Source organism: Anabrus simplex, chromosome 1 (genome assembly GCF_040414725.1).
Source record: "Anabrus simplex isolate iqAnaSimp1 chromosome 1, ASM4041472v1, whole genome shotgun sequence".
NCBI lineage: Eukaryota > Metazoa > Arthropoda > Insecta > Orthoptera > Tettigoniidae > Anabrus > Anabrus simplex.
The window spans coordinates 472,069,410-473,222,842 of NC_090265.1; the positions used below are offsets into that span (position 1 = coordinate 472,069,410).

At 39.7% G+C, this 1,153,433-nt stretch overlaps 2 protein-coding genes across 2 annotated transcripts; both read left to right on the top strand.

Annotated features, from left to right (window-relative positions):
• The first annotated feature begins 229,078 nt into the window (after positions 1 to 229,078).
• Ppn (Papilin) lies at positions 229,079 to 637,987 on the top strand. The gene is made up of 41 exons (XM_068227548.1): positions 229,079 to 229,107; positions 230,131 to 230,191; positions 358,140 to 358,339; positions 373,031 to 373,091; positions 410,069 to 410,151; positions 418,834 to 418,984; positions 423,834 to 423,957; positions 425,352 to 425,432; positions 425,878 to 426,050; positions 435,202 to 435,337; positions 439,738 to 440,078; positions 443,878 to 444,057; positions 447,736 to 447,909; positions 459,862 to 460,044; positions 464,486 to 464,627; positions 466,324 to 466,433; positions 481,592 to 483,155; positions 491,780 to 491,944; positions 498,779 to 498,992; positions 504,072 to 504,247; positions 511,104 to 511,289; positions 513,349 to 513,525; positions 516,638 to 516,862; positions 522,619 to 522,798; positions 525,528 to 525,704; positions 533,305 to 533,481; positions 541,204 to 541,383; positions 553,865 to 554,035; positions 566,468 to 566,677; positions 567,347 to 567,517; positions 573,827 to 574,249; positions 574,991 to 575,203; positions 584,877 to 585,077; positions 587,512 to 587,739; positions 589,489 to 589,698; positions 603,299 to 603,426; positions 604,002 to 604,152; positions 618,304 to 618,798; positions 621,873 to 622,028; positions 632,738 to 632,851; positions 636,158 to 637,987. Exons 1-41 carry the CDS (start codon positions 229,079 to 229,081, stop codon positions 636,352 to 636,354), a joined length of 8,718 nt encoding a protein of 2,905 aa, XP_068083649.1. The 3' UTR covers positions 636,355 to 637,987.
• A 17,352-nt stretch (positions 637,988 to 655,339) lies between these two features.
• Positions 655,340 to 806,400, top strand: LOC136873939 (DNA mismatch repair protein Mlh3). The gene is made up of 10 exons (XM_067147348.2): positions 655,340 to 655,518; positions 656,405 to 656,532; positions 669,195 to 669,534; positions 689,987 to 693,800; positions 713,093 to 713,247; positions 719,075 to 719,207; positions 758,802 to 759,010; positions 765,293 to 765,431; positions 765,846 to 766,000; positions 802,040 to 806,400. The coding sequence occupies exons 1-10, from the start codon at positions 655,429 to 655,431 to the stop codon at positions 802,085 to 802,087; spliced, it is 5,211 nt and encodes a 1,736-aa protein (XP_067003449.2). The 5' UTR covers positions 655,340 to 655,428; the 3' UTR covers positions 802,088 to 806,400.
• The last annotated feature ends 347,033 nt before the right edge of the window (positions 806,401 to 1,153,433 follow it).

The window sequence follows — 1,153,433 nt, forward strand, 5'->3', positions numbered from 1 at the left end:
ACTATATTTGGAGAAAAACGCAATTATAGCTTTCACTAATTTTGTTACCAATTGTACAAAGTTTTCATGACATCGAGTGGCGAAGTCTCGAACTTCTGCGTTACGTAGTTCGTTAAGAAGACCCATAGGTAGCGCAAGAAGTTAAAACATAGAAATGCAGTTTTTACGTCCATGACACGTTTGTTCAGCTATGCTGTAAATTTTCTATTGCCGTCTTTGGGTCCATTTCCATGCAAACGGTCACAGTTACATATTCATTATAGACTGTTATATCATACAGCGTTCAGTCTGCAGCGTTTGTGTTATAAATATTATTATACTCATTTACGGCCATTTAGACTACGTTAAGTAACAATCACACATTACAGGAAGCCATCTTTGCAGTCTTTCTCTGACAGGCTGTCTTCTTTCCTCTGTCCGTCCCCTATTCATTTTCTGTTCGTCATGGAAGCTTCTGAAGCTATCGATCACTCACCTGTACTTCGTTCGGTTTAGGATGTCTTTCCGATTAAATCCAGACTGCTCACGATCCTTTCTTACCTCCCTGAACCATTTGTCGGAAACTTTAGTTCTACTGTCTAGTGTTTTAAAAATCTGTTTTGTCAGCCTCTTTTCGTCCATTCTGAACAGATGTCCATAAAATTTAAGTCTTCTTTTCTTCATTGACTCAATCATTCACTTTCGTATATTTCTCCTCTTCCTCGTAACCTCCACGATTTTTGGATCCATTATCTTGCGGAGAATCTCCCTCTCAAATTTCTTGGCTTCTCTTAGTCCCGATATTCCTGTCATTCGGAGGCAATCATAGCATAGACACTCTGTTTTAATTACTGTATTGTAGTGTCATAGTTTAGCTCGCCTTGACATGGCTTTCCTCTTGTGTACAGCATGTGTCCTACGAAAATAAACCTTCTTCTTCTTTATCTGTTTACCCTCCAGCGTCAGCTTTTCCCTCGGACTCGGCGAGGAGTACCACCTCTACCGCCTCAAGGGCAGTGTCCTGGAGCTTCAGACTCTGGGTTGGGGTACACAACTGGGGAGGATGACCAGTACCTCGCCCAGGCGGCCTCACCTTCTATGTTGAGCAGGGGCCTTGCGGGGGGTTGGGAAGATTGGAAGGGATAGACAAGGAAGAGCGAAGGAAGCGGCCGTGCCCTTAAATTAGGTACCATCCCGGCATTTGCCTGGAGGACAAGTGGGAAACCACAGAAAATCACTTCCAGGATGGCTGAGGTGGGAATCGAACCCACCTCGACTCATTTGACCTCCCGAGCCTGAGTGGACCCCTTTCCAGCCCTCGTATCACTTTTCAAATTTCGTGGCAGAGCCGGGAATCGAACCCGGCCCTCCGGGGTGGAAGCTAATCACACTAACCACTACACCACAGAGGAGGACCCTACGAAATTAAATACGAAATAAATAAAATAATAATTACTAGAGGACCCGTACTGCTCCGCAACATTCCTTATAAATAGGCCAGATAACTCATCTTGATATGCCTGTTGTAGTCATATTGTTTTGCCTGCCCTTTTCGATAGTTTTATGAACATTTAGTACCGGTGATATGGTTTATAACACTTCTTTCCATACAGTATTCTCGGCCGTATCTGGATCTTAACATTTTCAAACGATCTTGCTTGAGATAGTGTAACATACAATTGGCCGTGGCTGAATACTGGTTCGGGTAAGCAGACTACCCACTTTTTCAAGAGTTTGTCCCTGCGCTTTATCAATGGCCATGCAGAAGGCTAGTCGACTTGATACCTTCCCGTATGTACGGTACGTAGACTGTTTTGTCTCAGCAGCATGTAACTTATCAGGAACGTTCTGCCATCTGTTGAGTATATTCAGAAGCTGGGGAAGGTCAGAGAATCAGAGTATCTAGCAGAAAATAGTATTCTTCCGTCATCAGAGGAAGTGTATACTCTCTGGCTTCACAGGTAATAATCAAACATGTTTGCAAAGACATTACTAAGGATGAAAATCACATTTATCAGACCATTAATGAAAGTGTTAGTCGCTGTATTGCGGGTTAGAGTAAGACTTCGCTTGCAAATATTGGAGTAATCAATTAATGATTTGTTTTCATGATTACTCAAAGTTGGCTGAACTTAGGGACCTATCACTGTCTCATGATCACCGGCAGTTAATTTCGGAGAGAATAAGACAAAAATGAAGTAAATCAGTCCAGTAGAACGGACGGACGGATTTGCTAAAGCTTTTTTTAGTAAACTCTTTTAATATAATATTATTATTATTATTATTATTATTATTATTATTATTATTATTATTATTATTATTATTATTATTATTATTATTATTATTATTATTATTATTATTATTATTATTATTGAATAACTCAAAACATTTATAACAAAAAGTTCATCTCTCGAAATGCGAAAATTCGACGTTATCAGACTGTAATTAGACCCTAAGCATTATATGCAGCCCTTAGAGGAACCCTGAAAATAGCGGCCAATGGGTCTCTGGTGAAGCTACTGCCTTGTAGTATGGGGAGTTGGTTCGCCAAAGGCTAAGGGAAGAAACCTTGACAGAAAATTAACACTGTTAGATGCTATTAGAGGTAGCTCCTCCACTGGACTTCGGGTGCTGTGGGCTAATAACTTGCACACCCGAGAATCAAAAATTACAGAAACACATACAAAGGTAAACCGGACGGAGAGCTCTTGTATGTGCCCTATGCTCCATCCAGGAGTAATTGGAATTAAGTCAAGTAAGTCATTATATGCAGCAGAATGTTCAACACTTCGAATGCATAGCCTACTTTAAATAATTGCTAATTAAGGAAGGGAGGATTATTCCAAAATTTCTTGGTCCCAGTCTCCAAGATGGTGTTTACAGACTTCGGAGCAACTTAGAAATATACACCCACACTGGAAAGATCAAGCGTAATCCGGAAAAGAAGGATAACATTTTCGCTCACGTTTTCAGATTGTCAGCTGAAAGAATCTGTAAACGTTTATCCTACTTCAGAAGTCTCAGAACGATTCCTCCTTGTGGTGGAGATCCATAAAGATCTTTTAAAGTATGGAATCTCAGAAACTGACATTCAACTCCAAGCACCACTCGAACTCAAACTTACACAGGTTCACCAAGTAGTAGTCCCACTCTACCGAAGCATGAAAACCTGGTGGGCCCGCAAGAAGACAAACAGTTGGAATATTGAGGTCTTTAGTGGCCCTAACGATGGATGATGATGATGATGATAATAATAATAATAATAATAATAATAATAATAATAATAATAATAATAATAATAATAATAATAATAATTGTCCCACTGACTACTTTTTCGGTTTATAGGGATGTGAATTAACTACGCGCCTCCACAATCCTTGATTTAAAACTACAGTAACTCTGTGGCCATATATGTGGCAGTCATATTTAAGTAATTGAGAACTGAGTCCAGCCATCGTCGGCTTGGCCTTCCTGTGCTTCTCTTATGCTTCATAGCTGAATACATTGTTCTCCTACAGTAATATTGCCATAAAAACGAGAAACCACTGAAAGTTTTCTCAAGGGCTCCCCATGCAAACTTAAAGCTACACGACCAGCACCGCATAACCAACTTCCGTCAGAGAATTTACGGTCCAATACCTAGACTATTTAATCTTTTAAGTGAAAGTTCCATCTCTTACTTATCAGAATTCAAACCCCAGTCGTGAGAAGACAGCACATAAACTATTGTGCTAATCATGTTCCTCTTCGTGAATTAATGAAGTAATGACATTAATTAATTGATTACTGAAAGAGAAAAATAAAGAAGTTCCGTAAGTTGTGTGGAAAAAAAGTAATATCATCCGGCATGTTCATGCCTCCCGTGAAATTTAGTAATGTTGAAGAGCGGCCCTTAAAAAAATAGGGACCGTTGACCTAGATGTTAGCATCCTAACATTTATCACAAACATAATCATCATTGGCACGTTATGTTTGCCTAGCTCTATGCTAAATCGTTGATTTATTTTATTTATGAGCTTATTTTCAGGTACGGAGCGAGTTGGCTAGGTGGTTCGTGTCACGTAACTGTCAGCGTACATTACATTTTCAATGTAAAATGGGTTTTTGATTCAGCATAATGAGGAGAGCCACCCAGTCTCGAGCAACGTTTGTGTATCTTTTGGAACCAATACATTGCCTAAGTTATTACGGTTTGTTAGCTTTTGCTAATGAGATGTAGCAGAAAAAGCAGTTACTTGAAGCTTGATTTCACCCCATTTGATTTTTTTCTTGTTCATCATACACTTGTCTCTGCAACCATTCTCCTTTCAATCCTACCGTTTTCTTCACTTACTTGTAGTCTCTACATCCCATCATGTATGTCTTCCTTGGTCTTCCTCTTCCTTTCTTTCCTAGTATTTTTCCTTCAAGAGATGTTTACTAGGAAGTCATTATATCTCAGGATATGACAATAGTTCTATCTTCCTTCTTTCCCTATCCTTTATCAGTCTCCGTTGCGTTATTCATTTCCTTTAGAACATCTCGATTCGCCTTTTTTTCAGTCCAGCATGTCCTCTTCTTTTTTATCCAAATCCACATCTCAGTTGCTTCTTTCCTTTTTTCTAATAGTCCAGTTCTCACAACCGTAAAGTAGTACGGCCGACACTCCAGACAAAGCCATTCTTGTTTCCAAACTTACATGTGTATTTTTTAATTTTGAAAGACCTACTGGTGTCGACATGACCTGTCCCTTGTTGGCATTTCAAATCCTGGCAACCCTGCTTGCGGCACAGACTCCCTCCCCATTATCCGCATTTCTTTTTATTTCCTTGTTGCATTAATTGTCTTCAGTTATTATGCTTCGTAAGTAATAGAAATGTTGCATTTGTTCTATTTTGGAATTTCCTATTATGTTTGTATTAACTTGTATTAAGCAACATTGGGCGTGGCCAGGAGTTGGATTGGTTGCCACGCGCTGTTGGTGGGGTAAGGGAATGGAGGAGCGGAAAGGAACTGGCCACCCTACCGTACGTAAACTCCGGCTCAGGGACCTCTGCGGAGGTTCGGACCTGCCTTCGGCCAGAACATACCCTTACCTTACCTTTCCATCTCTTCTCACAACTACAATTTTGGTTTTCTTACTATTTATTTAAAGTTGGTAATGTTTCAATGTTCACATTCTATGTAATTCCTTCTCAGAGTCAGCTACTATGGAAATATCATCAGCAAATCTACTACTGTGGATTCTTTTCCCATTTATTTTTATTTTTTCCTTTAAAACGCACATTGCTTCTTCAATAAACAAATTGAAAATGCATGGTGAGCGTGGACAACGCTGCCTCTCTCCTTTCTTAATTCCTGTACATCCATTCACCACCATATTTTTACACTGGTTCTTGTAAATGTCCGAAAGAATGCTTCTTGATGATTCAGATCCAAATTCTTGTTATTCATATACAAAATATGATGCACAACACTAACGAGCTTCTTGTTATCCATGAAAAGATGTTAGACACAAGCAAATCGCATGTTAAATACACTAAATACCATTATTGCAATGCAACTCCGAAGCAATAAAATATTTTTCCTTTCCCATTTATCGTCCTGAACCTGTCACATGACCTATCGGCTTAATTGAAGATTGTAACAGTACGGTTTTTGGTCATCCACCATTATTATATACGTATAACCTGGCGTTTTCTATTTTTACTCCCATGCCTTCCCCCGACATTCAATGGTGTAGATAACTCTGAAGATTACATTGCATAGTTACCGCGAAGCTAGTGAATGATATATAAACATAGAAGTTAAAGAATTCCATTGAATTCTTTCCCGGTAGACCATCACGAATGATATACTTGAAATATAATTCCCATTTGAGAAACTGCTCGAGAAGCATGACTGATCTCTCCATAGAATTCACAAAGTAGGTGGCCTTTATTAATAGCATTTGCATACAAAACGCAGTCGTTATTGTATTCATATATGTTAATAGGTTCCACCAAGCCCGTTGCTAGCATATTTGCTAATAAATTTGCTGCAATATATATTCAGATACGGACAGTGTAAAGAGGCCAAGCCATCACATAATGCTGTCAAAAATATTGCCTGGTCTTGGTTCTGTATTCTTTCTCTTCATAGTATCTTGTTAGGAAGAGAATGTTCCCAATGAGTTAGGTCACGGTTTCAGCAACCAGCCAATGGCGGGTCGTTGATGGCCCTGGCAAGGATAATAACGGATTATTCGTAAACAAAAGTCATTACCACAACCCAGATATATAATAATTTTAAGTATAACCGAAGATCGCTTGCGACTAGGGTTGCTGTGTGTCCCATATTATTATACGGGATATCCCGTCCGAAGTACTGTCCCGTTTTAACAGCATACGAGACGCCCGTTTTTGCCATATTTAAACAACTGACTTCTGAAAATTATCTGGAACTTATCTTAATGAAGTTCATAAGTAGTTAAACAGAAATAAACGTAAACATTTGAGTGTGATATGATAGAATCTGATGATGTTCTTTTAAGAACGAAACATCTAATTTTATAATTAAATTATTTTCTTTTTTAAGTATAGTTCTTGTACCGTGTTTTTTGATAGTTTATAACTGTATTCCAAAACCCCATCGCACTATAGCCCTTGAAGGGCCTTGGCCTACCAAGCGACCGCTGCTCAGCCCGAAGGCCTGCAGATTACGAGGTGTCGTGTGGTCAGCACGACGAATCCTCTCGGCCGTTATTCTTGGCTTTCTAGACCGGGGCCGCCATCTTACCGTCAGATAGCTCCTCAATTCTAATCACGTAGGCTGAGTGGACCTCGAACCAGCCCTCAGGTCTAGGTAAAAATCCCTGTCCTGGCCGGGAATCGAACCCGGGGCCTCCGGGTAAGAGGCAGGCATGCTACCCCTACACCACGAGGCCAGCTTAAAAATGTATTACTCACAATTAATTTAGGTAGACTGAAAAACCTAACAGTTATAAATTAACTGAGTCCAAACTGGAAATAGATGACTTCAGATATTACAAATTATTGAAAAAAAGGCTAAAAGTGAAGATTCATACGTTTTTTAAACATTGAAATGAAACAGCGAAATAAGGTAATAAGGTAATAAGGTTTGTGCCTAGAACGTCATTATACCTTGCTTGCATCAGTATGTCTGTAGTTACGATAAATATATCTAAAAGGTGGCAATATGTTTTATGAATAGTATTTTTCAACAAAGCAAACACTACCAGCTTGCTCGGTAAATGTTCAGTAAATTATATCTCAGTATTTTCTTTAAAAAAAAAGTCATATGTTGTCGACATGACCTGTCCCTTATTGGCATTTCAAATCCTGGCAACCCTACTTGCGGCACAGACTCCCTCCCCATTATCCGCATAAAAGCTCAAGAGGAATGGTCAACGGAATGAACAACAAGAGATCTTCACAATGGACGTTAATATGCTGCACTCCAAGCCAATATTCCAACAAAACTATGGTTCGCCAGTATCAGTCACGCATGAGACTCGGACACGGGTGTTGTGTCGACCATCTCCACCTTATCAAAGTGTTGGACTCCCCCGCCTATGAATATTAACCCCGTGTGTCGTAGATTTGAACTATATTGTACTTGTTTGTACAAAGTACAGTGCAGCACGAACAGAGAAGTTCACAAAACTTATAAAAATCCGAACTCCATTTCTTACAAGCGTGCCAGATTTACTTTGTTCTCTCAACCACAGCGTACAGTTTATTTGAATTTGTCAAGAAATTATGACTTTAAAATATAATTTATATTGTTCATAATTTATTAATTCAAAATTAAACAAAAAATTAGGGCCTTCATTATATCGATTTACCGGGCGAGTTGGCCGTGCGGTTAGGAGCGCGCACCTGTGAGCTCGAACCCCACTGTCGGCAGCCCTGAAGATGGTTTTCCGTGATTTCCCATTTTCACACCTTAATTAAGGCCACGGCCATTTCCTTCTCACTTCTAGCCCTTTCCTATCCAATCGTCACCACAAGACCTATCTGTGTCGATGTGACGTAAAGCAAATTAGAAAAAATCCGATATAGCCTATGTATATCTTTATAGATTGCTATGTAAATTGTAAATGCTCAGTAATTTTTAATTTTATTTTCACAATTTGTTTTACGTCGCACCGACTCAGATAGGTCTTACGGCGACGACGTAATAGGAGAGGGCTAGGAGTGGGAAGGAAGTGGCCATGGCCTTAATTAAAGTACATCCCGAGCATTTCCCTTGTGTTAAAATGGCCAACTCGCCCGGTCCTATCATTATTATACCAAGAAAAACTGTTTAAGCCGTACTTGTTAGGTAGCTACGAGCTTGCATCAGTGTGTCTGTAGTTAGGATAAATATGTCTAAAAGGTGGCAATATGTTTTATGAATAGTATTTTTCATCAAAGCAAACACTACCAACTTGTTCGGTAAATGTTCAGTAATTTGCTGGCTGTAATGGCCTGTTGTTGTTTGAGTCATCAGTCCATAGACTGGTTTGATGCAGCTCTCCATGCCACTCTATCCTGTGCTAATCTTTTCATTTCTACGTAACTATTGCATCCTACATCTGCTCTAATCTGCTTGTCATATTCATACCTTGGTCTTCCCGTACCGTTCTTACCACCTACACTATCTTCAAAAACCAACTGAACAAGTCCTAGGTGTCGTAAGATGTGTCCTATCATTCTATCTCTTCTTTTCGTCAAATTTAGCCAAATCGATCTCCTCTCACCAATTCCATTCAGTATCTCTTCATTCGTGATTCGATCTATCCATCTCACCTTCAGCATTCTTCTGTAACACCACATTTCAAAAGCTTCTATTCTCTTTCTTTCTGAGCTAGTTATCGTCCATGTTTCACTTCCATACAATGCCACGCTCCACACGAAAGTCTTCAAAAACATCTTTCTAATCCGATATCAATGTTTGAAGTGAGCAAATTTCTTTTCTTAAGAAAGCTCTTCCTTGCTTGTGCTAGTCTGAATTTTATGTCCTCCTTACTTCTGCCATCGTTAGTTATTTTCTTACCCAAGTAACAATATTAATCTACTTCCTTTAAGACTTCATTTCCTAATCTAATATTTCCTACATCACCTGCCTTCGTTTGACTGCACTCCATTACTTTTGTTTTGGACATTTATTTTCATCTTGTACTCCTTACCCAAAACTTCATCCATACCCTTCAGCAACTTCTCGAGATCTTCTGCAGTCTCAGATAAAATAACAATATCATCGGCAAATCTCAAGGTTCTGATTTCCTCTCCTTGGACTGTGATTCCCTTTCCAAATTTCTCTTTGATTTCCTTTACTGCCTGTTCTATGTAAACATTGAAAAGGAGAGGGGACAAACTGCAGCCTTGCCTCACTCCTTTCTGGATTGCTGCTTCTTTTTCAAAGCCTTCGATTCTTATCACTGCAGACTGATTTTTATACAGATTGTAGATAATTCTTCGTTCTCGGTATCTGATCCCTATCATCTTCAGAATCATAAATAGCTTGGTCCAATCAACATTATCGAATGCCTTTTCTAGATCTACGAATACCATGTACGTGGGCTTGTCCTTCTTGATTCGATCCTCTAAGATCAGTCGTAAAGTCAGTATTGCTTCACGTGTGCCTACATTTCTTCTAAAGCCAAACTGATCTTCTCCCAACTCAGCTTCAACTTGTTTTTCCATTCTTCTGTAAATAATACGTGTTAAAATTTTGCAGGCATGAGATACTAAACTAATGGTGCGGTAGTTTTCACACCTGTCAGCACCGGCTTTCTTGGGAATAGGTATAACAACATTCTTCCGAAAATCGGATGGGACTTCTCCTGTCTCATACATCTTGCACACTAAATGAAATAACCTTGCCATGCTGGTTTCTCCTAAGGCAGTCAGTAATTCAGAGGGAATGTCATCAATTCCAGGTGCCTTGTTCCTATTGAGGTCACTCACAGCTCTGTCAAACTCTGACCTCAAAATTGGGTCTCCCATTTCATCAGCATCAACAGACTCTTCATGTTCCAGAACCAAATTATTTACATCTTTACCTTGATACAACTGTTGGATATGCTCCTGCCATCTTTCTGCTTTGTCTTCTTTCCCTAGAAGTGGCTTTCCATCTGAGCTCTTAATATTCATACACCTAGATTTCCTTTCTCCAAAGGTTTCCTTGATTTTCCTGTATGCAGCATCTTCCTTACCCAGGACCATACAGCCTTCGACATCATTGCACTTCCCCTTCAGCCATTCTTCCTTAGCTACCTTGCACTTTCTATCTACTTCATTCTTTAATCGCCTGTATTCTTTTCTGCCCTCTTCATTTCTAGCATTCTTGTATTTTCGTCGTTCATCAATCAGGTCTAGTATCTCCTGAGTTATCCACTGATTCTTAGTTGATCTTTTCTTCCTTCCTAACATTTCTTCAGCAGCCCTACTGACTTCATTTTTCATGACTCTCCACTCTTCCTCTATAGTGTTTCCTTCAGATTTTTCATTTAGTCCTTGTGCAACATGTTCCTTGAAACAATCCCTCACACTCTTTTCTTTCAACTTGTCTAGATCCCATCTTTTTGCATTGTTTCCTTTCTTCAATTTCTTCGACTTCAGATGGCATTTCATGACGAACAAGTTGTGGTCAGAGTTCACGTCTGCTCCTGGGAAAGTTTTGCAATCCAACACTTGGTTTCTGAATCTCTGCCTAATCATAATGAAGTCTATTTGATACCTTTCAGTGTCTCCAGGTCTCGTCCACGTATACAGCCGTCGTTTGTGGTGTTTGAACCAAGTATTGGCAAGGGCTAAATTATGATCAGTGCAGAATTCAACCAGCCGACTTCCTCTTTCGTTCCTTTGTCCCAATCCAAATTCTCCTACTGTATTACCTTCTCTTCCTTGGCCTACCACTGCATTCCAGTCTCCCATCACAATTAGATTCTCGTCACCTTTTACATATTGTATTAAATCTTCTATCTCCTCATATATTCTTTCGATTTCTTCATCATCCGCTGAACTAGTAGGCATATAGACCTGCACTATTGTGGTGGGCATTGGTTTGGTGTCTATCTTGACGACAATAATTCTTTCACTATGCTGGTCGTAGTAGCTTACCCGGTGCCCTATTTTCTTATTCATTATTAAACCAACTCCTGCATTTCCCCTGTTTGATTTTGTGTTGATAATTCGGTAGTCGCCTGACCAAAAATCTTGTTCTTCCTGCCAACGTACTTCACTTATACCAACTACTTCTAACTTTAGCCTATCCATCTCCCTTTTCAGGTTCTCTAACCTACCACAACGATGCAAACTTCTAACATTCCACGCTCCGACTCGCAGAATGTCAGTATCCATCTTCCTGATAATCGCCCCCTCTCGTGTAGTCCCCACCCGGAGATCCGAATGGGGGACTAGTTTACCTCCGGAATATTTTACCCGGGAGGAAGCCATCATCAGTACATCATTCATACAGAGAGAGCTGCATGTCCTCGAGAGTTAGTTACGGCTGTAGTTTCCCGTTGCTTTCAGCCGTGTAACAGTATCAACACAGCTAAGCCATGTTGAGTATTATTACAAGGCCGTATCAGTCAATCATCTAGACTGCCGCCCTTGCAACTATCGAAAGGCTGCTACCCCCCTTTCAATGAACCATTCGTTAGTCTGGTCTCTCAACAGATACCCATCCGATATGGTTGCACCTGCGGCTCGGCTATCTGCATCATTGGGACACGCAACCCTCCCCACCGCGGCAAGGTCACGTGGTTCGCAGAGGAGGGTAATGGCCTATAAGGCTAAAAGTAAAATAAATTATAATATAGATTATAGTTGTGACTTATTCACATTAAGTAATTAGGGAAAGGGCAAGAAGAAGACTAGTGAATATAAAAATTAAATTATCGAGATATATTCACAGAGTTAATGTAGTTAGTTCTTTTATTTGAATTTTCTGGCTTCTTGGGTGGATGATCAGCATAGCGGCCTTCATGTCAGAGGGTTTGGGTTCGATTTCCGTTTGCTTTTGGGACTCGAGCCGCGTCTTCTACCTCAGGTACTCTTTATTTATACGCAGCACATTACCACACATCTCTTCACATGCGGGCGATATCAGAAAGGACACCCAAACCTAAAGCTAGGTCAAGTCCACACGTGCCACACATATCACGACTGTGACCTCAACGGGGTGTGAAAAAAGTGATGGAAAAAGAAAGAGAATCTACAGCTTCATGTGTACATAGACATTGGTACATGATTATTACATTTGACGTTTGTGTCCAAAAAAAAAAAAAAATGGAATGGGGAAAGGATAGATCGTGTGGAAAATATCTCGAAATCCGGTAGTACTAAAGAGGCACACAAAGTAAGACGGGAATAGGTTAGAGTGATTTGTCATATTCCCTCCTACGTAGTTTTTAGAGTGTTGTTTAGCGAACGAATGCGCTTCCAAAAACAAAATTGGGATTCATACTAGCCTACCTGTGGTGCCTCCGTGGCTCAGACGGCAGCGCGTCGGCCTCTCACCGCTGGATACCGTGGTTCAAATCCCGGTCGTTCCATGTGAGATTTGTGCTGGACAAAGCGGAGGCGGGACAGGTTTTTCTCCGGGTACTCCGATTTTCCCTGTCATCTTTCATTCCGGCAACACTCTCCATTCTCATTTCATGGCATCTATCAGTCATTAATAAAAATCACTTTGGGAGTGGCGACCCCATCGTACTAATAGCCTATATCTGCTTCATTCATTCATCCATTCCTGACCCGGTCAATGACTGGAAAACAGGTTGTAGGTCTTCCATTTTCATTTTCTTTAGCCTTCCTGTGATATGCAATACCTGGCGAGATATCTGTCAGGACCACTATTAGCCAGAATGTTGGGTCTATTGTAGACGTTAAAGCTGATACCTTCAGATTTGGGAGAGAGAGTAACAGTTAGTCAAGGAAGGTTGAACAGGAAAGATGAAAGAGAGAAGATCTGATAGGAATTCAACACGTCTGGTAACTTCAAAAATGCAAGTGATAACAATGATGATAGCTTTTTTTTAGAGGTGATATCGAGGTAGTCGCCTTCGATATTATACATATGTTATATGAGTTGAAATAATGACAGAATTAATCCTGATATACAGTATGTACAAAGCATTGCAATATCCGAACAACCTATGAAGGTCCACAAAGGAGTGGAAGATAAAAGCTTCCATCATAGAAAACCTTGCCACTTACCTCTTGCCAGGTCGCCTTTGGACCTAGGAATAAACCCATTACACATACCCCAGTATATGTCGAGTGAACCCCAGGGTCATGTTCCTCTCCAGAAATAGAATTCTTGTTTCTAAGCTTTTCGACTTCCTGACCTATGTTCTTTCGAATGAACCGAGCACGCCCTATACAAGAAAGTAAAAAATAAGATCCACAAATAAAATAAATAAATAAATAAATAAATAAATAAATAAATAAATAAATAAATAAATAAATAAATAAATAAATAAAAGTTTTATTTACACCTGTGTTAATTTCGTACGTTGATGTGGTTCTCAGTAGTGTGAAAGCTACTCTTCCCGGTTCTTAAGCTGAACTATTTTCCATTTTTAAATCTCACTTTTATCGTAACTACTGTACAGTACGTAGCAGAATTTCATCCCAACATTGTTTTCTTTTTCTGAAGATGATAGGATCTATAACGATATCAATCAATCAATCACTACTGATCTGCATTTAGGGCGTCGCCCGAGTGACACTTTCCCTATCTTTTGTTTTCCTCGACTTTTCTGAAATTTTTGCAAAGAAATTGGAAACTTATTGAACTCCACTCGTAAGTAGAATTAGAAACAAGATAGTCGTAGTGAAATCGTATACCTTATGTGCAGTGATAAAGCTTCATCGTCTCAGATGACACTGTCGCTATAAATACTGGAACATCGACAGAATCCAGCTGGAAAGGATGAAGGGAGCTCGTTGCTTACGTCATTGGGAGACAGATCCTTCTTCATGGTTGACTGCGCGGTTTGCCATGGAGACATCGATACAGAGAAGAGATCTAGACGAATCTCTGCAGGGAGGCCTCGTTAAGGAGGGAATGTTCCAGGAACTCTGACCATTACCAGTAACGGAGCACAAGAAGAATCTGTACAACAATAGTCTAGGAGCGATCGTTAACGGGCAAGGAAGAAACAATGGGTGCCACCTGTGCACAGTGGTTACACCTTAGTAACGGATCTTAGCAGCGCTCACGTGGGTCGAGATACCATCAGACTTCCAGAACAGCAAAGCAATATCCCCCCTTTTTTTACTATTATTTTCAACCTGTAGTGCACTGTTAAGAGCGAGAAGATGAATTATTAGTTGTTGTGAGATTGTAACAATCTCTGTTTGTGGGCGGCTTATCACGATTTTAAAATAGTGATTGATATCATCAACTTCTTCCGCATATACGTTTGATGTTACCCTATAGTTAAGATTAAAAAGACGGTATTATCCATTCACTGGATTCATCATCCCTCATCAAGTATCACACCAACTGATCTGTTACGGTCTCGGTCCATCCTTTCATCGGATGTCCAGTAGATCTTTACCCAGTGGACACATATTGTAAGTTTTATTTCGGTATCCTCCTCCTGTCCGTGTCGACATGCCTGTCTGTATTTTAGTGTCTAAGTACTGAACCACCACACTTTGTTGACATTTTGTTTAGGTATGATTATATTTATGTACTTCAGCTTACATTCCTGTGTAAGTAGGGCTCACCCTAGCTTCATATACCATCTATAAATCGAACTTCTCTAAAATAAAATAAAATAAATAAATAAATAAATAAATAAATAAATAAATAAATAAATAAATAAATAAATAATACGCCCTCTCCCCATCCCCTTCTGTCAGTAACAATACTCATGTGACACACAATCGAACGTGGTTTACAACACTCATATGTTGCCACTTTCTTCTCGGTTGGCGTTCTTTGATAAGAAGTTTCCGGTATTTGAGCTGGATTAGAAGGTCTAGGCTGGAAATCATCTACTTGTTCACCACTACTCCATGGCCGAAAAGAGATAGATATTAGCAAATCTAAGTATCTCTGGATCTCATGAATCGAAGGTAATCTTAACTCGGCACATCTCTCCTCCATCAACCCAAAGGAAAATATCAAGAGGTAGCATTGTAACAACTACTGCCAGAAAAGCGTAAGACAGAATGGAGAAGAGTCATGCCGGTTTCCATTTTAAAACAAATGAAAGTCTGCAGTTCCAGGGAAAAAGAGCTCATCATACTGTGAGGCAGACAACACGCCGCACTACCAACCATCACAGAAACACGCAATAGTTATATCCCTCCATATAGGGTTGGCGTCAGGACGGGCATGCGGCCGTAAAACAGGGCAAAATCCACATATGCCACGCAGTTCTCACCCGCGATCCCATAGGTGTGGGAAAAGTAGTAGTAGTAGTAGTAGTAGTAGTAGTAGTACCTAGTGGAAAAAGATGATAATGATGATGATGATGATGAAGGCGATGTAGTTGACGATCTGTTCCAAATCATAAGGTCTCATGGACTCTGAAACTTCCACCAATTACAGCGAAGACCATTCTTCTTGAGACCTCGTCTTTGGTAATGCAGTGAACTTCAACAAACATTTCGAGAGCTTTGTGCAAGAGTATCTGTTATTTTTTTTCCTAATGTTAATGGCTTTGCTTATCATTTTCACCATGGGGACAAGAATTTAGGGGTGCTCTAATATTTGGGTCTGCTACAGAGTCTGTTAGCGAGTTCTATTTTGACCTCGTTAGCGGAGCACTCTCATGTGAGCGACTATACTTTGTGATTGGATATCAGTGGCGTGCACTGAACGCTATCTACCCAGCGCAGTGTTTACATTTTCATATTATTCCTTAGAACGCTTTCTATTAAGTTTAAAAACTGGGAACTTCTAAGCCAAGCCAAGTACAGCTGTCTCGACAATCCGCTCGCTCTACCGCAGTTCAGCTTCTCCAGCGAGCTGGGTTTCCTTGCTGGCGCGAAAGAGAGCTACCCCGGCGAAATTTAAGTCGTTTGGTTGACGCATGCACTTGAAGCTTCCTTGTCCTAGGAGCGGGGCAAGGCTGTGGACCCTCCCCCTACAGAAATTTATGGTGACATGCCAGCTAGCTTGGGTAAAGCATATTAGTTTTAATACTTGACACTCGAAGTGTTCAGTGCCACACACTAGAGACTACAAGAAAAATATCAACATATTAACAGTATAGCCACTAATCAAAATAGAGCCAGTTTATGAAATCAATTGTAACATAGAAGAATATATTTTATTATTGGATTTCGGCATGTATAAAGTTTTTTCGAGCAATTCGCCAATGGCACGTGTAGATTTTGTTTTCTGATAGCCGCAGAAAATTATTTAGGTTGCGCAGCATGAACACAGAGCTAAGCGCGAAGTAAAAGAATTTTGCATTTGGTTGTCTGTAATGGTGGTATACAGGGTTATTCACCTAACATGTTACACGGAAATAACTTTTAAACCATTAAAGATATCAGCATTCTATTTTCACATTCGTAAATGGTACGCAGGGTCTTGTAAAATAACGTGCTACGTAGTCTCATGAGGGTGATTAACAACTGATATATTAATACTAACTCCATATTTTAAAATGAAACGGCACAAATTCATACAGCTGATTTAAAAGTGTATCTGCTTACAAGTTCAAATATGTTATTATTTTCAAAATCGGACAATTACTTTTTGAAATGTAAGTAAGAACAGCATGCGCTGTTTTTCATGCCGCATCAGACGGCGTGAAGTCGGGCAAGGACATATTGAGGCGCAAGCAGTTTCCTGGGAGTGAGTTTAGCCACAGAATGGGTACCAGGCATGTAAACACCTCGTACACATGTGATGGGTTTGCTTAGTGTGTATGACAGGCGAACACGTAACAGGACAGAAAGGGTTGATGTGTTTAAAAGGAATAAAATAAGTACTTTGCCTTAAAAGGAACATAACGAAAGCTGTAATTGTCACTGGTTTTAGTGTCCCTAGTCTATGAGTTGAGAAATAAACATAACACAAAACACCGGAAGAGCTCCTTCTAGAAAAGCAAATGTTCAGAGCTGATCGTGGTGAGATGGCAGCAACACTATTATTTGTTTTATTTTACACGCATTCATCTCCGCAGAGCTCCAGCGCGACTGTAGTAACGAGCATTCGGGAGAGCGTACGTTCGAGTCCTGCCTCGCCCAAGCTGAAAGTGATTTTCATGGTGTACCATGTTCAACACCAGGCAAATACCGGATAGGTACCTTTGTGATAGGCCACGGTCGACTTCCTTTCCAAATCCTTCCCATTCCCATCCGTGAGAAAAAAACGCTGAACATATTACAGGTCAAAACAAAACAATACAACTTTAATCTCCCTTCCCGGTGTGTGTTCGCCAGTCATACAATAACGTTGCACACCCAGGGTATGTTACGGTACATCACATTATGTTTACAGTACATGCCTGGTATCCGTTCTGTGGCTGGAATCAAGGCTAGGAAGCAGCTTGCGCCTCAATATGTCCTTGCCCGACTTCACGCCGTCTGATGCGGCATGAAAAACAGCGCATGCTGTTCTTATTTATATCCCAAAATTAATTGTCCGATTTTGAAAATAATAACATATTTGAACTTGTACGCAGTTGATTTTATAGGCCAGCTGTATAAATTTGTGCCATTCCATTTAAAAATATGGAGTTAGTATCAATATCTCGGTTATTAATCACCCCATGAGACTAAGTAGCACGTTATTTTACAAGACCCTGCGTACCATTTACGAGTATGAAAACAGAATGCCGATATCTTTAATGGTTTAGAAGTTATTTCTGTGTAACATGTTAGGTGAATAACCCTGTATATTCAATTTTTTTAGTGTTCTTCGTGTATTATAGGTGAAGTTTTCGTGAGTTCTGTGCCATTCTTCATTAATATAACGTGTGTTATAGGTCGTGACGAATATTTTTCCTCGTTTGTCTTTGATGCACGTACACTCAGTAAGCGAGTGAAATTATAAAACTTCGGCGACGGTAAAATACCAATTAAATTTTACTGATTCTGTTTAGGGTAGGCTTCGTAAGTTACAAACAAATAGTCCCAGTGTATGAATGTGAAAATCATGACTGTACTGTCAGGAAGTGTCACCGGGTGTAACTGTAAGTACATTGTTAAAAATCTGCTGTAGATTAAGTTATGATGGTGTCGTCACTGCCGTGAATATCAATTTGGAAGCATGTGCGAGTTTTTGGTTGAAAATATTCTTGAAAAACCTTTCTCAGGTAGACCTTCCCGCGAAACATGCAGTACAAAGTATGGTAATGTTGACTTTAGAGAGTGTAGTGGGGCTAGGATTGCGTATATTTAAAAACATTTTTGGAGCTGGGGTAGCGAATGTGTTCACCGCACGCCACTGTTGGACAGTATGTCTTCATTTAGAACTACAAATTTCCTTTACGTGTTTCTAGCTAGCTAATATCCTATACAGGACACTATGACAACATATACAACGGGCACGATGTCCCAGACCCCAATACGAATCAATATTGCTATCCCTCATTCTTAGATGTCTTTGTATCTTTGTATCGTTGTTTTGTTGCTAGTGGTTTAACGTCGCACAAACGCATTGAAGGTTTTCGATGACGCAAGAAAGGGAAAGGGCTAAGATTGGTAAAGTAGCGGCCGTGTCCTTAATTCAGGTATAGCCCCATTTCTAGGGCTGCTGACGATGTGATTTGAACCCACCTTCTCCCGAATGCAAGCTCACGCGCCTGTAACCACGCAATCTTTGTTATGTATTCCTAATTATATTTAAAAATTTTAAATTATCATTATCAATATAGATGTGTTTTAGCGGATTGGTTTTCCGGATTTTCGTGAAATTGACAGCAGTTATGTTTCCCCCTTTTACGTGCAAATAAATATATTTAAAAAGTGGTATGTAATGAATTGTTAGAGTAAACGAAATGCGCAAATATACTGTATGGATGCCGTACTTAACACTTTACAAACAACACTGACAATCATTTTTGCTCATTACTTTGCTTTGTCTCTTGAACTGTTGATTTGGTCACAAAGAATTCTGCCCGCATAAACCAAAATTAAGAACTATTGTAAGTAAATATAACTTCTTAATGTCCTTACCGTGCGATTTTCTAAAACTAAGTTGTATATAGAACCGAATTCAGCAAAGAACTAAACTTGAAATTTTGGTAACGTACAATATATTAACATGTTTTATTCCAGGCTTGTGTCTATGCCATACACCTGTCAGTGTCATATGTTATAAAAACACGTTATGTGAACCGCTTCGTCTGATTGTGATGGTTCGGTCAGCTTCCGCTTCGAACGCCAGCGTTATGCCACGACCTGGGGGCCATCTGTTGGCGAATGAACGTATCATTTCCACTAATATTATAACGTCCAAATTCAAAGTGTCATTTTTTAAGAAGCCTTTCTCGTGACAGTCGAGATTTCTTCTGAGGAAGCAGAGCACAGTTCTATGCGAAATGTTAAGAATTTCACCTTATTTTCTTGACACGGCATAAGCCCAAAAGCCTATACAGTATCATGTCTAAAAATATATTAACATACAATAAGTGTTATTGATCTGTAGTAAGAACTGTATTTATGAATCTATAATTACAGTACTTTGTCAGAAATGTATAATATGGACTTGGTCATTTTTAAAGGTTCCCACCTGAGGTGATGTAGATGACTGTAGGAAATTGAAAAGTAGTCTCTTCATGAAGTGAATATATACTGTAATATCAAGGATGTAACGTAATACTAGTTACAGAATGTTGTTTACTGTATCGCAGACTCAAAATCTGGAAATGTAAACTTTTATAAACTCAAAATTTATGTATCACCCAGTAGCCTATCTAACGTAAATAAACAGCAATAATGAAAAGGTTATAATGTATACATTTGTAGTAAGGATTGTCCCTTCTTCACCCTGCCATACTGTATATTATGACCTCATGTGGCATTGTTCAGGTCTCTGACTCGCTGCGGCATACCTGCAATCAGTATATTGGCGTCATCTTGAGGAAGATGATGCCATTCCATCCGGGCAAATTTAAGGGGGGTATGGGAGTGTCTGTGGAGGTCGTGGGTGATCAAAAGTAGCAGTTTTCAACCTGTCCCATGCATGCTCAGTACAGTTCACGTCTAGTGAAAGTTGGCCAATTCATATGATTGATACCCGCGTCTCTCACGAAGTTCTTCGCCGATGAGGGTGAGCATTGGCGAATTCAGCACCATATTCATCCCTAAAGTGTTGTACAAATGGTCGAAGAATTTCATCGGTATACCATAGGGCAGTTAACGTCCCTCGAATTGGTATTAAAGGTGTTCGACGGCCATGCATAATCCTAGTCCAAAAGATTACACCACCACCTTCATATGCATGCACCTCTTAAGCATGCTGGTACAATACTTTCAACCGCGTCCTTTACGTCGCCACGTCCTTTGTGGTCGTGCATCTGGCCTAAGTGATTTCTCATCTGCAAAGATTGCATTTCGCCATTCATCCAGCCCCCAATTACGATGTTGGATGGGCCATTTTATCCCCTGAATATGATGGCGATTCTCTAGTGGAACACGTCGCATCGGGTAATAGGGCACTAAGCAGCCAATTGCGTACAGTTTGTGCATATACATGGACCCCGGTTACCCTCGAGAAGTCATCTCGTAATTGTTGAGTAATCGAAGTTTGTCTCCTCTGCGCTGTATACCGATCTTGACGTGGCGTTGTCACCCTCGATCGACCTTCCCTTAGTATATCAGTGATATAATTAGCCTTACTTTTGCACTTAAGGTAATCCCTACGATGCGTGGTACTGCTGCTTATATGCAGCATGTCCACACTGACTCAATGCCACAGTTATGGCTCGGTCGGACTGGGCAGTACGTATTGCACGTGAAACGTACCGCACTGTATAACCAGTCCTCCCCTGAAATGACATACTGTAGTTCACCCCAGGCTCAACACAGGCCGTAGGCAGTGACATTTGCTGTATTGTAAACAAGCATTTATTTTTTTTGTATACAGAGCTCTACACCATTTTCCACATGACTACACACGACCTTCAGCATAACATGCCTAATACCACTTTATTCCAATTTTCTGAGATTTATATGCAGTAGTAGTAAGATTTATTTAAGAAAAAACATCCGTCCTCCAGTGAGTGTGGCCATAAAGGTCCGGAATACATAACTTACAGTATGTAATTATGAAAATTAAATAATATTTTTTCTGGAAAATTCATCGTTAACCAGAGATTACGATTTCAGGTCTAAATGTAACTATAATTTGCAGATAATCTCTTATGGTCTGTAATTAGATTTTCTCTTTGTCGTAAGAAGAAATTTTTAAATGTTGAAGGATGATGGCTGTGTTCTTTGGCAGGGTACTTCTGGATCCAAACAGGAGGCCTCTGACCACCCATTGACCAAGAGGAGTATTATATTTGGCTGATAAGTATGGCAGGCATGCTTCCTTCTCCAGATTAACACCCTGAGCTGGTTGCATGTCCCTCTCGAAGCCAATGGTAGGATCTAACACCATCGCTTTATTCTCTTTCTTACTGATGGCTATGATGTCCACTCTTCTCGTTTAGTCGTCGGTAGAGACGCAGTGAACTTCTTCGTGCACCGCTGTCTCAGGCCTTGACCAAATAATGTGTCCGACTCGTTGGCTGAACGGTCAGCGTACTAGCCTTCTGTTCAGAGGGTCCCGGCTTCGATTCCCGCCCAGGTCGTGGATTTTAACCTTAATTGGTTAATTCCAATGGCACGGGGGATGGGTGTATGTGTTGTCTTCATCATCATTTCATTCTCATCACGACGCGCAGGTCACCTACGGGTGTCAAATAGAAAGATCTGCACCTGGCGAGCCGAACCCGTCCTGGGATATCCCGGCACTAAAAGCCATACGACACTTCACTTCACTTCACTTCACTTCACTTCACTTCACCAAATAATGTCCTTTCGCGATGGTGACGATTGTTACGCAGTAAATCGGTGCTCCTGCAGAACCCCAGCACATGTCCAAGCGTTTCGGTCTCGTTGCAACTGTTTGGCGGTAAGGGGTTGAGCTGAAAGTTCTGCCGGAAACGATCTTACTGCGGTCAGGTGGCACAATATTTTTATAGCATTTTTGTATTCGGATGAAGAGACATTCAGGAGTTTGTTTTCGGATGATCCGCATACAAAACCACTCCTGTCCCTTTACGAGGCAATTGACATCCTAACTGAAAAGATCGATCTCTCATTATCTCTCGCAGCTTTTTTCCATTGGTTTTAGAGGGAAGACTTTCTTTATCGATGTTCAGTTTATGGAGGTCCATATTCTACTCATCAGAAAATGTTCGTACATGATGCAGCAGTACGTCCTTAATTGGGAGTAAGCGACTGCAGTTATAATGCTGAATATTAGCTTCCCATTCGGCGTAGAGTAGTCCCATAGCTTTCATTTGTTTTGGACTATATAACTTATCAGCAAGTTCGTAGGCTTAACACGACGTCTCAAGCAAAGTAAAAATTTCCCATGCATTCTTTATTAGCTCCATAATGTAGTATGCGCTTAGATTGTGCATTTCAATAGACAAAGGCTGCCCTATCCCAACAATTGATTCACCACTTAATGTACTGGTTGATCACCGTGCTGAGGAGCTTCACACTAATGACATTTATCACAAAGCAAAGCAAACTATCCTGGTAAAGTTGAATGGTCAGCGATAAGTAACTTTGCAGGTGGCCTGTGTTCTTAAAGAGCTAGAAGAGTCACTTCGATCTTATTATCATCTCTCCAAACCATCTTTCTTGAGGTAGAAGAAAAAACTAACCTGAACTACATTTACTGGAAGAAACGCAATCAGAAAGAGAGTGATAAAAACAACAATTAGCTGTCGTGTCGGCTTCTCAGTGGCCGCCACGCCCCTTGGGACAGACTTCATTGTCTCCACAACATGACCCGGCTCAAGATACACATCTCCTACCACAGTGTGCTGCGTAAAGTAGTTCCCATCTCCACCTGTTGCGTCACTTCCAGTGCTCTGACAGAATTATAGAACCGAACTTCTTGAGTCACATATGGAGATATTTGTCACAACTATTATTTGACTTTAACGCTCAAAGGGACTAATCAGATTCATACAACCGCAAAAATAATTCCCCTCTAGCACGATCAAATAGATATAAAGGGACAAAATTGTATGTTCTCTCTCTAGGAGGTATGTACAGGTTCGTTGCAAGCTTGAATAGAACTAATGATTCGGAAGCTTGCTGCTCATGGAGCCGTTACCAATATCTACAACATATACGAATCTGAACTATGTTTCTCACGTTAGGCAAGATAAAAGAAGTGAACTGGTGGGTGGTCATTGTTGTCATTGAAGAGAATCGTATGACACCTGGCGCCTCCTACCGCGACTTCTCATTCAGTTAATTCATTGCTTCGACTAGGTTCCTTTGCACTGGCGTGATAACCGAGTGGCATCATAATTGAATTTTCACACAGGTGTTTCCGGTTCTATCTCGGATAATGCATTTTTAAAATGAAATATAGTATAATGATCCTGTGGTTCGGATTCCTCGTAAAACTAGATGTTCCGTGGCTATTATTACGACATCAAGAACTACGTTAAAGTACAAGTACTCTTACTTAATAGTCTAATTGTATTTAATTAAACACCGAGCTCGATAGCTGCAGTCTCTTAAGTACGGCCAGTAGCCAGTAATCGGGAGATAGTGGGTTCGAGCCCCACTGTCGGCAGCCCTGAAGATGGTTTTCCGTGGTTTCCCATTTTCACACCAGGCAAATGCTGGGGCTGTACCTTAATTTAGGCCACGGCCGCTTCCTTCCAATTCCTAGGTCTTTCCTCTCCCATCGTCGCCATAAGACATATCTGTGTCGGTGCGACGTAAAGCAAATAGCAAATATATATATTTAATTAGCGGTTCGACCCTTTTTCTATAGGCTACCATTTTTCTTTTTTACGATGAAAGTTTTAGAACAACTTTAGACTGATTTTTCAATAAATCATGGTTGATATTCGGAGGTACCGCTTCGTCCGCAATGTTACCTGATCGCAACACCAATCATGCGAGTTAAAGGATGACTCATCCTGTACAATTCATTATAATTAATGTATACTACTCAATATATCTTCCACCTTGCCCTGATATGACTCATCCTACCTCCTTCTGAATGGTTGTTCCACCCAGTGAACGCAAACTTGCTCCAACGGGCGGCCGAACACAATGTGCGCTGTTATGCAGTTTTATTAACTTACTACATTCTTTAACACGGCAATTACAATACAGGCCTACAGTATAAAATAGTTGAAGCAGCGTACACGAAGATAAATTGTAATCAATTTTGTCTGCTGATTATTTATTGATGGATCCATTACCTTTTTATCCGTCTCTCGCCGCAGGGTAAAGCAAAATTTATCTTCTACCGTTGTTTCAGTCTCATTTATGACTGTGTGGACGCTGCTGAGGTGTAGGTTGTGACGAGTAATGCCATTTGGAGCACTACATGTTCTCCTGGATGTTTTAAAATGTGCTGTTCATATAGCCTATCGTGCTGCAATAACACTTTCCGGCTCATTGAAGAAAGCAGTGGTAAACTGTATCACTTCTCGTCATGCCTTGTACGCTTCTTTATGGCACCATCATAGGTTTTTGCAGTTTCCCTTTAACCGCATAACATTTAGTGATGCTGACATGATATGGGCTTTTGGGCTTACGCCGCGTCAAGAAAACAAGGCGAAACTCTTCACGTTTTGCTCCGCCTCTTCAGACGAAAATCTCGTCTGTTTACGTAGAAGACTTCTACAGTAATGAGCGTTTGAATTTAAGAATGCATTACCGTTGGAGCTGTAGTAGTACGTACATTTGTCACCAGGTGGCTCGCTCTATGCTGGCACAGCGCTCCAAGCGGGAGCAGATGACAACATTAAGCTCCAATTAAGATGTTCTATAACACCGTGTGTGCGTGAGAAGTACCATAGACGAATCAGGGACAGAGACACTGGCTATCAATTGATAAATACGTGATTATCCGCCATTAAGGATTTACGTAGGTAGATCTCCTCCCTGTCCTTCCTATAATGTTATTTCGTTTCGGTGTTTCCCTAATTCGTACGTTCGTCATCACCAGATGGTTCATTCCAAGCTAGGTGCCATGTGTTAAGTGTCTTACTTTCATACGTGTGTGCACCGGTTGTTCTCCCACCCCCTCACAACGTTATTCATCCTCTGGTTTTCTCCACATATTGTACTTCCTTTCCATTCTTCAGCTCTGTTCTATTCTATCCTGGTGTCTTTATTTTATTAGTTTCTATTCATTTCTTCTACCGCATTCGTTCCTGATTTGTCCATGTCTTCTGTGTTACTCCTCACGCACACATGGTGTGACAGAACATCTTAATTTGAGCTTAATATTGTCGTCAGCTCCCGCTTGGAGCGCTGTGCCAGCATACAGCGAGCTATCTGGTGACAAACGAGCGTACCACTACAGCTCCAACGGCAATGCGTTCTTTTATTCAAACGCTCATTATTTTAGAAGTCTTACTCGTGAACAGTCGAGGTTTCTTCTGAAAACGCGCAGCAAAGTTCACCTTGTTTTCTTGACACGGCATAAGCACGAAAGCCATATCTTGTCAACAAGTACGGGCCCTGAAAGCATGAATGTTATCATTTGGTGATGCTGTCTGATAATAATTCTACCAGGCTCGGGAGTGAAGACTTAAGATGACCAACAGTAATGTTACACACAATTCTTCTTGAATTCCAGGATGTGCTGACATGTCAAGTGTTACTGGAGAGAAAACGCCACTTGGGCTTGCTCTGATACCTCGCAGAGTGGTTTGCCAACTAGAATTTTTGTTCATTCAAACCATCCGTCGGCACATCAGGTGATAATTTTGTTTAAGTAAACAGTTTCAGGGACGGAACGTGATAATTGTCTTCATGATAGAAATATGGAAAGGTTAGCTACGAGCGAACTCTACTACTACTACTACTACTACTACTACTACTACTACTACCACCATTCTACTACTACTACCACCATTCTACTACTACTACTACTACTACTACTACTACTACTACTACTACTAACATGTTTTTAATTCTCCCCTGAAGGGAGAGGGGGCTTCTTAGACGGTGTTGCCGTCTCTCAAGCCGGGATATCTGTTATGGTGAAGGAGATGCTCGGAGAATGTGGGAGGATTGGTGGCCGTGGCCTGTACTAGGAACTGTCCCGGAACTCGCCTTAGTGCGGGAGAATGGAAAACCACCGAAAACCATTCTCAGGACAGCCGATGATTGGGGCCAGCCGTGAGGTCCAACCCTCTCCCGAATGCAGAGGCATAGAGCCATGGTAGAGTCGTGGCCACCTTCATCTGCTCGGTTAGCCAGTCAGAGTGCAGAGCTCTTGGACCACGGACCAGCCACTCTGCATCTACCGACAACTCTACCAGAAAGACACATCCGATTTGAGGATTGACGTTTGGAAATTTACGATGTGGTTAAAGGAAATAAATTATTCAGCAACGAACATTTGTATGATCTTATGCTAAAATGAATCAAGTGAATTTAAGATGAGTTAATGACACCGAACGAAAGGTTAAGGCACGCTGTTTCTAATGCGAGAGAGAACTATTCGGCAATTGCACTCCAACAGAAGGAATGGATTAATGACGAAAGATGATGATCACGCTTATGCGGATTAACCTAAGGTTCAGTGATATTACAAATTGTAATCGCCGGTATATTATAAAATATAATCACTTAATCAGAAGTGCTAATAATTGTTACATTTTTGTTTTGTTATCATTTGTATCACTCTTTTCATTGATATAAGTATAATATCAATACTTATCTTTTACAGTAACGTTCGGCTCCATGGCTATATGGTTAGCGTGCTGGCTTTTGGTCACAGGGGTCTCGGGTTCGATTCCTGGTAGGGTCGGGAATTTTAACCATCATTGATTAATTTTACTGGCACGGGGTCTGGGTGTATGTGTCGTATTCGTCATCATTTCATCCTCATCACGACGCGCAGGTTGCCTACGGCCGTCAACCCGAAAGACCTGCACCTGGCGAGCCAAACATGTCCTCTGACACTCGCGGCACTAGAAGTCACGCTCCATTTCATTTTTCTTACAATAACGATACCTATTCACATTTTAATATACTTTATCTACCCACAAGGTCAGTGCATTGTATGATATTGTATTGGATAATAAGTAATGAATGTGAAATATCACTAATGCGTTAATAACAAAATAATTCAAGATAAACGCTATCTTCTTATTAGTAGCAATGTGTTCCACAGGATCTGTAAAAGGTAAGCAAGTCCTTCTTCTACAACTTCAGCCATGAAATGGGTTGACACTGCAAGTAAATAATTCGTAGGAATGTGCAAAAGTTTCCTCAGTTTTTTTTTCAATATCATGTAAATGTCACTTGGTTCCCTTTAGCGAAAGACCATCCATTTGCGATCGCGATAAACATGATATTAGTAAATCAGGCTGCTAGATTTCGAACTAGGCACCTGCTTGACAGACGGCCTTTTGTTTGCCAAGTGCAGGAAGATCGTATAGTTGTTAATAGCAGTGGTTACCTTTTGTTTACTCGCCGCCTAACCGTCTTGCATTACCTGGTAATCACCACCTGCCAAACACTGAGATGGTTAACACAACCTTCAGGAGTTCACAGCCGAGGAAAGGAATTTAAGTCGAGCTTGCTGACAGATCTGTGAGGTAGTAAATATGTTTCGAGATACTTTTGTGCGATCTGTTCACCATTTAACATTCGAATCAAGTCGGATGTATGGGAGAAAAAGTTTGTGGGGTTCGGGGTGGACCTTCCTCTTTGTGCCTACTACCGCCATCTTTCTCACACGTGGTTGGTTCGCGGGTGCCAACTGTGTCGTAGTATTGCCCTGTATTGCGGCCGGATACCATTCCTGAAGCCAACGCTATAAGGAGATATTCTGTTGTGGTTGGTAGTGTGGTGTGTTGCGAGTTTATGATGCAGTGTGTACTGAGACAAAAATAAACAACTAGTTCCTGGGTCAGAGGAAAGAATCAGACGTAGCCAAAATGCCCGAGCCGGGCAGGAACCGAAATTTCGACCATCTAAACCGAAAGCCGTGCGGTCAAGGAACAGGGGTCAGGATGGATATTATCGATGTGTCTATTAGAGAGTACTGAGAAATATATTAAAGAAACCCTTCTGAGGGCAAATTTTGGAACTATGATATATTTTAAAAGCAATAGCTGTCTATGAAAACGTATAGCAATTTAATGGATATTAAACAAATTAGAGTTCCTTTGCGGTTTTCCAGAGGTCATCAATAACAACACCGAGAAGTGTTCAACGAAATGTTTTTTTTTTTTTGCTAGTTGCTTTACGTCGCACCGACATAGATATGTCTTATGGCGACGATGGGACAGGGAAGGGCTAGGGGTGGGAAGGAAGCGGCCGTGGCCTTAAGGTACAGCCCCAGCATTTGCCTGGTGTGAAAATGGGAAACCACGGAAAACCATCTTCAGGGCTGCCGACAGTGGGGTTCGAACCTACTATCTCCCGAATACTGGACACTGGCCGCACGAAATGTTAAGACAAGTCGGAGTGCTGGAATCCACTGACATGGGTCTGTGGCATATAAGTACTTTTAAATGCTAACCGACTGTGAAGAAATTGGATCCTGCAATATTATAGCGTAGAAGGCGAGCACGTCAACCAATCACGCTACACAGCCCGTATAAAATAATCACACTTCCGTTAAAATCCAATTCTCAAAGTAGCATTGTGATATAGAAAATTATTTAAATGCTTTAAACCTCTTCCTTCTCTACACGGAATCAATAGGCCCGTGCATTAAACAAACGAAGCTGAGGGTAACAGAAATCCTACGGAAGAGTGGATTTATGGTTTTCGAAGGAGCATGGTTAGAAGAGATTTAAACCGAACTATTTGGTTATGCGATTTGGGTCACGTATTTGTTAGCTTGCATTCGGGAGATCGTGGGTTCGAATTCCACTGTCGACAGCCCTGAAGATGGTATTCCGCGGTGTTGTATTTTCACATCAGGCAAGTGCCGGGCTGTATCTTAATTAAGGGTGCGGCTACTTCCTTCCCCGTCATAGCCCTTTGCTACCCCATCGTCGCCATAACACCTGTGTGGTGCGACGTGAAACAAAGAGAGAAAACGAAATATAAGAGGTTTAAGTGAGGAAGATGCAAAAGATAGAGAATTGTGGAGGAGTCAATTATTGACCTATGGGTTGTAGAGAAACTGCAGTATTTTATGAAATTCCTAACAAGAATTGAATTTTGCTGTTATTACATATTTTGAGGATGTCCAGTGGAAAGTGCTTCTTTTATTTCTGACTTTACAGTTTCCTGTATGTGCCGACTTCTCGTCTATATGCTATAGCAAGGGCCGGCAACACGTCGATCGTTATCCGCAGAGAAGATGTAGCAAGTCGCTAGTTTTAAAACAAGGAAAAAAAAAAATCTGGAAATGATTCAAATCCGTCGCTCTAAATTCGTACACAAGCATTAGAATTTCAGTTGTTCGCGTATGAACAGGTTCTGCAACGGCTTAACATTTTTCCCTCACAAGGGCATGATGTAGTGAGGCTTGCTCCATCCCAATTATATTTAACCACTAGCGAATGTACCCGTGCTTCGCTACGGTATTCTACATTGTATTCGAATATCGAAGTAAATAGTGTGCATGCAGTAAATAAGATTGTTTTAAAATTGCATGTCTCTTAGCGTTATCCGAGAAAGAGCATGGGGAGGTCCCCGTACGTTGTTTCCAATGTAAAGTGTTTGTTATGGATTTGTGATATAACGGCAGGCTCACTTGCCTACTGCCATTCACAATCGAGTTGGGAAGTTTACATTATAATTGCAGGCCCCATTGCCTACTATGCGGACAGAATCGATTTGGGGAGTTTTCGTTAAAATGGCAGCCCCCCTTTCCTACTTACAGACAGATTACAGTTGAGGAGTTTCTATTATAATGGCAGGCAATTACCCTACTATCACTCGAAATTGAGTTGTGCAGTTATCATTATAATGCCAGGCCCATTTTCCTACTTCCAGCCAGCTTACTGCCAGTCACACCAAGTTGGTGAGTTTCCATCAAAATAGCAGGCCACTATGCCAAATGCCAGTCACATTTTAGATGAGGACATTTCTTTATAATGGCGGGCACCCTTGCCTACTGCCAAACACAATCGGGTAGGGGAGTTTTAAACAAAACTGCATGCTCACTTGCCTTCTGCAAGTCAAATCGAGAAGTGAACTATTCATTACAATTGTAGACCTTCCTTACTAATGACAGTTACACAGGAGTTGGAGAAGGAACCCTTTCATACTGCCAGTCAAAGTCTGTGTGGGGAGTACTGATTACAATAGCAGACCCACCCTTTCTCGATCGCTACAAATCGACATTAGTGAATATATATAGATCGACATACGAAAGTATATGCGTGTTTACAATATTGAAGACCTTCATTTACAGATTAACTGCTACTAAACGTACGTCATATCGACAAAGGATTATACCATAAGACACGCCGGATTTAGTGGCCTAAATGGCTGGTCCTATGATATGTCATCTATTCTTGGGTCAGATTGAGTTAGAAACGTGGAACAGGGTAACGTTCTTGTAAGATTATCTCACATTACATTACTTTTCGGATAATTATGTGACAGCTACATACATAGCATTTGGCTCACATATGGCTACTGGGTGGGCCAAATTTCGTGAAGAGTTTGATGATTCTGTATTTCATATAAGTAATCGAAGGTATGAATTATGCATGTGAAAATTCCAAATTGGCTTAACATCCATTAATAGAGAAAAATCAAACGTAAAAGGGATACAGATACGGCAAAAAGTCATAAGACCAAGGTTGTAAATCATTCCAAATTGAACGGAGATTGTGCAATCTGTTATGTGATAGGAATTTCCGATGGTCTGCACCATCATTAAAATTGCCTGCATATTTCGATATTCTTCGGGGATAAAAAGTGAAAAATTTAATGATCTTGGATGTTTTCCGTTCGTTACAGGCTAAAACGTATAATTTTGTCAAATTTTAATTATCTTCTTTTTCTTCTGGCAGATTATGCCGCAATCTGGATTTTGGGCGAGGCGGGTAAAAATTAGGACTTTCAGGAAACTAAACCAAAAATTATGCAGATGGTCATTATTACCCCTTAAACGGAAAGCTGTACGAAAATTTCGCCAAAATAGTCAGTGTAGAGGCACACAGTCGTTACGATTTGATTTATATAGATAAGGAATCTGCTCCATGTAAAACACCTTTTTGGCTATGTCCGCTGGACTTAACCTGCAAAAGTGACCATTCATGATATCTCCCTTATTAATCCTCCTGACGAAAAAATGCACATGAAAAAAAAAGGTTTAGAGGTGGAATTCCATCACGTTTGGTCGATTTCCAGTCAGGTTGGTCTTGTTCTGTATATATTGTGGAAGAATAAAATCACCATTTCGGTTCCCTATAAACCACCAGTCCATTCCGGAACATGAAATGCTATTTACGTTTAAAACCTACCTTTGGACAGGTGGATGCTAAATATGAATTTTGGTTCGAATGTCTTCAGTAGTTTTCAAGTTGTAAGGAATACGCTTTACACGCACCCGCTCGTGAGTTAAGTCCGATGGGACTTGTACAAAAAAACGGTCCGTTAATGATATCTCCCTTATTAATCCTCGTATCGAAATGATGCACATGAGAAAAAAGGTTTAGAAATTAATTTCTACCAAGGCAGGTAGATTTAAATTAACGTTGGTTGTGTATATTTTGTGGAAGTGCAAAATCACTGTTTCGGTTTCGTATAAAACCCCAGTCAGTTCAGGGATTTAGAAACAATATTTGCCCTAAAACCTATCAAGGACAGGTGTATTCTAAATATGAGTATTGGTGGAAATACATCCAGTAGTGTGTAGCACTCGCGTACATACGGCGTAATTAAGGAAGAAAATAATACAGTTAAGAAAGTTGAAAGTAATAGAAAATGGATTATAACTGAGGACAGCCGGATAACGACAAATATGTAAATGCCAAGTGAATGTATTGGAAAATCAAATGCCCCTCAATAAATTATGCTAGTGTGAGTTATGGATATAATAAAACGGTAACAGAGGAGAAATGTAGGTCCATTGATTCCTAGGTAAACAAATAATAAGAAGATGAGTAATGGTGTTATTACTTAATCTATTCGAAGGCGGTTATAACATCCAACGATATTCCGTCAATATCCCGCAGATAGGCCGATTGACGCCTCTCTTGCCTTCTACCCAAGGAACAACCACGAATTTAAAAGCATAATGAGGAAAATGGCAATACGTTACTTACCTGCTGGCATGCAGTCAGAGACGTTGCCATGGTAACCTGTAGGTTCGTTGTCGGTCTGTCGGTCACTCAATGCAGAGCATGGTACCAGCAGAAAATTGTAAATTTCTCCGTCATGTAAAGAGTAAGGTAAATTATGAACATAACGAAAGTTGTTTATAATGAAGAGACGTTTCACGTACGGTAAACGAAGTTTACAGAAAATCAATAGTATAAGAGAAAATGGAGGAAAACCATTCTGGTTTTCCCATAAACACCCCGTCTATTCAAAGATTTTAAAATGATATGCATATCGAAACCTTCCCCGGGAGGAGTATACTCTAAATATGGAGTTTGGTTGAGATCTATCTAGCCGTTTCGACGTGATGGTGGAAAAACCGTTCTGGTTTTCCTATAAACCCCCGTGTATTCAAATATTTTAAAATGATATGCATATCGAAACCTTCCCCGGGAGGAGTATACTCTAAATATGGAGTTTGGTTGAGATCTATCCAGCCGTTTCGACGTGATGGTGGAAAAACCATTCTGGTTTTCCTAGAAACCCCCCGTGTATTCAAAGATTTTAAAATGATATGCATGTCGAAACCTTCCCCGGGATGAGTATACTCTAAATATGAAATTTGGATGAAATTTGGTTGAGATGTATCCAGCCGTTTCGACGTGATGGTGGAAAAACCATTCTGGTTTTCCTAGAAACCCCCCGTGTATTCAAAGATTTTAAAATGATATGCATATCGAAACCTTCCCCGGGAGGAGTATACTCTAAATATGAAGTTTGGTTGAGATGTATCCAGCCGTTTCGACGTGATGGTGGAAAAACCATTCTGGTTTTCCTATAAACCCCCCGTGTATTCAAAGATTTTAAAATGATATGAATATCGAAACCTTCCCCGGGATGAGTATACTCTAAATATGAAGTTTGGTTGAGATCTATCCAGCCGTTTCGACGTGATGGTGGAACAAACAGACAAACAGACACGAACAATTTTATTTATATAGATTCTGTAAGTGCAAAATGTTGGTCACCGGCGAGTTGGCCGTGCGTTTAGAGGCGTATGGCTGTGAGCTTCCATCCGGGAGATAGTGGGTTTGAATCCCACTGTCGGCAGCCCTGAAGATGGTTTTCCGTGGTTTTCCCATCTTCACACCAGGTCAAAGCTGGGGCTGTACCTTCATTAAGGCCACAGCCGCTTCCTTCCAACTCCCAGGACTTTTCTATCCCATCGTCGCCATAAGACCTATCTGTGTCGGTGCGACGTAAAGGCACTAGCAATAAACAATAATAAAATGTTGGTCTGTGATCTTCAAGAGGAGTATCCTTTACAGACTGACGTTGCACTTCGTTTGACTTTTTGTTAAGAATGAAGCCATTTTCCCCGTGCCGAAACAGTTAAGTTTTCAGTCCGTCAAAACAATATAACATATCTGTAAAAAAAAATTGACAACACTATCTACTTCATTTGAAGGCCTTGTTTGTTTTAGCTTACCCTTGTTAGATCTTATTTAAGTATGAACTTTATTAAAATTAGGTCCAGGTCTTGGTTAACTGATTAACATTTTTTACAGTGCATTCAACTCAGTGATACCAGTTTTTCACCCAAGTTCCTGCCAAGTTTCACACTAAGCAGAAAGGTGGTTGTAAAAACTTAATTGTCTAGAGCTTTTTTTTGCTGTTACATTTACTGATCTTTCCTTGGAAATATATTGAATTACAATTGTTTGAAGGATAGATCATTTGAAAATGTGAGAACTTCTCAGTAGATCTCTGAAGCATCTAGGCAACTCACTCCTGCCTAGGATAGCCTAGTTGTAAATCTTGCAACCATCAAAACTAATTGTCAACAAAATAAATTTGTGATTTGCTTTTTAACGAAAATATTCCAAGTAATATTTTCTAGTTGAATTAATAATATCATTTTGGACGTCCTCGGAACCAAATCCCACATTCTCCCATTTCTTGGACACTACTATAAAATGAAGGGGCTGCCTGGCCGAGGCAGTAAAGGCGTGCTCGGTTCGCCCGGAAAGACGTGGGTTCGAATCCCCGTCAGGAAGTCATAAAATTTAAGAAACGAGATTTCCACTTCCGGAGGTGCATATGGCCCAGAGGTTCACTCAGCCTACACCAGAATGAGTACCAGGTTAATTCCTGGGGGGCAAAGAGCTAACCACTCTACCCCATCAAGTGCCGAGGTTACGAATTGTGGAAGCCTTTGCCTTCCACCCCTCCAAGGGCCTTCATGGCCTGTACGGAGATGACTTTGCTTTGCTTTACTATGAAATGAACTACAGCGCCATGCTGAAGGTGTAGCGTGTCTGCCTCATATTCAAAGGCCCCCAGTCAATTACCGACCAGCCCAGTGATTCTGATTGTGGACTGATGTCCTCACGGGACTATTTGAGCGAGTGTCTGGCATGAGAAGCTACGGGTGCGGTCAAAAAAACCAAACAATACGGCTGAGGATGTCGTACCCTAACTATGTGGCACTCTAGTATCTGCAGACCATCTGGCTGGGTAGCAGTCGTCTCGGCGGGGACGCTGCGCTATGGTTTTTTCTTTTCATCATATGAGGGAAAATATTATTAGTTTCCAGTGGACGCTGAACATTTTCAGTTTTATTTAATTTTGGAAAGAATGAACATGAGAAGTGGTCTTGTGAGGTTTAAAAAAAACTGAACGTAACCCATTTTTCTTGCAGATACCATTTGCGACGACAATATCTTCTCACTTGGCTGTAGACCACTTTACCTACAACCTTAAGATATTTCGCTCTCTCTTAAATCATTTTGCCATGATTTATTGGCACTTCTCATTTTATTCCTTTCATAATAGGTCTGACTGAGACATAATTACAGGAGTGTACGGGATAAATATTAAAGGTCTCTCTTGAAGTTCATTAACTGTGTCGCATTTCAAATGTCTGGTGAGAACCGTGAAAGAGAAAGTGGAATGGTTTACATTTGAGAGATGATTTATCGAGAAGGAAGAATATTGTGTATGCAGTTCCTTGCTGAGCACCGCGGGCGATAAAGTTAGCCAGGTGTGTGTTACGTTGTCACGGATCATTTGGAGTGTAGCACACAGGTGTTTTGTGGGCTAAATTTGTAAGCTGATTGATGGTGTGTTCAGCCCTGTTTCCTTAACCTCCCGTGTCGGACGCGTAAGTGTTCTACAGACTGCAATAGGGAAAAATGTCAATAATCCGGGAGGAGGAAATTTTCGTGTAAGCGTGGATTGGCGTCCGCAGGACTCCAACTGAGTCTGGCATAGATCCCACCTGAGCTGCCCAGGTGGATCAGTGGTAGAGTGCGAAGTTCACGGAGGTAGTCTATTCTTTGAAGGGCGGTCAAGAATCTAACCACTCCATGTCATTGCTGCTTGCATATTAACGATCTCTGTTGGCACGCTTCGTGGCACTCGGCAAAATTAGATAGCTTCAGCCGTAGGAATCCTTCCGTACAATTTTGGTTTCGTTGCTGGACAGCAACACAATCGACTTGTCAAAATTACGAGTAGTAATCAGGCTGCCTAAATGATGCGACTTAAGAAGGTGTGCTTATCAACGGAGGTGGTACCTACTAATAAAGGTTTAAAACAAAGAGCAAGCTTGCAGTTTACGTGACTACTGATCTCATGATTATACCCAATGTTGGGTTCTGTCGCTCTCGTTGGGCATGAAGTGTTCGTGGTTTACGTTGATTATAAAGCTTACTTATTTCTTAGTTTAACAATCCTGTGCTAAAGATAATCTGGGGTTTGCTTTATTATTATTATTATTATTATTATTATTATTATTATTATTACTTAATAATTATTTAATTTAATTAATTTCATAATTATTATTAATAATTAATTTAATTAATTAATTTCATAATTATTGTTTAATAACAATAATATTTAAACATAGCATATCCGTAAATATATTAACTACTGGCTTTTGTTCTTTATCTCATTATCCTATGATCGAATTTATTGAATAAACATTTGGAAGAGAGTGAAATTTTACATTCGGTTATAGGGTAGTAGCAGTGTTGACAGACCATCCGAAATTTCGGAAGACCTTCCAATATTTAAAAATAATGATAAAGATACAAAATATTGCATTGGTGTATATATGTGCATGATTTTTGCTAGTTGGTTGTATATATAACATAAAGTCGGAAAAATTCGGAAGATTCCCACCTAATTTCGTATCTTCAGCATTATTTTCAAATATCGGAAGGTCTTCCGAAATTTCGGAGGATCTGGTAACACCGAATCTCCTGTTGTAGTGTCATCTGCCGTGAACTGTCACGCTTGCACTACTTGCGTACCGGGTGAGATAGCTGTGCGGTTAGGGGCGTGCAGCTGTGAGCTTGCATCCGGGAGATAGTGGGTTCGAACCCCACTGTCGGCAGCCCTGAAGATGGTTTTTCACGGTTTCCCATTTTTACACCAGGAAAATGCTGGGGCTGTACCTTAATTAAGGCCACGGCCGTTTCCTTCCCACTTCTAGGCCTTTCCTATCCCATCGTCGCCATAAGACCTATCTGTGTCGGTGCGACGTAAAACAAATAGCAAAGAAAAAACTTCTTGCGTTTTGGTGGCTATTGAGCTTGCCATAACTGATCATAGCTACGGGACTTCCAATTTTATTCAGAATCCGAACCACGTGAACGTGACTTTTCATTTCAAAATTACACGTGCATTAGCCAGGATTCAAACCATGGCTTCATAGGTGAGAAGGTAGCGACGAGTAGCGATGTCACTACGCTATCCCTGATAAAATGTGAGTGGTCCAACTGAGATTATTGATAAGCATGCGGCAGGTGATGGAGTGTGTAGCATACAGAGGTACTGTATACGTATAATACTAAAATGAGTACTCTTTATCTTTTCTGTTACTGTTTCTGTGCAAATTACATACATAATACAATATGTTGGTACCGATTCACTTCCTAATCGAATTGTTTCCTTTGTTCCAGGTAAGGGAAACTGAAGTCTGCATTGCATGTGAGTAAAACACTAATATTTAACTCTGACCTGCGATGGTTAGCCAATTTTAGCGTTGGCGAATATGATAAGTACTCACGAGCTCGGATAGGATACCTTTGATTAGTACGACCCCTTTGTTTCGTATCCAAGTTGCTGTAAATTAGAAAAAGAAAAATCTCTGTCAGAACACACCAAAATCCGCTGTAAGTTCTTAGGTTTCCTGAGCAGCTAAATCTATTAAATATAATCACAAAAACAAAACAAATCCACTATGCAACAGCTCGTTAGGGCCTTGGCTAGTCGAGACGACTACTGCCTATCCAGGTAGCATACAAATACTGGAGTGTGACGTGGTCCGTGTAGAGGCATCCTCAGCTGTATTCTTGGCTTTCTTGGCCGAATCCACTACCTCTCATATCAACAGCTCCTCAGTTGGGCTCAAGAGGCAGAGTGAACCCAGATCCATCTCTAATTTCAGCCTGAACTGGCTGTGAATCGAACACGGGGCCTTGCGATAAACCAGAACAAGTAGGCCTACACCGCCGGACCACCACTCTCCCTCTCAGCTGTATCAGTCACGGGGTAGTTGTCTAGTTGTACTTCCCCTAAAGACCATATCACCACCATTTACCACCTCATTAGTCATATTATCCCAACACCGATTGTAAGGTAACTTAGGGAGATCCCGACATGAGGGAGAACTCGACACTTTTAAGCTTAGCGCCCCTGGTAACCACAGTACTCTACAGGTCGAACTAGTAACTACATGTATTGGAGCCGTAGGGTGTTGTGCTCATGGTGATCCTGGTAGCAGACGATTATCACTATAAATACAAGACATCTGAATAGTTGAAGGTGAGTATGTAAGTGATATATGATGTAAAAGTAACGTACTATAAGATAATGAGTAGGTTGTAGAACGAAATACGTAGATATGCGATATTTTTAAGGCAATGTTTGAGGTTAGGCGCACAAAGCACGTTTTGGAGAAGCGGCCATGTCATTTCCAAATCGCCAATCATTCAGCGTGGTAAGTGCTGCCACCTCTTGCCTGCCAATGTAACTCGGGGAGATGTCGACATGACAAGCGTGGGAGATCTCGACACTGTCATTTATCCGTACAATCCCGATATCCTCCAAAAAGACATTTTTGAATACGACCTTGTGCAAGACGAAAATGGTTCAAATCACGTACATGTTGGAGAAGATATTGCTGTCGAAACTAAGGCCAGTAGTCCTACATTATCACAGGAACATGAAGCCTCACCTGCATTTACACCTCCAAGTTGCTCAGTCCAGGAGTTATCTCCTGTTCCGATATTAAGACTCCTATCTGGAAAAGGAAGAGGAAGAAGAGTGCAAGAATCCGCCATGGTGACTTCTCAGGATTACCGACAAAAGTTAAGGAAGAGGAAACGCGTAAATGAACAGAATCCCTCAAATCTAAACAAAACAACGAGAACTCGGCGTGTTGGTAGTGGGGAAGCTAGTTCCTCTAGCAGTCTTAATTGCTCTGAGAATTACTGCGCAGTATGTGATGGCTATTTCTATGACGACAACCGAAATGAGGCATGGGTCCAGTGTAGTGGGGAATGCAGGAAATGGTTCCACGAGATGTGTGTAGAAAATGGAAACGACGAACAGTTTATATGTGCCCACTGTGTACAATAGCTGTGTAACTCTTCCGAGGTCCTACCTAGTGTCAGGTTCTCCCTAAGTGCGGGAGAAGTGGACATTTTTGCATCGTTTATTTATTTTCTAATTTACAATGATATGAAGTTTTATTTTTGGCCATAAATAATAAAAAACATACACTAACTGTCTACAAATTCACCAGGTAAAAATTGAACTATTTTGCAAATAAAGCATTATCAAAATTACAGGTTTTTGCTTAGCGTGTCGAGATATCCCTAAATTACTATAATAAATTAGTTAGTTTGGTAAGATTTATCCATCTAAATAGCAGATTACCACTTGAAAAGGGCAGAAAACGACCGAGGTCCCCGTTACCACAGGTATGTACTAAACCATTTGTCCTTACCCAACGCCCATCGTTTCAACCACTTAACATTTATTTATTTATTTATTTATTTATTTATTTATTTATTTACTTGCGAAATCGTTGCCCCTCGAAATACTGCTGTGTGTCAATGTTGAGGGGAGAAATACTGACCCGCAGAATATGTATCACAAAACGAAAATTCGTTGAAATACAGTTCATGCAGTATTGAACCTACTGTAAGAGGCCAGTACCTTTCTGGTCAGAGTTCTAAGCTGAAATATATCACATAGCTGTTTTTCTAGGCGCAATGACGATATGTTTTACGTCACACAGAAGCAGCCAGGTCTTATGGCGACCATGAACATGAAGCCATTTTTGTTGTTATGATTCCCAGCATGCCTAGCGTCCTGAGAAAGAAGCGCCCGTGGCCTTCTTTACGGTACAACTTCAGCATTTTCCTGGTATCAAAATGGGAAACAAGAAAATCCATCTTAAGAGTTTCCGACAGTGGGGTTCGAGTCTACCATTTCCCGAATACGAGCTAACAGCTACGTGACTCAAACCGCGTAGCCAACACGCTCGGTACTAAAGAAGTATCTCGGAGGAAGAGAAGGAACCGTCCATGAAGTTCGGAGAGCTGCCATATCCTGATCTCAGGAGCTTGACCCACATTCTTCACAGTGGGAGATGTCTTGCTATTTTATTAAAATGAATGTTACACAAGCACGACGACTGTAAAAGTAACGTGTACTAAATCTATATAAAATATACACATATCCAGGAAAAACATGCATTTATTGAATCACCTTGGTATTTGCCTAGATTTAATGGAATGTGTTTTACCAAAAATATTCAGTAAGCTATATTTCTCTTCTGAATTATTATTATTATTATTATTATTATTATTATTAGATGACCTCATTGCTCGTGGAGAAATTAGGACTCCTGACCCTCTCTTATACTTAACCATTTGAGGTGACTTGTGTACGTAATATTAAAATGATCTAACTAACCAACCAAATGGTCTAACCTAAACGAATTTTAACCGCTTTAGAATCTAAAGTATAAATTACCATGAATACGCTCTACAGCATTTGAAACAACCATTTTCACCCTCATTCATGTATCCCATTTACACTCAAGTTCAACTGAACGTGCTTTTAAGAGGGCGTTGGCAGGAGCCTTTGAATTTGGTTTAGATTTAGTGTCCCTAATGTCACTGGGGAGTTCATTCCACTAGCTCGTGGTGGTGACCGTGAACGATCACTTGTATGCTGTGATTCGATGTTCACGGATTTCTAACTTGCGGCTTGATGGAGTAGTGAGCAGCTGTAGGCAACTTAAGTAGGAGTGATTGCAGAAAATACCTGATACACAGTAAACTAGTCGCATACACCGTACGTCTATTTTTCAGTCGTAACCAAGATAACTGTCCACATAAAGGAGAGATGTGGACATAGGTACGTATATTCAATGCTTACTGCATCTCATTCATGCATTTTGAGCACGCTACAGTCTCATGCCTCGGTCGTACTGTAATATTTACATCGATTTTCTAGTTTAGAATTACTCCAGCTTCATTCGAGAATGATTTGTATGTCAGGCTTTGTTTCGTTCTCCCAATATATTTCGTTGTTGTTGTTGTTGTTGTTTGATGCCATACAATAATGTTATTACTATGTAGATAGCTGCAGAGGAGAAAATGTCTCCGTTGTCTCACTCAGAAACAACAGCATCTACAGTATAAAAGTAAACGAAGTAGACTGCTGCTATTTGTTTTACGTCGCACTGACACAGATAGGTCTTATGGCGACGATGGGATAGAAAAGGCCTAGGAATTGGAAGGAAGTGGCCGTGGCCTTAATTAAGGTACAGCCCCAGCATTTTCCTGCTGTGAAAATGGGAAACCACGGAAAACCATCTTCAGGGCTGCCGACAGTGGGGCTCGAACCCACTAACTCCCGATTACTGGATACTGGCCGCACTTAAGCGACTGCAGCTATCGAGCTCGGTAGACGAAGTAGAGTGATGTACTCTATGTCAACCGGAGTTGCTGTCAGCAACTATGAGTTCTTGTGGGAAAACTATGGGGAAGTGCAACGATATACAATTCTGGTTGACGTAGATGGGTTGTCTCGTTACAAAAAAGTTGTAATGCAGTTGTCTATGTTGCGTATCTAACGAAAATGTTCAGAAATTGTCTATTTCTACTCGTACTTGTACTTGAGAGAAATTTTCTTTTTCGTTAGAAAGCATTTAAAACATGTTTATGTGCTCATTCTTGTAGTGATTACATGTATCGTATGTACATCAGTTTAGTTGTATGATTATTGGTTCCAAAGGCAGACAGAAAACAGTCAGCGCAACGTTTCTGTCCGAAGTGGACTTGCCCCCTACGATGTGAAAACTCGGCTGAGACAAACTGAGTCAAGAAGTGCATGCCTTGCTAGTTCGTGGACCGTGGTTCCTGTGATAAGACTGTCCACTGGATACTACTTTGTCTGCTATCTTTTATGAAGTCGGCCCGTGGGGGTTTGACGGGAACCTAGAGAATCTGAATACAATCCCATTACTGATGCATGAATGGGTATGGATTAGAATTCTCTTAAAATCACGGTGTTCATTCTAAAGATCGTGCGTTCTTCAATATTGACACTACTCCTTTTTCATACTGGAGGCAGTCACACCTATTATTTCAGCACAGATACAACATTTACACGATAAATGACTGATCGTGATATGACACTCATGTATAGGGTATAGTGTGTTTGCCTCACTCAGCGGGCGCGGATTGATTCCAGGCTCATCCAAAGGTTAGAAAGGAATTCACTCAGCTTCGTGGGTTTAGCTGATGACCTATGTGATATGAAAGGCAGCGGTCTGGTCAAGAAAGTCAAGCAGTACGGCTGAGGACGTGACACTCCTGTATCTCCAGGCAACAACAGTCTGGTTGGTTGGACAATAGCCTGGTTGGGCTATACGTTACTATGCTAGCAAGTCCATGCGAATGAATCATACCGTATCAGAAAGGCACAGACGTAAATAACGCGCGTCAAAATTTGATTTGTGATGTAAATCAACACTTACACCACCACCACTCTACAAATCCGAAGATTCATTGAAGTTAAACAGGATATTGCTGATCTGCGTATCACAAGAAACGGGATACTGTATTAGATAGAGCTGTTTCCAGTAACCGAGCAAGTGGCCGTGCGGTTAGGGTCGCGCAGCTGTGAGCTTGCATTCGGGAGATAATGGGCTCGAACTGTCGGCAGCCCTGAAGATGGTTTTCCGTGGGTTCCCATTTTCACACCAGGTAAATGTTGGAGCTGTACCTTAATTAAGGCCACGGACGTTTCCTACCCACTCTTAGTCCTTTCTTATCCCATCATCGCCATAAAACCTGTCTGTGTCGGTGCGACGTAAAACAAATAATAATAATAATAATAATAATAATAATAATAATAATAATAATATTTCCAGTAAAAGAGAGAGAGTTTGAGTAGAGGTTTCCAGGAGAGAAAGGGAAGCAAAGGACGTCAGTCTGGATGGAGGAAAGGAGGGAACATAATGACAGAACGAAGAAATAATGGAAAGACAGGAAAGCGAGGAGAGAAAGTAAATCATGAAAGTACTTCACGTGGTCCACAGGTCGAAGATCGAAGGAAAAAATAATTAATTAAAATAATAATAATAATAATAATAATAATAATAATAACAATTTCGTATGGCTATTTCTAGCCGAGTGCAGCCCTTGTAAGGCAGACTCTCTGTTGAGGGTGGGCGTCATCTGACATGTGTAGGTAATTGCGTGTTATTGTGGTGGAGGATAGCCTTATGTGTGGTGTGTGAGTTGCAGTAATGTTGGGGAAAGCACAAACACCCCTCCGCCGGGCCATTGGAATTAACCAATGAAGGTTAAAATCTCCGACCCGGCCGGTAATCGAACCCGGGACCCTCTGTACTGCAGGCCAGTACGCTGACCATTCAACCAACGAGTCGGACATAATAATAATAATAATAATAATAATAATAAAGCCTCCGCTATTGTGTTCAGGCATTTTTATTTGATTATATTTAGGCCGTCTGCGTGATGATATTTACGTTGCGTCTCATTGTACCAGATGTCGAAGAAACCGGAGTTCTATTGTGTGATCTGTTGCTGAGTATTTTAATTTTGATGGGTGAATACTGGGTAGCCGTCCTCGCGGGCTAGGATTACAGAGCCTGTCCCTTACCCGGAGAACCCGGGTTTTATTCCCGACCCATTTAGGGAATTTTACCTGCATTTGAGGGCTGATACTAGGTCCACTTAGCTTACTTGAGAACAATTGAGGAGTTATCTAACAGTGAGATAACGGCCTCTGTCTAGAAAGCCAATAATAATTGCGGAGTGGAGTTGTTTGCTGACCACACGTCACCGCGTTATTTCAGGCTTCGGGCTGAGTAGTGGTTTTTTGGTAGTCCAAGGTCCATCATGGCGGTAACTAAATAGGTTTTAAAATATTGACTCCGACACAGGAGATCTTTTGCATGAGTATTTCGTACAGATGGACTTTCTTCCACCCTTCAAACTTCCAGTTACAATGATTAAGATAATGTTATTATTATTATTATTATTATTATTATTATTATTATTATTATTATTATTGAGAAGAAGTCTCTGTATCTTTTTTTTTTTTTTTTTTGCCTCTTCTATACAATCTGGTATACAAAATATTTGGATCTCCCTGTCCTGTAGTCTGGTCACTGAAGTGTTGGCAGTACTGGGTCATGGAATGCGGTCGAGTGTGATGTTTCTATTATCAGACCGGCCATTACCTTTGTACTGTACGTGCTACAGGAGAATTACTCCCTACGCCTGGTTCGTCTTTCCTTACACTTACAGACACGAAGCGAAGAGAAATAAAAATGTTCTGAGTTGTCTTAAATGACATAACATCAACTATCCGCGTGTCCCAGAGTGTAGTTGAAGAGGACTCCACAAATGATGGGGACAAACCCCTATGAAGCTGAGACTGAACACGGGGTCCACCTAGTCGAGATGTGGTTGGTTCACATAAAAGGACACGAATTAGATCTCCCATCAAGAAGAGGAGAAAGGTGGAAGCATAGGGTCCCATGTTTCACTTACCTTATATCAGAAATGAGACCAGGTTAATTCGTAGGTGAAAGCAGCGACCATGCAAAGCACTAACCCTTCTGCACAGACGAGATAGTAAAGGTTACTCCATTCTCCCGGAAGGACGTGGAATCGATTTTCCTCAGGAAAATATAAACAGAAACTAGATTTGCGCTTCTGGAGAGGTCCATAGCCGCTAGGTTCACTCAGCCTGCAGACGAAGGCGACTGGGCATATGGCTAACCATTCTGTCCGGAGGTTACGGATAGCGAAAGCCTGTAACACCCAGTCTTCCAAGGATATTTTAAGGTCTGCAGACAAAGATACATTTGGTTTGATTCAAACGTTTGCATAAACGCGCCGTCGCACTGAATTCTGGATGCGAAGATGTTCCTCTGGAGTACATGTATCAGTACTAACGGAGGGCATTTTGACATTTCATGTAAGCAAGAGTTTCTTGTGTTATGCTGGAACATTCTGTTCCTGTGCGCTTCTCATGATTAGAGCCCGGATTACATGTAGAATAAACAAGAGAAATATGTACATAAATATGTAGCTAAGATTAACAAAATATGTAGTTAAATATTTAATAAATAAAAAATATGTAACTTAATATGTAAGCTTTGTTCGATGTATTCTTGTACACAAAAAAGAAAATAAACCCGAAAAAAGTAAAAAGTTAAAATTTTTATTTGGGGGCGCAATTAATAACTAATTCTTTTCCAAATTTTCTGCGGTCATCGAATGCCTTCTGTCTGTTGAGAGAGAGAGAGAGAGAGACACACACACACACCTTTCATTTCACATGAAGTCACTGGCGCGTATTTCAAATACGGAATGATACTGGAAGATACGTTCTCATTTTCAGGGAGTTGAACCCGATACGTTTGTTATACTTTTACTTTGTGTCTTTCTCTGTAATAGCAGCGACATGTCATTGACCCACCCTTCACACTGTAGTGTTACTTCTTAAGGGATGCACAAATCAACAATATACCTAGGGGATGCGCTCTTTGACAGAACACTTCACTTTAAATAAATTATTTTCAGATGTAAAAGACGTAGAGACTTTTTAAAATATGTTCAAATGTTTAATTACAACATTTAAGTTGATTTAAAATCAGTGAAAAAAGAATTGTGTTTTCTTTCAAAATATTTGAAATATGTAATACTTAACAAAAGATTTATTATGTATCGAAATATGTAAAAAATATGTAACTTTAAACTCCTGGAATAATGGTCCTTTTAGTGTAATTCGCGCCAACATTTTAGCTTTTCTTGCAGCTACTTATATGGGAACAGAATACGTAATTACATGTAATGCGGGCTCTACTCATGATTATTGTTCATTGTGCCGAGCTCGGTAGCTGCAGTCGCTGAAGTGCGGTGAGTATCCAGTATTCGGGAGATCGTGGGTTCGAACCCCACTGTCGGCAGCCCTGAAAATGGTTTTCCGTGGTTTCCCATTTTCACACCAGGCAAATGCTGGGGCTATACCTTATGTATAGACATTTAGGCCACGACTGCTTCCTTCCCACTCCTAGCCCTTCCCTGTCCCATCGTCGCCATAAGACCTATGTGTCTTGGTGCGACGTAGCAGTGATGCAGTTATTAGATTCATTCACACATACAAAAAGATAAGAACACGGGTTTGGCGATGTGGCGCCCTACAAGAATTACAAATTATGTTCTCGAACGTGTTAAGACTTAAGACGAGAAATACAAAACATAATGTGCATTGGGGTTGGTACATCCCACATCATGATACTGCTCTCACTGACTGTCGACGCCCATCGAAGAAGCTTGAGCTTCCTTTTCATATTTTAACATTTTTATTATGTTCTTCCAGGAAGATCGTGTTGAAATAGGATCTCTTCTGGAGTAGAATGAGCTTCAGTAATTGGCCATGCTCGCGTCTGATACACACACACCTGCACTCTTGCAAACCGAGCTCAACATATTTCTTTATAGACTAATAATCTGTACTTCACTCCACCTTCCTCTCTCTCTCTCTCTCTCATTATTGCACAGACTTGATTAAATTAAAGTGGTTCTCTTCGTTGTTGCTAAGCGCGTTAATTGGCAATAGCTGTTCTCAGACCGCCTGCCAAGCCGAAGCAGTAAAGCTTTACAATATAGGCCGCGAGTTCGATTCTCCTTCAGGAAGTCGAAAAATTTGGAAACACAGTTTCTACTTCTGGAAAGGCACATGGCCCTGAGGTTCACCTAGCCTACATAAAAAATGAGCACCAGGTTAATTCCTGAGGTCAACGGTGGCCGGGCTTAGAGCTAATCACTTTTCCCCTCTAGTGCCAAGGTTGTGGGTAGTGGGGGCCTTCATATTTCACTCCTCCAAGGGCATCAGTTGCCTGTACGGAAATGACTTTTTATTCCCAGAATACTTTTGCACGGTCCTGCACTCAATCCATACACATTTTATGTTGCATATTTGGTCTGCAACTATTTTTACAATGTGATGTCTGGTTCCTTGGCTAAATGATCAGCGTGGCCTTCGGTTCATAGGGCCCTCGGTTCGATTCTTAGCAGGACCGAGGATTTTAACCGCGTTTGATTAATTCCTCTAGAATGGGCACTAGGTATCTGTGATAGACTTAACATCGTCGTTTACATCATACTACCAACCACCAATGAAACACTCAATAGTGCTTACAACCCTCCTAATCGGGTCGATGGCAGGAAGGGTATACAGCCGTAAAACTGAGTTTAATCCTCATCAGTGCCGACCCCAGAGAACTGACAAGAAAGGCGAGAAAAGAAAAATACGCTTTTTAACCAATACGTCGGGACGCTTCCGTGCACCATTCCCGTCGTCGTCCTCTTTGGGGGTTGAAGAGGCCGGCCGATGTGCATGCATTTCGAGCAGAAGAGGCGTTGTGAATAAGTTGTCTACTACAGTACAGTATTTAGAAACCGCTTCCTGCATCATGTAAGGTAGCTTACCGTGTAACACAACACGGAAAATAAAGTAAGTTGCAGTTGCTGCCAGAACTGGTGTCAGACGTCCAGTCGGTTAGTGGTTGACCTTCTGTCCCAAAATAATGGGTTCGAGCACAGCTGAAGTTAGTGCTATTTGAGGGTTCTTAAATGCGACAACTCTCTTTGTCGTACCGGGCGAGTTAGCCGTGCGCGTAGAGGCGCGCCGCTGTGAGCTTGCATCCGGGAGATCGTAGGTTCGAATCCCACTATCGGCAGCCCTGAAGATGGTTTTCCGTGGTTTCCCATTTTCACACCAGGCAAATGCTGGGGCTGTACCTTAATTAAGGCCACGGCCGCTTCCTTCCAACTCCTAGGCCTTTCCTATCCTATCGTCGCCATAAGACCTATCTGAGTCGGTGCGACGTAAAGACGCTAGCAAAAAACTCTTTGTCGTTGGTTGCCAGCCGTTCAAGAATTCATGAAGGACAACGTTCTGACTTCCCAGCGTCGCAATATAGCTATTGATTTGATGTCGAACAACAACAGTTATTGTTCTGGGGTTTCCGTGGATCACAGAGGGATAAGAAGCACCTAGTTTGAATGGGCGGACAAGGAATTTAACTAGAGCAGAACTTACCACAACAAATTTTGAAATTTTATTTCTTTCCTTTTTTTCTGAGTTTAAAATTTGAGAAACAGACACTCTGAATGAATAAGAACCATATAACGAGTTCGTCAGCTTTACCAATATAGTGGACTTAGAAGTCCGAATATCAGGTACAAAAACTCGAGAGGATTAAAAATGTTAATTTACACAGAAAAAATCTGAAATGCTCTTGGCAGGTACAAAATTTTATAAGAGCAAGATATGCTCCAGGAAAATACACTTCGTAGGAATCTGCGCCCCAATTATATCATAGTCCAGCCTCGCAGAGGCACCAAATTCATATGGCTCACATAAGTTCCACCTGAAAACCTATCGGTTGTCCTACATTACAGTATTTACATACAGTTGCCCCGATGTGGACTTATCTCTTGCACAACAGTTATATAATTTACTGCTCCGAAAGGGAACTAAGACCAGAAATACTTACTGAATAAGCAAGGGTATGGTTGCCCATACTAAATGGCCTTAATGAAAAAGAAAATGGTTGGTTGTAACCGGCCATAAACAAAATTCAAGGAGGCGAAACTCCTACACTCCTTCTAGAAATAGTTAACATCCTAAGTGGGATTATGGCTCAAATATATGGAGGCTAGTCCTATACTCCATCGGGTTAACTAAATTAGAAACCTTAATGCCAAATACGTATTAAGAAATTTAGAGGTTTAGAAACTTTAGTCGCCCCATGCCAAGTTGACTGAGAACCGACAGAGGGTAATCACTCCTTGTTCCCTTAAGTTACATATTTCCCAGTAGGGAATACAACAGAGTCCTCAGACTTGCCGAAAATTCTATATTTAAACCGCCAGATGTAGAAATTTACGTTTATAAAAGAGGTCGAAACCTTCCCCTCAAGCTATCTGCACGAGCTATCACATGTCTATGAAAATTCTGCCATTACCTTGAGTTGCTGGGCCTTCCTAACGCAGGCCGCGCCCTGCCTCGCTATTGACACTCCGCACTCACAATAACTGGAGCAATTCAGACAATGCGGCCATAAAGCTCCCACCTTTTATAGTATTTTTAAGGTGAAGCTTCCAGTACTCTTTACTGATAGGCTGGATTCCTGTTCACGCCCACAATTGTAACTGGCTAGGGAAAATATTTACAAGTTTCTGATAGGTTGATTACGATTTAAGAAGGAACCAGTTGAAATGTTGAAAACTTTGATACATAAACAAAACAATTCTCAAAACCTAGAGTTCATCCCACTAGAGGGAGCAATTAAAACGATGATAGAGACATCTAACAGTTGAAGACCAAAGTATCTTGTAGTACACCAGTTCAAGTTTTTTTTAGATAGATGGCCTTATAGAAGGCACGCAGTTTAACTGGCCAGGGAAGGTGTAACCCCTTTACAGTTATTATTATTTACTATTGTGCGTAATGTAAAGCACAGTTTAAGTTTGAATCCCCGATTTTCCATATGATTGTACTGTACTCTACGAGAGGTAGATCAAACTTCCTATATCCTAGAATTTTGACCTTTTGGAATCAGATGTCCTTAACAGCAATTTGCTGGTGCTACCTTGTGTTGAGATACTATAACTAATTATTGAGAATGTTGACGTTTGGAGATTTGGTAACCTGATCACCTTTCAATTGTTTATTCGTTACCAAATGCAATTCAACCAACAAAAAAGAACACATTATTGTTCTCTTACTATCTGTCAGCCCCCTATGAAATTTATGAGTATTTTGAGCTAAGGGTCTGACTCTAGTGATTCTTTGTGTGTGTTACATTACTGAGGAGATCTCCCTCGGGAGGTTGTGACGTACCAACTTGGCCCACAGATGTATGACAAAATTATAACGTGGCGGGTCACTTTAATATTAAAATAAATAAATGATATGTCATTGTTTCTCTAGAAACAGTATCCCAAGGGTGCCAGTCTTCAAGCTTATGGCTTGAAAACAAAAGTAGATAATTAATAATAATAATAATATTAATAATAATAATAATAATAATAATAATAATAATAATAATAATAATGCGTAATGAGACTCAAAAAACTCCCAGGGGTGAGGTGAACGGAACACAAATCATTAAGTACACTAACTTGGAATTTAAGGATCATTAATAATCATTTCATAAAATACAAATTAAAACAGCTATTTATTAAGATGAAAAACGTGACGTAACGGCGTTTTAACGACATCTGAACTTACGGAAGCAAAATAAAAATTGAATGAAATTAATTTTAAAAATGAACTGTTGCGCGAAGACTTGCAGTAACTTATGCCATAAGCTCACCATATGTAGACTCTGTTGTCTTGAAGCTGATGTGTGGATCTCGTACCGGCTGTCTTCTTTGTTGTTGGATTCCAGTCCTACTTCTACATTTCCTGTCCTTAACACTTCCTACTGTACTCCTTACATGAAGTCGTAATGAGTCCTAATTTTAAGTGCAAAACCACCATGGGTTATGTTCATGGAGAGAATACATTCGTATTATTCCGTATTACGGAACAGTAGCGTAGCTAAATTCATAATAGAAGCTCTCCTCCCCTATACTAGTCAGAACCGGTCTCCCGTTGACTACCTCTCTTCATTGAGATAACAAGTCCCAATGAGAGTAACTTTTGAGTAGAATATACTCAGATGCGAAGTGAACTAAGTTAAAATCTTCTCCGATGTGTAGACGTAGAATCGTAGTAAGAGTATCTTCCAAGCGTGAGAATCAGAATCAGAATATCCGAATACAAGTGACAATCTGCTCACGAGTAAGAATAAGAGTATGAATGTGAAAACGACTGCTAATGCTAATAAGAATCTGAATGTCTTCTCCAGCTCTTGTTGATGGTATATATCGGTTCAAAACTCTCCTTCCATCAGCCATATCACATGGTCCAGTAAGATTCGAGGTCTCATCCCTTCTCATAAAATACAAATTAAAACAGCTATTTATTAAGATGAAAAACGTGACGTAACGGCGTTTTAACGACATCTGAACTTAGAATGTATTACGTTCATTCACATTGGCTGAATTTTCCCGCTGAAATAAAGCGTCCCAAAGCGGAGTTTGAAAAGTGGGTATTAATAATGTATCAACTGTCTCTTCATGAGGTAGAGAGGGTGAGGTCTCTCGTAACCTGGATGACGTACTTTTCCTGGAATTGGGCTGAAATTAGCCTGCTGACTCTGGTCACCTCACAACGGCTATTGGAAAATTTACTGCAAGTTATAAATATGCATGATGTTGACATACTTTACCCAATAATTTGTTCGTTCAGAATACGTTATAGCCGCGATACAAAGAAATGAAATGATGATTGAAATGGATGATAAAAACCCTATATATACATACACATATTAATTTAAAAATGACCTATCAGTGATTAAATATATACATCTTATCAATTAAATATATAGTTCAATAATTAAAAACATTCAGTGATGTCCCAAACATCACAAGATGTTGAGGTGGGGGCTGGTGTAAGGAGGAGTTGGCGCAAGGTAACGGCAGAATTGTCATCTAACTGTATATTAACCGTGTGATTAAAGGGGATATTCCAGCGTTTCCCTTTAGCATGTAACGGTTAGGTCGACCTGCGTTTACTCGGACCTTAACTTGTTTAGCTTTCCCTTTTACTTTAACTTAAAATGTAGGTGTTTCTAGGCAGTATTAGGTCTTCATAATATTCACCCCTAAAAGGGTGTTTGAAAAATTTAAGGACGGACGAGTGTGTACCTTCGTTCCCCTTCTTCTTCTTCTTCTTCTTCAGTTTGTTTTTAGGTGACTATGTCTCTATTTTCCAAATTCATCAACCCCTATTTCGGACTTTAGTTTTGCTCTCCGTAGTCACTTAGTAGAATGTCTTATCCTCTCCGTCTTCGGGCCTTAAGCACAGTTATGTTTTACTTCACTCTTAAATTGCTTGAAAATTTCAGCCTCCATTATTCCGTTTGGTTGTCGGCCTTTTCTAGGATAAATTTAAATCCCTCTCTTTCCATGGCGGTGTAGTCAACTTCTGTAAACTCTGTAAACTTCTGGACCTTTCTGTTCTGTTTTGAGTATAGCTCCCCCATAAGATAAGTGTAGCGAAGGTATTACCTTATTACATTTTTAAAGCAGTATGCATTTGCTGCTTCAAGTATCAGTGGTGTTAGACATTTGACTTTAATCTAATCTCCTGGCCCAATAGGGCGTTTGTAACTTATTTTAAAGTGAGTTCCAGGATCCGAGACCTGTCCTATGTAACTTTGTTCTAGAAGCTACGGCTTCCTTCTATTATCTGTATTTTCTCTCGGTAATGTAAGGTCCAGCCTACATCTACTACTTGGATATTTATAATACCTACTGGTCTGTATTCTCGGACTGATTCGAAATGGGAGTTCTTCCCATTTTGTAAAATTTCTGAGCTTACGAGCTCCCCTATTGTAATTTTCTGAGCTCCTATGCTGCTTTGGTGATATTTATTACTTCTTGTACTGTTGTTGTTTGTGTCAAATTTCTTAAACAATAAGAAAAGAAAGATTTCTTTTTTTTTTCAGCGAACAGCGTTGCCAAATTTTAAACTTTGGTTGATGCTTTGTCCAGCCATTCACTCCTCACGCTCCTTTCTCTCTCTGAAGGAAATCACCGGAACAATTATTATTTACTTACATTCTGCAGGACCTATTCTCCCTTCAACCTAGTGGGTGAGGGTTGCATAACCAATCCATGGTATCCCCTGTTTGTCGTAAGAGGTGACGCTCAGGGACTCTCATCTTGAGAGCGTAGGCTGGCAACCACAAGCCCCCTAGTTGAGTCTGGCATTGCTTCCACTTACTTGTGCCAGGTTTCTCATTTTCATCTTATTCCACGTAAAATTGGAGGTTCTGTCGTTATGAACATGATATCAAAAGTCACGTAAAACACAAACTTGCTTGCTTTGCCTTCTCTCTCATACTCTTTGTTCTCGATGATGTTGGTTGTCATCTTGTTCCACAACAATCATTCTGTACAAGCTTGGAGCAGGTGCGAAGATGCCATGTCTAACCACTGTTACATATTGTTGAGGCATGAACTCCGCCTTCTCCCGATTCCTTTTCTGCCTTGGATTTTTCTTTCAGTAACAAGCTTAAAGGGATGGTAGGCTGCTTTTCGATCCGAATTACGTATGTGGGAAGAACTTATTTTTCTTTTATTCGCTCTTAGGTCTCAGTTTCTGTACTTTTTCTGCGTAGCACAATTTCATTTGAGACGTAATACATCTGCGTATGTTATACGGAGCATACGGCAGTAACACCTCAGACCGAAGGCATTTATTTGCCTAGTTGTCTTAGGTGACAGTTTATGCTTCTACCCTGTAATAAAGGATGAAAAACATATCACAGCATTTTAGTTCTGGGTTGTAGATTTAGATTTGAGTTACACAAGGTGTTTCTCGCTTTTTAGCTTATTTTCATTTGCTAATATATACTGTTGCGGATTATCAGGGTCTTTAACATTTAAATCGCTACACTACAGTAAGAGGTTGCGTACTTTAATATCCACCAAATTTATTGAACTACAAGTTCACACGGGGTTGAGTTTTCCACTCGACACCGCTTTTACTCATGACTAGACTCCGGATTTTAATGCAGTAATAGGTTGGAATGCAAACTAATTAGGTTATTAGGAGGTGTCGTCCAGGCCGCTCTTCCGTAATGCAGTGGGAGTAACATAAATTCTAGGGGTTCTATGGGCCGAACCCCTAATGTTTATGCAAAACTTATATCCTAGCCGTTGTGCAGATTAGACTACACGTGTTACTCGCTCCAGTAAGTTTGCATTCTAACCTATTACTGCATAAACATCCGGGCTCTACGTCATGACCATGGTCGAACACATTGCACACCGGCACGTCGAACTCATGTTCTCTCTACGGCTTCTCACAGTGCAGTGTCCTTCTGGAACACTTCACAACTAACAATTTTCGTTGAACTCCGCGTAGCCGACTGACGTACTCATTCCCAATTAATTACTTTTCACGGACTCATGACCATCTGTTTACGTTCAGTCGTTCACTCAAGACGGGGTCACTCGAAACGGACTGGCGTGATTCTTGTTTCCACATCGAGATCTTGCTGGACACTTTATCCATTGTTAATCAGCTACCAGTTTCTTCTAGAAGCTTGAAGCTTCCTTATCGCGAGCCTCGACAGTTCGCCGGTGTTCTTGTTTTGCTCGTTGCCGGACCCGTCCACATTGTCACCGCTGCGCTGACATTGTGTTCCGCCGGCCGTTCCGTACCTGGTCTTCATTGTCAAGTTTGTGAGTTTGTTTGTATATAGAGGCTAATCTCGAGAACTACTCATCCAAATTCTGTAACTTTTTCACCATTTCTTCCCGATTATAATAGCTATAGGCCCTATATAATTATGGTAGCTTACCAGAGAAGCAGTTATAAAAAAAAAAGAGGAAGTCTGAGAAATAGGTTGCCCAGGACCTTTAAAAGTGAATACGCTACCCGAATTGTTGGTCCTGTTAAAATGAAAGTCGCTTAGTATACTTAGAATTCAGTTTTCTACAGAAAAAAAGGAGCTAATAATTATGTATTTTCATTCCGAGGACAAGTTCGGCTCGCCAGATGCAGGTGTTTTGATTTGACTCCCGTAGGCGACCTGCGCGTCGTGATGAGAATGAAATGACGATTAAGACGACACATATACCTAGCCCCCGTGTCAGCGAAATTAAGCAATTTTGGATAAAATTCCCGACCCCACCGGGAATCGAACCTGGGACTCCTGTGGCGAAAAGCCAGCACGCTAACCATTCAGCCAAGGAGCCGGACCCAGCGCACTAGTAATTTTCCAGAAAAAAATGACTTTTCTCTGTTCGGCGCATGGCTTTATCCCTAAAATGTAAAGGGTAAATTGTTAGTCCTATAAAAAAGGAGCATACATGTAGTATTTAGGATTACATTTTCTAGTCAAATATTCATAAATATTTTCTTCTTAAACTCTGTTACTTTGCCAGAATATTGCACTTTTACGTGCTATACAAGCATTTCCAGCTTGCAGACCAGGGTGATCGCACGTCAGCGCATCACAGCTGGGTGGATTAGTGTAAAAATTGTTATTAACATGCATTAATGGTCCAAGTACAACAATCGTTATACTTTTTTCAGTTTCAGAAAGTTCGAGGCGAAAGCGATGCAGCAGGGAAAGAAAATGTGGGCCAATCCTTGAGGAAAAGTATATTTAGGACCCCTTAAAAAAATAATACACCGTCTGATCTGTTAGAAGTAACATTCCTTGGCTGCGGGAAATGTCATCATAATTTATGTAGCGGCCGGGAGGAGGGATGAAACATGAAAGGGAGGTTCATCAGAGAACTTCAGTGTGCGGGCGGAGCTACGGGTACTGCTAGTGTGATACTATTTACTAATATGCGGTCTGATTTGCTCATTAGATCTATAGGGTGTCGCAGTAGATTTTCTGTGGTGAAAGGAGAAACGGTCGGAAAGTTGGAGAATTCTCTACTGCCCTTCTTGCGAATACTGTTCAGAACGAAATAAAACAAGTTCTAACTGTGCTGCTCCAGCTAAGAAAGAAAGAAAGAAAGAAAGATCGAATAAGGAAATACTGATCTCATTATATTTCAATACGTCACTCATGCAATTGACTACATTCCACTGGAAGTGAGGCTGTAATACACCTGGTGCACGGAGGTGAAGCAGTCAAACCACTTTTCACTCATCCACTGTCTCGCGGGGCTTGCTCGGCAATTATCTCACTTCACCACACTTTTTGTTTCAGTTCCAACTTTAATGAGTACGCTTTATGCGTGATTAACACAAATTATGTCCACAGGGCTTTTACGGCCTGTCTCAGTTTTTAAACTAGGTTACTCTGCGCTTCAAAGATAATAAATTTACTTTTTTCCGGTGAATGAGTAAGACCGCTTTTATAATATGACAATATAAGATATTATATTACAACCGCAATCAAGATTTGTGTCGGTGTGACTGAAATATTAATTACGCACTTGTTATTAACAGAGCTCTTCTTCTTGGCCCTATACGGAGGGATGCATTCATTACTACCTGTATCTAAAGTGTCTTGTGTTTGCTAGTATATGAAGACATGTGTATTGAGGTAAACACAAACAGTTAGTGTCTGAATCAGATAAATTAACCAGACCCGACTGGGAATCGAACCCGGAGCCCTCTGAACCGAACCCATTCAACCAAGGAGCCGGACTGTTAATGCACAGGTTGATATGCTTTCATTTTTTAAAATAATAATTCCTCGATTGATGACTGATTGTTCACTGATATCTTTGATTGAATTTCATAGTTTTATAATATTTGATCCAATACTTATGGCCTGGTTCCTATTTTGTTGTTGTTGTTGTTGTTGTTGTTGTGTTGCAAGGAAAGGATGTGGAACTGCTAGGTATGATACCCGAATGGCATCGTCGCTGAATTCTCACCAAGATGGCCGTGTTCGAAATCCAGCTAATGCAAGTAGAAGTTTTGAAATTACACCCCTTTGGCTATGTGTTCCACGTAAAACACAAGTCCCATGGTTTTGATTCGATATCAATAGCCCTATTGTCCGCCTCCTTGGCTAAATGGTCAGTGTAGTGGCCTTCTGTTCAGAGGACCTCGGATTAGATTCTCAGCCGGGTTGGGATTTTGATCACACATTGCGGACCGGGTGCCCTTCACCCCATGCACAGCCCTGTTCCCGGCCACTTTCTAACTACCTCCAAACTGGAGTGCATGCATTCAAATAAACTGCCAGAACTTCACTAGCCTTTGAAGGACTACTGTGTTTTATTCTGGAGGCATTCCTGATTAGTAGTTGAAATTCAGTTAGGTAAGTATTTGCTGAAATCTATTTCGGCTCATAGTTTTCCGAAATATATGGTTTTCTATTAGGGGATCGGTTGGCCAGTAATCTTTCAGATACGGTTTCTTAATCTGCCCTATCAATATACACAAAACAATTTTTTAATTTCCCTCCTAGGGACATTAGTCCACTTTAGGTTTTACGGGATATGTTATGAGAATGTGAATTCTGCTCATAGTATAAGTTTGTCTGCTCAGCTACATAATGAAAAAAGTCCTCGCAAACATAAGTACTGATACTTGTCCTACGTTTCCAGGTTCATTAGGCCATACCTTTATATCAGGAGCACATCCAAAATCCTCTAGCCTAGGTTTACAGTTGTCCATAACCTAGTTGTCAGAAAACACTATATTATTTACAATATTTAGAATATTTACACCCGTAACACAATTATGAGACTCGTTCTGCGCCACGTGAGTTCCACACCTTGAAGATAAGGATATCTACTCGTCATCACTTGAAACATTTCCGTTAGAATGTATTTCATCATCGAACTCTAAATATTCAGCATCACTTCGACATTCTGAGCCTGTATCAGCACATAACACGCGAATCATTTTATCCCTGTCTAAACACGTGCGATCCCTGAGCGCTGCCATCTTGCATGGCTCTTCAAACGTTGTAAACATGTTGTCAGGAAATGCAAAGAAAAGCAATGATACGAAGAATAATCGAAAAGAAATGCGACTATCGATTGTGTACAGCAATGCATAAGAGTTCTAGCACCCTTGACCTCCAAATAGTTCCGGTATATATCAAAAGATAGCACTAAACTTCAGTCTGCTGCTAACACGAGATAACTCGGGACCGGTCCGCAACGTTCGGCCAGGCATGCACGAGTCTTCTCGGGACCGGTCCGCAATGTGTTAAATTCCCTTGGCCTCGGAACTGGGAGTTTGTGTTATTCCTAACACCCCTGCAAGTCGTACACCACACACAACACTATCCTTCACTACACTAACTCTCAGTTTCCTATTCACGGTGGATCCTGCCCACCCTTGTAGGAGGGTCTACAATAGCCACACGAAATTATTTAAAGTCCCGTAAAACTACAAGATGGTTTTCTTCTTTTAATAGCCTCGTGTTGTGTTCGTGAAATTCGTCTAAAAGCCTCTGAAACTTCGGTGTCTGTAGTATTTAGTGATATTGATTGGGGCCAAGGTTGCGTAGGAAGATTCTGCAGGAGTTGAGGAGGGAAGGAATAAGGTGGACGAGAATGGTACTTTAACTCACTTTTGATTGTATCATGCTCTGAGTCCTCAAACAAGTGTTAAATTTGTAACATAGTCGTGAATCAAACCAGCGGAGAGAGGCGGCATCCAGCTATCATGGGGTCAAATCATATTTTTAAAATGAAATTTATACTTTGCTGAGAATGACCAAAGATAGAAAGTTCGAAACGTAAGGACAGTGAAACATAATCCAAATATTAAAATAAATGTAAGGACCTGGTTGTGATAAAGTGAAATCAGCTACTACAAATCAGATTCTGAGAAATGTTCTTGAGTACGATAGACTTACTGGGACTAAAAGGACTCAGGACATAACATCACATAATTATTCATATGTGATATAATGAACCCGTTTCAATCATCCTTACGGTCTCTAATAGACGACACATTTAAAATATTCATATGACTACTATTAGGAAAATGTAAATTTTTAATACTGGTCGTAATAATTAGGGGCTGCCTGGCCGAGGCGGTAAAGGCGTGCTCGGATCGCCCGGAAGGACGTGGGTTCGAATCCCCGTCAGGAAGTCGTAAAATTTAAGAAACGAGATTTCCACTTCCGGAGGTGCATATGGCCCCGAGGTTCACTCAGCCTACACCAAAAATGAGTACCAGGTTAATTGCTGGGGGCAATGGCCGCCGGGCGTAGAGCTAACCACTCTACCCCATCACGTGCCGCGGTTAACAATGGTGGAAGCCTTTACCTTCCACTTCTCCAAGGGTCTTTATGGCCTGTACGGGTGTGTCTTTGTCTTTTGTCATAATAATTATCGGAGTGACTGACAAGTGTTCGTTGTTCCCGAACGTACAGTTCCTATCTTACGACTTGACTAGATAAGATATTACACATCTCCCATAATCTTGGAAACCACAGATCCGGAAAAGGGTATTGTTTATTGTAGTATTTTATTCTTTTTGATACATGAATTATACAAAAGTTGATATCCTATAACATAATTATAAAACACAGAGAAAGCACAAATAAAGAAGTGTCTGGAAACATAAGTTTAAACCAATTTTAACACTTACATTATTTAAGAACTGAACAGAGAAAGAATGGCTTGAAATAAATTTTAGAAACATTATGTTATTAAATGGAACTTTAAAAAATTTAAAAACAAAAAGAAAATACGAGAATTCTCGGACATGCTATAGAGGTCTGTCGGATATCCCGGAAACGTGACCCCCCCCCCCCTAAGTGAGGGTCACCACAGTAGTCATCCCTAGTGCCTGCATACCACGTCCGACATCTCTATGTGTGAAGTGAGGTGCATTGACAGCTCTGAGATAGATTCCCGTCCTTTTCTCTTTTCACACCAGCAAATTCAAGGTCTGAATCTCAATTAATGTTACAGCCGCTACTTTACAAAGCCTGTGTTAATGTATCAAGGAGGTGTTTTTCTAATAGTAAATTGGTAGAAGCTTACCATGTTTGTAATTTTATTTTATTTTTCACCCACATCATGTTTTGTGGCATTTGGCTCAGTATAATTTCACTGTTCGGTCAGCTTAGGAAAACATTGTGAAGGAAGCTTTATCAAACGGAGAGTTCACTGCGGTCTAGTCGAGAAGATGTACGAGTGCAGTAGTGTTATATCTGACTATTTCAAGATCTTTGGCAGGCTTCACTCGTCAGATCATGTTTGGACGCTATATCATGCTGAGGGAGAAAATGAGATACAGATTATTTTTGAGGGCCATCTCATTTTATTTTCATGTTCTCATGACATGTCCGCGGAGTGACTGGTGTTGCTACATCAGATACGAGCTACAAGCCAAGAGATGCCATGCGGACGTATTGTTAGGAAATGCACAGATTATTGTCATTTTGTCCCTACGTTCCGTACGCTTTTTGGGAAATAATGGACAAAGAAAACTATAGATAAAATATTAAAGAAAAGGGAAGAGGAAAAGTAAAAATAAGGCGCTGTCATGTCTCGAAACAAAAAATGCTGTCCGGCTCCATGGCTAAATGGTTAGCGTGCTGGCCTTTGGTCACAGGGGTTCCGGGTTCGATTACCGACAGGGTCGGGACTTTTAACCACCATTGGTTAATTTCTCTGGCACGGGGGCTGGGTGTATGTGTCGTCTTCTTCATCATTTCATCCTCATCATGACGCGCAGGTCGCCTGCACCTGGCGAGCCGAACATGTCCTCGGACACTCCCGGCACCAAAAGGCCTTAAGCCATTACATTACCGAAAGGCTCACCACTTGACCGGTGGCGCTACAGGTACTCAAACATAAATTGTCTATAGGTGTGCAGGCTTCTAAATTTCAAGAGACATTTTCTTGTTAAATTAGAGGCAACGGCAAAAACTCTCGAATAACTATGTTTTCCTTTTACGTTTATATTTTATGTAGACCAACCTCACAAAATTTCAAGGAAGTCGGTGACGCCATAACTGTGTCAGTCTGTTTTATTTCATTGGAGGTGCCATTCATTGGAGTAGGTCACCGTTGACCCCAGGTATTCTTTTTTTCAAATTGCTTTACGTCTCACCGACACGGATATGTCTAATGGCGACGATGGGACAGGAAAGGGCTAGGAGTGAGAAGGAATCATCCGTGGCCTTAATTTTAAGGTATAGCCCCAGCATTTGCCATGTGTGAAAATGGGAAACCAGGGAACTCCTCAGGGCTGCCGACAGTGGATTCGAACCCACTGTCTCCCGAATACTGGATACTGGTCGCACTTTAGTGACTGCAGCTATCGAGCTCGGTCCCAGGTATTTTAACTGTTTAGCTAGACTATATCCATTAGTGGAGTCTATTATAGGAGCATACGCCCAAATTTTCGTAAGTTGATCAAAGTATACGTCTAAGTAATATAAACGACATCAATTTACACTGACTGACAGAGCAAATGCAACACCAAGAAGGAGTAGTCAGAACTTTATGCCAATTGCAGGGTAGACTGACGTCACTGAGGTATGCTCATGATGTGAAATGCGCCGCTGTGCTGCACACGTAGCGAACGATAAATGGGACACGGCGTTGGCGAATGGCCCACTTCGTACCGTGATTTCTCAGCCGACAGTCATTGTAGAACGTGTTGTCGTGTGCCACAGGACACGTGTATAGCTAAGAATGCCAGGCCGCCGTCAACGGAGGCATTTCCAGCAGACAGACGACTTTACGAGGGGTATGGTGATCGGGCTGAGAAGGGCAGGTTGGTCGCTTCGTCAAATCGCAGCCGATACCCATAGGGATGTGTCCACGGTGCAGCGCCTGTGGCGAAGATGCCTGGCGCAGGGACATGTGGCACGTGCGAGGGGTCCAGGCGCAGCCCGAGTGACGTCAGCACGCGAGGATCGGCGCATCCGCCGCCAAGCGGTGGCAGCCCCGCACGCCACGTCAACCGCCATTCTTCAGCATGTGCAAGACACCCTGGCTGTTCCAATATCGACCAGAACAATTTCCCGTCGATTGGTTGAAGGAGGCCTGCACTCCCGGCGTCCGCTCAGAAGACTACCATTGACTCCACAGCATAGACGTGCACGCCTGGCATGGTGCCGGGCTAGAGCGACTTGGATGAGGGAATGGCGGAACGTCGTGTTCTCCGATGAGTCACGCTTCTGTTCTGTCAGTGATAGTCACCGCAGACGAGTGTGGCGTCGGCGTGGAGAAAGGTCAAATCCGGCAGTAACTGTGGAGCGCCCTACCACTAGACAACGCGGCATCATGGTTTGGGGCGCTATTGCGTATGATTCCACGTCACCTCTAGTGCGTATTCAAGGCACGTTAAATGCCCACCGCTACGTGCAGCATGTGCTGCGGCCGGTGGCACTCCCGTACCTTCAGGGGCTGCCCAATGCTCTGTTTCAGCAGGATAATGCCCGCCCACACACTGCTCGCATCTCCCAACAGGCTCTACGAGGTGTACAGATGCTTCCGTGGCCAGCGTACTCTCCGGATCTCTCACCAATCGAACGCGTGTGGGATCTCATTGGACGCCGTTTGCAAACTCTGCCCCAGCCTCGTACGGACGACCAACTGTGGCAAATGGTTGACAGAGAATGGAGAACCATCCCTTAGGACACCATCCGCACTCTTATTGACTCTGTACCTCGACTTGTTTCTGCGTGCATCGCCGCTCGCGGTAGTCCTACATCCTACTGAGTCGATGCCGTGCGCATTGTGTAACCTGCATATTGGTTTGAAATAAACATCAATTATTCGCCCGTGCCGTCTCTGTTTTTTTCCCAACTTTCATCCCTTTCGAACCACTCCTTCTTGGTGTTGCATTTGCTCTGTCAGTCAGTGTATAATGTGCATTGCTTAAAGAAGATTTTCAAAACTTCAGAATACCCTTGTCAGGTATTAACGTAATACTAGGGACATCTTAAACTCCAATGTGCATAAGTAAGCGTTTGTTTCAGACTGTTTCACGCCGCACTAAGACGTAGCTTCATGAGAAGGATGTCCGGCTCCTTGGCCAAATGGTTAGCGTGCTGGCCTTTGGCCACAGGTGTCCCGGGTTCGATTCCCGGCAGGGTCGGGAATTTTAACCTCAATTGGTTAATTTCCCTAGCACGGGGACTGGGTGTATGTGTCGTCTTCATCATCATTTCATCCTCATTAAGACGCGCAAGTCACCTACGGGTGTCAAATACAAAGACCTGCATCTGGCGAGCCGAACTTGTCCACGGACACTCCCGGCAATAAAAGCCATACGCCATTTCATTTCATTTCATGAGAAGGATGGAATGGGGAAGGATTTGCTGTGATATTAATTAAGGTACATCCCTGACATTACGTAGTATGGAAATAGGAAACTATGGCTAGGACTACCGACAGCGGCACTCGAACCCAACACCTACAGCTATACGCTCGTACATTTGTACCTCACATTAGGTGAGGCTACTCTTGAGGGCTGCATGTAGCACTTTTTGATCACTCTGTCTCTTGTCATAGGCCAGAGCAAAATGTAGCTTCCACCGAAGTCCCAGTCTCATTCGTGGCTGTGACGATATCGAAGCTTCTAAGGAATGGGTGGTGCTGAGCAATATCGTTCAGAGCACAAATTCTGCCAGTGAGTGTTATGAAAGATGTTACTCATAGGACCGGGCGTGCTGCAATAGCACTTTCTGGTCCAGTGAGAAAAGCAATGACAAACTATTTCAGTCCTCATCTTGCTTAGTACACCTCATTTTGGCACCACCATCGTATTTTGTGATTTCCTTATACAGTAATCGTATAACCTCCGGTAGTGCTATCTGAGGTTCCAAATAGCCTATGATCTAACAGACCGACTCTTGAGGGAGTGTTCTGTCCAAAAGATCAAAAACAACTCTATTACTGTATGTAGAACACACAAGGAGGTATGTGAATTGTATGAGGTGAAGTCATGCGGAACTATACCGCACACACAGACATGGGGTGTTGTCTAACAGTCTCTGGTGAAAAAAGGCGCGTTAAAAGGTCGGCACTACTAACGAATTCCGAGATCTCATTATTCTAATTCTGCTGCTGTCATTTGGTACCGACCGACATAGCCACGTGTGACAGATTTTCTGCGGCTAGAACCTTAATCTACTGTCGGTGATTAGGCACTCTTCACCTGTGCTGAGGAATGGAAAGTCGAATCCCAGCCACAATCGACTGGTGTATAATAATGTTCGAATATAAGACAGCCTGTCAGAAGATTTACTGGGAAGTACCAATTTTCAAGATCCCAGGATTCGTCACATTATTATTATTATTATTATTATTATTATTATTATTATTATTATTATTATTATTTTCTTTCAAATTTAAACTTGAAAAAAGAAAAGGAAAGAAATAGAATTTCCGGATCGGTTATATAAAATTCCTTGTACAGACATTCAACTCAGGCGCTTCCTAATCCTCTGTGAGCCACGGAAACCTCGTAACAATTATTATTATTATTATTATTATTATTATTATTATTATTATTATTATTATTATTATTATTATTATTATTATATTCCCAAAACGTTGCATAGATCCATCTCTGGTGAGATTCAGTGTGTACAGTGTACTGTATTTTTCCGGTACGAGCAGACGGGCTATTATAAGTTTGTTACTTTCATTTCTTTGCCCAGTCTCCCCTTGGATTTTTTTTTTTTTTTTTTTTTTTTTTTTTTGCAAGTTGCTTTACGTCGCACCGACACAGATAGGTCTTATGGCGACTATGGGATAGGAAAGGCCTAGTAATGGGAAGGAAGCGGCCGTGGCCTTAATTAAGGTACAGCCCCGGCATTTGACTGGTGTGAAAATGGGAAACCACGGAAAACCATCTTCAGGGCTGCCGACAGTGGGGCTCGAACCCACTATCTCCCGATTACTGGATACTGGCCGCACTTAAGCGACTGCAGCTATCGAGCTCGGCCCCCCCCCCCCTTGGATTTGACGATGTGAAAGTGACTGAGGTATGAGTATTATGACTGAGGTATGAGTATTACTAGTAATACCATCGCATCCAGTCCCTGTGATGAATGTTGTGATAGTGTCATTCATAGGGCCGGTTGGTGTATGCATTCCAGTCAGGAAGACAACGGAAAACTACCTCACTCCTAATTTTCCTAGTACATCTCTTTAGCCTTCCTCCGACAGATGATGGTGGATCTTTTGAGGATTCGACCAGTCTTCGGGATGAGTACTCACGTACATTCCCAGATGACTCTCTAGTGAACGAAACTGAGTTCAGATGGTAGAAGCGCTGTCATTTTGAGCCGAAGATAGTAGTACTGATCCAAGTTCAGTTCACTGGTATTTAAAGGTGTCCAAATACGCTGGCCCCGTGTCGGTAGAATTATCAGCACGTAAAAATCTCCTGCGGGACAAAATTCCTGCACGTCGACGTCTCTGAAAATCGTGAAAGTAGTTGGTGGGACGTGAAATTATTATATTTTCGCCGATCTGCCTCAGTTTGATATTTAGCTTTGAATATTTAAAACAAATGACTGCGGTATGTACAAATACGATGCTAGGAGCAATATTCCTATGCAACCAGTCCAGGGGATTAATAGTGTGAAAGTATGGTGAAGAGGGCCAGTGTATACGTTCTAGTAGATTTGGAAGATATTTATATGTACTAACAAATTTTGGTTCAGTGAAGAAGGCAATGAGATACTACATCACTTATTCCCCACTTTAGTGACTCTCAGGCTTTCTGTGACACTTGATGGGAAACTGTTAGGGATACACACAACATTCGAGGTATTGTTTTTATTATTAATACTAATAATATTGATATGGCTCGTTGGAGGAATGGTCAGCGTCAATGCTTTCGGTTAAAAGAGTAGTGGGTTCGATTCCTGGCCGAGCCGGCGATTTTAGCCGCATCTGTTTAATTTGGGGATTGTGTGTTTGTTGTGTTTGTTTCGATTTTTACAATTTGCTTTACATCGCACTGACACAGATACGTCTTATGGTGATGATAGGATAGGAAAGGGCTAGGGGTGAGAAGGAAGCGGTCATGGCCTTAATTAAGGTATAACCCCAGCATTTGCCTGCGTGAAAATGGGAAACCACGGAAAACAATCTCCAGGGCTGCCGACACTGGGGTTCGAACCCACTATCTCCCGGATGCAAACTCACAGCTGCGCGCCCCTAACCGCACGGCCAACTCGCCCGGTGGGGAAAGAAGTGATTGTGGCCTTAGTTAAGGTATAGTCCCAACATTTTCCTGGTGTGAAAATGGGAAGCCACGGTAAACATACTTCAGGGCTACCGACAATGGAGTTCGAACCCACTATGTAAGCTACAAGCCGCGAAGCCACTTGTTCGGGTCTGAGTGTTTGCGATCGTCCCAGTACACTCCTCATCATGTACTTGCAATGCATCACACTGCAGCAACATGCAATGGCCAATACAACCCACATGGGACTTTCGGCCGTAAAACTGAGCCAAATCCACATTAAGTGCCAACTCCATTTAATTGGAGATAAGTCCAGGAAGAAGAAGAACAACAAGAATAAGAAATGATGATAATGATGATACCACCTCGAGGTCCATTTCCACTCAGCGCGTTGTTTCTAGACTGCTGGTCATGGTCACTGGTTTATCAGCTTTGGTTAGGAGAAAATGACGCCCTCCGTTTTGAAGACTCCTAATATGATTACCATGTTTGGATGTATATTTTACGCAGGCCAATCGTTACCAAACCTAATAGCTCCTTCTAAAACATGAATTAAGGTGCTGATTCTACTCAACTTATCATCTCACTGCTTACAACTTCGTTCTTTAATCAGGTCAAAAATTATCCTAACAAGTGGTAGTGGTAATAGCATAAAAAGCCACTTTGCATTCTTTTATGGCGTATTTTAGTAAAGAAATTGATTTCTATATATGGCCAGATGTTAGACCACCCACTGCTCTCGGCTAATTGACGGGTTGGCTATCTTGCTCTCGTCAAAAGTGGTGGCTAAACTGATCACTTGTCTCTCCACTGTCAGTGAGGTGTTGAGTGCCCGTGAGCTAATAAGAAGCCAGCTTTCTTGTCATATGAAGCGAAGTTGACGGCCAATTTGCATAAGTACTCTTTGACTTGATAATTCCAAAGAATTAGACACGAGACAGCATGTGGAAGTGGCTTGAGTATTGTAATTTAAATGTTAAACTAAGATTAAATTGTTCTTCTAAGTTGTGCTGTTAAGGTTATTGTGACTGTCTGCGACACAATCCTCCTCTCACTTTTTGAATATGTAACTATTTGGTGGAGACTGCTGGTAGTCAAATCAGTAGTCCGGGCTGACCATTCGGAGGTGTTTTGTTTCCAGCTCTTGTATCAATGAATGCACCTTCTATTTGATTCGATATCTTGTTCTTGTTCTTGTTCTTGTTGTTGTTGTTCTTCTTCTTCTTCTTATTATTATGCTTATTATTATTATTATTATTATTATTATTATTGTTACCGTGTTTTGGTGGATCAGCAGAGGTGAAAGAAGGTGCGGGCTGGAATGGGTCTAACTACAAGTCCGAAAGATGAATTTAAAATTTAAATAAAGGTTATATTTTCAACTGATAACAAGATTTAACAATTTTCACTAGGTGAAATAACAAAGAAAAATCAGGTACAATGCAACTTTACAAACGAAAGCACAAGTTACGGAGTTTTTACAATTCTGGGCTACGAGCCCCCAAGTTTAACAATTTCTGAGCTCTCAGCTCACAACCACAAATTACCAAAGGGCAGAAAACCCCTAATTAAATGGAGCATTTGCTCCCACCTCGTAATGTCAAGCCTCCTAGAGGCACCTTTCAAAATACCAGAAAGAGCTGACCCGCTCCCAATCGTCCAAGCCTATTCAAGGCAATAACAGCTTATTGCACTTAACTGTCATCAAGGCACAACTTATAATTGAACACGGGTACCTCGTACCCAATCAACTGGGCCTTCTCAGGAAGGAAAACAAACACGGGTTAAATTAATGGCCCAAAATACAAGATTGAATGGAGGCGGGTACTTGCACTCCTACATAAAAGCTTGTCAAAACCTAAGTGGCGCTAAGCCGATACACAGGGGCTATTCTCACGCTATATAGGTTACTTGTATAAGAAAATTTTAACACATTAGGAAAGATTAGAAAATCAGTTACGAAAACATAGTCACCTCAAGTCGAAATGAAGGCGAGCTCGAGACGGTAAAACACTCTCTATCCCCGATTTACATTTAAAGTAATAAGAAAATGTTTACATAAGCCGGCACTAAGTTACATTTTAAACAGGTAGGATACTTGAAAAGGTTTCGAACCTTCTCCGGGGGTTAAACTACTGACCAAGAAAGAAATAAAGATGTTAAGAGGCCATTACCTTTGCTGAAGAGCTGCTGCACGAAGGAAGAGGCGCAACCCGCCCCCTGCTATACTTCCATACACTAAGCTAGATGTTGTTGAAGTGGCGAATAGCCAAGAAAATCAGCAGTTTTAAAACCCTCGTGGAAGATTCGAGACCTTTCATGAATAATAAAGGCACACCCCCTCAACTTTATTGGGTAGCTAAGAGTTACGCATGGAAATTCGCAGAAGAAACCTCTGATAGGTAGAAAATTAATTACAGAAATTACTGATTGGCTAAGTTCAAAATAGGCGGAAAGATAGCTTAATATTGCCAACCTACAAATGAAAGAACAAAATTTAGTAAAGACCAAAACTTATAAATACAAAATTTCTTCAACAAAAGTTCCTTCACTTCGCACCAGGGTACATAATCATAGTTTTTGGGTAGAGACATCTGTTAGCGAATGTCCACACTTCTTGATCCATAGAAAACAAAACGCGTTGAAATCCACACAGTATAGACAACTTTGTAATCCCAAAATTTATAGTAGAGACCTCTTCTGAGAAAACTCGTGAATTAATACAGTTCTAAAAGTTCACAGTTTCTCCGGTAGAGATTTAACTTTGCAGCGTAGAGGTGTACCGCCCGGTACAGAATTAATTCAGTTTTAAAGTTCAGAGTTTCAGCTGCAGAGGAGTAATTTAAGGCGGAAAATTCAAATGTGCGGCGTATAGGTGTACCAACCGGTACTATTATTATTATTATTATTATTATTATTATTATTATTATTATTATTTGTATAAATTACGAGCCTGTCGCTGTCAATGCACATTCGTTTCCGAATTTTCACTTCCTCTTGGCTTTATACTTTCGTACGTATAGCTGTCCATGGATTGTACTGAAGCCTACAGTAGTAATTCCACGTTTCCAAAACATTGAGTCTTTTTTATGTTTTAACTTCCTTCTGTCTTTCTTTACACACACACACACACACACACACACACACACACACACACACATACTCTCTAACATTGAAAGGGATGCTAACATGTTATGAGTAGTTGGACAGTTACCACCACGTTTCCCAATTAGGAGCCAGCCGAGAAGCTTCTTGCAAGGACTTGTCATTTGGTCGACCGGAGTATTTCTGGTAGATTTAGTTGGTGTTATTCAAGAGACTGTCGTTGACTCCAGGTTCTTCCAGAACCGAAGCTTCACCCAAGATACTTCCAGGTCATGGCAGTAGACCTTCACTTCAAGAACTTTTATCTTCTTGTTGTCAGCTGTCCGAACGGCCCATGTCACAGCCGGGTACACTGTAACTGGAAATTTCAGCGCGATGTTTACAATAATTTTGTGATCTAGGTGATAGTCCTGTCTTAAGGGAATTTAGTAGTTGCCGTGCATGTCATTGCAAAGCGTGCCATTTTTCGTTCGAGCAGCCTCGGTTGTTGGAGATTAAGACGAATTTATCCATCACCTCAAATTCAGATACGTTTCTCAGGTATGATTGAATGTTGTCGGCTTGTTCGCGATCATGCCTTTCATTTTGGCGTGGTTAATCTCGAGACCACACACTCCCAGCTCGCTCATTAACAGTCTTCCATAATGAACTTTATGTGCTTGGCTATAGCCTCCATGATGAGGATATCATCCTCCCACTCCGATGCTACCTTTTCAGCAATTCACGACCGTTCTCATGAAGTTCTCGGGGTAGACGTTGAGCAGCAATGAATTTCCCATCACATTCATGTTTAGAGCTCTCTCCAGTATTCCCTTCCCGCCGCACTTACCTACAAAATATTAGGATGTGAAATATGGCAATATATGTCTTCAGTTACGAAATTAAAGAAATTCTTCTCATTCTTCCAGTTTAATTATCTTATTATTCTGTTTGTGATCTATATGGTCTACTTACTCCGTGCATTCTTCTGAAATGAATATTTCGAAGTCTTCTGTTTCTATTCACACCACTTATCGTCGAAGTTTAAATTTTACACAATGCTACGAGGGTTAGTCAAAATGTAAGTTGCTCAGTTTCATTATTCAGAAACATAGGAATAGTATCCCATAGTTTGTAGTCATACCGATAGATTGCGCAAAGATACACAAGTCAAAAACCAAGAACCTTGCCACAGCGTCAGTTCGTAAGTAGCGAAGCTCTGAGTGAGAAGTCACGGGAGGTGGTCCGCGTAGTGATCCGTTTTCTGCACACAGGGACAAGACGGTATTAATCAACGTTCACATAAAGATTGTGTCTGTATACAGAGAAAAAGAAATATCTATCAAACAATGATACAGTAAATTTGCAGTTAATCGAATGACGTGAAAGGCAAAAAGCGGATTGGCCGTCGATCAACATTAGATACACTCGTTAATGCCCTTGATGAAATGGTACGAGGGAAGAGACACACGTGTGTCGTTGAATCAATCAGAAGTTTTCAACGAACAAGACGCTACTTGCGATCGTCAAGGAGACACTAATTTTACACCATGAGAAATGATTGAAAAACTTGGGTTATGTTGGTATATAAAGGAATGATGGTGTAATAAGGTCGTTAGCCTCTTCTCTTACAAAACATTAGAGAAACTTACTTTTTGACTTTCCGCACCATAGGTGCGATTGTTAAGCGAGAGCTGAAAATATGATCGTATTCAGCACTCGAATCTGAATCCCCTTTCTTCGAAAAGGTGCGTTCTGACACAGCATTAAAGAACTTCAGAGGGACAAAATTCCGATACTCTGTTGCTTCTTAAAATACGTAAAATTTGGAGGTGTGTTAAATATATAACTTGGTCATAGAGCAATTTAAATATATTGAACACTCTCATTGCGTGTGTAGGACGAATCTCTCTCTCTCGAGTTAATCCTCGAAGGTGATGTGAAACTCTGGGGAATTGGTAACATAAGCTGAACATATTTTGTTCTCATCTTCCCCTATGATTCCTCTCCTCCCCTTCTGTCAAGAGGGTCTCCTCCATCGACATTGACGAAATATCTTGACCCAGAAGGAATGTCGCTAAGGGGAGCGTCTTTCTCGGTCGCCCATATGTCGAGAAACATATCTTACCCTGAAGGGTCCTGCCGATTGAAACGAACCGCTCACGTCTGTGAGTGAAGAAACACTAGAGTTTGTTTACTTTCCATAGAAACAACTTGTTTATAACGAGTGAGGACCACCAAGAAGGGAATGACTCGAGTAACTGTTGTCTTGAACTACGGAGCATTGCAATTGGTATTTATAATTCCATGTCAAGTCCAGGATTCTATACTGTAAGTTACAAGAATTTATATTAACGTTAGATGTGGAAATTATTGGATCTACAGCTATTGACGTCTGCAAACTCGGAAATGAAAAACAACAGACAGAAGATGATGGTGAAACATTAAAGGGAGAGAATCCACGGTCAAGGAAATATTCCTTCAATCTACTATATCTTCGACGAAATTCATATATTGAATTAGTCGTGTGATAAATGAAGGACTGTTGATGCTAATTTACGTAAAAATGCTCATCAGTTCTATACACTTGGAGTGCGTGAAGTTATGTCTGGTAGCCCGTGTCAACGATTAATGGCATGTGGCCTCCGGAGAGGCCTGGTGCAGGTCTTTCGAATTGATGCCTATGGGCGACCTGCGTGTCTGTCAGAATGGGATCCTACACATGATGAATTTTAATGCTGAAGGCGGCACGCACACGCAGCCCCCGAACCATCGGAATTAACCAATGAAGGTTAAAATCCCCGACCCGGCCGGGAATCGAACCCGGGACCCCTTCTAACAAACGCCAACACGCTAACCATTTAGCCTTGGAACCGAGTGCGTGTGGCAATGAACAGTCTACTCTTGAGTTTGTATGTGTAATAAACTGCAATTAGCGGGGAGGAAACGACCTTGACTTATGATTTATGTTGCGTACCTTCTCAGAAACTACCTGGCGTCAAGGAAACGACTTCTAGGATGGATGGGAATGATATATTCATTCCTTTCTGTAACCAGATCGTTACGTTTCGTACTAAATTACGTTGCTTACAGCTGAGAACGCCTCGTTGCAGTCCTTCGGAGTTGTTTTACATTTTTGTGATAGACCCAGGAATCAACCTTCAACGGGAAGCTAACCCTTAGAGCACGTCTGCAGACTTGAAGAACTGTTATTGCCCGAGCGCATGTTACTGCATCTTCTAGCCATTTGGCTGATCTTCAGTCGTCTTATCAAACCTGAAGAAACTTTTAAGGTCTACAAAAGCAACGGCGTAATGTAAATGCATTCATCTCATTATTCGAACTACTACTACCTACTACTACTACTACTACTACTACTACTACTACTACTGTCCGCCTCTGTGGTGTAGTAGTTAGTGTGATTAGCTGCCACATCTGGAGGCCCGGGTTCGATTCCTGGCTCTGCCACGAAATTTGAAAAGTGGTACGAGGGTTGGAATGAGCTCCAGTCAGCCTCGGGTGGTCAACTGAATAGAGGTAAATTCGATTCCCACCTCAACCATCCTCGACGTGGTTTTCTTTGGTTTTCAACTGCTCCAGGCAAATGCCGGGATGGTACCTAACTAAAGGCCGCGGCTGCTTCCTTTCCCCTTCCTTGTCTATCCCTTCCAATCTTCCTATCCCCCACCAAGCCCCTATTCAGCATAGCAGGTGAGGGTGCCTGGCTGAGGCACTGGTCCTCCTCCCCAGTTGTATATCCTGATCCAAAGTCTCACGCTCCTGGACACTGCCCTTGAGGCGGAAGAGATGGGATCCCTCGCTGAGTCCGAGGGAAAACCAACCCTAGAGGGTAAACGGATTAAGAAAGAAAGAAAGAAAATAAGAAAATAATCATAGTCATAATAATACTGTTGTTTCTCTACAATAGTGTTGTTGTTGTTGTTGTTGTTGTCTATCCCCTTAGTCCCGCTTCTTGATACGGGGTTGGGGATAAGATACAATACATGTATATGACATAGTGTTACGGCCCAATGTCTTTCCTGACTCCAACGTCAATTGAGGAGCTAATGAAGATGGAATGCTGAAATGAATAATGAATGAAATTGGGTAAGAAGGTGGAAGGAATCTGCTGTGCCTATGAATTGGAGCGGTCCCGTCATTTGGAAGTGAAAATGGGGAAATCACAGAAAACCATTCTCGAGTCTTCCGAATGCAGAGCTTGGTGCCATAGCCGTAGCTCGTTAACATGCGCGGACACTCCGCCCGCTAATAATAATAATAATAATAATAATAATAATAATAATAATACCATATGGCCGAAATGAATGTATTTGAATCGACGGCACTTGGCCGAAATCCACGTCAGTTTTGATGTTAAAAGTCAACGAAGTGGTGGCAGTCAAATATACCTCAGCAGCCATAACCGCAAGATATTATTATTATTATTATTATTATTATTATTATTATTATTATTATTATTATTATTATTATCATTCTTATTATTATTATTATTATTATTATTATTATTATTATTATTATTATTATTCTACCACGTTTTCCACACTTTGTGGGATCGCAGGTGCGAACTGGGTCGAACATGTGGTCTTGGCCCTGTTTTACGGCCGGATGCCCTTGCTGACTCCAAACTTATCTGGAGGAATGTATTGACTATTGCATGTTTCTGTGGTGGTTGGCAGTGTGATGTGTTGTCTGAATATGAGGAGGAGTGTGTTGGCACAAACTTAAACAACCCGTCTCCGAGCTAGAAGAATTAATTACACGCGATTAAAATCGCCGATCCGACTAGGAATCGAACCTGCGACCCTCTGAACCGAAGGTCTCAGCGTTGTCCATTCAGGAAAGGAGTCGGACATAATTATTATTATTATTATTATTATTATTATTATTATTATTATTATTATTATTATTGGGATGCTGTTAGTATAGTAAGTGAATAATTCTAGTGGGTTTGTTTGCCATTGTTTATTAACGTCTCAAAAAATATTATTGCAGAAGGCATGGTGTACATTATTAGCTAACCTTGGCATGAAAATGCACTGACGGTTCTATTTCTCATTATGACGTAATAATATACATTATGACGTAGTTTAAGGAGCAGACCCGCCTAGTAATCATCATCGTTATGAATAACGCACTCGTCATCTTCGTGTTTATCATTATAAATTGTTTGTTTAGACATACGCAGACATGATGTGAGGCCTTGATTGTCAGAACATTATTATGATCGTTATTTTTATAACATCTACTGAACAGTTCTAATAAAGTAATGCCTGGTGCTTCGTCAGTGACGTTCAACAGGTGGCCTACACATCTCGACAGGCGAGTGACACTGAACGGCCGTGTAATAACGGAATATTAAGGCGAGCAAAGAATGAACAGATATTTTCTTCCTGACAGCATGTTATAACCCGGTTCGTAGGAAGTACTTTAAATATGAAGATAAAGATAATTACACGATGTGCTATTAACGTCTTTTGTAAGTCAGCATTCAACTTTGAGCGTTATCAGACCTTTGCATGTGAACATGTGGTTCGTCTTGTGATCTCGAGGGTTCCTCCCTGTGAATCCAGTGAATTTTATACATACCCGACATAATTTAATAGATAAAAGCCATGACTATTTTAGGAATTTATGAGTTAGCACGGATTTGAAAATATAATTATTCTACTTAAAAGAGAATTTAATAAGTTTCTGAAAGTCGTATCATCATTCCAAGAGAGAAATTACGCTAAGAATTGAAATGCAATTGTGAATTATTTAGAAATCTCGCATGCCTTCTATGGTGTACAGATTTGGGCAATTCTTCTATTCTTGGCGCTAATTTTCTCCAGCATGCTAAATGTACTTTTTAAGTGCTATGATAACACCATGTATGAATGTTTTGGGGCCGTAGTATTCTTAGAACAATAAAACATGTTTTTGAGTCAGTTATCGTTTATCGTTATATAGAGTGAAATTTCACTTTCACTAGAACTTTCGAACGTACATTGTCAGTAAGTTAATAATCTTCATAAAACTTTATGCGGTCCTAATTCACTACAACGAAATTATTGAATGAACGCTGCTAATTCAACAGAATTGCAACACAACACGAATCTAAGTTGTGTAATTTCAAAATTGATTATTCGAGATTAAAGTTAGACGGTAGGTAATTGTTATCATTCAGCCTGCTTTGGGCAGAGTTTGAGCTAATACAGCTGGGCTCCTATTCAGAATATACTAATAAAAGTTACACCACATACATGTTGCCATACATTTTTAAAGTCCTAATGCAATTAGTTCACCTGCAGTGGAGTTTTTTGAAAATGCGTTAAATTTGAGTTTTTAGATGTTCAGGAGGTGCACTTTTCTCAGCAATTATTTGAGACAGAATTATGATTTTCTATTTGAACTCGTGAAACCACCTTCAATGTGGTGATATATATTTTTTATATTATTTAAATTGAAACTATTTCAATTACTTAAATTAATATTTCAAATTGTTTGCAAAATTAATTAGGTAAATAGAAAAAATATTTTTCTTAATACTATGCCATTTTAATTTTTTCTTTATTAGATCACATGTCTTATATCTAATCTAAACATTTTGTACTTGTAGATTTGTAATGTGTTAACAAAAAATTGTACCCAAAGAGAAGCACGCGTCAAACGAAATTAATTTGATGTACTTTAATTTATGTGGTAAAAATGTAATTAGTCTTTTGTGAGTAGTTTGAATTTTGCTCAAAGCACATTGCGAAATGACATAAAGTACAGCAAGATAGGATATGTGAACTACCTATGCAAAGCAAAAGCAAAGTTTTCTCCGTACAGGCCATGAAGGCCCATGGAGGGGTAGAAGCTAAAGGCTTGGTGAGGTAGAGTGGTGAGCTCTACGCCCGGCTGCCTTTGTCCCCAGGAATTAACCTGGTACATATTTTTGGTGTAGACTGTGTGAACCTCAGCACCATATGCAACCCTGGATGTGGAAATTTTGTTCCTTACATTTTTCGCCTTCCTGACGGGGAATCGAATCCACGTCCTTGCGAGTGAACCGAGGCACGCCTTTACCGCCTCAGTCAGACAGCCCCTGAACTACCTATGTAGAGAATGAAAATAATTTCATATGCAGAACAAAATTACGGTATTATACGAGGTCCTACCCCTTGACAGAATGGTCAGCAGAGCAGCGTTCGACTTCCGATCGGGCCAATATTTTAGCCTCTTCTGGTTAAATTCTCTGGCTTTGCGACTGGGTGTTTGTATTCGCTTTAATAAATAGCTCTTCATTATACTACCAACCATTACAAAGAGACACAGTACTGAGTACACATATCCCTCACATAGTACTGGTATGAGGAAACACATCCAACCGTAAAGTTGGGTCAAATTCACATGTAGTGCAGACTCCAAGTAAGTTTTCAAAGGAAGAAAAAGTAAATAGCAGATTAATATGCTTCAAGATCGTCTTATTTATTTCACACAAATAACAAGTGCCACCCAAAATGTTTCTTTGCAAGGTCAATAACCATTGAACATTCACTGTTGCTTCAACATTTAGAAGGATAGTTCGATAGATCGAAAGGTCGATGGCCCATCACAAGGCAGATTATAGTTTGTTATCCTAGGACAAACTTCCGATGACGAATCCGAGAAGAATTTCTTTTTCTGCGAAATATAAAACGGAAAAAAAGAAAAAAGTATACATTACTCTTCTCCACTGTCGTATCACTCCCGCTCGGGTAGCAAAAAAAGTGGACCAGACCCTGCCGCCAAAGGAAGTGAATTGCAACTGAATTCTGACGTCTCGTATACACGTCACTGAGGAAGCTTATTTCCAGCTCTCGTCATTTTTTATATCTCAAGATATTTTACTGTCTCACAGCAATCTGCATCATTGAATGAATTGGATCCCTCAGTAACAATTGTTTTAATTATTCTTTCTTTCTTTCTTTCTTTCTTTCTTTCTTTCTTTCTTTCTTTCTTAATCCGTTTACCCTCCAGGGTTGGTTTTTCCTCGGACTCATCGAGGGATCCCATCTCTACCTCCTCAAAGGCAGTATCCTGGAGTGTGAGACTTTGGATCGGGTGGATACGACTGAGGAGGAGTATCCGTATCTCGCCCAGACGGCCTCGTCTACTATGCTGAACAGGGGACTTGTAAGGGGTTGATAAGATTGGAAGCGATAGACTAGGCAGAGGAAAGGAAGCGGCCGTGCCCTGAAGGTAGGTACCATCGTGGCATTTGCCTGTAGAACTGGGAAACCATGGAAAACCACTTGGAGCATGGCTGAGGTGGCAATGGAACCCCCCTCTACCCAGTTGACCACCCGAGGCTGAGTGGATCCTGTTCCAGCCCTCGTACCAATTTTCAAATTTCGTGGCAGAGCCTGGAATCAAACCCAGGCCTCCGGTGGTGGCAGCTGATAACACTAACCACAACACCACAGAGGTGGACTGTTTTAATAATAATAATAATAATAATAATAATAATAATCATAATAATAATAACAACATTCTACCACTTTTCCACACGTTGTGGGGTCGCGCGGTGAACTTTGTCGCACATTTGGTTTTCGCTTTGTTTTACGGCCGAATTCCCTTGCTGACGCCAACACTATCTAAAGGAATGTGATGAAATTATTACTGAGCGTTCCAGTTCATTCAATGATGCAGATTACTTGGGAGATAGTAAAATATCTTGGGATATAAAACAGGACGAGAGCTCGTAATAAGCTTCCTCAGTGACGTGACAAGGCTATGAATGATCGACTGTGCAATTACTGGATTATATGTACTAGTATCGTACAAAGTTTGAATTAATCAATGAGAAACAGTGAAATAAATGTCGATAAAAACAGATAAGTGTTTATTAGCCAAAAATTACCTGAGAGAAACAGCCTACCAGTCAGTTCGAGGATGATAATGATGATGCTTGTTGTTTAAAAATGCCTAACACGAAGATCTTCGTCTCACTAATCAGTTCGTGCACTCAATAATATTAGTAAAGATTCTGATTTTAAAAACTATACGTTTGATTGTTTTAAACCAATTGACTAAGGTGTGACCATTTGGGGATTTTATTTAGCAATAACAATTAGGATAGTTAATGCACAATTGACAGCGAATCTTAGAGTACATTCAGAGTTAATAAATGTAATTGTGAATGAAACTTGTTATTAATAATAATAATCGTTGGAAGCGCCACTGCGGTTTTCGGAGACGCCCAACCGATACGAGGCTGACGTGACAGATTATTTACTGGAACTGGCCAATAAAATACCTCGTAAATACCTTTCAAAATGACTCTAGAATAACGATCATTCAAAATTTCAAAAAAATAATTTTTTTTTCGAGGAAAGGATCAGTAATCAGAGCGTTAATCTGTAAATCTTACTAAATAATTCTAGGCTATTCAGAGGGATCAGAGTGGGTAAAGTTTGAATTACAAAGCTGTGATCGGAAACTCTAGAGGTTTCCAGTAAGGCTTGCTTACTTGTTTACTGGCTTCGATAATCCACTACTTTGACGTTATTCATCTCAGAAACACCGTGAGAAATTCAGCTGCTTTGTATTTGCCGCTAATCGACACAGTGAGGTATTCAAGATTCAGGGATTGTTGTTTCCCTTGTAATTCACCTCGTGTAAGGAATAATGTCATCGTCTTACGTAAGCTAGTTGACCACTGTTGTATTCCTGTCAGTGTGTTGGCGAATAGGAATTTGCCAAATAAGGGGCCATGAAGATCGCTATCGGAATACGTGCCTGGAAATACTGGTGTGAAGTAAAAGGTAATAGCTTCTTTCTTTGAGGTATAACACTGCCGAACATCAGTATTAATTAGAGATAAGTGTAACTAGACGTAAGAATGTTGGTGACGTCAGTAATATTGCTTTGATTTACGGTCTCTCTGCCCGGAATAATTGACGCTGATGGTCTTCTGAGCTTGTGCCGAGTGAAATGGGATACGAATACAGTAAAGCGAAACATTTCACGAAGACCTTGCTCCACTTAGTCTGCCAACGTGCCTTAGAACCAGAACTGGACATCTTCATAAAATTAATTCTTCACAATTATTAGTACTGTTATTCACTTGTTTTAAGACGCGCCGGTACAGATATGTCTTACGGTGACGATGATATAGAAAAGCGCCAGGAGTGGGAAGGAAGGAACTTTGGCCTTAATTAAAGTATAGCCCCCAGCCTGGTGTGAAAATGGGGAACCACGGAAAACTGTATTCAGGGCTGCCGGCAGTGGGGTTCGAACACACTACCTCCCGAATGCAAGCTGACAGTTACATGACCCAAACCACGTAGACACTTGCTCGATAAATTATTATTATTATTATTATTATTATTATTATTATTATTATTATTATTATTATTATTATTGTTAGAGTATCGATCTCCGATCCAAAGATCATGGGTTCAAACCCGACAGAGCTAGTCGTATTTTCGAAGGGTGGACAGAACTCCATCTCGTACAGTGTCGGCAAGTAGATTATCTCTTCTAGTGATACATTTGGTGTTTACCCGACAAAATTCATTAAAACTGAACCTTAGACGCGCAATAGAGATTCGGTTTACTCTGCCATCTAGTAGGCCTAGACTAAAATGGAACGTTGAAATTGACGAGCAGGCAGCCAGATGGCATCAAATTAAAATGCTTGCACATTATTATTATTATTATTATTATTATTATTATTATTATTATTATTATTATTATTACGTAGACCTCAGATTTCTAGGTGACACTGTGTTAGAATTCAAAGTAATTTGGTTTGTAGGAAATGTCATGCAACCCATTGTACCATAATGTAGCAGGAGTAACATAAATTCTAGGAGTTATATATAGGCCGTACCCCTAATATCTATGCAAACATCATAGCATTACCACTGTACGGGGTAGTTTATACTTGTTGTTCGCTTATGTAAATTTGCATTTTAACCTTTCAGTACCTAAAAATCCGAACTCTAAATTATTAGTTGCGAATTCTCCCAATATTAGAAAACGTTCAGCAAATAACTCACTTCTTCCGTGGGTTCTTCTTGTTGTTCCAACAGGCTTTCATTCTTTCCGAGAAAGCTTGTTTACGTTCTTCCCACCACTCTGGCCTGTACTGTTTTTATTGTGGTTGCTCTCTTGTAGCTTCCCAATTGTTTACTTTGTGTCTATATATGTATCTTTGTAGAATGTCTGTTGAACTCATCTCTTCGTTTTTGAGGTCCACACGATTATTATTATTATTATTATTATTATTATTATTATTATTATTGTTATTATTCACCTTTTCCCATATTCTGGGGTCGTGGGTGGGAACCATGCAGCAAATGTGAATTTGGCCCCGCCTTACGCCCGGATGCCCTTCCTGACGTGAACCCAATGTAGAGGGATGTAATTACTATTACGTGTTCCTGTGATGGATGGTAGTGTGTTGTGCTGTGCGAATATGAAGAGGAGTATATTGGGACTAAAATAAACACTCTGTTTCTGAGTCAGAGAAATTAATCAGACGCGATTAAAATCGCCCAACCGGCCTGGAATCGTATCCGGGACCCTGTGAAACGAAGGCCTTAACGCTGACAATTCAGCTCAAGAGTCGGACATAATTATTTTCCTTTTGATCTTTACCGCTCCAACACAGACAGGTCTTGTAATGACTATGGGATTGAAGATTGGACGGGGTGCAGCTGTTTTCAGGGACACAGTCCCTGGATATGAGCTAAATTTTAACCATATACCAGCCTCCTGCCATCTCTGTCAGTACCGGGAATAGAATCCGGACTCCCGAAGGGGCGTAAGACTGGAAACCTAAAGCAAAAACAAATGAATATCACCCAGCGTGGAGTGTTAGTTATGGTAACAGTGACCCTGCTGCCAAAAAATCCCCACGTTTTGAAGACATCTTTTCGCTTGCTCTTCGCCCGCTTTGTATACAGTGCTCTATATTACTATTGCATATTGACTTTCTTAAGTGATTCCAAAAAATGGGCATGACTTCAAATTTTCCCTTGTTATAGGCTAAAATGATAATTTTTTTCCTGAAGTAGCACTTCAGTTAATATTTCAAGCGTCTAAATATGATAGCGTAACCATCCCTCTTTATTTGCTCTTAACGTAATACTACAACGTACATCCCGTAATGAGCCTGTATGTCTTCCACTTCCTTCATAATCAGTACCAGTTGTTCTAAACAGTTGATCTGCTTAATGATATATTTTACTTCTAACTAATGCGTACTTTTGTCCTGTTTTAACAAACTGACCACTGGCCCATTTAATTTGAACAGTTTCTACGTATTGACCGATTAAAATACCCAAGTAAACTTTAACTAGATGACACTAACATTTATGGTTTCTAAAAAACACCTTTATTAGCTGTTATCCCCGGAGGCCCTGGTTAGATTCCCGGCTCTGCCACGAAATCACGAAATTCTTAAAGTGGTACGAGGGCTAGAACGGGGTCCACTCAGCCTCGGGAGGTGAATTGAGTAGAGAGGGGTTCGATTTCCACCTCAGCCATCCTCGAAGTGGTTTTCCGTGGTTTCCCACTTCTCGTCCAGGCAAATACCAGGATGGTACTTAAGGTCACGGCCTCTTCCTTCCCTCTTCCTTGTATATCCCTTCCAAACTTCCCATGCCCCCCCTACACAAAGCCCCTGTTCAGCATAGCAGGCGAGGCCCCCTGGACGAGATATTAGTCTTCCTTTCCAGTTGTATCCCCCCCAACCCAAAGTTTAATGCTCCAGGGCACTGCCCTTGAGGCGGTAGTGGTTGGATCTCTCGCTGAGTCGTAAGGAAAAACCAACCCTGGAGGGTAAATCGATTAAGAAAAAGAAAGAATGAAAACAAAACACCTTTCAGAACAAGAAGCCCGATCATTTGTGCTGATAGTCGTGCTAGACCTCTAGCTTAGATCCTTTCTAACGAAACGAGTCTGACCTAGGCCAACATAGCTCAGTTTGTAACAGCAATCGGCATGAAATTGGAAGGTTGTGGGTTCGGATCGTAATGGTATCCAGTTGGTCATTATTGTTCTGTAGTTATCACTTCAATATGTACTACACGTACGGAACACGACCTAATACGTTGAAAGTTTATCTCGAGTCAAAGCGGCTGTGAAGAATTAAGTATCCAATAATACTTATATGTATATATAACATAATTCTTCGCTTGTTGCTGTTGTTCTTGGGAGATGCCTGAGGCCGAGAATTCTCCCTTGAAAGGGGCTCTTTAAAGTATCGCTGGGTCCTAAGGCGGTCGCTCGTAGTCAACAAGTCATAAACTGCCATAAACAAGTCCATAGTTCAGGGAATAGCTCCATAATCTTCAACAAAAATCTTAATTGTCTGTAATGCTTTAGAATCCTGAAATGATTTTCCAAGATATTACAAAATTCACGTTGTGTACTTTATTGTGTTCTGGTAAGTCATCCTGTACTCTCTCTTCCTGAATTATTAAAAATATATTGACACCAACACCGTGCGAATTGGCTACGGAGTACGGACCATGTACATATTAGGTTGTGTTTAGGAGCTTGTGCTTTCGAACTCCAATCTAAGAAAGCTTATCGCGATTTCCAATGTTCACACCAGTCAGATGCACTTTAACTGTGGCTACTACCCCAGTTTTAGTCTCTTCCTATCAAAGAGTCACTAATGTGACTTTAAAACACCTAGCAAAATAGGAGTTACACAAATAGTGTTGCAAGCTAACGCGAAAAACAGTGTTGCAAACTAACGTGAATTTTTGATATGAGTGTACAATGTTAAGTAAAGGCCGCAAGAAGCTTAGCATATGACATGAACAAACCCCTTTTTCCTCTGAGTGCCAGCCGATCTTCATAAGCTGTTTTGTGAAAACCTGTATAATCTGGACCCTTCGAATACCTCGAAAAACATTCGGTGAATCCTTATTTTGAACATGAGGGATTATTTCACTAAAGAAAAACAACTATTGAACCTCTTTTCTTTCTTTCCTTCTTTCTTTCTTTCTTTCTTTCTTAATCCGTTTATTCTTCATGGTTTTCCCTCAGACACAGAGAGGGATCCCACTTCTACTGTCTTTAGGGCAATGTCCTGGAGCGTGAGACTTTGGGTCGGGGGGACACAACTGGACAGGATCAGTACCTCGCCCAGGCGGCTTCACCAGCTATGCTGAATAGGGACCTTGTGGGGGGGGGGGCGAAGATCTCAAGGGATAGAGAAGGAAAAGGAAAGGAATCGGACGTGGCCTTAAGTACTATTCCGGCATTTGCTTGGAGGAGAAGTAGGAAACCACGGAAAACTACTTCGAGGATGGGTGAAGTGGACATAGAATCCCGATCTACTCAGTTGATCTGCCGAGGCTGAATAGACCCCGTTCCCAGTCCTCGTACCATTTTTTTCAAATTTCGTGGCAGAGCCGGAAATTGAGCCCGGGCCTCCGGAGGTGGCAGCTAATCACACTAACAACTACACCACAGAGGTAGACTTGAACCTCTTTTGAGGTAGTACTATAATTATAATTGTATCTTGTATTACAGTTTTACACCTTTTCAGCAATGTATGTAAGGTTTATGTTTATTTTAACTAGTTTCCATCAAATAACTTAGAATTTCCTCTTCAGAATTGTTACAGGTTGTACTATTGCCTGTTAACATCGACAGTGGTCCAATAAATATTAATTTGTCTAACACCACAGCCTTCCGAAAATCCCACATGGTCAAGAAAACGTAGCTTGAACCTCCTAATTTAGGGTTATCATTTGTCCTATTTTGGAATGGATAATGCAGGTTTCAGGCATCCGACTCATTGGCTGAAAGATCAGCGTTGACGCCTTCCGTTCAGAGAGTCCCCGTTGCGATTCCCGGCTGAATCGGGGATTTTAATTGCGTTTGATTGATTCTTCTGACCTTGACCTGAGGACTGGGTGTTTGTGTTTGTCCCAACACTTCCTCTTCATTTTCAGACAACACACTACCAACCACTACAGAAAAGCGCAATAGTGATTATATCCCTCGTTATAAGTTTGGCGCCGGGAAGGGAATCGGGCCGTTAAACAGGGCCAAATCCACATGTACGGCACAGTTCACACCTGCGTCCCCACTGACGCGGTAGAATAAGGAGAAGAAGAATGCAGGTTTCAAGTCAACATATCCGATCAAACATGTCAATAAAAGTGTCCTGATTTCCTAGGTTTTATTAAATAAATTCACGAATAAACTTTCTTAATATCAACAAGTAACCTCTGTGGATTCAAGGTGTTGCAAGAACTGAAGAGTTCCTAAGTATGAAGAAAATGTAAATAAGTTCACCAGATATATTCTTCAAAGTCTACTTATCTTGAATGGTGTACATCATTTTACAAGCTCAACTTCAACTTGAACCTTGAAGAACTTCTTAAATTTAAACCACATGGTAGATTATTTCAAGTTCGATGTAAATAGACATATATGCTTTATATGCTTTAAATGGTGTCTTGAAGGCCATTAAATCAATTTTTCATACATGTGGGTCAATTTTTTCACTTTTTTCCTTTTTGGCTAATGATTTAACTTTGTACTCACACATACATGAAGGTTTTCGGCGACGTTAAGGATGAGGGGTGGGGTGGTAGCGATCGTGTCCTTAATTAAGGTACAACTTCATCATTTGCCTGAAGCGAAAATTGAAAAGCATGGAAACCATCTTTGAAAAAAAACGTGTGTTATTCTGGTGTGGACTTCACCGTGGCCCACATCCTCACGGAGTGCGCCGATCTCTCTGGTCTAAGACAGAGCCTCTGCCTGCAGGAAACACTCGAACGCATACTAGCCGATGACGCGACTACTGCTGATCTCGTCATCCGCTTCGTGTGCGACAGTGGATTAATCAAGTGTATGTAAGTTACAAGTGTACTGTTTCTCAGTTACTTAGTATTTTTTTCGGCTTAAATTAATACTTTTTGGTTTTATTTCGTTTCCAAAGCCAACGGCCATAGCCGTGTTGAAACACCGGATCCCGTGAGATCTCCGAAGTTAAGCAACATCGGGCGTGGTCAAGATTTGGATGAGTTGCCACGCGCTGTTGGTGGGGAGTAAAGGAATGGAGGAGGGGAAAGGAACTGGCCACCCTACCGTACGTAAACTCCGGCTCAGGCACACCTCTGCGGAGGTTCGGACCTGCCTTCGGGCAGGATACACCCTTACCTTACCTTCGTTTCCAAATTCCTTCGTTGAACAAATCATTTTGTTTTATTTTAAATTTATTTCCCACTAAATTTGCTCAAAGAGGATGATTACCTAGTTGTTCTTCCTCTTAAAACAAAACTCGCCACCACCACCACCACCACCACCACCACCGTCTTAGGGCTACCGACGGTGGAGTTCGAACCCATCATTTCGCGAATGCAGGCTCACAGCTACGTGATGCGAACCACGCGGCCATCTCGCACGGTGATCATTTTTTACCAGCAGTGTAAAAAAACCTGAACATCTTGCCTTCAGTTCAACATGTTCTGGTAGTGCCAGTATCGAATACTTTTGTAGAACTCATATTAGGTGTCATGAAAAGTATCTGGAATAATGGAATGGACTAAAAGTGGAAATGGTGAAAACTGAAATCTTTGTACATTTTAAATACAGAATGAAATGTACAGATTTCGCTGTATTTCTGATATCCAACAGTGGAAAATAGGTTCTCAAAGGTGCGAAAACGGAGAAAAGATACAACTTCAACTTAAAGACGCCCGTCCAAACCGCTGTTAGTTGATCGAGTTTATACCATAGTAAATTGCGTCTGGTTCTAAGAGTAAATTATGAGCGTGCTGGCATTTGGTGCAAGGAGTCACGGGGATTTTAGTCTTAATTATTGGTTACTTTTTCTAACGCGAGTGTCTGCAGTCTTCAATACTAGAATCCGTCGTAGGTAGATCCTCATAGACATTCATGTCGCTTATAGGCCTCCCCGGAGGCCGTGCGGTATGATTGTATTAAACGATAAAATGTAACGTACATGTAAAGCCCTACTCTTATATTTTCTGTAAAGTACGTGCAGATTTCATATTATTTTATATTCTGGTACAAGTCGGCAACCATATCCTAGTTGGCCAAGACGCAGTTGAAGTATTTTGTCGATTGTAAACAAAAAGAGATAGATTTTTAAACAAATGATGCAATTTTTCGAAATACGATTTTATAGTATTTGGCATTCCAAGAGCATTCTGTGAACCAAGTTCGGAAAACGCTACTGTGTCGAAAGTAGTAGCAGCCTCCCATCTCGCCGAAGGAGAGGTGCTCCTGTGAGAAAGGGGCTAGCCTTCTGTTCTGGTAGGCCTTGACAGCAGAAGGGGTGTGAGGGACAGGGAACTGTCTTTGTGATGTCCCCAAAGCCCGGTATAACACATGCATACTCATCATGACAGAGACCACCCCACTAGTTTCCAAGATAGTCGCCTCCAATACATCTTCCTTCCTCAAAAAAAATTCCTCGTTCCCAACAGGAGTATTAAACCAGACGGTTGGATTACGTTGACATGACAACTTTAGATATTGTCTTAAAAAACGATATCATAAATTATTCTGTAAGGCTACTTTTTCCCAGAGTGGCTTGCTTCTGTCACGTTTCGTCGTTCTGATTAGCCTAGGGACTTCGTCTGTAATGCTGAGAACACAATACCGAAAATCTGTCACATTCGTCTAGCTATGTGTCTCCTAGCAATGCTGCTTTGTGATGACCTCGCATTAATTCCCTTATAAAGATAAACAATTTAGTTGCGTGTTCCTGTTTTTCTCATTCATTCATATACCTTATAGACTTGTATTGTATTGCTTTCTGTGAAATATTGGGTTAGCCTAGTAATGCCCAGGCTAATTTGTCATAAAAATTAATTTTCATTAAAAGTATTTTCTATAACTTCTGTTTATGCTTACTTTCCTATGTTGATCTCTACAATCGTGCTTAGTAGCTAGCTCGGGCGCTGGCCTTCTGAGCTCAATTTGGCGGTTTCGAATTCGTCAACTTCATGTCGGTAGATTTACCATCGCGTAAAAGAACTCATGAGGGACAAAATTCTAGTAATTCGGTAACTCCGAAAAAGTATAAAAGTAGGTAGTGGGACATAAAATCAATACCATTATTTTAAAACTCTGCAATTGTTTCAACTTTCATTGTAGCTCCCTCTGTGGATCAGTTGTCCGACTCGTTGGCTGAATGGTCAGCGTACTGGCCTTCGGTTCAGAGAGTCCCGGGTTCGATTCCCGGCCGGGTCGGGGATTTTAACGTTCATTGGTTAATTCCAGTGGCCTGGGGGCTGGGTGTCTGTGTTGTCCCCAACATCCCTGCAACTCACACACCACACATAGCACTATCCTCCACCACAATAACACGCAGTTACCTACACATGGCAGATGCCGCCCATCCTCATCGGAGGGTCTGCATTACAAGGGCTGCACTCGGCTAGAAACAGCCACACGAAATTATTATTGTGGATCAGTTGTAGCGTCGGTCTCCGGATGCCAAGATTGCGGGTTAACACGGTGGAGGTTGTCGGATTTTTGAAGGACAGAAAGAGGTCCGGTTGACACTCCATGTCCTACGATGTCGGTATAAAAGTATCTGTGGTGACACATTTGTATACTCGACAAAATTAATTAAAAATCAATCATAGTTTGCGTACAGAGATCCGGTTTTCTCTGCTGTCTCGTAGAGTGCAAGCTTATCTGTGAGCTTGCATTATGGAGATGGTGGGTGCGAATCCCGCCGCCGCCAGCACTGAAGGTGTTTCTCCATGGTTTCCTATTTTCACACCAGTCAAATGCTGGGGCTGAAGCTGTACCTTAATAAGGGCACGATCGCTACCCTTCCAATCCTACGCCTTTCAAATCCTTGCGTCGCCGAAACCTTCGATGTGGTAGTGCGACGTTAAACCACTAGGAAAAAGCTAGCGTAAAATAAAACTGAACGTCGATATTGACGCGCAGCAGACTACATGGCTACAAATTTAAATCAATCAATCAATCAATCATCATTTATTGGCTTTTAGGGCTATCGCCCAACTGATAGGTTCACTATCGATTGTTTATCTACTGTTTTCTTAAGTGATTTCAAAGGACTTAGAAATTTGTCGAACATTTCCCTTGAAAAATTATCCCACTCCGTAATTCCTCTTCCTATAAATTAATATTTTCCACTATTTGTCCTCTTGAATTCCAAATTTATCTTCATATTGTGATATTTCCTATCTGTAAAAGCTCCACTCAAACTTATCAGTCTATTAATATCATTCCACCCCGTCTATCCTCTGCCGATACAATCTTACTCTTCAGTTTGTCGGTGTTTAACTTTCTCAGTTATACACGAGTTTATGAAGCTATATTTACGTAAAAGTTTTCATATAATTGTTCATAGCATTGACGGCTGGCATCAAGAAATTGGTGCGAATTACATGAGAGTAAAGTTAAGAAAATTTCCCACCAAAGGCTACTTACGATTCTCCGACAAATGTGCCTTAGTGAGTAATACGAGAAATGGTTATATCTTGGCCTTCCTTCTCCTTGATTCCTCATTCTGAATATTAATGCGCAGCGATTCTTCTTCTCTGCTCCTTTTTTCTTACGTTAGTCATTTCATTCCCACATAGGATGTTTGTTGCATTCACACCTTCAATTATTTGGTTAATTAACTGCAGTCTTGGGTGTCTTTTATCTCCACAATATGAACCATAAAGCCGTTTAGCCTCTACAAGCGTCCATCAAATGGATCTCTTTGTTTTAATAGCTCTTTCCGAAGACTCTATCTCCAGTAAGTTCATCCTCAGTCATATTTGCCATCCAAGATATGCTTTCTATTTTTTCTTCAACAGTACAGCTCGAAAACCCCTAGTTTTCTCTTTCCATATCTATCAATGGCTTCGAGTTATATAAGACACGTCTCTTAACTCATCATCCTCGCAGAAGCTGGTTGGATCCCAAATAGGAATTAGTGGTATAGGGAGACCGTAAAAAGCTATGTTGCTACCAAAATGAGGGGTGAGATAGTTTACCATTGTTTTCCTCAATATGCAGCATGACTGAACCTACTAGTTATGCTCTAAATGTTCTTACTCAGCACCACGCATACCTCAGCTTTCGTATTCACACAGCCGTAAATGAAACCTCAGTGGAAGATTCATTTTGCTATGGCCTGTGCTAAGAGACGAATGAAAAATACTTCATTCTTCAAGCAACAGTAACAGGCGAACCTTTTTATTCATTTTACTTCCATTTTTTGTTTTTGTTTTGCATAGACCTTTAGTGGTCAGGGAGGACCTTTTTTAGTTGAGCGCCAACTTGGCTTGGGCAATTCCAATCTTTGCAACAGTTGTGTTTCATTCATCTGCAGTAACATTACGCCCTAAATATGTAAAACTTTTTCACTTGATTTAGTGAAACGTTGGGTGGGCCTACAGAAACTTGAGTAATTTGAGTGGCATGCGCGTAACGCAGCGCATTATAGAGTGAAGTCATCAATGCAACGGAATCATAATGGAACCGGGAAGTATGAAAGGATTTTAAAAAATCTTGTGGGTTTCATTTGCATTAAAATCTCCTTCGTTTTATGAAAAGAACTCTATATAGTTTATTACGTTTGCATTTATTTCTTTAAAATATTTAGAATGACTGCAAGATGACCAATCGCCGGACTGAGTGGCTCAGGCATTTGAGGTGCTGGCCTTCTGGCCCTAACTTGGCAGGTTCGACCCTGGCTCAGTCCAATGGTATTTGAAGGTGCTCAAATAGGCCAGCCTCGTGTCAGTAGAGTTACTGATACGTAAAAGAAACTCCTGTGGGATAAAATTCCGGCGGATCAGCGTCTCCGAAAACCGAAAAAATAGTCAGTGGGATGTAAAAACAATAACATTATTATTACAGTATTATTAAGATGACCAATCAGTGTTATAAATCAATCACCACTGATCTGCATTTTAAGGCTGTCAACCAGGAGGCAGATTCCCTATCAGATGTTTACCCTTTTCTTTAATATTTCAAAGAAAATGGAAATTTATCAAAACTCTCCTTCGATAAATTATTCCGATTCCTAACTCATCTTCCTATAAAAGAATATTTGTCCCAATTTTTCCTCCTGAATTCCGACTTTGTTAGTTGCAATACGAAGCTTTATTTGCAAATAACTCTTTTCGATACTACATTTTGTTAACGTAGGTATTTTTTATAGGAACTCTTGGACATTGAAAGCTGAAATTCGGACCATGTGTTCAGGAAGTACTAAGGAGAGCTGACACGTAATATAGTTCATTTAAATCCAATATTCATTTTTATTTTAAAGAAATTGGTACAAAACTTGTTCTGTAAGATAATTTTCTCTACTTAAACGTGTTTCAGTTAGGAATAGGCTTTCTTATCAGGCTCAAGTATAAATGGTGTAAATGGTGTAAATGGCTGTAAGTATCTCAAGCCTATATTTTAAATACTTTCTCAGAAATTGTACCTGAAGTTAGAAGGTTTTTTATATCTTAAGCCTTTTTTAAATATATTAACTTATGAATATTTTGCAATAGAGTAATGTAAATATGAAGAAACGATGAGGCTTTCATAAATTACTGGAAAAAGTAATTAACATCTATTAGAAAGCTTGATAAAAATTAATAGTACTGTAGTACTGTAGTTCCGTTTGGAACACTTCCCGGAATATTTGGTCAGTGCACAAACGATGCTATCCTATGGTAAACCCGAAAACACCCAACACCTGCTGTATTTGAACTTCTTGGTGGCCACTTCATGTTTTAAAGAGTACCTAACATAAATTAGTTGTTAAACTGCTGTGATGAATGATACGTCCCACTCGGACCATGAGGAAGACATTAACCTGTTAATGCTACCCAGGCTCTGGTTACACGCTACTCGATTATCGTAAAGCACGCGTAGATTACACTTCTTCCATCATCCATTTTACTTTCTAATATACACTTAAGGGAGGCGAGTCACTCTGGACAGCAGAGAATAATTACACGAGCGTGCCTACACACATAAGAAGTAATAGCGTGTCATTAAAGTAAACGACTAGAGTAAGAAAAATATGTAGGCAAGTATGCAGGAATTCTCCATATCGACACTGGCGTCTCGCCAAGGCATCCGAGGTTCGAATCCCTTAAGGTGCAAGGAAAATTTAGGAAATGAGATGTCACATCCCTCTGGTTTGGATTTCACGTAGGTAAGTCCTATGGTTAATTATCACAAGATTAATAATTGCGCAAAACTACTTTATTGCTGGTTCCTCCATGGGTAGGTGCATAGAAAGCATACATGGTTTGACATTATGATAATTATTTGGGGATATTAGGTCGTGTAATATTAATTATCAGCTGACGCGTTTCGATTCTGCGACCAGGATCTTCTTGAGAGCAGTAACAAAGCATAATGGCAGCTGTCACCCAATAGTAACCAGACTATAGATAAAGACACCCTGTTAGAAATATGGTTCATTCCAGGGCTTCCAGAGTAACTGAGAAAGATGTTGGCGAGTTAACTATGGAGGGTAGCCGTGATCTACTCAGTATAAAGCCGTCACCTTTGTTAAAATTATTCGGGCGTTTAGCACTTTCTATCGCCTCAGGTATGATTCTAGGAATAAAACGTTTCTCTTTATAAATGACAGAAGTTGCATCAAAACTTATTCGATGGTAATTATGTATGGCATGTTCTGCCACAGCAGACTACTCTGGCTGGCAAAGACGTAAGTGCATGCGATGTTCTTTAACCCTTGTTGCTACCTTCTTACATGTTTGGCCACCATAAACCGATCCACAGGAGCAAGTAATCATATAGGATCTTTGACAGATCGCAAACAAATGCCTAATATCATCATTGGTTTAAACTGCGCTGGAATATATACATCGCAAGCACTTACGTGTTTGCTCCTATAGACCCCGACTGTAATAGTTTTGAGTGGCCTAAGAAGTCGATCATTTTCATATCTTTCGTAGCCCTTCCCTTTCTTCGGTCATAATAATAATAATAATAATAATAATAATAATAATAATATAATAATAATAATAATAATAATAATAATCGTATGCCTGCCCCATGGTGTAGGCGTAACGTGCCTGCTTCTCACCCGGAGGCCCCGGGTTCGATTCCCGTTCCCGGCCACGTCAGGGCTTTTTACCTGGACCTGAGGGCTGGTTCGAGGTTGTCAGCCTACGTGATAAGAATTGAGGAGCTATCTGACGGTGATATAGCGGCCCCGGTCTAGAAAGCCAAGAATAACGGCCAAGAGGATTCGTCGTGCTGACCACATGACACCTTGTAACATGCAGGCCTTCGGGATGAGCTGCGGTCGCTTGGTGGGCCAAGGCCCTTCAAGGGATGTAATGCCATGGGGTTTGGTTTGGTTTAATAATCGTATGGCGTCAGTTATCGTGATGCAGACCTTCTGAAGTGGTGCCATCTAGGCAGCCTGCCTACCAGTGTTGACATTACAGTTCTGCTGCTATCTAGTAACGAAAATGGAATTCTACTGGAACGGTTCCCATGGCTGAGTTAATGTAATTTTGTCGGATGACTAAGCGCTCCACCAGTGATCCTTAACATGGCTTCAGCAATGACCAGTAGAGTGCCAAGATTGTTGACCGTCCTTCAAACATCCACAGCCTCAGCCGGGATTCAACCCACGAACTTGGAATCGTAATTCTGATACGCTACCACTGATCTACAGAGGTAGCTCTTTTGCCGATACTTTTATTCGTAAAAGGGTCCTACCTCTTTATTTGTTATTTCTGATTTTTGTTTAGAGGGGATGGTTTTACTTTATCTTAAAAAATACCGAACAAGTGACTGTGCGATTTGATTCGTGTAGTTATCAGCTTGTATTCGGGAGATAGTGGGTTCGAACCCCACTGTCGGTTTTCCATGGTTTACCATTTTCACACCAGGCAAATGCTGGGGCTGTAATTAAGGCTACGGTCGTTTCCGTCCCACTTCTAGTCCAAACTGTACTCCAGAACTTGTTCCAGGATGCCACGGAATCATTTTTGGAATAAGCAGATATCTTAGTTATGGACACCGGCCCCGTGGTGTAGGGGTAGCGTGCCTGTCTATTACCCGGAGGCCCCGGGTTCGATTCCCGGCCAGGTCAGGGATTTTTATCTGGACCTGAGGGCTAGTTCGAGGTCCACTCAGCCTACGGGATTAGAATTGAGGAGCTATCTGACGGTGAGATAGCGGTCCCGGTCTAGGAAGCCAAGAATAACGGCCGAAATGATTCGTCGTGCTGACCACACGACACCTCGTAATCTGCAGGCCTTCGGGGTGAGCAGCGGTCGCTTGGTAGGCCAAGGTCCTTCAAGGGCTGTAGTGCCATTGGGGGGGGGGGGTTAGTTATGGACGGTATATTTAAATTACTTGTCTTACGAGTTTCACAACTTGCTTCCAGATCCCTATATGATTCAGGCGGCTAAACATCTTTCACTACTGCATCCTGGGTTCATATCTGGATCATTCCATGAGATATTTTTTTGCCGAACAGACAGATGTTGTTGGGGGGAGGGGGGGGGGAGGTGGGTTCGGAGATCTCTGGATTTTCTTGTCAGATTCATTCCAGTAGCGCCACATACTCACTCGTCATTTGCCCTGATGGTGCCAATGTGTGACAGTCTTCGCCAACAGGCACGGCTTCAATAGCTCAGTGCTAGTTGGGGCTTCATCACCTGACAACACCCTCTAGGGCTCTAGGGTCATGTTAAACCGAGCTAGTTGGCGTCACGCAGCTGTGAGCTTGCTTTCGAAAGATACTGTGTTCAAATCAGACTGTCGACAGCTCTGAAGATTTACACCAGGCTGTAACTTAACGCCACTGTCACTTCCTACCCCTTCGTCACCATTAAGACCTATGTGGTACCATCGCAGTAATGGGCGACCACTTTTGAAAACTTTTTCTCCACATATTCTGTTAGAATACAAAATTAGAAATAGCTTTTCTAGAAACTGCAAAAGGCAGAAGGTCTCACTTAAGAACACCCTACATTATATTGTTTACGCTTGAAGGAAAATCTCTTAATATTCGACCGTTCTGTAGGGATATACTGTGCAACGCGGTTTACATGCACATTATTATTATTATTATTTATTATTATTACATGCTTAAAATGAATATTTGATGTTGTTACAGCATACTTTTAAATCCAGCCCCAGGGTGTAAGGGGAGCGTGTTTGCCTCTTACCCGGAGGCCCCAGGTTCGATTCCTGGCCAGTCGAGGGATTTTAGAATCTGGATTAAGAGCTGTCTGATACGGACCTAGCCATTAAAGTCGAGCAATATGGGTACGGATGTCCTCGAGCTGACCACGTGACACTCAAGTATCTACTGTTCGACTGGCTAGGCAAAAGTCATCTTGGCAGACCGAGACCGTGATGAGCTGTTGGACACTTTTAATTTACCGAGCTCGGTAGCTGCAGTCGCTTAAGTGCGGCCAGTATCCAGTATTCGGGAGATAGTAGGTTCGAACCCCACTGTCGACAGCCCTGAAAATGGTTTTCCGTGGTTTCCCATTTTCACACCAGGCAAATGCTGGGGCTGTACCTTAATTAAGACCACGGCCACTTCCTCCCACTCCTAGCCCTTCCCTATCCCATCGTCGCCATAAGACCTATCTGTGTCGGTGCGACGTAAAGCAACTAGAAAAAAAAACCACTTTTAATTTGCCTATTTCTGTAATTATTGCCTTAAAATCCTTGGAAAAATACCACCATAGCATCTCTAACTGGCTTTCCTAGGAAAACTAGTGCTATAAACTGATCTTCAAAAAATTAAATATAGTTCCAGACTATATTAATAAGGATCGCTAAGAGTTGTAAATTTAATGAGACAGTTTCCCAATGCATTGTTCCATGATCTCATAGAGGTGATTAATGCTCCGTGTATCATCTTCCCTGTAAACGATCTGCATGTGTCACACAAAAGAACCCTCGTCAGGCTGGGAGCAGTCCGTCAACATCTTGTGTTCTAAACTTGGCTGGTCGTGGTGCAGAAATGTATTAACGTTTCTTCTTCTCTCAACCTGCGTGAGAAACGGCACATTTCCATCCCCCAGTCTGCTATTTCAAGCCTTGCATCTTCCCCTCATTGTGCGCGGCAAAAGAGAATAATAACGGTTATTTCTGGAGTGCTAAGGGGAAGAATGAAAAGTCAAACACTTGTCGACACAACTCGCGCTAAAACCGTCTGACATTGAATTTTGTCCTTTGCGGAAGTGGCAGTCATACTTAGATTATATGGAAAGTAGAAAAAAGAAAGGTACTAGCGCGCGCTTGTGTGTATGTGTGCATAGTAAACTAGCTGGAAATCTTGAAGAGGGTTTACTGTGGTTTCTCATTTTCACACCAGGTCAATGCCGGGGCTTTACCTTAAGGCTACACCCTTACCTTCCCAGGCCTGGTGCTTTCCCATCCTAGAGTATTCTAGTGCAAAATCACACTAAGAAAGAAATAACTACAACAGGGGATAAATCTAGGATCGTCAAGTATCCAAATATAATATGTCTGTACATTACATTACTCCTTCCCGTGACGTAATAAAGATAACGGTTTAGCGTAAATTTTGGAGTCTATGTACTTAACAGCAGAAAAACGATTTAACATTTCTCGATCAAATTTTATATTTGAAATTTTGACTTGTATATTAGGGTGTCTTGGCTTGCCAAGACGTATGGTGTCCAGCCTAATGGCCTGCAGATACTGGAATGGTTCGTAGTCAGCGTGATGGCCTCCTCAGCCTCTGGACACAGTTTATCAAATTGTATAAATGGCCTCCATTACTCTAGTACGCCTCCTCAGTGATGCCTAGGCCATCTATAACAGCTGATGGTGGAGATGTTGAGGATCCAACCAACCTTCGGGCTGAGGACTGAACGAACAAACACACACACACACACACACACATGTATATAGTCTATCAGCATCACATGGAACCCACCAGGAAGAAAACCACTTTGCAAATAATATCGAAGATTTATTTTTTAAAAAGCAACTAATTTTCTGCATGTGTACGATAACTCCGCATTAGCATGAAATGGTAAGTATTTCTATAGCTTCATTTCAATAAGTGATCTATATGGCACTGAAGCAACAGCAAAGCATTCTTATCACAGGGAGCTTTAAGAACATTTGCAATCTTCTAGGACGATCCAAATAAATGCGTTTCAAGCAGCCATTGATTGTCATTAAACATCTCTGGTAAGCATACTTACCACTCACTAACAATAAAATTAAAATGTTATTTCATATATATCGTATATCTTACTGCATGTACATTTTCCAAGATTGGGAGCTGAGCAACTGGAATCTTCAGTCTTCCAGTTAACGTTCTTAGGAGCATGAAATATATCACATTCATCTGAAAATGTAGCTTTCCCCCAGATGTGCCTAATCATGTTACTGAATATACTGGAATGCTCAACAGATTATGAATAAGGATATGAAGGTTGACGAATAGCATTATGGCTTCCAAGATTGTAGAGCAAAACTTTTTCTCGTAATGAAAGAAATACGTATCTAAAGATTTAGTGAGGGATATTGCATTAAGTGGAATGGTTACTAACTTTATGTATTTATCCAGAATTATTGCAAATGCAGTTTATTGATGGAGAGAAAATGAATGAAGAAAAAATATACTATTTTATTTAAATGGTTAGCATGCTGGCCTTTGGTCCAGAAGGTCCGGGGTTCGATTCGCGGCCGGGTCGGACATTTTAACCTTAAAGGGTTAATTCCCTTGGCTCGAGGACTGGGTTTTTTGTTGTCCCCATCATCCCTGCAACTCTCGCACCACACATAACACTATCCTCCACCACAATAACACGCAGTTACCTACACATGGCAGATGCCGCCCACCCTCATCGGAGGGTCTGACCGAGTATAAATAGCCACGCGGAATAATAATAATAATAATAATAATTATATTATATTATATTATATTATATTATATTATATTATATTATATTATATTATATTATATTATATTATATTATATTATATTATATTATATTATATTATATTATTACCCTATGATTTATGCATACTGTTACAATAAAACTTCGTCTGTTTTTCTTTCTTTCTTAATCTGCTTACCCTCGAGGGTTGGTTTTTTCCCTCGAACTCAGCGAGAGATCACACCTCTAGCGCCTCAAGGGCAGTGTCCTGGGACTTTGGGTCGGGATACAACTGGGGAAAATGACCAGTACCTCGCCCAGGCGGTCTCACCTGCTATGCTGAACAGGGGCCTTGGTGGGGATGGGAAGATTGGAAGGGATAGAGGGAAGGAAGCGACCGTGGTCTTAAGTTTGGTACCATCCCGATATTTGCCTGGAGGAGAAATGGGAATCGAACCCACCTCTACTCAGTTGACCTTCCGAGGCTGAGTGGACCCAGTTCCAGCCCTCGTACCACTTTTCAAATTTCGTGGCAGAGCCGGGAATCGATCCCGGACCTCCGCGGGTGGCAGCTAATCACACTAATCACTACACCATAGAGGCGGACTTTAAATTTATTTCAGGATGACCCAATAAATGCTCTTTCTCTCTCTCTCTCTCTCTCTCTCTCTCACACACACACACACACACACACACACACACAACAGACTCACACAGTTTTATTCAACTATGAACGGCCACACTTATTAATTGCTGTCTATTTACAAGTGTCTCTTCTTTCGGCATAGCAGGTGGTCTGGCCCGTTGGTATTACTGGGGATGGCTATAATCTCTACTTTCACTTCTCCAAGTCCAGTCACCCCATACAGCAGCTGCATGCAGACCGCTGGGTTTGAACACAGTGCTACCAGCTACACAACACATACGACTGTTCTTTGGTTAGACTCCAGAGATAGTCCAGTAATTCACACAGTCACATGCAGTGAACAACAGCAACAGCTCAACAGTATTAAACAACAGAAAGCGCATTGCTCCTCACAACAGCGGTTATTAACACGGTTCCAATTACACTCACGTTAGCTGCTCTAATCGCAGACTCGCGACGGTCCTCAGTCCACAGTAGTTCACACACACAGTACCCTAGGCAGTACAAAGTCTTCCGTTCCGTACGCCGTCTTCAGTCCAGCTACTCACTCGTCTCTCCGACGCAACAACCACAACTCCTCGTCCAGACCTCGGTGGGCCACTAGCGACAGCCAACACATCTGTTGCCCTCAACCCCAACTCATATTGAGTCTCACACTGTGACTCCACAACGGAATCCAACACTTACCGACAGTCCGCGGCTAGCCTCCCTTTTTATAGCTCGGATGATGTGTACCAGAATATTCGCGACGTGGCTAGAGACGAAACATTCCCGTTGCATTTGCATCTCCCAGAAACTTACAGGTAAGCCGGCCGACGAGAACAATGCACGAAAAGGCCGGCCCCACCCTGCAGACCGCCTGGGAGATCCTCGGTCGTCTGACTCACTACCCCCTTCCAGGAACTACCGAAAGGGACTACTAGGGGGCTGACGCGTAACAATACAATATTTAGGCTTACAAGATTTTTTCACCAGGAGGCGTGACAGCCGAGAGGTGTTGTCACCGGTTTCTCACCGAGGTGGTTACGGTTCGAATAGCGGCCAATGCAAGTGGGATTTTTGAAAGTAATAGTTATGTATCTGTGGTTCATATTCCACGTAAAGTTGGACGTCCCCACAACTATGATCGCGATATCAACAGTTACGTAAAACTAGAAACTTGCTTCTTTTGCTTTTTATTCAACAAGACTCATGAACATGTATAATTAGTGCTATGGGCAGGTTAATGTTTCTTTGTGTTATATAAATGTTAGTTAGATTATTCTCCATATTAGGAAATGTTCTAATCTAGGCTGTAGAAGCAAATTAAAGGTTTTAAAAAAATATTGCCTTCACTATTTGGACATCTCATAGTAAATATAAAATACGTGTGTTATTCCTCTTGTTTATCTAATTTGCCGGGGGAGATGTTAAGCCAAGAAAAGCTGTTCCGTTTAGTATTATGGGCCATTAAGGCATAAATTGATTGGTAAATTTTAAATATGTCCATTTATATTAGTTTTTAGGAATAATGAAATGAAATGTCGTACGGCTTTTAGTGCCGGGATATCCCAGAACGGGTTCGGCTCGCCAGGTCCAGGTCTTTCTATTTGGCTCCCGTAGGCGACCTGCGCGTCTTGATGAGGATGAAATGATGATGAAGACAACACATACACCCAGCCCCCGTGCCATTGGAATTAACCAATTAAGGTTAAAATCCCCGACCCGGCCGGGAATCGAACCCGGGACCCTCTGAACCGAAGGCCAGTAAGCTGACCGTTCAGCCAACGAATCGGACAGTTTTTTAGGAATGAATTAATCCTTCTTCCACTTTTCAGGTTCTCCTGATGTGGTGATGGATTATTATTATTATTATTATTATTATTATTATTATTATTATTATTATTATTATTATTATTATTATTATTATGTATATAAATACATTATGCATTTCATCGTTCTGTCTACACGTGTCACTGAACGAATTAAATTCGTCTATAACCCTCTATTTGCGTATAGTAATGTGACCTTCTAAGCTTTCTCTGAAACTCTTACCTCCGAATGATAGAAAACTGGATTTAACTATTACCATTTAGATCTCTCTCAGCTAGCAATGAGTCCATAATTCTCTTTGGTACGCTATCCTCCACGCATCTCACATTACCCAACACTGACGTCTGGTCCTAGCCTTTCCAGGTTATTTACGAAATCCTCTCATGATTTCCCTTCGTCTCTAAAATTAGATTCCTGGCTCGACAAATAATGGCCTATGTCGCGTTCATTTTAACTGAATGTTCAGCATACAGGAATATAGATGGTCCCGGTTTCGATTTCCGGCCGAACCGAGGTTTTAAATTGCATATGGTTAATTCCTCCAGCTCGAAGTTTGGGTGCAGTGCTCGTCTTAACACACTTCGCTTTATCCATACACAACACACCACGCTATGGACCACCACAGTAACACGTAATACCAAATACATCACTTCCCGTTGCGTTGGCGTCAGGAAGGGCATTCGGCTGTAAAAATTGGATCAAATCCAAATTAAGTGCAGACCCCAATAAATTGGGGCAAAGGCCAGGAAGAAGTCCGATTCAGTTTAATTTTTGGTTGTTTGTCTGTTACAGTATCTTCTCTCATAATTTCACTTTGACTCTCTATAGGTTTTTGCCTCTTTCTTTCCTGCTTGTATTACTCCTTATCTACATCGTTTTTCTTTTGGATCCATTCTTCATTCGTCTTCTTTTTGCGTTTACAAGCAGCCATCAACATTTCGTTTAAGTGCTTGATCTTTTCCATCTTTACACATTGTTGTTCCAAGATATTCCTGTGTCGTTTGTGCTCAAGAATACCTGTATGCCAACCAATTTATTTGCATATCTCGGACCTACTTACAGTCCATGGAATTTTTCGCTAACCATATCCATCTATGTGAATGGTTCTGAAACTCCAGGAGAGACGAAAGGGGGGAGGGGAGGCGGGGTGAAGTGCTTTAAATGTGGGTGCTACATACTTTCCTACATACAAATATTTAAGAAAAATACAAGCGATAATAAATCCGTAAATAGATAATTGTTTGATAAATCAACGCTTTGAATATCAGGATTGTTAGAATAATAAAGTATTCTCTTTATCGGCACTAAATAAAATGGATATTCCAGAGAAAGCGTTGACCGTTTGGCAGTGGCCACAATCTCTAACAGGCAGTGCTGTACATGCATGAATCTTGAGCAAAAATTATTGCTAAATAGTATGAACAGAAACAAATGATCAGAAACAAATTGAAACAATAACTTGTGTTTTAGGCCTAATGATACTTCGTTCACTGCAGACCAGATAATGAATGATCTCTTTCATCCAAAAATTCCTGCTATATCCGTGCATTTACAAAACTATTATATCTTTTCATCTGTTGAGACAGTAGGAGCCTCGTGTCGGTAAGTTTACTGATGCGGAAAAGATCTCCTCCGAGAAAAAATTCCGACATCTAGGCGTCTCCGAAAACCTTAAAAATGCAGTTAATGGGACGCCAATATTATTATTATTATTATTATTATTATTATTATTATTATTATTATTATTATTATTATTATTATTATTAAGGAAATATCGTGGATCACAGAGGGGTAATAAGTGGGAGGGTTGAATGGGTGGACAACGAATTAACTAGAGCAGAAGTTAACGCAACAAAATTTTGAATTTTTATATCTTTCCTTACTTTTTTCTAATTTGAAAAATTGATAAATATAAGATTTGAATGAGTAACAACATTGAGTTCTTCAGCTCTAGCAATAACAAGGACTTAAAAGTCCGGAAATCAGGTACAAAATTTACCATTGTTAATAGTTTAGTTGATTTACATAGAAAAGAGCTAGAAAAGCTCCAGGAAAATACGTTTCGTAGGAGTTTGCACTCCAACTATATCATAGTCCTGCCTCGCAGAGGCATTAATTTTCTCATGGCGCACTTACAACCTATTGATTGACCGTTGCCTCGATGTGGGCTTATCTATTGCTCAACAGTTATGTTTCACTGTTGTCAAAAGGGAACTAACAACGCCCACCCCAAAAAAACTCTCCATACACCGATAAATTTGCAGGGGCACAATTGCCCTTACTATGTGTTCTTAGTGTAAAAGGAAAAGGTTGAACATGACTGGCCATAAACAAAAGGTTAGGAGGCTAAACATTTGCCCTCCTTTTAGAAATAGTGAAAACCCTAAGTGGCCTTATGGCGCAATGATACAGAGGCTAAACCTATTCTACACCGGGGTGACTAAGTAAGAAATATTGAAGCCAAATATGATTAAAAAATTTAGAGGTTTTGAAAACTGTAGCCCCCCCCGCCAAGCTGAATGGTAACCGACAGAGGGTAATCACTCCTTGTTTCCTTACATTACATATTTCCCAGTAGGGAATAAAACAGAGTCCTCAGACTTGCCGAAAATTCTGCATTTAAACCACCAAATTTAAAAATTTACATTAAATAAAATAGGTTGAAACGCAGGCCGCGCCCTTGCCTCCTGGTTCACGTCAATACACCGTACTCACACTGAAGCGATTCTGGAAATACAGCCCTAAAGCGCCCAGTTTTTATAGTATTTTTGAGGGGAAGCTTCCAGAACTGGTTACTGATAGGTAGAGCCCTGCACGGATGCGGATATCCGCGAAGTTATTGTCTTGGCGGATACAAACTGTATGGCAGTGCGGATAATTTTGCTGATAATTTCTAAATAATGATGTTTATTGATTTTCACTTAGGTATACTCTTGTTTTTGCTTGTGGTTAGGCGACCCTTGACATTGGTATGGGAGAATAGTGATATATAAAGAGCCTTGAGACCATAAAGTCGTAAATCTGTCCCAAGCCTAACTGGCTCCTACCCGCAATTAATGAAAGGAAGGAAGGAACAAAGGTCAATATGTCTGTAGTTGTCGCAAGAGAAAATCGCTCATAAACCTGAGACTGTTAGGTATTCTGGTGCCAGATGTCAGGCATATTGTATTATGTTAACAGATCTATCCGTTTCAATACCTTGGGCGTAATATACTGTAGTTAAATATTTAAATTATCCGCGGGTAACCATTTTGAGGATGCGGATAACCATTCGCGGATGCGGATGGGGGCGTGGATGAAGGGAGTTCGGTTGCGGAGTGGATGCGGATATTATTTTGTATATCCACGCAGGGATCTACTGATAAGCTGCATTCCTGTACACACCCCGAACTTGGCTAGAGAAAATATTTACAGGTTTCTGATAGGTTGATAACTATTGAAGAAGGAACCAGCAGAATGTTGACAACTTTGATACATGAACAAAACAATCTTCAAAACCTAATGTTTGCCAACTGCAAAAATAAAGATTCCTTTAAGAAATAATTTACTTGATCCCGCCAGAGGGAGCACTTAAACCGATGATAGACATCTAACAGTTGGAGACCAAAGTATCTTGTAAAACACCAGTTCAAGTTTGTTTACGTAGATTGTCTTATAGGAAGCGCGCCGTTTAACTAGCCGGAGAAGGTGTACCCCCCGTACAATTATTATTATTATTATTATTATTATTATTATTATTATTATTATTATTATTATTATTATTATTATTATTCACAATTGGCTTTACGTCGCACCGACACAGATGGGATAGGAAAGGCCTACGAGTTGGAAGGAAGCGGCCGTGGCCTTAATTAATTTTCCTGGTGTAACAATGGAAAACACGGAAAACCATCTTCAGGGCTGCGTGACAGTGGGGTTCGAACCTACTGTCTCCCTGATGCAAGCTCACAGCCGCGCGTCCCTTACCGCACGGCCAACTCGCCCGGTATATTATGATTAATATTATTTGAACTATTCTCTCTGAGCTGCGCACTGTCTTTCATGATAGTATTCCCACCACAGAAAATGGCCTTACAATGATCGGAATGTAATTCCTGGCGGTGTAGGCGGAAAGCGACTTCTGAGGTAATCACTCATCACTGTTTGTTTGTGTGTTTGTTTGCTCTCCATTATTTTAGTGCGAGTTCTGACGTAATGGTTTTATTATTCAGTTGACAGTTACATGGGTCAAGCTGAACACAACCTACATGGGAAATACATTCGCTCTTTGTGTTACGTGACTGAATGACCTCGCTCATGTTAAAAGCCTAAAGCCACATTGCCAATGTCGAAATCAAAATGCTAACATGCATGTTCAGACCTTGCTTACTCACCAGTTATTTTGCCCATTCATTCCACTTTAAAGAGAACATGTAGTTTAAGTGAATTATGTACCTTTCAAGAGTCAACTTATAATGTGTATTTGTTCTTGCCGGTACACGTAATATTAGTTCAGTGCGCCTAATACGGAAATACTAACAAAAGCCACTCATTCTAGTCTCCATTCAGTAACGTACAGAATTGATCCCCCATCGGTACTGGCGCGCCCAGCCCAAATTTCTCTGAGTAATATTGGGTTAGAAGGAAGAACTACCCTCCCATTTTAACAGCCGAGGTAAGAGACGTAGAGGAAGAAAAAAGGTCATATTACTAGACATAAATATGATTATAGACGCATTTAACTCATTCAAGAACACATGTAAACTGAACAGTGAAATGCATAACTGTCTATAATGTAGGTGTTTGCATAACAACAACAATAATAATAATAATAATAATAATAATAATAATAATAAAGATCGGATCTCAAAAATGGAGAGAGCATATGGCTTGACAAAAAACATCTACAATAAGAAGTGCTTATCTTGGAATTCCAAATTAAAACATTACAACACCGTGGTCAAAACAGAATGCCTGTATGCCAGTGAATGCCTGTCCATGAACTACAAGCTGGAGAAGCTAGAGGTCCTGGAAAGAAGAATCCTCAAAAAAATTATGGGAGCTGTCCAAACTGAAAGCGGATGGAAACTTCGGAGTAACAAAGAAGTTTACCAGAAGGTGGAAAGAATCTCAGAGACCATGAAGAAAAGGATGCTGGCGTTTCTTGGACATCTATACAGAATGAACGCAAACAGACTTACGAAACAGATATTTGATTACTTCTGGAGAAAAAAGACCACTACAGCATGGATTAAGGAAGCAAAGAAGGATATGGAAAGGTTAAGCATCTTGGAAGACCAGCTGTTAGAAAGGAATACGTTTAGGAACACACTGAAGAATTTGGAAGGTGTTCAAGCCGCAGGAAGAACTAGGAAGACCGGAAGAGCCTGGACAGATGAACAACGGAAGCAGGCCATCGAACGCATGAAGGGTATTGGACACAGAGAAAACTCCACACGAAGAGAAAGAAATGAAGTTGTAGCGTGATCCTTAGTGGTCCATTCGCTTGTAATAATAATACTAATAATAATAATAATAATAATAATAATAATAATAATTTCCTATGGATATTCCTAGCCCGGTACAATGCTTATAAGGCAGACCCTGCAACGAAGGTGGACGGCGTGTATAGAAAACTGCATGCTAATATAAAGCAGGATAGGATAGTGTGTGGTGTGAGTTGCAAGAATGTTGGGAACAGCACAAATACTCAGTTCCCGAGCCAGGAGGAATAACCGTTTAAGATAAAATCCCTCGAACCGGCTGGGAATCGAATCTGAGGCCCTGAGAACCGAAGGTCAAGACGCTGACCATTCATCCATGGAGCCGGAGAAACTGAGAATATACCTACCGCCCTCAAACCCGTTTTTCTAGCTTCCCGGACGAGTGCCCTAACCAATTCCATTGGGACGTACAACACTTTAGAAATGTACACTCAGTTATTTCGATGTTTAAGTACTTGTGTTTGAAGATATCTTTTACGATACCCCGAGTAATCTTTGTCGTCCAGTGCTAAAATCTGACTAAATTTTTGAAACAAAAGTTGGAACAAAGTAATAGCGTAATATCTACGTTTCAGAAATTTAATCACTTTCTGGCACTGGGCAATAGGGCTAAGCACTCATTGTAAACCAAATCTGCCGGAAATCCATCTCATAACCTTGAGAACATGATACTGATTTCTCAATTAATGCAAAAAAGAGAACATGGGATTGACTACAGTGTTGTCTGCCAGTCTCTCTTTTTTTAAAAAACTTTTTTTGCTAGTGGCTTAACTTCGCACTAATACATCTAAGGTTTTCGGCGAGTCAAGAATGGGGAGGGTAGCGGTCGTGGCCTTAATTAACGTACAGCCCCAGTACTTGCCTAGTGTGAAAATCGGAAACCACGGAAATCCATCTTCAGAGTTGCCAACGGTGGGATTCGAACCATCATCTCCCGAATGCAAGCTCACATCTACGTGACTCTAACCACATGGCCAACTCGCTCGGTAATAAAACAACTCTTCCTGCAACACACGATCGTGGTAACCAAAGGTAAACAGCAAGAAATTGCCTCCAGGTGTTCTCGTACGATTGTTTTGATAAGTGGGTATCGTGTGTACCTCAAGGGAACTGATTATAGATTCAAAGCGGAATCTCTTGCATCTCACGTAACAGTAGAATAAATCGATGCGGACTGAGTCGCCGTTCGCTAGTGACAATGCTATACAAAAGTAGAATTCCAGCTTTAATTGGCTTATTTGCATCTAAACAAGTTGTATGACCGGAGGGAGCGGTCGTTCATGCCATGTAATTCTCGCCTTAGATTATTACTTAGAGAGAAATGTCTTTATACTACTTATACTGATGTTCTTTTCGTTTCACAGGTAAGCCAGTTCTCTGCTGTTGTGGTGGTGTGTCGCAGACAAGCAGTTTAAACTCAAGATAAGACTGTTAGTGATATTGGAGTGATAAGGTAATTTATAATATGTGTACCGATCTCATTGATTATTGTAGACGAAGAGAAGCTGGAGAAGACACTTTTTAATCAGAAATATTGCCCGCACCTCTTTTAACTTCTAAGGGTATTATGAGTATCTTGTGATCTTATATGTTTCCTCTTCCTTTTCTGCTTTAAGCGGAATATGAGAAGTCCTCGTATACTACTACGTTCTTCGTCCAGGTTGGACTGTGTCGTTGTAGCTTATAAATTTCAAATTTATTCCGTATTGGCTCAACACAACTAAGGTTATGTTACATGGAGATAGCCACCTTCCAATTCTTGTCAGTTTCTTATAGCTAATTTATTTTTTACATAACATAACCCAGCTTAATCTCTGAGTATAATATTAAATAGAACATGTTTCGTTCCAGTTATGGAACATCATCAGCTAAAAGATTTAACAAAATTGACCAAAGAAATAAAAACACTTCGTTCATGTTGCGTTAAAAATTCCAACAAGTCAATGTCCAAGTTTACTGTTAAGATTCAACAAGCATGTACTTCTCCAGCTTTAAAAGAAGACCCCTTACGCCGATTTTATTCGTTTCCACTTCTGTTCGTCTTATTGATTATCATTATTGGTAAGAGTGTTATAATTTTGTAAGTTGATCTTACTAGTTTATTCTTGAAGGAGTTCTCTATTTTAAATTGCTATTCCTCACGTGAGCATTTCGTATTGTAGAAACCACAACAGCTCCTCCTCAAAGGAGATCAGCCATGCTGCCTTCACATTAACCCTAGAAAGGGGAGGAATGTGGGAAATTTATTGCAGTGTCCACTTTTTGTTGTGCCGATACTCCAGAATACAGTTGCAGATGTAGAGAGAACGAAAGTTGCATTAGATCATACCCTTTGGAAGCTTCGTGTAGCCTACATCCTAATGATTTGTGGTTGTAGTTGTTGCATGTAGGGGGCTTAATTGGGACATTTGCTCCGTATAATAATACTATGAATAATAATAATAATAATAATAATAATAATAATAATAATAATAATAATAATGGTGTTTGCGCCCACTAACTGCATTTACGGTTTTTAGAGACACAGAGGTTTTGGAATTTTGTCCTACAGGAGTTCTTTGAGTATCTTCAAATACCATCGGTCTGAGCTGGGATCGAACCCGGCAATTTGGGTTCAGAGGGCTAAAAATAAACTGGATCCTTTACTTGATTTAAATCGCATATGAGGTTAGTGCTTTAGTGTTGCCTGCAAAAATTTGTTTTAAAATCCAACAGTTGACTTCCTTTCAGCAGTAAAAGGGATTTTTTGTGCAGAAATTCTCATAACGGAAATTGTTTTCATAAACTTACTTTCTGCTTGTTTTTAGTGAAGTTAGTTTGATATATATTACGCCTGCAGTGTGGATACACCTTTAAAATTACTGTAGATTAAATTCCTTAATCGCATGTTTACCATTAAAACTACTAAAACATACTATTTTGACAATGAGCGCAGGTATGTTCCGTACAACTTCGCGAACTCTTGGTGGGCGGCAAGTTGTTTTCTTCTTCTTCTCCTTATTAATTTATTTATTTATTTATTTATTTTCTTGCTGCAGTATGTGGACGACAGGTGGAGATGAGCAAGTCCCACATACAAAGAAATGTCCTCATCTCCACTGATTAAATATAATTTACTGTAGACCTACGTTATAAAATCTGCTTATGTTACATATATATTATGATTTTACACTTTTTTTCATTAACAACAACACAAATCTAATGCGCAAAACAAGTAATTTTGCAAGTAAGTAAATAGATAAACATGGTTGGTTGGTTGGTTGGTTGGTTGGTTGAATATTCAGCCCGAAGTATGGTTGGATTCTCAACAGCTCCGCCATCAGATGGTCTATGCGCCACTGTAGGGGCATACACGTGAAATGAGAAGCGATGTAATTTCCCGTTGCTTTCCTCGTCGAGCCAGAACTTGCTATTACATATCAGTCTACCAAGACCACTGAAATGCACGTGCCAAATGATCCTATGAGCGACTTCTTCACACCATTCATAATAGGGACTGGTTGCATAACGAATATCATTAGTAGCATCGCTCATATCTTAATCACTTTCACATAGTCAAAGCCAAGGATGAGACTGAGGCACGTAAGTGAAAATAACAAAGTTGTTCTAGCCTGTGCCAGAAAACATAGACACTACACCTTACCAGCAGGTACATAAATAAATAAATAAATAAATAAATAAATAAATAAATAAATAAATAAATAAATAAATAAATACATTTTTGAGCATACAATCTTATGAATCTTGAACTCAATCCCCAGGTTTCGGTTTGAAGAGACTGGTAGGTCACAATGTGTTTATTATGAAATATCCTTGCACCAGGCTTTTTCGTAATGTTCGTTGTTTAAATTATGGATAGTAATAAATTGTGGGAAACCAAGGCACCGAAAGTGTTTGTGGGCGAAAGTGACCGGGCGCACAGGAGTTAAGTGAGAAAGCATGGGTAGATACACCTAACGAGGTGTGACAAGGTCATGTGTGCCGGCGTGACCACGCACCTGTTACCTTGTCACGTTAACCAGATAAACTCATCAGCTGTCATACTTTAATGATATGCAGCTTATTTATGGTAAAGTTAAATAGAAAATTTGTCTCCGCTTGGGAGGACGTAAATAATTTTAAATCACTTTATGGGCAGAGTCCTACGGAAGGTAATTTTAATATCGCATCGTTGTAGCAAGAGCGGTATTTCGCTTGTTCATTTAGGATGTTCTGTGTTACCGCGATGCAGCGTTTAGCAGTGTATATTGCTGTCCTGAGTTCACTCACATTCATACCCAAGTCTGTTTAGTTCCACAATGGTATTGGCGTTGACAGCTGATATCCTTGCATTTTCTACGCTCATTGTTGGAGATCAAAGAGATGTATTGTTCAACAGCATATAACAATGTCATACACCCATATAGTTCATTTGCAGTATCACACATTACATTATATGCTAATACGCATTATCCCGCAATTTCTACTCTAGGAGTTGACCCAATGTCACTGATGATCGGTGAACAAATGCAAGGATGATGTGAAACTGTCGTCCTTTGATTGTGACGTTGGAAAAGACTACAACTGCAATTTCTGTTCGTGTTCGGAAAACCTCTTTTCAGGGATCCTGTGGGAATGTCCGGTTACACAATATTTCTACAACCATCAAGGTTAGAGACTTCCTACATGCAAATTTGTATCTTTCTAAGATCTTCGTGTCTCTAACAATTTTTTGTTCATGCTCATGCTTTTAGACCCCTCCCCCTCCCCTATTGTATCCCGCAAGTAAACTGTTGATAACGAACTGTCGAGATAAGATTTTCTTAGAAAGGAGTCAATTAATTCAAAGTACTCTTTACCATAATGCAAGGACTCCTTTTGCAGTGTTTTCTTTTTTTTTCCGCCGTTCTGATCAAATTTTCCCTTCTTGTTACTTCTCCCGCCTTTTCCCATATCCTGGTGGGGTCGAGGGTGTGAGTTGTGCAGCACATGCAGATTTAGTCTTATTTTACTGCCGGATGTCCTTCCTGACACCAACCTTATGTGGAGTAATGTATTGACTATTGCGTGCCTTTGTTGTGGTTAGTAGTGTAGTGTGTGAATGAAGAGGCTTGTGTTATGATAACCACCAACACCCTGTCTTCGAGTCAGAGGAATTAACGCGGCTAAAATCCCCTACCTGGCCAGGAATCAAACGCAGGACCGTTTGATCCGAAGGCCTCAGTATGGGCCATTCAACCAGGGAGCAGGACGTGGAAATTATTGCGGGTTCGGAGCTACCAGTATGCAGACCCACAGCTTTTTAACATTATTCTTCCTTCGCACCGACAGACGGGTCTTATGGCGACGGTGGGATAGGAAAGGGCTAGGAAGAAAGTGGCCGTTGCTTAATTTAAGTACGGTTCAAGCATTTGCCTCGTGTGAAAATGAGAAACCACGGAAAATCATCTTCAGATCTGCTGGCAGTGCAGTTCGAACCCACCAACCGAGCTCGATACCTGCAATCGCTTAAGCGCAGCCAGTCTCCAGTATTCGGAAGGTAATGATTTCGAACCCCACCGTTGGCAGCCCTAGAGATGTTTTCCGCGGTTTCCCATTTTCACACCAGGCGAATGCTGGGGCTGTACCTTAATTAAGGCCACGGCCGCTTCCTTCCCACTCCTAGCCCTTCCCTGTCCCATCGTCGCCATAAGACCTATCTGTGTCAGTGCGACGTAAAGCAACTAGCAAAAAAAAAAAAAAATAGCTTCCTTCCTAATCCTAGGCCTTTCCTATCCAATCGTCGCCATAAGACATATCTGTGTCGGTGCGACGTAAAACAAATGGCAAAAAGATAGTGAACCCACCATCTGACAGCTACATGACGCAAACCACGTAGCCAACTCGCTCCGTAAACTGACAGTTTCCTAGATCCTCTAGCCATAGAGATATTTTTGTCTGGACATAGGAGTAGGTATTATTATTATTATTATTATTATTATTATTATTATTATTATTATTATAAATAGAACCTTTCGTGTAGGCAGTTATTAACATAGCCTGTAGTCTCCTGACGCCAGTTCGCCTCCGGTCATTGTTATCGTGAAGTGGACACAACGTGCAGTGCTCTTCTTTCGCAAGAACACCACACTTCCCCTCGGGCCAGACAGATTAACAACTCATGCGGATCAAGACGCGAGCACTAGGTCAATGCCCTGAGATTATCCCGGCGGTCTGGTACTCAGAGACCGGCACGTAATGCAGACAGCGTGTTACACCGCATGATTCATCACCACTGTCGGTATTTTATTCTGACAAACTATTTAATAGACCTTCCGAATGAATGGCATTAAGTGTTCTAAACATCTAACTATAGAAGCATAAGGTATAAGAATTGTAATGCTATGTCTTTATTGTCTCTTTAGCTACTATCGCTATTCAGACGATATTTAACGTCAATTCTAGCAGCTAGCCTCCGTGGCTCAGGCCGTAGCGCGTCGGCCTCTCACCTCTGGTTCCGTGGTTCAAATCCCGGTCACTCGATGTGAAATTTGTGCTGGACAAAGCAGAGGCGGGACAGATTTTCTCCGGGTACTCCGGCTTTCCCTGTCATATTTCGTTCCGGCAACACTCTCCAATATGATTTCATCCGTCAGTCATTAATCATTGCCCCAGAGGAGTGCAACAGGCTTCGGCAGCCGGCATAATTCCTATCCCCGCCGCTAGATGGGGGCTTCATTCATTCCATTCCCGACCCGGTTGAATAACTGGAAACAGGCTGTGGATTTTCATTTTCAAGTCATATTGACATGAAGGAGAAATCTTTGATCCTTGTTATTGTGAGAGTTTCGTAATACTGAGGTTCTCACAATTGAAATAATTTAGTATATTGTTGAACTAAAATATTTGTTAAAGAGGCATTTGTTAAAAACGAGATTTCTGTGTACTCTCTCAACACGATGCGTGTGTTATGCAGTAACCTATTTATGACATCGACAACGGCTTCTTGCCAAGAGAGCTGCAGTGCGAATTTTTGCCAATGTACGTGTGATTTTGAAATGGAAAATTACATCCCTGTGATTCGGATTGTGTGTAGAGGTTTTGTGTCTGTGACACGATATAAATAGTCACATAAAATATCTTGTTTATGTTTAGTCTTCATAAGACGCACAGATGTCAGAATTTGGTCCCGCAGAAATTCTTAACATGTGGGAAACCAACAGAACGAATTGTCCTTTTAATCACCCTTAAAAGTCACTGATGTTAGCTAGGATTGAAAGACAAGGGAATGCTTGAACTTCGGCCTGGAAAGAGGAAAGTAATAAAATTATACTGATACGTATGTCCCACATTTAAATACGGCTCCTTGACTGAATGGTCAGCGTAGTCACCTTCAGTTTAGAGGTACTCGGGTTCGATTCTCAGGCGCTGGTTGTTTTAGCCACATCTGGTTATTTCCTCTGGCAAGGGGGCTGGGTGTTCCGTACTAGTAAATCCCAGTTCCGCACCATATACAGCAAAACGCAGTACAGTACCTCCCTCCGCGTAGGGATGGCGCCGCGAAGGACATCCGTTCGTAAAACTGGGGCTAAACAGAGTACACTGAAATTCTGTTCCCCAGCTTTGTGCATAGAAGGCAACTGCTTCACCTTCTACTCCAGACAGTCGATCTCAAAAGATATTCGGTATCATACCAGCAGACCTACTGCCATATTTAAGCCGCAGACAGATATATCTACGCCACAAGTTATCAGACATATCTTATATACGTATAGTAAGAACACACTGATCCGACTCATTGGCTGAATGGTCAGCGTTGAGGCCTTCGGTTCAGAGGGTCCCGGGTTTGATTCCCGGCCGGGTTGGGGATTTTAATCGCCTCTGATTAATTCTTCTCGCTTGGGGATTGGCTGTTTGTGTTTGTCCCAACACTTTCCTCTTCATATTCACACAACACACTACAGTATACTACCAACCACCACAGAAACACGCAGTAGTAATTACATCCCTCCATATAGGGTTGGCGTCAGGAAGGGCATCCGGCCGTGAAACATGGTCATATCCACATGTGCAACGCAGTTCGCACCCGCGACCCCACAGGTATGAGACAAGTGGAAGAAGAAGAAGAAGAAGTAAGAACGTATGTTCAATGGACTCCTAATGAAGTAATAACACACTTAATCATCATTTATTTTATTTTATACTACGCTGAATTGTATTTTTATAGGGTCTCTCTTATAAACTCAGACCGAACGCACGGTGTTAGTCCTCTGCGAATCGTCGCCATAAGACCTATCTGTGTCGGTGCGACGTAAAACAACTAGCAAAAAAAAAAAGTCCTCTGCGCTACGGCAGCTGCCTCAACCGAATATAGACTATGTCGCGCGCGGCCGCCCGCTTTTTTTTTTTTTTTTTTTTGCTACTTGCTTTACGTCGCACCGACACAGATAGGTCTTATGGCGACGATGGGACAGGAAAGGCCTAGGAGTGGGAAGGAAGCGGCCGTGGCCTTAATTAAGGTACAGCCCCAGCATTTGCCTGGTGTGAAAATGGGAAACCACGGAAAACCATTTTCAGGGCTGCCGACAGTGGGGTTGGAACCTACTATCTCCCGAATACTGGATACTGGTCGCACTTAAGCGACTGCAGCTATCGAGCTCGGTCGCCTTGCTTTAAGTGTATATACAATCTTATATGAAATCTTACCTTATAACAGATGCTAGAAGTGGTGTCCTTCCTGGGTTATACAGATATTGTATCTGAAAACCACACACTGGCTGACGCGAATGAGTTCTGCCACTGTAATGTTTCTGATTTCATCGGTAATGTTTTCTTTCAGTTCCTCCAATGTGGGAGGATTTGTTCTGTACACCTTTTCTCCCAGTTTACCCCACAAGTAAAAACCACACACTGATAGATCTGGAGAACGAGGGGGAAATAGACCAGCACTGATCACTCTTCCGAGATTGTAAAAAGGAAATCTTCTGCTGCGTGAGCAGGGGCTGAATCTTGTTGAAACCACCCACGCGTATTTTCTTCTTCCATTAACTGATGGAGGAACGGCATCAAAATGCCATCTTGGTACCTCTCTGTATTTACTGTCATCTCGAAAAAACATAGGCCCAGTTATTCGTCTTGCACTAACAGCACACCAAACACCAATCTTCCTATCATAGTGAGGGACTTCATAAACGCCATTATGGTTTTCAGCACACCAATAGCGAGAGTTCTGACTGTTCACACGACCATTAAGATGCAACCACAACATTTACATGAAAATACGGTTTTGCAATAATAACTGTCTCACCATGTTAACAGCTGAGATTCCGACTGACGACTGATGCTTGCGAGGTCGAACATGCCCTTCTTGATGTCATCCTAATCCTAGGAGCTAATGAGATGAAATGAATTATGTGATGTAAGATAGTAGGAAGCGAGAGAGTCTCGGCACATAGCGTGCTCCTGTCAAATAGCAGCAAGAGATCTGCCCAAGGCTTAACGTCCCCATCTGATGGACACATCGCCATCAACAGCGTCATGTACCCTCACTCCATGTGAACACACTGAGAGGTTTTGTAATTGAATCTGGTGGTGAAAATTCTTTCGACCGTCGGGACTCGAACCGGCTAACCATGTTGGCGGATCATTTATAGGCTTTGCGCCTTAACGATAATGGCCTGAACTGAGTGTATATATCTTAATATTAATAACATTGGATATGTTCAACACAGTAGGAAATAAATTAATATACCTTACAGGGACGAAAATGTTACACGTATTCGTTTCAAAATCGAACTTACGCGTAAAATATAACTTTTCGGATCTTATAACGTAACTTAACTATTGTCATTTTCAAACTGTAGCCAACTCCTTTTGTCTCCACGATTCAGGTCATTTCTTAGTAGTTATATGTTCTCACACACGTATTGGGATTCCCAGCATGTAAAACATCACGTTTAGCAGACCGTAATATTTCATAATATATAGTCAAGTCTTGATAAACAGCAGTGGATGCTTCAATAAACCTCAGAAACACAAGATATTGGGTCTCTAGTTCAAGTCTGGAACACAGGAAGCAGCGCACGTAAATCTTGATAGAACAGATAGTGTGAATCACGCTATAGAAAATCCCATGTTAAAAAGTTATAAATATCTTAGAATGCAGGATCACCTTTAACTCTTAGTTCACGCTCCTCCGTGTACTTTACATCGTTATTGCTACAGGAGGTACCATTACATTCAACTCAGAGAAAAATATGAGTTAGAACAGCCATAAAGTAGCAGAGAGAAACTAGACCACTGGGCTCATTCCGAGCACGACTCCTTCTTGTAGCTTGAACCTGATGTTCTTGGCTCGCTGATGTGGCACAGAGGAATCTTCGGTGGTGTATGTGAACCTGTCAGTGGCATTCTCGTTCAGTTCAGCAAACCAAGAATTCGAAACTGACTTCGTGGATTCCAGACAATAACTTGTGTCGTTATGGTTTCCTATAAGCCTCAAGATAAGAACCATTATCCCTAGCGTAGCGAGGTTTAATACTACCGTAGAAACTCCCATGTTACAAGATTATGAATATCGTGGAATGTGGGTGACTTCTTACTAGTATTTAGTATTTATTATTATTGAACATAACAGGCGTTCAGCCTAAATAAATATTCACAATACAAACAACTTGCAACAAAAGGAATTTAAAAGAAAAGGAAAACACTAGACTCCTTGGACATGCCATGAGGTCCATCAGATACTCCGGAAACGTGACACTCCCAAGGGAGGGTCACCACAGCAGTCATCCTCAGTCCCTACATGCCACGTCCAGCAACCTACTACTACTACTACTACTACTACTGTTGTCCGGCCGTGTCATCACCCCTGGCGTCCGACTCGTTGGCTGAATGGTCAGCGTACTAGCCTTCGGTTCAGAGGATGCCGGGTTCGATTCCCGGCCGGGTCGGGAATTTTAGCCTTCCTTGGTTAATTCCAATGGCCCGGGGGCTGGGTGTTTGTGCTGTCCCCAACATCCCTGAAACTCATACACCACACATAACACTATCATACACATGGCAGATGCTGCCCACCCTCATCGGAGGGTCTGCCTTACAAGGGATGCACTCGACTAGGAATAGCCACACGAAATTATTATTATTATTATTATTATTATTATTATTATTATTATTATTATTATTATTATTATTATTATTATTATTATTATCACCCCTGGTGAGAGAAAGGCTGCCCTCCCGGTGATGACAGGACCGGCCCTATCCGTGGAGCCTAGAGGAAGACCCCAACAAACCCGACCAGATGACATTGCAGCTTTCTCACCCATCTTTTTGCGACCGGCCATGTGAGGCTGAAAGGGTGACTTCTTACTAGCTTACCAAGAAGACTGCTTCCCAGCTACATGGCCTGTAAATATTGGAGTGCCACGTGATCAGGTGGCATCTTCTATTTGGCTTGCGTGACTGGGTCCACTGACTCCCATATCAGACAGATTCTCAGTTGGTCTCACGAAGCAGAGTGATCTTCATTCCGACTCGCAATCCAGCATTAAAAATCTCTGGACTGGCTGGGAATCGAACCCGTGGTAAGAGGCGGGCACGCCACTTCATCCAGCATGGGACTGATGGTCTATCTAAGGTATTCGTAATTGACTTACTTGAGTCAGTTCCTCTCGTTCCCACTGGAACGTAGGGCATCCGTGAAACTCTCCATTGTGGTCGTCGACTTGCCATTGTTTAATTTCCTTCCAAATCTTCCCTATTTTAAGGGCCCCCTCCTCTACAGTCTTCCTCCATGTCTTCCTAGGACGACCTCTCCTCCGTGCATCTTGCGGATTCCATTCCAATGCTGTGCGTTCTATAAATCCCGCTGGCTTTCTCAAAGTATGACCTATCCATCTCCTCCTCTTGATTTCCACTGCGACTCGAACATGGTTAGTTGTTCTCCATAGCTCGTCATTGGATATACTGTAATTTCAGGCCATCTGATCTTTATGATGCGTCGTATGCAACGGTTTATAAATGTCTGCAAGAGACTAGTGATAGTTCGTGCAACCACCCAAGTTTCACAAGCATATAGGACTGACTTAACATTTAACATTTGTATTGAAAATTTTTATTTTCGTCTTCCTTGAAATTTTCTCATTCTTCCACGCGGCACAAGTAGGTAAATTTTGACCTCTTAATAAAAAATCTCATCAATTTTAGCATTTACTCTCATTTCCTTGATCTTAAAAACATTTTTTTTTTGCTAGGGGTTTTACGTCGCACCGACACAGATAGGTCTTATGGCGACGATGGGATAGGAAAGACCTAGGAGTTGGAAGGAAGCGGCCTTGGCCTTAATTAAGGTACAGTCCTAGCATTTGCCTGGTGTGAAAATGGGAAACCACGGAAAACCATCTTCAGGGCTGCCGATAGTGGGATTCGAACCTACTATCTCCCGGATGCAAGCTCACAGCCGAGCGCCTCTACGCGCACGGCCAACTCGCCCGGTTTAACAACATTTATGTTGAGTCTTGCAGCCACTGATTCCTTCCGTAATCCTTCTAACTTATGTATCATATCATTAATTATTGAATACAAAAGACAAATACCATCTGCAAACTCTAAATCTTCCAGTCTTTCCCCCATTCCCCACTGTAATCCTCTTTTCTTTCTGCCCAACATTTTTTTTTCTCACGACATCATCGAGCATCACTAAAAAGATTGTTGGTGAAAAAATGCATCCCTGGCGTACTCCACTTGTTACATTCATACAGTCTGTAAGCTTTCCCTCATGTACTATTTTGCATCTGTACACTTCATAATTTTCCTTCATGAGATTCAATATCTTATGCGGTACCCCATATGTCACCAAGGTCTTTTCTATTTACTTAATCAAATGCTCTTTCGAAGTCTATTAATGTCAAGTACAATGTGGCCTGCCATTCATTACATTGCTCTAGAATTATTCTTAGCGTACGGTATTTATTTGATCAACTCATTTGCGCTGTCTACGGAAACCAGCTTGTTCTTTTCGAAGACGCTGCTCAGTTGAACCCTTCACCGTGTTTAGAATTATTCTAGAGAGAATTTTACTTGGTATACTCACTAGTGCTGTTCCTCTCCAATTCTTACACATCGTGCTTCCAACGAGGTTAGAGGAACTACTGATCAGACAACCTAAGCCAGAATTTACTTGCGGTAAGGTGGCAATTTCATTTCCACTTGTTTTGCTAACAGCATGCTACGTATCCAACTGGTTACCACGCCCCATTTTACTTTACATCGGAGATCTCATGGGATTCTGTGTTTCAACATGGATACGCTGTTGGCAATGCTGTTTAACTTCAACGTTAAATGCACATCCTGGCGGTATTTCTCGCGGCAGCCTTTGTTCTGCAAGTGCGCAGGATCAATTTACAGTCTACTATAAAAAGATTTATACCTGATTTTATGGCATTGTCCAATGCAGCTATATGACGTAGGCTACAATTACTAAGAGCACACTGGTGCAGTAGAACCTGCTGTTCAATTCACTCTTTCCCTGTACACCTTCAAGGGATGTGTCACATGAAAGGAAAGTTATTTATCCGGCTGTAGATGTGGAGGAAGAGACTGCCTCACTGACGAGGTTCCATTCCCTGCCAGGAAGTTCCAGCGCAGTCAGGAAGTTAAACTATTTCAAAGCCAGACTTCCATTTCTGGTGAGTTCGGCTCCTTCGCTGAATGGCCATTTGTAGTGGCCTCCGATTTTCAGAGGGCCCTGGGTTCGATTTCCGGCCGGGATGAGTATCTTATGCCTGTCTGGTTAATTCGTCTGGCTCGGGGTCTGTGTATGTTCGTTCTAATAGGCCCTACACATTCCCAGTTAACATACAGCGCATCACACTACCAAACGACCTGGCGATGATCGGACATTTCGTGCCCTGCCCCAAGCTATGAACCAGGGCCTCTCAGAGTGCATGCACCAGGTGCATGCACTGTGCACGGTGCAAAAGACGACTTCGCTTGGTTGACCAGAGTGCAGACCCCCATTCCTCGATTTGGAGCAAGAGCACTGTCTCTCTTTCCCCACGCCTGTCTCGCTCGCTCCCCATATATTACTCTTCCTCACTTGCACCTTAGCGCTCCAAATCCGAGCCGAGTTGAGCCGAGCTTATCCGAGTAGCCCAGAGACGAAGCGTTGGTCCGAGGCGAGCCGTGCGGGACTGATGCACAGTCCACGGAGCTCTTGCGCCTCGATTTGCACGCGTGAGATTTTGGGCGTTTGAGAGGCCCTGCTATAAACTAATAATTAAACGATGCTGAGTTTTCTAGCTCATTTAATAACTTACTAGAGGACCCGTACTGCCCCGCTGCATTCGTTATAAATAGGTCAGATAACTCGTATTGATATGGCTGTCGTAGTCATATTGTTTTGCCTGCCATTTCAGTGGTTTTATGAACATTTAATAAGAAGCGCGTTATGGGCTACCGCAGCTCGTAGTCAGAATTCATCCATTCTGACGTCATCATGCCGTCTGTTTAGTAAAAATAGCTCTTCTTTATCCTGCAATTCTTGATGTAAAGCTTAGTATTGTGTCGTAGAAGGCAATGGTATTTTTTCATCGCAGTTCTTCTACATAGAACGGTTGTCTTGTGAGCTCATAGGTTAGTCTCGAAGGAGCGTTTTGCCAGGCAGAGAACTTTCGTCTGTTTGTACGTAAACTTTTTTCTCTGAGCAGCATGCAAAAAAACAACAACAATAGGAACACACTGCCATCTGTTGAATATATTTGGAAGCTGGGAAAGGTTAGGGAATCAAAGAGTATCCAGCAGGGAATCGTATTCTTCCGTGATCAGAGGAAGTGTATACTCTCTGGCTTGACAGATAGTAATTAAACGTGGCTGCATACAATGACATTACTAAGGGTGAAAATAACACATATCAGAATATTAATGAAAGTGTTCGTCGCTTCGCAACCTGCTCAGTACAGAATGTATTGCGGGTAAGGATAAGCCTTCGCCTGAAATTATTGGAGATCATTTAATGATTTGATTTTATGATTACTCAAAGTTCGCTGAACTTAGAGAAATGATTCACCGGCAGGTAATTCCGGAGAGAATACAACAGAAAAGAAGCAAATCGGTCCAGTAGAAGGGGTGGACGGATTTGCCAAAGTTGTTTTTAATAAACTCTTTTAATATGTAGATTTTCATGAAATTATATGAGTGCTTGATTTCAACTTATTCACGATGACATACTAAACGACCACCTAATTATCGCCCTATTTAAAAAAGTACTAATATCTTGGCCGCTAACATATATTCCATTGCATGGAAATTTTAGTACATGCATTGCTAGGCAAGAAATTTCTTATAGCATATGATATTCAGTATCCTAAATCGGGTCATGTACTGTGTTATGGAAACGAAATTATGGATGACTACATAAATTATCATACATTTTCTTTGTAGAATGTTATGTTGTTCAGAGTATAAGCCTCTGTGAATGAAGTACTGCGACCTTTGCAATAATTGAAATAATCTTATACAGTATTATTTAAGTACAATTAAAGTGATGTAAAAAAGTGGAAGAAGTAGAATTTCATCCAGTATAATCGAAATGTCGAAATAGGTAGGCACGTAAGCACTACTCCATAAGATCTGTGATTCGGTAGCTGAGACCCTATACTGTATATTATTATTATTATTATTATTATTATTATTATTATTATTATTATTATTATTACCGCTCTTTCCGTGGCTCACAGAGGAATAGGAAGCGCCTGGGATGAATGGTTGGGCAGTGGGTTACTTACAGCAACTTTTACTTTAACAAATTTGGAAATTTTATTTATTTCCTTTTTTAAAATTCAGAGAGAAATTTAATGATATAACAAAGAACAGTTGAAAATATTAACAACGACCTCGTCAGCTCCAACAATGCATTGGACTTAGAAGTCCTAAATCAGGTACAAGTGAATTGGGAGAAACTCCCAGCCGTTAAATTACATATGAAAGAGTATAACTCCCCTTGACAGGTACACTTTGTATGATTCTCAGCTCCAAGATACAAGAGGCTAGCCTCAATTAGGCAATCAGTTGCTTTTCACAATCTTAGTTACACTCGGCAACCCCTAAGGTGATCCCACTAGATGTAGTGTTCATACACTGGGTGCCCATGGTGGACTTATATATTACCAAGGTCCACAATAGGTTTAAGTGCTGTTCCCAAAGGGAACCAAAACACAGACGCGATTAACCTAAGACAGCGGCATAATTTGCCCATACTACAAGGCCTTATGAATAAAAAGAAAAGGTTACACTCATTAGACCATTAACAAAAGGCAAATATGCGAAACACCAGCACTCCTTAACGAACATTCTGGAATAGACCAGAACCTACGTGGGCTTAATGTCAATTGACACAGAGGGTAATCCCATACTAAAAAGGGTGACCAAAGTGGGAGAATTTAAAAGTCGAGACAATATGTCCAAAATGTAGAGGTTGAAAACTTTAGTCACCCAGCTCAAAAGTTCAAGGGAGACAACTGAGGGTCACCACTCGTGCTCCCTTACATTAAATATTTTCCCTGTAGGGAATAGAAATAGAATCCGAAGATGGCGCAGAAGGTCCTACATTTCAACCCAGAAAAGAAAATATTACATGTTAGACATTAAGAAAACTGCTGAAACATTCCCTTCAAACGACCCGCAGGCACGATCACATATTTAGGTAAATTATGCCATTACCATCTGGCGCTGAATCTTCTTCAAGCCGGCCATGCCCTGCCCCTAAGCCCTCTCTGGCCTCCGTCAAGTCGTACTCTCAAGAACTGGAGCAATTCAGACAAGTCTGCCCTAAAGTGCTCTCCTTAAATAGTTCCGTAGGGGAACGTTCCAGACTAAATTAAAATACAATACGCTGATAGGCTGAATTTCCATACACACCCTTCCGGGTTTGATTGGCTAGAGAACATAGTTACCTGCAGGTGATAGGTAAATTACAATAGAGGAACCAGGTGAAGTGTTGACAACTTCGGTACATTAAAAAACAGTCCTCAGGAAAAAGATTTACTAAGTACAAAAATAAAATATCTTCAGCATTTAGTTGGTACCTAGCCGATAGATTTCGCTAGCAAATAAACCGTCGAAGAAAAACGAGCTCGATAGCTGCAGTCGCTTAAGTGCGGCCAGTATCCAGTATTCGGGAGATAGTAGGTTCGAACCCCACTGTCGGCAGCCCTGAAGATGGTTTTCCGTGGTTTCCCATTTTCACACCAAGCAAATGCTGGGGATGTGCCTTAATTAAGGCAACGGCCGCTTCTTTCCTACTCCTTGCTCTTTCCTGACCCGTCGTCGTCATAAGACCTATCTGTGTCAGTACGACGTAAAACAACTTGTAAAAACAAATTATTATTATTATTATTATTATTATTATTATTATTATTATTATTATTATTATTATTATTATTATTAATGCAAGTGTGGGAAAGGTATTCTGTCAGGGTTAATAACTTGCACCGTAGGTCTTATTTTAAAGATGAAAATGTTAGGGCACGCACGAGTTTAAAAGTTAGTCACTTTTTTTCTCGCTTACCGTGACAACTCCCATCAGACAGACGGTGTCTTTCAATTGCCATTCTATAAAGGACAGGTGTCTTTATTGGTTGAAGTTTATTTGCCGTGTAATAAAACAAAGAGCGGGTGGGTTACATGTTGGGTGCCGTCTGCGCTACGTCTGCTGCTCCAAGGTCGCACTGCACCATTACTTGACGTCATGCTGCTTGTAGGGCAGATCTCGGCTCGATTCAGCCCAGGCATGCTCGCACTGCACTATAGCGTATGAAAAATAAAACAACTCGGTACTGGATGAGTCATAATAGATTCAGCAAGGTAGAATGAGGGAGACTGGGCTGGTCTTGACAGTAGTGGTAGATCTCGTGGGAGACGGAAGGAATTCTACCATCATTCAGTGTCATTTTTCATGACCAGGATTGAAGCTTTGATACCATATACGCTTCTCTTTTTTCTTTACGAAACTGAGTCAACTTAGTTGAAGACCCTCACAAAAAAAAAAAAAGTTTTCATGAAAATATCTTGTGTAGAATATACTAAGTTTTATGGCAATTAAACGACAGAAATGTATAGAAAAATAAATATTTACAGTATAATATTTTATTATCTGCCTTTACTCACTCCTTGTTAAATGAAATATCACTTGTACCAAATGTTTTAAAACAGGTAATAATTTACCTTGCCATCAGTCTGAATCCACCGCAAGAGTCAGCGGTATAGTGAATCTCATAACTTACTTCGTAAAATTTAGGAGTAAGCTATAAATACAGTATATTTCTTCTCATGCTTCATGGCACCTAACCGAACCGGCAACCACAAAAAGGCATGTCATTTGTATAGTACTCATCACGTAAGGCTATACACTAAAAAACAAATATCGCCACCCTATTGTCGTTTTCTTTAATGGCTCATCACTGCTGCCAACTTGACTAGTTGCATATTGAAACCACGAGCAGTGTTGCCAACTTAGCGGATTTTCCGCTAAATTTGGCGGAATTAGAAGACTGTCGGCGGAGAAACATACCATTTAGCGGACAGTGGAGTTTTTGGCGGAATTCTAGATTTATTATAGCGGAAATTAGCGTTTTATCCATTTTACTTTTTTTAAAATCTGTACTCCAGTCTGTCTCTGAGCCATTCCGTATTTCTTGTCAGGAGCTAGCAGACACACGAGGAAAACATGTTATTTGGATTTGATGTTACGAGAGCATGGTATCATAAATCTGTAATGCGTGTGGAAAGGTTACTTATCTCTAAGTTGACGAATGACGACAGATAATGAAACTGTGAGAGAATAGCATTTATATTTATGCTATGAAGGAAGACCGTTTTAATGAACTGGCCTGTTCTGTGTATGACCCTTGAGGTAGGAGATTCACCTAGTTTGCACCCGGCAGTAAAACGCCTACAAGTTTTAGTTCGCCGGCTCGCAGGGAGGGGGTTAATCCCAGTGGAACTCACAGATCAGGTGAGTACAGACATTTACTATTATTATTATTATTATTATTATTATTATTATTATTATTATTATTATCATCTGTTTACCATCCAGGTTCGGCTTTTCCCTCCGACTCAGCGAGGGATCCCACCTCTACCGCCTCAAGGGCAGTGTCCTGGAGCTTCAGACTCTTGGTCGGGGGATACAACTGGGGAGTATGACCAGTACCTCGCCCAGGCGTCCTCACCTGCTATGGTGAACAGGGGCCTTGTAGGGGGATGGGAAGAGTGGAAGGGATAGGCAAGGATGAGGGAAGGAAGCGGCCGTGGCCTTACGTTAGGTACCATCCCGGCATTCGCCTGGAGGTGAAGTGGGAAACCACAGAAAACCACTTCGAGGATGGCTGAGGTGGGAATCGAACCCACCTCTACTCAGTTGACCTCCCGAGGCTGAGTGGACCCCGTTCCAGCCCTCGTACCACTTTTCAAATTTCGTGGCAGAGCCGGGAATCGAACCCGGACCTCCGGGGGTGGCAGCTAATCACGCTAACCACTACACCACAGAGGCGGACTATTATTATTATTATTATTATTATTATTATTATTATTATTATTATTATTATTGTTGTTACCGTGTTTTTGTGGTAGTTATGCGTGAAAGAAGGTGCGGGGTGGTGAACAGGTCTCAAGCTACGAAAGTAAAATTAATTTAAAATTTAACAAGGTTATATTTTCTTTTCAAAATTAAGAAATAACAAGTACGGCAGGTACAGAGTAGCAAGGCAACAAAAGGTGCAATTACAGTATTTACAGTATTTGGGCTTCGAGCCCCGAATTCACACTTCTAGGGCAATTAGCCCAACTTTACTCCAAAATAAGTTTTACCAGAGGGGCAGAAAACCCCATTCATGTTCAAGAGCACTTGCTCCAAATTACACAGAAAAGCCTCCTCGAGGCATACAACACTTAATTTTCAAGAAAGAGCCACACGCTCTCAAACTTTAAGCCTCTCAAAGGCCACACCAAACTCCACCTTCAAGTTGTCCTCTCAGGACATAGACACAGGGGTAACCTACCCAACCTACTGAGGTCTATTAAATGAAAAAGGGTAATTACATGACCTCTAAAATAACAATTTGAGAGGAGGCGATCTGCACTCCTAATGTATTTGTTTCAAAACCTAATTTGGCTCTAGGCCACTGATGCAAGGGCTAATCCCATACTACGGAGGTGACTTTAGAAAAGAAACAAATTTACATAATGTTAAGGAAGAATAGGTTGAGAAAATAAGTTCATCTCAAAACAATATGAGTGGGAGCTCGAGAGGGTTAAGCGCTCTCTATCCCAATATGTAGTTTAAAAGATAGAATATATACAAGTTTCTTTACATTTTAAGGAAGGTTACATAATGGAAAAACTTCGGACCCGCCCCGAGAGTTAAACTGCTGAGCAAGCAAGAAAAGAAGTAATTAATCGGCCATTACCTGGTTGTTGACTGCCGCCGAAGAAAGAGGCGCTTCCCGCCCCCTGCTATGTACTTTACACACAGAAAGATGGAACAGAAGTGGCCCGGAGACCCTAAAATCAGCAGTTTATATACTCTCGCGGAAATTTCGAGGCGTTTGGGGAATGAGAACACCCTCCCACAAAAACTTTATTGGCTAACCGAGAAAACCCCTACACAATATGAAGAAGAAACACATAATTGGTGGAAAATTAATTCAAGAAATTCGGGATTGGCTAAATTCAAAACAAGGGGAAAGAAAGGGTTAATATTGCCAACTTAAACAATGACTGAAGGAAATTTAGCAAAGAACAAACTTTTGAAATTAAATTTTCTCCAAAAAAAACAGTTCTTTCACTCCGCACTAGGGTGCACTATTGTTGCTCTTCAGTAGTGTCCTCTAGAAGAGAAAGTTCACACTTCTTATTACAAGCAAAACAAAAATACGTCGAAAATGACACAGTTCAAAAACTCCAAAATTTCCAGGTAGTGACATCTTCTGAGAAAGTAGAAAATTAATACCGTAGATAAAGTTCAGACTTCCTCCAGCAGAGGAGTTTCAACTGGCGCACATTTTAAATTAGCGGCGTGGAGGTGTACTGCCCGGTACAATTATTATTATTATTATTATTATTATTATTATTATTATTATTATTATTATTATTATTATTATTATTTGCGTATGGACCCAACGGATCACGCAAAGCTCTAACGAATCTGTTTACTGAGTTGCCAAGCAGCTCTCATCCTTTCTACGTGGATCCTTTTTCGTCCTTCTGTCCACTTTGCTCCAGTCTTCTTTTTCACTTCGTTCTCGGGTTGCACTTTCCATCCATTAATTTTTTCTTACAGAGGTTTCTGTCCGCGGTGTCATTTGAGCTCATCTGGGCTTTTTCCAGATCCTTCTTCACTTCCAGTACCCATGGAATATTTTTTAGATGCTCTATGTAGGTGAGAATCTTGTGTGTCAGTCTACTTGCCCATAACATTTCAGACGTCTTTGCGGATGTCTGCTGCAATGTTGGAAAGCTATTCTGTCACTTTGCGTGACCTCAGTCTATATCCATCTTCTGTTTTTCGGGGGCCGAGAATTTTCATCAGCGGTAGAGTGTCGGCCTCCGGATCCCAAGATAGCGGGTTCAAACCCGGCAGAGGTAGTCGGATTTTTGAAGGGCGGAAAAAAGTCCATTCGACACTCCATGTCGTACGATGTCGGCATGTAAAAGATCTCTGGTGACACATTCGGTGTTTACCCGACAAAATTCATTAAATCTCAGCCATAGACGCCCAAGAGAGTTTCGGTTTACTCGGTCTGCCATCTAGTGGGGGCCTGGAGTAAAACGGAACGTCGAAACTGACGACCAGACAGCCAGATGGCGTCAAATTGAAATGTCTGCACACGGTAGCTGAGGCCATACGATTATTATTATTATTATTATTATTATTATTATTATTATTATTATTATTATTATTATTATTATTATTATTATTATTATTGCCCATTATTTGAGATCGGTATTCTTGGCGGAATTTTAGCGGATTTTAGTAGTATTTAGGGGATCTTGAAAATATAAGTTGGCAACACTGATCACGAGACATAACCACCAACAAACTAACCTCAATGTAAGTATCAATAATGGAGGTTCCTTTACTCAAATAAATTATAAATCAAGATATTCATAATTAAGTCGGTTTTCAAGCTCAATGAGGAACTAAGGGAATACACGCTCTCTCACCCTCATCTAATTTAATGTTATATATTTCTGCCTTTATTTGGATATACACTTTTCTATAACCGTATTCTCCGGTGTTTGCCTGGTGTAAATAATTCACCACCCTTCTTGAAATTCGCTCTCACTTGTCGGATTTACGTGAAACCACGCTGTAATAATACACACACGCACTGCATGTACATAATGTGTCGTCCATCCTTCCATTATCTAAAGGCTAAGCCTTGTCGCTGCAGCCACATCCCAAGGTCTTCAGCAGTCCTTTTCATCATGACATAGGAAGAAAATCCCAGTTGAGTGATTATGTTCCTAAGGTACGAGAGACGTGAACTTCCTCTCAACTTCTTCCAATAAAAATACACAAAGGCTAAGTCTGCAAACCGTACCGAAGTCGTGACAAGACAAGGGTAGCTTACGTTAGGTTGATAACGAAATTTCCTTCCATTTCAACAGAACTGATCTTTATAGAGGAGTTATAATAATAACAGCGTATGGACTCCGGAGAGGCCTGGTGCAGGTATTTTTCTAGTAGACGGCCTATTATGCGACCTGCATGTCTGTGAAGATGAGGGCCCTACCTAGGATGATTTCTAATGCTGAATACGCCACACACACCCACCCCCCGAGCGATTGGAATTAACCAATTAAGGTTAAAATCCCCGACCCGGCCGGGAATCGAACCCGGGACCCTCTAAACCGAAGGCCAGTACGCTTACCATTCAGCCAACGAGTCGGACAAAGTAAACTCGTGTCCTCATCCAGAGGGGTTGCAGCTCTTTTTAGGCACACCCCCATTGGAGGTGAGCTGCATGTACCATTTCAACCACATACCAGCCCTCCCGCCATTCTTAAATTTCTGGCAGTACCGGGAATCGAACCCAGGCCCCCGAGGACGGCAGCTAATAACACTAACCGTTACGCTACGGAGGCGGACTATAGAGGAGATAAAGTTGCTTTTTCCTTTTCGGAGGAAATCTTGCAGAGTTTTCTTTCTTCTTATACATACTAATTGCATTCTATACGTACGAATTGGGTAGAGCCTCCGTGCGCCAGCCTCTCACTGCTGGGTTCCGTGGTTCAAATCCCGGTCACTCCATGTGAGATTTGTGCTAGACATAGCGGAGGCGGGACAGGTTTCTCTCCGGGTACTCCGGCTTTCCCTGTCATCTTGCATTCCAGAAACACTCTCCAATATCATTTCATTTCATCTACCAGTCATTAATCATTGCCCCAGAGGAGTGCGACAGGCTTCGGCAGCCGACACAGTTCCTATCCTCGGCGCTAGATGGAGGCTTCATTCATTCCATTCCTGACCCGGTCGAATGACTGGAAATATTTTCACGAACGAATTGAATGAAATAAGACCGTATTCTTAAAATGAGATGCGTTTTTCATTTAACACTAACTGCGTTATTAAATGCATTTTTTCGAACACGCCACAATGGTATTACCCAAACAGATTTATAATCCTACAGAAAAAGTAAATATGCTTTAATTATATCCGCAAATGTAACACTAGGTCAACTGGCTTGTTCAGCCTACCTATCAAACCACCCACGCAACCGAACCCAGGACCTTCGACTCCTTACCACATCACACAAATTCCAGACACAGCCACACTAATACAGCTCCTTCTACTCAACTTAATGGCAACCCAACCCAGACCACCACCTATACCAACGCCGCAAAACCATCCCACCCCCCAGTAACCACCCCCACCAAGCAACCGCCCCCACCAAGTCCAGAGTAAGAATCCCGAAATGTTCTCACTTCCTCATAAGACTATCACTGCACATCCTCAACCAGCAACTGTCAAAACCAAAATTTAGTACGCACAACCTCAAAAGCACTGGAAACATTACCAACGCCGAGGCGGGTATTCATTAAAGCTGCAACCACAAATGCTGTATTTTTCTAAATTCAAAGTATCAAAAACAACGGATACACAGGAATATAAATATATTCCAGCGGCAAGGCCCGGTCAACCAAAGCAACACCGGGCGTGGTCAAAATATGGATGGGTGTCCATCCAAATTTGCCATTGCCGCTGGCTCAAAGACAAATTTAGACATTTTATTTAACATCCAGCCATGGCACGCAAAGAATAACGTTGAGTTTTACCATATTACCACACAACCGCACCCACTTTACAGTAAAACTTCCACCATTTATTCTTCTTCTTCTTCTTCTTCTGCTTCTTCTTCTTCTTATTATTATCACTCTAATATATTTTATTTTTATACTTATTTTCTACAACAGGCCAGGTGAGGAGCGCGGCATAGCGCACCGGTACTGGCACCGCAACCGGCACCCCCTAGGGGGTGTCCAAACTGAAAATATGGGTCAACTGGCTTCCTGGTCACACACACACATTAAACTTCAAACAAACACACTCACATACAGCTCACACGTTACTACAACAATATAAATACAATGTAAAAACACACTTCTCACTGTATGTGATCACCCATAAATGACCACTACCAACACATACTGTATATCATTAAAGTAAACAGCATACATAACAATTAAACCTATTATTAAACTGTACCACACACACACAACAGATACAAAACATTACAGTCCGACAGAGGAGCGCGGAACAGCGCACCGGTATCGGTACCTCACAACCCACCTATCTCTTCGGAGATAGGTGGAACATACTGATAACCAGGGAGTGATTTCCATAATGCGGCACTCGCAAGTCACGAAAAAAACTAGACTACAAAATACCAGTGTGCTCGATTAACAGTAACTGTAGAACGTCGTAACGGAAAGTAGGGTCCCTAAACTCTATGGTTAACGACACTAAATCGAACCCAACAATCAGAAAATAACTATAAATCACTATCTTCAATATTAGTAGCGGAGAAAGACTAAGGTTGTACCCTTAGTGTATAAGCTTACATGGCAGGGAGTATAACATGTCTTTCCGACATGAGATTTAAGAGTTTGGTTGATTAAATAATGTCATAGGAGAAGCCAAATTTCTCTTAATTATGCGAACTACGTTTGCTAAATGTAATTGCAACTACTATTCCTTCAGGCATGCGTCGCTTGGATTAATCCCCTTAGTTCGTGTTGGAATTACAAGTTAGGAAACAGATCCAGTATTATAATTATGGCAGAGGAGGAAATTAAATGCTAATTTTATCAAGATCATTAGTCGTTCCAATATACTACCATCGGCGTTGTGGGTGTGTTCAAACGTCTGGAGAGCAGCAGCATGACGTAGCCTTTACATAATCAATTAAAAAATAATTTCACGTCTGGGATGTTGGCCTGTTTTGTTATATATAGAAGCTATTATATTCTATGTACCTAATACTTTAATTATAAGTTCTGTCGAGAATTAGGAGGCACTTGAACATGTTTATCAGATCAATCTCTCTGCACACTTCACCCGTAAAATACACATTTCTAAATAGTACAGACTGGAGCATGTTGAATTCTTGAGACTTGAACCCTGAATATTTCGGTACAAACATAACTATTTCACGAGAATGGCCAACTTGCGAAAAAATTTCATTTCAGTCTGAAAGGAAGATCTAAATGTTACCGACAAGTGTTTGTAAAGTCCTGGTCCGATTCCCTACACTGCCAAAGTACTGGAATTACAGTATGGTTTAGTCATTCCTAGTGAGAGGAAAATTACTACAATAGCAGTAATGCCCTCAATTTGAACAATTGGCTGCGCAGTGAAGCAGCCTAACTGGCGGTGAAGGGGCACATTTGGCTCACCAGGGAGGACATACGGCTCGATTTCTTATGAGGAAGAAATTTTAAAACCGAGATTGTTAGTTCTAGATGGAAGGAGATATTTCCCCTACTACAGAAGTTAATTCTTCGGGATTGAAGCGACCGGGCATGGAATTGTGGTCAGTACAAACCCTCCCTTTGCTTTGATATGATTTTATTGGTCCACTACTATAACAGACTCCGCCGGACAAATGATACCAAGCGAATTGGCTACGCTGTTTGGATCATGTAGCCGTGAGCTTACATTCGAGAGATAGTGGGTTCGAACCGTACTGTCGGCAGCCCTGAAGATAGTTTTCCGTGGTTTCCCATTTTCACACCAGTCAAATGCTGGGGCTGTACCTTAATTAAGGCCACGGCCGCTTCCTTCCCATTTCTAGGCCTTCCCTGTCCCATCGTCGCCAGAAGATCTATCTGTGTCGCTGCGACGTAAAGCAACTAGCAAAAGAAAACAAATCGCCAGCGCTAAGCTAGTAGTCCAGCCGTTAACGATCTCGTCCGTGAATCGTCAAGGTAAGGTAAAATCTCGAAATAAACTGTCAAACTATTAGATCGAGGTCACTACATATAGTGCGTATCGAAGGGAATTTAAATACGGAATAAAAATGCCAACCGGAAACCAGTGGGATCCGACGCGAAAACAGAGGGTTGTGTGTTCGCGTCCGGTTGGCCATATTTGTTCTATACTTGATATACCTTCGATGTGTATGTTCAGTCTTCAGCCCTAAGACTGGTTGGATCCTCAACAGCTCTGCCATCAGCTGTCATAGATAGCCTAAGCAGCGTTGAAGGGGCGTACTAGGGAAATGAGGAGTGATGCAGTTTCCCGTTGCTTTCCTCACTGAGCCAGAAGTTTGGTATTACATATCAGTCTGCCAAGTCCACTGAAATGCATGCACCAACCGACCCTATGAGCAACGTTTTCACACCATTCATAGCAGGGACGGGCTGCACAAGGAATGGCATTACTAGCATCGCTCATACCTCAGTCACTTTCATATTCTCAAAGCCAAGGATGAGACAGAGACAGATCTATGAAAGTAACAAAGCCCATACCAGAAGACATAGTGCACTGTAAACACTAGGTCCTGCCAGCAAAGGCATACGTTCGATATGTACTGTATGTAACAAACTCGATATAATAGATTGAAAGTTTATTTCAAGTACAATGTGGTTGTAAAAATTAAATATCCAGAGTAAAATCTCCCTGTAATTTTACCGATTCCCGACCACAATAACACTTTCAGTCACCTTGGCTAGCGACCTGAGACACCACTCATATCAATCAGTTTTCAACTTCCAACCTAGCAAGTATGATTTTCTTCAAAAATATTAACTTCAGCTCATTGTAGTTATTTCTGGAGTCACTATGGTTCATTTTGTGTTTTAGTTGGAATTTCCAAGACCGGGTATTCTTACGGATACTCTAGCCGCTGGAATTTGTGCTTCAGTCTTCTGGGTATATTTCCAGGAACTATGTCTCTGTGATATTCTTACCTCTCTCCTTGAAAAACCAAAACCCCACGGTGCAACAACCCCGAAGGGTTTTGGCCTTCCAATCGACTACTGCTCAGTCAGCAGGCCTTCAGATTACGAGGTGTCGTGTGGTCGGCATGATGCATCCTTTAGGCCGTTATTGTTGGCTTTCTAGACCGGGGACGCTATGCCACCGTCAGATAGCTCCCCAATTCTAATTACGCAGGTCAAGTGGACCTCGAACTAGCCCTTAGATCCAGGTTTAAATCCCTGACTTGGCCAGGAATCGATCCCGGGTGTCTGGGTAAAAGGCAGGCACGCTACCCCTACACCACGGGACAGGCCCACCCTAGCACATAATACAAAATAGGTTTCAAAACTAAGAACTAAATTCGCAGTCATGGTACAGTAAGCAGTGCACACCGCCAATTCATGATAGACAAGTCTCTCTTTATAAAGGGAGGATGGGGGAGTGAATTGGTGGAAGCTCAAATACCTTATGGGATTCAGCTCTCCATGGAATGCACGTAAATACATCTTTAACGCATGAGCGAGAACTATGACGGTGTATTTAACACCTTTAAGAGGTGTTGTATTTCAGTTGGACCTCTTTGATGATGAACCAACAGGTGACGGCAGTAAAACACCAAGAAGGGGAGAAAGAACATGTGTAAGACTGCTGTGTTGTGAGGACTATAAAGTTCGCTCAGTGACACGTTCAGCAAGAGTAGACTGCTTGGTGTAGCTGTTTCAACAGCGGAAAACGGAGAAACTGCCTCCATAGCTCAGACAGTAGCGATTGTCGTTGGTTATTTTTGAACAAACATTCCAAAGAAACATTGGGATAGTACTTACACACGAACTCATTGAGACACAAACTACTAATAACTCCTAAATAATAATAATAATAATAATAATAATAATAATAATAATAATAATAATAATAATAATAATTTTATATATATAAAAATGAATGTTTGTTCCTATTCTATAGACTCAAAAACTACTGCACCGATTTCGCTGAAAATTTCATACTTTATTCTTATTGCTCCTGAGAGGATTATGGAAGTGGTTTGACACATTGAGTCCTCACCATTCCCTAGATTTAGGCCCCTTGGCACATCACAATAGGCTAATATAGGTGAAATATCGAAGCTGTCGTACAAGGACGAAACAGAGCTCATTTGAAGCCTCGCGATGCGAGGAACAAACCTCGGTATGTCTCTACGGAACCCGAAAACCACATATTAAGGCCCTAAAACCAACCGTTTTCGAGATATTGGCATCTCGGTACCCCGGCTCTAGGAATTGGCTGAAGAAATGACCCGCCGTAACTATGGCAACGTTAAATCAAGGATTCTAGATTATAGAAAAAGACCAATATTAGTGTCGATTCATAGTTTCCAGGGTCGCTATGATGAACTGTGACAAAATTACAGGTGTAATAATAATAATATAAACTTATATATGTAAAATAACATGTTTGGCTAACTGACTGACTGATTCATCATCGCCGATCCAAAACTAAAAAACTGAAGTTGTTACAGACATGAAAAAATATTTGGAATCTCCTTTAAAAATAAAGAAACACGTATTATTTTGTTTTAGGAAAATTCAAGTAATGGGGAGGGGATGTGAACAGGAGTGACAAAGGGGGAAATAAAAAATACTATAATTATCTCAGAAACATAAATTGTTACAGACGTTAAAATTGGTATTTTAATCACTTTTGAAAATAAAGAACATGCATTTTTTTTTCAAGAAACACTTAGGAGGTGGGCGGTAAAAAGGACTGGAAAGGGGATTGAATTATTTTTATTAGGACAGTGATATCTGAAAAACTGAAGATTTTACACAGGTGGAGTCTCTTTAAAAATAGACTTATTTTTTCAGAAAACCCACTTAACGGGGGGTGAAGGAATTGAAAAATCATTGTATGAGGATACTTATATCTCAAAAACTGAAGATTTTACAGACGTAAAAACTGCTTTTTTTTAGAATCTCCTATAGAAATAAGAAACAAATATTGTTTTGTTTTCGGAAAATCCACTTAAGGGGTGAAAAGAATTGAAAAATCGGGTGAATTTTTAAAATGAGTATCGGCATATCTACAGTATATGTCAAAAACGTAACATGTTAGAAACTTGAAAATTGGTATTTGGAATCTTCTTTAAAAATAAAGAAACATGTATTTTTGTTTTGTTTTCGGAAATCCTCTTAGGCGGGGTGATTATGGCGGGAGGACAGATAAAGGGATCGAATTATTTTTATGGGGATACTTATATCTCAAAAACTGAAGATGCTCCAGATGTAGAAACAGGTATTTGGAATCTCCTTTAAAAGTAAAGAAACATGTTTTTGTTTGTTTTCGACTTGAGAGAAGAGCTTAGGCTGTATTTTTTAGGAATTTTCAGATAATCCCTTAGTACAGTACGGAGGAACGATTACTTTTAACAAATTACGAAATCCACGTGAGCGAAGCCGCGGGTAACTGCTAATAATAATAATAATAATAATAATAATAATAATAATAATAATAATAATAATAATAATAATAATGGGTTTTCGTACCACTAACTACTTTTATAATCTTCGAAGACACTGTTGAATAGAAGAACATAACCCTCCACAGATCGCATTGACGATCCCACGAGGGTGTGGGGAAAGTGGTGGAAATGTATTTTCTCGCCCTCATCCACAAGGTGGTCGAAATTGACGCCCGAATAACATCAAATAAAAATATCTGCAACATAGTAACTGAGGGAGTGGGCGTATTATTATTATTATTATTATTATTATTATTATTATTATTATTATTATTATTCCGGGGATACCGGTGGAGCAGAAAGAGGTTAAAGAAGGTGCGGGCTTGAATGGGTCTAACTACGATATATCAAGGATTGATTTAAAATTTTAACAAAGGTTATATTTCTTTTAGAACTTCGAACTTAACAATTTTTCATAACAATGCAACATCAGGTACAATGACAATCTTGAAACCAGTCTAGGAAAATTCACGATTAGTGAACTTTACAGATCCTGGGCTTCAGGCCCCTCGCTTTACAATTTCTGAGCTCGCAGCTCAAATTTGCAAAAGAGCACAAATTTATTCAAGGACAGAAATCCCCTAATTCATGGAGCACTTGCTCCCGAAATACAATTTCTAGCCTTTTAGAAACACTCGTTAACCTTACAAAAACTTTGAAAAAGAGCTAACAGGCTCTCAGTTTTCCAAGCCTACTCAAGGCAGTCACTGGCCTCTCAAGGCACAACATACAATTTGAAAAATGACTTTATAAAGGGGTATTTAATACCCAACCTACGAGGCCTTCATGGAAAAGAACAGGTTAAATAACTGGCCCAAACACAAGGCGAATGGAGGCACACTGCGCTCCAAGATAATGAACACTTAAAAATCTAAAGGGCGCTAGGCCGATGAAACAGGGGCTACTCCCAAACTACTGAGGTGACTCGTATAGAAATTACTTTACCACATTACAGAATGAAAAACGTAGTCACCTCAAACCAAGATGAAGGGGAACTCGAGAGGGTAATTCACTCTCTATCCCCGATTTACACTTAAAGGGTTTACGAAGTTTTTACATTAGCCGAAATATGATTTACATTTTAGAAAAGTAGGTTACATAGTTAAAGATTCGGACCTTTTCCTCGGATTAAACTGCGGATGTAGCAAGAAGGAATAAAGTTATGTGGCCATTACGTTGTAGATGTTCTAGCTGCCGACGAAAGAGGTCGCCTGCCTCCTGCTTAACCACACACACTCAGATACACGACGATCAATTGGCCAAGAAACGTGAAAAGCCGCAGTTTATAAACCCTAAGGGAAGGTTCGAGATCATTCAAGACTAAACTAGCCACACCCTCTCAGTTTTATTGGTTGAGTTCAAAAGTAACGCTCAGAATCGAACAAGAAGCCTATGATAGGTTTAAAATTAATTACAGAAATTAGTGATTGGCTAGATTCAAAACTGGCGGAAAGAAAAAGGAAATATTGCCAACCCAAAAATAAATTAACATCAATCAGTTACCAAAACCTAGAAATACAAAACTTCTTTAAATTATAAGTTCTTACACCTCGCACCAGGGTGCATGATGATAGCTTTTTGGTAGTGTCATCTATGGAAGAATGTCCAAACTTCTTGATGAATGGCAAATAAAACAAGGAGAAATTCACTCAGTTTAGGAAACTGCCCAATAACAAAATTACATAATATTTCGGTGGTGACATCTTCTGATTAAATTTCTAAGTTCCTGTTGAAGTACTTTCCACTTTCGTTCGATAGAGGAGTTCATTTAGGCGCTAATTTTGAATGCGCGGCGTTGAGGTGTACCTCCCGATACACTTATTATTACGTCTTATTGATTATGTGTTTATTATCATATCATTATTTCTAGAATAATACATCTTTGAATGTAAACGAAATCTTACTTCTTCTCTGCCTTCTAACTGTACTGCTATAATAACTTGATTTGGACGATGATTATGTATGCGGGGATGATGTCAGCCGATTGTTGTAGCAGGCATAACAACATCGTTACAGAAATTGAGTGATAGAGTGTACATAAATGTAAGCAAATATATGAATAATTCAGTGCATATTGATATTGATGAAACCTTGCTTGTAAACAACCTCGTCTCTTCTAGGAAGAGTGATTAGTTGTAGGCGAATGTTCCACGTGAAATGATCAGCGAGATTTAGACAGTAAACATATAATGATAAGGAAAGTTATTAATTGTCAACAAACGGAAACGCCCATACAAGTCTGCTTTTACATAATTTATTTCCGCGAATACTTCATTGTAATGTAGGGGCCTATTACATTTCAGAAATATTATTTCAGATCAAAAAAGACAAAGACAAAGTCACCTCCGTACAGGCCATGAAGGCCCTTGGAGGAGTGGAAGGTAAAGGCTTCCACCATTGTTAACCGCGGCACGTGATGGGGTAGAGTGGTTAGCTCTACGCCTGGCCGCCTTTGCCCCCAAGAATTAACCTGGTACTCATTTTTGGCGTAGGCTGAGTGAACCTCAGGGCCATATGCACTTCCGGAAGTGGAAATCTCGTTTTTTTTAAATTTTACGACTTCCTGACGGGGATTCGAACCGGGCGAACCGAGCGCGCCTTTACCGCCTCGGCCAGGCAACCCCTATTATTTCAGATCAGTATCCTAAAAATTTTTCCGGAAATATGAGCAACACACACTTACTAATACTAGTAAAATATAGATCTGATGCGAGCGAGTTGTCCGTCCGTTAGGGTCGCACAGATGTGAGCTTGCATTTGGATGACGGTGGGTTGGAATCCCACCGATGGCAGCCCTCAAGATGGTTTATGGTTTTCCATGATATTCCAATTTCACACCAAGTACTGCGGCTGTACCTCAATTAAGGCCTCGGCCGCTACCTTCGAAGTCTTAGCACTTTTCCATCCTAGCGTCGCCAGATATCTGGGATGTGTTAGTGTAACTTAAACCACTAGCAAGTATACACAGTATATCGTCGTCGTGCCTGAAAAAACTACTACGTGAAATATTTTAGTCACCGGGCGAGTTGGCCGTGCGGTTAGGGGCGCGCAACTGTAAACTTGCATCCGGGAGGTAGTGGGTTCGAGCCCCACTGTCGGCAGCTCTAATTTCCGTGGTTTCTCATTTTCACAGTAGGCAAATGCTGGGGCTGTACCTTAATTCAGGCCACGGCTGCTTCTTTCCCACTTCTAGGCCGTTCTTATCCCACCGTCGCCGTAAGACCTACCTGTGTCGGTGCGACGTAAAGCCACTAGAAAAAAAAAATCTCCTGTATGTCATTAGCAAACTAGAACGATGGTATGCCGTACTGTATATCCATAATTCATTATCTCATGTAGAAGTACATTAATCGTTTGTATCCGTTTATAAATCTTCCGCGTTGTGAACATCACTGTTGAGACATTCATTCACAAAACCACACACCTTTCGTTACAATAGATGTTCCTCGTTTCAAAAACACACCTAAAACAAACGACTCTAACGGGATCCTTCGCTTTCTAGTCCCGCATGCGATGTACCGGTACATTAATTCCTTGTACACTATACTGATGCCTCTGAAGCTGCTTGTATGTGTCTGATACTATCCTGCAAGGTATGAAAAAGATCGCAGTCAACATTAAGATTAATCTCCTGTATACCGGACGAGTTGGCCGTGCGGCTGGAGGCGCGTGGCTGTTAGCTTACATCCGGAAGATAGTGGGTTCGAATCCCACTGTCGGCAGCCCTGAAGATGGTTTTCCGTGGTTTCCCATTTTCACACCAGGCAAATGCTGCGGTAGGTTACCGTACACGTAATTTATTATCATTATCTTACAATTTGCTTTACTTCGCACCTATATAGACAGGTCATATGGCGACGATGGTCTAGGAGTGGGAAGGAAACGGCCCTGATTTTAATTAAGGTACAGCCTCAGTATTTGCCTGGTGTGGAAATAAAGACACCACGGAAAATTATCTTCAGGGTTGCCGACAGTGGGGCTCGAACACACTTTCTCCCGAATGCAAGCTCACAGCTGCGTGACCCTAACTGTACGGCCAACTCCCTCGGTTTACCATCATCTATTACTTGATACTACTTATCTCACATCCGATGACATCTATAATTATGGTGGCCTCCCCTTACGAGACTCAAATACTTCGGCTCGTTTCTTTTGTACTGAACACAGTACAGAAATGAGACAACATCAGCACTTTCGACGAAGATAATGATGACCTTTGAAAGAAAACTCTATTGGTTATTGAAAGACTCATGCCCCACCTACCATTCTTAATAGTCTCGTAGATTGACTAGCGAAGTATGATAGCGACTATGCAATTCTTTCCGCATCTTAACCTTTTAAGGACTTGATTCGGCGAGTTTATGGGTGGCTTTATGGCAACATTGTTTATTCGTAAATCAAAAGGAACGTAATGAAATTAATGATTGATGTCTTCTCCGTTTCATTAGGTATGGTGGGCGGGGTGGAGAGCATGCTGAGTGGGAAGGGTTATCGAGCTCGATCTGAGATACCTCCTCCCTCACTCAGATGATCATTTATTTTATTCGTGTATTGTCATGAATGCCCGCAAGGCAATCAGCTGTCTCTAGCTCTTTTACAGTTCAGTGTAAAATTATTTATAGGTTACCAATAAACATCTCTGATTTTGTCTGTCAACTCATGTGAACCCCTGGTCCCATTCTAAACCACGGGTCTACTGAATTCTTCTCCCAAAGCTTCCTGTGTAAGTAAAATAGAACAATTTTACTGTCGTTAAATGTTACGAATAAAACACTGTCAGTTTTACTGATCTACTTTATTCTAGGATTGCTCAATCAGTGCATAAATATATACACACATAATATTATATTCAGTCATGAATGACACTCCACTAATTGCTGTCTACTGTATTTACAAGTCTCTTACAGCAGGGCTCCAGCTGGGCAGTCTTTACCTGGAACGGGCAATAATCCTTCTTGACAGGTCTCACTTTTACTTCGGCTCCGCATACTCAGTCACCTCACACGCAACAACTGCGTGCCGGTAGGCTCGAACAGAGGGCTGCTGGCCACCACGTCACACAAAGACAAAGTGTCCGCCACTCACACAATCAATACAGTCAATTCATATGGCCACTCAACACAGTGAACTACTCAACACTGACAACTAACCAGTGATCATATAACAGCAACAACTCAACACTGTTAACTAGCACTACGATACTCCTTACAACGACGACAATTAACACTGCTCCAACTTTACTCACACCAACTGTTCCACCCACAGATTCCATGTCGGTCTACAGTCCACGGTAGTATACACACACAACGATACTCAGACACTGACTCTGGTTAAAACACTCACCACATACTCGACACTCCAACACGGCGATACTCTAGACAATGACTTTGGTGGGACACCCACCACATCAACACTGACGAGCTAGTTCTTCTGCCGTCTCACTCCAACTACTCACTCTGTTGACGACTAGCCTTCTTTTTATATCCTGATTATGGCTTACTAGAATTTTCGGGGATCGGCTAGAGACGAAACATTCTCGTTTTATGTTCGAGAAGGCACACGGGGAAATAAGACGAAAGTACAATAGAAGGATAGGCCGTGACATGTCCTTAGACCGGCTGGGAGGTCACCGGCCTGGCTTACTCATCGCTTTCGGGAAGTACCGAATGGGGCTACGACAGGACTGGAATGTTACATAACGTAGATGAAATTATCTAGGGGCGGGTTTTCTGAAAGACACGTATTTGCTAGCCTTCTTCTTATTCCCCTTCTTAGTCGCCGTCGTCCTCTTTCTTCTTCTTTTTCTTCTGATGCCGTCTCCTCACAGAAGGTTGGTGACCATCAAGGATTTTTTTTAATTTTTTTTTTTTTCATATTTTGTGTTTCTCGTAAGAGTTGCTAGCTCCCGGATGTCGAACCATTGCCGGAGTTCCGCGCCCAGGATGATCTTCTCAGCCCAAGTCCACGTTTCTCTTCTATGATTAGTTGTAATAGGCTGTTATTGTCGTTTATAAAGATGTGACAGAAATAGCCTGTTTTCCTGTTTGCGAAGACTAAGACTTTACATGATTTCGCGGCACGACATAGGATCTTCAACATCCACATGTCAAAGGCTAGCAATTGGTTCTCTGACGAAGTATTTAGTCTCCATTCTTTGACGCAAAGCATCATCGAAAGCACATAACTACAGGCATGATTTTTTAGCATTGACGATAAACGCGACAAAAATATTTTGAGGCGATTTTGAGATATCTTAACGAATGATTCTCGTCAAGAGAATAGCGAAGGGAATAGAGAAAAGGTAACAGCGATTTAACTTTTGCGATAAGTGCTAAACAGCAGCGAAACTCGTTAAAAATAACCAGTATGGAGTTTGATTCAAAAGGTACGTGTGTGAAGATAGTAGAAGAGAACAAGTATTTCTCACTTCGATAGAAATATCTGCTTGCTTTAATATTCTATGATGGTAGTGGTAGTGATTATTGTTTTAAGAGGAAGTACAGTAGACAACCATCCTCTGTATTACGCTAATCAGAGAGAGAGAGAGAGAGAGAGACAGAAATGGAAGGGATCGGCTAAAGGAAGACAAGGGCCATGAAGGGCATGAAAATGAAAGACTCCCTAGGTCACGAGTGCTCTAATACCGTCGGGGTCGGAACATAAAAAGGGTTGAGCAAGTGGGGTCGGCTAGATGAAAGTGAGAAGCCTGGTACAAGTAAGTGGAAGCATGTCAGGACTCAGCTATGATCCCCGTGGTCGCCAACCCAGTTCAAAGGTTCAGAGACCCTGGGGCCCCTATTAGTCGCCTCTTATGGCAGGTAGGGGATACCGTGGGTGTTATTCTACCGTTCCCACCCTCAGGGGATTTAATGGTATGGCCATATAGGTTGAACGTTTGTCCTGAATAACTTACTGCCCGCGTATGCTCTTGGTCTTAAGTCGCGTGAAGTTTTAGGAATGATGTCCTTGTCATAGCTGTTACGTGTCATCTCACCCCACAAAAGTTAAAATTCTCGGAAATCTTTAATGACATCTATTAGCAGATATACTCCCGTCTTTTGATTTTGTTACATTGTCTGCGTATACGAAGGGTCGGTGGATTTGTACGGAAATTCTGGTTCAGCTAAAATGAGTAAAGTGACCATAGAATAAGTTGCAAAGTTGGGATGAAAGACGATTCTCACAGCGGTGTTATCTTTCACAAAGTAAAGAATGACTACAATATAAATATATAACATAAATATAATATTAATATAATAAATCACACAAGAAACTTTTTATAAAGAATTTTAGAAAATTATTAAAGCGAAATTTAAGCGACGGAGCAAGATCTATTTCGCGAAATAAAACGAAAAATGGTTTCCTTTTCGCGAAATCGTACGTAAACTAGTGCGAAAATGTCATGCCTCTACACGTGTCTCTACGCGATATGCCGAAGGGTTCCAAATAGGAGGTACATACAGTATGTCAAATGTGCTAACAATTCACAATTACTTTTAATATTTGTCTTGTCTTTTTGTATACTTTGTCCTCAGGGGAAAACTCCAGTTGGGAAAAGTAGAAATAAATAAATAAATAAATAAATAAATAAATAAATAAATAAATAAATAAATAAATAAATAAATAAATAAATAAATAAATAAATAAAATATGATGATGGGATTCGCCGGCGCCGTGGTGTAGGAGTAGCGTGCCAGTCTCTTACCCGGAGGCCCCGGGTTCGATTCCCAGCCAGGTCAGGGATATTTACCTGGACCTGAGAGCTGGTTCGAGTTTCACTCAGCCTACGTGATTAGAATTGAGGAACTAACTGACGATGAGATAACGGCCCCGGTCTAGAAAGCCAACAATAACGGCCGAGAGGATTCGTCGTGCTGACCACACGACACTTCGTAATCTGCAGGCCTTCGGGCTAAGCAGCGGTCGCTTGGTAGGCCAAGGCCCTTCAAGGGCGGTAGTGCCATGGGTTTTGGGGGGGATGTTGGGATTCGAATATCGGTTCTCCTAACGTATAGGGATTTAGGAATTAAGAGCAAGGATACGGAGCATATTATTGTGTCACACCCTTCACTCTGCGTATCCTCTCGTGTAATCACTGGGTAGCTAGAAAATAGTTGTATCTTTTAAAAATTAATCCCTGCCGCTACCCAGATAAAAACTCTCTCGTGTTTTCCCATTTAAGGAGTGAGAGCCTTAATGAAGAGATTGTGCGAAGAAATCCATTACGGCGGAGTCTAATACCTTGAGAGAACTGAGTGGGGAGCATTCGTTACCGACAGATTATCTGCCAATAAGAAGCGAAAAATCATGTTCTCAGCGGCACAGTTTGAGTTAATCTCGGCTTGATCTCTGCTAGCCTTTGTCTGTCCGTCAACAACAAGCTTGCCTTCACCTCTCTTCTGACAGGTATATTATGTCAGCAGGACTAGGACACGCTTCGTTACTGCCGATGAAAGGCCCATCCAGCGGTCAAGTCCACGAACCCACGTAGCACTTCAGCTTTAAAAACTTCATATCCAATTCATTAGCCTTTTCATTAGCTTACACTAATGGGAAATAAGTGGATGAAAATAATCAAACAGGAAGAGAAGAATTAGCAATAAATCACCTGTCAACGTTTCTGACGTGCAGAAATTGGAGGAGACGTGGGAAACAACCGTGACAGTCACCGCAAGTGGCGTATGTAGAAATTTTGGAATGAAGTTGGTTGATTGGTGTATCAGTATAGAGGACGTTCACTTCAATGAAATCAGCTCCAACATTTTCAATGGAGGGACTCTCTTCTACAGAACGTGGATCTTATTGGCTTTAAACAGAAAAGACAGTTGAGACAATTTTATTATCGATGTACCCGTTCATTGTGATTGGACATAGCTTTGTGCGGTTGTCTTAAGGGGCCCATAGACGTGCAATATTATTGCGCAAAATGGATTGTACAATATATTGTTAGCTGCCTATAGACGTACATTATTATTGCACAAAATCGAGTTTGTGCAATAAATAAAATCGTGTGGAGATAATATTGATAGCTGTGCAATATATTGTGCAAAGTGGTCATAGACGTACAATATGCGTTGCAATATATAGTCAGTCCATGCCAGTATTTTATTTGGTGATTATATTGAGTGACACTGATCTTTGCTGCGTTTTGATCGCCATGGGCGTAAGTGCCAAAAAGAAGCAGAAACGGAAAAGAAGCGCAAGGGCCAAACAGTGGTTTCTAGACAGAGAAAAGTACGCTCACGAAAGTTTACTCAATGAACTGAGAAAATGGGAACCAAATGATTGTCTGAATGGTGAATTGTATGAGGAACTCCTCGTCCCACAGAGCCGGAAGGCAATGGTACACTTCGATAAACTCCAAAATAAACTCTTTCTTCTCCTTTTTGCCTGCCATCACGATACCTTCTCCAACGCTTGTTGATACCAACTGGCGGGAGGACGGGATATTGCACAATATTGCCAACACACAGCACAGTATTTTGCGATTTGCGCAATATATTTCAAACTTTCTTGATTTCGTACAATATATTGCACAACCCTTCAATATTAAATACACACTATCAATTTTATTGCACAAACCCCGATATTGCACGTCTATGGGCCCCTTTAGCTCTTCGGGATTATTAGCTCCTTAAAACGGTGGTTCAAGCTATAAGGGAAGTATGTAGCAAACTACGTAACTCACGAACTACATACAGTGCTTCTTCCCCTCTCACATTCCACGTATTAAAATTTATTTTATTTTATGTACCAGTATCTTGATTTCAGTCAATCAATCAATCAATCAATCAGTTATCTGCATTTAGGGCAGTTGCATAGGTGGCAGATTCCCTATCAATTGTTAACTCATATTTACATTTATTTATAGTAAGATTGTTAACCTAGCTTTTTTTTAAAAAATTTTCATCGAACTTGGAAATCAATATAAAACAGCCACCACTGGTCTGCATTTAGGGCGGTTGCCCAGGTGGCAGATTCCCTATCAATTATTAACCACCGGGCGAGTTGGCCGTGCGGTTGGGGGCGCGTGGCTGTGAGCTTGCATCCGGGAGATAGTGGGTTCGAATCCCACTGTCGGCAGCCCTGAAAATGGTTTTCCGTGGTTTCCCATTTTCACACCAGACAAATGCTGGGGCTGTACCTTAATTAAGGCCACGGCCGCTTCCTTCCAACTCCTAGGCCTCTCCTATCTCATCGTCGCCATAAGACCTATCTGTGTCGGTGCGACGTAAACCAACTAGCGGACCAATTATTAACCTCATATTTACGTTTTTTTATCATTGTTAACCTAGCTTTTTCTTAAATATTTTCAACGAACTTGGAAATCAATATATAAATCAATCAATACTGATCTGCATTTAGGGCAGTCGCCAAGGTGGCACATCCCTGTCTGCTGTTTTCCAGTTAATAGTTAATTACATCTAATGTATTTGTATATTTTTAATAACCGGACTGGTGAAACTGAAGAAACAGGGAGCAAATTGAAAATTGCTTTGATGCTTGGATTTCCTAGACTTGAAAACTGTGTACTGTACAGTGATAGTCATAGCGAATTTCTCAGTCAACGAAGTTATTGTTCTTACACCATACGTATATCACCTAATCTACACGCTAGGTGAAATGACAATGCTGATATACACCATAATAATGCTGAGTCATACATCCTATTCCAAAGAGGAACACACTCGACTCACGTAAGTTGAAATTTATCAAACATTTCCTTGATAATTTATTCCAATTCCTTACTCCTTGTCCTATAAATGAATAGTTGCCCCAATATGTCCTCTTGAATTCTAACCTCATCTTCATGTTATGATTTTTTCTACTTTTCAGAGCTCCACTCGAGCTTATCCTTCTACTAATGTCATTCCACGCCAACTCACCACTGACAGCTCGAAACTGTTTCTATATGTCCCCAGGGTTTATCAACTTGGAAGTGCGGGTGGGTAGCAGTAGTAGTGGTGATTATAGTTTTAAGAAGTAGAACTGGGCAACCATATTCTATTAATACAAACCAGAAGGAAAGTGGAACAAGTTTGACACTTAGAAGAATGAAGTTATCGGCAGAAGAAAGGGCCACCTTGGGCGTAACTAATACCGCCGGGATCGGTAGAGAACAGTAGTTGACCAAGGGAGATCAGATAGGAAAAATGAAATTGAGAAACTCGCCACAAGTAAATGGAAACAACGCTAGACTCAGCTAGGGGAACCGTGGTCAGCAACCCATGCTCCCAAGTTGAAAGTCCCTGGTCCCTCTTACGATGGGCACGGAAAACCGTGGATGTATTTTACTACCTCCGTCCACAGGGGATGCGACCGAGGGCCCTTACCTGATCGTGACATTGCTATCACTTACTTGTGTTTGTCCACCAAACCACACCTCATGGCGCAATAGCCCCGAAGGGCGTTGGCCTATAAAGCGACCCTTGCTTAGCCCGAAGGCCTGCAAATTACGAGCTGTGGTGTGATCAGCACGACGAATGCTCTCGGCCATTATTCTTGGCTTTCTGGACCGGGGCCCCTATCTCACCGTCAGATGGCTTCTCAGTATTTTAATCACGTAGGCTGAGTGAAATACCAGCCCTCAGATCTAGGTAAAAATCCCCTGACCTGGTCGGGAATCGACCTGGATCCTCCGGGTAAGAGGCATACACGCTACCCCTACACCCCGGGCCGCTTTTGGTCAACTCTTCTCTTTGACCCCGGCGGTATTAGATTTGTTAACTATAGAAAGTCTTTCATTTTCATTACCTGCGGGACCCTTCTCTTTCTCTCGTCTAAACCTCTTGCTTCTTTTCTTCTGATTAATTTAAAGAGAGAATGGTTGCCTTGTAGAAGTACTTTTACCCCCTCTCTCTCTCTCTTTTGTAATTATTTAACGTCACACTAATACACAAGGATATGAAGGCGATAGGATTGTTTTGGTAGCAGCCATGGCCTTAACCAAGATACAACCCCAGCATTTGCCTGGTATAAAATGTGAAGCCACGGAATAAAACCATCTTCACGGCTGCCGACAGTGGGATTCGAATTCACCACGTCCCGAATGCAAGCTCACAACTACGCGGTCTTCTTCTTCTCCTTATTCTAGTACTTCTTCTTCTTCTTCTTCTTCTTCTTATTCTGCTTCTACTATACCTTCAGACTCGGTGTCGGGCCTGTCAGCCACTTTCTGTACACATCCCTACTCCTTGAAGGAATAATCATTAGCCCCTTGATCTAATATGAGTCAATAACAGTGAACACGTTAAGTTTCAGTATCCTCTTGTTTGTTGGTATAACTATTTATCTTCCTAGAGAGGTAAGTGTACTTGGCCTACTTAGTGTCGTCAATAGCAACGACTTAACCAGCAGCAGTGAAATAAACGCAGCAAGAACCGAGCTGGACTTCCTACAGAAGGTTTATTTCAAATAACCAAATTAAATCTACTATGATGTATAACGAGGAGCATCAGGTCATATCAGAAAGTGAAGGGAAACAGCTGTTCTGCTCACGTGATCGAATCCATATGCATACTCGACTATTCAAACATGAGCAAGATGTGCATCCATCCCGTATCCGTCGCCTTATGTGATCCAGAGGTAAATAATCTCTTAAGTTCTCAATTATATAAAAACATTCACTCCCACAATAGGAACTATACTGTTATTACATTGTCTCTAGGGAAGTAAGTAGTTTTATGGACATGGTTTTAGCATGTTGACTGACCTTCCTCGGTAAGTAAATATGAAATATGGTTTATCAAACAGTTCGATGCGTTTCATAGAAACTAACGAAAGAAAGCTGAAACGGGACGTATTCACTGATATTAACTGATGTAAATTGAAGGACATTTTAAAATCTAATTTTTATTACGTGGTCATGATCGTTAGGGCATTAGGTCCACATGGTTCGGTCCCGTTGGTCGAAAAAATGTTCACCATCAGAATATTAGCCAGCAGGGAAGGAGAAGTGCTGGTATACAATTTCTAATCACAAGAATCCATGCCAAAAGCCTGGATTAAATTCCAAACCTCTCCGTAGTATTCATATGGAGTGAGGGCGCATGACGCTGTTAATTGTGATTTGTCCGTCGCATGGAACGCTAAGCCTTGAGCAGACCCGTTGGTGCTATTCGACAGGCTACACAGCGGCTCCGAGATTCGTCGTCTCCCTTCTTATTATCATATGATATTTTACGTCAATCATTTCATCTCATTAACCCCTCTGATGAGCTTGACGTCAGGAAGGGCATCCGGTAGTAAAAAATCGCCATAGCTCGCTATAACAATATAACAAGATTTACTCTTGATACTAGAGCATTTCGAGTGTATGGAACAATTAAGTTATACATTTTTATACTACTTTCATCATATTTTTTTCTGAGTCGTCTTAATCACGTATTTAACAAACATGTATTTTAAGAATAACACCATCGAATTTATCTGATAAGTTGATAACTATTTTGTCTCAATTGTACTGATGATGGCTCAATAGAGCTGAAACATGTACCATATACGCTATTATGTAATGTTTATTAACTAATCTATATGATTATAACATATTGTGTCCGTCCAGCTCCATGGCTAAATGGTTAGCGTGCTGGCCTTTGGTCACAGGGGTCACGGGTTCGATTCCCGGCAGGGTAGGGAATTTTAACCATCATTGGTTAATTTAGCTGGCACGGGGACTGGGTGTATTTGTCGTCTTCATCATTTCATCCTCATCACGACGCGTAGGTTGCCTACGGGATAACATGTCCTCGGACACTCCCGGCACTAAAAGCCATACGCCATTTCATTTTTACATTGTGTCCGACTCATTGACTCAGCATTGAGGCCTTCGCTTCAGAGGGTCCCGGGTTCGATTTTAATCGCGTCTGATTAATTATTTTGGCCCGGGCACTGGGTGTTTGACCGGACGAGTTGGCCGTGCGCGTAGAGGCGTGCGGCTGTGAGCTTGCATCCGGGAGATAGTAGGTTCGAATCCCACTATCGGCAGCCCTGAAAATGGTTTTCCCTGGTTTCCCCATTTTCACACCAGGCAAATGCTGGGGCTGTACCTTAATTAAGGCCACGGCCGCTTCCTTCCAACTCCTAGGCCTTTCCTATCCCATTGTCGCCATGAGACCTATCTGTGTCGGTGCGACGTAAAGCCCCTAGATGGGTGTTTGTCCAAACATTTTCCTCTTCACATTCAGACAACACATCACACTTTCAACCACCACCGAAACACGCAATAGTAATTACATCCCTCCAAATAGTGTTGCCGTCAGGAAGGACATCCGGCCGTAAAACATGGCCAAATCCACATGTGGGACACAGTTCGCACCCACGACCTCACAAATGTGGGTAAAGTGGAGGAGGAAGAAGAAGAATAAGAAGAAGAATATTAGAGCACATTGTATTCAAAATGTGGAAATGTCAATATTTTTATATTGGACACAGATGTAAGCTGTAGATACGGTTGATCTCTTTCCCTGAGATGTGGCAGCAGTCTAATATCGTCACTGGCTTCTCTTCCACATTTCAGCTCCCGGCCAGTGCATCTAGAACTTAAAATGAAAAGTCACGTCCACGTGGTTTGGATTCCATGTAAAACTAACGCTGCCGTGCGTATGATGAGGGGTTCAACAGCCTGTTAAACTACAGAGTTGCTTTTACCTTTGTTTCCTTGGGTTTAATGAGGTATTCACTTCTGTTGCATGTTGAATGAATCTCAGTGCCATATAGTTCTTCAGAAATTACAATCGCGTTTTAGGCCTCCTTAGCTGAATGGTCAGTGTAATGCCTTCGGTTCAGACGGGCTCGGTTTCCATTCCCGGTCGAGTCGGAGATGTTAATCTTAAACGGTTAATTCCTTTGGCTCGGTTACTGGGTGTTATGCTATCTCCAACATCCCTGCAACTCACGCACCACACACAACACTATCCGCCACTACAATAACACGCAGTTTCCCGTACACGGCAGATGACGGCCGCCCTCGTCGGAGGGTCTGCATTACAAGGGCTGCACCAAGGCCGCTAAGCAAATAAGAGAGCGGGACTCTTTCAGCTGCCCAGCCAGCGTCGGGGCATTTAATTTAGAGGGTCTCAAGTTCGGTTCCCACACTGGTCAGGGATTTTAACCACGTCTGGTTAATTCCTATCAAACGGCAACTGGGTGGTTTTCTTTGTACGAACATACCCTTTAATTATCACACTACCAACCACCACAGAAACACGCGATTTATAGGGATTGCGTCAGGAAGAGCATCCTGTGGTAAAACAGAGCTAAGTCCATATGTGCGACAACGTCTCATCCGCGACTGCACCCCAAGCGTGAATAAAAAGAAGAAGGTATATTTTAGATGCGCATAGGCAGCGAACGAAGTTGAGTGTGTGTACCCTGTTCCTTACTAATTACTTCAAATATCCCGACAGAACTACATCAACTAATGTATTCGCAATAAATTCGCAGAATGGCTGTTATGTGGTCTAAAACGCTCATTCCTCTGACGATAGGTGTGTAACAGTGCTTGAACAATAACTAATACCGGTCTTACAATACTCTTACGGAGGTGCTAAAATTACTAGATTCAGCTCTAGTTTTGATTATTATTACAATCTGCGTTCCTCTCTGGTAATAATCAGAAAATTGTTCCGAAGTTCAATGAGGTTCTTTCGTATGTTTTGGACAAACCCTCTTAAATTAAAGCAATATATATATATCTTTCTTTGAAAATTTCGTCAGTGACAGCAACGTTGCTACTTGATACTTCTACATCAATATAAAATCCATGATTCGCTAATCTTGTAAATATCTGTCGATGAAATTGAAGTAATTCAAGTGCATTAGAGGTATAACGTTTTTTGAATTGTAATATCATGCATTAGAGGTATAACGTTTCTTGAATTGTAATATCGTTAGTTGCGCCTTATTCAGGCAGCTTTCGTGATGTCGAGACTCCAGTCACGAAATTCCCAGGTTCGATTACCAATTTAAAATCCGACGTGAAAACTGAAACGGGGGTGAGCAGAGTTGGATTAAATCCCAATCGTAAACCATTCTCGAAGTAGTTTTCCACTTCTACTACAAAAAATGTTAATATGGTACTCAAATTGAAGCCACATCCGCCTCCTTCCAAATCCTAGCCTAACCCTTCCTACTTCGTATACTTGAAAAAAAAGAAAGAAAAATCGGCTGCTTGGGTGAAGGACCAGTTGTTTTGCGGGGTTTGGAAGACACCGATGTACCAGAACTTACTCCCATAGGAGTTCCTTTCACTCTACCCCGTGCTCCAGCTTTGATGGGCCTTGCTGCTCAGCCCGAAGATCTGCAGATTACGAGGTGACGCGTGTTCAAATCGACGAATCCTCTCGGCCGTTATTCTTGGCTTTCTACACTTGGACCACTGTTGCCCCTCCACATAGCTTTACACTTGTGCTCACGCAGGATAAGTGGACCTCGAATCTACCTTCAGATGCAGGCATCGAAGCTGGGTAAGAGGCAGGCTCTCTATACTTAGACCGCGAGGCCCACTATAAGTTCTTTTATTTTCCAATAGATCTCCCGAAACGAGGTTGGCGTACTTGTCATCAAATGCCACTGGACTGAGTCGGGATCGAGCTCGCCAACTTGCACTTTGAAAGTCAGTGTTCTACTGTCTGAGCCACTCATCCCGGCAAATACGAGTATTATAAACTAGTCTCACAATTTGCTCAATGCTGGAATCCATTGCTGAGTGGTCAGTGTCCCGGCCTTCGATCCTCAGGGTCTGAGTTCGACTCCCGGCTGGGTCGAGGACTTTAAATTTTAAATCGTTTATTCCTTGGGCTCGGGGACTGGGTATTTGTGATGCCTCGTCGCCATAAGACCTATCTGTGTCGGTGCGATGTAAAGCAACTAGCAAAAAATAAAATAAAATTGTGATGCCCCCAAATTCCTGCACCTCTCACACCACACACACTGCCTCCACCACTGTACTCGCCGCACGCCCCCACCCTCGTTGGAGGGGCTGCATCAGGCTAGCAATACCTATACGAAGTAATAATAACTTTGTCTGATCTTAGTTACCCTGTTCTATGTTTTGCTAACTATCAGACTGACTACAGGGAGTGAGCCATTACCAACCTTGTAGTTTATTTTGATCCTCATTTAAATTTTAGTCTTGCGCAGGTGATGAGTGTTGTACTCGTCCGCCTTCTTGAGACAAGACAATACAACTTACCGTGCTTCGCTACGTGGAAGGCATGCCCTCTTCCTCCTCTATCCCCTACTCCGCCCATATTAACGCCTTCTACTTGCTCAGAATAAATATCAAGACAGAATTCTTCTCTACCCCTACAATTTTCTCTCTAATATCTTAATAGAAATTATCAAGGGTCCGCATGACTTAATCATGCTATATACCCTTAGGCAAAAGAAGGGTCTCTTCAAGAATTCCAAATGTAATGATGGGATATCGAAAAATAATGTTCTCAAATGACTGTAATTCGGAATTAAGTTCCATGCATTTCTATAAGAATGTTAACACCATGCGTAATTTATATGGTTAGTTATTTTTTTGTGTTAGCGAGGAATGTAACTACTGCGGTTTGTTAACATTTTGGTCTCCCTCTTGTTCGCTGTCAACTTGAAAGCAACGCAAACCAAAGCAAATTCATCTAGGCACAAGCCATGAAGATCCCTAGAGGAGAGGCCTCCGCTATTTGTAACCTCGATACTAAATGGGATAGACAGGTTAGCTCCTTGCCCGTTTTTCTTTGCGTCCAAGAATTAGTCGTACTAATTTCTTACGTAGACTGGGCGCAGCACACGGCCATATGTCTCTCCAGAAGTGGAAATCTTGTTTCTAAATTTTCTCACTTCCTCATCCTACCAGAGAACCGAACATGTTCATAGTAGCTAGGCAGTCCTCTTGTCAACCTGAAACTTGATTTGAGCCTTTCCTCCTCTGTGATCTTAATATGACTGTCAACTCTTCGACTCTACGGTAACAGATGTAAGGACCCTTTAAACAACAAACATCAAGCAACAACATTCAGTCGACACTGAAAATGGCTTCCATCTTTAATAATAATAATAATAATAATAATAATAATAATAATAATAATAATAATAATAATAATAAGAAGAAGAAGAAGAAGAAGAAGAAGAAGAAGAATCGTAAAAATTAGCAACGTTTGTTCAGGATATTGTAATCAAAGGAATCACTCGAATGGATTGCATGGCAATAGTTAACTTTTTGTTGGCGTACTATGAACTCTAATAATGATTTTATGCTTTAAAATAAATCGCTTCTGTGTCGTGTTCGAAAACCCACTTTCAGTCAGAGTAGATAATAAATAAATAAATAAATAAATAAATAAATAAATAAATAAATACATAAATAAATGCGTGGTACATCTTGCCTACCTTTGTAGCTATGCATGTTAAGGTCACAAAGAGATCTGTGGCTTTAAAATGACTGTCCAGAACGTTGCTGTTGCACACCTTACTACCACAATGTCTGTATATTTCCGTTGAATTTTAAAGCTACCTCCTACGTATTCACCGAGCTCAATAGCTGCAGTCGCTTAAGTGCGGCCAGTATCCAGTATTCGGGAGATAGTAGGTTCGAACCCCACTGTCGACAGCCCTGAAAATGGTTTTCTGTGGTTTCCCATTTTCACACCAGGCACATGCTGGGGCTGTACCTTAATTAAGGCCACGGCCGATTCCTTCCCACTCCTAGCCCTTTTCAGTCCTATTGTCGCCATAAGACCTATCCGTGTCGGTGCGACGTAAAGCAACTAGCAAAAAAAAAAAAAAAAACCTACGTATTCATTCTTGAGATGTCCGGCTCCGTGGATAAATGGTCAGCCTGCTTGCCTTTGGTCACAGGGGTCCCGGGTTCGATTCCAGGCAGGGTCGATAATTTTAACCATAATTGGTTAATTCCCCTGGCACGACGCTCAGATCACCAACGGGCGTCAAATCAAAAGACCATCAGGCCTCTCCGGAGGCCACACGCCATTTTTATTATTATTGAAATATATTGTAATTCTATTTTAGATGGTTATTTAGGCAAAGGAATGCAGTTTTCAAATAAATAAATAAATAAATAAATAAATAAATAAATAAATAAATAAATAAATGCTGAGAGAGTTAGAGTACCCAGAGAGTTGGTTTAGCTCCGAACTGAGTAAGAGTTAAGCACAACCCTGCGTGAGACACTGGTGTGGGGGCACCTCAACCCCTGCACGGCGCGTCCCAATGGCTGATAGAGGAAGTCCTGTAGATATGCTGGACAGATGTGAATAAGGCTTAGCCAAATAAGCACTCGCGGATCACCTGAGGTAAAGAGAAAGATGGTCAACGGCATTAACGACAGAAGAGGGTATATCCCAATGGCAGAGAGGGCGGAAGAACCGATTCAAAACCATTTCGCGCCTGACTTGTAGCAAGCGGCAAAGTCGTCAGCGTCTGTTCACCACGTTAAAGTGGCAACCAAGCATTCGGATTCTGGTGAGCTTGGACTTCTAGGAGAGAGCAAGTCGGAGTGCTCTGGTAAACTTCCACGGAAAACACACACTTACATTGGCACTTTCAACACTGAGACACTGTTTCAAACAGGAAAACTATACAATCTCACAACAGAACTTACGAAGCAGAAAATCCTAATTCTGGCCCTGCAAGAAACACGTTTCAATGATTCAGAAACGATAGACTACAATAATTACAGGATCTTCAAAAGTGGAACAAACGAGGAAATTGGCAAAGAAGCAGCACTACTTGACATTGACTTCATTGTAGACAAAATGTTTCAGAATTCGTAAAATAGGTGAAACCCATTAACAATAGACTTATGACTTTAGGAATCACACCAACAAAAGCTACACCTTTATTCATGTCCATGCACCAACGAATGATGACAATATAAAAGAGCCCGAAAAACGGAAAGATTCTGGGAAGAACTTAAAACAGAGATGGCCAAACTTCCAAAAGATGATGTGAAAATTCTACTCGGTGATTTCAATCCACAAATTGGCAAGGAACACAAATACAACAAGACAGTGGGAGACTATCCGGCACACAGGTTCACCAATAAGAATGGCACACGTCTCATTGGGTTGTGCAAACAAAACAACTTGACAATTATGTCACCTTCACTCCAGAAAAATCCCCAAAATCAAAAGACATGGCGATCACCCATCCGCCATTTAGGAAAATTTCAGATTGATCCAGTGGCAATATCGTACGATTAGCAAAATAAAATTCACGATGTGCAAGTGCGCAGAGGTGCTAACGACGATTCGGATCATTATTTAACCAGGATCAAATTAAATTCACACCCAGAAGAAAATTCAAAAGGAAAACGCCGGCGATCCCAAAATTTGATCTACACAAAATCAGACTCCAAAATAACAGAAGAATGGGAAGAACAACCTGCAGAGAATTGGGAGAAATTTCAAACTAAGATCATCGAAACGGCGAAAAGATCTCCTCCCTCTTCACAAGAAACCAAAACACCCTTGACCGGGCGAGTTGACCGTGCGGTTAGAGTCGCGCAGTTGTGAGCTCGCATCCGGGAGATCGTGGGTTTGAACCCCACTGTCGGCAGCCCTGAAAATGGTTTTCCGTGGTTTCCCATGTTCACACCAGGCAAATGCTGGGGATGTACCTTAATTAAGGCCACGGCCGCTTCCTTCCCACTCCTAGGCCTTCCCTATCATATCGTCGCCGTAAGACCTATCTGTGTCGGTGCGACTTAAAGCAAATAGAAAAAAAAAACATTGGTGGAATCAAGAATGTGAGAGCGCACTAGAAGAAAGGAAAAAGGTATTTCAAAACTAAAAGAGCAACAAATCAGAAGAAACACAGAAGAAATGTTTCGAAGTTCGAAAAGAAGCATATAAGATTCTAAGACAAACGGAAATATGTCAACGATCAACTGAAGTAAACTGAAGACGATTTCAAAAATACAACACACACGGTTTTTACAAGACATTCGCGAACCAAATTAAAGGGTTTTCTCCGCAGAACCTTTGCTTTCCGAAACAAGATGGTAAACTGGCCTTAACAAATAAAGGAAATTTCCAGGAACTAGCCACGTATTTTTCACAGCTTTTAAATTGTCCAGAACCTACAGAGAGATTCCCGAAAATACTGCCAGAAATCACACTAGAAAATTTGTCACCACTAACACAAGAATAAATTTCTTCACACATCAAGAAACTTATTAAAAAACAAAGCATCAGGGGAAGACGGAATTGTAGTTGAACTTTTGAAAAATTTAGGCCCAAATTCACTCAAAAAAATTACACGAATAATTCAAAACATTTGACAAACTGAAAAGCTCCAGGATGATTGGAAGATTGCTCTAATCCATCCACTACATAAAAAAGGTGACAAATCAGATGTAAATAATTATAGAGGGTTCTTTCTCCTATGTGTCGCCTACAACATTTTATCAGCATGTCTCCTGCTAAGTACACAAAGGCAATTAGACCCAAATTAGCGGAATATCAATCAGGATTCAGAACCAAATAGATCATTTCCCGAACACATTTTAAACCTCAAAATCATACTCAAAATGCGACCTCACAGACAAAAACCCCTCGTATGCACATTTGTAGATTTCAAAAAGCTTACGATTCAATCGACAGGCCCTCACTGTTCCAAATTCTAGAAGAGAGGGGACTAGATTCCAAAACTCGAGAACTTATGAAACAAACACTAAGTGAAATTTATGGGGGAAATCTCAGAACCTATCGACATTCAAACAGGCGTGAGACAAGGTGATGGACTCTCCTATTCTGTTCAACGTCGTTCTAGACGAGGTTATGGAAGAATGGGAGAAATAACTCAAGAAATGTGTGTTTTGGAAGCCAGTCCGACTGGTTTTTTTTAATATAACCTCTACATACCATACCTCACTTTTGCAGATGATCTGGCGGTACTAAGAGAGGATGAGGAGACTGCCGTTAAACAGCTCAAGATATTTAAAGAAAGTGCAGAAAAGGTGGAACCGGGCGAGTTGTTCGTGCGGGTTGGAGCGCTCAGCTGTGAGCTCGCATCCGGGAGATAGCGGGTTCGAACCCCACTGTCGGTAGCCCTGGAGATGGTTTTCCGTGATATTCCATTTTCACATTAGGCAAATGCTGGGGCTGTACCTTCATTAAGGCCACGGTCGCTTCCTTCCCATTAATAGGCCTTTCCTGTCCCATCCTCGCTGTAAGACCTATCTGTTTCGGTGCGACGTCAAACAAATAGCAAAAAACGGTGGGTATCATTCGAGAAAACTATATTATTTTGTTCAAAGGCAGATATCAAGAGCCTGAGAACAAAATATGGTGCAATTGACGGAGTCCCTTAGTGTAAATACCTCGGAGAATTTATCGAATCGACAGGCCTTGAAAATATCTCACAACAAGCTCGTCTAAAAAAAAAAAAATTAAAAGAGCATGAGGGTTAGTCCAAAACATCTACAACAAAAAATCCATGTCAAGACATACAAAAATTCGGCATTACAACAGAGTCATAAAACCAACAGTCCTTTACGCAAGTGAAACATTAGCACTCGACAGAAAGCAAGAACTTGAAGAAATAAAAAAAAATGAGAGAGGTAGATCATTAGGAAAAGCTTAGGAGCAAAATACAACCAAAACGGTTTCAGGTTACAATCAATCAAAAGAACAGAAAAGTTCTCAAACATCGAAATTGACATTAGGAAAAGACGAGTGCAATTCTTCGGCCATCTGACTGGATTACCAGAAAATCGATTGGCAAAAAGTATAATAGATTATGTAACCTCACTTAAGAACTCAACACCCTGGCTTAACGAACTTCGGAAGGACCTGAAAAACGCAAAAATAAGATCATCAGACACAAAGTACACAACTGGGAAGCTACATCAGAGCAACCTTGGCAGAACGTAAACAAGCCTTCTCAGAAAGAATGAAAACCTATTGGAAAATCAAGAATAACCCACAGAGGAAATGGCTGAGTTATTTATTTAGCGTCTTCCAATACTGATAGAATTTGCTAATAATAATAATAATAATAATAATAATAATAATAATAATAATAATAATAATTGTGCTGATGATGAAATAAAATGGCGTATGGCTTTGAGTGCCGGGTATGTCCGAGGAGAAGTTCGGCTCGCCAGATGCAGGTCTTCTGATTTGACTCCCGTAGGCGACCTGCGCGTCGTGATGAGGACGAAATGATGAAGACGACACATACATCCAGCCCCCGTGCCAGGGGAATTAACCAATTGTCATTAAAATTCCCGACTCTGCCCGGAATTGAACCCGAGACCCCTGTTACCAAAGGCCAGCACGCTAACCATTTAGCCATGGAGCCAGACGGTGCTGATGATGATTGCTGATTTAAGGGTGATATATCGACTTTAATTATACCATTTACAAATTAATTACGGACAAAGGGGAAAGTTTCTAGTCTTCGAAAAATTCGGGTATCGGATAAAGAATCGGAAGGATTTTTTCATGATTAGAGTCTCGGAACAAATACTGTCGAGGTCAGAAGGGAAGAAGAGTTGACTGAAGCAGGTTAGATGGGCAAGATGAAGAGAGGTACAGATAAGCGAAAGAAAGGCTAGGCTTAGCTGGGGCCGTGTGATTGCTACCTATGCTCCCAGATTGACAGCCTCTGGGAGTATGGGCATGTAAGGAAAATATTCAGTGTTTGTCATGATAAATTGCGAGTCAGAATTGCATTCTTCAAATGAGAAGAACTTCAGCTAAACAAACTCGTAGTTTCGGGCTATCTGCGCATTGTGTTTCGTTACATAACCATCTAGGTGGATAAAATAATTCACGTACGAAATACCGATTGAACACCGGCCCATTTCTAAACCATGAGCGAGGACATATACGTTTTAAAGGTAGTGAAATGGAGGGGAACACGCCCACTTTGTTGGTAACAGGGCAATCAACCCTCTTCACTCAAGCGATTGGTTTGTGAAAAGATAGACGTGTAATACTTACAAAACCTCTTGTGTGGGGCTGAGATCGTTCAAAAAAGGTATTTTATAAGATTTGTTCATTACATATAAGCTTCAGTGATCAATTTAACCATGCAGATAGTTTTTAACACTTTGTATTAAGCCGAAAGAGCGTGCTTGTTGATTTTACTGGAAAATTATTTATAGAGTACCGTTTTTCTTCTATTTCACATTTACGCTAGTAGATAGATAGTAGATAGATAGGAAATTTAACGCAGATTTCGAATATTCAAATAGTTTATTGCGCGTGAATGTGCACGACGTGTTTTCTAATAGTTTTCAGAGACATCAGTTTTATCAAGGCTGGAATTTTGGCGTTCCTAAGCCAGGTTTTTGTCCTGCCAATGATGGTAATAATGCGAGGATATTCTTTCAAGAATCAAACAGAAGTGTCGAAATAACAGGAGTTTATGAAGGATTGATTAGAATGTTCCATGTTCAGATAAGTGCGCTCTCTTCCGGAGACGCAGTTGACGTGCACAAGCTGAAGATACTGCAATGTACTGTGGTACTGTATATCCGTAACTGTTCACAAACATTTGATGCACAGTATGGAGGTAATGTTCGATTCAGTAAACTGTGCGGCGTAGTCATGTTGAAGCGATGGATACTGGGAGAATTCCGAAGTTAACCATCGGGCTTGGGCGATGCTTACTTGGGTAGCCACGAGCTGTTGGCTAGAGGAGGAGCAGAAAAGACCAACACACAGCAGGTAAACTCTGACTTAGGATGTCAAACCATTAGCCCTTCGCCTAGCTGTGGGCATTGACAAGCTTTCGATAAGATACTTAATTTTGTTTCGTGTTAGTAACGATGAGAGCCAGTTTTATATGAAATCTGAACCACAGGGATGTGACCTTTCATTTCACAACTCCCACGTGCACTGGGCGGGATTCGAACCGAACCCGTCTTGGTGAGCCGCCGGTTACAGTATCACTTGGTTACCACGACCTTCCCTCTCCCCAAGAGAAAGAAGAAGTATAACACACTCTTTATCTTTTCGTTAAAGACATACTGTAGGTCCGCCTTTAAATTAGATGAAGGAGAAATACTTATGTAAAGGTAAAGACAAGTTTGATTCGACCCAGCCGAGTGATGCTGGTACATACTCCACTTTGGACACTCTCACACTACCGTACTCTAGACCCTGTGATGGTGCGAGTGTGTGAGAGTTCCTATTTACCAATGGTGTGGTGCAGCTTCGTGAGAACGCTTGTCTCTTGACCTCCCCTACTTGACCCGTGGCCTTCCTCCCTCACTCCATGAGAATAACGTTACACATTTGTATTTAACATGTCATAAGTAATTTACGTGTTCCCTTCGTGCGTTATTTAATAATTGAATTCCATGATTATACTCGTAGCAGCGTAGTTCTTGTTAAAGGGAATGGTTAACAAGCTAGCTGAAAGACAGGACGCGAATAAGGAGTGTAGACACGGCGTTCTTGGCCGCTTCACTGCATTTGTTCAGAATACTCACCATAATCATATCCGGCTCCATGGCTAAATAGTTAGCGTGCTGGCCTTTGGTCACAAGGGTCCCGGGTTCGATTCCCGGCAGGGTCGGGAATTTTAACCATTGGTTAATTTCGACGGCGTGGGGGCTGGGTGTATGTGTCGTCTTCATCATCATTTCATTCTTATCACGACGCGCAGGTTGCCTATGGTTGTCAAGTCAAAAGACCTGCACCTAGCGAGCAAACATGTCCTTGGACACTCCCGGCACTAAAAGCCATACGCCATTTCCATCATAATCATGAAAATGAAAATCCACAGCCTGTTTCCAGTCATTCGACCGGGTCAGGAATGGAATGAATGAAGCCCCATCTAGCGACGAGGATAGGAATTGTGTCGACTACCGAAGCTTGTCGCACTCCTATGGTGCAATGATTAATGAATGACAGATAAAATGAAATTATACTAGTGAGTGTTGCTGGAATGAATGATGACAGGGGAGTACTCGGAGAAAAACCTGTCCTGCCTCCGCTTTGTCCAGCACAAATCTCACATGGAGTGACCGGGATTTGAACCACGGAATCCAGTGGTGAGAGGCCGGCGCGCTGCCGCCTGAGCCACGGTGGCTCACACTATCATAATCATACTTGCAAATTATTATTATTATTATTATTATTATTATTATTAATATTAATATTATTATTGGTGGTGTTGAGCCGGGCTGAGTGTCAGAGATAATAGATGACGATGATGACTCGTTTCAAGAGGCTTAACATCTGGACCATCGGCCCTCACATGATAAAATGCTTTCTGAGCCCAAGTTGGTGGGTTCACAAGGAAGTGCCACTTACAACAAGCCGATACCTACTTTGAAACTTCGGTGGCATATTCGATGTGCTACGAGAAGACCGCATACAAAAATTAGTTGCCTGTTGCCAGTGCAAGTCTTAGAAATGAAATTGAAAACTTACGTGGTCAGATGGTAACGCGGCGCAGCTGGACATCCCTGTCTTACTGGCGCGCTATATGGATCTTGACTCACGATTTCTGCTCCGCCGCTCTACGGCTGGCTTGCTCATAGTGAGGGCTGTACCATCCAACTTGTAGCGAGGATTATCACTTTCCTTATATATGTAGTTCAGGGATTTATTTCAGGGTCTTGCACTGCAAACAGGCAGCTAAACATAGAGATGTTTTTGGGATGGTGGTCTGTCTGGAATAAGCGTGGATAGAAAAATGTGGGCAAAACTGACACCATGGTAACTATGGCAACCAGTGTTCGTCACCTTTCTACAACAAGTCTTCGTCATACACTTCCTCACGTTATTTACTGTGTGCCGGAAGCATAGCATTGTAAGCCGTAGTGTTGAACACGGGATATATTTAAGTTGTGTGTGAATTTATAGGGTATATGATCATGGTGCATTTACAATGTTAAACTAGTAGTATTTCTTGTAATATTTTCTTTGCTTGGAATGGCTTGTTGTTGTTGTTGTTGTTGTTGTTGTTGTTGTTGTTGTTGGGTAATTATATTTTAACTTTACTTCATTATCACACTACTGTAAGTAATCATTGCCACCGGGATATTTCCCAATTGCGATGTTGTTTTTTTATTTGCTTTACGTCGCACCGACACAGATAGGTCTTATGGCGACGATGGTGCAGGAAGGGGCTAGGAATGGGAAGGAGGCGGCCGTGGCCTTAATTAAAATACAGCCCCAGCATTTGCCTGGTGTGAAAATGGGAAACCACGGAAAACCATCTTCAGGGCTGCCGGCAGTGAGGTTCGAACCCACGATCTCCCGAATACTGGATACTGGCCGCACTTAAGCGACTGCAGCTATCGAGCTCGATGCGATGTATTTGCTAATAATAATAATAATAATAATAATAATAATAATAATAATAATAATAATAATAATAATAATAATTCCACTGACTTCCGTGTTTTAACCGAGTTTCCACTGTCTTTGACTGGCGGTTCGTCTCTGTTACACAAAGCCTCTTGCACACAGTAACGTCAACCAGTGGTTTCAGGATTTAATGTTGAATGTAGAAGAGGTGGATTCGCTTTAGCCGAAGGCAAACAGTCTTCGTGATCTATGTATGTTAGGTCAGTAACTTAATACTATAAGAATAAAAGTTAATTTCTTCGCGAAAAATACTTGAATCTCTGCACTCCTATAATCTAGTACAGACACTCTCATTACATGTAAAATCGCGCTATCATCTTCTAAGCAGTAACGCATATCCATGATTTTTATCTTTCCGTGTAACTGAGCATTTTCCCCCTTTCATTTTCATTTATTAATTTATTGCCTTCAAGTTTTGTATTTTGCATATAGTCTTCTTATGGCACATCGATTATGTCACCGAAGTTTCAAAGTTCTGTAGGTTATGCCACGAAGGGTGTAACACATCTCCTGTTAATCTGATGGTGCTTAAATACGCCAACCTCGTGCAGTAAAAGAACTGCAGGCGGACAAAATTTCCTATACCTCAGCACCTCTGAAAACTGTAAAAATAGTACCCATGGTCAATATAAAACCAATAACTTCAATTATTGGCGAATGTGATGTTTTAAGGATCAAAAGTTATATAATTAGCTCAACTTTAATCGAAGATGGAGGAAGAGTTCCAAGCCCTCCAGGAATAACATCGGACAAGGAAAGGGAACGAACATGAGATTATATTAGGTTGATGCATAAGCCCGTAGCGTTTCAGTTGTGACAAGTCGTATAAATCAAAGAGTTAAAGGACAATTTTATGCTTCACATTAACCAGACCTGCCAACAACACATTGGTTTCCAAATGGAATACCGACATACGATACAAAAAATCCATTATACGTATACGACTCAATCGGGGAAGCTTTGGAAATCCCTTGTGTCGCATAGTTATAGACTCATTTTACTGTTCAATTGATGATCAGTCAATTTAAAACTTGAATTACATGTTGTTTGCGTGTGACCTTTATCGAGAACAACGACCCTTCCTTGCCTTGCCCTTTCTTTCTGATTCATTCGTTATAAAAAGAAACTGAACTCTCCTGATTAGTGTGAATAGGCAATTGTTGCCCAGTACATCCTCTTACAATTATGATCACCATCGGAAGGGACATGTATATCATAAAAATAAAAGAAACTGCCTTAGACTTACAAAATACCATCTTCCCCTGTGGGTGGGGGACGCAGGCGAAGAATACACACACGGTATCCCCTGCCCATCGTAAGAGGTGACTAAAAGGGGCGACCAAGCTATGATCGAATTAGAACCATGAGACTACTTGCAATTAGTACCACCACGCGGGGAATACCATGGGTCGCTTTTACTTGCGCATAGTACCACTATGCTAGTTACACATTAGTTTTGTGATTAGTAGCGACATTGTGCGAATCAGGGCGAGTTTTACAGTACCGGTGATTAGTATCACTATACGAGCGACAACATGGGTCTGCCTTGCCTACGATTACTGCCCACTGTGTGAGGAACATCACGGGATAGTACGAGGCCCAGTGATTAGTTCACCTATGTGAGGAACATCATATGTTTGCGTTGCCTGTAAATTGCGCCGCAATGTGAGAAACACCATAGGTCTGTGTTATATGTGCACATTATCTGTGAGTAGTACCATAATGTGCGGAATACCGCGAGTCTACGCTACCTTTGATTAGTACCGCAACATGACTTTCCTAGCGATAGGTACTATTATGAGGGGTCCATGACCTGGATTTTGGACCCCTTTAGACTACAAGCATCATCGATTCGGGATTGTTCTTTAGAAGCAGTCCCTGGGTTAGTGATACTATTGTTTAATGATAGTTTCTGGGAATAATGGGGCCTTACGGGTCAGATTCACTGACTGTTTTAAATTAATATCCCTTCATTCATTCTTCGTCATCATGATTTGAATTCTGGTCAGTGGATGATTTTGGACTTTTAAATTGTCATTAAATTTCGTCTCATTTCGTACCATTAGGGGCCGATGACCTAGATGTTAGGCCCCTTTAAACAGCAATCATCAAATAGGAAAGATGAATGAAGCACACCAATACCAGACGGAATATGGTCACCGATTAATATCCACAGCGTCCGACTCGTTGGCTGAATGGTCAGCGTACTGGCCTTCGGTTCAGAGGGTGCCGGGTTGGGGATTATAACCTTCATTGCTTAATTCCATTGGCCCGGGGGCTGGGTGTTTCTGCTGTCCCCAACATCCCTGAAACTCACACACCACACATAACACTATCCTCCACCACAATAACACGCAGCTACCTACACATGGCAGATGCCGCCCACCCTCATCGGAGGGTCTGCCTTACAAGGGCTGCACTCGCCGAGAAATAGCCACACGAAATAATAATAATAATAATAATAATAATAATAATAATAATAATAATAATAATAATATTAATTATATAATTATATAATATAATATAATATAATATAATATATAATATAATTATTATTATTATTATTATTATTATTATTATTATTATTATTATTATTATTATTATTATTATTATTACACCCACAGCCACATGTTGCGTCAGGAGACCTTCTAGTATCCTGAATGCCTAATAATAATAATAATAATAATAATAATAATAATAATAATAATAATAATATTTTTTCAGAGACACCGAAGTGCGGAAATTTTGTCCCACACGAGTTGCTTTTCATTCCAGTAAATATACCGGCACAAAGCAGACATATTTTAGTAAAGTCTGTATCAGTACATATGAAAAATTAATATGACAAATTTTCGGAAACTAAATTCCGCCATCAATAAAAATGATTAAAAATTACATTGGAAATGAGACTAAAATTTCTAAAATATTCACATAAATGTGTGTCGAATAGAAATTACACTCACGACCAGTTCGCTTTGATCTGCAAAGTCAGGAAAAAAATGAAAGAATGAATGGATGATCATTATTTTCTTTAAATTCAAATGTCATGAAACAATAACCCTGATACTGATAAGACTGATCGAGCATCAGTCGGTGTGGGTCATCTGTTAATGTGAAAATGACCACAGCTTTCAGTTCAGTGTCGCATTTCGGTGAGTGGCACGGCATTCCTGCTTCATATCGATGATTCGAACATGTCATTTTCAACGGTAGCTTCATACAAAACCTTTCCAGTGTTCTTTTACCGGCAGAATGTGATTTCCATAATTTCCCGAATATTTGGCTCCATCCCACAATTAAATTTAACAATTATTTTCATGTCTTTTTAAATTCCTTTAAAAATTGTGATTATTACTACTATTATTGCAGATTTCTTTATGCGAATATGAAATATTTGATATAATTACTCGACCATAAAATATTCTGAATAGCGACGAGCTTGTGTCCGGCCAGTGCTTGCTGTATCAGATTTATTACTTCTTCTTTATCTGTTTACCCTCCAAGGTCGGTTTTTCCCTCGGACTCAGCGTGAGATCTCGCCTCTACCGCCTCAAGTGCAGTGTCCTGGAGCTTCAGACTCTGGGGAGGATGACCAGTACCTCGTCCAGGTGGCCTTACCTGCTATGCTGAACAGGGGCCTTGCGGGATATGTGGGGTTAGGGGAAGATTTGAATGGATAGTTCAGGAAGAGGGAAGGAAGCGGCCGTGGCCTTAAGTTAGGTACCAACCCGGCATTTGCCTGGAGGAGAAGTGGGAAACCACGGAAAACCACTTCCAGGATGGCTGAGATGGGAATCGAATCCACCTCTACTCAGTTAATATCCTGAGGCTGACTGCACCCCGTTCTAGTCCTCGTACCATTTTTCAAATTTCGTGGCAGAGCCGGGAATCGAACCCGGGCCGCCTCCGGGGGTAGCAGCTAATCACACTAACCACTGCACCACAGAGGCGGACCAGATTTAGTACAATCTTTCTATATGAGCCTATATAGCCTACTCTCGAGTTACTATAAATATAAATTTTATTTAATACCTTCGATTTATATATTTTCTGCCAGATTTTGTTACTTGTTCTACAAGGCATATTTAAATTGAATTACTTGAATATGTTTGAAATGATGTAAATGTCATTGCCGAAGTATGTAAACGTTTCATATTGTTTACTAATTCCTTCTTTTCATTTTTTTTTACTTGTCTGTGTATACATTTATAAATTATTTTGGGTCGGAACCACTCGCGTTTGCTAGGGCTACGTGTCTCTGACATTTTCTGTGTCCATTGGGATATTTAACGTTTTATTTTGTCAAAGGATGAAAATGACATAAAATTGTATACTTTTAGAAAGCCGACGCAATACATCACCACAAAAGGTGCGAACCCTAAATCATCCAGTGACTCGCAAGCAAGCTGTATACAATAGGTTGTCAATAGAACGTTAAATAACAATTTGTTATTATTTTCTATTTTCATAGTAAATTCAATATGCTTGTCTAGCGAAGTTGTATGTGAACCGAAAAGTGTCTCGGGATTACTGAGACTCCCATTCACTAAAACCACCGTATCATCAACATACAGAACCCAGTGTTCAACATATAACTGGTAAGAATTTAAAATTAAATTTTCAATTTTCTTGAGATATATGTCGGTTGAAAAACCTGAGAGAGGCCCTTTCATTGATTATAGTAATTTTCAATTTGTGTTGATACAGACTGTTTGTTTGCTATTGTATTGCGAATCATTAGCACTGTTTAAAATATGACTTCGTCATTTTATGGCGACTATAGATTAAATTGCATGACTAAGCCGGGACCGTACCCACTAAGTTGGGCTCAGAAGGCCAGTGCTGTACAATTCTGAGCCACTCAGTCCGCCCTCAATGCCCGTTCTTACTTCTATTATTATTATTATTATTATTATTATTATTATTATTATTATTATTATTATTATTATTAATATTGAGACAGTACTTGTCATAATGAGGGGCTGCCTGGCCGAGGCGGTAAAAGTGTGCTTGGTTCGCCCGGAAGGACGTGGGTTTGAATCCCCGTCAGGAAGTCGTAAAATTTAGGAAATGAGATTTCCACTTCCGGAGGTGCACATGGCCCTGAGGTTCACCCAGCCTTCACATAAAATGAGTACCAGGTTCATTCCTGGGGGCAAAGGCGGCCAGGCGTAGAGCTAGCCACTCTACCCCATCAAGTGCCGAGGTTACGGATAGTGGAAGCCTTTACCTTCCACCCCTCCAAAGGCCTTCATAGCCTGTACGAAGATGACTTTGCTTTTTTTTACTTGTCATAATTACAGTACTTCAGTAAATGCAATGGCGTATGGCTTTTAGTGCCGGGAGTGTCCGAAGACATGTTCGGCTCGCCAGGTGCAGGTCTTTTGATTTGACACCCGTAGGTGACCTGCACGTCGTGATGAGGATGAAATGATGATTAAGAACACATACACCCAGCCCCCATGGCAGCGAAATTAATCAATGATGGTTAAAATTTCCAACCCTGTCGGGAATCGAACCCGGGATCCCTGTGACCAAAGGCCAGCACGCTAACCATTTAGCCATTGAGCCGGACAGTTTTTCAGTAAAACTTTGTCACGTTCTGAAATAAGCTACGAGTATTTTCACAAATGAATCATTCATGGACTAGGCATTTTAGATAAATTCCCTCTTCATAACAAGTCTGGTCATCAGAAGATATTAACCACCTTCGACTGAATGCGTTGGGAGCGAGTTGATTTATGAGTCTCTTAAGCCACGAAATCTTAGGAGGGTTTCAACGTGACCTCTGTCACTATATTCTGTCGCGATGTCTAGATACAAATGGTATTCAGTGAATAAGTAATGGTTTTCTTCAACTCGGTCTCGTGCTAACGGCTTGCGACGCTGGAGATCTTTCAAGCAGTAATTTAAACCTCATAAAAGACTGTAACAGTCCCTACTTATCATTCCAGCGTAAGAAATATTACTTACAATGAGCTTTTATGAAAATTATACTTGTTTTCTAATGGCTGGGATTTTAGCGTCTCCATCAAAACCATGTAGGCCCTATTTACGAGCCTCATTTGAACCGAGCGAGTTGGCCGCGTGGTATGGGCCATGTAGCTGTTAGCTTGCATTCGTAAGATGATGGGGTCGAATCCCAACATCGGCAGCCCTGAATATGGTATTCCGTGTCTTCTCCTTTTCCCACCGGGCAGTTGCTGGGGCTTTAGGCCCTGCCTTAATTAGGTCTAATGCCACGGCTGCTTCCTTCCCAGACCTAGCCATTTCCTTTCCTATTGTCGCCGAAAATCTATCGTAGTTAGTGAACTAGCTAGTATAAATTGAGTGGTACTTTGCGCTTTGCAATGTAAAATATTTCCAAAGTAACGTTCGTATCATTTTACGGGAACATTCTAATACATTTGGGAAAGATATTTCCGAGGCTTTGGGATGAATTCACACTCAATTTAAGCCATATTTGGGAAGAAGATAGAAATTCGTATGGTAACGAAAAATATTATTTTTATGAATGAGAGTGGATCAAAAGTTTGACGTTAACGAACCATGTGTTCTAATAGTCTACTTGTATAGCCTCTCCTGTTCAAACAGTACTCATTATATAAGATGTAGGCTTAATATGAATTCAGTCAAGAGCACCTGTTGCTGACGGAAAATTATTACTTTTCCTGCCACTCTTGTTCTTAACATCGGATCCTATATCAATTTGAGGAAATGCAATCCACAGTGCAGTTTTAGCCATGGTGAGGTTGATAACTTAGACATCATTTTTTACACACATTTGTTTGATAACGCGGCGTCCCCTATGCCACATTGAAATCCAAGTTCATCTACTGGTCTTCAAAATGTTTCTAATTGAAGCATGCTCTTATTGCACCTACTCTTGTCTCCAATTCTTCTGGTCTAAATAAATGTGATATTAAGAAGTCCGTATTCGTTTTTTTTTACAAGTTGCTTTACGTCGCACCGACACAGATAAGTCTTTTGGCGAAAGGTGTGGGAGTGGGAAAGCAGTAGCCGTGGCTTTAATTAAGGTACAGCCCCAGCATTTGCCTGGTGTGAAAAATGGAAACCATATTCAGGAATGCCGACAGTGGGATTTTAACTCACCGTCTCCCGAATACTGGATGCTAGCCGCACTTAACGCGACTTCAGCTATCAAGCTCGGCACTCAGTTTTTAAAGCGATATACAGTAGACTTTTAAATACCTTAGAATTCACATGCTCACTTCTCTTCTGGAAGTTGTTTTCCACGATGCACTAAATTTAATTAATAAATTCAGACATTCCTTTTGAATCTGTCCCTGTAAGAGTCCAGCTCCATGGCTAAATGGTTAGAGTCATAGGAGTCCCAGGTTCGATTCCCGACAGGGTCGGGAATTTTAGCCATCACTAGTTAATTTCGCTGGCACGGGGGCTGGGGGTGTGTGTTGTCTTCATCAACATTTCATCCTCACCATGATGCGCAGGTCGCCTACGGGAGTCAAATCAACGGACCAGCACCTGGCGAGCCGAACATGTCCTCGGATACTCCCGACACTAAAAGCCATACGCCATTTTTTTGTCCCTGTATGAGAAATAAATCAGCGGATACTCATACGCGAGATCATACTCGAAATAAAGTGAGGGTATTCTCATCAATCTGAGCAAACTGACAATGCTTCAAAGAACCCTTACACTTGTACTTCTCCTTGTAGTCCTCCAAATATTTCTGCAAATAGTTATAATACAGATGATGATTTGCAACAAGTGGATCACAAAAAGTAAAATGATCAGTCTTAGCAGCCCACCTAAAACATTGATAAGGAAAAGAAAAAAAACTAAACTTCATCCCCTTAGAAATCAAATTCATATCATACTTTGATATATAGCGAACCCAGGACTGTACTTGTCTCTTTATACGACAAATGAATATCTACTCCCAAATTGTTAGAATTTTACGTTTTTACTACACCATCTCCATAATATGAGCATATGCTCAGCTAGTAAGTTAAAGCAAATTAAATTCGTCTCCGTTCAGGCCATGAAGGCCCTTGGAGGGGTGGAATGTAATAGCTTCCACTGTTCGTAACCTCGGCACTTGGTGGGGTAGAGTGGTTAGCTCTACACCCGACCACCGCTGGCCCCAGGAATTAACCTGGTACTCATTGTTTGTGTGCGCTCAGTGAATTTCAGGCAAGGGGAAATCTCCTTTCTTAAATCTTTCGACTTCCTGTTGGGGAATAGAACTAATTTCCGATTAACCAAGCACGCCTTTGCCACCTCGGCCAGGCAGTGCCTTCAGCTATAAAGTATAATTCTTTATTCTTATGAAGCAGACATTTCACAATTTATTGGGGTCAGCACTTGATGTTGATTTGGAACAGTTTTATTGGCCGGATGTCCTTCCTGACGCTAATCTTATATGGAGCCATGAATTCACTTTTATGTTTTTCTGTGGGGATTGTAATAAGTGTATTTTGAACGAACACAAACACTCCGCCCCTAAGCCAGAGGAATTAACTATATGTAATTAAAATCTCCGGCCCGGCCGGGAATGGAACCTGGGACCCTTTGAACCGAAGATCAGTACCCTGACCATTCAGTTACGGAGTCGAAGTTGAGTGTACCGTATACTTACAAGAGGGACACAGAGTTCGCCTAAACTTTAGGAGGTTGATCTACATCAAAAATACACAGATACGTGTCCGAGTAGCAATAAAATGACCAATTATATTTAACAACCTACCTGCCGACCATTTGCGTGTGAGTATCTGTAGTATAGCCGATTTGGTGGTAAACGGCACTGATTTCCAAGCGGGTGTCTCGAGTTCGAGGTCTGCTACTGCCTCATTTTTACTTTCTATTTTCCTCTTCCTAATACCTTTACCTGTAAATGGAAATGATTTATGAAATTACCAATGAAAAATATGGCAAACTTGTACAGATAAGAGAGTAAATAAAAGTTTATTAAAACAATTCACGCATTAAGTGTTTCTTATTTGTACTTCTACTATATTTTTGTTGTGAAACGCATCGTTTACATTACTGCAGCAATAGTTATTAAAAAACGGGAAAAGTGAAGTAAATGGGTTTATGATACAGCTTGTAATTAATCTGTGCATTTCCTAGTCCGCATGGGCATAGGAAAAACACATAAAGGATAAGGGAAAAGGAAAAGAAAAGAAAAAGTAAAAACGAGGTGTTCGCGAGCTTCGAATTCGCTACACTCGCGTGAAGGTCTGGGACGCTGGCCACTAGACCAGTCACTGGTACTACAGATATTCACACACCAAGTGTCAACAGGTGTGCAGGCTGCTCAATTGATACCACCTTTTTCTCGTTAAATAAGTGCCAATGGTACAAACGATCGGAAACTTTACGTAGATCAACCTCCTAAAATGTGGATGAAATCGGAGATTCCATAGCTGCGTCCTCCCTTATTAAGGCCCTTGTTTATTAATACCGCTCAAAAATATGAGAGGTCCTATTTGAACAACGGAAACTGAACCGGGTAGAGATGCCACTATTCTGGTTGAAAAAAGAATCTAAGTCAGTTATTGTCACACCTGTTATATAGTGATAATGCCGTGATTGTTACATTGTGCTTATACAAGGCGTGTCCCTCACGCATAGAATTATCACAGCCCTAATATTGCCGTACTCTCTGTTACAGCTTTAGTATAAGGCAACACGCTGTGACAATAGTCTAGTTTATATACTGGGTGGTTCTTATTAGTGAAAATGCCTACAGCCTTGTAAATGATGATTCTGTTCTCGGAGAGACAGTGTCTTAAGTTTAATTTATAAAATAACGAGTCTGTTTTTTCCTTGCATTTTAAATATATGCAAATTTGCACAAGAATGTGCTACAAAAATGCACGGAAAGAAATTCCGGGAAGAGCTAATAGAGTGTAACTCAAATACTGTTTGGAATCTCACAGTGCGCTCAAATAACATTTACAAAAGGAGCATTATCACAAAGGATTATATGAAGGAAGGTGTTCGAACCCCACCATCGCCAATCTCATTGTTTCTCTCCTAAAACAATCGGTAGTATTACCACCACCATGTGCTGATTAGTGCTACATTAAGAAATTCCAACGATTTCAAAACAAAATCTTGCGACTGATTGTCAACGCACCCTACCATCTAGGGAACACATAAATTCATCGGCAAATCAAGATTACCTCCATCAAGGACGAAATAAAAAATGCCGCAAAGCATTTCTACCGTCCGGATCAAGAACATGCAAACCCACTAATTCAGCAACTTCATGAACTTGATGCCGGAGTGTACTACAGATATAAACATCCACAAACACTAATTAACGACTAAAAGACCCCTCATAACATACACCTCCCTGACCCAGCACTGTTCAGTATTTCAATCAATACTGATCTGCATTTAGGGCAGTCGCCCAGGTGGCAGATTCCCTATCTGTTGCTTTCCTAGCCTTTTCCGAAATGATTTCAAAGAAATTGGAAATTTATTGAACATCTCCCTTGGTAAGTTATTCCAATCCCTAACTGCCCTTCCTATAAATGAATATTTGCCCCAGTTTGTCCTCTTGAATTCCAACTTTATGTTCATATTGTGATCTTTCCTACTTTTATAAACGCCATTCAAACTTATTCGTCTACTAATGTCATTCCACGCCATCTCTCCGCTGACAGCTCGGAACATACCACTTAGTCGAGCAGCTCTTCTTCTTTCTCTCAGTTCTTCCCAACCCAAACATTGCAACATTTTTTTAACGCTACTCTTTTGTCAGAAATCACTCAGAACAAATCGAGCTGCTTTTCTTTGGATTTTTTCCAGTTCTTGAATCAGGTAATCCTGGTGAGGGTCCCATACACTGGAACCATACTCTAGTTGGGGTCTTACCAGAGACTTATATGCCCTCTCCTTTACATCCTTACTACAACCCCTAAACACCCTCATAACCATGTGCAGAGATCGGTACCCTTTATTTCAATCTCATTTATGTGATTACCCCAATGAAGATCTTTCCTTATATTAACACCTAGATACTTACAATGATCCCCAAAAGGAACTTTCGCCCCATCAACACAGTAATTAAAACTGAGAGGACTTTTCCTATTTGTGAAACTCACAACCTGACTTTTAACCCCGTTTATCAACATACCATTGCCTGCTGTCCATCTCACAACATTTTCGAGGTCACGTTGCAGTTGCTCACAATCTTGTAACTTATTTATCACTCCATAGAGAATAACATCATCCTCAAAAAGCCTTACCTCCGATTCCACTCCTTTACTCATATCATTTATATATATAATTAAACATAAAGGTCTGATAACACTGCCCTGAGGAACTCCCCTCTCAACTATTACAGGGTCAGACAAAACTTCACCTACTCTAACTCTCTGAGATCTATTTTCTAGAAATATAGCAACCCATTCAGTCACTCTTTTGTCTAGTCCAATTGCACTCATTTTTGCCAGTAGTCTCCCATGATCCACCCTATCAAATGCTTTAGACAGGTCTATTTAGAAACCAAACACTAAACAATATCCTATGTAAATACTGTATGTCGTAAACACCATAGATAGCCAGAAAACCAGGTCCACCAAAACACCATGTAAATATTGTAAATACATGTAAATACCGCAAACCACAGCAACTCTGTACACAAACAACTGTACAGTAACATTTCCCCCCACTATATTCAGCATTTTTCCTAAATACTGCATGCCCAGCCGAGACCCTTCCCACAAACACCCATTAGCAAATTTGTAAATATTTTACAAGTGGACAAATGCACTACAATTCACAAATGTAAATAAACACAAATTGCACCAAATTATACCAAAAGTCCATGCTCGAAGAGCCCCAAATCAAGGTGAGATAAAAGACCCAAGTAGGTCGGCGATCTCATCAAATTCACAGCTGCCGCTCTTCGAGCGTCAGCAGTCGCTCCGCGAGGCTCAGGCTCAGGCTTCGAAAATCCGTCCAGGGTACACTTCTTCTTTCCCAATCTGTATGGTAGTATGCTTGCGGATGGGCGAGCCACCCGGGAACACCACATGCCCTTGGCTCACTTTTTCGATTCTCGTATCAGTCATCTTGGCTCCTTGCATGTAAACGACAGAGGGCGTCTTATCTCTAACTCCCGACTGAATTTAATAACAAACACACATTATTTCCTAAGCTCTAAAATATACCGAAATTTCGGTATAATTTCACATTTCAGCTCCCATAAGAAGAACCCCAGTATTAATACAAATCGACTGATTTAATAAACCCTCTGTTAACTAACGCATTCTTAATTTAAGAATACTCTTCTCCAAATAAAAATGACTGTCCAAATTCTTAATACTATTCTAACCCTTAAGCGATTGGCAGAGGAGCGCACCGATACCACTACACTCTGAGACCATCCCCCTCCTCCAGAGGAAGTATTTATATAATTCGATGGGCCGTTCGAAAATTCAGCATCCTAAATACGCGTTGATAGCGGCTATCCTGTGGTATTTTTTCAGTGTGATGTGTACTAACAGCAAACAAATTCTCCAATAATTCATTTTCGTATTCGGGAGATTGTAAGTAGGAAACCCTGAAAGTATTTTTCCGTGGTTTTCCATTTTCATACCAGGCAACTGCTGGGTCCGTATCTTATATAAGGCAATGACCTCTACCTTCCCAGCCCTACCAAAAACCTCCCATATGTTAGTACGACGTTAAATAAGTATCTTAAATTAAGTCCTGGAACGCCTGTCATAGTTTCAGGTCCTTATAAATACAACTGTGTACACTCACTAACATACTGTAGGTCATTCATCAGACAGTTTCTAAAGACTGGCAGGTACACCTGAAGGAAGACCAAAGATGTCTCTAGCCTCTAACCAAGAACTGTAGTTTAGTCGGCAATTCTGTGGCATCCTAATTCGGAATATAATACGGGAAGTGAAGGTCTATTTGAGATACGAGCTTTTATAACACTTAGATGGTGGTGGTACACCACCCAGAATGGGCTGTGCTCAGGCACGAGGACAATAAACTACAGAGTGACGTCAGCCTCAAGGCTTCATATAACACTCACTTTGTCGGAAGATTTCGGGGGTTATAAAAACAGGTTACTAAATGTAACCAAGATAATTTACAATCCTTTGTCTCTCAGTAGTCTGCAAAGCAAATGTTCCAGAACTACGATTACTGTCACTACAAGTAAAATGACCCATGAAAAAGCTTACATAATATTTGTATACTTTTCGGCCCTCATAGCTGTGCGAGGTAAGCCAGGTTGTAATTCTGTTTAGTTTTACATTGCCATGTTGACCATGGCACCTCCAATTTCACACTGAGTCTGCACCACAAGTCCGTGACTATTCGTTTTGAAATTCACTGGTTGGCTGTATGAGTGCAGTTCGTACGACACTCGACTTCTGAGGTCAAAATTTCGGCATTGAACCACAGCAGGATTTTTTTTGTTGAGGGCGAGTACCTGAGAGTCCCAGGGCGAAAACTATGCCCTTTTGCTCATCTGTTTCCGAGAAATGCCGAACTGGAAAAGTTTCTGGTTCTACACTGGCGGGGGAGAAACGATCTGGCTGATAGGAAGTATTTACCTCTCGTCAGACAAGAAACCCCCTCTTTGCTGAAGAATGAGTTTTAATTTGTAGTCAGAGAACTATTTTCAAGGTGGGGTGAACTTCCCTTCTTAATAAACGGCCCCTTTCAAGGGTTTAATTTTGAATTTATTTAGTGACAGAAAGGTTCAAAAATTTGGAAAAGACCGAAACAGATTCCTATTTCAAGTTAAAACAGGTCGTAAGTTAGCCAAGGGCAGCGATGTTTGAAACGTGTGTTCGGCTTCTTCGTTCTTAGGGCCTGTTTCAGGAGTAGGATGCCAGGATGGGTTGAGTGGCTAAGGAGGATTATAGCGTTGGTCATCTTTACTAGTTTTTTATTTGAGATCTAACAGACAGTTCTATTCGTATCTTCTTGTTAGACTTCAGTATTGGTGCTTTAGTCATCATTCTGAGTGTCTTATTTTGAAAAGTAATTTGGAAAGCATAGTTTTAGCACTATGGCCCCAGGGCTCACAGCCATACAGCAGGATGGGCCTGATGCATGCCAGGTAAATGATTATTTCTCTTAACACTACTAGAGATTTATTTATTTCCCAGCAGAGGTCTGAAAGCCGGCGCGCTGCCACCTGGGCCACAGAGCTCTGTTGCACTGATAGTATGGCCACTGGCCACAGATCGTAATTCAGGATACCACAAGTAGTCCACCAAAAAGAAAACATAACGGTAACCTTCTCTTGTTGCAATGGTGGTTTTGGACTTTTCTTGGAACGGGTACATGTGTTGCTAACAATCATGGCGGCACCGTGGAGCATCATAAAGACCCTACATCTCATTGCTTGTCAGCAATCTGTCCAGAATAGACCTCGTCCCTGAAGACACAGCGAAGACATCAAGCAGTTACAACGTGGAAGAGAGCTCTGCAATTGGGAGATCGTGCCCTCGTCCCACAGTCATTTCTCCTGAGAATTATTTTCCGTAGTGTACCATTCTCCTTACTAAGGCAGATGCCGGAACAGTTCCCTTTTAGACCATGACCACTCCCCTCTCAAATCACCGCTACACATCTGGCCTGAGGGAGGGTGTCTGTCTCCCTCTAAGAGGACTGTCATACCCCTTCAGAGTTTGGGTCAGGTAGCTGTCAGCTTGCATGGGAGATAGTGGGTAGGAACCTCACTGTCGGCAGCCCTGAATATGGTTTTCCGCGGTTTTCCATATTCCTTCCCACTCCTAGCCCTTTCATCTCTCATGATGAAAACACAACCGAAAGTTTGACAGGCTGAGTTTATCCAAGCAACCGATTATGAAAAGGTGGAGTGATGGAAAGCAACAGGTTTCGTTTTTAGTGAAGTAGAAAGGGCGAATAGCGAGGAAATAAATACGTAGAAAGTGCTAGTCTGAGGATGATTACTTATATGGATTCGGAGGATTGAAGGGGTGTTGATTATGATTCAGAGGACGCATGACGTTACTCATTTTGTGACGTGAAGCAAATTGTAAATATATATATCTCCGAATGCTTCTTAAGCCTTGGCAGTCCTGAAAATACGAGAAAACTTATTGGTTACCTTTATTGTAGCAGTGTCCGGTTCCTTGACTAAATGGTTAGAGTACTGGTCTACCGTTCAGAGATCCTCGTGTTCGATTCCTGGGCCGGCTGATTATTTTAAGTGCGTATGGTTAATTCTTCTGGTTCGGAGACAGGGTGTTTGTGTTTGTTTGTCTTAGTACACTTCTCTTCATTTATATTATACTACCAACCACCACAACAGAAACACACTATAGCGAGTATATCCCTGCACATGAAAGGTAGCCACCCGAAGAACTCGGTCAGATCCATACCCAGTGCTGACCCCAATAAATTGGGATTAAGGCCAGGAAGATGATGGTGCTAGTAGTCACCGTAACCCGATAGCTCATTCCGTAATAGTGTTACCCTTTTAACCGTAGCCTCTGTGTTCGATTCCTGTTCATTCGAGGGATTTTAATTCAATTTGGTCAATTTTCCTTACAGGGGCTGCCTGGCCGAGGCAGTAAAGGCGTGCTCGGTTCGCCCGGAAGGACGTGGGTTCGAATCCCCGTCAGGAAGTTGTAAAAAATTTAAGAAACGAGATTTCCACTTCCGGAGGTGCATATGGCCTTGAGGTTCACTCAGCCTACGCCAAAAATGAGTACCATGTTAATTCCTGGGGGCAAAGGCGGCCGGGCGTAGAGCTAATCACTCTACCCCATCGCGTGCCGAGGGAAGCTTTTACCTTCCACTCCTCCAAGGGCCTTCATGGCCTGTACGGAGGAGACTTTGCTTTTTGCAATTTTCCTTACAATGAAAACAACTGAGCTGATGCTGACCGCGTTGCACTGTAAGATCTGTATGTTGTCTAACTGGGCAGTAACTATCTTGGAAAACTAAGTCCAGAATGGGCTGTATGCGCCAGAGGATATAACTTCAATAAAATAATATTCATGAAAATAACTCACTCATTCACGTACCAGCCACTTCCCGTGTCGGATTTGTTTCCATACGATATCACTCTACAGAGCGGTCGAAAAGGACCGGGTTGTGAAAGAGAGTGTTGTAGAAAGGATATTGGAGATGGTTCTAGGACATTTCGTACCACCGGGCATTTCGTATCACTTGACCGGCTGATCACCTGCGAAGTGCCAGTTAATTACTTTAAAATATTTAGGAGACGACATTCCGTACCACTAGAAAGGGTGAAAAGTATTGCGAAGTAAAAAACGATATCCTAATGAATGTATTCATTTGTGTATCCATTGTCCACTAGTGGCGCAGAAGCCTCCGCACGGTGTGACCACTACTGATGTTAATCTTCCATCGGGCCCAAGTGATCTGATTGGCACCCGTGTTAATTCTTATCTCAGTAATCGGGAGATAGTGGGTTCGAGCCCCACTGTCGGCAGCCCTGAAGATGGTTTTCCGTGGTTTCCCATTTTCACACCAGGCAAATGCCGGGGCTGTACCTTAATTAAGGCCACGGTCGCTTCCTTCCTAGCCCTTTCCTATCCCATCGTCGCCGTAAGACATATCTGTGTCGGTGCGACGTAAAGCAAATAGCAAAAAAAAAAAAAAAAAAAATTCTTATCTCGTATTCATCATTCGCGTGGACCTAACTACTTCCACCTTTCAGTAATTTCCTGTTTCCGCGTGACCTTCAAGCCCATATCGGCAACTTCATCAGAATATTCCTTTTACATGATACTGAAATAATGCAGTAATTTATATAAATATTCACGATAATAGTTTTTTTTAAATTTAATTGACCTTTGTTGGTACAACATTTGGTCATCCTCTATGTACAAGGAACACTCACTGCACACATATATAAATAGATTGTCAGTGTAAAGGACATACAAGAATGAAAATCAGATTGTCACAGCCTTCAAGTAGAGAACACGACACTTAATCTCTCTTCCGGAAGAAGAGGGGAAGAACAAACAAAACACAAAAAACAAAACACAACACAAAACACTACACAACTCTGGCAACAATGCGAATAGCACGAAGTCAAATTCTTATTTCCGTGGTTCTCAAAAAGTTCATCACAGCATTGAGAACTGAATTGTTTTCAGCATGCAACACCAATGCAGCGCTGGTCGGGAACGGCACTTGTAGAGCAGATAGTTCAGGTAAAAAGCGGCTGCGAGAAGCTTCATAAAGGCCACACTTAAACAAAATGTGGTTGAGATCTCCATCCTCCGCATACTGACATCGACAGCGTGGTGAAACCAAAACTCCTATGATAGAGATGTGAAGGGAATGATCCATGATTGAGCCGCATTCGGATGACGGATACCGTTAAACCTCGTGACCAATGAAACTTATACGATAATAGTAATATCCATCCTTATGCTCACCAGGCACATTGCGCCCGAACACGTTGCACACTACGTATGTTTCTATTGTACTGTCTTGTTTGAGGATTTATACTTCCAAAAAATGACTTTCTTATGATTTTTACGTAAACGTAAGTGATAAGTGTAGTTTAAAATGCAATTATTAAAAGAATATAGAAGTTTTCTTCAGCAAATGCTGTGAATTATTTTTGTTTCTGATTTCTAAAGTGTGTCTGACAGGCTCATTACTCCCGCTGGCGTGGAAATGGAATTCCAATTTGACATCAAGTGGTACGGATTGTCCTGGCGTAAATATTTGGGGATTACGGGAAAACTGTTGACAGGTTGATAACGACCTAGGTGGTACAAAATGTCCTCAAAAATCAAGTGGTACGGAATGTCCGTGGTACGAAATGTCCGGACACCATTGGTGATAGGGACCAGATACTGTATTGCGAAAAGCAATTGTGGAACATTTGTTTACGGAACGTAAACGGACATGATCACAAACGATAAAGGCACTATGTGTAGAAAGGAGGAGACCATTCAAAGGCTACATTGCGTTAGCGTGTAAATATGTATGACTTAAACAATAAAATGTCCACGTGCCGAATTTAACGCAGGTGATAAATGTGGCTATAGAGTATTGATTCCTATGCTTATTTCGATTAAAGCTTTCACACGTTGATGAGCTTTTTGGTCAATTCCGACCACCTATATATTGTTAATTAGCTGGGGGCATCCCGCAAAGTCACTTATATTGTGTCTGCTTCGTACATTCTGTATTAAATAAATGTCTACGTTAAGTGTGGTTAATTTCTCTCATCACTTTTCCTTAAATCTAATGCAAAATTAATCGAAGAATGAATTCGCTCAAGCTCAGGTCACTGTGAAGGACAGAGACGTGCTGAGCCGTGTGGGAGGCGGTCCAAGTCACCTGGTAGGAGACTAATTAATGCTTTCTTTAGTCTAGCTCAATTAGAGTAGCTGTGTACGAGGTGATTGATGAGATACGTAACCTTTTTATCTGACACTATAGTATCTTCATCCACAAGAGATTCTAACAGATCTGTTCCGTTAATGACAACCGTCCGTGAGTTTGATGGGAAGAATTTTACAAATATAAAATGATATGCATCTGCTTCAAATACGAAACATATCAGGAAAGACAAGTTCCCCTTACAATGAACGTTCGTAAAGTGTCTGCCAGATCAAAATTAACTTTCAGAATCGAACTCGGGAAGTTGCGGTTTCGGATTCCACTGGTGTCCGGTTGGTCATTTGTTTTTGTTCTGTATTTAACATCTCTTCAACACGTACTCTATGTACGGAACATAACTTAATAGGTTGAAAGTTAATTTCGATTACAATGCGGTCGTGAAAAATCAGTATTCACGTTGTTTTCGACCACCATGTATTGCCAAACGCTGTAATTTAAGGAAGTATGAAGTGTTTGCTTGATTTAAATTACTTCATTTTAGATAGAGCAGAACTTATTTGGAACATTCCCTTTCTGATTATGTCATCATAGGTTTATGAAGTTATGATCTTCTCCTGCAAAATATACGCTCAATCAATCAAAGTGTTATCCATAGACAAAGACAATATGCAGTAATATAACTCTATTAAAAACGAATCTCCATGTAATTAAGTGAAGACGTTCCAGCTAGAAATAATTAACTCCGTCCACAATGCTTTATTTTCTTCTCTTGCCTCAGGTTGATCTCTTGTTGACCTCAGTCCCGTAACCCCTACATGGGATACATCTTATTTCGTTGTGTTTCGTATTCATAACTTTCCACCCACTTAGCGCATACTATTTACATAACAACCTGTAGCTTCCACTCATGTGAAGATGCCCTGTCTTTTTACCTGCTCCATTCCTCACACTTCCCTGTTATTTATAAGCTCGAGGCAACGTACAGCTGGCATCCACAGTTCGCACTTAAACATCAGGCTTGAGCCTACACTGGAACTTTCTTTCCCTACGACTTCTAATTTCATTACTGCCATCAGTCGCCCAGCCTGAGTGGTCCTACTGGTAGAGTGCTGACTTCCTGATTCAGATGTCATGGCTTTCATCCTGATTGAATACGACAGGCCGAGGCTTGAAGATTCACCAGTGCGTAAATAACATTTGTGTCGTAGAATTCTGAATGCACGGCGTCACGGAACAAGATCAGTAAGCATTCATCTCAACCAGGGAATAATAATAATAATAATAATAATAATAATAATAATAATAATAATAATAATAATTTCATACGGGAGAACGTGCCATATAAGTCTGGAGAATATAGTATTAAAATTTGATTCTGGTGGATTTTAAAATAAATATGAAATCTTGCGCGTTTTAAAATATGTTCCAGTGAAGTGACATAACCACATATAATATACTGATATGGCTTCTTCCGTATAAGAGTCAGTTGAGGTTTTTTTTTTTTTTTTTTAAGTCGTACCGACACAGAAGATAGGTCTTATGGCGACGATGGGATAGGGAAGGCCTAGAAGCTGGAAGGAAGTGGCCGTGGCCTTAACTAAGGTACAGCCCCAGCACTTGCCTGGGGTGAAAATGGTAAACCACGGAAAACCATCTTCAGGGCAGCCGACAGTTGGATTCCAACCCACTATCTCCCGGATGCAAGCTCACAGCCGCGCGTCTCCAACCGCACGGCCAACTCGCCCGGTATTGAGTTGCTGTAACAGAAATTGTGCTTAACTGTTGTTATTGAGGCATGTAGCTTATTATTATTATTATTATTATTATTATTATTATTATTAGAGCCCAGATATTTAGGCAGAAATAGGATAGAATACAAACTTCTTGAAGCGAGTACCAAGTATAGCCTACTCTAGCCTGTACAACGGTTATGCTATGAGATTTGCATAAACAGTAGGAGTATGGTCCATCAGAAGCCCTGAATTTGTTGCTCTCGCTACATTAACTCTTTCGCTGCGCAAGTCGACTTTTGTCGACTTACATCCCTATAGCATTCACTGCGGTAATCGACTTTTGTCGACTTGGTACTTTCCTGCTATAATTTCCGCGCGTTTCTTCACTAAAGGCTCATTTAATAATACAAACATCTACAGTCATGTATTCACTATGTACTAAGCATTGTTTGAAAACTTTGCCGCCAATACTGGACCTATGTTTATTTGTTATCCTTCACCCGCCAGCCCGCCAACATCCCTGTCAGCTGTCTGGCCGACAACAGGCTTCACTCAGTAGCTATGAGCGCGCGGAACAACATTAGTAATGGAAGTGATGAAATTTTCTATCTTTTAGTTGCCGATTCTGATTCACACTGTTCGGTAAATTTGGACAATGAAACAAGTGATGATGTGCATAGTGATTGTTCGGAAGAAAGTGCCAACGAGGAAGATCTTCATGTTTTTCGGACTAGTGGGATATTTGTGATAACATTGAAACTGCACTAATGAAAGAATATTGTACAACTAGCGAATGTACCCGTGCTTCGCTACGGTATTCTACATTGTATTCGAATATCGAAGTAAATAGTGTACATGCAGTAAATAAGATTGTTTTAAAATTGCATGTCTCTTAGCGTTATCCGAGAAAGAGCATAGGGAGGTCCCCGTACGTTGTTTCCAATGTAAAAAGTTTTTTACGGATTTGTGATATAACGGCAGGCTCACTTGCGTACTGCCATTCACAATCGAGTTTTAAACAAAACTGCATGCTCACTTGCCTTCTGCAAGTCAAATCGAGAAGGGAAATATTCATTACAATTGTAGGCCTTCCTTACTAATGACAGTTACACAGGAGTTGGAGAAGGAACCCTTTCCTACTGCCAGTCAAAGTCGGTGTGGGGAGTACTGATTACAATAGCAGACCCACCCTTTCTCGATCGCTAAAAATCGACATCAGTGAATATATATATATATAGATAGACATACGAAAGTATATGCGTGTTTATAATATTGAAGACCTTCATTTACAGATTAACTGCTACTAAACGTACGTCATATCGACAAAGGATTATACCATAAGACACGCCGGATTTAGTGGCCTAAATGGCTGGTCCTATGATATGTCGTCTATTCCTGGGTCAGATTGAGTTAGAAGCGTGGACCAGGGTAAAGTTTTTGTAAGATTATCTCACATTACATTACTTTTCGGATAATTATGTGACAGCTACGTACATAGCATTTGGCTCATATATGGCTACCGGGTGGGCCAATTTTCGTGAAGAGTTTGATGATTCTGTATTTCATATAAGTAAATGAATGAATTATGCATGTGAAAATTCCAAATTGATTTAACATCGATTAATAGAGAAAAATCAAACGTAAAAGAGATACAGATACGGCAAAAAGTCATAAGACCAAGGATGTAGATCATTCCAAATTGAACGGAGATTGTGCAATCCGTTATGTGATAGGAATTTCCGAAGGTGTGCACCATCATTAAAACTGCCTGCATATTTCGATATTCTTCGGAGATAAAAAGTGAAAAAATGAATGATTTTGGTAGTTTTCCTTTCATTACAGGCTAAAACGTATAATTTTGTCAAATTTCAATCATCTTCTTTTTCTTCTGCAGATTATGCCGCAATCTGGATTTTGGGCGAGGCGGGTCAAAATTAGGACTTTCAGAAAACTAAACAAAAAAAATTATGCAGATGGTCATTATTACCCCTTAAACGGAAAGCTGTACGAAAATTTCGCCAAAATAGTCAGTGTAGAGGCACACAGTCGTTACGATTTGATTTATATAGATGAGGAATCTGCTCCATGTAAAACACCTTTTGGGCTCTGTCCGGTGGACTTAACCTGCAAAACTGACCATTCATGATATCTCCCTTATTAGTCCTCCTGACGAAAAAATACACATGAAAAAAAGGTTTAGAGGTGGAATTCCATCACGTTTGGTCGATTTCCAGTCAGGTTGGTCTTGTTCTGTATATATTGTGGAAGAGTAAAATCACCATTTCGGTTCCCTATAAACCGCCAGTCCATTACGGAACATGAAATGTTATTTACGTTTAAAACCTACCTTTGGACAGGTGGATGCTAAATATAAATTTTGGTTCGAATGTCTTCAGTAGTTTTCAAGTTGTAAGGAATACGCTTTACACGCACCCGCTCGTGAGTTAAGTCCGATGGGACTTGTACAGAAAAACGGTCCGTTAATGATATCTCCCTTATTAATCCTCGTATCGAAATGATGCACATGAGAAAAAGGGTTTAGAAATTAATTTCTACCAAGGTAGGTAGATTTCCATTAAGTTTGGTTGTGTATATTTTGTGGAAGTGCAAAATCACTGTTTCGGTTTCGTATAAACCCCCAGTCAGTTCAGGGATTTAGAAACAATATTTGCCCTAAAACCTATCAAGAACAGGTGTATTCTAAATACGAATCTTGGTGGAAATGCATCCAGTAGTTTCGAGCACTCACGTACATACGGCGTAATTAAGGAAGAAAATAATACAGTTAAGAAACTTGAAAATTAATAGAAAATGGATTATAACTGAGGACAGCCGGATAGCGACAAATATGTAAATGCCAAGTGAATGTATTGGAAAATCAAATGCCCCTCAATAAATTATGCTAGTGTGAGTTATGGATATAATAAAGCTGTAACAGAGGAGAAATTTAGGTCCAGTGATTCTTAGGTAAACAAATAATAGATTACTAATGGTGTTATTACTTAATCTATTCGGGGGCGGTTATAACCTCCAACGATATTCCGCCAATATCCCGCAGATGGGCCGATTGACGCCTCTCTTGCCATCTACCCAAGGAACAACCACTAATTTAAAAGCACGATAGGAAAATGGCAATACGTTACTTCCCTACTGGCATTCAGTCAGAGACGTTGCCGTGGTAACCTGTAGGTTCGTTGTCGGTCTGTCGGTTACTAAATGCAGAGCATGATACCAGCAGAAAATTGTAAATTTCTCCGTCATGTGAAGAGTAAGGTAAATTATGAACATAACGAAAGTTGTTTATAATGAAGAGATGTTTCACGTACGGTAAACGAAGTTTACAGAAAATCAATAGTATAATAGAAAATGGAGGAAAACCATTCTGGTTTTCCTATAAATACCCTGTCTATTCAAAGATTTTAAAATTATATGCATACCGAATCCTTCCTCGGGATGAGTATACTCTAAATATGAAGTTTGGTTGAGATCTATCCAGCCGTTTCGACGTGATGGTGGAAAAACTTTCTGGTTTTCCTATAAACCCCCCGTCTATTCAAAGATTTTAAAACGATATGCATATCGAAACCTTCCCCGGAATGAGTATACTCTAAATATGAAGTTTGGTTGAGATCTATCCAGCCGTTTCGACGTGATGGTGGAACAGACAAACAGACAGACAGACAAACAAACAGACACGAAACGTAAAAACCACCGGTTCGGTCTTGAGTTGACCTAAAACGGATAAATATCTGAAAAATTGGCAAAACAAGAGAAATTACAGACAGCGGACCCCCTACAATTTTATTTATATAGATAAGCTTCAAAAGAGGCCAATTAGTGCTCCTGACTTCGGAAATTCCGCCATAATGGGACTTCTACGAGAGTATCAGCGAAGTCCGCCGGCGAAACGAGGAAGAACTTACGATTACATACCTCAAGCGCGCCTGACGGAAAGGCATTTTCTTGGGGAGCAGCAGGACAAGAGTCACAAACATAATTGCGTTGCTTGTTCCATATTAGCAGAAAAATGTTCAAAGAAAAGAAAGGGACTGTGCAAGAGAAAACAGACAGTATTTTTTGTAAGAAATGCCCAGGACAGCCAGCAATGTGTCCAGTTCCATGTTCGGAGATATATCACAGTAATGTGTGTTGCAAGGTCAAATGTCACTGCTAGTTTGCCAAAGTTATGGTGCAATGGTGATGAATATCACTGACCTTGAAAAAAAAAAGTTTTAGTTCATTTGGAAAATACGAAAAAAATTACATTTTTCTGTAAGTGTTCTGTTGAAAAATAGCGCAGCGAAAGAGTTAAAGAAACTGGGCTGGATGGCACTTCCTAATTACCAAGTTATTTTGCTTTGTAACGCATTACTGTCTAAAAATCCGGGATCTTAAATATTATTATTTTTATTATTACTTCCTTCGCATCCTGGCCTTTCCTCTATTTCTTTATATTGGGCACTGTCATGGGAATGAGCCAATTTTAAGGTCAGATGCCTTTCTTCACGTATTATATTATTAAAGTGAGCAGCAGCGTTTGATGCCATTTTTAGCGAATCTCGCCATTTATTTTTGTTAAGAAGGAAGCCATTTCTTTTCAATGTCTCCTCAGTTAATGTAACTTTTAAGGTTTAATTTTGACAAAACACGAAACCACTTAGAAGGCTATAACATACCTGTAAAGAAACACACCTATTAGTAACAGAATTACATGTTTCGTTCAGATTCTATCAAATCACTGTAAACCATGCGTAGGCCTATATATGTACAATATTGCTTACGTTGCGTAGACTTGTCAAAGGTAGTGAATTGGTGATGTTATGAACACGTGTGACGAATGATGTGAATGTAGAAGTCCGTTATTGACACTTTGGTAAATATGAGACAGTTTTCTGCACTTAAAACCAGTTCTGGCTGTCGTGCCGGAAGTTCAGAGCCAGATCTGGTTAAAAGTGATTCGATAAATCTGAGGATGTTCTTGTAGAACGAAACATGTCCTTCTGTTTCTAATGGGTGTTCTTTACAGATATGTTACAGTGTGCTAAATGCTTTCGTGTTTCGACCGACTGAAAAACTTAGAAGTTATATGTCACCATCTAAATTCTTTCTAAACGCATAGAAGTGCACCCTTTTATTAGCCAACGCAGATAGCCAGGAAACCTTTATGTTAAGGTGTTACCCTCTTGGGTCGTTCTTCCACTAAGGGAATCAGAAATTTCAGCCGATCACTTTCTATTTCAGGAAGTGTACACTTAGACTGAAAACAGAGGAAGTGGTTTATGTGGAGTCGACGACCGAGACGGCAAATCAGCGAACTGTTCACACGGAACGACCTGTGTCAATATCCCGCCGCGTGCGTTGCCGAGTCTATTGTCCCACCCCGACGCTGTATGTATACTTGGGATGTTCTGTGACATAAATTTGTAAGCAAGACACCTATGTCTTTCTTTCCTTCGCAAGTAGCTGTGCCTGGCAGAAATTGATTTACAGTTTCTTCCCAGGCTTGTTTTCTCTTCAGCCTGACCCCATAATCATTTATCTTCGCGTCCCAGACATACAATCTTTCTTCTGCTGCCTGTGTAAGTTTCTTGAGGTCTACAGATTCTACAATTTTTCCCTAGTAATAACAGGAAATATATCTCTAGGAGATAAGCGGTATGATTCCTGAAACAGAGATGCATACTTAACCCCATCCTTGACCTAACTTTCTACTGCCGCGCTGTGAAGAACCGCTGCTTCTCAACGAATTCCTTGTCGAGTCTGAACGGACACGCGTGAATAGTAAGCAATGACATGTCAACTCGACAAGTGTGCCGCCCTTTTGTCGCGAGGAAGTCTCGTAATGAGTCGACCGCCCGAGTCGACGATCGTCTCGACATCGAATCGATGCAAACCAATTTGTCTGCTTTCAGCCTTACTCCCGTACAAGAAGGACGTGGGTGGGAACAGTTGTCCTTACAACTGCGATATGTGATGCGAATGTAACTATAGTCATACACATGTAGAAGATATGTATATAGCCGTGCTGAGTGGCTCAGACGATTGAGGCGCTGGCCTTCTGAGCCGAACTTGGCAGGTTTGATCCTGGTTCAGTCCGTTGGTATTTGAAGGTACTTAAATACGTCAACCTTGTGTCGTAAGATTCTTTCACGTAAATTCCGGCACCTCGGCGTCTCCAAAAACCGTGAAAAGTGTTAGTGGGGCGTAAAATCAATAACATTATTATTATTATTATTATTATTATTATTATTATTATTATTATTATTTCAAGAGAAGCAGGACTGGAGAGGCACATCGCCCTGGGCATTCGCTCAGCGTAGGCAAAACTGAGTACCATGTTAATTTCTAGGGGCAAATACGGCTGGGCATAGAGACGCATTTTGCGGAGGTTACGGAACGTGGAAACCGATACCTTCCACTCCTCAACGGGCCTTTTGGCATGTACGAAGATGTTTTATTTTAGTCGGTTTACTCTTCAAATAAAAGTCAATATCGAAATAAACTTTCAGCATATTAGGTCGTGTTCAATACATATAGTACATACTGAAGAGATGTTATGTACAGAAAAATGTCTAACCGGACACCAGTGGGATCCGAACCCAGAAACTTAACATCTCTTGTATATGTACTACTGTATATATACTGAAAACGACCTAAAACGCTAAAAGTTCATTTGGAGTACAATGTGGTCGTGAAAATTCAGTCCTTCAAAAGTCAAGTAATTGGATGGGCAGCTGGATTGAGAATAATTGCAGGATTTATCAAAATTCAACACTCCAACTTGTAGGGATTACAGAAGAGGTCGAAGTAAATGTGTTTTGGTAAATAATCATGGTCTGATACAGATTGTTGACTGACAAAGTCAAAAACTCTATTGTAAGGGTATAAATTATTGATGCCTCTCATTCTTCAAATTCATCAATAGTACATACTCTGTTAAACATGGCATAGTGTGCTCTGACAGCGTGCTAAAACTTTCATTCCTTTAGAGCAGAGCGAGAGAGTGTATGAGACTCCAAATGAATCGAAGGAAGAGATTGCGCTCGGGTGCTTGCAGCTGCGTACTCTCTACCGCACACGCCTGGGCTTCTTGAACGCGTACGACAGGTACGCGTACGTGGTTGCAGAGCGTGTATTGAAGCAGGAGGACGCGCTTTTGATCAGTTTTTACAAGAAAAATTACAAATACGTTGGCATATTTATATATCAAGTATCTCAAAATGTTCTTCAGCAACTGATTTCCGAAGTTTGAATATTGGCTTTTGATACACCCTGCGTAGCCTAAATGGTTTAAGGAAAACTAAAAATAAAAGCAAAAGCAAAAATATAAACGGGCTTCCTCCGAGGCAAGGGAGCAAGGTTTATAATGTAGAATACGTCTCTCTGACAGAAATGAAGTGGATCGAATTAGATGTAACGACACAGGTGCGATAGAACTGCTGGGCTGTACGTCCCGCTGCGTGGACACTACAATTTTTACGCTAATTGTTCTCTCTGGCACGTTCTGCTACAGACTTCTTGGGCTTACTGATTCCTCAGACTTCCCTCTATCTTCGTGAACGTGTTTATGATAGTTCCCGATTAATTTAGACCGTAACTTTTCAATTGACCTGGGTGCAAAATTATAGATGATACGCCGAGCAATGGTAACTAGTATGATAAGGTTGTACGAGGCAAATGTTGCGATACAACTTGCAACATTCTAGCACGACAGAGTTGCGAGCTTTAATAATATTTACTGCATCGTTGTGGCAATCTCAATTTAACACAAAATCGAAGAATCTCCTTCATTGGCCATGACGTCACCGATTATTGAAATTAATTTCGAAGAATAGTTTCATTATTCCCATTTTAATCTATATTTTTCTTATACATAGCTTTGTCCGCAAGTGCAGGGTCCGCTCTTCGAGTCCTTAAACGCCATTCTGCACGGTCGTCGACGTCGTTAGGCTTCAAGCCAACGATCCTCCTATCCTCCTGCATCTTTTCTTGGTCGTCCAGCTGGGGGTACACCGCTGACGTATATTAACCATTTAAATACGTCTCTTACAGATGCAGCTGAACTTACTGGATATTTCTGTGTGACGCCCAACATTTTACAAAGGCATAATACACGAACGAAACGTAAAAAATATATATAATTGTACAAACGACAAACGAAAACGCTCAATGACAGTGAGTATAATTATAAGAAAGTACATTTCAAAAAATATGCACTACAAATTCTGAATTAATGAGAGTAGGGGTTGAGAGTTGTAATGAATATTTGTTATGTATATTTATAATTTGAATTGTAACTTCCTGTGCTTGTAGAGATCTTTCTTACCTGCCAGAGATACCAGTTCGGAGATGATGTTCCATCTCAAGTGAGAATGATGATGAGTAAGGGTCTGTAGGACATGACCCCTGTCCTGTCTTGTTAGTGGCTTGAGTGAGTAAATGTACAGTGTCTTGTTAGCCATACCTTCAGCAGAGTAGTAGTAGTAGCAGCAGAGGCAGCTACCAACGAGTTATGTAAATGCTGTTCAGTAAGTGGGTGGAAAGTTACGAACATGAGGGTTGTCTGAGCCGTGCGGATTAGTCATACTGTAACAAGGATAAAGTTACGGGAAGAAATAGAACTCAGGAATATCAGGAAGAGATCAAATATGTCAAAATTAGCTTAATGATAAATTGGTTTTACTTCATCTAGTAAATGGCCAGTATAACTGAGGGGTCGTTACCGCGATCACGTGACGGTCCAGTATCCGCATGTCATCGTTAACACTGAGTCTAACCATCGTCACCTCGGTCTCTCTCTTCTTCTCCTACCCTTCTTGGCTGAGTCCATTAGTCTCCTAGGTAACATACCTGCTCAATTCGCCTCACATTTCCCCACCATCTAAGCCGGTGCCGTCGAACTCAACAGCCTTTGTGTACTAATTCCGAGTACCCTCTTGCCATTGTTTCCACCGGCTTGTAACAGCAATCATTCTCGCTATTCTGAGTCCGCTCAGTTTCTTTTTGTATGACAAAGTCGGTCTGAAACCCGATCGATGTAAAGATTGTGTTTTTCCAAAATCTTGCTTCTTTCCTACAGAATAACTTTGATCGCAACTGCAAGCTTACTTCATTAGCTTTCCCATGTCTTCGTTCAGTTTCACCTTCCCAGGAGAGAACACATCCTAAATTCTTGAAATGTTAATGATCCACCTGCTCCAGTCTTGTATTCCTGACCTGGCATTCAGTCCTCGTAGGTTTCTTCGCCTTCATTGAGAAAAAAGTATGTTCACCACTAACGTAAATAGAAATATCGTTTCTGAAAGTATTTGTTTAGAACATTACACTATATGGAAGTGAACCATAGACGATAGCTACTGCGGAAAGAAAATAGAAGCCTTCGAAATGTGGTGTTACAGAAGAATGCTTAAGATAAGATGGGTTCATCACCGAGCTCGATAGCTGCAGTCGCTTAAGTGGGGCCATTCTGGGGATACTGGGTTTGAACCCCACTGTCGGCTGTCCTGAAAATGGTTTCCCGTGGTTTCCCATTTTCACACCAGACAAATACTGGGGCTATACCTTAATTAAGGCCACGTCCGCTTTCTTCCCACTCCTAGCCCTTTCGTAACCCATCGTCGCCGTATGATCTATCTGTGTCGGTTCTGCGTAGAGGTATGAAACTGATTCGGTGTGAACAAAACGATTTGGAAAAATTGCACTGGAAGTAGATATTGGTTATTTGATCACTTTCTGAGTCATACAGCGCTTCTTTGTTAAGCTTTGGAGGAAAGCGTATGGGATACGAATGTCCGAGAGGGACCAAGAGGTCAGTCTGACAAGTATTGGGAAGGATGAAGGATATAATAGTCATGTAACAATGAAGATATAGACTCAGGATAAGGTGATGTGGAGATCTGCATCAGCCGGGCTGAATAGCTTGGAAAATAGAGCGCTGGCCTTCTGAGCCGAACTTGGCAGGTTCGATCCTGGTTCAGTCCGGTAGTGTTTGAAGGTGCTTAAATACATCAGCATCCTGTTGTAGATTTACTGGCACGTAAGAGAACTCTGCGGGACAAACGTCCGGCACCTTGGAGTCTCCGATAAGCGTAAAAGGAGTTAGTGGGACGTAAAAACTAATAATAATAATAAAAATAACATCTATATCTAACTCGGTCAAACCGGGCAATAACTTAACATTCACTGTTATCTTCTTATAAAGCCAGCAGCAACGCACATGGGTTTACCTCTGTCGAGGCGAGGTGATGTGTGATCAGTAATCACTTAGGTGAACACGGAGAGTTGGCCTGATTCACTACGAAAGCCTAGCAGGTTCAATATGGAGAACTGGGCGGTCTCTAGTGGGAAGGTTAGTATGCAGATGAATTGGAAGTGCGGTAGAATAAAGTGAGAAGGGTATCAGACCAGTACAAGGACTGATGACACTAAGCAAAAGAAAGATTATTCCCTACTAACATATACAGACTTCCCGAATCATTGCCAAAAACTCCCTCAGTCCCCTTTACTTTGAAAAATCTCTACATCGAGGGAAAAAATCTCTCAACCTGGCAACACTGGTAGCAATATTGGTATTTTAGACTCTATTAGCACAGTACCACTTAAGCAACGCATTACCTCGAGAAATGTCCCCCTCAAGCCTCAGCACTTACTTAAACCTCTTTCATGCTGAGTCAACCATGAATGTTTCAGCTAAGTCATTGAACTTCCAAAAAGTTAAGAACATTCATCTCTCTACAGGCGTGCATAGAACAAGTCAATAAAAATACCAGACTGGTAGAGCATGAGATACTCCACAGGTGTTACTGTAATGTCGGTACCACTCGAGGCTCAAAGAGAGAACCGCTTTACAGCCACGAACTGTGTTTGAAACTTAAGTCGGAGATACGTTCCTTACCTTGGTGCTGTCAAATAACCATGGGGAGCTAGACCGTAACTCTAGGTTAAGTTACAATTACCTCATACTAGAGCCCGACATTCGTCTTGTATAACAACATGTTACACATCTATGCATGTGCTTCGTGTCTCTTGGCCTTCACTTTTTGCAGTTGCATAGTTTTCTTATTATGGGGGTGCGCGACACTTCGGTCACAATGTCAGCTATTGTCTGGTAATAATAATTTCGTGTGGCTATTTCTAGCCGAGTGCAGCCCTTGTACGGCAGACACTCCGATGAGGGTGGGCGGCATCCGCCATATGTGGTAACTGCATGTTATTGTGGTGGAGGATAGTGTTATGTGTGGTGTGTGAGTTGCAGGGATGTTGGGGACAGCACAAACACTCAGCCCCCGGGTCATTGGAATTAACCAACGAAGGTTAAAATCCCCGACCCTGCTGGGAATCGAACCCGGGACCCTCTGAACCTAAGGCCAGTACGCTGACCATTCAGCCAACGAGTCGGACGCTATTGTCTGGTAACACTATTTTTCTTCTCTCTTTTTTCCCTCCACATCCTACTGGGGACACGGGTACATGTGCACTTGGCCCTGTTTTACGGCCGGATGCTCTACATGTCGCCAATCCAATGTGGAGAACGTATTCAATATTGCGTTTTTAGTAGTGGTTGGTTGTGTATATGAAGAGATGTGTATTGAGAATAACACAAACAGCCAGTTCCTGAGCCAAAAGGATTAAACGAACGCGATTAAAATCTAGGACTCGCTGGGGAATTGAACCCAGCACCCCTTGAACTGGTGGTCGCGTCGTTTTCTATTGAATCAACAAGCCAAGTATCATTGGCAGTCATGAATATGGTTTTCCATGATATCTAATTTTTCACACCAAGCGACGCCATAATTAAGACCACAACCGCCACCTTTCTAATCTGTCTTTCTGGTAACAATAATATTCTACAAAATTCTTACAGTAATGCTGACAGTATATCCACCTCTCTCATGTCTTGAACATTTGTTTTTCGAAGAATCTGACTATTCAACCACTTCCAAACGACTGAATACCACAATTGATTAGGAAATCGACCATTACTTCAATTTGAAGAATCGAACCCTAGTGCCAACATCATTGCCACAGTAATTGGATTTCTATTAGTAAGTTAGCGCGTTCATTGCTGGCTGAAATCAATGATATTTGACTGTGCTTGAATGCTACAGTAAAGCCCTGTGTCGTTGGCTTAAACAGTAAGAAACTCCTCCTGAAATTCCGATACCTTCGAGATTTTTACGACCTTTCGTAGTTACAACGGTCGTTAAACGAATCGTTACCGAATCGTGTTGATGTAACGGAAGTAACCGAGCTAAATGTCTATGCACCACGGATCCTGTAGCTGTATTAAAAAAATCGTGAGTTCGAATCCCACTATCGGTAGCCATGAAGATGGTCTTTTACGTTTTCAGTCCAAGTCATCTCAAATCCAAGTGATGTTCAACCCAATTTAAAAATAAACCACACTTGGACTTTTACACGACTGATAATAGGCAAGGTAACTGTAGTTTTCCGTCCAATATCTACGATCCATTGAATGCCTGGCGAGACCACTGCTGGCCTGCAGAGTAACACCGCATCAGCGTTAGGCCTACGTTCTCCTCAACAATATCGCTAGGCTTTCTTGACCGCTCCTTAGTCGAACTCACGAGGCTGAGCAAACCCCGGCCCACCCCTCAGCCCAATATTAACATTGCTGTTCGAGTCGAGGATCAAACCTGAGATTTACAGGGAAGAGGGAGGCGCTCTGTCACTTACCACGTAGGAGGCAGTCCTATATTACTTAAAGAATGAGCACACACATCCCATTTTGGACCGCGGCTTGCCAAGACGATTGTTGCCTAGTTTTACCATCATGCAATGTCATTTTTCATGACCAGGCTTGAAGATTTGATACCATATAGCTTGTCATTTATCTTTACAAAGTTGAGTCAGTTTCGTTCAAGACCCCTACACTAACAAAACAAAAACAAGAAAACATAGTTTTCAGGAAAATATCTTGTGTAGAATATTCTGCGTTTTATAGCAATCAAACGACAGGCATGCACAGTGAAAATAAATATTTATAATATTTTATCGTGTCTTTACTCACTCCTTATCAGACGAAATTTCACTTATACCAAGTATCAGCTGCCAAAGGATTAAACTAGGATGTCATTATTTTATTAATATTACATAAATATGTTCAATGCCGAGAGGAGCCATTATCTGCATTCGGGAGACATCTGGTTTGTCGTTTTTCACTTCCAGGCAAATGCTGGGATAGTTTTCATTCACAGTCGATTCGTTCCACCTCGTTACCCAGTTTCATTCACCATAATTCGCTTCTTCATTAGTTCCTTAGCTGTAGGAAGGGCATCCTGCCGTAAAACTGCCACATACATTCATCTCACCTCATCCCTGATCACGTGTCAAGAAACGGGACTAAGGAGTAGACAAACAAACAAGCAAACAAACAGGATGCCTGCATGTGTTAGTGTCATGTGGTCGGCGTGATGACATCATCTGCCACATTGTTTCTTATTCATGACTGTATCCACTGAATCCCATATCGGACATAAACGAGGTTCAGTAAACCTCGATCTGGCAACCAGTCCAATATTGAAGTTCTTGTGTGAGTCGAAGATGAAGCCAGAGGCCACCAGATGAGAGACAGGCGCGCTACTTCTACACCAGGCAGTTATTTTATACCATACTGACATCAATAATGATCTTCAAAGAGATGATTCCGACTACAATAGAGTATGGTGATATTTCAGGCAAATGAAATAATTCTTAAGACGTTATAAAGTGACCGTGGACCTGTCATATAAAGCAGGACGAGCGTCTTTACAGTGGGACAGTGTCTCTTGGCAGACATTCTGATGTCAGAATTCTTGATCAATCACAATCGAATGGAAGCAGATAACTTAATGTAGCAAATTCGCGTTCAGACAGGACGGAACGGGAGATAACGCACAGACTCTGGAAAACAATAGCGGTATATCCTCAGGGTAGTGACAGTTGTTAATCGTGCTCTTTAAGATGTAGCCATAAATACGTTGAAATATGCCACCAAATGTTGCTGTGAACTTACAAAAAGGAAATATTGTACGTTAACGAAACCTGTCATCCTTTAGTATTAACACAGTCCCCCATATAAGGCGTAACAAAGAAGATTGAATAAGGATTTAAATAATTATATTCTGCCTTGGACTTTTACAGTCGCGCCTGTTGCAGAAGTCCTTAAGCCATATTAGGCAGTGAATGGTCCATAAGGGAACGTGGGAGGAATGTTGAAGTTATTTTTCAAGGTACGATACATGCGACATGGCAGGGCTTGAGGTAGAGAGAATATTACTATCTTACAGTTCATGGCCATATATTAGAACTAAAGCAGACGTGTTACAAAAATGTGGCTAATATGTCCTCTTAACTTTTATTTAGTTGTCTTTTATTGTACTAAACTAAACCAACCCCTATGGCAATACTTCTCTGATGGACCTTGACGTACCAGGCGACCACTGCTCAACCCCGAAAGCTTGCAGATTACGAGGTGTGATCAGTGCGACGAATCCCCCGGCCGTTATTCTAGGTCGTCTAGACAGGGGCCGCTATCTCAGCGCCAGATAGCGTCAGTTCTTCTCACATAGGCTGAGTGGATCTCTAATCATCCTCAGAACCAGGTAAATTTTCCTGACCTGGCCAGGAGTCAAACCCGTGGCTTCTGGGTATCAGGCAGGCTGATACAGGGCGTATCTTAAACATTTTTAACACACATCGTGAGGGGTAGGGATGATGGTGGAAAGGGAAAGGTGATACCTGGGAGCAAAGAAGAAAAATTGTCCCTATGAACACATGTCCTACAATGCCTTTTTACTGAATTACGTGCGACTGAGTTACAGGACATAAATTGGCCACCTAACAGAAGATGCTCTAAGTGCCCGCCATGTGTAGCCTCAACGTGGCTAGCGAAGCCTCTTAAAGATACCTGTGTCCTGTCGAAGAGCTGCACAGGCGTTATTGTTACTCTGTTCCAGGTCGTTGATGTCGTTAACCAGAGTAATGTACACCACACTTTTCATGTGTTCCCATAGATAAAAGTCCATTGGATTGATGTTAGGAGACTGGGCAAGCCAAGGCGCTGTACATCGGTGCCCGATTCACCGTCGTGGGGAGGTGTTCGCCCAAACATCGGCGTACATAGAAACTGAAGTGCGCTGGAGCCTCATCATGAGTGAACCATATAGCACGGTGAGCTGCTACGGGCACATGTTCCAGTAGCACATGCAGCGTGTTTAGATAAAAATAATAATCGTATGGCCTCAGCTACCGAGTGCAGACATTTCAATTTGACGCCATCTGGCTGTCTGCTCGTTAATTTCGACGTTCCGTTTTACTCTAGACCCACTAGATAGCGGACCGAGTAAACCGAAACTCTCTTGGGCGTCTGTGGCTGAGATTTAATGAATTTTGTCGGGTGAACACCAAATGTGTCACCAGAGATCTTTTACATGCCGACATCGTACGACATGGAGTGCCGAATGGACTTTTTTCCGCCCTTCAAAAATCCGACTACCTCTGCCGGATTTGAACCCGCTATTTTGGGATCTGGAGGCCAACACTCTACCACTGATCCACAGAGGCAGCTAGCGTGTTTAGATGATCATGAGTAATACCACACCATGCATTGGGCCCAGATGATTAGCGGCAAAGGTTCCAAAATTGAATTTTCGACTGCCGACGTTTGTGTGTTTTGTGAGTTTATGATGCCATCTCTTCCAAATACGGCCTCATCTGTGAAAATAATGAACGAAAGAATATCAGTATGATAGTGGCCATGTGTAACATCTGTACCTCATTATCAACGCAGTGCAGGACATATATTCATAGGAACATTTTTTCTTGTTTTGATCCGAGGAATCAGACCCCTGGACATTTCATGCGAACGTTTAGATACACCCTGTAAATGTTTCGAAGTTTTTCAGGTGCTAGAGATATCATTTAGTACCATATCAATGTGCCTGTGTGGATAAAACCTGCCCAGTAACCTTTAGAATGGTGTGTCCTCAAATGAATGTATAGTTGTACATGTTAAGGATTCTAAGGACATCCGCGTTCTTGAATTATTGAATGAACTCCAGTATTTGTGTCAAATAATTAGTGTTTAAATAGCTGGCAATAATTCTCTTTGACGATAACTGGCAAACAGCCGTATACCACCTACGCCATAGTTATCCATTGTCAACCTCTCCCTCACCCCCACCCCGCGCGGGATAATGTTTGCTCTACCAAATACAAATAACCAAGAGTTTACTTCTCATTTTCCAGACTTAGGACTGCCTAACAAATTCTAATTTACAAATTTCTTCTATTAAATTGTAAATTATTGTGATTGTTAAAGGAAATAAAAATATAAAAGAATTAAAAGTGTGATTAAAATCACTGGTTATCTCTAGAAAATAATGATAAATTACTAAAAAATATTCCTGCCTTGAACGTGCGTAATAAGACTGTTATCTTCGAAGTTTTTCAAAATTTTCCGGGTTATTTCATTACTAGCATATAATTGTGTTCACTTGACAAGGCACGAGTATTAGTCACTGAACTTTCTGGCTTTTATGTTGGTCATTTCTCCATGGCAGCTGCGAATTTAGAAATAACCCGCTATGATTTAGTATTATAAATGAATATACAAAAATTGTATATTGAGATTTAGTTGTCATTCGTTCGTCTTGGTTATCTCCGTGTGGCGGAGTAGATCTTGGCATGTCGGAGTTGAAGACCATACGTTAAATAAATAGTCTGACGCCCGGCTGTATATGCAAACCACCAAACGTTTCTGTGAAGCAGTATTGTATAGTGTCACTGAGTATGATAGATCCGATCTAGACTTTTCATGTTTGGTCCCTTTGCCTGTGTAAAATCTGTCTTTTCAGGTAATACCTTTGTTTGCAATAGAATCGTGCCGCCGCCGCCGCCACCACCACCACCTTAGTCATGTGGTGTGGATTTTTGTTACTATAGAATATTAGAAGTGCATTAATTTAGAAAGAGAAGAGATCCGATGGTTATGGCATTAATTTTAGAGTAACGAGTTAGGAATAGCAAAATCCTATGGACACAGTTTATATAGTCACTTAAAACGCAAGGACAAAATTCTATTTTTATACCCGAAGGAAACCCATGGAGATGTAAAAGTGGTACACAAGTCTTAAAGTAACATAGCACAATTAAATTGTAAGCAAGAAAAAACATTTCTATACGTATGTTTCTCCATGTTAATCCATATTGAAACGCTGAAATTCTCTGTATTCTTACCTACGTAGTATTGTTTGTTTGTTCTATTTTACATCGCTCTGATACAGAAAGGTCTCATGGTGACTGTAGCGTAGCGCAGGAATAGGACTGGCAAGGAAGCGCAACCGTGGCCTAAATTAAGGCACGGCCCCACCGTTTGCCTGGTGTAAAAATGGAAACCACACAAAACCATCTCCAAGACTGGTGACATTGGAGTTCGAACCTACCATCTCCCGAATCCACGCTCACAGGTATGTGACCCAAATCGCATAGCCAGCTCGCTCGATCGTAGTGTTGTTTTGTAAGCGATGTTGCATGAAGGGGCAAGGGCCGGCCTGCTATGAAATGATTGGTTAGCGCAACCATCACATTATGGTCGCTGACCGACCGAAGTCAAACTGCGTCTTAACCAGTTTATGGAGGCCTCTAGGGTGGAATTTTCGCTATAAGAAATGAAATCTTGTTAACAAAACCTTTAGGCGTATTTGTGAGCTGAGGGTGGATTGCAGCATTTCTTGGCGAAAATAGCATGGCCAAAAATTGTATTAGCTTCACAGTGCTGTCGTGATACGTGACTTGACTATCTTTTTTTTTACATTTAGCTTTACGTTGCACCGACACAGATAGTTCTTATGGCGATGATGGGGTAGGAAAGGGCTAGGAGTGGGAAGGAAGCGGCCGTGGCCATAAGGTACAGTCCCAGCATCTGCCTGGTGTGAAAATGAGAAACCACGGAAAACCATCTTCGGGACTGCCGACAGTGGGATTCGAACATACTATCTCCCGAATACTGGATACTGGCCACACTTACGCGACTGCAGCTATCGAGATCGGTACTTGACTATCTTGGATATATGAGAAGATTCATGCCACAAACTATAGGCTATATATTATTATTATTATTATTATTATTATTATTATTATTATTATTATTATTATTATTATTATTATTATTATTATTATTACGGGGTTACCAGTGGAACGCAGATGTGAAAGAAGGTGCCGGGATGAATGGGTCTAATTACAATGTCAAGAAAAGAATTTAAAAACTTAAACTGAAGGTTATATTTTCGAAAAACAACAAACCTAACAACTTTTCTCTTAGTGAGATAGCACTGACATTTCAGGGACAAGACTTAGAAAATTCCAAGATTTCAGAACTTTAAAACCCTTGGGCTTCAAGCCCCTAGTTTACAATTTTTTGAGCTCCCAGCTCAAGTCTTACAGACGAGCATAGATTTGTTCAAAGGGCAATCCCCTAAATTCATGGAGCACTTGATCCCAAAATACAACATCTAGCCTTCAAGAGGCATACTGTAATCTTACTCTGGAAAAGAGCTAACAGGCTCTCGGTTTTCCGAGCCTGTTCCAGGCAACATCAGCTTGCAAACAACTTACAATAGGAAAATGATTATACAGGGGTATTTAAATACCCAATCTACTGGGCCTTCATGGAACAATAATGGCTAAATAAACGGCCCGAACACAAAATGAAGGGAGGCGAATACTTGCACTCCTAGATATGAACACTTAAAACCTAAAGGGCACTAGGCCGATGAAACAGGGGCTATTCCCAAACTACTGAGGTGACTCGTATAAGAATAAATTAAGACATTACGGAAAGGAAGAAAACCAGTTACAAAACGTAGTCACCTCAAACCAATATGAAGGGGAGCTCGAGAGGGTACATCACTCTCTATCCCCGATTTCCAGTTAAAGGTTTTATGAAGTTATTACATAAGCCGGCAGAAGTTACATTTTCAGAAAAGTAGGTTACATAAGTGATGATTCGGGCCTTTCCCTCAGGTTAAATTGCGGAGCTAGCAAAAAATAAAGATCTTATGTAGCCATTACCTTGTCGGTGTACTGCTGCCTTATGAAAGAGGCGCCCCCTGCCCTCCTGCTTGACACACACGCTAGGTTAGATGACGATCAATTGGCCAAGAGACATGAAAATCCGCAGTTTATAAACCCTCGGGGAAAGTTCGAGACCTTTCACGAATAAACCAGCCACACCCTCTCATTTTATTGGATAATTAAAAGGTTGCACTCAAAATCTTAGAAGACGACTGTGATTGGTAGAAAATTAATTACAGAAATTTGGGATTGGCTAAATTCAAAACCGGCGGAAAGAAAAGATAAATATTGCCAACCCAAAAATAAATGAACATCAATAAGTAAAAAACTTATGAATACAAAACTTCTTTAAATCAAAAGTTCTTTTACCATCCACCAGCATGCATGATCATAGTTTTTATAGTGACATCTATGGAAGAAATTACAAATTAATGCCAAACTAAACAAGTAGAAATACAGTCAGTTCAGGAAATTTCACAATAACAAAATTACATTAGATTTCTGTGGTGACATCATCTGAGTAAATTGGTAAGTTGTACTAGTTTCAATTTCACTGTTTCTTCACTAGAGAAGTTCTTTTAGGCGCTTGATTTAAATGCGTGGCGTTGGGGTGTACCTCCTGGTACAATTATTATTGTCGGTTTAACGTCCCAGTCAATACTTACGTATGTGGTTTTCGGAGACGTTCAGTTGTCCATTTCTCACCTCGGGAAGTTTCAATAGTCTCTTTGCTTATTCTGAAATGTTTTGTGGGCATCCTCTGGTCGTAGACCCATTTTTTCCAGATCCTTCTTAACATTAACAAAGTTGTTCAAAATTCATTTTGTCCATCGAAAGTCATCCATCCATCATAGCTGACCGTGGAAGTGAGCTATGCGTTTGCACATTATGTCCGTGATCTTCTCTATCGTAGAGTAAATTTTTTGTCTGGATTTTCTGATGTAGATCTTGGTTTTGTAGTTTGAGCCAAGTGTATTGTGGAGAAAATGTTGTGGAGAATTTTTCAATCTTTTTGCTTTAACTTTACGAGCGTACATTTGTCAGAGAGGATAAGACATTCTGATGCGTAGAGAGATACCGGCTTGAGGACATTGTTTTAAATAGAAAAACACTTTTTATTTGTATGTTCCAGGTGGGTTGGAAAGCCACCTCCACTTCTTTTTTATTTTTACTTGTGGCCACTGAGACCTCTGCTGTACATCTGCTGTGACGTGCTTGAGAACATACTATTTTGACGTGACGTTTAAACGCGGATCCAACGAAAACAAACCTCACTAGTGCTCTGTGACTATAAACCACCAACTTTTTTTAGCTAGTTACATAGCTACTGTCGTTGACTCGACGACTACACTAGTTTGAAACACGTCCATTCTCTCCCTTCCTCCGAAGGCGCGGGGTTACGCGGCGCTTCCGATACGCCTTCTGAGTTCGTGCTCAGTACCGTTTGATTCGCTGTTGCTAGCTGACATGTCGTATGTCTGATTTGTTTCAGGTAGAGTTTTGAAAGCTGAATTAAAATGCACTCCAAAAGAGTACTAATTCCGCATGAAAAATTATTTCATGAGGCCAAAAGTGATCGTCGAAGTGTGTTTACCTGCTCCTGTTGAATACTTTCTGCTAAAATATGTAACATAGATAGATGTCATCAAGCCAAACATGATTGTGAAAAATTATCTAGATGTCTCGATTCGTCCAAGAGACATGCACTCAAAAAGATGATCATAGTACGCTTATCCAGTGTGCCGTAGCGACACAGGGATACAGATCGAACACTGGGTTTCATTCAGCTGATTGCGTAACTTACGATTAAATTCGTCACATTCGGTAGGCCTACATGCTTTCCACGTCCCATAGATGTTGTTACCCCTAATACTTGCGAACGAGTCGGATACATAGCCTACGCGACTGTTTAAAAAAAATGTTTATTCAACAAAATTGAGAAAACGTTGTTGAATTTAGTAGTGAAAGTCTGGGGTCTGAAAGAATCCATGATGCAAAAATATATTATGCCAATTGAGGGTTAAGGAAACCACCGGTATTTAAATCCTAAAATATTTGAACAATACTTCGAATTCGCCTTTAAGTTCATATGCCGTTCTCCTGAAAGTACCCTGTCATAATTGGAGTTAGAGGTAATGTGCTCGTCCGTGTGTCTTCACTTTCACACTCCCTGAAAGGTGGACAATGGCCAGGTCAGACAGAGCATCACGAGTGTGGAGCACGCATTATGCGCATCGCAGGACTTCGTGATACAAAGCTTTAAACTTAGTGGGGCATTGGGGCTCGGCAAGATTATTCCTAGGAAAATAGGAAGAAAAGAAAGCATGACTTAAAGCATGAATGCCAGTTATTCATTTTAATAGCGACAGTTAATCGACGTATCATCAATAACAGTTTGAAGTTTCATCGAGTTAATTAACTACGTGTTCATATATATACTCTTGAGAATACAGAATCGTACCTTTCACTTCAAGACGAGATTCGATGGGTGAGAACTGTTGTTTTATGGAAATATTTTCTTTCATTGATTTAGGAACGTGATAGTACAATGACGATAACATCGGTTTCTTACTAAGGCGACCGTGGTTCTATTTCCAAACAATGCATGTGGAATTTCTGAAATGGAAAGTGACATTCCTGTGGTTCGGATTCCACGTTAAGCTGGAGATCCCGTGGGTATGATCAGCAGTCCGTAAGACTAAATGCTTACCTTGATTCATTGAATGAATGAATGAATGAATGAATGAATGTTTAATGTATTGCTTGGTTGATTGGTAATAGCAGGTTGCAATAAACAGAAATCACAAACTTGAAAGCAGTGTTTGTCGAGGTCCTGGGTGAATCCTGGGCATGACAATGGCCACTTTCAGTGTGACTTTCCGGGGGATATTTATCTCTTTGAAGAAGACTATTACTTGGCACTACAAGGGCTACTGAGTTCCGGCTACCTTCTTCGGGGTTGGTCTCGGATGTCGAAAACTTAACATAATTTTTCGGGTTGGACCTTCCCGTACTTCTAATTGAAAGGTTGAGAAAATCCTATTCCAACCCCTGAAATCACGGACAGTTTCGGGGATCAAACTTAGAAAATTGCTACAGAAGTCGCTAGAGCAGGGAGGTAATCACTCCATCAGTTCCTCTCATTCATACTTCAAGGTCCTTGAAGAATTTTGTACCTCTCTAGAGATAGCAAACAAGAAAATACTGCACTAAGAAATTTCGTTGTACAGACAAGTGAAGATGGTGAGAAGGTAGGTGCAAGGGATAAAAAAGTAGTATTAAGAAAATGGTGCTAACTTCGGGTAAGGAGAGGAACAGCTTCATTAAGCGGAATGTTCTGAGCTCTTAGTGGAGAGATGACGTGGAATGATACCAGTAGACGAATAAGCTTGAATTTAGTTTTTTAAATGATAAAATATCATAATAAGTAAAATTGGATTTCAAGAGGACAAATTAAGGCAAATATTATAGGAAGAGGAATTAAGGGATTGGAATAATTTACCAAGGGAGATGTTTGATAATAACAATGGTGGAAGCTTTTACCTTCCACTCCTCCAAGGGCCTTCATAGCCTGTACGGAGGTGACTTTGCTTTTCTGATAAATTCCCATCTTCTTTGAAACCTTTTAAGTAAATAAGTGATGGGAAATTTGTCACCTGGCCGTCAGCCACAAATGCCCATCAGTGGTGATTGATTGATTGATTGATTGGTTGATTGATTGATTGATTGATTGATTGATGCAATACAGAGGTGCACATACACCTTCGTTTTAACATTCCAGAAGAATAATGAACATAATTGAAGTTTTACTTGAAACAATCAGTTTCTCATTTATATAGGATTTTGAGTAAATTTCACATTTTATTGCGTTTTAAAAACATCAAAAAGTGACTTACAGGTATTGAAAAGGGTAAATACAAAAGCACAAGCCTTTATAAACATTTCACGTTAAATTATTGAGAAAAGTTATCCCTAGTGATAAGTTAAACCATATTACACACGTCTGAAATCATAAAACATTATGCCGTGCAACAAGAATAAATAAACACAACCAGTTATCTTTGACATGGGAGGCTACACCTGCAAGTGCACTTCAATGCACTTTATCTCATTATTTAAAAAAAATGCGTGAAGAACTTCAGGAAGGTTATGGAGTCACACTCCACTTTATGTAATGGTTAACATACCTAAAAAATATGTCCGGAATATTTATGGGAGGGGGGAGAATTATTCTGTATTATTTATTTTGAAGGTGTAGTTATAGACCCTAGAAATCAGATTGGTCACTACAAGTTAAAATGAGAAGATTAAGAGCTAGTTTTACTAATAAGTTGAAACCAGATCGAGAATTCAGTTATTTATAAATAGTCAAACTATGTTATCCCATGTCATATAGGACGGAACACCATAACATTTTCACTAAATTAACTCCTCTGTTCTGCTAATACTGATATATTTTATATTATTTTAAAACGAGAAACGCAATTTCATTTTCTTGGTAAGGTGTAGTAAAGCTAATGCAGTGAGCTCGCAGTTGCGATCAGCAGTATTCTGTAAGAAGGAAGTCAGCTCCCAGACGAAACTATCTTTACATCGGTCTGTTTTCAGACCAACTCTGCTTTACGGGAGCGAAAGCTGGGTGGACTCAGGATATCTTATTCATAAGTTAGAAGTAACAGACATGAAAGTAGGAAGAATGATTGCTGGTACAAACAGGTGGGAACAATGGCAGGAGGGAACTCGGAATGAGGAGATAAAGGCTAATTTAGGAATGAACTCGATGGATGAAGCTGTACGTATAAACCGGCTTCGGTGGTGGGGTTATGTGAGGCGAATGGAGGAGGATAGGTTACCTAGGAGAATAATGGATTCTGTTATGGAGGGTAAGAGAAGTAGAGGTAGACCAAGACGACGATGGTTAGACTCTGTTTCTAATGATTTAAAGATAAGAGGTATAGAACTAAATGAGGCCACAACACTAGTTGCAAATCGAGGATTGTGGCGACGTTTAGTAAATTCTCAGAGGCTTGCAGACTGAACGCTGAAAGGCATAACAGTCTATAATGATAATGTATGTATGTATGTATGTATGTATGTTTGTTTTCTCCTGAAGTATTATTCCTAAGCTCAAACAAGGGGATTTTGCGGTATATGGCCGCACGTTCATTTATCGTTGGCTCTGAGAACAACCGACGAAATCTCAGGTGAAATTCCACATTTTCCTTCAAGTTAAAGTGTAATATTCTGTAGCTTTTGGATAATGAGAAATTCTCTCATATTTTACGCGTATAGTCACTTGCCAACCATCGTGAACGGGTCACGCGTTGTAACTGGCAGATGACAGACGACATAGTAAAACTTATTTTACAAGCTCGTTTTATATGTTACGACATGTATACTCACACTTTCCTTTTTAATATGATGCGCTATGTCTACTCTGACACTCAAAATGTTGCATATGAAATGGTCGTTCCAAAACAGAAATGCCTGTCAGTCAGGATCTGGCCTTTATCAACCAATTTCAGCACGCTGTTGCTCAAAAACTTACTTTTTTTTTTTTTTTGCTTTTGTTTAGACTTAGCTCCTTCATTGACACTGTTACCTGAAATCTGAAAACTATTTCTTCTTCTTTTAAGCCATTGGAACGTATTCTGTTAGAATGTCAAAGACATTTTTCTGGCTAAAAGGGGTAATGAATGCAACTTTAATTTCATGCCATAACTCACATGACAGCATGAATTAGTGGAATGCTAATTCTCTAATATACACCTGTGCTTGAAAAGTATTTGCATATAGACAGGGTATTCTCCAGTTTGTTGTTTTTTCTTGCATGCCAGTTTCGTGACTCATAGCTGGCCTACTAGGGGGAGGAGTTTCAGTCCGTTTTCAGGTCTCTGAACTGCCAAAAGAGAACCATTTCCTGGTTAAGTCAGTGCTCTTAAAAACATTCCACCTCACCAACTCAGGAAAGAAACTGTTTCAGAATAAAATTGTTTGAGTAAACCTTCTGATATTGCACTTAACTTTGTATTAAAGGGTTGATGAAGAAATTAATTTATTTGAAATACGAGAAGATAGGAGTGTTTCATGGGTTCCTTGGTTGAACAGGTTAGCTCAGTGCATTCCGACATGGCCAGCTGTGGCTGCTTGCCTTTACTCGGGAGGTAGATGGGTTCGAATACCCCGTCAGCCATCCTCGAACTGCACTTTATGCGATTTCCCATTTCATCTCCAGGAAAATGCCGGGATGGTATCTTTCTCAAGGCCAAGACCACTTGCTTCCTGTTTCTACCCATGGGGTGTACCAAGAAAAGCAGCTACAGAACTGGTGAGACAAACATGACACTAACAGCCATACGATTAAAACAAAGGTTCTTTGAAAGAAAACAATATTTAGTATAAGAAGCAATGTGCAACCTTGAAAGATCAAAATGTACTTTTATAAACTGACTCATTAAAATATGGAAGATTATTCACTCTTTGCCAGCATGAAGGTGCACTTTTAAGATTTTATAACGAGTTTACATGACATAATACGCTGTAAATTGCTCGAACCACTGCTGTCACTTTCCTAGCACAATAGAACTAGGCAAGTGCATTGGCAAAGTACTGTATATATTGAACACACATATAAAGACTAAAATTAGACATATTTTATTACGAAAGGTCTTTACACGGGACTAGTACACAAAATTTGACGCTGATTTTCGCGTGGAAGGGTGCGCATAGGTTATTTTTCTTGGTCAGGAAGTTTACAATTCCCCGTGTCTCCGTATTTGTGGTTTTAAACAACAGATTCTAAAGACAATCTGACTACTTGGATTTGTGCTATCCTCTTTAGGAATATAGTCCATTCGATTGAAATTTTTTCTTCTCTCTCCAATAAGAAATCGTTGAAATTTATTTTTCGTCCATTCTTTCCAACTCTAGTCCCATTGAGATCATACTGAGACTAGAGATTATTTCTACTTTAGAACATTTGAACTAGAGAAGCTGCTGCTTACTAACAGAAAATAACTAAGCAAGTTTATTGGCGAAGTGTATATACGGGACCTATGTGTATTAGAGAGTAAGACATAAAATATTTTATTAAGGAAGATCATAATAAGGGGCGAAGTAGACAAATTTTGACATTGATTCCCTCCGTTCAAGAGTTCCCTTAGTTCTTTTGTATCAAAAGTGTACGACTCCCTTTACCTTCATATTTTTTAATTTACAAATAAGAACATTTATTATTAAAATTTATTTTCCACAAAATAAAAATTCATGCCTTTTTTTTTTTTTTTTTTTTTTGCTAGTTGCTTTACGTCGCACCGACACGCATATGTCTTATGGCGACGATGGGGCAGGAAAGGGCTAGGAATGGGAAGGAACCGGCCGTGGCCTTAATTAACATACAGCCCCAGCATTTGCCTGGTGTGAAAATGGGAAACCACGGAAAACCATTTTCAAATTCATGCCTTAAAGAAGAAGAACTTCATCCAGCTCTTTATCAAGGGGTATTGTCACGAGAATGTAGGCCTATGTGAAATTCACACGCATTAGAGCTACGTTGAGGCGCTGAATAAGAACACCAGTTGATCGGGTACCGCCGTAAATCTGGGCAGTCCGTTAGCCAACTTCTTTGATAAAACTGGGGCCTTCAATTCCCCAGGTACCACTCGATTCAATAGCTACTGGGACGAAGAAGACTTTGTCCAACAAATTGCTGTATTTTCTTCTTTTAGCATTTCTCTATTCGCGGCTACACCTCCAGCACTCATTGACGAAAGGGGAAAATGGTCTGGGCGAATGTGCCGCCACATGTAGTATCCTCTTTTGCATGGCACAAGTGTCATTCCGTCCGGCCTTTTACCGTCTGAACGCAGCAGCCAGTGGACTCTCGTATGGAAGGAACTTCTATAAAACCAGAACCTGCAAGGTGACATCATTTATGTGACGGGTGGGTCTGCCTTTACTTTTCACTGTGTCTACAGCAAAAGGAATCTGAGAAAATACAGTCTACTAGAATAAAACTTCTATCTCCGTGCAGGATTTTGTTAAAAGAAATGGCAATTGATACACAGAATTATATATTGTCTTCCGTTCTTTTTAATCCTGACTATATTGAGAACAGATTTTATTTCAACTGTAGAATATTTGGACCATAGAAACTGCTGTTAAGTTTCTAGACCGATAATTCCCGAGAGACAATAAGCTTACTGCGAATACTTTTCTCCTCTTATTTCTATTGTCTAAATCTATTACTGCAACTTGCTCTTCGATAATGCGCCAATAACCTTCGGAGCCTCCGACAGACGCTCCGTGACACTCAACTGTTCTGCTTTCCATACGAGAGCTCTAAAACATTTCCTAAACATAGCGCGCAATTCATATGCAAATGCTAAATAACACATTCCTTAAATATGCATACACCAAAACCTATTTGCTTTCTACTGCTAAATTCTGTGACGTAATAGTCATGGTCCATTAGCAATGCAGTGGCTTTCCCTTGACAGGAAGGACCAATGTCACGTTTGTATGAAGTCATACTTCTGAATTATACCGCCCGGACAATAGACACGCCTTAAATGAGCTCACAGGGAGGATTTCTTTACATCGTAAAACATGCGTTTGTGAACAGCCTGCGGACTCAGAGGTACTGTATGCTAATGCATTTTTCTGATGAAGTGCAACATGTTGTCATCACTTGGCTTTACAGGCTTACCATCTTGCTAGTACATATAATCTATGATCAGGGTGGAGGATTGTGCTTGCGTAGGAAATATATATTATGCAGCGTAGTTTCCGGTAGGCCATGGAATGTGTAGTGTACGGGACGGGGTGTTGAATAGCAGGTTGTTCTAGTAAATCTTAAGGTGGCAATAGCTAAAGTATGGGCGAAAATATCACAATTTAGTGTAAGTCATTACGTCAGGGATTTACACTAATAAGTAGTAGTATCTTCAGTTGGAGGGCTGACAGTATATCTTGAATGAAGAAAGCCCTAGAAAGTGGTCATTTTCCTTCGATCCATTGTCGTCTTCCAGTTTAAACAACAAAAGATCTTACTGTGAGCTGAGCTCGCACTAGTTACATCTAGCTCTGAAGGTGACAAGTAAGTGACTAAACTAGCATGGGTCGGCAGCTCATCAGATATTTATGACTAATTTTTTACGCTTTTCAATTTTATGGTCTCATCTTTATGAAGCTTTTCAGCTCGCGAGCAGTTAACGGTGTGTGTGGGTGGGTTTTAAGTGCTCGACCCAGCAAATTCGCTAAGGTCTAACAATGGAGTTATTTTTATACGCTTATGTTCTTCAATAAAGCCTGGAACATTACTCCGGCTGACTCAGCAGAGGTCGATGATCTTCGTCTTTAGGGTGAATATTAACAGTGTTTAACCTTTCACAGCGCACTGTAAAATGAACTCTATGTGCGAATTACATAAAACAAAATACCATAGAGTTCAAAGAAATTCTTCGCTGTACCAACCAAACCAGTAGCATTTAAGAAATGCATTTTAAAATAATAATAATAATAATAATAATAATAATAATAATAATAATAATAATATAAAGAAAAGCAGGCTAGATTTTTATGGGCACGTCAAGGGAATGAACCCGGAGAGGCTGGCAGACAAGAAAGCGAAACTCAAGCACAACGGCAGAGGGAGCTACATCAAGTAGAAGAAGAAGAGAGAAGAAGAAGAAGAAGAGGTACGAATACAGCAAATATCGGTCTTGATAGGGGCGGAAAACAACTTGCAAAGCCACGATACATCTTGGTAGAACAGAAATTTTATCAAATGTGTTATTGGCTATTCATTTTGGTTGACTTTTTTTATAATCTATTAAATTCTTATTCGACTGCTGTAATCGCGGGTATAGACTGGGTCTCACGTAGGCGATGGGCTTGGCCATATTTTATGGCCGGATTCCCTTCCTGTCGCTAACCTTATTTGGAGGAATGTATTCATTATTTCGTTTCTATGGTGTTTGGTAATGCTATATGTTGTGTATATATCAAAAAGAATGAATTAGAAGAAACACAAACCTTAGTCCTCGAGCCAAATAAATTAACCGGCTGGGAATTGAACCCAGGACTCTCGCGAATCGAAAGTCTGTCAATTCATCCATAGATCCCCGACATCATTGATTGATTGATTGATTGATTGATTGATTGATTGATTGATTGATTGATTGATTGATTCATTCATTCATCGATCAGGGCAAGATGAAGGCCAGGTAGCCTTTTCTTTTCATTAAACTAATTTAATGGACTACTACAGCACGTTGTTTTCAACTAAATATGTGAAATACTTTCAGTCAAAAAATGCCCTAAACACAAGAATTTTTTTAAAAAAATTATTGGTGTATGGACTTAGGAGAGGTCTGGTGCAGGTCATTCAAGTTTACGTCTAAAGGCGACCTGTGCGTCTATGAGGATGGGGCCCTATCAGATGAATTCTGATGATGAAAACGGCGCTCACACCCAGCCCCCGAACCATCGAAATTAACCAATGAAGGTTCAAATTCCCTACCCGGACCAAAAGGAGGCGGACAACACAGCAGTCGTCTATGAACATTTATTCCAATGACATTCTTCCCTGCGATGGATTATTTTTGTATAGACGAAATGACTTTACCGCAAATCTTTCTGTTTCCCTAACAGCATATTGGTCCAAATCTTCACCGCAAAACATGATCACCTCCGTAGTATAACGGTTAGCGCTATTAGCTGCCGTTCTCGAAGTGCCGCATTCGAATCCCGGTACTGCCAGAAATTTCGGGTTTGCAGGAGAGCTGGCATATAGTTCAAAAGGTACATGTAGCTCACCTCCATTGGTAGTATGCCTGGAAAGAGCTACACCACCTCAGGATGAGGACACGAATTTACGTTATTTACCACAGACATGCCAATTTAGTATCGCAAATTAAATACTGAACTTGTCACGATAAGCCTCCCTAGAGTCGAATAGGATAAAACCGATGTAGAATTCCTAGATTAGGTAACCAACTTAACTTTTGACCTCATTGCTGTCTACTGATAGTTCTGCAGTCAGGGTAGAAGAATCGCGTAGAGTTAACAAACTTGCCTTATTAGAAACGAATGGTTTTAGAAATAAATATGTATCTTTTGCGGCAATGACCATTTAATTTTGCGGAACTAAATACTATGTTCGCCTAGCTTTTGTGCATTTGCTATTCCATCCTTTACTTGCACAAAACTGGGCATTTGGCCAGCGTGTTGGGTCTCGGCACCATTAACACCCGATACCAAGAATTACTCTTTCATATCAAGTATCCTTAATAGTTCTCATACGGCAGGAAGAACGTCATTCCAAAGAACAGTGCTGAGTAAACAGTTGTGGCTGGGTAGAAATGGAACTCATACCACACGAAATGGCGTCCCAAATTACTTTGGGTTGACTGACGTTTCTTTGGGTCAGTGTTCGATTAAAGGGGGGCTGCTTGGTTCGCCGAGATGAGCGCGGGTTCGATTCGCCGTCATGAAGTCGAAGATTTAGAAAACGAGACAATAATAATAATAACAGTCATAATTTTACAGGTTTTACACCCCATGAGGTACTTTTACTGTTTTCGGAGACGCCGAAGTGCCGAAAACTAGATTTCGACTTCAGGAGAGGCGAATGGCTTAGTCTATACCATAAATGAGTACCAAGTTAATTCCCAAGGACAAAGGTGGCCAGCTATAAAAATAACCACCCTTAGTTGTGGATAGTGGAAGCCTTTAGGATCCTTTATCTACCACTCCTCCAAGGATCTTCATTGCCTATACGAAGACGACTTTGGAAGGTTCAAATTTAAAAAAAACTTAAATCATGGGAGTAACTGTGCATGCAAGAAGGAGTATACTTGTGAGGAGTTAAAATTGATTGACATGAAGAAGATATGCCGTTACTGTATCACAGTAGTGATGATAGTTTATAATCGTTAAAAAGGAACCTCTTGTAGTGCGATAGGCGCGGCAGAAAGGGCAGCAAAGCATACAAGAGACAAGACATTCCGACTGCTACTGGATTACCGACAAACATGACAGAGAACAAAGGCTCCCTGTTCTCAGTGTGGGTGTTAATGTGCTTACAGCTGATGGGAACGTTAAAAGGAATGGTAGGCACTCACATTCCTTCACAGCTCTTCTTCTTGTCTGTGCATGAGATATGATACTGCAATTAATATTCATTACAGTAATAATGGAGTACTCTTAACTACCCTTCCTCTACACCAGGTGTCTTAAACTTCTAGTAAGTTGCTTACATATGAGCTGTGGAACAGACTTGGAGCCACTGGGATGTAAATACAATAAATTCAAAGTTAACGTTTACTTAATGAGCAGGGAAACTACCCGCATTTGTCCACTTTCTTAAAGGAGATTTTTTAAGTCGTGACTGTCAGTCCTGGAATATGCAGCAGCTATATTAGACCTGTGCCAAACAGGACTCATCAGTGAACTAGAGGTGGTATAGCGAAAGGCTACAAGGTTCGTGCTTAATGATTTAATCATAGAATTAATGTGGCAAGAATGATAGAAAAACTTGGGTGGGAAATACGGGAGGCTGAAAGGAAAAGAGAGCACGATTAAGTTCCTCGTACAATACCTACATGAATAAACCACTTTTTGGACTGTTAAACAGTCGACTAGAAACGTCCTGTTATGAAAGCAGTAAAGTAAAATACAGACTGCAGAAAACAAACGATGGTAAATATTCGTTTGTAAATCGGGGAACTTATAATTGGAAAACTTTACTTGTATCATTCTCAGAAACTTCCCCCGCAAAAAAATAATATGCATAGGAAGCTTCAAGAAAAGACTACAATATTTTAATAATTGTAAATAGACGTAGCCTATATACTGGAATTGTAATTACAGTTAGTAATACATCACTCTACCGTTCTATATAATGTACATTAGTAGGTATATTAGTAGTATTAAGGTATTTGAGTGTTAATATTAATGCTTGTCACATTCCTATGCTATTGTAATTATGATAGAATATTAGAATTGTATTCTGTAAATTATGTGTGGATCCCTAAATGATTTATGATGCTATACTGCTCGGAAGCAGTTTTAGAATTTCATTTATGTTATTTGCGTCCTATTTTCATATATTTCTGATGAATAATGTTAATAATTTTACGTCCCACTAACTACTGTACTTTCACGTTTTTCGGAGACGCCGAGGTGCCGGAATTTTGTCTCGAAGGAGTTCTTTGACGTGCCAGTAAATCTACCTACATGAGGCTGACGTATTTGAGCACCTTATTCTTCTCCTTTCATTGTTATGCAAGTTCTTGTTTTGATATTATTTCTTGTAATATTTTGTTATCGTGTGATCTCGTTGCTATTCTAGTGGGTTTTTCATAGGCCTATATTTTATGTCGCACCGATGCAGGTAGGTCACACAGCGACGATGGAAGAGGAAAGGGCTAAAATTTGCAAGGAAGTGACCGTGGCCTTAATTAAGGTGCAACCCCAGCATTTGGCTGGTGTGAAAATGGGAAACTACGGAAAACCATCTTCAGGGCTGCCTACAGTGGTTCGAACCCACCATCTCCCGAATATAAGCTCACGGCTACGTGACCCTGAAAACGTGCCCAGCCTGCTTGGTCTGTGTTACTGTAAACAGATATTGCCACCGGGATATCTCCCTGACAATGTAATTAAATATAAATAAAATATAATATAATATAATATAATATAATTTAAAATATTTTTATTTAAGTTGTTCATGAGAGCTTCTTCGATTTAAGTTTGATGAACTTAAAGTATTCCTGACCCCTGTGATGATTGCATTAAACCTTTATCTTCAATTACAAAGACATTTACAATATGTATTTACTTTTCTGTTGTAATGATCATTCTTATAAGCTTATCTTACGGTACTCGCAATATCAAACACATTACAAAATAGGAATGTTTTACGCAGTTATAATAACCTTGTGCAAAAACGTCATTGAACAATAGTGACGGGCAATAAGTACGGTGCAAGTGGTGTGACTCGAAAGATTGTGAGACTTCTTTGTGACATCATATCTCACCTGTCAGGATCGTGAAAAGTGGTTCTAGACGCGCACGACCTGACGTTAGGAGATTGACGGTATTTATAGGCCTCCTGCCCCTCTCTTTGGAGACATCTTCTGTCAGTTAGTTTGCCATATTGTAGAGTTTATGCGTTCCAACGTAGAGTCTATATCCAAGGCTTAAAACTACTATATTTGTAACCTCCGATTCGAAATGCGTTGGTCTATCGTACAATGTTGTGTGTTACTGGCCCCCTTTTACGGTGTCGAAGGATGGACATTAAAGGCTTCGACAGTGAGCCTGCTACAGGCCTTTGAAATAGATGTGTCACAGAATAGTCACCATCCAATTGGCAGACTGCGTCACCAACGAGAAAGTAGACCTACTCCGTTGTGCCGGTAAATAAATAAAATGCAGAAAAGCAGCCTATCTCGGCCACATTTTTCGAAACAGCAAAAGCTGCCTGATACAACTGTGCATACTCTAGAAGATAAGACAGAAGAGAAACACAGAGGTAGGCGAAGAAGATTATCTTTTGCACGGATATTTCAACAGTGGCTCGTCATCCGCGACACAACACTGATACGGGGAATACAAAATATGAAAAATATAATAATAATAATAATAATAATAATAATAATAATAATAATAATAATAATAATAATAATAATAATAACTAGTTTTACGGTTTTCTCAGACGCCAACGTGCCGAAGTTTGTCCCACGGGAGTTCATTCACGTGCTAGTAAATCTACCGACCGGAGGTTGATGTATTTGAGTACCTTCAAATACCACTGGACTGAGCCAGGATCGAAATTGCCAACTTGGGCTCGGGAAAACTTGTGGTGGAAATGATTGTGATCAACCAAAAGAAGTAGGCCCTATGTTTGGAAAGGAACAATTTTTTGCATTCAGGAGGTGGTGGGTTCGAATCCCACAGTCCGCAGCTCCGAATGTGGTTTTCCGTGGTTTCCCATTTTCACACCAGGCAAATGTTGGGACTGTACGTTAACTAATTCTACGGCCGCTACCTTCCCTTTCCAAACCCTTTCCCATCCTTGCCTCGCCGAACACCTTCGATGTGTTTGTGCGACGTTAAACCATGATAACATTTTTCAATTTATTAACATATAATGGCACACTGTTATATTGAAACAACACATTATTATGTTCAATTAATAAGTATTCTGCTTAAATTTTTTATGGATTCAGGGTGTTGCTTACGCTTGCGTGGTTGTGCTGTTTTGTATTTCAGAAGCAAATGCTTGTTCATTGCAGTAGCCGTTTGTCTAATTTTTATTGGTAATCACTCAAGTCTTGCTGCCATTCAGCTGTTCTGTACATTTTCTGTAAGACTTACTTCATCCACTCGTGGTAATTACCAGCAAATTGGCTATGATGCATCTTTCTCCCCTCCAATTTAGAACTTTGCGATCTGGCCTTCTCAACCTAAGTTGGCGGTTTCAAAATATCCTAGCCTCTTGTAGGTAAATTTACTACCACGTTAAAAGAACTCCAGTGCACAAAATTCCGCAGTTCTGGCGTTAGTGGGACGTAGAACAAATAATAATAATAATAATAATAATAATAATAATAATAATAATAATAATAATAATAATAATAATAATAATGGCTTTACATCCTACTAACTGTTTTTACGGTTTCCGGAGACGCCGAGGTGCTGGAAGTTTGTTCCGCAGGAGTCGTAAAACAACTATTGAAAAGAAAGCTTCTTCTTCTTCTTCTTCATCATCATCTGTTTACCCTCCAGGGTCGGTTTTTCCCTCAGATTCAGCAAGGGATCCAACCTCTACAGCCTCAAGGGCAGTGTCCTGAGCTTCAGACTCTGGGTCGGGGGATACAACTTGGGAGGATGACCAGTACTTCGCCCAGGCGGCCTCACCTGGTATGCTGAACAGGGGCCTTGTGGGGGAATGGGAATATTGGAAGGGATAGACAAGGTAGAGGGAAGGAAGCGGCCGTGGCCTTAAGTTAGGTACCATCTCGGCATTTGCCTGGAGGAGAAGTGAGAAACAACGGAAAACCACTTCCAGGATGGCTGAGGTGGGAGTTGAACCCACCTCTACTCAGTTGACCTCCCGAGGCTGAGTGAACCCCGTTCCAGCCCTCGTATCACTTTTCAAATTTCATGGCAGAGCCAGGAATCGAACCCGGGCCTACAGGGGTGGCAGCTAATCACACAAACCACTACACCACAGAGGAGGACACTGAAAAGAAGACACGCTTAGGAATTCATGATTTTAAAAATATTTCTTCAAAATTCCTTATCCAGTGGGATAAATAAAAGAGAGGATATATTTCTTGTCTAAGAATATTTGTTTTAATGTGTAAAACGACACGGGTGAATTGTCAGAAATATGCTAGTGGTCTGAAACTAATGCACCACGTACCAATCACCACTAAAACACGCAATAGTGATTTTCATGTAGTGATGGCGTCAGGAAGGGCACCCGGCCGTAATACAGGGTCAAATCCACATGTGCTTCACAGTCGCGCTCCCGACCTCACAGGTGTGGGAATAGCTGAAGAAGATACTAGTGGTCTGAAACACATGGTAAAAACTGTCGTGCTCCAAACGACACTACTCAGCACCACCCATATTTCAGCAGAAATAGCAACAGGTGGGAATTTAAATATTTATTATTTCATTGAAGAATCACCTTCTACTCAATTCTTAATTTCTCTCGCCATATAATGTAAACGTCCCACAATAAATAGTGAGGAGAAGTAATTCCCTTTTTATTTATGGAGTACTTAGCTCCATGACTTAGAATGAAGTTAGTTATGAAGCCGGGAGATAAATGATAATGGTAAGTGAAGCGGGGCTGTACTTCCTTCGAACACGGAGAGTTGATTCCTGGGCATAAATCTCAGTCCAAAGCTACTAATTATACTGAGATTGTATCTCGTCTTGTTAAGAATCCATTAGCAGAGCGTTTCCTTTGAGACAAGTAGAAGGGAAGGATGCAAGTAATTAAAGAATAATTAAAATAATAACTTTATATTAAAAAGTGTACCTGCTTAGATATCATTCAAGTGCTCAATATGGACAAATACGCAGATATGAGGTCGATACTGCCAGTTGTGCATCGAAGGCAGCCGAATCAGTAACAGTCCATTAAGACCTTGGCCTGCCAAAGGGACTGTTGTCCAGCTAGGTAACCTGCAGATACTGAAGTTCCACGTGTAGATAATGCCGTGACTTCATAAATTTGATGCTGCGTTTCTTTCCCTTTGTTACTATGCAATGTTCATGTTATATATATATATAATTTCCATTTATTTTGGAAAGAACTCCTGTATTTACAGGCTGCCGCTAAGAACAAGGTAAAACATATCAATTTTATGTACATATGTATTAATAAAAGAACATTCAAAATTAGCTGTAGAGGTGGTGCCTTATGATCTTGATGGAGGCTCGGAGGACGAGGGTCGCGATTTCCGGGATGAGCTTCATTGGGAGTTGGAAGCGCTTCCATGTGGCGACGAAGTGACGAGGTATGGTACCGCGTGCTCCGACCATTATCCCTATTATTTCACTTTCCTGAAGGTGGTATTTGGATTTGTAGTAAGGGATAGTTGGTTTGTATTTGTTAATCTTTTCTAGATTAACCTTCTGGCTGACCGCTATGGTGCTCGAACCTGACCGTCGGATCTAATATGAATCCTTGAGAGCTGTTTTCTTTAAAGGCTATGATGTCAATTCTTTGCGAACTACCATTTACGGCCAGTCCGTGTACCTCCTCATGTACACTGAATCCATTCTTTCTCAGTTCTGCGGCAATGAAGGATCTGATCTGGTGGTGCCGCGTGTTTCTAAGGAGCTCCCCGCGTGTGCAGAATCCCAGGACATGACCAAGAGTTTCTTTCTCTCCGTGGCAATGCCGACAGAGGTTGTTGTCCAGGGATCTGCCTGGCACCGAGCGCACCGCAGAAACATTAGCAGTCATCTTTATAGCCTCTCTCCACTCATTACAAGACAGTCCGGTATGATCTCGCACCCAAGAGTTTGCTGGTGTATACTCTTTGTAAAGTTGTACTTCGAGTCCCTTTTGCGGTAGTGAACACCAGGAGGTGAATTCACGTTCTCGTAGCTCTTGACGGATCTTCTTAGTATCGTACAGGCCGTTCTTGGCGGTTATTTTTTGGGTATCAGCGTTTGTTAGTTTTAGGCGTTCTATACATTCCCGACTCTCCGCGTGACAATCCCTCGAAGCGACACCAAGTGGATGTTTAGTCTTCAGCAAGATACTGCAGGCATTAATGCATTGTAAGTAAACTTTCCACGAGGTTTTAAACAGAGCGAGTCCTTTGTATTTCTTTCCGGTGTACATCATGCCATCTGGGGTATCCGTCGGCAACTGCAATATCTCCTTTGTTGCACTTTTAATCATTTTATCGCTATCGGATAAAAATTTCTGTGCAATTTTCTTGAAATTGCATGTCAGGAAAGGGTATATCAGGGTGGGACAGATTGAGGAATTTAGTACTATGAGCTTTTGGTCTTCCTTAAGCAGTGGCGACGATGTTAGAAGTTGGAGCTTATTGTGAAGGTCTTTCATTATAGCAGTCTCGTCGAACACTAGAGTATCCCTGAAGGTAGTTCCAAGGTAACGAATTTGTTCGCCGTCTCCGATTAAGTCAATGCTACAGTCTTCTTCCACGGATAGCGACCCTTGCTTCAACTCACCTCGGATTACACATATCCCTGTACACTTCTGTGGATTGATATCAAGACCAATTTCTTCGAACCTCCTGCGGGCTAGTCGAGTAAGATCTAAGGCGGCTTCTTTGTTCTTCCCGATGATGACGGTGTCATCGGCAAAGCCCATTACGGTTATGGATGGTAGTTCAGGTGACAGAGATGCCCCGTAATGCCGCGAGAGACTATCTTCGCTTAGCTCGTCTAAGATATGATCTACGGCTAAGTTATAGAGGGCTGGTGATAATGGAGATCCCTGCATCACACCTCTCTTTATAGGGATAGGTTTTGTTCTACCCTTCTGCGTTTCGATTTGAGTGACGTTCCCGGTCTGAAGGTTGAAAATTATGTCTCTGAGTTTTGAAGGTATTCCTTCGGACTGTAGAGTTTTTAGAAGGTGGCAGTGACTGATATTGTCAAATGCCTTTCGAATGTCCAAGAAAATTACCGTGATGTCTTTTTTCCTCTGTTTAGTAGATTTTAACAATGCGCCGAGAATGGAAGTATTTATAATGGTGCCTGGAGTTGAACAGAATTCTCGCTGGTGTTCATTATAGTGGATGTACTCACGTAGGCGACTGTCAAGTACTCTTTCTATTACCCTCCTAATGACTGAACAGATAGTGATGGGTCGCCAGTTCGATACGGCCTTCGGATCGCCTTTCTTATATAGCAAAATTGTTCATGCCTTCCGCAGACAAGTTTGGACAAGTTCATGTCAGTTATAAGACAAAATATCACAGTCAAGATTACTGAAGTAGGGCGCTTGTTCTATTATTTATTTTGGTTGCGATGGAATGCTTGGCTTTGAAAGCCATTGTTTTGGTTTTTGAGCAAGAGACGTCAGATTGTTTTATTTTTCAATCTAGTTATAACGCGAAGTAAAATATCTAATTGAAATGGCGTATGGTTTTTAGTGCCGGGTGTGTCCGAGGACATGTTCGGCTCGCCAGGTGCAGGTCTTTCGATTTGACTCCCGTAGGCGACCTGCGCGTCGTGATGGAAATGAAATTATGATGAAGACAACACATACACCCAGCCCCCGTGCCAGTGAAATTAACCAATGGTGGTTAAAATTCCAGACCCTGCCGGGAATCGAACCCGGGACCCCTGTGACCAAAGGCCAGCACGCTAAGCATTTAGCCATGGAGTCGGACAGTACCTAAATATCTGAAAATATATTTTATCTTGATCAGCGTCCAACCCTTAAAACTGTACATCAGTAACTTGTCGACTGATTCGACGGTCGAATGAATGGAGTGTACGTCATGCCGACTGGCAGGATGTCTGGATGATATACTTACCGAAGAACTGGCCTGGACGACTAATAATTTGACTATAGACTGAATCAGTGTCTGTCAAGCTGACAAACTAGGCGCGTGACTTACTGACTGGTAGAGTGACTGGATAACACGTTTTCAAACTTGTCGAATGATTTATTAACTGGTCGCGACTGGGTGAAAAGCTAACGAATTGACTGGTAGATTAATAAAATAATAATAATAATAATAATAATAATAATAATAATAATAATAATAATAATAATAATAATGGCATGTGCCCTTCGGAGAGACCTGCTGCAAGTCTTTCGAGTTGACGCCCGTGGATGACCTGACAATTTATATTTGATGGGGCCCTACCTAGGATAAAATCTAATGTTGAAGACTGCATAAACACCGAGTCCGTGACCCAGAGGAATTAACCAATGAAGTTTAGAATCTCCGATCTGGTCGGGATCGAACCCAGTATCCCTTATACCAAAGGCCAGCATACCAACCTGACAGTGGAAGTGTGACTACTAAAATGTGCGGCTCCTTAGCTGAATGGTCAGCGTAGTGGCCTTCTGTTCGGAGGGCTTGGGGTTCGGGGAAACCGCGTGTGCTAAACTGCTCTACCTCGCTCAGGTGGTGAGTGTTAGTGTTCGTCTTCTACATACCCTCCTTTACATACACTATCAACTACTACGAAACGTATAATGGTGAATGCATCCTTCCACATAGGATTGAAGTTAGGAAAGGCAATACAATTGGGGTTAATCCACCTGTAGTGTAAAGCCCGAAAACTTTGGAAAAGTCCAGGAATAAAAAATGACTGGGTAAAAAGTTGACTAAACACTCAAATAACTTACTGATTGGGTAACAAGCGCACAAACTGACTATTAAAAGTAGATGTCTGACTTATAGACTGACTGAATTGGCAGATTAGCTGTATGAGACAAAAATACTGTCTATCTGGATGGAAGTATATTTGGCAAATCTGGTAGTCGACTGTTTTGCTGGCTGTATGAAATAATCAGTCACTGGGTGATTGGCTGTCATGAACATAAACCGTTTCTCTTTTCCTTGGGTAAGGAATGCGAAATTACGGGACATATCCTTCGATTGATGATTAGTGGACTTGCCAAAAGTACTTTGAACATCACCCAATTCTTTTGATCTTCGATACATAAAATTATGCTTCTTACTTCTAGGAATAGGAAAGCCGTATTATCCTCTTGGAACCTCTCAATTACTTTCACTCTTACCGTCAAGATGGAGAGTTCTTTCATATCGCTTGTAGAAATAAGAATAATAACAGTTACAAAACCCAATATCGCACTTACAGTTGTTCGGAAGATAATTTATTATTCTTCCAGCTAACACACCGTGAAATACGTTTAACGCAGCGTGATGTAGATGCGCTTGAAGATACACAAGAACCAACTTTACGACTCACGCAGTCATGCACGCACTCTCATGGCATTGCGTAACGCACACTTTTAAGGGAGTAAAGGAGAAAGGAAGATCATTGACCTTATAACTGGCGTTATACATTGTCATCCTTCGTCATCACATTCCGATCTGCTCCTCGCTGTACTGACAACGAGAGAGTGAGTGAAATTAAAACAGAATTAACGGCAGTCCCAAGTCTTCCTTACCGGGTGAGTCGGCTGTGCGGTTATAGGCGAGCAGCTATGGGCTTGCATCCGGAAGATGGTGGGTTCGAACTCCACTATCGGCAGCCCTGAAGATAGTTAATTAAGACCACGGCCGCTTCCTTCCCATTCCTAGGCCTTTCCTATCCCATCGTCGCCATAACACCTGTCTGGGTCGATGCGACGTAAAGCAACTATTAAAAAAAGATCTTCCTAAGGTCTGGCCAATTCTTTTGTGGATATAACAATATTCTCACCTCTTCCTAAGGTAGGATAGGCACCCATTTCTTCTGTAGGTAGGACTACTGTCCTACTCTACTCCCATATTTTCTAAGGAAGGACTTCGGTTTCAGCTCTGCTGCAGATAGAACTACCTTCCATATCTATAGCAGTGTCTTTGTAACACTTGTATTACATTGCATCTACGATTTTAAAAGCGTAGAAATATGCACTATATGTCCACTCCTCTCTCATTATTATTATTATTATTATTATTATTATTATTATTATTATTATTATTATTATTATACCATAAATCGCCTACAAGGAGAAGAAAGCATCTCCTCTTTCTTGAACCTTCATTATATTTTTAATTTTTTTATTTAATTGGGAAGTGATAGGTTTCATAAAATTACAATTCCTCTATGTCTGTGTAAAAAAAAAAAGGGGGGGCACTAACATGCAGTTATGGTTATACAGGGTGGTCGGAAACAACCATTAGGGGCCGATGACCTAGATGTTAGGCCCCTTTAAACAACAAGCATCATCATCAGTCGTAGTAGTAGTAGCAGTAGTATTGGAAGAAGAAAGTATATACGTACAGATATATTGTAAAAGCTCAAAACTTAGACATTTAATTATGGACGAACAAAAAACAGCCGTATCCATCTTGCCTATAAAAGGTTATTTTAAGACGCTCGTACGAATAATTATGAAACGGACGATTGAGAATATCTCGTCGCCATGAGACCTATCTGTGTCGGTGCGACGTAAAGCCCCTAGCAAAAGAAAAAGATTGAGAATATCAGTGACCCAGGCTCGAATCACTCAACCGTAATTCATTGACACTTCCCACTTAAGTTACATAAAGTTACACTCTCTTAGATCCGAAATGAATTAATCATATATAAATGCATGTAAGCAGATTATAGAGATGTTCAACAAGAAAGTGAAAATACAGGATATTAACCATTATTGTGCTAGACAAGGTTCGGGGTCATCAATAGCCCGTGCTGCAGGGATATACTCACCCGCAATACATTTCATCGACGTTGAATATTCAACGAATGTTAAAGGTGGGTAAACGTGGACTGGCGATTACAGCTGTATTCACTATCTTGAGGCCATATATAGCTGAACTTTCCGCCCCTTATCCTACTGCCTACCTGCACACTGTCTGTAAACGTAAGGGAAGTAACATAGTACATAAATTGGCGTGAAACATCGTGTCTCGTGAGATCCTTCAAATTAAACAACGTTGGATGTGGTAATCTCTTCGACAGGTAACTCACATTCTACTGATTAGAGGAGGAGCCACCCTACCGCACGCGAAATCTCAACTGCTTGTATTCGGGAGATGATGGGGTTCGAAAAACTGTCTTGTTTACTGTAGTTGATGTTCAGGATGTTACAACCGATACAACTGATCAAGAAAGGCAAGACAGGAGAAAGCTTGGGTGTAGGCGGAAAAAATATCATGAGCGCGGCACCTTTGACATGGTTTGACATCCTCGATACGGTAACTCTGATATGGAAAACACTAACTAGGAAAAAATACTCCACGATAACGCCAAACGTCCGTGAGGAGACGGAACTGTAAGAAATCGGTTAATAATAAAATAATAATAATAATCATTATTATAATAATTATAATTCCTCTGTTTCTTTGGCATAATCGTGAAATCTTTACATAACTTACATTTACCTCTCTAGATTGTAATACTCAAAAGTATTTCTTGCAGATTTTCCCTGTTTGACCATTCACTTAATTAAAATGAACAACCGTGGCCGCTTCTACGATGATGAAAATGTTACATGTTATGGTCAGTAGATGAATATTAAAAACAGGTCTATCAACAATTAGGTGAAACAAATTGAAATTGGTACCTTAGTACATCTTTTGGAGTACTCCAATAAGACAGTGAAATGAAATTCAATACTTACTTTTTCAATGAAGTTGAATATTTATACTTTTCACTGATACCACTTCAGCCGGGATGAGTGGCTCAGACGGTTAAGGCGCTGGCTTTCTGGCCCCAACTTGGCTGGTTCAATCCTGGCTCAGTCCGGTGGTATTTGAAGGTGCTCAAGTACGTCAGCCTCGTGTCGGTATACTTACTGGCACGTAAAAGAACTCCTGTGGGACTAAATTCCGGTACCTCGGCGTCTCCGAAAACCGAAAAAGTAGTTAGTGGGACGTAAAACAAATAGTATTATTATTATTATTATTATTATTATTATTATTATTATTATTATTATTATTATTATTATTATTATTATTATTATTATTATTATTATACCCCTTCATCTTCTTAAAATGTATATTTTAATTTTTTGTTCATCCTATGTCTATTTGAAAATATTTTTATGAATATTAATAAATGGTGGAACGGTTCATATCCAACATTACATATAGTAATAAACTGTACTTCTGTATAAAATTTGCCAACGGCCGTAGCCGTGTTGAAACACCGGATACCGTGAGATCTCCGAAGTTAAGGAACATTGGGCGTGGTGAAGATTTGAATGGGTTGCCACGCGCTGCTGGTGGGGGTAAGGGAATGGAGGACGAAAAGGAACTTACCACCCTACCGTACACAAACTCCAGCTCAGGCACACCTGTGCGGAGGTTCGGACCTACCTTGGGCAGAATACACCCTTACCTTCTGTATAAAATTTGATAAAACTGATATCCTTAACAATAGGAAGAATAACATTTTGCTGTAAATTATTGAAAGAGCTTCTATAATTTTTTTTTTCTTCCTCAATAAAATTTGTTGTAGAGTCATACTAATTATTGATTACGTATTGTGTTAATGCTGAAATTAATGTGGGCAGCACTGTTTGATTTGACATGTAATGATCCAGTGGCTATAGAATCCACGATTACATGACAAACAGTTCCTTCCGAAGGCATGAAGTCGTCGGTCAGTAAGGCCTTCCTATTACCAGTCATATTAAATCGTGATCACTTTGTTCACACTGTAATGTTAATACGTGCATTAGTATTCTAGCTGTAAGACTGTTGTTGAGACCTGTCAGAAGTTGACGACCTTGCGGAAGATGATGTTTTACTGTAAGTGAAATTTGTTACTTCAAGCTATAATTTCCATTTCACTTACCCATTACAGTGAGGAGGAGAGTAAAATGTAATGCAACTCACGTACGCAACTGCTTTTACCGCAATAATTACTAGTCCAGGACTTCATCACAAATGCATCGGGCAAGAAAGAGCTAAAGAGCTCCTCCGGAGGTTGGCACCTATGTTAGGAGGTATGACTCACGGTCAGGCAGTCTGTCGGAATGTCTACCTTGTACATATTTCTGAACTACTTTATATGCACGACATGAACGCGAAGTGTAAGCTACAGAGAGGGGAGGAGAGTTTAAAATCATTAAGGTGTGGTTCTAGAATGGACTCAAACCCTCCCTTTGTCCCTGCATGTGATCATACGATTACTCAAAGTCATCCCCTACATCAGGAACCTGTTTATACTCTTATCAGACTTTGTAGTTATGTTCCTGAACACGTGGAGGATACGCGAGACAACGTGTTAGCATTTGAATTAAAGCCAGGGCATTGGGTTGCGACCATTGGTAACTCAATGGTAAAGCGCTAAATTGCCAGTGATCGAGGTTTGATTCTCGCTATTGACACGTACTAAGACTAGCAATCACCATGTAGACTGATTCTCTTTCACATTAGCTTGTCGTAATGACTATGGAGGGACTTTCTAAATTGACAGATTGTATATCCTGGTAAAGGCAGGTCGAGGGGCAACATGACTACATTCCGTTGTATATCAATAAAGTATGGAGCTTTATTTCCCATACATCCAATTGGAAGCCAGCAAGGGCACATTGCCTGTCATACTATATTTTTTGCTGATTTATATGATATTATACCAAATATGGGCTCCAGTAAATTCATAAATCGTGGTGGTTGTATATATATTGTCCGGCTCCATGGCTAAATGGTTAGCGTGCTGGCCTTTGGTCACGGGGGTCCCGGGTTCGATTCCAGGCAGGGTCGGGAATTTTAACCATCATTGGTTAATTTCGCTGGCACGGGAGCTGGGTGTATGTGTCGTCTTCATCATCATTTCATCCTCATCACGACGCGCAGGTCGCCTACGGGAGTCAAATCAAAAGACCTGCACCTGGCGAACCGAACATGTCCTCGGACACTCCCGACACTAAAAGCCATACGCCATTTCATTTGTATATATATATATTGTGTGTACCTTATTCCAGGACTAGAGATGTCCATATCGAAAGCATCACTTACCTGTATGATTCTAAGCTCGATAGCTGCAGTTGCTTAAGTGCGGCCAGTATCCAGTAATCGCGAGATAGAGGGTTCGAATCCCATAGTCGGCAGCCCTGAAGATGGTTTTCCGTGGTTTCCCATTTTCACACCAGGCAAATGCTGGGGCTGTACCTTACTTAAGGCCACGGCCGCTTCCTTCCCATTCCTAGGCCTTTCCTATCCCATTGTCGCGATAAGACCTATGTGTGTCGGTGCGACATAAAGCAATTAGAAGGTTTCCGATTTTAGTCAGTCTCTCTCTCTCTCTCTCTCTCTCTCTCTTCTAGAATTACGAGAACGTTTAGAGAATCCTGCCTCTAACGTCATACTTAAACTTCTAAGGTAGTCTGTCCAAAGAGTTCTTTAATATAATTGCTTGGGAGTATAAGCGAAGGGTATTTGAAATATCACTCTACTTTCCAAAATCTGGAAGGAAAAAAATCGTACAAAATAACTGCCAGAATTCAATTCTACAAAATGTGTCATCGTCCAGATTTAAGCCAGAAAACGTTAGATTTTTACAACAATCTTCCTGCAAATATTCTCGTTGAATTCAGGTTATTTTTCTTTTCAGTTACTGGAACTTAAATTAAAGAATGGAAAATACCAGGCTGCAGAGGATGATCTAGATTTCTTCTTCTTCTTAATCTGGTTATCCTCCAGGGTCGGCTTTCCCCTCGGACCCGACTCGGCGAGGGATCCCACCTCTACCGCCTCAAGGGCAGTGTCCTGGAGCTTCAGACTCTGGGTCGGGGGATACAACTGGGGAGGATAACCAGGACCAGAGAGCTGGAACGGGGTCCACTCAGCCTCGGGCGGTCAACTGAGTAGAGGTGGATTCGATTCCCACCTCAACCATCCTGGAAGTGGTTTTCCGTAGTTTCCCACTTCTCCTCCAGGCAAATGCCGAGATGGTACCTAACTTAAGGCCACGGCCGCTTCCTTCCCTCTTCCATGCCTGTCCCATCCAAACTTCCCATCCCTCCACAAGGCCCCTGTTCAGCATAGCAGGTGAGGCCGCCTGGGCGAGGTATTGGTCATTCTCCCCAGTTGTATCCCCAGACCTAAAGTCTGAAGCTCCAGGATAATGTCTTGAGGCGGTAGAGGTGGGATCCATCGCTGAGTCCGAGGGGAAAAAACCGACCCTGAAGGGTAAACAGATTAAGAAGAAGAGTTTTATTATGGTTGATTTTAAGTATATCTTTGTAATTACATTTCACTTTTTAAAATGTTTAGATCAATTTTTATTACTGCTGATGTTGGACGAAACATGTCCTTATGTTTCAAAGAAGTTTTGTTATAATCAGCACGATAATTATTGATACAATTATTTTATAAGAATTGAATCTCTGTACATTAAATTGCCAATACAGGAAAAACATGAAATTCATGTTGTAATAAGGAAAGATAGGTTATCTGCACTGAGGGATTATGAGATTAGTTGTATGTTATTAAAGGCAATCGAAGCTGTTTTTGTTGTAAATGGGATCGCAATGAGAATTGATAGAAGAATGTGTATTGTTCAAATTAGTTACAGGAGCTAGACAAGGCTGTAATCTTCTACCTTGGTTGTTTATATTTTACATGGATTATTTTCTGAAAGGAATACATTTTTCAGAATGGATATATAGGAAGCAATTTTGCCTATGCCGACGAATTGGTCTTAATGGCAGACTGTGCTGAATGTCTGCAATCTAAGGTTTTGGAACTTGAACAGATGTGTGGCGAGTATGATACGACAATGAACATTTCCAAGATTAAAGTAACGTCGGTAGGGACCTAACTGATGTTTTAATGTCGGGTATCAAATATGAAACTGGAACGGGTGGATCATTTCAGGTATGTAGCATAAATGTTATCCCATGGTGTTAACATTCAATGTACAGTTGACTCAAGGTGCAGTAAAGCTAGTAGTGACCTCGCAGTTGCGATCACCGATCGTTTGTTAGAAAGAAACGAGTTCTTCGTCGGAACTGTCTTTACATCGGTTAGTTTTCAGATCAACTTCGCTGAACGGAAATGAAAGCTGGGTGGACTTAGGATACCTTATTCATAATTTATAGGTAACGGTAGGATACCTTATTTATAATTTGTAGGTAACGGTCATCGAAGTAGCGAGAGCGATTGTTGGTAAAGGTGGGAAAAATGGCGGGATAGTACACATAATGAAGAGAAAACTCTAAGTTACAGATAAACTCGATGGATGAAGCTGTGCGCATATAACGACTTCAGTGTTGGGCTCATTTAAGGATAATGGACGCTTCTATGGAGGGTTAGCGAAGAAGAAGAAGAAGAAGAAGAAGAATAAGTAGACGAAGAAGAAGAAGAAGAAGAAGAAGAAGAAGAAGAAGAGCAGAGCAACAATGGTTAGACTTAGCTGATGATTTAAAAGTGACAGGTGTGGAACCACAGAGCTAGCCGCAAATAGAGGATTGAGGAGGTGCCTAGTTAATTCAAAGAGGCCTGCAGACTGAACGCTGGAAGGCATAGCAGTGTGTAATGCACTTGTATGTATGTATGTACATACGTATTCTTAAACGTTGTCAGAATATTGAACTTGATTACTAACCTAGGCTAACCCCACGTCTCCCCACCCTTCCGCTTTTGGACGTGCGAGTGTTTCTTCTTGTAAATCGTTCGTTCACCCAAACTTGACTGTGCAAAGATTGTTTTTCTACAATCAGCTACCATCATCGTTGATTGTTGGAATAAGAACGGCAAACACGATGATATATTTTTTCTTTCCTCTCATTGTGTGAACTAACTGTAATGTATTCTCTGTTTGTTGATGATTATTATCTTCCAGTCTGTGTGTATTCAAGAAAGGCTTATGCCTATAGTAATTTATGCTGTGTGTTTCAGGTCCTTGGCGTTATTGATCTTCATCTTAGCGACCTACTTCACTTCGTCTTTGGCCAGGCATGTAAGTATCCCCAATTGGCGTTACAAACTTCTGTTCCATTGTCTGACCTAAGTTAAAGTACGCGAGCGTGATTTGGAGTCCTACATGCAAAGTGCAGGAGTTTTATCTTGAAAGTGTGCAAAAGAAGTTCTTTAAATATTTACATATTAACATTGCATGTTACTATCCAGATGTGCTTTTCGTATAATGAGCTTCTGCTGAGTCAAGACTTTAGAAGACTGAAGACAGAAAGATGCAGTGAAAGTTCATATACAAATTTAGTACATCGTTCACATAATTGTCTATCCTACATTTTTATGTGAAACTTACTTAATTTATGACAACTTGTAAATTGTTTACCATGTTTTCACTAATTCCAAATAGCAAACATCAATGGGAATGAAAAACAGAACAAATGATGTCATTTAAAGCGGATTTCTGGGCAAAATTTAACTGCAGTGCCCCCGAAATGACAAAGCGAGCAAAAAGAATGCTTGTGAGATATGACATTACAAAAAACCATAAAACATTCCATAAAAGTAAATAATCGTACTAAAATAATAAGAGGGGAATTCCTCAAGGCAGTATTATTGGATCTTTATGTTTACGCTGGTTCCAAGTGGCTCAAGACCGAAGACGATGGAAGCATATGGAAGAGGCCTATATCCAGCAGTGGATTGAAATAGGCTAGAAAGGAAGTGGGAAGTAAGGATATAAATGATATACGTAAAGAAGGGGGATCAGAGATAAGGCATTTTGCGGATGATGTTATTCTGTATAGAATAATAAATAAGGTAGTAGATTGTGGGCTATTGCAAAATGACCTCGATAATGTTGTGAGATAGACAGTAGGCAATGGTGTGATGATAAACGAGGTTCAAAGTCAGGTCGTGAGTTTCACAAATAGGAGAAACCCTCTCAGTTTTCATTACTGTGTTGTTGGGGGTGTAAGTTCCTTATGGGGATAATTGTAAGTACGTAGGTGTTAATATAATGAAAAATCTTCATTGGGGTTATCACATAAAGGGAATTGTAAATAAAGAGTACAGATCTCTGCACACGTTGAGGGTATGTGGGGCTTTTAATGAGGATGTAAAGGAGAGGGCATGTAAGTATCCGGTAAGATCACAACTAGAGTATGGTTCCAATTTATGGGACCCTCACCAGGATTACTTGATTCAAGAGCTGGCAAAAATCCGAAGAAAAGCAGCTCGATTTGTTCTGGGCGATTTCCGACAAAAGAGTAGCGTTACAAAAAATGTTGCTAAGTTTGGGCTGGGAAGACTTAGGAGAAACGAGACGGACTGCTCGAGTAACTGGTATGTTCCGAACTGACGGTGGAGAGTTGGCGTGGATTTTCATTAGTAGACGAATAACTTTGAGTGGTATCTTTAAATAGGAAAGATCACTATATGAATTTGAATTGAGAATTCGAGAGTACAAATTGGGCCAAATATTTGTTTATAGGAAAGGGAATTAGGGATTGGAATAACTTACCAAGGAAGTTGTTCAATAAATTTCCAATTTATTTGAAATCATTTAGGAAAAGGCTAAGAAAACAACATAAAGGGAATCCGCCACCCGGGCGACTGCCCTAAATGCAGATCATTAGTGATTGATTGATTGATTGATTGATTGATTGATTGATTGATTGATTGATTGATTGATTGATTGATTGATTGATTGATTGATTGATTGATTGATTGATTGATTGATTGATTGATTGATTGATTGATTGATTGATTGATTGATTGATTGTAATGTTTCTCAGTTCGACCTACGGTACCAGAAAAAAATACATTTCAACAAAATCCTAGCCCTAATCATCAAAGCCATAGTGTGTATTGTTGATTTTTCATTGTTTACCCAATTCTCCGCCTCCTTAGCTGAATGAGCAACATAGTGATCTTCGATTCAGAAAGTCTCATGTTCGACCGAGCCGGGCCGGAATTTTAATTCCTAATGATTAATTTATCTGAGTCTGGGACTAGGCGTTCATATTTGTCTTAAAAATCTTAAAAAATCCATCCTTGTAGTTTAGGGGTAGCAAGCGTGTCTCTTGGTCCCGCGTTCGATTCCCCGCCAGCTCAAGGGTTTTTACCTGGATGTGAGGGCTTGTTCGAAGTCCACTCAGCCTACTTGAGAACAATTTATTTATAAGCCATCTGAAGGTGAGATAGCGGCTGTGGTCTAGGAAACCAAGAATAATGGCCGAAATGATCCGTCATGCTGACCACGCACAATTTCGTAATCTGCAGGCCTTCGAGATGGACAGGGTCGCTTTGTATGCCGAGGCCCATCAAGGCTACATCAGTATGGGGTTTGGTTGTCTTTTAATGCACATATCTTCATCTACACACAGTGCACCACAGTACCAACCAACAAAAAAACACGTACATACTGCAGTGAATAAATTCCTCCACATAAGGTTGGCGCCAGGAAGAGCATCCGGCTAGAAAACTAGTTCAAATCCATACGAATTATCGACCAAGAGAATTTAGAAATAATGCTTTTATTTTCCACCAAATATTATTGCAGTTTTCGGAGATGCCAAAGTGCCGGAATTTTGTTTTGCATGAGTTAGTTTATGTACCGGTAAATTTAATTAATTAATGAACGGAACACCGGAATAGAATTACTCAATGTTCCTAGAGGGTAGCTAGACGAAACAAAGCGTGCAGTCTCCAGGTGGTTTGTCTTTAGCGAAAACTGGAGAACGTGCTTAATGACGTTGCTCTGGATCCATTTTACCGTCCTACACTGAATGCTTCGTTATGATTATCGTCAATAACTTCACGATCCACCTTTGTTAGTCTCATATCTCTCAGCCTATTTCTATCATTTCCTTCGTCCGGTAAAAAATCTAGATGCGTTGGAATTATTCACCTACGCTTAGATTAAAAAAAACAAAGACAGACTAATCCCATTTTTTAAAATCACGATTTCCCCGGAGTAGTGAAAAGGATTGAGTAGGTTACAGTGATTAGTTCCTTTTACCTCAGGAATCAATCTGATACTTATTTTACGATTTTAACACTCAGTCAACTCCGTTACCACCAAGTAACGGGTTGAAATTAAAAATAAATATAGGGTAGACTGGATCATAAAATATCCAATGCATATTAACAATTGAGAGTGTTTTCGAGACCGACTTTGTTGGACGGGAGTGAAACCTGTCAGAATCAATGGTAGTAATGCACTTACATTGGGGAGATAAGGCTAAATTAGGAATTTATTTGATAGTTGAAGTCGTTCGTTTGAACTGGCTTAGGTTTGAGTGGCAGGGGTCATGCGAGGAGGAGCATGGGTTGTTGAAGCTAACTGAAGTAGAGAGAGGCCAAGGTGGCGATGGTTAGAATCAGTTTCAATGATTTACTTATACGGGGTGTGGAACTAAATGACGCTACCGAAGTAGTAGCAAACGAAAGGGTTATGAAGACGTTTAGTTAATTCCTAGAGTTTTGTGGACTGAACGCTGAATAGCATGACAGTCTATAATGAATATGTATATACGGATGTATGTAGTAACACCTAGTTTATCAGTTCTTCTCTTCAGAGACCACCTGCATCGAGTTAAGAAGATTACTAAAATGTCCAACAAGCGTCAGCCTAAGACGGGGAAGTTTGGTGCGTTGCTGGAAAGATTGAACAAGTTGAGGGACTTTACTAGCTGGAACTACAAGAACATGAGTTTGCGTGTGGCCTGTGGTCGGGGAGGGATTTTTGTTTTGTGGACGAGTATGAGTCTTTGTCTACCACGTAGGATATATACTGTAGTTAAGGAAATGTATAGTCACTCAAAATAAGAAGCGCATGGAATGTTGTGTTCCCCCCATTTAACGTTCTACCAGACTTAATTTTAATTACTGTCAAAACATAATTCACCCCTAATATTGATAAAAATCCTGCTAAAACCCATAACAAACATTATATCAATAGGTTCGATTGTTTCTGAGAAGCATGAGTTCTGGGAGGAACTTACACAGTATCACGTGCTCATTCTTTATTTGAGCGAATGTACATCATTGCATTTCTTATATCGACGATGGGACAGGAAAGGCCTAGGAATGGGAAGGAAGCGGCCGTGGCCTTAATTAAGGTACAGCCCCAGCATTTGCCTGGTGTGAAAATAGGAAACCGCGAAAAACCATATTCAGGGCTGCCGACAGTGGGGTTCGAACCCACTATCTCCCAGATGTGAGCTCACAGCTGCGCGCTCCTAACCGCACGGCCAACTCGACCGGTCACTTAAATTTAGTATAACTTCCAAGGGATAAATTTCGGATGTTATCGTTTTATTAATACGGCACAGCCATTCCAAATTTGTTTACGATTATTACAGTACAATTTTATTCCAATAGACAATTAGTACTTTACCTGGATCCTTGACTGAATGGTCAGCATTGTGTTCGAGAGGGCCCCGGAATTGATTCCGGGTCGAGGTGGGAATTTTACCTGCGTATCGTTGATTCCTCTGGCTCGGGAACTGAGTGATTATGTTCGTCTTAATACAAATCTCTCCATCTACACAAAACACACCGCATTATCAACCTGCACAGAAACACGCAATAGTGAATATAGAGTATACCTTTACATAAACTTGGTGTCAGGAAAGGCATCCGGTCTTAATACTGGGCCAGATCCACATCAGCCACTGATCGCCAATAACTTGGGAAGAAGGCTAGGACGAAGACAATTATTATTTGCCCTAACAGTGTTCAGAATACACAAATACATAAACAAAATGTGTAATTTATAAACAGGATTTTTTTTTCTCACTGAAGTTATAGTTAACAATGGATTATGGTAATTTTGACCATGACAGAGTCCACTCATACGCTAACCGGCTACTGATAACAGTGTGTAACTTTTGAAAAATTAGGTCCAATTAAAACACGTGCACTAGATAAATAAGAATTCAGGAAGTATATGAAATGTTTTGATCAATCCCTCTTTCATATCATAGAACGTGATAAGATTGTAGTAGAATGTATCCGGGAAAATTCTCCCTTCACATCCAGTGACAAATTGTTACGGTATATTAAGATATTTGCAGATGTTGGACACTCCCATGCTGCGTGACCAGCTGGTGTAGGAAGGGTTGCACTGGGTCAGGGGCATAACTAAATGGGAACATGACGATTAGTTTCTGGGCCACGAGATTAGGTTTCCAACTTGTGTCCCACACACACAGTCTGGACTAGACCTAGGTCAAAAACATATTTCCAGCTGTGACATAACATAGATGAATGAGGTCACGTTCCTGGGAGAATAGCAGCTACGGGACGTAGAGGAGCAAAAACTTCCCCACGGTCAATCTCTTGGGAGAGGCAATTTGTATCGAGCAGGCCATTCATAAGAGTGGGCGTTGTAGTCGAGCAGTCTGGCAGCTTATTCTGAAGACACTTGGAGCACGAATGTATTTTTCAGGAAGATGTGCTCCATTTCTGCTTGGATATGTTCTGATAGCCTGTAGTTACCAAATGAGAAGTTAATGTAGCCAATATTTACTCTGAAATGAGTTTACATTGTAGGGGAACCATTAGATGCTCTAATAGTATCGCATGTTGCTTGCTTCCACTCATATAACTCCTGCCGCCTAAGTTATAATAATAATAATAATAATAATAATAATAATAATAATAATAATAATAATAATATCTTTTTGTGACCACCTAAGTAGCTCATACGGCAAGGCAATGACCTTCTGGCCTCGTATTGGTGGTTTTGATCCCGACTCAGACCAGTGGTAGCTGAAGGTGCTCAAATACGACAGACTCATGTTGGTAGATTTACCGGTAAGTAAACGAACGCCTGCAGGACAAAATTCCGGCATCGGCATCCCTGTCTCTCCACTGACCGTAAAAATGGTTGCTGGGACGTAAAACTAATAACATTATTATTCAACTTATTTGAGATCCTAAATGTCACAAACCTCAGCCAGGACTGAACCCATTAGAACCCATTACCTTGGGAACAGAAGGACGAGCACTGACGGACTGTGCTACTGAGATAGTCAAAGAAACAGATATATTGAAGCCAGTATTTGTCTCGACCATCCTCGCGGAGGCTTGCACCTCGTGAGATATGTATGGCAATCACGGAACCTCAGCTAAATCTGGCATTGCTTACATTCACTTATGCCAGTTTACTCCCTGTCGTATTCCGTGTTTGAATTCCTTTGGTGTATTCTGTTCTTCTTCCAACCTCAATCGTATTTAAAATACTTGGGACTTCCTTTTCCGTCTCTTATGATCTTCCCATTTATTTGCCTCACAGTTTCTTCCTTTACGACGTCGGAATACTTTATTTTTCCCTCAATTATTATTAAGATTATTTGCTAGATGTTGAATGACACTCTAATACATAGAAATTTTCGGTGACAGTCGAACAGGGTAATCCTAGAACTGTGAAGGCAGCCCTGAAGATGGTTTTCTGTGATTTCTCATTGTCACACCAGGCAAATGCTGGGGTTGTGCCTTAATTAAGGCCACGGCCGCTTCCTTTCCAATATTACTCCTTGCCTGTCCTTGCGTCGCCGAAAATCTTCGACGTGTTGGTGCGACGTTAAACCACTAGCATGGAAAGTTAATTAATTTATACATTACTACATGTCTTAACTTAAGGTCGCATAATCGTACTTTTATCAGTTGCCACAGAACTCATCATTGCACGAATTATGTGTTTCCATACAAAGATGTTATCGGGGCTGATGACGAGAGCTGTTCCATGCTCTTAAAATGGATCAACAACAAAAACAATAACATAATTATTTCAAGTTCATGTCATTGACACAGTATCATTTGATCTCTTTGAAGAAAGATATGTTTGCAACTTCCGGAACTTAAATGTCAAGTGTACTCCTTCAGATTTTTTGATCCAATAAATCATCATCTCTTGCTATAAACAACGACGCTGTTTTTGTAGTGAAATATGTCCCCTTGACAAGATCGCTTCTTTGTGACTTCAAGCGCTGAAACATCATGTTGGGTAATATAATATTCTTGAATGTTTCGAATTCCAGTGCTCTTCCCCACAGAAATCGAAGATGAAAAGCATTCCTTTCACAGAAAGAGCGAATAAAAAGGAATGTCTCCAGTATTTGAAACAGCATGATCGAGATTGATTTGCCTACAGCAGCATACACAAATGCAGTGTACAAGGTTTTCAATTCTAGATTCTACTATTGGTTTCTATGAAACAGTTTTCTACCGTCGTGAGTTAATAGTTAGAATGGAACATGGCTCGGAGATAGGCCTGAACTCGATTCCTGGCTCTACAACTAGCTTAGGAACTTGTAAGTGTTTACATTCAGATTTGAGTAACAAATTTGACAGTAAAATTGGATTGCAGTCTTATGCTCGGATATTCTATGAATGGCTTCCCGTTGTTTGCCACTTCAATACCTCAAGGCTGCTAAGATATGCCAAGATGATAGAATCTCAACCTTACCAAATAATAACACAGTCCTGCCTGAAAAGAAGAATCGGTCATTAGAGTAAAAGAGTATGGGACCGGAAGTTGCCAGGTTACTTTTGTAACTGGTGATGGTGGTTATTGTTTTAAGAGGAAATACCTGCTGCAACTACACGCAAGCTATTTGCACAATCACTGGTATATCATATTATGGTGCGTTGCTTGGTTTATAATTATCTCTCAGAATCACTTGTACTGAGCAAGTTGGCTTTGTGATTTGGGTCGAGTAGCTGTGAAATTGCATTCTGGAGATGGTGGGTTCGAATCCCACTGTCAGCAGCCATGAAGGTGGTTTTCCATGATTTCCTGTTTTCACGCAGGTAAATGCTTAGGTTGTACCTTAATTAAGGTTATGACCGCGATCTTCCCAATCTTGGCCCTTTTCCATCTTTAGCTCACCGAAAACTTGCGATGAGTTAGCGCAACAACAATGAAAAAACGGACGGACACCGCCGCAAGGCTTATAGCGTAGAACACGTTTTTCTGACAGAAATGACCTAGATCTTATTACGTGTAATAGCAGTATTTATTGAATACGATTTTAAATTTCTGTGACTTTATATAAATCTGTGTGTTATTGAGTTGAAGGAAAAACTATGAATAGGAACAGTGAAGGACAATATTTTTGATGACAGATCGATTCTATGAGAACTAACTCACATAACGCATAAGTTCTATGGATATGATACGCGCGAAGGTGAGGTCTATGAATGTGTTGCCCAGCGTACGTGGTGTCAGAGTAAAGACGAGATCTAAATTTAATTTATTGTTTCTTCATAAGACTCAGCATTTTCTGACGTAATCCTCATCCCGGTGTCGCGGAAAACTTATAACCATGGTGTTAACATCTACTGGCGACCCACTATGCTGTCTGCTTCCATCCGCAAGTGCCGTATCTGCATAAATTGTAGCCGAGGCGTTATTGCGACCAATGGTGGAACGTTGTCAGGCTTTGGTAGGTACTGGAATTAACTCGATATCCAAATAGGAGGAACCTTCCATTTCACGAAGTGATTGAGGGATATATAAATATACATTTAATTGGTAATTTTGTCCGGTAAATACGGAATTGGCCTTCAGAGATCTTCATGTCAGCAATATACGGCATAGTGTGCCGAATGGAAAACCCCAACCACCACTACCACTACCACGATCTTAACAAATCTGGCTACATCTGCTGAGTAAGATATATCTTTTATCTGTAATATGTTGGTTATATATCACCCTATTATAAGGAGCTGCCGAGGCTTCAAGTGCACTAGGGCCGTGAACTTCACATTATATCACTTGTACTCATAATAAAAGACAAAGACACCTCCGTACAGGCCATGAAGGCCCTTGGAGGAGTGGAAGGTAAAGGCTTCCACCATTGTTAACCGCGGCACGTGATGGGGTAGAGTTGTTAGCTCTACGCCCGGCCGCCTTTGCCTCCAGGAATTAACCTAGTACTCATTTTTGGTGTAGGCTGAGTGAACCTCAGGGCCATATGCACCTCCGGAAGTGGAAATCTCGTTTCTTAAATTTTACGACTTCCTGACTGGGATTCGAACCCACGTCCTTCCGGGCAAACCGAGCACGCCTTTACCGCGTCGGCCCCTTTGTGGTCATAATACTTTCCATTAATATTCCCAACTACAGTCGAACCTCGATATCTCGAGCCTCCGTTATTCGAATTTTCAGTATCTCGAAGAGGCTGAAATCTCCCGGCCGTTTGTTCTATTCTTCACGTGTATTTATTTCTCTATTACTCGAAATTCAGTTACACGAACTTCTCGATTTCTCGAAGCAAACATTTCCTCCCTTGCAGCAAAAGATACTCTGTAACTCGATTTTTGTGCAACATTACTATGCGATACGGTGTTAGTGTTTTGTGAGGAACAGTTAACAAGTAAAGAAAGGTTTACACTGATACTGGGAGATAATATGACGGGAACCGAAAAATTAAAACTTCTAATGATCGGAAAATCGGCGAAGAACTTCGCTGTTTCTCGGGTGTGAATTAATTACCAGTCACGTGTGAAAGCAACCCCCGAAGTCGCGGATGACATGCTCCATTTACGAATCTCAGCAGCGTGGTATTGACGGGAAGTTTCAACGTGAAGGGAGGAAAGATTAACAGTAACAAACAGAAGAGACTAACGCATTTTTCCCAAAGGTGTTAACCGAGGTATGTTTCTTGTTTCACTACTGCATGTATTGTACCGGTCTTCTAAAAAGTTACTGGTATTCGGGAGATAGTAGGTTCGAACCCCACTGTCGGCAGCCCTGAAGTTGGTTTTCCGTGGTTTCCCATTTTCACACCAGGCAAATGCTGGGGTTGTTCCTTAATTAAGGCCACGGCTGCTTCCTTCCCACTCCTAGCCCTTTCCATTCCCATCGTCGCCATAAAACCTATCTGTGTCGGTGCGACGTAAAGCAACTTGCAAAAAAAAAAAAAAAAAAAAAAAAATTGGCCGTGCGCGTAGAGGCGCGCGGCTGTGAGCTTGCATCCGCGAGATAGTAGGTTTGAATCCCACTATCGGCAGCACTGAAGATGGTTTTCCGTGGTTTCCCATTTTCACACCAGGCAAATGCTAGGACTGTAACTTAATTAAGGCCACGGTCGCTTCATTCCAACTCCTAGGCCTTTCCTATCCCATCGTCACCATAAGACCTATCTGTGTCGATGCGACGTAAAGCCCCTAGCAAAAAAAATTGCTGTAATGAGGGTTATAATTAAAGAGATGCCGTAAAATGGAGAAATACTGTTAACAATGTATTCAGTATAAGCCCGTACATATGACTCAATTATGTGCTATACATGCTGAAAAACGGTATTCTCTATATCTCGACATTTTGATAACTCGAAATAAAATTCACATCCCGAGCTGATTCAAGATATCCAGGTTCCACTGTATCTTTCTTCACCTTTTCCGTACCTCTCGTCCTATCATGACCACAATACAAGATCTGGTTCCTCTCTTGCCATACTTATAAATCGCACTGCTGTTTACAATCGATCCTTCATAATTTCTGCGTCCAGGTTATGGAATTCGCTACCTGCGAACATTAGAGACAATCCCTCTCGCCACAAGTTTAACGTGGCTTGCCGCGAGAATTTGCTTAGTAGATTCCGCTGACTTGCTGGAGAATTGTTGAGTGAATGAAGGAATGAATAAGATGAATGAATTGCTTACTGTAGTTACGTCATTTAAGTGTACTTCATTTTGTGTATTTTAAAATTAAGAATTCTATTATTAATAATATTATTGCTATTAATATTTTGTTATTTGTAATTATAAGTTATGTAGATGCGTACTCTTATAGTGGCTATGTGTAAGAGAGGGCCTTGAGCCTTAACTTCACCACCATTAAAGGCATTATCTATCTATCTATCTATCTATCTATCTATCTATCTATTTATCTAGCTGACTTTGAACCCGTGAACTTGAGATGCATACACTGACACTGATCCATGGATGGAGCTAGGATAGCTGGTAAAGGGGAATAATGCGTAATTGGCATGGACTTAAGAGTTTTCCGGGGACCTAATGTACGCCGTCATCTAACCACTGATAGACCTTCTGAGGGATGATGCGTATTGTAATATATATATTATTCTTTCTGTGCCGATAGTAAAAATGAGAGGAATATTGCTATGATGTGCTTGTCCTCGGTTCTTTCGCACGCATACATCCCCTTCAAGGACTGCATCTGGCGGTTATGCAGTCCCGACATGCACTTGTAAGGAATGAAGCTGCAACCGGGTGATGCAACGCAGTAAGGCTTACAGTGGCAGTTTCATTCAAGAAGTTAAAACGCCCAGCCAACCAACTTCCCACATGTGTACTCGACTGCCTAGGTGACTCACACATTCAGAGCACGTGGTCTGGATCTGCACATGTGATCTGGAATATATCATGCGAGATTTATACCAGCGATCAAACGTTTAAGCTTGGTATATTTTTCTTTGCCAATGGTAGTGTGTTTTGTCATATGTTTAAACATTCAAATCCACAGTGTTACGTGCAGGAAAACACGAACTCGGGAATCTAAGCGTCATGCCATTTGATCCACATCGTACCGGAAACGAAGGCCTTCTGTGTTTGAGAACAAACTTTCGATTCTAGTTAAAAGAAACTATTATAAAAATTTTAACTGCGTCAATTGTAATTAAACTGACATGTAATATGACCGGTACAACAATACTTTAGCGTATCCGAAGATTTTTCTTAGATCCTGCGACTTAAAAACCATATTATTTTTTACTTTTACAAATTGCTTTACGTCGCACTGACACACATAGGTCTCATGACGGCGATGGGGTTCGAAAGGATTAGGAGTTGAAACGAAGCGGTGGTGGCCTTAATTAAGATACAGTCTGGGCATTTGAATGGTGTGAAATTGGAAATCACCGAAAACCATCTTCAGGGCTGCCGACAGTGGGGTTCGAACCCACTCTCTCCCGAATGAAGCTCACAGCTGCGCGACCCTAACCGCACGGCCAATTCGCTCAGTATTATTATTATTATTATTATTATTATTATTATTATTATTATTATTATTATTATTGGTGTAGTGAATATGGTGAAAAATAGTATATACAAGACTAAAGTGATGCCATTAGGGAAGAAAATTAAGAAAATTGAATGTCAGGTTGGTAATAGAAAATTTGAACAGGTAGATAATTTCAAGTATTTAGGATGTGTACTCCTGCAGGACGATACAATAGTAACGGAGATAGAATCAAGATTCAGAAAAGCTGCAGTGAGCTTGCAGTTGAGATCAGTTGGACTTGCAGTTGGACTCAGAAATCTATGTACAGGTTTGTTTTCAGACCAACTCTTGCATACCGGAGTGAAACACGGGTAGACTCGGGATATCTTATTCATAAGTTACAAGTAACCGACATAAAAGTATCGAGAACGAACTCTGGTACAAAGAGGTGAGAACAATGGCAGGAGGATACTCGGAACGAACTCGATGGATGAAACGGTACGCATAAACCGGCTTCGGTGGTGGGGTCTTGAGAGGCGAATGGAGGAGGATGTGTTACCTGCGAGAATAATGGACTCGACATCATGGAGGGTAAGAGAAGTAGACGGAGACCGAGACGACAATTGTTAGACTCGGCAAACGAAGCCACAAAAATATAGTTACAAATACAGGATTGTGGAGGTGTTTAGTTAATTCACGGAGCTTGCAGACTGAACGCTCAAAAGATTAATAGTCTGTAATTATGTATATATAATTCCATTTATCTATTAAAATGTATACGATAAAACTTACACATTTACAGAAATGTATTACAATGTTACGACATTCTCAAAAACCAACAAGTTATTCACTCAATATGACACTCGATGTTTTATAATGTTATTGCTTTTGCGTCTCTGTAAACTTGCTTTCGCCGAGGTGCTGACATATTTTCCCTGGGAATTATCTGCGTGTTAGTAAATTTACTGGCACAAGGCTGTGGTATTTGAGCACCGCTGGAATAAGCTGGGATCGAACCCACGAACTTGGACTCAGAAATCAGATACTCAACTGTGTGAGCCACTCGGAAAATGATGATGGTGCTGACGACTATTTTAGTTTTAAGAGACCGAACAGCGAAATCATCGGCCCCAGTGGGATAAATAGTTCAAACGGGTGGCAGTTGGATTCGATAAACATGTCAAACTATCTATTTCATTGTTTCTTAATCCGCAGTCCCTGGAAAATTGTAATGAATTCTGATTTGACTGTAGGTTTTTAGATAATACAGTGAGTATGATAATATCTTAGTTCTGTAACAGGTACCGCCTTGGGGAGAAAATGGAGCCTTCCGTATGTCTGTAGAACGAGATTTATTTATTTCTTGACAGTAGATCATCAATTGGAAGTCTATAAATCTCTTCTCAATAGTATAAACCCTGTCTTCTTTATGTAAGTCGTATAAGGGAGGAGGGCACGTTACATAACTGCGGTTTGGTAATTCTAGGGTGCATTATAGGAATTGTTGAGTCAGGGTGTGGTCACAAAGTGGACCAAACCGGTTGACCAAGTACAGTGGTGAGCAAGAAGATCAGTTCCTCGGAGACATCTTCATTCTCTATTTTCTTCCTTGATATAAAGAACAACAATCAGGATAACTCAGATAGACGAGAATCGCTTGTTTCTTAACATCAAAGATCAAATCCCAGAGCTGTCCGCTGATATTTTGAATTTTACACGCCCCCCCCCCCCCCCCCGGTTTCCAACACTACAATAGTCCGTTTCTCTGTTCGCAACTAGTTCCCAGATCTCGTTTAGTTCCAAACCTTTTGTCTTTAAATCATTAAAAACCGAATCCATCGTCACCTTATACTATCTCTACTTCTCTTACCCTCAATGACCATTTCCGTTATTTTCGTATTAATAATTATAATAATCGTGGATGGCCTGCGGAGTGGCCTGGTGAAGGTCTTTTTCTAGTAGACGGCCTATAGGCGACCGGCACATCTGTGAGGACCTGCGGCCCTACCTGATATGATTTCTAATTATGAACGCATCACAAACACCCTGCCCGCGAGCCAGAAGAATTAACCAATTAAGGTTAAAATCCCCAACCCGGCCGGAAACCGAACCCGGGACTCCTTGGACCAGCGGTCAGCATACGAACCATTTGGCCATGCAGCTGGACATGAAAGAAGTTAATGTATTACAGAGAACGCAAACTTATAAACGGTACTTCTATTTGTCACATGCAAGTGTAGTTAGATATAATATATTAAATATACTAACTGGTTCTCTATTATGCTCAACGATGCCGAAATATAAATATTATATGCCAGAAAACTGAATCTTAATGAGGCTAATTATAGTTCAAATTTCATTATGATACAGATTATCTACCAATCAGAGTTCAGATTTTCACTATGATACAACTATTTGACCAATTAGGTAAGGATAGCATCGCACCTGCGCACAACGCACTAGCTTCGCACTTGTTTCCAAAATCAGACATGTCGGACACACATATTAACATCAATGCACCTTCTACTACCAATATTCCACAACCACACGGCAGATTCCTGCAAATTCACTTCACCAACTGTACAATAAACAATTTGTATTTGAAATAAAGCTAGGTTATGATAACCTTCTATCAAGGCTTTGAAAACATGTGACATTGTCAAGGTCTCTGATCCACTCACGGAAAATGCGCTCTGCGCTCTGTTCAAGTAAACTCAACTGTCAAGTGACATCTCGACAGAAATTTATGAATATTTTAAAAAATAGTTATAATTATCGTCGAGCATAAACTGTCGTATGCAACTCGCCTATAGATGGTAATTAAAGACACTCGTATGGATATTATAAAACTGACATGTTGGAATGGTTTGTTAAAGAAGAACATAAAAAGTTGTACGAATTGTCAGTACTAGTGATATTAGTTTAGGCCTAGAACTGTCGGCTGTATAGTGGATTACTCAAGATCTCCCGTTCATAGAGGTTATCGGGGCAAAGTGCACTTTATGGAGCAATGGGTTAAGTTCCATGCCATAAAGGATAATACATTAAGAAAACTTACGAGCATCACCCTTCATCAGAGATCTGTAAACATTAATCTAACCCACGAGGAATCTCCGTAAGTATAAAGGTCTCCAGTAGAGAGAAACAGAATGAGAAGGAGGAAGTTTAGAAAAGAATACTATGTACAAGATAAACGAGGAACGGAGAATCTCCTCTTTAGTGCACAATCAGACCCTTTGTGTACTCGTCTTCATCTGAAGATCAACACATTTCAGTAGTAGGCATGTTTAAGTGTTAGAGAGCATTCAAAGTTGCATTCCAGCCCCACTGAGTGCTCTTGCAGGTGAAACCACCGTTGGGTCTTCTTCAAATGACAGGTTCACGAGCGACAAGAATAGTTCGTTAGTTGTTATGTTAACTTCCGAGATTTTCAATTCAATAGCCTTGCAAAAATACGAAGTCATTCTCGTCATAAAAGAAAGAAAACAAAAATGTGCGTTTTTAAGAAGGACTCTTCCGAAAAAGCACAGTTTTCTATACTTCCAGTGGTGAAGAACGCAAGCAAGCAAAGAAATTGATTAAGCAAATGGCTGAGTGATTACTAGCATCTTATTGACTTAAGATGTTTCTTTCCTATACTTTGGTGGACAGCGAATAATAACCGATACATCGATCGAAGCCTTTTAGTCGGCTGGGCAGTAGTCGTTTCATGTGGTCAAGGTTGTATGATCGAGTCTCGGTTGACATTTAAAAGTTCTGGAATGTGATAGACTCAAACACGCAGAGGCTCAGTCCAGCCGTGGTGCGTTGCTTTATACAATCGGTTGCAAATGTGAGTGGTTCATGTTTCAGACTGACTCCAGAATAGGTTGAAAACTGAACTGTTCTCCATTGCTAAAGCAATATCAGGTATTAAAGACATTTACACTCATTTTTTTAAATATCAGGTATGTTCCTTTTTCCTTTTAAGACAGATATCAAATCGTCGTTGCCGGGACAAAACCTCGGCGTTAAAGTCGCCACAGAACTCAAGGAAAATGTCGGAGTTCACGCTGACATATGGCGGCACCTACTGGTAGCTGTGTGTGTACGGGAACAGCATGAGCATGGCGATGGTCTGTAGAGTTATCCCGGGATGCATGTCGGTGGATCTGAGCACGAAGATAAAGTTGATCTCTTCGGTGGCTAAGAGGATTCAGCAAGCCATACATTACCAGTTATGCGGCTGTGCATGTCCTATCTTAATGTTATTAATATCACCAGTTTCCTTGTCACTGAACACTAGTTTTTGAATGTTTTGGCTTGGAAAGTGTGAAGTTACTATGGTATGTTGTTTATGTTTCTTAATTATTGTATTAGTTTGCATGTGTGTTTACGCACAAATTGACGCTGAAATTGTTCCGATCAAATGAGCAGTACGGATTGCTAATTACACAGCTCGAGCATGCACTTCGTATCATTCCGTATCAGTCGGCTTGTATGCTTATGCAAGTCCAAAAGCATGAAACTTACACCCTAATATTCCTAAGCCCACCGCAGTGATACCGTTATGTTGGGCAAAATAATATCTCTTCAGTGGTACATTATGGGTCGTTATGTACACTTAATTGCATCAATTTGGGTGGCAAAGAAATATTTCATTTGATAGATTCTCGAAACACAAGGATATTCGTAAGCTGTTGAGAGCCAATGGCCGAAGAGATGATACTTGGAATTCTACCACGTGCACAGTATGTTAGTCCCATTTTAAACAAGCGGGTTTTGAAGGAAAGTCGTCTTCTGTGACGGCCAATTCTTTTGCGGTTGAGTGTACAGTCACTAAAAAGAAAAAGCCCATGGTTATATAAATTCGCGCACGTAAACTTTTCTCAGAGGCAGGTGAACCAATAAATATGTTTGTAGGTACCAACAGAGCTGGTATCTGCAGTACGTGCAAGGTGAATTATATTTTGATAAAACAGTCATTAAAACTAATGGAGGCATTTATACAAGTGGAGGCTCATGCTTTCCCTAGTGCACCGTCACTGTATTGTCCTATATAGGAGGCATGTAGTGGTGTCTCAATGGCACACTAGCTGCCAGCGTCTTCCAACAGATGAGCCCATTACTACACTGGGGTGAACGCTGGTAATTTCACGATTGCAAAGACCTAAAGAGATTGTTTTAAAATATGAAATGATAGGAACATGCAATAGCATTCGCTCTTTCTTTCTTTCTTTCTTTCTTTCTCTTTCTTTCTTTCTTTGAGCGACTAAACATTCAAAAATCGATGTGAAGCAAATTAAAAAATGCTCTGTATAATTGTGTCCCTAAGGTCGTAGGTTAACTGTTCCCACATTTAGCAAGGGAGTGGGGTTCGGAATTAAAATGTCTACAGTCACGGTGTTGATGGTGGAGGTGATTATTGTTTTAAGAGGAAGTACAACTCTGCAACAATCCTGTTAACACTAATCAGAGAGAAAAAGTTGAAGGGGAGAAATGAAGGTGTCAGCCAAGAGCTACTCCCTAAGCCTTACAAACTAACATTGTTGTTGTCGTAAAAGAGCAAGATTTGACCAAGAGTGGTTGAATATGATAGATTGAAAGTGAGCAGCCTGGCACCAGTAAGTGGAAGCAATGCCAGGACTCTGCTGAGGGCCTCGTGGTCGCCAACCCACGCTCCCGAGTTAGCAGCCCCTGGGGTCAGTCAAATCACCGATTCGGCGTTTTGACCTGCAACGAAAATGTTCTTTATGTTCATCAAGACACTATGCGCGTTTGTTATTTATGTGTGCTGGTTATCGTATTAGTCTGTTTACACTCACATTGACACCGGAATTGCTCCGATCAGTTGAGCCGTTCGTTCGTGACGCCCACTTTCCGAATATGAGCGGCTGAGTTGTAAGACATTAAGCACGACAACTGCTTCCCAGTCAGATGATCTGCAGATAATACCGTACTTGATATCAGAAACTGAAAGCAATAGTCATTACTACTAAACTAGCTGCGTGTTTTAATGGTAAGATGTCTGCCTCTTATCCCGAAGCCCTGGGTTCGATTTCCGGCGCAAGTCCAAACTTTTAATGAGGTTTGCTCAGAATTTACCCCATGAGAGACAACGAACTCGCTTAAATATCTTTCACACTGCTAATGTTCATCTCAAAGGAAATAGTCACTCTGACTACGTCTCACCCTTACCTGGCTGACCAGCAATCGACTTGGCAGCATAAGGCCTTTAATGAGCTGTAAAAAGAATTCACTAAGTCATCACTATCATCGTCATTCTTCTTCTTATGCAGCCGGACTGAGTGGTTCAGACAGTAAGTCACTGGCGTTCTGAGCCCAAATTGGTAGGTTCGATTCTGGCTCAGTCCATTGGCATTTGAAAGTGCTTAAATACGTCAGCCACGGTAAAAGAACTGCCGCGGGACAAAATTCCGATACCTTGGCGTCTCCGAAAACCAAAAAGTAGTTAGTGGGACGTAAAGCTATTATTATTGTTATTATTATTATTATTATTATTATTATTATTATTATTATTATTATTTCCTTGTGCAGTTCTCCCACACTCTAGTGGGATCGTGAGTGCGAACTGTGATACGCATGTGAACTTTACCCTGTTCTACGAAGGATGTCGTTCCGGATGACAAACATCTGTAGAGGGATTTATTCACTATCGGGTGGTAGTGTGACTCCCTGCGGATGGGGGTAGTAGAATAATAACAACCACAGTATCCCAGTCTGTCGTAAAAGGTGGCTAAAAGGGGTCCCAGGGGCTCTCAACTTGGGAGCATGGGTTTGGCGACCAGGGGATCCTTAGCGGAGTCGTAGCATTGCTTCCACTTACATTGCAAGGCTAATAACTTTCATTTATCCTGTCCGACCTCCCTTGGTCAGTTCTTATTCTTTTCTGACCCCGACGATATTAGAGCACTTGAGGCCTAGAGTCTTTCACCTTCACGCCCTTCATGACTCTTTCTTTCTTTAGCCGATGTCTTCATATTTCGAAGTGTAGGGTCCCTTCCATTTTTCTCTCCGATTAATGTTATGTAGGGGATTGTTGCCTAGTTGTACTTTCTCTTCACACAGTAATCACCACCACCACCACGACCTTGGTAGTGTGTTGTCTTTATAACTGTGAAGAGTTGTGTATTGAAATAAACACAAATACCCAGTCTCCCGAACCAGGGGAATTAGTCAGACACGGTTAAACTCCTCGACCCGGCCGGGAATGGAAAACAGGATCCTCTGAGGAGGAGGATGCGAAGCTGACCGGACATCATATTGTTTATTAGATAAATATTACTCGGACAAAACGAATGAAGGGAACATTCAATAGTATGGGAAATTACAGCTTTTATGGAACAAACTTCGCTAAACGTACAGTGCATAGTTTATAACTTCACGTAGCATGGATACTTCGCGTTAGCTTACAAAATTAATAGCAAATGCTTTTTATAACTCCGCAATGCAATGTAATGCAATGCGGATAATGCGGAAATGTTTTATATTAACAGCCAAGATTATCTGCAAAAACACTGCTTTCAAAACAAAATACCACTCGGCCTTCTCTCGCTCTCCTTTCTAACTCAACACACCACTTAACTGTGTTTCTTTTAATGTGGGACGTTTAGATTACAATGGGAAAATATTTTAGTGAATATTGTACAGAATTTAGCAGTTTGTGGATAACCAACATAGCTGATACTTTTTTTTTACAAGAAAATATTTCAGTGTCACATAACATTTAGATTCCGCGTATCTTTCGAGTTCAAGTTTCTTTCACACAGCTAATGTTCATCTGAAAGGAATGTGAATGTAAGTTGTAATACTCGGGCAAGAGACTGAAATGTCGTTTTAGTTTTTTTTCCAAAGCCACTGAAAGAATGCTGTATCAAACATTGTATTGTATATGTGGAGTGTTGTAATTTATATCCCTACAAGTTGCATCATAGCCGGGCTGGGTGGCTCAGACGGTTGAGGCGCTGGCTTTTTGACCCCAACTCGGCAGGTTCGATCCTGCCTCAGATCGGTCGTATTTGAAGGTGTGTGCCGGTAGATATACTGGCACGTAAAAGAACTCCTGCGGGACAAAATTCCGGCACCTCAGCGTCTCCGAAACCCGTCAGACGTAGTTAGTGGTACGTAAAAAGTAACATTAAGTTGTAACCTAATTGACACTACAAGATTGTACAGAAAATAATCATCCGTTAGAGGAAAGAGAGAAAGTCAGAAAGTTATACCTTTGCTTCCAAATTCTCGGTTTGCAAACTTAACTAATTTATTTATTCATTTATTTATTTAGGGGGCATGATCAGCTCAGTGACGTATATGTTTGCTTCCCAGTGACTGAGGTTTGAATCCCGGCTGATCTAGAGTAGAAATTTTCATGTCAAGTATCACGTGACGTGAGGAAGGGCATCTGGTCTTCAACACCCAGTCAAAGCCAATATGAGCCTGGAAGGCTCCATTGACCCCAGACATAACCGAGATCAGCCGTTACAGCCTTTCCAGAGCCTCGTTTCTTAACTCGCATTTCCATTTAACCTATTGGTGGGACTAGGGTTTGCAAGATACTTTTGTCGTGAATTTCGACGAGGAACCACATGTCGACCTCCACGTGCAGAAGTTTTTGTTCACCCTGTATTTCCAACTTCTTTGAAACCAATTGATAGTGATCTGCCACCTGGCCACCCTAATGCAGATCAGTGGTGATTTGATTGATTGATTGATTGATTGATTGATTGATTGATTGATTGATTGATTGATTGATTGATTGATTGATTGATTGATTGATTGATTGATCACATATCAGTAGTTCCACGTAAAACTGTGTAGATTATTATATTAGGTCAAGAGTCACGTACAACTTCGAAGAACTGAGCGGATACATAGCTTAGTTTAAACGAGAACATTGAATTATATCGGAATAGACCTACTGTAGGTCTCAACTCAAAACTGTTTTACTTAATTCCTTAATTTCTTTCTGCCGATAGCGGACGTCTTAATGTTGCGAAGACTAGGTGTAATGTGGTTAAGATGATTAAAATTATATATTACGTTTGGGTCTTCATCTTAAAAAACTGAACTAATATTAGTGCCATGTTTGATATTAGATTTTCAGAGTCGAAATTTACACCTTGTGAAAATAATTGGAAAAACTTGCATTTAGTAGATCACAGACCATTATTGCTGAAGAAGTTTGTAAAATGATGAATTATCCGCTCCATTCCATTGTCATTTACTTCAAATACGTCAGTCTCGTGTCGCTAGATTTACTAGCACGTAAAATAAATCCTGCGGGACTAAATTCTGGCACCTCGCGTCTCCGTAAACCGTAAAAGTAGTTAGTGGGGCGTAAAGCAAATAACATTATTATTATTATTATTATTATTATTATTATTATTATTATTATTATTATTATTATTATTATTTAATTTACTCTTTGGATTCATCTGATCCTCTTGACTGAGTGGGGATCACACTTCAACATCGTCACCACGCAGTTACATAGGGCTGAACACTCAATCTACCTATAACTTGGATGGAAAATGTAGGCCCTCTGCCCCGGCGGCCATGCCTCTGAGATCGATCGGGAGGTTTTTCAGGCATGGGAATCAGGGGAGGGTGAATAAGGATTTGGACGTAGGCTGTGACTGTTGAGTTTTGATACCATCCTCATATTTGCCTGAGTGTAAAGTTCGGAATCAAGGAAAAAAACCTTTTAGGATAGGATAGGCGAGGACTGGAATTTCAGTCTACTTCATTTCAGTTGTTGTTAACGGTGCTGATTTTACATAGAATGCCTTTGCTGGCGAGACCTAGTGTACAGTGCACTATATCTTCTGATAATTTTGTTACTTTCACTGATCTGTCTCTGTCTTATCCTTGGCTTTGACAATATGAAAGTGACTGAAGTATGAGCGATGCTAGTAATGCCATTCCTTATGTAGCCAGTCCCTGCTATGAATGATGTGAAAATGTTGCTCATAGGGTCGATCGGTGCATGCATTTCAGTGGGCTCATTACACTGATATGCAATAGCAATTTTTGACTTAGCGAGGAAAGCAACGGGAAACCACATCACTAGTCATTTCCCTAGTACGCTTCTTAAGTGATGCCTAGGCTATCTATAACAGCTAATTGTGGAGCTGTTAAGGATCCGACCACCCATCGGGCTGAGGACTCAACATATATACATATCTAGAACAGTTCGGTTTGAAGTTATTCTTTTTCAGATATTGAAAACTAAGAATTGTAAATCTTTGGTAAAACCATAATTGGACTGGAGTCTCAATGCGTACTTTGAGACCACGAGAACCGCTTCAATATATCACCGAATTCGTACCGACATGTCAGAGTTCTATTACCAAGGTAAGTTGATATAAATATCTTATCTCCATTTCTAAGTAAGTTCCTTGACAATTATTAATTTCCAGCACTGCATCGGGGTTTGGATTGGAGAGCACAGCAAAACCGAGTTAATAACCGCATTTATTATTTTAGAAGGTTAAAAAAACCTGCTTCCTGTAAAATTGTATTTCTTGAGGGTAAATCGTTTTGAAAATAAGTCCGCCAATACTCGCCGTAAATGATTGGATTTTAACGGTTGTCTTGGATTTGCGACAGTAAACTCCCAACTTGTTAGCCCGGGTTCGATTCTTGGAAGAGAGTCGTGTTAAAATCTCGCTCTCGTCCGGAAAATGCTTTTTTGCGGTTTACCACTTCAACTCCAATTGGCTGCCAAAATTCAAACAAACAAACATGGTTGTTGATATCGTGATCATAGCTACAGGACCTCCAGCTTTATTTGAATATCATACCATAGGGACATCATTTTTCATATCAAAAGTCGCAGAAACATTAGCCGAGATTCGAACCTTGGCTGCCTTGGTGAGAAGCTACTATTGAATCTGCTATTATGCTGCCTCCTGCTCATCCTAAGATGCCTAACACAGAGTCAACGCCATCTTCATTATCAGTCTTAATAATAATGTTATTGGCTTTACGTCCCACTAACTACTTTTACGGTCTTCGGAGACGCCGAGGTGCCGGAATTTAGTCCCGCAGGAGTTCTTTTACGTGCCAGTAAATCTACTGACACGAAGCTGTCGTATTTGAGCACCTTCAAATACCACCGGACTGAGCCAAGATCGAACCTGCCAAGTTGGGGTTAGAAGGCCAGCGCCTCAATCGTCTGAACCACTCAGCCCGGCATTATCAGTCTTAAGCCACATTACTTAAGACTTGACACAGAAACACACAGTGCAGGGGGCTGTTAATCGCGATGACAGCTCTACCATAAGTAATGCACTAGTTCATAACCAACATCCATGTGGTTGTTTATGGCCATAAAATGTTCCATATATTAAGGCAGCTTGCGATGAATACGAGTGGCTCTGTGGCACTGGTCTTCAGTTAAACACCTGCCACATTACGGAGATTAACTAGCATTCCCAAGCCTCAGACAAATATCCATGCCCACTAAACAGAACAGCTGTTTGCACTTCAGTGCAGCCGTCTTCAAGTACATCCACTTAAAGACAGATGTACTGTATGATGAGATGATTCTTCATATTTTCGACGTTATGAATAAATCCGTTGTGCTCCAGGGTTGTCTAGTCTGGGCCTTGAACCAGGATCTCGACCATCTTGAAGAGCCAGTGCACCCGCGCACGCATCAATCCAGACAAACAAAACTGAAGAGGTAAAGATCATAATCATTCCTCTTTCCAAGAGAGTTTGAAAATTCGTTTTCTGAACATTTTACTTTAGATTCGAAAACAGTTTACCTTAAAATCTATTGCATCCGGGAGATAGTAGGTTCGAATCCTACTGTCGGCAGCCCTGAAGATGGTTTTCCATGGTTTCCCCATTTTCACACCGGGTGAATACTGGGGCTGTACCTTAATTAAGGCCACGGCCGTTCCTTCCCATTCCTAGGCCTTTCCTGTCCCATCGTCATCAAGCAACTAGCAAACAAGAAAAAAAGTAACATTTTACAGACGTGAAAATTGGTATTTGGAATCTCCTGTAAAAGTAAAGAAGCGCGCATAATTTATCGAATTTAACTGGCAGTATTAATGAGGTCCTTCTCCAACTCCTGTGGAACTGGCAGTAGCAAGGAGGGTCTACCATTGTAATGGATAACTCTATTCCCGATTTGATTGGCAGAAGGCAAGGTAGCATGGATTTTTTTCACAGCTCCCATAGTCGATTGTATCCGGAAGTAGGAAAGGGGGCCTGCCATTGTAACGAATACTCCCCATATCGATTTTGACCGCACACTAGACATGGGGGACTTGTGCCTTCTGTTGCAATGAAAACTTCCCACCTCGATAATGAATGAGGTAGGCAAGTGATCCTGCCGGTATCATCACAACTCCGCAACTCGCACTTGGAAACAACGTAGGGACCTCCCCATGCTGTTTCTTGGATAACGCTACGGAACATGCAATTTAAAATTTTGTCTTCACTGCGTGAACAGTAATTTTCTTCGATATCCTTATACAATGTAGAATAGCATAGCGAAGCACGGGTACATTTGCTAGTAGTTTTATATACCATTGACTACTTTCACTTTTTTCGGAGACGCAGCACCGTACTTCATCTACATGTTATTAAATTCACCGAGTTGAGGCTGGCATATTTGAGCCAGCGCTCTACCATTCTGAGTCATTCAGCTCGGCGGGAAGGAAAGGTGATAGAGAAACAGAAATCAGGTCCTGTAAATAACACAGCTACCGAAGAATCAATGACTTTATAGATGGTACCAGGTTCACAGTAGCAGAAATTACCATCTTAAGACCTCGACATTTACGGCATAAATTGTTTGCGAGCTGTTAAGAATCCCATTAGTCTAAACTGTTCTGGAATATACACAGTCGAATCACATTATTATGACCACCTGCTAGTATCCTGAGTAACCGCACTTCGCAATACGGACAGCAGTTAATCGCCATGGATATCTGGAGACGTGCTGTCTGCATTGAGTCTCACAACTGCTGAAGGGTGCGTGGCGGAGGAGACAGACGGCGAACACGACTGTCAATTTGGCCTCACAGATGTTCAATTGGGTTGATATCGGGGCTGTTTGAGGCCCAGGAAAGAAGTCTGAAGTCTTCATCGTGGTCTCTCAGCCTCGTGTGGACACTTACAGCCGTGTAGCAAGGTGCATTATCGTGCTGGAAGATCCCGTTCACCTGAGTAGAGACAATCATGTACAGGTGTACGTGATCACTGGGGATGAATTCATAATCAAATCGATCAAGAGCGCCTTCCACACAAATGATAAAACCTATAGAATACCACGAGAACATTCCCTAGACCATGCCACTGCCTTGTGTTCATCCAGAAATAGCTGCAGTCACCCTCCGTCTACTGCGGAATCCCTATCGCAGATGTGTTCTTTGAACTGTTGCGGTGAAAACGTGTCTGGATGCTCCTTGGTTCATTTGGATGGTGAGCTGTTTTACTGTAGCCAGTGGGTTGGTCTTCACGCTCCGTCGTAGTCAGCGTTCACCTTGGACATCAATGGCGCGTGGAAGCTCCGCAGTTTCTGCTGCGGTTGTTCCCAGTGGTACAATTTGTCCAGTTAAGATACACCGTCATCACAGAGGCACGTGAACAGTTCACAAACGTCGCTGTTTCCGAAACGCTCCCCACTTTGACCCGAAATCTGATCATCTCGTTTTGCAACTGCGTTACACCACTTCTCTTAACCGAGACGGCAGGAAACGCCATGTGTACAACCAGCTTGTCGCTCACGTTACACCAGGGCACGTCATGGACCACGTGATGCAGATTGCACTTCCAGCAGGTGGTCATAATAATGCGATTCAAATGTGTATATGATTCCTTGATCCTCTGGATCTCATTACGTTGGCCAAATTTGTAGGAAGGTAACGACTAGGGTTAAGTAGCATCACAGGCACTTGCGTCTTTGCCAGCTAGAGATGTCTGTTGTGTTACAGCATGCCATGCCATCTCTTCCTTTTTGATCAAATGTCTGTGATTTGCTAAGGAGGAACTCCTTGCACCTCGATTCATTCGTGAGACTATAGCAATTGCTAACCAAACCAAACCCCGCATCCCCGAAGAGACATGGTCTACTAAACGACCACTGTTCAGCTCAAAAGTCTGCAGGTTACGAGGTGTCGTGTGGTCGGCACGACGATTGCTCTTGAATGTTACTCTTGGATTTCTATACCGGGACCGCTATCTCACCGTCAGATAGCTCCTCAATTGCAATCACGTAGGCAGAGTGGACCGTGGTAAAAATCCCTGATCTGGCCGGGAAAAGACCCAGAGCGTCCGGGTAAGAGGTAGGCACGCTACCCCTACACGGCGGGATCGGCTGGTCAAAGTCAAATCACATTTCGATTAACACTTCTACATGCGTGACTACATTTTTATGATAGAGTGGGCAGTGTTGTTGACTTGATTCGATTTCCTTTGGTTTGGTTTGACTCAGCTTGATTTTGATTCTATTTCACAGCCTCGTCCAATTCAATTCGATCACTGCCATCTTATAGAGCAGTGATGCGAGTGACGCAGCAGGTGTTTCCCAACATACACCCGCACACACCCGGTCGAGTTTCTCTCATATCCATGAAGACTTGCCACGTCATCTCATTTACATTACAAATAATGTTTAAATGTACATTATCTTTGGAGAAAAGAATGACCAAGCATAAGACACGCATAATAGGATCTACGTTACTAAACAAGTAGTCATAACTAGCCAATAATTAAGAAGTGAAGGTAAAGGTAACGGAACACACGCATTAATACTATAGGTCTATTCTTCGTCTGCAGGATATACTCTCAACTACCGATAATTTAATAAAAGAACTAGCAATCCCAAGTTTCTCAGTTACATTAACCCATTGTTTACCAAATTATTGTCCCTTAGGAAAGTGATGGAAATATGACTTATAACTCAAAATAAACTCACTGTTAAGAAAATTATCACAATTTATCACGATTTTTATATTTTCATATAATAAGCCATTCAAAGAAGAGGGTATTGGTAAATAGCAGTATCTTTCGGACTTCTGCTCGGTTTCATTAACTTTCTGCTTTGTTTTCATTATCGACAATGCCAATGATCTGGAAAGATCACAATGGAAAATCGTGGTTCATAAGACGAGATGACAAGATAGTTCCAGAGAACTTGCAATATCTATTATGAACGATATGGTCCAAAGTACTTAAAACCATACCAATTCCCTTCCTGCCCACAATTTGATAGTTTATAGAAAGACTAAACATTAATTAAAGGTACTGAATCTGTACAAATCATGGTTTTAATATCGTTCATGGTAAAAGAGAAGGAAAATTAACTGCCTAATATAAAGGACAGTGGTGAATAAATAATGGTTTAAATGAAAGACTTGTAGCCTGCACGTACTTACAGACTATGCTTGAAATTGCGGATGACCATAAGGATCCAAAATACTACAAGAAATGTATACAGTGATGACGATGATTATGATGTTTGTTGTTTAAAGGGGCCTAACAGCTAGGTCATCGGACCAAAGTATAAATTAATAGCTCACAACCGTTTTCAGCAAATAAAATAAGGACTTGTGATTCAGTGCATTGACATTAGAATGAATGAAAATTACTTCTCGATATCCTGGTCAATCCCTTCAGTGCTGCGGGGGCAACGGCATAGATGACGTCTCTATTTGAGTCTGTTGCAGAAGTCGACAAAGACAGATGTAGTCGTGGCCCTGGTTCTGGCCGGGAATCGAGGCCAGAGGGTCCAGGTAAGAGACGGGCACGCTACCCCCTACACGGCGGAATCGGCTATAAATTTCTAAATACCCAGAAGAAGAAGAAGAAGAAGAAGAAGAAGAAGAAGAAGAAGAAGAAGAAGAAGAAGAAGAAGAAGAAGAAGATGAAGGTTATTGGCTTTACTTCCCACTAACTACTTTTACGGTTTTAGGAGACGCCGAGGTGCCGATATTTAGTCCCACATCAGTCCTTTTACGTGCCAGTAAATCTACGAACACGAGGCTGACGTATTTGAGCACCTTCAAATACCACCGGACTGAGCCAGGATCGAACCTGCCAAATTGGGGTTCAGAAGACCCGCATCTCAGCCTTCTGAGCCACTCAGCCCGGCAGGACTTAAGTCTGGGTAACAGAGAGTAGTGTTACAAACTAAAATTATTGTGCCTGTAGAACATGTTCACCTTGGCAATTTCGATCCTGGCTCAGTCCGGTGGTATTTGAAAGGGCTCAAATACGTCGGCTTCTTGTAGGTAGATTTACTGGCACTCCAATTAAATTTCGACACCTGAACTTCTCCGAAAATCCTAAAAGTAGCTTTTGGGACTTAAAACATTATTATTATTATTATTATTATTATTATTATTATTATTATTATTATTATTATTATTATTATTATTATTAAATACATCAACTGGTATTTCCTCAAGTCATATACTACTGAGAGAGTGTCAGTGTGTGCTTTCCTTGCTGTTAATAATAATAATAATAATAATAATAATAATAATAATAATAATAATATCAACCTCAGTGGCCCAGTTTGTTAGTCATTGTTCTGCTGATCGTACGATAGCGTCTTCGATCCTGGGTGAGATCTAATTGGTGGCTTAAATGCCACACCTCCGAGTCGTTGGCTTGTGGTGCGTTAAATAACTCCTGTGGGACAGAATTCCGTTACGCAGGTGTCTCTTAAAATTTACAGCAATTGGGAGGATTTAATAATAATAATAATAGAATAGGCTATCTGTCAGTAGGGTTTACTATGTACCATTTACTGTTGTTGTCAGTCTAAATAAAACCTTCTGTGAGCTGTTAAAATGTGTTTCCACCGGGCGAGTTGGCCGTGCGGTTAGAAGCGCGCGGCTGTGAGCTTGCATCCGGGAGATAGTAGGTTCGAATCCCACTATCGGCAGCCCTGAAGACGGTTTTCCGTGGTTTCCCATTTTCACACCAGGCAAATGCTGGGGCTGTACCTTAATTAAGGCCACGGCCGATTCCTTCCAACTCCTAGGCCTTTCCTATCCCATCGTCGCCATAAGACCTATCTGTGTCGGTGCGACGTAAAGCCCCTAGCAAAAAGAAAAATGTGTTTCCAGGCCTGCTGCACAGCATTGCATGCTGGCCCTTAAGTCCAACCTATCCAATAACCGGCCTAGTTTGTTTACTTGCCGACAGAAATTCCCCGTCTTGTAATAACAACCCTTCCACTTTATATTTGTCCAAGTGATCTCGCTAGATCTTTTGATCATGTTAATCAAGAGTGCTGAAAGTAAAACTACAATTTTCATAGTGACGTGTTGATAGAATTTTAACATCTCAACCATTAACTTCGTTAAATTCATGACACTTTCATCCAAAACTACGTTAACATGTCCGAGGGCAAATTGCAGTGACGAAGGTGAAACTTTAACCCGACACAGATTGTTGGGAAGGAACGTTAGTTAACAATCGCTACATACTTATCCATCAGTCACGCCGTACCCCTTCACAAGACCCGCCAGAGAGCCAGACAGGTGATTTACATAGACCTCTTCCTACCTGGGGACGCGGTGGGGTAGGTCTGCTGGCAAGTGCTCAACTTGGTCACTGTAGCCGCAATGAGAGCATTGGTTGGACCACACCAATTGCAATGCAGTTTACTAGGATGATAAATCAAGACATTATAAACTTATTCTGTTGCAAAACGGCTGAAGAGAATTTAATGAAAATCGGTATGTAAAGTCGGGGGATGAGCCGCTACAATCTAGGCTATAAATCATTTTATTCACGCTGAGTGAAATGGTAGTTTAGGGGAAGGCCTTAAATTTAATTATCGAATATTTATATTATTAGCGGTCCTATCGATAAATACTATATAACTAAAATTATATAGAATTCAATTTCCAGTCATTTGTGTCTTATGCATTTTTACCGTACCGGCTCTGATAAGTCCATATCAACGCCGAGCCACGAGAAAATGGGTTAACAGAATGTAATGAAAACCGCTATATAGAGTCGGGGATAAGAAACTACAGTCTAGGCAGTAAATAATTTTATTTTCCCCGAGGTGAAATGGTAGTTTAGGGGAAGGCGCCTAAAATTTAACTTTAAATACCGGTACCTATGTTATTGGTGCTATAGAAAAGTACGGTACTACATAACAAAAGTTATAGACAATACAATTTCCGATCATTCGTGTTTCATTCAGTTTTACTGTACCGACTATGATAAGAGTGGTATTTCAGAAGGCCTACAATATCCAAAGCGCTTAACACTGATCAACAATTACTTTACATTCACCATTGTTTGTTGTGATGATCTTCGTTTCTTATGGTGCCGCTCAACTCCGATAGATGGGATTACTACTGCGTACCGAGTATAACAGCCTGACTGAACATTGGCGGGAAATAGCGAGGGAGTTGGGAAACTTTCTTCTTTAGCATGCCATTCCTCTGGTTCATACATTTTCTGATACTGCAAGAACGTAACACTGGTTCATCATAGCATTCACCAGTATCCAGTAATCGGGAGATAGTGGGTTCGAGGCCCACTGTCGGCAGCCCTGAAAATGGTTTTCCGTGGTTTCCCATTTTCACACCAGGCAAATGCCGGGACTGTACCTTAATTAAGGCCACGACCGCTTCCTTCCACTTCTTAGGCCTTTCCTAATCCATCGTCGCCATAAGACGACATATCTGGGTTGGTGCGACGTAAAGCAAATAGCAAAAAAAAAAAAAAAAAAAAAAAAAAAAAAAATAATAATAATAATAATAATAATAATAATTAAAAAATAGCATCATAGCATTCGAGCTATTCAATCCCTACTCTGAGGCACTGATTGGAATGAGTAGTGTGCATATTTAACGGAAAAATGACAGAGGAGTGTTCATGGCAGTCTGCGACCTGGTTGTTCCAGCTCTGGAACTTTGGGCTGTTAGATCAGCACCGTAGTACTGTTCGTTGAAAGTGAGAAAGTGTGCGGCTTTTCATTTGATCGAGTATTTTATATGATAACATTGCTTTCAATCGCGAAATTCCTACTGACGTTTTTGTAATGACCTATGTTGAATTCAGTTAGGAAAACCACCAAGTCAGTCTTTCTGAGAATCCCGTAGCGAAGCACGGGTACATCAGCTAGTATATATACAGTATATATACTTTACGTTTGGCAGTTCTCTGCGAAACGTAAAGAATTTCACCTTATTTTCTTGACACGGCATAAGCCCAAAAGTCTATATCATGTCTATAAGTACGGGCCGTGAATGCATCAATGGCAACATTAGTATTTACTTAGGGGCAAAAGATCTCTATAGGTCGACGCCCCGAACAAATAGCATTATTTAAAAAATGTACTTGCTTTAAAAAAGTAGTATGTTTTGATGCAGTTCTAAGTGGATCGTGGTGTACAGAAGGTATCAATTGCTAATAAACTTGGTTGGATAATAAATTAAGACATCATAAGATAATTGTACACTTGTCGTTTTTACATAGGTTGTCTTCTTCTTCTTCTTCTTCTTCTTCTTATTCTTCTTCTTGTATGTGCCTTGCCTAGTCTGCCAAACATTGGCTATCACTACATCTAGTGCTTCTCGATTCCTGTCAGGTGATACACCAGTTCATTTATTCTTGTTCCTCTGCATGTTTTGATATTGTTGAGACAGGTCATTCGCTTTCTCCCTCTACTGCGTTATCCGAGGATTTCGCCCTTCAGTATAAGTTGTGATAACTTGTATTTCTCACCACGGAAGACATTGCCCAAATAGGCAATCTTCCTCCATTTAATGACTCTCAGTAATTCTCTTTCATTCTTCGCTCTTCTCAATACCCTTTTTTGCTATTTGCTTTACGTTGCACCGACACAGATAGGTCTTATGGTGACAATGGGACAGGAAAGGCCTACAAGTTGGAAGGAAGGGGCCGTGGCCTTAATTAACGTACAGCCCCAGCATTTGCCTGGTGTGAACATGGAATCCACGGAAAACCATTTTCAGGGCTGCCGTCAGTGGGGTTCGAACCCACTATCTCCCGGATACAAGCTCACAGCCGCACGCCCGTAACTGCATGGCTAATTCGCCCGGTAATACCCTATCCACGGAATGCTAAAGTAAGTCAGTCTGTGCAGGAATCCGGCTGTTTCCTTGTTTGTGCTGTTAAATGATTATGCACGTTTATATATGGATGACCAAGATTTCGTACTATATAATATTCAAACGACACAGAAGTAGTAGGCTAGTAAAACCCTAATAACTGATACATTCATATACAGTAGAACCTCATTAATCCGGACTAATTGAGACTCTAGGTTGTCCGAACTAATGAAAGTCAGGATCAAACAAAATAACTCATGAAATGAGCCAAGATACATATTTAAACACTCTGTTCAGTAAAAAAAGAACGTGTAAAGCGTTTTGAATCTAATAAATAGAAAGCTGATTTAGTGCACAAGGTATAATGTAATATAGTATTACGCCCTACAAATTACAGAATAACTAGTGCAGTACAGAATTAGAACATGACAATCAAGGCACACCTTCATTGACCACACTTGACACGCGTTCTGGTTTGAAGAAACTGCTGATCTTTTTTTTTATTCCTTTGACATCAATTTCTTTAATAATTAACTCACGCGGGTGCCTCAAATGTTCGTAATATATCCGGAAGATAGTGGGTTCGAACCCCACTGTCGGCAGCCCTGGAGATGTTTTCGGTTGTTTCCCATTTTCACACCAGACAAATCCTAGGGATGTGCCCTAATTAAGGCCACGGCCGCTTCCTTCACACTCCTAGCCCTTTCATATCCCATAGTCGTCATAAGACGTATCTATGTCAGTGCGACGTAAAGTATATATACAGGATTATTCACCTGTGATGTTATACGGAAATAACTTCTAAACCATTAAAGATATCGACGTTCTGTTTTATATTCGTAAATAGTACCCAGGGTCTTGTAAAATAACGTGCGACTTATTCTCATGGGGTGATTAATAACCTAGATTTTGATACTAACTCCATATTCCTAAATGTAACGCCAGGAATACATGCAGCTGGCCTAAAAGTTTAACTGCGTACAAGTTCAAATATCTAAGTATTTTCAAAATCGGACAGTTACTTTTTGAGATATCAATAAGAACGCATTTGGGCTTCTGCGTGCCGCATCAGACAGCGTACGGTCGGCCAAGAATGTATTGGTACGCAAGCTGTTTCCTGGCATTGATTCCAGCCGCAGAACTGATACCAGGCATGTATTGTAAACTATCGTACACATAATGTGATGTACCGTAACATACCCTGGGTGTATGACTGGCGAACACACAACGGGGAGGGGAGATTATTCGGACATTATTCCTTTTCTTTTCTAGAAAGAGCTCTTCCGGTATCCTGTATTATGTTTATTTCTCAACTCGTACAGTCGTATGTACTGTACACTCAAACCAGTGACAATTATAGCTTTCGTTATGCTCCTTTGAAGACAAAGTAATTATTTTATTCCTTTTACAAACATCACACCTCCCTGTCCTGTCATGAGTTCACCTGTCATACACACTTTGCAAACCCATCACATGTGTATAATACGATATGCTTACATTCCTGGTATCCATTCTGTGGCTGGAATCACACGCAAGAACCTGCTTGCGCGTCAGTATGTCCTTGTCCGACTTCACGCTGTCTGATAGGGCATGCAAAACAGCGCGTAGACCAGCTGTATGAATTTGTGCCGTTCCATTTAAAAAATATGGAGTTAGTATCTATATCTCGGTTATTAATCACCCAATGAGAATACGTAGCACATTATTTTACAAGCTCCTGGGTACCATTTACGAATATGAAAACAGAATGCCGATATCTTTAATGGTTTAGAAGTTATTTCCGTGTAAGATCTTAGGTGAATAACCCTGTATACATATATCGTAATATGTAGATATGTTTTCATCGATGTTATCTTCAGCGTATCTAATGACAATGTTTAGATGGTCTTTAATTTCACTAAGTTTTGGCTTAGGGTTAATAATATCACCTGCTTCATCCTAGTCATATTCAACCATTTCGCGGATTTCTGCAGTGAACACACTTTCAACCATCTCCTCTGCGCTCGTAACTCAGCTTTATACTGTAATTGTTTGTATGAATGTATTATTATTATTAAACGGCTGTCCGGATTACGAAGTCCGGAATAATGGAGATCGGATTAATGAGGTTCTGCTATAATATACGTGTTAGTAAGTTAGGTTTGTGGAGTGCGAAATTCTACAAAATCTCACTTTAAAAAGAACTTGTTTTATGTAACTTTAAAATATAAATTATTGGTGTATGTCTACAGTACATATGTCATAATCAGCAAAATATTGCAAGCCAACCAGCTATATTTCGGCAGTTAATTACAAAACTACTGTTTATTTTACGATGAAATTATTATTACTGTTAAATATAGGACATGTTAGGCCTAACTGTTCCTTTGAAATCTGTCCGGTCCGACCTACACAGTTCCCTTGTGAATGGGATATAGTCTTCATATAGCGTGACAGGACTCAAATTATTTCATTGGGAACTAAGCTCAATGGACAGTCGATATATCGTTGTCTTTCTGGTTCCATCATAACGGGTTCGATCCTAGCTGAGGTCGGTGGCATTGAAGGGGAGTTCGTGTTGGCTTCCAGCCCGTTCAGGAACACCTATGGGGGCATACTTTCGAAATTATGGCATCCATTACAAAGTTTGCAGCTGGAAAGGACGTTAAATAAATAACATTTGTACTTTTTAGGGTGGTTATAAAAATAGATCTCGGATGTTTAGGTGACACAAGGTTAGAATGCAAAGTAATTTTGTTTGTAGGAAGTGTCATGCAACCCGTTGTACCATAAAATAGCAAGAGTAACATAAATTCAAGGAGTTATATAGGTCGTACCCCTAATATCTATGCAAATTTCATAGCATAACCGCTGTACGTGGTAGTATATACTTGTTCGCTTAAGGGGGGGAGCACCACTTTTGACCGACCAAAAATGCGATTTTTCAATTTATATGTTTCATTTAAAATTGAATTTTCTCTTTATAACAGTGAAAAATGTTTGTTAATAACTCCAATACTTTAGGAGTTATGTCCAAAAACGTGAAGCCCTGTCACCTAAGCAAGCCCTTTATCGTTAAGTTTGTTGCTCGTTTGCCGTAACTTGTGTTTTCCAGAACCCTTTCCCTGATAGCTCTGAAAGTTTTTAAGATATTACAATAACATTTTACATGTTTGTATATTTCATAGAAAATAAGGAGATATACCAGAATTATTGAGCTAACTTCATTGGTTACAGTTTAAGGAAAATATTTTCAAATGAAAATTAATGTACAAAATGACTACTTGAAAATAATGAAAAAATATTTATACTTAATGGACTTCACTGATTTTAGCATAGATTGTAGCTATGACATTACTAATCATAACAAACAAAGAAACATAGACAAATATTTGCCATTGGAAATTATCAGGGAAACAACAAAATAGTGTCCGTGAAGCACCGCCATTTTGAATAATTATATATAATGGCATAAGTTTATATGGTTTCTAAATACGTAGGCATATTATTAAGGAACAATGTGTTTGTCATGCTAAGTTTCCTTTTGGTATTCATTTTCATTGCTGCGAGGAAATTTTTTGAATGCACCCCATATTTCTACGTTCTAAGCTGTAGCTCTCCTCTTAAATAAATTTGCATTTTAACCTATCAGTACCTAAAAATCCGCACTCTAGACTTATACCGCCTCGTTTAGAGACTGGTTCATCTATTAAATATTATCCGTACACTCGTAATGACAAACTTTCCCCGACCCAGTATCATGAAACGCGACTAAGGGGTAGACGTACACTCGTTATGACATACGTCTTAAAACATCTGATAAATATCATAAATTTAACGTAGCTACAATAAACATAAAATATAGGGCATGATAGCAGAGTGGCGTAGTCACAGGCTTCTCGCCAAGGCGATTGAAGTTCGAATCCCAGCCAAAACATTTTGGAATTTTAAAATGAAAGTCACTTCCCTGTATTTTACATTCCAACGTAAAACTGGAGGTCACGTGTCTATGAACACGATATAAACAGTCACTACAAGCCTGCTTTTAATCAATTTATTCATAATAATGATGATGATAATAATAATAGTAATAATAGTTATACGTCTCATTAACTACGTCAGGTACAGTTTTCGATGACGCCGTTGTGCCAGAATTTTGTCATACATTGATTCTTCTGATGTATATGAGCACCTTCAGCTACCACCAAACTTGGCCGGGATCAAACCCGCCAACATGAACTCAGAATGTCAGCGCCGTCTTAGCTAGACAGCCCAGCTTAATAAATGTAAAGGGATCATTTGTTAATTAGTAAGACTAATTATTTTATCCGTAATATCACTCCTACGCGACCGGTTGTGAGGCCTAGTTGGAGAAGTGTTCGCCTTTTATGGTCAAAGCTGTCGGATCGAATCTTGACTTAGCCGGTTAGAAAATTTGAGTTGTTAAAGAACCTGTTTCCACAAAAGAATCAGCGTATTATTATTATTATTATTATTATTATTACTTGGTCCTATAGCACCAAGAAAAAGCTTTGATTAATATTTCCAAAATTTGTTTCTCGAAAGACTTCCAATACTTGCATAAGAGCCAAACCAAACTGTTGAAACCGATCATTCGGCAACTGTGCTTGGTTATGACGTTAATCTCTTTTAAAAAAAAAGAAAGAAAAAATCCATAGACTGCATAACCTGGAAGTAGATAATGAGGCTACAGCTCGAACCATGCCATGCACAAGTAGGTAAATTAAGTTATTAAATACTGTATAACTAAGAGCTTCTTACACATTATGGCTCCTATTGCAACAATGAACCGTACATTCATTTCTTTCTGTAGGCCAAATCGTGAAATACAGCGTCAGGAAGGTTTTATATAACCTTGTAATTTTGGGAGATTTTGGGAGCTGACTAACCAAGGTGGTAAAGACGTGTTCGGTTCAATGAGAAGGATGTAAGAAGGTTAGGAAGGTGAATGGATCAGAAACTACATTTCCACTTGGCCTTAAGGTTCACTCATCCTACACCAAATATGAGCACTTTGTTAATTTCTGGAAGTAAAGGCGGTCTGGCAAAGAGTTAACCATTCTATCACAACTGTCGCCAATGTTACGGATAATGGAAGCCTTTTCCTCCCACTCCTTCAAGGGGCCTTTGCTTCCTATACAGTATATGGTAGACTAAGACTGGGAGGGTGAGTGGCTTTAATGAAGGTGCATTTTGGCTGGTGTGAAAATGGGCTAGATATGGAAGACCATCTGATGTCACGAATGGAAGCGTATAGCTTACACTGCCATGGCTGTGTGTGTGAAGTCTTAAGTAACGTGGCTAAGACTGAAAGAAAGATGCCGTTGGCTCTCTCTTCGGCACCTTAGGGTGAACGGGAGGCAGCATAATAGCCGAGTCACATAGCCAGTGGCTTCTCACCAAGGCGGCCGAGGTTCGAATCCCCGCTAATGCATCTGCGACTTTTGATATCAAAAGTGATGTCCCTGTGGTATGGAATTCCAAATAAAACTGGAAGTCTTAGATATCACGATATCGACAGCCACGTTCATTTGCTTACTTTCGGGCAGACAATTGGAGTTGTTTCTTTCTTTCTTTCTTTCTTTCTTTCTTTCTTTCTTTCTTTCTTTCCTTCTTCATTTCTTCTTCTAATCTTCTACTCCTCATTACCTTGTTCCTTATTGTTTTCAGAAACCTGACGTGGGCCGAATTCATTAATAACGAACTGACTTTTTCCCTGTCGACAGTTTGACATTTTTATTTTCCCCATCCTTTCAATGCACTCCGTAATTCATTCCATCGTGGTGAATGAATGAGTGAATGAAATCGGCTATCGTTAAGAAATTGTAACATAAACACCAGTATTTTCATTAATGGCAAGAAGAAAAGGTATCCAAAGCCTTTTGGAAATGACTGAACGACCCAGGGCACCTTCCTTATGATAACATTATCATAGAGAAAATAAATATCAGCGTTGCAGAAAAGGCCACATGTTGATACATATCCTGTTACTGGAAGGAAATTTATTCCTGATGCCATTTTGTCTTTCCTTACACAATGCCCGTATCCTGCCGATATCGATAACGATAAATTTTCTCTTAAAATGATGAGTGTATTGTTTCCCAGAGATGTAGAGGGCTGATCATCCGGATGGGTAGCTACCTGCAGCCCATGGCCAGGCTGTTCCGCGAGTGGCTATGTGGAGGTGTTCAGACATTAGATCGGATTTACCTCGCTTCTCATTTCTTTTTCTCTTTTAGACTCCTCTTGACATTCATGGCTATAAGAATTCATTGGAGAGATAAATGTCAGCGTTCTGTTATCTGGACTAAGCCGTCTGCTCTTTTTGCCTCGGTGCTCCTTTAAGTTAAGTACAGTCTTTTGTGTGTAACAACTGGTTCTCTTTTGGCATATTAATATCACGGGTAACTCTCCCGTGAAATAGTTAGCATGGCATAAATATGGGCGCGGAAAGAATATCCAAGCACTGTAGTTGTAGGAGATCCTAAACGTTGATTTCGATTTATATTTTCCTATATCTACCTGCTAGCGCCGTCATCTATCAAGGGAGTGCCTCAGCGAAGATATGACAATACCGCACCTTCAAGAGGTGTTAGAAGACACTTTCCTTAAGAAATAAACCGGGATATTTTCATAACATGCTAGAGAACCTCCTGTCATCTCACAAATACTTGAACTTTTTGTAACTTATTTGCGACTTCAGGCTCGAAGATCCCTTGCTTCGATTCCCGACTCTACCAGAGATTGAATAAATACCTTCAAAGACCAAGCGAGTTGGCCACTCGGTTAGGGTCTTGCAGCTGTGAGCTTGCATTCGGGAGATTGTGGGTACGAATCCCAACGTCGGCAACCCTGAATATAGTTTTCCAAGGTTTCCTATTCTCACACCAGGCAAATGCTGGGCGATATGACAATTTAGGACACTGATACTACGTTCCAAATCGTAGCCCTTCCTCATACTTGCGTCTCCGAAAAACTTCCGTGTGCTAGTGCCACGTTAAACCACTAGGAAAAACAAACAAACAAACAAACAAAACAAAAGCACAGAACGTGAAAGATTGAAAGGGGTATGTTGAATGATGACATTCCATTCGTAGTAGTATATCTTTTATAGGATATATATATTTTTAAATTTTTAAATTTGAATGAACTGTAAAATTCGTGCATTCAAAATATAGAAGTTTTAACGGCATGAGAAACACAGCTGCCATATTCTTTGTTTAGTTAATGTACAGTCATCAATCTAACATACGTTTATTATGTGGTAAACTGTACTTATTTTCTATTACACTTTCTCTATGTGAGGAGATGCCAGAATCACAAAGTATACTTTGCAATGAAATGATTCTAAGCGAAACTAGTATAGGTGACATTTAAATACAATATTTAATATGACTGACTTATGACTAGGAGAACTAGGATTCCTAACAAGCCAGATCTATTTCTGGTGATACAAAGTATCTCCTGGTGTGCGATATAACAAGTTTGTTACTTTTATCTGTCTGTCTCACCCTTGGCGTTGACGATGTGAAAGTGACTACTGAGGTATGCCATTCCTTATGCAGCCGGTCACTGTGATGATTGGTATGAAGGTGCCACCGATATGGTTATTTGGTGAGTGCATTTCAGTGGGCTTGATACATTGATACACGATATAAGGATTCCTCAAATGAAAGCGAGTCTTTAATAGGTACGTCATTACTGCATATGCATCGGTAAATGGCTACGTATGTCCAGAAGTAATATGGTACCATCGGGAAGTGTCCTGTTTGTATGTGCAGAAGCAAAGTGACCATGGTTCGGTTGTGTATGAATTGGTCCAGAATTGTCCAGGGTCGGTTATTCAGTTTACAGTGGCATACCGTGTTAACGGAGTTGACATTTACTCTCTTGCATTCGGGAAATAGTGGGTTCGAACCCCACTGTTGGCAGCCCCGAAAATGGCTTTCCGTGGTTTCCCATTTTCACACCAGGCAAATGCTAAGGCTATACCTTAATTAAGGCTACGGCTGCTTCCTTCCCATTCTTAGCCCTTTCCTGTTCCACTGTCTCCGTAAGACTTACCTGTGTCGGTGCGATCTAAAGCCAATTGTAAACAAAAAACTACTGTCGTATGAAGGATTTGTATGGGAATGAGTGTGTATCACGCTGTAGTGTTCAGATGGTGTTGCGAATTTCATCATGGACGAGCAAGAACGTGCCAAAACTAGGTCAGGCACACTAGGAATCAGCTGTGCTGTGGGCAGCCTGGTGTGAAAATGAAAAACGCTCTCAAAGCTCAAAGGAAGTCAGTTTGCAAGCAATGGTGAGTTCGAGACTCCGCTGAAGAATGGTTCTACCGCCAACCACGGACTTGGTTCGCTCGGAGTATCCGACAGCAAGTGGACCGCTGACACACTTGCTTGAACCAACAAGGCAGTTTTATTCAGGCAGATATAACACTCGTACATCACTCTTTACTTTCTGAATGTTCATGTATTCCAAACAATAAACCATTACAGAAACCATCAATCTCAGTTTCGTTTGGGCAACTCTTACATAATAGAATAATCTACCTCGGTGAGGAAATTAATAGGGAAACTCCATACTTATCTAGTGTTCTCCTTCAGTGACACTTGGGTTTTTCTATGACCGCTGGTAATAATAATGGCACATGGCCTCCGGAGAGGCCTAGTGCAGGTCTTTTTCTAGTAGACGGCCTATAAGGCGACCTGCATGTCTGTGAAGATGAGGGCCCTACCTAGGATGATTTCTAATGTTGAATACGCCACACACACCCAGCCCCCGAGCTATTGGAATTAACCAATTAAAGTTAAAATCTCCGACCTGGCCGGGAATCGAACCCAGGACCCTCTGTACCGAAGGTCAGTACGCTGACCATTCAGCCAACGAGTATGACTGCAGATGGTAAAGCTGCTGGGAATCCAATTCACCTTCGGGATGGACACAAGAAACACATGTATTCCGAACAGTACCACCACTAGCAGGCACATAAATCTGACATAGCTGAAAAGTTCTATTGAAAAAATGAGGAATGAAGTACAGTAGTTTTCCTTTGCTTTCCTTGCTGTGCGGAGGGGTTTGAATCTATTATAGTCCCTTCCTCAGAAAACCTCAGCCGTCTGAGCCATTGAGGTCGGCTGACAAAATTTACTATTCAGCCTTAGACGCAATTCAGAAGAACTCGATTTCCTTGCTAAACAGCGAAATTGATAGGCAGGCTTCTACAGTATATTATACCACACCGGTAGGTCTACGACTCGATAGCTGTGCCCTTGCTAGATTAGAGTAAAATAGACAACACACAATAACGAAAGAAAACAACAAGCTTGTTGTTTTATATTGTGGTCATCAAATGTTTTTTTTTTCAAATTCCTGACGTTTTGAACGAGATTCAAACCGCAGCCACCTCGATGTCATTTAGCTACCCCACTTCCCACTAACCAGGACTGATAGCAGCAGTGCTAATTCTACTGGACACTAACATGGCATATGATGTATTTCTCCATCTCAGAAGAGAAGCGAAAATGCTTTATAAATTCGTTCTGCACGATGCATAGAGTGATACCGTGAGTCAGACTTAATGGATAAGAAATCTGAGTGCAACGTCTCTGTGGTTCTTCATTTATGACTCACGAACTGCAACCAGACGTGTTTTTTCGGGATTATTGTTACCTTGACCGAGACGCCCGGGCAAGAATGACAAGACTGTTTCTTTCACCTGATCGTGACTGAGGGAATACTTGTCTGTGTGGTTTAGTTGGACTGTTAGCTTCCTTTGCACGTGACTTCAGTGGTTCGAATCTTGATGTCAAGAACTACTCGTCGCTATTGCATGTGCAGCTTTCTGTGAATATTCCTCCCCTCACTCCTCTAACTCATTTATCAAAAAAGCAGAGCTCCCTTCCAATAATAATAATAATAATAATAATAATATATTCTTCGTAGCGGATGATGCGGGTTCAATCCCCAGCTCCTGTGAATTTTACAATCTAAAGATTCAGGATCTGAAAGAGAAAGTGGGGAGACTCAGTGTCGAGGAGAATGGATGCTCTCGGTCATCTTTAAAAAAAAAAGCTTACGGCGACGATGGGATAGGAGTGGGAAGCAAGCGACTGTGGCCTTAATTAAGGCACAGCCCCAGCATTAGCCTGGTGTGAAAATGGGAAACAACGGAAAATCATCTTCAGGATTGCCGACAGTGGAATTCAGACCCATTGTCTCCCAAATGCAAGGTGATACTTACGTGCCCCAAACCATGCAGCCACTTGCAAGGTGGTCTTCCTCTAAGTGGTTTAATATTTCAACTCCAAGTGAATGCAGTTGGTTACATATATGTACAGCAGAACAGACACCATAACCACACAGGATATAACACTAAATTCACCAATATCAAGTGTGCAATGTTGCAAGCCCGCTTTATCAAGTATCAACACATTTTCTGGTTAAGATCCGACCGGGATTTTAAAAAATCTGCTGCCCGTCCACGTGACGTCAGAGAACGATGCAAGTTTGAGTCTCAATGAGACCGTAGCTATGACCAGCAGTCCATCCTCTGTATACATTAAATGAAATAGTTCTAAATCTCACCAACGAATTCCCGACTGAATCATGTAATATATTGCTTAGATTGAAGAACAAGCCATGGAATTGAGATCGGGCTTCAGTTTTTGTTTCAACGTCGGCAGCATCAAATCCATTAATATCCATTCCGGACATAATTTCACATAATACAGTGTCCCGTGAATTTATGTTCTTAAAATACCTGTTGAACTAAATCTCAGTGAATTTCTGGGCAATTCGATCTTTCCATTTTGTGTATTCCATCGAGGTCACTTAATAAAATGCAGGAGGCTGGAAAAGAACACAGATTGCAGCCGAATTCCCAACAATATATTGGTTTGAGATAGTCCACAGAACGAAGGGGAGGTAAGTTAAAAATGGAGTGGAAATATTGGCTCCAAACTTACTTGTTGGGTAAGTCTATTTATAAGGATTGGAGCATAAGTCATGACAACTTTTTTCCCCCGCAAGAATGCGAGTTCTACCAGACAGATGGATATATACAGGTGGGAGTGGAGAGTATAAGGCAGGGCCTCTCAGATGCCCAAAATCTCACACGTGCAAACAGCGGCACAAGGTCCCTGTGCACAGTGCATCGGTCCCACTCGGCTCGGCTCGGACCAACGCTCCGTCTCTGGGCTACTCGGCTAAGCTCGGCTCAACTCGGCTCGGATTTGGAGCGCTACGGAGCAAGTGAGGAAGAGGGAGACAGGGAGAGCGAGAGACAGGCGTGGGGAAAGAGAGAGAGACAGAGCTATTGGTCCAAATCGAGGAGTGGGGGTCTGCCCTCTGGGCAACCATGCGAAGTCGTCTTTTACACCGTGCACAGTGCATGCGCCCCTGAGAGGCCCTGATATAAGGTGAGGAAACTATCAGCCATGAAATGCTTGTGCTACATAATGTTTATTCTAGAGAGTAAAGTAACCTTTATGTAAGCCCTCAAAGTAGTCCCCCAGATTGTGCACATCACGTTGCCAACGATGAGGGGGACGTTAGATACGAGCCACCTCATCATGTGTGAATTTTGCCATCTCATATTTCTCAGCGTTCGCAGTGTCCTCTCGCGTCTCAAATCATTTCCCATGCAATAGTGTCTCACTTCCTGGATGAGGTTAAAATCGCACGGAGACAAGTCCGGTAAGCATGGCGGGTGTTCAAGTAATTCCTACGCTGTTCTTGCCTCCATTCTGCACGGAGCTTGATCCACTATTGCATTGCCATCGTCCTGTGTGTGGTACCAGTCCAGCGCACCGCCATCTCGTGCTGTGTCGGTGTACTAGGAGTATCATGCTTTCCATGACATATACCATTGTATAGCAGCACCGTGCAAATGTGAGAAAAAATAGTTGCAATAAAGTGTGCCCCAACCCTCCAACTTGTCCCAAGTCAACTGAAACTTGACTGAAATTACTGGCCAGTGATATTTACATGAAGCTGCCATTAGTCTACTTACTGTGGCCCGGCTTACTTCTTAAACTACCGAGCGAGTTGGCCATGTGGTTAGGGTCACACAGCTGTGAGCTTGCGTTCGGCAGATAGTGGGTTCGAATCCCGTTGTTGGCAACCCTGAACATGGCTTTCCGTGGTTTCCTATTTTCCATCAGGCAAATACCGGGGATGTACCTTAAGGCCACGGCCGCTTCCTTCCCACTCCTAGGCCTTTCCTATCCCATCGTCGCCATAAGACCTATCTGGGTCGGTGCGACGTAAAGGAGATTGTAAGCCGGTCTGAGTGGCTCAGACGGCTGAGGCGCTGGACTTCTGCACCAACTTGGCAGGTTCGATCTCGGCTCAATTCGGTGGTATTTGAAGGAGCTCAAATACGTCAGCTTCGTATCTGTAGATTTACTGGCACGTAAAAGAACTCCTGCGGGACTAAATTCCGGCACCTCGGCGTCTCAGAAAACCGCAAAAGTAGTTAGTGGGACGTAAAGCCAATAACATAATTATTAGCAACTTGTAAAAAAAATGGTGTCTGCGAAAAGTGAACCCGCGAGGAATTTATACCCCTAGCTCATACTTTTTTAATGATTATAGGCTACATTCTCACACTTTTCGATTTGAACACCTTGTAGCTCGTTTGTTTGATGTAGAAGATTTTATAATAATAATGTTATTTGCTTTACGTCCCACTAACTACTTTTTTAAGGTCTTCGGAGACGCCGAGGTGCCGGAATTTAGTCCCGCAGGAGTTCTTTTACGTGCCAGTAAATCTACTAACACGGGGCTGTCGTATTTGAGCACCTTCAAATACCACCGGACTGAGCCAGGATCGAACCTGCCAAGTTGGGGTTAGAAGGCCAGCGCCTTAACCGTCTGAGCCACTCAGCCCGGCAGAAGATTTTATGAACTGACGAAGACGATCCTGCACGATTCCAGATGAAGTCTAGCATTAACATACACTGGAGCAAAGTAACAGTTGTAATATATTGTAATTTATATATACATATTTTTTTTGCACCGACACAGGTAGGTCTTATGGCGACGATGGGATAGGAAAGGCCTAGGATTTGGAAGGAAGCAGCCGTGGTCTTAATTAAAGTACAGCCCCAGCATAGTGTAACAATGGGAAAACACGAAAAACCATCTTCAGGGTTAGCGACAGTGGGATTCGAACCCTCTATCTCCCGGATGCAAGCTCACAGCCGCGCGCTCCTAACCGCACGGCCAACTCGCCTGGTAATTTATATTTTATGTGAAACTTACTTTAAGTTACAAAATTACGTTGCGGGACGTCTCGTAGTGGGATTCAGGCTTTCTTCTAAATAGGATACGGCGTTAAAACTGTGACGCTTCCAGAAAGTTGGAATGAGTTTAACGACCTTCTTTCCCCACTTAACTGAATGGAGATGGGTCGTGGACGAGATGCGTAATACAATTAAATAAGACGAGTGGGCGGAGCGGAGAGCAGCGAGTGTCTCATCAATGGACAAGATGGAGAGCCTAATAAACAAGGCAGGTAACAATACAGACACCAAGTAGCTTGGAACTGAGAGGCAAGAAGGCTGCCATGTAAGCAGGACAATAATAAATAGTGGCCCTTATAGTGGAAGCTACTTCTGTGGCCAGGTTGGAAAGGTCAGCGTGCACGTGAGAATTCTTCCGTACATTATAGCTATCCCTTAAGGGATATAAGTCACCACAGATGGTCCGTGATGATAATGACTGATCTCTATGTTATAGCAAGATATCGTGCGCGAGGCCCTGTATCTGTCACAACATTACTCCCCTACCTCCACCTTCCTCTGTGGATCAGTGATAGCGTGTCGGCCTCCGGATTCATATGTCGTGGGTTCACTATAGGGAGTGTAATTTTGAAGGGTAAAAAATCACCCGGCGTTGGATATCGACAAGTAGAAGATCTCTCGTGACATTTTTGGAAGATTTATTTAAAACTCTGTCGTGAATCGCCCAACAGAGTTCTAGATACTTTGCCCTCTGGTGGAGTAAAACGAAACGTGAAAATTGATATGTGGGCAGTCTAAAGGACGTCAGATTAAAATGCCTGCACATGGTGGCTGAGGCCATATTATTATTATTATTATTATTATTATTATTATTATTATTATTATTATTATTATTATTATTTTTATTATTATTTTTATTATTATTATTATTATTATTATTATTATTGTCATCATCATAATCTCCCGTCCACACTGCCCCTAGGAATATGGACACTTGGTAGTGCTTAGCTGAGTCTGAGTGTACTTCCACTTAGTTGTGATAGGTTCCTCATCTTAACTTTTTCCTATCTCAGCTAATATGATCAACTCTTTTTCGACTGTATTACGTTTGCGAGGCCCAGGCAGCCTTTAATTTTCACGTTTTCAATGATCTTCCTATTCATTTTCCGAATCCATTCTTCTTCCTTCTCATTCTTGAATGATTAGTGTGAAGAGATGATGACTATCTCAACGTATTTCCCTTTAAAACGATGAACACCACCGCCCTTCGCCATAACCACCATGCTATTAACACTGGTTTATACCCAAAATGCTCTGCGTGGAATATTTGTCATAAAAAATATCAGAAATTACGCGAGGCCCTTCGAGACCACCTGTCGCCATTCCCTGATGGGTGCACTATTGTGAATGTGACACTTGGCACAGATCGGAGTAAAATGTAGCTTCCACTGAAGTCTCATTTATGGTTGTGAAAGTAGACTGTGAATCCTGATGAGGTATGAGATGTGCGGAGTGATGACATTCAAAGTGTGTCCGGATGCCGTGGAAGACATTTTCATGAGGTCAGTTGTGCTATAATAGTACTTTCTGACTCAATGAGGAAAGCAGTGGCAAACTTATCTCACTCCTTATCTCACCTGGTACGCCTCGGCATATCTTCAAAATAAGTTATTGTGAAGTGCTTTGGTGACGCCTCCGACGACTTTGTTATGGACATGTATAGTCGCTCAAAAAAGGAATGACCGAGCTCGATAGCCGCAGTCGCTTAAGTGCGGCCGGTATCCAGTATTCGGGAGATAGTAGGTTCGAACCCCACTGTCGGCAGCCCTGAAGATGGTTTTCCGTGGTTTCCCATTTTCACACCAGGCAAATGCTGGAGCTGTACCTTAAGGCCACGGCCGCTTCCTTCACACTCCTAGCCCTTCCCTGTCCCATCGTCGCTATAAGACCTATCTGTGTCAGTGCGACGTAAAGCAACTAGAAAAAAAAAGAAAGAAAGGAATGAGCGCAGCCGCCATTACCGAGGTAGTTGACCGTGCGGTTAGAGTCTCGCAGCTGTGAGCTTGCATTCGGGAGATATTGGGTTCGAACCTCTCTATCGGCAGCCCTGAAGATGGTTTTCCGTGGTTTCCCATTTTCACACCAGGCAAATGCTGGAGCTGTACCTTAATTAAGGCCACGGCCGCTACCTTCCTATCCTAGTCCTTTCCTATCTCATCGTCACCATAAGATATATCTGTGCCGGTGCGACGTAAAACAGATTATATATTTTTTTTAAATATCAACCTCCATTACTATATAAAGTAAGGTCTATTCTAAAATAAATTTTCGTCGCCATAAGACCTATCTGTGTCGGTGCGACGTAAAGCCCCTAGCAAAAAAAAAAAAAAATTAAAACTTTTATTTCAGGATGGTTCACTTTCAAGCCTACGTACTTGGGTAAGAAATAGGGTTTAGCACAGAAACGTGAACTGTGAGACTTTCCCCCCGAAAGTCGCAATTGACATGACAACGTCTTACTACGCAGCCTGCACAGAAAGTTGATGTTACGAAGATCAACCCGTTTATCAGAGGCTGCTTCTGGCAAACTGTAAGGCGGGCTGCACACGAAAGCTATAAGTTGCTTACGTTAAGAGAGATACAACATATGATAAAAACTCATGGAGTATTTGTCAAGTATATTTTATCTTGAGTAGCTGCACACTCACGCGACTCCGACATTTGCTGTAAGATATTTGTGTTATAAGATTGGCAATGCTAGTCTCTAGCGATTATAATCGTACGATGTTTCACGGTAAAAAGATAAACATCCAGCGTTTGTTATTAATGTCATAAAATGTGTAGAAAAACATCCTTGTTTATGTAATTACACTCCAATAAAATATAGCATAGCATTGCACCAGTGAGTTGGCCTGCGGTTAGGAGCACGCAGCTGTGAGCTTGCATTCGGGAGATAGTGAGTTCGAGCCCCATTGTCGGCAGCATTGTAGCTTTCCGTGGTTTCCCATTTTATACCAGGCAAGTGCTTGGGCTGTGCGTTAATTAAGGCCACGGCCGCTTCCTTCTCACTCCTAGCCCTTTTCCTCTACCATCTTCGCCATAAGCCCTAGCTGTGTCGGTGCTACATAAAAGCAAAATTGTAAAAATCCATTGCAGAGGAATGTCGTAGTACAGTATAGCACATAGTATACGGTATATACTTGAGGTATGGCCAGTCTGTATTGTTTGTTCTTTCTTTCAATTTGTAGATTAAACATGTTCCAACAATAAATTAATAATTTCAACTCATTGCGTGAGCTGAGGAATGAACTTGCATACATTCTGTAAAATACTTTTAAAAACTCATTGCTTACGCAAGCTATTTTTATAACAGTGCAAAACTGTGCTGCGTGTTCTGGAAATTTTAAGGATTGTCCCAGTACAGCCTTTCTTCAGTCTTCGACGACCCCAAAACCAATCTTCACTTACAATCATTGCGACTGATACTACAAAATATACATTTCTTATTGTAAAATGTAATGGCGTATGGCTTTTAGTGCCGGGATATGTCCGAGGACTTCGGCTCGCCAGATGCATGTCTTATGGTTTGACACCCGTAGGCGACCTGCGCGTCGTGATGAGGATGCAATGATGATGAAGACGACACATACACCAAGTCCCCGTGTCAGGAGAATTAACCAATTATGGTTAAAATTCTCGACCCTGCCGGGAACCCAACCCGAGACCGCTGTGACCAAAGGCAAGCAACGCTAACCATTTAGTCACTGAGCCGGATATTTCTTATCGTCTTGGTCTGCAGCAAAATGTGACACGGTCCTACTCGAAAATACACATTGCACATGAAAAACGCTATCTCGTACTGCACAACATACACTTCTACCAGTCTTCTCCTGAAACGGCATAGTTTACCCCAGGCTAAACACAGTGGCATCTGCTGTACTGTAATCATGGCGCAGGGGGGAAGGTAGGGATTCCCCCCCCCCCCGACGATTTTATCACGAAGGTTCCCCTCCACTAAAATCCCCCGTGGGGGTGGGGGGGGGATTCTTTCATTATAAAATCATGAGGAAAATGTAGAACACATATAATTTATCACTAAAATTAATGATTTTTACTGTACATATTTTCATAAAAACATCAGCAATAATTCAAATGGCTGCCGGACCTTGAGCAATAAAACAACACAGCAGTGGCAATCCGGACCTGCAGCCTATTATTCATCACTCTAGCAAGTCCATCTGAAACCCGGGCAAAAATATAAATTACTTGAAGCTCTCCTCCTTTGTCATTGCTTTAATTAGCTCGAGCTTACACCACACCTGTACTTCTTGGAGAGGGTGTGTTACCAATAGGACAATATTCACTTAAACAGTGTACAGACAGACAGATTTGTTCAGTCAGTACTTAGCCCTGATAAAGAAAGGTTCCACTAATAAAGCAATAAATCAGGACAAATCGCACCTCGTCCGGTGTTTCTTAAGAAACCAACAGTCTCTCATAAACTTCTCAGCTGATTGGAATAACGTTCTAATGTTTATCATTCTCTTTATAACAACAAAATTCAAACAAAAATATCTACAACTTACATTTTTCTGGGGGGTAAGGGGGTATTTAAATTTCAGGGGAAATTTATATGCCCCTCCCCCCACGCGGACTACTGCCTGAAATCAACACTCGTAGTCAAGCCCTATGTTCCTTCTCCCCCCACCACTACATATTTTTCTTATCTAGACGTACCGAGCTCGATAGCTGCAGTCGTTTAAGTGCGGCCAGTATCCAGTATTCGGGAGATAGTAGGTTCGAACCCCACTATCGGCAGCCCTGAAAATGGTTTTCCGTGGTTTCCCCATTTTCACACCAAGCAAATGCTGGGGCTGTACCTTAATTAAGGCCACGGCCGTTTCCTTCCCACTCCTAGGCCTTTCCTGTCCCATCGTCGCCATAAGACCTATCTGTGTCGGTGCGACGTAAAGCAACTAGCATTTCCTTCTGATTTCGCACCCTGGTGTGTATACCACCGCCTCTCGATCCTGGATACAGTACAGTAGTATCTGCCACTTACTACAGGAATGCACGTGCCTAATCTCACACTATTTCAAACTTTTGTGAGGTAGGTCCTATGTATAAAGTTAGCAAATATATAATAACTGACTTGAGAAGAAGGGCCGAAGAGTCTGTCCAGATAGCTTTCAATATCAGCGGGGCAACACGTAGTGGAGTGCGCATCAACCATTTTGTGATCAAATCGGAGCTCGATGCGTTCGGTAAAATGTGTATAACCCGGGATCGCGTCGTGATAGGACGAGGAATCGTTCGTTTCATCTGCACGAAATCGACTGATACCTGTGAGAACACTTGGCTAAGAGCATGAAAAATTGAAAAATCGTTTATATTTTCTCGAACATTTCCCAACGGTGTTAATATCTTAATTATGTCTCAGTCGTTGGCTGAATGGTCAGCGTACTGGCCTTCGTTTCAGAGGGTCCAGGGTTCGATTCCCGGCCGGTTCGGGGATTTTAATCGCTTCTTATTAATTATTCTGGCTCGGAGATTGGGTGTTTGTGTCCGTCCCAACACTCTCCTCTCCATATTCAGACAACATACCACACTAACAAGCACCACAGAAACACGCAATAGTGATTACATCTCTCCACATAGGGTTGGCATCAGTAAGGGCATCCGGCCGTAAAACAGGGCCAAGTCCACATGTGCTACGCAATTCGCACTCGCGATTCCACAGGTGTGGGAAAAGCAGTAGGAAAAGGAGTAATATCTTACTTATTGTAAAAGATCCAAGCCTACTGCAGTACGTCTAACTTAACGTCTAACCGAACTTAATGTTCCCGTCTAGCCCTTCGAGATACTTTTTTTTAAATGCTATTTATTCGGGGCGTCGACCTAAGAAGATCTTTTGCCCCTACTTTGCACTATATGTTATGAACCTGCGTGTATGTGGAAATTGCTGGAAATTGCGGGAGTGTAAAGTGTTGAATGTGAGGAAAGGAAAACATTAAGGACGACACAAACACCCAGTCCCCAGACCAGGGATATTAATAATTTACAATTAAAAAGGCCTGACCCGGCCGGGAATCGAACCCAGGGCCGCCGGTTGTCAGGCGAACGCGATGCCCCCTATACCGCGAGGCCAGGCCTCCGAGATACTCTTCTCTGTTGTCTTCAGTCCGCACGCTGGTTGGATCCTCAAATAGCACCACAGAAGTTTATGCCGTTGTAGGGAAACTGCAAAATCCGGTGGCAGAGCTGAGGCGTACGAGAAATGATGAGGGGTAAGGTAGTTTGTAACTGATCTACAAAATGGTATTGCAGCACAGCTGGCCGTATGCGTAGCACGTTTTTTAACATCCAGACACACTGCTTATGCTCTGAAAGTTTTTACTCAGCACCATCCATGTTATAGCATCTTCCACACCACAGCCATAAATGAGATTGGAACGTCAATAGAAGTTACATTTTTCTGTGGTCGGTGTCAAGACACAACTGTAAAAATACTGTACCCCTCCCCCCCAAGAAATAGCAACAGGTAGATACATAAACCCGAAAAGCACACAAGATGAAATCGAGTCACTGAGAGTTGGAAATGCTGTATTGTGATTTCACAACATTTTCAGGAGGAGAATCAAACCTCGCCCACCCAAAGCATCTCTAAACCAAAACTTATTTCTACCACTCACTCAACACCGTCGTGACGTGTTCTACGCTCAAACGACCTGCTCCGTCGCTACGATACCACTCCCGCCCATTTTTTAGTTCTTGATGCCCGATGATGTTGGTTTCTGAAGGCTGCGCTGTCGTTCTTCTCTGTTTCCTTGCACAGTCCTTCGTCTTACATACACACGATAGAGAATTTTCGTTCATCAAGGGCCGTTCTTTCTCTCGGGGCTGGTAACTCAGTCAACAAGTGTTAGGACAGGAAGGAGAGTTTCTACTGTATGATCGACAAGTTTATAACCCAGTACCACCCAGGAGGAGGTCGAGATACTAACCAGGCCCACTCAAAGAGAGAGAGAGAGAGAGAGAGAGAGAGAGAGAGAGAGAGAGAGAGAGAGAGAGAGAGAACAAAACCGGAACTGATATTATTCCTCCTAGACAGAATGAATAACCTCTTTCATTGATAAGTTATGTGGGAAGTTAAGTTACATAACGTAGAACCTTCATACATTAAGTACTTGTACTGCTCGCGTAAGAACCGGCTAGGCTAATGGCTAGCAGCAAATTACTAGCAGTCCCGGTTCGTGTCTGGGCGTAGGTGGGAAACTTGTAATGCAGTTCATTCAACAAGCCAGCAGGAGTATCTGCATATTGATTGGACGGGAACTTTCGTTATCTGACGAATACATTCATTTCGATAAGTTACTGTACCGGATATATAAATTGCTAGAAATGGAGTACGGTAATCCATTTACTACAGATCAGCTCTTCATAAAATTGCTATGTTAATATACAAACGATATAGCCGTTTAGCATCGCAAAATACTGTAATAATAATAATAATAATAATAATAATAATAATAATAATAATAATAAACCAAAACCCAATAGTACGAGAGCCCTGATGAACCTTGGCCTACCAAGCGACCACTGCTCAGTACAGAGGCCTGTAGATTACGAGGTACGGCGCAGTCAGTGCGACGAAACCCCTCGGCCGTTATTTTTGGCTTTCTAGACAGAGGCCGTTACTTCACCGTATCACGTAGGCTGAATGGACCACGAACCAGCCCTCAATTCTAGGTAAAAATCCCTGATCTTGTCAAGAATCGAACCCGCAGCCTCCCAGAAGGCACGCTACATATAGACCGCAGGGTAGGCCAATAATAATACCGGGTGAGTTAGCCGTGTGGTTAGGGGCGCGCAGCTGTGAGCGTGCATCCGAGAGATAGTGGGTTCAAACCCACTGCCGGCAGCCCTGAAGACGAATCTCCATGGATTCCCATTTTCAAACTAGGCAAATGCTGAGGCTGTACTTTAATTAAGGCCACGGACGCTTCCTCCCCACTCCTAGACCGTTCCTATCCCACCGTCGCAATAAGACCTATCTGTGCCGGTGTGACGCAAAGCAAATTGTAAAAAAAAGTCTAATAATAGCAATGTTTGTTTGTTTGTTTGTTTGTTTGTTTGTTGAGTATTCAGCCTGAAGACTGATTTGATCCTCATCAGCTCAGGTATCAGCAGTCATAGATGGCCTAGGCGTCACTGAAGAGGCATACTACGGAGTTTCCCGTTGTTTTCCTCACCGAGCCAGACGTTACTATTGCATATCAATCTGCCAAACCTATTGAAATGCTCGCACCAACCGATCCTACTGGCCACGTCATTCATAACAGGAACTGACTTTATAAAGAATGGCATTACTAGCATCACTCATCCCTGGTCACTTTCATATTTTCTCAATGCAAAGGGTGAGACTGAGACAGGTCAGTGAAAGTAACAAATTAGTTCTAACCGTTACCAGAAAACACAGTGCCCTGTGAATACTAGGTGTCACCAGCATGGACATAATAATAATAGAATAATAATAATAATAGAATAATAATAATAATAATAATAATAATAATAATAATAATAATATAATAATCTTTAAATCAGCTACCGAATTACAGGCATTCTGAATAGGTGCCACCTTGGCAGCCTGCCTATCAATTTAGACATTCCGATTGTGCTATCTAGCAACGAAAACTGATTTCTGATGGATGGTTTTCTTGTGTAAGTTACGTTAATTTTGTCAGGTGACGCCTAGATTTTTAACATTCCAACAATGATGGCATGGAGTGAAAATTGATATCCTCAGCTGGGATCGAACCCGTGAACTTGAGGTCATGAATCGGACACTCTACCACTGGTCCACTGAGGTACCAACGTGTACTTACACAGGCAGGTTTTCAGCGACTTTGAGATTTTTTTTTTTTTTGTTAGTTGCTTTACGTCGCACCGACACAGATAGGTTTTATGGCGACGATGGGACAGGAAAGGGCTAGGACTGGGAAGGAAGCGGCCGTGGCCTTAATTAAGGTACAGCCCCAGCATTTGCCTGGTGTGAAAATGGGAAACTACGGAAAACCATTTTCAGGGCTGCCGACAGTGGGGTTCGAACCTACTATCTCCCGAATACTGGATACTGACCGTACTTACGCGACTGCAGCTATCGAGCTCGGTACTTTTAGATAAGAAAAATAAGTAGTGGCTGTGACCTTACCTAGGGTAAAATTCAGATGTTTGCCTTGCTTGAAAATAGGTAACCATGCCAAACCACCTTCAGAGCTGCATGTGGTGGGCTCGATCGCAAGCTACAAAATATTCGACTTGTAGCCAAACAACACGTAAACCAACGTAACATCTTGATGTACGCAAGACCATGTAACAGGTATGTCAACGACGTGCAAATTAGTGATATGCTAAATTGGAACACTTAATAGACATATGCGGTTCCAAGCGAGATGGCCTTGCGGTTAGGGGTCGCAGCTGTGACAAACCGAGCAGCCACTTCCTCGGTTAGAGGAAGTGTGATGTCAAGTATGTTGCCGGTCTTTCGAACTGTCAGTCGAAATTTATGTATTACTAACCTGTGGTGCAGACATTCTTTGTTGTTAAATTATTTTATTATTAACCAATGTAAATCCTGTCATCAAATGAGTAATATTCTTACTTAGGTTTGTATATGCTTACGAATCGTTGTTCGTGCTCCTCGGAATACAAAAGAGAAGAATCATTTCAAAGCTATTACTACATTGAGGACTGGGTGTAATACGTCAATCAACTTTTGAAACAGTATCACCAAACTTAACAAAACTTTGTTACTGGCACTCGTCCAAAGAATTCTGATGGCTGAAATGGAAAGTTAAGAGTTAATTATTACTTTCTTGTTCGTCACATTTTTCAAAACTTTCTTTACCTATACAGGTGTCCCGGGAGGAATGGTCAATATTCAGGGATATGACAGAAACGATCATTTGAAGCAAGTGTGAACATACTCCCTATTCCGAATGGTTTCCCAGAGACAACACATTTATTTATGTTATTTGTTTTCATTCCCTACCCTGAAGGGGTGAGGCGGGCCACCTAGAGGGTTACGCCCTCTCTCTGGCCAAGAGATGCGGGCGGGTTGGGCAGATGTGAGGGAAGAAAGAGGTGGGTATAGGATGTGAATAAGGAGGAGATGGGTGAGGAATTAGAGGAATTTTACCTATGCCTAAGGATTTTACTATTTATTTATTTCTTCTTTCCTGTTTCCTTAATTTTTTTATAGAACCTACATACAATCTACAAGTATATGTATAATAAAGTGGAAGGGTTTCGTACAGTTTGCTTCTTTTTTTGTAATATCATAATTTACAGCTTTAACGAAACTTAAGGGATTAGAACACATTTAGCGGCGGTGGCGGAGATGTTTTCATTCCCCACCCGAAGGGCGGGGCGAGCCCCCTAGATCGTTACGCGATCTCTCGGACCGAGCGATGTATGAAATCAGAAGATGTGTGAGATGAAGGAGAGGGGAATAGGATGTGCAGAAGAAAGGAGAAGCAATGGGGGATTGGGTCTCTTGGCTAGTGAGTTGGAAGGAGTTGGAGATTTAGACAGGAGTGTTATGGATAATGTGAAGAGCAAGGATGTGAAATGTAGAAGCGTAATGAGCAATGGAAGTTAGGAGGAGTTGGAGAAGACCGGGTGTTGGCGGTGGAGGGAAGAAAATTAGTGAGGGAGGATGAAAACTGACGCGATGGCTAGGTTTGAATGGAGGTGGATCCGGCCGGGGGCAGCGACGGGTTGTGTAGGACGGGTGTCTGTTCATGGGTTGGGGAGAGGAGCGAAAAGATTCAACTTTATAGCGACGGCCATAGAAGCGAGCTCCGTGGGCGATGAGATGTTGGACGTCTTCTGGATGCGGAAGATGGAGGCGCACGAAGTAAGTTGGTCTGTGGGCGTTGTATATCCGGAATGCTCTTCGGACGGGGAAGCCCTCCAAGCTGAGTCCTTGGACAACTTCTTCTTCGGGAACTGTGGGGTCGACTCCACGGACGACGCCGCTGAACATATTTGGCTTGTGCTATTGGTGGTGGCGATGGCGATGGTGTTCGTGCCGTGTCTGCAGATGTGTCCAGGGCTGATGAGGTGGTGTCTTCCAACTGCTGGAGGGTTTCGGATTGATGCTGAGGTTGTTGTTGTGTGGGCTGAATGGGGATAATTGAAGTCATAATAGGGGAAGGATGGGTCATTGCTGTAGTAGTGATAGGAACTGAAAGGAAAGGTTAGGCAGATGTGGTGGTGGTGGTGGTGGTGGTGGTGGTGGTGGTGGTGGCTGAGGGAAGTGTAGGAGTTTGATATCGATGGTGGCGCTGTCCACGCGGGTGGTGCAGGTGGGACTGAAGCGGCGGCAGATGGCGGAGGTGGTGTATATCGACGACGGGGTTCCACGGGATGGAGCTGGCGGAAGATATAGACACCGGTGCGAATGAGTTCCAGGACGTCGTATGCGGAGGCGAAATAAAGGCGAACGAAAGGTGTTGGTGCGGAGCCTTTTGTAATCTGGCGATTGGGTGAACTGGAACGCCATCTAGGTGGAGTTCATTGAGGATGGCTTGAGCGGAGACGGAGGTGTCAACGTCGCGAACTATGCAGGTGTGCATGATGTGGGGAGGCCGACTACCAACGAGGTGTCAGCCAATTTACGTTCTTGGAGTCGGCGAGGTAGCTGAAGTAGAGCTGTTAAGCCACCCGGCCGAGAAAAAATTGAGGATTAAGAAGTAGCTGCTGCTAACTGAGCTGGTCCACTCGGAGATGTCGTTGAAAGACCGAACACGTTTTATGTGCATTTGTTTTTGGGTTCGTGACGCGCTCATATGAGTGTTACCCCCCCCCCCCCCCCAACCTCTTTTATGTTTTGAAATGGGTACACGTTTTCCGGATGTAATGTTCGCCATACACGTGTTCGTGAGACATAGATACGTGCAGAAAGTCGCCGTGTGCTGATACTAGCACCACGGAGCACTATTTCAACAGAGTGTGGCTGCTCCTGCACAGGTTGTTGAACCACATGTTCAGAAGAAAAATGGGAACTTGGGAGAATACCTGTTCACGCAATCTGCTGACAACTCTGGTAAACATCTCTACGATCAGGAATTTGACGTGTCGGAAAGTGCCGTTGGTGTTCCTCGACAGCTGTAGGAGCACTAACATCGCAGGAGCCATAAACATACACCATATCTGCATATTCTTCATTAGTGTAGATGTGTGGTATTTTAGCCAGTGCGTGTACAAACACAGTTCACCGGTCCTTCTCTCTGATACACTCAGTCCCTCGCACTACTTCATTCACAACACGCCATGGAAAACTGCAAGTTCAGCGGGCTATTTTAATGGTAGAGGGAGGTAAGCAGTAAACTCGTGTCCTCATTCCGAGGTGATGCAGCTCTTTTCAGGCACACCCCCTATGGGGGTGAGCTGCATGTACTATTTCAACCACTTACCAGCCCTCCTGCCAATCTTAAATTTACCGAGTTCGATAGCTGCATTCGCTTAAGTGCGGCCAGTATCCTGTATTCGGGAGATAGTGGGTTCGAACCCCACTGTCGGCAGCCCTGAAGATCGTTTTCTGTGGTTCGCCCCCCCCCCCCTTTTTTTTTTTTTGCTTTACGTCACACCGACACAGGTAGGTCTTATGGCGACGATGGGATAGGAAGGGTTTAGGAATGGGAAGGAAGTGGCCGTGGCCTTCATTAAGGTACAGCCCCAGCATTTGCCTGGTGTGAAAATGGGAAACCACGGAAAACCATCATCAGGGCTGCCGACAGTGGGGTTCGAACCCACTATCTCCCGGATGCAAGCTCACAGCTGCGCGCCCCTAACCACACGCCCAACTCGCCCGGTATTTCTCATTTTCAGACCAGGCAAATGCTGGGGCAGTACTTTAATTAAGGCCACGGCCACTTACTTTCCACTCGTAGCCCTTTCCTATCCCATCGTCATCGTAAGATCTGTCTGTGTCGGTGCGACGTAAAACAACTTGTAAAAAGTATCTTAAATTTCGAACCCGGTGCCCTGAGGACGGCAGCTAATAACACTAACCGTTACGCTACGAAGGCGGACGGCAGAAAGAGGTTGAAAGCAATGAGATAGGTTGGGCAAGAATTAAACGTCAAAGAGGTTGGGTGGGTAAGACACATACGTGCGCGCCACTAGCACAGACACAAATGTACATTAAATGTGTTGTATATCGGAAACCATTCGGAATAGGGAGTATGTCCATATGAAGTTTCTTTGCTTTTGGTTTTTTTTTCTGTCATATCCCTTAATATTGACCATTCCTCCTGCGCCATTCTGTATAATTATTTATTTATTCTTCTGGTCGGTTCGGGCTGCTATGGACCACGAAGTACCAACTTCAACATAGTGATTTTGAGTTCAACTTCCTTCTCCATTGGCCTTTGTGACCTCCCAGTATTCCGTCATTCTGTCGTTTCTTTTCTTTTTTTAAAAAATGAAAATACCACCTTGAAGTTTTCCTTCCGACTTCTTCCTCAAGGAAACCCTTGAACTGATACCATTCGCCTGAAGCGGGTTTTAATATTATATGACCATTTTCCCCATTTCTTAACGGATTTCAGTGAGTCATCTGGGAACAACCTTCTTTACCTCACAGTGAATCAGCATCTTTCGTGTGAGCAGTGTCCGTAAATTAGCTCCTCGCTTTTTCATTTATTCTACGATTCCTTGTATTTCCTTGTGTTTTTTATTTATTTATTTAAATGCATGTATTCTAATATCTTCACATTCGAATACTTACTTCTAGAAAGTTTACTTACCTTCCTATCTTCATTCACTGTTTAGGCTCAACGGATAAGTATATCTGTCCTCGTCTTGAAGCTAAATGATGTGACTAATGAATTTCATCACGCTGACCATGTGGCAGTTCTATAACTGTGGATCATCTGGCTGGGAAGCAGTCGTCTTTGAAAGTTAAAGCCCTTTATCTTTTAGTTAGGAACTGAAGCTGTGCAGTTAGTGAATTCAACTCGAACTCTTTTTTACGAACCTCTTTTTTCTTGTCCCCAAAATATGCTCACATTAACAGAACGATGTAATTCAGTATTCCTACTCAAAATGTGACAGTAGAAATACAATTACGAGTTTCGTCTGAATTTCTGTGTGTTTATTTCCGTTATTTGTAGGGCATTTGACTTGAAATGTCCTGTGAATCACTCACACTAATGAAGAAAGACCAAGAAAGCAAATGTGCTATACCCCACCGGCAATCTTTGAATTCTTGAGCACTTGTCAGGAAACTAGTGTTCTCAGATTCGAATCTCGAATGTGTCTGTCGTGATATTTCTTTATTTTTTTTTTCATACGTTGATGTTGTTCTTTGAAGTAAGGAATTGGTGAGATCTTGACACACAACCGTAAGCTTAGTAGGCCTAAATGCTTTCCCGTGGTGTAGTACCAACGTCTAGATTTCTAATACATTCGGAGTGAGATAGCAGTCCGGTACTACGTGTGCGAATTTTTAAATTAAAATTTCGTCCGTATTGTTCGTATTCAACATAAAACTGCAGGTCTTGTGGCTATGATCACGATGTCTTGTTGTTTCTCAAACATTTCATCCCGGCAGTTGACTGTAGATGCAATAGGAAAAACACGAAAAACCATTTAATGGATTGCCAAGATTTTCAGCAAAGCTTGGCTGAGAGGCTCAGTTGGCAGGTTCTATCCCGGCTCAATCCGATGCTATTTGAAAGTGTTCAAATACGCCAGCCTCATATCGGTAGAATTACCGGCACGTAAAAGAACACCTTCGAGACAAAATTCTGGCACCTAGACGATTCCGAAAACAGTAACAGTAGCAAGTAGGGCACAAAATTAAAATTATTATTATTATTATTATTATTATTATTATTATTATTATTATTATTATTATTATTATTATTATTATTATTATTATTATCAATAAATCATTTAATAAAACTGTGTGTGAAAGTTGGAAGTCGAACCAAGGACAACCGGAAAAAGAAGCAAAATATTCCAACCGGAGGCAAATATTTTTCAGTGGAAATAAATTTCACTCTCTATATATTTACCATGCCTGTAAGAAGTAGGTCTACATTGTTTAGAATACTATTCTTCCAAACCAGGCGGTTTTACTATTCTGAAGAGTTGTAGTGGCAGGGCATTGTAGATCAAGGCAGGCTAGCAGATGCACCTGCAGACAATCTAACAAGCCATCAGAACCTCGTTAAGGCGAGCGTGGCAGCCTCAGTGGAGCAAGGAGGATTCTTTATTGTCCCTGCCTTGGAGCTGGCACTCAGTTCGATCCCCGAGCAGAACCTTTTATTTTTACCTCCCACAGAGCGGACAACATCTGTTGAAAATAGATAGATTGGACATTGCTCCTCCTCTTACAAACAATAGTTTTCATGGTAATCTCTTCTTGAGATCGAGAGTTCGATCAACCGATTAAGGTGTAGGTTGAAGGGTTTCATTATCAAGATTATGCAGCACTTCTATTACATGAATAAATGCAGCCGTGTACAGGAAGTCTCGAGAATTGTAAACGACATGGAACGAGCCCATGAAGATTTGCTGATGGCGGAGATGAGTAACGTGATTGGAATTAAATTTCTACTGTATATCCTTCTCGACCTATGGTTTTTATTTATGTATTTATTTCGTGGTTGAAATAGTTGGTAACGTTGAACTGCCGGTACTTTTTGGTTACACTGTACTGTGCTCCAACAGGTGTGCAAATCCAGCGTCTCTTGACACAGCCGCCTGACAGAGAGAGAGCAGTCTTTTCTGTTTGCATACAAGACCGCATTCCATGCTAAAGTTTCATCAATACAAGTTTAGAATTAAACAATCCATCGATTTTTCGATAATATTTGTCCGAACGCTTCTCATATTACATACATACATGTGGCGGACGAAACAATGTGAACCAGGTACATAAGCATTACCGTATTGGCCATACCGATAAACGAAAAAAAAAAATCCACAGCCTGTTTCCAGTCATTCGTCCGGGTCAGGAATGGAATGAATGAAGCCCCCATCTAACGGCGAGGATGTGAAGTGTGGCGGCTGTCGATGCCTGTCGCATTCCTCTGGGGCAATGATTAATGAATGACAGATGAAATGAAATTATATTTCAGAGTGTTGCTGGAATGAAAGATGACAGGAAAAACCGGAGTACCTGGAGAAAAATCTGTCCGCCTCCGCTTTGTCCAGCACAAATCTCACATGAAGTGACCGGGATTTGAACCACGGAACCCAGCGGTGAGAGGCCGGTGCGCTGCCACCTGAGCCACGGAGGCGCCGATAAATGATACTTTTTAAATAAATATTTCCATATCTCATGCCGTTGTCATTTCATCAACTTGTGAAATAAGCCAGTCGGATTGCTTCGCTGGAGAATTCAAGAGGGCTTTTCGAGGCGGGTTTGCTAAATCTGTACGTGGCTTACGACCGGCTTGAGAGCTCCAATCGAAGAAAAAATACTTCACCAGCGGAGGGATTTGAACACAGACCTTCGAGTTGATAGTAGCCCGTCATATCAAGTACGCTACGGTAACACAGTCTTAAACCAATGTCACCTATTTTAAAATGTGACAGCACAAATACAATTAAGAGTTTCGTCTGAATTTAGCGTTGCCTAAACACTGTGTGTTAGTGTTTGGTGCTCATTTTTCGACATGGCTCGCACGCTGGTCTTAAGCAACGTGCTCATTTAGCAACCCCCCCCCCTCGCAAAGCTCATTTGAATTCGCCCACGAAGCGATCTGATTAACTAACTTTGTATGTATGTTCAGTCTTCAGCCCTAAGGCTGGTTGGATCCTCAACAGCTCTGCCATCAGCTGTCATAGATGGCCTAGGCATCACTGAAGAGGCGTACTAGGGAAATGAGGAGTGAGGTAGTTTCCCGTTGCTTTCCTCACCGAGCCAGAAGTTGCTATTACATATCAGTCTGCCAAGCCCACTAAAATGCATGCACCAACCGACCCTATGAGCAACATTTTCACACCATTCATAACAGGTACTGGCTGCACAAGGAATGGCATTACTAGCATTGCTCGTACCTCAGTCACTTTCATATTGTTAAAACCAATGATAAGATTGAGACATATCAATGAAAGTAACAAAATTGCTCTCTCCTATACCAGAAGACATAGTGCACTGTAAACACTAGGTCCTGTCAGCAAAGGCATAGCAGCTGATAATTAGTAATTTATTGAACTTTACAGGCTTATCGCAACGCCAACTTACATAAAACAGAAAAAAACATTAAAAACTGAACAATTATAAACAGAACTAAAAACTAAATTTATAAGCGGCCCCTTACATAGGCGGATGACCAGTCCGCATGTAACGGCCAACCCTACAACCCTATAATCTTACCACTAACTTGGTGGCCGCCCACACGAGCAGGATTCCAGTCTCCGTGCGAGGCACTACCCCTAAACTAAGTCTACTAAGCTGCCACTAACATGGGCGGATGACCAGTCCACATGTTACGGCACCCCCTACATCTAAATTAACCCGATAATCCTAAAATTAATTTGCTTGCCCCCTACACGGGCGAGAAACCAGTCCACGTGTAAGGCGCCACCCCTACAACTACTGTCCGGCCGTGTCATCCCCGCTGGTGAGAAAAGGAGCCGCCCTCCCGAGAATGACACGCCCGGCCCTACTCTTGGGCCCAACATCCCCTACCAGGTGACAGAGCAAATTTCTCACCATTCTCTTTGCGGCCAACCACGTGTGGCGCAAATTCATCTCTTCATGTGCCCCGCCTCCCTTACTCCGCTCTCGACATAATTATGTCTCTGTCATTCTTTTCCAGACTCTCTAGCAGCTGATAAAAAGACAACGGCCCGAGATATCGATTTTTTCTAAATTATTTATCAGTATGACCAACTCTTTAACGTTCACGTGCCCGGTTCACTTTCTTTCCGACCATCCTGTATATATCTTCATTTCAGACTATTCTGCCTTTCGGCGTTCATTCTGCAATCCTCTAAGCGGTATTCATAATCACAACTACAGTAAATCTGTGGCCTCGTTTACTTCCACACGTTTACCATTTAATAATCAAAACCTGAATATAACCATCGAGGTTGTCTCTGTTGTTTTTACCCTCCATGGCTGCGTCCGTTATCCTAGGTAATCAATCATATTCCATTCGTCTCGCATGCCCCCACCGCAGAGGCCGATTTATACGCACATCTTCATACACGGAGTTTATTTTTAACTTAGTATTTATATCCTCATTCCGAGTACCCTCTTGCCACTGTTCCCACCTATTAGTATCAGTGGTCATTCTATAGTTGGACCCACGAGAGTTGAAGTCTGACGTTTAGCGTCACCGGCGGGAAAAAGTTGATTAACGCTGTTCGAAAATGGTCTGTTGCTATGGCAACGATAACAGAGATGCCACATTTAAGAACGCTATCGCCACTTGGGTTGGCTTGCACTCAGTCGCTTTTGTGATATTATTCGGAGTAGTACTGTGCTAGCTGTGTTAGTTGTTGCTGGTTTATGTAATAATTTAAGCGTTTGTTTCCCGAATCTTATTTTCGTTGTTAGTTTTTTTGTAAGTTAATCATTGGCTAGTTGTGCTGTTCTATTCTCTATTTGAGATGTGCATTTGTTGAGGTTATTGTCAGTTTAGTGAATATGAAATATAATATTTATCGGCAATGACGTGTTCTGTCTTAAATGCCGGAATTATTTGCACGAGCTTAGGAACGGGTTAAAGTTTATTGAATTGCATTAGGCCAACATAGCTGATTTAATATTCAACCTGTATAAAAGAGTGATATGGCGCAGACTGAGGTAACTATGACAACGCAGCGTACTTCGTAGTTACTGCTTTCGCCGCTCAAATGTCAGATTTCAACTCTCGTGGGCCCAACTATAACTACATTCATGTCTGTTACTTCCAACTTATGAACAAGAGATCTTAGTCCACCCAGCTGTCACTCCTGCACGGCGAAGTCGGCCTAGAAACAAGACCGGTGTAAAGATAAAATAAGATAAGATGCCTTTCTTACAGACTATTCTTGATTGCAGCTCCGAGCTTTGTTGTTCTTAGATTCGATTTCACATGCTACCAACGTAACATCGATTGAATTCATATATTCCGTATGTGTGTTTGAATCTCAACCATAAACACACAAGTGACTCCACGCGTCAAGTAGAATGAAACAGGTGTGGGAAGAAGTCTCAAGGCAGTTACAACTAGTTGAAGTGTGAAATGTACGTTCACCGCCTTCTAGTCAAGGATGTGATTATCGAATTACACAGTACCGTATAATTATGCTTCTGTTTATGTGAGCATCTCAATACAGCCGTGACAGTATAATGTGGCTATTAACAGTTAAATACTGTTCACTTTAAGTTCTAATTCAGCTCATTTGAAAAGTTGGAGGCCTTCTGGGATCATCTTGACATAATCTATAAAAAAAAAACTAGTGGACCGTGAAGGAGCTACACCGTGGCCCTCTGTGTATTGTATCGTCAACACGCGACGTTTATAATGAGTAAATGTAGAGAGCTTAATCCCTCGAGCCGACTTGTGGTCTCGAGGTAAGTACAGTATTGAGATCCGGTCTGGGGGTTAATTCCCAGCTCCTTAAAATTTAAAAGATTAACCCTTAAATGCACAGCATTGCATGTACTGCAGAGAATGTAATTGCTTACTGTGTATTTTCCTTGGCAGTTGAGTATTGTTACTTCTGTTTCATAAATTTGCCAAAGGGTGGATTTACTTCTGCTTGCGGATGAACTCCCTAGGTCCCGCTAGTGTAACGACAATGAACAATCCTTTTCATGCATCTCCGAATTGTTCTAAAATTACTCCAAGAGTGTATATTATCAAATATTATCAAACATTTTACGAACTGCGGACATTCATCCCTACCTTCCGTCAGGTTATTTCTACCTACTTATCTCCCATTACTTTGGAAGTAAGTATGTATGGATGAACTGTTTTCTTTTCACTTATTAAGATTTGTGCGTGTGACGAAGCGCACGAATAGCTAGTTATGAATAAGTATGAAGATTTTCTTTGCATCGTTGGCGGATGAAAAGTGGATCTCGGTCCACGAGTGACCACGGCTCTGACCGGCCAACCGAGCAGAAGAGCGGAAGCCACGTCTCTACCGTGACTCTACATCTCTGCATTCGGGAGACGGGACAGGGCTGGCATCCACCGTCGGCTGTCCTGAGAATGGTTTTCCGTGGTTTTCCATTCTCCTGCACTAAGGCGAATGCCGCGACAGTTCCTAGTATAGGCCACGGCCGCCAACCCCCTCACCTTCCCCGTAACAAATCACCCGGCCTGAGAGATGCGTTACCGTATAAGAGGCCCGCCTCCACCTTCAGGGGAGGAATGAGAACTTTTTAGTAGTAGTAGTTCTTTGCATTAAACTTTTGTAAGAGTGTCATGTTACGATAGAGTGATGGATATTTGAATAAAGGAACGACGAAAGGTTTTAGATTTTGAAGTGTATTTGTCACAGGCAGCCGTTATGTCAGAAAGGTAGGAACCTACATATTTCACATTTTGCCATAAGGTGATGATTTTCGCGAATGTTGAATTTGTTTATATGAGAAAGCAAACGTCCAGGGACGAAGCTTATTTGCGACTGTCAGCTATCGCATCCACGTTCAAGGTGCAAATTTTTCGGCGGCAATGCTATAGGATTAGGGCCGACATGTAAAAGAACTCTTGCGGGGCAAAAATTACAGCACCTCTAAATCTCCGAAAACTATAAAATCAGTTAGAGGGACGGAAAACAATGAATAATAATAATAATAATAATAATAATAATAATAATAATAATAATAATAATAATGTTGTAATAGTTAAACTTGAGAAGGATCTTTGTACAGTAAGTTTGGTGGTGATTATTGTTTAAGAGGAAGTACAACCACGCGTCCATACTCTATATAACACTAATCAGAGAGAAAAAGAATGGAAGGGATCCGACACTTCGAAAAATGAATACGTCGGCCAAAGAAAGACAAGGGCCATGAAGGGCGTGAAAATGAGACTCCCTAGGCCTCGGGAGCCTAATACCGTCGGGGTCGGAAAAGAGCAGGAGTTGGCCAAGGGAGGTCGGATAAGACAGATGGAAGTCAGAAGCCTGGCACAAGTAAATGGAAGCAATGCCAGGACTCAGCTGAAGGCCCCGTGGACGCCAACCCACGCTCCCAAGTTAACAGCCCCTGGGGCCCCTCTTAGTCGCCTCTTACAATAGGCAGGGTATACCGTGGGTGTTATTCTAGCGCCCCCCACCTACAGGGGGATCTACAGTAAGAGTACACACTCACAATGAAAAAATTAGCACTGACGTAACCTCATGCTTTCTATTCACTCTTCTTGTTTACCATAGTTATGAGAGAATCAACAATATCGCTACGGAAATTATTATAATATTATTATTATTATTATTATTATTATTATTATTATTATTATTATTATTATTATTATTATTGACGAACATCAGGCTATCCTTCACTGTCAGGAGAGGAGTTGCAATCAGAATACTGAACACATTCTTCGTGGTATCTAGAAAAAGGTCTAGTTATATTTCTCAGATCTCGCGCCGTCATTCTCTCGTGTTTGTGAGCCGTATTTTTAGTTTCTCGGCCCGTCTAGACTTCTTTAACGTTTTGAAAATTAATTTGTAATCACTTGCATGGTGTAGTCCACGTCAAGGAGACTGGAACCTGCTCTGGTTGCTGCATCATTTAAATACTTGAGTAGAGTTTAGAAGCTTCCACTGGCCGGAGCCGCGTCGCCAGGTTATGATAGCAGGAATTGTATTCTGTATAATAACAGTAGTTATGTCTGTTCTACAATGTCATGTGAAAGTATCAACTAGTATACCAGTAATCAATGATAAGGCTAAGTGTTTCATCACCTCGCCTTGTGGTGTAGGGGTAGTATACCTGTATCTTTCCTGAAGGCCCGTCCGGCTCCATGGCTACATGGTTAGCGTGCTGGCCTTTGGTCACAGGGGTCTCGGGTTCGATTCCCGGCAGGGTCGGGAATTTTAACCATCTTTGGTTAATTTCTCTGGCAAGGGGGCTGGGTGTATGCGTCGTCTTCATGGCGCGCAGGTCGCCGAAAGGTGTCAAATAGAAAAGACCTGCATCTGGCGAGCCGAACATGTCCTCGGACACTCTCGGCACTAAAAGCCATACGCCATTTCATTCACCTGAAGGCCCGGGTTTCGATCCCGGATTTTATTCTTGGTTTGAGGACTGGAACGGAGTTTATTCAGTCCGGTGAGACCAAGTGAGAAACTAGCTGATTATGAGAGGTGACGGAACAAGTCACGAAAGCCAAGCAATACGGCTGAGAATGTGGTTACGAGGACTCATGGCAGCAGGCCATATGACTGGGCAGCGGTAGTCTTGATAGGCCAAGGCCCAGAATGGGTTGTATGTGCCAAGTGTTTGTTTGTTGTTATGTAGGCTATTTAACCGTAGTACGCTCGTGACGTCCATCTCCAGGTTTGTATTCGGGAGATGGTAAATCCGAGTCACACCGTTGGAAGCCCTCATGATTATTTTCCGTGATTCCCCATTTAAGACCACATTCGCTACTGTCCATCGCAGCACCACCGAAAATCTGTAGGCTGTATGACTACGACGTAAAACCCCTTGCGAAAGGAAAGAGTGACATCTCTTCAACTACTGCTGAACTAAGAGATGGTAGCGTGCTGGGTTCTGACCCGAAAAGTGCCAGTAGATCTGAAAGCATAGGTTACTCTAATTTAAACAAGCTTACCTGTCAACTGCATTTACAGGGAATTCGATCGCGTGACCTTGAACACGGAATAATAATAATAATAATAATAATAATAATAATAATAATAATAACTACTTTTACTGTTTTCGAACACGGATAAGAGTCCTAACCAAGTTCAAGAAGTAATTAAATATATCAAATACAACAGAGTAGGTATATTTTAATTAAGCTACAGAGAGGTCAATATATATATTTGGGGACATGAAATGAAGCGAAATAGACACAGTTTGTCGCACTTTTTTATGAGGTTACTGCATATTGACCCCTTTTCCCTTCTATTTCATGTTTCAGCACCTTTTCCTCCAATTTTATCTGTGTTTTGCATCACCTTCTCCCCCATTACCAGTTCACCAGGAATTTTGTTACCCATCGCCACAACGACGTCGATCTAGGAGACCAGCAAGTATACTGGCCGGCTGACTCTTGAGGGATTTTTAATCTAAATCAGAGCTGGCGGGATGAGTGGTCAAACTGAACGTCTGGAAGTAGTGCTCATGAGCTAAATCCAACTCGGAAAATGAACGGATTCGACCTCGCAAGAAAATTAGAGTGTCGCCTCAACAGACTGAGAACTGGACATGGAACGCTGCAATTTCTTACACCATAAGTGGGGTTGGATGAATTCTCCAATGTGTGAATGCAGCGAAGAGAAGCAGACCATGGCCATGCCATCCTGCGCTGCCCTCTTCATATCTACTCCGAGAGCCCCAGCGGCCAGTTTCGTCTTTCAGAAAGTGCTGTAGAGTGGCTGAAGTACTTGGACCTGCACTTACGAATTTTGTTTTTATAATCACCATACTATTAAATAAATAAAAGCTGTACTTTAAAAAAAAATAGACAGATGTTTTCTCATTGAACATATTTTTAAAATGGTGTTTAATCAGAAGTAAACAACGGTCACTAAATACGTATTAAAATATAATTTATAAAATCCACCAATAACTCATATTCCAGCAAAAATTACCAACCTCAGCAAGAGTGGCCAACCTGGACCTTTTCAAATTAAAATTTAAACAATGACAGTGCAACAGTTTAAACAAAGTTCATTTAGTACTGTTAGTACTGGCATGAATTAAACGGTTCCACTTATCGATTGTGTACCCTGTTGTTGGTCGTGTTAGTGTTTTACCAGTCCAGACAAGAACGTATTTTCCACAACACAAAATCATGCCGATTGTTAAGGAGGAGAAGCTGTATGCACTTTCAGAAGAATACGATGTATTTTGTCGAAACTGATGGAATCATTCTTCGATGTGCCGTTTGCGAAGTAAATGTTGCAGTCGATGACAAGCATCAAATAAACAGTAAATCAGCACATTCAGTACAGCAAACATATAACGAACAGTAATCTTGGAAGTCGAAACCTAAGCACACGCCTTTGCTTCAGAATCTGAAATGTAGCGGTCATTGCACGAGCTCAGTGATTCTCGTAAAGGATCCCTATATTATTATTATTATTATTATTATTATTATTATTATTATTATTATTATTATTATTATTATTATTATTATTATTATTAACATTGTCATCCACGTATTAATATCCAGTTTCTGATGTTATACCTTGTGTGCAATCCAATATAACAAGTCTGTTCATTATTAGAACCCAGTAAATGGGATAAAGAAATTTTATGTAACTGGTTTAAACCTTAATAAATTGCTTTCATCAACACCTTTTTTTCACCTTTCTTGCATGTATTTTTAGAACCTTTTCCCCCCTTTTCTGTCCATGCTTTGCATCTTCAAATCCTTTCCCTAATAATAACAGCTATTGCAGCTGCATATCAGCTTTCTTATCCAAAATCATAAAACCTGTTGTGTTCGTTAGGAACACATGAAATTAAAGAATTACACACATCAAATGTAACAAATGCGGTAGTTTTTTAATTAAACTAATTTTTCACTTCTCACAATAATCTAACATTATAAAAATAACATTACAATTATTTATCTTCTCCCCATATAAAAATAAAATTTAGCCTTCCGAAGCGGCACCACATCTAAACTTCTGGATGAAATTTCACGAAATTTTTCACAGACATTCTCAGAGGGATCTGTCACATGAATAACTGTTTTATTACAAAATATAGACCTGAAAATGTAAATTATTTGCGAAAAATCACGTGAGAGTTTACTCCTATATCAGGTGTCATGGTTACATGAGCATAGCAATGACATGAGTTCATTGATATGAAGGCAACAGCCGACATATTGATAGTCTGCCGTTTGCTGAGGGTGGAAAAATTGGCTACGACGGCCTCTGTACAGGCTTCTACACCAAAAATATTCCGTAGTAAACTATCTTTCCTAATAGGGATGTATCACGCAAAACTTGTCCGCTAGGCAGCGTAATGGTAATACCCGGTATGCGCTTTCCGCTGCTCGATTGTTTTACATGAGACTTATATGGAGTATTCCTACATTTGCGATCATCGAAACGAAACTTTTGCTTTAAATGCACTAAAATGGAGTTACCATATTCTGCCAATGTTTTCTACAAGACGGGAAATTGTATAGGTGCAATGGCGATTGCGGATTTGGAAGCAGAATTAAAGAAAAGGGGCGAAAAAGTATCCGGAAAAAATGCAAGAGTTGATTGAAAGGTACCAGTAAGGAATAAATGCAGCAACTCCTTCTTTTAGCGTTTTTATAGATTGAATTTTTAAAGTACAAATAGCATTTTGAAAACATTCCTAATACGGTATTTTTTCTTTTCTTTGCCGGTTATAGGCGTACGTAAGGCACGACATTGATGTGACAGCAGTGCCTGGGTCTACATCCAGTACGACTGAACTTCATTTCCGTGTAGCGCACGAGTTTCAGGATCTTGTTTCGGACCATAAGACAAATGCCGGTATAAAAATTTCAAATTTGGAAGTAATAAGTTATTTCCTGTTCAGGAAGTCTGAAATTGATGGTGCTCCAGTGTCAAATTATAGGTCACTGTGTGATTCAGGGTACCGTACCGCACACGGTGTTATGGCTGTTTTCCTACTTCTATATCTTCTTGCTCTCGGGGTTATTTCCAAGGCACCGGTGCCACACCATGAAAATATCGAAGGTACAGCGTTCTCCTTAAGTCTTCGTCTTTCGCCTAAAATTATTGAAATAGGTCATATAAACTTTTAAAAATGTACTACCTTATTATAAAATTATTTCTCAATTAGTACTAATTAGCTTACTTACCAGTTTCAGTAGTGACATAATCTTCAACTGTAAAATGTTTCGAGCAGACTTTGATATTAGGAGTCATATTTTTATTTCGTAGGTCTTGCCTACGAATCGCATGCAACCACTTTTTACGGAAAGCATCTTGCTTAGGAAATTGATGGTATGAATACGGTCGACCTTGATTTTGGGACATTGGGACACAGCAATTGTCAGGCATCACAATTTTCTCGTCGTCTTTGTTGTCGTAACGATATATTAAATCTTTAACTTTAGCATTTAACTAGGTAACTTCCATTAAAAACACATATAAACAAATGACGATCGACAAGCGCATACCGGGTACTACACGTGAGACATCTATCGGTAGTGTTTCAGTACATCCCTATTGACATCAGATTTCTAACGGGCAACTTGAGGCCTGGAGAGCTCCAAAACTAATCAAATGTCTGGTAGAAATGTAATTCAAATGTACGGTTTCCAGTACATTTTAATAGAGCAATTTATAACGCTCCACTAATTTGAAATTCGAACCGTAGTACATTAAACTTAGAAGTTTGAAGTAAAAGACATGGAAGTAGCGAAAATGATTGTTGGTGCAAATAGATGGGAAGAATGGCAGAAAGGTACTAGAAATGAGGAGATAAAGGGTAAGTTAGGAATAAACTAGATGGATGAAGGTGTACCTATCAACTTGCTCAGATACTGCGGTCATCGGTGGCAAATGGAGGTGGATAGGTTACCTTGCGCCTTAGAAAGAAGTAGAGGGAGACCAAGGTGACGTTAGTCAGATGAAGTTTTCAATTATTTAATTATGTCTGGAACTAAACGTCGGGACATTCTGGTATGTTTTGTTTCAAGACATTAACCTAATAATATAATATTTGCGGCATTATTTAAATATTCACTTAATAATTTTAAAGGAGGTGATGTCTCTTCATTTTTCAATCAGTCACCACGGATGATTTAGGGTAGCTGCTTAGGTGGCAGATTCCCTATCTATTGCTTACCTAGTCTTTTCTTAAATAATTGCAAAGAATTTGGAAATTTATTAAACAGATCCCTTAGTAGAGTATTCCAATTCCTAACCCCTCTTCCTATAAACGAATATGTACCCCAATTTTTCCTCTTGAATTCCAACTTTATCTTCATATTGTGATCTTTCCTACTTTTAAAAACACCACTCAGGCTTATTCGTCTACTAATGTCATTCCATGCCTTCTCTCCTGTGATAGCTCAGAACATACCACCTTGTCGAGCAGCTCGTCTCCTCTCTTCCAAGTCTTCGCAGCCCAATTTCGCCCAAACGTATGTAAAATAGTAAAATACAGAACCAATTGAGCCGAAATTTGGTACGGATATACCTCAGATATTCACCACAAGTACAATAATTAACTTTTCCTATATACCGAACCAAACCCCATCGCGAGCAGCTCCATAGAACCTTATCCTACCAAGCGACCGCTGCTCAGTCCGAAGGCCTACAGATTACGAGGTGTCGTGTGGTCAGCACGACGAATCCTCACGGCCGTTATTCTTGGCTCTCTAGACCGGAGCCGCTATCTCACAGTCAGATAGCTCCTCAAATGTGATCACGAAGGCAGAGTGGACCTCGAATCAGTCCTTAGATCCAGGTAAAAATCCCTGACCTGGCCGGGAATCGAAACCGGGGCCTCCGGGTAAGAGGTAAGCACGCTACTCCTACACCGCAGGGCCGACAACTTTTCTTATATGGTGGCCATTAATATGTACTGTGAAGTTCGTTATTAGAATGTTTGTCCTGGACGATAATAAATGTATGTCCATACCAACAGTACTATACTGGGATTTAAAATGTAATTCTGAAGTGTCCCATGTGATTTCGATTTATTCAGATCCTTAAAACAATGGTCTAAATGAACAAGGGTTCCAGTAGGATGGCCATGGTAACAAAACTGATCAAAGATAAGCTTTTCTACGCGAACGGGTTATCCACGGTTTCCGCAAACAGTAGTACGTTTCCTGGAAGCCTACGGTGACTTTTTTTTAAAAAATTTTTGAAATTACAAGTTTGGGACATTCTTGATTCCTACAACATTGATTTGTTTCGTTATGCTATATTTGCGGAAATACCTGTACGTTCGTCTTCATAAAGCCACTTAAACGAATTTAATTTAATTATATACCATATATGGGGCCGATGACCGTCGATGTTAGGCCCCTTTAAACAACAAGCATCATCATCATCATCATCATCATCATCATCATCATCTATACCATATATGGAAACTTTCCTTGTTCAAATATAGCCTACTTTACATTTCCCTAGCTCTGCCTAATATTCCATCTGCCCAATCAGGATTTGAACTGTGGGTACCATTACAGGAAGAGAGGGAGACCACTAAATGCAACTGTAACTTAAGAATCATCATGGTGACGCGACATTAACGCTAGTCTTTCTCCACACAATGCTATCTCCGCCATTAACCTAGTCTTTTCAGGCCACAGGCATTCAGACAAAAATATTACACACGTTATTAGCAACAATACGAACGTCCTTGACGGGACACAAAGAGTGACCTGGCGAAAGAGTAGACCTACAAATTATTATTGGTCGACTGCCCGTGGTGCGTTGAGCAAGAATTTTACACCTGCAGGCCATTCTGACGTAGCCTTTCTTTTTGCAGACATTCAGCCGACGAACAACGGAGCTGATGAAACAACCAACGGTTATTTATAACTCGTTATAGAAATGAAACACATGTAATATGCTCCACAGCACCCAAACTATAGACAATCTCTGGACAGTGTTAGAGTAACATATATGTTAGTTCCCTCAGTTATGCTTATAAACATAATGTTGGATGTTGAATGTTGGTAATGATGCATTATTATGAATTACAAGTTTATGAATAACTTAACGAATACCAGCATCACAAAATTACTATTACAACTACTGGGTCTATTATTATTATTATTATTATTATTATTATTATTATTATTATTATTATTATTATTTATTCTTGCGTTAGGGCCTACTAGGGACCACGTTCCAATTTTAACTCTTTATCTTTTGTTGTTGTCCCTTCCTTTTCTTCCAATATTCCTTCATTGTTTCACTATATTTCTTTCTTCTTTCTTCAGACCACTTTGTGCTGGTTTTCTTTGCCTCCCTCCCTTGGACTCCTTCCATCTTTAAAACTTTCTTCCTGAAAATTTCTCTTTCCATTACTTCTTCTTCTCTGATGTTGTTTCTTTCCAAGTCTATTTGATATCTTGAATCCAGGTGGTTGTTGACTTTTTCTTCCAAAGATACGTGAAGATCTTTTTGGTCAGTCTATTGTAGTCCATTCTGTAAATATGTACAAAAATTAGCAGTCTTCTCTTCCGTACTGTTATAGATATGTTTTCTATGTTCTGATATATTTTGTTATAACTTCTTAATTTCCAAAACTCTGTAGTTTTAGAGGGCCTAATATTTCTTTTATAATTCTTCTTTCTAATCCTTCCAAACTGTCAAGTTTATAATTGAGTACTAAGCATTCACTAGCATATAAGCATTCTGGTTTCACAACTGTGTTGTAGTGCTTTATTTTAAGATTTTTAGATAAACATTTTTGTTGTATGTAGTTTTTGTTATACCATATGTTCTTTCCATTTTGTGTATCCTTGCCTCTATAGCAGATTTTTCCAAACCATTTTCTTGGATTGTTTCCCCCCAAATATTTGAATTGCTTTATCCTTTCGATTGAAGCAATATCTGTTCCTAGCAATTATTATTATTATTATTATTATTATTATTATTATTATTATTATTATTATTATTATTATTATTATTATTATTATTAGCCTATTATTTTACGTCACGCTAATGGCTTTTACGGTTTTCGAAGACACCGAGGTGTTGAATTTTGTCCCGCAAAACTTATTTTACTTGCCATCAAAATTATCGGAAACGAGGCTGACGTATTTCAGTACTTCAGATACCACCGAACTAAGTCTGCATCGGACGAGGTCAACGCACTACCACCTGAGGTACTCAGCATGGCTTCAAAACGTTTACGTTCTTTAGTTATCTGCTTTACGTCTCACCGACACAGACATATATTTTATGAACAGCGATTGGCAGAGCCACGATTACAAGATCCTGAAGGAAAACACAACACAAATTATATGTATGGGCATCTCCAGCAGACAGCTTGCCGCCCGAGTATGTCTTCCATCTCCTAGTAAGGAGACAATTTGTAACGCTGCGTCGAGTGACTGATCTGCCCGTTGTTTATTAAGAGCATGCGTGACGTTTAAATGGCTCTATTGTACTTCACGACTCGCGTGAACAATGTGACAATCAAGCACATGTTGTGGATGACCACACCCGACTGGTAAGTGTGATATTCGAAACATTAATTGGTTGAATCGATCATATTAATTTGACAACCATCACTCCTATTTCAGGAATATCGTGAGCTTCTCTGAACTTTCACTCCACCCAACGCAAGAGTGATAGCTTACCTATCCTACCCACCACAATAACTTAAGATGACTTGAAGCACTAGCTAGTGCGACGAATACCTGGGTTCGGGAGGGCCAGAATTGACCACGCAAAAATACTTATATTTAAAAAAGAATAGAATAATACCTTCCCCTAATTTATTTTCACCAGAAACTGAGGAGAGAATATTAGTTTATTATAATTCAAATTACTTTTATACATACATCTTATAATAATACTTAACATTTATTTATGCCTATTCTTACTCTCACCTGATATGGATTTGGCCGGTTGTTATTCCTGACACCAAATGTATGTGGAGGGAAGTATTCACTGTTGAGTGTTTCTGTGGTGGTTAGTAGTGAAGTGTGTTCTGTACATATGAAGGTGTATTGAAAAGCAAAGGAAAGTCATCTCTTTACAAGTTATGAAGGCCTTGGGAGTGGTGGAAGGCAAAGGCTTCCACTATCCGTAACCTCGGCACTCGGTGAGGTAGAGGGGTTAGCTCTACGCCCGGCCGCCTTTGACCCCAGGAATTAACCTGGTACTCATTTTTGGTGTATGCCACGTGCAATTCCGGGAGTGGAAATCTCGTTTATAAATTTTATAATTTTTTTTCGTTTTCCTTACGGGGAGTTGAACCCATGTCCTTTCGGGCGAACCAAGTACCGCCTCGATCAGACAGCCTCTACAAATTGAGACGAACCCAAACCTTCTGTCTCCGAGCTAAAGGAATTAACCATACACAGTTAAAATCCTCGGCCTGGCCGGAATTTGAACACGGGGCTCTCTGAATTGAAGACCGGTACGCTGACCATTCAGCCAAGGAACTGAACTGTTTGTAACTGTTACAACATTATAACAAATTATAAACAATATTTGTACGAGTAAAACAGGCTGTTTTATCGCTCGAATTTCATTTTATGATGGCCTGAATTAATACGCACACAATCCTATTCAACCATAAATGACAAACTCTCCTAATTGATATCTCTTCACACGTTTCTCATAGTAGCACCTGGACGGTTTTAATCTTTATTGACAGGCTCGCTTCCTTTCACTTTTGCACGCACGCTCAGTCACCTTACACACTAGTTACAGATGGACAGGTACGAACCAGAGCTTCTAGCCCCCCACAACATACGATGACTAATACTTGGTTCGACTCCAGAGAAAGTCCAGCAATTCACACAGTCAAGCACAGTGAATTACTTTAAACGGGGTCATGACTAAAATTTGGAACTCCTACAGTTTACCACTTATCGCAAACCAAATTTAAAATATAATCACAAATTAATAAGATATTGCACCACACAAAACTTGGAGTTGATTGGTTAATTCATTGCAAAGTTATTAACAAATATTTTATATTTTTATATGTTGCATGGAAAATGCCCATTGCAGCAACGTGTTTTTTTCCCCTATCATTTGGAAAACGGGTCAATAATACGCATATATTTGATAACAATTCTGTTTTTTGTTTTTTTCTTGCTAGTTGCTTTACGTCGCACCGACACAGATAGGTCTTATGGCGACGATGGGACGGGGAAGGGCTAGGAAAGGGAAGGAAGCGGCCGTGGCCTTAATTAAGGTACAGCCCCAGCATTTGCCTGGTGTGAAAATGGGAAACCACGGAAAACCATTTTCAGGGCTGCCGACAGTGGGGTTTGAACCTACTATCTCCCGAATACTGGATACTGGCCGCACTTAAGCGACTGCAGCTATCGAGCTCGGTATTATGGGTTTTGCAGTCAGATGTAAACGGTGGGATATTTTTTTCAATTTCTGATTATTCACAAAATAGGCAAAAATCTACCAGAACTCTCTGAAAATTTCAGGGGAATCTGATAAGAACTCTGTCGCAAGGAGATTTTGTACAAGGCAAAAAGCTGAAAAAGTTTTAGTGAATGATATATGACAGCGTCAGAGAAAGGGGCGTGGGCTTGTTCTATAAACGCCGCACCAGCACCATTTAAATCCAGAATTGACAGCATTACAATTGGCGTCAGGCTAACACCGATTACGGGATTTGAAGGAGAACGAATTAGGGGATTTTTAACAATAAAATTGATAATTTTATTTTTATGTGTCAAAAATCACCATATTTCAGTCATGACTCCCCTTAACACTGACAACTAAACAGCAGCAGTTCAACAGTGCTAGCTCGCACAGCGACAGTTAACACTGCTCCAGTTCTCCGCACACAGACTCCAAGGCAGTCTTCATAGCACACGCACAGTACTCCACTCCATGACGACGCGGGACGGGACTTAACTTCCTCCGTAATTCTACAGCCCTGATGAGCCTCGAACTACCAAGCGACTGCTGCTCAGCCCGAAGACCTGTAGATTACGAGGTGACACGTGGTCAGTGTAACGGTACCTCTTAGCCATTATTGTTGGCTTTCTAGACCAGGGCCGCTATCTCACCGTCAGATAGCTGGCAAATTGCTCTCGCGTAGGCTGAGTGGAACTTGAACCAACCCTCTCTGATCTCATAGGGAATTGAGGTCGGGACTTCCGCGTATGAGGTAGGCTCAATACCCCGAAACCACAGAGCTGGTCCTGGACTTAACTGTGATCTAGCACCCAGAAGAAGGATGCTCTTGGACTCATGCCGATTAAACTTCACGAACTTCCTATTTATATTCCCAAGTAGTTTGATCTCGTGTACACAGACTCTGTCTCCTTAGCAATTATAAATGTCTATCGCTGGTAGATGAGATCTTTCTCTGAACTGTCAGTGCGGTATTTGTGTTGGAATTTAAGCGATAGTCCTGCTACATAAACATGTCTAACGCGGGGATTAGAGATTATAAAAGGACAGGCGGATAAGAGGAGAAAAATGATAGTCACACAAACGAGTTGCGAGATACTTGAAGTTTTTATGATGAGAACTTTGTTGGAGACTTCTGAAAGTGTACGGCATGAAGCTAAATCTGCATTAATATGTCGAAGGCTTAAGTGTGTGTTCCATGTTTTTAAGTTAATAAGTCTGTTATGGTAGCAATTGGGACCGACTCCTTGGCTGAATGTTCAGCGTTGAGGCCTTCAGTTCAGAGGGCCCCGAGTTCGATTCATGGCCGAATGGATGATTTTAATCGCGTCTGATTCATTCTTCTGACTGGGTGACTGGGTATTTGTGTTTGTCCCAATACGTTCATATTCAGACAACACACCACACTACCAACCATCACAGAAATACGCAATAGCGATTAGGTCCCTCCATATAGGGTTGGCGTCAGAAAGTGCATCCGGCCGCAAAACAGTGCCAAATCCCCATATGTGACAAAGTTCGCACCCACGACTTCTCAGGTGTGGAAAAATCGGAAGAACAACAATAAGATGGTAGCAATTGAGTTGACTGTTACGTTGTATACTGTATTTCCAATATGCTATGTATGTCACTTCGAATTACAATGTTACTATTATTAATAATATTATTATCATTATTAACAAATATATCGCAATTTGGAAATATCCCGGTGGCAATGAACACTTAGAGTGATTCTAAATCCACCATCATCATTTACAAATTCACACCCAACTCAAGTATGTCCAGTGCTTAACACTACAGCTTACGATATTATAGCTTGAGCTTACTACTAGCTTAACATTACAACAGCGCCATATACAAATTCACACGTACCTTAAGTATTTAAAAATTTTACACTATGACAACAACAACAAGAGTACAACAAGAAATTCCACGGGGAGAAAATATTACAAGAAATACTACTAGTTTAACATTTTAAATCCAGCGTGTTGGGTAGTTCGTTTCGTTGTCGGGATGGTCTGACAAATTAAAACAAGCAAGTTTAACATAACTGTTGATTATCCCGGTGACTGCCACTTTTTCCAAAATTACTTCGTGAAATGTAAGATACAGTGGACTGAACGTTACAATGGTCGCTAAATATACCTTTTAATTATGTATATACTTATTAATTTCATTTACTTATTCAATTCATTTTTAGTATTCAGCAATGGGAAACTACCTCACTCCTCATTTCCCTAGTACACCTCTTCAGTGATGCCTAGGCCATCGAGCTGTCGAGGATTCAACCAGCCTTAGGGCTGAAGACTGAACATACAGTATTCAGCCCGGACAACTCCGTCATCAGCTGTCACAGATGGTTTAGTCGATACTGAAGGGACATACTTTAGAAATGAGAAGTGAGCAACTTTCTCGTTGTTTACTGTCTGTATTTATTATGCGTATCAGAAAACCATGCCGCACATCACTTGGAGATATTCTCATTACGGAAGAAACACAGGTTGGAACGTGTGAGGATTTCTTTTACTACCATCTGTTTGTGACAATTAAGCTTAGAACACATACGCTTATATTAAACTTAAATAAGTAATTTCATATATTTATTTCCTTATTTTGAATTTCGTTTGTCATTTTCCAGAAATTAGTAAAAATGTACTTTTAAGTTTCATATACTATTATGGATGTCTACCTCTTAGTCCTGTTTCTTGAAACGGGGTCGGAGATGAGGTAAGATGAATTTATATGACATGTTTTACGGCCGGATGCCCTTCCTGGCGTAACCTCGTTTGTGGAGCTAATGAAGATGAAATGAACGATGGTGAATTGAATAAGGAGGGGGAAGGAATCGGTTATGGCTTTTGAATAGGAAATGCCCCGGCATTTGCCTGGAAGTGAAAATGAGAAACCACAGAAAACCATTCTCAGGACAGCCGACGGTGGGATTCGCACCCACTCGTCTCCCGAATGCGGAGCTTGGCTCCATAGCCATAGCGCGTTAACATGCGCGGCCACTCCGCTCTGTAACATGTAAGTTTATAGCTAGAGAGGTAACATTTTTTTAAACGTATTCAGAATTGTTTGCTATTCGCAGGAACAAAACAAAACAAGTGGTGGCCTGTGGCATGGTTTCCTGGGCCGATTTATTTATTTATTTATTTATTTATTTATTTATTTATTTATTTATTTATTTATTTATTTATTTATTTATTTATTTATCTGGTTTCATGTCTGAAGTATCAGGGTATTACCATTAAATTCAGAGGGCCCTTGTATCGCATTCCACCGGGCGAGTTGGCCGTGCGCGTAGAGGCGCGCGGCTGTGAGCTTGCATCCGGGAGATAGTAGGTTCGAATCCCACTATCGGCAGCCCTGAAGATGGTTTTCCGTGGTTTCCCATTTTCACACCAGGGAAATGCTGGGACTGTACCTTAATTAAGGCCACGGCCGCTTCCTTCCAACTCCTAGGCCTTTCCTATCCCATCGTCGCCATAAAACCTATCTGTGTCGGGGCGACGTAAAGCCCCTAGCAAAAAAAAAAAAAGTATCGCATTCCAGCCAGGCCGGGGATTTTAACTGTGTATATTCAAGTTTTGTCCTGTTTCTCTACGGAGTTGGGTATGAAGCGAGCTAAATCTTCGTAGCAAAGTTCCACAACCGGATGCCCTTCCTGACGTCAACAAGATAAGATGTATTGGCTATTTCCCCTGCTTCGTTCACAGGGTGATTTTTTTTTTTTTTTTTTACAGTTCGCTTTTCGTTGCACCGACTCAGGTCTTATGGCGAAGATGGTATAGGAAATGACTAGTAGTGGGTACAGCCCCAGCATTTTTCTGTTGTGAAAATGGGAATCCTCGGAAAACGACCTTCAGGGTTGCCGACAGTGGGGTTCGAACCCGAATGCAAGCTCACAGCTGTGTGACCGTAACCGCTTGGCTAACTTGCTCGCAATGTTTGTGTTCGTCACATTGCTCGCAATGTTTGTGTTCGTCACAATACAGTTTGTTCATCTACTGTATGTACAGCACACTACACTACTGTGTCAACCAGAGGAAAATACAATGATTCAAGCTGTACCTTATTAAGTCCATGGTCGCAACTTTCCCAATCCTATCCCTTTACCATACTTGCGTCGCCAGCTACCTTCAGTGTGTTAGTGTTACATAAAACCATTTTTTAAAAGGCAATTATTAATACATCCGTCCGCATAGTTATTTGGCCGTAAAACCGGGTCAAATCTATACTTGTTAAGTGTCAACCTCAGTAAATTGGGGAAGAGGCCTCGAGGATGATCATTAATTATTTTTATTTATTTACTTTGTTTGTTTGTTTGTTTGTTTGTTTGTTTGTTTGTTTGTTTGTTTGTTTGTTTACTTGTTAGTGGTGAAATTAAGGTTCTAGACTCTGTCTGGATTATCTTATTCGTCCAATGTGATGATGACGATGATGATGATGCAGAAGAGGTTTTAACGTTCTAGTGAAAAGCAGGGAATATGACACAGTATCGACCTTTCTTTCTTTCTTTCTTTCTTTCTTTCTTTCTTTCTTAATCCGTTACCCTCCAAGGTTGGCCTTTTTCTCGGACTCAGCGAGGGATCCACCTCTACCGTCTCAAAGGCAGTGTCATAGAGCGTGAGATTTTCCGGGGGATACAATTGGGAAAGAGGACCATTACCTCGCCCAGGCGGTCTCACCTGCTATGCTGAACAGGGGTCTTGAAGGTGGGGGGGGGGTATAGGAAATCGGAAGGGATAGACAAGGAAGAGGGAAGGAAGCGGCCGTGGCATTAAGTTAGGTACCATCCCCGCTTTTGCTTGGAGGAGAAGTGGGAAACTACGGAAAAACCTTCGAAGTAGGCTGAGTGGGGAATCGAACCCCTTTCTACTCATTTGACCTCCCGAGACTGAATGGACCCCGTTCCAGCCCTTGTACCACTTTTCAAATTTCGAGGGAGATCGGGGAAACGAACCCGTGCCTCGGGGGGTGGCAGCTAATCACACTAACTACTACACCACAGAGGCGGCACGGTATTGGTACGGTACGTAACTAGTTACTTATGGGTAATAATGGTAAAACTGACGATAATAAATACTAGTAACTTATAACATGAACTACTGTTTCTGATGTTATGCAGGAGACCGACGTATTGCGATGGACTTAATCAGTATAAATATATATAAATATTAATGGAAGTACTTTTTACGTCATGCATTCTTGATTCACACAAGCACTCGTACATGCTGGCTACGCACGTAACGAGAAATTGCATTCAAAGAAAACAAATTTAGTTTAGTTACTAAGTTTCAATGGGAGAGAATTCCATAGCCTAACACCAGACACTAAGACTGAGCGGTTATACACTGATGTACGATTTATGGTTATATTAAATGAATAATTGGATCAAGCGTAAGCTAATTATTGACTAAAGGAAAGTAAATATAAGTAGGTAACCATATATATAAGCTAACCAAATCTGTCTCTCTTATGATCTCAACATTACTGGATTTACCAGATCTAAGCAGACTTTCATAATCCCACTATTCGTGGAGAGAAAAATGAACCCCTTCCTTTTCTGATCTGTTCTAACGAGACTAAGCAAACTCATTTTTAATCTTTACACTAAGATGTATATCTTCCATTACTTGGTTAGTAATAGAATTCAGGTCAACGAAGGGGTAGTTAATAATGGTCTTGGATCACAGCGACAGCTCACAAAATATTGAACTTTTTATTACCGTTCCTAGTCGAGGTATTAAAGCAAAGGCAAACTTGTGCACACCATGAAGGCACCTGGAGGAGCAGAAAGTAAAGGTTTTACACAACCCTAAACTGTCATTGCCGACCCTGTGGTCCCCAAAGGCTCGGGGTTCGATTCCCGGCTAGGTCAGGATCATAGAACTGAGAGCTGCTTCGAAATCCACTCGGTCTGTGTAATTACAGTTGAGCAGCTATCTGACGGTCAGATTGTGATCCCGGTGTAGAAAGGCAAGAATAACGGGCGAGAGGATTGGTTGCACTGACCATGCGTTACCTCGTATTGTGCAGGCCTTCGGGTTGAACAATAGTCGCTTGGTAGGTCCATGGCCAACAGGACTGTAGCGGCGTGGGGTTTTGTTTGTTTAACTTCTTCTTCTGCTTCCACCATTTTTCTGACATTTTGTCGGGGTCATGGTTGCGAACTGTATAAGGCGTGTGGATTTGGCCCGTTTTTACGGGTGGATGTCCTTCCTGGCGCCAACCCTTTGTGGAGGGTTGTATTCACTCTTGCGTGCTTTTGTAATGGTTGGTAGTGTGGTGCGATGTGTGTATGAAGAGGAGTATACTAGGATAAACATGAACACCCACTCTCCGAGTCAGAGGAATGAACTAGACGCAGTTAAAATTCCCGACCCGACCGTGAATCCAACCCGGGACACTCAGAACCGTAGGCCTCGACGATGACCATTCAGCCAAGAAGCCATACTTACATAATTTTTAACCTCGGTACTAAATGGAAATGACTGGTTAGACATATGCTTGGCCGCCTTTATTTCCAGAACTTAACCTCGTACTCATTTTTTTCTATCCGAGATCTGCCTTTCCAGATGTAGAAGTACCCTCTATAAATGTCTCAACTTCCTGACTCCTAATCGAACTCATATCCTTTCAGATGAATCGCAAACTCTAGGTAGACGCCCAAATACGGGAATTTCCAAGCACTGTGCCAGGGATCGGATGAAAAATTTGAAAAATATTCAACCTACGGAGAACTGAATTTTTCATCTCTCGCTATCTTTTCGTTTCGAGGAGCGTGTCTCAGAGCGAGGAATACCCACCGGGTTTTCCAATTTCATAATCACGCTGTAATTAATGTTACTGTTAAGGAAGTCTGTCCATTCTGAGTATTGTCTTGGATTTCCTTGCCATTGCAAGCGTGGGCGGATACTGGCTCTTATCGGGCGACTGCAGCAGCGGACCAGTGGGTGTGTTGGTATCATTTCTAAGAGGATTTCCGGCGGCAAAGCGTTGTCTGGCATTTCTCTTGTGTTACAGCAAGAAGTTCTGAAGCTGAAAACTAAATAATCCTTGATCTCTATTCTCCCTTTCAAAACTAAGAGTAGTCTTGGTATCTTAGAATGTGTCCGACTTCGAAAATTAATTTCTTTCTAAACGAGTTGAGTGCAAAAGACTATGACGTATTACGTTACAGTATTTATTTTTACCTCATAAACTTATTCTGTAGATTTCACAGTAATATAGCAGTATGGTAGAGCCTCCATGGCTCAGGCGGCAGTGTGGTAGCCTCTCACCACTGGGTTCCATGCTTCAAATTCCGGTCACTCCATGTGAAATTTGTGCTGGACAAAGCGGAGGCGCGACAGGTTTTTCTCCGGGTTCTCGGGTTTTTCTTGTCATCTTTCATTCCAGCAACACACTCCAATATCATTTCATTTCATCTGTCAGTCATTAATCATTGTCCCAGAGCAGTGCGACAAGCTTCGACAGCCGGCACAATTCCTGTCCTCGCCGCTAGATGGGGACTTCATTCATTCCATTCCTGACGCGGTCCATTGACTGGAAACAGGGTGTGGATTTTTCAATTATTATTATTATTATTATTATTATTATTATTATTATTATTATTATTATTATTATTATTATTTGCCATATCCCAGTTATTTCTGTGACTAAAGTTTACTAAATGCATTCCTTAGAAATTGTTTTTGCTGGTTCTAACGTCACACTAACACCGAATGTTGTTTGCGACGCAAGGATGGTAAAAGGATAGGATTGGGATGGCAGCGGCCGTGGCTTTAATTAAGGTACAGCCCCAGCATTTGCCTGAATGTTTGTGTTTTCCTCTGGTTGACTGTAGTGTGGTGTGTTGTACGTACGGTAGATTAACAAACTGTAATGTGACGAACACAAACACACCGAGCAAGTCGGCCGTGCGGTTGGAGTCGCACAGCTGTGAGCTTGCATTCAGAAGATAGTGGGTTCGAACCCCACTGCATTCTGCCCTGAAGATGATTTTCCGTGGATTCGCATTTTCACAACAGGAAAGTTATGGGACTGTACCTTAATTAAGGCCACGGCCGCTTCCTTCCCACGCATAGCCAGTTCCTATCCCATCTTCGCCATAAGACCTATCTTAGTCAGTGAGAAGAAACGCAGACTGTAAACAAAAAAAAAATAAAAAATCGCCCAGTGATCGAATAAAAGGGATTAACCTACGCAGTTATATCACATCATTCATTTCATCTTATTGACGTCAGGAAGGCCACCCGGTTGTAAAAACGTGCTACGAAAATTTAGTTCATACCCAACCCTGTAGAGAAACGGGACAAGGGTTGAATATACACAGTTAAAATCCCCGGCCTGGCTGTAATGCAATACAAGAGCCCTCTGAATTTATTACTAACAATTTCTAATGGTCCTGACTAGACATCGCACTCAAAGATTCCTTGTTAGCTTTTTTGATACACCATTAATTGTAACTTTGGTAGCCTCTCCCGATGGACATGTTATAGTTCTTACATTTTAACCGCCAAAATGAACAATGAGAGAAAAGTTCTCAGCTTTTCCTAAGGGTTAAAAAGACATGGGAAAGGAAACTTAAACTTTAGGTATCCTGAAAGTTACTATCGATTCGAGAGAGAAATATGTCAAACGGAAAAGGAACCTGGGACAATGTATATGCTCTTCAGTTTCGGCGTTTCATATTGAGAAACTGATATCACAGGACGCCACCCTTAAATATTCTATCATTTCAGCAACGCATATAGTACCTAACTAAAGAGCAAGAAGAAAATGCTAGAACAGGTAGGTAGACACTGAGGATGCACGCCGCAGTTGCGGACCAAACCTCTACGGCTGCGGTTACGGAACAACTAACGCCTACCCAACGTCTATCTACCTGTCTATGGACCTTGGGCCTACCCGCGTGATCTAGCGCCATCTAGCGCTTCATTTTATAAACATTGCTCAGTGCTGAAGCGTTTGAAATTCTCATTCGCCACGAGACCGGCGTATTTCAACACCTTCCACTTGCATCGAATAGGACCCAGAATTGAACCCTCCACCTTGGGCTCAGCAACTCAGCCCGGCTCCAAGCTATCAGACAGCAATATGTATACAGTACTAGTAATCCGATTCTCTGGCCATGTGTAGATCGTGGTAGTCGTGTCGTGTATGTTGAAGTGTATACACTGAGAAGAAATAGAGCATGTCATTGCCTGCAGCGGTAAAACTTTGCACAACTCAAGGAGAGATGAGCTCACCACTTCGTTATTGCTAAAACGTGTGCACGGTCTTTATATCATTCGAAATTTAAATATCTAGATGAGGTCAGCATGAGCACAAATTATGTTACTGCTTATTTTGATACGTCCAAATATTCTATCGGCGCGTTTGATCTTGGTAGCACACAAACTTACCTTCCCGAAAACCAGACCAGACTGCACTGAACGCAAACTCATGGTTTACTTATTTTCAGTGGCGACTGTTTGCTATCGGGCTCGGAGCGATGCAGAATGGTGTTGAAGTTAAATACATTGAGGTTTTTCACTGGTATACAGAGCATTCCATCGTTTATGACACGCATGTCAATATCACGAACTGACTGACAATTCTGCGTGCACGAGAAACAACCCAGGACGTTATCAGATAGCGCAAGCCTGGTGGGGTGTATTTTACACTCCCCGCAATGCATGTATATGCTCTTTAATATAAGGACATACATAATTAAATGTGTTCAACACGGCGTTTGTATAAAATGCGTGAAATAGCATGCTTTGTAATCACTGTGAATCAGGAAAGGGTTGCCATAAGCAATGAAGTACAAAATAATAGGCTCAACACTTCTGTGACCGAGCTGGATAGCTGTCGTCGCTTAAATGCGGCCAGTATCCAGTATTCGGGAGATAGTAGGTTCGAATCCCACTGTCGGCAGCCCTGAAGATGGTTTTCCGTGGTTTCCCAGTTTCACACCAGGCAAATGCTGGGGCTGTACCTTAATTAAGGCCACGGCCGCTTCCTTCCCACTCCTAGCTCTTTCCTGTCCCATCGTCGCCATGAGACCTATCTGTGTCGGAGCGACGTAAAGCAACTAGCAAAAAAAAAAAAAAAAAAAAAAAAATCCACTTCTTTGAACAATTATGGAGCTGAATAATACGGAATACTATGCCGCTACCATATCGCTTCTGTAGCAAAACGTAATTATTTTATAAAGTTAAGCAAAAGAAAGTACATACATATATACATCATCATTATAGACCATTATACCTTTCAGCGTTCAGTCTGCAAGCCTCTGTGAATTTACTAAACGTTGCCAGAATCCTCTATTTGCAACTAGTGCTGTGGCCTCATTTAGTTCTATACCTCTTAACTTTAAATCGTTAGAAACTGAGTCTAACCTTCGTCGTCTTGGTCTCCCTCTACTTCTCTTACCCTCCATGAAAGAGACCATTATTCTCCTAGGTAACCGATCCTCCTCCATTCGCCCCACATGATCCCACTACCGGAGTCGGTTTATGCGTACAGCTTCATCCATCGAGTTCATTCCTAACTTAGCCTTTATCTCCTCATTCCGAGTACCCTCCTGTCATTGTTCCCACCTGTTTGTATCAACAATTATTCTCGCTGCTTTCAGGTATGTTACTTCTAACTTATGAATAAGATATCCTGAGTCCACCCAGCTTTCGCTCCCATAAAGCAAAGTTGGTCTGAAAACAGACCGATATAAAGATAGTTTCGTCCAGGAGCTGATTTACAGAATACTGTTGATCGCAACTGCGAGCTCAATGCATTAGCTTTACTACACATTGATTCAGTCTCACTTACTATATTACCATCCTGGGAGAACACACATCCTAAATACTTTAAATTATCGACCAGTTCCAGCTTTGTATCACCAATCTGGCATTCAGTTCGCTTGGATTTGTTACCTTCTGACATCAATTTAGTCTTCGATAGGCTATGATAAAAACAGCATCTTTTCAAGAAACCGGAAGTACACAAATACAAACGCACACTAACAAATTACTGTGTCGATCCTTATCCTACAGCCTACGCAGTTGAATGTTTCAACCATTACTTGTAGACCAAACCGAGGTAACTGAAGCCTATCATCGGTAGGCGTGCACAGACTCGCCGGGCGAGTTGGCCATGCGGTTAAGGGCGCGCGGCTATGAGCTTGCATTCGGGAGATAGTGGGTTCGAATCGCACTGTCGGCAGCCCTGAAGATGGTTTTCCGAGGTTTCTCATTTTCACACCACGCTGTACCTTAATTAAGTACACGGCCACTTCCTTTCAAATCCCAGGTCTTTCCTATCCCAGCGTCGCCATAAGACCTATCTGTATCGGTGCGACGTAAAGCCACTAGCAGAAGAGAATATTTTAGCTTCCTTTATAAACGATAGGTAAGTATTAAAACTTAACAATTCGATGTATTCATATACTGTACGTGTTATTTAAACAGATTTGTAGAGTGTAAAACTATGTTCATGTCGTCAAAAGCTTATTTTTCTATTAAGCACTTTATGTAACTTTAAAACGGAACTAATAGTATATTTCTACAGTGCATACGCGAGGTCATTCTACGTATCATCTGCTAAGTGTTTTGAGCCACAGGTGTTTTTAATTTATTAATAAATGAGTGAACAAATGAATGAACGAATACATTATTTAATTTGATGGTAAAATGATAATCATGATTAAATTTGTTAACTGATCATCAACCAAAGTTGTATTGAAATCTGTTTGGTCCGACCTAAGCAGTTCCCTTGTAAAGGTGATAGAATTATTAGCCTTATGCGACTTTAGCTTCCAGAAATTTACTTCAGACTCATTTCCATTTTAGGTTCGATCATCTCCGGTGTCATGTGCCATTCCAGAAGAGAGAAGTAGTAGTCTCTTCTCTAAATTATCGACTCCCCAGTGGGGAACTCAACATACGTCTTTAAGGTGAACTTCGAGACAAATTGGACACACTGCAGAAAACTTTTCCACTTATATAGACTGGACTTATGTCCTAGGTGTCTCAACTCTCCAACTGAACACATTAATCATCATTACCATTGCGCTCTCGAATAATTTATTTTGTATTTACACCGTTTTCTATCAAAAAGCAAAGAAGACGACGCCGAGAGTCCTTGTGACTTCATTATGATACATTATAACAACTTATCTGGAGGGTAACAAATCCAATCTTGTTGCAGATCTGATTATTACTTTGTAACATCGTTATTATGCTAAATCGGCCGCCAAAGCGAGCCGCTTGTTATGATCACTAAATGGTAATTTCTTGTGGAATGATTTTAATCAAGGTCGATAACGATCAAATTCCGCAAACATTTTCTGATCAAAAGAAGTTATTATCATCCGTAATTTTTGATTTATGGTACTGTTATGTTAATTAGCCCTGTAAAATTCATGAGTTAGTGTTCGAACGACATGAATGGGGGTGTATTTTCACCTGCATATTTGGCGTTCGTATTGCTATACTTGCTCATACAGTATCTCCCATTTTGTTTGTGCGGGCCAGAGTGTGCAGACCAGGGACGGGCAAACGCTGCACACTCCTGGCAGATATTCCGTAGTGCAGTCCTGACGAAAATGTGATCGTGCGCGGAATCACTATGTACCTAGTGCATAGTAGCACTTAGCTAGGGGGCAGGAAATCCGAAGGGGAAGTGAAGCAGCAGTCTGACGCCGAGTGTTTGCTAGTGGCTTTACGTCGCACCGACACAGATAGGTCTTATGGGATAGTAAAGACGTAGCAGTTGGAAGGAAGTGGCCGTGGCCTTTTTTTGAAGGTATAGCCCCAAAATTTGCCTTATGAGAAAATAGGCTGCCGACAGTGGGGTTCAAACCCACTAACTCCCGGATGCAAGCTCACAGCCGCATACCCCTAACCGCACGGCCAACTCTCCCGGTGAGAGTGTTTGTGCTTCATTATGATGACCAACCGTCCTGCATTTTAAGGTATTTTATAAATGTCCCGCAATTGTTTGGTTTTCTACCTGAACGAATTTTTGTGTTATTGTTATGAGTACGAATTTTCACAATACGCAACAGTCCTGGTATCTAGCTTCAACTAAGCATAGTTAAACCATTGCCAACAGTGCAAAGAAAGAAGCGTTCCGGATGTCTTCCGAGTTACCGTTAGTCCGTGGCGTGGCGTGTGTGGCCATCCTGTACCACAGACGTGTTGTATTCACTGGTGTTTTTCTCTAAGTTTTTGTGGTTTTTGAAATGAATTCGGCGTCGGATAGTGATGACTGTACTTCTACTTCGTCACAAAATAGAAAGCCATCGTTTAAACCCGAAAAGGTAAAATGAAAACATAAATGCGTATGTGCTTATAATGAAAGGTAGGAACCCGACGCGCCGTACTTATCTCCTGATCGAAATAACGTCCACAAGGTGTTTTATAAACTTTTGTAAATTTGGTCACAAAAAAAGAAGAGGGAACTGGCAACACAGCGCTTTTGAAAATTTTCAATCTTGTCGTTTTAAAATTACAGTTAAAAGTGTAATTGTCCGCCAAAATTGTGCAATGTCCCCCTGTTTTGACTATTTTGTCCATCGTTCCTTCCTTCAACAGTTGGTCACCCTATGTCTGACTCAGTGACGGATGTTCATTACTTAAGGCAATTACAGTAAATTTAATTTTGTATGTTTCAGGACTACGAAAGTATAAGTTTTGCCCGAAAAGGAAAAGCATATCGTCGGTCAAGAAATGAATGAAAAACATAGGGCACTTAATCCTAAACTTCTCTTCAGACCTTCTTTGTAACAGCATTTCGAAATCAGGAATTATGTAATTTATTGCCAACCGTAATTTATCGGAAAGATGTTTGTCAGCCAAACTTGTTTCAGTATTTTCATTGTTCAAAATATTGTTCACAAAGGTAAGTTGTAATAAACATGGCATCATCAGAACAAGAGAATTAATGAAGCTTGTAGTACTTGTGAATCCATCAATACTACATGAGTGAGGTTTTTCAATCTTTCGAAACTAATTCAGGATAAGTAAAGAAAATACCTGAAAAATAAAACATATACACTGACTGACAGTGACAATGCAACACCAAGGAGGAGTGGTTCGAAAGGGATGAAAGTTGGGGAGAAAAACAGAGACGGCACGGACGAATAATTGATGTTTATTTCAAACCGATATGCAGGTCGCACAATGCGCACGGCATCGACTCAGTAGGATGTAGGACCACCGCGAGCGGCGATGCACGCAGAAACACGTCGAGGTACAGAGTCAATAAGAGTGCGGATGGTGTCCTGAGGGATGGTTCTCCATTCTCTGTCAACCATTTGCCACAGTTGGTCGTCCGTACGAGGCTGGGGCAGAGTTTGCAAACGGCGTCCAATGAGATCCCACACGTGTTCGATTGGTGAGAGATCCGGAGAGTACGCTGGCCACGGAAGCATCTGTACACCTCGTAGAGCCTGTTGGGAGATGCGAGCAGTGTGTGGGCGGGCATTATCCTGCTGAAACAGAGCATTGGGCAGCCCCTGAAGGTACGGGAGTGCCACCGGCCGCAGTACATGCTGCACGTAGCGGTGGGCATTTAACGTGCCTTGAATACGCACTAGAGGTGACATGGAATCATACGCAATAGCGCCCCAAACCATGATACCGCGTTGTCTAGCGGTAGGGCGCTCCACAGTTACTGCCGGATTTGACCTTTCTCCACGCCGACGCCACACTCGTCTGCGGTGACTATCACTGACAGAACAGAAGCGTGACTCATCGGAGAACACGACGTTCCGCCATTCCCTCATCCAAGTCGCTCTAGGCCGGCACCATGCCAGGCGTGCACGTCTATGCTGTGGAGTCAATGGTAGTCTTCTGAGCGGACGCCGGGAGTGCAGGCCTCCTTCAACCAATCGACGGGAAATTGTTCTGGTCGATATTGGAACAGCCAGGGTGTCTTGCACATGCTGAAGAATGGCGGTTGACGTGGCGTGCGGGGCTGCCACCGCTTGGCGGCGGATGCGCCGATCCTCGCGTGCTGACGTCACTCGGGCTGCGCCTGGACCCCTCGCACGTGCCACATGTCCCTGCGCCAACCATCTTCGCCACAGGCGCTGCACCGTGGACACATCCCTATGGGTATCGGCTGCGATTTGACGAAGCGACCAACCTGCCCTTCTCAGCCCGATCACCATACCCCTCGTAAAGTCGTCTGTCTGCTGGAAATGCCTCCGTTGACGGCGGCCTGGCATTCTTAGCTATACACGTGTCCTGTGGCACACGACAACACGTTCTACAATGACTGTCGGCTGAGAAATCACGGTACGAAGTGGGCCATTCGCCAACGCCGTGTCCCATTTATCGTTCGCTACGTGCGCAGCACAGCGGCGCATTTCACATCATGAGCATACCTCAGTGACGTCAGTCTACCCTGCAATTGGCATAAAGTTCTGACCACTCCTTCTTGGTGTTGCATTTGCTCTGTCAGTCAGTGTATAACAGATTTACCAGAAAAAGATATACTTTAATTAAAAACAAAATGGCATGCTTCGTTTCTAAAAGAACATTATCAGATTTTATCAAATCGCGCTTTGAATTGTGATTGTTTTATTATTATTACGAGTATTTTATTTTTATGATTATTTGATGAATATTGTGGATATTATGAATAGGTGTAAAAATATTTTGTATCTTCTATATACACCTTAGGGGCTGCCTGGTCGAGGCGATGAAGGCGTGCTCGGTTCACCCGGAAGGACGTGGGTTCGATTCCCCGTCAGGAAGTCGAAAAAATTAAGAAACGTAATTTCCACTTTCGGAGGTGCATATGGCCCTGAGGTTCACTCAGTCTACACGAAAAATGAGTACCAGGTTAATTTCTGGGGGCAAATGCGTCCGGGCTAGAGCTAACCATTCTACCCCACCAAGTGTCGAGGTTACGGATAGTGGAAGCCTTTACCTTCCACCCCTTCAAGGGCCTTCATGGTCTGTACGGAGATGATTTTGTGTACAGCTTCCTAATACTTTCTGAAATGTTTGAACTTAATGATGTAATCCTCCTGTGCTTCCACTCTTCTCGCTAGTCCTCACGTCAAATACAAAAGAAAGAGGTCTACTGCCGCCCAGAGAGGAGATGGGTGTTGGAAGGGTTATTATATGAATAAAGAGAAATGCTCAGCGAGTCGAAGTGTAATCGCGAGTCACTTTTATTGCCACGGCTGCCGTAGTAGCTGTTGTGGCCGGGGTTAATTAGCGGTTACTCGAAAGTTCTTGTGTTTACGTGTCGAGTGTTCACCTTTTAAAGATGACTAGGAGGTGCAATTATTGTTTGCTATGTTGCCGTATAGTAACCGGCCAGCGGAAGTATAGTTCGGCATACGTGCGTATGTATATATACATGAAAGAGATGTTTTACTACTTGACAGGTCACTTGACATTGTGGCAACAGTTTAATTATGGCGGATGGCCTTGAGGCCTTGTGCAGGTCTTTCGATTTGACGACCATGGGCACCTTGCACGTCTGTGAATATGGGAGCCTATCTAGGATGAAATCTAATTTTGAAGACAGGCCACATACCTAGTCCCCGAGCCAGACGAATTAACCAGTGAGCGTCAAAATCCCCGATCCGTAGACGGTAATCGAATGCGAGACCCCTTGGACTAAAGGGGTCAGTTAGCCACGAAGCTGGGTGTGATATATCTGAACATAACTAGACTAAGATGGACAGGGCAAGCACGGAGAATGAATGGTGAGGATATAACGTAAATTATGAAATACATCCAAGAAGGGAAAGGGAGATGTGACCGAAACTTCCATGGATTCATGGAGTCTTAGAAGATAATAATAATAATAATAATAATAATAATAATTGTACCGGGCGGTACACCTCTACTCTGTTTATTTAAAAGTCGCGCCAGTTGAAACTCCTCTTCTGGAGGAAGGTTGAACTTTATCTATTCTATTAATTCTCTACTTTCTCAGAAGATGTCACCACGTGGAAAATTTTGAGTTTTTGAACTGTGTCACGTTTGATGTGTTTTTGTTTCGCTTGAAGTAAGAAGTGGGAACTTTCTCTTCTAGAGGACACTACTGAAGAATTACAATAGTGCAACCTAGTGCGAAATCAAAGAACTATTTTGTTGGAGAAATTTTTATTTCAAAAGTTTGTTTCTTGTTAAATTTCTTTCTGTTATTGTTTAAGTTGGCTGTATACCCCTCTTTTTCCCCTTAGTTTGGATCTAGCCAATCCCGAATTTCTTTAATTAATTTTCCACCAATAATGTGTTTCTTTTTCCTCTATGTAGGGGTTTCTTTTCCCGAACCAATAAAGATTTTGTGGGAGGGTGTTTTATTTCCCCTAACGCCTAGAATCTTCCGCGAGAGGATATAAACTGCTGATTTTGGGGTCTCCGGGCCACTTCTGTTCCATCTTTCAGTGTATTAAGTACATAGCAGGAGGCGGGAAGCGCCTCTTTCCTCGGCAGCGATCTACTACCAGGTAATGGCCTATTAATATCTTCTTTTCTTGCTAGGTCGGCAGTTTAACTCTCGCGGCGGGTTCGAAGCGTTTTCCATCATGTAACCTTTTCCTAAAATGTAACTACTCTTTTCTTCTTTTTCTTGTAAAGTTACATATTGGGATAGAGAGTGCTAACCCTCTCGAGCTCCCACTCACATTTGTTTTGAGGTGAACTTATTTTCTCAAACTTTTCTTCGTTTATGTAATGTAAAGTGTTCTTCTCTAAGTCACCTCTGTAGTATGGGATTAGCCCTTGCGTTAGTGGCCCAGAGCCAGATTAGGTTTTAAAAGCAAAGTGTATTAGGAGTGCAAGTTCGCCTCCTCTCAAGTTGTATTTTAGAGGTCATGTATTAATCTTTTCTCACCTAATAGACCTCAGTAGGTTGGGTATTTTACCCCTGTGTATATGTCCTTTGAGGACAACTTGAAAGTTGAGTTTGGTGTGGCCTGGGAGAGGCTTAACTTTAAGAGCGAGTGGCTCTTTTCTAAAACTGAGAGTTGTATGCCTCGAGGAGGCTTTGCTGTGTAATTTGGAGCAAGGGCTCCAGGGTTTAAGTGGGGTCTTCTGCCCCTTTTGTTAAAATTGGTATATCGTAAAGTTGAGCTAGTTGCTCAAGAATTGTGTTTTCAGGGCTCGAAGCCCAAATTCTTTAATCCCTGTAATTGTACATTTCAAGTTGTATTTCGGCTACTAAGTACCTGTTCTATTTGTTGTTACCTAATTTTGAAAAGAAAATATAACCTTGTTAAATTTTAAAATTTAATTTCTCTTTAGTAGCTTGAGACCTATTCACCACCCAGCACCTTCTTTCATGCTTAACTACCACAAAAACTCGGTAACAATAATAATAATAATAATAATAATAATAATAATAATAATAATAATAATAATAATAATAATAATAATAATAATAATTTCGTGTGGCTATTACTAGTCGAGTGCAGCCCTTGTAAGGCTGACCCTCCGATGAGGGTGGGCGGCATCTGCCATGTGTAGGTAACTGCGTGTTATTGTGGTGGAGGATAGTGTTACGTGTGGTGTGTGAGTTGCAGCGATGTTGGGGACAACACAAACACCCAGTATCCGGGCCACTGGAATTAACCAATTAAGGTTTAAATCCCCGACCCGCCCGGGAATCGAACCAGGGACCCTCTGAACCGAAGGCCAGTACGCTGACCATTCAGCCAACGAGTCGGACTCTTAGAAGATGTGAAGATATTTTGAGAAAACTGGTGGCTTGTTGCTACGAATAGGGAAGCCTAGAGGAAGGTTCTGCGGTTACCCGTGGCGTGCATTCAGCTATAGAGCTATTTATTAATGATCCCCGAAGAGTCTGCGCTTCTGTGCAGAATTTTTGTCCCAGACATTGACTTTATTGTTACCTCGATTAGTAAAGGTAAAATGAAATGGCTCTTATGTAACAAAGTTGCAGTATAGTAATTCTTTCCAGTGGCCTTATCCAGCATTTTTTTTTCGCATAAAGGAAATGTGGTACAGGTAATATAAACACAAGAGAGAAATAAAAACGCTCTTGGGGAAACAGGGACGAAACATACTCGTTGAGCGGGACGGTAGCCGGCACCTCTCCGCCACACACCATAGTGATGTAAAAAGAGTCGGGGACTATTGTGATGAAGTGTACTAGAAAACGAGAGCTGAACTGTATGCGTGCGACATTTGCCTCCGCCCCTCATGTAGACGAAGGGAACACAAACTTTTCCTTAATTCCCTTGTAATTATTTTTATTATTATTATTATTATTATTATTATTATTATTATTATTATTATTATTCCGCGGTTACCCGTGGAGCAGAAAGATGTGAAAGAAGGTGCTGGGGTGAATGGGTCTAACTACAATATCAAAGTTAATTTAAAACTTTAACAAAGGTTATATTTCTTTAGAATTTCAAAAATCAACAAATAACAATATAACGGGTACAATTGGCAGTTTTGGAACAAGTCAAGGAAAATACAATATTAGTGAATTCGACAGGTCCTGGGCTTCAAGCCCCTCGCTTTACAATGGTTGAGCTCCCAGCTCAAATTTACAATTTAAAGAAGGACAACTTTAGTAAAGGGGCAGAAATCCCCTAATTCAAAGAAAACTTGCCCTTAAATTTGCAATATCTAGCCTCGCAGAGGCACACCTTACAATTACAAAATTTGAGAAAGAGCTAACAGGCTCTCTGTTTCCGTTCAGCCTCCTCGAGGCAATATCGAAAATCGTACACTCTCTGGCCTTCCATCGCCCAACCAACAGGGCCTTTGCGGAAAAGAACAGGTTAAGTAAAATGGCCCAAAACGCAAACTGAATGGAGGCGTATACTTGCACCCCTAGATATGAATATTTAAAATCTAAAGGGCACTAGACCGATGAAACAGGGGCTAATCACAAACTACTGAGGTGACTCGCATAAGGATAAATTAATGAATTACGGAAAGGAAGAAAAACAGTTACAAAACGTAGTCACCTCAAACCAAGATGAAGGGGAGCTCGAGAGGGTACATCACCATCTATCCCCGATTTACAGTCAAAGATTTTATGAAGTTTTTACATTAGCCGGCAGAAAGTTACATTAGAAAAGAAGGTTACATATGTAACGATTCGGGCCTTTCCCTCGGGTTAAACTGCGGAGGACCGAGCTCGATAGCTGCAGTCGCTTAAGTGCGGCCAGTATCCAGTATTCGGGAGATAGTAGGTTCGAACCCCACTGTCGGCAGCCCTGAAAATGGTTTTCCGTGGTTTCCCATTTTCACACCAGGCAAATGCTGGGGCTGTACCTTAATTAAGGCCACGGCCGCTTCCTTCCCACTCCTAGCCCTTTCCTGTCCCATCGTCGCCGCAAGACCTATCTGTGTCGGTGCGACGTAAAGCAAATAGCAAAAAAAAAAAAAAAAAACTGCGGAGGTAGCTACAACAAGAAAGATAGAATTATCTGGCCATACCTGGTAGCAGTTCTAGCTGCCGACGAAGATGCCGCCCGCCTCCTGCTTAACACAAACACTCTCAGAAGATGTCGATCAATTGGCCAAGAGACGTGAAAAGCCGCAGTTTATAAACTCTCAGGGAAGGTTCGAGATCATTCAGGAATGAACCAGCCACACCCTCTCACTTTAATTGGTCCAATTCAAAGTTACACTTCAGGATCGAACAAGAAGCCTGTGATAGGTAGAAAATTAATTACAGAAATTAGGAATTGGCTAGATTCAAAACTGGCGGAAAAGAAAACATTGCCAACCCAAAAATAAATGAACATCAGTCAAAAAAGCTTACGAATACAGAACTTCTTCAAATCCTAAGTTCTTTCACGTCGCACCAGGGTGCATGATCATAATTTTTTGTAGTGTCATCTGTGGAAAAAATGTCCAAACTTCTTGATGAATGTCAAACAAAACAAGGAGAAATTCACTCAGGTTAGGCAACTGCACAATAACAAAATTAAATGATATTTCGGTGGTAACATCTTCTGATGAAAGTACTAACTTGTTGTATTATTGGTTTCACATTTGATTGATAGAGGAGTTCTTTTAGGCGCTCATTTTGAATGCGCGGCGTAGCGGTGTACCTCCTGGTATTATTATTATTATTATTATTATTATTATTATTATTATTATTATTATACCGTTTTTCCACATCTGTGAGCTCGCGGGTGCGAATTGTGTAGCGCATATGGATTAGGCCCTGTTTTACGGCCGGATGCCCTTCCTGACGCCAATCGTATATGGAGGGATGTGATCACTATTACGTGTTGGTGTGGTGTTTGGTAGTGTAGTGTATTGTCTGTATATGAAGAGGAAAGTGTTGGGACAAACACAAACATCCAGTCCTCGAGCCAGAAGAATTAATCAGACGCGATTAAAAGCCCCGATAGACCGGGAATCGAACCCGGGACCTCTGAACCGAAGGCCTCAACGCTGACCATTCACTCATTGAGTCGGACCTTGTCATTATTGTTATTAGTCCATCATAATCATCATCATCAACGGTAGAGTCAAAGTTATTTTCAGTTTTTAAAACCAAGCAATTGTGTCATTTCAGTCTAGTGGAGCAGTAGTGTTTCTGAACGTAAAGATCAGTCTGAAATGTAAGCCTTAGAGCAATAAAATCACAGCTATACAAGAAGCTATTATTGCCAATATTCCAAGTTCACAACGATCATTTTTCTTTGTTGTAATATTCACGCCCTGCCATCTACTTTTGTAGTTTTTCAGATATGCTGAGTTGATGGAAATTTTGTTAACCGGAGTTCCTTTACATGCAGGTAAATCTAATGACTTAAAGTGGCGTATTTGAGCTCCTCCGAATACCACTGGACTGAGCCGGGATTGAACCGGCCACCTTGAGCTCCGAAAGCGAGCGTTCTGTCATCTGGGCCACTCGGCCCGACTCACGAAATTCGCTCGTTTACATACACTCACGTAAAGCGATATGTTACAGTGTTGAGAACCTCGTTTTTATCTTGTGAATTATTGCTAGGGAACTCTTAACTCAGAATGTATGACGGTGAGGTTAGTCATACGAAATATGAATGAAGATCAGAACCGGTTTCTCAGTTTCTCATTATTTCGCGTTAGCATCACCTTGAACCGCTTGAGCTTCAAAGAAAGCTCAGGGGTCTTTGTCTGCTTATGAACGCATGAAATTTGTGATAATCAATTCGAATTTAAGAACACCCTGGCTAGAGGGAGATAGTGATCACACTGTAATGAAATTGGCTTCGCGATTTCCGAAACAGTTTCAATATAGGTAGCAGGTAAATTATCAGTATATTAAAATCAGTTTTATTCATAGACTCGTACGTTGTCCTTGACTTAAAGGAGAATGCCCCAAGATTCAGTAAATGTTTTAGCGATAAGTGTAGTTTAGAAGATAGGCTCCATAGTTTCCGGCTGGGATTGGGATTTGCCACAAGTTAAAAGACAGATTAAAGGCACTCTGACCGAGCTCGATAGCTGCAGTCGCTTAAGTGCGGCCAGTATCCAGTATTCGGGGGATAGTAGGTTCGAACCCCACTCTCGGCAGCCCTGAAAATGGTTTTCCGTGGTTTCCCCATTTTCACACCAGGCGAATGCTGGGACTGTACCTTAATTAAGGCCACGGCCGCTTCCTTCCCACTCCTAGCCCTTTCCTATCCCATCGTCGCCATAAGACCTATCTGTGTCAGTGCGACGTAAAACAACTAGCAAAAAAAAAAAGGCACTCTGATGGTGAGCATTCATCCTCTGGTAACTTATCCACTCCACGATTGATCATTCTACCTACGGTTTTCAACAAGAAGAATGCCTTGGTGGTAGGCAACATGTAGGCCATAGTGTGAGGGTAGTTGCCAATTTGTATTCCCCCTAAGAGGACAATCGCAGCAGACCACACTCTCTTCCTTCGCAGGGCTGTGTTACATAATGACTGGCTTCTCACCAAGGCGTCCGCAGTTCGAATCCTGGTCAGTACATGTGGGATTATTGAAAGTTCACCTACTTAATCCATTTCGACGTGTCTTGTGCTATAACATGGTTGATGAATGTCCGGCTACATGCCTCAATAGTTAGCATACTGGAACTTAGTTCGATTTCCGTCCGGGTCGGAGATTTCAATCTCCATTGGTTAATTACTCTAGCTCGGAGGTAGGGCATCTTGTCGTCTTCCACATTAGAATTCATCCTAGGTAGAGCCGCATCCTTATACGCGCGCAGGTCATGTAAAGTGTGTCAACTGGGAAGACCTACATCGCCTCTTCAGAGGCCGTACGCCATTATTATATCATTGGTGAGTGCTGAAAATCGATTCAAATAGTTGCACGTCTAACGATTAATCAACATACAAAACAAGAGTGAGTATAAGGTTCCATACATCGCTGACAGCCAATCGTGGTCCAGTAGTCAATTATTTATTTTCCTTCAAGCGCCATGCACTCCAAGAACGATGGCGATTATTAGTATGGCTTTGCACTTTATCCGTAGCCATCCGGAACAGTGAACCTGTACTGAGTTGGAACCACTGCCGGAGATTCCACAGCCAAAATGTCCTTCTGCGACCTGGGCCCCGTTTGCCTTCAATTTTCCCCAGGATAACCAAGTCTAGAAAGTTGTACCTAGTACTAGGCATGCCCTGCCCGAAATATTCAATCTTCCTCCTCTTGATGATCGTGATGATTTCTTCTGCTTCTTCATACGACGCAGCACTTCCATATTGGTGACTCTAGCAATCCAGGGGATTTTAAACATTCTACAGTGTGTCCACATTTGAAAAGGTTCTAGTATTTTGCACATGGTACATGTTAACGTCCAGGACTCAACTCAGTACGTAGAACGCTGTGCACACAACAGTGGAAAGGACAAATACGAATAGCTATCGTCAGATCGCGGCACGTCATTATTTTGTACATTTTCCTGACATAGCCCCTGGCTCAATAGCGGCGCTAACAAGTTCGGGGCCTCCCCGCAATAATTGAAAATGAGCCCCTCGTTTTCTTATAAGGAAATTCACAAGTTTATTTCGTAGTGCAGGTTTGTATATTACTACAATGAACAACGACGCAAAGATAATTATTATTGTTATTATTACATAATTTAGTTTTCAAATGCGAATGATTATATGCTACGAACACACACACAAGAAATGCATATTCCAATTATAGTAACCAAAACACGCTGACCGTCGCAAGAAATAATCTCGTTCCTAGGGTCATATAATTTACAACTCAACCGTCCATCGTAAGTCTGCTTACCTACACTGACTGTCCAGAGTTATAAACAAGCTCGAAACTTTATTATTTAGAGTTTAGATAAGGAGGATGTTTTTGTTATTGCATCTTCGCTGACTACTGGGTTCTGAGAACTGGCTAATTACTTCAAAAGCCTTGTTGATTGTTGTGAGTGGTAGCGAGGGATGGTTATTATTGGAACAGATTGGGAAACCCACATCCTTTCAGAAATAACTACCGTACTCCTATTGACGAAAGAAGCTTTCTGTAATACAAATGATACTATGTTGTGTGCTGTAGCTTTATCAATATGTAAAATCACTCTTCAGTTACTGAATTAAGAAACAGTCGTGGGCCCCTCACAAGCCATGCCTCCCTCCACCCCCCACCCCCACCCAGACGGGTCAGCGGGTCCTTATCGCCGCCACTGCCCTGGCAACGTACCTCTCGGAAGTGGTCTCAGTCATCGTTGACAGGGCTTTCCGAGGTACCAGAAGATGGAAATCATCCCAAGTATTGAGCTGCCGATCTGAAAGCCACGGTAATTCTCCATTTCGTATTTTGAACATCCAGTTGTAATCCTATGGCTGAACAGGTTAAGTAGACTTCGGCAAAGTGGCTGGTTTTACTAGCCTTGCGGCTCTATATTCGGGAGACGGAGTGCTGGTCCCCACTATCGACTGTCTTAAGAATGGTTTTCCGTACTTTTCCATTGTCCTGCACTGTGGCAAATGCCATAAGACACGGCCGCACATTCACCGAGACACATTTCCGTGGCGTGAGAGACAGTGTTACCGTCTACCTGGGTACGGAATGGGAACGTTTACCCCCCGCCATAATACAACAGTACGTGCAGGTGTGTGACATAGGCAGGAATCAGGAGAGAATCATCAGCACATCTGATATTCTTAACCTTGACCCCATTAACTTTTTTCCGTCCAATCCGGGGCGTCACTGAAAATCATCTCAGAGTAGATTTTGAAGAGCAGGGGGTAAGAACACGCACCGCTGTCGGACTCCTTTCAAACTGGGCACTATCCTTGATAACATTCCGTCAACCAACACCGAAACAATTCGTCCCAATAAAGACTAGCGATCATTCGAATGTCGCACCCATATAGTCCTATAGGAAGGAGATCATGTTATCATGCTGAATCGAATCGAATGATTCTTTTGTAATTTTAGTTGTTGGACCCCTGTTATTAATACACTGAAGAAAATGGAAATTGCAACACCCAGAAGGAGTGGTGCTACATTGCTGCAAGTGAACTTGCAGGACGAGTGTGATTCGATTCGATTATTACACTGTCAGATCCCTCTGACCGCAAGTTTGGACAACAATCAATACAGGATGTGCCCACCACGAGCTGCAATACATTGATGAATTCGTCGCGGCATGGAGTCAATAAGGCCCTGGATCGCTTCCTGAGGAATTGTGGCCCATGCTTGCTGCACTGCACGGATCAATTGTTCCACAGTTGTGGGTGGCTGAGGACGGTTGGCCGGTTGTCGGCCCATCATGTCCCACACATGTTCAATAGGACTGAGGTTCGGGAATCTGGCGGGCCATTCTAAGGTTGTGATGTCGTGGAGAGCTTCTCTGGAGATGCGTGCAGTGTGAACCCGGGCATTGTCCTGCTGAGACATCCCATTAGCAATGTTCGCCACCATAGGGACAACCACTGGATTGAGTACCCTATCAACGTACTGTCGAGCAGTCATAGTGCCCTCAACAAGCACTAATTGTGATTTCACATTAAAGCCAATAGCTCGCCAGACCACAATGCTTGGTGTTGGCCCTGTGTGTCTCTCGACAATGAGATCTGGACGGTCCCTCTCCCCGGCACGTCGGCGCACACGATTCCGGCGATCACTGCGGGCAAGACAGAAGCGCGATTCATTACTAAAGACGACCCTATTTAATTCGTCGACCCACCTCGATCTTTCTCGACACCAGGCCAGCCTTACACGTCGCTGTTGTGGGGTCAGTGGAACACCTTCTGCAGGGACACGGGCTCATAAGCCAGCTGCACGCAGGCGATTACCAACTGTTTGTTGTGTAATGTGGGGTGCCACAGCTGCTCGAATTTACGCTGCTGTTGCATGGGGTTCCATCCCGGCCATCCGAATGATGCGACGATCCTCTCACAGTTGTCTGTCGCGCTGGGCCTGTGCCAGGTCTACGAGTGTGGGTACCTTCATTTGACCACTGCTGCCATACACGATGTACCGTAGATGCCTGTCGGCCAACACGAGCAGCGACAGTCCTTAGCGATAATCCAGCCTCACACAGCCCAATTATTCGAGCCCTCTCAAACGGCGACAGTTGTTGATAGCGTGCTCTTCTCTGTCGTCGAGGCATGTTTGACGGGGAACACTTCACTGCACAGACTGCAAGTCAACTACGCTACACCAGAGTCCGTATACTGGAGTTGATTCCTCCGCGACCAATCACGTGGGGAGACCTGTAGCAACAATCCAATGGGTCTGAAACTTTAATCGTTTACTTACCTACATGGCATCGTTCCATATCTTGAAAATCAACACAAACGACCAATGCTTTCATGGTGTTACAATTTCCATTTTCTTAAGTGTATATAGGGTCGATTCCTGCCGAGGTCGGTGTTATTTCAAGGTATTTAACGAGACAACTGCATATCATTTTAGTGGTCTCCTACAAGAAAAGAACGATCTCGCGTCTTAGCAATTAGAACGAACGTTAATATTTTTTTCTGGAAAATAAAGTTTTTGGTACATATTTTGAACTTAGACGTCTTTTGACATCAGCATTGTTTAGTAAAGGGGAATATACGCCTTCCACAATTGGAAATTAGACCATTTTTGTAAATACAATTATGTTCTTCCAATCCTATAACAATGAAAGTGTCCCTCATATATGACAATTGTTGTCCACTACAGAAAACATATATTATCTTATTTTTAAAAATATTGTGATTGCTATATTTTCGGAATTATTGTTGCAAAATTTGCACTAAGCCATTATCTTCGAAATTAGAGCCTCTATCATTTTAACTGCTTTGTCTTGTGTTACGAATTCAGTTGTTAGATTAAAAATCTGAATTTCAATGGTGAAGATATTGAGGGAAAGAAAAACCATCCTTAGAATTGTAAAATTATGTCATATTTTATCAGAAAAATATTTTGTAACAAGCTTTTTGTTAAAGGTGGGTTAAATATTAAGGTTCAAATTAGAGACAGGACTAGGATGAATAATCATGCAAACTTTCGTGCAATTATCTTGTAAGCTGTACAAGTTCTGATATAAATGGTTTGAAATAATACATTTTTGAGAAGACAAGCGATAAATATAAGCTGGAGTTAGGTTTAAATGTCCACCATTTCTGATCACATGGGAGTACATTTTAATTCGCAACTCGATCACTTTGATAGATGTAGAAATTGCTTTACCAGAAGGTGAACGTTCATTTCAATTGAATATGGTAGAAATGAAAAATGATTTCTTTTTTACCCTGAAAGGCGTATTTTTTCTCAATAGGAACAGGTATGATTAAGAAAATGAGAAAACGACGTATTGCTTTAAATTTACGCAAGCCATAGGCTGCTTACGTGTATAATACGTGGTATGGACTTGTTACACATTGTTCTGACATAGCCCTGATACGTATCTACGTAATTACTTGTTTTAAGGGAATACTAAGTTGTCTCTCTCGGGATAGAAGGAATGAAAGTCAAGCGCCTGAGGTTAGGTCGTAACTATTCCACCTGCTGTGAATACTACTTCAGTAGTCCAAAAATACGGATGTAAATCAGTACTGTGTCAGGACAAGATGGTCCGTAGCAAGTTAGATGTGAGATGGGCTGAGCTTGGCCTGATGTTATCGTGCAGCAATACAGGACTGTTCATTGCAACTCAGCTCAAGTTTTTTAAGATCGATATCGATCAGTACCATGTCACTACAGGATGTTCCAGTAGACCTACTCCCTAATGGTTGCCTCGTAGCAAGTTAGGCGTGAAGTTGGCTAAGCGTGGCCTGATGACATCTACAACAATAACATGCCTTTTGACATCATCGAACGTGCTCTACGGCTACTTCAGACATCGATGTTTCCTTTAGGCGCAAAAGGCGCGTCAAACAACGTACCTCATTGTTTGACCATTCTTCCGCTAGTCTCCGCCTGACATTGCGACATTACGCTACAAGCCCTATTTTGCGAGAAAATTTGGATGAAATAGGGAACAATACATTTATTTTTCGTTCGTTTTACGTCGCACCGACACAAACAGGTCTTATGGTGATGATGGATTAGAGAAAAGGAGGGAAGCGACCGAGGCTTTGATTTATGTTTTACGTGGTGTGAAAATAGAAAACCACCGAAAACACCTTCAGGGGTGCCGACAGTAGGGTTCAAGACCACTACCTCACGAATATTTTATTTATCGTGTCAGAAGCAGGAAACATTACATTAAACAGAGAATAATACATACTGTATATATAACTTTGAAAACAGGAAAAGAAACACAACCACTACAAAATAAACCTCCCGAATGCAAGCCGATCTACCTGACGCACACTGGATAGCCAATGTGCCTTACGTTTTTGAACCTCCTAACCTGTGTTAATGTGGTGTCTGTGGTTGTGTATAAAAGTGACTACTTGGACCAAAAGTTGGGATGCATGTACCAGGTGCTATTCCGGAATGTTTATTGAGTGAAAGGGAGAAAAACACCATTTTCCGTTAGCGCCGGGATTGAATCCTTTATCTCCAATGCAACTTCCTAAACACATGGACTTCATCTCAAAGCTACGAAGATGAGTGAATAATCCAGTGAAAGTAACAGGAAAAAAGCGCTGGGATATCCAGAAATGGCAGTAGTCCGGCTCCTTCGCCGAACGGGCAGGATCTCGGCCCCCAGAAAGAGGTACAAAGTAGCAGTAAATATCCTTCAAAATCGAAGAACCTGCTCCTTCAAAGGAAGGGACCAGTGCTGCTCGAAAGTGAATGCTAACTAATTTGTTTCTCGGTTTCATAGTTGTGGAGAATTGTCGGCTCTTCTCTCTGGCAACACGATGAGATCACTGTGTGGGCGGGCGGTTAACATAGCCAAGAGTAATTGGAGCAGCGGGAGATTGTCCGCTGTCTAGCTTTTGTCTCCACGTCAAAGGTTAAGCAAACATCATAACCACGCCCGGGATCGCCATTCGCACTGATCTGACGTCATCGCTAAATCATCACAAGTCCCTTGACGTCACCCTTTTTGCAAAGCTGCATCATTTTAGTTGTATTTTCAGCTTACATTCATCACGTGAAAGCGTCGCTAACAGAATTGGTCCATATAAGGTGAGAAAGGGGACCTGCTTAGCCATGATGCTTGGTTCTCTCGAAAGGACATGGGTTCGATTCCACATCATTAAGTGTGACCATCATCCATTATTCGGGAGATAGTGGGTTCGAACCCCACTGTCGGCAGCCCTGAAGATGGTTTTCCGTGGTTTCCTATTTTCACATCGGGCAAACGCTGTCGCTGTACCTTAATTAAGGCCACGGCCACTTCCTTCCCACTCCTAGCCCTTTCCTGTTCCATCGCCGCCATAAGACCTATCTGTGTCGGTGCGACGTAAAGCAAATTGTAAAAAAAAAAAAAAAAAAATCCACGTCACGAAGTCGAGATATTTAAAAAGCGGCAGTTTCACTTCTGGAGAGGCGTATGTCCCTAGGACAGAGATTTCCAACGGGAATTCCGCGAACCTGCATACAATATTTTGTTTCATGACTGTTCTTAAGTGTTGTCTTCCTGTGGGAGAAATTGCACACGAATTGCAATCGGCGAGATGAGTTACCTGAAAAATCGCTGAAAGTTTTAAACATATTATTCCAATAATTCTTCACATCCTCTTTTCCGTATTTAATAAACTTTAAAACCAAACTACGAAATAGGCCTTTGTGCTTTGTATTCCAAAAGGTAACGCCCAAATATCACATTGAACTATCAATATCAACAGAATGAGCATTTGAAGAACTGTTTACCTTTCTAATTGAAAGATCGTTGTTGTTAGGCTAATTTTTTGTCCCAAAGGTATTTGAATATTTTTTTGTTAACTTGTTTTCACCCATCCTGAAGATACGCTCAACAATCCTTTTTCTTACTGTTTTCGCTTACGGATCAATTTTTTGCGGGCTGAATGGCTTAGACTGTTGACCCCAACTTGGCAGGTTCGATTCTAGCTCAGTCCGGTGATATTTGAACATGCTCAAATACGTCAGACTCGAGTCGGTAGATTCACTGACACGTAAAAGAATAGCTGTGGGACTAAATTCCGGCACCTCGGCGTCTCCAAAAAACCGTAGAAGAGTAATTAGTGGCACGTATAGCCAATAACATTATTATTCATCATCTGTGCGTTCAAACCGCTCTGTTCTGTGGTACACAACTCAGAAGTGAGATGTTTGGCAACTCCAAGCAACGCGACCCGACCAGCAGGCTTATCTCCATGACAACCGCAGTGACCCGCCCACGTTTCCATGGCAACCATACCCCCTACTCCTTTATTTCCACCCAGGCAAGCAGTAAATTGACCTCCCTCTAAGAAATGTCAGAGTGGTTCTTTCAGTATTACGACCTTAGGGATCTTCAAAACAAATTGGACAGTACCCTATGGACCACTCAGCCTACGCTAAAAATGAGTACCAGGTAAATTCATATAAGCAGAAGAAACCGAGACATCTTTTTTCTTCAATTTGCTTTACGTCGCACCGACGATGGGATGGGAAAGGGTGAGGAGTGGGAAGGAAACGGCCATGGCCTTAATTAAGGCACAACTTCAGCATTTGCCTGGTGTAAAAATGGGAAACCATGGAAAACTATCTTCAGGATTGCCGACGGTGGCGTTCGAACCCACTATCTCCCGAATGCAAGCTGACGGGCTGAGTGACCCAAACCGCGCAGCCACTCGCTTGCTACAGGGACAACTTTATCCCCATTCATACCGATGCTGCGGATTGTCGAGTGTTAATCTTCCTTTCTAGTGGCTTCCTGACAGACCGAGCGCACTTGTTTCCAGATGGACAGGCACGCCCTTGCAGCATGTACCCTCTAGTTACTAAAGATGAAGAATGGGGTACTAAAATAATTTTTTTTACGCCGCACTAACTACTTTTCACAGTTTTTTGGAGACGGCGAGGTGCCGGAATTTTATCCCGCAGGAGTTATCTTACGTGCCAGTAAATATACCGACACGAGGCTGACGTCTAGGATCGAACCTGCGAAGTTGGGTTCGGAAGGCCAGCGCCTCAACCGTCTGAGCCACTCAGCCCGCCTGAAACAAAGACATACCATACCTTGGGGAATAGTCATCTATCTCCACCATTTCATTTTTGTTCTCTTAGACATCGCCAAAGTAGCCAGAAGTTACGAATGATTGGTGTACCGTACTGCTTAGGAACCACCTAGGATAAGAAACCCAGCAGTGGAAAAATGATTTTTGAAGGGAGGAAAAATGTCCATTTTGCACTTCATATCGTGTGATGTCGATGAGCAAAATATATCTGGCGGAATAATCGATTTTCACCCAATAGTATTTTTAGCTTCAGTAATAGTGTGTTATTATTATTAATAACAATAATAATAATATGTATATCGTTCCATATATGTACTGGGTTCTCTTATACGCCAATCATCTGTAGTGGAATTCGGTCCCACTACCTTAAGCATAGAAGGCGAGCTCCTAAGTTACACTACGCAAAGTAATCACTTATAAAAAGGAATCAAAGGCATCCCCGTAAAAGTTATTAAGAGCCGCGGAGGAGTGGCAGGTAAAGGCTTCCATTATTATTGACTGTGTTTGGTATACGATGATTAGCCTTTTGCTTAGTGGGAAACCAGTGAGAATGTTAGTCAGCTATCACGCCACCCTACTCATCGAAAAGTTGTAGAACAAACATTGAAAGAAAACTAAATATTTGTTCTGGGCATACCGAGCGATATGGTTACGTAGTATGTACCGTTCCGTTGTAAACATATTGTGACGATGAAAACTGCAGCAGGTCGGCGCAAGTCTACTATGTCGGTGAGAGAAGACGATGCGCATAGGCCACTAGCGAGCAAAACAATATCAACGGCGAATTGTTTCGGCTTCCGATAAGGGAACTCCTTAACAAAGGCTGGAAACAGCTGGAAGTTGGTTGACAGTAAATAATACGTCCAGAATGATCTGGAAGTGAAAACTGCGAGAATGTTTCGTGGGCCTATATAAAGAACGCAGGAGCAGGAGCGCGAATCAGTCCTGAGTGAGTCTGGAGCCAGTTGTGAGTGAACACAACCATTTTTCTTTTATATTTTATATATTTTTTACAATTTTCTTTACGCCGCAAGGACACAGGCAGGTCTTACGGTGACGAAGGGACAGGAAAGCGATAGAAGTGGGAAGGAAGCGACTGTGGCCTTAATTAAGGCACATTTGCCTGGTGTGAACATTAGAAACTACGGAAAACCATTTTCGGGCTGCTGAGTGTGGGGTTCGAATCCATAGCTACGTAATCCGAACAGCGCAGACACCTGCTTGGTAACACAATCATTTACGAGATGTCACAAGTCCATGACGAGTCGTTTAATGAGGAGTAATAATAATTAATAATTTCGTGTGGATATTTCTAGCAGAGTGCAGCCCTTGTAAGGCAGACCCTCCGATGAGGGTGGGCGACATCTGCCATGTGTAGCTAACTGCGTGTTATTGTGGTGGAGGATAGTGTTGTGTGTTGTATGTGAGTTGCAGGGATGTTGCTAACAGCACAAACACCCAGCCCCCGGGCCGTTGGAATTAACAAACGAAGGTTAAAAACCCCGACCCGGCCGGGAATCGAACCCGGGACCCTCTGAACCGAAGGCCAGTACGCTGACCATTCAGCCAACGAGTCGGACTTTAACGAGGAGTGAGTCTGTTAGACGGTAACGCAGATTTCAACAAGGCCGATTAATTGTGAAGCGAACTCTTCTGGAAGTACTCTGTGCTGTGAAAAGGCTATGTTAGAGAGCAGGAATTCGACGCGCCATGCGGGTGTGTATTCGATTACTTACGTGAGTAAAAATTTTATCGCGTGGAAGACTTGCCGCGAGTAAACTTGTAAATAACTGTTTAATAATTTAGTGAACACTAAAACATGCTAGCTCTCCAGTAGTGATTTTAATTTTAAAGAACCTGATAACCTATATCAGTATATTCGAACATCATTTTTGGCAGATCTGCAGATGATTTGTCGTGGTTTCCACTTTCACGGCTTAATCAACTTAAACCTGTTTGAGTTATTGCTACACTTTTAGTGTGTGCATTATGAGTGTGCCACGGTGTTCCTGGAATTTAATGGCTTAGTAAATACTGAAAGGAGAAATAACACAGTTAAGTAGTTTCGAAACCTTAAATGTATTCCTGACCGTAAGAGTAAACTTTAAAAAAAGTTCGGTCATAATATTTTGTGTATATGAGACCTCCTAGAACTATGTATACTTTATGTAAAATACTGTACTTGGAGACAAATGATCGTGAAAGTATCTTCCTTATATAGAGAAGGCATTTCTTATTTCAACAGCCATACGCGCAAAGATCATTATTATTATGATTTCGTATGTCAAAACAAGGATACATTATAAATACATATAAATACGTATTTCTTAAATAAGTATGTAATTTACAGGCCAGCATTCAAAACTTAATGTCCAGACTTTTCAGCCATTCCACTGCTTCTGTAGAGGCACTATGTAATTCTTGAACAGATCCATTGAATCTTCTTTTTGGGCAGTCCATAACAACGATGGTCTGAGGCACATTATCACAGTCGCAGAATGGGTCTTCAGATTTTCCCCACTTGTGAAGCCAGAATTTACACCTTCCATGGTTTGCCCTGATTCCGTTTAGAGAAGTCCATTCCCTTCTCTGTAAATTGAAACCAGGAGGAGCTCTACAAGGATGGTGGATTAAACCCAGGTGGTCAGGATTTGAGGAAGTCCATTCATCATGCCAGATCTCATCAGCATCAAAATGTGTTTCCAGGAGCTTCTCGCCTAACTTCCATGATGGGTTTCTGGACTTTAATCTCTTCGGTTTCTGAGGGTTGCAGTCCTGATGTAAGGGCAGTTGAGGATTACTGCTACATTTCTGCCATTCTCTTACAAGAGCAAGCTCTCTTCGTATGTGAGGGGGATGGATGTTGGATAAAACAGGTAACCATTTTAGTTAAAGTTTTAACATCATCTCGTATGCAACGTTCAGTTGTATCAGGCGGAACATTGCACTGAAGTGCCATTTCATTAGGCGCTGCATTTAATGGCTCTGCTGACTAATTTCTTCTCCTTCGGTCTTTATCCCAATTTAATCTGGTCGGAAGTAGAAGTGGCTTTCGTCCAGTGTTACGGCCAGATGCTCCTCCTGACGGCAACCCTATGTTTTGTATGCATTGAATAGAAATGTATAACATCCAGTCCTCAGCTAGAGGAATTATCTATACGCAGTTAAAATACCCTGACCCGGCCATGGTTCGAATCTGGGGCTCTCTGAACCGAAGGCCTGTATGATGAACAGTTAGCCCAGAAGTCGGATGTCCACTGACTACGAATATTGAATTTTCACAACCGCATTGTAATCGAAATAAACTTTCATCCTATTAGCTCGTGTTCCGTTGAAGTGATGTTAAGTACAGAACAAAAATGGCCAACCAGACATCAGATGGATCCGAACACACTACCTCCCGATTTCGCGTCGGAGCATTTTCGTCGGTAATATCTGTCTTCAGGGTATCTCACTTCAGAGCGCACTGATTCGACTTCCGTCTTTTGAGTTCCTGATCTTCTGACTGACTTGGTCGGTTATTCCCTCGGACTCAGCGAGGGATCCCAACTCTGCCACCTCAAGGGCAGTGTACTGGAGCGTGAGACTTTGGATCGGGGGATACAACTGGTAAGGAAGACCAGTACCTCACCCAGGCTGCCTCACCTGCTATGGGAATCGATCCCACCTCTACTCAGTTAGCATTCCGAGGCTGAGTTGAACCGATTCCAGCCCTCGTACCACTTTTCAAATTTCGTGGCAGAGCCGGAAATCGAACCCGGGCCTCCGTGGGTGGCAGCTAATCAATCACGCTAACCACTACACCACAGAGGTGGACATTATTATTATTATTATTATTATTATTATTATTATTATTATTATTATTATTATTATTATAAACCATTGCGTGTAGAATGTACAATGTGACAACATACAGTAAATGAAAATCGCAATACATATAAGGCAGAAGTAAAGTAAGAAGAAACCAAGAAATTGAAGTACGTATAAGCCTGTAACTAGGAAATATACGTCAATTTATTAAACATCTCACTCGTCAATCAATCAATTATATTAGTCATTGTAGTCTATTCAAATTAATATCTCTAAGACGACGGCAAAAGTCTGAGTGCCCTACCTCCAATGCATAAGGAGAAATTGAACGTTCAGTATGGATAATTTAGGATTGGTACAGTCCCCTTAAAACAGTGATTACCATCGGATGGGGCATGTGAGGTAGTTAACTCAGTAGAAGCACAGGACTTATCAAGGTAGACAATCTAAAGTGCTGAAGTCTAGTACACGACAAATCTGCTCCAGGCAGTATCTCATTGCAAACGGCTCTCTTTCAATCAATTACAATCAAGCAAGTAGATAAATTTCAGTTTAGAGATTCACCCTTCATTAAGTGAGGCGTTGTACGGACATGCCATTTCCTGTCGGGTGTAATGACATCCTGCCTACCGCAAGACTCGAACCCATGCTTCACTTATGACCTGTTATCGGTACAGTTGACTAACCTCAAATAGATACTCTGTTTGATTAACATGAAAGCGCTTGATTAAAAACAAGAATTGAAACGGCTCAATGCACCTCGTAATTACGGTGTATGTGTTGATGAAGTGCAGATTTCTTATTTGGAGTATTCAATAGCATTTGCAATCACACCCTTAGGTGGTCCTCTTTCAAGGGAATCGCTCGTTCATTGCTCTGTGCCGCTACCTGTAACGGTGGGAATAGCCTTCTAATTCGCCCAGTAACAACAATTTACGAGAGGAGGGGGACGATATAAATGTCGGGAGACACACCATCAGACGATTGACAAGGACAGACCGAGGGTGGCCATTTTCAGCGACACAGTCGAGTAGTCAGTTGTTTTTCTGTTCCCAAGATTTGATTCTAGCTGAGCTTCACGTTCGGGCAGCGTAGCTCGTGTGGTAGAGCGCTGGTCTTCTAAGCTCAAGTAGTCGGGTTCGATCCCGGCTCATCCGGTAGTACTTTAAGATGCTCAAATACGCCAGTCTCATGATAGTAGAATTATTGGTGGGCAAAATCATGGGGCACCTCGACTTCTCCGGAAACCCTAAAGGTAGTTAGTTAATGCGATGTAAAACTGTTAACATTATTATTGAGCTTGACGATATTTTCTTTGTCAAACTCTGTTCGACACCTGGTTGGATTCCCTATAGTTCTACCATCAGCTGTCATAGCCTAGGCATTACTGAAGAGACATAGGTACTAGTGCAGTAAAGGAGTGAGGTAGTTTCACGTTGCATTCCTCATCGAGCCAGAAGGTGCTATTGCATATCGGTTTGCTACACCTACTTATTGATTCATTTATTTACTTATCGCAGGGCCTCTCAAACGCCCAAAATCTTACGCATACAAATTGAGGTGCAGACTTCCTGTGCACAGTGCATCGGTTCCATTCGGCTCGACTTGGACCAACGCTTCGTCTCTGGGCTACTCGGCTAAGCTCGGCTCAACTTGGCTCGGATTTGGAGCGCTACGGAGCAAGTGAGGAATAGACAGAAAGGCGTGGGGAAAGAGAGAGACAACGCTGTTGCTTCAAATCGAGGAGTGGGGTCTGCACTCTGGTCAACCAAGCGAAGTCGTCTTTTTCACCGTGCACAGTGCATACACCGATGCATGCACTCTGAGAGGTCCTGACTTACCCTATAGCATATACACATAAATAATTACAATGGCGTCTTTAAAACACACACTTTTTGCACAAAACGTTTCTTGGTGGAGAATGCAACGATACTGCATCAATGGCATTTTTTAAATTTTCTGATTCGCACCACAACACCATTTTCCCCCTCTTATTGCTGGGGAACCATCAGTAACAATGCCAGAAAGTTGTACGTCAAATCGATTTGAAGTTTTTGGTCAAACTATTAACGATATCACTGCCCTTTGTAGTGCCTTTCATTAGAAGTAAAGCTGTCATTTCATCAGTAACATTAATTTCACTGTCGCTGTCCCTGACAAAAGTAGCTGAGTCAGCTGTATCACTAATATCATTGCTCTCATCAGTCACTGCTGAATAAAACACAAACTGTGAAACACGATCTTTACAGTAACTCCACACATGCTAACTTTTGAAAACGAATGTTTCCATGCACTTTTTATGGCAGTCTTTTAAGAAATAATGTAACTACCAGGCTATTTTTAGCAAAAGAAAACTGTTATTGTTGAATTTTACTTTACGAATAAATCGGCCACTTTATGACATCAAATATGCCTCTTAGATGGACGCAATCTAAGGACAACTGCATTTAGATAATGCCGCCTCAGATTCTACTCTTTTATTACGGAAACAGATTTGTTGCAAATTAAGCACACTGGTTTCTCTTTAACATTAGCGGAAAAGTACGAGTCCATTAATTTTGCTCTTACCAGTCAACATTCATTGGAAATTTTCTGTTTCTTACTAGTACTCGCAGCCATTAATTAACAAACGTTTACAAGGTGAAGCAGACTGAGACTAACTGGCCCATGGTGCATGCGCAGGAGATCGTACACGAGTGCGCCACAAGTGTCACTAGTATCACGGATTCAGCGCATTCTGGTAACTGTTTCTTATACTAACCTACGGAACATCGAGTGCAGATTCCAATGAAACACAAATTGTGAATCACGATCATTAAGTGTGTTTTCGATATTCTCAGCTAGTGCCTCAATTCCTCAAGTGATGGATTTGCATATTCATGATGCAATATGTACGCATATACTCTTGGTTATTCCAAGTGTTATATGCCATTTTTGGAGCCGTATTCGAAATGTGATTCTGAATGAACACATTCTTGACGCTGTTGATGAAAGTAACGACATATTTTTTTTATTATTAGTAGTATTATTATCCGCCTCTGTGGTGTAGTGGTTAGGGTGATTAGCTGCCAACCCCATAAGCCCGGGTTCGATTCCAAGCTCTGCCACGAAACTTGAAAAGTGGTACGAGGTCTGGAACGAGGTCCACTCAGCCTCTGGAGGTCAACTGAGTAGAGATGGGAGGGTGGGGGGGATTCGATTCCCACCTCATCCATCCTCGAAGTGGTTTCCCGTGCTTTTCCACTTCTCCTCCAGGTAAATGCCGGAATGGTACCTAACGTAAGGCCACGATCGCTTCCTTCCCTCTCCCTTGTCTATCCCTTCCAATCTCACCCCCCCCCCACAAGGCCCCTGTTCAGCATAGTAGATGAGGCCACCTGGGCGAGGTAGTGGTCCTTCTTTCCGGTTGTATCCACCAACCCCAAAGTCTCACGCTCCAGGACACTGCCCTTGAGGTGATAGATGTGGAATCCCTCGCTGAATCCGAGGAAAAAACCAACCCCGGAGGGTAATCGGATTAAGAAAGTATTATTACTATTATTATTATTATTATTATTATTATTATTATTATTATTATTATTATTACCATATAATCCTCATTGTATTGTACCACGAAGAGGGCCTCTCCCTGGAGTTAGGCAACACTTTATTCATCTGACACTGGTGACATCTAGTGGCGAAACGCTCTACTCTATCTGTTTAGCAGTTCTGCAACCTACCCATAGGTACCACTTTCCTGTTGTCGGCCTCCGTAGCGTAACAGTTAGCACTATTAGCTGCTGTCTTTGGAGGCTTGAGTTCAATTCCCGGTACTGGCACGAGGGCTGATATGTGTTTGACATGGTGCATGCAACTCTCCTCCACTGGGGGTGTACAGTCCCTGAAAAGAGCTGCACCACCTCGGGACGAGGACATGATTCTACTTTACTTTCCTATTTAAGGTTGCCACCTAGGAACGTGATTTGGAACCTTGTTTTTAAGGAAGAATTGTAATGGCTAGGAGTTGCTTAGAGTTGATTCTACTTTTTTCTCTGCACCAATCGAAGGCCAGTCTGGTATTATAAAAGATATTTCGGAGATGCCTGCCTAAGTTCGTCTTTACTTGTGAATCATCAGCTGAGGTTCGCGCCTCGCTTAAGGCAGCTGGCGCGCTGTGGATACCAAAGAGGTAGGCCGCTTTTTTCGTAAACATGTGATTGTAGATACTTCGAGTGGCCTAGGGAGATAACAGCGTATCTTTGGAGTGTAAAGTTTATGGTCGTGCCGTTACCTGATCCTGAAAACTAATTTCTGTGTTATGCAGTTTTTCTAGTTCCTTCGAGCATAGAAGTATCCGTCTTAAAGGGTGTAATATTTTAAAAGGAAGCACGAGTGTGAACACTCATTTCTATTCAGTCTTGTTTTTTGTTGCTATGATTTCTAAATTTAACATTTTCTTATCTATTTCGGCTGCAAGTTTTTATTTTCCCAGTCAAAAATTAACATGGGGTTATACCCTGTTTCACTGAGCCCCACGCCCCATTAGGTTTAATTGTAATATAATGTTTGGTAGTTTTATTCAACCCCTTTATATTTTGTGCCGTCCGGTTTTCTAAATTTCATTTCTGACCTGTTTAAATAGGGATCCTCTGCCTTTCATATGTTGCATTGGCGTTACCTTCTCTTGTAAATAAAAGGACATAGAATGTTCGACGGTGTTCGTACTGGTACCTGACGGCGTGTAGGCCTTGGAAAATGGGAACTCAAGATATCCCTTGTTATTAATGAGGCTCTGAGAGCACTCGACCTGTCATAAAGTTATATATCCTATTGCCAATTGTTATTCAGAGTGATCGATCACCCACTACTGTTATTTTTGTTAAAGATAAAAGAAAAGAGAGAAAGAGAAAAAATTAAAGTTTTTATATTTTATTTATTCGTCCAGCCCTACGGCCCGGCCACCTCTTCCCCCCAACCCCACCCCCACTTACCGTAGGCCAGTATGGCCTCGCCCATTACTTTGCAGACATTCTATGCTGTGCCACGTAGGCTGTTTGCGTATCAAGTTCGACGTTCTCTTTTACTCTACCAGATGGCAAAGAAACTGGAGCTCTGTTGTGAGAAATGTCGTTGAATTCTAGTTATTTTGTCAAGTAAACTCTATATATGTCACCAGCGATCTTTTATTTGTCGACAAGGTGCGTAATGAAGTATCGAATGGACTTCTCCTCGCCATTCAGTTTATGCAAGTGAGATTGGGATACTTCTGAACACTTAGGCTAACGCTGAATGACATGTACATGAAAGCAAAGCAAAGTCATCTCCGTTCAAGCCATGAACACCCTTGGAGGGGTGGAAGATACAGGCTTCCACTATCCGTAACCTCGGCACTTGGTGGGGTAGAGTGGTTAGCGCTACGCCCTGCCGTCTTTGCCCCCAGAAATTAACCTGGTACTCATTTTTGTTGTAGGCTGAGTGAACCTCAGGGCCATTTTCACCTCGGGAAGTAGAAATCTCGTTTCTTAAATTTTACGACTTCCTGACGGCGATTCGAACCGACGTTCTTCCGGGCGAACCGAGCACACCTTTACCGCCTCGGACAGGCAGCCCCTACATGTACATGCGGCCATCCAAAATGAGAAAACAAATGAAACAACAAAATAATGCAGCCTGATATTACCGGACTTGAGCAAATATATATGGAATATGGCACGAAAATTATCGTCTCAATACGAATGAATACTGAATAGAAGATAGCGATATTTCTGTTGTTGTTCAGAGAGTTGGGAGGTAGTGATCTATACCCATGGCCCCATCTGCTATAAGGGCGTCATAGGCGAGTGACATCGTCAATTAGTTTCTCACTCTACCGAGCTCGATAGCTGCAGTCGCTTAAGTGCGGCCAGAATCCAGTATTCGGGAGATAATAGGTTCGAACCCCACTGTCGGCAGCCCTGAAAATGGTTTTCCGTGGTTTCCCATTTTCACACCAGGCAAATGCTGGGGCTGTACCTTAATTAAGGCCACGGCCGCTACCTTCCCACTCCTAGTCCTTCCCTTTCCCATCGTCGCCATAAGACCTGTCTGCGTCGGTGCGACGTAAAGCAACTAGCAAAAAAAAAAAAAGTTTCTCACTAAGATGGCCGCGATTCGTATCCCAGCCAAAGCAATAAAAATAAAAATCATCTCCGTGTAGACCATTAAATGGAGGGTGAACTTTTCGGCTATCTGCAACCTGTGCACTGGTTATCTCGATGCCTGGCAGCCTCTACCCCCAGGAATTAACCTGGATTTCCCGGAGCGTAAATCTCGTAGGTAGATCTCTTAGCTTATGATCGTGTGATACACAGTCTCGTAAAACTGTAAGCCAGCATTCTTTGGTCACAATTATCGGAATAAATGAGAATTCTGAGCATTATTAACTATAAAGTGGACTTCCAACTGAACGATGATCCTTTGTGAATTTTATGTCTCCGACACTTGCAATGTCGATTAGCTGTTATTTTGTTTAAACCGTTATTTTGTTGTAGATGAAGATAAGGATAAACAGGATAGGCAGCTATTTTTTGTTAAAATGGCCGCCGTTACAAGGATAAAAACGTATCATATGGTGATATAGGCAATCTAAAGCTAAAAGTTATTATATGGCTCCAAAACGTGTTGACAATGGCGAGCAGTAAGTCAGTCTTTAATTAAATCTTGATATATAGGGGAAGGTTGCCTATATTGGACCACTTTTTTTTATATCGTTGCACTAAGTCTTAATTGTGTGTTTAGTTATTTCGAAGTATGTAAATGGTCCGAATTAGGAAACTGGTTGCTTAATTTGGACCTTCAGTTGCCGGGCTGAGTGGCTCAGACGGTTAAGGCGCTGGCCTTCTGACCCCAACTTGGCAGGTTCAATCCTGGCTCAGTCCGGTGGTATTTGAAGGTGCTCAAATACGTCAGCCTCGTGTCGGTAGATTTACTGGCACATAAAAGAACTCCTGCTGGACTAAATTCGGCACCTCGGCGTCTCCGAAAACCGTAAAAGAGTAGTTAGTGGGACGTAAAACAAATAACATTATTATTATTATTATTATTATTATTATTATTATTATTATTATTATTATTTTATTATTATGGACCTTCAGTTGTTTAAGTTGGACCACATGGTAAAACTGTAAGTAAACAAAGAAAGAATAAAGAAACATACACACTGAAATGTACTAATCCTGTCTATGGACTGAGATTAAGAACGGCAAGTTAGCATTAATTCTATTTGCAGTCTGAACAGAAATATTTCTTTGTGCTGGGCTTCACATTGGCACACAGTTTGTGGAGCCATAATCTACAGTACATAGATTAAATCATATCATCTTCCTCTGTCTTCTTAGGCCTGCCAACACTGTCATTTTCCTTTGGTTCATTGGGAAATAAAGCTGTCTTAGCAAGGTTTTTTTTTTTTTTTTTAAATTTTTAACTGACCCTTCGACTCTTCTAATAGTTGCGTATAAGCGCTGCTCGTGAGTACAGTGGCATTGTGTTGTTTTCCTCCACCTCGAAAAGCAGGCTTCTTGATTGCACTTTTTTACAATCCTCATGAATTGCTTTGTAGATATCGTACACTCATCACTTGAAATGCCTTCTGAGGAAGAGTCCTCCCTACTAGACCTATTGTTTGTAGAAGTGATCTGCTGTATCAAATTCTCGTCAGCTTTCAATCAATCTGCTGGTGAAAAATGATGATCATAAAGCACACTCCAATTCACAAGCCAAATTCTTGCTGCGCGGAAGACACTGTCCGCCGTCCCAACTGTTGCTTCTCGGCCATAGGCTATGTTCAACTATCCAGATATCTGAAACTGTGTTATAGTTTTTTCTACGTTTTCACGTAACCACTTGTCCTGGTCTTGAATGAAATACGTTTGAAGAGATGCAAAAAACGAAACATTAAGTGGTTAAAGTCTGTGGGTGGTATGCCCAGGTAGCTGCAACATGGTAATACCATTATCACGAGCGTACTCAACAGCCTCTGGATTTCCGTCGTGTTGTGTGACCGTCAAGTAGCAGGAGCACATGTGAGTCCTTACTACAGTTCACATGGTTTATGAAGTGTTTGAGCTACGACACAAACAACTCAGAATTTATGTAACCAGTGACGGAAATGTCACCCACGCTGCCTGGTGGTACACCATTTTCAAGTTCTTGCTGCTTCCTCTTATGCTTGAATACGATCATTGGTATCCAACCGCATTGACAGCACAAACAACTGTAGTGTTTGCTTCTCGCTCCCCGCTTGTGATGGATCCCACTTGGTGCTTGCCATTCTGTGCGATGATATTTTGTGTCTTTTTTGCACTGTTCGTCGACGTTGAATACATTGTTAGCTGTAAATCCTTTCTAGTTGACAATTTTCACAAGAAAGTCGAAGAAATTATTAACATTCTTCCTGTTAAACCCCTTAGCTTGGGCCATTGATGTTCCTTCTGGCTGACGGAGGGAAAGGTGTGGATTTCGTCCCGTAATTGAATAAAACCACTTTTTCCCCGCCATTTTCTTCTCTCTTTCGAGATCATGAGGTAATTCATATTTCTCTGCTAATTCGAATACAAGTTTACGAACATATTTGATAGTAAACCCGAAAAATCTCTTCAAATAAGACGAGCTGGTCAGCGATAACGTTTCTCATTTCAGCTGAAAAAATTGATCGTATTCCAAATGCCTTAACTTCATTTGAGAATTAGTTTTTACTGTCAGCATGTCTCTTTAAAGTAGCTTTCGGGGCTTCACATACACGGGCACATTCGGTAAGTCCAAAGCTACCGTTTCTGTTTGCTGCCAAGGCGACCCTCAAGTAATCTTCTGTCCATTTCCTGTACATTCCTTTCTTTTCCATCTTGGAAACCTGAACAAATAACCACTAACTATTACTTATTGTAAAAATGCAATAAAATTTGAATTTTTATAATGGTCTCCTAAAATGGACCGGTTCAAATTAGGAACCACGCAATGCTCCAACTTTTACAGCTGGACGCCATGTAAGAAAATATGATGCTACACGAACATACAAACTTAAACATTAGTTTTATGATGCCCAATTATTAATTAATGAAAGGCACTTCAAATAGAATGTAGATAATTGTTATACTCGTTCTGCACACAGCGGCTTATGATTTGTAGCACAACACTCTTAGCTCAAACGAAGGGAACACAATAACTGTAACTATTCCTGCTTCACAGGCTACAGCCGACTGGCCGCTGGGTCACGCGTCTTTGAGAATATTTTTCACCAGTAGAGCCAACTTGAAAGCTTAAGTTACTTGTCTTTTTTTTTTTTTTTTTTTTTTTTGCTATTTGCTTTACGTCGCACCGACACAGATAGGTCTTATGGCGACGATGGGACAGGCCAGGCCTAGGAATGGGAAGGAAACGGCCGTGGCCTTAATTAATGTACAGCCCCAGCACTTGCCTGGTGTAAAAATTGGATACCACGGAAAACCATCTTCTGGGCTGCCGACAGCGGGGTTCGAACCCACTATCTCTCGGATGCGAGTTCATAGCTGCGCGCTCCTAACTGCACGGCCAACTCGCCCGGTAGTTTAAGTTATTAAAACACAATGAAATATGAAGGGACGGTCCAAGGCAACGGTCCAACTTCACGAACTCTCCCCTAGCACCAAATGTGGTGACCTTGGAGTAAAATGGTAGTAAATGGCCTCGAGGTAGACTGGCAATACGGTCAATCGTGAGATGAATTTTGATGACTTCTAGAGGTACGAACGATAGTCGGGAATACGGTCAACGTCAAGATTTTTGGATTATCGAACACAAGATACAAATTTGTAAAAGTGATGGTACATACCTGAAAGAGAAGATAGTTTATTAATATTTAATTGAACTTTTCGTTCCATCAGTGACAAGTTTACACAATGCGAACAATATTGTACATAATTATTTACGAGAGAATCAGGGGGTGCTGTTATAGAACGAAACATGTCATTCTTAATCAACTATTGCTTTTCAGGTATGTACTAGTGTTTTTATAAATGGTTTCCATCACACCAAATTAGCCGAGGTTGTGAAGGTGTGCTCGGTTTACCCAGAAGGACGTGGGTTCGATTCCCCAGCAGGAAGTCAAAAGAACGACATTTCCACTTCGGGAAAGCCACAAAACCCTGAGTTTCACTCGACTTACACTTAAGAAGAGTACCAGGCTAATTTCTTTGGGCGAAGGTGGTCTGGCATAAGGCTCACTTAGTGCCGAGGTTACGGATAGTGAAAGCATTTACCTTCCACTCCTCCATGGGCCTTCATAACCTGTACGGAGATAGCTGCAACTACAGTAGTTCGTGGATCAGTATATTGCTCCAAGAGGGAAACTGCAGTGGGGTGACCGACATGTACCCTTCTGTCCACAAATTGCCGAGTTCGATCGCGGCTCAGTCTGTGGTAATTGAAGGTACGCCAGTCTCGTGTCGGTAGATACACCACCGGTACGTAAAGGAACTCCTGCGGGACCACATTCCAGCCCCTCGGCGTTTCCAAAAACCGTAAAAGTAGTTAGGGTGACACAAAACAAATATTTCCAACCTATACTGGCTCATATTGGAAAGTTCTACTGTTAAGTCGTAACTCTTAAGAATATTGAACATTCCAAAGAATGCTTTTGAACGGAAGCGTCATTCTCAGTTATTTGAGCGTTGGCCTTTATTTGACCTAAAACACCATCAAATTAAAATTTTTATGAACCGAGGCATCTTCAAGCCCTTTAACGTTGAAGTGTAAGCAGTAATGTAACCGTGCGTTACGTCATGACATCATGAACGTGTAAAATACTGCGAGAACTCCCGCGGAGAAGCCTCATCAGGAGACATATGCAGAGAAATTTAATGCCGTTGTATTCCAATGAAGGAGGTAATTTCCATGTTAAGTGTTTCATGTTTAGCTCATGTACAAATAGACGTGGCGATGACAGGCAGTAGAATGGAGAAAGTGGCCGCTTGGGGCACGACCATGACCCCTAAAATGTGTCCCTCTAGCTCCCTTCCTAGACCTCTTTTCCTTCCGTAGGCTAGAGGCCACTGTTCGTCTACTCTAGGTCTACTCATGCTTGTATTCAGACCCGCCCTTTGGACCATTTCTTTGTCAGGGACCGACATGTATGCTCCATAAACATTGAACACCGAGAGAGTTGGCCGGGCACTTAGGAACGCGCAGCTGTGAGCTTGCATTCGGGAAATAGTGGGTTCGGACTCCACTGTCGGCAGCCCTGAAGACGGTTTTCCGTGGTTTCCCATTTTCACACCAGGGTATATTCTGGGACTGTACCTTAATTAAGGCCACGGCCGCTTCGTTCCCATGCTTAGCCCTTTCCAGCCCCATCGTCGTAAGTAGAGCTCGGATTTTTATGCAGTAATAGCTCAAAAAGCAAACTAATTCGGTTATTAGGATGTGTAGTCTAGGTCACTCTTCCGTAATGTAGCGACAGTTACATAACTTCTAGGGGTTCTGACGGGTCGAACCCCTAATGTTTATGCAAAACTCGTAGCATAACCGTTCGGCAGATTAGACTATACTTGTTACTCGCTTCAGTAAGTTTACATTCTAACCTATTACTGCATAAACATCCGGGCTCTAGTTATAAGACATGTCTGTGTCGGTGCAACGTAAAGCCAATTGTTAAAAAAAAAAATCTTAAAGTATCCGACATACTCGTAGAAACGGGAAATCATTGGTAAAGTCAAGATTCTATTATATATAATCTACAGATTATAAGAAATAATATAATATCCTGGAATTAGAGATTGCCTATGTATATTTTTAAATGCAGAAGTAAGAAACGTTGGAAGATCTGTGTTCTTCCTACAAGTAATACTCTACGACTAAACAATTCAACAATCATTTCATATAGCGGTTTGAATGAGCTGTGTATAATAATAAAAATAATAAACTGGCACTGACAACGTAGGAATTGCTTCAAAATGTATGCAGCAAAACAATCCCCAAGTGGGGGATTACGGGAGTTAATGAGCTCAGTTGTAGACTCCATTTTCATTTCTGGGAACTGACTTCGTGTTAACAAGAACCGAGTGAGTGAGTGAGTGAGTGAGTGAGTGAGTAATAACAAATCGATGATGTACTCAACGAGGGACTTGTTAGCTTGTCTGCAGCTTATCTTCAGGTGGTTCTTCATGACCGAAACGCCATGTCTCAACAGAACACGGCACCACGATATCGGGCTCGTATCAAGAAATAGTTATTAGAGGAACACGACAATGAATTGTCCACACGGTTTGACTTCAAATTTTGTCAGACTGTAATTCCATTGGACATGTTTGGGATATTATTGTTGGAACGGGCAATGAGATCCGCTTCCACTCCACCGCATATTATCCATCAACTTCCGAAGTTCCACGGGTAAGGGTCAAGTTGCCCATATGGGATACTTGTTATACGGGGTGTTTGAAAAAAGAGTCGCTAGTTTTAATGTGTCCTAGAATCTGTACAAAGTGACATACACTATTCTAGTTTGTGGTGTGTGATTCATCAACTCGCCAAGTTTGGCTCCCCTGCAGTTGGCAGGTCTGCTTGACCTTAAGACGGCACCAATGCTGTTTGTTTCCTCTGTTCCCTCAGTTCAGTCCAGGCGTGCGTGCAGTGCAGAATAGAGGAAACAAACAGCTCTGGCGCCACCTCAAGGTCAAGCAGACCTGCCAACTGCAGGGGAGCCAAACTTCTAGAGTTGATGAATCACACACCACAAACTAAAGTAGTGTATGTCACTTTCTACAGAATCCAGGACACATTAAAAATAGGGAGTTCTTTTTCAAACACCCTGGAAGTGGTCTAATTGGTGTTAGAGAGCAGTTCCTCATCCAGTGATTCTTAATTCTAAACAGATATCAAGTCCTCTCTCAACCATCCACTAGCATCTATCAAGGTCAGACGACCAAGCGAGTGGCTGCGTGGTTTGAGTCACGTAGCTGTCAGCCTACATTCAGGAGTCTCGGCAGCCGTGAATATGGTATTCCGTGCTTTCCCATTTTCACACCAAATATATGCTGGGCCTATACCTTAATCAAGGCCACACCGAGCTCGATAGCTGAAGTCTCTTAAGTGCGGCCAGTATCCAGTATTCGGGAGATAGTGCGTTCGAACCCCACTCTCGGCAGCCCTGAAAATGGTCTTCCGTGGTTTCCCATTTTCATAACAGCCAAATGTTGGGGCTGTACCTTAATTAAGGCCACGGCCGCTTCCTTCCCACTCCTAGCCCCTTCCTGTCCCATCGTCGCCATAAGACCTATCCGTGTCGGTGCGACGAGAAGCAAATTTAAAAAAAGCATAATTTAACGTTACTGCACGTAAGTATTGCTTTGTAGAAGCGCTAAGGACGTGTCGGGTTCGATCGGAAGAATTGGAGAAACTATGTGGGGCTCGGAATAGTGAGGTGGTGATGATCTGTAGAAATATATCTCACTTCTCTTTTAATGAGGATATTGACAACTAAAACAGAATATCACACTCTACAAACCCATTTTACAAACACGTACATTGTATGCGTGTATAAAAATACAGGGAGAGGCAGCAAAGTGTTATCGCGCTTTGCGGTGGACGTCGGGGGAACAGATTACCCGCAGTACACTGCTACTCACCAGTAAGCTGTAGCAGGGCGAACGGGCGTTCAGTTTCATTTCAGTAGACCTAAATTATTAGTCTAGAGTTAGTGATGAATGAAGTTGAAAACTAATGTAGATATAACCTTTCATCAAAGCAGATGTTAAAAATTATGTACATCGTTCTCGATATAAATAAAACGGTGCATTGGCGTAAACAATTCCGTAACACTCGTTGCCTCTGAAATTTCACGTATCAGTCGTCTGATTTCATTCTCCAGGCCTCCAAAAGTACGTGAATTGTTCTTGTTTAAAGTTTCCCGTAAATAAAACTCAGACAGGTAAATCGTCGGAACGAAGGGGAGCCAAAGTCGGTGACTACGCCCTCCGAACACCTTTTTATAATTAATGAATTGACTGATGAGCTGTATGGGTAGTGCCATTATCCTGCTGGAAGTTGGTATACTGCTTTTCTTTTTCACTCAACATTCCAGAAAATTGATGCAGTATATTTTGCACATAACGTTGAGAGTGAAATTAATCGCAGGGAAAACGCCCAAGTATTCTGCGTGCAGTAATACCGCGTGAAATTAATCGCAGAATAAAAAGGGCCAATTATTCTGCGTGCATTAATACCGCGTGAAATTAATCGCAGAATATAAAGGGCCAATTATTCTTTGTGCCACCGCGTGAAATAAATCGCAGAATAAAACGTGATTTTCAGTGTTTCAGTACTTTGAAATATCAAAATTCACATAACCACTTAAGTGAAAATAAGCTTAATCCCTCGTAATTAAAATAGAAGGATAAACAATACGGACAGAAGTATCTGTTGTCCAATACTATACGCCACCATAGCTAACACGAATAACACTAAAATACAACTGTAGGAATGCAACATTAATAACGTGCGCTCAACAAGAACTCCTCTCGTAAACTAAACATTCATTCCATACCCTTACTGCTAACCATGCTCACTGCGCTGCCTGACCGTGCACTCTATCCTCATCACTCGGGAACAAAACAAGCAGTTCCCCAGTCCACCTGCGCGGTAGCAAAGTGTCAATAACTTTTCTCTGCCTCTCCTTGTATTAGCGTAATACTTCTATGTCGTGTATAGGTCTAATGTAAGCTAAAATACCAAGCAGTGCGGAACCTTGATCATTTACAGTATATATCACCGTGCATCCTATTAATTAACGCTATTCATTATTGGCATAAAACAAGGAAACCACCGAATTTCAGTTCGGAATCACTCGTTGTCATTTTGTGAGCAGCCTATGTAGACAAGTTTCCTTGCAATCGCAGCATCCGATTCATCACGTTCCATTTCAAACTGCTGCAAGAAATTACTATTTTGGTGCTTACAAATTATTTTACAACAGAATGGTTATTGCCACTTTTATGATGTCTTAATTGATCATCTCATATATATATTGCAATTGGTCTGCTGAAGACCGAACAGATCCCTTGTCGGTGAAAAAGAGAACTAATTTTGAATCCTTCTTTCCCCGTCAGAATTATACTGTGATTGGGAACCAGGCATTAATCTAGGTTTGTCTGTTTGTTTCAGAACCCCATAAGACACCGTCATCATCACCGACACAAAAGACAGCATCATGGCAACGCCACGTACCTCACAGGAAGTTATGTTATACCAGATGGTGGGGGACCTGAATCGGGTATCTGGGGCCCGTGGTCTGAGCCCAGCGACTGTTCGAGGACTTGCGGGGGTGGAGTCGCCTCACAGACCCGTGATTGCCTGGACAGGAGGTACATTTTTTAATATTATTTACTTATGTCTGTGGCATTCAGATGAAAGTGTGTAAGTCGTATTTTAGTTATTTTTAGGTCAATATGACAAGGAGTAAAACTTCGTCTCTTCTAGTATTATTTGTTTAGAAAATATAAGCAGGTCAAAAGTGCGCAAATAGTATTGATGCATCATTTCATTGAGTATAAAGAACATGTTCATTTATGTTGCCTCCCACGGTCAGCATTCATTTTGTGTGTGTTGGCGAGTAACTTTATATATGTACTGTTACTCTGTGCCCTATAACTTAAAATTTAGAAGATCTTGTTATGAGTAAATTATCAAGTGTAATATAACGAGTTTGTATTATATTGTCGATAATTTCTTGAGCGTGCAACGCGAGGGAAATTGACACAACAAAATTAAAATAAGAGTTGTATTTGATTAGTCTATAATATTGAATGAAATGTTTAATAAACAATATTAATAAAATAAAAATAACATATATATCATGTTCTGACCGACTGACTGGCTGGCTGACTCATCATCGCCGAGCCAAAACTACTGGACATAAAGAAATTACATTTTAGGATTCATTTATATTGGCGTGTAGGGGCTCGCTAAGGGAGGAATTTTTGTTATTGCGTCGCTAAGTGGGTGAATTGTTAACATGAAAATATCTATATCTCGAAAACTTAAAATTTTACAGACATAAAAATTGGTATTTGGAATCTCCTTTAAAAATAAAGGAACACCTTTTTTTTGTTTTCGAAAAATCCTATTAAGAGGGGTAAAAAAGGTGAAAAAGGCGTTGAATACCTTTTATAAGGATACTTATATCTCAAAGACTAAAGATGTTACAGACATGAAAATTGGTATTTGGAGTCTCCTTTAAAAATAAAGAAACGCGTATTTCTTGTTTTGGGAAAATGCAATTAATGGAGGTGAACAGACGTGACTAAAGGGGGTGAATATAAAAAAAATACTATATGGACAGTATATCTCAGGAATGTAACATGTTACAGATGTGAACATTTGTATTTTAATCCCTTTTAAAAATAAAGAAACCTGTATTTTTTCCAGGGAAAACACACAAGGGGGGTAAAAAGGACTGAAAAGGGGGTTGAATTATTTTTATTACGATAGTGATCTCAAAAACTAAAGATATTACAGACATTAAAATTGGTATTTGGAGTCGCCTTTAAAAATAAGGAAATACTTCTTTGATTTCGGAAAATCCACTACAGGGAGGGGGGGTGAAAGAGTTGAAAAATTAGTTTATTTTTTGTATTAATTTATATCTTAAAAACTAAAGATATTACAGGCGTGAAAACTGGTATTCTTTCGTTATTGTTTAGTTTTCTTTCGTTTTTGAAAGAATTGAAAAAATAGTTGAATTATTCTTTGTATGAGGATACTTATATCTCAAAAACTGAAAATGTTACAGACGTTAAAACTTGTATTTTGAATCTGATTGAAAATTAAAAAACGCGTATTTTTGTTTCTGGAAAATCCACTTAAGGGGATGACAAGAATTGAAAAAGTGGGTGAATTTTTAAAATGAGTACCGGTATATCTGTAGCATATGTCAAAAACTTAACATGTTACAGACAAAAAAGTATTGGGAAAGTCCTTTAAAAATCCATGAACATGAATTTTTCTGTTTTCGGGAGAAACATTTAACGCGGGTGAAAAGAAGTGAAAAAAGGGTTGAATTATTTTTTATGAGTATACTTATCTCAAAACTGAAGATCTTACATATGTGAAAATTGGTATTTGGAATCCCCTTTAAAAGTAAAAAAAAAATTTTGTTTTCGAAAAATTCACTTAGGTGGGGAAAGATCTGATAAAGGGTTGAATTCTTTTTATGGGTATTCTTATATATCAGAAATCGAAGATGTTACAGACGTGGAAATATGTACTTGGAATCTCCTTTAAAAATAAACATTTTTTGTTTTTTTTATTTCCGACTTGAGAGAAGACAGTTCTATGCCGCATGGTCTTCTTAGCCCGAAGAGGCAATACCACAAACGTGGTTTACAAAGAGTTTCGGGGTGAATGAAATTCAATTTTTCGGTGAGTTTTTATACTTTAGGGATTTTCATATAATGTCTTAATTCAGTTCCAAGAAACGATTACTTTTATCAAATTACGAAATCCACGCGAGTGAAGCCGCGGGTAACTACTAGTATAATATCATTGAATTGAATTTATTGCATACCATTGTGATAACATCGCTTATGTAGATCTCTTTGTAATTGCCACCATATTTGATTTATTCATTGCCTAGTAAATACTGCGCTTTAGGTTAGAATTGCAAATTCAATTTCCAAGCAGTTGCCTGTCAGATGCGATAATCTGATTTCGATAATATTTCAGTGTTTGTTGGTCATACATGGTTGAAACTGACACGAAGAGTAAATTGCATTGGCAATATTCAATGCGTGGCGAATGAGGTAAATAATCAAGTTAATTTGTGGATGCATTCTCAAACAAAAATATGTCTAATATTTTAATTGTTCATTTCCGAACAGGTTAGCCCAGTGCTTTGCGGCACGTGCCGTTATGATTGCCAGCTCTGTATTCCGAGGACAGGTGCGTTCGATTTCCTCGTCCGACATCCTCGAAATGATTTTCCGTAGTTTCCCATTTCATCTCCATCCAACTGCCGGGATAGTACATTTCTCAAGACCTCGGCCGCCTTCTTCTTATTCCTAGCCCTACAATTACACCTACACCCACAGACAACACACTCACCTTCTGATGTTCCTATGACTATTTACACGTAACATTTTTTTTCCACTTTCAGCAGTTTTGTACAGGACAGTAGCTAATATATCTTGACTTCTAATTGTCGGCATATTTCTTGAATTCCTCAAGTAGTTAATACTCTGAATGTCATTAATATAAATTCCCTTAGAAGTTTGCGAGTTGTCATAACACTAAAGTATCTTCTTCCTGACAATTTTCGCAATTTATTGTGGTCGGAACTTGATATAGATTTGGTCACGGTTACTAGACTAGATAACTGTGGATTTGGTCAAGTTCTTGGCCGGTTCCCCTCCTGATGGTAACCCTATGCGGAGGGGTGTATTCACTACTGCATATTTCTGTGGTGGTTGGTAGTGTGGTGTGTTGCGCACATCGAAGACAAGTGTATTATGATGAGCACAAACACCCACTCCCTGAGAGAGAGGAATTAATCGTGTGGAGTTAAAATCCTCGGCCCGATCGGGGATCTAACCCGGGTTCCACTGGATAGAAGGCCAGTACGCTAACCACTCGCCCAAGGAGCCGCGAAATAGCTCAATGGTACAACGACAATGGTTATGATTTCTGCTTTCTGTACTGAATGTTGCTATTATTATTATTATTATTATTATTATTATTATTATTATTATTATTATTATTATTATTATAAGAAGAAGAAGAAGATGTAATTAAATTCTGAAGATTTAGCACATTTCAGTCTGGAGCTATGCCTGACTATGCTTCTCAAAATCCAGACACTATTCACATCAAGCCTGAACTGATCTTTCTTTTTTCACGTTGCACCGACTCAGAGAAGTCCTGCTGCTACGATGGGATAGGGCAGGGCTAGGACTGTGAAGGAAGTGACCGTGGTGTTAACTTGTGAAAATGGGAAACCACGCAAAACCATCTTCATAACTGCCGACCTTGGGCTTCGAACCCACTACCTCTCGAATGCAAGCTAGCACCTAAACGCGGCGAATCGCGTAGCCAACTCGCTCGGTAACGTGGATTGATATTAAAACAATTAATAATATCATTTTACGTAACTTTAAAGCTCTTGATCATAAGACTGGAATTCAACGTTGGTTTCTTCAGGAAAGCGGTTCCTGTTTAATAGAAAAATGTGTACGTCATCAATCAGTGACGTAAATGAGTTATAATTGATATTTTTTGCTAATGGATTTACGTCGCACCGACACAGATAGGTCTTATGGCGACAACAGGATAGGGAAGGCCTAGGAGTTGGAAGGAAGCGGCCGTGGCCTTAACTAAGGTACAGTCCCAGCATTTGCCTGGTGTGAAAGTGGGAAACCACGGGAAACCATCTGCTGCCGACAGTGGTATTCGAACCCACTATCTTCCGAATGCAAGCTCACAGCTGCGTGCCCTTGACCGCACGGCCAACTCGCCAGGTAGAATTGATATTTAAAGAATCTGAACTTCATAGAAGCGCGTAGGTATCGACTTGGCCTTCTATCCTGTTTAAGATTCTGTAAAGCAAACAAATAAATAAATAAATAAATAAATAAATAAATAAATAAATAAATAAATAAATAAATACAATTAATTACCCGAAGGCCTTGTGTTCAGTTCCCTATCGGATCAGGCATTTTTTTTACCTAGATCTGAAGGCAGGTTCGAGGTCTAATCAGCCTATGTGAGAACAGTTGAGGAGCTACCTGACGGTGAGATAGCGGCCCCGGTCTAGAAAGCCAATAATAACGACCGAGAGGATACGTCGAGCTGACCATGAGTCACTTCGTAATCTGTACGCCTTCAGACCGAGTAGCGATCACTTCGTAGGCCAAGTTTATCAAGGATGTGGCGCTATGGGGTTTGTTTGGTTTATTGAATTTTTAACGTATAGTGTGGTGACCTATACATAATAGAAGCTCATGTGGTCAACGTAACGATTTCGTTATCTGTAATTATTATTATTATTATTATTATTATTATTATTATTATTATTATTATTATTATTATTATTATTATTATTAGATGTAGTTAAACATTTTCATTGCTACCATTTCACTAAGACAGCCACTGCCGGAATCTCGATCACTGCAAAGAAGACTTTCAAGTTAAGATTCATCCACGTATCCGAATTCGAAATAAAACTGAAAATGAACTGCATTCGAAATATTTAAACTCATGTGAAACTAAAGCGAGTTTGCTAATATTCAGTTTTATAATTTATCATCAAATTACATCAAGATTGGATTAAATTCTCTCCTGTCTCGTCTATTTTATTTCTTATTCCATCACAGAAGACTAAGTAGCGGCATTAAGCAAAAGCTGAGAAAGATTATTTCTAATCCTTTGATCAGTAACGAACTCACAAACTTCAGATATTGGCTCCGGAGAATATTTCAATCCATTAAATGCTATCAACGTATACATCTTATTCTGTAATTTTGATTTATAATCGCTTGCCTAATTATCGTTAATAAATTCTATGTGATATTTTAGCTGTAAAATATCTCAGGTGATACTTAAGGATGAGGTGATAACATGTATGTTTCACGGTGTACTGATTTATAGGCAAGTCCCTGTAAGTACGGTAGTGACTCGTATCGTAATAAGTCCAATAAGTGTAGTTGGCAAGATCATGTTTTGCACGGTTTTTATGGCCAACAAATTAAATGTTATGAGCCTCTCTTGCTTTAGGCAAAACGTATTACATGCTTGACTAAGATTTCAATCGTTAAATATCTTTATGCATCGATTCTTCGAAGGAAGCTTTAATATAACCTAATTGTTTTAAGACCATGAACTGTTTTTGTTTTCTGTAACCGAGTACAAGCTGGGTGGAGTTGAACTGGGACACAAAATATGAAAGGGTGTAACGTTCCATCTATATCTGGATAAACTCCCTATCCTAGTGAAACATGGGCGGTAATCATTCAGTTAAGAACTGAATAAGAAGTTGTACCCCTTTTACTTTTATTAAGCTCCACGCTGATTTTTTTCGGCCGCACAGGACTGGAAATATGAGTCGGACCCAGCAAAATAGGATTTACTCCTAAAATGTAACAAAAAGTTTAATTTGAGGTTATGTCCATGCTTTTAGAGTTATATTCTATCTAATTTCTATTCTCATTGAGATGCTGGTCATAAAGGGACATCATTTATTAATTATTTTTGTCCATATTTATCAACATGTTTTCAATGTAGTCTCCACCCTTGGTTTATAACATGTTGGGTATTCAGCCCGAAGGCTGGTTTGATCCTCCACAGCTCCACCAAAAGCTATCATAGATAGTCCAGGCGTCACTGAAGAGGCATACTAGGGAAATGAGGAATGAGGTAGTTTCCCGTTGCTTTCCTCACCGAGCCAGAAGTTGCTATTGCGCATCAGTCTGCCAAGCTCACTGAATTGCATGCACCAACGGACCCTGTGAGCGATATTTTCAAACCATTCATAACAGGGACTGGCTGCATAAGGAATGGTATTGCTAGCATCGCTCATACCTCGGTCACTTTCATATTGTCAAAGCCAAGGATGAGACTGAGACAGGTCAATGAAAGTAACAAATTGCTCTAGCCCATACCACAAGACATAGTGCACTGTAAACACTACATCTCGTCAGCAACAGCACCTTGGTTTATAATGGAAGAAAGAATCTCTTTCAGTCCAAAATTCAGACACCCCAACATATCTCTTTCAGGTCAACATTCAAACATACCGATGTCTCTTTCAGACTAACATTCACACACTCCGATATGTCTCTTTAAGACCAATATTCAGTCCCCTCAATGTGCCCCTTTCAGAAAACATTCAGATACCCCAACATGGTTCTTTCAGACCAACATTCAGACACCCCGATATGGGTTCTTCAGATCAACATTCAGATACTCGAGTGTGTTTCCGTAAGGGCATTATTCAGACACTCCGAAATGCCTCTTTCAGACCAACATTAATACACTTGTCATGTCTTTTAGGCTAAAATTGGGACATGTCTCTTTCAGACCAACATTTAATCACTCCGACAATGTAATTTTCAGACCAACATTCAGTCACCAGATATGTCTTTAATACCAACACTCAGACGCTTCAGCATGTCATTTTAAGTCTAACATTCAGGACTTATCTCCTTCAGACTATCATTAAGACACTCCAACATGTCTCCTTCAGACCAACATTAATTTTATTATTATTTGCTTTACGTCGCACCGACACAAACAGGTCTTATGGCGATGATGGGATAGGCAAGGGCTAGGAGTGGGAAGAAAGCGGTCGTGGCCTTAATTAATTACAGCCCCAGCATTTGCCTGGTGTGAAAATTGGAAACCACGCAAAATCATCTTCAGGGCTGCCAGCAGTGGGGTTCGAACCCACTATCTCCCGAATACAAGCTCACAGCTGTGCGACCCTAACCGCATGGCCACTTTGCTCGGTACCAAAATGAAGACACTGCGACTTGTTTCTTTTATATTAACTTCCAGGCTTTCTGGCATGTGTACATACGATTATTAAAGGGGCGTTAAACCCACATAATGATTTCGGAGCACAAAATTTTAGTGTTTCTTTTTCCATTCGCGAGTGGATACTTTTAAGGCTTGCTTATCCGAGGTGTTGAAAAATTTAGAAGAGAGACTTCTACTTCTAAAGAGGTACATGGCCCTAGGCTTCACTCAGCCTAAAGCATCGGATCAGGGAGAGATGCTACAAAGGATATGGATAGCCGGAGCGTTAACACTCTACTCCTCCAGGGGTCTTCATGGTAACTTCTGGGGTTCTCTCCTTGTGAACGTGAATCGGCAATCACGGGTCCCATAACCGACTCAGAATTGTTTCCTGCTTCCTTGAGTCAGACTTCTTGTTTTGATCTTTATCGTCTGACTTTTTTTGGTCAACGATTGTTTTCTTCTGACCCTCGGGGAAATACGTTATGCGAAACCTAGGACATCTTTTTTCCTGTTCTTTATGGCCTTTCCTTTTCTTACGCTGATACCCTCATTTTCCATTTCCACCCTTAAAACGGCAATTACCGCCACTTCATAGAGATGATTTTGCTTTAGTCTTTGATGGATACTTTCATCGCTTCCAAATAATTTTTCCCGGAATAAACCTCCACCAACCGAAGTAGTGCTAATAGAGGGTGTTTTTGCTGGAATATGGTAAGGTAACCTTTCCTCCCACTTTTTACCTCGATTTTTTTCAGTGTCATGTCTTTTTTCATAACATTACTCTTAATCAAGCAGTGTATGGCACAAGAAATGGGTGAAACATTTCTGACCTCCAGATACATTTATTATGATTAATGGTTGACCTCAAGAGCAAACCCATAATCACAAAGTGCGTTTAAAAAATGAAAAAGCACAGAACACCTTCCCTTTCTTTTAAAACTGCTGCCTTAGAACATACATAGTTTATATCAAATTATACAATGATTTTTCATGAGAGATTTATGGGTCTAAGGTGGGGTGTATTATTTGTATACTACGACCCCAAATGTTAGTTAAGGTTACCCATTATAACGCCTGGTAGGCTGTTATTATAACAGCCATCTATTGCCGGACCAACCCACTTCTTAATGCATTATCTTAAGTAGAGTATCATACAACAACAGGTGGCTTGGATTTTTAAATATCTGATTACAGTGCTTCTGAACTTCTTGTCGGTTTTTATAATATCTGTAACGTTTCAGAATATATCTGATCACCATGACCATGTAATTTAACCAGCATAGAATTAGGAAGAATAATTATACTAATTTCCTAAGTAGATATTTTTGAAACCCTTAGGTAGTGTGAAGCATGCTCTTGGAATGTAAGTCTTATGCTGTTGTTGATTAGGAGTGCCTAGCCGAGGTGGTAAATGCATTCTCGGTTCACATAGAAGATGTAGGTTTTATTTCTCATCAGGAAGTCGAAGAATTTCCAAACTTCTGAAAAGGCACATAACCCTGAGGTTCACTCAAATATGTTTGTCTGTTAAGTCTTCAGCCAAGAGGCTGGTTGGATTTTCAAGACGCACCATTACAGGTTATGTGGTTGCAGGGGAACCGCGAAAGCCGAAGGCGATGTCATAATGAGGCGAACAACCTACATCATAAATAAAAGTGAGTACCAGTTTAATTCCAAGAGGCCAAGGTGGCCGGTCAAGCGCTAACAACTCTATCCCATTTACAAAGAAATTGTCTAGGATGGACCTGGAAAATTTCAGTGAAACATGGGCGAATGTTCAATTAAAATAACCTAAATTCAGTGATAAATATTTTTGCCGTAAAAGGAACGGTAATACTATAATTAATTAATGAAAAATAGTTGAGCGGCTTGGATCAGTTAGCTGATGATGACATAAAAACTACCTTGCCTATCCTTAGTTCTATTGTAAATTTAGGCCAACATAAAACACTTTATAGCGAAAATGACATTTTGACAATACGAATAGAATTTCACGCTCCACAAACCTATTTTACTCACATATACAGAACATGTAGCCTATATATCAAAATATTAGGTATGTAATTACTCTGTATCGTTTACGGTAGTTAAAATATCGACAGTATGAAATTAGTGTCATCTGGCTATGTACGAGGGCCGCAAATGAAGGAGTGGCAACGTAGTTCAGACACTCGGAGGAGACCGGGCATGCGCAAACAGGATATGAGAGCGTTCAGGTGGCGCTGTTGTCATCCAGTTGGGAATGTTGTTGCTGTGTGGTGTTGAAGTGAAGAGTGACAATTTCACCGCTCTAAAGCATGTTTTCCAAAGGTGATCAGCGTTCGTGGAGTAAAATTGAGGTTGCCCATGGCAAAAATGCTTCAGAATGTTATCTGGGATTACCTGAAGCCTGTGGCGAGAATGAGTACCATATATGACGGTCAAGGCTTTTCGCGCGGGTCGGAATGAGACGGCGGATTTGCACCGCACAGGTCGGCCATCCATTCCTCAAGATCAGACTGACATCGTGAGTGGTCTCGTTTCCGTAGACCATCCATGGACTGTTCGAGAATTATCCGTAGAGGTTGTTCTCAGTCATACATACTGACGAAATGCCTTAACATGAGAAAAATTGCATCCCGTTGGGTTCAACATCAACTCACCGACGTACAGAAATGTCACCGGTTCGCACTGGTTGGCATCCACCTGGACAGATACTGCTAAGAAGGAGACGCGTTTCTGCAGCGCATGTCGCCATCGATGAGACGTGGGCACGAGGCTGCGAGCCTCAATTAAAGCGTCAATCGAATGATTGTGCCATACAACTACGAGGCTGTTATTTTTACGTATGCTGTGCCTGAGGTTCAAACCGTCAACAGTAACTATTATTGCCGATTTCTGGAGCGACATCTGCGTTCGAGACGATCACCCTGTCGTGTTGCATGACAACGCACAAGGTCAAGCTCTTATTGCAACGGTGGCATTGAGAGGTCTTCGAATACCCTCCGTACTCACCAGACATGAGTCCTTGTGACTTAGACCTGTTTCCAAAGTTGAAGGAACCCCTCCGAGGCCGCCGATTTCCTGACGTGGCATCTGTACTCCACGCAGTAGGACGCTCCATCGCTGCCATCAACAGAGAACGCCTTGCCATCGGTCCCCAATGACTTCCCGTCATTTGACTACCTTGAAGGAATGTAATGCCGTTGTAGTTGTTACTTCATTAAAAATTACATTCTATCAATATTGCCGCTTTTTTATTTACAGCCCTCGTATAAAAGTGCATGCTACGAATATAACTTGTATTAGAATAAACGAGGAGACTGACAGATTGCCCTTCAGAATCACTCAGTTTGTCACTCTGTGGAAAGCCTGTGTCTTACTTCATCAACCAACCAAGTGTCCGCCTCGTGGGAGGCGGGGGGGGGATCGATTCCCGGTACTGGCACGAAATTCGAAAAGTGGTACTGGACTGGAACGGGGTCCACTCAGCTTCAGGAGGACAACTGAGTAGACGGGGTTCGGTCCCGCCTCAGCCATCCCACTTCTCCAGGCAAATGCAGGGTTGGTGCCTAACTTAAGACCACGGGTGCTTCTATCCTTCTTCTTGTCTATCCCTTCCAGTCTTCCCATCCCCACAAGGCCCCTGCTCAGTACAGCAGGCGAGGCCGCCTGAGCGAGGAACTAGTCATCCTTCCCAGTTGTATCCCCGGCCAAATACCTCACGCTCTAGCAAACAGCCCTTGTGGCGGTAGAAATGGGATCCCCCGCTAAGTCCAGCAAGAATAAAACATAGACTTGAAATAATTGATTATAAGATTTAACGCGGTAAATTGACTCTCTCGCCGTAACCATCAATGCACAGATTCAAAACCTTAATAAGTCCATAAGATAAAATATCACTCCCAAAATAATAACTTAAATGACCAAAATCCCTAGACAAAACATACCCTAAAAAGGTTATAAAATATATTAAAGATTGAACCACTCACCAATAATCAATAAAAAACATAGTGGGATTAAAAATATAATTATAAATTTAAACGTTAACATTGTAAAACTCTAAACCCTGGAATCGACCATCGCTTGAGGAACCCAGTTTCTCCTTTTAGGGACAAACGCGCGGTTGAAGTCACTCTTCCTTCGGATTTCAAACTCGTGTTAGTAACGCCTTACATTCATCCGTGAGCCTCGTTCAAAAATGTCTGAATTTCAGACTCAGGCACTTCTCCCATGGTCAGTCGATTTGACCAATTACACCGACAGACTCGACTTCAATACGCCTATCATTCCGTGTGGAGATTCACATTACGTATTGTTCACATTCATGAAGAATCGTTTCAATTTCCATTCGATGATCGAGTGCGCCACAGCTCTCGGAACCGAGCTAGAGGCTGTGCGGTTTGGGTTCCGTGGCTATCAGCTTGAATTCGGGAGAAAGTGCTTTCGAGCCCCACTGTCGGCAGCCGTAAAATGTTTTCCTGTTGTTTCCCATTTGGAAAATGTTGAGACTGTACCGTAATTAAGGCCACAGCCGCTTCCTTCCCACTCCTAGCTCTTTCCTATCCCATCGTCGCCCATCTGTCTATGTCGTTGCGACATAGAGCAAATTATAAAGAAAAAGAATTTCTCATATCATAGGCGTATCCTGAATAAGCCAGCTTAATGTTGTGTAAGCCAGTATATGAATAAACGAAGCATTTTATTTCGCCCGACCACATCATATTGAGCGAGGAAAGCAACGGGAAACTACCTCACTCCTCATTTTCTCAGTATACCTCTTCAGTGATGCCTAGGCCATCTATGACAGCTGATGGCATTGCTGTTGAGGATACCACCAGTGGAAGCGCTGACGGACTGAACATACATGCATTATATTGACCGATAGAGCCTAAAAGCGATATATTTCCCACAGAGAGAGAATTGAATTGAATTGAATTGAATTGAATTGAATTGAATTGAATTGAATTTATTGATGATTTACATGCCAGTGAGGCTGAAAAGCCTCTTTATGTAGCTTCTTCGTATAACGCAATACAGGTTTATGAACACTAACTACATTTTATAATATTAAAATATTAAATAAAACATTAAAGCCTTAAAAAATTAAAATACAGATAACAAATCCAATAAAATTAAAACATAAATTATATAAGTAAGAAAGTATATCATTAAACTTATTTATTATTTTAGACTACAATAATCTAAATAATATAGAGCTAAAACAGAAACAATTTTCTTAGAATTATACATATTTCTGACTGTTAGACACAAGAATACCTGATCTCAGCCCCTTGCGTACTCCTCCAGGAAGACAGATGTTAAGGACTGCTTTAGTTGGGTACAGTTAGTGTCATTTGCGAAACGATGAAGACTAAAGACGTTAAAGATACGTGATGCAGAGCAAACAAGGGATTTGTTAAATTTAGTGCTACGATAAAGGGGAGTTTGAAGGGTGTTTTTATTTAAACCTATTATCTCTGTTATGTACTGACTCCATAGGTTTAAGTGCATTATAAAGGTAGGATGGGGTCTTCAATTTGAGAATTTTGTCCGTAGCAACGGCTACTGAGATTTCCCGTCGTTCATGGAGTTTCAACCACTGCAGCTGTACGTAATAGGGTGTTATGTGTTCATCACGCCTGGCATTTGTCTCGTAATGAACACATGCGTTTTGTACCCTCTGTAATTTTATGTTCAAAGTTTCAGATAAGTCGTTGTATAGACTGACCCATAGTCAATTATGGGGAATATAAGACTTTGAACAAGTAGTTTTCGCATGACCGAGCTCGATAGCTGCAGTCGCTTAATTGCGGCCAGTATCCAGTATTCGGGAGATAGTAGGTTCGAACCCCACTGTCGGCAGCCCTGAAGATGGTTTTCCGTGGTTCCCCATTTTCACACCAGGCAAATGCTGGGGCTGTACCTTAATTAAGGCCACGGCCGCTTCCCATCGTCGCAATGAGACCTATCTGTGTCGGTGCGACGTAAAGCAACTAGCAAAAAAACGTTTTCGCATGACAGTTGGTGTACATGACAGGTTACGTTTCAAAATATGCATGGATGACACACCTTATCTGATCACATTTGACGTATGATCAGACCAGGATAGGGTTCTAGATTGTTAACGGTGTCACTATAATGCATATCTGTATCTAGAATTTTTATTGCTGGGAGGGATTTGAGATCAACAATTTTCAGGAGAGAGAGAGATTCTTATAATGCGTTTGCTAAATGTAATGCACAAGTTTTATTCTGATTCTGTCTGGCTGTCAAGTCATAATCCCGAAGGCTGGTTGGATCCTCAAATAGCGTCACTAAAGGTATGCGTTATAGGGAAACCGCAAAAACCGATCACAGTGCTTTAATGAGGCGTACAAGGCACGATGAGGAGTGAGGTAGTTTTTCATTACTTTCCTCACTGGGCCAGAAATTGCTATTGCATCATGGCCGGCCTTACGAGTAACACATCTGTAGCATTCACAACGTTAGTTGTGTTCTGAATATCATTACTTATCACCACCCATACCTCAGTAGTTTCATCCTCTGCGAGTGCGTGCGGTAGAGATCCTCTGCCTGTCGTAAGAGGAGACTAAAAAAGGCCCCAGGGGCTCATAACCTGGGAGAGTGGATTGGCGACCACGGGTCCTTTGAGTCCTGACATTGTTTCCACTTATGCCAGGTGCCTCACTTTCATCTATCCCATCCGACCTCCGTTGGTCGACTCTTGTTCTTTTTCCACCCCGACGGTACGAGGTTCACGAAGCCTATGGAATCTTTCATTTTCACGTCCTTCGTGGGCCTTGTCCTTTCTTTGGTCCACATCTTCATTTTTCAAAGTGTCGTCCGGACCTCGTCCACTTTTTATCTCTGATTAGTGTTAATAGAGGATGGTTGTCCAGTTATACTTCCTCTTAAAACAATAATCACCACCACCAGCTCTATAGTTTCCATACTGCCACAGCCATAAATGGACTGAAATCTCGGTGGGAGCTACATTTTACCCTGGCATGTGCCAAAGATACAAAACTAATGCACCCAACAAGAGCAATAGGTGCTATTCTAATTCTGGGAGGGATAATTCCTTGCACAGCGCGGAATGTTTGGTTTTCCTGACATTAAACTGGAAATCCTCTCTTTGGCGAGCACCATATTCCTGGCATACATACGCAGATTTATTCAAAGCGATGTCTAACTTACTATCCTCAATGTATGTATGTATGTATGTATGTATGTATGTATGTATGTATGTACTGTATATCACATAGGAATCACCCATTATTAATTTATTCAGAATAATAATGATGGCGGTGTTTTCAAAAGATTCGAATAAGTGATCGCCTACGCAGCGCATGCTGCATTATGTTCCATAAATTGCCTGCTCACATGCAAATATTAGTACACAATTTACTTGTAGTAACAATCACTATCATGATATAAGTGGCTTTCAGTAGCTAGGAGTGTCGAGAAGGCAAACTCTTGAGACTTTCTTTTAGTATACTCTTTGTAAGTTCTTGGCAGCTGAGAAAACATCTTGTCTGACCACTTGACGGATTTTATTTTTTCAGGAGCGATGGCAGCGAAGCCTGTACAGGTGGCAAGAAGAGGTACTTCTCCTGTAACATCCAAGTAAGTGGTCTACATATTGTTAGTAAGTTAATAGAGATGAGTCATGGTATATGGTCAGTAATTATTTATACAGTACATAGAGTTTAAAAATATGGTTTTATGAACTTGAATTAATATCTGTCTATGTTGCGACGGTGACGATTATTTTTTAGGATACGTACCACTTGGCAACCACCACTAATTTATACAGATCATAAGGGTAAAAGAAGAGATTCGATCCTTCGAATAATGAAGGTATCGGAAAACGAAGGTTAAATGCCACAAAGCGCATGAATATGAAAGACACTCCAGACTTTCTTTTAGCTATTGGTTTCACGTCTTACCAAATCAGAGAGGTTTCATGGTGACGATGTCGGACAGGGCCTGGACAAGGAATGCTGACAATGGAGTTCGAACCCACCATCTCCCAAATGCAAGCTAACAGCTAGTCGGTCCGAACCATGCAGCCAGCTCTAGGAGAGATGTAGGAGAGATTCTTCATTTACAAATAGTAGAAGAAATGAGTTGTAAGGATTTTGGTTTGTGACTTTATGAGGCTATTGGTAGCAATGGTGATGCTCATCTAATTTGTTATGTTCTAATTGTTGGTGGAAACGTAACAAAAATGTGGAAGATAGTCTTTTCTTTTGTGAGGAAATAAATTCAGGTGCGACAGGGAACGATTTGTTTGAAACTGTGGAAAATTTCATTACTGAAAATAAAATTGACTGGGCTCATTGTGTTGACGTACGAACTGATGGTGGGTCCACGCCGGGGCATTACAGTGGCCAACAACCACTTATCCGCGGCAAAGTTCCCGATGCTTACCTGCCAAGTATTCCGGTTTTTCCGTAAAATGTGCGGATTTTTAGTGTGTTTTACGGTTGTACGGACGAACAGCGTTATTGTACGGATTTTGAATATTCGCGCTTGGTTTCGCTTTCTGTGGTCAAATCGGATTTGTTTGACTTTCGATAGTAACTGGTAATACGAGATGCAGTGTTTGAAATTCGACAGGTAAATGTATCGATAATCACATTATCGATTATGACCGTGCTTTTGTCACCTGTTCGACCTCAACTGCTACTTCATTCACTGAGATGTTCCCAAACAAGTAGCAGGCTATGATTTGGAAGAAAAGAAATCCGTGGAAAAGTAGCAGGCTGTGAATGTATATATAACAACTTTAGTAACTTCGTCGTGCTTCGTAGCAGCTGTGAAAGGCTTTGTTTGTGTGTGGGTGTGAGTAACATTGGCGGTTGTTCTGAAACTCATGGAATTGTGTGACGAATTTGTAAGCGTTTTAGTATCTTTAGTGGTGTTCGTAATGTGTTAAACTAAGAAAGGATATTATCAGTAGAATGCGGATTTTTATGCATTAATAGGTTAGAATGCAAACTTACTGAAGCAAGTAGCAAGTATAGTCTACCTTCACAATATATATGCTACGGGGTTGCATAAACATTAGGGGTACGGCCCATCAGAATCCCCATAATTTATGTTACTCTTGCTACATTATGGAAGAGCGGGTGGCCGACACTTCCTACTTACCAAATTAGTTTGCAATCTAACCTATTACTGTATAAAAATCCGGGCTTTAATTATCAGTCTTTTAGGGAGGCACATTCTGCTTAATCTCCTTGTTTTATATGATCACAGAAAGTGATCCCAGTGTTAAGCGGAAACAGATGAGCGCTCATCAAGATGTAACTTTGTGTAAGTAAATTTCTGGGGTGATCATAACATACATTTGACTTATATTAGTATTGTTTATAATCTCCTCCCTTGCCGTCGTTTTCTATGATGTCTCAAGACTTTGCGACGCATGCGCTTGTTAAAAAAATTTCGCCCTACGATCTTCCGGATTTTTCTTTTGAAAGTTGGCAGGTATGCTGATGCTATTTCGATCCATTGTATTATCCATAGAGAAGCACTGCTATAGTGCATTTCGGTGTAGATCTGAATCGAGTCCCGCAAACTGTCACAAATGTGGTGAATTTTCTTTGAATTCATTTTCAGAAAGCTAGATTGTTAGTGAAATTTGACACGATATAGGTGTTGAACACACATCTCTCTTATTTTATAGCAGAACTCATTGACTTTCCAGAGGAATCACGTATTTTTCAACTTAGGCGAGAACTATGTTCTTACCTAGAAGAAGAAAATCAGATCATTGCTAAGTGCTTTCTAGACACTGACTTTCTGTTTGCATACTTATGTGAAATGAAATGAAATGAAATGGCGTATGGCTTTTATTGCCGGGATGTGTCCGAGGACTTCGGCTTGCCAGATGCAGGTCTTTTGATTTGACACCCGTAGGTGACCTGCGCGTCGTGATGAGGATGAAATAATGATGAAGACGACACATATACCCACTCCCCGTGCCAGGGGAATTAACCAACTATGGTTAAAATTACCAATCCTGCCGGAAATCGAACCCCAGACCTCTGTGACCAAAGGCCAGCACGCTAACGATTTAGCCATGCAGCCGGATTTACTCATGTGACATTTTTGAGAAGTTAAATTGATTGAATAATTCTCTGCAAGGAAGTGCAACATTTGATTCACCTTATTGACAAAGTTTCGGACATCAAAAAGGAATCTCCTTTTTTTTTCTTCTTTTTTTTCGGAAGAGAAAAATAAACGATGGAGTAAAAATTGACTCTTTTCCATGTTTTTAGCATTTTATACAATACAATGAGATAGACATTACTGCAGACATTATTTCTGTAACTGAAGAACAATTATGTGAACTCTGTTGATTTTGAAAATACTTTCCTGAAAACTGTGATTCTTTTCAGCGGATTCAAAATCCTTCCAGTAATGATGCTTCTTCTGACTTAAGTACTGCAGAAGAGGAAGAATCGATGGAATATCATACGATTCTTCACTAAAAGTGAAGTTCACATCCATAACATTGTCAAATGTTTTGTGTTAAGTAATACAGGAGTCCCAAGCTTGAGTAAGAGAGCGCTGAACATATTCATTCCTTTTGCAGCCTCCTATCTTTGCGAAAGTGAGTTTTCGGCAGTGTTGAAAATCACAGTGTGAAAGAAGAAACAAGCTCAAGTGTTTCATTTGTAACTGTATTCACTAATTATTTAATTTACTTTTAATTTAGAAGTTTATATTTTTGTATGCAGACTGAATCATGGGTTCAGTATGTAAGTGCGTTATTCAGACATAGTCTGCGTCTACACTGTATCAACATTCAAAAATGATAAAAACAATTAAACTGAAACTACATTATGGTACGTGCTGTTTTCATGTTTTAAATATCCCGAAGTAAGGGATTTTCGAAATGCACTATGTGTTGCTTTCCTTGCATCATAAGTGTCATTTTCCACAAATTGCCAATTATTAAAATACCTTTATAATTACATTTTGAGAAGCCTGTTCAAAAATCTCTTGTAACAATATCTCTAGAATTTACAAGGTACGCTGCAGGGGAGCCGTGGGAACAGTATAGTTGGCGAGGGGAGCCATAGACTCCAAAAAGGTTGAAAACCACTCGTCTAAAGAATTCAAATTTTAAAAAAATATACCCACCATCCGCGAGCGTTTTTTGAGATGTATAGTAATTGAAGAGAGGTTAAACTAATTATTTATTAATAATACAATAGTCACCACCGTCACCTTGAACTCTTACTTCATCGGGTCGATCTTACGAGAGGCTTTGTACGAGGAGAGGCACGGCCCACAGTATGTAAGAGTTCCCCGTAGATCAACACTAGCGAATACTGCATCGACATAATCAGTAAAACTAATCTGATTTCCTACATCCAACCAATATGACCATGACTCGACTCCCAACCAGTACGTGTGAGATTCTTAAAAGGAAGGTTCACGTCATTGCGAATTGGATTCCACGTAAAACTGGAGGTTCCTTGGCTGTGATCACGATATAAATAGTCACGTAAAACTATGAGCTGCCTGCTTTGCTGCTTAACTACGGATGTTAATCAAGAGTTTAAGAAGAAGAAGAAGAAGAAGAAGAAGAAGAAGAAGAAAAGACCTAAAGGACGTAAGAAATTCAGGCCAGAATCTTCTTCAAGAAAAAATTTAGGATTTCAGGGAGAATCCAGAGAGGCATCCTTCTAAACCCCGCTACATCTCAACGGAGGAGCGACAGAAGAGAAATCTGAGACTAAAGAACCTTTGGCTACAATGTAAAGAAAAAGGTTAAGCCTCCGAAAGAAAAATGACAGGCAGCTTGTGTGGCCGTAGCCCATAGCTGGCTGTATCGATTATTATTATTATTATTATTATTATTATTATTATTATTATTATTATTATTATTATTATTAAATGGCGTATGGCTTTTAGCGCCTGGAGTGTCCGAGGATAAGTTCGGCTCGCCAGACGCAGGTCTTTTGATCTGACACCCGATGGCGACCTGCGCGTCGTGATGAGGATGGAATGATGATGACGACACATACACCCAGCCCCCGTGCCAGCGAAATTAACCAATTAAGCTTAAAATTCCCGACCCTATCGGGAATCGAACCCGGGACCCCTGTGGCCAAAGGCCAGCACGCTAACCACTTAGCCATGGAGCCGGACATTATTATTATTATTATTATTATTATTATTATTATTATTATTATTATTATTATTATTATTATTATTATTATTATAAAAATAAAATTAGAGAAGAAAAGAAGATTAGGAAGAGAATAAGGAGAATAAGAATAAGAATGGTCTATGACCTCAGCTACAGTGTGCAGACATTTCAGCCTGACACCATCTAGGTTGCCTGCTTGCCAATTTCGACCTTACCGAGTAAGTTGGCCGTGCGGTTAGGGTCGCGCAACTGTGAGCTTGAATTCGGGAGTTAGTGAGTTCGAACCCCACTCTCGGCAGCCCTGAAGATGGCTTTCCGTGGTTTCCCAGTTCCACGCCAGGCAAATGCTGGGGCTGTACTTTAAGGCCACGGCCGCTTCCCACTCCTAGCCCTTTCCTATCCCATCGACACCATAAGACATATGTGTCGATGCAACGTAAAGCAAAATTGTAAACAATTTTGACGTTCCGTTTTACTCTACCAGACTGCAGAGAAACGGATCTCTGTTGGGGGATTTATGGCTGAGTTTTAATTAATTTTGTCGGGTAAATGCCAAATGTGTAGAGCACTGTTTATCTGAGTCCAAGTTGGCGAGTTCGAATTCCGATTCAGTCCTTTGGTTTCTGAAAGTGCGCAAATACAGCAGCTCGTGTCGGTAAATTCACGTAAAAGAACTCATGTAGAGCAAAGCTTTGGCACCTCAGCGTGTCTAAAAATTGTAAGCGTGGTTAGTATGTTATCATTGTACGACATGGAGTGGATTTTTTCCACCCTTAAAAAATCCGACTACATCTGCCGGGTTTGAACCCGTAATATTGAGATTCCGTGGTCAGAACTCCAATGGTTCACAGAGGGAGCTAGGAGGTTGTTAATTCAAAAGAGAGCTGTGTTGTTACTGTTGATTGGTAATTCCCAAACTTCTGCTATTCCGTTAGGCGCAGAAAGCCAGTAAACAGATTAGTCTACCTCTAGCAACGTTAAGCAGAGTTGTCTGTCAATTTTTAGTATCGTCTTAACACATCTTAACTTGCGCCGCGTGCAACTGCTCTAATAACAGCTTACGGAGCGGGCGAGAGAGAAAGATCTGCCTCTTTTTATGAGTTTTGGGTTTCATTACGTTTGATTTACAAGCAGGCAACACTTGGTAAAACGGTAGAGCGGGAGAGGGGGAGGGCGCAGCGTGTTCCTTTTGTTAGATAGCTTTAAGAGTTGTCATGACTCTAATTTCGCTGATGAAAATTGAGGACAACTGAGGTTAAATGTCGTCAGTTTGGAATGCGATGCATTTAAAAAGTATAATTCTACTATCTCTAAATAACACATCTTTAATGGCTAGTATGTCAACTTGCATTTCTAAAATTCACATCAAGACTTCACTCGACTTTGAGAGTGAGGATTTTGTTGTTCTGTTCGCCTTGCCATGAATCTGCTACGCTGGCGCAGCAGGGGGAGAAGTGATACTCCCACGTGGCGCGTCCTAGGTGTCGGATATGGGGGGTCCTAACCGGCTTGCCGGCGGACTTGAGAGAAATAAAATACCTCTCGCAGACCAAACACACTACCCCCTACGGGTGGGTGACGCATATACCCGCGGTATCCCCTGCCTGTCGTAAGAGGCGACCAAGGGATGATCAAATAAGAACTATGAGACTACTTGTAATAAGTAGGCTACCATCTCGCAGGGAACATCATGGGTCGCATTTACTTGCGCCTTGTACCACTGTGTTAGGTACGCACTAGGTTTGTGATTAGTAGCGACAGTTTGTGAATCAGGATGAGGGTCTTACAGTACCTGTGATTCGTACCCCTATATGAGTGACACCATGGTTCTGCCTTGCCTATGCTTGGTTCCCACTATGTGAGGAATACCACGGGAAAGTTCAGGTCCCTGTGGTTAGTCCACTTATGTGAGGAACGCCATAGGTTTGCGTTGCCTTTATAGGTTTGCGTTGCCTGTAAATAGCGCCGCAATGCGCGAAACACCATAGGTCTGTGTTACATGTGCGCATTATACTACTTGTGAATAGTACCATCATGTGTGGAATACCGCGAGTCTACGCTACGTTTGATTAGTACCGTGAAATGACAAATAGCATGGTTCTACTTTCCTAGCAATAAATACCATTATGAGAGGCCGATGACCTGGATTTTGGACCTCTTTCGACTACAAGGATAATGAATTCAGCATCGTGCTATAGAAGCACTCCCTTGGTCAGTAATACTATTGTTTTGTGCCAGCTTCTGTGCATGTGAGGCACTGTGAGTCGGTTCCACTGATCGTTTTAAATTCTCATCCATCCATCCATCCATCCATCCACCCATCCATCCATCCATCCATCCATCCATCCATCCATCCATCCATCCATCCATCGTCCTCACGCTTTGAATTCTGGTCAGTCGAGGATTTTGGATTTTTAATTTTTCATAACATTTCGTACCATTAGGGGCCGATGACCTCGATGTTAGGTCCCTTTTAAACAACAAGAATCCTCATCATGTTCGCCTTGACCATAGTAGTTTTCAAATGGGAAGCTGTTTTGGTAACGGCTAATGGCATTTAAATAGAAATGCAGATTGCCTAATTGCTTTATTCGTTCGCCCACTTATTCACGTTCGGAGAACGTCTGCCATGACTCTCTATTCTACCTTTACTTCGAGGACGAGGTGGAGAATGAGATAAATCTCGCCCCCGCCACTTCCCAAATAGCTCTTGTCTTAGGAGTGTAGAGTGGAGACATTTTGTCCCTAGTTGAGCCTAGTATTTTCAGTGTCACACACAGAATATATCCACGAAACCCCTGCCTCTGTAATAAGTGACAATGCCATTGGTTTTACGTTCCACCAATCGCCGAGGTGCCGCAAGCTTGTCCCGTAGAGTTCATTTACCTACCGGTAAATCTACCGACACGAGGCCTTCAAATACCACCGGATCGAACCTCCCACCCTGGGCTCAGAAAGCCAACGCTGTAACCGTCTGAGCCACTTCGATACACCACTAATAGTACGATGCACTATTGTGCAATGTGTATTAGCATTGTCCCCAATTGCGATGTTGAAAGCACCAGTTTCGTGCGTGAAAGAGGGCCTTCTCGATTGGTAGAAAATTCTAACCTGCCATTTATTTGATCTAACACCCACTGCATTATTTCTTTAAACAAACTAAATCTGTCTTAAAACTTTCTGTGCCGGGCTGAGTGGCTCAGACGGTCAAGGCGCTGGCCTTCTAACCCCAACTTGGCAGGTTCGATTCTGGCTCAGTCCGGTGGTATTTGAAGGTGCTCAAATAGGACAGTCCCATGTCGGTAGATTTACTGGCACGTTAAAGAACTCCTGCGGGACTAAATTACGGCACCTCGGCGTCTCCGAAGATCTTAAAAAGTAGTTAGTGGGACGTAAAGCAAATAACATTATTATTATTATTATTATTATTATTATTATTATTATTATTATTATTATTATTATTATTATTATTATTATTATTATTACCTTCCCCTTCTTTTGCCATATCTTAATTCTTCGAAAGGATCGACGTCTTCGTTTTCTCTCCTGATTAGAAAGGAGTGGATGCTTGCCTAGTTGTACAGTACTTCCACTCAAAACAACAATCACCACCAATATAACTGCGGTACTTTTTCATATTCTATATATAACTTATATTACATTCATGGTTTGATTACTTTTTTTTCTTTTGACAAGATCCTAATGATCCTAAAGGGGCGCTGTATTCACTGTGTAATTTTAAAACTCTTTCAGTAACATGTAATTGAGAGAGAAGATAAGAATGTTGCCAATCGAGACTGTAATATCCCGAAAATGACTGTTTTAATGGAAGTAATTTCACTTGAAGAAGAATGGAGTGACCTTTAGCCAGTCCAGTAATTTTGATTTATTAAACTAACGCCCTCCGCAACATTCATTGCAGTTTTATGCAGTCGGCACTCAAAGCGGTTCCAATTGGCTACACCAGGCTGTCATTAATGCTCCACCACACATGACAGTTAACGCTTTTTTTTAAATGTTCATTTGTTCACTTTTAGTGGCTCAAGCCTTATACTCAATAATTTAAACGTATGGCAGTAATGAGATTCTACTTCAGCTGTGAGGCTGGAAAACTCCCTAGAACTGAGCACATTGCGAGGATATACGACGGATACAGTGACAACTGTCCTAGGGCCGATTAGTTTTCAAGAACCGATTTAAAACCCTATAAAGGATATATATATTTTGTTCCTATGTTTAAAGACCGCTTCTCTTTCTGGCCATCGATCAGGCATTTTCTTGATCTGATCTCTTTTAATTTAAAAGACCATTTCCTGGGGTAAATTTACTGTATTGTATACCGTTTGTACTGCCTGCTGTCATTTCTTGATGGATACGGCACTTTTGCATCCATCTCTTGGTACAGGCCAGAGTAAAGTGTAGCTTCCACTGAAGTCCTAGTAAACATCCATGGCTGTGACAATATGGAAGTTGCTGGGGTATGGGTAGTGCTGAGTAATGACATTCAGTGCATCTGAGTGTAATGAAAGGTGCTGCTCATAGGGTCAGTTGTGCTGCAATAGCACTTTCTGGCCCAGTGAGAAAAGCAATGGCAAACTACCTCACTCCTCATCTTGCCTAGTACGCCTCATTTTGGTGCTGCCATTGGCTTTTGGGGTTTCCTTATAACCGCATGACCTTTGGTGGTGCTATTTGAGGATCCAACCAGCCTCTGGGCTGATGACCTAACAGACAGACAAATATCGTTTGTGTCTAAAGTTGAAATGACTTCTGTCCGTATTTATGTATTCGCTTTATTAATAAAAAAACTAAGGAACTTAATTACTACAGCAGGTTTTCTTTCTCCAATCGCTGTAGAAAAATCTGATGGCCTCCCTATCGGCGATGATGATTAGCAGCTCACCCGTTAGTTTCGCTAGAACACAGAAATGTGTTTGTTTGTTTTTTCCCCTAGGAAAACTATTAGAGATGGAAAGAAAATTCATATAACCTTTTATGTAGGAATTCGAATTCAACGATCAAGTTCCGTACACATCCGCCTCTGTGGTGTAGTGGTTAGTGTCATTAGGTCCGGATTCGATTTCCGGCTCTGCCACGAAATTTGATAAGTGGTACGAGGACTGGAACGGGGTCCACTCAGCCGCCGGAGGTCAAATAACTAAAGGGATTTCGATTCCCGCCTCAGCCATACTATCCTCGGAAGTGGTTTCCCGTGGTTTCCCACTTCTTCTCCATGCAAATGCCGCGATGGTATCTAACTTAAGGCCACGGCCGCTTCCTTCCATCTTTCTTGCCTATCCTTCCTATCCTTCCTAACCTTCCCATCTCCCACAAGATCCCTATTCAGCATAGCAGGTGAGGCAGTCTGGGAAAGGTACTGGTCCTCCACTCCAGTTGTATCCCCGACCAAATGTCTCACACTCCAGGACGCTTCCCTTGAGGCGATAAAGGCGGGGTGCCCGGTAAACGGATAAATAAATAAATAAATAAATAAATAAATAAATAAATAAATAAATAAATAAATAAATAAATAAATAAATAAATAAATGCCGTACACTTAGCAGGCTCTGTTTGTAATAGAACTAACAGTTTAGGCAGTTTTAAGGGTCCGAGGCGCATATTTTCTCTCGTTGCATGGTGGAACTAGATATTGGAGCCTGTCCTGAGCACGTTACGAGATATTCATGTACTGAGTTTCATTGAAATCGGATAAGCAGTTTAAGAATTACGGCGGAACAAACAGACAGAAAAGGAAACCAACCTGCCGGGCTGAGTGGCTCAGATGGTTCAGACGCTGGCCTTCTGATCCCAACTTGGCAGGTTCCAACCTGGCTCAGTCCGGTTGTATTTGAAGGTCCTCAAATACGCCACCCTCGTGTCGGTATATTTACTGGCACGCAAAAGAAATCTTGCGGGACAAAATTCCGGCACATCAGCGTCTCCAAAAACCGAAAAAGTAGTTAGTGGGACGTAATGCCAATAGCATTATTATTATTTAACAGTTTTATTATATAGCCTGTGTTTAAATATAAACCGCGTACAGTGCAGTTGAGTTGCATGCACACACACATTAGGACAAGATTTTATGCATCTGTTAATAAATATGGTTGTCGAGAATATTCACGGTCACGACAAGGGATCGACGGACTTGTCAAGTGTTTGGTTCCAAGCGGCCAGTCTGCTTTGAGAGTGCGTAGCGAACACACGCGTTGACCGATTTATATGACATAATTATTTTGAGCAGAATATAGTGAACTATACAGGATTATTCAGCTAAGTTGTCCACCTCAAATATCTTCTGATCCGTTAAAGATATGGACATTCTGATTTCAAATTCTTAAATTTTATTAAGGGGCTCATAAAACATTGTCCAACTGGTCTCCATCATGTGTCAAACTACTTAGGAACCGGTAGCTACTTTGTTCTTTTAATTGGAAATTACTATTTTCGCCCAATTAAACGACCTAGAATCGAGCTGTAAGTTCAGTAATGTGCTTATTTTGCAAATCCGACGAGTACTTTTGGAGATACTAAAGGATTTCATATGTGAAGGCATTAGACAGAAAGCATTGCGCCACTCGCTCTGATGTACAGGGCTTGCTGTGTGACTCACGCCTTGTTGATAAACATACTGTATATCTCTCAACCACTTTTTGAGCGCCTGTGCATTTCCCTGCGCGATGGAAGTTGTTGAAAAGGGAGAGAATGAAACAATGAAACCTGAACCATATTGTCTAAACAGTTGTGTACGCTAACATACCACTCGACCACTGCCTGTTGTAAGTACATGTTGGCTGTAAAGAGGACCAAAGACCGCAACAATAAGGTTCTCCGTTAATTTTTGCATCCACTTTTTCCAATGACCATGTCATTCATTGGATTTTGAGGTTTTTGATTTCATTTCATGTAGCCTACTCTGTACTCATGAGAAGGACAATGAAACAATGAAGCACTCGTCCCTTCCCGACTCAGTGTCTCTGAAATACACAGCCTTGTTTTATTTTATTTTATCATATACCTGAACTTTTATTCTAACGACGAGAATGCGGTCTACATGATATAAATGTTGTGCATGTTGCCTATAGCACACAAATTGCCATGGGGTTGGCGACTCGAATTTTTTTTTTTTTTTTTTTTTTTTTTGCTATGGGCTTTATGTCGCACCGACACAGATAGGTCTTATGGCGACGATGGGATAGGAAAGGCCTAGGAGTTGGAAGGAAGCGGCCGTGGCCTTAATTAAGGTACAGCCCCAGCATTTGCCTAGTATGAAAATGGGAAACCACGGAAAACCATCTTCAGGGCTGCCGATAGTGGGATTCGAACCTACTATCTCCCGGATGCAAGCTCACAGCCGCGCGCCTCTACGCGCACGGCCAACTCAACTCGAGCTTCCACAGTCGGTTAGTTCAAGATTCTAATCGACAACTCTGACGAGAAGCTCGTAGCCTCCACCGTCGTCGACTTCTCTCCATTCACATGTCAAACATTTTAAACAATTGTGGCAATGTCCCGAGACAACCTACCCGACACTTTTCTTTCCTAGCGATTTAACGTCACAGAAAACTATGCAGGGTGTCAGAGACGATGGGATGGGAAAGTAATGGCCTTGGGCTTAATTAAGATGCAGCCTCTAAACATATCCTGATGTGAAACCGGCAAACTACGGAAAACTACCTTCAGGGCTGCCAAAGGTGGATTTCGGACTTAGAATATCTGATTACAAGCTTAAATGTACTTGAATTGTATCCGATAACTAACGTTCCTAGTGTGAGATCATCACTGGCTCCTCACCAAGGCGGACGTGGTTCGAATTCCATTCAGTGAAAATGTAATATTTGAACTTAAAGGCCACGTCCCATGGTTCATAATTCCCGTAAGACTAGACGTATCAGAATTTAGATAATATCAAGTCATGTGAAGCTACAAGTTTGCATTTATTTTAAGCCTGTAAAACTGATTATGCGTCATGCATCATTCAGTGTCTCCTTACTCATATTTCCACCTTCCTGCAACACCGATTACCTCAGTAGTTCGCAAATGCTAAAACATCATATAACAATCGAATAATAATAAAATGAATTAGTAAAATATTATCGAAACATACTTAAATATTATTGACAAGGAGAACGTCTTCACAGTAACATTGGCAACACTGGTGAATGCCAGACACTAATCAACACTTGCAGTTTAATGATATGGTTCTCTGCCTTCTAGGGTCTGTCCCTTGCTAGAAAGATCGGAATCTCGATATAAATAACACCTGTGACATAAATAAAAAGAACAAAAAATCTCTATACAGAAGAGTGTAATAACACCTTGTCAAAGAAGTGCAGTTTCAAGCGTGAAGCGAGTACGGAAATTGAATCTGAAAAGGTATTCTTCAACACATTTAACAAGCCTACAATTTTAAGAGAATATTTCACATTCGTAATCTCCCTCACTTACAGCAGACATGTGCTCATATGCTATGATCATACGGAAGAGAATAGGAATAGCTGTGGAGCATATAATGACTGAACCAGAGGCGTAAAGAATATGAAGCTGGCCCACCTGCAGGAAACAAAATTGGGCCTTCTCAAAGAAATGGTATAAAACATATCAATAACACGTACATGTAACTAAAGCAGATACTTTAATGCAATCTATATCTATTTAATGTACAAGGTGTATCAGAACTATACCGACAAAAAATCAGGGATTCTCTTCGTGTTATGTTAAGAAGGATGGTGCAATCGGATTGACGGAGAAAATGTTTCTTTTCGAGAAAATTAGGTCAGCTTGTTATTTCCGGGTGCGCAATTCAAATCGACAAACTCGCCGTATTTGCTATGCCAGAGCACAAGGGGGAGGGGAATTGGGGTGTATGATGGGGGCAGAGATAACGATCTGCACTCCTCGTTCGACTCGCACAGGATTGTCCTTTACTCTTCCAGGCAATATCCAGAGTTCATTTATTAAACAGCCGTAACTGCAACTCGTACAAGAACACATTATAATTAAGACAAATTTGTCACTCAAGAAATGCACCAAATCGTTTCTCTTCTCCTCTGTTGGTCGTAGTAACGTTCTTTATCATTTAACTTGCTCGAAGATGAAACGCAGGCGCCCCACGATTGTGTATTCCTTCACTCACAACATTGTAAATGGAATGAAACAATACGTCCAATTGTTTGATTAGAGTAGATTCAACAGCCCACCCCCTCCCCTCCTGCTTCGATGCCCAGTTCACAGCGGTGTAGTATTGACCTTTGTGACCTTTGGACTCTGTTCAGGATGTGTGGTAAGTCGCGAATGACCTGGAAAGCTGCCTATATTATTGGTACATGTTCATCTTCTCTTTCTACGGGGGTCGTATAGTAGTCAATTTGTGCAAAACAAACTGTACACTGCCTACTGGGGCTGGGAAGCGACTTTGCGAAACGAGCGAGAAATTTGTGCATTCGCACCAAGCATTACCTCTGTCTCCCACTTCCCCTCCCTTCCCTTCCTTCCCTTCCCTTCCCTTCCCTTCCCTTCCCTTCCCTTCCCTTCCCTTCCCTTCCCAAGTCTGCCGCACAGCAACAGGCAGCGGCTGGCTCTCTGGCATAACTAATACGACACGTTCGTCAATTAGAAACGCGAGCCCGGAAGTAAGAAAATAACCTTATTTTCTCTTCTCCGCCAATTCGATTGCACCATCGTTCTTGATATAACACGAAGTGCATCCCTGATGTTTTGTCGGTACAGTCTTAGTCTTATCCTTGGCTTTGAGAATACGAAAGTGACTGAGGTATGAGCGATGCTAGTAAGCCATTCCTTATGCAGCCAGTCCATGCTACGAATGACGTGAAAATGTTACTCATAGGGTCGGTTGGTGCAACCATTTCAGTATGCTTCGCAGACTGAAATATAATAGCAACTTCTGGCTCAGTGAGGAAAGCAACGGGAAACTACATCACTCCTAATTTCCCTAGTACGCCTCTGTAATGATGTTTATGCCATCTATGACAGCTAATGGCGGAGCTGTTGAGAAACCAACCAGCCTTTGGGCTGAGTACTGAACGTACGTACAGGTACATACATAGTTCTGATACACCTTGTATACAATAGAATTACTGTAAGAGTACAGGAATAATTAATTTTAAATATATTTTACTTTGAAACTTAAATATTTTTTTGAATTGGAATACAACGTAAATAAATATGTTTCTGTCCCTCCCTATTTTTTAATTTACTGTACCTACTCACATTTGATTCTACAGAAACTGAACCATGCAACGTACTTTCCGGGATGCAAAGGCATTGAGAATTTCAGTGATAGCACTGAATGTGACATTCATGGATAAGGCTGAGTTCACGGAGTCTTGTCTTGGGTCATAACATTACGTCGTCAGTTCTTTATAACTTTCAGTTTCGAAAATGATAGTTTTGCGGAAGAAACAGAGCAGGAATAATTAGGTCTAAAATTTGATATTTTGGAACAATTTTCACTGTTTCTTTAATAATAACTAGGCACAGACACTTGTAGGAGAGCGTGCCGCTCGTGTTACGAGGGACTCAACGCAATAACAATAATTCGCAGGCAGGTACAAATATCCGACAATTACTCTACATACGCATTGTAAAAACAAACTATTTCGACCCATTCCACAAACACATGACGATTTCACACTTCCCGTGCAAACTGGCATTCGGATATTCTTTCATTAATTTAATTTTTCTGGGGAAGTCTGCGTACCCTCGTTACGCTACTTGGACAAAACGGTTGAATTTGTACACTTCTGATTAGTGTTCTCTAGCTGCATTGCCTCTTAAAACCACCACCACAGACTTTTAACGTCAGGTCAGAAAGGGACAAGTAGTCTGAATCACACTTGGTGCATTTTCTTAATGTGGAAGTACTAGCTGTGATTGTTTCTCGGATTGCGCACGTGGGCGCTGATAGCAGCCGTCTCTCCTCTAGGACACACGTGTGAAAATACTATACATGAAATACCGTTTTCTAAAAGAAGAAGAATTATTGTTCACCAATTTTGACTCTCTCTCTCTCTCTCTCTCTCTCTCTCTCTCTCTCTCTCTCTCTCTCTCTCTCTCTCTCTCTCTCTCTCACGCGCGCGCGCGCACACTCATCCCAGAATGTGCATTCGTGCCCTCGCATTCCCTGAAATGGTGCACCTCTTTTCAGGCACACCCCCAGTGCTGATGAGTTGCATGTACCTTTTTAACCACATACGAGCTCTCCTGCAAATATTCAACTTGTGGCCGTACCGGAAATTGAACCCAGACCTCATAGGACGGCAGCTAATAACTATGGAGGTGGGCAAAAAATAAACTAATGTCCTATTAGTCTTCGAACTAGTGCAGCTCTGTTCTGGAGTTCCGAAGAAAAACCTATCCCGCCTCCGCGTTGTCCAGCACAAATTTCACATAGTGACCAGTATTATAACCATGGAACCCAGCGGTAAGAGGCTTGCGCGCTGCCGCCTCAGCCAAAGAGAGTCTACTAATAATAATAATAATAATAATAATAATAATAATAATAATAATAATAATAATAATAATAATAATAATAATAGCAAGTTGGCTGCTCAGTTCGCATTCATGAGATGGTGGGTTTCGAATCCCACTATCTGCAGTCCTTATAAAACCTCTTGCACTCCTTCCAAATTCACAGGACCATAATTAAAAACCCTACGTGGGCTTATGACCAGACATTGCAGAGGCTAAGCCTATACTACGGAGGTGACTATATGGAGAGAAAATTAAATTACTAAAGGAAGAGATCAATTTTAAAGTTTACGAAATCATAGTCACCTCAAAACCAAGTTGAAGGGGAATAAAAGAGGGTTCCCACTCTTTACTCCCTAAGTTAGACTAAGATCTTTAGATTGTTGAAAAGTTACATGTAAAGATCACATTAAAATCGGATTTTTGAAATCTTCCCCTCGAGTTAGCTGTCTAAAACTATTAAATGATTAAAAGATGTCTTCCATTACATTACCTTGAGCTGGTGGACCTTCCGGAGGTGGACGAGGCAAGCCCTCCCCTGCCTCCACTACAAACACACTCTACTGCTGGACTGGAGTGATCAAAAGACAAGATGGCCCAAAAGTTCCCAGCTTTTATAGCGGACAGCAAGGTTCCAAAATTTTCTGGGCCGAATCCCTGAACACACCCACAAATTTGATTGGATGATTAAATACATTTCAAAATTCTTTATTGGTTAACATTTTAGGCCGGCGGGAAGAGATAGAAATACTGATAACCTTAGAACACCAAAAACAATCTACTTGAGTTCAGAAGGCCAGATCCGTACGATCTGAGCCACTCTGCCTGGCGACAGGTTAATAACATCAAGGACCTGCACGAAGGACCATTTTTCCTGGAAATTAATTGTCCATCCTCTCACCAGAGAGAGCACATAAGTTGACAGTAGAGACATCTGACGGTAAACATTCAAACTTTTTCCACTGGAAGTTTCGCAATTCATATCACAGATGGCCTTTTAAAAGGCGCTCGTTTTAAATTCACGGAGCGAGTGTACATCCGGTATAATAATAATAATAATAATAATAATAATAATAATAATAATAATAATAATAATAATAATAATAATAATAATAATGGTTTTTCATCCCACTAACTACTTTCAATGTTTTCGGTGACGCAGAGCTGCAGGAATTTCATACCAAAGAAGTCCTCTTACTTGCCGGTAAATGTACCAGCGCAAGACTGACATATTTTGACCATCAAATACCGCCGGACTGAGCCGAGATCGAATCCGGCACTTGAATTCAGAAGGCCAGTGTCCTACGATCTCGGCCACTCAGCCTGGTGACAGGTTAATAACATCAAGGACCTGCACGAAGGACAATAACAACAAAAACAGAACAGTAGATAGACGGAGGAAAGAAAGCAAGGTGCCAGAGAAAGAACGCTGAAAATTTGGTCTGCAAGAAAGACTTCCAAAAAAGTGTGTTGGTTACTGAACGTGATCCTTAATGACCCTTAACAGTTAGAAGAAAGAGTGGAGATCAAGAAACTCTCCTTTTACTTCGGTAGAAGTCGCAGAATATAATTACTGTATGCCGTTAACCAGTCTTTATAAGCTACGACATCATAGTGTCAGTGCCTTCTTAGTCATCCGAGCATAGATTAATCACGACCTAAGTTGGCGAAACCACCAGCTATTAAGAAAGAGAAATAGAAACCGGTATGCTATTTGCATACGACCATCACAAGCCAGGATAACGACAGGTAGTTTACACACATTGAGCGGTCAAGGTCACTCTTTAGTCAAGGACGCGAGAGGGGATTGGGAGGCAGTTGGAACGATCCTGGAAACCAAGTTAATTTCAAATGAAGGTAATGGGAGTGTCCTACAAACAATTTTCGTCAATAGTTTCTTGAAAGACAATTAACTTCATTTCTTTTAGTTTTATGCTTAATTTTCGTAGGGTACAAATCAGAAACCTTCGTTCTATAAGTTGAATGTGGCGCGGTAAGTTAGTATTTGTACTTAACCGATATGTAAGAAAAATAACGGAGATTATGGCTTAGGAGAAATGATTACTGAGTACAATGGAGAGAAGCAAACAAAGCCTATGAATGAGTGACGATTTTTGCAGTTCCGTAATCTGATTCTTTCGCCCGGCTCCTTGGCTGCCCCATTTCGTTAGGGTCGGCAGTTCGATTCGCGAGTGTTCTGGGTATTTTGGCCATGTGTTGATTAATTCCTCTGATTTGGTGACTGGCTATTTGTGTTCATCTTGATTGGGTACACACCTCTTCATTATTATACAACACATCACATTTTCAACCACTAGACAATTCAAGCCGTAAAGTATAAAATGCACTTTCTCATAAGTTTGCTTCTAACTGTGGAGTGCCCCAGGGATCCTTTTTGGAACCGTAATTATTTCTATTGCTTTCGAATGACCTCTCCAGTAGAGTATTATTTCTGGATATACTTTTGTTCACGGGTGATGTGAAATTAAATTAATTAGAAGTAACTACCGTACTAGTCTAACGCCTTGCCTGAACGTTCAGCGTTGAGGTAATCGGTTCAGAGAGTTCCGGATTTCATTCCCGACCTGATGAGGAATTTTAATCGCATCTGATTAATTCTTTCGGCTCGTTGACTGGGTGTTAGCACAAGCTACTTGCTTTACGTCGCACCGACACAGATATGTCTTATGGCGACGATGGGATAGAAAAGACCTAGGAAGTGGAAGGAAGCGGCCGTGGCCTTAATTAAGGTACAGCCCCGGCATTTGCCTGGTGTGAAAATGGAAAACCACGGAAAACCATCTTCAGGGCTGCCGATAGTGGGGCTTGAACCCACTATCTCCCGATTACTGGATACTGGCCGCACTTAAGCGACTGCAGCTATCGAGCTCGGTGACAGGGTGTTGGTGTCTCAACATTTTCCTCTTCGTATTCAGACAGCACTTCTAACAACCGACCACCGCAGAAGCACGCAATAGTAGTTACATCAGGGTTGGCGTCAGAAAGGACATTCGACTGTAAAACAGGGCCAGATCCACATCTGCGATACAGTGTGAGAAAACGTGGTAGAAGAAGAAGGAGAAGTAGTACAGTAATTACTACTGTGTCAAACTGAACGAATTGAATAAGTGAGCCGAAGAAAATTACTTACCTTTCAATATTAATAAACGCAAACCAGTTAGTTTCACTTGGCGAAAACCTAACATTAACTATAACTAAGGAACCTAGGACAATCCACTACCCGATGTTCATGAAGTTCATGGTCTAGGATTTACACTTAGGCTACATTGTAAATTTTTAATGTCATGTTGAAGATATTGTGAGCGGCAGTCATAAATATATGGAATTTGTTGTGAGAAATTCGTCCAGATTTTGTTATAGAACCTTGATGATATTGTATAATATTTTCGTTAGGCCAAAACATGCCTCGATTATATCGAACCCATACTACGTGACGTGTGTTGATATAATTCAGAATTTCTCAAACGAGGTTATTTATTATAAATGAATCGTACTACCTAATGCTCAAAGTCGTTAATGCAAGGAAACTGTCACACGAAGTAAATTGTCAGGATCTGCATTCCCTTCGTAAAGTGATAAAAATAATAGATATTAAAATTAGAGGAAACAATTGTAATTTATATTCCTCATGTAACACATAATGCATTCCAGAATATATTTTTCATAAGAAGAACAATCATTGATTTACAATAGAATTCTCCAATTATGACTCTATATAATCAAGGGCATCATCTTGGCCTGCATATATTTTCAATATGTCGGAAAGCCAGTTTGGTACGTCTTGTGATATAGTGTTAAGAGACTCTCTAAGATATATCTCCAAATGACACTAATATCGTTTCCCTTTTCTCTCTTTCATAACCGGTAGTTAAATTCTGTTGTTAGTTATTATTTCATATTGTTAGTTTACTATATTAATTATCAGTATTCATAGTGATTGTTGTAATTAGGGAAACCTGTAATGTTCACAAACCAACAAACAAAAATGAATGAAATAAACAAACAAAATCCCCATGACACCATAGCCTACCAAGCAACTGTTGCTCTGCTCGAATGCCTGCAGATTACAAAGTGACGGATCGTCGGCGCTCTGAATGCTCTCAGCCGTTATTTTTGGCTTTCTAGACAGGGGTCTCTATCTCACAGTCAGATAGCTTCTCAGTTATTCGCACGCAGGCTGAGTGGACCACGAACCTGTCCTCAAATTCAGGAAAAAATCACTTTTATGGTTGGAAATCGAACCCAGGCTTTCTTGCAAGTGGTAGGCTCACTATCCCGAGACCGCGAGGCCGGAAATAATCCTCATAGCAGTGCATGAATAAATACATTATGTGATACTAATTCCAGGACTGAAATTTAGTGTAACTCGTGTTACATATATGATACTTATCAATAATTACCGAGCTCGATAGCTGCAGTCGCTTAAGTGCGGCCAGTATCCAGTATTCGGGAGATAGTAGGTTCGAACCCCACTGTCGGCAGCCCTGAAAATGGTTTTCCGTGATTTCCCATTTTCACACCAGGCAAATGCTGGGGATGTACCTTAATTAAGGCCACGGCCGCTTCCTTCACACGCCTAGCCCTTTCCTATCCCATCGTTGCCGTAAGATCTATCTATGTCGGTGCGACGTAAAACAACTAGCAAAAAAATATCAATAATTACCCCCAATAAAATCCTGAAAAACTAATTCTCTGCGAGTGATTAAATAAAATGCAACTCCAGAGTTTGATTCATTTAGGTATACAAAAGATGTAAATGTTTTCAACCGTTGAAGCGACACGCCCTATTAAAAGGGACAAGGAAGATTTAAAAAATTCGGAATGTTTGTGAGACTATATATCTTTCGCTGGATTATGCCGACAGGAGACAAGGGTTCTGCCCGTGCCCGTAAGGGGTTCGTTAAATTCAGCTGCTTTGATCTTTATAAATAAAGATAAATCTCCTTACTAAAATAACAAGCATATCTTGAGAGACGTTTGAGGTCATTATTGAACAGCATTACACAATTCAACTTGTATAGTACCATATTTCTTCTTGTTTTCGAATGGGTCTACTATGGACCACGTTAAGCATCATTCATTTACGGTTCTTCCTCTTTCGATCGGCCCAGTACTTCTTCACCCTTTCGGAGTGGGCTTCTTTACGTTCTCGTGACCAGTTGTTGCCGGTCCGTTTTTTGCTACTTTGATCTTGGAATCCCTTAATTTTGTTGATGATTTCTCTGTATTCCTGTCTGTTGTATACTGCCTGCTGTGATATATTATTTTCCTCCATATCCTCCTTGATCCCTTTAAGCCAGCTAGTTTGTGTCTTCCTGTTCTCCATGTATTCCAGAATTCGCTTGGCTGTTCTCTCTGGTGGCATTCTTTTAATGTGTCCGTAGAAGTAGTCTTCTCTTCTTGAAGGATGTTGTGATTTTTTCGGTCCTTTTGTATAGTTCCTCATTTGGTCGCAATCTAAATTCTTGACCCACTTTCCTGGGCCCTAGTATCTTCCTCAAGATCTTCCTTTCTGTCTTTTCAATGTTTTCTAGTAAGCCCTTCCTGTTCAGTGGAATACATTCGATCGCATATAGACTTTCTGGTTTGATGACAGTGTTGTAATGTCTGATTTTTGCAGTGAATGAAACTGATTTTTTATTGTGGACATTTAGACATAACTGGTATGCTGCTTCCATCTTTCCTGCCCTTTCCTGTAATGCTATTCCTGGTAGTCCTGTTAGGGTATCCATTCCCCTAGATATTGAAACTTCTGTACTCTTTTAATTGTTCCATATTTGGTGACAATATTTTGTGTCGGATCCTTTTTGTCCTGAATCATTAATTCCGTCTTTTCTAAGGATATCTGAAGTCCCGTCTTTACAGCAGTCTCTTGAAGTGTTTCAATTTGTACCTTGGCTGTTTCAGTGTCTTCTGCCAGTATTGCCATATCATCTGCGAATGCTAGACAGTCAATTTTGACTCCAGATCTTCCCAGTGATATTCCATTTTCAAGTATAACATTAAACAGGAGTGGTGACATCCCGTCCCCTTGTCGGACACCTGTTTCGATCTTGAATGGTTTTGACAACATACCCATAAACTTAACATGTGATGTAGTGTCAGTGATGGTTTCTTTGATTAAATTTCTAGTTTTTTTTTTATCTATCCCAAACTCTTCTAACGTGCTTATCAAGGTTGCTCTGTCGACTGAATCGTAGGCTTTCTTAAAATCCACAAATACAATCACTAGATTTTTGGCTGTGATTGCACGTAGTTGTATTATGAAAATTAGGTTGAAAATTTGCTCGCTGCATGATCTCCCTTTCCGGAATCCTGCCTGGTATTCACCAAGTTCTTTTTCTATTATCCCTTCAGTCCTGTTTTGTAGTGCCTTGGATAGAATTTTAGAAGCAACTCGTGGCAATGATATTCCTCTGTAATTGTTAACGTTTGTTCTGTTATTTTATATTGCACTTAGTATGTAAGTCTGTCTTCGAAGTCCAAATTACTATGTGAAAATTCATTTAAAATATGAAATGAACATGTTAATGCTCATTATGAATAAAACTTACACAAGGTCGAGGCATAATTACTGCAGTAGATGACGTTAGTGTTACTACTTGGACCAAAATGATAATCTCACCCAACTGAATGAGTGACATTTTAATAACCAAACGCGTGGAATTCCACGTTGTCCGAATCATATATCTACAATTGGAATACCTACTACGAAATATTGACGATCAAAACCTGTTGAGATGTCACTCCAAAAACTGTGTTCAAGAGTTCCACTTCGTGGTTACGGATGGAGATAATGCTGTTACATTCATCAGAATTGTGAACGTTCATTCACTTCACTGATACCTGATACTTTCACTAAGTAGGACGATGGTGATTGTATTGTTTTTAACCTGTATCTAGCGCCAGTTTCAGTCTTCTAACGTTGTCATTCCCATTTTCTTAAATATCGTTGTGGAAGGCAATGCAACTGAGAGCACGGCAGACTTAAATCGTCAATAGTTATATCAGCGTAAATCTAGTGGGCCGTGCCGTTGAGTACGAGAGCGGTGTGCGTCAAGATGGCGAAGGAGATACGATCCCTTCGCTGAAAGAAACGTAATTTTTCTTTAAAATATGAGAGGTCTTCTTGGGTGTCTGTAAACTAATTGCAGACTAGTTTAAATGTGTGGAATGGAGTTCGCTCAATCTCGTAGGAACAATAACAAAGCTATCTGATCAAGAAGGTTAATAGTGGTGATAACGAGATAATTATTCCCTAGTACACAGAGTGTAACAGTAAGGTACGGCCAAGCTTTCTGGACACATTCCTCACACATAGAAGACGACATGAGTCCGGAAACTCTTTATGACCATGTTAGAACTCATTTTCTACAACTTTACATAGTATATTAATCATGAAAAAACTACAGGAACAGTACCAGCATGCCATATGAAACTCTTTCTTACATGAAATGTCCAAATTCCCTCCGTTAGCATATACAGGATGTCCCAAAAATCACCGACAACGTTCAGTATGTTGTGCGGGAAGGCAAGCAGATACATTTTCAAGAAGGAACCCACATCCAGAAACGCACGGCTTGGACGCTGTTGCGCATCGAAGTGTGAGGTGAATTCGTCAATAAACCCAACATGAGTAGCACATCGGTCTCATTACAAACGGGGTTCGAACTGTGTACCTCCTACGTTATTGCAGAGCCTACATCAATGGTGCTGAGCCTCAATACGTGAGGTTGTCTTAGAAGAATTTCATTCGCTCCGTGTACTCCAGAAATAAGGTTCTCCGCTGACGTTACAAGAGTCATACACCATACTCTTCATACTACCTACGTGGAACTGTCCGGCTTCACTTAGTCGTCTCTCGATGGCCGCGAACGTGGAATGATGTGGGTACGTCTGTTTGGAAAACGTTCCGCATACAATCTTGCAGCAGCTCTACCATTGCGATCCCCTTTGCCGTATGCAAGCACCGTGACAGTAATTTCCGCAGCTGTGAACTGGTACATGTCGCACTGCTGTTAACAACGTTATTGCACCGTGAGACTACAGTACACAAGCATCGCAGTAGGATGCGCGTCAAGGACTGTGTGGTGGAAAGTAGCGCATGCGCAAGAATGTTATTAGGCTGAAGTCGTCCATCCGCAGTACACAGATGGCTAAAGAATTGCATACCTTCCGTATTAAGACACCAAATCGGAACAAATTGTCACAACCGTCCTCAGACTTCGACGCTCTCCAGCGCCCAAACCATGCATTTCCGCACGGGAGGTTCTTGCTTGAAAACCGATCAGTCTGCCATTCCGCACAACATACTAAGCCTTGTCGGTGTTTTTTCGGGACACCCTGTATAGGTTGGTGGAAAACAACGCGAACCTGGTATATGTGTATTAGAGGATTGGGCATACTGATAAATAATTTGAAAAAAGTCATTCGATACCTCGCGCCGTTATTTTATTTGCTTCTGAAGTTATCCAATCAGATCACTTCGCGGGCGAATTCAGTTGGGTTTCGCGAGGCGGTATTGATAAATTTGCACGTGGCTTAAGATCGGCTTGAGAGTCAGGCACCGGGCGAGTTAGCCATGCGGTTAGAGGCGCTTGGCTGTGAGCTTGCAAACGGGAGATAGCGGGTTCGAATCCCAATGTCGGCAGCCCTGAAGATGGTTTTCCGTGGTTTCCCATTTTCACACCAGGCAAATGCTGGGGCTGTACCTTATTTGAGGCCACGGTCGCTTCCTTCCCATTCCTAGGCCTTTCCTATCCCATCGTCGCCATAAAACCTGTGTCGGTGCGACGTAAAGCAAATAGTAAGAGAGTCATGCAGAGAAATCAGCATCAAACACACAGCGAGTTTTATCCGGTGTCAGCGTAGCGCGCTTGCTATGGCGCGATCCTATCAGCTCGGAGGTCCTTGTTTCAATCCCTCCCCGGGCGAAGTTTATTTTTCTTCGATTGCTGCTCTCAAGCCGTTTTTAAGCCACGTTCAGATTTAGCAACACTGCCTCACAGAGCGCATTTGAATTCCCCGCAAAGCGATCTGATTGTATAACTTCAGAAGCAAATAAAATAATAGCGGCACGAATGGAATTTTTTAAAATTATTCATCAGTATGACCAACCCTCTAACGTTCATATACCCGGCTCACATTGTTTCCGACCATCCTGTACATAAGGGATACATCAGCGCATCCGGGATTCAATGCGAAGAGTGGGATGATGCATTTACTAGCATGTATAGGAACTCCTAGCCTCCATGCCTCAGGCGGCAGCACGCCAGCCTCTCACCGCTGGGTTTCGTGGTTCAAATCCCGGTCACTCCATGTTAGATTTGTGCTGGACAAAACGGAGGTGGAACAGGTTTTTCTCCGGGTACTGCGGTTTTCCCTGTCATAATTCATTCCAGCAACACACTCCAATATCTTTTCATTTCATCTGTTATTCATTAATCATTGCCCCAGAGGAGTGCGATAGGCTTCGGCAGCCGGCACGATTCCTATCCTCGCCGCTAGATGGGTGCTTCATTCATTCCATCCCTGACCCGGTCAAATGACTGGAAACAGGCTGTGGATTTTCATTTTATAGGAACTCCTGTGGGACAACATACCTCCATCTCGCTATCTCAGAAAATGGTAATAGTACATAGTTAATGGGACGCAAACTTATTATTATTATTATTATTATTATTATTATTATTATTATTAGTATTATTATTATACGCTGATACGGTCGAAATAAGCAAGCAAATGTGTATGTTGAGTGCTCAGCCCGGAGGCTGGCTTGAACCTCAACAACTCCACCATCAGCCGCCCTAGGTGGCCCAGGCGTCTCTGAAGAGGCGTACTAGGGAAATGAGGAGTGACGTAGTTTCCCATTGCTTTCCTCACTGAGCCAGAAGTTGCTATTACATCTCAGTCTGCCAAGCCCACTGAAATGCCCGCACCAGCCGACCCTATGAGCAACATTTTCACCCCATTCATAGCAGGGACTGGCTGCATAAGGAATGGTATTATTAGCATCACTCATACCTCGGTCATTTTCATGTTGTCAAAGCCAAGGATGAGACTGAGATAGATCAATGAAAGTATCAAATTTGTTCTAGCCTACACCAAAAGACATAGGTCACTGTGAACACTAGGTTATGCCGGCAAAGGCATAGCAAACAAATAAGAAATCATGATAGTGTAATCTTCACAAGAGTGTTGCCACATTGTAATACATATAGTCTTTCAAAAATGAATGGTCGATGGATGGTATTGTTTCTTACTTGCAATTAATATTTTATCAGGCTTAATTATTATCAAAGTATAATTCACCTGGCACGTATATGCAAATTCTGTGTATACCCACCCACAACAATGTTATATCTATAGGTTCAGTTGCTTCTGAGAAGTGTACCTACGTGGAACTTGCACAGTACCATGCATTTACTCCTTTTTTGAGCAACTGTACATTTCAACAATGAACGTGAGAATGGTGGGGATGGTGGTGGTGATGATTGTTTTCAGAGGAAGTGCAACTAAGCAGCCATCCTGTAGTAACACTAATGAGAGAGAGAAATGAAGGAATCCGACTCTTTGAAGAATGAAGGTATCGGCCAAAGAAAGACAAGGGCCATGGAGGGCGTGAAAAAAAACGTTCCCTAGCCCTCGGAACCTAATAGCGTCTGGGTCGGAAAAGAACAAGAGTTGACCAAGGAACGTCGGATAGGATAGATGAAAGTGAGGAGCCAAGCACAATTAAGTGGAAGCAATGCCAGGATTCTCTAAAATGCCCCGTGGTCGCTAACCCACGCTCCCAAATTGAGAGCCCCTGGAGGCTCTTTTTAGTCGCCCCTTAAGAAATGCAGGGGATACCGTGCGTGTTATTCGTCCGGATCCATGGCTAAATGGTTAGCGTGCTGGCCATTGGTTCAAGGAAACCCGGGTTCGATTCCCGACCGGGTTGGGGATTTTAACCTTAATTGGTTATTTCCACTGGCTCGGGGAGTGGGTAGGTATGTGTATCGTCCTTAAATAGACACAAAAAGGAAAGCAAGTAAATAATGAGAAAACATCGGGAAAAAATGAAGAAATAACATTTTTTTAAATGTACCTCCACTACCCACAGGTGAAAATGAATGTGAGACATTGTCATGAATTTAACGGCATTGCATAAGACTTTCACTCGAGCTATCACAAGTTGTTCTCGGCCGGTTAGTATCATCATCGACCTTGAATTACAGTTGTGGGATGGAAGAATAAAAAACCATGCTGGAAGTGTAACAGGAAGCAATGTGTCACATTTGCGGTTTGGCAACGGTTTTAGCCTCAGTTGAAATACAATACATCTCGGAAATGCTGCATTGCATTTTTTACACCATTTAGAGAAGGGAGCAGAAAAACAAACGGGAAGCGATGTTGTCCTAGTTAAAAGGGAAATAATTATAGCAGATAGGCTGCGTGCTAAACGTTTACTGTGTCTGAAGGTCGTTGGATGTCTGAATGAATGCGTAATTACTCCGTAGTATATAGCTTGTAAGTGGCCTGCTTACTACACGACTCGACGCAAGGAAAAATGTGGAGGGAACGTACTGGGCTATGGGATATTGATTGTTGTTGTTGCTTGTGGTTTCATATAAGATTCAGGGACATTTTGGTATACAACTCCGTTGACTTAGTGTGTGGGGTCTATCTGATTTATCTTCTTAGCCGTGGTGTTTTAAGGTTTGATATATTTTCAATACATACTGTACACATTACAAATTAAAACTATTACGTTTTAAAATTAATAAATCCGTTATTAAATATACATTCTTAATAATGAAAACGAAACCCCATGGCGCAACAGCCCCGATGAGCCATGTCGTACCAAGTGACCGCTGCTCACCCCGAAGGCCTGCAGATTATAAGGTGTCGTGTGGTCAGCACTACGGATTCTCTTGGCCGTTATTCTTAGCTTTCTAGACCGGGGCCGCCATCTCACCGACAGATAGTTCCTCAACTGTAATCACGTAGACTGAGTGGACCTCGTACTAGCCCTCAAATCAAAGTAATTGTCCCTGACCTGGCTGGGAATCGAACCCGGAGCCTCCGGGTAAGAGGCAGGTACGCTACCCCCTACCACTACCCCTACACCTTGCAGTCGGCCATTTATAATAATAATAATAATAATAATAATAATAATAATAATAATAATAATAATAATAATAATGGCTTTGGCTGCTGTGTGTAGACATGTTGATTCTACTTTTTTTTGCTATTTGTTTTACGTCGCACCGACACAGATAGGTCTTATGGCGACGATGGGATAGGAAAGGCCTAGGAATATGAAGGAAGCGGCCGTGGCCTTAACTAAGGTACAGCCCCAGCATTTTCCTGGTGTGAAAATGGGAAACCACGGAAAACCATCTTCAGGGCTGCCGACAGTGGGATTCGAACCTACTATCTCCCGGATGCAAGCTCTCAGCCGCGCGCCTCTACCCTTATTAGATATACAAATCAAAAATGCTAATATTGCCAAAGGACTTTAAATAAAATATAGTTCTCACATTTAGTGTGAAACTTGTTGCTGAATTTTAGTGGCCATGTCATTTATGTTAGGTTCATAACTTGTTGTCTTCAATAACACACAACACCCCCTGTGGGTGGGGAACGCAAACGAAGATACACCCTGCCTGTCGTAAGAGGCGACTGAAAGGGGCGACCAAGAGATGATTGTATTAGAACCCTGAAACTTCTTGTGATTAGTACCTCCACGCGGGGAACACCACGAGTCGCTTTTACTTGCGCGTAGTACCACTATGTTAGGTAGCAAATAGGTTTGTGATTAGTAGGGAGCGGATTTTTATGTGCTAAAAATGTGAAAATATTTATTTTTTATGTGCTGAAAAACTTTAAAATATGTGATAAAAATTGAAATTATTTTCCTTTAAAAATCTCACATAACTACTCGCACTCAAGAAGTAAATGAGTATAATGTTTTGTATTAGAATATGGTGCTACCAAACGTGCTCCTTAAGGCAAAAATGGTGTCTGTGTATGGAAACGTGCTGTATGGTATATTAATTTTTGATATGCCAGAGTAGATATTATGGATGGTTATTTTTTTTAAGGTAATGTTTTGTTTAAATATGGCAAAAGCAACCTATCATCTTTGAAAAAATAGTACCAGTTCGTACTCACCCATCACACGCTGGAATATTAGTTGCTAGAAGTAGTCTCAGAATTGCAGTGAACAACAAAGGTCATCTCCAAATTGTCCATCACAAATGCATGCCGATTATCTCTAAAGAACGCCTTATACTGCGAAAACGATCGCTCCACATCACAAGAAGTTAGACGAGCATAGTTAAAGAGAGGAATGTCACCAACAATAACGCCATCAATTTCGCCAACATGAGCACCCTCTAATGCATTAGAAATTTGGCACATTGTTTGAAATCCTCTGTTTTTCCTGAACAAATCTTTATATTTGACCTTTAACAGTCCCTGTACCTGCGAAGCCGGGAGCGAATCTAATTTATTTTCAACAGCGCGCACTTCCTTCACTGTTTCGGACAACAGGTAAGTGGATTTTTCAAGTATGTCTATAGTTTTACACAAGAAGCTTAGATTGGCAGATATAAACGCCAAATCATTTTTCAAAGAGCTGTCTTTTAGTATCTCTTGAAGAATCTCAATTGACGACGCGTCGTTTTTATCTAGCACGTTCACAACGGATGCAAAACGTTCGAAATTGTCTGCGTAGTATACCACAGCGCTAAGCCAGGTACCCCACCGCGTAACAATAGGCAGAGGAGGAAGCGCAAGATCCGAGTTTTTCTCTTTAAAGAGGTCGATTCTTGAGGGTACTTTTAAGAATACTTTTTTGCCATTAGACACTAATTTATCCACTTGAGGATACTGAGCCCGCACAGTTTCACATAACCTGTGTAGAGCATGAACAACGCAAGTTACGTGTATCATTTTCGGAAAGCTCTCAGAAAGGCCTTCGGCTGCCTTTTTCATGTAAGCTGCACTGTCAGTAAGGAAAAGCAATATATGGTCGTATTTTATACATTTTGGCCAAAGTAAGTGCATGGCTTCATTGAATAACCTAGCTACAGTGACATGGTTTGCAGCAAGCATTTCTTTACACGCTAGCAAATAAGAATGTTCGCAAGCAGTTTTGTCATTCTTCAACACATCAAGTACAACATTTCCTACTTTTCTGCCACTTGAATCCGTGGTTTCGTCAATGCTCACCCACAGTTTTTCGCTATCACATACTGCCCAAATTCTCTGTAAAGTTTCTTCGTAACATTTTAGGAGATAGTTTTTCCTTAATGTGGATTCGTCTGGAGGCTCAAAATTAATGTACTTGGTTAGGAAATTTCTCAGTCCCGGATTATTTATTTTACCAAGAGGAATGTCGGCGCAAACAAATGTTCTGCACACATCTAAATAATATTGGGAATATTTAGATGGGCCTGCATTTGAAGTAGCTGGTTCAGCTATTAGTAATTGTCGCGAACGCACACGCGAAGCAGCCGCAGTATGCTTATTTCCAGACAAATGCTGGGTTACTTGAGAACGTTGATCTGCACGTACTGTTTTACCACACGGTTGGCAAAATAATACTTTTCCATCGGTAGTGAAAATGCTTTTAAATTCCACTACATATTGTTGAAGACGCGACCTTGTACTCGACTTCTCTTTTGGCATTGTTTTGCAGGTTACGACACACGCATTTACGGTGAATCACTGTTTCAGTAAAAAGAATAGCAGCGGACACTGAAGGAAATATTTCTTATAAATCCATACAAATTCACACGACCACGGGAGTGATATATGGACCCGAACAGCTAACCTTAGTCTTAGGAGTGATGAAATTCCACTACCTAATGGTGGGGCAATATTCTTCCGAGTCTCCCATGTCGTAACGGAATTACACCTTATCTCTCGGTGATTGCCTTTCGCTGATATTATATAAACAAAACCCGAGAGGGCTGACTTATAAAGAGTTGAAATGACATCATGCAAGGAAACATCTTGTGCATCAAATCAAATCGCTGTCTAAATGTAACGACGTAGGCAGTGACCAGCAAGTTTTAGAACTTATGGAGGGAAGTCCATAAATAGCCGAAACATTCAGATACATTATGTTAAATACACTGTTAAAAACAATACCGTAATCGTAAAATGAAAATATGAGCATTATTTTATAACACAGAAGCATTTTAAATTTTATTGATCAACAAATATTGTCGATTTATGTGCTTATTATAGATTTTCTTAAAATATGTATTTACATTTAAGAAATGTGAAAATATGTGTTTTTATGTGAAATAAGATTCAGTTTTTACACTTAGGGATGCACAATAGGAATAATGAACTTCGTAACTTGCGTTAAAACTTACGCAAAAAAATATGTAATTACATAAAAATCCGCTCCCTAGTGATTAGTAGCAACAGAGTGCGTTGCCGGCTTTTACAGTACCTGTGATTAGTAGCACTAATTGAGTGACACCATGGTTCTGGCTTGCGTAAGATTAGTACCCACTATGTGACCGAGCTCGATAGCTGCAGTCGCTTAAGTGCGGTCAGTATCCAGTAATCGGGAGATAGTGGGTTCGAGCCCCACTGTCGGCTGCCCTGAAGATGGTTTTCCGTGGTTTCCCACTTTCACACCAGGCAAATGCCGGGGCTGTACCTTAATTAAGGCCACGGCCGCTTCCTCCCATTTCCTAGGTCTTCCCTATCCCATCGTCGCCGTAAGACATATCTGTGTCGGTGCGACGTAAAAAAAAGTACCCACTATATGAGGAATACCACGGGACAGCGCGAGTCCCTGTGCTTACAGTAGTACACTTATGTGATGATCCTGATGAACACGATAGGTTTTGCGTTGCCTGTAAATGGTGCCGCAATGTACGAAACATCGTAGGTCTGTATTCCATGTGCGAATTTCATTACCTGTAGTACCATAATGTGTGTGGAATACCGCGAGTCTACGCTACTCTTGATTAGTACCGCAACATGACAAATACCATGGTTCTACTTTCCTAGCGGTAAGTACCATTATGAGGGGCCGATGACTTGGATTTTAGACCCTTTCGACTACAAGCATCATCGATTCAGTATCCGTCCCTTGGTCAGTAATACCATTGTTTTACGCCAGCTTCTGTGCGTGTGAGGCACTGTGGGTCAGTTCCACTGATTGTTTTAAATTCATATCCATCCGTCCAGTCATTTCTCGTCCTCGCGTTTTAAATTCTGATCAGTAGAGGAGTTTGGACTTTTAATTTGTCATTTCCTTTCGTCTCATTTCGTACCATTATGGGCTGATGACCTAGATGTTAGGTCCCTTTAAACAACAAGCATCATCATCAATAACATACAAGAAGCACTTAGGTCTGAACCAAGACGGTTTCTAACTGTTGACTTCACAACGTTCATTGTGGAAAATGGCTGCTCGCAAGCGTATGGTGACCCAAACAAAGGAAGTAGCGCTGTAGCAAATTTCTTCATGGCCGAGGCTGTTCCACTGTTCAAGTATTAAGTTCTCCGTCCTCTGGAGACAGCACCCTCGATTTTCACGAATGTACGAATTTGTTCACCCATATACTTTCTTGAAATTCAGTCAACTCCATTTGTAAACTGCCAATTTCTAACCACTAAAAAATTGACCTTAATATCGCTCACTTGAGCAATATGAAGTTTTGAAATAAAGTGCGATAGTTTCTCCAAATCTGGAAATTGGGATAATCTCTTGGCAACTATTTGTCTTTACATGTAATAAATATCATTTTTGGTCCGTATTGATGATATTAGATTGAAATAATAACATTAAGTTATTTATTAGACCACCTAATCAATACAAAATCGTCTTGGATGATTTACATATTTACCACTACTAGCTAACAAATTTATGTAAATCATCCAAGACGATTTTGTATTGATTAGGTGGTCTAATAAATAACTTAATGTTATTATTTCAAACTATTTGTCTTACAAAATTGAATAAACAGTTACGTACTAAGAATAATTACGCGCTGCTGGCAACCACACGCAAGCCAATCTTTACTGATTGAGTGATGTGGGTGAGCGAATGGCTCGCCGGCCGCATCTGACATTTATTTCAGACCACTCATTGTTGCAGTGTTGCCGTTATGCACTACCGAATGGAACTAGAATTTAGATTTTCGGTTATTTCATAAACCTGAAACACTATGACTATATGATGCACGAGATATGTATATAAAGAGGTATATGCAAACGTTAATATCTGCATGTCCCGTGCCACCGAAATCGTGTTCGCGTGTCACAACGTTCACTAGGTTCACTATCCCTGGGTTAACTTAACTAAATTTTACATAACATACGTTATGCCTTAATGCAGTGTTGGCATTTAACAGGTGGGTTGAGTGATTGGCCTTACACAGCCATTAGCAGAGAAAAAATAATTTCTTTCAGCATAGGCCAGCCAAGGAACAAAAACGTTGTTCATACTGCAGTATCTCTGCTCGACAAACAACATGCTGTCTTCATAGGCGTTGAAAGTGAAACAAACATGCGGTAACGTTTGGATTTATTAAAGCTATTAGCGTGCTGGTTGATTGCTAGACTGGAGAGCCTGGCTGATGTCACTTAGGCCTACAATGGTGATGTCACCGAAGAGAAGACTAATTAAGAAAGCTTCTTTCTCGGCTGGTAAATCGTTCATCGCAAATGCTACAGAGAAAATAAATCATCTGGGCAGCACTGACTGTTCTGTAGAAAGCTTGAAGGCCGAGATTTAAAATTACTCATTAGTAATATCCATATCAACGGGTAGTAAATTATCACTGCGCAGAATGTTAGAAACTTGTTTCTAGAGGATTTTAATCAAACTCTCTTAACTATCACAATAATATTGGATACAATTAATATTAGACGACTCTGGGAATTCATACCATTTCGTTAACCCTCAAACTACGCCGTAGTGCCTTTTAGGGTACAGCTCTACGCTCTTGCCCTCGTCAGAGCTAATTGTTTTTTGGTATCCCAATACCCTTCAAGTGGCAGGCCGTTGAGCAATTGATTGCAGTGAATGATGTGGGAGTGGTTAGATCTGTACTCCTTAAAGTTTAGTTGTTTATTTATTATTTGTTTTACGTCGCACCGACACAGACAGGTCTTATGGCGACGATGGAACTGGGAAGGAAGCGGCCGTGGCCTTAATTAAGGTACAGCCCCGGCATTTGCCTGGTGTGAAAATGGGAAACCACGGAAAACCATCTTCAGGGCTGCCGACAGTGGGGCTCGAACCCACTATCTCCCGAATACTGGTTACTGGCCGCACTTAAGCGACTGCAACTATCGAGCTTGGTTTAAAGTTTAGTGAAAAAATTATAATTTAAAATGAAAGTACGAATTGCCAGTTTGTCCTTATCGTTTAAATGTCCGTACATGTTTGTAATATGTCCGCCTCTGTGGTGTAATGGTTAGCGTGATTAGCTGCCACCCCCGGAGGCCCGGGTTCGATTCCCGGCTCTGCCACGAAATTTGAAAAGTGGTACGAGGGCTGGAACGGGGTCCACTCAGCCTCGGGAGGTCAACTGAGTAGAGGTGGGTTCGATTCCCACCTCAGCCATCCTGGAAGTGGTTTTCCGTGGTTTCCCACTTCTCCTCCAGGCGAATGCCGGGATGGTACCTAACTTAAGGCCACGGCCGCTTCCTTCCCTCTTCCTTGCCTATCCCTTCCAATCTTCCCATCCCTCCACAAGGCCCCTGTTCAGCGTAGCAGGTGAGGCCGCCTGGGCGAGGTACTGGTCATACTCCCCAGTTGTATCCCCGACCAAGAGTCTGAAGCTCCAGGACACTGCCCTTGAGGCGGTAGAGGTGGGATCCCTCGCTGAGTCCGAGGGAAAAACCGAACCTGGAGGGTAAACAGATGATGATGATGATGACATGTTTGTAATATACATTGCTATGCAAAAATTAAGGACGTTGTCACTGCCAAGTAACATAGCTCGATTAAACTAGAACCATACATGGGAAGAACTGCTACAGTATGGTATGGTAGGCAACTGAAAGGAATGTGCGATGAGACGAACATAAATGACACGTAAGTCACTGCGACTGCACATCACAAAAGAAGGAACATGGTTCTTAAAAAGGTGTGTGATCACCACGGACAGCGATGCATGCTCTGCAACGCGTTCCCGTGCTGGCCACAAGATTGGTAAGGATTTCTTGTGGTAGGGCGTTCCATTCCTCCACCAGCGCGGTTGACAACTGCTGGATGGTCGTTGGTGCATGCGGACATGCTGCAATACGTCTGTCCAACATGTCCCACACTTGCTCGATGGGGCGGGGGGGAAGGCTAATCCACTCGCCGAATATCCTCTCGTTCCAAGAACTCCCAATCTGCTCTCTTCGATGTGGTCGTCCATTGTAATCCATAAACATGAAGTAAGGACCTAATGCACCCCTGAAAAGACGCCCATGGGGAAGGAGTGTACACTGCCACAATGTCGTCGACCGATGAGTGTACCCCGTTCAAATATTTGGAGACCGGTAAGCCCATGCAACATTATGCCTCGCCACACCATAAAACTTGGACCACGTGTTAACACCTCTCACCAGATGAGGGTTCGTCTAGAATCACTACTCGGACGGAATCCGCTCTCATCGGAGAACACGCGACCCTACTCACCGTCGGTCCAGACCTGATGCTATTGACACCATCGTAAACGGCGCCGCCGATGTGCGGGTGTCAGCGGAACACACAGACCACCCCCATGGGCCACCGTGCCACTGTGGAGTGTGAGATTGGGTGCCTTGCAGTCCTGTTGAATGTGGTTGCAATTGCACTCGCTGTTTGACGTTAATCTCTTCTTGCCTGTCGCACAGTGCAGCGGTCATCTGCAGCTGTAGTTGACCGTGGTCGAGCCCCTCCTCTCCTCGGAAAGCAGTGTCTGTGGTTCAGAATGTTCTCTATGCACGTGAAACAACGCTGTGGGCAGTACCAAACGCCTGGACTACACTCGTCACACTTCGTCCTTCTTCCAGTTTCCCGTGTGAAGTCATCCAGATGTTGTCTCTGTTGTAATGAATAACACCACCACAGAGCACCGAAATAGCTTGCTGGTTCACTCACACTGCCTTGTCCCGTTCCTTCAACTGCCTCGTTTTGTGGGACTAGATCCATCTGGTGCTATAGTATCGTTAACCTCACGCCAGGTCTACATGGACATGTGGGAGACCTCTGGCAACATGTTATTTCCACCCAGCAGGTGATGTGATATGTTGTGTTATTTATCTCGTCCTTAAATTTTTCACAGCAGTATATTTAATTTAATTTGTCCTTCAACCAAGTATTTACTCTCTATAAGATTATCTTTGGGGAAAAGGATTTCTTCCCCAAGGACATGGTTTTGATTCCCTCTCGGGAAAACTAGAAATATAGAAAAGGGATTTCCACTGCTGACCTGCTGCAGAAATTAGTAGCAGGTTTATGCATAGTGGAAGCTTTTATCTTCCACAAATCCAGGGGTCTTCATATCGTTTACGTTGATGGCTTTGCTTTGCTTGTAAGATTTTCTTCTCAAGATGAACTCTATGGCACATTAGGTTAGTTGTTGGCTTTCTCTTCCAAATATTGTACTGTACATTCCCTTTTGAATGAGGTCGGAGGTATTTGCGGAGTTTGACGGCTACAACTCCTTGTCGTTGGCTTCCAGATCGTAAATGGATTACTACGGTACATATTTCCAATTTCTTGGCGTTTGTTATTACGTCTACGTGGAGGAAATATACCTGAGGCTAATATCCAATTAAGCAATAAAAATTAACGACAGATGAATCACCTTATCTCACATATTTCAGTAATTATTTGCAGTGTTTCAAAGTAATGTACAATTACCGATGTAAGGAAAATGCTTCATTATTTATTGTAATTAAACTTTCTCTCGTTCTGTTTCAGGACTGCCCGGAAGCGTCGAGCGACTTCCGAGCGGAACAGTGTGCCGCATTTAACAAAGTGCCCTTCGAAGGACGATTCTACGAGTAAGTAACGATTGTCGAAATAGTTCTGTGATCTAATTCATTTTTGATAGCTGATTAGTTAGTGAAAATTTTGATCGCCTCACCATCCATCAAGTAGGAGTATCTATGTATCTATTTTTCTCGGACGTGATGATATTGTATAATACTGTAACATGTCCTCAAGCTCGTCTTCCTTCCTTCCTTCCTTCCTTCCTTCCTTCCTTCCTTCCTTCCTTCCTTCCTTTACTCACTCCAGGCCTCTGCGAGCTCCAGACGAATTCAAAAGAGAAAGTATAGTTTTTTACAAAGAATCATAGACAGGTACAGTATATAAACTGAGTAAATAACGAATTAATAAAACTAAAATTAAAATGCACTTAATTACTTCAAACAACCAATAAAATGCAGTCAGACTTGAAAGGACGCAATGATACCGTAATCCACGTGTTTTCTGGCAGCTGGCAGCTGTTCGATCTAGGAATAAAAATTGAAAGGTCATTCCTTTAGATAGTTTCACGCTCCTTGCGTTTTGACTTCATAAATATAGTTCATTTTACTTCAGGCTAGAGATTTCGCAAGTATTCTTTCACCGGGTGATTTGGCCGTGCGGTTAGGGGCGCGCAGATGTGAACTTGCATCCGTGAGGTAGTGGGTTCGAGCCCCAGCCTGAAGATGGTTTGATGGTTTTCCGTGGTTTCACACCAGGCAAATGCTGCGACTGTACCTTAATTAAGGCCACGGCCGCTTCTTTCCTACTCCTAAGCCTTTCCTATCCCATTGTCGCTATAAGACCTATCTGTGTCGGTGCGACGTAAAATAAATTGTAAAAAAATCATTTGCCTTTACCATTAGTAGCAGCAACTTCAATCATATCCAGTTCAGGAATAGGCTACACAAGACATTCAAAATGTTGTAGTCATTTACAATACAAATTAGTGCACCATTACAAACAAACCTTCGAGTGTACCCATAGGTACATGCATCATTTTTTATTTAAGCAATTTCATAGCTACAGCGAGTCCATTTGAATTAGAATTGCTTGTTGCAGCTCCTCCAGGTGGTCAATGGACTGTTAGTCAACTACGCCCTGGGAGGTAGATTGTTCTTGACGCTAATCACTAACAGTTCGGCAGAAGATTGCACATGTCTCGCCTGCGGGTAATTGTTAATAAGCGCGCCGTGCGTATTGTATGCTACCTGGAGCAGTGCGTGCTCATGAAGCCGAAAATGAGCAGTAGTTTCAACCGGGATCGATGTTCCTTATCTTCACAACAGATCTCATTTCAATTAACAATATTTATGATACTGATTGTCGTTAATATTCTGCCTTGAAGATACATTTTAAACACAGACTTTCAAGCCGCATTACGAACTCTAAAAGAACAAATTAATTTAATCGTATCATATTGTTAAAATAACTAACATTTGGAGTAGGTAGGTAAGGGTTATTCTGCCCGAAGGCAGGTCCGAACCTCCGCAGAGGTGTTCCAGAGCCGGAGTTTACGTGCGGTAGGGTGGCCATTTCCTTTAACATTTGGAGTAGTCATTCAATAAAAATGACGATGATGATGATGATGATGACCATGATGAAGATGGTGATGGTGTAAGGATCAGCAATATTTTCAAATTTCATACCTATCCAATATTCCTGCTCAATTGTTTTCTTCCCTTTAATATACATTCTTTATTGATTGATTGATTGATTCATGCTAAATCATTAATTCATTGTCCGGCTCCATGTATAAATGGTTGGCCTGCTGGCTTTTTGTCACAGAGGTTCCGGGTTCGATTCCCGCCAGGGTCAGTAATTTTAACCATAATTGGTTAATTCTGCTGGCACTGGGGCCGGGTGTATGTGTCGTCTTCATCATCATTTCATCTTCATCACGACGCGCAGGTCGCCTAGAGGAGTAAAATAGAAAGACCTGCATCTGGCGAGCCGAACTTGTCCTTGGACACTCCCGGCACTAAAAGCCATACGCCATTTCATTTGATTTTAATTAATTCATTCATTCACCGATAGACGAAACCCGTTGGCTGCTTTGTACGGGTCGAGTAGTAGTAAGTTTGCATTCGGGAAGTGGTGGGTTGGAAACCTGCTGTCAGCAGCTTTCAAGATTAATTTTCACGGTTTCCCACTTTCTCACCATGAGAATCCCGGGGCTGTACTTTGACTAAGACCACAGCTGTTACCTTCCATGTCCTTACCCAGCGTCCCCGAAAATTCCAGAACTGGGCGAGTTGGCCGTGCGGTTAGGAGCACGCAGCTGTGAGCTCTCATCCGGGAGATAGTGGGTTCGATCCCCACTGTCGGCAGCCCTGAAGATGGTTTTCCGTGGTTTGCCATTTTCACAGCAGACAAATGCTGGGGCTGTACCTTAATTAAGGCCACGGCCGCGTCCTTCCCATTCCTAGGCTTTTCCTGTCCTATCGTCGCCGTACGACCTATCTGTGTCGGTGCGACGTAAAACAAATAGAAAAAATCCAGAAGGGGCGATGGTAATATCTCAAATAAAAATGGTTTTATTAACATATATTTTAGGGGCCTGCTCGAATCATGAGATGAAATATTGTACATATAATTAAAAGTAAAAATATACAGACATTCTTAATCGATGTAAAAGTAATAGTTTTTAAATGCCAAATATGTTTGTAAGGTTATTAATGAAAATATAAAATTTACAGTAAAAACATTTTGTAATATAGAAATACAGAAGTCGCCGATGACTTTAGATGTTAGGCCCCTTGAAACAACAAGCCTCTTCACCATCATAAATATAGAAGAAGTGTTTTACAGAAGCGCACAAACGTATAAGTAACATTGTCAACACAGTCTCAAACCTCCATACCCACAAAAATAAAGTTTCAAAGTATGTCTACCAGTCAAAGAAAAATGACCTCACCTTTATTTTTCAAATAATCCACGATACATCAAAAGCGACACTATGATGATTGCTGACTTCATCAACCACTAACACAAACATACCCGCGTTAATATGGCTCTTTGGTTTGATCGTCGCAAATGCGGCGCTGCCAGTTATGAAACCATGCACTGAGTAAGGTTAAACTTCCAGCAAAACAAAAATCACAAAAGTATATATCTATAATTGATTGGTTGAATATGTATGTGAACGCCACCCAAATCCAATATGAATATTTATTATTATTATTATTATTATTATTATTATTATTATTATTATTATTATTATTATTATTATTATTTCGTATGGTATAGAGATGCAAATTAAATTAACCGAATGAGTTGGTTATGTAGTTTTCGCCAGGTCACTATGAACTTGCACTCGGGAGATGGTGGGTTCAAACCCCACTGTCGGCAAATCTGAGGATGGTTTTCCGTGGTTTCCCATTTGCACACCAGAGAAGTACTGAGATTGTATCTTAATTAAGGCCACGGAAGCTTTTCTTTTTAGTCCTAGCCCTTTCCTGTCCCATTGTCGCCATGAGAGGTGCTTGTGTTGGTGTGACGTAAAATAAATAGCAAATTAAATCACATATTATTTATAAATATATATTATAAAGACAGAATAGGTGCCTGATCAATAACAACTACAAATTATCTCAGAGCAATGGCTTCTGAGGTCTGCACTGCTTCGACCCTGACCTCGTGCATGTCCAAGAACGTTCCTTTAAATTTTCAAAGTGGGCAGCCCATGGCGATATGGAGAAATGTCTGAGGCGTGTTACCACAGTCACGATCTCAGATATCTTCCCGTTATGATTCCAGTACTGGCATCCAGTATGTTGGGCTCTTATTCGATTGAATGATGTACACATCTTTCTACGTAAGTTTAAACCAAAAGGACGCTTTACTGGATCCAAAATCAAACCAAGATTATCGGGTCTGTGTCATACATTATTCAAATGAAATTGTTCCCCAATCAGCCTCTCGCCTAGTAACAAGATGGGTTTCCTTGCTATTTCGGTGTGTTCTTCTTCCTTCTTCCAGTTACTGGGGGTCGGCGATTCCGGGGTATTCAGGAGGGGTAATTATACGTAACTTCTTCTTCTTCTTCTTCTTCTTCTTCTTCTTCTTCTTCTTCTTCTTCTTCTTCTTCTTCTTCTTTCTTCCAGTTACTGGAGGTTGGCAGTACAATAATATCAGTATTACAGCCGGTTGTCTTTCCTGACGCCAACTCGATGTGGAGGGATGTATTCACTAATGCGTATTTCTGTGGAGTTTGTTGTGTCATGTGTTGTGTGTAAATGAAGGTGTCTAATAAGTTGAACACAATTCCTAGCCCCCGAACGTACGGAATAACCCAGGCTTGGCTAATATCTTCGGCCCGTGCGTGAATCAAACTCGGGTCTCTCTGAACCGAAGGCCAATATGCTGACCATTCAGCCAAGGAGATGTACTTATCAGAAATTATAATTAATTGTTTTATTGTAGAAATGGAATGAAAAATTAATTTCTACCATTTTAAATGACTATTTACCAAAAATTAATTCTAGGGTTAAGTGACGAAGAAAGTAAATGTGAAAGCATGTGCCTCTTTATGGAGTTATAATCCTGTATGATTCCTCCGAGTTAAAATGGTAGACGTCTTTCTCATACCATGGTCGAACATTGGCGAGATTATCCTTTCCGGCGTGAAGGCCACTGGACATACATTCTGAGACAGAGTTTACGTGCGGTAGGTTTACTTGTTTAATTACCAACTTAACAGAAATCCATGAATTAGATTATACTAATTTCTTAATTTTTCAGACCATGGAATCAATCCTGTGCCCAGGTAAGTGATTCGATTTTATAAGTAGTAGCAAGAAAGGTTGAAACTGCAAGCGTCAAAATTATTAAAACTGTAGTAAAGGAACAGAACTACTGCTAGCCCCTGTCAAATTAAATGTAGATAAACCCGTGATACTCATAAGTAGGATAGGTCGCCTGCTCGTAAGGGGATCTGAACCGTCGTTACATTACTATGCTGTCCGGCTCCATGGCTAAATGGTTAGTGTGCTGGCCTTTGGTCACAGGGGTCCTGGGTTCGATTCTCGGCAGGGTCGGGAATTTTAACCATCATTGGTTAATTTCCCTGGCACGGGGACTGGGTGTATGTGTCGTCTTCATCATCATTATTTCATCCTCATCATGATGCGCAGGTCGCCTAAGGGAGTCAAATCGAAAGACCTGCACCTGGCGAGCTGAACATGTCCTCGGGCACTCCCGGCACTAAAAGCCATACGCCATTTCATTACTATGCTACGTACTGTACAGTACATTCATGGCATGATCATACTTCATAAGGAATCAAATATAATGCCAATGACATTGGTTCGTATATGAGGGTTGGACCATCTTTGTCATCAGCTCTCGGTTCATGTCGGCGGTCTCTTATTGTGAGCCTTGGGATAGCTGCGATTTTAAAGGACTAGATTAGGGATTTCAAAGAAATTCTAATCCAGCATTTTCTCGGAGAAAGTGTTGGAAATAATAATAATAATAATAATAATAATAATAATAATAATAATAATAATAATAATAATAATAATAATATTTTGTGTTTGCCGTATCAGAATTGCCGTATCGTGGATGTCAAGCCGCTGTTGGAAGGTTCCAAGTCCAGGAAAATAATCCTGATCCAAGTCCACGTTTCTTCCATACCGACTTTACTTTTGTCTCGAAAATACTGACTTTTCAGAAATAATCACTGGATATCCAAAAAGTTAGATTCTGGTCGACGTTTAGGTTAGGCATGTTTTACGCGTGCTTTGCAAGATAACCAACGAAAGGATAGAAAGAACAACACTACATAAAAAAATAGATAATTCTGTGGCACATATGGTCAAGGTTGGTAATATCGTGGTATATTCTTGGTTCTTTGGTGTTATACTTAATGAGTGAACAATCGATTGCGAACTATCGAAGACACGAATTACAATTATCATAATGATGTGAAGTATAAAGATTATCGACAACTTAATCAATATTTTTAAGGTTGAAGTACTATGCAATATCGTGATAGGCCTATATTCAGTAATACCATGAAAAGGAATTAGTAATATCGTGATATTATTTTATAGGAACAACACACATTTTATATTTTCATATAAGCAAGCTAAAAATACAAATTATAGTAGGTACGAAATAAAATACCAATTACACTAAGGTAAGGGTGTATTCTGCCCGAAGGCAGGTCCGAACCTCCGCAGGCGTGTGCCTGAGCCGGAGTTTACGTACGGTAGGGTGGCCAGTTCCTTTACGCTCCTCCATTCCCTTACCCCCACCAACAGCGCGTGGCAACCCATCCAAATCTTGACCACGCCCAATGGTGCTTAACTTCGGAGATCTCACGGGATCCGGTGTTTCAACACGGCTATGGCCGTTGGCCAATTACACTAATAAACAAAAGTACTTTCGGCGGACATCTTGGTATTCAACATGCATTCTAAGACAAATGATACATGTTGATTCAAAATATGCAGCGCATTCTAAGCCAACTTAAACATCTTGATTCAAAACATGCAAACCATTTGTCTTTTTTCTTTTCTTTTTTTGCTAGTTACTTTTACGTCGCACCGACACAGACAGGTCTCATGGCGACGATGAGACAGGAAAGGGCTAGGAGTGGGAAGGAAGCGGCCGTGGCCTTAGTTGTCTGTTATCAACCATTTACAAATGTTTAACATAGTATCAAAGAAAAACAACTCACAGGCAGGAGTTCCAGTGGAGCACTGATTAATAAATGGGGTATTAATGAACATTAGCTAAGATTAGTGCAAGTGCACAATATGGCACATATTGGATTTGGCTGTTACATAGCCGCACAAGTAGTAATAGAGATATGGTGAATTTGTGCACCCTCTGGACGCCATAGTGTTCACTATTACTGACAATAAAAAGAAGAAAATTAAAATGTTCGGCTTCGTATGAAAAATAACGAAAAACATTGAAAACAATTCTCGATGAACGCTGTTCCATGGAAAATAAACCTTTGTCAACATCTTCAAAACCTAAGGCGGTACAGAAAAACGGTTTTCATATTTGTAATCAGCATGACAAACTGCACTAGAAACAGTAAACCTCATGTCAGATATCTGCCCCTCGTAAATCAGTGTTATTTAACACACAATATTGATAAACGTGATCTTCGGAGTTTCTTCGTCCACCACTCTCACTATTGGAGCTTATGTCCGAAGATTTGCTGCAATTTTTTTGTACACGAACGCAAGTCATTGGTCTAAAGCAGCAGCAAAATTCACATTGGATCCAGTCGGTGCCATTACAGAGCGGTTCGTCCTTCAAATAAGAATCAAAACATTTTTCATCTGGAGTATCCGAGAATCGCACTTCGATGTAGAACCCTTGTTTGACACATCTTTCCTGCAGTGATAAGTTTCCCTTGGTCTATTAACTTTCAGGAACAATCGTTTCTGTTCATGGCTCAAATGACATACGATGACTTTCAAGATCCTGCACTGTGCTCCACACAACCTCATTGTTTGCTTTCTATAATATCCAGTCAGTTTTATAAGATTGCCATGTGAAAACAATGAGGTAAAATCGCTTGTTCAACACGTGAATATATATATCAAAATATGGACCGTTCTATTACCAAAAATAACTTCTATAACGTATATAGTATTTCAACAAGCTTCGTATCACCTGCGGCACACACATTCGTAGTTATAATTTTCATTTAATACTAGAAATCATGCTTGTTACTGGCAGTAAGCACCATCATGCTCAGTGTAGAGTTACTTCTTCCTCGACACACTTTTGCACAAAATCGGCTCCTCTCTTGCTCAGTAATATCGAGATACACTCTCACAATATTACTCATATCACGGTATTATCAACATTTAGAGTCTTAGGTTGCTGGTACGACTGCTACCCAGCCAGATGGTCAGCAAATATTGGACTATCACGGTGTCAGTGTGACAACTTTCTCCTGCCGTATTGTTTGGCTTTATTGACTGCACTACATACACTACATACCTAACTTCGTCTTGCGTTAATATACTCATTTCTTCCGTTTAATGACTGCTCCTCAAAATTGGGCAATCATCTAGGAAGGCGCTAATGAAAAGAAGTAAAAATCGGGGTTTTAGTTAATACTTACGAAGATTCAAACTTGTAAAATGGTACAATATCCTTTAAGTGGAGCCTCCGTAGCTCAGACGGCAGCGCGTTGGCCTCTCACCGCTGGATACCGTGGTTCAAATCCCGGTCGTTCCATGTGAGATTTATGCTGGACAAAGCGGAGGCGGGACAGGTTTTTCTCCGGGTACTCCGGTTTTCCCTGTCATCTTTCATTCCAGCAATACTCTCCATTCTAATTTCATAGCATCTATCAGTCATTAATAAAAATCACTTTGGGAGTGGCGACCCCATCGTATTAATAGCCTATATCTGCTTCATTAATTCCATCCCTGACCCGGCCAATGACTGGAAAACAGATTGTAGGTTTTCATTTTCATCCTTTAAGTATGTACACTTGATTACTATGTACAATACATACTTCTTAAATTGAGCCAATCAGTGAATGTAGGCTTATTTATTTATTTATTTATTTATTTATTTATTTATTTATTTATTTATTTATTTATTTATTTATTTATTTATTTATTTATTTATTTATTTATTTATTTATTTATTTATTTATTTATTTATTTATTTATTTATTTATTTATTTATTTATTTTCGCAGTTTCAATTTTAGTTTTAATATTCTTTTCATTTCAGTTGGATCCCATACACACGAGCTCCGAACAAGTGCGAACTGAACTGTATGCCTCGAGGGGACAGATTTTACTACAGGTATAGCAAGAAAGTCCATGATGGTACACGTTGTGATGAGGAAAAACTTGACGTCTGCGTGGATGGTCAGTGTCTGGTAAGTTCGAGTATCGAGCTGTTGTTTATCCGTTGTACCACTCTCGATCATCACCCTCTGTGCTGATGTGTGGAAACTGTTTCTTAACATGTGTTATTGTGTTATATGTAGTAACTGTCCGTAATAAAAGCTAAGTTATTTTATGGATAAGAAAATGGGAAATAAAGGAACGGAAATCGATGCATTTTATGCAATAAAGGAATTAAAGTGGCACACCTTATAAAGGGGAGTATAATTAAAATTTCGTGTAGCTGTTGATAGCCTGGGTATAGCTCTTGTAAGGCAGAACCTCTGATGAGATTGCGCGAGTCTGCCGTGTACGTCACACTGCGTGTTATTGTGGTGGAGGATAGTATCGAATGTGGTGTGTGAGTTGCAGACATCCTCTCCCCGAGCCGAGAGAATTAACACTTTACGATTAAAACCCCTCAACCCAGCTAGGAATCGAACCATTGGCCTTGAGGACCAAAGGCCAAGAGGCTGACCATTTAGCTATGGAGCCGGACACGGAAGTTGGTGAAATGCCAAGAAAAATCAAAGGATAATAAATATATCATTAACATTATAAGTGGGCATGGACGTTATCCTCTTGTTAAGTTGTAAAATGAAGAATGGAACACAATTTGGGAGAACAGTAGCAGTTTACAGTATCAGTACTGGAATGGGGAAGTCCGGCTACTTGGCTGGGTGTGTGTTTCATCTTAATGCACATCTTCAGCTACGTACAGCACATTACACTACAAACCACCACAGAAACATGCAATAGTGAATACAGCGCTGCCATAGGGTTAGAGCCAGGAAAAGCATTCGTCAATCTAAATTCAGACATATAGCCAGCCCCAAGTAATTGGGGAAAGGCCAGGAAGAATACTAATACAGGAATGGAGGAACGGATCAGACGATACGTGAAGTAAGTACACTCATTTGCAAAAATAAAATATTAAAAATGCGCACCATGATGGAACCATCGCAGGGACACATAAGTGGGTGGAAGCACAAGATATGGTAGTACAAGTATAAGAAAAACTGTACTACACCAAGCATTTATTGCACGGTAACAAGCACTTGTAGGATACATTTTAATAATGTTTTTTACGTCCCACTAACTACTTTTGATGGTCTTCGGAGACGCCGAAGTACCGGAATTTTGTCCCGCAGGAGTCCTTTTACCTGCCAGTAAATCTACCGACACGAGGCTAACGTATTTGAGCACCTTCAAATACCACCGATCTGAGCCAGGTTGGGGCCAGAAGGCCAGCTCCTCAACCGTCTGAGCCACTCAGGATAAATTTAGTACGTTGTTAGACCACTCGCAACAAGAAGACAGGTGGCGAACCTGTCGGGCATGGAGGCCTAGAGCCATCGGATGTTCTCCTGAGAGAAACCATGCCACAGCTGGCTCAACTGACCCTCCGCTTCTGCCGTAGTTGTCGCTGGTCGAATTTGCGGTCCAAGCTGGTTCTAAACGTTCTCGATTAGTAAGAGGTCTGGAGATCTTGCTGGCCAAGGGAGCTTGTTGACGTCTCGAAGACAGGCCAGAAATTCCTGTGCTATGTGAGACTGGGCATTATCCTCCTGGAAAATGGGGCTGTCGAACTGCACCAGAAAGGGAAGCACACGCGGTAGCAGAATTTCCTGGACGCATTGCCGCGCCGTCGTGGTTCGTTCAATCACCACCAGCGAGGAGCGAGAATAGTAGGAAATAGCATCCCACATCATGACACCTCTCGCTGAGACCGTGTGCCACTCGACAATGAAACGTGGGTCACTCCACTGGCCAGAACGTCTCCAGACTCGAATTCGGCGGTCGTCTGCATCCATACAGAACCGTGATTCGTCGCTGAAGATAAGCATATCCCCAGCTGCCTTGACGTGCCTCTGGATGATGCGCAGCGACGTCAGTGGATGCTTACAGCCTGTTGCATTAAGAAACAATCCTCCCTGCTGGTGGTTCGCTGAGGTCAATCCGAGCTTTCTCGGTGCTTATGTGCACCTGCACATTCCCACTGCATCCAACACCAACACATAGAACAGTTCACGTTGCGAGAAATGCACCGAAATTTCCAACCTGTTAGTCCGACGATGCGACTTGCCTCAAACTCATCTAGCTGGTCAAAGGCAGTTGGGGCATGCTCAGTGTAAGCTCAACATGGCTCTGTGGATCACACTGCTACTTGTAAGGCCTTATTTGGTGTGTTGGATCTATGGCTGAGAGAGGTACATGTACACCCTAGTGGCAATTATACACCGGAAATCAACATTAAACACAAATTGGACACATATCAGCCTATGACGATCGTGTGTGGCAACCTTAATTAAACTAGCGTGATTCAATCATGGTGCGCTATTTTTTTTCAAATGAGTGCAGCTTATGGATGTGTGAGGCCTGGGGGCTGGTTGGATCCTCAAAACTCGCCACCATACGATATGCAACTATAGGCAAACCACAAAAACCGACGACGGTGCCATAATGAAGCATACGAGGCATGATGAAGAGTAAGGTAGTTTGTCATTGTTTTCCTCACTGAGACAGAATGTGATATTGCAGCAATACTGACCTTTACACACAGGTCATGTTCTGAACGTTATTACTTAGTGCCAGCTTCCATACTGTCACAACCATGAAGGGACCAATACTTCAGTGGGAACTATATTTTGCTCTGGCCTGGGCCAAAAGACAGATGAAAAAATACTGCAGCCATCAAGAAAGAAGCATGATCATAGATGCTGTAAGTCCATAAAATAGTTTTACAAAGGGTAATTAATTAGAACAGGACATGGACATTGCTCCACCTATAAGGAGCAATACGAGATCTTATATCATTTGCAATACTATTAAAGTAACACAGATTACCAATGGTTAAATGTAAATGGTTAAAGACAAGTAGCACATGATAAAGGGGGCAGTATTTGTCATCATCCAGTGTATAAATGTAACATAGAACAGTTTGGAAAGTCCAAAGTGTGTGTATTACAAGCCATGCATCGAACTCGAGTTGAAGAACACCATTTAGACCTATTTTGAAAATGCAGCATGAAGCCCAATAGTCATCTCGTCCTATAAACAGTAATACTAACCATACAAATGTGGATACATAAAAGTTGTACATCATGTAGACCAGGTACTAGTCCCATCAGACACGTTACAGACAGAGAAGCTCATTACATCTGTCAACATGCTGTAGCAGATAGTGGCACCTCATCAAAAGAGATTGTGTAGTCTATTGCCTTGCACTACATTTGACAATCTTAATGCAGATGATGGTCACATCAGGTTTTTTGTGCCATGAAGGAAAATGCAACAATTTAGCACTGATTAGTCAAAGTAATACATCCCAAACACCAAGTATTATGATTTAGGGTGCCATAACCTATGACTCCTGATCACCTCTCGTGTTTTTTAAAGAAACTGAGATATCACAGATATGTCGATGATGATCTGTGACCCCATTTCCTGCTATTTTTTTTGCAGCATACCAAATGCCATTACAGAGCAAGATAATGTTTGCATCCATACAGCTCGTGGCATGCAACAGGCTCTATGAGGCATGGACATCTTTCCTCGGTCTGAAAGGTTTCCAGATGTGTACCAATGAAAAACATTGTCAGCATTGCCATCACCACCTGCACAGACACTGGATGATCTACGTGTGCAATTGCAGGAAGAACAGTTGAATATGCCTCAGGAATATTTCTGGAAGGTGGGATGGAATGCCTCCTCATATCGTTGCCTGTATGGCGCCAAAAGAAGGCCCTACACTATTCTGAATGATGCTTTGTGGATGTTAAAGAAGAGGTCTCTATGCATGAAGAACAAATCACTATTAGATTGCAATACAAACTGTTAACCTGTGATTGTTTCAAAAAGCTTCAGGTAGGGAAAGAACATGCAGTGTTTCCATGTGACATGAAGGAATCGTATTTCATAGAATGGACAAATTTTGACTCGTATTATGTAACTAAGTAGTTAAATAAATGGTTTTTAAACTTCATAAATGATTCAGTGTCGCCACCTAGGATGTAACAAACCTGAGACACTGGGCTATATGTTGGGCTACTGCTCCAAGAGAGATTTACAGAGGAACATGCACCATCTCAAGGTGCGTTCTTTCATTGTAACGGCCTTGTGGAGGACAAAATGGGAGGTTTGCAAGGAAGTGCATTGCCTTTCAGAAGATGGATCAACGAGGTGAGCGGATATTATCACTATCAACCATAAGGAAAACAAATGCCTCTTGTTGGATCCCACTCAGAGCAGGCAATGATAGTGAATGAGGAGTAGAGAGCCATCTACTGTCCATGCATCCTTCATTTAAGTGAGAGCTATAACACAATTGGTTACGCATGGGAAGTAAGGGGACTTTTGTTTGGAGCCAGGGGAACTTCGTTTAAGGACACGAGTTCCTATCTCAAGAAGCTGGGCCTCTCATTTACAGATATATATCACTCATTAAATATTTTGAAGGATTTTTTGACAATATTAAACCACCATTTATATTCTTCTCATTAGATAATAATGACTCATTATATTACATTTCTATTATATATATTTTTTAAGTTTCATTGTATTCTGCATCCTTCTGATCACCCACAATTGCTGTCTCTTTTGTTGAGAATAAATTAAATAAGTATATAAAATTACTTTCTTGAGCTATTCAAAAAATGTAAGTATGTTTTTAAATCATGGTTGCTCTGAACATTCACTGATACTGCACACCTGAATCAACTTAAAAATTTCTTAAAAGCATTCTGAGTTTAGTATACAAGGAAGGATTATTGTTCTTTTAGGGTGTAACTGATTTCCTGTTATGGATCCAGTTTTAATTCCCTGTGTTATTTTTATGTGTAGCCTGTGGGTTGTGACATGATGCTTGGTTCTCCTGCTAAAGAAGATAAATGCCGAGAGTGTCGTGGTGATGGAAGCAGCTGCCAAACTATTTCAGGAGTATTGGAAATGGATGACTTGCAAGTTGGTGAGTTACACTGCTGAACCATTGCTTAAGAGATCAGAACTATTGAGACATTGCTCTTTATACACTTAAGTGACACTGTCCAGGTTTTAAAATATTGTACTAACATTGTGTTGTGTACTGAACTTGACATGGATCTGTTGTTTTATAATCTATACAAAAATAAGTAGATTGATATTGATTTCCTGTAAAGATGGCCTTGTACTAGATAGCTGTAATTACATTGAGCTCTGCTTTTTCTTTTTTTTAAATCAGAATAGTTTTATGGTAATTCTGTTGATAAACGATCCTCCTTTGGAGATGGTCCAATAGGACTTGGTATATAGTTTAAAGTGGTTTACACTAACTCAGGTACAATTCATTTATGTTTCTATATAGTGGATTAATATTTGACATGCATTCTTAATCACCTCTTCAAGATGTAGACACCGGGCGAGTTGGCCGTGCGCGTAGAGGCGCGCGGCTGTGAGCTTGCATCCGGGAGATAGTAGGTTCGAATCCCACTATCGGCAGCCCTGAAAATGGTTTTCCGTGGTTTCCCATTTTCACACCAGGCAAATGCTGGGGCTGTACCTTAATTAAGGCCACGGCCGCTTCCTTCCAACTCCTAGGCCTTTCCTGTCCCATCGTCGCCATAAGACCTATCTGTGTCGGTGCGACGTAAAGCCCCTAGCAAAAAGATGTAGACAGTCCAAATTTTCTACAAAATTAAAAAAGTAGGAATATTGCCATAAGAGGCTGTTAGAGGTGTTTAGGATTACAATTTAACCTGACATAATCAATTATTGGCTTGGAGTTATGACAGCCAAGTAGCATTATCACTGTTGTTTGAATCTCTGCCAATCTGTAGGGGATTTTTGACATGAAATGTTCCATCCCTATGGTTTGGATTCCACATAAAGCTGAAGGTCCCATGGTTATGGTCATGATATCAAAAGTTACATTAAACTAGAAGTCTGAATTTTATTATTGGCTTATAAATGTTCTTTATTACAGATTCTGTTCTTCAGAGAGGTTATTGTACTTCAAATTTCAAAGTGAATTGCTGGATGTATAGGGAAAGATGTTCCACCTATTCAATATAATAATGATTTATCTACAAAAAATTATCTTCACTGAAAAGTGCTACATGAACTTCAATTATTCATTCTTCAAGAAAAGTCTCATAAGTGTTACAATTACCCTTTAATGTTTTGTGTGCATTGACTACCGGTACTTGCCATTTTTGTATCGGCTGATGATGACATGGATATATGTCAAAACCGGTCCCATAACATATTAAACATGTTGCAACATTAATTTGTGCAACAATTTATTATTGTATTGAATAGGTGGAACATCTTTATTGTCTTTCTTTCTTATAGAATCACAAACTTTGATTTTGTTTTTTATTTCAGGTTACAATGATATTCTCTTGATACCAGCTGGTGCAACAAATATTAAAGTTGAAGAAGTAAGAGCATCCAACAACTATTTAGGTTTGTGTTCACATTGGACTGATCTTGTGACTTGCTATTTTGATGGTTTTAATATTACCATCTCAACATTAATTAATCTAATTCCTGCTAGTAATAATTCAAATAAATAGTTCTTTGGTTTGTAATTTTCAGTAGCTGATATTATAACAAAATTAAACTATGGTTTATAATCAATTCATTCTTACCATAGGGGTTAGAGTATGGAGCCGGTTGTTAACTAAAATGCTTTCAAACAAAAATATCATTGAATGATGTACAGTAGCTTTTAACTTGCATTTGGTGAGTTAGAACTCGACTATCATTTTAGTGTTGTTTAAATTAAGTTTACTATGGTGTGAAGTAATAACATGGCTCTAACTATATTTCTCTGTATCATAATTGTGAGTTTTTGCATACATGAAAAAGAGAATACTATAGAACTGAGTAATATAAAATCTGTTTTCAGCAATTAGAAATGCATCAAACCATTATTACCTGAATGGAAACTGGAGAATAGACTTTCCACGAAGTCTTAGGTTTGCTGGCACTCTTTTTCACTATGAACGCAAGCCACATGCTTTCTTAGCTCCAGAAACCATCACTGCTCTTGGTCCAACCAATGAACCTCTGTACATTGTGGTAAGTTTTATTTCATTTGTTACACTTGTTATCACATAATTTCAAATATTAAGTCTTCTTAGTAATGATTGAATGCCAAAATTGTAGGTTAGTTGTAGGGACTTAGAACTTCAATTACTGGGCGAGTTAGCCATGCAGTTAGGGGCGCGCGGCTGTGAGCTTGCATCTGGGAGATAGTGGGTTCGAATCTCACTATCGGCAGCCCTGAAGATGGTATTCCGTGGTTTCCCATTTTTACACCAGGAAAATGCTGGGGCTGTACCTTAATTAAGGCCACGGCCGCTTCCTTCCCACTCCTAGCCCTTTCCAGTCCCATCGTCGCCATAAGACCTATCTGTGTCAGTGCAATGTAAAGCCACTAGCAAAAAAAACAAACAAACAAGAACTTCAATTGATTCGTAGATAGATAGAAGGGTGCTTCAAAAAATAAGGTAACAAGAGCTCACACAGAGAAACTTTATCTTACAGGCAAGTTCAAGGATACACAGTACTTGGGCACCAATACACATTATTATTCAACATAATGACCATTCTTCTCCAAGCACTTGTTCCAACGGTACACCACTACATCGATGCTGGCATGGAAGAAATCTGCATCTAGGTTGTGAAGCCATGTCATGACAGTATGCTGAATGGCCACATCATCATTGAATCTCTTACCTCCCAGTTATTTCTTCAATGGTCAAAGTGATGGAAAACAATGGGTGCTAGGTTGGAGTTGTAGGGAGGATGGTGCAGATGGTTAAATTTCTCACCAGGTGAGCAGCAGTATGTACATTCAGTTACTGTGTCATGCTGGAGCATTTAATGGTTGCAATTAGCAGAAAATTACCTGGACTTCTCTCAACAGGCATTGTGTTGCTCCACAACAATGTTAGACCACATGCAGCCAACAGTACATGTGAATTATTATGGCATTTTCGGTGAGAGGTACTGGTGGACCATCCTTCCCACAGCCCCTACCGCACCCAGTGATTTCGATCTCTTCGGACTGTTGAAGAAGTTCCTGTGGGATAAGTGATTCGATGATGACACAACCGCTCGGTATGCTATCATAACATGGCTTCAAAGATGGACGCAGGTCTCTTCCCTGCCAACATCAATGCCTTGGTGTTCCATTGAAATAAATGCTTGAACAAGAATGGTAACAATGTTAAATAGGAATGCATATCAGTGCACTACTATCGTATCCTTATGGCTAGAGCCACTGGAATATATTATTTATCTAGAACCGCCAATGAAGTAATTTTAAATGCTATTGAAAAGATGAAATTATTATTCTTAATATGCATAGTTACTTGTTATTGTTTTGCCTCTGTTTCTGTACATTGCTTTATGTGTTTCAATATTGATTCATGAATAAAAAGACGCCACATACTCATTACACTGTCATCAGAAACATGCCGCTTTGAATATTCTTCTTATAATTTTCTATCAAGATGATGTGGCAAGCAAAGTCTGCTACAGTCTACCCTGTGATGCCGTCAGTACCTAGCAATGTATTACCTCACACTGGGAGGCTGAAATCTTGGTTTGTGTGTCCCCTCTGATACCATGCTTTATGGGTTACTGTTTCTACAGCTGTAATGGAATATACAAAATTTTCTTCAAAGAATGAAAAGATTAAAAATGCCCACCTTAGTCAATAATATGAAGAGAATCAACACTGACTTTAGTAAAACAATTCATCATAGTGAAGCTTATTATTTGTAACGACTGGTCACAAACCTGAATACATGTTGTTCAACCAGTGATTTCATTTCTGTTTACTACTTTTACTATTGTTTATATCTTACAGTCTGAGTGATATTAAGAAGTTATTTCAGCACTAAAAGTGTTTTCAATTAATCCACACATCACAATCTAAATGTGGAATATATAAACAATAACTAAGTAATAATCACACTGAACAGTGGCGGCCGGTCAGTACGTGCTACCGGGCTCCAGCACGTAGCTTGGAACTGTAAGGAATATTATTTATGTACAGTACAATTATCCTGGTGCCTTTTCGTGTTTTGAGTACGATATGAATTTGTGTTTTGTGCAAATCAGGACGAGATCTGTCGAACACCTAGCGCCGTTCTCCCGGGGAACAAGGCTCGTGCTCATGTGAAGTGAGCCCTTGCCTGTAGCCTGAAGGAAGCAATACGCAGGCGCAGCCAAGCTTGCAACACTCCCCCTAGCCGGCGGAGTATACCGTAAACCGGGATCAACTTTCACTGATCCCGTTTATAGTTACTTCCTCTCCCGCAAGGGGGTAGAACTACTCGATGTCTCCTGCTACCCGGAGCGCAGCGAGGGATCCAGTTGGCCGTGCTTATGTTGAACGTGGTAAGCGAATCTGCCACTAGAGAGTAGCATCGTCTGGGTTGGAAAGTAAAGAGTAAGTGGAGGTAATCTATCTCACGCATGCTTATTAAAATATCCATCTTCCTTTTGTGTCAAAAATAAGGAATTCGTAGGTGAGTCAAAGAATCTTTGACTGACCCTAAATGTTATCCCGCATTACAATGTAATTTACTCTGGTGAAATGAAATAGCGTATGACGTTTAGTGCCGGAAGTATCCGAGGACATGTTCGACTCGCTAGATGCAGATCTTTTGATTTGACTCCCATAGGCGACCTGCGAGTCGTGATGAGGATGAAATGATGATGACGACAACACGTACACCCAATGATGGTTAAAATTCCAGACCCTGCCGGGAATCGAACCCGGGATCCCTGTGACCAAAGGCCAGCGCGCTAACCATTTAGCCATGGAGCCGGACATTTACTCTGGTAATAGGGGAGGTCTCAATGAATCAGTTGGCAGCTCTTTCAGTTGCTTTGTGCGGTTTTTAATCTCGCGGTTATATTACTGGTGCGTGTTTTTTCTGTCATTGTGTTAGTGCTAAAGTTTATACGAAGATTTATCAAATTATTTATCCACTGCAGTGTATATAAAGTGAAATTAAATTAGTGTTCTTAGTGGGGATCTATATTCCCACGATTCTATTTGCACTGATGTAAGTTGCGCCATTAGGTTAGTAAAAACAATATTTCTCCAATGAATTATTTATCTCGTAGACAGTTGTCGAAGAATTCATCTGCTTCCAAATTAATGTTGTTTTTGTTTGTTCTGAGTTATAAATTGTGAGAAAAGTTGTATTATTATTATTATTATTATTAGTAGTAGTAGTAGTAGTAGTAGTAGTAGTATAGTAGTATTACCAAGTTTGAAGTATGCGTTGTTCATCATGGCAATATGCAGATTTAAAACAGCATATTTAGCTTGTTTTTTGTAGCACGTAGGATGATTTTTTCACGAGCCGCCACTGACACTGAACAACTGTATATATTATTAATAAGCTTTTAAGTAACATGTTTTTTAACAATTATATTACAGCTGTGTTTTCACGATGCTAAGTTTGCAACTTTTATCTCTTAAAGAGGTTAAGACATTAAGAACATTATAGAAGTTCTGCTAGTAAAATGCTTTAAAAATTGTTTTTACCAATATTAATATTCACTGTTTCCAAATTGTTTAAGTATAATAACTGTGTGATATCCATACAAAATAGATGTAAGTAAAAGACTTTGACGGGATAATCTCATATTTATAACAACCAATTCAGGATCCTGATCTAGCTTGGTGAGATAAGTGGCTGATGATGCTTGTAACACAAGTAAAACATGTCCCACAGTAACTAATGTAAAACAGACTATATCCTAATCATAAGGATTGTATGGTAGTGAATAGGTGGTTGTCAATAAACAAATTGTATTTTATAATATACTGAAACTTCAATATGGACAAAAACTGAGATTAATCACTTGCAACATGCCACTTAGTCGAGCAACTAGTCTTCCTTCTCCCAAGTCTTCCCAGCCCAAACTTAGCAACATTTTTTGTAACATTCTCTTTTGTCGGAAATCACCCAGAACAAATCTAGCTGCTTTTCTTTGGACTTTTTCCAGTTCTTGAATCAAGTAATCCTGTTGAGGGTCCCATACACTGGAACCATACTCTATTTGGGGTCTAATAATAATAATAATAATGTTATTTGTTTTACGATCCACTAACTACTTTTTCGGTCTTCGGAGACGCTGAGGTGCTGGAATTTAGTCCCGCAGGAGTTCTTTTACATGCCAGTAAATCTAACGACACGAGGCTGACGTATTTGAGCACCTTCAAATACCACCGGACTGAGCCAGGATCGAACCTGCCACATTGGGATCAGAAGGCCAGCGCCTTAACCGTCTGAGCCACTTAGCCCGGCTATTTGGGGTCTTACCAGAGACTTGTATGCTCTCTCCTTTGCATCCTTACTACAACCCCCAAACATCCTCATAACAATGTGCACAGATCTGTACACTTTATCTACAATCCCATTCATGTGATTATCCCAAAGAAGATCTTTCCTCATATTAACACCTAAGTACTTACAGTGATCCCCATAAGGAGCTTTCACCCCATCAACACAGTAATAAAACCTGAGAGGGCTTTTCCTATTTGTGGAATTCACAACCTGACTTTTAAACCCGTTTATCACCATACCATTGCCTGCTGTCCATCTCGCAACATTATAAAGGTCATTTTGCAGTTGCTCACAATCTTGTAACTTATTTATTACTCTGTACAGAATAACATCATTACTTATATCACTTACATATATAAGTAAACATAAAGATCCAATAATACTGCCTTGAGGAATTCCCCTCCTCATTATTACAGAGACAGATGAAACTTCGCTACTCTAATTCTCCGAGATCTATTTTCTAGAAATATATAACAACAATGCTCATGGGAAACATGTACGTATTTACAATAATGGAAATATTACTGACTTAAGTTCTTGAAGATGCTTGAATTTAGATTCCGGGACTGGAATTTGTGATGAGTACAGTAGTTGAACCATGGTGTGATGACATTATTTACGTCTGTGAGGCAACAGTTTCCACTCCTCGAAGTATGCTACCTTGTAAGATATTTCACTCATGGACTGTATTTTAACATCCTTATATCATGGACAAGGGATCCCCAACCTTCTTACCAGGTCTCAGGGAGGGCAGGATGCAATTCAAGCCTTCAAAATTTCTGAAAAATAAAATTTTGTTGACAATAATGTATGGCTTTTTAGGCCTGGCCATTCTCATTGATCTAATGTAGTCCATGGGTAAATATATTCGTTGATTGAAGTGCTGCTCTAGAGTAGAATGCCCCTGTGTATAAAGGAAAGGGTGATAGACATAAAGCTGAAATTTACAGGCCAGTCAGTTTGACATGCATTGTATGTAAGCTTTGGGAAAGCATTCCTTCTGATTATATTAGACATGTTTGCAAAATGAATAACTGGTTTGACAGAAGGCAGTTTGGGTTCAGGAAAGGTTATTCGACTGAAGCTCAGCTTGTAGGATTTCAGCAAGATATAGCAGATATCCTGGATTCAGGAGGCCAAATGGACTGTATTGCGATTGACCTATCTAAGGCATTTGATAGGGTAGATCATGGAAGACTACTGGCGAAAATGAGTGCAATTGGACTAGAAAAAAGAGTGACTAAATGGGTGGCTATATTTCTAGAAAATAGAACTCAGAGAATTAGAGTAGGCGAAGCTTGATCTGACCCTGTAATAATTAAGAGGGGAATTCCTCAAGGCAGTATTATTGGACCTTTATGTTTTCTTATATATATCAATGATATGTGTAAAGAAGTGGAATCAGAGATAAGGCTGTTTGCAGATGATGTTATTTTGTACAGAGTAATAAATAAGTTACAAGATTGTGAGCAGCTGCAGGGTGACCTCGATAGTGTTGTGAGATGGACAGTGGACAATGGTATGATGATAAACGGGGTTAAAAGTCACGTTGTGAGTTTCACAAATAGGAAAAGTCCTCTCAGTTTTAATTACTGCATTGATGGGGTGAAAGTTCCTTTTGAGGATCATTGTAAGTACCTAGGTGTTAATATAAGAAAAGACCTTCATTGGGGTAATCACATAAATATGATTGTTAATAAAGGGTACAGATCTCTGCACATGGTTATGAATGTATTTAGGGGTTGTAGTAAGGATGTAAAGGAGAGGACATATAAGTCTCTGGTAAGACCCCAACTAGAGTATGGTTCCAGTGTATGGGACCCTCACCAGGATTACTTGATTCAAGAACTAGAAAAATCCAAAGAAAAGCAGCTCGATTTGTTCTGGGTGATTTCCGACAAATGAGTAGCATTACAAAAATGTTGCAAAGTTTTGGCTGGGAAGATTTGGGAGAAAGGAGATGAGCTGCTTGATTAAATGGTATGTTCCGAGCTGTCAGAGGAGAGATGGCGTGGGAGGACATCAGTGGATGAATAAGTTTGAGTGGTGTCTTTAAAAGTAGGAAAGATCACAATATGAAGATAAAGTTGGAATTCAAGAGGACAAATTGGGGAAAATATTTGTTTATAGGAAGGAGAGTTAGGGATTGGAATAACTTACCAAGGGAAATGTTCAATAATTTTCCAATTTCTTTGCGATCATTTAAGAAAAGGCTAGGAAAACAACAGATAGGGAATCAGCCACCTGGGCGACTGCCCTAAATGCAGATCAATGATTGATTGATTGATTGATTGATTGATTGATTGATTGATTGACAATATCTGCTCCCATCATTGTATGGCCATTTTCAAGGAAGACTCGTTCATGAATAATGGAGTTTGTCTAGGAAACATCGCTCGGTGCACTGGCCAGACAATATGCTTGTACTGTTTTGGTATATGTTCCAAGTAATGGATTATGGAAGACAAGCTCATTTGATGAAACACCCCCATTACCTCCATGCCATACATGGAGAGTAACATCTTGGTTGTTTAATTCGTAAATAGTGAAGTTACGATGTTGCAGTTTTTGTTTGTAATAGGCTAGGAAGTAGTTAGTCTTGGACACAAGAGCACACTTTGGAGGTCCATTGTGATTAAAAATTTATCCTCGGAGGCAATTTCTTTCATCTGCTTCGTTTGTCTGGCTTCATTCTTCCTCGTCATATGTGCCTGATAATCTTCCTCGCCGACCATTTTAGTTGTATAACCACAGCATATGTCACATTAGTCTTTCCCCGGAAAATGTATGGCTTATATTGTTTTCCTTCCTAATTTCGGAAAAGACCTCCTTCCTACATGCTGTACACTATTATCCTTGCACCATGCCATATACACTTCATACATGTGAAGGATAGAACGGAATGAGGACCCTACATATGTCTTCTTGGAACTGGCCCTGCAGTAGTGACTAGGAACTTTAGGCAGATGATCTAGCCACTCTTTCACTTTACCACCCTCACTAACCCATTTTTTCTTTGCAGCTGGTTCATTTGAGTTTACTGCATGCCCACCGTCATTGAACTGAGAACAATCACCATTGCTTATCCACCTTTTAAATGTATCTTTGCCAATCGCTAGAGTGTTTATAAATAAAGTTCTGCATACTCTAACCTTTTCACCTGATGTTTTTTGTAAAAAATACATCATGTCCTGTGTTCCTCCTAGTTTCTTCCTCTGTTGATATCCTCCTCCTAAAAACATTTCTTATTGTTACCCAACCATGAACGAATGTTTTCTTTTCACTCCAAGAATTTAAATTCCAGAATGTGCTAAATACTTTATTTCTCTCTTCGTCTCTTATTTCAGCGCACTGAAAACTGCGCTTAGATTTCTTAGTAGTGGTTGTGTGTTTGCGTCTACGCAGAACTTGCTTGGATTCCCATTTTCACACCAGGCAAATGCTGGAGCTGTACCTTAATCAAGGCCACGGCCGCTTCCTTCCCACTCCTAGCCCCTTCCTGTCCCATCATTGCCATAAGACATATCTGTGTCGGTGCGACGTAAAGCATTTAGCAAAAAAAAAAAAAAAAAAAAATTCTTCCTTTTCGAACCACATTCTATAATGTTTGGATTGTCAACGTCCTCACAGTTCTCTCTATCCTCATATTCTGTATCACAGCTTCTTTTTCCTTTCCCCATAGCATCCTGTGTATTTCTTTCCTCTATGCCACACTCTTCATTTAGATGTCAACTTTCCAGAAAATCTTCCACACACAGTTCACCGATAACTTGTAAACCAATGTCTTTATTGATACACGTTTGAATAGTTTGTTCCCTGTCACAGCCACCAGTCACATTGCTGTTTTCCTCACCTATATCCCTTACATCACTAACATTTTGAATGGGAATATTTAATAACTCAGTAAGCTCGGGACCTAGTTCAAACATTATAGTATCACTGGGACAATGCAAGTCATAGTCATAGTCTATCACAATGTTATTAGCATTTTGTTTATTCTGCTCCTGCACCATCTGCACCATCAACTTCCCTCATGAAAGTGTTCTGGGAGAGAGAAAAGGCACAATTTAGACTGCATCATATAGCTATGCATCACTTTGCAACACTAACAATTGACTTTTGATATATTAAGATACTACAAGACTTGAATTATCTCTAATTTATCATATACATTGAATCTAAATCGACTTACTTGGTAATATGATGTATGACAGTTTCTCTTACAATGATAGTGCACTACTCATAAAAATATCATGAAACACACACCAAACAGTTCAGAACTAAAGCAACAAGGTAAAACAAAATCTCCTATGTGACACTCAGACATAGAATCATGTCATTGCAAAAATCATCTATCTATGTGCATGCCTTGTCATATAGGTGGTGTTGCAGACCTAATATGCGACATGAGCACATCAGAGATATTGTTTTCGTTAAAATAGGTTGGTAAAATATTTTTCACATAGCAGGTTTTTTCATGTGATGTGGCATGGCTCCTACTGTTTAACAAAGCAATAATCTAAAAATGGACAGAAATGTTACATAGGAGATTTCGATATGCATCTTTTTTAAATCCATGCTGTAGATATTACTAATACAACTAATCTCCAAACTGTGATTTGAAACTTTGAGAAATCAGAATTAAAAGTAATTTTAAGCATTGAAATATGTTACTAAAATAGACACACAAGAAAAATAAATGTCTTTGTACTACAGTTAGTCCATTTTTATTAGAAACAATTAAAATTATAATTGCACTTGAAATGACAAAATTAAACTCATCTTATCCACCACTAAGATTTCAAAATACTGTAATAGCCTATTGTTTATGTGCAATAATATTTCTGTTTCAGTTCCTGGTTCAGGAGAAAAATCCTGGAGTTTCCTATGAATACAGTTTACACAAAGGAGTGGTACACCTACCAGAGCCTTACAACTACACTTGGATATATGATGAATTCTCGGAATGTAGTGCCTCCTGTGGAGGAGGTAAAATATAAAATTATTGTTTTATTTATTTTAGCTACAGAAGTACATTGTTGCTTAAGGATGGAGAACTTGTTTGTAATCAAAACTGATCTTACAGGAGAGCAAAAAAGATCTGCCCTATGGTTGAAAATGGGAAGCAAACATTTTGCACTTAACGAGAAAAGTGTGGTGATGGTGGTGTTGGTTCATTTTAAGCAATTCTATTGGATATTTTGTTTCCTGGTCCCCACAGAAGATCCGGAGGCTTCATATAGCCATAAAAGATTTTAAAATATTTTGGAAAAATTGCAGATACAAGATCTCCATTCTTAAATGACAGTATTAAAAGTCTTCTATTCACACTGCAAAATACTCCCAGATAACATGTTCTGATGGATCTCATTTGAAATATAATTTGTTACTATACAAGTGTTTCTTCATTCTGTAAAGCCTTCGACTTTGAAAACTTAAATTCAGTAAATTACAAATACTAAATAATAATATTTTATTGCAGCCAATGGCCAAAATATATTTACATTAATACACAACATTAGTCATCTCTGCAGAAGGCTATCATCGATTCGCGCCGACAAGTACAGATCATGGCATGATATCGTTCACAGCTCTTACCACAACGTTCACATACACAGTCCGTGTCTGGTTGATGGAATTTCTTTGTTTTACACAGCTTATAATGAAATCCGTGTATTGCAAAGTGTGTAATCATGTGTCTGAGCTCATATCCTCCTGCTTGCCAGTCTTTGTAAACCATTGCGTCCGTCGAGTAAAATTCGCTCCATATGTCTCTCTTCTTTGCTCGTAATTTCTCTATGAACTGTAGATATGTTGGTGTAGTTGGTAGTGGTAGGTGACAACGGACATCTTGTACATAGATAGGTTCGCGAGTTAACTCACATACAAGCCTTGAAGGCGTATACTTAGAGACAAGTGCCTTTTTCAGAAACATAGCTTTCACTTTTTATAATTGCTCGAACTGTTTCATTTTTAGATGCGGCCATACAATTTCTAATCCATAGGTGATCACTGGTGACACTTTGAGGTCAAATAGTTTCAGGGCTGTTTTGATAGATAGCTTATTCAAATTCTGTATGTCATTGATGGCTCTGATTGCTACATTTGTCCTGTTATTGATGTGGGTAGAGAAAACATTACCTCTAGTTTGTAGTGTGACCCCCAAATACTTGAAGTTCGATACATTCTTTAGAGGTCTCCCATGTATATGAAACTCTGATGCTTTACCTCCTTTCCTAGGTTCTATATGTCTTGATAATTGTATAGAATTATATCAGCCCCATTGTGAGATTCATTTTCCAAATACTGTAGAATAGGATGACCTAGTGAAATAGGACTTACGTTGATTCTGAGGGACGCCATTAATTAAAGCTAGTCACAAACATAAGTACTTTGCAGAAGACAACACAGTAATAGAAGCTTCCTTGAGCAACAGCAAAGTTATCTTTATTTACCTCTCTGTAGTTTTAAAATATTTGCTTTTGAAAATAGCATTGTCTTTCTTTGGTCAGTAATACTCATCATACTGATTTAAGGACAAAGGGAATGAAAGAGGCTAAGATTTTTTAATGATTATCCAGTAGCAAAATATCATATAAAATACATAAATTTCCATTATAGGTTGTTGTACTTCACAATATTTAATCCGGAAGTTGCTAAGTACCTCCACAATCCAACATTGTGGACTGTTCTCAATTCAAATCTGTTACGGTACCTTAACACGTTGAGTGCCATACGACCCTGTATGGGTACGTGAGAGTAGCCAAGTTTTTGAACTTCACGTCCCCATATGGGGTCGTACGTTCGTTCTAAATCGAGAACTGTGAGAACCCATTTGGGTGCGCAGTAAGTATGTGTTTCGAAGATGTATAAAGTCTCTTCCTGCCATCTGCTGGTCGTCTTTTTAAAGTACGTGCATAGTCCACCTTCCATTTCTCAATTCCTGTTTTGGCGCGACCCCATATGGGTACGTCAAGAGTGCTTTGTAGGGTGACAAAGTCATTGTCTATCTCAAGCACGGGTTGTTTATGTAAGTGTGCAGTGCTGTGAGTTTCCTTTTCTGTTTTAAGTCGTTACGAGTAAATCGAGCAGTAAAAGACTTAGTGCAGACTGTCTGGACGATATATCGAACAAGTCGGCCAATGATGATGTAGACGAAGTATATAGTTACAGTGATTTTGAACCCAGTATACAGCAAATATCGATCTCGCACGTTCAACTACATTCATGAATTACAGTCTTCAGCACACACTTCCCCACTGTACTCCAGGTTTCCAAGCCAGCTGTTACAACAATTATGACCGTCTTCTACGATATAGTCACTGGTTTCCCATGTGCACAACTAGCGCTGCCAGCTTCTCTTACTCAAATTGAAAGTTATACAAAAAAATTGTATACTTATTCAATATTCCGTAACCACTAATTCTTCTTATAATATTGTTCTGTTACATCCTAATTTACCAAATTCACATGATTTTCACTACTTTATATAACTATATTCTATACGAAAACTTCCTAACCTAAAATAGGAAGATCGTCATTTACAAACATTTCCTGGCCTTAAATCGGTGATCGTACTTTTTAACGGCTCTAGTATGAACAAGATAACATATCTATCATAATCAACAGCATATAACGCGTCCCCGCAAAGGAAAATGTAAGTATGACCGAGAGTCGAGACAGTAACTACTGTATAAGTACGACCCCATATGCGGGCGCGTGTACGTGTACAGTTCGTAATGACCAATACGACCCCATATGGGGTCGCAATATTTTACCTAATATACATAATAAGTTGACGTAATATATCATAAATACATCCTCATATCAGCGATCATTTGCTTGGTTAAGCCTGTGAACGTTTTGGCACCAGGGAGTAACTCGATGTTATTAGCTCACGGCACTAGACGGCAAGCCTATGAAAATCGGTCTGGCACTCAACGTGTTAAAATTATTAAAAACAAACTCTAACCATTGTTTCTTTGGTCTTCCTCTGGTATTTATGGTGCATTATATTTATGGGTATTTACTCAAATGGCCTCCATTTAGGTTACGTAATTTATATGCTCAGAATCATCTACAGTAACATGTTTACTCGCAACTTGGCCACCTTCTTTTCATTGCAAACATTTCCTGTTGTAGTCCCAAACTCTTTGTACCAGCAACCTCTGTGTGTCTCTTCTCCCCCAGTTTTCACTTTTGTACGATAAATTTGATACAAAAACTGAGTGATACAAGGAGTATTAGGTTATCTTTAATCTTCTAAAATATGATGGATGGCAACTGCAAACTTATTTGCTTTGCTGACACTAGATCTATGTTCTACCATTATGCTTCATTGATAGGAAAGTATGCACTGTAAGTAGGCCTACTTGAAATAATCTCTGCACCATCATATTCATATTTCAAAAGTGGACTTCATTGTATATTTACAGATCTTTTCCAGTTTCTAGACTTCAAAAACTGGGGGAAGAGGATATTTTTTCTCATTTTTACAGATTATATAATTTCCTGGTCAAATTTGTTTACTTGTGTTAATTTTTCATCTCCTTCCCTTTCTTTCTCTCTTTCTGGAAGTGTTCAGTATATTGTCATGTGGTTCTATACATACAAGGAAAGATTTTTCATCCCAGCAGAACCTGCCTTCGTTGTTATTTCTTTTACTTTTACTCCCTCTCTCACTGTCCCTTATCGGCAGCTGTCCGGCTCCATGGCTAAATGGTTAGCGTGCTGTCCTTTGGTCACAGGGGTCCCGGGTTTGATTCCTGGCCAGGTCAGAGATTTTAACCTTAAATGGTTAATTCCCTTGGCACAGGAGCTGGGTGCTTGCGCTGTCCCCAACATCCCTGCAACTCACACACCACACATAACACTATCCTCCACCACAATAACACGCAGTTAATTACACATGGCAGATGCCTTCCACCCTCATCGGAGGGTTTGCCTTACAAGGGCTACACCTGGCTAGAAATAGCCACACTAAATTATTATTATTATTATTATTATTATTATTATTATTATTATTATTATTATTATTATTATTATTATTATTATTATTATTATTATTATTATTATTATCTCCAGCTTGTAAATAAAAAAATGTAGTGACCAAGGGTGTAGGCTGTGCAGATCGGGTTGCGCAGTTGTTGGGTTGCATTCAGGAGATGGTGAGTTCGAATACCACTGTTGGCAGCCTTGAAGATAGTTTCCCATTTTCACACCAGGCAAATGTTGGGACGGTACCTGAATCAAAGCCTTGGTCACACCCTTCCCAACATTTTATATGAAAAACAAATACAACATAAGAATGATGTATGATTTGCTCTGTTTTTGCTCTTATGTTAACATACAGTCATTAAAGTCCATGAACAATTATGTTATTATTTCAGGAATTCGCACTCGTAACGTAACTTGTGTGCGGAAAGATCTTGAAGTTCAGCCAAGCAACTTATGTAATCCCATTCTGGAGCCCAAGAAAAGTGAACCATGTAATACAGATCCCTGTCCTCCACAATGGTCAATAGGAGAATGGAGTCACTGCAGTGAAACCTGCGGCGATGGAGGTACACAGACTCGCCAGGTTTACTGTGAACAGGTGGTCAGCAGTGGATTACCATCTGTCGTAGATGATGAAGAGTGTATCAATTTATTGGGCCCAAAACCTGCCACATCACAATCCTGTGAAGACACGGTACAATGTCCCAGCTGGCATATCGGACCGTGGAAAGCAGTAAGTATAGGATTAGTCAGAAGTATATGTTATAAATAGGTTGCATTATGAGCTTATAAAGTTCTTACTACAAGTGCTCTGAACATTGCAATGAATCAAGTATATTAATATAAATGTTTGTACATTTAGCTGCATGTCATTATCCATGTTCTCAGTCCTACCACACTGCATATCAGTATGCCACAGAATGCTTAGTTCACTATTTTTCTTAAATCATTATGATATACATAAGCAGGATATACAAGATAGTGATCCATCAAAGGAAACATTTTTGGACTGTAACAAAGAATCTTAGAAAGGATGTGTATCCTCCCTGTGTATCCCTCCTGTTTATCAGCATTTAGCCTAAAAGAATCCATGAATGAACTATACGGCTCCACAATCCTCCTTCTGTAAACCAGTCTGTGTCTTTGGTTAATTCCACATCTCCCTATTTTCAAATTGATAAACACTGAGTCTAGCCATGTCTCCTTGGTCCTCCCTCTCATTTTCTTACCTTCCATGGCTAGCTACGAGGGTAGATCAGAAAATAAGTTGCACTTCCCAGTTATGGCCATTTATTACACCACCTATACAACAGCAACACGACTATAACGACATACACTGTAACGTCACTTTTCCACATAGTTTCCACGAGACTCCAAACGCACAACCAACTTGTCGATGCCGGATGCATAGAAATTTCCTCCAGCGTCCTGCAACCACTCGGAGACAACAGCCTTCACCTCCTCATCGGTCTGGAAACGTCGACCACTGAGCTCCGTTTTGAGCTTACCGAACAGATGAAAGTCACATGGCGCTAGGTCAGGACTGTAGGGTGGATGTTGCCAGACCTCCCACTTGAAACGCTGCAGCAGTTCTCTCGTTCAGCGGGCCTTGTGAGGTGTTGCAATATCGTGCAACAAAATCCCACCAGTGTTCAATTTCCCCCGGTGCTTCTCTTTAATCGCTTTACGCAACCAGTGCAACGTTTGACAATACGCCGCCGCGTTGATCGTCGTTCCTTTCGGCATGAATTCCACGTGCAGCAAACCCTCCATATCAAAGAAAACTGTCGCCACAACCTTACCGCCTGAAGGTTGAACCTTGGCCTTCTTTCGTTGTGGTGATGAGGGGTGCACCCATTCCATTGATGTTCACTTCGTTTCAGGGGTGAAGTGGTAGACCAATGTTTCGTTGCCTGTGACGATTCGCCGCAGAAACCCGTTGCTGTCTGCGGCATAGCATTGCAAAAATGCCAGGAAGGATTGGAAACATTGTCCCTTGTGCTCATCGGTGAGAAGACGTGAGACCCATCTTTGACACAGCTTACGATATCCAAGGTCCTCATGAACAATGGCGAACACACTGCCATATGATATGTTCAGCTGTGTCGCGATTTCTCTCAGTTTAATGCACTGGTTCTGTCTAATGATTGCATTCACACTGTTGACCTTTGCACGGGTCCTGGACGTTGCGGGCCTGCCTTTGCGATGGTTGTCCATGATATCCGTGCGTCCGGCTTCGAATTGCTGACACCACTTTACTATACCTTGCCGGGAAATGGCCCGCTCCCCATACACAGCACTAATTTCACAATGAATGTCCGTGCAATTCTTCCCTTTCGCCCATAGGAATCGGATTGTCGCACGCACCTCATATTTGGAGTGAACGTCCACTTGACGCGCCATTGTATTTGGCCGCTATTCACACGATACTAGACGAGACACCACAGCGACCTGCCTAACAGACATGTGGGCAGAGTCTGTCATTTTCTCCGCTGTGCCCACGTTTGCGACACACAGCGTGCTGCTGCAGCGCGTTAGTGCAACTAACCTTTTGATCCACCTACATACTATTCTCTTAGTAACCTACCTTCACCATTAACCTCACATCACTCCACCACCTAAACCAGTTTTAATGCACAGCTCCATCCGTAGAGTTCATTTCTAACTTAATCATTGTGAGCCCCCTCCTGCCATTGTTCCCATATGTTTGTACAAGTGCCGGGCAGAGGCGGTAGACCGCTGGCCTTCTGAGCTCAAGTTGGTGGGTTCAATCCTGGCTCAGTCCGGTCGTGTTTGAAGGTGAATTATTATTATTATTATTATTATTATTATTATTATTATTATTATTATTATTATTATTATTATTATTATTATTATTGTTGTTATTTTTATAAGCAATCATTCCCACTACTTTCATATCTTACTTCCAATTTATGAATATGATAACCTGATTCTACCCAGCTTTCACTTCCATACAGCAAAGTCAGTCTGAAAACAGTGCAGTATAAAGATAATGTTATGCAATAGCTAACTTCTTTCTTACAGAATACCACTGATCGCCACTGCAAGTTCCCTGCATTAGCTTTACTACATTTTGATTTTTGATTTCTGATAGTAAACTTTCATCCTGGGAGGATACACACAGGGTACACATCCTTTCTATGTTACAGTCCAGAAAGGCTTCCCTGCTGCTTGACCTAGCTTATCCAGATTATATCTAAAATCTTCCCATGATATCTTCTTGGAATACAGCTATTTGTTTTTATGTAGTTCTTTCCTCTATGTACCCAATCTATCATCTGTATATTTTTATTTTCTATTTGATATCTACTATTTTATATTTTTAACATATATATGATTCACTCTTATTAAGAGCTTCATCAAAGCTTCCCAAAAATGTTACACAATCAGACATAGTCCATAGGAATTTACATGATCCTTGCAATTTGTGTATCCACATCTCCGATGCATGTTACTCTTATCCGTCTGCATAGACTTCACGAACTTCCCAAAACTGTGGAATAAATAACTATGTCTCAGCTACCTGTTTCTCCAAACTAATGGTAGCATGTTCATAATGAAGTAAAGGATCGATTATTAATTTCAATTGGCCTACCAATAACCCGATTTTTTTCTTTGTGTTTCCATCTGTACCATTTCGAGGCGCCGTTGCCCGACCTATCTTTTTCATGGGAATCAATTTGCGTGCTTACACTCAACAATACGTACACTGTTTCTGCCTTGAGATGACATATTATTGTTGAATACAAAGAGCAGCAATTCGTTTGTCATTCTTGCTTAACCTATTCCTCTTTACACTGCTCTAAGGTAAACACATATAAGTTTTAATAATTTTATTACTGGAGTAGTTATTGCCATGTGTAATGCCAAGTAGTATAGTGTTCTCGTATTTACAAACTTGTTCACATCCTGTTTTAGGCATGGAGCCATCACATTCCCCCATTCCAATAGTGCGGAAGATAAAGGTTTAGGACAGCACTGGAACCTGTACAAATGGTTCACTATTTAGATTATTTATATTTATACATTTATTATATTAGATTGTTGCCAAATATAATATGAACATATAAAATTCCCATAGCACAGAGAAATGAGAAAGAAACATTTGTTTTCAGAGTCATTTCCTGGTCACATAATTATGACATCGGAACACTGTTGCGGAAATAAATACATTGGAATGTCCCCTCAACATTAACGCTCATAACAATTGCATCTGCATTGTTTTGAGTTTAATAGTAGGGTCTAACCAAACTCAAATTTATCAGGTCACTGGTGACCCATTACAAGAATAACTAAATAAAGCATTGGCTCACTAGTGTGCTGATGCAATGTAAAATCAAACTACCAGTATTCACTGCCACAGGGAATGTGTTAAGAAAACGGGGATGAATGCCCATGAACCTGTGTAATTTTTTAATTTATTATGTGTTTATCTATCTCCTCCCAGCCCCTGGTACTTTGTATGTGTCCTCTTCTAATTGTACTCCTGATGAGGTATATTATGCTTTCAGTGTGATCGTCTGTGTGGTGAAGGGAGACAGAGAAGAAAAGTGCGATGTTTCTGGAAGGTTGATGGCAAGATTGAAGTATTGAAAGATTCCTCATGTCCTGGAGAAAAGCCAGAGGAAGAGAAGCCCTGCATATTAAGACCTTGTGAGGGTGTGGACTGGGTGACATCAGACTGGTCAGGGGTAAGGTATTAAATGTTACTATTTTCAGTAATTTACTCACATAATAATATGCTGGTAGGGGAAAAAAATACTTGACTTAGTGCTTGTTTTATCAGTGAGAGAGTAATAAAGATATTTATTGACAACTTTGAAACATTTTAATGTGGGAAGATCTGCAATAAGCTGGCAAAAAATTTGAAGGATTAAAAGTTCTTTATTTCATTCTGGTAGCTTCAAAACTTTAAATACCAACTTTTGTTGACAAGCTTAAATTTGTTAGGATTTCAGAACAAAGAGAATGTAGCTATTGTTGAAATAACCAAGAATTTGAATGTTGAGTCAGACTTTATTTATGTGATGTAAGTTCTGTTGCATCATCATCATCATCATCATCATCATCATCATAATTATTTCAGTATCGTTCACAATGAAGCAGAAGTTTTTCTTTTGAAACAAACAATAATGTAGTGAGAATAACACAAACTCTAGAGGTTCTGATGAGCCGTACCCCTACTCTTTATGCAAATTTCATAGCATAGCCATTATGCAGGCAGTTGTACAGATGTGTACACTTCAGTAAGTTGTTACAGCCCTCGATGACATCTTCCGAACAGCCCTAGATGACAATGAAGACGGTATCAACATCAACGGAGTGCTAATGAACAACATTTGATATGTGGATAACATCTTTGTGATAGCCAGTAAGTACTGCAGAGGCTATTGGATTGCACTGTGATGGCATGTGAGGAGTTTTGAGATGACGCTGAATGTTGAGAGGACCAAATAAATTATCATGGCCAAGCAACCAGAAGCAGATCGAGGCTTGTTCGTGGCAGGAAGGCCTCCCCAGAGGGATAAAATACCTTGGATCTTCAGTCATTCAAGACTGGGACCAATCCCTGGAAGTTAAGTGCCTCAGTGAGAAGGGAAGGACAACATTCTTCATGCTCCAGATAGTCCTCAAAGGCCGCAACCTCAACGTGGATCTCAGAGTACATCTTCTCTGTTGTTCTATCTTATCAGTCCTTCTTTACAGAGTAAAATCATGGCACTAACAGTAGCTTCTTTGAAAAATCTTCAGGCATTTGAGATGTACTGCTATCACTGTATGCTCCAGATCAGCTGGGTAAATCATATTTGAAATGAAAATGTTTTGATGTGGATGGAAAAAGAGCAGGAAATTATAAGCACCATCAGGACCCTGGAACTCACCTACTTCGGTCACATAATGCAACACCCTGAGAGGTATAGCCTGCTCAATCTCATCCTGTTGGGAAAGATATGTGAAAGGCACAGCCCAGATAGAGGGAGGATCTTACGGCTGGGAAACCTATGCTGGTGGTTCGGCCTTTCCTCAGTAGCCTACATCTCTTCAGATCAGCCATCAATAGGATGATTGTCAACGTCTGCTTATGGACATGACACTTCAAGAAGAATAGTCTGTAAACTATTCTTGAAGGGGGGTAAAAAAAAAAAAAATATACCTTTATAAGCCCTGTACTGAGGTGCAATACTGAAGTCTGAACAATAAAAGCAGAAGATGCTAAAAGATTAACAACCAACAAAATGAAATTCCAGAGATGAACAGTCAGGTACACTAATAGCATTTTAAACAGGAAATGATGTATTGAAACATTTTAATAAGGAACCTATTGAACTTTTATGGCACTTCAAAGTGTCATGGGGAACAGTCCTAAATGAAGATTGATCAATCGAGGTCGGTCAGTCACCAAGTGGCACTGACGCTGGCTTCTCACTAAGGCAGCTATAGTTCAAATCCCATCAAATACATGTGGGTTTATAACCCTCAACTGGTATCATAATCTGTGAGACGGCTGAAAAGTTTTCCATGGCCATCCCCTCTCCTTTCCTCAGCCTACTGCTTTCTTCCCTTGTGTATCTCTCGGTTGGAGTGTTGTTTCCCTGCAGGGAAGGTGGTGTACAGCTCGCTTTGTTTGACATTGACTAAGTGCGTAGTAAACTTATCGCGCTGTCTGACAGACGTACGATACCAGTTCCTTGACTATTCTTCGCAAATGACGTTATTCAGTATTGAGTGTTCATCGTGATTATTGTGAGTTCAAGAGTTCAAGAGTGTAGCTCAACCTGTTAACTGATATACAGTCCACGATTTGTTTCATAAATTCATAAAACATTAAACCAGGTGACATTCATCGCCAAATGTGAGGTGCATAGTGAAAGTGCACTGATGGGTGGAATGGTGAGGAAATGGATTCGAATGTTCAACGAAGGTTGTCAATATGTTTATGTCCCACAGAGCAGATGACTGTCTGTTGTCAGTGATGATTTGGTGTATGTGTTTGAAGCAAATGTTCATGAACATTTTGTAGAGTCACTACAAGATTGCCACACTAAGTGAATGTCTCCAATGTTGCATGTGAATATCAACAGAGGAATGAAGCCATTGTGCATGCTCAACATCACAACCATAATGCTGCACTAGAAATATATAGAAATGGTACTTAATAAAGATGCACTTCGTACAATGAAGTCGTAAATACCTTCAAAAATATCTGCATTGAGAAAGATTCAAGGCATGGATTTTAACCTCAGTCTTCCAGATGGGAAGCCAGCAGCTAATCCGCTGAACTAATCATGCCCCGTACTTAAGAAGCATAATGTATATACCAAATATGAAAAAGAATTATTTTTCTTCTGGCAACTTAGCAGACAGTACGCAATCATTGATCTGCATTTAGGACTTCTGCAAAGGTGACAGATTCTCTATCATTTGTGTACCTAGTCTTGTCTTAAATGATTTCAAAGAATTTGGAATTTGATAAATTATTCCATTCCCTAATTCCCATTCCTATAAATGAATATTAATTTCAATGAATTTCAACAGTACGTTGTGACTTTGATGATTGGGAAAAATGTTGTGGTTGGATATTTACATAAAATGTGCACTGGTACGCATACCCTGTCCACAGTAATACACAGTAAAAAATAAATATGGCCTAAAATTTGAATCTGCCTCTGCACAGCCTGGTTTCTCAACCACAAATATGCATGCTTTTGCTGCCTTAGTGAGGACGAGGCCTAGCAGTCTACAAGAGCCTCTATTTTCTCACTGCATTAATCAAAGAACAGCTGATCATTTCAAGGATGCCTGTTCCAAATGTTCCCTGTCCTGAAAAGGTTAATCAGATTTGAGAATGTCAATCTTGCATATCCATTGCTGCACTTTATTATACTATACTGTACATCTTTGACTTGTTGGTACACTTCCTGATCCAAAACTGAGTGCACTCTTGCACGGATGAACGAATGTCAAACATTGAAGGTCTTTTGTAATTAAAATATTTCTTGTCTTACTCTTAAAATATACATTGTCCAGTATATATTTTGCCAATAAACTTGTGTAGATCTATTATGTTAGGAAAAGGACAAGCAAAATTTAGAGCTATTCGTAGCAAGTATCATCTTTTAGATTGTTTCCAGAAATATAGAAGTGCACCCTTTTATTCACAAAGTGTGGATAAACCACGGTGAGTTACTCAGCTAAGAAATCTCTGTGAGAATGTACTCCTGCCTTTCAATCATGTTTATACTGAGGGACTTCATAATTTTCAACCAATTACTTTTTTGTTTGAGGAAGTGTGCAATAAAAACACATTCAGATACAGTATATCCTTAATTTTAATAATCTACTTATATCCTTTTATTTATTTTTTCTAGTGTAAAGGAAAATGTGGCCTGACACATGAAACACGCAAAGTATTTTGTGCAAACAAAAATGGCAAAGTGTATCCTGACACATGGTGTCATCTCTATAGACGTCCAAAATCAACGCAGGAGTGTGAAAACTATGAAGACTGTCCATACGAATGGTTTGCATCTCAGTGGAGTGATGTAAGTATATGCTGCTGAAACTATTTTGAGTTAGAATACCACAGAAGTTAGTTGAAAACATCGAACATAATATACAATTGTACATTATAAATGACAGATACATTCTCTACTTAAACATTATGAGCAACTTTATTCCCCCTTTGGTTAAGAGAAAGAGAGGGCCTTACTTTTCCATGAATAAAGGCAGTTTACAGAGCCAGTTGGCCACACTGTTCAGGTCACATACCTGTGAGTTTGCATTCAAGAGATAGTCGGTTTGAATCCTACCATTAGCTGCCCTGAATATGTCTTTCCATGGTTTCCCATTTTTGCATCAGGCAAATTCTGGGGCTATACATTAACTGATGTCATGGCTGCTACCTTCTTATCCTTGTATTAGTGCGACGTTAAATTACAAGCAAAAAAATAATTTAAAATTAAGGCATTTTCTATCTATCTATCTATCTATCTATCTATCTATCTATCTATCTATCTATGTATCTTCCTCTGAAATGTTTCACTGTACCTAGGCAATCATGCCTACTGGAAGAAAAACATGAATACTGATATTTCCGACACTTTTAATATTATTTTTCAACTTCTTTGACCAATGCTTATCAGGATTGTTGTCCACCTCCGTAGTGTAAAGATTAGCTATATTAGCTGCTGTCCTCAGAGACCTGGGTTTGATTCCTGGTACTGCCAATAATGTAAGATCAGCAGGTTGGCTGGTATATGGTTAAAAAAATGAGTCTATGAAGCTTACCTCCATCGAGGTTATGCCTGGGAAGAGCTGCACCACCTTGGGACAAGTACACAAGTTTATTTTTTTATCAGCAGTGTTGCTGTCATATATCTTGTACAAAAATCTCCTGAATACACATTATTTTAATCTTATATTTAGCCCTGGAACCGGCAAGCGGTTTACCTTCAAGCAGCAAGCATTTAGGCGAGATTTGCAAGCAACTTTCAAAAAATTCATAAAAATGTTGTTTTTCAATTTATATTTATGTATAACAAGTCACTTTATTCAGAAAAGTACAAAGAATACTATAGTAAGAAATTAAACTTAGCAATTTAGTATTCTGAAGCAGTATGGGCAAAGTATCCAACACATGCTAAGTGTACGTAAAAAGTAACATTATATGACGATTTTAATACATACAAAATTTGTACAAATTCATGATGATTAAAAATATGTAGTAGCCGGGCTGAGTGGCTCAGACGGTTAAGGCGCTGGCCTTCTAACCCCAACTTGGCAGGTTCGATCCTGGCTCAGTCCGGTGGTATTTGAAGGTGCTCAAATACGACAGCCCCGTGTCGGTAGATTTACTGGCACGTAAAAGAACTCCTGCGGGACTAAATTCCGGCACCTCGGCGTCTCCGAAGACCTTAAAAAGTAGTTAGTGGGACGTAAAACAAATAACATTATTATTATTATTAAAAATATGTAGAAAGGTTTCACTACATTGAAGTATTGTAAAGTAAAATAGAACTGAAAGAAGACAAGCATATCGCACCAACACGTGAGTCTACTTAGTCAGATTCATCCTTGCTACCTTCGGGGTGGCTCCTCTTTCCTTCTGCTACCATAGGCCTCCAAATATGTTCTAATTTATGGTAGTACTGTTGATAGACACCACAGTTATGCCCTGTGCACCAGAAGTGGGTGCGTGACTTTTCTTCTGCACTCGAACAAACAGGCCACAACCTCAGTTTCTTTCCTGGGAGGCGTACCAGCTGATGTTCCATTTCTCCTGAAGGTCCAGGTGGAATGTTGTGAAGAGTCTCTTCATCTACAAGTCCTTTGACAATACTAACCATAAATTCCTCATGTTCAAGGGGTTTGTCGGCATTCAAATTATAGAGTATGTAGGCATCAAAAATTACCATTACCAACAGGTTATAGAATATTTCTTTCCAGTTGAAACGTTTTAGTGACATGACTTTAGAAAAATATGGATATATTTGCGATTTTGAAGTGCACCACTATTTTTCAATTTTCAGACCCATATATATAACTAGAGAAATGATTTTTTTTTTCATTTATGATACTGTAACGTCAATCCATCTTTGCAGACGAAAATACGGACCCATGTTTCCGGAATTCGTTTTATTTCGAATAATTTCCTGTGCGTATTTATTAGTTTCAATCACTGAAAGATTCCAGATACTGTAGCATTGGAGAGAAACAAATAGAAATATGTTAGAGGAGAACAGTTTCTTGGAGGGCAATTTCGTATACCTGGGTTTCGAACCTTGAACTTCTTTTCCACTTTTATTTCTGGCACTGGAGGATAAACTCTTGTCCACTTCGGTTCTGTTTAGTCAACTGCATTACGGTCATTATCATAATTATCATCAGTGGCTGGTTCATTGTGTTCCACATCATCGTCAATATCTGTGTCGAAATCACTTAGCCTAGGCTCATATAACTCGCCACTACCTGACAAATAATTGTCAAAATCATCGCCATTTTCTTCTAAAAATATGTCACTATCACCTTCGCCGTCCAGATCAAACAAACAATTACGAATTTCACTACTTACTGACAATTCACTCATTTTTCGCCACGAAAGCTAATGCACATCAGACAACCACAGCGTACACAACAGAATGACCCTCTGCAAAGCGTTCTCATTTTTCCACGTGTATACCGCACACTCTGTCACACTAAACTACTTCAGAATTGGGCTGTATTTATAGAGTAGAGTTTCCTCTTCAACATGATGCAAAATATGTCTTAAAGATGTTGAGTGTCAAGGCGCTATCTCAAAATTAGTCAGCACTGGCGTAATGCATCTCGATAGCGACTCTGCCGGTTGAGTAATAGGGAAATGAGTCGCGATCGTGATGACTGCCGGTTCCAGGGTTAAGGCAATGATACCTCACATAGCTGCAGCAACAATAGAAAACAATAGAGTTCTTCAGGACATAAACAATGTGTAAATAAACCAAAAAACAGCAGGAAAAGATGAAATCAGACCTCAAATGGTAAGACATACTGGGAAAAGAGGGGGTGATCAGTGGTGAAGAGTAAGTTGGATGAAAACCTCTGTGGTTTCAGACCACACTGTTAGAAGCAAATTTTTAGTAATCGTCAAGTAATTGAGAAATGCTATGAGAGGAATCGACAGTTATGCAAATGTTTCGTAGATATCTTTGTGTTTTGTTTTTTGCTAGTGGCTTTACGTTGCACTCGCACAGATAGGTCTTATGATGACGAAGGGATAGGCAAGGCCTAGGAGTTGGAAGGAAGCAGCCGTGGCCTTAATTAAGGTACAGCCTCAGTATTTGCCTGGTGTGAAAATGGGAAATCACGTAAAACCATCTTCAGGGCTGCCGATAGTGGGATTCGCACCCACTATCTCTCGGATGCAAGCTCACAGCCGCACGTTCCTAACCGCATGGCCAACTCGCCCGGTTTTCATACATCTAGAGAAGACATACAGCTGAGTACCAAGGCCATACTGCAGAATTGTGGAATAAGGAGAAGATTTTTGTAGACAATCAAAGGCATTTAAGTGCTTGTTGCTTGTTGTTTTAAGGGGTCTAATATCGAAGGTCATCGGCCCAAAGGCATTTAAGTTAGCTATCATCAAGCCATAGTGAGGATTGATGGTAGAAACAGTTCTTGGTTCATTGTAGTTGAACGGGTTATAGATGAGACTATAGTCTGTGTCAAATGGGAAGTGTTTTGGTCTCAAGAGGCCATTCAGAATTGCAAGTAACAACTCTCATTATTGTTCCGTATTGAAGATGACGTTAGGCATAGATATCAAGGATAATTTAATAAAAAACCACGTATTCAATACTTTCCACGTTTAATGTGGTTATTATCTACATGATTTTATGTAGACTTATTTAGGTCAGGTACATGTTTCACCCAAACATGTGTATGTTTCTCCCAAACATGTACCTGACCTAAATAAGTCTACATAAAATCATGTAGATAATAACCTACATTAAACGTGGAAAGTATTGAATAGGTGGTTTTTTATTAAATTATCCTTGATATCTATGCCTATTCAGAATTGTCCAACCAAACAGCCGCAATGTTTTCACGGTATCTTGCCCACTGAAAGAGCTGTGCTCTGCGGAAAATATCACTATGTTACATATCACTTGTGCCAGGCCAGAATATTTTTACTTCATGAATGCGTCCAGAATGGAAACAGCTTCTCATTTGACACAGACTATAATCTTTTTCCTTTATTGTTCAGAGTTTTCATGCCTCATTTACTGAAAGGTATGAAATGGCAGGATGGGGTGTAGGCAGTTTGGCTTATGTCAACAACTTGGCCAAAGACTGACTGTGCTGAAATCTTAGAACTCGGAAAGGGATGTAGTATGTATAATATGAAAATTAGCATTTCCAAGACCGGTGCGACGTTGCTTGCGAAGAACTTCGGAGCATTGAGTGTCAGATAGGGAATATGAAAGTGGAACAGGTGGATCATGCAAGTACTTGGGATGTGTATTTTCCCAGTTGATAGCATGCTAAGTTAAGTCAAATCAAGATGTAGGAAACTCAGTGCAGTAAGCTAGCAGTTGTGATCAACAGTATTCTGTAAGAAAGAAAGCGAGTTCTTGGACAAAATTACTTGATACGGATTTGTTTTCAGACTGTCTTTATTGTACGGGAATGAAAGATGGGTAGACTCAGGATATTGTATCCATAAATTGGAACCATCAGGCATGAAAAGTGGCAGAAATGATAGCTGATGCAAACAAGTAGCAACAACAGTTGAAGGGCACTCGCGATGGAAGATCAAGAACTTAAGGGATTAATTCAATGGATGAAGCTATGCAAATGAACTGACTTTGGAGATGGGATCATGTGAGCCAAATGGAGGAGAGATTACCTAGGAGAATAACAGACTTGGCCATTGAGGGGTAAGAGATCTCAAAAATCAAATAAGATCAAAATGAGCTTGGGTGGTTCCAGAGATCCCAAAAATAGATAGGATAAGCTGAAGAAAGTGTTTTTTTCCAATTTGCTTCACATAGCTCTGACACATATAGGACTTACGGTGATGATGGCATAAGAATGGCCTAGGAGTGGGAATGAAGTGGCCGTGGACTTAAGATGCAGCCCCAGCATTTGCCTGGTGTGAAAATGGGAAACAATGGGAAAATCATCTTCAGGGCTGCTGACAGTGAGCTTCAAACCCACTATCTCCCGGTTGCAAGCCCACAGGAGCGTACCACTAACCTCACGGCCAACTCGCCTGGTAAGAGTCTAATGGAGGGGTAAGAGAAGTAAATGGAGACCAAGGCAATGAAAGTTAGACTATGTTTTTATTGACTTGAAAATAAGAGTTATAGAGTTAAACGAAGCCAGAGAATGAGTTCCAAATAAATAATTATAGATGTGCTGATTTAACACATTCACACCCACCATTTGAGTGAGCTATTTAGATGGCTGGCCCAGCTAGTCCAGCTGTTAGTGGCACAGCAAACAACAATGAATTATTTTCACAATAAGTTCTAAACTAAACGAGGTATGGAAACAAAATTTTGCACATACCTTAAGGAAGTCCTCTAGTGTCTCTGGAGGGTGTGGTAGCTAATGTCACACTTTTCTGGGTGAGTGGGAGCACTGCACTTTCCACCAAAATAGCATGTTTCACTAATAATTTTGTTTTTGAAACACTTTTTGCACCGTCTTGAGGGGAATACTTTATTTGATGGTGGAAACTTCAAGAGAATATGTCTTTTCTCTTCCCATACAATGTAGATGGTGGATCCTTGGCCGGTGCCCTTTTTTGGCGGAAAAATTGCAGGTAGTGAACTTAGAGCTGATGAAGTGGAGGGTGCTGAGATAATATGCTTACAATATTGCAATTTCTTTTTATTCCACCTTTTCAATGTGGAATAAAAAAAAATCACAATATTGTAAGCATATTATAGCAAATTTCAATATGGGTCTAATCATAAGATTAGTTACATGTCGGAGAGAGGCGACTGTACTTGTCTGTCCAGTTCACTTGTTTCCTGGAGTAAGTTCCTAACTACTGTCTGCATGAAATTCAGGAATGTTATTGTTTTTTGAGGATTTGAGTTCTAAAAGAGCCAAAATGTGTTAAAAAGTGAGCAGTACAGTAAACGAAAGGAAACCTTTTTTGGCCACTTTACTGTTTTCCTCATAAAAGAATAGAGTGCCAAGTACTGGTCTTCAGTATCAACACCATTGCACGAGTTGATTATAGTCAGTTACAGATTCTGGTTTCAGTTGTTCTTTTCCAGATTTGTTTGTTTCAACCATTTCTACCATAGTAATAACCTTTTTGTCTCTCCAAGAAACAAGCAATACATCCTCATCCCTCCTGAAAGTCACTTCACCCCATTTGAGAATTACCTGGTGTTCTTTAAGATCTTTTGGTACACCTCTATTTGACCATATTGTTCCACATATGGCAATGTTCTGTTTCCGTAATCATTTCACGAGTCCAACACTGTTGTAATAATTATCTATATATACTGTATACCCCTGACCAAGTTAATTTTCAAGCAGCTGGAAAACTGTGCTTTGTAAATTGTGACTCACAAACCATCTTCACTAAAATCCCATATTTTATTATTTTACCAGGGTTGTATACATGGAATCTTAGGCACCCTCTCCAGGCTAGCATTCCCTCATCCAGAGCAATTTTCTGTTTGGGAGTGTAAAGCTCTGTAAATCTGTCACAAAATTTCTGTAAAATGGGTCTAATTTTATATAATCTGTCAGTGCTGTGCTCATATTCGCTGCTGTCACTAAAGTGGAGAAATGACAGGATACTTTCAAAACAAGTTTGTGACATGGTATTTGTCTAAGATAACATTCTAAAAGAATTTAACTGTGTAAAGTCCACTGGTTCAGTACACGTTCGCCATTTGATAAATGGTCTGTCTAAAAAGCTACATAGGACATGTTTCAACCTAGCCTAGAGGTCATCATCAGCTAAAATAACACAGGGATGAAAGACATCTATGTACAAAAACAGTGATGCATAAAAAACTTGAGATAAAACACAATCAACAAATGCAATGAAAATCTATGTTTAAAATATACATAGCTTCAATCTTGGATTAATTTAGTTGTAACAGGTGTAGGTCCAACCATATTTAATACAACTATTGGTTGGCTGGATGAAATACTTAAAATTGTGAAAACTGTTAAATGTTGTTCTATTTGTCATGTTTCTGGAAACGGAGTGAATTTTAAAAATCCGTAACATTTCTTCATGGAGAATACAAGTATACCTAGGATCTAAAAGTGGAAACAAAATGCCGAGTGTGAGAATGAAAAAATTAAGTAGAAGTAAAAAATCATATGAACAGTCGCAAAATATTACTCGCTTCCTCTTTCCTCCAGCTCTGTGCTTGTATAGATCAGGTTGAGTCCGTGTTAACCTCCACACTGACTGGCGACTGTTCTGATGTGTTGGGAGGAGGAAACAGCGGGTGAGGGGAGGAGAGTGAGTGGAAGGATGGGAGGACTAACCTGTAATGAATGTTGTGACAGACTTAATTGAGCTTTGCTTCAGATCTTTCTCAATTATTGTGTCAACCAGAATGTTCAGTTTTTTCTTGGATTTCGTTAAGATTATGGATGGATTGGATTTTTTATCAAGGTTTATATAAATATTTTCTGAAATATGTAATAAAGTTCCCTTATTGGTTATATGTGGGATTCTAGATCTTTATCTCTGGCGGATCATGAGTGATTGTGATCTTTCATGTGTTCACTCATAGCAGAAAATCTTCTGTATTTAGCTGCAGTAAAATGTTCTTAGTAGCGGATTTGAAAGTTCCTCCCAGTCTGTCCGATATAACTGGCGTCACACTGGTTACACATCAACTTGTAGACCCCTGATTGCAAATGTTTATTCAATTTGTTAAGTGGGTTTGTGTTATAGAAAAGTTTAGAAGTAGTGTTGTTAGTTCTAAAGGAGACATTGAGGTTCTGTTTTATAAAAATGTTTGAGATTTAGTATAGGTTATTGCTGTTGAAAGTGAAGGTGACAAAGTCAGTATTCTCTTTCTTTCATTTAAGTGTGGTAGTGGGTTTATTTTTTATCTTATTGAGAATTCTGCCAACAAAATTGCTATTAAACCCATTAAGGTGTGCTAAAATGTGGATGGTGTTAATTTCTTTCATATAATCTTTCCTGAGCATAGGAATGTTCAAGGCTCTATACAGTGTGATTCAGCAGCCTCTTCCAATATTGTTTGCTGAAGCCCAACTAACGTGCACATGGTTATAGAGATGCTATTCCCCTTTAGACGTACTGTATGGTACTAATGTTCAGCGAGCCCATTTTGCACATAATTTTGAATCCTAGTGAAATGTTATATCATCCTTTCACAAAACATGATGCTTTGAAATCCTGTAAGAATGTCTTTTTACCATGTAACTATGTTAATGTGTTGTGCCTCATGACCGGGTGTAACAAAGAAGGGAATCAATGCATAAAACTAGGTAACAGTGCAGTATTGATGTCTTAAACACCGAGCCAGATGGCGTATGTACTCTGCTCTCGTCGTACTATCAGCATGTTTTCAGCAGTGTAGCATTACAGATGTGGTTAGGTGCTCACCTAGCAATCAACGGAATATGCCAGAGGCGGTTCGAATCCTGCATCGTTCACATATTTTTGCATCGGTATGATATTGGAATACATAAACACAGGCCCACGTTTGCCACATTCAAACAGTATAATGACGCTGTTACTCATCTTGTGCCCTGCACATACTCCACTGGTTAGGGCCTGAATGTACTGTAATCTCTGCTGTAATTCACAGGTTTTCCACAGAGGTATAGATTGATATGCTCCTCACTTATGGGGAAGCAAGACAAAATGCATGCAAGGCACTACTTCTGTACCAGGAACAGTATCCCAGCAGGCGACACCCGGTTGCTACGACATTCCACCATGTTGAAAGACGCCTAAGGACAGCAGGCGTGATTTCCAGCCAGCCACCAGTCCGTGATAGGCCCGTTACATCGGGTGAAACAGAAGAGGCCGTTCTTGAGGCAGCTCGTAATAATCCACATATCAGTACAAGGGCGATTGCATGACAGGTGAATACCAGCCAGCCGTCTGTCTGGTGAATACTGCATGAACATAAATTTCACCCATCCCATCTTGAGCTACACCAAGAGCTCCATGGGCGGGATTTTTAAGCTCGAATGGAGTTCTATCAGTGGCTATTAGACAGCCTGGACAATTCGTATCGCATGTCTTGTTCTCAGATGAATCGCACTTCCACAATAATAGGAACATCAATCGCCACAACATGCACTATTGGAGTCTGGACAATCCTCACTCGGTGTGACAGGCAGCCCATCAAGTACTATGGGGAGTGAATGTTTGGTGTGGAATCTTAGGGGATCACCTGATTAGACCTTATTTCTTTGAGGGCCATTGTACCGGCCCAAGCTACCTGCACTTTCTGCATCAGGAACTCCCACTGCTGCTGGAGATGTGCCCTTGCATGATCGTTTGACGATGTGGTTGAAACAGCATGGACCTCCATCACATTCGACTTTGCCCGTACGTAACCATCTGAACGAAGAACTGTCAGGGAAATGGATAGGACGAAGAGGCCCTTTTTCTTGGCCAGCCAGATCACTGGATTTAACACCATTAGACTTCTTGTGATTTGAAGAATGCAGTTTACATTCAAGCACCGGAAAACTCCGACCAGCACCAGTAACTCATCACGGATGCCTGCCGAGCAATTACACCTGGAATGTTTCAGCACACAAGATGAGATATTGGGACACCAGATCCGAATGTGCATAAACCAAAACAGTCATCACATTGAGCATTTGCTGCGATAAAACATTGTCAGGGCAGTTGTGTTCCTATTATTTCTGGTCTGTATGTATCTGGCCTGCTAACTAATCGGCCCTTCTTAGAGCCACAAACACATTTATTCACACACAATTTGCATGAATGTGGGTATTGGACTTACGTTGCCATGGTACGAATTAAACAAATATTTCAAAAATTTGTAATCTTCGCCCCTGACTCGAACCTCTCACCTGACATGCAACTTTACCAACTACACTATGGTTCCATATGGCACACTGGCAGCTTATAACAAGTAGTAGGTTTACTGCGGTCACAATATAAATTTAGTGTTTCGCTGGCGTGTCAGGTACACGCAGGTCTTCCAGTATTTAATACAAGTATAATATTACGGCATCCTATCATGGTGAGGCAGTAAATACCAAGATATCTGGTTGTGTTGTCTGAGCATACCAGCAGGGCAGATGTTTTCAGGATGGAATGAATATTGTGGGTTGCATAAAACTACATTGGAAGGGGTGGCTGAATCACGTAGTATATCATACTTAAAAAAAAAAAAAAAAAGCCTTTTTGTGAGAGCCAGGATGCAGTGAATATTGTCTGATCATGTTGGCTGTCTGGGTAGATTTTCTGAAGATTTCATTTTTAGATGGTTGTCGCTTCTCTAATTTTAAGATCTAGAAAATTTAAAGATCTATCTGTTTCAGATTCAACTGTGAATTTTATGTAGGGGTCACAAGTATTTATCTTATTAAGGAGGGTTGTACTTTCAGTGATACATTGATCAATAATGGTGAAAATATCATCTACATATCTTGACCAATGGAATATACCTGGTGAATTGTTGAGTATCTTGGTCGTTACATGGTTTTTGAGAAAATAGGAGTGGAGAAAATTGGATCTTCTGTCCATCACATTCTGAGAGATGGTTTACTAATGATGCTAGTAGTGATCATCAAATCCAGGAATTGTCTCATTTCTGAAACCTTCACCGGACTCCAGGTTTGTGTAAGAGAGTGTTTAGAGAAGGGACATGATGCACCACTGATTACCTGACTGGCATACAGATTTGTTTGCTTGCACAGGTATTCGAGAAATTCAGCTGTGAGAAATAGATTTACAAATGACATCTCGTTAAGAGTTTTGTATTTCAATATTTAGACCTGGTTTAGCTGTAAATGGTGTAGCAGGGGAGGGCAAAATAAGGGCGAACCTTCAGGTACTGTGCTTTCTGTCACGTGTCCAGGAGAATCTTCTTCACTGTCATCACTTTCACTTAGTTGAGAAATTAGTTCATCACTTGAGTCTTCATTGAATAGGATGTCGGCAATTTCGTCAACACTTATATTGTCCCTAAACGCCATGGTTACACTTCAGAATATGAGTGTGCAGTACATACGCTTGTGCAATCACAAAAGAACTATGCAGCTAGCTTGGCCAGCACTAGCCTTTGTTCAGAAACTGAATTTAAAAAATGTATTGGAAGGGAAAATCTCCAAGGCTATGTGGTTTCTTGTGAGTAGAAGCAGGTAGAAGCATTCATAAGGGTATTACCTTCATCTCTGTCACACATATTTGTGACAAAAATAAACCACAACTGCATAGGAATGGCTGCAATTCAAAGTTGCGCTTATCCGGGCTACCTCTGATATGGTGAAATGAAATGGCGTATGGCTTTTAGTGTCGGAAGTGTCCGAGGATATGTTCGGCTCACCAGGTGCAGGTCTTTTGATTTAGCGCCCGTAGGCGACCTGCGCGTCATGATGAGAATGAAATGATGATGAAGAGGACACACACCCCCAGCCCCCGTGCCAGAGAAATTAACCAATTAAGGTTAAAATTCCCACCCTTGCTAGGAATCAGACCCGGACCCTTATGACCAAAGACCAGCACGCTAACCATTTAACCATGGAGCAGTGCAGAGCATGGACACACGCTGTAGGCAATAACTCGGATACGGGTATGAATGTTTTAATTCACAGAGCCCTGTAGACTGAATATGGAAAGGTGCAATAGTCTACAATGATTATGTATGTATGTATGTATGTATGTATGTATGTATGTAATGTAATGTAATGTAATGTAATGTATGTATTAAAAGTGCCTTTTTATTGATAATTTTCTTATCATGTATGTAATTTAACATACCATTCTCTCTGTACAATGACAGTGCTCTGCAGATTGTGGCACCGGTATTAAAACACGTAAAGTGTTCTGTGGGTCATTTGATGGAGAGAGTGTGAAGAGAGCTGACAACACCTTGTGCAACCCTGCTAAGAAGTATGAAGCAACTGCTAACTGTACTGGGAAGGAGGAATGTCCAGGACAGTGGTTTGCTGGTCCTTGGAGTCAGGTAAGTTTCATACACTTCAAAAGTGTCTTTGCGGATGAATGTTTCTGATTATTATATTGATTTGAGGAAGTACATTAACTAACTTTCATTACAACTTTCTTAATAACAATTTGAATATGTTTCATTGTCAGAACAAAGAAACATTGTTATTTCTAGCCTGTAAAAATCACAGACGATGATGTCACATCATACACATAGCAGTTGGATTATCCGTTACTGACGATTTCAATGTAATGCCCTTGAATTTTAATATAAAATGTCACATGTCTGTTCATTTTCTCATAGTAAAGAACAAGATGTAAACAATTTTATAGTAACATCTTTGTCAAACCACTAGGAATTATTATTATTATTATTATTATTATTATTATTATTATTATTATTATTATTATTATTTAATTAATTAATTAATAATACACCCTATGAACAATAACAATAGCGATAACAGTGAAAGATTACATTCTCACTTGAATCTTATATAGGCCTACCTACTTTCTTTGAACCAAGAATTCATTCTGTCATAAGCATTTACTGCATAAATATCTGTCACAATCTTTCCTTGATGTATCTCACAGGATCGTCAACACTATTGCTTCAGAACTCTCTCAAATACCACTTTTACAATTACAAATCTGTCTATTCCTATTGTAGCTTTCTGAATTACATACAGCACTGTCCTTGTTTTCTAAAAATTGGCAAAGTACTGACAGTCTCACGCCTAGTTGACCCAGGTTCAGTTCCTGGCTTTTTTTTTTTTTCCTGGCTTCACCACAATTTGAAGACTAGTGTGAGAGTCTAGTATAGGAAGTAATCAGCTTCACTAGCATAACTGGGAAGAGATTTTATTTAAAATCCAATTCTTAGTCACCCAAGGCCGGCCCCGTGGTTCAGGGGTAGCGTGCCTGCCTCTTACCCGGAGGCCCCGGGTTCGATTCCCGGCCAGGTCAGGGATTTTTACCTGGACCTGAGGGCTGGTTCGAGGTCCACTCAGCCTACGTGATTAGAATTGAGGAGCTATCTGACAGTGAGATGGCGGCCCCGGTCTAGAAAACCAAGAATAACGGCCGAGAGGATTCGTCGTGCTGACCACACGACACCTCGTAATCTGCAGGCCTTCGGGCTGAGCAGCGGTCGCTTGGTAGGCCAAGGCCCTTCAAGGGCTGTAGTGCCATGGGGTTTGGTTTGGTTTGGTTTAGTCACCCAAGAAGTGCTATGCTTCATCTCTCAGTGAATGCTAGGGTGATGTACAACAGTTGCTTCCTCCTCACTTCTAGGCCTTATTAATTGTAAATACATATGCATGTCATAAGACAGATCCTGTGAACTGGGGTGAATCTGATAGAAAATTAGGAATATTTTTAAAATATTCCATTCAGTGCAGTTAGATTGAAATGTAAATTGGATATTTTTACTATTTAACTTTAATGATGTTAGATTCACAAATTTACTTATATTTCATTCATACTTCCACTTATTATTTAAATTTGATTGTTGATCGGTTTTTACTCACAAGGTGGCATAAATCCCATCACTAACCTATTTTGTATGTAAGAATGTAATCAATCTACTAATGTGTGAATTCAATCACTGTTTTGAATTTATGAAAAATATTTAATATTTACAACAATGTAGCCTATTCAATTTTATTAACATTTTAATCATCATCATGTAACCTTTCCAGTGTGCTGGGTATGGTGGTGTTGAACAAGCTTTTACTAGCTTAATTACAGCCTTAATTTTTAAAATTAGCACAATACGCTTATAACTAACAGTAGTGATATAAAAAAATATTTAAATTATGAATGGTTCCCAAATAAATCTAAAATGCATGAGTTTCAAGTGCTAAAAGAATATACCAGTACTGTCAACATGAAGGATAATTTACTCAATATCATGGTAATAATTTACAACTTATAAATCTCCTTTTTGTCCCATATTGGCATCAACTCAACTAAGACTAGGTTGAAGGAAGAATCCCACCTTCCATTACTTATCTTTTTATTGCTAGTCTATGTAATTATAAAACATGTTCCAGCTTAAAATCTAGTTAAATTATTTAAAGTGATTTTAAGCTGGAATATGTTTTATAATTACCGATACATAGCCTAGCAATAAAAAACAAATAAATATTGAAAGGTGGATTCTTCCTCAACCTAAACATACTGTAGTTGATCATGCATCATTAATAATTTGTCATATATACACCTTCTACTTGCACTTTATATATCTATGATGTGGAGGAGTTTGAAGCAAATGGAAATGAAGGAGCAGACAAGTAGGAGGAAAATGAGAGTGCAGAATTAAAAGTAAATGATTTTATGATTGTAAAATAGCCTATCAAAAGAGGGTTGCATTGCATTGGTAGCATTGAAAATTATACATACAAAATTACATTTCTGAGAAAGGAAGTTGTTGATACTAATGTTTAATGTTTCTTTCTGGAAAATGAACATGCACGTAAGGCAGAAAAAAACACATTGTTCAATAGACTGTGCCAAGATATTGATTTTTGAGTTGCTCCCAGAACCTTCTTATAAACTTGCATTATTAGATTCACCCTACAAAATTGCAATATTATAATTAGATATGGATAATGTCAAAACAGTGCTAACTTTGGACATGTAAATGAAGAGTAGCATTTTAAGATGTTCATATGAGAGTAAATGTACTATAACTTAACAGTTCTGCAACAGAAGTTATCTGAATGATGTCATTACTTTATGATTGCGGCACAAATGAGAAACGTCTGCTGACAATGTCAGTGGTTCGTACTGTGTGCTACAACTTATCATTATTATATTACTGTTATTCATCTAGAACTCAAAACTGATCCTGTTGTTATGGTGCCATGCCAACATATCCTATTGTTGAAAAATACATAAATGATTGAATCCACACCATCTCATAGGAATCGCCTATTTTGTGGTATTGTGTTTGTACTATATTCCTAGTCTTTTACCATCCGTATTAATCGTTTTCTGTTGCCTTTTCCTGAGTTTATCAGCTCCCTTCATATCCTGCACTGCCTACCAACATCAAAAGCAAAGATCTTTATTATTACGATTTTGCTTCATGTCGCACCGACACAGATAGGTCTTATGGCGGTGAAGAGATAGGGAAGGCCTAGAAGTGGGAAGGAAGTGCCCGTGGCCTTAAGGTACAGCCCCAGGATTTGCCTGGTGTGAAAATGGGAAAAAAGGAAAACCATCTTCAGGGCTACCAACAGTGGTGTTTGAACCCACTATCTCCCGGATGCAAGCTCACAACTGTGCGCCCCTAACCACATGGCCAACTCACCCAGTAAAGCAAAGATCTGTCAATGAATGTTGATGACTCCCTTTGTAATGAAGCTGAGAAGCAGAAATAATGATTTAAGAAGACGTGAGACTATTTCGGTTATGGCTTTCATCCAACCTCTGCTAATTCTATTACTCCGATTTCTTCCTCAACCCATTCATGCCATATGATGAGTTATGGTCGCATGTGATGTGTTGGCGCATGAATCAAATGACGAGCTCAGCTGACAACACAGTGCCTCGGTTATCTTTGTATATTTGATTCCCTTTGCAACATAATTTGTAACAATACACACTTTAGGGAACTAGAGGCATGTACTGTTGGTAAACAATGCTGTCTTTATTTCTGTATGACACTGGAATTGCTGAATAAGTTTATTTTCATCAGTATTCAGTATTCATTATGCAGTAGAACCGGGTTCGTGGTAATGTCGACGAGAGATTGAAAGCGCTTTGTGGACATTGTTTTAGATTGCAATTATGGCAATAATGACATTTTGGAAAATTAATCCGAGCTTGAAAATAGTGTTAGCAACAGTGAAAGTGAAAGAATATTGAAGAAAGTGAGAGTGAAAGTGCCGTGCCAGGTTCTTCCAGACTCGCATGGCCAGTGACAAAAGAAGAACCGTAGTGACTGGAAATTGGAGGGAAAAAAGACAATAATCCTGACATATAGCCATTTCATGGATATAGCGGGTGTTTCAGAAATATATACGAAAAATGTATAGTCCATCCGGATCCGTTCTTTTTGAAATTAATTCAAATTAACATTTGTACCATAGCCAGCAGTCACTCATGCATGTTTTTGTGTGATTGGTATGCTCAAACTATGGGTAGGCAAACTAAATCTGATTCCACAGTCAACAATGTGGTCATTTATTGTGACTTGAATGGGTTAACTTGCCACTATAACTCACCATTTATAACCTAATTTCATCATTTAAACTCCTTTTCAGTACTCTTATTAATTTATCTTGGAGAAACAAATCTTTATACTGTAGTTTTCTTCTTCATTGCTCTGAAATATGACTTTTGCTACTGGTCTCTTCAGTTCCTTATCACAATGTTTCAAGTAAGTTAAAGAAAACCATTAGCAAATGAAACATAAATTTGAATGAAAGGTTTATTGATAATTTATTTTCCAGTGTACCAAGAAATGTGGAGGCGGTGACAGATCCCGCAAAGTGCTCTGTTATATTGAAGATCAGCCTGTGGAACCAAGCAGTTGTGACATAGCAAACTTCCCCTCAAGAAGTGAGACATGTAATGCACATTCCTGTCCTGAGGGTGAGTATGATTAAGATTTTTGGAGTAGGCTTCCCAGTCAAAGGCTAAGGCCCAATACACACAACAGTCTTTTCTTCTTTTCAATAATTTTTTGAACCTGCTTACAATATTCTCAATAATTTTCAGCTCATCTGAAAAGAAATACTATGCAGCTAAAAGTCACCAGTGATCTCTTTATTCCAAGTCACTTGCCCATTATGTCATAAACATATGTGACTAACACAAGGGCACAATTACATGTGTTTGCTGCCAGAATGAGTCAACAGAGAGAAATATGCAAGTTTGAAAGGGTATGATTGTAGGAGCCCATAAATTTGAGCATTCAGTTAGACAGATTTCTCAGCAGACTATCACTTTTCCCACACCTTTGGGGTCGCGGGTGCTAACTGTGAACATCATGTGGATTTTGGGCCTGTTTTACAGCTGGATGCCCTTTCTGATGCCAACCCTATAAGGAGGGATATAATCACTATTATGTGTTTTTGTGGTGATTGTTAAGTGTAATGCACTGTCTGAATATGAAGAGGAAAGTGTTGGGATAAACACAAGACACCCAGTCCCTGAGCTAGAAGAATTGGTATTCAGACGTGATTAATATCCCTGACCCAGCTGGGAATCAAACCCAGGACTCACTGAACCAAAGCCTCATTGCTGACCATTCAGCCAAGGTGTCGGATATATTATTATTATTATTATTATTATTATTATTATTATTATTATTATTATTATTATTATTATTATTATTATTATTATTATTATTATTATAATTAACTAGTAGCAGCAATTACAATAAAAGGCCAAATATTTTGCCGTATATAATTTTTTTTTCATATTTCAGATCAGTTCCCTATTGGGAATGACCGCAAGGATTCTGAATTCTATTAAATTGTTACAGCCAAATTTTTACAACAGTCAAGAAAACCTTATACTATATATATAAAACAATTGGAATAATTCAAAGTTTGATAAAAAAAAAAAAAAAGAATGCAATATTTTCCAAACAGAGATCTTAAAAGTATAAATGATGATGATGATGATGATGATGATGATGATGATGATGATGATGATGATGATGATGATGATGATGATGATGGGTGCTGTGGGAGTCCTTAATGACATAATTTACATCAATTGCCATCTTTTCCAACCTGCTGTGCTGGATCTGCATGCTCTTAATGGTGTTCCATGCATATTTTGTTACACAGCCTCTGCTTCCCATTGGCAGTCCCCTTAATGACCAGCATTCAGGAGGGATGTTATATTTTTCACTAAAGTAAGTCATGCATGGCTCATAGATGTTCCTTTTTCATCAACCTCTCTAGCCTGGGCTATATTGGTCACAGATCATATGGTTGGATTCATAACCACTGCTTTGCAAATCCAACAGTAAATGGCGACATTGTCAGGACTCCTTATAGAACCATTGGAAGTGAGGTAAGACACTTCTTCAAACAATTCATACTTGAGTTCCCTTGGAGTACATGCAATAGATGATCTTACTCTGTGATGACGCAAGTTTTGGAGTAATTCCTCCTTATGATAAAAGCCCAGCACATAAACTAGGGTTTTGATATTGCTACAGTCTTGATGACAGAAACAGTTTGTGCTGGAACTTCTGTCAGGGGCAAGAACATTATATCAAGGCACAGTGTTTTCACAAAGACTCATTTCTAAGAAAATATTTTGCTTGTTTCAGATCAGATCATACCCGTTGAGCCAACAGACACCTGGTTGGGTGATGCAGAATGCATTGAATATTATGATGATACAAGTTTCATGGACACAACTCTAGGCCTGGAAGATGAAGTAAGTATGCTTTATGTTACGAGAAAATATTCATCTAATTTAGTGCAACAATTTTTGTTTCTCTTTGCTACTATACTTGTAAATAATACATGTAATTAGTTAGTCAGAGTGGGGAGGGGAAATATTTTGACAGGGCGAGTTGGCCGTACAGTTAGGAACACACAGCTGTGAGCTCACATCTGGGAGATTGTGGGTTCGAACCCCACTGTCGGCAGCCCTGAAGATGGTTTTCCGTGATTTCCCATTTTCACACCAGGCAAATGCTGGGGATATACCTTAATTAACGCCACGGCCACTTCCTTCCCATTCCTAGGCCTTTCCTCTCCCATCGTTGCTATAAGACCTTTCTGTGTCAGTGAGATGTAAAGCAACTAGCAAAAATAAATAAAAAAAATATATATATATATATTTTGTCCTTGTTGAGATAACTAACACATTCACTTCAGATTCATAGAAGGTGACAAACTTGCCAATGTGAGCATGTTTCTTGCTTGGAACTCTATGTATGTCTTCATCTCTGAACACCTGCCATAATGGATATTCTTCAATTGAAACTATTGAATTATTAGAAGTATTTTAACACTTTATTTGAAGCTTAGATACAACAAAGTTAAAACAAACCTCTGTCTGCATACATCATTCAGCCATGATGTTGAAACAATAATAGATATCAAAGAATAAAAACAAAATATATTTCAGTGAATAATTAAATAACATTGAAATGAACACTTTACTCGAACACTCTCCCTCAGGGGAATGTGTGTTTTACTCTTTCAGGTCTTTTACGTCCTGTATCACCAATAAGTTTCACAAATCTTGGTTTACTTAGAGATTTGGTAATATTGTCAGCAAGCTGGCATTCTGTTGAAAAATGCTGGATCGCTAGGATTCCCTCATTGGCCACCTCTCATACATAAGTGTCTCAGGCAAATGTGTTTAATTCTGCGATGTTACTCTGGGTTCTTCGTAAGCTTTATTGTAGCCTCATTATCCACATACAGGGTTGTTTTTTTCTTGAAGTCCAACAAGTTGATCAAAAAGTTGCCTTAGCCAGACAAGGTCATGGACTCCTTCACTAGCAGCAACCACTTTGGCCTCCATTGTAGATATGGCTACACTTTGCTGTAGCTGACTCGGTTAAGATATCGGTCCACCAGCATACTTGCAAATTAACCCAGTCATTGATCTTTCGGTGCCCATGTCGCCACCCACATCAGCATCACTAAATCCCTCTAGTCTACTCAAAGTCTCATCATTATGGTAAACTGTGCCTAGGTTCTCTGTCCCTCTTCACTCTAAAAACATATTCAGTGGATGGATTCTCTAATGACCTTGAAACCACTCCTACTGCATAAGAAATATCAGGTCTCATTGACACCATCAGATACATTAAGGCTCCAACAGCCTATCTATAGGGTTAGTTAGTTTCTTTTCTCCCTATTTGTTTCTCTAGTGACCCGACAGATAGCATCAGCATAGTCACTGGTTTGGAACTCTCCATATTAGGCTAAATCTCTTCATAACTCGGCATGTATAACTTTTCTGATCAATGTGAATTGAGCCATCTTCCTTCTGGGATATTTCTAGACCTAAAAAGTAAGACAATGGCTTTATAATTAACTTTAAAAGTCTATTTTAAATCTTGTAGAAAATTTTCCAACTCTTTGTTAGATAACACAACTATCCTGCCATCAAAATCAAGTGCAATATTTATTTTACACTCCATTTCTTCATACAAAAAGACATGGGTCTGAATCACTAGGAGTAAAGCCAAGATTCTTAAGAAAATTCACAAAGCATTCACACCAACAGCAAGCGGCCTGTTTTAAACCACACAAACTCTTTTAGTCTGCATATTTGACCTCTTCCATCATCATAGCCGTCGGGTTGTTGCATATAAATCTCATCTTTCTCACCAAGATCTCCATTCAAGAATGCAGTCGATATGTCGAATTGTGCCAATAGCATTTTCTCATTTGCTGCAGTGATGAGTAAAGCATGAATGGTTTCCATCTTAGCAACGGGGCTAATGGTTTCTTTGTAATTAACATCTTTTTCTTGAGAAAAACTTTCTCTGCAAGACATTCTATGTATTGTTCAATCAGACCATTGATATTTTGCTTTATCTTGCATACCCACTTACATGGCAATATCTTCATTCCTTTAGGTAAACGCTCAAGATTCCAAGTCTTGTTTTCTCTTAATGCTTTCATCTCTGCATCCATTGCATTTTTCCATACTCTGGAGAACTTTGAGCTTGTAGTTTCATCATAGCTTTCAGGAGTACCCTGCATCTCTGGTACCACAAATGATATGTACTCCTCATAGCATTCTGGAAGTCGAATGCCCTCCCTAAGGGTCATATATTTATGGACTTCAGATGCTTCATCTTGTAGAAAGTTGTGAAATTCTCCTTCATTGGATTCTTTTTTGTCTGATTTATCTTCTACAATATCTGGTTGCTTGGCCTGATCATCTTCTGGGAAATGGAGTGTCATACTACCCCAAGTCAGTGGAGTATCCTTAAAAATGGCATCTCTAGATCATATTCTTCTGCTTCCATCCCAAATTCTGTATCCAAAATGCTCATAGCCAACCAGTATTCCCTTGACAGCCTTTTTATCCATCTTCTTCCTTCCTTGTTTAGGAGTGTGAGCATAGCATTTGCTGCCTAGCCGTTCTGTTAAACCACATCTCAAATGGCATTTTATCAGGAGTACCTGATTTTTTTGATCTATTTAAAATATATATGACAGCATATCTGCCAGCTCTCCCAGTTTTACACCATTTCTCCCACCCTCCCACTCAAATTAATTCTCCTGATTTTAAAAAATCCTGCACGTAATATCGGACTAAAAGTGTGAGATGACAAACGCCAGTCGTCCTTTGAACAGATCGATTAGAAATTGATTTTACTTGTTTTGAAGAGTTGAAATTATTAGGGGTCCTCATATTAAATACAAAGACATTTATTAATGTAAATTGATCACATGTCGTTGACATCAGGTACTAGTTTCAGCACTTAACTCGTGCCATCATCAGGCAATGAGTGAAATCAGGCAAACACAAACAACTTTAAAACATTTTAAAACATACTGTAACACATGCATTGATGAATATTAACACTATGCGCCCGCCGGTAGTAATATTACTACCACGCGGCATGCGCCTGAGTGCCGCTCTTAGTAATACTACTACCACGATCTTTGAAATTCAGCCATTCGAAAGCTATTCACGCTATCAAATTAGTTTTTGCTTTGACGTGTTGTCGATTCCCTTTACTATCGTTAGGTGATGTTGTCGATCGATAGTGGTTGGTGATGCAACTTAGGGACGATGTTTCGTAGCCACGTGCGCTCAGTTAGATCTTATGTAATTGCTGACATACGTACTCCTCGCACGCTCCGGTTAGATAAGCTCAAATTTATGTGCGTGTGTTCTAATGATAGATTATATGACTTCACAGATCTAGAATGAAAGTGTAGTGAGGCAACAGTCTGCAATCATCTCTCAAGTAGTCGATTTATACTGTATAATTATTGAGATATGGATCCCGGACCTTGTACAAGTAAAGGAAATCTTACGCGTGCATACAGCCCACGGATAAGTGAACAGATTATTATGGAACTTGTGAATGATTCAGATACTGATCTGTATAAAAGTGATCGTGAAGAAAAAATATACAAGTCCCTCAGGATGCTGAATCATCAGATTCATCACCAGAAGAACCAGTCACAAAAAGACGAAGGGAGATGAGAAGCACAGGAACACAATGGAAACAAGATATTACTCCTGTGAACAGGCCCGTTTTTTCTGGCGCACCAGGACTGAATGCTAATAACCTTGGTATTTCTGCAGAATCTTCACCTCTAGATTTCTTTAGTTTATTTTTTGACAGTAATGTACTGAATGTTATCCGAGTGGAAAGTAACAGATATGCCCTACAGCAAATACATCTAAAGAAGCAAGAAGGCCTTTTGAAACCTAAATCAGTGCATGCGCAGTGGAAACCAGTGACTCTGAATGAACTAAAATTATTTTTGGCAGTAGTGATTCACATGTGTTTGATTTGTAAACCTTTTCTCCGGGACTACTGGAGCACAACATCAATTCTAAAAACTGACTACGCAAAGTCCATTGGAATGTCGAGAGACCGATTTCTCGCTATTCTGACAATGTTGCATCTGAACGACAATGATAAGCAAAAACAAAGGGGCCTTCCAGGCTACGATCCTCTGTTCAAAATCCGACCAATACTAGACTGCATGAAAACCAGTTTTCAGAATTGTTACTCTCCTGATGAATCATTGACAATCGATGAAGCAATATGACCATTTCGGGGATGTATATTTTTTCGTGTGTTCATAAGAGGAAAGCCACAGAAGTATGGAATCAAGATCTTTCAACTCTGTGAAGCGATGAGTGGTTACGTGTGCAATATGGAAGTGTATTCTGGGGCCCATGTCACAGTGGAGGATTACAATTCTTCCTTCAATGTTGCTGACAGACTGTGCGAACCAGTAAAATATCGGGGGCACACAGTGTATATGGATAGATGGTTTTCAAGCCCCACCATTTATGACCATCTATGGTACTGTCAGACTAAAGCAGCTGACACCGTGATGCCAAATCGGAAAGGAATGCAAAAATCAGAGTTTGCGAAAAAACTGAAAAAGGGTGAAAAAATGTCATTGCAGAAAGAACACCTTCTAGCAATAAAGTGGTGAGATGTTCAAGACGTGTATATGCTGAGCACTGTACATGATGATGGCATGATTGAAGTACCCGCAGCAAGAAGGAGCCACGAGAAATCCAAACCATCAGCAGTAGTAGACTATAACAAATTTAAAATTGGTGTTGATAAGTCCAACCAATTGTTGGCATATTATGCATTCACAAGGAAATCGATCAAGTGGTGGAAAAAATTATTCTTCCATCTGTTTGATCTTGCCATAGTGAATGCCTATATACTGTACCGTAAGGCTTCTTCACAAAAACTTCCCCTTTCGAAATTTTGTGAACGTTTAGTGGATGATTTGGTGAGTAGTGCTGGGGCCGAAATTACTGAAGAATCAACTGCGGGAAGGCTAGTAGGTAGAGATCATTTTCCACACAGAATACCTGCAGTAGGCGCGAAGAAAGAAGGACACGCGCAGCGTACGTGCAAGGTTTGCTACGACAAGTCCAAACATAACACCGGTCGCGCTGTTAAGAAAATGACAACCATATATTGTCATAAATGTGACGTAGGTCTTTGCATAGGAGAATGTTTTGAGTGTTACCATACCAGAGCTAAGTATTGGGAATAACAATGTGTAATTCTGTCATTCAGTGACTAAAAACTATCAAACTTTTGTAGTGAATTAGAAATTCAAGTGCGTGAACAAGGATATCAGAATGGATCAATATTGTAGCCTAAGTTTCTTTCCAATGCTAAAGGTAAGCATTTTTTATTTGATTTCGTGGGATAGCCCACTCTTTGTACAATATGTATATAAATTACTTAATTTATAATGCAAAAACTGACAGAACTGTGATTTTTTTTTTCTGAGAGTCTAAATTATGCCAGTACAGGGTAGGGACTCCATCTTGAAACGTCCGGGCTCATAGTGTTAAATGAAATATGATACATGATGATATTGCACTTCAGTATAAAATCCTTTTAAAAATGAGCTGGACACCATCTGCTGATCAAACAGGCTGCTCAAGGTTCCAAAACCCCATATTGAAGTGAGAATTAATACTTTGGGTCTAACCAATTCCATCACATGAACGTTTATTCTTTTAGAACCAAACCACAGATCAAACAAAGTGTCAACTTCACATGACATTAAAACTCTACAGCATAATGTCAACAAGATTAAAGAACTAAAGACATATACAAGCTGGACTAACCACCATGTGTATAAAACAACGGAGTCATCATCTCCAAATGTTGAAACTAAATGAGTAAATTACTGTCTTAGTAACATCACTTTTCATTCGATTATTTTGAAAGCATTCATTCCAATGTAGTTCCGAATTAATAATCAAAGAAATAATTGAATAGAAAAATTCACTATTGGATTGCCTCATTCATTCTAATGAATAATCAAAAAATAATTGGATGGAAAAAATATTGACTATTTGATTGCCTCATTCATTTGAATTAATAATTAAAAAATAATCAAATGGAAATTATAATTGAATAAAATGAAATAATCAAATAAGCGATTATTTTGTATTCGATTATCCCATCACTAACAGAGTGTATGAACTGTCTTAATATTTAATATCTGTAAATTAAAGTTCCTTATTTAAGCAAATGCTGTCTTCTGACCACATAATGGAAGTAAGCACAAGTACTACCAACTAGCAGCAGGCAATATACCGTACTGTCCCCTATTTCCCAGACAGGCTCAACCGGTGCACGAGAGTCCCAGAAGTGGATCGTTCGTGGTCTGGTTTCACTTATTTTAGGAACAGTTTAAGGGACAAGGACTGAGGACAATGAAAAAAAACACACACAATAAAAACAATAAGGCTTGACATTTATTATAAATAGCACTCCTTTTTAAACAAATGAAACAAAATATTTAACAAAATCTTGATGTTCGAATTTTATCTCTTCTCGTAAGATAGTTTGAACAATTCTGACTATCTGCTCCTTCCACACTGAAGTATGATTTACACTGAAAGGTAAATAAAATCAAAATTAGCCTCATCTGGCTTGTTGAAAACAAAATAGTTTGATGATGAACCTCATCCTAACATTATTGAATTATTTCATTTAACAAACTGGCTATTGCAATACAATATTTCAATTCAGAAATATCAATTTTATTTAATCAAAAATGATTCTGAAATGCCACATCATCTCGAAAATCTCATAAATAATGCTGAAATATTGGTATCATAATCTCATCTTAAACTTGATTAATTTCCATTTAATCAAAGTAATTTTTACAGCTCAAATTTGAATAAATTAAATACCTGAGAATTAATTTTTTAATTAATATGATTTCAACAATTAAATTGATCCAAGATTTCTAAAATTATTTTCATACCATGAGTAAATGTTCTTCCTTGAATATCCTTCATCATGATTCAAAATAATTCTGTCATTTATAAGTTAACATTGCGCAACGCAAAGAAAAATTTACAACTGTTTAAATATTCCTGTCTACAGAACTTCATTCATACGAGGTTGAAATAATATGGGCCTATTCATTTTTACTAGCACATTAATATAAAATGTAATTAATTATCCTATAAAAATACCTAAACACAACAAATTCAACCAAATAACTCAGCATGAACAACACCGAAATAACCTAGACCAACCATGATGAACATATAGTCAGGTTAAAACCACATTTAATAAATCAGTAGAAAATATTCCTAGCTACTACACTCACACCACACTCACACATATGATACATGAATTTATGTACAGTATTTACACTCAAATTCTAGAATTTTATTTTTATGTTCTGACTTTTAATTATAATCCTATCAATGGAATTGATCAGATAATAGTATTTAATAACTCGTAACGTTCGACAGTCGGTAGCACGTGATTAAATATTGGCAATCACTTTTGAAAGAAGTAGTAGGATTTGCATAACGTTGATCACATAAAAATCAGCAGTATGCCATTCAGAAGAAATAGACAACACAATTATCACCCCATTAATCAAGTTAAATATCAATGTCACCGGTCATGTGGTCTATGAGTAGCAATAAATTATTTTTATCCCTAAATCTCATTAATATTATTCACCATGTCCTCAAAATTCACAGAACGCATGGTAACCCAAAACACATGCTTTTCCAAACTAAATCCATAAATTAATGCCGCAGGATTTCGTCATATTCCAGACCCATATTTCAGCAATAGAGCACACATTAAATGTATCACAAAAACAATAAACATTATTATCACTCAAGACCATTAATCTGTCATTTAACTGGGTCTAAAATTATTATTATTATTATTATTATTATTATTATTATTATTATTATTATTGTTATTGTTATTGTTATTATTATTGTTGTTGTTGTTGTTGTTGCTGCTGTTGCTGTTGCTGTTGTTGTCAGAGGTGATTATTAAGTCTAAATTTAACACTGCATTAGATGACACTATCCTACCTAAGTTCACAGAAATACATGAGATAAGAAACACATCAAAATATTGTCAGAATAAGATTTAACGAAATTCTGTCCCACACGAGTTTGCAAGTCAAATATTGTTTAAATTAAATTACCTTTTATTGGAAGGGTCCATTATTTTTAAATAATAGGTTTAAATATTTGCAAGGATTAGAATGAATCTCAGAAGACACTCCATAGCTAACTGCACTAATACAGACCAAATAACATTCATACATAACGTAACTATACTACCATGACACCATGCGAATGAAGTGGGAAAATATTACAGTGTTGAACTAATCTAATAGAAATACTGATTTAAATGAAGAGGCTCACATTACTTCTACAAAGATGGACAGTAAAATGTTACAAAAATGTACTTAAATTTTTGATATAACTCTATCTCTCCAGGTGATTGGAAACTGCTCACATGTTGCAGGTCGTCCTCGTCATTCTCTCCTCGTGTTAGAATGTGCCTACACTTAGCACAGCATGACAACAGCAAAGTCCACTTTCTCAGATGAAACTGATGAAACATCCTGATGTGGCTGGCTATTGTGATTTGTACAGGTTCTCTTCTCTCTTGAAGCTCAGAAGGTAGCTGAAACTGACACAAAATAGTCTTAGAAAAATTGTCAAGTCTAACCACATGGAATAATTAGCTTGACAAACACACTTAACTTTGAGGTTCGCAAAGTCTGCAGCAGTATGGAGTCAAATAATAAAGAGAAGATTTTATATTCCCTCAGCTAAGGAGGTGTGGCTCTGTCCTGATGCTTAATTGGTTGTCATGACGTTCGTTGATTTGCTGTAATTGTTTCTAGAAATTACTTTATTCAAGAACTGGAGAAAATCCAAAGAAAAGCAGCTCGATTTGTTCTGGGTGATTTTCGACAAAAGAGTAGTGTTACAAAAATGTTGCAAAGTTTGGGCTGGGAAAAACTGGGAGAAAGAAGACAAGCTGCTCGACTAAGTGGTATGTTCTGAGCTGTCAGCGGAGAGATGGCGTGGAATGACATTAGTAGACGAATACATTTGAGTGGCATCTTTAAAATTAGGAAAGATCACAATATGAAAGTAAAGTTGGAATTCAAGAGGACCAATTGGGGCAAACATTCGTTTATAGGAAAGGGAGTTAGGGATTGGAATAACTTACCAAGGGAGGTGTTCAATAAATTTCCAATCTCATTGAAATCATTTAAGAAAAGGCTAGGAAACCAACAGAAAGGGAATCTGCCACCTGGGCGACTGCTGTAAATTCAGATCAGTATTGATTGATTGATTGATTGATTGATTGACTCCAGGCATTGTACTGTTTCCACTAACTTATGCCAGGCTCCTTACTTTCATCTAACTGACCTTCCGTTATCAACTCTTGTTCTTTTCCAGACCTGATGATATTAGGTTTTTGAGGCGTAGGGAGTCTCTATTTACCACGCCCTTCATGTCCCTTGTCTTTCTGTGGCCGATACCTTAATTTTTAAAAGTATTTGACACCTTCTCTTTTTCCCTCTGATTAGTATTAATAGAGGATGGCAGCCAATTCTAGTAATATGGAGTCTTTTTGAAGTCATTTAGCGACAGTATTTAAAGATAGCGATTAACGACTTTGCCATCTAGAGAAGATTCTGGCGAATTGTCATTTATGACTTGATCAATTTGCTGACCACTAATACTGAGCTTCGCGTAATCGTGTGGGTGTGTGTAGTGTATTAACCTATGCATTTTTAAGTAATGGCATCTGAGTACATGACACATTCGCACGTGTGGAATTCATATTATTTTCGGAAGGCTTATCAGAGACTGATCGTTCCACTCGCACACTTCATGTAAGGTGATGAGGATAGGTAATTTTAATTTCCTTGCAATGAGATTGATGAGTTGATGAAACCATTTGAATGTTCTGACCAGGTTGGCATCATCTCTAAGCTTGCGAGCAATTGTACACCTTATTAGAGTTGAACACACTGTAAATTAATCTGTATTATTACATTTAAAAATGGCCCTTGAGCACATCTCCTAAGAATCTGAAGAGCAAGTCTCCTCATTTTTCTCAGCACCCTGTCTTGTGTCGCCTGCTAATCTCCTTGTTGGATATCACTCAGCAGTGGTCAGAAGTACACTCAGTTTCCGCAGCAACTCCCACACAAATTTATTCGTGTGGCCTGTAGAGAGGCCTGGTGCCGGTCTTTTGAGTTGACGGTGTATAGACGACCTGGATTAAAACCCTTCTATTGTTTCCAATCTTCTTCTAGCTGAAACCTAGCTCTTTTACAATACTTCTCAAACTGATACAACCTCCGTGGAAACCAATCCCCTCTTCCTGACACAGGGCGTAATTTACATATTGATGGAGTTGTTTCCTAAAGAATGTAAAATTCATGGACTGTGCATCAAAATCTTAAAAATCCATTACACGCTTTCTCTCCCTTTCCATGTTTTTCCTGGTGTACCAAATGAAGTTTCTTCAGTCTCATGCTGCCTCTGTTTTACACATTTTTTTTTCCTACTTGTTTGTCACACTAACACAGAAGGTTTTTGACAACAGAGGGAAGGTAAGGTAGTGGCTGTAGCTTTAAGGTACAGCCCCAGCATTTTCTTGGTGTGGAAATAGGAAAACACGGAAAACCATTTTCGTGGTTGCTAATGGTGGTATTCATCCTAATTTGTGTAGTAAAAAAAAAATAATAATAATAATAATAATAATAATTTTTTTTTTAAGCCAGGCTGTGTGGCTCAGATGGTTGAGGCACCGGCTTTCTGACCCCTACATGGGAGGTTCCGATCCTGGCTCAGTCCTCCTGCGGGACTAAGTTCCAGCACCTCGGTGTCTCCGAAAACTGTAAAAGTAGTTAGTGGGACATAAAGCAAATAACATTATTATCAATAATTAAAAGTTTGATTTGATAGAATATGATCATGTTCAAGAACAAAATATGTCATTCTGCTTTTAATCAAATATCTTTTTCAGCTATAATCTGTTATTTAATGTTTTCTTTTCAGGTATTCTCTAATTTTATTTGAGGTATTTTCTTATTTTATTTATCCTGAATTAGTGTCAGACTGAAGAACCTCACAGTTATAGATTAAGTCAAAACTGTAAAGAAACAAAAAACATATGTTACTCATGAATGACCATCATAAAATTGTTAAATCTTGCAATACTGGTATGTGAAAATACAGTGGTCATAAAAGGGGCATGAATGCAATAATGGGAGTTAGTATTGCCCCCATTATTGCCTGGCTAAGCCCAGCCAGTGAGCGAGAGATCCCGAGGTTGACCGTTCGTTCCTGGCTTTCCATTTTCTAGAGGCATTTAAGGGTAAAGGGGTTGACGACCAAGCAAAATAAAATACATTTTTTAAAACAACACTCTTACATTTATTAACACAAGCATTTATAACATAAAATATCCTTGCCTGATTTCTTACAGCGAACTTTCATAATATCTCATTCTCCAGTAGCATTTTGTAACCAAATGTACTTCTCGTCCTCCAGCATTACTGATCTGGAATGAAAATTAACAAACAAAATTAGGCCTTTACTGCCTTTAAAAATTAAAGTATTTAACTGAAAGAGTCTAAAGACTTCAATAAAGGTTTGTACAAAATTAGTAGACAGCTATCTCGCTTATTATTCCACAGAAAAATTTGCTAAAGGCTCAGTGAATTTTTATTAATCTCAACACGTGGTCAGTGTTGAATTCTGATGAATCTCAGTCTTTAAAATGTATCCCACTCATCAATAACACCAGTAGAAGCTTTAGTGAAAATCAATTCCAAAATTTTACAATTAATTAATTAATTATTATTATTAATAATCTCTAACCTTCTCGGTGTAATATTTTACCTTGTCATCACACGATCGTGTTTTCCAACTAGTGTATCTCACTAAATAATTCTCATGGCAATTATAATTCACATTTTTAAATGATTATTCTTCAATTAATTACTATTACTCATTATCACAGAATCCAAGTTGATTATGCCATTTGTGAACATTTAATTCTTACATTTGCATAGCATTCAAAATTTCAAATTAATTTGAAAATACTTTGGAATTTAAATATAAATGTATTGGAAGATTTCTTATCCACGTGTGAGTTAATTGGAAATTAATTTGCAAATTGCTTGCCTTTGCAGAAAAATAACGAGACGCTCTTCCCCTTAAATCTTAATAAACAGCAAATTGAATCCTAATCTAGTCTTACTTGACACTAATCTCATTAAACTTTTCCTTAAGGTGCGCAAAATAAATCCTCATGGTGGCAAACAACATTGAACACAATCTGTGCCGTTGCCATAAATGCACGACCAGATTAAATCACATTGAACAATCAAAAGACATGGAAAATATTCATATTTACAGCACACACACCGCATTCATACAAGGTAACACGTACTTTTTATATACATTATTTACAGTGAATCCTGCCCTTATAAATTTATTCTTTATTTTTAAGCATGGTCACGTCAATAGTTTCCGGGAGGATAAGTTCATGTAAGGAAATACTCTTTCTTCAATAGTGGCTAGTGATCAAAATTCGTGATATCACTTGGATTGAAATATTCCTCAGACAACGATGGAGATTCATCTAAATTTCCAAAATTTTATTTGAAGATTCCAATAAGATTCCATAATCATCACCATCACATGGGTTACAAGTCACAAACATCGCGTTCGTGAGCCTCTATCGCATTATTATTACTCCCTATTCGTGAAATATATACGCAACATGTGCTCCACTTATAATAAATTATTGTGCTCTCAAAGACACAACAAGAAGTCATTCATCAATAATAAATTCTCCAATTAATTAATTACTCAATTAACATCCCGCAGGATAGCCGTATTCCAGGCACATCATGAACTGAGCACATTAAATCTCACATATAAGGAATCTAAAATAAGTTATAGCTCACGACCGTTTAATTCCATTTTAACCCAATCTCTACTTGATTTTATTATTATTCAAGTGATTATTATATCTATCAATCCTCATGAAATATCATGAAATTAGACGACTCGATCCTAAAGAATACAAGTGATCTTAAAATGACACTAGGTTCGATCCTATCTCACAAATTTTACACATTATTCCAATCCAGATTAATTCCAATATCACAAGCAAATAAATAAAGTTTATCACGTGGTCAGTGATTTTTAGAGATATCTATCTCATATGCATGGGAACTCACTCAAAGACAGACTACACATCTAATCTAATAGGTTCCAAATTTCAGTCACACACATGTAACTCGACTACCATGACACCTCAAGAAATGGAAAAATGAAATACTTCTATCTACAACAAGAGCTAATAGATCTACGATTTAGAGAAGAAAGATCCTCTAGTTTTACAAAGATGAGAAAGAAAATAAATTTTTAGATGGTACTCAAGTTTTAGATGAGGTTCGATCCCAGGTTGCAGTCAGTCATTCCGGCATTTCCCCGGTCAGTCACCTTCCCTGCCCAGAAGCGCCTCACATACTTAGAAGATCATGGAGACACAGCAGTAGACGTCCCACGATGAAATTAAGATGCACATAGTAGTGGAGTAATCCATCTACACAGCAATCACTAAGATGAATTCCGTCGCGTTCCGGATGTGTGGGCTGTAACTAAGACGACAAATATTAAGATATGCTCACACACATGCAGAATTACTGAATGTTCTCCTGGATAAATACACTTAACTTGGATCTCCTAAGTTGGAATTCACTTCATAAGAGTTGTTAATAAACTTCACTAAATTCGGCAGAACGGACGTCTGCTTGCACGGCATAGTTCTCCTTCCATGTGGTTACGATGAACAGCAGAGTAGCGCAGAGTAGACCAGAGTAGAGTACAGCAGAGTAGAGAATGATTTACTTTGAACATGGCTTTTTATAGTCTTGGCTCGGGAGGTGTGTATTTTTTGAAGATGATCTTTGGTTCATGGGGTCTCTTATAATTGGCTAAGACTGTTCTCGAAGCTTGCTCGCAGCCTGGGTCGTCCGCGCGTGGCAGGCTAGAAACACAGGCGCGTCACATGACCTACCTTGCACTCAGTCGAAGATGGATCAATACATCGCCCCTCTGAATGACAAAAAAAAAAGAAAAAATGGTTTGGAGCTCTCGCTCACTGCTTCCAAAATAACAAATACAGCTCCCGGCGAACAATAAAACTTTTAATGTTAACTTGTCGTAAATATTTTAAATATTGCCAAATTTGAAGGGGACAGTACAGTGTTTGGAAACACAGTGGGCAGATTAATGGCTTTTTGGGACACCCTTCACACAGTACGTGGGTACAATTACTGCACAGGTTTGACCCATACTATGAGACCCATCAGTGCCCTCACTGAAATTGACATTTCTCATGGTGTAATGTGTGTTTTGATCGATCTGCTGACAACAGTATTCTCATAATGACTCAGTAGGTAAGCAGAATTTCAGTGAGGATGCCAACGCCGGGTGGTCTCAGCACACAATGCACCCAAACATCTCAAGGCCATTCTTAAGATATATAACAGTATGTAATTTATCTATTAGAGTTTCACTTTGTTCCCAATGAATAGGCCTATAATCTGAAAACAATATACCATCTTCAATATGTTAAAATGTACAGCAATTAGGGATGTTAAACACATATTATTATACTTCATATTTTACTTTAAATATTATAGTAGTAAACATTGGACATCTTCTAGTTACTCTATATCATATTTTTCACATTTTCAGAAAATTAATTTTTATTCATGCTTTTCTAGGCCTACTTGTCTGTTTTGTTCTTGACCTTTATTTTTCTGTAATATTATTGATTTAGTTATAACAATTGGAAAGGAACAAACAAGCGTGTTGGTCCTGTTGTGTATTCCTTCTCATGTACCTGTCTCTCTATATATGGCTTTATTTAATTCATAGTTTAACTTATAACTTTCTCATTCATTCTGTATATTCCATTCCATTATATCGTGTCAAGAAATAGCTTTTTAAGATAATAGAGACATGAATAATCATGAAAAATATCTGCTTGTCTCCAGTTATTGGTTACGTCAAGCTTCAGTCCTGCCAAGGATGTTTCTAGTTACACGGAATCTGCATCTTCTGGCAAGGTGACGGATACAAGTCCTGGGGAGACCAGCTCTGACATGTCTGTATCCTACAGTAGTTTTGGAGTATCTGATCTTCAACCTGGCACACTCCTGGATACAACATCAGAATCTAGTCTGGAAACGGGAATTTCTCTCGATGATATGATGCTCAGTGATTCTACCTACTTTACTGATTCTGAAAGCACATTACATACAGCTCCCAGCAGTACTGATGATTATCTGGACTCAACAACTGACTTCTCTATCACTGAAACTTCAACACTTGTAGATGATTTGTTGTCTTCTGGGATTAGTAGTGAATTAAGCAGCAGTGAATCTCTGTCAAGTTCAGATGGAAACACCTCGTCCTCAATTGTAGACAGTACTACAGAAATATATACTACCACTGATTATTCTACTGAAAATGATACATATTCCACAGAAGCTGATTATGAAGATACGACTGAATACAATTTTACAGACACTACAGGTGCTTCTGAAGGTTCCTCACTAAATACAGAGTCAAGTATCATTGGTGAGAGTTCAATATCAAGTATCGCTTCATCATTTATTAGCTCTGATGTGACTACAAGTTTTTCTGCCACTGATGGAACAGGATCGGCCAGTGAAACAAGCCTAAGTACCAGTATGACAGAGAGTTCCCTCAGCTCTGAAAGTACCATAACTGAAAGCACCGTAAGCACAGAAACTTCAGAAACTTCAGAAAGCACTACTGATTTGTCAAGTACAACATCTGTTACAGATACCTCAACATCATCTGATCTAGAAAGTACAACAGATTCAAAACCAACAACAGATGCAGTGAGCGAAACTTCTCCTGCTGAAGATAAACCAACAACTGAGTATATGTTAACTTCTGAAAAGCTCATGGACTTGGACATGGACATACCTATGGAGGTTGATGGGTCTGACTTAAAGCGACTTAAATCATCATCTGTCACAACAGTTTCTACAGCTTCAACTGAAGAAACATCTTTATCATCTGTTGCTATTTCAGAAATGTCAAGCACTGATGGAACAACAGAATCATCATCAGTATCAATGCCTGTTACTGAATCAAGTTATGGAACAACAGAATCATCAAGTATATATTCTGAGAGTTCAACCACTGAAATTACAACAGAATCAAGTTCTGAGGGTACATCATATTCTACAACACAGTCTAGTCCTGGATTGACAACAGAGATAACCGAATTAACAACAACAGAGGTAACCGAATTAACAACAACAGAGGTAACCGAATTAACAACAACAGAGATAACCGAATTAACAACAACAGAGATAACCGAATTAACAACAACAGAAATCAGCAGTAGTGAAGGGACAACAGAAATCCTAGAAAGTACTTCAGAGTCTATTACAGAATCAACTGAAGAAACATCAGTATCTGAAACTGAATCAAGTATTTCATCAAGTTCCATTTCTACAAAGGAGAGTACCAGTACAAGCACAGATTATACCTCAACCACTGCAACGCATACACTAGCTCCAAGTAAGTACAAATTTTTAAAATCTTAATAAATAATGCCAGTCAGTTAGTGGTGAAGTATTGTGATTGACCAGGATAATATTTGGTTTTATGATCCAAAACAGCATTTAAAATGAAGGAATTTTGGCTCATTTCCCCAGCAATTAAAAATCCCTTAGTTCAAGGGATTAGTTCTTAATAGGCCTACTTAAGCCTCTTCAGTGATCCAATAATGTTTTTATAAGTCAAAATCATAGATAGCTATTTACACTGATTGTATGTCACTATCACATTCCTAGGTCATGACATAAACTGCTTAGATGATAAAAAGCAGCAAAAGTTTGTTTGAAATTACATCAAAGTTTAAATTTATTAAATAAATCATTTAAGTAATAAAGCAACAATCTCAATTTGAAATGATAAAAGGAAAAAGGATATTATTTTCATTTATCATCTCCTCCATTCATTTAAACTCTTTATTAACTTATGGAAACAAAATTCTGTGAAGCCTTGTCTTCATACAGAAGGAAGGAGAGGGTGTATAGAATGTAACCATCACATCAACACATAGCAAACACAACATAAGTACCGGTATGCAAATAGTAGTAAAGAGGTTAAAAAAAAATTAATAATAAAGAGATATATCATAAATAAGTCATACACAGAAAAATGGTTCCCCTAGTTTTTTTTTTTTTAGGAGGCACATTCTAACTGACTAGCTCAGCAGCTTGAGTATAATTATCAATTGAAATTCAGGTTTCTCTTGTAGATACATTACATCAATATATAAAAAAGAATGTGTCCCGACCGACCGAAAACAAATTTTGAGGATAGATTTTTATTACAATGTAGGTGCTTGCTAAGGGAGGATTTTTGGATATACCATTGCCAACAGGGTGAAAAGGGGGGTAAATTTTTAAAATGAATGTATCTATATCTCAAAACTTTAAAAGTTTACAGATGTAAAAAGGTATTTAGAATCTCCTTTAAAAATAAAGAAACACATATTTTTTTGTTTTTGGAAACTCCCACTAGCAGGCGTGAAAAAGGGTGGAAAAATGGGTTGAATGCCTCTAATGAGGACACTTATACCTCACAAACTGAAGATATTAGACCTGAAAATTGGTATTTGGAATCTCCTTTAAAAATAAAGAAACACATTTTTTTTTTGTTAAATCGAATTAATGGGGTTAAACAGGAGTGACAAATGGGGTGAATTTTTAGAAAGACTATATCTACAGTACACCTCAGAAACGTAAAATGTTACAGACATAAAAATTGGTATTTGGAATCTCCTTTAAAAATAAAGAAACACATATTTTTTTCTTTTTGTTAAATCCAATTGATGGGGTTAAACAGGAGTGACAAATGGGGTGAATTTTTAGAAAGACTATGTCTACAGTACACCTCAGAAACGTAAAATGTTACAGACATAAAAATTGGTATTTGGAATCTCTTGTAAAAGTAAAGAAACACAGGTGATTTGTTTTCAGAAACTCCACTTAAGGGGAAGTAAAAAGGGGGTGAAACTTTATGATGAGCATGTCTACAGTATATCTCAAAAACTTAACATGTTACAGAAGTGAAAAATGGTAATCTCTATAGAAAAATAAAGAAACATGTATTTTTTTTAGAAAACCACTTGGGTGGGGAGTAAAAATGAGTGAAAATGGGATTGAATTCTTTTTATTAGGATACTGATATTTCAAAAACTGATGTTACAGACATGAAAATTGGTATTTGGAATTTGCTTTAAAAGTAAAGAAACTTGTATTCCTTTGATTTCGGAAAATCCAATGAAGGCGGCGCGGGGGGTGAAAGAATTGAAAAATTAATTGAATTAGTTGTATGAGGATACTTACATCTAATAAAAACTGAAGTTGTTACAGACATGAAAATTGGTATTTGGATCTCCTTTAAAAGTAAAGGAAAACACATTTTTTGGGGAAAATCATCTTGGGGATGGGGGTGAAAAGGAGTTTAATTCCTTTTATGAGGACACATATCTCAAAAATTGTAGATGTTACAGTCATGATAATTGGTATTTAGAAGATCCTTTACTAATAAAGAAAGAAGAACTTTTTCCCGGATGATTCACTTAAGGGGGGAGTGTGAAGAAGTGAAAAAATTTAATTCTTTTTATGGGGATAATTATATCTTAAAACTGAAGCTGACAGACGTGAACATTGGTATTTGGAATCTCCTTTAACCATTAAGAAACAAGCCGCCTTATTTTTTTTGGGGGGGGGGGGGGATGGTAAATCAACTTAACGGCAGTGGGGTGAAAAAGGAGTTGAGACCAATTGATTTTACTGTTCATAATGTACTTGACAAAAACCAATGATTTTTAATCTTTCCTGGGTTCGTTTTCAAGAGCCATCTTTTCCTTGGAGAACTTAAAGTTGGATTACAGTAGATTCTCCTGCCATGTAAATAAAAATTTGAACACATTTGAAATAAACGATAGGAATGATATTGACCTTGCAATTGTTCACCTCTATAATAAGGTCAATAATGCATGGAAGTATATAATTCGTATCGCCAGAAATCCTGTGCACTTGCCTACGCACCACAATTGTCCTGATCAAATTGTCAGCAATGACAATGGCAGCAGTTAATTTACCGCCAAGTGGCAGTCTTGCATCTTGCTGTATGGTCCAGAACATCAGTAATAATAATAATAATAATAATAATAATAATAATAATAATAATAATAATAATAATAATAATATTCTGGACCATCATCAAAGCGTGCGAACTGTGCTGGAAACGTGTCCTGGCCGGGTAATGACTATGAATACACTTAGACTAAAAATTATCGGAATAAAGTAATCAGCTGATTTTGTATTTGTTTACACAGCTACCATGTGCATGTATAGTAGCCTACTGAACCCTGAATACTAGTTAAGTCAGCAGAAATAAATTTTGCACTAAAGTTAAAAAACAAAAAAAAAAACAGGAAAAAGGTAAAGAACAGCTATAAGAATGATTCAAAATGAGTTGCTGTCTTGACAAATTGCTTGAATACATCATTAATAAAATAATTCATTTTCAAATTGCATGCACTTGACATAGCTAATTTATAAAATCCACTTGTAGGAAAATATATATATAATAGTATATAATTATATATATTTTACAGTGTCATTTGATGGTATTTAGTTACTTCATTTTCATTGAGCACGCTCAGAACATTTTCAGCAAGCCTCGGACCTATGGGAGTAACGAAGTCCCACTCCCATTTGACAGGCTAGAGATTCCTCGTGGAAACAACTTGACGAACAAAATGGAGTTTGATGGGGAGCTATCAATATTAATGGGGCTTATGGAAGAAAGGAAATAGAACTGGCTGAGTCAGCAAAGAGGATGCATCTGGATGTGTTAGGAGTTAATGATATTCGGGTGAGGGGAGATAACGAAGAAGAGATAGAAGTTTATAAAGTGAAATTGACGGGTGTTAAAAAGGGAAGGGCAGAGTGTGGGGTAGGACTGTTCAACAGGAATACTATTGCACTCAAATGAGCGAATGATGTGGGTAGATTTGGCGTTTGGAGGAATTGAATTGTCTCGGTGTATTCACCATGTGAGGGTGCAGATAAGGATGAAATTGACAAGTTTTGTGAAGCATTGAGTGACATCGTAGTCAGGGTCAATAGCAAGGATAGAATAGTGTTAATGGGCAATTTCAGTGCAAGAGGTGGAAATCGAACTGAAGGATACGAAAGGGCGATTGGTAAATGTGAGAAAGATCTGGAAACTAATAGGAATGGGAAGCGTTTGCTGGACATCTGTGCTAGTATGGGATTAACGGTTACAAATACATTCTTCAAACATAGGGCTCTTCACCGCTACACATGGGAGGGCAGGGGCACCAAATCCGTAATAGACTGTATCAAAACCGACTTTGAATTCAGGAAGTCTGTCAGGAATGTGAGAGTAATCTGGGGATTTTTTTATAATACAGACCACTATCTGATATGTAGTGAACTATTTCTAGGCCTAAGAAATCCTACCTGTAGATGGATAAGGGTATAAAATCTCGAGAAACGAGGAAATTAGACATGGCTATGGTTAGTGAAAAGTTCCAAATAGTGGACAGTAAGCGGGTAGAGGATATAAAAGGAGAATGGATGCCATACAGGGATGCTGTAGTAGAAACAGCAAGGTAGTGTCTAGGAACAGCTGTGTGTAAGGATGGGGAAAGGCGATCTTGGTGGAATGATAAACTAAGAACAGCTTGTAAACTTGAAAAGATGGCATATCGGAAATAGCTCCAAACAAGGACTAATGCAGACAGGGAATTGTATGTAGAGGAAAGAAACAGAGCGAAGAAGTCGTGGGAAGATTTTGGTAAGAACTTGGAAAGGCTAGGTCAAGCAGCAGGGAAACCTTTCTGGACAGTAATAAAGAATCTTAGGAAAGGAGGGAAAAAGGGAATGAATAGTTTTTTGGTAAATCAGGTGAACTCCTAATAGATCCAGGGAGAGGTGGAAGAAATAATTTGAAATTCTTTTCAACATAAAAGGGTATCCTCCCTCTAATGTTGCAAACAACCAAACTCATGGAGAGGAGGAAAATGATGTTGGTGAAATTACACTTGAGGAAGTGGAAAGGGTGGTAAATGAACTCCATTGTCATAAAGCAGCAGGAATAGATGAAATTAGGTGTGAAATGGTGAAATATAGTGGGAAGGCAGGGATGAAATGGCTTCATAGATAATAAGATTAGCATGGAGTGTTGGTAAGATACCTTCAGATTGGGTAAAAGCAGTAATTGCACCTATCTATAAGAAAGTGAACAGGAAGTATTGCAACAACTATTGAGGTATCGTTATCCCATTAAGGTGTTCACTGGCATCTTGAAGATTTTCAGTATGTGGCAGGTAATTCAAAAATGCTACGAGAGGAGTAGACAGTTGAGGCGTATAGTTTCAAACATGGCCAAGTCCGTTGAGCTGGTTTTTTTTTTTTTTTTTCAGGAGAAGAAAAAACTCGTTTTAGGATATTAATTCATCTATATTCCGACACCTTATTCTTTGTGTTGCTTAACAGAGGTTCCTAATTCATTACCATACAATTTTTACAGTCTAAATATATTACATGAATTGAAAAATGTATTTAGAATTTGGACTTGACCATGTTGAAACTAACTATGGGACTTGGCCAATTTTGAAACTTACCTAAGAGGACTTGGCCATCTTTGAAACTTAGATTATAAAATTTGGCCTAATATGCATTATTTCTGCTTCACCGTCTTGTGTTATGCTTATGCAACAGTACCTTAGAATAAAAGCATCTTGTTTAGCTTTAACGGGGTGTGCAATTTATGCACTATAAAGGTCTTTTATATCTTTCATTTTCAGTAGCGTACACTATTGTGTTCCTCTGTGATTACAGGTTGGGTACTGTGGTAAAGACTTTGCGGAATACGCAAGGAAAAAAGAAATGTAGATTAGGCCTATTTTCCAACTGTGTTCATCTTGACTTTATTTGGAGCAAGTATGATTAAAAATGATATAAGATTTAGCGAAAAATCTTTAAAGATTATTATTTTAAACATTATGTTTGTGTAAAATTACCCAGCACTGTAACCAATGTAGAGGCTAATTAACATTTAAATAGTGTATATTTTGTAAATATGTGGATTCATATAGTTACTTCAATGTATATTTTTCATATTATACCAATTCAATACCATCGTGCCTTCGAAACCTATCACCGAGCCTTGATTGTATATGATCATCTCAGCTTTTTTCCCCTCGTGCGCTTCCAGGTGGAAGGATCACGTTGCCGCTTTCTGGAATGGCGTTTATTTATTTCCTCCATTTTATTACACAGCAAGTATGAATACTATTAAAAAAGACCAATTGATTATATATATTTATTATTTATAAAATGTTTATAAAAATACACGCAAACAAAACCACTTCATGTGACTCGAACAAACTTCAGTCAACCACGTGACTGGATAGTGCAGGGTTATTGGCTCGTGCGGGTTAACAAGGACTTGGCCGACTTTGACATGAAACGTCATTCTTTGCTGTAATTTTAAATGTGATCTGGCCGGATTTGAAACCCACTTTCGTTCTCGTTGTATTCATCTTGTAAAGAGGAATCCATGGAAGTCAAAACATCAGAACGTGCAAAAGATGGACTTGGTTGTGTTTGAAACTATACGCCTCAGTTATGTTTATGTTTCATAGATCTAGAGAAGGCATATGACAGAGTACCAAAGGAAAAAATGTTCGCCGTACTATTAAAATCAAAGACATTTATATTCACAAATTGAGCTGCAGTGGGAATTGACAGTAGAATGAGTTCTTGGTTCAAGGTACTTACAGGGGTTAAACAAGGCTGTAATCTTCCACCTTTATTATTCATAGTTTACATGGATTATCTGCTGAAAGGTATTAAGTGGCAGGGAGGGAGGGTCTCTGTGGTCAGTTTAACGTCTATCTACAATGAATATTTCACATGATAGTTTCATTAAATTGTATTTTAATAAAAAACATACTAAGTCCATTACATATATAATTTACAATACCACACATGATATGAAACATCACAAGGATTACCTTTCATTTGTTGTAATTGGCCAGTTCAAAATATCCTGGTAGAAATTGAGTCCCTTGTGTTGAACGTACTGTATTATTTTTCCAATGTCTTGCAGCTTTTTTGAGTTTATGGGCACCTTATCCTTATTGCCCCTCTTACAAGTCATTGCAGGGCTGATAAAAAATTTGGGTTTTCCCAGATAAAATGTGTGCATGACTGGGGAGTCTATGTGGACTAATACTTGAATTACTCCAGTCTGGTTGCTGTTGTATTTGAAATGCTTGAATTTCATGGGTGCACATGGTTATTTCTGGTTCTTAGGTAGTTTCATACTTTCCTTGGATATAAGTCTTCTTCAACAGTGAAGGCCACCATGCATCAAAATTTCCCACCTCATCATACTCCACTAAGTGAACTTCAGCATTTTCCCTACTATTTGCTGTTGTCTCTACATAGTCTTTAGGTGCATACAGTCTATCAACAGTTTTTAGTTTATTCTTGAATGTACGTTAAATACATTAATCTACAACTGACGCAGGTAAAATATTTCTTGCACTAGAATCCTGCATAAAATCAAAAGCTATTGCGCCTGTGTCCTCACTATGTTGGCATAAGGATTTCACTTCTTGTAAAGACCTATAAAATTTGTGACTCTTGTGGAAATGGATTTCCAGTTCAACCTTTGATGTTCCTCCCCCTGTAGTTTATGTAAGGTAAACCTTTTCAGATAGCATCTTTTATTATGTTTAACTTATGAAGACTGTCTTGTCTGTTTCTTTTAGGAGACATAATGCACAAGTAACACTCTTCCTGTAGTAAACAACTGGGAAATGTCGCAAAATAATGTAGCGTGGGAATCCTGCAGGTCAGCCAACATTAAGTTCGGCACAGAAAGGAAACAAGTCAGTGACTCAGTGCTTTCCTTCTCTGATCGTGCTACACATAGCAGTGGTTTTTTCCATAAACAGAAGGCTGACTTAATTCCTTATTATGCCATTTGAAGGCCTCAGAATATTGAATAATAAAAAAATATGCAATTTTGACTTAATGCTTTTCAGCTCCGACCGATTCAATTGTTCAAATTGATGACTGTATGTAGAAATGGATCCTCGCAGTAGTTTATTTGATTACTCTATCAAAATTCTCTAGGATTGGTTCAATGCCTCATGAGTTGAGTAGAGGTTATGTGCACTGGAGCTGTGGAAACTCATTTATGAGAGACAGGCCTCTCTCAATCTCATCTAGCGTTGTTCAAAGCTTGCTCCTCAAGCTCTCTGTTCAATGAGTGTTTGGAAGAACTGAACTCAAAAAGACGTTCAATTTCACTGAACAAATAGATCTAACTCTCCATGCTGTCTGATTACAATGAACAGAAACAAGCTGAGTAGACCGAGCACCTTGAAAACTCAGATGTTTAAGTGATGCATTCATTATTACATTGTGGCCACATGCATTGATTCTCAGCACATCTTTATGTACAGATTTCTTGCACCATTACTGCATATAACACTCGTAATGTAACACATTTGAAAGGCTACAACTCATAGTTTGCTCACCCTCCAAGTGACTGAACAATTGAGTGGACTGGTGTACTGAGCCTGTTATTGTGTTTTGACATTAGGTTAACACACACAGCTCAGAGTTCAAATAGTCCCCTCTTTGACTGAGTAGCAATGAGTCTAGTTCAAGTCTGCCCAGACTTGTTCATTTGTGAGTCTCTGTGTTCATTCATTCTAACAGCAGGCTCTTTCTTTGACCAAACTAGCAGAGTACTAGAAGTGGAGAGGTATAATCTGATGAAATGAGCTCGGCTCGCTCATTGCACAATTCTAGTGTGCACAGATCATACTGAATTGTGTTTCTAGTGTATTCAGAATGCACAGCTTTGCACTTCACTTTGTAATAACCCTTTATCAACTTTTCATATCTTCTTAAGAGAAATGACTCCCTATTGTATTTCTTCAAAACTGATGAAGCTGTTTAGACTGATTATTATTAGAATGCATAAAAATAAATAAAATTCCATAAAATAATCTTGTTGAAACTGTTGCTTTTATTTAAAATATTTATAATTAATTTGATGTCTGAATGCAGCAATAATGGCTACAACACCAAAGGTAGCCACTACAAAGAAGCCAAAGAAGTCAAAATGTAAAAGAAGAAAGCCTACCACAAAAGCTCCTATTCTCACATGTGATTCATCTAAATTTGGTTGTTGTCTGGATGGAGTCACAGAAGCTAAAGGCCCATTCAATGAAGGTGAGTTTATATTTTTACACTGTATGATAGAAGAGAAAGCAATTAATTAGTCATAAGATTTTTTTAATGTTAATACCTCAAGTAGCCCATGCCAATGTTTCAGCCTAAAACAACTTAAATCAAAAGATACTTAGCAATTAATATTTAGGAGTCTCATATCAAGTAGTCCCTGTCAATATTTTAGCCCAAAACACTACTGTAGAGCACAATGAGACATCATATATTACATGATGTTGATGACCAAAGATGTTCTACCAAATATTAATCAAGAAAAATAATTAATGGTAATACAGTAGAAACTCTGTTGGACTGATACCGGTACTATGTTGAGTAACTAAAAACTTGGGTATAGATCGCTGTTGTCGTTCTGGGTTTCCTTACTTGTTGTGTAGAATAAAGAGAGTTAAATAATCAGGTGCCATTTTCTATATTAGGCACTGAAGGTCAACAGTAGTGCATCACACATGTCACAGATATCACGCTATCAAACTATGCCAATCGGTATTACAGTCATCAAACAAAACTCCGCTAGTCTTGATGGAATAACATTTATAAATTGAAAAAAAATTATAATTCCAGATGAGCCTCAGATAATATAGAATGTCATCTTTACTTTCTTAAGTTTATCCCAGGTAACTCTGGGGTCACTGGAGCTACCCAGACTCATTTTGATATTGGTTGGGGGTTTAAAATTGAATTCCATGTGATTCTTCAGGTGAAAATTTCAACCCGGAATTGACTGGGATTCAGACCTCAGTCTTCTGGGCAGAAAGCTTGTGACTAAGTCACTGCGAATCACGGTTCCATATGGAGTATCAACTAATTAATTAAATAAAAGATCTGTGGCACAACAGATCATTAAGGGCCTTGACCTGCCAAAACAACTCCTGCCCAGCCAGATGGCTTACAAATGGAAGAGTACCATATGGTTAGCACAATGTCGTTCTCAGTTGTATTGCTTGGCTTTCACATCTGGATCCGCTGCTTCTCATTTCAGACAGCTTCCCAGCTGGACTCATGAAGCTAAGTGAACCCTGTTCCTGCTCTCAGTCTAAAATTAAAATCTTTATACTAGCTGGGAGTTGAACCCAAGACCTCCCAAAGTGGCAGACACACTACCTACACCATAGGGCTGGCATGCTGACAAATCAAGTATCAGATAAGCAGTGGTCTGTTGTATATGAAAAAATTGACAAAAAAATAGTGTATGGTATTCAAAACTTTAAATAAGAACAAATAAAAACTATAGAGTGTTATATCATTTATCACTTGGACAGAATAGAAGCAGCTTTAAGAACTATGCCTAAAGGAAAATAGGCAGGAGTAGATGAAATGAATGCAGACATGATCAAAGCAGCAGGGGTATAAAGTCTAAAATGGCTGTACCGAGTGCTTAATGGAGTGTGGAAGGACAAAAAAATACCTGATGCCTGGAACCAACTATGTTATCATTCCTCTGTTCAAGAAAGGGAACAGGCAAGACTTACCAAATATCAAGGGTTAACTCTTCTGTCACACATACTGAAAATTCTCAAAAAGATCATAGAGCAGAGGCTGTGAACCATTTATAGAACCACAGTTGGAGGAGGAGCAGTATGGTTTCAGAAGTAATAAGTCAACTATAGATCTTATATTCAATGCCAAAATGCTGACTGGAAAGTATTGATTGAAAGGCAAGAACTCATTGTATTCATGAATTTTGAAGAGGCAAATAACATTGTTGCAAGGAGGTAGGGGCACCTGAAGTATTTGTAAAGAATGTCTAAATGTTGTATAAGATCTGTACCAGCTGCATGCAAGTTGGAGAGGGGCACCCATTATGGTTTACAACTGTCTCCGCTGCATTAGAGCAAACTCAGTGCAGTTGTGTTCACTGATAACGTGATTTGGGGAGAAACAGAAGAGGAGGTGCAGGCAAGATTAAACACATGGAAGGCCAAGTTTCTGGAGTTCAACCTCAAGATCAGTAAAACTAAGATGGTGGTGATGGCAGTGAAAACAGGGAGGGCCAACCAGCTAGCGTCAAACTGACAAACCACCAGTTAGATAGTGTGGGGTTTCACCTACCTTGGCAGTATGTACTCCGGAGACAACTTACTTGCAAGAGAAATCGCCAACAGGGTACAAAAGAGTTCGCTCTTCTACCAATAAGTGAGGACTGTTCTATGGGATGTAAAAATTCCAATGAAAGCAAAATTAGTGTTACTTAACAGCTGCTTCATACCAGTGGTATTGAAATATGTACCCTCATGAAGTGACACTCATCAAGACTGCATGCACCAGAGATAAAGTTCCTGAGGTCGTCCAACATGCAGACGATCAGGATGGACTACTTACGAAATGAAGAGGTGGGGCAGGAAGCTGGGATTAAGACATCTGTACTAAACAAGCTCGGTTCAGACATGTGATTATGATGAAGCCTACAAGAATAGCCTGAGTGCATTTAAAAAGAGAGATAGAAGAAAGACGGCAAGTTGGAAAATCTAGAATCTGCTAGATGGTTATGGTCAGGAATGACATTGCATCTAGGGGAAGGACATTGAATGATGTCATGAAGAAGAGGACATTTGTGAATAGAGGGGAGTGGAAGAGGTTTATCAATAGTACCTGCAAAATTGGATCTGTAAACTGATGATGATGATGATGATGATGATGATGATGATGATGATGATGATGTATGTACTTTTGATTATCTAACTGAATGTAACTGAATTTCAATGAAATGTTTATGTTGACAATTTGGCACTTGGTCTTAAATTCTCTTTTTTTTTTTTTTGAGTCTGTATTTGTTCATTCGGTCTCAAAAGCCAAGAATAACGGCCAAGAGGATTTGTCGTGCTGACCACACGACACCTCCTAATCTGGAGGCCTTCGGGCTGAGCAGCGGTCGCTTGGTAGGCCAAGGCCCTTTAAGGGCTATAGTGCCATGGGGTTTGGTTTGGTATTTGTTCATTACTTGCACGTACCCACGGCCGCCCACGTTTATTAATTCAATCGTTAGATTCTTAAAACCATTTATTTAAAAGCAAAATAAATATTGTTAACACACATTGTTTTTATATAAATTGCATGAAATACTTTGTTTTATTTTTTTAAATATTATTAGTTTCAATATTTAAGATGCCAGGTTGGTGGATGGTACAAATAATATTAAAACAATATAATAAAAGACCATATTATATAAAAACAAACTATTTTTTCTGTAAAGAGTTTCTGGATAAACTACATTAAGTGTCCTTCCATTTGGAATTAATATGTATAGCATCTTTGCCCTTCCAAACTCTTGAACAATCCATGTAGAGTTGACCATGGGAGAAGCACCATTTCCGAAGATCAAGTCTTGCATATTTAAGCAATTGTCCTTCTGCCTTGTTGATGCACATTGCAAAACTCAAACAAACAGGGAACTGCACATGTCTAAATTGAAATGGTATATCCGAAGCGATGATTTGAATCCGAGGAATCAATACTACTTTGCCTGCAACATGTTCAGTCAGTCCAGTCAGGCTTCAGTAATTTCTTAACTGAGATTCGTGTTCCATTACAAAGTGAAGGATTCATATTCCTGAGAAGAATAATAGATGCCGCAATCATCTGCTCCAAGACGTTCGAGGATATTCAGGTCACTCCAAGTTGTTCAAAATCTCTGCCGTGTAGTCGACAGGCTCATCTGTATTACGTCGTGTCGATAGACTTGTAAATTTGTAGAACACTGGGTAATTCTTGTAAAAGTTGCTTGTTGATGACCTTGACAGCTTCATTTCTTGGAGCAAGAATTGTTGTTTGACACAGCCATGCATGATTGGTGAAATGCTGTGCCCAAGTGTGTTAAACATTTCAGATCTCTGCATGCTGTATATTTGACTGGGCATTGCACACATACACACAGACAAACACTTTTGGATAATATGGGCTGAATATGGCTTAGAACTCAATTTGACTTTGTTCTGAAATCTGATGCGTTCAATCTCATTAGGCACTCGGAACACGAGACTGAAGAGAGGTACAGTTATACGGTAATTGTTATGTTATCTTGACTAATTTCCTTTAGATTATAACTGATGTTAATACAGTGGCAGGTTAGGATTCTCTTCTTTTTTTTTGGTCTAATATAGCTCATTTAAAAAATTGTAAAAAATAATATACATGCCTTAAAATTGATGACAGACTCAAGATAGGGTATTATATTATATTATTATGGGGATGTTAGGTCATGTAATTATTATTATTGTATGCCAACTCGTTTCAAACCTGCAACCAGCATCATTTTCAGAGCAATAACAAAAATGAATGAAAACTGTAAATGGCAATTGTTATTCCATAGTAACTACGTATTAGTTCATTCCAGGGCCTCCAGAGTCAAGGAGAAAGATGTTGAAGAGTTAACTATAGGATGGTAACCATGATCTATTCAGTATATAGCTGTCCCCTTGGTTAAAATTATTCAGGTGTTCAGCAATTTCTATTCCCTCATGAATGATTCTAGGTGTAAGTTGTTTCTCCTTACAAATGACAGATGTTGCATCAAAAATTATTTGATGGTCATTATGTTTGACATGCTCTACCACAGCAGACTTCTCTGGCTGGCAAAGACGTAAGTGCCTGTGATGTTCCTTAACCCTCATTGCCACCTTCCTACATGTTTGACCAACATAAACCAATCCACAGGAACAAGAAATCATATAACTTATATGTACAATCTGTCACGAATAGGATTGGCAATTTCTTAGCAGGCACAATATCAAGACCATCTTTAAGCCTAATACCATCATAGGTAATTGTTTGTGATCTGTTAAAGATCCTGTTGGTTTAAACTGTACTGGAATATATACGATTCCTTGTTCCTGTGGATCGGTTTATGCTGGCCAGACATGTAGGAAGGTGGCAACGAGAGTTAAGGAACATCACAAGCTCTTACATCTTTGCCAGCCAGAGAAGTCTGCTGTGGTAGAGCATGTCAAACATAATGACCAACAAATCATTTTTGATGCAGCTTCTGTCATTTGTAAAGAGAAACGATTTACACCTAGAATCATTTGTCAGATGATAGAAATTGCTAAACACCTGAATAATTTTAACAAAGGGGACAGCTATATACTGAGTAGATCACGGCTACCCTTTACAGTTAATTCTTCAACATCTATCTCCTTTACTCTGGAGGCTCTGGAATGAACTAAATTTCTGCCATGGTCTTTCTGTCTTGAGTCTAGTTGCTGTGGAGTGACAATTGCCATTTACAGTTTTCATTCGTCTTTGTTACTGCTCTGAAAATGATCCTAGTTGCAGGTTTGAAATGTGTCAGTGCCATAAAATGGGGTAACTTTGGCTACTTTTTCATATATTTTAAAAATTTAAACGTGAAATATTCCCAATAATTTTCTGAAAAATATAATATATATTCTGCCATGTTTGTTCTTCATTTTTAAATATGAACATAATTCTAATTGTTATTCAGTAATGAATTATGATTATCAAAAGAGTGGCCAGAGTTACCCCATGTTATGTTGAAACAGATGTACAGTGATCAAATTTACAGGATATTTCTAAATAATTCACATTTTCCCAAAGAAGAAACTATTTCATTTAGCCTAAGGATATAAGCATTGTATGATATTACATGTTGCATTGCATAAATATTTGAAATGGTACAAAAGATAATAAATAAAAGGTACGGAAATCATGAAGTCCAATTGAATGGAGAGTAAAGAAGGTTGAAAAAGAAGCAATCTTGTAGACTGTCCTCATAATACACTGTCTTCTAAATTAGAAAATATCTGGGCCGTCAATCAAGTTCGTAAATGTGTATTGTCCATGTCAACTTATATCCGTCTATGCAGCAACATAGTCTGTCTACAGGCACATTTATCATTGAAAATGGGAACGGTCTTTCCCCTCCCTATCTGGATAAACTTCCCCTTACTTCTCAGAGGCATGCTAAGCTGTTATTGTGCTTTCATTAATCTCTTCTAAAGCATTCTTGAGGTAAACAGGATTGTACTTACAATACCCATGGCCACGTTATGTTTTCCTGTATGTTCTTGGCATAGCCGAAATTACCTCGGAAGAGGACGACTTTTATCACAAAACTATTCCCTGAAAAACCTATTTGAATAAAATTCATAAAATTGAGTAGATCATTTACCAGATGTACTTGCATTTTGACCTCATAAACCACTGGAATGGAGAATCAAATGCTGGGGCTAGGGAACTGTTCGTTTCCTGCTGTTACCAGACAAGACAATAGTCAGGGCTGCGAAAGAAATCAGTTTACTCAACAATGAGCCCGCCGATGTTCCTTGGACTACCGAGTGTTGATAGAGCATTCTATTGTGTGTGTATTTTAGTTGTTGCAAGTGGTTCATGTTTTCCAGTATAGGGGGCAAGAGAAAATCAGTGTTTCTATTCATCAGTGGCAGAATTTACCCTGTATGGCTGAAGTTACCCCACTATACGGTATATAACATCCCCAAAATAATATAATGACATTTAGTGGTCCTGAAATTCTATGTTTTAAGATCTTATTACTGTTTCGCTATTTCTTTTATAATATGAATATTTATTAAACACCAAGTGCTTGTAATATATTTATTTTATGAAAAGAGACTCACTCCAGATAGTCCAGTTACAAGTGAAAAAGCTTGATACTCAAAGGATTAATGATGATTCACAGTGAGAAACTCTGTAATCAAAACCCAGCCCATTTCCTGTTAAAGAAATTTTATTTTGCAATTCTTCCCTGCATTATTTATTTGTGTTGCTCCTCTGATAATGTAAATGAGGACCTGTTCTGTTAGTATCAAAGGAAAATATAATACTCTGTTCTGGTTTTCACAGGTTGCCCCACGTATGAAACATGTAAAGAAACAAAGTATGGGTGTTGCCCAGATGATGTTTCACCTGCTTTGGGTCCCAATGAGGAAGGTTGCCCAGAAACACACTGTGAAGAAACCCTATTTGGATGCTGTCCTGATGGTATCTCTGTTGCCCAGGGCAATGATAACGAAGGTTGTGAACCAGGAGAAATACCAATCAATTGTACAACAACCCAGTAAGTTGATATTTTATAAGTTGATATTTTACAATCCGATATTTCAAGGAATTTGACATAACTTCTGGCTGAGTAAGAGATATAAGAACCTTCCAGGCTTGTCACCAAGGGATTACTGAAGTATCATTTCGTATTCAAGATTATAGTTCAGGATCCCAGCCAGTGGATTCTTAAAGATGCGTCTGTTCACCATGTTGTATATATCACCATATAAACGAATCCCAAAACCATAATTCTCTCATTTAGTATTGTGACGGTTGTTAAAAAATGACTACTTAGAGAAGAAATGTCTTCTACTATCAACTAAATTTATTAAACTACTATTTACAAGTGCACTCCTGTTTGAGTTTTTTCACTCCACATAGCCTGAACTTGACTGAAGACACAACCATCTAGGATGTTGACTCATACTATCCAAAATGGCCTGACGCAACACAGTGTCATCCCCAGACAGTTCACTCCACAACTCAATTCACATACCACACCGAACTCTGTGTAGCCATCTGACTCACTACTCCTAAATGACTCGTCACAGACTCAGAACTGTCTCATAACTGACTCGTCACTTACTCACGCTCCTCCACCTTTGCTCTTTACATACGCTAACAGAAGATTCCTGCACCTTACTCTTCCAGATCAATCCAGGTGCATACTCCAGTTCCAGCATCTTCAAAAAGAGATCAGCTAGGTTCCTTATTGCTTGCCTCAACAATCCATCAGGGCTTACGTTTTGTTTACTGCTGGTCCTGTCCACTCTACTGGCATTGTTGCCTCTCGCTGGCCCCTGCACCCTTGGCCCCTTCACTGTCACAGTATTTTAATGTATCAACATTTTTGGGTTTTCTACTTGGAGTGCTGACCTCACTGTTGACTGTCATAACACAAACTTGATGGAAATATAGAGTTGAAAGAGATTTGCGATTTTCCAGGTAGCTTCAACTTGACAGTCTTGCATTTGGTAGGTAATATCACGGTTGTTGTTACTATCATTAATAACGTGATATATTTCTATTATAACTGAATAATAATAATAATAATAATAATAATAATAATAATAATTTATTAATGGCGTGTTACATTAGATGTATGTAAAATAGTGATGTGCAGTGACCCAAAAGATGACCTAAGCAGCTGAGTTTTCTCCTTATGATCTTTAATTCAAATACTTACCTATTACTAATTTTCGAAGCCATGATAGCAATACGACAAAATCTAAAAGACTACTGAAAGCTACATTTCCTGTATAAAATGTAAAATATTACTTCACAAGAGCAAAGAAAACCCTTCTAAAATAGTCTCACTATCATAAGGGTCTATAGTTTTCAGTACTAAATCATAATCATTTAATCAAAAACTGTCTCTCTTTTTCAGAGTATTCAGTAGTTCACTTTCAGTGGATATAAATCCAAGATACAGTATATAATTCAAGGGAGGGGATGTTCCACCTGATCAAATCTTATATTTTACACACACTAAGTACTAGTTTTGACCCTCAGGTGGGGTCATTCTCGACTAGGTGCATAAATAATCCGTAAACACTATAATAGCACTCTTCAAGGTAGTTTAAAAGTATAAAATTCACAGTTTGTTGCTGTCTATAAAATTTTCGCAAGGCTGGGAAAATAGGACTTAATCTTGCTATGCACCAGGAAGTTATAAAATGTCCTTCACAAATTGTATAACCATGTATGCTTAAAATGTGTGCAAGAAATGTAATGTTTATATAGTGTGCAGAACTTAGATTTAGCAGATATAGTTCATTACATTATTGTACCATACTTGGTCTGAGGAAACATACTTTCGTAGAATGAAGTGAATGATAGTGAAAATGAGAGATTGTTGTAGATTAAGGAATAGCCAGTACGCGTTGTAGCTATTTCATATCTAAACTGAAATAAGTGGGAGGATTATTTCATTTATTTTCCGGGTTGAACCATGTTGTTGTTATCTGTACATTACGTACAGTTTGCCGACATTTTGAATACATTGCAGTATTCTTTTTCAAGGCGACTGAAATACCCCTACTCGATCCGAGGTAATCAGTCCCCAGGCAGCAATCACACTGACCACTGCTGGCCTGACCTTGGTCTTTTATATCCTAGGCTAGGATATAAAAGACAAAAAGAAAAAAACCAAGGTCAGGAACCACCCTTATAGTGTGATTGCTGCCTGGAGGGAAGAATTGCAAAATAAAATTTCTTTAACAGGAAATGGGCTGGGTTTTGATTACAGAGTTTCTCACTGTGAATCATCATTAATCCTTTGAGTATCAAGCTTTTTCATTTGTAACTGGACTATCTGGAGTGAGTCTCTTTTCATAAAATAAATATATTACAAGCACTTGGTGTTTAATAAATATTCATATTATAAAATTGATTAGAAGTGTATTTAAGACAACTTCTTATTAAAATCTAAGATATAAGGAGTAGCCATCGTTCAAAATTTCAACATTGTATGTCAAACGCTTTCAGAGAAAGTCACTTCTTTAAACATCGCCCTAAAACTACCCTCAAAAAAGAAACAACTAAACCTCTAACATTTTCCACCTTCACGTTCAACAATGATACCTACAAGTTAACCAATATCTTCAAGAAACAAGGCGTTAAAATAGCCTTCAAAACCAACAATAAGAACACGAACGTCTTACACAATACTTCACACATCAACAAGACCAGCAGTTTTTTTAAATCTGGAGTTTACAGGATCAAATGCAACACCCGTGAAAAATCCTACATCGGACAAACCGGTAGAAACTTCAATACCAGATACCACAAACACACACTAATGCAATAAAATACAACAGGTTTGTAACCATCGGCCAACACGTGCATGATTATAACCATAATTTCACCAATATCGAACAGGACATGGACATTCTCGAATTAGCAAACAAAGGCCCTTTACTCAACATAATGGAAAATTACTACATACACCTAGACCAATACTTCAACGCCAGTCACAATCTCAATGAAATCTCAGAGAAACCCAACATACTCTTCGATCTATTCATCACTTTCCTCAGAAACAATAATGCAGCCATCCAAAACTCAATCCTAAGTCTAATCAAAGGTACTTTTCCAAGACAATTACCCTTTCTCCCGCACCCTTCAGCCCCGCCTTAAAAGCTCCCCACCCCCACCTCACCCCAAGCCACCCCCACTCTTCCTAACCCCCTCCTAACCCGCACGCGCCTGCCCTCCTCTCTGCCCACACTTCTCTCCCCGCCACCAATCGCACACCATCAGCTATACTACACACACCGCAGCGCGAGGTAAGCGTCCTTTCACTTTATGTTAACCTTTTCCTATCTCCATTTTTCTCCATTTAAACAGGTCCAATTTGGTTTCCGCTAAGAACTGAGAATCAATATATCCACACGCAGTCTCCACCTTCTTCTCAACCAGAAATTCAAAAATAACTTCACGTCCAACAATCAACAACGCAACCGATCAACACAGCTTTAATACACCAAATGCCTAATTTCTCCGCTTAAGTGATCAGTGTCAAGCCGACTCAACATCAAAAGAGTATCACTCTTTACTCTCCAGACTTTGTACATACTTGTATATATGTATATATGTGTTCTTTTACATTGATTCTTTAGTACGAGGACTACTGACATCCACGAGGTTATATTTTTACAACTCTAAGCACCCCACTTGTACTTTGTTCCAAACTTGTTTGTATATATATTATTATTTACTACTCACCTGTACCATACTAACATTTCTCATCTCATTACCACACTTCACTTTATAAATTATAAATCCATACGATTATTACAATTAAAAATAACATGTTTTAGGATTCGACAAAAAATATATGCTTTAATATGGCTGATGATGACCCCTAGGTGGGTCAAAACTAGTTCCATGTAATTTATAACATTGTAAATACATATTAGTACTGAATAGGTGGAAACCTTTACTGTGTTACTATTCATATGTTATTCGGAAGTTTGGAAACGGAATGTTGCTAAGAAGCTTCAGAATTGGAAAACATGGTATGCTGGTAAAGAGGGTTGAAAATATAGAAGTTCCTACTGAATATGTGAAAATGATGGAAGATTGTAGTGTGGCCCCTAAACCAGTCAATGTGATTAATGCTGCTTCCCTAATAAAAGACTGATCAAAGGATCTTGCTCCAATGTTTTTTAAGACACCATGTACCAAAGGTTACAGATTTAGCATTTAGAAATATTGTCATCTACACTACTCTCCAAAGGGTGTGGTATCAGAATCAAATACATATACTGCAGTATATCAACCATTTACTTTTTTCAATTGCAGTTCCCCTTTTCTAAATTTTACAGCCCTTAATTTGAGTAATGAGCCAAAACCAGGAGTAAATTTTGCTAAAAAAACAGACGTATTATCATTATGTAAATTTTTGAAACCACAAAATGCTGAGTGGCTTACTTGTGTCCTAAACACAGAATGTGTGAATAATGATGCTCCAAATAACATGTCAGATATTGAATCAGAATCTGAGGACTAAAGATTGTGCTGTTACCCTTAATGTATTAGAAATAGAACATTTATACAACAAAAAGGCTGACCAGTACATATTCTATGCAATAACAGTGTTAATTGAGTTTCTATAAATATCATAATTCACATTTGTATCATTACATATGACTGTATGTTATGCCAAAACATTAGACATTTGCATATTCTTGATAATAATTCTGTCTCTCAGTGCATTAGTGTTTTATTAAATGATTCCTAGACTTTGAAAGCTTTGAAGCCATTTATCTCAATATGCCATTTTTCCACTAACACTCTTGTTGCACCCAGGTACTCAATTGTTTTTTTTAGAGATCAACAATTCGCAAAAACGCACTGTTACATTATTGACACTTGTACACTTTTTCCCCAGGGAGGGTTGAGATTCCTTCTTGGTGAAAGCGTATCCTTGCACGCTTCATTCTTCCATAGCCTCTCCTCAAAATGTTGCAGACATTTCTTTTGTTCTTGAGCTTATCCTCCGTTGGAAATTCTCTATGACATACTTATAGGTTTTATTAATTCCGTTGTAGAAAGTTGTTATTTGAATGAACAATCTCTTTTTCTCTTCCAGATTTGGATGCTGTCCTGACAATATGACTGCTGCAACAGGACCTGAGAACCAAGGCTGTTTCGATTGTGAAGGTTCAGGAGAATGTGAATCCTGTAATGATACTGTATACGGCTGTTGTCCGGATGGAATAAGAGCCGCATCAGGGGAGAACTTTACTGGATGTGATGATATTGAAGGTTCAAATATTTTTTCAGTATTCATCTTGTTATTGTTGTTTGAGTCATCAGTCCATAGACTGATTTGATGCAGTTACGTCCCACTAACTACTTGTACAGTTTTTGGACATACCGAAGTGCTAGAATTTAATACAAAAGGAGTTTTTTACGTGCCAGTAAATCTACCGATGCGAGGCTGATGTATTTGAGCACCTTCAAATACCGCCATACTGAGCCAGGATCAAACTTGCTAAGTTGGGGTCAGAAGGCCAGTGCCTTAACTGTCTGAGCCACTCAGCCTGGCTCCTCCATCTCTTCTAATCTGCTTGTCATATTCATAGCTTGGTCTACCCCTACCGTTCTTACTGCCTACACTTACTTAAAAAAACTAACTGAACAAGTCCTGGGTGTCTTAAGATGTGGCCTACCATTCTATCTCTTCTCCTTCTCAAATTTAGACAAATAGATTTCCTCTCAACAGTTCGAGTCAGTATCTCATCATTCATGATTCAATCTACCCATCTCACCTTCAACACTCTTCTGTAACACATTTCAAAAGCCTCTATTTTCTCTCTTTCTGAACTACTTATCGTCTATGTTTCACTTGCTACAACACGCTTGACGAGTTTACAAAAACACCTCTCTAATTACCATATCAATGTTCGAAGTGAGCAAATTTCTTTTCTTAAGAAAGGTCTTCCTTGCTTGTGCTAGTCTATATTTTATGTCCTCCTTATTTCTGCGATCGTTAGTTAATTTACTACCCAAGTAACTACATTCATCTACTGCCTTTTAAGATTTAATTTCCTAATCTAATATTTCCTGCATCACCTGACTTTGTTCGAGTGCACTCCATTATTTTTATTTTCGACTTGTTTATTTTCATCTTGTACTCCTTCCCCAAGAGTCTGTCCATACCATTCAGCAATTTCTCCAGATCTTCTGCAGACTCGATAAAATAACAATATCACCGGCAAATCTCAGGGTTTTGATTTCCTCTTCATGGACTATGATTCCCTTTCCAAATTTCTCTTTGATTTTCTTTCCCACCTGTTTTATATAAACATTAAAAAGGAAGGGGGACAAACTGCAGCTTTGCCTCACTCCTTTCTGGATAATTGCTTCTCTTTCAAAGCTCTCAATTGTTATCACTGCAGACTGATTTTTGTACAGATTGTAGATAATTCTTCTTTCTCGGTACCTGATCCCAATCACCTTCAGAATCTCAAATAGTTTGGTCCAATTAACATTATCCAGTGCCTTTTCTAGATCTACGAAAACCATGTATGTGGGCTTGTCTTTCTTAATTCGATCTTCTAAGATTAGATGTAAAGTTAGGATTGCTTCATGTGTTCATAGATTTCTTCTGAAGCCAAGTTGATCTTCTCCCAGCTCAGTTTCAACATGTCTTTCCATTCTTCTGAAAATAATACATGTTAAAATTTTGCAGGGATAATATAATAAACTAATGGTGTGGTAGTTTTCACACTTGTCAGCACCTGCTTTCTTGGGAACAGGTATAACAACATTCTTCCTAAAATCAGATGTCATCAATTCCAGGTGCCTTGTTCCTATTTAAGTCTCTCAAAGCTCTGTTGAATTCCGACCTCAAAACTGGGTCTTCCATTTCATCAGCATTACCAGCCTCTTCTTGTTCCAGAACCATATCATCTACTTTACCTTGATTCAACTGTTGGATATGTTCTTGTCATTTTTCTGCCTTGTCTTCCTTCCCTAGAAGTGGTTTCTCATCTGAGCTCTTAATATTCATACAACTAGTTTTCCTTTCTCCGAGGGTTTCCTTGATATTCCTGTATGCAGCATCTACCTTTCCTAGGACCATATAACCTTTATCATCCTTGGACTTCTTTTTCAGCCATTCTTCCTTAGTTGTCCTGCACTTTCTGTCTACTTCATTCCTTAATCGCCTGTGTTCTTTTCTGCCTCCTAATTTTTTTGCATTCTTGTCCTTTCATTGTTCACCAATCAGGTCTAGTATCTCCTAAGTCATCCTTTGATTCTGAGTTATCTTTCCTTTCTTCCTAACCTTTCTTCAGCTGGCTTACTGATATCATTTTTCACAACTGTCCATTCTTCCTCTACTGTGTTTCCTTCAGCCTTTTAATTTAGTCCTTCTGCAACATGTTCCTTGAAAGAATCCCTCACACTCCATTCTTTAAAATTGTCTACATCTCATCTCTTTGCATTCCTTTCTTAAATTTCTTCAACTTCATATACATTTCATGACCAACAAGTTGTGGTCAAGAGTCCATATCTGCTCCTGGGAAAGTCTTTCAGTCCAACGCCTGGTTTCTGAATCTCTGCCTAATCATAATGAAGTCTTATTTGATACCTTACCTAGAGGATATCAACTGGACAAAAAAAAAAAAAAAAAAGAGAGAAAGCACACATTCAGAAAAAAAATTTAAGGAGGTTTTTCTAATTTCATATGAGGCTATTTGAATGAAGGTTCTTGAAGTGGCCCAGATCATACAGCCAAGTTGAGTGGCTCAGATGGTTGAGGTATTGGCCTTCCGACCTCCACTTGGCAGGTTCGATCCTGGCTAAGTCCAGTGGTATTTGAAGGTGCTCAAATACGTCAGCCTCATGTCGGTAAATTTACTGGCATGTAAACAAGCTCCTGCGGGACTAAATTCCGGCACCTCAGCGTCTCCAAAAATGGTAAAAGTAGTTAGTGGGATGGTATAGATGTTGATTCCCATAGGGAATCTGAAATATTTGTCCTGAATGAGTAAATTTATAATACCGGTACCAATATAAGTGGCCCGTTATTGGACATTATAAATTTTCCAGCTAACTCATTCCTGGTTGCCAGCGTTTTGCCCCAGTGTGCTAAGTTGGGCTCATCAGTTGGTAAATAGCACACCCACCAAGATGCATGGCTAGTGCATTACCGTAGAGGCTACTACTAAAAGTTTTCATTCCTCCCCTGAAGGGGGAGGCAGGCCTCTTAGACGGTGCCGCCGTCTCTCAGGCCAGGAGATTTGTTACGGTGAAGGAGATGTGCGGAGAAGGTGAGAGGGTAGGCGACCGTGGCCTATACCACGAACTGTCCTGGCATTCGCCTTAGTGCAGGAGAATGGAAAACCACGGAAAGCCATTCTCAGGACAGCTGACGGGTGGGGCCAGGCATGAAGTCCAGCACTGTGCCCCAGGCATCTCCCAAATGCAGAGGCATAGAGCCACGGTAGAGCTGTGGCCAACTTTCCTCTGCTCGGTTGGCCGGTCAGAGTACAGAGCTGTTGGACCATGGGCAAGCAGTGGCATCTTAAGGGATGAACCCAAGGGCCGAAACCCACTCTGCATCTACCAAAGCCGTAGAGGTCACTGCGTACGCTATGTGGAGCCACTGGCAGTGCCAATGCACTATGAGAGACTTGGTCTCATTTCCAAAAATTGATGCCTGCCTGGCCATCAGATGATATAGATGTTGATTCCCATAGGGAATCTGAAATATTTGTCCCGAATAAGTAAATTTATAATATCCATTATTGGACATTATAAATTTTCCAGCTAACTCATTCCTGGTTGCCAGTGTGCTAAGTTGGGCTTATCAGTTGGTAAATAGCACACCCACCAAGACGCATGGCTAGTGCATACCAGTGTTTACCGTTGAGGTTGGCTTCTTGTTGTCACAGACACCAAGTCTCAGCCAGTAGAGACTAAAGTCAGCTTCATAGAAGACATTCAGCATCTGGTTTCCTATTTTCATGTCAGGCAAATATTGGGAGTGTACCTTATTTAAGACCACGGCCTCTACCTTACTAGTGCTGACTCTGTCTTCTTAGCATCACTGAAAACCTTTATGGGGCCAATGACCTTAGATGTTAGGCCCCTTTAAACAACAAGCATCATCATCAAAACCTTTATTGCAAATACAGTGGCAAATGAAATTCAATAAGAGATATCTCCAATACATACAGTAAAACCTCGTTAATTCGAAGTCGTTGGGACTCAAAAATCGGACTTCGAATTACGTGATTTCGAATTAACCACCAATTCGCAATTCAGAAGTACCAACCCTCGCTGCGTTACAAAATATTCTAAGGCCCGTTACTGCATGCAGTTAACCTTGATTCACAGTTTATAGCTTTCAAATGCCAAGAAAAAAGACTATTTCCAAAATGTATGCAAGAAGGTGCATTTACAGTATTCAAATAATGCACTTGGATATCTCGCTGGCAAACATAACCTCACGCAACGAAAGAAAGAAGAAAAAGCACGATTCAAAGACGAGAAATCTATGCTGACTCCCATGTGCAAGTACTTCATTCATTGAATTACTATACTGTAAGCATTTTAGATGCCTTGTATTTACACAGAAAGTGCCCGATGTCCTTAAAATCGAACTTTCCAATGACTATCCTTGTATGATTTCCCGCCATGGCACTTCTCTTGTAGGCCTACCAAATACAGTAGAGACAATACACGACACTCACGGATTTCGCCTTGCTAAAATGGGAGACAATTCGATGGTGGCGCTCCTAGTGACTTGACCTGAACAAATTGCGCTAAATTCAAATATCAGTGGAAATGTATATACGGAAATGGATAAATAAATTACGTCTAGAAAGAAAGTGGTATTGAGATATTAACTTCGAAGTTGTTAAAGCAATTCTGGATAAATGAATGAAGAATTATTTAAAAGGTTATTATTCAAAGACTGAAATTAGACATATAAACAAGGTGTGAAATGGACTGCTATGAAATGGCTTGATCTTTCATTTATGCATTACTTTTTTAGCTTTAGCATACCTGCCTGAAATCTTACGGTTGGATTTGTCTTTTTTCCTCATTTAAAAACATTGTATCATCACATTAAGACATTTGTCAATAAAAATATCGGCACATTCCTTACACATATAATGCAATGAATTAACATTTAATAGCTGGACAATTTTCCTCTTAACATGAAGCCTACTAACAGAAAGAAAATCTATAAAATCCCGGCTTTAATCTGAGAAGAGGCATAAAAGAAAGAAAAGTTTGAAAATGTTGTCGATAGTGATGCTTTGAGTAATATTTACGTACAATTAGAGTAAAAATGTAACATACCCTTGGCTGTATTGTCGAGGATTTTTAAAGTCGCTGGCCTGGAAATGATCTGAACAGATCTTATAATTCTTATACAAGTGTAACATCCCTTCTTTCTTATACACTTTATCCAAATCGCTTCTGTGACATTTCAAAACCCACAGATCACACCTACAACAACACATCGGTATTGAAGGTTAACTGCTGCACTTTACAATAAAATATGCGTATTATATTTTAAGCCCGTTAAAACATGGGTCGAGCAGGCCAGAAGATTATGAAGTACTATATAAATCTCTGTCACTGGAAGAATATATATGCAAACACAATATTACTTACATGTTCTTGTCATGAGGGAACCTGAAGAACGACCGCGCATTTTTCTCTATTTCGTAATTACTGCAGCCAAACACAGCACATACCTTTCCCCTCATGTTGATAGGAGATATCAAGGAATGACACACGGTACTATTTAATTATGTCAACTCACTGAAAACGCATAAATAACACCAAAAACTTCACACAGAAATACACGTGCTCATATGACAGAATCAGTACCGTTCAGGTCTATCCGCTAGAGTGAGCTCCAATAGCTGTCCCTCGATATCTCACTCAGTGTCGCGTATTGTCTCTACTGTATTTGGGCCTACTTCAGAAATGTAAACACTTTCCGCATCACAAAGTATTTTAAGACTCATTAATACATGCAATCACCTCGATTCACGGTTTAAACCTTTCAAATACCATGGAAAAACTATTTCCAACATGTATCCAACAAGTGCATTTACAATGTTGAAATAATGCACTTGGGTAAATAACTTACAAACATAACCTCACGCAACAAAAGAAAAATATCACACAATTCAAAGACGGGGATAAATTATGCTGGTTGTCCTGTGCAAATGCATTATTTTTTGGATTTCTGTACTGTTTGCATTTTTAGATGCTTTGTACTGGCATGGAAAGTTCCCGACGCCCATAACATTGTGGCTTATCGATCTTTCCTATGATGAGGGGATAAAGTTGCTCGCTTCCATGTGCATTGCAATGCACTACAATGACCCCCATCCCTCACACTTGTACGATTCCCCGGCTGGCACTTCCTCCTTCAAAACCATATGATCGTTTGGGCTCGCATTAAAATAAAGTAATGCAGATTCATCGGCAATGACAATATTGTTCGGTGCCTACGAATTTATTATATGAGCCACGTTTTTTTAAATTTTTATTATTATTATTTTCGTCAATTGTCAGCATCGCCAGTGTTCCCAGATTCTGTTTTCCCGCACACTGCCCATTGCGTGATATTACGGCGTTCCTTAAAAGTTTGAATACAAAAGAATTCCGATTTCATTCAACTTAGTAATCATGAAGCGCACTGTAGATCCACCGAAATGAGTGTAAATGCGGAAAGCTACGGTACCACTCCACGTTCCGGAACACACGTTCTATTATGACGCGGATAAATTTCGAGTTGAAATTACTCTGTAACATACTACTGGTTTAAAATATAAAGGCAGTTTCAAATTAAAAGTCTAAATTTCGGTAATGGGGCCGACATTGTACTTCGAATTACGAATTATCTGTATTTCAAATTAAACAATTTAAATAACGTGCAAAACTGTATCTCATGTTTCCGGGAACGAGACCTCCTTCGAATTAGGCGGAATTTTGAATTATCCGATTCTGAATTATCGAGGTTCTACTGTACCTAATTTAAAATCTGGATGCATGCTGTATTTACCAAAGCATGCCCATCCACAAATAATAAGTTATTATTTGAATTTTGTGTTTTACGGGTATTCCTAATGTCTTAATCTAGGTTCAGGATATGGATTTGTGAGTTCAACTACTGAAGGATATGAATACTGTGGAGATTCTCTTCATGGCTGTTGTCCAGATGGGATCTCAGCAGCACAAGGACCTCATTTTGAGGGATGTGGAGTTATCAACAAAGAGGACTGTACTTTATCATACTTCCACTGTTGTCCCGATGGAATCACACCAGGTAATTATTTAATACTCAGACAATCACTTGATTCTCTTATCTGAAAATGTTAACATGCTATATAATGTAACAAAAATCACATCATTTATATATGAATAGTTATTTATACCGTAAGGGAGGTAAAAAGTACATGCCAATCAAGGATGATTTTGTGCCCAAGTGTTAGTGCGTGCTGGCAATAGAGTTCAAGACTGGTCAGTTCTACTTATGTCATGAATAGCATATAATATTTTATCCACTTCCACTTCTATGTAATGAAAGTTAGATTTCAAAAAATATCTTGAATTCTCATTAGTTATTGTCAGGGAATATGTTGAGTTGTAATATTCTTTTGTTTATTGCTATGAAACATGCAAAAATGTTTTTTCAATGTACTTCTACAGGGAGATAAGTTACTGCCCATCATCAACAGCAACCAAAAATATTATGGTAAAAGATTGTCTTCCCTAGAAACAATGTAATAAGAGTGTACTTACTACAGTGGAAATGGAAAAATACTGTTTTATTAATCTTACAAGGTATATAAAGAACACCTTTAATCACATTGACTTTACTACAACTCTTTGAAGGGAAACAGATTATATTGGTGGAATACTTTCCGCCATAAATATGGGCATCCTCATTAATTGTGTACTTTTATCATCTCCATGTAATGGACATCAGCGTTCACTAACAATAGGGGTTTTCTTATAGCCAGATGCATTATTGTGCTATGAGTTTGAACTGGACATGTATTGCATTTCAACCCAATAGAAACTCAGCTTCTTGTTGCCAATTCTCAGTACAGTAGTTGGATATAGACTGGTGTTCTCAAGCTGCCAACTAGCATGCAGTCCATTTAGCGGTCAGAACACTACTAAACTTGCACCTGCCCTCCATTGACAGATACCCATGGAGAGTCGAGAAGTGGCAATTTAGTCAGACTAGTCTAAAGAGAACATTTGACTCTATTCACAGTCTTCATTCAACTTTGCAAATGGAAGGCTTATGATCATCAGACAGAATCTTCAGCAGTGAAATGGCAACCAAGACTAACATAGACTGATTTGTTGCAGGCAGTCTAAGAACATTTCAGAAAATTGTTTACTTCCTTAAGGTGATCTCTCCTCTGAGGGAGTAACCAACAAGTCACACTCTTCAGGAGCAGACGCACTTCTTAAACTTGCATGTTACAAGGTGAAACGTCACACCTGATTGCTCCTGCATGAATTAGAACACCCTCCCTTTAAGGCTGTTTGTAGTGGGGTATCTCGTAAGGAAACAGCTGGTTCATCTCATAACACTGAGGTGTGTAACAAATTAGTAATGCTGGGCTCATTTCAGTCCCATTTCTTTGTTGAGGTGCAGTGTTGAAAACTATCTGCGTCAAGATATTTTATGCAAGCTGAGGTTGCTAGTGGTACACTTAGGCTATTTGATTTCTATATTAGACTTGGTCAAGTACCCTCCATGGCTCAGACGGCAGTGCGTCGGCCTCTCACCGCTAGGTTCCGTGGTTAAAATCCCGGTCACTCCATGTGAGATTTGTGCTGGACAAAGCGGAGACGGGACAGGTTTTTCTCTGGGTACTCTAGTTTTCTCTGTCATCTTTCATTCCAGCAACACTCTCCACTATCATTTCATTTCAATGCAAAACCAAACATCCAACATCATGAAAAACACCATAGAAATTCAGGGCTATCTTATATGCAATGGAATCTAGTTTTTCAGCCAATACATTGTTTTTAAAGAAATTGTCAGTGGATAAAAAGGTGTATTGTAATGCCAATCTTCTTTCGTAAATATATTTTGAATGTTAGTGTTTGTCAGGTCCTTTATACCATCCATCTGTGAAGAGTATTACAGTTGTGTTGTGTTTAATTATTTTTATTATACCAAACACTTTCATTCAAATCCATTTTCACCTTTTAAAATACCACTATCTATGTAAACAAATCTTCATGTTTCACATGATGAAGAAAATTAATGGTCTTATCAAGATCAAAAATTGAAAATTGTAATTTATATACAATGTGGTATAAGTTAATAATGAAGAACACCTTCCACGAGTTTCTTTCAGCTCTCGGACCAGATAGAGAAGGGTGTCCCAGAATGCCTTGTGAAGATAGTACATACGGTTGCTGTAGTGACATGATTACACCATCTCATGGTCCTCATGGAGAAGGCTGTTGTCTTAATACAGAATTTGGCTGCTGCCCAGACAATATCTTAACTGCTCAAGGACCTAATCTCGAAGGTATTTTAAATTATATTTAATTATGCTATAATATTTATTGGATAGTAGTATTTATATGTAGTTATCAATTTTGAAATTCTGACTATACTTTTTTATATATAAAAAGAAACATGAAACAAAACTCCTAATAGGATAAACACAATGAAATGTCAATGACTGAGCGAGTTGGCCGTGCAGTTAGAGGTGCACAGCTGTGAACTTGCGTTCGGGAGATAGTGGCTTAGAACCCTGCTGTCGGAAGTCTTGAAGATTGTTTTCTGTGGTTTCACTCCTAGCTCTTTCCTATCCCATCACCACCATAAGACCTATCTGTGTCAATGTGACATAAGAAAACTTGTATTTAAAAAAAAAAAAAGAGAACATTAAATATTGTTGTAATCATTTTCAAAATTCGACAAATACTTCTTGAGAAAATGGAATGTGCTTCATTCATCGGAAGTGGGCTGTACTATTTGAACAAATCGCCGAATATGTGGCCAAGACACATGCCTTACATACAAATCCTGAATTATTGACATAAAAAGTTCCTTCACATTCTCTTGATGGCTAGATATTTACTCTAACATCCAAGTAAATACACTATGATAAAATATTATTTTTAAACCTTTACTACAATCGTAGGTAACAAACAGGTAAGGAAAAAATGGGTATGTGGGAGTTTCTAAGGAGCAGCTTTATCCTAATTTTTTTGTATATTCATCTTGTGTGATTAATGAATAAGTACAGTTTTTATTTAAATATTCAGTGAAATGTTAAATATTGTCCTGCTTAGTACTACTAGTAGTAGTTTGGCCTTCTAAGCAGTCCATGTAGTGGCCAGTGGGTCATTATTAATTTCTGTGTGATCCTTAGTTAGCATTGGTCTTTTTGATCTTCTTATCTTCCCAAAACTTCCTCATCCTATCACTACAAGTCTGTCTTCTTTCTTGTCTGTGCATTTTTGAGTTTCAAATTTCTTGCCATCGGTTTCTGGGTGTGGACTTTTGAAAGTTGATTTTCTATCTGTATATAGTCCATGTGGTGGCCAGCGAGTCAATATTGATTTCTGTGAATTCCTTTTGGGGGCCTACTAGCCAGCATACTTTGGTTTGTCAGGTTCCATTGATGATGAGGAAGATTTTCTTCATCAATTTCAAATCGTCCATTCATGCCATATTTCCATAAAATTTCTACATCTTTTTTTGTGCAACCTTCATTTTAGTCATTTTATGTTAGTACAGATACAACTTTGGTTTTATTTCAGACATTCAGTGACATTGGTTAAATGTCATATAGAAAGAAGTAGGAACACCGAGCTCGATAGCTGCAGTCGCTTAAGCGCGGCCAGTATCCAGTATTCGGGAGATAGTAGGTTCGAACCCCACTGTCGGCAGCCCTGAAAATGGTTTTCCGTGATTTCCCATTTTCACACCAGGCAAATGCTGGGGCTGTACCTTAATTAAGGCCACGGCTGCTTCCTTCCCACTCCTAGCACTCCTAGCCCTTTCCTGTCCCATCGTCGCCATAAGACCTAGGTGCGACGTAGAACAACTAGCAAAAAAAAAAAAAAACAAATGAAGGAAGTAAGAACATAAGAGGGAACACATAATAGGTTGAACATAATGGTAGGTCAGTGTGGGAAGACAGAACAACAGAGCGAAGATACAAGGACAAACATGGAAACATGAAAGACAATCTCCACAACGTCATACACTGCTGCCTTTAAATAGATAGGCTCTCTCCTCGTCAATCCCAGCTCTTTAATATCCATCCCTTCTCAGCCCCTGATGAACTTGTATCTTTAATAATTTTTGTAAGGTTCTTCTTATGCCTACCATACAAACAGTTATAATTCCACACACATTGAGATCAGACATGTGTTTATATGACCTTTTTACTTGAACTAGTCCATTCTGCTGTCTCCCAACATGTTTACTATTCCTCCTGAAACACCGGGTATATGACATCATTCTGACATTAGTTTTATTTATTTATTTATTTTGTTGGGTTTGTGAAGGACTCAATATAAAGTAACCCTGCTTCCCAACACAATGACCCTCCTCCTCTGTACAGACCCTCAAATGTGTTACAACCCTGCCTCGCACTGCCACAACCCTCCTCCACTATATAGATTAATAATCTCTGTACGTTTATTGAGTGTGTGAAAATATATGGCTGCTAGTTTGTGGTATTGTTGTTAATTATCAACCACAACAGGGTTGATGTATGTGGGTTTATTGACTTGCTGGAACATAAAATTTGTACTTCACCACCTCTAAAAGACAACTCTTTCAAAATAAGCATTTTACAAAGTGAACATACAATTTTCTTTTGCTTTTGCATAATTATTTTAGTTGATCATATGATGAGTCAAACTTATAAAAGTAAGAATAGTTGAAGACTTTTTGATTTACTGGACACTATTTACACAATGACCTTTATTTCTTATGTTTCTACCTAAAGAATATTTTCTTTACTATTGTTTAATTTGATCACTTATTCAAATAACGTTATTATTTTGAAATAAGTGAAAGTGTTTATTGCCAACTCTGTGATCTAGAGGTAGCAAGCCCACCTCTTACCTGGATCTGAGGGCTGGTTTGGGATCCAGTCAGCCTATGTGAAAACAATTGAAGAGCTATCTGATGGCGAGATGGTGGCCCCGGTCTCTAAAGCCAAAAATAATAGGTGAAAGCATTCAGTAAAGGAACAAGCCATGCATCGCCTTGTAATTGGCAGGCCTTTGGAATGAGCAGTGGTTTCTTGGTAGGCCAAGGCCCATCAGGGCTGTAGCACTGTGGGATTTAGTTTTGGAAAGTGTTTATTATGATGTTAGATGGCAGGAAGTTGATGAAAGCCAGTAGTTAGCTATGTTGGAGGTAAGAAGTGATGTTTGGTCTTTCATTATCAGTTGTGTTCTCTTCTTGGCTGACTATGAAAAAATTGAATGCTGGTCTCTTGGCACTATTAGTATATCTTGTCTCACTGTATACCCAGCACCCCTAACTAAGTTGATTAGTTTTCAAGCCCTAACCATATTTAGCATTTGAAACTAATGAGAGCATGTTACATTATTTCTTTATCTCTGAAAAGCAGAGTCTTTTAAAAAAAAACAATTTTACTTGCATTACAGGATGTGGTTGTCAGTACACTCGTTATGGTTGTTGTCCTGACAATACAACAGCAGCTCGAGGACCCAATGCTGATGGTTGTGGATGTCAGTATACTACACATGGTTGCTGCCCGAACAAATACACACCAGCTGCTGGACCTGATTTTGAAGGATGCCCTTGCTACACTCATCAGTTTGGCTGCTGTCCTGATGGAGTCACTATTGCAAGAGGGCCTCGGGCTCAAGGTGCTAGTAACACATGACATTTATTTAGTTGAGTTGTTCCATATGAAATAGCTGACTTGATGGAGCATAAAATTTGAGTTCCAAAACCTCTAAAACACAATTCCTTTAATAATACGCATTTTACAAGATGATATGATTTTCTTCTTCTTTTGCATAATTATTTCAGCTAATATATCTAAAAGATATCTGAAAAGTCAATCGGGCTTATAATGAGGAAAAACAGTTAAAGAAATTTAGTCATTTTATGACATTGAACTGTAAATGTGCCTTTGATGGCAAGAACTAGTGTTTACAGTGTGCTTTGTTTTCTGGTATGGGCTAAATCAAATTTGTTACTTTCATTGACCTGTCTGTGTCATCCTAGACGTCAACAAATGACTGAGGTATGAGCGATGCTAGTAACACCATTCCTTATGCAGCCAGTCCTGTTATGAATGGTATGAGCATGTTGCTTATAGGGTTAGTTGGTGCATGCATTTCAGTAGGCTTGCCAGACTGATACGGAATAATAACTGGCTCAGTTAGGAAAGGAACGGGAAACTACCACATTCCTCATTTCCCTAGTACTGTGCTTTAGTGATGCCTATGCCATCTACGACAGCTGATGGCAGAGCTGTTGAGGATCAAATGAGCCTTTGAGCTGAATAATCAACCTATAAACTGTAAATCAAAACTTTTAAGTTAAATTATATTCTTGAGTTTATTAATTCTATGAGTTTAAACTTCAATTTTGAACCAGTTTATCCAAAGCATCCATGACACAATAGATTCATGCAGTTAACTTTCAGGGAAGATTCAATACAATCTATATATGAGCAGACTAAATTCATACAAGAAAGTGCAGATGGACATTGGTCACAGGAAGATTTGTATTGTTTTTTTGATTGGTGCTCCCTTGTCATTGATAATATCAAACTGACTTGAACTATATCGTAGTAGAAACAACTCTCACATTCTTGGTAAGACTAGGAAATTTACATAAGGTTGGAAAGTGAATCTGGAATACTCTATTCAGTAGTTCCAATGGACTACTTGGTTATTATCTGAGTGAATTTCTTCTCAACTGTTAATTGACATGTAAGAAAACTTGGATTATTTGCTCAGTTCAGGGGACCAGGTAATCATTTTTATTTTCAAGAAGTAGCTCCACACAAGGAAAATTACAAAAGGTCATTTGACTACTAGTTGTCCTCAGTAGTAATAATCCATTATAATTTTTTGCTGCAAGAAAAAATGTTAGATTAACCAAAACAAACTATGGAGGTGTTTTGTCTGTAAAACAATATACAAAACTGCACATTCAACTAATTTTGAAAACAACAGAAGGTCTTGCATGAGATGTTCTAGTTTATTTTAAATATCCTCAGACCTTTAACCAATGAATCACCCTTGGTAGAGTGTCGGCCTCCGGATTCCAAGATAGCGGGTTCAAACCCGGCAGAGGTAGTCGGATTTTTGAAGGGCGGAAAAAAGTCCATTCGACACTCCATGTCGTACGATGTCGGCATGTAAAAGAACTCTGGTGATACATTTGGTATTTACCCGACAATATTAATTAAATCTCAGCCATAGACGCCCAAGAGAGATCCGGTTTACTCTAGGTCCGCTAGATGGCAGACAGAGTAAACCGGAACGTCGAAATTGACGAGCAGACAGCCAGATGGCGTCAAATCGAAATGTCTGCAAACGGTAGCTGAGGCCATACGATTATTATTATTACCCTTTTCCAGCTAACTGAACAAGCAGCATACCCAGAAACAATATTACATGCATAAGCCAATGATATTTTTAAATTAAGGTCTAAGTGTACTGTAAATGAAGGAGACTCTTTGACAGGCTCATATACAAAAAAGGTAACAACTCTTGTTGAAATTTTATAAAATTGAAACAACAGTTCATTCTAGTAATCATGAGTTGAATTTGTTACAAGAACAGCCTGTATCTTCATCAAAGCCATTGCAGGTGATTGGACATAAATCTGGAATCAGCCAAATCATAATTGCCCAATTCCTGACAAATTCCCTATTAGAGTAGTGTTCTTAGATTGTTACAAAGAAAGGTCACATATGGCTTCAGTTTTGAAAGGTGATCAATTAAAAATGAAAAATGGTTAACCAAATAAATTCATTAGACTAATTGAAATTTAATTGAGTTCACACAGTAGAAATTTGAGAAAAACACCTGGCATAATATATTTTTATAATAAAAAGGACATTTTTTTATATTTAAGGTTTTAATTGTATTGGTGGCATGCAAGTAATGAAAAAATTCAGTTAAGTGAATATTATTTCAATATTGATGATTTAACGATACAAAAGTTTGAAACTGTGAAATTGGCAGTTAATTACAGTCGCACCTCTATGCTCCAGGACTTCAGACATGTCAGTATGTTGACATGTTCAGAACTATGGGCTGCCCTCCTCTTAGTAACTATATTTCCAGCATCACTGAACACACTCTCACAGGGAACTGAAGCGATTGGAATGCAAAGCAACTTTTTCGCTATGCTTGCGAGATGTGGAAGCTGGACTGAATATTTTCCACCGTTGCAGGTCTGCAAATATGCTGCAATAGCCTGTCCAATAGTTTATAAAAGCAATGGTCATAACCCTCGTTTTAGAACAAAGCAATTAAGTAGGTATTATTGCTTTTACCTTTCTGAAAGAAAGATATGAATATCAGCGGACTTTCATGATCTGTCAATCATACAATTGCTGAGGCTAGCACACCAAACAGCAAATAATGATACAATACACAGGTTTTGTGCCACGCAGAACAGTTAGTTTTCCTTCACCACACTACAATTTTAATGTTTGATTAATCGGCTAAAGCACATTCTAGAAGCCAGTACACTTGAGGGTCTACCTGTTCAATACACAAAATTATCTATTGATTATTATCTCAATAACCTTCTATTTGCGGTACATGTTTTGTCCAATATTTAGACATAATCAGCCGCTACACTAATGACTAAGATTTAAATTGGTATTAAAATAAACACAGGTTTTAAGGAATATTTCTGATGCTTAAGCTTATGTGAGCTATCTTGTCTAGTACACAATGATTAAAAACATAAAAGTCAATGAAACCTAAAACCACATCTTCTTGCTTATGTCAGTCAATACACTTATTTAAAAAAAATTGTAATAAAGAATCTTGACTTGGATCTTAATTCTGAAGAGATTACATATCTTGTGCAACCTTATACATTGCTGGTTGTCAGATGGCAGGCTGGAAGACAGGCAACAATATTTGAGTCAGCTGTGGGGAGGAAAAAAGAGGGGACTTGAAAACTACATGCACTGTATATTCACGGTAAAATGTTCAGAAGGATATACATGGTTCGTTTTATAAATAACAACTTGAGAAGTCCCCTATTTTACATAATGATTTTTAAGGTCCCATTTTAATAGCTTTCAGCCTTCTGACACATATAGTCCAACACTCCATGCAAATGTTTTAATGTATTTCTTGTGAACATCTGTGCTAGTTGGTTTAGATGACAGCAATGATCTTTTCTTATAGAAGGGTTTCCTTGGCTTGTGCTATTCTGCTTTATTTCCCTTTTGCTCCTTCCACCAGATGAAATTAAGCTGCCAAGGTACGGGTGATTTTTCACCTTATTTATTTTCAGTTTACAGAAACTATAATTGCTAATGTCCAATATTAGTGGATTCTGTACAGTTTTAAATTTTCTCTGGGACTTACATCAAGATTCCATACCTTGTTCAAAGACTGTTATTTCATTTTACTCTTTTTTAAATTACTGTTACCGTGGTTGGTGGATCAGCAGAGGTGAAAGTAGGTGCTGGGGTGAATGGGTCTAACTACCAAACCAAAGTTAATTTAAAACTTTAACAAAGGTTATATTTTCTGAGTTTCAACAATCAATAACAACCAAAATTTAACAACTTTTCACTGGTTAAAATAACAATAACATTCCAGGTACCATGACAAAATTTATACAAGGCAAGTACATCCAAAATTTAGTGACAGTTTAGTAATCCAGGCTTCCAGCCCCTCGCATTACATTTCCTGAGCTCTCAGCTCGATCTTACAACAGATTACTATTTTACACAAGGGCAGAAAACCCCTAGTCCCTGGAGCACTTGCTCCCGACTCCAAATATCAAGCCTCCCAGAGGCACAGTTACCACACTTGAACAGAGCTGACACGCTCTCAGTTTTTCAAGCCTTTTCAAGGCAATATCAGACCTTAAAATTAATTGCCATCAAGGCACAACTTACAAAAATGAAACAGTGGTATCTCGTACCCAACCTACAGGGCCTTCGTGTAAAAGAAATAACAGTTAAATAAATGGCCCGAGCACAAAATGAAAGGAGGGGAATACTTGCGCTCCTCTATGTCACTTCTTAAAACCTAACAGGCACTAGGCCGATGAAACGGGCTATTCCCAAACTATGGAGGTGACTCGTATAAGGAGGAAATTTAAAACATTACGGAAGGGAGAAAATTAGTTATAAAACGTAGTCACCTCAAACCAAAATGAAGGGGAGCTCGAGAGGGTGCATCACTCTCTATCTCCTAATTACAGTTACAGATTTTATGAGATTTTCACATTAGCCGGCAGAACTTACATTTTAGAGAAGTTGGTTACATATTAAAGTTTCGGACCCTTCCCTCAGGTTAAACTGCAGAGCTAGCAAGAATTAAAGATGTTAAACGGCCATTACCTTGCTGAAGAACAGCAGCCTGATGAAAGAGGCACCTCCCGCCTCCTGCTTCACATACACACACTTAGTTAGATGTTGATCAAGTGGCCAAGAGACGTGAAAATCCGCAGTTTATAAACCCTCGGGGAAAGTTCGAGACCTTTCATGAATAATAAAGCCACACCCTCTCAATTTTATTGGTAGATGAAAAAGTTACACACAAAATCGAAGTAGAAGCCTGTGATAGGCTGAAAATTAATTACAGAAATTAGGGATTGGCTGAATTCAAAACTGGCGGAAAGAAAAGATCAATATTGCCAACTGTAAAATGAATGAACATAATTTAGTAAAGAACAAACTTATGAATACAAAATTTCTTCAAATAAAGTTCCTTCACTTCGCACCAAGGTGCATGATCATAGTTTTTTGTAGTGACCTCTATGAGAGAATGTCCAAACTTCTTGATGAATTGAAAACAAAAACAAGTTTAAATACACACAGTACTGGAAACTTCACCATCACAAAATTAAGGTAGTGACATCTTCTGAGTAAAAGTTTAAATAGGTCTAGTTCCAAGTTCAGTGTTTCTCCAGTTGAGGAGTTCTATTAGGCGCAACATTTAAATGTGCGGCGTAGAGGTGTACCTCCCGGTACAATTACTATAAGGATTATTTTAAAAAATTTGTCATATCATTAACTATCTAATGGTTGCTGCAATTATTTTTTCACCTTGTCTCTTTCCTTTCTTTATTGCTTATTACAATCAAGATTTATTAGATGTAATTCTTGTAATCCCTTGCTACTTGTAGAAGTACTTAGCTTGTACTTCAGGCTGAAAGATCTGATCCCTCCTTTCTGTATGTAGACTACCCATGTATTCAAATAGTGAATGATGATTCTGCTGTTGAAGCATTTAGATGAGTGACCAAAACTAATCTCCAATTAAATTTAACATTCAGTAGATATTTTTCAGTTACCATAACCCACTTCTATATTTTTATTTGTTATATGAAAGGAATACAAAAAACTAGAATGTACTGTATTTTCACTCAGTTTGAACAATGAATATTTGTTATTTCCTAGGTTGTGGATGTCAGAACACTGAATTTGGTTGTTGCTCGGATGGCAGAACTCCAGCTTCTGGTCCTGATAATACTGGATGTGGCTGTGAATCATCAAAATATGGTTGCTGTCCAGATGGCATTTCTGAAGCAGGAGGTGACAAGTTTGAAGGTTGTAAAGATGCTCCTATCATACCATATGGTAAGTTAAGGATTTAAGTACAGTTGTCATTGCAACATTGTCCATCTTCATGGCTAAATGGTTAGCGTGGTGACCTTTGGCCACAGGGATCGCGGGTCCGATTCCCGGCAGGGTCGGGAATTTGAACCATAACTGGTTAATTCCCCTGGCACGCGGACTGGGTGTATGTGTCTTCTTCATCATCATTTCATCCTCATCACGACATGCAGGTCGCCTACAGGCGTCAAATCAAAAGACCTGCACCTGGCGAACCGAAGTCCTCGGACACATCCCGGCACTAAAATCCATAAGCCATTTCATTTCATTTCATTTTCATTGGAACATTACAGTAAGGAAAACAGTATCATTGGAAAATTGCAAGGGATAATGATTAATTATGTAGGTTAGTATGACCAAGTGGGCTTAAAGTGTCAAATATACGCATTGTTTAATGGGAAAATAATGTTTTAGCTATGGTATTTGAGCATGTCTAGCAAGTAAATCTTGCATCCTATATCGTTTACTTTTCACAGAGTTAAGAAGTTCTTAAAACTGAAGTATCTAATTATTTGATTCTTACTCTTATCTTCTACTGATGAAGGTTTAACTGAAAATTTTGAACCAAAATTTAGCGCCCACCCCTTGTGAAACGGAGTTCATTGTATAGGATTACTGAAGAGGGCTCTGCCATGTAAGTAAACAGATTCCTTGATATGTCAACTGTCTCATTTAGCTAATGCTTCATTGTTTTGTGTACTCATTTTGGAAGAGTAATATTCTTTGCAATCTCAGATATGAAAATATATTAAAGTCTTTAAAGGAAGTCGTCGTAAAGTATGGTACATGAAAATAAACCTGAGAACACCAGGTAGACTTTAGATTGAATACATTGAGGCTTGTAGATGAGAGGAAATCCTGCTGTTTCATTTTATTTATGGTATTGATTTACTCAAATAAAGTCTCAAATCGGAGGTTGGTTAAGAAATAATACGAAATATTTTATTTTAGAGAAAATACATACTTTACTGCCTTAAATACAAGTACTGTTTCTGCTACGTCACAGCGCTTCTGCGTTTTGTCTGTCTAACACTGTCGTGTGTGATGTCTTTGCTCACTGAAGATCTTTGGTGTCGTTTTATTGATTTTTCTCATTCGCTGTAATTTGAAGGGTTGTCACTTCATGTGCCCTAACTGATTCATTAAATGATTTATTGGTCCAGGGATCATGCTATTTTTCTTTCAAAAAATACCCGCGCTGGACATATGGGGGGAAAAAAAGAGAATTCACGGACATAGCACTCCCATTCATCGGTGCCAGCTCTGGATCTCAGGAAAGAAACAAAAGACGGCATGAGCAGTGGAATGCAAGACATATGGACAAAGATAATGAGAATTCACAGACATAGCACTCCCATTTATCGGTGCCAGTGCTGGACCTCAAGAAAGAAACAAAAGACGGTGCGAGCAGCGGAATGCAACATAATGGAGTCCCTTTTACAGCCCGTAAATACGTATACATATTTCTCGCTAGTAACAACGGTATTTCTTAACCAACTCCGATTTGAGACTTTATTTGAGTAAATCAATGATTACCGGTACCTTACATTTGTGACAAATATTACAGTGATATTTCTTGGATCAACATCATTGAATCAACATCTGCTGTCTTAAATTTCTATTTTTATATTCCTGTTGTCTTGTGTTGTATGTTTCATTCATTTCATACTCAGAATTGAGCAGTTTGTTGTAGCACTATTCCAACTGAACTTATGATCTGAAATTTTGGATGTAACAAGTCAAATGTTTTGCAAAAGATAGCACAATGCTCATACCTTTTATCAAAAAAGTTTATAAAAGGACATTTAATAAAATATTTCTCCATTACACTATCATATGTTTTTAAAAATATATTTTTCAAAAGGTATTGATAAATTCCTTTGATAGAGTAATACCAGCCTTAGGAAACTATGTAGATAATTCCCATCTTCAAGGAAAATTAATTTCTTGAAGATGCACTGCATGCCATATGGTCACAGGGGCTTTTCACTTGATACTGATGCACTGTATAATGAGAAACATGACCAATTTGTACCATAATGTGCATACTTTTGTCAGGTTGATGTTTAGTGAAGTTCAGAAAATTTTCTTTTACTTCTAACACTAAGATCATTGTTGATCACCATCTTAATAGGGAGGCAGAATATTACTCATTTATTGCAACTGCTGATATACAGCAATTAACATTTGCTGGTGCAATCTGAGATGATCTGAGGATTACAATGGGCTGTGTTGAAAATATCTATCATGTCCATCAGTTTCTGTGTATGTTGAAATTCATTCTTCCAACAGAGAGAAATTTCTTTTGTTTTTGTTGGTCGGATGAAGATGAACTGCTTCTGTGATCAACATAGTCCAGGTTTCGTCTAAAGTATATACCCAGGGTTGCCACCAGTTCTGTAGGGATGTCCCATATTTCAGACAGAAATGACATGCCCTTATTACCTGTTTTGCTTTATTTCTCAATAACAACATTTAAGAAATAAGTAATTCAGAAAGAAGAAAATTAAAGAAAAATTAAATAAAATGTCCCATATTTTCAAGACATGTCCCTTATTTCATCTGACAAATGGTGGCAACCCTATATATACCCACACTACAACAAATTTTCTTATTAGATTGATAAATATAATTGATATCTTTCCCAAGAAAAAAATTACATATAACCTCAGTATTTTATGACTACTTTACAGAGGCATGTACTCTGAAGAAAGAGCGTGGTCCTTGTCGAGAGTTCACAGTAAAGTGGTTCTTCGATGTAGAATATGGAGGCTGTTCACGTTTCTGGTATGGCGGTTGTGGAGGTAATAATAACCGCTTCAAGTCTCAAGAAGATTGCAAGAATACCTGTGTAGAGCCTCCTGGGAGAGGTAAGAATAAAAACTATCTATAATATGAACAGCTAAAAACTGTATTTATTATACAAGCACATAGTACGTTTTAATGTAATATTATGAAGGTGTCTAATGAATATGTGTGTGTGTGTGTGTGTTTGTTTGTTTTGTACCAGAAATGCCGGCACAACAATTATTGTGTGTTAAATTCACAAAGTATCTCATTTCATGAGAATACCATCGGCTCTTTCTCTGCCAGTGCGGAGCTAATGACATGGGCCGCACCACTTACAGCTACAGCAGGTAGACTACATACCACCCATGCTCAGGTGATCTTGCATTTTATTTGATATCTCCGTCCGACTCGTTGGCTGAACGGTCAGCGTACTGGCCTTCGGTTCAGAGGGTCCCGGGTTCGATTCCGGGCCAGGTCGGGGATTTTAACCTTAATTGGTTAATTCCAATGGCAAGGGGGCTGGGTGTGTGTGTTGTCTTCATCATTTCATCCTCATCACAATACGCAGGTCGCCTACAGGCATCAAATGGAAAGACCTGCACCTGGCGTGCCAAACCCGTCCTGGGATATCCCGGCACTAAAAGCCATACGACATTTCATTTCAGTGTGACATGACTCACAGGCTACGGTTTCCAGCTATATAAGCTGAATACAAATAATATTCAATATCTAGTCTACCATACACAGCAGTACTGTACTGTTCAGCTGTTGGATCAGATAAAAATTTCTGCATAAACTCTTCGTGTTAAAAGACTTAGTATGGTACTTAACTTTCGATGATCGCCTATTGCAAGTGTACACTTACAAGAACTCTTCATGTTTAAAGACTTTGCTAATTTCTCTGCTACTAGAATACTTAAACTTTCTGCGATCATATAGCATGAATTGACATTGGTGTAAATATTTTATGTTTTGGACATAATTGTCTTGTGTTATGTAAGTAATTCCCAATATTGTTTGACAATTTATGTTATGCGTCTTAAATTCAGAATAAATATTACCTTCATTCATCATGAGAGAACTTGTACCTTTTTGAGGCAGTGTTCAAGAGTGTAAATAACTTCTAAGTGTTCAGTTTGTGACCATGTGTAGGAAAATATAAAGACTCATTCCACCTACACATTCTTAGAAGTTAATTTCTTTTGTTTTGGATCTCCAATTTATTTCAAAATCAACATTGGAACTTTATTTATTTTTCACAAAGAAACTCATCTTAGTTGTCGACATCTATGGACTTCAATTTTTCTATGAATTGATTATGAAATTTGCCTAGTGAAACAATTAACTCATTGAGTCTGGTTTTCATTTTAAACATGTACTTTCAACTTCGCACTTCAAACTTACAAATAAGAATGATCCATCATCGAGAGCATCTGTTGAGGGAGCCACAACGGGATACGTAGTTCCATGGTGAGGATATCACTAACTGGGATTCTTGAAGTATATGTCATCCCAGAAAGCTGCTATTTCTTACAAAGGTGATATAAATTAAACACTGGAATAAAATCATAACTTCAAGATTAATGATGATTCTTGAACTCAAACCTATCTTTCTGCCCACTCAAATAGTGTACCACATACACCCTGCATAAACTGTCCATGCTCATTAAGCTAGGCTCAGCTGTGGGCATTTCCTGGTACAGTATGTACTCATATGTATGTATTGCCCCCTTTATTCCCGGTATGCTCAGCTGGAGAGCGAGAGTCCCAAGGGTGGACCGTTTGCTGTCTGGCTTCACTTCCTTTTTAAAGGCAGGAAAGATACAAGGGCTGACAACAATTATAAAAGACATTTAAAACAATAGATTTTGACGTTTATTTATAAACTAGCACTGAATAACACATTTAACAAATATAACAATTAAATCTTGATGGAATTTGAATCAAACTCTTTTCTGCCAGTTTTCTGAGATACAACACCATCTTTCTCCAACCCTTTCGAAGCTGAATTTAACTAAAAATATAACAGATTGACATTAGCCTACTTCTGGTTTAAAGAAACAAAATGAAATTTATGTTGGAAGGAACTCCTCCTAATAATGGTGTAATTATTTACAGGTTGCAAGAAAATTAAATCTCACAGAGCTTCATGGCTCATAAATGATCCTAAGCCATCTTAGGCTATCCTAGATTATCATGTGCTCTCGTGATAACATCTACACTTTCAAAAAGAAATTTTACATTCTCCAAGTAAATTAAATAATTATGGCATCATTATTTTATAAAAATCTTATCAGAAATATTTAACCAAGTCGTCCTACTCGTGGATAAGCTTTAATCACATTATTTCCTCTATCAGGCTTATGTTCCATTGAACTGTACTTTAAAAATATTTGTAATAAAAAATATTATATAACCATGTCTCTATCAGACTTATTTACATTAAATTACATTCTCAGAATTAATTATTTTCATGAAACTTCCTTCAATATTTTACTGAATAATATGTGAAATTGGTTAACTCTCAGTATCTGATGCCTTGAAAAAATAACATTTACAGACTTTACAACTAAGGGAAACTTCGCCCGCATGAGTGAAACAGTACATTCATTGATGTTGGGTACCTTAATGTTGCCTCAACTTAAATTTAAAATAAAATTCACTACAGGTTTAACTTCCAATAAATTAAATCATCTTAAACAACGTTGATGATAACCTGGGCCCAACATGGTGAACATGTGGCCAGGTCAAAGCCACATTTCAAAAATATCACAAATCGATGAAAATCACTACAGCACTCACTCAACATTCACACAAAGACACACAAATATTATTTACATTATTTACATGCAAATTCTAGATTTTGATTATTAGATTTTGATTATTACCATCCGCTCATGAAATCTCAAGATGGCAGTATCAGTCAAAATCCAGTTACGACCCTCACAGAAATGTGATAAAAATATGAGTAATCACTTAGTCAGAGATAATGGAGTTCTCGCAATGTTGGTCATAATAATATCAGCGGTTTACTATTTGGAAGAATTGTCGACTACAAACACGCACATAATCCAGATCGAATGTTAACACCTCAAATTCGTGGTTCATGAGTCACAAAAATGATTATTACTTTGAATCTACACACATCAATTAACACGTGCTCCAACATTTGAAGAAGTCATGTTTCACCAAACACATACTCTCCAAATAAATTCAATGAATTCAATAATTCAATAAATGCATTAAATTCAACAAATGCAATAAATACAACAAATGATCCGTCAGGATTCCGCTGTATTCCAGGCTCATATTCCACTGAATTGAGCACATATCAACATTTTACAATAAGATCAAGTAACATTTAAACTCATGGCCCTTAATCTTCAGTTTAACCTGAGCTGGAATTTTTATTATTATTATCATTATTATTAGTCGTGGTGGATATTATTTCCACATAAATCAGTTTGACAATAAACCAGATGATACTAACATGCATGAAATGCAACAAAATAAGTGAGATGAAATTTACACTGAAATCCAGCGTAATAAATATGCCGTAAGTCTGTCCCAACGGCTTCCACATTTGAAAATAATTTCAGAAAATAATTAACATTTATCGGTGAGGACAATGATTTTTAAATAGCACTGAACTGTTAGTTGGGACATTCAGAATAATAATAGAAGACACACACAGTCTAACTATTCTAATAGAATCCAATAACTCACTCGCTCACAATGTGACAACTGTACAATTACCCATGTGAAAGATGGAATTTAAATCAAATTTAAATTATGCAAATCTAATAGAAATGCTACCACTAATGAATAAGTAAGCATTATTTCTAACAAAGATGAACAGGTAAAAAACATTATAAATTGGTACTGATGAAAGTGGATCTCCGCCGATGTTGGTCATCTGTTTCCGTCGTTATCTCCCCATGTTAGATGTTGCCTACATCTTAGTTCATCATAATAACAGCCAAGTCCAGACCAGAAATATTGTAGGTTTCCTCTTCAGGTAGTAGATGAAACATCATGGCGAAATTCAATGAAAACTTTGCGGTCCTCTTCTTTCTTGGTAAGGTGAAGGCTGAAACTGACACAAAATTTTAGTATGTGTTCCACACACAAACACATCGAATTTTATAGAAGAACAGTACATAACTTAGCCCTCGAAAATCTGCTTGACTCGTTGAATGTTATACTGTTAGAGGGTATCAAAATTAAAATGTTGCAGAGTTCACATATTGCAGTAAGAATGCAAGAGTATAAGGGTTCAATAGTATAAGAGTGTAAGAGAGCGTTTCTTCGTAAACCACGAGTATATAAGCTTTCATCAAGGTGGGTGTGTCTCCATACGCACAACACTCTTCCTTGGCCTTGAAAGTTCCCACTAGGTCATATGATGCAGATGACTGGTCGATTGAAAAATCAATTCTTCGCTCCCGGCTGGCAAAAACCGGTTCCATGCATACAAACACGTCTCCGTAAGACAGAACTGGAAATATCTCACCCACAATAAAATAATAGCCTCTTATTTTAACACACAATAAAATGTTCATTGTAGGTCAAATTTGAAGGGGACAGAGAGAGAGTGAGTGTGTGTGGTTTTTTGTTTTGTTTTTTACTGTAGGTGAAGCTTTATCTGACACTTAATAATTAGGAGGAAAATTCCTCAAGGCAGTATTATTGGACTTTTCTGTTTTCTTATATATATAAATTATGTGAGTAAAGAAGTGGAATCAGACATATGGCTTTTTGTGGATGATGTTATTCTGTATAGAGTAATAAATTATAAGATTATGAGCAACTGCAAAATGAACTCAATGAATTATCCTACATGTGAGAATTAGTATAATGATAAACAGGGTTAAGAGTCAGGCTGTGAGTTTCACAAATAGGAAAAGTCCTCTCAGTTTTAATTACTGCGTCGATGGGGTGAAAGTTCCTTATGAAAATCATTGTAAGTACCTAGATGTAAATATAAGGAAAAATCTTCAATGGGATTGTAAATAAAGGGTACAGATCTTTGCACACACTTATGAGGGTGTTTAGGGGTTGTAGTAAGGATGTAACGGAGCGGGCATATGAGTCTCTGGTAAGACCCCAACAAGAGTACGGTTACAGTACATGCGACCCTCACCGGGATTACTTAATTCGAGAACAGGAAAAAATCCGAAGAAAAGCAGCTCGATTTGTTCTGGGTGATTTCCAACAAAAGAGTAGCATAACAAAAATGTTGAAAAGGTTGGGCTGGGAAGACTTGGAAGAAAGGAGACGAGCTGCTCGACTAAGTGGTGTGTGTATCAAGAGTATTACAAACATGTTTATTAAGACCACCTTTTCAATACAAGTCCTTATAGTTAAGATTTACATAATATTATAAAGTCTTATTTGGTACATGTTTTCCCCTCTTTCAAGGTCATCATCAACCTTGACTCAAACCTTAAAATCATTGGTCAGGATCCTTAACAATCCTTACATGTTAACCAAAATTAAAAATTCTTATTATTTTGTACTTGTATAATACCTTAACTCTTAGAGTGCCGGGGAGCGCGATTGCGCTCTTCTGTACCCTAGCGAAAAGTGCCACGAGCGCGATCGCGCTCCGTGTTGCAGCTGTCTATGTAAGTCGTTATAGTTTGCACATATCTGACAGATGGCAGCTCCAGTCGGCATTACTCTGTAGTAGATACTACATAGTTTCTAAATCTACCACCAGAATCTCTGTGCGACATGTTGTGTTGATATGATTTTTTTCTATTTCAGCTGTTTGGCGCGTACCTGTAGACCGTGTGTTCGTAATAATGGCGACTTGTTCTCGTATTATGTTTGAAATTGACGATTTGGTACAATTTATATTGATTAATTGAGTGATGATCCTGATTATATCGAGTCAGGCGATGATTCAGATGATACTGAGAGTAATAATAATGCCGGTAATGTTTCAGACAATGACGATTGTGGTTAGGTTATCCGACTTACTCGTGTGACAGTGATGCATGAAATTTCCGATAAAGCCGGTAATGATAGTGACGGGAATAATGATGGAATTGACGGAGACAGTAATGACGATGATGACCAGATTCCCGATTTCCGTAAAAATCAGTCCGATCACGACGTGCAATTTTCGCCCTCTACTGCATTCCTTGAGACGCCTGGCCCTAAACTTGCACATCCTCCTGATGCTAGACCAAGTCAGTATTTTAACCCGGTTTTACAAGAACTATTATTCTTAAAACACTGATATTTTACAAACTAGTAAACAATGCATCAGTGTGCACAGGAATACCAAATTTAGGTGAGTACGATCAAAATACTAGGATGTACTGAGATCCAAATTTGAATTTTAAAAATTTCAAAAATTGCATGAAAAAATTTAATTTTTTTACTCAGAAGTATAAACTATTTTCGTGATGTTAATATAATGAGTGAAGAGAGGGATCACTTAGCTACAAGAAAATGTAAACTACAATGAGATATCTTGAAAAGTGAGGATAGGATATGCTTTTATCTTCGTTGCTGCATAATAGGCATTTTCTCTCTGGCATTCTTAGCAACCACGGCAGTAAGGGAGCCGGCACTAACAGGGTTAAAATTGACACAATAAGAACTTCTAAACTTGTGGTTGATACAAATGATTGCTAATGAAAAAACTTGATGATAAAAAAACTTTTCTAAAGTTAAAATTTAGTCACTCCTTTCTTATCTCTTGCGAAGTTTAGAATGTCTATGACTAAAATGGATCTTCAGCTTTTTTACACATGAGCTGCTTGAAAATGTTAGTAGTCTGTTATAGACCACTAATCGCAGAGACATAATTTGAATCTGTGCTGTACAATTGGTTAAGTTGCAGTCAAATTCAATGTTAAAATTACTGTCGTTAAAATATCATGTAAATCTTAACTACAAGAACTTGTATTGTATTGAAAAGGTGGCCTTAATAAACATTTTTGTAATACTCTTGATAAACATTGAATTCAATACAGACCAAACATGAGAATTATCACTTGTAACTAAGTGATATGTTCCGAGCTGTCAGTGGAGAAATGGCGTGGAATGACATTAGTAGACGAATAAGTTTGAGGGGTGTCTTTAAAATAGGAAAGATCATAATATGAAGATAAAGTTGGAATTCAAGAAGACAAATTGGGGCAAATATTCAGTCATAGGAAGGGGAGTTAGGGATTGGAATAACTTATCAAGGGAGATGTTCAATAAATTATGAATTTCTTTTGAATTATTTAAGAAAAGGCTAGGAAAACAACAGACAGGGAAGCTGCCACTTGGGCAACTGCCCTAAATGCAGATCAGGATTGATTGATTGATTGATTGATTGATTGATTGATTGATTGATTGATTGATTGATTGATTGATTGATTGATTTTTCATATATTATGGAAATGTCCTTTCTTTCCTTATTTCATTTTAATCTTAAATGAAATTTAGCTAGAACTGTCTTATTAAGATAGATTTTTAAATTCTAAAATCATTCCAGAAACCATTCTCGAAAACAAAACCTCAAGACCCTACTATTTTTAAGTCTGCTACCTGTTAATGTACGTGTAGTGGTATAAGGTTTATTAATTCAAATCTGTAATTGACTGGATATTATGAGGTATCAATATCATTACTTACTTTCAATTTTAAAAATGGTTTCTTTTTAACAATTGCTTCTAGATTCCTGTTATCTTCCCAAGATTGAAGGCCCTTGTGAAGGTTATTATCCTACATGGTATTATGATGTCGAACGGAAACAGTGTGGCCAGTTTATTTATGGTGGCTGTTTGGGTAACAACAACAAGTTCCAGACCAGAGAAGAATGTGAAGAACTCTGTGTAGTACCAGACACAATTGGTAAGAAATATATGTTTATAGTTACTCAGTCATTTAAAACCAGAACTGCTCAATTTTAATAAAACTAATATTTTTCACTGAAATATCAGGAAATTATTAGTTTAAAAAATGATTTGACAGAACAATAACATTAACTGAAAAAAGGGCATGCTAGAGAAGGCGACATGTGAGCTTGTATGCAGGAGATAGTGGGTTCGAACCCCACTGTTGACAGTCCTTAAGATGGTTTTCTGTGGTTTCCCATTTTGCACACCGGGCAAATGCTGGGGCTTATCTTAATTAAGGCCACGGCTGCTTCCTTCCCACTCCTAGGCCTTTCCTATCCCATCATCACCGTAAGACCTATCTCTGTCATTGCGACATAAAGCAAATTGTAACAAATACTGGAGGTCCCATGGTTATAACAATTGCTTCTAGATTCCTGTTATCTTCCGAAGATTGAAGGCCCTTGTGAAGGCTATTATCCTACATGGTCATGAAAAACTACAAGGTTGTTCTGTATGTTATAAAAATGGATTTTGACCTCAAGTCAGCATTCCTCATAACATTTTTCTTTTCAAAATAAGGTGAAATTTCTAATTGGAAATTTCTATTCTATAGTTAATTTCTAAATGGAAATTTCATTGAAAAATTTGATATTAATTATAGTATGAAAAAATAGAATACAAGTAAATAAGAACATGGGAAATAAGACAATTATAGCTCTAAAAGAAACAATTACAAAATGTTCCCACCCATTCACATGAATCTAATCTCCAAATGAAATGCACAAAATATATACATGCCAAAATGGACAATCCCTCAAATCAAGTCACTTGAATCAAAATACCAAAAAAATTTCCCTGAATCAGTAATCCCAAAAGGCAGAAATCCCCAAAGAATCCAAAACCCCCAAAAAGTACCAATACAAAAACTAACAATTGATTCCATTTCTACACATCCACACGTTTGGAATATGTACATTCAAATTATTCATTCATATGGCAAGTAACAGTCTCACAATAATCCAAGTATATGCCCCAGTGGCAGGAAGTAATGATGATGAAAGCAAGAGTTCCTTGAAAATTTGAAGGACCATATACAAGAGGTTATTAATATTATTAATTTAAAAATTTAAGATGCGCTATCCTAACATTGAGGTATTTGGTGTTTTTTTCTTTTTCTTCTTTTTCAAAATGTTCATTATTGTGCATATATTATTGTTGTTAGTACTAAGAAATCACTCGACAACTCCTATACTGTTGGCATATTTCAAAATATGTAATTGTACAGTCTATGGAAGCTAAATGAATGAATGAATGAATGAATGAATGATAATAGGGGTCTACAGTAAATGCCCAAGTTGGAGTAGATAGAACATGCTATGAAGAGGTAATGGGGCCTTTTGGATATGGGGGAAGGAATGCTGAAGGTGAGAATGTCCTAAATTTCTGTGCCAGAAATAACATGATAATAAAAAACACCTTCTTCAAGAAATAAGACAGCCATAAAATAACCAGATACAGCTAAAACAGTCATTGATTATGTAATAACAGATAGAAAAAGTGGAGAAGGCATGAGAGATGTAAAAGTTATTCTCAGTGAAAGTTTAGACAGCAATCACAGGCTACTAATAGCTGACTTGAACTATAAGGTTGTGCGAGCACCATGTACATAGAAAATACCAAGAATGAAAGGTTGGAAATTTAAAGATGAGGCAAATAAAAAAGCTTTTCAAGATCTAACAATGGAAAAGGTACTGAAGAATGAAACACAAAGTGCACAGGAGGAATGGAACCTGTTCGAAACAATACTAATGAGTTCTGCAGCAGAAGTACCCATGTGGCAAAACAGGAGGAGGAAGAAAGGAGAAAGAGATCAGTTGGTGGAGTGAAAAAGTAAGAGAAGCTATTAAAGACCAAAATATGGCAAAGAAACATAAAAATGTTGAGAAACAAAAACAAATGCAAGGTGTCTTACCACAAGATGACCAAAAAATAGCCGACCTTGAACAAATCTATAGAGATAAATTATTAGTGAAGAGAATTGTGGCGGAAGAGAAGGATAAGATTTGGGAGATGTTCACACAAAAACTAGAGGAGGACTCAAAAGGGAATCGATAGATGATGTATGGAATATTGAAGAGTGGGAGATCAGACAAAAGGATATTAAAGCAATTGAAACAGAGGATGGAATCCTAATCCAGAATATAGAAAACATCAGAGAAGAAATGGGAAACTATTTTGACAAGTTGTTAAATAGCAATGAAGAAGAAGAGCACAAAAACAATGAACCTATCAATCATGGAGAAGAAGAAAGACCTCAGAAACAGAAAATGCCCTGAAGCTTATGAAAGGAGGAAAATCACCAGGAGTAGATGGATTATCTGCAGATATACGGTAATAAAAGTGACAGGCATACAAGGTCTTCAGTGGCTATATTGAACACTAAGAGTAATCTGGAAATAAAATAAGATACCAAATGAATGGAAAAAACGAATTGATCATAGCAGTATTCAAGAAAGGAAGCAGAAGAAAGTATACAAACTACAGAGAAATTACCCTGCTACCACACTGCCTCAAGATATTAGAAAAGATCATAGTGAAGAGATTAAGAACAAGGATAGAACATCAGTTTGTAGAAGAACAACATGGCTTCAAAGGCAACAGAGGAACAATAGACCTAATTTTTGCCATTAGACAACTAATGGAAAAGTACTTGGAAAAAGGGATAATAATAATACTTTATTAATGGTAATACCATTTTACATAACAGAAGAGAAGAATAAACAAAACAAAACACACTAAAAAGAAAGTTCAATGGAGTATAAGTAAAAAAATATGTACAGATATATACACAGGTTATATTAATGAAATTAATGAAATAGATCTGATAGTAGTAATAGTAATTCATAAGATTTAATTGCTATATGAAAACTGTGAAAGTAGTGTACAAATAGGTAATGTGTCCATATTTTCTCAAACTGAAAACGGGACACTTATCAACCGACTTAAAAAAAAGTATTATTTGGTCTATAAGTTAAAGCAAATAGAAAACTATAAGCCTGTTTATCTATTTATTACAAACATAAAGCAAAATTTTTACAATAGGCCTAATGAATACAGAACATTTAAAGCATTACAATTACTATAAAAATCGCATACATTTTACATCATGTTATACAATTAGCCTAGATGACGTATTTTTCTGAAGAATGCTTCAAGTAATTGAAAAACTCAAAGCAACTGTATTTTAGATTGACTTCGGTAAGCAACAATGCTTTCAGCATTCCAACTTTTAATTGTTTCCTTCTGATGTTCATATTTTGTTCATACTTGCAAAAACTCTCTCTACAGGTGCATTAGTACCTGGCAAGGATAACCCAAATACTACAACCTTAGAAAAAGTACTGAATTATAGTTTTTGAGAAGAGAAATACTGAAACATTTCTACCCATCTCAGATGGGCTTCTTTTCCTTCATTATTCCATTGAGTGATTTTGTCTGCAGTAGCAAATTGCTTAACATAAAAAAATTCACTGAAAATAGCATTGTCATCAACATTTGATTCTCCAGATACAATTTTAATCGTAGGTATACATATTTCAACATTATTCCATTTCAGGACATTGTTAAGCAAGATCCATTCAAATTTCTTATATACTTCAAATCTGTCAGTCCAGACTTTTAAGTACTGAATACATGAATCATAGAAACTATTAGCAATTTTTTGGAAATCCTCTACTTTCACCTTACCCTTATCTTGTAGTTCATGCAAAGCACAATTTGCAACATCTGGGATGAAATTGTTCTCCTTTTCCTGAGTCATATTTACTTTCAACATAGAAAGTGCCATGGCTATTTCAACTCCTGTTGTTATTTCCCCTTCTACCTGAAGAACTGCCTGGTGGAAAGTTGTAGCTTGGTTGTGCAGAAAAAGAAGAACAATTTTGACCATTGGGTTTAAAAAAAATTCTTTCATTATCATTCAACATTTTTCCTGACTCAGAAAATATGACCTCAGTCCTTCAAAAATTGCAAGAACTCTTCCAAGTGCTGGCATCAACGCTAACCACCTGGTGTTACTATAACCTAACAATTTCCTGTACTCAATCTCAGCAAAATCGCAGAAATCCTTCAGTGATTCTACTCTAATAGTGTATGAGTGAAAATGGTAATATATTTTGTGAATAACAAGTTCTGCATCGATAGGTAAACAATCAGCAGCAGTCTTATTTGTGTTGTGCACTATACGCGCTGCACATCCAACGCCAAGGATTTCACGATGTAATAACATCCTAAGTTCGGGAAAATATTTCTGGATCCCCACCAAAATTACTATTAGTATTGTCACCACAGAATGCAATTATCTTGTTGTTAAGATTGTTTTTGCAAACACGTCAATCAGATAATCGGTAACAATATCTGCTGTTTCGCCAGGACGTTCATCAATTTCCAAAATTCGTAAACGGACACCCTGTAGTGGTAAAAAGTACCTAACCATAACAGGAAAGATATTTTTCTCCCCATGATTAGAAGCATCTGGAAACACTGTAACAAACCTGACTTCATTCAATTCCTTCTGCAATACTTCATAAGAATGATGTGCAAGTACGTTCACAACAATGGTTTCACACTTTGTACGACTGCAAGAGAATTTCTGTTCAAACCAATTTCTTATTAGTTTCGAAGCACAATCATTTGAGCGAAAGCTATGATTTTCTTCAACCATGTGGTAAGTCCAGGCTCCTTCAATTGCAGCCAAGTGCAGTTCACGGTCTATTGCTGATATTGACCAAAAAAATGAAGTTACACTTTTGGATGACGATGCCGCAATTTCTGCGTTTTTATGCTTCCTTGATTTTAGATGTTGTTCATTATCGCTTTTCCCTCCATGGGACACAGAGAATTCAGTGTTACAAATGGTGCATCAAACATCACAATCACAATCGGTCAGTTTTTTCTTTATGAACATGTACCTACGATAGAAAATAAGTATTTGTTGATCTATACATAATTACTGGGAGTTGAATTGCATTAAATTCGCTATAAATTCTAAGTTAAAAAGGCACTAACCTTTCTTGAAACGCAGTAGTGAACATACATTTTCGTTTCGGCATCTTTAATCCTGCATCATACGACACTCCAACTGCTGTTGTTGAGAGAATTAACCAGGGACTCGCTTCAAGCAAGGAATACAAATGCAGGCAGAGTAGCAGGGTTGCCATATTTGTTGTTGCTCGTAACGAATATTGTCACAGCCTCCTATATTCCCTCTTTACTCTTAGCTAATTTAGTTGTTATGGACATAAAAACAGTTACCTTTCCATACTCGAATTTCAGTATCTATAATGATTTAAAATATTATGTTGACGAAAATAGAGACTAAAATTGAAATTCATTTTCTAAGGAAATGGGACAAAGAGGCGTCCTGACAAAATCTGTAGGGACACCGGGACAATAGGTTGAAAAACGGTACTGTCCTGTTCAAAACGGGACGTCTGGTCACTTTAAAATAGGGAATGGTAGATCTGAATGATTCCAAACAAAGAGAGGTGTTCAACAAGGCAGTGCACTATCTCCACTACTTTTCCTTGCACTCATGGATGTAATCATTAAGGAAATTAATGCTGCAGAACCTGGAAATTTGAATGCCTTAGTGTTTGCAGATGATGTTGCCATTTGGGGAGAAATAGAGCAAGAAGTCCAAAGGAAATTAGATTGCTGGGTCAACAAATTTAAAGAATATAAATTGACTGTGAGTAGGAAGAAAACAGTAGCAATGACATTTAGTAGAACACCCAGCGAATATGATCTCAAACTTCATGGAGAGATAATTGAATGTGTAGAAAGCTTCAGTTATCTTGGAAGTTTTGTATCGAACCAGGGGAGTGCTAAATTGGAAATCCAGAACAGAGACACAAAGGGTTCCACGTTCCTCTATCAGGTACAAAATCTAGTGTGGGACAAAGCAGTTCCCATAAAAGCCAAACAAACAATGTTCAAATCTTACCTCCTGCCAATCATGATATATGGCTTGGAGACCTGTGTGTTATTGAAAAGAGACATAGCAAACTGCAAGTATGTGAAATGAAATTTTTACAATCTGCTATGCAAAAAACAAGAAGAGACAAAATTAAAAATGTGTGCATCAGAAATGACATGCAAATTACCTGTACGATGGAAGAAAGACTACACATTGCATGGCTGAAATGGTCTGGGCATGTGCAAGAGATTAGAACCCTCAGACAATACTTGGAAATGGCAGTACGTGGAAGGGGACCTGTTAGACATGCCAGAAGAAGGTGAATGGACCAATTAAATGCAGACCTTATCGATGAAGGAACAACACTGCAGGATGTGAAAGGAGAGGAACTCTATAATGACAGGAACTGATGGAGGCAAATTGTCCACAAAAGTCCTAGCCGGCCCGCTGGAAGGATACCTAGATGATGATGATGATGATGATGATGATGATGATGATGATGATGATGATGGTAAAAGAGTAAAACTCTTATTGTCACACTGATGGAACTTCAGAAAAAGCAGGCCAATATCAAGTGCTTGGTTGTAGACCTGAGGTTAGGGAGGAAAGTACGTGCGACATTCACAGAAAGAATTCTATGTATTTATTTCTGGAAATATTAATATGAAATAACTATCAATTTTGATGACTTTTTTTCCAAAGAATGCAATAACAAAATTAAATTTATTTTTCAGGGATTCCCAAACCACCTTGAAAAATTTTTACTTATTCACAGAAATGGTTGTGACTACAGGAAAGGATAAGATGACTAGCGTTGGAATTTGACTACTACAAAGAAAGCAACCGTAGACTGACTACATTCACTACAAAAGCTACAACTTTACACTCTAGCTTGAATCTTCAATTACACATTGATTCCACCACCTAATTTAAGTCTGGCAAATTGAAGAAATTGTCAACACATTCATATGACTGCATATTACTGTATAATAAAAGCATAATAAAGCACACATTTTAGAAAATTTTCGGGGTTATTAGTTTTCTGGAATTCGTTATTTGGGAGATATCAGGGAAAGGAATTAAGGAAATCGGATTCAGGGAAATGTCTATTCGGAAGAATAGTTTCAGGTGGTGGTTTGGGAATCCCTGAAAAATAAATTTAATTTTGTTATTGCTTTCTTTGGGAAAAAGTCATTAAAATTGATAGTTAATTCATATTAATATTTCCAGAAATAAATACGTAGAATTGCGGAAGATGCAAGTTTCTGAAAAATACTAGAGTACTGAGAAAAATACGACATTCTTTTCCCTTTCAGATTTCAAATTTGTTCATAATATTTACTACTACAGAAAATCAGGTATTCCTTATTTTGCATACTTTTGATAGCTTGTCTTCCTCATACTAAATTTTACATTCTATTAATGCCTTTGCCTGTTAGTATAACTACATAAATTCAGGCTCAACTGACGGCTAAGATTGTGTTAATTTTCTCTTCTTTATTCTAAATAAACTTACAAACACAATGTTTCCTTAACAGAAACATTCTATAGTTGATTTTTAAAGAACTGTCTATGTTTCCTCAAGTAACCGAAGATGCTTAAATGATGAAAATGTAATAGAACCTACAGGAATAAAATTATAACTATTTTAAACAAAATAACTGTTACTGGCACTTAAGCTATTTTAATTGTAATATGTATTTCAGTTTTTAGTGCAATGTTCTGATCTGATATTTACTCTCTTTCAATGTAATTCAGATGCTTGTGAACAGCCTAAACAAGAAGGTCCGTGCAAAGGAAACTACTCTCGCTGGTACTACAATCAAGAATCTCACATGTGTGAGAGATTTACGTATGGCGGCTGTAAAGGCAATGCTAATAATTTCCTTACAGAATCTGCATGCCATCAGCAATGTTTACAACCAGGAAAGAGTCGTGGTGAGTAAGAGCAAGACTGATTTACACTTGGCATTTGATTGCCTCCACCTAATTTATTTCCTTTACTCTGACTATTGTTTAAAATATCTCATTTCTTCAATGAATACTAACTGAAATCAGTTTGTGCATGAAAATTAATCTTAAAAATAAGCTATCCTCAAAATTTTTGTCAGAGATTTAAAAAAGTATTCAATATTACCACATATTTTCTAATAGCTCTGCAATATTTATTTTCTGATACAAAAGAAAAGGTACTCCCTTCAGACTTTTCTGGCTAAACTAAAGGCTTATGTTTGTGATGTTTCAGAAAGGACATCTATAATGAATTTGATTTACATATATAAATGATAAATTGAACAGCAGATCCTTATATAAGGTGTCCAACGTAATATTAAACAAAACATATATTTATAGCCATCATTCTTTCCACAGAATTGATGGATCTAATAATGAACTGAAAATATCTGTTTACATTACATGCCTTTTAACAGGATGGAGGGAAAAAAATTCATACTAACACTTTTTTATAGGTGTGGATATTCTTTGACAGTTAAAAAAATTAAACCTTCTCCTCCATTAATACTATGCTCTTTAAATAATTTCTGTGCACGAGTGATCAGTCAGGGAAAGAATTAAATAAAGGTAAGATAGAGGGAATGAGATTTCAAAGACATAGACCTAAATGTAATTTTGTATTTCAGTGTATTTTCTTTGTTCTGCACCATTAATTATGTTTCAGCAGTAATGGATATATGTGCTCTTCCGAAGGACATGGGTCCTTGCCCAGGGGCAATTTTACGTTGGCATTTTGATGTAGCGGAGCAGGCTTGCAAACAGTTTGTCTATGGTGGTTGTCAAGGAAATAGCAACAGATTTAAAAGTGAAGAGGAGTGCAAGACAAGGTGCCATGTGACTGACTCTGTGCGAGGTATTCTGCAGTTCTCTGTTGGCTCGGCTCGATCTGTGTCTTCTTTGGGGATGGAGCTCTTTGGTACTCCTCTATCTCTATGGATGTTGGTTCACGTCATTGTAGAATGCTCTTCTCCTATTTTCTGTACATATTCTACCAAAGATTTCAGGGACAGTTTTAAAAAAAGAAATAACAATTCAGAATGCCTGCAGAAATTGGTTAACCTACTTTTGATAAATAATGCTTTTAGGAAGAAACATACACATTCATATTTATATACACTCTTCAGACTTCTTTTCTATTCGCTCAGTTCATCTTCCCTTTTGTCACTACTATCTTCCCTACTCCTGTCATCAACCAAACTCCTTTAACAATGAAATGCATTCAGCTACAGGACTGAAGGTATTCTTTGGTAAACTGCTTCATCTTGTCTCTCTTCTTCCCAGATAGAAAAGTTCACAAATTATTGTTCCACTGACTCCTTATCTGCTTATGTTCATGGTCATGGAGATCCTTATACACCTTCTCAGTCTCACAACTGAATGATTACATCCTTATCATATTTCTAACACTGAGTCTTTCTCATAAGTTTCTCCTATCCCTATCATTACAGTTCCTGTCATCAGACTGTCTTATCCAAATGTTTCTTAAACTGTTAACTTAACACTGCTTGTTCTCTGGTCACCTCTTATGCAGCTGACAGCCTTTTTCTGTGCTCCTTCCATTTCCTTAACCACTGCAAGCCGGTTCGACGTTCATCATACGTCCGGTGAACTATACTCGTTCATCCGGTTCGACATACCACAAACGGCCAGTGCAGATGGAACTTAGAATGCCTATTACACACGCATCACTGCTATTTTCTGGGATCTTTTTTTTTTTTCTCACCTTACAAATCGAGAAGTTCAATAAAAAACTGATTCATATATGTTGATTTAGACTTATATCAATCATGAAATGTGCTCTGTTGAGTTTCAAGGAAGTTGCTTTAGAAGGTATCACATCCTTTCCTGCCATCTCGAGAATGCTTTGTGAACTATATCTAACTTGAAAATCCTTGCCACTTATAAAGGGGAAGTACCAAAAGCAAATACTTTGCAGGCTAGAGGCTACTCAGTCACAGAAGAATGGCCGGGCCGTCTCATTCTCTTATGGACACACAGATTATTCCTTTGATAGATGTCAGTGGTGGAAGTGGTGCATTGGGAAGCAATATTTTCGGTAGTGCTACAACAGTAACTATGCAAAGCAAGAGGTTACTGCAGAAGTGGCAGACATCGCAAATGAAGAAGAAACAGCTTCATCTGTAATAACTTAGTCTGTTGTTCACTGGTTGTGCAAGAGGTAGATTTCGTCATGAGCACAAAAAAGATCACCCTCGTGGGTGTACTGGGTACCAAAAAGCCTTTGGATTCTGTTTTAGATGATTTCTGCTGTTTTTTGGCGACAAAGTGATTGACCTAATTGTTTGAGAGACAAATAGGTATGTGGCAGAATGTTGCAGAGTTGTAGGATAAAAATATAATGATATAATACGCTTAAGTACAGTAGTATTTTAGTGCAGTTAGTATACTAATTACCTTATTGCCGTGTGATCCTTGGGTACTATCCTACACTTTTCTTTTTTTGCACAGAATAAGTTATTTTACCTTTGATGATTTTTCATTATCTGTAAATAAAAGTAAAGAATGGTTAAGGATGCAGGTGTAGAAACTATGAGTGTAGCCAGGCATTAAGGAGTGTGAGGCAGGACTTGGAGAGATTGAGGGAGATAATTAGGATTCTTTCCAAGGACAGGAAGGAAGGTAGGTCTCCCTCAAGCAATATATGGTATACGGTAGGTGTACAAGAGGTATAGGAAGTAAAGGGGGGAGTTGTGGAAAAGAGGTGTTCTAATTTTTTAAGGGGAAAAAATTTGCGGGCTAAGGGCTCTATTCAGGACCAGAATTGAGGACAGGTGTTGGTGAGAAATCGGTAGAACAGCTAAGGAAAGATGAGTAATAGGGAAATGTTTCAGAGGAGTGCAGAAGTAGGAGGAAAGGAAAAGGTAGGAAAGGGAAATGTAGAGTAGAGGATAGGAAAAGAAAGGTGGTACAGGGTCATGGGAGAGAGATAAGAGAGGAGTAGGAGGTAGCTTCTGTAGCCGGGAGGCGAGGGGATCAAATGAGGTGGGTTGGGTTGAGGTTCATGGGAATTCCATCGTTAGACATGCGGGGAAAGTGTGTGGAAGAAAGGGAACCAGGGTAGAATGTTATCCAGGAATTAGATTAAAGCAGATGTTGAGGAATATAGAAGAGAAGGAGGAGGGAAAAGAGAAGGTGGAATTTTATCACATTGGTTCCAATAAGGTAAGCAGGTATAAGTACCAACATAGTTGGGGATGTTTGGGATCTAGTTAATGCAGCATGGCTGGAAAGCAGAGATTTTATCAGTGGAATACTGACTGGAAGCAAATACAGTAGAGACAATACGCGACACTTACGGATTTCACCTTGTTAAAATGGGAGACAATTCGACGGTGGCGCTCCTAGTGACTTGACCTGAACAAATCGTGCTAAATTCAAATATCAATGGAAATGTATATACGGAAGTGGATAAATAAATTATGTCTAGAAAGAAAGTGGTATTGAGATATTAACTTCGAAGTTGCTAAAGCAATTCTGGATAAATGAATGAAGAATTATTTAAAAGGTTATTATTCAAAGACTGAAATTAGACACATAAACAAGATATAAAATGGGCTGCTGTGAAATGGCTTGATCTTTCATTTATGCATTACTTTTTTAGCTTTAGCATTCCTGCCTGAACTTTTACGGTTGGATTTGTCTTTTTCTCATTTAAAAAACATTGTACGATCACATTAAGACACTTGGCAATAAAAATATTGTCACATTCCTTACACACATGATGCAATGAATTAACATTTAAAAGCTGGACAATTTTCCTCTTAACATGAAACCTACTAACAGAAAGAAAATCTATAGAATTCCGGCTTTAATCTGAGAAGAGGGATTAAAGAAAGAAAAGAATGAAAATGTTGTCAATAGTGATGCTTTGAGGAATATTTACGTACAATTAGAGTAAAAATGTAACATACCCTTGGCTGTATTGTCGAGGATTTTTAAAGTCGCTGGCCCGGAAATGATCTGAACAGATCTTATAATTCTTATATAAGCGTAATGTCCCTTCTTTCTTGTACACCTTATCCAAATCACTTCTGTGACATTTCAAAACCCACAGATCACACCTACAACAACACATCGGTATTGAAGGTTAACTGCTGCACTATACAATAAAATATGCGTATTACATTTTATGCCAGTTAAAATATGGGTCGAGCAGGTCAGAAGATTATGAAGTACTATAAAAATCTCTGTCACTGGAAGAATATATATGCAAACACAATATTACTTACATGTTCTTGTCACGAGGGAACCTGAAGAACGACCGCGCATTTTTCTCTACTTCGTAATTACTGTAGCCAAACACAGCACATACCTTTTCCCTCATGTTGAGAGGAGATATCAAGGAATGACACACGCTACTATTTAATTATGTCAACTCACTGAAAACACATAAATAACACCAAAACCTTCACACAAAAATACACGTGCTCTTATGAGAGAATCAGTACTGTTCAGGTCTATCCGCTAGAGTGAGCTCCAATAGCTGTCCCTCGATATCTCGCTCAGTGTCGCGTATTGTCTCTACTGTATTTGCTGGAAGATGATCGGGGATTTAAATGAGACTATGGAGTGGGTATGTGAGAAACTGGGAGTGAGATTTCGAGATCCTAATGGGTGGGTAGGAGATAGGGATCTGTGCTCAGATGGCCTGCACTTGAACCGTGGTGGAACATTCAAGGAAACGAGGTGGACTAGGGAGTGGTGATAAGAGTACAGGGATCTGGAAGTCAAGTAGGGATGAAGTGTTGAACTGTAGAAGTACTGTAAAGAAAGGAATAGTATTAAGTAATTTAATAGTGATATATACTTATCACATATTGTAATAGGAGTTGAATTTTGGCTGAGAAATGATATAATAGATGTAGAAATATTCTCACGGAACTTGAGTGTTTGTCATAGAGACAGGATAGGAATGGTAGGAGGGGTAGTATTCATTCTGATGAAAGAAGAATTCATAAGCTAAGTTGAAGATGACAAACATGAAATTCTAGGTTTAAGGCTTATCTCTAAAGATAATAGGCAACTTGATGTTTTTGGAGTGTGCCAACCTGTAAAGCATGGCACTGACTCTGATGTAGAATTATTTGATAAGACAATCGGCTATATGGGAAATAACATGGAAAGGAATGTGATTGTATCAGGTGATGTCAATTTACCAAATGTAAATTGGCAAGGTAATGCGAACTTCAGGAATCATGTCCAACAAATGGCAAATAAGTTAATCTGGGAAGGACAGCTGAATCAAGAAGTGATGGAACCAACTAGAGGGAAGAATATTCTAGATGTGATGCTGGTAAAAGCCGGCCCTGTGGTGTAGGGGTAGCGTGCCTGCCTCTTACCCGGAGGCCCCGGGTTCGATTCCCGGCCAGGTCAGGGATTTTTACCTGGACCTGAGGGCTGGTTTGAGGTCCACTCAGCCTATGTGATTAGAATTGAGGAGCTATCTGACGGTGAGATGGCGGCCCCGGTCTAGAAAGCCAAGAATAACGGCCGAGAGGATTTGTCGTGCTGACCACACGACACCTCGTAATCTGCAGGCCTTCGGGCTGAGCAGCGGTCGCTTGGTAGGCCAAGGCCCTTCAAGGGCTGTTGTGCCATGGGGTTTGGTTTGGATGCTGGTAAAAATACCAGATGAGCTCTATAGAGAAACTGAAGTAATAGATGGTATAATCACAAAGCTGTTTTCATTGTAGTTAATAATAAATGTGATAGAAAAAAAGGTTGTAAAACTGGAACTATTAGGCAATAAAGTTTAGAGAGCGATCCAAGTCATCTTCATATATGCGACGAAGGACCCTGGGAGTGGAAGGTAGAGGCTTCCACTACTCGTAACTTCAACACTAGAAGAACAGAATGGTTTACTTTTTGCCTAACCACCTTTTCCCCTAGGAATTAATCTGGTACTTTTTTTATGTAGGCCATTTACCATTCCAGAGTTGAAAATCTTGTTTCTAAAATTTTCAACTTCTTGGTAGTGAATCAAATAAACATTGTTCTGAACTAATCAAACACATACATCTTTACTTAAATCAACATACAATAGGGGTGTGATAGACATTACCAATGGTTTCTCACCAAGATGGCTGCAGTATGAATTCAACCCAATGCATGTGAGATTTAAAAGAAAAATGGAAAGATCATGTACCAGTAGTTTTAATTTCCATGTAAAACTAGAAGTACCACATGATCGTAATATCAACAGTCATGTAAAACTTCAAGCTTGCTTAACATGTGTACAAATCAATATTCCTTATTTATGTAGGCTACTACATATTTTTCAAAAAGTATTTTTAAAAGACTACATTTTCAATAAATGGAACTTTACCTATTTTTAAAACTGTCCTGTGTATATGAATGACTGTTTGTACCTAATATTTTCTCTGCTACCATGCTTATTATGTTACAAAGCTCCTGTTTCATTCTAGTCCTCTTTCAAAATATTTTCTGGTAGTATTGAAACCTGTAGATAAACTATATCTTGTAGAGCATATCGACACTTCTTATTTTTCTTCAGGTGATTATTTCTAATTCGTATTTCCATAGATTAGTGTCTTCTTCACTCATCCAAATGATGCTGTATGGTCTTTCTTTGCTCATTGCATGAAATTTGTAATATCTTGTGTCAATACTTTGTGTATAAAGGAACTCATCCATCTATTAAACTCCTCTCCGTTTCTTGGTGATTTGTTTGTTGTATTCCACAATGGTGTGTGATTCACAGTACTTTCCTCTCCATTTAGTTGTGATATAATATTTTTTATAACTGTAAGGGTGCTGTTGTAACTGTATTATTTCTTCACAGCTTTGAGTGTGTTTATGTTCATCTTTGTTCAGGTTTATTTTATTTGTACATGAGGTATTTATGTATGTTTTGTGATCCTCTATTTTAATATTATGAAAATTAATGCCTGGTAATGTATTATAACTAGCTTGTCTGCTTAAATATAACCTATAAAAAATATAAAATTGTTACTGTATATAATTTGTCTTTTACAGTACATATCCAATTAATATTATTTCCAATTGAATTATGAGGTGTATTATAGATAATTTAATTGCTAAACTTTTATCATAATGATCTTTAAGGTAGAAGCAAAAATAAGGAAAGTGATATTCTGATCACAGTGGCTTATATTTCTTAACAACAGGAAAGAGTTTCAATATAATAGCCTACTATAACATAGTTTTCCATTGGTAATCTATTTCATATTGGCACAAATTATCTGGTGTGATGGTAAAAAAATATTTCCCATAAAAGATAACTAAAATATGTTTCATGGAAGGAAACAAACAAGTAATGAATCAAATCATATATAGAATGGTATGAATAAGAACACAATCATAGTAGGATAAACACATTGACAGATCAGAATGGCAAGAAGGTGCAACAGAAAGAGGACAAAAGGACAAATATGAAAACACAAAAGGACAGAGAAAATTTTGTCATCTTCTTACACTGACGTCTTGACATAGATAGGCTCTTCTCTCCTTAGGATCACCCTGTCTCATTCCCATCCTTAAGAAATTGATTACCAAGTTGAATAAAAAGGGTTGCCTCCTACCATAATTAGTACCATAGAAATATTAATGGCTACTGTGTGTACTGTGTCTTGAACTGTAATAAAAAGTTATACACTAACATACCCACTAAAGACAGTTTTTACTATTATCCATAAAATTAATATTTGAATTGCAAATAGGGCGACCAACCATCCCGTATTTTAAGGTAATTTGTAAATGTCCTGCACAGGATGTCATTTGTTCCACAACTGTTTCGTTTTCTATCTGAACGAATTTTATTGTCATCAGTGTGTATTTTCATAATATGTTACTGAACTTCAACTAACCATAGTGTAATCGTTGCCAACAGTATGATCTTTGAAAGTGCAAAGAAGCAGATCATAGCTAGAGCGCTGTGCGGATATACAAAATGTTATCCACATTGCTCCGCATCCACACTTCCTTCATCCGCAAATGGTTATCCACGGATATTGTAAATATTTAACTATACTAGACCCAAGGTATTGAAATGGACAGGTCTGTTAACATAATACAATTGGCCTGATAACCTGGCACCAGAACCCCTACTGTCACAGGTTTGTGAGAGATTTTCTCTTGCAACATCTACCGACGTATTAAGTGGTTCCCTTTTGAAACCTTTTTTTCCTTCTTTCCACTAATTGTGGGCAGGAGCCAGATAGGCTCAGGTCACATTTACTGCTTTATGGTCTCAAGGCTCTTTAGATATCACCATTCTCCCATACCAATGTCAAGGGTCGCGTAATCACAAGCAAAAATAAGAGTATACGTGAGTGAAAATCAATAAACTTCATTATTTAGAAATCATCAGCAAAATTATCCACACTACCATATAGTTTGCATCCACCAAGACACTAACTTCATGAATTTTTAAAATGGTTTTGGTGTCGGATAGTGATGACTGTACTACATCGTCACAAAAAAAGAAAGCTGTCATTTAAACCCGAGAAGGCAAAAGTGAAAAATAAGACATATACAGTGGAACCTCGATAATTCAAATTTGATTCATTCAATTCGAAGCAGCTCTCGTTCCCGTTAACATGAGGTATGGTTTTGCATGTTATTTAAATTGTTTAATTCAAAATACAGATAATTCGTAATCTGAAGAACATTGTCGGTCCCATTAGCGAAATTCAGATTTTCAAAACCGCTTTTACATTTTTAAAAATAGTATTTTACGGAGTAATTTAAATTCAGAATTTCTCCGAGTCCCAATAGAATGGGTCTTCCAGAAAGTGCAAGGTAGCTTTCTGCACTTCCACTCACTTCAGTGTGTCTACAGTGTGCTTCATAATTGCTAAGTTCGAGTGAAATTGTAATTCTTTTGTATCAGCATTTTAAGGAACACCACAAGATCACGTACCAGGCAGTGTGCAAAGAAGCATAATCCGTGAACACTGGCGATGCCGACAGTTGGCTAAAAAGCATGGCTCATATAATCAGTTCGTATGCACTGAACAACGTTGTCAATGCCGATGAAACTGCATTATTTTTATGCCGAGCCCAAACGGATTTACGGTTTTAAAGGAGAGAAGAACCAGGCCAGAAAATCGTACAAGAGTGGGGGTCACTGTACTGTGTTGCAATGCAGACAGAAGCGAGAGACTTTCTCCCCTTGTCAAAAAGCTATGATGTTTTAAGGAAGGCTGTCAGGCACTTTCCGTGCGAGTACATGACATCTAAAAATGTTAACAGTTCAGTAATTCAAACAATAAAGCACTTGCACAGGGGAGCCAGCATAATATGTCCTCGTCTTTGAATCCTGCTTTTTTTTTTTCTTCTCCATTGCGTGAGGTTATGTTTGCCAGCGATTCATCCGAGTGCATTATTTGAATAATGTAAATCCGCCTTGATGGGTACATTTCGGAAATAATTTTTTTTTTTCCATGGCATTTGAAAGGTTTAAACTGTGAATCAAGGGGATTGCATGCATTAATGGGTCTTAGAATACTTTGACGTGGGAAGGGTTGGCATTTCTGAACTATGAGAGAAGTGCCATGGCGGGAAATCGTACAACGATAGCAAGAGACTTTCTCCCCTCATCATAGGAAAGCTCGATAAACCACAATGTTTTAAGGGCATTGGGTACTTTCCATGTAAGTACAAGGCATCTAAAATGCATACAGTACAGTAATCCAATGAATGAAGCACTTGTACAGGGGACCTAGCATACATTTCACCTCGTCTTTGAATCATGCTTTTTTCTTTAATTGCGTGAGGTTATTTTTATCAGTGTGCCGCCCCGTGGTGTAGGGATAGCGTGCCTGCCTCTTACCCGGAGGCCTCGAGTTCGATTTCCGGCCAGGTCAGAGATTTTTACCCAGACCTGAGGGTTGGTTTGAGGTCCACTCAGCCTACATGATTAGAATTGAGGAGCTATCTGACGGTGAGATAGGGGCCCCGGTCTAGAAAACAAAAAATAACGGCCGAGAGGATTCGTCGTACTGACCACACGACACCTCATAATCTGCAGGCCTTAAGGCTGAGCAGCGGTCGCTTGGTAGGCCAAGGCCCTTCAAGGGCTGTAGCGCCATGGGGTTTGGTTTGGTTTTTTTAAATGTTTGTCAGTGAGTTATCGAAGTTCATTATTTGAATACTGTAAATGCACCTTATTGGATATATTTTGGAAATGGCTTTTTCCATGGCATTTGAAAGGTTTAAACTGTGAATCAAGGTTAACTGCATGCAGTAACGGGTCTTACAATATTTATTGACGCGGCAAGGGTTGGTATTTCTGAATTACGATTTGGCGGTTAATTCAAAATCACGAAATTCGAAGTCTGATTTTTGCGTCCCAACGACTTTGAATTAACGAGGTTGTACTGTATGTGCATATAATGTAAAGTCGGAAACCAACATGCCATACATATCTCCTGATCGAAGTAATGTCCATAAAATGTTTTGTAAACTTTGCAAGAAGACGTTCAATACATTTAATGGATTTAAGATCTTCAACCCACAGACTGGAAAGGAAATTGTACAATAAAATTAGTGAAATGCTTGTCTATGTTATTACTTCAATAAGAGTACTTGATTTAAAAAAAAGGAAATGTGGTAACACAGTGCTTTTGAAAATGTTAAAATTGTTGTTTCAAATTCACTGCTAAAAATGTAGCTGTCCCCATGGAATGTCCCCCTTTTTTTACTGTCTTACCCCTCGTTCCTTCCTTCAACAATTGGTCACCCTAATGGCAAATGAATACGGGGCATACATATTTTATCAGTGTCTCTGACTTGTTGGCCAGCTCTATTTAGTGACTAATTGCATGCAGATGTTCAGGAACAGCTAGGACTCATCCATAGAGGAGGAAACATTCTACTAAAAAATATTAACCTTTGACCTTAACTACTTAACATAAATAACTTTCTTACAGTAAAACAGAGTCACTGAGATCAAAATATTACTTGCAATATATATTGCGTACACCTCAAGAAATATCATTTTAGAAGAAAATTTACAGTACATCTTTCATGATTTGCACCCTTTGTTGTTAGCTTGATTGCATGAATATTATTTAATTATGTTTGATTGTACTCGCATATAACTAGCAACCAGTGACACGTGTGTTTCTTGTGATGGCTTCTGTTTGGTTTGTGCTTTATATGTTTATTGTAATAACTGCACTGAAAAATGATATAATGCTCTCATTCTATTTGTTTTCTAAGATCGTACATTATTGACATATCAGTCTTGGTGATAGATAATATTGTGATGTGTGTAACAAGCCCAAACATGTACAAAATGGCTTGAATTTCAAGTACATACAGTGTGTTCTGACATTCAAAATTAATCTACATTGTTCTTTTAATTCTGAAAGGTAACAGATTCTTATGGAAGGAGTAAGAAACTAATCTTCCCCTTCACTGTCAAGTTTTTTCGTCACCAGTATATCCCTTGTCATAGTAATTTAATTACCAGTATTTGTTCCTCTTTCAAGTAATTTTCAGCCAGTAAGTGTGTTCTAGTTGGAAATTCTCACAAAATAACAGTTAATCCATTCTTCCTAAAACTGCACAAGATCTTTTTTTTTTAGTAAGATCGTTTCTTGAATACTTGTAAGATATATCATATTTTATAAATTAACTGCAATCACTCACTAGCAAGTTTAATGGTGTAGTCTGAGTGCATCAAGGATTCTAAATGACTGAATATCCAATTCTAGAACCACAAGTTGTGCTGCAATGCTGGCACATCAAAACTACCAAAACTCATATTTTTTGTACAACCTGGTGATCATTTCTTTTGATTTTCTGCTTCTTTTTTATTGGACTCATGCTTGCATCACTGTTGTTCAAAACATTGTAGGCTGTCATGGACAATTCATCACCATATCAGGTGGTCACATATTATATCCGCCCAGTTACTGATGTCAGTTTGGTATTTTTTAATACTAGACTTGAGAACATCCTTGTATCACTATTTTCTTGTCCTTCCTAACTCCGTTGCCCTTCTTTGATAGAGAGACTGAAATTCTCTCTTAATTACTCATTTAAAAACTGTGAAGATACTTCCTACATAACAATTGACAAAGAAAAGTTGGAAATGTTGTCGTAACCTCTTCTTGACTTCTTAAACTGCAAGTGGTACCCAGTTCTCAGTACCAATGACTGATATGTAAACTGATAGTTTATATACATCTTCACTTATACCAGTAAGATGAGAATAAATAAATTTACTTATATGTATAATCTTGGAAAACTAATTCTATTCCTGTAGACACTAGTTTTTACACTAGTTTTTCATGCAAATTATGTTGATTGTGTTGGATGATGGCTCTCTTTGTGGCTTTGTTTTCAATTTGTTTGCATGCTTTTGTGACTCACTTTGACACTTGCTCGCTGGCAGATTCTTGTGCCCTTCCACGTGCACAGGGAAATTGCACAGAACGCTTGCCACGATGGTACTTCGATGCCTCAGAAAACAGATGCATGCCGTTTTATTATAGTGGTTGTAATGGAAATGGCAACAGGTTTGAAACTCAAGAAGCATGTGAAAAAGATTGTCCACCAAAAATAGGTAAGTTGTGGCTTAGAGTTATCAAAATATATTTTATATATACTATTTCATTGTTGGATAATTACCATTTACTCTTGATTACAGAAAGAAAAAACAATTAAATGAGGTGTAATTGAACTGTAACATTTAAGATTTAGGTATTCAGTTTTGCCTCAATGTAGCTCAGTAATGTTGTCAGTGATGATATTATGTAAAAACAAATATCACAGCCACACAGAGATTTTTCTTTACCTAAATATAAGCAGATTTCCCCAACTTGTTTCTAAAAACAAACAAACAAATGAAAAACAAAAGGAAGAATAAAGTAGAACAGTCTTCAGCACTGGACAGTTACTATCATTCAGATGGTGTGTAGTACTAACCTCACTGCACTGATTTACACTAAATTTATAGAATGACTCTAAAAGAACATGAATGCAATCTCAAAATCTAAAGTTATAACATTTCCTTACTGAACTCCTATACTGAAGCATTGTGTGTGTTTTTTTTGTAGTAGTAGTAGTAGTAGTAGTAGTAGTAGTTATAACTCAAGAACTGCTGGACATATTTTTATGCAGTTTTGGTTGTTGACCAGAGGATCTCTGAATGAAGGTTACCATGTACTAAGTACTGAAATGTGATGAAAAGAAGCCAAGCAGTACTAGTTTCTGTAAAATAATTCTTAAGTACAAGCCTAAATCATTAGAGCATTCCTGAGACCCAGCTTAAACCAAACCTAAATTGTTAGATATCCTCAGACTATGAGTAATAATTACAGAGTATAAAATGTTCTGCAAAAAGGTATGAGAAGGGATCGTATATGTACCAGTAACTTAAAAGGCAACCCACAAGAACAGTTTTTTTACATTGCATTTAACAGTAAAAAATATAACAAGATGTTGTGATATGTAGAGCTGTAATTTTATTTCTCTACCATTAGCTGATTGTAAAATGATTACCTAAAGTTGTAATCAAATACAAATTTAAAATTAACTTTTTGCAAGGCCCATTATTTTTGGTCAGTGATATTAAATTGCTCTATCGTCGTTTCATAAAATCTGGTTGACATAGAGCTGTTGGTAAAAGCTAGTTGATGAATGTAAAGAAATGCCTTTTGATAAAATTACTTTGGCTGAGCTGAGTGGCTCAGATGGTTGAGGCAATGGCCTTCTGACCCAACTTGGCAGGTTTGATCCTGGCTCAGTCCAATGGTATTTGAAGGTGCTCAAATATGTCAGCCTTGAGTCAGTAGATTTACTGGCATGTAAAAGAACTCCTGAGGGACTAAATTCCGGCATCTGGGCATCTCAGAAAACCGTAAAAGTCATTAGTGGGATGTAAAGCCCATAACATTATTATCATAAAATTACTTTGTTATGGTTTGTCTTAATTTGCTTGGTTTTATGCAGTGAAAGCCTATTGGAATCTCTAATGCATAGGTGGGCAGCGAGAGAGCACCACTCCTTGAGCTAACGGCATGAGCGCGGAAAGAGCCGAGAACAGCTGACTTCTAACAGTTAGTGCTGTGAAGACTAGATGGCAATATACGAAGTCAAGCCTCAAACAAAGCCACAGAAATGTACCTGGCTGAGTATATTATGTTCACGCAACACAATCGTACAGTTCATTTGTTGTTCATTGTTTATGCTGTATTCCTAAACAAGCTTTTATATTGGTCTGCAGTATTTCTATAAGCTCTCATAGGGTCTATCCTCAGTTTGAGATATCATCTACAGGCTACTCATCAAAAAGATCAAGTGGCCTCAAGTCCACATCATACTTTAAGTTTTATAGAAATTATTTCTCAAGTTATTCTTATAATTTTAAATGTTTTAAATATTTTTGTAGCTTTTAACTTCACTAATTGTTTTTTTTTTAGAACTGTTTAAATGTGTAGATCCAACTTCACAATTGTTTTCAATTTTAGATTTCTTTACAAACTATTCCTTTTCTAATCGCCCTTTGGACAGCCTCTAGGTAAAGGAACAATTCTGCCCGAAGGCATGTCCGAACCTCCGCAGAGGTGTGCCTGAGCCCAAGTTTACATACGGTAGGGTGGCCAGTTCCTTTCCACTCTTCCATTCCCTTAGCCCCCACCAACAGCACGTGGCAACCCATCCAAATCTAATGCACTGAATAGAACGAGACATGGGCACAATAAAACTGTTCAAAGTTGAAATCTGTCTACAAACGTGCCTCTTCACTAGTTGTAAGTGCAAGTCGTGCAAGCACCTGCTAGGCCACCTTCTGTCAGAGCACATACTCTGCTGCTTTACACGCCTGAGCTGGAACGCTGCTCATTGAGCCAAATTTTGTCCACCTTTGCTCTAATGTATTACTCACTGGCAGAACGTTTTAAGACTCAAGTAGAACTAAAGAAATCCATTGTTTAGATCTGAACTGCAGTCCTTCCCTGTCCATGTAAAAGAGCAGAATACAACCATTTGTCTTGTTAAATATTAATCTTGGTTACATTAAATTTGAATGTCACACATGGGTTTTTGATGCTTTGTACAAAAGCATTGCCACCTAAATGAAGTATTACTTCTTTATTTAAGATCAATCATAAGGTAAACTTGTCATTCATCTTCATCAGCATGAAATGCTTGCTCAAAATTAATGCAAAATACGCCAAACCATAATCTAGAGCATTCCATTCAAATAGCTAGTACAGTTATGTGATGTTGAAAATGCACTATGATTCTTTGAGCATCAATTATGACAAATTCTTGCCTACACACAAGCATCATGTACTCTTCAAGTACTAATAACACCACCACTTAGGAGGATCATTCCCATATCATTGACAAAATGTCCACACAAAAATGTTTAAAACTCAAATTTATGAAAATGAATTATACAGAAAGGCTTTTGCAGTCTGCTCACCATGTTTCTTTATGCATAATGCTGAGAGACCGTTACCATTAAATATGGTATATAGAGTAGTAGACCTATACTATCCTGAGAGAAGCTTCAGTACATAGTATACATTGACTATAAAGGTAAAGGTGCATTCTGCCCGAAGGCATGTCTGAACCTCCGCAAAGGTGTGCCTGAGCCCGAGTTTACGTATGGTAGGGTGGCTAGTTCCTTTCCACTCCTACATTCCCTTATCCCCCACCAACAGCGCGTGGCAACCCATCCAAATCTTGACCACACCCAATGTTGCTTAACTTTGGAGATCTCACGGGATCCAGTGTTTCAACACAGCTACGGCATTTGACAACATTGACTATAGAGTAGGTTTAATCAAAACTTCTTTGTAGGAATCTTGGAATATTCAGATTCTTCAATGTTGTTGTGATTTTCAGAATTCATAATCACATTGGAAATAAGAATGCACACATGTGAGAAAAAGGTCGATTAGCTTATTTGTCACCGAAAGTTTATTTATAATAGAAAAAATGATCAAGTAAGGGAGTAAAGTCACAGAATAACAAAACTGTCTCACTGCCTAGGTGACATTACTGTATTGCCTCTTACAGTGATGTTCTGAACTAATGAGGTTCATTATTATTATTATTATTATTATTATTATTATTATTATGTAAAAAAACACATATAACTGAGAATATTACTGTTAGAACAGTAATAAATTGATAGATTGATCCCTAAAACATGAAAAATTAGAGCACATTTAAAAACAATGTTACATAATCACACCTTATATTTACACATTTGAGAGAAGGTCTTACAGATCCAGTCCCTATCAGAAAAGTAGTAGGACAAGGATGTCTGCTCTCCACCAATTCTGGTTTAAAGCTTTTTCTGCGAATAGATGATGGCGGAAGCTCTAGAAGGCACAAGTTTAGGAGTAAAAATCAATTGAATACCCATACAAGTACTTAAGTTTGCAGTTTTCAGGCTATTCTAGCTGGTAGTCCATTTACCTTGCAGGCAATGCTGTCAAGAGCTGCATCAATGGTGCAGAAATATGCTATGAAAATAAACACTCAAAGACAAAATGCATGATAGTCTCGAAATTCCCCAAACCTCTTTGATTAAAGATTGATGGTTCAGATATAGAACAAGTCAAGTCTTTTACTTACCTAGGTCAGAAGATTACAGAGGATGGAAGGTGCACCACACTACTGAAGTTAAAAATGCCATATTGCTCAGGGGAAAAGAGCTTTTAAACAGAAGAGGAGGTTGCTCTGTACCAGTCAACTTAGTCTTCCCCTCTGAATTAGAGTGATATATTTGTTTGTGCAGATAGTTGTATTGTATGTCTGTGAAGTGTGGACACTAAATAAAAAGAAACACCCTGAAGCCATTGAAATGTGGTGCTACTCTAAGGTGATAAATGTGACGTGGAGAGATAAGATGTCAAACACTACAGTTCTAAACACTGTGAACCAATGGAGATCAATCCTTTGCACCATCCATAAGTCATCTTGCATGGTGGGGTCACTCAGTTCACTATTCCAATTTGATGAGAACTGTGGCAGAAGGCTTCATTGCAGGAAAACATCCACAAGGAAGACCTAGAAATATCTTCCTTAAACAAATTCTAATTGACATTCAGGCACAGAATTATGTTTCAGTGAAGGAAGCAGCAGATGACAGGATAATCTGGAAATGTTTTATGGCAACTGATCAGTCTTAGGACTGTTAACCGATGATGACGATGATGATATTTCTATTAGGGTTGGGTCTCAAAAATGTTCAAAAAGAAATTATTGAGCTGCAGTCCAGTTAATGTTGACAAACACTGATAAATATTATATGAGTTACTTTTGTTTTACTGATAAATTACTCACCACTCCAGCACTACATGCCCAAAATGTCAGCCATTTGAATTCGGATGAGTGATCGTAAAGGACACTGTGTAATAAAAGGAATAAATGTTACAAACAACACTCACTGTTTGGAAAATTATCTGTCTGGTGGTATGCTCAAATCTAAGTTGTTATGCAACCAGAGGTGCTGACTTCTAAGATTTACTGGGATTTTTTGGGAGTGCTGTCCCTTAATAAAAATGCATAATGAAGTAATAATATATAATTTTATGTTGAGTAATAATTCTGAACAACATAGTATTTCATTATTATAACAAAGAAAGTTGTTGAGAGTGATAAACATAAACACTGTGTTCATAGTCTGTTTATTCAATTTAACGAGCAGCCCCAACAGCACTCTCTTTTATTCTTTGTTTGTTAAACAGTTACTAGGCAGCAGTCCCATTGCAATGCAAGGAAAATCACTGCCCACAGCACACCAGTATATCATAGTTTGTACTAATGCCAGTTGCCATTGGGTTTGTGTAATTGTAGAAAGAAGCTGGAAATTTCTAGACACACAGAAGTTTGGTAATACTGGGGATGCTGAGCACTATCAATAATAATTTTGTGGGCACTCAGAATGCAAAACACCTCTGCAGTTGGCACCACTGTATGCAATCATAGTAACATTGTTGTACTTTGCATGGGAGTCATAGTTAAACAGTCTCACATAGCACATAGATCTTAGTGATCCATAATTTCTATAATTTGTATGCTGCTGCTGCTGCTGCTGCCTCAGAATTTCCAAATTGTGGCGTCTTCTGTTACTACAACTTATGTGCTAGACAAGGCTTCATAGATATTTTTTCTGAAAATAACTGAATTTTTGCAAAAATGTAACATAATAATAATAATAATAATACTTTATTAATGGTAATACTATTTTACAGAAACCCCTCTTGGAGATTAGACCTCATTTTTTTAAAATTATTTGTCTTCCAATTAAAATGTATCAATTAAATAAGAAAAATAACATCAGACAAGGATTTGGATTTTGCAAGTAAGTTTTGCATGAAGAGAAATGTGAAATACTGAAGTTTGCATGGATATCAGAGTATCAATTTCACGTAAAGAGAAGGTTTAGAAATTAAACTTGTGAAAATTAGAATGCATCGAAGCATGTTCATGTATTTATGATTCATAACAATGTGCATTCAGCAACAAACTTTATATTAGCTATTGACCATAACAATAAAAAATAAATAAAAAAGCAGAGTTAACATATGATGTTCATACCACATATGCCTGAAGACTGTAGCATGATGGGAAAGATTGCAGTATGCCGTCATTATTTTTTTCATTTGTCCTTATTAGTTAGGCCTATAACTGTGCATGAAATTCCTTTATAACTAAAAATGATGGCAGGAGAACTATAAACAGTATATAGGCTTACTTGAAATATAGTACTTCCATTAAATTGATGAGAGAAGACATCATGCGGAGCAAATTATATATATAAACATTCTTTGTATCATTTGTACACTTAATATTTCTGACATGACGACAGCAATAGTCCAAGTGACACATATCTATCTGACTATGGATAGGCAAACACAGCATAGACTTCGTAGACTTATCCATGACTAGTTTTAGCAGTACTATAGTGTCATCGCTGTTCTTCAATACAGCTAGGAGCACTGCAGAAATGTATAATAGTAGTCTTATGAAACAACAACAAAATGAGTAACTCGGCATTTACTTATGGTGAAGCGAGATGTGATAGTCCAAGGGCAGGACAACTTTATGGGGATGTTTCTATAACTGAAGAAATAATAACAATATAGCCTTGGCTATCATGTGCAAACTCTTCAATTTGATGCCATTAAAGTCTGCCTGTATATCAATTTTGATGTTCCATTTTACAACACCAGAGGACAGAATAAACCTGATCTGTGTTGGGCAATCTATAGCTGAGTATTTGTCAGGTAAACACTACTGTATCACAAGTTATTTTACATGGCACCATCGTACAACATGGATTTCTCAATGGACTGTTTTCTGCCCTTAATCTGACTGTATCTGCCTGGCTTGAACCCATGATCTTGGGATCTAGACAGCAGCACTCTTCCACTGATCCACTATAAATAAACCAGATATTTCTTACGATGTTCAGAGACTTTCAGACGTGTGATAACTACAGTACACAAACACAGAGAACATAAAGAACACTGGACATCTTTTAAAACTCAGATGACAGACAATTTGAATCCCATTTACTATATAACCATATAATAAAATCTTTCCAACAGCAGTGTTGGTAATGAACTCGAGACAGCAAGTGTTCTAGTCCCTATACTGGCTCAGTCCGGTGCTATTTGAAGGTACTCGGTATGCCAGCCTTGTGATAGTAGATTTACTGCCACATAAAATAATTCCTGCGGGACAAAATTCTAGCACTTTGGTGTCTCCAAAAACTGTGAAAGTATGAGGGGGAAGAAAAATTGGTATAATAATAATCACCATCATCATCACCACCACCATCATCATCATCTGCCCACTGGAATTGCCAAGAGTCAGTTGATGCAGACAACCTTTTCCAATCAGTTGAAAAAGCTCCAATGAGGTTGTTTATTAACAAGTAAAAAATCAGTAGTGAAATCAGTATAATTTGTTATTGATGGTGACTTTTGTCTTAAGGGGCCTAACATCTAGGTTATTGGGTCAATTTGCTCAGAATGGTATCATCTAGTTCTAATTTAAAGGGAATTAAATAATTTATTTCCTTTACATTTAGAGGAAAATATTTCATGAATGATTTCTGATGAAAGTTTTTTAAAAAAGTATATATTACAAATAAAGTCTAGTCTAGAAAGCCAAGAATAACGGCCAAGAGGATTCGTTGTGCTGACCACACGACACCTCGTAATCTGCAGGCCTTCGGGCTGAGCAGCGGTCGCTTGGTAGGCCAAGGCCCTTAAAGGGCTCTAGTGCCATGGGGTTTGGTTTGGTTATTACAAATTGTAACCGTGATTTCGAGCGCATACATAAATAATAATGCAAAATAATAATAAAATAAGAATAGTAATAATAATAATACCAGTAGTAAATAATATAATACTTAATAATATGACTAAGGAAATAGTAAATAACACAGTGGCGGTGTATTGACATCAAAACATAGAAGCGTGACGAGTATCTTTTAAACATGCAAAATTAAAGCAAATATAGAAAACACTTACAGGCCTAAAATGACAACTAAGACAGGATGTGGAAGCTGCTGGAAGCCCTACGAGGTCTATGGAACGTATGACGTTATGGGGGAGAAAAGACTTACATGAAACACCCTCTAGCTCAATTCTATTAAAAATAACAAATAACCAAAATTACAAGAGACTAAATTACACAACAGAGCAGCAGATACTTTACACATTTGACTAACGGAATGATTACGAAACCAAAACACAAATGAATGGATAGTTGATTAAAAGACAGGAGAAAAACTTTAAATTACGAAAGCGAGAATCTAGGGCAAACTCAGACACGTTGAATATTAAATTTTGAAAATTACATTAAGCAAGAAAATACCAAAACGCAAAGGAATTAAATTCAATCAAACGAAATCAGAAAACATTGATAATAACAAGAAAATAGCACTGAAATAACACTTACCTCGGAAAGGCAGGAGTTCCCGAGGGTAGCCCTCGAGCGTGAATGCTCGCTAGGGCGGTCGGATGGAAAATGACACCGAGCACACGCATCATTTTTCCAAAGCCGGCAAGAAGACCGGATATGGCCCGATTACAATCAACCAATAAGAAACAATTTCCACTAGATTCTCGTTCGCCAATACATTCGCATGACCATATATGGGGATTTCCTGTCTACAGACACTAGATAAATTACATCACTTATTTCAACATCCCTAACCGCGCGTGCGGTATAGGCTGTTCCAAATTAAAGCACCTTTACATTTTTTAAATGTCACCAAATTACATCATGATATACAAATCACTTTAACACTCTTGCAATGTTAACAATCCAATCTTGAGGTTTTCTTAAATTACATTTTACTAGTAACATAATTTTTGAATCGAAATACTTCTTGCACCTCTCAGTGTACATACAATTCAACATTTCTTGCCTATTGCCTGAAAGAAAAATTATTACACACATATTACAGCTACATAAACAAATATTCCAGCAAAGTCCAGAGTTCTTATTTCTTCATTTCTCAAAGTATTACAAACAAAATAAAATCCTTCAGATATGTTAAATTTTTTAAAAAAACTTTTACATTTCCAAACTCTTAACTTCTTGCAACACACAATATCCAGTTCCAGTTCTCTATCCCAGCACAGCTTACACAAATAAAGTGTAAGATTCCTAATTCTCTGACTAACTTTTGAAAAATATATACTGCATTTAAATTGAAAATATGCAATATCTGCATTTATATTGGAAATTAAGAAAATTATATTCATTAAATAAAATACACAATCATCGAACCTTGTACTTACACTTACTTCTTACCTGCTTACTTACACATACGTTATTTGAATGGCGCCAGCTACCACTCAGTGCAGCAATAATAGAATGAGAATCTTGACTATCTCTAGGGTGTGGGGTAATGAGCTTACTTTTGACAACATACCATATAAGTTCTGGGAAAAGGAGATTGGCGTTCGGTTTCCCTATTAATTTTGAGGTTAAGATAATTTACTGTCATTGAAATAATACTACGAATTCATTTGATAGGAGAAAATATATTCTTTAAATAATTTCAATAAAATAGTGAGAACTGCTGCGATCAAAACAGATGAGAATATGACATTATGACATTGCAACTAAAAGAAACTAGGCATGAATTTGAATTCTTCTTGACCGGACATTTAACAATTTATACAAAATATATCCCTCACTGTTTCACTTAACTGTACCTTCAACACTTTGAGTGTAATTACGACGTATTCCTTAGATCTGGTGTTTACTGTAGATGTGTCACGCCTAATTTGGTGATGTATCCCTGTGACTGCTTCTTCTCCATATCATATGACTTCTTTGTAAGTCTGGATGGTATTACTTCATTGCAAGTGGTATCCTTCTATGACTCCATGGTAAGCTTTTGTGTCCGTATCTTCAACTAAGTGACCAACCAACTTTGGCCTCACTCTCTCAATGACCAAGGACTAATGGTTCACTGAGTCCTCTCATTCCTGTAGACTCCTGTTGACTTAATGACAGACTGAGGCCTCTGCATCTCGTTCACACTCTGACCAACTGTCGCCTCTCCTTCCAATTGAATAATGACTGACGCTACAAGATGCAGCCACCTTTTATAGACGTTGGTTGACGCACCTACGTAATCTCCAGAAATAACTATTTTTTACTCCCACTACACAACAAGTATTACATGTAATGGTGAAATCCCCTGGGGCGGCCTGAATATCTGAGCTCATTGCTAAATGCTCACGATGACGTAGCAATGACTCTGCATTTACTCCAGCAGTATTGCACAATGTAACAATGTCGCATCCAACATCTGATATATAACAAATCTCACTGTACATGTCTTGAGTGTTATACTACACATACGTATATATGCATACATTTAACTACAATCATGCAAGCGACAAGCATTGCAGAATTGAATTGAATAAGAATGATAATTACAATAATAGTAATAATATCACAGATATAATAATAATAATAATAATAATAATAATAATAATAATAATAATAATAATAATAATAATAATGATGATGATGATGATGATGATGATGATGATGATGATGATAATACAGATATCACTTTGTAACGGGATTTGAACCGTTACAAAAGTTTCACACAGTATATAATAATTGTTCATCCCCTGTGATAGCCCTGTGTCATCATCGCTGCTTTTTCACCATAGTGAATGCAGTTAAAATTTTGGTTACTGCATGAAGGATTTTGGAAATGAAAATCCACATCCCCTTGTGGTTTCAGTTCCATATAAAACTGGAGGTTCCATGGCCATGATCACAATATTAACAGTTACATAAAACCACAAGCTTGCTTTTTATTATTCTTGTGAACCACAATGGTAAGTGAGGTACTCTCTCTGATAACAGATGTGTCAGCCAGGACCTTATTATTTAGTGTATGACTTACATAAAGCACAATACAATGGGGAATAAACAATGAAAGCAAGTTCATGATGGACACTTTCCAGCAGCCCTTATAAATTACAGTCCAGCTTCTTCAGTCATTCAACTTCATTAGGTGTTGCATCAATAAAATCTTGTCTCTCGCCTGGGTAACACCTGATAGGACACTCAAAGGCGATGTGGTAGATTGTCTGACTGTCATTCCCATGGTTGCAGGCAGGTGATGGTTTCCAGCGTCCATGATTAGTGTATATCCGGTTTAATTGGGCCCATAACTGACAGGGCAGCTGGAATCCCGGGGGCCTTTTATTATGCCGTTTGGCTCGTTGCCATTGTGGAGATGCCTTGGTGGACCATTCTCCATTCCATTTCTGTAGTAGCTTGAAGTTGTTTACTGAGTGAATCAATCCTGCTGATATTGGTGTGTTTCTTGAAGCTATTTGGTGATGTAATATCATATGAACTGAAATATCAGCATTGATTGGTGACTGTGGGTTACCAATATTCTCAGATGAAGTTGTTTTGTCTCCTAAGATATGAAGGAGCAATATCACAGAGAGTTGGTAACCAGTAAACTGGGGTGGATTTAATGGTCCCAGATATCAGTCTCATAGTCTGGTTTACCTGGACGTCAATCTTCTCAACATGGAAGCTGTTGAGTCAAGCTGACGCACACAATATTCAGCCGCAGAGTAAACTAGGCCAAGTGCAGTCATCCAGAGTACACTTGCTTGAGCGCCCCATGAAGTGGCCATCAGTTTACACAGGATGTTATTTCCTGCTCCTATTTTTGCTGAAGTCTGAAAAGGGTGTTGACGGTAGATCGAGGATCTGTCCAGTATCACACCCAAAATATTAGCGTGTTTATTGTGATGAAGCTGTACACCATTGTCACTTACTTCAGATTTCCCTATATTAGGGCAGAGTCTCCATTTTTTTGAAATTGTCAACCAGTATGCCAAGATCAGTCATGAAAGATTCCTCTGTCACAGTAAAGGATCAATGCTGTGTGGTCATGGTCCAGTCGTCAGTATACCCAAATTTCCTGCTGGAGGTTTGCAGCATATTGTACAAATAAAGGTTGAAAAGGGGTGGTGCAAGAACAGATCCTTGTGCCAGTCCGTTGCTTAGTTTGAACTGTCTGCTGGTTTTGTTGTTCAGATGTACTGTGAACAATCTGTTACTCAGAAAACTATTTATTATGTTTACTATTATGTTTCCAAACAGAGCCAGGACTTTTATCAGATAGGACAAACTAGCAGTATAAATTACATGTCTAAAGTCCTTGTGTGCAGTACAAGAGCGCTCTCCATTTTTGTCTATCCAGGTATATTTCTTCTTCCTCATCTTGGTGTCATTCCACTCCTCTTCCTTCCTGATGATAAATCTTACTTAATTTTTCTTTAGAGTTACCTACACATACTTGTGTCTTAGTTCACTCATTTCATCTCAGACAGGTTTATAGCCAAAATTTATTTTAATTATACTTGTATAGAGTTTTAATTTTATTTAAATTTCTCATATCAATCTTCGTGAAAATATATGAAATATAAAGTAAATTTAATGTTCTTTGCTTGATTTGCAGAACAGGACATCTGTATGCTGCCAGCAGTGGTAGGAGAATGCCAGAATTACACAGAACGTTGGTATTATAATGCATTTGAAGTAAGGTGTACACTCTTCTACTATGGAGGTTGTGGTGGCAATCAGAATAATTTTAACACTCTGCAGGACTGTCAACAGCGATGCGAGAGCGTGCCCACAACACCTGCAACAGCACATGAATTTAAGAGAGGTAAATATAATAGAACTTAGCAGAACATACCTGTCTGCGATTCCAAGATAAATGTGATGTCAGAAGAAAAATGTTTGAATACCAAGAAGAAAAGAATAAAATAGGAAAGTGTAAAACAATTCAAGTACCATAGTTGGGTTTATATTCTAGGGAAATATAAGTTCAGTGAGAGGAAACAAGCAAGGTACGAGAAAGGGAAAGCAATAGGTTATCAGTTATGGTTGCTATAATATATTCTAGAAGGAAATTGATTCTCAGACTAATATCTTAATTATGCATTGGATGGTAGAAAGGAGGATAAGAATTTTTAATGAAGGATAAACACTTGTGTTGGCATCTCTGGAGGCAAGAAGGAAAAATCTTTTATCATATGTCATGTACAGTTCCTATATAAATGACAGTTGAACAGTTGGCTAGAAAATACTGGTTATATATGTAGGGTCAAGTAAAATTTAAGTAAAAGAAGTATTTAAAAAAAACGATTTATAGCAAATATTCATTCATAAACTGGAGAATCAAAACTTGGAATGTAATACCTCCAGAAAAGCTTACAGCATTTCTCAAAAATTCTTTCATTATGGAAGTGACAAGTAAAAGAATTAGAAATCCAACTACATCTTAATAAATGTAATACGAGTATATATCCTAATCCATTATTTTAATTTCCAGAATATTGCTTCCTTCCAAATGATCAGGGACCTTGCTCTGGCGCTACAGCTCAGTGGTTCTATGATAGTCGCGATGGTGCATGTAAGCAGTTCCTATATGGCGGCTGTCAAGGAAATCAAAATCGTTTTGCTTCACAGCAAGAGTGTGAAAGCAGATGCGAAAATGTTCAAGGTAACAGAAATATCTTTATTAGTAATAATGCATTTAAGGTCAGCATTCAGATTATGAAATAAGTTATCCTAGAGAAATTTTGGTAACAGTGTGTGCAGTTTTGACATTAGCATATCTATATATCTGTACTAAATACTATCTTAATCTATACTTAATAAAAAGCGAGAAAGTTTGTGAGGTTTTCTTTTTATATGGAAACCACTCATGCGATTTCGGTAATTATAAAGCTTATTTCTTCTGAATTATTATACACTATATATACTTGCCTATAGGACACTTCTATCTTTTATCATTTTTTTCTTCCAAAATAGGTGTGAATTTCATAAAAAATAATTTTTTAGGAAGAGAGGGGTTTCAGAATAGGCTATGTTATTTTGATGCTGCATAATATGAGATATATAATTAAAAAGCAAAGTTTACGATAAGTTCTGCGAAGACGTTATCCTAAGTGGTTCATGGACATGGCCAGTAGACCAAAGAGAGTAGATAGATAGATTGTCAATACACAATGGAGGTAATACAAACTAAAAGTACTAGTAAATTGGAAACTTATTAAAAATATTAAATAAAATTTAATATTTAACTAATTGTATTCTTGCAATACTAGATCTAAATTACTACTAGCTATGTTTACTTCTAATTGGTAAGTACAGTGTGGATGTTTTTCATTTTAATTAAATTATTGATACACTATTAAATCAGAAAGTCATTAAGTCTGAAAAAGAGCTTAGTAAATCTAGTTAGGATGAAAGATGCAGATTGAAAAGTTACAGAACTAAACTTAATTTGAATTATCATATTAACGCAACATTTTATTTAATTGTGCAATATTCTCATAACATAATTTTCGCACACAATTACTCGTTCCACTCATACAGGTACCTTGCTGGAAGCACTTAACAAGGAACTGCTAGTAAGACGTTTTAAATATACTTTTTGATCCAGCATCCTCGATGTCTTTGGGGAGAGTATTCCACCATCCCAAACTGGTGATAGTGAATGATTGATGGTATGTGGTTGTTCAATGTACAGGTATTTCTAGGAGGGACACTGAGCGAGTATCATGGAGATGTAAAGAACCAAGGTGATGAAAATTGCTGGAGAGATAAGCAGGGATGTCTTCCGAAAGAAGCACCTGGTACACAAGAGTATTTGAATGTACTTTACGTCTGTCATCTAGTCGTAACCGAGATAATTGTTTATAGCAGGGAGAAACTCGAGCGTCATACCATAAATCCATAGCATACCTAAGGCAAGAATTTTGAGTGTGTTGTAGATTCAAGCTTAATTCATTTGTTATATCCATTAATATTACATCACAGTAGTCAAAGATGAAAAATAATAATGACTGAACAAGTTGAATTTTTAGCGTTTGAGGGAATGCATTTTTGAAAGGGGTGCAAGCCACAATACACCTCTTTTTACAGGTATTTGTAACTTGCTTTGACCAGTTTAGAGTTTCTGTTATAATAACTCCAAGGTTAGAAACTAATTCACAATAAAGTATAACAGTATTATTTAAAGTTAAGGGAGGAAGGAAATTCTGTTTTAAAATGTGAAGGTTCTTTGATGTACCGATGATAATGGCTTATGTTTTATGGGGGTTAATTTAAGGTTTTTTAAATTGCATAACCATTAATTAGCTCAAGGTCAGCATTTACATTACATATTGCTTGTTGTATATTGTTAGTTCTAATGTGGTAATAAATTTGCAAATCATCTGCATAAAGATGGTATTTGCACTGCTTAATTGATCTGGTGATATCATTTATATATAAAGTGAACAGGAGAGGGCCCAGGACTGACCGACCCTTGTGGTACACCAATAGTTTTTGTTTGTTACATTGATTTTTTATTATTATTTGCAATCACACACTGCCGGCAGTTGGTGAGGTAAGAATAAAACAATTCCAGCACTTGCTGGCTAAAGTTTAAGGACTGTAATTCGGAAAGAATCAGCCTTGGATCAACAGTGTCAAATGCGCTACTGAAATCTAGAAGTGTAAGTATTGTCACTTGTTTGTTGTCCAGTGCATATCTCAGTTAAAATTGAAATAATAAATAAAGAGGTTCAACCTATTCAATACAAAAGAATAAGAAATGCAGTGATTACATTCTTATTTAATAATAAGTAGAAGTGGTACCGGTTTTGACACTAGTCCAGGTCATCATCAGCCGATTAAAACATGAAAAACAATGAATAGGAAAAAGAAAAGAAAAGATCAAATTCACTCCGGATCAGTAGAAGAGGCGATATAAAAATGATGGGGGTAGACACTGTAAAATTCAGAAGAAGTAAAATGTAAGTCACTTTCAGCAGAGCTGTCATGGTACTATGTTTTTTCTTAAAGCCCAATTGGTAAGAGTCGAGTAAAGCACATTTATGCGAGTACATAAGGATTCGCTCATGTACCAGGCGTTCCAGCACTTTGGACAGGGGTCGGTAATCTGAAGGAATACTTGGTGCATCCTTTTTCAGGATTGGGATGATGAGGGCATCCTTCCACGCAATAGGGAAAATTCCTTGGGTCAGACAGTAGTTAATAATGTGTGTTATGATTGGCAGAATGGCACCAATGATTTATTTTTGGAAAGAAAGAGGTATGTCATCGTGTCCAGCAGCATTTGATTTGCGAGAATACATAACTTGTTTTACATCATTTATACCAACCTTTTTAAACACAAATTTATCTTGAATTGACAAATAATATTATCATTATTATTATTAGCAGCAGTTACAGTGGATTTGGCCAACATGAAGTGTAAATTTAAATCATCAAGGGATACATTCAGTGCCTGCTTTAATAACTTTCGACCTATACCCATTGTTTGTAATTGTTAACATATTTCTGTCGAGTTCTTGCATTTCGGTACTTGACATAAATATGTTTATATTTACTATTTCTGATTAACTGTTTAACCCTGTTGTGGAGAACACTGTAATTTTCAAAGTCATTAGCATTACCCGTTCGTTTAAACCTTCTGTACCATGAGTCATCCTTTGCCATTTCTGATTTAATCTCACTAGTCAACCGCGGAGAAGATGGTCGAATTACTCGGATCTCTTTCTTGGGAGCAGATCTGTCATACAGTTCTAACACCAGACCAGATATATATATTTTTTTAAATCAATGTCATCCATGTGTAAAATATCATTCCACAGCAGATAATATGCTATGTGTCATATTCATTCCTTGTCCAGATTTTTTATATCCATATGTGTTATATACAAGTTTCATATTTTGGCATCCCTAATGAATAGCAGCTGTCCGTGATTTAAAACTTTCTGAAGGTTGTTAGTTATGATCAAGTAAATCAAAGTGTGAGTCGTCCAGTTTACTGTATGTAGATGATAGCATTTAGAGGTAGGATGTGTAGGTCTAAGCTAAAGAACATATTTTGTAAATGTAATGAGCCATGTGTTGCAATCAGCAGATTTGTATTAAAATCTCCAAAAATAATTATATTTTCGTACAGTGTATTTAACTTGGCTAAGCGCCCTGAAGAGTGGCTCAAACGGTTGAAGCGCTGGCCTTCTGACCCCAACATGGCACGTTCGATCCCAGCTCAGTCCGGTGGTATTTGAGGGTGCTCAAATACGATAGCCTCATGTCGGCAGATTTACTGGCACATAAAGGAACTCCTGTGGGACAAAATTCCGATACCTCAGCGTCTCTGAAAACTGTAAAAGTAGTTAGTGGGATGTAAAGCAAATAACATTATTATTATAATCTGGCTAAGCAAAGTTCAAGGTCAGATATGTTTCTTACGTCTGGGAGTTTATAAACTACTCTGATCAGTCCTTTTTGATTGTTAGCCGAAACTTCTACAAACATAAATTCTGGTCGATAGGGAATTGTCAGGTCTGAAGTAGCCACCGCTTTACTTTTGAGATCATTACAGCTTGAATACAAAATGGCTACCTGTAACATGAAAATCCTTGTTGTTAATACTTATGTATGTTCATAATTCACAAAAATATTTAGGCCTAAGGAAGGGGAAAATAATAACAACATAAAAATCAGGCGTACCTTCTTATTGTTGGAATTGCATGCTATTCTCATTGCTGTCTTCACTGCCATCGTTGTTGCTCCACTCTAGGTCTTCATTTTCTTTGTGATAATCTGATCATCTTCAGAGTCATCTAATGCAGATACTATTTCCAGTCTTCTTAAAACTCTTTTGAACAATTTCAGGAGTGATCAGTCCCCAAGCATGCAAAATCTAGTCGCAAATACATAAAGTGAAAGCCGTTTGATTTTTCCAGCTTTTGTTGTCTCGTGCATGTTGTCCACCATCCAGTTAGGGCAAAACCTCATATGGTCCTTAAAAGCTTGTTTTTAGAGACCCTACAGCTGCAAAACTGATGTAAGTCCTCCTGGGCTAATCACTGGATTTTTAATTAGTGCCGTTCGTAATTTTACACACTCCACGGAAGCTGTCCAGTACAAGCATCAAATTTTTATTAAGTAGGGCCCCTGGATGTCATTCCCATACAGAAGCTAGCCAGTCTTTCACCAGATCTGCCTCCATCCATCTTTTATCCTGTACACAGATGCGAATTTTTTCAGAAAGTCTTTATGTTCTTTTTTTTTTTTTTTTAAATGCAGGATGTTTCATTTGAAAATACAGTATGGCAGGAGTCTCCTGCCATCTGCAGTCACAGCTAGCATAACTGTACATTCTCAGCTCTCAAGGTTTTCACTAAAACGCTTGATGTACCTATTGTGTTTATTGTTGTTCTTGTTGGCATATCAAAGTGATGTCTGTTTGGTGTTGTCAAATTTGTTCTTTTCTGAGCCTTATCATGATACGATGAAATTCTGTCTCTTTATCTTGTAGTCAGCTGAAAGCCATTGGCATAGTGAAGTTCTCCCCCTCAAACTTGAATTGTTTTGATACATAAATTGTACTACCCAGCCTCAGTTCACCTTAAATTTTTAACCTGAGATTCTTTGGTTGTTTTTTTTTTTTTTTTTTTTTTAATCTCATGTGCTTTGAATTGTAGTATTTCATGCATCACAGCATGATTACTGTTTCTCATTTGTACAATCCATTCAAACACTTTTCATTGACTTCCTTGTACTTTACTTTCTATATTCCATGGAAAGATTTACAGTCCTTCTTCACAAACTTTAGTTGATCCTTCTGATTATGCCAATACAGAGTCATTTTAGGCTGTACATTGAATTAATTAGATGCTGCTCCTCTTATGCCATTTTTCAATGCAAACTTGACAGCACTGTAAAACTCATTCTATGATTACCAGCACTCATCTTCTAAGATTTCACAAACCCCATCTAACATAAAGACTGGAAGGGCATTGTGAAGCAAGCCTGGAAGCTAAGACCACATTCCACAGGACTGTAGCCATGTTGTAGCCAGGAAGGGATGGGTTTTGCCATTATTGCCACACCATGTGTTTATACATAGACAACATTGCCAGATTTAGCACAATGGTAGTGAACTTTCCAAGAATTTTATAGATGATGGGATCCTATAGCCGACTAAATATGGTATTTATGGTAGCTTACCTGGGAAGCAGGCAGTTTAAGTAGAGCAAATTGGATAAATCATGCATCTGGGGAACCTTTAAAGTGAATATGCTGCCCGAACAGTTTGTCTTATTAAAAAAATGGAGCCTACCAAGTGTACTTAGAATTAAATTTTCTATAAAAAGTTAATTTTCATTTTCCTAACTATAACAATTTTTCAGAAAATTGCTAATCTCTGTTTTGGCACATAATTTATCCAATAAAAACCAAAATAAGGGTAAACTGTTAGCTTTTAAGGAAAACAATATACATGCAGGATTTAGAATCCTCTAGAACTATGCATATGCATTTTCTTCATTACTATGTTTGCCTAAAACTTTTCCATGTTAAAGGTGCATTTCAAGCATGCAACCCAGAATGCTCACGCATCAAGCACAGTAAATCTGAGTCATTCTGAGCTCAGTTGGGTGGTATTTGAAGGTGCTCAAATACGCCAGCCTCGTGTTGGTAGATTTACTGGCACGTAAAAGAACTCCTGCGGGACAAAATGACAGCTTATAGCACCTTGGCATCTTCAAAAACTGTCAAAAGTGGTTAGTGGGACGTAAAACCAATAATATGATTATTACATGCACTGAATTAAGAATAAGAAACATTCTCCATGTACCATTCTATCAGATGTTGAGAATTAATTTGAAGCTTCATATCCTGATATCAGTGAGATTGTTTTTCAACCTATTTAGGACAGTTCTGCACACATTCACTGTATTAAGTAATTTAATGTCTGACATTTCTTGTTTTATATCTTTTGCAGATGTATGTGAGCTGCCTCAAGTAGTGGGACCATGCGATGGAATTTTCCGCCAGTGGTATTATAATCGTGATACAGATTCTTGTGAAGCATTTGATTATGGTGGCTGCCAAGGAAATGGAAATCGTTTTAATGATCAGAAAGGATGTGAAGAGCGTTGCAAGAAACATCTCGCTACTCCTGGTCCTGATGCTAGCTCTCTCATAGTTACAACTCAAGATTCATTTGAAAATGAAGTTAAACCATCAGATATCTGCAGCATACCTGTGGATGCAGGTCCTTGTCAAGAACAGATAACTGCCTGGTATTACAATACTGCTAACTCAAAATGTGAAGCATTCATTTATGGAGGTTGTGGAGGCAGTGCCAATAGATTTGGTTCTGAGGAACAATGTGAACGACAGTGTGGAGCTTTTAGGGGACAGGGTAAATATAATACTTTGTTCATAAATAATATCCATGAATCTTTTCAACTACCTCCAATCGTAGCATGTACATGTCTGCCCATGGCCACCCAAGATCTGTAATATTTCTCAAACCTAGGAAGAAATCTTCAACATCCATAATCAATCCCACCATTTAAACATATCCTGTAATTGTATAAAATAGCAGTGTGAATACATCATTCAAGTTGTAATTGATCATTTTCAGTGCAAACACTCTGCCTCTCCTTACACACAATTCAAGGCAGATGTTAGAAAAACACCTTATTTCAGTTCTTGTAGCATCAATCCCAATCCTAGCCCCAAAGAATTATAATTACATGCGATTCTATTGACTCTACAGTAATATAATCTGCAGATAGTTCCTGCAAGCACAAGTGCATGGAGTTGATGATTAGAAGATGTCCTGAGCCTCTTCGTGAATCAAACATGAAATCCTATTCTGTAATTTTCTGTCTTTAAAAATCATTTTTAGTGGGTAAGACATTGAGTTATAGGCTTCCTAATCATATTTTAAATGTAAAACTTAAGCTTTTTGCATCCAGAATAATATACCATAATTCTAGCCTTAAAATTCCATTTCTAATGTGGCTATTTCTTGAATCTGTCCAAGATAGTGTTTTGGGAAGTAATCTTCATGGACTAGACAAAAGTCACTTATACTTCCTTCCACAGTATCTTCCCATTTACTATGTATAAATATCTAATTTATCTTTTGATTTAGATGTATGCAGAATTCCACATGACAGTGGTAAATGCCGCAGCGAGTTCCAGAAATGGTATTTTGACATCTCAAGCAGAACATGCAAACTATTCATTTATGGAGGATGTAATGGAAATGGCAACAGGTTCAGCACTATTGAAGAATGTGAATCTATTTGTGTTAGAAAAGAAGAAGTTCATCTTCAAGGCAACGACACAACACTATCCCGCCGAGGTATTTATTAATAAATGGAAAGGTGGAGATATGAATTATAATTGTCTGCTAAGTTTAATAAATTAGATCAATTATAAAGAGTCTGGGAAGCTTGAAACATATTTCAACAGGTGTATCTTTGATGGATCAAAACTGCTTGTAAGATGATTGTGCCTCAATTAAGTTCAGACGTGACCAGAAACTGCTGTTTATATTTATATAGATGTGCAAAATTTGTACTTTGGGCATTTAAAGCTTTCCTTCTATATAAAGGGAGATAAGTAGTGGATGGTATTTAATACCCTGAAAAGTCCCAAAAGTACCCTTCATGAATTAGTGAATCTTGAATACATTTCTCATTGCAATGTTTAGGTCTCACAGAATCCATCTGAGATTAATTGTCTGGTCCAGTATTCATTCTATACTATCCTAAGAAATATTAATCAACAAAGATGCAAGAAGAGTTACTTTGATAGTGAACATGGCAGTTCACCATTAAAAATCAGATTCAAGCATATAGGTAGTTCTCATCTGTGATCCGCTCTTACATTTTAATATTCTATTTCTCATTGGAAATATTCTCTTAAATGCCTTGAAATGCTAGATAATTATTTGAATTTTCACATTTATTATGTATCAAATCAGATTCCAGATAAACATTAGACCTTGTAGGTTTTCAGCGAGTTAGCCTACATGTAACGTAATATCCAAAATACATTTAACTTTTAATTTTTATTTTAACTAGAAAATGCAGCATCAATTCAATACAAGCACTATCATTTTCATTCAAACCCATCACAGCCTTCTTGGTTAATAATAGCGGAATGTTTCTCAGAAACTATATCAAGAGTCAAAGAATAGTATGTGCTTCCCTACTACCTTTTTATGAAAAAGCATAACATAACAGGTTGGCTGCAAACAATCCTGTCAGTAAAAAATATAATATATGAATAATTTACCAGCTAGGCTCATAGATGTTTTAGGAAGGTGTAAAGAAATGAAATAAATAGATCTATACTACTTGATGGAGGGGGTAAATAAATAAATCTACTTAGTAAAAGAAAAGTCCTCAATTCTGTCTGTCTATCTATCTGTCTGCGACTACTAATCTCAAGAACCACTGGATGGACGGACGGACGGACGGATGGATGGATGGATGTCCTATTAAGCATTTCTCGAGAAAGGTTTTTCGTTTAGAAGCATTCATCTATGACCAAAGGAAGCCTAGCAGTAACGATGTCAGTGAAGCAAGTCGAAGAAAAATTGGCCGTTTGTACACCTTTCTAACTAACGCTGGCTAAACCGTTAAAGATACATCTATACTATGAGGGTAAGAATCATTCAGCATAAAATGTTTTACAAAGAGTCCGCCATAGCATAAACAGCCGTCTGTATGCCTTTTTAGCTCATGCTAGCTAAACCGTTAAAGATACGTTTATACTATGAGGGTAAGAATTGTTCAGCATAAAAAGTTACGCAAAGAAGTCTGCGACAACATACATCTGTCTTTAACATATAGCCCACTATAAGTGTTTTTATGTTATAGTAACAATTTAAGTGAAGCAAGTCGACAAAAACTGGTCATCCAAGCACCTTTTTAGCTTGCGCTGACTAAACCATTAAAGATACATCTATTCCATGAGAGTAAGAATGGTTCAGCATAGTAAGTTCTACAAAATACTCCATGGCAGCATATATCTATTCTTAAGACATAACCCAGTATAATTGCTTTTATGTTACAGATTGCAGTTAAAAAATGTCAAATTCAAAACTAACTTTTTAAATTAATTAATTAATTAATTAAGTAATTATCAAAATAAATTATCTTTTTCCCTCAAGTAACTAATTTAGATTAACATGTAATTTACAAAATGTTATTTTCATCTATACTTGCTGACATATCATCGATTTCATTTTTTCGTGCGACCTCCATTCTGAAATATGGAAATATAATTAAAAATAGGAGAGGATTTCCACCAATCAATACTTATTTATTGTATATATTAAACTACAGGACCGGTTTCGACCTCATATTCAAGGTCATCTTCAGCTGAACCATACATACATATTATATAATGAAGCTTTGATTAAGATTGTGGTGTTGAAGGAATGCCATATGATGATGATGTACATTTAGTTACATACAAATGGGGCACGTCTTAGCATGAACTGGCGTATATGTCATTCTGTACAATATTGCAACTGTATGTCTAAAATGTTGAAGGTCTTAAAACTAGTGTATAAAACACGTCTTATTCTAAACTAACTTATATATATGTACAAGATAAAACAATATATAAAAACACTTCATGCATATGAACATTCGTTCTTGCTTGGTGGTCAATACATCGACTAACTTCCGTATTTAAGTCTTATTCACAGTTGTACACTTCAGCTGCTATTCTTAGAGTTTGTAAAATTGCATGCCCTTTTATTAGAACCAATTCATGTTGTCTTTTTGGCGTCCGTAAATATGGATGATATTGGTTTCAAAGTAGTGGCTCCTTTCCCATTTGTAGCTGTGCAATGATGTTATGTTTATCTGTGGAAGATAAGATTGAGTTATAAGTGATATTGTGTGGAGGAATGTCTAAGGGTTATGTGTGTGAATTGGAATATGTACTTACTGTTGTTGGTGTAGCTGAGTTGTGTTTGACATGCGAGCTTGTAATGTACTACTTCGTGTTCTTCTTGGGCAACACACACAGCAGAGCTGAACATATTTTACTTGAATTTCATCCATACATTTGACACCTTTTTAAAACTGAAAGTGTTTTATCTCACATACGCACAGGAAGACAAAACTTTTATCCATGCAATTTTACAAACTCTAAGAATAGCAGCTGAAGTGTACAACTGTGAATAAGACTTAAATACGGAAGTTAGTCGATGTATTGACCACCAAGCAAGAACGAATGTTCATATGCATGAAGTGTTTTTATATATTGTTTTATCTTGTACATATATATAAGTTAGTTTAGAATAAGACGTGTTTTATACACTAGTTTTAAGACCTTCAACATTTTAACATACAGTTGCAATATTGTACAGAATGACATATACGCCAGTTTACGCTAAGACGTGCCCCATTTGTATGTAACTAAATGTACATCATCATCATATGGCATTCCTTCAACAGCACAATCTTAATCAAAGCTTCATTATATAATATGTATGTATGGTTCAGCTGAAGATGACCTTGAATATGAGGTCGAAACCGGTCCTGTAGTTTAATATATACAATAAATAAGTATTGATTGGTGGAAATCCTCTCCTATTTTTAATTGTGCAATTGTCAATACGGAAATGAAGATAATAGATTACGATATATGGAAATATAATCGACCAGCTACAGAACGACTGAGTAGATTGTGAGCCAGAGCGTGAGCTATCAATGACTTCGCCAGCATTTGTTGACCATGCTATGATACAATAATTAATATATTTCCAGTGATTTTTCATTATCTATATACAATGGTTCATGGTGTGGGTTACTGTAGTCACGTCCTAGTTCGTGAACCATGGGCAACGGCTGAGTGACCTAGTAAGTGGTCCTGAGAGTCGGGATACCAGTTGCTATGGAATGGGAGTGGGCATCTCGAACATATTCTGAGTCACGGCCCTCCTTGTGCTCAGGCGGCTAGGACTATACAATTCATCGTGGTCCTTAACCCGTTAGAGGAGAGATCCCACTTGGACTATGTGCAAGTAGGGTAGCATCCTGCTTCATGAATTTACCGAACTCAGAACATTTTAAGCAAGCTTCGGACTTATGGGAGTAACAGAGTCCCACTCCCATTTGACAGGCGAGGGACTCCTTGGAAACAACTTGGCAAACAAAATGGAATTTGATGGGGAGCTAACAATATTAATGGGCCTTATGGAAGAAAGAAAGTAGAACTGGCTGAGTCAGCAAAGAGGATGCATCTGGATGTGGTAGGAGTAAGTGATATTTGGGTAAGAGGAGATAACGAGGAAGAGATAGGAGAGATTATAAAGTGTACCTGACGGGTGTTAGGAAGGGAAGGGCAGAGTCTGGGGTTGGGCAGTTCATCAGGAGTACCATTGCATGCAAGGTAGTTTCTGTTAGGCACGTAAATGAGCAAATGATGTGGGTAGATTTGTCAGTTGGAGGAATTAGGACTAGAATTGTCTCCAGGTATTCACTATGTGAGGGTGTAGATGATGATGAAGTTGACAAGTTTTATGAAGCATTGAGTGACATCATGGTCAGGGTCAACAGCAAGGATAGAATAGTGCTAATGGGCGACTTCAATGCGAGAGTTGGGAATAGAACTGAAGGATACGAAAGGGTGATTGGTAAATGTGGGGAAGATATGGAAGCTAATGGGAATGGGAAGCATTTGCTGGACTTCTGTGCTAGTATGGGTTTAGCAGTTACAAATACATTCTTCAAGCATAAGGCTATTCACTGCTACACATGGGAGGCTAGGGTTACCAGATCCATAATAGACTATATCTTAACCAACTTTGAATTCAGAAAATCTGTTAGGAATGTATGAGTTTTCCTGGGATTTTTTGGTGATACAGACCACTGTCTGATCTGTAGTGAACTAAGTGTCTCTAGGCCTAGGGTAGAGAAAGTGAAATCTGTCTGCAAACGAATAAGGGTAGAAAATCTCCAGGACGAGGAAATTAGACAGAAGTACATAGATATGATGAGTGAGAAGTTTCGAACAGTAGACAGTAAGCAGGTTCAGGATATAGAAAGTGAATGGGTTGCATACAGGGATGCTGTAGTAGAAACTGCAAGGGAATGCCTAAGAACAACTGTGTGTAAAGATAGGAAAAGGTGAACATCTTGGTGGAGTGATGAAGTGAGAACGGCTTGTAAACGTACAAAGAAGGCTTATCAGAAATGGCTCCAAACAAGGGCCGAGGCATACTGGGATTTGTACGTAGATGAAAGAAACAGAGTGAAACAAATAGATGTTGAATCCAAAAAGAAGTTGTGGAAAGATTTTGGTAATAACCTGGAAAGGCTAGGAACGGAGGGAAAAAGGAAATGAACACACTGAGTAATTTAGGTGAACTCATAATAGATCCCAGGGAATCACTGGGGAGGTGGAGGGAATATTTTGAACATCTTCTCAGTATAAAAGGAAATCATCCTGGTGGTGTTGTGAACAACCAAGCTCATGGGGAGGAGGAAAATGTTGTTGGTGAAATTATGCTTGAGGAAGTGGAAAGGATGGTAAATAAACTCCATTGTCATAAAGCAGCAGGAATAGATGAAATTAGACCTGAAATGGTGAAGTATAGTGGGAAGGCAGGGATGAAATGGCTTCATAGAGTAGTAAGATTAGCATGGAGTGTTAGTAAAGTACCTTCAGATTGGACAAAAGCAGTAATTGCACCTATCTATAAGCAAGGGAACAGGAAGGATTGCAACAACTATCGAGGTATCTCATTGATTAGTATACCAGGCAGAGTATTCACTGGCATCTTGGAAGGGAGGGTGCAATCAGTCGTTGAGAGGAAGTTGGATGAAAACCAGTGTGGTTTCAGACCACAGAGAGGCTGCCAGGATCAGATTTTCAGTATGTGCCAGGTAATTGAAAAATGCTATGAGAGGAATAGGCGGTTGTGTTTTTCGTAGATCTAGAGAAAGCATATGACAGGGTACCGAGGGAAAAGATGTTCGCTATACTGGGAGACTATGGAATTAAAGTTAGATTATTAAAATCAATCAAAGGCATTTATGTTGACAATTAGGCTTCAGTGAGAATTCATGGTAGTATGAGTTCTTGGTTCAGGGTACTTACAGGGTTTAGACAAGGCTGTAATCTTTCACCTTTGCTGTTTGTAGTTTACATGGATCATCTGCTGAAAGGTATAAAATGGCAAGGAGGGATTCAGTTAGGTGGAAATGTAGTAAGCAGTCTGACCTATGCTGACGACTTGGTCTTAATGGCAGATTGTGCCGAAAGCCTGCAGTCTAATATCTTGGAACTTGAAAATAGGTGCAATGAGTATGGTATGAAAATTAGCCTCTCAAAGACTAAATTGACAAGAAATTCAACAAAATTGAATGTCAGATTGGTGATACTAAGCTAGAACAGGTCGATAATTTCAAGTATTTAAGTTGTGTGTTCTCCCAAGATGGTAATATAGTAAGTGAGATTGAATCAAGGTATCGTAAAGCTAATGCAGTGAGCTCGCAGTTGCGATCAACAGTATTCTGTTAGAAGGAAGTCAGCTCCCAGACTTTTCAGACCAACTTTGCTTTACAGGAACGAAAGCTGGGTGGACTCAGGATATCGTATTCATAAGTTAGAAGTAACAGACATGAAAGTAGCAAGAATGATTGCTGGTACAAACAGGTGGGAACAATGGCAGGAGGGTACTCAGAATGAGGAGATAAAGGCTAAGTTAGAAATGAACTTGATGGATGAAGCTGCACGCATAAACTGGCTTCGGTGGTGGGGTCATGTGAGGCGAATGGAGGAGAATAGGTTACCTAGGAGAATAATGTACTCTGTTATGGAGGGTAAGAGAAGTAGAGGTAGACCAAGATGACGATGGTTAGACTCAGTTTCTAACGGTTTAAAGATAAGAGGTATAGAACTAAATGAGGCCACAACACTAGTTGCAAATCGAGGATTGTGGCGACATTTAGTAAATTCACAGAGGCTTGCAGACTGAACGCTGAAAGGCATAACAGTCTATAATGATTATGTATGTATGTATGTATGTACAATCTATGATATCCGATCATGCCAAGACGGAAAGCAAATATAGGTCGTTGTACACTGCATTAGAAAAAATGTGTTTATCATGTAACAATGAAACTGACCAATAAAAAAATTCCCAAATTTCACAGGACAGAGAAAGAACGACTTGTCAAAGACAAAGGGAGTCATCTTTCTGCATATTCACTGCCCAGATTCAAGTATATTATTCAGTATACACAGCAATCGATAGTGAGGAAGCTGTTCATTACCCTATAGAATTTCTAAATTCTTTACATCCTTCTGGCTTGCCACCACACAAGCATATTTTTAAAGCCTATTATATCATTGCATAATCCACACCCACCAACGTTATGCAGTGGGATGCGATTGGTAGTGATTCCTTCAGATTTGCCATTTGATTTCCAACAAGTCTAATTTCCGGTAAGAGTCTGCTTTGGCATGACAATAAACAGAGCACAGGGTCAGACACTTAGCATGCCCCAGAGTTGATCTCAGCAGAGAATCTTTTTCCCATGGACAGCTTTATGTGTCCCTTTTGCATGCTACGTCAAAACAAATTCTTTTCATGTTCATTATTTGAGGAAGAACGACTAATGTCATATACAAGGAAATCTAATAAGTGCTCGGTTAAAAGTAAGCTGTCATTTTAAATTCATAACTCCTGTGTGAACCCAGGGTGGGTAGCTAGTAAATAAATAAATAAATAAATAAATAAATAAATAAATAAATAAATAAATAAATAAATAAATAAATAAATATTAAAATGAAATAATATCAACCCTCCATTACTCTACAAATAAACCCAGATTAATCTTTGGTGAGAATAATATTTGCAGTGCAATTTATCTCCTAGTGTGGACTAAAGCAAGTTTGTTGCATTCATACCATATCTAGTCTCAACTTTGGCTTTGCAATATAAAAGTGGCTGAGGTATATCAGATACTAGTAATAAAGGCCGTGTGATAAATAGTGTGAAAGTTTCATTTGTACAATCGGTTAGTATGTATGTTTCAGCAGGCCTGGTAAACTGAAATGTATAGCACCTTCTGCCTTGGTGAAGGAAGCAATGGGAAACCACCTCACTCCACATTTCCCTAGTGCATCTCTTTAGTGACACCTAGGCTTTCTGATGGTGGAGCTTTGGGGAATCCAACCAGCCTTTAGACTGAGGACCTGATGTACATACTTTCACATGACTTTTTGTTTTGCTCCTTAATCTAACAATTGTCACCACTATCACACTATTAAATATACAATAAATACATACTGAAATAGAATCCAAAATCCTACCAACAATCTTGTGCCCCTGGTCTTCACTTTGCACTATTTGATCAAAAGTATTTGCACACCTACTCAGAACAGTTACAGTTCTCTATGTGTTCCTGGGATATACTCCTAGTGGACATCAATATGGGGTGGCCCTTGGCTTTTATTACAGCTTGAACACTACTAGGGAACTGTCTATCAGATGTTGGAATGTCGCTAAAGAGTATGGGAGACCATTCTTCCTGCAGTTTTGGGTCATAGGAGTTTGGAGCAAAGAACACCGTTCTAGTTCATCTTAGAGCTGGTCGTTGGGATGGTGGTCAGTGCTCTGGCCAATTCATTTCCAGAACCCTATTGCCTCGAAACCTGTTTTCTGGCGAGGAGTCTGAAATACACAATAATTATCTCTGAACTGGTCTCCTACCATAGACAACATGCAGCTGTCTTAAAATGTCCTTATATCCTTCTACTTTTAACAATCCCTGTAGTATTTTGGGAGGATTATGTCCCTTCCCAGGAGGGGGAAATAAAAACCCACACTGTTACCTCACCTCTGCCAAATTTCACTGTGGGCACTGTATAGACTAACATGTATCATTTGCTTGTCACTTGTCACACCCAAACCTTCCCTTCTGACTTCTATATGGTATAGTGTGAGTTACCACTCCAAATCACATCTCCAGTTGTCCACAGATCAGAGGTGGCACCTTTTACACCAGCAGCACATTGTGTTCACTGGTGAAGTGTAGGTTGCCTGAGCCTTGAATTCCAGTCCTTGTACCTCTTGATGCACAATCATGGCATGGAGCCAGCTACACAATTAGCGGCACAGCAAAATGTATCATGAAGTCAAGCAATTTTCTGGTATCACCTTCTTAAACGTTTGCTGGTCCTTGTTAGTCAACAGTCATCTACCCAGCTGTGGTTTTGTTGTGGTTGTGTCTTGCTGTTTCCACTTCACAATCATGTCCTGGACAGTTAACTTTGGCAACTTTAAAAGGACATAAATGACCCTGACTGATTGCTTACTGATGTGGCAACCAATAACTATTCTGTGTTCAAAGTCAATAAGCTCAACTTATATTTTATGTACTTTATATTGTAGCTCTGAACAATATGAAGCTCCCAGCTACCTTGTATAGCAGTAACAGCAGTCATAGTGACACCTAGGCACCAGTTTACATTTACAGAGAGGTGTCCAGATACTCTTGATCAGGTAGTGCATGATATATCATAAATGCAGAAGACAGCTTACAATGAAACACTGTAACTTTCACCCATTGACAGGCCTACTATTGTCCTGTATGCAGTAAAACCACAATTATACTGGTATCCTAAGAAGATAGATACTACTACTATGGCATATATATTGTTTCTAACTCAGGACTCCAACAAAATTTGAACACTGTTCTCAAAAGTTTATTTAAAAGCAATGTAAACAGACAATGCTCCCAGAATTTCACTCACAGTGCATGAAATGATTTTGTTGATTTGAATCCTCATTTAGAATTTAAAGTGTTCTTTCTATTGTTTAGAACTGATCATCTTAAGAATCTTTCATTCTAATGAAGATCCACACATATTTACTGTTGGTGTTTAATTTCTTATTTTGCTATTACCTGTAAGTGGTTCCTTGAAAATGTAACCATGTAGTTTGCATGTATTTGTTTGAGCATGTCGTAGTAACTAACTAACTAACCTATTTCCTTTAGATATATGTAGACTGCCTGTAGAGTCTGGTCCTTGTCCTGAAAGCCATTATAAGAGGTGGTATTTTGATGAAGATCGTAGGACATGCATTCCCTTCATCTACACCGGTTGTGCTGGAAACCTGAACAATTTCAAGAATTTTGATACTTGTCTTAGTTTCTGCTCTGCTCTTTTGAGTGAAATTAGTCTTCCTGATAGAAGATGTAAGTGAGGTTATTAAGGCACTAATACAATTTTTTTCACTTGCACTAAATTCTTCAAAGTAGCCAGGTGTATTTGCTTTTTTTATTTAAGGAATTCTTCTGTTATTTGCTTATGCTATGAATTTCATTATTTCTTTCACTCTTATGGCTATTGCTTGCTTTCTTTATTGTGTATTATGGGAACTTGTATCAATGCTTTAGCTGTCCTTCAAACCCAATAACTTCATATGAAAATTATGAACTATAAGGTCTGTAGAAGTAAATATGATTTTAAATGCTATGGGTTGTTTTCCTGTTGAATTTTCTATTTCATCCTATTAATAATAGCTCATTTTATGGACATTTAAAGTAGTTTCCTTCATTGCTATGTTCTTGAGATCTATGATTGTCATTTCACCTGACTGCTTATCTTTTATTTCATACCATATTCTTCTTTTTCACATGTTTGCTTATGTGAGTTTGCCCACAGTTAGTCTTCTTGAACAATGCATCTATGTAAATAAGTAATTGCTTCCTGTGCCACTTATAGTATAGTACAGAAAAAGAGTTTTACACCTTACAATTTCACACAACATATGTCATTGTACGTCAAAGTATGCACTGTAGGCCAATGTGCAAAACACATAGTGACGATAAATCCAGATCAAGTTTGATATTTGTCAGATAGGATGCATTTGTTATGTCGGTCAGTTTAGTAACTTTATTTGTAAGGTCAGTGGTGAATAGACAGCATGTGTAGAGGTAAATATGGCAAGATTACCCATTTCTACTGACCACATTCATATTGCTGCAAGAAGGATGGTGACAAGTGGATGTTGTTGTTTCTGTTGAAGTGATGAGAGTGCTGTTTCCAGAGTTTGGAAAAAAGTTCTGAAGACACAAATGGTTGCTGATTGACAATGAACAGGATGCTCATATAAACCAACTCACAAGGAGGATTGGCATTTGTTACTTTGAGCACATTGTAGGAACACTGCTACTGCCTCCTTGTTCTATCAGGATCTTCAAAGGGTCACCAGAGTAAGTGTGTGTGATCATACAGTGCAAAATTGGCTACATAACAGAGGACTGATAACAAAGAGGCCTATACCAGAAGCTCCTCTTGAACCATATCATTGAACAGCTCGTGCGAGGTGGGCTACAACTCACAGTCCATGTCTTCAGAAACAGTAGAAGTGTGTGCTCTTTTCTGATGAGGTCACCATAAGCTTGCACCCACAGAATAGGAGCATTAGAGCCTGGAGATGATCTAGTGAGAGATGGAACGAACCCTTCATCCTACAGTGCCGTCAGCAACAAGGGAGTTCCATCTTGTTTTGAAGTGGGATAATGTTTGGTCAATGTATGCCTCTAATTCGTATTCAGGGCAAACATGATGGTCTGGTATGCAGAGCCAAATCAGTAATTACAGAATTTTCTGCCATTATGGGTGAGGGTTCTACACTAGTAGATAATAATCTTGGTGCCCGTCAACCCAGAGTGATCAATCAGTTCCTTGATACTCACGGTGTACAGCGAATGGCGTGGCCAGCATATTCTTTGGACATGAACTGTGTGGCATGAACCAAAGAAAGCATTAGTTCAGTCCTAATCCTTCATCAACTGACTTAAGCTGCTATCCAAGATTGCATTAATCTACCCTAAAAGAAGTTGGATTCTTTGGTACAGAGTATCCTTCATTGTGTTCAAGCATGCCTACAGCCTGAGATATTGATCTGCCATACGATGATCAATAATTTTGTTTCCATGCCATATTACTGACCTTGTGCTTTTGCATAGCTGAACTGCCTGTTGTTTTTCTGTGTATATAAACCTTGTAATGTATAATGTACGTACATATAGCAAAATAAAAAATGCACTAAACCAGAACATGCAGAACATTTTTTGTCGATGGAATAGAACTTAACTTTGAAGCTTGCGATTAATATATTTGTTATCAACTGATATCTGTAATTGCTATGTTGGCTTGCAGTTGAATTTGATCTTAGTGTCTACTTTTTCTTTAAAATTTAATTTCTTCTTTCTTTCTTTCTTTCTTTCTTTCTTTCTTTCCCATAATTTAAGCTTTTAGACTAATACTTACTTCCCAGCATTCCAAATTTCATACTCTCAGATGTTCAAAAACTGCAAAATGAAAGTGGAATTAATACTTGTTTCACATAGAACATACACACTTCCCTCAGTATCACAGCATATCAAAAGAAGTAATTCTAATATTAATATACAACAATATTAACTGAACTACTGCTAGCATGGAAAATTAAAGCATTTGGTAAGATTTCCAAAACAAACCAAAACATAAAATTGCATGTATAAAAACCACATTCTGTAGCTTTAATAATGCTTGCACTGGTGAGTATTTTGCATATTGCATTTCTATGTCAAATGTATGTCCAAAACAGTTTCAATCAAATATTTATTGTATTATATTTAGATCCTGAAGAACCAGAGGGAGATAGGTGTATAAGAGCTCGGGTAGAATGCAGTCAGTTACATTGTCCATATGGTGTAGAAAGATCTGTTGATGAATATAATTGTGATGTCTGTCGGTGTTTCAACCCATGCCGAGGAACAACTTGCCCAGAAGGAACCAATTGTGCTGTTGAATTGTTCCGAAATCCAAGGACAGGTGAAACTGAAGCACGGGCAATCTGCAGACACGGTAAGCCATTGATTTTAGTGTTTTGAAAATTATGTAAATATACAGATAACTGATCTTACTATTGTACTACATAGGAAATAAAACTTCAGTATTTATCACAGTTGAAAAAGTCATTTCCTATCAATATTTAAATTCTAAACAAATTTTACACTATAATGATAGAAGAGCATTAGGTACATTTATTCCATCTATGTTTACACTAATTAAACATTCTGATTCTGGGGAGGGTTGTTGCCTAGTTGTACTTCCTCTTAGAACAAAACTCGCCACCACCACACACTCATTCTTGGTGTTAGAATTGAAACACAAACACATTCTTATGGTCTCTACAGGAATCCATATTTGTTAGATGTTTCTTCATCCCTGTTCATGGGGCTGATGGTGAAATACAGTAAAACCTCGTTAAGACGTTTCTGCAGGGGACAACAAAAAGGAATGTGCTAAACAAAAAAAATGTACTACTGAATATACGATTCAGCGGGGATATGGAAACACTAAATACACTTTTCCAACATGGGGGCCTTTTTGCTTTGTGTATCCGTGGATAGGTACAGTCTAAACTATGTCTACCCAATCTAAAGATAAGAGGAAAGTATCAAAGACGAGAGAACAAATATGAAAACCTTTTCCACTGGGGCTTACAAAATAACAAGCGCAGTGAAAGTTGTGAAAAACACCGAACGACAAATATGAAAACATGTGCATGTGGGGCCAATAAAAATATCAAAGTATTATTGCAGATCACACTCTTTCTAAAACATAGCCTTTTATTTCAGAGCAGTGGGTTAGTAAACATTATTCTTTGGTCAAACTCTTTGACAATGAATTGGAGGTTACACTCAACCATGTGCGACTGGCAGGAATGACTTTGACTGCCATTTTGAATCGAAAAAAACTTCGACCAACTTGAGTGATTGAGTCAAAACTCGAAGGTGCGAGTTCAATATCTGCGACCTCTGCGCGCTTTTAGATGCGGACACCAGTTCACTTTCTGACAGATTTTAATTTTGTCTTCATTAGTAAGGAATTTCAGACTTTTCTGTATCCATAACCAGGCTATCGCAAGACAAATATGCACCACGTTAGTCAATTTCACACGATTATGTTCCTAATCCTAGGCTACCATACCAAGTGACAAATATTTGCTACACTTCACTGTACTACTCAACACAAATTAAATTTCTAACTTCTGAATGGAATGCAAAATACAAGCACAAATAAGCTCACTGTGTTATTCAGCAATCTTGCTGCTAACCGGCAAGCAAAACTGAACATTCCTGAGGCTAACGGCTTGCTCCCCAAAGGTGCAACTTATCCTGTGGAGTTCAGGAATTCAAGGCATTTTCCCATAATCACACAACTGTGGCGACAGATCTCACCCGAGAAATCATGTTTCTTTTACAAGGGATGACAAATAATATTTTTAGGGCTAGGAAAAATGTGACCGTACTAAGTGGAAATAGCGAAAATTCGTGACGTGATAAGTGATGTATTTTCTATATAGATTTAATATGATGAGAATCAGGACTTTGAATTTATGACGAATTAAGCAGGAAAATATATTGATGAGGAACACACTAACGAGGTTTCAATGTACACCCAAAGCCACAATGACAATAAATGTTAATCATGTTAGTCAAATTTTATTAAAAATTGTCAAAATTACCTGAATTTTTTTTTTTCCAGCATTCATTTTTAATTTTGTATTGTATTTACCAGAACAAAAATCATGTGACTTTGTATTTTCAGTTGTTAAGCCTGGAGACTGCCCCAGACAAGTTAATATCTCAGGTGAATGCAGTGAAGAATGTCTATCTGATGCAGACTGTGCTGGAGACTTCAAGTGTTGTAACAATGGTTGTGGTACATCATGTGTTCATCCAGCTCTAACTCTGGAAGAACAGCGACTCACTACTGAAGGACCATCGGGACCAGATGAGGGAATAATTGGAACAGGAGGTAAACTTACTAGAAGTTATTGGTTTACTTTCAGTGATGAAATTTTATCAACAACTTATGACTTTCGTGAAGGTGGTTTTCACAGCTGACTACAAAGAAGCACATCTAAAACAGAATGTTTCTCTAATATTTCATCACAGAATTTTCTGTTATCCCCTCAAACAACCATCTGCTCAAAAATGTTCATTTTGTACTATTAAAATCTAAATCATGTGAATAAAATAACATGCATATTTACAAGGATGATCATATTTAATGTGAAATTACACATTTTACTGTAATCAGTACATTACAATTCAATTGTATTTCTTTACTGTACCGGTCCAGTACATTTCAAAGCATTCTCCATGGTTAAGTCCTAGGTTGTGAGTTCTAGGAACTTGCTTTATATTAGTACACAGTTTCTTGTCTCTCTCGCATTTACTTTCTTGTCACTGAACACATTGCAGTTATTGGTGTTTTTGTTCTTATTGCCACAAATGAAATGAGGATTCTGATTTAGAAGTTCTTCATTTGTAAAAGAAAGTATGAGTTGTAATATAAATTACGAGAGCATAGGAAGTTTATCCTGGTACTGTTATCCTATATCAGAGATAATACATATTGACATGAGCTATGCCTGCTATGTTAGCAGAACAGGAAAAATGTGCTATCAGGCTATGCCTGACTCCCAAGAGTTAACACTATGAGCTCGGATGTGCCAGCATGATTTAGACACTCAGGAAAAAGGTCAAGTTCTGTCAGTTTTTACTATTTAATCTCTATATATAAAATAGCTTGTCCTGACTGACTGACTGACTGACTGACTGACTGACTGACTGACTGATTCATCATTGCCGAGCCAAAACTAATGGACATAAAAAAATGAAATTTTGGGGATACATTCATATTAAGGTGTAGGTGCACGCTAAGAGAGGAGTTTTGGATATTCTGTCACTAAGGGGGTGAAAAGGGGGTTGAAATTTTAAAATGAGTGTATCTATATCTCAAAACCTTAAAAGTTTACAGATGTAAAAATTGGTATTTAGAATCTTCTTTAAAAATAAGGAAACACATATTTTTTTTGTTTTCAGAAAATCACAATAGGAGGGGTGAAAAAGGGGTGAAAACCGGGTTGAATGCCTTTAATCAGGATACCGGTACTTATATCTCAGAAAATGAAGATATTACAGACCTGAAAATTGGTACTTTTGATCTCTTTGAAAAATAAAGAACCACATATTTTTTTGTTTTTGGAAAATCCAATTAATGGGAGGATGAAAAGGGGGATGAATATTTAAAATGAGTGTGTATACATCTTAAAACTTTAAAAGTTTACAGATGTAAAAATGGGTATTTAGAATCTCCTTTAAAAATAAAGGAACACGTATTTTTTGTTTTCTGTAAATCCCCATAGGAGGGGTGTAAAAGGGTGAATAATGGGTTGAATACCTTTAATGAGGATACATATATCTCAGAAACAGAAGATATTACAGAACTGAAAATTTGTACATGGGACCTCCTTTAAAAATAAAGAAACGCGTATATTTGTTTTTGGAAAATTCCAATTAATGGCGATTAAACAGGAGTGACAAATTGGGGTGATTTTTTTGAAAGACTATACCTATAGATATCTGAGAAACGTAAAATGTTACAGACGTAAAAAGTGGGTATTTGGAATTTCCTGTAAATGTAAAAAAAACATAGGTGATTTGTTTTTGGAAACTGCACTTAAGGGGAAATAAAAAGGGGTGAAATTTTAGAATGAGAATTTCTACAGTATATCTAAAAAAAACTTAACATGTTACAAAAGTGAAAGATTGTATTTTTTATCTCTATTAAAAATAAAGAAACGTGTATTCTTAGTGTTTGGAAATACCACTTGGTTGGAACGGTGGGAGGAGGGGGGGGGTTAAAGTGACTGAAAATGGTGTTGATTTCTTTTAATTAGGCTACTGATATCTCAAAACTGAAGATGTTACAGACGTGAAATTTGATATTTGGAATATGCTTTAAAAGTAAAGAAACACATATTCTCCGAAAATCCAATGGGGGGGGGGCTTGTGAAAGAATTGATAAATGAATTGACTTAATTGTATGAGAATACATACATCTAATAAAAACTAAAGTTGTTACAGATGTGAAAATTGGTATTTGGACCACCTTTAAAAACAAATAAAAATGCGTTTTGGGGAGGGGAAACATCTTGGGGGGGCAGGAGTGAAAAAGAGTTAAGAGTTGAATTCCATTCGTGAGGACACATAAATCAAAAACTGAAGAAGTTAGAGTCATGATAATTGGTATTTAGAAGATCCTTTACTATTAAAGAAACAAGTATTTTTTTGCCGGAAAATTCCTTTGGGGGAGGGGGGGAGGAGTGTGAAAGGAAGTGAAAAAAAGTGAATTATTTTTATGGGGATACTTACATCTCAAAACTGAAGGTAATAGACATCAACATTGGTGTTTGGAATCTCCTTTAAACATAAAGAAACACTCATTCTTTTAATTTTTTTTTTGGGGGGGGGGTAAATAAACTTAACGGCTGTGGGATGTAAAAGGAGGTGAGACCAATTGATTTTACTGTTCATAATGTACTTATAAGGAGCCTCCGTTGCTCAGGCGGCAGCGCGCCGGCCTCTCACAAATGGGTTCCGTGGTTCAAATCCCGGTCACTCGATGTGATATTCGTGCTGGACAAAATGGAGGCGGGACAGGTTTTTCTCCGGATACTCAGTTTTCCCTGTCATCATTCATTCCAGCAACACTGTCCAATATTTCATTTCATTTGTCATTCATCGATCATTGCCGGAGAGGAGTGCTTCGGCAGCCGGCACAGTTCCTATTGTCACTGCTAGATGGGGCTTTATTAATTCCATTCCTGACCCTGTCGAACGACTAGAAACAGGCTGTAGATTTTCGATGTACTTATTCTGATCATAAACCGATCATTCTTAATCTTTCCTGGGTTCGTTTTCAACAGCCATCTTTTATTTTTTGGAGAACGTTCTTAGATTACAGTAGATTCTCCTGGCATATAAATAAAAATTTAATCACATTTGAAATAAACGATAGAAATGCGATTGACCGTCAAATTGTTCACCTCTATAATAAGGTCAATAATGCACGGAAGTATGTCATTCGTATCGCCAGAAATCCCGTACACTTGCCTACGCGCAACAATGGTGCTGGTCACATTGTCAACAATGACAATGGCAGCAGATGTAATTTACCGCCAAGTAACGGTCTTGCATCTTGCTGTGGGGTCCAGAACATCTAATAATAATAATAATAATAATAATAATGTTCTGGACCGACGTCAAATGTGCGGACCGCGCTGGAAACGGGTCCTGGACGGATAATGACTAGGAATGCAGTCCGCCCGCGGGTTCTGTACTGCCAAGGCACCCAAGACGACACCACGCCGGATCTCCTGAAGGATTTGATCCATATTAAAAATGCTTATAGGAAAAGATGGCAAAGATTTAGGGACCCAACTGACAGGGTGGAATACCTGGACCTAGTCCGGGAAGTACAAAATTGATTGCTGGAAAGAAAGATTGAAAAATGGGAGGAAACTTGCCGTAATCTACTAGAAAACCAGTTAGATCATGAATTTTGGCGGATTCTCGCAGAAAACGAGTCAGATCGCGAATTTCGGCGGATTATATATCTAAAACAATAAGCATTCAATTATAAATTTCAGTATAATACCGTAGCGAAGCACGGGTATCTTGCTAGTTGTGTATACATATTCTTGAAAAAACACTATAGTAAATGAAATAAATGCAAAAAGAAAGCAACAGAAAGAATTTCAGGCTACAATTTCGGTACATTTTTATATCCTTGTTCACACACTTAAATTTCTAATTCGCTCATAAAGTTGGATAGTTTCCAGTCACTGAACAACAGAATTACACATTGTTATTCCCAACTTAGCTTTGGTATGTTAACACTCAAAACATTCTCTTTTGCAAAGACTTGCATCACATTTACAGCGATATACGGTTGTCATTTTCTTCACAGTGTGATCGGTGTTGTGCTTGGACTTGTAGTAGCAAACCATGCACATACGCTGCATGTGCCTTTCCTTCTTCTCGCCCACTCCAGATATTCTGTGTGGAAAATTATCTCTACCTACAAACCTTCCTGCAATTATGCTTGTCTTTCTTCACTATTCACCAAATCTTCCATTAAACATTCACAAAATTTTGAAAGGGGAAGTTTCTATGGAGAAGTCTTACGGTACAGTAGATAAGCATTTACTAAGGCAAGATCAAACAGATGGAAGATTTTTTTTTTTTTCCCACCATTTGATCAACTTCCTCATGAATGCATAATGTGCAAGCAATTGGCTGAACTTTTCAACACCAATTTTGAATTTGTTATAGTCCACTACTGCTGATGGTTTGGATTTCTTGTAGCTTCTTCTTGCTGTGGGTACTTCAAATATGTCCTCATTATTTGCAGTGTTCACCGTCTTCATCATCATGTCATCGTCATCACGATGCGCAGGTCGCCTACGGGTGTCAAATTGAAAGACCTGCACCTGGCGAGCCGACACCCTTATTCAGTTTTTTTTTGCAAACTCTGACTTTGGCATCACAGTGCCAACTGCTTTAGTCTGACATTCCCGCAGATGGTGGGGCTTGAAAATCATCTGTTCATGTATACTGTGTGCCCCTGATTTTTCACTGGGTCGCACAGTCTGTCCACAACATTGAAGAAAGTGTTGTAATCCTCTACTGTGACATGGGCCCCAGAATACACTTCCATATTGCACACACAACCACTCCTCGCTAAACATAGTTAAAAGATCTCTATTCTTTACTTCTATGGCTTGCCTCTTATGAACACACAAAAGAATATGTCCCCGAAATGGACATACTCCTTTGTCGGGATTATAATCTGGATGGTCTCTTTGTTTCTTCTTATTGTCATTCAAGTCCATCAGAATAGCGAGAAATCAGTCTGTCACCATTCCAATGGACTTTGTGTAGTCAGTTTTTAGAATTGGTATTGTTCTCCACTATTCCCTGAGAAAAGCTTTATGGATCAAATACACATGAATTACTATTATAAAAAATAACTTAAGTTCATTCAGTGTCACTGGTTTCCACTGTGCATACACTGATTTAGGTTTCAAAGATCCTTCTTAGAGTTGTTTGCTATAAGGTTATCTGTTATTTTTCACCTGGATAACATTCAGTACATTACTTTCAAAAAATCAACTAAATAAATGTAGAGGTGAAGATTCTGAAGAATTTTATTAGCATTTGGTCATGATGTGCCAGGAAAAATGGGCCTGATCATGGAAGCAATATCTTGTTTCCATTGTGTTCCCATGCCTCTCACTTCCCTTCATCTTTTGCAATTGTTTCTTCTGGTGCCTGTGGGACTACAAAATCTTCATTTCCTCCTTCACAATCATTTCCATACAGACCAGAATCCACTTTCATAAAGACCAGAATCCAATTTGTTTGTAAGTTCCATAATAATCTGTTCACTTGTCTGTGGGCCATATGCATGCATAGGATTTCCTTTACTTGTACTAGGTTCAGGAACAATACCTCTATATATAGTACCAATCAACTAGTTGAAGATGGTTGCAGTAGGGTTATCTGTTCTTTTCACCTGGATAACATTCAGTACATTGCTTTCAAAAAATCAACTAAAGAAATGTAGAGGTGAAGATTTTGAAGAATTTTATTAGCATTCAGGTGTGGTGTGCCAGATTCTGAATTTGTTGACTCACTACGGTTTATTTCTAAATCGGCGGTCCGATAAGCTATCTTTAGAACACATGCACATAAATGTGAGCTTGTCTAACCGGAGTGCACAAGGAGTATTATCCACAAAACTTTTAGTGACACTTAGTTTTATGGGGGTGAGGAGTAAGGAGGGAGCTACAATGGTTCCGGTAATACTACCAACTGAATGGAAATGAAATCTGAATTGAATTGAAAGTAGGATCAATCGATACGGATTTTCTAAACTGTCGTTTCCATGTAGGAGTTCTAGGTTGTTTCTGTGATGTACTTTAATTTTCCTCACTCATGTTCAAGCTTAACTTATATTTTGACTTTGCTGTGTAAAGAACAATAGTATCTAAAGTGTTGCAATTATACCGCCAGATGTCTCATGGTGATGCATAATCGATTCATATTTTTTGTGTCAGAGGTTGCCAATATGAATCTGGAAGATAACCAAGGTCTACCGATTCAGTTGAGGAATAGTAGGTTGCACTTTACAGAGCTAATAGGTCAGGGAAGAAGAGTAGTGTTATATCAGGAATATTCAGGGGAAATGGCCACTGCATGTAATTTTGAAGACAGGAAATAGTTCTTCCTGTTTACTAACAGGCTTGGTGGATAATGATTAGTTCAAGGTGGCATTTTGAGAGGAAACATGAGTGAGCAATTCTTGGACTGCTTCAATTTTTATTTATAAAGGTGAGCAAGGAAAAGGTAGGAGTCTTCTCTTTCTCTTGGCCATTTTTATCCCATGACTATACGGGGTTGGCATTTTCACTCCGAGCTTTCTATCCAGAGTATCCTCCTGTCTCCATCCTTTTTCTCTCAGGTCTTCAGCAAACTTGCCTTTCCACTATAGTTTGTCTTCCTCTCTTTCTTTTCCCCTTTACTACTAGACCTTCTGCTCTTTCCCCAACACACTCTTCGTTCCTCTTCTCCACATGTCCAAACCATCTCAGTCTGCATTCCTGCACCTTCTGTTTTGACCGGTCCCACCTGACTGTATCCCTGATGTGTTCATTTCTTATTTTGTCCTTCCAGGTTACTCTGCTAGCAAGGAAGTACGATCAAGTAAAAGACTAGGTGGTTCTTGAGCTGAAGTTAGAACATGATACTAATGAACAGTTACTAGCTTTTCATAAAGCTGATATTTAAAACATTTGTTTTCAGTGGTGCTGAGATGTAAGAGTAGATACTTGGATCTAGTGAAGAGCACGGGCTTAACGTCAAGCAAATGCTCTTTTCTTTTTTTTTTTTTTCTCCTCCATTCTCTTCCCTTCTCTGCACCCTACCCCAGACCAGCAACATCTAGGTTTCAACAACAGATGCCACCATTCTTGCCCTATTCTCTACTGATGAAAACTGCAGTGAATGTACAGAGTTCTTATTCACTACTATTATATTATGCAACAAAGAAGTAACATTCTAGACTAAACAAAGCCTCCATCATTTTGTATGCGGACTACCTTTCTTAAAGACTTGTGATAGCTAGGTCATTGATGATTATCCAATTTATAAACTAGATGAGGAGTTCTGAATATCACTTCAAATAGATGTCAGTATATCCTGGTAACTCTCATCCAGATAATTTTTTGAAGCATACACTCATCTGGAATTGGCCTATCACAATACTTTCCAAGAAATGAACGATATTCCAGCACCTGACATTTGCACCTCTCATATCTTTCATTTTTGAACCTAACTGTCCTATTTAAGTTAAGAGTGCTTATAAGACACTGTTTATTGTTCGTGTGCAATGCACTACATAAATGTTGATCAAGTTGTGACTTCATGGAACATTCTATAGTTTCGTTACACACTTCGCACATTACTACTTTAAAAAACATTCGTCAGTACTTGAACATGATCTTAGTATTGACACAAGACCAGGTGTAACTGGAACCGTTTTCAACAAGTTCACTTCACATAAGTTAACAGGCTAAACAGAGCACCACTAATACACACTCGTTAACCATCATAACCCCAGATTTTGAGAAAGGATTAGTGATAGAGTTGAGGCACTCAAGACCTACTGTATATTGCAGAAAAAGGGTTGGAAATCCCAATTTTAAAGGAACTGTTCTCTTAAGCCAACTTTAGCAATTGAAATATCTTCTGTATGAATGGAAATTCCACAATTATTTTACTAGAGTCTGAAAATAAAATTAACTGAAACTTTTAAAAAAGAGGAATTATTACATAGATATGTACAAAATGTTACGTTCTTTACATAATATGTAAAATATGTAATGTTACTAAGATTATGTAAAAATATGTAAAATTAAACTTAAATATAACCATATCAGAATTGCGATTCGCTGACATTTTTCATTTTCAGGTGTCTAAATCAGTGACCCTCAAAGTGGAAAGGCATGCCCTCCTGAGGTGCTGCAGAGAGTGATAAAGAAAGCTCTAATCGAAATATTTATATTTCATATTCTGTAACAAATATTGCAATCCTCAGATTCTCACATCCATGAACCTAGGCAGGAAACTCTTCCAGCACCATTTAAGACTAATAAACTTTTGCTGTCTTATTTCAAAAGAACTGACCAGTAGATCCTGTCAGCACATATTCTGAGAAAAGGTGCGAGTAACATTTCCCACATAGCATCCTTTCACCCGCCACCCGCAGTGATATCTTACCAAACGCTTAACCACTAATGACAATAAGCCACTTGACAATGTGACTGACACTTCCTTACAAGAATAGATTCTTCTGTTTCTGCCATTGTCGACTCGATTTCAGCCAGGCCTTTGCAGTCAGTTCAAAGACAGTGAGTGAACAGGTGAATTCTAGCGCGTGTTTAGTGGAGGTGGTTAGCCCGATTTACAATAAACTGTTACAGTACAAGTTTCGCCATACCCATGGACAAGTGGCTTATTAGCAGTGGTAAAAACAAATCCCATGAAAGTGATTTATCGAATACTTGCCCTCCTTTGAAAATATTCAGTGATAATAAAGAACAAGATTCATATTTAATCAAAGTACATTGTTCTTCTGCTTCTACTTCTGTTCCCACCAGCAACATTAATTCTACACCTAAAAGCAAAATGCGTAAATATCAAGACGATTATTTGAAATTAGACTTTACCAGCATTCTTCTGAATAACAGACACAAGCAAATACTGTAGATCTCATGATCAGTTTTTGAGCAAAGTAGCCTATGGGAAGTGCTAAGAAAGGAAAGAAAAATAAGGAAGGGGAGGGGGGCAAGGCACTAGATATTTCATGTTTCAGGAGGGGTGCACGATCGAAAAAGTTTGAGAACCCCTGGTCTACATGTAGAGAAGTTGAATATATCATTACCGGTACATTAGAATCTGGACCGTAGTTATGAGTTACCCAGTGCATTCTGAGAGATTTTCAGGCTGAACACTCTAACGCTTAAGTGTCTGCCTAAGTAGGTATAATATGTTTGGTTCCCTCTGATTTGGTATTATTTGTACATCCATTAATACCATATAAATATCTCAATCCAATCCATAAACAATTCAAGTCACAAAAGGTGTTTCAGGCTTTTATTAATTTTATCCACCTCTCAAACTACAGTTGTTTGTATTCTGGAAAATCACTGGTAGGTGTAAATAAGAAGGTTTGTAAAGGATCAGTAACTAGTCTGTTTTTTGTTTGTTATTCCATAGTATTGGATTTAACATACTATTGATTTAATTAATTAATTACTTCTGTACTCTTATAACATGCAGTAAACAGGTTTCATTATTAACAATTCTTTCATAGAAATAATATGTGAAAATGAAGCTACAGAAACAAGTTACACTGCTAATAGGGGAATCAAACACTACATTACAAGTAATAAATCTCATCAAATCAAAATCTCTTTATTTGCAAATGAGGTGTCTACCTCGGTGGCAAATGGTACACTAAAATACATTATTGTCAAGCACTAAATTTTAAATTAACAGGAGACGAAGAAAATTTTCCTAGAATACAATATTATACAATTTACGCTAATAATTTTTTCTATTAAACACACACATCATCCTTAATAAATTTATATTGTTTACAAAATTCTACTTATAATATCTTACAAACATAGTCAACTCATATACAGTACGGTATGTGAAATTACTTCTAATAATACTATACAACTGGTATAAGATTAAAATTAACATTGAATTTATTTACATATTTATATTTTACCCATTTTGGAACCTAAGTAGCATAACGACCTGCTGCGTCTTAACCAGAGCCCCTTTTGCCACCACTTTTCAGAGTTCCTGAAGGGCCTTCACAGCTACCGTGGCGGTCCCAGGGCCCTCGAAGTCCCCACTGTACTTCACCCCTACAGGCAGTCCCCTACTTGGGCTGTCCAAACACCTTAGACCAGGGGATGGAATTAATTTAATCACACACATTTATTATTTACAATATCCTGCACTGGTCGAATGCCCTCTAACATTTAATTTATTATCTCTGTTGTTGTTTATTCTCTTCTTGAATATCTGTACAGATTTTGGAAAAGGATCAAACACTACCCCTGGTAAACTGTTCCACTCCTTCACGCCCTTCCCAATGAAAGAAAATTTACCCCAATCGCTTCTGCTAAAATTCCTTCTAATTTTGTACTTGTGGTCAGTTCTACCAATATAATTATTTTCCAACCGAAGCCTCTCACGGATATCTCCCCATGCTTCTTCTCCTGTATAGGCTCTATATAATCCTATAAGTCTACTTTTCTCCCTTCTCTTACTTAAAGTTTCCCACCCAAGTTCCTTTAACATTTCTGATACACTACTCTTTCTCCTGAAATCCCCTGTTACAAACCTTGTTGCTTTCCTCTGCACACCATCTAGTTCTTTTATTAGGTATTCTTGGTGAGGATCCCAAACACTGTTTGCATATTCCAATAATGGACGAACCATACTTAAGTAACTTTTTTCTTTTAATTCCTTGTTGCATCCTTTAAGTAGCCTCATTATGACATGTAACGATCTGTATGCTTTCTCAACAACGTCATCAACATGACCCTTCCAGTGCAAATTACTTTCAAATCTCACACCTAAGTATTTGCACTTGCCATCTTTTGGGATAACTACCTCATCCAAAGTATATTCAAATTCAGTTTTAAAGCTCCTGTTTGTAAATGTTGTAACAGTTGATTTGCCTCCATTAATCTTCATATTAACTTCTTCAACCCATTCCTGGATATTGTCAAGGTCCCTTTGTAATTCTGAACAATCCTCAATGTTATTTTTTTCCCTATAAACAATTATGTCATCTGCATACAATCTTATTTTCGATGTTATATTGTTCCCTAAGTCATTTGCATATATTAAGAAAAGTAACGGACCGATTATACTACCCTGTGCAATTCCCTTCCAGACTTTCTCTTCCTGTGATATATTATTTCCTACTTTGACTTTCTGAACCCTTGAATTTAGAAATGTTCTTATCCAACGTATAACCCTTACATCCAATCCTATTCCCTCCAATTTCTTTAATAATATTCCATGTTCCACTCTATCAAAGGCTTTGGAAAGATCTATGGCTATGCAATCTAACTGGCCTCCTGAATCTAACTGATCTGATATGTCCTGCTGAAATCCCACCAGTTGTGCCTCGCAAGAAAATTTCTTTCTAAATCCGTACTGGCTCCTCATGAATTAATTTTTATCATCACATATCCCTCTGATGTACTTTGCTATTAAACTCTCCAGTATTTTACAAACTATACTGGTCAGGCTAATTGGTCTGTAGTTCTCTGGTTTCCTTTTATCACCCTTTCCTTTATAAATTGGTATTATTATAGATTCCTTCCATTCCTTTGGTATCACACTATTATTTATGACATAGTCAAAGAGAAATAAGGCACTATATACCACCCCATTGTCTTTAATACCTCCCCAGTAATTTGATCACTTCCTGCTGCTTTTCCTTGCTGAAGCAGTTGGATTTCTATGAAAATATCTTCATTTGTGAATGAGAAGCTTCTTGTTTCCCTCTGTGTCTCTCCCTCTCTATCTTCTGTTACGGTTTCCAAGTCCTGACAATCTTCTACTGAATCTCGGAATTCCCTACTAAAGAGGTTTGCTTTCTCAGTATCTGTTAAATAGTGTTCACCCCCTTCTCCCACCATTGTAGGAATTTGGATTCCTTTTCCTTTTTGATTCCTAATATATGAATACAGCTTTTTCCATTTCCCTTTGTGGTCATTACCCTCTTGAAGAATGCCATTCATATAATTCTCTTTTGCTTCCTTTTTCACTATTCAGTTCCCTCATTAGTTGTTTTCTAGTTTCTCTGTTCTCCCTACCTTCTTTGATTTTCCTGTTTACTATTCTACATTTTCTTTTTAATTTTCTTATTTCCCTTGTGTAATAAACAGGGTCTGAGGTCATTTTACCCTTCTTAACAGGTACAAATCTCTTCTCTCCTTCCCAAATTATTCCTTTAAATTTAGCCCAAAGTGTATCCACATTATTCCCTTCACTTATCCAACAACTGAATTGTGATTTAAGGTAAGTCCCAAATTCATCAACTTTAGTTTTTCTGTATAATTTCTTTTCTTTTGTGACCCTCTTATTAAGCATTTTTGGTATGAGTCCTACATCCATTATTACAGCCTTATGGTCACCTATTCCTTCAATTACCTCAGTTTTATCAACAATTTCCCATGGTTTAACCAAGAATACATCTAGCAAGTTATTGAGACGAGTTGGTTCTTGTACTACTTGTGTAAATCCTCCCTCCCAAATTAACTTATTTGCCAGTTTCTGTTCATGGGCTTCACTTGCAGCTCCATTCCATTCAACTTCAGGCAAGTTTAGATCTCCCCCAGTTATTACCGTATCATTATTTTTATGAGTATAATCTATTATTTTCTCAAATATTTCCATATCTCTTTCCTCTCTTCCAGGCCTATATGTTCCTATAATTCCCACCTCCTTCATATTATCAAAAACTAATTTTATCCCTAATATTTCATCCCTTTCATCAGTAAACCATTCATGCGAACAATAAGTTTCCTTCACCAGAATAAATACCCCTCCTCCTTTTTTATCTCCTCGGTCTCTACGATAGACTGTATACCCTTCTGGAAATACTTCCGTATTACCCACCCCTTCTCTCAACCACGATTCCACTCCTATCACCACATCCGTCTCATAAGATTCCATCAATGTACCGAATTTTAATTGTTTATTTACTACACTCTGACAGTTTACCAAGAGCAATCTCAGACCTCCTTCCTCCCTAAAACTTGACTGTTGCAATTGGGTAACGTTTGACTCATGAGTTGAAAACTTCCCTGGAACCCAGATCCTTGTACATAGATCTTGATTTAAGGGTCTGGGTTTTCTGGCAAGTTTCCCTGTATGTGCCAGTTTAGTGGTATGGGTTTTCTTAAGTACCGATTAGTTTGCAAATCTCTGTTGATAATTGTAGCAATTTGTCTACAGAGAGTTGCTTTTCCATTACCATTTAGATGTAACCCATGTCTAGTGAACATTTGCCTGCCAAGACCTAAAGTATCTACTACGTAGACATTTCTAAAACTCTTACATAATCTCTTGATTTTTATATTTACATCATGTACAGCTTTGTTCACACATTGTAGACCGTATTGGACAACAGATTATGAACTTTAAAATAAGAATAATAGTTAACACCACCTTTCCAATACTTAACTTTCCTTATATTTAGGAAATAAACATTATATCTTACAACGCTTGTTGTAATGTTTTATTTCCTAAATATAAGGAATGTTAAGTATTAGAAAGGTGGTGTTAACTATTATTCTTATTTTTAAAGTTCAGAATCAAACACTGTCAAGTATTTCATACAAAGAAATTACTTAACATTAACTTAACACTATAAATAACTTATGTTATACCTTTTTCTATTTCAGATGAACCACCCAGAATTTTACCATCAGACACTGATGTGCAGGCTGAGCAGGGAAGTTATGCCACTTTGAAATGTATTGTGAGAGGAAATCCGTTGCCAACTGTTACCTGGAGGAAAGGTGCAGTCCGTGTAAGTGACAAAATGTCTAGTAGCATAGAAAATGAGCTCAGGATGCAGCATGTACAGTAACATAAATTTGTATATTACAGCTTAAAAATAAAAAATCAGCAAGAGTGATTATGATAACAATGCTATGTGATTAACATAAATAAACAGAAAGGGCCAATTGCAGAAATGACTAGTTTTAAGCCCTAGACAACATCTAAGTTACGCACAATGTTCCATTGCATAGACAATGCTCAGTCGGTGTTTAACTAAACATCGTTTAGTTTCAATATTGGTTCAAAAATGGAAATAGAAGTATCTTCCATGCATCTCTTTGCTTGTCGCAACCAATGAAATTCATCGGTGCATGCGCCAAACGTTAGTCAGCTGTCAGCTTCCTACACATTGGTTTTCTGTGTACTAATTCATAAATAATTAGATCTAGTGTTCAATGAAGCGAAAGGAATGATCCATTTAAGGAAATGAAGACAGTATTTCACACCATTCTTGTTAAACTATTGTTTTATGAATCTATTTCTATGCATATTGCTAAAAGGTAATCTGGTGCCTCGTATCATTGTGTTACTTTCTTTCTTCAGATTGATGGAACTGGCGGCAGACACAGGTTGTTAACCAATGGGTCCTTGCAAGTTATTGGTTTGTATCGCCAGGATGCGGGAACGTACACTTGTACTGCTGAAAATGGTATTGGATATCCAGCACACAAGGACTTCCATCTCACTGTGACAGGTACCAATAAAACTAGACCAATGATAGTAAATGGGTCAATAATAACCTTCTACTCAGATTGTTTGTAGTATATACAGATTGTTTGGGAGATAAGTACAAATAACCTTACAGAAGGTAGGGATGAATGTCCACAGTTCATAAAATATGATTTTTTAAAATTTTGCTAATGGTTTGTCAGAGAGAGGAAATATTTATTTATTTATTATCCATGAAAAAGCCCTACTTTGTCTAACATATTAGGGCTGTAGGTTATAACTAGTTACCTTAAATAGTACAAACATATAATACAAAATTTTTGAAGTGAGTGATTAAACACACAAATTTACTAAACTGGGAGAAACGGAAGAAAAGGAAGTAGAGTTAGATGTTTGTGGGGTAGGTAGTAGCTTCATCTGTCCCTCGGCTTATACCACTCAACGTACCATGCTTCAGGCAGGCACTATGCATATGTAATGTATAAGAAGCAGTTCTAAGTACATCACTTCACTGGAGCTTCAGGCGTAAGTTGTATGAAAACAGTCTACGTACAAGAAGTGAATATTTTCACCTGAGAAAATATTATGTCAGCGAAGCCCTTAGTCATTCATCATTAAATGTTACATTATTTTCATGTCATATACTACACGGTTATTCAAAATGATTGTTGGGGTTTCAGAAAATCATAATAGACAGTACAATTTATGTTAGAATACGAATCTTGTTTTATTGTGTACTGTCTCATAAAGTTCTTTTTTTATTTTTTATTTTTTTTTACATACATTACAAATACTCAAATACTCTACACACATCTACTCAATAGTCCATCTCTTCCCACACATGCCCCAACATATCAGCGGTGATGTTTAGGAAGGCAGCTCATCTGCTTCATTTCCAGAATATTCACTGGTAGAGGAGGAACAAACACTTGATCTTTAACGTATCCCCACAGGAAGAAATCACACGGTGTTAAATCTGATGAATGTGGTGGCCAGGGTAAGAGCATCTGATCACTATCTGTTCCATGCCCTATTCATCATTGTGGTAATTCTTGGTTTAAAAACGCTCTGACCACCCTCTGGAAATGTGGTGCATCACCCTGTTGCAGGACATAATTGTCCCTGTTGTTACTCATCTGGGATAACAGCCATTCTGTAAGCATGTCTAGGTAAGTCAGCTCTGACACTGTCTGTTCACTAACGGGCTATAGACCTTCGTCTTCAAAACAGCACAGAACACATTCACCTTTGGGAAGTCACGCACATGTTCCATGTAACAGTGGGGGTTGTTGCTCCTCAAATTAAAACATTTTGTTTCTTCTCCTTTCCACTCACATGGAAGGTTGCTTCATTGTCACGAAAACCAACATCATCTTCACAATGTTCTTGCAGTGCAATGCAAAAATTCAAATGTAGGACTTTGTCATTTCCTGTTAAAGATTGACGCAGCTGTAAGCAATATAGCTTTACCTTCAGGTGCCTTCGTAACACACGCCATAATGTGGTTTGAGGTACATTAATTTTCCTGCTGCTTCTTGTAGTAGATTTCTTAGAGCTATAGAGATAAGTGCTCCTGATCCGATTCACTCCCACTTATGATACAGCGGGATGCCCACTGCTTTTACCTTTTCACAAACAACCCGTGTCCACAAATTGAGCATATCATCTGTGAACAGAATTGTCGGAGGGAGGGTCATTCCCGTACTTAGTTTGAAAATGGTGCTGGAGAGTTTGTTTAACCATCACTGCAATAATAGTAATAGTATGTTTTGCATTGTTTCTAAAATAAAATCACAAAATCCGACAATAATTTTGAATAACCCTGTATATTCAGACCCTACCAATAACCAGCAGGAAAAATAAAATTGTGCTTATCTCCCGAACACCTTGTATTCAAACTGGAAATATGAAATATTTGTGGCACAAAAATTACAAGAAACATTTATGATAGAAAGATAAATGTGTTAGCATGGTGGTGGTGGTGTAGTAGTAATTTACTTTAAATGAGTAATGTGTAGTTAACTTACCCCAGAAGGCCACAAGGGAATTATTTCCAATTCAAAGTATCAACATTTTAGGTTTTGGAAATCTAAATGCCATGACAGAGAAATAAGGCAGTGTCATAGGCATGTCTCTAGATTAAAGTCACTCGAGAAAGTGTTGATTTTAAAGCTTGAAGGTTATATTCTGTATATATATAAAAAGAGCTTCTCAATCTGGTATGTGTACAAGACATTCAGCTAGAAAAGGGGTAGGAATACAAAGGATAAACTCAATAATGGGAGAGTACAGAATGGAGTGAATGGTAAGATGAGAACAGGGCACAGAAAAAGTATACATCTTCACAATTTTTGGTACAATATTACAACTGTGGTTGCTGTAGCTGTATGGGAAAATATACATCTACTCCTCATGGAATTAGGAATGATTATTTGGAAATGGAAAAAGAGTAATCATGTGAACAATATTGGGATACCTAGGAATTGCTGTTTCTTGTTAACCACCGTAGGTGCATTTTGCCAGTAAGTCGTGGTGTGACTGATAATTCTATTTATATGCAGCTTTAAAGTATTCAGTTGTTGATGATAAGCAGGCTTTTACATTATAAACATGTTTATTAAATTAAATTAAACTATCTGTTGTAAATTTCAACCAATACTGAAATTAAATTTTTAAAATCAGAAGAATAATTTTGTGTAATAATACTGTGAATAGACCTCAAATTATAGTTGCTTACATTTTCTTAGTGTATTTTGTATTTATGCCCTGCTGTGGCATGTGATAATTTACTTTGCTTGCAGTATCACAGGAGATTTGGAACTATTAATGGAAAGTTTATGTGCCTGTCTGATTTTTGTTTTGCAATCTATCATGAAAGGAATTCTCCTTTCAAGTTAAAACATATTATAAACATTTTCATAAAATTTACTCCTTGACCACATTTTTTTCAAGACACTCCCTTCATAGACAGTATTAGCAAGACAGCTGGGAGAGATTTATAGATTTTTTTTTTTACCCATGGTTAGGTATACCTTTACAGGTTACTCCTTATATTAGGAGCTTGAAAAATATTTAAGGATAAATAAATTGAAAGAGCAAAAGAACAGATTGTTTAATTTTAAATAGTAGGTATGAGATCATGTTGTGTAGTTATTGTAAGACTACTGTAGTCTCTCTTATCTTTTTGAAGAGGAAAGAAGGATGCAACACAGTACAGTATTTACATTTGCAAAATGATGTAGTAATAGATATATCCACATATATGTACAGAGAATCTTATGTATAATATACATAAATAATAGTAATGGACAAGATCATAAAGTCTATGAAGGAAATGAACAAGAAAAACTAAACACCTTGGTATATGCATGTTGATATGGGAAGAAACAGAAGTGGAAGTACAGAATAAACTGGCTATTTGGAACAAGTTTAAAGAATTTGAACTGAAAGTAAGAAAAATAAGACCATAGAAATGACAATTAACAGAAGAGGAACAAATTCAAACATCTTTATGGAAGGAACTAAATTAGAATCAGCTTGCCACTTCAAATACCTTGGAAGTATAATAGGAAAAGACAACACAGTCAAGCAGGAAATACTCAGCAGGATTCAGAAGGCATCTGACTTTTACAACCAACTCAGAAACCTACTTTGGGGTATCAAAATACCCCAGAAAACCAAAATAACTATGTATCACACCTATTTTATACCAACTCCCATTTATATTTTGCAGACATGTACTCTGTTAAACAAAGACCTCAGCAGAATTCAAGCATCAGAATTCATTAGAACTATGAAACAAAAAACCAGAGGGGATGAGAGAAATGAAGTAAACAGGATGGTTCCTATCACCAGTAATATTAAGAGACTTTAGTGTTATGGACAAATAATGAGAATGGACATTGAGAGAACTGAAAAGAAATACAAACTCAAAGTGGAAGGAAAAAGATCAAGAAAAACACAAAGATAACACTGGATAGAGACTGTGCAGAAGTGGAGGGAAAGGGATTCATGAGGGAAGATGTCCAAGAAGGAAAAATGTATGAAGTGGTGACGGCTTGTATGCCACACACAGAAAACTGGAGTTGGAGAATGATAAATGTTCACAGATGCAATAGGATGCTTTGGAATTTAGATCCATAATCCACCAGAAAGCATGATAATCAATGTTAACCAAGAGAAGATAAAAGTACATTACAGATTAGGAAAGTTGACTTTAGTTAGCAAGAAAAAGAAAACAAATTGTATTAATTGCATTCTCTGGAGTTTAGGGATGGTGGATTAGGTCAGGGCTTCAAGGAGGAGTATGAGATAGTGGTTGCTTATTTTTGTGAGCACTAGTGGTCGGAACATGTGTAGATGGGAATTTCATTTGTATAGAGGAGGATCTTGGTATCTAGTCTCTAGGAAATACTAGCAAGTCTTTGGAGAAACTTAAGGCATTTCCTGACAGTTTGATTTGGTGAGAGAAGATGAGGGCAAATTATGAAAGGTTCATCATAAAAATTATGTCCGGATGCATGAAAAAAAGTTGAAGGGTGATGATGCATTGATTAATATGTGGCAAGGCAGAGAAGATTAGGATTGTAGATAGAAGCATCAACACAACATTTAGGGTAAAAGATTATGGCATGGATCTTAGTGAGTTTGAGACAAAGATGCCAGCAGTCACCCTAGTTGTGAAGGTGTTTATGTAGGACTGAACTTGGATATTTATCTCCTGGGTGGATGCTAATAGAAAAAATATCGCAGTCTTATCAGCATATTTTGAAAGGTGAAGAGAGGGTGGTGGGAGAGGAATATCCATGATGAAGAATATGTATAACAGTGGTGATAAAATAACCTTTGGAGGACGCCCTGTTTCATAGGTGTAGTATTCAAGAATGGTCATACAAGGATTTCATGAGACTGGAGTTGAAATTAAAATATGGATGTATAAACTTTATAAGCAGACAGCCCACTGAAGACCATCTGTCAACTTATGAAGTATTCAACCAGTAATGGCTGCATACAAAATCACTATCCTAGCCCCAAGTACTGATCCCGAAAGAATTGCCTTTAGATGAAAATTATCCAGCAATCCTTACTGAGCATTACAAAGATTGCAGTTGATACATCCCCCAGTCCTGACCCTCTTTTAACACGAGTCGTGAGAGGGGACTCACCCGCGGACATTATAGCTTTAATTCCTATAAGAATATGAACATTAAAACAAGAATAATAAGAATAAGAATGTTGAAAACATCTTTTGTTACCTGATGCCTCAAGAAGGTGCGGATCATCCTCGTTCACAAATCAGGCGAGATGGCTACTCATAACTGACGACCTATCGGCATCTCTTCGGTCATTAGAAGTATTATTGAACTAGTCTGTGATTGGAAATTGCATGAATTTGTTTCATTCCATGAACATCAAGGAGGTTTCACCAATACTCCAGGCTCCCACCTAAACATTTTAAAGAATGCCAAAGACACCAAGTCTGATATAACAGTTTTCTTTCTTGATATACGTAAAGCCTTTGACAACATTGGCCTCGAACATCTTAAGAAAACTCTGGAGAACTCCACAGTCCCTTCCAAATAAACTACCTTTATTTTATTACTACAAGAATGAAATGAAATGAATGAAATGAAGCCCATTAAATTTTTGAGAGACATAATGCAAGGTTCACCCCTTTTGCCCATTCTATATAATTTAGCTACAAACCACATTCTCAATGAGGTTTCTGAAGAAATTATAGCAACCAAATACAGGTTTTTCAATAGTAGCTGGTCTGAAACCTCCAACAAGTGCCGATATTTGCTGACGGCACAGTACTTATCGGAAAGAACAAGTATTCTGTATGGAATTGACAAGAATGGCCTTACAAGGATTTAATGAGATTGGAGTTGAAATTAAAATCTGGATGTATAAACATTATAAACAGACAGCTCATTGAAGACTATCTGTCAACTTACTAAAGCATATCTTGTAAGGAATCCATTAAATATCTGAGTAAGTTTTCAGAATGTAATCTCTTTTAATCCTGAACATTTCTCAAAACGCAATGCAGGACTTGTGTACTAAGACTGTATTATTCACTCCTTCCCCTCTGTTGCATGCTGATCAGAAAAGTTGCAATATTAACAGTTTCATCTGTCCAGCCCTTGTCTACCCTTTCCAGAGTGTTCATATAAATTTAATTCTTGTGAAATTCCTCATTGATGCAGACAAATTGATAAAATCAAAGGAAATCCATCAGTTACCAGCCTATCTACCAGATGGTATGATATCGTCCCCACTCTGGCAAACTAGCGAAACTGACAAACTAAGGAATCTGTAGTTCTGAAGTTCTAGCCTAGATTTTGCTATTTATATATTGTCTGCCCTCTGACAAAGTCTCACATCTGCAGCTCGTTCTGTGTGCCTAACACATAAAACCAATAATTAAATTTAAAAATTGATCTGACATGAGTAATCACAACTTCTTTCAGCTCTCCTAACCTTTTGACAATTTGCAGATTCGTTAGTTTGCCAGAGCAGGGACGATATACAGTCATAGAAAATTTAAGGGATTTGGTCTATTCTGTGCACAATGAGGGGTATTCCTACAACAAATTAATGGTCTGCAGATTCTGAAGAAATATTGAAAATCCTACATCTTCAGTACCAGAAACCTCGAGGAAGAAAACAAAACTTACTCAACAAGACTCGATCTATCAGCTGATGCAAAACATAGTGAATCCTAAGGATGGATTTCCAGACTCTCAGAAGATCAGAGAAATATTCAGAGACTAGAATTTGAGAGGTTGTGTGATCTCCCTCACAAAGGAAAAGGAGTTATCCTTTTTTTTAAACATCCAATTTCCAATAAATGGGTCAACCACTATGATGGATTATCACACAACAAATGGAGAGACAGCATTAAGATCACTGGGAATGCAGCAGCAGTTCATGCTATGCCCAGTAGGACCATGGACAACAATCGTGGTAGGCACTTCCTCAACGAGATTGAAACACTTGCATGTGTCTTTGGTTCCTAGGAGCACAGTGAGGATGCACATTGCTAGACATTATTAAGTAAGAACCTCCATTATCCAAGCCCTCAGAAGAACAAGATTCACCATCAATGAAGAGATCCATGGTCTGGCAGAAAATGGAAGCATTTGAAGGATCAAAAACAATACAACAAAAACAACAATAAAGAATATATAATTGATCCAACTGCCTGCTTCAAATCCTCTGCGAGTCATCCTGGCAATGTTGATTGTGAGAATAAGGGAATATATGAGCCCACAATTCCATCAGACAAGCAAACATACAAACTAAAAAGTATCAAAGTCATTGCCCTGCGAAAAATTTGTTGAGATCTGCAAGACATTCCACCAATCAAAAGCTTTGATGAGTAACATGGCAATTTTGCCTTAAAATCATCAATAAGTATTTTTAGAGAATTATTTTAAAACAGCAGGCTGTAAATTGAGGAAGTGTTACTATGTAATATACCTAATGAAGTTTTTAGCAATTTGATTGTGGAGAAAGAAAGTAGTGATGAGTGTGAGGGAAAAAAGAAGTGAAGTTTGAAAAAACATGTTGAGAGCCAGACAGTATCAAAGGGAAGGTAGGGAGAAGGGTAGACCAGTTGGAGGTAAAGTTTGAAATGGGTCAGATGGGTCAGTTTTTTTTCTTTTTTAGAGCAACACAACATTTAAATATGGTAACATTTGTGTGTGTTCAATTAATGTTTTAAAATCAGGATAATTATCATTGTGGAGGTCAAATGTATCTGGCAACATCTTGAACACCACGGTTCCAATAGATTGACAGTTTTGCCTAACGTTCTACTGTCTAATGAACTATAGTGCACTTTAGAAGAGTTCATTATTAATTTATCCTAAAATGCCCAAATTCAAAAGCAGTTTCCCCTATTTCTCTAAAAGTTTGTCAGATAGATGCTACCTTGAATTGGCTGTATTCTGGAAATATTCTTATTCTGCAGATATACATAATTAAGAACCAAGGGGATTAAGCAAAATATTCACCAAACATCAAACCTACATCCTTCTGGATGATCCAAGTATGCCTTTATTGCCTCAGCTTGGCAGCCACTACTCAGTCCTTGTGATATACAAATAATATTGTCTCAATATTGTCTCAATTTATTCTTAAATGAATGAAAAAAGCCCTCTATCTTACATCTGACGGTACCAGATTATATTCCTTATTAGTGAGGAGATGATTTCTTTAGTTGAATGTTTATGGGAATGTTTGATTGCCCCTTCCAGATGAATAAAATAAGTGTATATATGAATTTGTTTTATTAATATTTGTATGCAACTACTGAGGCAGATATTGCAATTAGTTGAAGTAAAGGCACAATATTGTTTTACTAAATATTTCACCAAATATTGTCATGCTTTTAAAGAAATTTTATGATATTAGTTATACGAAAGTGACTGTACACTGGATCTTAAAGCTGTATAAGGAATAGAATGTTCGTTGAGTAATTTCACATAATTCTAGTAGAACTGCATTAAGCATGTAATTAAAACATATTTTGATATTAATAGCACATGCATGTTCACTTAACTACTTACATGGGATTATCATTCAGCTTGTTTTGAATCATAGTACATTTTTTATGACATTTAAGTTATACTTTTTTTACTTTTCTTATTTGGTCTTGTAAAATGTAATTTAAAAACTTAATTAACTTATGTATTATATTTCAAAAACAGCTGAAATTCAGTTTATGGTGCTCAGTCTGTAAATTAATGCAGCAAAACCCAAAAATTTTGGGTAACTACTGTACTTGTACTATGTTAACATTCAATTGGGACTTTAACATTTTACTTCCTGGTCTATAATGAACTATGTGATTTTAATAAAGGGTATAATGACCTGGATAACTTGGTACAAGTTTTAAATTGTTCCCAATTAAAGCACTTAAAGACAATGGCTGAACATACTGGTATAGAAAATTTATTTTCATTACTTAAATTTGTAATATTGCTGAACAGAATATGATTTTTGTATTATACGAGAATGGACTAACTGCTGCTATTTCTTCAGGGATGCAGTATTTTATTGTTTCTCTCTTGGTACAGACCAGAACAAAATGCAGTTTCCACCAACATGTCAGTCTCTTTTATGGCTGTGTCAATATGGATGCTGCTGAGATATTGGTAGTGTTGATTAATTGATTAATGACAATCGAGCACATTTAGTGCTCCTTAAGTGTTATGAAAGGTGCTGCTCATAGGGTCAGTCATGCTACAATAGTACTTTCTGTCCAGTGATAAAAACAGTGACAAACTACCTTTCTCCTCATCTTGCCTAGTACGGTACACCTCATTTCAGTGGTTTCATTTCTGTGGTTTATCTATAATCAAATAACATTCGGTGGTGGAATTGAAGGAACCAACCAGCCTCCAGGCTGATGACATGACAGACTAGAATGAAGATCTCAAGTTTAAGATATTTGATAAGGGAGACACATCATAGTTGAGAACCACTGATCCATCCTATGAGGGAAATTCCTATTGTCAGTTATTCTCATGCCCTCAATCAATCAGTCATCACTGATCTGCATTCAAGACTGTCACCCAGGTGGAAGATACCCTCGCAGTTGTTTACTCTTTTCTTAAATGATTTCAAAGAAGTTGGAAATTTATCAAACATCTTCCTTGGTAAATTATTCCAATAACTAATAAACAAATATTTGCCCCAATTTTTGCTCTTGAATTCTAACTTTGTCATACTAGCAGTTACCTGCGGCTTCGCTCACATGGATTTCATAATTTGATAAAAGTAATCTTCCTCGGTACTGTACTAACACATTATCTGAAAATAGCTAAAGTATAAAAACTCACTGAAAAACTGAGTTTCATTTACCTCAGAAAATCTTTGTAAACAGCACTTGTGGTATTGCCTTTTGGGGCTAAGATGACTAAGCGACATAGAACTGTACATGTGAGAAAAAGTCTTCTCTCAAGTTGGTAAAACAAACAAACAAACATGTTTCTTTATTTTTAAAGGAGATTCCAAATACCTAATTCCACATCTGTAACATCTTCAGTTTTTGAGATATAAGTATCCCCATAAAAAGAATTCAACCCCTTTATCAGTCCTTCCCCCACCCCCAACCCCACCTAAGTGGATTTTCCGAAAACAAAACAAATACATGTTTCATTTTTTACAGGAGATTCCAAATAGCAATTTTCATGTCTGTAACATCTTCAGATTTTTTAGATATAAGCATCCTCGTAAAAAAATTATTCAGCCCTTTTTTTTTTTCACTTCTTTTCACCCTCAATAAGAGCATTTTCTGAAAACAAAAAAATCGTGTTCCTGTATTTTTTTTTTGCAAGTTGCTTTACATCGCACTGACAGACAGGTCTTATGGCGACGATGGGACAGGAAGGAACTAGGAGTGGGAAGGAAGCGGCTGTGGCCTTAATTAGGTACAGCCCCAGCATTTGCCTGGTGTGAAAATGGGAAACTATGGAAAACCATCTTCAGAGCTGCCGACAGTGGGGCTCAAACCCACTATCTCCCGAATACTGGATACTGTCCGCAATTATGCGACTGCAGCTATCGAGCTCGGTTCCAGTATTTTTAAAGGACTTTCCAATACCAAGTTTCATGTCTGTAACATGTTCCGCGTTTTTGACATATACTGTAGATATACCGGTACTTATTTTAAAAATCACCCTTTTTTGGTTCTTTTCAGCCCCTTAAGTAGATTTTCCAAATGAATAAAATACGTGCTTCTTTATTTTTAAAGGATATTCAAAATACCAACTTTTACATCTGTAAGATCTTCAGTTTTTGAGATATAAGTATCTTCATAAAAAGAATTGAATATTTTCATCACTTCTTTCCACACCCTCCCCCCCTTATTGGATTTTCACCGAGCTCCATAGCTGCAGTCGCTTAAGTGCGGCCAGTATCCAGTATTCGGGAGATAGTGGGTTCGAACCCCACTGTCGGCAGCCCTGAAGATGGTATTCCGTGGTTTCCCATTTTCACACCAGGCAAATGCTGGGGCTGTACCTTAATTAAGGCCACGGATGCTTCCTTCCCACTTCTAGCCCTCTCTTGTCCCATCGTCGCCATAAGACCTATCTGTGTCGGTGCGACGTAAAGCAACTAGCAAATTAATTGGACTTTCCATAAACAAAAAATATGTGTTTCTTTATTTTTAAAGGAGATTCAAAATACCAACTCTCATATATCATTTTCCGTTTTTGAGATACAAATATCCTCTTAAACAGAATTAAACTCCTTCTTTACCTATTTTCACCCCCCCCCCCCCCCCACTTCCAAGTCGATTTTCCGAAAACAAATATGTGTTTATTTTTAAAGGAGATTCCAAATACCAATTTTTAACGTCTGTAACATCTTCAACTTTTATAGATATAAGTATCCTCATACAAATAATTCAACTAATTATTCAATTTTTTACCCCTTAAGTGATTTTTTTGAAAAGAAAAGAAGTCATGTTTCTTTATTTTTAAAGGGGATTCTAAATACCAATTTTCATGTCTGTAATATCTTTAGTTTTTGAGATATAAGTATCCTCATACAAAGAATTCAAATAAATTTTTAATTCAATCCCCCCTAAGTGGAATTTCCAAAAACAAAAGAATATGGTACGTGTTTCTTTACTTTGAAAGAAGGTTCCAAATACAACTTTTCATGTTTGTAACATCTTCAGTTTTTGAGATATAAGTAAGTTATCCTCATAGAAGGAATTCAACTCCTTTTTCACCCCACTCCCCAAAAAGAAGGCATGTTTCTTTATGTTTAAAGGAGATTGCAAGTAATAGTTTTCATGTCTGTAACCTTCAGATTTTGAGAAATAAGTATCCCCATTTAAAAAAAAAAAAAAAAAAAATCACTTTTTTTTCACTTACACACACACACACACACACACACACACACACACACACACACACACACACACGAGAATTTTCCTAAAACAAAAATATGTGTTTCTTTATCAATAAATGAGCTTCCAAATACCATTTATCATGACAGTAACATCTTAAGTTTTTGAGATATATGTGTCCTCATAAAAGGAATTCAACTCCTTTTCACTTCCGATCCTCCAAGTTGATTTTCCCCCCAAAATGCATGTTTGTTTATTTTTACAGGAGATTCCAAATACCTACAAATTTTCACATCTGTAATAACTTTAGTTTTTATTAGATATAAGTATCCTCATGCAAATGATTCAATTAATTTTTCAATTCCTTCACCCCCCCCCCCCTAAATGAATTTTCCAAAATCAAAGGAATATATGTAAATTTACTTTTAAAGGAGATTCCAAATAGCAATTTTCACGTCCGAAACATCTTTCGTTTTTGAAATATAAGCATCATCATACAAATAATACAACTAATTTTTCAATTCTTTAACCTCCCCCCCACCCAAGTGGATTTTCCGAAAACATAAAATAGGTATTTCTTTATTTCAAAGGAGATTCCAAATACAAATTTTCACATCTGTAACATGTTACGTTTTTTGAGATTTACTGTGGATATTCTAATTTTTTAATCACCACCTTTGTTATTCCTGTTCACCACCCCTTAAGTAGATTTTCAAAAAACAAAAAAATATGTATTTCTTTATTTTTAAAGGAGATTTAAAATATCAATTTTCACATCTTTAAACGGTTCCGTTTTTGAGATATAGATACTCAGTTTAAAAATTCACCCCCCTTTTCACCCTCTTTGCGACAGAATATCTAAAAATCCTCCCTTAGTGAGCACCTACATTGTAATATGAATGTATCCCCAAAATTTCATTTCTTTATGTCCAGTAATTTTGGCTCGGTAATGATGAATCAATTATTTTATATAAATATAGATTATGATCTTTCCTAGTTTTAAAAACTCCAATGTCTATTAATGTCATTCCATGCCATTTCTCCACTGACAGCTCGGAACATGCTGCTTCGTCAAGCAGCTCTTTTCCTTACTCCCGAGTCTTTCCAGCACTCCTAAGCTTCAGAAGTTACTGCTTTTAGAAATTTGATATAAATAAAAGTAAATAGTTGTTTCCTGACACTCCAACATTTCACGTATTCCATGAGAAAGAAATTTATTCTAAGCCATATTTTCTGATATTGTGCCAAAATAATAAATTTGTTATTTTACCACTATTCTTAATAATTTCATTATAATTCACTTTATGAATTAATTACTTCTGTTGACAACCCAAAGGCCTCCAAAAATCAACTGTGATGATACAGTTTGATATTATCAATAAAGAAGGACATTATATCACAGCCCTTAAAATAAGTATTGTCAATCATTCTTAGCTTTCAACAGTTGTGGAAATTAGACCAAACTACTTAAGTCAATACAACCTGCCTGGTGGTCATGATCGTTAAGGCGCTGAAGTCTAAACGGTCTGACACCGTGGTTAGCCGGTTCGAGTCCCGTTGGTCGGAAAAATTTTCACCATCAGAATGTTGGCCAGCAGGGTAGGGGAGGTGGTGGTATTCAATTTCTAATCACTAGATTGAGTGCCAAAAGCCTGGATTAAATTCCAAACCTCTCTGCAGTACTCATATGGAGTGAGGGCATATGACGCTGTTGATGGTGATTTGTCCGTCGGATCGAGACATTAAGCCTTGAGTAGACCCCTTGGTGCAATTCGACAGAAGTCTATTTGCTGGCGCTGGGTTTCACCGTCTCCCTACTATCACATATCACGTCATTTCATTTCATCTCATTAACTCCTCTGATGAAGTTAACGTCAGGAAGGGCATCTGGTCATCAAAACCCGTCACGACAGATTCATCTCACCTCATACCCACACCCCTTAGAGAAACGGAGCAAGGGTTGGACAAACAAACTTTATTCAATACATTTTAGTTCGTAGTATGTCACCATAACTCCTTTGACTGAAAAGTTTATATCCTGCAATGTAATTGTTTTACTCCCATAAATGAACCTATTACCATGGAATGGAAAGCTAGTCTGGGGCTTTATATGCCTTTCCTGTTATCCTGTAGTCAAGATCTGGATATTAATTTATAGTACTTTACCAATTACACTGAAATGAAAAAATGTCTTTTAATATGGGCTTTGCTTTTAATATATTGACTGAGCATCATTATTATTTATTTGTCATAACAATTTGGTGTGTGGCTGCATGATGTCTGCTAACTAACACTACCTTATAGAACCATCACAAAGACCAGCTGAGATTCTTGGTGACGATAGCTCTACTCTTGTGGTAACCATGGGTTCTCCGAGCATTCTCCACTGTTACGCTATGGGCTGGCCATCTCCCTTGGTTACCTGGTGGCGGGGTGATCGCATGCTGCCTCTCAGCTCAGAAATGTTTGAACAACGTCGAGATTTCTCCCTTATCATTCGCACTGTTAACTTGAGAAACCTTGGTCCTTACACTTGCCAAGCTTACAATGGGCTGGGAAAAGCAGCCTCTTGGACTGTCACAATTAAGGCAATAGGACCTGTCTATACAACTAATCCTCAGGATACCAACTATACCAAATACCTAGTACCTCCACCAGAGAGACCACAAGCACCTTCTTACCCATATCGGCCAACTGCCGGGCCTCCTCGAAGACCTCCTGTTGTAATCCTACCCGCACCTACACCTTCTCAAACTTATCCAGCTAGACCAGAACCAGACACTCCTAGAGTCTACACAGGTAAGCACCATACTTCATTTACTACACTTAGTAATAGGGTTATGAAATTGTCAACCGTGTTAGTAACCATTCTTAGCTGATCATGGTTTGAATGTCTTGATTTCATAACTAACACTATGTCTTTTATCTGATATTTATTTCAAATCATGTTAAAAATTCATTTTTCCTGGATGGTACACCAAGTCATAAAATAATGTTAATAATTATTAAGGCTGATTAAATATTATTAGTTAAAAAACTGGCCAGATTATAATGTACTTTTATAAATGTGCAGTGAGAAATATTTCAGGAAGTATTATACAGTATTCTCTCACTATAAATAAAATACCTTTTTCTCATGGCCTATCTTTGAGTAATAACATAGCTATAATATGATTATTATTCTTCAAGACAAATATGAACAAAGCTGGATGTACAAATTTCTCTTTTTAGACCACGTAAATGTGCAGTTTACCCACTGTGTGTTGATCATCTGAGAAGTCCAAGTTATTATATTATGACTTCGAAACAGACAAGAAAAATATTTGTCAGAGATAATTTATATTGATTTTTCAGTTATTTATGGTAGTGTCTTATGCAAAGGTATAATAAATCAGGGATATTCATTGTATTTTCTGGAGAACTCATTTTCAAGAACTGGCCTGAATACTTAAAATAGTCTGGCTCCTTGGCTGAATGATTAATACACCGGTTATCAGTTCAAAGGGACCCAGGTTTGATTCCCAGCCAGGACAAGCATTTTTATTACAATATGGTTAATTCCTCTGGTTTGGTGACTGGGTCTTTAAGTTTCTCGTAATACACTTCTCTGTATTTATGTACAACATGCCACCCTACTAACCACTACAGAAATACGCAATAGTGAATATACCCCTCCACAATGTTGCCATCAGGAAGGGCATCGGTCCATAAAACTGGGATAAATCATTTTCAATTGGGACCCCAAAAAATTTGTAAAATGGCCAGGAAACAGAGTGAAACAAATAGTTGTTGAATCCAAAACGAAGTCTTGGGAAGATTTTGGTAATAACCCGGAAAGGGTAGGTCAAGCAGCAGGGAAACCTTTCTGGACAGTAATAATGAATCGTAGGAAGGGAAGGAAAAAGGAAATGAACAGTGTTTTGGGTGATTCAGGTGAACTCATAATAGATGCCATGGAATCACTGGTCAGGTGGAGGAAATATTTCAAAAATCTTAAAGTAAAAGGAAATCTCCCTGGTGGTATAGCGAACAACCAAGCTCATGGGGAGGAAGAAAATGATGTTGGTGAAATTACGCTTGAGGAAGTGGAAAAGATGGTAAATAAACTCCATTGTTATAAAGCAGCAGGAGTAGCTGAAATTAGACCTGAAATGGTGAAGTATAGTGGGAAGGCGGGGATGAAATGGCTTCATAGAGTAGTAAGATTAGCATGGAGTGTTGGTAAGTAACCTTCAGATTGGACAAAAGCAGTAATTGCACCTATCTATAAGCAAGGGAACAGCAAGGATTGCAACAACTATCGAGGTATCTCATTGATTAGTATACCAGGCAAAGTATTCACTGGCATCTTGGAAGGGAGGATGTGATCAGTCGTTGAGAGGAAGCTGGATGAAAACCAGTGTGGTTTCAGACCACAGAGGGGCTGTCAGGATCAGATTTTCAGTATGCACCAGATAATTGAAAAATGCTGCGAGAGGAATAGACAGTTGTGTTTGTTTTGTAGATCTAGAGAAAGCATATGACAGGGTACTGAGGGAAAAGATGTTTGTCATACTGGGGGACTATGGAATTAAGGGTAGATTATTAAAATCAATCAGAGGCATTTATGTTGACAATTGGGCTGCAGTGAGAATTGATAGTAGAATGAGTTCTTGGTTTAGGGTACTTACAGGGGTTAGACAAGGCTGTAATCTTTCGCCTTTGTTGTTCGTAGTTTACATGGATCATCTGCTGAAAGGTATAAAGTGGCAGGGGGGTATTCAGTTAGTTGGAAATGTAGTAAGCAGTCTAGCCTATGCTGATGACTTGGTCTTAATGGGAGATCATGCTGAAAGCCTGCAGTCTAATATCTTGGAACTTGAAAATAGGTGCAATGAGTATGGTATGAAAATTAGCCTCTCAAAGACTAAATTGATGTCAGTAGGTAAGAAATTCAACAGAATTGAATGTCAGATTGGTGATTCAAAGCTGGAACAGGTAGGTAATTTTAAGTATTTAGGTTGTGTGTAATATAGTAAGTGAGATTGAATCAAGGTGTAGTAAAGCTAACGCAGTGAGCTCGCAGTTGAGATCAACAGTGTTCTGTAAGAAGGAAGTCAGCTCCTGAACGAAACTATCTTTACATTGGTCTGTTTTCACACCTACTTTGCCTTATGGGAGCGATAACTGGGTGGACTCAGGATATCTTATTCATAAGTTAGAAGTAACAGACTTGAAAGTGGCAAGAATGTTTGCTGGTACAAGCAGGTGGGAACAATGGCAGGAGGGTACTCGGATGGAGGAGATAAAGACTAAGTTAGGAATGATCTTGATGGATGAAGCTGTACGCATAAACCGGCTTCAGTGGCGGGGTCATGTGAGGCGAATGGAGGAGGATAGGTTACCTAGGAGAATAATGGACTCTGGTATGGAGGGTAAGAGAAGTAGAGGAAGACCTAGGTGATGATGGTTAGACTCAATTTCTAACAATTTAAAGATAAGAGGTATAGAACTGAATGAGGCCACAGCACTAGTTGCAAATAGAAGATTGTGGTGACGCCTAGTAAATTCACAGAGGCTTGCAGACTGAACGCTGAAAGGCATAACGGTCTATAATGATTATGTATGTATGTATGTTTTTATGTTAATATTAATGAAAATAATTTAGAATCTTAAATTTTTCCTAAATACAATTCGTTATCCATTTTCTAGTATTAATTTAATCAATTATGAGGGCATTGACTTCCTGATCCAAAGATATATTCAGATGAAGAAGGTTTAAAAACTTTTTTGAGAATGATGCCAAGTAAACGAAAAAGTAAAATAACATAGTACTGAAAAGATCCTTGGAATACCTTTTCTGTGTCATAATCAATTTGCTTGTGTATTTCTAGTGCCTGTGAGAGCCAACATAACACTCGAAAGGACTCTATATGCTATTGGAAGTGACATATCAATTCCATGTGATGTGGATGGCCATCCAATTCCAAGAGTTCAATGGTATAAAGATAATAAACCCCTTGAGACCAGCGACAGGATACAAGTTACAGGTATAACTATTTCAAATGTTTTTGTTTAATGTTTCTAGTGAATAACTGTTTTAACACTGTAAGCATTTAGATTTTAGTCCAAATACCGCCAGTGTTCCCATACTATTCTAATAAGAGAAACCACATAATGGGCTGATGACCTAGATATTAGGCTCCTTTAAACAACAAGCAGAAACTGCATAAACATGCTTTCCAAAGTATCACATTAAAACCACAAGTTATATACCGTATTTGTTAATGCCTTCTATGCTTCTATGAACACCACAATCTGATATTTTAGGAGCTTCAGTTGGGAAATACAATGATAATACATAACTTAATACAAGAGAACCATAATTATCTGTTTTTCAGTTAACTGATCATTGGACTATCCAATGGTCTTTTAAGAGAGAATAGAGTGTGAAATAAAGCAATCCTGTGTTTTCTCTAATTTGAATGTGGCCATTATTAACAGCATTCAGAAAATTAATCTAACTACAGTAGTTAATGAATAGTGATTTACTATGGTGACCTCTTTCCTGCAGATGGTCGCATAATCCTTTCTTTAAATAATCTCAGCTGAAATTCTATGTGGCATCTGGAATATAATAAAGTGACATGTCTCTTACAAAGATAACATTTAAAGCATCCAAAAAGAGATCTTGTGTGAGGCTACAGTTATCATTTACAACTTGTATTATTCTGATCTATTGAGATGGTATGAGCCGTATTGCTTGGTGTTGAAATCATCTTTCCAAACATCATTGATCATTCATGCATGTTTTAAAAAGTCAATCACACAGTTGCATCTTGTCAACTATAGTCTGTTTAGCTTCTGTTCTCACTTGGACAATTTTTGAGAATGTTGAGAATACAGTGTATTCCAATCAAGTTTATAAGAGAAGATGCAAAGTGTTCGACATTGAAACAAATATTAGAATAATTGCAAGATTTCAAAACAGCAAATTGATGGTTAATTTGGCAAATGAATATGTGACCTGCTGTGTGGAAGGGGACCCAAAGTCGGCAATGGGCATTTTACAGTAGAGCAGAACAGAAGTGTCTGGATGTAAAAATTGTATTTGTATGTTTTGACTTCTTGCGTTACCTGTGGATCTTCTTGATAAACAAAGTCGTACAACAATTAGTCGTCATCACTTGATGTCAAGAAAACTTTACAGTTGGTAAGAAAATTAGTGAAAGCTGTAATTGGATTTTTCTCAAAATACAGTTTTGTTAGCAACAGTCAGTAATTAACACGTTCAGTACCTGCTTCTGAGCGGGACACTTGAATGCCTGGACCAGCCATTTTCATGCCCGGCCCTCTAGACGTCCATCACTTAATACAGCTTACAATTACTCCTAAACTATAAATGTTAGAAAAATGATACTTTGTGCATACCTGTAGTAAATATTTAAGGTGTGATATCTGGTGTGACAGGTTTCAAAATACGTCTAATTTTATACAGCCTATCTGTATTTTCGGCATAAAGATTACCGTCACCGAAGTGAAGAAATGAAAGAATATGAAGGAAGCGTATTCGGAACATTGTTTTAGAAAATATCGTAGTATGAATAACAGGGTCTTCGGTCCAGTACATTTTTATATCAGGATTTTTGGACTAAACGGTTTCCACGATTGCATGATCAAATTCTTTGTGAAAGGCCGGGCGCCGCACTTATCACTTGACTCGCGTATAGATTGGTCTCCTCACACACATACTGATAAAATTCGTCATTCATGAAAATACGTACGGTAACTCAAAATATCCTGCTTATTTTCTATTTGAACGTTTATATCTGAATTCTCTGTAAATTGTGGAACGAGTGGACAATAACTAGAATGATATGTATCAGGCACTTCACTTTTCTCTATAGGCCTATCGGATTCGGGAATCGCAATTTCCTCGTCACTCTCACTTTCACTATCTGAGTCTATTTCAGGAATAAGTTCATCACCAGAATAATCATTGTGAACAATATCTATTTAATCTTCCGTAAGAAACTTTGTATTATAAGCCATTATACTACGCTCGGTAAGGACGACACGCACTGCATTGGAATCTCAAGTACCGACTTGACGTGCGAGGAAGTTATGAGATTTTCCAGCTAAAACTGCTGTGATAAACACGAGCCCACTCAACGCGAGGGTTATCTCAACAAGGTCAACCAACTTCCTGCTACAACCAGTAACGCTGACTAAGATGAAAGAATGCATAGATGACAAATATAAACAGCATTGTTTCGCGCGGAACGTTAAACGTCTTACGCCGTCCACGGGCCGCAGCATAGGAGCAAGCTTGAACGTCTTACGCCGTCCACGGTCCGCAATGAGTTAATATCTTCAAAAGTATTTCAACTAGAATCATGAACTCTTTTCTAAAATGTTCAGTATCTTATGCCACAAAAATCTCAAAAATGAAAAATCTGACTTTAGGTCCCTTTCTGCACAATGGGTCACATATGATATTGGAATCATACCAGTAAGGGACATCATAAAAACAAACAATGTCATTATGCAGTTTGCGTCATGTTCTGACAATAAAATGGATGTTGAGATTTAAATGTCACCTAGCGGAAGGACGAGTAACTAAGTGGAGTTTTACGTTTGTAGATTTTGTTTTGTATGTTATAGTAATAAAGTGTTGTAAGAAAAACATATTGGTGCCAAAAACTCGCTCACGGTTCAAATTATCTATCACTGCATCACGAGACGACGTTCTTTGAACATTCTTAGATGAAGATACGAAGTGGAAAGTGAAGTGAAATGCAGATTACATTAAATAAGACACGGTACTTCATGACACGAGACGCCAGCCAGTAATACCTGACACACGCTTGATGAGTACAATATTTATTCATTCTGTGAAATATATCAAGAATCGTTTCTTTAACAGAGCATTCTAGCAAAGGAATTCACAACTACTGCATGGATTGAGTCGAAATGACAGGGGCATGCACGCATAATTGTCTCATAGTGCACGGGTAGCCATTTTGAATAGCTATAGGAACGCCATCTACCGCCTTCTAGGTGTCTCCTCGATTACATGACTAGTGCTGCCATCTGTCAGCACCTACTGGAGTCAGAAGAGTGCATATTGCGCCACCTTTACGACTTCACCATACTACATCGCCTTAGAACTGACCTAACCCACTCCTCAGTCACATACCTACTTCGAAGAGCAATAAATTACCTCACTTCTACCTGACTGGCACTTTCCATTCACAATGACTGACAATGAACAGCAGCTTAAGAAAATTAAATGGAAGCGAACAACTCAGCATAATAATGTTACATGCTTCTCCATATTTTTAAAAGGCAGTAATGACTGTACAGACCTCAGTGAGATCCAACACGTCCATGATCGTTTTCAAGATACATTGCAACAGTTAATAGCCTTAGATGACTCTATCTATACATGACCTGTTACAAGATGAAGAATACGCAGCAGATGCATGCACTTGTGAAGAATATATAGATAGCTCAAAGCGTGCTATTCAGAAGGCTAATAGCCTCCTCAGACAGAAGAAAGAACAAACTAGCGTGTCTTCTACACCCTGTTCAGACGTTCATCCCACGAATATTCAAGGAGTAAAATTACCAACGATCAGGCTCGAACCGTTCTCCGGCGACATAGAGACTTGGTCCACGTTTTCTGGGAGCAGTTCCAGTCCTCGGTCGAAAAGAACCCATTAATATCTGACATAAACAAGCACGTGTTCCTGCGAGGGTATTTCAAAGAGGAGCCAAAGCAACTCGTAGATGGCATCGCAGTACGCGCAGATATCTACGAACAGACGAAGACAATACTGATAGCATGCTATGGAGACAAGAACAGAATAATCCAGGCCCACCTAGACTTCCTGGATAATTTAAAGCCTGCTTTTTTGGAGACCCCTGAGGAACTAAACATGACATATGTGGAGTGCCACCGAAGAGTTCAAGCCCTCAAAGCCCTAGGGGAAGATGTAAACCTGTATGGTCGCGTGCCAGACGGTTGATCCATGCCAAATGAGAAAATATCCCAGAAGGTCATTGGATGGCATTAAGGGAATTCCTCAATGAAGAGGCAGAAGCAGCACTAAAATCTCAGACGATACGAGGAGAATTCAGCACGCCACCTCCATCACCCTACACCCCAACAGCAGCTACTCTTGAAGTTACTACGGGAACAGAAAAATCTGAAAAGAAAGGTGACAATAATCCCCTTTTGTGCCTTTTGTGAAAGTAGAGGTCACTGGGCGCAAGAATGTAAAGAAACGGCCAACCTTCAGAACAGAATAGACAAGATAAAACTTTCCAAAAGATGTTTTCTCTGCCTAAAGAGAGGACAAAACGTCCGCCAGCGCTACAAGAAAGGGAAAGTTTCTTGCGCAAAATGTAAGCAACTTCATAACATATAAATCTGCAACGTGAACTCTCAACGCACGTCTGTCAGTAAAATAAAAGTTACCACATCAAAGTTATCCTTTCTTCAAACTGCTCGGGCCGATGACCTTCGATGTTAGGCCCCTTAAAACAACAAGCAAGCAAACTGCTCGTGTTTGGATCAAAGGACTCACAGGAATATCTAAACTAGCAAGATGTCTGCTAGATACCAGAAGCCAGTCCAGCTTTATAGCCAAGTCTTTGATGGATGCTCTTCAACTACTTATGACTGGTAGTCGAGAACTTGCAATGACACCCTTCGAAGCGACATCAAGCATTACCAAGCCACGCCGACTTATCCAGTTTGACATGATTGGATTTTCAACAAAGACAACCATAACACTCACGGCCTTCAAAAGTCAGAATACCTATTCCTCTCACCCAAGTGTCCCTCAGGATTTCTGGAACCTGACACTCGTAGATCCATAAATTGACAACGAAGAACCACCTGTCGAAATACTAATTGGCGCGGACCATTATTGGAAAGTTGTAAAACTGGAACAGCCGATGTCAGTCACACCTTCCCTTGTACTGCTACCTACAGTCTTCGGCTGGGTACTAATGGGAAACCGGTCTGGAGCTGCAGTAAATCAGGTTCTGACGCACCATGTCTCAGTCACTAATAGTGAGATATTTGCAGAAACCATGCAAAGATTCTGGGATCTGGAAACAATTGGCATTCGCAGTGCACAAGACAGGACACCGATTGATACAGTTGCTGCTATCCTTCACAAATTTCACGAGACCACCGGATCCGAGATGGAAGAAGAGCTGTATCACTTCCAAGAAAAAAGGACATCGTCCTGTCTGATAACCGGTCAACAGCTGAGAAGAGATTTCAGAATCTTGAGAAACGAATGGATCAGGATGTGGACTTCTAAAACTATGTACCACACGCATATGTTGGACTACATAACAAAGGGAAAGTGGAAATAGCTCCGACGTTTGAGACTCCCGGAAATGGCTTCTATCTACCACATCACTCTGTGAAGAAGCAAAAAAAATGGAGGATCGTGTTCGATGTCTCTTCTCATGAACGAGGCCAGCCAGCATTAAATGATGCCCTAGAGATGGGGACCAAATCTGCTGCCTGAAATTCTAGCGACGTTGCTCCGTTTTCGATGCATCAAAGTGCCATTGTCTGTGATGGAAGTCGAGCATTTCTACAGCTAGCCCTAGATGAAAACGACAGAGATCTCCAAACTACCACTGATGGCATGTACCAGATCACCAGAGACGTCTTAAAGTATCGCTTCACTCGATTACCATTTGGACTTAACTGCAGTTCATTCCTTTTGTCCACTACTCTACAAGAACTGGTTACACTGCATCAGGAGAAATATCCCACTGCAGCAGCACTCCTAGATGGTTGTACCTTTATAGACGACTTTGCAGGCAGCATCGATAATGATAACTTGGCCGCCGTCGTCTATTATGAACTCAACACATCAAACTTCCATTGTCGAAATGGTTTTTAAATTCAGAGCCACTGAGAGCCATCTGGGGATCAGAAGGTTGAGAGATGAAATCGCAAACACGAGTCCTTGGTGTTAACTGCAATGCAGAATCGGACTACCTCTTCGCAACTCCAGACGATATGACCGCCGAACTACTTGACCAGCCAGCAACTAAACGCCACTTTCTGCAAGTTACTGCACCAGGCGAGTTGGCCATGCAGTTAGGGGCGCACAGCTGTGAGCTCGCATCCAGGAGATAGTGGGTTCGAATCCCACTGTTGGCAGCCCTGAAGATGGTTTTCCACGGTTTCCCATTTTCACACAAGGCTGTACCTTAATTAAGGCCAATGCCACTTCCTTCCCATTCTTAGGCCTTTCCTGTCCCATCGTCGCCATAAGAACTACCTGTGTCGGTGTGACGTAAAGCAATTAGCAAGTTGCTGCCAGAATTTACGACCCTCTAGGCCTGTTTTTCCCCGTCCTGATCAGCGGACAGATCGTGTTCCAAGACACTTGTGCAAGTGACTGCAATGGGATGAAATCCTCCCAACTGTTTTTAGCCAGAGATGGCAAGCCTGGACATCTAATCTGCCGTATTTGTCTTCCATCCCCATTCCAAGGTGTATTGGTATATCTAAATTTAACGACGATTTATCCGTGCATGTATTCTGTGCTTCTTCCAAAAGGGCATATTGTGCTGTGCTGTACATTCGGATGACTACCAAAAACACTTCCTCCATCACGCTGGTTTGCAGTAAAAACCGATTGTCGCCCGTGAAGAAAGTAACACTTCCCAGACTGGAATTGCTTGCAGCCTTGCTTGGATCCCATCTTCTTCACTACTTTTGCTAAGAGACTGGAGTTGAGTCCTCTTGTGCCACCTTATGGAGTGACTCAACCATAACATTAGGATGGATCTGCAACAATCCAAACCACTGGAAGACCTTTGTCTGCAACCGACAGAGATTGATGCATACCATGTCCAGTCAGTGGAGACACTGCCCCGGCATCGACAATCCTGCTGATTGCCTCTCCAGAGGAATTACAGCCCAAGATCTAGCTTCGAGGGATTCATGGTGGCAAGGACCTTCCTGGCTTGCTGAATATCCAAACTCCTGGCCCCGTGACGTCACTCGGACATGATCCTGCCAGAAGAAAAGAAGACGTCTCAAGTCCTACTAGCCACAGCTCCAGAACCATTTCTCCTTGCGTCACGTTTCAGTTTTACTGGAAGTTATTACATGTTACCGCATGGGTCGTACGTTTTGTTATGCATATGAAGAAGAAACAAAAGGACAGCAGAAATTATTTAACTGCCGAAGAATTCAAAAATGCCAGGGTGTATTGGATGCATCCAGTTCAAGAGGAATGCTTCACTGCTGACTGGCAGCCTTGAAAAAAAATCATCAGTTGCCAAAATCATCCAAGATTTTGTGATTCAGTCCCTTCTTACAAGATGGTATTATTTGTCTTGGTGGCCACCTGCAGTATGCGGACTTGACAAATGGTGAGAAACACCCAGTGCTTTTGGATGGATCGCACACATTCACACACCTGCTAATTCAGCAGACCCATATCAGACTCCATCACTTGGGCGTACGCATAATACTCACTGAACTTCACAATGAATTTTGGATTCTAGAGCCCGCCAAATCATCAAAAAGGTGTTGCATGGATGCCCGCTGTGCAAAATATCCCACAAGAAAAGGTGTGAGGAGATAGAAGCCGCATTGCCTCTAGATCACATCCATCCTATTCGACCATTTACTGTGACCGGAATCGACTCCGCAGGCCCACTCTATGTCAAGTCGGAGAACACGACCAAGAAGGTTTACATCATTCTGTTCACGTGTGCAACTGTCAGAGCTATACACCTGGAACTCTCAACAGACTTAACTACTGACAGATTCTTAATGGCTTTTCAGCACTTCGTAGGACAACGAGGTGTCCCACACACTATATACACCGACAATGCCCAAACATTCCAAGCAGTGAACAGAGAACTTCAACTCTCAGACGTGCTCAGCAGTCTGAAGTCTCGTGAATATATGGCACATCACAATGTGACGTGGAAGTTTATAGCTCCACGGGTGGCTTGGTGGGGAGGATGGTGGGAGAGAATGATTGGCTCCACTAAGCGCTGCCTTAGAAAGGTTCTAGGTTGCTCACAGGTCAATGGAAAGGGTCTCCGTACAGTTCTAATCAGCATTCATGAATATATGAATATCAATCAATACTGATCTGCATTTAGGGCAGTCGCCCAGGTGGCAGATTCCCTATGTTGCTTTCCTAGCCTTTTCCGAAATGATTTCAAAGAAATTGGAAATTTATTGAACATATCCCTTGGTAAGTTATTCCAATCCCTAACTCCCCTTCCTATAAATGAATATTTGCCCCAGTTCGTCCTCTTGAATTCCAACTTTATCTTCATATTGTGATCTTTCCTACTTCTATAAACGCCATTCAAACCTATTCGTCTACTAATGTCATTCCACGCCATCTCTCTGCTGACAGCTCGGAACATACCACTTAGTCGAGCAGCTCTTCTTCTTTCTCTCAATTCTTCCCAACCCAAACATTGCAACATTTTTGTAACACTACTCTTTTGTCGGAAATCACCCAGAACAAATCGAGCTGCTTTTCTTTGGATTTTTTCCAGTTCTTGAATCAGGTAATCCTGGTGAGGGTCCCATACACTGGAACCATACTCTAGTTGGGGTCTTACCAGAGACTTATATGCACTCTCCTTTACATCCTTACTACAACCCCTAAACACCCTCATAACCATGTGCAGAGATCGGTACCCTTTATTTACCACCCTGAATTCATGTCCCATTGTTCAAGACGAAAGTAACTCTGAAGTGTTAACAACCTCACATTTCCTCAACGGTGAGAAACTCACGACCATTCCAGTTGGACCTGAGCCAGTAAATAAGAAAGACCTTACAAGGGAATTTCTCACGAAGATGAAAATGGTTGAAGACTTTTGGCGAAGGTGGGAAAAGGAATACCTCCTTCAGCTGTGGAGCTACCATGAGGTCAAGTCTCCGACCGGTAAACATCCGAGACTTCGAGTAGGAGATGTTGTCCTCTTACAAGTGGAGTTTTATGCTTGTAGATTTTGTTTTATTTTGAATGTTGTAGTAATAAAGTGTTGTAAGAAAGACGTAGTTATCATTTGCACGTTACAACCCAACAGTGGATGTCAGAAGAAGAAATCCTTGAAGCAATTAGTTTTATGGAGCAAGGAGATAACAATTCATTCTTGGCCATCACCAAACAAGTTGGCCGTGTGGTTAAGGTCATGTAGCTGTGAGCTTGTATTTGGGAGATAGTGGGTTCAAACCCCTCAGTCAGCAGCCCTGAAGATCTTTTTCTGTAGTTTCCCATTTTCAAACCAGGCAAATGCTGGCACTGTACCTTAACGAAGGCCATGGTTGCTTCCTTCCCACTCCTAGCACTTTCCTATCCCATCGTTGCCATAAGACATATCTGTGTCGGTGCGACGTAAAGCGACTTGTAAAATAAAATTATTGTAAAAAGAAAAAATCTTGGCCAACTACTTTGAAGAATTAGATTGGACATCGGGAAAAGAATTTGCTGGAAGTCAATTTCAGAATAAAATTACAGACTTTTTAGAAGAACAAAAAAATATAAGAACAAATCAAAAGGAATTCATATTTCCTGACTGTATGTATGTATGTATGTATGTATGTATGTATGTATGTATGTATGCATGTTGAGTACTCAGCCCGAAGGCTGGTTTGGACCTCAACAGCTCCGCCCTCAGCCATCATAGGTGGCCCAGGCGTCACTGAAGAGGTGTACTAGGGAGAGGAGGAGTGAGGTAGTTAACCGTTTCTTTCCTCACTGTGCCAGAAGATGCCATTACATATCAGTCTGCCAAGCCCACTGAAATGCCTGGACCAATTGACCCTATGAGCAGCATTTTTACACCATTCATAACCATTCATAACAGGGACTGGCTGCAGAAGGAATGGCACTACTAGCATTGCTCATACCTCGGTCACTTTCATGTTGTCAAAGCCAAGGATGAGACTAAGACAGGTCAAAGAAAGTAAAAAATTTGTTCTAGCCCACACCAGAAGACATAGTGCACTGTAAACAATAGATCTTGTCTTAAAGGCAAATTCCTGACTATCCATCTTAATCTGGAGGGGGGAATGGATAATGGAGGTTCTACTCTATTCCTTAATACTAATTTTTACAGTAAATAAAAATAATAATTTCTAATAAACTAAAATATATAGCCAACTTCATTTTGTTGAAATGATGTCTTTAAAATATCCATTGGAACAGTAACCTTGTGAAACAGCTCACTGTTCATTGTATGACATGGAGTACAAAATAGACTTCTTCCTTCCCCTAAAAAATCCAACTAGTTTTGCTGAGTTTGAACACATGATATTGGGATCCAGAAGTTGACACTCCACTATCAATCCATAGATCAGATAAAATTTGATCATGGTGCTTTTTCCAGTTATTTAAAAACAGAACATAAATTACTGTGTGTAGATCACAGTCTTGTCCTCAGTCCTTTGAAAATATGACAATAAATGGTAATCAAATAAGCAGCAGTGACAACAACAACAATAACTGCAGCTTCATCCAAGAGAAAAATCTGCTCTTTGTAGTCATTCAATTATTTTAGCAGCAGAGCATGTACAGTGCAGGCAATTAATTGTTTTAAATGTTGTATAATGCAAATTCAACATTCATTTACTAGGCACAAATAGTTCTAATTACTTGAACTTTCTTTCCAGAGAGTCATTGCATCACCATAGTAAGAGCAGGTCAATTATATTCTTCTTTTTCTTTTTCAGAGAGTCATCGCATCCTCATTGTGAGGGCAGACAAAACCGATGCTGGCACATACAGGTGTGAAGCAGCGAATGAATTTGAAAGTTCTTCTAGTTCTATTTCTATTTCTATAGAAGGCAAGTACCAAGCAGAATATTTTCTCTCCTGTTGCAATCTAAGATCTGAATATGCCTTTCTGGTATAGCTTTATTTATATTAAACATTTCAAGAAATATACGCTCCAGAAATCCACAAGTATTTTAAAAGATAATATTTTTTAAATGTTTATTTTAAGCATTTTTATTCACAATCAATATCTTACATATACATACAGAGGTAGTAAAAGATACAGTGTGAATCCCACATAAGGTAAACTTGTTTGTGGGCTTCAAAAATACAATAGCTAGATTATGTACATCATGGCATCTAGTGAATATCATTTACTCCATTATCATTTTGGTGATATTTGACTACAGTAATTTTATGAACTGTTTTTCTGCATTTGGTGTAATAAACAGGAAGCTGGAAAGGAGGGACATGGGTTAAGAAGAAGGTTGGTTTCTTAGTAGAGAGGAATAATGTGCTAGTTGATTTAAATATTATAATGGAAGTTGATCTACTTTGTAACGTAGATTTCTTTGTCCAAGTAAAGTGTTCCAGAGTGGTATACTTACTGCAGTGCAAATATTTTACTTGTGTTCTTTGCAGAAGAGCTTTAAATTTTTATGCATGTATGTGGTTATAAATAACTGAAGTCCTGTTACAATTATGTACCAGTACAGGTTATAGCATTCTAACAGTTGTTTATGCACTCAGTTTTCCCATCTAATCAATGAAAATTAGGCTACTAATGCTGCTTGCATATTTTTTGACAGAATGGGACCTCTGGCTTGGAATAAAGTATTAGTACCGGGTACCATGAATCTTACAGAATTATCTGCTGAGTACTACTGCACATTCTATAAAGTACCAATTTAGGAGCAAGACACACAAAAAAGGGACAGTTCAGTTCAGATCTTAAATGAACTACTGGTTGTAAAATGATTCTAGTTACTCAGATCCATCTTCAGCCGTTCGAGGTACTTATCTCTCAAGTGGAAAGATGGAACTTTTGACATGCATAATTCAGTGTGTGTATACAGAGATGTCAATGGTTTGATCAAACAGTTAGGTGCACAACATAACCCACAAGAGTGGCAACTATTTATTGACTCCAGTAAAATCAGCATGAAAACAGTACTACTACATAATGGCAAAAAAAAAAAAAATTCCATCTGTGCCTTTAACTTATGCAGTCGATATGAGACACTTACGAAAACGGCTTTGCTGCTGTAGGTAATCAAATATAAAGGCTATGAATGGCAACTGCTGTGATTTAAAAGTTGTTTCACTGCTTACAAGTTTACAGGTTGGGTTCATGAAACACTGCTGAGTTTTGTGCCCTATGAGACAAACGGGACACTAAGAACCATTATAAAATCAAGGAATGGCCAAAGAAAGTAATTTGTTACTAGGAAAGAAAATGTGAAAAACACTCCATTGGTTCAATGGAGTAAAATCATTTTGCCTCTGCTTGATATCAAGTTAGGTTTAATAAAAAACTTTGTGAAAGCTCAGGATAAAGGTCAGTCCTTCAGTCATTTGAAACACAGATTTCCTAAATTAAAGCTGAAAGAAGGCATTTTTGTTGGACCATAAATCGCCATAAGCTTTGCACCAACAAAAGATTTTACTTTCCAAGTCAGGATTGTATATTTGAACTCTAACAATCTATGTACCCGATATCATGCTAATATGTGCAAAAAAAAAAGACAAATATCACTAACAAAATTGTGCAGTGATTAACTACAAGTACATATCTTTTATTGTATGATCATTTGTATATCTATTCTGGCATTTTGCTGCAATAAACCTTTCATTCATAAATCAGAAAATTGTTGAGGGTCCAGCCTTTGATACTAAGTTCACAAATATCAAATTAGCTGCTTGGTCCTCTTTCAAAGCAAGTTTAAATGGCTTTCTGGGCAACAGAAAAGATGATAACTATGTTTCCTTCGTGAATGATCCATTAGTGAGCTACAAGAACATCGCATGTCAAATGTTGTTTAAAATCCACTTTTTACATTCACGTCATGATTTCTTCTCAGAAAATTTGGGCACTGAAAGCGATGAGCAGGGTGAGTGCTTTCACCAAGACATCCTTACTATGAAAAATCGATATCAAGGGCACTGAAACCCTTCAATGATGGGCAACTACCATTGGTATCTTGTTAGGGAATGTGATGAAACAATGTACAAAAGAAGAGCATCATCAGCACAATTTTGAAAACAAAATAAAGACTAAAATTGAAAATATATTGCAACATAATTAGATCAGTGTTCGCCAGTAGTGGGTTTTTTTTATTGTGCTGTGTATCTAAGTATTGTGACTTCTTAGGAAAAACTGGTTTTCCAATTGAATTCAGCACCACAAAATTAGGTAAATCCACATATTTATTAGTTCTAAGTGTAATTGTCTTGATGCACTCAAAATTATTAATGTGCACCCACACTGAATTTCATATGTGTGTGTTAGTATTGTGTATCACAGAAATGTGATGTGATAGAGAAAAATGTTTTTTCTTCACTGAATTCAGCACCACAATCAGATCTCATGATTTTTACAAGCAAATCTGCCAAGTCTGTGATTGCACCTATTTACAACTGTTCCAAAACTGGCTAATGCAATGACTGCATTGGACTAGAATAGTGATAATCATATCTGGAACACACTGCTATGCTGAAAAAGTTCAGCAGTAACAACATTGTCCTATAGTTGAGAATATTTGTTTACTTCAGTTTCTTTCCTATTTTCTCATCCCATAAGAGTATAGGAGGGTTCATCTGATCTCTAATCAGGATATGATAAGTTAACTTAGGCTCTACAGTAAAACTAGAGGCCAACTTTTGTACAAGCACACATGGACGCCCATAGGATAGTTTGTAGGCGGGGGGGCTAGACCTGGCGGTTTGTAGTATTTTTAATATTTTGGAAGATGAATGGAGACTTGTATTCTATGGTAGAATACCAAAAACGGTATCCCCTACCACTTCTATGTAATACTGATTTTTAAATCTTTTCTCGAAAGAAAAACACCTGACTATATTAGATTTTTTTCCTTTCCCTGAGAGCTGGGGAGGAGGGGGAGGGCACGTGCCCACCTTGCCCCCGGGCATGGGCGCCCATGCAAACCAGTTTGCCTATAGAACAATGACTCTCTTGCTTTGTCTTTTTATTTTCTGTTTCTCTCTTTTTTTGTTCATTCTTGTTATATTTATATAATACATACTATCTCTTTGTAACTAGCGCTAAGCTCTATAAAAAGGCAATATTGCAATAAATAAATCTTCCTTCAGTATTTGTATACTGTAAAATTTAAATTTATGATAATTTTTTGTTTCAGGTGTGTACATTCATCCTAACTGCACAGACAATCCATTCTTTGCCAACTGCAGGTTAATTGTGGCAGCAAAATATTGTACACACAAATATTATGCAAGATTTTGTTGCAAATCGTGCACGCAAGCAGGACAACTCCCATCTCATGGTCCTCACCTTGAAATCACAGGCACACGCAGTAGAAGAAAACGAAGCTACTAGTCACACCACTATGCTGCAATGATCCCATTCTTTAAATAGACTGTTTTATGACCTGGTTTTCTGTGTTTTACACTGAATTAAATGGAGCCTCATTGTTAGTGTATAAACACTTCCAGGTGCAGAAAAGTTTGTTAATAAGTTATAAAGTTTTAAACTGCATAGTGTCAATGCTTTTGTACATGCTGAAGATGATGAGTGATCTGTGAAACTGTTTTTTTTTTAAACAGTAATTCCAAGAATGACTGCAGTACTGATGAAATAAGCCCAATGAGATATTGTCTCATTTTCTCTGGCATCCCAAATACCTATGTCATTATTATTGCATTTGTACTACTCTGGTTCCCCCAAACAAAAATTTTAAATTAGTAGATGGTGGTGGTGTTGTAATATAATGCCTCTTCCACTAGTTTTGTGAAGAATTTGTATGAATTGCATATTCTTGTACAAAAATAATAGAAGCTATCTGAATGAAATTTGTTATGTCGCTTTTAAATAGTCACGAGTCTAAATCTGTTAGTCTTTCCTTTCTTAATACTAAACTAGTTTTGTGCACCATAATAGAGGTCATCATTGGCTGTGTTTTTCCTGCACCAGAAAATTTAAAAAACAATCTTGTACAAGTATAAATTTACCATCAAATAATAATTCAGTTTTTAAGATTTCCTAGTTTGAAAATTTTAGAAATCTATGGTAATATTTTAGAGTTCTTGAAAATGGCAGAATATAAGAATAATTTCAACAAGCAGGAATCTAATTATGGGTAACATTTTAAATAATTTTCCAGCACTCATGAGTAATTGGCAATATGTTATATGTAATACTTGCTGTATATCTCATACTAGTGGTAGTTTTCATCCCACATTACCTTTCTTTCCTTTACATCAAAGATAGTAAAGATTTAGAAGAAACTCTAGTTGTCTGCAAAATGCATATTTGCTTATCAACAAGCTCTCTTACTTGGTACTCAGATATGAAATGGGGACAAGGACTAGTGCAAAGACAATAATCATAAAATTACAGTTGAAAAAGTGATTTGTAACAAACTTTTTTTTTTTACCATAAGTAAAAATATTCAAATTATGAATGGTATGTTTTATATGAAAGGGATATCAATTATCTATTTCTAAAATGAATGTGGGTTTAATGAAGTATTTTTAAATATATATTTGAGTAAAATGAGAGTCCAAAATATAAATGTGTAATTGATAGGAAGTATAATTTTGTTCAAACTATATAGAAAGATTTCAAATGTAAATGAATTATGTTGAACAAGTGCCTTGTAATACAGGAATATTATTTTCCAAGAAGTTTTCCAAATTGATATTGTACATTAATGACACAACATTTGCAAAAGAACACATAGAAGATTGCTTAAGAGGGGTTTGTTTTAGACAGTAAGAACACTGAGATATTAGAAAGAACAATGACGAAGTCCAGTATGGCCCAATGTACAATTTTGAAAGGATAAACATGTGATAAGTGTGAGTGTGTGTTACCATTTGTGTGAATGAATATATATGAATTGTGTATGTATATCAAGAGTTCATGTTTAAACTTTTACTGGTCATTTAAAATTACAGTCAATATTGCAATTAAAAATCCTGTACATTAGGTAACTGTTAAAAACCATATATAGAATAGACTTTCTTTATCAAATTTTTGTTGTTGTTGTTGTTGTGATTATTAAACATTGTGAAAATATTTACCTCTTTGGGCTTCAGAATAAGATTGAGAACAATGAAAATATTTAAAAAATCATCATTTACTATCAATACATGGAACATGAAACTTATGATACAATGTAGAATAAATAAAATTGCAACTTCTGACTCTGACATTTAAATGACCAGTATCTTGATTTAGAAAGAAAGTCACAATAAATCAAGAAAGCCTTAATAATGTTATAATAAAAGTAATGTCATCCGTTTACAAGTAGAACTTGTTAAATATAAGATAATTTAATGAATTTTTTTCCTTTTCTACAAAAAAAAATTACGATGACAATGTGTATATACAATCTAAGAATAAAGTTCTTTAATAAATATTTCTCAGGATTTTTACATTAAACCTTTGTATAACAGAGAAGGTTCACTGTCAGCACTTTTTTTTTCCTCTTATATTACTTCAATTCTCCTACTGTTTCCTCAATTCCAGGCATCAGCCCCACAGCAAGTATCTTCACTAACAGAACAAGATTACATGCCATAGTATCACAGTAGTCGGAGTAATTTTCTAAAATGATGAAAGTCCCTGATATGAAACCAGGTTATATCATTTTAGTTCTGTGTGGTATTTATTGTATATGCATTGCATGATCTAATAGTAGCTCTTACTCTTACTGAACTGTTCTTCGAGTTCTCATCATCATCATCATCATCATTTCCCAACTCCAGTTTCCCGGGTGTGGTGTACAAGTGCTCGCCATCTCCTTCTGTCTTCATACATCTTCTGTTTCAGTACATCCTCGCATTTGTGTCCTCTCTCTCCTCCACATCTGATCTTACAATCTCTATCCAACGTTTTCTTGGTCTTCCCTGTGGTCATTCTCATTGTGCCCATACCACTGAAGTTTGCTTTTCTTTATGACACTGGTAATAGGAACCTCAATACCAGCTACTTTCCTATTCACTTCATTTCTGATCTTGTCCTTTCTGGTAGTTTGGTTCATGATTCTAATGAATCTCATTTCAGTTACTTGCATTCTACTGTAGTCTTTGTTTAGTAGGGTACATGTCTCTAAACCATACGTGAGGATTGGTATGAAGTAAGTCTGGTACATGATTGTTTTTGCTTTTGCTTTTTGTGGTATTTTGCAGTCCCAGAGAAGATTTCTGAATTGACTAGTAGTTTGATGCTTTCTGTGTCCTGCTGAGTATTTCCTGCCTAACAGTGTTGTCTTTCTATTTTGTGTTTCCGAGGTACTTGAAGTGGGAAGCTGATTCGACTTTTGCTCCTTCCAGAAATATATTTGAGCTTGTTCCTTCCCTGTTGATGGTCATTTCCACTGTCTTTGTTTTGCTCATCTTTAGTCCAAAATTTTTGAATGTGTTGTTTCATTCATTAAGTTTCTTCTGAACTTCAGATTCTGTCTCTCCCCATAAAAGCACATCATCAGCAAATACCAGGGCGTTTGGTTCACTGTCCATTTTCTTGATAGATTTGATGACCTTGTTCATTACTATTATGAACAGGAGTGGTGACAGAGCACTTCCCTGTTGGACACCTCTCTTTGTTTCAAACCATTTTGATCATCCGTTGCCTATCTGGACACAGCTGTAGCACATCTGGTATAGCATCTTGACTTTGTCAATTAAGTACTTACCGGGCGAGTTGGCCGTGCGCGTAGAGGCGCGCGGCTGTGAGCTTGCATCTGGGAGACGTGGGTTCGAGCCCCACTGTCGGCAGCCCTAAAGATGGTTTTCCGTGGTCTCGCTTTTTCAATGTACACAAATGCAATCGCAAGATTTTGTCCGTATTCCCAGTACTTTTCTGTCAGCATTTTTACTGCAGAGAAGATCCACAGTACTTCAACCTTTCCTGAACCCGTGTTGTTCTTCCTCAAGCAAAGGTTCCATTATCTATGATCTTTTCCAGCAGCTTCAGTGAGTGTGACGACAGCGTATTGCCTCTAATTTCCACATTTCCATCTGTTGCCCTTTTTGAACAGTGGGATGATGGCTCCTTTACTCCAATCCTCTGGAATTTTGTATCTTTCCCAAATCACTGATAACACTCTATATAGCCAATTCAAACCTGGTATTCCAGCTGCCTTTATCATGTTTGAGCTGAGATCATCAAAGTCTGGGGACTTCACATTTCGCATGCTCTTTAGTGCTGTTTGTATCTCAAGCCATGTTAATGGGTATTTGTTATTTTTGGCTTCATCTACACTACAGTCACTGGTGGTGGGGTTGCCCCCATCTCCATTTAACAGCATGTTGAAGTACTTCTTCATTTCATCCCTGATCCCTTCCTCTGTTTGTATTAAGCTACCATCCAGTGCAAGGATGTTTATATATTCATTTCTTTTACTGTTTACTATTTTGTATAGTAGTTTCCTACTTCCTTGACAGTCTTCCTCTATCCTTGTAGTAAAGTCTTCCCAGCACTTTTCCTTTTCTTCTTGGATCAGTCTTTTTACAGCCAGTTTCTTTTTCCAGTTTCTTGTTACTGCTGTCTTGACTCGGTCATTCCACCAAGGTGTTTCTTCTCTTTTGGTGTGGCACTTGTTTTTCCACAAAATTCCGTGGCTTCTTTTACGAGGGTTTCTTTGAATAAGGACCCTTCTTCTTCTACTCCCCCTTTCTCAGTTTTGGGTAATTTAGCTGTTATCCCCGCTTCATAGTTTTCTTTCTTCTCCATGTCCATCAACAGCCATGTCTTAATCTTTGGCATTTTCTTTTGTTTAATTTCGGGCACATTAACATCTTTTAGGTCAGCCATGGGGGCCGATGGCCGCTGTCTAGACACTCGCTGGGTATGACTTTAACATCTGTAACATACTGACCCACTTTTCTATCAGTAACAATGAACTCGATCATAGTCTTGAGCTTTCCATCCCAGCTGTATCTCGCAGTGGTGGCTCGTGGGTGTAAAGTATGGTGAAGAGCTATTACCCGTTTGGTTTCGAGCGACAGATTTAGGAACTTCTTTCTTTCTTTCTTAATCTGCTTACCCTCCAGGGTTGGTTTTTCCCTCGGACTCAGCGAGGGATTCCACCTCCACCGCCTCAAGGACTGTGTCCTGGAGCTTCAGACTCTGGGTTGGGGGATACAATTGGGGAGGATGGCCAGTACCTCACCCAGGCGGCCTCAGCTGCTATGCTGAATAGGGGCCTTGGTGGGGAATGGGAAGATTGGAAGGGATAGACAAGGAAGAGGGAAGGGAGTGGCCGTGGCCCTTAAGTTAGGTATCATCCCGGCATTTGCCTGGAGGAGAAGTGGGAAACATGGAAAACCACTTCCAGGATGGTTGAGGTGGGAATCGAGCCCACCTCTACTCAGTTGATCTCCTGAGGCTGAGTGGACCCCGTTCCAGCCCTCGTACCACTTTTCAAATTTCGTGGCAGAGCCGGGAATCGAACCCGGGCCTCCGGGGTGGCAGCTAATCACACTAACCACTACACCACAGAGGAGGACAAGATTTAGGAACTACGTGGGGGTTTTTGGTTGTTTTGTACTCATACCTCGTCCCTGTGACTGGCGGAGGGTCCAGCACGTGACCATGATTTATTGAATGTAATGTTTTGTCATGACCACGAAAAGCTAGTTCTTGCTTACTTAAATAGAGCACAGCATCAATTACCAACTGAAGGAAAAGCTTATTTAAATGTACAATTACAATATACAGTCTGGCATTTTCCTTCAGGACATCAGAGATCGTATTTTGGTTTGTTTCCAATGTCTTGAAATCTAGCTGCTGTATTTTATGTTCTGCAGAGTCTGAGTGCTTATGTAAAGGATGTGTTATGTTCAAAAGGGCTGAAAATCCTTCTTTATTCCAAATGTTATTTTTATTGATAAAAGGCAAGCAGGCCCAACAAAAAAACTTCTGTAGAGCTGGAGAGGAGCACAACCATGGAAATTCCTTAAACCACGATCGTTTGAAACTAAGATTGTGAGATTTACCGGAATGTTTTTCTTTTGTAGCACAAATTTGCAGTGATTCAGTAAGGCAATCAAAACATAGAACTTCATTCTGATCTTCATTTCTCCAACGTGAAAATGGTGTTTATAATAGTCATAAATAGGATACATATTTAAATAAAACAGCACAACACTATGAATGAACCACGATGTGTAAGTACTCGTACTTCACACAGGATGACGCAGGGAAGACGAAACATTCCGCTCTTCCTACAACTTCACTAGCATATTCCGCTATGTGGAAAGTACGCGGGTGACGTCACGGTTGTCATGGCAACTGCCAAGGCCAAGCACTAGGAGGAAGCACTTGGAAGGTAGAGGCAGCTGCAGAATCTCTCGTCTTCACTCAGTCTCATGCGCCGTACTGTGGCCGACAGCCGGCGCTTTCGTGAGTTCCCCTGGTTCTCATCAGGTGATGAGGTGCTCCAAATGCCGTACAATAAAACATTTTCTTTCCGTAAAACCAACAAATGTCATAAGAAAAATAAATTTAAGTAATTCATTATGGTAAAAATAAGTGGTGAAGTGGCACTTCACCTACTTCACCTGAAAAGCCGCCCCTGGTATCTCGTTATTTTATGGCTGTCCCTCTTCTGATACCATGTGTTCTGTATGGTTAAGTTGTTTCACACACACAAATCAATACGGTTCTCTCCTACAGAGTTTCTGTTACCATAGCCATGGGGGCCAACGATGTTTTCACAGCCTAGTCTTTCTTTCCCAACTTGGGCTTTCAGATCACCCATAATGATTGTGTTCTCCTCTGTTATTTGTTCCTCAAGTTCGATAAGGAATTGCTCTTTCTCTTCTGTGGTACATCCTGTCTGCAGTGCATATACTTGCAGGAGAGTATGATGTGCATTACCAACACATTATGTACCTGTCCAAGGCATCAGTACATGAACCAGTTACCATTGTTCATAAATATGACGTTAGAATGGAGCACCATCGGTGAGCCTCGAACTCAGCCCGGTTGTCGAAGCCTCACCCTCCCCTAGTAGAATAATTCGCTAGCTGAGTCGGTATCGCATTTTCGGGTCTGTAGACCGTCCGATGGGGCAGTAAGTTCTTTAGTAATAGTCTCTATAGTAGGGGGAAAAGTTAGTTGTGAGAGGAATACTATTTCATTACTAATGAGAAGAGAGACAGTATCTTGTATAACAAATTTTTACTTATACTAGTGAAACACATATTATTTACATGGATATGCCATACAAACACCTTACATACAGTAATTGGGTGATCTTGACGTTTAAATGTTCGGTAGTCTTTTTTCTACACTTCATTATACGTTCAAATATTCAAACTTAAGAAGGCGTTCCCTCTTGGATTATTTACACTATCTCAGATTTAGAGGGCGCTTCCTCTCAAATTATTTCACTCTACACTTACATTAAATCACACACATATTTAATCAGTATGGACATACCCCGCTGTAAATCTGTTTACCTGCCGATTATTAATATATTCAAATTGTATCAAATTATGATATAAGTCTGCTAGAATCGGATGAACTGAAATAGGCAATTTACACTCCCAATCCTTTGAAAGTCACGTTACAACACTTCCTTAAGTTAAAAGTTGCCAAGTAAGCGATATAATAAACACGTTCATTTCATTAGGATTTTTATCAATACATATATCAGGACATTATTTACTCAACGATGTTACCTATGGACGAGCATTTAGCGACTTCAAATACCCAAACACCACAAACAGAGTATCATAACACTTCCTGCAAGAAAAGGAGCAAGAACAAATACATTTCACATACACACAATGAATCACAGGTGGCCTTAGTCACCTGCCGCTTGTGACAGTAAGCTTTACTGTCTCCTGCAATGAACTCAGGACCTTCTGAGACAGGGTATATCTGACCTGGAATTCCCTACACGCCGTGAATAATTAAAGAAATAAATTGGAGGGGTCCTTCATTTAATGCTCATCTGGAATCACTGCGACGTTTACAATACTTAAATCAATGCATGTAATCGTTGCACCGAGAGGCACGAAATATGCACGTAATCGTTGCACCGAGAGGCACGAAATAGCTACTTGTATCTGTTTACTTTTAGTGTAGAAAACATTCTTCGTCCCTACAGCCAGGCTCGTAAGTCTACTCAACTGATGGCCTTCCAAGACCCATTTCTAAAGAGCGGGCGCTGGGCTGCCCTCATACAATGACCGCGGTAAACGACCTTGCTTTCTTTTCCTCGAACCACAATGGTCTCGCATTCAATATCGGCTATGTCCGGCCGTAATTAACATATTCACAACACGATATCCACTTCGTGTACATTACTAAAGAATTCCAAGGGAACTTCACATTTATATATCACGGTTATGGCCTGCTCAATCATTTATTTCTCCTCTCGATACCTCGAATACCGTGCTATTTATTGATGAACTCCTGCCACACGGGTCCAAATTAACTTGCGCATTCGCGAACTAATTAATTAACGATGTAATATACCCACTGTCTCGATGCCTTGTTCCAGGTGCCTTAGTTACTAATTAGGAGGGATCTCTACCAGGTGAAACGCACAAAAAAAAAAGAATTACTGATAAATCTTGATGACTCGTATATGCTATGGAAAGATAACTGGAGTCATTTTTACAGAATATTTAAGCCCTCTCTACTTGACAGCGCTTCACACTTAATTAATCTAAGTTCCTTATAATTACGTCATGCATTACTAACCCATATATACAAAAAAATGGAAGTAAAATATGGTTATTACCAAACCATGACGACTGTATTTAATAAAAACCAAAAAGAAATGAGATTATTATTATCCATCTGAAATAGGATATTGGCGATCTGCATTATATCTGCATGCAACTTTACTTTTAAATTTCAACTTTCAAAGCTACTTAATATTTTGGAAGTGTACTTAGCCTTTCTGGATACCGCGAACACAGCTTTACAGGGAGGCAACCATGGTTTACTCGGCTTCCATCACGTCATCAGCGATGCAAAGACCTGTGATGACTTCCTGGCAGGTCACGCACATGACAGCGACGTTCCAGACGTTCTCTGCTACCAGGCGAAATTCTGGCAAACAGCTAGATGTCTCGTTCTCTCCGGTACACAGGCAAAACTCTGGCATTCAGCTGGAAGTCGATGTTCTCATAGACATGTAAATGAGGGGAAGTTATCTCATGTGAATGTGTTAGTTTTTTACATTTCACAATTTGAATATATGGTTGGATCTGCTCAATAACACGAACATTTCCACCCAATGCCGGTATTGTCGCTGAAGCCCGACACTGCCCCCTCATCTACCTACTCTTTATAAACAGCAGACAGTTATTCTAGGCCCTAGTCATGCGTAGGTCAGGCTCTCTACTGCGCTATGGGTTTATATGAAGTGATACTGCTCCTAATTATGCAAGCAATGAGCCGTTCACTCACTTTCTTGATATTTCTCATTTATATCGGGCACACACACTCCACGCACTTAGTTAAATACATGCCTATTTATGTTAATTTAGCCATCTCAGTTTAGGCATATGCTCTATATGGGAATCGATGCACGACCTCTTCTATACGCGGACAGCGGTCATTGCGGGTTCGTACCGCTCCTACCATATCGATTAGCGGCACACTGTATGCGCAAACATCTTAATTAGGTTGTGGTTATTTCCACATGCATTCACAGGCTTTAATAAATCACTGCATTTCACTGCTCACTTTATAAAATTATTTCTCCACAGACGACTCTCACGCACTAATCACGACGAACCACTACCGAACTGGCGTTGTACTGAAAATGAACTGATGGTGTCTGCCTCTCAAGGTCTTCCTATATGGGCGAGATGCTCGGATGCTGAGAGTGTGGGAAAAATGCAACCCTTTCTCACACGTTGGTCCGTTAATATGCAACGTATAGTGACGAACAGGATATCAAATTGTAGCTCTTGCATTCCCATTTCCACTGAGTGAATGTTTTTGAAATAGCTTCGTAGATTCTCAAGCAATCTTAAAAGCGTCCTTTTGTTTCTGTCAGTAAATGACGAGCACAGGGGATTCCTTGTGTTTGCTGGCACGGTTAGGGTCCAACATCTGTTAGTCATTAAGACGCGCCCTTGTTTACTGCGTAGTTACCGCTCCGTCAGTTAAGTAGAGCATTTCTAGGTCTCATAATTATGCGTAAAATTCTCTGATTCAAATGAATGTTTGCGCTTAATTATCCATTGAGTATTTTGCGATTTATAAAAATTAACAGGACAAAAACAGTTGAATTCGATGAGTTAGCAGTGGTGACGGAATGAGGGAAATAGGGTATAATGTTTGTTCTCATGTTGGACATCCTACATGGGCTCAGCTAGTGACCTAAATTCTCTGTCACGTGATAACGCGTCTCTTTTCATCTCGCTCGCAGTTGGAGTGAGAGAACTTCACGTACAAGCGCTCTTGCACTGCCTCGCTGCTAATTACCAGCAACTAGAGCTCGGTCGCGCGACTCTGGATACTGCAAATCGAGTCCCGGAGCGGGCAGAAACATTCTAACTTGGGCAGTTTTTATCCCAGAATGACGCGGAAAACGGCATATTTCATATCCTGGGTATCATGACATACTATAGGTGACGTTGTGAATGGTCACATTACAAGGAAACATTGGCAATGTTTAAATCGTCGATCGCGATAAACTTGGAAAACACATTGTGGTACACGTAAAAATGATGTCGGCATCAATTTTGGGTGCCAACATTCATTAGGGCGTTAACTACGAGGCCTAAAAGTTGCGACATTTCAAATTCCGCGCGATCAGCGATGAATACCTGGTGGCCAATGCTAAGCCTGCACACTGCGTGCTTGGAGACACGCCTCTGCACCTCCTCCCCTCCGCGTTCCAATTGATTCGCCACCGCACATTTCCCTTCCCCCTCGCCAGCCGGTTTTCTTAGCTGTCGAAGAGAACCGGTGCTACACTTTGGGTAATCTATCAGCCTTCCTCATATCTCTCCTTTGTAATTTCCACATTGTATTAGTCAGTTTACGTTTTCTGAAATGTTTATGAAAGTGTTTGCACCTGGCGAGTTGACCGTGCGGTTAAGGCGCACGACTGTGAGATTGCATCCGGGAGATTGTGGGTTCGAATCCCACTGTCGGCAGCCCTGAAGATGGTTTTGCGTGGTTTCCCATTTTCACACCAGGCAAATGCTGGGGTTGTATCTTAATTAAGGCCACGGCCGCTTCCTTCCGGCTCCTAGGCCATTCCTATCCCATCGCTGCCATAAAACCTATCTGTGTCGGTGCGACGTAAAGCAATTAGCAAAAAAAAAAAAAACAAAAAAAAAACATGGTGCCTGTTGTTAATTGTTTTGTTTCGGTTTTCTTTTCACTATTTTTTAATGTTTTGAATATACCAAAGATTGTGTTTGTTTACTATCAGTTACTGGCGGGGAGTTTGCCCGATGTAATATACGCCTATACGGAGTAATTTATTGTGTTGCCTTGTAATTGTTTGTTGTTGTACCAGTTCGTACAATAGCTATTTAACGTTTTGCGTATATAACTGCCATTATACCCAGAAGACTGTAGTGTGATACTTTAATATCGGTACTTGTTGAATACATGGACCTTCGTCAGCTATAACGCAAAAGTACCGGTACAGTAAGACTACAGGCCTGCCTGTGATTACTGTATATCTACTGCATATATAAGTGCACATCTTTTTTATTTTTCAAGGCTTTTCTTATTACGTCAAACTTTACTATATTCCATGTCATACTCATATCAAAGTTGGCTATGCATTAAATGTATTTATATTCGACAACCATTGCTGCAATTGAATTGTGTTGTGCCTGTCACTGCAAAACATAAATAAATCATTCAGTACAAGCACAAATAAAAACATTCTACCTATAGGCCTATTCCTTATACCAGAGTACACAATACAGAAAACCAGTAGTTTCAAACTCGGAGTTTATAATTGTTGTTTTTGTCGTCCACGATGTCGTTTCGTTATGACACAACTGATAGCGTACACAAAATGGGTGGGGGGGACATAAAATGAAGATCTGGACCTATAACCAGGTTTTGATATCCCGTGGTACCGAATCTCATTACATTCAATGAGATCCTCTATCCGGACACGTAATTTCTTTACATAAAAAGGTATTTAACGTTGTTTAAAGGCGGGAGATTTATTTAGTGGTGGATGATTTAATTTAACTAATTCCATATGTATGTCAAATCTAAAAGACACTACTGACAGCTTTAAGGCGTTTTAGAAGTAAATAATAATTTAAGCGTAGGTAGGACGCAGTTACCCATCCCACGTTTGACCACGCCCGGTGGTACTTAACTCGGAGTTGTACCCACGAATGTGACAACTCACCAGAATTAGCAGGAATGAAAATGTGACATTTGAATAAAATACGGGTATATTAGTGTAGGTTATTTATTATCATTATGTGTGAAACGGAACGTTATTTAAAGGATTTCAATAATTATAGTACGAAAAGAAGCAAAGTATAGAGCCGGTCCCGTTGAACAGCTAAGTAGCCAGCAAGCGCGGCAAAAAGGGAAACGTGCGGTGGCGAACCAATTGGAGCGTGGAGGGGAGGAGGTGCAGAGGCGTGTCTCCAAGCACGCAGTGTGCAGGCTTAGCATTGGCCAGCAGGTATTCATCGCTGATCACGTGGAATTTGAAATGTCGCAACTTTTAGGCCCCGTAGTTAATGCCCTAATGAATGTTGGCACCCAAAATTGATGCCGACATCGTTTTTACGTGTACCTCAATGCGTTTGCCAAGTTTCTTTGCGATCGGCGACTTGACCATTGTCGATGTTCCCTTGTTAGTCTCATCTGGATGATCCTATCACTCACATATTTGACATCTGTCTGTGTGTCTATATCTTTATGAAGGAGGAAGCCAACTCCATTTTTGGATTCATTATTGTTCCGACTCCAGTACAGCACATATCCATTTCTCTAGGGCTTCTTCCCATATCCTTTCCATTTTGTTTCATTCAACCCCAATATCTTGAGCTTACGCCTCTCTATAAGATCAACAAGTTCTTCATATTTGTTGGTGAGAGTAAGGATATTGAGTGTACCAATTTTCAGTTGCTCCTTCCTGGGAGGGTTTTGTGTCTTCTGGTATCTCCGATGAGCATCAGGCTTTTGGCCATCATAAATTTGGACAGTACGAGAAGAACTGTCATGTCCGGTATTTAATTTCTTCCTCCTTCCGAGGCTTGTTTCAGGTTTGAAAGCAGTATATTCATACTCAACTGTTGACTTGCTAAGCCTAACACAGATGAGGATTTTCTTTTGGGGTTTACACCCTTAGCCTTTGAAGATGCCTCTTCTCCACAAGGCAGTGGTGTCCCCTTTGAATTATCTCCAGGGAGGATGGGTTGCTTTGTCCACCATCTCTGCCATTCTGAAGGTCTCCTTCTCTGCCAAAGATGGCGTTAAGGTCTTCGCCCGTAACCCAGGGCATGGGTTCCACGTTTTACCCCATGGTGCTGGGTCCCTGCCTGAACTTAGCCATCCTTTCACACCGGCCTACTGATATGGAGGATGCCCACCCCTGCAGCATAGATGTACCAGGCAAGAATTACTCAAGTGGAGAACAGGGAAGGTGACCCTCCCTCCCTTGAGCCGGGTTAATGGTTGCATATCATGCCACAACCAAAGGCTCTTAGAGTGAAATTCTGCCTGTAGAAAGTGAAATATTTTATCTGGTATAATATATCAACAGAGACAATTTTCATCATAGCATCAATTTGTTGTGAACATTTGATTGCATGGAACAGTCCTCTGCAAACTTTTTGTGTCGCACCCCCCTTCGGGAGTGTAAAATTTCTTGCATGCCCCTGCCCCCTTTACTCTTCCTTCCTTTCCTCTCAGTACTCATTAGACTGCACAAAAATCTCGCTCACGAGAACTTCTATTAAAAATTAGTGACCTATGACAGCAAATTGTGTACTACTACCAGTACTTAAAACCTCTAAGGTGCTCTTGGCACTTCCTTAGGAACTATACCATGCTTTACTAGGAATTTCACATTTACTCATGACACAAGTTGGTAGATTTACTCACATGCATTGGATGTTTTGTCTGGACATGTTCCATAAGTATCGTTGGGTAATATACCCAAGTAAAGAACACACTATGACCATTCATGGTTATTTACAAAAATGTCATTGAAAACTAGTTTTAGACAATCATCATCATCTGCAGTTTCCACCTGTTGGCCGGGTCTGCTTAATCATCTCAATATTTGCTCATTTATGTTTACTGTATAATGAATAATTAACCTTACTGGTGAGAGCTGAAGCAGATGTTGAAGGTGAACATAAAACTACATTCTCATCCTGTTATTTATTTGGTATTCTCTTGGGAAAATAGGCATGCGACAACACACTTTCAATGGGGTCATTCTGTGAATCAGCCGCTTCCTCATGATTATGATGTTACATTTACCACTAAAAAGGGTTTACTACCCCTGCTCAGAACATGCAGAAATCCATCTGTACAGCAGAGTGTACTGTTCACTTGTGCTTACTAACAAGTTTCAGGCTGAGAAAGAATAATCTATTCTTATAGCATTGCAAGGTGTGTTAAATGTTAATTGGTGACACAACATGTTAAATGTTGAATACTCTTTCATTTAACATTGTGTCCACACTTAATAAACATGTTAAACTTGACTTCCTTTTTCTACACACAGGTAGTTCATTATATCAATTTGTGGTAATACATTTAGGTGGTGTCTAGTATTTTCAAACAAGGACAATGGACTCAGATGAAAAGGATTACCGAGCGAGTTGGCTGTGCGGTTAGGGCACGCGGCAGTGAGCTTGCATCCGGGAGATAGTGGGTTCGAATCCCACTGTCGGCAGCCCTGAAGATGGTTTTCCGTGGTTACCCATTTTTCACAACAGGCAAATACTGGGGCTGTACCTTAATTAAGGGAACGGTCGCTTCCTTCCAAATCCTAGGCCTTTCCTATCCCATCCTCGCCATAAGACCTATCTGTGTCGGTGCGACGTAAAGCCACTAGCAAAAAGAAAAAAGATGAAGAGGAGTTGGCCTTTGTTATTGCCACTGTTGCTTCTTGTTATGAATTAGAAATGTAGTTTTATTAGGCACATTTCCTCTCCTTATCCTGCTCATAGCTTCAAAAGCAAACCACTTTGAAATATAAACTTCGTCCGCTCCCACCCCCAAATTTTCTGAACTTTTTACAATTCTCGACTGTACTGAGAGTGGAGAGACGCTAGTTTTTTCGATGCACTCGCGTAGAGGTGTGTCGGTACTGGCGTACCGGTACGCGTCACCTATTCTCCGAATGGAGCAGTGACAATCTGCTCCAGGATCCTCTTCTCTACTGGTCCACTGCTACTGTGACTGTGTTGCGATGCGACTCACAGTTTGCTGCTACCGATCCACTGCTGGCTGCTACTGTGACCAGACTGCGACGGTCTTGCGCTGCGACTCGCAGTTTGCTGTACCGGGAGGTGTTGTTACTGCTATTCGCAAACGGTCCAGTGACACAGCCTTCGTCGTCCCGAACCGTTAGGGAGGTTGTGACAAGAACAAGACGGAGACATACCGGTATGGTGTTCAACATTTCATGTGAACGAAAGAAATCCACAATAATCTACTTCAGCATTAAAACGCTTCTACAAATAATAATAATAATAATAATTGTTATGGTGATACCGTGGTGGACAGAGTGAAGGAAGGTGCGGGCATGAATGGGTCTATCTAAGACAATCAAAAGATTAATGAACACTTTTAAAGTTAGAGATATTTCTTTTTTCTCTGCTACTTTTTTGTTTCTTTCCAAAAGTTAGACTTTACAGTTGAGACACTAAAATACATAAGATTGGGTAACAGATTTTAGAATATTGAATAACAGTTGATTAAAACTTTGAGCTTGATGCACCCTAATTATACAAACTTCAAGCGCGCCGCGCCTCCTCCCAAAATCTAGTCAAGGAGACGGATCTCCCAATTCCTTTTACACCAAAGTAAGAGCTTCCTTGCTCTACAAGTTTGTATAGGAGACTACTCTCCACACCTTATAAAATTACAGCCTTCCAAAGGCACCATTCAAGATTAAAAAACAGAACGTCTTTGCTCTACCAAATTCACATTTTCAAGAAGGTTCAGGCCTACCTAAAGCACAAAATACATTTTACAAAACCAAACAGTATTGACTGTCTAAAAGCCCGACCGACAACTTTCTTTAACATAAGAAGACAGGGGTAACAAATACCCATTCTACCAGGCCTTTGTGGAAAACAATAAGTTAAAGTTACTGGCCAAAAGAACCAAAGTAGTGGGGAGGCGAACTCGTGCTCATAGAAATTTGCGATTAGAAGTTTGAAACCCTATTTGTTCTTATGGCCCGACGTTGCAGAGGCTAATCCTATGATACTGAGGTGACTAGATGGAGGAAAGTTAAGTTACAATATGAAACGGTTACAAAGTCATAGTCACCTGAAAATCAAGTTGAGAGGAAATACAGGAAGGTATCGCACTCTCTATTCCTAATTTCAGGTAAGTTCTTTTTGCCTTTTTTGAAATTTACATTAGAAGTAGAAATTTCCTTTTCTGGAAATTTAAGGTTACATGGAAACCTTCCCCTCGAGCTAGCTTTCAGAGGGTATCACTTAGTTATATAATGGCTGCATTTACCTTATGCTGATGGAATATTCGATGATGGGCGAGACTCTCCCGCCTGCTCTATTGACACAGACTCAGTAGACTGGACGATCAATAATACAACCTGGTCGAAAAATATGCCAGCTTTTATACCCAAGAGGAAGGTTCTAGAGAGCTCTAGGATAAATCCTGACACACCCCCAATTTTCATTGGGAAATTAAAGCTTCAAGACAGATCTTATTGGTTCCTTTCCACTCCTGGCCCTTTCCTGTCCTATGGTCGCCATAAGACTTATCTGTGTCGGTGAGACTTAAAGCAATTTGTAAAAAAGGAATTTGGTTATAATTGGTTATAATAGTTAAATGATAGTGGTGTTGGTCCCTTCTATTCTGTAAAGATAAGTTTTAAGGATGTCAAAATATCTGTTAATATTAGAGTTGAAGGATTAGTAAGCTTGCATAAATCGATAGGTGTTAGGTTTATTAACACATAATATTTCTCGGGATTTGTGGTAAAGATGTTAGTCATTTCTCTGCAATGTGCTACTTGTAATGAAGCAACTGTACAAAAAGTAAATCCTTATCCATTCATTTCTTTGAAGAACATGGGAAACCTACGAAAGATGTCGTTCAAGTATGAAAACTTACTGAGATGTATTTTAGAGAGAATACATGTACCATAATGATATAAGCTCAGTGATGAAAGGGAACATACTCAATGAAGCCACTGCTCATTTGTATGAAAGAAATTTGTTTTCAAGATTAAGCTCACATGCTATTGTCTAAACCCAATGGACACGCATGTTTGTCACCTTATTAGCATAATTTCATTGCTGTTTTTAAAATACGTGTGAATCATGCTGTAAGAGAGTTGAAGGAAACAGATATGACCATAGATCGGTCTTAAGCAGGGGCGTATTCTCCTTGAATGCAAGGCATTCATTGCATGCGTTATGATAACACAAAGAACTGTCTGATTTACAATTTTAGGTTGTTTCAGGTCAAATATTAACGATTTCATCTCTCAGAAGTTCAAAAGGTCCGCGCAACTGTACTAGTTCCGTTGCTTGATTACATGTGGTGCTGGTGTAGTCTCGCCGTCTACTCCACTCTCGGAAGAAAGAGACAGCAAATGTAGGAGTTACGGACGTAAGGCATTCAATCTTAAAATTGCATTCAGTGGCAGACGTAGTTCTGAAACCCTCCGAACGATTTCGCTGCAATTGAAACTTGGTCAGAATTTGTCACCCCATACCCGTGCTACCCTCTGCCATCTGTTAGCAACGTGGAGAAGTCGACATGTTTACAGCGAACGGGACACACAGATTACCCCCCAGCGAGAACCCAATGTGACGAAACTGACCAATGCCACTGGGGTGACTTGACATACCTCCAGTGCTTGAGTTGTGGCTAACTAGTGAGTTAATTCATTGTGTGTTTTGCTGATTAGTGAGTTCATTCTGTGTGTGCTGTTCCTGTGCTATTCATCATTTTCGGAGTTTTATTATATTTTGCGCACATGTGGTATTAACGATGGACGAGTCTAAAACGGATATAATTGTAAATCAGTTTGAAAAGCCGTTTACTGGCCGTTCGTTTGATGAAAAGATACAAATAGTTAAAGCCGCGAGACCTCTACCTTCCCTCGTAAATTTCTTCTTCTTCTTCTTCTTCTTCTTCTTAATCTGCTTACCCTCCAGGGTTGGCTTTTCCCTCGGGCTCAGCGAGAGATCCCTCCTCTACCGCCTCAAGGGCAGTGTCCTGGAGCTTCAGACTCTGGGTCGGGGATACAACTGGGGAGGATGACCAGTACCTCGCCCAGGCTGCCTCACCTGCTATGCTGAACAGGGACCTTGCGGGGGATGGGAAGATTGGAAGGGATAGACAAGGAAGAGGGAAGGAAGCGGCCGTGGCCTGAAGTTAGGTACCATCGCGGCATTTGCCTAGAGGAGAAGTGGGAAACCACGGAAAACCACTTCGAGGATGGCTGAGGTGGGAATCGAACCCACCTCTACTCAGTTGACCTCCCGAGGCTGAGTGGACCCCGTTCCAGCCCTCGTACCACTTTTCAAATTTCGTGGCAGAGCCGGGAAGCGAACCCGGGCCTCCGGGGGTGGCAGCTAAATACACTAACTACTACGGTACACCACAGAGGCGGACCCTCGTAAATTTAAAAACAGAAAACAAGAATTGTGTACGCACGTTCAGTCCAGAAACTTACAATAAAACTGTTTGGCTCGAGTTCAGCTACATGTAATTAGGGTGAGTAGAATTGAAATTTACTTAATACATTGTGTTAACTGCATGGTTACTAGTTGCATGCCTCAGTGGAGATTCCAGGATACGCCACTGGTCTTAAGCATTGTAAATTGATATACCAGTGTTTCTTTTTACAGTAAAATAAGAGATCAAATAGGCCTAAGTAACCAGTATTAACAATATTTTGATGTGATTTTAATTATCTCCTGTGCATTCTACCCATTTCATCTAGTAGTTTAAATAAATGCCTCGGGATAATGTAGTGACGTAAGATGGCGGCGGCCGCAAGCTTCCGGGTTCAGAATCCTTTTGCTCATTGCCAGTCTAAATCTACGTCTGTGATTCTATTATATTTCTCTGTGGAAATAACAAAAGTCAATCGTTAATATCAGCTGATTTATTATAAACAAAATCAAAACAAATTTTAGACCATGCAACAAGAGGATCATGATGACAGGTGAAATGTCAATAAATGACACTTTCAAAATAAAATATTTCTTCTATGATCAGACTGTCATGTTATAGTCAAAGGATTAGATGGCCATCAGATTACTCTCTCAAGGAGTCCAAGCAGTGTTAAGAAGTGGAATAATAGTAACTTCGCCAGCGCAAGCTGTTGTTGAATTGGTAAGGAGCTCCCAGGAAGGAACTTGTTGTACGGATATTTACCTATTATTTTTTTATTGTCTTATCGTAATGAACGAATTAGTGTATCGGTTTAAAATGGATGTTCAGCAATCTTAGACTACCGGTAGTAGTTTTTTAATGTGAAAAGTATGCATATTATATATTTTCTTCCATCCACTAGTAGGACTATTCATTTGAAAGACGTATTAATACATACATTTTAGGAAAATGATTTGTTAATCGAATGTTATATCTTCAAATAATGGGTACTGTCTGAGTACCAAATGTCAGATTTCATTATTATTAGGTAATGGCTAAAATTAGATCATCAGTTTCTTATGAAGAACATGAACATAACTTTTATTCTTCTGTTGCATGTTAATTAAAAAAATGGTATTATATTTCTGTTTCTCTTTCCTTTATTTCAGAGTATGGGTGAGTATTTTGTACTATATATATATATCTCGAATCTCACTGTCGGCAACCCTGAAGATGGTTTTCCATGGTTTCCCATTTTCACACCAGGTGAATGCTGAGGCTGTTCACTAATTAAGGCCATGGTCGCTTCCAACTCCTTGCCCTTTCAGATCCCATCGTCGCCATAAGATCTATCTGTGTCAGTGCGACGTAAAGCCACTAGCAAAAAAAAAAAAAAAAAAAAAAAAAAAAAAAAAAAAAACATATTTCAAAAATGTAATTTTCGAAATTAATTAATTTTTTGTATATTGTATTGCATGATGTTCAAATTTAAGAACAGTACTAATATGAAGGCAGTATTACACTTAATGAAATAATATATGATTTCTCATATTATTAAAAAAATTGTTTTGGAAGTATTCGTTAGAGATATACCGGTATCTTAAAGAAATGTATTGGAAATTTACAGGTGCTGAATTCATTGGACGCTGGAGCGACATCAGTTGCAGTTCGAGTTGATCTAAAGCTTTTCAAGTTGCAAGTGATTGACAATGGATCTGGGATTGAACTGGAGCAACTGGATGCTCTTGGTCCCAGGTGAGTAATATTAGAGCTGCATAGACCCACACAGTAGCTGCTAGATGCTCAGGACTTTCGCCAGAGGGGGGCATAAGTTAGCAGCAACCCCGATATACTTTCTTCAGCTAATACTATGTACCACCAAAGCTCATTTTGGGTTTTACCAGGGGCTTAGTGCCAGATAGTCTTCTATTTATTTATTTATTTATTTATTTATTTATTTATTTATTTATTTATTTATTTATTTATTCATTACCGAGCGAGTTGGCTGTGTGGTTAGGGTCGCACAACTGTGAGCTTGCATCCGGGAGATAGTGGGTTCGGAACCCACTGTCGACAGCCCTGAAGATGGTTTTCCCTGGCTTCCCATTTTCACACCAGGCAAATGCTGGGGCTGTACTATCATTAAGGCCATGGCCGCTTATTTCCGACTCCTAGCCCTTTCCTATTCCATCGTCGCCATAAGACCTATCTATGTCGATGCGACATAAAGCCACTAGCAAAAAAAGACATTGATTGATTGATTGATTGATTGATTGATTCATTCATTCATTCATTCATTCATTCATTCATTCATTCATTGGGCCTGAAGCTGTGAGCTTGCATTTGGGAGATAGTGGGTTCAAATTCCACTGTCCTCAGCCCTGAAGATTGTTTTCCATGGATTCCTATTTTCACACCAGGCAAATGCTGGGGCTGTACCTTAATTAAAGCCACAGACATTTCCATCCCACTCTTGGCCCTTTCCTATCCCATTGTTACCATAAGACCTATCTGTGTCGGTGCCACATAAAGCCAATTGTAAAAGGAGTCTCTGAGAGGTTGGTAAACTTGGATGCTTGGTACTGTGATCGAGACATATTTATAATGTTGTGTGCAGGGCAGGAAGTTTCCTTCTCATTTGCCGGTTTAGGATAGACAATTTGTTTGGATACAGAGAGATATGTTAATACGGTTTCACAGTGGACGTGAAACAAATGCTGAATTTTGTGCTTTTTGTAACCCACAGTACTAGCTAACTGTGAGTTAAGGTCATTATACACAACATCATAGTAGTCATGTAGGGGCATTATTATTGTGTTACGTTAATTTTTGTTGCTATAGGGCTGGGCTGAGTAGATCAAATGGCTTCTGAGTCTGACTTGGAGGCTTTGATCCTGGCTCAATCTGGTGTTATGTGAAGATGCTCATGTCTGTAGATTTACTGGCACATACAAGATTTCCGACAGGACAAAATCATGTCACCTTTGAGTCTCCAAGAACTGTAAAGGTAGTTAGTGTAATGTAAAACCAATAACATTATTATTGTTGCCAGAGGTAAGAATTTTCGGGCTCTTTGCCGTGGGAGGAGGGACTGATACACTCTCAGACAGGTATATTTTACTTGCTCTGCCCATGAGAGTCTTTGTCAAACATAACACCAAGATTTTTTATGTTTTGCTCAGTGCAACTTTAGGGTCATGTAGCACAAAATCTGGTAGGTTCCCACTTCTAATGTGTGTTAAAGCTTTTTGCTGTCGTGTTATGATGATGTGGGTCTTATCAGGGTTGATTTTGAATCCGTATTGTGTTGCTCAGTTACAAAGAGATAGACAGTTCAGAATTTAGTTCTTCTGTGATGTTACATGGGTCACAATGTTTGTAAATCTGCAGATCGGCATAAATATGGTAACTATAGGTTGTCAATGACTAGGAAATATTGTTAATAAATAGCAAAAATAATAATGGGTCCAGCACAGAACATTGAGGAACTCCACTGGTTTCTTCACTCTAGGAAGATGAACCATGCCCTAATTACTCTCTAATATCTATACCTGAGTTAGGAATTAAACCACTTCTTCTTCTTTTTCTTAAGACGCCATCTCCAAATGGAGGTTGGCGATCCACGAAGCCAGCTCTGATCTTGACAATGCAGCATGAAAATTTTCTTCTGATGTACATCTGTGCCATCTTCAAATGTCTTTAAACCATGAATTTCTCAGTTTTCCGACAGACCTTTATCCGTGTATCCTTCATTCAATAATTAGCTGTAATAATTAATACTGCTCACCCCTCGTAACATATCCAAGGTATTGCATTTTCCTTTGTTTTTTTAGTAATAGTATTCAGGAGGTAGTGGGTTCGAACCCCACTGTTGGCAGCCCTGAAGATGGTTTTCGGTGGTTTCCCATTTTCACACCAGACAAATGCTGGGGCTGTACCTTAATTAAGGCCACAGTCACTTCCTTCCCACTCCTAGCACTTTCCTCGACACATTATCGCCATAAGACCTATCTGTGTCGGTGCGACATAAAGTACCTTGTTGTTTTATAGTAAGTAGCAGTTCTTTTCTCTTTTTCATCTGATGAAGGACCTCAACATTTAAAATTTTCAATATCCAAAGTATACACAAGAAACAACAATACTGATACATTTCAGAGGCATTGAAACGTTTTTCAATGCTTGGATCCAGTGTCCACCTTTCACATCCATATAAGAGAATAGAGTATACATAGCAATGGACCATGTGGATTCGTAGTTGCAGACTGAGATCTGACCGTACAGATTATTTCTTCATGTTAATGAATTGTTTATTGGCCTGCTCAATTCTAGATTTTATGTCTCATTTGCAGTCACATTGGTCATTGAGAATGGTGCCCAAGTATTTGAAGGAGGACACTTGCTCAACTGTATTACCTTTTATTGTGAGATTTGCTCATATTGTCTGTTTAGAGAACACTATCATTTTTGTTTTTGAGGGTTAATGTATAAGCCGAACTCTTCACTATGCTGACAAGAGAAGTATTAGGTTAGACAAGTCGAAACCTATCCTGAATATTTTTTTATAAAATCGTTGAACTATAAGAGGACAACTTGCGGAAAATCACCTTCCAGGTGTAACTAAAAGTGTATGAAATCATGTGGCGAATCTCTCATATAGATCAGTGGGTGGTAGCACGAGTATCATACATGTACATGTTGGTTGGAGTGGACAGGCCTGACGTCCCAAGGTCAGTGATGAGCAGAGCCGCACGTGCTAGTCATCTATGGGATGTTTTACTGCATACAGTAATAACCCATCATATGAAATGAATTTCATTTTGGTCCGTATTGATGATTTATCACTGTCAACAAGGATGAGAAGGTCCACCTATTCAATACTGTATATAATGTGTTGTTATTATTATTATTTATTACATTGGGACTAGTTTCGGCCCTTGTATTGGGTCATCTTCATACTTAAATTATAAATGGAAAAGAACATTAAATGTAATTTGAAAATACCAACACCTAAAATAACACTGTTGGCATGTCTTGAAGCATTGATGAAATATGTTGTGGTTACACAGGAGTCCATTAAAATTGATGTGCCTTGCAGATATGTCCAACACTTTTGTCTCACTTTTTCTTTTAAGGAAATCGTAGTCTTAATATATGAGGGCTATCAGCAATGACTAAGACCGATTTTTTTCACGGATGTGTATTACTCCATTTCAATGTTTACATGATCTTTTTCAAAGTAGTCCCCTCCTACTTCAATGCACTTCTTATAGCGTCTCTGCCAGTCCTTGAATACATGCTGCAGACCATTCTTTGTCAGGTCCTTGAGAATCGCTTCACTTTTCTTGAGCACTGCTTCAGAGTTCTCAAATCGAATGCCCCTAAGCTTTGCCTTTAGTGATGGGAATTAAAAAAATCACAGGGTGCAAGATCAGGGCTATAAGGTGGATGCGGTACTCAGGTAATGTTGAATCGAGCCAGAACCTGCATGACTTGATTTGCAACGTGAGTCTGTGCATTGTCATGATGAAGTCGCCACCCAGTCCCTGAAAACTCTGGTCGTTTCTTTGCAATGTGCTTCCTCAGTGTATCCAATACTGACGTGTAGTATGCTGCTGTAACAGTTGTGTGAGGGGGACCTGCAAGCTGGTAAATCATTCCATTACAGTAAAAAAATGTGATGACCATCACTTTTCCTGCAGATGGAACAACTTTTGCCTTTTTGGTGTTGGAGAACCTGGCGATTTTCACACTGTGCTGGCTTGTTTTCCTTCAGGAACATAATGATGCAGCTATGACTCCTCACCAGAGATAATCGATTTAAAAAATGCATCCCCTCCATCAGCACAGAGACGCAGTACCTCATGGCTTGTCTCAATTCGCACAGCCTTTGTTTAACAGTCAACAGACGTGTCGCCCAACGGGCACAAACTCGGATCATATGGAAATGATCGTGCATAATCGTAAAGGCACTGCCATATAAAATTCTCAACACTTCACTGAGGTTACGAAATATTATCTGCTGATACTCACAGGCAATCACAGCAGCTGTGTTGATGTTGACTTCAGTCACAGCAGAAGCCGAATCACCAGACCCACCTTGCTTAACACAGACAAGTCGGCCTTTTTTGAAGTCCTTGAACCACCTAGACAATGTTGCACGAGGTAGTGCATCTTCATCGTACGCTTGCTTCAGCTTTTCATAAGCTTCAGTGGATGTATGGTTTAAACAAAAACAGAATTTGATTGCGCTGTACTGCTGCTCACGTGTCACCTCCATTGTCTGGTATGTGAAATGCACATAGCATCTACACAATGGAGCATTACTACCAACCTGCCGATACGAGAGTGCTGCCGCCTACAGACATTGTACATAAAGACCCGCTCGTTTCAAATATTTATGTTACGAATAGGAAACGTTCACGGAAGCTATAGGAAAAACTTTGTTGATCAGCCTTCTTAAAACAGTACATTATTATGATGTCCGTTTGGTGTAGCTTTATTCTTGCAACAACAACAACTACTACTACTTAGTGATTCCCATGAAGAACTTTCATCAGCTCAGTAATGAAAACTGAGAGGACTTTCCCTCTTTGTGAAACTCGCATATTGTCTTTTCACCTTGTTTACCATCATACCATTATTTGGTGTCCATCTCACAACATTGTTGAGGTGTCTTGCAGTCACTCACAATCTTGTAACTTTCAGTTCTTTACTCATATCATTTATATACATAATAAAACATAAAGGGCCAGTAGTACTGACTTGTGGAACCCCATTTTAATCATTACGGTATCAGATAAAGCTTCACCAACTTTAATTCTCTGAGTTCTGTTTTCTAGATGTATAGCCACCCATTCAGTCACTTGTGTGTCTGTATGTCTAGTCCAGTTACACTCATTTTCATCAGTATTCTCCTATGATCTACCCTATCAAAAAACTTAAATAGGTCAATTGTGATACAGTCCATTTGACCTTTTGAATGTAAAATATCTGCTATATCTTGCTGGAATCCTGCAAGTTGAGCCTCCTAAAACTGAACTTCCTTTTATCAAACCAGTTAGTAATTTTGCGTACATCTATATATGTGAAGTAAGAGTTTTGTCTATACATTGCTCAGAATTTAAAAAGAATGGCATTTCTGTATCGGTCATGTCCACAGTAAGAAGGAAATGCACTTTTTAATTTTCCATCATCTCTGTTGGTCTATCTGTATGTATGTATGTACAGGCATCACAAGAAAGTGGCTGAAGAGAATTGAATGAAAATCGGCATGTAAAGTCGGGAATAAGGAACTACAGTCTGGCTGTAAATAATTTTACTCATGCTGGATGAAATGGTAGTTTAGAGGAAGGCATCTGAAATTTAATTTTTAAATATGTATGTTATTTGTCCTATCAAAAAGTATGTTTCTCTGGACATCCTGAAAGCCAAGAAATATTTTTCCTCAATTTTTTTTCTTGCCAAACAACACAGAAAAAAGCAATAGTGAATACATCTCTCCACAAAGAATTAGCATCAGGAAAGGCATCTGGCCATAAAAAACTGGATTTAATCCACAGTAAATGCCAACCCCAAGTAACTGGTAAAAGATCAAGAGTAGTAGTAGTAGTAGTAGTAGTAGTAATAGTAGTAGTAGCAGAGATTTGAAACATGTAACCTTCCTTCCTTCTGCCTTTAAGATTGTGGTGTATATCCTGTACTACATGTCTTTTTTTTTGGCAGGAACTCATTATTTTTGTGTTTTCTTTTCCTACATCTTGTCATGCTTCTTCCACCTTTATGCATTTTTTGTTTGTGTTTTCATATTGTATAATTTCAGCACCTCCCCAAATTAATTTGGAACTCTTAATTAGGTAATGCTGGAAATATTGGTCTAAGAAGATTTGGATTTTTATGGATAGAATAGGTGTCATAATATTGAATGTATGACTGAAATAAACTGTTTGTGTCATCTGCAGGCATTACTTGATACAAAGGAAATAAGTATTATAATCATTGTTTAATCCAGTCCAACTGAATGGTCAGTATAGTGGCCTTCAGTTCAGATAGCCCTGGGTTTGGTTCCTGTATGGGCTGCTCAAATTTGTGCTTGGTCTTCCTGGTTATGTAACTGCACACATGGCACAATATGCAGATGACACTATCCTATGTAAAAGTATAAAGAACATGGAAGATAGTCAAAAACTGCAGTTAGACTTCCACAATTTATCTGTATTCTCTGAAGTTTATAGAGATTTGTGAATGGGCTAAATGTAAATGTAAATAAATGTAAAAATATTAGGATAAGTAGATCACGAAACAGCCTGGAGAACAGGTATGAATTTAATAAGAAAGTAATACTGCAGTGCACAAATATTAGACTCTTATGAATCATTGTTTCTGGGGATTTGAAATAGAACCTGCAGATGGAGGAGACAAGGCAAAAAGCAGTGAAAACTATGGGATTTCTTAGCAGGAACCTAAAAGCCTTCAAATCAGGGATCCTGCAAATAACCTATCTCGGTATGGTGAGGCCCATATTAACCCATGGTTTACCTGCCGGAAATACCACCACAGTCACAAATCTCTATAAACTTCAGAGAATACAGCATCGTGCGGAGAGGCTAATGACTTATCTCTCCCATCTTCATTTGGCTAACCTCCCCTCAGTAGAAACCATTATCAAAGAACCAACTTGATCTTCCTTCGAAAATCCCTTGCCAGCTCCATTAACCTTCACCCTTTTCATCGCCTTTCACTATATCTGCAGAAGCATTAATCTTGTCTCTCCATTTGCTCGTACCACCTCCTACCAATTCAGTTACTATGGCTGTTCCTCATGACTCTGGAATGGGCTACTACCTAAAATAAAAGCCTAACCTCTAATGCAGTATACAATACATGTAAAAGAAAAGTGGTAAATCTCTGTGTGTAGCTACATGAACGGGAGTGAAAGTGAGTTACACTCACTTACCAAGTGATTGAATTATCGTACAAGTGTAAATATGTGAATAATGTGATTATTGTTAATATTAGCTTAGTGGGCCTGTGAAGTATCTAATGTACATGGGGCTTGCCCTTTTTCACTAGACCATCCATAAAGTCTGGTAAATACATAAGTAAATTAATAGTAGTAGTAATAATAATAATAATAATAATAATAATAATAATAATAATAATAATAATAATAATACAATACAATACAATAGATTTATTTTGTCTGGCAAGATTAAGGCTATTAGGCCGTCTCTTCCATCTAACCAGAAAAGACAGTTTTTACATGTGCAAAATTGAAATAAGTACACTTACAATTGAAACATCTTGCAACTACTAAACAATACAATATTATGATTAAAAAAGGAAAAAAATAGGAGAATGATGAAGATGATGATGATGATGATGATTATTTACACAATTATGACATGATTAGCTAATTTCTATTATCCTTGGTAATAACAGTGGGATTATATAAAGTCTCTAGTTTGAGGGAGGCTAAATCTACAATATCCCCATAGCATTACTTAGTAGGTAGCGGTGACAAAGTTGCCTAAAACTAGCAGGCGAAGCTCCTCTGACAGAGACGGGCAGTGCATTCCCTTGTCGTGCCGAAGAAATAACAAATGAGTTTGTGTATCGTGTGGTGCGGTGAGGTGGAATAGATAAGAGTGTATCAGATTTTGACCGTGTTCCAAAACTGTGATTGGATGAGAGGTGGTGAAATTGACTGTACAAGTAGGGAGGTGAGCATGAGGAGAGTATTCGACGAAGAAGGCATAAAGCATGAAGATTACGGCGCTGTTTGAGTTTTAGCCAACCGAGTTCATCGTAGGCAGGTGTAACATGGTCAAAGTAATGTAGGTCACACATATAGCGAACACAGGCATTTTGCGCGCGTTGTAGTTTGTCGTTATGAGCAGTAGTCAGGTCGTTGTACACGGCATTACAGTAGTCGAAGTGAGGCAATACCAGAGTGCAAATAAGGCGTTCTTTTAATATTCGAGAAAATATGTTGCGGAATCTTCTAAGTGAGTTGAGTGTCGCAAATACTTTCCTGGAGATGCTGGTAACCTGCTGCTTCCAAGAAAGATGTTCGTCTATCATAACGCCGAGATCTTTGACAGATTCACTGAAATTAATGGGTGAATTTTGTAGGTAAAGTTTTGGTAAAGTGAATTTGCTTATAGTTTTTGAACAAAGCCGAGGATGTGAAATTATTATAGCTTGAGATTTTACGTTATTTAATCTAAGTCCATGCATGTCAGTCCAGTTACAGATTTCTTGTAAGTCTCTATTGAAATTTTTAATTTCGTCGGTTAGTCTTTCCGGTTCACAGTGCAAGTATAATTGTATATCGTCAGCGTACATGTGGTGTCTGCAGCTGTTTACCGACGACGTAATATCATTTATATAGACAGAAAATAGAAGCGGTCCTTGGACAGACCCCTGTGGAACACCAACCTCTACGGATCGCCAGGATGAATATTCATTGTTGTTGTTTCTTACACACTGCAGACGACCACGGAGGTATGAATTCATCCACTGAAGACTGTTTGTCGAGAACTGGAGTTTAAATAGTTTGGAAAGTAGTATGTCTATGTCAACAGAGTCGAAAGCTTTAGAGAAATCGAGAAGAGCTAGTATGGTAACTTGTCTTTTGTCCATCGCATTGCGAATGTCGTCTGTAACCTTAAGTAGTGCAGTAGTAGTGCTGTGGTTACGTCGAAAACCAGACTGGTGTTCGTCAAGAATATCGTGTATTTGCAAGTAGTTGGAGACTTGTTGGTGTACAATGAATTCTAGGGCTTTTGAAAGGACCGATAATATGCTCACAGGTCTATAGTCAGTTACGTCTTCAGGCGGTGATTTTTTAGCGAGCGGGACGACAACGGCAGATTTCCATAAGGGGGGATACGTGCCAGTCATTAGTGAGTGGTTAAATATGTGAGTTATAGTAGGTAAAATTATGTCAATTATTGTCTTAATAAGTTCTATTTCTATGTTGTCTATCCCTTTGGACTTCGATTTTATTCTAAATATGGCTTGTTTAACTTGCGAGGGTGTCACATGTGAAAAGTAGAATTTTTCTCTGTCAGGTGCAGGGGAGTTGTAATTGCTGTATAGTGTTCTATGTTTCCTTTCTCTGTCAATGGTATGTCCGGGAGTGGTAAAATATGTATTGAGGGAGTCGAGGGATACGTCAATAGGATGGTCGTCTCTTTGTTTACCTATTCCCATGTGTCTTAGTTCTTTCCAAGCCATAGCAGGTCTAGTATTTTTATTTAGCAGGGTATGTGCATGTCTAATTCTAGCGTTGCGCACTGACTGCGATGTTTTATTTCGTAGCCGTTTAAATGCGTCAAAATTGTCTTGTGTCGGTTGTCGCTTAAACTTTCTATGTGCGGCATCTCGTCTTGCCATTAACTCCTTTAGCTCTAAGTTTAGCTACGGTGCTGGGGCTCGCGTTACCCGTACTGTTTTCGGCGGGGCGTGTCGATCATAGAGCGCTGTCAGATATTCGTTAAATATGTTTACTTTAACGTCAATGTCGTCAACTGTTAGTATATGGTGCCATGGAACATCTAGTGCATCTTCAGTGAACAAACTGTAGTCAATTTTAGAGAGATCTCTGAATGTAATAGTCCTTGGTTTTGTCTTTCGGGTCTTTAAGGAGTAGGATATGTATATTAGGTCATGAGCTGAAATTCCTGGTACAGATGTCTGTCCGTGTTGTAGTACTTTGTCTGTATTCTTGACAATCATTAAGTCGATTGTCGGTTTGCAAAATGCTCATATCGCAAGATGTAGTCATGTTTGAAAGCTGCCGACATTCGGCATTGTTGTTTCTGGTGTCTGTGTTAAAGTCGCCCATGACAATTACATGTTCATATTGCGGGAGTACGCGTAACAAAGCATTTTCTACGTCCTCCAAATGTCCAATCGCAGGTGGCTTGTACACCACACAGACAGCACATTTCTGATGGGCTACGATTATTTCCAAGAGCAGGAACTCCGGTCTTCTATTGTATTCGCTATCTGAACATGCAATTATCGTAGGCTTTAAACTGGTTTTGACTATCGCTGCTACACCTCCTCCCCTCTTTCCAGCTCTGTCGTTCCGAAGTAAACAGTAGCCAGGTATGTTGAAAGTCTTCGAAGGGATCAGATCATGAAGCCAGGTTTCAGTGAGAAGGCAAACATCAAATACGTCCGGGACAAGTTCTTTAAGTTCGTGAAAATGGGCAGACAATGAATGTACATTTAGATGGGCTATATGGAGACCTTTCGGGAAAGAGGAAACTTTAGCTAGTAGCAGGTCTCTAGTTGAGTGAGAAGGAAGGGGGGTAATTCCAGGAGGGGTCAGTGGACAGTTGTCACAAGGTCGTGTTCTGTTTGTGGAGAGTGGAGGGGTGAGTGAGGCCTTGAACGGGATTGTGGCTGGGAAGGAATGTCCGGTACTGTCAGAGGAGAGTAACCCATTAGTGCTCGTTGCCACCTTATGAAAAAGTAATAATTATGCGAATGAGATAATCTAACTAAAGTGAGCTAATCTAATTACCTTATGAAAAATTAATAATTATGTGAATGAAATAATCTAAGTACAGTGAGCTAATCTAATTAAATTACACTAAGGTGGTATTTAAATAAAATGAAATATAGTAAATGGAGATCAGAACAGTCAAGTGAATTGTCCGTTTAGTTGCTATCTCTATCCTCCGGTAAGTCACACAGCCGGTTAATGCGCACTTTGCCCCCATCGGGTTTCCTAATGATGATATCACCGTCTGCAGTCCAACAGTTCGCTACATGGAAACGGTGAATGGCAGCCTTCAGTATGGAGAGTCTAGCGGACATGAGATCTTCACGGATGGTAACATGAGTGCCTTTTAGTCTCCTTTTGTTACGGAATACTTCTTGTCGTGTACGATAGGAAGTAAACTTGACAATGATAGGCCGAGTTTTCCCTACTGATTTAGGCCCAACACGGTGACTTCTATCAATATCATTGATGTTTATATTCACGCCTATATCTCTGAAGACGTTTACAGCAAGTTCGTCAGTATTTTCTTGTGAGCTCTCCTGCACTCCAAATATTCTAAGGTTATTTCTCCTACTATATTGTTCGAGAGAGTCGCTTCTAGCTTCGAATTCTGACCTAAGTGCCTGGATTTCCTTGTCCCGACACTCAAGTTTCTTCTTTAAATCCGCTACAAGTTCAGCATTGAACTGGAGAGATTTCTCTAGTTCCTTAACGACAAGTGTGGTCACTCGCTCCGATATCGCCTCTATAATTCTGTCCAGAAACTTACCCGAGCTGAGAGTCTCATTCAGGATTCTCGTGACGGTCTCTTCCACGAGGTTGGCACTACCGTTCGCTTCCTTGCTGTTGCGCTTGTTACTCCTGGTCATCTTGTTTTACAATGGAATATTTTAATGAACTGATAAAAATATGACCACAACAGGGAGACACTTACACTTTAAACACTTTCAAACTATGTTTGCACACTTTAACACAACGTTTGATATATGTCACTAGGAAATAACACCTGCTAATTCACTTTGACTGAGGAGCTGATCTCACGCACGTCCGTCAGCCATAGAATATCATTAGGCCTACAAGTACATGAAATCGCCAGTTAAACCGACAATTAAAATAAAGGGCCTGTTCTGCAATTTATAGTCCTGTACTTGATGTTTTAAACAATATAGTTGTTTTAACATATGGCTTTATTGAAAAGTAACTCCAATATAAACTTGATATCTCTAGACAACAGTAATATACAAATAACAGTAATAAAGTACAGATGTATTAAGGAACAGAGTCTTGTTTCATCTCATTCCTGGCTGTCCACTATAGGCTTGTAAATTGCCTTGTTTTAAACAATATTTCAAAATATATTAGGCTTATATATTAATTGACTATAAACGTCATCAGTATTGTAAGCAATAAGCGATATGAAACAACTTGCATCTTGTCTGAGTGCCTGCAGGAAACCAGAAACAACATTATTTACCTGATTGAATGGTTAATCCAGTGGTTGGTTAACGTGGGACCAGATAAGGGGGCATCCTCTGTAATTCATATGATCATAGAATAGCATGCAGTACTAGGTGAATTGCCTTCATGGTTTGAGTCAGGTAGCTGTGACCTTGCATTCAGGAGATGATGAATTCAATCCTCATTGTCAGCATCCCTGAAGATGGTTTTCCATGGTTTCCCATTTTCACATCAAGCAAATGTTGAGAATGTACCTTAATTCAGGCCATGCTCATTTCCTTCCCATTCCTACCCCTGCCCTATTCAATTGTTGCCATAGGATCTGTCTGAGTCAATGCGACATAAACTAGTAGTGAAAGAAAAATAGCATGCAGTAGGCCTGTATCATTACACAGCAATATTTTAATTACTTTTAAAACTTTTTCTTCTAATTTCTTTTTAGGTATATGACCAGTAAATGTCATACATTAGATGATCTTCACAATAACCTCTCCTATTATGGTTTCCGAGGCGAGGCTCTTTCAAGCTTGCGGGAAGTATCTGCTCTCTTAGTCCTTGTCTCACGACCCCAAGGAAGTAATGAGACCTACTGTAAGGCCTTTGTTCATGGAAAAGACCAACCTGCAGCAATATCCGACACAAAGAGACCAGGATATGGAACAACTGTCACAGTCCAGGACTTCATGTACAACATGCCTGTCAGACGAAAGAGAATATGTGAAGCCATTGATCTGGAGGAGATCAGATCACATATTATGAGCATAGCATTGATGCACCCACAGGTTTGAAAAAAATATTCTAGTCAGTGGATGTACTGTATGTGCTTACCTATTTGTTTGGTCTGTGTTTATGTATCTATCTGTCTGTCTGTCTGTCTGTCTATCTATCTATCTATCTGTGTATGTGTGTGATTAGAACTCCAGGCTATCAAGTTGGATACAGTATGGTTTATACCGAGCAAGTTTGCTGTGCGGTTAAAGTTGTATAGCTAGCTTGCATTTGGGAGATGGTGGGTTTGAATACCACCATCAACAGCACTGAAGATAGTTTTCCACAGTTTACAGTTTTCAAATTCTGGGGCTGTATCTTAATTAAGGCCACAGCCACCAGCTCCCCAATCCTAGTCCTTTCCCATCCTAGCATCACCTCAAACCTGTGACGTGTTACTGCAATGTTAAACCACTAGCAAACAATAAAAAATAAAAAGTTAATGGTTTATAAAGTTATTCAGTATGCTTTAATGTTCTCTAAGATGATCATCTTGAATGAGCTCATTTGTTAAATGGGCTGTTTTACTGGACATTCTGCACAGAGCCTTTAGTACTCTGTTGACAAATGAGGGGAACTAAGGAACCTAATGAAGGCTAAATATAAGTAATAAGAAAGGAACATACATGTGATATAATATATAGAAAAATAGAACATTGAATCGGAAGACATAACGGGATAAACACAATGACAGGTCTGCAATGGAAGAAGGGGCAATAGAAGAGGAAACAATGACAAACATGAAAACACAGAAAGGACAAGGATAATCTCCACATCTTCATACACTGCATTCAAATGGATGGGCTTTCTTCTCCTCAATTCCAGTTCTTCTACATTTCTTCTTAGCCCCTGATGAACTCTCTTCTGCTTACCATCTTCATCAAGAGGATGGGCTTCAACTCTCATTGATCTCGACAGATGTGGGAAGGGAAGAAAGCTGGTAAACACTGGTAAAGGGTGGGGAGACCTTAAGACTGAGTGTACTGTAATGAATGAATAGATAAATGAAAATGTAGCATGCTCCAAGGAAAGACTCTAATATCCTGTAAATATTGTGCAAGTTCCTATGTGATGTAAATATAGTGTAAAACTAGTACAAAGAATGAAAAACAACACATGCCCCCCACCCCCTCCTGAAATATTTCTAGCTCTCCAGGTTGTTCACAGGAAGAGTAACTGGAGTTGTAGCAAGTCAGTGTACTGCAAGTTATATTCTGTAAATTTCATGTTAATCACAATGCTATGTGATTGCTACTCGACACTGACAAGTCATGAGACCCTGGGGATAGAACACTGTGCATTGCTGACCTTTCATGGTGGCTTGCACTGTGATGTTCCTATAAGGGGTGATCAAAAAATTTCTATTCAGCGGCCGTACAGTCCTGAATCTGGATGCCAATCAGGCAAAATTGCCTTGAGCATTGTGGCACTCATCCCATTAACGCAGGAGGTTGAAGATCTTTATGTGGTAAAACACCGTGTCCTGCTGCGTGAAGAAGTCTGTAACCGCCTGCTGCACATCTTCGTCCGACAGGAACCATTGACACTTCAAGGCCTTTTTGAGTTGACCAAAGGCGAGATAATTGCATGGGGAGAGATCAGGACTATAGGGTGGGTGCTAGAGTGTCTTCCACTTGAGTTGTGATAACTTCCACGTGACAACCTTTGCGATATGGGGATAAACGTCTTGTGTCGAAACGCGACCTGCACGGAACTCTTGGTGTACCATTCCACAACGGTTGTTTTCGACAGACATGCTGCTCCATACACAGTCTTCATTCTCCGATGGATGTCCATCAGTGTTTGACCTTTGGCAGCCAAGAACAGAATAACATCATGTTTGTCCTGTTTGGACGCATTTGGTAATAACGTTGCCGTAGTTCATGTGGCCGCATTTAATGCACGCATCTTGGCATGACACAACTGCCACACTAATCCCTTTGCCTGCATGTCCATGCTTATGTACCCACATCGGAGTTATGCTACACTGCATATCTGCTGCAGCAACACCCTCAAACTTAAACTTTTTCATCACGCCCAATACTGTAATATAAACATCACATGATGTTTTACAGGAACAATATTCATCGCTTGTAATAATTTGATACAATTTTACATCGTTATTTATATCGTGTTATATCGTGTCAGAAGCATACATAAGTTTTAAATTAAATATGAGAACATAAAGAGCCTCCGTGGCTCAGACGGCAGCGCGTCGGCCTCTCACCGCTGGATACCGTGGTTCAAATCCCGGTCACTCCATGTGAGATTTGTGCTGGACAAAGCGGAGGCGGGACAGGTTTTTCTCCGGGTACTCTGGTTTTCCCTGTCATCTTTCATTCCAGCAACACTCTCCATTCTCATTTCATAGCATCTATCAGTCATTAATAAATCACTTTGGGAGTGGCGACCCCATCGTACTAATAGCCTATATCTGCTTCATTCATTCCATCCCTGACCCGGTCAATGACTGGAAGACAGGTTGTAGGTTTTCATGAGAACATAAAACATAATATAAATTCTTCAGTGACGAAGAGCCACATTAAACTTTGTGAGACCAAAACCTTGCAAAATCAAGTGCATTTGGCTTCGCTTTAACCAGGTCTTCTGTTGTGCATCTGAATGGGCATGAACTACATTGCAGCAAATTGGCTGTGGTCTGCTCTTCTCCACATACATACAAGGTACTGTCCACTTCGAAACCCCATTTCTTCTGGTTGATCCTGCACTGCATAACACCAGAGCGCAATCTATTCAGTGCTCTCCAATTCACCCAATCTGTAATATGGCCAGGAGGGAGTTCGTCTTTTGGGGTCATCCATTGACTGATATTCGTATGTTGACTCCTGGTGCACCATTTTTGAATTCTTGCTTGCTGCGCTGTTCCTGCAAGTGTTTCAGTTACTTTCAAGAAGCTTTTCCTAGACTTAAGGCACTGGCGTGGTGGCTCATATCAAAACAAAGGGTGGGCTTTTTAGATGTCAACGTCTTTCTCTTTTCTTTCTTGGCTGCCACTTCACAGTGGATATCGGGAGGTGCTATCCCTGCAAGGCAATACACTTTTTCCAAAGGTGTAAGTCTCAAACATCCAGTAATAATGCGGCAGATCCCGTTGAGTGCTACATCAACTGCTATGGCATGGCAAGATTTGAACCACACTGGGCATGTGTATTCAGCTACAGAATAGCAGAGCGAAAGGGTAGATGTCCTCACTGTGTCTGGTTGTGCTTCCCAAGATGTTCCAGTTAGCTTCCGCACAATATTGTTTCTAGCAGCCACTTTCTGCTTGATGTTCGAACAATGTTTTCTGTAGGTTAAGGCATGATCCAGAGTGACTCTGAGGTACTTCGGGGTAGGACACTGTTGTAATGCTATGCCTTGTCAAGTGACCTTCAGAGTTCGGGAAGCTTCTCTGTTGTTTAGATGGAAAACACAGGTTTGTGTCTTAGTTGGGTTTGGTGTTAGTTGATTCACTGAGAAGTGATGACACAATCATCAGCACCCCCTGTGGGTGGGGGACGCAGATGAAGAATACACCCACGGTACCCCCTGCCTGTTGTAAGAGGCAACTAAAAGGGGCGACCAACTCCTTGTGATTAGTACCACCATGCGGGGAACACCATGGGTTGCTTTTCCTTGCGCGTAGTACTACTATATTAGGTACGAACTAGGTTTGTGATTAGTAGCAAACGAGAGCACGACGGCTTTTACAGTACCTGTGATTAGTAGCACTATATGAGCGACACCATGGGATAACAGAACCCATGGTTCTGGCTTGCCTATGATTAGTACCCACTATAAGAGGAACACCACGGGATAGTACTAGTCCCTGTGGTTAGTACTCTTAAGTGATAAACACCATAGGTTTGTGTTGCTTGTCAATGGCGCCGCAATGTGCAAAACACAGTAGGTCTGTAATACATGTGTGAATTTCATTACCTGTGAGTAGTACCATAATGTGTGGAATGCCGCGAGTCTATGCTACTCTTGATTAGTACCGCAAATTGACAAATACCATGGTTCTACTTTTCTAGCTATAAGTACCATTATGAGGGGCCAATGACTTGGATTTTGGACTCCTTTCGACTACAAGCATCATCAATTCAGTATCGTGCTATAGAAGCAGTCCCATGGTCAGTAATGCTATTGTTTTATGCCAGCTTCTCTGGATGTGAGGCACTGTGGGTCGGTGCCACTGATCGTTTAAAATTCACATCCGTCCGTCCGTCCACGCAATCTTCGTCCTCACGTTTTTTTAAAAATTGTGGGCAGTGGAGGATTTGGGGTTTTTAATTTTTCATTTCATTTCGTCTCATTTCGTACCATTAGGGGCCGATGACCTAGATGCTAGACCCCTTTAAACAACAAGCATCGATCAACAGTCATCAGCATAGATGAAACTATTCGTCCTAGTGGGAAGAGGCTGATCATTGGTGTAAATATTGAAAAGCACTGGTGCCAGCATGCTTCCCTGAGGTAGTCCATTCTTCTGTACCCTCCACCTGCTTCTTTTTCCCCTGAAACTCAACGAAGAAACTTTGATTTTGAAGTAGGTTTCTAATGGCACAAGTCAAATGAAAGTCCTTTGTCATGCTATATACCTTTTCTAGGAGAATTCGGTGATTAACAGTGTCATATGCTGCCGAAAGATCTATGAATGCACTTCCTGTGATTTTCCAGCTTTCAAAACCATCTTCTATGTGTTGCCTTAATTTGAACACTTGCGATGTGCAGCTTTTCCCTTTCCTGAAACCAGCTTGCTGTGGAATCAGAAGTGGCTCAATTTTATCAGTCAACCTATTGAGGGCAAGTCTCCCCAGAATCTTAAAAAGATGACACAACAAGGAGATTGGTCTGTAACTTCTAGGGTCATTTTTATCTTTGCCTGGTTTTAGAATGGCTATGACCCTAGCCTTCCTCCATATTTTAGATATCATGGAAGACTGAACGCAGTTGTTCATGAGTTCTACCAACCAACACTTCGCAGTAGGACCAAAATTCTTAATTTGTTCCATTCGAAGGTCATCAAGTCCTGCTGATTTCCCAATCTTACACTTACTGAGAGCTAATTCCAGTACCATAAGTGTGAAATGCTTAGATAACTCATTGTTCTCGTCTGGTTGTCTGACTATAGGATTCTTCCCTATTTTCATGGAAAGTTTTGGTTTTCCATTAAGCAAATTTGGTGTGCTATTTGATCTGCACTTGCATTGGCATGTATGTGAGCTTCAGAAGGATCATTGCTCAAGCGTCTTATAAGTCTCCAAGCTTCTTGACTGCTCCTACCCATATCAACTTGAGACATCATCATCCACGTCTCCTTCTTTGCTTGGGAGATAGAGGAAAGAACACTTTGTGCTGTTTGAATAGTTTGCTCACTAAATGGGTCTTCTTCGTGAAGCCTGCAGTAATCGTGCAGCAGAGCAGTTGTTTCACGAGTTATACCTTGAAGGTAGCATGTCCTGCAGCCTCTGGGAATTGATGCCAGTGAAAAGAATTTCACAATATCAATGAATTTGTCATAATCTTCGAGTATAGGAGAGACAGTTTTTATCCTCTCATACAACATACTGGAAAACCTTTTCCAGTCAGCCTTTCGAAAGTTATATCTCCATCTGAACCAAACTTCGTGTGCTCTTATGGATGAAGTGAGGTAACATATTAGTGGCCAGTGTTGTATTCTTGGGATTGGTGAGCCCATTTCCTTAGAACATTGTTGCACAAAGCAGTTGCTCACGAAGAGAAGATCTGCGTTACATCCTCGGTGCCATCTTCCACTGTTGAAGGAGGATGGAAGCTTACTGTCGTGAATAAGGAAGGCTCCTGAGTTTCAGCCTATGAAATGACAATCTCTCCATTCTTATCTTCTTGAGCATATTCCCAGATGTGACTACGGTTGTTAAAGTCACCGATTACTATTGACTTTGTGTGTTTTCCAAAATTTGCAGATAGCAAGAAAGAGAACTTTTCATTTGGAGGCTTGTACACAGATGTAATGGTCATGTTACTTAGCTCCACGGTGATTATTTCAATGTCGTTATCTTCAGTATAATGAGTACTGCTGATCTGGAGACCTAGCTTTACAAATACATGTGGCATGTGGCCTTTCTGTAACTAAAATCATTCCTGAAATCTTTGGACGTTTCTGATGTTCATCCCTATGTGTTTCCTGAATGCACAAGACATCACATTTCTGATCTTGGCATAGTTTTTGTTTTTGTTTTTCCTCTTTGGCAGCTGACAAGCCTTCAATATTTATGGATATTATTGTCATGGATGGGACTGGAAAGAGCTGTTTCTTAAAACAGATTTTTAAGGTTGATTAGTTTTGCTTCTGGTGTGAGAGAATCAGCCATCTGGGAAGAGTCCTAGTCCATTGCCCAGGAGACACCCGGATGTATAGCAATATCACATGCAAATACATCCTACTGGGAGGTTTCTCTTGTGTCCCCCTTTGATACAATGTACTCTTAGGACAGATTAAGCAATACGGAACAGAATCAAACCTTCAAATGAAAAGTGAGGGACCATTTATCAAGTTTGAACTTCTCTGTGGCCATTTAGTGGATCAGAGGTGGTAGACTATCACGTTCATGATTCCAAGTTCATGGCTTTGATCCTGGTTGACATAGCAGATTTATGAAGGACAAGTACAAATCTTTGCACTGCATGCCATAGTTGTTGGTTCTGTGGTTTCCCATTCTAACACCCAAAAAATGCTTGGGTCACGGTTGCTTCCTTCCCACTCTTAGCCCTTTCCTATCCCATCGTTGCCTATCTGTGTTAGTGTGACATAAAGCAAATTGTTTTTAAAAACCCTCATAATTGTTGGCATGTTTATGATCTCTGATAATACGCTCTGCATCCATCCAACAAAATAACAGCTATAGACTGGGTTATTAGCCATGTGAGTGTACTGTTTTGCCACAGTCATACCATTTGGGCTCCTCACTTGGCCTTTCCAAGATTACTTTGCTGTGGCAGATCATCTAATAATCTTGCTACCGTCCTTTGAGATGTTGTTTTGGCATGATCGTTTGCAGTATTCTTCGGTATAATTAAAAGAAACCCTTTTAAGTACTTGTATGTTATTTTTACACAGTTTGTTTGATCTAAAGCAGAATAATGTAGACCTTAACTATGTCGAATGATCTTATGATATTAAATTAGTGAGGCTCGCCATTACCTACGACGATCACATCATGTGAAATATGAAATAATATTTTTCTAAAATTAGTTTAGAAAAGCAAAACAACAAGGTTAATCAACCTCCTAAATAAAAAAATATGCACTAAAATATAAGGTAATTTGCTTAATCGCATACGGAGGAAACATCCAGGTGATGTCACTCATCAAAACAATGGTCTCGCACTTGCACACAGGATGCACGATTGCGCTGAAATGCTGACAGGATGAGTCCAAATGAACAAGGAGAAAGGTATAGTGATGGGGAGACCCACAGTTCAAGTTGAAAGTTCAGTACCGTGCAAAATGTAATCGGCTCGGAGGAAATCTCCGTGAGCAACTAATTAAGGGTTAATTGCGGCCAGTATCCAGTATTTGAGAATAGTGGGTTTGAACACCACTATTGGCAGCCCTGAAGATGGTTTTCTATGGTTTCCCATTTTCAGACCAGGCAAATGGTGGGGCTGTACCTTATTACGGCCATGGCTGCTTCCTTCCCAGTCCTAGTCCTGTCCTTTCCTATCGTCACCATAAGACCGATCTGTGTCTGTGCAATCATGTGGTCATCGTGATCAAGGTAATATATACATGTATAAAGGTAATCGGGTTCCTGATTAAACTCCTTTGAGGGCTGGATCTGGCCTGCAGGCCTTATTTAGGAGACCCCTGACTTAGAGTATCAATGCAGATGTGATGTAGGAGGGAGAAGCCAATTTTCTTGTGAACCACATCTCTTTTGTGTGAAGATGACACTTGGGAGCTCTGATCGCAGCCCAGCACTCTATTCCATATAGTGGTTCTGGATGAATGACAGTATATTAGTTATTAAATGTGAGATGAGTAGGCATCTTTTGGTAACATAGAGTCCCTGTAACATTCCTTCACCTCACACACATTATATTGATATACTGGTACAAGGCGTGTTCAGAAAGATACCAAACTTTTGAAATAGCAAGGGAGTGCACGAAGCGGCAGGTTTAGACAAGAAAATGCCATTTGCCACGTTTCGCTCTGACTGTTAGTTGGCAAGCTACAGCCGTTTGAACAAGCTGTTCAAAGGTGGAAAATAAAAAATACTTAGTTATGAATCTGTTAAAGTGTGATACAGACCATGAAGCTGATTTTATGTAATACAAGCTGTTCGTCGGATTAGTGCCAAAGTGACAATGAAAGAGCTTGAAGAACATGTGTATGTGAAATTTTGCTACAAAATTGACAAAACTTCCTCACATGATACTGAAACAATCAGTGCAGTCGATGCACGCATGAATCAGTCGAACATCAAGGTGATGTTGATTGTGTTTTTTTTTTACTTCAAAGGCATTGTCCATCAGGAATTTGTACCACGTGTACAGATGGTAAACAAGGAAGTCTACCAGGGAATTGTAGCATGTTTGAAGGATGCTGTTATGCAGGAAGAGGCCTAAATTGTGGGAAAACCAGACTTCGATGTTGCATCATGACAATGCACTGGCTCATGTGTCACTCCTTGTCTGCAGCTATCTAGCAAAACATCACACTACCATAATGCCCCATCCACCATATTTTCCAGGCTTAGCCCCAGCAGACTTTTTTCCGTTTCCCAAACTTAAAACCACATTGAACGTTTCCAAACCATAAAGGAAATTCAGGACAATGCGACAAGAGACCTGCATGCCATGCCAGAAAGTGCGTTCCAGTAGGCTTGCAAAAACTGGAAGACACAATGGGAATGGTAAATTGCCAGTGGAGGGGCCTACTGTGAGAGGGACAGTGCTTAAAATGTTGTACAATAAGCAAGAAAGGGGTGATATAATGTTCTGTTTCTTTTTTAACACCCTTCGTATAATCATAGTCTGCATTCAGTTTCACTCTACAGGTTGAAGCCCAGGTTTCCAAAAAGGTCAATCTTTGTATGATCTTTGTTGTTTGTAACCGTTCCGGGGACAATTACGGTTACCATAATAATAATAATAATAATAATAATAATAATAATAATAATAATAATAGTAATAATAATAATACTTAATAATATGACTAAGGAAATAGTTGTAAATAACGCAGTGGCGGTGTATTGACATCTTTAAAATACGCAAAATTAAAGCAAATATAGAAAACGCTTACAGGCCTAAAGTGACAACTAAGACAGGATGTGGAACGTGCGGGAAGCCCTTATCGAGGTACATGGAACGTATGACGTTATGGGGGAGAAAAGACTTACATGAAACACCCTCTAGCTCAATTATATTAAAAATAACAAATAACCAAAATTATAAGAGACTAAATTATATAACAGAGCAGCAGATACTTTACACATTTGACTAACGGAATGATTACGAAACCAAAACACAAATGAATGGATAGTTGATAAAAGACAGGAGAAAAACTTTAAATTACGAAAGCGAGAATCTAGGGCAAACTCAAGACACGTTGAATATTAAAACTTTGAAAATCACATTAACCAAGAAAATACCGAAACGCAAAGGAATTAAATTAAATTAAACGAAATCAGAAAACATTGAAAATAACATGAAAATAGCACTGAAATAACACTTACCTCGGAAAGGCAGAAGTTCCCGAGGGTAGCCCTCGAGCGCGAACGCTCGCTAGGGCGGTCGGATGGAAAATGACGCTGAGCATACACATCATTTTTCCAAAGCCGGCAAGAAGACCGGATATGGCCCGATTACAATCAACCAATAAGAAACAATTTCCACTAGATTCTCGTTTACCAATACATTCGCATGACCATATATGGTGATTTCTGGGCAACAGACGCTAGATAAATTACATCACTTATTTCAACATCCCTAACCGCACGTGCGGTACAGGCTGTTCCAAATTAAATGTTACCAAATTACATCATGATATACGAATCACTTTATCACTCTTGCAATGTTAACAATCCAATCTTGAGGTTTTCTTAATTTACATTTTACTATTGCCTGAAAGAAAAATTATTATACATATATTTCACCTACATAAACAAATATTCCAGCGAAGTCCAGAGTTCTTATTTCTTCATTTCTCAAAATTTTACAAACAAAATAAAATCCTTCAGTTATGTTAAATAAAAAAAAAAACTTTTACATTTTCAAACTCTAACTTCTTGCAGCACACAACATCCAGTTCCAGTTCTTTGTCCCACCACAGCTTACATTGTTGACTGTGATGGAAACTCGTGGAGGTTCAGAAAAAACATCCTCCTCCTTTTTCTGCCATTTTTCTCACAACCTCATGGGATCACAGGTTCGAACTGTGTTGCACATGTGGGCTGGCCTTGTTTTATGACCAGATGCCCTTTCTGACACCAACACTATGCGAATGGATGTGTTCACTTTTGAGTGTTTCTGTGATGGTTGGTAGTGTGGTTTGTTGTGTGTATATTAAGAGACAAACACAAACACTCAATCCCTAAGCCAGAGAAATTAACCATGTGCAAATACAATTGCTGACACAGCTGGGCCCTCTGAACTGAAGACAGCGATGCTGATCATTCAGCCAGGGAGCAAGGCATCAAAATGACTTTCAGTTTAGAATAGTATTAGTCAATGGAAGTTCTCTTCATGGTTTTGGTATACTGTACGTAGGCTGACTGGGTTTCTTTTTGGCCAAAGGAGGCATTTATCCATATACCTGAAATAAGTTTCTGAGTACAGATTGGTTATGAAATTAAAATACAATTATTGATGTATTGTATTATTTTATTACATAATTTATTCATACTCCTAACAGAGGACAAAATTAGATTTAATGTTATTACACTAGCCTGCAAAAAAAAAAAAAACCTTTTTTGTGCGGTAAAAAGGAAAATAGTGCTAAGAATAAGTGGGGAGAACACTTCAAAATATTCAAGAACTCTCATTTCAAATTTGCTGGAAATTATACTTGTTCATCATAATGGCTTTTAGAGTTTCTACTTTTCAATTAAATGTGTAGTCTATTTTATTATGTAATAAGTTATTCAGATTCTCAACAGAGAACAAATTTCTTAACGCAGAATTCGAGAATAGTTTTGGCGTATCACATCTGGTTTAGTGGCAATTTTACAAAATGTTATTTTGTTCTTACGTAAAATTTTTGATACTTAGTATTGATTAAATTTGATATATTAATGTAAATTTCAGCTTGAAAAATGTAATCATATTTTGCATGCATTAAATACACATAAATGCTGCCTTGTAAGCAAGTAGATGGTTTGTATTATATTTTTAATGTATATTGAAATTTGTGAAACTGAAGGATAAAGCGCCTATTTAGTTTCGGCTGTACAGTTGCTTTTAAATTAATATAACTGTACCCTGAATAAAAATTACATGGTTAAACATACATAGTTTTGTTACATTATGTGCAGGTTAGATTCACACCTCCATCTTTTTCCGTTTTCTGTGGAATTTCCGGTTTTTTGAAGTTTTTGAATGATCTTTAGAAGGGTCGTCTCGTGCAATCGATCAACAGTAATCGGCCATCGTATTCACACCTCAACGTCCCTGGAAGTGCATCGTTCTGCATCTTTGATGTCTTGGTGAAACCTTTCACCTTGTTCTTCACTGACAGCTCCTAAATTTGGAGGGAAATAATCCAGATGCGAAGCTAAAAAATGAAGCTTAAGGCTCATATTACAACCGAGTTCCTTAAACTCTACCAACATTTTCCTTACAATTTCTTTGTATTGAGGGTCCTTAATGTTGCTAAGGAATTTAGTCACTACATCTTTGAATGCGTTTCATGCCTCTTTGTCAATTTTGGTCATCGTGTCTGTGAAATTTTTCAGTTTACGAATCTGTGGTCCATCAAATGCGCCTTCTTTGATTTTTGCATCTGATAATGAGGGAAATTTAGTGGATAAATATTGGAAGCATAGGCTATTTTTATCTAATGCCTTGACATACTGTTTCATCAATCCTAATTTGATGTGCTAGGGTGGAAGTAGAATTTTTTCACGGTCAATAAGACTTAGGCCTACATTCAAGACATTTTTGGATCCTGGTTGTAGTTGTTTCCTTTCTGGCCAATTCACTGTATCCCAATGTTTATCCCGTGCCCTGCTATCCCATTCGCATAGGAAACAGGGACATTTTTTATAGCCTTTTTGTTGTCCCAGCAACAATCCAATGATCTTCAAATCACCACAAATGTGCCACCCATGCTTGTGGTATTTAATTTTTTTCAAGCACCAACTTTAAAGGTCTCGTATGTTTCAGACATTTTTATGGAGTGTGCAAGTGGTACGGATGCCAGAACATTTGTTTTATGAAGCAAAACAGCCCTTAAACTTCTTTTGGAAGAGTCAATAAAAATACGCCAGTTACTAGGATCATACTCTTTCTCTCCCAATTGACGTAGAAGATTTGAAACATCCGTACAAAATACAAGTTCATCTTCTTGAGTATTATACTTTCGTAATTCTTTGTTACGATTTCGGTACCAGGAAAATGTAACACCGTGTGCCAACATATTCTTTTCGTGCAATCTTGAAACAAGTAATTCACTTTTTTCTTTGGTTAGCTCTAAGTCCCTTATCAGATTATTCAATTCAGATTGCGTGAATTTGTCTGAAGGGGTGTCATATTGATGTGGCTTGAAATCTATTTCTTCATCGTCAGATTGCAATGAACTGCTACTTTCCTCACTCAAGTGAGTAGGTGGAGTAGGTACAGGTAAGTCAGGTTCATGAGGAACTGGTCGAAGAGCTGACTTGAGATTCGGATATTTAATTTTGTTTTTACTTTTCTTATTGTAACCGACAACATGGGTCATACAAAATTAGCAGTCGTCATGATGGTTCTTTTGCTCTCGCCATTGCATGGGTATAGCAAATGGCATTGAGTTTCGTTTGCCCTCATACCAGTAATGTAGTCCCTCAACACAGGTATTGCACGCAATATGAGGTGCGAAAGATTTGTCTTGATCCCCAACTTTCAATTTGAAGTAAGAAAAATAAAGTTTCTTTACAAACGAGTCTATTTGATGCACCGTGGAATCAAACACAAACAAATGTAACAAAACTTTTGAGGACTTTGTTTACACTGTCTTCTGTGCACCCCTGAAACACTAGCCATGATGGTGTTAAAACACTAGAACTTCACTTATTAGTGATCAATTTGAAATTAAATTACATTAAATCTCACGCACAGGATAGGCCTACAATTAAATGAATGTGAACTTTAAAAGACGCGCTAAACACGTACCGGTACTTCTTGGAGCCCGTCTCAAGCAACACTGTTATCTTTGAAAGGAAACTGCTTTATCAGTCCATCATAAACATTGCGTAAGGGCTGGAGCTTTTAACACGTCTGTTTATTCAAGTGGTCTAAGATGGTAAGATGAAAGACAAACGCTCAACTGTCTTATCTTCAATCCTACATACCTCATGGTCTGTTGTGTATCTGGGGGAGTTTGTTATGAATTTACCAGGAAACCTCAACTACAAAATTAATATTTATACAGCAATAAACCTATAATAAACTGCAAACAAATAACAAATCAAATCACATAATTGTATTCTAAAAAAAGTTGCGCGAGAACATCTCTCGATATTACATCTTACGAATTCATGCAAATACTAAAACACCAAATGGTGTCAAAAGTAGATGTGATAGGAAAAAAAAAAAGCATCATTTTCGGAATCAGGGCAGTGATTTCCATAAGAATTACATATTTTCTATTTTACCGCAAAATCATGTTGGCTAGTGTTATACTTTTCAGATAGTGCTAAGAATAAGTGGGGAGAACACTTCAGAATATTCAAGAACTCTCATTTCAAATTTGCTGGAAATTATACTTGTTCACCATAATGGCTTTTAGAGTTTCTACTTTTAAATTAAATGTGTAGTGTATTTTATTATGTAATAAGTTATTCAGATTCTCAACAGAGAACAAAATGACATTACAGTGTTTTGTGCTTTTCATATTATGCTATTTTTCTTAATAAATGTTCAAAAAATTCAAGAATTCATTACAAGTTTGTTAGAAATATAACTTGGTCATCATAAAGGCGTTTTGAGCTTTTTACTTTTAAATTAGTATTTTTCTTTTTGTCCAAAGTCTGTTTATTTGAGAGAACAGTCTTTCTACAGGTGCATTTGTATCTAGTAGGGAAGGGATGTACTGAATGACTGATGAAAGATGATGATGCCTGACATTATGTTCTGCATGGTGAGCAAAGCTTTCTGTCCACTGTTTATTTTCAAGTATATCTATTCCACAGATTTATTTTACCTGCTGTTACATGTTAATAATAAAATAATTCAGTATTTTATCCATATTGAAGAACCCTTGTTTGGCTATGAATTCAACCCTCTTTTCAACATCAGGCCACAGATCTAAATATTAAACACAGTTTCCATATAATGTTACAGCAGTTTCCTCTGTGCTTTGTTTCCTAACCTACCAAGCTTGATGGCTGCGGTCGCTTAAGTGCAGCCAGTATCCAGTAATCGGGAGATACCAGAAGAGTTGGCCATGCGGTTACGGTTGCGCAGCTTTGAGCTTGCATCCAGGAGATAGTGGGTTCGAACCCCACTCTTGGCAGCCCTGAAGATGGTTTACCGTGGTTTCCCATTTTCACACCAGGCAAATGCTGGGGTTTTACCTTAATTAAGGCCACAGCCGCTTCCTTCCCACTCCTAGGCCTTTCCTGTCCCATCGTCGCCATAAGACCTATCTGTGTCGGTGAAAAAAAAAAAAAAAATCAGGAGATAGTGGAGTTCAAATCCCATTGTCGGCAGCCCTGAAGATGTTTTTCTGTGGTTTTCCGTTTTTGCACCAGGCAAATGCTGGGGCTGTACCTTAATTAAGGCTACAGCCGCTTCCTTCCCACTCCTAGCTCTTTTCTGTCCCATCGTCGCCATAAGACCTATCTGTGTTGGTGCAACGTAAAACAACTTGTAAAAAAAAAAAAAAAACTTTCCTAACCAAGCCTTCCTCTTTGACTGCTGTTAAGAGCACACTCACTTCAGTAGGAATAAACAAATGTGATTTTCATTCAAGATTTCTTCTCAAGTCACTCATTGCATCCATCAGTATTTCAGTTGCTGATGTTCTGTCACCCTCCACCTTCATACAACATTATCAAATGTAGAGGCTTGTGTATAAATGAAGTAAAGCCACAATTCAGAGACAGGATCCTCGAAAGAAAGTTCTCCATCAGATCAAAAATTAGATGTATGGCTTTTCAGGCATTTGCTCTATTAACCAACGTTTCGTCTTAGGTCTGACACTAGACTCATCAGAGTGGGATGTGTCAGACCCTACCCACTGACGCTGGGTGTATGCAGGTGAACTTATCAGAAGCCTATTTAAGAGGCACAGTCTGATAACTGAGTTTTATTTCCCGTATGCCGTTATCAGACTGTGCCTCTTAAATAGGCTTCTGATAAGTTGACACATCCCACTCTGACGAGTCTAGTGTCAGACCTAAGACGAAATGCTGGTTAATAGAGCAAACGCCTGAAAAGCCATACATCTAATTTTTGATCTGATTTTTGATATGCTCTATTGGTGGAAAAATATCTAATTCCCTCCATGGGAACTTAGAATTTGGAAAGTTCTCCGTAATGACGGGAATTTTTCTTGACTGAGAAAGTTGGATTTTAGGCCTAGATATACATCCAGGATTCTGTTTACTGCCAACATGAGAGACAATCACCTTATTTTATTGTGCCCTAGGGTTTTTTAATGTTTAACATCACATATATGCATAATTCTTTTAGTTCTTCTGCCCTAGTTTATTGTTTGAATGAAGTTGAGAGCACTTTCACTTTACTAGGAATAAATGAATGTAGTTTTCTTTCAAGATTTCTTCTCAAGTCGCTCATTGCATCAATCAATATTTCAATTGCTGATGTTCTGTCACCCTCCAGCTGCTAGCATCACCAAGTTCACCACTGAAAGTTCCCCTACTTGTTTCACATGAGACATCATGGTGCTTCGTAAAGCAACTAGCCCAGTTAAGCATTGGTTTTTCTTGTTTTGCATGAAAGCAAATTTAATGCTGGTGATGAAAGAATGAGTAAATCTTCATTAACACAGTTTCCAAATCAGTGGGCAGGCAATGACTGACTGTATTGCATTGTGCACCACATCCTATGCTTAGCAGTTCTATCTCCAAAAATGTGTCTACTTTTCTGAATGTGGTGTTTCATACTTTTCTTTCAACTCCACTAAATTGATTTTTGTGTTATCACAGAAAGCAATAACCTTACTTGTGAGATAATTTTCAACCAGCACTTCACTTAAGTACTGGGCGTCCATAATTAAAGTAATGGTATTCAGTGCGGTACAGCACGGGCTGTAATGATCATAGGAGTCTGAAATTTTGTAGATATGCTAACTAAGCAATGCACTTGTGAATTATGCCACAAAAATTATTAGTTCCAAGTTTTGCCATTACATTTGCGCCAGTACTGCACTGTAAGCAGAAAAAAAGGGAGAAAGATCAAATACATGATAACGGTGGTTCTGGGAGGTTTATTAGCATTTATGGTTACAAACACGGTTCAGTATGGCCTCCAAACTCAGTAACATGCTACATCCATAACACGGCATGGCCGATAGTTGCCTGCAGCATATCAGGTGAAATTAGAGTGACATGTCGTCATATGCTAGCCTTTAGATCAGGCGGAGACCGGACATGTACCTGATAGACATGATCTTTCAAATATCCCCACAACCAGAAGTCGCATGGATTTAGGTTGGGGGACCTCGAAGGCTACACATCTGGAAAATGCCTAGAGATAATGCGGTCATTACTGAAGGTTTCTTGAAGCAATTCTTTCACCTGGTGAGCAGTATGTGTTGTTGCCCCATCTTGCATGAAAATAACAGTGTGGTCACAGTTGCGTTCCTGCAAAGCTGAAATCACATGTAGCACAAGGAGGTCCCTATCATGTGCAGATGTCACTGTACACCTCTCAGGCCCATGAAGGGTCATCTTCTTAAAGAAAAACGGACCAAGGATGAAGGAGCTTGTAAAACCACACCAAACCGTCACGTAAGCAACAGTTCTGTGCATTCACTGCACCCTCCAGAGGAAAATGTGCCTCGTCAGTCTACAGAATATTCTCTGGCCACATGATGTCTACTTCCATGCGCGCCAGAAACCGAAGGGTAAAATCACGGAGTTGTGCAACATTTTGGGGTTTCTTTTGTGAACAGTATGAAATTTGTAGGGATACCAACCAGTGTAAAATGCACTGCAAAATCTTGTAAACTGTTGACTGGGGTAGCGACAATTCACGTGACACCGCTCGAGCACTGGTTACAAAATTGGGAGAATGTGCTGCACTGTCTGCTGCAGCAACTTCAACAACAACATCCATGGGGATGGGCCACCGTCCTCTCCCTGATGCAACACCTAATTCACCTGTTTCCTCAAATTTCTTAATCATTTTCTTCAGCTCATTACTTGTTTTGAGACCTCTTTTCTTCTTTGTCTGTTGGCAATATTCCTGCAATGCAGTGTTGCTATTGCTGCCATTCTGATAAAACAACTTCTCTAGTAGTGCATGGTCTCTCTTCCCAATAGGCATTACGATTCACATAGAAAAGTTCAACTTTCTTACGTTACAACAAAGATTCACTTTCCAAAAGGAATCAACATGCATCACCTAGCAACAACCAAGAAATTGACACAACTCAGTTCTAACGGAAAAACATTTTGACGTCAGAGTTACGGAATATTGCACGTTCTGACCGCTTACTGTGCCATATTTTCGCCTGGTGACAGAACTTGGAACTAATCATTTTTTGGCATAATTCGCGAGCGCATTGCTTAGTTACCATATCTACAAAATTTCAAACTCCTATGATCATTACAGCCCGTGCTGTACTGTGCTCAATACTATAACTTTCATTGTGGGCACTCGGTATTTAATCACAATGTCTGAGGTTTCTCATGGCTGCAATTGTAGATTAAGCAGTTTCATTTCCACATCACTATATGGTTGATAAAATCATGTCTATGATCTGAAGCATTTGTTAAGCATGGAAAAGCAATATTCCTCCCTTAATTGTTGTTCTACTTCTTGCATAGAAAAATGTGTAAACACTTTAGTAACAATGGCTCACATTTAGTACGGGCACATGAAAACTTTGGCTGAAAACACACTTGAATTGGTTTCAAAGAGCAGTCATTTCCATGGAAACTCTGATTTTCTTTAATCTTATGATAGACTCGAATTCCTTCATAAGTATCAATTTCAAGATATCTTGATGTTAGTGAAGTATTTTTTAAAAACTGGGTCATTGCTTTCGAAGAACTTGCACTTATTTCAGCAGATTTATAGCGTCTAGGTGCTCAGTGTTTTGTTATGCTTTTAGTACCACCATGTTAGTGAAGTATTTTTAAAAAACTGGGTCATTGCTTTCGAAGAACTTGCACTTATTTCAGCAGATTTATGGCGTCTAGGTGCTCAGTGTTTTGTTATGCTTTTAGTACCACCAAGGCCATGGTCAATACTGAAAGTTCTATATATTTCACATGAGATATCACTGTCTGAATTTTTTTTAAATTTTTATAAATAGATATTTTGGTTTTCCGTGGTTTCCCATTTTCACACCAGGCAAATGCTGGGGCTGTACCTTAATTAAGGCCATGGCCGCTTCCTTCCCACTCCTAGCCCTTCCCTGTCCAATCGTCGCCATAAGACCTATCTGTGTCGGTGCGACGTAAAGCAACTAGCAAAAAAAACAAAAAAAAACAAAAAAAAAAAAAAAAAGATATTTTTTCTTCAAGTCACAGTTGAAAGTACTTTTCCATTCAGATGTTAGCTTGCATTCAGGAGATAGTGGGTTTGCAGCCCACTGTTGCGGCCCTGAAGAAGGTTTTCCATGGTTTTTCATTTTCACACCAGGAAAATGCTTGTGCTGTACCTTAATTAAGGCCATGGCTGCTTCCTTCCTACTCCTAGCTCTTTCCTATCCAGTTGGCGCCTTAAGACGTATCTGTGTCGGTGTTATGTAAAGCAAATTGCACGTTTAAGCATTGTTCTTTTTTGTTTAAGCGCCAGCCCCGTGATGTAGGGGAAGCGTGCCTGCCTCTTACCCGGAGGCCCTGGGTTAAATTCCCAGCCAGGTCAGGGATTTTTACCTGGACCTGAGGGCTGGTTCGAGGTCCACTCAGCCTATGTGATTAGAATTGAGGTGCTATCTGACCGGTCTAGAAAGCCAAGAATAACGGCCGAGAGAATTTGTCGTGCTGACCACATGACACCTCGTAATCTGCAGGCCTTCGGGCTGAGAAGCGGTCGCTTGGTAGGCCAAGGCCCTTCAAGGGCTGTAGTGCCACAGGTTTGGTTTGGTTTTTCTTTTTGTTTAAGCCCAATACTGGTGTTGGTTACAGATTACATGTAATGCATATGCTGTGGTAGCAAAGTGACCAGACTGATGTTAACAGGGGTCCGAAACAACACCAAAGAATTTGAGATGTGTGGAAATGTTGCCAAACTGAGTTAGTGTGAAAATTCTTAGCCTTTACGATCGAAGACCACATACACAACATGGTTATTTGGCAATGTTTGTACAGACTAGTGGCGAATGTACAGAACAGGTCTCGCTCTTTTGCCGTTTTATGAAAAAGTGGGACATTTGAAGTTTATAGTCTGCAAAGGTGGACATTTGGGCATCCTGCCATACTCACAAATTTCAGGAAGATAGACATTGCAAAAGGAAGACTTCTGATCAGCCTAGGTATATAAGGTCTGTGCTTTGATGATAGGCATTCAGTCATTTACACTTGTGAAAATTTGTAACAAGGCATAGATTTGAAATTGACTTTACCCTATAAAGACTAGTGAATAATAATAAATACATGTTCAACCAATTCTATTAGGGGCTTGATAGCTGAGTGATGTAGTCGCTTGTTTCTCACCAAGTCAGTCATGGTTTAAATCCCCTACAAATTATTTGAAATTTTTAAAATGCAAAAGTAATGTCATTGTGGTTTGGATTCCATGTAAAATGGTTGGTCCCATGGCTATGATCTCAATATCAACAGTTATATAAAACTACAAGCTTGTCTTCAAATCTGAATAGCATACTATATTTTCGAGCTTGAACACATGCAATTTCAAAAATTGAGAAATTATCGACTCGCTTTCATGTATCAAAGACATAATATGAGTGCTTTTCAGAATAATGTTATTTGTAAACAATGCTGTTGTGAATTAGGCCTATGATAGCTGCTATAATAATAAATATTCCATTTTAAACGTGTCCAATATAATATTTCTGGGTTTTGTCCCTTGAGCATAGTTGTGAAGTATTTTGGTAAACATTTGATTTTTCTTCTTTCTTTTATAGGTATCTTTCAGCCTTCGTGACAATTCTAAAGGCACTGTGATGTTTGAAAAACATAAAAGCACTGATTTCCTCACCTGCTTCAGTCATATCTTTGGCCAGACAGTAGCTGATTCTCTTGCACCTATCTGTTGTGAATCAGACAGATTTAAAATAAGAGGTTTTATTAGTAAGGAGCCACATAGAATGAAACAGATACAGTTTATTTATGTTAATAAACGATTGATTGTTAAAACAAAATTGCATCGTCTTATCAATGCTTTGTTAGCTAAAAGCTCAATTCTTAGAGGAAATGGACCTTGGAGACATAAACCTATTCCTAAAGCTGTTTCTGCTGATCGATGGCTTGCATTTCCATCACCTGAGAAGAAAAACAAGTTTCCTGTATTTATTATTCAAATAGAATGTGAAAGCAAAGAATATGATGTATGTTTGGATCCGAAGAAAACGCATATTGAGTTTGAAGATTGGAAATCTCTTTTAGAATGTGTTGAAGAGGCAATCAGAAATTTCTTGGAAAGAGAACACCTAGTGGAAGTTCAAGAAAGATCTACGACCTCCAGTTCTCAGGGAACAGAGTATGACAAAGAAGTTAGCATAGGAAATAAAGGTGTAGTAATTGAAGAAGAAACTGTAAATAAAGATAAAACAATTCAATATTCAAGAAAACAATGTGAAGAAATAGCAGAAAATAATTTTAAAACTGGTTCTGTTCTTAATAATGAAGAATCAGTGAATTTGCCTAATGTAATTCATGGCATTATGGCCAAGCGAAGGAGCATTGTACATAGTCCTAAAATTGCAAATTCTTCTCAAAATTGTAATGAAAAGATTTTGAACAGTCCTGGAATAAGTGGTAATGTTCCTGTGTTATTTAGAAATTGTGCACAAAATAGTTGTACTAATGAAAATTTAGACCATGGTGCAAATGATACCTATCAAAATACAGCCACCTGTAACAAAACTGTTGCTGGTCCCAAAAATAATGAATTTTCACTGACGAATAAATATAAGGGTGCTGATACTGAAGGTAATACTCCACCAATAGTTAAATTTAAGAATAAGCATCAGCGGTCATCTGTGTTGAATCTTAAAATAACTAAAGGTGCCTATCTGTTTAGACTAGAGGAAGATAGGAAAAGAAATATATCTAAAATTTTGAAGAAGTATGACATTTCTGAGATGAAAAGTAAAATAAAACGAGCTGGTAAGTCTAAAACAAATTACAAGATAGATCCTTTAAAATTGAGTGAGGCAACAAGTCATACAAAACATTCCATACCAGTACTTGTGAAAGAAAATTGCCAAGGAGACATACCAGTACTTGATAATAGCAGTAATGCAACACGTAAGCAAAATATTGTTTCCGCTGAGAAAGATATACCTCTAGGAATTGTATTACCTTCTGACCTCAGTTTGCGTGAAAGAATTGAAGAAAGTCTTGAAAATGTTCAAGAAACAATAAACGAACCTGTTTGGCAGTACCATGACAAAAATGAGTCCACTTCATTGTTAGAAATGAGTGTAGTTACTGAGAATAATGTTATACCTTGCAATACTAATCTTTCTTTGAGAACTGCAAATGAAACAGATGACTTATGTTTTCTCAAAAATATGGATGTTGGACTTTCTTCACCAAAGATTTCATCCTATGAAGAAACATTGTCCATTGATGAGGAAAATTTTACTGTAAGTCTTCCTGGATTGTCTTCCAATATCTTATCTCCTTTATCGAATAGAAACGAGAAGAATTTCCTGACAACACAAGATTTTTTATGTACTGTTGATAATAGTGTGTGTGAAAAGAAATTTTTATCAGATATTAGAAATAAACTCCCTAGTGCATCCAAAGAACTTCCTATGTTTGAAATGCCAATTTCTAATATAACAGAATCAATCTCTTGTGAATTCTCTTCAAAACTATATAATAAAAGTGCTTGTTTGGATGATGTTAATGAGGAATATGAGAATAGCAGATACCTCGACACACATGTTCTTGATTCTGGTCTATTTTTTCCTAATATTATTACATCTGCCACTCCAACAAAACCTATTAAAACTCCAGTATCTGAGTGGAACCATCAAACATCTCCATATTTCAATACACCTGAATGTAAAGAACATCTCAATATTTCAAATTTTGGAACCTTCTCAAGAAATAATTCACTTGACAGGCCTCAATATGACATTTCAGGTGTTATGCGGTTACATAAGACCGTGCACTGTACATCTGGATTGCAGGATAATGATCTTGATTTTTCAACTTTTGAAGTATTAAATGAATGTGAGCCAGTTTTGAATAAAGGTGCTCAATCTGGTGTTTCAAGAGAGAACATTGTTTTTGGCAGCTCATCCTTTAATAAAGAGAAAAATATGCCTTTGCAGACAGAATTATATTGTTTAACAAATTCAGTTTCAGACCCAAAACTACCTATTAAAAATAATCCAAAGATTGTTGACTATCTGATATCTGAAGAAAGTCAAAGCTCTTGTGAATCGTTAAATGGTAATGATTTGGTAACCAAGAGTGCATCTTCTGATTTAGAATGTGAAGAAAGGTGTACATTAAATCCACAGCCCAGTATTGGTAATGCGTTTCTTACGTGGAAGAAAAAGAAAGTTACGTTTTCCGAAACTCTAAAATACATTACTCCTAATAGCGAAAATTGCTACCAAGACTTAGGAAACAAATGTGTTCCAAATTCATCAGATGAAAGCCAGAATAGTGAAACTAATAGCTTAAAGCAGAGAGACATTTTGCGGAGTGTAAAGTATCAGATTCAGATTAAACCTCTAAGCATGTCTGAAATTACAGTGATTTCTATACCACCTATTTCTTCACCTTACTTTCCAAAGAAGACATTAGTTCATGAAACAGATTCACAGAGTATGGCTAATTCATTAGAGAACATGGATATAAATGACAATGGTTCTGAGTCAGAAAACTGTTCAGGTAACTGTAACATTGAGCCATCAAACAGCAGCAGTGAACTATCAAGTTCAGGTGAAATACCTCTTACACAGTTGACTCCACCACACTTACAATTAAGTGGGAATAACATTCTAGAAAGTGAGTCTTTAGTTCCAAGGTATTTACCCCTCATTGAAGAACATGATAAAACAGATAGTAACAGTAATGAAATGTATGCATCTCCATACTTCAGTTTTGTTTCAAAGGATTCCTGTAAAGACATTTCACAGTCAGAAATAGAAATGCAAATTGGCAGTGTCAGTAGAAAAAGAAATGTTGATAATGATGTGGACAGTATGTATGGTAAAAAATCAATTCTTGAAATTGATACTTGTCATGAATCTAGTGAAAACACATCACCTCAGCATGTGATTAATAATGATACTGTAACTTCACAAGATTCATTTAGAGAACAGGACGGTGTTCTAAATAATTTAACTTCCTCTCAGGCAATTCATGTTCCTGATTTTAATTTAACAAAAAATCCAGAACAAGTGAATGAATTGGAAGAAATATCGAAGATTGTGAACAAAAATGAAGAATGGATACAGATGACAAATAGCGAAGGCAAAATATTTTACATGAATAAACGTAGTGGGATGACTTCATTTAATCCACCAGCTACAAATGAACCTAATACATTTACTATGTCAAAACGTTATGAATTCATTCCTAAAGGAATGTCTCCTATCTTGGATGATAAAGTTCCTAGTGCTCTTAGAGGCAATGTAGATATGTCACCAAATTCACGTGAAGTTTTGCACAGTATGCTGTTAAATGATGCTGTCCTTGATGATTACTTGTCTACTGTAAAATGGAAAGATTTACCTGATCAGCATTTTCTAGGTAAGTACCTCATTGGAGGTTTACTTTTACTTTACTCTTGTTGTTGACTAGTTGTACACATGTAGCTTTGATGAGCATATTTTTATGTGTGTTGCATTTACCTACAGAGGTATATTCTTTCCTTATGAAAGGTAAGGTATATGAAACATTTTTGAGATGATATTAAATCAGGATTAATAAATCCTGGTTTAATGTTTCAGTTAACATGAGTTCCAAACCAGAATTATGTCATGACCGTGAGAATTATTGTTGATGGTTCTCCCTTTACACTTGAAGAAGTTCAACATGTAATCAACAAACAACGTGATAATAAATACCCAGGAATAGATGGAATTTCAGCCAATATAATAAAAAATATACAAATATGTTGCCCAAAATTACTTTTGAATATGTTTAACATGTACCTGAAACTTGATGTTTCTCCTGACTGTTGGAAGGGGCTGCAGTGAAAATTATTCCAAAATCAAATCTTCAAACAAGGCTGTTGCAAAATCTTATAGGCCTCTATGTCTATTGCCAGTGTTAGGAAAAATATTAGAAAAACTATTAATCAATGCGCAGTAACAGTCTTTTAAATGACAGCCAGTTTGGGTTCACAGCACAGAAGTCACCAGAGGATGCAATACGACTGATAGTCGAATGGATAGAAGAGGTATTTACAGAAAGGAAGACCGCGCTGCTGATCTCATTAGATATCTCAGGAGCGTCTGACAGTGCCTGCTGGCTGAAAATATTACATCAGCTGGAAAAAAAAAAAAAAATCATGTCCTAGAAACTTATAATCAAAAGGCAAAGCTCACAATTGGCAGTATTACATTTACCAAAAATGTCACAAAAGGCTGTTCTCAAGGTTCTGCATGTAATCCAGGGTTCTGGACAATTCTCTGTGATGATCTACTGACTGTCACATAATTGCTTATGCAGACGATGCCCTTCTTCTACTTAAAAGTGATGATGATTCTAGTTTGACTTTTCGAGCTAATACAGTGCTAAATACAATTTACAACTGGGGATTTGAAAATAAATTGGAGTTCAACTCTCAAAAAACAAGCGGCATGTTCATTATGAGGAAGAGGAAAGCTGAAACACCTGTAGTTCACATGAATGGACAAGTTATAAAACTGGTGGATCAAATGTCATACCTAGGTGTTATTTTAGATAGAAAACTAACATTTAGAGTTCACTTCAACGCTCTGTCTGCCAAAGCTAGCGAATTGCTGTCTGGCTTCACTATTGCTACCATATTGACATGGAGTCTTAATCCAGAACTATTAAAGACAATAAATCATGGAGCAGGTGAACCGTTATTACTGTATGGTGCATAATGTATTGAAAATGAAGTGGGTTCAAGCCAAACTAGCCCAAATTCAAAGAGGTTTTGTACTCAGAATTATTCATGCATACCGTACAACATCCATGGAAGCAGCCCTTGTTGTGGCGGGAATCCCAACTTCACATTTAACAGCCATTGCAAAAGCTGAGCTCACATTCACAAAAATGGTGTTTTGTATCCTGATAGGATCTTAAGGGTTACTCCTGAGCTGCAAGCTAATGCATTGACAGCAGGTCACCCAAGTAAATTTGTCAATAATCTTACGCGAGGAACGTGCAACACACAACATAATTACAATATTTATACGGATGGGTCCCGGATTAGCAAAGGAAAATATGGTTGATTTGTAGGATGTGCTTTTGTTGTGCTACAGAGGAACAGTGAGGTGTATACTGAAAAATTTAGACTGTCTCCCTCATGTTCAGTCTTTCAAGCAGAACTGTGTGCGATACAACAGGAAGTTATGTGGATTAAAAAACACAGTTGTGCTGTGCAAATATTGAGTGATTCTCAGGCAGCTTTGAAAGCAATCCAAGAAAAATATAACTTTCATCGGGTAGCTGTTAATATAAGATCACACATTAGGCTACAGTAAACATAATATCTGCATGAAATGGGTCCAGGCTCATGACGGAGTAGAAGGAAGTGAGAGAGCTGATGAACTTGCCAAAGCAGCTACTATTTTTTTCTGATGCTCTGTTGATATATGAAAAGTGCTGTGTGTCTCTTGTAAAAAAGGAACTGAGAGAGTATACACAAGATATGTGGAACATCCAATGGATCACCAGCATAAACAGCTGGCTAATAAGGGATTTGTTCTTTTCAAGTATTCAAGACAGACTACAAAGTAGGTTATTGCAACTTGAACATATTATAACTCAGTTTCTGACAGGACATGGAAAGTTTGGATCATACTTCGGGAGGTTTAAAATCAATATTCAGAAGCCTGTGAAAAAACTGTTCCCCATCTTTTATTTGAGTATCTAATTTTTGACAGGAGTAGAAATGAAATATTAATGCATTTAAACTTGTTTAATATTGAATACCAAGCAGCTCTCACTATGGTATTTCAGAGAAGATGCTGCTATAAAGTGTTTTTTAAATTTCTCCACCTCATTTATAAGTCATCTCCATTTTAAATGCAATTGGCATGTATTAACTTAGTCTCAATGTCTGTAGCCCTAATATACTACTAGTAAAATAGGGTTTGTAACTGGATATTCAATAATAATAATAATAATAATAATAATAATAATAATAATAATAATAATAATAATAATAATAATAATAATAATAATAATAATAATAAAATTGTTAATGGTTATGACCAATGTTTCTCTGTAAAAGTAGGTTTAAAATGTGTCAGTACTAACCAACTTTTTTACTACTTAACACTAGGTTTACCGCAGCGGTCAAAATGACCGTTTTCAGTTTTGTTTTCTCTATCACTCTGGTTATACGGTTAGAACATACAAACCCTTTGGTGGCTTTTATTGATATTAAGTGTACTTTTCGGCATATAGCTTCAAAAACCCGTAACTCCTTTCTAGTTAGTGCTATGAGGTCATATACCTACTTTTACCGGACGGTCATTTTGACCGGTATTGCAGTAGCTATACGATCAGACTTTTGTAGCATTCATTTAGAACGGGATACCATTCTAACAAGCTGCTACAGTGTACTTTATTACTGTAGTATCGAATAGAACTTATTGTTGTGCTGCAATGGGACAGCTGTTGGCTCTTTACAAACAATGATACAAGTACACTGACAGGAAAGAATAGTCGGTATTTGTACAGTAATGAAAGGTGTGCAATCATAACGAGCAGTCAATTGTCGTGTTCACTCGTTACAAACATTCAAACTAGATTTCCCTATTGTTTGTAATTACCCCGAAGAAACATATTTTCGCGTATTCTGCAAATGGATGCCGAAATTCTGAAGCATAAGCATATAATTTCCCCATCACAATCATGCGATGAATCTGGGACTGATTTACACCTCGATAATTGCAAAGACGTGTGTAACTTGACAAACAGAAATAGTTCGGGTAGTGATTCTAGTTGCGTCGAGCCTGTAGAATTTCTATGTGAACATGAAATCTCATAGCAGCCTTCGACCTCAAAGGTTAGGGAACTATTCGCCAAATGGCGACGCACGCACACTAGCAAAGCAGCTGATGACAAAGGTAAGCCTATTTGAATTTAGTCAACTACAGGATGCCGAGCATACGGTGTGGTAAGTCAACATATGGGCGTGGTCAGCATATGACGGTTGGCGAGGATGAAGTCGCTTTGGATGGAACAGTGCGGACTCTTGTTGATCTACAAAGCCTGCCAGGCTGTCGTGTACTGAGGGAAGTCCGAGGTCCCACAGGACATGCAACTCGCCACATTGAAGGAACTTGTGCCGCGACAGCTTGACATCTTTTTATTGACGAATCCAAGCTGCGCCACATCAAATGATATAATGAGGTTGGAGCCCGCGAATTTCTGAACAATCCTGAACGGACACTTTCTTTTGAAGAATTGGACGCTGTCATTGGTATTTTATACGCACGCAGAACTTATGGAGCTGACACGACCGTCGTCGATCTGTGGTCTCAGAATTGGGGTCCTGGAATTTTCTCCCAAACTGTGGCATGAAACCGTTTCCTGGATATCATGAGGTTTCTTGTATTCGATGGAAACTCTACCAGCAGGGATCACTGAAAATTGATAGATTGGCGCTTGTATCTGTTGTGCGGGACAAATTTATATCTAATTTTATTGTTTGCTTCAGACCAAGTGAGAACATTACCGTGGATGAAAAACTCTTTCCATCGAAAGCTACTGTAGATGCCCATTTATGCAGTATATGGCCAATAAACCAGAAAAGTTTGATATGAAATTTTGGTTGGCTGTCGATGTGGAAGCCAAGTATGTTGTAAACGGTTTTCCCTATCTTGGAAAAGATGAAACGCGACCAACCGATCGGACCCTAAGTGAATACGTATTATTGCGTCTTGCTGAGTTTTTCATCAATCAGGGAAGAAGTGTGCAATGGGAACAAGACAATTGAAAGGTATGCAATCTGTAGAAAACTGGTCTGTGGTTAAGTTAACTTCAGAGGTGACCAAGCAAAGTGTGTGTGTACAGTGCGACAAGTAAGTTGAAAAGCAGAAAGTGATATTCATGCAGATATGCATATAATGTAAGCTAATGTGTGTAAGAACAACATTCTGCCTTACGAGTGTACTTATTTGTTTATTTATTTATTTATTCATAATAGTGTTTACAAATCATGCATGATAATAATGAAGTTATGGTCTATGATGTTTTTATACTGAATTCAAACCCTTTTCTGGCACCAATATCCTCAAGAAACGAATGCGTGCCACTATCGGTCAAAATGACCGCTTCGGTAAAAGTAGGTAGAAAGAGTGTTTGGTAATCCTAGTGTTAAAGTAAATTCATGAACTTGCATTCCTTGAGGTGATACAGCTCCTTTTAGGTACTTACCTAATGGAGGTGAGGTGCCTGCACCTTTCTGGCTACATATCAACCCACTGTCAATCTTAAATCTTTTGAAAAGGCTAGGGATTGAATCCATGCCTTCAAGGATGGGAACTAATTGTGCTAACTGTTACGCTACAGAGGTGGACACTTATACTTAGTATATCATTACCACTTACCACTTTTTGTATTAATGGTGATGGTAGTATGTAAATATTTGTTATAATCTGCTTATTACATATAATATAAGTCATATTTAGCCCATACTTTCAACTTTGAATAGTTTTATGCTATTATCAGTAAAAAAGTTCCACCTTTACAGTAGTCACAAAATTTAATCTTAAAACAAAGTTAAGTTAAGGAGATAAAGCTGGAATTCAAGAGGACAAATTGGGGCAAATATTTGTTTATAGGAAGGGGAATTAGGGATTGGAAAAACTTACCAAGGGAGATGTTCAATAAATTTCCAATTTCTTTGCAATCATTTAAGAAAAGGCTAGGAAAAAAAACAGATAGGGAATCTGCCACCTGGGCGACTGCCCTGGTGATTGAAATCAAAATCTTCTACAGGTACATGTTTCATCCCTCTTGAGGACATCTTCAGCCTTATAAAGGACAAAAGTTAAGTAGTAAATATAAAAGCATATTTAAGTTGTTGTTACAAAACGTGCTTCAATAGCTTAAACCTATAGGTCTTCATACATCATTTAACAAGAAAGTGGCAACATGCAATCAAAAGGCTGAAGATGTCTCCATGTGGGATGAAACATGTACCTGTAACTTTGTTTTAAGATTAACTTAGTGAGTATTCTAAAGGTGGAATTTTTGCTGATAATATGAAATAATTGCTTAGGTATCCAACTAGTTTCATTCTGCCAAGCAAGTTTGCTACACACGTGATTGTGAGCTTGCATTTAGGAGATGGTGGATTCAAACCTCACTGTTGGCAGCCATGAAGATGGTTTTCATGGTTAATAAAAGGCCAGAATCTCTTCCTTTCCTTTCCTATCCCATTGTCCCTATAAGATTAGTCTGTGTCAGTGGTGACGTAAAACAAATGGAAAAAAATCATTCTGTCAATATACCTTTTCCATTGCAATAGTTTTGTCTGCATAATTTGAGATGTTTTTCCATGTTTCAAATCATCATAGGGTTTTTGCCCTTTTTAGGGTCCTGAGTGACGTTCTCACCATCCGTGATGGGGCATACAGCCAGACATTGTCCTCCCGCAACTCAGGCTCTCCACAGCAGAGACCACGCCCCTCAGTCATCTATCCAGCAGTCTGCCCATGGCCCAAACCTAGCCAGGTTTGTTCCCCCCCTTCAGTAGACCTATTCATGTGGTTTCCACTTGGCATTCCCATGACTGAGTTCACAGCCATGAGTTTCCCCCTCGGTTGGGTTCACACCTTCCCCAACCCGCGGCTCATCCAGGCTACGTAGAGCAAAGTGATGTGTTGGTTCCAGCACCCTGCAGTGAGCCTTCACTTCAATCACCAGCACCATTTCACCTGAACCACTGTATCACCCATGTGGAGAAACCCTGGATGCCTCTCTAGCATGTGTGGGTGAAACTTCCACTTCTAAGCCTTGGCTTAGGCTAGTAACAGTCACAATGCCTCAAGATGTTTTCTGGCAATACCTGTTTTTGGTCCGCAAGAGGTATTTTATTTCCCTCAGACCCACTAGACAAGTCGGATGAGCCCCCTACCCGCCACTACCGCCTGTGGGTGGGGGACGCAGATGAAGAATACACCCACGGTGTCCCCTGCCTGTCATAAGAGGCAACTAAAAGGGGCCCCAGGGCTCTCAACTTGGGAGCGTGGGTTGGCGACCATGGAGCCCTTAGCTGAGTCCTGGCATTGCTTCCACTTGTGCCAGGCTCCTCACTTTCATCTATCCTGTCCGACCCTCCTTGGTCAACTTTTGTTCTTTTCTGACCCCGACGGTATTAGAGCATTCGAGGCCTAGAGAGTCTTTATTAATAATTATTAATAATCTTGACCATGATGGTCGGGATTGGATCCGTATTGACTTAGTAACAGTAAATATGTTGGAAGATAGTCCGCCTAGTCAATACTATTCATTTATTTACCTTTCACCTTAACATCTAGTACATGTTTTGAGAATATTATGCATTCTCTTCCTCAGCTAGTAGATTAAAATTCAGTATACAATAAGACCTGACTAAAATACGGGGGCCCCCATTAAAATTCAAAACAATGAGTATGACAATGTGACACTTAAAAATTTTGGATAGTACAAACATAGAATTAAAATCCCATTTTGTCAAGTACAAATTAAAAACACAGTATAGTAATGTCTAATTAAATACAACGTCTTGTGATGATATGAATTCACAGTGTCCTTGAAGTTGCCTTGCGTAGTTCAAAAATGTTGAGTTAAGAATTAATGAAATTGCATTAAAGCTTGAAGTCCTGCCAATATCCACCGTTAAGGACACCGTAAATTCACATCATTATACGACGCTGTGTCCAATATTTTAATTTAAATAGACATCATTTTAACACCCATTAATGGTGGATATCGGCAGGACTTCAAGTTTTAATGCAATTTCATTCATTCTTAACTCAACATTTTTGAACTACGCAAGGCAACTTCAAGGACACTGTGAATTCTTATCATCACAAGACGTTGTATTTAATTAGACATTACTATATTGTGTTTTTAATATGTACTTGACAAAATGGGATTTTAATTCTATGTTTGTACTATCCAAAATTTTTAAGTGTCACATTGTCATACTCATTGTTTTGAATTTTAATGGGGGCCCACGTATTTTAGTCAGGTCTTATTGTATATTGAATTTTAATCTACCAGCTGAGGAAGAGAATGCATAATATTCTCGAAACATGTACTAGATGTTAAGGTGAAAGGTAAATAAATGAATAGTATTGACTAGGCGGACTATCTTCCAACATATTTACTGCCTAGAGAGTCTTTCATTTTCATGCCCTTCGTGGCCCTTGCCTTTCTTCGTCCGTTACCTCAGTTTTCGAAGTGACGGATCCCTACTTTTTTCTTCTTTTTTGCTCATTGTCTACCCCCTGTAGGTGGGGGATGCAGACAAAAATACACCCACGGTATCCCCTGCCTGTCGTAAGAGGAGACTAAAAGGGGCGACTAAGGGATGATTGCACTGGAACCATGGAACTACTTGTGATTAGTGCCATCATGCGGGGAACACCATAGGTTGCCTTTACTTGCGAGTAGTACCACTGTGTTAGGTACTCAATAGTTTTGTGATTCGTAGCAGCAGAGCAGGGTTCACTATGGGTTTTCAGTACCTGTAATTAGTACCCCTAAATGAGGAACACCACTGTCTTATGTTGCCCGTGATTAGTACCATCAAGTGAGAAACATCACGGGTCTGGGCATTGCCTGTGGTTAGTAACACAATATGAGTGACACCGTGGGTCTTTGTTGCCTGTGATTAGTACCCACTATATGCGGAACACCACAGGAATACCAGCACCCGTGATTAGTACACCTAGGTGAGGAACACTATGGGTTTGCTTTGCCTGTGAGATTTTCCATTATGTGAGAAACACCAGAGGTCTGTGTTACCTGTGCGATGTACAGTACTTGTGAGTAGTACCATAATGTTTGGAACACTGTGAGTTTACGCTACCTTTGATTAATACCGCAACCTGAGAAATACCATGGTTCTCCTTTACTAGCGATAAGTGCCATTATGAGGGACCGTTGACATGGATATTGAACTCCTTTAGACAACAAGCATCATTGATTCAGGATTGTGCTTGGGAAACAGTCCCTTTTTTCTGTAATATTGTTTCTGGTCAGGTGAGGTATTGCGGGTCGGATCTGCTGATTGTTTTAAATTCATTCTTCATCATCACATTTTGAATTCTGGCCAGTGGATGAATATTTTACTTTTAAATTGTCATTGCATTTCGTTTCATTTCATACCATTGGGGCCGATGACCTAGATGTTAGGCCCCTCTAAACAACAAGAATCATCATCATCATCATCATCATCACCTATCCGCCACCTGGGATGCGCCCGATAGGGGAACAGGTAAAGAAAACCCCACGGGTTCTCCGAGCAGAGATGCAACACGTCAAGCTGACTGGTCTGTAATTAGCTGCTTTATCACCCTTTCCTTTATACACTGGGGTTACTATGGCAACTCTCCATTCATTTGGTATAGCTCCTTCATGCAAACAGTAATCATATAAATATTTCAGATATGCCACTATATCCCAACTCATTATTTTTAGTATATCCCCAGAAATCTTATCAATCCCAACTGCTTTTCTAGCTTTCAAATTTTGTATCTTTGTGTAAATGTCTTTATTATCATAGGTATATTTCAGTATTCTTCCAGAATTAGTCACCTCCACTAACTCAATATTATCATTTTAACCAACATACTGCTGACTGAATAGTTCTGCTTTCTGTAAATCTTCACATAATTACTCCCCGTGTTCGTTAATGATGCCTTAAAGTACCTATACATACCCTTCCATTTTTCACTAAAATTTGTATGCTTGTTACCATATCAATCTTAGCTGACTTCTTTGCTCGATTCAATTTCCTATTAAGTTCCTTCAATTTCTCCTTACTTCTACAATCATTTCTAACTCTATTTCTTTCTAATCTGCACCTTCTTCTTATAATATAGGAGGTCTTTACCATCCCTTACAACCTTTGAAGATACATACCTGTTTTTACATTCCTCAACCAATTGCTTGAAACCCATCCCACAGGTTGTCTAAATTTTTATTTACCATTTTCCACTGGTAATAATCACTCCCCCATTCTCACATCAGCCATATAGAACTGCGTGATAGTCCTAGTTTTACACCCTCCTTTCTATCACATTTATTTTTAACAACAACAAAAACAGATTTGTGATCAATTATACCATCTCTTACTTCAGTTTCTCTATAGAGTTCATCTGGTTTTACCAGCAACATGTCCAGACTATTCCTCCCTCTAGTTCATTCCATTACTTTCTGATTCAGCTGTCCTTCACAGATTAACTTATTTACTATTTGTTGGTCATGCTTTCTGTCATTTGCATTACCTTCCCAGTTACCATTTGGTAAATTGAGGTCACCTGCTACAATAACATTTCTTTCTGTGATGTCCCTACACAGCCGATTATTTTATCAAATAATTCCACATCAGTGTCATTGCTACCCTTTCCAGATCTGTATACCCCCAAAAACATCAAGTTACCTATTACTTTAGATCTAGTTGGTTGTGCGGTTAGGGTCGCACGTGTTTGAGCTTGCATTTGGGAGAATCTCATTGTCGGAAGCTCTAAAGATGGTTTCCCATTTTCACACCAGGCAAATGCAGGACCTTAATTAAGGCCACTTCCGATTCCTTTTCACTCCTAGCCTGTCTCACCATGAGAACTTAGTCTTAAACCTAGAAGTTTTTATTTCTCATCCTTAACTTTCCATTGCTTACAAATTCTTCTTTCAGCAGTATGAATACTCCTCCTCATATCATTTGTATCCTGTCTCCATGATAAGCACTCATTTCCACAACTATAATACCACTTCCCAGCCATAACAATATATGGTAAATAAATATCTGTTAGCCTATTCAGGTCACAATAAATGGCCAAATTGTTGACTGTGGAATCAGATTTAATTTGCCTGCCAGTCGTTTGAGTGTACCTGTCACACAAAACCATGCATAAAATACTAACTAATGAAGATAATTCACTCAAATTTCATTTTCATGCCATTAAAAGTTATGACTTACCAATACTTCATTCCTTGATTGACTGAAGTTATGTCTTATCAATACTTCATTTCTTGAATGACTGTTTGCTGTGGTACAAATGTTTCATTTGAAGTATTATCAAAATGAGCAGATCCTTGTACTTTTAAAACATTGCATGTTCGGATGGTGGGAGGTATCTAAATTTTTTGTAAATACAGTTGAACCTGCTTTATACGTAACTCTGTTCTGTGTAATTCGTATTTGTACGTAATTTCCTTTAGGTCGCAGAAAAATGTAATTTAAAAGCATTGTTAATTAAATCTTATTTATACGTAGTCTGTTTATATGTAATTCGCTGTTATACGTATTAATTGACAGTGAAATATAACTGAGTTTCGCGTAATTGTAATGAGCACGTGCTTTTTTAAAAGAAAGTACTGTATTTACGAAGTTTCCTCTTTGTCGGCATAGGCAGAAGTAGAGCGGTCGGGTTTCGGTGCTGAAACAGAAGACAAAGATCGCCGAGTGACATTGTTCACCCTTACTTATTAGCGGCGTCACAAAGGCCAACCAGGCAAGTCCTCTTCGCTCTCTATCTCGCTCCTCCTCTACCTTCATCGCTTTTGACCTTCACAATGCCGCCAACGATTAAGATACATTACAAGCAAAGTGTGCGGTTTCTGTGTGGAAACGAAAGAAAATACAGTAAATTTGTTTGAATATGAGAATTTCTTTCGTGGGAACAATGGAGAAGTAAAATGTCCACGGTGCCGGTATCTGGTGTTTACTGTTGAACAGTAGTTTTGTCATTCAGTTGCTTTTGATTAACCATGGAGAACAGTAAAAAGGAAAAGTTATACCCTAGATGAAAAAGTAAAATTTATACGAGAAGTCGACGCTAATCCACACAAAACAATAAAATGATATTGCTTCAGACTTAGGGATTGCTTATACCATGCTATGTACAGTCATCAATAAAAGAAACACTATTTTGGATGAGTTCTTAAAACTGGATTATAAATCAGCAAAGCGCAGCCATTAGTAAGAAGTACGGTACGTAGATTTGGAGAAAGCACTTTTCACATGGTTCCAGCAAAAGCGGGCTGCAGCTCTACCAATTAGTGGAGACATGCTGAAGTCAAAAGCGATAGACTTGGCTAAAATGATGAGTATCACTGCTGATTTCAAGGCTTCATCAGGATGGTTGCAAGGATTTAAAGATCGTCATGGAATCACAGGGAGAACAATTTGCGGTGACTCAAAAGCTGTGGACGACGTTACAATGCAACACTGGAAGGAAGAGGTTCTGCCGGGTATCCTAAGCGATGATCAGCTTCCAAACATCTACAATTGTGATGAGACCGGCCTATTCTACAGTCTCCTTCGTAATGAAACATTAGCTGAAAAAAGTGACTCATGCCATGGAGGGAAGAAAAGTAAAATTCGTGTAACAGGACTTCTCCCCACCAATGTAGATGGATCAGACAAACTTCCTCCACTTGTGATAGGAAAATCGAAGAATCCGAGGTGTTTTTAGGATGAGAAAACAAAACCTACGGAATATGAATCCAACAGAAATGCTTGGATGACTATGCTTCTAATGGAACCGTGGTTGAAAAACTGGACATTAAAATGAAAAAGAAACAGAAAAAGATCGTTCTTCTTATGGATCGATGTGCAGCACATCCATCTCAAATTTTTCTGCAGAATGTCCAAGTGGAATCTTTCCCTCCTAACTGTATCAGTGTTCTACAATCGTTTGATTTGGGCATCATTGCAAATTTCAAAGTGCATTGTAGAAAAATGCTGGTTCAACATTTAATAACACTGAGTGATGCAGGAAATGAACCTATCTCCCTTAATTTGCTAAAGCCGTGGACTTTATTTCGGCTGCCTGGAAGCAGCTGTCGTCCTCCATAATCAGCAACTTTTTCTGCAAAGCTGGTGTCTTACTTGAAGAGGCTGCCTTATGGGGACCAAGTTTTGTCTATCAATGAGCTAACGCTACCGGAGGGTGTAGAATTCGATACTTTTGTGCATTTCGATGATAATCTGGCTGTATGTGGAGAACTACCGGATGAGGAGATTATTGCTGATGTATGTCAACAACGCAGTGGTGATGGACCAGCTACAAGCGATAGTGACAGTGATGGAGATGGAGATAACGATTTGAATCTTGAAACACCTGAACTGAGTGAAGTGTTAAGTGCAATCTATGTGTGTAGGCGTTACATCAGTGCGAAAAGTTGTAGTGAAAATGCTTTGAATTAATTACTAAGTTTGCAAAAGGAGGTTTATACTCTTAATGTGCAAAAAGTGAAACAAGGCAACCTATCTGATTTCTTTAACCCTTTCAGACCCGAAAGAAAACTGGCGGTGTGAATTTTTGTTTGTACGTCAAAAACTGACTAAAATACTCTTAAATACATATATTTTTAGTTTATTTTACAAAATAAAAATTAACATCTGAAAAAAAGCAGCTGCACAATTGTGTGTGTCAGGACTTACTTCACAACTTACAAAAAAGAAAAATTACCTCAATGCATGTGAATATACATATGTACATGATCAAATGTTCTATTTTACAGTGGGGAATAATTTAAAACAATTAAATCTTCGTTCAGACACAAGTAAACGTTACATTTTCTACATTGAGGAGGAGTTTTGCTATTACTGCCCTTTTGGCAGCAGCAGCTTATCGTCAGACCTGAAAGAAATCTGGAGGTGTCAAAACATCAAAAACTTACTAAAATGCTCTCAAATACATGTTTTTACAGTTTATTTTACAAAATAAGAACTATCGGCTGAAAAACAGAACCCACACAATTGTGCGTGTCAGGACTTCATTCACTACTTGCAAAAAATTAAAAATTTAAAAAATTCAACTCACTACATGTGAATAAGCACATGTACATGATCAAATGTTCTATTTTACAGTGTGGAACGATTTTAAACAATTAAAATCTTATACATTACATTTTTCATGTAGAGTACGAGGTTTTCTTTCACAGTCCTTTTTGTGACAGCACCCAGCACTCCTGCATGCATTGCCTGTAAGGAAACCTAGCCCGCACATATGTGCGTATCACCATTCAAAACCTCATGGTATTACATACAATGTTGTAAGTTCACAATTTACGTTTGCTACACAATCTACGCGCTTCATTGAATTCTGATATTCAGTAAAGCTTCTAGATTAATATGAATGCAATAAATAAATACTTACTTTAGGCATTACTGCTTCCTGCGATCTTGCTAATGAACTGTATTTTTAAACTCTTCTTCCTGCCCCCTGGTGGTCAAGTACTAAATAAAAACAGCTGAAGTATATGCTACGTGTCCCGCACAAGCACTGCAGTCCGGTCTAGCACCAAGAAAACGTCAAATAAGCTCAGACATAAATAAAATACGAACCCGCACAATTGTGCGTACACGGTCTGAAAGGGTTGAGGCTGGGCCAAGTTCAAAATAATGTTTTCTGTCTTAATGTATTTGTAATTTGCAAGGATTTACACATGTAGGTCTATTCCATTGGTTTTTCATTAAATATTTGATGTATTGTGTAAGTCGGATTTCTAAGTAATTCTGAGTTATAGTTTTTTCTCTTCCCCTTGATATACGTATAAGTCAGGTTCACCTGTATTTCTGAAACACCACTGTATCCACAAAATGGATTTATATCAGAATTATTGTCTTTTTTCTCCAATTTCCAACCAGTATGGTTCTTTTGTGTCACAGCTGCGCACATTTGGAAAGACCTGGCACGGCACTTTCATTATCTTCAATGCTCCATGCACTCGAGTAACTTTCATTGTTGCTATCACTACCCTCGAACTCTGATTCATTTTCCAAAATGTCATTATTTCCATAATCGCTATCTAAAACACTGTCTACAAGAGTTTTTAAACTCTCCTCATTACTGCGATACCAGTTCTACTGCATAATGAATACTGAATACCGGTGAAAATAAACTGTTGTTGAACAATCCCAGTGTCGCACAGAAATACAGACAACATTGTTTACCAACAGTACATGCTCTAGTTGCTTACACTGTATATTGTGAGAACTTATATTGCAGAGGGAATCTAATATACGAAGATAAGTGAGATACTGCAACATTGCAAGCTTAACCCATTGTATTTATTTGATTATGAACTGAGCTCGTCATTTGATTCATTCACCAAAACACTGCGCACAACCACATCTCATCAAATGATGAAAATGGGTTGAATTACTTTCTTACAGTACTTCTACATTTTAACATTAACTACTTGTTCATCCTTATTTAGCTTCCATCTCCCTGTATTCTCCTCACCGCTCCCTTGTCCACCCAGTTTTCCTGAATGTACGTCCCCATAACTGTTGTAAACAAACCCGCTAACTTATACATACCATTACAGTGCAAATGAAAGCCAAGTGCTTGAATATCCCTACCTCCTACCCACCTATTAGGATCTACAAATCTTACTCCCAGTTTCCCACATACCCTGTTCATAATTTCATTTAAATCCCCAGTCACCCTCCAATCATTATTGCTCCTATACAATATCCCACTGATAATAATCTATGCTCCTCTAAACTTATCCCATGCTGTCATTACCAGATCCCAAACATCCCCAACTATGTTAGTACCTATTCCTGCTTCCCTTACATTGTTGGTACCAACATGGAAAATTACCTTCTTCTCCTTGCCCTCCCCCTTCCCTTCTCCTTTCCTCAACATATGCCATAACCTAATTCCTGGATAACACTCTAGTCTGGTTCCCTTTCCTCCACACACTTTCCCTACTTGTCTAACAATAGAGTCACCCATGACCACAGCATCAACACCACCCACCTCATTGGATTCCCTGCTCTCCTGGTCTCCCTTAACTTCTCTGATGGCTACAAGCAGTATCTCATCCACTTTCTCTCTTTCTCTCTCTCTGCCCTATGCCCTATTCCCCATTTTTCCTGTTCTGTTCTACCTGCTGTGACTCTTAACAATTCCTCACCAATATCTCTTCTGGATTCACTCCTTGATGAAACACTTTAGCCCTTATTTTTCTTCCCCTTAAAACATTAGCCCACTTGTCTTCCACAACTTCTCCCCTTCCTTTTCCTTCCTTTTGCCTACCTCCCCTATCCTGTACATTGATTGAGGGAGACCTACTTTCATTCATGTCATCCATTAAAAGCCTAATTATGTCCCTGAAACTTGCTGTCTTTTCCCTCATAGTCCTCAATGTTCATTTATACACACTGTCCCTACACCCGCCTCCCTCAGTCATTCTTTTATCTTCCTCACATAAATATGAAATAAGAGGAAAATATAAACAGAAATGAAATAGCATACTGTCGGGCTGAGTGGCTTAGACAGTTGAGGCGCTGGCCTTCCTACCCCAACTTAGCAGGTTTGATCCTGGCTTAGTCCAGTAGTATTTGAAGGTGCTCAAATATGTCAGCCTCGTGTCAGTAAATTTACTGGCACGTAAAAGAATTCCCGATGGACTAAATTCCGGCACCTCGGCATCTCTGAAAACTGTTTAAGTAGTTAGTGGGACTTACAAACCATTAATGTAATAATAATAATAATAATAATAATAATAATAAAAGCATGCATCCAATAAAGTAACACACATCATTTACAATCAATGTAAAAAAAATAAAAAAAAAAAAAAAAGCATATTACTTGTATTTTGGCTGTAAAATAGGTGATCAAGATAAAAAGTGGGCACCACACGTGTGTTGTGTGACGTGTTACGTGAAGTTAACAGAGTGGTTGTGGGGGAAAACTAACCATATGTCTTTTGCTATTCCAGTGAAAATGTCCTTTTGTTGGTTGTTTTCATACACAACAGACTTGAGATAACCCTACAGAAAACGTTGAAGGGATTTAAATCGGGAGACCTGTCAGAAAGTTATATGGAACCATCGTGACCAGTCCAGCAGCCTGGTCAAGTTGCATTCAAATGCTGCTGCACAGTCCTTCCACGATCTGGTAGCAGTGGCGGTGTTTCAAGGGGAAGTACAATTGCGCAACCCTTCTCTCTTAACACTAATCACTGGGCGAGTTGGCCGTGCGCGTAGAGGCGCGCGGCTGTGAGCTTGCATCCGGGAGATCGTGGGTTTGAGCCCCACGATCGGCAGCCCTGAAGATGGTTTTCCGTGGTTTCCCATTTTCACACCAGGCAAATGCTGGGGCTGTACCTTAATTAAGGCCACGGCCACTTCCTTCCAACTCCTAGGCCTTCCCTGTCCCATCGTCGCCATAAGACCTATCTGTGTCAGTGCGATGTAAAGCAACTAGAAAAAAAAAAAATTAACACTTATCAGAGGGAAAATGGAAGATTTCTGCTCTTCGAAGAATGAAGGCATTGTCAAAAGAAACGGAGGGGCCACAAAAGACGAGAAGATGAAAGACTTCCTCGGCCTCGCAAACCTGAGACAGAAACAAACAAGTAAACTCCGTAACCAGAATAAATTGGACAGGGGTCACACCAAATGTGCCAATCTTTTAAAGAATTAGAATAAATTTGCACAACGAACAATTAAATAGGGGTCGTACTTCAAACTATCCGTCTAAATGAAATAATGAACAAATTCAACCATAGTCATCATAAATTCTTCTAGCGGACAATAAGAATGATCTAGAAAAATGAAGGACAACACATAATCAAGACAAGTGAACTGAGTATTGAGTGAAACACAGCTGAACCTAATGAAGAACTAGAGTAGTGCCATAGAAGGAATTTTAGGAAGTTTTAGTTTAGAAATAGCTTTTTAATTTGTATATCTAATTTTAACATTCCCTCCCCCCACCCCCCACCCCCACCCTCCCTCACCATTAAGTGTCCTTTACCAACGAATTTTAATTATCAAATGTTTTATGTTCTTTCGCCTAAGCTATAAGATAAGCAGCTGATGATGATTGCCAAGCAATTGAAACATGTACTGCAGTTTTTAATGACATAATTTAGCCTAAGGTTAAATAATAAAAGTATCGATCAGGTGGAAAAGTTTTTACTTAATTCTTATTTGTTTAACCTAATATCGTCGGGATCAGAAGACAACTAGAGTTAACCAAAGAAGATTGGATAGGAAAGATGAAAGTGAGCAGGCTAACACAAGTAAATGGAGCAGTGCCGGACTCAGCTGGAGTTCTGTGGTCGCTAACCCGCACTCCCAAGTCGAGAGCTTCCTGGAGTTCCCTTTTAGATTCTCTGATGTAATTGAGGTGGTACATCTTCTCGCAGCTCTCGAAGGGCATCCCACTAGAAAGTAAGGTATGTGTGCGCATTTAGTCTGTCAGGTATTAAATATGGTCCTACAGTGCAACTTTCTAAAATTCCAGTCCACAAGTTTACCAATCAGCCCTATTGGAAGGCTCTTTCACTTTGGAGATAAGTGTTGGCAAGAGCCCAGTAATGGGCATCATGTACATGTAATACTCCTTTTATAAATGTGGTCTAGTCACTCCAGAGTACAGAAGCACTGAAGTTCGGGTTCTGATGATAGTGGTGTAATACCCACGCACAGATTTCTGATCCTCCCTCTGGTCTGACAGATTGCACCCTTGTGAAAGTGTGTAGATCTTCCTTCTGAAGTATTCGATGCTCAGTCGAACGTTCGATTTGATGTGTAACACATAGATGTGTGTAACAAACACATAGATGTGATAGTGTGATTATCATGCCTGTGAAGTGTTACATCCCTGTTTCTTTAAGATGGCAATCCAGGCATAAAAATACATTGTAGTCTGTATGATGCCAACGTGGATAGGATTAAACATACAATCATGCAGCCATGTTAGTCACACATCGACACTCTCCAAGTATAAGATGCATGTCCGCATACTCATTCCAGCTCTACTCCATACTGCACGATAGATAATTGGGCCAGTAGTGGGTCCAATGTGCTACAGCACAGACAACATTATTGCCAGATATACTGAATATGAAGACAGTTCATTATGAATTGTATGCGTGCACTTTAAAAAAGGAAAGTTAATGTGAACAAAAATTAATAATAACTAAGAAGTAAATGAACCATTGTAAACTAATAAAAAAGTTATGCTGTTGAGTGATTTGAACTATAAACCAGTTATTATGAGACAAACCAAAAGTAACAGCACTTTATTATTTAGGTAATGCAGCAACATGCTAGTTGTTGTCCTGTTGTCACAAGAATACCACACTTCCAATGCAATGTTGCCAGATGCTTAAATTTAACAGCCAATTCTGATGCACCAAAACACTTGGCCGAATTTTAACCAAGATAAATGGACTAAGAATACTCTGCAAATTCAAAAACTGGTTTTTATATATGGCACCGAGCTCGATAGCTGCAGTCGCTTAAGTGCGGCCAGTATCCAGTATTCGGGAGATAGTAGGTTCGAACCCCACTGTCGGCAGCCCTGAAAATGGTTTTCCGTGGTTTCCCATTTTCACACCAGGCAAATGCTGGGGCTGTACCTTAATTGAGGCCACGGCCGCTTCCTTCCCATTCCTAGGCCTTCCCTGTCCTATCATCGCCATAAGACCTATCTGTGTCGGTGCGACGTAAAGCAACTAGCAAAAAAAAAAAAAATTATATATGGCAGTTTCCAGACATTCTATATGTACCTTGGTTTCTGTCACTAGGTTATTTTTCCCCATTAATTTTGGTTCTTCCTTCCTTCCTTCCTTCCTTCCTTCCTTCCTTCCTTCCTTCCTTCCTTCCTTCCTTCCATTTTTTCATATAATTTTTATATTATTTCCAGGTTGTAAAGAATTAGTGAAGACACTCCTCAGCAATGGTGAAAATCAGATGCGATATTGTGAGACTGAAGTTCCTAATTCCTCAAAAATGTTTGTAAAGATGTCAAATAGCATATATCATTACAAGTACGACAGGGAAATATTTTCAAAACTACAAGTAAGTGTTCAATTTATATTAGATGGTGTTTCTAGTAGTAGAAGACATATTATGTGGAAAATGAAAAATAGCAAAAGTAATAATGACTAAATGTTTGAACTACCATTATGTTCCCAATTTGTCTATGTCTCCTTTCCAATATAAATAATCCTAAGTGCCGATTCATTGAGAATGTCCATTTTGGTACATTTGTCAAGAAATCTCCTGAAAATAAAATTGTCTACTTTACCCCAGGAAATATTGGCGGCTATCATTGTGACGCACAATTCAGAAGAGAATTCTTCATGGCCTATGCCATATGTCTCAGGATCAGAAAAGAAAGACTGGTGTCCCCGGTTTTCTCCTAGTGTTTTTCTGATGCATGAACGTCTGTTTATGTTGTTCCAGATGATATCTTTTTTGATATTTGATGTAAAACAATGAAGTCATTGTAATGATTCACATAATTGAGTAATCTGCCCAAAAAAACCGGTGGTAATGTAACCATTGATTTCAATACCTTCATTAAAAGTAAAATAGAATGACACAATAATAAAAGGATGCCAAAACAAAGTGGTCCACACAAGCCTGGCAGAAAATTATTCTTCCATCTGCGGAAAAGAATGAATCAGTGGCAATCCATTGCTTCAATAACACAGTTTTACAACTTTATACTCTTTTGGCTTTTTCTCCTCCAGTTTTCTGCAGCAGACGTGCACAGAAGTACAAATAAATATGGAATAACCTGATGTGTGCTTAAACAGCTGTTTTAAATATAGTAATATACCTAGAATTAGTGATTCACTTCCATTCACTTCCACTCCCTTCTGTTCCACTTATATGGGAATTCCATAATTGTCAATGTTAGCAGCTGCCTCTGTGGATCGGTGGTGGAGTGTCGGCCTCCAGATCCCAAGATAGCGGGTTCAGACCGGGCAGAGGTAGTCAGATTTTTGAAGGGTGGAGAGAAGTCCATTCGACAATCCATGTCAGCATGTAAAAGGTCTCTGGTGACACATTTGGTGTTTACCTGAAAAAATTAATTAAATCTCAACCATAGATGCCCAAGAGAGTTCGGTTTACACGGTCTGCCAACTAGTAGGCCTAGAGTAAAACAGAACATTGAAATTGACGAGCAGACAGCCATATGGCATCAAATTGAAATGTCTGCACATGGTAGCTGAGGCCATATAGTTATTATTATTATTATTATTATTATTATTATTATTATTATTATTATTATTATTATTAGTCTATGTTTGATACACAGCGGTCTTATCTTACCAGTTTATCGTGTTATTAAGCAAGTTTATACTTTCTTGGTGAAAGGTCTCAAATTCCATACCAATTTGCAGGAAGTACCAAGCTCTCGAAAGGTTTACATTAAAACTACAGTATGATTGCAAGTACTAAAAGAGTATGACAAAAAGAGGACAGATTATCTTAAAAAAAAGGCAGTTTTAGGCACCAACTTGGTCGTGCAGTTAGGGGCGCGCGGCTGTGAGCTTGCATCCGGGAGATAGTGGGTTCGAATCCCACTGTCGGCAGCCCTGAAGATGGTTTTCCGTGGTTTCCCATTTTCACACCAGGCAAATGCTTAATTAAGGCTACAGCCGCTTCCTGCCAACTCCTAGGCCTTTCCTATCCCATCGTAGCCATAAGACCTATCTGTGTCGGTGCGACGTAAAGCCACTAGCAAAATGCAGGACAGTCATCGACATGTCTACCAAATTAGTGAACAGCCCTACTGTATCGATTCTGGCTAAAGGCTTTAGTTTTGCCATTACTCCTGCACGCATCCATTCAGAAGAACTCATCCGTGGAGTTGAGGAGACCATTTCTCATCTACCCTTGGACACCATAGAAGAAATCTGGATAGAATCGACCCCTATCATTAAACACACCAAACCACTGAAGCAGAACATCATACAGGAAAAACGCACAGCCGTCAAACAGCTGCAAATCAACGATGATGTAATTGTTGTTCCTACTGACAGAGGAAATGCTACAATCGTCATGAGGACTACGACATACAGTGAGAAAATTGGCTCTCTCTTGACAGTAAGTGAAGATGACCTGGAGGCTCTTATACTGAAAGTGAAAGAGCAAACGCCCTACAATTACCCAAAATGAACACATATTATGGTGGGCCTTATCTTCGGACACTTTTACAGCCAGAACTAATGCTGTTGTGCCATGTCTTGGGTTGGTGAGTGACCTACATTTCATCATCATTCCAGAGACTGTGTCTTATAACACAGGCACTTCAGCACTTCTTCAAGGTTTGTACGTACCTCATGAATAGGTAATTTCTTGTGTCTAATATCTTGAAGATCTGCAGCCAATGTTTCGCCTGTATAATTCCCGTACGGTCAAGACCCAATCTTTCTGTTGTATATTCTTGGCATTTCATATCTATCACTTTCTTCCTGAATTCAGAATGTAGATTATTCAGACCATTTTCATCTAGTTTATTAATTAGTATCCTAATAAGAGGGGGGCATTCTTGCTTCGGTGTAGTGGAATATTATTTTCCGACTCCAGATTCCTTCCACTCTGCTAAAATGTTTTACCAAATTCTTTTCATAGGCCTGAAGAATGTGATCTCCGTGGCTGCAGCAAGTGAGTGGAATTTGGTGGTAATGCTATGATGCGTATGTTGTTTACTTCACACTACTGGACAACTTGCAGGTTCAGATGTGAGCTTTTAACACTTCTTGTCCCTTCTGATATTTTTCTATGGGGAGCGTTATATTGAAGAACCATACAAAGTTTGTGGAGTAGTGCCTTGCATTTACTAGACCACCTTCGGTCCAAGTACAGTTATTCCACAAATTCTTTGATTCATAATTCACATAAACTGGAACTAGTTCACCTGCTGCATTGCTACAGAACATTAAGGATGTGCACTCACAAAAACTGTTGGATGTCCAGGAACACCTTCATGTTTTCCTTTCAGCTTCAGCATATTCCTGTCTATTTGCTACCTGCACAAAGTTAAATTGTGTTTTATATTCTAATCAAATATTATTTGAAACCTTTTTTTTTAGATAAATATTTCAAATTTAAATTTATATTGTATACTTTTTTTCAGCTGCCTCACAAATGGGTTATTTCTTGTTCCTGATATACTGAAGAACTGCAGCCAATGTTTTACCTCTATAATCCCTGTACGGCCGAGACCCAAACTTTCTTTTGTATGTTCTTGACATTTCATATAATCACCATAACAAGAGACAACGTTGACAATGTTACTAAGAAAGGCAATTTTGGAACACTGGGGTAGCCATTGTTATCACAAAGTTATTCCTGAGATTTCTCATTTTTTTTACATTTTATTTTAACCTAAATAACTGAAAGAAAGCTCAGAGTAACATGAAAATCGTGCATGTTTATCAAACATAAAATTAAGAGTTCCACTAAACTTGATGGGTGTGCCTCGTTAATGTTCTTTCTCTGTTGCCGACAAAAGTTTCCCGCTATTCACAAAAGCACACGCTCAGTGCATTCCAGCCAAAATCCAACACGTAAGAAGTTGTCGCAGTACACAGAGATATCAGCATTATTGAGCAGTAAAAACATATGCTCTTCATTGTCAGACTATCCATCCATATCCTGCAAACTATTAAATAAATATTTGGCATGCACCTATCACAAGGTAACCTTTGCAGTCACCAAGTAACCCCAGTGTACAATTTGTAAATTATTTGATCCAAAAGTGTCTTCATTTTAACTTGCTGGTTTCATTCCTGGTTTTTATTTGTTCTTATCACTAACATCATTATGGTTGGTTGAATATGTTTAATGATGTGATCGTTCATTGTACAGAATGTTTGTTACACATTTATGTTGTGTTAATTAAGGGTTTTGTTGATGATGTAATTGGTTTTACATCCCACTAATTCATTTTATGGTTTTTAGAGATGTCAGTCTTTTCACCTGTCTTACCTTACTGCATTTGTAAAGTGTTATTGTTGCTCATATTTACACAGAGCATCATGGGGAAATATGATTTAGCAAGTGTGTCAAAATTTAAGGCGACACTCCTGAGATAAACAGATATTTTTACCCAATGCATGGATTTTCACGAAACTGTGTGGGAATACCACCTATATAAAATTAGAGATATCACAAACATTTCTTTCATATACAATTAATAGTTTTATTGAAATAATTTTTTTTGAATCTTTTTGGAGTTTTTAATTCCATTTTCTTTCATGAAAATTTGTAATTAGGTAGATAATACTTCTTTAAAAAGCACTACATATTGATTTTCCTATACATAATTTATATAAGGAGATATGTCGCACTAAAGTTTGTTTAATTTTTGTTCTAAAATTTTGGACTTAAAAATCCCTACTACATGAAAAAATTCTGCAATCAAAAATTTCATACGCATGTTTCCTAATATAGCTGTGATACATATACCATACAAATTTTGTTACATTTGGCAGAATATTATGGGAGAAAAATGGGATTTAAGTGTAAAATTACAATTGGCAGGAGAATTAAAGCAAAGTTCAAGTGACATTTTCTTCCTGATTCATTACCTAAAAGTTGCCAGAACTGTATGTTTTTCCTTTCTTTTCTTTCTTAGCAGCTTCTGTATGAATGCTGGTAACTCTGGAAGCGTGTCTCTTCTTCTTCTCCTTCTCCAAAGAATGGAAAATGATTCACCTGCATTTTCTTCTTCACAATGCAACTTTTCCTGAGTCGAAATTCTGGGGATTGTAGTTTCTGTCATGTCATGATTGTTGGCTATAGGTGCAGGACTTACATGGCTTGAAGTTGATGCAACACTTTCCTGATGAGAACAATCTGATTCCGATAACTTTTCATGACATTTTGTCCCTGGTTTCTTCAATGGAGACTCCTGTTCGGTAATAGCTGATCCCCATCTCTTTCCTATCAAAAGTTCACCAATTCGTCACTTAGCTAAGGCTGATTTATGTTTGCGCATATTGTTTATTCCCTTGGATACAAGCTATCAATTATTACAGCACACTGTCTTTCAATAATAATAGTATCTTGATACGCAACTACAAGAGGTTACTTGCGCGCGTACTTCATGAAAGTAAACGGACCCGCTATCACCACAGAACTCACAAAAAAGATTAAACATACAAGAATAACAAAACTTAGAGTTGTCGGCACTATTGTAGTACCATCAGTAATACCAATACAATGTTGCTCAATGACAGCCAAGTACTGAAATATTAGTCTGTAACAGGCTTTATAAATTAATTCAGAAATGTGGTAGATCTTACAGCTGGATTCTGCATAAATATATCAGGAGAGGGTGGAGGGGTTGTTGGCCCATCCCATGGATGCGTAATTGCAAAGAACAGGAATATTTGATTGAATGGAAACATGATAATGACGTCATTACCTAACAAAGCAGATCAGCGATGACACGCCAATTTCTGCTGTGTGCAGACTGGCAAACAGAGCATTATTAAGGTGATAAATTGTTTGAATTCAACGGAATAACTTTGTGACATGAAAGAAAAAACTCAATCCCTTCAATTCCAGTCATAACTTTTTTTAATGCCAAAATACCAAAACATCAAATTTTATCTCCAGAGTGTTGCCTTAAGAAAAGGAATAATGCAGGAATTTCTAGTCTACAGGTCTTTTATTCCTGTATTTTGCTACTTTGTAAGCTATATGGAAATATTTGAGTATCAAAGATTTTGTTTGTTTATTTGTTTGTTTGTTTGTTTGTTTGTTTCTACATTTAGTAGATGGATAAATTTATTTGATTGTAAGGATTTTGTAATTTTAACTGTTCATAGGTTTTCTTATTAGTAGAGAAGGCTTTTACTAAACCATGGCAAAATACTTTCAGATTATTGGACAGTGGGATAATAAGTTTATTATGACAATCGTGAGTTTAGCAAGTACAAACGCCCCTCATGTAATTGGAGTATTTGATCAGCATGCTGTTCATGAGCGTATCAGACTTGAGAAACTGATGACAGGTAGGATTTAATTCTATGATAATGTACAGTATTTACTGTTTATGGGAATCTTTCAAGTATTTAGCATTATTTATTAGTTTTGTTCATTCATCTGGAATCAGATTATAATATTAGGGGTACTACAGCTGTTCACAGGATGAACTTGCTGTGTCAAGTCCATTGATCAAAGCTGGCTCAAAATTTCAGGAACATTGTTGCAAATCGTATAAGGTTAAAGTCAACAGTTTACTTCTGATCTGTCCAGCATGTCATGAAATAAGAAGAATGAATTTTAGTAGGGAAGTGAAATTCATTCTTCCTATTTCAGTAGGGAAGTGTCCAGCTCCATGGCTAAATGGTTAGCGTGCTGGCCTTTGGTCACAGGAGTCCTGGGTTCGATTCCCAGCAGGGTCGAGAATTTTAATTATAATTGGTTAATTTTGCTGGCATGGGGCTAGGTGTATGTGTCATCTTCATCATCATCACGATGCGTCAAATCAAAAGACCTGCATCTGGTGAGCCAAACTTGTCCTTGGACATTCCCGGCCCTAAAAGCCATATGCCATTTCATTTTTCAGTAGAGAAGTATACAGAAGCCACCAAAATTAAACAGTTTCAGATTTAAATGTAACAAAATTAAGGAAAGGCAATGGGTCTCATAGTTTTGATATGTTCATTCAGAGAAATTTTAAGTTTTTCATGCTAACAAAGAAAAAAAAGTGTATTACATTTAATAACACAGAACAATGTGAGCTCACCAGACAAAAACTCAGTCACCTCCCTCAAGACACCATGTAACACCTCTAAATTTGATAACCACTTTGATTCGGCAAGGAAGTAAGTCCACAAGTTTTTGCAGGTGCCATATCCAGTTGAGCGACTCACTAAATTCCCATAGAGACACCAAATTAAGGGGATGCTGATGTCTGCATTTCAGCTGTTGTTCCTAATAATCCCACACATTTTCTATGGGATTAAGATCGGGAATTTAGTGGGCCATTCGAGGTTTTGAGGTGTGACTGGGTGTCAGTGTGCTCATCAAATCAGTCACGTATGCGTACAGTCCTGTGAACACAGCTGTTATCCTCTTGGAAAATGTGTGTGTCCACAGCGTACTCAACATGAAGATACTGAATGAAGGGATATACTTGGTCTCAGAATGTTTTCATTATTTATTTGTGTCAAAAACATCGCATTATACAGTATATATAATACATAATAATACTTAAACACAGAATGTTGAAATAAACATTCTGATTCATGTTCATGGTGACCTGAATGAGTGGGCCCAATTTATAGTATGAAAAACACCCTCATAACATTACAGAACCACCTCTTGTCTGAAGTGTACCCTCCACACACTGCGGTTTAAATGCCTGTGTGGTCATTGGGCTGTTGGTGCACTAGACGCTTTGCATCATTTGAAAACAGGCAAGATTGCGACTTGTTGGACACTACATGCCTCCAGTCAGCTGCTGTCCATGTTTGGTGCTTTTTTGGCCCATTGAAGACATTCAGTTTTATGTACCTCTGTGAGAAATGGTATCTTATAAGGTACCCAACTCCAAATGTTCATTGCATGCATTTCTCTTTGCAATGTTTGGTTGGAATTCACGGACAGCAGCAAGCAACAGTTCTTGTTGGGTTTGAAACTGATTTTCATTGACACAGCGTGATACTCGTCCTTGGTCCCTGTCGGTTTTTTTGCTTTTTTTTTTTTTTTTTGAGATCATAGTTCTTTCTCCATGTTTCATAGCCCCAAGTGCTACACCATTTCCAGTTAGATATGTTTCACAGTCCACATTGACACACCAACAAATCAGGCAACTTCATTCACTGTGTGGTCATTGGCAAGTCCAAACACAATAGCTCCTGTTTTGCCAGTTTGTCATATGTTTGCCTCAACCCATCTTGATGTGTTGTTTCCATACAACCAATGGCACAAATACACCACTTCACTCCTGTGGTCATATGCCAGCAGTGAATGGTCACATGATCACCTGGTACCAGTTTAAAACTCCATATGCATTCCTTCAAAGTGACCAGTGTGATCTTTCTAGGGGCGACTAGTTTTGTCCGTTGTGCCTACAAGGAATATGAAATATACTGTCCCACTTATTCAGAAATATTTTGTGTTTCTAGAGATCACATTCAGACCATTTTAGGCTTTTCATGAAAGCAGTCACATTTTTAGTATTACCATGATCATTATTATTGACTATTACTTGTTTTGGTCCAAAGCCATCAGTGTGTCTCTATATCAGATTCACTTAGTTTACCAAATGTTCATATCTATCTGCTTTCTGGGCATTGATGAAAGATTTAACCATGGAAAGGCAGCAATGTTTTGATTTGGTGGCAAAGTTGACAGTTAGTTGGGAAGTTACAGGTATATTATTAAAAATGATAAGTTGGTTCCATAGTGAATTTTACATTTATATTTACATTTTTTTTTTACTGAGTTACCCATTATTATTTACTTCATTTTACTGATTCCTTCAAAATTCTTCAACTGTTTACTGAGATTTTAAAGATATTAACATTGCAATTAACTCCAAGTGCATTTATGCAACCTACTCTTTGTTTCTATTGTGATAGAAATTCTAAGCCTAATGTGTATGCCAGACTAAGTCCATTCTCCTTGTTGGAGAGGGCTTTTTAGATATAAAATTCCTTTGGAGCATGGCGAGTCCACAGTAATAATAGCCAATATGAAGTGTCAAAATTGTAACTGTCTTTGACAAGTTGGCTATACAGGTTGTTCAGGTAAATGGACGATAGTAACTTGGTTTGTGGCTAGAGTAAAAGTATGAATATGGTAGTCTGTCTACCGGGCGAGTTGGCCGTACGCGTAGAAGCGCACGGCTGTGAGCTTGCATTGCAAGTAATGAAAATCATTTTATTTTCCGTATTGAAAGATTCTCAATAATAATAATATAAAAGAATTTATTGGACTCCAACCTATTCAATACATTACTGGATGTTAACATTTTTAGTTAAACATCGTTAAAATGGAGACATGTTTCGCCCTCCATGTGGGGCATCATCAGTCATATCAAAGCACCTCAAAATTAAACCAGACGTCTGGTTGGAAATTATGAGCAATATTTATAAGAAAGAATACATTAAAAACACGTACAAAGTCCTATCCAAAACGAAATAACAACAGACTAGTTAGGTACACATAGTAAAATACGCTAGTGGTTTCTTAATATTAAAATGCACAGTATAAAAATGGAAGTAATCAAAGTCCGTATGATATTGAGTTCGATGGTGGTTCTGCGTTAGTATATACAAATGTTGGCAAAATAAAACACAATTTATAATTACTGTACACTTATTTCTAATTGTTAAAAATGATAAGGTAAAACATTCCAATTTGACTATTTATAATTTGGCTACAACCAAAATAATTCGCCCTAGAATTCATGAGGTAGTCAAACTCCGTTGGTCACTCTCTATTTGAATGGAGTGCACAGTGCGAGTGAACAGCTTTTGTTGATTATAACTGAGGCTGTGCTAAGACAGAGTTAAAACAACACCAGCTTCAAATGAAGATAGTTGAAAACATCATTAGGTTCTTCCTAGTTGACTAAAAATTTGCGTATATTTTGTTGTTGAAGTGTGGGAAAGTCAGTTGTTGGTTAAATGGGCAACGGTCGAAAATGTTGTGCAGTGCAATCGGTGTTTGAGCTGTCCTACATGTGAGGGAAATCTGAAAATGGAGGATTTGTCTTAATTAGTTAAGTGAAATGACTGAAAAAGAAAAGAAACGGGAAATCATTGAGAGATGAAAAATGTGAAAATTAAAAATTTACCTTGAAAGCTGTTGAGCTGTTGCCTAATTGTTAGGAGGTTTGTGGAGCACTGGCTGTCGCTAATGTCCTGCTCCTCGTGTTGTACGTGTGACGTCTTAGAGGAGGGGAGTGGATTTGAGAAGGCGGCGCCGTGGGTATGTGATTGGCGCTTGGGGAGGAGTTGTGTGTATTGGAGGGAGAATAGGGGCGTGATGAGTTGAGCGGCTTAGTGGGGGTGCTTGGAGAGCTTGTTTTGAGGATGTTAACAAGTCTTTTGTCTTTCAGATTTAAACTATTAAGCGAAAATATTAATTGTTCGTAAAGAGGGCTTCGGTTGTCTATTGGATCATTTAAATTCTTATTCTTATTATATTTTTGGTCCAAAAAAATGTATAAATTTTCGAACTCGGTCATGAGCCTGCCTTTATCTAGTCTTTTTAAAATTTGGAGATCCTGTTCGATTGTGGTAAAGCTATGTCCGGTGTCTTTCATATGGATGCTCATGGCTGAGTGTTTATTGTGCTTTTGGGCATTGAAATGTTCTGCATATCTAATTGCAAAGCTCCTACCAGTTTGACCGATATATGAACTGTTACATTCAGCACATTTCAGTCTATAACACGAACATCAAAAACTCATCAATATGAATCCCAAATTACCCACCGTCAGATCACTGCCAAAAATACATAAAAATGATGTTCCCATTCGACCCATCATAAATAGCCGAAATAGCCCAACGTACAAAACTTCTCAGTTCCTCCAAAAATTCCTTAAGAAACACTTCACATTTCACAATAAACACCCTATTAAAAACTCAATAGAATTATGCGAAACTTTAAATAAATTTAATTTGCAGCCTAACCACATAATGTGCTCATTTGACATTACCAATATGTTCTCGAACATTCCCGCTAAAAAAACTATCGAAATCATACGAACTAATCTTTCTAAACACAGCACCTTAAGTCAGTTAGAAATAGAAGAATGCTTACAGTTACTAACTTTCGTCCTTCATAACAATTATTTTACGTTCAATAATAAGATATACAAACAAGAAGGTCTAGCCATGGGTGATCCCATTTCGGGAATACTCGCCGAAATTTATATGGACAACCTCGAAAATAGTAAAATAACAAACAGCATTAACGGTTTGTGTCTTTGGCTACGCTATGTCGATGACACACTAGCAATAATAGACAAAAGCTGCAATAATAGTGAAGACATACTAACTTACTTAAACAGCCTTGACAATTGCATCAAGTTTACTAAAGAAGATGAGGACAATAATATCATCAATTTTTTAGACATTACAATCACCAGGACCTTAAACAATTTCGATTTCCAGATTCACAGAAAACCTTCATTCACTCCCACAACCATAAAACAAAATTCTCTTCACCCACAATCGCACAAACAAGCCTCATTTTACAGTTTAGTGTACAGAGCGTTAAAAATTCCCATGTCAACCGTCAATTTAAAAAAAGAAATAAGTACCATAAAAGAAATAGCTGTTTTCAATGGATACAATCCCTCAATCATACAGAAAATAATCAATAAAGTGAAATTGAAATTGGCCACAAACCTCTCCCCAATTAAAATTAATAAGCCTAAATATGCATCATTCACCTACATTAACCCCATTATACATCAAATCGCTACCCCTTTAAAAAAACATGATATTAGGGTAGCCTATAAGACCCATAATTCTAATCAAAAGCTATTTTTCAACCACAATAAGATAAACTCGGACAACAATAAATTTTCGGGCTCTGGCATTTATAGACTGAAATGTGCTGAATGTAACAGTTCATATATCGGTCAAACTGGTAGGAGCTTTGCAATTAGATATGCAGAACATTTCAATGCCCAAAAGCACAATAAACACTCAGCCATGAGCATCCATATGAAAGACACCGGACATAGCTTTACCACAATCGAACAGGATCTCCAAATTTTAAAAAGACTAGATAAAGGCAGGCTCATGACCGAGTTCGAAAATTTATACATTTTTTTGGACCAAAAATATAATAAGAATAAGAATTTAAATGATCCAATAGACAACCGAAGCCCTCTTTACGAACAATTAATATTTTCGCTTAATAGTTTAAATCTGAAAGACAAAAGACTTGTTAACATCCTCAAAACAAGCTCTCCAAGCACCCCCACTAAGCCGCTCAACTCATCACGCCCCTATTCTCCCTCCAATACACACAACTCCTCCCCAAGCGCCAATCACATACCCACGGCGCCGCCTTCTCAAATCCACTCCCCTCCTCTAAGACGTCACACGTACAACACGAGGAGCAGGACATTAGCGACAGCCAGTGCTCCACAAACCTCCTAACAATTAGGCAACAGCTCAACAGCTTTCAAGGTAAATTTTTAATTTTCACATTTTTCATCTCTCAATGATTTCCCGTTTCTTTTCTTTTTCAGTCATTTCACTTAACTAATTAAGACAAATCCTCCATTTTCAGATTTCCCTCACATGTAGGACAGCTCAAACACCGATTGCACTGCACAACATTTTCGACCGTTGCCCATTTAACCAACAACTGACTTTCCCACACTTCAACAACAAAATATACGCAAATTTTTAGTCAACTAGGAAGAACCTAATGATGTTTTCAACTATCTTCATTTGAAGCTGGTGTTGTTTTAACTCTGTCTTAGCACAGCCTCAGTTATAATCAACAAAAGCTGTTCACTCGCACTGTGCACTCCATTCAAATAGAGAGTGACCAACGGAGTTTGACTACCTCATGAATTCTAGGGCGAATTATTTTGGTTGTAGCCAAATTATAAATAGTCAAATTGGAATGTTTTACCTTATCATTTTTAACAATTAGAAATAAGTGTACAGTAATTATAAATTGTGTTTTATTTTGCCAACATTTGTATATACTAACGCAGAACCACCATCGAACTCAATATCATACGGACTTTGATTACTTCCATTTTTATACTGTGCATTTTAATATTAAGAAACCACTAGCGTATTTTACTATGTGTACCTAACTAGTCTGTTGTTATTTCGTTTTGGATAGGACTTTGTACGTGTTTTTAATGTATTCTTTCTTATAAATATTGCTCATAATTTCCAACCAGACGTCTGGTTTAATTTTGAGGTGCTTTGATATGACTGATGATGCCCCACATGGAGGGCGAAACATGTCTCCATTTTAACGATGTTTAACTAAAAATGTTAACATCCAGTAATGTATTGAATAGGTTGGAGTCCAATAAATTCTTTTATATTATTATTATTGTGAGCTTGCATCCGGGAGATAGTAGGTTCGAATCCCACTATCGGCAGCCCTGAAGATGGTTTTCCGTGCTTTCCCATTTTCACACCAGGCAAATGCTGGGGCTGTACCTTAATTAAGGCCACGGCCGCTTCCTTCCAACTCCTAGGCCTTTCCTCTCCCATCGTCGCCATAAGACCTATCTGTGTCGGTGCGACGTAAAGCCCCTAGCAAAAAAAAAAAAAAAGGTAGTCTGTCTCTAAAAGGAAAGGCTCTTTTTTAAGTAACCTATTAACATATAAGTGAGAGTAGTGTAGAAGGTATGAATTAAGGTGTGGATGCTGCTGAGTATCTTGAAGATATTTGTTCTGTTAGTGGAAAGGATATCCTTCTATTGGAGAGCATTGGTATAAACAATGTTTTGGGTCTCACCGCTTGGCACATGTATAAAAAGATAATTAGAGAACCTACCTTGAAAGCAAGTGATGTACAATTAGCCATGTGTGAAACATCCTGAATTTCCCAGTTCTGCTGCAGCAGTAGTGAATATTTAGTCTTCCGACTTATTTATTTATGGGTATGGCAAAGCAGTCAATTATGGGGAACCGAAGTTACTTGGATAATTGATAGGAATTAGGAGAATTCATGGTATAGATAAAGTGTCACCTCCTTCTGGTAATGGTTAACAGAACAAGTGGCTGCACATGTAGCTCTATCAGCTTGCATTGAGAGATAGTGGGTTTGAACCCCAATGTTGGCAGCCCTGAATATGGCCTTCCATGGTTTCCCATATTCACGTCAAGCAAATGCTGGGGTAATTAAGGCCATGGTCACTTCCATTCCAAGGCTAGCCCTTTCCTATCCCATTATCACCACAAGACCTCTCTTTGTTGGTGTGACGTAAAGCAAATTTTAAAAGATAAAGAAGTATCTATTAAAATAGCATTGTCTTTGATATTCCTGGGTAACATCCTTACTTCTCAGGTGAGTACTGTCGCACAATTTCAGTGCATTTAGGTTCCTCTAGAGCAGTGATATTCAAAGTGTGGTATATGTACCACTAGGGGTACGCGGGGTCATCTCAAGGGGTATGCAAATTTATCATAGCTTCTGTTTTCAGTGAGCAGTTCATAAAAGGGTGAGCCTGCGCATTTTCAATAAAATCTTGTTTTGATTTAGTGGTTCTTTTTACCACTACACAGAGTCCCCTTTAAGAATTATTCATTCTAAAATATGTGTTAGTTTGTACCTCGCACTGACCAGGTGTGTAAAAGTGATTACTCATGTTGCATTGCTCTTTTATAATTTTTTGTTTCCACTCATTCACTTCAGTTATTTTTAGTAGCAGTGTATATAGTACAATAGTAATTGTTGCATTAATAATTGTATGATATAGATGTTGATTCCCAAAGGGAATCTGAAATATTTGTTCTGAATGAGCAAACTTATAATACCAATATAAATGGTCCATTATTGGACATTTAAATTTTCCAGCTAACTCACTCCCAGCCGCCAGCGTCTCGCCCCCGTGTGCTAGGCTGGGCTCATTAGTTGGTACCTAGCACACCTACCAAGACGCTGGCCAGTGGATACCGTGGAGGCCACTGCGTAGGCTAATTGCAGCCACCGGCAGTGCCAATGCACTATGAGAGACTCGTCTCACCACCAACAACTGGCGGCCGGGAGTGAGTTAGCTGGAAAATTTAAATGTCCAATGATGGACCATTTATATTGGTATTATAAGTTTGCTCATTTGGAACAAATATTTCAGATTCCCTTTGGGAATCAACATCTATAATCATCTGATGGCCAAGCAGGCATCAGTTGTTGGTGGTGAGACGAAGTCTCTCATAGTGCATTGGCACTGCCGGTGGCTGCAATTAGCCTACGCAGTGGCCTTCACGGTATGCACTGGCCAGCGTCTTGGTAGGTGTGCTAGGTACCAACTGATGAGCCCAGCTTAGCACACGGGGGCGAGATGCTGGCGGCCGGGAGTGAGTTAGCTGGAAAATTTAAATGTCCAATAATGGACCATTTATATTGGTATTAATAATTGTACTCGTATAAAGGCCCTTTATTGTTACTAGTCAATATAAACCTCATTCCACTCATGAGAAAACCATGTTTCTCCATCTTGTGAAGGCTTGCCGCATTGCCTGAGACGGGAACAGAATACTCCAATGGTCGAATAATTGGGCTATCGTTAAGCAGTGAAAATGCCAGGAACAGTTCTCCGGCTATTGCTGACCGCTCAGTTTTGGGCTTCTTCAGTAAACTTTACTCAGGAGTTACAATATTCTTTTGCCCAGCAACGGTATGTACATTATTTATTATTGTGGAATAGGGTGGTGTAGCGGCTTAGCTGCTTGCCTGTCATCCCGGCGACTGTAGCTCGATTCCTGGTGTTAAGAAGGGCATGCAACCTTAAATTCCGGGCCACAACTCTTTTATGCCTCAGTGTGTGCAGTGACCCTGAGCAAGCGGGATAAGCTGCGGAAGGTGATGATGATGATGATGATTACTATTATTGTTATTGTTGTTGTTTCTATTATTATTATTATTATTATTATTATTATTATTATTATTATTATTATTATTATTATTATTATTGGGTTACCCGTGGAGCAGAAAGAGTTTAAAGAAGGTGCCGGGGTGAATGGGTCTATCTACAATATGAAAATTAATTTTAAAACTTAAACTGAAGGTTATATTTTTAGAACTTCAAACTTAACCATTTTTCATAACAGTGAAACATCAAGTACAATGACAATCTTGAAACATGTCAAGGAAAATACAAGATTAGTGAACTTTACAGGTCCTGGGCTTCAAGCCCATAATTTTACAATTTCCAGAGCTCCCAGCTCAAATTTACAATCCGAAAAAGAGAACAAAGTCAAGGGCAGAAGTCCCCTAAATCGAGAGAATTTGCTCCTAAAATTACAATATCTAGCCTTCCAGAGGCACTCTTTACAATTACAAAACTTGAAAAATAGCTAACAGGCTCTCCGGTTTCCAAGCCTATTCAAGGCAACACCAACTTACAATCACTGGCCCCCCCAAGGCACAACTTACAATTTGAAAATGATTTTATATAGGAGTATTTAATACCCAACCTTCGGGGCCTTCATGGAAAAAGAACAGGTTAAATAACTGGCCCAAACACAAAAGGAATGGAGGTGTACACTGCGCTCCAAGGTAATGAAAACTTAAAAACCTGCAGGGCTCTAGGCCGATTAAACAGGGGCTGTTCCCAAACTACTGAGGTGACTCGCATAGAAATTACATTAGCACATTACAGTAGGAAAAACAGTTAGGAAAAAAAGTAGTCACCCCAAACCAAGATGAAGGGGAGCTTGAGAGGCTACTTCACTCTCTATCCCCGGTTTACAGTTAAAGATTTTATGAAGTTTTACATTAGCCGGAAGAAAGTTACATTTTAGAAAAGTAGGTTACATAACTAAAGATTCGGACCTTTCCTCTCGGGTTAAGCTGCGGAGGTGGCTACGACAAGAAAGATATAATTTATGTGGCCATTACCTTATGGATGTTCTGCTGCCAAGTTAAGAGGCCGCCCGCCTCCTGTTTAACACACACACTCAGATAGACGACGATCAGATGGTCAAGAAATGTGAAAATCTGCAGTTTATAAACCCTCAAGGAAGGCTGGAGATCATTCAAGACTAAACCAGCCACACCCTCTCAATTTAATGGGTTAATCTCAAAGTTACACTCAGAATCGAACAAGAAGCCTGTGATAGATTGAAAATTAATTACAGAAATTTTTCATTGGCCAGAATCAAAACTAGCAGAAAGAAAAAGGAAGTATTGCCAACCCAAAAATAAATGAACATCAATCAGTTACAAAAACCCAGAAATACAAAACTTCTTTAAATTATTTCTTTCACTTTACACCAGAGGGCATGATCATAAATTTTTGGTAGTGTCATCTGTGGAAAAATGTCAAAACTTCTTGATGTATGTCAAAACAAAACAAGGAGAAATTCAGTCAGTTTAGGAAACTGCACAATAACAAAATTACATAATATTTTGGTGGAGACATCTTCTGATTAAAGTTCCAACTTGTTGTGTTATTAGTTTCACTTTTGATTGATAGAGGAGTCCCTTTAGGCACTAATTTTGAATGTGCGGCGTTGACGTGTACCTCCTGGTACAATTATTATTATTGTTGTTATTATTATTATTATTTGGCATCCAGAAAAAATCGTTTGTTATTTCTGGTATAATTGAAATTTACTCATGCTTTGGGGGTACAAAGGTAAAACAAATGGATTTTGGGGGTACGCCAACCAGAAAGTTTGAATACCACTGCTCTAGAGCATTATCAGCACTCATGCTAGCAGGCAAGGTGCAGGTGGAGAACTCAACTGGATAATAAACCACATTGTCATTGTTCATGACGGTATTAACTCACATGTACGAGGCATGTCTTATAGGTACCGTAAATACCCTTTTGATGTAGAAATAAAAGTAATGCAATTTTTAAACAATTTTTGTTTTGTTTTTACATGTAAGCCTGTACATTAAACTACTTCTCAACATAAGTGCTGAGCATATTAAGGCACTTATCATATTGTGAAACCAGCTCATAGAAATCTGCTGCCTGATGTGCCAGCCACTGCAGCATGGTTGGTTTTAGATCAGCATCATCCTGGCGCTGACCTCCCAGATGTATTTTTCAAGTTCACAAACAATTAAGACAAGTAGAAGTCACTGGGAACCAAGGGCTATACAGAGAATGATCAAATTGTTCCCAACCAAATGAAGTGATGAGACTTAAGGTTTGATTAACTGTGTGAGCATGAAGTGAAAGGATCCCCCTTTTGATTATGCCACGCCATTTGTTTTGGATTGCACAATGGAATAGTAAGGTCTTACAGCAAGTAGTGATGGGCAACGCTCTCTCTCGAGACTGACGTCACAGATCTTGAGACTCTCGCGAGAATCTTGAGACTGGTTTTCCTGTGTTGCGATATGTGCGACGTCTCAGTAACTGCGAGTGTAAGCTTGATAGAATACCATAAGCAGTTATTGTGTGAAATAACGTTCCCTTATGGAAACTTGTGAGCCATTGAATTTTGTCAAAAGCCTGGAATACTGCATGAACCCCTTAATACCATTAAGAAAAGTGGAAACAGGATGTCAGGATCTGAAACTGTTCACGACTTATTTGAGGTGGACACCTTAGCTGAATCATCATCATCATCATCATCATCATCATCATCATCATAGGTTGTTCTGCCATCCGGCAGGTCCAATCATGGCTGTGACCTCCATATCTCTCAAACTTGTGCCCTTTTCTTCTCTTCTGCATAATCTTCCTTTCTTTTTCTAATGCTGTCTGATAACTGATATTGTCCCCTTCCCCTTCCTCATTTTCCTTTTATCATCCCTTCAATTGTTGTGTCTTAGATTATGCCCTGTCCAATTTTTCTCCCTATTTTGGATTACGGTCAGCATGCTCTTCACTTCTCCCACTCTTTTCAGAACTTCCTCATTTGATATTTTATCTTTCCAGTTTACTCCTTCAGTTCATCGCCAAATCCACATCTCAAATGCCTCCATTCTTCCCTGATCTTCCTTCCTCATTGCCATAAGACCTATCTGCGTCGGTGCGACGTAAAGCCCCTAGCAAAAAAAAAAAACCTTCCTTCCCTAATGTCCATGTTTCAGCGCCATACTATACTCCATACGTAACACCTTGCAAGTCTCTTCCTCAGATCTTTGTCTAGCGGGCCACAAAACAGTTTTTTCTTCTTGTTGAAGCTTTCCTTGGCTAAAGCAGTTCAAGCTTTTATGTCTGTTATAGAGTGAAGGTCTTCAGTCACAATACTTCCAAGATACTTAAACTTATTCACCTGTTCAATAATTTCTCCCTCTATATTGATTGTCGCTTTTTCACCTTTACCTCCAAGTATCATGAATTTGGTTTTCTTTTTGTTTATGCTCATTCCATACTCTTCACACTTTTTGTTTAATTCTCTCAGCATTTTGCGGAGGTCCTTCACATTTTCAGCTAACACTGCCATTTTACAATGGCGAAAAATGAGAGTATCCTCCTATTCAATACATCATATATTCTGTCATTAGACGGAGCAAACAAATTCAAACATGTTTCGGCTCACTTGAGCCATCTTCAGTGAAAAAATTAGGGGGGTTGGAATAATTTACATAATATAAGTTGAAAAAATGCTAAAAAACATAATGAAAGAGCAAATGAAAAAACAAACAAAAGAGAGCCTAGACGGAAACAAAATTAGCACAAATATACAATATTTACATCCATATGCAGAGCAAAAACCAACTTATTGCGACAAAATTCAGTGAAACAGGTGTTAATTTAAAATAATAATTGAAACTAAAAACTGCGTTAACCTAAGAAACAAGGGAATGAGAAAACAAATGATGCAGATGGAAATGAATAATAGTAGCACATGGTGAGGTTGTGGACCTCATAGTTTACAAATTATTGGTTTAGTAAAAATGACAAAACAGTTTGAAATTGCTGTCAAAATCATCCTAGTAGAAACCCATCACATCAAATTGGTCAGGAGGAGAGCGGGAGAGTGGAGTAAAAATGACACCCTACGAGTGTAAGCTTGATAGTACAGTCGAACATCTCTTCTGTGGACACCGTCGGTTCCATGGAAAAATGTCCGTTACCAGAGGTGTCCGCTAAAATAAGGTGTAAAAATTTATCTAATATTTTAACGGCAAAGTACATCCACCTTAAATAAAAGTTTAAATCTCTATTTTGATTATCTATCTATATAACATAAGAGTTTTGTCTGTACATTGCTCAGAATTTAAAAAAGATGGTATATCTGTATCAGTCGTGTCCACAGTAAGAAGAAAATGCACTTTTTAACTTTCCGTAATTTCTGTCTGTGTGTCATGTATGTATGTATGTATGTATGTACGTATGTATGTATATACACGCATAACGAGAAAATGGCTGAAGAGAATGTAATGAAAATTGGTATGCTAAGTTGGGGAATAAGTATCTACAAACTAGGCCATAAAAATGTTATTTACACTGAGTGAAATGGTAGTTTAGGGGAAGGCCTAAAATTTAATTCTCAAATATTTATGTTATTAGAAGTTGTATCTTAATGAAAATTGGTATGTAAAGTCGGGAAATAAGTTGTTATAATCTAGGCTGGAAATAATTGTATTCATGCTGAATGAAATGTTAGTTTAGGAGAAGGCCTAAAATTTTGTTCTCAAATATTTATGTTATTAGTGGTCCTATCTTAATGAAAATCGGTATACAAAGTCGGGGAATAAGTCTCTATAATTTAGGCCATACATAATTTTATTAATGCTGAATGAAATGGTAGTTTAGGGGATGGCCTAAAATTTTATTCTCAAATATTTATGTTATTAGGGGTCGTATTGATAAATACTACATAACTAAAGTTATATAGTATTAAATTTCCAATCATTTATGTCTTATACATTGTTACCGTTCCAGCTATGATCACAGAGATATTCATGAATTTGGATTTTCGTTACTAAGTCCATATCAACGCCTAGTCCCGAGAAAATTGGTAAACAGAATTTAAGGAAATTCGGTACGTAAAGTCGTAGAATAAGGAACTCCAGTCTACGCTGTAAATAATTTTATGAGATGCCCTAATATCACAGTCATAAGAAAACTAAATGTGAAGGCCTACAATATAGAGAGCTCATAAAATTGATCAACAATAACATTACATTGCCCATTGTTTGTTGTATTCTCTTTTGTGTCTTCTTTGTGTCACCCCTAACCACACGGCCAACTCGCCTGGTCGTACCGAGTGTAACAGCTTGCCTGAATATTGGTGGGAAGTAGCTGGGGAGTTAGATAACTTTCTTCTTCAGCATGCCATTCCTCTGGTTCATAAATTTTCTGATACTACTGGTACGTAACACACTGGTTGAACAAAAATATTAAATGTCCACTTAAACTGAGTGGTGGATAACCATGGTCTCCCTTTTAACTTAATCTGTACAATATTTACAAAAATATACTCTATTCTCTCTCAGTTAGCAATAATTTCTCAAGTAACTCAAGTTGAGATTATTAACTCGATTATTTGAATAATTGAGGCTCTTGAAAAATCATTAAATTAATTAATTGAAGTTAATCATATTGTTACATGAACTTAATAATCACTAATTTACATTTAGCATAACAATTCTTTCATTTATTTTAATGTTCTTTGCTTATGCTTACTCTTTAGAGAATTTATCGATCTTATTCACTTTTCACAAAATTGTGTTATCATAGAATTAAATCTGTCACTAAACTTTGCTCAAAATATTAAATAGCAATCTGAAATAATACAAACAAAACACAGAAAATGCTGGAATAATCTGATCCACCGTGCTGAACACGTGGTCAGACTAAGAACCATATTTCAAGAAATAGCACTGCAAAATATCACTAACTACATCACACTCATGTCATGCACACACAGGATACTCGAATTTTATACTCGGATCCTAGGCTTGATTTTTATTTATGATTATTATCATGGGGAAGAAGGTTGAATGGTATAGACTGATGACCTTAATTTAAATTCAATATGTTCAACAACTAACGTGATTCATGATAGAACTCAGATGATCACTTAATTGAACATTATCTTGACATTACAATGGCGATATCTTCAAAAATCAAAATGTTATTCAGAAGACTTGGTAGAAACAATAATCATGCACATCGCCTGGGTTAACACTGATTATATTCTCTGACATGTGGTCATTGAATGTCCATAAATTATTATTATTCCTTAAATATTGAAATATATCTTGACACATGCTCCACTTTATCAAAATGCATTGTAACCCATGACACAAGCTTCCAAAATTCAATAATATGACCCACAGGCTTTACCATTTTCCAGGTAAAATTATACCATAGTTGAGCACATTTTGCATATTCCACATGAACAATTCTAATATTATTTATCACTCATGACCATTATAATTTCATTTAAGCTGATATGAGATTATTATTATTATTATTATTATTATTATTATTATTATTATTATTATTATTATTATTATTATTATTATTATTATTATTATTATTATTATTATTATTATTATTATTCACAATTTTATAATTGGGTTTATGAGCTTCTTCGGTACAATGTGCATGTAAGAATTACTATTTAGTACATACGCACATATGATTCATACATATCGGTATCTACTTACATTGTTGACAAATAAACTTGACAGATATTTACTATACCGTACATAAATGGCCTAAATTATTAGTGGACGATTTTCATTGGTCCTCTGTATATGGCTGATGGTTCATGCCAATAAACTTCCTTACTATATGGCAAGTGGCCAGGATTGCTGCTTTTTGTAATTCTCTGTAAGTGAGAGGGTGGAGATTAAGAGCTTCAATGCTCCTGTGTAGTGTCTTTGGTATAATTCCATTACATCCAATCACTACTGGAATTATGACAACATTGTTGAGTTTCCACATGGTTTTTATCTCTGTGGCCAGATCTGTGTATTTGTAAATCTTCTCTGTGTGTGTTGATTGGATATTGTATTAGGGCATGCTATGTCAGTTATGAAGCAGATTTTCTTGTTTTTCTCTACAAAAGTTATATCTGGTCTATTGCAGGTAATAGTTTTATCAGTGATAATACTTCTATCCCAGTAAATTTTGTAATTTTCACTTTCCACGACTGATTGGGGTTTGTAAATCCAATGTGCTGTGGTACAATGTATTACATACATACATACATACATACATACATACATACATACATACATACATACATTATCACTATAGACTGTTATGCCTTTCAGCATTCAGTCTGCAATCCTCTGTGAATTTACTAAACGTCGCCACAATCCTCGATTTGTAACTAGTGTTGTGGCCTCATTTAGTTCTATACCTCTTATCTTTAATCGTTAGAAACCGAGTCTAACCATTGTCGTCTTGGTCTCCCTCTACTTCCCTTACCCTCCATAGCAGAGTCCATTATTCTCCTAGGTAACCTATCCTTCTCCATTCGCCTCACATGACCCCACCACCGAAGCCGGTTTATGCGTACACCCTCTCCATAGAGTTCATTCCTAAATTAGCCTTTATCTCCTCATTTCGAGTACTTTCCTGCCATTGTTCCCACCTGTTTGTACCAGCAATCATTCTTGCTACTTTCATGTCTGTTACTTCTAACTTATGAATAAGATATCCTGAGTCCACTCAGCTTTCACTCCCGTAAAGCAAAGTTGGTCTGAACACAGACCGATGTAAAGATAGTTTCGTCTGGGAGCTGACTTCCTTCTTACAGAATACTGTTGATCGCAACTGCGAGCTCACTGCATTAGCTTTACTACACCTTGATTCAATCTCACTTACTATATTACCATCCTGGGAGAACACACAACCTAAATACTTGAAATTATCGACCTGTTCTAGCTTTGTATCACCAATCTGACATTCAATTCGGTTGAATTTCTTACCTACTGACGTCAATTTAGTCTTCGAGAGGCTAATTTTCATACCATACTCATTGCACCTATTTTCAAGTTCCAAGATATTAGACTGCAGGCTTTCGGCACAATCTGCCATTAAGACCAAATCGTTAGCATAGGCCAAACTGCTTACTACATTTCCACCTAACTGAATCCCTCCCTGCCATTGTATACCTTTCAGCAGATGATCCATGTAAACTACGAACAGCAAAGGTGAAAGCTTACAGCCTTGTCTAACCACTGTAAGTACCCTGAACCAAGAACTCATTCTACCATCAATTCTCACTGAAGCCCTATTGTCAACATAAATGCCTTTGTTTGATTTTAATAATCTACCTTTAATTCCATAGTCCCCCAGTATAGTGAACATCTTTTCCCTCAGTACCCTGTCATATGCTTTCTCTAGATCTACGAAACATAAACACAACTGCCTATTCCTCTCGTAGCATTTTTCAATTACCTGGCGCATACTGAAAATCTGATCCTGACAGCCTCTCTGTGGTCTGAAATCACACTGGATTTCATCCAACTTCCTCTCAACGACTGATCGCACCCTCCCTTCCAAGATGCCAGTGAATACTTTGCCTGGTATACTAATCATTGAGATACCTCGATAGTTGTTGCAATCCTTCCTGTTCCCTTGCTTATAGATAGGTGCAATTACTGCTTTTGTCCAATCTGAAGGTACCTTACCAACAGTCCACACTAATTTTACTACTCTATGAAGCCATTTCATCCCTGCCTTCCCACTATACTTCACCATTTCAGGTCTAATTTCATCTATTCCTGCTGCTTTATGACAATGGAGTTTATTTACCATTCTTTCCACTTCCTCAAGCATAATTTCACCAACATCATTTTCCTCCTCCCCATGAGCTTGGCTGTTTGAAACACCACCAGGATGATTTCCTTTACATTGAGAAGATGTTCAAAATATTCCCTCCACCTCTCCAGTGATTCCCTAGGATCTATTATGAGTTCACCTGATTACTCAAAACACTGTTCATTTCCTTTTTCCCTCCCTTCCTAAGATTCTTTATTACTGTGCAGAAAGGTTTCCCTGCTGCTTGACCTAGCCTTTCCATGTTATTACCAAAATCTTCCCATGACTTCTTTTTGGATTCAACAACTATTTGTTTCGCTCTGTTTTTTTTATCTGTGTACAAATCCCTGTCTGCCTCAGCCCTTGTTTGGAGCCATTTCTGATAAGCCTTCTTTTTACGTTTACAGGCTGCTCTCACTTCATCATTCCACCAAGATGTTCGCCTTTTCCCATCTTTACACACAGTTGTTCCTAGGCATTCCCTTGCTGTTTCTACTACAGCATCCCTGTATGCCACCTATTCACTTTCTATATCCTGAACCTGCTTACTGTCTACTGTTCGAAACTTCTCAGTAATCATATCCATGTACTTCTGTCTAATTTCCTCATCCTGGAGATTTTCTACCCTTATTCGTTTGCAGACAGATTTCACTTTCTCTACCCTAGGCCTAGAGATACTTAGTTCACTACAGATCAGATAGTGGTCTGTATCATCGAAAAATCTGCAAAAAACTCTTACATTCCTAACAGATTTCCTGAATTCAAAGTCTGTTAAGATATAGTCTATTATGGATCTGGTACCCCTAGCCTCCCATGTGTATCGGTGAATAGCCTTATGCTTGAAGAATGCATTCGTAGCAGCTAAACCCATACTAGCACAATGGATTAGGTTGTTGAAATAATTCCTGGTGAGTGATTTTTGCAATTTGGTCATGTCTGTACTTGTAGTCTGTATTTGCCGTTATTATTATTATTAGCAATAATTTTTAAATCTACCATTAACATCTGAATTAATATTAAAATAAGATGTCACAGTCTGCATTATCGCATGGCAATGCGATGGATGAAACACTATCTAAACCTCGTCCCACAGTGTTTCAAAAAATTTGAGATAGTGGGTTCGAGCCCCACTGTCGGCAGCCCTGAAGATGGTTTTCCGTGGTTTCCCATTTTCACACCAGGCAAATACCGGGGCTGTACATTAATTAAGCCCACGGCCGCTTCCTTCCAATTCCTAGGCCTTTCCTATCCTATCGTCGCCATAAGACATATCTGTGTCGGTGCGACGTAAAGGACGTAAAGCAAAAGGAAAAAAATTGAAAGAGTCATTTTATTCTTATTTATCTGAAGGACAATGATTATTAAGCATGATTTTTAATAATTGCACCGAGGTAGAAATATTCTCAGAAGACAAACTACTCTAGTAATCTAATAGAACCACCGGGTGAGTTGGCCATGCGGTTATGGGCGCGCGGCTTTGAGCTTACATCCGGGGGATAGTGGGTTCGAACCCCACTGTCGGCAGCCCTGAAGTTGGTTTTCCATGGTTTCCCATTTTCACACCAGGCAAATGCTGGGGCTGTACCTTAATTAAGGCCACTGCCACTGCCTTCCCACTCCTAGGCCTTTCCTATCCCATCGTCGCCGTAAGACCTATCTGTGTCAGTGCGACGTAAAGCCACTAGCAAAAAAAATCTAATAGAACCCAATACACATATTCTCATACTCAAAACTACCTGTACCATGGCAAGGTGAAATGTGAAAAATATCACTAAATTACTCAAATCTAATAGAAACATTATTTTTTAGAAAAAGATTGTTAAATTTTCTAAAAAGATGGACAGAATATATTACAGAAATGTACTTAAATTTTGTGATGGATATTGATTCCTCAGGGCAGTCTGCTATGCTTGCATGATATCTGTCACGTTCTCCCTCTGATGTTAGTGACACTTAACATGCTTAGTGCCACATGGTTGATGTAGATTACAAATCCCACGTCGGATGAATAGGTCCTCTAGAATTTTTAGTTGACATCCTGGACTGATGTTGTATAAACCTTGGGATGTAGTACTTCTGAAGTTAGTTCTGAGCTGAAACTGACACAAAAATTTTAGAAAATTTTGTGTTAGGCCAGAATAAATAATGTAGAAGCACAAATCTAACTTAACTTGGCTCGAAGACGTTCTTGAAAAATAAAGGGCGAGCTAGGTAAAACACTGAGTTTAAATAGCCTCAAGTTTGGAGGTGTGGTCATTGGAATAGTTGCTATTGGCATTTGTACGTAATTATATATCGTAATTATCCTGGAAAGTTACATGCGGAAGGGGGAGCACACGAGGCACTGGGTTTAACCTGAAGACAGACCAGTTTATCGTGTGATCTCCACATGTTCGATCGATGAGGGTGAAAGGAAAAATCAATACTTAAGAAATTCCAACTCGCCGGTCACCTCGCTTTTGACATTTGTCACCAAAATGAACTTGAAAAATAGCCCACATTGTATAAATGATACTGGCTGTTGATAGGCACATAATTAAATACTCAAAAAGCACAAAATTAATGGGGACATACCTCCCTTGGTTGGTGAATGTTTTACTTGGCAGATTAAATCATTATTCAGATATATTCACAACAATAATGTTCCCAAAAATTCAAGTTTACTGCTGTCTGCTTCTAATGTTTCTTTCTTTTGACAGCTGGGAGTGCTCCTTGCGTAACCTAGCATTATCAGCTTCAACTGCTGCAAACAACAAACGTAAATCTCCCAGAAGTTAAGCCTATAGATCTCGACATTCCTTACATTCCTCGGGCATATTGACCTGGTTCGCTGTATAGTGGTAGGTTGGATCCTCAGAACTTTCCTTCGGTGGATGATTTTCCTCATGAATGGTATTCACTTGAATGCCTGCCCTCAGTTTAGGTTGGTGATAGACCTTTATGTTGGCGACATTATGGACTGCTTCATACGTCTTATCTAGACTTTGAAATTTATACAAATTGTTGCTATTGATGCTTTCACGTCCCGTACTTATAGACATGATACTGTATAGGCTATTGGGCTTATGCTGTGTCAAGAAAATAAGGTGAAGTTCTTTATGTTTTGCAAAGAACTGTGCTCTGCGTCATCAGAAGAAAATCTCAGCTGTCCATGAGAAAGGCTTCTTAAACACTGACCTTGATAATTCTATATGGCCCAACAAATAAGGGTGCAAATTTGGCGTAGATTTTGCTGGTAGGTTCAGATACAGGCAGTTTCTTAAGTAACACGAGCTTGTTTAATTTCAAAAGTGTGTGAAATTTTTTAACCTGAACTCTCCTCTGATGTCTTTCAGCATGACTCTTTAAGCATTTAGTGGACTGATCTATGTTATCCTGTAGAGTAGGCTTAAGGGCACCTGAACATCGGATAATATTGTCCTATGGTCTATCAGGATATTTATTAAAATGTAGCACTGACGGAATCTGTGCTGTAGCTTCATTAACTGTACCATTAGAACACACCATTATTATGAGTAATACATCCACCCATTTCCAATGAGAATCCCCACAAAATATTTGGCAGAATTTGGCTAGTTCTTGCATCATCCTTACAGCCGGGTTGCTAGATGGGTGTCTGACAGAATTTAATACATGTTTAATGTTTAATTGGACCATAGCTTGTTGGAATTCAATAGAAGTAAACTGTGAACCATGATCTGTTTGCCCATACAAGGTATGATGTTATGGGTAACAGGCTTGGAATTGTCCTTCTGAATCGGTTACAAGGTCACATACGTAAAGAATATGTCACTTGTGACATCAATATGACAGTTACCCCTTTTAGATGTTGAGATTTGTCCAAATAAGTCCTTGGCATATAGTTGTCTTGGTCTGATGGGAACAGGATTCTGTTGAAGCAGGTGAGAGCTGGGTTTGACTCTCTGACACAGTGTTTCTAACAAAATTTCTGAGTCCATCCCATGTAAATGATTCTTGCATCATAGCTATTGTCTTATCTATGCTGCCATGACCTGCAATTCTATACACATGCCATATAAGTTCTTTTTGCAACTTAAGAGGTACAACAGTCTTTAATATAGATTTAGCAATTTTCACAAATATATATAGAATTCCATCTAGATATTGGTAGTTCCGGGCCTTCCTTCGCATCTTCCTGTATCCGGATGCACCTGATGCAAGTTTACCTTCCATGAAGTCAATTATGGGCCTCAATTTCCGATCTCTTCTCTGGGCTTGTCTCAAATAACCGAGCCTTCGTAAAAAGTCTTGATCTTCAGGAATTAATTCAATTTGGTGAATGTCCACAGTTTCCAAATTTGGGTTTCGACTCAAGCAGTCGGCCAATAAGTTATTCTTCCCTGAACAATGTTCCAGTTGTCCAATGTTGGACAAATAGGGTCCATTGAAATACTCTTTCAGAAGCCATAGTAGTTTTCATCATGAACGGTTGGGCACGATCATCTGTCCTAATAATAATAGGAAACCCATAGGTTAATTTCTGCCAATATTTTAGCACATACATGATTGATAACATTTCCAGTTCAGTAGCAGAGTAATGCTTCTCATGTGTCCTTAGCTTTCTACTGACAAACGCTAGGTAGGTCCTTTTTTCGGGATTGTCAGCTTCTTCTTTATATATAATAGCACTGATTCCAATGTTAGATTCATCCATCTGAACGATAAATGGCCTATTAAAGTCTGAGTATCCCAGTTTTATGTTGTTTATGAACATTTCCTTAGTCTTCTGAAAAGCTTGGTCACATTCCAAATTTTCAATGCCATCAGTCTCGTTCTTAAGTAGTTCTTGGAGAGGTGCAACTGTTTGAGTATATTGTGAACTGGCACATACCTAAGAACTGTCTCATTTGTTTTACTCTAATTGGTTTGGGAAATTTACTAATTGCTTCATTTTTCACTGGATTGGGTTTTACTCCACTGCCATTGATAATATGTCCTAAAATAAGATCTCAGACTTGCAGAAGTGGGATTTAGCCAGATTAATGTGGAAATCTGCTCATGAAAGATTATTCAACAGTTTCTCCAGTTTAACCGTGTGTTATTCTAGGGTTTCAGTTGCTAGCACTAAATCATCGATATATCTCGTGGTAAAGCTTTTAACTTCTTCTGTGAGACAATGATCAAGGGCTCTGATGAGTGCCGCACCGGCATTATGCAAACCAAAAGGTAATCTGCAGAAAATATACATTTGTTGATTGTACATGAACCCGGTGAGCAATCTTGATTTTTCTTCCAAGAAAATATGGTAGTAGGAAGATGTAAGATCGACCAATGAGAAATATTTCATGTCCTTGAATTTCCTGATGATATCTTTGATGGTTGGAGCCTGGTTGTTCTTGAGTATTAATTTCTCATTCACTACGCGAGCGTCCAAACATAGTCGGAGTGAACCATCAGGTTTTGAAATGACCACTAAAAGGTTAATAAACGGTGTTCTGGCCTTCATGACAATTCCATCTTTCTCCATCTCTTCTATGATTTTTCCTACCCTAGAATGAAATTTCTCAGGAATCGGGTAAGCCTTCTTCTTGAACGGGAGCCAATCTGTTACTAATAATGAGTATTTCAAGTCTGGGATCATGACTGGCTTTGAATCAAAAAGATGTTTGTAGTTTAGAAATAAATCACGGATTTGAGCTTGTTCCTGGTCTGTTCCTAGGGCTTCCTTTGCTTTCATATTGATTAAATCGAATGGATGTGCACTCCTTTCACCCTCTTCTAATGTCTTATCCATGGCATGTGAATCTCTTCTATGTCCTCTTGATCTTCTGGTTCCCTCGGAGATAAGGTGTCATGTTCGATGTAAAAAGTGCACGGATCATCGACTCCATATGAGTTGAATGAAGAAACCTCAGAGAGATCAGCTTTCTTGAAATGAAATTTGTTTGCATTCATATCAACAGTAGCCTGGTAAGAGAGCAAAAAGTCAGCTCCAAGAATGATATTAAATTTTATCTGGGACATGGCCAAAAGTAAGTGTGAAAATTTAGTATTTTCAATTTCAACATCCAAAAATGTTTGTTGCTTTCACATGACCATCTTGTCAGGAATAAAATCCACAGCCTGTTTCCAGTCTTTTGACTGGGTCAGGAATGGAATGAATAAAACCCCCATCTAGTGGCGAAGATAGGAATTTTGTCGGCTGCCCAAGCCTGTCGCACTCTGGGGCGATGATTTGTGAATGACAGATGAAATGAAATGATACTGGAGAGTGTTGCTGGAATGAAATACGACAGGGAAAACCAGAGTGCCCAAGAAAAACTTGTCCCACCTCTGCTTTGCCCAGCACAAATTTCACATGGAGTGACCGGAATATGAATCACGGAACCTGGCGGTGAGTGGCTGCTGCCAGAGCCAGGAAAGTTGTTTTATCAGGAATAATGCCTCTAATTTTAACATGTGACACTGGAATAATTGAAATTTCATTTCTATCTTTAAGGTCATTCACAACCATGAAGCTGATTTTATGTAATCACACTAATAGTCAATCCAGTATCCACTAAACACTTTATATTGACATAACAAATATGGACCAAAATTATAGGTAATATGGTTGATCTTCCACAATTACTTGTTCCTTTTCTAAAAGATCATCTGATTTTGTCATCCATGAGTCAATTTGTACTATTATCCATTCTTGACATTGGTTATGGCTGGAATTTCTAGGATCAAGGCTATCTCCAACTAGTTCATACTGTTTTTTTTTTCAATGGCCCCTTGGTCATTTCCATTGGTAGTCTGACTGTTGTCTTGTTCTCTTCTTCTCTCCTCTTGATACTGTAGATTCTCGACTTGTACAATGTCAGGGTTAGTGTTTTGGTTTGTATGGCACGTTTCCATCTTTCTTTTTCTTGGGCTGTGTTCTGAAGATCTTTTAGGTACCTCTCCTCTCTTCCTTGGTTGGTGGAAGTCTTGACCTCTTTTCCGTTCTTGCCTGTAGTTTGTGTACAGTCTCCTGCGATTAATCCTTCTAGAATGTTCCCAGGTTCTAGAATTCCTTTGTCTGGAGATTGGCGAACAGTCTGTAGGTAGATATCTCACTTCTTGATTTCTTCTCCAGATTCTCCCTTAGTTTTCTAGATTTTCCAGGCATTGGACTCCTTTCTCTTCCTCTCTGGTTGTTGTGATCTGGTGAACTTGATGTTCTTGACTTTTTTTTGCTAGGGGCTTTACGTCGCACCGACACAGATAGGTCTTATGGCGACGATGGGATAGGAAAATCCTAGGAGTTGGAAGGAAGCGGCCATGGCCTTAATTAAGGTACAGCCCCAGCATTTGCCTGGTGTGAAAATGGGAAACCACGGAAAACCATCTTCAGGGCTGCCGATAGTGGGATTCGAACCTACTATCTCTCGAATGCAAGCTCACAGCCGCGCACCTCTACAGGCTGTTTGGAAACATATCAAGTTGTCTTAGCATCGACTCGGCCTGGATTGCAGATTGGACATTTAAGGTGATCATAATTCTCTGAACGTTGGGTGGTAACTGTCGAATAACTGGTATAACTTAAATAAGTTCATGCTCAGCCGGGGCTGAATCTAGTTCCCCAAGTTTCCTTACTTGCTTGAAAAGAAATCAGATTATTTAGTTGGCATGGATGAGGCATACTTTCTGGCATACTGTTCCATCTCCAGATTGTGTTGGACGTCACTGTTTCAGTATTTATCCAGAAGTGCCTTCTTAAACCTATTAAAATCATCAAACGAAAACCTGAAGGCGACAAACCACGTGTGAACAGAGTTTTCCAGATAACGTTTTATTACACGGAGTTGTCGTTCAGGAGGAATTTTCGTGTCTTGGAAATAATCCTGAAATTCGTTTATGAAGCTCTTGGGAGTAATTCCTCTTACATTGTTGAATTTCTTTGGTTGGTCCTTCTGCAGTCTGATGTTGACAATCTGAGGTTGACCTGTCAAGTTTAGGTGTTGGATGCTATTGGTATTCCCTACTGAAACTCTGGATGGATTCATTATATTTTGGTCCTGAACTGTCCAAGGAGTTGAAATTTTAGGTTCTCCAGTCATTCATTTCTCTAGTTGATTTTGCTTCTCAAGCAACGAGGCAGTTATTAAGCTCGTGCTCTTGCTCTAGAGTTTCAGCATATTCATCTCCTTTACTCTCTTGCATTCCCTCGGTGAGTTCTCTTTTACAACCTTCAATTTCAGTTTTCGACTCTGCCTTAATCTTCTGAATCTCCTTAATTAAGGTTGACTTTATCATTTTGAGTTCATCTTGATTCCCTTCCGAGACTTCGTAAAAATATTCGAACCTCTCAGTAGTGTTTGCTTGAGGTACCTTAATTTTTCACTCACCTCTATAAAGCGTTTGGCGCACGCCGATTTAACAGTTGCCAGGTCCGAAATATTATCATCAGTTTTGTCTTGCACACTCTGGAATGATTTTTCAACTTTGCCTTTGTTCTTGTCTAATCCTTGCATTATGTCTTGTTTAAAATATTAGCCAGCCTTTCGCTAAATTCATTGGACATCCCTGCCATTGATTTTGTAATGCTCTTTTGGACATCGCCCTTCATGGTTGTGAAATCGTTCTTTACAACAACTAGCTCACTTTGAACCGACACTAGTTTCCCATTAAACAACTTGAAATCCAAATGTAACTTTCCTATTTGTTCACTCATCTGTTTCTGAATATCTTCCAGTGTACGAGTTAGTTTCTCCTGATTCCGCTGTAGACATTCTTGGTTTCTTATGAGTCGCTCTTCTAACTTAGCCTGGTCCGTGTTCAGCTTCTCAGTTAGTTTACTTTGAACTGTGTTAAATTCAGCAGTTAACTTAGCACTCACATTTTCTTTGAATTTAACTTGGTTTGCCTGAATTCTCTCACTAAGAGTGTTCTCTAAATTGGTCTGGTTTGCAGTAAGAGTGTCACTAAAATTCTTTTCTAGATTAGCCTGACTTGCACTGAGGTTTCTTTCTAACTTGGCTTGCAAGATAGCCATAGCCTCCTGACTTTGCTTCTCCATATTGTAATAGTTTCTGTAGACCTTCCATAAATTTTGATCATTAAATAGCGCCTATACCAACATAAAAGGATCACGATCAGGCGTAAGGATTTCGGGAATCAAGCCCTTTGAGTAAGTATAAGCAAAGTTCCCTAACATCGTGATTTTCCTAATTTAACCATAAATTTTTATTATCTACCTAAATCAGTTTAAATTTCAACATCGCAAACATTTAAATTCCTACACGTCAGCAAGGATCTAAATTTATCATCAACAACAAACATTAATCTTAAATCTTGTGCTACATTAGCCACAAAAATTTGGGTGAATAAATGTCACAAAATTAGCCTTTCAGAAAATTGTTGCCGCATCTTGTTAGTGTCAGAAACACTGGACAGCACAAGATGAAGTCCTATGTTACGAAAGCCATCTGAAAGCCCCACGTTGTGCAAGCCATTTAAATGCCCCCTATTTCCTGGGTTAAGCTCCACCAGCTCACGAGAGATCCCAAGGTGGACCATTCGTTTCCAAACTGTCCTAATTTTGGAGGCATTTAAAGGACCAGGTCTGGTGACAGTACAAGAAAAAGAACAATTTAAAATATAGGCTGGACATTTATTGTAAGTTATAACATATAACAATGAATTTAACAAACAAAATATCTCTTGCTGAAGTTACTTTCGAAGCTCAAAAAGTTACAATGGTTGAATAAATGCCCCAAAATCAATTCTCATGTCTGGAATAGCATTGAAATACTGGGCTATTCTGTAAAGAATAAAAAATAAAACAATTAGCCATCCTTTGGGTATGCAAAATAAAAAATAAGCGGATGAACTCCATCGTAAAAACATCCTGAATCTCTGTGTTATCTTAAAGATTGATCTCAATTATATCAGTTTAAATAAGAACAAAAATATTAAACGTCCACTTATACTGAGTGGTGGTTAACCATGGTCTCCCTTTTAACTTAATCTGTACAATATTTACAAAAATATACTCTATTCTCTCTCAGTTAACGACAATTTCTCAAATGACACAAGTTGAGATTATTAACTCAATTATTTGAATTATTGAGACTCTTGAAAATTCATTAAATTAATTAATTGAAGTTAATCATGTCATTACATGAACTTAATAATCTCTAATTTACATTTAGCATAACAATTCTTTAATTTAATTTATCTCCTTTGCTTATGCTTACTCATTAGAGAATTTATCAATCTTATTCGCATTTCACAAAATTGTGTTATCATAGAATTAAATCTGTCACTAAACTTTGCATAAAATATTAAATAGCAATCTCAAATAATATGAACAAAACACAGAAAATGCTGGAATAATCTGATCCACCGTGCTGAACACGTGGTCAGACTAAGAACCATATTTCAAGAAATAGCACTGCAAAATATCACTAACTACGTCACACTCATGTCATGCACACACAGGATACTCAAATTTTACACTCGGATCCTAGGCTTGATTTTTATTTATGATTATTATCATGGGGAAGGAGGTTGAATGGTATAGACTGATGACTTTAATTTAAATTCAATATGCTCAACAACTAACATGATTCATGATAGATCTCAGATGATCACTTAATTGAACATTATCTTTACATTACAATGGCAATATCTTCAAAAATCAGAATGTTATTCAGAAGACTTCCTAGAAACAAAAATCATGCACATCGCCTGGGTTAACACTGATTATATTCTCTGACACGTGGTCATTGAGTGTCGATAAATTATTATTATTCCTTAGATATTGAAAGATATCTCAACACGTGCTCCACTTTATTGAATTGCATTGTAACCCTTGACACAAGCTTCCAAAATTCAATAATATGACCCACAGGCTTTACCATTTTCCAGGTAAAATTATACCATAGTTGAGCGCACTTTGCATATTCCACATGAAGAATTCTAATATTATTTATCACTCATGACCATTATAATTTCATTTAACCCGATATGAAATTATTATTATTATTATTATTATTATTATTATTATTATTGTACCGGTTGGTACGCCTATATGCTGCACATTTGAATTTTCCGCCTTAAAATACTCCTCTACAGCTAAAACTCTGAACTTTAAAACTGAATTAATTCAACTGTTTATCAGAAGATGTCACTGTGTTAATTTTGAATTGTTTTTGTTTACTAATTATCAAGAAGTGTGGACATTCTCTCACAGATGTCTCTACCAAAAAACTATGATCATGCACCCTGGTGCGAAGCGAAGAAACTTTGTATTCAGAAGTTTTGGTGTTTGCTAAATTTTGTTTTCTCATTTGTGGGTTGGCAATATTAATCTTTCTTTCTGCCAGTTTTGAACTTAGCCAATCCCGAATTTCTTTAATTAATTTTGGACCAATCGTGTCTTTCTTCTTCACATTCGATGTGTAAACTTTAGCCGACCAATAAACGACTGTGGGTGTGTCTTAATCATTTATGAAAGGTATCGAATCTTCCCTGAGAGTATAAAAACTGCTGATTTTCCTGGCTCTCCACCACTCGTACAACATCTAGCTTAGTGTATGGAAGTATAGCAGGAGGCGGGAAGCGCCTCTTTCATCAGTCAGCAGCCCTTCAAAAGGTAAAAGCCGTCTAACATCTTTATTTCCTTGCTAGCTCAGCAGTTTAATCCTCGGGGAAGTCCGAAACCATTTTTGATGTAACCTATACCAATTCGATGTAAAATTTTCAGGTTACTTTAACTGTAAATCGGGGATAGAGAGTGCTTTACCCTCTCGAGCTCCCCTTCATTTTGATCTGAGGTGACTACGTTTTCGTAACCGATTTCTTCCTCTTTCTTTATGTATTAATATTTTCTTATACGAGTCACCTCCCTAGTGTGGGAATAGCCCCTTTTGAATCGGCCTAGCGCCACTTAGGTTAACAAGCTTTCATGTAGGAGTGCAAGTACTCGCCTCCATTCATTTTTGTATTTTAGGCCATTAACTTAACCCATTTGTTTTCCCTTCCTGCGAAGGCCCAGTAGATTGGGTACGAGATACCCCTGTTTAATTCTTGTAAGTTGTGCCTCGATGGCAAGTTACTGTAAAGTCTGGTATTTCCTTTAATAGGCTTGAAAGATTGAGAGCGGGTCAGCTCTTTCTGGTATTTTGAAAGGTGCCTCTAGGAGGCTTGATATTACTAGGTGGGAGCAAGTGCTCCATGTAATTAGGGGTTTTCTGCCCTTTGATAATTTGTGGTTGTGAGCTTAGAGCTCAAGGATTGTGAAATTGGGGCTCGAAGCCCAGGATTTGTAAAGACCCCTTAACTTGTGTTTTCACTTGTAAAATTATTATTGTACCTGAATTTTCATTGTTATTTCACCTAGTGAAAATTTGTTAAATCTTGTTGTCTATTGAAAATATAACCTTTATTAAAATTAATTATTCATCTTTCGGACTTGTAGTTAGACCCATTTCAGCCCGCACCTTCTTTCACCTCTGCTGTTCCATAGATACCTCGGAATTATTATTGTTGTTATTATTATTATTATCATTATTATTATCATCAATGATTTTTAAATCTAGCATCAACATCTGAATTAATATTTAAATAAGATGACACAATCTGTATTATCGCGTGGCAATACAATGGATGAAACGCAATCTAAAACTCGTCCCACAATGTTTCATAAAAATTTGAAATAGTCATTTTAAATTCTTATTTATCTGAGAGGACATTCATTATTAAGCATGATTTTCAATAATTGCTCTGAGGTATAAATATTCTCAGACGACAAACTACTCTGCATCTAATCTGAAAGAACCCAATACACACATTCTCATACTCAGAACTACCTGTACCATGGCAAGGTGAAATGTGAAAAATATCACTAAATTACTCAAATCTAATAAATATATTATTTTTGAGAAAAATATTGTTAAATTTTCTAAAAAGATGGACAGAATATATGGCAGAAATGTACTTAAATTTTGTGATGAAATTCGATTCTCTGGGTGGTCTGCTATGCTCCCATGATATCTGTCACGTTCTCTCTCCGATGTTAGTGGCGCTTACATGCTTAGTGTCACATGGTTGATGTAGATTTTAAATCCCACGTCGAATGAATTGGTCCTCTTAAATTTGTAGTTGACATCCTGGACTGGTGTTGTAATAATGTTGGGTTTTAGTCCCCTTCTCTCTTCTGAAGTTAGTTCTGAGTTGAAACCGACACAAAAATTTTAGAAAATGTTCCTGTGCTAGGCCAAAATAAATAATGCAGAAGCACATGTAATTTTACTTGGCTCGGAGACGTTCTTGAAGAATAAGGGGAGAGCCAGGTAAAACGCTGAGTTTAAATAGTCTCATGTTTGGAGGTGTGGTTGTTGGAATAATTGCTATTGGCGTTTGTACATGTAATTGTTCCTCGTAATTGGTTCACATTATTCTGGAAAGTTGCATGAGGATGAGCGAGCACACAAGGCACTGGATTTAACTTTGAGACGGGCCAGCTTATCTTGTGATCTCCACATGTTCGATTGATGAGGATGAAAGGATAAATCAATACTTTAAAAATTCCAACTCGCTGGCCACCTGGCTGAATGAGATAACAGACTGTCACCAAAATGAATTTGAAAAATAGCCCACATCGTATAAATGACGCTGGCTATTAATAGGCACATAATTAAATACTCGAAAGGCACAAAATTGATGGGGACAGTACAAACATTCAGAATGATTGTAATATGAAGCTCTGTGCAAGGAAAGTGTCCTGAAATGTGTAAAATGTCCTCTTAAGACAAGTGTACAAGATTAATGACGATGTCCGCTGTTCACTTGAATGAGGCTTATTTAACATGTGTGTTATGTAAACTAAAGTCGATAGCCCTACCGTGGCAAAATGTCTGTATGGGGAGGTGTCCGCTGAATAAAGTGTCAGTTAGGGCAAGTTCGACTGTATATCATCAGCAGTTCTCATATGGAAACGTGAGTTAGGGCAGGTTCGACTGTATATCATCAGCAGGTCTCATATGGAAATGTGTGCACCGATACATTTTGTCAAAAGCCTAGGGAAGCACCGTATGTTGAACTATGAGCTCCTTAATACCATTAACGAAAGTGAAAACTTAATGTCAGTATCATAAGTTATGAATTTCATTATGGTCCATATTGACAATTGATCACTGTCAAAGGGTAGAGAAGGGTCCACCTATTCAATACCATTAGCTTGTATATTGTCTTACAAAACTGGGACTACTTTTGACCCAATATACACTGACTGACAGAGCAAATGCAACACCAAGGAGGAGTGGTTCGAAAGGGATGAAAGTTGGGGAGGAAACAGAGACGGCACGGACGAATAATTGATGTTTATTTCAAACCGATATGCAGGTTACACAATGCGCACGGCATCGACTCAGTAGGATGTAGGACCACCGCGAGCGGCGATGCACGCAGAAACACGTCAAGGTACAGAGTCAATAAGAGTGCGGATGGTGTCCTGAGGGATGGTTCTCCATTCTCTGTCAACCATTTGCCACAGTTGGTCGTCCGTACGAAGCTGGGGCAGAGTTTGCAAACGGCGTCCAATGAGATCCCACACGTGTTCAATTGGTGAGAGATCCGGAGAGTACGCTGGCCACGGAAGCATCTGTACACCTCGTAGAGCCTGTTGGGAGATGCGAGCAGTGTGTGGGCGGGTATTATCCTGCTGAAACAGAGCATTGGGCAGCCCCTGAAGGTACGGGAGTGCCACCGGCCGCAGCACATGCTGCACGTAGCGGTGGGCATTTAACGTGCCTTGAATACGCACTAGAGGTGACGTGGAATCATACGCAATAGCGCCCCAAACCATGATGCCGCGTTGTCTAGCGGTAGGGCGCTCCACAGTTACGGCCGGATTTGACCTTTCTCCACGCCGACGCCACACGCGTCTGCGGTGACTATCACTCACAGAACAGAAGCGACTCATCGGAGAACACGACGTTCCGCCATTCCCTCATCCAAGTTGCTCTAGCCCGGCACCATGCCAGGCGTGCACGTCTATGCTGTGGAGTCAATGGTAGTCTTCTGAGCGGACGCCGGGAGTGCAGGCCTCCTTCAACCAATTGACGGGAAATTGTTCTGGTCGATATTGGAACAGCCAGGGTGTCTTGCACATGCTGAAGAATGGCGGTTGACGTGGCGTGCGGGGCTGCCACCGCTTGGCGGCGGATGCGCCGATCCTCGCGTGCTGACGTCACTCGGGCTGCGCCTGGACCCCTCGCACGTGCCACATGTCCCTGCGCCAACCATCTTCGCCACAGGCGCTGCACCGTGGACACATCCCTATGGGTATCGGCTGCGATTTGACGAAGCGACCAACCTGCCCTTCTCAGCCCGATCACCATACCCCTCGTAAAGTCGTCTGTCTGCTGGAAATGCCTCCGTTGACGGCGGCCTGGCATTCTTAGCTATACACGTGTCCTGTGGCACACGACAACACGTTCTACAATGACTGTCGGCTGAGAAATCACGGTACGAAGTGGGCCATTCGCCAACGCCGTGTCCCATTTATCGTTCGCTACGTGCGCAGCACAGCGGCGCATTTCACATCATGAGCATACCTCAGTGACGTCAGTCTACCCTGCAATTGGCATAAAGTTCTGACCACTCCTTCTTGGTGTTGCATTTGCTCTGTCAGTCAGTGTATATTGGGTCACCTTCAGCCACGCTCCATTTGGAAGACATATGTACACAAATAACCAGTAATAAATTAAATAATCTGGAATGTCACAATTTACACTCTTAATTTAAAACGTTGATGAAGTCCGAACAACGCATCCAAAGTTGAAAACCAAGTGACACATCAAACTACTGTGGTTGATGCTGAGCTATGTCGTTGCTCCTACAGCGAGTTGATTTGGGAGTTGGCATCCCTATCTGTATAGACGAGATAATAGATAGATAATTTAGAATACACAAAGATCTTAAACAAACCCGTGTTCAATAATATCTGCTACTGGGCTTGCTATGTGGCTGATGTTCTGGCTATATTAAATAAAGACCTTGGAAATGTGGCCAATACCCTATCCAGTTTAAACACCCTAGATCTGCACATCAATTTTACACTGGAATCTGAATCCCAACAGATCGAAATGATTTAGGTTCAAGTATTACTAGACATCCCAACCGACTATCTTATATCTTTAGAAAACCAACTCAAACAATTGATGATGCTTGTTGTTTTAAGGGGTCTAACATCGAAGGTCATCGGCCCCACTCAAACAATTAGTACAATCCAAAATGATTCTCTCCATCCCCAATCCCATAAAAAAGCAGCATACTATAGTATGGTAAATAGAGCATTCACCATCTCTTTATCCAAAAGAGACCTTCAAAATGAACTAAATATTATGCGATCAATAGCTAAATCAAACGGGCATAATGCACAATTTATCAATAAAATAATGAACACAACTAAAAGACATCAAATTTCTACTTTAAACAGAAAATCAGTAGACAAAAAAACATATTCCTCCTCCGTGTTCAACAATATAAACATAAACCAAATTATTAATATTTTTAAGAAACATAACCAACAAATAGCTTTTAAAACAAATAATAATAATTTTTTCCAATTTCTTTAATACACATACTGTCAGTCAAACTAATAAGTTTTCTCAATCAGGTGTCTGCAAACTGCAATGCAATAGCTGTGAAAGTACATTATATAGGGCAAACAGAACATAATTTTTCAAGAAGATAAATGGAACATGTCATTGCCTCAAGATGCAATCATTTCTCTGCCATGGCACTACACGACAGACTTAAAACATAATTTTACATCAATTGACCAAGATCCAAGCAAATTAAAAGTGAATAAGAGGGGCACCATGCTCAACATATTGGAGAACTGTTACATTCATTTAGAACAGTGCTTTAATCCTAAGCATAATATTAATGAAATAAATGAATAATCTGATATTCTGTTTGATATAATCATTCCTATATACACAAAGTATAAACGGAAAAAAGACACGTTAAGTCCACCTATCATTTCAAACCTACCTACCCGCCCCCCCGCCCTTTCCCTCCTCACACATCCTTCCTCCTACCCCTGCCATCATAAGCTATACTTCTGCTCCCTCTCAACAGTCAATCTGGTGTTGGTGTCCGTACCAGGTGCACACAACTTACGAAGAACATAAGTGTGAGTCTCATACAGCTATATATTAATCTCGATCTTCTAGCTTCCCTTCTTTTCTCAATAATTTACTTCAAATTATTTTCTCTTCAGACATTCACTTCAAACCAAATTAAACAATAGATCACTACGTCTGATGATAACGAATACCTATTCAAGTTACGAATGTTCCCCTTCAAGCTACCTGCAAGTCATTACCCATAATACCATTGAAGAAACATAAATTATAAATTAAGTTGCTCGTCTATGCAGATTTTGGTTTCTATAGGAGCAATGACGTAGTTCAGCATCAACCACAGAGTCTTGATGTTTCATTTGGTTTTCAAGTTTTTTGTGTTGCTCGGACTTCATCAGTGTTTTAAATTAAGATTGTAAATTGTGACATACCAGATTATTTAATTTATTACTAGTAATACGTGTGCATATGTCTTCCAATTGGAGCATGGCTGAAGATATATGGGACCGAAACTAGTCCCAGTTTTATAAGACAGTATACAAACTAATGGTATTGAATAGGTTGACCCTTTCTACCCTTTGATAGTGAATGTCAGTATCTTAAACTATTCACGAGTTATTTCAGGTGGACATCTTAACTGAATAACCCGTATAATTTGTTAATAATTGTAGATAGGATGTACACCTACCTGAATACCTCACAGTTGTTGTCGACAGCGTAACTTCTTGTGACGCAGACCGGGCCGGAGTTGTTCTGCAACGATTCCCCTTCGTTACATGTTTTTAAGTGCCGGATCATCCCGGAAGTATTTCTGCTTAAGTATTTTACTTCTTTTAAACAAACAACAGGTGGCATCTCTTCAAAATACCCGACATTTCGTTGCCTAATGTAGTCTATACAATTAGACACAATTACACATTGTACCGTCATATACCGAAGAACCTAATTACCATATGATGCGCATATTCTATAACATAGTAAGGAATTACTTCCTTCGTCATCAAAATATCAGTAAACACAAGCAGTGGTCATATGTTATTGGCTGTGGGGTCTGATAACCATGTACGCCTACCTGTCAAAAGAATTGGAGCAAACTCAGGCATTTTATATTACATGTTCCACTCGTGCATAATGGTGGCTGCATATTCAGCAAGGTGCATCTTGCCCCGTCTCGAGTTCGAATAATTCACGCCTCTAATATCCAGGTAGATGTACATACAGTAGCCGTCAGTTTCTGTACTTAGCCTACTCATTCATGTACTTACCGCTGCATACAATGCCAGAATGCGTATCCTTTATAATTAAATTATACTGAGTCAAAATAGACCACCGAGCTCGATAGCTGCAGTCGCTTAATTACGGCCAGTATCCAGTATTCGGGAGATAGTGGGTTCGAACCCCACTGTTGGCAGCCCTGAAGATGGTTTTCTGTGGTTTCCCATTTTCACACCAGGCAAATGCTGGGGCTGTACCTTAATTAAGGCCACGGCCGCTTCCTTCCCATTTCCAGGCCTTTCCTGTCCCATCGTCACCTATCTGTGTCGGTGCGACGTAAAGCAAAAAAAAAAAAAAGCAAAATAGACCTTGGTAGAAATGAACGCCTTAGTCCCTTGTTGACTCGTATTTACGGAATGGAGAAGGCCTGTGGTTGGCTATTTGCATACTCGGCACAAACAATATTCAGCTCTGTGTACCTGTAGGCCTATGATACACTGCTTGCCACACATGCTCTCGAGATCTCTCAAAATGTTTTGCGAGAAATATTGCCTGCGCTAATCTCGAGACTTCGTCTCGGACTGCCCATCACTAACAATAAGTCTCAGCTTTTATTGTGTCACCCTGATGCCAAAAATCCACAAGTAAAACACTTTGCCAATCCCAGAACACAGTGCACATGAGTTTGCGGGCTGAAATTGTTTGCTTATACATTACTTTTTGATGCTGAGCGTCTCCATTCCATGGATTGCTGTTTTGATTCCATCAAAGCGTCCTGCCACGGTTTCATAAAGAACACTCGTTGAAATTTCAGGCAACTCATAACTTAATGACAAAATCGTCAAGCGTCTGTTTTCTCAAACCTTTGCATTACCTTTCTGCACAAAGTCTTAAGTAATGACAGCCAGTCACCCATTACGCTTCTCATCATGAACATTAGTATGGCCTTCTTGTAATTCTCTGACTCATTTTCTTACCATACCTTTGCTCATAGTGTGTTCTCCATACACTTCACTAATCTGCTGATCAATTTCTATGTCTTTCATGACTTTTGCATTTAGAAAACGAATTACAGCGTGTACTTCACACTCCTAAGAGAGAATAATATTGTATGTTCCACCTATTCAATACCCTTTAAATGACTTTACACTATTAAATAATGGAAAGACATTTATTTTACATTTTACCAGGACATGTAGATCATTTTAAGTACTTAGGATGTGTATTCTGCCTTGATGGTAGTATGGTAAGTGAGATTGAATCAAGGTGCAGGAAAGCTAATACAATGATCTCACAGTTGTGATTAACAGTATTCTGTAAGAATGAAGTTAACTCCTGGATGAAACCATCTTTACACCAGTCTGTTTTCAAACCAACTTTGCTGTATGAAAGTGAAAGCTGTGTGGACTCAGGAGTAACAGACATGAAAGTAGCGAGAATGATCGCTGGTACAAACAGGTGGGAACAATGGCAGGAGGGTACTTGGAATGGGGAACTATAGGCTAAGTTAGGAATGAACTTGATGGATGAAGCTTTACGCATAAACCGGCTATGGTGGTGGGGTCATGTGAGGTGAATGGAGAAGGATAGGTTACCTAGGAGAATAATGGACTTGGTCATGGAGGGTAAGAGAAGTAGAGGGAGACCAAGATGGTGATTAGACTCAGTTTATAATGATTCAAAGATAAGAGGTATGAAACAAAATGAGGCCACAGAACTCGTTACAAACAGAGGATTTTGGAGACATTTGGTAAATTCATAGAGGCTTGCAGATTGAATGCTGAAAAGCATAACAGTCAATAATGATGTATGTATGTATGTATGTATGTAAAACCATCTGCATTATCATTATATCACTGAAACTGCATGCTCTAAATTAAAATAATGTTTGTTGTGATAAAATTTATATATATATATATATTGTGTTATGTACAATTTATGTATTGTATGGATGTACAAAAATAACTTTTCTGTCCTAGATTTTTGTGTTTTGTAGAATTCTTACCACCTGGAACTTTCCTGAGACAACAAATAAAAATAAATTACTTTTCCATAATGACTTTACTTTGATGAGTAATTCTGTCACTTTTAAATGTCAAACAATGATCATTTCAGTCAGGAGATTAGCTTCCTCAATGGATCAGTGGTTAAGTTTGACCTTCAGATCCCAGGGTTGCCAATTCAAACCCAGGTAAAAAAAAATGAAGAAAAAACTCATGTCCTCGTCCCAAGGCTCACCTCAATTGTGCTCTTTTCAGGCACAATTGAGGTGAGCTGCATGTACCATTTTCACCACATACCAGCCCTCCTGTCATTTTTACATTTCGACGGCTACTAGTGCTATCCATTATGCTGCAGAGATGGACCAAACCCAGATGAGGTAGTCAGATTTTTTAAGGGCAGAAAAAGGTCTATTCAACATTTAAGTAGTCTCTGGTCACACATATGATGTTTACACAACAAAATTATGTAAGACTCAGCCATTGGTCATCTGGCAGATTTCCAGTTTCTCTACCATCATTCTGATAAAGTGGAAATTCAAAACTGAAATGCAGGTAGCCTAAGTAGCATCAAATCAGAATGCCTGTATATGAGCTGAGGCCATACCATCATCATCATCATCATCATCATCATCATCATCATCATCATCGGGAGACTTGTACCTAAAGGTATACCATTGTAAATTTCTGTATCACAAAGTTATCTGCAAATGGAAGTATGCTTAAGTTTCCATTTCAGTTACGTCTGTAAATTTTACATTTTTAATATCTATTGCTGCTTTCGGTTGTGTGAGAGTAGTTCTCGTCTCACACCAATTTTTAAATTTCATTTTGGTCTTAACTACTAATATGTATTATATTTCCAGAAATGACTTTTTCACATTTCATGTGCGGTCTTAACTGTTCCTTTGCAAACTAATTAATTTTACTTTTCATTTGCAGATTATTTAGAAGAGGGAACCGATTCACAATTTAGATCTTCAGAAATGGAACAACCTATTATCTTGGATCTGAGTGGTAAAGAGCACCGTATCATGTCTAATTTTAAAGAAAAATTTGAACGACTTGGATTGCGGTTTGAATTTTTAAATGAATTCAGAGTGAGAATAATAAAAGTACCAACTTGTCTGCATAATAGAGAAATGAGGGAGGTAGGTAAATTATGTTTCTGTTTTCTTTTTTTAAATGAGTAGTTAGTTTCTACTCTACCGAGCAACTTGGCCATGCAGTTAGTGTCGTGCAGTTGTGAGCTTACATTCAGGAGAGAGTAGGTTCAAACCTCAATCGGCAGCTCTGATGATGGTCTTCCATGGTTTCCCATTTTTGCATCAGGCAAACTAAGGCCATGGCCGCTTCCTTCCGGCTCCTAGCCCTTTCTTATCCTATTGTCGCCATAAGACCTATCTGTATTGGTACGAAGTAAAGCAACTTTTAAAAAAAAGGAGCTTTTACTCTTCAGTTTCTCTTGTTTAGTTCTTTTTTCATCAGTTCTCTGCCCTTGATTAAATAATTTGTACCACAGCAAACATTATTTTACAAATTATTTAATCAAGGGCGGAGAACTGATGAAAATGAGATGAAGATGAGGTTAAGATGTCATTATGATGTGTTAACCTAACCTTGTGCACAAATGCTAACATAACCTCACACACAGGCTCCCCTTGGAGGAGTTCAATTGGTTAGGTGACTGGTAGTTGAGGTTATGACGTGTTAACCTAACCTGGCTACGAGGAACATCAACCTAACCTCAGACGGATTCCCCTTGGAGGAGCCGAACCCGTAAAGTGACTTGTAGATGTGGTTAACACGTGTGTTAACCTAACCTTGGCCACGGACAGTAACCTAACCTCACACGCTCTTTGTCATCTCCTCCTTGGAGTAGTGATGGAGCTGTGACGTAATAAGCACGGGCAATTTAAAAATGTATGCTTATCTTTACATAACCCAATGTGTACTCCTTCTCCTGACAGAGCTATGATGTTACAGTGTGACAGATGACTATCAGATCCTGCTACAGACATATCAGTGTGCTCTCGCGGCAACTTCATGAGTTACTGTAATCAAAGAACTATCAGATTCCACTAGAGACATAACAGTGCACTCTCACCGCAACTTCATGAGTTACTGTAAACAAATGACTATTAGATCCTGCTAGAGATATAAACAGGGGGGAATAGCTAGTGCATTTATACATCAGCTTGAAGTATACTCTGACGGCAAGTTTGCAAGTTACTGTAAAACGGATTACTCATGCACTCACAGGCTCTTTGCCCGTCTCCCCGTTGGTGTAGCGACGGAGCTGTGATGTAATAAGCGTGGGCGATTTAAAAATGCATGCTTATGTTTACATAACCAAACACGCAGGCCTTATCCTGATAGAGCTGTGATGTCATGACATGGGTGATTTGAAATGCAGACTGCTGACTAAGGGTGCATGACATTATAACCTAATGTGTGTACATTCGTTGTACCATTTCTCTAAGGTGTCAGGTTTGTGGTGAGATCTATCTTTTAAGATGGTTCTTTTTATAACCGGGTGCCCTTCCTGATGTCATCCTCATCAGGGAAGATAATAAGATGAAATGAATCACATGATATATGATAGTAGGAAGGGACAGTAGTGGCACATAGCCTTCTCCTGTCGAATAGCATCGAGAGGTCTGCTCAAGGCTTTTATGTCTCCTCATCTGACTGACAAATAACCATCAACAGCATTATATGCACTCACTCCATATGAGCACTGTGGAGAGGATTGGAATTTAATCAAGTCTTTTTTGGGTACACAATCTAGTAATTAGAAATTGTATATCACCACCTACCTTACCCTGCCAGGCTGAATGGCTCAGAATGGCAAACTTTGCAGGTTCACCTCACCTCACACATGACACGGTAGAGAAACGGGACAAGGGTTTGACCTGTCAAGATTGATTTTTGATAACCGGATGTCCTTCCTGACATCAACCTCATAATATAAAATAATGTGTTTACTTGTAGTAACCTGGGGTAATTTTTAACTTAACACATTTTAACACAAGATATTAAGGAGTTATTTGTATGAATATGTTATTGTATATTTTATGTGTATTGCCAAGTTTCTCTTTACTGTCACGCAGCAGATGATGGCACCGTAATTATCACCGAAACTAGTACTGCAATTAAAGATATGTTGTAAAACATCTGACAACATTGTTTTTGTATTGAAAAAGGTGGAACCTGTAGGACTTAAAAGTATTTGTAATCTCAGTTCAATACGGGTAAATTAAGATGAAGTTTCGTATGTTAAACTTACCATCCACTAACGAATATTGTTACAAGAGTATAAATAAGGATAGCCCTTCATCGTGATCATTAGTGTGTACTTCTACACCATACACTATAGAATGGAAAGAATAAAAAGACTATGCGGTTACAGACAATCATCTTGATAACAAACAAGACTGTGAATGTGCATCTTGTTCGCTTACCAGCGAAACTATTACGCTACATCTTATTTACCTCACTCAAGTAAGTGAGGCTATTAAGATGTTCTATAAACATAGAGCCTTATATCAGATGCCAAAACATCTGATTCAGTGTTTACCACCAGGATTTTTATTTACGTATGCTGCTCCTTTCGTAGATGCTTTTCGGGACATGCTACCTCTCCACAGTAAGATGTAAATTGATGTAGCTTCATACAGGCACTGTCAATGACATTATAAGCATCTAAGGGAAAATTACATTGAATGCAATTGCGATGGACCTAATCCAAAGATTGTAAACTGTGGACAGTATATGGATGAACGTTTTCTCTTCTCTACGGTACCTGATAATTATTTAGAAAGGAGCTAAACACATGGATGACACTAAGGTAAGAACTGCATCAACTTCTTTGCAAAGCACAACATGCATAGTATAATATATTTTGAAAACTTAATTTCATAAACAATAAATGTTTTGTTTAATTTGTATGTTTCAGGGGGCATTACAATTTTGGAAGCATGCAACCTCTTCACTGTAAGATGTTAAGGAGTACAGCAACCTTGTCGGCAGCATAACCAAGACAGTATTATAACTGGTAGAAGTTTGTTTACTTTTTAAAATAATTACATTATAAATATTTCATTAAATTTAAAATGTTCTGCTTACTGCGTTTCCTTTCCCTTCTCACACCTAGTCGCCCTAGTCGTAGTCGTCACCATTTTATTTTTATGAAAATGTAGGCTGAAGAACTTCTAGTTGTGAGAATATACAGAAGGCTGAAATATTCAGTCAGCATTATGTAAATTTGGTTGAACCTGGAAAGTTTGCGACGCAAGGCCAGCGTCTCAACCGTCTGAGCCATTAAGCCTGGCAGGGTAAGGTAGGTGATGGTATTAAACTTCTAATTACTAGATTGTGTGCCCAAAAAGTCTTGATTAAAATCCAATCTTCTCTACAGTGCTCATATGGAGTGATGGAATATAACACTGTTGATGGTTATTTGTTCGTCAGATGGAGACGTAAAGCCTTGAGCAGATCTCTCAATGCTATTCGACAGGAGAAGACTATGTGCCACTACTGTCCCTTCCTACTATCATATATTATGTCATTCATTTCATCTTATTATCTTCCCTGATGAGGTTTATGTCAGGAAGGGCATCTGGTTATAAAAAAATCCATCTTAAAAAATTCATCTCACCACAAACCCGACACCGTAGAGAAACGGTACAGCAAATGGACACACATTAGGTTATAACGTCATGCACCCTTAGCTAGCAGTCTGCATTTCAAATCACCCACGCTGTGACATCACAGCTCTATCAGGAGAAGGCCTGCGTGTTCGGTTATGTAAAGATAAGCATGCATTTTTAAATCACCTACGCTTATTACGTCACAGCTCCGTCACTACACCAAGGGGGGAGACGGGTAAAGAGCCTGTGAGTGCATGAGTAATCCGTTTTACAGTAACTTGCAAACTCGCCATCAGAGTGTACCTTAAGCTGATGTATATGCAAACTAGCTATTACCCCCTGTTCATGTCTCTAGCAGGACCTAACAATCATTTGTTTACAGTAACTCATGAAGTCGCAGCGAGAGTGGACTGTTATGTCTCTAGTGGGATCTGATAGTCTTTTAATTACAGAAACTCATGAAGTCACTGCAAGAGCGTACTGATATGTCTGTAGTGAGGTATGATAGTCATTTGTCATGTTGTGACATCATACATCATAGCTCTGTCAGGAGAAGGCATGCATGTTCAGTTATGTAAAGATAAGCATGCATTTTTAAATTGCCCTGCTTATTATGTCACAGCTCTGTCACTACTCCAAGGGGGAGATGACAAAGAGCATATGGGGTAAGGTTACAGTCCGTGGCCAAGGTTAGGTTAACACGTGTTAACCACACCTACAAGTCACCTCACTGGTTCGACTCCTCCAAGGGGAACCAGTCTGAGGTTAGGTTGGTGTCCCTCATACCAAGGTTAGGTTAACATGTCATAACCTCAACTACCAGGCATCTAACCGATTGGACTCCTCCAAGGGGAGCCTGTGTGTGAGGTTATGTCGTGCACAAGGTTAGGTTAACACATCATAATGACATCTTAACCTCATCTTCAGGTCACCTAACAGATTTGTGGCTCCTGCACGGGCGCCCAATTGATTCGGCTCCTGCAAAGGGGTCCGTGACCTTTCCGACTCGGCTTCTCCAAAGGGGCCCGTCCGATTTGGTTCTTCTAAAGTGGTCCGTGAGGTTAGCATTGCCCTCGTATGTAAGGGTATGATGTCATAACCTCACCTAGCGGTCAAAAACACTCCAGGTTGGCCAGTAAGGTTAGCATTGCCCTCGTATGTATGCATATGACATCATGACCTCACCTAGGGGGGTTCAAAGGGCCCCAGATCATTCCTTGACCAATAAGGCCTCTCCAGTGGAGTCTGCGAGGTTAGGTTTGCTCTTGTATGCAAGGTTATGATGCTATTCCAGGGTTCAGTGGTCTGGAACCTAGATAGCCTTACTACTCAACAAAGTTTCAATGACCTCTTTCCAGAATCTATGTAGCCTTACCACTCAACTAGGGTTCATTGACCTTGTGGGAAAATGCTGACTCAGCACCCATTGTTTTAGAACATACATAGCTCATACTACTATGTGATAATGTGTTCCTTCATTTCAGCCACTCAGTGACTTACATATTTTAGGAAACTTTTTTTTTTATTTTAGTTAAGAGATAAGTTGTTCTCATTTCCAAGTCCCTTCATAATTTCCAGCTTTGTTATTCCTGTAGATAAGAATTAGGGTATATCTAGATCAGAGGATATTGTAACGTGTTGGCGGGGTAAATAAGTAAATAAATGCGTACAGAACCTGGTAGCAACCTATTTCTAAGATTTATTAACTAAGCACTACAATTACAGATTTACACACACACAGATGATACCTGAGCCACAACCTACACAAGCACTTGGTTACACACTTACACGGTTCGCTCTCTCTCTTAGTTTCTCATGTCCCATCGGTCATCTACAATGACACACACACACAGAGTTATGGATTATTTACAGTAAACTCACTCAGTCACACTCGTTAGCGCTGTCACGGTCCACAGCCTACACGTCAGTCTCACAGGTTGGGATAGTATCCGCTGTTCCCTCAATCCGTTGAATTCCACAGTCTTCACACGTTGGCACCCAGTGTTCCCTTCGCGCTATTCCAGAACACCCAAGGTTCTTCTCCAGCAGGCGGCCCCAAGTGATACACACGCACGACGTCAACAAAACAGGAACGAGTCCTCGGCTCCAACAGGCAGATACTCCATCAGGCTGACACCTCAGCCCAGGCTATCACTGACTGCGCTCTTCTCTAACTCACACCAGCGAACTCAATCTCGCTCTCACTCACTCACTCACTCACTCACTCACTCACTAACTCTCTGTCTAACTCTCACTGATTCCAGGCAAGTCACTCCTCCCTTATATAGCTGCGCCGACCCTTCTGGAACAGTCCGGATGCTAGATGTATCCAGGAACTTCGCGAGATGGAAGACTCCAGATTAATCATCGAGTAATTTCCGTCGTCCCATGGACAGAAGAGAGAAGGGCCTGCCCAGCACTTAAGTGCTGCTCGTGATTGGCGCGGACGAGCGTAAGGAGGGTGGGGCCGATAGCAAGTTAGCATGGCGGACGCTATAACCATTACAATATATTATCTACTTAACATCCATGTTCTTCGATTAGTGTTTAGCAGACCATGGCCTTAGTGCTCATGAAGATAGTTGATGAAGCTGAGGTGTTATTGAGCTAGGCAAACAACTTTTTCACATGTTATTTGGACATGTACCTCTAATTCAACCCTTATTTGAATGCTTGTCTGGCTTATAGTTAATTTTCTATTGTACAATTATGTGAAAATTTTATTTTTAGATTAATTAATTAATTGAGTGCAGTTAACAGATGACTATTGTCTCTTTTCAGCGTTCAAAAGGTGCAATACTGAAGAACTTTTTAGAGTTGCTTGTCCAAGAGTATGTGGAGTTCTTAATTAAGACCAGAGGAAGTGAACCTCAGGTACCCAATGTACTACGGGAAGTCATCAATTATGAAGCATGCAGAGGTAAAGCAATGTGCTGTCATGAATAAGGTTATAAATGTTATAAATTATCATACTAGCATACACAGCATGGGTTTGCTTGTAAAAAGAGGACCTGATAGCTGAGTGGCTTCATCACTATCTTGTCACTCAAGTGGCTGTGGTTCAAACCCTGGCTAACGTATGTAGGATTTTAAAATTAAAATACACGAGTCTCTGGTTCATACTCCACAGAAAACTAGAGATCCCATGGCTATGGTCACGGTATTAACAGTCAAGTAAAATTATACATTTGCTTCAAGGATACCAATATGTCAATCATTGAAGCTCCATTTTTGATAGGGAATGACATGAAAGTACAATTAAATGTGAATTGCTTTGTGTGATAATGGTCTCAAATAACTTTTTAAACTAATTTAATTCTACTTTTTATTTTAGGAGCTGTAAAATTTGGAGATCCATTGACAAATGAGGAATGCTGGGCTCTCTTGATGAACCTGAGCAAGTGTCAGCTGCCATTTTATTGTGCCCATGGCCGACCTTCTTTTGTTCCCATATTTGATTTGAAGGAGTTCAAGGAACAGAAAAGAAGCGTGAGTGTTTGCTTGATTTCTGAGTTTATGAGCATGGACAAACTCACTCGGCTTACAAAGGTCACGAAGATTAGTGGGAATTGGGAAACAAAGTATTCAAAACTGTTTAAAGTATTCATCTACTATGGTACTTTGATTTATAAACATCCTTCTCATGATAAGGCAGTATTTGAAACCCAACAAGTTGTAGATTCAGTTGTTAGTTGTTTATATAATGATACGGTAGGGCTCATATTTGACTCAGGCACAACCTTAATTTAACCAACCTTGGGATCATTCAAAATTCCACCATTTAATCTTTTGGTGCTTGGTAGAAAAATTATAATTCTCAATATATTTATAAAATAGTGAGATACTATTAAGACTTCAGTACATCATTACAAAACCAGCTCAAAAGTGGTTCAGTGTACAAATCAGTCACAATTCAACATCATCAGAACTTTGATCACTGTCACCTTCCCATACATAATCATCCCCACTTCCGTCCACAGAATTTGAAATTCCACATTTCTTAAAACTTTTCTGTGCATGCGCTGTGAGCTCGCATCCAGGAGATAGTGGGTTCAAACCCCACTTTCGGCAGCCCTGAAGATGGTTTTCTGTGGTTTCCCATTTTCACACTAGGCAAAGGCTGGGGCTGTACCTTAATTAAGGCCACGGCCGCTTCCTTCCCATTCCTGTCCCATCATCGCCATAAGACCTATCTGTGTCGGTGAGATGTAAAGCATCTAGCCAAAAAAAAAAGAAGCTTTTCCTCACGAAGGTGTTGGAGATGTGATCTCATGCAGTCTTTATCCATTTGCATAGAAGTTCCACTTTGGGTCGTTTCACTCATCCAGTTGGTGTCAATGCATGATCGCCAGCAAACGCCATCTGCTCGGTGTAGAGCTGGTTCACACAAACATCCAATGGCTGTTGCATAGAGGTCAGCCCTCCTGGAATTATTGTCAGATCAGTTTTTCCTTTACTTATCAATTCCTTTACAATGTCTACAGTAAGCCTGCGATAATTGTCGAGCATGAGCAGGCTCTTCTTCTGCAATAAAGCTCCCGGGCGATGTTGCCAAACACACTTCACCCAGTCCTCACTTACCTCACTGTCTATCCAGCCGGATTCGTAGGTTCGAACAAAAGTTTCAGACGGCAAATTTCGTACAGTAAATTAAGGTTTTCAAAGGTCCACCTATTCAATACAATAATATTTTATTGCGAGTCAGTCACATTTCATAAGGGTACTAGTTTCAGCATCTGTTATATGCTATCATCAGCCCTAGATGCAAATTGAACAATTCATATACTTACATAAAGCAACCCAAAACACATTATAAAACACATTACTAGCAACTACAGTGATGCAGTTCAATACGGAACACAATGAAATTTATAACTATTGGCAAATTTTCTTTCGTAAGGTTTTCTCTTTTCAGAACCACAGATGGAGGAAGTTTGGTTCCATCAGCTAACATGCATAACATTACCGTGCAGCGTTGCTTTTCGTTATCACCTGTTCTAAATAATGCTTTTGGAGCCCTTAATGTGAACCATATTATATAATGGCATTTCAAAATGAACAACTTCTGATCAGCATTCCCAATTTGAGAAAGCAAATAGGAATTTTGCTTCCCCAAACAAATAACGTTGCGATGAAAGGCCATCAGGTTTTCTTTGTCGGCAATAGGGAGACGTGAATTAGATGTACTGTATGTCTTCACGTACATAATCCTTTTCTTTGATGAAAGTTCCTTATCCACCCACGGCTTGCTGCAAAAATCTATTTTTTAAGTTCCTTTGTGATCTCTAATGATTTTAGTTGACACATTTCAATCAATACACCATAGCCTAGTTCACATCTTTCAGTCACGTACTTATAAAGCCGGTCTTCAATTTCAGGGAACTGTCCAATCCGTCCTCGGAAAGCTCTACAGTCACCATTACTTTTTAATAACATTTCCTTCTTCTTCATCCTCCAATTGTGAATACATGATTCATCAATGCCATATTTTGTGCCAGTGGCACGATTTCTGATAGTTTCAGCTTCCGTTACAACTTTAAGTTTTTTACTCACAGTAAAACAACTGCAAACACTTCTTTGGATTAATCACTTGTTACCACTGATGCTTCTTCACTCAGAACATAAAGTATTAATCAACAGCCACATCATGTGGTTCCGGTAATGCAGAAGTGAGCAACAAAGCGAGATTTCAGCCATTATTATTTATAAGCTTCATGTCCGTATTGATTGGTATCACTATATAGAAATAATATGAATCACCACCTTATCAATACACTATTTTATTTACTACCAAACTGGTAAATAGGGTCAATACCGGTTTCGACCCCTAAGGGGTCATCCTCAGTTGACACATATAAATATCTATAAAAACATCACATATAATAGTTAAAGTTTAAAATTGATGTGTCGTTAGTATACTGGTAAGTACATATGCATGTATTATGGAATTTATAAGTTTGTTCTATTAGAGCTATTATGTAGATTTTCTGTTTCTTTGTAAACAGTATCAAAAGTATTGTATTGGATGTGGTTCATCCATTTGACAAAATGCTAGTGGATTGAATATGTACATTTGCTGAGAGGTACATGCTATTCTATTTTACAATTTTTGTTTTACATAATATGGGGTAAAATTATTACATTTGTACATATATGGTGATATTAGGTACAATGTAGGGTGTTAAAGATGTACTATTTGAATTTTCAGTATCCTGATTACATTTCATGTCGTGGTTGTAAGGTTTACTGATTCACTTGTTTAGTTCAGTTAAATACATAATGACCTTGTTGGTTTGAATTCTTATGATTAAAATATTGGTATGTAATACCTAGTTAACATGAATCCTTAATATTGATATATAAGTTTGTAGCACCTCTTATTCCTGTTTTCAGTCTTAAAATAGAATTGTGTCTTGACACTTTATTTTGTTAGACATATAAAAGTCTTGTTAAAATAAAACTTTGGGGCTAAAACCGGTATGAAATACCTATTTAAAATACATTAGATAATGGTATTGATATGTGGTGCTATGTGCATATTCAAAAAATCTAAATGAAATATAAATATAAATTGGTGACAGTACTGTAGGTTGTTGTGTTGTAGTTAACGGCTGGTCCATTAAAAATATATATGTTTACTTGAATAAGATCGATCACATGCTGTACGCGTTACGAGTGAAATTGCATAATATATTGTAGTAATAACTGGCAATTTTGTAGGATACTGCTGTTGTACTTGGAAATCTTGAATATCATTGAGAAAATGTTCTCATCTTGTCGCGTGTCGAATACAGGTTGAGTAGGTCACCATTAAGAGATGAAGTGCATATTGGATGTCGTATATCTAAATTAGGTTGTACGTTGGTTGTATCGTGGAGACGTGTTGTAAATTAATATATCTGTAAGTAGAAATAATAAGTGTGTGAGATAATGTATCGAAAGAATGTAGTGGCAAGTATATATCGTATTACTTACGTTGGCTGTTGGGAAATCCAAATATATTTTTAATGGACCAGCCGTTAACTACAACACAACAACCTACAGTACTGTCACCAATTTATATTTATATTTCATTTAGATTTTTTGAATATGCACATAGCACCACATATCAATACCATTATCTAATGTATTTTAAATAGGTATTTCATACCGGTTTTAGCCCCAAAGTTTTATTTTAACAAGACTTTTATATGTCTAACAAAATAAAGTGTCAAGACACAATTCTATTTTAAGACTGAAAACGGGAATAAGAGGTGCTACAAACTTATATATCAATATTAAGGATTCATGTTAACTAGGTATTACATACCAATATTTTAATCATAAGAATTCAAACCAACAAGGTCATTATGTATTTAACTGAACTAAACAAGTGAATCAGTAAACCTTACAACCACGACATGAAATGTAATCAGGATACTGAAAATTCAAATAGTACATCTTTAACACCCTACATTGTACCTAATATCACCATATATGTACAAATGTAATAATTTTACCCCATATTATGTAAAACAAAAATTGTAAAATAGAATAGCATGTACCTCTCAGCAAATGTACATATTCAATCCACTAGCATTTTGTCAAATGGATGAACCACATCCAATACAATACTTTTGATACTGTTTACAAAGAAACAGAAAATCTACATAATAGCTCTAATAGAACAAACTTATAAATTCCATAATACATGCATATGTACTTACCAGTATACTAACGACACATCAATTTTAAACTTTAACTATTATATGTGATGTTTTTATAGATATTTATATGTGTCAACTGAGGATGACCCTTTAGGGGTCGAAACCGGTATTGACCCTATTTACCAGTTTGGTAGTAAATAAAATAGTGTATTGATAAGGTGGTGATTCATATTATTTCTATATTTCAGCCATTGCCAAGTCATGTGACATGAATCCGCTGTTGCCACGTCTTCGGAACAAGGTATTATGAGACCACAAAAACGGAAGTCTTAAACATGATCCACACTCAAATTTAAGAGGCAGCATTTGTATAACAACAACAACAACAACTACTACTGCTACTGCTGCTGCTGCTGCTGCTACTACTACTACTACTACTACTACTACTACTACTACTACTACTACTACTACTACTACTACTACTTTGTTAAGGTTGAGTCTGTTATATATGATCCCAAAGTGAGATTCACATAATTTGGCAAAGGAGATTTTCATACCTCAAGTTTGACAGAATCAGGTCTAAGTATGGTCCATGTTTCTGAGCAGTAAAGATCAGGGTGTATAAAAGGGGAAACGTGATAGAGATGATGGCTCTTTCACTTAGACAACATTTTAGAAAAGCAGATGCTGTGGTTAGATGTGGCTACTGTCCATTTGGCTCATTGCTTAGGAATACTCACCATCACACAATTCACAGCCTTATTGCAAAAGCCTTTCACAGTAATGGGTAGGAAGTATATGAAGAAGTGAACTGCTTAGCTGAAAATGGAATCACAAGAAGTAGATATTCTAGCCATCGATAAACAGAGAGATCATTCTGTAATGTTGGACCCAACGGTATGTGTAGAATCAGGCGAACATCAGCCGCACGATGTGCACTCTGAGAAGCAGGCTATCTACGTTCCAGGATCCGATTACATCATGGAGAAATATAATGTAAACTCCATCAACGTTTATGGATTGTCAATGAGTGCAAGAGGTACCATACCGGGGATGATGGCCGAGTTGTGGAAGAGGTTTTCCTTCAAGGAAAGCTACCTAGCCATGATTGCTGAGGCGGCTGTGCATGGGTCCGTGCTTTTTTTAAGGAACCATTTATATTAAAAACAAAAAAGTATACAATACTGTATCTTCTGGCAAACCCATTGAGGGTCAGTTTCCTAAATAAAGGATTATATATATATATACTCTTATAATATAAACAAGGGAAATATCAGTATAAATCACAAACATGAAAACAAACAGCATGGCATATACAGCAATTCAGATAACCGTACTTATTTTTCAGAGAAAATGGATCTCTACTGCATACTGGTAAGGTTCATCTCACTGTTAGATTGTCCTCAGTAAACCCTAACTTAGTGCTTTGCCACTTAAATGAAGTTTCACTCCATCACCATTATTTTTTCTTGCCATTGTCATCATTTCTTCATGAAAGGGGTGTAGATAATTTTGCCTGTCTCATGTATTTAGTGTGTGTGAAATCTGGTAACTTATATTTCTGTGGTGTTTATATCGGTCTGTATTTTTGTAATTGGCATTAAAGGAAGGAAAAGAAACAGGTGACATCCCAGCATTCTGTGAAGGTGAAGTAGAATTTAACCAATTTCACCACAGTACTATTCTTGTGTCACCAAGAACTGAATACTCCTTTACTCTTGTCCCAGTTCACAGCAGAGTTGTGAATCAGCCCTAGGCCAATTGGGCAGGAAGCTACTGTGCTTACCCGTACTCCATAGCAAACACCAAGTTTGGAGCAAAATTGTCATTCAACCTTTTCAGCATGAAACCCAAGTTTAGTCAGTTTTTCTTTCCCATCTCATTGTGTGCAACAGCTTCATTGTGAATAGCTCTGTATGCAAGTGCTATTGCTAAACACACACCAAACAGTTGTATGGGCCAACACAATTTGGTGTGTATACACAGTAGGTTAACCTAAGTGGGGTACTAGTTTATGATGGCAATATCAACAGTCACTTAAAACTACTGAGCTACGTTGAAAACAATTTACAGTTCTTCTAATATATATATTTTCATAAACATCCTGCAGCCTCAAACTGCTGGTTCCATTTATAGTAGTCTAACCACTCAGTGGAGCAATTCAGTACTGTTGATGAAATTAACACTGTACATTTGTTAACAAATTCACACTTAGAAGACTGCATAACATATGAAACCTATTCCTATTGCAGTCTTTCCCTTACCGAGCTCGATAGCTGCAGTTGCTTAAGTGCGGCCAGTATCCAGTATTCGGGAGATAGTAGGTCTGAACCCCACTGTCGGCAGCCCTGAAAACGGTTTTCCGTGGCTTCCCATTTTCACACCAGGCAAATGCTGGGGCTGTACCTTAATTAACGCCACGGCCGCTTCCTTCCCACTCCTAGCCCTTTCCTGTCCCATCGTCGCCGTAAGACCTATCTGTGTCAGTGCGACGTCAAACAACTAGCAAAAAAAAAAAAGTCTTTCCCTTACAGTGTTGGGAAAGTTACAGCTACAGTGACATTAATGGCATTTAGTACAATTATATGAAATTTTAGGCCAGTAGCATAGCAATGTTGAAACACCAGATCCCACAAGATCTCTGAAGTTAAGCACCATCGGGTGTGGACATCACTTAGATGGGTAGTTCGTGTGCTGCTGGCTAGGAGTGAAAAGGAACTGACCACTGTACCGCAAGTAGGCTCAGGATACCTGATCAGTGGCCCCTGGCCTAGCTGAGGGTACTGACTAGGTTGCCATTTTCAAGTTTGGATAAGGTACTTGGATTTGGATTGGATTGGATGAAATGTTATGGGTTTCCCATTACTGTAATTGTTACCATGGCATCCAGTATTAAATTATACTAGACATGATGGATAGAAGAAAAATATCAATATTGGGATTAAGTGAGACCAAATGGAAAGGGATTGGAAGTAAGACACTTCGTGGAGGTTATAAATTATACTGGAGTGGACAGGAGAAGGTAGCGAAAAATGGTGTTGGATTCTTAATTAACGAAAGGACTGATGCTACAGCTGAAGTTATCTACAAAAGTGATAGAATCATTAAAATGTTCATGAAACTGGAGAACACTAAGTACACCATCATACAAGTGTATGCCCCACAGACAGGCTGCAGTGAGGAAGACAGAGAGAAATTTCGGCAAGACCTGGAAGGTACAGTTAATGAGGAAAATGTTATTATTATTGGAGATCTAAATGCGCAAGTTGGGGTAGATAGACTTGGGTACGAGAACATCATTGGTCCACATGGATTTGGACAAAGGAACCCAGAAGGAGAACAACTATTAGATCTGTGCAGAAGAAACGATCTTATAATCAAAAATACATTCTTCAAAAAAAGAGACAGTCACAGAATAACAAGGTACAGTTGGGATGGCCAGTATAGAACATTGATTGACTACGTAATCACAAATAAAGATGGTGGCAGGTACATCACAGATGTAAAGGTCATCCCTAGTGAAAGCATGGACAGTGACCACAGATTGTTGATAGTAGACTTCAAACATAAGGCAAATGAAGCGCAGAAACTTATTATGAAAAAACCAAGGGTTAAAACTTGGAAGTTGCAAGAAGTCCAAATAAAGGAAGAATACAAACTAAGGATTCAATAGAGTTTGCCGAAGTGTGAAGTAACCAGCGTTAATGAAGAATGGAAGGCCTTCAAAGACACCTTTGTGGGAGAAGCCAAAAACCTATGTGGAGTTACAAGTTCTATCAAAAGAAAAAAGGAGACACCATGGTGGAATGATAGAGTGAAAACAGCGGTGAAAGAAAGAAACCAAATAAAGAAGGCACTGGACAAGTAAAAACAAAAACAGGGACAAGAATGAAATGAACAAGAAATACAAAGACTTCAAGGAGTATACAGGAACAAGAAACTTGCTGTAAAGAACATTGTAAGGGAGGAAAAAGAGAAATGGAATGAGTTTGCAGACAAACTGGAAGAGGACAGTAGAGGAAATATGAAATTGCTATACAGAGTAGTGAAAAACAAGCGAAGGGATCAAGAGACCATAAAAGCAATAGAACGTGATGATGGAACTCTGGCACAAGAAGAGGGAGAAATTAAACAAGAACTCAAGATCTATTTCGAAAAGCTGCTGAATGGAGATACAGAAAACATAACGGATAGAGGTGCGCCAAGTCGAGGAACCACAACTGAACCACCAATTACATGGCTTGAGGTTGAAAATGCGCTCAAGAGCATGAAGAAAGGAAAGGCAGTGGGCATAGATGAACTAAGTGCAGATATGCTGAAAGCAGCGGGAATTCCAGGAATCCAATGGCTCTACAGACTGCTCAACAAGATATGGGAGGAAAATACTATTCCTGAGGACTGGAAGATGGGCATCATTGTACCTCTGTTCAAGAAAGGAAGCCGACGAAAATGTACTAATTACCGTGGTATCACACTACTGTCTCATGTCCTGAAAATATTGGAAAAAATAATAGAGACCAGAATCAGAGATATTGTTGAACCAGTTTTGGAAGAAGAGCAGTATGGTTTCAGACCAGGAAGGTCAACTACAGATCTTATATTTGCAATTAGGATGCTAATGGAAAAATACTGGGAGAAGAACAAGCCTTTATTTCTAATATTTTTGGATATTGAGAAAGCATACGATAGTGTACCAAGGGAAAGAATTTGGCAATGCATGAAAGAACTTCAAGTGCGAGACAGCCTCATAGACAAAGTGAAAATGTTGTATAGTGGGAACAGAAGCTGTATTAAAGTAGGATGTGGTTTGTCGGACTGGTTTGAAACAAGGAGAGGAGTGCAGCAGGGCAGCTCATTGTCACCACTTCTATTTATTATTGTAATGGATGTAGTAATGAAATCTATTAAAAGGAAAGAACATGGAGATATCAAAGCTTTCACATTTGCAGATGATGTTGCGATCTGGAGTGACTCAGAAGAGGAATTGGGAGAGAGAATACAAAGCTGGAATGAGGAGTTTAAGAAATATGGTTTAAACATCAGCAAGACCAAGACAGTGGTGATGAAAGTTTATGGGGAAGGAGCAGAACCAATAGTCATGTTAAATGAAGCCCAACTGGACAGCGTTCCAGTTTTCAAATACTTGGGTAGCGTTATATCAAATGACAACCTAGCAAAACATGAGGTGAACAATCGAATCAATAAGGCAACACAATTTTACCACCGGGTAAGACACCTGCTGTGGGATGAGCAAATACCCATGAAAACAAAAATGACATTGTACAAGTCCTATTATACACCAATTCTTACATACAGTCTCGAAACCACAACACTGACCAGTAGAGATAATTCCAAACTTCAGGCAGCTGAAATGAAATTCCTACGCACTATGATCCAGAAAACCAGGAAAGACAAGATTAGGAATGAGAAAATTAGAGAAGTAGGAATAGATGATTCTCTCCTCAATAAGATTCAGATATCGAGACTGAAGTGGTTTGGTCACATGAAGAGGATGCCAGTAAACAGAACTGCAAGGAAGGAATTTGACAGAAAGGTAGAAGGAAAACGACCTGTGGGAAGGCCACGAAGGAAATGGATAGATTTAGTTAAGAGCGATGTACTGCTGAGAGGTCATGATTGGGACAAGTTGGTGGAGGAAGAATGGTACAAGGACAGGATGAGATGGAGGAGGCTCATATACCACACCCAGGAAACTGGAGATGGTTTAGGATGATGATGGTGATGATGATGATTGCAAATGTGAAATAATTTTAGACAGGGTGTTAAACCTCTTGGATGATGAACCAGTATAAAAAATTGCAAGCGGGCATCTGGGAGATAGTGGGTTCAAATCCCACTGTCGGCAGCCCTGAAGGCCTTCTCTATCCCATTGTTGCTGTAAGACCTATCTGTGTTGGTGCGACGTAAAGCCACTAGCAAAAAAAAAAAAAAAAAAAAATGCAAGAATGAATGATTGATAAAACTAGAGATTCCAGGTATTTCATTCAAACCATCAGGATATTAACAACACTTGCTATGGCAGGTAGAATATATGACTATAAACTGGACTACAGATAATTAGGTTACCAGAATGGTGGGGCAATTTACAGTAAACTAAGAAAGGAGAGTTATGCAAATTACTGGACCGACAAAGGAAATAACCTGTGGATCAAAGTACATTAATATAAAAGTAGTGAACACTGAGTCACGTAGCTGTTAGCTTGAATTCTGGAGATAGTGGTTTTGAACTGTGCTGTTGATAACCCTAAAGATAGTTTTCTGTGGTTTCCCATTTTCACACCTGGGGCTGTACTTTAATCAAGGCCATGGTTGCTTCTTTCCTACTTGTAGTCCTTTACTATCCCATCGCCACTGTAAGTCTTATTTGTGTCTGTGGAGCACGTAAAGCAAATTGTAATATATATATATAAAGTAAACACTGAACAGAAAACAGACACAGAATACAGTACATGATCAGAAGTAGTACAGTCATTCAAGGACAGCAGTGTCGGTGCAGCAGCGGACAGGGCCTCACAATAATACTCTCTTATGTACATGAGCCGTCCGCATCACACAGTGCGTAGGGTCCCTCAGGGGGTGTATAGACTGGTCTTTTTCGCCTCCCTAAGTGTCTGTTGTCTACGACGCCGACGCCCCCGCACCAACCTTACAGTATAGCCTTCAAGGTTACTGGATTACCTTCGACCCAGCCTTTCCTGGCACCTCTGTTGCATGCATCCATCTACCCAGAATATGAGCTTTGACAGAGGTTTGCTCCCTGGGACATCATGGATGACAATACAGTGGACAATAACACATGGCTATGCACCCCTGCGTTGGAGCCGGAACCCAGTGATGCCTCCGATTATGACGACCCGCTCCAGGACGCCGCCAGCCTTCCATAGTGACTTCCCTGGCCACTGCTGGAACCACCACCAGGACCATTTACCTCACCAGCTGCCAGCGCGTCCAACTCACTATCAGTCTGTTGCAGTCAGCCTCCCTCATCCAGTGCCATACGAGGACACCGTCCAGGGCCACTATGCCACTCGTATCATGCAGGAGGTGTCAAGCAGAATTGACGTCCAGACGACCCGACCATCTTCAGGACCACCAAACCCAGCATCCTCATGGATGAGGCAATCCAGGACCTGCTTGCCATGGGAATCATCGAACGGGATGAGATCTCATCGTCCTTTCCTCTCTTTATTGTCCCAAAGGAGTCTACACGGATCATGTATAACCTCAATGCCTGGACTCCTATAATCGACCCTAGATTCTCTCTCGAAGGCCCAGCGCAGGTGCTTACATTGATCCCTCTTCATCACTTAGCTTGCAAGTTTGACCTTAAGTCGGGTTTCTTCCAGATTTCCACATGCCACGATACTTGGCATCCATACGGTGTTCTCTAGCATCGTTGCCAATATCGCTGGACCTGCCTGCCGGTGGGGCATAGCCTGGCCCCATCGATCATGCAATGCTGGGCCGTAGCTGTGCGAGAAATTCTGTCCTGCGAGTAACATCCACATGATACCCTACCTGGATGATTGGCTCATTCACACCCCTCATCTAACAGATCAATTGATGCAGGACATTGATCTATGTTTGTCAGCCATCTTGGGTATCACTCTTAACTCTACCAAATCGGCCTTGCACCAGGTGCCTATTTTGACCTATCTTGGAGTAACCACAGACATTCCTGCGCAGCAGCTCTCTCTGCATCATGTCACTCAGATGTGCTGGCCTGATGCACACCCCATTAGCTTCAACAGCTCTCCGGCTACTTCCCCTGGCTCAGTTGAGTCATGGAGTGGCCAGTGTTCGTGCCGAAGCACATTCTAACAGGCGAATTCTTATGGACCTGACGTCTTCTCACACCAGACTTTCTAGCTATGCCTCATCATATGACTTCTGGAAAATGCACCCTCGACATCTTCGCCGATGCCACCCCCAACTCCATCGCGACAGTGACATCCGCTCATCACCAGTTCTAGGCCCAGACGTCCAACATCCAGCAACGATCAATGCAGTGGAGACTGCTGCAGCAGCCACAGCAGCCCATTGGGCACTCCTGGACCTGGCCGTCTACCAGTATGACGACATCATTGTCTACACCTAGAGTGCTGCTGCCCACTATGTTTTGTCATCTGGCCGTGGACCAGTCTTACATCATAATAGCTGTTTGCTCTGTATATATGTTCAAGTAATAAAAAAAGCATCTGAGATGGGGATAACCATCTCGTGAAGTCCTATCGCCTCCGCTGCATATCCGGCGGATGCCACCTCCAGAGAAATGCAGCCTCAATTAGCTATAAGGAGGCTTGCCCCCTGGAGGGAGCGTCAGTCGGTGCAGCAGCGGACGAGGCGATGGAGCCTCACAATAACTATAACTTTGCATTTACGGAGTGTAACCCAAAGACACCAAGACTCAGCACATCCTCCAGTGGGCACCCACACACAATCTGGGATATCCGGAGTAACCTCCTGAATAGCAGTACGACCAACGTTTGCAAGCATGCCGCAGACTCAGCCTAGAGACAACTCTGACCAGGTGCCAGCAGCTGAACTGACCTTAGCAGATCTCCAAAATGAATCTCACCAGATTCGGGAGCTACTCTATCAGCTGTAGATCTGAATAGATGACGCACCTTCACAGCCTCAGGACGCCAGATACCAGGACAACACTCAGCTAGAAGAAAAAGAGCAGCGAGATCGCTGGCATCTACTAGTACAATTCTCTCTTTTTTCTTCTTTTTTTTTTTTACAATTGGCTTTATGTCGCACCAACACAGATAGGTCTTATGGCGACAATGGGATAGGAAAAGGCTAGGAGTGGGAAGGAAGCGGCCGTGGCCTTAATTGAGGTACAGTCCCAGCATTTGCCTGGTGTGAAAATGGGAAACCATGGAAAACCATCTTCAGGACTGCCGACAGTGGGGTTCGAACCCACATCTCCCAATTACTGGATACTGGCCGCACTTAAGCGACTGCAGCTATCGAGCTCGATCCTACTAGTACCACCAACATATCCCAAACCATTGGAAGTACCTGATGAAGATAAAGTCTGCTGCCTGGCTGAGACTCTTAAGCACCTGGCAGCGCAAACAAATACCTCTTGGACGTGACCATCATGATGCAGTTACAACCCTCTGGGTACTCTCCAATTGGGAGTTTATGGATGGTGGCCAGAGAGGTTGGTTATATGTACACGCGAGCGTCTCTATTATACATTGCCCTCACACGTGGTTGGGGATATGCACTGCAGATCGACTCCACCACTGGCGATGACCTCATGAATCTTCCTGCTGGCTTCCAGTTCCAGCAGCCTACCAGGGTGGCCTTGGTCTGTCGCGGTGGCAGGTGCCGTAGCAGAGGCCACAGTGGTCGGGGAACCACTGATGCGAACACAGCAGCAATCTAACCTTTGGATCTCAATGGGGGCAGACTCAGCCTTGGCCTTCTTGGGACAGGATCGCCCTACAGTGCCTTCAGGAATGTTCCCCTCGGTCCTCTGCATTGGACTCTTCTTGTGTTTATCATGAACAGCTTTTGCCGCCTTTGTTTTGTATGTGTACCAAGTGTGTACCACCTACTGACCACTACTCTGGGACGATCCCTCAGTGGAATCACATGGTCCAGTAGAGTGCAGAGTTTCCAGACTCATTTGCAGAAGAGAGACAGTGATGACATCTCTTCCACATAGCCTAGTTTAGACTTTGCTCCCAGATATGTTGATTACTTAGTGATTCTGTCTGCTTCCTTCATATTGATTATTGTTCTGTTTATGGCAATTATTGTGTACAACAGTTTTTGATACATATTGCATTTGACTTGTAGCCCGGTAGGGTAAGTTGAGATTGCATTTGTAATTTGAATAAAGCACGTGTGGAAGGTGGAGACTCTAGTAGCTGAAGTGCTTCACGCCTGCTCCTTCTGCTCTGCCGCGGCTTTCCCCTGAGGGTGGGAGCGGTAGAATAACACCCATGGTATCCCCTGCCTTTAGTAATAGGTGACTAAAAGGGACCCCAGGGGCTCTTAACTTGGGAGCATGGGTTGGCAATCACAGGGTCCTTAGCTGAGTCCTAGCATTGTTTCCACTTACTTGTGCCAGGTTTCTCACTTTCATCTATCTTATCCAACCTCCATTGGTCAATTCTCGTTCTTTTCCAACCCCGACGGTATTAGGTTGCGAGGCCTAGGGAGTCTTTAATTTTCATGCCCTTCAAAGCTCTTGTCTTTCTTTGGCCCATATCTTCATTTCTCGAAGTATCAGATCCCTTCCATTCCTTTTCCCTCTGATTAGTGTTAATAGAGGATGGTTGCCTAGTTGTACTTCCTCTTAGAACTCTTAGAACAATAATCAATACCACAATCTCTGTTGTGGCTGTGCCAGTACTCTTTTCAAGATACACACGTTCGGCCCTTACCTATATAAGGCAGGCCCTATGCAGAGGCTGGAGCAGTCGTTGTGTAGCAACGGGAGGGGCCAGCAGTAATTTTTTAATTTCAATAGTTTTTATTAAATGCTGAATGCTACTATATCCAGAAACATTTATGATTTAACTAGCTGATGTACCCGTGCTTCGCTACGGAATTCTACATTGTCTACAGAATTCTAGGTTAGGCAGTGTACACATTGTGAGCAAGATTGTATTACATTGCATAGCTCTTAACGTTACCCTAGAAATGTGATGGAGAAATCACCAAATGTATTTTCTTATGTAAAGACTGGGTTAGGGAATTTTCATTGTAATAGTAGGGGTGAGCCACGAACACTCTTTAATTTTGGCAGGCAAGGGGGTGGAAGGCGGCAGGGGGAAGGGGGCGAAAAGTGTAGAGTCCCTGGGCAAGAACTATGGCCCTCTTACTCATCTGTTTAATAGGAGTACCCGATGAGTCAGAAAATCTCAATTCACTACACTGGCTGCGGAAAAATATATTTTACTTGGAGGCAAATTTTCCCTTCAAGCCAGAGCAGAAACCCCCTCTTCACTGCTAATTTGGAATAAAATGAATGTAGAATGTAATAAAAGTAAAGAGGAAGAAGCTTTCCTTAAGGAACGCCACTTTTCAGGGTTGAGTTTTGAGTTATTTGGTGAATTGTGATGCTATAATTTGGAATAGGCCTAAATTGTAATTCTAGACCAGGTCATACTACTACTACTACTACTACTGCTACTACTACTGCTACTACTACTACTACTTAAGCCTCTGCCTTACATGTGCGCACGGCTCATTCAAAACAGCGCGTCAGAGCAGGGATCGAATAGCTGGAATACTATGATGAACCAGTGTGTTACGTACCAGCAGTATCAGACAATGTATGAACCAGAGGAATGGCATGTTAAAGAAGAAAGTTTTCTAACTCCCCAGCTATTCCCCGCCAGTATTCAGTCAGGCTGTTATATTCGGTACGCAGCAACAATCCCATCTATTGGATTGAGTGGCAGCATAAGAGACAAAGAACATCACAAACAATGGTCAATGTAATGTTATTGTTGATCAATGTTATGCGCTTTCGATATTGTAGGCCTTCAATATAGTTTTCTTCCGACTCTGAAATACCACTCTTATCATAGTCGGTACAGTAAAACTGAATAAAATATGAATGATTGGAAATTGTGTCCTCTATAACTTTTCTTATGTAGTACTTTTCGATAGGACCAATAACATAGGTATTTAAAAAGTAAATTTAAGGCGCCTTCCCCTAAACTACAATTTCTTCCAGAGTGAGTAAAATTGTTTATAGCTTAGACTGTAGTGTCTTATTCCCCGACTGTATAACCGATTTTCATTAAATTCTGTTAACCCATTTTCTTGTGGCTCGGCATTGGTATGGACTTGGCAAGAAAAATACAAATTCATGAATATCTGTGTTATAGCCGGTACGGTAAAAATGTATAAGACATAAATGATTGGAAATTTAATTATATATAACTTAAGTTATGTAGTATTTATTGATAGGACCACTAATAATGTAAATATTTGAGAGTTAAATTTTGGGCCTTCTCCTAAACTATCGTACCATTTAACTCAACGTGAATAAAATAACTTATAGCCTAGATTGTAGTGGCTCATCCCCCGACTTTACATACCGATTTTCATTAAATTTTCTTCAGCCGTTTTCTCGTGATGCATGTACATACATACATACATACATACAGACAGACAGACAGACAGACAGACAGACAGAAATTACGGAAAAGTAAAAAGTGCATTTCCTTGTTACTGAGGACATGACTGATACAGAAATACCATTCTTTTCAAATTCTGAGCAATGTACAGACAAAACTCTTATTTTATATACCGGTATATAGATTTATACTAAACAAAAACATACGTGTACTTTTCTGAGAAAATTGGAATTATTGGAAAAACTGGGTGATCCCTGTGAATTGACACTGAATTATAATGATTATGAAAACTGCTACCTGTAGGGAAGTAAAAAATTGAGGTTGGGAGTGAATGTACATCTGTAGGTTCCCCCAAAAACACATGAAAATCAGTAAAGTGTGTATTTTATATTTGTTCATACAAAAATGAAGCAGGAAAATGTAAAATATTAGCTGTGAATGTTGTGAAAGATGTTGCTACAAATAAAACTTAATAGATAGCAGAATTGTTCCCTTCTAAAACTACCATAAGCATATATAGTAATGTAAAATATGGATATTTCTATGCATTGTAGAAGTGGGCTAGTACCGTAATAAAAGTTCATACAAAGAAATAAGCTCTTGATATAAACAACCTCGGGAAGATTATAAAAAAATACCATAGGTTTTATGTTATCCAATCCAGCTGTGAGAATACGATAAATATAATGAATGACCCCCTGTTACAAGTAACAGTGAGATTGTAGATAGACTAAGCTTCTCATATCAGTTGTTTTCTCCTCCATCTTATTATTGTCATATATTTTACTACAGTGCAGTCCAACTTGTACATTCTTGTTAATCGATAGTTCTGATAATACACTGACTGACAGTGACAATGCAACACCAAGGAGGAGTGGTTCGAAAGGGATGAAAGTTGGGGGAAAAAACAGAGACGGCACGGACGAATAAATGATGTTTATTTCAAACCGATATGCAGGTTACACAATGCGCACGGCATCGACTCAGTAGGATGTAGGACCACCGCGAGCGGCGATGCACGCAGGAACACGTCGAGGTACAAAGTCAATAAGAGTGCGGATGGTGTCCTGAGGGATGGTTCTCCATTCTCTGTCAACCATTTGCCACAGTTGGTCGTCCGTACGAGGCTGGGGCAGAGTTTACAAACGGCGTCCAATGAGATCCCACACGTGTTCGATTGGTGAGAGATCCGGAGAGTACGCTGGCTACGGAAGCATCTGTACACCTCGTAGAGCCTGTTGGGAGATGCGAGCAGTGTGTGGGCGGGCATTATCCTGCTGAAACAGAGCATTGGGCAGCCCCTGAAGGTACGGGAGTGCCACCGGCCGCAGCACATGCTGCACGTAGCGGTGGGCATTTAACGTGCCTTGAATACGCACTAGAGGTGACGTGGAATCATACGCCATAGCGCCCCAAACCATGATGCCGCGTTGTCTAGCGGTAGGGCGCTCCACAGTTACTGCCGGATTTGACCTTTCTCCACGCCGACGCCACACTCGTCTGCGGTGGCTATCACTGACAGAACAGAAGCGTGACTCATCGGAGAACACGACGTTCCGCCATTCCCTCATCCAAGTCGCTCTAGCCCGGCACCATGCCAGGCGTGCACGTCTATGCTGTGGAGTCAATGGTAGTCTTCTGAGCGGACGCCGGGAGTGCAGGCCTCCTTCAACCAATCGACGGGAAATTGTTCTGGTCGATATTGGAACAGCCAGGGTGTCTTGCACATGCTGAAGAATGGCGGTTGACGTGGCGTGCGGGGCTGCCACCGCTTGGCGGCGGATGTGCCGATCCTCGCGTGCTGACGTCACTCGGGCTGCGCCTGGACCCCTCGCACGTGCCACATGTCCCTGCGCCAACCATCTTCGCCACAGGCGCTGCACGGTGGACACATCCCTATGGGTATCGGTTGCGATTTGACGAAGCGACCAACCTGCCCTTCTCAGCCCGATCACCATACCCCTCGTAAAGTCGTCTGTCTGCTGGAAATGCCTCCGTTGACGGCGGCCTGGCATTCTTAGCTATACACGTGTCCTGTGGCACACGACAACACGTTCTACAATGACTGTCGGCTGAGAAATCACGGTACGAAGTGGGCCATTCGCCAACTCCGTGTCCCATTTATCGTTCGCTACGTGCGCAGCACAGCGGCGCATTTCACATCATGAGCATATCTCAGTGACGTCAGTCCACCCTGCAATTGGCATAAAGTTCTGACCACTCCTTCTTGGTGTTGCATTTGTTCTGTCAGTCATTGTATAAGCCACTTGCTGAATGCATTTATAATATTAGTATGAAAGGTGCTAATCAATAAAAATTGAGGTTAGGTATGTACATAATTCCTAACGATGTTGACAGGGTGAAAATGTTCATGTAAGATCCATCTGCATTTTTTTTTAAATGTGTGGAATTTGGAAACTATTCAAGTACCATATGATAAGTTTAAGTTTAGGAGATACTAAATCAAAAATTAGTATATGCTACACGTAGCCATAGATGATATTGCTTGAAATATATTTTATGTTGATTTATATACATGCATTCACGTTGAAAGCTCTTTGTTTATTGAAACTTGTCACTAATTATTATCATAAATGTGTACGGCTCCATCATTGGTTAAATTCGCTGGCACAGGGGCAGGGTGTATGTGTCGTCTTCATCATCATTTCATCCCCATCACAACGTGCAGGTCGCCTACGGAAGTCAAATCAAAAGATCTGCACCTGGCGAGCTGAACTTGTCCTCGGACACTCCCGGCACTAAAAGCTGTACACCATTTTATCTTAATTGTAGTTGCTGTTATAATTTTTTCTACCACAGAAGGTTCATGAAAATGATTAAACAATAGACCTAAGTTACTACATATGGTAAGTTAAACTTTTAAATATCGCATGATAGCCAAATTTAAAAAAACCTATGAAGTGTCCTACAAGAATATGGTAGCAAGGTTGGATAGATACAGTAGAACTTTGTTATACGACATCTGTTTCAGAGACCCCTTTTCTGCAACATCAGGTATTCTATAGCAGTAACATATTCCTCAAGAGGAAAGTGTCGCCTTGCTTAATACGACAAACATATATGCATCTACCTCGTCACATGGCTTGAATTGGACTATTCAAAGAATCACAGTATTTAAAGATTTCTAGCATCATTTAGACATTTAATTACTCTGTGTTTGGGATTGACGTCCAGACAAATTCTTTACTCCCACCTTCTGTCTTTAACCAGGGACAGAAATTTTGCAATGGCAGATAAGTAGTAGCAGTTGGAGCAGATTCAGCAGAAGCTTCTTTAGCTCTGCTTTATTCCATGCTTCACAAGCTTTCCTGTGCTCCATAGAATGAAGCTGTTAAGTCTGGGCCAGTTCAAAAAAGGGTGTTTTATGAAGTTGCCGGGCTGAGTGGCTCAGACAGTTGAGGCGCTGGCCTTCTGACCCCAACTTGACAGGTTCGATCCTGGCTCTGCCCGGTGGTATATGAAGGTGCTCAAATACGTCAGCCCCATGTCATAGATTTACTGGAACGTAAAAAAAGAACTCCGCAGGGCTAAATTCTGCCACCTCTCCATCTCTGAAATCCATAATAGTAGTTAGTGAGATGTTAAGTGAATAATATGGTTGTTGTTGTTGTTGTTATTATTATTATTATTATTATTATTATTATTATTATTATTATTATTATTATTATTATTATTATAAAGCTACTGGTTTTTTTTAAGCAGCTTCAAGCTAAGGCTGTTTCAAAGTAGCAGCTCTGATTTTTTTTTTTTTTTTTTTTTTGGTTCCATTCCTATTGCTCTGCTCGGACAATGTCAAGCCTGGATAAGGAAAGAGCAGTGATGAATTATCAATCAATAAAACCTTCATAAGTCATTATTTTCAAATGCATTGCATACCAAAACTGTAAATATTGAATAACAAGTCTAATATTCTCTTAGGGAAAGAAAGTATTTACGTTTACTTGGGCACGGAGGACAGTGTTGCTACTGCCACTGCGCCTTTATCACCCACAAGTAATATCCCAAAAACTTTCCCATCCACCCATTTCTGTAATTAACTTCAAACCTGCTTACCTTTTCTTCATTATCTATAGCATGAAAAGGATTAAAATGGGAAAATGAACTTAATAAGCCTACCAGACAGTACTGCTTTTACATAATGTACAGATACTATCCAGTTGTCAGTACGGTATGTGTTCTTCTTATCTCTTCTACAAGGTTTTAAATAATAGACAGTAAAATACCAGTATAACAACATTTTGGGGACCTCTGAAATTAATTTGTTACACTGAAATTTTGTTGTTTATATACTGTATATAAAAGCAAGTCGGTCAGTCTGGAGTGATGTATAAATAAAAATTTAAAATGAAAATAGACTTGAATTAATGGGGCAAATCCAGAAAACTCAGAAATTTGAAACTTGGTACAGGAGAAGCTGATGACCCCAGGATCCCTAGAAAAATTGAAAATTCTAAAAATTCCTTGAAGGGGGCACATTGGGGGCCTCAAATCTTGGGCTCAGCATAAGAACACCATGAGCTTAAAACATTTTCAGGAATTTCCTAATTTTTATCCCCCGTCCCCCCAAATCAAGATGGCGGCACCACCTGCCAGACGAAGTAGAAAATTGAAATTTGGCGAAATTATAGCTTTTAGCCTCTAACCGATGGAAAAATTCCAAGATGTTCAAATTCTTCACTTTTTACCCCCAAAGATAATGAAATACGGAGGCAATTTTAATGACTGTGCAGACATTCCTTTTGAGGCATTTGTTGACCGAACGGTAAGTCGTGACTCAGAACGGATGGCACAATCAATTTGGAGTGGTCTACAACTTTGGTCCTATGACTTTTTGTCGTATATCTCTCCCTTATATGTTAGATTTGGCCGCATTTCTGGATTGTTCGTAAATTTGGTGATTTTTACAAGTATATTTCATTGTTTGACACACTTATAGAAAAGATAGGATCATCAAGTTTGGTGCACACATTGGCATGATCAAAGGCCATATGTGGACCAAATTTCATGATTCTAGGTTATACATAAGTATGCATAAAATAATGTAAAGCGTTAAAAATGTACCAAAATTTCACCCTATTCAAATTTTGAACTCAATTTACCCCCTAAATGTGGGAGATATGAGGAAATGGTTTAGAAACAAACATGTAGACATGTAGAGCAATAAAAGAAGCATCCGATGGTGCAAACCGTTTGTTAATTTCAAGTACCGTTTAGGAGTAGTGAATCTTCTCGAAGTGGAGGTCTGCACTTTAAAACGTGCTCATGCTTATCCTTCATCTATATATATAAAAGCAAGTCGGTCTGGAGCGATGTGTATATAAATATTTAAAAATGAAAATAGACGTGAATTAATGAGGCACTTCCAGAAATCTCAGAAATTTGAAACTTGTTACGGGAGAAGCTAATGACCCCAGGATCCCTAGAAAAGTCGAAATTCATTGAAGGGGGCATGCTGAGGGCCTCAAATTTTGGGCTCGGCATAAGAACACCAAAGCGACAACCTATAGGTTTCATGAGCTAAAAAAATTTTCAGGAATTTCCTAATTTTTCCCCCCCGGCCCTGTAAATCAAGATGGCAGCACCACCTGCCAGATGAAGTAGAAAATTGAAATTTGGCAAAATTATAGCTTTTAGCCTCTAACCGACGGAAAAATTCCAAGATGTTCAAATTCTTCACTTTTTACCCCCAAAGATAACGAAATACGGAGGCAATTTTAATGACTGTGCAGACATTCCTTTTGAGGTATTTGCTGGCTAAATGGTAAGTTGTAACACAGAACGGATGGCACAATCAATTTGGAGTGATCTACAACTTTGGTCCTATGACTTTTTGTCGTATATCTCTTCCTTATATGTTAGATTTGGCCGCATTTCTGGATTGTTCATAAATTTGGTGATTTTTACAAGTATATTTCATTGTTTGACACACTTATAGAAAAGATAGGATCATCAAGTTTGGTACACACTTTGGCACGATCAAAGGCCATATGTGGACCAAATTTTATGATTCTAGCTTATACATAAGTATACATAAAATAATATAAAGCTTTAAAAATGTACCCAAATTTCACCCTATTGAAATTTTCGAACTCAATTTACTCCCTAAATGTGGGAGATACGAGGAAATGGTTTAGAAACAAACATGTAGACATGTAGAGTGATAAAAGAAGCTTCTGATGGTGCAAACCGTTTGTTAATTTCAAGTACCGTTTAGGAGTAGTGAATCTTCTCGAAGTGGAGGTCTGCACTTTAAAACGTGCTCATGCTTATCCTTCATCTATATAAAAAGCAAGTCGGTCTGGAGCGATGTGTATATAAATATTTAAAAGTGAAAATAGACGTGAATTAATGAGGCACTTCCAGAAATCTCAGAAATTTGAAACTTGTTACGAGAGAAGCTGATGACCCCAGGATCCCTAGAAAAATAAAAATTTCTCAAAATTCGTTGAAGGGGGCATGCTGGGGGGCCTCAAATTTTGGGCTCAGCATAAGAAGGCAGTCGTATAATTTATCCAATGTGACAACGTATAGGTTTCTTGGGCTTAAAAATTTTTAGGAATTTCCTCATTTTTATCCCCCATCCCCCCATATCAAGATGGTGGCACAACCTGCCAGACGAGGTAGAAAATTGAAATTTGGCGAAATTATAGCTTTTAGCCTCTAACGGATGGAAAAATGGAGGCAATTTTAATGACTGTGCAGACATTCCTTTTGAGGTATTTGTTGGCTAAACGGTAAGTCATATCACAAAACGGATGGCACAATCAATTTGGAGTGATCTACAACTTTGGTCCTGTGACTTTTTTTTTTTCATATTTCCCTCCCTTATACATTAGATTTGGCTGTATTTCTGGATTGTTCGTAAATTTGGTGATTTTTACAAGTATATTTCATTGTTTGACACACTTATAGGAAAGATAGGATCATCAAGTTTGGTGCACACATTGGCACGATCAAAGGCCATATGTGGACCAAATTTCATGATTCTAGCTTATAAGATGCAAAAAATAATGTAAAGCATTAAAAATGTACCAAAATTTCACCCTATTCAAATTTTCAATCTCAATTTACCCCCTAAATTCGGGAGATACGAGGAAATGGTTTAGAAACAAACATGTAGAGTGATAAATGAGGCGTCTGATGTTGCAAACCGTTTGTTAATATAATGTACCGTTTAGGAGTAGTGAATCTCGAAGTGGAGGTCTGCACTTTTGAACGTTCTCATGCTTATCCGTCATCTATGTATATAAAAGCCAGTCGGTCTGGAGCGATGTATATATAAATATTTTAAAATGAAAATAGACGTGAATTAATGAGGCACTTCCAGTCATCTCAGAAATTTGAAACTTGGTACGGGAGAAGCTGATGACCCCAGGATTCCTAGAAAAATAAAAAATTCTCAACATTCCCTGAAAGGGGCATGCTGGGGGCCTCAAATTTTGGGCTCAGCATAAGAACACAGTCATATAATTTGTCCAAAACGACAACCTATAGGTTTTGTGAGCTTAAAAAATTATCAGGGATTTCTTAATTAATATCCTTCTTACCCCCCAAATAAAGATGGCGGCACAACCTTCCAGACGAGGTAGAAAATTGGAATTTGGCAAAATTACAGCTTTTAGCCTCTAACCGACGGAAAAATTCCAACGTGTTTAAAGTTTTCACTTTTTACCCCCAAAGAAATCGAAATATGGAGGTAATTTTAATGACTGAGCAGACATTCCTTTTGAGGTATTTGTTGGCTAAACGGTAAGTCGTATTACAAAGCGGATAGCACAATCAATTTGGAGTGATCTACAACTTTGGTCCTATGACTTTTTGTCGTATTTCTCTCCCTTATACGTTAGATTTGGCCGTATTTCTGGATTGTTCGTAAATTTGGTGATTTTTACAAGTATATTTCATTGTTTGACACACTTATAGGAAAGATAGGATCATCAAGTTTGGTGTACGCATTGGCACGATCAAAGGCTATATGCGGACCAAATTTTATGATTCTAGCTAATACATAACTATGCAAGAAATAATGTAAAGCGTTAAAAATGTACCCAAATTTCACTTAAAGTTAAAAACTTCAACACTGACCTGTATTGAACTAATAATTACAATGCTAAAAAGAGAAAACTGTTCCACCTATTCAATACAATAATATTGTTGCACAAATTAATGTAGCAACATATTTAAAACAAAATCATATCATTTGTTACCTAGCAACAAATTTTATTCCTTGAATGACAATTGTGAATTATACTGCATCATTTTTTAACCTCAAGATCTGCAGAAAGAGTGCTCAAGAACCTAACATATCTACAAAAAATTATCTTCACTTAAAAGTGCTACATGAACTTCTATTTTTAATTCTTCAAGAAAAGTGTCAAAGTGTTGACTTCTTGCCATTTTTGTATCGGCTGATGATGACATGGACATATGTCGATACCGGTCCCATAACATATTAAACATGTTGATACATTAATTTGTGCAACAATATTATTGTATTGAATAGGTGGAACATCTTTCTCTTTTTAGCATTGTACCCAGATTTCACCCTATTCAAACTTTCGAACTCTATTTACCCCCTAAATTTGGGAGATACGAGGAAATGGTTTAGAAACAAACATGTAGAGCGATAAAAGAGGCGTCTGATGGCGGAAACAGTTTGTTAATATAATGTACCGTTTAGGAGTAGTGAATCTCGAAGTGGAGGTCTGCACTTTTAAACGTGCTCATGCTTATCCATCATCTATATATATAAAAGCAAGTTGGTCTGGAGCGATGTATATATAAATATTTAAAAATGAAAATAGACATGAATTAATGAGGCACTTCCAGAAATCTCAGAAATTTGAAACTTGGTACGGGAGAAGCTGATGACCCCAGGATCCCTAGAAAAATAGAAAATTCTGAAAATTCCATGAAGAGGGCATGCTGGGGGCCTCAAATTTTGGGCTCAGCATAAGAACGCAGTCGTATAATTTGTCCATAGTGACAGCCTATAGGTTTCGTAGGCTTAAAATCCAAATCAAGATGGCGGTACAACCTGCCAGAGGAGGTAGAAAATTGAAATTTGGCAAAATGATAGCCTCTAACCGACGAAATAAATCTAACATGTTCAAAATTTTCACTTTTTACCCCCAAAGATATCGAAATATGGAGACAATTTTAATGACTGTGCAGACATTCCTTGTGAGGTATTTGTTGGCCAAACGGTAAGTCGTAACACAGAACGGATGGCACAATCAATTTGGAGTGATCTACAACTTTGGTCCTATGACTTTTTGTCATATCTCTCTCCCTTATGTTAGATTTGGCTGCATTTCTGGATTGTTCGTAAATTTCATTTCATTGTTTGACACAGTTATAGGAAATATAGGATCATCAAGTTTGGTGCACACATTGGCACGATCAAAGGCCATATGTAGACCAAATTTCTTGATTCTAGCTTATGCTAGTATGCCAAAAATAATGTAAAGTGTTAATAATGTACCCAAATTTCACCCTATTGAAATTTTCGAACTCAATTTACCCCCTAAATATGGGAGATACGAGGAAATGATTTAGAAACAAACATGTAGAGCGGAAAAAGAGGCACCTGATGGCACAAACCATTTGTTAATATCACGTACCGTTTAGGAGTAGTGAATCTTCTCGAAGTGGAGGTTTGCATATGAGTAACAACACAGTAAAGGTTTCCACCTATTCAATATAAAATATATTCACAATATTTTAAATATACATGGAACTAGTTTCGACCCATCTAGGGGTCATCATCAGCCACATCAAAGCAAAGATCACTCTTGACGAAATCCTAAGAACATGTTGATTTTAACAGTAAGATTATTATGGAATAACAAGTGAATGTGGTAAATGAAAAGAGATGTTAGTATGGGACAGGTGAGTAATAGCTAATAAATATACAAGGAATATACATAAGAGGTTTGGAACAAAGTATAAAAGGGGGCTTAGTGTTGTAAAAATTATATAATCATGGAAAACAGTAAGTCCTTATAATGAAGAATGCAATGTGAAATGACACACATAAAATTATATATGGCTTAGGAAGAGTGGAGGTGGTTTAGGAGGGGAAGAGGGCTTAAGGTGGGGTTGAAGGGTGCGGGAGAAAGGGTAATTATCTCAGAAAAGTACCTTTGATTAAATTTAGGATTGAGTTTTGGTTGGCTGCATTATTGTTTCTGAGGAAAGTGATAAATAGATCGAAGAGTATGTTGGGTTTCTCTGAGATTTCATTGAGATTGTGACTGGCGTTAAAGTATTGGTCTAGGTGTATGTAGTAATTTTCCATTATGTCGAGTAAAGGGCCCTTGTTTGCTAATACGAGGATGTCCATGTCTTGTTCGATATTGGTGAAATTATGGTTATAATCTTGCATGTGTTGGCCGATGGCTGAAAACTTGTTGTATTTTATTGTGTTAGTGTGCTCATGGTATCTGATATTGAAGTTTCTACCGGTTTGCCCGATGTAGGTTTTTCCACAGGTGTTACATTTGATCTTATAAACTTCTGATTTTAAAAAACTGCTGGTCCTGTTGATGTGTGAAGTATTGTGTAAAACGTTCATGTTCTTATAGTTGGTTTTGAAGGCTATTTTAACGCCTTGTTTCTTAAAGATATTGGTTAACTTGTAGATATCATTGTTGAACGTGAAGGTGGAAAATGTTAGAGGTTTAGTTGTTTCTTTTTTGAGGGTAGTTTTTGGGCGATATTTATGTTTATTGATTATCCTTTCTATAAAATGGTTGCTGAAGCCGTTGAATTTTGTGATTCCACGGATTGTGTTGAGTTCGTTCTTTAGATCTTTCTTGGACATAGGTATGCTGAAGGCTCGGTGAACTAGGCTGTTGTATGTGGTTCGTTTGTGGGACTGGGGGTGCATTGAATCTTGGTGAATGGTGGAGGCTGTTTGAGTGGGTTTTCTGAATATTTTATAACTGAAAGAATCTGAGTTTCTAGTGATGATTAAATCTAGAAAGTTGATTTTTAGATTTGATTCGGATTCTAGTGTGAATTTGATATGAGGATCAGTATTGTTGAGTCTTAAGAGGGTGGTGGATGCATTAATTGATTTCTCATTCATTATTACAAAGACATCGTCAACATATCTGGCCCAAAAGAGAATGTTTTCAAATTCATTGTCAATTTTGGTGTATTCGAGGAAATCCAGGTATATTTCTGCTAAGATACCTGAGGCCGGTGACGCCATTGCCAAACCATCTTGCTGATATATGACATTGTCGAAAGTGAAAAAGTTATTATTGAGGATTAGTTTTAATACTATGATAAAGTCTTGTATCTCTAGTTTGCTTAAGTGGCTGTTTTTGTTTAAATTGTTTATAATTATCGGAATTAATTTTGATACTAGTATGCTTGGGTACATGTTTATGCATCATTTTTATATGATGATTAATTAGGGAGATAACATAATGGAAAATTACTACATACACCTAGACCAATACTTTAACGCCAGTCACAATCTCAATGAAATCTCAGAGAAACCCAATATACTCTTCGATCTATTTATCACTTTCCTCAGAAAGAATAATGCAGCCAACCAAAACTCAATCCTAAATTTAATCAAAGGTACTTTTCCGAGACAATTACCCTTTCTCCCGCACCCTTCAACCCCACCTTAAGCCCTCTTCCCCTCCTAAACCACCTCCACTCTTCCTAAGCCATATATAATTTTATATGTGTCATTTCACATTGCATTCTTCATTATAAGGACTTACTGTTTTCCATGATTATATAATTTTTACAACACTAAGCCCCCTTTTATACTTTGTTCCAAACCTCTTATGTATATTCCTTGTATATTTATTAGCTATTACTCACCTGTCCCATACTAACATCTCTTTTCATTTACCACATTCACTTGTTATTCCATAATAATCTTACTGTTAAAATTAACATGTTCTTAGGATTTCGTCAAGAGTGATCTTTGCCTAGATGGGTCGAAACTAGTTCCATGTATTTTTAAAATATTGTGAATATATTTTGTATTGAATAGGTGGAAACCTTTACTGTGTTGTTACTCATATGTTATTCTCAGTTCAATACGGACCAACAACATGAAATTTATAACCCTTAGTGTAGGTTTGCACTTTTAAACGTGCTCATGCTTATCCGTCATCTATATATATAAAAGCAAGTCAGTCTCTAGCGATGTACATGTAAACCGAGATTTTTCACTCCCACAACCAAGACGGAAATCTACCTGTCTTAATGAAAATCAGTTTCTAAACCTTTTTTCTCATATGCATCATTTCGATACGATGATTAATTAGGGAGATAACATTAACGGACCGGTTTTCGGTACAAGTCCCATAGGACTTAACTCAAGTGTGGATGCGTGTAAAGCCTATTTCTTATAACTTGAAAACTACTGGACATACGTGAACCAAACTTCATATTAGGATCCGCCTGTCCGAAGGTAGGTTTTGAGGTCCATACCATTTCACATTTCCGGAATGGACTGGGGGTTTATTGGGAACCGAAATAGTGATTTTTACTCTCCCACAATATATACAAGACTAACTTGACTGGAAATTGACCAACCTTGGTGTATAATCATTTCGAAAACTTTTTTCTTATGTGTATATTTTTGATAGGAGGATTAATAATGGAGATAACATGAATGGTTGGTTTTGCAGGCTATGTAAAACGGACATAGCCCAGAAGGTGCTGTACATAGAGCAGATTTTGTATATATATAAATAAAACCGTAATGACTGTGTGTCTGTACATTGACTGTTACGGCGAAAGTTTTGTACAGTTACCCGTGTCAGGTGTAATAATGACAATCTGCATATTTGTTAGCTTTAGTTTCCTGAAAGTCCTCGCTTTTAACCCCTCCCTCAAAGCAATATTGAGAGACAGTCTGCCAGATGGGCTAGAAAATTGAAATATGGCGATATTATAGCTTTTAGCCTGTAACCGACGGAAAAATTCCAAGATGTTCAAATTTTTCACCTTTTCCTCCGAAAATTTTTGAAATATAGACGCAATTTTAATGACTATGCAGATGTTCTTCTTCAGGTATTTGTTGACTAAATGGTAAGTCGTATCACAAAACGGATGGTACAATCTCCGTTCAATTAAGAGTGATCTACAACTTTGGTCCTATGACGTTTCATTGTATCACTATTCCTTATATGTTAGATTTTTCTCTTTTTCTTGATTATACCTACATTTTGTTCTTTGTATACGTATAATTCGTAGTTTGAATCATTTATAGGAAATATAGAAACATCTCATTCTGCACAAACATCAGCCCACCCAGTATCCATACGTGAGCCATATTCTGTGATTGTAGCTGTCATATTAGTACTCGAGAGTAATGCACTGTGAGAAAACCTTACCCAAATTTCACCCTATTCAACGTGTGTAACTCGATTTCACCCATAAATAGATGAGACAGGAGAAATTATATCAGGACCAGCCATTTAGGCCGCTAAATGAGGCGTCTTATGGTACAGTCCCTTTGTCGATATGATGTATCGTTCAGCAGCAGTTAATCTGTAAATGAAGATTTGCAATATTGTAAACATGCATATACTTCATATGTTGATCTATATACTGTATATTCATTGAGGTCGATGTGTAGCGATGTGGAAATGGTGTGTTTGCCATTATAATTAATATTTAAATTGATAGTGATTCTCAGCAGGAGGGCGTATGCTATTGTAATCATTACTGTCAATTCCCTTCTCGATTTCACTGGCAGAAGTCAAGGGAGCATGCAATTTTGTTAAGAACTCCTCTAACCGATTGTGTTTGGGAGTAGGCATATGTGCCCGCTATTATAATGCAAACTCACAAACTCGGTGTGATTGTCATTAATAAAAGGGGCCTGTCATTATAATAATAACAACAGCACAATTCAATTTTGACTGGCAGTAGGGAAGGTGACTGGTATTATAATAAAACTCCTCAACTGTAATCTGTCTGGAAGTAGGAAAGGGTGCCTGCCATTGTAATGAAAACTCCCCAAAATTGACTGTGGTTGCGCATTAGGTAATTTAGCCTACCATTACAATGAAAATTTACCTACTCGATTGTGAATGGTAGTACGCAAGTGAGCCTGCCGTTATCATCACAACTCCGCAACTCGCACTTTACATTGGAAACAACGTACGGGAACCTCCCCCTGTTGTTTCTGGATAACGTTAAAAGACATGCAATTTAAAAAATCTTATTCACTGCATGTACTGTAATTTACTTGATATCTGTATACAATGTAGAATATCGTAGCGAAGCACAGGTACATTCGCTATACTGAAATAAGTCGGTTCTTAAGAACTCATCTAGTATTATATCCGTTTGTTATTGTTGTTTTTAGGGGCGGAACTACGAGGTCATCTGCCTTGATATATCATTTGCAGAATCTATATACTGTAACTTCAAAATACCATTATGAGTTACAGTATTAACATATTTTTTCAGAAAATCAATTTTTACATTGTACCAGCAAGTCTACATATTGTTCCAGAACCTCATTTTTTGAAAAAAAATATGTGATTTTCTTCTGAACAGATCCAGACACAAAAGCTTGTTCCAAATAGTCACCAACCACTGCACATGAATTTAAAACAGATTCTGGCACATCACTTCATGACACAAGAAAATCTTGAAGGCTACGTACCATGTTCATTGCCTGCTGAAGAGTCAAGCTGTGTCGATCACAATCATTTTGGGGGTTGTCTTCCTCTTCCTCCTCATCACATGGATCTCTCTCATTCGTAATGTGCTCCACAATTTCCTCATTGATTTCTTTGTGGACTATTACATCACTATCTACATTGATGTAGTCGGTAAAACTTACTGTAGATGGCACATCCAACGTTGTACACAAACGCTTCCAGTTCTCCTCGGTGTCCACATCATCCAACACTTCACTTTCTGCAACATCTTTTGTAAAATCCACTCCAGCTTTTCTAAAGCAGTTTGTGATGATGTCTGCATTCAGGGATTTCCATGTAGCATTAAACATCTGCATTGCTCCCAATATGTCGATGTTAATGTGTCTATTTGTGGCAACGTAGCACAGCATTCAACGGACCACACAAGCTTGGTAATGCCACTATACTGCATGAATTATACCCTAATCCAGCGGCTGCAGAATTGAAGTTGTATTTGGAGGCAAAAATAAAACTTTTACATGCTCCAAATGGTGAGGCACACAATTATGGGAAGAGCAATTGTCCAATAATACAAGAAATCTCCTCTTTTCTGCCTTCATCCGACGTTCCAAGTCCAACAACCACTCTTTGAATAGCACAGATGTCATCCATGCCTTAGAGTTGTGCCTGTATTCACAGGGCAGATGTTGCACGCTCTTGAAGCACCTTGGCTTCCCAAACTTCCCAATTATGAGAGGCTTCAGTTTGTCCGTCCCTGTGGAATTGGTGCACAAAAGAGCAGTGATATGTTCTTTTGAACGTTTGCCCCCAAAACACTTATTTCCCTTGATATCAAGGGTTTTGTTCGGCATTAGTTTATAAAATAACGCAGTTTCGTCTGCATTATAAATGTTTGCCGGCAAATATTTCTTCAAGGCATCCGTTAAGAGTCTCCAGCCGCCATGAAGATGCAACTTCCTTCGGGGCATCGTTAGCTCCACCATTTATTATTTTGTGGGATATGCCATATCTCCCCCCGGAACCTATGAAGCGAACCAGCACTACCCATAAACTCAGGTGACCCAAGCGAACGTGCGAAAGATCGCGCATGCTCACTTAACAGTAGGCCATTTATTGGAATGTTTTTACTCCACATTTTCACAAACCATGTATAGACGGCTTGGTCCACCTCCTTGCAGTCGGCTGTCCTGATCTTCTTACGCTGTGGACCTAGAGCATCAGCATAAATGTTTTCCTCTATCTTACTTTTCTGTTTTAAAAAAGTAGAAAGTGTTGACGGGCTTATGCCATACTTCTTTGCTACTTCTCCTTTCTTTCCACCTTTCTCTACTTCCGCAAGTATTTTATGTTTTTCACTCAACGAAAACTGCTGTTGCTTCTGCTTATCCATTTGCGATGATATGAGCTTATTTATTTAACGAAATGCACATGAACTTTGCAGGTTTAATGATATAACCTTAACAGAAACACGTTGCTTTGCGAATTAAATACTAAGAAAAAACATGCAATGCACGATGCAACGAAACCGTCACATTCATTGGTGGATTACAAACATCGCAATCCTACTCGGCCAGTAGTGTGACGTCTTACATTGGTTGATGGGTGAAGCTTATTGGTTACACAAAAGCGATTGCCTTCTCGATCGCGTATGGTGCATATATGGAAAATGGCAATCTTGTCTGAATAATGAAATAATGTAACAAGAAAAATATTGATCATAAAACAGGATGAATTTTAGTTTTAATTTGAGAAAATATGGTCATATTGGTAAAGAAAAGAGCTCAATTTTAATTTGTTAAACTGAAACTATGAAATTCATTAAAATGAAGTATTTTAACACAACAAATAGGGGAAAAGGAAGGAACCCCAAAAAAATTTTGTGATTCTAAAAATTTTATTATACTGGTGTTCGTTACAGTGGAATTCTACCCTATTCCCTTCTCTTATCAAATATTTTTATAATACAGTATATTAACTTATTTTACTTTAAAAATACATGTCATGGTAATCAAATTTAAATTTTGTGACTCTTTTCATAACAGCTTTTAACTTATATTCAGGGTGTCTTTGAAAGATTCCAGTATTTACAGAGGAGGGAGCACGCAACAACGAAGGAAAAATTAGTATGATAAACATTGTTCGCAAAACTGATATCTTCGGAGTTACTGTTATGTTCGAGGTCTGCCACGATCGCTTGTTCATGGTGCAAAGGATCCCGTTTCCAAAAGGCATTGGAACAGGTACTATGGTTCATTCCACGTTAAGAAAACAGTATTGCTCTTATGACAAAGGAGTTGCCATATCGAGCGGCTCTGCGCAACACAGTCACGGGGAAACGGCGGCACATAAATCTGTGAAATTCAATATTTAACTTCAAGATAACAAGCGGAATATACTAAGCTGCAAATAATTTGTATGGACTAAAGGGGACGGGGAGTTTACAGGGGCTATTTTTGGTTTGTACAGAATCAGAGGTAAACTATGGCATATAAAAAACCTCAGCGCTGAAGTGTATGGTAAATCGGCGGAGAAAATAGACAAATAATATTTTTATGGGATCGAAGCGTGAAGGATGCATATAATAAATTTCCCCAGACGGGCTGAGTGGCTCAGACTGTTGAGGCGCTGGCCTTGTGATCCCAACTTGGCAGGTTCGATCCTGGCTCAGTCTGGTGCTGTATGAAGGTGCTCAAACACTTCAGCCTCATGTCAGTAGATTTACTGACACACAAAACCTCCTGCGGGACAAAATTCCGGCACCTTGGCGTCTCTGAAATCCGTAAAAGAAGTTAATAGGACGTAAAACTATTATTATTATTATTATTATTATTATTATTATTATTATTATTATTATTATTATTATTATTATTAAATTTCACCAGGCAACGCGGGTTACTACTGTGCTGTCGTATCGCTTAACAAAAGACAATATTAAAATTAAATTCGGTCTTAAAGAAAACAGCGGTAATTAAAATATGCTTAAGAAAGAAGAGCTAAATAACAAAACCAAGCACAAACGAAACACATGACAAATTTTTGTATCAGTACAAGTTATGCCATGACTTATTGCTGCACACCACAGCATCAAAATCTTCAATAACAACTTCTGTACAGACAGTACGAAAATAATACAACACACACATAGTATGCAATATACAACCAAAGTAAAATATCTGCCATTAGACAACTTTATGGTCTCACACAACAGAAGACAAGTTCGCACTGATTTACAGCTAAAACACACATGACCGAGCTCGATAGCTGCAGTCGCTTAATTGCGGCCAGTATCCAGTATTCGGGAGATAGTAGGTTCGAACCCCACTATCGGCAGCCCTGAAAATGGTTTTCCGTGGTTTCCCATAACACACCAGGCAAATGCTGGGGCTGTACCTTAATTAAGACCACGGCCGATTCCTTCCCACTCCTAGCCCTATCCTGTCCCATCGCCGCCATAAGACCTATCTGAGTCGGTGTGACGTAAAGCAACTAATACCAATATAAATGGTCCGTTATTGGATATTATAAATTTTCCAGCTAACTCATTCTATCTATAAATAAAGCAACTAGCAAAACAAAAAAAAAACAAAAAAAACACACATGCAATAAAGAAACATTGTACGTGACTTCACTACAGAAGTGAGCTGCCCGTGGTTCACAGATGCTTGTACCAGAGCAGCATAGAAGGCAAATGAAGCAAGGCAACAAAGCGATGGCTGTTCCAGCCATTGTACTTCGTCCCTTCGAATGTATTTATGAAAAATAAAATGTTATATAGTTATTTTAGTATCTCACAGGCAAAAATGCCTCATCCTTTTTATCTATCTTTCATAATACATTATTAAATACAGTATAATATATCTTAATCACGGAATCATGGATGTCTCAGAGGGGGTGTGTTCACTCCTTGTAGGTCCATAAGAGCAATACTGTTTTCTTAACGTGGAATGAGCCATAAACAACTTTACAGATGATATGTTGTGTGTTGGATATTTGTCAGCATACAGATTATGTGCCCGTAGGTTGCTTCCATTTTCTTTGCCCATAACACAAGGTCATATCGACCATTTCCCATGTTGAATAATAGGCCTCCGTTACGTGCTGTAAGGCCAGACAAGAAAGACACGGAAACAAATTACAGTACTGCAGTGTCACAACAAAATATGCGCCATTTGAGCACTACCATACACCTAATGTAACTAACCCACCTGACTGCAAGAGTAATATGTTCTGTATAGTTTACAGTGGAATACTGTACGTTGACTAGTGTGTTTTGTTCTTGCTTGATACAGTAGAAATGCACACACATGATGCACAATGTATTGCTTCAGTTGTCTACGTACAATTGTTTCACATTTGTTTCATGACAAAGAAGTTGGAGTGCAAGATATGCACCTTGTACATAATAAGACCTTAACACAATACACTAGTAGGTTTATGACCAATGTTTAGGTAGAAACATATTTCTGTCCTTTGGTGCATACGACCTTCTGTAAATTATTTGAACATCGTGATCATTGATAGTAGTGGTAGTGGACCATAACTCCAAAGATACTGGGTTTGCAACCAATGTTTTTAGGACCTTTTCTCCTTCATTTGTTGTGTGCTGCCTCCTCTATAAATAATGGAACTTTTTTCTTGACACACACACACACACACACTCTCTCTCTCTCTCTCTCTCTCTCTCTCTGTGTGTGTGTGTGTGTGTGTGTGTGTGTGTGTGCGCGCGCGCGCGCTTATTTTGGTATCATTCATAAACATGTATTTTAGGGGTATAAGAATGTTTTAAGAAGTTTCCTGTTTAAGAAGTTCTTTTTAGTGGTCCCTTGGAAAAGTTCTTCATAGAGTTTTACTGTATATAAAGTGTATTTTGCATCTGTGTGGTATAGAATAGAACTCAAAAAACTTTTTAATGTTGGTGATACTGTATTTACTCTTGTATTGTGGACCCATGTCTACTCATGAATATGTTGGGAAAATTATAACAATACATCATTAACATTGTATCCCAATCATCACACTCTGCTTGGACATAGCAAACTCAAAAACCTGATTAAAGAAATTTTTGTTTCCTAGGATCAAGCTTTGGCTGTTCAACAGATCTTGTGTTCAAAGGAACTATAGCTGGAAGTGTGAAGAATGAATTTCTGAGGCTTGCAAAATCCCTCAAGAAATAAGTTTAATTGAAGTATTATGTTTGTATTGGATGAAGTATCAGTTATTACCAAGCAAATGCCAAAATTGAATGCATAATAGTTATATTGATTGCCTTTGTATTACATTTATTCTTTTATGGGAATCTTGTATATTTTGAAGTACTATGTAGAAAAGATTTGTTGATATTGCAGATTTGAGATGTATTTTGTGGAATTCCTGCTTTTGTTTGAAATGGAATATCAAGAATTATATTATCTTTTTGAACTTCCTTGCCATAAAAATATTTTGGAATACTCCTTCCTATAATATGCTGAAGTCTGTATTGAGATAAGTATGATGATGCCAGTCTATATTCTGGTAAAACTTGAATACATGTTCATAACACTGTAGCCTTCTAAGGATGTTTTCTAAAATCCTTTGACCCAGTGCATCTTCCTGGATAATTTGACACAATTTTTTTAAAATTTAAAATCATGATTCATGGGACATTCACCAACATGAAAAAATATTCCTTTGAAATAATTATTTTCCTTTTTATTTAAACTTTGAAATTGAAAGCCAGTTGATGGACATGTGTTTGCCTATGACAGATTTGTAGCAACATAAGCCAAACCAATGCTACTGTGATGAAGCAGTTAGATATGTAGTTTTATACAGAATTACTCAGCCCAAATATGGTTTCATCAAACTACAGTTTAGGATGTTCCTTTAATCTGCTCAGTCTTTTGGATACCGTATTTTGTCTCTAGTTCCACCTTTTACTATATTCTCTGCATCTATCCCTTTACTCATAGGTTGTGAATTTATTTTATTTTTATAAAAGAATCTTACTGTTATCATTTGTTTCATAGAAATCCTATTACCATTAGGTATTAAAAATACATTATTCAGATAATCTAACTGTACAGTTCTAAACTATGATGCTCCACATATATCCCTGTAACCAGTGGTTCTGGCTTGATTGCAGATTTTTGCAACCACCCATTTTTATATTCTTTTAATTAATTAGAGATTTCAAGTTATTCTCTCTCAACAGCGATTCATTTGTTTAAAATTCTCTGCATCAACATCAATACATCTTGCTTTCTGCTCAGTCCAGCAGAGTGTGGGTGGCGTATATTTGGCTTCCAGCCAAATGATGAATTGCATTCTCCACTCATTTCTCATGCATGTGCATCTTGCTAGCTTTTGCACTGCTAGTGTTGTAAAGCTTTGTCCAGAGAAACTGGTTTGCAGTTGACTCATAATCCTTGTGGATAGCAGTCAGGAATATGTAGTGTTGCTGCTATTTTAATTCATCTGTGACTCAAGCAGTGTATTTTCACAATGAATTTATTGTCCAGTTGCTGATAGAACCCTTCAGCTACAAGCTAGAAATTAAAAATTTAGGACATCCCACTCCAGTAACTAAACATAGGGGAGACTATATAAAATAAAAGCAGACAGTTTACATGTAAGTTCAGTTCATATTTATAATAAACACAATTGGATTTGTGGCAGTAAAATAACAATTAATTGTACTGTTTTCCATGTTTGTTGTTTGGCAGCAAAGATAAATGGACCAAAACAGGAATGACAGATTTAGATCATCTAACAGACAGGACAGAAAAGCACAAAACCTCAAAGGCATGTATTAAAAATGTTTTTAGACTATCGTTGTTTGGGAAATAGAATATTGCTAAACAATTGGACAATGAATACAGAAAATCAGTGTATATACATAATAATAAAAAAAACGTGATCCTGTAGATAGTAGTTTTATTTGCAATTTCATTGTAAAGAGAAACTTCCTTGATCTTATTTTCAGAATTTAAAATTTACACATAAACATTTAAAATAAACTGCAAATACCAACAGATTATACCAAAAACCACCACTGCATGAAATAACACAAATACAGTCAAATATAGTTTTTTCTTAATGAAGGTTTTTTAATGATTACCTAATCATTACAATATTTTTTTAGTAGGACTAGTTTCGGTCAATGTAAATGGCCATCTTCAGCTATTCATAGCAAGGCAGTTTAAGGAAGACATATTGCCATTAAAATTGAATGTCCTAATACAAATCTCAAATAGGACTGAATCTTAAAAAGCTTGTATATAGACCATACTGAATATTTTAATTGTGTACATACGTGTTTTTGCAATCATATTTGTGGTCATAGATTTTTAAGATTGTCATATTTGACATTTATTTTAAGCCATTCAATTTTAATGACACTATGTCTTCATTAAACTGTCTTTCTATAAATAGCTGAAGATGGCCATTGACATCGGTCGAAACTAGTCCTAGTAAAAAATAAATGTATTGATTAGGTGGTCAATAAAACTTTCATTAAGAAAATAAGTCCTGTCCATCAACACGGGCTTAATAATGAAATTCATTGCTTATACAATAAATATAGTAGCAGAGAACATGGACCTAACTAATTTTGAGAACTTCACTGACAAAAGAATGTTATGACATTCTAATCCTCCAGAAGATTTATACATGCTTATGGCATTTATTTTTAAAACTGCCTAGGTCTCCTTATGTAAATTGTTGTATATTTAAGAAGTATTATATTTTTTTGGCAAGTATGAAGATTAATTACTTTTTTATTTCAAATGAATGTAGAGAGAAAACCTTGAGAATTATTGTAACTTGAATTCATAGTGTATAGGACGTGTGTGTATATATATATATATATATATATATATATATTTGTATCTCAGAGTTGGTAAGTTTGTAGAAGTTAATTTGAATGTTTTGTCATGTGAATATATGTGAACTAAGCAGAATTGTATTTATACTTACTTTAAAAATGTAAAGAATATTAAAAGTTTGAAGTAATGTATTATTTTAAGATATATACCAACTAGCACAAAACACAGAACTAATTTTTTTTAAACACAGATTTATTTAGATTTATTTTAAATTACTTGGCACCATTCACACATTTAATACACCATATTCAACCAATATTTTTCACTGTAACGATAGTGTGAAGTATGATTTCCTAGTGTGGTGCAGTTCCTTACCCAAATTTGTGCAAAATTACCTCTTCTTCTCAGTAACATACTGTAGTCTAATAGGGCTTCAACTAGAATCCAAATTTTTATAAAGTATTTCTATTATTATCCATCGTACAATATATATGCGACATACAAAATTGAGACTTGCAGTTCCTAGAACTTTTATTACCATATGTAAAATGTTTCTGAAGACGTAATCTTCCTATAAACCCCTAGACTATTAAGTCATAAGCACCTGATAACACAAACCTGAATGAGAAGATTCCAAATATAGTTTGGTTGACATATGCCCAACCATTGTCCAGTTATAGGAACACAGACCCTGAAAGTAAAAAATCCTTCACATGATCCAGTATTACATAATTATGAGACAATTATCAGGAAATTTTGCTAAAATTATAAATGTACAAACACACAATCCTTTGAGTGTTATTCATACAGATTCTTGTCATCTTTGAGAGACTGAAATATTATTTTATCTAATACCATGATTTAGAAATTTTGGAACCTGAAAATGTAAAAAACAAAAATGAAAGAAAGACTTTCTTGAAACAATTTAAAGAACTACTCAAGAAAGACAGAAGTAACACATAATTGCTTTGTACACCTCTTGCCGTGTATAGGTAACCACGTAATGTCTATCCACTTTAATACTTTCTTTTCATTTACCACACTTCATTGATGCTCTTACCCACCTCAAGAAGTGTATATTGCCACCTTCTACTTTTTTTTTTGTTTTACGTCGCACCGACACAGATAGGTCTCGTAATTTATGATCTTCATATCCGTATTGACGAACTACACAATTAGAAATAGGAAAGGACTTCCACATTATCAATACTTATTTATTGCACGTATTATGCTACAGTACTGGTTTTGACCCCCTACATAGGGTCATCTTCAGGTGAACAATACATTCATATATAGATCATGAAGCTATGATTGAAATTACATTGTCTGGGAAATGCCATATGATAACAAATATTTGGTCACGTCCAAATGGGGCATGTTAAAACGGGAACTGGCGTGTATGTCACTATGTGTGACAATGCAGTTATATGTCTATAATGATATGCTTTAGGTCTTAAAATTAGATTATAAAACACTATCTCTACTTAAAATTAACTTATAAGTATATAAGACAAAAACAATATATGTAGGAACACTTCATGCACATGAATGTTCGTGTCTTGCATGTTATTCAGTTCAACGGTTGACTTCTGTGTTCAAGTCTTATTTTCATAGTTGTACACTTGGTTGATGTTTTTGGAGTTTTTGATATGATTTGCTTGTAAAATTATCACGTTATATGTATAACAGATTTTGTATTCATATATATACATAGAATAAAACACTTTCCAAGTTTAAAAAAGAGTGCCAAGCGTATGGATACAATTAGGATAAAATATGTATATTCAGCTCTGCTGTGTGTTGAATCTAGTTGTTTTATGTTAAAATTGAATCAAGTTGTCCTGTGACATTCGTAAAATTTGAGTGGCATTGGATTCAAAGTGGTGGCTCCTTTCCCATCTGTAGCTGTGCAGTGATGTTATAATTGGTAGGAGGGGGAGTATTCATTCTGGTGAAAGAAGAATATGTAAGCTACGAAAAAGTTAAGGATGAAAAACATGAAATTCTGGGTGTAAGGCTCTTCTCTAAAGATAATAGGCTACTTGATGTCTTTGGAGTGTACAGACCGGGAAAGAGTAGCGCTGACGCTGATTCAGAATTATTTGATACGATAATCAGCTATGTTGGAAATGATAAGGAAAAGAATGTGATAGTAGCAGGTGATCTCAATTTACCAAATGTCAATTGGGAAGGTAATGCAAACGACAGGAAGCATGGCCAACAAATGGCAAATCAGTTAATATGGGGAGGGCAACTGATTTAGAAAGTGATGGAACCAACTAGAGGGAACAATATTTTGGATGTGGTGCTGATAAAACCAGATGAGCTCTATAGAGAAACCGAAGTAATAGATGGTATTAGTGATCACGAAGCTGTTTTTGTCATAGTTAAAAATAAATGTGAAAGAAAGGAAGGAAGGTACTAAAATTAGGACTATTAGGCAGTACCATATGGCTGATAAAACAGGCATGAGGGAGTTTTTTAAAAGTAACTATGATCGGTGGAAAATGGTAAATAAAAATGTAAACAGACTCTGGGATGGGTTTAAAGCAATTGTTGAGGAATGTGAAAATAGGTTTGTACCTTTAAAGGTGGTAAGGAATGGTAAAGATCCACTATATTATAACAGAGAAGTAAAGAGACTAAGAAAGAGGTGCAGGTTGGAACAAATAGAGTTAGAAATGGTTATGGAAGTAAGGAGAAATTGAAGGAACTTACTAGGAAATTGAATCTAGCAAAGAAGTCAGCTAAGGATAACATGATGGCAAGCATAATTGGTGGTCATACACATTTTAGTGAAAAATGGAAGGGTATGTATAGCTACTTTATGGCAGAAATAGGTTCAAAGAATGACATACCAGGAATCATTAATGAACAAGGGGAGTGTGTATGCGAGGATCTTCAAAAGGCAGAAGTATTCAGTCAGCAGCATGTAAAGATTGTTGGTTACAAGTATAATGTCCAGATAGGGGATGTGAGTAATACTAAAGAAGTATTAAAATTTACCTATGATAACAATGACATTTTCAGTAAGATACAAAAGTTGAAGACTAGAAAAGCAGCTGGAATTTATAAAATTTCTGGGGATATAGGTGAAATAAAGGCAAAGGGTTGGGGTATAGTACCATATCTGAAATACTTATTTGATTATTGTTTGGTTGAAGGAGCTATACTGAATGAATGGAGAGTTGCTATAGTAGCCCCATTGTATAAAGGAAAGGGTGATAGACATAAAGCTGAAAATTACAGGCCAGTCACTTTGACATGCATTGTATGTAAGCTTTGGGAAAGCATTCTTTCTGATTATATTAGACATGTTTGCTTAATTAATAACTGGTTTGACAGAAGGCAGTTTGGGTTTAGGACAGATTATTCCACTGAAGCTCAGCTTGTAGGATTTCAGCAAGATATAGCACATATCCTGGATTCAGGAGGTCAAATGGACAGTATTGCGATTGACCTATCTAAGGCATTTGATTAGGTAGATCATGGAAGACTACTGGCAAAAATGAGTGCAATTGGACTAGAAAAAAGAGTGACTGAATGGGTGGCTATATTTCTAGAAAATAGAACTCAGAAAATTAGAGTAAGCAAAGCTTTATCTGACCCTGTAATAATTAAGAGGGGAATTCCTCATGACAGTATTATTGGACCTTTATGTTTTCTTATATATATCAATGATATGTGTAAAGAAGTGGAATCAGAGATAAGGCTGTTTGCAGATGATGTTATTCTGTACAGAGTAATAAACAAGTTACAAGATTGTGAATGACTGCAGGGTGACCTTGATAGTGTTGCGAGATGGACGGTGGGCAATGGTATGATGATAAACGGGGTCAAAAGTCAGGTTGTGAGTTTCACAAATAGGAAAAGTCCTCTCAGTTTTAATTACTGCGTTGATGGGGTGAAAGTTCCTTTTGGGGATCACTGTAAGTACCTGGGTGTTAATATAAGAAAAGACTTTCATTGGGGTAATCACATAAATATGATTGTTAATAAAGGGTACAGGTCTCTGCACATGGTTATGAGGGTATTTAGGGGTTGTAGTAAGGATGTAAAGGAGAGGGCATATAAGTCTCTGGTAAGACCCCAACTAGAGTATGGTTCCAGTGTATGGGAACCCTCACCAGGATTACTTGATTCAAGAACTGGAAAAAATCCAAAGAAAAGCAGCTCGATTTGTTCTGGGTGATTTCCGACAAAAGAATAGTGTTACAAAAATGTTGCAAAGTTTGGGCTGGGAAGATTTGGGAGAAAGAAGACAAGCTGCTCGATTAAGTGGTATGAGCATACAATTTCCAGAATATTTGTTTAATGTCAACCTAGTCAATACTTACAATACCACATTTTGTGGTTAAATAACTATAAAAAATAGACAGATCGTGAACATGTTTCGCCCTTCCTAATGGGCATCATCAGCACAATGGATAACCTTAAAACAAATAATTACAATTAAGACTGTTTACAACTATTAGTCATATAAAATTGGAATGAGATGTTGTGATATTAAAAGTTATTTTTGATATCATGATTAAAAAGTTTGATGTCAATATTACAAAAACAAGTTAAAACAATTGTAGTACAATTTTACAATATTGTCTAAAAAATATTTGTTAATATTGGTGAGAAGTTTTTCAATTGGCATTCATCTGGAATTGAAATGGATCCTTTTCTTTTAACTTTTGGTGAAAGTCAATATTATAATCGTGTTCACCAGCAAGTAGAATTTGCAGAATAGAATATATAATATATACCAGAGGACATATGTTTTTTATATATTCTATTCTGCAAATTCTACTTGCTGGTGAACACGATTATAATATTGACTTTCACCAAAAGTTAAAAGAAAAGGATCCATTTCAATTCCAGATGAATGCCAATTGAAAAACTTCTCACCAATAATAACAAATATTTTTTAGACAATATTGTAAAATTGTACTACAATTGTTTTAACTTGTTTTTGTAATATTGACATCAAACTTTTTTATCATGATATCGAAAATAACTTTTAATATCACAACATCTCATTCCAATTTTATATGACTAATAGTTGTAAACAGTCTTAATTGTAATTACCGGTATTTGTTTTAAGGTTATCCATTGTGCTGATGATGCCCATTAGGAAGGGCGAAACATGTTCACGATCTGTCTATTTTTTATAGTTATTTAACCACAAAATGTGGTATTGTAAGTATTGACTAGGTTGACATTAAACGAATATTCTGGAAATTGTATGCATTCACTGTCGTCAATACGGACCAAAAAATGAGGTTAATGACTTGTAATAAGTGGTATGTTCCGAGCTGTCAGTGGAGAGATGGCGTGGGAGGACATCAGTAGATGAATAAGTTTGAGTGGTGTCTTTAAAAGTAGGAAAGATCACAGTATGAAGATAAAGTTGGAATTCAAGAGGACGAATTGGGGCAAATATTCGTTTATAGGAAGGGGAGTTAGGGATTGGAATAACTTACCAGGGGGAATGTTCAATAATTTTCCAATTTCTTTGCGATCATTTAAGAAAAGGATAGGAAAACAACAGATAGGGAATCTGCCACCTGGGCGACTGCCCTGAATGCAGATCAGTAGTGATTGATTGATTATCTGTGGAAGATAAGATTGAGCTGTGAGTGATATTTTATGTTGGAGGAAAGTCTAAGGATTGTGTGTGCTAATTTTAATATGTACTTACTGTTATTGGTGTTACATTTAATATGTGAGCTAGTTGTGTACTGCTTCATGTTCATCTTGGGCTCATACTAACTGCTTTTTTGGGGAAGGGAAGGAGGGGTCGGGAGAGTTGCTGTTGTGGGGGTAGGGGTGGTGCTAGGTGTGTCGTTTGATGTTTCTCTGTCGCGTGTCATGTTTTGTTTATTGATTATCTTAAGGTAACCGTTTATTAGGGTGGGGATGACTGTATTGGAGATGATGTTAGTTGTTCCTGTAATTTCATTTATGTTGAAATTTGGATTGGTATACTGATCTAGAGAAATGTAAAATTCTTCTGTTGTGTTGAGCTGGGGGCCCTTTGGGTTTATGTTCAGGATTTGCATGTTGTTCTCGGTGTTTGTGAAACTGTGTTTATAGTCTTCGATATGTTGGCCTATTGAAGAAAAGTGATTGTGTTTATAGCGTTTATGTGTTCATTATATTGGGTTAGAAAGTTCCTAATGGTGCATCCATCATAGCTTCTCACAGTTATTGCATTTAATACAGTATACCCCTGAGTGGTTATATATTGTTGCTTTTGATTGTCCTGACGTTGTGTATGATATCGGTACTGTTGTGCGTAGTTTTAAATGCTATTCTTAAGTTATGTTTTTTTTAAACGTTAGTTACGGGGTATATGCGTACATTATTGAAGGTCAACTGTTCTAAAAAATCTACAAGATCCTAGTTACATATTTCAGTTATATTGAATTGTATTATATGCATATATATATATATATATATATATATACATACAGTATTTATGTACATTTTCATGACTGAAGCAAATACTGGATCATTAAGCTATTCATCAAGTTCAGTTGGCGTTTGAAAGCACAGTGCCTGACGTTGAATATGTCGCGCTGATCTTTGGGAGCTGGCAATTTACTTCAATTGAGCTACTTGTCTTCGGCTTCTGCACGATTCTGCATCTTCACATTTGTTGAATTGTGTTGTGACTTCACGCCTGATAGTGTATGCAAGCTGGCTTATTTAACTGTTCTCTCGTAAACATTATGAGACAATGCCGAACTTTGCGTGTGCTATGCTGCTGTTCTGAAGATTGCGCCTTGCTTTTTTTTAAATGACTTACCTTCTACTACTTCTTAATTTTTACAGTGCCTATCCCCATTGTTTTATTTTGCCTCTTCAACTGTTTTTGTGGGGACTGGATCTTTAATTTCTTTCTTACTTATGCATTGTTTCTTGGGTTTTATTCGGCTGATGATGACCTGGATTGGGGTCGAAACCGGTACCACTTCCACTTATAATTAAATAGGAATGTAACACTACATTTCGTATTTATTTGTATTGAATAGGTTGAACTACCTTATTTATTATTTCAATTTCATTGTGATACATTTCAATACGGAACATTATGAAATTTTTATCTTTAAAGGTGAATAGTGTGTAATCTTTCTTGGGTTTGTCTATTTTTGTTAATTTGGTTTTGGGTTGGGATTTTATTTTGTGAATGATTTTATTGACCATTTCTGTCTTGTATCCATTGTTTTTAGCTATGTCATGAATTAGTTGTTATTCTTTACTTAAATCTTCTTTTGTTAACGGTATATTAAATGCTCTGTGTATCATGCTGTAGTAAGCTGCTCTTTTGTGTGTGTTGGGGTGAACAGAATCTATTTTAATTGTGTTTGAGGTGTGCGTGGGTTTTCTAAATATTTTTTAAGAAAGGTGATCTTCATGTCTGGTTATCGTTATGTCCAAATAGTTCAGAGTGTGATTATTTTTGGTTTCTATGGTAAATTTTATGTGGGGGGTCTATTGTGTTAAGTTTGTCTAATATATTGGTTTCATTTGTGGACCTGTTATCGGTGATGATGAAAATGTCATCAAGAAATCTACACACACACAAAAAAAATGTGTCTATTTCACTAATTGACGTGGGCTCTAAATGGCTATGTAAATTTTGGCGAGTATACCAGATGCGGGAGATCCCATTGGTAAGACGATAAGGTAAGGCTAGGGTACAATTTTCAAAAATATTTAAAGATATACATTAAAAAGTAAAAAAAACATGTGAATGTGCACTATATACAAAACAAAAACCTGTTGTCCATTGAAAGTCCAATAATTGTGTTGGAGGTCAAGCACTGATCTCTATACATGGATCACTGATGGCAGCTCTCCACTGCAGGAGAAAGTACGCCAATTTGAGCGCGCGGTTCGCCATGTTGGCGTACCCATCCTAGAGCTCTGATGATGATGATGCTTGTTGTTTAAAGGGGCCTAACATCGAGGTCATCGGCCCACTAGAGCTCTCCTTATGGGGAAGCAATGATAATATAGTCAATTTTAAATTGCAATTAATGGCGCATTGGAATAATTAAAAATATAGAGACATGTTCACTCAAAGCATAAGGACATTAGGATCACTGACACGTCATTCCGAGGTCAGTAATTCTCCGGGATAGCAATAAACATGAGTGTAAAATAACGGCCAACAAATATTAACTTAGGTACTGAATATATGCAATTAGCGATCGGTAACACAATACGAGTGAAAATTAGTTTCTGGAAACATTGCTGTAAATTGTATACATGTATGCCACGAAATTATGCATTCTTAAAATGATGTACCTACAAACGTAGCTCACTATACAGGCCTAGATTTGAGATATCGTAATCGGTGCTTGATAATGAATTTCTGTTTCCTGTTTCCATGAAATAACGCGCAGTTTATCAAATTAAAATATCATTGAAGCAAATGTACACATTTACAAAACCAGCAAATATTCAAAACTTGTCAATATATCACATTACCTGCAGCTATTACAGACCTCTTTAATTAAATTCAGCTAGTAAAGCAATATTGATAGTCATCATCAGAAATAACCGAGCTTGATAGCTGCAGTCGCTTAAGTGCGGCCAGTATCCAGTATTCAGGAGATAGTAGGTTCGAACCCCACTGTCGGCAGCCCTGAAAATGGTTTTCCGTGGTTTCCCATTTTCACACCAGGCAAATGCTGGGGCTGTACCTTAATCAAGGCCACGGCCGCTTCCTTCCCACTCCTAGCCCTTCCTTGCCACATCGTCGCCATAAGACCTATCTGTGTCGGTGCGACGTAAAGCAACTAGCATCATCAGAAATATGTAACACCAGTTAAAAGAGTCCCAAATACTACGAATAGTATAATGGGATAGCCTAAAACACCCACCACACTTTCCCTTCTCCTGCCACTCCAGTGTCTGAAACCCATAATTATTACTGATGTAAGTAAGGTCTAGAATTCCTCCAGACTTCATTTTCTAAGATCGTTATAAGGTCACGTCAATTATTTCATCAAAACCATCAGTTTAATTATGACAAATAAATAAAAATCTAAGTAAATCTTTACTTGCAGTTAATGTTCAGTAAAATTGAAAACAGTTGGCTGTACATCACTTCTAAGGCATACAGTTTGTCCATTTCTATCATAACAGTCTTCCTCTAAGTGATCCGAGCAGAGAACAGCTGTTTTAGAAGGCTCCCAATTCTCTCGCCTGATACTCCTAATCGATGATCTTAGATGTTCGGGTCTTGAGAAAGGAAACCTACAAAAATTAATTGGCATTTTGCTCCCAGAATATGCGAAATAAGATACAATAAACCTAAAACTCAAAACAATACCCTAGGAAGATTCTTATGTACAGTATAAAACTCCCCGATGAAATGATTTCTCCTTCTGCTGATCGGTTCTGTTTGTACATCCATAAGCTCAACACTGTTGTATGTTAATACCTCATAGAATGTTTCTTCATTCATATTTCACATAAACACATACATATTTAAATTGAATTTTGTAATTCACAAGCATACTACAAGGCAACGAACCTAAATTCGTAAAATATACTACTATTTACTTTGCAATAACACAGGACAGAACACTCGTGGAACTACAATCAAGAGGCCTGGCGTCACTGAACTAAGCATAAACAAAGCAAGCACGCTCCTCGTGGTCTATTGCACCATGCGCTCGCTGCCATCTTACTACGCCAGTCATCTTCTATTTGGCTTACTGCTACCCAAGCCACCAGCCATCCATGTATAGAGATCAGTGAGGTCAAGTTATATTCTGGTTAGAAGTCCCAAGAAAATCTAGTCTTGATGTTGAAGGTAATGCATAAGGATTTTAGAAATTTTAGAAATAAAAAGCTGAAGTACTGAAGTACAGTTAAAATTGACCAATATAACATTAAACATTGCATCCTTAAAAGTCATTGGTTATTTGTTGATATTTTGGTGTTGTACATTTCTTATATGGCTCCTAAAGCTAGGGGAACTCCTCTCAAGTTAAGATTGTGAAAATTCTCAAAAATGTTGAATAAATAGGTGGCTGAGAACTGGAAGAGTGTATGTTGAAAGATGGCTTTAGGAGGAGGAGTCCAAAAAGAGAAATTAAGAAATAATTGGATTGGAATTAAATAGAGAATATTAAATATACATGGCCAGAAAAATAAAAAACATGCAGCATCCTCAAGGACAAGGTAATTTTATTCACAAGCTATGTGAGAGGTAGTTCATCATTGCAGGAGTATATGATTACAAATTCAGACCAAATGAAACACACTTGTCACAGTAAAGGGTGCCCAAAACAGTCGCATCAATACACAGTGTACCCCCTTCTGATGGCAATGCAGGCTTGTATTCGAGCATGCAAACGATCATAAAGATGCCGAATGGCATCCTGCGATAGATTGTCCCAAGCATCTTGCAGCTTTTGATACGATTTGGCAACGATTCTGTAGAATGTGCAAGTTCCTGCTTCACCATATCCCATACATGTTCAAGTGGCGAGAGATCTGATGACCTTGCTAGCCAGGGCAGTTGTTGTACACTACATAGAGTACATTGCGTTGCAGCAACTGTATGTGGACGTGCATTGTCCTGCTGAAGAAGCACATCGCCTTCCTGTCGAAGAAATGGCAGTAGCACGGGGACAACAACGTGTGCAATGAAGCGGGTACTGGTTACATTACTCTGCAGAAACATCAACTGTGACTGCAAATTGTAAGTGATGGGCCCTCCCACCATAAAGCCTGGGGTGGAATGTGGGTGTCGTGGGCAAATGTACTCTGAAATAGGCCGCTCACCAGGTCTAAACCGTCCACATGTCCAATCTCAAAGGAGTGCCCCACATTCAAGCAGGAGAAGAAGATCCAGGAGATAAAGACGCTCGGAGGAAGTTCAAGTCTATGGCTGCTCCGGAGTTCTTAATCTCCTTCGCTGAAAAGGTTGCAAACGTGCGGATCACTCCACAGAGTTTTGTGCAGAACACTAGTACTGAAAATTCATCAAAAAGTCAAAGCCAGCAATAAAATGTAATAGCTAAAGAAATTGGAAAAGAAACTGGAATTCCACTACGTGAATCATCCAAACTTGTGTTATTTGATGATATAGATGTACTTTCCCATAGGGAACCTGAAATATTTGTCCCAAATGAGTAAATTTATAATACCAGTATAAATGGTTCATTATTGGATATTATAAATTTTCCAGCTAACTCATTCCTGGTTGCCAGCGTTTCGCCCCCGTGTGCTAAGTTGGCCCCTTTCCAGGAACGTTCGGCTGGGAAGTCCTCCCCCTTCAGGGCGGGGGGCGAAGACTTCCCCAAATAGGGCTAAAAAGTCCAGCCCTCCTTCCAATGCTCAGACCATAAAGAAGGAGAAGGTGAAGCCAAAGAGCTCCCTAAGAAATTGGAGAAGAAGCCTTCTCCAAATCAATCAGGGAGTCACAGGATCCCCAAAGAAGTCCGGCAAGCCACCTGCGGGTTCTCCTCGAAAAAGGACAAACGGTGGGCAAGAGCAAGAGGCCCCGACGCCCTCTTGCTCGATCACTTTCTGGAGAACCTAGTTCTCCCAGGAAGAAGGCCCACTGTTCCCGATCAATGAGATCACCGTCTGCGGAGTGCCCAATCACCACGTCTGCCTCTTCTGAGAGGACCATGGAGACTGAAACACTCATTGTCGTGGATAGTAAAGATGACAAGAAAAATACCGATAAAGGTGGCATAACCTGGCAGGTAGTGGAACGAACGAAGCGCTACCTATCCACACAATGGCAGTATTGCAGTGGAACTGCAATAGTTATCACTGTCGCTTAGCTGAGATATGTCAGTTGATATCCATCTCTGTGGCCTCCATAGTCTGCCTACAGAAACCTTGTTTGAAACCTGGACACGACAGCTGTGGATGGTGCAGCGACTGGGGGTGTTTGTACCCTAATTTGCTCCAACATCTTCAGTGACAAAGTACCGCTCCATACTCAGCTAGATGCAGTTGCAGTTCGCACTCCGTTGCCTGTAATAACAACTGTGTGCAACATGTATATTCCACCGGACGACAATCTTCAAATGCATGCACTACAAGATCTGTTCACTCAGTTACCTCCTCCTCTTCTCTTGTTGGGAGACGTGAACGCCCCACAGTGGGTAATTTCTAGCATCCAGCCGGCCAAAAATAATATTTTCAACCCTTGTCTTTGGTGCGCATTTTCTGTGAGTCGTGTTTATAAGACTCTTGGGTACAATAATTAAGTATTGAAAAGTCGCGCTGTCTGATTATCTATTCTCACCGAAGGCCTAAAGTGGCTCTCCTCCGTTAGGGCATCATATTCTGGCGAGGCGAGAGCGCAGTTATTATTATGTGAGCGCTCAGTATGACATCAGAGCTAAATATTTCTTTAGCTTGCAATATGATTATATTAGATGAAGGTATGTATTTTTATACAGTATGTAGCATTTTCTGAAAATTACTATATTGTTGTCCAAAATATGCGCTTAAAATTCAGGTACACGGTGTCCAAGCGCTATCTAATTATACAAATTCGAGCTGACTTTCAAAATGGATTGCCTTTGTTTTCCACAATAAAAGTCTTTTAGATGAGTTATCTATACTTCAAAGAATAGAAAACTGTGACCTTTTGCTGCGACCAGGCGCGACCATGAGAGTAATTAATTTTTTTCAGAAGCCATGTACTCTGTAACCAGGAAGTCGGTTTTCGTGCTGTTGAGGAACAGCAGGGAATATAAGCGGAACGATGATATTGCGAATGTTGTAATTGAACATTTAGGCTTTGAGGATTGTTCCGAGGATATATCCAAGTCAATAAGGAAATCTCTCAGTATTTTTTGTGCTAAAATTGGATCACGCTGGATAAAATATGGTAGAAAGAGGGACAAATTGCTGAAGTACAATAAAAGTTGGTTCGAGCACAGAATTTGCCTTGCAGAAGGACGTGTATCACAACGATGTCAAGATGAGCCTGCCAGTACTATAACTCATTCCATGTTAAGAGAACAGTATTGCTCTTATGAGAACAGGGTTGCCGTATCGAACGCTCCGCTCAACGCCATCACGGGAAAACGGCGGCACATACATTTGTGAAATTCGGTATGTAAGTGCAAGACAAAAGGCTGAAGAAACTAAGCTAAAAATTACTTTTATGAACTGAAGGGGACGTGGGGTTTACAGGGGCCACTTTCAGTTCGCACAGAATCAGAGGTAAACTATGGCATATAAGAAACCTCAGCACTGAAATATAAGGCAAAGTGCGAGAGAAAATAGACAAATAATTTTTATGGACTTGAGGAGCGGGTGATGTATTTAATTGCATTTAATAAATTTATCCAGACAATAAAGGCTAGAAAACAGATGCAGTAAATAAATACTGCAGATTACTACAAAAGATCACAGTATTAATGTTAAAGAAATAAATCACACACGTGGGCTTATCGCATAACTCTCATTCAACACAATACATTTACGCACTGATTTAGAGCCTAAAATACACACGCAATAAATAAATACTGTAGATGACTTCTACAGAAGTTCAGGGAGGAAACACGTCTATTGGTTGATATCCGAAGCAAAAGTGTTGGCAATACCAATGGTGGAAACCGCTATAAGATTCTTCAGAGAGGCTTCCACTTCTGCGGATATTACTGGAGTAGATATAAATTTAATAAACCATCTATGTGCCATCGTAGAAACTCTTTTGTGTGGGTATGCCATTGATAAAGTAACATTGGCATGTACGCAAAGGAAACTATACAATTATACTTACAAACATACAAATCGTACTACATGCCTCTAACTTTGCACAAACTCTTGGGTCATGGCACTGTATTATACCTATTGGACACCTCTCCGAGGAAGCCCAGGAGACCAGGAATAATAGGAAACCTTCCAGAAAGACACAAATACTGACCTTTTCCATAGGCTGCCTATATCATCAGAACCTTATATTACCAGCTTAGGGAAATCAAGGAGGAGGATGTTGATTTCGCTTTCACAAGAAGTGCTCAACTTACTGTCTGAGCCTCCTGTATCTGGTTCTGCCGAAGGAGATAATGAAAGTGACGATAGCGATTCTTGATGAAACTGCATCTAATGAATAAATTGTTTGGCAAGTACATGTATTCCTGTATCTGTTTTTAAACATTCTAAACAGCATGTCCCACTATTAACATCTATTTAATTTCTTAAAGCTATAAGGAAAAATTATTAAAATTACAAAGATTACTAATTCTATTCCTGGCGTAGTAATTTGTTCTTTGTACTTGATTGACCACACACTTAATTATCTCCAATAATAGCAGTTACATACTAAGTTTTATGTAAATCGGTCCATTAGTTTCCGAGATACGATTTTTGGCCGGCTAGATTCCTGAAATTACGCACTGTGCGCCCGTAACACACACTGGGATTCTCCATCTTCCTGTTCTAGGGAGAGGATGCTCAAGCGATTGATCAACCACTTCGATCTTTGTGTGCTTAACACAGGGGAACCGACTCACTTAAGCAGCGCATATGACGCCCATGCTTCTTCCATTACTACTGGATTTCTAGCTGCTGCAGAGTAAACAATTCGTGCCTCGTCTGGTATTCCTCGCCGGAAATAGGTCCCATGGTGGACCGACGAAATTGCAGCAGCCATAAGTGATCGCCGACGGGCTATTAAGCATTATCGTCGAAATCCTATGATAGCCAATCATATCATATTTAAGCGTCTGTGCGCGAAGGCCCGTTTTTTTATTCGAGAAAGTAAGAAAGCTACATGGGAAAGGCACGTGTCTTCCATAACGGCACATACTCCGTCATCACAAGTGTGGACAAAACTCCGCCGTATTGTCGGAGTACAGAGTGTGCCCTCAGTCCCCAGAATCTCCATTAATGGAGATATAGTTACGATTCCTTCAGTCATTGCAGACCACATCGCATCACATTTCGCAGATACGTCCAGCTCTGGGAGATACGACTCTGCATTTCTACCAATTAAGTGTGAAGCAGAGGCACACCATCTCTCTTTCGCCTCTAGTGCTTTGCATCCCTATGCTTAAGCATTTGAGTGACAGATGTCTCAAGGATATCCTCACCCTTTTCAACAGAATATGGAGTGAGGAAGGGTTTCCATCTCAATGGCGTGAGGGAATTGTGATACAATTCCCAAGCCAGGTAATGATCTAAAACTTCTGGATAGTTATAGGCCAATATGTCTTACAAATGGCCTTTGTAAGCTATTTGAAAGGATGGTTAACTGGCGTTTCATGTGGGCCATGGAAAAGGAAAGTCTCTTGTCTAACTAACAGTGTGGTTTTTGCTCTCATCGGTCTGCCACTGATCATCTGGTCAGACTGGAGAGCGCCATTCAGGAGGCCTTTCTCCAGAAGGAACACCTAGTCACCGTGTTTTTTGACCTGGAGAAATCTAATGGTTTTGTAAGAAAATATTTTCCACCTAATCAATACCTTTTTATTTTGCCTTTGGCAATTTATAACATCATTAACAACAACAGTACATGTTTCGATCGCTTTGCGATCATAAGCTGTATACACAAAAGCTTGGATAAAAAAACATTAAAGTAAGCACATAATAAAATCCCTATTGACTTTAAAACTATTGTTAGTAAAGTACGTATGGGTACTATTGAGCTAAAATGTCTTTAGTATCTATTTGACTCCCAAAGGCGTAATTAAAATCACTTATTGTTTTAATACTAGAAGTGGGTGTTGTAATCTTGAAGAAATGTTTTTAACTAGAATGTGCTTCTTCCTTCATTAAATTCTAGTCTTCTTCCTAGTCGCATTGTACTTTGCTGGAAAATGTGTAGAAAAGTTAGATCCACTTGTTTGTCCTTTTCAAAGTTCAAAATGTGGATTCACTGTTGGTTCAAGTTAGGAGTTGTGTTCAAAGACATTTCAGGTTGAATAGCTTGTTGCACGATCCCTGTCCGATTCACTTTCTTTACTCCCAGTGTTTACGGATGTGGGTCTGTATCTACTATTCTCGAACTTATTTTAAATTAACTTCCTTGTAACACCCGTACACTTCCTGCCGCAACCCCCCCCCCCCCCTCCAATGCATACGTACTTTACTAAATAGTTTTTAAGTCGATAAGGATTTTAACGTGCTTACTTTAATGCTTTTATATCTAAGCTTTTGTGTATACAGCTGATGATGATCGAAACATGTACTGTTATTTTTAATGATATTATAAATTGCCAAAGGCAAAATTAAAAGGTATCGATTAGGTGGAAAATATTTTCTTACGAAACCAGTAAATTATATCATCAATACGACTATGAAGTGAATAGTTTGTAACTAGAGTAAGCTTACGATACTACCTGGCATTATAGAATTATCTCCACACTACACCAGTGGAGATTTCGGGGAAATCTGCCAACTTTTATTGAGAACTTCATGTCCCTTGGACTCTTTTGAGTCCGAGTAGGGAATGCATTTTCTCAATATTACGTTCAGGAAAATGGAGTACCACAGGGATCTGTACTGAGTGTCGCGCTGTTTGCAATCGCCATCAGCAGCATAGTTGCCTTCGCTGTATGTAGATGATTTAACTCTATTTTACAGCTCCGGAAGGATGGCGTTTGCTGAGAGACAGCTACAGCAAGCTATTAACAGAGTTGACAGATGGGCCCTGCAACATGGTTTTTGATTTTCAGCAGTGAAAACCTCAGTTGTACACTTCTGTTGACGTCCGCTTGTGCATCATGAACCAGAGCTCCGCTTGCAAAACAATGTCTTACCGGTGGTAGACACCTGCAGAGTTCTGGGTCTCCATTTTGATTAGAGACTAACATGGCAGCCCCACATCTATCAGTTGAAGGTTGCCTGTATGAAGAGACTTAATATGCTTAAGTTTCTCAGCGGGGACTTCGTGGGGGGTTTGACCGTGCGGTGCTGCTACGTTTTTACATGGCAACGGTCGTCTCCCAAATGGACTATGGTAGTGTGGCTTACGGTTCAGCATCAAAATCTTCGATGATTCTTTTAGACAGTATTCACCATAGTGGAGTTAGGCTGACAACGAGAGCTTTCCGTACTAGCCCCATTCCCAGCCCACTTGCTGAAGTGGGAGTTCCATCTTTACGGATAAGGAGGCAGCAGTTACTCCTCACATACGCTGCCAAAATTTGTGAAATGCTGCTACATCCAAGCTATCAACACATGTTTAGTATCAGGTACCACCAGAGGTACCACGACCGGCCGAATGCCACACAGCCTGTCGGGTTTCGAATTGATAGCTTGTGTTGTGAATTAAATATAGATATTGGTGGTTATCTTGAACAAACTTTTAGTGAGGTATCTCCATGGTTAGTTTCACGACCGGAAATATGTCTAGATCTACCCCGTGGACCCAAGGTGAACATGGATTCCTCCGTTTATCGGAGGTATTTCCAGGACTTCATTCACCAGTATCCAGCCGCAAGACATATCTTAAATGGATGGTTCTAAAATCGGAGAAAATGTTGGTAGCCCTTTCGTCTCTGATGATATTAATGTGAACATCTTGCTACCTAGTGTATGTAGCGTGTATACTGCGGAGCTTTATGCCATCTTAGAAGCACTGCAGTTTGCACTTGGTGACGAAAGAAACCACATTCTTGTGTGTACCAATTCCATAAGCTCTCTGCAGTCTATTAAAACCTGTTTACCACAACACCCACTGGTGCAGCTGATTCATGACCTGCAAGCCAGTTTAAGTGATGCTGGCACCAGAATCACTTTCATGTGGCTTCCAAGCCATGTTGGGATTGTGGGAAACGAACTTGCAGATGAAGCTGCAAAGGAAGCAGTACTTTTACCTTCAAGACCTGTCAACGTACTTACGGAAGTTATTTGTTCTCAGCTACGTAGAACCATCTTGGCATCCTAGGAATCGGAGTGGCTAGCTGTCCGAACTCCCAACAAGCTGAGAGCAATTAAGAAGGCAACTACTGTGTGGTGGTCCTCTTTCCGGCCTTCACGGAGAGAGGCCATAGTATTTTGTAGGCTGAGGATAGGTCATGCACGATCTACGCACTCTTATTTCCTAGATGGACGACCCCTGAGTGTGTTCTTGCAGTGCCGACTTCACAGTTTCCCACATCCTCGCAGAGTGCGCCGATCTTTCTTGCCTAACATGGAGCCTCGGCCTCCCCTGATCTTGTCATCCACTTTATGTGCGACAGTGGATTAATCAAGGGTATGGAAATTACAAGTGTACTGTTACTCTGGGAACGAACATTCCCTTTTGATTCGTTAGTAATTTTTCGGCCTAATTCAAAAAATTATTGTTTTATTTTGTACTGCATTTCCAAATTTCTTTGTTGAATAAATAATAGAGTTTTATTTTAAATTTCTTTTCCACTATTTTGTTCATAGAGGATGATTACCTAGTTGTACTTCCTCTTAAAACAAAAATCACCACCACCACATGTACATCCATCATTTGCATACAGATAGAACCTACTCTCGTCACTGAAGACAGCAGAGTGCCATTCCTCTCCGCAGTCGACTCTTTCACGACACCAGAGTAACAGTGCTCGGTGGTGTCAGTGGTAGCTTGGCCAGAGGCACATATTATTGTAATCGAGCTGCAAGCAAGTGGTTCTCAATGGTCCTTAAAGACACAGCAGATGCAGCATGTGACCGTATTTTGTTAATGGATGATGTTTGGTCGGCCATCGCTCCTCGCACAATGCGTCGATCTTGACGTGTATCTGTACTACATAGACATCCGGAGCCTGGTCTACGGGTGTGGGAATGTTCCAGAGACCACTGCTGAAAGCAGCAACACACCACTGATACATTTTGCCCAAAATGTGCAGCAATCTGTCAATACGTCCATCCAGCTTCTTGCAGGCACACAATGTGACCCTGTTCAAATGGCTGCAGTTGTTCAACAGGGGGACACACTCATCGGTGGACATGGTTGTACTCCTAGAATGAATGTTGCTAACACTGCTCACCTCCAACCTCAGCACAGTTACTGCCTGTAGAGTCAAAACAGAGTGAGCACGAACAGGCCTCCTGAACGCCATCTGATTGCCGACGTCCATGACAAATTTATCACTAACACAACAACCCCTCAGTATCCACATATACCCAGGTGTCACTGAACACAGTCCCTGAGGATGTTGCAAATTTTTTTTTTTTTTTTTTTTTTTTTTTTTTTTTTTTTTTTTTTTTTTTTGGCAGTATAGTAAGGATAAAGATGTAAGTACTCACTCCCATGCTGGTCCTTTTACATGGATTATGTGCTAGTGAAACTTCATGAGGGCTGGCAGTGGATGGACTGCTGGAGTGAACAGCCGTTATTAGGAAGGACTGGGAGGGAGGGGGGGAGGGAGGGAGGTATGACTGAGGTGAGGAGGAGAAGGGGAAGTATGCGTGACATCTGGAACAGTCTTACTACTCTTATTAACTGATTTCTTCAAAAAGTCAGTTATTTCATTAAGATTATAATTAGGGTTGTTCATTTTGTACTGCAACTAACATGGTGCTCACATGGATATTCTGGATGTTTTTTGTATTTAATTTTTAACATAAAGCATTTGCTAGCATCTGCTATTTGAGATGCAAAATGAAATATAACCAGTCGTCTGCTATGCAATCAGTAAGATATGGCTCTACGTTATGCCTGCAAACTTGAAGAGAAAGGAGGCAGTCTGGTTTTTTTTTTTTTTTTTTTTGCTAATGGCTTTATGTCACACCAACACAGGTAGGTCTTATGGCGATGAAGGAGGCAATTAAGGCGACACTCCGGAGATAAAAAGATATTTTTACCCAACGCATGGATTTTCACGAAACTTTGTGGGAATGTCACCTACATACAAGTAGAGATATCACAAACATTTATTTCATATTCAATTAATAGTTTTTACAAAATAATTATTTTTGAAATTTTAAATTCCATTTTTTTCATGAAATTTAGTTAACACGTTAATGTAAATTCATAATTAGGTAGATAATAAATACTTCTTTTAAAAGCACTATGTATCAATATTTCTGTACATAATTTATATAAGGAGATATATTGTATTAAAGTTTGTGTAATTTTTATGTTCTAAAATTTTGGATGTAAAAATCCTTACTACTTGAAAAAATTCTGCAATCAAAAATTCCATATGCAGGCTTCTTAATATAGCTGTGATACATATACCATACAAAGTTTGTTACATTGGCAGAATATTATGGGAGAACAATGGGATTTAAATGTAAAATTACAATTGGCAAACAAAGCATTATTACAGTGATAAATTGTTTGAATTCGGCGGAATAACTTCGTGACAAGGAAAAAGAAGCTCTATTCTTTCAATTTCAGTCATTAAAACAATTTCACCAAAATGACCGAGATATTGTATTTATCTCCGGAGTGTCGCCTTAAAGCATCATACTTGAAACGGACCTTTGGTCTCTCGAGAACAAAGTTGACACGGCTAGTGTATCGAATGGCTGCCACAGACTTCTTTATCAGGTAGCTGTCAACGGCCTAGAAAATACAGCCACATATGAACCTCACATCAGAGACAGGGATAAGCAAGCTGCGAGCATTGATCTGCACTTCTACTTAACACTTGCCCTTAATTCAAGCGAATGGAAGAAGCCTAACTTTGCAATGCAACACATCTTCACCAGGACCATGGCTCACGGCATCCACTACAGGATCTGTGGCCAAAGAGGATTTCACCAGTCATCGTCTCAGTGTTTCTGCACTCTCTATGGACAGCAATGTAAACAGTATCACATACTATTCTGTGTAGCAAGGACTAATTCATTAGTGTACTATACTTTATGTAATTATATTATTTGTACACAGTGTGTTTAATAAATCCTTATTAAAATGAAACATACCGGTAAGTGCAGATCTCACTCAAAACCTAGGTTATATCAAGACATTGGTACCATTCTTTGTTTCTCAGAAATTATTAAGTACAGGCATAGAGGGATGAAAGGAAAGATGTACTTAAGTAATTAAAAGTAGCAGTTAATGAACAAGTAAATTGGAGATTGAAGGAGTTGATTTTAAAATTTGAACAGGTTTATCATTGGACTAAAATTTATTACAGAAACAAATGAAAAATCATAACATTCAATATATTCAAACTAGAGTTTATGATAAGTTACAATCAGTCATTAATATCTATATTTAAACAGTCTGTCTTAAAAATAATACAAAGCTACCATCCAGATGCATCCCAAAATAGTGATGAACAAAAAGCATTTACTTTGCAGACAGACCATTAATTGAATTACAATTCCTATTAAGAAATAAACTAGTCTGCTCTAGAAACCTATAGATAATGCTGCAGTTAAAACTGAGGATTTAAAACAAGAACTAGGCTACGATTCACAATCAAACAATTGTAATGCAAAATTCTAGGGAATCACACTGAATTGTATTACAGACTTTATATATATATATATATATTTGTACACACAGTACAATTTCATGTTTGCAGTTTTTTACATTTATAGAGCTGTATGGAATGCAATACTAATTTAAAAGTTTACCAGTATGTCTGCTGGCTGATGTATTATCAGTGGTAGCACTACATTAGGGAGGTGGCAGAATTGGTAATTACTTCCTTTCGCTTCCCTTCCCTTCTCTTCCCTTCCCTAAATGATGATCGCTAGTGACTGTAAATATACCACATAATGGGCCAATAAATTTTTGTTGCCCAAATGTGTATATTCAGGTGTCAGGTTTCTTCTGACTTTTCCCAAAGAAATTGAATTCCTTGAGAATGATCATTTTCAGCTTTTCACTGTTAGTTCCAAACCTTGCATGATGTAGTGAAATAGAAAATATAATTTTTGACAGAATTGAATTTAAGAAAACATTTGCTTAAGAATTTAATTAAGCATAAAACTCTAATATTGCAATAGTGACAATAAAACTATGGATTAAAAGAGGTGACACAAGAGTGTTGAGTAAAAAATGGCGAGAATCTTGTTGCCTGGATAATTGAAGGCAGGAGGACTAGTGCTGACTTGACTATTTAATACTAATTCCAGCGTGGACCACATCAACTTGAAAGTAGCTGACATGTTCCATACTGAAAAAAGTATTAAACAGTTATGACCAGGGCTTGGATTTCTATAGCATGTCAAATTTTTATCCTGGTCCTTATTTACAAACTCACGTTAAACACATTTCTACCTTATGTGAACATGATGATGCAGTTCTTAATGGTCATATAAATATATATTTTACTATTTTAGACATGTATGACAAAAACTTGTATAAAAGCATGTTTTTAGTCATATTATTGTTTTAGCAGTTTTCCAAGTACCGGTATTATTTGCTTGTTTTGTGCTGATAATGTCAAATTAATTTGTTTGTGCTTGCTTATTTTGGATTTTCTTTCCTTAGTAATATTTTATGGTTAAATGAAATGTTTTGCAAAGCAGTTAGTTGTCAAAATAGAAAGGACAAAAGAAAGTTAGGAATGTGGCCAGTTTACTGGTAATCATCCTTGTGTACAGCAAGTTTCCTTTGTGTCATATTTTAGTATTTCTTAGGGCATACATACATATTTCCAGAGTTTTCAGGTCATAGAAATCCAAGCCCATACTATAACACAAACAGTGTAGTTTTAAGTAGCAGAACAATGGGATTACCAGCCCACACTGGCTATGTAATGCTACAAATAAAGTGTATTTCTGTGTCCTAACAGAAGAGCTTTAAAGTTCTTTCCCAGACAAAGACCAACCTGATAAGGGTTTTTCTTTTCAGTCAGTATTGGTGGAATTATAAAATATATGTGTACTTTCTGATGATGTAATTTGCCACTTACAGATATAAACACTTGAATATAAATCAGTTCAAATTTATTAAAGCATTTCTGCCACAATAGTTGAAGGTCCATGGAGAAAGCAACTAAGTCACTTTATCACACTTCTTGTGGGAAGGAAAAACTATAATTCTGTAAAAATTCTGTACATTTCCTCATGTTTCCTGCATAAAGAACTGTCAGATGGCCTAAAATGGACTTTCCTTTCTCCACCAACCAATTCAATTAGGATGATCAGAAAGAAAAAAAATCAAAAGCTTTCACATTTTTATAAATGAATTCTGTAAGTTTTGAAAAGGCAGAGAAAATGCAAGGAATTTGATTTCACCATAACTATTATTTCTTCATTTTACAGTACTTGCTATGGTACATGATGTACAGATTGTTCCAAAAAATTACAAATACAATCAATACATATGAATCTGGACAAAAATAAAGATGAAAATGGTTGTACAAATACAATCAATACGTATGAATCTGGACAAAAATAAAGATAAATGTGGTAATGACAAAATGGTTGATAATACTGGTTCATATTGAAAGCTATATTACCGAGCAAGTGACTGAGTGGTTTGGGTCATGTAGCTATCAGCTTGCTTTTGGGAGATAATGGGTTCAAACCCCCACAGTCAGCAGTCCTGAAGATGGTTTTCCACGGTTTCCCATTTTCATACGAGGCAAATGCCGGGGCTGTACCATAATCAAGGGTACGGTTGCTTCCTTCCTACTCCCAGCCCTTTCCTATCCCATCATCACCATAACACCTATCTGTGTCAGTGTGACGTAAAGCAGATTGAATTTGAAAGCTCTATTTCTACTACGCAAACGGTAATTTATTTCATGGGAGCTAAAAAAACTAAACAAAGAGAATTAACAGTGAATGTTGACAAAGACTTCACCACTAATTTTGATGATAAACAAGTTAACTCCTTGGAGAGTTCTGATAGACTGTCTTCAGTAACTGACTCCAAGACGGCAACAGTTGTACCAATATTACACTTAGAAAGGCAGTTTTGTATGATGTGGTTGGATAATGGATGTGATTGAGTCTGGTCATTGAAAATTCAGTCAGTATTGGTGGAATTATAAAAGATATGTGTACTGTCTGATGCCATAATTTGCCACTTTCAGATAAAAACACTTGAATATAAATCAGTTCAAATTTATTAAAGCATTTCTGCCACAATAACGGAAGGTCCATGGAGAAGTACAATATGTGTTTATTAGATGGTGTTGCAGAGTGTTTCTTAGGACTGATGTGCAAAATTTCCACACTCATGTCGATGTTAGCATTCTAAGTCCCATACTCCTAAAATAGTAGTCCTAAAATGAATATCTTTTGGAACTACACAGAACTGATTTCACCATGCTCTGTATGTCACACCAAGCTGCAAGAGTAATCATGTCTTTTTTTCTTTTGATTCATTTTGGGTATTAGTTTTACATCACATCAACACAGACAGGTCTTACGGTGATGAAATGAAATGGCGTATGGCTTTTAGTGCCGGGAGTGTCTGAGGACAAGTTTGGCTCACCAAATGCAGGTCTTTCGATTTGACACCCGTAGGCGACCTGCGGGTCATGATGAGGATGAAATGAGAGTGAAGATGACACATACACCCAGCCCCCGTGCCAGCAAAATTAACCAACTATGGTTAAAATTCCCGACCCTGCCGGGAATCGAACCCGGGACCCCTGTGACCAAAGGCCAGCACGCTAACCATTTAGCCATGGAGCCGGACCTTACGGTGATGATGGAATATGAAAGGGCTAGGACTGGGAAGGAAGCGATCAAGGCCTCAATAAAAGCACTTGCCTGGTGTGAAATAGGGAAACCACAGAATAACTTATGGTCTAGAAACAGTGGGATCTCCTGAACGCAAGTTGATATTTACATGACACGAACCACGTCACCACTTGCTCGGTTATGCCACCTGTGTATGATGGGTATTCTGTTCATAAATCTGGTTGTGATGGCTTTAGTTTTCTTTGGTGTTGTAATTCTAATGGCCAGCAGTGTATATTATCATGTGAGCATGCTTTGTGTTGTTTAGGATTTTTGTGTATTCAGTGTGTTATCTTGGCAAAGATGCTTGAAATAGGTGAACTCTATGAGGTCTTTCATTTCTTATGTAAATTTTTTCAAAATTGCAGTGCTTTAAAATATCTTTAAGACAAAAACACTGCACATCTAGAATAAATATAATTGAAAAGTTATACTGCATATCTCTATTAATAATAATAATAATAATAATAATAATAATTGTACCGGGTGATACACTTCCACGTCGCTAATTCGAACTTTGCGCCAGTTGAAACTCCTCTACTGGAGGAAGCCGGAACTTTATCTACTGTGTTAATTTTCAAGTTTCTCAGAAGATGTCACTAGTTGGAAATTTTGAAGTTTCTGAACTGGGTCGTTTTCGATGTATTTTTGTTTTGCCTGTAGTAAGAAGTGTGGACATTCTCTTCTAGATGGCACTACTGAAGAAATACAATTATGCACCCTGGTGCGAAGTGAAAGAACTATGTTTTTGAAGAAATTTAGTGTTCATAAGTTTGTTTTTTGTTAAATTTCTTTCAGTCATTGTTTAAGTTGGCAATATTAACCCTTTCTTTCCCCTTGTTTTGAATTTACCAATCCCGAATTTCTCGAATTAATTTTCCACCAATAATGTGTTTCTTCTTCATCTTGTGTAGGGGTTTTCTTGGTTAACCAATAAAATTCTTGTGGGAGGGTGTTCTCATTCTTGAAACGCCTCGAACTTTCTGCGAGAATATATAAACTGCTGATTTTCGGGTCTCCGCACCACTTCAGTAACATCTATCAGTGCATAAAGTACGTAGCAGGGGGCGGGAAGCGCCTCTTTCTTCGGGCAGCAGTTCAACCACAAGGTAATGGCCGTTTAATAACTTCTTTTCTTGTTAGCTCAGCAGTTTAACTCTCGGGGCAGGTCTGAAGCTTTTCCACCATGTAACCTTTCCCCTAAAATGTAAAGACACTTAGTATCTATTCTATCTTTTAAACTACATATTGGGATAGAGAGTGCTTAACCCTCTCGAGCTCCCACTCATATTGCATTGAGGTGAACTTATTTTTCACAACCGTTTCTTCCTTAACGTAATGTAAATTGTTTCCTTCTAAAAGTCACCTCTTTAGTATGGGATTAGCCCTTGCAGTAACGGCCTAGTGCCAAGTAGGTTTTATATAAAGTGTGTTAGGAGTGCAAGAACGCCTCCTCTCAAGTTGGTATTTTAGAGGCCACGTAATTAACCTTTCCTTACTTAATAGGCCTCAGTAGGTTGGGTATTTTACCCCTATTTTCATGTCCTTGGAGGACAACTTGAAAGTGGAGTTTGGTGTGGCCTTGGATAGGCTCGTACTTAAGAGCAGATTGCTCTTTCTAAAAATTTTGTTTCCTGCGCGCCTCGAGGAGGCTTTACTGTGTAATTGGGAGCAAGTGCTCCTGGGCATGATAGGGGTCTTCTGCCCCTTTGTTGAATTGTGTATATCGTAAAGTTGGGCTAATTGCTCAAGAATTATGAGTCCGGGGCTCGAAGCCCAAATCCTGTGAATACTGTAATTGTACATTTGTTACCTTGCTACTCTGTACCTGCCATTCTTGTTATTTCTTGATTTTGCTAAGAAAATATAACCTTGTTAAATTTTATCTTAACTTTAATTTCGTATTCTGAGACCTGTTCACCCCCGCACCTTCTTTCACCTCTGCTGTTCCACAGATACCTCGGAATAATAATAATAATAATAATAATAATAATAATAATAATAATAATAATAATAATAATGTTGAGAATATTTATATATATATCCATATGACTCTGGCTGAGCCGTCATCAAGTAGCACCACCTACATACTACGGTTGTATCTGGGAGATAGTTGGTTCGAACCCCACTGTCCGCAGCCCTGAAGATGGTTTTCCGTGGTTTCCCATTTTCACACCAGGCAAATGCTGGGACTGTACCTTAATTAAGGCCACGGCCGCTTCCTTCCCATTATTAGGCCTTTCCTGTCCCATCGTTGCCACAAGATCTATCTGTGTCGGTGCAATGTAAAGCAACTAGCAAAAGAAAACCCACACACACTGCGGTTTCTTTTTCCATTCTGATACGCCACAATTGTAATCTCCATGTCTATTGTTTTCACTGCACCCGTCTGTGATTTATGTATATAATAAACAGTGTCATTCTAATATAAACTGTGCTAACCTTATTACTTTCCGAAACATCGTGCCTTTTTCAACAGGTTACGGGCCCAGCATGCACGTTTGGAAAGTGATTAAATATGTAGTGATAAAATACACTGAAAAATAAACGCATGAAAACATTGTGTTGCACACGGTTGGCGAGGTTGAGTTAAACATTTAGCCAAGTGTCTTCTGCAAAGAAATAGTGTGTGAAGATGAACACTTCAAGTATGATGCGCATCGAGACATAGTCAAAGGACAACTCTGACACGTGAAAAATTCACATGAAGGCTGTTCGTTCATGGGCGTACATAGCTGGGATAAAGGTTCAGCCTGAACTGGTCAGCGAGAACGCGGGCACTCTTACAGAATGGGAAGAATGTGACAGTGAAGCAATATCAGATATCATCTTGGCGATTCAACCCTCGGAATTGAAACAGATAAAAGAGTGTGTCACTTCGCGCAAACTGTGGCTAAAACTAGAGTCGATTTACCAATTGAAGGGGCCAGCACGGAAAGCAACATTGTTGAAAAGCTGCGGGATCCTGCGACGCCTGACGATTGCGCGTAACCCAGAACAAGATGCAGTAGTGGAAAGGAAAAACCGTACACTTGACGAGATGGCCAGATGTTTATTAATGCAGTCTGGACTTCCCCCTTTTTCCTGGGCAGAGGCTGTTGCAACAGCAAATGACATTAGGAACAGATGTCCTACAAGTAAACTGGGTGGACAAACTCCTTACGAAACCTGGATTGGAAAGGTTCCAAATGTTTGTAAATTCGAAAAATTTGGATGTGAAACCTACTGCTTAAATTGATCGCCGAACATAGGAAAATTCGACTCTCGGGGAAAAAAAGGGCATATTCCTCGGATATGCGGAGCAGACCAAAGGTTTCAGAATTTGGATACCACAGGAGCGAAAAGTGGAAATCTCACATGATGTCAAGTTTTTGAAAGGAGACAGAAAAGAGCAAAAATACGATCTTGATATTTTCCCAAGTCAGTGCCCAAATGTAAAGCACTTTGATGATCATCCCAGGATAGAGCCAGAGCAGGTTGATCCTTTCATCAATGTAAACATAACTCCTAGAGACATAGAACGTACAGAAAGCACCAAAGATCCGGATAGTTCTGAAGAAGAATTTCTTGGTTTTGAAAATGAACCAGAATCGGAAATACGACAATCTCGACATGCTCCAGGAAGACCAAAAATGATTCGTTCGGGAACATGAGGCAGACCTCGAAAGCTTTACCAGGAACACGGTGGAGGACAAATTGATTCGGTATGTCTGGCTGAGGTTCCAATTCAGATGGCATTTTCAGGTCCAGAGAAAAATGAGTGGATGCTGGCAATGGCAGATGAATTTGTCTCTATTCTAAGAAACAAGATCTGGGATCTCATCGACCGCCCAGAAAATAGAACGACAATTGGAAGTCGTGTAGTCCTTAGGAATAAGTACGGAGCAAATGGCGAGATCACAAGAAGGAAGGCTAGAGTCATGGCAGGAGCTTTTCCCAGAGGCCAGGTATAGATTATACTGAAGCATTCACACCATTAGCATGACTCAGCTCAATACGAATGGCTATTGCGCTCGCTGTTCATCATGGAATGTATGTCCGACAATTCAGTGCAGCAACTGCATACTTAAATGGAATTGTTGAAGAGGAAATCTTTATGGAGGTACCAAACTACACCAGGGAAATACTCAAATTCATCACACAGGAAAGCAATGCAACATCCGAGATCATAGCTGAAGCCAAGAGGATGCTGAAGATGCTGAACAAGGATTGTGTGTGCCGTATTAAAAAGGCTCTATATAGCTTGAAGCAAGCTGGCCGCTGTCAGCACCAACACTTGAATGAGCAACTACTAAAGCTTGGTGTCAAACCAACATCTGGCGATTCAAGCGTCTATGTGAAGGGTTCATATGCTGATACTCTTCTAATCATAGTTTATGTTGATGGCATTTTAGTTTTGTCACGGAACTCGAGAGATATTGACGAGGTCCACAAATTTTTACAAAAGTCGTTTGAGGTCAAAGACCTAGGAGACATTAAGTATTGTTTCGGGATTGAGTTTTCTCGAGATCAATCCGGTATCACCTTGAAACAGAAAGGTTATGTTATGGACATCTTACATCGCTTTTGAATGTCTGATTGCAAGCCCGTGGCCACACCAATTGAAGCTGGAATTAAACTGTCAAGATCAAGTACTTGGTCCAACGATGATGGCGAGACACCCCCCCTACAGAGAGCTCATAGGTGCTCTTATGTACCTATCAACTGCAACACGTCCAGACATATCTCATGCAGTGAGTGTCTTAAACCAATACAATGATTCTTTTGGCAGAGAACACTGGCAAGCAGCAAAGAGGGTACTGAAGCTCCTGAAGGGTTCTTCTGATGTGGGAATCACCTTTGGAAGCAATACCAGTAATTTAACTGGCTATGTAGATGCTGATTGGGCTGCATGCATCAACGATCACAGGTCATGCACTGGCTTTGTCTTTACAATGTATGGCGGAGTCGTATCTTGGGAATCCAGGAAACAACAGACAGTGGCATTGTCTTCAACGGAGGCTGAATATATGGCCTTGAGTGTGGCTTCAAAAGAGGCAGTGCACTTACTATGACTAGCAAGGGAGATAGGCATTAACAGCATGTCAACTGTACAGCTATATAACGACAACATTGGAGCTCAGAAACTTGCTGGAAATCCTGTTTTCCACTCTCGGACTAAGCACATTGATGTGTGACATCATTTTGTATGAGAGGTTCTTTCATCTGGGAACATTCATCTCGAATACTTGTCAACTGAGAAGATGCCTGCAGACATATTAACCAAGGGACTACCGAAGGATAAGAACTGGAAGTGCTTATAATGTATGGGGGTCAGAAGACTGAAACGTTGAAGCTGGTTCAGCCTTCGAGAGGGGGTGTTGCTAATATTTATATATATTTATATGACTCTGGCTGAGCCACCATCAAGAAGTGCCACCTACACACTACGGTTTCTTTTTCCATTCGTGATTGTAATCTCCATGTCTATTGTTTTCACTGCATCCATCTGTGATTTACGTATATAATAAACAGTGGCATTCTAATATAAACCATGCTAACTTTATTACTTTCTGAATCATCGTGCCTTTTCAATAAATGATGATGATGATGATGATGATGATGATGATGATGATGATGATAATAATAATAATAATAATAATAATAATAATGATAATAATGATTAAGTGACATGTCCACAGAAAAATGTAATGACTTGCTTGAGCTTGGCAAATTTTACAGATTGCTTTTATGTCAGGTCAGATCTATAACAAATTCACCTATTTCTTCAGCTATTATTCTCAGATGTCCATATTTCATTGTATCTTACATAGCAGGAAAAATCATGAACATGTTCAAGAAAACTGCAGTAAATAATGGGAGCACATTTACTCAATCAAGGAAATTATTCTTGAATTGATATCCAGAAGCTGCTTAATTCTGATTCCTGGAACTTCAATTCTAAAATACGATTGTCCTTCAAGTCTGCTAAATCTTCTTCAACAAGTTGAAGTCTGTAAGTGTTGAAGGTTGCAGAAGGATTTCTTATCCAGTTATATTCATTCTCATCAATTATTTCTGGAAAATACTCTTTTCAGTTTCAGTGAATGATAAAAAATTAATAATTTTGTAGTTAAGTGATTCAAGATAGTTTACTATTAGTTTTGCTGCAAATTCTGCATTAACTTTGTGGCATCCTTGACATTACAGCATGGCATCCCTCTATTCTGTGGTATCCGCTTTGGAAAGCTCTGGTGTAGAGATTGAAGTTATGTGAAATTAGGCCAGTACTGAGTCCTTTGTAATCTCAATGTTTTTAATTTTCTGTAGAAGGTGATAATTGTACTTGATGCATGTCTCACCATCAAGGTCTATATTTTGGCTATAAATTTGATGAGTTTATAGGTGCCTACTTGTGTATAGCTGAGGACTGGAAGTATTGGCATGTTTTTCTTTTTTTTTACTGCAGTGGTTTAATGTTGCACTAACACATCAAAGTATTTTTGGTGATGCATGAGAAAGGGTTAGGATTGAGAAGGTAGCAGCCATGGTTTTAATTAAGCTGTAGCCTGGTGTGAAAATGGGAAAACTTGGAAAACCATCTTCAAGACTGCCGACAGTGGGATTTGAACCCACCATCTCCCGAATGCAGGATCACAGCTACATGACCCTAATAGCACGGTCATCTAGCATTTTTTGACTGTGTAGTTTGGGTTGAGCATTTAGTGTAGGTGCAACAGGGTGTTGTACTCAAGTTTCAGTGTCAATAATCTGTGATCCATGGTCAGATGAATGTACTTGCCCTGTACAAAATACATACCGTAATAATCAGACAAAACAAATTATAGAACATGGCACAGAGATATGCTTAAAGAACAGTAATGACCTAAAACAGAAAATTAAAAACATTGATATCTTTCTCAACACTAACCTTATTTGACATAAGTAACCTATACACCACCATGCTTGTAGCAAAAATATTACCTGTAATGAAGAACATGCTAGAAAGAAACAACATACCAAGAGAGCAAACTACTGTATATAGGCCTACCAGTAATCAAAATCATCAGCATTCTTAACATAATCACAAAACAAAATTAAATCAGCACAAAAAAATTCTCCACGTCAGCTCTAAGATACCCTTAACACTCCAAAACTGTGTTAAGTATTTACACACAGTCTCAAAGCAACAACATTTGCATTAAGGAAATACAATTTAAATAACTTGTATTATAAGATCATGTAATTCAAAGCTTTTCTAACCAAAAATACTAGTAATTGAAATAAGACATGTTTCATACCCTACTGAAGATGGTTTAGTGTCGCTTCTCATTTTTACACCAGCATCTGGAGCTGTACCTTAATCAAGGCCACTGTCCCTTCCTTCCTTCCTTCCTCCATTCCTTGTCATATCCCATCACTGTCATATGGGCAAAGACAGCTGGGCATCCCACTTAGTGTCAAAGATTATGGATATTGGAAGCTTTTCCCTTCCAATACCACCATTAAAAAAATGGGCATAGGCATCAGGTGTTCCTTTCTTAGGAATCAGTTCCTGAGGATAGGCAATCAAAATTGCTTGAAGGTGCTCCAGTAAGAGAAATTGTTTCCCAAAAATCAGTGGTGAAGTCATCATTCATTTATCATCATCACTGTGTAACAGGCCAAAGAGTGAAGAAACAAATTAAAAATTTGAAAACAGCTGTATAAGTATATAAATAAATAAATTCTTCAACTTGTTTGAATTTAAATATACAGTATTAGCTTTTGAGGTATGATACTAGGTGTGAAGTAATTGAACATTATTTACCATAGGATATTGTAATATTTTGATAGATAAAGTACACACATATTCTCCCTCTCTCAGTCATTTCTAGCCCCTTGAAATGAAGCAAAATCAGCAATATAATTTTGATCATATTGTGGGTTTAAAAAAGAGGTTTGAAAGTTTTAAGTTTTTCATTGTGAATGAAATTTTTGAAACCTTAAAAACTCCTCCAAAGCCCTTCATAACCTATAAGGAGATGACTGCTTTTAATTTTTTTTTTTTGCTAGTGGTTTTACGTCGCACTGACACATAGGTCTTATGGTTACGATGTATTAGGAAAGGCCTAGGAGTTGGAAGGAAGCAGCTGTGGCCTTAATTAAAGCCTGGTATGAAAATGGGAAACCACAGAAAACTATCTTTAGGGCTGCCGACATTGGGATTCAAACCCACTATCTGCCAGATGCAAGCTCACAGCCGTGTGCCCCTAATCCCACAGCCAACTCGCCTGGTGCTTTTAATTTTACTGGAGATAAGGTGAACATTAGTGAATAACATGTCTTATAAGAGCTGCATGGTGTCAGGATACAAGGATGTAGTTTCCTTTGTTAGAGTATCTAGAGTAGTGCTGTGAAGCTGAATGAAAATTTTGAAACCTAAAAGCCTCCTCCAGTGCTCTTTATTGACCTCTATGGAGATGACAAAATCACTGAAGTGTTTTGATTCAACACTTATTTGTTTCTTTCCAAAACTTAATAAGTGTTCATAAAAGTATTCATAAAAAGTGTACAAAAGTTACAGGTTTTTAAAAAGAATATTACCTGTAGCTTGGCTATTTGCATGTGAAACACGCAAGCCTCTTCTAACTGTGGCAAGGTCAGTAGTTTAATAGAAAGGCGATTAATTATATTACAGCAATGTGCTACTCATTCTACAACTGGACCACCGAAAATAGCTGCAGGATCCAGCTTAGGACTGTAATATCGAATTGATCAATTATTTATATTAAATTGATTAATGAAGTATTTGATTACAGTTATCAATTTTATATTCTCGGCCTGAAGAACACTCTTTCTGTGTATACTATAAATTCACACTTCAAAGCAGAAAAAAAAAAAAAAAAGGTAATGAAATGATTTATTGTATTATGAAGACTAGAAAACTGTATGAAAGTTACAGGTTGTTTTGAGCTATTACTATACAAGTTACTAAAAATCCTCTGTATGATCCTATTTCATTTTTGTTAAAATATTGAGCCTGTGTTTAAACAAAATCACTGAAGTGTTTGTATATGATTTTATGAACTTGATTTGACACTTACTTGTTTCTTTCCAAAATGTAATTAGTGTTCATAAAAGTATTCATAAAAAGTGTTTTATTTATTGTTTAAACCTGAAATTACCAGGTTGCTCACTAGACCGATAGTGTACGGTACCCCAGTATTCTACTCTTCTGCTGACTGAGGATCTTCAACAAGTGAGTATACATCAATATTTTGAGTCTCTGCTTGAAATGCTTCCAAAATGCTAGCAAATACTTGTGAAAAGTTTTCATTTTCACGAGCGGGGTACAAGTCCTTGAATTTTTTGTATATATCATTAGCCTTAGAGCGTATTCTTTCAGCTTTCTTTTTAAATTTTTCTCTTTCACGCAGTTGTACTCCTTCCTCTGAGCCTACGTACCTTTGTAAAGCTCTGATTGTATCAAATACAAAAGAAAATTTCTTCAGCATTAATGGCTGGATATTGAGATTATATAATGTTTCCAGATGTTTCAAACACTGGTCCACTTTATGAGGTGAAGTTGATTCATTCAAACAGCTTTTAATCTTTACATCTACATCCAGCATTGATGCCTCAACTTGATACCACCTCATTTTCTTTTCCAATTCATCCCTTTCTAATTCTCTAGCCAACTTTTGTGTTTCTATTTGCTTCTGTACTTCATCTGATAAGTATTGTCCAGTATCAATTTGTGCCATCATACGAGCCATATTTACATCCATGGCTCGATCCCACATTTTACGTGCTTTATCATTTCTAAATTGTGATGGGCGGTCTTGATCTACTGTAAGGGTGACTACATAGCCTGATCTGGTTTCCAGTTTGACTAATCGTCCAGATCCTGAAGTACCGGTATCTTCCTCCTGTGCCTCACTTCTACTGCATGCTTGTCTCTGATCATCAGCCACACCATCATATTCCAGCTGATTATTTGTATTTGATTCCGAAGAATTTTCTTCCGAATTGCATTCACTGTTATTCACTTCAAATGACGAAGATGTTGTGTCATACTCTATGATTTCATCTTCAACATTATTTTTATTTATACTGCTTGTCTCATTTGAAGTATCTGAATTTAATATTAAACAGCTTGTACAATTGTCAATACTTTTGTCATTAGTTATTTCTTCCTTTGAACTTCTTGGACTATCCAGAGCTTCATAATCATCTTTGTGATTATTCTTTAATTTTTCTCCCATCAAATTTGGTGAAACCTCTGGCCTATCATGTTTCTGAAATATCATTGAGTTTGTGAAACTACATTGCTGATCATCTAGTGGGTTACACCTTAGTTCATTTTGTATCTCTACTGGTAAAATATTAGAGCTCTTTTCATTACCATCTATATTTTTTCCTCTCATTCCTGAACTGTCTGGACTAACATCCCTAATATTTCTTGATCTACTCTGAACATCTGAAGATGGACTGTCAACCAGTGTGTTCTCATATGAGATTTTTAATTTCTTGCATTGCATGCCGTGACTTAATCTCTTTTTAAGTTTCTCTGAGTCTGATAAAGTATGCTTTTGGCTGTCATCAGGATTACTTTTCAATTTATCTTCTGTCAGATTAGATGAAAAATTAGAGCTTTTTCCATTATTTTTGAAGCTTTCCCTAATTTTACAATTGTCAGGAAATTGTTGTTTTACTCCATCTGCTGCCTTGTGCAAATATAATAATTTGTCATTACTTTTGTTTTTTGTGATATTTATTCCATCACTGTAGACTTTACAGCTACTTGTTAATGTCCTTTCTTTACCTGTTTGGTTACAGTCTCTTACTATTTGTACTGGAACATTATATTTTGACCTCAAGTTACTCTTCAGTTTTGAATAATGTGCTCTAGTGATAGGCTGACTTTGTGTAATGCTCTGACGATTAACAATTGATATTTTTTTTCGTAATGAGAATTTCGTGTTGATAGTTCTTTTGTGCTTTTCTAGCTTCTCATTAAATATCTCGAGTGCAGGCTGCTGAATACTCTCTATACTCCCCTGGAATTCATTCCCTGATAGCTCAGTATGTTCCTTTCCAATATTATTTTTTGACAATCTGCTACATAAATTTGAGGCTGGACTATCACCTGTTAGTATCTCAGTAGTAGTGTTTAAATTGCCACTCTTCACTGAAAAATAAGAATCATTGCTGTCGTAAATTTTTGATTTTTCACTCAGTAGATCCGAGTCAGATGAACTCTTTTGGCTGTGATCTGGGACACTCTTCAGTTTAATTTCTCTTACTTTAGATGAGAAATTAGAACCTTTTCCATAGCTCCTTAAGCTTTTCCTAATTCCAGAGTGGTGAGGATGCTGTTCTTTTACACTATTTGCTGCTTTATCGGAATGTGATAATTTACTGCCTTTACATTCTTGTAGCATATTCATTCCCTTGCAGTGCACTTTACTCCTGCTTCTTAATATTCTATAACTTCCATTTTTGTGGAATTCATTCCATAATAGTTTATTATGTTTCTTTTTGATATTATGTTTCGACTGTCTGCTATGTAAATTTGAGGCTAGATTATCAACTGCTGGTTTCACAGTGGTAGTGTTTGAACAGTTGTTCGTTGAAAACTGACCACTATTGTTGCCATTAATTTTTAATTTTTTCTTCGGTTGACCTGTACTACTTTGGCTGTCATCTGGATCACTCTTCAGTTTAATTTCTCTTACTGTAGATGGGAAATCAGAACTCCTTCCGTAGCTTCTTAAGCTTTTTCTAATTCCAGATTGGTGAGGTTGCTGTTCTTTTACTCTATTTGCTGCTTTATCAGAATGTGATAATTTACTGCCTTTACTTTCTTGTAGCATATTCATTCCCTTGCAGTGCACTTTACTCCTGCTTCTTAATATTCTATAACTTCCATTTTCATGGAATTCATTCCATAATAGTTTATTATGTTTCTTTTTGATATTATGTTTCGACTGTCTGCTATGTAAATTTGAGGCTAGATTATCAACTGCTGGTTTCACAGTGGTAGTGTTTGAACAGTTATTCGTTGAAAACTGACCACTATTGTTGCCATTAATTTTTAATTTTTTCTTCAGTTGACCTGTACTACTTTGGCTGTCATCTGGATCACTCTTCAGTTTAATTTCTCTTACTTTAGATGAGAAATTAGAACCTTTTCCATAGCTCCTTAAGCTTTTCCTAATTCCAGAGTGGTGAGGTTGCTGTTCTTTTACTCTATTTGCTGCTTTATTGGAATGTGATAATTTACTGCCTTTACTTTCTTGTAGCATATTCATTCCCTTGCAGTGCACTTTACTCCTGCTTCTTAATATTCTATAACTTCCATTTTTGTGGAATTCATTCCATAATATTTTATTATGTTTCTTTTTGATATTATGTTTCGACTGTCTGCTATATAAATTTGAGGCTAGATTATCAACTGCTGGTTTCACAGTGGTAGTGTTTGAACAGTTATTCATTGAAAACTGACCACTATTGTTGCCATTAATTTTTAATTTTTTCTTCGGTTGACCTGTACTACTTTGGCTGTCATCTGGATCACTCTTCAGTTTAATTTCTCTTACTGTAGATGGGAAATCAGAACTCCTTCCGTAGCTTCTTAAGCTTTTTCTAATTCCAGATTGGTGAGGTTGCTGTTCTTTTACTCTACTTACTACCTTATCTGAATGTGATAATTTACTGCGTTTACTTTCTTGTAGCATATTCATTCCTTTGCAGTGTACTTTACTCCTACTTCTTAATATTCTGTAACTTCCATTTTCCTGGAATTCATTCCATATTAGTTTATTTTGTTTCTTTTTGATATTACGTATCGACTGTCTGCTATGTAAGTTTGAGGCTTGATTATCAACTGCTGGTTTCACAGTGGTAGTGTTTGAACAGTTATTCATTGAAAACTGACCACTATCGTTGCCATTAATTTTTAATTTTTTCTTCGGTTGACTTGTACTACTTTGGCTGTCATGTGGATCACTCTTCAGTTTAATTTCTCTTACTGTAGATAGGAAATCAGAACTTCTTCCATAGCTTCTTAAGCTTTTTCTAATTCCAGAGTGGTGAGGTTGCTGTTCTTTTACTCTACTTACTACCTTATCCGAATGTGATAATTTACTGCCTTTACTCCCTTGTAGCATATTCATTCCTTTGCAGTGTACTTTACTCCTGCTTCTTAATATTCTGTAAGTTCCATTTTCCTGGAATTCATTCCATATTAGTTTATTATGTTTCTTTCTGATATTACATATCAACTGTCTGCTATGTAAATTTGAGGCTAGATTATCAACTACTGGTTTCACAGTGGTAGTGTTTGAACAGTTATTTGTTGAAAACTGACCACCAATATTGCCAGAAATTTTAAATTTTTCCTTCGGTTGACCTGTACTACCTTGGCTGTCATCTGGATCACTCTTCAGTTTAATTTCTCTTATTGTAGATGAAAAATCAGAACTCTTTCCGTAGCTCCTTAAGGTTTTTCTAATTCCAGAGTGGTCAGGTTGGTGTTTTTTTACTCTACTTAATATCTTATCCGAATGTGATAATTTACTACCTTTACTTTCTTGTAGCATATTCATTCCTTTGCAGTCCACTTTATGCTTGCTTCTTAATATCCTATAACTTCTATTATCCGCTTGGTAATACTTCTCCATTTCTATTGTTGGAGAACTCCTATCTGACCTCTTGCTTTTCTTCAGTTTCTTGTAATAGAGCCTAGAGATGGTCAGATTTCTTTTCATGCTTGTATGTTTTGTAATTTTTGAACTAATTTTCTTCAATGAGAACTGGTTGTTGATCCTTTCTCTGTGTTCTCCAAGCTCTTCTTTACAAGTTTTGGGGCCAGACAAATTATTTTCTGCTCCTGTATTTACACTCCCTGATAGCTTATTATATTCCTTGTTGATATTATGTATCAGTTCTCTGCTGCATACATTTGAAGCTGGGCTATCAGCTCCAAGGCTCTTCATTGACAATTTCAAGGTATTGTTATCATAACTCCTTACTCTTTTATTTAGGCTGTCAGAGTCAGATGAATTACACTCTTGACTATCATCTGGTTCACTCCTTAATTTGAGTGTAAGGGAGGAATTAGTGTTCTTTTCACAGTTTCTTAAGCTCTTTTTAAATTCAGAGAAATTTAAATGTAGTATTTTTATACTGTGTGCTACCTTGTGTGAATCTGATAATTTGCAGTTATTTACATCTAATATTTTAATTCCTTCACAGTATACTTTCTTGCCATTTCTTAATATTCTATAACTTCCTCTATCTGCTCGGTTACTTTTTCCAACTTCTAGATTGTGAAAATTAAGATCTGCCCTCGTGCTACTCTTTAGTTTATTGCTATATGCTGCAGAATTAAATGGATTTCTTTTCATGCTCTTGGTTTTGGCAGTTTTTAAATTACTCCCTCGAAATGAGAATTTAGTGTTCATCGTTTCTTTGTTTTCTCCAAGCTCCTTGACACAGGTATCGAGGCTAGGCTGATTATTTTCTGTACTTTCCTGGAATTTATTTTCTTTTGTGTCGTTACAGGTACTTCTTGATCTTCTGTTACATAAATTTGAAGCTGGATTCTTGGTAGTTATGTTTGTATTGTTAGCTTTCATTAAAAACTGGAAACTGTTGTTGTCATAACTATTTAATCCTTCTCTTAGTTGCTGCAAGTTAGATGAGCTTTTTTCTTGGCTATCTTTACTCTTCAGTTTAGTTTCTGTAGATGAAAAACTAGAGCTCTTCCCTCTGCTTCTGAATCTTTTTCTCCTAATTTCTGACTTATCAGTATTTACTTCCTTTATGCTACCACCTACTTTACCTAACTTCATTAATTTATAAGAATTTATGTGTACAGGCATATTTTCATTAATACTGAAGTTAGCAGCCTTGTTATTACCAGCACTATGGAATTTAATACTGCTTGTTAAAACAGTATTCGGTCTATTACTTGCTTCGTTGCTCCCACCTAAGTCTTCATTATCTTGCCATATTTTGTGATTAGTAAAAGACTGAATATCACTTATAACATGGGGTCCAGAATGACTCTGGTCACTATTGAGTCTTGAATTTCCAGTTTGAAATTCTTCTTTTTCTCTCTTCTGAGTTACATGAGTGGGACTATTTTTCAATAGGTTCCTTATTTTCAATTCACTTACAGCTAAATCTCCACCTTCTATTATAGTATTTTTACCACAATCTATGACTGGTGCTAATCTAATTACTGTTATTGTATTAGAACTATTCACATCAAAGTCTTCTTCATTAATTTCATCTATATCAAAGATTTCAGTGTCTTTCAGTTCTATATTAGATTCTTCATTAGAGTGAATAGAAGAAAGATGGTGCTTTGAATCATCTTCCTTTAAAAGAGAATTCACTAACTTGGGAACTCCAGTCTCCGTCATCCCATCATCCTCCACGGACACCCTTATTTAATAGGAAACCTAAAAAAATATATATATGTATATTTAAATTATCTATTTATGTAACCTCTGTATGAATTAAATATTATTACTGTATAGTGTATGTCATACCTTAAGCATTTTGTCCTTGATACCTGCCAACATTCATGAATTGGAGGTTTGCTGCATTGCTCAGTTGAAAGGAAAGCTGCACCTCACTGCAAAGAGTAATTATGAACATTATCCTCACCAGGATAGATTAATGATATAACAAGAAATGGGTCAATTCCACAAGGGGATTGGTGAAATCCTCATAGTTTTACCTTCAGTATTTCTGATTCATACCTTGTTTAATAGTGAGAGATAACTGGACATTACTAAAGGAATTTATAATGATATATATGATAATAGGAAATAACATAAACTTGGGTTTTATTGAACCATAGAATGAAACAATAAGTGGTTGTGGTGATAATTACTGGTACTGTTTTAAGAGGAAGTGCAACTGAGCAACCATCTTCTATATAACACCAATCAGAGAGAGAAAATGGAAGGGATCGATAAAAGAAAGACAAGGGCTACTAAGGGCATGAAAATGAAAGACTCCCTAGGCCTCTATAGAGGATGGTTGCCTAGTTGTACTTTCTCTTAAAACAATAATCACCACCACTACCTCCCTAGGCCTCACAACCAAGACAGTACCATTGGGGGTCACAAAAGAACAAGAGTTAACCAAGGGAGGTCAGATAGGATAGTAAAAGTGAGGAGTCTGGCACAAGGAAATGAAACAACTGCAAACAACAAATTACAATAGCATCTAGAGAAGTTATTGAAGTAAATGTATGTGCTTATCTAAGAACAAATAGGTTAATGAGCTGTGCTACCCTCTAATACCAAAGAATAAACTGTTCTCACTTCCAACAATCATGCATGTGTTATGCTTCTCCACACAGAATTATTTGTGTTTTTTCAAGGTTGCTTTTGCTTATTTTATTAGGGTGACCAGATATCCTGCTTTTTTGGAGGACACTCCTTTTTAGCCCTCTATCCTGCAATCTGCATAAACTATCAAATATATTTGAAATATCCTCCTTTTTAATATCATCCTGCTAAAAGTCCCATGAAATATAACGTTAAGTTCTCTCTTGAATTTTTCTGAATTCTACAACTCCCTTCTTGGACAGCAACAATTGTTCAAAACAATACATTCACTTTTGAAATATGAATAATTGATTCACACGCACATTTTCAACTGAGGAAAGGGCACGAAGATCGGAGCGTCTGAAGAAGTACTGGGAGGACCGCAAAGCCCGAACAATCCCTTCAAAGAGACCTGAACGACGGACTGACTAAAGTGATCCTATGTGGTCATAAAAGAAGAAGAAGAAGAAGAAGTATGATGTAATGTGTTGGTAGTGTTGTTGAATGGTAGTAACAAAAATGAAGAATAAATAGTCTATGTATAACTTTACACTCCTTCATAAGAAGATTACATTACCCATTCCTTATTATTAACAGACAAGCCTACATTATTATTATTTTGTCACATACTGTCAGTGGCATGCACTGAACTGAAACATATGAATCACTACTTTACTAAACTAAAAGAACATTCAAATTATTTTAAAGTGGCCTTTAAATTGAAGTAATTATTGCTATTTTATGTTGTTTGAATACTCAGGTTTCTTCTCATCCATGAGTAAAATTACTGCTTCAGTTGGTGCTAAAGGTTGCACAGCATAGCTATAGGAGTTTCCTCCTACAACATCCTATGCCTGCAAAGCATTCCTTATACTCAGTATATTACATTTCAAACTGAAGCATGCATCATCTGACTGTGCTGCAGCTCCTTCGTCCAGCACTAGACAGCAACGACCTATAGGAATATTCACCCTTGAATGTGGAGTTGAGGGAATCAATCAATCAATCAATCAATCAACCAATCAATCAATCAATCAATCAATCAATCAATCACCACTGATCTGCATTTAGGGCAGTTGCCAAGGTGGAAGATTCCCTGTCTGTTGTTTTCCTAGTCTTTTCTTAAATAATTGCAAAGAATTTGGAAATTTATCGAGCATCTCCCTTGGTAAATTATTCTAATCCCTAACTCCCTTTCCTATAAATGAATATTTTCCTCAATTTGTCCTCTTGAATTCTAACTTTATCTTCATATTGTGATCTTTTCCACTTTTAGAAGCACCATTCAAACTTATTCGTCTACTAATGTCATTCCACAGCATCACTCCACCGACACCTCGGAACATACCACTTATTCCAATGAGTGAAAGAATTCCTTTGAGGGTCCAATTATTCAGTATTTCATAAAAATTAATTACATATACATTTATTAAAAAGTCCAATTACAGTACATGTTTCATCTTAAATTTAAGGCATCTTTAGCTGCATAATAGCATACATGAATTAAAATACAATGCAGATTAAGAAAACAGTTCACAGAGTATCATAATTTAAAATAAATCATAAATTAAGAAGAGTCGAACAATATCTGTGTAGATAAACTCCTTTTTTTTTGTAGTCAATAGCTTATCACGTCTCTTGTAATAACTTGCGATATTTAGAAATTCATTAGAGTAGGGCTGCTTTTATGTTACACTCATTTGGAGTATGGAAGAGGGAATTGGGTCATAAAGGGAATTTTTGTTGTCTATCGTATTGTTCAAATTATGACTACTGTTGAAGAATTGATCAAGAAATATGTAGATATAGTCTAAAGCATTCATTAGACCGACTTTACTAACTCTCTTTAAGATGGTCAAATCTTGGTCAATAGATGTGTAAGCATGCCCTGTCTCTTCCATATGGGTGCTCATAGCTGAAAATTTGTGAAGCTTCTACCTGATTGCCCATTGTAAGAAACTTTACATTGGGCAGGGGTGAGTCTGTGAACACCAGAGCCAGAATAATGATCTTTGTTGGAATGAACACTATTGTCATTTAGAAACATGCCTTGGTTGGTGTTTTGAGTTGAAAAAGATGTCTGCAAATCTTTTTTTTTTTTTTTTTTCAAATTTGATACTGGAGAAATCTCAGGGTTATTATAAAGGTGAAGATAGGGAATCTGCCACCTTGGCGACTGCCCTAAATGCAGATCAGTGGTGATTTGACCATATTAAAGACAGTGAGTAAAGGTGGTCTAATGAATGCTTTAGAATACATCTACATATTTCTTGATCAATTCTTCAATAGTAGTCATAATTTGAACGATACGATAGACAACAAAAATTCCCTTTACGACCAAATTCCACATTTCCTCAAGATACTAAGGATAAGAAAAGACATCTTTCAAGCAGCAAAACATACCCCCACCTCCAATCGTCTCACTTGCCAACAAATGTCCTTCCCCAACTGCTATAGGCTCCCCACCTCCTCCCCCTTCCGCCTTCACTCTCCCAACATACAGATCGTTGCCTACGCTATAATACAAGGCTTTGAAATGCACTCGTGGAAACGGGTTGCTTCCTAGTTCACCATTCAGCCGCTAGGTTCGCGGTCTTGCCCCCTTGTATTCGCATGGCCGTATATGTCAATAAGTCCTATATCCTAAATAAAAAGAACTGAATGTTTTTGCGAGTATTGACAGTACTTTATTTATAGAGCGGTGCTGCATTGGCTTGGATATGTCATTGAAGTTTCAAAACTTTCCTTCTGAGGGGCTTCTTATCAAGTTTCAAAAACTTTCTCTCTTCTACTTGAGTGGCTCAAAGCAATGTTGTCTAACAGAGGTCTCAGAAATTTTCATAGTAGAAAAAGAGGTGGTTTGTCGCCTTTACACTTTCCACACTTAATTTCACTGTTGAACATGTCTTTCGAAAAAATAAACGTATACCTTTTAGTAACTCCCTTCGGGACAAGTACTGCGTAGCATTACATTGCAGTGTGTGATTTCTGAACCTGATTGTTGGTTGGTAGTTTACTTTCCTGTTACTGAGGTGAAACGTAGCTACTTCTGTCTTTAGAGGGCTAGGTGTCAATCGCCACTTTGTGAAATAACCGTCCATCTTCTCAAGGTCCTGGGATAGGATTTCTTCAGCTTCACTGAAGTCTGCTCTTTGTATGGTGAGGTTGATGTTATCTGCATAGATGAACTTGCGAGATGTGGTTCCTGGAAGGTCGTGTATGTATAAGTTGAAAAGAATTGGAGACAGCACTGAACCCTGTGGCAAACCATTGTTGAGTTTGTGGAAACGACTGCGGACATGTTTTGTATGAACCTGGAAAAATCTATTTCCCAGCATATTTTTTATCAGAGTGAAGATCTTGAGACATGGTATTGCTCTGCTAAGTTTCAAGAGGAGGCCTTCTTTCCAGACTGTGTCATAGGCGGCGGTAAGATCAAGGAACACAGAGACACTTTTCTTCTTCCTCTCTAATCCACTTTCTATAAAGGAAGTCAGAGCAAGCAACTGATCGCTTCAGTCACAGCCATGACAAAAACCAGCTTGCTCAATCGTAATGAGGCATTCAATCGTAGAAGCTATCCTGTTAAGAAACAATCTTTCCAGAAGCTTGTAAGTTACGCTTAGTAGGGCTATCGGTCTGTAGCTTTGGGGTAATTTGGGATCCTTGCCTGGTTTTAAGATAGCGATAATTTTAGTTTTCTTAAACAGCGGAGGCAGTCGGCCAGACTGCAAAACATTACTAAAGAAAGAGGCAAGCCAGCGCTTGGTTGCAGGACCACAGTTCTTTAAAAGTTCTGGGAATATGCCATCAAGTCCTGCAGCTTTACCACTACGAAGGGAGTCGAGATCATTTTGTATCTCTTCTGAGGAAAACGGACTTGAATATTGGTCATTTGGTTGGATTTCTTGTTTTCTCTGCCTTAGTTCCGACTTAACTTGCTTTGTGAATTTCTTACTCCCCGGAGCCCGTGATATAGAGACCAGGTGGTTTGCTATGGTTTCCACGTTTATGGAAGTCTGCATCCTCAGTGGTGTGGAAGTTGGATCTAGTTTACGGATGAGTGACCACGCTTTTCTACTAGAATGTGTGAAGTTGAGATCTTATACTGCTGTTATCCACTTCTCTCTTCTAGCATTATCTAGAGATTTCAGAAGTTCAGTTGCTTTCTCCTGACTTTTCTCTTCTAAGTATTCAGCAAACAAGCGACTTGTTTCCTCATTCCAACCAGGTATCTAATCCTTCCGATAGCCATGAGGAATGGTTCTTTTTGCAGCTGATTTTATTAGCCCAACAAACCTCCAGTAATTTTCTGGCATTGGAGCTATCCACCTAATGTTGGCATCTGTGTGCAAAGCATATGATTTCCAGTCAGCTTTATAGAAGTTCCATCTAGGTATGGGTACAGACCTAATAACAGGGATCTGAAGACCAACTCTATAGATTATGGGTCTGTGTTGGCTCCGAGGGAAATTGTTCACTACCTGTCTGTGTATTGAGGTAGTTGTCATAAGGTTATGGGAGGCAAAACAGAGATCTGGCGAATAGTCTTTTTTCCAATGACCAGAGTGGAAAGTTCCTTTGTCCTTGGCATCGTACACTAGCTTAAGATCGCTTGCATCCATCCATTCAAATAGCCTGTCTCCATTTTCATCGCACTCATCGTATCCCCACAGCGTGTGGTGGCTGTTGAAGTCTCCAAGAATGATGCTGTTTTCTGGAGGTACCAACATTCTGTGCTCTGGCCAGCTGATGCTAGGTGGCTTGTATACATTAGTAATCATGACATTATCTACCTTTATAGATGAGGAGAAGAATGATTCATTTGCAACGTGTTCCACTGCTTCACAGCTTGCTATATCGTTCTTGACAAAGATGGCTATGCCATACTTAGGATCATTCACTGCTACCGCTAGTTGGTATCCTAGAATTTTACCCCTATGTTTCAACTGCTGGACATCTTCAGTGTGAGTTTCCTGGAGTACAACCACATCCATGGAGAGTTCATGAAGAATCTTGAATAAATATTCACTTTTTGCCTTACTAATGCCTTCTATGTTAAGTTGGCAGATGGTTAATACAGAGCCGAAGGTTCAGGTGTGTGAATGTGAGTCCTCAGAAGGACTATTATTTAAGTTCGTTGCACGACTGTCATAGCCGTGAGGCACTGTAGGGCAGTACGGCGGCATCTTGCTGTTGTTGCTCGATTAGCACCACCCGGAGGACACGTGTACTAACATGACAAATCCCAGCTTGAGTGCTAACATCGGTCTGTAAGTCTGAAGTTATAAACGTGCATATTTCTTGTGTTTTAAAGCAAGTAGCCTAAATCACTTACTAAAGAGAAACCATACTATGAAAATTGATTACTAAGCCTTGCATTGTTACTGTTAATAACAAAGAGGAAAAAGGAACAAATTCACCATTGTCAAGAGACATAAACACAGAAATAAATACTCTTAAAGATTAACTAGAAAACGAACTCAGAAATAAACACTCCTAACGATTAACTAGAAAACTTGGGTAGTGACAATTACAAAGATGCAATGAACAATTCACAGTCACAGTCGATCCCCATGTTCATTCTTTTCAGAACAAGTTGGACAAACAACCACAATGTGCTCCAAGCACATGGACTTCCCACACAAATAGTACTTGTATTTTATTTTACGATTTTTCTTTGAGTCACAGTATTCACCAGTGGCATATACTGAGGGCTACCAAGGCTATCCGTGAAGCCCAAACCTCAAATGCGAGCGATGGAAATCTAAAGCACGTTATATTGTAAGCATCTGACACATTGTTCCATTTGCAAACTTTGAAAGGAATGAGAAAACACGTCGCACGTATTTCTGAGAACAAGGCTTCGGAGACTGATATTGCAGCCCAGACTCTCGTCCCTTCCCATCGACTCGCCTCACGCGGCTTGCTCCTGTCTCCTACAGGCGCGGGAACCGGCGGAGGATAGCTGTGCTAGGCTTCAGTCCGTCAGATCGCCACTGCTAACTATCACCATGAGTTACTCATCGTATATACTTCCTCACCTCATCCTTCTGTCTTAAATAAGATAGATAACGGAGTGCTGGTATTTCACTCCCGTTTACTTCTACATCCTTGTAGGAAGACACTGCAGGGCTGCTGTTATAGGAGTAATATAGCTTTCTTTTTATTGGTAGATCTGCTAAAATGAAACGCAATCTTTCAGGTTTAGTGTTCTCTTTTGTTGGTTGGAATCGAACCCGTGATCATGGGTCGGACAACACCACTGATCTTCCGAGGAAGATAATTAACCATTGAACGATGGGTACAACTGCTGTAAAATTCAACATTGTTATTTAACGATTGTGATGATGTTAATAATAATAATAATAATAATAATAATAATAATAATAATAATAATAATAATAATAGTGCATGGCATCTACATAGGCTTGGTGGTGACCTAATAAGGATAAAATGAATGGTGAAGACGTCATAAACACCAAGTTCCCAAGTCAGGGGAATTAACACTATGAGGGGGTTGATTCTGAAAATTGAACCGGGGCCGTCGGACCAAAGACAAGCATTCTATCTATTTAGCCTCAAAGCTGGACTTCAATTTGCTAAACCTTAGGCTACCAACTCGATTAATCAGGTGTTGAGTATTGACGGTGGCAGAGGCCAGGGCAGTAGCTTGTGAAGCAGCCTTGACAACACAGCGGGCAACTCCATTGGCTGTTGGCTGCAGCTCAAAATGCTTAAAGGTTTGATGTTCCCTAAACCAACTATCGAAAAGGGGTAGCCTAAGTCTAGTGGTAGCCCACGTCTTGATACCAGCATACGCCACTGGTATTCACACCGACCATGCACTTTTTCTTCCTGTGCAGGCACCGGCATGTTCTCAGCTGGAATGTTACAGATCTCTTGAATTCTCATTCTAGTCAGTCTTGGAACTTGCTTGACTGTGGATCTTCTTTTTAGATGATCTCCAATTACATCGAATGGCAGTGTTTCTAAGAAAACTCTTTGCATCATATTAACTTTAGGATTGTTGCTGTTCATTATCACAAAAGCATTTATAGCACCAATGTTCATCAAACTGTAAAAGATTACCATAGACCACCAGCAAGTTTGCCTGGCACAGTTATACCCTGCAATAAGTTTATCAACCATATCAACGCCCCCTTTCGTGTCATTATACAACATGATCATTTCAGGTTTATCAGTGTGGGGGTCAACTTTGTCATCATGATGCATTGTGGATAAAAGCAGCACATTTTTGCCTCTTCTGCGAATGTATGATACTAGGGTGGAATTTTCCTGGAACCCAAACATACTGGAGCCGACGGGTCTATTTTTGCCTTCCAGAAATTCACAAGGTAATTGCCGTTTATTTTTTCTTATAGTACCAAGTAAAGTCAATTTATGGTTTTTAAACAAACTTTCAGATAATTCTATGCTGGTGAACCAATTGTCCATGGTCACAGTCCTACCTGCATTGGCAATAGGTTTCACTAATCTTTCAACTACTGCTTTTGTGCTGTTATCAACAGAACATGGGCCATCAGGTTGTTTACCAACGTATACCTCAAGGTTGGACATATTGAACATTTTAGCGCGTACTAACGCATAGATTTTAATCCCATATTTATCGGGTTTGCTTCGGATGTACTGGCAGAAGCCACATCTTCCCCTGAAAGCCTCAAGTTTTTTGTCAACAGTCGTATATTCAGACGGAGTGTAGTTAGCTTGACAATTTGCCACAAAAACTTCAAATACATACCGAATTGCAGCCAATTTATCTGTTTCTTGTTGGTGCAGTCTTTTTTCTTTGTTGTCAAATGTAATATGCCTCAGCAGAAACCTAAACCTCTCCAGTGACATAGTGAGCCAAAACATCTCAGTTGATGTGTGGTACTGTTAGTTTTCCGGTTTGTCTTATGTACACCAGAAAGGTACAAGAGACCTAACAAAGCCTTCATTTCCACTAAGTCAGTAGGTTCGATATTCTTGGTCACAAGGTTCACAGGTTATAGAAAGATTTGTACAATCAACCAGAATGTTTAGAATTCTAGCATCAAAAAAGCAATTCCATATATCTACAATAGAAGTCAAATTTCTTGCTGGTACTTTCACCCCAGGCAAATGACTTATGAGATTAACTGAGCGAGTTCTCACATTTTGAGGAATAATATGCATTTTCCATTTCATGACACCGTCTTTCCCAATGAAGTGCAGAACATTACATTGTCGTTTTTGTTGTGTAGAATTCCCTTTATCAGTATCTTGCTTGTCCAGTATCTCCTCCACATCCTGTTCTGACTTCAAATCTTCTTCCACAAAATCTTCAAAATCTACTGCAGCTAAGCCATTTTCTTCAGATTCCAGTAATAATTTCATCACGTACTCTTGTTCACATTCGTAATTCATTTTGTTTCATTTCCAGCAGAGAGTAGCGCGAGTACTAACTTCGGTCTGAGAGACCAAAATAAAGAATTCTTGCTGAGAACTTGAGCCCGGCACTTAACATTCACAAAACAATAAGTAAACCGACCGATTTGAAGGTGCCAATGAGCAAAGAGTAAGCGAAGCATGCACACTAAAGTTATAGGAGAATAATTGGGCGGGCGGTCTCGGAGACCGGGTGTTAGTACTGGAGGGTTAATGGGTGAAATGGAAGAGGAAGTGGACTTTACAACGAAAGTGATGGTAATTAAAAAGATGAGGTTTATGAAAGTGATCATAACTCTGAAATAGAGTGTCTGCAAGTTCTGAGGTAGAAGACACACTTTCATTGATTGAAGGCTGCATTCCATTCGTTTTAGGAAAGCATGGAATTACCAGCTAGGGCCTCCATGGTCCCACTACAAATGTTTGAACCTGGAAACGAAATCTGCAAACAGTGTTCTAGGAAAGATGCTGAAAGCAGCAGAGTGTTGACTGACTGTGTAAAATGTTTGTTTCCTCCTCCTCATCATCATCATCATCAATGTCCTACTCCAGTCGCCTGGGTGTGGTTAACTTTTTGTATCTTTTTCTTCAGAATGAAAATCCACAGCCTGTTTCCAGTCTGTTGATTGGGTCAGGAATGGAATGAATGAAGCTCCCATCTAGTGATGAGGATAGGAATTGTACCGGCTGCCAAAGCCTGGCGCACTCCTCTGGGGCAATGATTAATGACTGATAGATGAAATGAAATGATATTGGAAAGTATTGCTGGAATGAAAGATGACAGGGAAAACTGGAGTACCCGGAGAAAAACCTGTCCCACCTCCGCTTTGTCCAGCACAAATCTCACATGGAGTGACTGGGATTTGAACCATGGAACCCAGCGGTGAGAGGCCGGCGTGCTGCCACCTGAGCCATGGAGGCTTTGGTTTTGTTTCCTGTTAGGGTGGATTATTTAGTTCATACTAAGCACACTCCTCCAGTCTCAAACTTGTTGAAATTTAAGTATTCATGTTCCTAAATAAATAACTATCTGTTTAAATTTAAGCATTCATGTTCAAAAATAAATGTAGAGGAAGATTGCCTAGTTATACTTCCTCTTAAAACAATAACCACCACCATCACCTCATAAATAAATTGTTTGTCTACCCCTTATTCCCGTTTCTTGATATGTGGTCGGGGACAAGGTGAGATAAATTTATATTGGTTTTTTTTACGGCCGGTTGCTCTTCCGGTTGCCAACCTCAGTTGAGGAGCTAATGAAGATGAAATGAATGATGGTGAATGAAATGGGTAAGGAGGTGGAAGGAATCTCTTGTGGCTTATGAATAGAAACTGTCCTGGCATTTGCCTGGGAGTATAAAAAGGAAACCATAGAAAACCATTCTCAGGACAGCCAACGGTGGGGTTCGTACTTACGCGTCTCCCAAATGCAGAGCTTGGGTTCATAGCCATGGGGTATTAGCACGCGTGGCCACTCCCCTTGGCAGTGTTCCTAAATAAATATCTCAAATTGACGTATTTATACGAGAATATTATGTCCTTGAAACATAAAGGTGAGCGCTGCGCTCACTAGCGAGTAATGGTGCATGTAAAGACCTACTGAGTAATGCTAGGTGAATGATTACAGGATCAGATAAAGCTTCACCTACTCTAATTTGCTGAGTTCTATTTTCTGGACATATAGCTACCTATTCACTTACACTTTTGCCTAGTCCAGATGCAATCATTTTTTCCAGCAGTCTCCCAGGATCTACACTATCAAATGTCTTAGATAGGTCCATTGCAATACAGTACATTAGCCTTCTGAATCCAAGATACCTGCTATAGCTTGCTAGAATCCTACAAGTTGAGTTTCAGTGGAATAACCGTTCCTAAAACCTTCTACCAAATCAGTTATTAATTTAGAAAAAATGTCTAATATATTCAGAATGCTTTCTGAAAACTTCTCAGCTTTATGTGTATCACCCTTTCCTTTGTACTCAGAGGCTACTATAGCAACTCTTCATTTGGTAGAGCTCCTTCATGCAAAGAGTAATAAAATAAGTACTTCAGATATGGTACTATATCCCAACCAATTGTCTTTAGTATATCCCCAGAAGTCTTATCCATTCCAGCTGCTTTTCTAGTTTTCAACTTTTGCATCGTACTGTAAATGTCTTTTTTTTTTAATCATAGGTAAATTTCAATTCTTCATTAGTATTAGTTACCTCCTCTGTCTGGACATTTTCATTGTATCCAACAATCTTTACATACTGCTGACTGAATACTTCTGCCTTCTAAATATCCTCGCATACATACTCCCTTTGTTCTTAAAGTACGTAAACATATCCTTCCATTTTTCATCAAAATTTGTATGACTGCCAATTATGCTTGCCATCCTGTTATCCTTAGCTGACTTCTTCACTAGATTCAATTTCCTAGTAAGTTCCTTCAATTTCTCTTACTTCCACAGCCATTTCTACCTCCATTTCTTTCCAACCTGCACATCCGCCTTAGACTCTTTACTTCTGTTATAATATAGCAGGTCTTTACCATTTCTTACCACCTTTAAAGATACATACTCATGTTCTCATTCCTCAACAATTGCTTTAAACCCATCCCACAGTCTGTTTACATTTATATCTACCGTTTTCCACCGATCATAATTACTTTTTAAAAACTCCTTCACCTCTGTCTTATCAGCCATATGGTACTACATAATAGTCCTACTTTTATGACTTCCCTTTCTATTACATTTATTTTTAACCACGACAAAAACAGCTTCGTGATTACTAATACCATCTATTACTTCAGTTTCTCTACAGAGCTTGTACTGTTTTACCAGCACTACTGTATGTCCAGAATATTCTTCCCTCTAGCTGGTTCCATCACTTTCTGGTTCAGCTGTCCTTCCCAGATTAATTCATTTGCCATTTGTTGATCATGCTTCTTGTCATTCGTATTACCTTCCCAATTGACATTTGGTAAATTGAGATCACCTGCTACTACCACGTTCCTTTCCAGATCATTACCAACATAGCTGATTACCTTATCAAGTAATTCCAAATCAGCGTCTGCACCACCCTTTCCAGATCTGTACATTCCAAAAACATTATGTTGCCTATTATCTTTAAAGTTGAGCCTTACACCTAGAATTTCATGTCTGTCATCTTTAACATTTTTGTAGCTTACAAATTCTTCTTTCACCAGAATGAATAGTCTTCTTCTATATTACTATCCCATCTCTAAACACTCCAGTTCCATAAGAAAATTTCTGCATTCATTATATTATTTCTCAGCTATGATTTGACTCCTATTACAATATCTGGTAAGTATATATCTATTAAATTACTTAATTTTATTCCTTTCTTTATAATACTTTTACATTTCAACACTAACATTTTTATGTCACACCTGCTTGACTTCCAGATCCCTGTACCCTTATCAGTGCTCCTTTGTCTACCCTGTTTCCCAATGTACCTCCCTGTAACACCCTTCAAAACAAACTTCCTAATACGTGCCACTAAAATTCAAGTGAAGGCCATCTGAGCGCAGATCCTATCTCCTACCCGTTCATTAAAAATCTTACTCCCAGTTTCCCACATACCCAATCCATAGTCTCATTTAAATCTAGTCAGTATCTCTCCTACACAGCATTCCACTGATAACAATCTATGCGTCCTTGAACTTCATCCGTGCTGCATTTACCAGATCCCACATGTCCCCAACTATGTTAGTACTTATATCTGCTAGCCTTATGTTGTTGTTGCCAACATGAAGCACTACCACCTCCTCCTTCTCTTCTACTTTACTGAACATCTACCTTAACCTTATTCCTGGATAACACTTTACCCTGGTTCCCTTTCCTCCATACACTTTCCCCACACGTCCAACAATAGAATCCTCCATGACCAGAGCCTCAGCCCCACCCACCTTCTTTGATCCCCTTGCCTCCTGGTCTCCGCTATCTTCCTGATGGCTGCAGATGCTACTTCCTCCTCCTCTCTTTTCTCCCTCCCATGACCCTGTTCCACCTTTCTTTTCCTATCCTCTACTCTACATGTCCCTTTCCTACCTTTTCCTTTCCACCTACTTCCACACTCATCAGCAGCAGTTCTTTGTTCCTCATCTTCCCTCTGTTGTTCTACCTGCAGTGACCCATACCGATTTCTCACAGGCATCTGTCCTGAATTCTGCTCCTGAATAGAGCCCTTAGCCTGCAATGTCCTTTCCCTTACAATATTAAACCACCTGTCTTCTACAATCCCCCCTTTCCTTCCCATCCCTCTTGTATACCTACCGTATCCCATACATTGTTTGAGGGAGCCCTATCTTCCTTCCTGTCCTCTGAGAGAATCCTAATTATCTCCCTCAAACTCTCCAACTCCTCTCCGTCATACTCCTTTATATCTGGCCACATCTACAGTTCCTACACCTGGCTGAAGGGGTAGAAAAGAAACTTTTGCTTTTTACCTGGCTTGCAATGATGCTGAGCCAACACTGAACAATAAGGTTTATTATTCTTACAGTGAAATAACAAAAATGTGTTAATAGTCTAATACCTAAAATTGTCAGGCTTTTTGGCTGGGGTTCAGCATAGTGGTCTTTGGTTCAGAGGGCCTTGGATTTGATTCCTGACTGGGTTAGGGATTTCAACTGTTTGGTTAATTCCCATAGCTCGGGAACTGGGTGTTTGCGTTCATCTTAATCCCATATAATACCAACCCCAAGCAGTAGGGAAAAGGCGAGAAAAAGAATCAAATATCTAAAATTAATATAATATAGTATTACACTATAGTTTATAACTGATTTATTTAACTTTGAACTGAATTCCTTTCTCTATTACAGTGCACTTTTTGTACTATGAGTTGTACTTCACTTGTATTATTTGATATTTTTAAATATTATGTGAATATGCTGTATGAAGGATATTTTAGAAAGAGCCCTTATTTCTGAATCTGTTACTTGTTACTTGAATCCAATACTTTATGTGTCTAAAGAGTCACTGCACACTACTGTATGCTGTATGTTTACGATGGTTATTGGTTTATGAATTTAGTGTAGGTATTATGGTACATAACATTTACGCAAATAACAAAGATCTAAGTCTGCAATTCACTTGACCCTTTTCAGAAATAGGCCCTGCTTTCTGTGTATAAAATTCTGGTTACCGGTACCCTACTTCTATATGATGACTACCTTCAAAAGAATTTCTCATGTTACCTTCAAAATAATTTCTCATGTTTGGCCGTGCGCGTAGAGGCGCGCGGCTGTGAGCTTGCAACCGGGAGATAGTAGGTTCGAATCCCACTATCGGCAGCCCTGAAAATGGTTTTCCGTGGTTTCCCATTTTCACACCAGGCAAATGCTGGGGCTGTACCTTAATTAAGGCCACGGCCGCTTCCTTCCAACTCCTAGGCCTTTCCTATTCCATCGTCGCCATAAGACCTATCTGTGTCGTAGCGACGTAAAGCCCCTAGCAAAAAAAAAAAAAAAAAATCTCATGTAGATAGGATCATAACAAGAAAGTAAACACATCTCTATTATCCTATATTTGTATTTTGTTAACCCTGTTAAAAATTTACTTGTATATATACAATCTGTTAAAGATTTTACATCATTAATAAATATCTGCTGAAACAAGTTGGCAAACCTTAAATAGCTTCTTGATAGTTCTACTCATCATTGCAAGGAGATTATAATTATATATGCAAAGGTAGTATACATAATCGAAACAGGTGATTATTTCAAGTACTTAGGATGCGTATTCTCCCCAGATGTTAGTATAACAAGTGAAATAAAATCAAAGTGCAGTAGTATAGTATATTTTATCATCTATCAAATCAAATGCATGTATACAAAATTAAATTTTGATATTGGACACGTCTTAAAGCTGTACGATATAAAACAATTAAATCATTATGTACATTTTATATTCTAATGTTATAATTCCAGAATTTAATAAACTTGATGACCTAATTAGATATTCCTCCACATGAATCATTATGTACATTTTGTATTCTAATGTTATAATTCCAGCATTTAATAAATTTTATGACCTAATTAGATATTCCTTCACAGAATAAAATCAATGGTACACCAAATATGCCTTTAATAATCTTTCAAATGGTTATATTTTGGGGGCAAATTTAATGTCCTGTGGTAGTTTGTTATATAATTTGATCCGTAAGTGAAATGTTCCTTTTTCGATATATACATGTATTTGCGTGTAAGATATGAAGGTTTTATTTATGCCTTCTGTTAAGGTCATGAATACAGCTATTCATTTTTAGCAAACTGTCTTTATTCATTATATTATTTTCAAAAAATAGAACACGTTCAAATATACAGGGTAATGGGAGGATGTTTAAAGTCTTGAATAGAGGTCTGCAAGATTCTCCAGTATTAACATTCATCATATTTCTAATGGCTTTCATTTGAATCTTGAAAGTACTTAAAACATCTGGTGACATACCCCAAAATATTACTCCGTATTTTAAGTGTGCATGGAAATAACCAAAGTATGCATTTCTAAATGTGAACATGCTTGTGCAAGATTTCAAAATATGTAAAGCAAAACACAATGTTCTTGGTTTTGAATTTAAATATTGTATATGTTTATTCTAGTCGGCCCCATGGTGTAGGGGTAGCATGCCTGCCTCTTACCTGGAGGCCCCGGGTTCGATTCCCGGCCAGGTCAGGGATTTTTACCTGGACCTGAGGGCTGGTTTGAGGTCCACTCAGCCTATGTAATTAGAATTGAGGAGCTATCTGACGGTGAGATAGCGGCCCCGGTCTAGAAAGCCAAGAATACTGGCCGAAAGGATTGATCATGCTGACCACACAACACCTCATAATCTGCAGGCCTTTGGGCTGAGCAGCAGTCGCAGACCCTTCAAGGGCTGTAGTGCCATGGGTTTTGGTTTGGTTTGGATATGTTTATTCCATTTGAGGTCGTACTGAATCCAGATCCCTAAAAATGTTGTTTCTAACTTGTTTTCTATTTGGTGGGTTGCATGATTACTGCTCCGAGTGATATAGAAATTAAGAGAGACTGTTTATCCGTAATTTATTATTAGACTACTGTCTTCAGACCATTCTGATAACTGAGCTTGATAGCTGCAGTCGCTTAAGTGTGGCCAGTATCCAGTAGATAGTAGGTTCGAACCCTACTGTCGGCAGCCCTGAAGATGGGTTTCTGTGGTTTTCCATTTTCACACCAAGCAAATGCTGGGGCTGTACCTTAATTAAGGCCACGGCCGCTTCCTTCCCAGTCCTAGCCCATTCCTGTCCCATCGTCACCATAAGACATATCTGTGTCGGTGCAACGTAAAGCAATTAGCATAGCCATTCTGATAACTGTTCCGCAACAGCATCAGCAGACTGCTGCAGAGCCTCATTTGTTTTACTTTTTATTAAAAGTGTGGTATCATCCACAAACTAAATCTTCTCAGCCTACCGGGCGAGTTGGCCGTGCGCGTAGAGGCGCGCGGCTGTGAGCTTGCATCCGGGAGATAGTAGGTTCGAATCCCACTATCGGCAGCCCTGAAAATGGTTTTCCGTGGTTTCCCATTTTCACACCAGGCAAATGCTGGGGCTGTACCTTAATTAAGGCCACGGCCGCTTCCTTCCAACTCCTAAGCCTTTCCTATCCCATCATCGCCATAAGACCTATCTGTGTCGGTGTGACGTAAAGCCCCTAGCAAAAAAAAAAAAAAAAATTCTTCTCAGATGAATCATATTCTGCGCCATTTATATAGTAAAGAAAAAGAAGTGGGTCCAGAACTAACCCTGTGGAATTCTGAATTTAATAGTACACTCGTCAGATAACTGTTAATTAAGTGGAGTGTTTTCACAACCACTGTATTTTAGACTAACAGTTTGTTTCTGCCAAACTAGATACAATTTAGTACCTACATTTGTTTGCTATATACACCTAATTCCATATTGATTTGGTTCTGCAAGAAGGATTTGGTGATTGACAATATCAAAAGCATTTGACAAATCCAGGAATATGCCAGTTCATGTATTTTGCTGTCAATTAGTTTTAAAATATTAACAATGCATTCATAAATGACTGGCCATGTTTAATTCCCAGTCCTGAAACCATGTTGTGAATTTGATAGTACAGTATATTATTATTCCTTTTTGTAAAACCTACTAGTCTATTATATATTATTATTTAGGCTAATTTTGAAATGCCAGTTAGTAAAGTATTTGGTATTTATCTTTTGGCCCTTTTGGCAATGACTTTAGAGAGCTTTAATACTTCAGAAAAAGTTCCAGCAAGAAGTGACCTATTACATAAATGAGTTAATGGATAAATTATAGTTTCAGTACATTTCCTTAAAATTGCATCAGAGATTCCACCAATACCAGTGCAAAAATTAGTCTTTAGTTCCTTTATAGCTATTCTTACCTCATCCAGTGTGACATGATTTAGAAACAGAGATTCGCAGCATGTTTTTATCTTATTATTAAAATAATGTTTGAGCAGGTACCGGTACCTAGATAGTATTTCCACAGAAATTTTTCAGGAATCTCCAAAAAGTACTTGTTGAAAGTATTTGCTACTTATTCATGGTTCTTAATCACTTTATCATTGCATGACAGTATGATATTTTGATGCATCCTTGCAGTGTTCCCTGTTTCCCTCTTTAGTATATCCCACACAACCCTCTTTTTCCTAAGATGTTCTGGCAATGAGTTTATCATCATGTTGTGTAGATTTGTTTAAATATTCTGTACAGTAACTTTATCATTCTACATGAGTTTCTAATCCCTGTTGTTATCCAGTCACAAGTTCTGTTATTTCTTATGATTACTATTTTACATTCCCACAAATAATTATATCATAACTCATTTTACTTACATTGCTTAATAATTATAATTTTTCTATAACTGAAATTTTCCTAATGGTGAATGATATACACACATTATTATGGGATTTTGGCCATGATTAAATTCCTATTACAATATCTGGTAATTATATACCGGTATCTATCTAATCACTTAACTGATGACATCAAGAAAACTGTGTTTTGAGAAAAACTCAATTGACGTATTCACTTATTTTATTACGTATTGTACAAAATTGTCAAGTATTTAAGAAGGATCTGGTAAATGCAGCACGGGTGAAGTTTAATAAAGCGGAGATTGTTATTAGTGGAATACTGTGTAGGATGGATACTGACTGGAGGGTGATTGGGGATTTAAATGAGACTATGGAGTGGGTATGTGGGAAACTGGGAGTGAAATTTCTAGATCTTAATGGGTGGGTAGGAGATAGGGATCTGCGTTCAGATGGCCTTCACTTAAACCGCAGTGGTATGTATAAGTTAGGAAATTTGTTTGGAAGGGTAATAGGGAGGTACATTCAGTGAAATGGGGTGGCGTAGGGAGCGGTGATAAGGGAACAGGGAACTGGAAATCAAGTAGGGATGACATAAAATTGTTAGTGTTGAGCTGTAGAAGTATTGTAAAGAAAGGAATAGAAATAAGTAATTTAATACATATATATTTACCAGATATTGTAATAGGAGTTGAATCATGGCTGAGAAATGATATAATGGATGCAGAAATTTTCTCACGGCACTGGAGTGTGTATCGTAGAGATAGGATAGGAATGGTGGGAGGGGGAGTATTCATTCTGGTGAAAGAAGAATTTGTAAGCTACGAAAAAGTTAAAGATGAGACACATGAAGTTCTAGGTGTAAGGCTCATTTCTAAAGGTAATAGGCAACTAGATATATTTGGAGTGTACAGACCGGAAAAGGGTAGCACTGATGCAGATTCGGAATTATTTGATAGGATAGTCAGCTATGTGGGAAACGACATGGAAAGAAATGTGATTGTAGCAGGAGATCTGAATTTGCCAGATGTCAATTGGGAAGGAAATGCGAACGACTGGAAGCATGACCAACAAATGGTAAATAAGTTAATATGGGAAGGACAACTGATTCAGAAAGTGATGGAACCAACCAGAAGGAAAAATATCCTGGATGTGGTGCTGATAAAACCAGATGAGCTCTATAGGAAAACTGAAGTAATAGATGGTATTAGTGATCATGAAGCCGTTTTTGCCATAGTTAAAAATAAATGTGATAGAAAGGAAGGTCTTAAAAGTAGGACTATTAGGCGGTACCATATGGCTGATAAAGCAGGCATGAGGCAGTTTCTAAAAAGTAACTATGATCGGTGGAAAATGGTAAATAAAAATGTAAACAGACTCTGGGATGGGTTTAAAGAAATTGTTGAGGAATGCAAAAACAGGTTTGTACCTTTAAGGGTGGTAAGGAATGGTAAAGACCCACTTTATTATAATAGAGAAATAAAGAGACTAAGAAGGAGGTGCAGACTGGAAAGAAATAGAATTAGAAATGGCAGTCGAAGTAAGGAGAAAGGTACTTACTAGAAAATTGAATCTAGCAAAGAAGGCAGCTAAGGATAACATGATGGCAAGCATAATTGGCAGTCATACAAATTTTAGTGAAAAATGGAAGGGTATTTATAGGTATTTTAAGGCAGAAACAGGTTCCAAGAAGGACATTCCAGGAATAATTAATGAACAAGGAGAGTGTGTATGTGAGGATCTTCAAAAGGCAGAAGTATTCAGTCAGCAGTATGTAAAGATTTTTGGTTACAAGGATAATGTACAGGTAGAGGAGGAGACTAAGGCCAAAGAAGTATTAAAATTTACATATGATAATAATGACATTTACAATAAGATACAAAAGTTGAAAACTAGAAAAGTGGCTGGAATTGATCAGATTTCTGGAGATATACTAAAGACAATGGGTTGGGATATAGTACCATATCTGAAGTACTTATTTGATTATTTTTGGTCAGAGGAGCTATACCAGATGAATGGAGAGTTGCTATAGTAAGCCCTGTGTATAAAGGAAAGGGTGATAGACATAAAGCTGAAAATTACAGGCCAGTAAGTTTGACGTGCATTGTATGTAAGCTTTGGGAAGGCATTCTTTCTGATTATATTAGACATGTTTGTGAAATTAATAACTTGTTCGATAGAAGGCAGTTCGGTTTTAGGAAAGGTTATTCCACTGAAGTTCAACTTGTAGGATTCCAGCAAGATTTAGCAGATATCTTGGATTCTGGAGGTCAAATGGACTGTATCACGATTGACCTGTCTAAAGCATTTGATAGGGTGGATCATGGGAGACTACTGGCAAAAGTGAGTGCAATTGGACTAGACAAAAGAATGACTGAATGAGTTGATATATTTCTAGAGAATAGATCTCAGAGAATTAGAGTAGGTGAAGCTTTATCTGACCCTGTAATAATTAAGAGGGGAATTCCTCAAGGCAGTATTATCGGATCTTTATGTTTTCTTATATATATAAACTAGCAAGATACCCGTGCTTTTCTACGGTATTATACTGAACTTTATAATTGAAAATTATTATTGTTTTATATATAATCCGCCGAAATTCGCGATCTGATTGGTGTTTTGAGAGAATCCGCCAAAATTCGCGATCTGACTCGTTTTCTAATAGATTACGGCAAGTTTCCTCCCATTTTTCAATCTTTCTTTCCAGCAATCGATTTCGTACTTCCCGGGCTATGTCCAGGTATTCCACCCGGTCACTTGGGTCCCTAAATCTTTGCCATTTTTCCTATAAGCATTTTTTAATATGGATCAAATCCTTCAGGAGATCCGGTGTGGTGTGGCTTGGGTGCCTTGGCAGTACTGAACCCACGGCCGGACTGCATTCTTAGTCATCACCCATCCAGGACCCGTTTCCAGCGCGGTCCGCACATTTGACGATGGTCCAGAACATTATTATTATTATTATAGATGTTCTGGACCCCACAGCAAAATGCAAGACCGCTACTTGGCGTAAATTACATCTGCTGCCATTGTCATTGTTGACAATGTGACCAGCACCATTGGCGCACGTAGGCAAGTATGCGGAATTTCTGGTGATACGAATAACATACTTCCATGCATTATTTACCTTATTATAGATGTGAGAAATTATACGGCCAATCTCATTCCTATCCTTTATTTCAAAGGTGTTTAAATTTTTATTTATATGCCAGGAGAATCTACCGTAATCTAAAAACGTTCTCCGAAGAAAAAAAAAAGGCTCTTGAAAACGAACCCAGGAAAGATTAAAAATGATCGGTCTATGATCAGAATAAGTACATCAAAAATCTACAGCCTGTTTCCAGTCATTCGACAGGGTCAGGAGTAGGAATGAATATAGCCCCATCTAGCGGCAATAATAGGAATTGTGCCGGCTGCCGAAGCCTCTTGGGCAATGGATAATGAATGACAAATAAAATGCAATGATATTGGACAATGTTGCTGGAATGAATGATGACAGAGAAACCAGAGTATCCGGAGAAAAACCTGTCCCACCTCCGTTTTGTCCAGCACGGATGCACATGGAGTGACCGGGATTTGAACCACGGAACCAGCTGTGAGAGGCCGGCGAACTGCCGCCTGAGCAACGGAGGCTCCTTATAAGAACATTATGAACAGTCAAATCAGCTGGTCTCACCCCCTTTTGCACCCCACCGCCGTTAAGTTTATTTACCCCGCCCCCCCGCACCAAAAGAATTAAAACAAGGCATATGTCTTTATGGTTAAAATAGATTCCAAACACCAATGTTCACGTCTATTACCTTCAGTTTTGAGATATAAGTATCCCCATAAAAATAATTCACTTCTTTCACTTCCTTTCACACTCCTCCCCCCCCCCCCTTTCCCCCTAAGTGAATTTTCCAGCAAAAATACTTGTTTCTTTAGTAAAGGATCTTCTAAATACCAATTATCATGACTCTAACTTCTTCAGTTTTTGATTCATGTGTCCTCATGCAAGGAATTCAACTCCTTTTCACTCCCGCCCCCCAAGATGATTTCCCCCAAAAAACGCGTTTTTCTTTGTTTTTAAAGGAGATCCAAATACCAATTTTCACGTCTGTAACAACTTTAGTTTTTATTAGATGTAAGTATTCTCATACAATTAAGTCTATTAATTTTTCAATTCTTTCACCTCCTCGCCGTCCCCCCCCCCCCCCCCCTTCATTGGATTTTCCGAGAATACGTGTTTCTTTACTTTTAAATCAGATTCCAAATATCAAATTTCACGTCTGTAACATCTTCATCTTTGAGATATCAGCAGCCTAATTAAAAGGATTCAACACCATTTTCAGTCACTTTTACACCCCCCGCCCCCTTCCAGCCAAGTGGTATGTCCGAAAACTAAAAACACACGTTTCTTGATTTTTAACAGAGTGTAACATGTTAAATTTTTTGAGATATACTGTAGAAATTCTCATTTTAAAATTTCACCCCCTTTTTAGTTCCCCTTAAGTGAAGTTTCCAAAAACAATTCACCTATGTTTCTTTACATTTACAGTAGTTTCCAAATACCACTTTTTACGTCTGTAACACTTTACGTTTCTCAGGTATTCTGTAGATAGAGTCTTTAAAAAAATTCACCCCAATTTGTCACTCCTGTTTAACTGCCATTAATTGGATTTTGCAAAAACAAAAAAATGTGTTTATTTTTATTTTTAAAGGAGATTCTAAATACCAATTTTTACATCTGTAAACTTTTCAAGTTTTAAGAGGTAGATACACTTATTTTGAAAATTCACACCCCTTTTCACCCCCCACCAAATTATTTGGATTTTCCAAAACGAAAAAATACCAGTTTCTTTATTTTTAAAGTAGATCCCAAATACCAATTTTCAGGTCTGTAATATCCTCAGGTTCTGAAATATAAGTAGCCTCATTAAAGGCATTCAACCCATTTTTCACCCTTTTCTACCCTTCCTATTGGAATTTTCTGAAAATAAAAAATACATGTTTCATTATTTTTAAAGGAGATTTAAATACCAAATTTAACATCTATAAACTTTAAATGTTTTGCTATATGGTACACTCATTTTAAAATTTCACCCCCCCCCCCCCCATTAATTGGATTTCAAAAATAAAAAAGATATGTGTTTCTTTATTTTTAAAGGAGCAACCAAACACCAATTTTCAGGTCTGTAATATCTTCAGTTTCTGATATATAAGTATCCTCAATAAAGGCATTCAAACACTTTTTCACCCGTTTTCACCCCTCCTATTGGGATTTTCCAAAAACAAAAAAATACGTGTTTCCTTATTTTAAAAGAAGATTCTAAATACCACTTTTTACATCTGTAAACTCTTAAAGTTATGAGATATAGATACACTCATTTTAAAATTTCACCCACCTTTTCACCCCCTTAGCAATGGAATATCCAAAAATCCTCTTTTAGCGAGCACCTACATCTTAATATGAATGGATCCCCAAAATTTCATTTCTTTATGTCCAGTAGTTTTTGCTGAGTGAGTGAGTGAGTGAGTGAGTGAGTGAGTGAGTGAGTGAGTGAGTGAGTGAGTGAGTGAGTGAGTGAGTGAGTGAGTGAGTGAGTGAGTGAGTGAGTGAGTGAGTGAGTGAGTGAGTGAGTGAGTGAGTGAGTGAGTGAGTGAGTGAGTGAGTGAGTGAGTGAGTGAGTGAGTGAGTGAGTGAGTGAGTGAGTGAGTGAGTGAGTGAGTGAGTGAGTGAGTGAGTGAGTGAGTGAGTGAGTGAGTGAGTGAGTGAGTGAGTGAGTGAGTGAGTGAGTGAGTGAGTGAGTGAGTGAGTGAGTGAGTGAGTGAGTGAGTGAGTGAGTGAGTGAGTGAGTGAGTGAGTGAGTGAGTGAGTGAGTGAGTGAGTGAGTGAGTGAGTGAGTGAGTGAGTGAGTGAGTGAGTGAGTGAGTGAGTGAGTGAGTGAGTGAGTGAGTGAGTGAGTGAGTGAGTGAGTGAGTGAGTGAGTGAGTGAGTGAGTGAGTGAGTGAGTGAGTGAGTGAGTGAGTGAGTGAGTGAGTGAGTGAGTGAGTGAGTGAGTGAGTGAGTGAGTGAGTGAGTGAGTGAGTGAGTGAGTGAGTGAGTGAGTGAGTGAGTGAGTGAGTGAGTGAGTGAGTGAGTGAGTGAGTGAGTGAGTGAGTGAGTGAGTGAGTGAGTGAGTGAGTGAGTGAGTGAGTGAGTGAGTGAGTGAGTGAGTGAGTGAGTGAGTGAGTGAGTGAGTGAGTGAGTGAGTGAGTGAGTGAGTGAGTGAGTGAGTGAGTGAGTGAGTGAGTGAGTGAGTGAGTGAGTGAGTGAGTGAGTGAGTGAGTGAGTGAGTGAGTGAGTGAGTGAGTGAGTGAGTGAGTGAGTGAGTGAGTGAGTGAGTGAGTGAGTGAGTGAGTGAGTGAGTGAGTGAGTGAGTGAGTGAGTGAGTGAGTGAGTGAGTGAGTGAGTGAGTGAGTGAGTGAGTGAGTGAGTGAGTGAGTGAGTGAGTGAGTGAGTGAGTGAGTGAGTGAGTGAGTGAGTGAGTGAGTGAGTGAGTGAGTGAGTGAGTGAGTGAGTGAGTGAGTGAGTGAGTGAGTGAGTGAGTGAGTGAGTGAGTGAGTGAGTGAGTGAGTGAGTGAGTGAGTGAGTGAGTGAGTGAGTGAGTGAGTGAGTGAGTGAGTGAGTGAGTGAGTGAGTGAGTGAGTGAGTGAGTGAGTGAGTGAGTGAGTGAGTGAGTGAGTGAGTGAGTGAGTGAGTGAGTGAGTGAGTGAGTGAGTGAGTGAGTGAGTGAGTGAGTGAGTGAGTGAGTGAGTGAGTGAGTGAGTGAGTGAGTGAGTGAGTGAGTGAGTGAGTGAGTGAGTGAGTGAGTGAGTGAGTGAGTGAGTGAGTGAGTGAGTGAGTGAGTGAGTGAGTGAGTGAGTGAGTGAGTGAGTGAGTGAGTGAGTGAGTGAGTGAGTGAGTGAGTGAGTGAGTGAGTGAGTGAGTGAGTGAGTGAGTGAGTGAGTGAGTGAGTGAGTGAGTGAGTGAGTGAGTGAGTGAGTGAGTGAGTGAGTGAGTGAGTGAGTGAGTGAGTGAGTGAGTGAGTGAGTGAGTGAGTGAGTGAGTGAGTGAGTGAGTGAGTGAGTGAGTGAGTGAGTGAGTGAGTGAGTGAGTGAGTGAGTGAGTGAGTGAGTGAGTGAGTGAGTGAGTGAGTGAGTGAGTGAGTGAGTGAGTGAGTGAGTGAGTGAGTGAGTGAGTGAGTGAGTGAGTGAGTGAGTGAGTGAGTGAGTGAGTGAGTGAGTGAGTGAGTGAGTGAGTGAGTGAGTGAGTGAGTGAGTGAGTGAGTGAGTGAGTGAGTGAGTGAGTGAGTGAGTGAGTGAGTGAGTGAGTGAGTGAGTGAGTGAGTGAGTGAGTGAGTGAGTGAGTGAGTGAGTGAGTGAGTGAGTGAGTGAGTGAGTGAGTGAGTGAGTGAGTGAGTGAGTGAGTGAGTGAGTGAGTGAGTGAGTGAGTGAGTGAGTGAGTGAGTGAGTGAGTGAGTGAGTGAGTGAGTGAGTGAGTGAGTGAGTGAGTGAGTGAGTGAGTGAGTGAGTGAGTGAGTGAGTGAGTGAGTGAGTGAGTGAGTGAGTGAGTGAGTGAGTGAGTGAGTGAGTGAGTGAGTGAGTGAGTGAGTGAGTGAGTGAGTGAGTGAGTGAGTGAGTGAGTGAGTGAGTGAGTGAGTGAGTGAGTGAGTGAGTGAGTGAGTGAGTGAGTGAGTGAGTGAGTGAGTGAGTGAGTGAGTGAGTGAGTGAGTGAGTGAGTGAGTGAGTGAGTGAGTGAGTGAGTGAGTGAGTGAGTGAGTGAGTGAGTGAGTGAGTGAGTGAGTGAGTGAGTGAGTGAGTGAGTGAGTGAGTGAGTGAGTGAGTGAGTGAGTGAGTGAGTGAGTGAGTGAGTGAGTGAGTGAGTGAGTGAGTGAGTGAGTGAGTGAGTGAGTGAGTGAGTGAGTGAGTGAGTGAGTGAGTGAGTGAGTGAGTGAGTGAGTGAGTGAGTGAGTGAGTGAGTGAGTGAGTGAGTGAGTGAGTGAGTGAGTGAGTGAGTGAGTGAGTGAGTGAGTGAGTGAGTGAGTGAGTGAGTGAGTGAGTGAGTGAGTGAGTGAGTGAGTGAGTGAGTGAGTGAGTGAGTGAGTGAGTGAGTGAGTGAGTGAGTGAGTGAGTGAGTGAGTGAGTGAGTGAGTGAGTGAGTGGAATCGGAGATAAGGCTTTTTGCGGATGATGGTATTCTCTATAGAGTGATAAATAAGTTACAAGATTGTGAGCAACTGCAGCGTGACCTCGAAAATGTTGTGAGATGGACAGCAGGCAATGGTATGTTGATAAACGGGGTTAAAAGTCAGGTTGTGAGTTTCACAAATAGGAAAAGTCTTCTCAGTTTTAATTACTGCGTTGATGGGGTGAAAGTTCCTTTTGGGGATCATTGTAAGTATCTAGGTGTTAATATAAGGAAAGATCTTCATTGGGCTAATCACATAAATGGGATTGTAAATAAAGGGTACAGATCTCTGCACATGGTTATAAGGGTGTTCAGGGGTTGCAGTAGGGATGTAAAGGAGAGGGCATATAAGTCTCTGGTAAGACCCCAACTAGAGTATTGTTCCAGTGTATGGGACTCTCACCAGGATTACCTGATTCAAGAACTGGAAAAAATCCAAAGAAAAGCAGCTCGATTTGTTCTGGGTGATTTCCGACAAAAGAGTAGCGTTACTAAAATGTTGCAATGTTTGGTTTGGGAAGAATTGAGAGAAAGAAGAAGAGCTGCTCGACTAAGTGGTATGTTTCGAGCTGTCAGCGGAGAGATGGCGTGGAATGACATTAGAAGACGAATAAGTTTCAGTGGAGTTTATAAAAGTAGGGAAGATCACAATATGAAGATAAAGTGTGAATTCAAGAGGACAAACTCTGGCAATTATTCATTTATAGGAAGGGGAGTTAGGGATTGGAATAACTTACCAAGGGAGATGTTCAATAAATTTTCAATTTCTTTGAAATCATTTAGGAAAAGGCTAGGAAAACGAAAGGGAATCTGCCCCCTGAGCGACTGTCCCAAATGCAGATCAGTATTGATTGAAAGACAGTTTTATTATTAACAATTATACATTGAAAAGCCTCCCCTGTGAAGGACATGACCTTGCCACGTTGGGAAGGCTTGCGCATCCCAATGAAGCAGATAGCCGAGCCGCAGGTGCAACCATATCGGAGGGGTATCTAATGAGAAACCAGACTAACAAATGGTTCATCGAAAGGGGAGTAGCAGCCTTTCAGAAGTTGCAAGGGCGGCAGTCTAGATGATTGACTGATATGGTCTTGTAATAATACCCAACATACTTAGCTGTGTTGATACTGCTACACGCCTGAAAGCAACGGGAAACTACAGCTGTAACTAACTTCAAAGGACATGCAGCTCCTGGATCTCCGGGTGGGGACTACACGAGAGGGGACGATCATCAGGAAGATGGATACTGACATTCTGCGAGTCGAAGCATGGAATGTTAGAAGTTTGAATCGTTGTGGTAGGTTAGAGAATCTGAAATGGGAGATGGATAGACTGAAGTTAGATGTAGTTGGTATAAGTATGTTGGCAGGAAGAACAGGAGTTTTGGACAGACAACTACAGAATTATCAACACAAAATGAAACAGGGGAAATGCAGGAGTTGGTTTGATACTGGATAAGAAAATAGGGCAGTAGATAGGTGGTGGTGATGGTAATTTTTGTTTTAAAAGGAAGTATAACTAGGTAATCATCCTGTCTGAACAAATTAGTAAAAAAGAAATTTAAAATAAAATGAAACAAATATATATTCAATGAAGGAATTTGGAAATAAAGTACAAAATAAAACAAAAAATTATTGAATTATGCCGAAAAATTACTAATGAATCAAAAGGGAACATGTGTTCCCTGAGTAACATACACTTGTAATTTATATTCCGTTGGACAATCCACTGTCACACATAAACCGGATAACGAGATCAGCAGTAGTCGCATCATCGGCTAATATGTGTTCGAGTGTTTCCTGCAGGCCGAGGCTCCGTTTTAGGCCAGAGAGATTGGCGCACTCTGTGAGGATGTGGGCCACGGTGAAGTTGGCACCACAAGAACACACAGGGAGGGGGGTCTTCCCTCTTTAGGAGATAAGAGTGCGTAGATCATCCATGACATATCCTCAGCCTACACAATACTATGGCCTCTCTCCGTGAAGGCCAGAAAGAGGAACACCACACGGTAGTTATCTTCTTAATTGCTCTTAGCTTGTTAGGAGTTTGGATAGCTAGCCACTCCGATTCCTAGGACGCCAAGATGGTTCGACGTAGCTGAGAACAAATATCTTTAGCAGGTACATTTACAGATCTTGGTGTTGTGCGAAGCAGGTTTCAATAGACTGCAGAGAGCTAAAGGAATTGGTACACATAAGAATGTGGCTTCTTTCGTCACGCAGAGCAAACTGCAGAGCTTCTAAGATAGTGTAAAGCTCCGCAGTAAATATGCTACATACACTAGGAAGCAAGATCTTCGTGCTCATATCATCGGTGATGAATGAGCAATCAACATTACCTCCGATTTTAGAACCATCCATGAAGATATGTCTCGCGGCCAGATATTGGTGAATGAAGTCCTGGAAATACCTCCGATAAACGGAGGAATCCGTGTTCACCTTGGGTCCACGGAGTAGATATAGATGTACTTCCGGTCGTGGAACTAACCACGGAGGTACCTCGCTAAGAGTTTGTTCAAGACAACCACCGATATCTATACAAGCTATCAATTTGAAACCCGATCGACTGTGTGGCATTCGGCCGGTCTTGGTACCTTTGTGGTACTGGGTACTAAAGATGCATTGATAGCTTGGATGTAGCAGCATTTCATGAATTTTGGCAGTGGTCGTGAGGAGTTACTGCTGCCTCCTTATCCGTAAAGATGGAACTCCCGCTTCAGTGAGTAGGCTGGGAATGGGGCTAGTATGGAAAGCTCCCGTTGCCAACCTAACTCCACTATGGTGAATACTGTCTAAAAGCCACAGCGTATATTTTGATGCTGAGCCATAAGTCGTACTTCCATAGTCAGTTTGGGAGAGGACCGTTGCCATGTAAATTTATAATACCAATATAATGGTCCATTATTGGACATTATAAATTTTCTAGCTAACTCATTCTTGGCTGTCTGCGTTTCGCCCTCATGTGCTAAATTGGGCTCGTCAGTTGGGACTTAGCACACCTCCCAAGACGCAAGGCTAGTGCATACCGTAGAGGCCACTGCATAGGCTACTTGAAGCCACCAGCAGTGACAATGCACTATGAGAGCTATGTCTCATTTCCAAAAATTGATGCCTGCCTGGCCATCAGATGATATAGATGTTGATTTCCATAGGAAACTTAAAATATTTGTCCTGAATGAGTAAATTTATAATACCAATATAATGGTCCATTATTGGACATTATAAATTTTGCAGCTAACTCATTCTTGGCTATCTGCGTTTTGCCCTTGTGTGCTAAATTGGGCTCGTCAGTTGCGACTTAGCACACCTCCCAAGATGCAAGGCTAGTGCATACCGTGGAGGCCACTGCATAGGCTACTTGAAGTCACCAGCAGTGCCAATGCACTATGAGAGCTATGTCTTATTTCCAAAAATTGATGCCTGCCTGGCCATCAGATGATATAGATGTTGATTCCCATAGGGAACTTAAAATATTTGTCCTGAATGAGTAAATTTATAATACCAATATTCTGGTCAATTATTGGACATTATAAATTTTCCAAGCTAACTCATTCTTGGCTGCCTGCGTTTCACCCTCGTGTGCTAAATTAGGCTCATCAGTTGGGACTTAGCACACCTCCCAAGACGCAAGGCTAGTGCATTCCGTGGAGGCCACTGCATAGGCTACTTGAAGCCACCAGCAGTGCCAATGCACTATGAGAGCTATGTCTCATTTCCAAAAATTGATGCCTGCCTGGCCATCAGATGATATAGATGTTGATTCCCATAGAGAACTTAAAATATTTGTCCTGAATGAGTAAATTTATAATACCAATATAATGGTCAATTATTGGACATTATAAATTTTCCAGCTAACTCATTCTTGGCTGCCTGCGTTTCGCCCTCATGTGCTAAATTGGGCTCGTCAGTTGGAACTTAGCACACCTCCCAAGACGCAAGGCTATTGCATACTGTGGAGGCCTATGGGAATCAACATCTATATCATCTGATGGCCAGGCAGGCATTAATTTTTGGAAATGAGACATAGCTCTCATAGTGCATTGGCACTGCTGGTGGCTTCAAGTAGCCTATGCAGTGGCCTCCACTGTATGCACTAGCCTTGCGTCTTGGGAGGTGTGCTAAGTTCCAACTGATGAGCCTAATTTAGCACACGAGGGCGAAACGCAGGCAGCCAAGAATGAGTTAGCTGGAAAATTTATAATGTCCAATAATGGACCATTATATCGGTATTATAAATTTACTCATTCAGGACAAATATTTTAAGTTCCCTATGGGAATCAACATCTATATCATCTGATGGCCAGGCAGGCATCAATTTTTGGAAATAAGACATAGCTCTCATAGTGCATTGGCACTGCTAGTGGCTTCAAGTAGCCTATGCAGTGGCCTCCACGGCATCCTTCTCGCGCAACTCGAAACTTGACTGCCTTATTCTCTGCGCATCTCCAATTACTTTTTCTTCGGCCTGGTGGCTCACCAACTCTAACTTTGCTGCCTCGCCGAACCCAAAAAAGCATATCAGGCTGACACCAAGATGGAAGTCGGCCTCCCCACTCTGTATATCTGTCTCGCCAGGAATGTCAATCCAGCTATCCCCGAAGAAGAAATTGAAGCAGAACTCCGTGCGATTGGCATCCACCATGCCATACGATCTTCCGCTGGCCCAGGACCATCAACTGATGTGCTACTCTATACTCCATCTGCAGCTGACTTCTGGAATGCTATTGATAATGGCGTTTATATCCAAGGCAAGCTCCATCGAGTAGAAGAAATTCCAGCAACAACTACGTCAGCCCAGCCAACTGCCTATACCACAGCCGAGCCTACAACTACGCCATCACAGAAACCACCACAACTACAGACTTCGTCAAATTTCTACATCACTCCCATTACCACCACCTACACCACCACAACCACCACTGTCACCTCGACCACTCCAACATCTACCCTCCGTACTTCCCAGATCGCTGTTACAACAGTTGTCCCATGCCACCCACCTTCACTAATGACCTCTTCACTCCTCACTTCGCCCTTCCCTTCACATCCCTATGTATTTCCTGGAACAACGAATACCACAGTTGACGCACCGCCTTCGCCAGCTTCACCCAGAACAGCAGCCTCCGCAACATCATCGCCCTCGCAGCCACCAACAACTTCTCACAGAATGTCCAGCTGTGTCATCCGTGGAGTGGACCCGGCTCTCTCCGAAAGGACCATATTTCAGCAACTACAAGCTAAAGACATCCCAGTCCGCCGAGTCTTCCGCATCAAGAATGCAACAGGGCCAACATACATGGTACGCATCCATGTCCCGAGCGCCACAGATGTTCAACACCTCATTGACCACGGAGCTTACATATATGGCCAACGTCATCGAGTAGAACCGTCCATCTCTCCCCCTAATCCTGTCAGACAACCCACCAACAATTCTCCCCGCCGCCCCCAGGCAGTCAACTTCCCACCTAGTCAATCTGTCAGTCCACCTCCTCACCCATATAGCTTCTTTCCTTACCCACCTCCGCCACTCCATCTCATCCGGTACTTAATATCTTCCCTTCATAATCTCACTACGTCCTTGCATCTCCTCACCTTTCAATGCTATCCTCACAGTCTTCTCTAAATTTCAATCCTAGCGAAAATCCCCTGAAATTCGCATATCCGTAGCCCACCTCCTTAAATTTGTCACATCGCTCCTCCCATCTCACTCATTCCTTGCTCCTCACAGTTATCGTCGCTCCCCTTGGCCCGAGAGATCGCGACACGATCTAGGGGGCCCGCCCCGTCCTTCGGGCGGGGAATGAAAACTCTCAAGCAGCAGCCTCCACGGTATGCACTAGCCTTGCGTCTTGGGAGGTGTGCTAAGTCCCAATTGACGAGCCCACTTTAGCACACGAGGGCGAAACGCAGGCAGTCAAGAATGAGTTAGCTGGAAAATTTATAATGTCCAATAATGGACCATTATATTGGTATTATAAACTTAAGCATGTTAAGTCTCTTCATGCAGGCAACCTTCAACTGACGGATGTGGGGCTGCCACATTAGTCTCTTATCAAAATGGAGACCCAGAAATCTGCAGGTGTCTACCACTGGTCTGTTTCACAAGCGGAGCTCCGGTTCAGGATGCACAAGCTGACATCAACAGAAGTGTATAATGGAGGTTTTCACTGCTGAAAATTAAAAACTATGTTGCAGGGCCCATCTGTCGACTCGGTTAATATCTTGCTGTAGCTGTCTCTCAGCAAATGCCACCCTTCCGGAGCTGTAATGTAGAGCTAAGTCGTCTAGCGATGGAACAACTGTGGGCCCAGCAGCAGCAACTATGCCGTTGATGGCGATTGCGAACAGCGTGATACTCAGTACCGATCCCTGAGGTACTCCATTTTCCTGAACGTAATATTTAGAAAATACATTCCCTACTTGGACTCGAAATAGCCGGAGGGACATGAAGTTCTCAATAAACATTGGCAAATTTCCCGGAAATCCCCACTGGTGTAGTGTGGAGAGAATCCCATATCGCCAGGTAGTATTGTAAGCTTTCTCCAGGTCAAAAAACACGGCGACTAGGTGTTCCTTCCGGAGAAAGGCCTCCTGAATGGCACTCTACAGTCTGACCAGATGATCAGTGGCAGTCCGATGAGAGTGAAACCCACACTGGTAGTTAGACAAGAAACCTTCCTTTTCCATGGCCCACACAACACGCCAGTTAACCATTCTTTCAAGTAGCTTTCTGTACCGGAGGTACACCTGCTCCATACGTTTAAAACTAGCGCCTTGTAGAAGGCCCCCTAGATCAGGATACCTGAAACTCATTTCGGAAATAGTGTGAACATTTCTCAACAGATGCCGCTACTATAAACTTATGTTGTACCTTCTGAGGTGAAGATGAACTATTAAAATTCAAGAGTAATTTTGTATGTAAAAGTTTCCTAAACTGGAATGTTTGTTTTTTGATTTTTGATGTTCAAAAGTTATCAACACTTCTATCTCTTCCCATCAACTTAAGGCGTTGGCCAATCAGAAATGTTGTACATTTATTTATTCACCAATGACAAAATTTTGATATTTATTTGATTATCCAATGAGAATTGGGGTTGTGTCAAGGCCTTAGCCCAGAGTTTTCTGGAACTTTCCCCTCAGGTATAAAAGCTGGCACATTTTTGGACCAAGTTGTCTTAGTGATTTCCAGTCTAGAGTATGTTCATAACAGAGCTTTGCTCATCCATCTTCGGAAGATCCACCAATTCAAGGTAATGGCAGATCCAGTTTAATATGTGATAGTCTTTCAAAGTTAGCTAGAGGAGAAGGTTTCAAAACTTCAGTAATGTTGCCTTATTTTCTAAAATGTAAATTTCTAACTTTAAATGTAAATTTCAAACAAGCTGAAAGAACTTAACCAAAATCAGGGAATAGAGATTGGGTACCCTCTCGTATTCCCCCTCAACTTGATTTTGAGGTGACTATGATTTTGCAACCTTTTCTATCTTGTAAATTCTGTAACTTAAATATTTTCCTCCATCTAGTCACCTCCGTAGTATAGGCTTAGCCTCTGTTATATTGGGCCATAAACCCAAAATATATATTTTAAGGAGCACAAGTGTTCGCCTCCTCACCATTTTGGTTTTTGGGCCAGTAAATTTAACCTTTTGTTTATACCAGAAGCCTTGTAGAATGGGTACTTGTTACCCCTGTTAACTCTGTTTCATTCCTTTCATGTTAAAGATACCAGACTGTTGAGTGTATAAGACTGTTTAATTTTGTTAAATGTAGGCTGTGCCTGGATAGGCCTGGAAAGTGTAAAGTTATAGAGCAAAGATGCTCTTCCTATTAATGTAAAGGTTGAATGGTGCCTTTGGAAGGCTGGAATGGTATAATGTTTGGATAGCAGACTCCTAGATAATTTTGTGGAGCAAAAGTGCTCTTGTAAGATAGCATATTTTGGATACTCTGTCTCTGAGCGGTATTACTGAATGGAGCTCATTGTTGTACCTGAGATTTTGTTATTTGCTTAGCAAATTTGTTTTGTTAAAATTTAACATCTGAAAAGGAAGAAGGTTAAGCAAGGAAATAAAACTGCCAAAGTTTTAAATTAATTTTTCGACTTTAGTACAGTATATTCACCCATTCATGCCCACACCTTCTTTCACCTCTGTGATCCACAATATCTCTGTAACATTTACAAAGGCCATTTGTAAGGCATATTGGCCTATAACTATCCACAAGTTTTGGATCTTTGCCTGGCTTGGGAATTAGTATCACAATTCCCTCATGTCATTGAGATGGAAACACCCTCGCTCCATATTCTGTTGAGTAGGTTGAGGATATCCTGTCCGGTCCAGAAGCCGTGTCTCTGCATAGCGCGAGTGCACTCTGCAACTCCCACTCCATGAAAGGCACGTTCTAGGGATGGGAAGCACTACAGGCAAAAGAGAGATCGTGTGCCTCTGCTTCGCGCTTAATCGGAAGAAATGCAGAGTCGTATCTCCCAGAGCTGGAGATATCTGCGAAATGTGACGTGATGTGGTCTGCAGTGACTGAAGGAATTGTGTCAATATCTCCATTAATGGAGATTCCGGGGACTGAGGGTACATTCTGTACTCCGACAATACGGCAGAGTTTTATCCACACTTGTGATGACAGAGTATGTGCCGTCATGGAAGACATGTACTTTTCCCGCGTAGCTTTGTTACTTTTTCGAATAAAAAAAACGGGCCTTCGTGCATAGACGCTTAAATGTAATGTGATTGGCCATCGTAGGATTCCGACAATAATGCTTAAAAGCCCTTCGGCGATCGCGTATGGCCGCTGCAATTTCATTGGTCCACTATGGGACCTGTTTCCAGCGAGGAATACCGAACGAGGAAGGAATTGTTTCCTCTGCAGCAGCCAAAATTCCAGTATTAATGGAAAAAACGTAGTTGTCAACAGACTCCAGCATATCATCGTCGGCCATCACTGCGCCTTTGGAAAATTCTGGCCAATTCGCTGCCGAAGTAACCAGTGCTTCAGTACTTCGGACTGTCTTTGATTCAAGAGAGATAGAATTATCGGGAAGTGGTCACTATCACAGAGGTCGTCGTGTACTTACCACCATAGCAGGAAGTTTGAATCATTGTGGTAGGTTAGAGAATGTATAAAGGGAGACGGATAGACTAATATTAGATGCAGTTGTACAAGTGAAGTACATTGGCAGGAAGAACAGGATTTTCGGTCAGGCGACTACAGAATTCAAAATCAAATGGGGGAAATGCAGGAGTTGGTTTGATAATGAATAAGAAAATAGGGCAGCAGGTAAGCTACTACGACCAGCATAGTGAAAGAATTATTATTGTCAAGATAGACACCAAACCAATGTCCACCACAGTAGTGCAGGTCTAAATGCCTACTAGTTCAGCGGATGATGAGGAAGTCAACAAAATATATGAAGAGATAGAAGATTTAATACAATATGTAAAAGGTGATGAGAATTTAATTGTGATGGAAGACTGGAATGCAGTGGTATGCCAAGGAAGAGAAGGTAATACAATAGGAGAAATCAGACTGGGACAAAGGAACGAAAGAGGAAGTTGGCTGGTTGAATTCTGCACTGTTCATTATTTAGTCCTTGCTAATACTTGGTTCAAACATTACAAACGACGGCTGTATACATGGACGAGCCCTAGAGACACTGGAAGGTATCAAATAGACTTCATTATGATTAGGCAGAAAGATACAGAAACCAGGTGACGAATTGCAAAACTTTACCATTTTCATTTTTTTCATTTAAAATTTTAGAAAGATTGTTTATTAGAATGAACATCTACAATAGTTAAGTACTTGCACATGGCACAAATACAGTGTTAAATTATATGCTGCCTGCTGAAGTCTAGCAGCTGATATATCATCTGCTGTATCAGATGAAGAATTCTGTTCAATTACTTCGGATTGGGGGCACAACAAATCTTCGTTCCTTAATTACAGAATGGCCTGATTTCCTTCTGAAGACACGGAGCAAAGTTCTCTGCAAAACATAAAGTATTTCACCTTGTTTTCTTGAGATGGAAAAAGCCCAAAAGTTATATTATCATGTCTAACACTATAAATATATGAAAACAGGTTCTGTGAAATTAAAACTTCGTAAAAAGGTTATGTCACATGACATGCCTAAACTAATAACCTAAATAGCAAAAAACAGTATAGTCATTGGTGAAACTTACTCATTTTAGCAAAAATATAAACTTACCTACTTACAAATGAAACATCTAGTAATGTTCCTTTAATAATTTCATCATCGTCCATATCATTATCTGATTCATTGGTGCTGTTATGTGATGTGAAATACTCTTCATCAAATGTCTGTAATTCATCACTTAGACACATGACCATTAATGATTTTTAAACTTCCTTCTCCATGGTTGTCACATAAAACCAAATGGGACCTAGAGTCGGTAATGATAATTTCCCATAAGTGACATTGAGTCCCCTTTCCAACTAGTGATATTCACTCAATAAAGTACCGGTACTTATCACGACATATAAAGAGTCAAAGAATCAAACTATTTTGTAACTTTGTTTGTTGTCCGGCCCCGTGGTGTAGGGGGCAATGTGTTCGCCTGTCACCCGGCTGCCCTGGGTTCGATTCCTGGCTGGGTCAGGGTTTTTTAATTGTAATGATTAATATACCTGGCCTGGGGACTGGGGATTTGTGACATCCTTAATCTTCCTTTCCTCACACACAACATTCCACACTACTGCCATTCCAATTACACGCAGGTTCATACAATATGGTGCTAGTAGGGGCAAAAGATCCACATGGGTCGACGCCCCGAACAAATAGCATTAAAAAGGGAAAAAAAAAAAAAAAACTTTGTTTGTTAAGAAGACCCATGGGTAGTGTAAGAACTCAAAACATAGAAATGCAATTTTTACACCCCAATGACTTCGTTCAGCTCTGCTGTAAAATTTCTATTTACCAACTTTAGGTCCCTTTCTGCGCAACGGGTTACATTTACTTCACCAACTATTTCCAAAATTCTTTCACACACCAACTTCTTGCCTAAATCATTGAGGTGGGGACTAGAGGTCTGCAAACGAACCAGTTCATTCGCTCACACTCATTTGAATCTCATACGGCTCGTTCGATCTTTGAGTGGGTTGGCTAGCAAGCATGTAGACTGAGGTAAGGTGGCTGGTGCGTGTACAGACAGTATCAATGAAGATATAACGAACAACAAAGAAGTGAGGAAAGGAGAGTGGCTGACTATAAAATGTTGGACACCCCGCAAATATTTTAAAGAAATATTCAGTGAAGTAATTTAATTACAAACTTGCTATAAACACTGTGAGATCAACTTGTCACATTAGTAGACATGGGACATTAATTTGTACTGTCTTTTATATCATTACAAATATTCATCATTATTGTTTTGTCTGTTTTAGCACAGAATGAATCAAGAGAGTGTAATTTATAATACGAAGGTCGATCATATATAAACAGGATTTTTGTTCCTGAACATCAGCAGTTGGTAGGACTGGCCCCGTGCTTCTGCTATGCTTATATGGGACTGTTAGGAGTGGGGAGAGCATGCTGTTAGATATTTCCCGCCGTTTCGTCAATAACGCTCACGATGTCAGAGCAAAAGGTGCACCCCTCCACTGCGCAATGCATAATTACAAAATTTCTTGCTCTTGAAGGAGTTACAGCGGCGGAAATTTGCCAGAGATTGACTGCACAGTTCGGTGATCAAACATTGTAAAGGACACGTGTGTCTGCCTGGCATAAAAAGTTCAAGGAAGGATGAGAACATGTGGAAAATCAGCAACACGATCGCCGTCCTCGGACCAGAATTACAGACGAAAACATTATTGTGTGGTTAAAGACATTATTGACGATGATCTATGGGCAACAGTATCAGAAATTGCAGAACAAGTCAGAATCAGTTATGGGAGTTATCAAACAATCATCACAAACGAACTACAGTTTTGCAAAGTGTGTGTTCCAGATGGGTTCCTCGCCTTTTGACCGAAAATCTGAAGTTGAGATGTTTGGAGGTCTGTCAAAGGCTTACGGCAAGGTTTGCAGAAGAAGGTGATGCATTTTTTAGTTGGATCATCACCTGCGACGAAACATGGGTCCACCACTACACTCCCGAATCCAAACAAGTCAGTAAGGAGTGGTGGAGGAAAGGGGAGGCAGCATCAGCGAAACCAAGACTCGACTGTCAGCTCGCAAGGTTGTTGCAACCGTTTCTTTCAATTGGCGAGACATTTTGCTGACTGATTTTTTGCATGAGCGACGCACATACATTGCTGCTTACTACTGTGAACTGTTGAACAAGGCGAGGTTTGCATATCGCCGCAAAAGCCAAGATTAACCGATTCGACAGGTCATCCTCCTCCACGACAATGCGCAGCCCCATAGTGCAGCTCTAACTGTCTCCGAGCTACAGGAAATGCACTGGACTACACTCGATCATCCTTCTTACAGCCCAAAATTATTGCCCTGCGATTTCCATTTGTTTGGACCACTTAAAGAAACTGTAGGAGGGCAACGATTTAAAGATGATGAGAGTGTGGAAGACTTTGTGCACAACTGGCTGGTGACACGACCCTGTTCTTTTTACGAGAGGACATCAAACGAGGGAATTGTCTGAACCAAGGAATTGCAGATCATGCTGAAAATTTGCAGACTCGTTAGGTGAGGCCAACTAGGCAGAACCATAAAAAAAAAAAAGTTGTGAAATTAACTCCTGCCCTCATTAGACGGCAGTAAGATATCACATTTTTGATCTGTGCACGCTGGTCAAGCATGTAGTCTGCCTCATGCCTCATTGTCGACTCGAGAGAGAAGTCCCAAACGACTGTTCTTCAGTACATGCACTCACAACCTGCGCTGCAGCGTGGGACGTTTTATGTCGTAACCTTAAAATATAGTGATTGTTTTATTTTTTAATCTTGTAATTTAAGGTTTTACAAATAAATATCCTTACAATACAGACTAAACAGAAGCAAAAGTCATACACATGACCAAGCTACTCCGCATAGTTTTTACAACAGTGCTGCTCATTATAATAATGTTGGAAACACAAACTGGTTTTACACCACCCCCATCATATGAAACATGGATGAGTGCAAGTAGAACATTGTACTGCACTGCTGCCGAAACGGTATTGCACAGGGTGTTCAAAAGGTTTGGGATTATCGGATATGTACTGAGTATTGCCACATTGAAATAAAAACGGCAGGATGACAATTGGAATCAGAGAGTGCATTTTTAAGATTGTATATTTCTGGGCCAAATTGATGTCAAAATTCAATAAATGAACAGTGTTCAAAAATCTGCATAAAAAGCTTTTCCTGATCCTAAATCCATATACATCCAATGGTTGGCAAGAGGCTGTGGCCCCAAGAGGAATCATCATCAGTTGTATGTGCTCTTCACTTTCAAAAGATTTATGTCTGTAAAAGGAATCCAGAAGGAACGCAACATCGCCGAATGGCACATGCAATTTGAATACATTATGAAACCAATTATTCAATTATCTGGATCCCATTTATGCAAATTTTGTAGGAACAATGTAAATATTTTCATGTGAAAATATTGTTTCTTTCACCCTTTTATCAAACATATGTAAAGCCTCCATGGCTCAGGCGGCAGCACGTCGGCCTCTCACCGCTGGGTTCTGCAGTTCAAATCCCGGTCACTCCATGTGAGATTTATGCTAGACGAAGTGGAGGCGGAACAGGCTTTTCTCCAGGTACTCTGGTTTTTCCTGCCGTCTTTCATTCCAGCAGCACTCTCCCGTATCATTTCATTTCATCTGTCGGTCATTAATCATTGCCCCAGAGAAGTGCAACAGGCTTTGGCAGCCGGCACAATTTCTATCCTCACCACTAGATGAGGCTTCATTCATTCCATTCCTGACCCTGTCAAAATGACTGGAAACAGGCTGTGGATTTCGTTTTCATTTCATCAAACACACCTTTAGGTTCTTTTCAAAGTTACGAATAGAGGTTCTAGCAACTTGCTGGTTGCTGTCACTGTTGGCATTATTGTATAACTGTGCATTGTGGTCCCCACTGATTGCACTTTGGAGCAAACCGTTTTTGCTCCTTTTATAGCCAGTGTCCTACCTGAAAACATATCCAAATTGAACTCACTTGATCACTATTACATATATTTCCTGGGCTGAAAGACTCCAGAATAGTTGTAACTTCTCCTACCAATATTTCTGTTGCTAACATGATGTCTAGTTCTTGACAGACTTCCTTTGACATCGTCATAATTGTTATTTCTTGCGAAATGATATTATAGCGATCCTTAAAGTGATGCACCCACGAACGGCTGGCTTTAAACCCTGTACATTTTTCATCCTACGCAGCTAGCATAGCCCATTGTTTGATAGTTATTTCATGTATTAGTTCATTATTTTGATGTGCAACATCAAACTGGGTTTTTACGGTATGTTATTCTCCACAGTTTCTCTGCCCACAAATATAAATTTTTCTTACTTTTTAAACTACAGAACTTCTGTTTAATAGTCGAAAAGGCAAGCGGGCACCTCGTACTGCTTTCCCAATACTTAATAGCCTTTCATTTATAGTCCATATCTACACTCTCATGTTCCTGCATGACCGATCAGTGGCAATCAAATTATCATCATGAGTCAGTTCAGAACCCCTGGTCTCCCTTTTAGTCACCTCTTATAACAGGCAGGGGATGCCATGGACATTCTTCTATCGTTCCCATTCAGAGGCCACATTGAATAAAACACATATTAGGCACCTCATATGTTTGTGCTAACAAGAGGATTGAAAGGCTGAGTCTAATTACCATTGCCTTGGCCACCCTCTGCTTCTCGTACCTCTGTGACTGTGTACATTACTCTCCAATGTAACCTATTCTTGTCTATGGACCCCACCAATGAAGCAGGTTCATACAAACAACTACATACATCGAGTTCATTCCTAATTTATCACCGTAGTGAGAGTGCCCTCTTGTCCCTATTCACAACTGTTTCTACCAGCAATTATTCTCCCTACTTTCAGGCCTGTTACTTCCAATTTATGCCATTGACTGTGAGCTCACTGCATTAGCTTTACTACAACTTGATTAGATTTCTCTTACTGTGCTACCAAACTGGGAGAATAAATACCCTAAGCAATTGAAACGATCCACATGTTCCAGTTGTATATTCCCTACCTGGCATTCAATCCTCTTAGATTTCTTCCCAAATGAAATCACTTTCGTTTTGAAAATATTAATTTTCCTATTATATTTGTTGCATCTTCTTTCTGGCTCCTTGGTATTAGATTGCAAGTTTTCATCCCACTCTGTGAGCAGAGGTCAAACTGCTTACTACCTTTTGCACCCTAATGAATCTTTCTCTGCCATTTTATACCTTTCAGTAAGTGATCCTTACAAACAATGAACAATAACTACTACAAATTACTTTGAACCAACCTATACTCTTGATTTCATAATCCCTCAGTATCGCCATCATAATTCCCCTAAGTACTCTAATAAGTTCTTTCTTTAGATCAAGAAAACATTAGCGCAACAGTCCATTCTCCTGATGGCATTTTTCAATCATTTGACCAAACCAAACCCCATGGTGCAACAGCTCCGAAGGGCCATGGCCTACCAAGTGACCGTTGCTCAGCCCGAAGGCTTATAGATTACGAGGTGTCATGTGGTCAGCACGACGGATCCTCTCGGCCATTATTCTTGGCTTTCTAGACTGGTGCTGCTATCTCACCGTCAGATAGCTCCTCGATCGTAATCATGTACCATAGGCTAAGAGGACCTCGAACCAGCCCTCAGATGCAGGTAAAAATCCCTGTCCTGGCTGGGAATCAAACTCGGGGCCTCCGGGTAAGAGGCAAACACGCTACCCATACACCGTGGGGCCGGCTTATTATTGTGCTTTGATTTCCTCAAATCTGTACAATTGTTTGAATATAATTACCACAAAAGTGTGCAAAATACATAAATAATTAAATAAATAAACAGTAATAATAGTAACAATAGAAGCCTCCATGGCTCAGACAGCAGCGTGTCGGCCTCTCACCGCTGGATACCGTGGTTCAAATTCCGGTCACTCCATGTGAGATTTTGTGCTGGACAAAGCGGAGGCGGGACAGGTTTTTCTCCGGGTACTCCGGTTTTCCCTGTCATATTTCATTCCAGCAACACACTCCATTCTCATTTCATAGCATCTATCAGTCATTAATATATCACTTTGGGAGTGGCGACCCCATCGTACTAACAGTATATGCTTTATTCATTCCATCCCTGACCCGGTCAATGACTGGAAAACAGGTTGTAGGTTTTCATTTTTCATTTCAATAGTAACAATAATAATAAATTTTGAACACGTATTTTAATACGCTTCCCACCTTCGCCATTTTATATTTATTAGTATGAAGATTAGAATGGTTTTGGGTATGGAATACTTCCCTCATGCTGCATATGGCACTTCGAGGTTAGTTTGATAACATATTTGAACTTTTAGCTGTTTCAAATACTAGTGTTTTAATGGGAGGTGAATTAGGGAGGATTTTGGATTAAATATTTAAAAATATTAGGAACGGTGAGTAAAAACAGGAGGATGATAATCAAAAGTGTTTCATGTTGACCCTGAACAGCAGCAAAACTATTTCGTGAACCAACTCCAGAGATACTGATCCCTCATTAAAAACTATAATTTTGCACGATTTAGTGATAGCTCTTAATATTCCGCGACTCCACAATTGCGAAGTCCCCAATCCGCTGCAATTCACATACCACACATAACACTATCTCCACCACAATAACATGCAGTTACCTGCACTTGGCAGATGCCGCCCACCCTCATTGGAGGGTCTGCCTTATAAGGGCTGCACCCAACTAGAAATAGCCACACGAAATTAATGTACCACCTAGTCAAGCAGTAATCAGAGCAAAAGGGGCAGATGTAGATGATCCCAGAGTTTGAACAGTGTAGCTCTGAAAGACACTGTTTTCCATTATTTAAAGCATAAATTGATTTATAGTGTACCAGTTTGTGTAAAGTGGATGCCTATGCTTGTGTTTTGATTTCAAATATTTGTCATTTGAAATATCACTAATATGCTCCCTAATATACATCAAAAACTGGAGTCTTCTTAAGGTGAGATTAAGTTATTTGACACAAGTGTATACACATGTGTGTTCCTTTCTCTCTATATATGACATTGTTCATTCACTTTTGTGCACCTAATGGGAACAACTCTGTTCAGTGCTACAATATTCCCAGGATACAAACCCACTCCACACACTGCCATTCCCCTCTTAACACCTGTTAACAACACCTTACAATCTCACATCCATCCCTTGTCTTTTTCCCTTACCCATACATCATTAACTTGAACACGTCCAGCCACATCCTCTTTGCTGGCTGAGCCAGCTCGACTCTCTTTTCTTCTAGTAGGCTCATCATTATTGATAACACCACATAAATTTCTATTTTGTTCAACAAGTATCAAAAATGAGTCTCTGAAAGTGGGATTCTGACAGTGACACTCATGATGTGGAGAGGTAGAGTGTCAGCGTTCAGTTCCCACAATCACATGTTAAAAAACAGCATTGATAGTTGGATGTTCAAAGAGCAGAAGCACGTCCACTCAACATTCCATGTTGGCTGGAGCAATAGAGTTTTAGTTTCTCTGTCACCTGGAAGAGTAAAAGAGTATCCCAAAATTAATATGCAGGCAGCCTAAATGACATTAAATCAAAATGCTTCCACATGGCTGCTGACGCCATGCAACCATGACTATTATTTTCTTAGGTCCAAGGTTTGCTATCAACATTCTTAAAGTGTTCAGTTAATTTCTGTGAGGCAAGGTGCTGGCCTTACACATAATCTCAGTGAGAAATTTTTACCCTAACTGTTTAGGGACCACCAGTAGATTTGGTAGCCTTACCTGCCTGAACACAAGGAAGGCCATGACTAAGAACATGTCTGACATGCCCATTCCTGTATTTCCTTTTCCATAGCAATAGTTATCTTGCTTCTCATTGCCATTTATAGGAAGAACCACAGCATCTTCTAGTATCATGCCAGAGCATACTCCACTAGGCATGGAGAATAATTCTCTTTTGTTCCTAGTAATGAAATGGCGTATGGCTTTTAGTGCCGGAAGTGTCCGAGGACAAGTTTGACTCGCCAAATGCAAGTCTTTTGATTTCACTCCCATAGGCGTCCTGCGCGTCGTGATGAGGATGAAATTATGATGAAGATGACACATACACCCAGCCCTCCTGCCAGCGAAATTAACCAATTATGGTTAAAATTCCCGACCCTGCCAGGAATCGAACCTGGGACCCCTGTGACCAAAGGCCAGCACGCTAACCATTTAGCCATGGAGCCGGACATTTGTTCTTAATGGATATGTCCAAGTGACACCAGCACATTCTATGTTAGAGAGTGGACAAAACTTGAAATAATACAAGTGGCATTAAGGCCTCTAGTATCCCCTGGGACTAATCCCCACTCACCATTCATTTAGGAGTTTTGTCATTGCTACATGTGGTGTAGACAGCAGTGATATGCATCTATGTTAAGCATCTGTATTGAAATATAGGAATGACACTATATTGAAGGATTCAGTCAACAGTAGCATTCTTTTATCCACGTACTTTCCAAAATGTCATAGCTTGACTATATTTTCCTATAAAATGAAAGTAACTATTTAGTGATGGGCGCTGGGTCCCCAGTAGTGGCAATGAAGATTTCTCACTCACATGTCATAAGAGGCAAGACTGATAAGATTTCACATCCTGTTTCAAAATACAGTAAAGTGATGGGACCTACTCTAGTTCTAACCCATTTATGGCCTGTGGTTCATGCACTCTGACATGACTACAGGAACCTACACCATGAAAAAGGAAATACTGTAGTAACCTGTAAATACATACTGTATTGTTTTGTCATTGCTACTTTATTTCTAAGGTTAACGAAGTTGGGGCCACCAGTTTTGTATAGTAAAAAGGCTCTTACCACAAACTCATTAAGGGCATTGGTCTGCCTCGACATCTGCAGCCTAGCCAAAAGACCTGCAGATATTGGAGTATCTTGTTGTAAGTATGGCTCTTACTCAGCTGTATTGCTTGGATTTCTGCACCAGGTTCACTGATTCCTATACTCAGCTGACCTTATGAGATTGAGTAAATTCTGTTCTAGCACAGGGTCCTGGATTAAAATTACTGTGGGGTCTGAGAATCAAATCATGAATCTTCAGAGACGACCTCAGGCAGGCTCTGTATAATAACATACCAGGTAGCCCAGCTAACATGGACACATCCAATATTTCCTCAATAGTGTAAGATACTGAAATGACATTTTTGCTACAAGATTGTATGTAACCATACAGAGAAATTTAACCAAGTACAGTAAAACTCTGCTTAACCCTAACTAAAGCAAGCAGAGCCATTTCAGGTAAGACATATTTTCATATAAACTATGAAAAATAATTTTTATAGCAAAAGGGACAAATATTCTACTCCTATGTACATGCAGTCATCATCATCATCATCATTTTACAGTTCCAATTTCCCCAGGTACCGTACTGCTGGCGAGCCTCTTCTATTCTGTCTTATTGCGTAACGTTCTCTTGTTAATGACGTCCTCCAGTGTACTTTCCCGATCTGCAGTGTCCATCTTTACGATGTCCATCCAGTGAGTTCTTGGTCTTCCCACCATCCATATTCCTGCTACATGTCTCTCCAAGTTAACATATGCTGTCCTTATTGGCTCCATCCTCATTACATGCCAAACCACCTCAATCTGGACATGCTGACCCAGTCTAACAATGATGTAACAATCCCAGCTTCCTTCCTAATCACATCATTCCTTAACTTGTCCAGTTTATTTTTTTGAATTCAGTTACTACTGATCTGCATTTAGGGCAGTTACCCAGGTGGAAAATTTGCTATCTGTTGTTATCCTAGCCTTTTCTTAAATGATTTCAAAGAAACTGGAAATTTAATGGTTATCTCCCTTGGTAAGTTATTCCAATATCTAACTCCCCTTCCTATAAACAAATATTTGCCCCAATTTTTCCTCTTGAATTCCAACTCTATCTTCATATTGTGATCTTTCCTACTTTTAAAGACACCACTCAAACTTATTCATCTACTAATGTTATTCCACGTCACCTCTCCACTGACAACTCGGAACATACCAGTTAGTCAAGGAGCTCATCTTCTTTCTCCCAAGTCTTTTCAGCCCAAACTTTGCAACATTTTTGTAATGCTACTCTTTTGTTGGAAATCACCCAGAACAAATTGAGCTGCTTTTCTTTGGATTTTTTTCCAGTTCTTGAACCAAGTAATCCTAGTGAGGGTCCCATACATTGGGAGGATGGTTGCCTAATTGTACTTCCTCTTAAAACAATAATCACCACCACCACCATCCCATACATTGGAACCATACTCTAGTTTGGGTCTTACAAGAGACTTGTATGCCCTCTCCTTTACATCCTTACTACAACCCCTAAACATGCTCATAACCATGTGCAGAGATATGTACCCTTTATTTACAATCCCATTTAGGTGATTACCCCAATGAAGATATTTCCTTATATTAACACCTAGGTACTTACAATGATCCCCATACAGAACTTTCACCCCATCAACGCAGTAGTTAAAACTGAGAGGACTCTTCCTATTTGTGAAACTCACAACCTGACTTTTAACCCTGTTTATCACCATAGCATACCATTGCCTGCTGTCAATCTCACAAGTTTATCAAGGTCATTTTGCAGTTGCTCACAATTTTGTAACTTATTTATTACTCTATACAGAATAACATCATCTGCAAAAAGCCTTATCTCTGATTGCACTTCTTTACTCATATCATTTATATAGATAAGAAAACATAAATGTCCAATAATACTGCCTTGAGAAATTCCCCTCTTAATTATTACAGGGTCAGATAAAGCTTCACCTATTCTAATTTTCTGAGATCAATTTTCTAGAAAAATAGCAACCCATCCAGTCACTCTTTTGCCTAGTCCAATTGCAATAATTTTTTCCAGTAGTGTCCCATGATCCACCCTACCAAATGCCTTAGACAGGTCAATCGTGATACAGTCTATTTGACCTCCTGAATCCAGGATATCTGCTATATCTTGCTGGAATCCTATAAGTTAAGCTTCAGTGGACTAACCGTCAATCACGATACAGTCTATTTGACCTCTTGAATCCAGGATATCTGCTATATCTTGCTGGAATCCTACAAGTTGAACTTCAGTGGAATAACCTAAACCCGAACTGCCTTCTATTGAACCAGTTATTAATTTTGCAAATGTGCCTAATACAGTCAGAAAGAATGCTTTCCCAAAGCTTACATGCAATGCATGTCAAACTGACAAGCCTGTAATTTTCAGCTTTATGGCTAAAACCCTTTCCTTTGTGCACAGGGGCTACTATAGCAACTCTCCATTCATTTGGTGTAGCTCCTTCATGCAAACAATAATCAAATAAGTACTGCAGATATGGTACTATATCCCAAGCCATTGTCTTTAGTATATCCCCAGAAATCTTATCAATTCCAGCCGCTTTTCTAGTTTTCAACTTTTGTAACTTATTGTAAATGTCATTGTCATCATAGGTAAATTTTAATATTTCTTTAGCATTAGGCACCTTTTCTATATAAGATACTTCATCTCAGATGTCTTTAGCCGTAATGAGTCTTTCTTAGTGAGGGTACAGGTTTCAATACTATAGGTTAAGATTGGTATGAAGTACTGACTGGACATCACCAGCTTTGATTTTGTTGGTACTGTCCTCTGGGATCCCAGAGGAGTGTTCGTACTTGCTGGTAAAATTTAGAGTTCTTCTGCACTCTATTTGCCACCTCCTTTGTGGCTAGTTTATCGTGAGAGATTACACTGCCGAGGTATGTAGAGCTTTCCACAGTTTCTAGTGGTTTCCTAGCATGATGTTCGCTGGTCGTCCCTCTTTGTTTATTGCCATCACTACTGTTTTGGTTTCACTTATCTTCAGATTGAACTCCTGAAACTTAATCTTCCATTCATTGACACTTTGAGTTCACACATTCAACAATTCTGTGTCCTTAGAAGGAGTCAAATGTGTGTGATGCCATGTGGAGTTGTGCTAGTCTGGGTGTTTGTAATTTATTAGGGTTTCAGTTTGAAGGTAACATCCTGGCATTCACTTCGAGCTGGAATGGGAAACAATAGGAAAACACTTAGCTAATAGGTCCACTCAATCATACAAATATTTGAAAGGCCCAGCATTTTCTAGAATGATAATGGCTTCATCATTATAGTCAGAAATGTCTATTTACCAAGTGAGTTGGCCGTACGGTTAAGGTCGCATTGCTGTGAACTTGTATTCAGGAGATAGTGGGTTTGAATTCCACTGTCGGCAGCCCTGAATATGGTTTTCCATGGTTTCCTATTTTCACACCAGGCAGATGCTGGGGCTGTACCATAATTGAATCAGTTTTTCAGAAACCACATGTGACATTTTTGGCGGTTTTGAGTTAGACTTGTATCTATATAGAGTACACCAGGATGCATCATTTGGTACAGAAAACATGCAAGTGTTCCATCTCTAAACATAATTTTATGAGTTTTGAATTTTATGGTTACTGCAGCAACAACACATGTGTAGCACATGGGTATATTATTTCTGCAGTAAATGGGAATTTTTTGTCATCACTGGCTACCCTGCCGTGTGACCAACAGTTGCTATCCTGACTTCATAATACATTGCTGAAGTTAACAGCACGCAATATTAGTATGTTTCATTATTAACTTGAGTAGTTCATTAAAATTACTTGGGTTTAGTTGTAGGGAGTGTTAAAATTAATGATGTCGACCTTTAGTGATACTGATTCAGACGTTGTAGTAAAAAAACAAAAGGGTGTAGTAAACAGTAGTGGTGATAGGGAATTAAAAGAGGAGGGGGGATGATAAAAAAGAAAAATTCCGACAACGGAAGGTACCAAGGGCGGAGAGGTATAGTTGTAGGGAGTTAGAATTCTTTTTTTGTTTTTAAATAGCAACAAAAGAGCTCTTACATGCATCTACATCCATCTGAATGAATTTATCCAGAAAAGTTAAAGTTGACAGTTGAGTTTACCCAACTTAACTGTGGTAATAGTAGTTTCTTGAGATTTTCATTTTACTCTAGGCCTATACGATAAAACTTTCACCAAAGGAACAATTACACATGTATTATAATTAAATAGAAATCTTTCTTTCTTAATCCGTTTACCCTCCAGGGTTGGTCTTTCTCTCAGACTTAGCGAGGGATTCCACCTCTACCACCTCAAGGGCAGTGTCCTGGAGCGTGAGACTTTGGGTCGGTGTATACAACTGGGGAGAAGGACCAGTACCTCCCAAGGCGTCCTCACCTTCTATGCTGAAGAGGAGCCTTGTGGGAGATGGGAAGATCAGAAGGGATAGACAAGGAAGAGGGAAGGAAGTGGCTGCGGCTTTAAGTCAGGCACCATCCCAGTATTTGCCTGGAGGAGAACTGGAAAACCACGGCAAACCACTTCGAGGCTGACTAAGGTGGAAATAGAAACCCCCTCTACTCTATTGGCCTCCCGAGGCTGAGAGGACCCCGTTCCAGCTCTCATACCACTTTTCAAATTTCGTGTCATAGCCGGGAATCTAACATGGCCCTCCGGGGGTGGTAGCTAATCACACTAAACTCTACACTACAGAAGCCGACATACCTAAACACTCTGAGAATTCACAAATGATTTCATTCAAAAGTATGCCTTGTTGAAAATAAACACTAAAATGTGATCATTTGCCAAATTCCAACCAGTGAATTTACTCTAGGCCCTCTTTTATGCCCTGTTAGACTACAAAGTGTATAAGGAGTAATAAAATATAATTTTGATTTTTCATAGTCACGTATTTAGTCTTTCTGTTTTAAAACAACGGTAAGTATCTTTGTTTTCACCTGACATACACTTCCACACAGTAATCTAAGTTGAGATTCTTTTTTTTTTTTTTTTTTTTTTTTTTCAATAACCAGCATTACCAAGTGTGATAGACATTCTTGAAGCATTTAATTTCTCAAATAATTTTTCACTCTTTGCAAGACACTGAAGGACCGTTCTGCCAATGCAGTGGATACAGGGACAGTTAAAAACAGCATTAAAAGCTTGAAAAGGTTTGGAAATACTTTCTGGTTGTGAATGTTTTCAGATTTAAATAAGTGTACTAACTTTGATATCAATTTAAAATCTGTTTGTTCAGGCTCTTTCCTAGAGAACACATCAATTTCTGCAGTTAAAGTATCACTTTCAATCTTAATGTTTCACTCACTGGTGAACAAGCTTCTTTGATGAGATCACTACAAACCGAATTGTTTTTCATTGAAGCAGTCAGTAATGTTTCCATATGACACAGTAAAGTTAGCTGTTTTTTTTCTAAACATGACTAGATGCTCTCAGAGAGGGTGTCCAGTAGAGGGTAGTAAAATGTTCTCTTCAGATGAGTCGTAACCTGGGTGAACATTTCCTCCACCAAGTTTCTGTGGAACATTTCGCTTGTGTTGAACAGCTGGACCCTCAAAACTGTGACTTTCACAAAAGGTAAGTGCTTCAGACCAAAGTTTCTTGAATTTGTGTTAATTTCTAAAATCAGCAACAGACATTATTACTCTATTAGCAACATCAATTACCTCATGAACTGATACATCATGGTTTTGTATGTATTTGGAAAGAATGTTTGTCTTTTCATGACATTTAGTCCAAACTATCAAACCGTGAGCTTCACCACCAGTTTTTGGGTCAGAAGTTTCAATTACTTCTAAAGTATGCAGTATATCTACTAGGTGCTGTTGAACAGCTCGCAAGCTTTCGTATCTGCTGCTAAATCTTGTGTCACTTAGTGCTTTGAGAGACAAATCATTACTTTCATCACTGATTGGCTTGACTGCATTAGCTAAATTCTTAACTGTTGCAAATACTGCATGCCGTTTGAGAGAAGCTTCAATGAAAATGTATATTTGTTGTATTGTACTGAAAACATTGCATACAGAAATAATGCTCTTACATGCATCTACAAGTGCAAGATTTAGAGAATGCATGTAGCAATGTACATACATTATATGGGGATTGTTTTCTTTCATTCTCGCTGCCACACCTTTGTAAATACCGCTTTGTTTCCTGCTCCGTCGTATCATTGAGCAATTATATTTCTAGGATTGATCCCAAGTTCCTCAAAAATAGAGAGAAGCAACTTGTACAAAGTTTCACCATCAGTCAAATCAGTTTTGTAAAAGCCAAGAAAGCGTTCTTCGATTTTCAGTTCCTCAGTTACAAATGTTAACTGCTCATGATGTGAAACGTCTTGAGTTTCATCAACCAATATGGAAAAATGTGTGCTTTTCTTAGCACTTTCAAGTATGCTGTTCCCGGCTATATTCGCCATGATTTCAAGCATTTCATTTTGTAAGTTATGATGAGCATAGTTACAAAACCTTTCTCTGTCTAAGAACATCTTTTTCAATTTTCAATAACACATTGTCTGTTGATCTGAGCCTTAATAATTCTACATAATTACCTCTGTTATCTGAACTCCCATGTTCTCTATGTCCCCTTAGCACTAAGCCTTGCCTTACCAGGAAAAGCAAAGACTGAAATAGAATCTTAAGATATTCACGATTTTTGGTCACTTCTTCCTGATTTTGGGTAGATATCTTACTAACTACACTTTCCTTTGATTTTAGACCCTCTTGCCAACGCTGCAAAGCATTTATATGAGAAGACGTTCTTTCATGCTCTTTAAAACAATTGGACTGCTTGTTTCCAGTTTTTAAAACCATTTGAAATAAATGTCTCATCATAACAACCTGTGCTACCAGATAAATGACATGGAAAACGAAAAGCTTTGTCTCCTGCAACACTGTATTCAAGCCACTTATACTCTGTGAACCATGTACTTCTGAACTTTCTTCCTTTCGTTTCCGGATATTTGTTAAGACTAGGTTGAAATGGAGCATCTTTGAAAAATTGTAATGCTGCTTGCTTACCATGAAGTGGATCTCTAGGTTGAAGCTCATTATGAAAATTTACAGACGACACGCTGGATACGCAGGCAGATGGAACCTCTGCTTCAGTATCTAATGAAACACACACCTCGGCACTATTTGTGGACACAATATCTACAATGACAGCGGAGTCAAATTGTTCCGAGTTGCTTGTTCCAACCAAGTTCTGTCTTTTGGCAAAAAAGTCAAATAACGTTTTTGCAGTAGTACGTTTCATTCCTTTGTAATCACAATGTTTGCATGCAAGAATATGTTAATGATACACAACACAAGAAACACTTATAAAAACATAACCACCGGGCGAGTTGGCCGTGCGCGTAGAGGCGCGCGGCTTTGAGCTTGCATCCGGGAGATAGTAGGTTCGAGTCCCACTATCGGCAGCCCTGAAGATGGTTTTCCATGGTTTCCCATTTTCACACCAGGCAAATGCTGGGGCTGTACCTTAATTAAGGCCACGGCCGCTTCCTTCCAACTCCTAGGTCTTTCCTATCCCATCGTCGCCATAAGACCTATCTGTGTCGGTGCGACGTAAAGCCCCTGGCAAAAAAAATTATAATAATAAAAAAAAAAAAACAACCAAAGTTTGATTAAACAAATAAAACCATTTGTGACTCGTGTCTGCATGAGTTGAGTTTTATATTAAGACTTGCCGATGGCAAAACACCAAAAATATCAACTAACAGTGCATGCGACAAGCTGTGATCTAACCTTCTCTTTGCAAAATAGAATTTTTCAAGCGTGATTATATGGTTATAAAGTCACTTAGTAGGCTATCTTAATACACACTTGCACAGTAACAGACACATTGACTGAGTGAGACTTCCAGATTGACGAATGTGCACGGCAAGCAGGTGAATATTACCAAATACTTTATTGTAAAAATACCGGACAGCTCTATCTCAACAGCATTGAGTGGAGTGCGAACCGAGTTGGTGATGGCATCTAGACAGCATCTAGGTGTGACAGGTCCAGTAAATGAGCATTTGTGTATGCTACAGTTGAGAGAAATGCGTCTCCACTCCTTGGAAGTATTTATTAAAATAATTGAATTATCATAATAATTAAGAATGAAATTTTAAAATATGGAATACCTCTTTCATAAACCTCCAAACACACATTATACTAGCCGTGTCTTTCGCCTTGTCTTGAAAATTAAAAAGTCAAATTCTTTTGAGGATCCACGTAGCCTCTCTAGCCTTTTTCGCACTTACTTGGGACCAGCTCTTTGAATGAAAGCCTAGTTTTACGGCCGGATGAATTTCCTGATGTCAACCCTATGTGGAGGTATGTTTTCAGTATTTGTGTGTTCCTGTGGTGGTTTGTCTTGTGACATGTGTATTTTGAAGATGTGCATTAAGACGAACACCCAAGCTACATGGATTAAGAGACGCGATTAAAATCTTCGCCTCAGCCATGAATCGTACCTGCGGCCCTCTGAAATAATGATTATTATTTTACGGCCCCTCACCTGAAATGAGGGTGAATACTGACCATTCAGCCAAAGCACTGGACGAGGATGATAACTTAGCAACGCACATGTTTTATGAAGGTTTTGGAAAAGAGAAGCTGTAATTAAGGAAGAGGAGTGGCAAAGGACAAAGCAACGTAATAATTTATTAGAACTATGTATATAATTATTTAACTTCTGGTCATTTATGTTTCATATATTTATTATAGCCCCTATCGGATGGAAGCAGTAGAATGCAGCCATAGTAGGGGATGTGGTGGTGGCGATTCCTGTTTTAAGAGGAAGTATAACTGGGCAACCATCCTCTATTAACACTGATAAGAGGGAAACAATGGAAGAGGTCCGACATTTCTAAAAATGAAGGTAATAGAAAGGGAAGGGCCATGATGGGCGTGAAAATGAGACTCCCTAGGCTTCGTAAACCTAATACCGTTGGGGTGGGAACAGAACAAGAATTGACCTAGGGAGGTCAATAGTAAAGATAATGCCAGAGTCAGCAAAAGGAACCGTGGTCAATAACCCAGGCTCCCTGTTCTTGGGTCTTACTGGAGTCGTCAGTACCAGTTAGTTTTGACGCTTCTTGCCGAATGGTCTTCGGCAGGCTTTCAGTACAGACTCTTTATGCATTGTGGGATTTACTAATTCCCTCCCAAATTCACTCAGGAACATTCGGCGTTTGAAGAAAATATAACCTTACACGTTAATTCTGACAGTGACAAGAATTCTGAAGAATGTCGATAACTTCCTCATAATATTATCACTTTCTTCTGGGTCTGACCAAGGGCGCCCATACTTGGGGGAAAGGTGGGGCCGCGGCTCCCCTCTAGCTCTCAGGGAAAGGCAAAAATCTAGTGTAGTCACGTGTTTTCCCTTCAAGAAAATAATTTAAAAGTCAGTATTACGTAAAAGCAGTAGTACCATCCCCCACCAACAGGCCGGGGATACCGTGGGTTATTCTATTGCAGAATACAAATCGCCATTTATCTTCCAAAATATTAAAATTATTACATACCCCCAGGTCTGGGCCCCCCTCTAGAAACTGTCATATGGGTGCCCATGGGTCTGACTCATTGAAATCTTCCTGACATTCATCTTCTTCTAAAATTTCAGGTATACTAGCCTCCTGTTTTTCATAGCTACACATTTTCACAGAAAATTAAACTTTCAACACTCAAGCAACAGATGAGCACTGAGCCGGAAATGCTACGACAGTGGTTGCAGGGGGTATGACGACACGCCACATGTGAAGAAAGAGCGTTAACGCCTGTACAGCAATTCTAATTATAAGCACTCCCTGAACACTTCAAGGTGAAAGTCAATTTGAGAGGTATAAGAGATTACAGCAGGCCAATTGAACTTGATCCGAAGTTGTAGCTCAACAAATGTAAGTGGAGTGTTGTCAACACCCCGCGCGACTCTTAGAGAGTTAAATTACAATTCCTAGATTAATGAGGCTAAAACGGAATTTTAAAAATCCTCAAAAAGTGGGGGGGGGGGGATTGCTCCCCCCTCACCTCCCCTCCTAGTCACCGGTACTGGTAGTAAGTGAAGATAAATATCAATCATTCGAAATGCAAGGGTGAAAGGTGCTGCTTACAAATCATATAAAGGCAAAGATATTCCTGGAAAGGTTCAAGATTCATAAGTGTGCAGATGTGCTAGCAAATGTTATTCCAGAGTCACAGAAGAAACTAAGGGTGATTTATGGACTTACTTTTATTCCATGGAAAGTAAAAATGTAGAAGATACATATTTACATAGCCTGATTGAGTAGTGTAAACGGAGGCGTAAGATGACAAAACCTTGAGAAACAGAAGAGGAAGGTTAAGCAGGTCCTAGCAAAGCTATTCCAGATTCTGGACGTAAGGTGAAGAGCCACTTCTTTACTCACCATATGAAGATAGATGGGAAAATCCAAGAGGTATGTAAAACTACCTTTACAAAATTGCATAGCAATACTGCAAATAGAGTTTGCAGACTTGGTAATCTACTTGTTGCTGGGAACAGACCTAAAGATCTAAGAGGGATGAACCAAAGTGGTAATGTTATTTCTGGTGAGATTTGTGTAATGATTCATAATCACATTTCCAAGTTTGAAGTTAAAGAGAGTTGTTAGGGTGAAAGACCGAAGTATTATTTAGATGCTAGACTCAATGTGAAGGTTATGCATGAGATGTTCCTGAATGCGCACCCCGAATATGTAAAAAAGGTTAAATACAGTTTCTACAGAAAATACTTGTTAGGAAACTTCGATTATACATTTGGCATACCACAACTAGATGTGTGCAGCAAATATGAAATTCTTAAAGTAAAGGTGTTAAATCCTACTCTAAGTGACAATGCCAAAAGGAATGTAACTGCAGAAATGATTATTCATCATAGGCATGCCAAGAAGGTCTACACTACATTGAAATTAGCATGTCAAAATTATGAGGATGATACTGCAGCCCTAGCCTTTGATTATATGCAAAATCAACCTCTTCCAGTAATCCCTGTACAAGAAGTGCTTTACCTCCTCCAACTGTGGGTCAAGATATTCTGTATCCACAACTTGAAAAATAATACAGCAACATTTTATGCATACCATGAGGGACAGGCTCATAAATCTCCTGATTAGGTGTGCACCTTTTTATTGGACTACCTAGAAAATGAAGAAACTCTTGCTTTTTAGTGATGGGGCTGCAGACCAAAACAAAAACAACACAGTTGTTCGATTTTTATTATGTTTATGTGACAATGGTAGGTTTGAATCAATCAAGCACTTTTTCCCTGTTCAGGGACATTCCTTCCTACCCTGTGATCATGACTTTGGCAGCATGAAACTAGTTATTCGAAGGGTGGATAGGATCTACACTCCCGAACAGTATGGTGAACTCACTAAACAAGTGAGTGTTAGTAACAGGTTCAGCGTTCGTGAAGTAGTGACCAACGATATTCTGTCATTCAAAGACTTTCTATAAGAAGTCTACAATCTCAGATGAGTCGTCTGGACGAGGAGTGCCCAAGGAAAATAGAGTGCCTTTCAAGATCTCTGCATTCAAGGAATTTTCTTACAGTTGCCAGTTCATTAATGGACTGTGTCAAAATACCTTCAGCTTTTCTAAAACAGCTAGTGCTCCTTCTCTTCATAGTACGAAAGCATACTCCGAAGGAAAAGTCTACATTAATAAAAATAAGAAAGAGGACTTTAAGAAGCTGGAAATGTACACTTGTGGCTATGAATGGTTTTACAGTCAGATTCATAATTGGCCAACTAACAAAGAACTGGTTCGTGCCATTCCCTCAGATGTTGAAGACGAAGATGACTAGAATAGTGTTATGGAACTCTTCTGATTTTCACGTCACTGTAGCAGAGCTGTAGTGAGTGAAATATTTGTGCCTCTTTATCATGTTCATATGTGTACAATTTTAAAACGTGTACTTTAGTTTCTGAAAAAGTTGTTTTTTGCAGAAACAATACATGACCAAATATGTTAATTTGTTTTTTTTTTTTAATTCAAAGATGACCTATATATTCTAAATGTTGAGCCACTATGATTGACGAATGTTCATTTTAACATGTCTATTTCTTTTTCAGATCTTGAAAACAATTATTGGTGGAATAAAACACTTTTGTTTTAGTTTTCTCAAAAAGACAAAAATGCCACGTGTGGTTTCTGAAATAACTGATTCAATTAAGGCCACAGCCACTTCTTTTCCACTCCTAGCTCTTCCCTATCCCATCATCGCCATAAGACCTACCTATGTTGGTGCGACGTAAATATCTATTCATGGTTTTACGTGGATGAACAGAAAAATACCAGAAACTAGAGTTAAGAATGGATTTCCTCCCTTGCAGTAATGCCAAGAGTAGCCTACAAGAAAAAAAAAATAGGGATGATTTACAGGTACGTGAATCTGACTCGTTGGCTGAATGGTCAGTGTACTGGCCTTCGGTTCAGAGGGTCCCGGGGATTTTAACCTTAACTGGTTTATTCCAATGGCTCGGGGGCTGGGTGTGTGTGGTGTATTCAACATTAGAAATCATCCTAGGTAGGGCCCTCATCTTCACAGACATGCAGGTTGCCTAATAGGCTGTCTACTAGAAAAAGACCTGCACCAGGCCTCTCAGGAGGCCATACACCATTATTATTACAGTTACCTGAGAAATATTTTGCTCAATTACAAATTACTTTTTCAACAAGTAATCAGTAATCTTTAAACACTAGTCTTAAGGAAATCACAGATTTTTTTTTCTTGCATGGGGCTGTAACAATTGCAAAGTTTGCAAGGAAAAGATATTACTGTATTCATTTTGTGTGGGTTTTTTAGCATAGAGACATTAACTGGCTATCATCACTAGATGGAACTATACATAATACTGTATCTTGGAACATTCAAAATGATATTTTTCTCATCATTTGTATTTTAGTTAGTGACTTGTAGAGTTTCAAACAATTTGCCATCACAAATACTGTAATTTAATTGATTCTTAAAATTTCCATCACTAAACTTTGACCCCTCTGGGAGGTTGGGGTGAATATATCTTTGCATTTGCATTACTGAAAAGACGCCCCACAGGAACACTTTAAGGGATATCTGTGTTTCATTTTAATAATCGTTTGGATAAATACCGGTATGATGTCTTTGAAAATAGTAGAGAGGTAAGAAAGTACCTCATCCAGAACTGGTGAAACTACTGGTTCTGCAGTAATAGAACTGAAAAGTTATCATTCGTTTTTTTTGTTTTTTTTTTTCCTGACTGTGTCTCCTGTGTGATGTAGATCAATTACTAAAATGTAACGATTACAATTTTATTTCAAGAAGTAAATTACAAGTAAAAATGACTTTTTGTAAAATGTAATGATTACAAGTACAAATGACTATGAATGTAACTGTTACAAGTAATCCATTTAAATTCACTCAATTACCTACTTCCCAACACTGTTCCTATGTGTCTCTAGAGTATCTTGAACACAAGTTTGGACAGTCCCTCTGCAGATGAAGTTAGTTTGTAGATTTACATTTGCCTGTCTTACTAAACGACTCTAAAACCTGCAGCAACTATAAAACAATAGCACTTCAGCTAGATAGGTAGCTAGTAACAGCCAGCATGCCATAGAAAGGAGAACCTTCTTTAGGCCTAGAGGAAATATCTCAATGCAATGAAATTTTTGTATTGGGAAGAACTGTAAAAGGAAGGAGTTACCTTTAATTCTCAGACTATTCCAACTATATTAAGTAGAATATTTTCTTTATTTAGCAGGCCCTAGGTTATTCCATTGTTTCCCCCAGAATGTCAATTTATAATTCATCACACACACTAAAAAAAAAACCACTTCAATGATGAGCAAACAAGCTAAACATAAAATAAATAAATTTTCCCCTAGATTTCTTAAATAGCCTGTTTCTTTAGCTTTGCACCAGTAACATTCTAAAATCATGTTCATCAAAAATATCACAGTACTTTTATTCAAAGGCCTAAGTAGTCAGGATTCCTTCATTTTGATTACTGCATGTTTTCTTGTAATTTTTGTCTGGTGATAGTGTTTTTAGCTACTGACCACATTTAAATATGGTAGGCCTACTCGTTAAGCTTTCAATCTGTTTCTCTGAAAGCAATGATTGGTGCATTTCACTTTGTAAGCTAGTTATATCTTATATTGGTCTTCCTGTTCTCTCCATACATTTTGAATATTGTTTACTTTCTTGCAATTTTCCTCTGATTATAATGTTTTTAGGTATTACCATATACTCTTTTTCCTCTCTTCAGGTTTCTATCTGTCTATCTGTCTCTGCAATGGATGGTGAAGTTCATTTTACAACCCAGCAATATTTTATGCTGGTCTCAATGTGCTAGGTAAGTACTGAGGTTAGGCTAAACTTACTGTAAGATATAGGATGAACAATTTAACAAAATGACTTGTCTTGAATGTGAAATGCAGTCATAGCAGAACTGTAATTATGGAAACAAACTAGCTCAGACAAATTTAGCTTATAGAATTCTATCTAATAATACTGATTATAAACGAAAATCAATGAGTTAGTGAGGAATAACTACGAAGAAAGTATAGTAACAACAGTCAAAACAATATTGCAACTTTGAAAGTTCCGCCACTTTCGTTTTACCAGAGCTGACTTACCGGTACTCTCATTTCGCTTCAATCTTATAACTGACTAGAAGGACATATTACATTCTACTTTCCTCATTTTATATTACTATCATATTTAGTAATACACTTTTCGTATTGACTAATATTATTTGAAATATTCCAGAACAAAATCTGGTAATCGATTCTAAAGCTAAACGACGCTTATCAACTGTTTACCACAGCTTCCAGCATACAGATACAGAAAGCGCTGCCGGCAGAACACGGCACGGCGCGGCGTGAACAAGAAAGATTCGCTAGGTCTCGTAAAACTAATGCCGGCGGGGTCGTAAAAGAACAAGGGTTGACGAAGGAAAGTAGGATAGGAACGATGAAGTTGAGAAGCCTGGCACAAATGAGTGGAAACAATGACGGACTCAGCTAGAGGATCCGTGGTTGCCAGCCCACGCTCCTAAGATGAAAGCCCCTGGGTACCATTTTAGTCGCCTTTGACAACAAGCAGGGTATATCGTACATGTATTCTACCATCCCCGCTCACAGAGGGTGCTCCGGTGGAGAAAGTGAAGTTCTCATTTATTATTAAAGTGGGGAGGCATTATTATGTATGTTAGTGGGCAATGGTTCAATATACATACAACTTGCTGTGTTTGGTCTGTAATCTACAAGGCCTCACACAGCTGGCTGTGCAATTCACCTCGTGCGAATGTCAATTCTTGCCGTGCTAGCGAGCGCGTCGGACGTGCTAGTAGTAGTGTAGTGTAGTGAGGAAGTTACGAGTTCCGTTGTATTGGTCGTGTTCGGAATTTTGCAAACATTGACTTTGTTACCAATTCCAGACAAGGTGCTTCTACATATTGACATCGCTAACTAGACAAATCAACATGACAGCAATCGAGCGAAGAAACACAATTGTGAACAGTTTCTTTGATCGCAATATCCTCCGACCTGCGCGGTATGAAGTTCACGACTGGATATTCGACAAACTGAAACTTGAGGAAAACGACATCGAAATGCTACAGCTCAACGGCGTATCAAGACAAATTTTCGTTAAATGCAAGAATTCTGAAACATCGGACCGATTACTCCAAGATTATTCATATGAGCACACCTTTATTCTTAGTAATGGTTGCCGAAGTAAAGTGACTGTAGACTCTGTCGGCCTAGGCACCAAATTGGTTAGGATTTTCAACTTACCAATAGAAGTGCCACGCAGAATAATTTCAGATTGGATTGGTAAATTTGGTACAGTGCTTTCTATTAAAAAATCAAAATCTCTTTATTTGCAAATGAGGTGTGTACCAGTGGCGGCTTGTGGCTGTAAAGTATGGTGAAGAGCTATAACCCGTTCGGTTTCGAGCGACAATTTAGGAACTTCTTTCTTCCTTTCTTTCTTTCTTTCTTTCTTAATCTGCTTACCCTCCACGGTTGGTTTTTCCCTCGGACTTAGCGAGGGATTCCACCTCTACCGTCTCAAGGACAGTGTCCTGGAGCTTCAGACTCTGGGTCAGGGGATACAACTGGGGAGGATGACCAGTACCTCGCCCAGGTGGCCTCACCTGCTATGCTGAACAGGGGCCTTGGTGGGGGATGGGAAGATTGGATGATGATGTTTGTTGTTTTAAGGGGCCTAACATCGAAGGTCATCGGCCCCTATGGTACGAAATGTGATGACAATTACAAAGAATAAAAAAATTCATCCACTGACCAGAATTCAAAACGTGATGATGAGGAATGAACTGATGAATATTAATTTAAAACAACCAGTGGATACGACGCGCAATGCCTCACATTCCCAGAAACAATATTACTGACCAAGGGACTGCTTACAAAGCCCAATCCTGAATCGATGATGCTTGTCTAAATGGGCCAATATCTATGCCAACGATCTCGTATAATGGTACTTATCGCTAGTAAAGGAGAACCATGATATTTCTCAAGTTGCGGTACTAATCAAAGGTAGCGTAAACTAAGGTGTTCCAAACATTATGGTACTACTCACAAGTATTGTACCTCGTACAGGTAACGCAGACCTATGGTGTTTCTCACACAATGGCGCCACTGTTACCATGCCACTCGCAGCCGATGCAAACCGATGAGGCTCCTCATCTAGGCGCCGGCATTCCCGTGGTGTTCCTCACATAGTGGTTACCAATCATAGGCAACGCAGACCCACGGTGTCGCTCATATAGTGGTACAACTCACAGGCTACGCCCAGACCCGTGGTGTTGCTCACATGGGTACGACTTACGGGTACTAGCAACCTACAGTGAACCCCGCGTGACTGCTACGAATCACAAAACTATTGAGTACCTAACAGAATGGTACTACTCGCAAGTAAAAGCGATCCAAGGTGTTCCCCGCGTGATGGTACTAATCAAAAGTAGTTTCATGGTTCTAATTCAATCATCCCTCTCACGACAGGCAGGGGATACCGTGGGTGTATTCTTCATTTGCGTCCCCCAACCACAGGGGGTAGTGTGTTTGGTCCGCGAGAGGTATTTTATTTCCCTCAAGTCCGCCGGCAAGCCGGTTAGGACCCCCCTATCCGCCACCTGGGAGTATCACCTCTCCCCCTGCTACGCCAGCGTAGTAGGTTCGTGGTGGGAAGATTGGAAGGGATAGAGAAGGAAGAGGGAAGGAAGCGGCCGTGGCCTTAAGTTAGGTACCATCCCGGCATCTGCCTGAAGGAGAAGTGGGAAACCACGGAAAAACACTTCCAGGATGGCTGAGGTGGGAATCGAGCCCACCTCTACTCAGTTGATCTTCCGAGGCTGAGTGGACCCCGTTCCAGCCCTTCGTGGCAGAGCGGAGAATCGAACCCGGGCCTCCGGGGTGGCAGCTAATCACACTAACCACTACACCACAAAGGAGGACAAGATTTAGGAACTACGTGTTGTTTTTGGTTGTTTTGTACTCGTACCTGTGACTGGCGGAGGATCCAGCACGTGAACACGAGTTATTGAATTTAATGTTTCGTCATGACCACGAAAAGCTAGTTCTTGCTTACTTAAATAGAGCACTGCATCAATTACCAACTGAAGGAAAAGCCTATTTAAATGTACATTTTCACTGAACTGTACAATTACAATATACAGTCTGGCATTTTCCTTCAGACATCAGAGATCTATTTCGGTTTGTTTCCAATGTCTAGAAATCTAGCTGCCGTATTTTATGTGCTTATGTAAAGAACGTGTTATGTTCAAAAGGGCTGAAAATCCTTCTTTATTCCAAACGTTATTTTTATTGATGAAAGGCAAACAGGCCCAACAAAACAACTTCTGTAGAGCTGGAAAAGAGCACAACCATGGAAATTTCTTAAACCACGATCGTTTGAAACTAAGATTGTAAGATTTACCGGAATGTTTCACTTCTTTTGTAGCACAAATTTGCAGTGATTCAGTAGGGTGATCAAAACGTAGAACTTCATTCTGATCTTCGTCTCTCCAACGTGAAAATGATGTTTATAATAAAATGCACACTATGTCATAAATAGGATACATATTTAAATAAAACAGCACAACACTACGAATGAACCACGATGCGTAAGTACTCGTACTTCACACAGGATGACGCAGGGAAGACGAAACATTCCGCGCTTCCTACAACTTCACTAGCACATTCCGCTATGTGGAAAGTACGCGGGTGACGTCACGGTTGTCATGGCAACCGCCAAGGCCAAGCGCTAGGAGGGAGCACTTGGGAGGTAGAGGCAGCTGCAGAATCTCTCGTCTTCACTCAGTCTCACGCGCCGTACTGTGGCCGACAGCCGGCGCTTTCGTGAGTTCCCCTGGTTCTCATCAGGTGATGAGGTGCTCCAAACGCCGAACAATAAAACATTTTCTTTCCGTAAAACCAACAAATGTCATAAGAAAAATAAATTTAAGTAATTCATTATGGTAAAAATAAGTGGTGAAGTGACACTTCACCTACTTCACCTGAAAAGCCGCCCCTGGTGTGTACCTCGGTGGCAAATGGTACACTAAAATACATTATTGTCAAGCACTAAATATTAATACAATATTATACAATTTACGCTAACAATTTTTTCTATTAAACACACAGCTCATCCTTAATAAATTTATATTGTTTACAAAATTCTACTTATAATATCTCCTGTACTACTTACAAATATAGTCAACTGATATACAGTATATGGAATTACTTCAAATGATACTATACAACTGGTATAATATTAAAATTTACATTGCATTTATTTACTTCTTTTACCCATTCTGGAACCTAAGTAGCATAACGATCTGCTGCGTCTTAACCAGAGCTCTTTTTGCCACCACTGATGAGACCTGGGGTTCAAGCTTTCGATATCAAGTAAATAATGGTGTCCGAGCAGTTAAAATCATGTTAAAACAGCATATCCCTTCCTATATTGATATCGGTGGTTTTCGAGCTTTAATCAGCTACGAAATGCTTGAAATGCAGTGAAACAGGTCATCTGCGAGGATAATGCCCAATAAGAAAACATCCAGTTCAAACGCCGGCCGAGGTCGATACACCGACCTGGGCAAAACCAGCGAGTGGCAAACTCCCGACCAAACGAGTTCCGTTATCAGCTGCCCAACTCACACTAGCGGACAATATCAACAACAACAACAACAACAACAACACACACACACACACACACACACACACACACACACACACACAGTTGTCACAGTACCTGAGTACACACCACCAGAGAATGAGGATTCACAGAACTCAAAACAAGTTCTACTACAACCCCTCATGGATATTGATATAAAAATTGAGACATGTGAGTTAGATATGACAAGTGAAGACAAGATAACTGTTGTAACGAACCTCTCCTCAACATGTTGATGAGTCTACGGAACAAGATCCTTCTTCCCAGCCGTTGGAGGTCTCAGAACCACAACAACAACCCCATGAACTTGAATCCTCAAGCCACCAACAATATATAGGGGAAGACGAAGAACCAATGATAGCTGATCCAGCGGAACACCCGTCTACTCCAGATCTTCTAGTGCAGAACATGTCTTAGATAATGGTCCAGGTCAACTACAAACACTTTCATTACCAACCAACTCACATGATAATACGGAAGAGGTTGTCCGAATGATCAAATCTTCGGGCACCAGTTCGAGAGACCCCAGATTAAAACGCCCGGTTGACGACTTTAGTAATAAGCGAGGATCGAAAATTTTTAAAAACTTCTCGCAAGACAAAATTCGCGGTCAGATCAAAAACGGTCTGTAAAATGTGGGTTGCTAAAGCATTCGCCTTTTGTTTATAATACTCCTTCACACTTACGCCACCCTTAATGTGAACTGCCTGCGAAGTAGAAGTAAACAAGTTCTTCTCCGAGAATTTATTCAAGATCGTGACATTTACATCATTTTCCTTCAAGAGATTAACATCTGTAATCTATCTTTTCTTGGCCCATTATATGATTGCATTGCCAACCCCGTAGAGGAGTCAAGAGGTACCGCTATACTGTTTAGAGCAAATATAAACATCAAGTTAATCGAATGCCGTCCCAGTGGTATCAACATACGACAACACACTTTACGTGAACATTTACTTGCACTCAGGGACACACAGAAGGCATGAAGGGAAGAATTTGTTACCACACAGCTACCATACTATTTGCGACACAACTGTCACAGACTAGTCATTGAAGGTGCTTTTAATTGCGTGTTGCATTCAAAAGATAAAAAAAAGGTCACTTCAATTCGTCGCCAGCGCTTGAACGATTTTATACAGCTCTCCAACTTCGTGATGTGTGGGAATCCAAATATGGCCCGCTTGTTCAGTTTACATATTTCCAAGGATCAGCGGCATCCCGTCTTGATAGATTCTATGTTAATAAAGACATTATTCCAAGTGTTCATGACATAACAGTTAACATTGTACCGTTCAGTAACCATCAAGCAGTTGCACTAAAAGTGCGATCTGATGATTCCTTACTCAGGATAGGGAGAGGATACTGGAAATTAAAGGGCTCCCAGTTAAATAAGGAGGAAGAAAAAGGGCAATTTAATCAGATGTTGACAGACTTGCTTAACCGACTACAAAGGCAGAGGCGTCTCAACATATCAACATGGTTGTACAGATAGAAGCCTGCTATTCAATCCTTTCTTTTAAAAGACAGGGGGTGGAAATGGCAAATAAGAGGAGACGAATCTTACATTCATACTATGTAATCCTCAATGATTTATTGATTCAACAACAAGAAGGCTTTGATATCTCCAACCGTACAGCAGCTCTCAAACGTCGAGCAACATCCAGGATCACATTCTTCAAGGTTTCCTTGTGCGGTGAGACTGTCCTAACTCGCTGACTTATTTACAAATATTATATAAAACTGTATTAACCTTGAAAAATATGAAATATCTGCATTTAATATGAATGGAAATTCTGAAAATTAACATTCATTAAATAAAATATACACTCGTCGGACCTTGTACTCACACTTACTTGTTACCTGCTTACTTACACATACGTTATTTGAAGGGCGCCAGCTGCCACTCAGTGCAGCAATAATAGTATGAGACTCTTGACTATCTCTAGGGTGTGGGGTAATAAGCTTACTTTTGACAACATACCATATAAGTTCTGGGAAAAGGAAATTGGCGTTCGGTTTCCCCATTAATTTTGAGGTTAAGATATTTTACTGTCAATGAAATAAAACTATGAATTCGTTTGATAGAACAATATATATTCTTTAAATAATATATTAAAAAATAGTGAGTCTTGTTGCGATAAAACAGATGAGAATATGAAATTATGACATTGCAACTGAAAGAAACTAGGCATGAATTTGAATTCTTCTTGACCGGACATTTAACAATTTATACGAAATATTTCCCTCACTGATTCACTTGACTGTACCTTCAACACTTTTAGTGTAATTGCGACGTATTCCTTTGATCTGGTGTTTACTGTAGATGTGTCACGCCTAACTTGGTGATACATCCTTGTGACTGTTTCTTTTCCATATCATCTGACTTCTTTGTAAGTCAATATGGTATTACCTCTTGGCAGGTCCAGGGTTGCCCTCTCTGAATCCATGGTAAGCCCTTGCGTCTGTGTCTTCAACTGAGTGAGCGACCAACCTTTTGGTCTCACTTTCTCAATGACCAATAATTAATGGCTCACTGAATCTTCACCATCTCTCGTTCACACTCGTTGACTGACCAACTAAGGCCTCTTGATCTAGTAGACTTCTTCACTGTACTGCTTCCGTTTAAGTAATGACTGACGCTACAATATGCACCCACCTTTTATAGACGTTGGTTGACACAGCTACGTAATCCCCAGAAATAACAATGACATACTCCCACCTACGCGACAGATATTACATACAGTGGTGAAATAGCCCGGGGCGGCTGACTCTCTGAGCGCATTGCTAAATAAATACGATGACGTAGCCATGGCGTGGCAATGACTTGGCAGAATCGCCACCAATCTTGCACAATGTACCAACGTCACATCCAATCTGTGATATATACAACAATTCTCACTGTACAGGTATTGAGTGTTATTCTACACATACGTATATATGCGTACATCTAAGTACAATCTTGCAAGCAACAGGCATTGCAAAATCGAATTGAATAAAACTGATAATTACAATAATAGTAACAATATCACAGATAACACAATAATACTAACATAATAATAATAATAATAATAATAATAATAATAATAATAATAATAATAAAATAAAATCATACAATAATAAAAATACAGATATCCTCTTGTAACGGGATTTGAACCGTTACAATTCGCCTCCCTCATAAATAAATCGAAGAACAAAGAATCGATTGATTTATGAACAACATAATATAAATATAACACTGACACATATACACACTTTAAATGAGTATACAACAATAATTTTCTTTTTCAACATCCGTACATTTTATAAAATATCAAAGGTATGAGAATTTTTCTCGCACATTGTCATCGCAGATAACTGTCCAGTGTCCCATTCTCATACAATACACAAGAGCATAGCCCTTAATTTAACACACACAAATAATTTTCAATCAATATACAACATTCTTCTCCTTTTTTTAACATATCAAAATATTTTGTGAAAATTCACTTATATGAGAACTTTTCTCGCATATTGTTATCGCAGATAACTGTCCAATGTCCTGTTCTCAGTTTTGTCACACAGAACATGACAATGTAGCACTTATTCTTCCAATACACCAATACGACACTTGGTTCACACGCAAATCGCAGATGTTAATTTTATTTTGCCAGTTTCTCACAAAAATTAATCATCTTAATCTTATCTCAACAAATCTCACGTGAAGTACTTCTTTAAATTCTTAATGTTATAAGTACCGACAATCTTCCCTTCCTGATCTTTTAAAGAATATGCACACTTCCCGATACGGTTCACAATAGTGAAATACCCCTGATACAAAAGAAAGAATTTAGACATATTTCCTGCCTCTGCAGATGATGGGAATGGAACTCTGAGTAGCACCTTGTCACCCAAACTGAATTCGTCCAATTTTGCCCTTTTCTGCTGGCGAATACGTTTATTGCCTGCTTTGATTAAATTTTCCCTGGCCAGCTGGATGTAATAATCCTTAGATTTTCCCTCTCCCAAGTCTAAGCCTAGCATATTTGCAACATGATCGGTTGGTTTCTTACCAAAATGAATTTCATACGGCGTACATCCCGTAGACTCGTGTAACGTAGTGTTACACCATCGTTCTACATCACCCAGTCGTGAAAACCACGAACTGTGCTTATCATGTACGTATGCTCTGAATATTCTCCCGATCTCTCTCATGACCCGCTCGACCATATTACCTTGTGGGTATCGAATAGACGAATATATGGCCTTAACACCCAGTTCTTTCAACTTGGTAGTCCATATCTTTGAACTGAACTGACTGCCGTGATCTGATAATATTCTGAGTGGACATCCAAACTCAGGAATATATCTGTCAATAACATGCTTTAGGCAACCCCTTCTCGTAGCTTTTCTCAGGGGATACATTTTGACATATTTGCTGAAGGCATCAATCAAAACGAACACATACCGGTATCCATACCGAGATTTTACTAGTTGCCCGAACAGATCTACGCATATAAGTTGGCCGGGCTTGTCTACAATGACGGCTTGCCGTGGGCCCTCTAACGTCCTGTTAGGATGCTTACTACGTTGACATAGATCACAGGTCGCAAGTAATTTCCTAATACTCCTTCCCATATTCTTCCACACAAAATTCCCTTGAATAGCATAAAGAACCTTGTTTGCCCCAAAATGACCGAGTTCTTTGTGATAGTACCAAATCATGTCTTCCTGTAATGACTTTGGTACACAAACTTTAAATTGCCCAGAATGACACTTCCTTGACAGAAAACCACTACTTAGTTTGTACTCATGTTTACCTTTCTTCACAACAACATCTGCCTCCTTATCTCTTAACCAGGTCAGTATAGCATTCATCTCATCGTCCCTCTCCTGTTCCACCATGAGATGACGTAACCGATCTCGTTCTGTCATGTTGTCCGTCACATTACCCAAACATACCAGTATTCCTTCTCGTATATCTACATACCTGGACTCCGTATTATCTGATAAATTCCTACTGAGGAAATCGGCTAAGACATTATCTTTACCTTTAATATGTCGAATTGTGAAGTCATATTCACTGATAGCTAAAATCCACCTTGTCATTCTATTACTTGTTAACTTACATGTCTTAATAAATACTAATGCCTGATGATCTGTCCATATCTCAAACTTATTTCCTAATACATACATCCTAAATTTGCTTAATGAATAAATAATAGCCAAGAACTCAATTTCCGTGATGGTATACCTTTTTTCAGTCAAGCTGAGTCCCCGACTCGCCAAAGAAACAATACCCAAATTTCCATCGTCATCCCTCTGACACAAACATCCGGAAATGCCCTTTTCTGACGCATCGGTCATGAGTACGAACTCGCGATTAGGCATAGGGTATTTTAACATAACGGCATCATTGAAACCTTTCTTCAGCCTAAGAAATGCCTCATCATGTTCAGCCGTCCACTTCCATTTAGCTCCACCTTTCAATAAGCCTCTGAATGGCTCTAAAAACGCTGCATATTGGATGACAAAACGTCTAAAATAATTACAAACCCCTAAAAATGATTTTAACTGTTTACTATTACGTATAGTGCTCGTGTTGTTAATCTTCTCTAATCTCGTTTGTTCTGGTTTTACCCCCTGTGCAGATACAGTGTGCCCCAAGAATGTAATCTGTTGTGTGCAAAATGTTGACTTATCCAGTTTTAATGAGAATCCCCCCTCTCTAACTTTCTGTAAAACTATGTTCAAATGTCCCATGTGTTCTTCAAAAGTGTGAGATGCTATAACTACGTCATCAATGTACATTGTAACAAAATCCCCTGTATCCCGACCTAAAACTCTAGACATAGCACGAATCAACGCTGCGGAAGAGGTTTTCGTACCAAAAGGGACTCTAGCAAATTGATACAAACAATTCTTTTACGCGAAAGCTGTGAGAGGTCTGTCCTCTCTTCTGAGGGGAATTTGCCAAAATGAAGAAGACACATCCATGATGGAAAACCATGTTTTCCCTTCAAAACGCTGAATGAGTTCTTCCACTGTTTCAGGCCTCTGTTGGTCTGCCTCAATTTTCTGATTCATAAGCCTGCCGTCAATACACAGCCTGACTGACCCATCCTTCTTGGCAACGACAATTAAATTAAAAGTTGGATTCTTGATAGCATGGATTTGACACGTGACGAGGGGGTGATTACCTTCGGTCCCACGCTCTGGGGTACGTGACGTCAACCACACGTGACGACGGCGGAAGAATCTCAAGTCATTTTTATGAACTATTTCAAAGCGCGTGTACATGGCGTGACCACGCCAAGTCAAAAAAAATATAGTGCCTATCAAAGGAGGTCAATCATCTCACAAATCGAACCCGTAAAATTTTTAAATGTCCATGAACACTACCGCCAGAAATGTAGCAAGCATGTAGTCACTTTCAAAACTCTTGAAATTACAGTTTAGGTAAGTCAGAAAGTTTATAGGAAATTTCTTGGCGGCAAAAGGGAGAGATCCGAAGAGAGGGGGTAACTGCTATAAATATGAAGGGACGCCATGACGAAGCTTCCTTCTCCGGCATTTGTGATACAAAGCGGACGAAAAATTGTTGAGCTGCTCTGCGAAATCAAACCAACGAAAGTAGACTGAGTTCAACTGCAGATTTTAGCCATTGCGGCTAAGTCTTGACTCCATGAGGAGATAGTTTTCTTGAGTGAAATAATTGTAACAGATAGGACGGTCAAAGTACTGAATAAATTCTAATGTGATTGAGTAATTCGTGTGCGGAAATAATTGTAGTCCATCGTGTGCGTTCAAGCAAACGAGTGAAGGGTATTTTCTTTTTTTTATGCTTTATTCCAGGAAACCTGAAGAAACACAATGATATGTACAGCCATGAATGTAAAAATGGCTAAATAAAATGCCAGGGTCGCAGGTGAGCCCTAAGACGAATACTGGCATGAAGACATGAGGTAGGTGATTTTCCATCTTGCTACCTCTTATATCCTGTCTCGTGATTTCTTAAAGTGTATTTGAATGGGGATATACGACGCAGTGGTCACCCTACTAAGTTTTGTAAATGTGAGAGTACGACTAAAAGAGTCATTTGTTTTATTTTCCACTTGGATAAAATTTTGAAGTTTTGCGAGGGCCGTATAATGTTGTAAAAAGTTAATGAATAGGGTTCCGAAGTGATATCACGTCCAATGTAGATCGTCATCCGTGTGAGTGTATTGCCTGTATTTTGTGATGTCAAAGTAAGATGTTCATTCGACGTAAAATTCTTCTGTCTGCAATTTGACGTTAATAATAATCCATGGTTACTCATTTTCAATCGAGTGGAAGCGCGCTGTCGGATGAGAACCTAGGGTGATGAATTTGGTCACGGAGAGAAACGTTTTTAGTTAATGCCCATTTTTAACTGTGTCTGACTGACAAATAAAAGATCTAGTAGAATGTTTCAGTCATTTCTCGTAAAAATCAAGTTATTAAATACGATATCATTTATGCGAAGTTATTCATGATTAATGCATTGTGCGATATTAGACGTTGGGATTTCTAGTGGGGATTTTATTCCAGTTCTTGGTCGATGATAATTGTGGAGCTGGGAAACAGAGGTCAGTTTTGTGAATCAGGTTGGACCTGTCATTGAAGCCGGGTCACGGAAGCCCGAGGAATGTTTTATATGAGTTGAGATGAGATGTGCGAATCAGGTTAGAGTCCTGTCATTTGAAGCCGGGACATGATAATCCGAGGAATATTTTATAATGTTGAGAATGGAAAGAAATTCATAGAAATCCATAGCGGTATAATTGGCGACGCGTATAATTAGTGTGGGCATCTTGAAGCATATCTGTGCATTTTGTTGGTTAGAATATCGTATTTGTTTAATCATGTCGGCAGAGTTTAAAGGGAGCATTTTGAGAAGTCAGTCAGGTAGAACGAACCGGGTGGTTTATGTAACTGCCAAGCGAGCATGGGGTGAGAGACCTCAGCTATGATAGCGGGAAAGAAGTGGAGTTGAGATTGTACTGTAATTCTCGGCCAGGGGAAACGTTAAAATGCTGGATTTAGTTGAAATTCATAGCCGGTAATGATATAAGTATTGTGAAATACTGTAAATGGGGACGTAGTGAACATTTGAAATCACGAACTTTGAGTATAAGGAACAGAGTAACCCAATTTCAGGGTTGTCCAAAATATAGAGCGATGGTCGTGACGATCGGTTTGTCTACGAGGGGTGTGCAAAATTCAGTGATGACGAGATATGACATCGTAATTATATGGCGAGTTGTTTGGTTTGTACGTAGATTATTATGATATCCAAGTGTTAATAACGGTTAGGACTAGATTAGATTTTTAAGCATGATATCACGAGATAGGATATATGTAGCTGGACATGAATTATGTAAAAATTCTTTTCCAGCCAGATAAACATGGCAATATTGAACTCACATCACAGCTGCGTAGAAATTTGTGAAGAAACCAGAGTCCGCGGAGATAAAATTTACTGATCTTTAACATTTCGTTAAATCATTTAAATTTATTTAATTATTAAATTCAGTGAAACCGCATTTTGAAATAACTTTAATCAAGCGAATAACTTGGAGATGCATTCTGGAAATTTTAGTTTGTTTCTGGGAAATATAAAAATAAAGTAACGATTAAGGGGACATATCCGAAGGAAATGGATTTTTCTGCCACTAAGTTTGTGAGCATTGCTATTGTTGTAATTATTGAACTTTGATTGATTGAGCAGTGAATGTGCTGGGGATAGTAAAGTGGAACTTTGGTCATAAACCGATGTAACTTAATTGTGTTTAGCCTTCAGCCTAGAAACTTGGATGGTCAGGGGTTCATCAACCTCAGTGACTTAGATTAGGGCCATATGCCATCGTAGCATCATTTCCTTGCGGTCATCATCCACAATGACTTTAAAGTAACTTAAAAGATTAGATGTCGATCCATGACATAGACGCAGGTCACATCGATTCAATTAAGGGTCCATGCCGTAGAACCACTGTGTGGCACACACCGATTGGACGGCCTTAATTATACTCAGAGTCCAGAGTTCGTGTTACGAGGGCTGGACCATAACGAATCACTATGATGGTACATGTGGTCTCACATGGAAGCCGAATTTAAGGATTTCCAGACTTTCCTTTCTTAAATGATTAATAATTGAGACAATGGTTTCTAGTAAGAATGCCCATCAGGCAATTACGTTAAAGTCTCACACCAGTGTTCTGACATTTATGTAAAATGATTGTGGTGTCCAGTGGACACAATTGACTTCTGTGATACCATTGACATGCTTCAGAATTTTCCTGAATAAATAGGAATCTTTTAAACAGACCTTTCATTCCGGTAGATAGATTAGAATTAATGAACCCTACCTTTACCTCAGCAAGTGACGAAGAACCCGAAACGACCCAAGAGACAGATCTCATGAACTTTGCTGATAGGTAAGGAAGGTAGGTATCCCTCAATATGGACCTAAAGGGTTCATTAAAATGGCTTCCAACGTGGTGGCATCAGTCACTTAACAGTGGGGCCTAAGTCACGATAGCGAGGAGGATAATTGTACACGTTGTGCATCAGTAAAATGTTGCCCAACGTGGTGGCTTCAGTCACTTAAGACAGGGCCTAAGTACATCGAGAGAAGAACTACAAGTTAGGTTGGTTGACATCAGTGAAACGATGACCAATTGTAGGATTGTTATACGTTGGTCGACCATTAAAATGTCGCACCAACGATGGGGCTCGAGTCACGATAACGATGAGGGAACCTAAGTCACGATAACGATAAGGATATTTTGGAAAAAATCGTGTACTAGAGGAAATGAGAAATAATGTTGAGGCTATGCCACATTATGGATGATAAAAAATCGTGCACCAGAGTTGATAGTGAACTCGAAGAAATAGATAAACGCCCGATGAGTAAGGCTAGGAGATACCACTATGAGAATAATTTATCTACTGAATGAAAGGTATAATTTAAGTGTGTTAGTGTAATTTCCCAAATTTTTGAATACTGGTTTGAGTGTTTTGGCTGATCACTTTGATCGAGTGAACATTGCAGTTCACGTTTTATTAAATAAACATTTTAGAGAATGTTGCATTTACAGTGTGATGTGTTGGATAGGAGGATGCTGTGATGTTTATCGTTGTAGTCTCATTATACGCCCTTGAAGTCTCGGGTTCACCGATGACCTATCGTTTTCTGTTAAATACAGTATGTTTATGCAGGAGGGAGAATTGGCCCAAGGGCAGGTGGTCCAAATGATGAAGGACTTTATGGAGAGAATGGAGGCCGATAGGAAGGTTGCGGAAGCCGATATGAAGGACTTAAGTGAGAGTATTAAATCTATGGGTGTAAGGTTGGATAATAAGCTGGAGACCGTGGACAATAAATTAGATAGTGCAGATGTAGAATTAAAAGGTATGAAGGAAGTTGTTCAAAATGTTGACATTAAAGTGCAGGACACCCAGGATAGTTGTAAGGAAGCTAGCGTTGATGTTAGGAAGGACATTGGTGACTTAAATGTGAAGGTGGAGCAGAACACTAAAGCACAGGTTGACTTTAAACATGAAATAAATCAGCAGTTCATAGAAACTCGCGAGCTACATCGTTTTCTCAATGAAAATCAGGACATAATTAGAGGGGACCTCGATAGGCACGTCAACGAAAGTAGGGAACTACATCAGCAGTTGATGTCAGATCAAGCTGAGCTTAAGGCCGATCTGAAGACAGAGGTAGAGAAGTTCAACATCATGCGTGAAGACGATAAGTCAAAGGTCTTCACAGCAATGAATGAACATAAGGAAATGTTGTGTAAAGAGATAGCCGTCGTAAATGACAAAGTAGACCAGGTAGCCGAAGACGTCAAGGCAACTGTAGACCAGCGTATTGAGGCCATTGACTTGAAATTAATCCAGACGAATAAAGAGGATATAAGAAAGTTAGGTATGACTCGGGAAGAAACGCCTAGGAGTATTGAGGAGGTACAGGCAGACTTGAAGGAACCAAGTGAAAATATAAAGGCGGATGCGAAAGACTCGAACAAGAAGCTAGAAACAGTAGAGGTTATACTGGCCCGTCTACTTGAATATTTTACTAACATGGAGTCTCCTAAATCAGCGTCACAAGTAGTTACGCATGTGGAAAACCAAGTGAATGTCGTAAACCATATCCAAGAGAGTAGACCCGATAGGGATGTTTCGCAGGCAGTCATACAAGAGAATAATGGGCAAGGGTTTGAAACCATACTAAACCAGGATAGTAAGAACGTGGAACAGCCTAGCTACCTGTACGTAAAGTGGAATAGACGCCGTGATCCATGTAGGAGGAACCAGAGTCGATGTCGGGAAAATTCTTACCAAAGACGCAGACGCCATCGTGGAAATGAAGCCGATAGAAGGTGGAATAATTACAAATCCAGACATTCTGATCTATGGCATGGGTCTGAAGAGGAAAAAGCAAAACCTAAACGATTTGGTACCAATAAGAAGAAGAGGCCTAAGATAAGTAGAATTGATGAACGTTCAGACGAGGATGCCAGTGATGAGGATTATAGTCCGTCAAGAAAGGCTAAAGCAAATGCGAAGAAGTGTAAGCCAGCTGCTAAAATGAAGAAGATGAGGATGGTGATGAAGAAGAAGGGTAAACCAGCTGCTAAAATGAAGATGAGGATGATGATGAAGAGGAAGGGTCAGCCAGCTGCTAAAATGAAGAAGATGAGGAGAATGATGAGGAAGAAGAACGGTAAACCACCTGCAAAAATGAAGAAAGTCAGTGACAACGATAGTAATGAGGACAGGGATTTGAACCCAGAAACTTCGCATTTTGAGGTGAATGCAAGTTCGTCGAGAAGTTGGAAGGACAAACCACCTAACTTCCAATAAGTCAACTACAATTCACTGGAGATCTACCCGCAACCCCGAACTCCCCGAGTAACCAAGAACTACCAGGAAGCTGAAGGTATCAACTAATATCCGTACACCAGAAGATGACCAACTGCATAAGAGAGAGGAAAGGAATTTACATTCAAAGGTCATGTTTCATCAGACGTCAAAATTAGAAATTTCGCCATCTGGAGTATTTAAAGGAAATTCCTTGTCACTGCGCGAAAGGAATTCGTGTCTTGGGGGAAATATGAACCCATGACCTTTGTGCCCTAAGAACATTATGCATAATGTAACAATTAAATTAAAAGTTGGATTCTTGATAGCATGGATTTGACACGTGACGAGGGGGTGATTACCTTCGGTCCCACGCTCTGGGGTACGTGACGTCAACCACACGTGACGACGGCGGAAGAATCTCAAGTCATTTTTATGAACTATTTCAAAGCGCGTGTACATGGCGTGACCACGCCAAGTCAAAAAAAATATAGTGCCTATCAAAGGAGGTCAATCATCTCACAAATCGAACCCGTAAAATTTTTAAATGTCCATGAACACTACCGCCAGAAATGTAGCAAGCATGTAGTCACTTTCAAAACTCTTGAAATTACAGTTTAGGTAAGTCAGAAAGTTTATAGGAAATTTCTTGGCGGCAAAAGGGAGAGATCCGAAGAGAGGGGGTAACTGCTATAAATATGAAGGGACGCCATGACGAAGCTTCCTTCTCCGGCATTTGTGATACAAAGCGGACGAAAAATTGTTGAGCTGCTCTGCGAAATCAAACCAACGAAAGTAGACTGAGTTCAACTGCAGATTTTAGCCATTGCGGCTAAGTCTTGACTCCATGAGGAGATAGTTTTCTTGAGTGAAATAATTGTAACAGATAGGACGGTCAAAGTACTGAATAAATTCTAATGTGATTGAGTAATACTTGTGCGGAAATAATTGTAGTCCATCGTGTGCGTTCAAGCAAACGAGTGAAGGGTATTTTCTTTTTTTATGCTTTATTCCAGGAAACCTGAAGAAACACAATGATATGTACAGCCATGAATGTAAAAATGGCTAAATAAAATGCCAGGGTCGCAGGTGAGCCCTAAGACGAATACTGGCATGAAGACATGAGGTAGGTGATTTTCCATCTTGCTACCTCTTATATCCTGTCTCGTGATTTCTTAAAGTGTATTTGAATGGGGATATACGACGCAGTGGTCACCCTACTAAGTTTTGTAAATGTGAGAGTACGACTAAAAGAGTCATTTGTTTTATTTTCCACTTGGATAAAATTTTGAAGTTTTGCGAGGGCCGTATAATGTTGTAAAAAGTTATTGAATAGGGTTCCGAAGTGATATCACGTCCAATGTAGATCGTCATCCGTGTGAGTGTATTGCCTGTATTTTGTGATGTCAAAGTAAGATGTTCATTCGACGTAAAATTCTTCTGTCTGCAATTTGACGTTAATAATAATCCATGGTTACTCATTTTCAATCGAGTGGAAGCGCGCTGTCGGATGAGAACCTAGGGTGATGAATTTGGTCACGGAGAGAAACGTTTTTAGTTAATGCCCATTTTTAACTGTGTCTGACTGACAAATAAAAGATCTAGTAGAATGTTTCAGTCATTTCTCGTAAAAATCAAGTTATTAAATACGATATCATTTATGCGAAGTTATTCATGATTAATGCATTGTGCGATATTAGACGTTGGGATTTCTAGTGGGGATTTTATTCCAGTTCTTGGTCGATGATAATTGTGGAGCTGGGAAACAGAGGTCAGTTTTGTGAATCAGGTTGGACCTGTCATTGAAGCCGGGTCACGGAAGCCCGAGGAATGTTTTATATGAGTTGAGATGAGATGTGCGAATCAGGTTAGAGTCCTGTCATTTGAAGCCGGGACATGATAATCCGAGGAATATTTTATAATGTTGAGAATGGAAAGAAATTCATAGAAATCCATAGCGGTATAATTGGCGACGCGTATAATTAGTGTGGGCATCTTGAAGCATATCTGTGCATTTTGTTGGTTAGAATATCGTATTTGTTTAATCATGTCGGCAGAGTTTAAAGGGAGCATTTTGAGAAGTCAGTCAGGTAGAACGAACCGGGTGGTTTATGTAACTGCCAAGCGAGCATGGGGTGAGAGACCTCAGCTATGATAGCGGGAAAGAAGTGGAGTTGAGATTGTACTGTAATTCTCGGCCAGGGGAAACGTTAAAATGCTGGATTTAGTTGAAATTCATAGCCGGTAATGATATAAGTATTGTGAAATACTGTAAATGGGGACGTAGTGAACATTTGAAATCACGAACTTTGAGTATAAGGAACAGAGTAACCCAATTTCAGGGTTGTCCAAAATATAGAGCGATGGTCGTGACGATCGGTTTGTCTGCGAGGGGTGTGCAAAATTCAGTGATGACGAGATATGACATCGTAATTATATGGCGAGTTGTTTGGTTTGTACGTAGATTATTATGATATCCAAGTGTTAATAACGGTTAGGACTAGATTAGATTTTTAAGCATGATATCACGAGATAGGATATATGTAGCTGGACATGAATTATGTAAAAATTCTTTTCCAGCCAGATAAACATGGCAATATTGAACTCACATCACAGCTGCGTAGAAATTTGTGAAGAAACCAGAGTCCGCGGAGATAAAATTTACTGATCTTTAACATTTCGTTAAATCATTTAAATTTATTTAATTATTAAATTCAGTGAAACCGCATTTTGAAATAACTTTAATCAAGCGAATAACTTGGAGATGCATTCTGGAAATTTTAGTTTGTTTCTGGGAAATATAAAAATAAAGTAACGATTAAGGGGACATATCCGAAGGAAATGGATTTTTCTGCCACTAAGTTTGTGAGCATTGCTATTGTTGTAATTATTGAACTTTGATTGATTGAGCAGTGAATGTGCTGGGGATAGTAAAGTGGAACTTTGGTCATAAACCGATGTAACTTAATTGTGTTTAGCCTTCAGCCTAGAAACTTGGATGGTCAGGGGGTCATCAACCTCAGTGACTTAGATTAGGGCCATATGCCATCGTAGCATCATTTCCTTGCGGTCATCATCCACAATGACTTTAAAGTAACTTAAAAGATTAGATGTCGGTCCATGACATAGACGCAGGTCACATCGATTCAATTAAGGGTCCATGCCGTAGAACCACTGTGTGGCACACACCGATTGGACGGCCTTAATTATACTCAGAGTCCAGAGTTCGTGTTACGAGGGCTGGACCATAACGAATCACTATGATGGTACATGTGGTCTCACATGGAAGCCGAATTTAAGGATTTCCAGACTTTCCTTTCTTAAATGATTAATAATTGAGACAATGGTTTCTAGTAAGAATGCCCATCAGGCAATTACGTTAAAGTCTCACACCAGTGTTCTGACATTTATGTAAAATGATTGTGGTGTCCAGTGGACACAATTGACTTCTGTGATACCATTGACATGCTTCAGAATTTTCCTGAATAAATAGGAATCTTTTAAACAGACCTTTCATTCCGGTAGATAGATTAGAATTAATGAACCCTACCTTTACCTCAGCAAGTGACGAAGAACCCGAAACGACCCAAGAGACAGATCTCATGAACTTTGCTGATAGGTAAGGAAGGTAGGTAGGCCTATCCCTCAATATGGACCTAAAGGGTTCAATATAATAATTTCTATCGTCGGTCACTACCTCACTACTTATATCCTCAGTATTTTAACTACTTACATCACTTAATAGATCACTCCTTATATCTAGATTAATACTACTATTTCTTACTTTATTATCTATGATTACGTCATCACTTAAAACATTTGACTTATCACTACTTAGGTCACAATTACGTTGTTCTCTTAAATCTACTTTTACTACACAATTATCTATACTACCTACCTGTTTTTGACAACTTTTACCTTCGTACTGTTCACGTGACCTTTTTATGCAGTCCGCTGAGAGTTTAAAGTGCGCTGGCTCAATGATGGATCCTAAATAACACTCGTGTTAGGCCTATTTTCATCTCTATGACTCAAATCCCCACGCCTCCCATTGTCGGATTGTCTCGGGTAACTCTGCTGACCTCTATCACTATTGAAATTCCTATTAGCCCTCGTCTGATCATAATTGTTACCTCTCCTCTGATAATTATCTGACCTGTTTCCCGTTCCCTCTACAGTTCTACTTTGTGGTCGATTACCACCTATGCTACTATTCAGAGCCTAAAAACTATCTAGCAATACCTCCATTTCTTTGATAGTTCTGACTTTCTGCATACACGCAGCTTCCCTAATCCTATCAGAATAATGTTTTAACATAATCCTAACGATATCGACTTCTGAACCAATACTATTAAGATTTTTCCAGATGAGCACGTGTGCCAGAAAGTATTCTGTCATAGACACTCCCTCCTGGTGTCTATATTTACCAAACATAATCCGTTCTCTCTCACGACCCTGGACATTCTCATCCCAAAACTTACTAATGAACTTCTCTTTAATTTCTTCCAAATTAGACATATTATTACGGTACACTTGAAACCAGGTTTTACTTTCACCGATGAAGGAATTAGACAAGATCTCTAACACGTATTCCCATTCGATAATATTATCCCTCAACTTATTTGCAAATCTTTTCTCAACTAATGTTAGAAATTCCATAGGATTAAATTGTTTTCCAGTAAACTAAGGCAAATCTTGGTCCCTATTGTATAAACCACTCGTTACTACTATTTCTCTTGTAATCTGACCTTCTCTCATTTCTTGCCGTAGTACCCTCTGGCAATTCAAAACGTTTTCTTCCGCCACTTTCTCCGCATTCTCTTTCATTATTCTCAATTCTTCCTGTAATTTTTCCTCTTTCTCTGTAACCTCCTGCGACAAAGTTTCTTGTTTATTCTTTAGTTCTCTGACCTGCCCAAGCTCTTTTTCAAACGTTTCTACCTTACTGACACATTCCCTCATATCTTGCCCCACTGCTTTATGGATCTTGTCTAGTCTTTTGTCTACAGTCTAGTGAATTTCTTTCCGATTACTAGAAATCTTATTACTTAACTCTTTGATATTCTCTGTACAAGTTCCTTTGACATGCTCAATTTGAGTATGAAGATCGCTCCGACTCGACTCCATTTCTCCTCTAAGGTCAACACACTCTTTATTTAACTTGTTTTCTAACGTAGATATTTGACTAGTCACCTCTACTATCTTAGTATCTATTTTATAATTTAGTGATTCACTTAACCCATCTATTTTATCATTAATCCCATTAAAATTCTCTTTATTACTACCAATTAATTCTTCGATTTTACTACTTAGAGAGTTAATCTGTTTATTACAATTTTCATTATTAGTACTAATTAATTCTTTTATCTCTTTATTATTTTCACTACTACTACTACTACTAAAAAATTCTTTCATCTCTTATTATTTTCACTATTAGTATCAATCTTTTCCTCCATTCGACTACTTATTTGTTTACTTATTTTTTCGCCGCTACTACTAATTAATTCTTTCATTTCTTTCATCTCTACCTTCCTATTTTCACTCAGTTTTTTTACTTTCATTACTGATCTCGGTAAATTTGGCCATCAGCAAATTTAGAATATCTTGGTTCATTCCCCCCGCGATTTCCTTTTGGGTTTCAGCGTGCTTCTCAATTTCTGCACTTTCCTGAATTATCTCAGAACCTTCCATCTTGCTCACCTGCTCCCTATTTTCAATCTCACCTTGGATGTCCGCAGAAGCAATGACCTCGTCCTCACATGACTTGTTATTGTCTTCCTTGTCCATCTTTGGTTCACTAGTGATAGTACGCGATCTCAAATTAATTTCCCTCTTCAAATCCCTTGACATATCCCCAAAATACAAATATATATCACAAAATTACATGACATTTACCGGTAATAACTCCGTTGGCTTAAATGTGCATACTCTTCCCAAATGAACCTATGATATGCTGTCATTCAGATCAAATTCTGAATTTATTCGTGCCCCACGTTGGGCGCCACATTGAGACTATCCTAACTCGCTGACTTATTTACATATATTATATAAAACTGTATTAAACTTGAAAAATATGAAATATCTGCATTTAATATGAATGGAAATTCTGAAAATTAACTTTCATTAAATAAAATACTCACTCGTCGGACCTTGTACTCACACTTACTTGTTACCTGCTTACTTACACATACGTTATTTGAAGGGCGCCAGCTGCCACTCAGTGCAGCAATAATAGAATGAGACTCTTGACTATCTCTAGGGTGTGGGGTAATAAGCTTACTTTTGACAACATACCTTATAAGTTCTGAGAAAAGGAGATTGGCGTTCGGTTTCCCCATTAATTTTGAGGTTAAAATATTTTACTGTCAATGAAATAAAACTATGAATTCGTTTGATAGAACAATATATATTCTTTAAATAATATATCAAAAAATAGTGAGTCTTGTTGCGATAAAACAGATGAGAATATGAAATTATGACATTGCAACTGAAAGAAACTAGGCATGAATTTGAATTCTTCTTGACCGGACATTTAACAATTTATACGAAATATTTCCCTCACTGATTCACTTGACTGTACCTTCAACACTTTTAGTGTAATTGCGACGTATTCCTTTGATCTGGTGTTTACTGTAGATGTGTCACGCCTAACTTGGTGATACATCCTTGTGACTGTTTCTTCTCCATATCATCTGACTTCTTTGTAAGTCAATATGGTATTACCTCTTGGCAGGTCCAGGGTTGCCCTCTCTGAATCCATGGTAAGCCCTTGCGTCCGTGTCTTCAACTGAGTGAGCGACCAACCTTTTGGTCTCACTCTCTCAATGACCAATAATTAATGGCTCACTGAATCTTCACCATCTCTCGTTCACACTCGTTGACTGACCAACTAAGGCCTCTTGATCTAGTAGACTTCTTCACTGTACTGCTTCCGTTTAAGTAATGACTGACGCTACAATATGCACCCACCTTTTATAGACGTTGGTTGACACAGCTACGTAATCTCCAGAAATAACAATGACATACTCCCACCTACGCGACAGATATTACATACAGTGGTGAAATAGCTCGGGGCGGCTGACTCTCTGAGCGCATTGCTAAATAAATACGATGACGTAGCCATGGCGTGGCAATGACTTGGCAGAATCGCCACCAATCTTGCACAATGTACCAACGTCACATCCAATCTGTGATATATACAACAATTCTCACTGTACAGGTATTGAGTGTTATTCTACACATCTATATATATAAAATAAGAGTTTTGTCTGTACATTGCTCAGAATTTGAAAAGAATGGTATTTCTGTATCGGTCATGTCTCCAGTAACAATAAAATGCATTTTTTACTTTTCCGTAATTTCTGTCTGTCTGTCTGTCTGTCTGTCTGTCTGTCTGTCTGTCTGTCTGTCTGTCTGTCTGTCTGTCTGTCTGTCTGTCTGTATGTATGTACACGCATCACGAGAAAACGGCTGAAGAGAATTTTATGAAAATCGGAATGTAAAGTCGGGTGATGAACCGCTACAATCTAGGCTATAAATTATTTTAATCACGCTGAGTGAAATGGTAGTTTAGGGGAAGGCCTGAAATTTAATTCTCAAATATTTATGTTATATTAGTGGTTGTGTCTTAATGAAAATTGCTAGACTAAGATGGAAAATAAGTCGCTACAATATAGGCTATACATGCTGAGAAAAATGGTACTTTAGGGGAAGGCCTAAAATTTAATTGTCAAATATTTATTTTATTAGTGGTCGTATCTTCACGAAAATTGGTATGCAAAGTCGGGGAATAGGTCGCTATAATCTAGGCTATCAATAATGTTATTCGCACTGAGTGAAATGGTAGTTTAGGGGAAGGACTGAAATGGAATCTATATATATAAAATAAGAGTTTTGTCTGTACATTGCTCAGAATTTAAAAAGAATGGTATTTCAGTATCGGTCATGTCCACAGTAACAAGAAAATGCATTTTTTACTTTTCCGTAATGTCTGTCTGTCTGTCTGTCTGTCTGTCTGTCTGTCTGTCTGTCTGTCTGTCTGTCTGTCTGTCTGTCTGTCTGTCTGTCTATCTGACTGTATTTACACGCATCAATAGAAAACGGCTGAAGAGAATTTAATGAAAATCGGTGATGAACCACTGCAATCTAGGCTATAAATTATTTTATTCGCGTTGAGTAAAATGGTAGTTTAGGGGAAGGCCTGAAATGTAATTCTCAAATAAGTTATTTATGTTATTAGTGGTCGTATCGATAAATACTACATAACTAACATAACTTTAGTTATGTCGTAAGTTAGCAGTAGTTATGTAAGAAGTTATTAATTTTCCGAACAATTATGTCTTATACATTGTTACCGTACCGCATATAATCAGAGATATTCATGAATTTGGATTTTTGTTACTAAGTCCATATCAGCGCCGAGTCACGAGAAAATGGGTAAACAGAATTTAGTGAAAATCGGTATGTAAATCTGAGAATAAGGGACTACAGTCTACAATATAAATAATTTTGTAAGACACCCTAATATCACAGAGTCGAAAGAAAACTAATGTGAAGGCCTGCAATATAGAAACTCATAAACTATCAACAATAACATTACATTGACCATTGTTTGTAGTGATGTGCTTTTTGTCTTCTGTTTCCTCTCATCCCCGATAGATAGGAATACTGCATCGTACCGTGGTTTTTTTAAATTTGCTTGACGTCGCACCGACACAGGTAGGTCTTATGGCGACGATGGGATAGGAAATGAATAGTGGTGTGAAGGAAGCGGCCTTGGCTTTAAGGTACAGCCTGGTGTGACTGGTGTGAAAATGGGAAACCACGGAATACCATCTTCAGGGTTGCCGGCAGTGGGGTTCGAATCCACTATCTCCCGGATGCAAGATCACTGCTGCGCGCCGCTAACCACACGGGCAACTCGCCTGGTCGTACCGACTGTAACAGCCTGCCTGTATATTGGCGGGAAGTAGTTGGGGGGTAAGATAACTTTCTTCTTTAGCATGCCATTCCTCTGGTTCATACATTTTCTGATATATCTGGTACGTAACACACTGGTTCATCATAGCATTCGAGCTATTCAATCCCTACTCTGAGGCTCTGATTGGAATGAGTAGTGTGCATATTTAACGGAATAATGACAGAGGAGTGTTCACGGCAGTCTGCGACCTGGTTATTCCAGCTCTGGAACTTTGGACTCTTAGATCGGCACCGTAGTACTGTTCGTTGAAAGTGAGAAAGTGTGCGGTTTTTCATTCGATCGAGTATTTTATATGATAATATTGCTTTCAATCGCTACATTCCTACTGACGTTTTTGTAATGACCTATATTGAATTCAGTTAGGAAAACCACCAAGTCAGTCTTTCTGAGAACCCCGTAGCGAAGCACGGGTACATCAGCTAGTACGTATATATGCGTACATCTAAGTACAATCTTGCAAGCAACAGGCATTGCAAAATCGAATTGAATAAAACTGATAATTACAATAATAGTAACAATATCACAGATAACGTAATAATAATACTAACATAATAATAATAATAATAATAATAATAATAATAATAATAATAATAATAATAATAAAATACAGATAAGATCATACAATAATAAAAATACAGATATCCTCGTGTAACGGGATTTGAACCGTTACAGCGGTCCTGCCCTTCATCCCTCCTGGCGGAAAATAAAGCTCAACTCTACCATATAGCCATGGATAAAAGAAAGGCTCAGAGGAAATTTGTACAAACCCTACACTCGGAAGATGGTAGACAGTTCAATGGTACACAAGAATGCTTAGAGGAAGCAGAGAAATACTTCAAAGAAACATTTACAGACAACGAGAACTCCGTAGCCGAGCAACAAAAAATTCTATCATTTGTAGAGCAGCACTTGGGTGAAGAAGATAAAACAGCGTCTGGCCCGTCCCATCACTGAAGAGGAAGAATTTGAGGCAATACACGCAGCTAGTCACAAGTCCGCACCAGGCCCCGATGGCCTTAGCTATCTCTTTTTAAAATACATAGTGGCCTATCATCAAAAATACCTTTGTGGAGTTAATGAATGTACTTATCGAAGCACTGCCTGATTGTACCGGGTTCAGTGATGGTATAATAATACTCATACCCAAAATCAAAATGCCCAAAACTATATCAGACTTCCGTCCAATAACATTGTTCAAGAATGGTTATATATATGATATTTATGAAAATTCTTGCTTGTCGTATAATGCCATTCATGGGAAGAGTCATCAAACTAGGTCAAACGTGTGGTATTACAACTAGAAAAATAACACACAATCTTCAAGACATTAGAAACACGGTGCTATTTTATGTAAGAAATACAGGTATGGCTGGTGCCATTTTAAGTCTGGACATTCAGGAAGCGTTTGATCGAGTTTATCACGGATATTTTCTGGGAGTCATGAGACATACACGTGGCGAGTCCCAAGTGGCGGATAGGGGGGTCCTAACCGGCTTGCCGGTGGACTTGAGGGAAATAAAATACCTCTCGCGAACCAAACACAAAACCCCCTGTGGGTGGGGGACGCAGAGGAAGAATACACCCACGGTATAGCCTGCCTGTCGTAAGAGGCGACTAAAAGGGGCGACCAAGGGATGATCCAGTTAGAACCATGTGACTACTTGTAATTAGTACCATCACGCAGGGAACACCATGGGTCGCATTTACTTGCGCGTAGTATCACTATGTTAGGTACGCAATAGGTTTGTGATTAGTAGCGGCAGTGTGTGAATCATGAGGTGGGTCCTACAGTACCTGTGATTCGTACCCCTATATGAGCGACACCATGGTTCTTCCTTACCTATGCTCAGTTCCCATTATGTGAGGAATTCCATGGGATAGTACGAGTCCCTGTGGTTAGTCCACTTATATGAAAAATGCCATAGGTTTGCCTTGCCTTTATAGGTTTGCGTTGCCTGTAAATAGCGCCGTAATGTGCGAAACACCATAGGTCTGTGTTACATGTGCGCATTCCACTACTTGTGAATAGTACCGTAATGTGGGAATACCGCGATTCTACGCTACTTTTGATTAGTACCGCAACATTACACATAGCATGGTTCTACTTTCCTAGCGATAAATACAATTATGAGGGACCGATGAGCTGGATTTTGGACCCGTTTCGACTATAAGCATAATCGATTCAGCATCGCGCTATAGAAACAGTCCCTTGGTCAGTAATACTATTGTTTTGTGCCAGCTTCTGTTCGTGTGAGGCACTGTGGGTCGGATCCACTGATCGTTTTAAATTCATATCCATCCATCCATTCATTCTTCGTCCTCACGCTTTGAATTCTGGTCAGCGGAGGATTTTGGACTTTTTAAGTTGTCATTTCATTTCGTCTCATTTTGTACTATTAGGCGCCGACGACTTCGATGTAAGGCCCTTTTAAACAGCAAAAAATCAATCAATCAATCAATCAATCAATCAATCAATCAATCAATCAATCAATCAATCAATCAATCAATCAATCAATCAATCAATCAATCAATCAATCAATCAATCAATCAATCAATCAATCAATCAATCATCCTTGAGTATAAAACCATTCGTACGTGCTGTTCATCACGTCCTTAACTCAGTACCAAATCCAAATAATATGTTTACCATTAGAGCTTACGCAGATGACGTAGTTATCCATCTGCGGGTCCTGAAGTCGCTCAACAGCTAACAGGAATAATATCCACATACGAAATGGCCTCCAGCGCCCTTGTAAGTTATCAGAAATCGGAACTTCTTCCTCTTGGTAGATGGCCGAAGGCAGCAATGTTAGCGGACGTACCAACCAAAGAGCGTGTTAAAATCCTAGGGATCATCTTTACCCCAAACATTGAAGAAGTAGTCGATTTAACTGGAACAACATTACACAAAAGGTGCACTCGACCATATCGATGCACATCAGCAGAAACCTCAACATAATACAAAGGTATGGCATACCAGCTTGTTTGCACCGATGCCGACGTACCAACCTAAGAGCGTGTTAAAATCCTAGGGATCATCTTTACCCCAAATATTGAAGAAGTAGTCGATTTAACTGGAACAACATTACACAAAAGGTGCACTCGACCATATCGATGCACATCAGCAGAAACCTCAACATAATACAAAGGTATGGCATACCAACTTGTTTGCACCGATGCTAGGAAGAATTGCCCAACGGATAGAACTTTGTGTCGAATATTACGTATGGACAGGATATCCTTTCCGTATAGCCAAGCCACAACTGAGGAAACCAATTGACCAAGGGGCATTAGGCCTCATAGCAGTCTCCGAAAAATGCAAATCGCTCCTGATCAGAGAAATGGTTCAGTGTTCGTCTTCCGACCAAGATAGAGCTCTCCAGTTTTCTCTCCTTATGGAAAATAATCAATATTTTCGCTCGTCTTGCTTTCAATCGTTTCTGCAGGCTTTGCACAGCTTGCCACTTCATGATCACAATATTCTCACTGTTAAGCTAATTTATAATACATTGCTAGAGAAGCATGATCATCTACCACACATTATGGTCAAATACCCCAATTACAATTGGACTAATATTTGGACAACTTTACAAATTTCTTGTATCCCCTTAGAATGGAAAGTAGCTAGCTATAAGGTTATAAACGAATTACTTCCGACAGAAGAAAAGAAATTCCGCCACAGGATGACACAATCGCCGCTATGTAAGAAATGCTCGGTAACTGATACTCAGTTTCACAGACTGACTAGTTGTGAAGCCGACAAGGACATTTGGCAGTGACTCAGAGTAGCGTTCAACAGATTGACGGGATCTAGAAAACCGAACGACGTGCATCGTGCAGTATTGACTTTGGACATTAGCAGACGTGATCATGGACATGCTCTGACTTGGCTTGGTATGGGGTATCTGTTTTACACTCAAACCAACGACAAGGTATCCCTGACTTCCTTCAGAAGCTACCTACAAGGATGTAAACGGAAAGTAGCAAGATGCGGTAGTCCCGCCGCCATTCTACTCATAAAAGAACTCCAAAGTATACTGTGATATTTTCAGGTTTGTTGTCTCAGCCGTGTCTAGACTTTACAAGGATATCTCATGTGTGTTATAGAGTCTTTATTAACTCCATGTCACAAAGGTGCTGGAAAGCGGTGTGAGTGTCAAGTGACGGGCAGTGGTACAGTGAAGATCGAGGCTAATGAAAAGTAGCATTGCATAGACTGTGTTCTTTAGTAAATTGCATGTATTGTGTTGAGTATTGTATTTTGATGTAAGTGCATGGGCGTAAGAGGATAAGCACAGGACATTGAGGTGCAAGAAAAGTACTAAAGATTGATAGATTACGATATCACGTTTTTTTTTCAATATATCATGTCCCTTGTTAAGTGCTTATGTATATATTGTACATTAATGTGTAAGTATATAAGCAAAAATAAATCGTGAAAAAAGACGAAAACTGTAAACCGCGAACCGCTAGATAGCGTTAGTGGCGCTGTCTCGTCGGAAAGTTGTGCAAGACCATCTCAAAAAAAAAAATAATAATAAATGAAGCTGTGCTTTACTTGGAGAGCCCCCAGTGGCGACGAAAGGCGAACCTAGACGGGAAAGTTAGTCTGGGCAGCATTTCGATTACCACGAGTAAGTGGATATGTGTTCAACAGGCAAAGTAAATGTTTTTTAACAATTTGTTTTACGTCGCACCGACACAGATAGATCTTATGGTGACGATGGGATAGAAAAGGCCTAGGAGTGGGAGGGAAGCGACCGTGGCCTTAATTAAGGCACAGCCCCAGCCAGCATTTGCCTGGTGTGAACATGAGAAACCATGGAAAACCATCCTCAGGGCTGTCGACAGTGGGGCTTGAACCCACTATCTCCCGGATGGAAGCTCACAGCTGCGCGCCCCTAACCTCACGGACAACTCGCCCGGTACGCAAATTTAATAACAGCTGTATGAGTGGATTTTGAGACTGTGAAATTGGACGCGGCGTATTTCAAGGATTTTTCCGTAAGGAAGAGAGAGCAGTTGAATGACAGTTACTATATTTTTCGCGTAGAAGGAAAATCGGGAGAAATATTTGGCCTCTGTATATAGGAGACACGTATTAATAAACCACCGTTTCCATTTATTGATTCATTGCAACAACGTTGTCAATTTATAAACCAAAATTTGAAATATGCTCACTCACAATCTAATTCTCATGAAATTAAACACCCGAACCTCCTTTCAAAACTCAATTTATTTTCAGGTTGACTCGTGCAGATGTCTGGTATCTAGAAAGTGCTAATGTAAGGCAGGCTTGTCAGAAAGGTGCAGGCATATTGCTGCCTTGTGCTTATCTGTAAATAATGAGAGAGACGAGTCCAAAACTACGTGCTTGCATCAATAGAAAAATCCAATACGTGCTCGAGAAAAATTGTGTGCGAAAGTTTTTTTTTTATTTCGTGTGGCTATTTCTAGCCGAGTGCAGCCCTTGTAAGGCAGACTCTCCGATGAGGGTGGGCGGCATCTGCCATGTGTAAGTAACTGCGTGTTATTGTGGTGGAGGACAGTGTTAATGTGTGGTGTGTGAGTTGCAGGGATGTTGGGGACAGCACAAACACCCAGCCCCCGGGCCATTGGAATTAACCAATGAAGGTTAAAATCCCCGACCCGGCGGGGAATCGAACCCGGGATCCTCTGAACCGAAGGCCAGTACGCTGACAATTCAGCCAACGAGTCGGACTGTGCGAAAGGTGTAAAGATAGAAGTTTTTTCGAGAATGAAGCATGCCGTAGCAGCACTTAAGTAGCTGAAAGGGATGTTCAGAGCAGAAGCGAAATAATAAGACGTGTAGACAGTGGCTTCTCCAAGTTTAAAAAGTTGAATATGAAAGTGAAAAGTACGTACTGGTAATCTGCAAATCCACTGCATACGGCTTAGCAGATGAGGCAGCTAGGATTAGTGAAAATTAAGCACTATTTCAATTTTTTTCTGAGCTAGAGAATCAACGCATTTGTGACGTATACAAATGTATACAGTGTTTTGTAGGTCTAGTTCGGAGATTGTTAAATATCAATTTAACTCTAATTCCAGTAGATTACATGAGCGTGTTACCTCGGAATGTACAGGACGTCCTACAACAATCATGTGAAAGTAACAATATACGGAGACACGTGATCGCTGTTGGGACAAGACTTCATTCAAAATGCTCCTCATGGTTCCAGGAAAGTAAGTTACGCATTTCTGCAACTCAGCAGGCACACGGGTTTACGGAAAGGAAATCAGCTGATTATGACCGACTCGCAAGATCTCTGCAAGTTGTTCGAGTACTGAACACTTCAGCTGTGAGTTATGGAAGAGAGAATAAGAAAGTGGCTGTTCTGCAGTAAAGTATTCCATGTTTACTAATAATAATTCGTCGGTGCGCCATCTAAGACCACAGTTTATTATATATATTAGATTGTGCTAAGACTAGTATGACTCATTGGCTGAATGGTCAGCGTTGAGGCCTTCGGTTCAAAGGGTCCCGGTTTCGATTCAGTCGGGGATTTTTACCGCGTCTGATTAATTCTTCTGACCCGGGGACTGGGTGTTCGTGTTTGTCTCAACACTTTCCTCATAATATTCAGACAACACACTACACTACCAACCACCAGAGAAACACGCAATAGTGATTACATCCTTCCATATAGGGTTGGCGTCAGGAAGGGCATCTGCCCGTAAAGCAGGGTCAACTCCATTTGTGCGACACAAGTTCGCACCCGCGACCCCGCAGATGTGGGAAAAGCGGTAGTAGTAGAATAAGAAGAAGAAGACTGTGCTAAGATTGTATATTCAAAAAAACGCAACGATGGTCATGCTACAGTATAGACGGCATTATACCTTCTTCATGTGGATACATATTATTAGAAGTTAAGTGTCCTTTCGCGTGCAGAGACGGATCATTATTATACAAGACAGTGAATGTAGTGTGTCTTACCTGTACGTAACAAATGAAGGAGGAGTCAGAGCTAAGGAAACCCACGTATAATACACACAGGTTTCCATGTGCATCTAAAATATAGTTTGTAGTTTATTTATTTTCTCTCCAAAGGGAAGCGTTAATCGAAAAAAAAAAAAGATTTGTTGAAATTAAAAGTTCCTTTCTGCCATCATTCCCGCCTTGGAAAAGTTTTATTTCCCAAATTATATTCCATTGGTGTGTGCGATATCGCATTAACAATATTAATGTAAACAGCACTTTGTAAGAGGTACACTGAATGTTGATAAATTCTTAATCTTCACTGTACCAGTTATGTAGCATACCTGGCCTATAAAAAAAGATCTAAACACCAGGTAATTGTAATTAAAGTTAGTTTAAAATATAGTATGTACACTCCTTGGAATGTTATAATATATTACAATGATAACATATTATAAAACTAATTCTTAACAGTGACATTATTAATTTTAATAATAATTAAAGTGCAACAAGAATGTCATTAATGTAATTAAAATTAATCATTCATCTTAATTAGTGAAGAAATTAAATTTGCTAGAACTCGTGCAATGTGTATAGTGTTATCAATATGTGGTAATGAATCAACTGTAACTTCGCTACTCAATATTTTGTATTCATTTTCGGGAGAGCCCTTTCCACATGACTGTGAACAGAGGCTATGTCTATATTATACTACCATGGTTATGCTACAGTCCTTCTTCACGTGGATACATTCTGTTAGAAGTTAAATGTACCGAGCTCGATAGCTGCAGTCGCTTAAGTGCGGCCAGTATACAGTAATCAGGAGATAGTGGGTTTGAGCCCCACTGTCGGCAGCCCTGAAGATGGTTTTCCGCGGTTTCCCATTTTCACACCAGGCAAATGCCGGGGCTGTACGTTAATTAAGGCCACGGCCACTTCCTTCCAATTCCTAGGCCTTTCCTATCCCATCGTCGCCATAAGACATATCTATGTCGGTGCGACGTAAAGCAAATAGCAAAAAAAAAAAAAACCAAAAAAAAGGAAAAAGTTAAATGTCTTTTTTTTTTTTTCGTGCAAAGACAAATCAATATTATACATGACGGCATCGAATGTGGTGCGCCTGACCTGTACGTACCAGATGCACGGATGCTATGATATATCATAGGTAGTATCCATATATTCCACTATTAACTGCTGGTAAAATACAAAAGGAGGCATCACCATTATAGCGTATTTGTTTTCATTACAATTCCTTTTGTGGAAATCCTTTGTCACATTTAACAGTATCGTCTGCCTTAATATAATCAAGTACACCGGAATTAACTGTAATGTAGCTGTAAGACTTTGACAGGAAACAGATAAATCCCGGCGACGTGATTGCAAACAAGAAATTTCACTGTGGACGAATTTTTATAAATGAAAACCTCAAAATTATTTTCCTAACAATTACAGTCTAGAACGCAGGTGCGTTTTTCAAAATGCTTTTTAAACGCAGGTGGCATTGTGCTCTTAATACTAGAGTGAAGGAGCCAAAATATTCGGTCTTTAGCTTTCTCGTGTAAATGCGTGTAAATGGTGAAGTATAAACTTGAATGTTGCAGAAACTGTGTTCTATGACACCTGAAGGTAACTCCAATAGCAGCAAAACTTACTGTAAACTTCACTTTCATTAAAAAGAGAAGTAAAATATTTTAACTTGCTTAATTTGCAGTTGTATCGCAAACTCGGTAGCAGGGATAACCGGATATGAAACACTGAAAATTTTTCGCCAATCATGCCAATGCTGCTCATTTTCTTTCCGAAAACAACTGTTCGGATTCATTAAAATCTGGTCAGTTATTTGCGCCCATTTTCAATAAATTGTCCGTCATTGATCGTTATCTGGTATTGGAAGGTTAGTTTGGATACCTGCACGATTATTTTCTAATGAACAAAACATAATATTGAAATTGTTTATGCCGGGCTATAAATGAAATGGCGTATGGCTTTTAGTCCCGGGAGTGTCTGAGGACTAGTTCGGCTCGCCAGATGCAGGTCTTTTCATGTGATTCCCGCAGGCGACCTGCGCGTCGTGATGAGGATGAAATGATGAAGACGACACATACACCCAGCCCCTGTGCCAGCGGAATTAACCAATTATGGTTAAAATTCCCGACCCTGCCGGAATCGAACCCGGGACCCCTATGACCAAAGGCCAGCACGCTAACCATTTAGTGGTTCAGACGGTTGAGGCGATGGCTCTCTGACCCCAACTTGGCAGGTTCGATCCTGGCTCAGTCCAGTATTTGAAGGTGCTCAAATACGTCAGCCTCGTGTCAGTAGATTTACTGGCACGTAAAAGTACTCCTGCGGGACTAAATTCCGGCAGCTTGGCATCTCCGAAAACCGTAAAAGTAGTTAGTGGGACGTACAGTAAATAAAACCACAATGCAAACCCCAGGGTGCAACAGCCCCGAAGGGCCATGCCCTAACCAAGTGGCCGCTGCTCATCCCGAAGGCCTGCACATTACGAGGTGTCGTGTGGTCAGCGCGACAGATCCTCTCGGCCGTTATTCTTGGCTTTCTAGACCGGGACCGCAATTTCACCGTCAGATAGCTCCTCAATTTTAATCTCGTAGGCTGAGTGGACCTCGAACTAGCCCTCAGATGCAGGTAAAAATCCCTGACCTGGCCGGAAATCGACCCGGAGCCTCCGGGTAAGAGGCAGGCACGCTACCCCTAAACCACAGGGCCGGCTACAGCAAATAACATTATTTTATTAATTAGTCTGGGATACAAAATTTCCCTGAGTACATGCGTCAGTAACCGAACAGATATTCAATGATGTCAAATGCAATGCCTTAATTTTCATCTTTTAACATTCAGCAATTATTTTTCTTGTAATTCCCACTTACTGTTTGAATTTGGTGTCAGAAATAATCTAGGTACATACCCAGTGCTGTCAGAATCTCTTGTCGGGAATCCTTTCACAAAATAACGACTGCAAATACCGGCGCCGGAGATGTTTGCAGGTTAATATAAATTCTAGTTCCCCAATTGAATAGGAAGACGATTTCTATGAATAGGGGAATAATAATATGCCACATAACAATTAGCTTTACTTCATTGAGAAATTAACAAGAGTCCAAAGTGCATAGGTAGAAACAGTACCACACCAGCTGAGAGTTCCTTTATTGTCTCTTCTCTGTGGGTGAGGGCATAGAATATACCCATAGTATCTCCTACCTATTGCAAGAGGCGAATAAAAGGTATGAACCCCAATCTTGGGAGAGTGTGGGGGGGTCTTAGCTGAGTTGTTACAGTTGCCACATTTATCTCTCCTATCCGACCTCCCTTGATCAACTCTTGTTCTCTTCTGACCCCGACGGTATTAGGTTTGTGAGGCCTAGGGAGTGAAATCAAATCAAATCAAATCAAATCAAATCAAATCAAATCAAATCAAATCAAATCAAATCAAATCAAATCAAATCAAATCAAATCAAATCAAATCAAATCAAATCAAATCAAATCAAATCAAATCAAATCAAATCAAATCAAATCAAATCAAATCAAATCAAATCAAATCAAATCAAATCAAATCAAATCAAATCAAATCAAATCAAATCAAATCAAATCAAATCAAATCAAATCAAATCAAATCAAATCAAATCAAATCAAATCAAATCAAATCAAATCAAATCAAATCAAATCAAATCAAATCAAATCAAATCAAATCAAATCAAATCAAATCAAATCAAATCAAATCAAATCAAATCAAATCAAATCAAATCAAATCAAATCAAATCAAATCAAATCAAATCAAATCAAATCAAATCAAATCAAATCAAATCAAATCAAATCAAATCAAATCAAATCAAATCAAATCAAATCAAATCAAATCAAATCAAATCAAATCAAATCAAATCAAATCAAATCAAATCAAATCAAATCAAATCAAATCAAATCAAATCAAATCAAATCAAATCAAATCAAATCAAATCAAATCAAATCAAATCAAATCAAATCAAATCAAATCAAATCAAATCAAATCAAATCAAATCAAATCAAATCAAATCAAATCAAATCAAATCAAAATCTCTTTATTTGCAAATGAGGTGTCTACCTCGGTGGCAAATGGTACACTAAAATACAGTATTGTCAGGCACTAAATTTTAAATTATCAAGAGAAGAATTTTTTTTCTAGAATACAATAATATACAATTTATGCTAACATTTTTTTTTCTATTAAACAAACAGACCATCCTTAATAAATGTATATTGTTTACAAAATTCTACTTATAATATCTCCTATACTTACGAACATAGTCAACTCATATACAGTATGTGGAATTACTTCAAATAATACTATGCAACTGGTATAAGATTAAAATTTACATTGCATTTATTTACTTTTTCTTTTTGTTGCCCATTTTGGAACCTAAGTAGCATAACAACCTGCTGCGTCTTAACCAGAGCCCCCTTTTGCCACCACTTTTCAGAGTTCCTGAAGGGCCTTCACAGCTACCGTAGCAGTCCCAGGGCCCTCGAAGTCCCCACTGTACTTCACCCCTACAGGCAGTCCCCTACTTTGGCTGTCCAGACTCCGTGGACCAGGTGATGGAATAAATTTTTTTTTAACACACATTTTTTATTTACAATAGCCTGCACTGGTCGAATGCCCTCTAACATTTCATTTATTTTCCCTGTTGCTGTTTATTCTCTTCTTGAATACCTGTACAGATTTTGGAAAAGGATCAAACACTACCCCTGGTAAACTGTTCCACTCATTTACGCCCTTCCCAATGAATGAAAATTTACCCCAGTCGCTTCTGCTAAAATTCCTTCTAATTTTATACTTGTGGTCAGTTCTGCCAATATAATTATTTTCCAACTGAAGCCTCTCACGGATTTCTCCCCATGCTTCTTCTCCTGTATAGGCTCTATATAATTCTATAAGTCTAGTTTTCTCCCTTCTCTTACTTAAAGTTTCTCACTCAAGTTCCTCTAACATTTCTGATACACTACTGTTTCTCCTGAAATCCCCTGTTACAAATCTTGCTGCTTTCCTCTGCACACTATCTATTTCTTTTATTAGGTATTCTTGGTGAGGATCCCAAACACTGTTTGCACATTCCAATAATGGACGAACCATACTTAAGTAACTTTTTTCTTTTAATTTGTTGCATCCTTTAAGTAGCCTCATTATGACATGTAACGATCTGTATGCTTTCCCAGCAATGTCATCAACATGACCCTTCCAGTGCAAATTACTTTCAAATCTCACACCTAAATATTTGCACTTGCCATCTTTTGGGATAACTACCTCATCCAAAGTATATTCAAATTCAGTTTTAAAGCTCCTGTTTGTAAAAGTTTGTAAAAATCATTTGTGTATATTAAGAAAAGTAACGGACCGATTATACTACCCTGTGCGATTCCCTTCCAAACTTTCTCTTCCTGTGATATATTATTTCCTACTTTGACTTTCTGAACCCTTGAATTTAGAAATGTTCTTATCCAACGTATAACCCTTACGTCCAATCCTATTCCCTCCAATTTCTTTAATAATATTCCATGTTCCACTCTATCAAAGGCTTTGGAAAGATCTATGGCTATGCAATCTAACTGGCCTCCTGAACCAACTGATCTGATATGTCCTGCTGAAATCCCACCAGTTGTGCCTCACAAGAAAATTTCTTTCTAAATCCATACTGGCTCCTCATGAACCAATTTTTATCATTACATATCCCTCTGATGTACTTTGCTATTAAACTCTCCAGTATTTTACAAACTATACTGGTCAGGCTGATTGGTCTGTAGTTCTCTGGTTTCCTTTTATCACCCTTTCCTTTATAAATTGGTATTATTATAGATTCCTTCCATTCTTTTGGTATTACACTATTATTTATGACATAGTCAAAGAGAAATTTTAAATAAGGCACTATTTACCACCCCATTGTCTTTAATACCTCCCCAGTAATTTGATCACTTCCTGCTGCTTTTCCTTACTGAAGCAGTTGGATTTCTCTGAAAATATCTTCATTTGTGAATGAGAAGCTTCTTGTTTCCCTATGTGTCTCTCTCTCTCTATCTTCTGTTACTGTTTCCAACTCCTGACAATCTTCTACTGAATCTCTGAATTCCCTGCTAAATAGATTTGCTTTCTCAGTATCTGTTGAATAGTGTTCACCCCCTTCTCCCACCATTGTAGGAATTTGGATTCCTTTTCCTTTTTGATTCCTAATATATGAATACATCTTTTTCCATTTCCCTTTGTGGTCATTACCCTCTTGAAGTATGCCATTCATATATTTCTCTTTTGCTTCCTTTTTCACTCTATTCAGTTCCCTCATTAGCTGTTTTATAGTTTCTCTATTCTCCCTACCCTCTTTGATTTTCCTGTTTACTATTCTACATTTTCTTTTTAATTTCCTTATTTCCCTTGTAGAATAAACAGGGTCTGAGGTCATTTTACCCTTCTTAACAGGTACAAATCACTTCTCTCCTTCCCAAATGATTCCTTTAAATTTAGCCCAAAGTGTATCCACATTACTCCCTTCACTTATCCAACAACTAAATTGTGATTTAAGGTAAGTCCCAAATTCATCAACTTTAGTTTTTCTGTATAATTTCTTGTCTTGTGTGACCCTCTTATTATGCATTTTTGGTACAAGTCCTACATCCATTATTACAGCCTTATGGTCACATATTCCTTCAATTACCTCAGTTTTATCAACAATTTCCCATGGTTTAACCAAGAATACATCTAGCAAGTTGTTGAGACGAGTCTGTTCTTGTACTACTTGTGTAAATCCTCCCTCCCAAATTAACTTATTTGCCAGTTTCTGTTCATGGGCTTCACTTGCAGCTCCATTCCATTCAACTTCAGGCAAGTTTAGATCTCCCCCAATTATTACCATATCATTATTATTGTTTTTATGAGTATAATCTGTTATTTTCTCAAATATTTCCATGTCTCTTTCCTCTCTTCCAGGCCTATATGTTCCTATAATTCCCACCTCCCTCATATTATCACAAACTAATTTTATCCCTAATATTTCATCCCTTTCATCGGTAAACCATTCATGTGAACAATAAGTTTCCTTCACCAGAATAAACACCCCCCACCCTTTTTATCTCCTCGGTCTCTACGATAGACTGTATACCCTTCTGGAAATACTTCTCTATTACCCACCCCTTCTCTCAACCATGATTCTACTCCTATCACCACATCAGTCTCATAAGATTCCATCAATGTACTGAATTTTATTTGTTTATTTTCTACACTCTGACAGTTTACCAAGAGCAATCTCAGACCCCTTCCTCCCTAAAAATTGACTGTTGTAATTGGGTAACATTTGACACATGAGTTGAGAACGTCCCTGAAACCCAGATATTTTTACATAGATCTTGATTTAAGGATCTTTAATTTCCATGTTCTTTCTTTTTCTGATACCTGCTTTCTCCAAAGGATCGAACCTCTGCATCTTCCTCTTCTAATTAAGGTTAACAGGGGATGGTTACCTAGTAGTTGTACTTCCTATTCAAACCATAATTACCACCGCCACTATATCGTGGTCACCGCTACGCGTGTCCCGAGTTGGGATTCCCTGGTGGGGGACGAGGTTCAGAGTGAAAGTGCAAGATTTCATTTTCTTATTTTACTAGCGGTTAAACGTCATTCTGACATCCACACAGTTTTGATGACCGTGGGATAGGAAAGGATGAGATGAAAGCGACCATGACCTTAATTTAAGGTGTAGTAGAGGATCCGCGCAACTCCGCAGCATTTGTTAAACAAAAAGAAATGGCGTATGGTTTTTAGTGCCGGGAGTGTCCGAGGACAAGTTCGGCTCGCCAGATGCAGGTCTTTTGATCTGACTCCCGTAGGCGACCTGCACGTCGTGATGAGGATGAAATGATGATGAACACATACACCCAGCCCCAGTGTCAGCGGAATTAACCAATTATGGTTAAAATTCCCGACCCTGCCGGGAATCGAACCCAGGACCCCTGTGACCAAAGGCCAGCACGCTAACCATTTAGCTATGGGGCCGGACAGCATTTGTTATAAATAAGTCAGATAACTCGTCTTGATAGGCCTGTCGTAGTCATATTGTTTTGCCTCCCATTTTCAAGGGTTTTATGAACATTTAATGTAGAAGCGCGTTATATTATGCCGCAGTCCGTAGTCAAAATTCATCCATACTGACGTCATCATGCCGTCTGTTTGGGAAACATCTATCCACATATTTGCTTTTTTAACCTGCAGTTCTTGATGTAAAGCTTGGTATTGAGTCGTACAAGGCAATGGCATTTTTAATCGCAATTCTTGTATATAGAGAGGTTGTCTTGTGAGTTCATAGGTTAGTCTCGAATGGGCGTTTTTTGCCAGGCAGAGAACTTTTATAAGATACATGGCCATCACTCTTTCTAGTGTAGCTAGGTTATCGTTCGATAGGTGTTCCCAAATAACGTCTAAGGCGTATGTCATGATGGGGGTCTGTTTGTACGTAGACTTTTTACTCGTGGCAGCATGTAAGTTATCAGGAACGCTCTGCCATCTGTTGAATAGGCCTATATTTGGAAGCTGGGAAAGGATAGAGTATCAAAGAATTTCTAGCAGGGTATAGTATTTTTCCGTGATCAGAGGAAGTGTATACTCTCTGGCTTGACAGGTAGTAATCAAACATGGCTGCATGCAAATTACATTACTAAGGATCAGAATATTAATGGAAGTGTTAGTCGCTTGCCAACCGGCTAAGCACAGAATATATTGCGGGTTAGGATAAGCCTTCACCTGCAATTATTGGAGTGATCACCTAATGATTTGATGTTATGATTACTCAAGGTTGGCGGTTGGTACTTAGAGACCTGTCAATGTCTCATGATTCATCCGCAGATAATTCTGGAGAGAATAAAACAGAAATAATGCAAATCGGTCCAGTAGAACGGACGGAAGTATCTGCCAAAGCTGTTTTAGTAAACTCTGTAAATATATAGATTCCCGTGATTTTCTCGATGTGGAAATGGAAAACAACGGAAAACACATCTTCAGGGCTGCTGATGTTGGGCTTTGCATCCACCATCTCTTACAGCTATATGATCCGTCAACACAAAACCAACTCGCTCAGAAAGATTTAAAACATTTTTTTTTAAGTAAACGTGATTTGTTAGAATGTTTATATTAAACGTGCCAAGTTTTTCGTTTTTGTAGAGCCACACTATCCCGATAAAATCAAAGAAGAGTATTCCACTGTGGTTAATTTCTATACAGCGACGGTCGGTCCAGATGGGTCTGGCAGGGCTCCACTTACAGTAGATGTTTACGATGCTACGCTACTTAAAAAAAAAGTGCTTAACATCGCACTGACGCAGATATGTGTTATGGTGACGAAGGGATAGGAAAAGCCTAGGAGTGGGAAGGAAGCGGCCGTGGCCTTAATTAAGGTACAGTCCCAGCATTTTCTTGGTGTGAAAATGCGGAAACCATGCAAAACCATCTTCAGGGCTGCCGACAGTGAGGTTCGAACCCACTATCTCCCGAATTCTAACAGCTGCGTGTCTCTAACCGCATGGCCAACTCGCCCGGTTACTGTACTACAAAGAACATACACAGACCATCCCTTACCAATATAATTATGTCGTTACGGAACCTCAACCGATGTATCTAACTCCAGCACTACTCTGTTAGCCAGGTTTGCAACCCTTCCTCAACCTCAACCGATGTATCTAACTCCAGCACTACTCTGTTAGGCAGGTTTGCCACCCTCCCAGTCTTTTGGCGAGTAGCAGCCACTGTTCCTACATCCTATAAACGATTGCCTAGCCGGTGCGGCAAAAGGGAATTAAGTCGAGATATTTGAAATCGAGGCTATTTTAATATCGCCTCTCGACAGGTAAATGATCTTAGGGTTTACTTGACCTGCAACATAAACGAAAACCAGATTTGTCTTTATTATTCTGAGAACAACGATGGCCCGGTAGTGATTTACACATTCTTTCCCACGTACTGCCAATGTTACGAATCTCCACATCTATCTTTTTATCAGGCCGCTCATGGGATTTATTGAAACAAACTAAAATAAACAGTGACGAACATGTTTTGATTTAATTTATATCTAGATTAGCAATTGTGTTAAACATATCATAATGTTGTAACTCTGAAATTACTTTCGTTCGGCGATTTATTATTCTCTTTTGAAAGACGCGACAATTCCGTTTGAGCTTAAAAATGTACATTGCCCCATCTGGTAGTAATTTTACTAACAACCACCGTACCGTTGCATACTAGTAGTACGAATCTCCGCTAGATAGCATGATACGTCAAAAGAAGGGTATCCAACAGAACAGCTTCTACTTTACATAATGGTCGTTAGATGTCGTCGAAGTGGCGAGTTATTATCGACAGGTTCCAGTGTTCTGTGGTAATCTTACCCTCATGTTTCTCGCGTATTCAGTTCTTCAACTACTATAAACTTTTGTAATAGATTTCATTTATGTTATCTCATTCATTTACATCTGTCAACCACAATACTGAGATGAAACGATTTCACCAATTTTAAAATCACAATCACCGTCTTCATGAAAGCTGTATCAGACAGATATTTTGAAATATTTTGAAATATTTTGAAATTTATTTCGGGGCCTGCGGTTCCGGGATCATTCGTTGAGGAGTTGATATTTTCTTCTTCTTCTTCTTCTTGCTCTTACGGCCTCTGTAGGACCACGGACAGCTCCTTCATGGATTGCATTTTCTTCTTCTCCTCCCAGAACCTCTTCATCCTTTCTCTTCTTCTCTCCCGCTCTTCTTCCGAGATATTCAGTATCCTCTTCTCTTGTCTACTCCACTGGTGACTCTCAATCCTTTTCCTGTATCCATCCCTATCGTTGATCTCTGGCATATTAGTCGGTATGTACTTCCTTTTCCAATTTTCCTTTTCTTCCACCTTGATCCCCAATTCTGACCAATCTTTCCGGAGTTCAACTACCCACTTGGTTCCTGTCTTTCCTTGTGTCCTCGCTGTTGTTTCCCATACTCTTTTCGTCATTCTATCCATATTCATCCTGATGGAGTTGATATTTTATATAAATTTCGCGAATTCAGAATGTGTTCTGTAAAGCACTAGTGGTGCTGTCGTAGACTTATCGGTTCTAGTTAGGACATTTATAAATCACAACTGAATATATATTGTGTTATTATTATGTCCGTCTCCATGGCTAAATGGTTAGCGTGCTGGCCTTTGGTCACAGGGGTCCCGGGTTCGATTCCCGGAATTTTAACCATAATTGGTTAACTTCGCTGGCACGGGGCTGGGTGTATGTGTCGTCTTCATCAACATTTCATCCTCATCACGACGCGAAGGTGACCTACGGGAGTCAAATCAAAAGACCTGCATCTGGCGAGCCGAACTTGTCCTCGGACACTCCCGGCACTGTAAAAAGGCTCCATTTCATCATCATCATTATTATTATTATTATTATTATTATTATTATTATTATTATTATTATTATTATTATTATTATTATATGCATATTCATTATAGATTGTTATGCCTTTCAGCGTACACTCTTCAAGCCTCTGTGAATGTAAGTACAATATAATTATTAAATGAATGTACTGTAGTAATGGTCCACCTTTCAATACTATAATAGGCCTATACAATATTCTACATTACATTAGTTAGGGAGTAGTTTCGGCCGGGGCTGGCCATCTTCAGCCTTAATGTAAAACATCTAATAACTACACACATGTACAAGCACACAACTGACATAAAACAAATAATGTACAAATTGACATTAAAAACTGGGATGAAATTATGATTAAATTTGAAAATAAACTAGGTTCTAACATCTTGAGTATGCTCATCGTCGAGACTATTTCAAGTATTAATTTATATACACAGAACTGTTAGTTTTAATACTGCTAATCATTAATAATTCAGTAGTAAACGGGAACTGGTAAATGTTGATCCCGTAGTTCATCACCAAATCTTTTTGAGTGGTGTTAGCCATATGCAAGTCATTGGACACCGCTGTAAATAACCACTAGCTGACGGAGAACTATTAGATGTTGTTTCATCACCAATCAAAGTAATAACATGAGTTGCTCTCGTGGTGCTTGTTAAATCATGCTGAAATGTTGTTGGACATTTTCAGGACGGCACATGAAGATGTGGTTAAAACAGATACATTGTGTCTTCTATAAAATAAATTTATTAAATTAATGTAGTAATGGTCCACCTTTCAACACTTTAATATGCAATATTCTAAATTACATTAATTAGGGACTAGTTTCGGCCGGGGCTAACCATCTTCAGTGTTAATGTAAAACATCTAATAACTGAACAAATGTACAAGCACACAATTGACATAAAGCAAATGAAACAAATATATACAAATTGACATTAAAACCTGGGATGAAGTAATTATGATTAAATTTGAAAATTTGAAACGAGAGCATCTCATTTTATTACTTTGATTGATGATGAAACAACATCTAATAGTTCTCCGTCAGCTAGTGGTTATTTACAGCGGTGTCCAATGACTTGCATATGGCTAACACCACTCAAAAAGATTTGGTGATGAACTACGGGACCAACATTTTCCAGTTCCCGTTTACTACTGAATTGAAATGAAATGGCGTATGGCTTTTAGTGCCGGGAGTGTCCGAGGACATGTTCGGCTCGCCAGGTGCAGGTCTTTTGATTTGACACCCGTAGGTGACCTGCGCGTCGTGATGAGGATGAAATGATGATGAAGACGACACATACACCCAGCCCCCGTGCCAGCGAAATTAACCAATTAAGGTTAAAATTCCCGACCCTGCCGGGAATCGAACCCGGGACCCCTGTGACCAAAGGCCAGCACGCTAACCATTTAGCCATGGAGCCGGACACTACTGAATTATTAATGATTAGCAGTATTAGAACTAACAGTTCTGTGTATATAAATTAATACTTGAAATAGTCTCGACGATGAGCATACTCAAGATGTTAGAACCTAGTTTATTTTCAAATTTAATCATAATTTCATCCCAGTTTTTAATGTCAGTTTGTACATTATTTGTTTCATTTGTTTTATGTCAATTGTGTGCTTGTACATTTGTTTAGTTATTAGATGTTTTACATTAAGACTGAAGATGGCCAGCCCCGGCCGAAACCACTCCCTAATTAACCTAATTTAGAATATTGCATATTGTAGTATTGAAAGGTGGACCATTACTACATTAATTTAATAATTATATTGTACTTACAATTCAATACGGATCAGAACCATGAAGTTTATAACCTATGATTATAACCTCTGTGAATTTACTAAAAACCTCCACAATCCTATATTTCTTATATTGAAAATTGAGTCTGACCATGTCCGCCTCTGTGGTGTAGTGGTTTATGTGATTAGCTGCCACCCCCGGAGGCCCGAGTTCGATTCCCGGCGTTTCCACGAAATAAATTTGGAAAGTGGTACGAGGGCTGGAACGGATCCACTCAGCCTCGGGAGGTCAAATGAGTAGAGGTGGGTTCGGTTCCCACCTCAGTCATCCTGCAAGTGGTTTTCCGTGGTTTCCCACTTCTCCTCCAGGCAAATGCCGGGATGCTACCTAACTTAAGGACACGGCCGCTTCCTTCCCTCTTCCTTGTCTATCCCTTCCAATCTTCCTATCCCCCCGCAAGGCCCCTGTTCAGCATAGCAGGTGAGGCCGCCTGGACGAGGTACTGGTCATTCTCCCCCGACCCAATTTCTAACGCTCCAGGACACTGCCCTTGAGGCGGTAGAGGTGGGATCCCTCGCTGAGTCCGAGGGAAAAACTAACCCTGAAAGGTAAACAGATTAAGAAGAATAAGAAGAAGAAGGATAAGAAGAAGAATAATAATAATAAGAAGAAGACGAAGCAGAAGAAGAAGAAGAAGAAGAAGAAGAAGAAGAGTCTGACCATAGTTGTATTGGTCTCCCTTTACTTCTCTTACTCTCCATGACCGAATCCATTATTCTCATAGGTAACATATCCTTCATTCGGCTCACATGACCCCATCACTGAAGCCGGTTTATGAGTTCATTTCTAACTAAGCCATTATCTCCTCATTCCGAGTACCCTCCTGCAATTGTTTCCATCTGTATCAGCGAAATTTCTCGCTAGTTTCATGTCTGTTACTTCTAATTTATGAATAAGACATCCTGAGTTCACTCAGCTTTCACTTCCGTACAGCAACGTCGGTCCGAAAACAGACCGGTTGGGGAGATGACTTACTTCTTACAGAACACTGTTGATCGTAGCTGTGAACTCACTGCATTAACTTTGGTGCACCATGATTCAGTCTCACTTATTATCATCCTGACAGAACACACAACCTCAATACTGGTAGGCCTACTGTTACTGTTGCAGTTTTGTATTCCCGACCTGGCATTAATTTCTCTTACCGGTATGTTTCAAGTTCCAGGATATTTTATTGCAGGATTTCGGCACAGTCTGCCAGTAAGACCAAGTTGTCGGCATTGACCGAACTGCTTACTACATTTCCACCTAAATGAATCCCTCCCTGACACTTTTACATCTTTCAGTAGATGCTCCATGTAAATTATGACCAACAAAGGTGAAAAATTACAGCCTTGTCTAACCCGTGTAAGTGCCTTGAACAAAGAACTCATTCTGAATGTCTCGTCTGGCGTTCCATAAGGAGGAATTCTGTCATCTCTCCTATTTCCTCTCTTTGTAGATGACCTCACAGATGAAATAAAAAGCACCCCATGTTCAATATTACTATACGCAGATGATATAACATACATACATACATTATCATTATAGACTGTTATGCCTTTCAGCGTTCAGTCTGCAAGCCTCTGTAAATTTACTAAATGTCGCTACAATCCTCGACTTGCAAGTAGTGTTTTGGCCTCATTTAGTTCTATACCCCTTATCTTTAAATCGTTAGAAACTGAGTTTAACCATCGTCGCCTTGGTCTACCTCTACTTCTTTTACCCTCCATAGCAGAGTCCATTATTCTCCTAGGTAATCTGTCCTCCTCCATTCTCCTCACATGACCCCACTACCGAAACCGGTTTATGCGTACAGCTTCATCCATCGAGTTCATTCCCAAATTATCCTTTATCTCCTCATTCCGAGTACCCTCCTGCCATTGTTCCCACTTGTTTCTACCAGCAATCATTCTTGATACTTTCATGTCTGTTACTTCTAACTTATGAATAAGATATCCTGAGTCCTCCCAGCTTTCGCTCCCGTAAAGCAAAGTTGGTCTGAAAACAGACCGATGTAAAGATAGTTTCGTCTGGGAGCTGACTTCCTTTTTACAGAATACTGTTGATCGCAACTGCGAGCTCACTGCATTAGCTTTACGACACCTTGATTCAATCTTACTAGTAGAGTCTCGCTCATCCGACCCTCGCTTATCCGACATTCCGTGTTATCCGACATTGGTAGACTTAATTTGAACTTTTGGTGGAGACTAAATTCAAGCACACCCGGTGTGGAGGGTGGGTCCATGGGACAAGCACTGGTCTGACCGCTGGCGGCAGGACAGTTTTTTTCTCAAGGACAGGTGCAGTGAGTCTTCAGTAATTGTTCATTGTAGTATTGGTTGGGTGCGGATGTTATAATTTTCATATCCTCTGTGAGTATAGCGAGTAAATTGAAGAAAGTGATTGTTTCTAGGGAAGACAAGTTGAGTGCATTAAAAACACTGGACAAAGGGGAAATTCTTCAAAATGTGGCTTCAGATTATGGTGTTGGGTGTGTTACAGTGGGAGACTGGAAAAAGCAGAGGGAAGAAATTGAAAATTGGTGCTCTACCAGAGCAGAGAAAAACATTGAACAAATGTGAGTACGAAAAAGTAAGTGAAGCACTATTTCTTTGGTTATCTCAACACCCGGAAAAGGGCCTACCAATATCTGGTCCCATTCTGCAGGAAAAGGCTGTGTATTTCCAGAAGGAGTTTAATTAAGGGGACCCTAATTTTCCTGCCAGTGCTGGGTGGCTTGATCGGTGGAAAAAAACTGTACGGCATTAGGCAGCTTAATATCTGTGGAGAAAATTTTCTTTTCGTAAGACATCTGGAATGTTTTCGTTCAATACTGCATGTACTGTACAATTGAATTGATCATTCAATAAATAGAGTATCGTAAAACATGTCATTCTATTAGTTCTAGAGTATAGTCTTCCTGTTTGTTTCAGTTCATTTTCAAAGTTATTCTGTATTATCCGACATTTTCGGTGATCCGACGTACTCCAGGTCCCGTTTAGGTCGGATAATCGAGACTCTACTGTATTACAATCCTGGGAGAACACACAACCTAAATACTTGAAATTATCGATCTGTTCTAGCTTTGTATCACCAATCTGACATTCAATTCTGTTGAATTTCTTACCTACTGACGTCAATTTAGTCTTTGAGAGGCTAATTTTCATACCGTACTCATTGCACCTATCTTCAAGTTCCAAGATATTACACTGCAGGCTTTCGGCACAATCTGCCATTAAGACCAAGTCGTCAGCATAGGCCAGACTGCTACTACATTTCCACCTAACTGAATCCCTTCCTGCCATTTTATACCTTTCAGCAGATGGTCCATGTAAACTACGAACAGCAAAGGTGAAAGATTACAGCCTTGTCTAACCCCTGTAAGTACCCTGAACCAAGAACTCATTCTACCATCAATTCTCACCGAAGCCCAATTGTCAACCTAAATGCCTTTGATTGATTTTAATAATCTACCTTTAATTCCATACTCCCCCATTATAGCGAACATATTTTCCCTCGGTACCCTGTCATGTGCTTTCTCTAGATCTACGAAACATAAACACAACTGCCTATTCCTCTCGTAGCATTTTTCAAATATCTGGCGCATACTGAAAATCTGATCCTGACAGCCTCTCTGTGGTCTGAAATCACACTGGTTTTAATCCAACTTCCTCTCAACGACTGATCGCACCCTCCCTTCCAAGATGCCAGTGAATACTTTGCCTCGATACCTCGATAGTTGTTGCAATCCTTCCTGTTCCCTTGCTTATAGATAGGTGCAATTACTGCTTTTGTCCAATCTGAAGGTACCTTACCAACACTCCATGCTAATTTTACTACTCTATGAAGCCATTTCATCCCTGCCTTCCCACTATACTTCACCATTTCAGGTCTAATTTCATCTATTCCTGCTGCTTTATGACAATGGAGTTTATTTACCATCCTTTCCACTTCCTCAAGCGTAATTTCACCAACATCATTTTCCTCCTCCTTATGAGCTGGGCTGTTCGCAACACCACCAAGATGATTTCCTTTTACATTGAAAATATGTTCAAAATATTCCCTCCACCTCTCCAGTCATTCGCTGGGATCTATTTTGAGTTCACCTGAATTACTCAAACACCGTTCATTTCCTCCCCCCCCCCCTTTCCTAAGATTCTTTATTACTGTCCAGAAAGGTTTCCCTGCTGCTTGACCTAGCCTTTCCAGGTTATTACCAAAATCTTCCCACGACTTCTTTTTGGATTCAACAACTATTTGTTTCGCTCTCTTTCTTTCATTTACGTACAAATCCCTGTCTGCCTCGGCCCTGGTTTGGAGCCATTTCTGATAAGCCATCTTTTTACGTTTACAAGCTGCTCTCACTTCATCATTCCACCAAGATGTTCGTCTTTTCACATCTTTACACACAGTTGTTCTTAGGCATTTCCTTGCTGTTTCTACTATAGCATTCCTGTATGCCACCCATTCACTTTCTATATCCTGAACCTGCTTACTGTCTACTGTTCGAAACTTCTCACTAATCATATCCATGTACTTCTGTCTAATTTCCTCGTCCTGGAGATTTTCTACCCTTATTCGTTTGCAGACAGATTTCACTTTCTCTACCCTAGACCTAGAGATACTTAGTTCACTACAGATCAGATAGTGGTCTGTATCATCGAAAAATCCGCGGAAAACTCGTACATTCCTAACAGATTTTCTGAATTCGAAGTCGGTTAAGATATAGTCTATTATGGATCTGGTACCCCTAGCCTCCAATGTGTAGCGGTGAATAGCCTTATGCTTGAAGAATGCTAAATTATACTAGCACAGAATTCCAGCAAACGTTTCCCATTCTCATTAGCTTCCATATCTTCCCCTCATTTACCAATCAACCTTTCGTATCCTTCAGTTCTATTCCCAACTCTCGCATTGAAATCGCCCATTAGCACTATTCTATCCTTGCTGTTGACCCTGACCACGATGTCACTCAATGCTTCATAAAACTTGTCAACTTCATCCTCATCTGCACCCTCACATGGTGAATACACGGAGACAATTCTAGTCCTAATTCCTCCAACTGACAAATCTACCCACATCATTCGCTCATTTACGTGCCTAACAGAAACTATATTGCGTGCAATGGTATTCCTGATAAAGGGCCCTACCCCAGATTCTGCCCTTCCCTTTCTAACACCCGTCAAGTACACTTTTTAATCTCCCCTCTCTTTCTCGGTATCTCCCCTTACCCGAATATCACTTACTCCTAGCATATCCAGATACATCCTCTTTGCTGACTCAGCCAGTTCTACTTTCTTTCTTCCATAAGCTACATTAATATTGATAGCTCCCCATCGAATTCCATTTCGTTCGCCGTTTCCAAGGAGTCCCTCGCCTACCAAATGGGAGTGGGACTCCGTTACTCCCATAGGTCCGAGGCTTGCTTAAAATGATCTAAACATTTTCAAAAACATAATGAACTCCAGTGATTGTCATAGCATTCAAAATGCTTTCGAATTGTGCTAACGACTGAGTAACTAGATGAAAACTGATAATTAATGTTGAAACATGTGTAAAGTGAACATGAGCTTACCCACAGGTCTGAAATAAACGGCAATCATCTGAAGGCTGTTACTCATGGCAAAGTTCTTGAAATAATACATGATAGCAAACTAAATTTCTCTTTTCATGTACAGTAGTCCAAGTTAAATCCCGTGCCATGCGATCTCTAGGACTTTTGTTCAGATGTACTGAATTCGTGACTTTGAACGCTCTTAAATTATATTTCTGTACTAATGTTCGTATCATTGATTTCTTTTCCCCATTTGGTCATCAGCTGTCTCCACAAAGGTCAATAAAATTAACTGCGTATTCTTATTCTTTGCGTACATTGTGCAAGCCCGTAACCCCGACCTGAGACCTTTTAATAGGCCTACCCAAACAAATTCTGTCGTACTTCAACATCTTGAACCTGAGTAAACGTCTGCAGTACACAGAACTCCGCTATCTTCACAGACTTGTTAATGGTGCTCTTAATTGCACATCTTTGTCGCCTCTTCTTCGTTACATGTTCATCCACGTAGGATCCGAAATAGACCACTGTTCCATGTTCGTCTTAAGCGCCTAACCTCCAGCAACGCTCTATATTCTACCGCATTCTCACAACAGCAAATAGTGCCGTGTATGAAATTGAAATCTTCATTTCCTGTCACCTCTTCAAAAGCAAATTGAAATGTATGCTAAAGGAATAAGGCCTCGATTCTCTGTTGACAACATGGCCAGAAAATTACTAGTGACGCAGATATTATCATATGTTAATATTAAGTCCCTTCTATGTTCAATTATATTGCTTGTTTTCTTACTGCTAATATTATATGTTGTTTTACAGTATGTGTAAAATGGATTACTTCGTACCTATATCTGATTAATAATAAATAAATAAATAAATAAATAAATAAATAAATAAATAAATAAATAAATAAATAAATAAATAAATAAATAAAACCCTTTAATCTCGTACGTCGAAAAAGTTCCTACATTGCGATTTTCTGTTGTATCGCAACATAATGTTTACTCTGGGAAAAACGTGTTTTAATGGAAGAATTTAAGTACCAAGCGAATCCAGGGCCTTCTGAATATAACATTCTTAGCGTGATTTGGGCAGGCAATCCACGGATCGTATACCGAGCGCTTTTACAGTTGGAAGGTGCAAAATGGCCTCAAGGGAATTAAGCTGACTGAGCAGTACTGTGACATAAGCGCGATTGTGAATGACTTGAACTCGAGTGAAGGTGATTTTCTTTCGGAACTTGATTCGGGAAGTGAGTATCGGAGTGCCCGAGAAATATTCAGTTAATCTGAAGTTGAAGAAGGCTCCACCCAGTTCATTAGAAGAAGATGATTGATTTGACTGGGTAACCCAGAAGCCTACCCACGCTCATTTGATAAAGTTTTCGCATAATTAGACAAGTGAATACACACAGAGACTTTCGTAAATTCTGTTCGTGTAAGCATTTCAAGGCATTCAATCTAGCCTGAGTTTTGCAAAATAAATTGTTTTAGGTTTAATAACAGATAGCAGTACAGTAACACATTTCCAGAGAAATAAATACGAGTGACCAGCTAAACAAATTAGAGTGTTAAAAGTTAAGAAAAAAACTACCATCAATTCTCACTGCAGCCCAATTGTCAATATAAGCACCTTAGATTGATTTTAAAATTCTACCCCGCCCTGTAGCCATGATCGTTAAGACGTAAAGTCTACACGGTCTGACCCCGTGGTTAGCCGGTTCGCACCACGTTGGTCGAAAAGAATTTTCCCATCAGAATGCTGACCGGCAGGGTAGGGGAGGTGGTGGTATACAATTTCTAATCACTAGATTGCGTGCCAAAAGCCTGGATTAAATTTCAAACCTCTCCGCAGTGCTCATATTGCACCCGCCCCCCTACCTAACTGGCACCGGCATGGAATCTACAGGGTCGCACACGGGTCAAAAAGAATGAAATAAATAGGCGCTGAACTAAAGTAAGCTTAGAGGCGTACAGGGGAGGAGAAGCGGGGCATATAACTAAAGATGAGAACACATTCGAATTAAAATATTTAACTCACAAACCGGTTTATTGAACCTTAATGATGATGGGAAATGACGCACTAAATAACACTGATGAATTACATTAAATTTTACAAATGTTTGTTGTAGTTTGTTTGACGGATATCTGTCCGTTATACGTGATAGAAACGAGTTCGTTTACCGCGAAGCGATGTATCGTGACATATAGCGAATGGTAATTTTATCATAACACTGAGGCTATATTATCGCTAACACATAAAACTAACATGCGTCCGACAACACGTCTGAGCAATTCCTATTCTAATAAAGACCTAGATTTCCCAATGAAAATGACGTAAAAATAAAATACACACATATGATACAGCACCCGGGTTCGAAACCGACCCTCGCTATCCTGGACATCGCCAAGCTGATGGACAGAACCACCACTGACCTTATGTACAACCACACATGACATAAAAAACACATAAATGGTACATGATATGCAAGAAAAATACATAAAAGGCACTTGATCTTTCTTCTGACGCTGTAGGCCTCCATTGCCTCCGTTGAGCATCGAACTGACAACCTCTTGCGATGAAGGCAGGGTCCTGTAATCCCTATCTAATTATACTCGTACAATTAACAACGATTCATTGGCAAACATTACCATTATCGGCCGGGTCGCTTGTTAATTATTACACTGCTCTGCCGTGTTAGGTAAATCACATTATTTCTGCCGTTGAAAGAAACCAACTTCCCTTTAACAGCCATGTCCCTCCTTCCTCCGCTTACGGAACATTCAAACAAAAAAAGAAACACACTGTGCCAAGGCCAGACGGCGGTTCGCTACCCTAAGGGTCCACACCCACATACAGGCGTAACATTTCCTTTCAAAAGGAAACAGTAACATATCATTCGGAGGTACATCTCCAATAAGCTCCGGTCTTAGATGACTCGCGCAAATCACTTTGAATTAAACACATATCTACCCAACAGTATCATGTCATTTTTACAACGCGACTCCCGTATCATAATGGTAATCTTTGCCCGATTGTTATTATTATTATTATTATTATTATTATTATTATTATTATTATTATTATTATTCTTGCCGTCCTACATAGCTTACCCGCTACCTTACTTATACATGGTCATCGTGCGGAATCTATGCAGCAATTACAACACAATTAAGCACTCGCGCGCCAGTTAACATCTGATTACTGATTGCTAATTAATCGATGGTCGGCACATGGCTACTTTATCGTCACACGGCAATACATTCATTAATTAATTAATATTCACACGAATCGATATTTGACACACGTATTATGATCACTTCCTGGTAAATTTAATCACATAATCAATTTAATCTTATCACTCCCTATCTAAGTATTTCAAAGGGTGGAGTTTTCGTTGTGGCTGTCAGTTCGGCCGCTGAGTCTCGTAGCTGCGTGCCTTACGTACTGTAGTACTTACCGTTTTACATACCATACACTTATCAAATTAATGAATACTCTAATAACTACTCTCACTGCACTCCCATAAACTAATTATTCCTGGTCTTCTGACGCAAATAAACAAACAGAATCTCCCAAGAAAGAAATAATCGAATGAATCTCTATCTCATGCAAAGCTAGAGTATTATATCCCTAAATTATTTACACTCAATTACTCAGACCTGTTGTCGGTTTCCTAAACTAAGAATTAATAACTACGCGCCCATTCCGGCGCTCTGTTTCAACAGGACTACATCTTTAAACTCTTATAGCGTCAGTTTACAATAAATATTCCCATCCCTTCTATGCATGCCAGATATTAGAACTTTGTACTCATCTCTATCACATGATGATGACACCTTCGTCAACTCGGGCGGTCCATCCTGGGCTTACTCCTCCTCCATGGGCACCACGGTGATCACTTCATTTTCCATTCCGTCTTGGAGTTGAAGATCCATTGTTCGATGCTGGTGGAGCCCTTGGCAGATAATCCTGTACACACACAACGTCACTGTTTAATTCACACTTCGGTTAACAGCGTTCACTGTGAACGTCCGGTCACGATCTCGTAAGCTATTCTATCTCTCGGTTTTCCTATTCAGTCTGCTGCTACGTCAAATTATTATACTATCGTAATGATAATAATATTACTTTACATATCACGGTTTTCTAAAAAGTTAACACAGCCGTCACAGAGATCAAACTATACACTGTTTATGCGAACTGTATTATTTCACTTAAAATAGGAGTTAACTTCACTTGAACAAAGAACTAACGGGGCTGAACCGAGCATAGCTTCGCCGCCGATAAGCCACTAACCCCGACTGACGCTTGTCCCTTACTGCAGTAGTTTTTACAAGGGAGCAATACCCCTTCCACTAATTTGCGTAGCGCCTATTCCCGGCGTACTCGAGGTAAAATAGTACGGGTAATCGGTGACCAGTATCTAGTTGGTGCGATTGAGACATAACCACTCAATTATCCTTCGGTGAATCTCTTTAAATTAATTAAAATCTGTTCTGCTTCCCCCTCCTTGCGTGGTGAACTCCCTTTCTCGAGGAGGTGTCGTGAGAATAAACAGATGGCCCAGTACTTTTCCACGCAGAAACCACACAGTATTCTTTCTTCTTCTGAAAATTACCCCGGAAAAGGACATTAAACACTGTAAATAAATGTCCCAGTGACATTTATCCCTTTTAAATCGGGAGATGACCCCTTAATTCGAGTTTCATTAATTTTCTAGATCGTAGGTAATTAAGTTGGCCAGTCCGAATCCAAGATGGCTCCTGTATTTCGTTTCGAAAAAGTTAGTTTCCCCTCATTCTGTGAGTCTTGAGGAGGGATGTCTTCTCTCGAGTGATGTCACAGGGAATCCCCATTCATAACCCCTCCCGGGTCTAAGTTGGCTTGGCTTCATCTGCGGGGCCCCCGCTACACAAAGGATAATACTGCGCAATAAGTCGCAGACAAAGAAATCTCGTAGAATAATTTTAAAAGACACAATTTATCTATCTCAATGGTATGAATATTAATTAGTTTCGGTATGACCCCTATTAATGATATGAATATTAATCATTTTCAGCATTCTTTCCCTTTAATAGCATTGCGTGCGTAATTACGGAGATCGATATCAACCAAAGGTCCTTGGATCATGCCCCTGTCGGGTTCAATATGGAGTGAGGACAAATAATGCTGTTGATGCTGATTCGTCCGTCAGATGGGGACGTAAAGCCTTGAGCAAATCCCTTGGTGCTATTCGACAGGAGTAGGCTATGTACTGGCACCAGGCTTCACCATCTCCCTTCCTACTATCATATATCATGTCATTCATTTCATCTCACTGGCTCCTCTGATGAGGTTGACGTCAGGGAGGGCGTTCAGTCTTAAAAACCCGCTACGAAGATTCATTTCGTTTCAGCCCGACCCCGTGCAGAAACGGGTCAAGGGTTAGGTAGATATACATACAACACAATCCCATAAACCCTCATAACGACTAACATCTTTTCCTTCGGTAGTCTTGTCATGTGCGTTCTCTAAATCTACGAAAAATACACATAACTGTCCATTCCTCTTCTAGCATTTTTCAGTTACCTGGCGCATAATGATAATTTGATCCGGACATCCCTTCTGCGGCTTCAAACCACACTGGTTTTATCCATCCTACTCTCAAACATTGATTGCTCCCTCCCTTCCAAATTGCCGTCGGAAACCTAGCCTGGTATATTGATCAGTGAAATACCTCGATTGTTGTTGCAATCCTTCCTGTTCCCTTGTTTAAAGATAGGTGCAATTACTGCATTTGTCCAATCAGAATGTACATTACTGACATTCCATGCTAATCTTATTACTCTATGAAGTCATTTCATCCCGGCTTTCCCACGATATTTCACCAATTCAGGTCTAGTTTCATCTCTTCCTGCTCCTTTATGATGCTGGAGATTATTTACCATCCTTTCTACTTCCTCAAGCGTAATTTCACTAACCTCATTGTCCTCCTTCCTATGAGCTCGGTTGTTCGCAACGTCAACAGAAAGATGTACTTTTACGATGAGAAGACTTTCAAAATATTCACCTATCCTACCCTGGGATCTACTATGAGTTCACCTGGTTCTGCCAAAACGCCATTCATTTCCTTTCCCCCCCTCTTTTCTAAGATTATTACTGTGCAGAAAAATTTTCCTGCCGTTTGACCTAGCCTTTCTAGGTTATTATCGAAATATTTCCATGACTTCTTCGACTCTACAACTATTTGTTTCGCTCTGTTTCTTTCATCTACGCACAATTAATTCTCTGTCTGATTCAGTCCTTGTTTGGGGCCATTTCTGATACTTCTCCCTTTTATGTTCACAAGCCACCTTCGCTTCCACCAAGATGTTCGCTTTTTCCATATTCACAGTTTTTCCTAAGCATTACCTTGCTGTTTCTAGTAAAATATCCCTGTACGCCACCCATTCTCTTTCTCTATCCTGAACTTGTTTCGAACTTTTCATTAATCATATTCATGTACTTCTGTCTCATTTTCTCGCCCAGGAGATCCTCTAGCCTTATTCATCTGCAGACAGATTTTCATTTTCTCTATTTTAAGGCTAGAGATACTTAGATCAGATAGTGGTCTGTATAATAAAAAATCCCCGGAATACCCACATATTCCTAACATATTTCCTGAATTGAAAGTCTGTTATGATATAGTCTATTGCGGATCTGGTGCCCCTACGCTCTAATGTGTTGCGGTGAATAGCTTGAAGAATGCGTTCGCAACTGCTTTTCCTCCATACTAGCCCAATAACGTTTCCCATTCCTATTTGCTTCCATAACGTCCCCACAGAACCCATCGCCTTCTCATATTTCCAACTCTCACATTAAATCGCCCATTAACATTATCATCTTTGCTGTTAACCCTGGCTAAGATGTCACTCAGTGCTGCATAAGACTTATGAACTTAATCCTCACCTACACCCTCATAAGGTGAACAGAATAAGACAACTCTCCTCCTTATTCCTCCAACTGCAAAATCTACCCACATTATTCGCCCATTTACCTAATTAACAAAAATTATGTTGAGTGAAGTATTATTCCTGATGAACAGTCCTATCCCACAATCAACCCTTCACTCTTTAATACCAATTAAGAACTCTTTATAATATTAAATCTCTTCTTCGTTATACCCCCTTTACTCGAATATCATTAACTCGTAACAAATCTAGACGCGTGTTCTACTTTCTTTTTCCATAAACCCCATTAATATTGATAGATCCCCATAGAATTCGATTTTGTTCGCCAAGTTGTTTCTAAGGAGTCTCTCGGCTGTCAAATGGAAGTGGGACTCAATTACTCATATAAGTTCAAAGAATGCTTAAAATATTCTGAGCTCGTTAAATTCTGTGAAGCTGGATGCTACTCAACTTACATGTAGTCTTAGTGAAAATCTCTACTCTGACGGGTTAGGGACTATCGGTTGATCATATATTCGCAGCCACCTGATCACAAGGAGGGCCATCATTCAGAATATGTCCGAGATGCCCACTTCTATACGATTCCAAGTGTTATCCCGATTCTCAGGACCACTTACTTGGTCACTCAGCTGTTGACCATGGTTTACGAACTAGGATGTGACTTCAGTGAGAGCCTCCGTGGCTCAGGCGGCAGCGCGTGGTTCAAATCCCAGTCACTCCGTGTGAGATGGCGGGACAGGATTTTCTCCGGGTACTCCGGTTTTCCCTGTCATATTTCATTCCAGCAACACTCTCCAGTATCATTTCATTTCACCTGTCATTCATTAATCATTGCGCCAGAGGAGTGCGGCAGACTTCAGCAGCCGGCACAATTCGTATCCTCGCCACTGGATGGGGCCTTCATTCACTCAATTCCTGACCCATTCGAATGACTGGAAATAGGCTGTGGATTTTCATGTGGCTACAGTAAGCCACAGCACGAACCACATTGCATGCAACGAAAAGCACATTACATAACAACGACAAAAATGCAACATGAAAACAAAATATTACAAGAAACTATATGAAAACAAGAGAACTTAAGAACAAGATGGTAACATGAACAAATAAAACTATATGATAATTAAACATTTCTTGTGAGTAGTGTGACACAGTAACATTAAAATGAATCGCATAGGAATTCACACAAAATAACTTTTTTTTTTTTGCTATGGGCTTTACGTCGCACCGACACAGATAGGTCTTTTTTTTTTTTTTTTTTTTGTTATTTGCTTTACGTCGCACCGACACAGATAGGTCTTATGGCGACGATGGGACAGGGAAGGGCTAGGAGTGGGAAGGAAGCGGCCGTGGCCTTAATTAAGGTACAGCCCCAGCATTTGCCTGGTGTGAAAATGGGAAACCACGGAAAACCATCTTCAGGGCTGCCGACAGTGGGGTTCGAACCCACGATCTCCCGAATACTGGATACTGGCCGCAATTAAGCGACTGCAGCTATCGAGCTCGGTGCAGATAGGTCTTATGGCGACGATGGGATAGGAAAGACCTAGGAGTTGGAAGGAAGCGGCCGTGGCCTTAATTAAGGTACAGCCCCAGCATTTGCCTGGTGTGAAAATGGGAAACCACGGAAAACCATTTTCAGGGCTGCCGATAGTGGGATTCGAACCTACTATCTCCCGGATGCAAGCTCACAGCCGCACGCCTCTACGCGTACGGCCAACTCGCCCGGTGCTTATTATTTTACAAGTAGTGTAACATAATAATTCCAACGCAGCTACACAGGAATTCACACACAATTTTTACAGAATATAACTAAAAATATTCTTTCACAAATAGCGTAGTACAATAACTGCATTATTATTATTATTATTATTATTATTATTATTATTATTATTATTATTAGAGACTCCGTGGCTCAGACGGCAGCGCGTCGGCCTCTCACCGCTGGATACCGTGATTCAAATCCCGCTGAATCCATGTGAGATTTGTGCTGGACAAAGCGGAGGCGGGACAGGTTTTTCTCCGGGTACTCCGGTTTTCCCTGTCATCTTTCATTCCAGCAACACTCTCCATTCTCATTTCATAGCATCTATCAGTCATTAATAAATCACTTTGGGAGTGGCGACCCCATCGTACTAATAGCCTATATCTGCTTCATTCATTCCGTCCCTGACCCGGTCAATGACTGGAAAACAGGTTGTAGGTTTTCATTCATTATTATTATTATTATTATTATTATTATTATTATTATTATTATTATTATTATTATTATTATTATTATTATTATTATTATTATTAATATTTTAAGATATGTCATCTGATATTTTGAAAAAGATTGTAGATTTTGTGAAACAATATTTTCTAATTACTGGGTAATCATAGCAGTAAAACATTCGGCTTTTTATATAGCTCATGAGAAAGCCAGGTTAAAATTAAAACGGCTTTTTGCCTGCATACATTTGTTGATTTTATATTGATTTATATTTAATTGAGTGGTTTTGAGAGAAGAAAGCAGCGTATCGGTCGAGCGGTGTTGGCCGGTTGCCGCGCCAACTGAACTCTCACTGCTCTGTATCAGCGTTGAGCCATGTAGAGCTACACCGCAATGAATGTGTTGTGTTATGGGGTGAAAAAAAGTGGAATAAGGGAAGACATGCTAGGTGACAAAGAGTGTTACCGTATTTCTCCCCCCGCCCCACCCCTCGCACGCATCAGATGGAACTTTAAATACAAGACGGTTCAAAAGTTGAACGCATCCCGCCATTACTGTTGATACCTTTCAGAGAGGATACACTTCGAATAAGCCCTATCGCCTAGCCTCGAGAGAAGATAAATTTCAATGACCTGTTCAGTGATAAAACCCGGGACCGTTGTATCCAAGAATCAACACGTCACCGTTCAGCAACGGAGTCTGACAAAGAGTAAAGGGAAAACTGTAAAAAGCGGAGCTCATTGTTCACGGCAAGCCGCACTTCCCGACACCCGAAAAGAAACTCGAGCAGATCATCAAGCATGTTCGTCCTGACGTTGAACTCATCTGGCTGCCGCTCATTTTGATCTTAACCCCATAGAGTCGATGTGGGCATATGCAAAACATAAACTAGCTAAAGCGAATAATGTCTAACCGGGTGGAGGGAGGAAGGTCAATAGAAGTGATGCGGGATCTATGCCAAGAAGCCTTGAGGTCCTTTAGTCCGGAGCTATGGAAAAAATGCATTGGACACATCAATAAAATCGAGAAACATTATTGGGAGAAAGATGCGCTCAGGGAAGACGTCCCTACTATTGATCCTGCTATAATAAATTTACACGACAGTTCATCTGTCAATCAATCAATACTGATCTGCATTTAGGGCAGTCGCCCAGGTGGCAGATTCCCTATCTGTTGCTTTCCTAGCCTTATCCGAAATGATTTCAAAGAAATTGGAAATTTATTGAACATCTCCCTTGGTAAGTTATTCCAATCCCTAACTCCCCTTCCTATAAATGAATATTTGCCCCAGTTTGTCCTCTTGAATTCCAACTTTATCTTCATATTGTGATCTTTCCTACTTTTATAGACGCTATTCAAACCTATTCGTCTACTAATGTCATTCCACGCAATTTTAGGGTAGTCCTTGCCAATTCACCTTCTGACGAACAGATCATTTTGAGGAGATACTGATCCTCCTCAAAAGAAGAGGTATTCCCTAGGCTAAAACTTGTGATTATGCTGGCGACTGAAGCAGGAGCGTTGTAAATCTTTCAAACATTTGATTTTATGATTTATTTTTAACGTTTGAATTCTGTAAATAGACAATAACAACTTGTAAACACTGTGTGATAGGAGTCACGAATAGCTAGAAAACGTAAAGTCACGGCTAACCGCGTGCACAGTGAAATGGCTTCTACCGGGCGAGTTGGCCGTGCGCGTAGAGGCGCGCGGCTGTGAGCTTGCATCCAGGAGATAGGGGGTTCGAATCCCACTGTCGGCAGCCCTGAAAATGGTTTTCCGTGGTTTCCCATTTTCACACCAGGCAAATGCTGGGGCTGAACCTTAATTAAGGCCACGGCCGCTTCCTTCCAACTCCTAGGCCATTCCTATCCCATCGTCGCCATAAGACCTATCTGTGTCGGTGCGACGTAACGCCCCTAGCAAAAAAAAAAAGGGCTTCTCTCATATTAGTGTTTTCCTTATTTACTAATGGCCGAATAAACTGCAAGAGTATCTCGAAGTCATGTGGAGACATCCGAGTAAAATTACGAAACAAATAGTTATCAATATTGACGTCTCGAAGAATATTTAATGTCGTAGTCCGACCGCGCGGTAAGTCTGACACCCATCACTTTCGATTACATTTGAGTTTATTAGCAATAATTTTCAGAGCAGCAGCAGCGGCACTAGTACACTTAAGCTGTTTAGAAGCCATTTTCGAATGTTGCATGCAACTCGTTTCTGTCCGCGCGAACGCGAAGAGGCAAGTGGTATGGTTCTTACGGCTCTTGCACCTTGTGGCTTGCAATACGGCATGTAGCGTTGCACGGAAAAAAGGCACCGTCTAAACCCGCCTTTAGTCTGCATTCCTCCCAGCGAGTTAGACTATGATTCGAGTCATGTAGCTGTAAGCTTGTAGCCGGGAGATGGTGAGTTTGAATCCCTCTGTCGGCAGCCTCAATGATGGTTTCCCATTTTCATTCTAAGCAAATGCCAGAGCTGTAGCCTAATTAAAGCTATGGTTGCTACCTTCCCAATTCTATCCCACCACCCCCCACTCCTCCCCCAAACCGAATGTGCTAGCGCGGCACTACAAAGCTAATAGGAAAATATACATTGCAAACAAGTTTTCAGCTTAGGGAATACCTCTTCTTTTGAGGAGGATCAGTATCTCCTCAAAATGATCTGTTCGTCAGAAGGTGAATTGGCAAGGGCTACCCTAAATAACGGCGAGGGGTAGGAAGACTATATATTCAGTTATTTTATGTGATTTCGACATGTATATCACATTTGTTTTTATTTTAAGAGCAGAAACAGTGTAAGGTTTGGTTATTATGCACTATATACAGATGCCGACGGTCTCATGGGGTGATTAACTTGTCTGAAGAGGGTGAAATAAAGGAAATGGGAGCGAGTGTATTGCTGTGACATTGTATTTATTGTTCTCCTATTGCACAATTTTAATAGTACGTATATTATAAAAGAAACAGAATATTAATTTCTGTTGGGATAAAAATAAAGAACGACTAGCTTTGAGGTGACGGTATGATACAGTTGTCCTTTCGTTCCATCTCCTCATTCTCTCAATTACCTTCTATAAGTGACGGGCGGAGTAATACTCTTACACCTCTGTATTGCTACAATGCTCGTTCCACTGTGTAATAAATCAGCGTGAATTTCACACGTGACTACCGTTAAACACAGGAAGGGAACAGCACATGGCATTTTAAAAACAAAATCTGTTGAAGGTGAACTGGACAACTGCCCTCTTATACCGGATCACGCGTTTGCGTATTCCTTTGTGGATGGAAAGGTCTTTACCGTAGTTTCACGAAGCGCGTGTGGGAATTGGAGTCACTCAAATATTCGTTCTTGCAGAGAAAATTGCGAGTTCGAGGAACATGAGGTTACAGTTTTACTATCTACTTTGTTATTGTGATTGTTACGGACTTTTCCGTGGTAGGTAGAGGTGAAAGAAGGTGCGGGTGTGAATGGGTTTCAAGCTACGAAATTATAGTGCAATGTAAAACTAATTTAAAATTTAACAAGGTTATATTTTCTTTTCGAAAACAAAGAAATAACAAGCATGGCAGGTACAAAGTAGCAATTCAAAAGGGGTTAGTTACAATATTTACAGAATTTGGGCTTCGCGCCCTGACTTCACAATGCTTGGGCAATCAGCTCAGTTTTACCCCAAATACAAGTTTTAACAGAGGGGGAGAAAACCCCATTCATACCTAGGAGCCCTTGCTCCAATTTACACTGAAAAACCTCCATGAGGCATACAACCCAGAATTTTCAAAAGAGCCACTCGCTCTCAAAATTTAAGCCTCTCCCAGGCCACACCAAACTCCACCTTCAAGTTGTCCTCAACGGACATAAACACAGGGGTAAAATACCCAATCTACTGAGGTCTATTAAAAGAAAAGCAGGTTAATTAAATGACCTCTAAAATAACAATTTGAGAGGAGGCGAACTTGCACTCCTAATACACTTTGATTAAGACCTACTGGGCACTAGGCCGTTAAAACAAGGGCTAATCCCATGCTAAAGAGGTGACTTAAGAAAAGAACAATTTGTTTTACATTAACGAAAAATAGGTTGAGAAAATAAGTTCACCTCAAGACAATGTGAGTGGGAGCTCGAGAGGGTTAGCACTCTCTATCCCAATATGTCGTTTTACAAGAGAATAGATGAAAAGGGAAGTTACATTTTAGGAAAAGGTTACATGGTTGAACGCTTAGAACCCGCCCCGAAAGTTAAACTGCTGAGCTAGCAAAGAAAGAAGTTATTAATCGGCCATTACCTTGTGTTGAACGGCTGGAGAAGAAAGAGGCGCTTCCCGCCCCCTGCTATGTACTTAACACACTGAAAGATGGAACAGAAGTGGCCTAGAGACCCAAAAATCAGCAGTTTAAATACTCTCGCGGAAGTTTCTAGGCGTTAGGGGAAAGAAAACACCCTCCCACAAACTCTTTATTGGATAGGACCCCGCAACAGATTCAAGTTGGGGGAAGATACATCTGATTGGATAGAAATTAATTTAAGAAATTCGGGATTGGTTAGGTTCAACACAAGGGGAAGAAAGGGGTAAATATTGCCAACTTAAACAATGATAGAAAGAAATTTAACAAAGAACAAACTCTTGAAATTAAATTTTCTCCAAAAAAATAGTTCTTTGACTCCGCACTAGGTTGCACTATTGTAGATCTTCAGTAGTGTCCTCTAGAAGAGAAAGTTCACACTTCTTACTTCAAGCGAAACAAAAACACATCAAAAATGACACAGTTCAAAAACTCAAAATTTTCCACGTGGTGACATCTTCTGAGACGGTAGAAAATTAATACTGTCAATAAAGTTCAGACTTCCTCCAGCAGAGGAGTTTCAACAGGCGCACATTTTAAATTAGCGGAGTGGAGGTGTACCGCCCGGTACAGTGATCAGTAAACATTTGGATATTAAGTGGCGAAGAGAAAGAAATTTAACTTATATCCAAAATAAAGTGTCTATCAGGATGTATTGTATTGTAGCGTATCCTGTCTTAAATTCGGCCTAGTTCAGGGTAGAAGAGCGTGGAACGTCCGGATGGGGGCAATAAAATCTCTAGTTACTAAAGTATATGGGCAGGAAATACGTACATATAAAACTAGTAAATGAGAACGCAGATATTCGGGTATAATAGATTTATTGAACTAAAACATGGATTTGAAATCATACTAAACAACAAACATCAACCCAACGAATAACCGACCATTTAATAGGTCAAGAAAATGATACGCCCATTTACATTAATTGACATAATTAACAATCTTCTACAAATTAGAAACGGTAACGAACCCAAGTAATATGAAACGTTTCACATGGAATATGAATATATTACGCTACTTCACTATGTGGCCTGCCTCGTTAAGTCCCTAGTCCTTTGCCCGTAGGCTCAATCTAAAACCGTCCATGAGATGCGAAAATAATATTCGATACACTAGTAATTTGCCAAATTTACATATGTACATTCTGATAGCTCGGACACAAATATATGAAACACTTGTTCAGGTATGCGTCTAAATTACCCATCCAAAATAACACAGACTATAATCATATAGGTCTGTACCCATGATCAACGGATAAGGGCAATACTTTGCTTCCCTAAAATTAGCCAACGGGCTAAGGTATCCCCGTTACTCAACAAAGGACAACATCACAAGTGTGCCGCACCTCATTACCTTCATCTCTTACTTTAGTGATATCGCATTCTTTACGATGCCATAGATCAGTCACTTTTGACTGGTTAGTATTCTCTATGCCTAACTTGACGTGTAGTTCATCCCGGTTAGATAGATGGCACCTCATGTAACGGAGGATTGCCAAAGCAATTCTTTCTAGATTATCTTTGATTCGTGTGATCTCTGATCTGGGGACAATCATGGCTTGGATAAAAAGATGGAGATGATTTTCATCTCATATAAATGGAATTTCAAAAAGATTCATACTTTACCTTGTATGGCTCTCTCAGTTCAGAGTCAATGAATATGATTACATTGAATCCATGCAATTGATTTCTTCAATCTCTAGGTATTTATCCTTCCTTGGCTTGCCATAGTTATGCTGGTTTTGTTTACTGAGAGATCCCTGTTCTGTGTATTATTCGTTTATTTATTTGCTGCAGACTTATTTCAGTGTCCTTCCTTTTCATTCGTGTCTGCTTATTATGTTATCGTTCCTACGTTGGGCGAAAGGTAGCACCGATCCGATTGTTTCGTGTGTGTGACGAGTTTGTTTGTGGTTTTTGATTGGAGACCTTTTATTTCTCTTCGGCTTCGGCGTCTGGCTTGAGCTTATTTTCTGTAATATGGGTTAACGCTGATGCTGTACGATTCATGTTCTCCTTGATGTGCGGTATGAATGCGTGTCATGAAGCGTGTAAGTTATTTTAGTTATGGTGTCGAGGTGAGCCAGGCCTGTTTGCGGCGACCTATCTGATCTGTGCTCTCAAATCAAGACCATGAGCCATCGACTGATTCTTGTCATGCTGTTACGGTTCTTATCGTAACGTGTCTTGAAATGATATTATTTATTCATTCTGCTTCGCATATTTGGTCTGTGTGTGTGTGTGTGTGGTTATCGGACCAGAATTATTTTTCAGTATCTTATGGATATTTGCTTTTATGACTATTCTTATTTTATCTCGCCTTTGTTTCCGGCTTGATCAGCCGATTTACATGCTTATTTCGGGATTTTACTCTCATTTAACTTGTTTAATTTGAATCATGTTTATTTGTTTCCGTAACTATGGTAACTCCTTTCTAACGTCCTTGTGTTCCATATTTGTTTTCTTTTCTGCCAGCATTGCTTTACTGGCGTTTTTTATTTCTGGGGGTACAGTCTCTATGGAGATTGTTGGGAGCCATGTTTCTATAAAAGCCTTGACTTTATCTGGGGAGCCGTGATAATATTTATGACGTCTGGTCCGTTTGGATAACGTTTTAATTACCACTGTCTGGTAATTATTGATTATAATTTTACCACTTTTCATGATACCTATGTGCGACAGTATAAAATTTCATGAGATCTAGTTTGATGAGTCAAATGACTCGTTTGCGATTGATATATCTTCACAAACTATATATGTGAGTATTCGACTTCCTGTGTTCATTTTACTCGTTCTATGCCGATGTCTTCATCTTTTCTTGCTGAGCTTGTGTTAATAAACCTTATTCGATTTAATTGACCTATGTTCTACGTTATTGTCTCTCTGCTTTGGGGACATGCCTTTTACACTTTGTTTCTCTAGTTTAAGAGTCCCGGATTCAGCTCCTGGAAGTTTCTAGCCAGTTTCGACCGATCCAGAGTAAATAGGTAGGTAGGAAGGTGGTGTACAAGACAAACAAAAAATGCACTGGACAAAAATATACAACACAAGGTAAATATACATGTCACACCTGAAAAATAAAACACACAAAATATGCACTGAAGTTGATAGAGGCGCCGGGATTCGAACCCAACATACTCAGGCTCCGAAGATGGCATGTCTTACATAGACACAACATTCCAGCCTGACTCGACCCGACAGGGGACATCAGCTGGTTAGCAACAAACATTTAAATAACTGTCGCTTGTGGTCGGCAGTTTATGGAAATAAAGGTACCTATTGTTAATACTTTCACTCATTTTGAGCTCGGCGCACAGCCTACAACTGACTCGGGCTTTCTCTACCTGGGAGACAAATAACTGGTCGGGGCTTCGCCGACTTCCTTGTTTCTGCACAATGATACAAAATTATCTCCGACAAAGTAACACACAGCCCACATATTCACGAGCATAATCATAGGCTGGCTTATCAATACACATATAAATCAGGGCTCCCAGTAAAGAGCTATGGATTCATAGCCTTTCTCTTATCATTTCAGCCCCGTCAACATCTCACGGCAGTTCTACCTTCACACATAAAAGATCCTATCTTCGATGACCGCTACATTCATGAACTTGCCTGCCACCACAGTCGATGACCCTGTTCTCTATTCAACGGTGAATATAACACATCTCCTTGCAGCTGAAAATACATGGGTCATGCATAAAAAACATCCCGACATTATGCTCTCTTTAATCTAGTGCGTATGATATCGCGACGCAGACGCGCGCAGCCCATTAGGTATTACGAAGAATCTGCCCAACATCTCTATCAAAAATAAACTCATACAGGAATAATACTAATAACTAATGCATACAACTATATATAACCCATCCTGTCCCTTGTTCCAATCTAATTTATCTATAACACTTAGCTCGGGGCCTAAACATGCATACAGACGTGAACGTATTTAATTTCACTTAACCTGCGAGTGGTCGCTACCCGAAATGTAACGTGAGTGGTCGCGCGTGAGACTTTCTGTCACTTTAAAATAAATATGACATTTTTCACAGTTTTGTGGGGCGTAAGGCTGAAATTTACTACTGAAATGAAACGCAAGTTCTACGTTATATATTTTAGATAAATGAAATGGCGTATGGCTTTTAGTGCCGGAAGTGTCCGAGGACAAGTTCGGCTCCCCAGATTCTGGTCTTTCGATTTGACGTCCGTAGGCGATCTGCGCGTCGTGATGAGGATGAAATGATGATGAAGATGACACATACACCCAACCCCCGCGCCAGCGAAATTAACCAATTGAGATTAAAATCCCCGACCCTGCCGGGAATCGAACCCTGTGACCAAAAGCCAGCATGCTAACCATTTAGCCATGGAGCCGGACATATTTTAGATAAAAATGAAATGATTAGCTGTTTATTAAAGATACAAATTACTACTTAAAATAACATATGCAATGTACATAAAAATACTTCCGTCCTGAAGTTGTAAAAAATAAAATCTCACACATGCATTATATCTAGTAATATTTACGTGCAAGGCAAGGTTTCTGAACACAATAACATTTTCAAAAACAAGAAGTGCTCATAGTACAAATACTAACGCGTACAACAGGAGTAAGTTTCCGGCTCCACTTCATCATAACATCAAGGTCATTAGTCGAACGATGAGAGAAACTCTCTCGCAGCGCGCACGGACACATGGGAACCTTTGTTCTTACTAGGTGAGGGGGTGCTTACCCTTCAAATGTGAATCGCTCTACTCATGACAGTTATAAACTCAGCTAGAAGAGGGAACAGTCTCCTCCCTTTCATCACTGTAAAGTAATATCATAATAAAAAATAATGTGAGAGAAAATTTCATATAGCGACCACTCGCTGGTTAAACTGAGCAAAGCAAATGCCGCACTGGCTTACATTCAATAATTAATTACGTTATTTAAGAATGAACTAGTGCATCAAATATTACTTCGCATGCTTAAACAACAAAAGGACATAACTTAGCGGCCATCTCTCCATCAGCGACGATTCATATGACCGCTATGTCATGTGTGCCTAGCCCATGATGATTGCACTCAAGACAAGGATGAAGGTCCTCGCTTAGAGTCCTGGATACATCTTGGTAGTCGTCTGCTTGATATTGGTCGTGTCTGGAATTTGTGGAGTTACTTCAGAACATCTATTTCACCGCTTAGCGCGATCGTACACACGATTTCAACCTTAGTGTTAGACTACCATTGACTATAGCCTCCGCGCAAATATTAGTCCTAATCTGTGCAGCACTAATTACGGGATCTAGCCCGGTTGAAATCAGTCTTTGACAGCGGTTATATTTTACACGGCTCGCACACGTTACTATCACCATCCGCGTGCGCGTTATAAATGTTTATGCTACTTTATATTGTTAATCGCTCTTGTGAGCTAACTCAAGGTGATTGTATATTACTCTGACAACAGTTTCATATATAAATGTATCTAATAAATTCGCGAAATACGCCACGCTACACTTGGCGTTTCAGAATAGCGAATGAATATCAAGTGAGAACTGACTATCATTTACGACTGACTATCACTGACGACTAAGAATCACAGAGGACTGGTATCAATCAATCAATCAATCAATCAATCAATCAATCAATCAATCAATCAATCAATCAATCAATCAATCAATCAATCAATCAATCAATCAATCAATCAATCAATCAATCAATCAATCAATCAATCAATCAATCAATCAATCAATCAATCAATCAATCAATCAATCAATCAATCAATCAATCAATCAATCAATCAATCAATCAATCAATCAATCAATCAATCAATCAATCAATCAATCAATCAATCAATCAATCAATCAATCAATCAATCAATCAATCAATCAATCAATCAATCAATCAATCAATCAATCAATCAATCAATCAATCAATCAATCAATCAATCAATCAATCAATCAATCAATCAATCAATCAATCAATCAATCAATCAATCAATCAATCAATCAATCAATCAATCAATCAATCAATCAATCAATCAATCAATCAATCAATCAATCAATCAATCAATCAATCAATCAATCAATCAATCAATCAATCAATCAATCAATCAATCAATCAATCAATCAATCAATCAATCAATCAATCAATCAATCAATCAATCACTGAGAGTGCTGTAATACGAATGAGGGTGCTTCCTCCCTTGTAGCAAACTTTGATAGCCTTAAGAGGACGCTGGGCTCGAGGTAATTCCCCGTCAAACAAACCGTTCTTGTTGGTGACTGCCTACCAGATGTCAACGGCCATTCCTGCAAATACGCACTTCTCTCAATTCGGCACAAGTAAATTATATTATCGACACCTTGCATTCGATAATTCTGTTCTTAATTATGTGTGGTGTCATATCTGTGGAATTTAGCATGATGGCGGATTTATTGATTTAAATTCAGATGATTCCAGCCCTGGGGTTCAGAGGTTTGTCAACCTGTGACAATTTTTCTGTAGATCCCCTCATTAAAATTTTACCTGCTCCAGGTTGCTGCGCTTGGGCTTGGTGTTATAGTAGGGGTCTGCATGAATGAAATCATGGCTTGCGGCTCAATTCCAACTTGAGGAATTCGTTCCTTCCGGAGCAATACGGGGTTCTCTGCCTATAGCACGGCCATCCAGGGTTCCTGCCTTCGCTCCCTGCCACTCTATGACGCGTTAAATAAAATTATGCCACAGTGTTCTTGTACATAAATTGAAGCATATTACGATATGCTTCAGTATGTCTTGGCTATTATTGGGAAGTGTAACTATATTTCTTAATCTTACTCTATTTCACTAATAACATTTCCCACCCGAATATTGTCTACACTTTATCAGACTTTGACCTTATCAAAACGCTCGATTGTTCGGACTGTGGTTAAAACGTATATTTTAATATAATATTGAAAACATATTTAATATTTTTCCCGGAAAAGTAATTTTCATATGGCTCTCTGTTTCTGTATATAAATTGCATCGTTATATACATTTCCGATACTCAAGTCTTAACACAAAGAAAATACTAGCAAATTATAAAAGATATGGTAGTTTTACTAGAATAAACTACGTGAAACATTCTCGAAAAAATACAGCTTTTTCAACAGCGTGAAAGAGTCTGAATTTAATATCACCGCTATACACAGTATACTGAGAAGTAGTCCACGGAGCCATGCTGAACGGAAGAAAGGCAAGCATAGGAATTTGTGTCGAAGTACAGATTGAATATTAACTAAAATTATAAAATACAACAATTTGAACTTTCAGATAAATAGTGCTTTTAAAGTGAAATAATTATATTTCACGAAAAGTACAACGTAGCTAGGAATTTCGGCTATAAAAAGAATTAAGTAGGTTAGTTTAATTTGTGAATAAACAATATTTCCCTACCAGTTGTGAGAAAAGCGTTCAGAAATCAATTCCTGACTTAACGGAACCCCAGTCGAACCTAACATTGTTCCTATTTACTTGTGCTTGGGGGCCAATTATTCTTCATTTTCTTCCGATCCGAACTACCTTTGCTAAGTCTTATTCTTTTCCGACTCTGATGGAACTTTCCCCCGCCGCCTAATTGTTTTATGTCGCGCTAACACCCGTAGATGTCTTGCCTCGCTCGCCAAGGTGTACACGCGTACAATATCTCCCGAGCGCTTGTGAGTCATAGTGGACCGTGCATCTTGTGTGTCCAGGTCACTTCTGTAGTGACTTTCTTTCGTTTGTGCTACTAAACGCTGTCGTTAATCAGTGCTTATTAATAGATTCAGTTTCGAACAATGAATGGCCCGCCCTTGGGGCAGGTCATTTACTCTGCTATTCATACCAGCCATGATGTGCCGCAGTTGCTGTTGACATCAACTGCATTAACCAACCAACTCTGTAGCCAACCAATCGCACCAACGACCTGAGGGGACGCATTCTACACATAAAACATCTGACCCAGTTGTGAACATGTTACAACACAACCTTAAAACTCAAGACTTCACTCCACATCAGTGTCAACTACCACCAGTAGGAGGTGGTTCTCCCGTCGCAGACTACCAGTCCCATCAATGGAGATCGCAGTTTCCACGTATACTGCAACGCATCTATTATCAACAAATTCAGGTAACGATTTAATATCTGATTTCAATAGTGATTTTGAATTTCAACTGAAACGTTTCCGTCGCTATGACTGTGATAATAATAGTGACAATGTCGGTAACATGATGGTAGACTCTACTAGTGTTCTCGAAACGACCAATCGTTCGGACTTGACAATGAACAATTCTAACGCAGTAACCCCGCCCGTAGATTCGTCGAGAACCTCGATACTGCCATCCCCACGCAGTACGGATAACCGATATAATAGATCAGACAATGGGCGTTTTTATGTTTGTATAGAAGGAGTGGGTAATTCACACTCTATGACAATCGGGAAAATGATATTTAATGAGGCTATAGTAAGCAAACCGGACATCATAAATATAAACTATGTAGGGAAAATAGACTACGCATCGAAACAGCACCTAGCGCAGTGGCGAATCATTTAGTTGAGTCTTCCTACTTCAAGAAAACTAATCTAGAAACATACCTCACCATACCACTAATAGGTAAGGTCTCATAAAATATTGACATTTCTCTCAGCGAAAAGGAATTCGTATGTGAGATTTAAAGTTAGTTCCCGGTAACACGCGTCAAGCGACTTACAAAACAAACCCCATCTAAGGAAACTAGGTCACTTCCAGTCTGCCTAGTTACATTTCGCTCGCAGCGCCTGCCTGAAGTTGTTCACATCCATGGAACGCGCTATGTTGTTCTCCCTATGGGCTACCTGTTGTACAATGTCACCGTTGTTTACGTTATGACCATTCTCGTTTCCAATGCCTAAGTGTTCAGCGCTGCAGCCGCTGTACAGGACTTCATGATGTTACTGCATGTTCCGCATCAGTCAATTCGTGCTGTATTTACTGTAGGGTGTACATCTATCTACAGGCAAAGGATGTCCAGAGCACAAGGAATGGGCTGAAGTGAAATGAGGTGGCATTGAACAACATCATTCAGCAAGCTGTTCTTAACGTGCACAATAATAGGCCGTACGCAACAATTGCTTCCAGCCATGCTTGCAACTGGTGAAGTAGGGAGGATTTTCCTCATCTTCCAACTGTATCCCATCAAATACAATTCAGGGGATGTTTCTGATCTTATAATCCCAGTTCAAGTACCGGTCAACGCTTATAGCTTTACAGGGACTGTTGAATCAAAATCCCATTAATACACATCGAAACACTCTTCCTACCCCCATCCTACCACCCAAATCATTCTATCAGTCAGCGTTCTGCAATCGTTCGCCAACCAAACTATCCCTCTATTTCTGAACGTACTTATATCTCTCAATGTTTACCTGTAACTCCCATACAATATAATCCGTACCCTCCGTAGCCACATCGCATAAGCCCCCCTCCCCAGAGAACGATCATCTGAACAACTAATTGAACAAATCTTTAACATCATTATGGTCATCATCACCCAACTGTAGTCCCTACGTCACCGACCTTACATCCGGCTTTTATACGTCAAATGATTACCAGCATTTTTAACAACTCCAATACACTGTAATGTATTGCAGTGGAATGCCCGATCTGATAATGCGAATCGTGAATCTTTACCACACGAACTATATGCTCAAAAAATTCAAATCGCCGCTCTCACTGAAACCTGGTTCCGCCCCGGATCAAATGTGTATTTCAGAGGTTGCAATACATTCCGATCGTGACGATGTGTATGCAGGAGTTGTTTGCTCATTAAGAATTCACATCCTCTAGCTAATATTAACATTTATTATACTAATATAGACAATTTTCAAGCAACCGCATGTCGCGTCTCTTTATTTTACAGTTCACAGTAGTATGCATCTACCGTCCTCGAAGAATGACGATTAACAGGAATGATTGGAATTTACTTCTACAACAACTGGAACCTCCTTACTTGTTCTGCGGAGATTTTAGGCAATAATGAACATTACTGACGACGATAATTATTCCCTTTTAATTGATGGCTCGCCAAACTTAGTACCCACCCCAGAACATAGACCTTTCGCTATAGACCTTATTTTTTGTTCAGCGTCTATCTCTAATGATCTTCAATGAAAAATTCTACTATATATGGTAAGATCTAATCATTATGCAATAGGAATTACGATGATCAAAACGGGTGCACCGATAACGTACTATCCCACTTAAAAATGGGTAATTAAAATTCTGACTGGGTAAAATACCGTAATTCCATCGAGGGACAACTTCATACTGTGACAATGTTTGATGACCCACTAATTCAATACGACGCATTCATACACATCATGATTTCAGCTGTAGCTTCAGCCATCCCGCAATGGAGTGCAACTGTTTACTCAAAGGGATCTCCAGCACCGTGGTGGACTGCGGAATGCTCCCGACTGATTGCAAAGAGAAGACAAGGGCACCGTATCTATAAACAATCGTCAACTTGGGATCTTTGTCAGGCATATCGAAAAATAGACGCCGAAGTGAAACGATTTCTTAAACGAAAAAAGCAGAATAGTTGGGGACAGCATTGTGAGGAAGTAAATAACGATACTCCTCTGTCCAATGTCTGGTGCATGATTAACAAACTCAAAATAAAACCTACTCACCACAAGTCTCTTCGGAACTGGACTAAAGAATTTACAGACATTATCGCCCCTCCCACAGCAATGCCTGCAGATCCCCTGTTTTCTAATCCTGATTCTTCTACACCATCTCGGCATATTCTGCTGAAGCCTTTTACATTTCAAGTATTCCTAAAAGCAGTAAAGTATTCATCAAAACTGCACCAGGTTATGATCAGATACATTACCCCATGATCTCTCATTTACCACTTGAAGCCATGAAAATCCTCCTTCAACTGTTACCGGATTTTTGGACAAGGAGCATGTTTCCTACGGACTGGTTCACACAGATAATAGTTCCAATTCTCAAACCTGGTAAAGACCCGAACGACGCGTCGTCATATCGTCGGTTAACGTTATGGTCCTGTGTAGCGGAAACGTTCGAACGGTTTCTAAAACTCCGTACAGTATGGTGGGTGGAGCACTTCATTATCTTGCCAACTTCTCAGTACGATTTACAGAAATCAAAGAGTACTGAGGACAATCTCAGCATATTTGCAATGGATATAGAACGGACTTACTGCATCAATGGATATGTTGTGGCTCTCTCTTTAGATATATCCGGAACTTACGATAATGTCATTATACAGATCCTTATCAACAAACTTCGACTGGTAGGGTTTCCTGAAGTTTATCTTCGAGTAATTTACACCTTGTTGAAAATGAATGAAAACCTAACACCTGTTTTCCAGTCTTAGACCGGGTCAGGAATGTAATGAATGAAACATATATTGGCTAATATTACAATGGGGTCGCCACTCCCAAGGTGATTATTATTGACTGATAGATGCAATGAAATGATAATGGAGAGTGTTGCTGGAATGAAAGATGACTGGGAAAACCGAAGTACCCGGAGAAAAACCTGTCCCGCCTCCGCTTTGTCCTGCACAAATCTCACATGGAGTGACTGGGATTTGAACCCCGGTATCCAGTGGTGAGTGGCCGACGCGCTGCCGTTTGAGCCACGGAGTCTTCTTACACCTTGTTACTCTACCGAATCACTTATGTCCGACAGGAAGACAACACACTGTTTGTACCACGAATTGAAACACGAGGCTTACAAGGCGCCATTTTACGTCCACTCCTGTACGCATTGTATGTTCCAGAACTGGACCACATCTTCACTCCAAATATTAAGATTCTCCAATTGGCTGATGACGTTTGCATCTATTCTTCCTCTCGCAGCTTTGAGAACACACGTTTATGGACGGAGAATGCAGCAAGGACACTGTTCAAATTGACTTTACAGACAGGCGTCACACTTTCCCCCATCAAATCCTCAGTGGTCACATTCACAAGGAAACGAATAACATACGTAAAATCCGATATTCGTCTCGGCCCGTATACTTTCCCTGTGTGTACATCAGTTAAACGTTTTGGATTATATCTGGACAGCCGATTAACGTGAAATCGCCATGTATATATCAACTAAAGTTGATCGAGTGTTAAATGTTCTTCGGGCTCCCACTCGCACCTGATGGGGAGCCGATCCTATCACCCTATTATTACTCTATCGATCACTAATAAGTCTTGTCCTTGATTACAGCGATGTGGTCTTCGGAAATGCATCAAAATATGCACTAATAATCGATGTATTACAATATAGGGACATCCACGTATGCCTAGGTACCATAAATTCTATACTAACTGATGCTCTTTTGGAAGAAGCTACGAAAAAGGGACTCTCACATCGTCGACAAATGCATTCCGACATGTTCTTGCTAAGTCAAGCTTTAATTACAAAACACCCTCTTCCATCAAGAGCCCAGCAAATGGATAGGTTCTTCGCACCAAACGGATTGCTAAACACGGTATTCCTTTAATCATTAGGAGTCATCGAGATCTCCAACGTCTGTTTCCACTTATACTGCAGACCAACTCTGTACCTGCCTTTTGTCATGCGTATGAATTATCCCTTTCCCCATTGAAAGTATTCACTTTGCCGGACTTCGTCATTTCCAGCCCTTCCATAAACAGTACGGTGGATGAATTCCAACACCAAGTTTGGCCCTATTTCATTCAGATTTATACCGATGGATCCAAAACATCTACTGGAATAGGATACGCCTATTTCTGCCCTCTTACTTCTGCTAACGAACAACGTTCTCTACCTGAACCAGCAACCATCAGCACAGCAGAAATGATCGCCATACGTTCAGCTGTACAGTATGGGTATGGAATTACCCAGAAGTTTTCTAAAATCCTGATTCTTTCCGATTCTCGTAGCACTCTTCAACGACTAGAACATCCACGGCGGTCTATAAAAACTGTTTTCTTCCATGGTAGTTAACCTTTTCTTCATCTTCGTCTTAATATTAGTAATAATAATAATAATAATTTTCTACTGGTTTAACATAGCACCAATTCCAACAGATATTTTGGCGATGATGGAATAGGAAAGCGCTAGGACTGTAGAGAAAGCGACCGCGTCGTTAATTAAGGTACAGCCATAGGAATTTGCCTGATATGAAAATGGTAAACCATAGAAAACCATCTTCACTGCTGCCGATAGTGGGGTTTGAACCTACCATATCTCGAACGCAAGCTAACAGCTACACGGCCCTAATCGCGCAGCCAACGTAATCGGTATTATTATTATTATTATTATTATTATTATTATTATTATTATTATTATTATTATTATTATTATACCTCAACACTCATATCTCCGCCTATGTTTTGGTTACAATTAAATAATCTTTCTATTGTTAGTTAAGTTGCCTTCGACTAATCATTATCTGCATTCTAATTCCCAGAAACATAACTGAGTTTTCTTTCGATCTTTTCAATTCTCAATTTTTCTTATTTTCCGTTGTTATGAAATTCCTTGCGATCACATATTCTGCTTCATTCACTGAAGTCTATCCCAGAATATCTTTTAAGATAGTTTACATTGATATTTTATACATCCAATTGATCGTATTTCAGTTCCATTAATAAGTTTAATCTTAGAAAGCAATCGTTTCTTTTAAATGTCATGGCCTAAGAGATGAAAATCAGGCATTTTGATCACGAACACGATTGCTCACATGAACGTCTCTCAGAATTAACATGTGTGAATATGATGTCGGCAAATCGTTAAGGTGCATTTCTATTCTGTTCCACCCTCAGAGCTAAGCATATTGATTCTGTCAGTAAGGTGTCGACAGGTAAAGGAGAAATTAGGGATGTCTACCTTCTATAACAAAGCACTTGCATAATGGTACGTTTCCTGTCATACATATCCACTTTGACTGAAACCTCCCCTTTTGCTGAGAATTTTTTCTGTAAGTTATATTTTCAGAACTGAATGGCATGAATATGCTTTATTTTCTATGTGAAGGAAGTGATTTTGTTGTTGTTGTTGTTGTTATGTCATATGCTCTTGATATGAGGAGCTAGATCGAGTATGAAAAGGAAGTTCTAGAGATTAACGAATGGTTTCCTAATACTCGATGTTGGATTTATGGAACCGCCTAAAACTATTATAAAATTATCTGAAATAGGTAAGAAAAGGATCTCAAAATTATTTTTCTACACGCTTTAAACTTATTACCATTTAAGTTATTAGAATACTATAGCCTACACATACTAGAATCTCTGGTTTACAGAAGAACCTGCAACAGGAACATTAAATAAATAAGTAAACATGTTCGTACTAACATACATCATCATCATTATAGATTCTTATGCCTTTCATCGTTCAGTCAGCAAGCCTTTGTGAATTTACCAAGCGTCTTCACAATCCTGTATTTGTAACTAACTCTGTGGCCTCGTTTAGTTCCATACCACTTACCCTAAATCATTAGAAACTGAGTCTAACCATCGTCGTCTTGGTTCCCTCTACTTCTTTTACTCTTCATGACCAAGTCCATCACTCTCCTACGTAGTCTATCCTACTTCATTCACCTCACCACCGATTGCGGTTTTTGCATATCACTTCATCCATCAATTTCATTAATACCTTGGCCTTTATCTCCTCATTCCGATTTTCCTCCTGCCATTGCTCCCACCTGTTTGTACCAGCGACCGTTCTTGCTACTTTCATGTCTGTTACTTCTAACTTAGGAATAAAATAACCTGAGCCCACCCAGCTTTCACTTCCGTACAACAACCCATCCAGCTTTGACTTTCGTACAGCAGTCCATTCAACTTTCACTTCCGTATAGTAAAGTTGATTTGGAAACAGATTCAATCTCACTTACTATACGGTACTATCATTCTGAGAGAATACACATCCTAAATACTTGATATGATTGACCCGTTTCAGTTTCGTATTCCCAACCTGACATTCATTTCTCTTAGGTTTCCTCGCTATTGACATCACTTTAATCTCGGAAATGCTAATTTTCATATCATACTCACTGTACCTATTAGATTGTAGGCTTTAAATACAGTCTGAACTACGTACTACACTTTCAGTTAGCTGAATCTCTCCTTACCACTTTGTACTTTTCAGTAGACGACCAACAAAGGTGGAATATTGCTGCCTTATTTAAACGCTGTAACTTCCCTGAATCAAGAACTTATTCTACCATAAATTCTCACTTAGCCCAATTGTCAACATAATAATGCCTTTAATAACCTGTCCTTAATCCCATTATCCCACATTATGGCTAACACCTTTCCCTCAGTACTCTGTCAGTTGGCTTCTTTAGATCTGCGAAACATACCTGTCTATTCGTCTCGCAGCATTTTTCAGTTATCGGGCGCAGACTGAAAATCTGACCCTGACAGCCCCTCTTCAGTCTCAAATCACTCTGGTGTTCATCCAACTTACTCTCAACTATTCATCGCATCCTCCCTTCCAAAATGTCAATGAGCACCTTACATCGTATACTGATCAATGAAAATACGTCGCTAGTTGTTGCAATCCTTCCTGTTCCCTTGCTTACAGATAGTTACAATTACTGCTTTCGCCCAATCAAAAGGTCCCCGATTACCATTCCATACTAATCTTATTAGTATGTGACACCATTGTAATCCTGCCCTTACAAAATATTTCACCATTTCTGGTCTGATTTCATCTATTCCTGCTGCTTTGTGACAATGGAGTTTATTTCCAATCGTTTCCACTTCCTCAAGCGTTATCTCCTTTTACGCTGGGAAGATTTTCAAAATATTCCTTCCACTCGTCCAGTAATTCGTTGGGATCTACTATGATTTCTCTTGATTTATTGATTAATGTTCAAAAAGGTGTTTCCCTGTTGCTTGACCAAGCCATTCCTGGATATAACCGAAATCTTCCCCTGACGTCTTCTTGAATTCAACAACTATATGTTTCGTTCTGTTTCTTTGATCTTCGTATAATTCCCTACCTGCATCACTCCTTGTTTGGAGCCATTTCTGATACGCCTTCATTTGACGTTTACAAGCAGCCCTCACTTCATCATTCTACCAAGATGTTCGCTTTCTTCCACCTTTACACACAGTTGTTCCAAGGCATACCCTTACTATTCCTTGTAAAGTATCCCTGTATACCAAACGTTATCTTTCTATATCCTGAAGCTGCTTACTGTCTATTGTTTGTTGTACTTCCGTCAATTTCCTCATCCTGTAGATTTTCTTCCTTTATTCGTGTCCAGACAGATTTCACCTTCTCTGTCCTAGGCCTGTTGATACTAAGTTCACTACAGATCATATAGCGGTCTGTTTCATCGAAAAATCCACGAAATATTAACACGTTTCTATCAGATTCATGAATACAAAGTCGGTTATGATGTAGTCTAATGGATTTGGTGCCCCCATTCTTCCATGTGTAGCGGTTAATAGCCTTATGCTTGAAGTATGTATTCGTAACTGCAAATAATAATAATAATAATAATAATAATAATAATAATAATAATAATAATAATAATAATAATAATAATAATAATAATAATAATAATAATAATAATAATAATAATAATTTTATTGGCTTTACGTTCCACTAAGTACTTATATGCTTTTCGGAGACGCCGAGGTGCCGTAATTTAGTCCCACCGGAGTTATTCTCCATGCCAGTAAATCTACCGACACGAGGCTGACGTATGTGAGCACCTTCAAATACCACCGGACTGAGCCAGGATGGAACCTGCCAAGTTGGGGTCAGAATGCCAGCGCCTCAACCGTCGGAGCCACTCAGCCCGGCAACTGCTAATCCATAGAAGGTATGTATTTGCGCAGAAGTCCAGTAGTTGCTTTCCATTCCTATTACCTTCTACATTTTCTCCACATTTATCCATCACCTCATATCCTTTAATTCTACTTTCAGCTCAAGCATTGAAATACCCATTTGCGTTATAGTAGTAGAGCAGTGGTGATTGAGAGCCATAGAGTCAGCATTTTTCTGCTGAGTCAGCACCCGAGGTCATTGACCACGGCCAAGGTCACTGAGCCTATGACGTCATAACCACTTGACCATCACGTCACATTGTTTGTAAACAAAGCCACGAGCTTGGCCGCGTACTCTTGACAGCTGTCATCTTGACGGACCCTAACCTCACTTTTCCGGACAAGAGAACATTGCTAACCTCAGTGCTGCCATCTTAACAGGGCCTAACCTCACTCTTGCCACCTTAACTACGTGGAGGGCGCGGAATTTAAAACCACGTGCTTTTGACGGCTGCCATCTTGACAGGTCCTAACCACGTGGGCATGGATTTTGAACAAGTGAACGTTGCTAACCTCTGTGCTACCACCTTAACAGGGGCTAACCTCACTGATGCCATCTTTACGACGTAGGGGGCGCGGAATTTAAAATCCACGTGCTTTTGACAGCTGCTATTTTCTCAGGTCCTAACCACGTGTATCGTGATATTGGAAGAACAGTCAAGTAAACATACTAGTCTCGTTTCTTTTCTTTTTATTATTGTTATCAAAAAATCTAAAAATCCCTAAGATACACTGACTGACAGAGCAAATGCAACACCAAGAAGGAGTGGTTCGAAAGGGATGAAAGTTGGGGAAAAAACAGAGACGGCACGGACGAATAATTGATGTTTATTTCAAACCGATATGCAGGTTACACAATGCGCACGGCATTGACTCAGTAGGATGTAGGACCACCGCGAGCGGCGATGCACGTAGAAACACGTCGAGGTACAGAGTCAATAAGAGTACGGATGGTGTCCTGAGGGATGGTTCTCCATTCTCTGTCAACCATTTGCCACAGTTAGTCGTCCGTACGAGGCTGGGGCAGAGTTTTGCAAACGGCGTCCAATGAGATCCCACACGTGTTCGATTGATGAGAGATCCGGAGAGTACGCTGGCCACGGAAGCATCTGTACACCTCGTAGAGTCTGTTGGGAGATGCGAGCAGTGTGTGGGCGGGCATTATCCTGCTGAAACAGAGCATTGGGCAGCCCCTGAAGGTACGGGAGTGCCACCGGCCGCAGCACATGTTGCACGTAGCGGTGGGCATTTAACGTGCCGTGAATACGCACTAGAGGTGACGTGGAATCATACGCAATAGCGCCCCAAACCATGATGGCGCGTTGTCTAGCGGTAGGGCGCTCCACAGTTACTGCCGGATTTGACCTTTCTCCACGCCGACGCCACACTCGTCTGCGGTGACTATCACTGACAGAACAGAAGCGTGACTCATCGGAGAACACGACGTTCCGCCATTCCCTCATCCAAGTCGCTCTAGCCCGGCACCATGCCAGGCGTGCACGTCTATGCTGTGGAGTCAATGGTAGTCTTCTGAGCGGACGCGGGGAGTGCAGGCCTCCTTCAACCAATCGACGGGAAATTGTTCTGGTCGATATTGGAACAGCCAGGGTGTCTTGCACATGCTGAAGAATGGCGGTTGACGTGGCGTGCGGGGCTGCCACCGCTTGGCGGCGGATGCGCCGATCCTCGCGTGCTGACGTCACTCGGGCTGCGCCTGGACCCCTCGCACGTGCCACATGTCCCCATGTCCTTGCGCCAACCATCTTCGCCACAGGCGCTGCACCGTGGACACATCCCTATGGGTATCGGCTGCGATTTGACGAAGCGACCAACCTGCCCTTCTCAGCCCGATCACCATACCCCTCGTAAAGTCGTCTGTCTGCTGGAAATGCCTCCGTTGACGGCGGCCTGGCATTCTTAGCTATACACGTGTCCTGTGGCACACGACAACACGTTCTACAATGACTGTCGGCTGAGAAATCACGGTACGAAGTGGGCCATTCGCCAACGCCGTGTCCCATTTATCGTTCGCTACGTGCGCAGCACAGCGGCGCATTTCACATCATGAGCATACCTCAGTGACGTCAGTCTACCCTGCAATTGGCATAAAGTTCTGACCACTCCTTCTTGGTGTTGCATTTGCTCTGTCAGTCAGTGTATAACACTTATGACACAATTATATTAAATAAAGATATAAAACACAGCACAGTCCAAAAAAGATCTCGAGTAGTGTCTATCAATTCCCAACATTCTCCCCACACTGGTCAACCTCTAGGGGGATGACCAGCTGAATTGGTCGGGCTATTTTATGTCCCTGTGGGGTTCGAAGAATCACAGTCCTTATCTTCTGGTCCCTTCCTTCTAGTAACCTCTCTATTCTTGCCCTTTTCCACAACTGGCGTGGTCGTCCATCTTCTTGAATCAACGCCAGATCTCCGGGTCGAAACTCAATGGATCTCCCAGACACACCTCGAGCTTCATGAAACCTCTTCAGTTCTAAGAGGTACTCCTTGGTCCATCTTCTCCAAAAGTCGTCTGAAAGTTTTTGTCTCAGTCTGAATTCTCTTGTCAAGGCAAGTCTGGTAGTCGGTTCTGGTCCTGTTGGCACGGTCATGAGTCCTTCGCCAACAAGAAAGTGTGCCGGCGTCAGGGGTTCGGCGTCATCTCCATGGGAGATCGGTCTTGAATTTATCGCAGCTTCAATATTGACTAGAGTGGTGTTAAGCTGTTCTTCTGTAAGTCTTGATAGTCCCAGCACCTTTCTTAGGCATCGCTTAACTGTGCCTACCATTCTCTCCCACCATCCTCCCCACCAAGCTGCCCGTGGGGCGATGAACTTCCAAGTTATACCGTCTTTGGCGAGGAATCGATGGGTCTCCGAAGAAGACAGTGCCTTCCAAAGTTCCGACAGTTCTGCATTGGTGGCCTGAAATGTCCTTGCGTTGTCTGTATATACGGTATGTGGCAGTCCACGCCTACCAGCAAACCTTTGAAGGGCCATAAGGAATCTGTTAGTGGTCATACTGGAGCATAACTCTAAATGCACCGCACGTGTAACAGCACAAGTGAATAGCGCTATGTAAGCCTTTTCCATCGTCATGCCTATTTTGATATAGAGCGGACCGGCGAAGTCTATCCCGGTATTTGCAAAGGATTTCGACCGTCTCATCCTATCCGCAGGTAGTGGAGCTCCCATTTGCTGCCCTCTAGGGTTCTTCATGATTCTGCATGGGAGGCAAGCGTGCAAGACCCTCTTAACAGTTTGACGAGCTCTAAGGATCCAGAACTCTTTTCGGAGCTCCGACAGTATTACCCGAACTCCAAAATGATGTAGTCTGATGTGTGTTTGCCGAATGAGTAGATACGTGAATCGATGAGAGCCGTCTAGAAGTTTTGGGTGCCGTCGCTCCTTAGCGAGGTCCGCACAGTGCAATCGACCTCCGAGGCGGAGGAGTCCGCCTTCAATAAGGGGTTGAAGGGTCCTATTTTGGATTCTTTAGGAATTGGTCGACCGTCTTGGAGTGCTTGAAGTTCTAGTGCAAAACATTCTCGTTGAACAGCTCCTATCCAGTATCTACGTGCCTTTGCGAGCTCCACTGCTGTTAGTTCTCCTGTAAGCTTCTCTCGATTGCGAGTGTTGTGTGTAAAGCGAAGAATCCAACCAGTAATAACACATCAGTTTCCAGTAGGAACTGAACTTCGAACTGTCTATAGCGCTGGAATATGTGGTCGTCGTCATTACATGTTTTATGTTTCTCTTCATCTCCTCGGGAAGTTGCTCGCTTGGGGTTTGAGCACCAGATGGCCAACATTCCTCACGATGTGCAAGCCATGTGGGTCCATTCCACCACTTGCGCTCATTCCGTATCTGGTCACCACGAAGTCCTCGTGTAAGGTGGTCAGCCGGGTTCTCATGTCCAGGGCAATGCCTCCACTGACTTGGAGTTGAGTACGATTGAATCTCCGTTACTCTGTTGCAGACGAAGGTTTTCCATCTGTTTGGGTCACTGTGTATCCAATCCAAGGTGACAGTAGAATCCGTCCATAGTATTGCCTGAGTGATATCGTGGCCTGTAGCTGCACAGAAATATGACAGTAATCGTGCTCCCACTAGCGCTGCTAGTAGTTCGAGCCTTGGCAAGGTTACCTTCTTGATCGGGGTGAGCCTGTTCTTGCTGCAGGCCAGATGGACGAGTACGTTGCTTCCCTCGTTCGTGCGAATGTACAAAACCGCCCCATATGCCCTTTCTGAAGCATCACAAAATACGTGGATCTGAACCTTGCCCGCCGTTGAAGTAGCTAGCCACCGCGGAATTTGTACCCGTGAAAGAGAGAATAAGGAGGATGCCCAAGTGTTCCATGATGCTCCGATATCAAGAGGTAGCAACTCGTCCCAGTCAATCCCCTGTTCCACGTATCCTGGAATAACAGCTTACTGAGGAGGGATACGGGGGATAACAGTCCGAGTGGATCATAGAATCTAGCCGTAATCTGTAACTTCCTTGGTCCTTCAGGTAAAGCCTTGGTGATCTCCTCTGGGTTAATGTAAAGGTTATCCGTTTCTGTATTCCAGTAAACGCCTAGTATCTGCGTCTCTACGTTGACCTCTTGACCTTCTGCTCTCCAGATGGCCTTTAGTGAGTCTGAATTAATGGCCCATTTCGCTAGGTGGAAGTTCACCAATTTCATCAGTGGAGTAAGTTCGTAATACAGGGCAATCACACCATTGTCATTCTCTGCGCCGGATACGAAGTCGTCTATAAAGGTATTGTCATCTATGAGGGGTGCTGCGATAGGAAATGTCGTCTTGTATCTGTTGGCAAGTTCCCTCATTGTTGCTGAAAGCAAGAACGGACTGCAAGTCAGGCCGAATGAGAGCCTAGTGAAGCGATAGGTCACTACCTCGTCCGTCGTGTGGTAACTTCCGTTACTGTCCTGGGTGACCCTGTACCACAAGAATCTGGTCAAGTCCCTGTCATCCTCGTGCAAGATCAGCTGAAGAAATGCCTGTGTAATATCAGTAATGATGGCCATGGGATGTAACCTGAATCGTAGTAGAATAGCCAGTGTCTCCGGTAACAGATTTGGACCTGCTTCTAAAGCATAGTTGAGAGACGGTGAGTTGGTTTCGTGAGAAGATGCGTCGAAAACTATTCTCCACTTTGTTTTTCCCAGTTTCTCCTTCTTTACAGCTCGGTGGGGGAAATAAAACGTGGTGTTCTTTGGATCTCCAGTAGGTGTGACTTCTATTTGTTCTTTCATGATATGATCCAGCATTTGGTTGTAGTACACCTCCTTTAAAGTGCTATTGTTTTGAAGTCTTTTGATCAAGGTATCCAATCGAAGTTCCGCATTTATATTGTTACTTGAAGGAAGAACATCCTGCTTTCTTGGTAGGCAGACCACTCTCCGGCGACCTTCAACGCGATAGGTTGCCTTGAATTCTTGAAGAATCGCAGAGTCTTTCTCAGTTAGGTCTCGATTTTGATTTGCAACTATTCCCATTGTCTCTAGATCCCAGAATTTTCTTAGTTCATCATCCGAAGGTGAGCTAGCTTGTCGAATGAAGTTCACAACAGTAGAATTCACACAAGTCCCTGATCGGCTTCCATTTAAGATCCATCCAAAAATTGTTGGAATCAGAACGATCGATTCAGATATTCGAATCGGTGAACCGTCCTTCACTATTTTTCAATATTGGTCACTGCCAATTAAGATCTCCACGGGCAGGTTTTCTTTCGAATCAGACCTAGGGTCTGCTAACTGCAATTTGCATATGTGCGCCCAAGTTTTGATGTCTTGTGGAGCTGCTGGTTGAGGTGAGAGTGAGTGTGCACTTTCGTAAGCTTTCATGGGAACCGTAAAGTTAGTGTAAACTCCTTTCATACTGAACCTGAAAACTCTGCGCTGACATGATGGGTTAGTCTGGGACTCAAATGTGCAAACAGTCAGTTCTCTTTTGTCGGTGGTTAGTAGCTGTAGGTCGTCTATCAGTGATCTTGATATAAATGTTGCCTGACTTCCACTGTCTAGTATACATCGAGTAAGTCGGCTTATCCCTGTAGGTCCAGTGATTCTTACTTGAGCTGTCTGCAAGAATGTGAAACCTGGTGTGGTGATATCTATTTTTCCTACAGAAGCTGTATTGGCCTGATCTTCTGAGGTCTTGTGACTCCTTCCGTTGTCGCAAAGGAACTTATGGAGCGACTTCTTGCAGTTAGCACACTGTGCCTTTCCTTTCTTTCGACAATTGAACGCCGTATGCCCTCGGTTGAGGCACAGGAAGCACCGGTTAGCTCTCTTCAGCCTCTCTTTTCGCTCCGTAACGTTTGTGATTTTCTTACAATCCTGAGCCCAGTGACCTCTTGATTCACAAAAGACGCAAAATGGTTCCGGCCCCTTAACCTCTTTTCCTGCTAAGCCTTTAGGATCGGCACGGGCGTGAAGAGCTTCCGCCGTAGGGGGGTAGCTTGATGATATGGAGGTTTCACCACGAATCTTTTGTGTAGTAAGCGCTCCGTCAACTTCCTCACCGATAAACTCCATTAGTTTGAGGATGTTACCCTCCGAAAGGTCTTTTCGCTTTGCGTGAATGATCCAGCGACGGCATATATCGTCTGGAAATGCTCGGAGGATCTTCGGTGCAAGTACTCGGCCATAGGCGTTCACATCTTCCCCGAGAGCGCGCAGAGCTTGAATGCGACGATTGCAGTCAATAAACGTAGAATTAAGTGCGTTCGGTGTGGCAAACTGGATGGGCTTAATACATTCTATGTAGTCCAAGTGGGCCTGTATGATTCTATTCTTGTCGCCGTAGCGAGCTTCAAGAATTTTGTTAGTCTCTTCATAAGTCTCGGCCGTCACTACGATGCCCTCAATCAAGTGCTTCGGTTCCCCCTCTAAATAACCCCTCAGAAATATATGTTTATTAATAGTAGAGAGTGACGTGTCCTTATCGATTGAATGTTCAAACTGTTCCCAGAAACATGCCCATGTTTCTATATTACCTGAGAAGGGTTCTAGTTTTATTGGGGGGGAGTCTTAACGTGGTTGAGGGAACAGCTGAGGCAAGTGTTGGTACCGTCTGTGTGTTCGTGAGTCTAAGATTCGACATCGCGCTTTCAAGTTTTTTCTCCATCCCATGCGAAATGCGAATGATAGCGCGCTTGGCGTTCTCTATATATTCCTCACATGTACTTATGTCATCAGCGTACGCGGTGTCATCCAGGAGGTCGTGAACCTCATCGTCCAGGGCTCTTAATTTATCCAAAGTCTCTTGTAACATATCCTTACAGTACTCGTAATCCTCGGGAGAGGTAGACTCAGTAAACTCTTGTGCTTTCTCCACGAGACGTGTGATGTTTCCCCTTTCCCTAGCACGTTTTCTTTTCAATTGGTGTAGTCGTGTGTTCGCGTTACCGCCTTCCATACTGGACCTCTAGACGTGAATTTGCTATAGTAAAATAGTGTATTTGATAGGGACTTCGTAATAGCGTGGAAATATTTCGTTACTTGATCTATTATTAATCGTACTCCGATGTATTGCGACGTAGTTCAAGGAAAGCCAGCAGATGGCAGCACTGGTCACTTAGTCGTGCGTGACGTCTTCTCCAAGTGACGTAAATAAACAATATGGCTACCCTTCCAGCTTAACCAATAAACTATCTATGCGTTTGCACTACAAATACTACTTATTTTTTATCGTACTATGCTTTATGCGGTATTTGGAAGTTCGTTAAGTATTTCAGATATTAACAGGAACAAAATTACATCTGAGAAATGTTACCGTACGTTGATGGCTTGGCGTGATAGGTTTTATTTCCACGGCAGCAATTTTCCCGTAGTCGGTAGGACGAAAAACCAAGACCACTATTTATTATTACATTGCATCCTACAGAGCACATTTCCCCCCAGCATTTTGAAAATAAATATAAAGTGAACAACGGTGTTACAAGACGCCTGGTGTCCAACGCCACACCTACAATATTTAGAATTTCCTAGTCACCCCATCCCCTCTGCTAACGATGAGGACTTTCAGTCCTACATCACCACTACTACTGAGCGAGTTGGCTACGTGCTTCGCGGTATATAGCTCTTAGCTTGCATTCGGGATATAGTGAGTTCTAATTCCACTGCCGACAGCACTGATAGCCGGTTTTCCGTGGTTCCCATTTTCACATCAGGCAAATACGGGGGCTGCTGTGCCTTAATGCCACTGACACTTCCTTCGCAGTCCTAGTATTTTCCTATCCCATCGTAGCTATAAGGCATGTCTGAGTGGGTGCTACATAAGGCAAATAAAAATCGGCGTTACCATAATCTTCTTCCAAAGATAATCGAAGTGAATTATTCAGGAAAGTTAACTTATGTGATTTAAGATCATTATCACAAGAAGAACTGTTCTCTTTTTCAACAATTATTTCAAATTGTTTATCCTACAAATTCTTGTTATTATTATTATTATTATTATTATTATTATTATTATTATTAAGGGATACTTTATTACACCATTGTTCACTTCAAACCTTGTACCCCACGGCTCTAGAATACTTATTTTTCGTAAATTATTATTAGTTTTACGTCCTATTAACTACTTTTTCGGATAAGCCAGGTGCCGGAATGTTGTCCCGCAGGAGTTCTGAGGGATATGAGCACCTTCAAATACTATCGTACTGAGCCAGGATCGAACCTGCCAAGTTGTTTAGTGTCGGCTCCTTGGCTGAATGATCACCGTGCTGGCCTGTGGTTCAGGGGGCACCGGATTCGACCGGGCTGAGGATTTTAACCGGGTAGTCGACAATTAATTACTCTGGATCCGGGACTGGATAACCTTCTTCATCTACACACAACAGAACATACTACAAACCACTACAGAAACACGCAATATTAAATACATCACTCCACCTAGGGTTGGCGTCGTTAGGAAGGGCATCCGGTCGTAAAATTAGGCTAAATCCATACAAAATTCCAATTCCAGGTAAATGGAAAGATACTAGGATTTATTATTATTATTATTATTATTATTATTATTATTATTATTATTATTATTATTATTATTATTATTATCATTATGAAAGTTATATGAATTATTTCTCGATGTTGTTATATTACTTTGCTCAAGGTTTTCTGTTCTATATTTTCATTCCCTGTAAGTGGGTCTAAATTTTTGGCAATGTCTTGTGATTTGTTTTGTAATTTGGACTACTAGAAATGCGCTAATTTTCTTTCTTTATACAATATGTAAGTACGTAGCCTGTATCTTGTATTTTTAATGTCCTTTTAAACAGACATTGCGCATCTTTGAGTGCTTCCCTAATAAAGAAAACTGTGAAACGGTATTTATTCCCGCAGCCTCTGTACTTGCTTCATCACAAGCCCACTCGATTTGATCGCTTACAATATGGCGGACGTGGCTTTCAAGTAGATTCAAAAATGGTGGTCCAATAGCCACTCTATAGTCCTCTTTCTAGCTCGTTGTGTCTATCAATTCCCAACAACGTGCACTTGTTTTCGATGCGGAACAAGTGAACGCGACTAACCTTACTGCTGCTACAGAACATAGCCAGGGGGCCTAAACACATAGGATTATAGTTTTATGGATAGCTGCCCTTCTCGACAGCGTAACGTCATGGAGGTCAGGTAAATCCCTCCTCCTCCTTCGACGGGACTTAGCCGTCCTCCTCCTCCGACGGGGCATAGCCGCATTCTTCCTCCTCCTGACAGTTTTACGGACAGATGCCCTCCTGCGCTTGATGGCCCTCTCCCCTGTACAATTTTTTAGAGGAAGCCTATCGCTAAGGCTTTACGTCCCCATCCGACGCGTAACTTCCCTCTCCTAAACAAGATAAAACATGTTGTTAATCTGTACAAGTTCAATCCTGTTACAGTAGATCGGAAAATGAATTGTGTGCTGTGCCCTCTACTAAATGAATTAACACAACACTCTCTATCGTAAAACCGAACACGAAAAATAAAGAATGAATTTATACACAGAAAAAAGGCTTTACGTCTCCATCCGATACCTGAGATACTTACATGTGAAAAAGGAAGGCAGAGGATAGTAACGCATAATTTTCTATTGAATAGCATTGTGAAGTTAGCATACGGCTTTACGTCCCCATCCGACAAACAAATAATTATGAACAGCATCCTCTCGCTGCGGAGAGGAATTTTTACACAGGATAGTATATACTTACTCTGTTACGCTGAATGGCTTGGACGGCGCTGTCCTTCTTGATAATACTTACGATAGAAGGAATAAGGAGGAGAAATAGAAGTGTGATTGGTGTACTTTCTCTTATAACAATAATCACTACCACTAGCGTGCAGATAAAATGTTTCACGCTTTTAGTTACTACTTAGCAGGGGGATACCATAAAAATGACAGGCAGGGTATACCATGCACTACCGCTATGGATGTACTTCCTCTTAAAACAATACTCACTACAACTATTAATAGAGGATAGATGTACAGTTATACTTCCTCTTACAACAATAATCACCACTACTACCATTGATGTGATTAGCGCGCACAAGCTATATGTCAAGAAGTATGATTTTTAATTTTACTACTGCAGAAAAACGGATATTAAAATGTGTTTTTTCGCCTCTGCAGTGTAGTAGTTAATGTGAATATGTATTATCGCTAACCCCCGACGCACAAAAGTTCAGAGTCCGTCCTGGACCCCTTTTAGTCGACTCTTACAACAGGTGTTTAGTGTTTAGGACACTGAATGTTTGATTGTAACATTTCAAGTTTATAGATTTGAACACTTGAGACATTTAATTGTCTACTGTAATGTTCACATCACTAGAATCGAACAGTAAGGTGAAGAGAAAAACAACGGGAAACTACCTCACTCCTTATTTCCCTTGTTTGTCTTTTAATATCCGTTTTTCTGCAGTAGTAAAATTAATAATCATACTTCTTGACATATAGCTTGTGCGCGCTAAACAACGGGAAACTACCTCACTCCTTATTTCCCTTATTTGTCTCTTCTATAATGTCTACACTATAAAACGTAAATGAATGTGATTTAACTATGTTCAAAGAAGAATGATCGAAACACACACAGTTATCCTTAAAAAATCTAGGAATCGAACCCTCATTACTCTGATTAATAGTAGAATAAAAATACCATCACATAAACACTATAAAAATATCTTTATCTTACTGTAATGGATTAGAACACTGATTGATAATCTCTAGAAAAATATGGGTTCGAACCCCCGTTCTCTCTATCATGGAATCGAACCCTCATTACTCTGATTAATATTAGAATAAAAATATCAACGCGTAACAACTATAAAAACCTCTTTCTATCAATGTAATGGATTCAAACACTGATCACTCTGTTGAATGTCAGATTAAAAAAAAGAAAACATATGGATTCAAACCCCCGTTCTCTCTGTTATGGAATCGAACCTTCATCACTCTGATTAATGGTATAATAATACCATAACATAACTACTATAAAAAATCTCTTTCTACTACTGCGATGGATTCGAACACTGATTACTGGTAAGATAACAACAGACAATACATGTTAACTAACGCACTACTTCTTATATTCGTTTGTACACTTCTTTGATGATATACACACGCAACACTCTCTATTGTAAAAACCGAACACGCGAAAAAGTACGGAGTTGATTATAGGACAAGCAAATGCTGTGAGCTAGCCTTACACACGTACATTTTATCACCACGCGTAAAAGAATACACACACGAGTTTTTAATTCTCTGCACACTTTATTTTTGATTACCTGAGACATTTACATATGAAAAGGGGAGACAAGATTAAATCATATATGAATTTTTTTATGTGTGTGCTCTATCAAGTCATAGAAAGAAATGGACGACACCTGTGTTTGCCGCTCACTGCTCGCTCGCATGACCGGATGTAACAGGTCAGCATACACGCGTAGTATCTGACCTTGTCAGGACACTAGATAGAGAGAGCCTCTATTCTTTATTATTATTATTATTATTATTATTATTATTATTATTATTATTATTATTATTATTATTATTATTACGGAGTTATCCGTGGAAGGCAGTGGTGAAAGAAGGTGCGGGCTGGAATGGGTCTAACTACAAGGCCGAAAGATTAATTAACATTTAAATAAAGGTTATATTTTCAATAGACAACAAGATTTAACAAACTTTCACTAGGTGAAATAACCATAAAAAACACAGGTACACTGATAACTTTACAAACGAAAACACAAGTTTTAGGGGATCATTACAAGATCTGGGCTACGAGCCCCAAGATCAATAATTCCTGAGCTCTCAGCTCACAACCACAATTTACCAAAGGGCAGAAAACCCCTATTTACATGGAGCACTTGCTCCCATCTAGTAATGTCAAGCCTCCTAGAGGCACCTTTCAAAACACCATAAATAGCTGACCCGCTCTCAATCTTTCAAGCCTATTAAAGGCAATACAATGCTTTACAATCACTTGCCATCGAGGCGTAACTTACAAGAATTAAACAGGGGTATCTTGTACCCAACCTACAGGGCCTTAAAGGAAAAATAATAGGTTAATTAAATGGCCCAAACTACCAAAATGAATGGAGGCCTTGCTTGCACTCCTACATGAATACTTGTTAAAACCTAAGGGGCGGCCAATTAAACAGGGGCTATTCCCACACTAGGGAGGTGACTCGTATAAGAAAATTTTAATACATTAAGAGTAGAAAATCGGTTATGAAAACGTAGTCACCTCAACTCAAGATGAAGGGGAGCTCGAGAGGGTAAAGCACTCTCTATCCCCGATTTACAGTTAAAGTAATAAGAAATTTTTACATATGCCGGCACTAAATTACATTTTTCGAAAGGTAAGTTACATTGAAAAGGTTTCAGACTTTCCCCGAGGGCTAAACTGCTGAGCTAGCAAGAAATAAAGATGTTAAAAGGCCATTACCTTGTAGAAGAGCTGCTGGAGGAAGAAAGAGGCGCTTCCCGCCTCCTGATATACTTCCATACACAAAGCAAGATGTTGTACGAGTGACAGAGAGCCAGGAAAATCAGCAGTTTTTATACTCTCGGGGAAGATTCAAGACCTTTCATGAATGATTAAGACACACCCACAGTCGTTTATTGGGTAGCTTACAGTTACACATCAACATTGGGGAAGAAGGACGCCATTGGCTGAAAATTAATAACAGAAATTTGGCTAATTTCAAAACTGGCGGAAAGGAAGATTAATATTGCCAACCCACAAATGAAAGAACAACATTTAGTAAAGAACAAACTTATGAATACAAAATATCTTCAAGAAAAGTTCCTTCACTTCGCACCAGGGTGCATGATCATAGTTTTTGTTTTAGACATCTGTGAGAGAATGTCCACACTTCTTGATAATTAATAAACAAAAACAATTCGAAATTAACACAGTGACATCTTCTGATAAATGGTTGAATTAATTCAGTTTTAAAGTTCAGAGTTTCAGCTGTAGAGGAGCACTTTAAGGCGGAAAATTCAAATGTGTGGGGTATAGGTGTACCAACCGGTACAATTATTATTATTATTATTATTATTATTATTATTATTATTATTATTATTATTATTATTATTATTATTATTATTATTATTATTATTATTATTATTATAGGTTAATACCAAGCGACCGCTGCTCACCACAGGCAAGCAATATTAATAATAATAACAACAATAATAACAGTATATATATTTGTGAAATCTAGAATGTCTTTGGCATACAGCTCTGAGGGGCCTTGGCCTACCAAGCAACCGCTGCTCAGCCCGACCGGGGTCATAGAGTAAGACGCAAGCAATATTAAAAAGTAAACTCGTGTCCTCATCCTGAGGTTGTGCAGCTCTTTTCAAGCACACCCCCATTGGAGGTGAGCTGCATGTACCATTTTAAGCACATACCAGCCCTCCTGCCAGTTTTTTTAAATTCCTGGTAGTGCCGGGAATCGAACCCGGGCCCCCGAGGATGGCAGCTAACAACACTAACCGTTACGCTACGGAGGCGGACAATATTAATAATAATAACAGTATATATTGCACCCGTCCACCTCCCGAGTCCCAGACTAGCATTTATCTCAGGGGTGTCGGTTCATTATTTAAGTCATTAAATATAAATATAGCGGCATCAATGAACACGGGAATGAACGGAGCAATTAAAAATTAAAAATGGGGAAGGCTCGATTGTAAACTTGAATTTAAGGACTCCATGAGAGGACTAGGAAGTGACTGTTAAATTTAAAAAAAGTCTCATCTAACTACAATAAAAAGATTATGAGAATGGTTTCCTTTGAAATAATTGCCAGAAGGAGCAGTTTATTACGCCACCCGACGTACGAAACTTTGATACATTTGGTAATGATATTTAAATTTCCACACATATTAAATAAACAAATCACTTGCTATACCGCAAGTGGTATCAATATCTTGCTGGGTTGTTTCTGAAAGAAATTACAATCGGAGTATAACTTATGGGTCGATTCCATTTGAATCGAACCGTTGTTCAAGGATATAGCTTCCTTCTATCGGGAGCCCGAGCATAACCCATGTTACGGTCGGCTTCCCGATTTAACTAAGATGATGTACCCCGGCTATATACATTTTTCCGAGACCGGTACTCGGACTGGGTAATGTTTCTCGTGAATTACGAAAAATGGATTACACGGACAGTTCCTATCTTACGATGTCCAGCTGATGCCATACCACTGAATTAGCATTTATATTTTATTTACACATGATCTGAGATGTTACAAAGTAGCCTCAGTAGACTACTGCCACAGATGAGATAACGAGAAGCGCTGGGAAATACCGTGCGGAAACCGTATGATAACGAGGTAACATACGACCATAACATTTATCATTCTTATTATTCAACATACGAATAGAGGGATGTTGTCACCAATTAATTTAATTAATTCACTATCGTCAGACTATTCATTTATCCACGAAATTATCATCCTTGAAATTATTATTATTATTATTATTATTATTATTATTACTCAACGGTTCCTGGCACTGTCACGTTTGATTAATATCGTCATTATTATTCGGGACGCAAACACCAATGGTTATTACTGTTATTATTATTAGTATATCCCTCTTGTGGTTATTATTATTATTATTAATTAATAGGTGACTCCAGATATTATTATTATTATTCACGTCACTCAAGAGGTTATTATTATTAATGAACCGGTCACTTCCGCCAAAATATATTAAGATATCGGTCGCAATTTTAATTATTTCACTGATCAACCAACGGCATCATTACTGTTATTATTATGACAATTATTGTTAATCTGACCGCGATGATTTAACATCGTCCTTACACTGTTATTATTATTATTATCGGTTGCATATTCTCATTTAGATTCCCGTTTAACATCTTTATCAACGCTCATTTAATTAAGGCGGTCCAATCCTTTATCTGCAATATTTATTATTATTATTATCACGACATCATGATTATCATCACTCGTCATTACAATGATTACAATATACGAACATTCATGTGGAATCTGAACTCTCATTATCCTTAGATCCGTAGTATCTCAACGAATAGCGGTGCAGTCTATTTAGTTCGTACATGCTGTCACGGGTTCGAATTCTACCCGCTACGTAACTCAGTATTTCTCTGTGACACTGCCCGTACATTTTACACTCATTTACATCCTAAGCGTCTCTCGTACGGAATTTATATCCCTTTCTATCTCAATATTCCTTGATTCATTTATTTCTCACAGAATTATCAACTGACTTAATTATTCACTTCTGACATCGTACGACCTTTTATTATCTGACTGCAGATTCTTTAACATTTTCTATCTCATTTTGATCTATGCCTTAGTTCATTCTCCACAAATAATCGTAACATCTTGAAATTATATTTACCAAAATTTGACAATCATGGTTTCGTAATATTAGTCCTACGTGTTCCGGCTACTGAATTGCAATTTTAAGACACGACATTTATACGTAAAAATATATTGGACCGTAATTTAAACCACACGTTCATTAACATGTACGGATTATTAGCACCGATATACATTTCAATATTATTACTTTATCAAGTTAAATTACCACACACTTTAATTCCGAATTAAAAACGACCTCCCGTCATTAAATGATTCCCGACAAACTCAACACCTGATCACTTAAATTTATTATTACGCACGGCTCACTAAAAATTCTAATATCTCATGAATTATTATTATATCCAAATTTAAAAAAAAGTAAATTCTTCTTAAAAAAGTAGTTTTATTATATTTATTATTATTAATTTAAAAAAAATAATTTTCGCCTGTTACACGGTAGTCCACTCTTAATATGTTTAACGCATAACCCCTTTTACAATTTCGATTTATTTTGGCACTAATCAATCCAGATATGATTTACTTGGAAATTTTATTATTATTATTGCTTCTTCCAAATTTAACAACTTCACTTTGAAAATATGAACATACTAATCAACAACAAAACACAACTGGTATGACGAGGCTGGACTTTCCTTCAATGTCATTACATCGCTCGTTAAAATGACAAACAGAAAAGGACACATCGGGTCTATTTAACTATAATAACCAAAATGAAATGTAAAGAAAATTATTCTTGACTACAAAGAAATATGAATGCATGCATGACTTAACGTACTACCCTATATCTACAAAATTTACATCTCCAACAAACTGAATACATAAAAAGACCCGATTATTTACATTGTTATTATTTACTACTGTCCGTGCTACAAATTTAGGATGGGGTCGTTAAGCGACTCATCTTGTTAGAGAAGGTAACCAAGTCTAATCAAATAATCCCCATTTTTCCAATCACGTTAACATTTCCCAAATATTATTTACATTATGTACTCATCTTAGTTTCTCGGTATTCCATTACAGCTTTGCAGATGAGAGGCTCCTTTCGGCCCCTCTCTGCTATTTTACTCCTCCATTCTTGATGGCGTAGTTCCACAAAAGATTTCCTGGCACATTACCATTTTACACTAATACCTTAATTATCACGATATTTCACCATTGACAACGTTAACACTGAACACTTTAACTTTTATACAACAAATTAATATCCTAGACCCAAAAATGTAATATTTTACACTATTTTAATCTTCGTCCAATTACCGCACAATGGACCTGGACACGTACGACGAGGTGTCAAATTTTACGCCCGTCGCGATTTATGTCGTCCGACGCGATACGCCCGTTTCATACGGCCTTCTTGAAGTGTTCATGATAGCGGTTCGATATTGCAAAGTACAGGCTATTATTCCCTTAAAGTACTGTTCGTCACACAGTACGTTATTTACGTACTTATTGTGGTACAATTTATATTACTCTCTTACAGTGCAATTAATTTACTTCACTGATATTTATAACTGGCAAACACTGTCCTACGTTAACTATTTCCAGTTCATGTTGCTTGAGCGCGATCACATTTTCTAAACATTGGCGGATGCTCGCGCCATTAAATGTTGAGTTACTGTACGCCCGTAGAATTCGAAGTTAGCTGTGAACGACGGTTCAGCTCCAGAGATTCATTTCAAGTGTGTTGGCGAGGATACCTTGTCCCGTATATATGGATGAAGCTTTCCCTCGCGGATTCATTGACGTCATACCCCTTAGGGAGGGGGTGGATTTTTAATATCGGTACTTGCACTCCGAATTGGACGTTAAAATTTATATCAAATTAATCCACTCCTCTAGCTTATTTGCTGGATTAAATATGAACTCCTAACGATCACAGATTTAGGAGATACGGGTGGATTTAGCTCCTCACATTTCGCGCCTTTGGAAGCGTCCCTTACAACGTGGTCTTCGTCCAGCCAATGACATTCAAGCTGTCTGGTTTCCAAGAAATCCAGCCTTCAATTTATTTAATTTGCCAATAATTATTGATTATTTTTCCATGCGTGACATCTAATAAATTCATTACATCGATCCGTGTACTCACAATAATTTATTACTGATTAATTTTGAAGTTACGAGAATATCTCATCCATCATTCCTTAAGATGGTATCCCTGAGTCTTCCATCAATTTTTAGCGATTGGCCGGCAAGCGGTCACGTGATTTAAATCTCCACCTGCCCGAACCTAGGCTAGCGAATGTCCTCGCAACCGCTGTAGCTTTCCATGACGTCACGGGAATCTCCGTCCTGCCAAAAATATCCCAGCGCATTACTCATGTTGCGAGCTTCCTTTGTGTCACCTACCCCTTCTCTTTCTGACCAAGACTTATTTGTGGACTTGTATTTCCCTGTTCGCCAACTAATGAGATCCCCTGCTGTGAAGTAGCTAAATGTTGTTGTGTCGAGCTAATCCGTCAGGCTCCAGTCTGTCGTCCTTCCTTCGCTCATATTTCGACATTACACAGATGAAATATTTTCAACTACACTTCTGTATTTCAATAAATGTACCATATATTATTTTATCAATCAAATCATGACTGACTATGGGCCTAAGTCACTCGGGTTCAATATATTTGCGAAGTCTAGAATGTCCTCGTGGGCATACAGCGCTGAAGGGCCTTGGCCTACCAAGCGACCGCTGCTCACCCCAGGCATGTAATAATAATAATAATAATAATAATAATAATAATAATAATAATAATAATAATAATAATAATAATAATAATAACAGTATATGTATTTGCGAAGTCTAGAATGTCGTTTAATTCCGTGGCATACAGCCTTAAAGAGCCTTGGCATACCAAGCGACCAGCTGCTCAGCTCGACTGGGGTCAGATTAAGATAATAATAAGATTAAGATAATAATAATAATAACAGTATATGTATTTGCGAAGTCTAGAATGTCGTTTAATTCCGTGGCATACAGCCTTAAAGAGCCTTGGCATACCAAGCGACCAGCTGCTCAGCTCGACTGGGGTCAGGACGAATAGAAATGAATAGTGTGACGACTCCCTCTGAATCACATGTTAACAGACACTGTGTACATGTTCTCCGCCACCTGCAGCGCTGCTGTCGTTAAAAGGGCCAAGTACGCGCGCTTTTTGTCGTCTTTATGTAGATGTGTGTAAACAGTTTGTGGTCTTTTTCGGTAGTTTTATACGTTTTCCAGTTTTATACGTGCAAAATATCTGGGGTTAACTTTTCGTGAACTAAAAAGTTAAAAATATTTAGGCATTTGAGAAGTAGGACGTATACTTGGGCATATGCTTCAATTTACTTCCGCATCTGAATATGCCTACAACTTGCCATGTCCCGGGTTGCAAGTCGGGTTAAGATAAAAAAAATCGAATGAAAAACGGCATTTTTTTTTCACCCCCAAAAGATCCCACTCTGTTCTCGAAGTGGTCGAAAGCTATCCCACGTCAAGATCTGCCTTTAAGTGATAAAAGTCGTGTCTGTGATCTGCATATTGCGGCCGAACTTATCCAAAAATATGACAGTTTCATTATTAATGGTGAAAAAGTGGAAATTCCCAGACAGAGGTGGAAACTGGATCCTACAGCAGTCCCACATATTTTTTCCTAATCTTCCGAAATATTTATCACGAAACATCACAGTAAGAAGATCTCCATATCAACGCCAGTCTACCAAATTAGATGTTCCTTCCACAGGTGATTGATTATTCCACACTAGCCTCCCCTAGCTCTGTATGCTCTAGTGCTGGTAATAAATCACAGGTTAGTGCTGATAACAAGAGGGTATTTATCTTAAAAAAGAGAATTAAACATCTCCAGAGGAAAGTTACTTTTTTAGCAGAAGATTAAAAGAAGAAAAGAAAAAGAATGCTGAACTAGAAAGGGAGCTTGAAGAAATTAAATCACCCAAAAAACAGGTAAATACCCCTAATGAAAGACTAAGTGGGAAACAGAAGATAATAATTGACACCATACTGAAGAAGAGCAATACCAGAAGTTCAAAAGGCATGCGTTATGATCAGGAACTTCTACTGGAAGCACTCCTGTTGAAAATTAAGTCCCCAAAAGGTTACAGGCATTGTAGACAGCATGACCTTCTGCCACTGCCATCACCATCACATCTTCGCAGTCTGTTGAAAGGCCTGAAGTGTTCATACGGTATCAATCATCATTCAGTCAGTGCCATATCTCAAGCCTTCAACACTTATGATGATGATGGCAAGAACAGGTTAGGAATATTAATATTCGATGAAGTTAAACTAAAAGAAGAAATACAGTTTAATGGCACTTCTTTAAAAATAGATGGGTACGTGGACTTTGAGATGATCTCACACCAGAAGATCAACAAGCAAATATTGCAAATCATGCCCTAGTGTTTATGTTTGTTCCACTCTTAAAGCACTGGGTGCAACCTATTGCAATATATGCAAGTCGCAATTTCACACCTGGTGACATACTGTCAAAAATAATAATCCAAGTTATTATTCAACTGGAAAATGCTGGGATTCACATTGTTGGATTTGTGTGCGATGGGAGTCAGACAAACAAGAAAGCTTGGCAAAATCTTGATATCAGTGGTAAACTAAATAACTTAAATGTAAGCATTCCCAATCCTGTGAGCTCCTCCTGAAAGATTTGGGCATTTTCAGATGCAGTTCATATCCTGAAATGCATTAGAAACTATTTTCTTGCCAAAGAAAATTCTACCTATAAAGGCCACAATATTAGCTTCAACTATTACAGGCTAGTTTATAAAAATGGCACCCTCCAGGATTCTGCAGGTTTGCGAGTATGTCCAAAAATAACCTCATCACATATCAACCCTAACGGTTTTCAGAAAATGAATGCTCGTTTGGCGTTCCAGTTATTCAGCAGGGCTATGGCAAATGCAATTCATTTTTTTAGAGACAGTCACACCAATGGTTTTGAAGGAAGTGAAGCCACAGAAATTCTAACAAGGGACCTCAATGATGTTTTTGATGCATTGAATGCCAAAACTCCTGACGAAGCATTATTTCCTGATTGTGAGAAATTTTATCGTTTGTGTGAAATGAGTGAGATCTTAAAAGCACCAAACAATACATTCGCTTCTGAGAGAACTCTTGAGTCCATGCGTGTGACACTTAAAAGCACAATAGAACTTACACAGTATTTGTGGAGCCGCGGTTTTTCTTATGTGCTTACAGGCAAATTCAACCAAGATCCCTTGGAAAGGCACTTTGGTATCCTACGATCCATAAGCTGTGATGATCACCCTTCTACAGTGGACTTTTTGCATCTGCACATGTTACAATCAGTGAATGTCCCACTAAGCAATGCTATACCTAAAGGAGGTAAGTGCCAGTCTGAAGTTGAAGTACCCTTAACATCATTTTTCAATAAGATTAGAGCCATGGCAAAAGCTGTTGCCAAAGACAATGCCAAAATCATAAGTACAGCTCAGGAGAAAATTTACAGCAAGCTTACCTTTGATCAGCCATCCTTATCAAGTTGGGAAGATGAACAAATAGTTCCTTTCACCAGTTCAAAAATGAATGTTATTCATCACTTCTGTGGGTATATTGTTAAACATGCAAGCAAAGTGACAGACTGTACAGCATGTATTGGGTCTCTGCCAAACAATACCGAGGAGGCAAAGGATAGCCCGTTTTCAGCTTTAACAAGTCTACAAGTCTACCCATCAAGTGAATTATTATTAATGTTTTCTCATGTAGAGGAAGTTGTAGTGAGAAATATTAGTGTACAAGAAGCATTATGGGGCGAAATATTTCAAGAATGCCTGGATAGTTTACCTTCAATTACTGTTTCTCATAGACTTGGGTGCTGTACTGAACATGCTCAGGACTTGGTACCAAAATTAATTTTTCATTACATACGATGCCGATTTTATTTCCGTATAAAAGAAGTACGGAAAGAAATGCAAGCTTGTACGACCGCAAAACATACCCGGAAAATGTCCAAGGTGTCCAGTTAACTGACCGATGTGGTGAAGTGCTGGTAAGATTCATTAATCTGAGCATGTTAACATATAATTTAACTTAAATAGTTATGTAGGAATTACATATGTATGACATAACGGTACGTAACATCATTTGGGTGCCTGCAGAGTTTTAATAGGCTTATATTACGTAGCATGTACACTAACAGTTGAACATGTGTATTTTTAAGGTTATAATTAATAATTGCAACTGAGTTTGATTTCGTGGTGAATTCATGAAATATGACTGTGCACACATACCCGTTTGAGATATTCGTTAAGACACTGACGAACCAATTTCAGAAGTAATGTCATTAAATCATTACTAAATGTAAACTATTTCCTCCGAATTTGTCACATATTACTTTCAAAACAAGGAACTCTATATCTTAATTTGCACGAAACACAGATCGCACATAAACACAGTCATCGGTCAGCATAGGGAGTGCACATTCCTGAAACATAACAATAATAAACCCACGGTTTTAAATAATTTATTTAAAAGATAAATTCCGAATTAAGTCACATCAGATCTCAATTAAAATCACATGTTCATTGACAGCTGATCCCTCTTTACCTACACCAGCGCCGCGTAGTGTAGGAACATATCAAACAGCAGAAGTCGTCACACTATGTACTTCTATTCGTCCTGCTGGGGTCAGATTAAGACGCAAGCAAAATTAATAATAGTAATAACAGTATATATATTTGCGAAGTCTAGAGTGTCTTCGTAGGCATACAGGGCCTTGGCCTAGCAAAGACCACTGCTCAGCCCAACCGGGGTCATAATTATGTGGCATACAGCTCTGAAGGGCCTTGGCCTAGCCCCAACTATATGAAACTATTGCCATTGATGCTTTCCCTGCCCGTGCTTATATGCCTTGACTTCTATAGTGGAGAGAAGGGAATGTCGTAAAAAGGCACTGGCATGTGCAGCAGATTAAAATTCCACCTACAAGCGATTACGACCTTTCCGTGTGATATCTTTAACATAGATCTCATTATCGTAGAATATACGACCCAATGCCATAGGATGCAGTTGCCCGATATTTTTGGTACCGATACCATTAGAATCAACGAAAACAATAAACGGGCCGTAATGGGCTTGTGGGTAATACTCCTGTTCTAATGGAGGCGTAGGTGGTAAACCACACTTACTACCATTTAAATTGTAAGTTGATGGCACTTGCTGAGGAGTCACTGGAGGATTTGAAATTAGAGAGGCATCGTTCATACGCACAATTTCTTCATGATCAACATTTAAGGGAGGGTCTGGTACGCCCTCACTTCCACTATCAGTTTCCATTTTGACTCTTTACACTACGTGCAGATAAGAGACCACATACGAAGTATGTGCCACTACTACTCGCTACACGATATATCGAAACACTCAAAGCAACGAACACCGCACGCAGCACGGACACAACCGACTTGATCCATTGTCAAGTAGAGACTCGTTCGTACAGACATGGGCAAAAGTATTCATACCCCTACCCATCTAATACAAAATGCTTTATTGCTGGACCAATACAGAGTACAGGTCAAAATTACAAATCCAAACGCATACCTCGTACAGCAGTGTACATTAAAAAGCACAAAATAAACTGGAATAACAGTACATAACAAAGCAACAAATGCGTACTCCATGACACTGCTTGTCTGGACATAAGTATCTTGTCTTGACCTCTATAAAATTACTAACCCATTTTGTTCTTATTGTTACCATTATAATGCACGAAACAACCCTACTCGTTGTTGGGAGCGTCTTATAACGTGCTGAAAACAAGCATTTGCCTAATTTCATTTTTAAAACCTTTCCTGATTTGTTTCTGCAACCATAAGCATAAAAGCCTGGCGTAATTTTCTTCAAAACTCAGACCTCAGAAATACGTAAATTCACACACATTTCTTAACTAATAATACTAAATAATCTTCCGTGTTTAATAAGAACATATTTTCGGTGTATTAAGGTTAAAACAGGTAGCCTGTACTTCGCTGAAATTGCATAAAGAGTGATCTTACCCTGTGCTGAATACATACGTTTAAATCAGCTGACGGGACATTTGGCTAAAACATGGCGGAGCCAATCAGAATGAAGCACTCGTTGGCCACACTGTACATATAGAGACACTGTAGTTGTGAATGTCTTTCAGCGCCATCTAGCTAGCTAGAGATTGGAACCATAAGCTCTATTAAACTTTCAACCCGGTGATCAGAACTAAAAAACTTGATTTATTCGTTAGTATATAATGTCTATCGAGTGAATTGACTATATATAATGGTGGATAAAAAATCCTTCGTTAGAAAATAATAAAAATAAGGTTGAATTGAAGGAATATTTTCTATTAATTTGGTATCTATATGTTACTACTTTAAATATTCTAGCAAATACTATGACATAAATACTGATTGGAATTAAAGATACTAGAATTATTTACACCTTTCTCATTCGTTATGAATTTTTGGGAGTTCCTTTGAAGGGAACTTTATAAATATACGAACAAGATACCCGTGCTTCGCCATGGTATTATAACAAAATGTTTGATTCAATGCTTAACGTTTTATGCAGGTGTGATGGTCCAGAAATAATGTGTCATCACTGCTCCAACTGTAGCAGTGACACGTTGCCGGTCCAGCCACAGATGGAGCTGAGGAGCATGGCTCCGCGGTGACAACCGGTACAAGCGCAAATGGAGCTGAGGAACATAGCATAGTAGGCTTACGTAGTTAGCGGATGCACGATTTGCTCTGTTCTTCGATTATGTCATGATCACGCCTGTCTTATCTGATTCGATAATGGCACACTGGTGGTAGGTTGAAAGTATCGAAAATATTTTTTATCTTCAATTAATAAATACACACATAATAATGTTATTTGTTTTACGTCCCAATAAGTACATTTACGGTTTTCGGAGACGCCGAGGTGCCGGAATTTTGTTCTGCAGTAGTTCTTTAACTTGCCAGTAAATCTACTAATAATAATGTTATTTGCTTTAAGTCCCACAAACTACTATTACGATTTTCGGAGACACCGAGATGCCGAAATTCAGTCCCACATGAGTTCCTTTACGTGCCTCTAAATCTACCGATACGAGGCTGACGTATTTGAGCACCTTCAAATACCACCCGACTGAGCCAGGATCGAACCTGCCTGTACCGACCAAGCTACTCCGCCCGGCACAATTTTATTTCAAGAAGTAAATTACAAGTAGACTTTTTGGAAAAAGTAACGATTACAAGTATTTTTTTAAATGTAATCTTTACAAGTAATCCGATTACTTTTACCCAGTTACTTCCCAACTAGGAAAATAATAATATTTTGTGTGCAATTCTTCCCTAAGATTCTGACATGTGAATGACCTATAATGTTGTTTAGAAATCGCCGATGATCATTTTGAAATATCTGACGTAAAAAGTATTCAGTTTTGTGAATTTAAAATGTTCATTGATCATATTCGCCAAATTAAATGAATACTTATACTATTAAAAGTGACGTTTAACTATATTTTAACTATGTTAAGAAAAACAGTCATTAATAATAATCACAATAATAATTTAAAAATTATTATTATTATTATTATTATTATTATTATTATTATTATTTTTGCTATTGGCTTTACGTCGCACCGACACAGATAGGTCTTATGGCGACGATGGGACAGGAAAGGGCTAGGAGTCGGAAGGAAGCGGCCGTGGCGTTAATTAAGGTACAGCCCCAGCATTTGCCTTGTGTGAAAATCGGAAACCACGGAAAACCATCTTCAGGGTTGCCGACAGTGGGATTCGAACCTAGTATCTCCCGAATACTGGATACTGGCCGCAATTAAGCGACTGCAGCTATCGAGCTCGGTATTATTATTATTATTATTATTATTATTATTATTATTATTATTATTTGTAGAAACGTTTTAATGCTGAAATAGATTACTGTGGATTTCTTTCGTTCACATGAAATATTGAACATCATACCGGTATGTCTCCGTCCTGTTCTTGTCACAACCTCCCTAACGGTACGGGACGACGCCGGCTGTGTCACTGGACCGTTTGCGAATAGCAGTAACAACACTTGCCGGTACAGCAAACTGCGAGTCGCAGCGCAAGACCGTCACAGTTTGATCACAGTAGCAGACAGCAGTGGACCGGTAGCAGTAAACTGCGAGTCGCAGCGCAAGACTGTCACAGTAGCAGTGGACCGGTAGCAGCAAACTGCGAGTTGCATCGCAACACTGTCACAGTAGCAGTGGACCGGTAGAGAAGAGCATGCTGGAGCAGGTGGTCGCTGCTCCATTCGGAGAATAGGTGACGCGTACCGGTACGCCAGTACCGACACACCTCTAGTCGCTTTATACATAATCCGCCGAAATTCGCAATATGACTCGCTTTCTGAGAGAATCCGCCAAAATTCGTGATCTGACTCGTTTCCTGAGAGATTACGACAAAGTTCCTTCCATTTTTCAACCTTTCTTTCCAGCAATCGATTTCGTACTTCCCGGGCTAGGTCCAGGTATTCCACCCGGTCAGTTGAGTCCCTAAATCTTTGCCATCTTTTCCTATAAGCATTTTTAATATGGATCAAATCCTTGAGGAGATCCGGCGTGTGTCGTCTTGGGTGCCTAGGCGGTACTGAACCACGACTGCAGTCGTAGTCATTACCCGGCCAGGACGAGTTTCCAGCGCGGTCCGCACATTTTGACGACGGTCCAGAACATTATTATTATTATTATTTATTATTATTATTATGGACCCCAGAGCAAGATGCAAGACCGCTACTTGACGGTAAATTATATCTGCTGCCATTGAATATGACCAGGACCATCGTTGCGCGTAGGTAAGTGCGCGAGATTTCTTGTGACACGAATGATATACTTCCGTACATTATTGACCTTATTATGGAGGTGAACAATTGCACGGTCAATGTCATTCCTGTCGTTTATTTCAAATGTGTTTACATTTTTATTTATATGCCAGGAGAATCTACTGTAATCTAACTTTATGTTCTCCAAAGGAAAAGATGGCGCGAACACTACATGATCTGAAAGCTGCAATCCGTAAAGAAATCGAGGCAATGCCACAAGACATGCTCAAACGAGTCATGCGGAACTTCAGGGAGAGGCTTCAGAGGTGCATCGAACAGGACGGTCGGCATTTGGATGACATTATTTTCAAAACCTAGTGTGTATGTGTATGTGACGCAAATGGCAAACACTACTCTTTCCAATTGTACAATAAATCTTTAAATGGCTTGTTGCGTTTGAAATTCCTCAGGTATTTCTGCCGCACCCTGTACTAAAAGAGTATGACAAAAAGAGGACAGATTATCTTAAAAAAGGGCAGTTTTAGGCACCAGCTTGGTCGTGCGTTTAGGGACAAGCTATGAGTTCGCATCCGGGAGATAGTGGGTTCGAATCCCACTGTCGGCAGCCCTGAAGATGGTTTCCCATTTTCACACCACGCAAATGCTGGAGCTGTACCTTAATTAAGACCCTGGCTGCTTCCTTCCCATTCCTATGCCTTTCCTGTTCCATCGTCGCCATAAGACCTATTTGTGTCGGTGCGACGTAAAGCAAATAGCAAAAAAGGAAAAAAAATAGGCACCAACAATTAAAATAGGCACTGACATATCAAATGGGCATTTATAGGGTGTATAAAATTGCAGTTTTAGACTCATAGCGTGTCACAGGTTTGTAACTTAAAAAGACTACCTTTCAGATCGAAACAAAGTGTTAAACTTGCTTCTTTCACACAAGCCTGGCGGAAAATTATTCTTCTGTCTGTGGAAAAAAATGAATCAGTGGCAAACCATTGCTGCAATAACACACTTTTACAACTAAATCTGCGCCCTAGTTATTAGTGTAAAACTGGTTTGAATTCGGTCACTAAGTTGATGGTCTTACTTCTTAGACTTTTACAGCCAGAGCTAATGCTGTTGTCCATGGTGCATCAGGCTGCTGTGCCATGTCCTGCGTTGGTGAGCGACCAACATTTCATCATCATTCCAGAGGCTTTGTCAAGGTTGGCTGATAGAGGAGAAGAAAGGCAGGCGTATTTATACTTTGTGCTTGGACTGTACAGTGCAAGTGCTGCACTCTGGGATAGTACAGGGTTGTGCTTGTTCTTTTAGTGCTAGTTTCCGGATGTTGGATTGCAGTAATGTCCCAGAGAGCAGCACTTTCACTGCACAGTCTGACTGACGATTATAAATACTTCGGCCCTTCTTCTCTGCTATCAGTCGGATTTGATAAAGCCTACTGGAATGATGGTGAAACATCGACCAATCAATTATGGACAACAGCATTAGCTTTGGCCAAGAAAGTTTAAGGAGCAAGATCAGAAGCCTCTACAGGGAGGAATAGTGTCAGCTAGTCTGCAAGTTCAAAACCTCCAGCAGAAGAAGGCAAGGTAACTCAGCTCTCTTACTTTCTGGTATGCTCCATAACATCACTTAAGTCTTTGAAAACAGACTGTCTCTACCAAGATGATTTACCAATGAACCAGCACAGCTGTCATGTGGGAGCTCATTCACAACACATATTGACAATTGGACCAGAATGCCTGGGAATCGTACATATGCTCTGCACATAAAACTCAGTGCAGTGCTAAATGAAGTCTATGGAGTACACTAGTTCACATTACATACCAACAAGTGCTTCGTGTTTCAGAACAGACCTCATCTCAGAAAGCAGCCAAACTAGAAAACTGACATCAGTTAGGAACAAATTAATCAGCCCAAAATGCAGGACAGTCATCAACATGTCTACCAAATCACTGAACAGCCCTACTGTATCGATCCTGGCTGAAGGCTTGAATTTTGCCATTACTCCTGCACACATCCATTCGGAAGAACTCATCCATGGAGTTGAGGGGACCGTTTCTCACCTACCCTTGGACACCGCGGAAGAAATCTGGATAGAATCAGTCCCTATCATTAAACACGCCAAACCACCGAAGCAGAACATCATACAGGAAGAACGCACAGATGTCAAACAGCTGCAAATCAACGATGATGCAATTGTTCTTCCTACTGACAGAGGAAATGCTACGATCATCATGGGGACTACGACATACAATGAGAAAATTGGCTCTCTGTTGACAGGAAGTGAAGATGACCTGGAGGCTCTTATACTGAAAGTGAAAGAGCAAACAGCCTACAATGACCCAAAATGAACATATATTATGTTGGGCCTTATCTTCAGACACTCAAAAACAGAAGGGTTTTTCCTTAACTTCCGAGCCCTACTTATAACACAGACACTTCAGCACTTCTTCAAGGTTTGTACGCACCTCATGAATAGGTGATTTCTTGTGTCTAATATCCCGTAGAACTCCAACCAATGTTTCGCCTCTATAATTCCTGTACAGTGGAGACCCAATCTTTCTGTTGTATATTCTTGGCATTTCATATCTGTCACCTTAAAAGAGACAAAATTGACAATATCACAAATACCACATTTCCTGAATTCAGAGTGTAGATTATTCATACCATTTTCATCTAGTTTATTAATTAGTATCCTCACAAGAGAGGGGCATTCTTGCTGCTTCAATATAGCGGAATATTATTTTCCGACTCCAGATTCCTTCCACTCTGCTAAAATGTTTTGCCAAATTCTTTTCATAGGCCTGAAGAATGCGATCTCCAGTGGCTGCAGCAAGTGAGTGGAATTTGGTGGTAATGCTATGATGCGTATGTTGTTTACTTCACACTACTGGACAACCTGCAGGTTCAGATGTGAGCTTTTAACACTTCTTGTCCCTCCTGATATTTTTCTATGGGGAGCGTTATATTGAAGAACCATACAAAGTTTGTGGAGTAGTGCCTTGCATTTACTAGACCACCTTCGGTCCAAGTACAGTTATTCCACAAATTCTTTGATTCATAATTCACATAAACTGGAACTAGTTCACCTGCTGCATTGCCACAGAACATTAAGGAGGTGCACTCACAAAAACTGTTGGATGTCCAGGAACACATTCATGTTTTCCTTTCAACTTCAGCATATTCCTGTCTATTTGCTACCTGCACAAAGTTAAATTGTCTTTTATATGCTAATCAAATATTATTTGAAACCTTTTTTTAGATAAATATTTCAAATTTAAATTTATATTGTATACTTCTTTTCAGCTGCCTCACAAATGGGTTATTTCTTGTTCCTGATATACTGAAGAACTGCAGCCAATGTCTTGCCTCTATAATCCCTGTACGGCCGAGACCCAAACTTTGTTTTGTATATTCTTGACATTTCATATCTATCACCCTAAAAAGAGACAACGTTGACAATATTACCAAGAAAGGCAATTTTGGAACGCTGGGGTAGCCATTGTTATCACAAAGTTATTCCTGAGACTTCTTGTTTTTTTTTACATTTTATTTTAACCTAAATAACTGAAAGAAAGATCAAAGTAACATGAAAATTGTGCATGTTTATCAAACATAAAATTAAGAGTTCCACTAAACTTGATGGTTGTGCCTCGTTAATGTTCTCTGTTGCCGACAAAAGTTTCCCGCTATTCACAAAAGCACACGCTCAGTGCATTCCAGCCAAAATCCAACACATAAGAAGTTGTCACAGTACATAGAGATATCAGCATTATTGAGCAATGAAAACATATGCTCTTCATTGTCAGACTATCCATGCATATCCTGCAAACTATTAAATAAATATTTGGCACGCACCTATCACCAAGTAACCCCGGTGTACAATTCGTAAATTGTTTGTCCCGAAAGTGTCATAATTTTAAGTTTCATTCATGGTTTTTATTTGTTCTTAGTTTTAGTCGTGATTGTCTTAAGGTGAAAACTGCGTGATCATAAGACTACATCGGCAAAGGAATTTGTACATATGACCATAAAAATCAGAAACATGTCGTGAAAGGAAAAAGGAGGACTACCAATGACACTGGATACACGTGAGGCCTGGAATATGAAAATTCCATACAATTGATCAACAGTAACATTACATTGACTATTGATTGTTGTGATGTACTTTGTCTCTTCCAATGCCACTCATCTCTGATAGATGGCATTGCTGCTGCGTGGCCAGTAGAACAGCCTGCCTGAATATTGGCGGGAACTACTGTAGCTGGGGAGTTAAGAACTTTCTTTTGTAGCATGTCATTTCTCATGTTCTCATAACTACTGGTACGTGACACACTGGTTCATCATAGTATTCCAGCTATTCGATCCTTACTATCAGGCGCTGATAGGACTGAACAGTGTGGACGCTCTACAGAAAACGGCAGACCTATGTTCACCGCTGTCCTTGGCGGGGTCGTTCCATCTCTGGAACTTGGCACTATTAGAACGCCATCGTAGTACTGTTCGTGAAACGTGAGAAACTCTACCGTTTCTCATTTGATCGAACATGGCTATTTTGTTGTTCTATTCTTTTGATACAGCCAAAATAAGGGAAATATCAGTGGCAGTCGTGTGAAAGTTTAAGCACAAGAGCCGGACACTAACTCTATAGACTGTAAAGAGAGTTGCTATGTAGATCGTTCCGGCAACGTTTCAAAGTATTTGTACATCTGTCAGTATTTTTTTAAATATTGATCTGATACCTTAGCTTTCTTTTGTGCCGGAAGGAAGAGATCAATTACAGATCAGCAATAATGCAAACAAGTCTGAAAGCGCAAAGGGCCACAGAGAGCGAAACTGGAATGCCCACTAATATGCCTCAAAATGTGGGGAACAATATGAGGGGTAGTCAAAAATGTAATCATGCACATGCTAAGCGATTGTACCGTCAATGACTGATACTACAGCTAATAAATAAATAAATAAATAAATAAATAAATAAATAAATAAATAAATAAATAAATAAATAAATAAATAAATAAATAAATAAATAAATAAATAAATAAATAAATAAATACTTACAATTTATGGTTAAATTGTTATATGGTATAATATTCAGTCTACTCTATCTGCGTACTGGCTACGAAGATATTAACTTACATTTGGAATATGGCTGGTTCAAACCCCAATCATCGGCAGCTCTTAATATGATCTGTGGTTTCCCATTTTTGCACTAGCCCGATGCGGGGCTATACCTTAATTAAGGCCACAGCTACTTTTATTTAGTCTCAACGTCGCCTAAAATCTAAGTTAAAGGAACGCTAAAACACTATGTAACAACAAAAAACAAAACAAAATCTATATATACAAGGAAAACCCGACGCGTCAAGTGACTAACTAGAGTGGCGAGGGGAATTGGTAATCTCTGGATCATTCACATAATCACAGTACTGAGATGGTGTAAACTCCATAACTATATAGCCTACTGTGTGTAAAGTACGGTAGATCGACAGAGTAAACTCCGGAGTACGGTAGATCGACAGAGTAAACTCCGGAGTCTACATTTTCACATAAAATGACCAAAGGCTGAGGACTGTCTATGCAGTTTCGAAGCATCGCACTGCAGACTGTCAATGCAACTTCGTGTGTTTAAAAATGTTTGATCAGTGTATAGATTAAGTTAAAACTGTTTGCCTAAAACCTCGTTAAAACGGTTTAAAATGTTTCATCAGTTTGTAGATTAAGTTACAACTGTTTCGTCCATACCTCGTGCCTTGTTTTGTAATTTTGTTTCCGTAGAATGCTTTTTCAACAAAGTCAAGTCGGGATATTGTTTTCTGTATGCAAATCTCATGTCATTGTGCAATACGTTGGTTCTTATTTATTGCTTTATTACCTTCTATTCACAACATTCTGCTGACTGCTCCTCATTATAATCTAACTATGCACTTGAAAGTCCAAAAATATGTCTGTGAAAACAAGGATGTGTGGATGACTGATGTAAAACGACGCGTTTAACTTTGAAAGAAGCGACTTCACGATGTTAGTCGTCTCCTTCCATTATTCCATGCCTTCGTGAACCCATATCGTAGATGGAAAGGGAGATTCTGGGGGAATATTATTTTCAAGCATATAATCACAGAATTATGCCATTAAATCATGTTCTGATGTCAGTGTCATTCATCTGCAAAGGGTTCGTCGACATCTTCAACTGGTAGAAAGGGAAGTCCAATTTCTGAAGATTGTGTGGAGCATTCCTTAACTAACCTTACTTTAGTAACCTAGCGGTACCAGTTTTGAGTCAGGTGAAAAGTGCAGCCACGTATCTGAATATTGTGTACTGAATACTCAAAATCACAGGCAATGGTAGAAGGCTGGACATTCCAACCTCTTCGTGTGCAAAAGTCTTGAATTGTACGGAGGATGCATATGTAAGTTTATATAGTTTCCTTGTCATTACAGCATATGATAGTGGTATGCAATGACCATTATTGTACCCATGGATAGAAATCTTTTTCAAAAAATAGCAGGGGACTACTGAAAGGTGCATCCAAATACAACTTGTCACAGGAGTAGATACATTCTATGTTTGTTATTACCGTTCAAGAAGACAAATTGACAGTTCTCACAGTATTGTTAACCAATGAAAAGTCTTCCATGAAGCTAGTTGTTACGTGAAAGGCATGAACAGCTTCGTGGTCATCCGTTAAGGTTTTGGGCAATGGTGGTAATAAATATTGCTCAATGTTCTGGACGTTGCGTCACTATGCAAAAAGCTGCTTTACCATGACATTGACTACAAAGTATTAACTGATCCCACGTTCCCTGAAGACAAAGAAACTCAAACCAAACCCCTCATCAGAAACAGGTACATCCAAACTGACCCTTCCCCACTCACTCACACAAAATACTCACAAACACGTCCACACTCACCAGACACCGCCCACCAACCTACACAAACAGACATCTCACTCCCCCCCGACACTGACACTTCTCCCACCTCACCACTTTCCCCCCCCACCATCTCCCGAGCCCGAAACTGAGACCACCTTAATCTCACACTCGGGCACGGACTCACAGCACAAATACACTCAAACTAGGAGGAGGCGAGCCAAGCCTGCCCCTAGGCCAAAAATGACACCAACACATGACACCCCCAAAACAACTACTCATCCTCACCATCCCTCACTCATCATCCAATGCTTTAATTGCCTCAGGCTGAACCATCCTGCAGCCACGTGCTCTGATGCCACTCGTTGCAACCGGTGTGGTGGTCCCCAACGCCACACTGTTTGCACGGTCCCCCGGGACCAGGCTAGGTGCGCAAACTGTGAAGGCAGTCACGCCGCCTCATATCCTGGCTGCCCCTACTTAAAGAAGGCAATTAGGGCGCACTACAAGAAAGCACAACACTTATATGCACACTCTACTACGCCTCACCATCCCAGTACCCTGACCCCCAAACCACCCCATCCTACTATCCCCAGCTACAACCTCACCAATCAAACCGCCCAGGACACCTCCAACCTCTTGAACCTACTACTCCTCAAGCTAATCACAGCCCCGAACCCGCATCCCCCCATGACCATGCCAAGTAATCAACTAATTATCAGCTAAACCCTACTCCCCTCCCAGCCAAGAACAACCTCCTGACACCCTGCAACAAACATCTCCCCCGGCTCTCCTTAAAGCACTGGAATCACAGCGTATCTACCACCGACAGTTAAGCAACATCGGGAGTGGTCTCCCACTGGCTGGCTGACCACCACCTTCCATGCTGCCTAACCTCGAGGAACTTCTTACGACCACGGCCACGGACGCAATGCAACACCAGGCGCTCACGCGCCAGGTCACATACTGGCCAATCATGACTGAGGAATATTAGCACAACCCGATGAATAACACCGTTATCTGCAGGGAACCATCATTCTGACAGGGCATTCAAGACCTTTTAGAGGTCGACAAGCCATAAACTTCGCGGTCACTGGGGCTCTGTCCCAGTACCGACGAAAGACGGGTTCGTCGTCGTCGCCGTCGTCGTCGTCGGACGTTGCGTCGAATGTGGTTGATCCTGGTGGTATTTAAGGAAACTTCCCCTTGATGTTGCGCAATACCTCTAATTATCCTTTTGTGTTTTTTTGTGCAATAACGAATCGCTTTGTAAGCCTTTTGCTTTTTACTTCATTTGAGACGACTTGATTATTCAGATTTAAATCTCGTTCATGGTTGTGTTTAAAATTTGATTTCTCTAAGTCTAAATGACGGTGTGAGAGGCCATGAATATAATCATCACTGCAACATGTTTTGTTAATACAGCACCATTTGTTCAAGACGTTCTTTTCTTCACGTTTTAGATTAAATTTGTAGTCATCAATTGAGGACCAAAGATGGAAAAGGGTGAAAGTACCGAAATATGAAAAATGTGGTTATTTTTGTAATAAGGGGCTGTATTAGTCATGCCGCATAATATGGTGGTAACTTGTGCATGTGCCTGAGGTCATTAGTTTAGTTGGTAGGAAGTTCAATACATATAGCCACAGTCCAATGTGCCCAGCTGAGTTTGGTGGGGAAGGGTGAATGTCCCAGCGTCTCGCACTGCAATTCTGCTGTGCTGTCCATTGTGCCAGTGTGCTATGTATTTTCTAATTTCTTAGCCACTTAATTAAAGAAATGAAATTTATAGAATATAAATATTGTTATGTAATTATACAAAATGTATTGAATGTGCCGGCCCCGTGGTGTAGGGGTAGCGTGCCTGCCTTTCGCCCGGAGGCCCCGGGTTCTATTCCCGGCCAGGACAGGGATTTTTCTCTCGACCTGAGGGTCGTTCGAGGTCCACTCAGCCTACGTGATTAGAATTGAGGAGCTATCTGACGGTGAGATGGCGGCCCCGGTCTCGAAAGCCCAGAATAACGGCCGAGAGGATGCGCTGTGCTGACCACAGGCCTTCGGGCTGAGCAACGGTCACTGGGCAGGCCAAGGCCCTTTCAAGGGCGTTAAGTGCCGTGGAGGTTATTTTATGTAGTATACTTGCACTTCAAAGGCCGTAGGTAATCATTAATTCCTGGTCTCCTTTGGTAGAGAAGGGTGAGAGTGCCATTGCGATCGGGAACTTTATTATTGGCGTTTCCTTGAAAACATGTTCCTGGAACTTTCACACTTTTTCTTCTTTGGTTCTCAATTACCTTTAGAATGTTTCGGTTTTGATTGATTTAAACTGCTTAAAAAGGTCTGTTGGAGAAGCATCTGAATTCGATGCTTTGCCTCTTCAAACAACAGACAATATCTTAATCTATTGGCCTTAAACTTCCAAGACTTCTTATGGTATTTGAATTAAATTGTCGAATGATATAACGGAAAGCATGCCAGAACTAATTCAAATCATTATTAGACGTAGCTCGGGATCCTGCGGTAGCCATCCACGTCTCGCCATCGTGAGTACCTGGATGAGAGCTAGGAATTTTACCTTGTCTTGTAATGATTTTCTCGGTTCTAAAATAAATTCTGAATTGGTAACGGAATTATAATAATAAAAAAATGTATCTGATAGATTTGAATAACTCACTCGCATTTACTACGCAAAATTGATAGGTATGAAATGGTTGATGTACGTATCAGCTAGTAAACTTCAGGTCTTTCCCTTTTAACGGCGTAGGTAGCCTCTGCTGAATGACTTAGTCCATTATTTTTTGGACTGAGCCTGTGTTTGGTGGCTGGTTGGCCTGTCATAGTAGGGAGAACCTCATAATTTATTCAGTGGGTTGAGCTTCTGTATGTAGTGCGCTACCCTGTAATCTTCGTACGAGTGAAATGATCAATAGCTTTTCTCTTTCACTCTTACATCTAGCTCCCTCCGTCCCTCTCAATCTTCTTGTCAATCAAACACGTTGTCTTCTTCCCCGACGCAGGAGAAAAGTTGCTCTAACCAATCACGACTCTGTCTCAAACCTGTCATTTAGTCATCTAACCAATCGCAGCTTGTGATATGGTACAGTATGTTAGAAGAAGAACAAGACGATTCTCAATACTAAACTGAAAACAGCTGATTTTCCTCTCCATGTCATACAAAACGCAAAGGATGTAAGTATAACAATAGGTACCAGTCTCGGCACAAAGACAAGTTATTATTATTATTATTATTATTATTATTATTATTATTATTATTATTATTATTATTACACCGAGTGAGTTGGCCATGCGTTTTGGGTCGCACAGCTGTAAGCTTGTATTCGGGAGAAGGTGGGTTCGAATTCCATTGTCGGCAGTCTTGAAGAGGGTTTTTCGTTGGTTCTCATTTCTACATCATACCTTAACTAAGACCAAGGCCGCTACCATCCCAATTCTATCGCTTTCCCATCCTTGCATCGTCGAAAACCTTCCATATGTTAGTGGGACGTTTAACTACTAGCAAAAAAACTGATCTGCATGTACGGCTGTCTTCCAGGTGGAAAATTCACTGTCACTTATTTATCTGGTATTATCTTAACTAGTTTCAAAGAATTTGGAAATTTATCGAACATCTCCCTTGGTAGATTATTTCAATCCCTAATTCCTCTTCCTATGAACGGAAACTTGCCCCAACAAGTCCTCTTATATACCATCTTTATCTTCATACTGTGATTACTCCTACTTTTAAAATCTTCACTCAAGCTTAAGTCTCCTGATGCCCTTCCAGTCATCTCTACACTGACAGCACGGAACATACCACTTAATCAAGCAGTTCGTCTTTTTACTCCAGATCTTCTCAGCCCAAGGATTGTAATATTTTCGCAACACTACTCGTTGTCTGTTATTGCCCAGACAACTCGTGCTGCCCTCCTTTGGATCTTTTCCGTTTCTCGAATCAAGTAATCCTGCCGAGTGTCCCATACACTAGAACCATACTCTAATTGGGGTCTTACCAGTGACTTATATGCCTTCTCCTTTACATTGTTACTATAACCCCTAAATACCCTCATAACTATATGAAGAAATCTGTAACCCTTATTTATAAACCTTGCTGACGTAATTACCCCCTATGAAGATCTTTTCTTATATTAACACGTAGATACGTTCAGCTGTCTCCGTGAGGTACATTCACTCCATCAACACAGTAATTAAAAATGAAGTGACTTTTCTTTTTGGCGAAACTTACAACTTGATATTATTTCTTTTCTTCCTAGTGCTTTAATGTCGAGCCAGATCAGATAAGTTTTCGGTGACGATTGGACAGGAAACGATTAAGGACTAGGACTTGTAAGGAAGCGCTTGTGGCCTTAATCGACACACAGCCCCAAAATTAGCCTGGTGTGAACATGTGAAATCACGGAAAACCATCTTCAGGGCTGCTGATGGCAGGGTTCGAACTTACCATCTCCCGAATGCAGTATTTTTTTTTTTACATCGTTACGCCCTACTCAGGAGCACGGTTGAACTTGCTTAGCTGATGTGTTGGCCTTCTTTTCCTCCCAAAATCTCTTCATCCTCTCGCTGAGCTGCTTCCTTCGTTCTTCTGTCCAGGTTATAGTAGCTCTGGTGTTGGGTTTGTCTTCAAAGTGGTGATTGTCGATTTTGGTTCTGAATTTACATCTGTCCTGTACAATGTCTTCTGAGATGTTGATTTCCTGGAGATCTGTTTCATTTTCACGAAGCCAGCTGTTCTTGATTTTTAATGAAAGGGCCAGGTTGAGAATTCTTTTAGTTAGCCTGTTAGTGTTCATTCTGATAATCTATATATATAAAATAGCTTGTCCTGACTGACTGACTGACTGACTGACTGACTGACTGACTGACTGACTGACTGACTGACTGACTGACTGACTGACTGACTGACTGACTGATTCATCATCGCCGAGCCAAAACTACAAGACATAAAGAAATGAAATCTTGGGCATAGATTCATATTAAGATGTAGGTGCTTGCTAAGAAAGGATTTTGGATATTCCTTCGCTAAGGGGGTGAAAAGGGGGTTGGAATTTTAAAATGAGTGTATCTATATCTCAAAACTTTGAAAGTTTACAGATGTAAAAATTGGTATTTATAATCTCCTTTAAAAATAAGGAAATACGTATTTTTTTTGTTTTCAGAAAATCCCAATAGGAGGGGTGAAAAACGGTAAAAATGGGGGTTGGATGCCTTTAATCAGAATACCGGTACTTATATCTCAGAAACTGAAGATATTGCAGACCTGAAAATTGGTACTTTTGATCTCTTTTAAAAATAAACACGTATTTTTTTGTTTTTGCAAAATCCAATTAATGGGAGGGTGAAAAGGGGGGTGAATTTTTAAAAACAGTGCATCTATATCTCAAAACTTATAAAGTTTACAGATATAAAAATAGGTATTTAGAATCTTCATTAAAAATAAAGAAACACGTATTTTTTTCTTTTCGGAAAATCCCAATAGGAGGGGTGAAAAGGGGTGAAAATGGATTGAATGCCTTTAATGAGGATACTTATATCTCAGAAAGTGAAGATATTACAGACCTGAAAATTGGTACCTTTGATCTCTTTTTAAAAATAAAGAAACACGTATTTTTTGTTTTTGGAAAATCCAAATAATGGAGGTGAAATGGGGGTGAATTTTTAAAATGAGTGTATCTATATCTCAAAACTTTTAAAGTTTATAGATGTAAAATATGGTATTTAGAATCTCCTTTAAAAATAAAGGAACACGTTTTTTTTTTTTTTGTTTTCGAAAAATCCCGATCGGAAGGGTGGAAAAGGGTGAAAAAGAGGTTGAATGCCATTAACGAGGCTACTTATATTTCAGAACCTGAAGATATTACAGTCCTGAAAATTGGTATTGGGGATCCACTTTAAAAATAAGGAAACACGTATATTTTCGTTTTTGAAAAATCCGGATAATGGGGGGTGAAAAGGGGGTGAATTTTAAAAAATGATTGTGTCTATATCTTAAAACTTTAAAAGTTTACAGATGTAAAAATGGGTATTTAGAATCTCCTTTAAAAGTAAAGGAATAAGTATTTTTTCGTTTTTTGTAAATCCCAATAGGAGGGGTGTAAAAGGGTGAATAGTGGGTTGAATGCCTTTAATGAGGATACATATATCTCAGAAACTGAATATATTACAGAACTAAAAATTTGTATATGGGATCTTTAAAAATAAAGAAACGCGTATTCTCGGAAAATCCAATGAAAGGGTGGGGGTGGGGGGAAAGAATTCTAAAATTAATTGACTTAATTGTATGAGAATACATACATATAATAAAAACTAAAGTTGTTACGGACGTGAAAATTAGTATTTTGATCTCCTTTAAAAACAAAGAAATACGCGTTTTGTGGGGGAAACCATCTTGGGGGGCGGGAGTGGAAAGGAGTTGAATTCCTTTCATGAGGACACATAAATCAAAAACTGAAGAAGTTAGAGTCGTGATAATTGCTATTTAGAAGATCCTTTACTATTAAAGAAACAATTATTTTTTGCCGGAAAATTCACTTAAGGGGGGGGGGGGGAGAAGTGTGAAAGGAAGTAAAAAAAGCGAATTATTTTTATGGGGATACCTATATCTCAAAACTCAAGGTAATAGACGTGAACATTGGGGTTTGGAATCTCCTTTAAACATAAAGAAACACTCCTTCTTTTAATTTTTTTTTGGGAGGGGGGGGTAAATAAACTTAACGGCGGTGGGGTATAAAAGGAGGTGAGACCAATTGATTTTGCTGTTCATAATGTACTTATAAGGAGCCTCCGTTGCTCAGGCGGCAGCGCGCCGGCTTCTCACAGCTGGGTTCCGTGGTTCAAATCCCGGTCACTCCATGTGACATTCGTGCTGGACAAAACGGAGGCGGGACAGGTTTTTCTCCGGATACTTCGCTTTTCTCTGTCATCATTCATTCCAGCAACACTGTCCAATATTTCATTTCATTTGTCATTCATCGATCATCGCCCTAGAGGAGTGCTTCGGCAGCCGGCACAATTCCTACTGTCGCCGCTAGATGGGGCTTTATTCATTCCATTCCTGACCCTGTCGAATGACTGGAAACAGGCTGTATATTTTCGATGTACTTATTCTGATCATAAACCGATCTTTTTAATCTTTCCTGGGTTCGTTTTCAACAGCCAACTTTTCCTTCGGAGAACGTTCTTATATTACAGTAGATTCTCCTGGCATATGAATAAAAATTTAAACACATTTGAAATAAACGATAGGAATGAGATTGACCGTCCAGTTGTTCACCTCTATAATAAGGTCAATAATGCACGGAAGTATGTCATTCGTATCGCCAGAAATCCCGCACACTTGCCTACGCGCGACATTGGTGCTGGTCACATTCTCAACAATAACAATGGCAGCAGATGTAATTTACCGCCAAGTAGCGGTCTTGCATCTTGCTGTGGGGTCCAGAACATCTATAATAATAATAATAACAATAATAATAATAATAATAATAATAATAATAATAATAATAATAATAATAATAATAATAATAATAATAATAATAATAATAATGTTCTGGACCGTCGTCAAATGTGCGGACCGCGGTGGAAACCGTTCCTGGACGGGTAATGACTAAGAATTGCAGTCTGGCCGCGGGTTCAGTACCGCCAAGGCACCCAAGACGACACCACGCCGGATCTCCTGAAGGATTTGTTCCATATTAAAAATGCTTATAAGAAAAGATGGCAAAGATTTAGGGACCCAACTGACAGGGTGGAATACCTGGACCTAGCCTGGGAAGTACGAAATCGATTGCTGGAAATAAAGATTGAAAAATGGGAGGAAACTTGCCATAATCTATTAGAAAACGAGTCAGATCGCGAATTTTGGCGGATTCTCGCAGAAAACGATTCAGATCGCGAATTTCGGCTGATTATATATCTAAAACAACATTCAATTATGAATTTCAGTATAATACCGTAGCGAAGCACGGGTATCTTGCTAGTGTGTCCATAAAATTTCAATCGTCTTTTCCGAAAAGTGTGAGAAATATTTTTCAGAATGACAATATATCTCCTGGGATGATTTTTTTCTCCATGTTCCACCTATACAAACTGGGCCAAAAGTTTTTCGTAAAATTTTTCTTTCTTGTTTCTGAATGTCTTTTGTTAAAGATCCGCCACCAATGATCAAGGTTTCTGAGGCATATAACGCTTCAGGTTTGATCACTGTATTATAGTGTCTAAGTTTTGCATTCCGAGATATTGATTTTTTATTATACCTGTTCCAAGTGATCTTGTATGCTTTCTGTAATTTTGAATTTTTTTCTTTATTTGCTTCGCGGTTTAAACCAGAGGGCTGGATAATTTCTCCCAAATATTTAAATTGGTTAACTTGAATAATTTTGCCGAATTTAGTTATCATAGATTTTCCATCTAAGTATCGTGAGGCTCCTTCCATTATTATTATTATTATTATTATTATTATTATTATTATTATTATTATTATTATTATTATTATTATTATTATTATTATTATGAACTACTTATTCGAGGCAGTAAGGCCGTGCTCGTTTCATCCAAAAGGGCATGGATTCAATTCCCCTTCAGGTAGCCGGTAAAAAAGGAAACAAGTCTTTCATTCCTGAAACCTGGAGAAGCAATGGGTTCATGTAGCCTACACCAGAAATGAAAACAATGTTGTAGTTTTACGTGACTGTTGAAATCGTGATCACAGTCACTTGACGTCCAGTTTAACATGGAACCCGAATCACAGGGATGTGACTTTTCATTGTTTTTAAATATCCATGCGTTGGCTGGGATTCGAATCAGTCACCTTGATAAGAAGCCAATGGTGACACGAATAGGCTATCACGTACTCACCAGAAATGAGTACCAGTTAATTCCTGGGTTCAACGGCGTCTTGGCATAGAGCTAACCACTATAGAGTTTGCGAATAATGGAAGCCTTTACCTTCTACCTCTTCATGGACCTCAATAGCCTGTAAGGAGATAACAGTGCTATTATTATTATTATTATTATTATTATTATTATTATTATTATTATTATCATCATCATCTGGATGTGTTAGGAGTTAATTATATTCGACAAGGGGAGATAACGAAAAATAATCATGTTTTTGGATTTTACGTCCCACTAATTTCTTTCACGGTTTTCGGAGACGCCGAGGTGCCAGAATTTTGTCTCGTAGGAGTTATTATACTTGCCAGTAAATCTACCAACACGAGGCTGACGTATTTGAGCACCGTCACAATACCACCGGACTGAGCCAGGATCGAACTCGCCAAGCTGGGCTCAGCAGGCCAGCGTTTTACAGTCCGAGCTACTCAGTCCGACTAACGAAGAAGAGATAGAAGTTTGTAAAGGAGGGAAGGACAGAGTGTGGAGTAGGACTGTTCATCAGGAATAATACTGCACGCAATATTGTTTCTCTTAGGCAGGTAAATGGGCCAATGATGTGGGTATACAAGGGATGTCAATCAAGTAGTGGCTATGTAGTCCAGACACTCGCAGGAGATCGGACATGCGCAGACAGGATATGGGAACGGTCAGGCTGCACTGTTGTCGATGTGTAGTGTGCATTTGAAAGGCATCCAGTTGGGAGTGTTGTTGCTGTGTAGTGTTGAATTGAAGAGTGTCGATTTCACCGTTCTAAAGCATGATTTGGAAAGATGATCAATGTTCGTGGATTAAAATCGAGGTTGCCCATGGCAAAAATGTATCAGAATGTTATCGAGGATTAGGTGAATCCTGTGGTGATAATGCATTACCGTATAGGAGGGTTGCATGATGGGTCGCGTTTCGTGAGGGTAAGAATGAGACTGTGGATTTGCACCTCACAGGTCGGCCGTCCATTCCCCAAGATCAGATTGGCATCATGAATGATCTCGTTTCTGTAGACTATCGATGGATTGTCCGGAAATTATCCGCAGAGGTTGGTCTCAGTCATCAAACGGTGTGGCACATACTGACGAAATGGCTTAACATGAGGAAATTTGTGTCCCGTTGGGTTCCGCATCAACTCACCAACGTACAGAAATGACACCGGTATGCACTGGATGGCATCTACCTGGAAAGATACCACAACGAAGGAGATATATTACTGCAGTAATAAACAATCTTAGAAAGGGAGCGAAAAAGGAAATGAATAGCGTTTTGGCTAAATCAGGTAAACCCATAATAGATCCCAGGAAATCACAGAACAGGCGGAAGGAATATTTTGAAAGTCTTCTCATAGTAAAAAGAAACCTTTCTGGTGACGTCGCGAACAATCGACCTCAAGGGGAGGAGGACTGTGATGTTGGTGAAATTCCGTTTGAGGAAGTGGAAAGGATGGTAAATAAACTTCATTGTCATAAAGCAGAAGGAATAGATTAAATAAACCAGAACTCTTAGTTTGACCCATATGGAATCGGAGCAGTTTTTGATTCCTAAATACTTCTCTCCATTTCCTGTTTTATCCGCATTCTCCCACAAGTACCGCATGCTCTCCAAGATCTTCTTCGCCATTATGGTTGTGGAGGATTAACGATGCCTTTATTTTCTCTGTGTGTGCATTCTTTGTATCTTCTTTGACGTCACTATGTTTTCTCTTGGTACGAAGTGAAGTACAATAAAAAACTTGTTTATATATACGACAATGGTTGAAACAAGTCTCACTCTCTCTGGGTGCTTACTAATTCTCTTTCCCAGCCATTGAACATCGTTTGTATCGGCCTTCCTGCTGCTTATCTTCAGACTTCCATTTATTATATCTTCTTTGGCATCCTCCGGTAACCCGTATATAAAAGTGTTTTTCTTACGGGTTTCCTGATGGAGCTTTTTTCACTTGCCATCTCAATTCTTTTATATATAATTCCATTCTCTTCGCCCTAGCCTTCAAACTTGCTATTTCCTTATTGTTTTGGACCGCCAGTCCTGTTACCTTTTTAAGCTCCTCTTACATACAGTCCTTTATTACTATCAGTTCACTGGCTTGTTCCCGTAGGAGGTCTCTCTTTTTTTTTTTGTTTGGCCCTTGACAATTTCTCTTATTTTCTCCATCTTTTCCATACCAGTGCACCAGCAGGACCAGTTCCAGAATTCATCTCCACCCCTCCAATGACCAGCAGCTCTGCCGTCACTGGAGCTGCCATTAGAATTGAAATAAGGCCCAATTGCTGTTCGGCACTGTATTCCATATTACGCTTCGTTGGCCTGCCTCTACCGTGCCAACGACCTATCGCCACCCGAAACTGTTCAGTCGAAATCCCCATAATACTCACTCAATGCACAACCTTCCTCTTTGGTTGCACGATCACAACTGTGGATTAAATTAGACCTGAAATGGTGAAATGTAATGGGAAGGCAGGGATAAATAATAATAAATAATTTCGTGTGGCTATTACTAGCCGAGTGCAGCCCTTGTAAGGCAGACCCTCCGATGAGGGTGGGCGGCATCTGCCACGTGTAGGTAACTGCGTGTTATTGTGGTGGAGGATAGTGTTATGTGTGGTGTGTGAGTTGCAGGGATGTTGGGGACAACACAAACACCCAGGCCAGGAATTAACCAATGAAGGTTAAAATCCCCGACCCGGCCGGGAATCGAACCCGGGACCCTCTGAACCGAAGGCCAGTACGCTAACCATTCAGCCAACGAGTCGGACAAGGCAGGGATGAAATGGCTTCATAGAGTAAAAAGATCAGCATGGAAAGTGTTCACTGGCATTTTGGAATGGAGGGTGCGATCAGTTGTTGGGAGTAAGTTAGATGAAAACTAGTGTGATTCAGACCACATAAGGGCTGTCACGATCAGATTTTCTTTATGCGCCAGTTAACTGAAAAATGCTACGAGAGCAATAGAGGTTATGTTTGTGTTTCATAGATTTAGAGAAGGCATCTGACAGAGTACCGAGGGAAAACATGTTAACTGTACTGGGACACTATGGGATTAAGGGTAGGTTATTGCAAGCAATCAAAGGCATCTATGTTGACAATTGGACTGCAGTGAGAATTTTTGGTAGGATGAGTTCTTGGTTCAAGGTACTTACACGGGTTTGAAAAGGCTGTACTATTTCAGCTTTGTTGTTCATATGGTAGTTTATATGGGCCGTCTACTGAAGGGTACAATGTAGCAGGGGGGGGGGGATTCAGTTAGGTGGAAATGTAGTAAGCGGTTTAGTCTATGCCAACGACTTGGCGGAGGCTTGCAAACTGAATGCTGAAAGACATAACTCTCTATAATGAAGATGTATGTATGTATGTATGTATGTATGTATCCTATTATTATTGCTTGTCTCCTTCTTTACTCCATTATTAATGTCGTATTAACACAATAATCTTTTTGGCGTTGTGAAGGTATGAGTTAATACTGGGAGGATAGTGCCCGTGGCCATAATGATGGTTCAGCTCCAGAATTTAACAAGTTTGAAACCGCGGAGAATTTGCTTCAGGACTCCCAATAGTGGGTTGAAAACTTTTTTCCGAATTTAGACTTATTGTTACACGGCTCGTGCAGTGTAGCGAGCTAGGCTGTCTATTATTATTATTATTATTATTATTATTATTATTATTATTATTATTATTATTATTATTATTATTATTATTATTATTATTATTATTATTATTATTATTACGTCCGACAACTTTACTGAATAGTCAGCATCGTGGCCTTCGGACACACACACACGCACACACACACACACACACACACACACACACACACACACACACACACACACACACACGCCGTAGTACAGTACCCGTCATGCGCTAGGTAAAAATTTTGCCCCACCATCAAAAACCCTGAAAATTATTTACCTTGCTTTCCTTATTTTCACACCAAGCAAATACTATGGCTGTATCTTAGTTAAAGCCTTTTCCTATCTCAGTGTCGTCATTAGTCTATTTGTTCTATTTGTTCGTGCAATGTTAAACACATAGCAAAAAATGGTCTCTTACCCTGATAGCCGAATGTCATTGTCATCAAGGCGGCCGCGGTTCGAATCTCAACCAATGTATGTAATGCAGGATTTTAAAAATAAAAGTCACGTGTCTGTGGTTTGGTTTTCAGGACTGTCGCACAGAACTTGATACTCTTACGTGACAGGATGCAAGAACGTTATCCTGAAATATATGCTATAAATTAGCCTACCAGTAAATCTAATCATGCAGGTATCCTAAATTAATGTCTTAAATATTAACCAACTTTGCCGGGGTTCAACCTCGTAGCTCGGGACATGGGATCAGAGCTGTACAGCACAACTATTATTATTATTATTATTATTATTATTATTATTATTATTATTATTATTATTATTATTATTATTATTATTATTATTTCCCTCCGTGTGCCAGGAGGGGGGGACTGTTGACCTGCGGGTCTCAAGACCAGGGGTTGAAATCTCTGACAGAGGTAATCGGATTTTTGAAGGGAGGGAGAGCCCATTTGACACTGCATATCGTACGGTGTCGGCATGTAAAAGATCTCTGGTGATATATGATGATATATGATATATTAATTAAAACTCAGCCATAGATCTCCCACCATAGATCCGTTTATCTACCGTCTTGTGAAATAAAAGGAGAGTCGAAATTGACATGGTGCTAAATCAAATTATCTGCATTGGTAACTGGGGCCATACGGTTATTATTATTATTATTATTATTATTATTATTATTATTATTATTATTATTATTATTATTATTATTATTATTATTAGGTCTATTATTATTATTATTATTATTATTATTATTATTATTATTATTATTATTATTATTATTATTATTATTTCCACCCAAGATTATTCCCTTATCCCAAGGTACTGCTGGCAAGCTTATAGCCTATCGGATTACGAGGGATATGTGCTGAACCTAATTCAGGTTCTTTTACTGTGAATCAACATCTGAATTATACTCTGATGTTGAGTCATCCTGATCCCAGCCCACCAACATTAAAAAAAGATATTGATCAGGGTCTTGAATCGAAGTGGAAGACCACTGATTTAGCAGTCGGCAGTAGGACTACCAGTAACTAGACTAGTCACTAATGTTAATTTCAAACGTTTCATTTAAGATTTTTTTCCAATTTCAAGAGTAATTTTGCATCCTTTGCATTTTCCATTGGTCAACTTCAATGCGAAACTATTCAAATTTTGAAGGTCCAGTCTATCTTCGAAGGAATGTGAGAACGTTTGATGCAAGTGAACGTTTGTGTCTTAGAGAGCGCGAGCTCGTCGGACAGCAATTTTTGTAACATAAATTATTCTCACTAATCCACTAATTGGTAAAAAATTCTCTTCGGTTGATCACTTATAGTTCTATAAATATTCTTTGGCTTGTCATTTGGAAGCCATTGTTGGATCGTAAGTAACATGCTGTCATCTGTAACAGCCAACGCGCAGGTTACTTCGTTACTACATCGGTGCGCCTCAAGCATATATTTTCTAATTAGCAGTAAATCTGCTGCAGTCAGAATGGACGAGGGAGGAGGAGGAGGAGGAGTGAGAAATAGAATATTCACGATCATTTCTGATGAGCCTTTTTGTATTACATGTAACTTAACTCTTAAGAAAAGAAGCGTCGAACAAGGTTATGAGGTCAAACAATTACTGGGAAAAAAGCCAAGTAAGTTAGTTCATTCTGTGAACTGAATATCTCGTAGGTAAAAACGTGGAACTGAGCAAAAAGAAATGTAATGAATGTGTTTTCTTTCATCTTCCTATTTTGTTCTTTTTTTGTGTGTGTGACTAAAATGAGGGTTTGGAGCAAACTCTTCTTCACTCTCTCTCTCTCTCTCTCTCATACTTATATAAAGACTTGCGCACATTCAAGCTGTCGGGTTCAGAAAACGCCGAGCCAACTCAAATAAAGATTATAATTTATATGAAAGGTATACAATAATGCTGGAATTGGGTTTCTTCCCCGTTGATGAGAGGGACTAAGGTGCATAAGGCATAGCTTTTACACCTGACACTTAACGACTGTTAGAGAACTCGATTGGAGAACGCGTATGTTAATAGGAGATCCGTTTTCTTCTTTGGGTTATGTCAACCCAACGATCTCTTTGATGAGCTGCAGAAAAAAATAAGCACTACATAATATTTGAATGAGCTAGTATTTCCTCCAATTATTACCCTTGATTTTCTCGCAAATTTCTTATGGTTCCAGTTCATTGCCTAGATTTATAATAAAAATAACAATCATTGTCTAGATTTATAAAAAAATAACAATCAAATAAATAAAATTAAAACCATCTCCGTACAGGCCATGGAGACCGTTGGAGGACTGGGAGATAAAGGCTTCAACTATCCGTAACCTGGGCAATACTGTGAACACGATGAAGTGGCCACCTTTGCCTCCAGGAATTGACCTACACTCATTTTTTATGTGGGCTGAATAAACCCCCTGTGAAATCCTTATTCTACTCGGTTATTTGAGATTTTCCAATTGTCATGGTAATAGGAGATCCGTTTCTCTCCTTGGGTTATGTCAGTCCAACAATATATTCAGTGAGCTGAAAAAAATAATAAGCACAAGACAACATTTGAAAGGTCTAGTATTTTCTCTTATGATTACCATTTGGAATGGGCTCATTTAACTATGAAACCTTTTATTTCAACCAAGGAACTGGGATTTAAAAATTACCTTCCCGATGTCTTTACCAGCCACGTGGTACTGCCAATCCCTTCTACACTTAAAATATTTCTATGGTATTTATTTTTAACTACGACAAAGCAAGTTCGTGTTTACTTATAGCATCAACGACTTTAGTTACTTTGTAGAGCTCATCTTGTTCTATCAGAACTACATCTGGATTCCCCTATAAATGGTTCTTTTTTTTTTGCTAGGGGCTTTACGTCGCACCGACACAGATAGGTCTTATGGCGACGATGGGATAGGAAAGGCCTAGGAGTTGGAAGGAAGCGGCTGTGGCCTGAATTAAGGTACAGCCCCAGCATTTGCCTGGTGTGAAAATGGGAAACCACGGAAAACCATCTTCAGGGCTGCCGATAGTGGGATTCGAACCTACTATCTCCCGTATGCAAGCTCACAGCCGCGCGCCTCTACGCGCACGGCCAACTCGCCCGGTATATATAAATGGTTCCATCACTTTCTGATTCAGCTGCCCTTCCCAGATTTACGATTTGTTGGTCATGCTTTCTGTCATTCGCATTACCCTCCCAGTTACTATTTGGTAATTCGAGATCACCCGCTACAATAACGTTCCTTTCTGGGTCGTTCCATACATGGCTGATTATGTTATCAAATAATTCAGCATCGGCGTCAGCCCCATTCTTTCCAGGTGAGTACTCCCAAATAGATATGAGCCTTACTCCTAGAATTTCATGTTTGTCATCCTTAACGTTTTCGTAGCTTACAAATTCTTCTTTCACCAGTATGAATATTCCCTCTCCTAGTGCTCCTATCCTATCTCTACAATAAACACTGCAGTTCCGTGAGAAAATTTCTGCATCCGTAATATCGCTTCTCCGCCACCTCTTAAAATTTGTGGTAAATATGTGTCTATTAATTTACCGTTCTTTATTACATTTCTTTTTTACAATGCTTCTACAGTTTAACACTAACTGTACTTGACTCTCAGCTGCCTATACTCTCATGACCGCTCCCTATTCCACCCGTTTCCCTGGCTGTACCTCTTAATTTTCCTTCTAAACAAACCCCCTAGCTTATATGTAACATTGCGGTTCGAGTGAAGGCCATCTGAGCGAAGATCCCTATCTCCTACTCCCCCATTAGGATCTACAAATCTCACTCCCAATTTCCCACATACCAACTCCATAGTCTCATTTAAATCTCCGATTATTACTCTTCCGTCAGTATCCCACTTATGTGGTTCCTTAAACTTCTCCCGCGCTGTCGTAACCATATCACACATTCCCAACTATGTAAGCAGCAATTTCTGCTTGCCTTACTTTTCTGTTACCAACGTGGAAAATACCACTTCTGCCATAGCGAATAGAAAGAGGAAGTGAGAGCAGTTGACTTGCTTCCAATTACAGCAATGGAGAAACTAGTGGCTACAGTGCTGAGATTTGCCACTGCAGCGCAACGATCACATTGGGTGAACAGATGGCATTGTTTATACTGGGTGCGCGCGTTTTTACTTGTAGCGGGAGCGATTTTTTGAGTGTTATAGTTATATTTTGTAATATAGTGAGTGTGAAAATGCCGTCGTGCTTTGTGCCGGGGTGTCGATCTGCTTGCGGTCAGGTGAAGGTGAACATTTCTTCTCTCCACCTGAAAATGAGGAGCATTTCTCTCAGTAGACTAGAGCGATCCCAAGAAAAGACATGCAACTTACGCGTAAGTCTAGGGTTTGCGAATGTCATTTTTCGGTTGATCTTATTATAAAGGTAGACTTGTTTATTATTAATGGGGAAAAAGTTGAAATTCCGAGAATATGGTGGAGCTTAAAGCCAGGAGCTGTCCCTCATAATTTTCCTAACTCACCGTCCTATTTAAGCAAGTCCATGAAAATTCGAAAACCCCAATTTAAACGAGAGTTACTCAAAGGACATGTTGACAATGGCAATATTAACAGTAGTAGCTTAGAATGTAATGAACTAAATTTTCCCTCGACATCTAAAATGCTTAACAGTGACGATAATGTTAAAAAAGAACCTGGTCTCAGTTTGCCGTGTAAAGTAGCTAATAGTGACGTTGATGTTTCTAGAACTATTCTAAATTTGAGGAGACAAGTTGAAAACCTTGGCAGGAATTTAATTAGAACCAAAAATAAATTAGTTGTACGCAGAGCTAAATTAAAGCAGATTGCAAATAAAGCCAATGTGTCAAGTGAAGCTGAAGACAGTCTTAAGTACCTTAGCAAGAAACAAAAAGTAATTGTGGACACATTGCTAAAAAAAAGTATCTCCAACCCGAAAGGTATGCGCTATTCTAATGAATTTATATTGGATAGTTTACTTTTGAAAATCAAATCCCCTAAGGGTTACAGACATTGAAGCATGAGTTACTTCCTCTCCCCACCGAAGCTCATTTGAGACGACTATGCAAAGGGTTCAAATGTAATTATTGGTATTAATGGAAATGCCGTGAATGCAATTGAAGATTTTTATTTAAACGAGCAAGACGAAAACAAGCGACTAGGTATAGTGATTTTTGATGAAGTGAAACTGAGAGAATACATTAGATTTAATACAACTACACTGGCAGTTGACGGATGTGTTGATTTAGAAGATGAAACTCCCTACGACAAAAATAACGTCCTTGCCAATCACGCTCTTGTATTTATGTTTGTCCCTTTGTTGCACAGATGGATCCAGTCTGTATGCTAGCAAGAATGCAACTTCTGGGGAACTATTGTCGAAAATAATAATTCAGGTCATAATTCAATTGGAACAAGCTGGGGTGAAAGTAATTGGTTTTACGTGTGATGGAAGTCAGTGTAACAAATCCGTACGAAGGAAATAAGGAAATAGCTGCTATCGTCCAAATCAGCGAAATCGTCCTGGAAGTTCTCCAAGGTTTTGGACAACTAACGCTTTCAAGGGCGAGTTGAAACTTTTTGTATATGTCTTAGATAATGTGAACTATATCTCAATACTTTGTAAGTCATTTCAGAATGACTGATGTTCAAATCTTTTCAGAGTATAACATTAAGCCACTAAATTAGTGTGTTTATCAGCTTCCTCTATGCAAATATTCCTGGACACATGGACACATGGCACATGAAAGGGAATAATTCAAAGGTAATTCTGGCAACTGGAAGTCTTAGAGAATTTATTTCGTGTACGTTTTGTATAGTGCCGCGCCCGCTTATTGTATTAACGCGAGCAGCGCTATTCACCCATAGCTACACTAACGCAGTCTGCCGCCACCGCGTGTTAACTCTAACTTTATTATTATTACTTAGCATAAACACTGCAATACTACTTAGGCGTACTCTAACTTTATTATAAAATAATGAGACTAGCAGATCAAATACAAGGAGCTAACTAAAGAAATGTGCAGTTACAATAAACACAATAATAATAATAATAATAATAATAATAATAATAATAATAATAATAATAATAATAATAATTTATATATTAATCATTCATTAACTATAATTAAAGTAATGGTTTTAATTAAAAGTTATATATTATTATTATTATTATTATTATTATTATTATTATTATTACTTAGCACAAACAGAAATGAAAACCGCCGTTAAATTTTTAAATATTCAAAGGACTACACAAGGATTACCCAATAAGAAAGCACTAAAGCAAGCAAGACATTTTTGTAATAAAATAACTATACTGCAATTCTTAACTGCCGTTAGATGTCTGCTAATTACAATAGGTTAAATGAAACAAGTGAAATGTAGGGCCTACTTAAAATTATATACGCATTTGAAAGTTATTTTCCTTCAAGATAACAGAAAGGAAAACTATCCTTAAATGCTGAATGATCGAAGGTGCAAAGTACGTTGGAGACTTGGAACCTTAAATAATCGGTATACAGTAATCAGACTCAGTATACTCTCGAACAATATATTTTTTACAAGGTATAAATTTTCATTTATGTCGGTGATGGACTAAAATTTGTCACGATTTCTTCAGCACCACTGACAATTTCGTCTCGTAAGGATTGTGGTAATCCAAATTTCTTTCGAAACGATGCAAAGAATTTCGGAATAACGCCGCGAGACTCTACTTGTAGGTGTTCCAGATTATATTTTCCCTTGAAATATCCAATTGTTGGCTCGTATATGTTCTTCTTTTCAACATTTACTTCTTCTGGCTTATTTCTTCCCGTTTTCATATCTAATTGTTGGGTCTATAAAAAATCCATTTCTGGTGACCTCTGAATGTGCCAAGATGTCTATTCGTCTAATGGAGTCGTTTGTTGCAATACAGGATGCTACCTCCTCACCTTCCCATGATTTGTCTTTCAGTGCTGCTGCTATTAGTTCCGTTACTTGATGGTGTCGAGCGTTTGTGAGTAATAAACCACGGTCTCATTGCCCTTGAACGTGAGCAAGGGCATCCATATCTGCACCGGGAACTACTGCCGCAACATTGCCATTCATTTCATTGTTTCGTCCGTGAAATACCGTATATTCTCTTGAACTTAATTTTTGAAAACAGAATTTACAAGCTTATCGTGTTATAGAAATCATTACCTGAGTGATTGTTTGGAACAGATCTTGAATATCTACACCAGAGGTGCTCATGCTGGGCATTCCGTCCCGCGGGCGCCCAGCACTGTAAGTGGGCGGACTGGCAGGCGATGAGCGCAGCGTATGCTATTCAACCACAGTGACGTTGTGGCTACGTCACAGGCCGTGAAGGTTGGGTGAAGTTCTCCCAGTCAATCTCGATCACTGCTGCGATACCCAAGTTTGAAATGGACGCAGAAAATGATGAAAAAAAGAGGGCAGAAATCGACATCATTTTCGATTTACGTTATAAGAAAAAAGTTATTTTGTTCATTGCAGTTTATGTATTTTGACCTGAAGATGGTTGCCTAGTTGTACTTCCTCTTAAGATAATAATCACCACCACCACCTGTATTTTGACCGGATATAAGGAAGAGTTAGGGCTACAACCTCAAATATTTTTATAATGTACGTAATGAATTACAATATTCACTATTACATTTTAAGAGGTGCTTTAGAATTAGTTTTAGTATAGTACGGAGTTAAGGTGGATAAGCTGTGGCTTGTGATTGTTTGGGTTTAAATTATCTGATAAACTCACCAACAATCCAATCATGCTTAGCGGGAATAACATCAACGAGGTTATTTATTTGAAGGCATACTGTACGTCTCCCTGGTAGATATATTTACGTTGTTGTTGTACTTTAACCTTGAACAGTATATCTATGTCCTCACTCGTGATGAAACTCCCTTTCATCGGACGCCTGTTAAATTGTAAGTACTACTAGCGAATGTACCCGTGCTTCGCTACGGTATTCTACATTGTATTCGAATATCGAAGTAAATAGTGTGCATGCAGTAAATAAGATTGGTTTAAAATTGCATGTCTCTTAGCGTTATCCGAGAAAGAGCATGGGGAGGTCCCCGTACGTTGTTTCCAATGTAAAGTGTTTGTTATGGATTTGTGATATAACGGCAGGCTCACTTGCCTACTGCCATTCACAATCGAGTTGGGATGTTTACATTATAATTGCAGGCCCCATTGCCTACTGTGCGGACAGAATCGATTTGGGGAGTTTTCGTTAAAATGGTCCTACTTCCAGACAGATTACAGTTTTTATTATAATGGCAGGCAATTACCCTACTATCACTCGAAAATGAGTTGTGCAGTTATCATTATAATGCCAGGCCCATTTTCCTACTTCCAGCCAGCTTACTGCCAGTCACACCAAGTTGGTGAGTTTCCATCAAAATAGCAGGCCACTATGCCTAATGCCAGTCACATTTTAGATGAGGACATTTCTTTATAATGGCGGGCACCCTTGCCTACTGCCAAACACAATCGGGTAGGGGAGTTTTAAAGAAAACTGCATGCTCACTTGCCTTCTGCAAGTCAAATCGAGAAGTGAACTATTCATTACAATTGTAGACCTTCCTTACTAATGACAGTTACACAGGAGTTGGAGAAGGAACCCTTTCATACTGCCAGTCAAAGTCGGTGTGGGGAGTACTGATTACAATAGCAGACCCACCCTTTCTCGATCGCTACAAATCGACATCAGTGAATATATATAGATCGACATACGAAAGTATATGCGTGTTTACAATATTGAAGACCTTCATTTACAGATTAACTGCTACTAAACGTACGTCATATCGACAAAGGATTATACCATAAGACACGCCGGATTTAGTGGCCTAAATGGCTGGTCCTATGATATGTCATCTATTCTTGGGTCAGACTGAGTTAGAAACGTGGAACAGGGTAACGTTCTTGTAAGATTATCTCACATTACATTACTGTTCGGATAATTATGTGACAGCTACATACATAGCATTTGGCTCATATATGGCTACTGGGTGGGCCAATTTTCGTGAAGAGTTTGATGATTCTGTATTTCATATAAGTAATCGAAGGTATGAATTATGCATGTGAAAATTCCAAATTGACTTAACGTCCATTAATAGAGAAAAAATAAAACGTAAAAGGGATACAGGTACGGCAAAATGTCATAAGACCAAGGTTGTAGATCATTCCAAATTGAACGGAGATTGTGCAATCTGTTATGTGATAGGAATTTCCGAAGGTCTGCACCATAATTAAAATTGCCTGCATATTTCGATATTCTTCGGGGATAAAAAGTGAAAAATTTAATGATCTTGGATGTTTTCCGTTCGTTACAGGCTAAAACGTATAATTTTGTCAAATTTCAATTATCTTCTTTTTCTTCTGGCCGATTATGCCGCAATCTGGATTTTGGGCGAGGCGGGTAAAAATTAGGACTTTCAGGAAACTAAACCAAAAATTATGGAGATGGTCATTATTACCCCTTAAACGGAAAGCTGTACGAAAATTTCGCCAAAATAGTCAGTGTAGAGGCACACAGTCGTTACGATTTGATTTATATAGATAAGGAATCTGCTCCATGTAAAACACCTTTTTGGCTATGTCCGCTGGACTTAACCTGCAAAACTGACCATTCATGATATCTCCCTTATTAATCCTCCTGACGAAAACTTGCACATGAAAAAAAGGTTTAGAGGTGGAATTCCATCACGTTTGGTCGATTTCCAGTCAGGTTGGTCTTGTTCTGTATATATTGTGGAAGAGTAAAATCACCATTTCGGTTCCCTATAAACCGCCAGTCCATTCCGGAACATGAAATGTTATTTACGTTTAAAACCTACCTTTGGACAGGTGGATGCTAAATATGAATTTTGGTTCGAATGTCTTCAGTAGTTTTCAAGTTGTAAGGAATACGCTTTACACGCACCCGCTCGTGAGTTAAGTCCGATGGGACTTGTACAAAAAAACGGTCCGTTAATGATATCTCCCTTATTAATCCTCGTATCGAAATGATGCACATGAGAAAAAAGGTTTAGAAATTAATTTCTACCAAGGCAGGTATATTTAAATTAACGTTGGTTGTGTATATTTTGTGGAAGTGCAAAATCACTGTTTCGGTTTCGTATAAACCCCCAGTCAGTTCAGGGATTTAGAAACAATATTTGCCCTAAAACCTATCAAGGACAGGTGTATTCTAAATATGAGTATTGGTGGAAATACATCCAGTAGTTTGTAGCACTCGCGTACATACGGCGTAATTAAGGAAGAAAATAATACAGTTAAGAAAGTTGAAAGTAATAGAAAATGGATTATAACTGAGGACAGCCGGATAACGACAAATATGTAAATGCCAAGTTAATGTATTGGAAAATCAAATGCCTCTCAATAAATTATGCTAGTGTGAGTTATGGATATAATAAAGCGGTAACAGAGGAGAAATTTAGGTCCATTGATTCCTAGGTAAACAAATAATAAGAAGATGACTAATGGTGTTATTACTTAATCTATTCGAAGGCGGTTATAACATCCAACGATATTCCGCCAATATCCCGCAGATAGGCCGATTGACGCCTCTCTTGCCTTCTACCCAAGGAACAACCACGAATTTAAAAGCATGATGAGGAAAATGGCAATACGTTACTTCCCTGCTGGCATGCAGTGAGAGACGTTGCCATGGTAACCTGTAGGTTCGTTGTCGTCCTGTCGGTCACTCAATGCAGAGCATGGTACCAGCAGAAAATTGTAAATTTCTCCGTCATGTAAAGAGTAAGGTAAATTATGAACATAACGAAAGTTGTTTATAATGAAGAGACGTTTCACGTACGGTAAACGAAGTTTACAGAAAATCAATAGTATAAGAGAAAATGGAGGGAAACCATTCTGGTTTTCCTATAAACCCCCCGTCTATTCAAATATTTTAAAATGATATGTATATCAAAACCTTCCCCGGGATGAGTATACTCCAAATATTAAGTTTAGTTGAGATCTATCGAGCCGTTTCGACGTGATGGTGGAAAAACCATTCTGGTTTTCCTATAAACCCCCGTCTATTCAAAGATTTTAAAATGATATGCATATTGAAACCTTCCCCGGGAGGAATATACTCTAAATATGAAGTTTGGTTGAGATCTATCCAGCCGTTTCGACGTGATGGTGGAAAAACTATTCTGGGTTTTCTATAAACCCCCCGTGTATTCAAAGATTTTAAAATGATGTGCATATCGAAACCTTCCCCGGGAGGAATATACTCTAAATATGAAGTTTGGTTGAGATCTATTCAGCCGTTTCGACGTGATGGTGGAAAAACCATTCTGGTTTTCCTATAAACCCCCGTGTATTCAAAGATTTTAAAATGATATGCATATCGAAACCTTCCCCGGGATGAGTATACTCTAAATATGAAGTTTGGTTGAGATCTATCCAGCCGTTTCGACGTGATGGTGGAAAAACCATTCTGGTTTTCCTATAAACCCCCGTGTATTCAAAGATTTTAAAATGATATGCATATCAAAACCTTCCCCGGGATGAGTATACTCTAAATATGAAGTTTGGTTGAGATCTATCCAGCCGTTTCGACGTGATGGTGGAACAGACAGACAAACAAACAGACACGAACAATTTTATTTATATAGATTTTTCAGTAAGTCAGTGAGCAGCGAAAGTCACGCAACACTACAACACTGCAAAATAATTGTTGCATTATGTAATTATATTAATTTTTGCTTAATGGATAACAAGGAATTTTACATTTTTAAAAATGAAAATAGTCATTTCCATGCAAGGAACTGTAAATCGTAGTTTGTGTGCTTAAACCCTGTACCTTTGTAGATGGTAGCACAAACGTTATAACGTATCAGTTTCCTTTGAATGAATAAAAGAAAAGAAAACTGACTATTTATATCGAGCACAGTATAAATCAAACCGGAATATCTTGAAAAGGTCAGCTTTTGTTGTGATTATAGTTTTTTATTTTAATAATGTACCCCAATCAGCACTTCGGTGAGTAGTGGAGGAGAGCTTCGTAATCACAATCGACCGTCAATGCTCTCTCGCTTTCCTGCAAAGTGTGTTCGCTCTCTCGCTTCATTGTGACGTATGCTTGTTACGTAAGCTGCCCGCATTTACGTCACGCCAGCCCGGCCGCACTGGGCTAGCCTCGATGGGCGCCTTGTTGAGCACCTCTGATCTACACCATAAACCTACCGTGTCTATTGCCTCCCTGCACGAATGTAAACGCTGCGGAAGTAGCAACTCCTTATAGTGACCCGTATTTATGGTATGCTACGAACAAACAGATGTAAATAGAAAATTGAATATTATTTCCTATTTCTTCTAACCGAAAATCGAAACAAAGGAAATCTAACCTACGTAACCTAGAATACATGTTCTACCAACACCAACAGAACTGATGAATGATGAAAAAAAAAAAAGAAAACCTACAACCTGTTTTCCAGTCAATGACCGGGTCAGGGATGGGATGAATGAAGCCCCCCAACTTGCGGCGAGAATAGAAATTGTGCCGGCTGCCGAAGCCTGTCGCACTCCTCTGGGGCAATGATTAATGACTGATAGATGAAATGAAATGATAGTGGAGAATGTTTCTGGAATGACATATGACTGGGAAAACCGGAGTATCCGGAGAAAAACTTGTCCCACCTCCGCTTTGTCCAGCACAAATCTCACATGGAGTGACCGGGATTTGAACCACGGTATCCAGCGGTGAGAGGCCGGCTCGCTGCCACTTTAGCCACGGAGGTTTTCAACACCAACAGAACTAATTATAAAATTTAAATAATTGTTACTAATCTTAATTTCTACCAACAAACACTAAAAACACCTACGATAAAACAAGAACACATTCAATAGCCAACCATCCACCAGCGCGTCAATAGTGGAGTCTTTCATTATTATTGTTTATTTGCATTGGGTACTGGAAGAAAAACATTTGAATTTCTAAAAGTTTACAGAGAAGCAGCTGATGTGAGAGGTATTAAACGTGTTCAGAAAACCCCATGGCACTACAGTCTTTGAAGGGCCTTGGCCTACCAAGCGACCGCTGCTCAGCCCGAAGGCCTGCAGATTACGAGGTGTCGTGTGATCAGCACGACGTATCCTCTCGGACGTTATTCTTGGCTTTCGAGACCGGGGCCGCTATCTCACCGTCAGATAGCTCCTCAATTCTAATCACGTAGGGTGAGTGGACCTAGAACCAGCCCTCAGGTCTAGGTAAAAATCCCTGACCTAGCCGGGAATCGAACCCTTGGCCTCCGGGTAAGAGGCAGGCTCTCTACCCCTACACGGCTAAACATGTTCAAGAAAGTCAAATATACACTGAGTATGTCGTTATTTCGACCATTTATCACTCGAATATATGCAGACCGTCTCGCTGGGCAGTAGGATGCACAAGTCACGCGTTAGAGTTTCGTAGTAGGTACTATAAGTGGCTCCCTAGCCGAGGCGTGCTCGATTCACCCAGAAGGACGTGGTTCTTAATCCCCGTCCGGAAGTCGAAACAGTTAGAACTTCTGGAGAGGCACACGGCCCTGAAGTTCACTTAGGATACACCAATAAATACGACGTCAATTCCTAGAGAGTAAAAGCTCCCCGGTATAGAGATTACTCTATCCTATTTAGTGCCGAGGTTGCGGAAGCCTTTGTACCTTCCATTTCCCCAATGTTGGAATACAGTACAGGAATGTACGACGGTATTAATATAAGTCGTCGTCGTCGTCGTCATAATCTATTTACCCTCCAGGGTCGGTTTTTCCCTCGGACTCAGCGAGGGATCCCACCTCTACCGCTTTAAGGGCAGTGTCCTGGAGCTTCAGACTCTGATTCGGGGCATGAAACTGGGGAGGATGACCAGTACCTCGCCCAGGCGGTCTCACCTGCTATGCTGAACAGGGGCCTTGCGGGGGGATGGGAAGATTGGAAGGGATAGGCAAGGAAGTGGGAAGGAAGCGGCCGTGACCTTAAGTTAGGTACCATCCCGGCATTTGCCTGGAGGAGAAGTGGGAAACCACGGAAAACCATTTCCAGGATGGCTGAGGTTGGAATGGAACCCACCTCTACTCAGTTGACCTCCCGAGGCTGAGTGGACCCCGTTCCAGTCCTCGTACCACTTTTTCAAATTTCGTGGCAGAGCCGGGAATCGAACCCGTACCTCCGAGGGGTGGCAGCTAATCACACTAACCACTACACCACACAGACGGACATCAATATAAGTATCAAGTTAAATGTAATGCATTTTTCATAGTTTTTCCGCCTTTAACTAACGTGGGGATTTAGCCTAAATATTACAATTACAATAAAGCGAATTAATTGAAAATACATTATAATAATATTTCAGAAGTACTGAATAAAAATAACAGTTGTTACAGTGTATTAATATAATTTTCTTAATCATTCTAAAAGTGCGTCATAGGCCTACGTCGATTTTTTCCTTAATATTGCGGATTTAGTTGAGTCTCCCTTATAAGGGAAGTATTTATATGTATTGTATTTTATACGAATTTGCATGTCTCAAATTTTTGACTATTCGAAATAATTTTAGTAGGTACTCTTAACGATTTGAAATACCGAGTTTTGGCAAGTATTGATATCGTATTATTAAATCTACGAAACAAATTTGGTCGCTAAGCCTTAGAAAAATGAACAATGTTTGCGACTTCAGGTGGGGAATACGGGGGAAAGATACATAGCACCTGCCATATCATTAGTGTATTTACCAGGGCAAGTAGTCTTCTTCGAGGCACATCAGGTGATTTACTTTCTCTCTAGCACGCTAGGATGACGAGGAGGCCCTTGCCTGGCGAGCGACCACAGGGCTGTCTAGACCCCATCCCTCCACCAGCGCTGATGAGAATATATGTTCTCTTTGGTCGCGACCTAAGCCAAGGAGAAAGAGAGAAAAGACACATGGAAAACACCCGCTGCTTCAGACGAGACCCCACACCGAAAGTTTGATTTATATGTGTATTGTCAAATAATTAAAATATATTACACTGAAAAAACTAGGGTTGTAAATTTTATCTCCTTCAATGTATATGCATGCGTGTATGTGAATGTGCTTATATAATAGAAGATGAAAAAAATATCAAAAGCATACGAGATGCTTAGCGGGATGGTTATTTAAAAGATAGAGTCACAAGAATTCTTTAGAAATACTTAAAGAAATCTTTTCGTACAATAGCAAGTATGACTAACCTTTAATATCCTTACTTAATATTTTATACCTGACAATAGAAAGCTGAACACAAGATTAAAGAGATAACGTTTTAGTTTACAGTATTCTTCCAACTGTCCGCTGTGTTCAGTATGCTCGGTAGAATGACGTTTAATACAATATGAATTGATGAAGTGTACAAGGGAAAGAGGATGAGTATGTTTGAGGACATTCCTCAACGTTGAAACGCGTTCTTTTAATCGCCATGCTTCTAGAGGCATTCTGAGTATGCATCCCTCCCCCTCCCCCACCTGGATATTTCAAATGAATCCCAGGTAAATGCTGGGACGGTACCATTACGAATAATACGGCGTTTGTTTCATTCAGCTATTGAACGGTCACACTTACTAATTGCTGTCTATTTACAAGTCTCAGCTCTTCTCACACAGCGGGCGGTCCGGTTCGTTACTACCTGAGAGAGCTTTGAATCTGATTGACAAACATTTCGATTGCATTCACCAGTCCAGCCACCAACACAGCAACTGCGTATGGACAGGTTTGAACACAGGGCTACTCGTTACACAACAAACGATGATTGTTCCTTGGTTCGACTCCAGAGACTGTCCAGTAATTCACACAGTCACATGCAGTGAACAGTTACATAGCAACGACTCAATAGCGACTATTAACACAGATCCAATTAGTTGCTGACTAACGGCGGTTCTCAGACCACAGAAGTACACGCATACAGTATTGTAAGGCAGTACACAGTCTTCTGTCCCGTATGCCGTCTTCAATCCAGCTACTGGCTGGACACTCCCACACAACAATCACTACAGATCCTCGTTCAGACCTCGGTGAGACACTAGCGACAGCCAACACCTCTGTCGCCTTTAGCCCAGCCACCGAACCCCAACACACTGTGTCCAACACTAACTTCACAACGGAATCCAACACTGACCGATTGTCCGCGGCTAGCCTCCGTTTTTATAGCTCGGGTGATGTGTACCAGAATATTTGCAACGTGGCTAGAGACGGAAAATTTTCGGTACATCTCCCAGAAACTCACAGGTAAGCCAGCCGACGAGAACAATACACAGAAAGGTCGGTCTCACCCCACAGGCCGGCTGGGAGATCTCCGATCATTCTTATTTGCTGTGCTAATGGAAATTGATGCCTATATGCTTTTGGCAATTCCTTTTGAACAAGTGGATGGTCTTTCCTTTCCAAGAACCCTGATTGAGCGATACTGACCAGAGTGCCCAATATTGTACTTCAGAGCCCATGGATTCTTTGTATATTTGTAAGACTTCACTTTCACACAGTTGACAAGATCAGCAATGGCATGTTTAGGTCCATCCTTCATTAGCTGTTGTCCAGCTCCATGGCTAAATGGTTAGTGTGCTGGCCTTTGGTCACAGGGGTCCCGGGTTCGATTCCTGGCAGGGTCGGGAACTTAAACATAATTGGTTAGTTTCGCTGGCACGGGTCTGAGTATATGTGTCGTCTTCATCATCATTTCATCCTCATCACGACGCGCAGGTCGTCTACGGGAGTCAAATCACCTGGCGAGCCGAACATGTCGTCCGACACTCCAGGCACTAAAAGTCATACGCCATTTTATTTCATTAGCTGTTTTTTCATTTGGTGAAGCTCACAGAAATCCGAATACTTGAATGCCTTTACTTTGTAAGGACCGCTTTTCTTACTTCTTTGATCGAGCAATTCGAAGTATGGCCAGCCAGTCCTGCATACTGTACACAGGCACTCATTTCTTAGCATTTTCTATGGCACTGTGCCTTGTGTCTACCTCCATGTAAGAGTGGTCACTTTCATGAACTTGTGTTCCACCACTTGAAGGTGTGCACTTTGCATTATGTACAATAAGAGAGCTGCAATGACTTGGTTCCTGTTTTGAACCTCACACGTATCTGAAAACAAGGAAACCTCAGTAACGCGATCTGGGAGAGAGGACAGATAACAGGGCAAACAAGTTCCAATTTCTGAACTGCTATGTTTGCCATTAATTTAGTTCTGCGTAAAGCAATACGTGGTATTTGGTGCAGCAGACTCGTGCTGTCAAGTGGTACACACATATTTTCCTACTGTAGTTGGCTCGCATCATCAGAAGGTGTCTAGCAAACAGACTGTAAGTTTATGAAAAACCATGTCATACATTCACAATGTTAACTAAGAAATCAAATCATTGCCATTTGGATAATATATACTTGGCATAACATAATCACTTATGAACTTAATTCATTCTGCCTCTACAGAATATACTTAAAAATCAATAGTAAAGTGTACAGACAAAAGTTATTACATGCATTTAATGTTTTCTTTTTCACACATAATTTTGTCTACAATGGACTTAAAACATTTTTGAAGATTTCATTGTTGAAGAATTGTAAGAGATAGTACTTATTACGTTTCGTTGTGTTGCACCCATCTGATCGAGGTATGTAGAGAATAATTTGTTGGATTTAACACCACTAATATCGCATTTTTCGCATTGTTGGACAATACATTTTCCTTGTAAGCCCACGAGATGTATTTGACTTCGTCGAAAGAGCCTCATATTTGAATAAAGTAACAAAGTAAGAAAGGTCTTCGGAAACATTTTAATTTAGCAAATTCTGACTAAACATTTTACGAAGACCAAACATTTTAACCACACATACACGTTGAGCATAGCTAGTCCTGAGTTTGGTGAAGTGGGAAGAAAAACGATACGATGGTCAAGGAAATATGGATGTTGTTAGAGAACTCATTGTGTTGGAGTAAACATAAACTTAGCGTAATTTTTATATGATGGTGCTGGAGTTTATTGTACCCTATTTTTATTTGTTGTATCTGAATCAGCGGGGCGCAGATTGCTATACAAGACCGAATGTTACTGGCGCTCTGTACGCTTCTTAAGAAATAAAATGAAAGACAGAAAAATTAAAAAGATAGAAGAAAGGAAGGAATAATATATCCTATCCTTCAAGGACCGTAAAGGACTGACTATTTACGGCACGTTAGACCTAGGATATCCTAGTCAGTGTTGAGGTTGCGAGACCACAAAAGTTGACTGAAGAAGGTCGGGTAGAGAGAGGAGTGTCAGCCTCGCCCTATCCACAGTAGCCGCCAACATCTCCAGTAATTATTGCGAGCCCATGAAGGATCTGTCGTCATGGCAGATTACACCGTAGACTGACAAATATGATCTACGGCTATCAGTAATAACGCACTTCTTTCCTTGAAAGGCCGTTATAAACCAATGTGATCATTATTAATGCACGCATACAAAGTTCCAGCAGCCTCAGTAATTCATTTCCAAGAGACCATTAAATCACAACCTGTAAAATTAAAAAGGTATTTAGCGCTGGAATTATAGTAGATCTTTACGGAGATAAAAAGGACAAGGGTGTTGAAAGACTTAACAAGGGATTATATGCAGTAATAAGAATAGTGTACACACATTTATCATTCGAAATTAGAGAAAAAAATTACAAAACAAGGTCCTTTGAGTAAAATCATTGCCGTTGTCTTTTCTTTATAAAAAAAATCATATAAATGTTAGGTTGGGGTTGTTGTTGTTAGAGAGAGACAGAGTGTTGGAGATGGTAACTCATGATAAGCCTAATGGGCTCATACTTTAATAGGCTGGTCTCTTCCTTCTCTTCTCATCGTGGTGCGTTCAAAATGAGATGCGTGCACAGATAACGGCTAATGCGGAGCATACCTCCATACAAGTGTACAGCGAGCGTCGAAGTCATTTACCCGAATTACCAATCAATGTAAGCCCTTATACAAGGCAAGTGATAACCATGTTTAATGAATGCAGCATTTATTTATTTGTTTGTTTTTATTCATTCATAAAGTGGCGAAGTTAGGGCTCTTGGCTCACTCTACTTAATCGGATACAATTTTTGAGAGTTTTACTATATTATTTTAAACAGCATGGTAAACAACTACAATTCACGAAAAAGAACGTGTAAGTTAGGGAGTAAACAAATATAAAAAAGTATGTAAAATAATTTTACCTAAGGTAATACCGCAGTATGTAGGAATTAGGTTAAGTAAATCTCCTTAACTAATGAATACGAGGATAAAGAAATGAATCGAATGTCAATCTCCATTCACAAAGAAACATATTACCACGTTCGTATGTTACTGCCTCTCTTCATAGGAACAAAGAAATATTCATAAATGAGAATGGGAATATCTTCGTATATATAACCAAAGAAAAGAGATCCAGTGCTTCACAGCCTGTGGGTCAGGAGGCTTCTCTCATTTCATTTTACCTGTCCGACTTTCCTTGGCCAACTTTTGTTCTTTTTCAGCTTATTGTTTACGTGGTATAGTTAATGAGGCGTTCACCTCCTATGTCTGAGGTTACTGAGGGAACGAATCCCACCAGAGACGGTTGGCATTTAAGACTGCTTAAATACGAGACATCTGAGTCAGAAGATGTCCTAGCAGGTCAAGATTCCCTTCCAAGATCAAAATTCCGGCACTCCAGCACCCCTAAAAGCCAACAATTGAAGGGACAGAGACGGCGGTGGAACACAATAATAATTCTTCTTTGTCGTTTTGGCCTACTGAGGACCTCGGGGCTCGTATCCACTCTTCGGTAAAGTTGTTGCTTTCTTCTTCTTCCAATACTCCTTCATTTGCTGACTATGAGCCAGCTTTCTCTCCTCTGTCCACTTAGTTCCTGTAGTCTTTTTACTTGTAAGGGACGTTGGGAATATTCTCTGTCGGATGGCTCGACGGAACAGTAGTCGGTCATGAGTTTGTCCCAGTGGGATATCTAGTTGTTCCATATCTGACTTAACTGACGTGATCCATTTTTTCTTAGAAGCCTTGCCTCTTCCTGTCACTGTGAATATCCTGTTGGTGAGTCTTTTGGAATCCAGACGGGCCAAGTGTCCATAAAAGGTCAGACGCCTTTTCCTTATAGACGTGACGATGTCCTCCTGGTGTTCATACAGTTCATCATTATGACGGATTCTGTAAGTGCCTCCTTCCTCTCTGATTGGTCCTAATATCCTCCTCAGGACCTTCCTCTCTTTTAACTCCAGCTTTCTGAGTGGGCCCTTCCTAGCCATTACAAGGCACTCGGAAGCATACAGAACAGATGGTTTGACGACCGAGTTGTAGCGTCTGAGTTTGAGGTTCTTGGAGAGGCACTTAGATGAATAGATACTACGACACGAGTGATAAGCCCTTTCAAACTTGGTACATCTGGCATCTATGGCTACGTTCTCGCTCTGATTCGCAGAGATCCATTCTCCCAAGTACTTAACTGCAGGTACTTTTCGTATGGTAGCGTTTGTGAGAGGAATGGTAGAAGGGGCCTCCTTGATATTGGTCATAAATTCAGTCTTCTGGATGCTGATCTTCAGACCAGTCTTAACCGCTACACTATAAAGACTCTGTAAGTTGTAGGTAGCCTCCTCTATATTGTTTGCCAGTAGAATGAGGTCATCGGCAAAGGCTAGGCACGGGACAATGAGGTTGTCTCTCTTGTACGCAAGCTTCAGTCCAGCTCCCGGTGGTAGCATCGTTCTCCATTCCCTAATGATCTTTTCCAGGACACAGTTGAAGAGAATGCAGGAGAGACCATCACCCTGTCTAACTCTTGTTCTGATTGGAAAGCTTTCGGATAGTTCACTTCTGAACCTGACCTTGGACATCGTGTTCCTCAGAGTGGCTTGAACCAATCGTAGGGTCTTCCCATCCAGACCAATAATAATAATAATAATAATAATAATAATAATAATAATAATAATAATAATAATAATAATAATAATAATAATAATAATAATAATAATAATAATAATACATCAATACAGTGATGAAACTTCAAGCATTATATGCATCGAAAACCTTAATCACTGACCGTAGATCACTAATAAAAGATACAGAAAAGCAAAAAAGGAAAATGTTACGGAACATTTTCGGCCCAGTCTGTACAGAGGGAGTAGGGATGAAAAGGAAATCTCATGAAATTTATTGCCATACCATATTGATAGGAAAAGGAGGTTGAAATTCCATGGTCACATTCTCAGAATGAACAATGGTAGACTAACCAAAATACACTGACTGACAGAGCAAATGCAACACCAAGAAGGAGTGGTCAGAACTTTATGCCAATTGCAGGGTAGACTGACGTCACTGAGGTATGCTCATGATGTGAAATGCGCCGCTGTGCTGCGCACGTAGCGAACGATAAATGGGACACGGCGTTGGCGAATGGCCCACTTCGTACCGTGATTTCTCAGCCGACAGTCATTGTAGAACGTGTTGTCGTGTGCCACAGGACACGTGTATAGCTAAGAATGCCAGGCCGCCGTCAACGGAGGCATTTCCAGCAGACAGACGACTTTACGAGGGGTATGGTGATCGGGCTGAGAAGGGCAGGTTGGTCGCTTCGTCAAATCGCAGCCGATACCCATAGGGATGTGTCCACGGTGCAGCGCCTGTGGCGAAGATGGTTGGCGCAGGGACATGTGGCACGTGCGAGGGGTCCAGGCGCAGCCCGAGTGACGTCAGCACGCGAGGATCGGCGCATCCGCCGCCAAGCGGTGGCAGCCCCGCACGCCACGTCAACCGCCATTCTTCAGCATGCCCAGTATCGACCAGAACAATTTCCCGTCGATTGGTTGAAGGAGGCCTGCACTCCCGGCGTCTGCTCAGAAGACTACCATTGACTCCACAGCATAGACGTACACGCCTGGCATGGTGCCGGGCTAGAGCGACTTGGATGAGGGAATGGCGGAACGTCGTGTTCTCCGATGAGTCACGCTTCTGTTCTGTCAGTGATAGTCACCGCAGACGAGTGTGGCGTCGGCGTGGATAAAGGTCAAATCCGGCAGTAACTGTGGAGCGCCCTACCGCTAGACAACGCGGCATCATGGTTTGGGGCGCTATTGCGTATGATTCCACGTCACCTCTAGTGCGTATTCACGGCACGTTAAATGCCCACCGCTACGTGCAGCATGTGCTGCGGCCGGTGGCATTCCCGTACCTTCAGGGGCTGCCCAATGCTCTGTTTCAGCAGGATAATGCCCGCCCACACACTGCTCGCATCTCCCAACAGGCTCTACGAGGTGTACAGATGCTTCCGTGGCCAGCGTACTCTCCGGATCTCTCACCAATCGAACACGTGTGGGATCTCATTGGACGCCGTTTGCAAACTCTGCCCCAGCCTCGTACGGACGACCAACTGTGGCAAATGGTTGACAGAGAATGGAGAACCATCCCTCAGGACACCATCCGCACTCTTATTGACTCTGTACCTCGACGTGTTTCTGCGTGCATCGCCGCTCGCGGTGGTCCTACATCAGGGATGGCGAACCTATGCCACGCGTGTCACTAGGTGACACGCGAACACGATTTCGGTGGCACACCACATGAACATAATAATGTTTTTATATACATCTTGTACTGCAGACAATACATATCTTGTAGTGTTTCACGTGTAAGAAATAAATATCGAAAATCTAAATACTAGTTCCATTCGGACGTGCAATATGGCAACACTGCTACACTGATAAGTCCGAAAGTCAAGTGAGGTAGTGTCGTTTTCTGGTAGTTTTGTATATGGACATCGCAAACATGTTTTCGGTGGCGAAAAGAACAGAAACTTAACAAAGGTGGTGACCATACTTTTCAAGACCTCTGGACAAGGGAATTCGTTGTCTGTGTTCGAAAACAGTTGTATCCCCCACATTTAATGTAAAGCTCAATTTCGAGATTAATCATTCAAATGTTTGTTCCATTTCAAATGAAGTAAGAAGAGAGTTCGTTTAACAAAATATCGAACATTACACAAAACAAACGAGTTCTTTTGTATCATCTTTCCGGCCCAGGTATAATATCAGTGCGGCTGTTTCCATCTATCTCAGGGCATAGTACAACATGCATGGGAAACGGATTTCTAACGGTGAGTTCTTGAAAGAAACATTCTTATTGACGTCTGACACATTATTTGAAAACTTACCTAACAAACAACTAATATTTAACAGAATTAAAGGAATGTCAGCCAGCTGAACTGCTGTCGGGTGTAGAATAATAAAAAATGTGTGAAGAAGTTTCCGAGCAATTGAAAGCTAATTTCGATAACTCCCGCATGTGTGTTTTGATGAAAGCATGAATGTTGTAACTTTTTTTTGATGATGATAATAAATAAAATCATGAATAAAAATATATAAATAAAATTACTCAAAAACTTAATAAAATTAATAAGCATAATTAACCGAAATGTCCGTAGTATGGGCGCCAGAGTTCACCAGAATGGATCCCTCGAATTTAGACAAGAGCATGATAGACTTTATATCCCAGGGCGTGTACATAATGCTGCGTACTGGTACATCTGCTGCAGGCCTTACCTAACCTCCTGAAAACGACTAATTAGGTAGGAACTGCACCTAGGTTCATCAATAACACTGATTCTAAAATAGCTAACTATATTCTGAACAAATTCCGTGCATGAGCACCTCATCAACATACAACATGATACATATAATACACACATAAAATATTGCTGGAAGACTCCATATTTACAACAACAACAATAATAATGAAAATCGTGGGAAAACGAAAGCGAGAACTAAGCTACCATTTGTAGATGGTCCGATGAACAATGTACATGTATGAAGATAAATACCCTTCACTGTCTCTATATCAATTCGACTTACCGATTCTCATAATCGGCAGTTATCTCATCACACAGATACTGTACCTTGTACTATTGTGTTCACATATTTTAACACTTGCTGTAAAGATATATACACACGTCTGTCGATCCTCAACATAAATTTATGGAAAGTCTGAGATAGCGTTCACCAACATATAATGCTAGGCCGCCACAAGTGCTACAATACTTAATGCGCAAGCACTCTCCACAATCATCCACTTTCCACGAACATAACAAGACTACGCTCCACGAACGTTTGAAGTCCAGTCCATTGCAGCCGTGTCACTCCAGTACCGTGTATCAGCACTACTTCCTTCCCGTACAGTGCGTCAGTTGTAGTTGTAGTTATCTTCCTTCTCGTTCCTTTACAATCACCTCTACAATCACCTTTACAATGTCCCTTACACTGTTTTTGGTTGCCGCCGTATGATCAACCTTTATAGACATCAACATCCCCCTCCTCTCAGATGATACGTCTGGATTGGTGCTTGCCAGCCAATCATGAGTGAACCTCTTCTTTCTCCCAAGTTATAAACAAACACTCAGGAGTTTTACATGAATCATCAAATTTCCCTGGTACAACAACAAGCTCATCTCATCAGGCTGGGATATATACATGACTAATGGAATTTTCTGACACAAGTACATCACAACAGACACTGGGGTAGCCATATGACTCATTCAAATTACCAGAGTTATTACAGCAATGTTTTCCCACTCGTGCAAAACAAATTACTCATACCTACATATGTGGATATCTTCCAGCTTACCAATATAAATGGCAAAATATACAAATGAAATAATAATAATAATAATAATAATAATAATAAATCGAATACTGACAATAATATCTCTAACTTCTACATATAATTCTGGGGTGTGATATATGTACTATCACAATGTGACCTTACAAGCAAGGATAGCTGTGATGAAAAAGAAATTAGTTTAATTGGTGAGCATACAAACTACAACATGGAAAGATAATGAAGCTAATGGGGGAAGTGAAGTCCATTCGCAATATTACTACTTTTGATTTTTATGCCTAATTTTCTTTTTTTACAATTAGCTTTACGTAGCGCCGACACAGATAGGTCTTACGGCGGCGATGGGATGGGAGAGGCATACGAGTGAGAAGGAAATCTGCATGGCCTTAATTGGGGTACAGCCCCACGGAACATGCAGTCAAATGTATTTACAATATATATGTGTAATAAATAAATGAATCACTTAATAAATGAATAAATAAATAAATAAATAACATATTATGAAACATAATGGGGAATTTAGAAAGAAAGTCGCGGGGTGGGGGCTTGTAACCTGTAGACATTCCTTAATGGAAAACAAGTGGCACAGTCAACAGTTGAGAATAATAAACCAGACTTAAAATGGCACACTAGTGGGAAAAGGTTCGCCATCCCTGTCCTACATCCTACTGAGTCGATGCCGTGCGCATTGTGTAACCTGCATATCGGTTTGAAATAAACATCAATTATTCGTCCATGCCGTCTCTGTTTTTTCCCCAACTTTCATCCCTTTCGAACCACTCCTTCTTGGTGTTGCATTTGCTCTGTCAGTCAGTGTAATTCTAAATCTTGTCCTCGCACTGAAAGTCAAGAACAACTGGCTAAATGAAATAGAATCAGATCATCAGGAAAGCAACATCAACCAGGAAACTGTGAAGAACCGATCTGCTTTCAGAACACTGATTAATAATCATTGTTTCGCGGAGACAAGAGCTAGAACTAATAAAACCTGGTCAGAAGAACGTAAGAAGAATTTCAGTGAGAGGATGAAGAGATTTTGGGAAGAGAAGAAAGCAAAATCATCAGCTAAATAAGTTCAAGCGTGCTCCTCAGTTGGGCGTAACGATGTGAATACTACTACTACTACTACTACTACTACTACTACTACTACTACTACTACTACTACTACTACTACTACTACTCTTGGGAACAAGAAGTCAACAACAACCTGGATTCATGAAGTCAAGGAAGATTTGAAAAGAAACAGCATAAGGGAAGAAGAAGCAACAGAGAGAGAGAGAGAGAGAGAGAGAGAGATTTAGAAAGAATGTTAAAAATGGAAGTACTCCAAGGTCGAGAGGGAAAGAAAACAGGCTCAAAATGGTCCGAGGGGAGGGAAAGGAGGCATTGTGAGCAAATGAAGGAGTGTTGGAGGAAGAAGAAGGAACAACAAAAGATGAAGCATTAAAACTGTCGCGTGTTCCCTAGAAAACTCTAACGGAGAAAGAAAGAGGAAACATAAGTAGTAAGTTAGTAGTAGAAGTAGTCTAGCTCCTTGGCTGAATGGTTAGTGTCGTACCATTAGGGACCGATGACCTAGCTGTTAGGCCCTTATAAACAAACAAACAAACAAACAAACAAACACCACCACCACCACCACCACCATCATCATCATCATCATCATCATCTACTTGCTCCAATTCGTGGTAGGCTTGGATCTTCGTCCATCTCCTCTACTACAGCATCAGAAGCTTTGTTGTCTGAAACGTAGAAGAACATGCTTCAGGAATGCAATTTCAGAAAAAAAGACTTTCTCCTTTAGCCAATACTATAATTCAGAAATAACTTCTAATGCACTTAATGAAGAAACGGCTGTTCTATGAAAACATTACCGACAAGTTCGCAGACTTATAGGACCGAAAGATCGATTTGGTATCCAAGAAATAGGCGAGTTCGATTATATAAGCACATACATTTCTTCCAATCAATCAATCAATCAATCAATCAATCAATCAATCAATCAATCAATCAATCAATCAATCAATCAATCAATCAATCAATCAATCAATCAATCAATCAATCAATCAATCAATCAATCAATCAATCAATCAATCAATCAATCAATCAATCAATCAATCAATCAATCAATCAATCAATCAATCAATCCATCAATCAATCAATCAATCAATCAATCAATCAATCAATCAATCAATCAATCAATCAATCAATCAATCAATCAATCAATCAATCAATCATCTGCATTTAGAACTGTCGCCCAGGTTGCAGATTCCCTATCAACTGTTTACCTAGTCGTTTCTTAAATTATTCCAAAGAACTTGGAAGTTTAGCGAACGTTTCCTTTGATAAGTTATTCCATTCCCTAATTCCTCTTCCTAGAAACGAATATTTGCCCCAGTGTGTCCTCGTGAATTCCAACTTTACACTAGTGAACATAATTCTGGACACTTTTGATAATGCAATGCATTTGTATATTACTGACCTTTTTACTTGGCGGGTGATGGGGTTATAAGCAAATTAATGTAATGCATAAGTAATATTGTGGCATGTAATTGTACTTAAGGTTGAAATTTGAAATACACAACATCACGGGCGTTATGTGAGGACGTCATTAATTCATTAATTCCACAGTATAAAACAGTCTCTGCAACGTAACAGTTAATCAATATTTTGTGGGGAATCCCTTGCCTTTTATTACTGCTTCGATTCTGCGAGGCATGGAGCCAACCAACCTTTGAAGATCGTCTGTAGTTATGACCTTGGACCAATCCTGGATGATGGTTTCAACAAGTTCCATTTTATTCGTTGGATTTTGGCACGAAACGAGTACTTTCAATCTGGCCCACAAGTTTTCGATTGGGTTTAGGACGGGGCTGTTACCCTGGCCATGGCAAAACATTAATGCGATAATCTTTCAACCATTTCATGCTCAGTTTTCAGTGTGGCATGGTGCACCATCTTATTGAAAGAAGCACTGTCTCTGATGATAAGGAAACAAATCGTTGATTGAAGGTTGCAGATTTTGTTCCAAGATCTCAGTCTGGTATCTTTGGGCATTTAGTGTACCATCTATCACATGTAGTCGACCAACACCATGACTTGCCATGCATACCCACACCATCACACTGACTGGATGTTTCATAGTAGCGGTTGAGCATTCTGGAAACAAATCTTCGCCAGGTCGATGACGCACGTGTTTGATACCATCACTTCCAAATATTGAAACACGTGTCTCATCACTCCAAATTACCTTGCTTCAGTCCACATCTGTCCATGTTCCAATTTCCCCTATAATTGATATGACTGCCAATTATGTTAGACATCATCTTATTGTTAGCTGAAGTTTTTGCTAAATTCAATTTCCTAGTAAGTTCCTTCAGTCTCCGTTTATTTCCGCAACCATTTCTATTTCTTTCTCACCTGAACATCATTCCTATTCTCTTCATTTCTCTGTTATAATAAAATTGGTCTTTCCCATTCCTTACCACCCTTAAAGGTGAATAAAATGAACTAGTTTCCTCGTCCTGAGGTGGTGCGGCTGTTTTCAGCCCCCCCCCCCCCCCAGCCCCCAACCCCCCAATGAAGGTGAAGTGCAAGTACCATTAACCACAAACCATCCCTCCTGCCATTGTTAAATTTCTGGCAGTACCAGGAATCGAACTCGAGCCCGTGAGGATGGCAACTAGTAGTGATAACCGTTATGCTACGAAGGCGGACACCTTTAACATTCCTCAACAATCCCTTTAAATCCATCCCATAGGCTGTTTATTCATTTACCAATTTCCTCTGATCGTAATAACTTCTTTTAAACGCCTCCATTCCTCTCCTGTCATCTATATGATATTGTCTATTAGTCATAGTTATCGCATTTTTTTTAACTACGACAAAAACAGCTTCGTTATCTCTTTTACCATCTGTCACTTGAGTTTATCTATAGAGCTCATGTGGTTTTATCAGCATAACTTTTAGAATTCTAGAGTTCTCCAATTCAATTAATCTTTGTCTAGTCCGATTTCCCTCGTTTTCATCAGTAGTCTTCCATGATCTACTCTTTAAAAACTTGGTGCAAGAGCTCCGAAGGTCTATGGCTTACCAAGCGTCCGCTGCTCAGCCCAAATGCCTGCAGATTACGAGGTGTTGTGCATGCGGCACGACGAATCCTCTCGGCCATTAATCTTGGCTTTCTAGACCGGGGCCGCTATCTTACAGTCAGATAGGTCCTCAACTGTCATCAAGTAGGCTGAGTGGATCTCTGATCTGGCCGGGACACGGCGTCTCATGATAAGAGGTGGGCACTCTAGCCCTACACCGCAGGGCCGGCTATCAAATGACTTGGATAGGTCAATAGCGATACAATCGATTTGACCTCTTGAATCTGTACACACCAAAAACATCAAGTTGCCTGTTATCTTTTGAAATGAGCCGTGCACGCAGAATTTCCTGCTTTTCTCCTGGTCTTATTCCCAATTTACTGGGGCCGTGACTTAATATGAATTTAGCCCAGTTTTGCGACCTGATGTCCTTCCTGAAGCCAATCCTACGTGGAGGGAGGAATTCACTTTTCATAGCTTACAAATTCCTCTTTCACCTGCATGAATACTCCTGACAATTCTGTCTTATTTCTACGATAAACAATACAGTTCCGAGGTAAAATTTCCGCATCCATAATATCCTTTTGCAGCCATGATTCAAATTCTATTACTATGTCTGGTAAATGCAGTATATATCCATTAAATTACTTAATTCTATTCCTCCGCCTGCAATACTTCTACAATTCAACACTAACAACGTTATGCCATGCTTACTTAACTTCCAGTTCCCTGTGCTTTCATCACTGCTCCCTAGTCCGTTTCCCTGAATATACCTCCCTATAACACTTCTAAATAAACCGGGGCCGATGACCTTCGATGTTAGGCCCCTTTAAACAACAAGCATCATCATCAGCATCTAAATAAACCCCCTGACTTATACATACCCAAGTGGTTCAAGTGAAAGCCATATGAGTGGGAATCTCTAACCTACCCACTCATTAAGATCTACAAATATCACTCCTATTCCGCCACATAATCTATATACTTATTTTAAACCCTCATCACTCGCCAGTCAGCAGTCCTCCTCGTCCTCTTCCCTAGAACACAGTACTCCGTTGATAACAATCTCCGCTCCATTAACCATATCTCACGCATCCCCAACTATGTTGGAAGGTATTCCTCCTTCTTACGTTGTTGGTACCACCGTGAAAATCTATCACCCTCTCCTTCCTTACCCTTTCCATTCCCTTCTACTTTCCTCAACATCTTCCTTAACCTAATTACATTTCCCCCAAATACTTTCCCCATGTGGCTAACAATACTGTTCCCCGCTGACCAGAGACTCAACCCGTCGCAGCTCATTAGATCCTCTCCCCTCCTGATCTTCCTTATCTTCCCTGACGGCTGTGAAAAATCTACTTCCTCTTCCCTTTTCTTCCACGCAAGACCCTGTTCCACCTCTCTCTTCCTATACTGTACTCTACGTTTCCCTTTCCTCTTATCTTCCCACCCGCCTCCGTCTCTATACCATGTGCCTGTTACTCATTATTCCTCTACCGTTCTACCTCTAGTGATTCACCGATTTATCACCGATACCTCTCCTGAACTCTTTTCCCTGACCAGATCCTTCAGCCCTTGATTTTATTCCCCTTAAAACCTTAGCCCACCTGTCTTCGACAACTTCTCCCCTTCCTTTCCTTAGCTTTTGTCTATTTACCGTACCCTATACGCTGTTTGAAACCTACCTACCTTCATTCGTGTCCTCCGTAAGAGCCTAAAATTCTCCCTCAACTGTTCCCTCATATTCCTAGTTCATACCCATAGTTCCTACACCTGCATCTATCTGCCATTCTTAAACTTCTTTCTCGGAAATATGACATGATGAAAATTTCAACCAGAACAAAATAACGTATATTTTGTAAATTAAGAATATGCGTGTCAAAGGAAAGAAATACTACACGAGTATTACAAGACTAATAAGCAAGCAAGATACTAACTAACAAAATAACTACAATACAGTTCTACTTAGCATTACAAAGGTAATCAATTAATGTACTACAGCTTCACTGAACGGCCAATCCACAAGCGGTTAGTGTTAGCACATGAAGAATAGGATTAGGTCAGTTCCACTGAAAATATTGACTATTGTCTTATTTTTTGTCAGAAGGTAGGCCTATTATTGGAATGTAAAGGAAGGTAATAACTTAGGATGTTATATGCAAAAACTCTGAATATACACTCCCAAGTTACTAACTAATGAACGTATTTATCAAAGCATTAATGTACGGAGTAACAAAAGACTGACTTTGCACGAGTATACTTTCGAAGCAGAGCTACCTTGACAAGACAATTCGAAATTATTTTTCGATAATTATTTGATTTGATTAATTAGTATCTTTGAGAGGTAACCAGTCTGTTTTTTCATGTTTCACTCGACTGACTCTGCATGCTGGAAGAGAAGCGAAAGGAAAGACAAACGTGTCTAATCGATGAACGCTTCGCCCCCACTTCGTATACATGCTGAGATGGTAACTTCTGATTGAAAGTGACTTACTGAACAAAAAGTGTTTGTTTAGCTTGGCGAAACGAAAATTGTTTCACACTGGGAGGTTGGCGTCTCGCTACTTCCCCCTTCCCTCCCATTTGCCACCAGCAGCAGATAGATCTCTTTCCCCGCGTTCAACCAATTAAAAAGATCCGTTCGTGTTGCATATGCATATACAGGCATTTTAGAAATAATTGATTTACACGTATTCTCCTTTCTCCCATATATGAATAGGTGAGATAGGAGAATTTCTGTGCTTTTATTTCCCCTTCTTATTTCTTGGCCCTTTTACAAATTATCTGGGGTAGGCAACAATTTGGATTAATCCTAGTTTTATGGCCGAGTGCCCTTTTTGACGCGAACCTATGTGGAGGGATCTAATCTACTCACTATTTCTGTTGTGGTGGGTTGTATACAGATGCGTATTAAGACGAACACGAACACCCTGCTCTCAAGCTAGAGAAACTAATCAAATACGACTAAAATCCCCGGCCCGACCAGGAATCAAACCCGGAGCCAAGTATACAGACCGAATTATTCGGCTGAATTTTGATACTTATGATTTTATCAAACAACCAGGTTTGCCCTTTTACCTGACTTTAAAACATATATTATGCGTAATAGTATCTATGGTTTCACGTATAATTCGAACACGATCCATATCACGATTATGCTGATAATTTCCTACCAGGACAAAACACATCGATGTTTTACACAGCTGAAAATTACCATACATGTATTGTAGGAATTTAACAGCAAATATCCTTTAATACTGTTGGCCGAAAAACAGCTGTAACACACATGAAAGTGTAATGAAATATGCATCAGAGTGAAATATATTAATGTAGACTTCTCATCAACATTAATTCCAATTTCAGCATAATTTATTGACTGAGATTCAATTAACAGTTTATAATGGAACATTAAAAAGCTATGTATCCTGTGCTAGATTTGCGGAACTTTTACAGCTTTCATAACTAATTTTAAATTAAGACAGAATTTAGAGATTTAGCTGCTTGTGATAGTTACATAATCCCATGTTATATAAATCAATTTCGGCAACATAGTTCACTTAGAAGTGTTTTCTTGCCGTCATTTAAAAAATACGTCGCCTTCAGTGAGCCATTTGGCACTCTAAGTATTAGGCTTAGTGAATCCTGGCTCCGTAGACATTCATTGGTTGTGTCAGAATTAATGTATTTTTCACTACGAAGTCAGTGCCTGAGGCGAAGGGGAAACCGATTTCTTTCTTTTTTAACTGTTCGATACACTGTCACATATCTTATCTGACTAACGCATCTATAAGAAACGTTGTGTTTTTCTGCGGGACTCTATGTTGAATGTTTACGTATCTTGGGTCCGTCGTGCAGTTTTCTAGTTCGTCCTTGAAGCGTTGTCTAGTTTCAAACGCTCTGCTGTTTTTTTTTTTTTTTGCTAGTAGTTAAACTTTGCACTTACATACCGAAGGTTTTCGGCATCGCAACTATGGGAAAGGGCTAGGATTGGGAAGGTAGCGCCATGGTCTTAGTTAAGGCACAGACCTAGCATTTGTCTACTCATTTTGAAGTGTGTCATGCGACGATGAAAATCGTGTTGTGAAAATTCTCAACAATGAAATATGTAACAAACAAAGCAATATTCTTCTTAGCATATAAACGCATATAACTAGCAGTCGTCGACTATCAAATGGGTAGAGAATTAGAGACATCATTTTTATTTACCAGTGGTTTAACTTTACACTAACGCATCGAAGGTTTCGGTGACACAAGGACGGAAAAGGGCTAGGTTTGGGAAGGTAGCGGCCGCGGCCTTGATTGAGGTACAGCCCCAGCATTTCCCTGGTGTGAAAACAGGAAACCATGGGAAATTATCTTCAGGGCTGCCGACGGTAGGATTTGAACTCACCAACTCCCAGATGCAAGCTCACAGCTACGTGGCTGAACTACGTCATACAAATGCGTACCAAGGTCAGTGTACCGTACTACAGGAAAAACTATATAAATGACTTCATTATCTTAATATTTGATATATTAATAATGAGACACGACAACTTTAAAAACTCTCAGGCTAGTTGTTAAACAAATTGCAGAAAACACTATGATGAAAGATGCCATCTAAAATACGGGAACATTTTTGAAACTCTTTGAACATTTGTCGGGACGATAATTTAGTCAGCTAACACGGTTTCGTTATTAAACCGCCATGTCATTCCTCTTGTTGTGGTGATGATTGTTGAGTAAGGGGAGGTATAAAGAGGCAACCATTCCCCCCTATCCACTTGTCTATTAGGGAAGTTTTCAGTACGGTAAATACATTACTTAAATTTATATCAGTTAGTTAGGAAGTTTTTAGAGCCTACATCAGAAGTCTATTTCACCTTTAAAAGTCTATATTAACTTCAGTACTGGGTTATCATATATGATACACTCAATTATTTCCATGGAACATGACTCTGTAAGGAATGGTTTTGAACCTGTGATCTCTATCATGTGATCATCATTTGTCTTGGTCCATTTCTAATATATCATACGTGACAACTGATTTTCTCAGAAAAATATTAGAAACATATGTTGATTAGTCTAAATCATGTATGACTGACCCAGTCGACTTTTGCCATTAATATGTTAGAAAAGACGAACTGAGATTCTCATCAGGAATTATCCTTTTCAGTGCTGAGAAGAAATCCGGGGCATTTTCTTTTACTAAAATGTTAATGATAAAGAGTCTGTTAAATTAATCATACCTAGATATAACATGAAGTGTTATTGGAAAGGTAGATAAGAGAGAAACCAACGGGTTTGTACCTCGTTTTCTGGATTGTCCTCCTCAATTTATTCGAATCCTTGTCAGTTTATACAGATTAACTGTCATTTGAGGTACTTTTGAATCTCGGCCAAGTTCAGCACGAATGATATTCCTATTTACTTACTCACGTTCCAAAATTAAGATGCGAAGTTCCATTATAAAATATGTTTATTTGAAAAGTGTCATTGTTGCGATAAAATGGATGAGATTAGAGGCGATAAATTGTCATTTTATTTTGGAGTTCTAACTCTTCTGCCCCATTTTTGCATTATTTATTAATATTTTTTATTTCCTACTTTCGAGAACACTGCCCACCGTGTATGATACCAGACTACTGGACCACCATAAAAAATAACAATAAAGGTTTGGCATTCGTATAGCATGAAAACTCATAGGCCGACCAAAGCATTTGATGCCTCATATTTCTTGCGAAGAATGGAATGACTCAATGTACCCCATATGATACATCAAGTCTGAAGAGGTTAAAAGGTTTATTGACATTATTTTTTTTACGATTTTTGTTACCATGATATTGTTAAGTGGGTTGTAACATAGCAAACTCAGTTGAATGCTGTTTCTTCCCGACTCTTTTGTAGCTGCCTCTATCAGCGTGGAAGTACTGAAAGAAAGAATATCTATGGCTAAAGAAATCTTCCGGGGCAAAAGAACATCTGTTCGTCAGTAAGTACATACGTACTGAAACAAAGAAAGTATTTGTGAAGAGTTTTGTCTGAAGTATACTTACATATGAATATGAAATTCGAACCCTGGCAAAACGTGAAAAGCAAAGGTTGGAAGCAGTTGAGATGTGAATGTGGAGAACAGTGAGCCGAAGAAGGTGGATACAAGGGAAAAGTAACGACGATGTTCTCACTGAAGTCGGTGAGGAAAATGAATTTGATCCGCAAGGTCAAAACACGGAAGGTGAAAAAGAACTGTGAGGCACTTCTTAAGACACAGTGACTTTCTTTGAAAGACATTTGGAGGAAAGGGTGTTGAAAAGGAGAGAAGAGTATGACCAAGAGATTTGAATTATAAGAACTTTGCAGTTCTTAAGCAAAGTTAAAAATAAAACTGCGCAAGACAGCAACAAGGCTTTGAATGAATGAAGTTCTGAGCCAGTTCGATATTTTCAAAATGCCAATTAACGGAAAACAATAATTATTATCAACCTCTGCTTTTATCGTATTATTTAGTATTCTGAGCTAATGGACTGTAAATGTCAAAAGAGGTTAATTATATCGTTAAGCCTGTGAAAATATTCCCAGTTTTCTCTATTTATTTGACGGGCAATTGGCATCAGAGTGTCATGTGCTGGGGAATACTTAGAGGGGATTAAATAATGCTACGGTTGAAGTATTTAGTTTGATTATTGTGTGACAGATTGGCTTCTGAAGCAAGTCCGTCACGCTGAGGGAGATCTGATTGAAATCTCTTCAGCCGGGCTTAGAGAAGATCCTCTCGTGATTGAAATGTAATTGATCACTTCGTTCTGTGATGCGATAATATGGTAGCCGTTTTGATTCAGTTATCGCTGGACGTTTAAGCACTTGTGAATACAAACAAATACCTTATTTTATGAATGTAATGCGCTTTCACAGTTGATGCTACTCATTAATTGATTGCTTGACGGTTCAATTCATACGTTCATGACAGTGAGATAAGTTGTACTCTTAAACGAGCATTTATTTGTGATTGATGAAATTTGTATTACTTCGTTCTAGGCGTGATTTTCGACATTACTTGACGAAAGCTTATTATTATTATTATTATTATTATTATTATTATTATTATTATTATTATTATTATTATTATTATTATTATTATTCCTTTGTCACTTGTGAGCTTGAGGTATCGTAGCATCGTTTACTTACGGGATAAAAATCGTATATGAGAGCCTATTTTATTTTTGATATTTTTAATTTAAGGTGGTGATAGAATTTGGGACGGTGCGCAGACATTTCGATTATAAGATACTTACCATCCCAAAAATTACCTTAAATTAAGTACTCACGAGACGACAACCCATCTCTATTAAATAAAAAAATAAAAAATAAATAAATAGTCCGCCTCTGTGGTGTAGTGGTTAGTGTGATTAGCTGCCACCCCCGGAGTCCCGGGTTCGATTACCGGCTCTGCCACGAAATTTGAAAAGTGGTATGAGGGCTGAAACGGGGTCCACTCAGCCTCGGGAGGTCAACTGAGTAGAGGTGGGTTCGATTCCCACTTCAGCCATCCTGGAAGTGGTTTTCCGTGGTTTCCCACTTTTCCTCCAGGCAAATGCCGGGATGGTACCTAACTTAAGGTCATGGCCTCTACCTTCCCCCTTCCTTGCTTATCCCTTCCAATCTTCCCATCCCCCACCAAGGCCCCTGTTAAGCATAGCAGGTGAGGCCGCCTGGGCGAGGTACTGTCATTCCCCCCAGTTGTATCCCCAACCCAGAGTCTGAAGCTCCAGGACAGTACCCTTGAGGCGGTAGAGGTGGGATCCATCGCTGTGTCCGAGGGAAAAACCGACCCTGGAGGGTAAACAGATGAAGAAGAAGAAGACGAAGAAGAAGAAAAATTTAAATACAGTATTGCGTGTTTCTGTGATGGTTAATAATGTGGTGTGCTGTGCGCAGTTGATGAGATGTGAATTAAGACGAACACAAACACACAGTCTAACCATACGTAGTTAAAATCTTAGGTCTGGCTGTGAATCGAACCTAGGCCCATCTAAACCGAAAACGACTAAGCTAACAATTCAGTTGAGGAAGCAAACGAATAAAAATAAATAAATAAATGAATAAATAAATAAATAAATAAATAAATAAATAAATAAATAAATAATATGTTTAGGTTCTTCCTCCACTTCTTAAAGCATTTATCCTTCAGTTTTAGCCCCACTACGTCCGCCTCAGTAGCGTAACGGTTGGTGATAGTAGCTGCCGTCCTCGGGGGCCCGGGTTCGATTCCCGGTACTGCCAGAAATTCAAAAATTGCAGGACTGGTGTGTGGTTGAAATGGTACATGCAGCGTACGTCCAATGGGGGTGTGCTTGAAAAGAGCTGCACCATCTCGGGATGAGGACACGAGTCTCCTCTCTAGCCCCACTACCGGATTCTGCGAGAAATCATTCCTTTTACCGCCATGAGACGATGGGTGACACTATAAGTGTAAGAGAGGACCAGGAGCCCTAGCTCCTGATCCTCTGGCTTGATCTTGCCTGATAGTCGACCTGTGCGTCTGTGAGAATGGGGCCCTGACTCTCATGGATTCTAATGCTGAAGATGATACACACACCCAGCCCCCGAACCATCGGAGATAACCAATAATGGTTAAAATCCTCGACGCGGCCGGAATCGAACCTGGGACCCTTTGGGTCAAAGGCTTACAATCTAGCCGTGGAGCCGGACGGTTATACAATGATGACAGTGAAGTAAGCTCGTACCCTCGCCCCGAAGTAATGGAATTCTTTAGAGGCGTACACGCAATGGAGGTGTATGTACCATTCTAACAACATATCAGCCCTCCTAGCATTTTTATATCTCTAGCAGTACCGGGAATCGAATCGCAGCCCAGGAGGACCGCAGCAAATAGTGCTAACCGTTACACTACTGAGGCAGACAGACAATGATGATTATGTTTGTTCTTGTTTTTATGGGCCTAAAATGTAGGTCACCGGCCCCTTGGTTAGTCAATATTTCAGAGGGAACGGTAAAGGACAGGCGACAGATACTACACCAATGTTCACCTGTAGTTAACATTGGAAACCATGGAAAACAATATAGAGGATGGAGGTGTGCTGGGGGTGGGTGATGAACGTAGGAGGAGGGGCTAGTATGGAGTCTGAGGAGCTAATTGTGTGTCCACGCATTGCCGCCACGTTTGTGCCACTTAGGGCATTACAAAGTTCTTGTGTTAATAGCGATGTGTAACAGTCGATTTTAAATTTTAAATTTAAGGAATAAGTAGGTCAAATTACTGGATATACATCCTCAAACAATGGATTTTGATTGTTCTAAATGAACTGCAGCCAGTCCCGCGGTTTAGGTGTAGCCTGCCTACCCGAAGGCCGTGGTTCGATTCCCGTCAGGTCGGAGATTTTTACCTCAATCTGAGGGCTGGTTCGAGGTCCATTCTGTCACGTGAGAACAATGAAGATATATCTGATGGTGAGATAGTGGCCTAGGTCTAGAATTACGGCCGAGATGATTCATCGCACTGACGACTCGTCACCTCATAATCTGCAGGTCTTCGGGAGGAGCAGCGGTTGATTCGTAGGCCAAGCCCTGTCAAGGTTGTAGCACCACAGCGTTTGTTTTTATATGAATTTGGGGAAGCCTACTCCTTGGCTGAGTGCTAGCGCGCTAGCTTTTCTTTCGATAGTTCCCGAATTCGTTTTCCGAAAGGGCCAAGGGATTTTAGCAGCGCATGGTTAATATCTACGGGTCGAGGACTGGTTGCTTGTACAGTCTCCACATTGCTCTGCAGCTCACAAGCAAAACATAACACGTTCCTCTACTACCGTACAATTATCTCACACCGCAGATATCGTACATCGTCCACGGAGGGTCAGAGTGAGAAGGGCTACAATAGCCAGTCGAAATTATTGTTACCTTAAAAGTATTATAAATTAACTTTGTAATCAGTTTCTGACTACGGTAACACGTGTTCCATTACATATTCAAAGGCAGACTATAAAGTACAGAAAATCTACAGTTAAATATCGCTCTATACTTTGAAGTTAAACTTCAAACCAAGGGCCAATAAAACAAGATATAGCACAGCCCTATATACCAAGAAGTCCAATAAAAAAGCTGTGAAGAATATGCCACCTGTTATAAAGAAATCGTAGCTATTCGTAAATTAGTTACCACTGATCTGCATTTAGGGCAGTCGCACAGGTGGCATATTCTCTATCTGTTTTTTACCTAGCCTTTTCTTAAATAATTGCAAAGAATTTGGAAATTTATTGAACATCTCCCTTGGTAAATTATTCCAATCCCTAACTCCTCTTCCTATAAACGAATATTTCCCTCAATTTGTCGTCATGAATTGCAACTTTATCTTTATATTGTGAACCTTTCTACTTTTAAAAATACCACTCAAACACCACACTCTATCAGTGAAACTGTTGCAAAGGGAAGCGTTAATCTAGCTACCAGAATAATTGCTAAGCAAAAGCTAATACCGTTGATAGAAATTTCATTGCTACTGCATTCCCACAGTGAACATGACGTTCGCCACTGTAGTATCTGTATATTAAAAGAGTTTACTAAAAATAGCTTTGGCAGATTCGTCCGTCCGTTCTACTGTACCGCATTGTTTCAGTTTTCTTTTATTCTCCCCGGAATCATGTGAATCATGAGACATTGCTTGTCTCTAAGTTCAGCCAACTTTGAGTAATCATAAAATCGAATCATTAAATGATTACTCCAATAATTACAGCCGAAGGCTTACCCTAACCCGCAATACATTCTGTACTTAGCAGGTTACTAAACAACTAACACTTTCATTAATATTCTGATATATATGATTTTCAACCTTAGTAATATCAGCTATGTTTGATTACTACCTGTCAAGTCAGAGAGTATACACATCCTGTGATCACGGAAGAATACTTTCCTCTGCTAGATACTCTTTGATTCTCTAACCTTTACCAGCTTCCAAATATATTCAACAGATGGCAGAGCGTTCCGAATAACTTAAATGCTGCGGAAAGAAAAGTCTACGTACAAACAGCCCCATCATGACATACGCCTTAGGCATTATCTGCGAACACCTATCGTCGAAGGACAACCTAGCTACACTTGAAAGAGTGAAAGCCATGTAGACTATCTTCAAAACGTTCTTTGTCTGGTAAGAAACGCTCCTTCGTGACTAACCTATGAGCTCACAAGACAATAGTTCTATAGAAGAACTGCGATTAAAAATACCATTGCCTTCTACGACACAATACCAAGCTTTACATCAAGAATTGCAGGATAAAGAAGCGAATACATGGATAGATTTTTACCTAACAGACGGCATGATGACGTCAGAATGGATGGATTCTGACTACGAACTGTGGCATACCATAACGCGCTTCGTATTAAATGTTTATAAAACCATATAAAATAATATGACTACTACGCATCAAGACGAATTGGCTGATTTATAACGAATACTGCGGAGCAGCACGGGTCCTCTACTAATTCTTTTATAATAATTGAATAATTCATCATTCATAGTTCATAAAGTACATTCCTAACTTAGCCCTGATCTCCTCATCTCGATCCTGCTACCATTGTTAGCTCCCTATCCGTTTATACTAGTTGTTATTCTGGCTACTTTCAAGTATGTTACTTCCAACTTATGAATATGATATCATGAGCCTACCCTGCTTTCATTTCCATACTGCCAGATCACTGCAATATTTCTGATACACCTTGATTACATTTCACTTACCGTACCACAATCCTGGGGGAGAACACATCCGAAGTATTTGAAATGATTCACCGTTCCAGTTTCGAGTTCCCTGTCTGACATTGAATCCTCCTAGCTTTCTTCCCAACTTTTATATATATATATATATATATATATATATATATATTGCTAGTTGTTCTACGTCGCACCGACACAGATAGGTCTTACGGCGACGATGGGACGGAAAGGGCTAGGAGTGGGAAGGAAGCGGCCGTGGCCTTAATTAAGGTACAGCCCCAGCATTTGCCTGGAGTGAAAATAGGAAACCACGGAAAACCATTTTCAGGGCTGCCGACAGTGGGGTTCGAACCTACTATCTCCCGAATACTGGATACTGGCCGCACTTAAGCGACTGCAGCTATCGAGCTCGGTCTTTTATAATTTTAGTCTCCGAAATGTCATACTGCACCTCCTTTCAATCCCGAATATATTAGATCGCAATCGTTCAGCACAGTCTGCTATTAGCAGCTAGTCACTGCCAATAGAATACCTAATTTTTGATAGATTGGTCTATTAAATTAAATAAGGATTATTCGTCCGGATTAGAGCGTTCCGTAATTTTTTTAAACGTTTCGAATATATTGTGTAATTTATGATTAAGATTTCTTGAATACCAGGCTTCTCTTTTTATATTGTTGGATGTCTGGGAAGACCGATTGCATCGTACCGAGTTGGGGTTTTTTTGTTGATTTTTATCGATGTTTCTCTCTCCGTGAAATGTAATTGCCTCACAACCAGATGAAGATTCAACTCAATAAGGAATAGTGCAATATTCTCCAAAGATCGGAAATCTGCAAAATTCTTTTACTTCCTGCCTTTTTTTCCTTATTTATTTGGGTGGGCACCTGTTGTGGATCAATCTGATTTGCGGCTGAAGTGAAAATATGGCTGTGTGTTGCAGTCAAAAGAAGTGCTATCATTATGAAATACCCGATGAAATGTAAAGCAGCACAAATTCTCATTTTTCATTACTGTACGCTTGCGATCTACCAATGCCAAGTTCCAGTGCTGGAATGGCATGACCACTGACATTCGCGCATCATGCAGACGCCCGCTTTGGGACAGACAATACATTCAGGTATAGGGAGCGGTTAACTTTTCTACTACGATAAAAAATATGTGAGACATGGAAGTTCAGAATTTTCTCTCTTTTATAAAGGATTCTTCGGTAAGACGTTAAGACGCTGGATAAAATCGTTATTATTCGTCTTAGGATACAATTATTTATAATCTAGATTGTGGTACCTCCTTCCCTGTTCTTAAATACCGACTTTGATGACATTCAGTTCAGCAGTTTTTTCGTCATGCGCATACATGAAATGTAAATCTGACATTCCTTTCTTATTCTGGACACGACCGTCACAATTTAATTTAATAATGACCAAAGTGCATAATTTCATTTAAGTAGATGACTTGTTTCTATTATGGTTGGTAGTACGGTGTGTTGTATGTAGATCAAGAGGAGTGTATTGTGACAAACACAAATACCCAGTCCCCGGGTCGGAGGCTTTAACCAAACGCAGTTCAAATATCCGGCCGGACCGAGAATCAAACCCTTGGCCCTCTGAGCCGAAGGCCACTACGCTGACCATTAAGCCAAGGGGCCGAATCCAGGTCGGCAAGCTACAAAGACTGTAAATAAAACTACGACCCATCCAAGCTGGACGAAGTAGATATACTCTGGGTTTTTGGTTGTTCGGGGAGAATTCAGATGTTGACAAAACGCAACAGACAGTTTACGAATAAGAAGCAGTTTAGCCTGTCACAAGTATCAGTTTACTCAGACTTGTGGTGGTGACTGTGGGGCCACCCTCAAGAGGTCGGTGAGGTCCCCGAGATGAAGCCATACAGTGAGTCACGTCCGGGGTGTCAAGTGCTAACTACTTCTTGACAGGGATGAATGTCCCACCCGCCCTCCTGCCTGATAAAACATTTCCTTTCTTTAAAGCTTTTCCCATGTGTGGAGCCCCAACTGTCACGTATCAGCGTTCCACTTCATTTGATAAAAGAATTAACCTCTTCTCTTATTCCGTTCCGTTTCAACCACAAAAAGTAATGACTTATAAGCAGTTAATTTCTTATGCATGCCATTGTCAAGTGTAGCGTATATCAACCGAAGATCCAGAATTAATTTCAGGAACACGGAGAGAAATGGTAATAAAAATATAAATTAACTTTAAACAATGCCATCAAATATTCATATTTCAAATAATAATAATAATAATAATAATAATAATAATAATAATAATAATAATAATAATAATAATAATAATAATAATAATCGGTCCCTTAACTTATTCAAAGATGCCTGTGAAACCCACCAGTGCTAGTAGGACCCTATACATTTCTCCTCTCAATGGATATAAATAATATATAAAATGTTTGTAAGCCCAATTTTAAGTACCAGGTTGAATATCGTCGCTGCCGGGACAAAACCTCCTATGTGAAATATTTTAGCTTAGAACTTTGGCCGGTAAGGTTCTGTCATCTTTCTTTCTTTCTTAATCTGGTTACCCTCCAGGGTCGGTTGTTCCCTCGGACTCAGCGAGGGATCCCACCTCTACCGCCTCAAGGGCAGTGTCCTGGAGCTTCAGACTCTGGGTCGGGGATACAACTGGGGAGGATGACCAGTACCTCGCCCAGGCGGCCTCACCTGCTATGCTGAACAGGGGGGTTTCGGGGGGATGGGGAGATTGGAAGGGATAGACAAGGAAGAGGGAAGGAAGCGGCCGTGGCCTTAAAGTTACCATCGCGGCATTTGCCTAAAGGAGAAGTGGGAAACCACGGAAAACCACTTCCAGGATGGCTGAGGTGGGGTGGGAATCGAACCCACCTCTACTCAGTTGACCTCCCGAGGCTGAGTGGACCCCGTTCCAGCCCTTGTACCACTTTTCAAATTTCGGGGCAGAGCCGGGAATCGAACCCGGACCTCCGGGGGTGGCAGCTAATCACGCTAACCACTACACCGCAGAAGCGGACTAGGTTCTGTCATCAAAGGTGCAATGTTGTGTGAATATTGTCAAGGCATTCTCGCTCTTCATAATGTGTGTGCTGGGGGTCAGTATATCTTAACAAATATTATCACATAGGAGGTTTTGTCCCGGCAACGACGATATGCACTGTGATTCAGCAGCATCTTTGAATATCGTTTGCTGCAGCCCAACTAACGTGCACATTGTTATAGGGGTGCTATTCCCCTGCAGCCGTACTGTACTGTACTAATGTTCAGTGAGCACATATTGCACACGATTCTGAACCCTAGCGAAATGTTATATCATCCGTTCGCAAAGCATGGCGCTTTGAAATCATGTAGCAACTATGTTAATGTGTCGTGTTCGTGACCGAGTGTAATGAAGAGGGGGATCAATGCATAAAAATAGATAACAGTGCAGTAATTAATGTCTTAAACACCGAATCAGATGGCGCATGTACTCTGCTCTTGTCGTACTACCAGCATGTTTCCAGTAGTGTAGTGCAGCGGATGTGGTTAGGCGTTCGTCTAGCAATCGACGGAATGAGCCTATGGCGACTCGAACCTGCTTCGTTCAAGTATTTTTGCATCGGTATAATGTATCAATACGTAAACACAGGCCCATGTTTGCCATATTCAAACAGTAGAATCACGCTGTTATTCATCATGTGCCCTGCGAATTCTCCGCAGGTTAGGGCATGAATGTACTGTAATCTCTGCTGTCATTCGGGATATTTTCCACAGAGGAATACGTTGACATGCTCCTCATTTATGGGGAAGCAAGACAAAACGCGAGAGAGGCACTACATCTGTTCGGGAAACGGTATCCCGACAGGCGACACCCGACTGCTACGACATTCCGCCATGCTGAAAGATGCCTAAGGACAACAGGCGTGATTTCCAACCAGCCAGTCCACGATAGGCCTGTTAACTGTTACATCGGGTGAAACAGAAGAGGTTGTTCTGGAGGCAGCTCGTAAAAATCCACACACCAGTACAAGGGCGATTGCACGATGGGTGAACACCAGCCAGCTGTCCGTCTGGGGAATAGGCCAACTGCATGAACATAAATTTCACCCATATCACCTTGAGCTACACCAAGAGCTCCATGGGCGGGATTTCGGAGCTCGAATGGTGTTATGTCGGTGGCTGTTAGGCAGGCTGGACAATGATGCGGTATTCGTATCGCACATCTTGTTCTCGGACGAATTGTGCTTCCGCAATAATGGGGACGTCAATCGCCACAACATGCACTATTGGAGTCCGGACAACCCTCACTGGGTGCGACAGGTGGCCCATCAAGTACGATGGGGAGTGAATGTTTGGTGTGGAATCTGGGGGATCGCCTGATTGGACCTTATTTCTTTAAGCGCCATTGGACGGGCCCACGCTACCTGCACTTTCTGCGTCAGGAACTCCCACTGCTGCTGGAGGATGTGCCCTTGCACGATCGTTTGACGATGTGGTTGCAACAGGATGGAGTTCCACCACATTCGAATTTGCCCGCTCGTAACCATCTGAACGAGGAACTGCCAGGGAAATGGATAGGACGAGTAGGCCCTGTATCTTGGCCCGCCAGATCACCGGATTTAACGCCATTAGACTTCTTCTTGTGGGGACATTTGAAGAACGTCGTTTACACTCAAGTGCCGGAAAATTCCGACCAGCTCCAGCAAAATCACACGGACGCTTGCCGAGCAATTACACCTGGAATGCTTTAGCGCGCAAGACGATCTATTGGCCCGGATGTGCATAAACCAAAACGGTCATCATATTATACCGTACCCAGGGGAAAATACCCTCTAGGACGATGCCTCCATTCCTGTATGAACATCCGACTAACTCAGGGTTGGGCAGAGTGTGGGTTGGTTGTCGATTGGGTCAGGATAAAAGTCGAAGTTCTACACTATAATAGCAATCAATGACAGGAAATGGAGGTATAACACGAATGAGAAACAATCATAGGGGGTAAGATGGATTTATTAACAAATATCCCCGATCAAATCACTCGAAAATAAATTAAATAAAAAAATAATAACTTGTAAAAAATGAACTCAAAGTAATGAAATAAATCGAAATTAAAAACGTTAATTGAATAATTGTACAAATTTGACATTAAAAAGAACAAGTTCAACAAAGAACATTAATATAAATCAAGATTGAGTTTCTTCTAATAGTTCAATGTTTATGTTATATGGCAACAAGTGTACACAAACACTGCCACGTGGTATTTCGGTATGGAGTTTCACATTATCGCATCCCAACGATACGGTTTCAAAATTAAGTTACTCCCGAGAGTCATCAAACTATTTCCGTAAAATCAAAGTTACATTATAAGAAAATTTACGACGGAAAGAAAAATAATTAAGACGCACCGGACGCTATGTAAGTAATGCAAAATACTAGGGGCAAATCCTACACTATATTTACAATAATTCAAATAATCAAACTAAACATATATATACATCGGATACCGAGTAAAGTCTTAAATGCTACACTGCTTCTAATGTGAATCCCGGTTCACTACAAAAGATCTAGACAGAACTAGATAAACCAACGATACATCAGCACTCGGGCTGTTCCCTTTAAAAACAACAAGACAAGGTATGCAATCACAAAATAATAAGGTAAAACCATCCTGTAAGAGCAAAACATATAAATAATCCTTGATGTCATGAAGAAAGCAATGGGCAACATTGCCTCCTTCTGCTGCGTTTAAGCGCTCAACAGCGCGGTCATCCGTCATGTACTTCCGGGTAGATTACGAGCTGTAACGAAATATTGAACTCCACTACGCTAAAGATTGGATTTTGTCTCCCTAGGCCGCCACAAGGAAATACTGTCTCTTTCACACATGCCGATAACACAGGCCAGGAATTAGCTTGCCATGAGATAACGCCCATCATCAACTACACGGAAACTCCCGTATATTAATTACTTCTTAGCATGCTTGGGCCATTTAACAACATCAGACTCAATAGTCTGGAATTAACACTGTCCATTCTGATCACAATATACTCAGAAGACGCTAGGCAGGCGCACACATCTGCACAATTTCTCTCTATCTTGTCAGGCATACAATCGGCCTGCACCAATACATTATAATTAAGCATGCAATTATTATCTCATCATTCCTCATGAATCCTACTGGCCTTTCTACATAACGAGACGCTGTTCGAGTCCTTGGCATGCTATCGGGCAAACAGAATCCAACTTAACTTCAAAGATCTTAATTTAACAACGACGTTCTGCAGCTCCTTCTGGCAGCTTCTGTAAAACCATGCATCATGCAAAATAGCTATACCTGTCTCTCTGAATAACCGAAATAAAATGAATTGATACGTGTTTGACGTAATATAGAAATGAACCTGTCGATCTAGCCCTTCTAGCATATATTTAAGGAAAACTCGGAATATCCTACTCTAAGTACTATATTTACAACAATAACTGATCCTATCAATCCCTCATTTTCCCAAACATCTAATCATAAAGCAAAATGAAAATAAAATAAACATGCATTAATCTCGTATCCGAATCTACCATAGTAACCAAATTAAACAAATACATGCCGTCAGGCTTACTTTAAATGAAAATAAAAATTCTATCTACACTGCCCTAGTACCTTAACATAACTTACATATCATGCCATATATAATACGTGCGTCTTACTTTAGATGACTCTCGGGGAACCAGGATAGCAGCTTACATCCCCACTAATTTTGGGATCTACACCATGTTGATCACAGCATTAACATGTGGGAATGCACTTCCTTCCTCTGCAGGCGTATCCATCATCTTGCTGGAAAACAATTCACTGGAACACAGAAGACTATAGTTGATAATCTCTTCGCTGCTTAATGCTGCGAGCCGCAATACCCTTTCTTTTACCAGATCAGCTAACACACTGATTCACATATATATAACACACTTCACTTGAAGGGTAAAAATAGTTTAAAAAGCAGCCCACGGTTCGGTACGGAAGTTCCACGCGAATACGCGCCCGTCGCGAAATAGTGAAACACTAGCACGTTTCCACAACACTTGTTACTCAGCGGTCACTACACCGTCTTTATCGATTAAAAGTAAACTCTGTCAAAGCACAGTAAATATTACGACTGCACAATATGAAGTATCAATGAGAACCAGTTACTATTTCTGGAATAACGCCACGTTAATTACAATCACCAGTCGCAGAGTTGGTACATCCGCACTGTTCAAACTTTTCCTACAGAGTGCCGAGTTAGTACATCCGTACTGCTCAAATTTCAACTACAGAGTGACGCTCTCCAGAGCTTGGGTTATTGAGGAGGCTTCGGTGACGCTAATAATGTTGGGGTTCCCGGGTATCTGAACCAACCACCAATCAGAGAGTTCGTCATGTATGATGATACAATACTTATTGTGATATATTTATAAAACACAGCTCAAACATTAGCAAATCTCTTCCACCAATTTCTATAATACATTTCCAAATATATCTAACTTCAGAAACTGTGGAAAACCGATCTCTTACAGAAACTGACTTTATCCACAGAGCATGTTGGTCATCCTGGAATTAATATATGACGCGGTGTAGCCTCCAGGTTTGCCAAATCCTTAAGTTCCCATTGGCTGAAATATCTTGCTTGGTCAGCATGTAATACACGTGTCGATCCTTGCCAGCGCGTGGGTACGCTTACTTTCTCACGGTCATACGGAAATATGAAGCAACACCCAGCGACTTACAGTCTTGCTCAACATCCGGTATTAACTATCTTGGGATACGATACTTTAACATATTAGGCTGTAACTTTTTATGAATAAAATTCACATATTTGGTCAAATAATATTCCAATTATTATTATGGGCCGGGAGGATACGGCTCATCCCTCTCTCACCCAGGGAAAAAAATGAATATGGAATATATTTTTTTTTAAATGTATTATTTGACTATTTATTATCATCTGAATGTATACAATCTCTTTCCTTTAGTACTATTTGCCGTCTCGCAAATTTGTATTCTCTTCCCACAGTCTATCATTATCTTGGCGGATGTTGTAGTAGATGTCAAGTAACACATGAAAACGTCTCTGCACACCACCACACTCTTCACAATCTTCTTCTTCTGAATAATTGTCTCTTTCCATCTGCGCGAAGTTGACATTCTCCGTGTCTTCTTCCGGGTCATCTGCATCCACCATCACAGGTTCATCATTCGGGTTTTCCTCTTCTCCTCCATCATCTTCACTCTCATCTTCTGCCATCTCTCCTTCTTCTTCTCCTTCTGGGATGTCGTCTATTTTAAGTTTCTGTGATCGTCATTGGGCTTTACTACCACTATTTCCTCTACTCTCATAATTAGGAGCATTGGGATTCAACCTATTTTCCTGTTGCCTTACACGGTATTCCCTGTACGCAACACTTTCAGCTCCGTGACATTCTTCGTTACCATTAGCTTGTATGGCTCCTCTCCACCGGTCTTCCTCCTGCCTTTTTCCTCTCAACTCTTCAACGTATTGTCTTGATTCTTCTCTTCTTTGGTCACGGTTCTCCTGGTAATTGCCTCTTCCTCCTCTAGGGTTTCGCTCCTTCTCGTCCCAACGATAATATGGTCTTCTGGGTCCACCATAGTTTCTATACTTGTATCTATAGGTCCTCCCATTATTTCCATTTGGATAGCTATATCCTCGCTGATTTAGGCTGTTACCTTGATAATTATTTCTTCGAAACTGGTCTCTTCTATCTCTCCGCTGCCAGTTACCATCCTGATGTACAGCACTCCTGTTGGCTTGCTCATGTGTCGCTGTTTGAGTCCCTAAGCTTTGATACTCATTTCTCTTCCTTACTTTCGGTGGATTACTTCCTTCTTCCACCCCTACCGTATGGATAACCTCAACATGCCTCAACCTTGGCTGATTTTGACTAGATGTTAAGTCTAACTGTCTTAAAGTCAATTCCGCCTCTGCTGCAGTTTTAGCATTAGCTGCAATTAATGTTCTCTGCACTTCAAGAGGTAGTTGCCGAGAGATTGCCGCTATAATTTCGCTCTCGCTTGGGGGCATGTCTAAATCACGAAATTTATGCATCTGAGAAATGAAAAAAGGAGAATACTTCGTTGGCATAGTAGCCGGATATCTACGTGAATACATTTCCATCCTCAGTGATTGCTGCGTAGATACGTCCCAAAACTTTTTAAGAAATGCCTCCTTAAACTCCTCATATGTAGTAAATGTATAACGGAAAGCATTCGCCCATTCAGCCACGGTATCGCCTAGAAATCTTTCTACTGTCCTCAATTTACGCTCTGGTGGTACCTTGTAATCTGCTAAGAAGTCATCAATCTCCCGCAAGAAAGCTTTAGGTGTTCTCTCATCATTTCCTGTAAACTTCCGTGGTTTTTCTTCATTGCTCCTCATGATATTGTAAATAGGAACATTATGTGTTTCATTCGGAGTTGAACAGTGGACCTCCTGACGCGGTAACTGTAAAAGATCGCTCAGCGCAACGTTATCGCTAACTTGACTGGGTGCCTTCTCTATAATGGTTTGTTGCACTGTACATTTTAATTTACTGAGTTCTTTGTCCGTACGTAAATCCAACAATTCTAACTTATCCTTCATGTAGGCGATTTCCTTCTCAACAACCTCTATCTTCACTTGATTTTTCTGTGAAACCTCTGTCCACGTCTCCAGACTCGAACCAAGTACCTGTAGATCTTCCTTGTTCCTTTCCCGATCAGCCATTATCATGTCTTTGACTTCCTTGCCTGTCTCCGCGATGTCCTCCTTCATTTCCAATCGAATCTGAGTTTCTATTTCCTTCATTCTTTCCTCAGTCTCCGTTTGCTTCATCTTTAGTTTCAAATCAATTTTGTCTTCCGTTTTCTGCTGAGCTTCAGTAATTTGTTTACTGATGTCCACGGTGAACTCTTCCAACCTCGTCTCCGTGTCAATCCGTAACTTATCAATCGCGCCTCGCTGGAGTGTAATCTCTGCTGTAGCTTCTTCTACTGTATGCGATAAGTCTCCCAGCCGCTTATCTGTGCTAGTCATGTGTTCTGTAACCCGATCGGCGATTTCCTCAACAGAATCTCTAATCTTTTCAATTTGCGTCTGTGTTTTAAATTCTACTGTTTCTAGCTGTTTCTCTAATTTTCCCATGCCTTCTAAACAGCATGTACGAACGAAGTCAATTTTCCCCTGTAACTCATTGGTCGCCACCTTAAGTTGCTCCTCAGTTTTCTCCGCCGCCTGTGTTAATTGTTCCTCAGTCCTATCTGCAGCCTGCTTAAGTAACTGTCTAGTCTCTCTGGACTGTTCTTCGCTTTTTTCCGCAGCCTGTTTTAACTGTTCGTCAGTCCTATCTGCAGCTTGTTTAAATTGCTCGTCAGTCCTATCTGCAGCTTGTTTAAATTGCTCCTCCAACTTACACGAAAGTTCATTCATACGCTCCTGCTCCCTTCTGTCCATCTCCGCCAACAACTCCTCTATCGTCATCGCCATACCAAATACGTATTCGAGAAAACGCAGGGATGCTCGCCACTACCTAGTATCCTATACCGTATCTTGTGTACTCCATACGAAAACCATTTACTTTACTGAAAAGCTTCTATGGTTTACGTTAATCAAATATCAAGAAAACATGGCCTCAAAAATTCGCCATATAGAAGCTTACTATGATTGGGATATTTATTTTCTACCGCGCTTAACAAACAAACGCGTTATCATAACTTTAAAAAGAAATTACTAATATTGTAGCCCCAAATTCTTTAAATCTAAACATTAATAATTTTCCTGTCTTTTGGGCTCTAATCTAAGTACTAGACAACAGTACTGGACCATATTTACGATAAATACCTCCGACTCCAGACTAATATTCCAGCATAGGTTTACCAGTCCTAAATCATCAGCATTCATTGCAAATATCACCACCATTTTCTTAAGACTGAGGCGATCTTAAGTTCCTAGCCTTACTCTAAATCAAATAAAATTATCGTTACTGGCAATTGAAATTTGATCTACACACAAATTCCAGGCTATATCAAGATCAACACATGTCTGAAGGACACGACATCGACCATTTTACCTCATTAGAGAAATCTTTTTATAGTTCTCTGACTCAAATAGAGTTCCTTTACTACTACGACACGCCTTCCTTATCGGCCATATGTTTCTCATTCTTCCTAACATGATTTAAAATCAAACTTTTTGCCGATGTCCCTAACGTAATGCATTTAGATTTTACTCTATTTTCTAAACACACGATTTCCGATGAAATCTTGCCCTTTCATGTCCGCCTACTATCATTCGTAGTACTGAACATGGGACTCTAGACTCAAGTTGTCTGAACGTTAGGTTGCCAGATTCCTAAGTTGCGCCTATGGTTCGAACTTACCTATCTACCTCTCTTAAATTTAATAATTATCTGGATACCAATTATTGGTCTCTTCCAGCTTTCGAACCATGATCCTAATCCTATCTAGCCTTCGGAATAGCTTGTCAAATCACATTCACTCTCGTAAATCTCAAATTGACCTGCCCAAGTTTGTAAGAACAACCTAGACATCTTTGGGTAACACAAAAATACTCCCAGCGGGATACGAACATACGCCAAAGTGTCTATTTGCCCTTAGTTGCGGCGCCACATATATATATACCGTACCCAGGGGAAAATACCCTCTAGGACGATGCATCCATTCCTGTATGAACATCCGACTAACTCAGGGTTGGGCAGAGTGTGGGTTGGTTGTCGATTGGGTCAGGATAAAAGTCGAAGTTCTACACTATAATAGCAATCAATGACAGGAAATGGAGGTATAACACGAATGAGAAACAATCATAGGGGGTAAGATGGATTTATTAACAAATATCCCCGATCAAATCACTCGAAAATAAATTAAATAAAAAAATAATAACTTGTAAAAAATGAACTCAAAGTAATGAAATAAATCGAAATTAAAAACGTTAATTGAATAATTGTACAAATTTGACATTAAAAAGAACAAGTTCAACAAAGAACATTAATATAAATCAAGATTGAGTTTCTTCTAATAGTCCAATGTTTATGTTATATGGCAACAAGTGTACACAAACACTGCCACGTGGTATTTCGGTATGGAGTTTCACATTATCGCATCCCAACGATACGGTTTCAAAATTAAGTTACTCCCGAGAGTCATCAAACTATTTCCGTAAAATCAAAGTTACATTATAAGAAAATTTAAGACGGAAAGAAAAATAATTAAGACGCACCGGACGCTATGTAAGTAATGCAAAATACTAGGGGCAAATCCTACACTATATTTACAATAATTCAAATAATCAAACTAAACATATATATACATCGGATACCGAGTAAAGTCTTAAATGCTACACTGCTTCTAATGTGAATCCCGGTTCACTACAAAAGATCTAGACAGAACTAGATAAACCAACGATACATCAGCACTCGGGCTGTTCCCTTTAAAAACAACAAGACAAGGTATGCAATCACAAAATAATAAGGTAAAACCATCCTGTAAGAGCAAAACATATAAATAATCCTTGATGTCATGAAGAAAGCAATGGGCAACATTGCCTCCTTCTGCTGCGTTTAAGCGCTCAACAGCGCGGTCATCCGTCATGTACTTCCGGGTAGATTACGAGCTGTAACGAAATATTGAACTCCACTACGCTAAAGATTGGATTTTGTCTCCCTAGGCCGCCACAAGGAAATACTGTCTCTTTCACACATGCCGATAACACAGGCCAGGAATTAGCTTGCCATGAGATAACGCCCATCATCAACTACACGGAAACTCCCGTATATTAATTACTTCTTAGCATGCTTGGGCCATTTAACAACATCAGACTCAATAGTCTGGAATTAACACTGTCCATTCTGATCACAATATACTCAGAAGACGCTAGGCAGGCGCACACATCTGCACAATTTCTCTCTATCTTGTCAGGCATACAATCGGCCTGCACCAATACATTATAATTAAGCATGCAATTATTATCTCATCATTCCTCATGAATCCTACTGGCCTTTCTACATAACGAGACGCTGTTCGAGTCCTTGGCATGCCATCGGGCAAACAGAATCCAACTTAACTTCAAAGATCTTAATTTAACAACGACGTTCTGCAGCTCCTTCTGGCAGCTTCTGTAAAACCATGCATCATGCAAGATAGCTATACCTGTCTCTCTGAATAACCGAAATAAAATGAATTGATACGTGTTTGACGTAATATAGAAATGAACCTGTCGATCTAGCCCTTCTAGCATATATTTAAGGAAAACTCGGAATATCCTACTCTAAGTACTATATTTACAACAGTAACTGATCCTATCAATCCCTCATTTTCCCAAACATCTAATCATAAAGCAAAATGAAAATAAAATAAACATGCATTAATCTCGTATCCGAATCTACCATAGTAACCAAATTAAACAAATACATGCCGTCAGGCTTACTTTAAATGAAAATAAAAATTCTATCTACACTGCCCTAGTACCTTAACATAACTTACATATCATGCCATATATAATACGTGCGTCTTACTTTAGATGACTCTCGGGGAACCAGGATAGCAGCTTACATCCCCACTAATTTTGGGATCTACACCATGTTGATCACAGCATTAACATGTGGGAATGCACTTCCTTCCTCTGCAGGCGTATCCATCATCTTGCTGGAAAACAATTCACTGGAACACAGAAGACTATAGTTGATAATCTCTTCGCTGCTTAATGCTGCGAGCCGCAATACCCTTTCTTTTACCAGATCAGCTAACACACTGATTCACATATATATAACACACTTCACTTGAAGGGTAAAAATAGTTTAAAAAGCAGCCCACGGTTCGGTACGGAAGTTCCACGCGAATACGCGCCCGTCGCGAAATAGTGAAACACTAGCACGTTTCCACAACACTTGTTACTCAGCGGTCACTACACCGTCTTTATCGATTAAAAGTAAACTCTGTCAAAGCACAGTAAATATTACGACTGCACAATATGAAGTATCAATGAGAACCAGTTACTATTTCTGGAATAACGCCACGTTAATTACAATCACCAGTCACAGAGTTGGTACATCCGCACTGTTCAAACTTTTCCTACAGAGTGCCGAGTTAGTACATCCGTACTGCTCAAATTTCAACTACAGAGTGACGCTCTCCAGAGCTTGGGTTATTGAGGAGGCTTCGGTGACGCTAATAATGTTGGGGTTCCCGGGTATCTGAACCAACCACCAATCAGAGAGTTCGTCATGTATGATGATACAATACTTATTGTGATATATTTATAAAACACAGCTCAAACATTAGCAAATCTCTTCCACCAATTTCTATAATACATTTCCAAATATATCTAACTTCAGAAACTGTGGAAAACCGATCTCTTACAGAAACTGACTTTATCCACAGAGCATGTTGGTCATCCTGGAATTAATATATGACGCGGTGTAGCCTCCAGGTTTGCCAAATCCTTAAGTTCCCATTTGCTGAAATATCTTGCTTGGTCAGCATGTAATACACGTGTCGATCCTTGCCAGCGCGTGGGTACGCTTACTTTCTCACGGTCATACGGAAATATGAAGCAACACCCAGCGACTTACAGTCTTGCTCAACATCCGGTATTAACTATCTTGGGATACGATACTTTAACATATTAGGCTGTAACTTTTTATGAATAAAATTCACATATTTGGTCAAATAATATTCCAAATATTATTATGGGCCGGGAGGATACGGCTCACTATTGAGCATTTGTTGTGATAAAACATTGTCGGGGCAGTTGTGTGCTTATTATTTACGGTCTGTATGTGTCCGGTCTGCTAACTAATCTGCCTTTCCACGAACACATTCATTCACACACAATGTGCATGAAGGTGGGTATTGCGTGCGGTACGTATTAAACAAATGTTTCAAAAATTTGTGATCTTCGCCCCGGACTCGAACTTCCCACCTGACACGCAACCCCGCGCCGGCACGCCTTTACCAACTACCCTACGGTTCCGTACTGCACGCTGGGCGGCTTATAGCTATTAGCCGGTGGATTTAAGTACCGGGCGATCAGTGGCGCAACTTGTGAATAATTGCTCGGTTCATACCGGGGAAGAGTCAGTTGAGAGAATGGCGTCCTACGAAGAACTTCTTCTTCTCGCTCTTCTATTAAATAGGAAAAAACCGAAGGGTTGGGAAAGTGCGGAAACATCCTATATTTGTTTCTCGGCTGACTAGAGGATTATATTATACATTGTTTGACGATCTAAATGAGGATGACAGTAAGTTTTCCAATTACCTGCGCATGTCAAAGTCGTCATTCTACAGGACGGCCAGTCCGCAGCACCATCTACTCACGTTTTAGTCAAACTAGAAGGAAAAGAAGCCCAACGCCACCTGTTCACCACCGGAGCAAATATCCATAATAAAATCTACGCAGTGGTGCCAACCCCCCGCCCCCCATGCATCCTGAACCAAATAAAAGCCGACCCTTATCACATCCCCATCATCCAGATGCCGCTATCGCCCCTACCAACCTTACCCACCTTCGCAACAACAACAACAACAACAACAACAACAACCCTCACAACCATAACTCCGTCAACATGTACCCCCTCCCCAGACATAGTCACCACCGTCACAACTTACCACCCTTCCCCAGTAATGTCATCATCCTGCCTGATGTCATCATCCCAGCAGACCCCAGCCACCCCACCACCGCTATTTCCGCCGGACGCCGCAGTCTCACCACCAGCAAACCAACAACAGACGCCCCCACCAGCCGTCTTCAGCTGCGTACTACGTGGGATATCTCCAGAAGTCACCGAGCAAGACATAATCCAAGAACTACGGAAAACTGGAGTCAATGTACTTAGAGCCACAAGAATTCACAACAACCATGGACCTACATTCATGATGCGCCTCCAGATGCCCAGCAAAGATGACGCCCAGCACCTCATCAGTACCGGCGCACAAGTCTATGGTCGCCGCCATCGAGTAGAGCCCTCCCACTCCCCACCCCTACCCCCACCCAACCGCGAACCATCGAACAATTCACACCGCCGCCCCCAGCCAACCCTCCCCTGTGTTCCCCCATATCCACAACAAACTCCGTTCCCTCTCCCAACTGGGCCCATCCCTCTACCTCTCCAAACATACGACCTTCTTCGCCTCCTCATTCTATCTCTCCATAACATCACCACCACCCTCTAGTTCCTAACCTCCCATAGCTACCCCGGACCCTACTTCTGACCGACTTAGGCACATCATACTCATCATTAAGAATTGTATCACCTCATCCATCACTCTGAATTGTAAAAATCACTAAAATCTCAATAAAGTCTTATATACAAAGCACTTAGGCAAGACGCAAATCCTCTCCCATCTCCTACTTCTTCACATCCTTATCCACCTCCTTCTTCCCTCACATCTCCCCAACCCGCCCGCATCTCTCGGACAGAGAGAGGGCGACACCCTCTAGGTGGCACGCCCCACCCCTTCAGGGCGGGGAATGAAAGCATTTGATTGATAGATAGTCGTCATTTTGCAAATTGCTTGGCCACAAAAAAGAAGAAATAATGGGAAACGACACAGGACTAAAGAAATGTTTCCCAGTCGAGCAGTAATTCACTAATATAGCCATATAATGGATCAGTGGTATTTGCAAATGTAAACGATTATATAATTTTTATGGGTATTACATATTTCCATATAACAGTAGTAAACGTTTTATAATACTCAAATGCCGGACGAGTTGGCTGTGCGGTTAGGAGCGCGCAGCTGTGAGCTTGCGTCCGGGAGATGGTGGGTTCGAATCCCACTGTCGGCAGCCCTGAAGATGGTTTTCCGTGGTTTCCCATTTTCACACCAGGCAAATTCTGGGGCTGTACCTTAATTAAGGCCACGGCCGCTTCCTTCCAACTCCTGGCCCTTTCCTATCCCCTCGTCTCCATAAGACCTATCTGTGTCGGTGCGACGTAAAGCCACTAGCAAAAAAAGTGTAATACTCACCTGGAGTATTCTTCTCGCCTACGGGTTTTGCTTCGAATTCTGGAATAAACTTTAAAATGCTGTTCCGAGGATTCAGTGTTTCTATTTTGTTAGTGTAAGCTTCAGTTCTGGAATCCCAAGTGGCCTGTTTTCATTCTACCTCAAAAATGGTCTTCAGTATTTGACTTTCAAATAATTTTGCCATCTCCTTCGTTTGCTGTTGTAGTTTATTTGATGTCTCCACGTTCAATGAGTAAACTATCACAATAAGTAAAATATTCACTATACCACAGCACGAGACCAAACAAGGTAATGAAGAAAGATAATGGTTAGGTGGATCGCTGACTCTATAGCGTTCCATCGTCCGCATTGTCAAGCTGGTGTGAGAACACGAACTTGAGTGACGTTTCCGTATGCACGGGGAGGTACATCGGGCGACTAGTTGCGCCACTAGTCGCCCACGGCTAATAGGCTACATTTACTGCAATGCCCCGTCACGCAGTTGAGCAACTAAAAGTCGCCAGAGCAGTTGCCGGCTCAGATGACGGCCGGCAACTAGTTGCTCAGTTGCGCCACTAGTCGCCCGCGGCTAAAGGCTCCATTTGATCCAATGGTCCGTGACTCGCCAGAGCAACTAGTTGCGCCACTAGTCATCCACGGCTAATAGCGGCCTAGGTTTACTGCGGTCACAATATCAATTTAGTGTTTCGCCGGCGTGTCAGATTCATATAATCTAGAAGGCACACACACGTCTTCCAGTGTTTTAATACGAGTATAACATTACGGTGTTCTATCATGGTGAGGCGGTAAATACCAAGATATCCGGTTGTGTTGTCTGAGCATACCGGCAGGGCAGATGTTTTCAGGATGGAATGAATATTGTTGGTTGCATAAAAGTACATTGGAAGAGGCGGCTGAATCACGCTGTATACCAGTAGAAGTCGTTCGGGAAGGAAGGAAATATACGAATAATATAGAACATACATTTTGCGATGAAATGAAATTAAATGCCGTGTGGCCTCCGGAGAAGCCTGGTGCAGGTCTTTTGATTTGACTCCCGTTGGCGACCTGCGTGCCGTGATGAAGATGAAATGATGATGAAGAGGACACTTACACCCAGCCCTCATGCCAGCGAAATTAACCAATTATGGTTCAAATTCCCGACCCTGCCGGGAATTGAACCCGGCACGCTAACCATTTAGCCATGGAGCCGGACACATTTTGCGATAAGCATGTAAGTTGGATTGCTATGCGAGATTTTACTTCTACCAAACCAAACCATATCCCATGACGCAATAACCCCGAAAAGCCTACCAAGCGATCGCTGCTCATCCCGAAACCTGCAGATTATGTGGTGTCGTGTGGTCGGCACGATGAATCCCCTCAGCCGTTATTCTTGGCTTTCTAGCCCGGGGCCGCCATCTCACCGTCAGATGGCTCCTCAATTGTAATCAAATAGGCTGAGTGAATCTCAAACCAGTCCTCAGATCCAGGTAAAAATCTCCGATCTGACTGGGGATCGAACCCGGGGCCTCCAGGTAAGAGGCAGGCACCTAATATACGAAGAAAGTCGTTTAAGAAAATATTTTTTCTTCATTATGATTTCTTTCATTATAATAGGGCCAACATATTTGATCAACTCACTGTTAAAAATAAGTCAATAAGCTTTTCAATAAGATAAAACATCAATATGATATTTTTCCTCCTTTTCCCTAAATAAAGCTTTAAAGTAGTTATGCAATCCGATGAAATTAAAAAATTAATAATGTATTCTCATTTTGAACTATTTGTTGAAGGTAAGTACACGAAGAACAGAAATCCTCAACTTTTATATGAAGGTAATGTAAAGATAACAATGCAGTTCATTACAGTTTCTAAAAACTATGCCATACGAATCTCTGATCTATTGTCTTAAAGGTACAGTGCGATGTATCAACTCCCAATTAAGTATATAATCCGTCGCTACTTAATTTCATGTCACTGTTCCTGACCATCTGTCCTTGTAGATATGACCGGACCCATATTTCACCCTTGTGGGAAGCCTCGTTTGTTTTCATTGATATGTTTCGGTAGATGTGCTGTAAGTGTGGCAACTCAACTCTGGGGGACTATAACACGGTGGGTATTGATAGCAAGGGACTGACATGCTGACAACCTAATTGTGTTAAACTAGCGACTGGGCGTGGTTCCCCGGCACATGTGGCTACCACTAGACTATATAATTATGTTTGTCGTGCATCACACACACACACATATACACACACATACACACATCTTAACATAATTAGCGGATTCCTTAATTGGACAAGCAGTGGGTGGGGAACTACCAGAAGGAAACTAATAGTTAATTAAGATAGCTGAACTTACTCAAGTATTGGAGAAACTTTTAACTAGATTCCTTAATTTTATAAGATAGTAAGTTGCAGGAAGTATTGACTGTTCAAGAAGGTATTACAGTATTTTACTTCGTGCACGTAAAGTTGCGCTGTAATGCTGGACAGTACAACCAAGGTCAAGGATGAAGTGATTCCCGAGAATAAATTGATGAATAAATAATAATAATAATAATAATAATAATAATAATAATAATAATAATAATAATAATAATAATAATAATTGTTACGGTGTTTTGTGGATTTGCAGAGGCGAAAGAAGGTGCTGGGGTGAACAGGTCTCAATCTACGAAATTAAAGTTAATTTAAAATTTAACAAGGTTATATTTTCTTTCCAAAATCAAGAAATAACAAGAATGGCAGGTACAGAGTAGCAAAGCAAAAAACGAGAATGTACAATTACAGTATTACAGGATTTGGGCTCCGAGAGCCAGACACATAATTCTTGAGCAATGAGCCCAACTTTACTTATGTTCACGGTTCAACAAAGGGGCAGAAAACCCCAATCATGCCTAGGAGCACTTGCTCCCAATTACACAGTAAAGCCTCCTCGAGGCATACAGAAACAACTTTTAAGAAAGAGCAACTCGCTCTTAAGTTCGAGCCTATCAAAGGCCACACCAAACTCCACTTTCAAGCTGTCCTCTAAGGACACATACACAGGGGTAAGAATACCCAACCTACTGAGGCCTATACAGTGAAGAAACAGAAATATTTCATGGCCTCCAAAATACCAACTTGAGAGGAGGCGTTCTTGCACTCCTACTACACTTTATTAAAACCTACTTGGCACTAGGCCTCTAATACAAGGGCTAATCCCATACTAAAGAGGTGACTTATAGAAGGAGACAATTTACATTACGTTAAGGAAGAAACAGTTGAGAAAATAAATTCACCTCAAAGCAATATGAGTGGGAGCTCGAGAGGGTTAAGCACTCTCTATCCCAATTTGTAGTTTAAAAAGATAGAATAGATACCAAGTGTCTTTACATTTTAGAGGAAATTTACATGGCAAAAGGCTTCGGACCTGCCCCGAGAGTTAAACTGCTGAGCTAGCAAGAAAAGAAGTTATTAAACGGCCATTACCTGGTGGTTGAACTGCTGCCCGACGAAAGAGGCGCTTCCCGCCCCCTGCTACGTACTTTACACAAAGATAGATGTTACTGAAGTGGCGCGGAGACCCGAAAATCAGCAGTTTATATACCCTCGGGGAAAGTTCGAGGCGTTTCAGGAATGAGAACACCCGCCCACAATCATTTTATTGGCTGACTACAAAAACCCCTACACAAGATGAAGAAGAAACACATTATTGGTGGAAAATTAATTAGAGAAATTCGGGATTGGTAAATTCAAAACAAGGGGAAAGAAAGGGTTAATATTGCCAACTTAAACGATGACTGAAAGAAATTTAACAAAGGACAAACTTTTGAACACAAAATTTCTCAAAAAAAAAACAAAAAACAAAAAAAACAAGAAAAAACAAACAGTTTTTTCACTTCGCACTAGGGTGCACCATTGTAGTCCTTCAGTAGTGTCCTCTAGAAGAGAATGTTCACACTTCTTACTACAGGCAAAACAAAGATACGTCGAAAACGACCCAGTTCAGAAACTTCAAAATTTACAAGTAGTGACATCTTCTGAACAACTTGAGAATTAGCACTGTAGTTAAAGTTCAGGCTTCCTCCAGTAGAGGAGTTTCAACTGGCGCGAAGTTTGAATTAGCGGCGTGGAGGTGTACCACCCGGTACAATAATAATAATAATAATAATAATAATAATAATAATAATAATAATAATAATAATAATAATAATAATAAAAGTCATTAAATAAATGGTCAGCGTATTGGAATTCTATTCCCGACCGGGCCAGGCATTTTAACTGCGTTTGGTTAATTCCTCTGACTTGGGGACTGGGTGTTTGTGTTTGTGTTTTCCCAATACTCCTCTTCATACATAGACACACAGCACACCATACTACTAACCACCACAGAAACTCACAACCCAGCGAATATCATTTTTACATGGGATTGAAGTCAAAATAGGCATCCGTCTGTAAAACAAGGTCAGGTTCGCATGTGTTATATTGTTTGAACTTGCGACCACACTACGGCCTGGGATGGTGGTCGAATAATAATAATAATAATAATAATAATAATAATAATAATAATAATAATAATAATAATAATAATAATAATACCGTGGGTACACCTTCTCCGTCCAATTAAACTGTGCGCATTCTATAAGGTCATCTATGTTATTGAACTTGAATTAATGTTATGCAAAAGATTTGCGTTTGCAACTGTTAGATGGCCTAATTGCCCCCTCTGGCGGGATTAAGGACAATTAATTTTTAGGGAAATTTTTACAATTGGCTATCCTTAGATTTTGAAAACTGTATTGTTCTTGTGTCAAGGTTGTCAACACTTCTGCCCCTTCAATCTCCTGTATCTATTGACCAATCAGACATTTTGTGAATATTTTCTCTAGCCAATTAAAATTGGGCCCATCTGGAAAGTGTTCTGGAAACTTCCTCTTGAAATACTATAAAAGATGGGCACTTTAGGGCTGTGTCGTCACCTTCATCGCTCCAGTTTAGTGAGTGCGGCGTGTTCTTCGGGGGCAGGGGCCGAAGGACGGCGTTCGAAAGGCCCAGCAACTTAAGGTAATGGAAGAATTTTCTTAACATGTGATAGCTCCAACAGATAGCTTGAGGGGAAGGTTTTAAACTTATTTTATTCATTCAAGTTCTAATTTCATTTTTTAAATGTAGATTTTTGGCAAGTCTGAGGACTCTGTTCAAATCCCTGCTGGTAAATGTGTAATGTAAGGGAACAAAGAGTGATTACCCTCTGTTGATTCCAATTCAACGTGGTATGAGGTGACTACAGTTTCTTATCCTCTAACATTCTTAACACTCTTTTGGAATTTATGTTTTTCATTTAGTCACCTCGGTGTAGAATAGGCTCAGCCTATCTGTATCATTGGACCATAAGCTCACTTAGGGTTTTAAAACTTCTACAAGGAGTGCAAGTGTATCGCCTCCTACCCTCTTGTTCATGGCCAATCATGTTCAATCTTTATTCTTTTTACAATAAGGCCATTTAGTATGGGCACTTAATGCCCCTGTTTATGTTTCCGTGAATGAAAGTGAAAAACTGTTGAGCAGAAGATAAGCCCAAAACAGGGCTAAGTGACTGTAAATACGTTATTTGAAGATTTCCAGGCATAACCTTGTGCTCTGTAGGAAATTTAAGTCTCTGAGAGGGTGGAATGTATTAATTTTGGAGCTCAGACCCTTAGGCTATGTAAGTTAGTGGAGCAAACATGCTCTTATAAATTAGTGTACCTGTTCCAGAGCTATAATGCTCATCCTTTCGTATATTATCATGTTGATAATTCTCTCTCGTTTTGTACCTGATTTTCTGACTTTAAGTCATTATTGTTGGAGCTGAAGAGTTCATTATTACATTGTTATTGTTTATTCAGATTTTCTATCTATCAGATTAAAAAAAGGGAAGGAAAGAAATAAAATTTCAAAATTTAGTGCATTTATTTATGCTCTGGTCAATTCCTTGTCCACCTATTCACCCCAGTACCTCCTTACACCTCTGTGATCCACGATACGTCCGTAATAATAATAATAATAATAATAATAATAATAATAATAATAATAATAATAATAATAATAATAATAATATTCTCATAATAAAGGAGCAAACCGGTCACAGAAAATATAGGTCCAAGGATAGAACCATCCTGAGGCAGGATCAAGGATTATAAAGACGGAAAATACCACAGACCCAACGAGGAAACATACCTTAAACAAGAACTTTTAACAGTCAGCATTAACTACCGTAAGAGTCGACTAAAGGGGGCCCAGGGACTCTTAACTTGGGAGCGTGAGTTGGCGTCCACGGTGTCCTTAACTGAGTCCTGGCATTGCTTCCACGTACTGTGTCAGGCTCCTTACTTTCATCTGTCCTATCCGATCTTCCTTGGTCAACTCTTGTCCTTTTCTGACCCCGACGGTATTAGGTTCGCGAGACCTAGGGAGTCTTTCATTTTCAGCCCCTCGATGGCCCTTGTCTTTCTTTGGCCAATACTTTCAATTTTCGAAGTGTCGGGCCTCTTCCATTTTCCCTCTGATTAATGTTAATAGTGGGGGGGGGGGGGCGCAGATGAGAACTTGCATTCGGGAGATAGTGGATTCGAACTTCACTGTCGGCAGTCCTGAAGAAGGTTTTTCGTGGTTTCCCATTTTCACGCCAGGCAAATGTTGGTGCTGTACCTTAATTAAGGCCATGGCCTCTTCCCTCCCACTCGTAGCCCTTTTCTATTCCATCGCCACCACGATATGACCTATCTGTGTCGATGCGACGTAAAGCAACTTGTAAAAAATAATAGAGGATATTTGCCTAGTTGTACTTCTTCTAAAAATGTAATCACCACCACCACCACCACCACCACCACCACCACCAGACACCATTAACAAAGGACACCTAGAAAATGATGGAAAGTATAGAGTTCTCCCTGGCTTTTTTTCAACCGAAAATAATGATAATCTGTTTCTTACGTATCTTATCTACACCTGTCTTATTCTCTCTTTCAATTCTCTACGCTTTCTTTAAGATTAGCATGTATTAGTGAAATCCTTTTTTACCTCACTAGTCTAGTAGATTGTGTTGCAAGTTGCTATCCTGGAGGCTTCAAACATATTTAAACATATAAGACTGGTTGAAGGGTCTGAGCTTCGTGTGGCAACTGAGGAATTGTTTGATACGAAATGGTAGTAATCTAATAGCTTTTTAGAAATGGACTTCTTGTCTTACGTCTCGATCAAATTATCTGTTAAGTCGTCACCGCGGAGACTGGTTGGATTCCCAAATAGCACCACGCAAGGTTATAGGGAAACTGCGAAAACCAACGGAGGCGTTATAACGAGGCATACCCGGCATTATGAGGAATGAGGTAGTTTGTCATTGCTTTCCTCACTGGGCCAGAAAGTCATATTGCAGCACGACAAGTCCTATGAGTAGCATCTTTCGTAACATCTAGATCAGAGGTGCTCACGCTGGGCATTTCGTCCCGCGGGCGCCCAGCACTGCAAGCGGGTGGACTGGCAGGCGATGAGCGCAGCGTATGCTATTCAACCACAGTGACGTTGTGGTTACGTCACAATCCGTGAAGGTTGGGCGAAGTTTTCCCAGTCACTCTCAATCACTGCGGCGATACACGTGTTTGAAATGGAGGAAGAAAATAATAAAAGAAAGAGGGCAGAAATCCATGTAATGTTCAATTTACGTTGTAAGAAATAAGTTATTTATGTTCATTGCATTTTATGTATTTTGACTGGATACAATAAAGAGGTCTACAACGTCAAATAGTTTTGTAATGGATATAATGAATTACAATTTTCACGAAGTATTTTTTACAATTTATTTTTACATCGCACCGACACAGATAGATCGTATGGCGACGATGGGATAGGAAAGGCCTAGGAGTGGGAAGGAAGCGGCCGTGGCCTTAATCAAGGTACAGCCCCAGCATTTGGCTGGTGTGAAAATGGGGAAACCATGAAAAACCACCTTCGTGGCTGCCGAAGTGAGGCTCGAACCCACTATCTCCCGGACGCAATCCCCCAGCTGTGCGCCCCTAATCGTACGGTCAAAAGAGGTGTTTTAGAAGCATTTCTAGTATAATACACAGTTAAGTTGGATAAATGGTGAAGGGGTAGTGTGCCCGCCTCTTACCCGGAGGCCCCGGGTTCGACTCCCGTACAGGTCAGGCGATTTTTCCCTGGACCCGAGGGCTGCTTCGAGGTCCACTCAGCCTACGTGATTAGAATTGAGTAGCTATGTGATGGTGAGATAGCGGCCCCGGTCTAGAAAGCCAAGAATAAAGGCCGAGAGGATTCGTCGTGCTGACCACACGACATCTCGTAATCTGCAGGCCTTTGGGCTGAGCAGCGGTCGCTTGGTAGGCCAAAGCCCTTCAAGGGCTGTAGTGCAATGGGGTTTGGTTGGGGGTTAAGTTGGATAAGCTGTGCTTTTGGTTGCTTGTGTTTAAATTATCTGATAAACTCACCAACAATCCAATCATACTTATCGAGAATAACATTAGTTAATTATTTATTTGAAGGCATACTGTATATCTATATTGTAGATGCATTTACGTTGTTGTTGTTGTTGTTGTACTTTAATCTTGATTAGTAAATATCTATGTGCCCACTCGTGATGAAACTCCCTCACCACTTAGAGGCTAGCTATTATCATCATCGGACGCCTGATAAGTTTTAAATACTATTTTCAAAGTCAGTGAACAAGACAATTCAAACAACACTACAACACTGTGAAAAATCAAGCAGTAAACTTGTTGAATTATGTAAATACTGTATATTATTTTTTGCTGAATGAATGGACATACTGTCATTCCTATACAAGGAATTGTAAATCGTAGCTTGTACGCTTAAACCCTGTACCTTTGTAAATTGTAACACAAAAATTATAACGTGTTAGTTTTCTTTGAGTCCACCTCTGTGGCGCAGTTGTTAGTGTGATTAGCTGCCATCCCCGGAGGCCCGGGTTCGATTCCCGGTTCTGCCAAGAAATTTGAAAAGTCGTACGAGGGCTGGAATGGGGTCCACTCAGCCTCGGGAGATCAAATGAGTAGTGGTGGGTTCGATTCCCACCTCAGCCATCCTGGAAGTGGTTTTCCGTGGTTTCCCACTTCTCCTCCAGGCAAATGCAGGGATGGTACCTAACTTAAGGCCACGGCCGCTTCCTTCCCTCTTCCTTGTCTCTCCCATCCAATATTCCCATCCCCCCGCAAGGCCCCTGTTTAGCACAGCAGGTGAGTCCACCTGGGCGAGGTACTGGTCATCCTTTCCAGTTGTATCCCGACCCAGAGTCTGAAGCTCCAGGACATTGCCCTTGAAGCGGTAGAGGTGGGATCCGTCGCTGAGTCCGAGGGAAAAACCGACCCTGGAGGGTAAACAGATTAAGAAGAATAAGAATAAGAAGAAGTTTCCTTCGAATGTATAAATATAATAAAATAAAGCTGACTGTTTACATCGAACGCAGTATAAATCAAACCAGAATATCTTGAAAAGGTCAGTTTCCTTGCGATTATAGGTGTTTTTACTTAAATTTTGCAGCCCCTTCAGCATTTCGCTGAGTAGTGGAGGAGAGCATCGTAATGGCAATCGAAATTCACTGTTCCCTTCCTTGCAAAGTGCGTTCGCTCTCTCGCATCACCGTAACATATGTTTGCTACGTAAGTTGCCCGCATTTACGTCCTGTCAGCCCGGCTGCAATGGGCTAGCCTCAACGTGCGCCCAGCTGAGCACCTCTAGCACCCATGCTTCTATATTATCACAGTCATGCAGTAGGTTTATGCCACATTACTACTCCGACAACTTATGAAGCCGGATTGCCTGCAGTTCATACCTTCTAACATGTTCAGTAGACTGAAACACGGCTATCAGCAATATTTCAACAGCTTAACATCTCCGGTACAATGAGCTACATTTCAATTTACAAAAGTAGCGTTGAGATTAGGCTGATATCTGATGAAGCTCTGAAAATAGATCCGTCTTCAGTGAATTATATGGTATAAAGCTATGTACAAACTTCATAACTTATATGAAAACCATTAAAATCAAATAATAATAGAATTTTTCACAGTAGCTAAACTAAACAGATAAACGTTTTAATGCTTATAAGATATCATTGAACATACAACTTTAGCTAAGATTTTCGCTGTCCCTAAGAATTTCCTGAGACCTTTCGAAAACTTTCGGTATATGCAACTAAACGTTCACAGCACGGTTATAATCGAAAATTTGTAAGATGTTCTTGATCAATTTAAGCCTAAAATGCTATGTTTCGTTCTCACCACCCCATTGCATCTCTGCGGTCTACACAATTATCAGCTCTCATAGCAGAGAAAACTAAAAATGTATACATTCATCCTTGGCTTCTCCTATTTCACTTGGGGTTGACTCTCCTGGAACGCAGTTTCTGAGTCATCTGTGCAGTAAGCTGTACGTTTTGTAGGCCTTTGTTGATTAAGGTCTCCTACGAAGTTAAGAGTCTATCACGTTTCCTGTTTTTTTTTTTTTTTTTTTGGAGATAGCTAGTATCCATGTCAAATGGTTTTCAAATCTTCTCATAACGTGACCAAACCACTGTAAGCGAGATTCCATGTTCTTCTCAGGATGGGGTTTCAATTTAAGTGTACTCATTTTTTATCGTATCGTTTATTGATACGCCACAACTCCATCTCTCTGACAGGGAGTTTCTACTGCTGATGTTTCAGGAGGCAACATAGATCAGCGCTCGACTCTGTCTTATATATCACTAGCAAATGTACCCGTGCTTCGCTACGGTATTCTACATTGTATACGGATATCGACGTAAATACTGTGCGTGCAGCAAATGAGATTGTTTTAAAATTGCATGTCTCTTAGCCTTATCCGAGAAATAGCATGGGGAGGTCCACATACGTTGTTTCCAATGTAAAGTGAGGGTTGCGGAGTTGTGATGATAACGCCAGGCTCACTTGCCTACTGCCATTCACAATCGAGTTGGCAAGTTTACATTATAATTGCAGGCCCCAATGCCTACTGCGCGGACACAATCGATTTGGGGAGTTTTAGTTACAATGGCAGACCCATTTCCTACTTTCAGACAGGTTACAGTTGAGGAGTTTTTTATTATAATACCAGGCAACTTCCCTACCACCAGTCAAAATTGAGTTGTGCAGTTATCATTATAATGACAGTCCCGTTTTTACTGCTGCTAGCCAGCTTACTGCCAGTCACACGGAATTAGTGAGTTTCCATGAAAATAGCAGGCCACTATGCCTAATGCTAGTCAAATTTTAGATTGGAACATTTGTTTATAATGGCGGGCACCCTGGGCTAGAGCCAAACACAATAGAGTAGGGGACTTTCGAACAAAACTGCATGATCCCTTGCCTTCTGCAAGACAAATCGAAAAGTGAATTATTCATTAAAATGGTAGGCCCTCCTTACTAATGCCAGTTACACAGGAGTTGGAGAAGGACCCCATTCCTACTGCCAGCAGTCAAAGTCGGTGTAGGGAGTACTGATTACAATAGCAGACACATACTTTCTCGATCGCTACAAATCGACATCAATGAATATATACAGATGGACATACGAAAGTATATGAATGTTTACAATATTGCAGACCTTCATTTACAGATTAACTGCCGCTAAACGGTACGTCATATCGACAAAGGATTGTACCGTAAGGCGCAGTATTTAGCGATCTAAATGGCTGGTCCTATGATATTTTCTCGCATCTAATCTATTCATGGGTCAGATTGAATCAGAAACGTTGAATAGGTTGAAATTTGTGTAAGATTATCTTACATTGCATTACTTTTCGGATAATTATGTGACATAGCATTTGGCTCACATATGGGTACCGGGTGGGCCAATGTTCGTGTAGAGTTTGATCATACTATCTTTCCTGTAAGTGATTGAAATGATGCACATGAGAAGAAAAGGTTTAGAAATTAATTTCCATTAAGGCAGGTAGATTTCCATTAAGTTTGGTTGTGTGTATTTTGAGGGAGTGCAAAATAACGGTTTCGGTTTCGTATAAGCCCCCAATTAGTTCAGGGATTTAGAAACAATATTTGCCCTAAAACATCCCCAAAGGATAGCTGGATTCTAAATATGAAGTTTGGTGGAAATATATCCAGTAGTTTTCAAGTTAGAGAAAGACAAACAGACCAAACAAACAAACAAACAAACAAAGAAACAAACAAACAAACAAACAAACTAACTAACTAACTAACAGACACCAAGGAAACCTACCCTTGGACAGATGGATGCTATATATAAAATTTGGTTCAAATATCTTGTTAGTTTTCAAGTTGTAAGAAGTACGCTTTACACGCACCCGCTCTTGCGTTAAGTCCGCTGGGATTTGTACCGAAAAACGGTCCGTTAATGATATCTCCCTTACTAAATCCTGTTATCGAAATGATGCACATGAGAAAAAAAGGTTTAAAAATTAATTTTCATTAAGGCAGGTTGATTTCCATTAAGTTCGGTTGTGTATACTTTGAGGGAGTGCAAAATCACGGTTTCGGTTTCGTAAAAATCCCCACTCAGTTCAGGGATTTAGAAACGATATTTGCGCTAAAACCTACCCAAGGAGAGGTGGATTCTAAATATGAAGTTTGGTGGAAATATATATTTAGTAGTTTTCAAGTTATAGAAGGACAGACAAACAGACAAACAGACAAAGAGACTAACAGACAAACAAACAGACAAACAGACACCAAAGCTAAAAATGATGCAGATGGTCATTATTACACCTGAAACGGATAACTGTACGGAAATTTCGCCAAAATAATCAGTGTACAGACACACAGTTTGCGCTAAAACCTACCCAAGGACAGGTGGATTCTAAATATGAAGTTTGGTGGAAATATATCCAGTAGTTTTCAAGTTATAGAAGGACAGACAAACAGACAAACAGACACCAAAGCTAAAAATGATGCATCGTCGCCATAAGACCTATCTGTGTTGGTGCGACGTAAAGCCCCTAGCAAAAAAAAAAAAAAAAAAAAAAATGATGCAGATGGTCATTATTACACCTGAAACGGATAACTGTACCGAAATTTCGCCAAAATAATCAATGTACAGACACACGGTCGTTACGATTTTATTTATATAGATGACGGATAAGCATGAGCACGTTGAAAAGTGCAGACTTCCACTTCGAGATTCATATCTCCCAAACGGTTTATGATATTAAGAAACGGTTTGCGCCATCAGACGCCTCATTTATCGCTCTACATGTTTGTTTCTAAACAAGTTCCTCGTATCTCCCATATTAAGGGGGTAAATTGAGTTCAAATTTTGAATAGGGTGACATTTGGGTGCATTTTTAACATTTTACATTACATTTTGCCTACTTATGTATAAGCTAGAATCATGAAATTTGGTACACATATGTCCCTTAATCGTGCCAATGTGCGCACAAAACGTAATGATCCTATCATTGTTATAAGTGTGTCAAACAATAAAATATACTTGTAAAAATCACCAAATTTACGAACAATCCAGAAATACGGCCAAATTTAACGTATAAGGGAGAGAGATACGACAAAATGTCACAAGACCAAAGTTATAGATCACTCCGAATTGAAGAGACATTGTGCCATCCGTTTTGTGATACGACTTACCGTTTAGCCAAAAAATAGCTCAGAAGGAATGTCTGCACAGTCATTAAAATTGCCTCCATATTTCGATATCCTTGGGGGTAAAAAGTGAAAAATTTGAACATCTTGGAATTTTCCCGTCGGTTAGGGTTCAAAAGCTATAATTTCACCAAATTTCAATTGTCTACCTCGTCTCGCAGGTTGTGCCGCCATCTTGATTTGGGGGGATGGGGGATAAAAATGAGGAAATTCCCGAAAATTTTTAAGCCCACGAAACCTATAGGTTATCGTTTTGGATATACTATACGACTGTGTTCTTATACTGAGCCCAAAATTTGAGCCCCCCCAGCGTGCCCCCTTCAGGGAATTTTGAGAATTTCTGATTTTTCTAGGGATCCTGGGGTCATCAGTTTCCCTCGTACCAAGTTTCAAATTTCTGAGATTTCTGGAAGTGCCTCATTAATTCACGTCTTTTTTCATTTGTAAATATTTATATATACATCGCTCCAGCCCGACTTGCTTTTATATATATAGATGACGGATAAGCATGAGCACGTTGAAAAGTGCAGACTTCCACTTCGAGATTCATATCTCCTAAACAGTTTATGATATTACGAAACGGTTTGCGCCATCAGACGCCTCATTTATCGCTCTACATGTTTGTTTCTAAACCATTTCCTCGTATCTCCCATATTAAGGGGGTAAATTGAGTTCAAATTTTGAATAGGGTGAAATTTGGGTGCATTTTTAACATTTTACATTACATTTTGCCTACTTATGTATAAGCTAGAATCATGAAATTTGGTACACATATGTCCCTTAATCGTGCCAATGTGCGCACACAACGTGATGATCCTATCATTGTTATAAGTGTGTCAAACAATAAAATATACTTGTAAAAATCACCAAATTTACGAACAATCCAGAAATACGGCCAAATTTAACGTATAAGGGAGAGAGATACGACAAAATGTCACAGGACCAAAGTTGTAGATCACTCCGAATTGAAGCGACATTGTGCCATCCGTTTTGTGATATGACTTACCGTTTAGCCAAACAATAGCTCAGAAGGAATGTCTGCACAGTCATTAAAATTGCCTCCATATTTCGATATCCTTGGGGGTAAAAAGTGAAAAATTTGAACATCTTGGAATTTTCCCGTCGGTTAGGGTTCAAAAGCTATAATTTCACCAAATTTCAATTGTCTACCTCGTCTCGCAGGTTGTGCCGCCATCTTGATTTGGGGGGATGGGGGATAAAAATGAGGAAATTCCCGAAACTTTTTAAGCCCACGAAACCTATAGGTTATCGTTTTGGATATACTATACGACTGTGTTCTTATACTGAGCCCAAAATTTGAGCCCCCCCAGCGTGCCCCCTTCAGGGAATTTTGAGAATTTCTGATTTTTCTAGGGATCCTGGGGTCATCAGTTTCCCTCGTACCAAGTTTCAAATTTCTGAGATTTCTGGAAGTGCCTCATTAATTCACGTCCTTTTTCATTTTTAAATATTTATATATACATCGCTCCAGCCCGACTTGCTTTTATATATATAGATACTCTTTACCCTGACGGGCATGTGTCGATCACACTAGTGAGTTGTCTACACTTCATCCATCCGGTGTTCACGTGATGCTGTCTTCGTCGATGTTACGGATACAAGACAGCAGTAGCGCCTGCCGATTGTTCTATAGGTAATGCCAGCAAATTCAAAATTTGTAAACAAATCTTTCAGACTTGCAAGTACAGGCAGTGCATATTTATCTATGCTATAAGTTACATGAAATCACATTTTAACTGTGGTATTGTACAAGATTGTTCTTTTTAGTGAAGTATCAATTGAAACGAATTTATAAACTGAGAAACGAATATAAAACTTTGCTTTTTTCCATATGCAATTTTTAAATTCCAGTTTTAAGAAAATAATTGATCAAATTAACAGCCGCTCAGAAAAAAATAACAAAATATGAAGAAAATATATGTTGGACCTACTCACCTAATGCGTTTGTTAGAAAATCTCGAGAGACACCTTCAAATGAACTAATAAGAACGGTACTGAAAGTAACGCCGGTCTCACATAGGAATATATATATATATATATATTTGTTAGTTGCGTTATGTCGCACCGACACAGATAGGTCTTATGGCTACGATGTGATAGGAAATGGCTAGGAGTGGGAAGGAAGCGGCCGTGGCCTTAATTATGGTACAGCCCCCAGCATTTGACTGGTGTGAAAATGGGAAACCACAGAAAACCATTTTCAGGGCTGCCGATAGTGGGGTTCGAAGCTACTATCTCCCGAATACTGGATACTGGCCGCAATTAAGCGACTGCAGCTATCGAGCTCGGTTAGAAATAATTAACCATAGCTATCACCAACGTTCGCGCGCGCACAAACACTGCGTCACAATTTCAGTTGCCGCGAAACTAACTTACAAAATGTCTTACCTTCAACTTCAAGGCTACTTTACACACACACACACACACACACACACACACACACACACACACACACACACACACACACACACACACACACACACACACACACACACACACACAGAGAGAGAGAGAGAGAGAGAGAGAGAGAGAGAGGGAAAGAGAGAGAGATACATATGGATGGAATATCCTATACCTATCATTTAAGACGACACTCCGCAGATAAATATCGATATTTTGATCATCTTATGGTGAATTTTTTATGACTGAAATTGAAAAGATTGAATTTCGTTTTTCTTGTCACGAAGTTATTCCGCTGAATTCAAACAATTTATCGCTGTAATAATGCTTTGTTTGCCAATTGTAATTTTTCACTTAAATCCTATTTGTCTCGCATAATATTCTGCTAAATGTAACAAAATTTGTATGGTATATGTATCATAGCCATATTACGACACCTGCGTATGCAATTTTTGATTGCAGAATTGTTCAAGTACTGTAGTAGGGATTTATAAGTCCAAAGTTTTAGAACGTACAAAGTACACGAACTTTAGAACGATATATCTCCTTATATAAATTATGTACAGAAAAATTGATACGTAGTGCTTTTAAAAGAAGTATTATCTACCTAATTTCCAATTTACATTAACATATTAATTAGATTTCATAAAAATGGAATTAAACATTTCAAAAAAATATTTTGGAACAACTATTAACTATAGGCTATATGAAAGAAATGTTCGTGTTATCTCTACCTTTATGTAGGTGACATTCCCACAAAGTTTCGTGGAAATCCAAGTATTAGGTAAAGTATATATTTTTATCTCCGGAGCGTCGCCTTAACGACGTTATTCATAAACATATAAAATGAACACCAGAAAAGTTAATGTTTATACTTTATGCTTGCGTTTTGGCAGGTAAAGGTAACTATGTTGCCACCTTACATCAATGAACCAGAGCAAAATCAATTGCAAAAATTCTAGATTGTTACATTACAAACAGAAAAATATGTATATCTGTCACTAATACGAGATCGAAAAATAAGTCGCTAGGTGTATATTTTAACACGATAGAATGAAGAATATCTTGTCCTTAAAAGATATAAATATCGTTGTAAACAGTGATAAAATCGCTATATTGGTTACTCTGGATGTTGTGTACGTTGCACTTGCCATATGCTGTACTCTAGTCACGTAGTGGTTGAGTGGTTGAAATCTAAAGCGGTCTTGACGTGCTCGTTAGATACTGCACCCTGTCGATGTTATTGAAGCGTTGCGTCACGCGGCCACTGACACAATCTCAACCCTTAACAACACATACAAAACCCACAAACACAAGCCAAACAGTCTTTTGTAGAGTGTCTTATGTTCGGAAGCGGTGCCCGTGAGATCTGGCTCACATACTCAGACAAGCGCCGCCAGAGCGCATATCAGTTTGCGCGCTCGTTCATATGAGGGCAGAATAAGATATGCATACATTTTCTTGAAATTTGAATTTAATATAAACTGTTCCTTAGAAGAAATGAATCTCATGATTTTTATTACACTGGTGTCGCAATGGCACACCGGCACTACCTCACGAGCCGCCCTGCAAGGCAGTACAGTATTAAACCTAGTTACTTTAAGCTCCATTGATTGGCGTACCGTCACTATTGAACTAATAGCAGTTACTGTATCAGCAGAGAAGTTGTAGCAAATGCACTACTACTAAACAAGTTTTCATCCCATCGCTGAAGGGGACGGCGGGCCTCCTAGACGGTAACACCGTCTCTCAGGCTAGGGAGATTTGATACGGTGAAGGAGATGTTCGGAGAAGGTGAGAGGGTTGGCAGCCGTGGCCTATACTAGGTGATGTACCGGCATTCGCCTTAGTGTAGGAGAATGGGAAACAACGTAAAACCATTCTAGGTACAGCCAACCGTGGGGACCAGTCCCTTTCTGTCTCCTGAATACAGAGGCGTAGAGCAGAGCCTCTCATGGTGCATGTGCACGGTGAAAAAGACGACTTCGCTTGGTTGACCAGAGTGCAGACCTCCACTCCTCGATTTGGAGCAATAGCGCTGTCTCTCTCTTTCCCCACGTCTGTCTCGTTCGCTCCGCCTGTCTCCCTCTTCCTCACTTGCTCCCTAGCGCTCCAAATCCGAGCCGAGTTGAGCCGAGCTTAGCCGAGTAGCCCAGAGACGAATCGTTGGTCCGAGCCTAGCCGAGTGGGACCGATGCACTGTGCACAGGAACTCTGCACCTCAGTTTGCATGCGTGAGATTTTGGGCGTTTGAGAAGTGAGCCACACCCCCTCCCTTCGCGGACACAATCCAGCACAAATAAATACCGTGAAAGAGATTTGAGGCGTAGATCGCGACTAGGAAAGGCCAAAGAACACAGCATTGAACTGGAAAGGAGCCTGATTACCAATTAAAAAAAGTAAGATACTAATTCTACAAGTAATAAAATTCAAGTACACGTAATGAGGGTTTATTAATATCGTAAAATAAAGGTAGAAGGAAAGAATGAAAGGAATCAATGAAAAGGACAATAACGGGTACATACATGAAAATAATTGGTCCAGTTGCGGCATAACATTGGTACGTGAGCATGACGTTATCAAACTCCAAGATAAAATTAAACTTACAACGAGCTCACTCAGTTAAATCGAAAATCATTATTGAATATGCCAGTATAAATATTTGTTTCACAGATATAGCATATCGTTCTTTCCACGAGTTTAATATCGTATCATCTTTCTCACACACGTTTCAACTCCACCCTCATACCAACAATCACCATAGATCGCCCAACTCTCACGCATCAAGGAGAAAAAACCCCGAGCAGGAAAAAATAAAATATGTAAGATATTAGCATGGCACAGAGAGAAACATCTCTGGACCAAGGAAACAACATAAAATGACCAAAAGGAGAAACCCAGGTATGCACATAGCCTAAATTTAAGAAACATAAACATGGCGGTCCCATGGGTAAGCGAGCGGCCAAGACAGGTGCGAAGGCAACAGGAAACAGCACCGTACGAAAAGGCAAAAATAAGACACAGAAACAAGATTAAAATGTAAATTTAGCTGACCGATACGTCATTCTTTCACTCCCCTCTCACACCAACATACGTGCACACATTCAGACACAGCCGAGATCGGCAACCAATACGAGCACAGCGCCGGTTAAAAGGCGAACTCATTTTCATATAGCATGACTCCAAGGTCACAAACGAGGTCTCATTAATATCAGAAGTTGTGTGAACAGCACAAAGGAATTAGCTGCGGGATCAAAGAAATCCCGTAGTCATGCAGAAACCCATCAGGGTTCGCACTTCGTACGACACGAGTGGAAGCTTGCGCCGACACGAAGGGCAAACAGTCATTAGATGGCGGATTACTTTAGAATGCAGTGCACATGAAAAAAGTAATATGAGACCCAAGTATCAACATATCATGATCAAAATAACCACAAGAAAACATGCAGCCCATTTATACTGCGGAGCGAAAAGACGCATATCAATCAGCTATGAATAATAGAACAAATATTACGAAAGAACAGTCGAACAAATAATAACATGAAAGAATTACCATACCGGGAATACATTAACCAGCAAAGTAAGAAGGAGGATGGTAGTATAGGCTAAGTTTGAATCTTTTAAAAACCCTTCTGAAAGTCAAACACGCCAGTCCGATCTGCATGGGGTCCATTTTTATTCTTCTCTCTAAACCAAAACAAAAATTCGAGTCAAAGAGAAAAAAATTAGTATCTCGTGGGAAAGATCGACCATCCGTGTTCACCATCGAGGGAGCTTCCCTCTCTAGTACTATCATGGAAATAGTTAAGTCATTCATGGTGAGGCCGGAAGAGGCCATCAGCAATAACAGAATAGTTACATTTATGAATTTGCCGTGCAGACATGGCTCAGGGGCCTTAGCGTAGAGCCACGAGAGCGCCGTTACCACCCAATCTCTGTTCGGTTGGTCGGTCGGAGTGCAGAGCTGTCGGACCATGGGCCAGCCATGGCCATTTGTAGGCCGAAGCCTACTCTGCAACCGCCAAAGGTGCATGTACTCGGTGTTTTCGAGCAATTCGAAGACCGTTGTTCCTTAGAAACCGAGAAGTAATGGTGATGGCCTTACGTTCATTTACGATTTTCAGATATGCCTATATCAACTGGTAAACGTATAAACATGTGTAGATATTTAAAATTCCTAGTTAATTACATAGTGTACAGTAGTATTCTTTTGCATGCCACCATGGATTATATGACGAGCTGTATTTGTTACCACCGTCCTTTGGCCTGAATACACACTACATCAATCAGGTAAGTTACGTTTATGAAAAACACAGTAAACCTACTGTATACAACAGTGGCATTCAGCAGGTGTGTCGTAGATTTTTCGTAGTTAGTGGAGAGAAGACAGTTGTGGGAAATGCCCAGTGTACAAAAGTACTTTTCTGCATGTCACTATGGATTGTATGACGAGTTGTATTTGTTATCGCCGTCCTTTGGCCTGAATACACACTACATCGATCACGTAAGTCACGTTAAAGGTAGGCCTACTGTATACAACAGCGGCATTCAGCCGGTGCGTCGTGGATTTTTCGTAGTTAGCGGAGAGAAGACAGTTGTGGGAAATGCCATTTTTGGTGTTGTCCAGTCTGCTGAATCTTGGAGAAATTCTACTTTAGTTGTTGGTCGGTCTGCGTAAGAAGACGTAACCTCGAAACCAAACTATCGCAACTAACAGAATAGGCTAGCAGCAACAGGGGTTTTTGTATTTCCAGCCGTTTTTATTATATTGTGAATGTTTACAAAGTTGATAAACAATGAAAACAATGATTACCTTTCCCTTTGGGAAAATCAAATCTATACATTAAAATTTACTAAAACAGCTTTGTCCAGTCCGTCCGTTCTACTGGACCGACTTGTTTTCATTTTCAATTTAATCTCTCCGGAATTACCTTGCAATGAATCATCAGACATTGACAGGTCTCCAAGTTCAGTCAGTTTTAAGTCATTCCTAAATCAAGTCATTACATGATCACGCCAATAACTGCAGGGGAAGGCTTACCATAGCCCGCAATACATTCTGTACTTAGCGAATTGCATACAGTTAAGGAATCATTATATTCACAAGTTCTAGTTTAACTATACAATTTATTTTTACTTTAAATGTTCGAATTTTGGATTCCTTCCCAATCCTGTTCATTTTCCACTCCAGCGTCGTCGAAAACCTCTAACGGCTATTGCGATGTTAAACTACTAGAAAACATATCTCCGGAAATGTTAGGCACTGTTTACATTCATCATCAGCCAGCTTTAAGAATAATAAGTTATTGATAAATGAAGTACAGAGAGTTTAATTTTATATGCTTTTCCAATAGACACGACATTATAACAAAAATAACTTATCAACATTTTTTCATTCAGTCCTATAAATTACTGTGTTTTTCTGCATTGTGATATCCATACATAAACATATCCATACAATAAAAATGAAAATCCACAGTCTGTTTCCATTTGTTTGACTGGGTCAGGAATGGAATAAATAAGCCCCAATCTAGCGGCGAGGATAGGAATTGTGCCAGCTGCCGAACCATGTCGCAGTCCTCCGGGGCAATGATTAATGACTGAAAAATGAAATGGTATTGGAGAGTGTTGCTGGAATGAAAGATGACAGGGAAAACCGGAGTACCCGGAGAAAAACCTGTCCCGCCTCAGCTTTGTCCAGCACAAATATGACATGGAATGATCGGGATTTGAACCACGGAAGCCAGCGGTGAGAGGCCGGCGCGCTGCCACCTGATCCACGGAGGCTCTCTATATTCACATAATGTAGTTCATTATTTTAACCTTCCTGTTATTTCTATTGTATATGTTCGACCCCCACCGTCGGCAGCCCTGAAGATGGTTTTCCGTGATTTCCCATTTTCACATCAGGCAAATACTAGGGCTTTTCTGTCCCATCGTCGCCATAAGACCTGTCTGTGTCGGTATGATGTAAAGCATATTGTAGAAAAGCATCTATTGTTTTTATAATTTTAATTTTTTTTATAATTCCCCCACATTCACTCATCTTCTAAGTGGTTTATTTTTCTACTCGTTATAAAGCTTCTCTCCCAATATGCCACCTAATCTTCTATGTATGGCTTCCTTAACCACTTAGCCACTGTGTTATTCTTACTAGCAAGGGACTTCACTACACGGTACGGCTCGTAAGCAGTAAACTTGCATTCAGGAGAAGACGAGTTCGAACCTCACCAGATAGTTCAGATAGATTCCCGCAGTTTCCCATTTTAATATCAGGCAAAGGCCTGGGCTGTATATTAAATTTCAAACCCATACTGATTAGGACAATGATACCTATCACGTAGTACGTATTTTACGCCAAAACTTGAAATGTTTTGTTGACATCTTTTAATTCTGAACAAATTTACACATCTTCAAACGCTCGGCATTGGTGATTTCGGGCTTTATGAAATTATGACAAGCCGTTCTATCTTCTCGAGTGCGTTTCCGATAATTTGAAACCATGTATTGTCCACATGTTGCGACATTTGACGTTTTACAAAGAATGACAATTTTCAGGCTTCTTCGTACCAGAAGTTTCTTAAATTTCACTGTCTGATTTTGTTTTTGCCGTGTACGTTTAGAACCCGCCAAGGCGAAACAAACGACACCTCACATGAGTGCTACCCAACCGGAGTCCACAGCTACACTAATTGTTAACTGCGCGGCACGGCGATTTTAGTACCTCAATGTAGCAGTGTGATCGCATCACCCGATGACGTCACACCGAGATCAGACCCTTGTTGGCACGTATACTGGCCCGTCCTCTTTAAAATGAGATACTGAATACTGTCGTCGCACGCGTTGTCTGGAAATTACCTCGATTTTAAACCTTTCATATTTTTATAACGCTAACCGGCCCAACTACGATTCCAAACCTAATGGCGTAATCTACGTCAAAATGCTACTCGTACTTTTACCTTCAATTCGTAGTTCATATTATCTTCTGTTACAAAGTTCCAATCTTCTAAAATATTCTCTGGCGGCCCATTCACTTCTGCTTTATTCGTGAATACTACCTTTTACTTTGCAGTACATCACCATCACCCTCTTTTCCTTCCCATTTATTCTCACCTCTTTGACAAGAGAATTCTAGGCCATAATGGTGATTTTTAATGTATCGACTTATTGCTGTCATCCTTAGACAATGAATATGTGTGTAATTGCTCTTAATTTTCTGGCTGTGAAAGTGACATAGATGATTTGGTTTCTCTGTAAGCTGGAGTGCATGCAATACGTCACTGAACGAAGCTAGCGTCACATCGCTAGAACGACAACGCAGGCAGGGGGAGACATATAGGGTCTCCCTGCCTTTATACTCCCAGGACCCTGATTTATCGCTTCACTCACTCTATCCAGACAGGCGCAGGTTCAACATCGTACATCTCTCTCTCTCTCTCATTCTCACTTCTCTCCACCTCTCTTTCCCTTTTTCTGTTTGAGTTTGAAAGCGCAGAGTTTTTCTTCAACCTCAGAAGCTAACACTTCCACAAAAATAGAAAAAAAACTACCCATTAGAAGAGTTTGAAAGTAACTAAGAAAAAGTAATCAAATTACTTGTAACGAATACTTTTAAAATAATTTTTACTTGTAATCGTTACACTTTACAAAATTTAATATTTACTTGGAATTCACTTCTTGAAATAATATTGTAACTGTTACATCCTGGTAAATGATATACATGGCTTGGAAGCAGAAACAGAAAGCAGTTAAGAGGTGATGATGATAACTTTTTCAGTCTAGTACAGCAGAACCAGTAGCTTCACCAGTAGTGGATGAGGCACTTGCTTATCTCTCCAGAACTTCAAAAGATATCAAACTTATCCTACAATACCCATCATTGTTGGGGATTTTCTTAAATTAAGCACAGGTCTTCCTTAAAGTGCCCTTGTAAAGCGTCTTTTCAGCAAGTGCAAAAATGTGATTTCTCTCAAGACATCGAGACTTGGAAATGACAATTTTAGTAAATTCAATCTATATATATATATAAGTCATTATATGTATGTGGGTGGGTGGGTGGGTTTGTACCACATCTCCTCCCAAACCATTGGAGCGATTTCAACCAAATTTGATACACTTATGACTTGGTATCAGGAGACAAACCGCGTGGGGGTAAGACATCCCAAACACCCCTGGTGCAGGGGGGCGAGGGGGGTCATATATAAAAATAAATGAAAATAGTGTCGAATCCATACTTTTCGGGGTCGCTGAGATGAATAGTGACACTCCAATTTTTTTTAAAGTCCAAGTTCCGCCCCCTTTGGGGTGGGGGCGAGGGGGGAGTTATATATACAAATAATCGAAAATAATGTCGAATACATAGTTTTCGGGGACGCCAAAGTGAATAGCGACACTCCGGATTTTCAGTATCAGGCGACAAACCACGTGGGGGTAAGACACGCCAGGAACCCTTAGGGGCGGGGGGCGACGGGGGTCATAAATAAAAATAAACGAAAATAGTGTCGAATCCACACTTTTCGGGGTCGCTGAGATGAATAGTGACACTCCGATATTTTTAAAAGTCCAGGTTCTGCCCCCTTTGGGGTGGGGACTAGGGGGGAGTGATATATACAAATAATCGAAAATAGTGTCAAATACATAGTTTTCGGGGTCGCCAAAGTGAATAGCGACACTCCGGATTTTTGGTATCAGGAGACAAATCACGTGGGGGTAAGACACCCCAGGAACCCTTAGCGGCGGGGGGCGAGGGGGGTCATATATAAAAGTAAATGAAAATAGTGTCGAATCCATACTTTTCGGGGTCACTGAGATGAATAGTGACACTCCAATTTTTTTAAAGTCCAAGTTCAGCCCCCTTTGAGGTGGGGGCGAGGGGTGAGTGATATATACAAGTAATCGAAAATAATGTCGAATACATAGTTTTCGGGTTCGACAAAGTGAATAGCGACAATCCGGATTTTCAGTATCAGGAGACAAACCACGTGGGGGTAAGACACGCCAGGAACCATTAGGGGCGGGGGGCGAGGGGGTCATAAATAAAAATAAACGAAAATAGTGTCGAATCCACACTTTTCGGGGTCGCTGAGATGAATAGTGACACTCCTATTTTTTTAAAAGTCCAAGTTCAGCCCCCTTTTAGGGTGGGGGCGAGGGGGAGTGATATATACAAATAATCGAAAATAGTGTCAAATACATAATTTTCGGGGTCGCCAAAGTGAATAGCGACACTCCGGATTTTTGGTATCAGGAGACAAACGACGTGGGGGTAAGACATCCCAGGAACCCTTAGGGGTGAGGGGCGAGGGGGTCATATAAAAAAATAAACGAAAATAGTGTCGAATCCATACTTTTCGGGGTCGCTGAGATGAATAGTTACACTCCGAATTTTTAAAAAGTCCAAGTTCAGCCCCCTTTCGGGTTGGGGCGAGGGGGGAGAGATATATACACATAATCGAAAATAGTGTCGAGTCCATACTTTTCGTGGTCGCTTAGGTGAATAGTGACATCCCGGGAATTTTTAAATTCCAAGTTCACCCCCCTTTAGGGTGGGGGACAAGGGGGGAGTGATGTATAAAAATAATCGAAAAGAATGTCGAGTACTCTTCGGGGTCGCTGAGATGAATACTGACACTCCGGATTTCTACTATCAGGAGACAAAACACTTGGGTTAGGGCACCCCAGGAACCCATAGGGGCGGGGGGCGAAGGGGTGAGATATAAAAATCATCGAAAGTAGTGTCGAATGCATACTTTTGGGGTCGGTTAGATGAATAGTGACACCCCGGGATTTTTTTAGTCCAAGTTTATCCCCCTTTGGGGCGGGGAACAAGGGGGGTGAGATATAAAAATAATAGTATTTAGTGTCAAATATACGGTACAGTTTTCGGGGTCGCCGAGGTGAATAGTAACACTCTGGAATTTTAATATCGGGAGACAAACCACGTGGGAATAAGACACCACAGGAACCATTAGGGGTGGGGGGCGGGGGGCTTGAGATATGAAAATCATCAAAGTAGTGTCGAATACATACTTTTTGGGGTTGCTGAGATGAATAGTGACACTCCAATTTTTTTAAGTCCAAGTTCAGACCCTTTGGCGTGGGGGCGAGGGGGAAGTGATATATAGGCCTACATGTAATCGAAAATTGTGTCTAATACGTAGTTTTCGGGGTCGCCAAAGTGAATAGCGAAACTCCGGATTTTTAGTATCAGGAGACAAACCACGTGGGGATAAGACACCCCAGGAACCATTAGGGGCGGGGGGCAAGGGGGGTCATATATAAAAATAAACGAAAATAGTGTCGAATCCATACTTTTCGGGGTCGCTTAGATGAACAGTGACATCCCGGGAAATTCTTAATTTCAAGTTCAGCCCCCTTTAGGGTGGGGGGCAAGGGGGAGTGATATATAAAAATAATCGTAATTAGTGTCGAATCCACAGTTTTTAGGGTCGCTGAGGTGAATAGTGGCACTCTGGACATTTAAAGTCCAAATTAAGGCCCCTTTTGTGGTGAGTGGTTAGGAAGGGAGTTAGATATAAAATAATCGAAAATAATGTCACATCCATGGTTTTAGGTGTCGCTTAAATGAGGAGTGACACTCCGGTTGTCGTTTAAGTCCAAGTTGATCCCCAATTGCCAGGCGGGTGAGAAGGAGTCAAGAACAGAAAATATCCAAATGACCGAGATTAAGGATGTTTTTTGTACGTTCCAGTATAACTGTCAGCAGAACTTAATACAAATATTAGCTACTACCTGAAAAAAATACTAAGGGGGAAAGACACCCCTTGAAGCCTTAGATAAGGGTACGAAATGTAATTAAGACTGAAAATGACCGATATTAGTGTTGAATCCATACGTTTCGGGACTACGGGAACAATTTCAAACAAACTTGGACACTTATGACTTATTATCAGGAGACAAAGTGCGTGGAGGTATGACAACCCTAGCACACCTACGACGGGATGAGATGTAGAAATAACCGAAAATAGTGTCGAATCCATTCTTTTCGGGGTCGCTGAGATGAATAGTAACGCTCCAATTTTTTTAGAAGTCAAATTTCTGCCTCCTTTCGCATAGCGGTGAGAAAAAGTGAAAATGACCGAGAGAATGGACGCATGTGTGTATACTGGACCTACTGTCTGGAGAAATATACGCTAGGGGTAAGAGACTCCTAGCCTCTAAAGTAGGGGCGAAATGTAAATATTAACCGAAAATGACCGAAATTTGTGTCTAATCCATAGTTTTCGGGGTCGCTGAGATGAACTGTAACACTCAGGATGCCGTTTAAGATAAAGCTCAGTCCTACTTGGCAGGCGGATGAGAACTGGCAAAAAATTGAAAACGTCCAAACGGACAGAGTTTAAGGATGTGTGTATGTTTTAGCATATCTCTCAATCAAACTTGGTATACACATGACTTACTATATAGAAAACATTACTGTGGGGGTCAGATACACTTAGCCCCCGCTGGTGTTGGAGAATGAGAGGGGCTGACTTGTAAAAATAAGGAAAATAACCAATATTAATGTCGAAATCCATTGTGTATGTGTCGCTGATACGAACTGTGACGCTGTGGATAGCGTTTAAGTCCACGTTCAGCCTCCATCGAGGCAGGAGCTGAGAAGGGCTTAAAAGTAAATAGTATAAAATGACCGAGATTAGTGTCTACTCAAAAATTAAATAATCTAAAACTTGAAATCAGATACATCTAAATAACTATAAAACTACATGATAAGTCGTAAAATCAATATCTCACAAAGAATTCTATAAGCATTCACTTCACACTCAACTAACTGGTAATACAAATATTAAAGGTAAACATTCAAAAACTATCCGGGCAACGCCGGGTACTACAGCTAGTTGCAAATAATTTTAAAAGCTAAGAGTCGTGAAATAAAATAAAAACATGGAAAAATAATGTTGGATGTTCCAAGATCTCATGTTTAGTATAATTTAAAGCTACTTAATGCCAGCATGTTAAAAAACACACACTCAGAAAATGAAGTAACATATTTTTTCTTACGAACTTGGGTATCATTCCAGCCCCATGTGAAGAAATGTTAGTTATTTCCTTAAGATTTTCGTTCTGTAAAGTAATTATAATTGCAATGTTACTGATTACTTATTGTGAAAGTAACGTGTAATTGTAAAATTAAAAAAAGCTCTCATGTAACTGCAATTCACCCCAATTATTTCTTTACTGCACTTTTTCATTACTGTCTATTAGTATAGCTCCGTGAAAATGGTGGTTGGAATCAGCAATTAAAGAATGTTTGATACAAATACTCTCCGATATTCGTATAGCTTTCAGTAAATAATATATCGTATTTTTGACTCGATATTTTAATATTTCATGTGTTGTTCAAAGATCTATACTTACCTCAGAGAAGGTGAACACAGTTCTTATACCTCCTAACTTTTGAGCAAAGTACTCTATATAAAAGTAGTTTGAGCATAGGTAGTTAGAAACTAACCTGTTGTTCTTCTTGCTCTTCCTCCTCCTGTAAGGATCTACAACCCTTTCAAGACTTGGAAACTTCTATAGCATTCTGCCATGTGTCCCTGTTCAACATCCTTCTTCTATATGTAGGGTCGTCATCTTGAAGGACAGCCAACTAATATTATTTGAGGTTTCGCAATTTATTTATTTAGTGAATGGCTAACACATCACATTACATATACACTGACTGACAGTGACAATGCAACACCAAGGAGGAGTGGTTCGAAAGGGATGAAAGTTGGGGAAAAAACAGAGACGGCACGAATGAATAATTGATGTTTATTTCAAACCGATATGCAGGTTACACAATGCGCACGGCATCGACTCAGTAGGATGTAGGACCACCGCGAGCGGCGATGCACGCAGAAACACGTCAAGGTACAGAGTCAATAAGAGTGCGGATGGTGTCCTGAGGGATGGTTCTCCATTCTCTGTCAACCATTTGCCACAGTTGGTCGTCCGTACGAGGCTGGGGCAGAGTTTGCAAAAGGCGTCCAATGAGATCCCACACGTGTTCGATTGGTGAGAGATCCGGAGAGTACGCTGGCCACGGAAGCATCTGTACACCTCGTAGAGCCTGTTGGGAGATGCGAGCAGTGTGGGGGCGGGCATTATCCTGCTGAAACAGAGCATTGGGCAGCCCCTGAAGGTACGGGAGTGCCACCGGCCGCAGCACATGCTGCACGTAGCGGTGGGCATTTAACGTGCCTTGAATACGCACTAGAGGTGACGTGGAATCATACGCAATAGCGCCCCAAACCATGATGTCGCGTTGTCTAGCGGTAGGGCGCTCCACAGTTACTGCCGGATTTGACCTTTCTCCACGCCGACGCCACACTCGTCTGCGGTGACTATCACTGACAGAACAGAAGCGTGACTCATCGGAGAACACGACGTTCCGCCATTCCCTCATCCAAGTCGCTCTAGCCCGGCACCATGCCAGGCGTGCACGTCTATGCTGTGGAGTCAATGGTAGTCTTTTGAGCGGACGCCGGGGGTGCAGGCCTCCTTCAACCAATCGACGGGAAATTGTTCTGGTCGATGTTGGAACAGCCAGGGTGTCTTGCACATGCTGAAGAATGGCGGTTGACGTGGCGTGCGGGGCTGCCACCGCTTGGCGGCGGATGCGCCGATCCTCGCGTGCTGACGTCACTCGGGCTGCGCCTGGACCCCTCGCACGTGCCACATGTCCCTGCGCCAACCATCTTCGCCACAGGCGCTGCACCGTGGACACATCCCTATGGGTATCGGCTGCGATTTGACGAAGCGACCAACCTGCCCTTCTCAGCCCGATCACCATACCCCTCGTAAAGTCGTCTGTCTGCTGGAAATGCCTCCGTTGACGGCGGCCTGTGGCACACGACAACACGTTCTACAATGACTGTCGGCTGAGAAATCACGGTACGAAGTGGGCCATTCGCCAACGCCGTGTCCCATTTATCGTTCGCTACGTGCGCAGCACAGCGGCGCATTTCTCATCATGAGCATACCTCAGTGACGTCAGTCTACCCTGCAATTGGCATAAAGTTCTGACCACTCCTTCTTGGTGTTGCATTTGCTCTGTCAGTCAGTGTATTTACAGTTTGAGTATTTACAGGTTCAAATTATTTACACAGTCAACACACAAGGGTGAGAGCAGAAAAAAATGTCTCTTGGGTTTCCCTGGTAGGCAGTGAGAGGACACTGCTCCACAATGTGCCGAACTGTTAGCTTCACAGCACCACAACTGCACGCCGCCGAATTAAGTATTCCCCATTTATGGAGGGAGTCGGCACATCTACCATGGCCAGTGCGAATCTTGTTGATAGTTGTCCAGGTCTTCCGTGGAAGATCAAAACCCTCTGGTTTGTTTTTCAGCCATGGTAGATTGTGATATTCTGATGGAGCACTGGATATCCATACTTGCTTCCAGGCCTGAAGCAGATTAAAGTTAGTGTCTGCTAGGTTTTTGGCTGTCCTAACAGGTGGGAGTCTAGATTTTAGCCTGTTAATAAGAGCATAATTCATGTCACCATGGATTGGCAACTGACTGTTGTTAGTTATTTTCTTATAATCTCGTAGGAGAGCATTTTCTCGACGGAGGTGAGGTGGTGGAATATGGGATAGAACAGGTAGCCAGAAAGTGGGAGTAGATATAATTGTCCTTGATATCATACGCATATTGTGATTCAGCTGAGTGTCAGTTAATTTGGTGTGACTGGTGTTCAGCCATATCGATGAGCAATATTTCTTTTTTTCGCCAGTGTGAAGTCATCAATCCTACCCCAGATATCCAATCTCCAATCTAGAGTACCAGGATTTTCTGTCGGGTTTATTCCTTTTCCTTTGGAAGTCCCCTTTTCCCTCAAGGCAGCAGTTTCCTAGATCCTCAGAGAGGATTGCCCATTTTGCTTTTTTCACCGCACGGAAGGACTTATTATTCGCTGAAGATATCATTGAGGACGTCAACATCACCCTGGAAAGGGACTATTACAAGGAACTACCAGCTGGAGCCAGACGAGGCAAGGTTTTTGAAAGAGGTGTAACTCCTCTACCATTATCATTACCAATCCTGGATCCAAGTTGGCGGCTATAGACCAACTTATTAGTGCCTATTATGCTCCGTGCCACAGCCAGTTGTCGGTTTAATGTTGTAGCTGGTTGGTGGCCGCTTGAAGAATGGATTTGGTTTGGTTGACTTTGGCACCGAAAATGACTAGGAGATAGAGTAGGCATGAATTAAGTAATCATCCAAGTACACGAATATGTACTTATTTAGAGATGCTGTTGTAGTAATAGAGCGCTAACCTGCTCCAACGTTGCATTATCGAAGCCGTGAGGACATGTCTCATGGTAGGCGCGTGTGGCGTACTTCCTGGATCGGTAAAATATTCCTTAGGTTCTACGTTTGTGAAGATAAGTGGATGAGCGTTTGATAGAAATTATATCAGAAGTCTGTCTTGATCAGGTGGTAATGAAAAGGAATCTGGTGTCGATCTTGAGCGGTCTTTGAAAACAGAATGCGGACCGGCAAATGAAGGGGGTGCGTGATATGAGATCATGAATGAGTCTAGCAGAGCCATTTTGGTTTGTTACTTGAAGCAATAATGTATAAACATCTATAAGATCTATAAGATCTGGAAACGGAATATACTGACTGACAGAGCAAATGCAACACCAAGAAGGAGTGGTCAGAACTTTATGCCAATTGCAGGGTAGACTGACGTCACTGAGGTATGCTCATGATGTGAAATGCGCCGCTGTGCTGCGCACGTAGCGGACGATAAATGGGACACGGCGTTGGCGAATGGCCCACTTCGTACCGTGATTTCTCAGCCGACAGTCATTGTAGAACGTGTTGTCGTGTGCCACAGGACACGTGTATAGCTAAGAATGCCAGGCCGCCGTCAACGGAGGCATTTCCAGCAGACAGACGACTTTACGAGGGGTATGGTGATCGGGCTGAGAAGGGCAGGTTGGTCGCTTCGTCAAACCGCAGCCGATACCCATAGGGATGTGTCCACGGTGCAGCGCCTGTGGCGAAGATGGTTGGCGCAGGGACATGGGGACATGTGGCACGTGCGAGGGGTCCAGGCGCAGCCCGAGTGACGTCAGCACGCGAGGATCGGCGCATCCGCCGCCAAGCGGTGGCAGCCCCGCACGCCACGTCAACCGCCATTCTTCAGCATGTGCAAGACACCCTGGCTGTTCCAATATCGACCAGAACAATTTCCCGTCGATTGGTTGAAGGAGGCCTGCACTCCCGGCGTCCGCTCAGAAGACTACCATTGACTCCACAGCATAGACGTGCACGCCTGGCATGGTGCCGGGCTAGAGCGACTTGGATGAGGGAATGGCGGAACGTCGTGTTCTCCGATGAGTCACGCTTCTGTTCTGTCAGTGATAGTCACCGCAGACGAGTGTGGCGTCGGCGTGGAGAAAGGTCAAATCCGGCAGTAACTGTGGAGCGCCCTACCGCTAGACAACGCGGCATCATGGTTTGGGGCGCTATTGCGTATGATTCCACGTCACCTCTAGTGCGTATTCAAGGCACGTTAAATGCCCACCGCTACGTGCAGCATGTGCTGCGGCCGGTGGCACTCCCATACCTTCAGGGGCTGCCCAATGCTCTGTTTCAGCAGGATAATGCCCGCCCACACACTGCTCGCATCTCCCAACAGGCTCTACGAGGTGTACAGATGCTTTCGTGTCCAGCGTACTCTCCGGATCTCTCACCAATCGAACACGTGTGGGATCTCATTGGACGCCGTTTGCAAACTTTGCCCCAGCCTCGTACGGACGACCAACTGTGGCAAATGGTTGACAGAGAATGGAGAACCATCCCTCAGGACACCATCCGCACTCTTATTGACTCTGTACCTTGACGTGTTTCTGCGTGCATCGCCGCTCGCGGTGGTCCTACATCCTACTGTAACCTGCATATCGGTTTGAAATAAACATCAATTATTCATCCGTGCCTTCTCTGTTTTTTCCCCAACTTTCATCCCTTTCGAACAACTCCTCCTTGGTGTTGCATTGTCACTGTCAGTCAGTGGAAATAGTTTATTTTGAACGAGGTAATTCACGAGAGCGTCCATTAACGGGAATGGTGAATTGCACGGAATTTGTGATGGTCTTCATGTAATCGGGGCTGAAATATTTTCTGGGATATGATCTCAGTGGCGTAGTTGCCAAGGTCAGTATAAAGGTATTGAATAGCATGTATCTTTGTAACTAATAGAGATTGCCATAGGGATAGATGTCTGTGATGTATTCACTGGAGTTAAGAGTAGATACCACGTATCATTACCGAATGTTGTATTGGAATCAATGTAGTACATTAGGTACTTTTGGGAGTATTTTATTACAAAAATAAATATCTTCTAACGAAAAAATAGGTTTCTTCAAGTTCTCTGAAACCAGGACACGAAGCTTAGTTAAATCCAAATCATATTTACACACCGCTCGGTGAGTTAGAATACTGTCTGATAACCTACGTACTTTCTAGTAAGATAATGGATAGTACGTGTAACTGAATTTCCTGGAGTCCTGGATTGGGTAGGATGTTGGTGGTGGTGATTATCGTTTTAAGAAGAAACACTAATTCTTTAGAAAAATACCCAGTGGAAAGACACCAAAGTCACGTAAGTTATCAGACAGTTCAATAAGTGAATGGGTCTGCTGATCGCGATGTCCTAACACTCTTACTTGAAGCAGCAAAAAATCCAAGACACGGAGCACGTGTTCACGATCACACAATAAATGTCAGTCCCCTCCAGACTAATTTGCTACACCAATTTTTGTCGGATATTTTAACATCATCTTATGAAATAGAGGTGTTGGTACGTAGCTGTTGAACAGAGAGGGGTGGGCTTGAGGCTCGAGGAGGGTTGTGAGAATTGTAAATAACGTGCTGTGATGGCAGCAATCCCACGTAGCGTACGAAGCGGTACGCGGGGATCACACGGTGTCAGAGGGGGGATTCTCGGGCTCATGAGCGATCGCCCGGAGCTCGGATCAAGCCGGAATCCTCCGGGAACCCGCCACCCGCACAAGAACACGCGGAAAATGTGCTCTGTTCTGGTCGTACAGCAGCGTCGGGATTAAGCTGGACTCATGTGTATGTGCAGCGGGAAAGGATTTTCAGATGCCTAGGAACAGTCTGTGTCTCCTATGTGTGCGAACTGTAGGTACAGTCATGGGTGTGGAACCAGAGAGCACAAACAATCGTGTCCCAACATACATCACACGTAACTCAAGTTACGGATATTAGACATATTGTGATATCGTTTATTTAACTCTTTCATGGACAAATTAATCAAGACGCATTTTTTAAAATAAAGTACATTATTCGATTGCGATGAAATGACAAGAAATATCAAAATAAAAAATCAGAACCATGTTTAAAATGTGGAAATTATGTTTCGTAATGAGTGGCGTGCGATGACGCTCTAGACAGGCGAAGCACTGGATTCAACTAGCAAGTAACACATTTGAAAATAAGAAACACTTTCTAAAATATCCTTCATGAAGCATAATCACGTAATATTTTTTAGATATCAGCTAAGATATGTGATCAAAGTACAAGTTATAAAATCAGTTGCGCACTGGAATGAGGAAAAGAATTAAGTACACATCTAAGCAGCGATTTTACTCACGGATGAAAGGAAACCTGCGCCTTCAAACCGCCGACTCTGGCAGCTGCTAAAATGCACTAATGTAAACAAACAAGGCCGTTAACTTCAGAAATCATAATATGCCAGTGCGGGATAATTTTCAGAATCTCTAATGTCCAGACCAGGTAGCAGTACAATTCTGATGTGAGAATAATTTTACCTAATAGCCCAGTAGTCTAATGAAAAGAAATTGTGGAAATGATATTACTTTATGACCACGAATGGATTGGACGAAACGTATTCATTTGCATAGTAAGAATAGTCAGCTCTTTTCGAGGTGGTTCAGCATTCGGTGCTGTAAAATGCAACCGGCCTGACCATTGTTCGATAAATCTTTGACTTCCCACCATCGCATCCATGCTGCGGTGGTTCTCACACGCACTTCTCCATTCAGGCAGCCATCGCTGTGTTGGTGAGACGCTAGAAAGCGGAAGGTGTCTACCTTTATAAAGAGGTTTCCATTAAATTAGGATTGGAGCCAGCGACTGTGCGAGTTTCCATCTACAGTAAATAAATAAAAATTATAATTTTGTCTGTACACTTCAAATTTCCCCCTAATAATTCGTTTTTAAAAAAGTCGGAAAATAGTTCAGTTCAGTTTTGTGTCTGTATGTTTGTTTGTTACAGTATCACGGCAAAAACCGTAAGGCTGTATATTGTTTAGTATACAGTGACGTAGCAATGTTAAGAGGCAAAAGAAAAATGAAAAATCTTATCCTTTTGAAAAACTGTAAATAAAATAAGTTGTGCAAGATATAACTTCCGATCTTCTATGTGACATGCGTTGTTATTGAGCGATAATAACGGAGATAATCGCGATTATTACATTTATCACAAAAGTACAATCATCTCCGCGAATGTAAGTTCTATCTAATACCTGTTCGTAAAAAAATGTTGCAGAAAATTCAGTTTCCAATCATTTATTTCCACACATTTTTGCCCTATGAGCTATGATAAGGGAGATATTAAGACATATAGATTTTTATTCGTAAGTCCATGAACGATGAGCATCGCTGAGATGGAAATATTAATAACCCATCAGCGATATGTTGTACAGCTAGCCTTACAGAATCGATATCTAACCTACTTGAATTTAGACATTATCATAAGCTTTTGGGCTTGGCGTGTCAAGAGAGAACAAGGTGGTATTCTTTACGTTTCGCAGAGAACTTTGGCCCGCGTCTTCAGAAGAAAAATCTCGTCTGTTATGCTATGCTATTTGCTTTACGTCGCACCGACACAGATATGTCTTATGGCGACGATGGGACAGGAAAGGCCTAGCAATTGGAAGGAAGCGGCCGTGGCCTTAATTAAGGTACAGCCCCGGCATTTGCCTCGTGTGAAAATGGGAAACCACAGAAAACCATCTTCAGGGCTGCAGACAGTGGGACTCGAACCCACTATCTCCCGATTACTGGATACTGGCCGCACTTAAGCGACTGCAGCTATCGAGCTCGGTCTCGTCTGTTCACGAGGAAGACTTCTTCAATACGGAAGGTTTGAATTTAAGAAGGCTTTACAGTTCGTCTATTGTAAATGGTACACTCGTTCGTCACTAGATGGCTCACTGTGCATTAGTCGTCCGAGGGGGTGGTGACGACCCATCTTGGCTCCTAAGATGCTTCTTGTTCAATCGTATGTGCGGTGCGAAGTAAACAGCAAAGTCATCAGACGAATTTGTTTGTATTTGTTTTTATTTCTTCTACCACATTCGTCCCTGATTCGTCTGAAACATTAACCACCGGCTCGGTTTGTATTATGAGTAACACTTAAACATTCTGTTCACACCGAGCCGCTGCTCCACACCTGCAGGGACGTTCTGACTTTACTTATTTAAAGTATCTGTATGTGGTTTGCTGGTTTCTGGTATAGGGCAGTAGGCAGGGCATGACCCAAACAAAGTGACGCGCATAGCCACTCTCGAGAAAGATGGTAGAGAGCGTGGGTAAGGTGACGAGTTATGTGCGTCCAGCCTGTAAAGAACTCTTCTCCGCGAGAACTGAGGAACCAGTGTCGATCACCTGCCGCGCTCGACCCTGGCATCACAAACATGGTGTTACGCGTAACACAAACGAAAGAGTTTGCCGCGCTCGAACTGATACGCGCGGCAGCCGCGCGCAGTCGATACCCACCTTCAGAACTCTTCTCTTCTTCACAGTCCCTTCTCTCTGACGATCAACAAATGGAGTTGTGCGGGGATGGGGAACAAGCTCCATCCCCATCTTGCGCGTGTTTGGGCTATGTCTCGCCTACTGACCTATAGGCCCTACAGCTACAATTTTGGTTTCAAGAACATCGTTCTGCACTCGTAGTGTATTCCCAAGGTTTCCTCATTGTGTTCCACTACTACACACGCAATACACGCAAAATTAAATAATGTCTTGGCAGCGCCTTGGAATGAAGATAGTTGCAGACACGTGGCAGAGAGAGAGAGAGAGAGAGAGACATTAGCCCCGCACTACATTTTCTTCCACCGGGCGAGTTGGCCGTGCGGTTAGGTGCGCGCAGCTGTGAGCTTGCATCCGGGAGATAGTGGGTTCGAACCCCACTGTCGGCAGCCCTGAATATGGTTTTCCGTGGTTTCCCATTTTCACACCAGGCAAATGTTGGGGCTGTACCTTAATTAAGGCCACGGCCGATTTCTTCCCACTCCTAGCTCTTTCCTATCCTATCGTCGCCAAAAGACCTATCTGTGTTGGTGCGACATAAAACAAATTCTAAACAAAATTCTTTCTGACCTTTTCTCATTTTCTTGCGATCAACATTACGTATGAGTTAAGTCCTATTTTACGGCCGGATGCTCTTCCTGTTGCAATCGTATATGCATGTATTCGTTATTGTGTGTTTCCATGGAGACTTGTAGTGTGGTGTGGTGTGTTGTGTTGTGGATTGGTGTGCATAAATGGTAAGGTACATGGGGTGAAGTCGATCAGGTGGGGTGAAGTCGATCATTGTGACATCTCGATGTTTTTTAATTGTTGGCATCTTGTAGGTAGATGGAGAAGTAACACAAGTTGAGCTTCTTTGGAATGTGGAAGCTCCATGCTATTTATGCGATATTCTTTAGATGTTATAATGATAACAAGTAAAGTGTGGTTATGTATTCAATAAGTGTCCGTGTTTAGCATAGTTTGAAAAAGGTCGTAAAAAATCTGTCATCCACCGGTACAATTAATAATCTGACCTCATCACTGACTTCATTTGGTAACTTAATGTGTTGTTCTCTTTTCCTGCACTTTGGATTACATCCAATTTTCTCCGCATTCGGGCAATGATGCAATATGCCTAATGTTTACATTTTATAGGGTGAAGTCGATCATGAGACGAATATACCAGAAGAAGCCAGGTCCCGTCGATAAACGAAATTATAATATGGAAGATGAAGAAAATAGGTGTGTTACCCAAGTGTGAGTTTCCTTCCATGCTCAAGAAGTCATTCAGTGTTGTGGGAGCCCATGACAGCTCAACTATTCTTTCTGGTTTCAAGGCTTGTGGGATTGTTCCAATAAATCGAGAAATGGTCTTGAAGAAATTGCCAAGCCTTAACCAGGATCCCGGAGATTCGCTAATAGGAGCAGAAAAGAGATGGAGTGACAAACTTGTGGAACATCTGCACCAGGCACAAAATGGAGGAACAAGACCTAGTGAAAGGCGTCCAGCAAGAGAAAAGAGAATGAATATTGCTGCTGGTAAGGGAATAGTCGTAAATGACCTCCTTGATTCTGATGAAGAAGAACTAGTTGAGACAGCAGCATTGGAGGAATATTATGATGGATGATCTTCATAATGCCGAAGATAATGAAAGTCACTCTGATGTGAATGAGAATACAATTGTAGTTTAAACAATCAAAGTGATGTCAAAGGTGAACTAGACATTTTTTGTGTTGATGATTTTGTTGTGGTTTCATTTCCCACTGAAAAGAGACAGAAACTTCGTAGGACAAATTGTAAAAGAAGTTGATAATGGCCACGAGATATTATATCTGAAAAAGGAGGTGTCAAGCAAATATATTTCTCATTTCCAGATGTGCCCGATATTCAAGAAGCATCTGGCAGACAAATAATAATGAAATTGTCCTCAGAAAGTTTGCAAAGGGGACGCTATATCTTTCCAAACATAGATGTCTCCAGTATTGAATGATATCGCAGAAATGTACAGAACATTAATTTAAATTAAATAGGGATTTTATTTTGTGATTTGTATTCCATACTTGGAGACTAGGCATCCAGGTGTCAAATATTAGTTAAATGTAGTCATTTTGTCATTTTAAAAGTGTTAAATCTTTAACGAAACATTTTTAAAACTAAACTGATGATCGAAGCGGACGCGGCTAAACTTCCCGATTCGGCCGGGAATCTAATCCACGGCACTCAGAACCAAAGGCCGCTACGCTGACCATTTAGACAAGGAGGCAGGCTACATGCATACATTTATAAAGTCATTTTTAGGCTGAAATAAATCTGTGATCGACTTCACCCCACCTGGTGGGGTGAAGTCGATCACACTTAACACCGTAATAACTTCGTAATTTATTGAGATTGTCATGTTGTTACGCAACCTTTAGAAAGATACAGATTCATTACATGTATGTACGCTTTTTGAGAATTGCTTTCCTCTATTTTCATCCCGTAGTATGCAAAAAACTATTTATTTTGATCGACTTCACCCCATTGTACATATAATAAGACGAATAGTGGAATTAAGCGGACGCGGCTAAACTTCCCGATTCGGCCGGGAATCTAATCCACGGCACTCAGAACCAAAGGCCGCTACGCTGACCATTTAGACAAGGAGGCAGGCTACATGCAAAATATATCTTACTGGTTTAATTCCTGTTTACGGACGCCCAAGGTCGTTCCTGTCGCTAGAGCGACGGTTATACTTGCTTGCCTTTCCACGTTGCAGGTTAATGCCAAAAATGACGCAACTTTACCACTCCGGCCATTACGTGGAGTTGAAGCCAACAGTGAGTTTAACAAGCCTATACTATCGAGCTACTTGTAACCTAAACCGGTCGGTTGTATAGCTAAAATTATGCATTATTTGGAAGCTAAGTAAAGTAGCAGGATTGCTCCTCCATTATTCTACGAGAATTTCACACCAGTGGATAGCTAGAGATGCTGAGATCTGTCGAGACGGGGCTAAATCGCAGATTTTATCTTTAGATTTATTACTTAAGCTACCTCAGCTCTTGGGAGTGTTGCTACGTTGTTGACGCTCCGCTCCACACGAAGGTGGAGGCTATCGAGCGACGCTGGGCCGGTTTCCCCGGTTTAGCCAGAAGGCGAGCAGACCACAATCCCCAACACGGCGCAGCGGTCACTATAAACTACCCTAAGCTGAGAATAACAACGCCCGAGGCTAGACGCAAAAGAATTCAAGTTAAACCTCTGCATTGAGGCCATTTAATCTCTTTAAATCCGTGCCGCATGCGAGATGTATAAGATATTTCACAGCGACCCCGCAGTACTTTCAAATTCTAATTAAATGAAAGTGCAATTAGAATTTTTCTCTCTTTCTTATTGTGACACTGGGAACTTTTCTCCGACATCTTCGTAATTCTAGCTTATCCCTTCATGAGTCTTTTGCGAATCTAAGGTTGGACTTGAGGTTTCGAGTACATCGTTTATTATTGAGGCTAAGTCTGTGCAATAGATGTGAGGAAGTGGTTATAAAATGGACTGTTCAGTATTCACAGGCCCTAATACATTTCTTTACTGGAGGACCTCTTGATGTATGTATGTATGTATGTATGTATGTATGTATGTATTTTTGACGTAAATGTTTTAGACCTGGGGATCATCCGAAAATTTGTGTAACGAAATAGTGTCATGTAACAAAATGTGTGACGTGATCTTACCTAGCAACAGTAATTGAGAGCTGCACAGGCCATGGATCTGTATAGAGATACCTGCACAGGCGGTGGATCTGTACATCATGTCCATCCATCAATACTTCACATCACAGCCTGCACGCTTACTAGGTAACATTGCGTCACACATTTTATTGAAACACATATTTATGATTATTTGATTTTCTCAACGGGGAATTCAATAACGTTTACTTACTATTTTTACGTCACACTGATTCAGGCAGGTCTTAGGAAGGAAGCAACTCTGTCCTTAATTAAGACACATACCATCATTTACCTTGGACTAACTGACTCACTAACTGAGCCGTTATAGAATTAGCGCGCTACTGTACCTGACGACAGAGTCGGATTACAAGGAGTAGTGAGTAGTTCCTGTCATGGCTAGTGCAATCTTAATATTTTGTATATAGAGTGACTATTTCTCAGGGGTAGAAAAATAGGTCACTTGCACCACAGACGTTCAACTCGCTTCAGTCAACTTCCCATGGGCAATCTTAACTATATGTAACTTACAGTAGATGGTGTTGTCCAGGCTGTCAAATCGTGTTATTTAAATTTAAAATAGCCACGATACAATGGTTTACATAAATGTACAATATTTGACAATTTATTTTAATAAATACTATATTATACTATTATTATTCATCAATACTGACATTGCTTTCAATACAACACTTTCCGTAATTTCAATATCTATAGTCCTATCATTATCAAGGGTACTTGATTGAAGACTCAATTTTTTAAGCAACATGTTTGTTATTGTGTTGGACACTTACTGTTGACATTATTGTCTCGACTTTAAATTGGTTATTTTATAGTTTATCCATTCGACTAAAGAAAATAGCGACTTTTTTTGCAAGTTGATTTACGTCGCACCGACACAGATAGGTCTTATGACGACGATGGGACAGGAAAGGGCTAGGAATGGGTAGGAAGCGACCGTGGCCTTAATTAAGGCACAGTCCCAGCATTTGCCAGGTGAAAAATGGGAAATGGAACAGGCAGTGGTAAGTATTTAATCAAGAACTAAGCGAAATACAGGTTTTACTCTATGACCAAAGAGCATAGTAACGTCTCTTGAACGCTTTTTGGTGTGGCTTCTAACTTCTCGGTATATTAATGTGGGGAGGGAACGTTCGCGATTTAAATTAAAGTTTTGCTTCCAATCCCAAAAATAAAGTAGGTATTTGCCGAAATTTCAGGCATTGTCGGGTTGAGAGCTCAGGCGAAAGAGTGCTGTTCTTATTTCTACTCACTCACTCACTCACTCACTCACTCACTTCTACCTTGCGATGTGGAGGTTTTCCAGAGGGTCCTCCAGCGGGTTCTGTCTCGGGCCAGCTCCTTCACTTTCCTCGATTCCCCACCCCTGGCATCCACAGCTGCCTTTACTCCTTCCCACATTTTTCTGCGTTTCTAGCTCCTTGCATTCTGGCGTCCAAAGCTTGTTTAGCCATTCTCTTATTCTCCATTCTTTGGACATGTCCAAACCATCGTAGTTGGCTCTGTTCAATTTTCTCGAGAACAGGTGAGACGTCAAGACTGGTTCTGACGGTCTGATTCCTGATTCTGTCCCTTCTCGTTTTCCCTTCAATTTTGCGGAGAAATCGCATTTCTGATGCCTGAATTCTACTCCGGTGTTTGCTCGTCAATGCCCAGGTTTCACAGCTGTAGAGCAAGGTTGGCAGATATATCACCTTGTACACACGGAGTTTCGTGGATTTAGACACAGAAGGGTTGTTAAGAAAATTTCTATTCAGTGCATTGAAGAGCCGCCCGGAGGCTTGGGATCGAGCTATAATTTCTAACTCTATTCTGCCATCTTCCTTCAATGTGGCACCAAGGTATTTAAAATGCGTGGTCTGCTCCAATATTGTACCGTCATTCAGTGCAATCTGCTGTGAGGTGGGCTGCCGTGACATCATCATGGTCTGAGTTTTTCTTGCATTGATTTCCATGCCCCTCTTTTCCAGCTCTTCTTCCCAGATTAACAAGTTCCTTTGTAGATTCCTTTCCGAATCTCCCAGCAGCAATATGTCATCAGCAAAGACACAATGGGTGATATATACTGGCCTCAGAAACTTATGCACCTTCCCATTACACGATTTGATCACATCATCCATTAAGGTAATGATGAGAAGTGGGCTGAGGATGCAGCCTTGTTTGAGTCCCACTGAGGTCTCAAACACCTGAGACTCTGCATTGTAGGTTCGAACAAAATTCTTACATCGACTGTACAGGCTTTGAATCGCTGCTGTCAGCTGTTGGTCAACATTTCTTTTCTTTAGTGTCTTCCAAATTTCAACTCTCGGAATGGTGTCGAAGGCTTTCTCTAGGTCGATGGAGGCGAGATGCGCCTCTTTTCCGTGCCTCATCAGTTTTTCGCTGACCTGTCTGATGGTGAAAATGAGGTCTTGGGTGCTTCTTCCTGGCCGAAACCCACACTGCGCTTCATCGAAGAGTGGTTCTACAACTTGCCTTAATCTATCTTCCAGGATCCTTGCATATATTTTTCCCGGCACGCTCAGGAGCGATATGCCACGGTGGTTTGTGCAATCTCTGTTGTCTCCTGTCTTGAATATTGGAACAGTGACACTGTACTCCCAGTCAGTTGGTACCTTCTTTGTTTTCCAGGCCAGGTTGATAATACGGTGGAACAAATCTTCACCACTTTTGCCCAGAAACTTGAGCATCTCAGGTGCTATCTGGTCGTGGTCTGCAGCTTTGCCTAGTTTCATTTTCATCAGTGCACGCTTTAGTTCCTCAATACGTAATTCCTCACAGGTCCCATCTTCCTCTTGGTGCTGATGTTTTCCTGCTGCTTGATCATTATCCTCAATTTCCATATTTCCTCTGAGCATTTCTTGAAAGTGTTCTTTCCACCGTTTCATAATGTCATTTTCACTTCGGAGTAGGTTTCCGCCTTTGTCCTTTATGAACTTGAGAGGACACTGCTTCTCTGTTCGCAAAGATTTCAGTACCCTGTAAAACAGCTTTTGGTTATTTTGTAGGTTTCCTTCCATTGTTTCTCCGAACTTTTCCCACGACTGTTGTTTTGAATCTTTCACTGCGTTCTTCACTGCAATCCTTTGTTTTTTGTAGACCTCATAATCACTTGGGTGTTTAGTGAGTAAGTATTTCTTCCACAATTCCTTCTTCTCCCTGACTAGTTCCTTTACCTCTTCTGTCCATCATGGTGTCCTCTTCTGATGTTGCCCTCCTCTAGACTTTCCACAGGTCTCGGTTGCAGCTTCAAGGATTACCTCCTTGAACAGGCACCATGTCTCTTCCAGTTGGTCTTCTCCCGCAGGTGGCAATTTCAGTAGATCAATCTGTTGTTTGCTTGCTGGGTGGCCTCTTCTCTCAATTTATGTACCTTCATTCTTTCTTTAGGTTTCCTCCTGGTAGCTGAGTTGTTGGTGTTGATGTTAATGTGAAGCCGCATAACTACCAAATAGTGATCGCTTCCAATCTCATAACCTCTGTATATTCTGGCATCCAAGATATATCTCCACTGGCTACGTGGCGATAGAATGTAGTCAATGATGGATTTCTCATTGCGGCTGGCGACTTCTCTTGTGTAGCGGTGTGCTTCTTTGCGTGGGAACATAGTATTTGCTATTACAAAGTCATTGCCTGCACACGTGTCCGGGAGTCTTCTCCCACTGTCATTCTGGTGAACCTCTCCGTATTTCCCAAGCAGGCCCTCCATTCCCTCTGTGTTGTTTCCAACCCTGCCATTGAAGTCACCAAGGACGAAAATAGTTCCAATGGTGTCGTCTACTGTTCTTTGCAATTCATCATGAAACCTGTCTTTCTCTTCTGAGATGTTATCTTCATTTGGTGCATATACGGCAATGAAAGTAGTGCCTTCATTGGTGCTGCTGTTGAGAGTTAAAGTAAACAACATCATTCTTTCGTTGATGAATTTCCAGCACTTGACGTAATGTCTGTAGGCTTCGGGGATAACTATAGCGACTCCTCCCTTTGCTCTCTGTTCCTTGTCCACGCCTGAATGAAACATTAAAAACCTTTCACCACTGCTTGGTTCCATTAGCTGTCCACACCCACTGCCTTTCTTCTTGGTCTCTGTTACTGCCAGTATGTTCAGCCTTGCTCTTAGCATTTCCGACAACAGTTCGAACTCCTTACCAGCTAGTCCCCGTACGTTCCTGGTTGCCATGTTCGTAGTCCTTTATCCTCGCTTCGTCGTCAACAGTTTAATAAATCTGGTTTCCCCTCTGTCATTTTTTTAATAATTGTTTCTCGGATGCTTGGGTTATCAGAACTAGTTCCAAAGCCTTGTGGGAGGGGCTGCCTACCTCATAGCCCTCGGCCGCTAGATTTTCTGTCAGGGTTTCTTCCCTTAGCCTTTGAGGTACCTCCCTCTCTGCAAGGCAGCAGTTTTGCCTCGGTCCGGGACTGCTTATTCGGGTTTCCCCTCATTCGCAGCTAACCCCCATATTTGAGGGCCGTTCGCTATCCGCCACCTGCGACCCGCCCGGTAGCTGAGGCTCGCCCAGGGTATTTATTTATTTAATTTTATTTATTTATTTATTTATTTATTTATTTATTTATTTATATGGCGTTCAGCCTCGGAAGACCATGCCGCTAGAATTTACATAGACGATGAGACTGCATACATCTGTTGTAAGGATGATTATGAAATGTTGAGGGTTGTTGATCTTGAATTACCTGGAAATTGAAAGTACACACTATGCACCTTAGTTAGATATGGTGGCCGGAAATGTTCTTCATAAATAAATACTACAAAGTATATGAAAATGAAAACCTACAATCTGTTTTCCAGTCATTGACCGCGTCAGGGATGGAATGAATGAAGCAGATGTAGGCTATTAGTACGATGGGGTCACCACTCCCAAAGTGATTTATTAATCGAAACCGACTTTCAACCTATTCAGTCGTGTTACATACTAAATGTACGGTCGTGAAAATTCAATATTCATTGACTTGGCCCTCAACGGGCAACTTAAACACACTCTACAGTGTGATGGTAGTAGTACCAGACCTGTAGCTCAGATCCTTTCCAACAGAACAAAGATGGCCTAGGCCACCATAGCTCAATTGGTTGAGCAACCGACGCGAAGTCGGGAAGTTGTGGGTTCGGATCCCACTGGTGTCTGGTGTAACGGTTCAAATCCCGTTACAAGATAATATTTATATTATTATTATTATTATTATTATTATTATTATTATTATTATTATGATGTCCGTATTATTATTATTTTACCTATGATATTACTATTATTTTGTTATAATTATTATTTATAATTGAGTGTATGCATATATACGTTTATGTAGATTAACATTAAATACCTGTACAGTGAGAGTTGCGATGTATCAGATGTTGGATATGACGTTGTTATATTTTGCACTACTGGCGATTCTGCCAAGTCATTGCTACGTCATGGCTACGCCATCGTGAGCTTTTAGAAATTCGCTCAGAGAGTCGGCCGCCCCAGGGGATTTCACCATTACATGCAACGGTTTGAGGCGTTGTGGGAGTATGTCATTGTTATTTCTGGAGATTACGTAGCTGTGTCAACCAACGTCTATAAAAGGTGGGTGCATATTGTAGCGTCAGTCATTATTTAAACGGAAGCTGAACAGTGAAGTAGTCTACTAGATGAAGAGGCCTCAGTCGGTCAGTCAACGAGTGTGAACGAGAGATGGAGAAGACTCAGTGAGCCATTAATTATTGGTCATTGAGAGAGTGAGGACAAAGTTGGTCCGTCACTTAGTTGAAGACACGGACGCAAGGGCTTACCATGGAGTCACAGAGGGACACACTTGCATAGAAGTGATACCATATTGACTTACAAAGAAGTCAGATGATATGGAGAAGAAGCAGTTACAAGGATGTATCACCAAATGAGGCGTGACACATCTACAGTAAACACCAGATCAAAGGAATACGTCGTAATTACACTCAAAGTGTTGAAGGTACAGTCAAGTGAATCAGTGAGGGAAATATTTCGAATAAATTGTTAAATGTCCGGTCAAGAAGAATTCAAATTCATGCTTAGTTTCTTTCAGTTGCAATGTCATAATTTCATATTCTCATCTGTTTTATCGCAGCAAGACTCACTATTTTTTATATAGATTATTTAAAGAATATATTTTGTTCGATCAAACGAATTCATAGTTTTATTTCAATGACAGTAAAATATCTTAACCTCAAAATTAATGGGGAAACCGAACGCCAATCTCCTTTTCCCAGAACTTATATGGTATGTTGTCAAAAGTAAGCTTATTACCCCACACCCTGGAGATAGTCAAGATTCTCATTCTATTATTGCTGCACTGAGTGGCAGCTGGCACCCTTCAAATAACGTATGTGTAAGTAAGGAGGTAACAAGTAAGTGTGAGTACAAAGTCCGACGAGTGTGTATTTTATTTGATGAATGTTAATTTTCATAATTTCCATATTAAATTCAGATTTATATGTTTCAAAAGATAGTCAGCGAGTCAGGATTATCACTGGTGTCTGGTTAGCCATTTTTGTTCTGTATTTAACATCTCTTCAATACGTACTAAATGTACGTAACACGACCTAATAGGTTTAAAGTCGGTTTCGATTACAATGCGGTCGTGAAAATTCAATATTCATTGATTTATTAATGACTGATAGATGCTATGAAATGAGAATGGAGAGTGTTGCTGGAATGAAAGATGACAGGGAAAATCGGAGTAGCGGAGAAGAAAACTGTCCCGCCTTCGCTTTCTCCAGCACAAATCTCACATGGAGTGACCGGGATTTGAACCACGGTATCCAGCGGTGAGAGGCCGACGCGCTGCCGTCTGACCCGCGGAGGCTCTACCACAAAGTATAATTTGATAAATATTGTGTAATAGCAGCTCATAACTGTGGAGTTTAACTTCACTAGTGATGAGTATGACGGTCCTGCTGTTGGGAGTACTTCTTACATGTGAGCAGGATGTAGTTCAGGTCACCTACTTCCCCAACGTCTTCTGGGCAGTGAGGGATTTAAAAGATCTCGATGCTATGGAGGTGGCTTTGATTGCATACGCAACCAAGATACATTCTAGTTAAGGAAGATTGGTGCCTTCGTTTTAACTTTTTTGAACCAGACTTGCTTTGGGATAGAGGGTTCAGTTCTAGTGGCGCGCCTTTCTCCCTTGAGGTGTTTCGGTTCAAATGTGTCGCACCGTTCCCTGCAAGCCTGTTGTTTGATTGCGAACAGGAAGTCTAAATGTGAAAGTTGGATGTAGAGATAGTGTTCACTTGTTATGGCTTCATTCGCCAGTTGGTCTACGATATCATTCATCGTTATATCGGCGTGACCTTTAATCGATGGAATATAGGCTTCTTGAACTGGTTTCTGGGCGATGTGGGTTAAATTCACAATATATAGGACATACTGGCGTGTTTATATGTCTGGAAGTGCATGTCGTAGTTCCTAAATGGGAAAGTGAGTTGGAAGGAAAGAATTAGAATCTTACTAAAATGACGAAGTCCATAGCTAATGGCTGGACGGGTGGCTAAAATTTCTGCCGTATTGATAGATGCCTCTTGAGGGAAGATTTCCTAGACGTAGAACAAAAGAATGAATAACCTACATATTTTGAAATTTTAGACCTGTACATGTAGATATGTACAAAACAGGGCCAAGTGGTGTTGAGAAGTTCACAGCCTCAGTGTTCAAACTACGGCATGAAAAAAGTTAAAATATCTCCGAAATTACACAAGCTAACATACATTATATAGGGAGAGACGACGTGGAGAAGGAAACGTTTAATCTTTTCCGAAATCACTTCAAGCTAGCAAATAGCCAATAGCATTACGCCGAATAGCTTCTTCTGGATTAAGTGACCCTTTGCAACACGAACACAGACTGGAACAATTGACCAGGAAGACGTCCGACTGAGCATGCGTGCTTGCCCCCTTCCACCTCCCTTTTCGCAATGTATGCCTCCCGCCACGCACATGGCCGTCGGTGGACCGATAGGTGGCTTTGAAATACTGGTAAGCGCTTTGGCGAATCAGAATGCCACATTTTTCTTTAATAATTTAAAAATATACGGCAAGAAATGTTTATGCTTTTAAAGACACTCTGCAAATCTACAGGCCAAGAGCTTTCGTCAGAATGCTTTACGATGTCAAGCGATTCAGCCATTTTATCAAACTCGCGGTCACAAAAATCATCCTGGTGTTTTAAATATATAGATAATCATTACCTTTGGCACAATAATTCTTTTCGTGCAAGCCTGTAATCACTTGCACCACTTTCTTCCTTCAAGGAATTGCAGGTTTTGGTTAATGTTATGGATAATACAAACATAGTGTTGTGTATAATATTTTTATTATCACAAAATTATAAAACTTAATATTAAAATCGAATACTGTTAAGTATCAATAATAAGTAAGATACTTTAAATGTTAGGTATGAATTATTATTAATATGAATCCCCGAAGTATTCCATGAGGCCATCGTCATTTTCCTCCGCTGGTGTCGAAGAAGACTCCACTGCAGCAGAGAATTATTTCTCTACTGTCGACCATGCTTGAGTGTGTTGTAATATTCATGGTGAATTGGCAGCAAATATTGTAGAAAAGACTGTAAATCATGTTTTTTCACGTCATAAGTTTCAAACTCCAGATCTTCATTGTAGAGTGTAAAGTGTATGGGTGATTCTTAGTTAAATGCATCAATTGGCATTTGCTGATCTCCACAACACTATGTTTTGGGGACTCGTTCATGTGTTTAGTTGAATGTATATCGTCAGTAGCTATTCTGACTACTTGAAACTTGCTGTGCGCCTTTGCAACTGCATGCACTCACTCCTCAAGTTTACTCTACCTGACTTATTTTAAACAGTAAACAGTGTACTTGTCCCCTTCTATCCTCAGGCAAGGTAACAGTTTGATGAAGTGGTTCTGACACAACATGCCGTATTGCAGCTCCTATCGATTATAGCACTTTCACTGTTTTGCTGTTAAATCGATAGGCTCTTCCCGTACATTTACCGCATACGAACACCATTTTTTTTTAAATTTTGGCACTTGTACCCATTTTGTTCTAACCCTCTCATATGTATCCAACTACAGTCATTTAGGTCTCTGTCTCTGCTTTACTTACTCTCCATGGCTGTGCCCATTATTCTCCTACAAAAATGCAAAAACCGCACAAATAATCGAAACCGTGACAAAAGGGCCCATTGAGATCATTGGCCTGCCAAGAGGGCTACTGCCCAGCCCGATGGTCTACAGAGTTTAGAATATTCGTGATCATCATGGCATTTTCAGTCGTATTCTTTGGCTTTCATAGCCGGGCCGCTGTCTCTCATATCAGATAGTCTCTTGATGCCGAGTGAACCCCGTTCCAGCTCTCAGAATTAAAATTACTGGACTGGCTGAGAATCAAACCTGGAGCCCCCAGGTAAGACGCAAGCGCGCTACCCCTACACCACGGAGCTGGACCATTATTCCCCTCGGTAAGTTATTTTCCTCCATTAGCCTCACATGACCCCATATCTGAAACCAGTGTATACGCACAGCTTCATCCATCGAGTTCATTCCTAACAGAACAGTTATCTCTTCGTTACGAGTTGCCTCCTCCCAAATGTTTGTGCCAGATAAAGGTTATCCTTAACCATTTGTATCTTGCATATCTAATGAAAGTATTATTTTGACATATTATTACGTTAATCTACAAGCATTTCAAAATAACATGTCCGTTCTTTTCAGAAATTTAGATAGGCCATAATACTTTTCTTTAAATTTCGCGGACGGGACACACTTTCAAATAACGGCTGTATCAATTCATTAATTAAAAATATCCAGCGTATCAGGTTGCAAATCCTTCCTATTAATCATTATTTAACAATACTATAATGAAATTACACCACCCTTTTGAGGAATGATGTTAAGTAAGTCCAGTCATGTACACTACGTCTAGTTCACAATATCTGATTCACTGTTCACTATTCTGTATTCTGATATCTGTTTCAGCTCTTTGAAACTACTTCAGTATTATACGGCAGGACGCGAAATTTCTGGTCACTGGGCATTGGCGAACCAAAATTTGAAACAAGCGACGTTTTAATAAATTCATAAATTTTATGAATGACGACAGCGTACGGCAGTGTTTTTTTTCATTAGTTTACGTTTTTATACTATATTCCGACATCAGAAATGTTGTTCATATTTCCAGTATTTAGAAATGCTTTAATCTTTTGTTAGCGGTATTTTTCGAAAGTTCATTGCCCAGTAATGTCGACAACATTAACATTACGTTTTCATGTTATTTTCTTCCATGTACTACAGAAATCTGCTGCCATGGTAAAAAAACAAAGTACCGGGTGAGTGGGCCGTATGGTTAGGAGCGCGCAGCTGTGAGCTCGCATCCGGAGATAGTGGGTTCGAACCTCACTGTTGGCAGCCCTGAGGATGGTTTTCCGTGGTTTCCCATTTTCACACCAGGCAAATGCTGGGGCTGTACCTTAATTAAGGCCACGGACGCTTCCTTCACATTCCTAGACCTTTGCTGTCCCATCGTCGCCATAAGACCTATCTGTGTCAGTGCAACGTAAAACAAATAGCAAAAGAAAAAACAAACTAATCTTCTGTTCTTTTATACAAGGGCAAAATATGTTAATGACCGGACTGTACCCCACATGAAAACGCAAGCGTCTTCGAAACAAAGTAAGAGTGAATCGACTTGCAACAATGTGCGTTCCTTTCAGTTCAATCTTCCTGTTTTGTAAAAAGAAAATGTGAATCAGAACATCTTTTCCTATTAAGAGGAAATGGACGATCCACTAAGGCTTTCTGTAAATGACTCATCTGCTGCAATAGATGTATGGTGCTTCATTGTGCTATACAAACATGAAGTGCTAAAATATACTGTTTATTTTAAGATTTTCATATAGTAGGCCCAATATTTTCGCATATTATTATTTATTCTTCTTTTTCCACGCCTTGTCCCTTATGAGATGTGGTATGGAGGTTGTTGAGAGCAAAGGTTTAAGAGAGAAACACGACGAAAATCTTTAAATAAAATTCAGGAAACTCAATCGTAAAATATTACCAGTGTTTCGCCCGAGTGCGGCGTGAGCTCATCAGTTGGATACCGCACCTTCCCAAGACACTGACCGGCTAGCACGCTGGTAGTGACACTACTACTACTACTACTACTACTACTACTACTACTACTACTACTACTACTACTACTACTACTACTACTAAAATGTTTTCATTCCTCTCCTGAAACCGGAGGCGGCCCTCTTAGACGGTGACGCCGTCTCTCAAGCCGGAAGATCTGTTATGGTGAAGGGGATGCTCGGAGAAGGTGAGGGGGTTGGCGGTCGTGGCCTATACTAGGAACTGCCCCGGCATTCGCCTTAGTGCAGGAGAATGGAAAAACACGGAAGACCATTCTCAGGAGAGCCGACGATTGGAACCAAGCGTGAGGTCCAGCCCTGTCCCGTCTCCCGAATGCAGAGGCATAAAGCCACGGTAGAGCCGTGGTCACCCCACCTCTGCTCGGTTGGCCGGTCAGAGTGCAGAGCTGTTGGACCACGGACCAGCCGTATCCACCCATGGGCCGAGACCCACTCTGCATCTATCGACGCTACACCACTGTCTGTCTGTCTGTTTGTCTGAGCAAGTTTTCATTCCCCCACACTGAAGGGGTGGGGTGGGCCACTTAGAAAGTTACGCCTTCCCTCTGGCCAGGAGATTGGGCGGGATGGAGGAGGTATGTAGAATGAATGGGTTGGTTGGGGAAGTTTTGAAGAAATAGAGAGCAGCAGGGAGGGGGGTACATGGCTAAGTGTTCTGTGGAATCTTTGTAATTACTTTAGAAATAAAAATGAAAACCTACAACCTGTTTTCCAGTTAGTGACCTGGTCAGTGATGGAATGAATGAAGTCCCATCTTGCGGCGAGGATAGGAACTGTGCCGGCTGCCGAGGCCTGTCGCACTCCTCTGGGGCAAATTACTTCAGAAATATACAGCCAAAATAGTAATGAAGTTTACAAACAAATGAAATGTCTTTTGCTGACTTGAAGTATTTTGCTAACGTAAATTATTGGGTGCCAGCTGTTCTTGGAGTATAAGAGATCACTCCTTCAGCGGTACATTGAAGCTAACGAATTGAAGTAATAAACTTACAAAGGAAATGTGTCTTCATGGCTTATACAGTAACAGTTTTTTTTTAATTAGTAGCTGTCTTTTTCCTTGTTGAATAATTAAGAACGAAAAACAGTGATCTGGGTTCTTTGTGAACGTTTGGTTTTATGAATATTTGGATACCATAACATAACAAAAATCTGCTTCTTTTTTGTTTTTTGTTTTTGTCTTTCCTTTTGTTTTAATTTTCTTTTTCTCTTTTTATTTATATATTTACGCATTTTTAATGTTTTAAATGTATTTATAAGTGTTTTCTTTCTTTTCTTTTTCTTTATTACTTTTGTGCTGGGTATTACAAATTGTAATCAAAAGACAGGAAAAATCCACTTTTTACATTATTGGGTTTTATGGGTGTTTTATAACATAGACAGAAACATTACATTACAAAATTCTAGGAGAGAACAATTACTTATCTTCCTTCTTGACGTAACCCATGAAAGAGGAGACAATATTGTTGTGATATACGTGATATATAATTTTTTAAAGATTTTGCATATCGATATTAATCCTTATTAAAACAATCCGGATTCTAGACACCTAAAGTGAACTGAAACGGGTTAATCATGGTTTCATGAAGGAAGTATTATTTCTATAATGAAGTGGAGTAATATCGTCTATGCCCGGAATTCTTCCACGTGTTAATAACAAAATATAAGGTCCCTAATATACACTCATGTTCGTAAAAAGCAGAACACCTTGAAAGACTAGAGATAGGAAGTTCATATTCACAGAACATGTGCAATTGTATGTTCTGAAGAAATGATTAGCATTTGAACCATGTCGGCCCTTAGGTTCAAGGTCCACATCGATATCTCGGCGCACCACAATCGACTGGTAAAGTGTGCCTGCGGCATTCGTTGTCGCTATAAACCGAAGGTAATGCATCAGTGTGACTTGAGCAGACGTTCGGGATGCCTCGCAGACGTATGCGAGAATTGTACCATCAAATGAGTGAGTTTGGAATGAGAGAACGTGATGCATTCATCCGGGAAGTTGCTGCTGGTGTGGGGCGAATTGTGTCGGCAGTGCAACGTGTGTGTGTGTACAGAATGGTTCACAGTAGGCCGTAGAACGTGACGAGAGGGGTCTGGTCGCACCACCCAAACCATCCCCTGAGAAGATCAACACCTCATCCGAATGGCATTGTAGGACAGATCTGCATACTCCTCGGCGTTGGCGCAACAGTGGAGGGAGCAGCGTAACACATCGTACACTATCCGGAGTGACAGCCCGTCGCCGTTTATTACGGTCTGGGTTACCGATGCGCCGTCCACTTCTCCGCCTACCTTTGACTAATGTGCATAAAAATGCTAGACTGCAATGGTGTACGGAACGACGTCTTAGGGGACACTTATGGCAGCAGATAGTGTTCTCGAACGAATCCAGGCTCCGTTTGTTTGAAAATGATGGCCGCATTTTGGTTCGCCGCAGACAGGGCGAGAGCCATCACAATGATTGCATCGCACAAGACATACAGCGCCAGCTCAAGGCCTTATGTTGTAGGGTGTTATTGCGTACAACCACAACTCACAGTTAGTGCGTGTCCAGGGCACTGTGATCAGTTTTAACTGCGTAAATTACATCCTGCGACCCGTATCCATACCCTTTCTACACGACACCCCAGCCGCCATATTTCAGTAGGACACAGGATGTCTTAGATATGAAGCGGAGGTAACGGCATTTTGCTCTTGTGAACAAGAGTTTCTTGTTTTATGTTTTTCGACCCTACAATCCATTGTCTACGCGGCCATTCTTTTTGAGTCCAGTGATGTAACCTTGCTCGACTGCCCCACTCACACAGAAAGCAGGGGTGCTCTATGTAACCTCCTTGTAAACCTAACAGAATACCTGTCTGTCTGTTAGGTCATCAGCCCAGAGGCTGGTTGGATCCTCAAATAGCACCACCAAAGGTTATGCGGTTATAAGGAAACCACAAAAACCAATGGCAGCACCAAAATGAGGCGTACTAGGCAAGACGAGGAGTGAGGTACACTTTGAAATCACCACACACTTGCCACTTGTGTTCCTGGTACTTCAATTTACACAACAGAATTTCTAGATTTCCATATATTTCTCGCATAATAACTGAATGAGCAACGGGAACGGATGTTTGTTTTCTATGTGAAGAAGGACGCGCTTCAAGCTACGCTTGGAGGCGTCGATGAAAAGTCTCCAGTCAGTAGGGTCATACTGTGGTGCTCCTAGTTTTAAGATAACCTCCGGAATGTTGTTGCAGTAAACCAAGGCTCCCTCTCCCGAAAAGAAGGGTGTAAATTCTCGTTCGCGACGTCTGTACCAATAGTACGTCGTCCTTGGTGCCAACGTTCCTTTCACGAAGTCTAGACCCGAGTAACTCGGCAGATTCCTTTGTAAGACCAAGATCTCGAACGAATTCATTTAATGCGCTTTGCTCGAACAGTCTCGGTTCTTTTTTCAACATATTCAGGGGAGAAATCAAAGTCAGAGTTAGTGCCCACCATTTCTGCGTCGGATTCAGAAGAGGGACAATCCTGTAAATGTTCTGGACTGTGGTACTGGTGTATCAGGGCCATGAGGAACGCGTAAAATTGCAGATCGAATATTTCTTGGATACACAATGTTACCTTTTTTACTGCTGTTAAATCCCTTCACAGAACAGAACAGAAGTAGCAGTGAGTATACTGTGGTCTGGGGGTTCTCGCCACACCATTGGAATACCGAATGGCAACGCAGTTCGCTTACCGTTCACCCATTGTCGTAACTGCTCTATACAGGTTCTACAAGCCTTATGTGGTGCACACGGCTTGTCTTGGTCTCCAAGTTTCCAGCCAAAGTAGGCATATTAGGCCTTTCTCACGAACTCGGTTGTATTGCGCCACTGTCTCATCGGCACGAAACTTCCTTATACATAGCAGAATGTATCTGGATTGTTCTTGCAGCCACGCCGTGGCATGTTGATATATGTAAGTTCAATAAAAATAACACAGTACGTTACTCACATATAGAACGCTTATGAACACAAAAATATCTTTTCATTAGCAAGCGAAACACAACTCAGACTGTCGCGGACGAAGCACAACGAGAGAATGTCGCCACTCAGCCAAAACCGCGCGTTGCTGGCTATGTTGCACATAGTTGCCGGCTCTACACTCTGAGCGTGATAATACAGGACTACAGGATGGGTGGAGGATGTCGAATTAATAAAATAATAAAATAAATTAATAAAATAATATGGATATCTAAATTAAAGCAACACACTTCCTAACAACGTAAGAAGTGTATTAGTGCATGTGATGAAATAAACGTAATATAGGATTTTTGAGGAAAATGTGATGTGATGGGGAAAAATAAACATCTGATCCTGCTTCAGGATGCAGAAGTCATCCTAAAAAGCAATAGAGGATGGCGGCAATGAAACCATCGCAGGACAGTGAGATCTGTTATACAATGCTTGTCTTCAGCTCTCAAAAGGAACATAGAAGTCCCGACAGGAGTTTAGAAGACACAAGAAAATGTAATTTAATTATATGACATTTAATTTTCCAGAATTTTTAAAGTCCTGTCGGTTCACGAAGAGTTAAGCTACACATTTTTGTTTTTCTGAGGTTACAACTTGCGAGGTGGTAGGGGAAAATTTCAGAGTGCCCTATTATATGCGACACTGACTATCGCATTGTTTAAGACAGTGATGATGTACTTGGTGTTTCTTCTGTTGGTGATCTATTTTGTCCATCACAAGCAGATGTAAGACCAGTAGGAGAAGAGAATGAGGTGAAGAAATGAGATTATTTTTTCTGTGCTGTATTTTGCTCCTGGCAGTGAAACATGTAGGTGTAATTTTGTTTTGGGTAATAATGACCCTTTTGTTCTGCTAAGACAAAAGTCAAATGTGACAGTTGAAGAATAGTTAGGAAATGACGTTGTTAATGAGTCCAGCCATCTGTTAGTACGGACAGACACGGTTTGGTTCCTTCTAATACGGTCTTGTAACTGTTGCTCTATTTGTTGGGACAGTGCTGGCCATAAAATATCGAACTTTCATAGTGAGAGCAAATGATTAATGGAACTGAAACATCATTGCCGAACAGCTGCGCAGGCCACAACATCTCCGACTCTTCAAGGTAAATAGTTTAGTTGCTTTATTTGAAGGGCTCCTGTCATCGTGGTCATCAGTCTCGTATCCATTCCTTGTAGGATTGGTAAGTATCCATCATTGTACGAGATGTACGCTCGTCCCATATTAACTCCACGTGTGGCGGTCAAAATCTCATATTTTTGGACCCGGAGAAACCATTTTATTTCAACAACCAGGTTACCAGAAGGGAATCAGAATTTATTTTCGCTGATTGTGAATATTAAATTGAACTCTTTAGATATTTTCAATCGTGAAATTACCAGCGTTTCGCACTTGTGTGGCAGTGGGCTCATCAGTTGGATTGGAACACATTTCTAAAACGCCACTGGAAGCCTCCTTTGTAGGACAATGCATTCTTTGACGTTTGTATAAAAAATAAAGTTCCCAGAAGGGAAGGATTTTATAACAAAGGTAGACATTCATACAAATGGAGGTACACTGAACCGTACAAGAAATGGCTGTCGCAAAATATGACTTTCTTTCAAAATCATGTTTGAAATAGGATGAACATATTGCGTAGTTGGTAGGATTCCAAGTACCATCCCTTTGGCCACTGGCTATCCACCGTTTACGTATCCTCACGTTTCGAGAATATATGAAATTTAATATTTATTAGCCGGCCAGGTTTTTGTGCGGATGAGTGTACACATCTCCCCTAGCGCACCGTCAAATACAGTGTTAGTCAATAGCGCACAAGCCGCCAGAGTCTCTGAAAAATGTGGCAATCCACCTGTCGACCCCACTGTCACACAGGGGTGAAACACTGGTAATTTCACGACTTATATTCCCGGTCGAGAGGGGCTAAAGATCACGTGTTCTTGCAACTTACTGTATAAAAGTAATTACAACTACTACCACTATCGCCAGTCAGTTCATTACCATAACGACAGAGTAGTACTTCCCCGTTAACGATGCTTGCCTTTGATGGACTTAGCAATAAAAATCTGAGTTCATGATGATGATCATGCTTGTTGTTTTAAGGGGCCTAACATCGAAGCTCATCGGCCCAAAATCTGATTTCATTAACATCTCTATTATTATAGCACTTGTGGTAAATATGTATCAGATTTAGAAGATTAGAAACTGGATGGTCTGTCATTTTTTTATGTACAATTTTTCGGTTGAACTAATATCTTTATATCAAAGCTTTTGTAAGAATGCCATCATCATCATCATTATCTGTTTACCCTCCAGGTTCGGTTTTTCCCTCGGACTTAGCGAGGGATCCCACCTCTACCGCCTCAAGGGCAGTGTCCTGGAGCTTCAGACTCTTGGTCGGGGATACAACTGGGGAGTATGACCAGTACCTCGCCCAGGCGGCCTCACCTGCTATGCTGAACAGGGGCCTTAAATGGAACAAGATTTGGACGTCACATTAGTACTGTAAAACATGGATGGCTTGATCACTCCATTGCAATTGTTATGTAAGTAATATTTACTATGATTAATCCTAATATAGCATCCACTCAGAGCTCTGACTTGGAGATAGAATTCATGGCTGATGATGCCTGCAATGCCAGGCGAAACATGTACCATACTCAAACTTAATGTAATGACATTGTTATAGTCATAAAGACTTAACTAGTATTGAATAGGTGGTTTCAATAAATTAATTGTTTAACATTTAATAATTGAATTTCAATACGGTCAAAATGAAAATAATCACTTGTAACCTTACATTCTTGTGCAGGGGTCTTGCTACATGATTTGGCGCTAGGTTGGTCTAGTAAACTGGCATCACTATAAACAATTTTGAAACAACCCACGTTCGCTTTTAATTGTCTTGATGAAATTTTTGCAACACGCTTCACGGTGCTGTCTTCGGTTATGAGTCAATCAGTGCCGCTCAGTCCATGGATAAATCATTCGTTTTGTCAAATAACTTTCCAGAATTAATCTTGTGTATCCGAACCAATACTAAGCTATTCAGCAATAATATTGTGATTATTCACCAGTCATCAACAACAGTTTCTCTAGCTTTAGTCATAATTCCACCAGTTCCTACAGAAGTTGTTCGCCTTCCTCGAATTCATTCTTCTGATATACCGATAAAATACGGTATGTAACTGTGCGTTGGGGTGTCAGGAAAAATGGGATCTGTTACTCTACTGCAGATGGAGTATGAAATTCATAAGGTGTAGGTAGGTTGCTCAAAATAGTGTACAAACAGTAAAGATCATTCTGGCAAGACCTTCAGTTTAAGAAGACTGATAGACAGGCATTATAGTACAACTAACCTATATCGCATCGCCGCGTAAACTTGTTAATATTTTCTTCCGGAGTCTGTTAATTCGCTACCTGTATCTGCTTCATAAAATGTCAGCTGATTTAGGCGGGTGATCTGGAGCACAACTTCATAACCCAGGCATTTTCTTGACTACTGTTTTAAACAATTGGCTTTACGTCTCACCGACACAGATAGGTCTTACTATTTTAAACAAATCCACGTAACAACTCCATTAAGCTTCAAAACGATTGCATGGTTTAGTCCTAGCAGCATGGGTTATTTCTAGTTGTACAGTAGAAAGAAACACTTAGAAACTACGACTTCAGGAAGTCGAGAAATATAGAAGCGAAGCTTCCACTTTTTCAGAGACAAATTGCTCTCAGTCTAAAATTCGGGGAGGAAAAGGTGATCTGCTACAGGGGTAATCCCTGCATTCCACTTCCTTTCACTCCTCCATAGATCTGCATGGCCTATAACCCAGCGAGCTGGCCGTTAGGGGAGCGCAACTGTGAGCTTGCATTCGGGAGACAGCGGGTTCAAACCCCACTGTCCGCAGCCCTGAAGAGGGTTTTCGTGGTTTCCCATTTTCACACCAGGCAAATACTGGGGCTGTACATTAATTAAGGCCACGCCCGCTTCCTTTCCACTATTAGACCGTCCCTATTCCATCGTCGCCATAAGACCTATCTGTGTCGGTACGACGTAAAGTAACTTGTATAACTAAGATGGTCATTTTTCGATTTGTATCGAGATTGAATTTCAGTAAGTACAATTTCGTCTTGAATTTACTTATTCGTAACTAGTGTGCTCCTTTATTTCGGATAACCGAAGTTCACTTGTATACCAGTTCAGGAAGAAAAGTAATTATTGTAACTATCGAAGAATGGTTAAGGGGCGTGATAATCGAGTGACATCATCGCTTGCTTCTCATCAAGGCGGCCACAGTTCGAATCATGATCAGTGCATAAAATTTAATTTTAAAATTAATAGTCACCGCCCTGTGGTTCGGATTCCATGTGAAACTAGAGGTCCCGTAGCTATGATCGCCATATCAACGGTAACGTACACTGGAGGTTCCGTGGATATGTTGACGATATCGACGTAATACTGGACGAGCGGGGGTTATGATCACGATATAAATAGTCACGTAAAACCACAAGCAGATTCCCCTGTGGGTGGGGCTGTATAATACATCCACGGTATCCTCTGCCTGTCATAAGGGATGACTAAATGGGGGAGGAGGGGCTCTTAACTTGGAGCGTGCATTAGCGACCATGGTTACCCTGAGTTTGGCATTGCTTCCTCTTACTTGTGCCAATCTCCTCGCTTTCATATTTCCTATTTCACCTCCCTTGGTCAACTCAGGTTCTTTTCTGATCCCGATAATATTAATTTTGTGAGGCCTAGGTTGTCCTTCATTTCCACGCCCATTGTGGCCATTCTCTTTCATTTGTCGATATCTTCATTCTTTGAACTGTCGGACCTCTTCCACTCTCCCTCCGATTAGTGTTAATAGGGAATGTTTGACTAATTGTACTTCCTCTTCAAACAACCATCACCGAGCTCGATAGCTGCAGTCGCTTAAGTGCGGCCAGTATCCAGTAATCGGGAGATCGTAGGTTCGAGCCCCACTGTCGGCAGCCCTGAAGATGGTTTTCCGTGGTTTCCCATTTTCACACCAGGCAAATGCCGGGGCTGTACCTTAATTAAGGCCACGGCCGCTTCCTTCCACTTCCTAGGCCTTTCCCATCCCATCGTCACCATAAGACATATCTGTGTCGGTGCGACGTAAAACAAATAGCAAAAAAAAAAAAAAAACAACAACAAAAAACAACCATCACCGTCCTGAACCAGAATTTACTAGCGATAGGGTGGCCATTTTTTTCCTGCTCCTCCTCTAACCAGTAGCACGAGGGTTACCCATTCAAGTGCTGACCACGCCCAATGTTGCTACACTTCATGGATCTCGCGGCATTTGTTGTTTCAGCATAGTTACACAATTGAGTGTGTCTTTGAAACCATCCAGTAGCCATTTGGTCCTTGTTTCAATGACGGTGAAATCCTGACATTCACCTCCCCACGGTAGATAGGGGGCAACGACAGCATGAAGGGATGAAGGGACCGATTATCTCCCGGTATAAGGAGATCCCCTATACCAAGTGCCAACAGTCTGTTTGAGAGTGGATGAGCGGATAGGGGTGAGGGCACTCTATTGTCCTGGGGACAAGAAATTGTTTCCAAAGGTGGAGGAACCAGTTTGGTCAACGGCATTAGTATGCAGAAGGCAACGGGAAACTACTGCATTAAAGATCCTGAGAGATATTCCACCAAATTCACATGGCATGGCTGACGCGTCAAGATCAGAGCTGGCCGTGTGGATCGTCTACTTGCGTTAGGAGACGCCGTCTTAAGAAGAAGCCTGTTCCATTTTGATGTTTGTATAAAGCTGCGTTTCTGTCATTTAGACAGGTAACTGGAAAAAAGAGGCAACATCGTAGAATTTCTCTGATACTCATGGGAGAAATTGTGGAAAATTATTTTGTGGCTAACCAGTTTTCAAATAGTTGCCGTCATGCTATGGGAGGTTTTCACACAGTACCAGTAGCGTAGCCAGGATCGACCGATGGGGTGGAGGGGTTATAGTTACAAAATGACGATAGAACATAATGAATGTGCGTGTGAGTGTGTGATGTGCGCATGCATGAGTGTGTTTATAAGGACACCGGTACAGATTGCAGTACACTACAAAATTTTACATTACCGGGCAAGTTGGCCGTGAGGTTAGAGCCGCGCAGCTGTGAGCTTGCATCCGGGAGATAGTGGATTCGAACCCCACTGTTGGCAGCCCTGAAGATGGTTTTCCGTGGTTTCCCATTTCACACCAGACAAATGTTCGGACTGTATCTTAATTAAGGCCACGGCCCCTTCCTTCCAACTCCTAGGCCTTTCCTATCCCATCGTCGGCATAAGACCTATCTGTGTCTCTGCGACGTAAAGCAAATAGCAAAAAAGAAAAAAAAACTTACATTAAGCTACAGAACGAGAACAATACGATCAAGGTCAACAGTTCTACAGCGAATGCTATGTTCAGATTACAATCTAAAATCCAACTTTCGAGGATTTCTCCGTAAATTACTGTAAAGGCAAATTGCATTAAATTGCATGTCTCCTAGCGATATCCGAGAAACACAACAGGGAGGATTCCATACATTGTTTCCGATGTAACTTAGGCATTGGGGACATTTTGTTGAAAATCGCAGGCCACATCTCCTACTGCCAATCACAATCGATTTTGGGAGTTTCTGCTATAACGGCAGGCTCATTTGGCAACTGCAATTCTCAGTACAGATGGAGAGTTTTCGTTATAAAAACAGGCCACATTTCCTACTGCTAGTCACAATCGACTTGGAGAGATTTGATTATAATCGAGAAATGCAGCGCTATCTAACGTATCAACAATTGAGACACGACAATAAATCATAGGATCAAAGCTGTAGAACTCTCCAAATTGAACGGCGATTGTGCTATCTGTTTTGTAAAAAGGACTTACCGTTTAGAGACCAACTACACCAGAAACGAAGGTCTGCACCGTCATTAAAATGCATCCGTATTTCATACATTTTCCGGAGCAAAATTTATACATTTGCACAGCTTGCAATTTTTCCTAAAAGAAAAGAGTGTCCAGGTTTCGGGATTAGCACTCGCATACAGAATGGCCGATTGTTGTCTCTCTTGCTTTCTACCCAAGGAACAACCACGAGTTTACAGAAGTGATGACGAAAATGGCAATACGTTACTTCCCTGCTGGCAAGCAGTCAGAGACGTTGCCATAGTAACGTGTAGGTTCGTTTCGGTCTGTAGGTCACTCAATGCAGAACACGAGACCCGCAGAAAATAGTAATTTCCAGCGTCATTTGAAGATTAAGCGAAATTATGTAATATCAAAAGTTGTTTATAATGAAGGGACTTTTCTCATGTAGTCCACGAATTTTACAGAAAATCAACAGTATAAGATAAAATGGAAGAAAACTGTTCTGGTTTTCTTATAAACCACCGTATGTTCAGAGATTTTTAAATCATGTGCATATCATATGTGTATACTACAAATATGAAGTTTGGTTGAAATCTATCTAGCCGTTTCGCCGTGATGGTGGAACAAACAGTCAGACACGAAACATAAAAACTACAGATTCAGTCTTGAGTTGAGCTAAAACTTATAAATATCTGGAAAATTGGCAAAGCAAACGAAATTACAGACAGCGGACCCTCTAAAACCTTATTTGTGTAGAT

Bases quoted from the DNA above. Each gene is read 5' to 3' on its own strand.
- Ppn (XM_068227548.1), top strand. From the start codon at position 229,079: ATGAAACTGGAACGGGTGGATCATTTCAG. The intron at 425,433-425,877 runs GTTTGTGTTCAC...ATCTGTTTTCAG, and splicing joins AGCATCCAACAACTATTTAG to CAATTAGAAATGCATCAAAC. The intron at 466,434-481,591 runs GTAAGTATGCTT...GCTTGTCTCCAG, and splicing joins CTCTAGGCCTGGAAGATGAA to TTATTGGTTACGTCAAGCTT.
- LOC136873939 (XM_067147348.2), top strand. From the start codon at position 655,429: ATGGCCATCAGATTACTCTCTCAAGGAGTCCAAGCAGTGTTAAGAAGT. The intron at 713,248-719,074 runs GTAAGTGTTCAA...AAATACTTTCAG, and splicing joins AAATATTTTCAAAACTACAA to ATTATTGGACAGTGGGATAA. The intron at 719,208-758,801 runs GTAGGATTTAAT...TTTCATTTGCAG, and splicing joins ACTTGAGAAACTGATGACAG to ATTATTTAGAAGAGGGAACC.